Source organism: Notamacropus eugenii, chromosome 2, assembly GCF_028372415.1.
Source record: "Notamacropus eugenii isolate mMacEug1 chromosome 2, mMacEug1.pri_v2, whole genome shotgun sequence".
Lineage (NCBI taxonomy): Eukaryota > Metazoa > Chordata > Mammalia > Diprotodontia > Macropodidae > Notamacropus > Notamacropus eugenii.
The window spans coordinates 97706934-98860366 of NC_092873.1; the positions used below are offsets into that span (position 1 = coordinate 97706934).

The 1153433-nt window shown below is 39.4% G+C and overlaps 7 protein-coding genes, 1 non-coding gene and 3 pseudogenes across 18 annotated transcripts in view; 3 read left to right on the plus strand and 8 right to left on the minus strand.

Annotated features, from left to right (window-relative positions):
• Nucleotides 1-9842, minus strand: part of SAYSD1 (SAYSVFN motif domain containing 1) — a 19846-nt gene extending 10004 nt beyond the window's left edge. Inside the window, exons 1-2 of one of the 2 annotated variants that reach the window (XM_072641995.1) lie at nt 8794-9842; nt 1026-1118 (exon numbers count right to left, since the gene is read on the minus strand). In XM_072641995.1, coding sequence (XP_072498096.1) covers nt 1026-1118; nt 8794-8952 — 252 coding nt within the window. In that variant the 5' untranslated portion in view covers nt 8953-9842. The remainder of the gene's footprint in view (nt 1-1025; nt 1119-8793) is intronic. The other variant, XM_072641996.1, reaches the window with a different exon arrangement.
• A 65334-nt stretch (nt 9843-75176) lies between these two features.
• Nucleotides 75177-77491, minus strand: LOC140522770 (nucleoporin Nup43 pseudogene; annotated as a pseudogene).
• Nucleotides 77492-124888: 47397 nt separating this feature from the next.
• Nucleotides 124889-184854, minus strand: KCNK5 (potassium two pore domain channel subfamily K member 5). The gene is made up of 5 exons (XM_072641997.1): nt 184216-184854; nt 132302-132413; nt 131451-131617; nt 130637-130805; nt 124889-129292 (listed from the first exon to the last, which is right to left on the minus strand). Exons 1-5 carry the CDS (start codon nt 184399-184401, stop codon nt 128418-128420), a joined length of 1509 nt encoding a protein of 502 aa, XP_072498098.1. The 5' UTR covers nt 184402-184854; the 3' UTR covers nt 124889-128417.
• Nucleotides 184855-265358: 80504 nt separating this feature from the next.
• On the minus strand, nt 265359-289414 carry KCNK17 (potassium two pore domain channel subfamily K member 17). Its single transcript, XM_072641998.1, has 5 exons — nt 287465-289414; nt 284372-284486; nt 273608-273768; nt 272863-273037; nt 265359-266102 (listed from the first exon to the last, which is right to left on the minus strand). Exons 1-5 carry the CDS (start codon nt 287753-287755, stop codon nt 265858-265860), a joined length of 987 nt encoding a protein of 328 aa, XP_072498099.1. The 5' UTR covers nt 287756-289414; the 3' UTR covers nt 265359-265857.
• Nucleotides 289415-289510: 96 nt separating this feature from the next.
• KCNK16 (potassium two pore domain channel subfamily K member 16) lies at nt 289511-298716 on the minus strand. Its single transcript, XM_072641999.1, has 5 exons — nt 297180-298716; nt 292216-292330; nt 291710-291876; nt 291059-291224; nt 289511-290358 (listed from the first exon to the last, which is right to left on the minus strand). Exons 1-5 carry the CDS (start codon nt 297402-297404, stop codon nt 290135-290137), a joined length of 897 nt encoding a protein of 298 aa, XP_072498100.1. The 5' UTR covers nt 297405-298716; the 3' UTR covers nt 289511-290134.
• A 5157-nt stretch (nt 298717-303873) lies between these two features.
• On the minus strand, nt 303874-808277 carry KIF6 (kinesin family member 6). 3 transcript variants are annotated; one of them, XM_072642000.1, is made up of 23 exons: nt 808070-808276; nt 792027-792136; nt 789398-789472; nt 688013-688160; nt 680127-680236; nt 659244-659373; nt 628411-628617; nt 620572-620715; nt 617958-618044; nt 615225-615328; nt 569672-569777; nt 568912-569050; nt 556946-557164; nt 435664-435772; nt 421753-421808; nt 387225-387275; nt 346599-346683; nt 345089-345224; nt 337461-337543; nt 329844-329933; nt 322600-322689; nt 317392-317495; nt 303874-304330 (listed from the first exon to the last, which is right to left on the minus strand). In XM_072642000.1, the coding sequence occupies exons 1-23, from the start codon at nt 808133-808135 to the stop codon at nt 304314-304316; spliced, it is 2466 nt and encodes an 821-aa protein (XP_072498101.1). In that variant the 5' UTR covers nt 808136-808276; the 3' UTR covers nt 303874-304313. The 3 variants fall into 3 exon arrangements, with proteins under 3 accessions (XP_072498101.1, XP_072498102.1, XP_072498103.1); XM_072642001.1 differs by lacking the exon at nt 329844-329933 and having other exon boundaries at nt 808070-808277; XM_072642002.1 differs by lacking the exons at nt 789398-789472; nt 792027-792136.
• LOC140526077 (thiosulfate sulfurtransferase pseudogene) lies at nt 664400-674805 on the minus strand (annotated as a pseudogene).
• Nucleotides 808278-813381: 5104 nt separating the features above from the next.
• LOC140530558 (U6 spliceosomal RNA) lies at nt 813382-813486 on the plus strand. The gene has a single exon (XR_011975994.1). It is a non-coding gene; the product is annotated as a U6 spliceosomal RNA (small nuclear RNA).
• A 74405-nt stretch (nt 813487-887891) lies between these two features.
• DAAM2 (dishevelled associated activator of morphogenesis 2) lies at nt 887892-1048664 on the plus strand. 6 transcript variants are annotated; one of them, XM_072642003.1, is made up of 26 exons: nt 887892-888061; nt 989357-989559; nt 998804-998893; nt 1002840-1002914; nt 1003741-1003835; nt 1007350-1007683; nt 1009574-1009684; nt 1012729-1012832; nt 1013250-1013316; nt 1014214-1014331; nt 1016449-1016587; nt 1017717-1017775; nt 1017895-1018079; nt 1018655-1018957; nt 1032093-1032200; nt 1035021-1035050; nt 1036350-1036456; nt 1038435-1038519; nt 1039135-1039241; nt 1039869-1039957; nt 1042907-1043075; nt 1043224-1043331; nt 1043828-1043888; nt 1045673-1045804; nt 1045983-1046153; nt 1047261-1048664. In XM_072642003.1, the coding sequence occupies exons 2-26, from the start codon at nt 989392-989394 to the stop codon at nt 1047477-1047479; spliced, it is 3234 nt and encodes a 1077-aa protein (XP_072498104.1). In that variant the 5' UTR covers nt 887892-888061; nt 989357-989391; the 3' UTR covers nt 1047480-1048664. The 6 variants fall into 6 exon arrangements, with proteins under 6 accessions (XP_072498104.1, XP_072498108.1, XP_072498105.1 ...); XM_072642004.1 differs by lacking the exon at nt 887892-888061 and adding an exon at nt 932454-932715; XM_072642005.1 differs by lacking the exon at nt 887892-888061 and adding an exon at nt 932750-932826.
• Nucleotides 976801-977668, plus strand: LOC140526080 (actin, cytoplasmic 2-like; annotated as a pseudogene).
• A 4773-nt stretch (nt 1048665-1053437) lies between the features above and the next one.
• MOCS1 (molybdenum cofactor synthesis 1) lies at nt 1053438-1097102 on the minus strand. Of its 3 annotated transcripts, none has more exons than XM_072642009.1 (11): nt 1096899-1097094; nt 1075414-1075546; nt 1074584-1074751; nt 1070773-1070937; nt 1067670-1067731; nt 1067201-1067312; nt 1066086-1066198; nt 1065525-1065635; nt 1062083-1062203; nt 1061564-1061611; nt 1053438-1054802 (listed from the first exon to the last, which is right to left on the minus strand). In XM_072642009.1, exons 1-11 carry the CDS (start codon nt 1097019-1097021, stop codon nt 1054015-1054017), a joined length of 1944 nt encoding a protein of 647 aa, XP_072498110.1. In that variant the 5' UTR covers nt 1097022-1097094; the 3' UTR covers nt 1053438-1054014. The 3 variants fall into 3 exon arrangements, with proteins under 3 accessions (XP_072498110.1, XP_072498112.1, XP_072498111.1); XM_072642011.1 differs by having other exon boundaries at nt 1053692-1054802; nt 1061549-1061611; nt 1096899-1097102; XM_072642010.1 differs by lacking the exon at nt 1074584-1074751 and having other exon boundaries at nt 1053692-1054802; nt 1096899-1097095.
• Between the last annotated feature and the right edge of the window lie 56331 nt (nt 1097103-1153433).

Below are 1153433 nucleotides of genomic sequence, written 5' to 3' on the forward strand. Positions count from 1 at the left end.
CTACATCTTGTCTTGTCATGTGCCATTTGAAATTCCTATCATGAGGAAAGAATAAAAAATCCAGTCGAGGGATTGCAATTTTTACTGATCTAAGCCTAAACACATTGTACAATATCCAAAATGACCACAATTATCACCCCAAAATCAAGATGTAACTTTAGCTCTCAAACTAAAAGGGTACAGCCTTCTATTAGAGGACACCAAAAGGTTGCCACAGTCCTTTCTGGCCCTAAATCTATGATACTAAAATATGTTCAAAATGTGAAACTTCTCTAGAGAAGCATTAAGTATTAAAAGTATCTTTAGAATATTTGTGGGGAATCTGAAAGTGACTACTCTTTTTACTAAGATTAAAGCTTTACTTGTAAATGAGACAGGAGACAGAAAAAAATTTTATATTTCAAAATACTGGTCTCAAAGAACTTATTTCAGTAAAGAAAAAGCCAACCAAACTGTTAGTATCTAGAAAAGTTCTTACCAATACTGTACATTACACTTGATTCAATGAAAAATTTTGTCAAGGTGAAAGATTGAAATGAAGTAGGTTTTATCTGAAAAATAAATTTCTAAGAGTCAGCAAGATAGAAATCAAAGAGTTGAACTTGGTGGGTTTTCAAATAAGGGAAGTAATGAAAGATCATTTTTTTAAAAGAAGAGAACAGTTGAAACTGAACAAACTACATGGTACTCATTTTTTAGGTGACCAAAAACTTATTAGGAAAATAAAATTACTCAACTGATGAGCATTTATTACTAAGCACCTACTATGTGCTAGGTACTGTACTAGTAAATATACACATTTACTAGTACAAAAGGCAAAAATATAAATACAAATGAAGCAGTCCCTACATTAGAAGATTACAGTCTAATGGGAAAGACAAGTACACAGGTAAGCACATACCAAATAAATTTATAAAGAGAATAAATGCAAATAAATACAAAGAAGTTAATTACAAGGTATTTAGGGAAAATGCCAGCACAGCAATTAAGTGGGTAAGAAAAGGTTACATGTAGGATTATGGTACCTGAGCTGTATCTGGAAGGAAGAGCTCAGAAGGGCATGCGCTCCAGGGATGGAAGATGATGCAAAGGCACAGAGACAAGAGATGATATACCAACTGTGATGAAAAGAGAAGAGGGCAGAGTGGGAGGGTGAGGGAGAATAATATATAATGTAATATTATATAACAATATGCAATCTTATATAACATATAATAAGATGGAAAGATAAAGTTCCATTTTATCCAGGAGGCAATAGGGAGCTACTGAAGTTGACTGAATGAGACAGTGACACAGTGAGATCTGCACTTGAGAAAATCGTTTTGGCAGCTATATGGAAGATGGACTGGAATGACATGAGTCGTGTGGTAGGAAGATCAATTAGGAGGCTATTATAATAACCTAGTTAAGAGGTGATAAGGGCCTGAATTAGGATGATGGCTACTTGAGTAGAGAGGAGTAGATGATAAATAACCAGACTTGTGAGGTAAGAGACACTGGGGAGTCCAGGATAATGATGAAGTTATAAACCTCAGAGACTGGAAGAATAGTAGTATCTTCAACAGAAATCCAGCACTTTGGGGGAATGATAAATGAGTTCTGTTTCACACAAGTTGAGTTTGAAATACATTTGAGGTATCAAGTTTGAAATGTCCAATAGGCAACTGGTGATTCAGGGCTTAATGAAGCTCAGGGGAAAGGCAGGTCTGAATAGGCAGAAGGAGGCAGAAGGAGTCAGACAAGCCCAGGTGCCAGACTTGGCCTTGTTCAGAAGCCTGAAGGCCAGAGCTAGGAAGACATCCAAGCCCAAGGCATACTCTTGCTCCTTTCCTCTAGCAGCAAACAGGCCCTGAACCCCAAGAAAGGCCCATCACACAAGCTCTGCCTCCACAGTGGCCTCAGGATATGTCACAAAGCTGGACAAATAAACCAGGAAATATAGATCTGATAGTTAACTGTACAGAGATGATGATTAAACCCATTAAGAGCTATGGAAGCCACACACACAGAGTATGGAGAAAGCAGGGAGCCTAGGACAGAGACCTGGGGTACAATCACAGTCAGGGGGTGTGATATTGATAATGAACCAGAAAAAGAACAGAAGAATAAAGGCAGGCAGATGGAGGAAAACTAAGAAACGGGGTCATGAAAACACTTACAGAAAAGGATCCAGGAGAAGAGGGTGATCAGTGGTGTCAAATGCTGCAGACAGACCAAGAAAGAAGAAGAGTGAGAAAAGACCACCAGATCTGACAATTAGGAGATCAGTGGTGATAGGAGCCAAGATGGTGGATTACAAGACAGGACCCAGTGGAGCTCTCCCAACATTCCCCTCCCAATAACTTTAAAATAATGTCTCAAATCAAATTTTGGAGCAGTAGAGGCGACAAAAGGTCAGAGGAAGATATTTATCCAGCCTAAGATAACTTAGGAGGTCTGTAGGAGAGGTCACTAAACTGTTTATGTCTTTTAACCCAAAGATTCTATTTCCTAGGTAGATAGCCTGAAGAAGTATAAGACTGAAAGAAAAGTTCCATTCATAGAAGAACTTTTGTAGCGGCAAAGTGCTCCAAACAGAAAAACAAATTGTGGTAAACCTAACGTAACATAATGTATTGTACCATAAGAAATGAAAAAGTGAGGAATTTGGAGAAACAAAGAGAAACAGCAAAGAAACCAGACCTACATGAACTGATCATGAGAGAAAGCAGATCCACAGCAGTATATACAACAGCTACAGTCATATACACCAAAAGTACCAAAAAAATAAGAAATCACATTACAAGCAATAACCAGCCATTTCAAAGGGTGGAAGATGAAGCACACTCAACAGAGGAGGGATGGACAATGCTACGTACATTGTCCAAAGTGATCGCTGTGTCAATCTTTCTTCATAATAATGGAATGTTCTTGGTGGGGAGGGGGGAGTGAGGGTTTTTTGGGAAGTACCAATGGTGTAAAAAAACCAAAAAGGCAACAACAAAACCTTTAAAAAAGGAAAGTGAATCAGGAAAGGATAAAGGAATTGCTTTGCAGCAGTTGAGTACCAGCTGAAATCAGACACCATGAACTTGTAGTGGACCCAATCAGCAGAAGTGTAGGATTTCTACACTTATCCAGGAGTGGAGAAGGTGGGGGTGATGCAGTTAAGGACTAGCAGGCTATGAACAATGGAAGGGGGCAAAAGATTCAGGAGTGGAGAAAAATGAATGGCTGAAATGGTTAGTCACAGACTGACAATTGGGCCAGAGGGATGATGAACCGGAGCCCACAGAGGCCTGCAGGAGTCACAGTAAGAACGGAGAAAAGGCTTAGGAGGGAGGTCTAGGGAGAAATCAACAAACAGAATTTTATGATCAGAGAGTTCAAGATAGGAGGGGTGGCACAGTTTGAGGGTAACAATGACCACTGCAGTAGGGTCTCTGAGGTGAAGATGCAGGCTAGAGTAGTTGAGAAAGTTAATGAAGCAGAAGGTCAGGGGATTTAATGGACCATTAAAGTGTATGATGAAGTTACTAGGTATGAGAGCTGGGGTTAAGGTAGAAAGGAAAGATGTGATGCAAGTACAGACTTTCTTGAGAAAGGAAAGATTACAGCCTGGTGGTTAACAGATTATCACAACAAAGCTCTGGAGTAAGAGGGGCAGCAGGTGAATATCCTGGAAGTGGCTGTGAGGAACGAGGGATCTCTCTCCTTCTCTTGCACCAATCTGAAAGGGGTATGAGAGAAGGTTCAACACCGATGATGAGGCACAGCCAGGTATGAAGTGCATTCCAGAGATGGGCGTGTTTCTATGAAGTACAAGAAGATGGAAAGGTAGAAAGAAGATTTCTAAAGAGGGGGAAAGGGAGTAATGAGATGAGAGTGGGAAGCGGTGGTCCAAAGAACACAGGGGAAAGAAGAGGAAGAGGAGAAAGACTGGGGAGGGGAAAGGCCTGAACTGGAGAGGTAGTAGAATATGAGGAACAGAAAAGGGAAAAGGGGGTTTGGCCTCAGTGGGGAAATTGAGTCACAGGACTTAAATAAGCAGGGGGTAGGGGTCTGTCAGCCTCAGGGGAGGTGGCAGTGTATCAATGCCTTCCCCCTCCTGTATCCTGTGATGTTAGATTCTGGAAAAAAGAACATGCTGGAGGCAAAAACAGAAAGTTGGGGGTGAGGACTTTCAGGAGTCAGTCCCCAGGAGAGAAGAGAAGCTGAGGGAACTCCTGCACATGTTAATGAAGGTCCTGTTCTGTTATTTGCTACTTCATAGTGTTATTATACCTTTTTTATGTTGTTTTCTACAAGTAGATTATGTCTTTCAAAGGTAAACAGAATATTAATACCTAGTATTAACACCCTAATACATAGCAAGTGTGATCAAATACATCACTATCATAAGACAAAAGGAAACATAATAAAATTACCCTTTTACTGTAATAAAAAGGTAGGTAATAAATTATAATAACAAATAAATTAATAATATTGATGATCTATAAATATAATTCCAGGCAGAGGAAGCAGAAAATTTTTTTTAAAAAACCCTTAAGTCATCTTTTATGTAATTTTAAAGACAGATGATGTGCAATCTCAATGAAACATTTAATAACTTTCCTACCCCAAGGTTTTTCAAGATAGTTCTATATTCTCTGCTTTCTGAAGGTACAAACAATAAAACTGCATGTTTTTTTTCACCTACACAGCTAGTCTTGTCACTGAGAGAAATAATGCTTTACTTTTGTTAAGTCTAATTTTGCTTCACATAATGTGAGACACACTAAAAAAAAGTAATGTAGAATGCTTCATACCAATAACTAACTGAAAAGAAGTAATTACAGAAGGGAGGCTCAGGAAATCTATGACAAGCTACAGTGTTCTGTGGAAATTGGAAAATAGAGATGGATTGTAAATTAGAAAAAAAAAAGATTTAAATGAGAATTTTCACACCAGAGCAAATGATTAGACACTGAAAAGAAATGAGGAACAGATTCTCTTATGAAAATGCAGCACTAATAATGACCAACTTGATAGTGATCGTTTTCCACCACTTCTTGTGTCACACTAACAGTATTTGAGATTTTAATAATGGAGGCTTTTTCAGAGTTGGGTCTCTATATCTGTCTGACTCAATGATCTCATAATCCTTTGGTGACAAGACTCACAACCAAGGAACTGATTGTCCTATTAAAAGTTTAGTTTTCAACTATGCAGGATCAAGAACAAAATTACCCAGGAAATCATAAGCAATTGTTTGCTAAAAAGAGCTCTAATCGACAATAAACTTCACAAAAGAAAATTAGGAAAAAAATACAAAAGAAGAAAACAGATTGTTTTGACCATTCCCTGCTGAACTTTTTTTTTGTTACTTTGTATATTTCATATGAACAAGCAGTACTCTGAAAAGTCACACTCAGTCAAAAACTAAATAATACCCCTCAAGTTCTCCTTGACCAAAAAAAAAAAAATTTCCTAAAATCAGATGTTTTACAATACTAAGTGTGTCTAATACCATGGAAAACATTGTTAAAAGACAAAGGTAAAATGTACATCTGTTTCTCAATGCTTTTAAAAACGCAAATTTTTAGGCCTTACTAAAATGTGAGGGGGAGAAGCAGCCAGCCCTCAAACCTTAAGTTGTTCTGAATATAAAACATTACACTTCCTTACTTTTCAGCAATAATGTTTGCTATTGATTATCACTCCTCCTCAGCCTCCTTTGCTAGAGTCTCATCCACCATCATGTTCTCTAACCATAGGTGTGCCTCAGGGTTCTGTCCTGGGCCCCCTTTCTCTTATCCCTCAACAAAAATTCACTTGGTGAACTCATCAGCTCCCATGGATTTAATTATCATCCCCATATTGATGACTCTCAAATCTACCTTTCCTGCCCTGAACTCTCTCCTGACCTCCCATCTCACCTCTCCAATTGTCTTTCATTGTTGTCATCTAGGTGTTTTTGTTCATGCTCAGCTCTTTGTGATCACCATTTGGGTCACATTGGGGTTTTCTTGGCAAAGAGACGGGAGTGGTTTGCCATTTCCTTCTCTAGCTCATTTTACAGATGAGCAAACTGAGGCAAACAGTTAAGTGACTTGTCCAGGGTAAGTGTTTGAGGCCAGATTTGGACTGAGGAAGATGAGTCTTCCTGGCTCCTGGCCCAGCACTCTATCCACTTTAACACCTAGCTGCCCATAACTGCCTTTCAGACATGTCTAACTGGAAGTCTGGCAGACATTTTAAACTCAACTTGTCCAAAATGTAACTCATTATCTTTCCCCCAGTCCTCCCACCTCCTACCTTTTTTATTACTGTAGAGGTCAACACCAGCCTCCCAGTCCCTCAGGCTTATATAACCTAGGTATCATCTCTCCATTCCTCACTATTTTCACCATTTCCCTACTCCGCATCTAATTTGTTAAAAAGACTTGACCATTTTATGTCTCCTCTGACATGACACTCTAGTGCAAGCCTTCACCATCACAAGCCTGGACTATTGCAATAGGTTTGCTGGAGGGTCTACTTGCCTCAAATTTGTCCTTAACTCCAATCCACCCTCTATTGTGCCACTAAAATGATTTTCCTACAGGGCAGGTCTGACCATGTCACCTTCAACCCCTCCCATAAACTTTCTTTCATCTCCCAGATCAAAAAAAAAGTCCTCTGCTGGGCATTCAAAACCTTTTGTAACCTAGTCCCCTCTGCCCCCTTCCAGTCTTCTTACTTCTTACTCCTCAATACATACTCTTCAATCCAGTGACACTGGTATTCTGTCTGTTCCCTGAACAAGATGTCCATATCTCTCAGTTCCAGGCATTTTCTCTGGCTGCCCCACATGCTTGGAACACTCTTGGTTTCCTTTAAGTCCCAACTAAAATCCCACCTTCTATAGGAAGCTTTCCCCCAAACCTAATAATCCCAGCACATCTGTTATTTATCTGTTATTCCCTCTGTTAATTATCTCTTATTTATCCTGTATATAACTTACTTTGTAAATGTTTGCATGTTGTCTCACCCACTGATTTAGATATGTTTTCTTTGGCTCATTCAAGGGGGCTACTTCTCAAACAGGCCTATTCACTGAACGGGCGTTACCTCACTCTAAGTGAGTAATGCAAAGACCTTGGCCTAAAGGGGCCAAGGTCTCCCATTCCATTCTGGACCATCTCCCATCATCCTGATGAACATCTGGTCACTGGATTCAGATGGCTCTGGAGGAGAAGTGAGGCTGGTGACCTGCACAGCCCTCCCTCCCTCAAAACAAAGTCCAGTCCAAGTCATGTCATTATTTCTCTGATGGTATGGTCTTCTTTGACAACAAAGGAAGAACACAACAACAAGAAGACTGTAAGGTCCTGGAGGGTGGGGGACTGTGTTTTCCCTCTTTGTAAGCCTGGAATTTAGCACAGTGCCTGGCACATAGTAGATGCATAATAAATCTTTACTGAGTAGTAGAGAACACAAATGGAATGGTTTGACTCAAAGTCCATCCACAACACAGGTGGTATTGTTTGACTGACTTTCATGAAGGAGACTTTACTTTGGAAGATTGGGGGGATGGGTTCAGGGAGAGATGGTTATACTTACCTATACTATATAGGGTGGTTGTGAAGAAAACTGCTTTGCCAAGTTTAGTGTGCTATGTGAAATAATTATTATTCAAAATGCTGATATATTAATTCAAAATATTGGCTTTAACTCCCCATCCCCATCCTGTCACACAAACACTGTCATTTTGGCTTAAAAGTCATGGGAGCACACAGCATTCACTGGCTGCTCCTTAACAGTGAAGAGTTTGGGAATATCTGAATCCTGTCTTTAAATCAGATTATTTGGGAAGAAACAACAGCGTTGATATCAGCAGACCTTAGCTAGAATGCTGGCTTTGTCATTTATTAACTGTGTGACCAGAGGTAAATCATTTAAATCTCTTGGAGATTTTTTTTTTGGTTTGTTTGTTTTGCAAAATGAGAGGGTTGGATAACAGTGCTCAAAGTCCTTGCCAACTCTGGGCATTCTGAAATGGAGTTGTCTCGAACAGGGATCAAATACAGTCTTCTAATAATAACAGCTAACATTTATATATGTGCTGGGCACAGTACTAAGTGCCTTAGAATTATCATTTGATCCTCACAACAATCTTTGGGAGGCAGGTGTTATTATCTCCATTTTACAGATGAGGAAACTGTGGCACACAGATTAAGTTAGGAAGGATAAGGTTAAGTGCCCAGGGTCACACTGCTGGGAAGGGGCTGATGCCAAATTTGAATTCAGGTTTTCCTGACTCCAGGACCCCTGATCTCTCCACTGTACCACCTGGCTGCCCTATTAGTCACTTTAATGAACCTATTTTATCACTTTCCATTGGCTGAATTTGTGATTCACACATTTTTAAGCCAAGTACCCTAAAAGTGGTCAGACTGCCACTTTAAACAATCTTAAACATGACAACCTGCCTGGAAGAGGAAAAACCCCAAAGCTGATTTCTCCCCAAGTTTCATTTCCCTCCCTATTCTTTTATATCAGGGTGGAGGCCCTGCCTCCCAATTTCCAATGCTGGATGCACAACCAAGGGCTGAAGGCGGCAAGGACCAGCATCAAGTGTAAGACCAGATCTGGTCTTACAGCCACCAGCTGTAACAAGACATATCTACTCCTTTCAAACAAGTCAACGTGGCAGCGTCATCTGGACGGGGGAGTGGACGTTTGCACCAATCACAAGGAGGGGGCGGAGCTACCCTCCCCAAAGAGGGCGGTGGTTATGTGACGTCATTAGGAGGAGGGCGGGGCTTCTCCCTCCACCGTCTCCCGTCTCACCTTGGCTCTACCGCCGGGAGCCTCCGGCGCCTGGGACGACGGTGGGGGCGCTGCCACGTCCTCTCCCGGTGCTTTTCCGCTCCTCCCCGAGCTGCTGGGCCCTCCCTCAAGCTCGGCTCGCTTCCGGGAGGCCCGGAACGCCGCTAATCGTTGCTCCATAGAGCGTACTCCTCGTCTGGCCGTTGCCAGCTGCCTCCTCGTGACCTCGTGACCTCGCTTGGGCCTCGGGCATGCGCGCCACCTATTCTAGACCCCCTTCCCACCCTCCGCACAGACTCACACAACTTTCTGGCGCGTAGACAGTCGTGCGCATGCGCAGAAGGGGAGCGCTCGGAAGCATGGGGCTCCAAGGACAGGCGAGCCAGGCTTTGAAAGGTCACGTGGTACTTTGAGCTGCGTAATGCCTGTCCGCTCAAAGGACAGAGGTTCGAAACCCGCTCCTTCCGGTGAGCTTGGGAAAATCTCTTTAACTCACCAACAGAAATGTCACCGTCAGACTTCCTCTAGAACTGACTACACTATACGAGATATTTGTGTTTTAGGATATAAGGCCCCAGAACTGGACAGGCTTCTCAGAGTTTAAAATAAATATTAGTTGAATTTACGGAATGTACAGCGTAACAACTGGAATCATCTTAGCTAAACCCAGCACCGTACATCTTAAGAAAATGGGACCGAGAGAGAAAAAATTAATTTGCCTTCAATCCCACGGCTGATAATGCATTTGTTGGATTAAATCCAGACTAGGGATTTCATGCCCCCTCCCCCCTCCTGGACCTAGGTAACAATGATGTCTTTCCGTCAGCTGAGCTGGTGTTGGACCTGGCTTCCGACGCCGCTAAATAGAGTTTATTTCCTGGATTTACTCAGCCAGCCATGGAACTTCATGGGAGCTATCAGAAGGGTGGTATTCCAGGCATGTGTTAACTGGCTTGTTCTTTCCTCCGCGTACCAAAGGTAATAGACAATAAAAGAGTAAAAGTACGCCCCCTTCCATCTCCCCTTGGAATTCAGGCTCCTGGAGGGCAGGGGCTGTGTTTTGCTTTTACTTTATTTTACTCCATCATTTAATGTAATGCCTGATACACAGTAAAAGCTTAATCAATACTTGTTGATTTGTCTAAAAAAATCATTTGGCTTGGCTCACAAGTCTTGATGTGAAGCCACAAAAGACAGTATATACATACATACATATTATGTATGTATATATATAATATATCATCGTATAATCATATCACATTATATTATGTAATATTATGTTATGTTGTCGTTATAATATATCACATATATAATATAATAATATATAGACTATATATAAAGAGAGAAATAGAGATAGAGATAGATAGATAGATAGACAGAGACACAGACAAATGGATAGATAGATTGAAAAATAGATAGACGGATAGATAGATAGATGGATATAGATAGATAGACGGACAGATAGATAGATAGATACATACATACATACATACATATGATAGACAGATAGATAGACAGACAAATAGACAGACAGACAGACAGATAGATAGACGGATAGATAGATAGACAGAAGGATAGACAGATAGACGGATAGATGGACAGATAGATATGATAGACAGGTAGATGTATAGGTGGATAGATAGATAGACAGATAGATAGATAGATAGATAGATAGATAGATAGATAGATAGATAGATAGATGATAGATAGAGTTTCTGTTCTTAGTATTTGGCCTAATGAAGATAGAGCACACACCCAAGTTTTGCACTAACCTCAATCTCTTCCATAAAGAGAATTATCAACATTTTATGTAGCAGAGGAACAGAACTTTGATTTATGGAACTGGGGAAAAAAATCTAGAACAGATAGTGTAATAGGACTACTGTCTACTAGGGTTTGCCTCTTTCCCGACGACATAAGTTAGGCTAGTTTTCCCTCCAAAGGCAAAAAAACTGTCACTGACTTGGGTCAGGTGGCTAAGGCACAGGTGCAGTTTCCTGGTAGCCTTTGGCCATAATTATCTGACTCACCATGTGAACTGGGGTTCTTCAGACTTTGGGGATGTTTCAAAGCCACAGGAGTCACCACATCCTACCCGACTGTCCAGATGAGTTTCCAAATAGAGACAAGGGAAATCATATCTGCCCAAGATAATTGTGTCCTTGTTTTGAATACTCTTTTTATGATATGGCTAAGTTGTTAACTGTGAATGACCTAGGAATGCCTTTTTGTTCCTGCATGAAACTTGAACTAGCTGTACCAACCTGAGTCAAGTTCACTACTAACCATTGCTTGTAAACTTAAAAACAAAAAACAAAGGGAGTATAACCATTAGCTAATAGAATAAGTGAAAAAGTTCTGATGATTGAGGTGGGAACTGACAGGCCTTCTCCAGTGGGCTCCAACCTAGAAGTTTTCTCTACATCTGAGACATAAGACAAGAGAATGAAACCAACTCCCCTTAAACAACCCTGTGTGACCTGTGAGGAAGCAGAAATCATTTGGCCATTGCTTGCAGTGAATTACAGGCGGATAAACAAAGCCATCATGCCTATCGCTGTAGCTACTTCTGACCTCATCAATGTTGTAGACCAGGTAGCCCAGGCCCAGGATGAGTGAGCAGCAGTAACATTACCCAACCAAAGCTTTTTTCTCTATCCCTGTGGTTGACTTATTAATAAGGAGTGAAGGGCAGCTAGGTGGCGCAGTGGATATGAGTTAGGTACCAGAGGCTTCTACTGTTTAGTGGAAATGGTACATTCAAAATTACACTTGCCCCAATTGCTTCTACATTAGTAGTGTGCTCCACAAACATGTTGCGATTATGCCTAAGATTGAAGCCTCCACTTGTGGCCTTGGAATCCTCTATCCTCTTGTAGCCCCATATTGCCCTCCCTGCAAAACAAGTATAAGATTACCTGACACTCTGAGAAATGCCATTTTACTTGGTTTACCAATGACTTCCACCCTTCATGAGACAGAAGCAACTGAATTTCAGTAGCCAGTAATTTGGTAATAAGGGGATACCCTGACCCTGTTCTTCGAAAGACCTCCTCCCACTGGATTGAGCTCCACCGTGTGTAGATTGGATTTGAAAGAGCCCAGAAGGATAGAGAAGAAAAGGTCTTTATCTTTACTAATTCGTGCAGTGGCCATGAGTTGGTGAAGTGCTCTAGGGCCTAGAAAGAACTGGATTGCACAATCAAAAGTACATCTTTGGGGGTTAGGACCAGTGAAGGAATTTTGCCAATGCCATCTACTACATATGGTTGTTTGTGGAGCATGCTGACACCTACTAGCATCATGAAATGCTTGCTGATGAATCAAACTACCAGGTTGGAGCTGTTACAAGAATAGTAGAGGTAGGAAAGTGGGACCATTGCCAATTTGGATATTGGGACAATGATGTCATGTTGGGCTGGGTGCAGGACTATATATATTTCCCGTAACAAAGAATGAAATAGATAGTTATTCCTGCCCAGCTGGGCTGTTTGTGCCATGGAATCCAAATGACCTTGGATCTGTCCCCAAAATGGCCTACTTACTCTATCTCAGAATAAGAGGTTTTATCCTTGTTAGTCAGCAACTGTCATGAACCAGGATGCCCAGATCGGAGGGACTACCTCCCAACAGCCATCTCTGTGATGAACGAATGTCACACTCTCTGCTCTAGTGTGATCTCTTGAATCCAATCTCCAGAAAGATTTACCTGATAAGAATAGATTGCTTTTGGACATGGTTCTGCCTTTCATTATTCCTTCTCAGTAGAGTTGTCTGGGCCTCAAGGTCTTTGCTCCATAGATGGGCTCCATGTGCTTTGGACAAGTAGGTCAAGTCCCCCTCAATTTCCAGGCTTCCTTTTCTCTGGGATGATTTGAGCAATTCCTCCTCAGAAAAGACTTGGGAGATCAAAGTATGGTACTATTAGTGACTTCCTTGCTGTTATAACAGCATGGGAGAAGTGAAACTGTCATTATATAACTGTGTTAAGTGTGTATTTACTTGGGAAAAAGTTGATCTCCTAGATTGACTTGGTGGTAATTCTGAGTGAATGTATCAAGGGGAGAGAGTCCTAATTTAGCCATCGTGGAGGCTGAGGGCATAGCTCCTCCTCATAGGCATCTAGGAAACAAATATCTGGTATCATCCCCCTGATGTGGTTCCTAGGAAGTGGAAGATGTTAAAGAGTGGAGCAGAGGATACTAAGCAAGCAGTATTGCCTCAATCATGGGACATGTTGCATACAGGAGGCTTATGACCTCTTAGGCACTTTACTACAATGACCCTGATGGGTGATGAAGAAATGAGTGTGTTAGAAATGTCACTATCCATGCTGTGACTTTGTTCCTAGTGCTTATCACCACTGTCTTATAACAAGAGGCACACTATGAACCAAAAAGAAGTGACATTACTTACCTACCACATAGACCAGATCATTGAGACTCAGCATTCAGGTAGTTCTGAGGAAGCATCACAGTACCTCTCTGCAAAGTGGAGCAAGGGTGTGCTGAAGGCAGTTTGATCTGTCTCCTAAGAGAGCTAATTGTTAAGTTTTCAGTGACTATTTATACTTCAGAAATGGGCAAATGCTACAAATCAGCATTTGGCTTATTATTCTAATTGTCTAGATTTAAGAAAGTGATGGAGAAAAAAATTAATGGAGATTAAATTTAAAAGCTTGCCTTTCATAGTGTTTCTCCTGAGAGATGATTGATAAACATTCACTAGCACACAGTAGGCTTAAGTATTAACCTCCCAAATGATTGTTCACATAATGATAATTTACTGAATCCTGTTCTAATCAGTCTATGATTTTTTAAAGCTTATTCCTTTTTCTAAGTAGGAATAAAGGACCTGTTCTGTATCTGATTCATGTTTGTACATTGTAGACCTTTTTTCACATTTTCCTCTTGCTGAGGAAAACCTAGATTCTGAGCCCCTAAACATTTCTATAATTAGCAGCTCTAGAAGGAGCAACTTTTCTTCAGAATCTGAAGTGAGGGGTGGATGATGGGGAGGAAAGTAAAGTCCTTGATAGATCAATTCCTTTATTTCAGGAAACCTGAAAGCTATCAACCTAGCACACAAGTCATGTGATGGGTACAGAGCAATGTATCTTGAGCCCCTTTAAATCTCAGTGTTAGTCACCTCTTCTGTACTAGATAAAGGACCAATTTTGCAAATGGTACTATTACAAATATAAATCATGAGCTCTGTATTCTCATCTATAAAAAAATAGGAGAATGAATTAGTTAACATTTGATGCCAAAGTCATCCACTAAATCCTGGGCCATCTACAGTTGTCCTGACTTTTGTCTTAATACTGGACTCAGGAAGAGAGAGTGAGGCTGATGACTTTATACAACTCTGCCTCACTTAAATCCAAGTCATTTACAAGTCAAGAGATCACCCTTGATGTCCTGGGTCCTCTTTGAAAACAAAGGACAAACAACACCCCTCTTTCTTTCCTTTCTTCCTTTCTCTTGACTCAGAGTGAATGTCAATAATAACTATTTCTTTTTTGACCAGCAACCCTGAGAGTGTTTCCCTTGCAGTTTGGTTTTTTTTTTTTTAATTAAAGGGGCCATCCCTTGACTCAGTTCTTAAAGAGGCCTATTGACTTAATGGGCTTTACCTCATTCAAAGTGAGAAACTGAAAAGGCCTTAGACTAAAAGGGCCAGGGTTGCCAGGGTCTCCCGTTGCATCCTTGGCCATCTCCAGTAGTCCTGATGAATATCTGGCTGGACCCAGATGGCTTCTGAGGCGAAAGTGAGGCTGGTGATCTTGCATAGCCCTTCCTCACTTAAAGTCAACTGTAAGTCATGTCATCATTTCCCTGATGCCATGGTTCTCTTCGAAAACAAAGGACAAACACACAACACAACAACACTGAGAGCCTTAAAGATGATGACAGGGTTTCTGAGAGGTTGTGATCAGTAACAATTGATATAAGCTGCAGTACCACTCAATCTAGAACTAGGCAGATTTCCTTTATTTAGACTTAATTAATTTACCCTGTTACATTATTTCAGAATGAGTATATTCTCCTTTCCTTTGTTTAAAATATACACATACAGATACAGGATGTCCCAAAAGTCTCAGCGAAATTTTAAGCTACCAATTTGGCTCTAAAATTTGCAAAACACTTTTATGCATTATGTCCTTAATTCAGTCTCACTACAACCTACTGAGGAAGTAGTAATCCAACCACGAGAAAGAAGTCCATTCCAGGCATGGAGCACAATTTGTACAAAAGCACAGAGGGATATTTCCCACAGAGATGGGAAAGGGAATGTTGTTTGGGGAGCAGGTAGGAATCCAGTTTGGCTGGAAATATGGAGTACAAAAAGGAAAGTAGCATGAAATAAAGTTCCAAAGATAAGTTGCAGTCAGATTGTGAATGAAGGGCTTTAAAATTCATACTGAGGAGTTCGCATTTTATCCAAGGCAAAGTTTTTTGAGCAGGGAAATAACATGTTCAGACCCTTAAGATGGTCTCCAAGGTCCTTTTCTCCCATGCCAAGAATCCATGACTCTTAGAAGTCATTTTTAACCATAAAATATGTTGACATCTTTTGTTTTTATATCACATGTAGTTACTGATTAACCCTTCTCCTCTCCTACTCCCAGAGGTTTCCCTTTTAACAAAAGAAAAAAATATTCCTGCAAAACTAACCACATCTCAAAAAATTCTCATACAAATTATGTCTTTTGTTTCTTCCACTTACGTTTACACCTATGTTTCCAACAAATCCTTTCTCTTTCCTCTATCAAAAAACCTTCCTATTTAACAAAGAAGAAAAGAGGCTGGAAGTAGGGGGGAAGTCATTCCCCCAAACCAGCTACATATCAAAAACTTTTATTTATTCAGTATTTCCTACCCATAGCCCCCAGATCTGTAGTAAGATAGTTTTGGAGATAACGTCATCAGAGATTCTGAGCTGGGAAAGAAGAGTAGGGGTCTTAGAAGAACAATTCGCATTGGGTCTGGGAAAGGAAAAAGGAATAAAGAAGAGACCAACATGGTATTTGCTGATATTAAAGGGAGGAAATATGCGTTCATTAATTAAATATGCATTTATTTTCTAGACACTTTACAAATATTATATCATTTGAAACTACCTGGGAGATAGGTAGTAATCTCTTATCTATCCTGTTCTTGGGAGCTCCCATGCTACATTTGGGTCCAAGCCCCCATCCAGTTGCACACTACTGCCAGGGGATCCACAGAAATCAAACTTTTAAAAAATTATTTGAACATTACCAACAAAACATGATTGACAGGGAAACCTATGCAGTTACAAATCATTGTTAATTAATCTCATCATCCTAGAGTTTTAAAGTTAAACAATCCCCCCCAGGTGACTCCTGTGCCGGTGAGGAAAAGGAAACAAATCCCTATGTTGAGTTGTAACACAATGACAAGCAGCTGTTTACCTACTAATCCATAGCACCTGAGATGCTGACCAGAGATGCAAAAGGCTCCAACCAAAGATTTTTCAATTCCTCCAAGTATTAAACTGTATGGGGGGATCTCCTTTTAGATTCATTTAATCTGGGTCTCAGGTAAGTGCCATTGTCCTGTTAGAACAAGCCGCTTGTCTAGGAGTACATTCAGCACATCCTATGATCTGTCTTTCTCACTTGCCTTACTCAGCTACCCACGTAGATAGATCCAAAAGTTCCCATTAGGCAGTAGCTACTGCTGAGAACACTGAACATATTTGTCTACTTGGGATGCCTTGGCATCTGCCCTGATGTTATGTCTTTTTTTCAACTGAAACAACACCCTGGACACAAGACTACTGGAGCCCATGTCCTTCTCCCAGAGGAGTGGGGAGTTAGGGTAGTGGGGTAGTGGTCCACTTAGCTCTGAAATTCTTCCCTGGGGTTGAATTTCCCTCATTGATGTGACTGGAAACTCACATAATCCCCTCATCTAGTCATCCCCAGATGTACTTCGTATCCATCCATCCTGGTTTATATATGAATGTGTCTATGTATGTGTTTATGTATGTATCTGTGTAAGTCTATACACACACACACACACACACACACTATACAGGCTAGATGAAATGTCTGGAAGCTAAAATGCACACCTAAATAAAGTTGACCACACCCCTCTACCCACTAGCCCTCACAAGACAGTGCCTCCAACACACCCCTGACTAAAACTCACATAAACAAAATCTCTTTATTTGGAGGGGCATCTTCAATAAGTTTTAAGAGTGTAAAGGAGTCCTGAAACACAAAAAAGTTGATAATTAAACAAGAAATACTCTGTAGGATTAACTGAACAGGCATTTTATCTTCAAGGTCCATAAGTTCTGGAAATCCAGAACACAGCTTGTATTCATTCTGCTTTGAAAAGAGATGTAGATACAGAAAGGTATTGCATCCAGTACCTGGACCTCTCAATTACTCTGAACCTCTTGAGCTCCTGAGGTAGCCGCTAAGACTGTAAATATCCATTTCAGTGATACTTTTTGGTCCTATACTCAGGGAAAGAAATACAGGGCAGAAGTCATCCAAGAACCCAAGGAATTCATTCTTAGACCCATTTAGACAAACACAGGCTCTTGGTTCCATGTATCAGCAGCTGCTACCATAGGGGCTAGAGGGAACTAAAAGTGGGTAGAGAAACTCATTGCCACCCTCTCTCAAGACTCTGAGGGAGAACTCAAAGGGATCCATTGCACTCAAAAGAAGACAGAAAAAAGAGAGACAGAGACAGACACTCAGAAAGAGAAGGAAGAGAGACAGAGACAAGGAGACAGAGACAGAGAGGGAGAGAGGGAGGGAGCACGAGTTGTTCTTTCTTTTAAGCTGACAACTCTTACTCCTCAGTGGCCAATTCTCATTGACACCCTTCTCTCCCTTTGCCCATCACCATCAAAGGAATTAAAGGATTAACCAAGAGCCTCTGATTGATCGTGCTTTTCAATAAATGTCCAGCACACCTGTCATTGAAAATGGCCCAAGCACAGGACCTTCAGTGGGGCCAGGATGCATGGTTAACTCCATATGGGAGTTAAGAGCAGCCAGAGCAGATTAGGAGGTCGAGGAGTGAATACCTCAACTGTTTTCCCCTCCCTCTGCCCTATATTTTAAATAACCATAAAACTGGAAGCCTATTTAATAAACTTCTTCAATTTACAGCAAAGAAAACTAAGGGGAAAGAGAAGTTCCTTGAGACATTATCATTCCAAGACATTTTTCTAGATAATATATTCCATAAGTATAATAGGATACATTTCTTTCTTTGATTGTCTTTTGTTATTGCTAACTATGCTGCACACAGGTAAGGCTAAAAAGTCCCAAGAGTCATTATCTAAAGCATCTGTGCCTTTCTTATGTAACTCCTTACCTCTCAGGCTACTGCTTAGAGAGCATTGCCATAAAGATATTAATCTCTGGAAACAGTCAAATAGACTCTCTCAAGTTACAAGTTTGGAGCATCATTTTGAACCTAGCCTTGGGACTTGTGAGAAAGAGAAGCTAGATCTTTCATCTTGCTTATGTATTATACAAGAAAGGAGGGAAACAGGGTCGAGTAGTGATGTGTCAACCAACTTCTAATGCCAGCTCCTCACCTCCTTTTCCTCCAGGTTTTTATAAAGATACAACTAAAGGACAATGGCACTTAAATGTGGATTAGTAGGTTACTGCCTTTATCCAGTTTTCTTGATCATTTCTGGAAAAAGAGACAGAGGGGTCTCACTATCTCAGCTGCCAGCAAAGAGTAGGCATTGCTTATTTGTTTAAGTTATTTATTCCCCGATGGGCATTATTCTGTATGTCCAAGCATCTGAATATGAATGAAATCCCTGGTGACTCAGTGCTGGCATCAAGAGACATAATTTCTGGATAACTTAATCATTTTATTAATAAGACTAGCATGTTTATTAATAAAAGGATAGTCCTTAGCCATCTCTCTTAGACCAAAGACCCCTCATGGTGGTGGGCTCACAGTTTATATGCTCTTGGAAGAGAAGATGTTTCTGTGGGTAGCAATCAACTCTGATTGATTAACAATTAATGAGAGAAGGAATAATGCAATGAGGGGTTGGGCTATATTCCAATGATGTTCTTGGAGGTAACATGCTTAGAACATCCAAGTCTTGGGCAAAGAAGCTTATCAATTTCCATATCATCTGTGTGACAAAAGGGAGAACCCATATTTTTCCAGACCTGTTCTGAGTAAATACAACAATCAGGAGTCCTCCCATTAGCTCAAATTTAGAATTTCTTTTACTGTCTGATTAAATCTTGGCCTGGGTAAATCTTTGAGAAAGATTTCCTATATTGTTCGATTTCTGGATGAGGAAGTAGAAAAGGGGAAAAACCTTAGTTCTGATTCAATAATTAGTTATTAATGCAAGAGAGAAATAATCATTTCCCTCACATGAATAAAGATTTAGGAAGAGATTTTGATCCCTTTAAAGAGAGCAGATATATTATCCTTCTTTCAGTATGACCTGAGAAGCAGGGGAATGGTAGGACATACCCCATTTGGATTTCCCACAAGCAAGAACTAGCTAGAGAAGTATATAGAGTGCTGGGCCTGGAGTCAGGAAGACCTAAGTTCAAATGTGATCTCAGATAGCACTCTGGACCAATAATTTAAACTCTGTTTGCCTCAGTTTCCTTATCTTTAAAATGGGGATAACAATAGTGCCTTCCTTTCATTGTAGTTGTGAGGATCAAATGACATAATTGTTTAAACACTTAGCACAGTGCTTTGCACCTAGTGAGAGCTATATAAATGTTGGTTATTATTATCATGTACTAAAATCATATCCTCTAAGACCAAGGGTTCTTAACCTGAGGATCTTGAATTTTAAAAAATGAATGAGGGAGAGGTGGAAGGGAGAGAATTTGGAATTCAAAATTTTTAAAAATGAATGTTAAAATGAAATTAAATGTATATATTTTTTAAAAAAAACACTTCTGAGTAGAATCCATAGACTTTACCCAACTGCCAGAGAGGTTAAGGAAGGTTAAGAACCTTTGAGCTAGACAAAACCTAGTTGCCCGCAACATGTTAAATGAATACCATAAATTATATACCCCTAGGTTAGGCAGGGTAAACCTCCTGAGGGGAGTCTCCTTGGACAGTTCTCCTTGACCAATTCACATGGGATGATACAACACTGGAGAATTTGGAACTATCTCTCCAGTGACCCCCCCTCCTTTATTCCATGATTTTCCCTACATTCTTATATGTCAACTATAATACGAAAGAGCATCCAATTCAGAGCTAGGTGACACCTCAGAGATCATACAATCCAACCCCCTTATTTTATACCTGAGGAAACCTGAGATCCATGGAGGGGAAGTGACTTTTTTCCAAGGTTGAACCCATAATAAGTTGCAGAATCAAGATCTGAACTCAGAATATCAGCTTGGAATAGGATAATAAATACATTTAGAACTGGAACTGACTTTAAACATCATCAACCTCATTTTACAGATATAAAAACTGAGGCCCCAATTCTTTAATTCTCTTTTTTTCTGTTTCTTTTCTTTTCTCTTCTCTTTGCTTTCTTTAAAACTCCATTGTTGTCCTACCCCCCTACTTTGGCCTGTCTGTGTTGGGCTTCCTCCAGCTTTTCTTGGGTCAGACATATTGTTCCCAACAGGGTGTCCTTAGTGATTGTTCTTCAACTTTCTCTTCCAGGCTGCCCCACTTCTGCTACTTAGCCAGTCAGTCTATGACTAACCATTCCCACTCATGCCTCTTATCTAGCTCCTTCTTCCCCCACACCAGAACAGTACCTTTGATCATGCAGAGAAATTTCTTCCCGTGACTTTGCATAACAATGTTCAGAGACAAAACCCAGAGGACAGACATGTAAAACCTATTCCGGAATTTTTCATAAAAGCATCTTCATAGGGAAGATTTTATGAAAGCTTAGAAACTAATATGAATTCTATGATTTTAATCCATCCAGGGGCTGCAGTGTTGTATATAAGGATAAAGGAGGGAGGGAGAGGTAGGGGGGAAGAGGATGTTCATCTTTGGATGTCCTTGGGAAAAAGGGCTATCCAGCTACAAATATATACATCCACACAGAATGCAATATATTTCTGGTCTAGTGTCATAATCTGCTATATTGTTGCCATCCCTAGCAACTCTAGTTTTCACACTTGCATTTCTGTTACAATCTACTTTCCTGAGGCTTGCTAACTTTGGGATCTCATGGCAGATATAAGTCCATCCTTCATCCTAATGGCTTCAGCCTTCACTCTGCTGGGGAATAAGGCTCTCTGCCTCTCTCTCCCTGTGACTTTCACAGCAGGATCCCTGCCCAGAGGACTTGGCTGCTGCTTATGCCCTGTCATTCTCTTGCTCTTAGTCATTTAAATGCCCAGGACAGCCAGAGTCCTATTATTCTGTCAGCAGCAAGGCTTTGTGACACCACAGAGGTGCTTTAATTCCCTCCCACATCCTACGCCTTGCTAATTTTCAGTGTGCCTGACTGATTCATTCAATCTCCTCCAAGCTGGAGTCCCAGCCTGAAAGTTACTTCTCAAAACTACTTTCCTGTGGAAAGGACAACTCTCTGTTCTTTGAACCCTCCCTATCTCTGAACCCTCCCTTTAAAAAAAAAAATTTGGATCTCTCTTCATTGCAGAGATGGAGCACTATGGGTATAGAATATTGTATATACTGTCAGACTTGTTTGAAGTGTTATAAGCTTTGTTGAACTGCTTTTTTCTCTTTTTATTATTACTTATTATTATCATTATTATTTTTTGAAACTAGGAATGACTTATTAGACGAGGAGGGAAGAGACATTTTTAGAAATTATTTTATGCCAATTACAAAAGACAACAACGAAAATAAGCATTTTAAAAATAGGTTTCAATCTCATGGTCTGTTTTTAATCATTCATTCAGCAGAAGAAAACGATAAACATTTATGGAAATATTATGGATTGAAGTCAGAGGACCTGGTTGTTCAAGAATTTTCTTTCTGACTCTACTTTTAGCCTTTTCAATTATTCTTAGGGGAGAAGTAAGATGGAAAAGGAGAATAAAGAAAAGGCAATTAGAGTTTTTTTAAATTCTTTTTTAAAAAAGAGTTCTGGATTTGGAATCAGAGCACTTGGATTTGAATCCCTGTTTTCTACCTGTGTAACTGTTACTTCCTCTCTCTAGGCCTCAGTTCTCTCCTCTGTAAAATGAGAGAGTTGAAGAAGACAATATCCTGAGGTCTCTTCTAGCTCATAATCTTATGAATAAAAGACCTATTTGTGCTAAGCACCAGAGTCCAAAGAGATAGAACATACCATCCTTGACCTAAAAGGACCAAAAAATTAAAGAGAAGATAAGACCATGTACACCAAAAGATATCCAAAAAGAGCAGGTAATATAAGCTAAATGCCAATGATTGGTAGAGATAGTAGTGGCTCTGGGCCTTAAAGGAAGATTAGGGTTTAGATAAGCAGAAAGATAGAAGGGTAATCTATTACAAATAAAATGTAGCACCCTCTTCTAGTCTCGCTTCCCTAACTCCACTCAGAGTGGAAGATTGGGTCTCCAGGGAGCCATTTCTATTTCTTGCGGGCACCATTCTCTTGTGTTCTACTCATCATTGATTAACCTGTTATTTATTGAGAAGACATAGCAGGGGATAGGCAGACAGGTAACAACAATTTATTAAGTCTACATGCTAAGCACTGGGGATACAAATGTAAGCAAAAAGAAAGATAGTCCTTGCCTTCTAGGAGCATATATTCTGATAGGGAAAGACAATACACAGAAGGTAAGGAGGGGAAAAGAAAACAACCAGGCAAAGGGATTGTTTTGAAGTCTAGAAAGTCAGTAGCAGAGTTAGGAAGGGAATAAAACTTATTTGGCCTTTGGTCTGTCACAAGATGGTGGCCCCAGGAGGAACACCCCAATGTGAGACAAGAGCCAGCTTAGCAGGGATATTTCAGGGTAAGAAGGCTGCAAAGATGGATAAAAGTTCCAGAGTGAGGAGACCCTGGGCTCAGAAGGTAGTTCCAGAATGAGATAGCTGCTGATACAGGTTTTAAAGTCCATAAAGAGGCACACAGCCAGGAGTGGACAAAGAGAGTTAGTACAGAAATATCACCCCAAAGGATAATGAGGTTGAATATGTTCTCTGTTGAAAAAAGTAAGGACTTACCTGGAGAACTGGTCAAGTTAGCATACCTTGAGTCCTTCTAAGTCCACTACTTGGGCTAAGGGTAAATAAAGGATCAAGACTGAAAAATATGAACACAGGAGTAGATTAGGGATAGCCACAAGGCCAATTTTAAGACCACTGGAACAGACTTCACTGGAGTTGTAATAAGAATGATTGTGATAGGGATAGAGACTGGATCTGTTAAATCACTAGTGTGGGGGAACTTCCAGATAAATAAAACTTTGACTACCAATACAGATTGGCACCTTCTTTGAAACTTATAGCCTTAGAGCCTAGTCTAGAATAATGAGAAGTTAGGAGACTTGCCCAGGGTCGCATAGCCAGTACATGTCAAAAGCAAGGCTTGGGCAAAAATCTTCATGGCTCCAAGGCCAGTTCTTGATGATGGTGATGACAATGTATCCGGCACTTGGAGGAGATCTAGCACAAAATACATATCAACAAGGAATTTCCTGTGTATGGTAAAGTCCTCCAGATATTCTTGTTTCTGTATGACATTTTATGATTTTATCAAGCCCTGGAAAATTGTAGAAACTCCTAGAAATGATCTGTAATCACTCAAAGGAATTGAACTTATCCATTTGTACAGTTTTAAAATATCTATTGTCCACATTTCTACATGTGTTTGGAGGGACATTCTATAAAACTTATCCATCAGTATGTATATTTGGGATAGGCAATACAGGACAAGGAAAGCAAGATGGGTTGCTTTGGAGAAACTGCAAAGCTCTCTTACTGACCTTAAGCTTCCCAAGAAAGGAAAGAGCATGCTTTTCAATATTAGCATTCTACTAGTGTTGCTAATATGAGAATGAGACTTGGAAATACAACTACCTCTATTAAATTAAAGGTGAGTATCATACAGCTAATTCTCCATTTTCCATTAGTAGTTCTGCTTGGTTTCCATTCTATAGAATATCATGCCTGTGTAAGAGGATAAGCTGATTCCCTGAAATCTCATCACCATGCAGATTGACTCAGTTTTTTGATACCCAACACCTTTTCAACTCCCTCAGTTTTTTCTCCTCTCCAATTAGAGGGCTGGAGAGTGGATCAATAAATTCCTCCCAGAGCCTTCCTTTATAGAGGGCTCAGATCTGAACTTTCCAGATAACTCTGTTTTCCATCAACTCCTCAGAGTGGTTTCTGCTCCATTATGTCCTCATCCCAGGACCCCCTACCCCCTTCACCTGCCCTTTTCAGCTTCCTTTTTGTGGGTTGCCTTTGTAAGTTCCTTGAAGGCAGGGACTATCTTCATTTTTATTATTTGTAATAAATATTTATTATTTATTAATACAAATATGTATTATTTGTATCCTTAGCACTTAGCACAGTGCCTGGTACACTTCATAATTAAATGTTTGTTGAACTGAATTGAAAATGCAGGAGGCAATGAAGAGATAAACGGTGGCTATGAATAGAATGAAATTTAAAAAAATCACTGAGCAACTAGGAAAAATGAGCATAAAAAAACATCAAGGAAATGTATGATAGGAAGAGAGGAACTAAGCATTTATTAAGTACCTACTATGTGTCAGGCATTGTACTAAGTGCTTCACATTTTATCTTCACAGCAACCCTACTCAATAGGTGCTATTTATTGTCTTGTCTCTATTTTACAGTTGAGGAAACTGAGGCAGGCAGGGGGTAAGTGACTTGCCCAGGGTCACAAAGTTAATAAATGTCTGAGGCTGGATTTGAACCCAGATTTTCCTAACTCCAGACCCAATACAGTAAATCCTTGTGAGTTAATTAATTGATGTTTTAGGTGAAGTCCTGATCCCAAACTAATAGATAGTAATAATAGACTAAATGACCTCTGACTGCCTTCACACTCTACCACCCATTGCTAATGATGCAGTGATCCTGTATCTCCCATTTGTACCTTTAAAAATCATCCCCATTTACTTAACAAGATCAGGTTAAATTTATCGCAGATTTGACCTACCAGAGCCCTGGCTGGTCTGTCACCACAGTAGTGATAACACCAGCATAATCAACCATTCCCAGTCAGTTGGTAGGAGCCTGGATTCCAAATCAAATCTTTGTCTGCTTCAATTAACAACTCAGCCAGCCAGCAGGGACAAACGAATAGAGAAGCCAGCTAATAAGACTTCTCCATTAGGAAACTAATGGGGGAAAAGGCACAGCTCAGACAAGTGGCAAACAAACAGTACTTACCTTAAGGTTTTACCCTCCTCTCCCATCAGGAGCTGCTAATGAGCAGTGGAATTGCCTAATGAAAACTTCTCCTGATGGGAGTTTTTATCATGCTGATCTCTAATATGAGACCCATGGGGATGGGGGTGGGGCTCCATATTGCATGCAGCATCAATTTCTCTGCCAAGTTCTGATAACCCTCTACCATCTGGCCCCAACTTCCCTATCCAGTCTTGTTTCCTATGCTTTTCTGGCATACATGGTCTTCTTTCAGTTTGCCTTCCTCATTAGCCCCCGAAACATACACATAACTGCCTTCATCCCTGCTTGTATCATTTCCACTTATTATGGAAAGACCACTGGATATGGAATTAGATGACTGGCTCTGCTATTTGATAATTCTCTAGGTCTCCATTTTCTCCTCTGTGAAAATGCAAAGGCTGGACTAAGTGACCTCTAAGATCCTTCCAGCTATAAATCCTCTGATCTCTAAAGTCCCTTTAATATAAAATCCCACGATTTGAGGACTGCCCTCCTCTCTTTCAAATTCCCATCCACCCTTCAGGATTCAAGTGAAGTTCACATTCTCCATGTATCCCTCTCTGAGAGGGTGATGATGATGATGATGATGGTAGTGGTGGTGGTGATGGTGGTGATAATGATATTCATGAGACACTTCAAGGCTTACAAAATACCATATATCTCATATTTCACTTGATCCTTACAACAACCTTCTGAGGAAGTGGCTTTCATCATCTTCATTTCTACAGATGAGGGGGCTAAGAGAGGTGATGTGAAGGTTAGATTTGAACTAACCTTTTCCTGACTCCAAGTGCAGTACCATCTAGCTACTTCACATCTCATCCAGCTCTCCACTTTAGTATGTTGCCAGTTTTCCCTGCCACTGTTCTGCTTTTTCTTACTTGAAACAGGACCTTTAGACTATGTCTCCAGAAAAAAATAACACTTCCCCTACCCCCCCCCCCCCATACCTCAGGTAATCTACTTGGAAATTCTCTAGACTGAGTTGTTTTGAATGGTGGGCGAATTAGTCCAAACTCAACTAGCCCACCATATCAAACAGTCCCAAATCACTAGACCACCCATGATCTAAGATCCCATCTAACTGTGCATCCTCTCTGCCCACCCCCATCTTGTCAAATTCTTATATTTTCCACCTCTTCCTCTGGTCTCAGTCATTAAATCTGTACTACCATACTGTCACTGTTCTTGGAAAGGGTGTGTCAGCTGACTGGATATATGATAATGTGATCAGCTCACATGTTCTGATTTCCTAGATGCTCCTTTCATTGATCACCATTCCCATATATATTGTATTAGAATTTAAACTTCTAGCAGACAAGAATTGTCTCACTTTTGTTGTATCATCAGTGATTAATGTAGAGCCTGGCATGAAAGAAGTGTTTTTAATAAATTTTTTTTATATGTTCACACTTCAGACATAGTTGATCTCTCCCTTCCCTGAGCACCTATAGCACTCAGAGTCTACATGATATCCAGCATTTAATTATACCTTGCTTTGCTTTATGCTAAATGTTTTATAGGAGTTAATCTTCTCTCTTCAACCAATCCTTGTAATCAAATTTTCCTTCCCCAGAGTGACTGGATGGATGGTGAACCCACTGTTAAAGGGACAATTCCTTGCTTCAGATCTGAGATTTCCTGCGTGTTTACTCCTTCCTCTGGCTGACCAGAGCCACTCCATGCTACAACAACTACAATAATGCTAGCTAACATGTACAGCACTTACTGTGTTCAAGGCACCGTGCTAAGTACTTTACAATGATCTCATTTGATCCTCACAACACTGGGAGGTAGGTGCTATTATTATACCCATCTTGTAGATGAGGAAACCAGAACAAGCAGGAGTTAAATGACTTGCTTCAGGGTCATGAAGCTAGGAAGTATGTGAGGTCGGATTTGAACTCATCTTTCTTTCTGATTCCCAGCCCAGCACTCTATCTACTACACCACCCAGGGTCGTCATGAGTTTCTGTGGGCAAAATAAATGGTTGCCTGGTTTCTGATAATGATCCTCTTTGTGTAGCTATATCTCAATTAGTATAAAAAGTAAATTCCTCGGAGCAGTTGCAACATTAGAATTTGTACTGCACATTTCCATTGAGCCAGAGCCAATTACCATATTTTACAGAATTATAAGTGAATAGTGTCAGTTTGAATACATGTGACCACTTCGGGGAGATTCATTATTTACAGTAATTAAGACCTAGCTGTATTTAGCCAGGCTGGTTCTCAAAGGACAGAAACATAATCTGTATTCATGACCCTGAAGAGGAAAATGACAAACCACTCCAATATCTTTGCCATGAGAACCTCTTGGCTAGTATTGGCATGCTGTGGTCCTCTGGGTCACAAAGAGTAGAACACAACTGAACAACAGTCATTCTTGACCCATATGCAAAGTCATTCTAACTTAGTAGGGACTACGTATTAGAATTTTAACTCTATTGACATAGCCTTTGAAAATCCAAGTCTTCTCCATGCCACGATGAAGCCTTTAAGTAAGACCTTAGAAGAAGATGGATGTGATAAGTTAGAGATGTGTTATTTTCCTTAGTTTTGAGGGGAAGGGCTATCCAGAACTACGATTTCTTCAGGGTAGCAACTCCTCACGTAGCTACTTTTCCTACTGATGTGAACTGGCAGCTTGTCTATAATTTGTAGCCTTAAAATTTGTCTAGGGCCAATGAGGTCTTCATTTCCCTAGGCCCTTACCTTTAAATCTTGACTCCACAGTTGCCCTCTACCCTCCCCAGTGCTGCAAAAAAGAGACAAGACCAATGGGTTTCATGAAGAAAACGAATTCTCTGTAGTGCAGACAAGACACAGACCTCTACAATTTGCAGAACACACTTTTGTAATAAGTACCTGCCAATCAAGGTAGACAAGAAGCCCTAGGATGCCCCCTCTCCAACAACTTTACTTGTAATATACCCACTCAGAATCTTCCAATTATTTTTTTAAAATCTCCTAGTTATTCTAAAAGAATAACTTTATCAAAATGACAAAGTTCCCTGCTTCCTCCCACCTTTTATAGTTGTGTTTGCACAGGGGCTAGAGAGGTGGAGGTAAGTGGAATATATTTCTAAATGAACAGACTGTGAAGACCATATCCTTGGTTAAAATCCTGCTTCTGCTAATTATTATCTGGATGATCCTGAACTTAACATCCCTGGGCCTCAATTTCCTTGTACGTGAAAAGGTAAGGTTAGACTAAATAGCCTCTGAGGTACTTTCTAGCTCTCTATTAGACTGTGTGAGAAGTGGCTCCATTAATATGTCATCAATATAACTTAAATTCTATCTTCCTGCCATTCAATACTTTGGGGATTTTCAGAGGTTGGGCAGCATCTGCTAACCTTTTCTACACTAAGATGATAAAAAGTCCTAAAAATTGTCAATGAAATGATAAAGAAAGCTGGGACTTTTTAAGAGACTCTGGAGACAATGTGAAATAGTGGACAAATTATTGGACTTGGAATCAGGAAAGACTTGAGTTCAAATTCCACCTCAGACTCTTGCTAGCTTATTGACTAATCAAGTCAACTAGGATTTATTAAGTGCTTAATGTATGCTAAGCATGGAGGATGGAAACATATGCAAAATTAAAAAGAGGCCCTGCATATTTCCAGTGAGCTAGAACCAATGACTATTAGTCTCAAGGAGCTTGCATCCTAATTGGAGAAGACAACAAATAAAAGAGGGCTGAAAAGCAGAATAGGGGAGGTACCCATATAGAGGAATGGTGGCAAATCCCAAAGGAGGAAGGATGGCTGATCAGGGCCCTTCCTCAAAATGGAGGTTCTGGGACAAACTCATTAATGGGAGATGAGAACTCCAGGGTAGAGAAAAAAGGCAGCTGAGGCATGGTGGCAAAACCTAGAGAATTCTAGTTTTGTGATTCTAGGCAAGTCTCTTAATCATTTTGTTGTCAGTTTCCTCATCCATAATGTGAGGGAGTTGGACTCAATAGCCTCTAAGTTCTCTTACAGCTCTAAGTCTATGATTCTATGATCTTATAATTTGGAAAGAAAGGAGAGATCAGGATACTCTGATAGCGATTTAAGAAGCTGGGAAAATCAGTTTTCTTGAAAACTGACTAAAAAAACTGGGAAGGAATTGATTGAGATTGGCTTTTTGGAACTGGAGAGATTAGAAAACTAGGAACAAAGAATTAGAGAATTTCTGTGAACAGAGTCCAGGAAATAATCTGAGTAAAAATATTCAGGTGAATGTGAGGAAAGCAGTTTCAATATGGAATTAAGAGCATTGCCCTAACAAGGAAACGGCACTACGCTTAGATATGTGTATGGAAGAGTGATTAGCAAAGATTTCAATGGAATGAAAAAAAAAGACTTCTGGCTAATATTGGTGTGTTATATCCTCAACTAAAAATATTGTCATAGAGATCAAGGGCTGTGTCCATGTATTTATTCCCTCTACCTCCCTCACCACTAACACCTAGCATAGTATTTGGCATATCACAAACGTTAAAGTTATTTGTTTATGAATTAATTAAGATCATTGGGATAGCCATGAGATAAAGACCAAATAATTGTCTAGAGCCCCCCAAAATGAAGAAGTTTGGAATTACTGTGGCTATGGTGGGCAAGTGTCCCTGAAGTTCAACTCTTCTCTACCAGTTAGTGGAAGACATACCAACTATTTTGAATGAATGTTTTAATTGATATATTTTGCATAAAGAGAGGCAAATGTAGCACAATGGATAGAGATTTGGCCTTGAAGCCAGGAAGACTTGGGTTCAAGGTCTGACTCTGATATATACTGGGAAGATCACTTAATCTCTCAGTGTTTTAGGCAACTCACCAAAACTATAAATTACAGAGTAGATACTGAGCTATATGAGTAGAAGGAGTTTCCCAATATCAATGAAATTACAGGTGTGGTCCCTGACACCACCTAGCACATGAATACATCTGTGAGCTTGAGTTTTTATTTCTTATTTCAGACTATTAATTCCTTGAGGACAGAGGACCATATATTTATTTAGATCCCTTGGTAAAGTTCCTACAACAGAGCCATATTCATTCAATCAATCATTCATTAGTTCAACAGCTATTTTAAGGAGGATAGAAAGGAAATCTAAAACCAGAAAGCATGGTATAGTTAAAATATCATTGAATTTGGAGTCGGTGGGTCAAAATTAAAATGGTTTCAGCACCTTGGATAACTCATTCAATCTCATTGAACTTAGTTTCCTCATTTGTAGTTACATTGGTTAGTAGCTGTCCTTTGTTCTCAATGATGACCAAAGATGACATCACTGTTAGAGTCAAGTTATAATATGTCTGAGATATACTGTGATTACATTAATATGTCAGTAGATCTTTGATCTCTACATCATGATTATTTCCTCCATTGATACACACTGAAAGTCATCCATGCCTTCTCATCCTGTGTGACTTGTCCACACACACACACACCCACACACACATACACACCCACACCCACACCCACACACACACACACACACACACACACACACACACCCACACACACACACACACCAGTAAATCTTCCATAAGGATATACACCCAATGTGCTTGCAGCTTTGCTCTTGAAGTCTTAACATTGCATGGACACCAGTAGAACACAAAGCTATCCATTGTTTTTTTTCTTGCTCTCATCATGTACCCAGCTGACCTCCTTTTCTAGTTATACATCTTTATGATTTCCTTTACAAATTTCCTTTTAAATTATCTTCATTCATACATAAGAAGACAGGCATTTGTTTCAGAGAGAAGTTTGGGGGGGGGTGTCATAGAATCACAGAATTTAGAGTTAAAAGGAACCTTATCTGTCTAACATATTTGACAGTGGGTTGTAGTAGAAATATGCTATACTAAGGCTCCTGTCATATAGGTGAAGTTAATTTTTCCCTAAAAAGTGAAACTGTCCTTGGGACTTGCCAGGCCTAGAGGCCTGAGGGCTACCCGAGTCTTCTTACCTTACCTCTCGCAGGTCTTCGGCTGGCCAAACCAGATAGTCGTATGAGAGAAGAGACCTCCCAGAGTCGACCAAGGGTTAAGCTTTTATTCAGGGTCCTGGTTACAAGTGCAGGGGAATTCTTCCTTAGGAGGGAGCAAGGAATCTCCCAAGGAGGCAAAGATCTTACAATAAGAGATTGGAAGCAGAAGTGTAAGTGGGGAGAGAGGGGGAGGGAAGAGCGAAGAGAGGGAAAGGGAGGAGAGGCCTTCTGTCGGTCAGGGCCCCTCCCGAGCTAAGAGCGCTTTCAGGCTTTCCTGATCCTAATTAAGCTCTCCAGCCGCATAGTTGCACCTGAATACCCTGCCTGTTAGATAACAATAGGTGTGCCCAGATCCGGGACAATCTCGAGGGCGGGGAGAGCTCTCTCCCATCACGTTTCTCACGGGAAGAGGTGGAAATACATGAGATTGCTCGGTCTCACTCCTCGATTCCCTGGTGTTTATGGGGGGCCTCGTGAGAACTCTAAGATTTAGAAGTTCCCACCTTTACCCGCCCGAGACTGTCCACATGGAATTGAGCTTCCATCCCCAGCAGGGACTTAGAATCAACCATGAAAGATCTGGTAATTCTGATCAACACAATGATCCAGCACAACTTCAGAGAATTCTTGATGTAAAATTGAACCATATTTTTTCTTGATTTATTTTTCTTGCCTTTAGGGGGAAATGGTTAATTGAGAATTATATTGTATAATTTCATACATATAATGGGTATGATGTCCATTTTCTTCTCAATGGTAAGAGGAAGAGTAGAAGAAGGGAGAGAATTTGGAACTCAAAATAGAAATAATTTATTTTTTAAAAGAAAGATTTAATTGGTTCGAGGATCAGGCCATTGATGTAGTTTTCAAATTGTAGTTTCGAAAGTAGAAAATCTAGCATAGGAGACTTCAGTAGCCTTTCCCTCAGGTTTGACAATCTTGTGTCACCAGCGTTGCCATCAGAGGCAGGGAAACTGTCCAACTAAATCAATATTTTATCCTTCTTGAACATTCTTTCCACATTATGGCCCAAGAAGCTTCTTTTTATTAATAGATAATCTACAGTGTCCAATTTCATCCTAGTCCTATACTGGAATCACTAAACTCACTGAGTTGGTCCTGACCCATGACAGAGGTCATCCAGCTTCTTTTTGAAGACCTCCAGTAGGGGTTACCACCATCTCTCAAGGCAGTGCATTCCTCTTTTGGTTAAATCTAATGGTTAAGAAGTTTTTCCTGAACTGATACAAAGTGGTGAGCAGAACCAGGAAAACAAACTCACACTATAACATTGTAAAAATGAACTTTGAAGGACTTTTTAAATACTTCAATTAACACAAGGAACAATCAGGATTCCAGAGCACCAGTAATAAAAAATAGTTCCCATGTTCTGATAGGGAGGCGATGGACTACATATGCAGAATGAGACACGTGTTTTTGGACATGGCTCATGTGGGGATTTATTTTGATTAAACATGCATATTGACACAAAGCATTTGTTTTCTTTCTTTGGGTGGGAGATAGAATAGAAGGAAAAATAAAATGCTTCATAATTTAATAAAATTAATTTAATTTTAAAAATTTAAAAAAAGTTTCTTCTAACACCAAGCCTAAATTTTCCTTTTTGCGACTTTCACCCACTGATTCTAGTTCTATTTCTATGATCAAACAAGATAAGTCTAATCCTTCTTCTATGCGACAACCTTGAGTAATTTCCCAACAGCAATATAGTTATGTCTCCTTGTGTTTAATTTTGTGCCTGATTTGTTGTTCATCTTCAGAGTCTTTTTCAAAATATCTGTACAGATAAGCCAACTCTATGAATTCTTCATCTAATTGTCTAGACAGTGCTATGTTCTATTATAGTCGAGACAATAGGTATTCTTTCTCCAATTTGTTTTTTTCCTGTGTAGGTGATTATACCCAATTGTGGATAACTTTGGGGACACTACAATATTCTCAGCTTTAGGAAATCAGTATAGTGTTCTCTGTAAACAGAAATAACCAGAAGACATCACTGACTATGTGGAGTTTCTAGGGAATCCTCAATTTGAGCTCTGTCTCTGAAATTCCCCATGACAGCAGCAAACTCCTTTTGTGAGAATGTCTTTTTATGCCTCAGTTCATATTAGTAAACAGAGGGTAGCCAAACAAGTTTATCTCTCATTCTCTCAAATAATTTTGTATTATTTTGATGTGCATAGAAGATATTTTATTGGAGACGAGCCTCTAAGGTGGCATTTGGGTCTTCAGAATCAAATGTTTGGGGTTTTGTTTTTCATAGTTAAACAATAAACATTATAATGTCTTTTATTTTCTGTACCTTCCAATCAACTGTGCAACTGTAAATATATGGTCTTCGACATGTAAAATGTCATTTTTGTGAAAGCCCAAGAATTCCCTCAATTCAGGTACAGTTTATCCTCATAAATATTTTATAGAAATGGGAAATATGTATAGGCATATGGGCCAATAGTCAATAATATTTTATAAATTGCTCTTATTTTGGTAATAATAAAGTCTGAGTTTCCCCAAACTTTTAGTGTCTTCTCTTTCATATAGCTTAAGAATTGATGCGTCTAGACCTGCTGTTCTTTCCATCTTTATAGCAAGTTTTACTTATTTATACAGGACAGTAGGTAGATTCCATAATATTGGAGCCCATATGAGGTGATAGAAAAAATTGTTTAAATGGTAAACTCTCCAGATTTTTTCTCCTATTTTCCATCCATTTGTTATACTTCTAGTGTCTTTCTCAAATTTCCTAAGGATGACCTGACTTAGTTGGGTATTTTGCCAAGTTTTGAGTAAAATTGTTTTTCGTTGTACTCCTTACTATTTTAAGTGGTAATACCACTCCATTATACTCTCCCTTTAGACTACAATACATACAAATGAGTATATATTTTTAAATTGCATTTAAGAGAAGACTGTCCCATCTCTCATCGTGACAAAGATTGGTGGTGACTGGGGTGGGTTTTTGGCTTTCATCATCTCCTGATTGTTGTGATTAACTTATTTTGGTTAATCTTCCTTAGGAAATGTGATAGTCTATGATAAAGTCTGTTATTTTATCCTTTTCCCACTTTGCAATATCAGTTTATGTCATGTTCAAGTTGCTTCATTATGTGCCCTGGCTTCTAATTTTTATTCTTTTAATTTGGTATTGATTTTAATCTTTGATCTAACAAATCATTGGCTTTCTATACATAGACAGGTGATTCAGAAATGTCTCCCCCATTTATGACTACTTCTTCAATCAGTCATTTCTCATATATTAAAACATAGTTAATTTTAGTTATGATGTTAGGGATTTCCACCATGTTCAGGACCTTCCAATCTCCTCTCTCTCTCTCTCTCTCTCTCTCTCTCTCTCTCTCTCTCTCTCTCTCTCTCTCTCTCTCTCTCTTTCTCTATGTGTGTGTGTGTGTGTGTGTGTGTGCATGTGTGTGTGTGTGTATAGATACATACATACAACTGAAGGACTTCCAGTCTTCCTGATCTATATCCTGCCACTGGATTTAGATGGTTCTAGAGGAGAAAGTGAGGCTGACGTTGTACAACCCTCCCTCACTCACATCCAATCCACTTGGAAGTCATGGTTTCATTTTCTGATGTCATGGTCCTCTTCAAGAAAGAAAGTCAAATAATGGCAACAGCATACACACATAAATATGAATATACACGTACATGCATATATGGAGGGGCTGGTCAATGACCATGAGTCTCTAGAGCATCTGTTATATGCTCTACCTGGTATCAGCTCACAAGGAAGCTTGGGAAGTCTCTTTCTAGACATGTTCAATGGAGAAACTTTGCTCCAATTCAGAGAATGTACAGGTATCCTATTTCCTGTTGGTTTATTTCATAGTGATGAAAAAGACTTTTAATAGGCCACTAAACTGGAACTGAGTACATGTACAAATGGCAAGATACAAAAGGCAGAAACAGATTAAATCTCTCATTCTCTATCCCCAGAGTCTTTTAAGTGAGAAGGAAGAAGTCCTACTATAGATCCAGGAGTGGAGAGAGAGGTAGTGGAGAGAAGTTGCACCAGCTGTATCATCACTCCACCCAGACCACCATGTAGCCATGAATGCATGGTGCTCATGTTTCTTCCATCTTTCTTTCCTGACCTTAGGCAAATATATATAGGAGACTATAGACCTGGGTACAGTTTAATGAGCTTCAAAAGGCCAGAAGAGCCACTAAAGGTCAAGCATCTAGAATCTGTAGTAGAGTCTGCTTATAGATGAAACTGTCAAGTCAGCCCTGAGTAGGAGACTGTGTGATCCAGCCAGGCAGTGAATTGACTCTGTTACTGAAACACCCTATCCTTCAATGAGGGGAGCTACTCATCCATTGGTTGTGTCACATCCAGAAGTGAACTTGGTAGGAGGAATGTTTTTTAGCAATCCCTTTGAGTCTAAGCCTACTTTTTCCAGGGGCTGAGGTGGTAAATGTGAGCAGGAACTTGTCCTCAATAGATTTTCATACTTTGTTTATCACTATATATTCTCAGAAATATCCCTCTGTAAAAGCTAATTGACATTATTAACTGGTTATCAATAATCCTAAAGAAACAACTGGTAAAATTTATATTGGGGAGTTGGTAACTAGAAAGTGATATTGGGAAGAAATATGCCACATGGTAGCTTATGAACAATAGTAAAGCTGGAGTAGACACCTCTATCCCTCAGGAATACCTCTCCATCACCTAGGGGGAAATAGGTTTGCTCTAGGGACCTAATCTGTTAGAGTGCAGGTTGGGAGAGGGATCCCCAAAAGTCACATGTACAACATAGGCATAGGACTTATGTATAGTAACTGAATCTCTGATCTCTTATTTTTTACTCTTGAACCAAGTTTTCAGAATATTTTTCACCATCCTTTTTTATGCCCACCTTTGCAATAAAGTCAGCAAGTGTTAGAATTAATTTGCTATCCCTGATTTAATCCATTTATTGAGTCACTCCAAGGATTTCTTTACTTCCTCATCCTCAGCGACAGATGTTGGCACATTAGCTGCAATCATCTTTATAGGGGTCTTTTTTTTGCAAATGCTTATCATAAGCACTGCAATAAGAGATGACTAAGTGTCTCATGAAATTATGTTTCTTGTTGCCTTTAGATGCACAATAAAACTGCCCTGCCAACTCCTTTATTTGCCTCTATATTGGGTTGGCAAGGACTTATTACACTAGATGGGAGGGAGCAGGCGCCATTCTCATCTCTCTCTAAGGAGTTTGGGATGATCAGTCCCTCCTCTCTCTGGAATTTGCATGCAATAAAAAAATGCTGTGCTCCTTTTAACATGGTGACAAAACAATGTGCACACTTAATTGTCCTTGGCTTTACTTTTATCCAGTAATTTAATAAGAATACATGCCCACAGTGTCTACAGAATGAAACATGACTGCTTTCACCTCTGATTTGTGAGCTTAGCTCTAGTTTCCCTGCAGATCCATCTTGGCCCATATTATCCATACCAATGAAAAGCCTCTGTGGGCAGAATAATATGCACGATGCCCCAGTGCTTGTACCTCTTAGGGACCTTACTTTTGGGGTGCTGTGTGTGTATTTTATCCATCTCTTCAAGAATTATACCTTGGAGCTTTGGGGGCAGTTCATTTACTTAAGAGGGTCAAGGAGGGCCTGGCCCAACCTGTGACTGGTCTTATAAATATCATACACAAGATATATGGAGGATCTCAGACTACATGGTCTACAGGTGGTCGTTATCTCTATACAAAGAAAATCTAAGAAATGGTACAATGGAAGCAATATCTTAAATTGTCTTTCCCATCTGCAAGTTAGAATAGTTTTTCCTTTAATGAGTTTGACACTATCCTCAAGATTTAGTTGGGTGAAGGGTCTAAGGCTCAGAGCATGAACATAACTTCCTGGTTGCCTGGGTACTAAAATGTCCAAGGATTCTGGGTGCAAGAACTCCTCCCTCTGGTTTATGACATGGAGCAAAAAGCATGGACCCATACAGAAAAACTCTGCTCAGTTGAATCAGTGCCTTATCCTAGATGAATATCCTTTCCTGCTCTGAATATCTTCCCCCTGTTATAGCTGAGTAAACTTCCTTTTGTTAACTGTTAATTGCATTACAAGTGACTCATTTTGTTCCAGTTTCAGACCTAAACTGGTACATACATATTGGTATGTGTCGGACCTAGCCTAGGATAATCAGGAGGCTGGGGAGAGTGAGATCCCTTTAGCAATATAAGCAGTAAGAAAGCCTATATCCATATAAATATGAAAATATATTGTCTCCCAAGAAAAAAAGGAGGGAGTGAAGAGGTATATGATAGACATGAACAGGCTGAAACATATTATGAATAAGGAACTCAGAAGAAGAACAGGAATAAAGGATGTCATCAGGGAATTTTTATGATAGGAAGAGAATATGGTCTGGTCAAGTAGCAAGAGTAGAAAATGACAGGTAGACATTTGGGAGTGCTCCACTAGTAAACTTGCGATGTCAGAAGAAAGTAAAAAAAACCACTAGTACTTTAGGTGGAATCCCATGATAAACTTTTGGGAGACATGGTAAAGAGTCCCATAGGATGGACAAAAGTATATGGGGTTCTTCGTCATTGCAGGGAAATCCTAAATCCACGCTAATGGCAGTAACATCAAGAGTAGTCCTACCCAATCAAGGTAATACATTGAAATGTCTTTTCTTTTTTTTTTAGTAGCAGAATAATGAAGTATATTGGCAATGTCATTCAGTATCTCAGTGGTAATTCAAAACAACAGCTCTATATAGCTATAAATTAATTAAATAAATGGATCACAGATCCATTGAATTATCTGACTATATATATATGTATATATTTGTGTATATATGTATGTATATGTATTGTTATTGTTATTGCTGAGTTGTTTCAATCAACTCTCCGTGACCCCAGTTGAGGTTTTCTTGGAAGAGATACTGGAATGGTTTGCCATTTCCTTCTCCAACTCATTTTACAGATGAGGAAACTGAGGATAACAGAGTTAAGTGATTTGTCCAGGGTCACACAACTAGCAAGTGTTTGTATCTGAGGTCAGATCTGAACTCAGACCCTCTTGATTTCTGGTGCTCTATCTACTGTGCCATCAACCTGCCTATGTAGATATATAGGTATGTGTATATATATTTGAATGTGTATTGTGTATATATGTTAATATATGTATATATATGTATGTATGTATGTACATCAATAGATATCTATGCATGTGTTGTACATATATGCAGATGCGTGTTTCTATGTATACAGGTTTATGTATGTCTTATTAAATGTTTAATGAACAAGAGTATCATTACATATCCATATATACATAGATGTGATATCTGATACAAGCATTCATACTTGGTCTGAAATCTCTGAAACAGGCATTACATAAATATAAGCAGTTAACAGTCGTTCATTCAGGCTATAATTTGACTGTTCCAAATATGTGCTTTCCAGAACAGTGAGCCATTCTTTTATTTACCTGCATCTCCCTGTTGTCTTCAGATTTAATTTATAGTGAGGATGCCAAGAGAGATATGATCCAGATGGATATGAATATGATTTAGTTGTACTGGTAGTATGTCTACTCATTGCTTGCACAAGAATGTCACATTTAGACAATATTAATGTTGCTGTCAGTCATTTTTCAATCATGTCTGACTTTTCATGACCCCATTTTGGGTTTTCTTGGTGGAGATACTGGAGTGGTTTGCCATTTCCTTCTCCAGCTCATTTGACAGATAAAGAAACTGAAGCAAATAGAGTTTACTGACTTGTCCAGGGTCACCCAGCTAGTAGGTGTCTGAGACTGGATTTGACCTCAGATCTTTCTGACTCCAGGTCCAGTGCTCTGCACCACCTAGCTGCCTTAACGGCTTTGTGTTGTTTATGAACCATATGAAAAAAATGGCATGATTCTTAATATCTATTTTTTCACCACTGTTGCTGCAGAAGAGGAAAAGGGTTGAATAGGATTGTGAGCCATTTTGTATTTTTCTTTGCTTAATAGGATGACATAGCTAGAGAATGCATCTCCGGCTAAAATGGAAATAATAACAGTTGTGCTGTTACCTAGCTCATAAGATTACTGTAGGGAAAGCACTTTCTGAACCTTAAGATGCTGTAAACATGTAAAGGATCTTGAATGCCATAAATGCTTTTTGATGATGATTCAATTCAGCAAATGTTTATTGCATCTATTATATTCAGAGCACCATGTAGTCTCTGGGGGCAATATAAAGGTTAGATAAGTCCCTGCCCCCATGGAACTTGCTCTTGAGTCAGAAGAGAAAACACATATACAGGGAGCTGTGATACAGAATTGTATATGATCAAAAGCATTAACCTCTGTAACACTTATTTCAGAGACTTCTTCCCCAGACACTAAGGGCTTTTTTTGGGTTTAACTGTTGCCAGGCATTGTTCCCACCCAAGCAGGATCTGAGAACCTCTGGAGTTGATATTTCTCTATATAATCCCTCAGTCTCACAAGACTTCAAAACACAGAACAGTTTTATTTAACTCAGTAAAGCACGAATAACAGACTCATATTCGAGCCCATAGACTGCAGGGATGGGGAATCTGCAGCCTTGAGGTCACATGTGGCCCTCTAGGTCCTCAAGTGTGGCCCTTTGACTGAATCCAGACTTCACAGAACAAATCTCCTTAATAAAAGAATTTGTTCTGTAGAACTTGGACTCAGTCAAAAGACTGAACCCAAGGACATGGAAGGGTACATGTGGTCTTGAGGCTGCAGGTTCCTCATTCTGGTGACATAATATTACTGAGTGAGGCATCAAGAAGGTTTACTCCTCCATCTTAGTGCTCAATTCTCTATAGCTTTTGTCAGAAGATCTCCTTTCGTCATTGTTCCCCATTGTTTTTCTCATTGTTCATGCAGTCCTCCATCTTTTGAAAGGCATCATAGGACCTCCTCATTTCTGTAATTCTCTTCATCCTCACCCCTGGGATCAGGGCAGCTAGGTGGTACAGCGGATAGAGCTCTGGGCCTGGAGTCAGGAAGAACTGAGTCTTAAATCTACTCTCAGACACTTATTAGTTATGTGACCCTGGGCAAGTCACTTAACCCTGTTTGCCTTAGGTTTCTCAAGCATAACATGAGCTGCAGAAGGAAGTTTATGTATTGTCTTCCCTCACTGAAATGTAAGCTTCTTGAGGGCAAGGTCTTTCTGCTTGCTTTTGTATTTCTAGCACTTAACGCAGTGCCTGGAACATAGTAAAAGTTAAATAAATGCTTATTGATTTGGTTTGATTTGACTTGACATGAAACAGACAAAAATGCAGAAGGGGCTCAATCCTGTGTAGATCCTATCAGCTTCTCAGGTCATGGTAGAAAAGGGAGCAGAGGTTGTCAAGAATCATGCAATAATTAATTAATTAATTTAATTATTGGCCTTCTAAAAGTGAGATCTTTGCCAAGCCACTAAGAACATACAATACCAGGGGAACTAAACTCTATCCATATCAACATAATCTTGCATATCTTCCATATATAGTGAAATATGTACGTGTTGTCTCCTTTAATGGAACGGGAGTTCTTTGAGTCTATGAAGGGGCCATTTTGAGTTTGCTTTTGTGGCTCCTGGGTTTAGTAGAGAGGCTAGCACATAGGAGGCTATATATGTACGTACACACACATGTTAATTGACTGAGAGGAACAAAGCCAAAAGACACAAAGAAATTGCAGCTAAGGGAAAGTATGGCTCACAAGTTTTCTTTGTCAATAAAGGAATTGACAAATTCCAGCCTCTTGTCAGAGAGGTGGTGCTGAATGAAACATGTGTTTTCAGACACAGCCAAAGTCTCAATTTGTGTTGTGCTTTAGAACCCCTGATACTCTAATGGTAACTATCCCCAATCACCCCTGGAAACTCTGACCTAATTCTGACTCCACTATATAAACCAAAGACCTCGATTCCAAGGTATGCCATGAAAATCTTGTTCCCTTTGCTCAAAGGAGAACCCCAAATTCTGGCTACTGGGAAGTACAATTTAAAAAATAGATGAAGTCAGTGGGCATTTGCTACATGGAAAATGTTACTGTTATGCATTATAAATTGCTTGGCAACAGGAGCAAAAAAATCTTCTAGAGATGAAAAGTCTGTTCCAGATAAGACTGAAAGAAATAGGTTCTTTCTTTGATGAAAAGGCTAAGTAGAGCTTTTTTTTTCCTCTTAGAAGGGACTCTTGCTTGTCCTAATGATGAGGTTCGGACTCTGGGAACCTCCTTGAGTTGTCCTTTGAATCTTCCCACTTAATCTGGTCTTTCATACTCTAATCTGTTACCCTTAACCTAGCCTGAGTCTCCATTGTCTGTTGCCTCTGCCCTACCTGCTTCCCACCCAAGCCCTCCGTTGTCTGATATCTCCCAATTGTCTCCAACTATTTCCCACCACTGATTACATCACTAGTTACCCCAGTCTTGTCTAGTCCTCCTTAGACCCCCCTCCAGAGTACTAGACCACCTTTAGGTCTTTCTGTATATAAGTTCCATATCACCTCCATGAAGATGCTCAGATTGAATCCAGCTCAGACTCTGTGTAGCTGAGATTCTATCTGGCCCGCTTGTCAATACAAGTGTCACAAAATGCTTAGGCTCCTTAAGAGTCAACCCAATATGTCGAACCTTAGATAAACTTTGTTATACTTTGACAGGAAGGGATTTTGGGGTACTGAGCACCCCAAACCTCAGTATGGTTCCCATACTTCAACATATGGTACTCCCAGACCTCAGCACTATGACTGAATGTATTAGGAGCTGTTACTTTTTAAAAAGAGCTTCAGAAAGCCTTGGGACTTTAAGCTAAAAGAACATGGCCTTGCCCACTCTTCTCAAGGGGAAGCCTAGTGGCAATCACAAAGAGAGGTTGCATTATGATATCCCCGGGGAAGTTGTACCTGGCAGACCAGTGAGTAGTAGGCATAGTAGAACAGAGCAGTAGTGTCATCTGACAATACTGACATCTCTGCATTATTAGAGGATTGATTTAACCTATATAAATATGTCCTGTTCCCACGTTACCTACATGTGCATTTCTCCATACACATTCCCCGTGTCTGTCTGCTCTGTTGTCGATATTGTACATTTTTTGCAGAAAGTTTAAAGGGAAATCGTTTTGTTGTTACTTTCCTAACCTTCATGTTGTTTTGTATAATGCCATCCAAGCTATTATGACCTGGAAACAGGGAGAGTCATTGCTATCCCAGAATGCCCTTCCTCTTATGCCTTCCCTTCATTTCCTCCCCTGGACCAGGTCAATTTTTCTATTTGCATTCCAAGTGATTAGCACAATGTTAGGCACATAGTAATTGCTTAAGAAATGCTTTTTCATTCATTTAAACTAACTGTGTCCCTGGATGACGAATAAAGGTAAATACATTCATGGGAGCTCCTTAACTATGGTTTTGAGGTACAGATCTACAGAATACTTTGAACTTGATATGACCTCCTCTGGGGGAAGGTACTCTGTGAGTTGGAGGTGCCCCCAGGTGTACAAAGTATATGACTTGATAGTAATCTCAAGAGCCATCTGGTAAAATTAATAATTCAGAAAATTTAGGAAGACTTACATGAACTGATAAAGAGCACCAGAACAGTTTACACAATGACCACAAGAATGTAAAGGAAAACAACCCTGAAAGACTTTAGGATTCTGGTCCATGAGGTATTCAAGCATTGACTTCAGAGGGCTGATGGTGAAAGCAGGTACAGATTGAGAAAAATGTTTTTAGCCCCTGACAATGTGTCATTTTGTTTTATCTAATTATGCTTATTTAACACACTTATTTAGAGCAGCCAGCTGTTGCAATGGATAGAGCTTTGGGCCTGGAGTCAGGAAGACTCATCTTCCTGAGTTCAAATCCAGCCTCACAGACTTATTTCATTGTGTGACCCTAAGCAAGTCATTTAACCCTGTTTACCTTAGTTTCCTCATCTGTAAAATGAGATTGAGAAAGATAAGGCAAACCATTCTAGTATCTTTGCCAAGATAACCCCAGATGGGTTCACAAAGAGTCAGACATGACTTAAAAATGACTGAACAAGAAAATACTCACTTGTTATGAGGGAGAATTCTATTGGTTGTTTGGGAAGTCATTGGGAAGTGATAGGGATTTTTTTTAAACAAAAAAAGAACACCAATAATATATTTGGCAATATGGCACAATGGAAAGGCCACTTGCTCTTGGGTTAGAAGCCCTGGGTTCAAATACTCTGCTTATTACTACTTGCATGGCATCAGGCATGCTACTGAACTTTCTTTGGCCTTATTTTCCTCATCTGAAAAATGAGGTCAGACCTCTGAGCTCTACCTAATTATAGCATTCTATAATGCTAAAAAGTGACAGAAGAAAAAGAAGATGGGACAAGTGCTATTAAATGAGGGGTCAGGAAAGAATTCAAGCAGAAGCAGATGCATACTGTGATGGAAGCTTAGGGTTCTAGGAGGTAGAGGAAAGAAGGAAGTCCATTTCATTGAGGAACATTTATTCCTCTCCCTTCTCCACATCTCACCAATCTCAATGGAAAACAAGAAACTAATTTTGGAAAAATGCAGAATACACCAAGCAGGTGCTCATAGAGTAAGTAGGAATCTCACAGGCCAGCCCATCTCTCATTTTACAAATGAGGAAACTGAGGCCCCCCAAAAGATAATATATCCAAGATCACACAGTGAGTAACACCAGTGGCAGGATTTGAACTCAGGTCTTCTGAGGAAACTGAGGTCCAGTGAATGTAAGTGACTTGCTCAAGGTTACCTAAGTAGCAAATATCAGAGGCAGGATTGGAATTCAGCTCCTTTGCCTCAAGAAACAGTCCCTTTTTCCCTGTGCTACAATGTGATGGAAAGACAAAGAGAATGTTACCTCCTGATATTTATTGAGCCCTGCTGACTGATTTCCTATGGCCTCTCGGCACAGGCTCCAATTTCATGCACTCCCTGCTGGCTTCCTGGGCTGTGACAAAGTCTGGGTTTCTGTAGCAGAAGCCAACTTTTCCTCTGCATCATTCCAAGGTCTCCAAGGAGCCACAAATACCATTTCCAGCTAGTCACACATGTTCCAGACAGTTATGATCTACACTAAGTGATTAACACATTCTACTGATTCCCTAGAGGTAATTCTCTTCCTCCTTCTCCCCAATTATTGCAAAGCATTTTTTTTCTAGATGACTCAATGATTCCCTTTCTCCACATATCCACCCTTTACTGCTGACTCATCCAACATTGTTAAGGCTAACTCTAAGGGCCTGAATGAGGCTGTCTCCATGTGCCATCACTGATGGGAAACCAAGCCACTGAGAGGAATAGTCTCCCTTCAGGGTTCAAGTTGTTCTGTGTAAATCTTTGTGAAATCAGAGATAAGCATCATGTCCCTTTAAAAGCTGCCCTTGTGGGTTAATTTCATTTCCTCAAATGCTATTATTTGGTGAGAGTGTAAATAGAATTTCACTGGGTCCCCTCAGCTTTGGATCAATTAGAGAGCTAATGCCCCAGTGGCTGGCTGCAGGCCGGAGGGATTTCATTTATTCTAATGGTGAGTTGCTTAAAATAATTCTGTCTTCCACAGGCAGATTTCTCATTTCCCGAAGCAGATTGAATTGTTCCAAGATGAATCAGTGGAGAGAACTCTTTTCCTCTTCCTAATCGGCCAAGCTTATGCAAAAGGCCAGTTGACCAGCTTGCAGAGATGCTATATATACTTCTCTCAACATGACTACTTCTGGGCTTTGCCTTTGGCCACTCCTCCCCTCCAACCCCCTAAATCTAAGAGGATGGATCAATCAACCTATCAGCCATTGATTAAGCAGCTACTATGTGCCAGGTACTGGGCTAGTAGCTGAGAACTTAAGTAGAAAGAATGAAACAATCCCTACTTTCAAGAAGCTTGTATTCTAATGGGAAAGATAACAAGAATATGTATGTGTATATATACATATATGCTCATATATACATATATATGTACATGTATGTATGTACGTATTCAACATAAATGCAGTGTGTCCCAAAAGTCTTTATGCAGTTTTGAGCTACTTATTAGCCTTAGAACTGCATGAAGGCTTCTGGGACATCCTGTATAGACTTCACAAAACTTATATATACACGTGCGTGCGTGTGTGTGTGTGTGTGTGTGTGTGTGTGTGTGTGTTTATGTGTGTGTGTACTTAAGTACACAGTAGTTTGGGAGGGAGAGTGCTAGCAATTGGTGGAATTAGGAAAGGCCTGAGCCTGAGCTACAACTTTTTTTTAAATCATCTCTCCTTCTCACTCTCTCCGCTTCCCACACGGATCAGTTGAAAACAAACACAAAACAAATCACTAACAACAGGCATTCAGTCAAGCAAGGCAAATACCTACAATGGCCACGTCCAAAAAAAAAAGCCCGTCTCATTTTGGGTGTTAAGACCATCATCTCTCTTAACAGGAAGTGGGTGGACTCACATTCATTCAAGTTCTAAAGTCTCGCAGTGTTGTTTTTCTCTATATCATCGTTGTCATTGTGTAAATTGTTCTCCTGTTCCTGTTCACTTCCCTTTACATCCATTTGTAGAGCTTTTACCAGTTTTCTCTGAGACCGTTTCTTTCAATCATTTTTATGTCACAATAACACAAAGTACCTCAAAAGTCTTTGTGCAATTTTAATCTATTAAAATTTTATAGTTGTAAGCTAAGTTTTAAGCTCCTAAAGCTTAAAACTGCACAAAGAATTTTAGGACACCCTATGTTTATATTACATTCATATATAACAATTTGTATAGGCTGAGCTGCATCTTAAAGAAAGAGCCTGTATTATGTTGTTATTGTTTTCGAAGAGGACCAATGAATGAAATCACAGGGTGATGTCTTGACTCAAGCATGAATTGGATTTAAGTGAGGTAGGGTTGCTCAAAGTCATAAGCCTCACTCTCTCTTCCAGAGTGGGGCCATCCCCAGTCGTCCTGATCTCTATCTGGTCACTGGCCCAGATGACTCTAGAGGAGAAAGTGAGGCTGGTGACTTTGCACAGTCCTTTCTCTCTTAGATCCAATTCACTTGCAAACCATAACATCATCTTCCTGATATCATGGTCCTCTTCAAGAATGAAGGAGAAACAGCAACCTCCTCCAGAGTCATTGAAATCCAATGACAAGACAAAAGTCAAGACAACTGGTGATAGCCCAGGATGCAATGGATGACTTTGGGGTCTTTGATGCCTGACTAAGCTCTAAGTGCTCCATAGCACCTACTTCAGTGACCTACTTCAGTCACCTTCATGGACACTGGAACAAATCATTTCCATCTGCTCATTCTGTTGAGGTAAGTCTTCATATGCTTGGGGTATTCCCCTTCTAACTCACCAACATGTTTGAGGACTGTCAGTTACTCTCAACCTGGTTTAGCAGGGCAGGTAGGTGGTACAATGGATAGAGCACCAATGCAAGAGTCAGGAGGACCTGAGTTCAAATCTCACCTCAGACACTTGACACTCACTAGCTGTGGGACCTTGGGCAAATCACTTAACTCCAATTGCCTCATCCTGGATCATCTCCAGTCATCCTGATGAATATCTGATCACTGGATTCATATGGCTCTGGAGGACAAGTGTGGTTGGTGACCTGCACAGCCCTCCCTCACTAAAAGTCAAGTGCAAGTCATGTCATTATTTCTGATGGCATGGTCTTCTTCGGCAACAAAGGACAAATACACACCTGCTGCAATAGTTTTATCAGGGTGTTGCTGCTACACATGCCATAGCTTCTTGGAGCCATAGGTGAAAGTTGGATGGTAAGTGGACACTAAAGGTAGAGAAGCAGCCCTGAAAATGACTTGGCCAGCCCTTCCACCAGAGGTGCTGGTCCTTTGCTAATAAAGCAGGTATGAGATGGTACATTCCAGGTCGGGGGGTGGTGGGGGTGGGGAACATACTGTGCAAAAGAAGACAGGAGATAGAGGGCAAAGGCTAATTTTTTAGGATTGCGGAGTACAAGAAGGGGAGTAATGTCCAATGAGACTGGAGAAGGTAAGTTAGGTCCAAGTTGTGTAGGGCTTTAAATGCTTATTCTAGAGGCAACAGGAAGTTACTGAAGCTGATTGATTAGGGAAATCATATGGCCAGATTCGTGCTTACAGATACAAATAGAAATTACTTTGGCTACAATGCATAAGATGGACTGGAGTGATGGAGACTTGAGGGACCAATTGGGAGACTCTTGTAATAATCTAGGTAGAAAGTGATGATGGTTTGTATCCACAAACATTTTACTGCTGTGATATTCAGGACAACCTTTTCCAAACAGAAGGAGGTACAAGGAAGGAAATCCAGAAAAATCAAGGAATACATAAGGTAGCCAGAGAGTCATAAAATCATAAGTCTACTGGGAAACCTTAGACAACATTCAGTTCAACATTTTTAAAAAAAATCATTTTATTGATTCTTTTGCCTTTATACTGATCATTTCAGTGCCTCCTCCATCCTGAACCCTCTTATTTAAGAAAGAAAATTAAGCAAAAACAACCAACATAGGGACCACATTTGACAGTGTATGTGTATGTAAGGGAGAGGGAAGGGAAAAAGCATTTATATATCACCAACTATGTGCCAGGCACTTGTAATGGTAAGTAAAATAGGATCTTTTGCAGTTTTCTTTTAGTATAACCAAGATGTATAATGCCTCTATTTGAACGTGACTGAGGAGGATCTTTCCCACCCATTATTAGGCCTGGAAAGATTTGTAAGGAGGTCCCAGCCTTTTGTTAATCAGGCACTGGTTCTCCAAGGGATGTGATGCCCTCTGGCTCTAAAAATATATATAAAGACTCTGAGGTGCCATTTTACTTTGGGCTTACCGACTAGAAGTGGGTTTTTTGGCCAGAAGATAACTCTAGGAAACCACTAAGGAAACCCGCCCCCCTTTCCACCCCCCCCCCCCCCCCCCGCCCCATCCGCCCCTTCCTGGCTTTGAGAAAACCAGATGTTCCCTCTCTGGTAAAGGTGTATGTATGTAATGGTCAGGCATTTTTGGAAGTTCTGTCTGTTGACTTTTGATTTCTCTGTGTTTTCACTGAAGTTCAGGGTACTGACTTTTCCCCCTAAACTAACTGAATCATACATGTGTTTGATTAAAGTGATTGTTAACCCCTCAAAAGTTGCCTTTCCTTTTATGAATGCAGGTCTAAGAGCCTGTGATAGCAGGCCCCCCTGTGTATGTTGGGGTGCTTACTGTTACAGCACCATACTTAAGTGTTTGGGCTTTTGGTTTTTTGTTTTGTTTTTTTTACAAATATTATCCCACTTAATCCTTACAACAATCCTGTGAGGTGGATGCTATTATTTCTATTTTATCGTTGAGGAAAATGAGGCCAATAGGTTAAGTGACTAGCCCAGGGTTTGTTCACGGTGTTCAGTCACTTCAATTGTGTCTGACTTTTTATGACCCCAGTCGGGGTTTTCTTGGCAAAGATACTGGAGTTGTTTGCCATTTCTTTTTTCCAACTCATTTTACAGATGAGGAAACTGAGACAAACAGAGTTATGTGACTTGCCCTGGGTCACACAGCTAGAAAGTGTCTGAGGTTGAATTTGAACTCAGGTCTTCCTGACTATTGGTCTAGCATTCTATCCATTGCACTACCTAGCCATTACATGCCTAAGACTGGAATTCATTCTGTCCTAATATTCTCCCACCTGGTTATATACCAGACACTCTGATAGGCACTAGGGATGCAAAATTAGACTGTCCGTTCCCTCACGGAACTTAGAATCTAGCAAGGAGAGTCAATGTATTTATATATCATGAAGGAAGAATTACGTTTCATTATCTGCTCCCCAAGAACTTCAGTTGTTTGTCTGTCTCAAGAGTTCAACTCCCTTTTAGTGATCCTTTCATTAAGCATATTATACATATGGTTCTCTTGGTTCTGCTTATTTTAATTTGTATCAGGTCATGTAAATCTTTCCAAGCTTCTCTGAATTCTTCACATGTTACTACACAATTTTATATAGATATGCATGTGTATATGTATATACACACGCACATAATATAGTTCTAGACCTATGATTTCATTGATTTAGAGAATTCCCAGGGAAAGAAACTCCCTCTCCCAATTTATTCTGTTCTACAACTTATTTTCATTATTTTAAATCTATTCATTATTTATATTTATCGTTCTATATGTTATTATAATTATGTCATAGTTATGCTTATTATATTATGTTTATTATTAGATTTATGTTGCTATAAATATAATTATTGTTTATATATCTATTACTCTACAACTATTATTCCATAACCGCTCTACAACTTAGTCTCACAGAGTTGTCTGAGGTACTGAGAAGTTAAGCACCTAGCTCAGGGTCAGTCAGTATGGGTCAGAGAAGGGATTTGAACCCAAGTCTTCCTGACTCCAAGGCTGACTTTCCCTGTGCTGTGCTATACTGAGTCTCTAAAATCATATGAAATTTTAAAAAACCCATTCCCCGATTAATTGGCAACTACATTTTTATTTCCAGTTCTTTGCTTTCACAAAGAGTGCTACTTTAAGTATTTTTTGATGTATGTGGGACTTTTGCATTGGTCTTTGGTTTCCATAGCAACCTCTCATTTTATAGAAGAAGAAACCAAGTCCCATGCTAAGCTGTGGTCAGAAGTTTACTGCTGCTGTTCCACTGACTCACTCTCCTTCCTTGCAGCTGCACACAGCTGAAGGACAACTATTCTGTTAGTCATTCTTGAGTTTTCTTGCTGCCACGTGAAGACACGTGGAACAGATGAATCTTTTCAGCCTAAAAAGATAAATACTGAGGCAAGATAAAAGGTATAAAGAAGATCCACAGGGGGATATGGATGGTCTTGTTCTCTAGATGATGGAAAGTGTTTAAATTGTGAAAGAGGTAGCGTTAGGACAAATAAAAGGAACACTCATTTGGCACAGCAAAGCTTGTTACCCAGATGGAGACTGTATATTATGGGTCAAAGACAAAAATAAGTTTTAGAAAGGCTTAAGTTTTTCAGCCAGTCTTAGAAGCAAACTGTGTAACACCACAAAATGGCAAAGAAGGTGCTAACCTACAACAGTAGAGAAAGTTTTCTCATTCAAGAGTTCCCTATTCCAGAGAAATCAGGCATCCAGTCCCCATTGCCTATTTAAATTCATGAATGGTAGGAGGGAAGTTAGGAATGTTTGGGGCCATGACCCTAAATGATGATCTCATGAACTGTGTGCCTATTTGGACAATCCCATAAAGATGAGGTCAGGCCCAATCAACCCACAGAGTGTTCCGGTTCAGGCCTTTCCATCCAACACAAATACTAAATAGTTTTGCTTGGGACTTGACTGATAACCCAGCCCAAAAAGGACTAAGTCCAGTCACTTATCAACAGGCGTGGCCTCTTCTTAAGTACCAAAGAGTTGTCTCCTGAGGGCAGGGTCTACTGAGTCAGATCTCTCCCTTCATTTTGATTCTGAGCCCTGTCTGGCCCAGGAGCCCAGAACCCTCCGTTTGTAAGCCTGACTTACTTGTCCTTGGACAGCTTTGAACTTTGTGTCTCCTTCCACCGATGCCTACTTATATCAGCACTCTTAACTAGACTGAAGTTAGGAACGGCCAATGCCTGCCCACTGCTCAGCGTGGCCTCAGTCAGCTTTCTATTTCATGACTACAGCCTACTCTGGCTTTGCCAGTACAATGGAAGCCCCTGGCTATGTCCTCAGATGGGTCGAGGGGCAGAGAATTTTAGACTTAGAGAGTACTTCAAATGTTAACTAGCCCAACCCCTACTTGAACAATTATTCCTTCCACAATATTCATGACAAGTAGACATCTAGCTTCTTCATGGAGAATTCTGGAAAGTTACTAGGGCAGTTAGTGGATAGGGTGCCAGGCCTAGAGTCAGGAAGACCCATTTTCCTAAGTTCAAATCTGGCCTCAGACACTTAACTAGCTGGGTGACCCTGAGCAAGTCACTTAACCCTGTTTGCCTCAGTTTCCTAATCTGTAAAATAAGCTGGAGAAGGAAATGGCAAACCACTCCAGTATCTTTTGCCAAAAAAACCCCAAATGGAGTTACAGAGAGTCAGACACAACTGAAACAACTCAACAACGACAACCACAACAAGGGATTCTAAGTGGCAGATATGAGAAGGGAGTGGAGACAGGGGGCTGTCATGTTTGAGAAAGAGCAATGAGGCCAGTGTGGCTGGACTCCAGAGCGTATGAAGGGAAGTTATGTCATAAGACTGGAAATGTAGAATGGGACTGAATTGTGAAGTACATTAAATGCCAGACAGAGGAGGCTGTATTTGATTCTATAACTAATGAAAAGCCACTAGAGTTTATTAGGTAAAGGAGTGATATGGTCAGGCTTCTGCTTTAGGGAAATCATTTTGCCAGCTGAATGGAGAGAGGAGTGGAGTGGGGAGAGATTTTAGGCAAGGAGACCAATTAGGAGGCTGATTTAAATAATTGGTGATAAGGGCTTGAATCAGAGTTCAGAGTGATGACTACGTGAGTAGAGAGATGAAGACTTAGTCTTAGTTCAATCCTTTATAGCCAATCAATCAATCACGGAACTAAATATTAACTAACAGCCTACTATGTGCTAAGCACTGTGTTAGAGCCTAGGGACACAAATGCAATGAAAGAAACAGTCCCTACCCACAAGGAGTTTCCTTTCTAATGGAAAAGATGAGGGTGTGTATAAGTAAATATATGGGATGTATGGAATGTTCTGGGAGCACTAGCACCTCTGGTGTGAGGGCTTGCTGAGCCCTTTTCAGGCCTGGTCATCCACCTGTGGTGTCCATCTGGCAGCCAGCTCTCACCTGTAGCTCCAAGAAACTGAAGAATGGGCAGTGGATATACCCCAGTAAACTTTCTAGGCAGACATGCTAAACCGGGGTAAGAGTAACCGGCAGGCCTCAAACTGATCAGTGAGTCAGGGGTCTGTCTGCCCCAAGCATGTGAAGATTTCCCCATGGGATCAGTGTATGGGAACACTTTGCTGCAACCACCATAAAGGCTGCTGAAGCAGGCACCATGGAGTGCTCAGGGCTTAGTTAGACATCAAAGACCCCAAGGTCATCCACTGCATCCTGGACTATCACTCGTCAATCTTAACTTTTGTCCTGACACTGAACTTTGATGATTCAGGAAGAGAGAATGAGACTCATTCTACTCTGTGCTACTCTGCCTGACAAATCTAAATCAAGTGCAAGACAAGACATCACTCCATGATGTCATTGGTCTTTGAAAACAAAGGAAAAACAACAACACAAGTAAATAAAGAATAAATAGAAAGAGAATGAATACAGATAAGGTGGCTAGGCTGCTCAGTGTTTAGAGTGCCCAGCCTGGAGTCAGGAAGAACTGAGTTCAAATCTGATCTTGGATACTTACTAGCTCTGTGACTCTAGGTGAGTCATTTAACTCTGCTTGCGCAGTTTCTTATCTGTAAAATGAACTGGAGAAGGAAATGGCAAATCATTCCAGTATCTCTGCCAAGGAAACCCAAAATGGGATCCAGAAGAGTGATACATGACTGGAAAAACAACTGAACAAGAACAAAATACAAATAAATACAAAGTAGTTAAATACAAGTTAGCTTGGGAGTGAAGATATTCAGAGTTGGAAGAATGAGGGAAGACTTCATTATTATACAAGATAATGTTGAAAGAAGAGAGGGATTCTGCAAGAGGGATTCTGGAAGTAAGGAGGGAGTGAATTCAGATATAGGGAAGAGCCATTAGGAGGGCAAAGAGAGAAAGATGGTGTGTTGTATTTGAGGAAGTGAGGCGGTCAGGAAGGGACTAATGTCCTATGTGACTGGAAAGATAGATTAGGGCCAGGCTGTAAAAGGCTTTAAAACACTAAATAAAGGATTTTATATTTGATTCCAGAGGCAATAGGAAGCTACTGGAGTTTGCTGAGCAGGGGAGTGACAAGTTCAGATCTGCACTTAAGGAAAATCACTCTGGCAACAATGTGAAGAACAGCCGGGAGTGGCGAGAGATGAGGCAGGGAGCCCAATTAGGAGGCTGATTCAATAATCTAGGATAGAGGTGATGAGGGCTTGAACTCAAATGGTGGCTGGGTGAGTAGAGAAGAGGTCATATGTGAGAAATGTGGTTGAGGAAAAAACAGCAATATATGACAACTTTTTTTTTATGTCATTAGCTTCACTTGTTCAGTTCTAACTTTTAAGGAATTATTTTCTTCAGTGAGGTTTCATACCTCTTTTCCCATTTGGCCAGTTCTATTTTTTTTAAGAAGTTCTTTCTTCAGTGAATTTTTTTTTGCCTCTTTCTCCATTTGACCAATTCTAGTGTCTTCTCTCTGTTGATGATTTTCTGTTTATTCTGTATATCCCTTATCTCTACACAGTTAATTGTTTTCCCCCATTGAATTGTAAGTTCCTAACTGTCTCATGCTTCTGCTTTTCTCTGTGTCCCAGCAATTCCTACAGTGTTCGGCACATGGTAGACACTTAGTAAATGTTTATTGATGGGACTGACTGAACTTGATGAAATCAATGTTGTGTGAAACTGTTATAAGAATGACTCTGCTCTGATCAGAGACTGAAGTGTGAAGGGGAGAGTGGGCTGAGGTATTGAGGGAAGCATCTGTACTTTGTTCTAGCTATGTCTTTGAAGTAAATATCCCTTTGTAAAAGCTAATTGATATTAAGAGGTTAAATGAAACTAGGGCAGCTAGTCACTTGTACCTAACAATGGAGGAAAATATGCCTAGTGGAGGCTTGGGCCAATGGCAGGAGAGAAGAGACATTCCCAAACCTCTTGGATGCCTCAGAACCCTGAGGGAACAAATATAGCAGCCTGTTTCTGAGAAAGTGAACCAGACAGCACAGTCCTTGTGGGACAAACAGTATGGAACCAGCTATAGAATGTCTAACCTTAATCAAGGCATCATTCCAGTTATCATGTGTCTCCTGGAATAGGCTCCTCAAGCTCTCCACGTGGGGAAGTTCAATGGAGCAAGCTGACGAATTTTGTTCAAGAAACACTTGATCAATTGTATCTTTTCTTTGATGTCTCTATTTCTCTTTGATGTCTTAGAGACATCTCAAACTCAACACGTCCAAAACATCTCATTATATTTGTACATAAACCTCCTCTTCTTCCAGACTTTCCCTATTTCTGTTGTATAGAGAGGAGTTTTGTGTTTCTCCCTTCAAGTCACACACATAAGAACACCTAAGTTTTCCTTGATAACACACTCACTAGCTGTGTGATGTCAGACAAGTCACAACCCCAATTGCCTTGCAAAAAAAAACATCAAGGAAAACTTATGTGTGTCCTTATGTGTGTGACTTGAAAAGAGATTCACAAAAAGGAGACATCCAATATCCCTCTCTATATGACAGAAAAGGGAAGGTTTGGAAGAAGGGAAAGTTTATGGATACAGAACGAAGATTTCTGGCCTCTTCTCCCCCACCCTTCTCCAAGAGAGAGTTTCATTCCTGCCAGGAGGCTGGGGATGGAGGTCACTACTCTGTTCTCCTCAGAGAGAGGACTGATAGTATATCTATCTGCCCTCTTCAATACTGTTAATCTAGGGTATATAATGGGGTTTGAACTAACTTTTAATTGCTTTGTTATTAGTATTTGTTAAATGTGTTAAATTTGTAAATTGTATTTGTTATGTGGGGGGAGGACCCCAAGCTCTATATCCAAAGCTTGAACCCTGTCCCACCTAATGCCAGTTCCATAATGAACAAAACCACAAGAATGAAAAAAAAATAGAAGATAATATGAAATGTTTCACTAGAAAAACAACTGACCTGGAAAACAGATACAGGGAAGATCATTGAAAAATTATTGGACTTCTTAAAAACCATGATTAAAAAAAAGAGCGTAGACATCATCCTTCAGGCAGTTAACAGGAGCAACAAGGTGGCACAGTGGATAGAGCACTGGTCCTGGATTCAGGAGGGTCTGAGTTCAATTCTAGCCTCAGATATTTGATACCTACTAACTATATGACCCTGGCCAAGTGACTTAACCCCAATTGCCTTGCCAAAAAAAAAGCCTATCAAGGAAAATTATCCTGCTATTTTAGAAACAGGGGGTAAAATAGAAATTGAAAGAATCAACTGATCATCTCCTGAAAGAGATTTCAAAATAAAAACTCCCAGGAATAGTAGAGTCAAATCCAGAGCTCCCATATCAAGGAGAGAATATTGTAAATAGTCAAAAAGAAACAATTCAAGTATCGTGGAGCCACAGTCAGGACAACACAAGATTTAGCAGCTACTACATTAAAGGATTGGAGGACTTGGGATATGATGTTTCAGAGGACAAAGACGCTAGGATTACAGCCAAGAATTATCTGCCTAACAAAACTGAATATAATTCTTCAGTGGAAAAAACATGGATATTCAATGAAATAGAGGACTTTGAGCATTCTTGATTATAAGATCAGAGCTGAATAGAAAACTTGACTTCCAAATACAAGACTCAAGAGAGGCATAAAAAGGTAATTAGGAATGGAAAATCATAAGAGATTTAATAAAGTCAAACTGTTTACATTCCTACGTGGGAAGATGATATCTGTAACTCATAAGAGCTTTCTCATTACTAGGGCAGTTAAAAGGAGCATTTATAGGACACACAGGTGTGAGTTGAATATGATGAGATGATGTCTCAAAAAAAAACACAATGCAATGGGAGAAAGGGAAAGGGAGATGTAGAATGAGGTAAATTATCTCACATAAAAGCAATGAGAAAGAACTTTTATAGTGGAAGGGAAGATGGGGGAGGTGATGGACAATGCTTGAACCTTATTCTCATTGGAATTGGCTCAAAGAGGGAATAACATACACTCTATCTTACCCTATAGGAGAGTGGGAGGGGAAGGGAATAAAAGAAGGGGGGGGTGCTCATAGAAGGCAGGGAGGATTGGGAGAATCAGTAGTTGAAAGCAAAACACTTTTGGGGAGAGACAGGGTGAAAGAGAGAGAATAGAAGAAACAGGGAAAATAGGATGGAGGGAAATATAGTTAGCAATTATAACTGTGGAAAAATTCTTAAAGCAAGTTTTTCTCATAAAAGCTTCATCTCTCAAATATATAGAGAAATGAGTCAAATTTATAAAAATAAGTCATCCCTAATTGACAAATGATTTAAAAAAGAGATAGTTTTTAGATGAAGTAATAAAAGCTATCTATAGACATACAAAAAGGTGCTCTAAATCACTGTTGGTTGGAGAGATGCAAATTAAAACAATTCTGAGTTACTACTTCACACCTATTAGATTGGCTAACAGGACAGAAATGGAAGGTGACAAATCTTGGTGGAGATGGGGGAAAATTGAGACACTAATGCATTCTTGGTGGAGCTGTAAACTGATTCAACTCTTATGGAAGATAATTTGGAACTATGCCCAAATATTAATAGTATCTCTTTTCTAGGGGCAAGGAACCAGAAATTGAGGGGATGCCCATTAGTTGGGGAATGGCTAAACAATTTGTGGTGTATAATTGTGATGGAATACTATTGTGCTATAAGAAATGGTGAGCTAGATGCTCTCAGAATAACCTGGAAAGACTTACATGAACTGATGCAAAGAGAAATGAGTAGAACCAGGAGAACATTATACACAGTAACAACAATATTGAACTGTGAGTGACTTAGCTATTCTCAGCAATACAATGATCTAAGACAACTCTGATGGACTAATGATGGAAAATGCTGTCCATCCCCAGAGAAAGAACTGATGGAGTCTGCATGCAAATTGAAGCATAACTTTTTTACTTTTTAAATTTTTCTTGGGTTTTGATTTTGGTCTATGTTTTCTTTTACTACATGACTAATATGGAAATATATTTTGCATGACTACACATGTATAACCTATATCAAATTATTTGCCTTCTCAATGAGTGGGGTGGGGAGGGAAGGAGAGAATTTGGCACTCAATTTTAAAAACTAATGTTGAAAGTTGCTTTTTAAATGTAATTCAGTGGAAAGTAAATAAATAAATAAAGTAAATTTAATGAATTAAAATAAGTAAATAAAATATTTCTGATCACCTTGTATGAACTGGGAATGTGTGTTGGAAACTTTCCTGAAGCTTGAGTATAGCTAGACAAGTTACTCTGTGGCTGTCTCAAGGGGAATAGATTCAGCAAGAAGGCACCTCCAGGTTGGTAGTAGAGAGTGTAGGGTTTTCCTCTGGGACACTGAAAACTTTCAGGCCAAACCCAACTTTGCATCTGAGAATGAGAAAGACCTAACTGGAGCCCCATGTTGGAAGCCACTGGGATCTGCTCAGGTTATAGAAGCATGGAACAATAAAAAAAAAAAAAAAAGAGCGGTGGATCGCAAGTCAGAGGACCTGAGTTCAAAACCTGGCTCAGCCATGAGCTACTTGTATAGTCATACTCAGGCCATTTTCCTCTTCTGGGCTTTGGATCTGTGTTCTTAAAAGGAAGGGAGTTGGACTAGGGGATCCCTATGGTCCTTTTCAGCTCTAGATTTATAATCCTATAAGAGAGATACTCTAGGCAGCTGGGAGCATGAGACACTTCATAGGGGGAATTACTGGTAACGGAACTTGTAGAAGGAATAGAAAACACTACAGACTGTCCCAAAAGTCTTAGAGCAGTTTAGAGCAAAACTGTACTAGGTCTTTTGGGGCATCCTGTACTACCGAAGTCACTCAGTCATCAGAGGGCAGAAGGCAGACAGCCAAAAACCAACTGCTTGCAGCTCCAGGGAGCTACTTTGCATGTTAAATCAATCAACAAGTATTAATTGTGCCTGCTATGTGTCATCTTCAAGAGCAGGAGCTGTCTTGTTTTTCTATTTGGATCCTTAATTTAACACTATGCTTTGCAGAAGGGAAATGTTTAATAAATGTATTTTTCATTCGTTCTTTCATTTACTCATTATTCCTAGTACAAGGGACTGGGGCTTGTATACCTCTTTGGCAGAGGGCTACTCATTGGAGGCACCGCTCATTTTCTCAAGAATTCCCTGTTTGTTTTCCTTGTTCTTTCAGTAAAAGTTGTGTTCAGTCATGTTAGATTCTTTGTGAGCCTATTTGGGGTTTTCTTGGCAAAGATAGTTTGCCGTTTCCTTCTCCAGCTCATTTTTCAGATGAGGAAACTGAGGCAAACAGGGTTAAGTGACTTGCCCAGGGTCACACAGCCAGTAAGTGTCTGAGGCTGAGTTTGAACTCAGGTCCTCCTGACTCCAGGCCTAGCACTCTGTCCACTGTGACACCCAACTGCCCAAGAAACAGTGTAGTGTAATAGAGACCTACCCTCAGAGGCAGGAGGACCTGGGTTTAAGATTCTTCTCTGTTTCATACTGGTTGTGTGACTCTAAGTAAATCATTTAACCTCTCAGTGCCCCATGAAACACTCTAAGAATTTACATATATAGCATATCTGCATTGGCAGATCCTTACCAGGTAATAATAATCATAGCTCATATTTATAGACTTGTAAGAATGTACACTATCTCACTGGAACCTCACAACACTGTGAGTGAGGTGCTATTATTATTATTAATTCCCATTTTATAGATGAGGAAACTAAGATTGAGAAGAGAAGTAACTAGCTCAGGATCACACCGCTATTATTCATCCAAGTCAGGATTTGAATTCAGGCCTTCCTGACTCAAAATCCGGTGCTCTAATCTCCGAGTCACCCAGCTCCCAATAAATAGATCATTTAACAAGCAAATGAACACATACATGAACAAATAAATTAATAACTAGGCAATCAAATAAGTAAAAAAAAGTGTGCTTGTACGTAATAGACATATATATATTTTATATAATATATATGTATTTAGACTCATTTGTCTTTAAGGTTCCATCATATTTTAACAAAAACACACAGGGAGCTAATATCTGTGTGCATAGTAAAGTACATGGGCAGCTAGGTGGTACAGTGGGTAGAACGCTGGGCCTAGAATCAGGATGACTTATCTTCATGAGTTCAAATCTGATCTCAGACGCTAGCTGTGTGACCCTGGGCAAGTCACTTAGCCATGTTTGCCTCAGTTTCCTTGTCTGTAAAATAAGAGGAGAAGGAAAGGGCAAACCACTTCAGTATCTTTGCCAAGAAAACCTATAAAGAGTTGGACACAAATGAAACAAGAAATAGTAAAATACAGTGTTTGTGACTGAAGTTGATAGCAGTATACTGGCAGAAAATTATTTCCCTAGATTTTCTGGGTAGGAGCTATGAGTGAAAAAGAAGCAAAAAAATTCCCCAAAGTATACTAAGACCTTCTAACACATGAACTGCCATTAAATGCAATGAATAGTGCCAGATTCTAGTATGGAAAAGAATGGGCTTTTTTTCTTTTCTTTCTTCCTTCCTTCCTCTCTCCCTCCCTCCCTCCCTTCCTTCCTTCCTTCCTTCCTTCCTTCCTTCCTTCCTTCCTTCCTTCCTTCCTTCCTCCCTTCCTTCCTTCCTCTCTCCCTCCCTCCCTCCCTTCCTTCCTCCCTTTCTTCCTCCCTTTCTTTCTTTTCTTTTTTCTTTTCTTCTTTCTTTCTTTCTTTCTTCCTTCCTTCCTTCCTTCCTTCCTTCCTTCCTTCCTTCCTTCCTTCCTTCCTTCCTTCCTTCCTTCCTTCCTTCCTTCCTTCCTTTCTTTCTTTCTTTCTTTCTTTCTTTCTTTCTTTCTTTCTTTCTCCTTCCTCTAGGCTGAGGGATTTCTGTTTTCTTTTTGAACTCTTTTGCACTTCAAGAATAAAACACGCCAACAACCCAGGTACAGGAGCCATAAGAGGTCATGTCTAATCATTAGCACCTTCCCCAGGGAGCCTTCACTGGAGGGTTATCTGTGGTATGGAATGAGTCAGACGCTGACACTGACATGGGCAGCAGTCACAGTTCTGCTGGTATAAATCAGTCACAGTTTGAGGCTTTAGCACCCAGGTAGCAAGAGGGTATAATCAGAAAATCAATCCTAACTGGCTAGTCAAGGGTGAGCCAATGTCATGAATCTAAAACCACCACTCAGGTTGGTAGCCAAGCCAGAAACAGCTAGGGAACAAGAAGGCAGCGAACTTTCTCTGACACATACTGCCTGGGTGACCTTGGGCCTCAGTTTCCCCATCTGTAAAATGAAGACTAGATTTCAGGTTCCTCCCAGCACTAGATCAAGGATTCTATATAGAAACAGTTCCTCTGGGTCTTAATTTCTTCTTCTGTAAAATTAAGAAAGAGGACTAAATCTCTAAATCTTTTTTTCTCCCTTCTAGCTCTAAATGGAAGCAACCTAAGGAAAGATTTAGTAGTGCTCAAATGACCATGACAGGCATGGGTTACGTAAGATTTTGTCAATCTAGCAATGCTTAAACATCTTCCACTCCAGAGGTGTCCTAGCAAATTATAGTAATAATAACTAGCATTTATATTTAGGAGTAGGTAGGTCTGGTCTTAAGGCATTTACTTGCTATGTTACTGTGCGTAAGTCACTACTGGCTTCAGTTCCCTTATTGTAAAATGAGGAAGCAGGGGAAAGTATAATTGTTTCCATTGTACAGGTAAGGAAACTGAGGTTCTCTAAAGTCAAGTCCCTAAGGCCAAGTCTAGACTAAGCCTACAGGGAAAGGTCAAGTGGATACAAATATAGGGATGATAGTAGGGAGGGAAGTAGGGAGGTGGACATAATCTTTCCCCAAGGGTTTGTTGTAAGGATCAAATGAGATAATTGTAAAGTACTTAGCACAGTTCCTGGCACAGAATAAGGACTACATAAATGCCATCTATTATCATATTGCTTCTCCTATGTGCCAGGTACTGAACTAAGTTCTTTATAATTATTTTCTCATTTGATCTTCGCAATAATCCTAGGAGGTAGGTACTATTATTTTCCCCAATTTACAGTTGAGGAAACTGAGGCAAAGTGGCTTGCCATTTTCTTCTCTGATGAGATTAAAACAAAGAGAAGTTAAGTGACTTATCTAGGGTCACATAGCTAAAGAGTGTCTGAGACTGGATTTGAACTCCAATCTTCCTGACTCCAGGTCCAGAGCTCTATCCACTTCGACATGTAGATCTTCTATTATTTCTCTCCAAAAAAAAAAAAAATACACTACAACTTTTCAGTGGAATCCACATTTTTTTTTTTAGCATTTTCTCTATCACTTTCTTAAGTCTAGAAATGAATAACAACAAATCAAGCGCAGATTTGTAGTTTTTGCTGATTTCTGAAGTATAAATTCTCCCACTGAAAATATAACAACCGACTTTCAGGAACCAGTTCAAGATGGTTGCAGCACATTCCTGCCCCACCCCCAAACACCCATGCACACAGACACATCTACAGGGTCAGCACAGTGAGTCTGGAGGACTGCATAGTTTTTAGAAGTACATATGTTATTATCCCCATTTGTCTGATGAGGAAAGAGAGGCCAGAAGAGCTGTGCACAAGGTCGCAAAGATAATCAAGTCTTATGAGCTCTAGTCCAAAGCTCTTCCCACGAGTCTCACACTGCATCATCCCTTGTGCAGTCAATTTAGCCATCCAGATGAGGAACTGAGAAAGAAGTATCCAATGTGTTTATCAAATGTCATCACCTGAAGAGAGTAGATTTGTTCATCAGTATTTCCCCTGAGACCAATTTCCCTACAATGAGCGATGACATTTACGGCTCTGAAAAGTGCTGGGGAAACATATTTCTTGCCAGTTCCTTTCAGGCTACAGTGTCTCTCTCCCTCCCTCTCTCTCCTCTAGCTCCTTTTTTTTTTGTTTCTCCTTCTCCTTCTCCTTCTCTCTCTCTCTCTCTCTCTCTCTCTCTCTCTCTCTCTCTCTCTCTCTCTCTCTCTCTCTCTCTCTCTCCTCCCCTCCCTTTCCTTCTCACATGTCCCTTTCATATTCTTTCTCTCTCTCTTTTTTCTCTCCCTTCCTCTTTTTCCTCTTCCCTCTCTCATCTTCTCTTCCTCTGCCTTTCTTCATTCCTCCTCTCTCCTTTTCTTTTTTCTCTTTCCCACCCCCCTTCTTCCCCCTCTTTCCTTCTTTTCTTCTCATTCCTTTTTTTCTCTCCCAGAACTGCCTTTAGCCTTTCTTGGGTGGACCATTTTGGAATAACTGATTCATTCTTTTATTTCATAATTTAAAACCTATAGCCTGAGATTCTCTTCTCTATGCATTAGTGACTAAATTGAAAGTAACTCCACTCATTTTATTTTTATGATCATAGATTTAGAGCTGGAAGTTATCTTAGAGGCCAATGAGGTTAACTCCTTCATTTTATAGATGAGGAAACTGAGGCAAAGAGAGGTTAAATATCTTGCTCCAGGTCTTATTTAAGGTAGGATATGAACCCAGGTCCTCTTGATTACATGTCTAATGTTTTACGACTCCTTCGTCTTACACAGCCAAGATAGGAGCCCATCAGCAGAGCCTATGGCAATAAGAACCAAGTGGTTTCCCAGATCAGGAGTCCCCAACAGATCAACCTCCAGCCCTTCCACTGTTCAAAAAAATTCAACGATTCTCCAATGAATGAAGTCCAAACTCCTTAGCTAAACATTGAAGGCCTTCCACAACGTATGGACTCTCCATAGAGAGTCCTTAGCTCTCACCATCCTCTTCTGTGGACACTATTCCAGCCAAACTGGACTTCTCTCAGGTTCTTGTATTGCCCTTCTACTTCTATACCTTTGCCACATGTGTTGCTGAGTCTTCAAATGCTGGTATCCCATTCCCCATCTTTCAAGTTCAAACTCAAATGCCACTTCCATAAAGCCCCAGTTTGAAAATGTGAGTCCCTTGACAGGGAGTCTGCATTTTTGTCTTTAGATCTGTATAACATAGTTCAGCGCTTTGTCCAAAGCAAAGATTCAAAGAAGGCATGTTGAGCCAAACGGACTTTCCTTTCTGAGACCTCCTAGGATCCTCCCGTAGTACTTTACTTATGATTTGACTATGTTATGTTTTATTATAATTATATATATTATTTTATAATCTCTATATATCTATTAAATGCCTGCTGAACATTTCTGTCTATGTTGTATCTCTCCTGCTAGGTTGCAAGGGCACCTCAAGGATAGAAATAATGTCATTCTTTTCATTTTTATATCCCTAGGGCCTAGTATGGTGCTCTGTACAAAATAAGTGCTTAGTCAATGGTTGTTGGCTGAATGAATAGCCAGTCAATAATGGTCCCTGGTATGGAGAATCATAGGGCTGAAGGCTCCCACTGTGACCCTTTACCTCTAGCTCATGGGCTTCTAAAATAACTGGTCCACAGGAAATTGAGAAAGATGAACTACTGACATACTCAATACTCAGTACATTTCAGTGGGCTGAAGGAGGCAGCAGGGCTGCTAACACTTTCATGCTAAGAAAATTCTCCTCCAGGAAGACCTTCCCCCTCAGCCCACATGTCACACACTTTCCCAGCATTGCCCTCCAGCCCAGAAACTTCAAGACTTCAGGTGAGCATTATCTAACCACAGAGAAGCTGAGGAGACCAACTTAGAATGTGGTGTCACTAATGATAGTGGAGTGCCCCACTTATCTCTATATCTTTCCTACTGGCCTGCCCGACCTGAAATACCCACCATCAGGGTCAGTCCTGAGAGTCGAATGCAAGAGGTTGAAGAGATCTTCAGTATCTGAAGAGACTACTCATGTTCCCATTTGGGTCTTTTCCAAAGGTCATCTAATCCACACCTTGCCAAAAAGCATGAATCCTTGATAACAGTTAACAAAAAGTTTACATTGATTGTTTCCAGAAAGTTTCTGTGAGAAAACATCAGTGTTACCTGAGAAGGACAAGAGAACACTATTAGGATGAGAATTCTCTGTTAGCTAACCCTCACCCCTTAGCCCATGAGCATGGGTGAATGTTTCATATTGGGTCTCTGTTACTTTGATGGGCACAAAGAGCCAGAACCTAAGGTAATGGAACACAAAGGAGGGGTAAGTTTCAGTGGGCTAGGAAGAAATGAAGTGTGGTTAAAGACAGTTTTCATCCCTGATTCATTCCTTCTCAGTGTTCTACAACCCCTCACTAATGCTTCATAGGCCCAGACTCTGCCCCTTTAGTGTGAGAAGGGGAGGGTGTGTGAAGTGGATGGGCAGGTCAAAATAAAGGAATTGAAATGGGGAAGGTAGATCCTGAAAGATGAGGTCCCTGGTATATCTGAGGAGGATGGATAAGGATAGAAAGCAGAAAACAAATTTTGCCTTTCCTGCCAGCAGTCTACTTAGCTAATTGCCTCACCCCCCACCCAAGTCTACTTTTCATCAACCTCCCACTTTCGGTCACTGGCTACCCATGGGCTTTGGTCTCTCTTTTCCTCAAGGTGTTGGAAGTTAGAGCAGTATGGGACTAGTGCCACCCAGCTCCTTGATCCTTTATCTCCACAAGATCATGGCATTTGAAAGTTTGAAGGAACCTCATAACACCCACCTAGGGCAGCTTGTATGTGAAAGAATTACCCTCTACCACATACCTATATGAGGCCATTTCAGCATTTCATGAAGACCTACCAGGAGGGGGAAACCAGTACTTCCTAGTAAATTGTACTTTTGGACAGCTCTGAGTGTTAGGAAGGTTTTTCCTAATATCAATCCTAAATCGACCACCTTGCAATTTCCACCCATTGTTTCTGCTTTTCCCTCTGAGGTCAAATGGAATAAGTCAACTGAATCCCTCGTCCACATGTCCACTTTTTAAATGCCTGAAGAGAATAACCGTGACCCTTGCTGGATCTTCTCCAAGCTAAACATTTTCATTTCCTTTAACTGGTGTACATGTATTATGGACCCGAGGGCCCTTACTATCCTGGTTGCCCCACTCTGGATGCTCTCCAGATTGTCATTATTCTTAAACAGTGATTCCCAGAGTGGAATACAATACTCCAGGTGTGGTCTGACCAGCAGGGAGACCATCACCTCCCTCTTTCTGGAAGCTATCTATGCATCTCTTAATGCGGCCCCAAATCTCATTATCTTTTTTTTGGCCACCACAGCCAACTGCTGACTCACAGTGAACTTGTAGTTCATTATAAGCCCTCCTTTACACCTCCCACCTGGCCTCTCTCCATGCCTTCAGCTTGCTCTCCTGTTTTTTCTTTTTAATTAGCATCAAAAAGTGGAGTTCAGGTGCCATGTGGCTAGGGAAGAGATATGTGGAATACTGAGAAGGAATGGGTAAGGAAGAGAAATCCCTAAGCACTGGGCTCCCCAGTTCCTCTGCTTCTCTGATAGCACCTCTCTGATAGGAAACCGGCAGAGATGTGGAGGTGGAGGTGGTGATGGGGAAGTGAGGAGGTGACATTGTATATCAGAAAAAAAGTAATGGAAGAGGAATCAGAGGGTCTGGGTTCAAATCCTAGTGGTGTTTTGTATTATCATGAGCAGATCGATTAATTTCTGGGGCCCTCAGTTTGGTCATTTGATTTTTTAGACTTAATGATTCCTAAAATCCCTTTAAGCTCTTAAACCAGTAATCCCTGGAGACCAATGAGTAAATCTCAAACTCAATTGCAATTCCATCCAAAAGTTCTTATTTCCTCCCTTAGAAGTTTCTCTGTTATGACATTTTTCATAGCCTTGTAATGAAACTGCCCAGGGAACCCGCAAATGAAAGGCTCTCTACGTCTGCACTTTATTGTTTCTGCTTCTACTTTTAATTTTCTTTCTGTGATTTCATTTCTATAGGGAATGTCCAGTGAAAAACTTCATCTACCAATGGAGATAAACACCTACTCTGCAATTTACAGTATCAGAGATATGGCTGGGGCGATGAGAGGGTAAATGATTTGTCCAAGGTCACAGAGTTGGAATTCACCTGAAGTCACACTTGAATCTAGGTCTTCCTGACTCCCGGGCCAGTACTCCATCTGCGATGTAAAGCTGTCACTACATTTTAGGAAGAATTTTCTTTGGAATTATAGCTCTAGCCCACATTTATGATCCCGTCCCTTTCTCTACAATAAGTCATCCAAGTCATAACTGTCTTGGCTGGACATTTAAAATATAAGTGTAGTGGAAGTTGGATTGGGGTACACTCTGTGGAGCATGCCAGGGGATAGACCTGGGAGCCCATCTCATGGATCATGTACTGAGTCCCCTGGTCCCTTCTTGAGACATGGATGCACTCAGACCTGAAATATCTGGTGTTTTGGGATGTTATAGCCATTCCTTGGTCCCTGTGATGGCAAGAAGAGAGGGAGATACCTCAGAAGAGGATTGGCCAGTTTGGCCATAAGAAGCTGCTCATAAGGTATGCAAAGGAGGAACAACTTCTGCTCTCATTTTCTTCTTTCTTTCTCTCTGTATATACATATACATACATGCATACATATATACATATGCATATATACATACATATTACATAAATACATACATGCACACACACATCTGACATCATGCTCCACTTAGTTTGGGAAATAGGCTATTCTTCTCTCCTAACAGCCCTGGCAGCTGTTCACACATGTGCTGCCTAGATGAGCCTGAGCCTGGGCCTCCTCTCCTGGCTCCCTCATCTGTTTATATTTCTTCTCCTGAGTATAGGTGATTGAAAAGTGATCCTGAGGGGACTGTTCCAACCTTGGAAGCAACCTCAAGAGTTCAAGAAGTCAAGAGCTCCTGAATTCCTCAGTCACACTGGATGTACTGTGAAAGGTTCTCTCCTTAGAGTCTATATTTCTACGAGGAGATGTCTAACAACAGGAGCCCAAGCCTCTGTCTAGCTTTCCAGAAGACTTAGACCTTAAGGGAGTTGTTGAGAGACTTCAGAGCCAAAGTGAAGATGGAACGCCTATTTAATAATCCAACCAAGGGTTCCATGTTTTAATGTTTAAAGTCTCAACCTCCAGGGAGAATATAAAAGTAATGATAGTTTACTCTTCATGTTTAAGCTCTTTGTTATTACATGCTTTTATATTTTAAGCATTTCTTTTCTGTGGAGATAATTAATAGCTGTCCCATGACTGTTTTACTGTATACACTGAGTGCCTCTCAAATCCTTTTTGGGAAGACCTTAGACAGGAATCAAGCCTAAACCTCAAGTGATTTCTCCTGGATTCTATGGTAGAGGCCTAAAAAGCCAAAGAATATAATGAAAAAGGCAGACACCTGAGCTCTATACTCAGCAATGAACCTCTTCTGCATGAGCTCAGAGCTAGAGTACCCTCAATGGGAGTTGATAAGTGCCCCATACTGGCCCCTATTCCAGACCCAGTAGGTCTATACGTAAGAATAATGCAAGAAAGAAAAAAAATCTCCAGGCACAAACTACATATAGAATGTCAAAGGTATACAGATTAATTGTAGAGTCCTAGAGGGCACTGCTTACCACTGCCCAGGACAGGTGGCAATCTATTCTAGACCCAGACAGGTAGGAGGCAAGTTCTGATTGGCTGGGCTTCAGGTATAACAACAAGCTCCAGATTGAAAGGTTTCTCTATTACCACCTGACATGTCTATCAGACTTCATTCACTCTTCTGGATTCTATACCCCAAGATCCTTGAGTGAATTTTGTTCCTCAGGCCTTCTCTATCTAAGCTGCCTCACTCTGAAAGATCTCCTTAAATTACACTCCCCCCACTATCAAAGCAATTGAAATATTAGGTTTTGTTAATAAAAGAACAGTGTCTAACATGAAGTACGTCATCAGTCATCGCTGGTCGGATGGAATCCCAAATACTGTGTTGTTACAGATAGAGCATTGAACCTAAAGTCTGGGAGACCTGGGTTCAAGTATCACCTCATACTGTTACTGGCTATGGAACCCCAGAACAAGTAATTTCATATCTCTTTGGCTTCTAATTATTTGTCTGCAAAATGAAGAACTAGATGACAGATAAGCTTCTTTCCAGCTCTAAATCTATGAGTCTTGGTTCAGTTCTGGGCATGGTATTTGGAGGAGGAAAGGGAGGAAGACAAGTTAGACTATATCCAAGAAGGTACAGGAATGATGATGGTTTTTAGGATTGAATAATCATAAATTTAGAGCTGAAAGGGACCTCAGAGGAGATTTTGTCAAAACCCTTCATTTTGCAAATGGGAAAATTCAGTTTCAGAAGGATTAAGTGACTTTCCCAAGGTCAAAGAGGAAAATAAATAGTAGACCAGAGGCCATACCATCTGAGAATTAATTGAAGTAATTCAGGCTATTCAACTTGGAAAAATAAAGATGGAGAAAAACATTAAAGCTGTTTTCAAATATTGAAGGGCTATTAGGAGAAGAAGGGAGCAGATTTATTCTACTTTAACTCAAGAGATAGAGCTAGGAGCAATCAGGAGATGTTATGAGGGGACATTTCACCTTAAGATAAGAAAAAAATTCTGTAACAAATAGCACCATCCCGGAGGGAATAGGTTATAACAGGAAGCATCTATTCATTTATTGAAGAAGGTCTTCAATAAGAGATAGGATGACCACATATTAGGTATGCTGGGCTTAAGGGAGTCATACCTTTTAATAAATGACCTCAAGTTCCTACTGACTCTGAAACTCAATGATTCTTAATCCTCAAAAAAGTATTGATATATTTTGTTTCTAGGTCATCATGATTTTGAAAATATTCCTCTCCTCTCCCCAATCTATTGAGTCATTTCATATAACAAAAAAGAAAGAGGAAAAAAATACAGTTCAACTAACCTACATGCCAACCAATGGTATATACAATATTGCACACCTGTGGTCCCCCACCTCTGCGAAGAAAAAGGAAGGTTTATTTTCTCCTCTCTTCTTTGGAGTCAAGTTTTTGCTGTTTAGTCATGTCTGACTCTTCATGGTACCATTTGGGGTTTTCTTGACGAAGATACTGGAGTGGTTTGCCATTTCATTTTCCAACTCATTTTGCAGGTGAAGAAACTGAAGCAAACAGGGTCACACAGCTAGTAAATGTCTGAGGCCAGATTTGAACTTGGGAGGATGAGGGTATGCTGTCCACTTACCTGTATGAGCCAATTTGCTTTGACCCCTTTTCCAAGCAAGTTCTGTCCTTTGTCATACCTCTCCCCACTGAATACAACTTCATATTTATTCCCTAATCTCCAGCTACTTCTGGCACCGAGGAAACTGTTGCTCTGATTATTCAATAATAGACCATATGTAGTCAACTTCCAAATAAAATGTTCTTCATTTATAAATAACTCCATTAGATGTCGCATCCAGAGAAGATTAAAGTAGGAATATAATTCATATATATTTGGGGAGGAGGACTATTTATCACACAGGCAATCATAAATCATGCCTAGACTTCCTCTCATTAGTACTTAATCATTGAGACCAGCAGTCACAAAGTGTGGTTTAAGAACCCCTCAGGGAGCCCCAAGACCATTTTGGGGGGTTGCAAGATCATAACTATTTTCATAAGAATACTATGACGTTTTCATTTTGAAAACAGTAAATGTTGAGAGATATAACCCAAATAAACACTCTTTTGGGGAGGGGGGAGTGAAAAGGGGTCCTATGACCAAAAAGTTTGAGAACCAATGATCTGGTCCCACTATAGTCCCATTTATAGAGGAAGAACCTAAATGACTTACTGAAGGTCACACAGGGAGTCTGTGACAGAGTCGGAGTCAGAACTTGGTTCTTCTGGCTCTCAGGCCAGTAATGGGTCCAAATTAGTTCTAGGGACAGGACCAAATACTTTCTCTTGTTGCATAGAAGTGGAACATCTTTAATCATGTATAGACTGCTTTGTAAGGCATTTAAGGCCCTCTACATTCTGACTCTAAGATACCTTTCCATGCTTAACTCAAATGATCTCTCCAGGTACTTACTCTCCACTCCAGACAAAATGAACTCTCTCACATCTTACCTTTATTGATTCTGTCTCCTTTCCAAAAATGGCTTCTCAACCTTCTTTCCATCTGTTTTATTCCTTCTTGTGATTTTTGAAAATTCATGCATTTAAATCATTTATTTTTATATTAATTTATTCTGTCACTTCCTTTTCCCTCCCCTCTCCAGCGAACCATCAAAAAACAAAACTCTCCAAATAAATATAGTCTAGAAAAAAAGAATTCCCACATTGGCCATGTCCAGAAATGGACATCTTATTCTGAACCTTATGTCCATCGCCTCTCTGGCTGGAGATAAAATGAGCTAAATTATCAGTTCTCTGCCATCATATACCCAGGTTTCAGAGCTAAACTCAAAAGCCATCTCATCAAGGAAACTTCCTTGATTTCCCCCTCATGGATAAGGGCTTGTCTCAGGCCTCACATAGAACTTTGTCTCTCTCAAATGCATTATAAATATATTATGTAAATTATTTTAAGAGTAGCATGAAATAGTGGCTAGAGAACTGTTCTCAGAGTCAGGAAGACCCTAGAACCTTGAAGAGGTTCTAGTATTCCCTTTGACGCACATCTGCTTTGAGACCCTAGGCAAATTACCTAACTACTCTATGCCCCACTAAACTTTCTAACTACAAATAACCAGGCAGGAGCTGATCTGCCTAGGTGTAGGGAGTTTCCTTTCCTGGAGTTCCTGGTACCAATTCACAGGTCTATTTCCCCTCCACCCCACAAACATACAAGACTAGGAACACCCTGAGAGCAGAGAGATTGCCTTTTTTTAAACATTGTGTCTTTGCCACCACCTAGCACCAGGCTCTGCACACATTAGACACCCAATAAACTTGCTGAATGAATTGTTTCCCTGTTGTATAATATGTAGCATCTTAAAGTAACTATGACTTTAAGTAGACCCAAATATTATGACCAAGCACGTTACAATGTAATAAAAACTGCGCCAGAAAGAGAGAGAGATACAACCAACCTTGGGCTCAACAGCGTCCAGATATAGTACATCATTTTAATGAAAATCTCCAGTTAGTGGAACAGTCTGTTTTAGGCTGAAATTTTAATCAAAAGCAGGCATGACCGGTGCAGTTAATAAAACTTCCTGTGTGCTGTTGACTTTAGATGAAGCTTCTCTGTTCTGTACATCATCCAGACAGTTCTAAGCACAGGGCCCTGTCTCAGGGGGAAGATGCTGCTGAGGGGGGACCCTGGAGTCCAGCTGAGAAAACTCAGTTTTCAACCAGCTGCAAGAAAAACTTCCAGCTCCCCACTGTTTTCTAGTCTGGCTTAAACACAGAAGAAACAGTTCTCTATATTACCTATTCGCTTCATGAGGGGAGGCTGGAAAAGTGGGCAAAGAATCTTATTTTTTTGAAGGGTAGAAGCTCTATCTTTTCCTCCCAGGCTGATGGAGGAATCAGTGCTAATTCTGAGAGAGCCCCTGTCCAGCCCCAGTTTTATGTGTGTGTGTGTGTGTATGTGTATGTGTATGTGTGTGTGTGTGTGTGTGTGTGTGTTGCAGAAGTAAGCTATGATCAAATGACTCCTATGCAAAAAATAACAATGAATAGACCTAGCCAGAGAGTTGCCTTGATGTGGCCCTACCTGTTATTCAGTTGTTTCAGTCATGTCTGACTTTGTGACCCCATTTGGGGTTTTCTTGGCAAAGGTATGGGAATGGTTTGCCATTTCCTTCTTCAGCTCATTTGACAGATAAGGAAAATGAGGCAAACAGGATAAAGTGACTTGCCCAGGGTCACACAGCTGGTAAGGGTCTGAGGTCAGATTTGAACTCAGGAAGATGAGTCTTCCTAACTCCTGGTCCAGCACTCTATCTACTGTGCTACCTGTGTAATAGGATACCCTATTACATAAAATGAAATATAAAAAGTAAAGGAAAACACAATGCTTTGGTTCTGAGTAAACATTACAGAGCATCTGAGTGCAGTGACATACCACCTCCCCAAACTGGACCCAACTTTCAAGGCCCAACTCAAGTTTCATTGCTTCCTGAACCTAAACATTCTTCCTGACTACTAGCCTACAGTGTCCCCATACCTCTCTCTGGATTTCTCTTTCTTAGCTTGGTGCAGGGGGAATAAGTGTTTAATTTGGAGTCAGGGTATCTGAATTCAAATCTAGCTCTGCTAGTGACCAACTGTGTGACCTTGGGCAAACCACATAATCTCCCTGAGCCTCAGTTTCCTCAACTGTAAAATAAGAGCATCAGTCTAAATGGCTGCTGAAGTCCCTTCCTAGCTTATTCAGCTGAGTCAGAGCTACTCCTCTCCCCAGTCTAATGTTATGACCCTGGGTCTGAGTAGCCAGTGGAATTCCCAGCCTATGCCAATAATTCTGCTCCTTCCCAGTTTGTTTGTTCTTGTTTTGGTCGGTTTCTTTCCCGTCTCTGTTTTAAATGCATTTCCTTGCCTTTCTGGCCTCCCAGAGCTCACCAGCCTAATTTAATCAATTCCCTGTAATTGTCAGCCGACTCTCATTTAGACCTGTTGTCATTTCTATAAAAAAAAAAAACCCCAACCACCACCACCCCCTCCCAGGGTCAAGGGCTGAATGGGAGAAGTTCATTAGTCTTTATGGCCCTGGTGATATTTCATTCCCTGCCATGTGGATCTGGCCCTTGGACGCCAACGCTTCTTGGGGCTGCACGGCTGGCTGCCGAGCTTGATTGTATTGATTGCATCTGTAATGAGATGATATGCTCTCTGGAGTGGCTGTTGTAAATACCTTGGCTACTGACTATGAAGGGGGAAGATTTCTGTTAAGAAGCAGAAACTGTCTGGAACTTCAGACAATGCCAGGGCTTTTGAAGAGAGGAATCACTGTAAGCATGACCCCCTATAGGGCTCCCCACTCCAACCCCCAACCCCAGCCCCTGCCAGATGTGAACACCACTTCTCCATGGGGCCAGCAGGTGGCTTATGGCCTGTCCTGCTTCTGCTCTCAGTTAGTATCTCGCTGCCACCAGGGTTTCCCACCATCCAGCTTAGGCTCGAAGGAAGATGGAGCCTTTTGCTTTCCTCCCTCTCTTGGGAATATCATTCCCCTTCCTAGGTGTTTTGGACCAGATTTGCTACAAAACACTTCTCCACTGAAGTCCTCTGACACTTCATCAATCAACAACCATTTATAAAGCCCCTACTATGTGTTAGACATCGAGGATATAGAGAAAAAGAGAGAAACAGCCCCTGTTGTGAAGAAACTTACATTCTAGCAGGAGAAAGATATGTGTATATATGTATGATGAATATACATGTTTACACATGTATATATATGTGCATATGTGTGTATAGAGAGAGAGGGAGTGGCGGGAGGGAGAGAGAGATGGAGGGAGAGCACAACACAAACACATGAGATACATATGTATACATACATACATATATCACAAAAACTAGGACTGTTTGACTTGAAAAGCTAAATCAAAACACTTCTTTTCATAAAACTGCAAGGTAAATGAATATAAAATTCTCTTATATGAACACTGATATCAACTAAATAGCATTAGTTTAGTGAGACTTCTGTTTTGGCCTAATAAATCTGATGGGAACATCATGAACATGTCCTATAAAGCTGCATAGTAAGTCATCATTAACATTCTGATGGCAGAGACAGTACCATTGTGATCATCCCCCTACCAAATTACCTTCACATATAATAGTCATTTAGATTACCTAATGTCTTAAATGCTTTTTAGGTACTGACATAAAGTCATATTAAGGCTTTCACAATCAAATTTTGAAGGGTTATATATTTTTAAATGTTTTTATAATATAGAAAATTTTAAATTTTCAAACCAAAAGGAATATTGATATGTGATAAATATTGCCTCTCCTGTTTGCATATAGACTTCTTGGGAGCAGGGATTTTTTTCATTCTTGTATTTTTATCACCAGTACCCAGCGCAGTAGGGCCTGGCACTTAGTAGGTCCCTAATGTTTGTTAGTGATTGCTAAATTCAGTTCAAAAGCTTCATTAAAGGAACTAGAACATTCTTCTCACCTTTCTAAGTGTTGCCACTTCATACCCTAAAACTTTGAAGATAATATTTGTAAAGCACCTAGTACAGTGCCTGGCACTATAGCAGGCACTTTAATAAATCCTTCTTCTCTGCCTTCCCCTCTTTTCCCCCCATCCCTCCCTTTTGCTCCATTTAACATTCTTCTTTAATCAGAAAGCAAACATACATATTAAATATAGGAAAACAGAATTTAGATAGATGAAATAAATAATTAAAGAATAAAATCCATTGTCTAGTGATTTCTAAAAGAACTGAAAACTGGCAAGTCATGTCCCAACATTATAAAGAAATACCCCACTATTACTGGTGATGTTTTGTTAGTTCCAGGACCTAGCCTTTCCTTTAGTAAGATTTTAATAAATGTATGTTGAATGCTTGTTTCAAACTCACAATGGGGAGAGGGGGTAAGAAGGTCCTTTGAGTCCATAAGATAAAAGACAATATAACTGAGGGTGCAGTAATATTTCTTACCCTCTGCTTTTTTTTTTTAATGTTGAAAAACCTTCACATTCTAATTGTTAGGGAATCATTTAACTTATCCATTCTCATAATTGTTTCTTAAGCATTAGCAAAATATAATGTAATTTAAATTAATCCAGCTAAATTTTAGAAGTTTAAATTTTAAAAAGCACAGAATAACATGTAAAAGGAAAAGCTATATATATGTATATATGTGTGTGTGTGTGTGTATACAGAGAGAGAGAGGGAGAGAGAGAGAGAGAGAGAGAGAGAGAGAGAGAGAGAGAGAGAGAGAGAGAGAGAGAGATTCTATCTTGTGCACAATTCTCCTTTTATGCTCTGTTAGGTATATGGAAATGCCCATTATATTTGATCCTCATTAAGTTCAGATTTTAAAAAGTTAGATTTAATGAGTACAGGAAAAATAATTTTAAAAAATTAAAAAAATGAAAAGTCCAAGATTGTCTTTGATGTTCTTTAGAAGGTTGAAATCAGATATAAAACCAGACGTAAAATTAAAAGTAAGTAACAGGTATATGCAACTGTTAAAACTAAAACTGGGCAGTATTTGTTTTAGAGCCATGCCCAGAATCACTAATGTGGCAATAATGATAAAAAAATTGTTCATTTATTTACTGAAGTTTCCACAGTAAAACTAAAAATTCTTAACAAGAAGTTTACTCAATAAGTCAATTGGATTCAAAAGGTCAATGCTGTTAAGAATGGAGGCCAATCAAACTTGACATTCATTATATTTTCATGAGAAAAGCTATCTTTTCAAAAAAAAAATAGTTGTCTAAAAGTGCCATAAATGTCTTCTGTCCTAGTTCCACAAAGAAGAAAGGCAAGATCCTAAAATGGACAAGACTGTCATAAGCAGTGTCCTATCTGGAAGGAAGCTAGTAATCTCAATGAAGTGATTTGTAAGCTCAGTGCTGAGCCAGCAATTTATAAGGTAAGAGATTGGTTGGTATTAAGTAAGTTACTTGCAAGAAGAGATAACATGCTACTATTTCCACCTTGGTGAAAAAGTGATGATTTTTCAGGAAGGTCTGTTGAAGCACCCCGTGCCCAAGGGATCCATCATCAGAAAAAGTAAATAGAGGACTCTAGTTGGAGGACACAAGTGAATTTCCCACAGTTTAGTTTCATGACCCTGCAGTAGCGATTTTGGCATGTTTCCTTGTCTGTGACAACTCAAATAGTCAACATTCCATCCTGAACAGAGCTACAAGGTTGCTGGTTGTCTATCAACACAGTGTCACCAGTCAATGAACGTTTCTCAGAGGATTCATTTCCTTGTTGTCAGACATTCCATATCTTTAACTTTGAATTAAACACAGTGAGAATCTCAGCAGTCGGAAGGAAGTATACTGTGGTTTATGTTCTCTAACATCTTTGCGGATGATAGATTTCTCCCATATTGTCAGAAGACAGTTTCTGGACATCAGCCTATATGTAGTATACATATAAAAAGGTCCATATCTATTGGAAAGACTTCCTGGATCAATATGTTGGCGGACTTTGATTTTCTGTTGTTATTCCCCTTTCACCAAAACTATGACATTTTTGCTTGATTAAGCCTGATTGATTTGATAGGGGGGGTGGGGGTGGGGGGAAATCACTACACTTCTTGTTGATGAAACAGCTATAATTCTTTCCTGGTCCAAAAACACAAGTCTTATTACATCATCAGGGTCTCCAATGTCACATAATGATTGATGGTCCCTTTTGAACTCTCCAACAGAGCTCAAGTTATCAATATCTTTCACATACCAGAGTGAAGCATTGCTTTTTTCATTGTCCCAAGAGCTAGTATGAAAGGTTTTAGAAGACTCCAAGCTACCTGAGGGCATAGCCATCAGCTGATTTTTCTGATTTTTCTGGTGTAAATATCTATACGTGAGAGGTCCCTGCTATGGAAGGTTATTGAATAGGAGGATGTCACAGGGACTTTAGGAATATCACTTTGGCAGCCGCATGAAGGATGTGTGTGCCTGGCATATAGTAGGTGTTTAATAAATGCTTATTGATTGATTGATAAATTGAGAAAGAGAGAGGCTTGAAACAAGGAGAACAATTAGTACATGTGAGAGGTTGATAAGACTTGAGCTAGGGCAGTGTCTGTGTTGGGGAGATGAGCCTCTATTCTCCCAAAGCTTTACTAGTAGAGCACTTGTTTATCTAGGTCCTGTTAAGGGGGAAAGTATTCATAAATGAGCCCAAAACAGACATTCTAAAGAGCTGCAAAAATTAATATAGCCAACAGAAATCTCTCCACACACACCCCCCCCCACCTCCCCACCACCCCAGTCATAGCAACTCAGGGAAAAAAAAACATATAGTAAAGCATGGAATGAATGGATCTTAATTTATATGGATAATTGAGGCACCTATTGATAAAATCATAGATTCTTAAAACAAGTACTGTAAAAAATCATAAGAGATGCCTGACAAGAGGTGCTGGAATTAATATACAGAATGAGGCAGACATTTTTGGATGTCACCAATCTAGTCATTTGTTCTACTTGATTCTGCTTGATTCTTTTTCTTTCTCAATAGTGGGAGGAGGTAGGATGAAAAGAAAATAGATGTTTACTAATTGGAAATTTTAAAAAAATAAATAGAATGAAAGGAATTGGACCAGATGATGTCTAAGGTACTTTCAGTTCTAAATTTAGGATTTCATTATGCTACGAACTTGAACGGCAACTCCCTAAGACTACATATGTTACAAAGCAGGTGTCAACATGCATTTAATAGAGGGAGTTTCCTCACTTGGTGTTCCCAACATAGGTGAAATCTCAGGTCTGCTTAAAAAAAAGCCAACAATATGGTGGGAGTTTACAGTAACTGACTTAGATGACCACCTCTCTCTAAGCCTTAGTTCTATTACACAAGGGGAATGGAAAGTGTAGTAAGGTATGAAAAGACTGTCTTTGGAGACAGAACCAAAGCTCAAATCCTACTTTTGGACTTACCACATATGTGATCTTGGGTAAATCACTTAATCTTCTTAGGTCTCAGTTTGCCCATCTCTAAAATGAGATTTGAACTAACTTACCTGTGAACACCTTTCCTGATCGTCTCATTTTGTGAGCATGTACAGGTGTCAGTTTGGATAATTCTAGCCCTTTTAAAAAGAAATTACAGTACTTATTTCTCTAAGAATAGTGAGATGAGGAGTCACAAGGGAAGGGAATGAATGAAATGTTCCATCCTATGCCTTGAATGTACTTCCTCCTCTCCTCTACCTCCTAAAATCCTGAGGTTTCATCAAACTGCCTCCTGCATGTAGTCTTTCCTTAAATCCTTTGTTAATAGCCCTTAATTCCTCTCTCTCTTTTTCTTTTCTTAAAGAATAAATCCTATATCTAGAGCTCAGAAGTAAAATGAGGCACAGAGAGGTTAAGTTACTTGGTCAGGGTCATCAAATAAGTGTCCTAGGATTTCAACCCAGTTCTTTCTGATTCTAAGTCTAATGCCCCTATCTACCATCCTGTGCTCTCTAAATTCCTCACCAGCTTTGATATCATATGTACAATAACCTTCTGCATGTTACAATTATGTTCGCATTTACATTTGATTCTTGTTTTTAGCAGATGCTACAGGAAACTAAAACAAGTTTTCTTTAGGCCCTCCTCCAGACTCTCTGGCTGAACCCTGACTTTTTTTATGTGTCTCATTTTCAGAGCCAACCCTTCTAGAGGTTATCCAGATCTTGGTTTTGAGCCAATGTATTTGGTTAGTAAGGCGATAGGTATTCTAACTCCCTAGAATCTACATGTCTCTGCCTATTCTTGTCAATTCCACACCCACATTCTCTCCACTCACATGACAACCACCCCAGTTCAAGGCCTCTTGATTGTACTATGGTAATAGCCTCTTGGTTGACCCCCTTAATTTCTCCCTTTTATAATCCATCCTCCAACAAACAAAGCTGCCAAAATAATCTTGCTAAGGAATAGGTCTTATCCTGAAACTCTCTTATTAAAAGATCTTCATTGGGCTCCTGTTGTCTCTAGGATTAAAAAGAAAAACCTTCAGCTTGGCACTTAAAGCTTTCCATAATTTTGCTTCAACCAATCTTTCCAAGACATTTCTCATTGAATTCCATCATGTGTTTCATGTTCTAGCCAACCTGGCCTACTAGCTAATCATTCAGTGTATACAACAATCCATCTTTCACCATGGTGTCTCTGCATAGGCTGTCTTCCATGCCTAGAATGTACTCCCTTCTTACCTCTGCCTTTCAGATCCCCTAGCTTCCTCTAAGACTTGGTTCCTGTGCCATCTATAGGAATCTCTTCCTAGACCTTACTTATAAATGTTTTCTCTACCCTCCAATTTGTGCGACCATTGCCCCTTACTGACTTCAATTCATAAAAAAGGTGGTGTGTTATTTTCTAGTAAGTTTGCCCCATATAGCTCAAGCTCCACCCCACTGTAAAACTAGGCCTTCTAAAGTAAACTCAGGTCTAAATGCTAACAGAAACCTAGACAACGAATGACACAGAAGCAGCAACAAGTATTTAATTGGAAAGGAAATGAAAAAAATTAATTAGAAACCTCAGAAATCATTCTGCTAAGTGAGTAGGTTTTCATGGCCTTCTTGCTCCAGCACTGTACCAACCCCAGGTTCCTACACACAATGTGTGGAGGGGGGCAGGGGAGTGGGTTCTTGGCAGCCTTGAGTATCCAACATATAACCATCAACCATCATTCCACCTCCAGATCTAGCTCTAGGCAGCTCTCTCTCTCTCTAGTTCTTTAAAAAATACTGGAGGATCTTGGCAATCTTCTTAGCTAAGCAGGCTGAACTGCCTCACACTCTATTTCTTCTTCCTACTCACCCCTCTGCTGGGACAGCCTCCCTTACCACCAGAGGAATTCAAAGTTTCAGGTCCGACTCTTAGTGCCTGGATCTGCATGGGAAGTGCATTTCCTATGTGCTTATGGATCACACACAGGAAAATACAATATAGGCTTCCCCACTTCTACTCTCCATTACATAAAAATCTGTATATACATATATATATACATACATACACATATATACATACATATACACACATACATATATACATATACACACATATACATACATATATGCACACATATATACATATATACATACATATACATGCACACACACACACACACACACACACACATATATATGGCATCCTCTCCCCTGCCCCAAATGTAATCTCCTTGAGGGTAAGAATTATTTGACTTTTTTTCTTTGTATCCTTACAAGCATCCTTAGTGCTTTAGCACAGTGTACTAACTACCTATTTAATCTTGGACAAATCACTTCACTTCCCTGGGCCTCAGTTTCCTCATCTGTAAAATGAGGGAACTGAGCCAGAGCTTCTGAGGCCCCTTCCAGCCCTAGGACTATCACTCTGTGACAATATAATAAGCCTAAATAAATGCTCATTTGTCCAGTTGAATTTGATTCTTCATTTACAACTTCAGTACAGTTCAACAGAGTTATAGGCAAGGTAGTGTTCTAGGAGTTAGTGCAGCAAAGATGGAAAAGACAACACAGTCCTTGCCCTCAGGGAACTTAAAAGTGGCCCAGAAACATAACTAACTGTAATATTAAGTAGAGTATGATGGGGGCAAAGGAGAGATTCAGGCAAAGTTTTCTAGGACAATTTGAGGAAAGAGGTGGGGTAAGGATCAGGGAAGGAAGGTTTCATGATAAAGATGGGCTCCTGAGTTAAATATTAAAGGAAGAGAAGGATTTAAGTTGGAGAGAAAGGAGTTTGTTCAAGATTGGGGGCAGTCTAATTTGGCTAAAATGTAGATTGTATGAAAAGAGTGGTGGGGGTGGAGGTGGGAAGGGAAGAAGGATGGAGTGGGACATTGTAGTCAGGCCAAGATTCATCCTTCTCTTTTTTTCTCACTGCTACTACCTTTTGATCTTCATTATCTTTTACCTCCACCATTATTTTGCCTCAACTTCCTCCAGGTCTCTCTACATTCCAGTCTGTCTAGACACCACACTTATTAGCTCTGCAGGTCATTTGAGCTTCTCTGAACCTTGGTTTACTCATTGTAAAATAAGAGAAATACTTATTAACGTACTTCACTGGTTTTTGTGGGGCATTTTGACATGACTGGCCCCCATTTTTGGAACTCCCCCACCGCCACCTCTGCCTCCTGGCTTCTCTGGCTTCCCTCAAGTCTCAGTTAAAGCCCCATCTTCTATAAGAAGCCTTTCCCAATCCTCCTTAAACTTAGTGATTTCCCTCAGAGTCTTTTCTTTGGTTGTTTTGTTAAGAAATGATCCTCAGGTCCATAAAGGGACCTGAAAGAAAATAGAGTCCAATATACCAATTAAATGCGTTTATTATCTGAGAAAAGGGTTGCACGGGAGAGAATATCCTACAAGGGAGCAGAAGTAGAAAGAGTTCTTCAGCTGCTCAAAGGGGAGAGATGATATAATTTCTAGAGGCTTCCAGAGAGGGCAGGGGGGGGAGGCATTTAAATGAGAAGACATCTATAGATATAATTAGCCAGGAAGTAAGGTGTTCATAGCTGCTGCTAAAGGCTGCTTTGAGCTGTTCAAGGATGATCTGGCCTCTGCAGCCATCTCCCAAGTTCACTTAGAGTCCACTTCACAAAGGGTCACTGGCATGTCAAGCAGCTCTGAGTCTCAGAAATCCTTCCAATTGGCTGGTTGTTGTGTAACTCCATTGTCCTGCTCCCGTGTGAAGAAGGGAAGTTCTAGTATATAGTATAGGCATTACAGAACTCATGTTCACAGTTTTTTGGTTTTTTTTTTTTTGGAGGCTATCTAAGTTAAGTAACTTGCTCAGTATCACACAGCTATAAGAGTCTGAGGCCAAATTTGAACTCAGGTCCTCCTGACTCTAGGACCAGTGGGCCACCTACCTACCTGCCCTTCTGAGATGAATCTTAATTTATCCTGACCATATCTTGTTTTTGTGTCATTGTTTGCATGTTGTCCTTCCCATTAGATTGTGAACTCCTTGAAGCAGGGACTGTCTTTTGTTTTTCTTTGTACCTTCAGTGCTTAACACAGTGCCTGATATGCAGTAGATGCTTCATAACGAACATTACAAACTCTAAATCTCTATACAAATACTAGTTATTATTGTTCTTATCATTTATCCAATTATTCTTTCTTCTGTATAGTTATAACCACGTCACTCCCTTTCAACAGCTTCCCATTGCCACCAAATAAAGACCACTTCTCAGCCTGGCATTTAAGATCACCTTTAATCAGTCCCAACCTACCCCATGCCAATCTCCTACTGGTCCTTTACATGTTCTCTATGCTTCAGCCAAACTGGAATCCTTACTGAGTACATGTTCTACTTTCCCTCCTCTGTGACTTTGCATTTCCCCTTGGCTGGAATGCATTCTCCATGTCTCTAAAAGTCCAAGTCCTACCCATCCTTCAAGACCCAGTTTAAATGTTTCCACCTCCATGAAACTTTTCCCTGATGCCCACCACCAATTCCCAGACCAAAATAACCCCCACCTTCTATGGATTCTTAGAACACCTTACTTATACCTTTTTCATGACACATTTTGTTTGTATATGTTATTGTAAACATCTGACTATACCCTATCTGCCCCTGAACTAAACTATAAAGTCCTTGGGGACAAAGACTATGCCTTATTCTTTTGTCCTGTCTGTAGCTCCTACCACTTAATAGATCTTCATAAACACTTGCTAAGTGAATTAACTGAGAAACAGGCACCGTTTCAGGAGGCTGCCCCATTACCTTGGCAGCCTCAGAAGTGAAACTTTTCCAGGTCCCAAAAAAGATAGAAGAAAAAACAAAGCAGACAGCAAGCAGCCAAATGTTCAGTCTGACTCAGGAGAATAAAGCGAAATGAAATAAGGTCCAATTAGTTTGCTTAAAAATATATTAAACACAAGAGGAAAGCACAACGTTGGCCCTGCTGACATTATTGCTGAGTCTGAGAGGGGCCAGGCAATTATATTAAGGGAAAATAGATAAGCTAGCTGGGTTGCCAAATAAAGCAGCATTCACCGAGATTAAAGGGTAGTGTTTCCCCAGACAGAAGATAGAACCAAATCATTTAACAAGTTCTCTTGAAATGTACCCCTACCTGATATGAAGACAGATAAGGAGGACTTTTTTTTTTATAATGGTGTTATCTTCCTGGAGCTGGTTCCTTTGCTCAGTAGCTAATTTGGAGTGATCTATCTCCTTGTGAACACTTTCTAAGTCTATAAGTTCTTCCTTTTCCCTTAAGCCTTTGTGGTAATAGGCGGTCACTCCTCTGCATAAAGGATATGAAGTGGTTCCTTCCTCTCTGCCTTGGGGGATGTGGAGGAGAGGACATGGTTCTAGGGAGAACAAAGCAAAGAGAGGGTGGTATTAATTTTCATTCTGAAAATTACCTCTCACCTTGAGAGCCCTTCAGCTGGTCTATTTTGTTCCTCCAGCAAACAAGAATCCTTGGATTCTCTTATATTTAAGGGGTGATTCCTTCCTCTCCCTGCTATTGTGCTCCATATGTGAAAGGGGGAGAAATCACTCAAATGTGTTTTAATCAGTGGATATGGGATCAGATGTCATCATAAGCAACCCTCAGTAATCCTTTCTGATGTAAATTGTATTCCCAATTTGCCCCCTCAGTCCACAAATAAGATTTGAGATTCCATCACTGGAATATATTAAGACAAAACTAACTCTCTATGGTTCAGATCCCATGGGAGGAACCCACAAAGTGTCCCCAAATACACAAGAGGCAAACAAGACTGAAGAACCCAGTATCACTTTTGCTGCTGTTGAGTCATTTCAGTTGTATCTTAGCAAAGAATGCCATTTTCTTCTCCAACTCAATTTATAGATGAGAAACTGAGGCAAACAGAGTTAAGTGACTTGTCTAGTGTTATGAAGCTAGTAAGTGTCTGATGCTAGATTTGAACTCACGAAGATGAGTCTTCCTCTTTCTAAGAACTGTACTCTATCCACTTCACCATCTAGCCATGAGGAATGGAGGGAAGGAAGGTACCTGCTTTTGCTGTTCAGTTGTGTCTGACTTTGTGATCCCATTTGGGGTTTTCTTGGCAAAGATATAGGAGTGGTTTGCTGTATCCTCCAGCTCATTTTACAGATGAGGAACTGAGGTAAACAGGGTTAAGTGAATTGCCCACAGTCACACAACTGGTAAATTGTCTGAGGCCAGATTTGACCTCTCAAACTCCAGGTCCAGTACTCTATCCACTACACTAACTGGCTGCCCTGCTGTATCACCATGAGTATTCAAAAATAAAATACTTTATTCAAATAGCTTTTTTTACAAAACCCTAGAATTCCTATTAAAATAGCTTTGCATCATAAATTTTTAACTAGCATTAAGCACCCTTCTATAGTGGTTTTTGATTAAAGAAACTCAGGAAGACCATTTATTAAAGATAAGACCACCCATTCCAATGAAATCATGAATCACTGAAGTATAGAAAAGGTGTTTTTGAAAATAGAATTTTTTCCCCCATTATATGTCAAGACAATTTTTATCATTCATTTTTACAAGATTTTGAGTTCCAATTTTTTCTCCCTCCCTCCCCTCCCCTCTCCTCTTCCAAAAATGGTAGGTTATTACATGTACTGTCACATTACAGGTTATACATGTACTGTCATGTAAAACATATTTTCATATTAGTCATAGTTGTGAAAGACGAACTGTGAAAGAAGAAGGAAAAACACTAAAAAGAATAAAATAAATGAAAAAATATTCTTCAATCTACATTCAGAGTTCATCAGTTCTTTATCTGAGAGTGGACAGCGTTTTCTTTCACGAGTCCTTTGTACTTACTTGTCTTGGGTGGCTATGTTGCTGACAAGAGCTGAGTCATTCATACTCAATCATCAGGCGGTGTTGCTGATACTGAGTACAATGTTTGAGAAAGGTCCCTTTTGTGTTTGATTTAATTCCCCGTCCCTACCTACCAAGTTCTGTGCCAAAGAGATCTGATATCTTGTTTATATCACAGATTAGAATTGTCTCTTCTTTATCTTTGAATCTCCTCTACCACTTGGCACATAGTAAGTCCTCCAATGTGTTTTGAATGAATGAATAGGATTTGGATGGGTGTAGATAAACAGGGAGAGTACTCTAGACAAGGGTTTGGTATGTCCAAAGACACATAAATATAAATTCATAAAGCATTCAGGTTTTCTTTTAAATGTACCATTTGTGTAGGGGAGCAGCAGGAGATGAGGCTGAAAAAAGGGGGGCCAGACTTTGAAAGACCTTGAACACCATACTAAACATTGTAGGCTTTACTAGGTGACAAGGGAAAGCTACCACAGGTTTCAGAGCAGGAAGCTGATATGATTGAAAAAGCATTTGCTTCTACAAAAAAAAAAATTGCTATAAATAGCTTTGGATGGCCTGGAATAGAAAGGTTGCATATGGGAAGATGTCAGGTGGCCCTAGCAATGGTTTAGAATTGGGGGGGGGGGGGGGCCTGCAGTCTCGAGGTCACATGTGGCCCTCTAGGTAGGCTGCACTTGAGGAGCTAGAGGGGCACATGTGACCTCAAGACTGCAGGTTCCCCACCCCTGGTCTAGATAATTGGTGGCAATAATCTGAATGCAGGAGCCATTTGTCAGAATGCCACTAAGTGCCGCAATAAACTTTAAACTGATTCTCTATCTAAATATGTGGTGAATAATAATAAGAAACATTGATATAGCATTTACAAAGTACCTTATTTTATTCTCACAATAACCCTGAAAGATAGATGTCATTGTTATTCCCATTTTACAAATGAGAAGACTGAGGCAACTGAGGTTAAGTGATTTACTTGGCCAGCTAGTAAGCGTCAGAGGCAAGATTTGAACTCAGGACGTCCTAACTCCTGGTGCAACATTGTTTCTACTGTGCCACACCTCATTGTCTCTTTCTGTCTCTACTCTGTTCATTTCTTACAAGGATTTTGTTTTTCTTTTCTTTTTTTCAATGGTGTGGGGAGATGCGAGAAAGGGAAAGTAGTTTTTTGTTAATTAAAAAATTGAGTTTTTAAAATAAGGACGTTTACATCATTAAAAATTAGACAAGAATAGAAAGAAATACATTATAAAACTATGACAAGAGGCAGAATTCTGAACCAAACAAAGAAAAGAAGTGATCATAAAATACAAAATAGATCATTTCAGTTATAGAACATTAAGAAGATTTTATGTGAATAAAATCAATGCTGCTACAGTAAGAGGAGAAATTAATAAGTGAGGGAAAAAATCCAAAATGAATATTTCTAATAAGAGTCTGATATCCAAGATATATAACATGAAAAATTTTCTAATAGATAATAAAGCACAATGGTTCTGTAGACCTTCAGTGTGGTAGTCAATCTAATACCTCATCTCTCTCAAACTTTTCTTTGGAGCCTCCCAAACACTAAGCTAGCTCTGGCAATGCATGTATCAGCCTCATTGTCAATGAGTATGTCTCTGGAAAGTACACAACCAAGATAAGGAACTTATCCACAGCATTCAAATCTTCTCCATTTGTTGTAACCAATAGTTCCACATATAGATGGTACGGTGGTGGCTGATGGAGCACCTGTGTTTTCTTGGTGTTAATTATTAGGCCAAAATTAGCACAGGCAGTGGAGAATTGATCCATACTTTGTTGCTTCTCAGTTTCAGAGGCTGCATCCACAAACAGAAAATCATGCACCAACACTCCCTCCACTTTGGTCTTGGCTTGTAGCCTTTTCAAATTGAAGAACTTACTATCAGTACAGTAGTTGACCTTGATGCCGTGTTGTCCTCATTGAAAATATTTGACAACATGGCTGAAAACATCATGCTAAAAAGCATGGGAGCAAGCACACAGTCTTGTTTCATTTCATTGGTGACTGGGAAAGCAGGAGAGCATTGTCCACTATCCAGACCCTGGGCAAACATTCCATCGTGAAATTGATGTACAATGCTGATGAACTTCTCTGGGCAACCAAATTTTGACATAATTTTCCACAAGCTGTCATGACTAACAATGTGAAAGGCCTTGGTCAGATCTACAAACATTGTTTACAGATCTCTGTTCTGTTCTTGGCATTTCTCCTGGAGTTGTCAGGCAGCAAACACCATATCGACTGTTTCTTGGCCCTTTCTGAAACCACATTGGCTCTCAGATATATGACCATCTTCCAGGTGAAGGATCAGCCTATTAAGGAGGACTCTAGCAAGAATTTTGTCAGCAATGACTAAGAGAGAGACTCCCTGTGACTGTCACAGGGCAATTTGTTCCCTCTACCTTTATAGAGATGGACAATGGAGGCATCCTTGAACTCCTGGGGGATAACCTCCTCTTGCCATACAACCTGGAAAATTTCAGTCAGCTTTTGTATGAGCAATGGTCCCCCTACCTTGTAAATCTCAGCTGGAATAGAATCAGCACCAGGTGCTTTGCCACATGAAAGGAGTCTAATGGCCCTCAAAACCTCTTCTTCAGCTGGAAATTCAGCTAAGGAGGGACTGACTTCAACCTGAGGTAAATGGTCAGTGGCCTCAGCATTGATTGATGATGGTCTGTTGAGAACACTATGGAAGTGTTCAGCCCATCTCTCTAGGATCATGTCCTTATCACTAATCAACGTGGATCCCTCAGCACTGAGTAGTTGTGATGCACCATAGGTTTTTGGTCCATAAATACCTTTCCTGAAATCATAAAAGCTCTTTGGATTATTACTATCAGCATAAAACTGAATTTCATCTGCCTTCTTACTGAGTCAGGTATCCTGTATCTCTTTAAGCTTTGCTTGTACTTGACTTTTGATGGAATTAAATGCTGCCTTCTTAGAGATGGATGAACTATCCTGCTGGTAAATCCTATGGAGTTCTCGTTTTTCATTTAGCAGTTTCTGGATTTTCCCATCATTTTCATCAAACCAGTCTTGGTGTTTTTTGAGTGTTCTGACCCAGATGAGCAAATGCAGCGCTGTACACCAAATCTCTGAAAGCTGTCCACTCCTTTTCTGCTCCACTGTTGTCAATTGTGTGTTGGCTCAACTTTCCCTCCAAGTCAGCAGCAAACTGTTCACCCTCAGAGAAGAGCTTTAATTTGTTGACATTAATTCTTCACTTTTGATGAATGTGAATATTTAGCTTGGAAAGGAAAAGTTTATGATCAGTCCAGCACTCTGCACAACACATGGCCTTTGTCACCCTCACATCTTGTCTGCCTCTTCTTACAATCACATAATCTATTAGAAGCCAGTCTTTGCTGCGAGGGCGAATCCATGGAGTTTTATCATATTTGGGTAAACGGAAAACAGTGTTGGTGATGAGTAGGTCATGCGATGCACACATCTTCAGCAGTAAATGACCATTGCTATTGCTGTTTCCAACTCCATTCCTACCTAGGATTCCCTGTCAAGTCTGGTAGTCTGAGCCTACTCTAGTATTAAAGTCACCCAGAATTATAAGCTTGTCTTCTTTTGGCACATTGATGATGAGGGTCTCTAGGTCTTCATAAAATTTTTCTTTGACCTCATCAGGGTTCATCATGGTGGGAACATAGGCACTGATGATGGTGGCATGGCATTTTTGCAAGTGACAATCACATTGTCATGAGCCTGTCATTCACTCCTTTTGGCAGGCATGCCAGCTTGCTGACTAGATTAGTTTTGATTGCAAAACCTACACCATCTTCACAGTGCTCCCCTTCACTGTGGCCACACCACAAAAATGTGTATCCAGCTCCAACTTCAGTAAGCTGGTCTTCATTTGCTAGCCTTGTTTCACTCAGGGCTGCTATTTCGATGTGATCCATGTTGAGTTCTCTTGCAACAAAGAGCAGTTCATCTTTAAGGCCTACTGGATTTTGTGTTGTCTGTAAGTGTGCACATGTCCCATGTGCCAATGGTGAGTGGAATCATCTTTGCAGATGCTTTTGTACATTTTTTTGTATTTCGACCACAGAGTGGGATTCCCTTCCTGCTGTGGTAATCAGGCCAAGGTTGGGTAAGCAGATAATTTTTAAGGCACCTTTTCTAGGACCCTTCCTTACACCAGAAGGCGAGCAGTACAATCCTTAAAAGGCTGCCAAATCCCACTGCTGCTTCCAGTGAGAAATGACCCTATGGTCTGGGTCACCTTTGTGCAGGGTAGTGATTACAGCTCCCAGTGTATCTGCACCTGCTGCTTCATCACTTGCCTGTTGCCACAGGACTTTGAGGTATAATAGTGAAACAGTATGGGTGATGTTTTTTGATTTGTGCGTAAATTGGATTTAAGCAAGGGAGAGTTGCACAAAAGTTGTCAGCCTCACTCTGTCCTCTAGAGTCATCATAGTTCAGTGGCAGGACAGAGTCAAGGTGCCTGGCAGTGGTGCAGGATGCAGTGGATGACCTTGGTGTCTTCAATGTCTAACCAAACTCTAAGTGCTCCACACTGCCTGCTTCAGCTGCCTTCATGTGCCATTGGAACAAATTGTTCTCTTCTGCCCATTCCACCAGGGGAAGTCTTCACATGCTTGGGGTAGACACCTCCCTAACTCACCAATGGGTTTGAGACCCCTTAGTTACCCTCAACATGGTTTGGCCTGTCTGATGAAAGGGTTTACCAGGGTGTGGCCACTGCGCATGCTGCAGCTTCTTGAAGCCACAGGTGAGAGTTGGGTGGAATAGGTAGACACTAAAGGTGTGTATATATATATGTACATACATACATATATATATTACGTATGTATGTATGTATGTATACACACACACCATATATATACACACACCATATATATACATATATAATCCTTTGAAAATCTTAAAGCATGATACAAGTATTATCTATTGTTTTTATTATTATTACTGTTACTAGGTATATACTCCCAAGAAGATAAAACACAGAGGAAAAGGTCCTCAAAATATAATAATATTTATAATGATACTCTGTATCATTTGTAAAGAACTAGAAAGAAAGCGGACATTCATCTGTTGAAAAAGAGATGAATAAATTGTGGTATATGAAAGAACTGTGGCAGCTAGGTGGCAAAGTAGATAGAGCCTGGGCCTGGAGTCAAGAAGACTCACCTTTCTGAGTTCAAATCTGTCTTCAGACACTCGTTGTGTGACCACAAATTACTTAATCATGTTTGCCTCAGCTTCCTCATCTGTAAAATGAGCTGGAGAAGGAAATGCAAACCACTCCAATATCTTTGCCAAGAAAACCCCAGATGGGGTCACAAAGAGTCAGACATGACTGAACAACAAGAACTATATGAAAGAATTTTATTACTATGGATGTGATGAGTAGGAAGAATTCAGAGAAACCTAGGATGACAAATGAACTGGTGTAGAGTGAAGCAAGCAGAACTAAGAGAGTAATTTACCCAGTGACCACAAAACTAAGTGTAAACCACCCTGAAAGACCAATGCATCATGATCTGAGAGAATTAATGACTCTGCCTCTCAACACTGGGGTGGCAGAGCAAACGTGTTGAATGAATCAGACAATGTTTACCACTTTACTAATTTTTTGTTCCAATTTCTTTGGGGGTTGGGATGGATTTGGGATGGTTTAGGAGGTGGAATAAGGAAGAGTCCTTGGGTAGAGACAGATGTAAATAGAAGAGCATCATTAAAACTTCTTTTTAGAGGAAAGGATGGTATAAGAGATATCAAGGAAGAAAGAATGGACCAAACTTAATGACTAATTGTGAGAGAATGATTGTGATTTTGCTTCTAAGTGGCTGGCAGTGTGGGTTAGTTGGAAAAGCCCAAGATTACATTCATGCATTGTCAGTGGTTTAGTATTTTGAGTTAGTACAATCATTTTGGAAAGCAATGTTTATTTATGTAAATTAAATTACTAAAATATTAATACTGTTTGACCCAGAGATTCTACCACAAGGAATACACTCCAAGGAGGTCATTGAGAAAAACAAAGTACTCATAGATGCCAAAACATTTAAAGAAGCACTCTTCGTAGAAGCAAAGAAACAGAAACTAGATGCCCATAGATTGGGAAATAGTTAAACAAATTGTGGTACATGAATGTACCATGTGTGTTTGTGCCGAAAGAAAGTTCTAGGGTGAATCATTATGCAGTGCTTAACAACGAATGTAATGAAACATTTCACTCATCGTTAAGAAATGATAAATATGATGAATATTGACAAGTATGGAAAGACATATGAAGTGATGAAAAGTAAAGTAAACAGAGCCAAAGACAATATATATGGGGGGAGGGGAGAAAAAAATAGCACCTATGACTACAACCATGTAATCAACTGTGAATGTTGCAAAATTACAAAGATCAAGCTTGGCTGTAGGAAAGAGATATGAGAGATATTTCCTCCCACTCCTTTATAGAAGATGGAATGTGTGTAGAAGGGAAGGAGGGAAGGGAGATATTATATATATATTAGGGCTTTTCTCCCAGTGCATTGGTTGATTTTTATTGATTTCTCTCTTTCTCTCTCTCTTAAAAAAATTCTTTGTTGAATAGGTTAGCTCTCTGGGAGAGAAGAAGGAAAGGGAAAATTTAGGTGATATAAAAACAAATTATATCAAAAAAATTTATATTAAAAAGAAAAAGTACTGAATTTAGAGTCAGGACTTGAGCCCCAATCCCTGCTCTGCCAGTTGCTAACTGTGTGACCTTGCCTCAAAGCAGGTTTCTATATCTATAAAATGGGGATAAGAATGTCATACAGTGGCAAGAGCATTGACTTTGGAATCCGAAGACCTAGGTTTGAATTTTGACTGCTGCTTATTTCCTATGTGATCCTGGGCAAGTCTACTCTCTGGACCTCATTCAAAGAAGATACAGTCTCCTCAAATGGAAAATGAAGAAACTGGATTAGATGAACTCAATGGTTTCTTGTAGCCTTAAATTACTTGATTAGAGCTTGCCATTAACAGAAAAAGACCAGAAGGAGGAGTAAGCTGACGGAAGCCTTTAGCGAACTCATTTTGACATGCTGATTTTGAGGTATTGGTATGAAGATGTCCAGCAGGCAGTTAGAAGGAAGGAAACAAGCAATTAAACACTGACTATGTTCCAGGAACTTTGCAAATATCTTTTTGATCCTTAGAACCAGCTTAGAAAGTAGAAGCTGTTATTATCCCCATTTTATAGTTGAGGAAACTGAGGCAGGCAGGGATTAAATGCCTTGTCCAGGTCAGAGACTGAGTATCTGAGGCTTGGTTTGAACTCAAGTCTTTAGGTCCAGAGCTCTATCCCAATCATAGATCCGGAGAGAGATGTGGAGCTAGAGACATCAATTTGAAGCTATCTGATTTCAGATTATAACGAAGCCTTGTGAGTAGATGGAATCTCATTCATTCATTCATTCATTCAAGAAGCATTTTATTAAGTACCTATGATGTATCAGACATTATGATTGGTACTAGAGATAAAAAGACCAAATCAAATCAGTCCCTGATCTCAAGGAGTTTCCATTCTATTGGGGGAAACTATGTTCAGTGATAAGAAAAACCATAAATAAATAAAAGAAATTTCTGGGGTGTGGAGTATACTATCGCCTGGGAGAATCAATAGAACTAGTATAGAGGTGGTAATTGGGCAGAGTTTTGAAGGGAGACAGTGTATTCCAAATTTTTAAAAATGAACTGTCCGTCTGGATCTAATTGAAGGTCCTTAAGGGCTGGGATTATTTCTTTTTTGTCTGTGTATCCCTGGCATCCAGCATGGTGCCTGGCACATAGTAGGTTCTTCATTAATACTTGTTGATTAATACTTGATTGGTTTGATGGATGTAGATAAGAGGTGAAATGTCATGTATGGGAAACATAAATTAGGCCAGTTTGGCTGTAGAAAGAGTAGATAAGGTAATAATATTAATTAATTCCGAAAAGGAGCCTAAAGACACATTGTTACAATCTATAAATGTATTTGATCCTGGAGGAAATAGGGAGTCATTGAAGTTTCTTGAGCAAAGACATGATCATTTCTGTACTTGGTATTCCTTGGCATCTGAGCTAAGGATGAATTAGAGAAGAAAAGAGTATAGAGAGGGGGATACCTGGAAAAATTTAAAGTGCAATCTAGCATTAAGGAACTACTGCTAAGACTAAAGGGCTATGACATTTTTCTAATTCCCTTTCTGGAAGGGGCTCCAGGGGCTCCTCTCTGTTCCGGACCAGGCACTCACTCAGACTGAGTTCAGTACTTGGGAACTTGGCCTCTAATAAAAGAGGGGCTAAACTCCCCCTTTTATATTCTTTGGCTTGTTAAACCTCTATCCTAGAGTTAAAGACAAATAATTTAAAACAAGAGGAAAAAAGACACTACATGAACAGTATGAATCAGGTAGAGTTTATTTCCTAAACACAAAGGAAGGCATGCAAGTGGCACAGTATATAGAGGTCTGGACCAGAAGTCAGACCCAAAGTTCAAATCTAACCAGCAGTGTGACCTGGGCAAATCACTTAACTTCTATTTCTCAGTTTTCTCAACCATAAAATAGGGATAATTGTAGTATCTACCTCCCAGGGTTTCTGTTAGACTGAAATAAGTTAATATTTGTTATGTACTTAGCATAGTACCTGGAACAAAGCAGACACTATATAAATGCCAGCTATTATCATTACTATAAGAAATACAAAAATACAAAAAGCTGTCATAAGTTTGAAATGACAGAAAGACTCAAAACACGATTTAGTAACTTAATTTACAACTACTATAATAATCTCTCCTAAGAAGCTGACAATTAAACTTCATCATACCATAAAGAAATTTGTGGGATCACCAGGTAGAAATGGTCACAGTTAACCTCAGCTCTGCACTGTCCAACCAACTTCTGGTTGGTGATCATCTCCAATGAAAAAATTTCCTTTGCTGCCAAGCACCTGGGTCAATTGAATCTTTGGATGTCTTCAATCTGCATAAGGTCACCTGCAAAAATCTAACTATGAGCATCTCAAGGCTCATGTACTAAGGAAAGGAAACATAATGTGGGAAATGTAGCCAGGGGCCCATGCCTCTGTCTACCTAGTGTAATCCTCATTCTCTAGCTACCATATGAGAGTGGCAATGCCCTTCACTGGAAGTCTTGCTGAAGTTAACATGATGCCAACTGTGGATTCAAAGGAAGAGAGAGTCAGCCAAAAGTTATCTTTCCTTTCAACTGACACAGCACTCCATCCTTCCAGTCCACTTCCTTAGCAAGGAAGTGTCACAGGACACAGGAAGACCAAAGAACTATTCAGGGTTTACTGAGGTGTACCAAAATAGATAAGTCCTTTCATCATTGGGCTACCACATGACTGGAAGCAGCCAGGTAGCTATCATTCCCCCAAAAGCCCAAGAGCTGAATTATCATATCTCTAGAGTCCCCAGAAGTTTCCAGGAGAGCTCTGGGCACACACTTTAAGCTGTTTGAATCAAGTGTGTTGCTTTTTAAAACAGAGAACAATTCAATCTCCTATACAACTATACAAATAGAAAGCATTATTGCTCTTAATTATATCCTAGAACAAGGGAAGTGTTTCAGGAAGATGGGAGTGGGAAGGTGTATTGGGAGCAGGAGCTGTAGTCCAGATGAAAGTATTTGCAGGGATGGGGAGAGTGAGGTGGCTTTGCCAAAAATCTCTCTACCTTAGGCAGGAGTGGAAGAGAAGAGAAAAAAAGGCCCTGACATTGGGAGAGCTATCTTGGCAGGAATGTCTTTCGCATTGCCCTCATTCCCAATCAGGTTTCTCCTGATGGACAGAGAATTCAACTAGTTTGAGGGTCAAGAGACCTGGGTTTGAATCTTGTCTCATCACTCAGTGTGATCTTGGATGAATTACTTCCCCTCTCTGGGCCTCAGTTTCCTCATCTGTAAAACCTCAGTGACTTCTAAGGTCCTTTGCAGTTCTAAATCTATAATCTCCTGGTCTCTTTTTCCTTTCCTCCTACCTTTCTTCTCTTGATCTGCTAGTGAGACGTTAGGCAAGTCCACTTCTCCTTTGTCACAAGGGGCTGACACATGGACTTCCCTACATGGAAGAGACTTAGGAACCTGCTTCTGATGATAGAGAATTGAAGTGCTGTTGGCTCATATGTAGATGTTCTATAGCTAATTCCATGGTTGGAGACCTTTAGATTGTCTGTGCAGCTAGAGATGGTGCTACATCTTTTTTTTTTTAATTTATGATTGGAGATTTATTATTATATCTGCTGTCTTTTTTAAAACAAATATTCATTTTGAACTTACATATGAAAGATAAACACAACATAAAAGAAGATTCCATATAAAACCATGAATTTCTATTTCACACTGTTTACTTTTTTAAAAATTATATAAATAAATACTTCACATTAATTAAAAAAAACCAAACTTTTGAAAGGCACTTATTCGACCTCGGCTTTTCTGGCCCTTTTATATTGGTTGTCTTCTGGTGTATCTCTTTTCTCATCTTTGATTCCATTGATGGATTGGTAGAAACAATGCTCTAAGGAAAAGCACCTTGGATTTTCCCTTAGATTGTGAGCTCCTTGAGGGCACCGAATATCTTTTGCCTTTCTTTTTGTCCCCAGTGACCCTATTTCCTTGGCACATGGTAGGTACTTAATAAATGTTTCCTTACTGACTTTTCTCCTCCTACATGGCCCTATGAAAACACTTACGGGTGGTGGTGGGGAACCTTTGGTTTCAAGGCCACATATGACCTTCTAGGTCCTTGGGTGCAACCTTTTGACTGAGTCCAAGTTTTACAGAATAAATTCTTTTATTAAGGGGATTTTTTCTATAAAGTCTGGATTCAGTCAAAGGGCTGCACTTGTGGACCTAGAGGGCCACATGTGGCCTCGAGGTCAAAGGTTCCCCACTCCTGATAGATCCTTTTAGTCAGCATTTGTCCTTTCAATTTAGAATGAGGAATTGGATGCTTCCTTTCTAGGACTCGGTTTCCTCAGCTGTAAAATGAGAATCAGAGGGTTACCAAGGACACTTCCAACTCTGACGTCCTATACTGTAAGAGTCGATAGGACTAATCTTGATGCCAGAGAAGGTGTTGCAGATATGGTTCCCTGTGAATAGTAACTTGTTGCAGAGACATCCTGATTTTTCTCCTCTGTCTTCACAACTTCCAGTAGATAAGGGTAGGTAATTAGAAGGAAACCTTTATCCCACATTGGGACACTTTGCCCAATTTTAACCAAGGAAATTAGACTTTCTTTTTATAACATCTAACCACACGAGGGCAGCAATGACTTGTGTAAAAGGTAAGCAACTTCAAAAAAAGATTTTGGGCTCCTTCTGAACAGAGCTGGCTGGTGGGCTTGACTGTAAAGTGACAGACTAGGATTTGCAGTTGGTTGTGGTTCAGTCGTTTCAGTCACATCTGACTCTTTGTGGCCCCATTTGGGGTTTTCTTGGGAAAGATACTGGAATGGTTTATCATTTCTTCTCCAGCTCATTTTACAGATGAGGAAACTGAGGCCAGCAGGGCGAAGTGATTTACCCAGGTTAATGTCTGAGGCCGGATTTGAATTTAGGAAGATGAGTCTTCCTGACCCCAGTTCTGGTACTCTATCCACTGCCACCTAGTTGTCCTTACAGTTGAAAGGGACCTTAGAGATCATCTCATCTGACCTTCTCATTTTACAGATGACGGAACTGAGGCCCACAGAAGGAAAAGGACTTGTCACAGTGTCACACAGGTAGTAAGAAAGAGGTAGGCACTTTGGATTCCAAATTCAGTGTGCTTATCACTACCCCACAATGACTCTAGGCAGATGTAACACCCCTCATCCTCACCCCATAGTCACTTCCTCCGACTCCCACTTCTATTGGCTACTTAGAATTCCCAGAAGGAGAGGACTAGTACTCTTATCAGAATGCTAGGATGATTCCCAATGACCATCAATCAGCCTTAACTAGAGTTTAAAAAGGATATTTACTAAATGGGTTTAGTAAGGTCAGTTGTTACAGAAACAAATGCTTTAAACCAGGGGTACCCAACCCCTTAGCACACATTAGATCTCTGGAGCTCAACCTTACAGTAAAATGGAAGTCAGACATACATACTGAGAATTTGTGTGTCAAAGGGGGGAAACCCAGCTGTTAATGGAAATTCTTTTCTCCCTTTGTAGAGTCTTTATGAAGTTCTTAGTGTAGTTCTGTTGAGTTCCAAAGATTTGTACCTTTCTGGAGTTCACAACTTGTACTTTTTCTCTGATGGGCAGCTAGGTGATTCAGTATATAGATCAAGGGGTCTGGAGTCAGAAGACCTGAGTTCAAATGTGACATCAGAGACTTACTAGCTGTGTGATCCTGAACAAATCACTTCACTCTGTTTGCTTTAGTTTCTTGATCTGTAAAATGAGCTGAAGAAGGGCATGGCAAACCATTCCAGGATCTTTGCCAAGAGAACCCCAAATGGCATCATGAAGAGTCAGATATGATGAAAAGGACTGAACAACAGCTTTTTTCAGACACAAGAGGTCTCGCTTCTAGAAACCAAAGATACACTTCAATAATTACCTTTCCACACCCATCTACAGGTTTTTCTTCTGTTCCTGGATCATTGAGATCTAACTATCATTGTTCCAGCAATGTTATTTAGATATTATGAAAAGAAGGTCTAAATTTCTTGGTTAAAATCACTGGTGTGATCTCTGATGGATCTCTGGAACCTACATAGTCATCTGGGAACAGGAGTACATGGAGCCAGCTCAAACCTACTAGGGAGAGCAAATTGTTAAATTTTCAGTTCGAGCCATTTCTGAAATTGGGCAAAGGTTACAAAATCAAGGTTTGATTGACTGTTCCGTGGATTGTCTAAACTTAAGAAAGGTTTCCAAAGAACCAGGTGTTAAATGTATATGAGTATAGTGCTTCCTGGAGGGAGGGGTAGGGAGAGGAAAGGAAAGGAGAGAAATTCACTTTCTCCTCCCTTCTAGAGATTTCCTCTCATGGGTTTGGTTGAAGATTGTCCACCACTAGACTGGCCTGTTTTTGGAGAATATGATTCTGCACTAGCTTCCTTGGTTACACAACCCAGAGGTGTGTCTGATCCTTCCAGCCAATCTCAAGATATTTCCTGTATAACTTCATCTGTCTTTATCCAATGATCAAAACAATTTATTCCTCTCAAATTGACCTAAGACTTGTTCCACATCTATTTTTTCACTTTTGATTAATTCAGTTCAGTTATATGGACCTTCAGTGATTATATTAATCAAGGTAGCAGTGGACTCCTCCCTAACCCTCCTCACCACCACCACCACCACCACTACCACCATTACCACCACCACCACCATTACCACCACTACCATCCTCCCCCACTACTACCACTACCACCACACAGTTAAGAGGTTCCTGGTATTCTAACTCTTTCCTCCTAAGTAAGGGAGTTTATAGAGCTTAAAGGAGCTGAGGAAATGGAATGAGAACTCTCTTCATTCCAGGAATTTGGAAAGGAAAAGGAGACTAGATAGTTTCTATTTCCTATTACCATTTTTTCATTGGGTGTCAGATGCCTCTATAAATGAGTGATTATGTGGCAGCTCTACATGGCACTAGGAAGGGAAAAGGAAATCTACACATAAGGCATATGTATCCAAAGGAGATTTGCTGAAGATCATTTTTTACAGCTGGCTGGACGCAAGGATGGAATATTTCAGGCTTCCAAATCAATATCAAAATTGGAGTTGGTGCCACCATAGCTAAAAAGATGACTTCCCAGATTTCCCCTTTTACATAAGAAAAATATGTAAAAGAAAAATCCTTTTCAGGATTTCTGAGATGGTGATTGGTGGAGAGCTAGTCACTTAACTTATCTCTGCCTGCCTCAGTTTTCTCACCTGTGAAATGGAGATAATAATAGCACGTATCTCCAAGGGCTGTTATGAGAATACAATGAGAAATAATATCTGTAAAGTGTTTTTCAAACCTTTAAGTACTACATATATCTTATCATCATCATTTACCACCTCCTCTTCCATCTCTGAACTTTGGGATTTTCGAGTGCCACAAATGACTGAAAAGAGATAAATGTGCAAGTTGATTGTCCTCTGATTTACCCAAGTTTAGCCAACAAAGGGGAAGTAGAGCATTTTTTTTATGATGCCAGGTGCAAGAGGGGTCTGTGTCTAGGCCCAGATGCACATTTATCATCATGAAGTAATGATTGGGCAAAGACAGAGGGATCTCAGCTTGATTTTAGGAGTAAAAGCCAAAATACAAAGGTTAGTTTACACTCATGGGATAAATGCCAATTATCTGGCAAGTGCCAGAAGAATGGCCTTGGATTGTTCATTCAAGTGAGAGATCAAAGGCCTTATAAAAGTGTTTATGTTTTTTTTTCTCCTCTTCGATTCAACAGGTGAAATGCTAAATCAAACTCCATGGAGGGAGGGGAAATAAACCTCCCATACACAAAGTTCCCAACCAGGGGATGAAAGCCTTACTTGTTTGCTGCTGCTGCTGAGTTGTTTTTCAGTCGTGTCTGACTTGATATGACCCCATTTTCAGTCTTCTTGGCAGAGATACTGGAGTGGTTTGCCATTTCCTTCTCCAGCTCATTTGACAGATGAGGAAACTGAGGCAAACAGGGTGAGATGATTTGCCCAGGATCACTCAGCTAGGAAGTGTCTGAGGCTGGATTTGAACTCAGGAAGATGACTCCATGCGTGGTACTCTATCCACTGTGCAACTTAGAATCCTCCACCTATTTTCCTTCTTTCTTGAACATAAAAGTCTAAAGAGGAGGACCAAAAAGATATGCCTAAAAGAATGAGATCTCTACAAAATCCACTGATCAGCACATGCCAAACTCATAAGAGAGGCTGTATAGATGGCTAATGGGGAAATGACAAAGCAGGTTTGTCCAGGGTCTGATGTCAGGAATTCCTCAGGACTAGGCCTTTAGGCACATGCTGGTCTTGGAGCACCGAGAAGTGCTAGCAGTCAGAGAATAGGCCCTCTCAAGCACTGGGTTTACTCGCTGTGTACCAAGAGCATTGGTTAGCAACAAAACTTGAGGGTCTGTGACATCAACAAGTGTGTATCTGGGGAGGATAAAGCACAGAGAAAAGTGTAATGAACTGGAACATCAGTCACTAACTGGAATTAACCTGACACCAACAGGTCAGACAAAGAGGGGTTTGTTGAGTGGTGACAAAGTTCAGAGCCTTTGCTGCTGTGATCAAATCTCCAATCTCACTCCCTTTAAAGGGAGGAAAAGTGGATAAGAATTGTATAGTCTGGGCTCTTCGGGGGACGAAGATAACTCCCAAGGTCACTGTCCTGTTAATGAGTAACTCTAGGCCTTTCTTCAACCTTAAACCTCATCTCCCAGAGCTGGTCTCACATTTTCTGGGGTTTGGGCAGAGGCTTTTCGGAAAGCTGCCTCAATTGTCTCCTTTTTTTGTTCATTTTATTTTTCAATTTATAAGCATTTATAACCTCATTTATAAGGAGAAAAAAAAATACCACCCTGTAACAAATAGATAATCAAGGAAGAGAAATTCCCACATGGTCCACATCTGAAAATGCATATTTCATGGTGTATCTTGACTCCATCACTTTCCTGTCAGGAGAGGATAGAGAGAAAGAGAGAAGAGAAAGAAAGAAGAGAAGAGGAGAGAGAGAGGGAGAGAGAGAGAGAGAGAGAGAGAGAGAGAGAGAGAGAGAGAGAGAGAGAGAGAGAATTGTGCTTTGTAATCTGTCCCCTGAATCATGATTGGTCATTTCATTAATCAGACTCTTTAAGTTTTTGTATTTACAATATTGTTATTGATAAATCATTCTCTTGGTCCTATTTCCCTCACTCTGCATAAGTTCATACAAATCCTCCCACGTTTCTCCAACCTCATCTCTTTTCTAATGAGTATTACATTCATGTCTTTTAGCCATTTTGTTCATGTCTGACTCTGTGATCCCCTTTTGGGGTTTTCTTGGCAAAGATGCTGGAGTGCTTTGCCATTTCTTTCTCTAGCTCATTTTACAGGGAAGGAATCTGAAGCAAACATGGTTAAGTGACTTACCCAGGGTCACACAACTAGTAAGCATCTGAGGTCAGATTTGAACTTAGGAAGAGAAGTGTTCCTGACTCCAGATTCAGATGCTCTATCCACTTCACCACCTAGCTTCCAATTTGTTCAGCCACTCCCCAACTCATGATCACCTCCTCAATTTCCAGTCCTTTGTCACCACAAAAAGAACTGCTATAAATATCTTTGTAGTTTATAAGTCCTTTTCCTCTTTCTTTGATCTTCTTGGAGCATAAGCCTAGTAGTGGTATCTTTGAGTCAAAGAGTATGCACAGTTTAGTCAATTTTTGGGCATAGTTCCAAACTCCCTTCCAGAATGGCTGGACCAATTCACCAGCAGTACATTAATATGCCTGTTTTCCTGCAGCCCTGCCAACATTTGTCATTTTCCTTTTTGGTCATTTTTGCCAAGCTTATGGGTGTGAACCGCAGAGTCTCTTTAATTTACATTTCTCTATTAGCAATTAGGAGATTTTTTTTTCTTATGATTATTGGTAGCTTGGATATCTTTCTTTAAGAATTTTCTGTTCATTTAACAATTGGGGAATCAATTGTCTCATCTGAAGGGCCTCTGTTTAATCCTGCTAGCCTGCGTCATCTGAACATTTACAGGAATAGGGTTAAGTATAGAATTTGGCTGGGGAGAGTGCCCTAGGGTATCTACACATACACATAGACGCATAGAACAAGTCCCTAGAAGACTCAACCATAGTGTTGAAGAACTACATTCTAATGGTGAGATAGGATCCTTTCCTTCCTGGAACTTACAGTCTGAAAAGGCTGCCTTCAGAGTTACCTCATTCTGAGGAGAAGGACAAATGCTACCCTCCAGAAGCTCCTAGTCTGATGGGTTAAAGGACCTACCTCCACATACATGCAAATAAACAGATAATTTAGGTAAAACAAGTAACACATCCACAGATAGAGGTGAATAAAACAACACTACATCCCTATATGCTACTTGAAGCCAGAGGGGAAGAGTGATCACAGTCAGAGCAGTTAGCCAAGACAGACCTTTAATTTCAGGTTGAGTTTCTAAGTTACAAAGATTTCTGAAGTCAAGTAAATCAAGGCCAACTGGATTTATCTGCATCCTCTGATGCTCTGCCTTCTATTAAAAGGATCAGACACCTAGAGCTGGAAAGGACATTAGAAATCATCTAGTCCAACTTCCTCATGAGAACTATAGAGAGTCATATGGCTGCTTCAGTACTGTCTGACTCTTCAGTCTTGCTGTTTTCTTGGCAAAGACACTGGAGTAGTCTGTCATTTCCTTCTCCTGCTCATTTTACAGATGAGGAAACTGAGGCACACAGGGCTAAATGATTTGCTCAGGGTCACACAGCTAGTGTCTGAGGCTGAATTTGAATGCATGTCCTCCTGACTCCATGCCTAGTGCTCTATCCACTGCACCAGTCAGAGGTTAAATCTCTGTCTCCTCTCCTCTCCTTTCCCCTCCTCTCCTTTCCCCTCCTCTCCTCTCCCCTCTTCTCCTCTCCTCTCTCCTCCCTTCCTCTCCCCTCCCCTCCTCTCCTCTCCTCTTCCCTCAAAGATGTTTTGTTTATGTGAGTGAACATATATTAATTATATGTATCAATATTTGCCATATTCAAAATTAAAACATCTTAGTATTATTATGAAAATATGTAGTTTGACCTCATGGATCCCTTGAAAGGGTTTCAGGGACCCGCACACTTTGAGAACTGGTGATTCTAGTCCAACCTCCCACATGGTACAAGAGCCCTCTGTACAGCCTTCTTGAAATGTAGCGAACCTTTCCTTGAACACTGCTGGTGACAGGGAGCTCACCACCTATCAATACACCAATACATTGTGGAGCAATTATTGGGCTTTGCTGGCTTCCCTATGGATTTGTCTATAAGGCTAGAGGATTCCTTTCCATGAAACTGCTTTAGTAAGGGGAGGAGGGGAAAGAAGGGGGGCCAGGTGAGGCTTACATAAAAAGCCTCAGAGCCTTCCTGATGGGATCCGCGAATTCTTCCTTCTTAAAGGAGATTTTGCTCTAAAATAGCCCCATTGTGTTCCTAGGTGGCGCCAGGGAGGTGGGGAGGAGGGGGTGGGAAGAGGATTGGGCAGGGAAAGGGGAAGGGGAGGCGGGAGAGAGGAAAGCCCCGTATAGACCCAGGGTGTAAATAGGTGTGTACCAGCTCAGAGCTGCCTTGTTAGATCAACAGGGGCTGGTGGGCTGGAACCCAGGGTCTGGCACCCTGCCGATGGGCCTTGGCATTTCCCACGCCCCAGGATTATGAATTGGCCAGACTTCCTGTGGCAGGGCCCAGTTATTCCTGAGCCCTCGAGTGGAAAGCAGAGGGTTGGTGAGGGATGGCCCCTGGCTAGCCCCATGGACTAACAGGGCATTTGTTCAGCTATAGGTAAGGGGCAGAGAGGCATTAGGAGGTCTTGGCTTCCAGGGTACCTCCCTTATCACCACCAGCACCCAAAAGGAAGAAAAAACACTGTTATAAGTGAATGAACTAGAGGGCTTCGTAATGAGATGACCTGCCCTCCAAAAAGACACACAGTCCTATATAAACACACTGGTACATCCAGCCATATAACCCCCAGGAGCTGCAGGAAGATCTAATAGGAGCTGCCAAACTCACGGACTTTCATTTTCTGTTTTTAGCTCTAGAATTAAAAGGGACCTTAGAGGCCATCTTTTCCAACCCCCCTCATTTAACAATTGAGGAAAATGAAGCACAAAGAAGTTAATTAATTTGTTCAAGGTGACACAAAACTTAAGAACCCAGCTCCTCTGACTTTAACTAGTAGACTGCGACTACCTCTGGAAACACAAACCCAAAGATGAACATGTACATATTCATAAAGGAGTATCTGTATGCAGAGACACAAACATCTATACACAGATGCTCCCTCTGACACCTGTGAATTGGGTTGGGGGGGGCGGGGCATTGTGGTTAGAGAACCTCAGTTCAAATCCTAGCATTGCCTCTTCCTACCTCTGGACAAATCGCTAAAAGAAAGAGATTTGTCTAGCTGGCCTCTGATATCCCTTCTGGCTCTGCATCTCTGATTCTGTGACTTTTCTGATGCAACCTCCCTCCCTCTCAGCTAACAAGTTAGGAGCTTGAAGAGAAAAATAACCCTATTTGAACACATGTGCAGAGAGATGGCTTATGTCCAAGGTTGTCACAACTGCTGCCAGTGGCAGAGTGGAGAAATTGCCTTGGGAGGGAGGAGTGGGAGGGGCGGAGAGAAGAGAGGCATGACTTGGGAGGCTGTGCCAGCCTGGTGGACTCTAGCCAGGACCAGTGGTTTAGGTGATAATCCTGGGCATTGTGCTAGGAGGCAGCATGACTGGGTCCCCAGGGGAAGAAACAAAGGTTATGCTTCTCTGAATCAGAACCCAGGATAGGGATCCTTCCCGAGGGCCGCTGACTGAAGTAGAGGAGCAAAGATGGAAGGAAGACAAGTAGGAGGTTCGGAAGACCCCAGGTCCCTCGACTCCTGGAAAGCAGCTGCCCCTAAGGAAAAGGGATTAGATGCTAAGGAGACAGCTTCTAAAGTTCCTTCTGAAGTTTGGGCCCCCCAAAAGAGAGAAGGCTTTACTGCACTGAAGGCCCCAACGTGCTTGATATGTCATCCCAGCCATGGCCTCTGCATCCAGATGAGATGGCACCCAAAGCCTCCAAGGTGGATAAGTGCTGTAATAATAATATTGATATAATGTTTTATGGTAACAAAGTGCTTAGTATGTACGCAGTATTTAATTTGGTTCCCACAACAACCATGTGAGGTAGGTAGTGAAGGTATTATTAGCCTCCTATCACAGATGAATAAACCAAGATGCAAAGAGGTCCAAACGACTCGCCCAAGGTCAAACACCTGTGATATGGCATAACCAGGACTAGAATGTAGACCTTCTGACTCCAAGCCCAGGGCTCCAGTCAGTCAACAAGCATTTATTCTAGGCCTAGGCTGTGGGGATAGAAAGAAAGTCAGAGAGAGAGAGACAGACAGAGACAGACAGAGAGAGACAGACAGAGAGACAGACAGAGACAGACAGAGACAAACAGAGAGACAGACAGAGAGACAGAAATATAGAGACAGAGAGACAGAGGGTGGGGAGAAAGAGAGAGAGGGAGAGAGAGAGGAGGGAGAGGAAGAAAGAGAGATGGAGAGAATGAGAGGAAGAGAGAGAAAGAAAGGAAGGAAGGGGAGAAAAGAGAGGGAGAGGGAGAGAGAGAAGAAGAGAAGGGGATAGGAGGAAAAAAAAGAAATAGGAGAGAGAAAGGGAGAGATGGGGAGAAAAAGGAAGAGAAAGAGGGAGAGAGAGAGGAGAGAGAAAGAGAGAGGGATGTGGGAGAGAGAAAAGGAGAGAGGAATAGAGGGAGAGAGGAGAAGAAAGAGGGAGAAAAAAGGAGAAAAGGGGGGAAAGAGAGAGAAGAAAAAGATAGGGAGGAGGAGAGAAGGAGAGGGAAGGAGAAAGAGAGGAAAGAGAGAGACTAAGGTGAGGAGAGATGGACAGGCAGAGCAGAGACAAAGACAGAGACAGAAAGCTTTCTGTGTTAGTGTTCTCTCTCTATGCACAACGCCTGGGGCATAGAAGATGTTTAATAATTATTTCATCACCCTTCAAAGTAGTGAGTTCAGATAAAAACAACTTTTAAAATTTTATTGATATCTTTCCTTTTTGCAGTCATTTCCTGATATGTCATCTCCATGGAATCCTCCCTTGTAACAGAGAAATATAATTAATGAAAGGCAATCAATGCAGCAACACCATCTGATGGCACGCACAACATTCTGCACCTTATACATTCTTTGGGGCTGAGATCGGTGAATGAGTGTAATTTAATTCAAAGAACCTTAGCAAATGAGATGTATTTGTGAAGCCCTACATTTGTGAAGCACAGTGCCCTACAGAGCAGTCAATTAATAAATTCGGGTTCCCCTCCCATGAAGTATATCCCATGAGCAAGTCATTTCTGTTTGAAGCCTGGGAATACAAAGATGAAAAACAACATGGCGGCCACCCTGAGGAACTTACTATCCAATGCGGTGCAGGGGAAGATAAAACATTTATAAAAATAAGTCTGGTACAAGTTAGAAGGTGATAAAGGAAAAGGAGAAGCCTAGAAAAAGTCCTGTTAGAAATAGGGGGAAGAAAAGATCACTCATTAAGGAAGGTGGTCAGATTTCAGAGAGGAGGTAGTACAGGGCTTTAAAGAAAGAAATGGATGCTAATGAGATGTGGTGTGGGGGTGAAGGAGGGTGGCAGTCTGCACAAATTCCTGAAGGCAAGAAAATTCAAGGTAGTGAGTTACAATTGTATCCTTTAAGGAGCAGGGAGCCAAGAATGGTTGTAGAGCAAAGGGAATGACACCTTCCCACCAGTGCATTAGGAAGGTAATTTTGGCACCTTTGGCAGATTGGACAGGGTTATAAGTTACAGAATAAACTAAGGAATCTTAGAGATGATCTTATCCAACATCCTGATTTTAGAGAGGATGAAACTCAAGGCAGAGAAGTTAAGTGATTTTCCCAGAGTCATACAGACAGGAAGAGATAGAGCTATTCCAAACATAGCTATTCCACTCTTTCCACTGCACCCAAACTAGGGGAGACACTAAAGATGAGGGGACCATTTAGGAAGTTATGACAGTAGTCCAGATGGAAAGTAATGAGGATTTGAAATAGGGAGGTAGCAGTGAGTGGAGAGAAGGTACTATGGAGGTAGAATCCCCAGGACTTGATATGTAGGGTAGGTAATGAGGGTAGAAGGGCAAGATGAAATTTCAAGCCTGGATGAGTGGGAGGATCTGATATGTTAATGGTTCTGCCCACAGAAGAAGGGTAGTTGAGAAGATTGACAGGTTTGAGGGATAAGGTTGAAAACTCATTAAGTTTTAAGTGACAATAGAATGTCCAATAGGCAATATGGAAATGCAGTACTGGAGTTCCATGGAGAGACTGGACTTAGGGATATAGATTTGAGAGTCATCTCCATAAGACCATTGAGTACGGAAATTATTACTCAGGACCACCCATTCTCAGCCTTCACTTCTTGTGGCCACCTCTGAATGTTGTTGCCCTAGAAACAAAGACTTACAGAGTTGAATTGTCAAGTTATTTACTTTTTGTCATTTGGGCTAGCAGTGGTCTGTTGGGCCACAGAGAGGGGGTCCCTATCAGGGTGTACTTTATCATTTTCTATTAGCAGAATGAGAAGAAATCTGGGAGTCAGATAGTTCATAGCAGTAGCAGCAAGGGTATGGACAGCAGATAGAGACTATCATCTATCAGATGAGAAAACTTCAGTCAATGGAGACAGCACTTTCTCTGCAAACTTATGCTCTTGAGTGTTTTCTAGAGCACTGAGAGGTTAAGCAAAGTACCTAGGGTTACACAGCTAGTATATGTCAGAGACAGCACTTGAATTCAAGTTTTTCTGGCTCTGAGGCCAGCTATCTAGCCTCTATTCCATATTGTCCTTCATAATAATTAGTAATAATAATAATTTATTATTTTTAAGAAATTGGTGTATTGGATAGAGAGCTAATTTCTCCTGAAGAATGATGACTTGGATTCAGGTCCTGCCTCTTATATCTACTGGTTTCATGACCCTGGGCAAGTCATCTACCTTCCAGTGTCCCCAGCAGCTATCTAGGATTATTAGTTCTCTAATAATTTCCTCTCTATACTGGTAGAGAGGATCTCTTTACAAGGTGTTCCATAAACCTGTGAAATCACAAGTCTGTCTGGACAACATCATTGGCATTTTTTATGGAACTTGAAAACTTGCAAAGCATTTTCAATATACAATTTTGTTTGAACCTCCCAACAAGCCTTATGGTATATTATCCTCATCTTATGGATGAAGAAACTGAAGTTTAGGGAGAAAAGAATCCAAGAAGAGGAATTTCTGACCTGTGTCTTGGAAAGTTTGGGAATGACGTTGTTGACTCTGTTGAATGACCTTTTCTTTCTCTACCCCAGGAGAAGCAGGACAAAGTCTGAGAACAATGAGACTCATGCCCTATTATAAACTTGAGAAAAATATTAAGCAACTGATCCTGCCCTATGGGCTCTTTCCCAGGGTTAGAATGGCCCGAGACCTTGGACACTCTATCCCTAAAGATAAACCTGGGGAGGGAGGTGTTTTGGAAGGATTTATGGATTTCTCAACCTGAAACTAGATCTTGCTTCAGTCTTACTTTGCTCCCCAAAGAAAAAGCCATCATCAAACCCATGCCAAACTAGGAAGTCCAATCATGATAGCCACAGTAGAAAGAAGAAAGATAATAGGAATTTTATTATGGTAGATTTCTGACCTCAGAAAGCTGAGGTGCTTCAGGCCACCAAAAGGTTCTGGAGACTTGGTGCCTCAAATTGTGGGTCTGGGAATCAGGAAGAGTTTAAAAAGTGTCTTTAGCAGAGTCATTGCAGAGGTGGAGGACTATGAGGGTAGAGTGTTGAATACCCTGTCAAACACAGGAGGTTAGTTAGTTTTATTGAATTGTGCTTTCCCTCTCCTTGTCTTGTTTCATCTTTTTCCATTGATGGGATTTGAAAGGAAGGATATATGTCCAAATAAATGTGTTATAAAAATAAAGGGTAGAGGGAGCATTCTGGGAAGATGGAGGAGTAGATTAGGAAATTCTAAGCTCTCAAGATTTTCCCCCACAAAAGAGATAAAATAGTATTTTAGGGTGAACAAAGTGTGGGTAAAAATTAATAAGAATATTGGCATATCAAGAATCTTCCTGGGACAATTTGAGAAGATCAGAAGAAAAAATCTCAGGAGCAGGTATGGTCCCTGTGAAGAATAAATGCCTCCAGGCCCTGGGGTTAGTTGGTTTGAGCAGTTGCCTGGGCCCCAACCACAGGAACTTTTACCCCGGGATAATGAGGGGAGTTGGGCATCTGAGCCTGGGAAAATCGAGGGAACCTCTGCTAACAAGGAAGACTAGACCCAGCTGTGCTGCAAAGAGTGGCAGGGGCAAGAAGGAACCAGCACGTGCTGAGTGAGTGCAGAAGCATTGGGGCAGAAAGCCCCTGGCTGTGGGCACTTACAAGAGGTTAGAGGTTTGGCTTTGGTTCCAAGCTAGAGGGGAGAACTGAAGATCTGGAACAAGAGGAACCATTTCCCATACCTCAAGGCTAGAGGTGATTATAAAAATTAAGCTATTACCACAAAAAATGCACAGACAAAGGAGAAAGAATCCAGCCATAGACAGCTATTATGGGAATAGAGAAGATCAGAATTCATCTTCAGAGGAGGATATTGAAATAGAGAAACGCTGAAAGAGTAATGTCAAATCGTCACCTGCCCAAAAAGAATTCATAAAAGATCTTTAAAAAGACTTTAAAATCAAATGACAGAGATGGAGGAAAAGCTAAAAAAGTAAAAAAAAAAAAAAAAAAAAAAAGAATAATCCAAGAAAAACAAGATTATGAAAGGAAAGTCAACCAATTAGAAAAGGAGATCCAGAATCTTAAGGAAGAAAATGACATCTTGAAAAATTAGAATTGAGCCAGGTGAAGCCAGACAAATTATAAGAGATCAAGAAATAATTAAACAAAATGTGAATAATGAAAAATAGAAGAGAAACTTCTTATAAGAAAAACAACAGATTTGGAGAACAGATCAAGAAGAGAAAACATATAAATAATCAAGCTAACTGAAAGTTAAGATCAAAAAAAGAATTTTGATACAATAAAATAAGAAATAATTAAAGAAAATTATCCTGAAACATTAGAAGAAATAGAAAAAATTCATTGGTCACCACTTAAAAAAGACCCTATGAGGAAAACTCCTAGGAATATCATAGTCAAATTCCAAACCCCGCCAGCTCAAGGATAAAATATTAAAAGCAACAAGAATAAAACAATTTAAATATGATGGTGTCACAATTAGAATCACACAAGACCTAGCAGCGGGGACATTAAAGGATCACAAGTCTTGGAACACTATATATGGAAGAGCAAATGAACTGTGGCTCTAGATGAAAATATCATACCCAGAAAAGTTCAACATAATCCTGAATGAAGAAAAAAGTGGACATTTGATCAAGTCTTGGAATTTCAAGACCTGGTTTAAAAAAAAACCAAACCTGAACTTAATAGAAGATTTGACACACAAGAACCACGGGAAAAAATAAGGTACATATCAAAGACTGATTACAAGGGATTCAATAAGGATGGACCATTTACTTTTAATGTATGTAAAATGCATGTGTAAGATTCTTATTAATAATTTGGGAGCTCATAAGAAAGATTGGGGTAAACCTGAGCAGGATATGAATTTAAAAAGTAAAAACATTAAAGAACTAAAAGCAGTATTTATTATTATTGTTATTTTACAAATGAGATGCAAGAGGAAGAATTGATACAGAGGAATTAAATGGGGGAGGAGGACCGGTAGTTCTAGTAGCCTACTTTATTTGGGAATGGGTTTAAGAGGGAACAAAACATAAGTATTTAGAAGAATGCAAAGGCACAGCGAGGTGATGCAGTGAATAGAACACTGGCCCTGGAGTCAGGAAGACCTGAGTTAACATCTGGTTTCACATGCTTGATACTTGCTAGCTGGGTGACCTTGGGGAAGTCACTTAGCCCCAACTGCCTTGCCTTCCTCCCTCAAAAAAATGAAGAACAGAAATTAAATAAGAGAAAATGTTTTAAAAAGAGAATAGTTTGAGGAGAAAAATTCTTGTGACCAAATATAAAATTCCCCTGGTTTGACTTCCAAGTTGAGACTTTTTATCCTCCCTGTAGAAGGTAAGCTCCTTGAGAGCAGGAACTATTTGCTGTTTTGTCTTTATATTCTCTCCACTTAGCTCATTTCCATGCTGTAATGAGAGTTAAAGATCTTCCCTGCCCATTAATAGGCCTTAGTGGAGCCCATTAAGAGAAGCTTGATTAGAGAAGGCTTATTTTGTAGGAAGGCCCACACGTTTTGTTAATTTCTTAATGAGACAGTGGGTCACAAGGGTTGTGATGCCCTCTGGCTCTGAAAAGTGTATATAGATAGATATCTATCTACATGTCTATATCTATCTATCTATCTATCTATCTATCTATCTATCTATCTATCTATCTATCTATCTATCTATGCATCTATCTATCCATCTAGATAGATCTACCTATCTATATATATATAGATCTATCTATCTATCTACACTGAGGTGCTGTTTTGCCTTGGAACTTACTCTTTGGAAGAAGGTTAGAGCACCAGATGAGACTCTGGGTAGACATTACAGAGCCCCTCCCTCAGTCCCACCAGCTTTGAAAATCCAGATGTTGGTGGTTCTTTCTCTGGTAACTATGTATGTATGTAACGATAAGACAGTTGGATCTGTCTGTTGATTGTGACGTATGTATTGCTTATGGTCAGACAGCTAGAAGCCCTCTCTGTTGGTCTTTATTTCTCTACTTGTATTTTCTCTGTTGGTATATATGATTAAGGAAGATTGTCGACCCCCTCAACGGTTGCTTTCTCTTCAGAAAAGCATATCTAAGAACCTGTGCTAGCAGGCTATCCTGGATGTGTCAGGGTGCTTGCTGCTACACATACACAATTTATTTATCTATTTTTTTTACAAGATCTGTGATTTTAATGCTGTAGGGAATTCCCAATAAGAAAACTCCCTCTACAAAACAGATAGTTCCCTTCTCTGTAATTTATAGGTTTAAGTGGTTGTCTGGGAGCACTAAGATGTTACTTACTGTCACTTTGCCACCATGCCAGAGGTAAATCTGGACCCAAGGTCTTCTCTGACCAACTGTCTATTACGTCAGACTACTTCTTGCCCAAGGTCATATAGGAAATAAGAAGCAGAACCTAGATTCAAACCTGGGGCAGTGTTCCTTTCACTATGACGTAGCAGAGAGACCTGACATTGTCTTTCCCACCATCTGGGTGGTTAGCTTTCCTCTGAAGAGAGGGGAACTATCTCTCTGGTTCTTGCCCTAAGTAGATCTATGTTGACCTTCCTATCCTGCTTTTGATCCTTCTTACTGTACCATAACTAATTATTCCTCAACCTGGACTCTGGTTTGTCCCTATGGTCACTGCCCATGAGGAATGTGGTGCCCAGTGAAGGATCAAGTTCTAAGCCTTAGGTCTTGCTGATCTCAGGCATCTTCCTAGAGATTCCCTCTTTTTCTAGGAGTGGTTTGGGCTCAGGGATTTCCTCCTCCATTACTTTTCCTGCTCTTGAAAACCCTGCATCAAGGTGTCAAGTCTCATGACCTTTCTTGGTGCTGATCCATCTTGGCTTCCTGGGTTCAGAGATCTCCCTATACAGGAACAACAATTACATTTGTCCCTTTTTCTGCTGCTGCCACCATTACTGGATGCTCAGGTCCAGCATCTACTTCCTACTTACCTTTTGACTTCTGTTATTCATTCCATACCATAAAAATACATACATTGGTGTCTATTGATGTGAAGGGGTTGAATTAGCCTATAGTATGGATGTCAAACTCACATGCAAATGACAGAGTGCCACAGGAACCAGATTCAATTGCAATTAAGAAATATCTAACAAAATAAATGAAAACATAACATAGATAACATTAATTTGTAGTTTTCTAGGTCAATGAGCAACCTACATCCCTTTCTATTTGAATTTAACACCATTGGTGTACATCCCATAGAATAAGTTCAGGGTTGTCCTTCCAGTTCTGAGAGAACTTTGAGGCCTGCTTCCAAACATACAGTGTTCCATCGTCGAAAACACTTCAAGCTTTAGTATAATCTAGCCAACCATGAGTGGGTTCCTTAATTATTTGACAGAAGCATTGAGGCAGGGTACCCTCTGTCTCTAGATTCACTATGTGTCTCCAAAGGAATGGGGAGAAAAGTGACTCTTTCCCCACTACTGTGCCCCCTGAATGTCTGGACTTAACTAATGAAACACACCTGGGCTTTGTGTTTCCTTTCCTGGGTAGGGGATTGAACATCAGGGGTGGAGCTGGATGGCATCAAGGGAAGCCTTTATGTAAGAGAGGTCAACCACTGGTGAGATGATTGGCCCAAGCCAGACCATTTCACCAGTAGGTGTGTGCCTAGAGTTGTTTAGTCAGTGTAGAACCAAAATGAAATGCAAAAAGTCTGATTAGCAGCCCTGCAAACTGCTTAATGTTCTGATAAAGTTTAAATATCAACCTCTAAGCAGATTGTAATCGTAGTTATAAATTACTAAATACTGCTTTGTTAATGTGCACTTGTGAATCTTTTATGTTGAATACTTACTGTGTGGAGAAATAAATTGCCTACCACATACTTGATTTATACCGTATATTGAATTTTACTTTCTCCATCCTGAAGACACCTTACATGTGTTCCATGACATAAACACAAATTAAAATATTTCCTAGGGTGCAAGGGTGGGGGTTTAGTGAGCAAAAGTATGTGAAAAAGGGGAGTCTGATCCCCTTCATTAGATGAAAGGCTCCCCAGGAATGAACTTGGTCCAAACCACGTCTGTGTATAGAACCTGGAGAAATGCAACCCCCTATCTCCTCTGGACCCAGCAGTGGTTTATCAAGGTTAGATTTACAAATCTATATTGAAAAACAAATACACAAATTCAAAGATAATACACCAGGGTAAGATAATTAGAAGTTTCAACAAGTCCCAAACAAGTGAACCTTCAAACTTTTGAAGCCATTTTTGACTCTGTTAGTTTTCCAGGCCTAGCTTGGCTGGTGGCTCTCCGTAGCCCTAGATCCCCACTCCATCATTGTCCTACCCCTAGTAATCCCCAATAAGAATGGCTCTTGAGCTCCAGAACACCTCCACTCATTTGAGATTGGTCTGTTTGAGTACTCAACATGGAACTCATTGATCCATTACACAATCTCAGCTAATCAGGAAGTCCTCTGATTACATGGCCAGACTGTATGTGTTCCATCCACATTCCTGCATCATCACTAATTTATTCTCATTTTCCCTTCCCCTATTATCCTCCAAGCAAAAATTGCAAACAGCCAAAAAACAAGGAAAGACAAAACCAGTAAAAACTAGGCTCCTCTCACTTGCAAAATAGAACAAAACACCCCTTACACAAACCACAGAGACACTCAGGCATCCAGCCCTCTTTACAATCCACCTTCCCAAAAAATGCAGTTGAGAGTCTGGAACCCAAATGACTCCATTTTCCAGGCTCTGTCCCTCTCTCTACATCTCTAATCATAGACCTATATGCCTTCATCAAGGTCAGGTGGGATGAGAGGTGGAGCATCTTTTTTAGGATATGTCCCCAGAATGAAACAAGATTAAGGATGTTGAAGGTTGTCTAGTCAATCTCTCCCACCTTACAGATGAAGAAACTGAAGTCCAGAGAAGTAAAATGACCTGCCCTAAATGACACCTTACCTCACCTGGAGCCTAGGAAGTCCTCTTTGTTGGGGGGAGGAAGGAGAGTATCCCTCATTGTCGCCAAAAAGTTGGAGAGACCATGTCTTGGTTTGTCTTCAGACTTTACCCCAGAGGAAAGAAAGCTGGGTAGGAAGCAATCATATTAACCTCTGGATCCCTTCTCTCCTGGGTTTGAGCTGAGTTGAACCTAATGACTTCAGGTCCAAAGAGCCCACCAGAGCTTGGTCTTGTCTGACTCTTTACTCTATCTTCTTCCTAAATGCCCTGTCAATGGAAACCTACAGGCAGTTTTAGTGTGGTCTGTGTCAAGAAGGTACCTCAACTCTATCTCAACCTACCCAGGTCATGTTGGAGATCAAGCAGGGGATTGGAGAGGAGATTTCAGATCTCTTACTATTCTGTGCGGTTTTTTAATACCATGGGGCATACTGGAGAAAATAAGCCACAGAGTGGGGGAGCTGGGGAGAGAGGCGTGCCTGTGGGCATAGCTCTGTCCTCATGTCTGTGCTGGTGTGGAGATGACTCTAGAATGGTGAAAACTGTTCTTGATTGCGAGCAGGCTCTGACTGGTTCTAACTGCAAAGGCTACATATCTGTGTTCATTCCTGGATGAGCTGACAGCTCATGTATCTGTTCTTCAACATATACATACACACATATATATACATATGTGTGTATATACATATATGTATATATGTATGTATATCTATGTGTATTATATATGCATGTGTATGCATATGTATATATGTGTGTATAAGTCTATGTATTCAATATGTGTAATATTTCAATATTAGTGCATTTGTATATATTTGTCTGCTTCTGGTTGCTGTCATTAGCTCCTTTGAGAGCAGGGACTGTCTTTTGCCTTTTTTTTTTATCCCCAGTGCTTAACACAGTGCACGGCATATAGTAGGTGTTTAATAAATGCTTATTGGCTGTCCTCTTTCCTTCCCTCTTTCCCATTAAAACTTATGTGTTTTATGTTCTAGCTCTGTGGTATAATCCTTATAAATAAATTCATGCTGATGCTTTAGTGGGTGGTACGATGCAGGAGTTCTCTCTCCCAATGGGTCTCTCTTCCAAGCAATATGTGTGTGAGATACAACACCTTCACACACAGGAGTTTTCTGTAATGGAAGGAATTTCAGGCAGTTGAGTGGGAGAGATAAATTGGGCTCAGACAAGGCCTTTCGATGGTGCTGTACCAGGGAGGAGTTTCTCCCCACCACCTCACCCCCTCCTGCCTGTGTGAAGGACCAGTCTAAGCTGGGAAGGTCAAGATGAGGATAGGAAACCTGGTACAGACAGGCTATGTTTTCTTTACCTGCTTCTGGGCTGAGGGAGGCTCCTCACAGCCCAGTCAGGTAAACAGCAGCCACTGGCAGGAGTTCTCTTTCTCACTGGATTGTCTGACCCTTTCAAGGCCAAAACCAACACCAAGTGGATTCCGGAGGCATGAGTACCACCCACTGTCTGGGCTGCTCATCTTGGGCTGGCTGGTTGGCTCTTAGCCTTTTCTCACTCTTTCCCCCCTCCTCTTCAGTCTTTCTTTTCTTATTCTCACTCCTCTTTATATATCTCCATCCCCTTTTTCCTTTCTCTTCCTCCTCCTTTTTCTCCTCCTTCCTCCTCATGTGTTTCTCTCTCTCTCTCTCTCTTCTCTCTCTCTCTGTCTCTGTCTCTCTCTCCCTCCCTCCCTCCCATGTCTTTCTATCTGAATTCTAACTCTGATTTCATATGCCCTCCCAACATCCTTGAGAATGAAAGTGGGAAAGAAATGGCATAGGTCAGACAGGATAATTCTCCATTTTATGAACATTTGATAGGAGAAGACAAGACCTAGGAACATTGGCAAAGAGAGATAAAGAGAAAGATGAGCAAGAGAGGGAAAAGAAAAAAGAAAATCAGAGGAGCAAACACTGAGATAGACAAATAGACAAGCCATCAAGTCAATTAAATTCAACAAGGATTTACTGAGTGCCTCCTACTAGGAGCTAGGCACTGTGTGCTAGTAGCTGATAACAGAAAGACTCAGATAACAAGTTTCTGACCTCAAGGTGCTTACTTCCATTGGACTTTCCCAGTGTATCTCTATTGGGATGGTAGCAGGTGACGCGTTATGAATAAGCATCTAGGTTAGGATGATATATGAATATGATCAGAACAGTACATTTCCCCTTACCCTTGAGGTGTTTAGACACACTCCAGGAAATCAGAATACAGAATTTAATATCTTAACATGACTTCCTCTTATCCTGAGATAGGAGAATTTCTCCCAGTCCCTAGGTTTCTTCTAATATGTCTCTTCTAAGAGGTTCATTGATAATACTGGGATTCTTGGAGGCATTGTCCCATTTGGAAACCATACTTAGGCTCCATTGTGCCTTTCTGAGGTGGCTGGGGAAGACCCTGGGATTGGAATCTCAGATCTATACCCAACTATTTGGGAAATTTAGGAAGATGTTTTCAATTTCTACTTTAGGCCTCAGTTTCCCTCTCAGGAAAGAGGGCTGATACTTCTGCTCTTGCTAGGCTTAGGAAATATAGACGTATAAATAAAGAGGGTGGGCAGAAGAGAGAGCAGTGAAAAAGTCCCATTAACCATTTCCACTCTCCATATGTCACTAGGTCTTTCCATGCCATGGCCAGCTTCTACCCAAGAACCAGGTATGGGGTGGGGTGATGGTTATTTCAGGTGACCTACCAGCACCACCAAGGCTGCCTGTCAGTTAATGCCTTTGTCCCCTCCACCCCTCCACTCCAGTCACAGTGGGGTGGGGATGAGAATAGGAGCTTATGATGGGAAATATTTCTGTCTACCTACCCCCCGCCATGACTCATAGATTCTCATTGTTTTCACATCTCACAAGACCCCTCCCCCCAACCCCCCAGGAGACAACTTTCATCTGTTCTTTTGTTTACTCTGTTGGGGGGTATGTCCTTCCCTGACCTGCCCTCCCCAACCCAGCTCCATCAATCCCAGGGGCTGTAGACTTCCTTGCCAAGAACTAGAGTGGGGGTAAGTGCGTGTGTGCATGCGTGTGTGTGTGTGTGTGTGTGTTGGGGGGGGGTGGTAGAAGACATGGCCGGAAAACTAGTCTCAGAATAGCCCTGCTCTCTTCTCTCTCTACCTTAGAACAAAACTAGTGGTTGTGGGTAGGGGAATATTGAGTAATGATCTATTGCTGTTAATACGGCTCCCTTATGAGAATCTGGATTGAGGTACTTTCAGGTCCCCAGGAGCTGGAGAGGGCAATGTAAAGGTGCAGACAGTGAGTGGGATGGGAGAAGGCTTAGGCTCTCATTACCAGACCATTATCTCGACTGCTATAGTAGCATCTAACCATTTTTTAAAAATCTTTTGTCTCACTTCTAATCCATCCTTTATATCAATATCACAAGAATCTTCTTTCGAGTCATATCCATGTTATTCTGTTCAAAAACCTTTGGTGGCTCCCCATTGACAACCAAGTAAAGTTTCAATTCCTTTACCTGGCATTCAAGGCTCTCTGTAAGTTGGTGCTGCTCTACCTTTACAGCTTTGTCTCATATTAATATTAGCTAGTATTGATATATTACTTTAAGATTTGCAAAGAACTTTGCAAATACTATGTCATTTGATCCTCACAATCACCCTGGGAAGTAGGTGCCATTTTTATCTGATTTGAGATGAAGAAATAGAGGCAGAGGTTAAGTGACTTAGTCAACGTCACACAGCTGAGTATTTGAGACTGGGTTTAAATTTAGGTCTTTCTGATTTCAGGTCTGTCAGTCTATCCATTCCTCTACCACACTGTCCCTGACTATCTTTCCCCACCCCAGAGCACTCTGCCCTCCACAGCCAAAGTGAACCACTTGCTGTCTCCGACACATGCCCTATAGGAATGGGGATGTGCTTGAGGAAATTCCTTCTTCGACAAGAGATATGGGTTACATGACCTCTAAGGTCCTATCTAATACTGAGTGTCAATCATGCTGTATTTCTGTGAAGTGAACTTTGAACTAAATCTTGAAGAAGAGAACTTGGAATTGGAAGAGAAATGAAAAGTTCATCTAAGGTCACTCCCTTCTTTTATAGATAAAGAGGGACCTGATGGAACTTCCTTATAACCTTGGTATTTCTCTTCCTGGGATCAATGGCTTCAAGTTCATTTCTTTGGCTTTGAGGGTTAAAGGAATGGGAGAGGGGTTCTGGGGTTGAGAACAGAAGTGGGTGGGTTTTTAATGCCTGTTCCTCATCCTGCTTCAATAATGAATCCAAGGTCAATGGACAAAATGTCCTAAGCACTCAACAGCTAGGCGGTGAAGTGAGTAGAGCGCCAGACTTGGAGTCAGGAAGACTCCTCTTTGTGAGTTCAAATCTGGCCTCAGATACTTACTAACTGGGTGACCCTGAGCAAGTCACTTCACCCTGTTTGCCTCAGTTTCCTCATCCACAAAATGAACTCGAGAAAGAAATGGCAAACCACTCCAGTATCTCTGCCAAGACAAACCTAAATGGGGTCATGAAGAGTTGGACACAACCAAACAACAACATGCAGCAAAAACTTGAATTGCACGGAATTACATTTTTTGCTAACAGAGAACTGGGAAAAACTGGTGGAGGGAATTTAGGACAAATGGAAGGAAGTCCTATTGACACAGCTGGGAATAAATATATAGAACCCACTACACCTCCAAAGCCTGTGTAGGATGAAGACAAACAGGGAACAGAATCACAGAACTTCAGAGTTGGGAGGAACCTTAGAACAGACTGTTCAAACAGATTGTAGAAAACTGAAAACAAATAAAATAATTTTGAAAAATCTGAAGAGCCAACCCTTGCGATTAATGCAATAAAGCCTGGTAGATTACTGGCATACCCTGACTAGCAGCAACCCACTTTGAAATGGGATCTGGCATCAGATTACTGATGAGATTAAGAAGCTTCCCCTGATGTCACCAGGAAGCAGCTGATTTGAAATATGATCAATGGAAAGTAAGCTGTAACCTTAGGAGGTATGACAGGTTATGAAAGTGAGGTGTGTTGAAATGAGAAAGGGGGATGGTATACTGGGAGGAGCAGGCAGAAGAACATTGATCTTTGGGGTGTCATGGCCTGTTGTGCCCTTCCGGTCCACTTCCAAGCTCTCTCTCTCTACCACCATCCCTCAGTAATTCTTCATACTTTAAGGTTCATTCAGTCTTCAACTACCACTCCATTAAGATTCTGCTGGCTTTTGCCTACTAACTTCCAGGACACTTTCCCTTCTTTACTAATAAATTCAGTCCTTGGCTTACTCTTTCTCTTTTCCCCAATTCATCCTCCAATACTAGGGGACTATAATATACAAACTGACACTCTCTCAAACACCCTAAGCTGACAGTTTCTCAGTTTGTTCATTTTCCATGACCTATTTCTCCACTCTTCCTTAGCTGCAGAGATGGTTATACCCTTAATTGTGTCCTTACCCACAAATGCACCACTTCCACCTGCATGAACTCCAAAATTTCTTGATCTGATTACAATTTATTGTCATTTCACTTGTCCTTTGCCTTGCAACCCCAAACTCTGTTCTTGGTCCTCACTGTGATCTTCTGGTCATCACCCTGGCACTGGCAACACTACTCTCTTGCCCATCATGAGCTGGGGTAAACCAGTACAATTCTACCCTATCATCTTTCAAAGGCCTTTGCTTCCTCATGCTTAGGAAGATCTTGGGTTGCTAAGCTTCAAATCTGGATTGGTCCCACAATCCATTGCCTTTGCTTCTACACACAAAGTGCTGAACACAGATAGACAAAATCACAAAGCTATGTTGACTGGGTCCATTACAAAGTTATTTACAGAATCTCAACTGTAACAAAACCATCTTTTTATACCTTCCTGGTTGACTCACTATCCCACTCATTACACATGTGGCTTCATCCTTCCTTATACTTTCCACCTTCTCAGCTTACTTCATTGTTGTTGTTCAGTCAGTCATGTCCGACTCTTTGTGACCCCATGGACCACAGCACTCCAGAACCTTCTATCCTCCATCATTTCCCGAAGTGTGTCCAAGTGCATGTTTATTATCTCCATGACACTATCTATCCATCTCATCCTCTGTCATCTCCTCCTTTTCCTTTCAATCTTTCCCAGCATCAGGGTCTTCTCCAACAAGTCCCATCTTCGCATTGTATAGCCAAAGTATTTAAGCTTCAGCTTCAATATTTGTCCTTTTTCCGTGCCCCTTAATTCCAGTGCCTTCTCTCAGCTGATTATTTCCAATTTATCCTGCCTATATCTTGTTTGTACATGGTTGTTTTAATGTTGCTTCCCCCACTAGACTGTGGGCCTCTTGAAAACAGAGACCGTATTTTGTTTCTCTTTATATACCCAACTTTTAATGCTATATGGCATATAGCAAGAGCTTAATAAATGTGAGTTGACTGACTGACAGTCCGTGTTGGTTACCTCTTATTGGTTTTTCAATATCACTACCTTCCTTCCAGACTTGTATTTCCCAAAAAGTTGACTATGCTTTGCAAGGGGAATACAAGTTACTCAATGACCCCTAAGACAATCAAAATTCATCTCTTTGTTTTTGGCTACTGAATCATTTTAAATTTCTTTTTCAGACTACAGATCATTATATAGAAACATGCATAGTGTTAAAATGGCAAAAGGAAAGGTACAGACATCTTAAAATTTAACTAATCCTCATCTTCCAAGCAGATGTAAAGAGAACTGGGCCTTCAATTTGCTTAATTCCTCCTGTTGACATTGATCCCCTACCCTCCAGATCTTGTCCCCAGGAGTTAATCAGTCCAATCTCTGTCTTCCATGGATGCTAATCCTACCATGAGTTTCCTTTTGTTATTACTCAGTTTGATTATGACTGACTCTTTGAGACCTCTTGGCAAAGATCCTGGAGTGGTTTGCCATTGTTTCTCTAGTTTATTTTACAGAAACTGAGGCAAATGGGGTGAAGACTTGCCCAGGGTCACACAGCTAGTAAGTATCTGAGGCCAGATTTGAACTCAAGAAGATGAGTCTTCCTTATTCTAAGCCCAGTGCTCTTTCCACTGCACATCCACATTCACTTTGCTAACATAAGTGTTGTTAGGAACATTTTGGTGTATATGGGACTTGTCTATGTTTGATCTCCTTCGGCTATATGCCAAGCAGAGAAATCATCGATTCAACGGATGTGGGGAATTGGTGTTCATTCATTTTTCAGTTATGTTCAATTCTTCATGTCCCCATTTGGGGTGGAGTGGTTTGTCATTCTTTCTCGAGCTCATTTTACAGATGAGGAAACTGAGGCAAATACAGTGAAGTGTCTTCCCCAGGGTAACACAGCTAGTAAGTGTCTAAGGCCAGATTTGAACTCAGGAAGAAGGGTTTTTCTGACTCTAGGTCTGGTACCCAATCTACTGCACCATCTAATTTCCCTGTGGGTTTTCTAACCAAGATTAAAAGCTCATGGAGTCATATAGCAAAAACTGGGACCTTGGATACCATTTGGTTTAGACAGATTGGGCTTATCGGGCTTTGGGGCTGCTTTAGAATCTGTTTCCCAATCCCAGCTCTGGATGTTTGCCCTCTTTTCTTTCTTCTAAACATAGTACAACTACCTCTTTCTACATGAAACCTTTCCCTCATGCCCCCAACTGATACTGCCTTCCTTTCTAAACTACTTTGGGTATGTGTGTATACATGTGTATCTATAGTTACAATATACATATGTGTATATACGTATATTGATATGTGCATATATACATATGTGCATACATGCATATGTACATATGCATACGTATGTATACCCACTGTATATAATTATGTACTTATTTCTCCTGTTAAAATGTAAGCTCTCTGAGAGCAGAGAATGTTTCTTCCTTTGTATTTCTATCCTTGACACATAGTAGGTACTACATAAATAACTGTTGATTGATTAATTCTTATTTGACCCAGTCATCTGGTATGGTGGAGAGAGTGCTAGACCCAGATGGAATTAGAAAGGTCTGGGTTTGAATACTATCTCAGACAACTTATTAGTTGTGTAACCTTCAAGAAGTAACTCTGTGCCTTAGTTTCCTCCTCTATAAAATGAGAGGGTTTGATTGAATGATCTCAGAGATCCTTTCTAGCTTCAAATCTGGGTTTTTGTGAACCCTTAGAGGCCAGGTGGGGATTAGTGATAGGGATAAGAAGAGGAGAAATTCTGAGATTCATTAGAGGAACAATGAAAACTTTAGTTCCTTGAGTGGGAACTGTGTCTAGACTCCAAAGGCTCTACTTGTAGATCACATGTACAGGCACACTGTAGCTCCCTCCCTCTCCTTCCAGGAGGTCTCCCAGAACTCCTGCCCCCGCTCCCTCCCTCACCCCCTAATCCTTGTAATGAAATGGCTGGTGGTGCAAATTGGACATGGATATTAATAGATTGCTTCTTTTGTGAGTTTGCTAACACCCACACATAACACAAAATTCCCAAGCTGGGCTTTGGATGGACACCTCCGGGAGAAGATGAGGGGGTGGGGCATAGCAAATGATTCACCTGATTTGTAGCCAGCCCAGTGGGCCTACTAGACAGGTTTGAATCAGTCTTTCCCAGTCTTCCAAGTAGCTTTCCCTAATTAGCACCCCAATTCTCTTTCTACTTATTGCCATATTCATCATTTCCTGCTTTTTGAGCTTGATCCTCCTTCTCCTTTCATTCCTTCCTCCTTTTCTTCCTTTCCCCTTCTCTCCCTGCCTCCCTCTATCTTTATTTTCTCTCTGACTGTCCCTATCCCTCTGACTCTCGGGTTCCTCCAATTTTCCCCGGGGCCCTGTGCACTTGCACAGAAGTTCCGTGGGGGTAGAAACCAAGCCCGTTAGCCAGATGGTGAGCTCCCTAAGGGTGAGGACTGTGCCTTTTCCTTCCTCTGCTCTGCAGATAGCAGGTGTCCAGGACAATGTGTGAATGGCCTGACTAACCAATCTTATTTTGTGGAAAAGAAAAAGAAACTGGCTGTTGGCCTTTCTTTTAAAATACTTCCCCTTTATAGTATGATATTGATTTGTTGAGAAAGTTGGACAAGATGACTTCTTTTTGATGTTATTATTTAGTCATGTCTGTTCTCCAAGACCCCATTTGGGGTTTTCTTGGCAAAGATACTAGAGTGGCTTGCCATTTCTTCCGCAAGCTCATTTTATAGATGGAGAGACAAATAGGGTGAAGTGACTTGCCCAGGGTCACACAGCTAGTAGGTGTCTGAGGCCAGATTTGAACTCAGAAAGAAGTTCAAGTCTTCCTGACTCGACTCAGTGCTCTGTACACTCTATAGACTGGGCAGGGAGAGGGGAGGGTTGATATCTAGAAATAACTTTGATGTAAAACAAAAAGCATTAATAAAATTTATTGTGAAAAAAGGGAAGGAAGAAGAGAGAGAAGAGAGAAAGAAAAGAGAGAGCAGGAGAGAGGGGAAAGAGGAAGAGAGAGAAGGAGAAAGGAGAGAAAAGAGAGAGTAAAGAAAGAAAAAGAGAGAGAAGAAAGAGAAAACAGGAGAGAAAATAGGAGGAGAGATAGGAGAGGGAGAGAGAAAAGAGAAGAGAAAAAGGAAAGAGAAATAGAGAGCAGGAGAAAGGGGAAAGTGGGAGAGAGAGAAGGAGAAAGGAGAGAAAAAGGGAAAAGAAAGAATTGAGAGAAAAGAGAAGAAAGGAAAGAGAGAGCAGGAGAAGAGAGAAAAGAGAAAAAATGAGAGGAAAGAAAGAGCAGGAGAGAAAAGAGAGGAGAGACAGAGGAGAGAGGAGAGAAAGGACAGAGAAAAAGAGAGAAAGACAGAGAGAGAGACAGAGAGATAGACAGAGAGAGAGACAGAGAGAGAGAGAGAGAGAGAGAGAGACAGAGACAGAGAGACAGAGAGAGACCGAGACCAAGTGTGGGTGAGAAGTAATTGCTGTCAGGACAAAGAGAGGTGGAGAGAACCCAGGTGTGTTCTCCTTTCCTCTCTTGAGGCAAAGACCACAACCTTGTTGTTCCCGTTCTTACTCAAGAACTCAACACCACCCAGGCAGTAGCAAGTGCCCTCCATTTTACCTGGAACACAAATGAGCGGTCATCACTCTTTAACTCCTTGGGGAGGAGCTTGCTTTCTTGTCTCCCGCCCCACATAGTACCTGGCACACAGTTGATGCTTGACACATGTGACTGAATTTAATCCCACTGGAGGCAGAGAGTCCTTGTTCTATTCTCATCTCTGCCCAGAGATCAGGGGCAATCATGGGCAGGTCCTAACTTCCCACACTTTAGTTTCCTCCTCTGCAAAATAGGGGTGACTCAGCCTTGAATTAATGCTATATAATCCTAGCTGGTCTCCGGGTATCTAGCTTCTCCTCTTCTAATGCATCTTGTGTGTTGTCCCATGAATCTTGCCAAAACACCACTTTGATCTTTGCTGCCTTGCTCAAGAACTAATGAGGGCTCCCCTTGGCCAATGGGATCGATTCCCAGTTCCCCTACTTGGAATTGCAAGATGCTTCATCATCTGGCTCCACCTTTCTGTCCAACTTTATCCTCCACTAGTTCTCTGAGCTCCACTCTGCCCTATCCCATTTTTCTCTGAACACACCTTTACCCACTTAATTCATCTTTCAGAACACTAGAAACCTTCCTTGATTCTCCAGATACTGAATGCTAATGGAAAGAAAGGCCCGTGAGACAATGGACTTCTCATCGTTGTGGTTGTTGCTTGGTATCCCAGCACCTCACACAAAGTGGTTGTAGGCAGATCAGTCCTACCCTATTCCTGCTGTACAGGTTGTTTATTTGTTTTTTAACCCATCTCAAACAAGGAAACTTCTCTGGTATCCCGAAGCCAAAAATGATTTTATATCTCCTCACGCATGTTCACACTTTCCATTAGTTACTTGGGCATGTGTGTCCCTGGTCTTGTTAAGGGCACACAGTAGGTGCACAATTTTGTTACATTTTGTCATGCCACACTTCTCCATTCTGCAACACTCTCATATTCCATACCCTCATTTTGCTTATCCTTGGCACCCAGAAGAGGTCTCCTACGTTGCTAGAATCCTCACCTCCCACCAAAGGTCACCTCATCCCTGGCTACAGATTCACGCTCCTTCATCTCCCAACCTTCCCACCCGACCCCTATTTGGCAAACACCAGGCTTAACTGTCCACTTCATTTTTTTTTATTGCAAAAATGTTAAAATAAATTACACTTGACGTTGACTCTGCCAATATTTACATACAGTGTGTACGATTCCAGGACAGTCAGTGATAGGCAAGGTGGGATCATAGAATGAAGAAAATGTCATGAATATCCATCATATGAAAAGATGAGGACACTCCTTCCCATCCCCCTCAAACACTTGGAGGTGAGGGTGGGTATGGGGGTGGCATTCGAGGCTCCACAGAACAAGGAGCTTCTAGCCCATTCACCCCCCATGATGGTTCACATTTCTATGGTGCTTTCAGGTTTACAAAAATCACATTCCTCACAACAACCCTGTGAGATGGGTAGTGCTACTATTAGTAACTGCCTTTGACAGTCGATTTGAGCAACCTAGTCCCAGAGACTTGCCCAGGATCACACAGAAGAGTTAAGAGTTGAGGGTGGGCCCAGCCAGGTCTTTCTCAAGTTCATTTTTCCACTACATGATATTGCCTCCACTGTCCCACCACAGATGGATCCTGGAGGGCTGTGGGGGGAAAAACACTCTCAGAGTATTCAATTTAAGCCCCTCTGGGTCTTAGCATCTGCTGGTGACTTGTAGGAAATTAGATCAACCACAGTTTCAAATGGAGTTAAGAACTAAAAGTTAGCCCTGGAAGGTAACCAGGGGGAGGAAGATACAACCGAGGTGGCCTAGATGGCTCTCTATAAAAAAAGGTGCTGTCATGTATCACTTGATCTCCTAACATGGGAAACTGGCTGAGCCCCTGAGCCATGGGGAAAGGAAGAATGCAGGAGGGGTCCCTCCACTGTCTTCTATTTAAGATAGTTTAAGACTCACTGACTTGTCAGATGGGTTTTCAGGGCAACCAGAACCTTCCCCTTACTTTTGGATTTGGATTTAAGACACCATCAGTAGCGAATCACAGATTCCAGATATATATATATATATATTTTAAAAACTGCAAAAAAAAAAAAACTTTTAAAAAAATACAAAATAAAAATAAAAATTATCCACAGAGAGCAGAACAGGTCTGCCCCAGGGAGACATTGCACAGATAGTATCCAGCCCTGCCCTCCCCTCCCCCTCCAGTCCCTAAAGGGGGAATAGTTTCCTTTACAATTTTATATTCTGGCCAGATTTCCCCATCCTCCTCAAAAAAAAAAAAAAATTAAAACAGCAGCTGGGAATTCCAGAGGTAAGTTATAGGAGGTACACCCCTCCCAGGCCTACTAATATGCACTTTACTGATTCCCAAATTGGAGCCAAGATCAATGTCAACTGGTGATTGGGAGATGTGGAAGGCAGAAGGGAGGCCTGAGCAGTGCAGTACTTCTTCCTCTTCAATCGATCCACTTCTCCATCAAATGCAGGTAAGGCATGTATTGGGGCGGGGGTGGGGTAGGGTGGGGGGTGTGGGGGGTGGGGTGGTGGTGGTGGTGGTGGTGTGTTGGTAATCAAAGTCTTTGCTCTAGAGAAATGCCTGAAGGAAGCTAGGCTCGATGACTTTAAAGACTTAGGAGACAGGCTATCGGGAAAAGAAGTGGCAACATTCTATTGAGGGCAGTTAAGTTCCAGGGGGCACATGGAGTGTATGTTGTCATCTAGAGACTTTATATTAATCCAAGGAAATGGGTGAGGTGGAATCCCCACCCCCCAAACCCCAAGAGAGTTTTGGCCTATCTATTCCATCTGGCTCCTGGCCCCACAATTAAATTATTCACTGCCTTGTTTCCCTGGGGTAGCAGAGGGGAGGCAAGGGAAGGTGTTGGGGGTACACAGAGCTAAATATATGACCAAAGGTCCTTTTCTATCAGAAACCTCAAGCTGGTCCAAGGCAGATCTCCCAAACAGGAAGGCTGCCACAAATAGATCCCAGTCCTTCCCACCCACTGAAGCACATACTCAGGTCTTTTGGTGTGGGACATAATCCCCTCTTTGCCACTCAGGCCATGACAAGGGTCTGAGTTGCAGAGATGGAAGGGGCAAAATGCAGACCTGTCTTTCTCCTGATCACCGCCTCCTGGAAATGGAGAGGCGGTGCAGTGTGTGTGTGGTGGTGGTGGAGAAGAGGACAAGGGAAGGGAGTTAAGATACCTGGACAAAGGTAAAGAAAGCCACAAGGAAAACACTTTGGATCATGGGTCTAGAAGAGTTCTCAGACCATGCCAAACTTAATCCCATTATACAGGTGATATATAATGAGGCTGGAAGGGAATGATTTGCCCAATGTAACCTAGGTAACTAAATGAAAATCAGATTCAGCCTATATATCCCACTACTCCACATTGCTCTCTATCTTGCTCTACCCGCTTCTTCACTGAAGGGGTAAGTAGTCCAGAACAGGGTAAACTGTAGTGACTCTAGACCTAGTTAGCCCACCCCCATTGTCAGTGACTCCACAAAACGCCACTTTGGGGAAGGCTTGGTTTGGCCTGTCTTCATTAAATATGGGGCAACAGGGACAGTGGGGCCCATGGGACGGGTCTGGCTACCACTGGGAGTGTTTCAGTTTGGGTTCTGTGTTAGACAGTGGAACTTCATCTTCTCCAAACCCCTAACAGCCCTTTTCTCATTAGAATAGGGGGTTTCTAACCTGGGGTCCATGAACTTTTAAACAATATATATGTATATGTATATATTTGATATCTATTTCAAAATTATAATTGGCTCGCATTGTAATCCTACATATTTTGTTTTATGCATTTAAAAACATTACTTTGAGAAGGGGTCTACAGGTTTCACCAGACTGACCAAGGGATCCATGATGCACAAAAAAAGTTAACCCCTGAATTAGAGTATTGGGGTGGGGTGGTGAAAAGGAACTTGGGGAAAAAGCAGCTTGGAACAGATATAGAGTCTGTTTCCCTAGCATCCTTGTATACCTCACCCTTACACTTGCTTACGCACCACCTTGTGCCATTGTCTCATCTGTGTTCATTTGGAATCACCAAATTGACCTTAAGTCATCTTGAGGATAAGGACAGACTGTCTCCAGTGCACTGCCTTTCAGACTTGAGTCCTGTTGCCGGGCAACATATTAAAATTTCAGTCCATATCGGCTGAATCAAGCCTTCTCTATATGGATTCTCCCAGGACAGGAGAACTGTCAACACCCCAAAACTGTATGCTTTTTTATAGGTCTGACCATCCATAGACCTTGTCTGGCCCCATTATCATCTATACTCCATCAAAATTACAAATGTAGTAAAAAAACAAAACAAAAGAAAAAATAAAAACCATCTTTCTGGAACCAAATCTCTCCCAACTTTGGAATCCCATCTGCTCAGCCATGTCGCCAAGGGACCATGTGGAAACACAGTCAGTCCTGAAGTGGGCAGGCAGTGAGGGGAGTATGTATGCCTAGTGGCATCAGGCCAGGGGGGATGGGAGGACAAAGGGTCCCCTTTTCTTTCCCAGTTCATGTCTAGGAATCTCAGCCATCACAGGATACCCCTGAAGGGGAGGTAAGGGGAAAGAAGAGGCCGCAGGGTTTGTGGGATAGGGCAAGGGGCAGAGAGGGGGGCCTCACGTGCCTCTGGGACTGTTGACTTTATTATATTCGTTCATCAACTGTTCATAAGGCACAGAGAGTTCAGATTCTGTGCTGGTAAAAGTGGAGTCATCGGAGGATGGGAACTCCCCCAGGTTCAGTGGCATCTCTGCCTCGGCCTCCTCCACATCTCCCTGTTCCTCCCCTTCCTCTCCAGCTAAGTTGTCATCCAGGGAGGATTTAGAAGTGTCCTCATCCGAGAGGCCTCCTTCCTCACTCACAAAGGTGATGTTGGCATTCTCAAAGATCAGTGGGCGGCAGTCCCGGGCATCCCAGGCTTCGCTCTCTTCTTCACTGATCCGGTCCAGTTGGTTGACAAACACTGTTGAGGAGGTGTGGGTGTTGTCACTGTGGGGTCCCTCCCCAGCATCTCCACCTTGAGACCTTGAAACATGGCCTTTCAGCCTCAGCGTTTGGGATACCTCCTCATAGCTGGGCACACGAGTTTTGGTATAGATTGCCATTGGACCCACAGGAGAAGACGGGAGGGCAGGCCTTCCACTCTCAGGTCCCACTGCTCTCTCTCCACCTCCCCCACTTGTCTTCAGACCTTTCTTCCCGATCTGCTTGATAAGGTCATTGTAAGTCTCCTCCTTCTTGGACAAGAAGCTGAAAATATTGACGTCCTTGACACCTCCACCAGATGTCATTTGCAGGCCTTTCTTGGAGTGGGGGGAGCTTTCAAAGGACTCCTTCCGCCTTCGCCGACGTTTCTTGATGGCTTTGTGGACTTCCACAAACATACTCACCTTCCAATTCACAAACAAGGACAGCCAGGCTAGCCCTAGGTAGATCCATAGCTCTACAAAGTATCGGTAGAGGGGATGGTAGTTGGCATCAGGATTGACTCCTGGGAGAGGAGACAGAGACAGACAAAGGTCAGAGAGAAAAATCAGCCTTGTCACTGGATTATAACTTGGAGCAAGGCTGAAGGTTGGGTCCTTTACAAGCATCTCTCTATATAGAAAACATGGTTCTCCATCAAAGGGATAAAGCTACCTGAAGACAAGAATAGGAGCAAACCTTTTTTAACTAAAATTTTTCCAAGAATTTATTCTTTCCCTCCTCCAAAAAGCAAAAATAAAATGCCTATGACAAGCAGTCAGTCAACAAACAGATTCACCTTAAGTACTTAATATATGCCAGGCACTTTGCTAAATTCTGGTGACCCACACATACATAGTCAAGTGAAGTAAATTCAAGTTGGCACAAACTTAAGAGGTCTAGCAGTGAAATTCAGTGACTCTGTGCTGTCTTTCCCATCCCTTCTTAGTACTCATCCATGATCCCTGGGCTTGGATGATATTAAGTACTGTTTAGGATACTACAGAGGGGAATTCCTATTTAGGCATAGTTTGGACTAATTGTCTTCTGAGATGCCTTTGAATTTCTGTAGAAGGTGTGACTCAGCCAGACAATTTCTGTCACCCTGGAGACCTAAAAACACCCTTTTACAAGGAAGATTAGTGTGGAATATATTCCCTTTTTCTTTTCCCCATTCCTCCTGTCTTTGTCATCTTCCTCAGTGTTCTACACTGGAAGAAGCTCAGAAGTCTACCCAGTTAACAAAGAAAAGAGATTAAGTCACAAATGGAGATTCGATTTAGAAAAACAAGCAATAAACAGATAAGATTAAAAACATGTCTTGTACAGGACAAAGGTCAAGTACATCATGGGGGTGGCAGGCACTACAGAGATTTCCTGTTGAGACAAATGGCCTGGAGCCTTATCACCTGTCTGGCTTCATCTAGAAGAGGAGGAGGTGCGCAATAGGACATTCACTCAAGTATCCTTTTTGTAGCATGAGTATACATACTGAGTGTTTACTCTTTAGAAAGGGCCCTGGTACTCCTAATTTCTAGGTGGCTAGATGGCACAGTGTGCGAGGTCTAGAATTCTGACTGAGATAAGGGGAGGGGAAAAGAGGAAAGGTAGAAGAAGAGGGTGTCAAAGGAAGATGGGAATAAGAGAAAAGAAGAAGGAGAAGAAGAAGGGAGTGGGTAATCTGTCCAACCAGACATCAGGGGAGGGGAGGAAGGGAGAAATGAGGTGGGAGAAAGGTATCATAGCAAGGGGAGGATGAGAGAAAGGAGAGAGAGCTGGAAGAGGATGAGGAAAAAGATAGGAAGATAAAAGAAAGTCTGAGGAGGGAAATGGTGAAGGGAAGGACGCAAGAAAGAGAGGGTCTACTCACCAGCCACATAGTCTCCAAAGCCGATGGTGGAGATGGTAATGAAGGAATAATAGAGGCCTTCAATGTAGTCCCAGTCCTCAGTCACCATAAACACAAAGGGTGGGATCACTAGGTGCACCAGCACCCCCCAAATGATGAAGATGGCCGTGCATGTTATTTGAGCTTTTCTCTGTTTAGGGGTAGGGAAAGAGAATGAGGAAGTCAGTCCATTCAAGACCCAGAGAGTCCAGGAGACAGATTCCAGGATGCTCTGAAGGGACCTCCCCAAGCCTGGTCTATGAGGTCCTGAGAGGGTCATTGGTAAGGAATTAAATCTCAGCTTGAGAAGTCCAAGGGAATGAAGGGAGTGGCAAAGGGGAATCTCTGCTTCTCTGTTCTCTGGACATTCAGTCTTATTCTATCATATCTATTCTTTACCTTGATACATATTATGGTGAGATGACCTTCCTTACCATCCTTTCCTCCAGAATCGATCTCTGGATCCTTCCTACCTCTTCACATCAACTATTCACGACATAGATTGCAGAATTCTAACTCTAGAATCAGAAGATCTGGGTTTAAATCCCAGGTCTCCCAGGGAGAGGAATTTCATTACCTTGAGTCTCTGTTCTCCCATTTGATTTGGATTTCAACATCCTATAACTTTTCATCTCTTCCCATTGTTCTAGAAATGGGGAGGTAGGTGTGGGCTGCTCCCCACAATCCAAGCAAGGAATGGCAAAGAAGGTGTCTCCCTGCCTAGGCCCCTAATCATGCCCCAGCAGAGACCAGAGTCTTCAGACAGGCAGGGATAGTCCCACAGGAGTATACATACCAGGCTCACGCCCCTCTTGGTAAGGAATTGTCCCAGTCTCTTTGCACGTCCCCCGAAGAACTTCCCCAGGGCATTGATCCAGGTCAAGCAGAGTGGAACCCCAAAGAGGCCATAGAAAATGCAGAAGAGGCGTCCAGCAGGGGTTTTGGGGGCCACATTTCCATAACCTTTGGAAGTAGAAACAAGAGGTTTCAGGCAGAAAGGAAATCCTTTTCTATAAAAGAATTCAGTGGAGGAAGGTGAGAGAAAGGTTGAGAGGAATGGGGTGTGATAGGAACAGATGAACTTATCTGAGAAGTCCCCAAAACCTGACCAGTTCCAGCCATGAGCTGAGTGAAACATGTGCCCTTTCTCTCCTTCCCCCCCCCCCCCCTCCCCAATAGCTCTGGGCACACCCAAGCCTTCCTGGATTTACACAGCTCATGTCCACCTTGGTCAATCAGAATCCGTAGCTAAGATTTAATCTCAATATCTGCTGCTAATTATTTATTTTGCTTACTTGCCCATATCTGATTTATCACCACTCACTGGTGGGGTAGCTTTTGGAGGGCGGGGGGCTCCTCCTCCCAAATAAGTGCCCAGTCCGCAGCTTGGTAATTCCTTGTGAACTGCGTCAGACACTCTGGGCAAAGTTCTTTTCTTAAGGTCCACAGGAGGGCATCAAAAGGACAAACTGTGATTAATCTTTTTGTCTGGTGGTTAAGAGCTGCCAGACCTTGCCTAGTCCTTCCCAAAAGCTAAGGACTGAGCTCAGGGGACAGGATAGAGAGAAATGGATATGTCTGGTGATTCCCCAATAAACTGCAAGACCTGGGAGGCCCACATCAGCACAGACATACAGAATGACATACCAATGGTGGTGATAACAGTGGCAGCAAAGATGACAGCATTTGGCCAATTCCAGTTATTGAAGGTTTGGTTCCCCGTGATAGCCACGCCCTGCCCAGCAGCATCCGATACTACCTGGGGGGAGAGGAGACAGAAGGGAACAGAGGGTGAGAATTCAGACAAGAAAGGAGACCAGGCTCAGACAGAGAGCCTTACAGGAAGCAAGATTCTTGATCTTGATCCCACAAAGCATTCTTTAGCTAAAGAGCCTTATCATTTCCCTCTAAGACCAGCAGACTTAGCTCAAGGCTGGGAATTACTCAGCCAGGCGGCATTATTATTTACTATTATGATTACTATCACCACTCAAGAACCAGTGGCCATCTCTACTTCCATTTACTTCTAGGTCTAAGCCAATGATATTTCTGCAACACAAGAGGGATTTCTCACATGATGGAGAGAGTATTTGTCAAGTCAAGAGGCAGCATCATTCAGAGGACAAGGTACTGGCTATGGAACCAGGTTCCAGCTTCAGTCAAGCACCCACTTTGCATCAGAGAGAGGCAAAAGACAGTCTTCTTCTCAAGGAGCTCACAGTGTAATGGGAGAGACAACATGCAAGCAATTATATACAGACAACATAAGCATTTATAAAGGACCATTCATTAAGCACCTTCTAGGGGTCAGAGACCGTGTTAAAGAGTAGGGATACAAAAGGGGGCAAAGACAGTTCTATGGCAGTCATTGCCCTGGAGACTTCAATTAAGGCCATCTCCTTATCTACACTGCACTTCAATTCCCTCTTCAACACATTTGTCTTACACTTCAAATCTGGCCTCAGAAACATCCTAGCTGTGTCACCTGGGCAAGTCATTTAACCTTGTTTGCCTCAGTTTCCTCATCTATAAAATAAACCAGAGAAGGAAATAGCAAACCACGTTAGTATCTTTTCCAAGGAAACCCCCAAAGGAGCTACAGAACCAGACATGATTGAAACAAAAAAACAACATTTTTTAAAATGCCTACTATGCACTAGTCACTATGCTAAGCGCTAGGAGAGGCAAAAGACCATTGGCACTCTCCAGTAGCTCACATTCAAATGAGGGAAATGAGCTGCAAACAATGATGTACAAACAAGATATAGGTAGGATACCAGGGACACCTCATTTGAAGGCTTGTGTTCGGGGCTGCGCCCCATAGTATGCAACAGGCATTGGTAAACTAGAGAGTATCCAAATAGGGGCAACAAACTGAGAAAAAAACTTGATCCCATGACTTTTTAAAAAATTTATGGAATAAAATAAGCATTTCCATAACACAGTATAATAAAAAAAAGATGATCACATGAAAAAAAGATGTAGGCAGGATAAATTGGGGATAATCAATAGAGTGAAGGCATAGAACGAAGAGGGATAAGGAAAGACTTCCTGTAGAAGATGGGATTTTAGTTGGATCTGAAGGATACCAGGGAAGCCATAAGGTGGAGATGAGGAGAGAATTCCAGACATGGGGATAGCCAGTGAAAGTCCCTGGAGAAACCGTAAGGAGACCAGAGTCACTGGATCGCAGAGTATTGTCAGAGATAGGGAAGTCCAGAATAAGACTAGAAAGGGCTCAGGTGATGAAGGGCTTTGAATTTTATATTTGATCTTAGAGCGGATATAGAACCAGTGGAGTTTACTAGTGGGTAGAGAAGTGATAAGGTCAGACATGCACCCTGGGAAAATAGCTTTAGTCTAGGTGTCAAGTGAGAAAGGCCTTCCAAATGACCTGGGTGACCTTAGATAAATCATCTGCCCTCCCTAAGCCTCAGTTTCCTCATCTGAAAAATAAGGTGGCTGGAATAGAAAGCCTCTCCCTTTCTGTTCCAGATCGAGAATTGGACCCTAGTCCTGACATTAAAAATAACTGCAGACAGACCAGTTAACATTTGTAGGCTTACATTTCATTATTTATAAAATGGGACGATCTTGGTTCTCATATCAATTATCTCACAAAATCACACGGAGAGCCCTTTGTAAACTTGAATGCACTCTAGTACAGCGAGCTGTCACGATAAATGAATCAGCAGGGCAAGGGAAAACTTGCTATTTGCCTTTTAGGGAGGTTCAGAAGTAGGTCCCGATAAGATTAGGGAGATTAGGGAGGAGGATACTTAGGAGATCCTTACTTCTGGGGCAGTGGGAAAGAAAGGCTTAGGGGGATCATAGGATTTTGAGTTTGAAAGTATCTTAGAGATTATCTAGTCCAACTCTCTCATTTTTCTTTGATTAACAATAGCTCAGATCTATAAAGTGCTTATTATGTGCTGGACATTGTGTTAAAGGCCCTACAATTACTATCTCATTTGATCCTCTTAATAACCCTGGGAGGTAAGTACTATTATTATCTCCATTTTACAGATGGGAAAATTGAGGCAGATAGGTTAAGTTACTTGTCCAAGGTAACACAGTTAGTACTTGTCCGAGGATGTTTTGGAAGGCAGCTAGGCGGTGCAGTGGATAGAGTTCTGGGCTTGGAGTCAGGAAGACTCATCTTCCTGACTTCAAATCTGGCCCCAGATTACTATCTGTGTGACCCTGGGCAAGTCACTTAACCCTGTTTGTCTCAGTTTCCTCACCTGTAAAATGAGCTGGAGAAGGAAATGGCAAACCACTCCAGTATCTTTGCCAAGAAAACCCCAAATGTGGTCACAGAGAGTAGGATGTGACTGAACAACAAGAGACTGTATTTGAACATCCTCACTCCAGGTCCAGGGCTCTATCCATTGTACAAACTGGCTGGAATGCTAGTATGGAATGCTGAGCTAGGGACCCAGAAGGATGAGCCCTAAATGGGAAGGGAACAACCAAGGCCTACACTTGATTCTAATCCCAAGATATAAGCCCTTCCTTTCCCTTTATGCCATTCCCAAACAAAATGGCCCAGGGAAAGTCTCCAGGCTAAAAGAGACTGACTGAAGCATCAATTAGGACATTTTAACAAAGGAAAGGGCAAGGTTGGAAAGGAGAAGGGGAAGAGGAGGGAGGGGTGCAGAATTTAGGGTCCAGGATGAGGTCGCACGGAAGTTTATCATCTTTCTCCCACCACCACACCCTGAGCTTGTGTCAGCTCCAGCTCCACTGACGTGCGTTGGGGAAAAAAAGCAAAGGGGTGGATTTGCTGAACAGGAATGTGAAGTTTACAGATACAGTGAGGGAATCCATATAAGTGGATACAGTATGTTCTTTAAGGAATTTTCCAATTTGATGTGTTGGTCCAACAGGCTATCAACACTGTTTGTCATCCAGCCCTCCACAGAGACTCAACGGCTCAGTTTCTAAGTGCTTCCAACGGTTAGGAAGATAGGAGCAGGGGCGAGGGGAAGGAAGAAGATAATTAAATATGTAAAAATATGTTTAATCAGTAGATTCATTAAATTATAATCCACTACATATTAATTAATATAATAATATAATATCATAAAATAATATAACATATTAAACATATTTTATGACTATTGTTGTTCAGGCATTTCAGTTGTATTTGACCTTTCATGACCTCAGTTGGGGTTTTCTTGGCAAAGATATAGGGGTATTTGTGATTTCCTTCTCTAGCTCATTTTAGAGATGAGGAAACTGAGGCAAACAGGATTTAGTGACTTGTTGAGGATCACACAGCTAGTAAGTGTCTGAGGCCTAATTTGAACTCAGGTCTGTCTGACTTCAGATCTGGTACTCTATCCACTGAGTTCCCTAGCTGCCCTTTATGACAGTACTATGTATATTATAGATAAGTATATTGGAATATGTTTATACATATATATGATATAAATATAGTTTAACACATAATATAAATATATATTTTAAAACATATATATACATATACATACATATATACACATAAATAAAATGTTCCCTGTCTTTAGCAGTTCACAATCTTGGTACAGACAAGACAAGAAATGTCAAATAATTTGAGAAAATATAAATAGGTGAAAAGGCAAGAATGTTTGAAGGCCTGCGTTGAGGTTGGCAGAAAATGGTAAGTGCAATAAATTGGGCTTTTATAGGATAGAAGAGGGAGGGAGGGATGGGCCCAATGCTTGAGGCAAGTGGTATAATAGGGAGAAAGCAGAGCTGCTCAACTCTGAAGTTCCTACTTCTTTATCAAGGAGAAGGATCTTCAGACTGGAAAGTATATGTGTTCAAGAGGGAACTGAAGTGCGAGGTAGATAAGGAGATGGCCTTAATTGAAGTCTCCAGGGCAGATGACTACCATTGAAGGGGATTCAGAGAACTTGGCAAACATGACCAAAGAATCACCACTTCCAGTGATCTCTAAGGAAACACAGAAAACTGGAGAAGGGTCAGAAAGTCAGAGATGCTCAAATGCTCAATTCTCTCTCTCCCCACAACCCCATACATACTGGCAAGTGTGAGTCCTAGGCAAAATTATAAAATAGCTGATTAAACAAATGATCTGTGAATATTTAGATAGGAAAGTGTTGGTCACTAGGAGCCAACGTGGGTTCACTGAGGATTTCTTCAGTACTTGATGGGTTTCATTGACATGGGTGGGCACTCAATCTACTGAGAAAGACTGAAACCTTTCTATATTTTAGTAGACAGTCTTCAAGCTAGTGTCAGAGATTGATCACTTCTGGCTTCACCTTTCACATTCTCCCTTTTTCTACCAGCAGCCTTACACCCCATTCTTTTAGCCCTCTCTTCTGACTGATCCAGGCCTGAATGACAATCAGCTCTGCTCCTAACTCTTGAGACTTCTCCACCTCCTTATCTGGATATCCAGTCATATCCCCAAGTGGGCATCCTCGCCCCCTACCCACCGATTCTCCTGCTTTCCAGTTCCCCTTTCTATATTGTCTTTCCTCATTAAAATGTAAACTCAGTGTCTTTTTTTTTGCTTGTTGTTGTATCCCTAGCACTTAGCACAGTGCCTATAACACAGTATGCACTGAATAAATGTTTTTCCTATGGTCAGGTGGCCAAGCTTCTGGTTATGAGCTAGGCTGGTACTTGGATGAGAAACACACCCACATTCCACTGTCAGGCCTGTATTTCCAGCTTGCTAGGACCTGTTGGTACTCTTTACTGGCATGGCTCCTGAGGATCCAGGGATATGAGGAGGCGCCAGAGCCAGGTCTACAGGAGATATCGGTACGAACAAGTCATGCCAAAGAAGAAGTATGGTTTAATGGAATGAGCACTGGATGGTCAGAAAATATGAACTTGTAGTCTTGTATGACCTTGGGCAAGTCACTGAGGTCCCTTCTTTTGGAATTGAGTCTCTTGATTCCAAATCTGGTACCCTTACCATCAAACCATGGTGTTTCTTTATCCTCCTCATTTTACTGAGAAGTGGGTTGAGAGGATTGCACACCATTTGTTTCCTGCTCACCCCTGCAAAGAAAAATGCCTTAGGACCAATTCCTACTATCTGAGCTATAGTCCTTTGGGTTTTGGCACTGTCTCCAGCTTAAATGGACATCTCCCCTAGGAGGAATAATGCTTTGGGCTTTTAGCAAGTCACTTACATATTAGTGTAAGTGAATTTCAGATCGTTTTCTCATAGTGTATTTGGACCACAGGCAGGGTGATGATGATGATGATGAAGATGATGAGAGAGAGAGAGAGAGAGAGAGCACACACAGAGAGATTGTGAGTGAGTAAAAGAGGCAATTAGTGACACTAAAGGGAAGGAATAAAGGGAATTGGGGAAGACCAGCAAAGAAACATAAGTAACATGGCACAGAAGAAACACAGAATAGCACTGGGCTTAGAATCAGAGGATATGGGTTCAAGTTTTGGTTACTATGTTAAACCACAAATTCTCTGACATTGGTTTCTTTGTCCATATAAATAAGACATTAGATAGGATGACCTCTGATATTCCTTCTATGACCAGATTTATGATTCTTTGACTATTTTAAGCCAAGTGTTGAAGGACTGAGAAAGCTGGTAGGCTCCCTCATCCTTGGGGACCCAGCTGCTCATCTGAGCCAGGTCCCAGTAACTGGGCTAGCTCCCCTCCGCACAGAGCACCATTTGTATTATAAGCCTTTAGACCCTTTCCTTATCAGCCTGGCACAGACCCACATGCTCTCCCTATTCCCATTTTTATCACAATGTGGTTGTGACAGACTTCAGAGCCTGGGGAGGGGTCAAGGAGGAGACATGACTCTAGCCCCACAAAAATGTCACTTCTCCCAGTCTTCACCCTCATGGAGACGCAGAGACGCCTGGGCCTACATGGTACTAAGTTGGGAGTAAGGGAGCTTTCCCAACCAGATTATGGTCAATCTTGTGACCAAGAGGTGAGAGGATGTCTAGAAGGAAAAAAGAAAAGCCTTTCAGTAGGCCTTGAGGAAATTCAATTCAATTCATTTTTATTAAATATCTTTTATATGACAGACACTGTGCTAAGTATGGAAGATAGAAATATGAAAACAGATATGCCTACTTGGAGGCAGCTATGTGATGCAGTGGATAGAGTGGCAGGCCTGGAATCAGGAAAACTCATCTTCCTGACTTCTAAATCTCACCTCAGACACTTCCGAGCCGTGTAACCCCAGCAAGTTACATAACCCTGTTTGTGCCTCAGTATCCTCACCTGTAAAATGAGCTGGAGAAGGAAATGGCAAACCACTCCAGTATCTTTGCCAAGGAAACCCCAAATAGGGTCACAAAGAGTCAGATGTGACCGAAAATGACTGAATAAATTCATAAGTTAGTTGTCTGGTGGAGTGGCTAAGAGCCAAGCTCACAACTGAAAAAATGACTGAACAACACATTTTCAAGTACACTCTCTTTCTTCTCTTGCCTATGCCAGGGAGTCTTCTCTTGTAATAATTTTTTTTTTAAACATTAAGTAAAAGTAACCAGTCTTACATAGCTGATCACAATTATCTGGTTGTTTATGAGTATTCTATACCTGTAGTTCCCTACCTCTCCAAGGAAAGTAGGGAAGATTCTTTCCTGTAACAGTCACCTAATTGGTCTAAATGTACACATACACACACACACACATATACACATAAATCTATACATACATATGTATGTATATATGTGTATAGAGATAGTGTTCTTAAACCACATTGCCTTTGTACACAGTAAATACTTAATGAATGCTTTTTTACTCATCTATTCAATCCATTAGATTACAGACTCCTTGAGATTAGGGACTGTCTTTCAACCTTTACTGTATCCTCTTAGCAGAGGGTCTGGTACACAGTAGGTGCTTAATAAAAGTTTGCTGAATGAATGAATCTATCCATCCAGAGCTAGATTGCCCTCCCTGTTGCCTTAGTCTTGGGGAATTTAGCCAAAGAGCTAGCAATCTCAGTATAGGTTAAAGAAGGTTGAAAAGCACTTTTAGAAGCCATATGGAACATATAGGGCAGATCCTTTTTTTTGTTAACTGTGTGGGGAGCTAGGTCCCCTGCTGCACAGACCTTCAGACTAGTCTTTAACCCAGTGCTCCATTGGCGCCAGACTCCGTGTTGGAATGAAAGAGGTAACCAACCTACAGAGTAACAGAGGCCTCTGTGAGGTTAGATGGACAGGGTGGAGGGTAGAATCGGGGTGTGGAAGAGACAAGCCACAGACAGGCAAACACCCTGTAGACAGTTTGTCCTTACCCCAGCCCAAGCCCTGGGATCAGAGAAACAGCCCTCTCCAGGAAAGGGCCCAGCCAGTCTCATTCACCCGAAGCATTCTTTGACTTGGCTCTCAAAATTACACAAATCAATATTTTCATTTTCTGCACAAGCCAGGAGATTGGACTAGGGATGGGAAAGGGCTAAATAGGGGGACCTTGAGAAAGGCTAGGCTTAGCTTTCATTTATGAAAAAAGCTCAGACTTAATGTTATGTTTTTTCCCATTTTCTTTCAAGTGGGAGGAGCCAAGTTTGGGCCTGGGGTCTCTTCTCTAGCCCCTGCTAAAAGATCGGGGGATGGGCTAAAAGGGTTTCTAAGTAATCAAATTGGCTCAGACATAAACCTTAGCTGGAGTCCGCTCAATCTCTTAGAGAGGTAAGATCTGTCCTTGTCCTCCACAACTAGCTCTTTTCCCTGCAGTTCCTCAGTACTTATAAACCTATCAATACCAGGCTTCCTAGGGATTCCTGAGATGTATTGCTAACAGCAAATGTATTCTCCTGTTGTCTCTCACCAGATAATAAGTTCATTAGAAAGAAAAGAACATCAGATATGTCATGGAGTCCTCAAGAGCTAATTAACTTGTCCCAAGTTACATGGCAAGTATCCAGAGGCAGGATTTGAACTCAAGTCTCCCTATCTCCAAATTCAGCATTTTATGCATTTTGAAAAATCACTTCCTATATACAGGCCCTTCCACTTTTCGGGACTGGAGATTTAGAGCAGGAATCAATCAACAAGCATTTATTAAGTACCCACTATGTATGAGTCAGGTGCCTTCTAGGCTCTGGGATAAAAAGACAAAGAATGACATAATCCCCACTGTCAAGGAGCTCACATTCTAATAGAATGAACCTTAGAGGTTTATAACCTCCTCAGTTTACAGATAAGGAAACTAAGGCTGGGAGAGGTTAAGTAATTTATTCAGTATCACACAACTAATAAGGATCTGGGGCAGAATTCAAATCCACATCTTTCCGACTTGACTTTAAATCCAGTATTTTACCAACTAACTATATAACATGCTGCCTTTTTTGGGGGGGCGGAGAATAGGGGGAGGCAATCGGGTTAAGTGACTTGCCCAGGGTCACCCAGCTAGTGAGTGTCTGGGGCTGAATTTGAATTCAGGTCCTCCTGACTCCAGAGCTGGTGGTCTGTCCACCCCACCCCCCTCACAACCTAGATCCTGTAGCCCTCATATTGTCTTATAGTTATCCTCCCTAAGAAACTCATCAGTATTTCCTGAGAAGGAAATCCCAGTATCCTTAATTGACTCTGGGAGGATCAGAGCTTGAAGGGACCTTAGGGACTTTACCTATCCCATATATCCTGGGAAGCAGTGTGAACTAAGAAACAGAATTGGCTCTAGACTCAAGTCAGCAGACTAGAGCTCCTGGTCCTGGCCCTAACCCTAATACCTCCTGGGAAAATACAAGGCCCATGATAAGATCCAAACTCTCACCTGTAAAGCAGACATAATATATCAACGATCTACCTCACAAGGTTGATGGGAGGAAATTCTCTGCAAGCCTGAAAGCCCTGGTCAAATAATTTCATCTCCATTGACCTTTACTTCTTCATTTGTAAAATTAGGGGGCTGGACTCAATAAATTCTAAAGTTCCTCCTAGCCCTAAATCTGAGATTGTGTGATTTACAATCTTTTTAGAGTGGTTGACAGACTCTCATGGCTAGGGCAAACAATGCCCACACCACACTTCAGTTTCCTGTGGAGACAAGGATTGTGTGAGGCACATGACCCCTTCTAATGCCAATAGAGGTGAGCCACCATAGCACCCATCCTTGGGAAACAGTGCAAAGTAGATTACAGATAAAGAAACCAAGGTTTAGTTAAAAAACTAAGGTTTTAACTAAGGTTAAGTTTAATGACTGGCTTAACTTCCCCCTAGTTGAGGGTTTTGATCCAGTGCTTGGACCCATGGGAAGGACTTTCTGTTGAGAAGTCCTATCTGATTCAGAAACCTAGGTCTAGATGTCTCAGGTCTACCATGCTTGATTCTCTTTATACAGCCTTAGCTCCCTAAATACATGAGACACCCAAGACCAGTGACACCAATTTCTGGCATGATCTCCTTCCAGTTCTGCAGAAAACAGCTATCAGAAGAAACCAAGGCATATAGCTTGGTTTGTGTAGCCCTGGAGAAAGCAGGCAAGACATCCAAAATCTTTCCCTTTCTATTTGTTTCACCATCAATTCACATGTTCTCCAACCCCAGCTGGCTCTTGGGTGGGTGGGAGGGGTGTCCAAAGGTCTCCCTCTGTTGGTCCTGACATCTTTTGAAGTTTTGTTTCAGTTGGATCCTGCAGCAACAACTCTGACAGCCCCGTGTGCTGGGGTGGCCAGCAAGACCCAGGAGTAAGCTCTGATTTTTATCAGGACCCCAAGCTGCCCGATCCAGCAGGGGAGGAAGGGAGGGAAGAAGGGAAATCTAATCAGCAAACATCCCACAATGGTGCTGGCCAGGCTAGGGGATATGTAAGCTGCCAAAACTAATATCATCAAGTTTCTCCCCCGTGGAGAGTTGGTCCCAGTGGAGTCATAGAAGGCAAAGTGGAGCCAGGCAGGGCCAAAAGGAGAAGACTGAAAAGAGATGGAATGAGGTGTAGAGAGAAAGGGATAGAGAAGAAAGTCATCAGGGCACAAATGAAGACAGAAGAGAAAGACTCAAGGAAGCTGGAATGTAAAGGCTGTGGGGATGTGGGAAGTGTACAAGAACACAGTGGAAAGATATCATGACTGTGGAAAGGACTCCAAAAAAAATGAAGGGGGTTCTCCCTTGGTTTCTGAAGCCAAGGGAAACTTCATCTCTTCTTTCATCTCACCACCATCCATAGGAATATGGTTTGTGTATACCAAGCAGGAAAAGATTATGTGCATGGGGAAAACTTACCTGCCCCATGACCAAATGCTTCTGGAATTCAGGGTTGATGGCACAGAGATCATTTAGCCTTGAACAGGGTGGAGAAGGTTGACTTCTCTGACTTCACAATTCTGTCCAGACCCTTGACTACTTAGCTATTGGAGGTTGCCTATCTCTGTATTCTCTCCCTCTTTGACAAGGGATTATGAATGCAAGTCAGGGATTATTTTTAATTAATTCTTTGTCTTTCTAGCACCAGGTATAGAGCTTTGAATATAGTTGCTGCTGTTGGGGCAGTTTTTTTTTCATTCACGTCTGAATTTTTGTGAACCCATTTGAGGTTGTCTTAGTAAAGACACTAAAGTGGTTTGCCTTTTTCTTCTCCAGTTCATTTTATAGATGAGGAAACTGAGGCAAACAGGGTTAAGTGACTTGCCGAGGGTCACATAGCTGAGGTCAGATTTAAACTAAGGAAGAGGAGACTTTCTGATTTCGGAAAAGCATCAGTATACACACATACACACACATACACACACACACACACATTTACATATATATGTTTAGAGAAACAAGTTTCTAAAGGACCCTCTTAGCTGCTTGTGGTGTGCCCTGCCATTCCACAATCACTTGGCTATGAGTTGGTATTTGCTTATTTGAGAGCAAGGGACATTTTGTTAGGGTCTCCAGTAGATGTACAATCATTTGTAGAAGATGAAACAGAGGAACCCAGGAAAGCAAGAACTGACTTGCTTAAGATGATACAAGTGAGCAGCAGAGATGCGGTCAGAACCCATGTCTTCTGTTTCCAAAATTCAGCCTTCTTTCCATTAAGCCACTTAAGCTCAACTGCTAGTTCCTCTTTCTGCCCCTACCTCTCCCTTTCTCCCCACCTTGTACATCTTTTAAAATGAAGCAGCCAGGTGAAACAGTAGATACAGAACATTGGATCTGAAGTTAGGAAGACTTGAATTCAAATCCAGCCTCAGACACTTACCCAAATGGGTGACCTTCAGCAAGTCACTTAACCTCTCTCTCGTTTTTCTCAACTGTAAGATAATAGCACAGATCTAATAGGGAGGATCAAACGAGATATTTGCAAAGCATTTAGGACAGAACCAGGTACAGCAGAAACTGAATAAATGCTTGTTGTGTTTGTGAGCTGAAAACAAAATTAAAAAAAAAAAAAGTAAATGCTCATTGCCCTCCCCTTCCCTTTTAAAATAAAAGCTTTATGAAATTTAAACTCTGCTAATCATCTTGAAGAAAAGTGAATTCCCTTCTCGCCAATCGATCAGTCAATAAACGTTTATTAAATTATGTGCCAGGCACTGTGCTAAATGATACAAAAAGAGGCAAACAAACAAACCACTAGCCCTTTCCCTACAGGAGGTTGTAATCTAATGGGAGGGGGTCCATGCAAACAGTCTACAAAGTAAATTATGGACAGGATAAATAGGAAATAATTAATAGAGGGAAGGCTGCCAGTAAAAGAAGGGATTTTCCACTAGGACTTAAAGGAAGTCTGTAGTTGGTCAAGATGATGTACAGCACTCCAGGCATGGTGGATGGACGGGCAGAGAAAATGCCCAGGGCCGACAGATGGACCATGTTGTTTGTGGACCGGCCAGGAGGCCAGTGTCACTGGATCAAAAAGTACATGTGGCACAGGAACAAAGTGTAAGAAGACTGGAAAGATGGGAAGGAGAAGATAGGTTATAAAGGGCTCCTGAGGCCAATCAGAGCATTTTTTAATTTGCCACAGGGACCACAAGGCAGCAGAAGACCATGAGAACCTCCAGGGTATGGGTACGTCATAGGGGAACTTCCCAGCTGCCACTTGGGTGATAGGCCACCAGAAACAGAAAGATAGCCAAGTAAGGAGGAAGGGAAAGTGGTATGTGTGCACAAGGCTGGGGGAAGAAGGGAGATCAGAACTCTGAGGAGCAGATATGGGTACATGTACTCTGCCTTCCAAGAAGGCAAAACGAACTAGCTGCCCCAGGCTGCTGATCCTTCTGGAGCCACAGGGCAACCCTGACCAGTTTCCCATCCAGCCAAGCAAGTTTGAACAGGCCAAAGCATCCAAGCAAGTCGAACAGGCCAAAGCATCCAGGAAATGCCACAAAGCCCGCCTCTTCAGCCAGTTTCAAGTGCACTGACTGCAGGTCACTAACTGGAGACTGGAACTGAGAAGCCTAATTCCAGACACATGTATGATTTGCTAACATGCTTAGTGTTTGGGGGACCGTCCCTAACCCAACTGGGTCCCCACGCCAACTCACAGTAAACTCTGCCACCATATTTCCCAAAGAAGTAAAGGCATTTCTTTTACCACGTAGGTGCTTTTTGCTTTTAAAACCTCTCAGAGGGTGAATCCCCCGAGGCCACAGTGGCTCACTCCTATACTGGCAGAAAGGAGAATAACAAAAAATTCTATAGAGGAAGATCAGTTGATCTGGTGGCTTACTAACGCTCCAGTAAAGATTTTGATTTTGGCCTAAGGGTAATAGTCTTAACAAATTATTAGCATATAAGAGACTTCTACTTTGTATTTATAGGTAGTCCTCCAACTCCCCCAGAAGGGGATCTTCCAGAGGGCAGAGAGGGTGTTTTTACCTTTATGTATAACCTCCAGCCCTTTGCAAGATTCAAATGCAAGAATTCAAATCTGATCTCAAACACTTACTAGCTGTGTGACCTTGGGCAAGTCACTTAACCCTGTTTGCCTCAGTTCCTCATGGGTAAAATGAGTTGATGAAGGAAATGGCAAATCACTCCAGTATCTTTGCCAAGAAAACCCCAAATGAGGTCAACAAAGAGTTAGGAGGACTGAAAAAAACGACTGAACAACCACTATAAAGACAAACAACTTTCTGAAAGATTTAAGAACTCTGATCAAAGCAATCAATCAGGGTGAAGATACAGTCATTTATTTTTTAGATATAATCCAAGTAGGATCTTTGCTTGAACATGTGTATTTTGGTATAGGGTTTTTTTTTCTCCTTTTTTTCCCCCCGATAGGAGCAAGAAAGAAAATAGATTTTTGTTGACTGAAAAAAGTATTAGGGCAGACAAGAGACAGATCAACAGTAGGCTATGGTGGAAGGATTCTGGGAAAAAATCATCAAAGCGTTCAAGTGTCTTCACTTTCCTTGTTCTGTAGCCCATTCCCTTGCTGACACTGTTATGACCTCTTTGAGTAATCATGCTTTCTTTCTATATCTATTCCCCTCACCCCCAATCACTTCCCATGACCCTTAACCCCTACCCCAACTCTTCCTGCTCATGGGATCATTCTGAAATCACTCTCCTCTTACCCTTCATATACCTGAGTTCCCCATTCCTTCTTCTTTCCTAAGATTTCAGAACTGGAAGGGACCTTAGAGATCATTCATTCTTACAGATGAGGAAACTAAGGACTAGAGAAGGGAAATCATCTCACAGGATCAGAGAGGGTCACAGCTGGAAAGTACCTTAGAGGTCCATCCAGCCTAATCCTCAGGTAGTTGCAAGGCAGAACCAGTATTTAAATGTAGACAGGTTTTATTTTCACATGTGAGTTGTCTCATTTCTATCTATCTTCTTCTTCCTCAGGCCTTAAAATAATGCTCTATCCTGCTCTCCCAGGGGTAGCCTGCCACTGTCCAGAAAGGAAATGGTCACTAGATCCCTGTCCTCACTTGAGAGCAGGCCAGGATTCCTATCCACTTTCCTGAACAGTCCTTAGGATTTCAATACCCACCCCACCATGAGTCTCTCAACCTAAAATGAAAACCACAGGAACTAGGTCGACCACAACCAGCATAGGGAGGAAATACACACCCCATGTCCCCCTTGCTCCTCTCCCTCCTCCATGCGCTCACCTCCCCCCCACGCCCAACATTGGCCTCCCTCCCAATTCCAGGCACTTGGGTGGGGAGGGTACAAGGAAGGTTACAACCAAATTCCCAGAATAGATGCTGCCTTTTCCTCCCACTGGAGTTTTATCCTTGGCCTCAGCTGCTTGTTCTGTCCTTTTTTCCTCATTCCTCCCTTCCTTCCCCACTCTCCCTTTTGTAGACCTCTTTAAGAGGAAGATATGGGGGGCTAGTCAAACTGGACTGCCATATGTGTTAGGGACTCTAACCAGCCTTCAAGCCTTCTCTGAGACATGGCAGCAACCCCTTCCAAACCCTAAACTAAAGCGGCCTCCCCCCCTCTTTCTTCCTCTCCACAAATTTACTGCCACCTCTCCCTTTTTCTTTTCTGCCTCAGCCAGCTCTATCCCATTTTGACCTATCCTGTCCAGCCTCAGGTCCTCATCATCTCTCAGCAACATTATGGGAGCCCAGAGGGAGGTTGCTGTGTTACAGTCCTAGGAACAAGTACCATGCCAGATGTGAAAACTTTTTCAGCAAAAACTTCTGGATTTCCGAATTTCACATGCCTGGGAATCACTGTCCAACTTCTGGTGGAACAAAGGGGGACAAAAAAGGTGGGGTGACTCCCTCATCAACCATTGTTCCCAGGCTTGCACCGTAACCCCTTGGCCCCTTCCGCCCCTTTCCAATATCTCATTGCCCGTGAGAGTACTAAATGAAAACCTTTGCTGTCAGGTTTGACCTGGGTGGGATACAGGTTTGGGTTAAGACAAACAAAACCAGTTGGCGTTGATTCGGGCTCAGAATGGGAAGTCAGCAGGAGTTCCCAGGCCCCTGGAGGGGGAAGGGGGACAGGAGAAGCAGCACAAACTGGAAATCCCCAAGCATGTTAATACAGGTGATGTGTCATTTTGGACCCTGGATCCTTCATCACTATCTCCTTTTCCCAGTCCCTTGGCACACTATCTAGGTCTAGTGGAAAGAGAATTGAGCTCAGGAGTCTAGAGACCTAGTCAAATCTGGCTCTGATTCTCGCTGGCTGCTCAAGCTCTCTAAGCCTCTCTATGCCTCAATTTTACCATCTATAGCATGGGGATCATGATAAGACCCACCAGATTATTGGGAGGAAAGTCCTTACAAAAGTCTGGAGAAATATGAGTTCCATACAACCACCCTTTTGACCCAGCCCCAGATGTCTATGTTTAAGAGGTCTCCCTTATTTGGAATCTATATCTTTCCTACTTCCAGGTAGGAAGCCAGGCCCTCTGACTGCCTCAAAAGCAGCAATCCTGCTCAGGACCTATAATAGACCTCAAGAAAGATCTTCAACATCTTCGATATATGACATCATCCTCTTTCTTCATGGCTTTCACCAACCAATTTAATAACTTTGTGGGCTAGGTGATGGGAGGACAACAGTAAAACCCCCAGAGTTGAGGAGTGGGTATAGGGGGAATGGGGAGACAGGGGAGGACTTAATACTTCATGCCATGCTGTTTTCAGTGAAGTCATCAACTCTACCCCTTCCCACCAAGACCTTGGACTCTGGAGCCATCTTGGTCTCTGTTAGATCAGCTTTAGTTTTATCTTGCCCAGAATGTACTTCCAAATCTTTTGCCCTTCTTGGATCTCCTTACGTGTTGGTCCTCCACTGAGAACATACACCCTTTGAGGGCAGGGGCTGTCCTTGTATGCTTTTATTGAATGTCCTAATTGGTTAGTTTAGAGCCTACCACATAGAAAGTGCTTAATAAATTCTCTTGTCAATCTATTATCTATTATCAATCTATTTTTTACACAAGCAAATAAGCCAATAGGGTAAGAGCATGCTGAATGTTGTAAACTAAGAATAAATAATACTAAAAAAAAAAAAAAGGAAAAAGAGTACAAATATGCTAATACTTTGGAGAGAAGGAGGACTGATGAAAGTGCCATGAATTGTGTTGTGAAGGAAGCTAGTGAATCTACCAATTGGAGGGGGCGGCAAATGGATTCCACATAAGGAATTCTCTTAACCATAGAAGCCAGAGATGAAGTACCATCTCTTGGACAGGAAATGAGCTATCAGGCTGATCTGACTGGAAAGGTGTGAAGGGAAATAATAAGAAATAAGACTTAAAAGTGAGGTGGGGGGGGGCGGTGTCAGATTGTAGCAGGCTTTAAATCTTAAGCTGAAGACTTTGCATTTTATCTTAGAGGCACCAAGGCAATATTATAAATTTTTTTCATACAAACAAGGCAATTTACGAACATATCAGCAGTGGGGTGTAGGATGCCTTAGGAAGGAAGGAGACAGGGAGACCAATTAGGCGACTGTTATAAGAGAGAATCTTCCTGCTTTTTCCTTGGAGAAGTGAGGAACTACAGGTATGGAATTCTCATAAGCAGCCAGATAATTGTGGTCAGCTGGGTAAGGTTGGTTGTTTTTGCTTACCTTTTAAAAAAAATGTTGTTACAAGAAAAGATTCTTTGGCATAGGGAAGGGAAGAAAGAGGGTATACTTGAAAAAGTGTTGTTCAATCATTTTTCAGTTGTGAGTTTGGCTCTTAGCCACTCCACTCCACATAAGACAACCAACTTACAAATTTATTCAGTCATTTTCAGTCACATCTGACTCTTTGTGACCCTATTGGGGATTTTCTTGGCAAAGATACTGGAGTTGTTTGCCATTTCCTTCTCCAGCTCATTTTACAGATGAGGAAACTGAGGCAAACAAGGGTAAATTATTTGCTCAGGGTCACACAGCTAAATAAGTGTTTGGGGCCAAATTTTAACTCAGGTCTTTCTGACTCCAAGTCCAGTGTACTATCGACTGTGCCACCAATGTCCCATATGTGAAAATAACTAACATAAAACCAACAAATTAATTATACTTTCTATACACTAGAAAGAACAGAATTTAAGTATATGTTAAAGCACCAAGCTGTGTCCATATATATGTAGTAACAAGATAGCAGATACAGGAAGAAAAAATTTTATTTCAAAGTAAAATAATTTTTTTTGCATTATTTGGTGCTCCTGGTCCTTTTCACGTTGCCATGTTTGGTAAGAGGTTGATGAGGACTCCAGCCTGGGTGGAAGCTGTATGAAACCCTTAAGTTGCTCTCCCCTGAGCTGTCCAACCCTCACCTCTCTCACACTGAATGAAGAATGAAGAAATGGGCCTCTAGATCTCAGCTGATACCAGAGGATTGAAGAATTTGATCAACTTCACCTCTTCCTGGAGGCTAAGGGCAGTTTCTGAGTGGCCTCTTCTCTTCCCGGATCAACCTTTCTGGCCCATGCTCTGACTCATGGTTAGGTGTTGCTATCTGAGATTCAGAAGAGGTAGGTGACCCGGTATCTTGATCTTGAGGAACTCAGCTAGAGAAGGAAGGCTAGGTACCAGCGAGGGAATCAGAAAACATGAAGACTCAATCTTGGGGAGAGCAGAGAGGATAAGCTAAATTGTCTGCAAAGTGAGATCCCTGTTTTCTCTCCAACTTATTCTCCCTCCCACACAAGGATTTTAAAGTAACTTGGGAGAGGCAGGTAGGTGGCACAGTGGATAGAGCACTAGCACTGGAGGTCAGGAGGACCTGAGTTCAGATTTGGCCTCAGACACTTACTAGTTGTGTGAGCCTGAGCAAATCCTTTAATCCCACTGCCTTCCTCTACCCCCTAAATAAATAAAGTAATGTGGGTGGAGGCTGGATGGTGTCCCATCATGGCCTAGGCAAAAGGAGTCTCCTCACTTCGAATCCTAGACAAGGAGCTATATATCATCTACCTAGTAACTTCAAAGAGTACTGTTCAATGCCCTCAGTATAAAGATTTGGTAAAAGTTCCAAAGAGGGTAACTTACTCAAGGTCACAGATTCAAATTAGTGGGAGAGCCAAGATTATAATTCAAGTCTCAACCCCAAATGGGGGTGGGGGAAGTTGTTCCATTGGACCACATCAGACCTACCTCCCCTTAATGTTTTTACTCCCTCCATGATTCGGGGAGATTGCAGTTTTAATTTGTTTATCTTTCACGGCAAAAGGAACAAAAGCTATAAAGAGATTCTATAAGAGATGGAGGTTTGTTTTGTTGCTGTCGTCCTTCGTTGCTGAAGACCATGCCATCGGAGAAATGATGGCATGACTTGCACTTGCCTTTGTTTTGAGTGAGGAGGGCTCTGTAGATCACCAGCCTCACTTTCTCCTCCTCAGCTCAGAGGTTTAGGATGTGTTTAGGGGTTTTCTTTCCCAACTTTTGGGGAAATACTCTTTTTATATAGCAATGGAAAGGTGCTGAATTTGGAGTCAAAGGACCCGAACTCAAATTTTGACTCTACCCCCTTACCAACTGTGTAAAGCCTTAGGCAAGTTGCTTCAGGTCTCTGGGCCTCAACTTCTCTATCTGTAATGTGAGGAAGTTGGATTAGATGACCTCTAAAGTCATTTCTTGCTCTACATCTCTAATCTTATGGTCCCATGTCTCTCAAAGTAATAGTGCTACTGTCTAGAGGGGAGATGGGAAGGATGATAGGAAATGGTCGCTTAAGGATGCAGAGTACAGGATTAGAGCTACCATATCACAGAAAATTCTCACTCATCCTTCTCCACTCACAAGGGCTTAAGTCAACAATGATATATACAGTCCTCCAGTCCATTATTAACTTTTTAGCAAGGGGTGGGGGAAGAGTAATGGGAGAGACTTCTCTACGGATGACCCTTTCCTCCTTTGATGGTACGCCTCATGCTCCTCTAACTATGCAGTTCAGCAAACCCCAAACTACCCAATACAACATGACTTAGGAAGGACAAGCTACTGCACAGAGGCCTTAGCAAAGACAAACAGAAAGTATATTAGGATTACCTGAAGTTTGGGTTCATCTATGGGCTAGGCTTCTTATCCATTGAATCTCCTTCCATCAGACTGGGAGCTCTCTGAAGGCAGAGACTGGGTTCATTTTTTATTCTGTCCCTTTTCCTTCTGGATGTCTGGCTCCCCAGGAAGATGTGGCCAGGAAAGAATTATCAGAAACATTGGGGAGGAAGATGAGAGTGAAGGAGAAATACAAAAATCCTTAGGTAAATGACTTCCAATTCATTTTGGAGGCCAGATAGAAATCATAAGTCATAGAGATGAGGAATGGTACAGAGCCCACACCTATCATTTCATTGGCAAAGGAATCCAGGTTCCCTGGATGAAGAAACTCCCTCCACAAACCATGGTCAGCATTGTCTCTGCAATTTAGTGTCTTAGAAAATTACTCAGAGGTATAGATAGGAAGGGGCTGCCTGTCCGCAGTGAGATCAAATAGAAATGGATCTGTGCTGGGGGTATATCGACTTAGAAAACCACAAATCACCATTTTCCATGTTGTACTGTGTTTTTATTTTTTTTTTTTGGTCAACATTTCCCGATTACATTTTAATATGGTTTGGGCAGCTATTTTTTAAATATTATTTTTCTGGGCTCTGGTGCCATAGAGGCCAGAGTTTTGAGGTGGATTGGGGCCCTTCAAGGGGAAGAGACCTTTTTTGGGACCTGTCTATGTGAGATTATGCTAGGAATGAACTAAGACTAGGATGTAGCTGTGGGCACAGGAATGTAAAAAGGCAGTTTCCATAGGCTGAATGTCCTCTACACAGCTACTCTAAGGAGAGAGAATTTTAGAGAGTTCAGAACTTACAAGACTGAAGAGGTCAAGAGAGTGGTTTGGACAGCAAGACTATAAGGCAAGGACTCTGTGTAGATTTATTGAGGATTCTGTCTGACAAATGGCTCATGACAATTATGAATCCAGCTGTACGTGGGCCTGTGTAACTCATTTCAGTTTTGAAGACTGCTGAATTCTAAAGTCTCTAGGTAGGTGAGTGGGCAGTTTGAGTCCCTGAGAGATATACCTTTATATGAGTTTCCTTTAAACCAGCCAACAAGTACCCGAGGGCCATACCTTATCCAGTGGTTTTTAATAGTTTCAAGAGGTGCCCAGTGTGGGATAGAGGAAGGGGTTGTTAGATGCTTCAAGGAGTGGGATGGGTGTGAAGCAGGCAGCCAGGGCCATTCCTGATACTTCTGATATCATCTGTGACACACCTCCAAGGTCAAAACCCCCAAAGGTCCTCTCCCTGTTGACTCAGCTTCTCAGCTAGACTTTGGAACCAACGAATTCCAGACAGAGATGGAAGTAAGTAGAAGATGGGGAAGGAGGAATGAGTTCAGAGTTGACAAATGGGGTTCTTGCAATGCTGCCTCCATCTCTCAATCCACACCAGGAATATGAACATCAATCCTGGGGTGCTCTCCCTCTAGTACACCCTAGAATCCTCTGCAAGAAATCCAAAGATCTGGATCTCCCCCTTCCTGACAAAGTGGACCTACGCTCTTCTGCCAAAAGCCTGGTCATGCCCCTTCTACCTGTGGTGGTGCTTATATATCCCTCACCTAAGGAAAGGAGGGGTGGGGTGTTTCCAGGTTAAACTTCTGTGGTTCTCCCACTCCTCCTGAAGCCATCCAACCTGGACACCTAATACTTACACACCCAACAGCCACTAGGGCTGCCTGAGTTGGTTTTTTTTTTTAATGCCTGAGGCTGATCAAAATGACTCTTCCTCTGTTACACCTTTCTAGGGCTCTTGAAGAAAGAAGTTTGCTCAGTCAGAACTCTTCCCGTATCAAGGGCTAAAGGAATGGGCTTTGAAGGGGAAGGGCAGTGGTGGTGGTTCTGGGTAATAAGTAACCGCTCATCCTTGACAAATAAGACTTAGGTGATAAGAGATTTATTAGCCCAACCCATTTATTATTTTCTTTTTAAGATAACTAGAGAGTGGTTCAACTGTAAGCCTCTCCACTGAAAAAAAAGAAAAAGAAAAAATATAAAAGAAAGCCTTGGTGGAACGATGGTGTTTCTACACACTCCTGACTGGGAAATGAAAACATCCACTCCTGTTTATGAAAACAGCTTCTGGAGGGGTCGAAAGGGGCAGCCAGAGGTCATCTCTATCATCCCCCTGCCTGCATGAAGACCCTCACCTAACACTTCTCCTGGCAAGGAGATTCCACAGGCTGCCTGCCTCCTTCCCCCCCACTCCCCAAGACCCTCCCCAAGGGCTAACCACCACCTGTCAGGAAATTCTTCCTTATTGTCTAACCCAAGTCCCTCAGGCTGCAATGCAGACCCATTTCCTCTGGTTCCGTTTCTGGGCAGAGAAGGACAGCAGCTGTTCTCCATCGAGCTTGGAATAAATTGTACACGAATCTATCAGCTCTTCCAGGAACGCCCAGGGAAGGCGAGCTATTTTTTTTTTTAATTGGGGGGTGGGAGTAGTGGTTATCTATCATTGTCTCCAGATTGTAGTTACAAGTCAGGAATCACAATCAATATCTTGGTTCTTTATGGTTGCCTTGCTTCCACCTTTAGCTCAGGAATGTCAACCTCAAATAGAAAAGGAAAGGGAGGGTGGGACACTAAACTATAAATAAGGATTACTTCAGACTGCATATTGACATAAAAAACCACATACTAACATTATCTCTGTTCTGTTATATTTTTATTTGTTTTGCTAAATATTTACCAATTAGAGATAAATCTTGTTGGTACTGAACTCTGGAGTGTTGCTGGCTGACTGTTTGAAACTTAGGGACTAAGTTACCAGGGCCACAAGGTTTCAGTCCACCTGCAATGAAGCTGAACTTTAAAAAATTCCACGTTGAGCTTTGGTAGACAGGATCATTTCCCTGAGTGTTAAGGGGTAGGTTGGGACCACGATATATAATGGAATTCCCATATGCTGGAAGGTATCTAGATGGAGAGGTGGAATGCTAGACTTGGAGCTTTTGTTTTTGCTTTTTCCCCAAGGAATGGAAAGGAATAGCGATATCCTGGTTTTCTGGTGGGAAGGAGCAGGAATTAACTCCCTGTATGGGAGTGGGAGAGCAGTTAGGTGTCAAAATAGATAAAGTGCTGGACCAGGAAGACTCATCTTCTGGGTTCAAAATGGGCCTCAGACACTTACCAGTTGTATGACCCTGAGCAAGTCACTTAACCCTGTTTGCCTCAGAGCTGGAGATAGAAATGGCAAACAACTCCAGTATCTCCGCAAGAAAATGCCAAATGGGGTCATGACAACAACAACCCCATAAGTTGAGGGGTTGATTGGGGGATGGGGAAGACAGCACAGGGAGAAGTTAGGGGACAGAAAGTCTTCCCTGATGGTTTACCATTCCCTAACACCTATAGCTAGCTACACCAGGAACAGATCACCAGATACTTGGGGTTTGGAGAAAGAGGAGGGCAGACAAACTAAATGTAACCATCTCTATCCTCCCTAGGAATTTCAAGTCAAAATCACCAGAGCTACTCTACCCAGTCTGGCCCCCCACACTGCCTGTCTCAGGAGTGGGACGTGACCAGGGTTAGTAACTATCAAGTTATTCTATGCTCATGGTGTGGAAAAGTACAGCTGAGCCCTGGTCAAAGCTGACTGTGGGGTGGGGGTAGAAGGCGAGAGATGGAAACCTGGTCTAGCTCTCCTACCTAACCTTTCCTTCCTTTTCTGCCAGGTCCTGAGATTGGGGACTAGCTGGCAACAGGAAATGAAAGACATTTCTTCTTCCATGGAATCCCACTGGGAAATTTACCAGACCAGGGAAGGAGATTACAACCAGGAGCAGTTTCCAATCTTGTGTTTAACCCTTTGCCATCTAACCCAGGTCCACAAATAATTTCTTCCCAAGTTTTTTAGCAAATGCTACACCACGGTACAGTAGAGAGAGCATGAGGGTTTACCTTAAGAGTGGATTAATGGTTTTCAAGGACTGTTTCTGATAGACTTAGGTCTTCTCAGAAATGCAAGGACATTTCCAAAGGACTCATGATGCAAAATGCCATCCACATCCAGAGAAAGAACTATGGAGGTGGAATGCAGAATGAAGCAGAACATTTTCTTTTTTGTTATGTTTCATTGTGCTTTGTTTTGTTTTTTCTCATGGTTTCTCCCATTTGTTATAATTCTTCTATGCAACGTGACTAGTGTGTAAATGTTTTTAATAGGAATGTATGTGTAGAGATAATATAAGTTGCATGACTTCTGGGGGAGGGAGAGGGGGAAAATTTAAAACTTTTGGAAGTGAATGTTGAAAATGGAAAACAATAAATTAATAAATTTTGGAGAAAAAAAGTGGATTAGTGGGAAGAGCTTAGGATTTACAGTCAGGGAATTTGAGTTCAAATCCTGGCTTTGACACTTGACTTTGGGCAGGTACAGACCTTCATCACCACACTCCTGGACTTGCCAGTAGCTTGCCAGTTCATCCTCCACTTAGCATCAATTACTTCCCCAAAGCACAGGTCTGACATGTTACTCCCCTACTCCAAAGACTCCAGTGGTTCCCTGTTACCACTAGGATCAAATAAGGAATTCGATTTGTTGTTCAAAGCCCAGTAATCTGTCACTCCCTCCCAACCAACACATACCTTTCTGGTCTTAACTTACGTCCCATTACTTACTCTGATGCAGTGACACTGGTCTCCTTGCTGCTGCTCAAACAAGACACATGTCTTGACTCCAAATATTTTCATTGGCTATCTCTACCTCCTCATATCTCTTCTGGTTTCTCTGGCTTCCTCCAAGTCTGAGCCCTTCTACAGGAAGCCTGGCCAGATCCCTCTTAATTCCAGTGCCTTCCCTCAATTGCTTACTTCCAATTTATCCTGTATATAGCTTGTTCATATATAGTTGTTTACATATTTTTGTTACTGTTTAATCATTTTTTCAGGTGTCCAATCCTTTGTGACCCCATTTGGGGTTTTCTTGGCAAAGATACTGGAGTGATTTGACATTTCCTACTCTAGTTCATTTTACAGATGAAGAAACTGACACAAAGAGGATTGAGTGACTTGGCCAGGTCACTAGACACAGCTACTGTCTATGGCTGGATTTGAATTCAGATCTTCCCAACTTCAGGCCTAGCACTCTAGCTACCCCTGATAATATATTGTCTTCCTCATTAGACTGTGAGTTCCTTGAGATCAGGTGCCATTTTTTTGCCTTGTTTTTGTATCCTCAGTGCCTAGGACAATGCCCATTTCACATGTTCATTAACTATCACAGAAGTGATACCATTTTTGGATTTAAGTTCCAAGTATTAACAATACCTTCCCCACTTCTACAACCTTTTTAAGTATATAAAATATTTAATGCAAGCATTATCTCCATTTCACAGACAAAGAAATAGGCTAAGAGAGAGATCTTGTGGTTTGTTTATAGTCATACACAGCCAGGAACCATTGTTGATTTTCCAAGAATGTCTAATTTCTTGCATGAGATAATGAATAACAAGTCATTTTTAAACATACAATTATATTTTAATAAAAGCATGAGGCCTGTAATGGTATAATATTAAATGTATCTGGAGTTATGGGACCTGAGTTCAAATCCTGATTGTCACCACTCAACTACATGACTGGCCTCCCATAAAACCTTCTCTGGGCTTCTATTTTCTTATCTGTAAAAAGAAGACTGGATGATCTTTAAGGTCCTGTCTTTTGGACAAATAAAGATCACACCTCACTTGTAAGTGAGGGACTTCTATTTCCACCATACTCTGTCCTTGAATTCATTATCTGTAAAATGGGCCTAACTGCTCCCTGATGCTCCCCTTATCACCACCCAGTGAGAAGAGAGGATTTAGAAGACAAGGCAGGGGATGCCTCCCATATGTCAGGTAGTAACTGGGGCTCCTCCCTTCTCTAATAAAAGTCATTTCTCAGAAGGGTAAATAGATTAAGTACTTCTGAAGATGTAACTACTCAACACAAAGAGAACATCTGGCCAGGCCTCAGTGTCTTAGACTACACACACAAGACAAAAATGTGCTTTGCCTCCAGGAGTTCCAAGTATGGGTAGTTAGCATTCATCAAAGACTCAATTTAACTAAGAACCAACTCAATGCTTATTGGTACTGTGAGTAATAATAAAGGACTCAGTGGCAAGTGCCTCATAATCTTAATGGGGGGAAAATCATATAGACTCCACAAATGAGAATTTGAGGCAGAATATTAACATTTATGGGCAAAACAGACAGTATAAATAGTTAAGTTCTCCAGCCTCATACCCTTTCCAAAGGGTACAAGGGGGGATATCTATATATAAGTGTTTCTAATGGATAGATGAGTATACTGAAGCACAAATTAATGAGGCTGGAAGCAAAACTGAATTCAGGCCCCAAGAAATCACAGTGCATTGTAGGTATTTAATCAATGTTTGTTGTTGAATGTCTATTGAAAGAAGGGGGATCTGTTGACCTTTCAGACCACTGATGTAACTATCAGATGCTAGAAGCAACTAGGTGTCACAGAGAATAAACTACTTGACATGGAGTCAGGAAGACCCAAGTTCAAACCTGGCTTCAAATACTTACTCATTGTGTGACCCTGGACAAGTCACTTAACCAGGCTTAGTTTCGTCACTGGTAAAATGCGGATAATAACAGCATCCACCTCCTAGTGTTGTTGTGAGGATAAAATTAGATAATATTTGTAAAGCGCTCTGCAACCTATAAGGTGCTATAAATATGTTCGCTATTATTGTAGTTAGGTGAGAGGGAAGGGGAACATTGTTCTTCAAGGTGATAAGACTTGTGAGGGTAGATGGATTTTAAGATATGGCTTCACTTGCTGCCTCTACATTCTTAATGACTTTAGGCCTTAGATTGCTTCATTCAACTGGGGATTTGCCCTTATGTTTTGAAAAGTTTTATGTAACGTAGAAATGTCTATTTTTCCAGTGATGGCACCTCCAACTTTCCCAACTCCCAAACAATGCTGCCTCTATAACCCTGATGGGGGCTCAATACTTAATTCTCAATCCCTTTTACCTCCTTGTTCAACTTGTCCTTAAGGTTCTGCTTTGGGTAGCCCCATTGCAGAATTTCCTTCTTTTCAATTAGCCTCTAATTTTTCTTCTCCTACATGTGGGGAAGGAGAGTGGAAGTGAAGAAGAATTCACTATTCATGGTCAGGGGAAAGAAATGGAAGATTTCTCAAACTTTCCATCCAAACCCACAAAGAAGAGACTAAATCAGGGACTCTTGACCTTGTTTTGGGTCACGGATTCCTTCTCTGAATGTTTTTTAAATGCATATAATAAAATACATGAGATTACAAAGGAAACCAAATATACTGAAATAGTTATCAAAATACTAAAAAAAAAAACAAACAAAACCAGAAAAAAAATACCAAGTTCATTGACCCTGGGTTAGGAACACCTGCTCTAAATAGTCCTAGGAGGAAGTAGCCATTTTCAAATCTTGTAAAACCTTTCAAAGCAGAGGAGCAAATATTGGGACAGATGAAGCAATCTGGGGTCTAAGGTCATTAGGAAATTGGGGATAGCAAGAGAAGTTGAATTTTAATGGGGAAACAAAAGAAATCCCCTCTTCCTAGATCTGCTGATTACATCAATGGGCTGGGAGGCCTTGGCCCATTTTGACCTCTCTTCCTTCAGTAAACATTCAACAACAAACATTTATTAAGTACTTGCCTTTTTGCTGTACTTCTTTGGGGCCTGAGTTTTCTTAAGTACTTCTAGAAATTACTCATACACACCCTCCCTCCTCAGGGTAACCTGTCCAAACCCCATCTCTCAGTGCCCAAAGTCCCAAAATCTTATTTTGCTGTAAGGAGAAATGGCAGTTGTTTATGAAGATAGTTACAGGTGGGAGTGGGTGGAGAATTACTCCCCCTTTCTCTAAGTTCTCTGAAAAACCACACCATCCTCAACTGCCCAAGCTCCAAACTTACAATCTTACCCCCTCTTAACCTCATCTTCCCGCCTAACTGGGCTGAAATGATTCAGTCAGAGCTCAAACAGGAGAAAAACAGCCATGCGGTGGGTATGGATGACTGAATGAAACATCTGAACAATACAGAGCTCCATCCCACTGATCTCTGCCTTATTTCTATTTCTTAACTCGTGGTCTTTACATTTTTTTTTTGGTTAATCCACCAATAACTGTATTTCAGTGGAATTGGTTTTCTTTGTAATCCTATGTATTTTAATTTATACATTTAAAAACATTCTGAGATGGGGTCCACAGGCCTCACATAATAGCCAAAGGAATTCATGACACAAAAATGGTTAACTCTGCTTGGGGAGGAAAAGGGGCCTACACTGGGACAGTATGCTAATGGCATTCACTCCAGGGTTCTCTTTCCCTTGCCCATTCTCAGTTTTTCATGTTTTGCCCACTTCCCTTTCTCTGACCTATACAGCATGTATTGGCCATATAATCTTAAAATGGCTCACATGTTGTCCCGAGTACCTCTTGTCTTTCTTTCTTCTCTCTCCAAACAAATTATATAAAAGTCCCAAGAAAGGACTCTGGTCTTCTGTTGCCTTGCCTCCCTGGCTCTGTTAAATAATTGATCTGAAACATCCCTCTGGGACTATGGAGAAAAAAGCTGATTCCAACACTATGGCCAAAAGGTCAGATTCTAGGCTTCTAATAACCTGCTCACACCTTGCTGGAACCAAAGAACATTCTCTAGGTGGAATCACCCATTTAGAGCCCTCTAGGGCCTTCAAGATCTAGTCCAACTCCCCTTACTTTACAGTTGAGGAATCTAAGGTATAGAGATGGAAAACAACTTGCCCAAAGTCATGCAGTTAACAAATGGCAGAAGTTGAGATTTGAACCCAGCTGCAGTGGATGGAGCAGTGGGCTTGGAATCGGGAAGACTCATCCTCCTGAATTCAAATCTGGCCACAGACACATACTAGTTGAGGGACCCTGGGCAAGTCATTTCACCCCGTTTGCCTCAGCTTCCTCAACTGAAAATGAGCTAGAGAAAGAAATGACAAACCACTCCAGTATCTCTGCCAAGAAAATCTCAAATGGGGTCACAGAGAGTCAGAAACAACTGAACCATAAGCACTATAAAGACAAACAATTTTAAAAAGACTTAAACAGAGGTGGGGATTCAGTCTGAATCAGGGCTGTACTTGAGGACCTAGAAGCGACACACGTGGCTCTGAGGCCGAGGTTCCCCACCCCTAAAGAACTTTGATCAAGGCAATGAATCAGGGTTCAGATCTGGTCATTTATCTTTTTAGATATAATCCATGTAGGAATTCTGTTTGTTTTTCCAATAGGAGGGAAAGAGAAAACAGATTTCTGTCGATTGAAAACAACACTGGAAAGAGCATTGCCTCTGGAGTTGGAGGATTTGAGTTCAAATTCCACCCTTCACTCACTAGCTTTCAGGACTATGGGCAAGTCAGACAACTTCCCTAGGCCTCATCTGTAAATGAGAGAGCTGGACTCAGTGGCTTCTGATCCATGACAAGATGTCTTCCAGATGAACTAGTCCAACTCTCATTTTACAAGTGTGAACTAAGGAAGAAAACTGGATCATACTCAGAAAGAAAAATACTTAGCTATGATCTGTCAGAAAACAAAAGATATAGCAAGGATACATGTCAGCGAGTGACTGCCAGGGTCCTTTTGGTACAGATAGAACACATTCCAGAGCACACACAAGGATAGCCCTAATGGTCATGAACATTGGTGAACACACTGTTCTGTAGAATCAAGACAGCAAAGGGAACCAGAGGCCTTTACAAATTTACCAATCTACAGCAAGCACACCCCAGGCACTTCTGAATACACCAATCACAAGCAAGCTAAATAAGGGCATGTTCCTTTGATGTTATGTAGTTGAGATGTACTCACGTATGCATAGCCCCATTCCCTTCCTCCTTGGGGGAAGGGAGCTCCTGTAACCAGACCAGGAGACAAGAAGTAAAACAGAGGTCCAGAGGGGAAAAGATTTGCCCAAGTAATATCACACAATCACCCAGTGGTACAGCCCTAATTAGGATGCAGGTCTCCTGTCTCCAGAACCAGTTGCTTCTTTGAGTCCCCTAGGCCAGGCTGCCTCTGGTAGCTTGGTTCAAGCCCCACAGAGGACAGAGGGCTGCCTTAACCCAGCCAGATCACCAGCTCCAACTCTACAACCTAATGCTTCTGTATAACATAAGAACCTTAAAGGAAAAGTGTGAGTGATTTTTTATTTCTGAATATCGAAGACTTTGTATATAGTAGGAGCTTATGAAATTCTTACTGAATTCTATATTCCTACTTAGTCAAAGTGTTAGTTGGGTTTATTGGACTGCTTTTTTCTGTTGGCCAGTAAACCTTTATGAAGTGCCTACTACGTGCTGGGTATTTTGCTAAGACCTGAGGATACAAAGAAAGACAAAAGAAGATTCTCATTTCTTGAAGTGCTCACATTCTTAATGTGGAGGAAAGCACAAAAACAAGATGTACACAGGACAGGATCTTCTAGTGGAAGGGATTGGGAAAAGCTTCCTCTGTAGGTGGGATTTTAGCTGGGACTAGAAGGAAGCTAGAGAAACTAGGAGGGAGGTTATTCCAGCCAGTGAAAATGTAAGGAGTCAGGACAAAATGTCTTGGGAGGATAAAAGCAAATAGGATGTCATTGTGTGAATCACACAGTATGGGGGGGAGGGGGAGGAGGAGAAAGAGGTAGATTATGAAGAGCCTTGAATGCCAAACAGAGGATTTTACATTTGATCCTGGGGGTGACACTCAAACTGGAGTTTGAGTACGGGAATTACATGGTCAAGACAGTTTAGGAAGATCACTTTGATATGGAATATGGTCTCAGATTTGTGGCAGGCAAACCCATGAGCAGTTCTTATCTTGCAATAAGATAAGATAAATTGCATTTACCTTGCAATAAATTCTTATCTTATTATCTTGCAATAATCCAGCTGTAAATTGGAATGGTAGAAGTCTCAGTGGAGAAAGAGGCTGTGTGTATGGGAGATACTATAAAGGTAAAATACATTAAATCTGGCAACTGATTGAATGGGGGGGAGGGGGTGTGAGAGTGAGGAGTTGCAGCTGACAATTAGACTGAAATCCTTGATGACAGGGAGGACAGCGGTATCCTCAACATGAACGGGGAAGCTAGGAAAAAGGGACAGTTTGGGATGGGCTGGGGGAAAAGACGAGGAGTTCAGTTTAGGCTATGCTGAACTTAAGCTGTTTGAGGGACATCCTGTTTGAGATGTCCAGTAGGTAGATGGAGAGGCAAGAGCAGAAGTCAGTAAAGAGGCTAGATTAGTAGATCTGAGAATCATCAGCACAGAAAAAATGATTGAATTCATGGGAATCAATGAGATCACCAAATGAAATACAGCCAGGGGACTCAGAACAGATCCCTGTGGGTCCACTCAAGGTTATCAGATGATTTGAGCAAATATACAGCCAAGGAAACTGAGGTAAGAGGAGAAGGGAAGAATAATGTCACAGACACCTAGAGAGAAGGGGGTATTAAGGAAAAGAGAGTGGTTGGCAATGTCAAAGCCTGCAGAGAGAAAAAGGATGAGGACGGAGAAAAAGATGACACTGGCAACTTTGGAGTTTCCATGGAATGGTGAGGTCTGGAGCTAGATTAAGAAAAGAGTGAGAGGAAAGGAAGTGGAAGAATCTATTATAAACAAGCTTCTTGAGAAGTTTAGCCACCAAAAGGAAGAGAAATATGGGATGACATCCATCAGGGGATGGATAAATCAAGTGAGGGATCTTTGAGGATGGGGTAGCATGTTTGTAGACAGTAAGAAAGCAGCCAGTAGAGAAGGAAAGATAGTAAGGTAAGGAAGAGTTGGGATAGAATGAGATCAAGGTTTGCCTTGACAAAAAGGACCACCTCTTTTAAGGGACAGGGATGAAGGAGGGGACAGTGGCAAAGGGCATCTGGGTGATGTGAAATGAGAAGGGCAGAGCAGCAGGAAGTTGTAAGAGATTGGCCTTTCCATCTATGCCTCCACCCCCAATTTTATTGTTACAACATTGAGGAGGGAGATTTGGAAATGGTGCTGTCAAAACAAAAGAAAGATAACTTTTTTTTTTAAAGAAATGTTTACTGAATTAGTTTGGCTAGAACAGGGAAGAGGGTGTTGTTTGAGTTTGTAGAGAGAACAACAGGTACAAGGCCTTGAAGGCTGGTGCAGTGTGACACCTCTGTTCCATTACCATTCTGGCGATGCACAGGGTAAGAACAGTGCCTACTCTTCTATTTGGCCACTCTGAAAAAGGGGTGGGAATTGCGAAGAAGAAAAGGGCAGATTTCCAAAATCAACATAGTGAGGATGCATTCCATGGCCAGGGAGGTGAGGTGTTTTATTTAAACAGAAGCAGTATAAAGGGATGGGATAGATGATAGTGATCCTGAGGGGTGGGGACTGGGGAGATAGTTATGAACAGGTACCTGACAGAAGGCAGGATAGGCAGAGCTTATAGGGCAGGAGAGTCATGGAAATAAACTCTTATCACAGCTGGAAATCTGGGCACCCCCCCCCCAACCCCAGACCAGAAAAAAAATTCTCAAGGAAGGCTCCCAAATCCCTTGGTAACTGAAAAGCAAGTAGATTTCCTGCCCCGTGACACAGGGTTCCTCAGGGACTCTGAGGTATTTAATACTTTTGTGGGGGGTGGGGGGGGGGAGTAGAGGGAGAGTTTGCACAACCTCCCAAGGCAGACTGGTCCCATTAATATTTAACCCTCAAGGCAAGCCCAGGCACTGACATGTAGCAATGTAGCAAATGGATTTAACTTTAAATCTAGAGGATTTAACTGAAGTAAGTGATGAGGTCTGAGGTCTCTGAGAAACTCTTTCTAAAAGTCCCTAATAGAATCACTTGAACTCCGAATGATTATATAGAACATTTTTCCCTAAATCCTGCTCTTCATCCCTAAGCTGTGGCATTGAGGAAAAGACTGCTGGATTTGAAATCAGAAGACTTGGGTTCGAATCTTGACTCTGTTGTCACTACCTGTGTTACCTTGGCCAAATCAATTCACCTCTATGAGCCTCAATTTCCTTATCTGTAAAATAAGGGAGTTGGACTAGATAATCACTAAGGCTCCTTTTAGCTCTTACCCTGTGATCTTATTTCTGGGTTGTTATGAGAAAACCACTTTGTAAACCTTTAGGGAATATGAATGGGAGCCTCTAGTAAGTACCACGAGAAGGACTTGGACAGGATTGGTAGTCTTCTTCCTATAAGGTCCTCTTATATAACATAGCCTCAGAGCTGAGTTTCTTGCTTATTAATGACATAGTTAAGGTGGAAATACAGAAAGGCCCTCATGTGTCTTTCTGTGCCCTAACAATACTGACCATAACACCTATCAGCAAAGGAGACTCAACTATCAGAATGGGTATTGAGTGCTTAGTGAGCTAACAGTCCAGGGCTTGACACTATGGATGGATACAGAGAAGTCCCATAGACTGTCCTTACCCTCAGAGAATTTAAAGTCTAGCCAGGGAGAGAACAGCAAACAGCAAGAGTTGCTCCAAGTAGAAAAGGAATTTAGCTAAGGAGGAGAGACATAATCAAGTCACAGGGGCTTTCCTGGGGGAAGGAGGAATTAAGTTGCTATTGCAGAGAGAAGGATTGTTGTTGGAGCAAGCAACCCAGGTAGTAAGGAAAGCCAGACCTGCAAAGACATATATACATTTGGAGGCTCTTTTCCAAAACCCCAGAGATCACTCAAGCTGCTAGCAGGACAATAGTTTGGGATGAAATAAAATTATCTCAGAGGAAAATACTGGGAGTATCATTTTGTTTGGTCACATACCCGAGGCACTGTACTACTCCTCAATAAAACAAAACCAAACCCACAAAACTCTTAATTGGTGGGGTGGCTAAGGTTTTACCTGGTACAGAAAAAGTACTACAGGACCAGAACAGGCTATACCACTGACCCTATGTGGCCTCCAAAAAGTCACTTCCCCTCTCTGGGACTTGGTTGCTTTCTATATAAAATGGGGTGGGGGACACGCTTGACTAGACACATTTAAGGGATTTTTCAGTCCTGACATCTTATGATCCTGTAACTTGGAGAGGCAGTTGAGACACAGTAGACCTGGGATCCAATGCCAGCTAGGTCATTTCTAAGCTGTGTGACTTGAAGCAAATCATTTAACCTCTCTGGACCTGTTTCCTCAACCGTAAAACGGGAAGGTTGTACTAGATGATGTCTAAGATTCCATCCAGGTCTAAATCTTTAATCTTATGCTACAATGTTACTAGATGACTCATTGTAATGTTAGCTAACTACAATTTATTGGGCTTTAGAATCTTTCTTCCCCCTCCCTTCTTTCTGCTCACTTTCTCCCTCTCTCTTCCCCCTGACCCAATGTCTGGTCCCAGTGATGTCCCTCTACAGCATTTAGTGTTCCCAAGGCTAGTATTTTTGTTTTGTTTTGTGTCTTTGTTCTGTGTATCCCCAGCTCCAGCACAGTAGGCATTTAATAAATGCACACTGAATGAATGTCAGAGGATGGGAGTGGACTTGACCAAACTTCCAAATGTGGCATTTGGAGGCCTTTGATTTCATCTGGCTTGTGCGAAGGTTTCTTGGGGGCAGGGTGGGGCTAGCTCGCCTTAACCAGGGAGGTTCTTTGAAACACTAGGAGAGTAATTAATAATCAGCCCACAATCTTGAGGCCACAGTATCCGCTAGGTTACATATACTGGAATTAGGTCTGGGTACTGCCCACTGATCACGGCTAGGGTATGAGGAGATCAGCTACCTCATCCTACAAATGTGGAACTGAAACTTAGGGCAGTTGAGTTGTCCAAGATTACATTCATATGAGAGGCAGGATTTGAAACCAGACCCTCTGCCTCCTTAAGCAATGCTCTTTCCATCTTACCACCATGCTTCCCCTCCAAGGGTCATTTACCAACCCAGCCCTCCCCACTTCCAGCTGCCACCTCCAGGAAGCCTTCCTTGAATGATCCTTTCTGGCTGCTCCTTTTCTCAAGCATCCTTTCAAGATGGAAGGTATGTGGTTAGCACTCATAGGACTTAAGATCTAGAAGAGGAGATATAGAGACACACAAACAGACCCATTGCTTCCCCTCTACTCCATTATAGATGAGGAAACTGAGACATCTCTCCCTGGCCTCCTCCATGAGAAATAACTTTGCCCAGGGTCACAATCATCTTCAGAGCTATGAAGCTCAACCCTTTTTACGTCACTGACTTCTTGTAAACAAACTACCTTCCACCAGAAATACCAAAGGAAGGACACAGGATTAGAATCGGGCAGCGCAGACATCCACAGGCTTTGTTTCTGTTGTCGTTCAGTCATTTTTCAGTCATGTCTGACTCTTCATGACCCCATTTCAGGTTTTCTTGGCAAAGATCCTGGAGTAGTTTGCTGTTTCCTTCTCCAGCTCATTTTACAGATGAGGAACTAAGACAAACATGGTTAAGTGACTTGCCCAGGGTCACACAGCTAGTAATTACCTGAGGCCAGATCTGACTTTAGGCCTGGCACTCTGTCCACCCTAGGTGCCCCATCTGCAGGCTTATTGTAGGTCAAAAGCCATTCTAGAACACTGATTTTGAGAAGACAGCTCTGAACTTGGAAATCAAGAGTCCTGGGTTCTGGTTTGGATTATGACTTCATATCCCTCTGAACCTGTCTTCATAAAACAGGAACAATCATGCCTGTTCCATCGACCTCATGAAGGTAGAATACATAAGCTCATTGAGTCAGAGGAGAACAGTTAGGAAAATGCTCACTTCTTCTAAGCTATTTGCTTAGCACCGTGCCTGGAACACATCAGGTGCTTAATAAATGTTTACTGACTGAATGACTAGGAGACTATGGATGGAATACTGTTTATACTGTCTGATACCAGGGATGGTTGGTTAGGTCTTTGTTATAAGGGATGACTTGATGGGTAGGGAACAGAGGAGGGGTATATTTAGAAATGAATGTGATATAAAGATCAGGCTATATCAACAGAAATAAGATAAGAATAAATTTAAATAAAGTTGGTTATTTGTGGAAGAGTTAAGAGCAGTGACACACCCCCTAGTGTTTGCAAACTCCTTATTTAGGTGACTGGTGGGGTAGATATGACCCAAGGGCCCTCTTCACATAATAAGCAACACCCTGAAAACACTCTCTTTGCCTTTGTGGACAACACCCTTAGTCAGCAGCAGGTGCCCTTGTTTGGTTGAGGTGGGGAGAAGGGATGGAAACTGCCAAAACAGGGTCTCTGGCCCGGGCCAGGGGAAACACCTGCTGAGCACAAGAGGCAGCACGAACAACAGGGGACATACCCCTGTTTACCTAAAAATGCCCCCAACCTCTTCCTCCTTAGAAGATTCTGGAGATTAAGCAGCTATTTCCCAAGGAAGGAGGATGTAGCTTTGACCTCCCCTCAAACACCCCAACCTCCAGCCTGATTTTACATGGTGCTCATTTGTACCGGCCCACACATTTTTCTGAACATCTATCTTCCTTAGTCATTCTTTGGAGGGGTTTCCCCACTCAGCACAAAGCACTCTCCCCCAGCAGTCTCCTCTCCCCTCCCTACTTTCCTAATCTATCAACGAGTAGGTATTTGCTACAGATCTGCTGAGGCCACGGTACAGGATGGTAGAAAGAACCTGGGCCTGGTAGTTAAGGGGCCTAGTCTTCCAATCTGGGATATGCCACTAACACTGACCTCCTATGTGGAAAGAATTCCTCTTGTTGACTTTCCAGTCAGTCTCTCTTATGCCTCTTCCAACTCTACCCTGAGTACCTCCCTTCTCCAACTCAACCTGTTGGACCAGGGCCAATCTTGGACAATGACAAGGGATGAATTCCATCATGTCTGAGCCTAGAGATGTAGAGAAGTCAAAAGAGTTGGAAATAAACCAATATGTAGGCATCTTTTTGCCTGATTTTCTGGCTGGGGTACGGGAGAGAAAGAAGACAGAGAGAAAATTGTATATATATATGTAACCTTATGTAATAACTATATCCTCAGGTCACCTTACTCAGTATTCTCATTTAATAGAGGTAGAAATTGAGGCCTTGGGAGGTTAAGTAATTACCTAAGGTCATACAGACAGTAAGCAGCAAAGTCAGTATTTGAAACCAGGTCTTCTGGAGCTAGTATTCCACTATAAAACGCTCATTCCTGAATTTTTAAATTTGTAAAGAGAGAAGAAGAAGAAGAAGAAGAAGAAGAAGAAAGAAGAAGAAGAAGAAGAAGAAGAAGAAGAAGAAGAAGAAGAAGAAGAAGAAGAAGAAGAAGAAGAAGAAGAAAGAAATTCAGTCAGTACTTACAGTAGAGGGCTAGCTTCCAGCCCTTTGGTGAAAGACAGAGGGGCAGTTGAACAGAGACCTAACTTGCTGCTGCATTGGGTGGCTGCCACCCCCATTTCTATTCCATGCTCTTTCTCTACTCAGTACACCAGTCTTTTCAACCGTTAATCTCCATCCCCTCCAATATAATCTTTTCCCTATCCCTTGGATCCTGGGATTCTGGTACTTAACACTTATGTGACCTTAGAGAAGTTACCACCTCTCTGGGCTTTCCAGTAGCCTCATCTGTAAAATGAGTAGGGGGTTGAACTAGATGATCTCTAAGGCTCCTTCCAGAGCTAAATCCTACAATCAGATAGTGCTGTTGGCCCCCTCTATCTCAGCTCTCCCCCTCCTTCCCTCACAGGAAAGGGAAGGCATCACTCAGCTCCATTTCCCCTCTAGGCTGAGAAGGCTCCCTCCTCCAACTCCAGCTTCAGGGGCAGCTCCCTAGGGTCTGCCATGGGTCAGGGGAGCAGGTCAATAGCCTCTAAGCATTCCTATCCATCACAAGGGACTCTAGGTCTCCCTTCTCAGTGATCCCTTTCCTCCCTGCCCCAGGCTGAGGCAGGCTCCAGGCTCCAAGCTCTATGGTTCTCCTGTTTATCTGTGAACCCAGGAGTCAACTGGCTCTGTAATTACAATAATAACAACAATTTTACTCTTATGGATCTTCACTGTCATCTATTCAAGTACTCCCTCCACTCAATACGTACAAGTGGCCTGATTTACTCAAGATTTACAATGGACTTTTCTCACATGGAAAAAAACGGTACAGGTACCATTTTCCCATCTTATAGAGAGGGAAATTCAGGTCCAAGTTTATTTTATGACTTGTCCTGGATTGCAGCTCTAGTGCTAAGTTGGTCAAAAAGCATTGTGCTAAGAGTTGAGGATCAAAAAATAAAAGGCAAAATGGGGGAGTTTAAAGGGGGAGACATTAGCAAATAGTTCTGTACAAACAAGTTATATACAAGTTAAATTGAGGGCCATCTCAAAGAGGGAGGACTAAGACTGAAGAGGATGAGCAAAGGAGGTCTTTAAGACTTGAAAGTAGGAGGTAGAAATTCAGAGGGAGACTTTCAGGGAAAATGCTAAGTCAGGAAATGATGTGTGGAACCATCTTGTGAGGGGCAGCAAGGAAGCCATCCAGGGTCATTGAATCACAGAGGAAGGTGGACGATCGGGAAGGTAGGAAATTAGGAAGCACTTTAAAAGGGTGAAGGGACCTCAGCAGTCACCTGACCTAGTCCACTTATTTTACAAAGGACAAACTGAGGCCTCAAGGGGACTTGCTACAAGGTCACACAGAGGCATTCCAATGTGGAAAAACTTTCTCTCCTGGATTTCTTTATTTTTACCTTTACCCAGGTGTCCTGACTCTACAGAGAGGGAATGCTCTTTCTATTGTACCAAGGCTAGTTAAGGGCTGGGCTCAGAATTTGAACTGAGGTCTCCAGACTTCAAAACCAGTTCCTATTTCTATTATACTCCCAGCGTCTCAAGGGGAACAGCCATAGTCACAGCCTTGGCGTCTTCATAACCACTCACAACAGTGTCAAACATTCGTTAATATATGACTACTAAGGTTTGCAAAGTACGATGTGTCTATTTTCTCATTTGAGCCTCATAACCCAGTGATCATTCCCCATTTTACAAATGAGGAAACAGAAGCTTGGAGGTGTTAAGTGACTTGGTCAGGGCCACAAAGCTAGCAAGGATCCAAGGCAGGATTCTAACTCAGGTCTTCTTGACTCCAAGTCCAGAGCTCCATCCACATAGAGGCAGACCTAACTGCATTGTTTCAACACATTCTTTTATGGGTATAAATCACCAAATTTTCCACAATTCCAAGCTGCCCTTTCATGTCAAAGTCCATATTCTCTTAGTGATGCTACCAACACCACCACTTTTTGATATGCTATACTACAGCTAATGGAAGGCAAGGAACACATTTTACATTTCTGTATTCCCCATAGTAGGTACTACAGTTCTGGGTATACAGCCATTGATTGAGACTGACTGACTCATATTCTTTCCTTATTTCCATCCATTTTCTTTTGGTATGGGTCATTTTTCTCTTGCTACACTTGAACATCTGGCCAAGTTTTTTCAGATTGTTTATTCTGTGTATATATGTATATAAGCTACGTATATTGTATGAGCAATCTGACTATACATATATACTTTCTATTTAAGGCATAGATAAAGACTACTCATGCAATAAAACCCTGCCTTGATGCCTCACCTTGGGGCAAGGTGACCCTGGGTTCCTGTCACCAAATGCAAGCTCTGACAGCTCTTGCTTGCGAGTAAGACATATTGGAGGGAATCCTCTGTTTGAAGCCAGGAGAACATGGGCTTCTTAGTACCATGTGACCTCAGGCACATTATTTTTCTAAATCCAACCCAAAAACTCCTTGAAGAAATGAGGGGGTGATAAATTTCTAAAGTCTCTTCCAGCTCTAGAAAAAATCAGTGATTTTTTTTTCCTTTTGGCAGTTCTCCCTGTGAAATTCCCTGAAGGCAGGGCTGTGCAGAAATCAATCAAGAATCATTTTATTAAGTGCTTATTATGCGTGTGAGGCACTGAGTTAAGCATGGAGGATATAAAGACAAAAGGGAAAAATCTTTCAAGAAGCTTATGTTCCAAGGAGGGAAGACAACCCTTTCCCTTTATCCCAGGGCTGCTAGAGGGCCTTAGTTGAGATGAAAGTCAATAACTCCTTTCCTTAGGATGAGATGAAGAGCTGCCAGGCCTTACCCTCAGCCCTGCCCCTGCCCTGACTATATCCTCTCTCTTCTTCCAAGTCCTTCTCTCCCCTTTTAGTGCTTAAAATCTATAATAAATATATATTTCAATATATTAAATAAATAACCCCCAAACTTGGGTCTTTCTATCTACCCTGCAGTTGGACTTTATTTCATATGCTGTCTTCACTGTGTCTCAAATTTTCCATTCTAATCATCAGGACTGCAGCTGAAGTTTAAATACTTTGGCCACATAATGAAAAGAGAGATCTCATTGGAAAAAACCCTGATATTTAGAAAAATTGAAAGCAAAAGAAAAAAGGGACTGCAAAGGATCACATGGATAGCTTTGGGCAAGAACTTAGTCAGACTTTGAGAGACTGTGGAGAACAGAAAAGCCTAGCGTGCCATGGTCTGTGGAGTCATGAAGAGTTAGATAGGAATGAAAAACTGAATAAGCACACAACATTACCAGTGTAATTCTTGGTACACAGTATCGACTTAATGGTGGTGGTAGCAGTAGTAGTGGTGGTGGTCATAAGCAGTAGTAGTAGGTAGTAGTAACAGTAGCTGCTAACCTTTATATAGAACTTACACTGTTCCAGACACTTTACAATTACTATCTCATTCGATCCTCACAACCACCCTGGGAGATAGGGGCCGTTATTATCTCTATTTCACAGAGGTGACTTGCTCAGGGTCACAAAATTAGTAATTTTAACTCGTCTTCCTGATTCCAGGAAGCTCTGTGTACTTCCTGGAGCTATATCAATTACACCATCTAGCTGCCCCTAAACTGTTTTGTCGTTCATTCATATACACCCAGTGAGTGTGCACAGAATGACTATAAGGTCAGTTTGGAAAGAAGATACATTAGCAGATGCTGACTCCATTTACCCTCACTACTGCACCAAACATGAAGCAAAAGTCAGTATCCAGGTGAGGTAGGAAAAAGTATTGTCTTCTTTCTCCCTGTGCCTCTGAAGTTTAATAAAAGGATTTTTAATAAATTAATAAAAGGATTTGTTTTGTGAAGTTTGGATTCAGTCAGAGGGTCCCACTTGAGGACCTAGAGGACCACAGGCTCCCCGCCCCTGCCTAAACCATCAACTCCATGGCTGTACAGATCTCTTAAATCAAGGAAACTTAGGAAGGCTTTAATGAACTGATGAAGAATGAAATGAATCAGTGTATGAAGCAGGAGAAACAATTGACATGATAAGCATAAAACGGTGTGAATGAAACAAAACAAGTCTGATCAATTAATTCAGTGATCAATTCTGGGGCCCTATGGAGAGGGTTGAGGCATTCTTGACATTCCTCAGGAGAGGGGTAACAAACTATAGATGTCCATAGAGTCACTCATTAGGAAGTGAAGTGTTTAGTTTGGTTTTTAAGGACAGCAATAAAACATTTAAGTAATTCTTTTTTTCTTTTATTTTTTTCCCCTTTGAATGTAACTCTCTGGATTAGTTAACTCCATGAGGCCAAGAGTCAGTGAGAAGGATAGATCTGTGACCATCCCTGATCATGACTTCCCAGATCCTTTCTTCCCAGATTCAGGAGAAGGATAGCTTACCTCCCCCTAAAAATCAAGACTTGCTTCCCTGAAAAGTCACAACTAGTTACTTATTAGACGTGTCAGAGCTGGAGGGGGAGGGAAAAGGTGCTTACCGAGGGTTAACAGAATTTACACAGTCCTAGATAAATACCACTAAAGAAAATGGAAGGATTTAGAAAATGATTTTTAAAAGGGGTGCAAGCTTTAAAACTAAACCTGAATGGGTTTAAGAGACTGATGATTCCAACGGGGTCCAAGGTATATTAGGGAGAAGAAGTGGTTGGTTGGTGTCTTTTCCCCCATATCAGAGAGCGTGACTCTTCACTCTGACCATGTACTAGAAAGACCAGTCTTGTCAGGTCAAGGGGCTGAAGATTCCCCCAGGAAGGCAAGGGTTAATCCAAAGCTGAAGTAGGCCAGGCTTGGAACAGAGAAAACCTTTCACTGGTTTCCCCCAGGTCACTCAGCCAGTGGGGAGGAGGCTTAGCTGGAAGGAGGGCAGAGAGATGCAAAAGCCGCCAATTTTCCAAGGTTTTTCAAACCTTCTTTGAAAGAAGAGGAGAGAAGTTTCTTAGGAGAGTAGGAGAAAATTGTGGGTGGTTCATCTAGACCTGAAAATATGGGTAGACTGGGGAAGAGGGGAGGGTTTTATTGCTGATTTTAAAAGGTTATGAAGGCAGCCTCCTTCAAACCCTTGTGATTTGACAGGGAACTCAGGGACCAGCAAACAGGTGATGGGGTGGAGCTGGGCCTGCATAGGGACTGCGTGCATGTGGGAGGGCACAGACCTTCCAGTAAGGAGATAAGAGACCCTGTATAGTTCATTCCACCTCTTTTCACAAACCTTACTCTGCTGCCCCTGTTCCCTGGTCGATGCTCACTCTTCCCTCATTGCAAAGGCAGCAAAGCATGCTATGGCCCCATCCTCAGTAAGACCTGGCTCAAAATCTTCCTCTGGCATGAGATGTGAGACTCAAAGCAAGTTATTTAATCTCTCTTACCCTCGTTGGTCTAAAATAAGAACAATAATGCCTGTATAATAACTACTGTATGAAAGACATTGTGGGGTTATGGATAAAAAGCTGACCTCCTACTTCAGGCATTTCAGTTGTGTCCTGACCCGTCATGACCCCATTTGGGGTTTTCTTTGCAAAGATACTGGAATGGTTTGCCATTTATTTCTGCAGCTCATTTTACATTTGAGGAAACTGAGGCAACAGGGTTAAGTGATTTGCCCAGGTTACATAGCTAGAAAGTATCTGAGGCCAGTCTTGACTCCAGGCCTTTCACTCTATCCACTATACAACCTAACTGCTCCACAGCTGTGTGATTTTGGATAAATCAATCAACCTCTCAGTCCCCAGGTAATGTTTCAGAGGTATCAAATACCACAACTGGTGGAGAGGATACCCAACCAACCCTGGAACAATAAAAATCCAAACTTCTACACAAAGTGATTCAAGTGAGAGAGTTGGCAAAGCTCTATGCACACTTTAATGCACTCTATAAATCAGTGATTTTAGAACAGCCTTCTATTCACAGAGAGAGAAGTTAAGTGACTTGGCCAGAATTTGACCACAGGTCCCCTAATTCCAAATCCAGCTCTTTTTTCTGGCCCTAACACACTGCCTACTAAAATGGATACTGTAATTATCACTATTCCCATTTTGCAGAAGGGAAAGCTTGAGGTCAGAGTTTCTCCAAGATAGAGACGTCCCTCCTCTCTCCCCTCTCCTAAGAGTTAGGCTTACTTAGAAATAATTTCACAGAGAGGTCCCAATCATCATACAATCTTCAGAAAGGAGCAAGAAAAGGGAAATAATTGTTTTTTACACAAAGGAAAGATTTAATTAAAAAAAGAAAAACAGCTTTAATGTACCTACATAAAAGGCATGATGATGTACTTGGTATATTTGAGTCAGAAAGACCAAGCTAGGAATCGCACCTAAAACAATTAAACTAACTGTGTGACCCTAGACAATCCATTTTCTCTCTCTGGACCTCAGTTTTCACAGCTGTAAAATGGAGGGGCTGTACTAGATGACCTCTGAAGTTCCATCCTGCTCTTAATCAATGATCCTGTGTGTAAGCAGGACAGCTAGGTGGTGCACTAAATAGAGTACTGAGCCTGGGTTTAGGAAGACTGATATTCATGAGTTCAAATCTGACCTCAGACACTTAGTACCTGTATGATCCTGGGCAAGTCACTTAGTATTGTTTGCCTCAGTTTCCTCATCTGCAAAATGAGCTGTAGAAGAAAATGGCAAACCACTCCAGTATCTCTACCAAGAAAACCTCAAATGTAGTCACATCTGAAAACAACTGAATAAGTGTATAAGGTGGTTGTCTAGTGGAGTGTCTAGAGCCAGGCTCATTTCAGGAAGGCCTAGGTCTTGCCTCTCTCTCTGACATCTGATAAATGGGTTGTGACTAACCTTGGGCACATTACTTAACCATTCAGTGCCCCAGACAACTCTTATAGATTTGAAATAACAGAGCTCCCAGTACTAAGGAAATCATAGGTGTGGTTAACAAAAAAATAAAACATGCTGGGGATACAAGATGAAAATCGATACAGTCTCTGCCCTTCTGGGGCTCACCATCTAACAGGGAGATGAAATCTGTATAGGAATAATCCATACAAGGTAGAATGAGACAAGGGCAAAGGAAAGCTGGATAAAGCATTTTGGAAGATAAGAGTCACTGAGGCTGAGGTCAGGGGAGTGATCAGTCAGGTAAGCAGATCTCTATGCTCCTAGACTGGCTTTCCACACACACAAGGTCCTCCACCCCCTGCTCTATAGGAGCTCCTTTGGGTGGCTTTGGGTATGAAGTTAATACTCAAAGGGAAAGAAGAAAAAAAAGTTTCCGTTAGAAACAAAAAGTTCAGTGATCTGTCGGGGGGTGGGGGGAGGTGTAGGGGAAGGAAGGAGGAGGCGTCCCCTTTACAGCCTCAGCCTTGCAGAGAGATGCTGTTGGTTCATCAGTCAGTTATAGTTAAAAAAAGAAAAGAAAGAAAGCCAGTTGCCAGTGGCAACAGGGGTGGGAAATCACCTTGTGTTCTCATAGTGACACCTCTAGAGGGGAGGAGGGAGAATATTCCCACAGAAGGATGTTTTTGGGAGGGGGGCAAAATCAGCCAAAGTTCAGTGGAGGGATATTAGCATAGCTTCCAGGGCAGCTGTAGCTAATGGAGAGAGAGGGAGGGAAGTGAATGCAGGGCCATCCATGGCCTTTTTCATTCCTGTCCCTCCCCTCCCTTCCCCAGGGTCCACCAGACGCGCTCTTCCCAGGAGAACAGGCTTAACTCTTGCTTCCATCCTTCCCAATCCCAGACCCCAAAGACCTGGCCCTCTGGGAGAGACATCTCCAGCCCAGCCTGGGGAAACTCTCAAAACGCCTTTGACCCTTGGCAAAATCTTCCAGCGTTCAGCCAAAGCAACACCAATGAAAGAAGTGGAGGTTTATTTGGGTACCTTCCTTCTTTGTGTTCCTCTCCCCATATTTCACACCTGCCCCATCCTAGTCCACCATTCCATCTCTAAGAGGCCCCTCCTTGACTCAGACACAAAGTCTCAGTTTGAAAAGAGGGTCGCTGGCAGGCTGATCTTGGCACCATGGGTCCCTGTCACACAAATCTTTGTTGGCCGTCTCTCTCCTGCCTTCCCTACTCCCACCCCATCCCCGTCACCACCAAAAGAAGGAAGGAAAAAAGGGGGAAGAGTTCAGAGACTTAGCCAGATCAGACAGCAACCCAGCCAAGATCAAAGATGAAAGCTCTTGGCTTAAGGTCAGGGTAACTGAAGCAAAGCACCCAAACCAAGAGATTTTGTTTCTTTTAAGTGCCAGACTATAAATAAACTGTGACCCTTCCCCCCTTCCCCATTCCACCTATCCTCACTGAACACAGGAATCTTCCCCAGTCCCCTACAAAGGCATCCTTGAGCAGTGGAAGGAAGCCTAGAATTGGAAAAAAGAGTCTGGATCTTGGGCAAATCACTTCTCTAGGCCTCAATTTCCTGGTCCATAAAATGGGGTAGAGGAAATGTTTATGGCTCTAAACCCATGGATGAACTACTCGGACTAAATACAGCTAAACACTCTCTTCTCAGCAATTCCCTATCTGGGCTTTATTACGGTGCTCAATGGGTAGTGAGATAACATTTTCAAATTCTCAAAAATATAAAAATCCATGTTTGTTTTTATAAAAACCACAGTAAAATTTCAAATAATGAGTAAAACATTCACTGAGCTACATTAGATTTACTGTTTCACTCAACTATGAGAAGAAAGTAGTGTTATGTCTCCTTTTATAAACACTAACTTCTCCTATCATTACCATAGTTATATTTCCCCCCAAATGAGAATTCCAATTCAGGATAAAGAACTTCTAGTGTCTCCCAGTTTAAAAAAAAAAAGTCCTGGTCATTCATCCGCAATTTAAAGACTGGGAAGTGGCCCAATGCATCATCAATTTCAGCAGAGTTGAAATGACCTTCAGTTACTTAATTCACCAGAAGACCTCATTTCCCTGAGCAACCCATGTCTTTGAAAGGAGCATACCCTCTGGAGATGCTTGCAGTTCCTTCTACATAAAGAATTACTGTCTAACACATCTGCAATTTAAGCGTCAAGAAGCACCATGACTAAGTAGCTGGTCTTAAGTCTCCCAATGAGCATCAGAAGTAAAACCAGTTTTTCCTGGATCAAGGATGGTCCTTTATTTACCTGAAAGGGATAGACAAGCAGTCTGTGGGTCATATTTTTTGCAGGCCTGGGACAGATTATAAGCCCTCTGAGAGCAGGGACTGCTTCACTTTTGTCATGTATGACTATATCCTACCACGGTGCCGAACAGAGAAGGTGCTAGTGGTGATGCAGATAGAATGCCAGGCCTGGAAGACCTAAATTCCAATCCTGCCTTGGATACATACCAGCTATGTGACCCCAGGCAAGTCTCTTAACCTCTGCCTCCGTTTCCTTATCTATAAAATGGAGATAATAATAGTACCTGTCACCTGGCATTGTTTTGGGGATCAAATGAGATAAAATTTATGAAATGACCTTAGCACAGTGTCTGGCACATAATAGGTGATTTATAAAGGCTTTCCAACTTAACAATGTTTGCTGATTGGTATAGATACTTCCCACATATTACATATGGTGTAGGTTTTTCTTTAGAGGAGTGGAAATGAGAGGGTTGAAAGATTATTATGTCTTCTGAAATAATCTATGAGCCCAGCACACCATGGAGAAATACAGCAGCAATGAGAGGTTGGCTTGCCCTCAAGTTTACAAAATCTAGCTGGGAAACAAGGTTCATCTAAGCAACAATTAAGACAGATGTGTCATGAAGTGCTAAACTATAATATGGACACTAAGTGCCACGTCAAAAAGAGAGATGATTGTGGTCACTGGAGGAATTGAGGAATGTTTGGATAATTCCATCTAGACTTGCTAAAATAAAAGAGGGTATCCCTACAAAGAATGAGTCCCTACTTCTGGGGAGTTGGCAATCTATCCAGTTCCTCATTTACCAAACACAGTAAAAGCAACTGAGTACCTAAGTGACTTAGAAAAAAGCAAGTTAGTTGGTTTAATAAGTTAATCAGGGAAGGTTGACTTAATATACTAGGACAAACCCCTTTCTGGTTCCTACCTTGGGATAATTTCATGAGGACCTTGTGAGGGAGGAGGATTAATGCTACTGTAATGGCCATTTTCCAGGTGATAAAATTGAGGCATAGAAAAGCAGAGCCAAGTCTAGAAACCAGAATGTGCTTTTCCCCCTCCCCCAAATGCTCCTGTTGCCTCTTCCAATTTAGCAATTAGGAGAATGGAGGATGGGAGGAAGGAAGAACACCTAAAACTGGGAAAAGCAGCTTTTTTTAAGGGCAAGAAAATTGAGTATAAGAACATTCTAAAGACCAAAGAAATTAGGAGGACTGCTTCATATAAATAAAATAGATGCTTAAAATCATGGAGCAGACCTTAAATTCATGCTAGCTTAAGCTCCTCATTTTACAAATGAAAACACCTGGGCAGAAGTAACTTGCCCAAGGTCAGTCAGTATTTCTTAAGTGCCTACTATGTGTCAGGCCCTGTGCTAATGGACGGGCATACAAAGAAAGGCAAAAGACTGTCCCGCTCTCAAGGAATTCACAATCTAACAGGGCAGACAAGATGCAACAACTATATACAAACAAGATCTACCCAGGACAAATTAGAGGTAATCAACAGAGGGAAAATTAATGGGGATTGACAAAGGTTTCCTGTAGGAGATTTTAGCTAGGACTTGAGATGAGGAGGAAGAGAAATTCAGGCAAGGGGAACTCTGTATAGATGCCCAGAGCCAGGAAATGAATTGTCTGGTGTGAGAACAGTAAGGAGGAGGGTGTCACTGGATTACTAAGTATATGGAGGGAAGTAGCTTGCAGTTACCTGGCACAGTGGATAGAGTTCTGGAAGTCAGGAAGACTCCTTTCTGAGTTCAAACCCAGCCTCAGACACTTACTAGCTGTGCGATCCTGGGTAAGTCAATTAACCTAACCCTGTTTGTCTCAGTTTCCTCATCAGTAAAATGAACTGGAGAAGGAAACGGCAAACCATTACCATTATCTTTGCCAAGAAAACCCCAAATAAGGTCCTGGAGGGTTGGACGTAATTGAACCCCAGTATGGAATCAGACACGATAGAACATCAACAAGATGGAAACTAAGAGTAAGATGGGAAAAGTTGTTGGTGTGAGCAGATTATGAAGTCCATTGACTGCCAAACAAAGGTTTTGATATTTGATTCTGGAGGTGATAGGGAGTCCCTGGAGTCTGAGTAGGAAAGTGACATAGTCAAACCTGAAGTTTAGATGAACTAGGAAAGAGACTTGTGTCAGGAAGGCCAAAACCACCAGACTATCTGCATAGTTCAGGTGTAAGGTCGGGAATGAGGGCACAGAGTGGTGGCAGTGTCAGAAGAGAAGAGAGAAGTCCATGAGGATAATATCTAGATTTCAGGTCTAGGTGACTAAGAGGACAGTGGTGCCAGGACTTTAATAGGGAGGAGGAAAGATAATGAGTTCAGTTTGGGCTACATTGAGATGTCCACGGGAAATCCACTATGAGATGTTCACTAGGTAGTCTAAGATGTAAGACTGAAGGTGAGCAGAGAGGATTGGGCCAGGTAAATAGATTTTAAAATTATCAGCAAAGAGGTCAGGGGGGTCATAAGTAGATGACCTTGGGTTTGAATCTAGCATTCTACAGCATATTCAAATCATAGTACCGGGAAGACAGGAAACTTTTTCTATGTGAAGGTGTATCAAACTCCAAATAGACACTTGGAAAACTGTTTGCAAATCTATAAAATGAAATGCTTTATGTGACTAAGGATAAAACACCCTATTGCTCTCCTTATTGCTCCCCCACGCTGATCTCCCGCTTGCATTTCTCGGTCTGCTCCTCTCCTGCCTTTATACTTTAAGTTCTGTTGAGGAGGTTATGAACTTTGTGTAATACTTTCCATATTATAGGCACTTGATAAATATTTCTTAAATTTACTGAATTACACAGCCCAAAGCAGCTAGGTGGTGCAATGAATAGTGTTTTAAGTCAGAAAGTTGTTGAGTCATTTCAGTTGTGCACAGACTCTTCCTGACCCCATTTTCTTGGCAAAGGTCTTCGAGCAGTTTGCCATTTCCTTCTCTAGCTCAATTTCACAAATGAGGAAACTAAGGCAGACAGGATTAAGGGACTTGCCTAGAGTCACATAGCTACTAAATGTCTGAGCTAAGATTTGAACTCTGGAAAAGAAGTCTACCTGACTCCATGTCCACCATTCTATCCTCTGCCACCTAACTGATAATATTCTAGATAATATTCTTGATAAAATGCTACTTATCATTATTGTTTGTGTTTGAGGCCCTGGGGATATACACACACATAAAAAACTAATCAAATTCAAAATTCAGTTCCTACCTTCAAGGAATTTACATCCTACTGAAATTTAACAGGAAAACTTGCTTCTTAAGCGCTCTTGTGTTCAAAAATGGCTAAGGGGCCAGATGGACAATACCCAGTTACCACCCGGAGAAGAGAATTTCTTTCATTCTTTCTCTCTAAACTATTTCCTTAGTTCAAAGGCTGTACCCAAAGCACAGATCATAAAGGGAGATGAGCGGGTTGGCACAGGGGAAATTGAAGTTGGTGAAATGCTACATGTGGGTCATTTATGTTGGGGGAAGGGATGCTAAAAAAGGAGAGGGTCAGTAGTTGGGGGGAAAGAAGAAGAGAAAAAGTGCATGTGTGGACATGTCTGTGATGTTCTTCAATCACAGTGTTCAAAGCCCTGGGCTTATGCCCAAATTCTTTTTTCAAGTTACCTGCCCACTTTATAGTGAGGGCTGGAGCTCTGTTTACAGTCTTAGCAGGATCTTGGAATTAAGAGGCATTTTATTTGTTCAAACACCTTAAGGAAGCCAGCCGGCTGCAGTATCACCAGCAGCTGTACCCAGCTGCATCTCCCCCCACCCCCTTTCCCTTTATGTTTTGAAATTTATTTTCCCACATTCAGCCTTGAATTTTTTCCTTCCTTCCCCTATCACAGTCCTGTAGCAGCTAAAAGGGAAACGTTTAGAGGAGAGAACAAGGCTTTATAATCCTTCCTGGTGTGCACCCCCCTCAACTACCACCAAAACAAAGAGGTAAAGAAAACTACACGAAAACCTTGTTTTCCAGGGAAATTGTTTCCTCAAGGGAAATCATCCAGTGATACTCTCCTCCCTCTTCCCCCATCCCAAGTCAGCTGAGCCCAGTAATGTACTAGAGAGAACAGCATCACTCTTAGGACCCCCAGTAAGTGAAAATGGTAAGGGTCTTTACTAACAATTACTGGTTCCTCAGAACTCCTCTTTCCCCTGAACCATCCAAGGATCCCAATTCCCCTGGCCCCACTTTGACCCCTTAATCTTCCATTTCTGAGTTCTCTTAGGACCTGGCACTGGAGAAGGGTGTGGAACCCCACTGGTAGGTCACCCTCACCGCAACAGACCTAGAGAAAAGGCAGAAAAGTCCTCTCTGGCTCCTTGTCTTGAGAAGGCATGTCTACATAAGCCAAATTCTGCTAGTGCCTCTACTCACCCACATGAACCACTTAGGTCACTATGACATTTTAAGGAACTAGAAACTAGATTCCTCAACACTGGAAGAAATATTTGGGGGAGGGTCACCCAACAAAGTACACTGCTTTTCTAAGCTGGAAGAATCTCAGAGGGGAGTTGAGCTTTTTCTCTTATTTCCTTTCCTATTTTACAGATGGGGAACCTGAGGCGCGGAGTGTCATCTGTCCAAGGTAACACCGAGGAGATACTAGGGAAAACAAGTCTTCCTCTTAACCAGACCCCAATTTTACACAAACAGCCTAGCAGTAAGCTCCACTCTCTACTTCGCACAGCCAAAGGATTACCCAGTCCCCCTTAGCTTCTTCCCCCCATTGTCCGCAGGCACTGGGAGAGGGGGGAAGGGAAGGGGAGAAGGAGAGGGGAGAACAGACCAGCAGGCTGAGGTCGTTAGAAGACCCCAGTGCAAACCGACTGCTAGTGGTCCTTTCCTCCTCCCATGCTAGCACAGAGTTCGCTCGCACCCTGAAACATCAGCACCACCCAGAATGGGCCGCTGGCAGCTCGAACAGTGTGAGGTCAGCGGGATCGATGGGGTGTGTACCGACCAAAGATTAGAGGCCCCCCACCTCCCTTTCCCGCCTTCATCTAGTGCTATCCACCCTCGGTCCCCGTGGTCTCCCTCAAAAAAAAAAAACTGGGGGGGAGGGCTATGCCTGGGGCAAAACGGCGATCGGGGGGTGGGGGGGGAAGGTTCTAAGTTTTAGGTGACTTTCTTTTTGTTATGTTTAGACTTTTTTTGGGGGGAGAGAGGGTTGCATTTGAACCTCCTCCTTTCCAACAGAAGTATTTTTAAGCCCCAGTGTCTGGGGGAGATAAGGCGCCTCGGGAAGTGAGGGCACGAACCTCTCATTTCGGCCTGCCGCGTCCCCCCACGGCTCCCCATAGACCCCCATCTCACAGAGGGTGCCCTCCTTTCCTTTACCTGCCCCCCGGCTGCTCCAGTTATCAGGTCCCAACATCCTACCTGCTCCCCATGTGCCTTCCCTTGAGGTCCCGCTGGGGGAGTGGAGGCTACTGGCCCGCCAGCACGTGGGTCAGGATCGGGGAGCCGGAGCCCCGGAGCTGCACCGCACCTCGCCCCCCACCTCCCCACCCCAGCCTCACGGTGGCAACTGAGGAAAGACGGCGCACGATTCACAGCACCAGGGAGGGGAGGGGGTTCGAGAACTCCCCAGGGCTGGCAGAGAGGGTTCCAAGGCACGATCAGAAGCTTTTGTCCTCCCTTGCAGCCCTTCCTCTGGGAGGGATGGACTGGCGGCACGCACTAGCTCGGAGAGGGCCAATTCCAGGGTCAAGGAAGGGTCAATCCTTAGGACTAGCCAAAGCGGACCTCCCAAAGTCCCTGGACGCGAAGTGCTCCGAACCCTTCGCGGTATTCTAGTGAATAGAAAGCTTCCAGAAGCAGGGGCTCCCTCTTTTTGCCCACCTTTGTATGCCCCCAACTTCTTCACAGTAACCCGTGCGATGCAGACGCTTGAAAAGTGTTGTGCTACACTGAGCTCCGAACAGGCACTTCTGCCCCCAAAGTTACGTCCTCCCCAGGAAGGTCCATCCTTCCTTCCCACCGCCCCAGGAGACTTCCCAGGCTTTCAGCTCCGTTCAGAGGAGGAATGATAATCCCAGAGGAAAAGGGACAGATTGGATTTAGGAGAATATTACAGGAGGAGGGAAAGAGAGAGAGGTCCCTTTCTCAGCAACCCCCCTCTAAAGTTTCGAAGTGTCTGTACCCCACTACCTCTAACATGTTCCAAGCCCTAGAACAGGCACTCCTAGAAGACGGGGAGAGCCACTAGGGCGGGACAAGGGAGAGACTGAGTCACCTTTGCAAAAAGGCAAGAGCAAGTCCCCGAACTTAGCCAGGACCCCAAGGCCGGCCGGCTGCCCAGGCTTACCTGTAGGATCTTGTCTAGGCCCTCCGGGCCCAGGTACGGGAACTCTTTAAGCAGCTGGATCTTCTGCAGGTGGTATTTATCCTTGGCGGCCTTCCAGTGCGGTTCCTCCAGCACCTCGAAGATTGCCGCCCCGATGGACAGGTAGAAGATGATGGCCGAGGTCAGCAGAGGTCCCCGGTCCACCATGGCTCCGGAGGGGGCCGGTCACTCCCGGCCTGCGCCAGGCTAGGGGTGGAAGGTGCCAGGGGCAAGAGGCCCCCCAACCCCCAGGGCTCCCCACCGCCCTCCCTCGCAGCCTCTGGAAACAGCTGTTTGAATTTGGAGCTCCGCATGCGCAGTACCCCCCTTTTTTTCCTCTCCGAGCGCCTCTCCCAGGGCAAAGTTTCTCCGCCAAGTTGGCTCGCCTTGGGTTCTGGAGTAGCTGCGGGTTAGTGATCGCTGCGGGGGAAGGAACCTCTCTTTGCACAACCCTGCGGGTTGGGAACAGAAGGGGGCTTTGGGGAGGGGCGATTCTGCGTTGGGATAAAGAAGTGGGGGCTCCAGGTCCCACTCTACGGGGAGACACGTGGGCTCCCTCTCTGCCCGCCACCCGGCTATTGCCTTACACTGCGCCCTCCTCTCCTGCCTGAGCCTCTTTAACCGCGGCCGCGAGCGCACTCCTCCGAGCGCGGGGAGGGGCCAGCAGGCTCCCCCGCCCTCCTCAGTCCGGGACGGAGAGAGGAGGGAGCCAGGGCGGCCCCGCCCCGCCTTGATGGGCCAGTCCGCTGGAGGCGGGAAAGGGGGTGTGGGGCAAGAGGGAAGGTGGAATTTACAGTTTTGGACTTGGAAGGAGGCTTAGCCGTGCCTTCCTCCAGGCTCCACTTGGGAGCACCTATCCCCCAGGTGCATTACTCGGCGTGTGTGTGTGTGTGTGTGTGTGTGTGTGTGTGTGTGTGTGTGTGTGTGTGTGTGTGTGTGTGTGTGTGTGTGTGTGTGTGTGTGTGTGATTTGGGCTGGAGGAACCTGTGTCTGGCATCCCTATGATTATTTTTATGTTAGTGTAGGTGCTTGGAATTGTCATTATTTCGCTGCTCCCCCAAGAGTGCTACAGAAGAGACCTCCTAGAGGACAGCGACAGGCTGGGGAAGAAGAGGGGAAAGATGAAATTGATGGAAAGGGGGGAGTGGGACAGAAAAAACGGTGCAGGTTCCAAGGCTGGAGAACCTGCTTCCAGCACCCTAAAAACAATAAACAGTCCCTTGGGAACAGTTGGGGAATTCTGTTTGACTTACAGCTTCAGTCCAGTTAGCTGGAACGTTCCCTTCTAATTGTAGCCTTTGGAAAGCACATTTCTCCACTACGGGTGTAGCCTGCCCTTTAGGCTTAACTACTTCTAGTATAACCTAGACGAGTGATTAATCTCCCTAGCTCTCAGTTTCTTCTTCTGTAAAATAAGGGGAGGTTAATGTTATCCAGGGAAGCTAGGTGGTGCTTTGGGGTAGAGGGCTGGGCCTGGAGTCAAATTGGACCTGAGTTCAAATTCACTTAGACACTAACTGTGACCCTGGGCAAATCACTTAAACCTGTTTGCCTGTTTTCTCATTTATCAAATGAGCTGGAGAAGGAAATGACAAACCACTCCAGTATCTTTCAGAGCGTCAGACACAACTAAATAACAATGTTGTTCATCTCTTTTACAGTGGTAAATTTTATACCTCCAAAGTCCCTATCTGCTCTAAATTCTATGATCATCTTGACTTGTACAGCTCTTGGGGGGAGAGAAAAGACATGAACTAAAGGGTGGCAACGATGGGAAAAAAAACCATCCCATTCCTTCAGATCCCATTCCCAGCTAGTTGCCAGGAAAGCAAGTTTGACAGTTAAAACTAAGGGTAAGCATGTGTAGTTTCCTAGCAGATAACATCAGGAGTACTGGACGCTTTCCTTTTTATAAATGCACTTTTTTTGGTTCAAAAATTCTTCCCTGTAGAGGTGAGGATGGAGTAACATTACTACAGGACTCTGGACACTATTCTGACCATCTGGGAGAGATCTGCCAACTAAATACGATGAGCAGTGTGTGTGCAGGTGGGAGGGGATGGCAGTAAAGAGCTCTAATGTCTAGGGTGGAAATGGTTGTTGTCAGTGCCTATGTTATGTACCTATGCATTTATGTATGCTAGTGCCTCTGTCTTTTGCTGCAAGAGGAAGGTTTGGGTCCCCGGTACTACAGCCTCAAACACTTCTGTCTGTCTTTCCTCCTAACCCAAAGCTGACATTATCAGATTGACTTCCATATACCTCATGCTCCTTCCTAATCCTTCCCTACACCACAGATCACCTTTTATCCTGTCCTCTGTTCTCTAAAAGGGACATTTTCTATTCCCTCTAAGCTTATTCCCCTTTCTGGAAGGATGGAGCTCAAATGCACGTTTGTGAGAACTGAAACTGGTGTGAACAGTTCAGCCCAGTAGGAGTGGGAGGGAATGTAGGGACTGAATAAATTTCCTTTCTGTTGGGGAATGCCTTTTTGGTGCCTTGTCCAGCTCCTGTCTCAGTTGGGATGGGGGGTTGGGGGATAGAAGGTGGAGAGAGAAAAGAAATTCTTCATTATGATTTTGTTGTGGCAATGAGATCACAGGTGGAAAGAATTTTTTTTTTTTTAAGACAACTAGCATTTAATGTCTCACTATATGCCAGGCATTGTTTGGAAGTTTGGCCAGCCTTTTACTTGACGTTTTTAGAAGCCATGACGACTGCTGTCTCTGTGCCTCCTCATTTTATTGTTCAGTCATTTCAGTCATGTCCAGCTCTTCATGATCACATTCTGGGTTTTCTTGGCAAAGATACTGAAATGGTTTGCCATTTCCTTCTCCAGCTTATTTGACAGATGAGGAAACTGAAGCAAATGGAGTTAAGTGACTTGTGCAGGGTCACACAGTTAGTAAGCAGCTGAGGTCACATTTGAACTCAAATCTTCCTGACTCCAACCTGGTGCTCGGTTTTCCTCCATATCTAATGGTTATCACTTCATTTATATATAGTTTTGAGATTTACAAAGCACCTTACAAACGTTAGCTCATTTGATCCTCGCAACAACCCTGTGAGATGGATGCTGTTATTATTCCCATTTTACAAATAAAGAAACCAAGGCTGGGGAAATGTTAAGTTACTTGCCCAGGATCACATAGCTAGTAAGTGTCTAAGGCAATACTTGTACTCCTCTATGTCTCTTCATTATTCTTCTGCTTTTTCAAAGTCTTCTTATCTCTCACCTTTGGTCCCCTCCCGTCTCTTTCTTACTTTAGTATATTTCCCTACATGTCCTTTCAGCCTTGGCTCCCCTTTGTTTAAATAGTTTCCTGCCCAGTCCCTTCTGTTCAGTTTCCATCTTCTACCCTAAACATTTCCACCTAACTGGACCTACACACTTTCCCCAGAACTATCACAGTTAACTTCACTGGGATTATTGCTCATCTTTCATTCTTGAAGAGGACCAATGACATTAGGAGGGTGATATCTTAACTTGCAAGTGAATTGAATTTAAGTGAGGCAGAGCTGTGCAAAGTCATCAGCTTCACTCTTTCCTCCAGTCACTGGAATTCAGTGGCAAGTCAGGATGACTGGCTATGGCCCAGGAAAACTTTGGCCTTTATAAGCTAAGGTCTTTCTCTGGTCTCAGTTTGTCTGATGCAATACCAATTCAGTAGATAAAGGCTAGGTAAGAATTGAGGCAAAAGATAACCTAGTTTACTTTCACAAAAGAATCAGTCCAAAAGGGGAAGACCCTCAGAGTTGCTGGCCAGAACAGAAACAATTGTGATTTACACTCACTCTGAGCCAAACAACTAGCAGGAGAGGCTTGGGCTGGGATCTATTGTCGGCCAATCAGCGACCGACCGCAGAGTGATTTGGGTTTAAAGGCATGATCAAGTAGCTCCTTTAGAATCCCCCTTTACTGAGAAAAGGAGAAGGTCAAGGTGGTTTCCTCACTCCTGTTGCCTTGAGAGGGATAGAAGGTTGGGGCTAGTGGAGCAACAGAGCTACCTCCTCCTATGTTGTAGTCAGTGATTTCTGAATTTAGCTTACTTGACCAGATGTGAACAAAATTGGATTTGAGGCCAGAAAGGGCCTCACAGGGGGAGTGGGCAGAGTAGCCAGGTATGTCTGTGTGATGTGAGGCACTAATAGTGGGGAAAACCCTGAATCTGGGATTAGAATTTAACAGTAACTTATTATGTACAATGTCTATGCTGGAGGAGATAAGACATAGTCTTTCGTTTAAGGAAAAGACCCTAGATTCAACTTCTATCACTTAGTGGCTGTATAATCTTAACTCTATGAGAATCAATGTCCTCATCTGTAAAATGAAGATAACATCTCCTTACTTGTCTCATGGAGCAGCCAGATGGTATAGTGGATACAGCACTGCGTCTAAGAGTCAAAAAGACTCATCTTCCCAAGTTCAAATCTGACTTTAGACACTCACTAACTATGTGACCTTGAGAAAATCACTTAACCCTGTTTGCCTCAGTTTCCTCATCTGTAAAATGAACTGGAGAAGGAAATGGCAAACCACTCCAGTAATTTGCCAACAAAACCCCAAATAGAGTCACAAAGAGTTTGAATTACAGCAATAATAATCTTAAGTCTACGAACCTCAATTCCTTCATCAGCAAAATGAAAATACCTCCTTACTTGTCTCATAGAATTGTAAGGATGAAATGAGATACTAACTCTCACTAGCAGATAGATTTTTTTCTCTCTTCAAATATTCCTGAAGTTCTTTCTCTCCTAACCTGTTTTTTCCTCCCAACTCTCCTGCAAAGATCATTGGGAAGAAATTGTCCCCTTGTCCGGTTTCAGAAAGTTACTGCATCTACCCAGCAACCCAGAAGCGATCCTTCTGGGGGGGGGGGGGAATCCTCTCCGGTCTGCTTGACACGTGATAAGGCTCTTACATGAAATTCAGAGAGAACTAGGGTAGGCACGCCTTGGGCGTACGTGTCATTTCTCATATGCCATTCCTATAGATCTTTCTAGCCAGGTTTTGGGATATAACTTTCTCCCTGTCTTTGGGATCTTTATTGTTAATCAGATCCTGCCTGTGCTATAAGCGGCTGGTCCATGGATACAATTGTCCTTTGCGTAAAGAGATAACACAGCTTTCCTTGGCTATTGTCCTTGTGTGAACCCACAGTCCACCTCCCCAACACCTACACAGATACTCTCTAGTCACTGTCTAGAGAACTTGGTGAATTCTGCCTCCCACATCTCTCAATGGACCAGAACCTTTTGCTCTCACTCAAAGAGGACCAACTGTAGAATGTAAGTGTTAAATCAAGTGATTTTGAAGTTTCCTCCCAGCTCTGACAGTCTGTCTGCATCCTAGCTATGCTGTAAGGACCTTCTCACCTCTGACATTCTATGTTGTGTTCTCACATTTTATGTTCCGAGATCCCGCCCAGTTCTGATACTCTGTGATTTTCCATTGTTTCCCCTGAGCTTCGGGACCCTCTGACGGCATTTTCCCCGATCCAGATGCCTGTGCCCGCCCACCTCCTCGGGGGCCCCTACACAGCATAGGTCCTGGGGGCTGGAGGGAATCTAAGGGAATCTTAGACAATGGTTTACTTGTCCACTCAGAAGGAGGGGAAGGAGGGAATTCCCTGATTGATTGGAGGTGGAGGAGGAAGGCTAACGTGACGACTGATTTCTGCCTAAGGAGCAAAGGTCTAAGTTCTAGTTGTGCAATAAACAGAACTTTGTCAGGAGGAAGACTTGGGCCTTGGATTGCTAAACAGGACTTTACTTACAGGACAAATAATTGAGAATGCACCATGAGGCTAAGGGACTTGGCAGGAAAATAGATGACTTAGAGACAGCCGTGCTACATGCTTAGGGTAGAGAGTATCTGTCTGTCCGGTATACTCCCTGGGACAGAGGGACCTAGAGTTGGAAGAAGCTTGGAAATCATTCAATGAAACTGAGGCCCAGAAAGGGGACGTGTACTAAGTAGCAGAACAATGATTGGAATTCAGGATCTCTAATTCCAAGTTTGAGGACAGCTAGGTGGTTCAGCACTGGGCTTGGAATCAGGAAGACAGCTTTGAGAGTTCAAATCCAGCCTTGGGCTCTCTGGGAAAGTCACTTAACCCTATTTGCCTCAGTTTCCTTATCTGTCAAATGAGCTGGAGAAGGAATGGCAAACTCACTCCAATATCTTTGCCAAGAAAATCCCCAACCTGGTCACAGAGAGTTGAACACAACTGAAAGGACTGAACAACAACAAAATTCCAAATTGAATGTGCTTTCCACTATCATAGTTAGAGATTCAAAGAGCACCCGATTAATCCAGTGTTTAACTTTTCATCCAATTTCCTTAATGTCAGACTACGTTGAAATCACCCCAGGCTTCACTCTAGTGTTGGCTAACTAAAGCTTCATTGAGAAGTAGTGGGATATAGTGGAGAAAGAGCTGGTCTTGCAGTCAAGAAGACTTCAGTTGAATCTTGCTTCATACATTTACTGTGTGTCCATGGGCAAGTCAGTTGATCTCTCTGAGCCTCAGTCTTCTCATCTGTCAAATGGGGATAATAATGCATTTATTTCACAGGGTTGTTATAAGGAATAAATGAGGTAATATATGTAAAGTGATTCAGAACTCCAAGTGCAAGATAAATTTGAGTTAAGTAGAGATAGATGATACATGGTAAAATGGTATGGGTGATGTCTTTTGACTTACACATAAATTATATGAAAGTAAGGAAGAGTTGTTCATTCTTTCTTTCAGAGTCATCAAAGTCCAGTGGCACGACAAAAGTCAGGGTGACTGGTGATGGCCTGGGATGATAGAGATGACCCTGGCATCTACTGTCATGGCCGTTGGAACAAATTGTTCTCATCTGCCCATTTCTGCTAGAGAAGTCTTAAAGTGCTTGGGGTAGATATCCCTTTAATTCATACATGAATTTGAGGCTACGCATTACCCTCAACCTAGTTCAGCCCATCTGCCAAAACTGTTTATTGGAGTGTAGCCATTGTATACACTATAGCTTCTTGGAGCCACAGGTGATTTGGATAGTAAGTAGACACCAAAGGTGGATGGGCTCATCCACTCTTACATTAGAGGTACTATTCTTTTTTTTTTAAATTGGTTTACTGCTTTTTAAAACAATATTTTATTTTCCCCCAGTTACATGTTAAAACAATTCTTAACCTTTTCTTTTTAAAGTTTTGAGTTCCAAATTCTATCCCTTGTCCTTTTCTCCCTTTCCTACTCTGTGAGATGGCAAGCAGTCTGACATAGGCTACACATGTGTAGTCATGTAAAACATTACCATATTAGTCACTTTGTACAAAAAGACTTGGACAACAAAAGAAAGAAAAAAGGGAAGAGAAAGAAAAAGAGGAAAGGAAGGAAGGGAAAAATAGTATGTTTCAGTCTGTATTCAGATAACATCAGTTCTTTCTCTGGAGGCAGATAGCATATTTCATCAGGAGTCCTTTGGGATTATCTTGGATCACTGTGTTGGTGAGAGTAGCTGTCATTCAAGATGATCATTGTACACTATTGCTATAAACATGTACAACATCCTCTTGATTCTTTTCACTTCATTTTGCTTCAGTTCATGTAAGTCTTTCTAGGTTTTTCTGAAATCATCCTGCTTGCCATTTTTTATAGCACAATAATATTTCATCACAATCCTATGCCATAACTTGTTCATCCATTCCCCAATTGATGGACATCCCCTCAATTTGTAATTCTTAGCCAAGAGGTTCTAATCTTAACAACTGTCTATGTGGCAGATGTGAAGATTGAATAAGATAATTGATATAAAAAGGGGTAGAGAGATAGATTGAGCATTTCTTAAGTGCTTGCAAAGTAAGGGCACTTGGTGGCATTTATAGTGGACAGAGCCTCTGCCCTAGAGTCAAGAAGACCTGAGTTCAAATGCAGCCTTAGTAGTTATATGATCTTAGGCAAGTCACTTAACCTTGTTTGCCTCAGTTCCTCATCTGTAAAATGAGCTGGAGAAGGAAATCACAAGTGTTTTTGCCAACTATCTTTTCCAAGAAAACTCCAAAATAGGGTCATGAAGAGTCAGACATGACTGAAAGATCTTACCAACAAAAATGTGATTTATCACAAAGTTAATGTCAATGGACCACAGTGAACATAATTTTCTGGACAAAAATATGTAAATTTATAAAAAGGAAAAAAAGCCTTTTCTTCCAAATATTGTAGAATAGGCAGCTATTCAGCATATTTGTCTTTAAGTCTTAAGTCTTATAGTCTGTCATATCTCTTGCTTTCCTGACAACTAGTTGGGGATCAGGATCTGAAGAAATGGGATATTTCCCCCATTGCCACCACCTCTTACTCCATTTCTTTATTCCTTCTGGCCTGAACAGTTGCAAAAACCTCCTAACCAATTTCTCTTCCTGCAGTCTCTTCCTCTTATTCACTCTGCACCTTGCTACAAGTTTGGTTTTCCTGGTGCACAAATATTTTTTAAAATCCCTCTTTGCAATCCCTCGTTGCTTAAAATTCTTCCCAACTGCCTATTGAATTAAGCCCAAACTCCTAATCTTGACTTTCAAAGACATCCCTCCATAATGCAGCTCCTGCCTACCTTTCCAGAGGTACTAGAAAGGACCCTGGAGGGAGAGACAGGAAGATCTGGGCATAAATCCCACCTCAGATGCTGCTGAGAACCCCAGGCAAATCATTTAACCTTTCTAGGACTAGATTCCTTATTGATAAAATGGAGGGGTTGGATGAGATAACCTCTGAGGCTACTTCCTGTATGATCTTTATCTTCCGCTGCTCTCCTTAAGGAACTCCATAGTCAGTTCATTACCCAAACATATAACAAACTCTTCTACCACTTTACCTTTACTCACACAATTCCCAATTTCAGGAATGCTCCCCTCTATTTCCCATTCCCATCCATCCTTCTTGGTGTACTGTTTCAGTCATGTCCAACTCTTTGTGATCTCATTTGTGGTTTTCTTAGCAAAGATATTGGAGTGGTTTGCCATTTTCTTCTCCAGCTCATTTTACAGATGAGGAAACTGAGGCTAACAGGATTAAGTGACTTGTCCGGTGTTATACAGCCAAGTGTCTGAGGTTGAATATGAACTCATAAAAATGAGTTTTCCTTATTCCATGCCTAGTGCCACCTAACTGCCTCTTCGACCTATTGACATCCTTTCTGATCTTTAAGGTTCAGCTCAAATACTGTCTCCTCCTGATGCCCCCAGTATGTAGTGGTCTCTCCCTCATCTGATTTTATAATATTTTATACCCCTCTTGTATAATTATCATATCCAGTTTATTATTTTAGGTAGCTACCTAAGTGGGCAAGAGGTCTAGATTAGGAGTCAGTAAGACCTGAGTTCAAATCCTGACTTAGATACTTACTAGCTGTGTGACTCTAGGCAAGTCACTTAACCTGTCTCACTCAGTTTCCTTATCTGTAAAATGGGGATAATAATAAACACCCCCCCCCCCCATAGGATTGTCCAGGGCAGCTAGGTGGTATGATAGATAGTCGTCTGAAGTTCAAATCTGGCCTCAGACACTGTGACCCTGGGTAAGTTACTTAACCCTGTTTGCCTCAGTTTCCTCATCTGTAAAATGAGCTGGAGAAGGAAATGGCAAACTATTTCAGTATCTTTGCTAAGAAAACCCCAAATGGGGTCAGGAAGAGTTGGACATGATTGAAAAATAACAAAGGGAAATCCCAGCTGAGGAAACCCCCTCTAACAATGCATTTGAACATCATTCTCTGCAACGTATAGTCTTAAGACAAAGTTACTCAGAGAACTGAAAGGTTGAGACCCAGAATCACACAGCCAGGAAGTGGCAAATACAGGGCTTGAATCTAAGGCTTCTTGGCTTCAAAAAAAGCTCTCTCTTACATTATGCTCTACCCCATGCTATTTCTGGGAAACTGAGGCATAAAGGGTCCAGCGGCTCACCCAGGGTGTCATAGTTATTTAGTCTGAAGAAAGATTTATATTCATTTCTCACCTGACTGTACTACTTTGGAACTGTTCTGACTTCACCATACCCCCAAGGCATCTGAGGCTGGATCTGAACACAGATGAGGCTCTCTAACTCCAGACCCGACACTCCATCCACTGCCCTACCTAGCTGCCCTATGGAATTTCCTTCTTTAAGTGAATCTGTGTTTTCACAGATTTAGTCCTTATGTCTATCTATAAACAGATGGCAAAGAAGCTCACAGGGCCAGGTCTAATAAAACCTCAGGTGTCATAAACTGAGCAAATTTTGACAAATTTCAAGAATACATGGAAGTATAGCAAGACCTATATGAACTGATTCAAAGGAAACTAAGCCCAGCCAGGAAAATAATGCACATAATGATGATCTCAGTGTGAATGCAGAGAACAACCACCAAAAAGTAGAAAAGTGCTGCTTCAAAATTACGCACAATGACCTTGACCCCAAAGAAGACATGAAAAACTGGCCATTTTTCTCTACTGAACCATCAGAGATGCTGTCAATCAACATGAAGTGTGTCAGATTTTGAAAGGGGATGGCAAGGCCTGTAAACTGGCATTTTCATGTAAACATGTTCACTATCATTTGGGGGAATTAAAGATAATCACCTTTAAAAAAAAGGAAAAACACTCCTTTGCAGAGGTACCATGTGTGTGTTTGTGTGTGTGTATGTGTGCGTGTTAGGGTTGGGGTAAGTGTGGAACATTGCATATGTTGTCAGATGTTTTTCCTACATATTGATTAGTTTTCCTATTTTTTCTCATCCAAAAATTATTTATTATATAGGATGGCTGTCAGAGAGGGCAGTGGGAGGGAGAGAGTATGAAAATTAACTAATGTTAAAATAAAGGACATTAATGAAAATTAATTTTAAAAAATAGGCATACACTGAAAAGTTATTATGCAAAATTATGCTTGGAAATTTTAAGAATCTCTAACTTCACTTGTGTGTGTGGTCCTTCTATGTGTAGAAATTGCAATCTCTCCATTCCTAAGTAGATGATTTAAGCAGCTGAAGTTGCTAAAAAAAAAAAAGGCATCTCTTAGTTACCAAAGACTTGGTCATGTTCCTCTCTGCATTTATCAAAGTTTATCCTCAGAGAACGGCAGTCACCAGGCCTGTGATGTAAGCGATATAAAGTAGTTGAAAGACTGTTGGTTGTGAAATCAAGAGAGATCTGAGTGTGCATCTTAGCCCCTGTGATCTACCAGTTGTATGACCATGGGTACATCACAAAATAGGGATAAAGACATGTGTACTGCGAAGCAAGATATATATTGCTGTTTCTCCTTGTTTTTGAAGAGGACCAGTGACATTGCAAGGTGATGTCTCCACTCACTGGTGAATTGGATTCAAGCGAGGCAGAGTTGCGCAAAGTCTCAATCTTCCAGAGTTATCGAAGTCCAGTGGCAAGACAGAAGTCAAGGCCACGAATGATGGCCCAAGAATCAATGCATGGCCTTGGAGTCTTCTATGTCTTACCAAGCTCTAAGTGCTTCACAGTATCTGCTTTAGCCGTCCTCATGGCTATTGAAACAAATTGTTCTCCTCTGCTCATTCTGCCAGGGGAAGACCTCACATGCTTGGGGTAGACACTTCCCAATACCCTAGTTCACCAGTGGGTTTGAGGCCCATCCTTTACCTTCATCCTGGTTTAGCCCATAGACATTTTACTGGAATATGACCACTACACATGTTTCTTGGAGCCACAAGTGAGAATTGAGTGCCACATGGACACCAAAAGCAGATGAGAAGATTTCAACAAGCCCTCACATCAGAGGTGCTAATCCTCTTTGAACATACCAAGAAGTAAGACATAGAAGCCCTTGAGTTTCTTTTCTAACTCTCTAAGACTATAAGTTACAGAGGAACAGATGAGTTGCCAGTCTGTATCTGTGGAGGCAGTATTTTACAATCAAAGTTTCCCTTGCTCAAAAAATATCTTTCCTCAGTCATATGTTTCTTCACTGAGATTCCTTATGAAACTTCTTGAACACAGGACATCATTAGAAACATGCTGAGCCTAAATATCTTGGGATATCTTATACATTTTTTAATAGCACACCCTCTAATTTATCCTCCCAATTTTACACTTCATAGATTGGATTTTTTAAAATTTCATTTTAATTTTTTGGTTACATTTTTAAGTCCTAAACTGACTCTTTCCTTCCCTGCACAAGAGAAGGCCACCACTTGACACCATATACATATATGTATACCTGTATATATAACACGTATGTGTATACATGTATATATAGTATATGCATGTACATATACATATATACATGTATACTTGTATATATAGCATGTGTGTATACGTGTATATATAGTATATGTATGTATATATATGTAGTGTGTGTGTGTGTGTGTAAAACATACTTTTCAAACCTCTGTTTATCAGTTCTTTCTCTGGAAGTGGACAGCACCTTCCTTCCTAAGTCCTTTAGAGATGAGTTGAATATTTATAGTACTCAAAATAGCTTAGTCATTCACAGTTACTCTTTACACAACATTGCTGTTATTATATACAGCATTCTCTTGGTTCTGCTCATTTTTCTTCATTGCTTCATACAAGTCTCTTCATGTTTTTCTAAAATCAACCAGCTCATCATTTCTTACAGCACAGTATTATTCTATCATAATCATATGCTGCATCTTCATCCATTTGCCTATTGATGGGCATCCCCTCAATCTCAAGTTCTTTGCCGTCACAAAGACAGCTAGCTACTATAAATACTTCAGAACTTAGGGGTTATTTTCCTTTTTCTCTGATCACCTTGAGAAACAGATCTAATAGTGATTGCTGGGTCAAGGGGTTACTACTACCTCACAAGGAGGTAACCATGTTGGGTTGTTCTTGTAATTCTGTAGTCGGTGAACCCCTGCCAGTGTGTTTTCCATTAGCAATCAGCCAGTAGATACTTTCTTCTACTAAATACTTGTCCTCTTCCCTTAGTCTTAGAGATGTTACACTCTCCTGGTTTCTTCTCATCCCCTCGTGGTTCTACCAATTCATTGTCAGTGTCCTCTCTTGATGCGTCGTTCTATTCCTGACAGTTTTATGTGGGTGTCCCTCAAGGATTAGAATTGTGAATTTAGAACTGGAAAATTCAACTTCCTCATTTTACAGATGAGGAGACAAGAAAAAGGGAAAACCAGAGAGAGACAAAGAGCAAGCATCTCTGATCACCTTGGGAAACAGACCTAATAGTGGTTGCTGGGTCAAGGGGATGAAGTTATTACTATCTTATAAGGAGGTAACCATGTGGGACTGTTCTTGTAATACTGTAGTCAATGAACACAATGCCAGTGTATATATACATATGTATACATATACATGTGCAGAATTGTATATGTACATATACACATGTGTATGTACACATGTGTGTATATGTACATATATGTATATGCACGCAGATTTATATATACATTCATATTTGTGTCTAATTGTAGCTATCTCTAGGGCAGGGTAGGAGAAGGGAAGGAAAAAAGGAAAAAAGAAAATTTACATGATAATTTTATATATATTTAAAATGAATAGCAAGTAGTACATAATAAACTTGCAGTTTCATGGGCAGTCTTTTTCTTTAATTATACTGTGTTACAGAAATGTTTGTTTTATTTCTTAAATTAAAAATAAAATAATTTTTTTTTAAAAGAGGCAGTATGTGAGTTGAGCTTTGAAGAGAAGGATTTCATCTGGCAGCTGTAAGGAGAGAGTATACTCCAGATGTGATAGGGACTAATTGGGGGATCCTCTGATCAATTTTTTGGTTTTGCTCTTATCATCATGACGAGATTATAGGCATGCATAGACCTTTGTTAGAAGTGAAGGAAGAGGGGCAGTGATGTACTGGAAAAGGAAAAAAAATATGCACAAGGCATACTGTTAAATTTAATCTGAATTATCAACATTTTTTCTATTGTTTTTTTAAGTCTAGTTTGTTGTTCAGTCATTTTACTTATATCCTATTTTTTGTTACCCCGTTTGAGGTTTTTTCTTGGCAGAGATAGCGTAGTGGTTTGCCATTTCTTTCTCCAGTTCATTTTACAGATAAGGAAACTGAGGTAAACAGGGTTAAGTGACTTGCCCAGGGTCACACAGCTAGTAAGAGTCTGAAGCTGGGTTTGAACTCAGAAAGATGAGTCTTCTTGACTCAAGGCTTGATAGTCTCTCCCTATGCCACCTTGCTACCCAAATTGAGCTTGTCCCTCCCAGCCAAAATCAAATTGACAAAATAATAAATGAAATCAACAGAATAATAAACCCAGATTTGTGGTGCTTGCCAATTTCTGAGGCGTACATGGTCCCATTGAAAATTTAACAAGAGGAGTCTCTAAGGGAGTTCTAGCCCAGCCCTGCTTTTAGGTGATTTTTAGTTCACCTGTTTTCAAGATATCTTAGGGTTCCTGAATTTCAGAGATGGGCATTGAATTTCAAGAGCAAAAAATTTTCCTTAACAGCATAATTCTTAGAGAAGAAGACAACCACGAATAACAAATTCTGCAACTGAAGGACTTAAGCCATATCATAGGAGACCTGGACCTCCTTAACCCTCCATAATATACTGTGGTGGCTCAGAAGGTGCAGGGAGGAGGTGAAGGGGAAATATTTGCTCAGTAGTCTCACAAAGGAGCTTTGCTTTCCAGGCAGTCTAATGGGTCATTTGGATGTTTTGTATTTCCAATTTGCTTGAGTGCACCTGTGAGTCCTTTGTGTCTTTGATGAAATCCAAACTTCACAGAACAAAGGGCAGCACTTGAGGACCTGGAGGGCCACATGTAACCTCAAGGCTGCAGGTTGCCTACCTGGACCCATTTTGGAAAACAACTTGGAGTGAATTGAGGAAAGTTATTTTAAAAGTTCATTCCCAAATTTAAAAAAAAAGCAAATCCTTAAAATTTCTTCTACATGTAACTAGGAAAAAATGAAACATTAAACTTTTTAAAAGTTCATGCACATCAATAATCCAACCAATGAACAACCCCATAGAGGTCAAAGATAGAAAGAAAGGTCCCAAATGACTCAAAATACACAGGAGAGCACTTTTGGTGATAGCAAAACCAACTAGAAATAAAGTGGGTATCCATTGTTTTGGAAGCGGCTGAAAAAATTGTGACATATGAACGTAGTACAAAATTATTGAGCCCTGACATATAGGAAGAATAATATTAAGAATTTAGAGAAACATGAGATGACTGGTATGGACTAGAACAGAACAGTGAATGAGGGAAACAGTATACAATGACTTTTGTCGTTGTTCAGTCATTTCAATTGTCTCTGACTCTTTGTGACACCATTTGAGGTTTTCCTGTTGAAAATACTGAAGTGGTTTGCCATTTCCTCCTCTAGCTCATTTTACAGATGATGAAACTTAGGCAAACAGAGTTAAGTGACTTGCTTAGGGTCATACAACTAGTAAGGATCTGAGGTCATATTTGAACTCAGGTCTTCTGATTCCAGGAGGGGTAGTCTATCCACTGTGCCACCTAGCTGGCCTACTGGTTCTTTCAGTCACAGCATCCAGGTGAAGGCCAGTGCTGTATAGAAGAGACTCTGAGTCTTCTTCCCTTCAAAATTAAGTGGCTCTGTTGAAGAGAGGTCCCCATTCTTTACTTACTTCAAATTTCATTTTCAGAGAAAGAAAAGCATCTTCCAAGGACCCAGGTTTTTCAGTCAACTCTGCATCAATGCACCAAGGAACAAGGAGTTATCTTTGGGACCCAGCTGAATAAAAGGATTCATCTAGCAGAGATTCAGCATCTTGATACAAACTTGGTGCAACCAGTGCTATGTAGGAAGGGGACAAAGTTTCAGTCTACTCTTCTCCGATTTGGAAATAGGATAGTGGAGAGTGTTCCCCCATGGTGTTGTTGGTGGGAAATGCTTGTACTTTTTTTATTACTCTATATTCAAAATATCCCATTGCAAAAACTAATTAATGTTAAATTGAACTAGGGTGAGAATTGCTGGCACCAAACAGTGAGGGTGGGGCCAGAGATAATTAGGGCTCAAACAGATAGCATTAGAGAACATACCCCCAAATCTCTCAGGGTACCCCTAGTACTCTGAAGAGCAGATGTAGCAGGCCTCCTGGAGCCTGGAGTCCATCAGCTCTCATCATATTGACTATCATCATTTCTATTCATCAGAAAGTATTTCCCTAACTTCCCACCTATGCATAACATTGCTAAACACTATCGCATTAGCTCTGTCTCTATCTTCTGAGACTACAGTGGGAAGAGTCTTACAGTTATTTTCAGTCCTGCCTCTGATACTTATTAGCTGTAACTGCCAGCAAAAAACTGAACTTTTATGATCCTCATTTTCTTCATCTGAAAAATAGTGATGTGATACTAGCTTACATTTGCATAATGCTTACAATTTTGCAAAGCTCTTTATTGATTTGATTCTACTCTGTGTGGTAGATGAAATTATTTCCCTTTAATAGATGAGAAAACTGAGGCTGAGAATAGTGAAGTAGAGTGGGCAAATTCACACAACTAGCAAGTATCTCAGCAGAGATTTAGACCCAGCTCTTCCTAATTACAAGTCTAACACTTTGTAAAGCTCCTCAAGCATACATGAGGTGAGGTGGGGCAGAAGACATAGACTAAAAGACCAAACTATTGGCCTGAAATATGAATGACCAGGGAGTGTTTGGAAATGAAAAGGGAGGGATTTTGCTTTGGGAAGAAAGCAGAAAGAGTAGTTAGTGGAATTTAGCAACCTGCAGGGTTAGGAAGACCATGGGGGATTCTCTGACCCTCAACAGGTATGCTGCCTGGAGAAAGAGAAAATTCCCCTTTGGCAGAAAAAAAGCATCTTGTGGCGGTGGGGTCAAATAAAATTGTCATTATTGAAGCCCACCCGCCCCCAGGGGAGTAGCAGGGCTACTTTGTCCTGAGTGTTGGATACCCTGTTGTCCTTATTTAGGATGGCTTAGAAAAGTCTTGTTCCAACTAAAGGCCTCTACCTGTAGCTCAGGATTTTCTCTGAATAAAACCTCTGCAGACATTTGGCAATGATGATCTTGATTTGTTAGGGGCCTGCGGAGAAGGGAGTTACCAGACCTCTTTCCTGGGGTTAAAGTCTCACTCCAAAGATGGGCTCTGTGACCACCCCCCTCCTCAGGTATATTCTCCCTGCCTATTCATCCCTGTCCCATGGGGCTTAAACATTTACAACCCCCTCCCCCCCAGCTTTGCGTCATGGTCTCTGAGCAATGTTTTCTTCCTCTTCAGGGCTGTGGCCATGACGGACACTGAGTACCACTTATGGGGCAAGAATGACTTTCTTTACCGTCATGGCTTCTGGCCCCAATCCAGTCCTATCCTCTAGACTCTTAACCCTTTCATAATAAGACTGCCATATGTCTGGGCCCATCTCTAAGATAAGACTCTAGGCCCTCTCTATGGTTCTACTTGTATCTTTATCAAAAGGTGTCCAATGCAATATCTGAGTGAATGAATTGGTGACCAGAGAAATAAGAATTTGGTTTATTGTTTTAATTAACTCTCCATTATTTGCCTCGTAGATTATTCATGGGAGTAACATGAATCCAATTATCTGATTGGCCCTCCAAAAAAAAAACAAAACAGAAACCAAAACAGGAAACAAGTCAAGTGTCTATTGATTGGGGAATGGATGAAAAATTGTGGATTATGAATGCAATGGAAAGTTATTGCACCATAAGAAGTGATAGGTGAGATGACTACAAATCAATATGGGAAGAATTATTGGAAACTGATACATGGAAAGGAGAAAGAACCATTACAACAAATAATATCAATGTAGAGGGCCCACCTAGGAAGAACTTGGTTAACACTGACACGGTTGTAGGAGGAAGGTTTTGTTCTGACATTGAAATGGTCTCCCTAGGAAAGGGTCAACAGTACCACTGAGGCCATCTTTGAGTCTGAGTTATGGAACTGACTCTTCAGACTGAGAAACTGGGAACTCTCCTGGAACAGAGTACTACTTGACCCAATGGCTCTTCATTAAGGATGGCTGATTCACTCAGAGCTGAAACTGTCCAGGGGCAAATTTAGTTGGAGTAGAACAGAGGTGATTTAGAGGACAAATCCAAGTCTAAAAGGGAATGCAGGGGTTGGATTTGCATTGTATAGACATGAGACTGGGAGTGGATAACTTGTTTGTTAGAAACCCCACACCTCTGGAGTCTTTGAAATGAGGTGAGCGAACTAGAGAGACTGGTTTCCAAAAGCAGTGCAAGTCCCTTCCACAGAGGAAAAGCCATTCTGATACTAGATCTGGCTCTGGGTTCACTGACACCACATGAAGAATGACTGATTGATTCATGACCAGTTTCACAGTATCTGAGCTGTATCTCTTTAAGCTTCATCTTTTAAAAGAGGAGCCAGACAGATGGAGAAAACTCTCATTGAAAGATGAAGACAGGAGATGGGAGTTATACCCAGAGGTATAGAAAAAAGTTTTAGTTCTGGACCTGTGTTCAAGTGTGACACTACTTGTGTGATTTAGCTCTTTCACATCCCTGGGCCTCACTTACTTCATCTGCAAAATGGGAGAGTTAGACTAGATTTATTTTGAATTTCTTCCCAGCTCCAGAGCTTTATCCGTATAATTCTCTGACTTGAACTTGATTTATTTAGGGGAAGGGGAGAGCGGAGAAGGACGAGGATGAGAAAGTCTATGCTTTATTCAAAGTGTGTTTGAGATGACAGCATCTGGCATTGAATAAGTCACAAATTATTTGTGGTCCAGTTAATCTACAAAATGGGAAAAATAACAGCAGTACTATCTAACTCACAGAACTATTGTGAGAAAAGTACTTTTAAAATCCAAAATCAATAGAGTATTCTAGTCAATTGGAGAAGTCACATGAACTTCTATTAATTGCAGTTACTTCACCTGTAAAATGAACTTGTTGAGGCTCATCCTTCCTTTTCGAAGAGGGCCGATGACATCAGAAAGGGGATGTCATGACTTGCAAGTGAATTGGATTACAGTGAGGGAAGTCTGTGCAAAGTCACGAGCCTTACTTTCTCCTCAGGAGCCATGTGCATCCAGTAGCCAGATATATAGATCAAGACAACTGGAGATGGCCCAGGATGCAGTGGGAGACCTTGGCCTTTTTAAGCTAAGGCCTATATAACCTCTAAGGATCTTTTTAGCTCTAAATCTTTGATTACATGATCTTATGATACTTCTCTTCCTTTCCTTTACTTCTCCAGTCTGACTTCCCTAAATTTGGGGTACAGGGATCTTCTGTGGTCAAAAGGGTCATAGAGAAAAAGCATAGGTTCAAAAAGCAATCAGCAAGCATCTATTAATATCTACTATGTGCCAATAGTAGGTTAGACTCTGGAAATACAAAGAAAGAAAATGTATCCTGCCCTCAAGCAGCTTATATTCTAGCAAGAAAATATGTTTACATATAAATAAAACATTTTATTATGCATATCTATGTATTTATGAAAGAAATTATAATGTAATGAAGGTAGGGCACAACAGCGGGGATGAACTTTGGAGGAAACTAGAGATTTTACAAAGCAGAAGTGAGGAGAGGTTGCATTTCAGGCACTGGGGCCATCCCATACAAGTGTATCAAAATGGGAGGGTAATCAGGTGAAGAGCAATTGCCATACCAGTTTGACTAAACTGGCTGGAGCCAGATTGTCAAACCTTTAAATATTAAACAGAGTAGTTTGTATTTTTTACCCTAGAGGTAATAGGTAGTCACCAGGAAGCTGGCAAATTGAATGAGAGAGGCAGCCAGTGATTATGCATGGAATCCAGAGATGGAGTGTTTTGTTCAAGGAACAGCAAGGAAGCCAATGTAATTAGATCGCAGGATATGCTGAGGGGAATGATTAGCCAGCTTTTTGAGTCAAGAGAATGATATTATCAGAATTTTGCTTTAGGAATATCACTTGGGCAACTGTGTAGATCCATGGTTGGGAGAGGAGAGAGATCTGAGGTGACATAGGAATCTAAAGTGGGTGATATCATCCCCTAGGTGCTGGAAGGATCCTGGGGGATGGTAGTAACCTCAGGTGCAATTGGGGGGCATTGAATCAAAATAAGGGGGTGGTGTGGATACATCAGGAAAGAAGAAAAGTTAAGAAACTTTTGAAAAAACGTTCGTACTTGTTTCATCTGTTGTGTAACAGAGTTAAAAGTCATAGCGATTACATTATTTTCCAAATAAACACACAAAATGCAAGTTACAACCAATCAGTGGTCATGTTTGCCAACAGGTCTTAACAAGCAAGTGTTGGCAGGCAAGAATTTCATGAATTGTCAGGAAGTCCAGCATGTATCAGCAGGAATATGTGTGTGTAATGACTTGTTTGTAATATGATACTATATGGTTACATAATACAATACTGCATTATCAAGATATCAATGCAGTAAACCCTATAAATTTGCAATAAATTATTAAATTTAATATGTCATTTGAAATATATATAAATATATTATATATTTTTTGAAATGTTGCAAATTTTTTAAAAAAACTACTAAAGGGTTAAAGAAAGTAGATTTCCTGAGGGGTTCTGAGTAATTTTTTTAAAGGGGATGGTAGGCCAAATAAGTTTGGAAACTGCTATGAAGTGAGGAGTCCAATTAGGAGGCTACTTCAATAGTCCAGGTGATGAGAGCCTGAACTAAGGTGATGACTATATGAACAAAGAGAAGGATATGGGTATGGGAAATGTTGTGAAGACAGAATGTACAAGATTGACTCTGTGAGGTAAAGAGGGAATGAGAATTGGAGGGTGAGTAGGTTTTGGAAATGAAAGGATGGTGACTGACTTCAATAGAAATAAGGAAGTTCAGAAGAGGGGTGGGTTTCCAGGGAAAGATAATGAGTCTTGATTTGGAGATGATGGCTTAGAGATGTCTATGGGACATCTAGTACATAAAATCTAATACATAATTAGTGATGGGTAACTGGTACTCAGGAGAGAAGATACCAGGGCTGGATGAGTAAATCTTGTAAACAACTCCATAAGTATGATCATTGGATTCAAAGGATCTGATGATGTCAAGCAAAAAAATGTAGAGAGAGAAGACAGAGACAGGAAGAAAAGAAGAAAGAAGACAGGACAGGACCTTGGGGAAAATACCCACAGTTAGTGGTGTCACAAGAACTCAGAGAGAGTAACCAGGAAAAGAGTGTCAACTGTCAGTGAGTCAGCAAACATTTATTAAATGGGCAATATGTTCCAGGCACTGTGACAAATGCTGGAGATCAAAGTGAGGCAAAAAGTTCCTACTCTCAAGCAGATCACAGTCTAAATGGGGGTGAGGGGAGGCAGGGGAAAGGGAAAGGGAAAGAAAAAACAACTAAGTACAAACAAGATATCTTCAGGTAAATTGGAGATAATCAACTAAGGGAAGGCACTAGCATTGAGGACAAGCTAGAAAGGGTTGTAGAAGATGAAATTTTAGCTGGGACTTAAAGAAGCCAGGAAGCTAGGAGATTGGGTTAGAGAGCCAGCCAGTGAAAATGCATGGAATCCAGAGATGAAGTGTCTTGTTCAAGGAATACTAAGGAGGCTGGTGCCATTACATAACAAAGGATTTCTAGGGGAATAAAATACAAGAAGGTGTAAGAAGACTTGAAATGGGTTGGAAGCGGGGAGAAGGTTATGAAGGGCTTTGAATGCCAAACAGGATTTTACATTTGATTCTGGAGGTGATAGGGAGTCATTGGAGTTTAGGGAATGGAAATGAAGGATCAGTAACCTGACTGGTCCTGTACTTTGGGAAGATTAATTTAAAAGGTGAGTGGAGGATGGACTGGAGTAGGGAGAGACTTGAGGTAGGAAGACCAACTAACAGGTTATTGCAATAGTCCAGGCTTGAAGTGGTGTGCACTTTACCGGTGTAAAAGAGGAAAATTCAAGAGGTGTTATGAAATTAAAATTTACCGGACTTGGTAATGTATTAGCTGTGGAGGGTGAGAGAGAATGAGGAGTTGAGGATGACATCTAGGTTGTGAGACTAGATGTTTGGGAGGATGCTGGTGCCCTCAGTAGCAATAGGTAAGATCAGAAAGAGGGAGGATTTTTAGGGGGAAATATAGTAAGTTGTTTTGGATGCACTGAGTTTAAAGTGTCATTCAGTTTAAGATATCCAATAGGCAGCTAGAGATGGGAGTCTGGAGGTTAGGGATGCATCAAATAGATCTGAGAATCTTCAGTGTGATTGGTGTTATCATTTCATTTGTGTCTGGCTCTTAAGGACCCCATTTGGGGTTTTCTTGGCAAAGATACTGGAGTGGCTTGCTATTTCCTTCTCCAGCTTATTTTACAGATGAGGAAACTGAGGCAAACTGGGTTAAGTGACTTGCTCAGGGTCACACAGTTGGGAAGTGACTGAGGCCAGCTTTGAATTCAGAAAGATGAGTCTTCTTGACTGCATGCCCCACAGTCTATCTACTGTACCACCTAGCTGCCTTCATCATCAGCATAGAGAAGGTAATCACAGCGATGAGATGACCAAGTTAAATAATATAGAGGATGAAGAGATGATGGTCCAAAAGAGAGCCCTGGAAAACACTCACAGTTCATGGGAGTGACCTGATTAAAAATCTAGCAAAGGAAACCAAGGAGTGATCAGATAGGTAGGGAGAGAACCAGGAGAGAGTTGGGTCATGGAAACCTAAAGCGAGTACCAAGGTGGGGGTGGAGGTAGCTAGGTGACACAAAGCACCAGTCCTGAAATCAGGATGGACCTGAGTTCAAATCCAACCTCAGACACTTACTAGTTGTGTGACCCTGGGCAAGTTACTTAACCCTCATTGCCTCTAAAAAAAATTTTTTTTTAAAAAGAGATTATAAAGGAACAGAGTGATCCACAATGGCGATGGCTATAGAGAGATCAAGGATAAGAATGTAGATTTGTCAATCACGGCATTATTGTTACTCTGGAGAGAGCAGTTTCAATTGCCCCTCTTACAGATAACATTCTTACAGAGTTTAGTCACAAGAGGGAGGAGAAATATGGGACAATAGTTAGTGGAAAATAGATGGATCAGATGAGGGTTTCTTGAGGGTGGAAGACACATGGGTTTGTTGTAAACAATAGGGAAACAGCCAGTAGAAAGAGAGCTCTTGAAGATAAATGAGAGAGGGAGATTATAGAAGGGACCATCTACTGAAGAAAAGATAGAATGGAATCACTTGACTGGGTAGAGGGGTTGCCTTGGCAAGATAGGAAAGCTTCATATCAGAAAGATGATAGTGGCAAAAGGCATTGGGGTGAGTGAAATAAGGATGGAAGAAGAGGGAAGTTTTGTTTAGTGGCCTCAAATTTAAATCAAAATTTAGGGCAAAAGTTCTCTGCTGAAAGAGGAGGAGGAGGAAGAGTCATGAGACGTTTGAGGAAGGATGAAAAGTTTTGGAAAAGCTGCTGTGGTATGTGAGATAGTGAATTAATTAGGGACCCATAAAAAGATTGCTTTGCCACAGTGAGGGACCTGTTGAGATTATGTATCATAAATTTGCAGTGGTTCCAGTCAACACGATTTTCTCCATCTTTGTTCAGAAGCATGTGATTAAGGACAGAGCAGTGGATGGTGGGAATAATCCAAAATTGAGCTTTCCAGGGAAAGATCTTTGATAGATTAAGGGGACAGGGGACTCAAGAGAAGAAGATGGTGTAGAGTTGAACTGATTCACCAAGGGGTCAAGATGGGGAAGGGAGGTTAGTCTAGCCAATGTAAGTAGGGTGTTGGCCTGGGAAATAATGAAGGGGTTGATGGATGGAAGGTCAAGATGTGGATAAAGAACAGGAAGTAACAAGGCAGAGGGAGAGATGTAATTACAGCAGATTATGGCCATGTAAGAGAATTTCAGAATTCATGAACATAGAAATGGTTCATTTGTGGATAATGTCACGATCATTTGTGATTGCATGACCATCTTTGTGTGGCTGAGGTTGGGCAAGGGAATAGGTCGTGTGAAATGAGTAAATTGAGGTACTGGGAGGTTAGAATGTTTGAGAGAGTAACAATGAATATGTTTAAGTATCCTATTATGAAGGTAGTAGCTGGGAAGGAGAAAAAAACTCTGAGTCAGCTACTGAACTCAATGAAGAAAGAAGGGGAGTGTCCTATTGGTAAACAATAGCTGCAGGAATTTTGATTGGGTGGTAGATATGAGTTGAATGGAGGAGAGATTACTGAGTGATGGTGGTAGAGGGAGAGTGTGGCAGTGGTGATGAGGAAGGAGCAGAGAGTCTTCCAATTCCCCACCTCAGCGATGAGTGTGGGAATGAGTGGAAGGACTGCCAGGGCTGGGAAAAGGTGGACTGGGAGCCCATGTCATCAGGAAGGCAGGTCTCAGTGAAAATCGGTAGATGGAAGTAGAGGGAAAGGAAAAGATTAAGATGAAAACAGGTTGGCTACCTACAGAGAAAGCATTTCAAAAAACACAGTGGAAGGGGTGGGTAGCTTCAGAGTGGAACATGGTGAGGGGTTAGATCAAGGAGAATGGGAACAAAGGAACTGGCAGAGGGGATGGAGAACAGAGTTTGAATGATGACAGCAAAGGGTTTGGAATCACTGGGATGAGGAAACGTCTGACCAGGTGAGAGTTCGTTTATCATTGAGGAATGAGTTGAAGTCATTTATCAACATCCCAAGATTTTAGCATTGGGGTGGAGTTCTCTCAGGGCTATTAGACAACTCAGGCAATAGACCTATGGTGGGGGGAAGTTGACCAGAAGACAGGAAACCTGGTATAATGGAGTGGCATTTTTCTCCTTCCCTTAAAGCTAAGAGACCAGGCATGATAGATAGGGTGCTGAACTTGAAGTCAGAAAGATCTGGGCTCAAAATCTTTTCTGAAATTTACTAGCTTGTATGGTCCTGTGCAAATTTTTTAATCTCTCGGTACCTCAGTTTCCACATCTTTTAAAGAGCAGATTGACCTTGATGGCCTCTAATATTCCTTCTATCCATGATGGTCTCTAAGGCCCCTTCCAGCTATAACTATGAGTTTATGAAATTGTTTCCTCATCTGAAAAATGAGGACAATAATTTCTACAACTGCATTCCTCATAGATTGCTGAGAGGATCAAGTGAGATATGTACGTGGAATGCTTTATAAACCTTAAAGCCGTATGAAAGCAATGGCTATCTATAGATTATTTCTTTTAGAACCTACACCTGCTAGTTGTGAAGGAGACTGATGTCTGATCCAGTAGTCAGTGAAGGAGGCAAAGTTAGTCTTCAGGCATCTCCAAGTTCTCTTTCTGTGACCTCCCTTGTTTTTTAAGGTGACCTCTTCTTATACACTCAGGTGCCCAGCACTCTCATAAATGTCCTCAGGCTGCTCAGAATCCCCCACTGGGGCATCATTGAAGGCATTGAATTCTTTGGGCTCCAAAATTGTTCCTTCCTTCTTCTCCCAGTAAAATTACCAAAATTCCATGCCATCCAGCAGTCACCAAGGACATGGATCTGAAAAAAATAAATCATTCTCAGGTATTAATGATCAACAAAAGTATGAGTTTCAAGAAAGTTAAAGATAGAGAAAGAAAAGTCTCATTTAAGCCAAAATATTTACAGTGGGATTTTCTATAGAAGTAAACTGGAAACAAGGTAGATACGAATGGATTGGGGAATAACCAAACAAAGTATGGTACACATGTGGTATATGACTGTAATAAACCATTTCTGTACAGAAGATATGGATAGAAAATCATGGGAAAACTTACATGGACTGAGGAAAAGTGAAATAGTCAGGACTCTTCCTACCCCCATGTCCCCATCACTACTACCAGTCAGATTTGTAATGAAAATGATCCCCTGAAGCTTGTGCATCCAGGTAGTGGCAGGGGTATTCTGCGCCAGGAGGTCTAACTTTGGCTGGTCCTGTGGATCAAACTTGTAATCAGAATGAAATGAAACATTTTTATATCTTCATTCCCACATTTTTTTAAACTTGGTAGCAGCATAGAAAAGATATTCAACAAGGATTTAGTTCAGATGGACTTGGGGGTCACTCTTTGCTTTCACATAGCAGAAGAGAGTCCTTCAAATATGAAAAACTCTGGGTTCTTGTGGGTTTGTTTTTTTAATGTTTCAAGAGACCTGGAAGCTATATCAATGATTCAAGCCTTAATTTCCTGTGCCAATTAGTCTTGAGGACAGTTGCATTGTCTTTTTTTTTTTTAGAGGAAAACACCAGCTTAACCCACATGGCAGGAATGTTGTTTCTACCACAGGGAGAGTATCTGCTGGCAAGGGAAGTTCTCATGCCCCTAACATTACATCATGGTGGTGATCATCTGCTTTGTCTGAATGTAAAAGTGTCCTTGAAGGCAGAGTTTTCCTGATTCTCTGGTGTCCTTGGAGACAATATCTTCCTGCTTCACTAGTGTCCTTAGAGACAGTACATTCCTGCTTTGCTGGTCTTTGAGAACAGGTCATATCAGGATCCACTGGATCCTAAGGAACTGGAGATGTTTACCTTGGAGAAGGGAAGACTTGGGGGAACATAACTATCTGAAAGTATCTGAAGGGTTGTCATGTCGAAAATGAATGAAATGTTTTCCATTTGACAACAAGGGTAGAAGTAAGGACAGTGGATAAAAGTTACCAGGAGACAGTAATTTGACTCAGCAAAAGGAAGCATTTTATAGCAGTTAGAACTCTCTAAAAATGGAATTGTCTCACCAGGTTGTGAGCTCTCTTGTTGGAAGTCTTTAAGAAGGGGTTGGATGACCCCTTATCAGGGATATTGGAAAGAGGATTTATTGTATCAGACAGCAGGTTGGACCAGATGACTCTGAGATTCCTTCCAACTCCAAGGGGTCTATGACTCCTGCCTGGCCTCACTCTTCTTCAGAGAGTTACAGGGAACCAGTTCCAACCAGAGTGGACTGGTTCCTACCTCCCAGCCCAGTTCTCACAGGAACCACCTGCCACGCCCCCCTCCCTCCCTTCAAGCAGGTGAAGATTCATCCTCTCAGCTGCTCCCTTTTCTTGGTCCCAGCTGGCTGAGACAGGTGCAGTAGAGTTGGAGGTTGGGGGGGAAGTGAAGGGAACTATGATGATGATGGGGTTTTTTGGTGTGCTCTCATCAAACTGAAAATAGAAAATAGATCAGAGATACCAGAATCACTGAAATTTCCATCTGAAGAGTACGCTCTCTGAGGAGGGAGTATCAGTCTTCCAGCCCAGGCAACCAGGTGGCATAGTGAAGAGAACCCTGGACATGGAATCAAAAAGATCTGAATTCTAATCTGACCTCATGACCATAGACAAGTCACTCTTTCTACCTCAATTTCCTCATCTCTAAAATGGGGATAATAATAGTGCCAGCCTCCCAGGATTGTTGTGAAAATAAAGCGAGATAATTTTTATAAAGCAGCACAATGCCTGGCAAATAGTAGGTATTAAATAAATACTCATTAAAATAAAAGGTACATGGGGTTCACTGTAAGTGAGTAGCCATAGACCCATATCTAAAGAATTTAAGGGACAAAGACAAAAAGTGTCTGAAGGGAAGAGAATGGAGGAAATTGGCTCTTTTAGTCACCTTTAAATGAAATAGCAATACCCTACCTCAGTCTACCCCATCCCATGGGGTTTAATCCTCTGGATTCATCCATCTTAACAGGACCCAAATTAAAGACAGTTTTTTCCCACATCCCTGGTTTATTTGCTACAGTTTCATTGACTACACTAAAGCCTTTGTGTGGATCACGATAAAATATGGAAAGTCCTCAAAGAGATAGGAGTATCAGATCATCTTATTTGACTCCTGAGGAACCAAGAAGCAACAATTAAAATTAAATATGGAACAATGATTGCTTTGAGATTGAACAAGGAGTTAAGACAAGGTTGTATGTTGTTAACTTACTTATTTAACTTGTATGTGGAGTACATCATGCAAAATGGCAGGGTGGATGAGTCAAAAGCCAGAATTAAGGTTGAGGAGAGAAATATCAACAGTCTCAGCTATGTAAATGATACTTCTCTGATGGCAGAAAGGGAAGATGAATTAAGAAACCTCTTGATGAGGGTAAAAGAAGAGAATGTAAAAGCTGGATTGAAACTTAACATAAAAAAACTAAGGATATGGCAACTGGTCCCATCACTTCCTGCAAATCAAGGGAGAAGATTGGAAGCAGTGTCATTCTTGTGCTCAAAGATCACTGCAAATGGTGACTGAAGATATAAAATTAAAAGACACTTGTCCTTGGAAAGAAAACTATGTCCAGTCTAGAGATATTACCTTGCCAACATAAGTTCTTATAGTCAAAGCTATGGTATATCCAGGAGCAGTGTATTGCTGTAAGAACTGGAGTGTAAGGAAGGCTGAGCACTGCAAAATAAACCCTTTAAATTGTGGTGCTGAAGAAGACTTTTGAGAGTCTGTTAGATAGAAAGGAGATCAAATCAGTCAATACTTGAAGGAATTAATTCAGGCTATTCATTGGGTCAAATACTAAAGCTGAAGCTTAAATATTTTGGCCATATCATGAGAAGATGGGGCTCTTTGGAAAAGACCCTGATATTGGGAAAGATTGAAAACAAAAGAAAAAGGAGATGGCAGAGAATGAGATGTATAGGTAGTATCATAGAAACAATGAACATGAACTTTGACAGAGATAGTGCAGGATAGAAAGGCATGACATGCTATGGTCCGTGGGGTCATGAAGAGTTGGACATGACTGAATGACTAAACAACAACAATGAATCTTTTCTGTCCCTTCTACCCTTCCCAACTGGACGTCATACTCACCTTTTATAGGACATTTCCCTTAACTGCCTTCTGTGAACTCTGATCACACCTTTGGGGTCTCGGTGCTCTCAGAATGTTCAGCCTCCTCAACTCTATAGTCTGCCTTCAGGTCATGGGCTCATTATCTACTCATTATCTTTCCTTGAATCTACCCAATCCTTGATTATGAGGGGAATGATCAAATATACCGAGGGAAGCAAACCTTCTTCTTAATGTAAAATGCTATATAAATGTGAGAGGCACCAGAGTGTAGTGAAAGGAGGTCCAGCCTTGACACAGGGACAATTGGGATTTAAATTTTGCCTCTGGAACATATTAGCTACATGACCCTGGGCTACTCTCTTAACCTCTCAGTCCTCAGACAAGTTGCTGATCTGTATCAGAGGAAGGAGCTTCCATACAGGGAGTTCTCTATACTTACAAAATCATAGGATCATAATATCCTGTGGAAAGGACCTCAGAGGCTAGAAGGAAACATAAAGGTCATCTAGTCCAAATCCTTGATTTTACAGATGAGGAAACTGATTCCCAGGGATTTGTCCAAGGTCTCACAAGAGCCAACTCCATCTCCTAGGTGGGTAAGGATTCCTCTTCTTAGCTTCCACTTTTTCTTGCCCCCAGCTTTATAAATATTATTTCCTTTGATCCTTATAACAATTCTGGGAAGTAGGTGCTATTGTCATCTCCATTGGATGAGAAAACCAAGGGTGGAAGAAGTTAAGGGACCTGTCCATGGTCACACAGCTATCAGAAGGGAAAATCAAATTTGCATTTTTTATTCCAACTTCAGCTATCTACTGTGCCACCCTACACATTAGAGGAGATATATATTGACATGGAACAGGCATCAAAAGAGAAAAGGGGAGCAGGGAGGATCTGAGTTCAAATTTTCACCCTGATAATGACTGAATCTGTGACGTTGGGCAAATCACCCTCTTTGGGGTTTACTTTTCTTCTGAGGAGGCTGGATTAGATGCTTCTAAGCTCTCTCACTGCTCTAAATTTATAAGCCTATGAGACAACCCAGAGACAAATAGAGACAGACAGACAGACAAAGAGGTAGGTAAGTAGATAGATAGATAAAGAATTAGACAGACAAAAGATAGAGACAAATAAATAGACAAAGATAGATATATAGATAAATAGATAGACAAAGCTAAATAGACCAAAAGTTAGATAAAGAGAAAGATAAATAGATAGATAGGCAGATAGACAGAAAAGGAGATAGATCAATAAACAGATGGACAAAGATAAAAAGAAAGACAAAGGAATGGATAAATAAAAAGACAAGGAGATACATAGATGACAGAGACAGACACAGAGATGGGTAGTTAGGTAGTCTGATAGACAAAGAAATGGACAAAGAGATAGGCTGATAGACAAGGATAGAAGTAGATAGATGGAGAGATAGACAAAAAATATGCTAAGCACTGGGAATGTAACTATAAGCAAAAAGTTAGGACAGTCCCTGCCCTTGAAGAGCTTACCTGATAATTGCATAAAAGAGAGCTGAAAGTGGGGGAAGGGATACTAGGGGTAACATCCAGAAGGAGTCTGGAGAGTCCCAGCCAGGTTTTGAGGAAGTCTGGGTACTTTGGGTACTTTCTCAAATGGAGGTTCATTCATCAGAGGAAGAGATTCTAGAGTGCAGCAAACATCTGGGGAGTTGGTTAGTCACTCAACAGCTCCTAATCTTGGGGGCCAGGGGCACTATGTGTTTGCTGGCAAGTCTAGAGGTTCTATAGTGTTAGAAAGTTGAGAGACTTGTGATTTATCTCATGACGTACATAGATGATGCACACAGATATAGAAACATTTACCTGAGACACACAGGAGTGGATATTAGGTAGCCCTGCTGTGTGTAGGGGGTTGCCTTTCCTGCTAGATTTTCCCCGGCAGGAATCAAGGTCTAATTCAGCTTTGTTTTCCTTTGTACACCTGCCACAGGCCCTGAACATAGAAGCTATTTGTTAAATGTTTGTTGAATAAATGAATGAATGTTTACAGACCCTGGAGGACATTTCCTGGGAGAGATGGAGACAATCCCATGGAGGAGAGGGAGGGACTCCAGTTTGGGTGAGTAAATAAAGGGTCTCCTGGTGACTGGGAAAATAGGTGACTTTGTATTTGCAATGCTTGGCTACCTTAGACCTTCATGCATTCACACAGATACATAAGCTCCTTAATACATGAACCAATTCTTGAAAATCATTTAGTCCAAAACCTTTGTTTTACAAGATAGGGAAACTGAGACCCCCAGGAGTGAGAGGTACTTATGGTCATACCAGTTGTGGAACAGAGTTAGGATCTGATCCCAGATGGATACCCTGATTCCAAATGCAGTATGCTCCTCAATTCAATTCACTAATTATTTATTAAGGCATCTATTAAGTGAAAGGCGGTGTGCTATGCCCCAGAGATACAAATAAGAGAAAGATAGTCTCTGCCCTCATGGAGTTTATAATCTAATTGGAAAAGATGACATACAAAAGGGAGCTTGGTCCCACCAGGAGTCATAATGTTCCCTGGAGAAGAAACCAAGCAGAGCTGATGATGAAAAGTAAAGAGTTATTTGGAAAGTCCTTAAGTTTTGAACCCTCTATAAAGGACTTCGTTGTGAGAAGTTTGCTGCTCCACCCTCCAGCCCTCCGATCAGAGGGGAGATGTTACTGGGGGAATGCCTCTTGCCCCACTACCTCACATCTACTTTTCCTCCAGAATGGCTAGCTGTTATGTAACCCAACTTACTCATTTCAGATAAGTGGAGTGTGAATAATTTCAATTTAATCCATATTTGGGCAATCCCCCTTACTTCATCTCTTGCCTTTGCACCCGGACTGTGCTCCATGCCTGGAATGCTCTCCTTCCTCACCTTCATCTCTTATGATTCTTCCTTCAAAGCTCAGCTCAAGTTCAAAGCTCAAGTTTAGCTTCAAAGCTCCCCCTACATGAGACCTTTCTTGAACTCTCACTCCTTCACCCTACATCCAGGAGCTATTGCCCAATTACTTTGCCTTTTTTTGTAGTTTATAGTTACTTTTTTATGTACACGTTGCTTCCCTAGATAGACTATTGTACTCATAAGGCATTTTTGCTAATTGTTAACATAATTTTGCTTCTTAATGAGAAAATCTTCCCCACCCATCAGTAGACTTGCCCATTAAGGAGAGTTTGAAGATTTGTAGGAAGGCCTACATCTTTTTAAAATTTTCTAATGAGGCACTAGTTCTAAAGGGCTGTGATGTCCTTTGGCTCTTAGAAGTGTATAAAGACACTGAGGTGAGGTTTTACTTTGGGGATTACTCATTGGAAGTGTTTGCTTGACCAGATAAGACTCTGGGCAGCAGCTAAGGAGCTCCCAGGCTTTGAAAACCCAGATGTTGGTGCTTCTCTCTCTGGTAACTATGCATGTATGTAATGGTCAGACAGCTGTATTTGCCTGTTGATCTATGATGTATTGCTCATGTCAGGCAGTTGGAAGTGCTGTCTGTTGATTTTGATTTCTCTGTATTTTCTCAGAAGTTCAGGCTGCTGATTTTTTCCCTTGAACTAAGTGAATGATCCATGTGCTTGATTAAAGTGATTGTTGATCCCTCAAAAGTTGCTTTCCTATTAGAAAAGTAGATCAAAGAACCTGTAAAGCAGGCATGAGTATGTTGGGGTCCTTGCTTTTACAACTATTAACTTCCTGAAGGCAAGGACTTTTTCCTTTTTGCCTTTTTATCCTTAGTGTCTAACATAGTACCTGACACAGCAATTATTTGACATATGCTTGTTGAATGAATGATTGCTTGCATGATCAGAGAAACAATGTTCAGTTCAGCCCAGTAGACTCACATGCTACTCAGTTCTCTGAATTCCTTAACTCACCCAACTGCTTACTAGCTCGCTGTCACTTGGTTTATCATTTCTGCTGTCCTGGGGACAATTGTATACTTCACATATCTTCCTTTGCCAGGAACCAGCCGTGGCCTGAACATCTTTGGCCCGGCCTTAGGAACAAGATAGTATTTATGACTAAATAATGATTTTTCTCATGGAGGCCTTGGTGAGGTTTAGAGCAAATATTGCTATTCCCATTTCATAGATGAGGAAACAGACATAGAAAAATATTAAGTGACTTGTCTGAGGTCATGGACTTTGTAAGTGGACGGGGGCATGATTTATACCTAGGTCCCTTTAACGTACTTTTGACTATCCCAGGGCCTTGTATTTTGTTTGGGGTTGCTCTGGATGAAGTCACAGTCCAAGGGTTTGTTTTACTTCATTTTGCACTCCAGGCCAATTTCTGCTGAGATACCATTTGTATACTTTTATACACAGGTTTGTCAATTTAAGCAAATTAATATATCAAACTGTGTTCAGCTGTCAATTTCACCTTTCTGCAAAGTCTGTGGGCTTTTTTTTTAAGGAAGGTCTCACTCTAGAGACTAGAGGCTGAGTAGTCTTAGAAAAGCTCTGCCCTCTTCTCCAGATCTATTAATGTGAGGGTCAGGATTCTCAGGTCAGAATTTATATACCAGCATTGAGTTAACACTAAGTTTATTACATCAAAGAAAGAAGTGAATGAATGACAGCCAAACTGTTCTTTACTTGGTGGTGGTGGAAGAAGGCAGGGAAAATCTAGGTGGATGAAATCCACAGAAAACTCTCAGCCCTCATTTCTGCTTCTGTCCATCTGTCTATCTATCTGTCTATCTATCTATCTATCTATCTATCTATCTATCTATCTATCTATCTGTCTGTCTGTCTGTCTGTCTGTCTGTCTATCTGTCTATCTCTCTATCTATCTGTCTACACACACAAACACATATATATGCCTAGCAGTTGGGTATAAGTATATATGCATTTTTATATATACACATATCTATACATACCAAAATATTTATAACTATATATACATATATCAAAATATTCATAGCAAAAACTTTTTATAGTAACAAAAAATTGTTTCAGAGGGTTTCAACAATTTGCCCCAGGTCACACAGTGAATTAGAGGCACAGCAAGGACTAAAGCCCAGGTGTGAGGCACAATATAGTGTTTCTTTTTTTTCCATTATACCTGTGGTTCCCAACAGATGGGCTACAGGTGGCAAGGAGTCCCTGAATCCACATTAGAATCCATAAATAAACAAACATACCCTTTGTAGACTGAATAATGCAATGTATGCATATGTATATTATGACTTTTCAAATGGATGTACATGCTGTTGTGATAAGTAAATTTATTCAAAAGTGTTACTGAATTCATAGTAGTCTTTGTCATCCTAGATTTTCTTTTTAAAGTAAATATTTATTGATCTCTTTTGTCTTTACATCATCTATATTTCTCAACATATTCCCCCTTCCCCTCCCAGAAAGCAATAAAGAATTAGAAAAGAGTGGGAAAAACTGAACAAAATTAAACAACAGTGGAAAAGTGTGGCATTGTATGCAGTGTTCTATAGTACCCCACTTCTGCAAATAATGTGGTGGGGCATTTGTGTGTGCATGTATATAGATACATATGTAATCTATATGTATAAGTGCATATATTTATGTTTATTTAATTTGGGTTTTTTTAGTTACATTTTTAGTTCTGAGTTGTCTCCTTCCCTCCCAACCCCATATTAGAAGACATATACATACACATATGTATATGTATATGTGTGTGTATATATGTATATGTGTACATATATATATATATATATATATATATATATATATATATATATATATATATATATATATATATATGGTATATATACGGAACCATACAACACTCATTTCCATATATCAATTCTTTCTCTGCGGGTAGATAACATTTTCTTTCATAAGTCTTGTGTAGTTCATATCAATGATTGTGTTACTCAAAATAGCTTAGTTATTCAGTTACTCTTCAAATAATATTGCCGTTACCATATATAGTATTCTCTTGGTTCTGTTTCATTCTGCATTTTTTCATGCAAGTCTTTCCATGTTTTTCTAAAACCAAAATACTCATCATTTCTTATAGCACAGTAGTATTCCAAGGGCTTGTTTTTTTTAAATATATTAAAGAGATCCTTTTATTCAGAAAGGTTGGGTGTAGCAAGACTACCCTATGCTGGATCCGGACTACATGAGCAATGTGATACAGTGTAGAGAGAGCTTGACTTGAAATCAGAAGACCTGTATTTGGATCCTGATTCTGCCTCTTTGTATCTATCTGAGAGTGGGTAATTACTTGACCTTTATGGGCCATAGTTTCATCATCTCAAAAATTAATTGTCTCTTCTTGTCTTTATTAAATTAAAGGTCTCTTCTTGAGTCTCTTATCCTTATTTCTACTGTTCCTTTACATTCTACTGGTTCCTTTACATTCTCTCAGTCTATGACTTTTGAACAGTAAGATACTTGAAGATAAAGGAGACTGTCTGAGTGTCCTTCAGATCACACGGACAGGAAATGACTCCAGAGAAGGCCAGTTCTGGGTATGGGGAGAGAGCTGCCAGTCCTGATTTCAAGCAGACAGGTGGGTCCTGTTCCAGGAAGAACAAAGCAAAAATAACTCATATTTGGTCTCGGGTGTATTCCTCATAAGAATACCTCCAAAGCATACTACAAAACAATAATCATCAAGAACTATTTGATTCTCACTAAAAAGTAGAAAAATTGGTCAATGGAGAAGCAAACAAGTAGAATAGTGTTCAACCGTTCCAAAGATTCCCAATTACTGAGGTTAAGGATTCACACTATTCACCAAAAAACTGCTGGGAAAACTGTCAAACAAGCTGGCAGATACCAGGCTTGGACCAACATCTCACACTATATACCATCCCCAACGTTGCGATGTTGGTCCTCTTGGAAAACTAAGGACAAACAACGGCTAGAAATTGCGAATGTATGCATGACCTATATATAAAAGATCACATCACAAACAAATTTGGGTAGCAAATGCCTTTCACAACTATGGATAGGAGAAGAGTTAATGACTACACAAAGACAGAGAGGATCATAAAAGAGAAAATAGCAGTTTTGATTATAGAAAGTTAAAAAGACTTCTGCACCAACAAAATCAATGCAGCTCAGAAAAAATTCCCTGTAGTCAGCTTCTTTTGATAGATGTCTCATGCCCAAGAGAGGTATGGAACTGATTTAAATATATGAGAACATATAACCATTCTCCAATAGAGAAATGGTTCAGTGTTACAAACGGGAAATTAAAAAAACCTTTTGACATTTTTTGTTTTCTCATATAAGTCGAAATTTCCTCCAAGTATCCTATTCTCCCCTTTTCCCAGAAAGCCATCTCATACAAGAAATAATATTCTTAAAGACAGGAAAAGGAGAAAGAGAAAAAACAAACAGCAAACCCATAAATATGTTGAAAAAGGCCTGGAACATTTATGCAAATATGACATAGTTATGGACCTCACACCTCTGCAAAAGGATGAGGTGGGAGTATTTCCCATATCTCTTCTTTGGAGTCACACTTGCTCTTCTTTTTCATTTTGCAACACCTGCTTTTGGTTCTTTTATGACTGTTCTGTTAAATTACATGCTTTTAGTTATTGTGAATATTGTTTTCTCAGCACTATCTACTTCTCTCTGCATCAGGTCTTGTAGATCTTTCCATGTAATCATGATATTCATCTTTTTCTTGCAGCATAATAATATTCTTTTACTTCATGCATTATAATTTCCATTCCCCAGTTGATGGACATGTACTTTATTTCCATTTCCATAAAATCTCAAAGTATAAATATTTTAATATCTTATAATGGCCTCCTTGCGCATAAACCTAGGAGTGCAATCTCTGGGTCAAAGGGTATAGACATTTTAGTTACTTTATTTGCATAATTCCAAATTGCTTTCCAAAATGGTTGTACTGCTTCCAAGCTCTACCAATAATGTACCAGTGTTAAAGTTAGTTCTTAAAAGAAGAAATATAAGCCATCAACAGTAAAAAGAAAAAAAATCATTAATAATAAAAAGTGCAAATTTAAATAATTCTGAGGTCCTTCCTTACATGATCAGAATTGCAAAGATAACAAAAAAGGAAAATGATAAATGTTGGAGAAGAAAACAGGTCTACTAGTTGTTGGGGCTGTGAAATGATCCAGACATTTTGGAATGCAATTTGAAACTGTCCCCCACCAACTGATGGAATTGTAATAAAGCTGCCCCCAGCCTCAATATTCTAACTTTTGTATAGACCCCATTGAACAGTAGGCCCACTGCCCCTCTCTAGAACAACAGGTGTGTACATGAGCTCATGTTTCTCACAGAGTGGCAAGTGCATCCATGTGATGGGATCCCCAGCCATTGCCTCTACCTGGGCACTGCCCCCCCCAGACCCATTCCTCATATTTCCCACGGAAACAGCAGTTGTGTCCATGTACTCAACCACAACCACATCCATCTAGCCTTAGACAGGGCCACGTTAGCCAATCAGAAAGCAGTACCACCAGGATGCTCAAACAGGATGTGGACCCCAAAACAATAGAAGGGACTTTCTCTAAGCAGCCGCCTGTGAAAAAATAGTAACAAACTGACCTAGAGTGAACTTATGAGGTAGAGAGGCTTATTATATCGTTATCATAAATACATACCCCCTCAAATGAGTTTTTCTGTGTGTATTGTGGGTAATCACATACACATTTCCACTGTGGTTGGGACCACTCCCCTATTACCTAAATCCCTTAACAAACCCCTCCTTTTTAATATTCATAATTTCTGTTATGTAATTGCATCTTTACCCTATAAAAATCCATCTTGCCTTCTCTGAAGTGGCTGGTTCCTCTTGGAACTTAGCCCACTTCATGAGAAGCATCGATCTCAATAAATGCCTATACTTGGATTAGAAGTGGTCTGACTCTGAATTCTTTGAGATAGTTCCACCACAACACATCATGACACCACAACAATTTGTGGTGTACCTGGGTGGGTAAAGCCTAACACATCACTACACTGAACATACATCCTCTTTCACCCATGGATATGGCAAACAGCCATGTACCTCCAAAGAAGTTAAAGATAGAGAGAAAGGACCCAAATATACATAAAAAAAGTTACAATGGCACTTTTTGTTATAGCAGAGAATTAGAAACTAAGAGGCTAATCTATCAATTCAGAAATGGCTACACAGATGAAGAAATGACAAAAGGGAAAGATTCAGAGACAGTGGGTAGTCTAGTGGCCAGAACCAAGATAACAATTTATATCTAGCTACAACATTGTAAAGGAAAATAATTTTGAAAGACTTAAGAACTCTGATCAATTCAATGACCAACCATTACTACAAAGGAGTGATGATGAAGCATACTACCTCTACAGCCTAACAGAGAGTTGGAAGATCCCAAGTGAAGATTAAGATACATGTTTTTTTTTTAGAGATTGTCCTATGTGTGCATTTGTTTTTCTTGAGGAAGATCATTTGTTTCTAGTTTTGGATTTGTTTTTTGATTGAGGAGCAAGTATTTGGGTTGGAAAACTATTGAGTGATGCTCTCCAAAAAAAGATAAGATAAGGGGAAAAAAGGTCATTGTAATACTTTTAAAAATGATAGATGACAAGGTGATTCAGAAGTCATAGATAAGGACATCTCTAAAATTAGTGCATTGAATTTTTTTACAGTTTTTTCTTAATGCAAGCTCATTAAAAGAAATCTGGGATTTCATGTACGAGCAATACTCTTTATTTTCTGTTCTCTGTATACAAAAATGCTCATATTAATCAACTTTAGGATAGCACAAAAAAGGAAAAGGTAGACAGGTAATATGTCATCATTTCCATTTTACAGATAAGTAACTTAAGGCTCAGAAAGGTTCTGCTTAAAATCACTGAGCTCTAGCTGTTGGACCCAAAACTCAAACTTGGATTTTCTGTCACCAAGGTCAATCTGACTAGAGCCCAGGTCTTTTGAATTTGAGGTCAATGGTCTTATATTCCATAAGCCTGTAGATGAGGCAAGTTTGGCATAGTGGGTTAGCTTCTATCTCTGGATTTAGCAAGACCTGAATTCAAATCATTCTGACACACATTGCCTATGTGACCCCTGAGGAAGTCATAATTTCTCAGGATTCCACCTCAATTTTCTAGTTTTCTAAGCAAAACAGGTACTGATCTGCATTGGTAGAGGGAATTTCCTCACTAGAAATTCCCTGTGCCAATGACTACGAATTTAGATCAGGAAAAAAAAAAGGTAGTAGAAAGCCTTGGCAGGGGTGGGGAACATGTGGCCTTGAGACCATATGTGGACCTCTAGGTCCTCAAGTGTCAAAATGCACCTGAGGACCTAGAGGACCACATATGACCTTGAGGCCACAAGTTCCCCACCCCTGACTAGCCCTTTCATGGACTGACCCAGTTGCTTTCCATGTCACCCCCCTCCCCCCCAACTTTCTTTTATCAAAATTAAAAAGTAGCGTTTAGGATCTTAAGACCCAAAACTAATAAGGAATTTATAGATCATCTAATTCAACCCCTTCAATTTACAAAGGAATAAACCAAGGCCCAGAGAGAAGTGACATCTGTAAGGTTACACAGGTCAGTAAGTAGCAGAAGATGAGTAGTCATTTTTCCAGATCTAGGGCTCTTTCTACAAAACTAACATATTTCTCAAAGTTTCGACCCCAGTCAAGGCAGCACTGGGAGTCAGTTTTCCTTCTTGGGAAGTCTGAAGTAGGGGCGGGGTTTCCTCAAGAGACAGGTAGGGAAGGTGGTCTGGAGCGGATCAGTTCAGGAAGGAAGAGCAGATGTACTTTGAGGCCTGGGGGCAAGAAGAGGAAACCCAGGGCAGGAGGCTGCTGAGAAGGGCTTGGATTCCATTGGTTCCTTTTGAGGACCCACCCCTGTGGTTAAGACTGGAATGTTCCAGCCTTTACGAAGAGGGAAGTTCCAGATTTCTTGGTATTTGCACAAAGCTTATCATTTCTCAGTCTCCTGCTCCCCCCTCCACCTCCCTGCCAACATGCTAAAATCTCATTCTTCCTTACTAATGAAATGTATTTAGATAGACCAAATCAACTGATGTTCCAGCCATCCTGGGACAGCAGGTGAGGGAGAGAATATCATGTCTCCCTGTCCCTAACAGGGATAGGGCAGTACCTTTGCTAGATGCCACCATCCCATGCCCTGAAACACTGACTTACCCCATTTATTGGTTTACCCCCATCTCAGATCCTATTTTGCATCCAAGTCTTGTGGATACCTGGCCCTGTTTTGGGCAGTTTCCTGGTAAGGGGTAAGGAGATCATTTTGAGTGTATACTTTCCCACTTATGTCTTTAGGGCAGATACATTGTTGGGATTCTCCTCTGTCATTGAAGACTGTCTTCTCACCATGTTTAGTTTCCATTACTCTGACTGCTGTGGATTTTCTCTTAGTCTATATGACCATGAGTCACCCAGGGGAAGGTTAATAGAGAAGGATGATAAGAGTAGGCAGGGCTCACCTCCTGGGGTTTCCCCCTGCTGTTTACAAGAATTCCGGAGCAAATACCCATAATGAATAACCCTATTTGCTCCAGTTGTGAAAAGGGCAAAGGAATCAGCAGATACAGAGCAATATTTCTCTGCTGCGACTAAGGTTTTCCAGGGCAAGGACTGTGTCTCGTTTCTCAGATTGCTAGCTCTTTTGGAATAAGCATAGTGTCTCTTACAATGGACTGGGAGATTCCTGAAAGCAGGGAGTGTGTTTCCCCCAACATCTGATCAGGGATCCCCCAAGAACAGGACCTGTCCATCCCATAAGACTGGAAGTTCTTGACAATAGTGACTCTGTTTTCCCTTTCCACTGGACCTAGTCCCACTAGAGGGACAGATAGGCCTGTGTATACTACTAAAGATTAAAAAATAGTCCCACCAGGTTTTTTGATTCCTCTTACTACTCTGTGGAACTTCAGGCAAATCACTTTAGCTTGCTAAATCTCAGTTTCCTTATCTGCAAAATGGGAGAGTTGGCACAGGTGGTGTCCGAAGAACTGTCTAGCTCTAGGTCTATGAGCCTATGACTTGGATGCTATGTCCAGGCTTCTCCCAACTTCCCTTCATATGGTTTCTTTTTCTCTCTTAGGTTTATGACTATATCTTTGATTTCTTATTTACCCCCTGTACGTGACCTTTAATCTCTCAATGCCTCTCTTCCTTCCCTCCCTTTCCAAGCCTTTCCCTTTCTGTTACTCAGAATGAATTCTATAATGATTCATTTACCATCTCCTCATTCCTCTTCCTCCTTCCCAACTATAAGAAGCCTCTTTGTTCCCAGTTCAGCATTCCTCCAAGTCATTCATTGATAGGGGGCAAAGGCTAGGAGTGGGAGGATCAAACCGGGTCAGATAGATCTCTGAGACAAAGCAGGCCTTGGGTAATGGGTAATCTTTCTCCTCTGCTGCTTGGTGCAAACAGGATCAAAATCATTTAAATCTATGGTTAATGGTGTTCTTCTTCATGGGAACTCAGGACCAGAGAGAATGGGTTACAATATAGTGGAAGGTGACACTGCAAACCACTGAAACCTAGGACAAATGGATGCCAACAACCCTCCACATTTTGTGAATGAATCAGCCAGTAGGGTTGTTGCCCTTAGAGTCGGGGACTGTCTAGCCCCAATATCAGGGACTGGAGTGACTAATATGTGGCCTTGGCCAGCTCCTTCTCCTTCACATGGAGATATACTGTGGCATGATATAGATCAACATATGTATGCATGTATATCTATATATATATATGGAGAGAGAAAGAGAAGAGGGAAGGAGAGAGAGAGAGAGAGAGAGAGAGAGAGAGAGAGAGAGAGAGAGAGAGGTCATAAAATTGTTGTTCAGTTGTATCTGACTCTTCATGACCTCATTTGTAGTTTTTTTTGGGCAGAGATACTGGAGTGGTTTGCTATTTCTTTCTCCAGCTCATTTTACAGATGAGGAAACTGAGACAAACAGAGTTAAGTGATTTTCCCAGGTCACACAGCTATTAAGTGTCTGAGGCCACATTTGAACTCAGAAAGATGAAACTTCCACTGAACCACTCTGTCTACTTGCTTACTGCTTTTTTTTTTTTTTAACATGATCCATCTCACTTTGAACCTTTATCCTGGCCGTCTACCCATTCCTGGAGTGCTTTCTCTCTTTACCTTTACCTCCCAGATCCCTTCATCCCTGCCATGTTCTTAAGAGGCTTTTCTGGGTTCCCCAACTATTAATATCTTCCCTTTGAGAACACCTCCCACTTAACATTGTATGTATCTTGTATGCATAAAGGTGATAGTAAATGTTTAAAAACTGGCTGGGTGGGGGGAAGAGATGTATTCTGGGCACACAATTAAATCTGCATTATTAACATTTTCTTCATCATTTTCTTAAGTCCAGACAATCAACAAAAAGATAATCAAGCCCTGATATGTAGCATATCGATTTCCAACATAAAAACTGAACAATCTAGTGGACTCTGGCATACCTCTGCTTGTATGTACATAGCAATTGATGTTATTTCTCTCATTAGAATGGGAGCTTCTCAAAGTCAGGGATCCTGGTTTTGCTTTTTTTTTTTCTGGTAGTCTTGGTGAAGAGTGTTGCCCAGTGCCTGGCATGTAGTAAATGTTTAATGTTTGTTGATTGGCTGTGAATTGGGGACACTAATGCTTGTACCACTTACATCATGGATTTGTAATTGTAATGTAATTAAAAAGTCAGTTAAGGTTTGCAAATGTTACCTTATTTGATTCTCATGACAACCATTTGAGGTAGGTGCTATTTTGTAAACCCTTAGCTCCACAAAAGTGTGAGCTTCTTCTTCTTCCTCTTCCTCTTCCTCTTCTTCTTCCTCTACTTCTTTTTCCTCTTCTTCCTCTACTTCTTCTTCCTCTTCTTCCTCTACTTCTTCTTCCTCTTCTTCCTCTACTTCTTCTTCCTCTCTTCCTTTTCTTCTCCTCTTCTTCCTCTTCCTCTTCTTCTTCTCTTCCTCCTCTTCCTCCTTCTCTCTCTCTCTGTCTCTTTCTATCTGAATCCCAACTCTGATTTCATATGTTGTCTTTGAAAAATGAAACAGAATTTCCATTTCTAGGTTAGCCCCAAGGTAGTGATGGTAGTCACATGTCACATTTATATGATGATTTACAAAGTTTTTGACATATATGATGCCATTTTATCCTCATTGCAATGCTTGAATTCCTTTCATTTTATAGATGAGGAAATTGAGGCTTAAGAAGTTAAATGACTTGCCCAGGGTCTCACAGTTAGTCAGAAATGTATTTAAAGTCATATGTCACCTGCCTCCATGTCTGATATTATCACCACAATACAACATGGCCTCTCAACTTCATGGTTTACAAGACACCTGCCTTCCAGAGACCCTGTGAAATGAAGGAAACAAGATAAGTGGTTATATCATCGTGGGCCTCACCTTCCTCATCTGTAAAATGAAGTGGTAGATAGTTGATCTTCCTGCTCTAATATTTTCTAAATATTCTTTGCAGGTAGTATAGTACAAGCACAGTTATTCTCATTTTCTAGATGAAGAAACTGAGACCTTGAAGTGAATTGTCCAAGATCATAAACCTCATTTTGTGTCCTTAGAGATCTTTAAGTAGAGACTAGGCAACCACTTGTAACCCAGAACTTTAGAAGGTTAGAAGAATTGGGGAGTAAAGATAGGACAATTACACTTATGGTTATTGTTGGAGTTAGGGTAATGTTTAATGTTGTTGTCAAGGTTAGGGGGAACAAAAGCTTATGTTATGGCATAGTTTTAGAATAATGGAACAGATTCAGCATTAGAATTATAGAATAGGTTATTGGTATTGAAGAATGAATTTGTGTTTCATATAAGAGTTGCATTAGATGCACTCTCAGTCAAACTCAGATGCTATGGTTCTGTGTCTTCTGATTCCCATTCAGCCTCCACTGCCCTTTTCATTGGATCATACTCAGGGTGCTGAGTGAATGAATGGGTAGTGGTCCTGGGAGAGCTTATGGTAGAGGGAAGGTCATTTGGGAACACGGAAGTTATTTCTGGCCTGGTGTCCTGGCCAGTGATGGGATTTCCCTCCCCTGTTGCAGCCTTTCTCCCTTCCCAGGGCTGGGCTTATACTCTGAGAAGTCCCATTGTCTTCAAATTTTCTTGGGAACTCCCTAGGTGGTTGAGGCATGATAGGAATCTGGCTATTAAATTCAAGTTTAATTGGCAGTAGATTAGGAGGGCAGGGGCCTGGGAAGGTACAACCAAGGAGATGTCCAGGTTCCATCAGGTCATACTGCCCCTCATGGCCCCTATGCTGGTGGAGACCAGAAGAATCCTCTTAGATCCTAATGTGTGTGTGTGTGTGTGTGTGTGTGTGTGTGTGTGTGTGTGTGTGTGTGTTAGACAGAGGCAGAGAGAGACAAAGATGGAGACACACAGACAGAGAGGGAGGTAGAGTGAGAGAGAGAGACAAAGAGAGACAGAGTGAGAGAGAGAAGGAGAAAGAGAGGAGAGAAAGAGAGAAGGATAGAGGAGAGAAAGAGAGAGAAGGAGAGAGAGAGAGAGAAAGAGAGAGAGAGAGATCTGGGAGCAAAGGATACAAAGAAAGTACAGTTCCTGTCCTCGAGGAGTTTACAATTCAAAATATAAGACAAGACAAATACACATGCTGAAGGCCAAAGGATATTTTAAAGCTGTTGGAACAAGTGTGAGTGGTTTTGTTATATCTAATATACAGATAAGTGTAAAGGCAATGTCATAAGCCATTTATTTCACAATGCAATACCTCTTTTGTCCAACTATCTGAGGTTAAGACTTATAAACTCCCTGAGAGTCAGCCATCTTCCAGGGCACCAGGGGAAAAGCGTTCAACTTAAAGGTCATTTGGAAAGTGAAAAATATTTCCAGAAGTGATATAAAAACAGAAATCATAATTAAAACATTAAAATATAAATAAATAAACTAACAAATTAAAATGGGGGAGGGGTAGCTTTTTTGGGGTTAGCTGATCTCTAGGGTCCTTTCCCTTTCTAATTCTGCCATTCTGAGACAAAAGACACGCATATGTATATATATGTGTGTGTGTGTATATATATATTAGTGTGTGTGTGTGTATGTGTGTGTATGTGGATGTTTGTAAGTATATGTGTGTATAGTAAAAGAGAAAAAAGGAAAAGAGATCCATAGAGTCAGAAAGATAGAAGAGACTGAATTAAAGAAAACCTGAAAACATCTAGAAAGGACTCTTTTTTTTAACTCTAAGGAAAAATAATAGAAGTCATAGAATTATGGTCTCCTGAAAAGGATTTGGATGTCACTGTGATCCCAAAGGGGCTGTTGCAATGTTACTACCAGATACTGGGAGTCATTAAGAAGGCGTTTGGAAACAAACTAGAGAACCCCATCTTCTAAGAGCTAGGGTGTGTCTGCTGTGGGAACCCTGTTTACAGGTTCTGTTTTAGAACTTTATGAGAGCCTGGGAGTACAGTGTAGGGCAAATCTGATGAGGCTAAACAAGCACTTGGTTTCTTATTCCCAAGGTCTAGTTAAGTGCTTTCCATACAGAACTCACTTTGAAAACGTTGGTTTAATCTGGACTGACTACCTGGATTCATACTCTTTCTCATCTTTGATGTTCTAGGGATGGATTGAGGACAGGGGAAAGAGACAGGGTTCTATTCTTCCAGGAGAAAGGAGGAAAGTGACATGTGACTACCATCACTACCTTGGGTCTAACCAGGAAATGGAGATTCTGTTTCATTTTTTAAAGAGAGCATATGAAATCAGAGTTGGGATTCAGATAGAAAGAGATAGAGAGAGAGAGGAGAAGGAGGAAGTGGAGGAAGAAAAGAAGAAGAGGAAGAGGAAGAAGAAGAAGCGGAAGTGCAAGAAGAAAAGGAATGACTCTAAACAAATTCTAGAGCAGCAGAAGCCACAAAACAACAAAGTGAAAGAGATTTCCAGCCCAAGGCAGCCTGAAAGTCCAATAGGAAAAGTCTATCACACTGGGCTCAGAGCAGAGAGCAGCCCAGGCTTGGCCCCACTGCACAGACTTCAGGAGCAGGCTTCAGGGCACAGAATCACAGGTACCAGCTGAGGTTCCCAGATTTCTCAACCCATAAATGCCAAAGACAGTTTTAAAGGTCAGTAAGAAAGCTCTTTCACCTGAGTGAGAAGGGATCAGGTTCTGCCTCTAGCCCCGGGCCCAGGGCAGCTGAAGTCACTGCAGCAGCATTCCCTTTTGGAGCTCTCAGCCTAAAGACCCTGGGGGGATCAAGTGGTGCATCTGAATCTAAGCCCTGAGTGGCAGTCCTGGGGTGAGGAGGAGCACTAGTGTGGTGGAGCTGGTGGAAGCTCTGGAGAGGGAATTCTACTTGAAGATCCTGGGCAGAAAAGTTTGTGGTTGTTCCCAGACAGAGTGCAGGCCAGGAGAGGAGGAAACTCCTCTCCCTTGATTGTGCCGCCTTGGAGGAACTGAGAACTTATAGGTCCCTAGGGTATACCATCCACTTGACAAAAGACTCAGAAGTTAAGTAACTGACTGGGGTAATGCCCCAAAAAGGGAAAAAAAAATAAGAGTATAGCAGATTACTTTCTTGGTGAACAGGTATTTCCCTCCATCCTTTCAGATGAGGAAATACAAAGTGTACCATCAGAGAAAGATATAAAAGTCAAGGCTTCTGCATCCAAAACCTCCAAAATAAATATGCAATGGTCTCATAAAAAAGCTCAAAAAGATTTTGAAAATCAAGTAAGAGAGGTAGTAGAAAAATTGGGAAGAGAAATGAGAGCAATGCAAGAAAATTGTGAAAAGCAAGTCAACAGCTTGCTAAAGGAGACCTCAAAAATGCTGAAGAAAATAACACCTTTAAAAACAGGCGAACACAAATGGCAAAAGAGGTTCAAAAAACCAATGAGGAGAAGAATGCTTTAAAAAGCAGAATTAGCCAAATGGAAGAGGAGTTTCAAAAGCTCACTGAAGAAAATAGTTCTTTAAAAATTAGAATGGAGCAGATGGAAGCTAATGACTTTTTGAGAAACCAAGAAATTACAAAACAAAAGCAAAAGAATGAAAAACTTGAAGACAATGTGAAATATCTCATTGGAAAAACAACTGACCTGAAAAATAGATCCAGGAGAGACAATTTAAAAATTATGGGGCTACCTGAAAGCCATGATGAAGAAAAAAAGCCTAAACATCATCTTTTATGGAATTGTCAAAGAAAACTGCCCTGATATTCTAGAACCAGAGGGTAAAATAAATATTTAAAGAATCCAGTGATCACCTCCTGAAAGAGATCCCAAAAGAAAAACTCCTAGGAATGTTGTAGCCAAATTCCAGAGTTCCCAGGTCAAGGAGAAAATATTGCAAGCAGACAGAAACAATTCAAGTATTGTGGAAATATAATCAGAATAACACAAGATCTAACAACTTCTACATTAAGGTATCAAAGGGCTTTGAATATGATATTCCAGAAGTCAAAGGAACTAGGATTAAAACCAAGAATCACCTACCCAGCAAAACTGAGTATAATACTTCAGGGGGAAAAGATGGGTCATTCATTGAAATAGAGGACTTTCAAGCATTTTTGATGAAAAGAGCAGAGCTGAATAGAAAATTTGACTTTCAAACATAAGAATCAAGATAATCATGAAAAGGTAAACAAGAAAGAGAAATCATAAGGGACTTACTAAAGTTGAACTGTTTACGTTTCTACTTGGAAAGATAATATTTGTAACTCTTGAGACTTTTCTTAGTATTTGGGCTGTAGGAGGAATTATATACATATTGATAGAGGGCACAGGGTGAGTTGAATAGGAAGGGATGATATCTAAAAAAAATAAAATTAAGGGATGAAAGAGGAATATATTGGGGGGAGAAAGGGAGAAATGGAATGGGGAAAATTATCTCTCATAAAGGAGGCAAGAAAAAGCTTTTTCAATGGAGGGGGAAAGCGGGAAGATGAGAGGGAAAAGTGAAGCTTACTCTCATCACATTTGGCTTAAGGAGGTAATAACATTCACACTCAATTTGGTATGAAAATCTATCTTACACTACAGGAAATTAGGGGAGTAGGAGATAAGTGGGGTGTAGGGGGATGATAGAAGGGAGGGCAAATGGGAGGAGAGAGTAATTAGAAGTAAACACTTTTAGTGAGGGACAAGGTCAAAAGAGAGAATAGAATAAATGGGGGGCAGGATAGGATGGAGGCAAAAATCGTTAGTCTTTCACAACATGACTGTTATGGAAGTCTTTTGCATAACCACACATGTATAGCTTGTATTGAATTACTTGCCTTCTCAGTGGGGATGGGTGGAAGGGGAGGAAGGGAGAGAATTTGGAACTCAGAGTTTTAGGAATGAGTGTTGAGAATTGTTTTTGCATGCAACTGGGAAATAAAAAATACAGGTAATAAGGTATAGAAATCTGTCTTGCCCTACAAGAAAAGGGAGAAGATGGGGATAAGGGAAGGGAGGGGTGTGATAGAAGGGAAGGCAGATTTGGGGAAGGGTATCAGAATGCATGATGTCTTGGGTGGGGGGAGAGGAGAGATGGGGAGAAAATTTGAAATTCAAAGTCTTGTGGAAATGAATGTTGAAAACTAAAAATAAATTAATTAAAAATGCCCAAACTGCTTCTTTTCAAGGACTCCATGTTCATTGCTCTTATGTGGAGCCTAGAAGAGAAGGGTACGCGTGGAGTGACCTTTATGGGGACAGTCCAAAATTCCTGGGGCAGGTGGATTCTCCTATTTGAGTTACTGGAGAAAGTAGCTGTACTGGTGAGGGGACCTATGAAGAGGACAGGGGCCCATCCTTGCTTTTCAATCTTTCCCTTCCTCGTCCTCCATTTCCCTTTTTTCTTCTCTCTTGATACCTTTTTCCTCTACATCTTCTTCTCTCAATAAAATTAAAAATAATTTTGTTTATGAATTAGAAAACCACCAATAAACATGATAGAGTATAGGACCTGAGGTCAGGCAGCTCAGTGTTTACATTCTATCTGAGACACTAGCTATATGACCTTCAGCACAAATCACTTTACCTCTCTGATCTTCAGTTTCCACATCTGTAAAATAAGGATAGTAATAGATAATAATAAAATGGTGATAATAATACCTACTTCACAGGGTTGTCAGGAGGATCAAATGAATTAACATGTCAATTTCTTTGTAAACCTAAAAGCCCTATCTAGTTCAGTCATGTCTGACTCTTTGTGACACCATGGACCACAGCATGCCAATATCATCTATGGGGTTTTCTTGGCAAAGATACTGGAGGGGTTTGCCATTTTATTCTCCAGTGGATTAAGGTAAACAGAGGTTCAGTGACTTGCCCAGAGTCACACAGCGATTAAGTATCTGAGGTCAGATTTGAGCTTAGGAACATGAGTCCTCCTGACTCCAAGCCCACTATCCGCTGTACCACCTAGCTACTCCCTTCTCTCTTTCTCTCTCCCTCCTTCTGCTTCCCTCTCTCTTTCTCTTTCTCCCTCTTTTCCTTTTTGTTCCCCCTGAGGGTTGTGTAGCCATGGTTAACTTGGATTGTTCCAATCTCCCTATTGTAAATGTAGAGATTTAGTGGTCTCTAGGGACTTATCCCTAAGAGATCCTGTAAAAGAAGGGTTCTTGAATTATCTCTCTGTCCCCTCTCCCCCAAAACATATTTCTTTTCACCTCCCATCCCCTACCCTACTCCTTACTGAAATATACATCTACCTGGGCACCTTTAAGACCCAACAAAAGATGAAGAAAAATGGATTATTGGAAAGAAGGACAAGTTGGATTTAACTCATCTGATTTAAAAAGCTAAATTATTATTGTTGTTATTGACATCATGCAGGTTTTTTATGTTTCCATAGTCAAGCATCTTTATACCTGATATGGAGTTTTACAAGAAATTTCCAGAAGCCTAACATATCAACAAGCTGATGCTCAAGTACAATGCAATTTGAGAAATATAAATGATGGACTTAACTATGTTAATTGAAACAATGACTATTTTTAGTAAAATAACAGGAAATAAAGTAAATCCTCGTAAAACATCAGCATTCTTATTTATCACAAACAAAACCCTTCAGGATGAGATAGTAAAAAGATTCCCCATTTAAAATGACTCTAGACTATATAAAACACCTGGGAGTATACCTGCCAAAACAAACCTGACAACTGTATAAGCAAAATTATTTTAAAAGAAATCTTTTATACAAATAAAATCAGATATAAATAACTGGAGAAATATTAATTGTTCATAGGTAGGCAGGGCCAATATGCTAAAAATGATGATTTTTACCTACACTAATTAATATATTCAATGCCATCCCAATTAAATTACAAAAAACTATTTTACTGAATTAGAAAAAAAATAAAATTCATTTGGTAGAACAAAAAGTCAAGAATATCAAAGGAACTAAGGAAAAGAATGTAAGAGAAGGTTTAGAGTACCATACATTAAACTGTATTATAAAGCAGTAAATATCAAAACTACCTGGTACTGGTTAAGAAGTAGAAAGGTAGTTCAATGGAACAGAATAGGCATATAGTTTATAGCAGCATATAATAACCTTGTATTTGACAAGTGTAAAGACAATATTTTGGGATAAAAATTCATTATTTGGTAAAAATTATTGGGAAAAGTAGAAAGCAGTATGGCAGAAACTGGGCAGAAACTACTATCTTATACCATTTACCAAGATAAGGTCAAAATGCATACATGACCTAGATGTAAAGAGAGATATTACAAGAAAATTTGAAGAACATGGAACATATTACTCATCAGACTTATGGACAGGTGAACAATTTATGAATAGACAAGATAGAACAAAGTTAGGTGTAAAATGGACAATTTTGATTATATTAAACTAAAGAGTTTTTGTACAAATAAAACAAATTTGGCCAAGATCAAAAGGAAAGCAGAAAATTGTGGGAAATTTTTTATAGATAGTTTCTTAGATAATATCTCATATCTCAAATATATAGAGAATTTTTCAAATTTATAGGAATATTGGTCACTCCCTACTTGATAAATGATCAAATGATATGAATAGGCAGTTTTCTAAAGAAAAAATTGAAATAATTTATAATTATGTGAAAAATGCTCTAAATGATTATTGATTAGAGAAGTGAAAACTAAAACAACCTTGACGTATCATTTTACATCTATCAAATTGACTAAAATGGTTGAAGGGGAAAGTTGGAGGGGATATGGAAAAATTGGATCACCATTTCATTGTTAGTGGAACTATGAACTGATCCAACCATTTTGGAGAGCAGTCTGGAATTATTCCCAAAGAGTTATTAAACTACCGATACACTTTAACCAAGCAGTACCACTGCTACTTCTATTTCCAAAGATGATGAGGAGAAAAGGAAAAGAACCTGTGTTTTCTAAAATGTTTGTGGTGACGAAGAACTGAAAATTGCAGGGATGTCCATCAGTTGGGGCAAGGCTGAACAAGTTGTGGTGTATGATCAGCATGGAATACTACTATGCTATAAGAAATGATGAGCTCAGTGATCTTAGAAAAACATGGAAAGACTTACATGAAATAATGAAGAGTGAAAGGAGCAGAACCAAGAAAACATTGTATACAGTGATAGCAATATTGTTTTAAGAATGACTTTGAGCAAAGAAGTCATTTTGACTATCATAAACACTCAAATTAACTATAAAGGATATATATATGTATATGTATATATGAAGAAAGATGCTATCTGCATCCAAAGAAAGAATCGATAAAGAGAAGTATATATAGGATAATTTTATGTATATATACCTATTTGTGTCAAATGGTCATCACCTCGGGGGTGGAGAGGGAGAAAGAAAAGGGGAGGGAAGGAAATTTGTACCATAACTTTGTTGTGTATTTAGAAGGAATAGAACGTTGTACATAATGGATTTGCAGGTTCGTGCGCAATCATCTTTTTTTTGTACTCTGTTATAGAAATGCTTGTTTTGTTCCATAAATTAAAAAGATATAAACCAGCAATAAAACTAGTAACCAGGAGAAAATAATCAATTCATCTTCATAAATCTTGAGAGAAAGTAGAACTTCTTGAGCCATCTTGTCCCCCTCACACTTAATGAGCTTGATCTTCATTCTTATCATGGACCTATCCCTTGACCACTCCATATTTATTTCCTCAACTTTATTTTCTTCTTTACCTAGTCCCAGGCTCTTGGTTTGCCATTTTGATGACATTCATCCCCTGACTTCTGTCCTGTGCTTGTCATGTCTTGGGGCTACTTTTACTTTCTTCTTGCAGGAAATAGAAAAAACTCTCTCATCTGTCCTGATTGACTACAGACTTTTCCCAAGACCTTCATTTTGGAGAGGGAACTCAAGCCAGCCAACTCCTCATCCCTATCCCAGCTGTGTTTCTGAGTCTCTAGACTTAGCACTATGCCTCAATTGGCTCCTTACTCTAAAATTTCCATCAGTGCCTGGGGCCTTCTCATCCTGGAATACCCATGCTTCTGGCCACCTTCTCGCATTGATGGGTTTCCTCTAGGGCCTCAGTTTTGGGAAAAGTCTCAGATCGGCCACCCGATATTTGCCTTCTGGCTGTGCTTTTGACTGTCCAGACTTTACTACCAGCCCGCTAATGTAGCTACCTATTTTCAACTATGTGCTGTCTTCCCTCATTGGAGGGTAAGTTCCTTGAAGCAGGATCTATTTTGCTTTTTTATTTCTATTTGTATAATTAAACCTTAGCACAGATCTTGGTACACAGTAAGCACTTAATGTTTGTTGCCTCAAGTCTAATCTTATCTCAGCCATTTCCAAACTCTTGACCCATCTTTTGCTGACTCTCTCTCTCTCACTCAAATAATCTGTGGCACCTGTTTTCATCCTTTTCTACAGACTAAGCTCCAGTTTCACCCCACTCTCCTTCAGCAGATGATTTGCCTTCCACTGAACAGAGAAGTTTAAGGCTTTCTGGTGGAGGCTCCCTCTGCTTTTTCCCTTTCTACCTCAAAATCATGTGTGGTTGTCCCATCTACTTCATATAATTATAGTAATAGTTAATGCTTATATTATTCAACAAACATTTATTTAGTGTTTACCATGTGCTGGGCAGGACAGCTAGGTGGCTCAATGGATAGAATACCAGGCCTGGAGTCAGGAAGACTCATCTTCCTGAGTTCAAATCTGGTCTCAGACAACTACTTTCTGTGTGACTCTGGGTAAGTCACTTAACCCTGTTTGCTTCAGTTTCCTCATCTGTAAAATGAATTAGAGAAGGAAATGGCAAACCACTCCAGTACCTTTGCTAAGAAAACCCCAAACAGGTTCATGAAAAGTTGGACATGACTGAGAAACAACTAATGAAGTATGCTAGGCATTGGGATAGGCTCTGGAGATAAAAAGACAAAAAAATAATCTTTGTGCTCAAGCAACTTATAGTCACTGAGAACAGGGAGGAAGGAACCACCTGTAAATAAACAATTAATACAAGATATGTAAAAAGTGAATACAAAATGATGGAACTGGGAAACACTATTGTGTGTGTATATATGTATATATATGTCTGTATATGTGTATTTTTTCACTCTTCAAAGCAGTTTCTGTGTGTGTGTGCATGTGTGTGTGTGTGTGTGTGCATGTGTAGCAATCCTGTGAGGTAGGTAAGCACAAGCATTATCCCTATTTCATAGATATGGGAACAGACTCAAAGAGATTTGACTTGCCTATGATCATATAGCTAGATAAGGATTTGAACTCAGGATTCCTGACTCCAAGTTCAATATTCTCCTTCTCCTTCTCATTCTCCTTCTCTTCCTCCTTCTCCTTTTCTTGTTCTTCCTTCTCCTCTTCCTCCTTCTCCTCCTTCTTTCCTTCCTTCCTTAGGGTTAAGTGACTTACTCAGGGGTCAAACAGTAAGTGTCTGAGGTTAGACTTGAATTTGGGTCCTTCTGACCCCAGGAATGGTGTTCTATACACTGTACTAGCTGTGCTATTAGCTGTGCTATTAGCTGTCCTATTCAATTACATCTCTATACCATAATGTGTTCAGTCATTTTTTAATTGAAGGGCACCTCTTCTGTTTCCAGTTCTTTGCCATCTCAAAAAAGCTCTATGAGTTCAGGGGTCTCTGACTAGTCTAAATTTGACATCTCCACAATTGCCTAGGGCAGCTAGGTGGTACAGTGGATAGAGTGCTTGGGCTGGAGGCAGGAAGGCTCATCTTCCTGAGTTCCAATCTAGCCTCAGATACTTATTAGCTACGAGATTCTAGGCAAGCTGCTTAATCCTGCTTGCCTCAGTTCCTTCATCTGTAAAATGAGCTGGAGAAGGATATGGCAAACCACTCCAGTGTCTTTCCCAAGAAAACCCCAAATGGGGTCATGAAAAGTTGGACCCATCTGAACAACAACACAATTGCCTATCAGAGGCCTCTATACACAAAAGTTTAACTAAAGTTAAACTGCTTAACCAATATTTCTTGATGGAATGAATGCCTTCTTTGTCCAGAGATCTGTGCCAGGTGTAATCATGGAGATTCGGTCACTGATCTCAAGGAGGGAAGATGAAACAGACAGACACATATGTGTACAGACACACAATACAATTCTGCTAACCTCCTCTTCAGGTGAATGAGTTTTAGACCCTTTAACTCCTCCCTAATTTTCAGAAACCTCTAATTATTCTTGTCCTTTACCCTTTCATCCCATTCTTCTCATTCTTTTGCTTTTGAACACAGTTGTCTGACTCGTGGACATAAGAATTCTGATCTTGCCAGCCCCTAACTTTCAACTCTTATAACTCCATCCACTGACTATACTCAGCTCTAACACTCTCCCCTTCAACTGCCAAAAAAATGCATGCCCTTTATTAGTTGTGTGATAATCGATAAATCACTCCATCATTCTGAGACTTAGGGAGACAGGTTGAGGGTTAGATGGATGTTACAATCTGCCTGGATAACAGAAGAAATAACACGGGGAAGGGTGGAGAAACATCCTCTTTTAGGAGAAGAATAAACTCCTTTTGATTTCTAATTCTGAAATCTCTGGTGGGCACCTACCCATCTTTTAGCAGAGGGCTGCTTTCTCCTTTCCCAGTCTCTGTGTGTCGGGAGGCCTTCCTTGATGGAGCAGGATGGTGGAATGGAGGGATGATATCATAAGGATTCTCCAAAGCTGTCCTTCTATAGGCCAAAAGCCTCAGTCTGATGTCCCAACTTCCCTACCCAAGATTGAACATAGATTAGAAAGATTTTAAAGATCATCGAGTCTGATCTCTCATTTTACCTCCATAGAAACTGAGAGGAAGTGACTTGCCAAAGGTTGTATATATAGGAAGGGAGAGAGCCATGATCTGGAACCAGGTTTACTGACTCTTGGTGTAGCTGTACTTTTCTTCCCTGACAAATATATTTAGTGAAACAAAACAAGTTTTCCTATTGGCCATGTCCACCCACCAAAAAGAGTCTCGTTTTGTACTCTGAGTCCTCTATCAGGAGGTCAGGAGGCCAGGAACAGGTTTCATCAGTAGTCCTCTGGAATCATGGTTGGTCATTAAGCTGACCAGAATTCCTAAAGTCTTTCAAAGTTGTTTGATTTTACAATATAGTTGTCTTTGTATAAATTATTCTCTACTGCTTCTTCTCACTTCACTTTCCATCTCTTCATGCATGTCTTCTCTCATTCTCTGAAACCATGCTTTTCATCATTTCTTACTGCATGATAAAGTATTCAATTACATTGATATTTCTTAACTTGTTTAACAGTTTTCTGATTAATGGGTGCCCCCCCTGTTTTCAATTCTTTGCCACCTGAAAAAGAGTTATAAATAATTTTGTACATTCTTAGTTAGAGCTTATTTTGCTTAGGACTAATTTCTCCCTTAATTTTCCCTAGGTAGCTTTGTGGCTAAATAGGCAATAAGGAGGTGCCACAAATAGAACTCCAGGCCTGAAATCAGGAAGACCCGAGTTCAAATCCAACTTCAGACACTTACTGGCTGAGTGACCCTGGGCAAGTCATTCAACCCTGATTGCCTCAGTTTCCTTAAGTGTAAAATCAGGATAAGTAGCACTTAACTTGCAGGGTTGTGAGGATCAAATGAGATAATATTTGTAAAGTGTTTAGCACAGTGCCTGGCATATAGTAGGTGCTGCATAAATGTTAGCTGCTGCTAATATTATTATTATCTTTTAATTCTTTCCTCTTCTTTCTCTCTTTTCCCCCTTTTCCCTTTGAGTGAAATATATTCCTGTGCCCAACTTTGTGTGTATGTATGTCCCACCTTTCACCATTTCAGATGAAAATGAGGTTCAGGTGTCAAGTACTCTCCCCTTCCTCCTTGTTTGAATAGACTTCTAGTTGAACATGCAAATTATGTGAGATAATTTTCCCCATCTTTCACCTTCTTTCTGTCTCTCCATTCTATTTCTCTTTCCCTTCCTTTCCATTCTTTCTTTAAGATCATCAGGACATAACAAAACCACTCTCTGGTCTTCTGTCTCAATACACTCCTTTTATGACCCCTAATGATAATTTGAAGGGACACATGGATCATCTCTTCATAGTAGAATGTAAGCAATGTATCCTTGTTAGTTCTGCGTGAGAGTTCATTCATGTTTACCTTTTCATGTTTTTCTTAACTCCTGTATTTATACTTCAGAGCTTCTACTCAGCTTTGGTCACTTCATGAGGAATGCCTGGAATACCTCTATTTCATTACAATTCCATTTCCCCTCTGTAGGATTATAACCAATTTTACTGGGTGTTATTCTTAGCTTTAAGGCTAAATCTTTTACCTTTTGGAATTTTGTATTCCAAGCTCTCTACTCTTTTTCAGTGATGGCTGCTAGATTGTGTGTGATCCTGACTATGGCTCTTCAGTACTTGAAGTCTTTCTTTTTAGCTACTTGCAACATACACACATATATATGTGTGAGTATATGTATGTGTATACATACATACATATATATATGTACACATACATACATATGTATATGTATATGTATATTTAACTGGAAACTCTGGGTGTTGGCTATGATACGTTTGAGAGTTTTCATTTTCTGGGTTCTTCCAGGTGGTGATTGATGGATTCTTTTTATTTCTACTTTGCCCTCTGATTCTAAAAGATCTGATCAAATTTCATAATTTCTTGAAATATGATGTCTAGACTCTTTTTCTATTCATGATGTTCAGGTAATCCAATGATTCTTAATTATTTTTTCTTCAATTTCTTTTCCAAATTAGTTGCTTTTGCTATAACATTTTTAAGTTTTTCTTCTTTTTTCAGTTTATATTTTGTTTTAATATCTCTTCTTGTCTCATGAAGTCATTATCTTCTATTTGGCTCATTCTAATTTTCAGAGAATTTACTGCCTGAATAAGGTTTTGTACCTCTTGTGACAAGCTTTTCATTCCCTTTCCACTTCTTTCTTCCATGGCTCTCATTTCTTTTCAGGTTTTTTCCCCTCTAGCATTTTTATTTCATTTATAAAACCCAAGCTCTTGCTTCATCTCTCCCAGAAGTTCTACTTGAACTTTTGCCTAAGCTGTGTTTTTCTTGGAGTCCTTACTTATAGGTGTTTTGGAGCTGTTTTCTTTTGGTTTTATGTCTTAAGTATCTCATAATAGCCTTTCTATAATGATTTTTTTTGTTTACTCCTTCCTCTAGCCCATTTACTGATTTCAGAACTGGTATGAGGGTCAGCCTCTGTGCACTTCTAGAGGGAAACTGGTACATTGCTGCTTTCTTGGGGTATTGAGTGTTATGTTGTTTCAGGATCTTGGAACCAGGACCTGTAAACTGTCAGTGTTCCCAAAGTGATTTGATTCAAGGCAAAATCTGATAACTGACTCCCTAATCTGAGCTCTGTATATTCCTGACTTGGGTTTGGGTCTCAGAAAACTGGCTCACCTCCTTTGGAGTTTCAGCAGACTCAGTCACTATTAACTAGCTCTGCTGGTTTATAATGACAGAATTCTAGGCTTCACTTTGGTTTAGGATTCCTGCCCTGGCTATTCCTCTTCAGATTGTGGTACAAGTTAGAACTGAGACTTCTCTCTACTCTTGGGGGTGAGCCACACAGTTATTTGCTTTTGAATTTGTTCCTAGCTCAGTACTTAGTACTCAGTACTAAGCTTCAATCATTCCTTACCCCAGAACGCTATCTCTAGGTGCAGGTCCCCTCCTCAAGCCACCCTGGATCTGTGACCTGAAATTGGATAGTGAAGTCATTCTGTGGCGTATAGCCTTGGTCCCCTTTTCAGTTCCTTGGCATTAGAATGCAATGGCCCACTACTGGCTAGACCAATAGACCACAGACCTCTCTCCCTCTCGCTATGTTGCTATGCTAACCAGGCTGGAAAAATGACTTACTGTGACCTTTTCCTTGGATTTCCCCATCAAGATTCAGTCTTTGCATTTTTTAGATCTGTTTGGAGGAGCTTTGTTGATTTCACTGTGGTATTCCTTCCATTTTAACTAGAAGTCTGGCATATTTGAGCTGGGATTATGGAAGGTGAGGATAGGGAAGGATGGGTGTGCCAGTCAGGGTTGGGTGATTTCAGGTGAGCTAGGAAAATATTCTAATATTATTTTTACATTACTCATCCTCACCTTCATCCTCTTGTTGTTCATACTGAAATATGTTTGTTGTACATGGTGCAATCACAGAATAAAACACATTTTCATGTATTTTACATTGAACTGTACTTTAAAAATCTACAAAGTGCTATTACTGTGCAACAATGATGGTATTTAATTGCCTCTGATTGAATGTCATTTATTTGAATTTATTCTCTCTATATTTATTGTATATTGTGGTGGGTGAAAGATGAAATGCCTGAGGAAATAGTAGTTTGAGTTTCTGAGCTTATTGATTTATGAGAATGGACTAGGATAAGGAAAAGCTAGAGACAGGGAGACATAATCCCTCTCTTCAAGGAGTTTACATTTTCCTTGGAAGTTTCCCCCATCATATCCATGCTTTTAATGATTTTTCTCCCCACAGACCTCACATTGTAATTTGTTGATTTTTTTTTTTACATCTTAAAAAAATTTCCCCTAGTATTTCTCTCTTGACCCTCCTAGAGGACCATCTGATATAACAAAAAAAGAAATTGGTGGAGGCAATTGGGGTTAAGTGACTTGCCAAGGGTCATACAGTTAGTAAGTGTAAGAAGCTGCGTTTGAACTCAGGTCTTCCTGACTCCAGAACCAGTGCTTTATCCACTGTGCTACCTAGCTGTCCCTAAAATAGTATTTTTAAAGAAAAAGGGAAAAAGAGAGCAAAACTGACCAATACCTTAAGTCTTTCTGAAACTATGCAATGTACCATACTCATGAACCTCTGAAAAGAATGGGTGGAGGGTATCTTCTGATATCTCTTCTTTGAAACCATGCTTGTTCCTTATAATTTTGTAAAATTCACTTTTGACTGTTTTGTGGTTTTTCTTTCCATTTGCATCAGTGTAGTCATCATATATATTGTTTTCTTGGCTCTACTTACTTCACTTTGCATCAGTGCATGTAAATCTTCCTGTGTTTCTTTTTTTAATATTTATTTATTTGTTTTTGGTTTTCAACATTCATTTCTTCAAAATTTTGAGTTCCAAATTTTCTCCCCATCTCTCCCCTCTCCCTACCTCATAACACCTTGCATTCTGATTACTCCTTCCCTCAATATGCCCTCCCTTCTATCACACCCCTCCCTTCCCTTATTCCCATCTTCTCTCTTTTCTTGTAGGGTAAGATAGATTTCTATACCCCATTACCTGTATTTCTTATTTCTCAGTTGTATGCAAAAATAATTCTCAACATTTGTTCCTAAAACTTTGAGTTCCAACTTCTCTCTCTTCCTCCTTCCCCACTCATCCCCACTGAGAAGGCAAGCAATTCAATACAGGTTATATATATGTAGCTTTGCAAAACGCTTCCATAATAGTCACATTGTATAAGACTAACTACATTTCCCTCCATCCTATCCTGCCCCCCATTTATTCTATTCTCTCTTTTGACCTTGTTCCTCCCCAAAAGTGTTTACTTCTAATTACTCTCTTCTCCCATTTGCCCTGCCTTCTATCATCCCCCACCCCACTTGTCCCCTTGGAAGAGGCTAGAGAAGCCAGGAGAGAAAGATAAAAAAGGAGAGACTTCCAGGATAGCCAGTGATAGTATCAAGTAAGGAGATAAAGAATCTTGTGTGAGGAACATCAAGGAAGCTGGTGTTGCTGGATTGTAGAATACATGGGAGTGAGTAAGGTGTAAGAAGACTGGAAAGATAGAGGGAGGAGATCATGAAGGGCTTTAAAACCCTAACAGAGGATTTTTCCACTTATTCTAGAGGTGATAAGGAGTCATTGGAATTTACTGAGTAGGAGAGTGACATGTCCCGACCTGAGCTACAGGAAAATTACTTTGACAGGTGAGTGGAAGATGAATTGTAGAGAGAGATTTGAGGCGGGGAGACCAGTCAGTGAGCTCTTTCAGCAATCCAGGTATGAGGTGATGGGAGCCTGGATCAGGGTGGTGGCAGTGTCAGAGGAGAGATGGGGGCATATTGGAGAGATGTTTTAAAGACGAAATCGACAGGACTTGGGAATAACAGATTGGATGAGGGAATGTGGTGTGAGGGATAGTGAAGAGTTGAGGATCATACCTAGGTTATAAGACTGGATGACTGTAATAGGGAAGTTTGGAAGGCAAAAGATGAGTTCAGTTTTGGACATATTGGGGGCAGGAGAGGGAAGAAAAAAGGGGAAAAAAGAGAAATTCACATGATAACTTATATATTTAAAAGAAATTGCAAGTTGTACATAGAAGATTTGCAGTTTCATGTGCAATCACCTTTTTAATTATACTATGTTATAGAAATGCTTGCTTTATTCCATAAATTAAAAATTAAATAAATTAATTTTAAAAAGTGATGTCTAAGAGAAATCAGATTCAAGGCAGCCAATAGGAAGTTGGAGATAAAAGAATGGAAGTCTAGAGAGAGGGTAGAGCTGGATAAATAGACTTGAGAATCATCGGAATAGAGATGGTAATTGAATCCATCAAAGCATATGAGATTACCAAGTGAAATATTATAGAGGGAGAAGAGAAGAAGAAATATTACAGAGGGACAGAGCCCTGGAGAACACCAACATTTCTCCCTAACTATGCTTTTATATTGTTTTTCAGTCTGCAAACTGCATTCGTGGCTCATTCACATCACATGTGTAGGTCTTCCATAACCACAGACCAAGCAAGTCTTTTGCAACTCATTCTAACTATGAGTCCCCTCATTACTCTCTGGTGGGCACTATGTTGGTTCACTTTCACACTATGGCATTCTGCAAACCCCATTCTCAAGAAGAGAAAACAATGGAATTCCAAGTCAGAGGAGAACAGATTTTGAGTTGGAAGGACTCTTAGAGGTCACATAATTTTACTCTCTCATTTTCTAGATCCTTCCCTCTTTTTTCATTCTTAGTCATAAGGGATGGTTCTCTGGGAGGCTGAAGGAGGTAAACATTGTGAAATGTTGGTGATGTCAATACAAAAGATATCAATTCAATTTGTTTACAAATTTCAAAAAAAAAAATTGTAAAAGGAAGTTACTTTGCCTTTACTGATCTGTTGTCAAGTTGCTTTCCCTTAGTGGAATGTCAGCTTCTTGGAAGTATCCTCAGTTCCTAGAATAATGGCTTGCACATAGTGGGGCTTTCATGAATGCTTGTTGGATTGGATTGTGGAACCTTTCCCTGTCTAGTACAACCCATGCTGACCTTTCCCTTTATTAATCACCTGTGAGTCATTGCCCAATTGTTTCATCGATTTACATCCTGTGTCCTCATGCCAGCTCCAAGAGGTCAGGGACTTTGTGTCATCATTCCCTTATAACCTCCACAGAGTCTTCCTAGTACAAGACTGAGCAAAGAACAAGCCTCAGTAAATACTTGATGACTTCTTGAGTACTTAATGTCAGTTTTCAGTCAAGTCTGATTTCATGACCCCATTTGGGATTTTCTTGACAAATATACTTCAGTGATTCGTCTTTTCCTTCTCTATCCCATTTTACAGATTAAAAAAAGGAAACTGAGGTAGAGTTAAACAACTTGCCCAGCTAATGTCTGAAGCCAGATTTGAACTCAGGTCTTCCTGACTCAAGGTCCAGCACTCTATCCACTGAGCTACATAGCTGGTCTCAAGTATGTAAACAGAGCTTCTGTCTCTAAGAGACAGCTCCTGCCTTCAGAGAGGAGGCTGTGCCCTGTCTTTAGGGAGCTCACAGACTGATGTAGTACTTGTTCTTAAAGAGTGGCTCGTTTGATGATGGAGACGCAGTCCCTGCCCTCAGGGAGCTTCCAGTCTGATTTGGAAACATAAAGAGCTTTTGGTCTGAGGGAGGAGTCACCTGGGTAGAACAAGCTGTTTTTTTTCTTCCTTTGTATTCTTTCAACCATGATCCAAGAGAGGGTTCTGACCATAAGGAATTAGTAACAGCACTGGAGATGGCCCCAGTGTGTACGTGTGTGTGTGAGTATGTATGTATGTATTAAGGGCAGCTAGATGGCACAGAGAATAGACTGCTGGGCCTGGGGTCAGGAAGCCCTGAATTCAAATGTGGCCTCAGAAACTTATTATCTGTGTGACCCAGGGCAAGTCACTTAACTCTGTTAGTCTCAGTTTCCTCATCTATAACTGAAGAAGGAAATGGCAAATCTCTCTAGTATCTTTGCCAAGGAAACCCCAAAATAGGGTCATGAAGAGTTGGATATGACTGAAAAGTAACAGAATAATAAGAAATGCATGCATGCGTGTGTGTGTGTGTGTGTGTGTGTGTGTGTGTGTGTGTGTGTGTAGAGTGTACATATAGCCAGTATCCCTTAACAATGTTTAGAAAGTACTGGAATGACTTGGAGAGGCCTTAGTTTCAATTATTTGGTATTTTTCTATTACCAAAATCAAGGTGAAGACTTAATGTTAAAGCCCCAGCTTGGACGGGCATCAATTTTGTCCTACTCCTGCCTCAGCCCCTGGGGTATCTGGCTTCCCTGAACCTAGAGTTCAACACATATAACACAGTGAGAGGTGAGATGCAGGGCCTTGGAGACAGGTGGAGACTAAATGGGGATTTTTAAAAGCATAAATCACAGGACATTAGCGTTCAAGGTTCTTCTTAGAGGCTGCAGAATACTCCATAATTATTTTATCCTCTCTGACTTCCTGAGAGAGTGACTTCTCAAGTTCATGCAGTCAGTAGGAGACAGATACACAGTGAGGTCCTCAGTCTCCTGATTCCAAGTCTTGTGGCTTGTCCACTGTACACCTCCATGAGATAGAACCCTGTTAGAACATAAGCTCCTTGAGGTCAAGGACTGTTTTGATTTTGTCTTTGACCCCCTGTGCTTGCACAGGGTCTGACACACAGTGGGCACTTTTAAAATTATTTATTTATTGCACATAATGGGTACTTATTAATGCAAGCTGATTGATTTCCATCTGATCTATAGATCTGGTTCCTCAAGATTGACTTTGAGGTGGAGTGAGGATAGACAGCAGTCTGGCAAAGGGCAATACTTGGAGCTAAAGCCTTCTTTTTTTTGCCAGGGAGAACAACCTGCCATTTGTGATCCTGGACAGATAGGCTCAAAGGAAGCAGTTGATAAAGAAGGTGCTTCTCCTATCTCCCATCTCTCTCTCAACATAAGTCTGCATCATTTGGTTTTTCCCCTGCCAGATCTCTGGTTTCAAAACTCTTTTGGCTTCCTGCCCAGATTATGGTGCTTTGACCTAGAGCTCACTAAACCAGTTCTCTGGGTTCAATCTGCTAGCTTTGTCCTCATATTCCTTTATTTCCTTCTTGTTTTAAAACCACTTTACATCTATGATCCAACAGATAAGGGAGGCTTCCAAGAGGAGGAGACAGACTACCACCACACTGAAACTGAGTTACACGCTGGGCTCTCAACCTTGATCTTGCCCTTACCTGTTAACTGTTTTACCTCCATGATTCAGAATACTGAAATTCTTCTCTCCTTTGACAACCTCCTCTCTTTCCATCTTTGCCTCTGTCTCATTCCTCCTAAACCTCTAGTTATTCTACCATTCTCTGATCCCTTAGTCTATCCTAACCTTACTCTCCTCTCTTTAAAACTAATTTTGGACTTAGCCAGTTCAGTTATATTGTCCTCTACTCTCAAGTCCCGTGTTTCCTTGACCTAGCACAATTCATTCTTTGTTGTTGGTCGAGTCTGACCCTTCATGACCCTATTTGGGTTTTTTTGGCAAAGATACTGGAGCAGTTTGCCATTTCCTTCTCTAGCTCATTTTGCAGATGAGGAAACTGAGGCAAACAGGATTAAGTGACTTGCCCAGGGTCACACAGCTAGCAAGTGTCTGAGGTTGGATCTGAACTCAGGTCTTCCTGACTCCAGGATCAGTACTCTATCCAGGGGTCCTCAAGTGCCTTTATTAAGGGGATTTGTTCTGGGAAGTTTGGATTCAGTCAAAGGGCCCCACTTGAGGACTTAGAAGGCCACACGTGGCCTTGAGACTGCAGGTTGATTTGGGATTTGTCAAATCCCAACCCTAGGCTATTCCGTCCATCCATTTTCTCTGTTCATTTTCTATTGCAATGCTACTGAACATGCTGGAAGAAGTCACAACATCTTGCTAACTTGACTTGCTACAAATTTATGTTCTAATCTCAATTACACGGCAGCTCGGTCTCTCAGTGGATGGAGCCCTGGACCTGGTGACACCAGGAAGATCTGAGTCCAAATCTGACTTCAGACACTTGTTAGTTGGGTGATCCTGGGCAAGTCATTTTGACTCAGCTTTCTCAATTGTTTTGCTTTTGAATTATTCCAATCTTGTTTTTTCCTTCATGACCCTATTTGGAATTTTCTTGGTAAATATACTGGAGTGGTTGGCTATTTTCCTGAACTGTAAAATGGGGTCAAAAATAATGGGGAGAATCAAGTGAGCTAATATTTGTAAAGGACTTAACACGGGGAGCCCCACATCTCTTCCTTCCTAACTGAATCTCACACTAAACACAGCAGCTGTTCCAAATTTTCTTTTCTTCTGTCAAGCTGCATACAACAACCTCTTCTCCTCTCAGTGGAGGATTTTCTCTCTTCTTTTAGCACCATAACTTTTCTCTTCTCTCCTACTTTGAGCCTCAGGGATTCCTCAACAATATTCCCCCATTCTCTCCTTTGCTCCAAGTATTTGGTAAGAGGTGCCTTCCTTGCCCAGGCTACCCTTTTACTCATTCTCTCAGTCCCTTTCCCTCCCATCTCATTTTAGAGCTTGCCCCTTTGAATTACCCTCTCAGTCTCACTTTTCAATCTCTGTTGTCCAAAGGCTACTTCCCAATTACATATATACTTTCTCAAGGCAATACCATTCTATTAAAAAAAAAAATCACTTGACCCAACCATACCCTCAAGCTATAGCACTCCTCCTTTAAGTAGGCAATCACTCCAGACAAGACTGTCTATCCTTATCTCTCTACTTCTTTAATTCACTTCACTTTTCCATGTCTAGCGACGTTGTCTCCAGTGGTCCTGATCTTTATCTGGTCACTGGATAGCAGAGGGCTCCGGAGGAGAAAGTGAGGCTAGTGACCTTGCACAGCCTTGCCTCACTTAAATCCAATTCACTTGCAAGTCATGGCATCGCTTTCCTGATATCATGGTCTTCTTTGAGAACGAAGGACAACGCAACCTCAGTCCTGTGTGATCTGACCTCCAATTTCATCCCTTAACTCAAACTGCTCCTTGCAAGGAAATGGTTCTCAATTGTTTTGGCCTCAGGACCCTTTTATGCTCTTAAAATTATTGAGAACTTTTATTCATGTGGGTTATATCTACCAGTATTTGCTATATTAGTAATTAAACCTGATAGGATTTTAAAATATTCATTTAAAATACCAGGAATAAAACCATCTCATGTTAACACAAACAACACATTATTTTTGTAGAGCTTATTATATGTTAGGCACTGTGTTAAGCCCCTTATAATAACTGTCTCATTTGATCCTCACAACAGCCCTGCTAGGAAGATGCTATTATTATCCCCATTTTGCAGATGAGGAAATAGGCAAACAGAGTTGAATGACTTGCCTACAGTCAAATAGCTAAGAAGTGTCTGAGACCAGATTTGAACTTAGGTTTCCTTGACTGTAGGCCTGATGCTTTATCACAAATAACATTTGTATTAAAATTAACTATATTTTCCAAAACAAAAAAATTAGTTAAAAGGGTGGAACTGTTTGACATGTTTTTGCAAATCTCTTTAATGTTTGGCTTACTAAGAGAGCTAGATTCTTATAAGCTGCTTCTGCATTCATTCTATTGGGATATGCTGTTTTGCTTCAAGAAAATGCAGCCTCACACAGATATGTAGTGGAAAAAAGGAGGAGAATTTTAATAGGTGAATAACAAATTAGCATTATTATGAAAAGAGTTTTGACCTTGCAGACACCCTGAAAGGATCTCAGGGACCTCCATAGTTCCTTGACAATACTTGGAGAACTGCTGCTCCAAGGTTACCATTAATCTTCATTCTAATTTTCTTTTTATTTTGAGTTTAACAAGCACCAAGTAAGTATTTCAATATATAATTCAATTGTTTCAATATACAAAGAACAGAAAAAGAGACTTGTATGCATTGCCTTGTCAACTTTTTGCTGTGAACAGATTTTGTCTCCCTCTAAGTATATAGAAAATTCTGTGTGCTATTTTCAAAGTTGTCCTACTTTGTCTGTGTTTTCCATTGAACTTCCTTCTATTTTCTTAGGTACATTTACCATTGGGCTTTTAATAGCCATATCTGGGAGTCTTTTCTGAGTCTTTATCCTACTTAACTTCCCTCTATAGCATTGGCTACTGGGTTGACCCCCTTCTTCTCTCCAATACTCTCTCCTCCCTGGGAGAAGACCACCCCCACCTGCACTGACTCCTGATTCTCCTCCTATCTGTCTGACCACTCCTCATCTCATTTGCTGGATGGATGACAAACCATGTCTATGTGCTCCTCAAAGGCTCTGTCCTGGGTCTTCTTTTTTCCCTATACCTGTCTTTCTGACATTGGTTCAACTATTTTCTTCACACAGATTACTCACACTTTTACATATCTATCTCTACAGCCCTAGATTCCGATCACCAACTATATTTTGGGTATCTCTATCCGGATGTTCCATAGGCATGTCAGACTCAATACATCTAAAATGGAACTCAGTATATTCCCTCCAAACTTTCCCCTTTTCTGTAAGAGCATTATCATTTTTCCAGTCTCTAACCTCAGAATCATCTTTAACTTGACATCTTAACTTGACTCAGTTCCCATGTCCAATAAATTGTGGAGCTCTTCCTTCCCTTCTTCCCTCCTTCCTTTCTTCTTTCTTTCCTTTCCTTCCTCTTTCCTTCCCTTTTCTTCCCTCCCTCCCTTCTTTCCTTTCTTCCCTTCTTACATCCCTCCCTTCCCTCACTTATTCTTTATTTTCTTTTTTCTCTCCTTTCCTTCCTTCCTTTTGTCCTTCCTTCCCATCTTTTCTTTTTTCCCTCCTTCCCTTCCTTACTTCCTTCTTCATGCTTCCTTCCAAATGCTCCATGCTTTTCCATTTGGTTGTCCCCCATGCCTGCAAATGCTCTCCCTCTTTACCTTTGCCTCCTGACTTCCTTCAGGACACAGTTCAAATCTCACCTTCTGCAAGAGGTTCTTTGCTTCTCCCTCCCACTACTTTCCCATTGAGATTACCTTCCATCTACTCTGTATGTGTCTTGTATATACAATGTTTTTCATGTTGTTTCCCTCTCTCCACTTAGAATATGAGTTCCTTGGAATCAGGAACCACGTTTCTGCCATTCTTTATATCCCCAGTGCTTATCATGGTGCCTGGCATATGCTAAGTTCTTAATGAATGCTCATTAAGTGACTTACGTCCACTACATTAGCAACTATACTTTAAAAAAAGATCAAATTACATGTTGGCAACTGTGGAGAAGCAGGCAAGCTATTATTCTATTGAATGTTATTCACTGCTATGAATGGGTGCCATCTTTGTTCAAAGTAACATGGTATTTATTCATAGCAAGAACTGGAAACTTATGCTGTTTTTCACCTACTGATTCCCACTATCAGAATTATACCCTAAGGAGGTTATTGAAAGTAATCAAAAATACTCTTGTCAATTCTACTTCAGACATATTCTTACATCAATCCCCTTCTCTCTCCTTACCTGGCCACCACCCTTGTTCAGGTTACCATCACCCCTCACCTAAAGAATTCAGTCTCCCATTCCATCCAGTCTTTTCCAGAAGATTGTCCCTTCTATCATCCCTACTCTCTCACATATCTTCCATCTCTCCCTGTCTACCAGCTTCTTCCCTGCTGCCTATAGACATACCCATCCCTCTTCCTCATCCTCAAAATAACCCTCACTTGATCCAGCTATCCTTGTTAGCTATTATCCTGATACAGGGCTTTTCATGGTCAAACTCTTTGAGAAGACTATCTACAATTAGTACCTCTGCTCCTTCTTTTTCATTTCAGTCAGGTCTTACTCTCTTTGACCTTATTTTGGAATTTTCTTGAAGTTACTGAAGTGCTTTGCCATTTTATTCTCCAACTCATTTTACAGATGAGGGAACTGAGGCAAACAAGGTTAAGTGACTTGCCCGAAGTCACACAACTATTAAGTGTCTGAGATTGGATTTGAACTCATGAAGATGAGTCTTCCTGATTCTAGGGCTAGTACTCTATCCGCCACTCTGCCTAGCTGCCTTATTTTCTTCTTATCTCTCTGTAATCTGACTTCTGGTCTAATTATTCCATTGAAGCAGCTCTCTCCAATGTTACCAAGGATCTCAATTGCAAATCTAATTGCCTTATCTCAACTCTCATCCTTCTTGACCTCCTTGTAGCCACCTCCTTGTAGGTGATCCTGCTGATCACCTGCTTCTCCTTCTATATATTCTTCTCTCTGGATTTTCATGACACTGACGTCGCTCTCCCTTAGTTCTCCTATGTGCTTGAGCCATCCTTCGTTTGACATCCATTTAGGTAGTGCTCACTAATCATGAGTGTCCCCAAGGCTCTGTCTTAGACCCTCTTCTCTTTTCCCTCATTACTATTTTGCAATAATCTTGTCAGCTCCCATGGATTCATTCATTATCTTTATACTACTGATTTTCAAATCTACTTTCCTGGTCCTAATCTCTCTGGTAACTTCCGATTCACATGTCCAGTGGTCTATTGGACATCTAAAACTAGATGTCTATTGATATCTTAAACTCAACATGTCCAAAACTGAATTCATTATCCTTCCACTCTTTCTAAGTGTTCTGTTACTTTTGAGGATACTGCCATCCTACCAGTTACCCAAGCTTGCCACTTAGACATCGTCCTTGGCTCTTCCCTCTTTCTTACCCCCCATGTCTAACCAGTTGTCAAGTTCTGTGATTCTGTCTTGTAACATAACTCTTCTTTTCTCTGTTATTGCCACTACCCTGCTATAAGACCTCTTCACTTCAGGACTAGACTATTAGTGCAGTCTTTTGGTTGATCTTCTTATGTCAAGTCTCTCCTTATTCCAGTCTATTCTCCACACAGCTGTCAAATTGACATATGTTTGATCATGTCATCTCTTCCTCAATAAATTCCAGTGATTGCCTATTACCTAGAGAATCAAATATAAAATTCTCTGTTTGGCTTTTAAAACCCTTCATAAATTTGGTTTTTTTTCTGTCTTTCTAGTGTTCTTATACCTTACTCATCCCCATGTAGTATACTATCTAGTGATACTGGCCTCCTCGTTGTTCCTTGAACAAGACCCTACATCTCTATGTATTTACACTGTTGCCCTCCATTCATGGAAATATTTCCTCACCTCCTTCTCTTGCCTTCCTTCAAGTCTCAGCTAAAGTCCCACTTTTCTGCAACAAGCCTTTTCTAGGCTCCCTTAAACTAGTGCCTTTCCTCTACGATGATCTCTAATCTATCCTGTCTATATCTTGTTTGTATGTAGTTGTTTGCATGTGTCTTCCCCCTCATTAGACTGAGTACCTCGAGAGTAGGAACTTTTTTGGTTTTGCCTTTCTTTGTATCTTGAGTGCTTTGCACAGTGCCTGACAAATAGTGTTTAATAAACGCATGTTGACTGACTAACTGAAAATTCTGATTCTGATCTGTCTACTCTTCAATCCAACTTTCATAGAGCTATCAAAAATAATCTTAAAAAAAATAACCAAGTCACTAAAACTGCCCCTAAAAACTCCAGGGGCTCCCTTGGACCTCTCCAACACAATATCAGCTTCTCTCTTTGGTATTCAAAACCCTTTACAATCCAGCTCCAGCTTACCTTTTCTAGACTTATTTTTAATCATTTTCCCTTTAGGCATTCTTCATTCTAGCCAAAGTGGCTTCCCTGCTATTCTCCAAACTCTGCATTCCACCTTTAAATTTCAATACTTTGACACAAGTGATCACCCATGTTTGGAATGTACCCCTTCCTTACCTGTGTCTCTTAGAATCAATACCTTCCTTCAAGGTTCAGCTCAGATATCACCTCTTCAAATTGCACATCCTAATTTACATATCCTTAGTAGAGTATAGCTTGTGAAGTCAATGGCCATTTTTTGTTTTGTCATTCTTTTTATATTTATATTCTTAGCTCTCTCCCTCCCTCTTTCCCTTCCTTCCTTCCTTCCTTTACCTTCCTTCCTTTCCTTCCTTCCTTCCTTTACCTTCCTTCCTTTTCTTCCTTCCTTCCTTCCTTCCTTCCTTCCTTCCTTCCTTCCTTCCTTCCTTCCTTCCTTCCTTCCTTCCTTCCTTCTTTCCATCCCCAGCACCTGGCATAGTGCCTTGAACCTTTTAGATACTTATACTTCATGGATCAGAGGCATGATCAGGGGCTGCTTAAGAGAAAGAAGGCATCAAAGATATTTGAAATTAGGGGTAGAGAGAGGGTGTTTCCCCAGAATTGGGAAAGGAATACCTGATTAAAAGAAAAACAGCTTTGCTAAGAGAATATGACCATGGTAGGTATGAGTAAGGAGTGAGTGAGATTCTGCCCAACTCTGCTGAGTTCTTCAAGCTGCTTTCTCTCACAGCTCAATGGATGCTATAGAATTCTGAGAGGCATTTAGGGGAAGTTGGAGGGAGAACATGTATATTTGGAAGGGGAAGAGAGACACTTGTAAGAGAACTGGATGCTTGTGGGGAGTGAGGTATTTCATTACTCCTAGGGATACACCTAGGAAACTGTTGATTGCAAGAAGCTTATTTTTCATCCCCTGTCCCCTAACATAGCTGTGGGATTGGAGGGAAGGTCTATGGAGTGTCTAGGGTCTGTTGTTCAGAGAAGAGGGAAAGAGAGGGGTTGGAGCTGGGCTAGGCTGGGCTGGGTTGTACTATGCTGTGTACTCAGTTATGGCGCTGTGGCCCTGTCTGCTGAGTTTGCATTCTCCAGGCCAGGAAGAGGGTTACAGCCAATGGATTAAGTAAGGGGGCCAAAGGGGGGTGGTTTGAGGGGAAGAAAAACCTCAAAGGAACTGCCAGATCACTTGCAACCTCTGACCCTGCTTCTGGCTTCTGCTAAAATCACTTCTCTGTTCTTGATTCCCAGAACGACCCAACCCGAGCTGAATGAGCCCCCTCCATCACATTCCCCTCTCCTCTTTCCTTTCCCCTCCCCCTCTCCCAGTGTAGCTCTTCAGAAGTGGGACAGACTTTGGGAGGGAAAAGCAACAGTGAGATGCTAGTTAGTTTTGGTGCCAATTTCCCTTCTGTCCCCAGGGCCCCTGGATGGGTGTGTGCTGATGTTCGATATCCCAGCCTCTTTGGATCCAAATTCCGAAGTCAGCCCTGTGATGCTTGGGTCAGGGAGCTGATCTGCTGTCCTCTGCTAGAGAAGTTTGTTTAATTAAAAACAAGAAACAAGGGCTGAGGGAGTGGTAGTGAGAATGGTTAGAGATTATAAAATTAGACCAAGAAAGGGGTCCCTTTCCTTAGAGATGATCCAATTCAAATCTTTTCATTTTACAGATGGGGAAACTGAGACTCAGAAAGGGAAGTGACTTGTTCATGAGCATAGAGTGAATTAATAGCAGAAGTAGGACCAGAATTCATATTTCCTGTATCCAAGCAACCATCACATCTGGATGGTATCCACAACAGGAGGGGAATAGGTATGCCACAATAAATCAGACTCGTATTGTCATAGGCTATCTTTAGCTGAACCACACATATGAACATGTATACCCATATATATCTTTGATATTTTTACTTGTAACACATGTAAACATACACACATACTTCACAGCTATCATGACCTTGTAATATACAAGATTTTCCAAAAGTCTTAGGGTAGTTTTAAGATTTTAAAGCTTCAACTGCACTAAGACTTTTGGAACACCCTGTATATATGCAGACACACACTGTTTCCCATGGCTCACAGCCAGTATTTTCTGGCCTATTGTGCCAGCGTCATGGAAAATGTCCTGTACTGAATCCAAACAAATGAAGGATTCCTGTTGGTAGCGAGAATCTCCAAATGCTCTTACTCCCAGATGTCACTGTGCTAATTGCATCAAGTCTTGGAAAACTACAAAGTTTCCTTTAAGTAAAATCCATCAGTCTACCAGAGAGATAGCCAAGCTTCCATGCTGCAAAAAAACAGTTGATGAAAAATGCATATTTTCCAGATTATCACATGGAGACCATCAAGTGAGCCCATCAATATTTACGCATTTGATAAGTGTTGCATATGTATTACAAACCCAGATTTGGATAAGGGGAGGTCAGGCTGTATCAGGTCAGGGGAGCATTGAATCAATTTCCATGCCTCAAAAACTCACTTTTTTTCAGATCAATCCCTTGATGATGCCTATGGACCATCTCAGGAGAACCAGAGTGAGAACTAAACCATGTTGGCTGATGGCAATGGAAAAGGTTCATGATGGGTGATAGCAGGCTAAAGTATATCACTGATTACAGCTTCAGTAAGTGAAGTGGCATAAGATATTGTTGACAGTATGACCAAAAGAGAACTATAAAGAAGAGAACATGATGGACAGTCCAGGAGGTAGTTCAATGGAATTTATATTAAAAAAAAAAACCCAAGAGCAATGTTTCTAGAAAGTCTGATTGATCATTTATGGAAAGATGGGAAAGCATGAGTAAGAAGGCCTAGAGAGAGGTTTGATTGATGATGAAGGATGCTGCTGTGTGTGTATTCATCCTTGGTTGCCGAAGAAGACCATGCCATCAGAGAAATGATGACATGACTTGCACTTGATTTTGTTTTTGAGTAAGGGAGGGCTGTGCAGGTCACCAGCCTCTCTTCTCCTCCCAAATCATCTGAATCCAGTGGCCAGATATTCATCAGGATGATTGGAGATGACCCAGGATGAGGCAGTTGGGGTTCAGTGACTTGCCCAAGGTCACATAGCTAGTGAGTGTCAAGTGTCTGAGGTGAGATTTGAACTCAGGTCCTCCTGACTTCTGCACTGGTGCTCTATCCACTGCACCACCCAGCTGCCCCATTGATGAAGGATGTTATTCACTATCTGAGTAGCAATGCACTCAATAGGCATAATGAGACCTTCATTTTTAGTCATGGCCAATGGAGAAATTTGTTTCACTTGGTTATGATATTTGATACAAAGATTTTCTTTTTTCTCTCTCAATAGAAGGGAGAGGTGAGGGCGAGAGAAAATAAATTCTTATTAGTTGAAAAAAAGTAATTAAAAAAGGTCAACAAGGCTGTGATCTATATAGATATAAGGAAGACCCACATTGATGAAAACATGGTGCCTTCGTATGATCACAGATTGAAAGCTGGAAGGAACCTCGAAGACCACTAAGTCCAACTCTCCATTTTATAGACAAAAAACAGAGACTCTGAAAAGGTGACTTGCCCAACATTACACAGCTAGTAAGTATCTGAGGAAGGATTTGAACTGTCTCTTTTTATTTTTATTTATTTATTTTATTTTCAGTGTTTTACAATCACTACCATATAACTTAGATTTTTTTCTTCCCTCCCCATCCCTCCTCCCTCCCTCTTCCCTCCATCCTTGAGACAGCATACAATTTTATATAGGTTCTACACATACATTTCTATTAAATACATTTTCACCATAGTCATGTTGCATAGAAGAATTAAAATGAATAGGAGAAACCATATAATAAAACAAAACATAATACAGAAGAAAATGATCTGCTACATTCTGTGATTGAATTCCATAGTTCTTTCTGTGGATGTGGAAGGCATTTTGCCTTAGAAGACCATTGGGAATTTTTTAGGTCCTTGCATTGCAATGAAGTTGTAAGTCTACCAGAAAAAATCCTCACACACTGTGGTCATTGCTGTGCACAAAGTCCTCCTGGTCCTGCTCCTTTCGCTCAGCATCAGTTCATATAAGTCTTTCCAGGCCTCTCTGAAGTCTTCCTGTTCATCATTTCTTATAGGACAATAGCATTCCATTACATTCATATACCGTAATTTATTTAGCCATTCCCAGTTGATGGGCATCCCCTTGATTTCCAGCTCTTGGCCCCCACAAAGGGAACTGCAATAAATATTTTTGTACATGTGGGACCCTTTCCCATTTTTATGATCTCTTGGGGATACTGTCCCAGAAGTGATACTGCTGGGTCAAAGGGTATGCACATTTTTGTAGCCCTTTGGGCATATGAACTTTCTCTTTTTAAAAAGAATTTATTTATTTTTAGTTTTCAACAGACACTTTCACAAGAGTTCCAAATTTTCTCCCCATTTCTCCCCTCTGCCCACCCCAAGACAGAGCGCATTCTGATTACTGCTTCCCCAATTGAACTGTCTCTTGTCCAGCGCTCAAATTGCCTCAGCTCAAAATCCCAAAGGAAGCAATCTCTATGTTGCTCTCAATCTATCCTGTCCTAGTGACCAGAAATGAGTCCCTCTAGCAACCTTTAGGATAAGGCAAGAGGCAGAGGGAGAAGAGAGGAGTTCAGTAGTATATTTCATTCCTCACTGCTGCTTTCCCTAGATTAGTAAACAGCCCAGGTTCATATGACAAATGTGTGTGTGTGTGTGTGTGTGTGTGTGTGTGATTATTTTAATCATTTTAATCATTGACTTGGTGTGCTTTCCCGATTTCAATGACCACTAAAGAATGATGAACTGAGAATCCCTGGTCAGGGAGATGCAGAGAAAAAGATTCTAAATATTTGTGTTCAGAAGCTTCCTCGGAGGCAGGGATTTCTGGATGAGTTCCCTTCCTTAGGAAAGTAAGGAGGTATATAAAGGAATGAATGAATGAAAACACAGCTATTGTGCCTAATCTGTGCCAGGCACTGGAGATAACATTCAAAAGACAAGATTGTCCCTGCTTTTAAAGAGCTTATATTCTAATATGGAATGACAATGCAAACCAAGGAGTGGTAGCTCAGGAGGAATATTTTGATCTGGAAGGTCCACAGGGATTGTGAATGGAGTCATGGAGCAATTGGACGTGACCTCCAGGAAGGGGATGGGTGGAAGATTCATGCATTGCTGCAGGACATGAAGATGTCCCTGGAGAGTTCAGGGCAGGCTAAATGTAGGTAGAGTGGAAAGAATATGCGCTTTGGAGGCAGAGGACCTTGGCTGGAATCCTGGCTCTGTTCTTTGTGATCTGTTTGATCTTGAGCAAATAACTAAACCCCTCCAAGCCTCAGTTTCTGCCACTTTGTGTGGACTTCCTGTAGTAAACTTTTGGGAGAACATGGACAAGAATTCCCATAGGGTGTGTGGATGAGTTGTGAACTATACCAATGGAGAGAATTCTCATATCAATGAGATGATTGATCGATTTGGATTTTCTTTTTCTTTTCTTGGAAGCAATTGGGGTTAAGTGACTCACTCAGGGTCATACTGATAGTAAGTGTCTGAGGTCAAATTTGAACTCAGGTCCTCCTGACTCCAGGGCTGGTGATCTATCCACTGTGCCATTTGGTTGCCCTGGATTTCCTTTTGAAAAATCACCTTTCTCTGAGAGTTGATGCTATATGGTTGTGAATATTGGCATTTCCCAATCATGAAAAATCAATTTTTGGGTGAACCAAAGGGCAAACGATGGGTGCAAATATGCCAGTTATGACTGACACCCAAGAAATGGAATAAAGGGGTATTCTTGAGGAAATGTGCAGTTGGTGACACAGTGGGTAGAGCATTAAACCTAGAGTCAGCAGCATCTGAATTCCAATCAGGCCTCAGAAACTAGCTAGCTATAAATGACCTTGGGCAGGTAACTTAACCTCTATTTGTCTCAGTTTCTTCATCTCTAAAATGGGGATAATAACTTACCTCCCACAGTTGTTGTGAGGATAAAGTAAAATAATAGTTGTAAAATATTTGACATGTAATAGGTGCTATATAAATGCTATCTGTCTCTTATTATTGAAGAATCAGGCTAGTTACACAATGTGATTGAGGGATAACATGGACAGATCACATGATGTTCAAATAGTTACAAGATATAAAAAGACCCAAGGGAACTCCAGGCCTTTGCAGAGGAATTATCAGATATCACGGACAAACATGGCATGAGTTGATGGTGTAGGTGGATCATTACGTTCAGAGATGGAAAGAATGGACACAATGTTGATAATCACAGATTTGCCATATAAGTGACTACATTAATGCCTCATTTTATTGAGGAGGTGACTCACATACAGTCACAGGATCATAGATTTAGAGTTGAAAGGAACCTTAAAGGCCATTGAGTCCAACTCCCTAATTTTCAGATGAGTAAAATGAGGTCCAAGGAGATTGACTGGCTCAGGGTCATACCTCAAGTAAGCTCCTGAGGTGGCATTCACCCCACACACTTACTCTAGTTCTCAAAGACTATGCTGGCTAAGTCCATTATTCTACCAAGGTCCATTCAAGCTAGAAAGGCTTTGAGTGCAGGTCTGGCAATAGGCGCATTATCTGTCTGTCATGTAAGAACAGATCTAGTTAAGTTCATGGAGGTTCATTACTATATGTTGCTTGCAGGATGATGAAATTTTTTTAAACATAATAACAATAGTAATACACTGTATGTTTGCAAAGCACTTTGTAAGCATCTCATTTTATCCTCACAACAACCTTGTGAGGGAGGCGCTGTTATTTATTATCTACATTTTATAGAGGCAGAAACTGCAGAAGACATGTTAAATGACTTACTTAGGGTCCACATAACCAGTAAGTATATGGGGGAGTGTGTGAATTGAGGTCTTCTTGACTTCAGGTTGAATACTTTGTCCAAATCTACCATCTAAATGCCACCTAGATGCTCTGTAAGTATTAAATGTTATCATTTACATCTTAGAGGGGTTGGGAATGTGTTAAGTGGAGGGAAATTAGGAAGGGAAAAGGAAAGGAAGGGAAAGGAAGGAAAATGAAGAGAAGGAAAAGGTAAAGAAGTCAGACAGAAGTCAGGATCTGATGGCAACAGCTGATGTTGAAAGCTTGCCTGCTTATCAGCAACTGCTGGCAAAATTCCCTGACCCTGGCGTTTGAATCCATTGTACATACTTTCCTAGTTCATTTAATTTATGTCCCTGGTGAATATGTCCTTACTCTTTCTCTCTTTGTGTGTAAGTATATGTAGAATAAACAACAGCCAGGAAATATGCATTTGGCATATCTGTGTTACAGGTAAAAGACAGCTGTGACAAATATGGGTGGACATATGTGTCTCTGTATGGTATGGCTAATCAAGGCATTTCTGGAGTTTCATCAGTAGAGTGTTCTCAGGCTGCGACCCTCGCTATGGCCAGAGTTCACGGATGACTCACTCACCCAACACCTAGGTCGGCTCAGAGACGTCAAGAAAGATGATCTTCCACAAAGCATATTTCTCCCTCATTCAATCAGCTTTTAAAGCACCCCTGAATTGAGCAGAGGCAGTCAACTGAATTGGCACTGGTTTCTCCCCCTAATCCTTCCCTCAGGGACCTGTCCTTTAGATCTGTCCACTATGTGAGCCCACTTACATTAGAAGCACCAGATTTTAAGACCTCAAAAGACCAAGCTGCATTAATTGACAGAGTGAATTTTTTAAAACAGATAGGATGGAAATATTCATTTCAAAGTAAAATTATAATATCTGCTTATAATTATTTGTATTTAAAGTACATTTGTACAGATAGAAGACATTATAGTAAATTCTTTTTTTTTTTTTTAAATCTTGCATCAACTGACATGCCTTGTCCTTCTGTAGTAATCCTGCACCTGTGTTTATGCCAGGTATCCATCACAGATCAAGAGATCCCTAGGGCAAGGCAAAGTCAAGCCCTCCCTCTGTCTCTTTCCCTTCTTCCCTCATCCACATTCTTCTCCTCCTTCTTTACTGTCCTGCCAACTTTTAGGGAGTTTGCCTGTACTGTGTCTCCACATTTCTTTTTTATTGGTTTCTGGCCTCAACTTGTAACAATTCTTGTCTATCAGGAGCTATTTCCTATGTTACAATCCCTACATCATCCCACAAGTTCTTTGTCAGCCAGCTCCTCAGTGCTGTACGTCTTGGGGTGGAGGTTGGGGGAGGGGGAGGAGATTGTGTGTGTGTTCATGTGTGTGTATGTTGTATTTGTGGGAGAAAACTTAAGGTTGAAAATGAATACTGGACATTATCTTACTGGTGTCTGTGACTGGTTCAGGGCATGCTAATTGTAGGATCGATGCTTTGGAAGCAGAGGACCTTGGCTGGAATCTTGAGATTGTTCTTTGTGATCTGTGCCATCTTGAGCAAACAACTGAACTGCCCTGAACCTTTGTTTCTACCTCTTTGTGTTGACCTCTTGTAGCCAACTTTTGGTAGCAAACTATCTTTTGGGGACATGGAAGAGGGAGGGAGGACCCTGGTTCAGGGACTATGAGGGACAATGGTCAACAGTGAGGCAACGTCTTCTGTCTACAATCCTACAACCTCTTCTGTCTACAATCCTGCCTCTGTCTATCTATTTCCACTCTAATCTCTCTCTAGAGATTGAGCTCTCTCTCTTTTTTTTTTTTTGCTCGTTTGAAATTTGAAAATTCCCTGGGTGGATGTGAAATCTAGGCTCAAGTCTCCTTGAAGAACTCAATTCCCTTTCAGCATAGATGCCCCCAAGCCAGCGGGAAGGAAAGAGAATGGACATTCTCTGTTGTTGACCAACAAAGTACCAACTTTGGTCATACTTTAGTACCAACTTTCAACTTCCCCTGGCATACCCAGAGCTCCAAGGTCAATATCTACGTAGGTCTGGATGGCGTAACTGTACCCTGTCCTTTTTCCATGTCCTTGACCTTATTGCCAGGAGGATAGACATTGGGCTGTTTTTCCAACAGTGAATAAGTTTACATTGGGGCAGCTATACTCCCCACTCCTGAATGCCCTGTGGGCCCCAGACTGTGCTAGCTTCCTCTGTGTTTTCTTCTCATCAAAGCCCCACTGAGAAAAGATTTTAGGTTGTGAATTTTGACAGGTAAAGGTGCCAACTACACGATCTGCTAGCAAGAATCATATCCACAAACTAATCCCAGGGGAAAGAGGGATGGATTTGTCATGGTGGGGCTTTCATGGGGATAGGAGGAATCATAGGCTTTTTAGAACTGCATATATAAGCCAGAGAAGGGAAGTTGGCTCTTAAGCAGAGTCCTAACTAACTAGAGGTAGAGGGTCTTTGCAGATGAAGAGTGTGCTTCCTTTCCTATGGCAACTACCATCCCAGTTCCTCTTCATCCTTCACATCTCCATCCCCAAGTTCACTGTGGTACTCTTCTATCTGTCACCCCTCCACCCCAAGCCCTCCACACCAGTGGGGACTCAGGCTGGATTTTCAATGAGATAAGATGTCTCTTCTCTTGGCTTGACTGCATCCATGACAGCATGATTTGGATTATTTTATGGCCCCATTCCTCCCTCCTCCTCATTCCCATCATTTACCCCAGTGAAAAAATTCCTAGTTACAGCTGTGCTATGTAGTTCTGGTCTCTCTGTGGACAAGCAGGAAAAATAAGGGTTCCAGGATGAAGGCATGTACCCTATAGATGTGTCAGTCTTATCTGGAGTCGTCAAAAAGCATTCAGCCAAATAAATGATTTTTGGTCCCTTAGTAAGCATAGAGGATGTGATCCACATTCCCTGGCATTTTTTCCCCTTTCTCTCATTTAATAATAACGGTGATAGAAATAGGGAATGTTCTTGTGCTTTCATTGGTATAGGCAACTGCTTGGATGAGGAAATTCTTTAGTTTATAGTCTCAGATATGGGTTTTTAACTTAGGGTTCATAGACTTATTTTTTAAATATTTTCACAACTATTTTGCAATATAATTGGCTTCCTTTATAATGCCAGGTATTTTATTTCATGCATTTAAAGCATTACTATGAAAAGGGGTCCATAGGCTTCACTGAACTTTCAACAAGACCTAATGAAACAAAAAAGGGTGAGAACCTCTGTTTTAGAGAGTTGCCTGGTATTGCAAACTCAAATAGAAATGAGGCCCCTAAACCATACATAAAGATTCCTGCAGGCAACATACTAACTTTTCACTGTTGTTGTTGTTAAGGCGTGTCAGACTCAGGAGTGTCATGACCGCATGCATGGTTTCTTTTGGCAAAGATACTGGAATGATTTGCCATTTCTTTCTCCAGCTCATTTTACAGATGAGGAAACTGAGGCAAACAGGGTGAAGTGACTTGCCCATGGTCACACAGATAGGAAGTGTCTGAGGCCAGATTTGAAGTCAGGAAGATGAATCTTTCTGACTCCAGACCTGGCACTTTATCCACTGTGCCCCCTAGCTACCCCAACATACTAGTTTAGAAAACCACATATGAACATTATCTATGTTCTTTTATATTTCTCCTTATTTTGCTAAATATTTTCCATTTACATTTTAATCTAGTTCTGACTGTACTCTTTGGAGCCTTGTTTCTGCAAAGTGGTCTCTTTGACACTTCTGGCTTGGTGTAGAGAAAAGGTGGGGAACCTGTGACCTTGAGGCCACATGTAGCCCTATAGGTCCTCAAGTACAGCCCTCTGACTGAATCCAAACATCACAGAACAAATCCCCTTAATAAAAGAAGTTGTTCTATAAAACTTGGACTCTGTCAAAAGGCCGTACCTGAGGACCTAGAAGGTCACATGTGGTCTAGAGACTCCAGGTTCCCCACCCCTGGCCTAGAGCACAGAGAGGGTAAGTAGTTAGTCCAGTATCACACAGCCAGTATGTATGACAGGCAAGACCTGAACCCAGCTCTTCTTGGCTCTGAGGGGAGCCCTTGGTCCGCTAGGATAAGCAGTCTTTTGCAGCAGCAGCAACAACACGAATCCATTTTTACTGCACTCGGTCTTCCCAGGCTCAAAGCCCTCAAGTCCTGGGCAGCAAACACCACCCTCCTTTGTATTCAGTTCAGTTTAAGATTTATTAAGCACATCTTGAGACATTCTCATAGGCACTGGGTTTTTCAAAGACAGAAGTTAGACTCCCTGCCCTAGAGGAGTTTACGCCTCTCTTACACAAACACATTTATTTCTTCTTGGGTAAATTCCACATAGTGGGGTTTTTCTTTCTGACCCTCTATTGCTGCCTCTGAGTTTACTCTCTGGGGTGTGAGTAGCATGGAGCTATGATACAAGTGGTGGTGGTGGGGGTGGTGTGTGACAGAAAGGATGTTTTTCTGGAATGGCCAACACAAGAGACCAGGCTGGCAGGAAGCCAGGGAGGAAGGGGAGGAGGTCACAGGTCACGGTTCGTTGAGGATCTCTACTATGAGTCATCTTGTAGGTAGGTGGTGATGGTGAGGGAGCTGCTATAAGGGGGTGGGGGGGAGTCAGAAGACCCGTGTCCAAATTCCATTTCCAGCTTTGCTTCTTACTACTCATGTGAGACCTAGGGAAAATCAGTTCCTCTCTCAGGGCCTCAGTATCCCCCTATGTAAAATGAGGGATTAGTCGATCTTTAAAGTTCCTTCCAGATCTAAATCTTAGGGATCTTACTGCATCTATTATCAAGTGTGGGTGGTCTTCCCACCGCAGTTTCCAGCTGTTGCTTTTGATCTGCGGGACTTGGTGTCTCCAGCGGATCCCCATGTCTTGCGTGGGTACCTTTGGCTGCATGTGCACAGGACTGTTGAACTCTCCATCAGAGAGATGACCAAATTGATGATTAGGGCAAGCCAAGCCATCCCGAAGAGGATCCACATGGACACGACATTCTTGTACCATACTGGGTACTTCCGCTCTGGATTCATCCCTGGCGAAAAAAGAAGGAGCTCAAGAGATTGTCTCAGCCTTGGGAACTTACTAGCTATGTGATTCTGGGCATGTCATGTAACCTTTCTCAGACTCAGTTTCCTCACCTGCAAGTGAGGATAATAATAGCACCTACCTTCTAGGATTGTTCTGAGGATCAGATGATATAACATACGCAAAAATGGTTTGCAAACCTCAAAATGCTACATAAGTGATCCTTGTGATTACCTCCCTCCACCTCCTCTACCCCGTGGATCCCTGTTTTTTGAGGTAACCTGTTTATGGAGTGTTTTTTAAAAATATTTTTTACTTATTTCATTAAATATTTTCCAACGATGTAAATTTTTTTAATCATTCATTAAAAAAAAAACAAACTTTGAATTTCAAATTCTCTCCCTCTGCCCCTCCTCCACCACTTCAGAAAGCTAGCAGTATGATATTGATTATATGTATGAAGTCATGCAAAACATATTTTATTGTGTGTTTTCAATAGATTCCTTTGCATTTGTTTGTTGCTTTGTTAGATTCCGCCTGGGAGCTCCTGGAAGGCAATGATCTTTCTATACACAATACAATAAATATTCTTTAAGCACCTACTAAGTGCAGGCACAGTACTAAACAGATAATAACAATGATAAAAAAGAAAGCCAGTTTCCTTTCCCTTTCCAAAGCTAACTAGCCCTAATCCACTTCCTCAACCTTCCTTTCTGAAGTTTTTCCTTCTCTCTTTTGGGTCTTCTCATCCCCCAATTTCTCTAAGAAATCTAGAGATGTTTTGAGTCTGGGGCTAAGGACAACGCCAAACAAGCTCCTCCCTTGTCTTGCCTTATTGGAAGATTGTGATCTCTCAGACTAATTCTGGGCACCCAGAAATACTTGACTGAAGGAAGCAGAGGGGAAGAAACCCACCTCCTGTCTCCCGCCTTCTCTTCCTCTCCCTGGCCCTGGTACCCCTGCTGGTGTAGCTTTGCTGCCTCAGTGTTGGGGATTGGATTAGGTCTGATTACATTACCGAGGCTCAGGACCGTGATTTAGTTGGGAGCTAAAATGAGATCAGTGGTGAGCAAGATTTCTCTGTAGCTAGCAGCAGGCAAGGGGGGAGCTGGGGGAAGGAGGTGTTTTTCTGTCCTCTTATTTCATTTTTCTGCCACAAACGTAAATGTCAGGGGACCGGGCAGCTGGCAAAGGGCTTAAGTGGATAGAAAATGCAATTGGAGAACAAGAGGTAGGGCTGGAGGCGAGCTGATGACTGGCAAGGGAGACTGACCCCCACCATAGTTTGGGGGATAAAGAGACTCTGAAAGCCGGGGTGAGGATGGCTTCCATTCATGACCCTGCTGCTGCTGTGTGGTCTGAGGGTCTTTAATCATCTCTGGCAGTTGGACTTCAGTTTCTCTATTTGGGGAAAAGGCTTATAACCTCAGGTAACTCCATTTTCCATCAGCAGCTGACATTGGTTTAGACTCCACAGAACATCATGCCTCCCGAGGACAAGCTGATCCTCAGCTTATCTTACCACACTGATTGACTCCATTTTTGAGACACAGCACCTTCTCAGTTTCCTCTTCTCTCTGAAGCGCTGGTTTTAAATTAAGTTGATTTTTCCATCCTGTTCTACTCTCTATGACCCCATGGAGGGTCTACTTGGCAGAGAAACTGTTTGCCATTTCCTTCTCCAGCTCATTTTTCATATGAGGAACTGAAGTAAATAGGGTTAAGTGACTTGCTCAGGGTCACACAGCTAAGAAGTGTCTGAGATCAGAATTGAACTCAGGAAGATGAGTCTTTTTGATTCCATGCCTAGTACTGTGCCACCTAGATGCTGAACCATAAACTTCTCCCAAAGTCTTCCTTTACAGAGGGCTTGGAACTTTCCGAACTTTCCAGGTATCTGCATTTTCTTCCAGCAACTCAACTTGTTTTCAATCACTTTCCCCTCATTATAACTCAAAGGCTGGTATATGCTGGTGGGCTACACTCACCCCAAACTTTTCAGCTTCTGTTGTAGTTTCTTCCCCCATCAGATTCTAGGCTCCTTGAGATCAGAGACTGTTTTTCTTTTTCTAACTTATCCCCCTTGTGTTTAGTACAGGGTCTAATATACAGTAGGCATTTAATAAGTGTTTATTGAATTGAAATTCTGCCCTCTGAGGGATTACCAAATTAAAACAAGGAAGAATCAAAGCCTTGTTTTTGCCCCAATTCTAATCCATCCACTACAAAGCTGCCAAAATGATTTTCCTAAAACACAGGTCTGACCATGTCACCCCACCCTGCTTAGTAAACTCTAGCAGCTCCCAGTTACTTCCAAAATTAAATAGAAAACTCTTATGTTTGGCAATCAAGGGCCTTTATAATCTGGATCTTTCTTATCTTTCCTCTATGCACTCCTCAATCCAGAATCCAGCTTTCTCAACCTATTTGTTTCTTGAACCCAATACCCTATGGCCTCACTCCATGCCTGTGGGCTGGCTAGCCCCCAGGTCTGAATTGTTCTTCCTTCTCCCTTCTCACCCTTCGCAGTCTCAGGTTTCTCTTCTGTAAAATAGGGAAAATAAAATCACCTACCTTACAGGGCTGTTGTGAGGAGCCACCCAGAATTATCTAATTTGCTCCTCATAACAGCCCTTAACAGGATGCTCTTATAATTATAGAAATCACATAAATCAGGCAGCTAGGTGATGCAGTGGATAGACTGTTGGGCCTGGAGTCAGGAAAACTCATCTTCTTGAGTTCAAATCTGGCCTCAGACACTTACTAGCTGCATGACCCTGGACAAGTCACTTAACCCTGTTTACCTCAGTTTCCTCATCTGTAAAATGAGCTGGAGAAGGAAATGGCAAACCACTCTGGTGCCTTTGCCATGAAAATACCAAGAAAACTCGTGAAGAGTTGGCCATGACTGCACAACAACAAACCTGTCTTTCTTCAAGATTCAACTCAAAACTCAAATTCTTCGAGAGGAGTTTCTACTCCCCTCCCTCCCCTCCCCCAGTGCTTTCCCTCTAAGACTGTTGTTGTTCAGTTGTATCTGACCCTTTGGGATCCCACAGACCATAGCACGCCAGGCCCTTAGATCCTCTATTATCTCTCAAAGTCTGTCCAAGTTCGTGCTTGTTGTTTCCATGACTCTGTTGACTCATCCTCTGCCATCCCCTTTTCCTTTTGCCTTTAATCTTTCCAACATCAGGGTCTTTTCCAATGAGTCCCATCTTCTCATTGTGTGGCCAAAGCATTTAAGCTTCAGCTTCAGTATTTGACCTTCCAATGAATAGTCTGAACTGATTTCTTTAAGTATTGACTGATTTGATTCCCTTGCTGTCTAATGGACTCTCAAAAGTCTTCTCTAGCATCACAATCTGAAGTACTGATTCTGCTGTGCTCAGTTTTCCTTCTAGTCCAGTTCTCTCAGCCATATGTTGCTACTGGAAAAATCCATAGATTTGATTATATGGACCTTTGGTGGCAAGGCGATGTCTCTGCTTTGTAGTGTGCTGTCCAGATTTGCCATAACTCTCCTTCCAAGGAGGTCATTATGGCTGCAGTCACTGTCTGCAGTGATCTTTGAGCCCAAGAATATGAAATCTGACACTGCCTCCATTTCTTCTCCCTTGATTTGCTAGGAAGTGATGGGACCAGTAGCCAAGATCTTAGTTTTTTTGATGTTAAACTTCAAGCCAGCTTTTACACTCTCTTCTTTCATCCTCCTCAAGAGGCTGCTTAATTTTTCTTCACTTTTCTACCACCAGAGTGGATAGTATCCTCTGTATATCTAAGATTACCTTCCATGTACTCCACGGATGCTGTGAGGCTCAAATGAGACAATGTACGTAAAGCACTTTGCAAACCTCAAAGGGCTACATTGACACCATCATCACCATCCTCCTCCTCCTCCAGTCACTAGGCTTCCAGTCTAGTGATGACTTGATTCCCTGAGTCTTCTGTTAAACTTCTGTGCTCAAGTAATGTTTACGTAGAGCAAAACAAGGGTATGTTAGTAAATGTTTTAAAACCATGCTCTCCAGAAAAAAAAAAGGATGCCCACATTTTTAAGTTTAATTTGAATTAATAGCACTTTAAAAAATTATAGACAATCAACAAAATAATAAATCAAGTTGCCAATTTCTGAGGTGCAAATGCTTACACTGAAATTTTAAATGTGGGCAGCAAGCCAGAGCCCTGATTGATTCTGCACATATCTTGTATGTGACTGGTTATTCATCTCTTATCTCCTTTTAGATGCTCACTAGCTACGTGACCTTGGGCAAGTGACTTAACCCCAACTGCCTCATCCTGGGCCATCTCCAGTCATCCTGATGAGTATCTGGTCACTGGATTCAGATGGCTCAGGAGGAGAAGTGAGGCTGGTGACCTGCACAGACCTCCCTCACTGAAAACAAAGTCAAGTTCAAGTCATGTCATCATTTCTCTGATGGCATGGTCTTCTTCGGCATCGAAGGACAAACACACACGCCCCTTTTAGACTGTGATGTCCTTAAGAACAAGGGCTGTCTTTTGCCTTTCCTTGTATCCCTAACCTTTAGCACAGGGTCCATGTTGTTGTTACTGAGTCTAATTGTATCTAACTCTTCATGACCTCATTTGGGTGGGCTTTTTTGTTTCATTTTTTGCAAAGATGCTAGAGTAGTTTGCAATTTCCTTCTCCAGCTGATTTTACAGATGAGGAAACTGAGGAAAACAAGATTAAGCATCTTGCCCAGGGTCACGTAGCTAGTACGTATCTGAGGTCAGATTTGAACTCAGGAATATAAGCCTTCTTGACTCCAGATGCGGAGCTTTATCCACTGTGGCACCTAGTTGCATGTGGTTAGGCACAGAGTAAGTATTTAATAAATGCTTGTTGCCTGACTAACTCATATATATTATAGAATCAGGTAATTTTTTTGAACTAGAAGGGCCCTTAGAGATAATCTGATTTGACTAGGGAACACTTTAGAGTCAGCTATATTGACAGAACTGATAAATGCTGTTGGTTGTGTAAGTGTATGAGAAGCCTGAGGACATAGTTCATCAATGAGATGGACGGGGTGGGGAAAGGGGCTGGGGAAATTTTGTAGCAAAATATTGGAGAATAAGCCAATTTTCCTGCTGGAAAATTGCCACAATATTTTTAAAATATATACTTAAAATTGTAGAAGGAAAAGCACCATGTCAGTTTTCCTAGTAGAAAACTCTCACAATATTTTTTAATATATACCTAAAATTTTAGAGGGAAAAGGCTAGCAATATGTCAATTTTCCTATTGGAAAATTGCCACAATATTGTTTTAATACAGACTTAAAATATTACAGGAAAAAAATTAATATGTCAATTTTCATACTGGAAAATCTACCACAATATTTTTTAAATATATACTTAAAATTTTAGGAGGAAAAGACTAGCACCATGTCAATTTTCCTACATACCATCGCCATAGTATTTTGCAAAACGTACTTAAAATTTTAGGGAGAAAAGACTAGTGACATGTTCTTACAGACCCCACCACCCCCAAGATGTTGAACAGTAGGGTTTTGTGGGACCCATTTTGGAAAATGCTGGTCTACCCCTCTGATTTTATAGATGAAGAAAATGAGTCCAAAAGCAGTGGAATTATGTGCTAGCTAGTCAGTGTCAGAGGTCAGACTTGAACCCAGTCACTTGTTCTGTCCTCGAAGAGCTATTATGTATTTTACTTTACATGGAGCATGGCTCTTCTTACAAGCTCAGGTATGACTGGAATGACAGATGTGTGGTCTACTGGGTTCCCCTGCCCCACCTTCCTAAGACTGGGAATTCCTATAGGAATGTGGTGGTGGGGCGTGGGGGTGGGGGTGGGGTGGTCCTGGAGGAGGGGGTCTAGATACCCTGGAGCCTTCTTCCTCTTTGGTGACAGCAAACACTAGCCTGAGTCCTCAGCTTTCTTTGATGAGAATATTTATTACCCCATCACTTAGACATTTATTTTAAGCTTTACTTTAAGTTTCTCCAGTGGGGAGGATGGATCTGCACTGAATCAATTGCCTGCAGTCCTTAGTGCACTAGAGAATCTCGACCAAATTACCCTCATTTTCCTTTGATGTTTGGACCAAAGGGGAACAAAAGGTTAACTTTACAATGGGAATGATTTGGGAAGAATTAGGATCAGCTTTTGGGTAAGGTTACATCCTTGGGCAAAGTTGGAAAATGGAGCCCTCTTGTGCTTGAAAATGTGTGTGACAGAGCAGCTGGAAGGTTTTGAATTTTCCCTAAAAAATAAATGTGCCATGAAGAGTGCAGTTTGAGGGCTCTTTAAAAATATGGGCATCAATATGTAGTAGGACTAAAAAGTGTTCTTCCTGGTGCTTCCTTGTAGGTCGAGGGGTAGGTAGTTGCCTCGCTTGTCTATCCCTAATTCTAGTTCTAGATTTACATCCATAGTGATGAATGAGAGGGGAATAAGAATTTATAAAGCACCATGTTCCAGACACTGTGCTAAGCGCTTTAGATCATTGGTTGATAGAATTTGCAGTTAGAAAGGACCATAGGGGCCATCTGGGCCAACTCCCCTGATTTTATAGAGGAGGAAACGAAGGCTCCCAAAGCCATAGCTAGGAAACAGAGTGACTAATTGTGGTGAGTCTCAGATAAGGACCATCAGAGATAAGGTGTCATCTGCCCTTGGGATCTCTGGGAAAGGAAAGAGGGAGAGACAGTCTTGTCTGGAGACAGGAGGATGGCTGTGATGACCCTTGGAAGTCTCCTTGCCTCTCCCAGTATCTCACCTATCACATAGTCACCAAAGCCCACAGTGCTGAGGGTGATGAAGGAATAGTAGAATCCCTCCTCATAGCTCCAGCCTTCCATGTAGGAGAAGAGAATTGGAGGCAACAGGAAAAAGAGTAGGAGGCCAGAGAGGAAGGCACAGGAACCAACAAACCACTGAGCTCTGGCCTTGTTCTGTAAGAGAAAACAGAGAAGAAACCATGGGGCATATCTGGAGAGAGAGGGAGTGAATTTAACAGGGCAAGGGATAGACCCCATGAACCTGGAAGGTGCCCAGGTAGAGGCAGCAGGAGCTTGGGGGCATGAAGCAGTGACTTGGGACCAAAGTAACCCATCCTCTCTTCCATCACCTGTATACCCTTATACCTGGGGCCACCATGCAGCTAGCTGGTATTTCCCTTGACCCTCCATGACACATCTATGTCTCTGACTTTTTCCCTTATCAGTCAAGAAAGGCCCTTCCCCATCCCCATAAGTGATCCCTCAACTCATCAGGACCTTCAAACCAATTAGTAACTCCCTGATTCTAAGCAGTGACCTTTCCTTTCCCACTCCTAATTCTTATCACTAAACCTTAAGAGTGACCCCTACCTTCAGTAATGTTTCCCCCAGATCTCCTGCCTCCCAACAGATTCCCCATCCTCAGAAATGATCCCCATGTTCCCTGCAGGGAACCTGGCTCCATTTCTTCCAGACTTCTGCCAATGCCTTCAAGTCCTCTCTACCCCTTCCAATCTCTCTTACCTGCTGGGCCTCACCCAGCCGGTGGGCCCAACGCTGAACCCAGGACAGCATGATGCGTCCCAACCTGTTGAGTAGCACAAGATTCAGAGGGATTCCCAGGAAGGCGAAGAAGATGCAGAAGAGACGGGCACCCATTGTTTGGGGGCTCAGGTTCCCATAGCCTGGGGCACAACAGGAGGTGGTTATTACAGGGGGATAGTTGCAGGGGATATCCCAAATCTACCCCTTCCACCATACCTTACTAGACCCTTCTGTCTCTCTGTTCTCAGGGTTTCCAGTACCAGGAAGGATGAAGAAAGGGATGGATTGAAGAAAATGGGGGAAAAGATGAGAGTATTGTCTCCTTCCATCCTTCACCACATATTCCATTGGAGAAGGTGAAAATGGAATGGAATAGGATAGCTACTAGCTGAGGGCTCTGCTCAATTCCTCCTTGCCCATGCAGAAAGGGACAGGGAAGTGCAATTCTAAATGAACCCCTTATGAAGGTTCCATCCATCTGAAGTTTCAACTTCCCTTTTATTCCTTTTTTTCCTCTCTCTTTCCTCTCCCATGCCCTTTCTCCCTTTCTCCCTTTCTGCTCATTAGCCCTAGGGCAGTTGGACTTCTACTTCCACCATTTCATTGCAATTGTTTTCCAGTCTAAGGTCTATGATGACCTCCTTTTCTTACATCTCATCCTTCCTATAGCATCCAATCCTGTTGATCACTCTAGCATACTTTCTTCCTTTGGCTTTTATAACAGTTATTATTTAAAAAATTTTAAATTTATCTAATTTTTAATTTATAGAATAAAATAAACATTTCCATAACATAGTGTAATAAAAAAAAGATGATTGCACATGAAACTACAAATCTATTATATGCAACTTACTATTTCTTTTAAATATATAATAAAGTTATCATGTAAATTTCTTTTTTCTCCTCCCCATGCTACCCTAAAGATGGCTACTATGAGACACAAATATGTGTGTGTGTTTGCAAAATCATTCTATACATCAAAGTTATAATTACTATTTGTGAATTCCCTCCCTCTTATTTTTACTCACTATTGTCCTTCTATCCTATCCCTATTACTTTGTTTTCTCCCCTTACCTGCCTAGTCCTCATTATACTACTTTAATTCCCCTCTTACTTGTCTAACCTATCTTTCTCTCTCTTCTATTATTTCCCTTTTCTCTTCCTATTCTCATCTGGAATCCATCTATTTTCGATTTTTACATTTTCTTCATTCAACTATCATCAAGTCTGGTTTGATACCCACATGTGCACCTTCATTTCTTTATTTTCAGATATTTTTAGGTTATTTCCACTTAAAGATACCTATTAGCATTTCAGGTTTTCCATCCATCCATCCATCCATCCATCCATCCATCCATCCATCCATCCATCTATCTACTCACCTACTAAAGAAGACATCTAAAATCAAACAAGCTCCCTGTCTCTGTCAATTCTACTAGACATCCACCTAAAATAAATTTTTCTGTTATCTCCAAGGGGTTTCTCATATCTGTTCATTTCTCCTTCTTCCAATAATCACTACCCTAGTCCAAGGCTGCCATTCCCTCACACAAGAACTAAAGTAATTTTAACAATAATAATGACAACAGACTGTGTCATGTGAACTTGTTGATGGAAATCGAGAAGCTTTATGATGGCAACTACAGACCAGGTTACTGCCACCAGAAATCAGAGGAAGAATTATCCTTAAGGGATTTAGACCTAATGATCAATGTTGATTATACAAAGGAAATAATTTTTAAAAATTGTGTAACCCATCACTTTAGGCTATAAAAATTTATTACTTGCTAAATACTTAGCAAAATATGATTTGTTTGCTAGAATTATGTATGCATCAGAGCCTTGCTATCTGTCATGGACTCACATATGACAAATCCCCATATCACAAATATAGACTTCAAAATATCCTGGAGAATTTTGCCAATTAAATGTACTTGAACTGGACCATCATTACATACTAAACTGTGGCCCATAACTGCCTGGATATTACATCTATCCATAAAAAATGAAAAGCAGCTTTTAAAATGGTTGTTGTCATACCAAGCAAACACTCATAATACCCAAGCTGCATGGAATGAAAAGCTTTCAAAACATAGAGACCAAGAAGAGGAGATCAAAAACATGTGGTAACAAGAAGGGGTATCTGTCAATCCCTTCCTCCTGCCTGCCAGTGGAGTTGCCTTGAAGATGCTTTCATTGAGCCCAAAGAGGAAGAACTTACATCTCAACACTTTTTATTCAATTGCAAAAAACGACTATTTTTATCTACCTGTGCAAAAGTCTATAGAACTTTAAATATGAAGCAATAATAGCAGGATAGCAACTTGTCCCAGGAGAATTTTTCTTTGAAGTCCCTTGAAAATGGTAAGAACAGGATAATAATAGCAACAACTCATCTGACAGAGGGAGGAGATGGATTTAGGTGCAAAATGAGACATACATTTTCTGGACACAGCCAATTAGGGAAATTGTTTTGCTTGACTTACATGTATACACATACGTATACATATTCATAAATATATATGCATATACATATGTATACACACATTCACACAATAATTTTTACAAAGGTTTGTTTTGTTTTTCTTACCACCCAGTTGTGGTGGTGAGAGGAGGGATGCAGGTTGGAGGGGAAGAAATTCGATCTTTGTTCATTTAAAAAAATAAATTTAATTTAAAAAAAGAAAAATAGCAACATATTTTTTCCTTCCTTTTCCTTTCCAGCTATTCTTAACATTTGATTCCTCAGTTACAAACATAGCTTCTTAACAAAACACGAAGTCCATTAGACTGTGATGTCTTTAAAAAGAGGGACTGTTTTTTGCCTTTTTTTGTATCCCCAGCTTTTAACACAGTGCCTGGCATTTAGTAAGCATTTAATAAATGCTCGTTGACTGACTGACATAATTTGGATATGTGTAAAGGGAACTCCAGATGAGTAAACTCTCTCTACCAATGCAAATTGATCTGTAATGGCTCTGAAACTTCAGCCTTAGTTGCCAGGGCATTGAGGTTAGGGACTTGCCTTGTGTCACAGGGGAGGGGAAGAGACTTAAACTGAGATCTTTCCAACTCCAAGCCCAGCTCTTTAGACACTGGGCTAGGCTACATATTAGGTGCTTAAGAAATATTGTTGAGTTTGACTTGAATCAGAGACTCTCAATTGGAAGGGACCTGGGAGGGGGTATGAGAGTGGGGAGAGGATTTGCTTCATCTAATTCACATAAAAGATAACAATATAAACAACCTCTTCAGTGTAGTCACAGTTCATCACTTTGTGGCCAGCCCTCTGTTGATGAGGCTCTTTGAAAGTAGCAGGTTTGATCCTCTGAGAAGAAACACGGTCACTTTGATAGTACCGTAGCTGTAGCTTTGCAGCTTGTTACAGTAGAACCTGCCAGGGGTTGTGTTCCTCTGGTGTAGCGTAACCCAGGTCATGAGGAAGAAGGGAAGAGACGAAGCATTTATTAAGCACCTACCATGTGCCAGGCATGGTACTAAGATCTTTCAAATATTCTCATTTTCAAATATTATCTCACAACTACCCTATGAGTTAGGTGCTATTATTATCTCTATTTTACAGTTGAGGAAAGTGAAATTAAGTGATTTGCTCAGAGCCACACACCTAGTAATTGTCTTGAGGTCAAATCTGAACTCAGGTCTTCTTGACTCCAGATCTGGCCCTCTATCCACTTGAACCATCTATCTTCCCAGTGAAGAGACTTTAGAGTAGGGCTTGAGTCAACACTTCAGAATATCTTGCTTCATTTATGAGGGTGTTCAATGCACCAATGCAGAGCCCAATCCTTTTCCCATTTTGCAGATGTGTGTTTTAGGACTAGCTGGGGTCAAAGAAATGCATCCCACTTTGAGGTCTGTTCAGTATCCTTGCCCTTAGCTAACTTAGGCAGTAACGGGCTGTCAGCAGGGCAGCATCCTTTTCTAGCTTCCTAGAACCTGCTAAGATTTGCTCTCTACTGGTCATTGTATTAGGGATGTACATAGGAATAGTACAAAAGGAAACTGAAGCCTAAGAGATCAAATGATTTGCCCATAGTCACATAGTGAGTTAAGTGGCAGAGTTGAGAACTTTAAAATTCATCCTCTTTGTATGGTACTCTGGTACCTCCTCAAAATAGAGCCTTTGAGAATCTTAGTATCTACTCCAAGCCATGATGTGGCATCGTAGGAAGACTTGAGATCTTTGATTTAGAGCTGGAAGGGGCTTTAATGGTCATCTGGTTGGACACTTTCATTTTACAGATAAGGAAACTGAGACTTGAAAATGTTAAGTGATTTGCTCAAAGTCACCCAAGAAGTAAGAACTGGTGACCTTCGTGGAGGAAAAGTAATAGTACTTTATACTTTCAAAGTAATTTTATAGACGTAATCTGCTTTGAGCCTCACAGCCACCCCATGAAATAGCCAGTGTTAGTATTATTTTAATTTTACATGCAATAATAACAGCTGATATTTCTTTAGCAAATGCCAGCTCTTTATGTCTATGTTTATGTAAAATGCTTTATACACATTTTCTCCTTCGATTCTCACAAGAAGCCTATATTATTTTCCTCATTTTACAGATGTGGAAATGGAGGCTTAGCATGGGTTTAGTGACATGCCAATGGTCCACAGTCAGTAAGTTTCTCAGGGGATATTCCAACCCAGATCTTGGCTCCAAGGGCAATGCTTTGCTGCCCTTCATGATTGGGTTCAGAGAATTCAGGATCTCTCTGATCCAGTCACTTCCATGCTCAATAGACTCCAGTGATTCCTGACTGAATTAGTCTAGATTTTTCAGTACGGGATTGAAGGATCTAAATGACCTGGTCCCACCCTACCACTCCAACTTTATTTTCCATTATTGCACGGGCTCTTATCATGAGGTCTTGGGATAGATTTCAGGAGGTCTCAGAACTTGAATGGGGAAATTTTTAAATTTTCTACTTTTAATTTTTAAAATTTAATTTCTAATTTAGGTTTAGCATTTCCTTCACTTAGGAATGTAGACAGCAAACATCACTCTGAGATGGGGTCTTTTCTCATGTGAACCTCACAAGAACCCTGTGAGGCAGGTGCTAATATTATCCTAATTTTACAGATGACATGTCTAGGGTCCCACAGCCAGTAAGTTTCTCAGGGAAAATTCCAACGTGGTTCTTGGCTCAAGTCCAGACTGCAAAGGGGTCTATGACATGAAAGAGTTTAAGAATTCCTACTCTAAATCTCAGAAGGATGCTGTGATTGCCCATCTACTTTGTCCTACTGACCCATTTCTGGATGTTCTCTAGCGTGTCAATGTTTTGGCACCCAAAATTGAAAATAATATCCCCGATGTAGTCTGACCAGGGCAGGAAAGGGTCCAGGGAGATTCTCTCTTACTTCTTTCTGGGGCTGTACTTTTCCTAATGTAAAATGAGATCACATTAGCTTTTGGGGTGGCCTCTTGATGCAGGTTGAGCTTTTAATCCACTAAAACCCTCAGATTTTCTTCAGCTGTCATTCAGTCATTTTCAGTCATATCCAACTCTTTGTGACCTGTTCTGGGGGTTTTGTTGGCAAAGATCCTGGACTGGTGGCTTGCCATTTTCCTCTCTAGCTCATTTTACAGATGAGGAAACTTAGGCAAACAAGGTTAAGTGACTTGCCCAGGGTCACACAACTAGTATCTGAGGCCACATTTGAACTCAGGTACTCCTGACTCCAAGCCAGGCACTCTATCTACTATACCACTTAGCTACTCACAGATTCTTTTTTACAGACCTGCTGTCTATTCCTTCCCTATCGTGAAAATTCTATTTTTTGAGCAATGATCTAAGCCTTTACACTGATCCCTGTTTACATTCATCTTATGAGGCTTGTCTCAATGTTTCAGCTTGTCTAGATCCTTTTGGATCATTGGCTGGGTCATATAACTTGTCAGCTAACCATCCTAGCTTTGAAGCTTCCACACATTTTATAAACACACCATCCGTGCCTTTTTCTAATGTTACATGGCAAAGAGCCAAGGACATCTCACTGGGCAATCCACAAGAGTCCTCCTTTGCAAACGGATACTGACTATTGGTGGGCAGGTTGGTAAAGCCTTTCCTTTCATGCAGACTGATTGATTATGTGAATGAAAAGAGGTAGAGACTAAGAATCTGTGGATCCATGCCCAGGTGGGTCAGATCTGGCTGGTTTTTGGTACCTAGGTTTGCCCATTTCTTCACTTTAAGATATCCACTTTCCCCTCCATTCAGCTTGGCTTCCCTTCACAGGCTGTATTGTATCACACCATGGCACATGTTGCTTGCCAGTCTACCATCTTTCATGTCATCAATCTCTTCCAAAAAGTCTTCCTTGACTAAATCTCCACTGAGACCTTTTTGCTGCTATCTCCTCAGTGCTTACATATGCAGTTTGCATCACTGTTAAACATTTTATGAAGTACTGCCTTAAAGATGTACCGGAGTTAATTTGTTTATGCCAATTTTCCCCATTTAGATGGCAATCCCTAAGGAAGGTAACTTCATTTAGTAGTTCAGTGCATCACCCACCATAAATTCAGGGGACTGGGAAATGTTGTACTGACTATATTGTACTATGTTGTGTTACACTGGATTGTATTGTGTTTTCCCACCTCCCTGTTCTCTTGGTCCTTCTCAGATATTCTGAGAACCAGCTTCCTTGGGTGGATGAGGGGGTGGTGTTAAGGATTTCAAGTTGGGACCATTACTTCAGAAGGACAGCCAGGACCATAATATTATAAATTTTGGAAAACTACCTGACTCTGGGGGTGGTCTTGACTTGAGAGAATCAAAAGCCCACATCTTGGGTGTCTGTGTGCCTCTTCCCAACCATCCGGGTGCCTTTTTTTTGTGCCTTGCTCATAAATATGGTTTCTTAACAAAACACAAAATTCAAGGTCTGTTGACCTAGACCTGAGCAAAGAGGATAGCTAGATGTGACCTGTTAGGTAGGACCTCCTTTTTGGTGCTGGGGAAAGAATCAGAAGATCCGAGATTGAATGTAGACTTTGCCATTTACTACCTGTAGGACGTTGGACAATTCACTTGACCTCTTGGCCTTGGTTTTGCTTTTAAGGGACTGCACTGGATCCAACTCTAAATCTATGACCCTCTGATCTTATAATAGTAATGATGCCCACCCTGACTGTGTCATCAGTCTCTCCACCTTACTCATTACTATAGACTGTCCATTCCCAGTCTGTTGGCCAGCAATGAGCCCTCGGTGCTAGACCTAGCAAATCAGCTGCCTCTTGCCTTGATCTACTTTAATCTCTCAACTAACTTACATGAGTAACAGTGACTCCATGGGTAAGACCATGATCTATACTACAGAAGGCTTCTTGACAGATTGGGGGTGAGGAGGCATGCCAAGAATGTGTACCTATGAAGATTTCTGCAAAGCATTTAATGGTCTCTTGAAATGTCTTTGTGGACATGAAGGAAAGAGAGAGATCAAATGATAAAAAAAGAACAGTTATGTGGGTTTCAGAACTCTTGACTGACTCAGTCCAATGAGTTGAGTGCTGATGGGTAGATTACGTTGCCTGGAGGGAGGGCTCTAGAGGAATAACACATAGCTGTCTTCTGTGTTCTCTTATCAACGACTGACTGAAGACATAGATGGCTTGCTTATTAAATCTGTGGATGACTAATAGGGATAGTTGATACATTGATGATGGAATTAGGATGCAGAAAGATTTCAACAGGATGAAATGAGGCTAAAAGCGGATGATGAAATTTAATAGGAATAATGTAAAATATTGCACTCAATTCAAATAATCAAATCCACAACTAAAGGATGCAGGACATGTGGTTAGAAATTGATTAGCCATTAGGAAATCTTCTGCTGAGAGCAAAGTCATTTGTGGGGTACACAGCAGTGATGTAGAGGACAGTTTGACCTCAAGCACAGGAGATTTGGGGAGGAAGGACAGAGAGAAAAGGGGCCTTTTGTGGTACCACAATGACAGTAGAATAGGAGCTGTGGCCCAGGGAAGGCAGGCATATTCAACAGAAGCTTTGCCCTCCCTTCTTACCTCCTTGTCCTGACTTCTTTCAAGTCTCAGCTCAAATCTCACCTTTTGCAAGAGACCTTTCCCAGTCTCATCCTTCATTACCATTTATTTACATTGTATAAATTCTATATGTATATAGGTGTTTCTATTTATCTTTCCCATTAAAAAGTGAGTTTTTTGACTTTCTTTTATACTCTTCCCCCTCAGTACAGTGCATGGCACACACTAAGCACTGTCTTCTTACTGCTTACACAGTAAGCAATGCTTGTTGACTGACTGGGTTCTCCTTCCTCCCGCAGGAAACCAAGTCTCTGGTTGCACCTCTGACTCAAAATCAATTCAGGTGAAAAAGATCTCTGTATTTTAATGAATTGCAAGCTCAAAATGATGTGGTAGTCAAAAGTCACTGACTTGGTCTTAGGGATCATTAATAAATGTATGTAGTATCCAAAATGAGTGATTGAGCTATTCAGCTGCCCTCTGACCTGGGGTACTGTGTTCAGTTCTGGATGCCATTTTAGAAGAGGTATTGACAAGGTGGAATATGTCTAGTAGAGGGCCACCAGGATAGAGTTGACTTGAAGTCAGACCATCTGATGAGGTTAAAGAAACTGAGGATGTATGACTTGGAGAAAAGAAGACTAGGTGGTGGGGATAATGGCCCTCTTCATCTGAAGGGTTGTCATTTAGAAGAAGGATTAGTTTTGTCCTGCTTGGCCAACAGAGGACACAACTAGGAAAAGTCCATGGAAATTACAGAGAGGCAGATTTTGGCTCAGTCTAAGGCATGGCTCCTAACAATTAGAACTGACTCCAAATAGAATGAGTTGCTTTATGGAGCAGTGAGTTCCCCAATACTGGATGTATTTGAGCAGAAGATGGATGACCATTTGTTAGTTACAGAAGATAACTTTGTCCTGGTCTTGGTTGAACAAGGTGGCTTCTGGAGATCCTTCTAAGTCTGAGATTCTATGACATCTCCAAGGGACTTTGACCAGAGACATCACTGCTTAGTCCAGTGCCTGGTAGTAAGTGCTTAATAAATGCCTGGCTTATTACACTAGATCACCCTCTCTTCCCTTCCCTGCTTTCTATATTTTAAGCATATTTTTCCAAGGGGAGGGTACTTCAGATGACAATGATTTTTTGATCCAATATTCCAATCCTCAGATTTATGATTCTATGATTTTAGTTCCAAATTAAATAGCCCAGTCTGTGAAGCCATTCCTCCTTAATCCCAGGGAGTCAGTCAACAAACATTTATTATGTTTTCTATGGGCCAAGTGCTGGGCTGAGCACTGGGAATGTCCTCTAGGAATGTAGACAATCAGAGAAACTAATTGGGGGGGTGAGGAGTAAAGAGTGAGGCCAAGTCCAGCCAGACCTCAGGAACCAGAAAAGAGGGCAAGGGTATGGCTGGACACTAGCACTGCCCTCTCTACACTCCCACCTAATCCTACAAATCTCTTCCCAGCCCCAGCCCTCAAACTGGAAACTAGACACTATTGTACCCAAAAGTGACTTCTAGGCAGAGATCTGACTGATGGTTTTACACTGCCACCTGGTGGCCAGCATGGGTTGGTAGTCCTACGCCGAGGACCAAAATGACTTCACTATGATGAAGTTAAGTTACCTGTCTGACTGTGGCTGATCAGACCAACAAGAGCTTGGAAGGCTCTACCATGGATTGGGCACAGAAAGTCCGTGTGAATATCTGGGGTGGATACTCTAGATTTGCACATCCTACTCTTTCTTTGAGCTGTTTCAACTCTGCCTGTATAGTGTGAAGCTGAACAAAGGGGCCATCAGACACAATGAGGTGACCAAGGGAGTCAGGTCCCGCACAAGTGTAGGAGAGGGTACTGAGGCACATGACTGGCTCTCTCAACCTCCTCCAGTTTCACATCTACAGAGAAGTTTTTCCTTATCTCTCCACCAAGAACAGGGTTAGAGTGAAAGGAGGTGCTTTTGGATTACACAACAGGGAGAATGATGATGCCTGCCTCTACAGTGATGGGTACCAGACTAGTTGGGAGACCTGGACTGGAATCTGTCATCCAAGTCCACCTGTGTGATCCTGGGCAATTCTCTCCCCTCTTTGGGCATCAGCTTTCCTCCTCTGTAAACTAAGGGGTGGAGGTGACTTCTAAAGTCCTTTGCCATATTCTAAGATTTTAGGAAAGGATTCAGTACATTCTACCACACAGCTGTCCAAATTTCCCCAAGCTCCTAGACAGTCCTTGAAAGGAAATGGCCCTGACCGTGTGTTGAATTTCCAGATGGTACTAGAAATAGGAAGGCATCTTCCCCAATGTAGAGGTCTTTGGGGGAAATGATATCTCTCAACCCCATCCCTGAAGTGCCTTAGAAAGCCTAAATGATAGGATAGCATTATAGGCTCTCTTCCCTACCATCTGGGGCAATAATAATAGCTTTCATTTATATAGCTTAAAGAATTTCAAAAATTATATAGTGCATAAAGCACTTTACAAACATTATCTTATTTGATCCTCACAACAACCCTGTGAATTCGATTATATTCTTATTCACATATTATAGTTGAGGAAATCGGAGGCAGGCATCAGTGAAGTGATTTGTCATATAGCTAGTAAATTAGGCAAGACTTGAGCTCCAAGCAGTGTGACACCTAGCGGCCTCTAAGAAGAAATCTCCTCCCCTCTGCCCCACATCCCAAGTCCCAGGTCCCAGGACCCTACCGATTGTTGTGATGGTGGAAACGGAGAAGAAGAAGGAGCCTGCTAGTTCCCATCGGCCCATGCTGGTAGTGTTGCTGGGGAAGATGAAACCGCTCCTGTATTCCCAGATAATGTCCTGCAGGAATAGTAGCCATAGGACTTAGCCTTGATACACCTTCTTTGAAACTATACCCTAGGGCAGGGGTGGGGAACCTGTGGGCTGGGGGCCCCACGTGGCCTTCTAGGTCCTCAAGTGCGGCCCTTTGACTAACCAAAACTTTAGATGTGAAGTTTGGATTCAGTCAAAGGGCTGTACTTGAGGACCTAAAGGGCCACTTGGTTCAGTCAACGGGCTGCACTTGAGGACCTAGAGGGCCACATGTGGTCTTGAGGCTGCAGCTTCCCTACCCCTGCCTAGAGCATGCAGCTTTGGAACTACCACTCTAGATGGGTGAGTGAGTACACACACAACGCAAATGACCCATCATCTCCATCTATCCTCAGAATACATTCCATCCAGCAATTCACCCTATCTTCTTGACATCTGTTCGGCCTGTCTATGGGGGTATCTGTCCTCTGTCTGTCTGTCTTTGTCCCTCTCTCTTCCTCCTCCTCTTCTCTGCCTTCCCCTCCCCTCTCTCCTTGCTCTGGAAGCTGTAATCAAATCAATACTATCATACTGTAACTGGATCTCAAAACTCAGTGTGTCTAACGCTCAATATGGAGCATCTCAAAACCCACTATGCTAAAAACAGAACTTGTTAATTCATTTTCTTCCCTTCCCAAAACTTCTGAACTTCCCTATTAAGGTAAACTCTGAGTCATTCAGGTTCAAAACTTCCATATCATCAACTACTCTCTCCTCACACTTACCCCACATAGCCAATCTGTTGCCAGTTTCCAGAATTTTTACTGTCATAGCATCTCTGCTAAAGACCTACTTTTCTCTTCGCTCACACAATCCTAATGCTAATTATGGTCCTCATTACCTCTTGCCTGGACCATTGTAACAGCCTTCTAACTCATCTCCCAATCTCATCTCTCTCCACTCAGTTATCCAACTGCTTTTTTTCTTTCGAAAATACAGATCTGGTCATGCTATCCCCTTGGTTGTTTCCCCCCACAAACCTCCATGAGCTCTACCAGCTCCTAATGCCCTCAGAATAGAAAATGCTGTACTTGGCATTCCAAACCTGGACGCTTGCAAAGATCCTTATTCGAACCTCTCTGATCATGCTACACAGGCTTCCTCACAGTTCGAGTATACCTACTCATTTCCATTGCTTTGCAGTGGCTTTTAGAAAAGCATGACACACTCTTAAGTTTAATCTATGTTGCTAACATCTCCATAACTTTCTAAGTCTAGACCATCAGCAAAACTATAAATCAAACTCAGAGTTGTAGTGTCTGCCCATTTCCAGGGTGTAAATGCTCACATTAAAAATTTAACCATCCCAGGGAGTGGTAGCAGCTGGCTAAAATGCCTGGTCAGAAAGTCTAAAATGCTTTGAAACCCTTTCAACTCCACTTCTGAGTTTCCCCGGGTTCCCTTCAGATCTCATTCTGCAGTAGACTTTTCCTGACAGCTCCTTCCTTTCCACCACCACCTAACAACACTCACCATCCTTATGACTTACTAAAAGAAATACACTTTCCTGTCTTCTTTCTTATGTGTTGACTCTCCTATTAGAATATAAGCTCCTTGAAGACAGGAGCTGTCTCAAATTTCCATTTGTATTATCCGGCATATAGTCCTTAATAAATGCTATTCATTCATTCAGCACTGTATTTCCCTCTTTAGAATAAAGGTTCTCAGTTTAGGGCCTCTTCCTCATTTTTCTTTCCCAGCTTAGAAACCTCCCTTCCCTCTAGAAAGAGTAACATTGAACCCTTCCCTCTGCAGAGTGAGGGAACTACTAAAGTAACAGCCCAGAGTACAGACCTAGGACTGGGGGAGAGAAGGGGAGACAGGCCTGAGGTGGGGGACAGGGAAGGATGGGAGACTTCTGAACTCTTGAGATTATTGGAGACCCAACAGGATCTTTTTGGTTTTGCCTTTTCTGGGAGAAAAATCAGCCCTTTGTTGAGCCAATTGGACTCTTGGCTCCACCTGGTTTCTTGGGGTTGTGTCCAGCTTCCCAGGGTGGGATGGGATGAAGTGCAATAACATGGATACTTGTCAGGGATAAGTGCCGGATTTTTTGAGATCAAACATTTGGGAGGTTGTTTCATCTCAATTTCCAGTCTCCTGATCTTTGCTAGGAAGGGGCAGACAGGTGAAGGATTAGTTACCAATAAAGGTGAGGAGTCTTTGACGCTTGTGGGTGGCAGTGGTGGTAGTGAGTTCCTGGCAGGCAGATTTCTCCTAAAAACTCATCTTGTGGATTTGCCCTCTTCAGCTCAAAAAGGGTGGAGTCCTTTCCTTCCCCTCCCAGGCTCTGCACTCCCCAACTCACTTCAAACCATCTCAAACTAATGTTGCAAGGAACTTTAGAAGCCATCTGGTCCAGAACCTTCATTTTATAAATGAGCAAACCGAGGCTCTGACCCACTCAAAGTTCCAAGGTAAGTTACCTATAGAAAGCCGGTACTAGGGTTGTGGTGTTAAGGACCCAGATCATCTGCCTGACCCACTCTCCTCCATTTGTTTACACACTGTTGACACTACGGAACCGAACTAGGGGATTAGCACCGAGAGCACCCGTGCAGGGGGCATCTGGGCCAAATGTAGCATCTGGGGCAGGAACACCGGTTGAGGGGGGGAAGGGGAGGAGCTGGGGGTGGAGTGGAGGAGCTGGGGGTGGAGTGCAGTGCACCCCAACACCCTCCGACCCCAGGGGAAGTTGTGCCGTTCTTTCTCCCATCCAAGACGTTCGCCCCTTCCTTACTCTACGCTCCGCATCCTACGGGTAGCCCACTCCTAACAGAGATAACATTGCCAGCCCTGTCCACCCCAGGCTACCTCCGGGGGATCCGTCGGAGGAGGAGCCCTCGCCCCTGGCTTTCTCTCTGTCTCACCTACTCACTCATCGTAGGACCCTCCCTCCTCTAGTCCCCAGCCCCCTAGCCTTTTCTTCATCCCCACCCCTCCCCAGAGAAGAATCCCGGCCTGACCCGGATAAGCGCGTCCAACGCGGAGCTGTCCAGACACGTGTAGTTGTGCAGGCGTGCCCATTTATCTCTCTGGAAGCCGTGCTCGGGGTCCCTTGCGGCGTCTTTCTCCAGCGAGGGGAACACGCTTGTGCCCAATGCCAGGTAAGCGAGGTAGCAGCCCAGCAGTAGCGGCGTCCCTGGCACCGCGCAGCGCCGCCCCCCGCCGGGCGCCCGCTCCCTGGCCCTCGCTTTTTGCACAGTTCCAACCTTCTTCCCGGCCTTGGGGACACCCTGTTCTCGCTGTCCTACCATGCTGAGGCAGAGTCCTCCCGGGCTTAGGCCGGGGACGAGGGAGGGAAGGGTCTGGGGTCCTCTAGACTCTGGAAGGCCAGAGGAGAGGGGTGGACTCAGTTCTAGGAGCAGTCAGGAACTGGAGCATGGAAGGGAAGGGGCCCCGGGCAGACTCCTCAGTCCCCTGCCTAGGAGATGCAGGCGGTTTTGTTCTGTCGGGGTCCTGGGCTCCCTAGAGGGATATGAGCAGGCTGCAGCGCCCCAGCCCGAACAAGGATCCAATCCCTAGTCCCCAGGAGAATACGGAGCCCCTAGTATCCAGCCCCGCCTTGCACGCGAGGAAGATACCCCTCATCTAGCTTAGGGCCCTCCTCTTCCCTATTTGCCTCCCCCTTCCCAATCCCAGTGCAGAATATGCCGCCTGGGTGATGTGACTTAAGTCCCCAGAGACTGGGGAGAAGCTGGAGGGGGAAGAAGGAAACACAGGAAGAGGGAAGGGGGAGGGCAAGGATTAAAAAGGTCGGAGTAAGAGGACCCGAGGGATAGAGGAGGGAGGGGGAGAGCTGGGGAGGAACTAGTAGGAGAGGAACTCAAAGCCCCTATTATCTCAGGAAACAAGTACGGTCAAAGCCCCCAGAAACTACACGCAGGAAGAAACAGAGGGACCAAGTTTATTCACCTAGGCCCATGACTTACTTTCTGGACCTGTGCCATCTAAATGGCCTTGCTAGACCCTACCAATCCATTTTGGAAGCCCCCATCCCCATCCCAAGAGTATTAGGCAATGATTGACGATCATTATTAGAACCTGAGGGAAACTGAGGAAACTGCCCAGACTCAGACTTTTTAATCAATAAGGGACCACTGTAGGTCATTTCAGCCTCCCTCTGCTTCCAAATGTTATACACCTAATTTTCTACCAGCCATTGAGGCTGTGTGGATGGGGGAAGCCCATCCTTTATTTTCCCAGCCTGATACCTCCCTCTCCCATTCTGGGATTGCTTACCCTTCGTCTTCTGAAAGTTCTTTATGTCAATTTGTCATCTCTTATGTAGCAGATTACTTCCTCTTCTTTAATCAGTAGAGATAAGATTATGCTCTGGTTTCGGCCCATCCCCCCCCCCTTTTATGTTAACAGCTGTGAGATTGGTTGGACATTTGCTGACTGATGGGAGGTTGGGAAGACAGTTACTGGGGAGACACTTCTCTCCTGAAGATACTGTTAAAAAGGATAGAGGTGTAGGCCGAGATGTAGGCATTAATGTGGCAAGATAAGGGGTGCCCACAAGCTGCCCCTCTCTTGACCATTTGGATTACCAGCAGGCCTTTAGAGGGAGAGCAGAGCAGTATTTGGGGAACCCTGGTCTAGTCCATCCCTCTACCCTTCAGGGAAACTGATTCCTATCCCAGGCCTGAGATGGTTCCCCCATCCACAGAACATCTCCCTTATCCTGTTCCACGGGAAGACAAATTTCAGAAGTTCCCCAGCACTTTTCAGGCTTATTTTCATTTGGATTGTCTGCTTATGGAACAGCATTATTTAGAAAGGGTCTTATCTCGTTATGATTTGTGAGGGCATGTATTTAAACAAGGCACGAAGAATATAGACACAAGTATAGGGCCTGGGAAAAGGGAGAACATATCCAGGACATTATCCAGGACACCTAGTGTCCTAGGACTCAGAAGCTGTTTGTGAACAGTACTCCACACTTCAGGGCATAATTCCTCTAGCCCTGGTCCCTTGGGAGGAGCAGGCAGCAACATCCAGGTAACTACTACCTTGTACACACACTTTATTTTCTACATTGTACATTTTCCCCAAGATCTGGGAAACAGGGCAGAGGATATTACCTCTTTGGACAGCCCCCATTACACAGCTATCCCTCTTGACAAGAAAGCCTAAATGATGGACATTGGGAAGGAGCAAGGTACTTGAATTTCAGGTTTGTCTGGTGGTGGGGTTGCTATTGTGGATCTTGTTGGCATGTTATGGTAAGAAGGTCTGTGGTCTCTTCTGTGAGTCAACCGGTCTCCCAGAGGCTTGGGGTGGGGGTTGCTAAAATGGGAGCTGAATTCTAGACCTGATCCTAGAAGGGATGGCGAGAGGGACAAGTGAATTTGGAGTGAGAATGTGTGTCTTATTCTGTGCCTCCCTATTTGTGATTCTTTTTTTGGGGGGGGGGTCTCCATTAATCATTTACCTGGATGTTTTAGACTTCTTTTCTCTTGTTGGAGAGCCCTTGGGGAATGACCCAGAAGGGAAGGCTATGGGAAGGGGTCAGGGTCAGGGAGAAGAAAGTCTAGGGTGCTGTAAGGGATTGTGTTTACTACGAGTAATCTATGTGGGGCTGGAAGGCAAGAGAAGCTAGTTGGTATATAGGTTAGGACTGCTCTGTGAACTCATATGGCTATAGGGAGCTTGGTGGCATGAGAAAGCCCATCTATCTCAGGAGTCATTCCCTTCTTAGACTTTGGACTCCTGCTCAGTGGCCAAAGGTGCATGAGTTGGTGTAGGACCATGGGGCCCAGAGGTAGCATGAGAGCTAGCCAGGTCAGGCCCAGGATGATCCAGATAGCAGCTAGACTCCGGTACACAGAGATGTAGTGCTTTTCGGGGTCTGTGCCTGGGAGAGGAAGAACAGGGAGAATCACGTGTTACAGTCACTCTACAGGTCCCATCTCCACAATCCTACACATCTGGCTCAGGGTGGTCTTCCCCAGGTATTCTACCATGACTTCATGATAAGCAGCACCTTGGGGAGAATCTTTTCTTTCTCCCAGAGCCACTGAAAACCCCATTAACTCAAGCCAGACTGCCTCTTAATCTTACAGCAAAGTCCTGGGAGGTTGATTGGAGGTGGAGGGATGGATAAGGACTGAGGCTTCTGGATATTAACAATAATGATAGCTCACATTTCAATAGTGCTTTAAGAGGTTTCCTCAAAATCACCCCGTGAGGTAGATAGTATAAGTTTTTTTTAAACCCCGGGAAGGATTTTGAGGAAATGGAAATCATGATCACACAGCTATTAAATGGTTGAGGCAGGATCTGAACCCAGGTCAACCTGACTCTATGTCCATTGTTCTATCCATTGGGCCACCTAGCTTCTTCCACATTACTAGGATTTATGGGGGCCTCACAAGTCATGTACCCCTCCCTCTCAAATAGTCTTAGTGGGGCTGAATTTCTGGTTTCCAGCCTATCAGCCCCATTATCCCCATCCCCTCAACCCCCACCCCGGTCCTCTAGCTCCTGACGCCCTGGCCCCTAGGCTTCTAAAGTACCCCAGTTCCTTTTGCCCCATTCCCATACATCTCCCTTACCTACAACATAATCCCCAAAGCCAATAGTGCTGAGGGTGATGAAGGCAAAATACAAGCCCTCACCATAGCTCCAGCCCTCCACGTGGCTGAAGACCATGGGGGGAAAGATGAGAAGGAGAAAGGTCCCCACAGTCAGGAACAGAGCAAGGCCCAGGGTCTGTACCACCTAAGAGAGACAGGAAACTGATGGAGTAGCTCCCATGGTGCAAGGATGACTTCAGGGTGCCCTGGGGCCACTTCCTCACTAAAGGAAAACCAGCAGCTTCTCTGGGGATATGTGGCATGTATTTGGCCCCTGCAGATTGTGGAGAACTCTTGGGACTTGGGGAAAATAATGATCCAATAGGTATTCTAACCTTTTACATGAAGAAACAACTCAAACTAAGTTGGGATTGAGGAGGGGGACCACTTGCAGACCATACTTGTCTCCCCTTCCTTATTCCTGGGAGAGCACATGAGTTCAATCCAAGGGAAGGGCATTGACTTCATTGAGGAATGAAGGACTGGGGCCAAGTTGGATTGGGACTGGGGCTAGGATCATAAGTAAGAAAGGCACTATTGAGAACCAGAAGAGGTAGGAGTTGAGGGGTTGCTGTGCTGGGACTATTTGAAGGAGTGGGGAAAGGGCCATAGGCTGAAGAGAGGTGGTACCTGATAGCGTCTTGGTCGATGTCCCCAAGTCTCCATTGTGGCAAAGTGAGATCTTAGTCCTTTTCCCAGATGATTGAGAAACACCACATTGAGTGGGATCCCAAACAGGGCATAAAAAATGCAGAAAATCTGACCTGCTTCTGTACTGGGGGACAGGTTTCCATAGCCTGGAAAAGGGGAGAAGATTGGGAAGTAGGATATGTGGTGAGGCTTATATCAAATGCAGATTTCATAATGTGTATGTTTATGCCTTACAACCTTCTCCCCAACCCCACAAAAAAAATCTTACAACCAATTCTGAGTGGGCAAAATAGAAATCAGGAGATTTCTCCTCATTGAGGAGTGACTAATTTGAAGACAGTGGGTAGGAGGGGGGATGGAGGTAGAAGGAGTTACTAGTTTTGAAAGCTTGTACAGAAGAGACCTAGGGGGTTTTCAGGATGGAGGATGCCAGAATAGGGGAATCTAGCCCTCTTCCCTTCCCCCTCCCCCCAACTCCCCATTACCTATGGTGGTGACAACTGTCCCTGCAAAGAAAAAGCTGTTGCTGAAGTCCCAGTTGCTGGGGTTGGTGGAGTTGCCGGTTGGGTTCACACCTTTCTCCCAGGCTTCCATAATGACCTATGCCAAATATGAGGTATTGGGGTATGGGAAGCATGGAGACATTGGGTAATCAGGAAGAAGGAGGGGCAGGGTTATGTGGAAGGTGTTTATATTACAAGAATGATCCGAGAAAGAAGGAATACATAAAGTGAGTCTGGGAAAGTGAGGCACCATGGAGTTGTCAGGATAGTAGGAAGGGTTTCTGTTAAGATGGAACTGCTAGGTGCTGCAGAGGATGGAGCATCAGGCCTGGAGTCAGGAGGACCTGAGTTCAAATCCAGCCTCAGACACTTACTAGTTGTGTGACCCTCGGCAAGTCACTTAATTCTGTTTGCCTCAGTTTCCTCATCAGAGCTGGAGAAGGAAATGGCAGACCATCACTCTAGGAATCATAATGTTAAAGCTAGAAGGGAACTTAGAGGACATTTAGTTCTACACCCCCCTCCCCCACGATACAGAGGAGGAAATTGAGACCCAAAGAGATGAAATGTGGTCAAGTTCACACATCTAATAAGGTAGGACTTGAACTCAGGTACTCCAAGGACAGTGCTCCCTTGTCCTTGGAAACATGGAAGGCTATGGAATCTTACACACTTGGAGTGGCCAAATAGAAGAGGCATCTTTCTGTTTGGTTTTCTGAAGGTACTGACTTGGGCCTGGGGGTTGGACAAGGTAGCCCAGGACCTCCCTCATGTTTCTGTGTGACCTGGTCATTCTACTCTCTAGGGTCTTCTTGCAGACCAGATTCTAAGCCAGTACAGGGTACAGCATGGTGCACATGCATGGCCTTTCCTGGTGTGGCTATGGGTTGGGAGATGGGTTCCATTCGTTGTCCACTCTTGCCTTAATGGTTACTTGGAGCTCCTTGGGTAGAGATTACTGCAGCTTGCTAGGCTTCCTTGATATCTGGGGTGGTCAGTGGAGGGGTGTGTGTGCGTGTGCGTGTGCGTGTGCGTGTGCGTGTGTGTGTGTGTGTGTGTGTGTGTGTGGTGGGAATAGTTAAAGCTTTCCCTAGACTTAGATTCCCATGAGAAATGTTCCCTAGAAGGCGGACTGTAAATTCAAGGCCTAGTAAGGGTAGGGTGGTGGTGGCCTAGCCAGAGGGACTTCGTCATAAGACACCATCTGCTTTTTCTCAGTCTGACAGGTTAGGGCCCCTGAAAAGACCCAAACTTTGTCCTTACTCTCTTTCCCATAAACCCCAGGGCAAAGGACCTTAACCCTTTAGATAGCAGCAGTCAACACCCTGCTGGCAGATAGAGATGGCAGTCCTGGTCATCTTCGGTGTTTGTTTGTTTTTTAAATCATTCTTTTAAATTGAGATAATCTTAAAAGCTAGGATTTATTAAACTGGAGAAGAAAAGTCTGGGGGAATAAGATATTTCACATCTCTATAAAGTCATTGCAACTTGGGACCAGGAGTTTTATCCCTAAAGGGGCACAAGGGTGGTGGTGATGGGGAGCATATGGACTTCACTTGGAGCGGCAAGGAACATAATCAGTCCCCTCTCGGTGAGGGGCATTGAATGAGAGGAGTGCCTCAAAGAAGGAGGGGCATTTTCTTTTCCAGAGGACTTTAAGAACAGGAGGTGCCTGCTCCCTGCTCAGCTGCCAGTGTTTGGGATAGCTGCAGACCTAGAGGCCTTGGGGAAGGATGAGAAACATTTCCTCTGTCTCTTATAAAGACTTTTCTGTAGTCTGATATAAGTGGAATCAAGAAAAAACTATACATTCTTCACTAAGGTGAGGTAAATGGAAAAGACCAAAACAACAGTAACAAACAATGCTTTGTCATTTTAAGGTTGACTCCAAAGAAGAGGAGAAAATGCATCTTCTTCCCTTCTTTGGTGACTGTGGAATCAGACTCGGTCTGTGTATTGGTTGGTTTTTCCAAAATGCATTTCCCTTATTCTTTATTACAAGGGATGGCTGGCTGGGCAGGGGAGGAGAAGAGATACATCTGGAAATGAAAGTGATGTAGCAACAAAAGATATAAAAATTGGATATGTAAAATAAAAATTCTTATTCTCATGAAAGCTGGTCCAGATGAACAAGGACCAAGTGTTTTTTGGGTTTTTGTACAGGTGGGGAAATGGAAGGCACTCATTTGTAAGTCACTTTGCTGAGGACCTGTCCCAGGGAGTCAGTAACAGAGGGGGTAGGTAGCAGCATTCAGGTGATCACTCGTTGCTGGTCTCGGAGCTCTATCAGAAAAGCTTCCTAATGATGCTGATAAACACTCCCCTGGGATCATGGAAGCTGCTTTGGGCTTGCACCTCATAAGTGGACTTTAATCATCTGGACTTCATTATGGTTCAAACCTTTAGGAACATGAGTGACAGACCACAAGAAATAATTGCTCCTAGTCTTAATCAGACTACCTCTAGCACTGCCTTTGGAAATTTGGTCTCACTGGATGTGAGGTAATAAAATATACTTCTATAGGACACACTGGAAAAATTATGGTCACAGCTGAGAGGCAGTGTAGTATTCAAATCCTGCCTCCAGGAGTTACTAGCTAGGTATCCAAGGGCAACATACTGCATCTCCTTGTGCCTCAGTTTCCACACTGGTTAAAATTAGGGTAATACCTATAGTTACTCACTAGAGGAATTGGGAGGTTTAAATGAGACAATATATGGTTAACATAATGGTGTATTATTAATTTATAAGTTCCCTGTTGGCATAGGAAGACAAGAGATGTTGATGTTTTGGGTTTTTTTTTTTATCCTAGGAGCACAGGGTCTTCTAAGGATCCTGGGAACATTCCCTTGCCTCCAGGCCAAACTGTTCCTAACTGGTGATTTCAAAACTTCTCTTAGCTCACTCTAGTGATTACTGGAACACAGTGTGGCAAGGAGCCAAGAAGACCTGGGTTCAAGTCTCACTTTGACATGTGGTAGCTGAGTAACCCTGGGCAAAGCACGTAGTCCCTCAGTGTTCTAGGCAAGTCTCTAAGACTCTTAAAGTGAAGAAAAGTCACTCCCCTTCTCCATCCTCCCAATGCATTGGAAGAGGATGTTTTCTTAGGCAGGCATTCCATCCGGAAACCAAAGAAATCCCAAGTTTATTCCCTCTACCCAATACCTGTGATCAGAAAGTTTTATATCTAAGTGTCTAACATGAAACTTGTGGATTTTAGAAGGGGAAAAACTCATTCAGAAGAAAAAACATCACAGTAGGAACGAAATTATTAAGCACCAGGCACTGCGTAAAGCAGATAATAAATATCTCATTTAATTTTCAAAATTCTGAGAGGCGGGTGATATTATCTATCCCCAGTTTACAGTGGAAGAAATTGAGGCAGATAGAAGTTGTGACTTGTCCAGGCTTACAGCAGTTAGTAAGTAATCTACAGCTCTGGTTAGCACATATAAACTAATAATGCAGAGGGACCTAACCATCTGCTAACTGCCACTGTTGTGTAATTGTGTACCACCAGGTGTCATGATAACAGGCTTGGATCAATTAATAACTGTAATGTTTTATATATGTATATACACATACATATATATGTTTTTATATTTTATGTATATATTAAATCTCACATCACATAGCCCACCAACATATACAGAGTTATGCTTATACCATCTAATAAATGAAGACTTGAGTGCCTGTGATCTAAGGTAAAGCCCTCCTGCTGCAGACCAGTTTTGCTCCTATTTAGAAGGACTAGTAAGTCTCCACTTAGAAGTGCTTTCCATATCCTCTGGCTTCTCTATTTCACCTTCCATTCTGGGGAGGACATCTTCTAAGTCCTTGTACCCTTTCCTTTGTTTAGGTCCCTGAGTCTTTCTCAAATTGAGAGTCAGTGATCCCAATTTTTGTCTGGCAAAGATGTGGGAGGAGGGAGGAAAGACAGACTCTGAGACAAGAGGCTCTAGGAAAAGCTTTTCACTGGAGGAAAGGCACCTAGACTTGGCTTTTACTCTTCAGCAATCTCTCCTCAATGTACATAGGGGCCAGTCTTGTTTTAAATCCCCCTCAGCACATATAATAGTCTTATTTACACTCTTGCGTGTGACCTTTGACAAATCACTTCCCCTCTGTGAGTCTCAGTCTCCCTTTCCCTCGACCTTAAGGGGTCGGATGATGTCCCAGGATTTTTCCAGCTCCAAATCCAGTGACTATGATTTTGTAGTTGTTGACCCTGCTTTTTAACCATTCTTAAGTCATTTCATCCTCTGGTTATTTCAGGTCATTTGAATGTGATCTGTCTCCCCAGACTCAAGGACAGAGACCATATCCTTCTGTCTCTGGTGTCTGCCACAGAAGCCATAACAGGGCTTTGTATATCAAATCTTTACTTTTTAACTTGTCCCCATGAGACCATGTGCTGTTGGACCAGGGATGCTCAGGAGTCTAGAACAAAACCTATGCAGAGTAACTAAAATGGTGCATGGCAGGGGTTAGGAGTGAGGGTGGGATTGAATAGAGGTAGTCACTCAAAAATCACTTCCTTGCCTGGGTCTAGTCACTGCAGAGGCTTGGACAAGCAAAGCCAGTTAATGTTCCTAAATCTGAAACTTCAGGCCCTTCCCCCTGGAGGAGGGTCTGATGATAGATGTGGACATTAACTGTGTGGCACAACTCTTGTCCAAGTCCTGGCATTGAAAATGAGCTGGAGGAAGGTCAAGTGGGACAGCAGCTTTGGGGATGAGTGGTCCAGAGGAACTGGGCAGAGTTTTTCTTCATGCTTTCTCCCACCTCCATTTCCCTATCCCTGACTCTCAGACTTTCCCAAAGTTTCAAAGCCTTCCCTTCCTTCTCCAGTCTCCAATTCTGAGCCCCCCTCCCCATCCAAGTCCTGTCATTCCACCTCCCCCATCTCCTTCCTCCCCACCCTGTCCCCACCTCCCCATATCACCTGCACAAACCGTTCCAGGGCATACTGGTCCAGGCAGGTGTAGTTTTCTAGGAATCGTAGCTTCTCTATCTGGAATTGATTTCGAGACTGAGCTTCTGCTTGCTTCTCTAGCAGCTGGAAGATGGCAGCACCCAGCAGCAGGTAGCTGAGATAGGCCAGCAGCAAAGACAGAGTCCAGCCGCCTCGACAGTCCAGGAGCCCTGAGCCAGCCATGTCTCTGGTCATAGAGTAGGGGGCTGGGGCTACACTGCACTGGAGAAGAAGGCACTCTTCTCCAGAGTGCAGAGCACTTACCTTTTTCCTGGCCCTACTGGGCAGGGCCCCCCTCAAGCACTGGTCCTTCCCCACCACAGCTGGCTGGCTGGGCTGGGGAGTCTGTTTGAACAGTGCAGTATAGCTCAGCCCTGCTGCTCAGAGTGCCATGAATGCAAACAGGTCTGACGTCCCCTGATCTGGGTGGCCTTCCCTGAGGAGCAGGACAGGACACTGCTCTACTGAAGTCAGGCTGCTCTTTCCTCTCCCATAGAGTAGAATGAGAACAGTTTCATTACTTATTCCACCAAAGGCAGGTCTGGCCTTGAGGAGGTTCCTGCAGCAGCTCCTTGGCTTTTCCTCATCTTTCAGACCCTAAAAACATGGGTCCTTTGGGCCCGAAACCATAGGATTTGGGGGGAATAAGAACTAGTGTGACCTCTCATCTATACTCAGTTTCTCTTTCCGTGAAATGGGGTGTTTGCCAGGGGGAACACAAAGAGGTAAAGGAGAGGTGAAAAGATTGCACAGGTGGAGGGAGATTAAGGATGATTTGATTAATCTGAGTGATAAATCAGAGCAAAGCAAGCATAAAGCAATTGTAGTGTTCAGGGACAGTGGTGATATGAGCATCTGGGGCATCTGACCAGTTTTTATCGAAATTTTCACTTTTCATTTCTCTCCTGCGACCTTTCATTGGTATCTTTTATTTTTACATCAGCCACATTTCTCAACAAATTCCTTCCCTGGCCCTTAAAGAAAAGTTGGAAGGAACCCAGCTTCCCCAAACTAAACAATACATTAAGCAAGTTGAACATTATATGCACACCATCCACTTTAAAGTGAGGGGGAGAATTGGATAATGAGGCTCAGCCTTGTGGGATGAACTGTCACAAATGCCAAACCTGTTTTGCCCCTGTTCCTCTGCCACTTTGAATCTTTCGCTGGGGAGTGGGGAAGGAAGCCCTGTTTTCTGGGGGTCATTCTCTCCATCCTTCTGTCTCCAAGCAGAACATGACAGGCTGGTTGTCTGTCTCCACTACAGACAACACTAAAGGAGGATCCCACCTACTGGCTTGTTTTAGGTGGGGTTCCACCTGGTGAATCCTCTCCATAGTAGGAATGTTTAAAATAGAGAACACAAGATTCAAGGGAGACATTGATCTCTATCTTCAGATATTTGAAGGGCTGTCATGTGAAAAGGGATCAGATTTTTTCCGTTTGGCTTCAGAGGGAAGAACATGGAGCAGTGAGTGAAGAGGTAATTGAAGTTTCAGGTCAGGGAAATTACTCCTCCCACTCCTCCCCCCCCCCCCCCCCCCCCCCGCCCCGACCCCTTTCATCCCCAACCCAAACTTCCTCACGGTGAGAGCCGTCCTGGAGTAGAACGGGACTGGCTTGTGAGGCATTAGAGATTGTCAAGCAAAGGCTGGGTATGGTAGCTGGGGATTCCTTTCAGGTATGCGATCAGATGGAGGCTGAGATCCCTGACAGCTCCAAAATTATGTGACTCTGCGATGGGAGGATGTCTATGGTGCCCTATTCAAGTTCCTGTCTGTCACAGGGCTTTCTAGCAATAACAGCTAGCACTTATACAAAGCTTTAAGGCATGCTGAGCTCTTTACAAATATCGTCTCGTTTGAACCTCACAATAACCCTTGGGGGTGGCAGTAGGTGCTATTATTATCCCCATTTTACAGATATGGAAACTGAGGCAGACAGGTTACATGGCAAATTAGAAAGAGATGGAAGGTGAGAGAGAATGAAAAGAGAGGGGGACAGAAAGGCCATTGGGGTGTGGTAGAAAGAATGCCACCATTCTTAAGTATCATCCTAGGGTTTCCATAGTGCTGGATTTGGGCAAAGAAGTAAAATTATGTCTTCAGTTTCTCACCTCTCCTTAGTGGCCTTTTACTGTTTCCTCATATTTTCTTCAGCTTTTTCCTATCCCATGTCCCACATCTTACAGGGTCTTGTCCTTAGATAGCTATCAGGACAAAGTTGTTCATTGACAACTAAGTTGTGAGCCAGGGGCTTAACTGTGATTCTGTCTTAGGGGTAGATGATCTATTTCCATACCTACAACTTCTCCACTTTCTCCGTCGCCCTCCGCATTCACACATGCACATATAACCCCATACCCATTCTCCCATAGCCACATTCCATGTGAACCCCTGATATACCCATGTTTAGCACTAGAGAGGCCAGATACTAGAAACTAAGAACAGAATTTTTTTTGTTTAGCTTTTTTGCCTTGACTGGTGACAGAAAGGGGAGAGATACCCACTTGAAGAAATGCCTACTTAGGTGCTTGAATAAATGCATATTTAAGAAAGGGACTTGAAGACCAAAATTTCTGAAAGCCATGTTACAAAGGCTCATGTTTTGGGCCAGTAGAGGGCTGCTTAGGGTCAATCCATCTATTTATAAATTTGGCCTTTTTTTTGGCATGTCAGCAAAAGTCCTTTATAGACTTGGTGAAATTTATTTAAGAGTTCATCATTACTCTAGGGTCTTTCTCACTATTTACTCATTTCTGAAGAAGGTTGACAGCCTAAGATGGACAGACAGAAAGCATGATTTACAATCTCCTGAAGAGATAATTATTACCTTTAACGGGAAGAGCTAACTTGTGCTTCCCAAGGGTGGGGGCCGAAATCAATTAATGGAAAGCTAACATGACTGATCCTATTGGTGGAGCTTGGTTTGACATCTGGAGACGATAAGGGATTTTTTGAAGCTGAACTAATTAGGAGGTTGGAGGAAAAGAGGGAAAAACAAAAACCCCAAATCAATTGAGTGTACAACGTAGAGAGAGAATACTGAGTAAACACAGCATGGAGGAGACTTTTTCCATCTGAATAACTCCTGAGATAAGGTAAAGGACAAATCACTTACTCACCTACCTGACACTGGTGTTCTCCCATGGATTGACCCAAATAAATATAGATACACATAAATGGGAAAAAAAGCACCTTTTCTTAAATTGTAACCAATGAGTCAAGGTAAGTACTTTTCTGCAAGCTGCTTTACCACCTTCTATATCTAGGGAGAGGACAAACCAAGAGGGAATACAGTTATAGGAGCATAGATTTAGAGTTGGAAGGGACTTCAAAGGTGACTGAGTCCACCACCCTCAAATGAGATAAGGTATGGAAAGTATTTTGCAAACCCTGAAGCACTATCTAAATTCTAGCTATTATTATTAGTATTAATATTACAGATGAGGAAAGTGAGGAGTTGTGAGTTCCCTAGGTTAACAGATAGTAAGCATATGAGGTAGGATCTAAACTCAGGTCCTCTTGACTCTCAAGTCTAGTACGTGATCCACTATGCCATGCTGCTGGGCTCCATAAACTCAGAGGGAGCAGAGATCAAAGATGGCTCCTAAAAGAATTTGATGAAAGATTTTGGAAGGTGGTTTTTTATAGGTTCTGAAGGTCTTCCAAAACAAAGGGACCTTCATACTTTTCTACAGATCGAAACTGGAATAATGTTTCCAGGTCCCTACCGACATAAGGAGCCAGGTTCATCATGAAGTTAGAGGAGTTATGCTTGTGTTCAGAAGGAGATGGGGGAAAGTTCTTAATGGTGATTTAAAGCAAAGATTCACTCCACCCCCTTTTATTGTTTAAGCTTCTAGGAAGAACCTCACTGTTCCATCTCATTTCTTTTACAGTGATACTCAATGTCTGTCTACAATCACTGCTGCTATATCCCCTCACAACTCCTACTGTCACCAACACAATCCTTGATTGGGTCATCAAAGACCACCTGATCGTTTTCAAAAATTTCCACACTGTTTTCTTCCTGGCTACCAGGCATTATCATTCCCTCTTTAATCTGGCTCCAAGTTCCTGGCTTCTAAAGAATCCAGGGCCAAATGCAGAAGGCAGCATTTCACAGTGGGACATTCACTATGAGTGTTATATCATTTTCCCTTCCTATATACACATTCCCATAGACTCCATACTGCCACTTCCTATATCTTCAACTGGTACTTACCCACAAACTATTCCCAAACAATTCTCCCCTGTCCCTAGCCCATGCACCTACTCACAAACTATTCCCAAACACTCATCTCAATTTCTCGTGTAGCCAATGCACATGTACACATATCCTTGTGCTTCCACATTCCCCATACATTTCCTTACACACACTACACATAACTTCTATGTCTTCTCTTCCTACAGTACATAATATTCACCCTAATTCTCCCCATTCTTTTTCTCCTATCCCACATCAGTTTACAAGACCTGTCTATGCACCAGAAATTTCAACAGCCATTCCTCTGCCTAAACTTTAAAAATGCTTATGTTTACATTAAAAAACCCCTCGCACATTTTACCTTCCTTATCATATTCAAATGGGCAGTGTGGTGTATATGTAGTATGTACAGATGATACATATAGTATGGTGTACATGAGATGAACAGTCAACTGCAGACTTGGAGACCCAACCCTGCTTTGGACTGTGTAATATTAGTTAGGTTACTTCAATTCAGTATTTAAGTGAGACCTCTCTTTGAGCTTCAGTTTAACTTCCAGTTTTGGCATTCTTTGATTATTTCTGAAAAAGAGAGAAGGCTTGATTTCCTTCAGTGGGGCTGGTCCATTTTGAGAATCACTGGCATGGCTTCTAGAGAAAATGCCTTTCTTAAAGCTCTGTTTTCACCTTCAGGAGCACAGAAGAGCTCATTGCTGGCTTTCCTTGACTTCAAAAGGACAGTTTAGTATGGGTGAACAGAACATTTTCTCCTGAAACTTAGTTTGCCTCTAAATCTGGAAGACATGGAAGCTTTGAAAAGACTTTCTTACACACAAAAAAACAAACAAACCCAAAGCAAAACTTTGCTAGAAACTGGCCTTTAAAAAAATCTGAGAAAAGTCTTTTTCTAAGCATTGTTTCTGCTACTGTGGAATTCCAAGGCAAATAATCTAAGCATGATTCTGTGCCAGAGGTCTTGTGTCAGACAGGAGGGTATGGTTTGGAGGTGGTACTTTATTTAAGAACCATCACATGACAACGATTTGGTTGCTGCGTGTGTTGCTTTGGGAGATAAACTCCCAGTTTGTCTTCCTTTCCTCATTTCCTCTCCAGGCTTTGTCCTAGTCTGTCTGGCTTCATGGGGCTGCCCCTACTTCCCTGCAAACAAGGTCTTTGGATCCAGAGAATAACTGCCTCCAGCTGGAGACCTGGAATCAATAGTATCTAACGAGCTCCCGTGTACACAGCCCTCTATCATTCAGAGAGCAAACTGGGAGCGCCCAGCCCTTTCCCTGGGACAGCTGGTAATTTCGTGACAGCGACAGGGATCCCTCCAAACCCATTTCAGGTCTTTCTTGTGTGAAGTATATGTATCCATGTATTTATGTGTGGGTCCTCAATTGTTCAGGTCTTCTCAGACCAGTCAGGTTTAAGAGTCAAATCGACGGGATGTGGTAGAGAGAACATTGGTCCAGAATAAGGGAGACAAAGGCTCTTGTCCTGATTGTCACTCTGTAAGTGGCTGACCGCAGAGGCAAGTCCTTTCTCCTTGCTGGGTCTTGGTTTCCTTATCTTTAAATAAGGGGAGTTAGACTAGGTGATCTTTTAGATCCTTCTCCATTTTAAAATTACATTTTCATACATACAACTCATTTACTCTGGTCCTGAAGAGGGAAAGAGCCCATTTTACATTCTCTTTCCAGAGTTTTCATTCTTTATCCTTATTAGACAGAGATTGCAAAGAAAGTGGGCAACTTCTTTTATTCAAGTTGTGACATCGTCAGATGCTCCTACATTGTTTCTGTTTCCCAAGGCTCCCCGTTTTCAGTTCTCAAAGGGCCCCAACCAGGATAAGACCTAGACAGACCCTCTAACCATTGGCCTTGTACAACTATTTCCCTGCCTTATATGCTGAAAAACTAAAGTATTCTAGATTCTTAGGTTGTCTCTACTATGGCTAAATGAAGCATGATATTTGGAAAAATTCTGGAAGAGACAACAATTCTTCCCTGGTCACAAGGAAACAGTAGCCAAAATTCCAGAAAATCACAGACATCCACGTCAAGGTCCCCTGAAGTTTGGAGTGCCTACCCGAGCCTCTCTACTATAGCTTTTGGAGAGATAATGTCAGGTTCTTTTGATCTGCTTCAAAATATCTGTGTTCCAGCTGAACGGTCAACTTTCTGGCTTTGCGCCCAATTCACGCTGGGCATCCTCACTGTAAAGATCATGGCAGACAATTTGGCTGGAGTGATCAGGATCAACCATCAAGATGTTCCCAATTCAGGAGACAATTTGGCTGCCCTCTGCTTGGATCCAGCTCTGTAGTGCCGGCCTAAGATAGTGCCCTTTCGTTCCTAGATGTGAGCTTTTCATTTCCCTTTATTATTTCATAGTCCTAGGCTTAGTGTGCATGGGGTGTGGGGAAAAAGGGAGCAGAGCACAAACCTCCAGGTTCCATTTTGCAAAATTGACATTTCATAATCTGAAAGTATCCAAATTATCCAAAAGGCAAGACTGCCATGTGGCCCACATTATTTTAAAAATAAGGGGAATTATTTTAAGAATACAAAACAAACAGAAAACACTCCAAAACTCAACCACCTCGCTGGTGTCATGGCCAACAGCCCCAGCATACAGTGCAAAGAGTTGACTTTCCATTTGGATCCCTCTCTCTACTTCCTGCCCCACCCCCACCTCAGCATGTCCCACCATTCCGGTATGCCTCCGGGCCACTCCACCTTACAGAAACACAAGGCTTTCCATTAGTGCTCAAGTCACATGTTGTTCCAGCCATTGAGGCAGCACTTCCAAAGAGAGGATGAAAGAAGAAAGGAGTTTTATCTGTACTCTGTCCTTGTTTTTCGGCTGATCTGCCAGGCTGCCATTATAAATTCAATTGTTCCCCAAACCTGAAAGGAGACAGCATTTTGTTAGGTTGTTCCCTGGTAATAACAACAACGATGGTGGCAATAGTTAACATTTAATTTAGCATTTAAAATTGGCAAAGCATTTGACATGTATTATCTTTTCTGAAGCTCAAAACAACTCTCTGAGGTTGGTGGTCTCATTATTCCCATTTTGTAGATGAGGAAACCAAGGCTGAGAGAGGTTAAGTGACTTGCCCAGCTGCTCAGTGTTTGAGGTAGGATTGTTCACAGAACTTTTTTACTCTCAACTCCAACATTCTATCTACTGTGTTACTCTAACTCTCATCAATGGCACATGAATCAAAGGGCAAGAGAAGATGGTAGGAAGCAGCTCGATTCCCCCTCACCCATGGAGTCTCAGTGCTCTCAAAGACCCTAATTTTAATTTCTAGGGACAGTCATTAATTTATTCACCCAACCTTTATTGTATATAAAGCCACTGTAGAACCCGGGGAAAGAAAACAAAACCCAACATGATTCTTACCCTTGGAAGGAATATGTTAGCTGTCTAAAAGTCATAAGAAGAATGTTATTTGTTCAGTCATTTCAGTCCTGTTCGACTCTTCGTGACCCTATTTGGGGTTTTCTTGGCAGAGATACTGGAGTAGTTTGCCATTTCCTTCTCCAGCTCATTTTACAGATGATAAAACTGAGGCAAACAGGGTTAAGTGACTTGCCCGGGATCACACTGCTAGTTGTGTCTGAAGCTAGATTTGAACTCAGAAAGATGAATCTTCCTGACTTCCAGACCAGGCATTCTATCCGCTGTGCCACCCAACTGCCCAGAATACATGATAATGCACTTGCAAATGCAGAGAGAGTGCTTCATTAAAGACAGGACAAGCAGAAGGGAAATTTGGCCAAAAAAGAGAGCAGCATGTGCCTGTCCCCTAAAGAGTAAAAGAGAGCAGCCAGATGGAGTTGGATTAGAAGAAAAGGGGCCAGGGAACTGGTTGGAACATTGCAGATCCCCAAAATATGCAAGAGGGCAGAGGCTTATCCCCAGTCAATTCTATTCTCTTTGGCAAACTTTGTTATTAGAGTCAGCATAATTAGAGGAAGTCTCATGGTTTCTTCAATGAAAGGAGTCTCATGGTTGGCTCTGGCACCTCTGTTACTTATGGTTAATTCATACATCCACAAAGAAGTTCATCAGGAATCATCATCAGACTTTGTCCCTTCAAGGCACATCTTACCAAGAATATGACATGTTCAAACAGTCACTTTCAGCCTTCCTCACTGTCAGGAGTGCTCCTCATTCAGTGTGTCCCCTATGGTGCGTGTGGGGCAAGCTGATCTTGGGATGCCAGATTTGGTCTCCAAAGCTGTCTCTGGGGTATAGCTCAGTGCTACCCCATCTTTGTTTCAGTGGTCCAAGGACATGGAATCTCTGCATGAATGACCTCAGATGGGTAAAAAGGAAAGCTCTCTCACCTTAGCATACTGAATTCTGGTCCCCATGGCTCCATAAATAGGGATGCAGCTCGCCCTCAACCTCAGCCACACAGCGAATGAACAATGTAGCGGACCCATCTGCTTCTCCTTCATAGGCTGTCTCTCTCTCCCCCACCATATCTCTCTCCCCTTTTGCCAGTCATGATTGGCATGTGCTTTTTATTCACACTATTTTAAGATCTTATGGAGCCAGCTGTCTCTCCTCCCTAAGCAAGCTGGGGAACCCAAACCTCAAAGCCATATGATCTAGCTTAATTAAGATAACACCATTGCAAAGTCCCAGGCTTACTCCTGATGGTTTTTATTGTAACACATCTGATATTCTTTAGTGATCATCTCTCTGGACGTCTGAGTGATTGAATCCTTGGTTTGTGGTGCTCCTGTGTCCCATCTTGTGAGTTTGTTTGTGTAGATAAAACACCTGTGCTCTTTTGTGACCAATCAATAAAGAGGAGTTCTGTTCTGCTTATTTTGCAGGAGAGCTCATTTCATTTTCTTTATTTACTCTATCCATTTGGGATCTTAGAAACTGGATAGCTGACTGTTATAGGCTATCAGAGAAATCCACGCATGGACTGAGATGTATTTTAGGAGGTTGGTACCAGTTATGAGTCACAAAAAATGTATAGAAGCTCTATAGTCCAGCCAAACTGAAGTGTATATCATTCCCATTCCAACCCTGCCTTCTCCTGTCTCTCTACCCTTTGCTGACCCTTTTCTCACACTGCCAGGCTGCTTTCATTCCTGTCCATTGAAATCCCTTCTTTTTTTTGGCCCAATCTACAAACATTTTCCCCTTCTCTGAGGAGATTATTGGACAGGTTTTGGATCGTTGATTAGAAATTCACCACTATTTTTGATGCTGCCTCTTGCCCTTTGACAGAGCAACCAAGGCCAGGATTAGGAAATGACGTCAATGACAATAATCAAGGAACATACAGTCTGACTCCTTCCACCCCCAAATTCAACATCCCTCTCATGATATCTTACTCATACAGTGAACACTGGGGGCATCAAATATTGGTTAAAGAAACACAAAATGAAAACTCTAGAGCAGAAAGGATTCCAAGATACACATTCTCACATACAGATTTCCGTTATGAAAAAGAAAAAAAAATCAAGTTCACTGCATTCTTTCTAAGCATCAGACAGAAGCTGGCTGACTACATTGGGGTTGTGATCATAGTGAATTCTTAAAATGGAGAGTCAGTAATATGCTGCCACAGATAAACTGCCTGTATAACAATTCATTCATTTCTGACTATTTTGTGCTGAAGTGTCTTCTAGAACAAGAAGGGAGGTTAAGTTGTTTCTAGTAATGGGGAAAAAAAACCTTAAGTGTAGAAAACTTTGTAATGAGAAAAATAAGATGGTCCTATCCCTTCTAAATCTCTACTACTCAAGATAAGGCAAACTCCAAATTTAAGGAAAGAGGGAACAAGGAATTTTGTTTTTTAAGCTACAAGCAAGAAGGTTAACCACATTTTTTTTCAGGTTAGGAAAAATATCCTTGGCAGTCTGAAACCACAAATCTGACACTGTTAATGACTAACACCCCCTAGAGGGGCTTATATATGCATCTATACATCCCCTTGGCTGGGATTGAAACTTTCCTTGTGAATACTAAATCAAGTGAATTCACCTTGGACTGTGGTGAGGTCTAAAAGCTGAGGAGGCTTGTGTTAAATCAGCTTTACTCTAGGCTTTGGTTCTCAGGCTAATAGCCACAAATTCAACTTAATGAGAGCTCCCAAAGAAGTCTATGACAGCTTTGCTAAATTATGAGCAAAGGGACCCCAAGCAGGAGTGTGGAAATTGTTTGCTTTGGCTAGGGGAAGGTGGCTGGGGCCCCAGCCTGGGTGTTTGCCTGACAGGTTGACTTGATAAGTAGGCTGCTAATAAAGCACTGCTTGGTGATGGTCCTCATACCATCTGCCATGTGCTGATAGAGGCCCATGACTGCTGTCCCCTCAGGCATGCCAGCTTGACGGAAGCAAAGATTTCACTAATCACAAGTGCTTTTGGCTTCCTTTGCCATCCCTACTATTACTAAGTAACCCAGTGCTTTTTTTTTTTTAAATGATGGTTGTATAAAAACCAAATCCTTGAACCCTTATTTTATTTGTTGAGATGAATTAACATTCCTCACAGTTTGTATTCAGGAAAAAGGCCACCTCAGCTGCCCCTACACTGTATAAGGCCTGTGCACCTTCCCTCATTCTGCAGTTGCCCTTATCTCCTTGGGCCAGAAGGTCAAATACATTTCATTGCAGACAATTGCAGATTACACACATCATGGCTGTTGTTGAGTTTTAATGGGAAATATCCTGGGAGTTTCTCCTAAAAAGTTCTGGCTCTGATTGCCACTTATTTTTGTAAGGTTCCTTGAGGGCAGGAACAGTGGTTGCAATGAAAGAAATGCTTCAAGGAGGAAATGAAGAAAAAGGGTATAGAGAGACAGGAAAATTTCCACTGTATTAGAAGGCGGGAGAGTAGAAGAATGTGACATGATGGAGGAAAGAAAAAAGATGGATCCCTGAACACTTAGACTTAAGTAACAGATAGAGTGTTCTTCCTGTGTAAGGGAGATTTCTGTGCTATTTCTTTCTTTTTAAAAAACTTCTTTTAAAAATTTAATCTAGTATATTTTAATCAGCAAAATTATGCCTTCTCTTTGCACCTGCTTGCGCTCCTCCCTCACAATTTAGAAAGTCCCCAATCTTTCCTCCAGTTAGAAATCAGATATCTTCTGTTATATGTTTCCTTTTAATTAATTGGATTTATTTGATTGTTTTTAATGTACTGAAGTCTGTCAGCCCTGGTATTCGGGGTCCAGGTCTAAGATGAGGAAGTCTGGTCCCTGTTTGTCGAGCAATTGCCAGACGTTGCCCAATAAAGCGAATGCCTGGAATCTCAAGCCTTTGTTTCCTCAATCATTTCATTTTTCAACCAGCACATCTTCCTTCTCTCGCATTTGAGAAAGAAGGAAAAGTAAAACCTCCATCGCAAATCCAAGGAGTCAGGTAAAACAAACTCCTACATTGGCCATGTTAAAAAAAAAATCTCATTCTTCATTGTGAATCCTTCACCTCTCTTTCAGGAAGTGGGGAGCATTTTTTTTTCATCATGAGTCTTCTGGAATCATCATTGGCCATCAGAGGTCTTGAGCCTTTCCAAGTTGTTTGTCTTTCCATTACAACATTGTCATCGTTTTCCTGGTTTTGCTTACTTCACTCTTTATCAGTTCATATAAGTCTTCCTGGGTTTGTCTGAAATCTTCTTCATCATAGTGTTCCATTTATATGCTATAACTTGCTAAGCCTTTTCCTAGTTGATGTGTGGCCTCTCAGTTTCCAATGCTCTGCCACCACAAAAAGAGCCGTGATAAATATTTTTTCACTCAGGATGAATTCTTCCCTTAATCTACCTGCTTTTTTTCTCCTTTTTCCTTGTGTTTCTCTGTTTTGTGAAATGTATTATTGTACCCAGTGCTGCACATATATGTATTCTTCCCTCCTTTGATTGACACAGATGAGAGGGAGGTTCAAGCTTCAGGTGCTCCCCATACCCTTTTCCTTCTTGTATGTAGACTTCTACTTGACAACTCCAACTATGTGAGATACCCTTTAGGAAATTCTTCTTCCCCTTCAATTCTCTTCTTTTAAGATCATCAAGACAAAACAGAACCATTCCCAAGCCTTTTTTCTCTATATTAACCGTGTTGAAGATAAGAATTCTGAGGGCACACAGGTATCATCTCCCCATGATAGAATGCAAGTAGTTTATCCATGGTTGGTCTCTTGTAATTGTTTACTCATGCCGACTTTTTAATATTGTAATGAACTCCTGTGTTTGCATTTCAGAATTTCTAGGCAGCTCTGGTCTTTTTACCAGAAATGCTTAGAAGTCTCTTATTCAAATAGTATTTTTTTTTTCTGCTGTAGGATTCAGTTTTCTGGGGCAAGTTATTTTTAACTTTAACCCTATATCCTTTGCCTTCTAGACTATTGTATTCCAGCTCCCCCACTTCTTTATGGAGGCAGCTGCCAAATCTTGTGTGAGCCTGACTGTGGCTCTTTTGTACTTGAATTCTTTTTCTTTTTTTTCTGGCTGCTTGTAGTATTTTTTCTTTGATATGGAAAACTCAAGATTTTGGTTATGATGTTCTTGGAAGTTTTAATTTTGGGGTTTCTTGCAGTACTTCTACTTTGTCCTCTGGTTCTAAGAGATCTGTCTACTTTTATTTTGTGATTTCTTTTTTTTTTCAATTTTTTTAAGTTTTATTTTTATTAATATTTATTTTTTAATTAATTTTAGTTTTCAACGTTCATTTTCACAAGATTTTGAGTAACAAATTTTCTCCCCATCTCTCCCCTCCCCCACCCCATGACACCATATATTATGATAACCCCTTCCTCCAATCTGCCGTATCTTCTATGACACCTCTTCGTTCCCTTATTCCCATCTTCCGTCTTTTCATGTAAGGCAAGATAGATTTCTATACCCCATTACTTGTATTTCTTATTTCCCAGTTGCATGCAAAATCAATTCTCAACATCCATTCCTAAAACTCTGAGTTCCATCTTCTTTTCCTTCCTTCCTCCCCATACATACCCACTGAGAAGGCAAGCAATTCAATACAGGCTATACATGTGTAGTTATGGAAGACTTCCATAATAGTCATGTTGTGAAAGACTGACTATATTTCCTTCCATCCTATCCTGACCCCCATTTATTCTATTCTCTCTTTTGACCTTATCCATCCTCAAAAGTGTTTACTTCTAATTACCCCCCTCCTCTAATTTGCCCTTTCTTCTAGCTTCACTCCTCCACACACTACTTATCCCCTTCTCCCCTACTTTCCTGTAGTTTAGGATAGATTTTTCATACCAAATTGAGTGTACATGTTATTCCTTCCTTAAGGCAAATGTGATGAAAGTAAGCTTTACTTTTTCCCTCTCATCTCCCCCTTTTACCCTCCATTTCTTGCCTCATTTATGAGAGATAATTTGACCCATTCCATTTCTCCCTTTCTCCTCCCAATATATTCCTCTCTTACCCCTTAATTGTATTTTTTGAGGTATCATCCCTTCGTATTCAACTCACCCTGTGCCCTCTGTCTATATGTATATAATCCCTCCAATGACCCAAATACTGAGAAAAGTATCAAGAGTTAAAAACATTTTCTTTCCATGTAGGAATGTAAACAGTTCAACTTTAGTAAGTCCTTTATGATTTCTCTTTCTTGTTTACCTTTTCATGCTTCTCTTGATTCTTGTGTGGGAAAGTCACATTTTCTATTCAGTTCTGATCTTTTCATCAAGAATGCTTGAAAGTCCTTTATTTCACTGAATGACCATTTTCCCCCTGAAGTATTATTTTTAGTTTTGCTGGATAGGTGATTCTTGGTTTAAATCCTAGTTCCTTTGACTTCTGGAATATTATATTCTAAGCCCTTTCATCCCTTAAGCTCCTAGATTTTGTGTTATCCTGATTGTATTTCCACAATACTTGAGTGGTTTCTTTCTGGCTGTTTGCAATATTTTCTCCTTGATCTGAGAACTGGAATCTGGCTACAATATTCCTAGGAGTTTTTCTTTTCAGATCTCTTTCAGGAGGTGATTGGTGGATTCTTTCAATATTTATTTTACCCTCTGGTTCTAGAATGTCAGGGCAGTTTTCCTTGATAATTTCATGAAAGATGATGTCTAGGCTCTTTTTTTCATCATGACTTTCAGGTAGTCCCATAATTGTTTAAATTTAAATTTATTTATTTAAGTTTTCAACATTCATTTCCACAAAATTTTGGGTTCCAAATTTTCTCCCCATTTCTCCCTTCTCCCCACCCCAAAAACACTGAGCATTCTAATTACCCCTATCACCAATCTGCCCTCCCTTCCTTTATCCCCATCTTCTCTTTTGTGCTGTAGGGCAAGATAACTTTCTATACCCCATTACCTATATCTCTCATTTCCTAGTTGTATGCAAGAACAATACTCAACAGTTGTTCCTAAAACTTTGACTTCCAACTTCTCTTCCTCCCTCCCTCCCCACCCATCCCCTTTGGGAAGGCAAGCAATTCAATATAGGCCTATTTTATGATTTCTTAAAATATGAAATCTAAATTAGTTTTTTGGTCATGACTTTTCAGGCAGCCCAGTGAATCTTAAAGTATCTCTTCTTGATCTCTTTTCCAGGACAGCTGTTTTTGTTATGAGATATCTTACATTCCTTCTCTTTCTCCCCCAGTTTTTTGACTTTGTTTTTCAAAATTTCTTGTTGTCTCATTGACTCAACTATTTGGTCCATTCTAATTTTCAAGGATTTTGTTGCTGTGGGTAAGATTGGGTACCTCTTGTACCAAGCTGCTAATTCTATTTCCAATTCTTTCTTTAATGACTCTCATTTCTTTTATACTTTTCCTCTTGTGTTGTCATTACATTTCTGAAAACATTTTTTAAAACTACTGCTTCATTTTGTCCAATAATTTTAAGTAAAATTTTCCCTAAGTTGTGTTTTCCTTTGAGGCTTTGCTTGTAGGTATGTTGGAAGGGTTTGTGTCTTGAGCGTTCCTGTCACCATAATAATTGAGCAAGTATTTATTAATCACCTGCTTTATGCCAGGTTCTCAGATAGGACGCAGGGATGCAAAACCAGTAACAGAAAGTCTCTGTCCCCAAGAAGTTTATATTGTACCAGCATATGCAGAGATAAATACAAAATTTATGCAAAATAAAAATAAAGTGACTTGGGGGGAGGTACAGGCCTGGTGAGCACTAACAATTGGAGGGATCAGGAGAAGTCTACACAAGTGGAAAAGTAGCACTTGAGATGAGTTTCTAATGGAGTTAGAAACTTGAAGAGACAGAGTTGATGAAGGAGAGCATTCTGGGTATGGGGAACAGCTTATACATGGAGGGAGGAGATGGCATGTTATGTGTGGGGAACAGTAAGTAGTTAACTGGGCTGGAAGGTAATACATTACATTATTGATTTATAATAGGAAGATAGTATATGAGAGGAGAATTTGGATATCTGGACCATATCTTGATATGTAGAAATGATGGGCTCCTGGCCACAGATAGACAAAATAAGGATAAATATAAATTTTTCTGGAATCTTACAAATTAAATTAAAAGTTTTAAACTGAAAAGGAACAGGGAAGGAAAAAACTCCCAGAGTATATCCAAATAAGCTACATGTCCTAGAGGGTAGCTAACATATAGCAAGAAAGACCTTCGGTGAAACAGTGGAAGAGTTCTGGAAGGATATTCCTGATTCAGCATGATGAGGCTGGGGAAAGGCTGGGTGTGGGTAAAAGAGCATTTCGTAGTAATAAGATAGGCTTCTGTAAGCCCTGTGGAGATCGTTTGGGGAAAGGGCAATGGTGGCAGGAAGATTAGTGAGACTGTGATTGGATTACATTTCAAACTAGCTAGGCAGAAAAAGGAAATAGAGAATACACTTGGAAAGCACATCATAAGCTTGGCAGAGAAGCATAATCAGGACACCTGCTGGAGCATTCCCTGCCAAAGGCAGAGGACCGGGGGGCAGCAGGGTGGGGAGAGTGTGGCAATAGTCCTGATGTGTTAATCCCTCATCTGAGGGAATGTGTTCAATTCTGGGCACTACTTTTTTGGGGGAAGGACATTGATCAATGGCTAATATCTGTAGGAAGAAGATGAAGATGGTGAGGGGACTAAGTATATATGATGACGATGACTGATACCACAAGATGATTAAGGGAACTGGGAGTGTTTAGCCTAGAGAAGAGAAAATTTAGCATGGACTTGATAGTTTTGTTCATATATCTGAAAATGTGGGAAAAGAATTAAATTTATTCTCTCTGGTCCTTGGCTATAGTGGGTAGATGTTACAAAAGAGACAGATTTATGGAAAGGTTAACTTCAAAACAATTGTGCCTATCCAAAAAGGAGAATGGAAGGTAGTGGGCACTCCCTTCCTAGAAGGGTTCAAGCAAAGAAAGACAGTATTGCAAGGGGATTCTTGTTTAGGCACAGCCTGGACTAGGGGTTCTCTTAATCCCCTTCCAGCTGTAATGCTATATGGTTCTGTGCAATGTTACCAACAGAAGGAATGCAGAAAACACTGCTAGTGAAGATGAGGCTTGGACAAAAATCCAAAAAGCCTCAGGGAACACAGATTTATTTGTTTTTTAAATAAGCTTGATGTTTTATTATTCTAGACTTGACCAACACCAGCAAATCCATATATAAAATAAAAGAAAAAGAAGATTGTATATGAAATGGCAAATATCTTTTATCACTTTTTAAAAAAGAGTATATAATGAAAAATATATTATATTATACTTCATTACATTATATTATAGCTATTCTTTATGATATCTAGCTTGGTGGATATGTATTGGCAATTTTCTTCTCTTCCCCCTTTCTGTTTTTCAGTTTCCAAACTGTCCTGCTTAAGGCAAGATGGGGGACTTCAGCTAGCTGGCTATGTCCTGTTTCACCAGGTGGAACAAGTAACAAAGGGAAATGCCAGTCTAGACCTGATTCTCATCAACAAGGAGGACCTAGACACTGACCATATGAAATCTGGGGGTCGGGTGACTACTCCATCATAAAGTGATAGAAGAAAGGAAGCTGGGCTTAGACTAACATGTACCCAGATTTGGCAAGAGCAGATTTCAAAGGCTTCAGAGATAGGAAATGCAGGAGCCGATGGAGTAATATTTTGCATGGGAATGAGAAGGAAATTTGGGAGACACAAGCACAAATGATTCCAGTGAGCAGGATAAGGGGAAGCTACCTATGAAGAGTGACGTGGACACACAGGGAACACATTAGTAAACTCAAATTTTTAAAACACATTTACTCAAGATAGAAGAAAGGGGGAAAAATTGAGGATGAATACAAAAGAGTAGCATGGTCCTGTTAAAATTACGTCAATATTGCTAAAACTCAGAATGGGCTGAGACTGGTGATGAACACTTAGGTCAACAGAAAGGGTTTTTATTTGTTAAAGAAAAGAGAAATACTAAGAAAAAAGGGATAAGCTTAAGGTGAATAGGATGATGAAAATGCACAATGAGGTAAGAGGGTCAAACTGTACAATCTTTACTTGACTTCTCTTTTCTCTGCCAAGGAGAATGGAAAGGACAGAACAAGAAGGGAGTGTGTGTGTGTGTGTGTGTGTGCGTGTTCGTCCTTCGTTGCCAAAAAAGACGATGCCATCAGAGAAATGATGACATGACTTGCACTTGACTTTGAGTGAGGGAGTGCTGTGCAGGTCCAAGATGAAGGCAGAGGTAGTTGGTCAGTATTTAGCTGCCTTCCATGAGTTCCGATCACTGTGCCCAGATGAAGCACACATTCTACAGTAAAGCAAAAGTGAGTGGAGATGTTTGCTGAGCCATTGTCAGCAATATTTCATAGGGTTATAGATTTAGAACTGGAAGTGCCCTTGGAAGTTATTAAGTCCAACTCCTTCATTTTACGGATGAGGAAACTGAGGCCCAGAGAGGCTCTCCCAAGAGCATATAACTAGTGAATGTCTGAAGTCAGATTTGAATCTAGGGCTTTTGACTCCAAATCCAGTAGTCCTGTCCATTTTATTTACTAGGCTGGCTCTCAGAAGGAGCCTAGAGGATATGAAAATGGCTAAATGGCTAAAATATTATAAATGTTAAATGCCACTTTTTTCTTTAAAGAAAATAGAAAAAGTCTGCAAATGATAAACTACTCATTTTTTTTTTTTTAGGTATGGAGAACTCCCAGTGGAAAAACTTCCTCTACTGATGTAGATGGACAACTCATGCGTAACTTAATAGCCTTAAGGAGCTGTTTGGGACAATGAGAAATTAAGTGACTTACCCAGGATCACACAACTTTAGTATTTCATGGTGCAGTAGATAGAGCACCGGACTTGGAATCAGAAAGACTTTCAAATCTGACCCTGGGCAAATCACTTAACCCTGCTAACCCTGAAACCCTCAGTTTCCTCATCTGCAAAATGAGCTGGAGAAGGAAATGGCAAACCACTCCAGTATCTTTGCCAAGAAAACCCCAAATGGGATCATGAAGTGTTGGACATGATTGAAAAAATAACTGAACACCACAACAGCCCCAACTTCATGACTCCAGTTTATCCATGAAACTATGCTGACTTTTGACCTGGCAGACTTTTATTACTGGCAGAATTCTACAGAATTTCATTAAGGTGTTGGTTTTTGAGTACTTACAAAGTGGAAACAGTGATCGTTATATCCTAGCACTGCATCTAGTCATGAGAGACTAAAGTCATTTTCATTTTTGACTGGTTTACTAGACCAGGTGATGAGAAAAATGATGCAGACACAGCATACATAGTATTGCACACTCTCTTTAGATTTCAGCCAAGCACTTGGGGTCATAGAATTGCACATTTGGAACTAGAAGGGACATTACAGGGTCACCTCATCTAATTTCCTTATTTTATAGATGAGAAAACTGAGGCCCATAGAAGTTGTGACTTGCCCAACATCCCACAGCTACAGAGCTTAGATTTGAACTTCATTCTTATAACTCCAGATTTAGACTCTTCTTGATATGTCATGCTACCATATTCTGTCTGTTGACAATAAGACAGTATGGGCTAGGCTCTAGATGATAGATAGGCAGATATGGAATTGGCTGAATGTCCAGATCATAGAAGAATCTTTACTAGGCTGATGCTGTGTTGGAGACAGGTCTCTAGTGGAATATCACCAGGATTTATACTAGGCCCTGTGGAGTTTAGTATTTTCATCAATGACTCAGATGAAGCCACAGATGACATGCTTGTCAAATGTGTAGGTGACCTCCAGGCAGGAAAACACATCTAACACATGGGATGATGAAATCTGGATAAAAAAAAATATCTTGATGGGCCAGAATTTTAGGTCAAGTACCGAAAGATGAAAATAGGGACGAATGAAAAATCCTGTACTTGGGGTTCCAGAAATCAACTCCCCCAATATGGGATGCACTAAAATGTTTACCCTGTGATTGTTTTTAATATCCTTAATCCTGAAGTGTTTATCTGTTATTGCAGTATTTATATGTGGTTGGCAGCGAGTGGGCAAACCAGTGACAGGAGACACACTAATATGGAAACCTTAGGTCATCATACGAAACTTAAACAAGTTTCCAAGCCATGACCTAGTTCCTGTGTGTTTGGAGAAGGTTGGGCAAAGAAGGGAATTTCCCTCTTGGTGATGGAGAACAATACAAGTGGATCACTTAAGGAGGGAGTGCAAAGCCACATGCTGCATCAGTGCTATGCCCATGTGTGAATGTTGCCTGCCCTGGAGGGCTGAGAACTGGGAAGGAAGGGCTGGAAATTCACCAAATGGCTGTTCTAGTGTACATGCATGTACATACATGCAGATGAATGCACACACACAGATATACACACACTTACACCCAAATACAGACTGCCCCCCTCACGTACACCTTCCCCCCTCCTGCCGCATGTAATCCATTGTCCTTATTCGGTGGTATCAGCATCAGCAGAATAGAATAGGCTGTTCCGGATTCATTCTCAAGGCTTCCTCCTAGTAAAGATGCTCTTACCTGTTGGACAAGACTCACCTTTTTTCTGCAGTAAGTTTTGCCTGGCCTTGAGGAATGCCAGGATATCAGTGTCTGTCTGACTGTCTCCAGTGAAAGGGATGGATGAAGGGCTTCTCAAGACCCTAAAATAATTGTATTTCATATATTACATAAGGCAACCAAGATCTGACATTTGTATAATGCTTTTAACTTTTAAAAATGCTTTCACATCTGTCATCTCATCTTATCAGCAGGGGAGCAGCACTGTGTTGAGGAAGGAGCCCTCACTGAATTTAGTCGGAAGACCCAGGCTCCAATCTTCTTAGCTCCACTGTGCACTCCCTCTATGACTTTCAGTGAGTCACTAAAACCTTTCTGAACTTTGGTTTCCTCATTTGTAAAGACAGGGACATGGACTAGATACTAAGGTGCCTTTCAGTCTTAAATACTCCATTTAAATATTGCATTTTCCACAAGCAGCACTGCTTATATTGGCGTCTACCATCATCATACTCCTTCCCTCTCCCCAAACCCTCCCCATCCAAGTTCATCAGCAGGAAATCCACCCTTAGGGAGGCAGTATCAGTTGTGGTACTCACTCTTCATTCATCTCTGTCCCTCTGATTGGAGGGTTGGAGGGCAGAGCAAAAACTCCCAAAGCCTCCATTTAGAGAGGGCTTAAGCCCAGTCAATGTACTCTTCATTTCACACCCAGCCCAGCTATGGGTTATGATTGGATTTGACTCTGCCATCATCATGCCCCTTCTTCCCTCACTGGATACCCTTCCCCCCAATCATCTCCCACCCCCACTCCCTTTTCAATTTCCTTTTGTGTGTTGCCTTCTCCTGTTAGACTGTAAACTTCTTGAGGAAAGGGACTATATTTCTTTTTCCTAATTGTATAACCAGCACTTAAAACAATTTCTGGCTCATAGCAGGTGCTTAATAAATGTTTCTTCTATCCTAAATACAACGATTCTAAAGTAAGTGATTGGTCAGTTTCTATTTTCTTTCCCATCCCTCTGGCAGTATTTTCCAATCTTGGTCTCTCAAACCCATGGAGGTTACAGGTTGAAGGCTCAGACAGGAGAACAGTGGTCCTGGGTCAGGGAGGGATGCCCAGCACCTGCACTGTGGCAGGTTCTAAGGATGCTTCTTAGCCTTTTAAAGTTGTGACACTTTTCCATTTGATTTTTGTAATGTTCTAATGATGTTCTCCACTTAAAACTAACAGTTATAACAGTGAGCATTTACGTAGCCCATGAAGGTTTGCAAAACACTTTACATATGTTGTCTCCTTTGATCCTCACAACCACCCTGGGGGGTAGACATCCCCATTTTTGTCCCCATTTTATGAATGAGGAAATTGAAGCCGACAATGGTGAAGTGACTTGTTCAGGATCACACAGCCAGTAAGCGTCTGAGGTCACATTTGAACTCAGGTCTTCCTGACTCCAAATCTTAGCACTCATTCCTGTGCCTTTTACGTAAGGGTTGTCTAACTTTAAAATTGAAGGGAAATGAGTTTGCTTCTCAGAGGACTGAATGACATACTCAGCGTAAATAGATACACCCTGGGATGTTCCAAAGCCAAGTCAGGAAGCCCTGTCGTCAGGGGCATTTCTTTCGCCTTCCTCCTCCGTGTCTGCTCTCTGTACAAACAGATTGGACAAACAGGCCAAGGGACTGCTAGGCTAATGGCTTTCTCTGCTGTCTCAAGACTTTTAAACAAATGTATTTCCCATTTACAGTCAATGGACTTCAAAAGCAAGCAGTTCTATACCAGCCAGTTTCACTTAGTTCTTGTGACCTACAATGAACAGTCCTTAGCATTTGTGGAGAGCTTGGTGGGGGCTTGTGGCAGGTCAGTGACCCTCCTCTGAAAGGCCATTTTCCCTGGGCAGGGGCCCAGGAGTTATCCTATGCTGGGTAGAAGGGAGCATTAGCTCTGTGTCCTGAGGTTTGAGAGCTGAGCATCAAGGCTGGGTTTGACGGACTTCCTCCTTGCCTGGTTCCCTCCCTCTGGCAAAATTAATTGAATTGAATCCAGTCCAATTCAACAAGCATTTTTAGGTTGTTTGCTGCCATTCAGTGGTCAGAGACTCCTCGTGGACAAAACTCCTTAAAATGGGTGTGTGCATGTGTGTGCAAGTGTGTCCAAATATATGCATATAGATACATATATAATGTTTTATTCATGCTCTCATTTTTTAAAAAACAAAGTGTCATTGTATAATGTTTGGGGTTCTTAATCTGGGAGTCTGTGGATAAGATTTCAAGGGACTTGTGAATTCGAATGGGAAAAAAATTATATTTTTATCTTCACTAACTTTTAAATGAATTTAAGCATTTCTTTCCTAATGAAAGTAGGCAACAGACATTATTCTGAGAAGGAGGCCTATTGGCTTCAACAGACTGATAGAAGAGTCTATGACATAGAAAAGGTTAAGAATCCTTGGGCCTAATGACTCATTCTCCCCTATCCAATGCTACCCTCCTCTTATGTAAACCAAATCAACACAAGGCCATATGGGACCATGCATGCCTCACTACACATCACTTTGCTGAGAAGCTGGAGGCATGCTTCACTGACGATCCTTAGAACTGGCTCTGCTCTGGGCGATTCTTCCCTTTCTCTGAAACTAGCTTCCCTTTTCATGTTCCCCAGATGCCTGCATGCCCAGAGAAGGCCTCCTGAGGCTCAGGGACATTGTGAAAACTGGGGAAGCAACTTGAGCTGACAGTTGGAAAGGGAAGCTCCTGGTATGATGGCTGTACCCAGAAACTTTCCTTTCACTCTAATGTTTGGATTTTAAAAGGCTTCTGATTTGTTTGAGGGCTGAGGGACCAAATATTTCTACTGATAACTCATGCAGCTTATCTTGGCTGCTGAGAGAGAGAGAGAGAGAGAGAGAGAGAGAGAGAGAGAGAGAGAGAGAGAGAGAGAGAGAGAGAGATATTAAGGTTGGATCTTCCCCAATACTTGGAGTCTCTGAGTACTCCAGCCTGTAATAATCTCTTCATCTTCTGAATTATAGCATTTACCATGCCAAACACTGGATACTTAGCATATTTTTTGGACTGTACCTCTGATTTAATTGGTATGGGGAACCTTCTACAGTCTTGCATATCGGCACTGACTCCATCACTTATTGTCTCAGAGAATTGCCTGGGACATAGAGGTGAAGTGACTTATGCAGGGTCATGCAGGACTCAGCTCTTCCTGACTCCCAGGCCAACTCTACCCATTATGTCCGGTGCATACTTAACACACACTTTCTGCTGTTGTTATTTCTTCATTTGTATTTTCCTCATTTCTCTATCTAGGCTATAAGCCCCCCAGTCCTTGAGGAGGTAGTGTGGCATAATGGAAACATCAGGAGGTATTACCAAATCTAAAGAATACTGAACTTGAGTTTGAATTCAGCCTATGTTATTAGCTCTGTAAACTGGGAAAGTTTACCTTTTTGAACCTCAGTTTCCCCATCTGTAAAGTGGAGATAATGATACAAGGTTTTTTAGTGGGATCAAATGAGGTACTGTATATAAAGTATTTTGTGAACTTTGTTAAGTACTGTATAAGTGTCAGAGGTGAGTCATAAAGACCTGGGTGTTTAGGTCCTGCTTATATGAGTTTAAGTCTGGCTTCAGACATTTACTAGTAGTATGACCCTGGGCAAGTCACTTAATCCTGTATGTCTCAGTTTCCTCATCATGAGCTGGAGAAGGAAATGGCAAACCACTCTGCTGTCTTTGCCAAGAAAACCCCCAATGGGGTCATGAAGAGTCAGACACAACTGAAATGAAGCAATACCAACAGCAACAGAAAGTCCTCTAACTTCTCTTAATACTACTACCTGTGGAGGGAATGTCCACACTGGATATTCCTCACCACAATGAACTAATAAGATTGGTTCTTTCCCTGTTCTGCAGAGCCCCTACCACACTAGTCATTATTATACAGGGCCTTTCGTGTCCTCTGTTGGTTGGCTGATTGGAATCTCTATTTGGACCAGATGGGAGATCTGAGTAGGAATAAAATGCTTCTCTGTTTTGTGGAAAGTACATATTGAATTCAGCCATTGAATCTCTTGGGTTCTAGGGGTGGAATGTCTTCTCCCTTTTTATAGTTTCTGAGCTGATTTCAGCTTCTGGCCTCACTTGAAAGTAAAATGGGCCCCAGGATTCACTTGGAAATAAAGTCAGCTTGTCAATAAAATGCTAATGCAGAGAAAGTTTTAGAAATGATTTGAGAAACTTCTCACCTCTGCCCTTTGATCATGCTTGGATTAGACTGGAGGAAATTCAGTAGTGAGACACAAGGGAACCCGGCCGGCCCTGAGGATGCCACCACCCTTATTGGACTTGGAAGTGTGTTGAGGTTTTTGGGTCAGTGTTGGCTAGCATGTGACCCTTTACTTCAAAGCAAGTCTGTCTTTGTTTAACCTTCTGCTTTGTGTCACTTATTATTTTAAAAGCTAACTTCTATATGTCCTTCCCAAGACCACAGAATTCCCAAGGCTTGGAAGACATCCAGTAAATATTTGTCTATGGTTCTCAGGCACTCGGGAGACCGCTGAGTGGTCAACCTAGGGCACTTCTGCTCCGCAGAGCCTCTGTGCTGGAAGGGGACTGCATTCATTCTTAGGATGTCCCCATGGTTTCCTCATCTCTCTTAATGCTAGTGGTACCTACTGTCTGCCTATTATCTCCAAATTATAGTATATATATACATACATATAGATATAGATCATATATATCTATACAGACAGATATATATTATCGATCTATAGTTTGTATATCATTATTTTCATGTTGCTTCCATTAAACTGCGAGATCCTTCAGAGCAAGAGATGTCTTTTGCCTTTCCTTGTATGCCCAGTGCTTAGCAAGTGCCTGGCGCACAGTAGATATTTAAAAATGACTATTGGCCTGTATGCTAGTATATGCTCAGTGGTGTAGTTCCCAGGAATAACCACAGAGTGGTGCAGTGACTCTATATAAGCCACTGGTACGTGCCTTGAAGAAGAATGATTTTGCTAGGGAGCTGAGTCTGTTGGAGATCCCAGGAGGCCTCTGGGACTTCTTGGGAGAAGTCAAGCCTACCTGGACAACAAGGCTGGGGAACTGTTTTTCTGCCCACAAACAATTCGGGAAGGGGCCAGCCACTTCTGGCTGTGGAGGGGCCAGACTGACAGTTTACCAACTGTACTTTTATAGCTCCATCCTCAGGACAAGGACACGAACCTTTCTTCCAGATCAGGGCTGTTTGGCCGGTTTTTCTGGTTTCTTGATGGAGGGGGAGGAGAAGGCACTTTACTCCCTGGAGTCAGGTCACTGCCAATGAAACAAAACAAAGGGAGTGGAAAAGGTTGCCAGGGAAGAAATTCAGACCTTGATGGATGTTGTTGTTGTTGTTGGGCTGTGGTGGGCTGTGTGTGTGTGTGTGTGTGTGTGTGTGTGTGTGTGTGTGTATGTGTGTGTGTGTATTGCTACATTATCACACTGCATTACTCTGTATTTTTAGGCTCCACCCCATTCCCTAAAACCCAAATTGAGCCAAAGCAGCCAGAGTTAGGGAAATGGTTGGGGACCATAGCTAGGAATGAGGAAAAGTGTCCAATGTCCATTGGTCCAATAGAGTTTATTCATCAGCCCTTCTCTACCAATGAGTGGAGGGTTGGGGTCAATCTACAAATGGTCCTCAGGCTCAGAACTAAAGGGCATCATCTTTAGGAATCTTGGGAAGAGAAACCATGGAGTGATTAGAATGGGGATGGAGAGAAATGTGGCTTTTATAGGATGCAGGTGAAAGAGGTGCCTCTAATATCCAAGGCTAAATTAGTCAGAAAAGATTCGGACAATAGAATTTGCTTCAGGCGGATCAGTCAGAACCAAGGGGATGATGGATGGATGAGACAAGGCAGGAGAGAGACAAAATAGTTTCCAGGGGGACAGAGCATAAAAATCTCCAGATCAGGGGTAAGGAGAGTGAAGGTCTAAATCCTGGGAGTTGAGTCAGATAGCTTTGGCACTTAGATGGGAAAGTCTTTCACACTGGGATGTTGAGGGGATGGAGCATGAGGAATTGTCTAGAATGATTCCTGGGTTAGAATGAGGTATCCTAAGAATTACAAGAAAGGGGGAAAGAGTTAGGAAGAAAGTACCCTGCTGACCTGATGATATTCTAGACTCATAATTGAGGGGTAAAGAAGCAAATTCTGGAAGGCTAAAATAGCCACTAGGCCATTCAAATCCAAGCAGAATAAAACTGAATTAATATCAGGGTAAATAAGGTTATTAAAGGTTGAAGATACCCAACCAAGCTTAGAGGCTTAGAGCTGATATTAAGGATTAGAATTAAACATAAAAATCATTACAACATGTAAACTTGTTACTCTTTTCATCTATAAATTAGAACCTTTCCCCTTATATTCTCCTATAGTGCTCCAGAACAAACCTCCATTTATATTGGTGTGCTGTTATCAGGGCTCTGGGAAGGGTCCTAGAAGGAGGGAAATATCAGAAACGAAGTGGAAGCAGTGTTGGTGAAAACCTAGAACACAATCCATCTGGGTCCTAAGTTGACTGGTGCAAAAGAGGAGTCTGATAAGATAAATGGGTTCAGGGGAAGGTGGAGGCAGGAATAAGGATCCCACCATTCCCAGGACACATAGTGCCACATCTGTCTTCTGGGACTAGGTGAAGGGAAAATCTACCAATCTTTCTTCCACATTAAGGCTGTCAAACCTATTCTCATAATTTCTTGATGGAAAGGGACAGGGAGGTGAAATTTTCTTGGAAATCAGGTCACTGCAAATTAAAAAAAAGACACAAAAGAATATGGAAGGAGTTTTCTGGGGAAGAAATCTAGAAACTCTGCCTGCTTATGTGTTGGTGGGAGGGGATGGGAATATTTTGTCATGATTATGCAGTTCTCTTTTGAGGACTATAAAAATATACTCTTCAGTACCAATCAACCAACAAGCTTTTATTAGTAATAGTAACAATAATAGCCAACATTTATATATAACACTTGTGTACTGGGCACTTTAGCATCAGCTCTGAACTGATTTTTTTTGGGGGAATTATCATTATAGAAATATCATAGCATGAGTGGAGGGGGGAGAGGATGTTTCTCTTTAAAAAAAGTGTGAGGTTTTTTTGAAAAAAGAAAATTGATGTTATTCCCAGTAAACTGATTCCTTTATACCCTCCCTTCCCTCCCTAATCTCAAGCCCTCTCCTATAACACAGAAGTACAGTTAAACAAGAATAAAGGGATGCTTTGCCATGTCTGACAGGGTAGCCTCCACTCTTCTGATGTTTCCTTGTTGTTTCCTGACTCCTGCACCATGAGAACCTTCCCTTGGCTCACAATTTAACATCTGTAAACTGGATCTGACATTTCTCAGCCCATTGAATCACTTCTTGGTTTTGATTTTGAGAACTATGTGCTCCTACTTTGAACTGTCCATCCCCATTCTTGGTTTTGTTCTGAGTCCTCTTCATCCCCCGGAGTGGTTAACTTTCCAACATGTGGTGGATGAAATCTTGGCTGAGAGTGGATCTGCTAACTGCCCACTGATCTCTCTAGATTGGTATGAGCTTGTTATAAGGATCTGCCAGGAAGAGTACTAGCTGAGTGAATTGTTACATTAAAAAAAGAAACTCTTACAGTACTTTTGTATGCCAGCCTGTGCCATTTTTGACTGGCCAGATATATTTATTGACTAGGGCTGAAATCTTAGTTCTCCAGGAATTTCTGGGAGACTTGATAAAAGTGGTTCATTTGGATCTCCATCTCTCCTCCAGCGCTGTAGGACTAGTTAGGAAATGAGAAGAGTTGTAACTCTGCCATGATGGCTTGGCTCTTCTCTCTTCCTAGCCATCTGGGACCAGTACCACTGCCCCACATTAGAACTACTGGGTCAGATGCCTAGGATGCCAGTATTTACATCATTGGGTCTGAGTGGTGAGGCAAACAATCTGTTCTTAATATGGGAGGCTGATAAATAGAAAATGGTATTCCGGATTAAGTGAGGCATATTTGAACTTTGGGTAATATTGACTCAGTTCAATTTTTCCATTGAGCTTATCTTTCTTCTATTTTGTGTATGTAGTAAAGGTACATAGTTATTTAGAGGTTGTCTCCCCCATTAGGTGAGCTTCTTGAGTGGGGGGACAGTGTTTTTGACTTTCTTTGTACCCCTTGTTCTTAGCATAGTGCCTGGCACACAATATTTCATAAAGATTTATTTACTGATTGACAGTGCCCCTCTAATCTTCCAGCATTTTATGACCTCACAGTCTATTTAAACAGTATTCTTTCCCATTTACATCCGGGGCTTTGCTTAGCTGACTAATTAGTCAATATGTTCATTCGTTACTTTGATAGAATGTAAGTTGCTTGAGAGCAGGGGATGTGTCATTCTTGTCTTTTTATACATCCCTAGGGCCAGGGACTATATAATAATATAATTAATATAATATAATGTAAAATAATTCAATGCAATGCAATATAATAATATAATATAATATATAATTAATATAATATAAGATATATAATTAATATAACATAATATAGTATAATGTAGTATAATATGATGTAATGTAATATATAATGTAATGTAATGTAATACAATATAATACAATATAATATATCATATCATATCATATAATAAATATAATATAATAAATATCATATTATCATATCATATCATATCATACCATACCATACAATATAACATAACATAACATAAAATAACATAACATAACATAACATAATATAATATAATATAATATAATATAATATAATATAATATAATATAATATAATATAATATAATATAATATAATATAATATAATATAATATAATATAATATAATATAATATAATATAATATAATATAATATAATATAATATAATAATGGACTGGTGATTTCACTGAGATAGGGAAATCCAAGCTGAGAAAATTCACTTTACCAGTGCAGGTTGGTACCGTTTCTATAGGCGCTGAGATGTTAAAAAATCTTTCCCAGGATCACAGAGCCAGGATATGTTAGAGGTGAAACTTGGTCCAGGTCTTCCTGAATCTAGAGGCCAGTTCCTACTCACTAAGACATGGTCTCCTTAGTCAATACTAGCAGACTGCTGATTGGCTGACCTAGCACCAGCTGTTTGTCAATCAGAAGAATGCCAATTTGAAGAGGAGGAGCTGGAATTCCTGGGGACACACAATAGGCTGGTGGGAAATACGAATGGTTCTTCCCCCCACCTCACAATGTGGAGACTATACTATAGTTGGGAACCTCACATTAGCAAAAGAGCCCTACTGGTCTCTGGGTTTTGCTTTTCACACTGATGACATGTTTCACTGTGGAGTAGTAAATAGACTAGTGGACTTGTAGTCGGGAAATCTTGGGTTTGAGTATAGCCTCAGCCACTTCCTTACTATGTGACCCTGGACAAGCCACTTAACTTTTGTCTGCCTCAGTTTCCTCATCTGTAAAATGCATGGAACAGTAGCACCGACCTCACATAGTTGTTGTGAGGATCACATGAGCTAACGAATGAAGTGCTTTGCAAAACTTCAAAGTGCTGTATATACCAGCTATTAATATTATTAAATTCTCAAAGGTGTTAATCTTCCTAACCTCTGGACTTTGTAACAACAACAGTAACAGCAGCAGCGACTACAACAAGCTTGTGGTAGTAGTTGTCCTTTTATAGCTAATCCCACCCTCTAACCTGCCTTGAATAGATTTCTCTTGCAAGTTGACCCTGGGTAAGAATCCATTTGACGTGTAGGGATAACCATCATCTTGAGGGAGTTCACTGTGGTCCATATGAACCCTAAAAATTTAGAAGACTTGGAGGCTCTTCAGAGACTCAACCAATCTCAGGTCATCTGGATTCTCTTTGTTTTTAATATAGGAGATTTAATTCGACCATCTCATACATCTTTGGGTCACTAGAACCAATAAATGAATATACAGATTTGCTGCTGTGGAGACCAGAATTTGAACATCTGTGGGATTAGCTCCCTTGGCTAAAGACGAGTCGAAAGAATGGAAATTGCACAGTTACTCAATCTTGACTGGATCTGTTGGACCTGCTTCCTAGCATAAGGTTTAGAGGGACTACATTAAGGCATGGCTGTCTGGGATTCAAGCCAGAATAACTCTTGCCTTCGAAAGACAACTGGCCTCTAGCAAGTTGGTTCTTCCTCTTCACTCTTAGCTTTATACCAACTTTAGAGAGAGACCTGGTGAGCAGTGTTCCATTTCTGTGATGATAGCTTTGCAATTAAACACGGAGGGTAACTCTCTATGACTCCCTGGGTTTTGGTGACAATACATAGAATATGATATCTCTTGGTATGTCCAGTTGTGTGAAGTGTATCTTTAAGCTAAAGAACATGTGCAAAATGTAGACTTATTTTGATTCTTGCCCCTCCCCCCACCATGAGGGGTTGGGGATACTTTGACCAAAGTGGCTAAGTTTCTGTCTGACATAGGACCCTTCCACTGCTGTCAAATTTGTTCATTTGTAACTTTTTAAAAATAAAATATTTTCCGACCTTTAAATTCTTAAATTTTAAATACAAAGAAACCTCTTTGTAACCACCAACAAAAATAGACAACAAATTAAAGCAGAGGATAAAAATGAGATTGAACATAAACTCCAAATAATTTACAACTTGTTGAAAATTCTGTATGCTGACTTTAACACATTAAAATATCTTCAGGAAAACTTTCCCAATTTCCCTTAATGCTAGAGCCTTTCCTGGAGGTTTTCTCCAATTTATCCTACATGTACCTTGTTAGTATGCAACTGTTTGCATATTGTCCCTCTTAGAAAGTAAGCTCTTTGAGAACAGGGACTGTTTTTGTCTTTGCACCTTAAGGGCGTAGTACAGTGCTTGGTTCATAGGAGGTGCTTAATAAATAATCCATTGACTGAGTCTGACAAACTAAATTTACAACCTGTTTAAAATTCTGTGTATTAATTTTTAATAAACTAAATTAAATAAAAAGTTCTTGTTGCTTTTGTGTCCCTTTTATAACCTGAGATTTGGGGAATTTTTCAAACATAGCCAAAGAATTCATGCTACTGTTCTTATTCTTTCTTTTCTTACTTATTACTCAAGTATGTTTTATAGCTTAACTGTTTCCCATCTTTTCTCCCCTTCACTTGGGGCCCTGTTTATTTCACACTCTTTCACTGTACTTTTCACTTTATATGTAAAAGTTCATTTTTCTAAAGCACATTCCTCCCCAATTAGAGCACACTAATTGAACACTAAAATAATAATAATAGTACTAATTAGCATTTGTAGAGCACTTTACGATTTGCAAAGCACTTTATATACATGTGGCTCATTTTACTCTCCTCAGTTGAATTTATTTTATTATTTTTTAAAAAATATATAATTTATTTATTTTTCAGCTCTCAACATTCACTTCCACAGGAATTTGAATTCAAAATTTTCTTCCCAGACAGTTAAATTTTATTGTAGTAACAGTTTACTTGTTTACCCAAAATTTGTCCTTCTATGAAAACTTTGAGTTCAGCTGGTTCATTCCCACACTCGTTCCATGCATTGTAATTCCAGTTGTTGATGATTGTTTTTTAAGAATTGGAGGCTGAAGCAGCTAGGTGGTGGGGTGGATGGAGCGCTAGCCCTTGATCAGGAGAACCTGAGTTCAAATGTGGCCTCATACACTTACTAGCTGTGTAACCCTGGGCAAGCTCACCTAATTACCTCTTGAAAAAAGAATAGCACTGTGGAAAAATGGGGAGCCAATAAGGATTGCAATAGGCATACCTTATGTGTCAGAAGTCATGAAGACTACCTGAAACCTGTACATAGATAAGCCCTTTGAGAAGAGGGTCCATTCTCAAGCATTCAGTTAGTGAGTTCTATAATAACAGGACAACCCTAGGATTAACCAAACTTGCTCTGAATCTATCCCTTTGTTTGGTGGGCTCCCCTCCTAATTTTCTGGAATTATGGAAAGTCAAATATTAGTAATCCTTTGCAAGCTGGACTTACACCCAGTGAATGCTCAGTCTCCTTGTTCCCCCACCCAAAGAAGGCTGCGTAGTTTTTGGTAGATCCTAGACTTGTACTTAATAAAACTAGAAAAGGCATTCCAGGAGGAAGTATGGTGCCTAAGCCCAAAGCAGTGTCATTTGGCAGATAGACTTGAAGGTTAAGTGGGGAGCTAGTCCAAAAATTATAAGCTTATTTAGTGTTTAGGACCAGTATTAAATGATAAGCACTTTGGTGTCAATGTCTACCTATATTGCCTTCAGGTGATGTGTTGGGAGGAGCGTTCATGATAGGAGGATTACCAGTTATTTGGCTTTCCATGAATCCAGAAAACCAGGGAGAAACAAAAATCCCCAAATCAGAGAACACCACTTGCTCAGATCCAAGGTATCACATAACTATCCATGGTCAGAGGAGAAGGAAGAACCACTAACCTCGCTTCCTCACTGGGGTTGTTAAACCTGCTCGGATGGATTCTTGATGGAGGGGAAGGGGAAGGCATAATTTTTCTGGAAATCAGTTCACTGCAAGCAAAACAAAACAACAACAACAACAAAAAAGCTGAAGTTTGCCAACGAATAAATTCAGGATTTATACCTAAGAGCTAAGAGAAATGTATTTCTTTGATGATTTATAAATTCATTTAGTCTTTGGAAAATTATATCTGCAGCCAGCATAATTCATTTCTAGTTCTGCAAAGCTTTGGTTTTCTGGAACCTGTAGTCACTGAGAAAAATGTTGGGGGAATTCCACGCTGAAGCAACCTGCTGACAACATTAATTACTATGGGATGACATAATTACCTGCTCTGTCCACTTTGAGGATTATCAACTCTTAACAATCCAAATAGATGCCTTTCTCTTCATTTAAATAAATCTCCAAAGAGCCTGCCTCATCTTAAAAGGTTCCCATAAGAGTTATAAATACTGGAACTAGATGGCACGCAGTACTCATTTTCTCCTCTTCTCATCTTGCCTTCATTTATGCCAACCACAAGCAACCATCCAGTCTCGTGGCAGTCAGACAAAGGAAAATGTGGGCCCATCATATATTTCTTTTAAAAATCTTTTTTCTTATATATTTTGGTTTTATGTCACATTCATTTCTGAATGTCTCCCTACCCTACTCTACCCTTCTCTGTCATGAGCCGTCCCTTGTAGCAAAGATTTAAAAAGAAAAAAAAAGCAGTTTCAACAACCTGGGTCTGATAGTACATGCGGTATTCTATACCCATAGTCTCCCATCTCTGCAGAGAGGAGAGAAGCACATTTTTTCAACTCCTTTCTAGACTAAGCTTGTTCATTGCAATTACGTAGCAATTAGTTTTAGTTTTTGTTCTTTCCACTTATACTGAGGTAGTTACTGTGCATATTATTTTCCTGGTTTCATTGCTTCATTATGTATCACTTCGTACCCTCCCATGCATCTCTGAATTCTTCATTTTTATTGTTTCTTACAGTTTAGTAATAATATTCCCTTTTATTCATGTACTGTAATTTCTTTCAAGTATGTCGCATTTTAATTTTTTTATGGGGAGGGGTGACATAGGTAAGTAAGTAACTGAACCCAGCCCTACCCTATGCTCCCGTTCTGTGGTTCATGACTCTTGATCTAGTTCTAAAGGAAAGCAACATTTTCTATGAGAAGGAAGGCAGGGGGCTACTAGAAGCTACCCTGACTCCTCCCTATGGCCATGCTTTTGGAAGATCGGACACATCTTGCTGGGGAATTGTTGGGAGAGGTTGTTTGACCTTTGCTGTCTTTCTTTTGAATCCTGATGTCTCAAACCTCCTCCCTTCCCCCACCCACTGTATGGTGTCCCTCTCCACCAATAATTCCCTCACTCATAAGTTCTGGTGGCATGTGGTAGCACTAAATATGAACATGGATGTGGATGGTGCATACCCAGATGGTGACTTGAGGGAATCTAAGGCTATTCTTCCATGAGCCAGAATGGCCTTTCAAAGTTGGTTTGCCAATGTTGCAGGGTAGGAAAGTTTCCAGTAGTGGCTAGCTTGCAATCTCTACAAGGCATCCATTACATCAATGTTACACAGCTATTTGCCAGAAGGGACTTCCTGAGGTCAACCTCTGAGGTACTAGGCACTGGTAGGAAGTTGACGGCCTACTAGAAATGTCCATTATGAGGTGCCTCCGTAAGGATGGGGCCACTGTCACTGTTTGGCAGCCTGGGGGAAATCCCAGTTATCTTCTCCTTGCAGCATGTCCTGTTAGTTATTTCCAGAAGTAACTCTGAACTTTCTAAAACCTTGAAGCAGGTCACCAGCTTGTTCTGGAGCTCACAGATGGGATTAGCTATTCGATCATCATTATTTTAGCTCACCCAGCTTTAAGAACAGCTCCTGGAGATATACTTCCAGGTCCTCCCACCATAGTAGAGTTGGCCTCTATCTTCAGTAACACCTATTTCAAGGCATAGATGAAGTTCTATCTTCATCTTTAATTCAAAGAGTTGTAGTGATCTTCCTCAGTGCCTCCTTTTGCTCCTTCAGGGCACCTTGCCCAGGATGCCCACAGAGCTCCAGTGACTCCTCCCTCCCCAGTCTCTGCTTCCTGTCCCTGGTCAAAGAGGTGCTTGGCACTCATTGCTCAACCTGGGACTTATGTCTTCTTTCTGACCTTCTGGCTCTCTCTCACAAAGACTACTATGACATTTTGCAGGAAGAGTTCCCAATGAGTGGGCATCTCTTTTGTTTTGAGTTCTTTGCTACTGGAAACATCACTGCTATGAGTATTTTGGGATTGCTATTTGACCTCCTTAGGGTATGTATCTGGCTTAGTCACTTTAAAGTAGCTATAATTCTGAATTCTTTTCCAGAATGGCTATACCAATTCATAACTCTGTCAACAGTGTATCAGTGTGCCTATCCTCCTATGGCTCCTCTACTACCACCTGTTTTAATCTTTTGTAACCTTTTCCAACTTGTTGGGTATGAGGTGAGACCTCAGACACATTTTGGCTGGCATTTCTCTCGTTATTAGTGAGTTAGAACAGATCTTCACATTATTGTTAATAGTTTGCAATTCTTTTGAGGACGGTTCACATTCTTTGACTACTAGGGGATGGATCTTGGTCTTAAATATTTATATTAATCACTTGTATATATAAAACATCAGTCCTGTATCAGAGATAATTGATGCAAAGATTTTCCCCTCTTGACACTTCTCTTTCTTATCCAAGCTTCAGTGATTTTTTTTCCATGTCAAAATTCATGTCAAAATTATCCTTTTTTTTCTGGACAAAGGGAAGGCAATCACCTGATTACGTCCTTTTGTAATGATGTGACCTTTTGTATTCATGTAGCCATTAGGAACTTATTGTGATAAGTGGTACAGGATGTTGGTCTAAACTTAATTTCTGCTGAACTGTTTTCTAGTAGTTCTTGTTAACTAGGAAGTTCTTTCTCAAGTAATTTATGTTTTAGCATTTATCAAATACAGAGTTATTGTGTATAGTGTTTCTGATTCTTCCTTATGTAGTCTATTCTTTTGATTTCTTTTTATTTGTTTAATCAGTATAAAAATTGTTCCATTCCTTTAAAAACAAAACCAATCTGCTTCCTGATTTCTAAAGGGCCAGGTTTACTGCAATGGCTAAGCTTTGTGACTACTGCTAGCTTTATATTGTAAAATTGCCTGTGGCTCTGTGGCTAGAGTGCAAAAGCAAGATGTGACCACTAAGTGGCAGGGTGTACAAAGTTTTCTACTAAGAACTCTCCATCCTCTGGGGTGGCTTTTTACAGAGAGATTTCTGGCAGAGAATGTGAGAATCAGTGTGACCTCTTAGCCCTGCAGAACTGACTCCTTAACACGGGGTCAGGGTCTGTTTGGAAGCAAGAACAAGCTGGCTCATTAAGGTCAAAGTTGCCTCTGATGACTTGGCTATGTTGGTCTACTTCTAAGACCCTCATTCATCCTTTGAAGAATTCAGAGGAACAAGCCCCTCACCTGCTCCCTCTGTGTGCTTTTACACACATATGTAATGTCTGGGTATCTATAGACATATTTTATATAAGATCACATGCAGTTTCTGCCACGTTAGCACAGCAGTGGACAAAGTGCCCAATGAAGCCCAGAATAGAAATATTCACTGTGATGTTGAACTGAATTTAATTGAATATCATTGAGCTAAATGGAACCAAAACTCCATAAGACTGCGCTCAATACATCAGAATGTTGGTCCAAAATAAGAAGCAAAGAACAACGGCTCATGGCACCCAGTGGAAAGAAATCTGTGCAGAATACTCACTGGTAGGCACATGACAAGTTAAAAATTCCAAAGAAGGGGTGGTAGATGTCTGAGATGTCAAGAGATGCTGGGTGGGTTAGTAGTGAGTGGTCCAGTCTACAGAACCACAGATGGCTGACCAGGAGGCCAAAACGTGGGATGAGATGGGGGGATGAGTCAGTAACACGGCTGTTTCAGCAGAAATTTAAAGGATAGTATGACGATGTGAGATCATTCATTCTCATGTTCAATATATGTGTACTCTCACTGCAAGGAGTGCCAGGAGGAAGGGAGGAGGAAAGAAAATAAGAAAAGATTCAAGATCTCAGATCCAAAATTCAAAATCAAGGGTAGTGCAAGGCCCAGTAAGGAAGTATTCTTTGGTGGAGAGCTGAAAAGAGAGGCTGTATGGTGAAGTGGAAAACCTATCTGCCATCAGCTCTGTGACCCTGGACAAGCCATTTAACATCTCTGAGCCTCAGTTCCTTAAATATAAAATGAGAAGGTTGCATTAGATGACCTCTGAAGTCTAAATGTATGAGCCTATGAGCTTCAGAGACCACATAATCAAATTTTCACCGCATGAAATCTTGCTATAGGCAACCAGGGGTATGCAAAGTCCCAGAATTGCTCAGTTGCTAAGCACCACCACTTAACCCCCACTGCCATGCACACATAAAGTCAACACTACAATGAATGATCTCACATCCTTAGACTCACTACCATTTACATTTCTGCCCAAACAGCCACAGTACTGACTCATCCCACCAATTTTTTGGTCTCCTGGTCAGTCATTTGTGGTTCTTTGGGTTCCAGTCTATAAACTAAATCACTTATTGTTCTCCATCCTTACTCCATGACCTGGAGAGCATCTCTGGATAGGATAAATTGCAGCATATGGAGTTCAATTCAATTCAATATTACATTGGACATTTCTGGCCTGATAATCATTAGGAACTTTATCCACTGTTGGGCCAACGTGACTTTGCAACTTCTGACCCATTTTCTGCTCATGACATTGTCATCAACATTGATGAATGAGGTAGTTATATTTAATATCTAGTTTGGCATAGTAGAAAGAGCACTGGGTTTGACCATCCAAGGAATCGTGGCTCTCCTACTTACTACCTGCATGTCTTTGGGGAAAATTTTTCCACCTCTCAGGCTCAGTTCCTTACATGAGGAAGTTGACTTTATGGTCTTTAAGGTTCCTTCTAGCTCTGAATCCTTTGGACCTATGAATTATTTTAGCCTTCTACCTGAACCATGCTTTGTGGTCATTGAAAATCCACCTATTTTCAAAAAGTTTCACTTTTAGGAGTACCAGCCTGGATAACCCCCTGCAGCTGTTACAGCTTTTCTTGGAGGATATTTGGAAACAAAACAATTCTCCACATAAAGCAAATTTGTGATGTATTATTCACTATCAATTTTGATTGCTTTCACAATCCAGGTCTCAAATTGCCACTGTCCTAATAGTTTTTGGGGAGATTATATTTTTTTGTGAAACTCTTTTGGGGATACCCATCTGGCACAAGTCTAAGAACTGTTTGATTTCAGTTTTGTACTCATAGCTTCTCTGTTCAAGGATGTTGACATACCCTGGATTTATTCTTATGTTATGCAATGCAATACTGATACTTTGGCCAAGTATTATTCTGTTTCATCCTTTATAAATGCACAGACTGCAAAGACTTAAAATTCTTTGCATTTTTCTCAAAGTTGCCAGACTTCATATGTGTAATCAGTAGTTGTAAAGTAAAGCTGGCATGAAAGGCAGCCTTGTTTGGGACCTATGGAATCCTCTAGATCTCTCCCAATGAGGGGGTGTATTATGTGAGTGAAGAGCTTACATTATGCTAGTTAAATAACTTCTAATTCAACTTTAAAATTACTTAAGATCTAATATTCACATTTTAATGTGGTAACTTTTGTCATCCCTAAATTTTCAATCATATTTTGGATGGGGTGGAGGTACCATCTATCCATCCATTTCTCTGTCTGTCTCTTCAAATATTTTAATCACTGTTTGGGAAATGGAAAGTACGACTGAGTACTATAGGAAGAAGGAGCAAAGAGTATATTTATCCATGACTGGTGGCCTAGTAGCTGGGCCATATAATAGTAGAGGGACATGCTGGAGCTAAGAATGGGACTCAGTGATTGGGGAAAATTCTGTCTTCCTAAATGAAGGCATTGAGGCAGAGGGGAGGAGAGCATGAGGAGCTCTGGCTAAAGTGTCAGCCAGAATAGCAATAGGTACTTAGTGCCAATGGAGTGGGAAGAAGAAAGGCCTTTGCATTTCTGATTAATAACAGCAAGCATTCATCTTGTGCTTTACGGTTTGCAAAGCACTTTATAAATATTTTCTCATTTTATCCTCACAACCAGCCTGGGAGGTAGGTTCTATTATTATAGCAACTTCATAGTTGAGGAAATTGAGGCAGACAGAGAGTCTGCCGAGAGTCACGTAGCTAGTAAGTATGTGATGCTGGATTAGAGCTCAGGTCTTCCTGCCTCCAAGTCCAGGGTGCCATTGACTACACCATGCTGTAGCCTCCTTTATAGGAAAGGTCTGGGGAAATGGCTAATTGAGAAAGGTCAATGCTTATTACCATTTGCAATTCGTATTTTACATTCTCATTGAGAAATCTCAGGCCTTATCCCACATACTTCCAAAATATAGCTCTTGACATTTGAGGCCTCAGGCTGAGCCATATGGAATCTCCCTCAGGACAGCTCTGGTTGTACCAACATGATGCTTAAGAAGATGGCAACAGCTATGGATTAGTTAGCCAATGCTTGGTGAGTCAAGCAGTGCAAGGACTATTGTGTCACAACATGACTACAATAAAGAAAGGAAATGGTCACTTTCTAGATCTAGCTTATAGAATATGAAGAGAAACAAAGCTCTATTTATATTCTGAAGTCATCCTGGGATCCTTGGGAAAAGAAGATGTATATCTTCTCTTCTGACATTATGGGAACCTGCCAAAGTTTTCATGAAATCCCACAAGGAATGCATTTTAGCTGCCCATTAAGATACCTACCCAGGTTGCATGCAAACCACTTGTTGGCCACCCAATACCAAGTCACACCTTCCTAGATTTTTTTGGCATGGGTGTAACTTATGCAAGAAGAGGGGTCACACCTCCTTCATCCACTTTTGACACAACAACACACATTTGCCAGGATAGGAGAGGAGTTAGAGTACTAGTCTGCTACCACTCAACAGCTGTTTGAAGCTCTGTAGAGCTCAGAGCTCCATAACCTCCTTAGATTTCATTTAAGACCTGTCCTGTGGGACTGACCCATCAGTTTAAAAACTAAATCAAAACCACAACTACTTTAGGAAAATATCCAAGTCTAAGTCTAGAGCACTGCTTCTTAATTTGGGGTTTGTGACTTAAAATATATATATATGTATATATGTATGTGTATATATGTATATATACATATACGCATATGTATCTATATATGCACACACACAGATAACTATATTTCAGTATAATTGGTTTCCTTTGTAACCCTATGTATTTTGTTTTATGTACTTAAAAACATTAGTCTGAGAAGAAGTCCACAGGCTTCACTAGATTGCCAAAGGGGTCCAGGAAACAAAAAAGCTTAAGAACCTTTGGTCTAGATTTTCTACTCTTAATTAAAAATAAAAAGTAATTTTTTCCCTCAGATCCCCATGGCCCAGCCTAATCACTAAGGAGACCCTTAGCAAAATTTAAGTAAATGCGAGAAGCCAAATCCCATTGCTGAATATTCTGACACCCTTGGGAGATATTCTCCTTACCTTTTATTGGCGAGATGTGGCTGTGATTGCTGTTGTTGCTGGGATTCCGGTGTCCGGGGAGAATTTGCTGGCAAGGATTTTTTCTGTTGGCCCAAGAAGAATTTTTATAGAATCCCAGGAACATGTAAAGTAGGGGGGGATCTTCTAGAAGAAATATATAATGACCCCTACTCTGATGACTCCTACTGCTACTCAACTTTATAACACTTAAGGGTTTATAAAATGTCCTCTATGCATTTATATCATCTGGCCCTCAACACCCATAGGGGTTGGAAAGCCAAGAATTATGGAATCATAGCATTTTAGGGCTGTAAGAGATCAAGATGGTTATCTAGCCCAACCCAGAACTGAAAAAGAAGCCCTTCTGCCACATATCTCTCCAGTCTTTGCTTAAAGACCTCTGATGAAGACCCTTCCCTTCTGTGGCCGCTCAGTCTGCTTTTGGACAATTAATAAAAGTTAGGAAGCTTTTTTTTTGTTTGTTTGTTTTTTTCGCATTGCCCCTAGTTCTGCCCTCTGGAACTGATTCTTTTCAAATGCTTGAATGCTGCTCTCCCATTCTTCTTTCTCTTACCCTCCTCTTCCCATATCCTGGTCACTCTCCTCGGATACTCTCCAGCTTCTCAGTATTCTTCCTAAAATATCATGCACAGAACTAAACACAATACTCCAGACATAATCTGATGAAGGAAGAGTACAGTAGGACTATCATCTCCTTAGTCCTGGATACTACACCACTTATTATAGGATAACCACTTAATATATAGTAACATTTTCCTAGCTTTTTTGGCTTCCAGATTACATAGTATTGACTGATATCAAGTTTGCAATCCACTAAAATCCCCAGTCTTTTCAGGATAACTGTTGTTGACTCCTCACTCCTTTTCATCTTCCCATATCCAACTTATTTCTAAGAGCTGTCGATTCTCCCTTCATAACACGTCTTGCTTAGGTACCCTTCCTTCTGACACAACTATCATCCTCTTATGCCTGGACTATTACAATAGGCTGCTGATTGACTTGCCTACCACAAGTCTCTCCCCACCCTAGTCCTTCCTCCACTCACTGTCAAAGTGATCTTCCTAAAGCACAAGTCTGATTATGTCATCTCTTCTCCTCACTCAGTAAACTCCAGTGTTTCCCTGTCATCTCCCAGGATCAAATATAAAATTCTCTATTTGGCATTCCAAGTCCTCCACAAACTAGCCCCATCCTCCTTCTAGTCTTCTTATGCCTTACACCTTTCCACTCTCAACCCCCATGTATTTTGTAACCCAGTGACACCAGCCTTCTTGCTATTCCTCAAAGAAGATAGTCCAACTCGGGTATTAGGGCCACTTTCACTGGCTGTCCTTTAAGCCTAGAACTGTTCTCCCTTCTCATCTCTACCTACTGGCTTCCCTGGTTTCTTTCAAGTCTCAGTTAAAATCCTAGCTTCTTCAGGAAGCCTTTCCCCATTCCCCTTACTTCTAGTACCTTCCCTCTTGATTAATTCCTACTTATCCTGCATAGAGCTTGTTTGTAATTAATTGTTTATATGTTGTCTCCCCCAGTAGATTATGAGCTCCTTGAGAGCAGAGACTGTCTTTTACCTTTCTTTGTAGCCTAGTATATGTCTGGCACATAGCAGGCACCAAATGTTGATTGACTTATTCTATGAGGTCAAATTTGACTTCTTGTATTAAGATAGCTAGTTTATCTTTCTTGTTACCCTCATTTTGTACGAGGCATAAGAGGACAAGGGTTTTATTAATGGCTTTCTTCTTGGGTTTGGTTGCCTCTGAACTTTTGAGCATCCCAATAAAATGGGAATTCTATTTTGGGGAATCCCAATACAATTGAGGGCAGGGGCTATTTTCATTTCTGCATTGGCTTCACAACATTTAGCATTACTTCCTGGCACATAGCAGGTAATTAACATTTATCAAATTGAAACTCAATGACAATTATTTTTACATTATAGCTACTTTATATGGTATCTAGGATGGTGGGGGTACATGGAAAATTTTCTCTTCTTCCCTTTTTTATTTTAAAATCTTTTTTAAAATTAGATTTGCAAGACTCCAGGTAATTAACTTCTTACTAGTCTTTGTAATGTGAACTCTTTCCCTGGTCAGGATTCTGTCATTCCTATATTTTAAACCAGGATCTAAAATTCCAAATTTCATTTCAACCACTATCAGCTAGATGTTCAACTTCCCAAATCTGTTTTTCTATTCTGAATCTTTTACCATGGTTAGCACAGATGCACCACCTAGAACTGTAACATTTTGAATTTTTTATTCTAGCCTTCCTAATTTTTGCCATTGTTTTCTGGGTTCCTTCCATCTACTGGTGTTCACACAAGTCATCAGAAATGAGTTTTAATCTTCTATTACGAAGACATGTGACTTCTCTATTGTTGCTATCCGTTTAATAAATAGTTCAGTATACTTCGGTAGAAAGTCAGTAACCACCATTCTTCTCTTCTTCTTCTCACCTTTACTAGATGAACTGTCACCTGTTAGGACTTTTGGATCTACTTTTTCAGTCCTTGAAGGACAAACAACTGGTTCTTCCTCAGAGTTACCTGCCTCATGTTCCCCTCTTTGGCTTCAAGTGTTTAACCGTTCTTCTTTCTTTCCTTCTTTGTGTGTGTGATGTTATTGTTTGTACTTTGTTTTCAAAGAGGGCCAGTGACATCATGATGTTGGGGTAAAATAGTGGATGATGGGTGATGACTTGTGCATGAATTGTATTTAAGTGAGGCAAAGTTGCACAAAGTCGTCAGCCTCACTCTGTCTTCCAGAGTCATCCAAGTCCAGTGGCAAGACAAGAGTCAAGACAGCTGGAGATAGTCTTGGGTGCAGTGGATGACTTTGGAGTCTCTAAGCTCTTCATAGCACCTGCTTCAGCTGCCTTCATGGTTGTTGGAACAAACTTTTCTCATCCTCTCATTCCACTGGGGAAAATCTTAACATGCTTGAGGGAGAGAGCCCATTACCTCAATAATGGGTTTGAAGTCTGTAGGTTATCTTCAGTCTGCTTTAATCTGCCTGGTTATATCATTCCACCCTTCAACTTCCTGATATTGATTAGGATTTACCTCTTCCTCTTCAGATCCTTTTTGTTGTTGGAGTTTTACATTGAAACTTGCCTTCTGATTTTTAAAAGACCATAGTTATAGAAGTGGAAGGAAGCTCAGGGGCCCTATAATTCCGTCTTATTTTTAACGTAATTTTTGTGTTACTTTTTTGTCAATTAATAAGCATTACTTTTCCTATCATCTCTAACCCTTTAAAGAAAAGAAAAGAAAAAGCTCTTGTAACACATGCATATATATGTAAGCAAAACAAATTCTTACATTGGCCCTGTTCAAAATTGTTATCTAATTCTGTACCTGGAATTGATCATCTGTTTGTCTGGAGGTGTCTGGAGCATATTTCATTATCAGACTTCTGGAATCATGGTTGGTCATTGGATTGATCAAATTTTTTTTAAGTCTTTATTTCAGTTGAGGCATAATAAAATTTGCTTCTGGGTCTTATTTTAACCCTGTATAAATCTTTATTTCTACTGTGTTTCTTGTGATCAACATACATTTGGATCCTGATTTCTAATCCATTCCGCTAAATTATGTTTCATGGGTGAGTTCACTACATTTACAGTTATGACTGTTAATTGTATATTTCCCTCCATCCCATTCTCTTATGTGTTTCCTTTGTTTCCCACCCTCTGTTTACAAAGAAGAGGATGGCATAGTGGATAGAATACTGGCTCTGAAGGCAGGAGGACTTGAGTTCAAATCCAATATCAGACACAATACTTATGAGATGTATGACCCTTGGCAAGTCACCTAACTCCAACTGCCTCACTTAAAAAAAAGAGATGGAAACTGAGGCCAAGGTAGGTTTTGTTTTGTCCAAGGTCACACAGGTAGTAAATATGAATGGTAGTATTTGAACCCAGGTCCTCCTACTATAGTTAGTGATCCTCCCACTGTGTCTCTCACATCTTTGATACCCTAAAGTGTGTAAAATGTGATCCCAGACCTCTTTCACCTTCTCTTGTAGGAGAGAGGTTAGCCCACATTTCAGGCATAGATATCAGTCACTTGCCTGTGAAGGAAATATGAACATTGTATGTTTAATCAAATCCCTGAAATATTGGCCCTATCCACCATTCATGTTTGTTTTATGATTGTTAAAAGATGCTTTTAATATTCCTGGTTTTATGAAGTTTTTGTAGGTCTTGTGCCCTAATAAATGATAATTTTTTTGTGATGCCATGCACAACCGAGAATAGGTATACTCCTTCCTATTCTCATTTAATATTCTCTAAAGGGCTATTATAAATTATATTCAGGTCCTTCATGTCTTTTTTTGTTTACATGTTGATTAAATTTACCTAGGTCAGAGGGAGGATAAATTGAGAATCCCCACGATTAATTAGATTTTTAATTAACAATGTTTTTGTGGACTCAAATCAGGTAATATTTGTGAAGTGCTTAGAACAGTGCCTGGCTTATAATAGGAACCATATAAATGCCACCTACTACTCCTTCTCCTATGGTTTTAATGTCTATTTTACCCTGTAACTCATTTAACTTTTCCATTAAAAATTTTGGTGCCATGCCAATTGGCATGTACGTTTAGTATTGATATTAATTCATTGTCTGTGGTGCCTTTCGGTAAAATAGAGTTTCTCTGTTTGTTGTCAGTTGTATCTGACTCTTCATGACTACTTTTTGGAATTTCTTGGCAAAAATACTAGAGTGATTTTCCCATTTCCTTCTCTGGCTCATTTTACAGATGAGGAAACTTAGGCAAACAGGGTTAAGTGACTTGCCAGGGTCATGCAGCTGGTAAATATCTAGATTTGAACTCAGGTCTTTCTCTCTAGGCTAAGCACTCTATCCACTGCACTACCTGCTTGCCCCTTCCTGTTTATCTCTTTTAATTAGGGCTGTTGCTTTATTTGAGATCATGATTTATAACCTCCCCCTCAACTTTAAACTTTAGCTGAAGCATAGTAGATTCCATTCTACTCCCTGAATACTGTTTCAAGTATGCTTCTTGTAAACACCATACTTCTGGTTTCTGGTTTGGAATCCGTTCTTCTATTCTTTACCATCCATGCTTGCCGAAAGTAACAACCTCAGTCTCTGGTAATTATAACCTTGACACCTCATTGGTGCCTTTTTACATTTTGATGGGCATATTCAACTTTCCCTTTTCTCATTAACCTCTTAGCTTATCATCATGCCCATTTTATAGAAGAGGAAACTGGGGTTGAAAGAGAAATGGTTTGGTCAAGGTCACCCATTTAGTAAGAGACAGATTACAAATCAAGTCTTTGGATGCCAGAATCCATTCACTTTTCTTTGTAGTACAGCTGGGCTGCCTAAAACTTCAATCTCTTCTGCAGCATCCCTCTGCAGTATCTGAAGTCCTTACTAAACAACAAAGCCTCCAGAAAACTCATTTAATCTCTTGTCTTCTTCCTTCTGCTCAGACTGTGCCACAATTAGAAGACATACAAATGCTATTTACAAAGGGCATATCTTTGTTGGACAGTGTTTATAGTTTCTTGAGAATTGTTTTTGGTTCTGAATATCCAAATGGAGAATTGTCACTTAGCAGAATGATGGAATTCCCTGTTGTGGTGGAAACTGTCTGGGGAACTTGCTATTTTTTGGACAGCTCTCCTGTAGTACTCTTCAATCTCTGGACTTCCCAAGCATTCCTTTTTTATGACCCTGCTGCCCCATCATGTCCTGATGTTTGTTGTAATTGAATGTGAAACTTTTTTGAGATTTGGTGCTAGAAATTCACATTAAAGGTAATTTAAACTATATTGGCCAAGGGTCTGGGACAAAATCCAGGAGCTGGCTCATGGGGGAAGAAGGTATTGTCTTTTCTGTTCTAGTTGAATAAATATGTGTTGAGAACCATTAGCCAGGGTGTCACTAAACTGGTAGGGAAATACCCTGTTTTGAATCTTCCTTCTGACAGTTACTAGCTGTGTGACAATGGACAGTTACTTAACCTGTCTGAGCCTCACCTTCCTCATCTGTAAAACTCACAGGGTTGTTATGAGGTTGAAATAAAATAATATAAATAAAATGGTTCAAGAACTTAAAACACTATGGAAATGTCAGTTCTTATTAATAAAGATTCCAGCTCCAGCTTTAGAACTGATTAGGTTTGTATTCTTGGGCAGTTACTTAACCTTTCTGGTCCTTAATTCCCTTCAGTATCAAATGGGATTAATATATCCTTCCTATTATGCAGGATTGTTGTCAGGATCAAAAAGAAAACATGTGAAAAAAGAAACTTAATAGGACTCTACAGATGGTCAGTGTTCCCCATCTCTCCTTCCTTCTTCCCTTCAAATACCAACATAACAAAGATGTATATCCTCTGGGGCAGTGCCGTTGCTCTCCACACAGTCTTTTATTTTGGGTACAGACATTTTTAGAGCTCTATTCTAGTTTTAGGAACCCAAAATCTATCAGCGGTTAGGGCTGTCTAGAGTTGCCTATTAACTTTAGAACTTCAGACCATAAGTCAAGGCTGGGCACTGAAATCATAACCCTACATACCAACTAGTTTACCTCCCTGCTGTAAGATTCACAAGACACTAACTGAAAGGGACCTGAGAGATGATCTAGGAGAGCTTGTGCCAGTTGGACTTTGTCTGGTTTCTGATAAATGGCAGTGCACAACCTCCTGGGGTGACTTGTTCCAGGGTATGGTTACCTGAAGTTGGGAAGACCTGAATTTAAACCTAACACATACTAACCTCTCACTGACTCAGGCAGCTCTCTGGCAGTAAAGTTAGTATGCATGGTGTGTAATACATCAGCAGCCTTGGTCTGACATGAGAGAGGGGTCCTGGTCTTGGCTCTGCCAGGGACTGTGTCTTTGGGCAAATCACCTCATCTCTCTGGGTCATTTCACTGTTGTATAAAATGGAAAGGTTGGATGATAAATGTATTCTCTAGCTACAAGATTCTTTGCTCCTGTGAAATGCACTGATTGTATGGTGACATATCCAGAAAAAAACAAAACACAAGTTGTAAAAAAACTCATGGGTCATATATACATGTGTGTGTGCATGTATAGACATACAGACATATTTGTGCATATATGCATATATTCACACACATATACTTATGCAAATGCATGCCCACATTCTCACCACTCCAGCAGTTTAATTTAATTCTAATACTAATTTGACAGTTTAATTTGGCATTTATGACAGTCCTAGCAAGTATCACCTAAGGGGTAATAGTGGCCCTGGTGATCTTCCATATTCACACTTTGGACTTTTCTGAATATAAAGTGCTCGTTAGCCACTGAAACAGTCAAGTGATTAAGTGTTAACTTTCTGCACTCATCATCATTTTAGGAGAAAGGGACCAGACCCTCTAACAGAGCCTTTCACCAGGCTATGAGAACTAGGGGTTGCCAAGGAGCAGGAGACCCCTCTAGGTTTGTTCTTTTTCCAGGAAGGGTCAGTTTCTATGCCTGCACCCCCTGAAGGGAGGCTGAAAGCCACTGCCGCTAGAGGCTTCTCCTCCCAGCACTACTCTGACATTTTTCTGACAGGTGGTTCTGGGGCACAGGGAGGTGGCCACAAGGTACCTGCAGATTTGTTGCCTCTTCCATCCACCAAACTTCAAACTCTTTTTTCAGTTTCACCTTGGCTTTCTCCATTAGCAGCTGCAGGTGCTCAATTTCAACCTTTAGGCCTTTCAGGCGAGTGAACATCTTTTTGTAGCTGTGGTGAAATGAAAGGGAATCATCATGTTGGCTGCATCAAAAGTCACCACCTAAGGGACCTATGTCAATGTTCATTCCACCTGTCAGATCCCAGGGGCAGCTGCCAATACAGCTTGGTGCTTCAAAAACAGAAGTGCTCTTCACACCACTGGGAGAGCTTCTGTAGAGTCTAAGTTTTTACTCTGATGTCTGATGGTCTGGGAATTCACAAAAAATTCTGAGCCATCGAGGCCAGACTACGGTGGAACAAATCTAGACATCAGAGGCAGTTACTGTTTGAAAACATGATAGAGAATCCAGGTGAGATATTTTAGTGTCATAAAAGATTTGGTGGGCAAGTGTGTGTGTGTGTTTGTGTGTGTGTGTGTGTAAGTGTATGTATGTGTGATGAATACCTTCCTCCCTAATTACGTATACATTATAATTGTTCCTCTGCCCCACTTACATTTTTTGTTCTAGGACAGAACTTATCCATGTTAATGTAAATGTGGGCTTTGGGGGTGCTGGTATTACATGAAAATAAATCAGAAGCTATCTAATAAAAGACAGAATAGTCCTGGAGTGGATAGGTTGTCAGGCAAAATGACCAAAGGCTATAACTGGGGGAGAAGAGATTGAGGAGACAAGAAGAATAGACTGGAAAAAAGGTAAGAAAAAGAAATGATGGGGGAGACAGATAAAAAAGACTGACTCAAGAGCTAAAGGGAAATACTGAACTGTGCTAAACGCTCCAGGAGAGTAGACAAATGAAAATTCTCAAAGTTCTCGGTGTATGGTCCAAAGGGAAAAGCGTGCATTTTGTAGTTATAAGGGGCTATTTGGGAATGAAACTACATTCTGAATCCAGGGATTATACCTGGGACGTAGCCATAAAAGACTCTGTCTTCTCCTAGGACAAGGAGGCTAAGGGTTGTTGCCTAATCAGTTTGGGTATGAAGCAGATTGAAACCAAGAAGCCAGACTTGAGCACTAAACTGTCTGTGCAGTTTAATACAGAAGTCTGGCTTCTATGAATATGCCACATACCTGTAACTAGCTATATAGGTTTGCACCTTGACATTTCTTACTCCCTAATAATGTAACTCCTGCATGCTAAACAGCTAACTGGAGTGTGTTCTTAATGATTCAGTACAGAGATCTAGCACAGAGAGGTACTAGAGAATACAAGGAGAAAGGGTGGGGTCATGAGGCCATCATCAATCTCTTCATTCCAGGGGTCACTTACGAAGGCCAGTGACAGATACAGGAAACTTTTGAGAGCATCCCTGGTAGTTTCGTCACAGACTATGAATGTTTTCATGTATGTGCTTTGTACCATTTCAGTAAAGTTTATTGTCAGTTAGTAGAATGATAAGTAAGAATTAAGTGGTACCTTTTTTTTTCTTCCTCCATTTTTGAGCGCAACTTCTCTTCCACTGGGTCTAATTCCTGGTCCCCTATTGCATTATCTGTAATACCTTTTATAGCAACACATTAACCAAGGTTAAAAGAAAAAGAAAGAAAAAAAAGGAAATTCTAGCATTTAGATTAGTTCAGTGTAACCAAAGTGAATCAATGACTCTCAGGGCAGAAAAACACCTGAGAGGGTCAGTTAGTTAATTCACTAATGAGCAGATAAATACATGAGGTACACCTCCCACAATATGGATCCTGTTTCTTACCCGGCTGTCATTGCCATTGTCTAGGGAAAGCAAGGGGCTATCTGTCCTCACCAATTGTCAACTAACTACCATTCAGAAGGCAGGCAAGCCAATCTACTGGAAGCAGCAAAGCATCCTGAGGGAGAGAAAGGAGGTAGAATGTGCCAGGCAAGTCAAACTACTACCACCACCATGCTGATCACCATCATGCTTTGCACATACTAAGCATTTAATAAATGTTTTATTCATTTCTCTGTAAAAACCATAAATATACTGTGGCATAGTAGTGTTGAACTTGGAATCATGAAGCCTTGTGTTTAAATCCTGTCCCAAACTCTTAATAGCATATGTTTTTAGCTGAGCCACTAAATCTAATCCTCAATTTCCTCATCTGTAAAATGGAGGGATGGAACCAATTTAAAAGAATTGTTTTGAGGACCAGATGAGAATGTAGGTAAAGTACTTTGTAAACACATAGATGTCGGCTGTTATTATTGTTGTTGTAACAAGTTAAGTAGGCTATAGTAGGTCAAAAGAGAAGGGATTACTTCTGAGGAGAGGGATCAGAAGAACAAACCTCCAAGGAAGGGATGAAATTAAGGCAATTGAGCCTCATAATGATCACCTTGTTTAAGTAATTTAGGGCTCCATTTTAAATTATTCCTTATCTTTTTGCAAAATAACCCAATTCCATCATGCTTTCCTCAAAGGTTTCATTTTCTAGCCTAAGAACTGTATTTGTTTTCCTCTACTTTTTTTCAAAACTATACATAGGCTAAAGAAGTGTCCATGGAACTGTGATCAAGGTGCTCATTTCTAGATTAGAACTTTATTTCTGGACCATAGTTTAAAATATTGGAATGACAGGTTCTTGGCCAGGAATGGAGTACATTTCACAAGGACTGATAAAAAAATTTCTTAGGGCTTTTTGCAAATTGCAAATCAAATCAAATTTCTTTATAATGGAAAGGGGAAGAGAAGAAACTGCCTACATATATTCAGCAAGCTTAACACCATAGGGAGTAACTACCATATAAGAAGAATAGTAGTAGAAATTCCTAGAAATCAGTAATAAAACCTATTATTTCAGATGTCCATGTACACTACACAAAGACTGTATAATAGGTAGAGGAAGCTAGAGCTCATCACATGAGGAGGAAAATTTGACATTATAGGTATCACTGAGACTTGGTAGGATGGGATTTATACTTGGAATATGGTTTTAGAAGAATATAAATTATTCAAAGGGAAAAAGGAAGTTTAAAGGGATGACAGAGTATTTAAAAGATACACGCATGGGAGGAAATCCAGGAACTAGAGGGGAAAAATAGGGTGGATATAATTTGGATAAAGATCAATGGAAGTGGAAACAAAAGTGGCATCTTGTTATTGTTTTCAAGACTGAGTCTCCTTAATTCACCCAGGCTGGAAGTACAGTGGCTACTCAAAACTTGATTCTAATTCTGATTGGTACAGAGACTTTAACCTGCTCAGCTTTTCTGATCTAGGCCAGCTTTTCCCTCCTTACACAACCTAGTGGCTCTCTGCTCCTGGAGACATACCATATTTGTGCTGGACTTAGTGTGGGCATTGAATTGCTTTAGCTGTACCATAGCTCAGAACTCCTAAACTCGAGCAAACCACTGGCCTCAGCTTCCCCCAGTAGCAGGGATGACAGGTGTGTACCAGCATACCCAATGGGGTATTATCAAAGAAGCATGTTATATGCCACCTAAACAGAAAGAGGAAATAAAGAATTTAGGAAACAGATCACAAATATAGTATGGAGATATGCTACAGTAATGATGAGGCTTCCATCACCTGGCTACCTACTGAACTTTCCCTCTGCCAAAAATAGAGCAGCTTTCTTTACATTTTTTTGAGATTATTTAATTTTCCATTAACAAAATTACACAGTAGAGCACATCCAAAGCAACTGACAAAGATATAAGGAATGCAAGGTTTCATTGTGTTTATTTTTTGAATTTTTTTTTTAACAAGAACTAATTATCTCCTCTTATCTTCACCACATTGAAAAAGAAAAAAAACACATAACAAGTATGCATAGTCAACCACAACAAATTCCCTCAATGACCAAGTCTAAAAAAGTGTGTCTCATTCTGTATCTTGAGTTCATCCTCTGTCTACGAGGAGGTAGGTAGCATGCTTCATCACTAGTCCTCTGGAAGTGTGGCTGGTCACTGAATTGATCAGCATTCTTAAGTCTTTCAAAACTGTTCATTTTTACAGTATTGTTATTATATAAATTATTCTCCTGATTCTCGTGGTACATGGTGTGAACTGCTGGTCCAAACTTAATTTGTGCCAGCAGTTTTGTCAGATAGTGTGAGTTCTTACCCTGTTATTTGAGGTCTTTTGGTTCATTAAATACTAGGCTTCTAGATTTTCATATGTCTGCTTTTTTGTACCTAATTTGTTTCATTGAAAATATTTCATTATCTAATAAATTCTTTTCTTCTTTAATAACAGTAAAGCTACCATATAATGTTATAGTCTCTAAAGTGCTGTACAAGCAAGTAGAAATTCTACAAAGAACACTAAAAGGGGGAAAGGTGCCTGCACTAGACCAAGTATAAACAGAGGTGACAACTTTGAGGACATCAATGGATCTTGGTTGTCAAGGTATCTGAAATGGAGGAAAACACAAAATGCTTCTAAAAAAATCTTGGACCTTATTATTTTTTTTGAAAAGAAAGACATCCAAGAGAACACTAATTACTACCGATCCATATGCCTGGTTCTCACTACAAATCTTTTTAAGAGTAAACACACAAGAAAGGCATCTTGAAGAGTTGAAAAGGGAAAGGGAAAGAGTTCACAAGCAACAGTCCCTACAGCAACTTTACACAGTGGTTACGCAAGTGACTGAAAAGTGTAGAGAATAAAAAGACCCTCCAGTGCTTCTTATTTGTTGACTATAAAAAAGTGCCTGGCATAGTGCACCTGGCATAAAGTAGCTAAGTAAGAAACACTCACTGCTTGATTTGATTTGGCAGGTCAAAATATCACTTTAAAGGATCTCCCAAAAAGATGTCTCCCATGTATATTTCAAAATCATACAGAATTTTTTGAAAGAGGTAGCAACAGAGATAGCTTTGCTTTATGATACTATGATTATTAGTATAAAGTGAGATATAAAAAAAGGGTGGTGAAAATATACCAAAAAAAGGAACAGGACACCATGGTAGTTCATGGAAGAAAGAGGTGACTCCTGAGAAGCCTTTGGAGGAGACAGGATTTGAGCATTCGGTCCTTGTAACAACCCTAACTGGTAGGCAGGGAAGGTTTTAGTTATTTTACAGAAGAGGAAAGAAGATTCAGAAAAGTTTAGTGAGTTGCCTTAAGTTAGAGACCTATAAAGTTGCAGAGCTGGGATTAGAAATTAGTTTTTACAGAATAAAATACTCCAAATAAAAGTGAGAAGTTCCACCTCCACTTTCCTCACTTTCTGTTTTTAACATATCTTTTGCAAAAAATAGCAGGAAACTATACGGAGACCCAAAGTCTCAGCAAGAGTCAGTGGGGCACCTCTGTGTAGACACAGGCTCAGCTTCCTTCCAGAAGCCTTCACTGTAAGAGACAGAAGCCTTTGCTGTAAGAGCTAGACAGAGGAGAAATTGCTTAGGTTTTTAAAAGGGACATGTTGTGCAGGTCCGGGTGAGTATTCACATGCCTAAGCAGCTGCCACATGAAAAGCTCAGGTGAAGGTGCCACAGTCAGAGAGGGGCAGAGCATTATTAGAACACCCTGAAATTCCATAGAGCAGAGTGGGAGTGAAGGCACACTCATGCGTGATTTGTGAAGCTATGAATTGATCAAACTATTTTGGAAAGTAATTTGGAACTTCTCAATTTGGAACTATATTCCCATATAGCAACTACAGTCATTAAACTGTGCATACCTTTTGAAACAATGATACCACTCCTAGCTGTAGTCCTCACAGAGGTCAAAGATGGAGGGAAAGGACTTTTATTTACAATTTTTCTTAAGGCAGCTCTTTTTGTTGTAGCAAAAAATTGGAAACAGATTGTGTCCTCATCAACTGGGGAATGGCTGTACAAATTATATAGTATATTGTAGTATATAAATGTAACAGAATATTATTGTGCCACAAAAATAACAAATGAATAGATTCAGAGAAACCTAGGAAGACTTGTATGAACTTTTGGAGAGTGAAGTGAGCAAAACCAGAGAAACATTTCTATAATGACTACAATAACCATGAAAGACTTTAAGACTCCAAAAGACTAATGAAGTCTACATCCCATGTATTGAAAAAGATGTGATGAAATAGAGATGCAGAATGAGACATCCATTTTGAGACAGTGCCAGCATATGGATTTATTTTATTTGACTATACTTGTGTAACACCAATGCAATTACCCATAGCAGCTGCTATGAATATGCATGCGTTATTTCCAGGGTAAATTCACAAAATATAATAAACTCTCTTTCTCAAAGGCAAAACCAAAATATTTATTTGGGACATCATTAGAATACCAGAAGGTAAGATTTAGCAGGGTACTTATCACTAATCCAGGGGGTACCAACATCTTAAACCTTCTTTCTGTCAGGTCTCTCCACAGAAGCAAGTTCCCCTACACAAATTCCTCCCTCTGCCCACTCACAGTTTTACTCCTCTCTCTCTGCTCCTTGGACCAGCTGCTCCCACTCACAGCTTGCTTCTCTGTCTGCTCTGCCTGCTCTCCCTCCATGCTCATGCTCTCCTTCTCTTCAGCTTGGGCAAGCTCTGCCCAGTCTGTGATCCTTGTGACCCAGGATCCATGTGATCACAGGCTCCAGGTATTTGGTCTATTAATAGGCGAGGAAGATCTTCCTATTCTATTAACGTTATAACTTGTTACAAGGGTGAGCTTTTTTGGACAAGGGATATAATGATGATAACGATATACATAGAAGAGAAGAGGAAATTCAGCAGAGGACATGGACAAGCAGGCTGATAGCGGAACTATGATGTTAAATTTGAAATAAGCCAAGATTTAGAAAAAAATCCAAGCTATATGCAGTAGATATTCATGATTTCATAAGTAGAATCCTTTTGGTCTGCTCTTTGAATACAGAAATGTTCACCCTTTGCTTATGTTTACCAAATTCATAATACATATAGCCTCATTCTCCCAACCCCTACTCATACTGGTAGGTTGGGTTTCCAGAGGGTAGGTTCTATGGGTAATCCTGAAGATTACACTTAAGAATATTTATAGTATTCTCTCATGAGCCCCTATTGATTATCAGTTTTCAATTAGCCAGCCAGAATGAGTTAGCTTTTAAAAACAAAATTTTACTGAGGTTGCAAAGCTAATAAAAATTGTCTCTCCCAAAGTCTGGGACACATTCTTAAATTAAAAAAAGCTCATGTAGCAAAGGGACAACTGAGATCTCCCAACTGGATGGAAGTCCTTTTCTCCCTTTGTGCACATCTCATTCCCCAGAGGTGCATTCTGCTCCCTGGTGGTCGCTGAGGGTTAGGGCCTTTGTATAATCCCGAAGCTGCACTTCTCTCTTTGTGACTGGTTTGTTCTCTCTCAGCTGCTGGTCAAATGCGCTGTACATTACTGATTCAATATCTCCACGTGGTCAGTGGAGGGGGATGGGGAGTGTGACCCTTCCTCTGGGCTCACTGCAACCTCCTCCCCTCCTGCCATCAGAAAGTACTCTGGACACTTGACTCCAGATGCGCAAAGCTTCTGATGGAATTTCCTTCTCTGATCAACACAGGCAGAAAAGTGTGCCTAATTTTTTCAACCCATCTCAATACATTTCATTCTATCATTCAATGTCTGAAAGCACTTCACTCCTTCCAAAATGATTAACTAGGTTGTTCACACCTAGTTTATGCCTTTGCTTAATTGATTCAATAGAGATGCCTAAAATTTATTCCCATCTCATTGGTACCTCTATTGACTGATTGGTTCTATAACTCAGTCAAAGAGCCATTCTAACATAATAAAGGCTTCAAGGCCAAAAATGTGCAACAAATAAAGGAAAAAAGAATTCTAAACTTGCTGTTTTTACACACACACACACACACACCCCTAGCTGGGTTATCGGGAGTGAAGGTATGATGTTCATCCCTAAGATATAGTTGACTTTGGTAATTAAAGTAAACGTCCATCTGTCCTTGTTAAATGCATTACACATCTGTTGGGAAGGCAGCCTGTTTCTAAGTCTGATAATGTTTTAGTTCAGCAGCCTCCTTTGAATGCAAGTAAGAACTAGACACTCAGATGAAAAAGAAGAAAAGACAGAGGAAGTCCAAGAGGAGAGAACATAACCAAAGGGCATTTACAACATGTAGGTTCTTTCCTTGCTAGGACTTTGGCCAGGAACATAAACTGCGTCACCCTGTCAAGAGGTGAAGGGAGTGAGTCCTATGTTCCATGATGGGATTTTGGCCGGAACAGGAGGGGCAGTCATGACCCTGCCTGGCTTGTCAGTTCACAGTTAATCTGTGGGGGTAGCAGGCAGCAATGTAATCAAAACCAAGAAGGAAAAAGTATTTCATTTCCGCAGTGTTTCTGAAGGTCACATGGAAGGAGCACAGAAGATACTAACAGAAACTGTAAGCCCAGGGGAAGCACAACCCCAGCCTGACCCTCCAGCTCCTGCAGATTTAGCTTTATGCTATAGGAACAGAGCCTCTTGTTAGACAAGAGGCGACAGCTTCTTATCCCAGAGGCCAGCTGGAGGCACTCTGGTGCTGGACACTGAGGTAGACAAACGTCTCCTTTTATGTTCTGCTTTCAAGGCAAAGGACTTGATGCTCCCCCCAATCCTTTCCTCATAGCTTGCTGATCCTTGAAATATAGTTAGAATTTTAACTTTCTGTCTTAAAGTTCTAATTCCTGTTAAGTACAAATACTCCTGGGGAAAGCTAACATGGTTAGCTCCTTACAGGTAGCTAAAGGTTGTGATGGGGAGACAGGGAGAAACCATGGACCCCTGGAAGGAAAAGGGGCTGTGGGAGGAGGCACCAAAGACAAACTTCACCTACTTCATAAATCTGCTTAGGGCTAGTCTTACTCATGTGGTTCACTTGTAGTGAAGAGGGCAGTAGTTGTTGTGGTGCCTATGATATGATATGAGATGCTGCTCAATTTCCCTTGTGTTGGCAGGTGATGCTCCTCCATTGATCTTGAACCATATAGATGGCTGAGGCTAAAACAGATGCATGACAACTTTCTTTCCCCAGAGTTGGAACACAAAGACTTTCTTGGTTGATGCGCTGGGTTAGTGTTTGTATCTCAGACTTGAGGTTTGGTCCCAAAGCTTCTGCTCATCTACACTCAAAGCCCTTTCATTCCCTGTTAATACACCTATGACTCCTTGCCCACACCTGCCTTGTTTGCCCTGGGTTTCTTCAGATGATTCTGGCTCGGCTCCACTGAATTTCAGGGGGCTTCTGTGTTCTTCCTCTTTGACTCTGACTCTTCTAGACCAGCTCACCATATCACAGCTGCTTAAAGATTCAGCTGCTGCCCCTTCTCTGAACTGGGCCCACCCATCACACATATAAGAACTCCTAGGGCTACGTAACCTGGGCATCAGTTATCCTCTCTTTGCCTGTCAGTACTCTAGGAGTTGAGTAAATGTACATTTGGACTCTAAATGATGCACAGAAGCCTAATGGGGGCACTGTGTCCCCCAGAACAAGGGCTGTGTAACCCCACATGCTCTAAGAACTATTATCAGAAATGAGGGAGAGAGGTGATGAGTTACATTGTTCTGACATGGCAGACAGCGTATCATGAGCAGTGAGGCATTCCATTTGGTCTCCTTGGCTACTCAACTACTGATTCATTTGCTAAACACCCACTCTGGACTTCCTTAGGGCTAAACTGTCTCCTAGACCTATCTATCACTCAACCTTACCTTGTTTGAGAAGTCCAAGTGTCTCTTCTTGAGGAGATTTATGATGGCAGTAGCTCAATTACCACAATGGTCAGCAGCTTGGAGGCAGATTTTGGCTTCCCAGTCAGACCATTTCAAGCTTAATGGCTGAAATTTATTGTCAGCTCTAGTAATCATAATTTGACTGGTACTCTGCACTGCCATTCATCTCAGTGTGGATTTTGTGTAACACCTTTGCTGCTCATGGCATGCTCAGACTTAGGGGTGTGGCAGATAGCCAATCAGACACATGTTTGTAACTGATAATTACTCCAGGCTCCCTCATATCCATAACTGTACACAAAGCCTGAATCTCCTTTACAGGGGAAGAGGTGAATTTTACAAAAGGAGATTTATTTGTATCAGCTTTGCAAAACACAAACAAGAGAAGATCCAGATACACACTGTGGCTAAAGATAACCCTGGGTAGTCCCCAAACAGAAGGCTTCCTGCTATTTCTGCTGCCACCAGAAAAGAAACCAGAAACACAGAATGCTAGAGCTGAGAGTAAGACGTAGGAGACCACCCAGGCCAAGGATTTCCTAACCGTTTTTGTGTCATGGACCCTTTGGAAGTCGAGGGACTCCTCTTTAGAATAACGTTCTTAAATGCATAAAATAAAACATAAAATTACAAAGGAAGACTGAAATGGAATTATTGAAATATTAAAAAAAAAAGTTCACAGACCCCAGACTAAATGCCCCATATCTAGACCACCCCCCTCATTTTACAGATGGGGAAACTGAGGCCAGAGAGAGGATGCAACTTACCCAAGGTTAAGTTGCTAGTAAATAGTAATGCTGAGGGGGCAGAGCCAAGATGGCTGAGTAGAAAGACGCACATACACATAGCTCCGAACCCACAACCCACAGATCGGCTACAGGGGAGCAACTCACGGTGAATTCTGCACCCAGAGGCCATGGAATATTGGAGCGAGGGAGATTTCTGTTCCGGAGAGACCAGCAAACCTCTCGCGGGGGGTCTTTTGCGCTGCGGACTGGGCGCCGGGACTGGGAGCAGAGGGCAGCCCTGCAGCGGCCACGGCACCGAGAGGAAAAGATCCGAGCGGGCTTCAGGGACGGGATCTCCAGCGGCCACGCGGGTCCCTCCACCCACAGAGGGACCTGCAAACCTCTCACAAAAGGTCCATCGCGCTGCAGACGCGGAGCCCAGCCCAGCCCAGACCTGCTGCGGCCACGGCACCAAGAGAAACAGACCCGAGCAGGCTTCAGGGACGGGATCTCCAGCGGCCGCACAAGTCCCTCCGCCCACAGGTGATGGGGGTTGGTGAGAGAGTCTCTTTGGCGGGTCGAGAGGGGAGTGGGGTGCCCCCATGGCTCAGGCCCCCCCAGGAGATAGAAGCTGAGAGGCGGCTGCAGACAGGGGCTCCCCAAGTGGGCGGGAGCCTGGATCCATTGTGGAAGGTCTGTGCATAAACCCCCTGAGGGAACTGAGCCTGAGAGGCGGCCCTGCCCCAACCTGACCACCTGAACTTAATTCTCACACTGAATAGCAGCCCTGCCCCCGCCAAAAGCCCTAAGGCGGGAAGCAGCATTTGAATCTCAGTCCCCAAACACTGGCTGGGAGGACCAGGAGGCAAGGTGGGTGTGAGGAGAATATTCAGAGGTCAAGTCACTGGCTGGGGAAAATGCCCAGAAAAGGGAAAAGAAATAAGACTATTGAAGGCTACTTTCTTGGAGAACAGACATTTCCTCCCTTCCTTTCTGATGAGGAAGAACAATGCTTACCATCAGGCAAAGACACAGAAATCAAGGCTTCTGTGTCCCAGCCCACCCAATGGGCTCAGGCCATGGAAGAGCTCAAAAAGAATTTTGAAAATCAAGTTAGAGAGGTGGAGGAAAAACTGGGAAGAGAAATGAGAGAGATGAAAGAAAAGCATGAAAAGCAGATCAGTTCCCTGCTAAAGGAGAACCAAAAAAATGCTGAAGAAATTAACACCTTGAAAACTAGCCTAACTCAATTGGCAAAAGAGGTTCAAAAAGCCAATGAGGAGAAGAATGTTTTCAAAAGCAGAATTAGCCAAATGGAAAGGAGATTCAAAAGCTCACTGAAGAAAATAGTTCTTTCAAAACTAGAATGGCACAGATGGACGCTAAGGATTTTGTGAGAAAGCAAGATATCACAGAACATAGCGAGAAGATTGGAAAAATGGAAGATAATGTGAAATATCTCATTGGAAAAACAACTGACCTGGAAAATAGATTCAGGAGAGACAATGTAAAAATTTTGGGACTACCTGAAAACCATGATCAAAAGAAGAGCCTAGACATCATCTTCCATGAAATTATCAAGGAAAACTGCCCTGAGATTCTAGAACCAGAGGGCAAAATAAATATTCAAGGAATCCGCAGAACACCGCATGAAAGAGATCCAAAAAGAGAAACTCCTAGGAACATTGTGGCCAAATTCTAGAATTCCCAGGTGAAGCAGAAAATATTGCAAGCAGCTAGAAAGAAACAATTCAAGTATTGTGGAAATACAATCAGGATAACACAAGATCTAGCATCCTCTACATTAAGGGATCGAAGGGAATGGAATAGGATATTGCAGAAGTCAAAGGAACTAGGATTAAAACCAAGAATCACCTACCCAGCAAAACTGAGTATAATACTTCAGGAGAAAAAATGGTCTTTCAACAAAATAGAGGATTTTCAAATTTTCTTGATGAAAAGACCAGAGCTGAAAAGAAAATTTGACTTTCAAACACAAGAATGAAGAGAACCATGAAAAGGTGAACAGCAAAGAGAAGTCATAAGGGACTTACTAAAGTTGAACTGTTTACATTCCTACATGGAAAGACAATATTTGTAACTCTTGAAACATTTCAGCATCTGGGAACTGGGTGGGAGTACACACATACACATGCACACACGCACACATACATAGAGACAGAGTGCACAGAGTGAATTGAAGAGGATGGGATCATATCTTAAAAAAAAAATGAAATCAAGCAGTGAGAGAGAAATATATTGGGAGGAGAAAGGGAGAAATTGAATGGGGCAAATTTTCTCTCATAAAAGAGACAAGCAAAAGACTCATCAGTGGAGGGATAAAGAGGGGAGGCGAGAGAAAAACATGAGGTCTACTCTCATCACATTCCACTAAAGGAAAGAATAAAATGCACACTCATTTTGATAGGAAAACCTATCTCACAATACAGGAGAGTGGGGGACAAGGGCACAAGCAGGGTGGGGGGGAGGATAGAGGGGAGGGCATGGGGAGGAGAATGCAATCTGAGGTCGACACTCATGGGGAGGGAAAGGATCATAAGAGAATAGAAGTAATGGGGGACAGGATAGGATGGAGGGAAATATAGTTAGTCCTATACAACACAACTAGTATGGAAATCATTTGCAAAACTACACAGATTTGGCCTATATTGAATTGCTTGCTTTCCAAAGGGAAGGGGTGGAGAGGGAGGGAGCTAAAGAAGTTGGAACTCAAAGTGTTAGGATCAACTGTAATGTTCTTACCACTAGGAAATAAGAAATACAGGTTAAGGGGTAAAGAAAGCTATCTGGCCCTACAGGACAAAAGAGAAGACGGAGACAAGGGCAGAGAGGGATGATAGAAGAGAGAGCAGATTGATCACAGGGGCAGTTAGAATGCTTGGGTCTGGGGGGGGAGGGGATAAAAGGGGAGAAAATCTGTAACCCAAAATGTTGTGAAAATAAATGTTAAAAGTTAAATAAAAAAAAAATAGTAATGCTGAGACCCTACATTTTCCTCCAGGGTTTCTCCTCTGAAGATCTTGGCCCAGAACATCATAGACTTTTTGTGGCACATTTCCCTTTCCCCCTATATTCTTTACAGGACAGCCCACATATAGTCAGGGGATTAGAGGACCAAAATAAATTTACTACAGCATGTGGAGATCTAGAGAATGAGGAGGGAATAACTCATGTATTTCAATATTTCAGGGACCCAAGATTTCATCTGTGCATACCCTATGGCATATACCAGTTCACTTTATGTCTGAAGAGATGTGTTGTGGCCAAAACCTCATCATCCAGAAGCCAAACCTATGAGGATGAGCCTTTTGCATTTAGCTAGCCTGATCTAGGGTGGCAGCAGGCACATGGTACATTGCTGGCTAGTAATGAAAGCCTTTTTATCTTATTAGGACCTACAGAAATGGCCAGGCCATTGACATGACCTTTGAGAACCCAAAGTCTATGTCTGGGAGAGGTTAGGAGTGGATGACTTTTAGTGCTCACATTAGCTTCATATAGATGTGTGCTTTGCAGTCACCCCGATTCTGTCATAGTAACTTGCCTGGCTTTTGTGCCTGGAATCTCCCTGAACTAGACTCTTCTCCTCAGCTCACAGCTGCAGGGTCACCTTCCAGAGGATGTGCCTGTTTTCTAGCTTTTCCATACTCCTAATCTCTCTTTCCTTCTTCAGCTTTAAATCTTCTTTCCTCTTTCTAAAACCAGTTTTTCTGAAAGCCTCAAATGTATTCCTGGCTCTGCCCTTTATTTAAGCACAATGAGGTACCACAGCACCCCTATTTATATTTCTAGGTCAACATCCCATACTAGAAAGAGTGCTGTTCTAGAAATTAGATGGATATCTTGGGTTCCAGTCCCTGCTCTCCGTGGATGACCGTGGATAACTCCTTCTACCTCAAATGGAGCATGAAGGGTCCAACTTAAGGGGTCATGCATTTAAGTATGCCGAGTGACTAAGTGTCTTATAGTCTTTTACAGATAAAATGTGATTCTTTTGTACAAGTTTCATAGACTATGTAGATAAACATTGGCATAAACATGTAACACAGGGATTGGCCAATGAGGGCTCAGTCCTGGGAGCAAGTGTAGGAGACCCATGTAGCACCTTGGAGAACTTGCTTTCAGAAATCTATAATGAAGTCAAATGGAGGGCCCTGGCTCTCTCTTTCAGGGCATGTGGTTGTATTTGGTCTACTTACTATGTGGTGAAAAATAGACCTTCGGGTTGGCTACTAAGCTCGAACTGGAAATGTCTGAGAAATGCCCCAATAGAGAAATGTGCTCTCTTCCCTTCCTGCTGATCATGAGGCATGAAGATAACTGAGTCTGGAGAACCAGTTTGGGGATTGTACATGAAGTATTGGCCTTTCCCTACCACAATGCATGGCCTCCTAGGAAAGTCTTTGTCTGGGATGGGGCTGCTTCCTGATTATATATCCTTTGCTTTTGTTACAGGACCTTGTGAGATATCAAAAGTGTGGAGAAGCCATCAGAGGCCTCAGCCTGGGATGGAGCCACCTCTAAAGAGTGAGCCACTTGATCAAGCCTAGCAGTGAATCTACCCAACAGGTCCTGCAAGGAGGCATGACTCCTCTCTTCACACTACATTAGCTTTGCTGCATTTGGATGGGAAGTTTGTGGGAGATTGTTCTGTAGCAACCACACTGAAGCATGAGTCCACATTCCCCTGGGACCCATATGGCAGAGGGGAGAATATGTCTTGATTTGGTGGTAGGGTAGGTAGAGATGCTATACTTTGGTCCTTTGGATATCTTTTCAGGAAATCCTGCCTTGGAAAAGTCAGGGTTTAGATGATATTAGGGCTCTTATCACTGGATAGGGGTAGGGAAACTTTGCTTTTTGTTCAATATGTTTTCAGTAAAATATCCCCTTGTAAAAGTCAGTTATAACTGGTTTAGGGGATATTGGGGCTCTAATCAATGACGGAGGGGAAATACTAACTGTAATTGGTGAAAGATATTGGAGAGAACACAATATATTGAGTACTTGAGTTGACAGACTAAGAAGTAACACCCCCAGCCCCCTGATGATATTCCTAGAACCCTGAGCAGGGGGATGTAGTCAGCTGAGCTCTGGTGAACCAGACCTGTGCACGTGTGAGGCAGGCGACTAAGTCCAGAGTTTATATTGCTACACTTGTATACCTCTAAACTCTTGTTACATTTTGATTATGCTATCTGAACCAGATGGGTTGTTCTCATAATGAATTTTAGAGAGTGCTACACTTATGACAATGCCTTGCTCCAATTTAATGCTGGTTAATGGAGCTTAGCTGATGCTTTTTGGTTAGTTTAACAGAGAACTTTTAAGAGGATTTTAAAAAAATAGACTAAGATTCCTTAAGGAGGCTACATTTTTCTTCATAATCTTTTTCGAAAAGCCTGCCTGCTATTGACATATACCACCAAATACAATGTAAGTAAACGTGCTCCATTCTGAATGATTATTTTCCATTTGCAAGTGAATGGTGATGGAAAAGAAGTTGCTATTGTATGCTGCATCTGGAGGAGAAAATCATACTTTGGTCAATTTTCTATTTACAGATGTAAGTAAAATGATCTTAGATAAAAGCCAGGCTAGTGAGGAGAATTAAGATGAGTTAGGGATAGAATTGGGATTACACTATAATAATAACATAATATTACTACCACCAAATGGTAAAAACACCTAAGTATTTACTTATTCTCAAGACGGACCAAAGAGGGGAAGAATCCAAGGAATGGCAAAGATGCATTTATCCTAAAAAGATGACCATTAAAACATTAGCAGCTATGGACACAGTTACAAACTCTTTCATCTCTACAAAAATCTCTGAGTGCCTCTTCTGTGTATACATCAAAGACGTCCAAGATGAAAACATGAAAGGGCTTTTACTGGTAATTTTTTTTATAGTGGGATGTATCTTTGTAGTCACAAAAATGACTGAGAGATTATTAGATGCTACTGTGTTCATGTATGGATTTCGAAAAGACATTTGACTCGGTACATCCAACTCAGCCTTGAAGGCTCTCTTCAGGCAAGGTATCTTTTACCTACCACAGAATCATCGGAGATTCCACAACTGACGTAGAAAGAGAACTTTGTACAATGATCTGCAGCGCTAATTGAGCCATCGAAGAGGGATATAGAGATGTACCAAAGGTATTTGCCAGCGTCATGGAAAATGACAGCATGAAAGGTTCAAAGAAAAGGCTTTCTCTTGATGCCAAGGGTCTTCAGATGTCTCTATTCGCAGATGAGAGTATGAAAACTGTATTGAGCCTTGGAACATTACAAAACTCTTTCAGAAATATCCATTGTAATGTAAAAGAGATGTAATGTATAACTATCCACATTCAGAACATAACATGGGGAAACATATACTAGGTCCTTAATAAGTGCTTGTTTCATCAGTTTTGTTTGGAAGCTCAGTAAAATTAGTTGATATATAGACACAGATGTGTATATATCCACATGCATATATATATATGTGTGTGTATATATATAAAATAAAAACGTGTGTATAAATATACAGTTATCACTTCCACATCACTACTTTCCCCATCGTGATTTTGATATGTCTTGGGCTGGCATAAAAAATGAAATGGGAATTTTTAAAGTATTTTGCAGAAGCTTCAGATGCCATGTAGCTGCAGATAACAGAGAGAACAGTGGACAACACAGAAAAAATGTATTACTTGCCATTGACTTACATAAAGCCTATGATCAAATACTTAACCCAAGTTTTACAAGTAGGTACTGTACATACCATATAAAAGAAAAAGAAAAAACATCCTTGAATCCCCTTGATTTGGACCCTTCATGCTACATTTGGGCTCAAATCACAAGTCACTTTACAGCTTTGGGCCCACATTTCTTCATCTGTAAAATGAGGGAGTTGAGTAGAACATATCTAGGGTCCCTTCTTCTCTTAATCTCTTATTCCCCTTCCTGTAACATGAGGGACTGGATTAAGTGAGTCTTGGAGTTCCTGTTTTTAACAGAGTAGGCAAACCAGTTCTGAGGCTCCCTGAGAGACCAAAAGGCATGTTCCCAGTGAGTCAAAGCATGGAATCATCACCTCTCCTCAGACTCTCATGAAGACAGCCCAGGACCCTAAACTCAAGAGTGCTAGGAAAGGCACTTCCTGCTCCACACTCACTAAGGTCCTCCTTCTAGACAACACTTTGCATGATCCCCTCAAACATTGTGGAGATACACCATGGCAACTGCTTCTCCTGAAGTCCTGCAGACCCTGCATCCTTAGCAATCACAGCTACTGATGATCCAGAAATGAATCTTTGACAACAAAGTCCTCAGCACTAGTCAAATAGTTTGACATTGGAACAGATATGCTTTTATCAGTAGAAACAACATTAAAGAAGATGTCTTACCACCTGCTTTGGTACTGTAACCTAAGAACCATGAGAACTTTCCCTCCAACTTGCTGTTGAAATCTCCTGTGTGTATCATCTGCCCCATTAGAATGTGAACACCCTGAAGACAGAGAGCCTCCACTTTTCTATTTGTATCTCCAGGTTTAGCTCAGTGCTTTGCACATAGTAGGCACTTAATAAATAACAATTCATTAATTCCTCTATATCTATGATCCTAGATTCTACTGTGGGGCCATCTCAAGTTGTCCTGATCTATATCTTACCCCAGGAACCAGATGAGGAGACAGTGAGGCAGGTGACCTTGCGCAGTCCTATCTCTTAATCACTTAAATCCAATTCATTTGCAAATCATGTCATGGTCCACTTTGAGAACAAAGGACAGACAACAGCAACAAGCAGATCCTACTACAACAATAGCCAATGGGTGGTGGGCTGGGCCTAGAACTGAGTAGGATGAAGAGCTGGAACTGTGATGAAATTTCAGGGAGCCCAGTATTCTCTCTGTGATGTCGTGTGGCATACCATGTTATATGGAGTACCATGATCTTTGAAGAAGATAAATTACAACTTAAAAAAAGCAATGGAAAGACATATGGGAGGCATAAGTAGGTGACTATAGGTCACCAACAATGACTTATAAGTCAGACAGCATTAATTAATATTAACCAAGTTATTCATTAAACACCTGCTGTTTGGCAGGCACAGGACACTCTGTCCGGGAAGACAACATTTACATAAATATACATAAATGCATAGGAAATAAATAAGGTAATTTTGTTTCTGGGGCAGAGAGGAAGTTCAGGAAAGGTTTCACATACAGAGCAGAACTTGAGTAGTTTGGTAGGAAAGAAGGAATTCTTAAAGGTAGATGCGAGGAGGAAGAGCCTTCCAGGTAAGGTCACGACCAGCACAAAGACCCAGAGACGGGACAGAGAGTGCTGTGTGTGAGGAATAGTGAGAAAGCCAGTCTGGCTCTCCTGCAGAGTACAGGGAGTGATATGTTGAAAAGAAAGTGGGGGCCAGATGAGAAGTGTTTTCATTTGATCTTGGAGGCAATAAGGAGCTCCTGCAATTCACTGAGTAGGGGAATGACATGGTTAGACTTGTAATTTAGGAAAATCACTTTGGCAGCTACGTTTAGGGTAAACTGGAGAAAGGATAGAAAGGATAGTGGTAAGGAGACCAATTAGGAGGCACAAAAGACATTGTGGCGCCTATGTATGAGGGAAAAGAATACCTGTTATTTGTTGAAAATGAAGGACAGAAATTGACAGTGTGAACAGTATACTGCACGTTCAGCACAGTAAAAGAACAAAGCTTCCAGTACACTGGATATATTATCTGTGGAGGATTTGTAGGAGGATGTATGCAAGAGTAGTACAGAATATGGAAGAGCCATCATTTGCATTGTTAGAAGAAACAGGTGCATGGAATAAAGGATCCAATTCAGTCCAATGCAATCCAATAAACATTCAGACACCTGCTACATGCTGTGGACACAGATGTAAAAGGGAAAGCTGTTTCAGCCTGGAGGATAGCTTATGTTCTACAGGGAGACTAGCTCATGCAAACAGTTAAGTTATGGTATGTGATAAATACATGATAAATTGAAGAGGATGAGGAAGAAAACAATACTAACTTCAGGGAAGGTCTTCCTGAAGAGGATGGCCCTGGAATATCCAAGCAAATTCAGGATTCTGAAAGGCAAAGGCAAGGAGGGAGCCCATTGCAGGCATGTAGAAGAACCTGTACCAAAGCAAGGAGAGAAACAGGAGATAGAATATGAAATTTATGGAACAAGAAGTAGCATGGGGAGCCAAGGGTAATAATAGGGATAAATCTGGAAAGGCAAGCTGGAGTGAGATGATGAAGGGCTCTAATTATGCCTTTAGTTAAAAGGCAAGAGGAGGAGTCTGTGTTCTGTCCTAGAAGCAGCATGGAGTTGCTGAAGTTTCTTTTCTTTTTTTTAGATAATTAATTTATTTTTAATTTTCAGCATTCACTTCTACAAGATTTTGAGTACCAAATTTTCTCCCATCTCTCCCCTCTGCCCATCCCAAGACAGCATGCATTCTGATTACTCTTTCTCCTAATCTACCCTCCCTTCTATCACACTTATCCCCATCCCTTCTATTTTCTTGTAGGGTGAGATAAATTTCTCTTCTCCATTGCCTGTATATCTTATTTCCCAGTTGCATATAAAAACAATTTTTAACATTTGTATTTTAAACTTTGAGTTCCAACATCACTTCCTTCTTCCCTCCCCACCTATCTCTACTGACAGGGCAAGCAATTCAATATAGGTTACACATGTGTAGTTATGCAAAACACTTCCCTAACAGTCATGTATATGTAAAATATATAGTACAGTGAAACACTATAGTAAAACATATATGTATATATATTTATATACAGTGAAAAAAATATAGTATAGTGAAACACTAGCTATATTTCCTTGTTCTGGGGCAGCTAGGTGGTTCAGTGGATAGAGCACCAATGCAGGAGTCAGGAGGACCTGAGTTCAAATCTCACTTCAGACACTTGACACTCACTAGCTGTGTGACCTTGGGCAAGTCTTTTAACCCCAAATGCATCATCCTGGGTCATTTCCAGTCATCCTGATGAATATCTGGTCACTAGATTCAGGTGGCTCTGGAGGAGAAGTGAGGCTAGTGACCTGCACAGCCTTCCCTCCCTCAAAACAAAGTCAAGTGCAAGTCATGTCATTATTTCTCTGATGGCATGGTCTTCTTTGGCAAAGAAGGATGAACATGCACACATATTCCTCTGCATCCTACCCTTCCCTCATTTATTTTATTCTCTCATTTTTACGCCATCCCTCCTCAAAACTGTTTACTTCTAATTACTCCTTCCTCCCATTCTTCCTTATATCATCCTCCCCACTCCCCCCACTTATCCTCTTCCCCCCTACTGTCTTGTAGTGTAAGATAGATTTTTCATACTAAATTGAGTGTGCATATTATTCTCTCCTTAAGCCACATCTGATGAGAGTAAGGTTCACTCTTTCCTTCTCACCCCTTCTTCCCCTCCATTGACTGAAAAAAGCTTTTTCTTGCCTCTTTTATGTGAGAGATAATTTACCCCATTCTCTTTCTCCATCTTCTAATATATGCCACTCCCACCCCTTAATTTTATTGTTTTAGATATCATCCCTTTATATTCAACTTACTGTGTCCTCCGTCTATATCTGTATAATCCCTCCAACTCCTCTAATACTGAGAAGTTTCAAGAGTTATAAATGTTATCTTTGCATGTAGGAATGTAAACAGTTCAACTTCAGTAAGTCCCTTATGATTTCTCTTTCCTGTTTACCTTTTCATGCTTATCTTGATTCTTGTGTTTGAAAGTCAAATATTTTATTTAGCTCTGGTCTTTTCATCATGAATGCTTGAAAGTCTGTTATTTCATTGAATGACCATTTTTTCCCCTGAAGTATTATACTCAGTTTTGCTGGGTAGGTTATTCTTGGTTTTAAACCTAGCTCCTCTGACCCCTGGAATATCATATTCCAAGCCCTTCAATCCCTTAACGTAGAAGCTGCGAGATCTTGTGTTATCATGCTTGTGTTTCCACAATACTTGAATTGTTTCTTTCTGATTGCTTGCAACATTTTCTCCTTGATCTGAGAGTTCTGGAATTTGGCTACAATAATCCTAAGAATTTTCCTTTTGGGATCTCTTTCAAGAGGTGATTGGTAGATTCTTTCAATATCTATTTTACCCTCTGGTTCTAGAATATCAGGGCAGTTTTCCTTGATAATTTCTTGAAAGATGATGTCTAGGCTCTTTTTTTGATCATGGCTTTCAGGTAGTCTAATAATTTTTAAATTGTCTCTCCTGGATCTATTTTCCAGGTCACTCCTTTTTCCAATGACATATTTCACACTGTCTGCTATTTTTTCATACCTTTGTTCTTTTAAAAAAATAATTTCTTGATTTTTCACAAAGTCATTAGCTTCCATATACTCCATTTTAATCTTTAAGGAATCATTTTCTTCAGTGAGCTTTTGGACCTCCTTTTCCATCTGGCCAATTCTGCTTTTGAATGCATTCTTTTCCTCACTGACTTTTTGGATCTCTTTGTTATTTGGGTTAGTCTATTTTTTAAGGTCTATTTTTTTTCTTCAGCATTTTGGGGAGTTCCCTTTGGCAAGCAGTTGACTTGGTTTTTATGATTTTCTTGCATCACCTCATTTCTCTTCCCAATTTTTGCTGTACTTCTCTTACTTGATTTTCAAAAATCCTTTTTGAGCTCTTCCATGGCCTGAGACCAATTCATATTTTTCTTGGAGACTGATGTAGGAGCTTTGACTTTGTTGTCTTCTTCTGTTTGTATGTTTTGCTCTTCCTTGTTACCAAAGTAAGAATCTATAGTCCAATTCTTTTTCCAGTTTTTGCTCATTTTCCTAGCCATTTATTTGACTTTTGAGCTCTTTGTCAAGATAGTTCTCTGCTTCCAGTGGGGGTTGGGGAGTGTACTATCAGTCACTTGATCCCCCCAGAGCTCCAGATACAGTTGCTGGCCCTGCCCCTGTGGCTGCTGTTACAGGCTCCTCTACCACCTCCGCTGCTTTGGGCCACTCTATTCTCTCACACAGGTCCAACAGGTTTTTTCTACTGACCTTCCAATTTTTCTTTGGCATCTTGGGATCATGGAATCTGGAAACCACCACAGGTGCCAGTGATTCAGTACTCACTCCTCCCTCCCCCACCCCTCTGCTGAGGTCTGCTCAGGTTCCATCTGTCCTGGCATGGCCCATGCTGGACTACAGTCTGCTTCCAGTGCATTGTGATAGATGCTTCCCATAGACCTTCTAGCTGTCTTGGGCTGGAGATTTCCTTCACTCAGTCATTCTTTGGGTTCTGTATCTCCAAAACTTGTCTAGAGCCATTTTTTTTTTTTTACAGGCATTTGGCTGGGCTTGCAGGGAGAGCTCTAGAAGTCCCTGCTTCAACTTCACCATCTTGGCTCCACCTTCCTCCCCCCTCCTGCTGCTGAAGTTTCTTAAGCAGCAAAGTGACATGGGCAGACTTGCCCTTTAGGAAAATTATTTTGGCAGCTATGCAGAGGATGAAGTAAAGAGGACAGGAAGCCAGGAGTTCAAGGAGGATGTCATGGGGGAAAGTATGAGAAAATGGGATTACAAAGTGATTTTCAAAGGAAGAGACTCATTCCTGAAGTAGCTAGGCCAATAAGATGGGCTCTGGGAGAGACATGGTAATAAAGAATTATTAATATTTTTAATAATTTAATTAATTAATATAGTTCCATGAATCATCATGGCCTCTAATATCTTAGAATATAATCCATATACAAAAATGTCTTGCTGTAAATACAACATATGACAATCTAGATTTATGCTCAAGATAGATTGAGAATATTAATTTGCTTTAGGAAAATAGTTTTTGCTTTACAAAAGACTTCATTATATAGTTCATTACTTAAATATGCAAAAGGATCTATGACCTCATTGATGTGTATTTTCCTCTGTACTGATGTGTATTTCCATGTGCATTGATGCAGGTGGCAACCCATCTACATGTGCTAGTCCTGAGGGCTTATGTCTTTTTCAAAGTTTGACCCAGAGGTTCACACATTACATTGGGGACCTTCCTCAATTTCACTCACCTTCTCAAGAATACCATAGGATGATTCAAAATACACAAAGCTTTTGTTATGAATCAATTTGAGATATTATTCAATTTTTAAAATTTGACTAGAAACTGAAGAAACTGTACTACTCTTTGAAATTATGCAGCACTTTAAATGACCCCAAGCTCATTTCTCAATCATAAACCAATTTTTAACTGCTACTGTTTTACATTAACTTTAATTTCAAGGAGAGTGCCTTGACCATCCATGTCATCATTTCTCTCTGAGCTCCACTCCTGGTTATATGAAACTTCTCCACTGATGTGGTTTGGGTTGCTGGGAACCCTGTCCCATCATCCCATCACTGTCATACCACATTTTCATCTTCAACCTGGACATTCACTCTACTTCTAGGCTTATCACATTGGACACTTTGCCCCAAGCACCCTTTCTCTGACTGGATGTTTCCTCTTGGAACCTCTGTTTTAAGGAAAGAACCTAGACCAGCCATGTGTTTATTACTCTCAGGAGTCCACTCCTGACTCTCAGGACTTTATCTCCTGTCCCCTCCACCTCCGCTCCCACCCACCAAGTGTACCTTTTTTTTCCCTTCCCTTTTCAGGCTCCTTTTATGTTTTGTGTTCCTGAATTAGAATGTAAGTTCCTTGGGGGCAGAGATTTCTTTCTTTTTGCTTATATGTATAGTCTCAGTACTTAAGAAAGTACAGGGTACATAGTCAATGCCTAATAAATGCTTGTTGAGATGACTTGCTGATACAATGTGACTGATAACTGGAGTTCAGTTCTACTGATGGGAAAGAAGTCCAAGCATCTGTACTACCTCTAGTGGTGGGAGGTTTGTGCTAATCAATCAAATGAATACCCCTTCAATTAAAGTATGATGCCTGAAAGATACACTTCTGGACTGTATCACTCATAGGCTTTAGCCTAAGTGTGGAAAAAGTCTCTCTGATCACTGAAAGTGATCTGGCTACCTTGGAGTGTGTACTGAAAGTATGTTCAGATGGGTTGAGGAATCTTGTTTATGCCTTATGGTTTAGCTAAAAAATAGTAAACCAGTTCAGAAACCAGAGATTTGAATATCTAGCAGTTTAGTGAGGGAAGGCTTGAAACAACCTCATGAGAAGGAATTGCTTGTAGTGGATGGTATGTATTGATTATAAGAGAAAGACAGTAGATATAAGAACCTTGTCTGGTAACTGATGGTAAAAGGCTAGAATTTGGTTTTACACCATCCTAAGCATATCCTTTTACTATGACGTATGTTGTGTGGTAGATGTTTTCACAATATATGGTTTTATACTTTGGCATTTTACACTTGGCATAAAACTCTCATTTTAATCAGTGTAGCCTTAGTGCTTTCCAAACCCGTGCATAATGAGGAGCTAATTGTGGTAACTGGGAATGGAATCTCAGGCAACTGAAGGTTACTGGTTAAAATACGGCAAAAGTAGCAGTTTGGAAGTCTGACTGTATTTTAGAAAGGGATATAGTTAACAATGACAGTGGAGACACAGTGACCTTCTTTAGGGATGCCAACTTCATTGGGGTCCTGAAGCCATGGAAACACAGACAGGAGGCTTTGCTAAAGGACTGGGATTCTTGTTCTCAGTGTTGGAAGGCTACTAACAACACTGGCACACACAAGTTGACAGCATGCAGCTGCTCCTAGGTAGTTTAGGTTGTCTGGGATTGATTGCCAGATTGAGATAATAAATTAAGAAAGAAGGAAAAAGAAGGGCAGAAAGAAAGAAAGAAAGAAAGGAAGGAAGAAAGGAAGGTAGAAAGAAAGGAAGGAAGGAAGGAAGGAAGGAAGGAAGGAAGGAAGGAAGGAAGGAAGGAAGGAAGGAAGGAAGGAAGAAAGAAAGAAAGAAGGAAAAGAAAGAAAAAGGAAGACACCAAGAAAGAAGAAAGAAAGAAGGAAAGAAAAATGGAAAAAAGAAAGAATAAAAGGAAGGAAAAAGAAAGGAAGTAGGGAATGAAGACAAAAAAAAAGAAAGAAGGAAGGAAGGAAGAAAAGCCATAATTTATCACAAGTGAGAAGGGGAAATATAGTTGAAACTTTTGCTCCCAGCTTTGGGATCTAAACTTGGCAATTTGGCTTTGGAGATGGTGATCACTGATGGGTCTATATTGTCCATGTGCTTTCCTCACAGTAGAATGCAGTTTCTTTGGGGACAGGGACTGTTTCAATTTTGTCTGTTTCTCTAGAACCCACCACAGTGTGTAGCACACAGTGAGGGCTCAATAACTGATTGTTGAATGGAAATGTATTATGCTGGCTGGTGAGACAAGTCATAACACCAAGTTAGCATACACTAGGGTGGTGGGGTTCCATTTTAGTAGCAATGGCCTTTCAGTACTATTTATAGAACTGTGGACCCCTTTGGGGCAAGAAGAGGGACCAAGGAAGCATTCTACCAAAAGGAAGTAGTTCTAGTTATATTGCAAATCCATATGAAATATCTAGTGCTCTCCTAAGCCAATAGATCCTTTCCAAGTTTAGCACTCTGATATACTGTGCTTCAAAGAAAAAAAAATACAGCTAGTTGTCAAGATAAGTAGTTATTTATTTGAATAGAAAAATATCTTTAATCTTACCAAGTCCTTACATGACTCTTCATTATCACCTAGGGGAATTTATTGAGTGCCTCAAGAAGGTGAAAACACCTCTCTTGTTAGCTCTGCGTTTTTAAGGATATAGAATGTTAGTTAGAATTAGAATTTAGAACTGGAAGAATTTGGACACTAAAAATTTATTTTATGCATTTAGGAGCTGACACCCAAAGGGGGAAGGTGATAGACCTAAGGTGACACATATTTTAAGGCAAGGTTCTCCTATCTTATTGAGGATGCTTGGATCTTCTTCCTTCATAGAGGTAGTAGCATGGTATAGTGAAAGGGATTTTGGATCAAATGCTGGAAGACTTGGGTTTGGGTTCCAGTTAAACATTCCTTAGTTTGTCACGATGGACGAATTATTTAATTTTTCTATGCATTAGTCTTTTCATCTATAAAACTGGGAATAATAATACTTGCAAGAATGACCTCATTTGTGTTTTTTTGGGGGAAGCACTCTATATACCTTAAAGTACTGTAAAAATGTGTTTATTATCTTTAAGGAGAGGGAAGACTGCTGGGAATAGTCCTAGTAGAGACCAGACTAACTGCCTGTAGATCCTTTCAATTCAATTTTTTTTAAAGTTTTTTTTTAAATCCAAGCCCTAATGGATATCCTAGTCTTTTCTACCCTATGGAGTTGTTGTAGATTTCCAAAAAGCATTTAAAGAGGGCCATGGAGAATTACACATTGAATTAGTAGATAAAATCAACCGAGCTGCTCTGTCTGGAGGAACATGGGGCATATATACCACAAGGGGTCACTGTAGGTGTTCCATCTGCCCACTTAACACAGATTGTGGAAAACAATTCACTCTGACCCTGAACAAAGTAAAAAATCAGAAGAGATCATTTTCAGTGCTTACAGCTGATGTCCCTCCAGGATTACAAGGCTGTTCACAAAGCTCTGAACAAAGGACTACTCCCAAACCTGTTCCTTGACTCACGGGTTAATTCAGTGCTTGCCATTTGAGGGGCTACATTTGGGGTTGATCACACTGAAACAGCTTCTGGTAAACAGCTACTGTCTAAGCAGATCTCTCTCCCAAAGGGGAATATTAAATCAGACTGATAACCACAAGAACACTAAAATATCATTTCTCTCAGGGCTCTGGCCTTCAAGCAAATCAGCTCTTGTCAAAGTCCCTTCTTTGGCCATATGGCCCTTATCATCATTAGCCATCTTTCTCCTTCCTCTTCTTAACATCTGTGTAGATTATAGATTCCATCAGTTTACAAATGAACCCTCCATTTTTTACTGTTGTTGTTTCCCCACCCAGAACTCAATAAATATTTGTTAATTAAGTGAATAGTCATAGGTCATAGTACCATTGCAGTTTAACTTCTGATTATAGGTACCTGGCACAGTGGATATAACACTAGATATGGAGTTTGGAAGATCTGAGTTCAAATTCTGCCTCAGATACTCGCTTATGACCTTGGGCAAGTCACTTAACATCTGTCTGCCTCTGTTGAGTTTCTTCAACTATAAAATCGAGATAACCATAGTGCCTACCTTCTAGAGGTGTTTTAAAACTCAAATGAGATAATATTTGTAAAGCACAGTACCTAACACATAGAAGGTAGTACATTAATGCCATTATTACTATAATCATGCATGGCTAGGCAATTCTAGGTGAATATAATTGTATTATCTGGAATTATCTTATTTTCTGTTTGCCGGTGAGAAAAGAAAGGCTCAGCATCTTTTTTTAAGTGCATGGACTTGAATTAGGTGAAGACAGAATTTTTATCTCTCCCGAAAGAAGTTGCTCTGGAGAATTCATGGGGTGGGGGTAGAAGCATAAGGTATTTGTAGATGCTGGGGGCAGGGGCAGGAAGTCATTTGTACTCAGGTGCTCTCATTATGTTCTTCCACTGTTTTAAGAACTTTTAGTGGAATTCATGGCTGGCCTGTACCACCAACTAGCTAGTGGCTGATGAGTTTGTGATTTTACGGAGGGCTGGTTGCTAGTCATAAAATATTATTGATCTATGCTTAGCTGGTGCTTTAAGGAATGGAGTTTATCCATTATCTAAATAAAGTCCCAAGATGGATAGGGATTGGTAATGGGGGCAGTGTGTTAGTGATGAAGCAGGGGCCATGATAATGTTATGGACCATTTCCTAGTTTTGATCTTGGTAACTCCACAATCCATAGGCCAGAATCCCAAAGCCTCAGCTTGGCTTTAAAGGCCTTCTGTAAGTTAGCTCCAAACTACTTTTTAGCATTATTTCTTATTATTCACTATACTCTATTCTGGTCAAATTGGTCTACTAAGGATTTCTAGAACATTCCTCATGTACGCAATGGGACTTTGTGCATGCCTAGATCATCTAAGATGGAGGTACCCATGTGGAAGCTGCCAGGGACCTGCATCTGGGAGAAGACACTGCATTTCCCTAACATGTCTGTGGATTCAGCCTCTTTCCATTGTCTGCATAGCTGGAACTGGCTGAATCTTTAAAACTACCAGACTGGGACTATCAGCCTGTCTGTCTTTCCAGTTGTGTCCAGATGTGAACATCTTGCTTACTTATGGCATGGTTACCATGTGCTAAACTGGGTATGGGAGGAAGGTTCATCTTCTACCTCCCTCTTTTGGCTCTGTGGCCCTGACAATCAGGCTTGGGGCAGGGTTCCTCTGTTTCATTTATTCTTTTCAGTTATAATTGGAGCCAGTAGAGTCCCCAGAGCCAGGAGCTCAGGCCATGGTGACCTTAAAGCCAGGATTCTAGGCAAGATGTTGCTGCTTAGCCCAGCAAGAAAGCCCAGAGAAGCTGGGGTGCTGGAATGCAAGTACAGGGGAACTTGGAACACGGGGGAATAGGATATATAGTAACTGAGTTAAGCCATGAACCTAATGGCTCTCTCTTCCCCAGATATTAAAGAGACTGTAGGGGAAATTATGCCTCCCCAGATGTTGGGGAAGGGGGAAGTTTTTACATTTGTTCTTGCTATACCTTTGAAATAAATATTCCTTTTTTAAAAAAAAGCTAATCTTATTGTTAAGTAGTTGAATGAAACTGGAGTCCTTGGGATCTCCTAAAACTGGGAGAATGCAAGTGGCAGGGGTCTTCAGCCATCAATGGAGACCAGACACTCTCCAACGACCGTAAGGCACTGGAGAACCTTGGGGGAGGGGTGTGAAATGTAACACACCTGGCTGTGGGGGCCGCAGTAGTCACTGTGACTGGGGTCTTTTTATTAATACTTCTCTTACTACTTGAAATGCTCATTTCCATTCTCCTCACTTATTCAAATCCTACCTATTCCTTAAGAGCCTGCACAAATCACGGGGTCACAGATGTAGAACAGGAAGCTACCTCAGAGGCCATCTACTCTAACCCCATTTTAGAGATGAGGAAACTGAGGCCCAGGTAAGAGAAATAACTTGATCAAAATTCCCCAGGTATGAAATGGCAAGCTAGGATTGAACCAAAGTTGAACTCAGAATGAAATACACATGTAAATGGCCCCATGGGGATGACTTGTCTAAACCATACAGAATTACCAGTATGGGTCTCCAGACAGGTAGCTGTTAACCACGTTCAGGGCTGCAGGGGCAGTCCTGTGGGTGGCTATCCCCCTAAACATTAGTTCATAGACTTCCTTTTACCAATCAGCCGGGACACTTTTTTTCTTAATAGGAATATAAAAAACAGTAGTTACGAAGCATTTCCCCCAACATTAGGGGCACACTTTCCCACAAATACAGACACTATAGGATACAGAAAGAATCAGCACAGGTGTAAAGTACAATTGTAGTGAGAAAGGTACATATGGCCACTATCCTCTACATGTCATTTTTTGGTGCTCTGGACATGGATAAAAGAAGGCTGCCCCAGTACAGTCCATGCTTAGACAAGTTCTACCAAACTAGAAAGGCAGCAGGTGAGAACCTGATGACCCTTGAGGACATTTGTTTTTAATGACTAGTCTAGCTACATTCAGACAGGCTAAGGCACCAGGTGATTAATATTTTTTAGCCGCAGTCATTCCTGAATAACATTTACTAAGATGTTGAGAAAAACTATTCTGCATGGAGAGAAGTAACTATGCCAAAGAAATTAGGGATGCTTAGTACACCCATCTGACTAGAGTATGTATGTATGCATGCACACATATACACACATATACATACATGTGTGTACATATGCATGTTTGTATATATCTATATATTAATCCATATACACATACATCTATATACATACATTTATAGGCACCTCTGTATCCACACATGCACAAAGATTGTTGGATTTCTCTTTTAGCATGTAGGAAGGGTTTTGCCAATGTACAACATGGATATATAAAATATATAATTTCTTAATCCTTATTAATCCTTATTCATAAGGGTGAAAATACCATAGAGGAAGAAAAAAATCTTACTTTCTCTACAATGTTAAGAAGCAGTTATAAATTCTGTGCTTCTTATCTCTTCCTTTGCATTTCTCTACCCCATTACATTCTCCAGTATGGTTCTTCTGGCCTCTAACAATTTCAAGCTAGACAATTTGGAAAGTCTATTTCCCTGCCCCCAGACTCATTTGCCCTCTTCATTCGGTAGGACACTGAATTAATTTCCAGCCTCCCTGAGAAAGTACCACAGCTCACAGGGCACTTGTAGGTGGTACTTATGGCCTGTATCACTTTCATATTACCTCATTTGTTACTTTTACATCTGTCCCAAAGCACTTGGAACAAGGATGCAACACATTTGCTTTAGATCTAAATGCTTGTCCCTTAAGTGAGAAGGCAAACAGGATTTTCTGCTTTAAGAAAAAAGACGCAGTATGTTGTTACAAGATGTTCATTCATTCATTCAATAAGTATTTTCTACAAAAAAAAAAAAAAAAGAAACGGTTTCTGACCTCAAGGAGCTTATGCTGTCCTGAGGAAAACCACACGTACATAAAACAATTAAATATGAAATGCATACAAAGTAGAGACAAAATAATTTCTGCAGAGTGATAGAAGCATGGGGATCAGGACAGGTTTCCTGTAGGATGTGGCCTCTGAGGTGAGTCTTGAAGGAAATTTGGTAATTCATAAAGCCAAGGCGGGGGAGGAGTTGTATAGGGGATGGCCTATGTCAGGTTTGGGGAACTTATGACCTGCAACCCATATGGGACCCTCTAGGTCCTCAAGTATAGCCCTTTGACTGAATCTAAACTTCACAGAACAAATCTCTTAATAAAAAAATTTGCTGTGCAAAACTTGGACTTGGTCTAAAGCCCACACCCAAGGACCTAGAAGGCCACATGTGACCTTGAGGCTGCAGGTTCAACACCCCTGGCCTATGCAAAGGGAAAATAGGATGAGAGATGGGATGTTATGGATGAGGAATGGCCTACTTAAGACTGAATGTAGAGTTTGTAAAGAAGAGTAATAACCCTAGAAAACAGGGTGAAGTCAGATCGTGAAGTTTTAAAAGTCAGACAGAGCAGTTTCTATTTTATCACAGATGCAAAAGGGAGCAATGGAGCTTCTGAAGCCTGGGAGTAAAGTTGTCAGATCTGTGCTTTAGGTCTATCCACTTCTAGTTGAAATCCAAAGCAGGATCATTTGAGAGATCTCCATGGAGAGGATCCCCATGAAGAGAGGGAATTGCTATGAAGAGAGAGGATCCTTATAAGAGAGAGGATTCCCATGAAGAGAGAGGATTCCCACGAAGAGAGGGGATCCCCGTGAAGAGAGAGGAGAAAAGATCCCCACAAATAAAGAAGACCCCCATAAAGTGAGAGGATCCCTACAAAGAGAGAGGACCTCTGCAAAGGCTCAAAGGAGAAATTAAACTCATCTGGCAAGGTATTTCCTGCACAATCTAGGGAGCACAAACTTTGTTTTCCATTCCCTTCAGAAATGGGTGGATGAGAACCCTTCATTCTAATGGCCATAAAGACAGCTGAAGCAGGTGTTGTGGAGTGCTTAGAGCTTGGTCAGATATTGACGATGCCAGGGTCATCCACTGTATCCCAGGCCATCACCAGACATCCCGACTTTTGTCCTGTCACTGGACTTTGATGATTCTAGAAGAGAGAGGCTGACAGCTGCAACTCTGTCTCACTTAAATAAATTCGCACATGAATTCAGACATCACTCCATGATGTCATTGGTCCTCTTTAAAAACAAAGGATGAACAGCGGCCAAGATGTTCATTTTTTTTTTAACTTAAAAGGCACACCAAAAACAGTAGTTACAAAGCATATTCCCCAACACCAAGGTCACACTTTTTCATAAATACAGAGTATAGGAGTTGGGAAGAGTACAATGATATGGAGGGAGGTACATGTGGCCAAGGTAAATCACAGGTCTGGAACTGTAGGGCCTTTGTCTCTCTCTGAAGGATGACTTTCAGGATGGGGCACAGTGTGGGTGACAGACAAGCTGCTGGGCTCTATAATGCATTGAGTTGGAGTCTAACCTAGACCTTCAGAAAGAAAGAGTACACGTGCCATATTATCTCACCATGTCACAGAAATTCCTTTATGGAGTTATGTTTTAATGTCACACCTTCTGCTTTTATAGAGGACTGATAAGGGGATCCTCCGCTTGAACAGTATTTCTGTGTCTTTTTGCAAAATTATGGTTGAAGATATTGTTCACTGTGTCACCCAACGTCCTTCACACAAGGATCCTTGCAATAAACTATGGCATGGGTTTAGTTTCAGGAAACATTTGCTTCCGCAGATGAACTGTGTGCTGTTGGTTGTCAGAAAATGAAAATGTGTAATTCCTCTTTCTACCTTAGTAGCTAGAAAATGGAGTGAAATTTATCGTTGAAATGTGGTAGTAATCTGCTTAGCTTTGGGGTCTGAAAGCACTCATTCTTTCTGATTTCAGCTGTAATCTGTTTCACGTTTAAATGTCACAGAGAACTTTGTAAATACTAAGCACTTAATAAATGTTTGTTGAATTGTTGAACTGTGGGTCAGTCTACAGACTACAATTTGGAAGTAGGTAGGGTATAAATCCTAAATATTTCAATACTTCAGTGATCTGTGGAGGGGTCCTTCCAACAATGACTAATACTCCTCTATGTCTAGTCTTTGTGAATTGCTACTCTAAAGACTTCATCCCTTGCATCTCACTAAGACAAGATATAGAAAATGAATAGTGATGAGCCTCTCTGCTGATGAGCTTTAAGCAGACTTGGTATAACTTGGGGCCAGTTCCTGCTGGGGCTGGATGGATTGTTTTGTTGATTATCAAGGCTTAAGAAAGTGTTAATAATGTAGATTAAACTTCAGCATGTATCCTGGTTATTTTTTTTTTTCTGGAGAGGAGAGATCATTGTTAAATATTTCCCAGCACACCCCTGCTGATACTAGACCTTAGTCCCCACTATCATAGACTTTAAGAACCCAATGGTTGCTTTTATTCTATTTATGTCTCTTTAACTGGACTCTAAGAGCCTCAAAGGTAAGGCCTTTTTGTTTTTTCTTCCCTTCCTTTCTCAAGTCCTCCTCTCAGCTTTACTGAAAAAAACGGAGGCCATTCTAAGTGAATTCTCACTTCATCCTTGTGTCTACTAATGTACACCTCGATTATATGAGGTAATTTCCCCTACCCTTCCTTTCCCTTCTCCCCTCTTTCCAGTGTATTTCTCTTACTTTCTCTTCTCATTCTTTTCTTAACATCATCAAGACCCAACAGAACTACTCTCAGACCTCATCTAATTAAACTCCTTCTATGAACTGTGAACAACACATGTGTGTCTCCCCATACTTGAACATAAGTCATTTATCTTTCTTTGGTTCTTTATCCTTGTTTATTCATGTTTACCTTTTTATGTTTTTCTTCACTCTTGTGCTTGAACACCAATATTTCTCTATGGCTCTGGTCTTTTCATTAGGAATATTTGGACGCCCTCTAGATAGATAGATACTTTTTTGCTTTTTTTTTTTTAAATCTGGAAGCTCTGAATTTTGCTTACAATGTTTCCGATAGTTTTCATTTTGAGGTTTCTTTCAGCAGGTGTGATTGGCATGACCTTTCTATTTCTACTTAGCCCTCTGGTTCTAAGAAATCTGAGTGATTTTCTTTTAAGATTTCTTGGAATGTAAGGACTCTCTCTTTCTCTCTATCTTTTTCTGGTCATCGTGTTCAAATAGTCCAATGATTCTTAATTTTTTTTCTCCTTGATCTGTTTTCAAGGTCAATTCTTTTTGCTGTGCAACATTTCTCCTTTTTTTCCAGCCTTATGACTTTATATCTTGTTGACTAGTGACATAATTAACTTCTATTTGATTCTTTCTAATTTTCAGGGGGATTGTTGTTCAGACAAGGTTTTGTGCCACTTGTGCCAAGCTGTTAATTTCCTTTCCAAATCTTTCTTTCATGGTTTTCATTTCTTTTCTAATTTTTCTTCTCAAGTCTTCTTATTCCATTTATAACTTTTTAAAAACTCTTGCTTCAAAATTCTACTTGAGTTTGTGGCTGAGCTGTGTTTTTCTCTGAGGCTTTTTCTGTAGATGTTTTGGAGTCAGTCTCTTCTGTGTTTGTGTCTCAAATATTCTTGCCACCAAAACAGTTCATTACTGTGGGGTTCTTTTTTGTTCATCTATTCTCTCAGCAGGCTTCCCAAATTCAGACTTTATTTGATGGCTGAACTCTATGGCACCACTGGATGGAAAGTCTGGGCGGGTCCTGGGGATACTGAATGTTGTGTTCTTTCTTGAGATATTGAGTGTTGTGTTATTCCAAGATCCCAGGGACAGGCTAGGGACCTGTAAGGTTTTGGTGCTCCCAAAGGAATATGATCCAGGGCAAAGTATGTTTGGTACCCCCCTGATCTGAGCTTTGCAAGTTCCTGACCAGTTTAGGGTATGATCAATAGTAGATTACTGCTGGACTCTACCCCCTATAAACCATCTGGCAAACTCTATTGGTTTAAAGTGGTAGAACTGTAGGTTCCCTTTGGTATTGGATTCCTGCCTTGGTTATTTCACTACAGGGGAAAACAGATGCTAGAAGTGACACTCAGAGCTTGGAGGCTGAGCCATGCTGCTGCTGCTGCTGCTGCCACCAGTGCTGATTTCTGAACTTTCTCCTTTTTCAGTACACCACCCAGGATCTCCCTACCTGGAAACACCACTCCCCTGTACAGGTCTACTTCTCACTCTGCCCTGGATCTATGATCCAGAACTGGGTAGTAGGTGATAAAGCTTCCAGTTGGCACCTATCCCTGTCCTGGTGCTCTGGTGTGTGTCTGATGGAATCCTTGTATGGCCTGGTTCCCCTTCTTGCCCTGCTATACAGCCTCTCCCTGTTCACTGGAGTGCTTAACATACAGCATGCTTCTGGCCTGACCCATCCCCAGTATCTGCAGACTTCCCTGTCTATCTCACTATGCTGAGCTGGGCTGGAAATATGACTCACTGAGACTTTTTCTAGATTTCCTCATTGAGATTTAGTCTGGTGTATTTTCTAGATCTGTTTGGAGGAGTTTGTGGAGGGGAGCCCACCACACTGCCTCTTATCATTTAGACATGTTGACTCTCCTAATCCTTTTCAACCTATCTGCTGCATTTGGCACTACTGCATTTTGACACTACCCTCTTCCTGGATATTCTTTCTTCTCTGTGTTTCTGTAACACGACTCTCTCCTAGTTTGCCCCATACCTGATTGTCCTTTCTCAATCTCATCTTCCACATCGTGCCTGCGAGTGTTCCCCAAGGTTCTGTGCTAGGCCCACTTCTCTTCTCTGTCTGTACTTTTTCATCAACTCTTACAGATTTAACCATCACAGACAATTCCCAGATCTACACATCCAGACTCAGGATCTCCTTTGTGTTTTAGTACTGTATCATTATTTGCCTATTGGACATTTCAAAACTGATGTCCCAGAAATATCTTAAACTCAACATGTCTAAAACTGAAATCATTTTCATTTCCCTTCTTCCAAACTTTCCTATTTCTACCAAAGATAACCATCATCCTTCCAATGTTTCAGATTCATAATCCCAGCATTATCCTTGCCTTTATTATCCCTCAACCCATATATTCTGTTGCCTTCACAACATCTCTCCCATCTGACCCCTTTCCTGTACACATACTACTAGACCTTTATTCGTACCCTCATTACTTTTTTGCCTAGATTATCTTTTGATTTTGTTTAGAGGTAAGGGCTCTAATGATTTTATTGAACAACTGCAGCATCACAGATTTTCAGTCTAGTCAAAACCATATTCTTCTCTTACCTCACCTTAATATGAAAGAAAGACTTTCATAAACAGATTTATAGAAATTTCTTCTGCATCAAACAGCATAAAAGGAGGAAGGGGAAGGGGCAGCCTTGCCATATTCTGCCCCATGGCAGGTTGTCAGGAGGGGGAGTGCTGATGGGAGCGTTCACTATAATGTAGGGTCTAGTACAGAGCCGAAGAGAGGCTTGACCACAAGTTTTTCTAGTATCTTCCAACTCTAGTATCAAGGGCCATTATTGTTATACAGTTTTCTCCTCAGGAGGGGAGGTCTGGGCCCCAGAGGGAAGACAAAGATAGTTTATAAAATATCCCTGGCCTTGAGAATCCGTAGAGTACCAATTATCCACTAGAATAAGTTTTCAAGCTTCCTTCAACTCCAGTAGTACCATCAAGGGCCATTACTGTTCTATAGTCTGCTCCTGGGGCAGGCTTTCTCCTTAGGAGGGGAGGTCCAGGCCCAAAAGGAAGACAAAACTGTTTTATAAAATGTGTAGCTTTGAGGACCCAGAAAGCATCAATTCTCCACCAGAATTAAGTTTTGTAGCTTCTTCCAACTGTAGTGGTACCATCAAGGAGCAGGATTCCCATAGTCTTAATGAAGAAAGAGTTAGGGATTTTTTTACAAGGAGGGCCTGGTCACTGACAGATTACCATTGGGTTAGTTGAGTCAAAGCTGGCTTTCCAAATAGACTCTCAAAATCTGGCACCTCCTAAAGTGAAAGGGGTTGTGGAGTTGACATAAAAATGGCTCCATTCTCCACTGCTCAGGTCATGCTTTCTCACATGAGGGAAGGGTTGAGAAGGGACTTTTAGGATGAGACAGTTGAAACACATTTCCAGTTTGTAGATTCAGTTCATGCCTCAGTGGTCTTGGGCCTCCAAGTTGTAACAGCTACAGTTGCCTGCGGAAGTTGATTCTGGTCACCACGAAGATTTCCCCTGACGACTTGGCAGGCTGCTCAGTCACAACTAGCCAAATGAACTGGCCACAACTACTTAGCCTGTCAGCCTGGGGGACCCACACACCAGGCAGGCCTCAGAAGACCTGGGGGTGTATGGGCCAGGGCCTCAAGGAACCCACCCACAGTGGGAGGAGGGAGGGAATGGGGCCCCAGAGGCCCAAGACCTGAGGGCTGGGGAGGGCAACATCCAGGCCTGGGAGGGCCCAAGAGCACATCTGCCTCTGGCAGTGCCTCAAAAGCTTGTTTGGCCCAGATTATTGTAACAGCTCTTTATTAACTGGCCTCCCTGACTCAAGTCTCTCCCCACTCCAATATATACCAAAGTAATTTTCCTTAAGTAGAGATGCAACCATGTGACTTCCCTATACAACCAATTCCAGTGATATCCTATTACCTTCAGGATAAAATAAAATAACCTCTGTTTAGCTTTTAAAGCCTTTCATAACCTGGCCCTGATCTACCTTTCCAGCTTTGTTGGATATCACTGTCCTTCCTATTTGCAACCCCAGACAAAATGGCAGCTCTCTGCTCCTCACACTTGACACTGCATCTCCCTTCACTATGTTTTTGAACTGGCTGCCCCATATCTGGAATGCACTCTCTCCTTACTTCTTCCTTGTACACTCCCTTTCTTCTTTTAAGATACATTCAGGTAGTACCTTTTGAATTAAATTTTTCCTGGCTTCCATATCCCCCCAAATTGGTAGCACCCTCCTTCCTAAAGTACCTTGTATTTTATTTTACTACTCTTTTACTACTACTACTACTACTACTACTACTACTACTACTACTACTACTACTACTACTACTACTACTACTGCTACTACTACCACTACTAGTACTACCACTATTCTTTCTCTTCCTCCTCCTCCTCCTCCTCTCTCCGTCTTTATTTATTAGCTTTGTATTTAGGCTGTACATATTGTTCTATGTTCTTGTCTCACTCATTAAAGTGAAGGCTCAGATTACTGTGAAGAAAGATCATTTCCTTTTTTGTACCTACGTATCCAGCACTAAGCACAGTGCTGGTCACATAGTAAGTTCTTAATGGTTTTTGACTGATTTTCTCCATGACTCCTAGCATTGTGTATTGCACATTGTAGATGCGCTCAGTAAGTATTTATGGTTGACTGCTCTCTCACTTGACATTATTATCCAGGAAAACTTTTTTACTTTATCCAGGACAACTATTTTTAGGTATTCGAATACTGCACAAGCAAAGCAGTATGGGGAAACACAAACAAATACCACTGATTATCAGATTTATCTTGAACCAATCAGTGATATTCAGCTAAAACATCTAAATTAGTATCCAGTTATGTTTGGCTGTTTCATTACGTTGTCACCTACTAGCTTGTGACTTAGTATCCAGTTTTAGTTAGTCATTACACACACACACACACACACACACACACATATGTCGGTACGTATGTATATTACTATGCTTTTGGAAATTGATTTTAAACCATTCCCTTAGAAAGAAGTGATAATGGTCACATTTTTCTCCATAGGTTCAACCATCACATCAAATGTGGTCACTGCCATTACTACTGTAATTTACTGTAAGTTATATTCTCATTTGATTTTAAATGTACTCTACAGTAGTTTATTCCAGATGTCATGACTCTATGCTTTTCATTAGTGTAAGAAGTAAAGTTTATATTTTCTGAGAGATTTCCTGGGTGGGGTCCTAAACAAAGTACATTCTAATTTAGACTTGATCACTAAAAAGGGAAGGGGTCCTTTTATGCATACACATACATACACACATTCATGCACGTGGCTGGCCTTAGACAAAGGTCAAATGAGGCTAAATTAAAGGATAGGAAGACTCCCTATTACATTGGTCTGTCAGTGAAGCCTTTAAACTGTCATAGTTAAGCTTTATTCCCTTGGGGGTTGTCTCCTACTAAAATTAAAAAATGCGTGCACGTGCACGTGCACACGCACATGTGTGTGTGTGTGTGTGTGTGTGTGTGTGTGTGTGTGAGTGTGTGTAGGTGGGTGGGTGGGCACACTCATACACATATGCATATTCTCAGCTTCTGGTGGTCATACTCCTGGAGTTCCTGCAGGTATATAGAACCATAAAAATCAAAACCACATCTATATGTGAAGCAGCCCTAGGTCCATTGCCCAACATCTGATGTGCTGCTTGGGCAGCTGGCTAAGATGGTTACCAGAGGAGTCTGTTACACTATAGTGGGGTTTGATTACAATGTGTCAATGATGTTACTGGGAAATAACATTGTTTAGGGCAGTGTTATTGGGGGGATGCCAATACACATGTACAGCATATACAAATGAATTGGTTTGTATACAAGGACAGAAAAAAAACTGCCAGTAAACTATTAAGAGAAAGGAGATGATAGAAGGATCAAGAAAGATGATAAAGTGCAAAGGGGGAAAATGAAGATGGAAGGTTAGAGAAAGTAAAAAGGAGAAAAAGTCAGCAAAATAAACATAAAGAGAAAAAATGGGAAAGGAATGAAAAATGAGCAGAAAAGCACAGAAGTAGAAAAGGACTAAATACTGCATTTAGCCACTGATTCATTTCCTATGCCTGAAGCCAACTTGGCTCTTGAGGAGTGTCATAGGTCCCAGATCCATTTGAAGTTAGTGTTTGCAAGAAGTCCTCTCTCCCCAGCCTTCTGCCCAAATGCTAGCTGGAAAGGTGAGGGTTAAAACAGGAAATGGCTGTATAAACAGTTTGCTGAGTTGAGAGGTTTTCTTCAATAAGCAAAATTTACTTCCGAAATATGCTCACCTGGGAAATCGGAGCATTGGTGTTTTTAAATCTCAATCAAATAACCTCCTAAAGTGTTTGGATTATAACAAGGCATTTAATCTCAAAATGGCAGCTGGGAAATGTTAACACTTCTTTTCTAATTGGGATAGTATGGTTTTTAAAATAAATAGGTATTTCAACATGCTCTTAATTAGACTTCCAACCAAAGTGGTTTCTGTTTGAAGTTTCCTGATTATTTCAGGCAAATCTGGGCCTTCCTGAACTTGACACCTGCTGTAATTTAGAAGGAGGAGGCTGAAAGCATGATAAATAGACAAATAAGGAGCCCCAGTTTCCCATATAAAGGAGAGGAGGCAATATGGACCTACTTCAGAATGGTGCATTAATGAAGCAATGGGAGTCTGGAAAATATTTGTGTGGCCTGGAGCCTGTGATTGGAAACATGCAGCAATTTTCCAAAGGCCCAGGTCTGCTCCAGGCAGGGGAGAAAACTGCCTGAGCAGTTCCAGTCCCTTTGCTGAATTGGCCTGGCCTCCCAGGGGGATGGGGAGTTGGAAAGAAAGGGAGGATGGAGCTCCTTACTCCCCTGGAACCCGTGGAGAAAGCTTACCTTGTCTTAAATGCAAACCACTTATATAGTTATTTCAAATGGTATTTTCCACATCATTGTTTTTCTACAACAAGGGCTCATTAAATGCCTGTGAGAAGAGGCCAGATGTTGCCTGAAGAAGGACCTTGCCCATGGAACTGTCATAATGGAGCTGCTGTAGCTGATCTTGGGGAATTCCTGCATAGCTGATGCCCTGCCCTTTGAGCTTGGGGATGAGAAGAGAGCTCATGACAGAGTCACTATCCACCTTAGCCCGTTTTGAACCTTTCCTAAGTCCAACATTTTGAGGTCAGTTTGCCTTTATCAGAGAACTCACCTTTTGCTGGGGAAAGCAATCAGCTGAGTCTGTGTTCAGAACGAAGAAATTCATTGGTCTGTATAACAATTACAAGTCTACTGTAGCAGCCACGTCCCAGGAGATGGTCAAAAGGCTGACACCACTTTTATTTTTAAAGCATATCAGAACAAACAGTGAGAACCCTGAAGCTCCGGCCAGAATGTATTAGGCTTCCTGTGGTTTACACTGAGTTCTAACTATTACTATCACTGACAATTACTGAGGGTTATTATCAGTTTTAATAAAAGAAAATAACAGAAGATCTTAACAGGGCTACTAGTTACTACTTTCAAGGAAATCATTTCCAGTACAGTTTGGGCCTTTTTCTACCCTTCTGACATGGTGTCCTTCATTGTTCTGCAGTTAGAAGAAGCAGCCCCAGGAAAAGAAATGTAAAATAATATCCTTTAACCAGGTGATGCCATTTTCTCAATCAACTGTAACTCTTCAAAAGGGTTAGCATTGGTGCTATGGTTTGGTTAAGAAAAGGAGTCGGGGGTATGAATGGAGGGGCCTCATCATCTGTCCCCAAATATCTTTCCCACCAGTTCAACAAGGTACTTCCCAACCCTCCTTTGTGACTTTGGTCAAACCAAACAAACAAATATGAGTACATTCTTCCCAGAAGGACATTGCCGAAATGCACGTGATGCGGTTGAAGCTATCTATTTCTCATTTACACACTGCATACATCAGAAGCAGACTAGTTATCAACTAGGTATCTGTAGCTTTGGAAATCAGAGAATAGGGTATAAACTGCTGCAGGAAACAGAGAGTAGGGTTTTTGTTTGTTTGTTTTTAATCTATGCTGGGTAAGAAGTGTCTGGCATATGAAGTGATGCTGTTTAAGAAGAGGTAAATCAGGATGTGTCATACTGTACTGGGGAAACCTGAGCAGCCAAGGGCCATTGGACATCTGGTGAGAGTTGGTATCTGTAAAAGGGGTATGGCACGGAAAACAGAGCTTGCCTCTTTCACAATTTTGTCTACACCCGGCTCTGCCAGTAGCCTAGTAAAATGGACTTTATCCATTTATTCTTTGTTTTACAGAATTAATTTTAAACATATAACCCTGTAATCAGGCCAGGTGATTGCATTCTGTATTAACTCTCTACCTCCCCACCCTCCCCACACACAGACAGATACTTGTACTCACTTAAAGCAACTCGTTGCATCTGCCGTTGATTTATTTCTTCTTTTAGATGACCTGTCAAAGAAACAAGTGACAAAGCTATTAAGTTCTGGAAAGATACATCAGGCTGAGAAGTCTCTGACCTTCCAAAAAAGATGTTACGTGGAGAAAAAGAAAAGGCTTATGCTTCTCAGTTCAAGAGGGAGCTTACAAAACTGGCAGTGGAAGTGACAACAAAGCCAGGAAACCCAGAGGGTCACTACAAATATGTTTTACATTCATTGTATTCGATCATATCTGTCAGCCCTTTACAAATGCCTCAGCGGGAACCTGTGTCTATGTTAGTGATATACTTCCAAGATGTCATCACTGTGTGTATTATTGAGGAAGGCAGAGTATGTGGTCTTTTGTCCATCCATGAGGTGAGAGAGCTGAGACCCAGATCAAATTCTACCTTCTCCATGAAACTATCTAAACTGCTGTCAAGGGGGTAAGACCTGGGGCTTTGAGTTGTCCACAAGCTCAGTGTGAGTGCATAGCATATGGCTGTTACAAAAGCTATGACACAATTATAGTCTACATTAATAGAAGTATGATGTTTGGAGGGATCAAAGGAGAAGTATTCAGAACGCATCTGTAGCACTATGTCCAAATATAGGTTGGATCTCCCTCCCAAGAGAGAGATTGGCAAACTAAAATGTATCCAGAGAAGGGCCACCAGGAGAGTAAAGGAATGGAATACAAAGTTATATGTGGAACAATTGAAGGAACTAGGGAAATTGAACCCAGAGACTTAAGGAAGACATACTGTCTCTTAGGACATCTGAAGGGTTTTTATATTGGAAAGAGATAAGATTTTCTGTCTTGCTACACAAAGTAGGACCAGAGATAATAGATGGAAGATATAAAGAGGCAGAGTTTGAATCAGTATGAGGAAGAACGTTCTAACAATTAAAACTGTCTAACTTTGTGGATTACTTTAAAAGTAATGAATTCTCTGTTGCGGTAAATGTGCAAGCAGAAGCAACATCACCATCTATGAGGGATGCTACTCAGATGAATCTGTAAGCTCATTGATTCAGGAATTCCCTTCCATGGTGTAAAATGCAACCCATTTATGACTACCATCTTCTCTGAGTCATGTCCATGACCTTCCATAAGTTCATCACAGGGGGCACACCCAACACAAAATATACCCAAGCTTTCTTCAGACATTGTTAGCTCAACAGTGAAGCACTCTGGCTTTGCATCTGTCATTCCTCATTCTTACCATACAACCAGTCCATCTTTCTGTTATACATTTCCTTGATGGCTTCTTCTTACTCCTGTTCCTTAGAATTCCTCACACCTACCACATGCATCTCCATTGCCCCCTGTGTGATACTCATGTTTTAATCTTAGGAAGTACAGAATTCTATGTTTCACTGCCATATAGCATCATTAATTGAATGTCAGTAGTGAAAGAAGGGCCTTTGCTTTCATGGGAAGTCTAGGGCTAATCCATTTTTTTTTATGATTTAAATTTATTTATTTTTAGTTTTCAACATTCATTTCCACAAGATTTTGAGTTCCAAATTTTCTCCCCATCTTTCCCCTTCCCTGCCCCAAGATGGCATGCATTCTGATTACCCTTTTCCCCAGTCTGTTCTCCCTTTTATCATCCCCCTCTCTTATCCCCATTACCCTTTACTTTCTTGAAGAGAAAGATAGATTTCTATACCCCATTACCCATATATTTTATTTCCCAATTGCATGTAAAAATAATGTTTTAACATTTGTTTTTAAAACTGAGTTCCAAATTCTCTCCCTTCTTCCCTCCCCACCCAACCCCATTGAGAAAGGAAGCAATTCAATATAGGTTATACATGTATAGCTATGCAAAATACCTTTATAATATTGTTAAAGACTGTATTTCCCTTCATCCTACCCTGTCCCTCAATTATACAATTTTCTCCTTTGACCCTGTACCTTTTCTAAAGTGTCTGCTTCAGACTACTGCCTCCCCTCATCTGCCCTCCTTTCTATCATGCCTCTTTGTATCCCCTTCCCCTTACTTTCCTTTAGGGTAAGATACCCAATTTAGTGTGTATATTATTCCTTCCTTAAGCCAAATCTGATGAGAGTAAGGTTCATTCATTCCTTTTCACCTGCCCCCTCTTTCCCTCCATTGTAAAACCTTTATCTTGCTTCTTTTATGCAAGATAATTTACTCTGTTCTATCTCTCCCTTTCTCCTTCTCCAAATATATTCATCTCTTTCCCCTTAATTTTACTTTTTAGATATCATCTTTTCATATTCAACTCACCCTGTGCCCTCTCTCTCTCTCTCTCCTCTCTCTCTCTTTCTATGTCTCTCTCCTCCAACTGCTCTAATACTAAGAAAGGTCTCATGAGCTACAAATATCATCTTTCTGTGTAGGAATATAAATAGTTCAACTTTAATAAGTCTCTTATGATTTCTCTTTCCTGTTTACCTTTTTCATGCTTCTCTGGAGTCTTATATTTGAAAGTCAAATTTTCTGTTCAGCTCTGGTCTTTTCATCAAGAATGCTTGAAAGTCCTCTATTTCATTGAATGTCCATTTTCCCTTTGAAGGATTATACTCAGTTTTGCTGGGTAGATGATTCTTGGTTTTAATCCTAGATCTTCTGACCCCCAGAATATCATATTCCAAACCCTTTGATCCCTTGGTGTAGAAACTGCTAGATCTTGTGTTTTTCCTGATTGTATTTCCACAATACTTGAATTGTTGCTTTCTAGCTGCTTATAATATTTTCTCCTTGACATGAGAACTCTTGAATTTGGCTACAAAATTCCTAGGAGGTATCTTTTTGGGGTCTCTTTCAGGAGGTGATCAGTGGGTTCTTTCCATTTCTATTTTACCCTCTGGTTCTAGAATATCAAGGCAGTTTTCCCTTCTTGAAAGATGTCTAGGCTCTTTTTTTGATCATGGCTTTCAGGTAGTCCAATAATTTTAAAATTATTTCCCCTGGATTATTCTTCAGGTCTGTGGCTTTTCCAATGAGATGTTTCACACTGTCTTCTGTTTTTTCATTCTTTTGGTTCTATTTTACAATTTCTTGATTTATTATAAAATCATTAGCTTCCATTTGCTCCATTCTAATTTTGAAGGAATTATTTTCTTCACTGAGCTTTTGGACCTCTTTTTCCATTTGACCAATTCTTCTTTTTAGGGCATTCTTCTCCTCCTTGGCTTTTTGGACTTCTTTTGTCATTTAGAATATGTCTATTTTTTAAGGTGTTATTTTCTTCAGTATTTGGGGGGGGGGGTCCTTTAGCGAGCTGTTGACTGGTTTTCATGATATTCTTGCATCACTCTAATTTCTCTTCCCAATTTGTCCTCTATTTCTCTTACTTGGTTTTTAGAATCCTTTTTGAGTTCCTCCATGGCCTGCGACTAATTCATATTCTTCTTGAAGGCTTTTGATGTAGGAGATTTGCCTGCTGTCCTCCTCTGATTGTATGTCCTGATCTTCCTTGCCACCAAAGTAAGATTCTATAGTCTTGAGTTCTTTTATGATGTTTACTCATTCTCCCAGCCAAACACTTGATTTTCTATCTCTTTGTCAACGTAGAACTCTGCTTCCAGTGGAGGTGGGGGTGAGTGTATTGTCCTAGGCTTCAAGGATTTTGTATCAGCTGGTCAATACCCCACCATCTGTGGGCCCATACCTCTGGAAGCAGCCTCTCTGCCACTGCTGCTTCTGCCACTGCCAACACTGCCACTGTTGCTACCCCCCGCCCCCACTGCCCTGGGGCTGGGGCCAGACTGGCCAGACCTCACACTCCTCTTTCACCCAGGTACCACAGAGTCTTCCCACTGACTTTTATGGCTTTTGTGGGTTGAGAAGTCAGAAAACTGCCACAGTTGCCAATGATTCAGTCCCCTGAAGTCTGTTCCTTTCAATCTGTGCCAGGCCAGTGCAGCCTATGTGGGACTGTGTTCCACTCCCTGCCCAGTGGGAAAGTACCTTCCTATCGACTTTCCAGGTTGTCTTGGGCTGGAGATTTGTTTCACTCTGTCATTTTGTGGGTTCTTTAGCTCTGGAACTTGTTTAGAGTCATTTTTTATAGGTATTTGGAGGGCTTTGGGGGAGAACTCAGGAAATTCCCTGCTTTTGCTCTGCCATCTTGGATTTGCCCTAATTCACTTTTCTGAAGGCAATCTAGGTTCCTTCCCTCTTGTTCAACTCATTGTCCATCTCGATATACATACTGTTGGATAAGTCCCAAATGGAGTCTATCCAAATGCTCGTTGACATCTAGACAATAGATAGTCTTCATCCAGTTGGTGTTTCCTATCAGCTTAGCAATATTCTGGGGCTTTATGCAGTCAGCAAAATGTCATCCACAAGAAGGAACACCTGGAAGACCTCACCATCTGTAGGGAATTTCTCCTCAATATGGACCCTGCATAGGATCTCCTTCAATGGCACAACAAACACCTCTGGCAAGCACACATCCCCCCATTTTATGCTTCACCGAATGTTTATTATCAAGGGTCTGTTGAATAGGATTATTCTTTTGCTATATCTTCCAAGAAATCTTAAATGAGTCAGAGAGGTTATAGAAGGAATTTCTGCATAAGGAAGGAGGTTGGACCAGATGACCTCTATGGTCCCTTTCTACACTAAGATTCCATGATTGTGTGCTCAGAGAAGAGGTAAATCAGTGAGAATGAGGGTTTCTTTATGTCTAAGAGATTGATTTAGCAAATATACTAGTTGTTAAAATGTCAATGCAATCTGCCTCTGATATTTCACTTGCAGGAAGTGACTGGGGTAGTTTTCCAGGAAATGATGGTACATTTACTGCTCCTCAGTCCAGCATAAATCTCTTCTAACACTTTATACATTCAAAAAAAAATAGACTGAACAATATAATATGGTACCAGGATATGGAATAACCAGGGGAGATGACATAGAACATCCTGTACCACTCAGAAGTTTGAGTTTGAAGGGATATATATGTATGTACATATAATGTATGTGTATGTATACACACACACATACACAAGGTATATTTAGTCCAACCTCTACAATTTAAAAACCCAGCTTACAGCATCCATGATAGAATTCAGTCTCTGCTTGAAAATATTTAGTGACAGAAGTTTATTGTATTATAAAAAAAGCCAGTTTATTATAGAACAGCTTTGTTAGAAAGTTCTTCCTAATATTGAGCCAAATTCTGGCTTCCTGTAATTTTTCTCCTACTATTCCTTATTCTCTTCTTTGGAGCCAACTAAGAGAACTCTCCCCTCTCTTTCACATGTCAGTCTTTCAAACATTTCAAGACATTTATCTCCCCAACTCTCCTTGCCCCCAACAAAATCTGTCTCTTTCCTCATTCCTTTAGTTATTCTTCACTTAGCACCAGCCTGGCTGCCTTTGTCTGCAACTGCTCTAGTTTCTTATGGGTGTCCTACCAAAACAGATTCATTATCCATGATTTAGAATCTATGACAAGTAATGAGAAAAGCAATGTTGTACAATGATCAACTGTGAATGACTTAGCTATTCTCAGGAATCCAATGATCCAATACAATTCCAAAGGACTCAGAGAAAGAACTGATGGAGTCTGAATGCAGATCCAAGCATGTCATTTTTCATTTTATCTTTTTCATGTTTTTTTTTCCTTTTTTGGTCCACGTCTTCTTTCACAATATGACTAATATGGAAGAATGTTTTGCATGTTTATGTATAACCTCTATCAATTGGCTTACGCTCTTGGAGGGGAGGAAGGAAAGGAGGGAGAAAGAGAATATGAAACTCAGTAATTTTAAAAACAAATGTTAAAAATTATCTTTATGTGTAATTAGGAAAAATTAATTTTTTTTAAAAAGGGTATATGAGATGCATTTCTTGGGTATGAAAACTAATTCCAAATAATAGGAGATGATTTATTGATGTGCTGGATGGAGAGTGGAATTGGGGGAGAAGGAGAGAGGGTGAATAGAAGAAACCATCCTAGGCTCTTAGAAACACAGAATCTCACCTCTCTATAGTTTAGTACAGGATAGGACCAAGGATGAGTGGGTCCAAGTTTGTCAACTTGGAGGAAGGTAAACTAGAAACTTGAGTTAGCTCAGTCAAAATTGATTTTTTCCTTCTCATTTGGTAATACTCATTAGCATAAATTGACTTTTAATAATTAATTATCTCTTCGTGTATCAGTGTTTTATCCTACCAACTAGCTAAAATGTTCTTTGAGAGTATGCTTTTTTTTTTTTTAATTTCATACAGTGCCCAGTATAATCCCTTGCATATAGCAGGTGCATTTACTGGACTATAAAGTTCTTTAGTTCCCATTGGGAACTCCCAAGTCTCCTTTCTCCTAAAATCTCTGGAGATTTCCTTGAATAGGGTTCCACAAGGCCAATGGCCAAGGAAGTCTGGGGCAGGATTAAGGGAATTTTGCAGCCCTAGACCGGTAAAGAACTAGTCATGTAAATAAATTGGGAAATTTGGCCATTTGGAATGCCAGTTCTATAAACTACACAAACATAAATGTTTACTCTCAGAACAATGAGGCATTCCTTGAAAAAAGCTGGGTTTTTTTGTGATGTGACATATGGACAAGATAGTTTTAGAGCATAGTTAAGCAAAGCAGGATTCCAGACTTGGCTAGCCTCTCCCGCCACATGGCTAATTCCCTTTTCTGAAATCTCACCAAACAAGTATCTAAAAATAGCTCCATGACTGGTACCAAATTGTTTTTTTCCAGTGGAGTCATCCTTCATGTGCAGATAACAGTTTCAATAATATGTTGGATCCTGCAACTCCACAGGTTTTGGCAAAAAAAGGAGTTGAGGGGGATTTCAGAACTCACTCAGCATGCAGCTTGCTGTCATTATCCTGGTGATAAATTTGCTGGTTTTGGCCTGAGTTTCTGGCTACAGTCACATCCAGAGGTATGGAAAAGAGATGAAACAGTAATAGAGAACTCCCAGCCTGAGGCAAGAGGCTGTCTGGGAGAGAAACAGGACACATCAAGGATGAAAAAGAATAGGATGATGCAGAGGGAGAAGGGCTGAAATGCCTCTTATATGAGAGTGCTGGTAATTAGTCCTTATAACAGCATGTGGGAGAAATTGCCTTTTCTTTGCTTCCTGATCATTAATTAGCTGATATTGAAGGAAGGAGGGGAAAGTAGTAGGGAATGGGGCTGATGCCACATGAAAATTCAGAGAGGAAATATCTCACTAAAGAACACTTGGGTGTGGTGGAGGAGAGGGGGACAGAAAGAGCTGAGTGGAGGGTATTTTTGTGTAGAAAGGGAATGTGAACGAGGCAACATACTGCAAAGATAGGAGATGTGGTGTGCCCCGATACAGAGCAGGTTACATCTAAAGCACTATTATTATGAAATAAAGTCAGACGTACCATGTTTTTATATATGGCATTTTGGATACAATGGCTTTCCTTTAAATCTATTTTGCATCAATACTGTTTTTAGATGGTGACTAATGCTGAAGGTAGCTCTCACGAAGTAGAATTGTCCACTTGAGACCTTTTTGAAAGGAGTCATCTTGGGACAGGGGGTGGAAAGTCTGCATACTGATTATGTCAAATTCTGCCCTACTCTCAGATTTTATAGCACTACCAATCAATCAACGTTTATTTAGCGCCTAATGTGAGCGTGGTATTGTGGGAAATATGAAGATTATTTTCCAAATGTGTCTTGGTCACAGCCACAGGTAGCTGATAATCTAGTTGGAGGAAAAGACATAAAAATGAAAAGGTAAGAAACAATGAAAAGTACTGAAGGCTGTAAGTGCTACAGTAGTTTAGAAGGAGGATAGATCCATAAGGATAGATCAATCAGGGAAGATCATGGGTATAGTGGGCTGTGAGGGATGGGTAGAATGAGAAGTTTTGAAAGTGAATATCAGAAGACAAAAAAGCAGTAGCAGCTTGAAGGGCAGCTGAAAATTACTGGGAGATTACAGCTATTTTTTACTATGGCAGTAAGGAAGAGACCTCATATAAAAATAGTCAGCCAGGTCTACAGTAGCAAGAGGCAGCCATCTCATCTATAGGAATAAGTCTATGGAGCAGCAAAGGGCAAAGGGAAGAGGATGAGAGTTGGAGTCAGAAGACCCAGCTTTGCTACTTACTTGTGTGACCTCAGACAAGACACTTAACCTCTCTTTGCCTCAGTTTTCTCAACTGTAAAATGAGGGGCTTGCACTAGATGAACTCAGAGGTGTCTTCTAGCCCTAAATTTATGATCCTAGGAATAAAGGAAGGGGAAGGGAGAGCATTCCAGATTACATGAGCAAACACTAAGAGGTTGGGAATGTATAAGGTGTGTTTGAAGATACTGAGTGGACTGGTTTGTGGCAGGAGGGGAAGGTTCAGGTAGGGAAGGGAATGAGCATTTCTACAGCTCCTGCCATGTACCAGAATCTGTGCTAAGTCCTTTACAAATATTATCTCATTTGATCCTCACAACAACTCTGGGAGGCAGATGTCATTACTACCTTCATTTTACAGCTGAAGAAACTGAGGCAAATAGAGGTTAAGTGACTTGCTCAGGGTCACACAGCTAGTAAATGCCTGAGGCTGGATTTGAGCTCAAGCCTTCCTAATTCCTGCACCAGTGTTCTATCCTTTGGCCACCACCTTCCCCTGGTAGGTAAGAAATCACAATTGGAGTCAGATAGGGCTGTCACTAGGAGGCTATGGGGCAGGGTTTCTGAAGCCATCCAAGGTTTCAGAGTAGGGCAGTGAAATGAAGAAAAATGTTGATGTTACAAAGATCAGTTAGTCAGGAGACTATCATGAGCCAGATTAAGGTAGTAAGGAGCTAGGCTAGAACAATGCCAAAAGAAACACAACTCTCTGGGTGGCCTCTATTTGTTTCTTTTTCCTACAGAGGGTAGCAGTCCCAAAGAAAGATGAGAATAGGAAGTCTAAGTGGGAGCCAGATTAGCCATCTCTTAGCCTGGCTAAGAAAGATACAGGAGAAGCAGTGGCCAAGAAGAGAGAGAACAGATCAAGTCTATACTGGTGCCTGATTGAACTCACTTGAATTCATGGTTTGTGTGATTAGGAATTAGACAACTCATACTGATATGACACTTTAAGGTTTGTAATGCACTCTCCTTAAAACAGTTCCATGAGGAAGGCAGGCAAGCCTTTCCTAGCCCTATTTTACAAAGGAGGAAACTGAGGCTCAGAGAATAAAAATCTCCAATGTTATCATTGAGAGTTACACAGGGTTACACAGGCAGCACATGTCAGAACCTAGATTTGAATCCAAGTCTTTTAGCACCAAGACCAATCAGTCAGTCTTCTTTTTACTGCATTACACTGTCTTGAGGCTGCAAAGTACTCCATAAGGAGAGGAGAAAATAAATCACTGAGGATGACTTTAAAATTCTCTCTCAGAAATAAATGCGGTCCCCCCGCCCAACACTATAACTTTATCATTTCTGGGAATAATAATTAACAACAGCATTTTCTAAGACTCTATATGTTACAGGCTGCCATCTATGGGGCTTCACCATCCTGGGGCTTAGAGACCCAGCTCTGTCCTCAAGCAACTGTTTACAGAGAAATCTATTTCTATAAACATGCTTGATCAGGATGAGAGTCTTTTACAAGATGACCCAAAAGTCTTAGGCTTTGGGGACCTGCTATGTAGACTAGGATTGCCAAGTCATAGAATCAGAACCTCAGAGTGAGATGCAAGGGTGTGCCAGAGCCAACTCATACTGGATCAAAAGGGTCAATTGTTACATTTTCAGTGTGAGCGATATACCTTGGAAACTGGCAAACACTATAAATCAAGGCCTGATTTATTATTTTATGGATTATAGACTTGAGAGAAAATGTGAATAACATTAAATTTAAGTATGTCATTATATATATGTACATATATACATTATATATGCATATATATACATGTATAAGTATGTGTGTGTATATATATATATATGTATATATATACTTAGGGGAGAGTCGGTGGTGAAACATTAACATCACTGGTCAGATGGAATCTCAGGGGTCAGCTAGTCTAACACCCATCCAAATTCTCCTCCTCCTCCTTCACTACACTGTCCATCCTGTATGGAGTAAGTAGACACCATTCCCACCTCACTACCTGTAGAATGCTGCATCCTATTCTCTGGTCTCTCTGGGTTCCCCATGTATAGTTTAGACCCATCTTCCCTAATCTATACTTTTGGAGATGCTTAACTATGTATTTGAATGCCAAGTCTCTATGAGACAACCCGTTCACAGTGCCTTGAATATCCTTTGAAAAAGATGATTTTTAAAATAATAGGTGAAAAACCTCTATTTGAGATGACAAAATTAATGGAAATGAAATGATAATTCAAAATTAGAAACATATGACCAAGTGCTCTTTACATAAATTGGTCATCAGATCCTTATTAAAGAAAGTTGGTGCAACGATTACCTTTCTCCCCTTACTTGTTTCTCATTTTAACTGTGTTGGACTTTTTATGCCGCAAATTTTGAAATTTATGTAATCAAAAACTGTCCATTTTATCTTGAATGATCCTTTCTATACTTTGTTTAGTCATAAACTCTTTCACTATCTATATTTAGCAAAGGTACTTCTTTCCTTACTTCTCTAATTTGTTTTATGATATGCCCTTCTATCTCTATGTTATATATTTATTTGGAGCTAATCTTGGTGTGTTGTATGAGATTCTGACCTAAACCTAATTTCTGACAAGTTGCTTTATAGTTTTCTCAAAAGATTTTGTCAAATATTAAGTTCTTAACCCAGTAGATGGGGTCTTTGGGTTTATCCAAAACTATGGTACTATATTTATTTGGTTTTGTATGTTGTATACCTAATCTGTACTAATGACTCACTTCTCTATTTTTAAACTAGTTTAAACAAGTAGTTTTGATGATAACTGCTTTGTAATGTAGTCTGAAGTTCGTTATTGCTAGGGTTTTCGGATTTTATGTCAACAATCAGCCAACCACAGGCACTCCTCAGAAGCAAACAGAGGAGGCTTCTCTGATGGTGCAGATAGGTCTTGGCATAAGGAAGGCACAAATACTTCTCTGAGTTCCCTACTGGTGAAAGCCTTAGGGGCATAGTACAATGAGGTAGCTGGAGTGACATACAATTCTTTGCTTGGGTGAATACTCTTAAAACCCCTCAACTGAATGTGACACCTGAGGAATCTTTCTCCTCATTTTAGAATTTTTCTGCTTCTATTTGGTGTACCATAAGACATTTAAGTCACTGTATCACTGCTAAGCAAAAATCAGCTTCCACTACCTTCTGAAATGAAACAATTTTAGTGAAACTGTATAGTGAAAAATAGAATTCCATGCATCAAATTACTGTGATTTCTTATAAGGCAGGAGTTCTACTTTACATTGGGACTGTTACAAGATCTCCTAAGTTTGGTTTCATCTCCTACATTAGAATAAGAAACTCCACTGATGAATACCTCCTTTTACGTTAAGAGGACCAGGTTATAGACAAGGTCTTTGACACAGTTTTTCCTTTTAACATGAGAATCCCTCTCCTCTCTCTTCAAGTCTCAGCACCTAATCAACATTTGTCTTGATCATCAGACAGTATCAAAGACTGGACATACATCCTAGCACCCATTCCCCTTGACATCAGTCATCTATTTAACACCAGAGACTGCTCTCCAGAGCACTCTCTGCCTTCAACCATGGGGAGATAATATGTGTCTTCAGTGTAGAGAGCTGATCTCATAGCCAGGAAGACTCTGGTTCCAGTTCTGCTTCTGGTTATGTGACCCTGGGCAAGGGTCTAAGCCACATTCTAAGACTAAGTTGCAGAAAAGGCACCCAACTACACTGGTTAGAGGCATTTCTTCATCCAGGATTTCAACTGTACCAATGAAGCCACAGTCCCAGTGCTTATTTCCTATCCTAACTCTCATGCGCGCGCTTGCGCACACACACACACACACACACACACACACACACACACACACACACACACACACACACACACACACTTACTTTCCAGCCAGTATTCTATCTCCTGAGTCTGTGCCTTTTTGCAAGCTGATTTACCCCATACTTAGCCTACTGTTGTTCCTGAACCGTACTACAACCCCTGCTTCCCTCAAAGCTTGGTTCAAGTGACATCTCCTTCAGGAACTTCGGAAAATCCCTTTGTCTCTAATTTGTATTTAATTTTCTACAAACGTGTTGTTTCTTCGCAGTAGAATGAAAGAGTGAGATTAGGGTTTGTCCTCTCTTCGTTTTTATATCTTCAGTGACTAGCACAGGGCTCAACATGTAGTAAAAGCTTAATTAATGGCTGCTGAATGAATGAATGAAACTAATTTTTCTCTCTTTGGGATTTTCATTCCAGCTACTAAAGTTATGACAATAATAATAAACAATAGGAAAAAAATTGGCAAATTCTGGGCACCAGACCAGGTTTCCAGTTGTATAAAATTAAGACAATGGAGGCAGTTACTATTACTATATTATACAGAAACAGGCTACAAACATTTATAGAACACAATTGGTGGATTTGTCAAAAGTACTGAGGCAAGCATGTCGATAGAAGTATACCAGTATAAAAATAAATGTCCTTTGAGCACCAAGAATGGTTTCCCTTATACTGAATATTTTTAAGGATCTAGAGATTCTGATCAGGTTGGTATTCATTCTAGAGATGCTAATTTTGAAAACTGAAAGATCCTGATCTCAAACAAGGAGGAGTATAACAAACTTCTAAAGTCAGCCTTGACATGAACTCTTGCGGACCATCATTCTTCTTTACGTCTGAAGATGGTGTGGTTGCAGCTGTTGCCAGTGATTATTATCTGAGAAGGCAGGGAGGGTCCGTTCTTGGACATTCCCCTGCTGCTCTCAGGAGCTGTCATAGGAGATGCAGAGGCATCCCTGGAGAGGACTTCAACGCATTTTAGGCTGCTCTGATCCTGGGATGGGATTGGGGAGAGCAGAGGTACTTTATTATGTAGACTCTGACTAATGGGCACTGAGAAGAAATAAATTAGTGCTGATGGTGGAGGCAGTGACCAAAATAGAATGGAGACCACAGCATAGTATATGAGCAAAGAGTGCATGGTAGCAGTGATTGAAAGGTTGGTGGTTCAGTGGATAGAGTGCCAGGCCTGGAGTCAGGAAGACTCATCTTGATGAGTTCAAATCTGGCCTCAAACACTTATTAGCTGTGTGATCCCAGACAAATCATTTAACCCTATTTGCCTTAGTTTCCTTATCCGTAAAATGAGCTGTAGAAGAAAATGGCAAACTACCCCAGTATCTTTGCCAAGAAAACCCCAAAATGGGGGTTTGGAAGAGGGTTTAGACTTGTTCTGTTCATTTTCAGAGGGCAGAAATAGAAACAATGGGTAGAAATTGCTACAGATTCTGGCTCCAGGTAAGTCAAGATTTACTAACAGTTAAAGGTGTCTAAAGATGGAGTGGACATCTTCCAAGGGTGTAGTGGGCTCCCTATTTCTGGTTTGTTTTTGGTTTTGGAGGCAATCCAGTTAAAAGACTTGCCCAGGGTCAGCTACTAAGTGTCTGAGGCTGGATTCCAGGGTCCTCTTCACTCCAGGGCCAGTGCTCTATCTATTGTGTCACTTAGCTGCCTCTGGGCTCCCTATTCCTGGAGATCTCCAAGAGGTGACTACAGACCTTGTCATGAAAGTTGAAGAGGGAATTCTTGTTCAGGGAGAGGTCGAACTAAATGACCTCTGAGGTCTCTTCCAAGCCTGAGATTCTATGACTCAATAAGACTTTAAAAATTAGATGCTAGACTTTGAATTACTGGCTTGTGGATAGGACCATGCCTTTGCCTTGACTCTAGCATTCTTTGTGTCCCCTGGCATATATATTACCCAGGCCATGGTCCAAGATCATGCTATGTAGTAGCATATGTATGCAAACTGCTATCCTTTTCATTTTCATTCATTACTATGTAAGCCACTCATAGGAAAATGGGCCAGAAGTTACTATTTGTGGTCTATACAGTAACCCAAAGACAGGAAGATCTGGCCAGGAAAATGGTGACCATTATGCATATGGAGGTTTGAGTCTCCTGTTCATAAATAAGAGTCTATGTCTGTTTGGATTTTTTTGTGACTCTCCTAAAATCCTAAATGGTTATATTGCTACATTCTCCCAAACACAGGGAAATAAAAAAAAAAAAAACCCAACAAAACTCTCAGGGATGTTCCTGTGCTGCCTGTACTCTGCATAGGGCATATGTTCTTGTCTCATCCCTGGTAGTTTTGAAGTTTCCTATTTTCTGACACTGCCCAAGGGGAAAAAGGAGAGATAGTTTCTCCCCCCAAAGAGAGTCCCTGGGGCTTCTGGTTTTTTACTACTCTCTAGAGGTTACCCTTTTATCCTAGTGCATCCACTGTAGGCCACATGGGGACATGTCACATCCACAAACTTTGCTTTAGGGTAAAGGAAGTTGGTGGTACAAACTATATACAGGTGAATTGTCTCAAAAGTACTTCTAAGGGATGTTTCCTTTTCTGACTGAAGTACAAACATGTTAGATAGTCTTTTCTTCATGCCTTGTTTCTACCAGTGGGCTACCACATATCTGCACCACATAATGATTGCTACGAGTGCTCTAACCTTTAGGCATTATATAAACATGAGCAATTACTACTGTAACCTTCTTTCCCCTCTCACTCCTCCCTCATGAAATCCTCCTCTTCCTTTGAGGGCCACACCAGGTGCAGCCTTCTCCAAGAAGGCTTCTCTGATCTACTCACCTGAAAAGGATCTATCCCTTCTCAAATTTCTCAGCGCACTTTGTCTGTACCTTTTCACTTGTATTCATCACATTTCTCCACTGCCACTCCCATCCCTCTACAACTAGATTGTAAAAACTCATGCTGTTCCGATCTATCTACCTTGTCCCCTCCGCAACAGTGCTTCACATAAAGTAGATGTTCAATAAACATTTCTTGGATTGAATTAGTCTGTTTCTACCTTGCTGTTGCTCCCACCTTCTCTCCAGGGCTCTGGCCAAGGTTCCTCATGTCCATTCTCTTTGCTCTTCCCAAGTCATCATAATTCCTTGCAGCCTCTCTTATCTCCATTTATATTTTCATGATGCAAATGTACTTTAAAACTAATTCCAAATAACTTCTGCTACAACTTTCAAAATACTTAGGAACTCCATTTATATTTTAATACTTCCATCTCTCTGACTGGAAGGTAACTTTCAGTTTATCAGTTAAGTCTTGAGAGCCTGATTAGTCTTTCCTGGTTCTTTATATTGAGAGATGATGAAAGGACCTTCTTGATTCAGTAAAAGAAAGTAACACACTGTTTAACAACCTCACTTGACATTTTTGGGAATAAAGTCCAAGTTTTCAGTGCCTGTAGTAATTCCCACTGTCACTGCCCCTCCATCAGAAGATAATACTACATCTCTTTTTATTGTTTTCCCTTCTTATGCCCAAATATTGAAGGGAAGGAGAAGGAACAGGGTGAAGAAAAGGTAGAGAGAGTCTTAGAGCTCACACCTCATCCAACCAAAGTGCCCTTTTGTGTCCCCAGAGACACTTAGTACAGGGTGGTGGTTTCTATTTAAAGGCCAGAGTGATTGGTCTCATTAGTTTACTTTCTCTCCCTATTTTAGGGATCTAGTCATACCATAGAATTTAGCAAGCTTGGAGCCTCCAGTCTAGTTAAGAAATCTTTTACCTTCCCTACTCACTGAGTAGACACAGGTCTTTCTGCTGTGTAGTATACTCTGAAAAAAAAAATCTGCTAGTCACTGCATTGCCTCTTCTTACCTAGTCTTTCAAAGCAAACTTTCAGGAAGCAATATATCATTTGTAGACAAAACTTATTCTAAGAGTACAAACAGCAAATTTTTAAAACAAAGTTTTAAAAGAAAGAGCAGGAAACTCCCCAAAAGTAGACTATGCCAGTTTGCCAGGCAATAATGAAATGAGAAGGAGGAAGTAGAAAATGTATACATTCACCAAGTTCCAGGGTAAGGCAGACACAGGTAAAGACCAAGTTATGTTCAGGCAGATCACTCCTTAAGCATATCAGTGAGTCAGACAAGGCTCCAACTGTTCACCATTATAGCCAATCCACTGTAGTACTGCCTTTCACTTATGATTGACTCCCACTGCTGGTGAGTGTCTGTAGCCCTGGAGATCTCTCTGAGGAGCTCCAATGTTCCCAGATTCCCCTGTCCCACTTAGCTGCCATCTCTGGTGATTCTTCAGTTTCTTCTTCCAGATAGAAAAAGTGCTCTTCCTAAGTAGCCCCAGTTGCCTATATGGTATTAAACTAGAATGGAAACTTCTAGAAGGGAATAACAGTTTGGAAAGTGGCCTAGAAGACAAGCTTGGAGTGGGTCTTGGAGTGGGACAAGCCTGCCTACTGTCCCTACTGCAGCATAGGACAGAAGGTGTGTTCTTGTGGCTGAGTGACCACTGGCCTCAGCACCTGAAGGGGGTTTGAACAGCATTTCTCTAAAGTGATTGCCTCTCAAGGAACAACAGAAAGGAGGGTCCATATTGGAAGGAGAAAAGGCAAGAAAGGCAAGCAAATGGAAAAGTGGCCATCCTTTCAAACACAAATTGCATGATTGTATTTCCAAATGAAATGCCGAAGACATGAAATCTGGTGAAAATTGTTCTTTCCTTAAAAATATCAAAAGCTAATATTTTGCAGACGGATTTCAAGAGGGCCATGCTTGGACAGCAGAGCTGGGCACTGTGCTGTCCAAAGTAAACACACCTGATCTGGATTTGGTCAGAGTCACAAGACCAAACAAGTGGCCAGAGAATTATTGGAGGAATTCAAAGATTGCTCTTCACCAGTCTTAACCTGAAATGGTTTTGCTCTTGGTAGTTTGTGTGAGTGTGGAGGGGTGTGCTGGGTAGAGAACAGAGCTGACAAACGAGCAGACTTTATTTATTGATTGATTAATTAATTTATTTTGGGGCCCTTCCTGCAATTTCATTAATATAAAGCACTCCTGCTATGGAAATTCCTTTTACCAGTGCAAACCTATAACTTGTTTGTAACTTTTAATCAGGGACACTGACATGCTTGACTTCCCCAATGCCACAAAATAGGATGTCTCCTTTACTTCCAGGCAGGCCTTTTATCTACTACACTCAGATTATTTCAAATGGATTTGAAATTAGTCTGGGATTGCAGATTTGTCCATTCGTTCACTGCCTTTTTCCCTTAAAGTAATAGGTGCAAATTTCCAAGCAACAGTCTGCTCTCCTTAAAGTAATGGGTACAAATGAAGAAGAAATACCTGTGATGTTAAGATCATCACTGGGAATTTTGCCACAGATTTCAATGGGGCTCTGGGTAAAAAGGGGTCTGAGAAAGGGACTTCTTGCATCACAAATCCTCAGAAACTTGCTCTTTACTGGTTTTGGGTTGACAGCTTAGTGTCATCCCCATTCCCAGACCATAATTGAGAAAGGTAAGGGCTCTTTAGAAGAAACTGATGAGTTTTAACTTAGGAAATTGTTTGTTCCACTCAGACAATGAGCTAGAAAGAACAAACCAGGGCCACTGTCCCCAACCTCACAGCACTATTTAGACATTTTCATAGGGACAAGAAAAGCAGCTTCTCTTCAGAATGGCAAACTCAGCACTAGCTAATTAATCTTCATTATTTTTGCTTATAGAAAAGCAGTTTTTTCTACTTGCAGCATTTAATACACTTAAGGTTTCCCTCAGTTCATCCCCTGAAAACGAAATAAAGAAGATACAGGGTATATTAAATTTGGCGGGGGGTGGGGGAGGGGCTCATTGCCTAATTTTTATCAGACTCAATGACTGATTCTTTAAAGGCTCAATGCCTAATAAATACTTGCTGAATTCTTATGGCCCTGAGCATGTAGATCAGGGCTTGTTTTCCTGGTCTATCATCCAAGTAAGGTAGGAGCCTCCCCCAACCCCCTCCTTACCTCAACCTTGCAATGAAGAGACATCATCAGATTGGGATTAGGGCTGCCTGGATTTAGGATTATATGGGGACAGGAATATAATTTGGTCATCGATTCAATTAGATGGCTACTGAGGTCCCCTGTAATTCTCAAATTTTGTGATTCTATGACTAGGTTCTGTGTGATGGGGATACGTAGTTTCTTACTGTTTTCAGTTTCTCCAGAAATTAAGAATAACCATTTACTGCTGCATATTCCTAGGTTGCTTATGAATTCTGGGTCATTCAGCACTATGTATTCTAATGATCAAAGAGTTAATCACCAATTTTCATTTGGTTCAATGGCAAAGGTCAGGGAAGTATAAAGGGACAGGTAATCCTGTCACCCTTTCTTCCTCCCCCAGGAAATCAGTTTTAGGGTTGACATACTAGTTTCTTTTGAGGGGGAAAAACTGTTGGTTTCAGGAGTGGATGAGCAGCACCCTGAGGGCAGGGCTCCAGGTCTGTTTCAATCACTCTGCTTGGTACCTAGTATGGTGGCTCATCCTAGAACAGTAAACCTTCAATAAAAGGTTGCCATTTTAAGAAACAGGAGAGTGCTGGCAAGGGCAAGGCAGTCTTGCTGGAAAGCTGCTATATTGAGAAAGACTGATGGATAAACAAACTATCCTTAAGCTGAACAGAGATAAACTATAATTTCTGCTATCCATTTTGTTCAAATTTCCTGAGGGTTTTTTTTTTTTCAGCTGACCAGCTGCAAAAGATTTTACTGGTTTGACCAGTAAAGTGACAGATATGTTTATTGTGATAAAATCCCCCAAAAAGGAATTCTAAGAAATTAAGAATTGTTTTCAACATTGTATAAATTCACTGAAGAGGCCCTCACTAGGTAGTCTACACTTTTTTTTTTATTTGAGTGAAGGACCATGGATTCAGAGATGAAACCCAAAGATTCCACTCCAAGTACTAAGGAAGCCATATTTTGCCTTGTATTCTAATAATCTAGGCATATATTTTATCTGTTCTACTAGAAAGACTTAAAGGAAGGACAGATAGTGGATGCCCCACAGCACCTAGTACAGAGACATTCAGTAAATGCTAGTCAAAAGAATGACAGAGTAAACTACTGGCCCCATATTGCAGCTCTTTCTCCAATACTTTTGACAACAGCATTTTTTTTCCCACCCTCTACTCTCCTTCCCTCATTGGCTATGCTGAGCTTGGGAGAAGCCACATGGTTCAGACTCCAGAACCTGTCTAAAATAATTCATCACAGCTTGACTGCTTTCACCAAGTGTGCATCAGATTATGGTTTGAGGGGAAAATTCTTTCCTTTACCAAAGTCTTATTTCGGAAAGACCCATTCTGGCATCTCTGCATTGTCTATCTTCTTTCTCCACTAGATTGTTGTTAGAAGACTATGATTAGTTTGCTGTCCTACATGTTCGAAGATATGACTGACAGTGATCCCTCTCAGGGTGTGTAGTCAGAACTCAAATGATTGACCCATAATCCCCATTTCTTCTCTATCACATGGATTAACTGTGCTTTATCTTCCCATTTCACCCAGACTACGTGCCAATCTTGACAACACTTGACACCCCATACACACTTGGACTCCATTACTGATGACTGAGATGTTGTACTTAGATTCCTATGTCCCCTGCTGTGTCTGCTGTACCAGTTCCCAATCTTTGATCACTCACTTCCATCATCGCTTTCTTAGCTCCTGTTCCTGCTCCTGCTAGAGAAGACTCAGAAATAACTATGTCCTCCTGAGCTGCTAAAAATTCATGTTAGCTCTCTTCATCGAGGACCTTGCTGGTATTGTCTGGCAATACTTTCATGCATCATCACCATAACTACCACCACCATCAACTTTTTGCTGTTTTATATTCCAGGGCTTCCAGGCAACTTGCTAAATGTCCTCTTATCATTCATTAATTTTCTAATGACTTCATTATGCTAGTTGTCCCTATCTTGTGACCTAAGATCAGAAATCTTACCCAGAAACTATCTGGTCAAACCATCTCATTTTACAGGTAAGGAAACTGAGGCTTAGAGAGGTTAAATGATTTAACCTTTATTTAGTCACATAGCTAGTGTATTCTTGACTAAGTTTCAAATCCTGCTTCTGAAACTTCCTCGCTATGTGACTCTGGGCAAACTACGCAACCTTGCCGGGAACTCCTTGAAGGCAGGGGCTATTTTTTGCTTCATTTTGTATCCCTAGAGCTTAGCATAGTTCCTGGCACACAGTAGGTGCTTAATAAATGTTGACCAATTGATGAGTCTTAGTCCAGAGATGTCTTCCCTTCATAGGTGTTTTTGCCTTCTGCTTGTAAGCTGCAAGTCTAAGGAAGATAACCCACAAATATGTCCACATGAGCACATTTGGCAAGTTTTCTGGAGGTCCACACTCGTGGAACACCAACAGAAAGCTGGCTTCCCTAGATTCAATTTTGTCACATGTCTGAGCCAACAAAGATTTTCCCTTTCCCTTGAGGTGTATCCATGGCAAAGGCGGGGACCTCATCACTTATTCCTGGCACTGGCAGCATCTTTCCTGTTCTTTACTGGCTCTTTCCCTTCTGCCTTCAAAAACATACTGGTCTATAAAATATTTTGCTTGAGCTTGTTGCTGTCATGAGCTAGAAGCCCATTTCTCTCTTGACATTCATGTTAACCTTCTCAAGTGAGTATTCTGTACCTACTGCCTCCCTTTCCACTTGACTCACTTTCCATGTTCACCAACCGGTAATTTGGCTTCAATCCCCAGTACTCTGATGAAATACTCTCTAGCAGATGACCAATGACATCTTTATTTAACAAGTGTTTATTAAATGCCTACAATGTGGAGGGCACTGTGATAGGTGATGGGGATACAGAGAGATGCTTCAAAAACAATCCCTGTTCTCAAAAAGCTTACATTCTAAAGGGGAAAGATAACAGGAAAATACATAAATGCACAATAGTTTGAAGAGGAAGAGAACATTAAAAGCTAGGGGGTTCAATAAAGGCATCATGAAGGAAGTAGCATCTGAGCTGAGCCTTGAAGGAAGCTAAAGATTCCAAGAGACAGAGTGGGGCAGGAGTGAACTACAGGCACAGCAGGGTGGTGGTGGTGGTGAGGAAAGATGGAAGATGGAATGCCAAGTTTAGGGAAAAGAAAGGAGGTCAGTTTAATTGGAATGTAGGGAGTAAGGTGAAATAAGCTTGAAAAAGTAGGCTGGAGCCAGATTGTGAAAGGCTTAAAATGCTGAAATCAGGAGTCTATATCAGAGGCAACAGGGAGTAACTGAAGTTTCCTGAGTGGGTGAAGTAACATGGTCAGATACCTGTACTTCAGAAAGATTATTTTGGTAGTTATATGGAAAATGGATTGGAGAAACTGGAAACAGGGAAACAATTTGGGAGGCTATTACCTCAGTGAGAGGGGATGAGCACCTGAACTAGGATAATAATTATGTGAGTAGAGAGAGAAGGGTAAAGATATGAGATATTTTGTAAGTACTATTCTCGGAAGTCATGTAGTCTTCTTTCTAGTTAAAAAAACAACTGTATAATTAATTCTCAGTTAAAACATGTTTTATCCAACGAAAATTATTAATCTCAGACTGGTTGTTCATCATTAGCTGTGGTAGAATATAAGCATTTTACTAGTGATACATCAGTATTTAATGAATCAGTGATCTCATTTCTTTCTGCCAGTGTAGATTGAAACTCATCTGTGCCTTCTTATTACAGGCAGTGCTTGTCCACGTTTTCCCATAAATACTTCACAGGGGAAATCATCTGGTTCTTTCAACATTTTTGTGGATACTAGGGCAGCAAAGAGGCCCATACATCTGGTGTCCTTCACTCTTGTTACACGCGGAGCCCACCTCCTTTTTGGGACATCCACGTCCTTAATGCCCTTCATGCCACTTCTTGACATGTCACCACACAGTGCAGTTTATTTCCACATAAGAAAAACCAAGTGGACAAAAAAATGCCTGCTGCCCAGATTATGACATGCTATGCTAAATGCTATTGCCAAACTCACTGGCTTTTTCTCCATCCTTCTTTTTTATTGCTCAGTAGTTTTTGACACCAGTGACTGATTTCTATCCTTTTGGAAACTATTTCCTCCTTTGACTTCCATGACACTGCTCTATACAGGTTATCCTATCAGTCAGTCAGTAAACATTTATTAAGCACCTACTATGCATTAGATGCTATGCTAAACCTAGGGATACCAAAACAAAAAAGATAGTCCCTGCCTTCAAGGAATTTATAGTCTAATTCTAATTGGATTCAATTTCTCTTCCCTCACTGGCTCCTCTACTCAGTACCCTAACTTAAGATATGTTATGTTAGAGTTGTGTGTGTAGGCAGTTGGTGTTAAGTGACCTGCCCAGGATCTCAGAGCTAATAAGTGTCTGATATCAGATTTAAACTCAGGTCTTCCTGACTCCAGAGCTGGTGCTCTATCCGCTATGCCACCTAGCTGCCCCAAGATAAGGTTATGTTATGTAGGGGATGAGATACATTATGCCACCCTCATAATACTCCATAGATAATAACACCTTTTTAGAAGAAAAAGGGTTGTTGTGAGGATCAAATGAGATAATATTTGCAAAAGCACTTAACACAGTGCCAGGCACATAGGAGGCACTACATAAAGGCTCTCCCTTTTTCTGGTATAGCTATAAACACAAATAGACACTTGGTAAATATTTGGGAATCAAATGATAGGTCTGTAACACCTGCTGCTCTTGGTGACTCTGGCTCCCAGGCTGACCACAAGTCTACACTTGGACACACCAGAGGGTTCCTATTCCAGTCAGCTAGTCCCTAAGTTATCCCTACCTGCCCCCAGCTCTAGCTTACTGCTTGTTAACCAGATTTCATGCTGACGATGCTATGTAAAAGTTTCTCTGCCCATAGTTATCTCATCTGAGCCTGCTCCATGACTTGCCCAAGAACCTACTGCCATCCATCCTCCTCTACACCTTGCCTGTCTCCTTGGTGCTGCACATACATGGTCCTTGCTCATAACATCCGTACTGTGCTGTAGATTGCCCATGTTTTATCAATTCCCATTCTTGAATCCCATATCCCCATAGAGCAGTCCTATACCCACCTGAAGGGGACCATGAATACCTCAGCATAGGGTTCTAATCTCACTCTCAAGTTTCACCCAACCCAGCCCTACTTGGAAATTGTGCTGCTGTGCCTGAAGAAGTGTATTTTTAGACAGGCTTATATAAGCTGTGGTGCAGACTGGGTATTAGAGTGCAAGTTTCCTGCCAGAGTCATGTTACTTACTGTGTGACACCAGCAATAAACTGAGGCTGTCCCCACCCTAGGGCAGTGTGTCCTGCTGAATAGTAGTCACACACTTCTTGGGTTTAACTGTGGTTTCCAGTAGCCAGGCCCATTTGATGTTTAAAGAAAATGGACAACGGGAGAGGCAAAATGGATTGCTAACCCAAATCACCCAATATGCTCCAGACCATTGACAAAATCTGTCCCCTAGAGACAGAAAGGACAGCAGGATTATTCTCCCTCATAATTAGGGTAAAAACAATGAAATGCACTTCCTATTTAGAGCTGCAGCCAAGAACTGAGAGGAAACCATAGCCAGATTCTTTTCCCCCCTTCCCCACCCTAGGCTATTCAGGAAGGTTAAAAAAAACCCACAGCTTTTTGCCTCTGGTGTTTAAAGATAACTTACTTTCTATACTAGTGCATAGATGGCCTTTGGCATTGATGGATTACATTAAAATATACTTCCATCTGTCCCCTTTTTACCTTATCCAGGGGATTTCATGTACTATATAGAAGCTGACACATTTCTGCTGAGTTACTCTGTTCTGTAGATAACAGTATATATTGGCAAAGTGCTTTGAAATCCTTGGATGGAAAGCAGCATGTCAAAGGAAGGAATTTTTCTTCCTTTTTTTCTTCTTTGCACATTTCCCCTAGAATGTGCTTGGAATATATATGGAGTCACCTACAGGCCTGAACTGGCTCTATGATATAGTAGAAGAATTTGATTTTAAAACATTTTATTAAAACTAAATATAGTGCTATCCTTCAGTGGGCCCCTACACTCACTACACACCAAGCACGAAAATCCCAATTTCCCTTTGCTTCACAACAATTCACTATTCGTACGTTTTATTTTAATTCAATTTGCCACAATAAGAAGCCAAGTTTCTTAGGAAACTGCAATGGGTGATTTGATAAGTTAGTTTCATTGAATTGATCTCTTGTCTCTGAGAGTTGTCATCATGTTTGCCATGGTAGGTAGGTACCTCAGGTTCAACTTTACGTGAGAACAACCTGGACAAAACCAAAGCCTGCTTTCTGTGGCCTTATCTACAATATCAAGCACAGAAAGTTGTGAAAAATAGAATGACCCTATCCACCACCAGCTTGTCTTTACTAAAAAACAAAGAAAAAAAAACCCTGGGATCATCTGAATTATCTATTGGAGAGTTAAAACACCACCAAGGTTAGAAAACCACCCAAAGTGGTCAACTGAACTCAAGGCAATTCTCAAACAGATGATTCCCTCACGTTTTATTTGTAAGTATTTTTCTCTTTTTTCGGTGGTGGGACAAACCAGCACATGGAAATGAGTTAAAGGCATAAGACATCATGACTTAAAACTAGTTTGTTGCAGTTTATGCTGCAGCCTGATTTTTAACAGTTCTAACTCAAGAAATGCTCAGCCCTTTAAATGCTTTTCTTTAGCACTGTTCTCTAATGTTGCTCTGCTTTTTATGCCTGACAGTCTTTGGGACCACTGCACAGATCCTCATCATAGTCCCTATACCTGAGGCCTCACTTAGTGCTGCTGTCTTTACCTGAATTCTGCCTGGCACCAAGTGGACCTTGAGTGGGGTACAGTGGAATGAATAAAGAATTTTGAGCCAGGAAATATGAATTTCAGTCCTAGCTTGGGCACTAAACAGCTATGGGATATGATACAAAGTCATACACTTGCTCTGGCCCTCATTTTCTTCATTCCTCATGAGGTTGTTGGACTCGATACTCTGAAGTTTATTTTAGGTCTAACAATCTATGATTCCCCATGTCTTTTGTTGTCTGCCTTGACGTATTTCCCTTGAGTAGCTACTCCTAGCTTCAAGGTTTTTTTAGATGACTACTCTGTGACCAAGTAACATTCTCCTTATTGCCCTTAAAATCCTCCAACTTCTATCCAACCATAGTTTTATCTGATCTCCACACAATGACATCAAAATATTTTATCACTTCCATGAATTCATAAAACTATTTGCATAGGTCATGATAGTATAATACATATCTCAGTGAAAGGCCTGCAGTGTCAGTGTCACCCAATTTTCTGTAAAGCAAATGACAATGCAAATAAATGTGGTGTGGGAAGAGAAACCAAAGATATCTCAGCATGTCAGCTGCTCCCTCCTTTACTTCAAGATCAAGACCTAAACCATCCCAGATAAATGGTGACTTCCCAGAGATGCAGTCTTGCTAAATTGTCTTTTAGTAGTTAGTGTCAGAGGTTAATTGAATTTTGTGAAAGAATTTTTTTTTTTGGATCAACAATTTCCTTAACATAGTTTAAACTAATATCTTAATTTTTGCCTCTGTGTAAAGGTGAAAAGCAATTGTTTTGTGTCCTCTGTATGTAATACCATTTTATATAACTGAAAAGAGTTATTAAGTTAATGGTCAGATGGAATGAACTTTAAAGAAGGAGAAAATGAGTAGTCAAATTGCAAAAAAGAGGTTCTAGAAACCTCATCTGAGCACTGAGCAAGAAAGTATACTGACTCTTTTGGTTGTGAGACGGGCATATGAAGCCAGTAGTGGCCATTACTGAGGGAATGACAAGAGAGAGGATACCTTGAGGGAAAAGTCAACCTTTACTTAATACCAGAATATGGAGGAGCATGAAAAGAAGTAAGGATGGTGGGAAGTTTGTTAACAATACAGTGCGAGTTCCAAAAGGCATAACAGAAGGTAGGGAAAAGGAGCCCTATGGACTGATTCAGACTGCAATGAAGGTTTAGGTAGAGGGGAGAAGGACTGAAATCATGGAAGTGAGACGAACAGGAGGCAGAAATTCATCTATGGTGAAGTGACAAAGTCATTTTTCAATCTACGATCCTTGACTCATGCTGACCCCACCAAGGTATAGATACCCTATGATACCCTGCCTGAAAGCCAGTCATCTGCACCTCCCTTTCTCTTTATATTCTCTTTGACTTGTTGTTCATAACATTTTCTCCTTGAGTTGGGAGTTTGGGGATTTGACTATGATATTCTTGTCAGTTTTCCTCCTAGAATCCCTTTCAGGTGGTGATTGGTAGATTTTTTTTCTATTTCTACTTTCCCCTCTTGATCTAACACTTCAGGACAATTTTCTTTTAATTATTTCTTATATTATTATATCAAGATTCTTTCTTACAATTGTAGCTTTCAGGTAGTCCAATTATTCTTATGTATCCTTTTCTTGATCTGCTCTCCAGACCAATTGTTTTTCTTATGAGATGTTTTACATCCTCTTATATTTTTTTTTTATTCTTCATGTTTTGTTTTATTATTGTTTTGGTCTTTTATAACATTGCCCAGTTCTAATTTTCAAGGAGTCATTTTCTTTCTTAAGATTCTGGATCTGGGGTGGAGCCAACATGGCAGAGTAGAAAGATACACATACTCTAGCTCTTCCCCTGCAGCCCAGAAAATTCCTGTAAAAAAGGAATCTAAACAAATTCTAGATCACCAAAAACCACAAAACAACAGAGTGAAAGAGATTTCCAGTGCAAGGTAGCCTGGAAGGATGACAGGAAAGGTCTATTATACTGGGTGCAGAGTAAACCACAGCCCACAGAGCCCAGCCCAGCCTTGGCCATGTGGCACTGGCAGGAACAGGACCAGAACAGGCCTGGGGGCAAAATCCCTAGCAGCTGCAGCAGTTCTCAGATCCTTCAACTCATAAATGCTAAAGACAACTTCAAAGGTCAATCAAAAAGCTTTTTCACCTGGGTGAGAAGAGAGCAGGGCCCTCCCCTAGCCCCAGCCCCAGGTGGTGGAAGCAGTGGAGGTGGCAGCTGTGGCAGCACTAGCATCCATTTTTGGAGCCCTAGGTCTAAAGCCTCTGAGGAAATTGAGCCACTGATCTGGGTCTCAGTCCTGAGTGGCAGTCTGGAGCTAAGGAAGAGTGCTGGCTGGTGTGGTGGAGCTGGTGGAGGCTCTGGAAAGGGAACTCTAGTAGGAGATCCTAGACAGAAAAGTTTTGGTAGCTCCCAGACCAGAGGGCAGGCCAGGAGAGGAGTAAACACCTCTCCCTTGATGGAGCCACCTTGGAGGAACTGAGAACTTACAGGTCCCTGGACTGTATACCCCTCTTGACAAAGGACTGAAAAGTCAAGTAAGTGGCTAGGAAAATGCCTAAGAAAGGGAAAAAAAAAAATAAAACTATAGAGGGTTACTTTCTTGGTGAACAGGTATTTTCTTCCATCCTTTCAGATGAGGAGGAACAATGTTTATCATCAGAAGCCTCCAAAATAAACACGAAATGGTCTGAGGCCATGGAAGAGCTCAAAAAGTTTTCTGAAAATCAAGTGAGAGAAGTGGAGGAAAAATTGGGAAGAGAAATGAGAGCAATGGATGAAAATCATGAAAAGTGAGTCAACAGCTTGCTAAAGGAGACCCGAAAATATGCTGAAGAAAATAACACCTCTAAAAATAGGCTAACTCAATTGGCAAAAGAAGTCCAAAAAGCCAATGAGGGGAAGAATGCTTTAAAAAGCAGAATTAGTCAAATGGAAAAGGAGGTTCAAAAGCTCACTGAAGAAAATAGTTCTTTAAAAATTAGAATGGAGCAGATGAAACTAATGACTTTATGAGAAACCAAGAAATTACAAAACAAAACCAAAAGAATGAAAAAATGGAAGACAATGTGAAATATCTCATTGGAAAAATAACTGATGTGGAAAATAAATCCAAGAGAGACAATTTAAAAATTATGGGACTATATGAAAGTTATGATCAAAAAAAGACCCTAGACATTATCTTTCATGAAATTATCAAGGAAAACTGCCCTGATATTCTAAAACCAGAGTGCAAAATAAATATTGAAAGAATCCACCAATCACCTCTTGAAAGAGATCCATAAAGAGAAACTCCTAGGAATATTGTAACCAAATTCCAGAGTTCCCAGGTCAAGGAGAAAATATTGCAAGCAGCTAGAAAGACACAATTTGAGTACTGTGGAAACACAGTCAAGAGATAACATAAGATCTAGCAGCTTCTACATTAAGAAGTTGGAATATGATATTCCAGAAGTCAAAGGAATTAGAATTAAAACCAAGAATCACTTACCCAGCAAAACTGAGTATAATACTTCAGGGGAAAAAATGCTCATTCAATGAAATAGAGGACTTGCAAGCATTTTTGATGAAAAGACCTGAGCTGAATAGAAAATTTGACTTTCAAGCACAAGAATCAAGAGAAGCATGAAAAGGTAAACAGGAAAGAGAAATCATAAGGGACTTACCAAAGTTGAACTGTTTACATTCCTACATGGAAAGATAGTATTTGTAACTCTTGAAACTTTTCTCAGTATCCAGGTAGTTGAAGGGATTAAACACACACACACACACACACACACACACACACACACACACACATACATATAAAAATAAAATTAAGGGGTGAGAGAGGCATATATTGGGAGGAGAAAGGAGAAATGGAATGGGACAAATTATCTCTCATAAAAGACGCAAGAAAAGCTTTTTCAATGGAGGGGAAAAGGGAGGAAGTGAGAGGGAAAAAGTGAAGCTTACTCTCATCACATTTGCCTTAAGGAAGGAATAACATGCACACTCAATCTGGTATGAAAACTTATCTTACACTACAGGAAAGTAGGGAAAAGGAGGATAAGTAGGGTGGGGGGGGGGTGATGGAAACGAGGGCAAATGGGAGGAGGGAGCAATTAGAAGTAAACACTTTTGGGGAGGGACAAGGTCAAAAGAGAGAATAGCATAAATAGGGGGCAGGATAGGATGGAGGGAAATATAGTTAGTCTTACACAACATGACTATTATGGAAGTCTTTTGCATAACTACACATGTGTAGCCTATATTGAATTGCTTGTCTTCTCAGTGGGGATGGGTAGGGAGGGAGGAAGGAAGAGAAGTTGGAACTCAAAGTTTTAGGAACAAATGTTGAGAATTGTTTTTGCATACAACTGGGAAATAAGAAATACAGGTAATGGGGTATAGAAATTTATCTTGCCCTACAAGACAAGAAAGAAGAAGGGGATAAGTGAAGGGAGGGGTGTTAGAAGAGAGGGCAGATTGGGGGAAGGGGTAATCAGAATGCATGGTGTTTTGGGGTAGGGGGAGGAGAGAGATGGAGAAAAAATTTGGAACTCATAATTTTGTGGGAATGAAAATTGAAAACTAAAAATAAGTAAATAAACATTAAAAAGGAAAGATTCCAGATCTCCTATTCCAGTTGGTTGACTTTCTTTTCATCATGTTACATTTCTTGGATTGTTATTTTTTTAGAAAAAAATTTTCTCTCAATCTCTCTCATTTGTTTTTCAAAGTCTTTTAAAGTTCTTCTATGGATTCTTCTTGGGCAGGTGATCATTTGACATTACTTGTTGTGATAGGAGAGGCTTTTTTTGCTTCAGTATTCTCCTCTGAAGATGAATCCCTGATTTCTCTATTCCCATTTTTCTAGTTGGGTTCTTTCTCCTTTAACTGCTCTTTTTAAAAAATTTATAGCAGCTTATTATTATAATCATCTCTAGTCCTGCAGCATGGCGGATGGTGCTTCTGGCCTCTGGTTCTCCTTCAGTTCTCCTGCCTGGCCTGAAACAGAAACCAAGATCTCTACCTCCACAACAAGCAGTGTCCCCTTCCCACTGCTTCTGCATCACTGGATCTGTTCTGGTTCCTTCTCGCCCAAGGTCACATCTCAGTAGCACAGCTGGGCCTGGCATCCCTTTTCAGGAGAGGTTCCCTCACTCTTCCTGGGATCAGATGTCCAACTCTTAACACTGTCCAGAAGGTGAAAATTCCTGTGGCTGGGGCTGAGGCTACCTCCCAACCCAGCTAGCCTCAGGATTTGCCATTTATTGTTTCAGAGGAACTAGCCTGGAGGTGTTTACACTTCATAGGGACCAAACCTTGGATCTGGGGTTTTTCCTCAGATCTTCCCCAGTTGTCTCAGGAGGACCACTGTTCTGCCCCCATTCCTGTTTATTTTTACCCACTCTATGTTTGCCCTGAGGTGCTATTTTGTTTTGTTTATGGGGGAATCTGGAGAGTTTAGAATTTCTTTTCTGCCATCTTCCCAGATTTCTCCCCTATATTCTCTTTTAAGTGGAGAGATGAATATGGGTTTGTATGCCTTGCCAAAAGCATTCAGATGGCTTCTGGACATCATCACTATGACATGATATTGAACAAGAGCAAACTTGCAAAGGATATGAAGGAAAGTTAATTTTAAAGGGAGTTCAAGCTAAGGAAAAATACACAAATGTGTCCATTTGACACATCAGTAAACCATACTGATGAAGGCCCAGTCTAGAGAAGATATTTTTCCAAATTCCAATATTCCAGAGAGAAATAAAAGAAAAAAAGCATTGTTTGTTTTAATGTTTTGGGTTGGATTTTTTTCCCTCTTTGGAATTTAGAATCAAAGTCAGGAAATCTTGCTTGGTTTTATAACCTTCCTCTTAATTACTAGCTGCTCTCATCCAGAAGTGGGCCCCCAGGATGGTGCAAGGCCTTGAGATCATACCAGATGAGTACTGGTCAAAGGAGCTAGGGAAGTTTAGACTTGTGGACCAAGTGCTCAGGAAGAATGATAGCCCTCTCTAAATACTGGCAGGGCTGTCATGTGAAAGAGGAATTAGACTTATTTTATTTATCCTCAAAATACAGAATTAGGAACAATGACTTAAAGTTGTAGAGGCAGACGTAGGCATGATGTAAAGCAAAGCTTCCTAACCATGAACTATCCCAAAGAGCAAAGAGCTGCATTGACAGGGAGTGAGCTTTAAACAAAAGCTAGATGACCACTTTGAGATATGCCGTAAAGGGATTCTTGTTCACATATGGCCTAGACTAGATGACCTCCAATGATGTTTCTAATTCTAAGTCTTGATGATATTTCTACCCAACAGCCTTGCCTAACTGTTGCCAAAGAGGTTACTGCCACTGGTAGAAACACCAAGGCTAGAACCTGTGTCAGTGAAACCAAATGCAGGTAGCTTGTTCTACCCTAATACTCCCAAACTACTCATGAAACCTATTCCTCTTCCTTTCCCTTGCCATACTGGCTTCTCTGGCCCTCTTAACTTAGATTATTACTAGAAGGCACATGTATGAATATGCACAAAACATAGTTTGTGTCATATAAGGCAGAGTTATCTGTGTAATTACTCTACAGCTACATGGACCAGTTTTATCCATGACTTATACAATATCTCATGGCACCTGGGAATGAATCAAAAAAGGCAGCAAATCTAGATAGCAATTTCAAGGGAAAAAAATCAACTGAGCTAAAATAGTGTTAGCAGCTTGAATCCTAATATGTTTGGCTGATTTGGTATAATCTTGACATGGTTGAGAAAAGCAGATTTAATTTCCTTGGATAATGCCAGTGTTACCAACATTGGAAACCTCCACAGGCTCACTCCCATTGTAAACTCCATGGCATTCTTTCTGCTCTGTGCAGGACATAGAGACAGGATGTGTGGCCATCCCAGGCCGGAGCTGAGTCACCATCCCACGCACAGCAATCTTACCTCCCTAAAACTGTCTGAATGAATAAAGACACATATTAGAGCAATTCTGCCAGTGGGTCTGGAACGCTTCCCATATGGTCACCCGGCCTTTCCTCTCAGTTCCTTAGAGGATTAAATGATTCTGGATCTATTAAAGGGAAAAGATGACTCTTTGGGGACAGCAAACTCCACTTGACCTAATTTTTCCTTAGGAAAAATATTCCCAGAAATGGTATAAATATCTTTGGAAACCAAACTTTTTGAGTGATTCCCTAGAATTCTGCATATTTATGTCCCCTTTTATGTACTCTTGAGGATAAATGTGTTGTCTTAATATATAGGGTATCTTTAAGAGATAGGCTGCAGGTTAAACAGTTTTACTACCCCCTCTCCATCCCCCCCAGAAGTGGAGATGGGATGACACTAATTCATCTACACTAGTTTGCCTGGACCCTTTTGTGACCCATAGTACAGGTCTATCATATGGGTGGCCAACAATGTAATGACTGGGAACAGAAGGAAACACATCATGGTCTCGGCTTCGTTAGCACAACGTACCATCAACTGAAATCAATGATTACCCTCTGCTTGTGTAGCATACCATTAAACTCAACATTAATACAACTCTTAAGTTATCACATTAGCAAAACTAATTGCATCATTTGTCTACATTCTGGAGAATCTGCCTTTTTGTGTCCTAGCAAAGTAGAACATATTCCTGAATTTTGGAGAATGTGTCTTTAAGCCACTCTACTCAGAGCTCCATCCCACAATTTAATTGGCCTTATATAATAATACATTTCATTAAACAATACACTTAATTTGCAAATTAGAAGCAGCTTTTTCTGATTTACAGATTATTGGACTTCTCAAAGAATCAAATCTTTTTTTGCCTTTTAATATATTTTATTCTCCTCCCCCACCAATTACATGTTAAAAGTTAAAATGCTTTTTTAAAAAACATTTTTAAGATAAGGTTTTGAGTTTCCAATTCTATCTCTCCCTTCTTCGTTCCCTTCCCTCCTTTCTGAAATGGTAAGCAGTCAGATATAGCTTGTACATGTGCAATCAGGTCAAACATTTCCATATTAGTCATTTTGTTCAAGAAGAATCAAATAAAAGAAAAAGAATGAAAGGAAGAAAGTGGAAAATAGCTGGTTCAGCCCATATTCAAACAATATCAGTTCATTCTGTGGAGGTGGACAGTATGCTTCATTATTGGTCCTCAAAGAACCAAATCTTGGTCTATTTTATCAATAACTCCTCACGTTGGCATGGGGCATTATACTTGGTAATTTCACCCACATAATCTTAGTTTTATCCCCAACAACTCTGGGCGGGAAGGGGGAGGATGACCAGATATTCCCATCACTTTGTTATTGCCTTGATGGAGGCCATTTCCTCTCCTATAAGCTAGGATAGTTCTGGACCAGTTGGACCCATCATAGAAGTGCTTGGCACACACAAAATCCCTATATACCCACATAAGGCTCAGAGAGGTTAAGAGGTTTATTTTTGCACCATACCAATGTCACCCACCGCACCAATCCAGTCCTTTAAAGGACTCCTTTCTTCCTGAAGGAGCTGCAACACAGCTTAATGCCCAGGACCTGGTTCAACAAAAGTTCAGCTTGCCTTTCCTTGACGTACCCACACACTTGCACCCCTACAATAGCTTTTGCTGGTCGGGATCTCTTCTAGGTTCTCAGGAATGGAATGCTTTTGCACATAGCATTTTTCTGACTACCTTGGGGCCTGGAGACTGTTGAGTAGGATGTCAGACTTGAAGGGGTTTAGTTGCCATCATGTGGTTCACTCATATCTGAGGGCTTTGATGCCTGAGAGTCAGGAAAAATAACTCATGCTTCCCAGAGCAAAATTAATTCAATGTGTTCTTGGGGCTTCCTAGCAATGTTACAGTAAGACAACTGTATTGCTTGGTAGGGCATTTGTTCCACCAGAAAATCTAAAGGACAGAATCACCTTGTTTATATCTAGTTCTCCTTTTCCTTGTGGGATAACAGGAACTTAGAGAGTAAAAAGCTGTTAAATTCATAGTGTATCCCTAACACTACTCTGGAGCATATGAATAACATGGGTAGCAGGTAATGGGGAGAAAAGTTTCCTTTTTGCAAGTCTGTCTATGGATGTATGTATCTGTTGTATTCATTCACTGTATGAAAGGTAGCATTTTTCTTTTTGAAAAAAAAAGATATGAAGGCATACTTTTATCACAGTTGCCTTTAGACTCACTCTGTTCATAGTTTTCTAATGACATTTAGCCCAAGGGTGAAGAGTTCTGTGTCAGCAATTTGTGTTACCAGCCAGTTAAGAATGTTTTCTTCTGGGTCTGATTCTACCATTGAGCTACTGAATGGCCCAGAGCAATGCCCACCTTCATGTGCCAAAGCACCTGAAAATATGCCATGGGCAGGATGAAGCAGCTCTGGGACATTATAAAATGCTGGCAAAGCACTTGAAAATATTTAATAAAAACAAATTTTGGATTGTAAGATCAAAATTAGGAGCAATGAAGTTAAATATAAGAAAAAAGAAACCAAATGCTATAATGCAGACGATTTAAAATCAACTTTTACCACATCCAGCTTATCTAGAGTGAGGGTACTAGAGCACAGGAAATAAGATTGCTGAAGCATTTGCTGTCTGAAAGCCAATGGCTGCTGAGAGGGGTATGTAATATTCATGGTACTGGAAGAGTCTTTGTAAAGTTGCCTACCTCAGCAAGAGCAGTTAAAAAACTAAGGCTATGTTCATTTGGGATTATATCATAGCTTGATCTTCACCAAGAAAATAGCTTAACAGAATATAATAATCTTCTTACCAATTTTGCTTCTCACTTCATTTATACTTTCTCCTAAGGCCTTTGCTTCAGAAAATCTAGAAAAAAATAAAGCCAACATTTTATTATATTTTTCTCATTCTTAGTTAAGAGGTACAAAACACATAATTTGTATTAATTAATTGCATTGAACAGTACACATTTTTACTCTTCTGTATAGCCCTACAATATAATAAACATATTGTTTTGAAATACTGTAACTTTGTGATATGAATACATTTAGAAGGGAATCCCTGGGCCAGTGTTAATAAATGTAGTTTTCTCTATATGATTTTTTAGTGTTTTTAGGCTTAGAGAATCTATTTCCAAGAACTCATGGAAAAACAAATCTTTTCTGGGCCAGTCTTTTTAGTCTAGTAGACTCTTAGGGGCAGCTAGGTGGTGCAGTGGATAGAGCACCAGTGCAGGAGTCAGGAGGACCTGAGTTCAAATCTCACCTCAGACACTTGACACTCACTAGCTGTGTGACCTTGGGCAAGTCACTTAACCCCAATTGCCTCATCCTGGGTCATCTCCAGTCATCCTGATGAATATCTGGTCCCTGGATTCAGATGGCTCTGGAGGAGAAGTGAGGCTGGTGACCTGCACAGCCCTCCCTCCCTCAAAACAAAGTCAAGTGCAAGTCATGTCATCATTTCTCTGATGGCATGGTCTTCTTCAGCAATGAAGGATGGACACATACACAGTAGACTCTTAGTGGAACTCCAATCTGCAATGTCTAATATTTGTTTTTCTTTGATTTTGTGACTAAGTGACTAAATGCATTAAGCAAGCAGTATTCAGCTCAGTCTTCCCAAATATAATACTTTGATTTTTTATTGTCATTTTTTAAGTTCCGTGGGCTACATACAGTACGAGTGTAAAGTTATGGGGATATTATCAATCAATCATATGATCACAAGATTATATCTCTTAGGGCTAGGGCCAATAATTATTCATGGGGCACCTTGTTCCAGTCAATCAATCATCAACCAATCAAAAAGGATAATCAATCAATCAGCAAATAGCTATAATATGCTAGTCAGTATTCTAGGTGCTGGGGATACAATCCTAAAAATGAAACACCTCCTGCTCTCGGGAAGCTTACAATCTAGTGGGCCATGTGTCCAGATACATGTCAGAAACTATGATGTATTCAGAAAAAAATCTTGACATCCTTCCTTATCTTCACATTGGGAAGACTAATATACTTAGTATAATCAATGAACCCTACGAGATTAAATAAATATGTGGCATAGGCTTTAAATGCTCTAAGAGGTATGATGGGGTAAGATACATTAAGGAAGTCATGGGAGAGGGAAGACTCGATTTGAACAGTGAAAAGAGGAAAGAGGAGAGGAAAGAGGAGAACATTCCAGAAAGAAGGACCATGAATGAAAGGCCACAACATGTACGTAAGTCCTGGAGTATGTAAGTCCTATTCTACGATGAGAGAAATACTATGGGAAACATATTGTTGTTGTGTGTCCAGCTGAGTTCAGTTAGGTCTTTTATTGAGGAGCAGGCACTTTGGCTAAAGTTTGGAGCACAGTTTCTGGAAGGCCCATACCATCTTTAATATATTGCTCCAATAATGAAGTGGTCCTTCTGAGGGCAATGGACTTGATGTCTCTGGGAAGAGAGAAGCACAAAAGGTGAGCAGCTCCTAGTTCTACAGTGAGAGGTGAGAAACCTCTCCCACCATCACACTGGAGAAGCCTCTGAAGTATTAAAGGAAGCCTGGAGGCAGACGTCTACCACAATACAGCCCAGGGGAAATCCTTATCTCACTTCTCATTCTGACCATTTCTGCAGTGGCCAGGATGGGAGCTCCTGGCCCCTGAGTTTGGAGTGTGCCCAACAGGACATGAGGGGAATAGGCTTAGTAGTTAACTCACTTCAAAGGGTTCTCTAGTGCCAGGTCTGGTGGAAGTTGCTAGAGGAAGCCACAAAGTCTATTTTGGGCTCCCTTCTGCAGTGCTAGCACAAAGCTAAAAAAGAGCGTGCCCACTGGAGAGGTGTGGTCTGAGGCCATTTTCCCTAGTTCTTGGAGGCTGTTGTCTCTCCAGGCCACTCCACCCACATGCCTCTCAAGCCTGGTGGCCAGAGCAGAATCTAGGGCAAAGAGAAGCCCACAAAGAGAGGTCTTTCTCCCAAGGGGGAAAAGAAGGGGAAGGAGAGAAAAGGATATAATGAAGAGAATGAGAAAGATAAGTGTGAAAATGTGAATGGAAGGCCTCTCCTGATGGCCCCCAAATCCTTATTTCTCTTCCTCTTTCACTCTTGGCTCTCAGGAAAGAGACTTTCAAAGAGGAAGAAAGGCCAAGAGAAGCAAAAATGTCTTAGGGGACAGGTGAGAAGATTCTGGTTCCAGAACCAGTTCTGCTATTTACTTGCTCTCTGACCTTCCCTTCTCTACCCTCAGTTTTTTTTCTTATCAAGTAAGGTGTGTGTGCTAAATAAACTAAGGTTCTGTGGTTCTCAGTCAATATTAAAGGGCATTCTTTATGGCAGAAATTGAAGTACCTGAGTAATGTGACTCCTGATACACTTCAAGGCAGCCCATGAGTTAGGCTGTTGTTCAGTAATTTTTCAGTCATACTTTGTGACCCCATTGAAGTGGTTTTGCCATTTTCTCCTCGAGCTCATTTTACAGATGAGGAAACTGAGGCAAACAGGGTTAAGTGACTTGTCCAGGGTCACACAGCTAGGAAGTGTTTGAGGCAGGATTGGAACTCACGAATCTGAGTCTTCCCAAACCTAGTGCTCTATGCACTGTGCTACCTAGCAACTCTATTAGTTAGGAGCTCTGTTTTCTGATCTCCCATGGCAGATTGCATATCAGTCTCTATTATCCATAGCTTTCCTTTAAAATACATATTAGATTTAATAGGGTAGTTCCAACATTGTCCTACTTGTCCATGTGCCCTTCTGAACTGCTTTCTGCTCTCTTCTGTGTATTTTAAAACCCTTTACTGTTTACTACTTTTATTTTTGTTGTTATGGTATCACTGTCACTGATCACTGTTTTCCCCCCTCACCTCTAAAATAAGTTTTCACTTGCAACAATAAAGTTAAACTAAATAAATCTATACATGAAAATGCATGTGTCATTCTAGGACTTCCATGGTCTGCTCCCTCACTGCAGAGTTGGGAAGCATGATTCTTTATCAGTCTTTTGGATTTGATTAGTCATTGGATTAATCTGTTTTTCTCATTTGTTTTCCTTTCCCTTGTTGTACTTACAGAATAAGTTGTTCTGTAACTGCCCATTTCACATTAAATTTGTCCAGGTTTCTCTGAAACCATACCTTTCAGCATTTCTTACAACACAACAGCATAGCAGTCTATTCATATACCATAACGTGTTTAGCTCTTCCCCAATTGATGGGCACCCCTTAAGTTTCCGATTCTTTTCCATAACAAAAAAGTGCTGCTATAAATATTTTGTACATGTGGGTCCTTTCCCTCTGTTTTTGTTCTTTTGGAATTTGCCCAGTGGTGGTATCAGTGAGTCAGAAGGTAGGTACAGTTTAGTTACTTGATGGGTATAGTTCCAGTTTGTTTCTCAGACTAACTGGATCAATTCATAGCTCTGCCAAAAATGCTTGTCCTCCCCATAGGCCCTTATCAACAGTTACCTTTTTCCTTTTCAGTCATCTTTCACAGTTTTCTCTAATTATTATTATTTTTATTGTTTGGAGTTATAACTATATAATTTTATTTTAAATTATAAAATTATAATTAGTATAATTTGGAATATTTACTTTTCTTCTTTTGAGAACTGCCTGTTCATATCCTTTGGTCATTTACCTATTTGGTAACGGCTTTTATTTTTATATATTTGTATCAATTCCCTAGACAGCTTGGTCGCAATAGGTATTTTTCCTCCAGTCCAGTTTTCCCTTTCTAATTATAATTTCATTGTATTTGTAGAATGGTAGAAACTCTTCAATTTCATGCAATCATAATTGACCATTTTATCTACTGTGGTGCTTTTTGTCCCTTGTTTGGTCAAGAACATTTTTATTGTTAAGAAAAGTACATTTTCCCTTATCCTCCAAATTGTTTATGATATAACCTTTTATATTTAGGTATCAATTTGGATCTCCTTGTGGTAGATGATGGGCAATGTTGGTCTCTATCTAATTCATCCTAGATTGCTTGCCAGCTTTCCTAGCAATTTTTTGTTAAATAGTGGTGCCTGGTTTATTGAACCCTATGCCAATGATTAATTGCTTCTGTTCTTAATTGTTTGTTTCATAATCAACTTTTCCCTTTTCTTAACCAGTACCAAACAGTTTTGATGCTTATTATTTTTTAGTATTGTTTGAGATCTTGTACTAATAGTCTGTCTGCTTTCCCACTTAAAAAATTATTTTCCTTGTGATTCTTGACCTTTTGTTCTTCCAAACAAATTTTATTATTCTTTCTAGTTTTACAGAGTAACTTTTTATTAGTGTGATTGGTATGATATTGAATCTGTCAATTACTTTAGGTGGTATTATAATTTTTATTATATTAGCAGGGTCCAACTATGAACTCTTCAATTCAACTATAATTCTTTAATTATTTGGCAGTCTTCATACAGATTTTGTAGTTCCACTCCTATTATTCCTGTGTGTAGCTTGATAAGTGAAGTCAAAGATAATTTTATATATTATGTAGTCATTTTGAAAGGCAAATGCCTTTCTATCTGTTCTTCTTGGGATTTGTGGGTATTATACAGAAAAAGTAATGCTTTCTTGGGAGGGTTACTTTAGATTCTAATACTTTACTGAAACTTAACCCATTTGTATTAAATTTTAGTTGAATCTTTAGTTTCTCTAAGTAAACTATCGTATCATCTGCAAAATGTAGCTATTTTGTTTCCGTTTTGCTTAGGTTTATTCCAATAATTGTTTTCTTGTCATATTTTTATATAGGTAGCAATTCTAGAACTTTACCAAACAACATTGGTGGCAGTGGACACCCTGCTTTATCTTTGATTTCATTAGAAAGGTCCATAGTTTCTCTCCATAGCGATTGGTTTTTAACAGATAATATTAATAATAATAGATAATAACAATATTAATAATAATAGATAATATTTATCACAGAGGCTGCTTAGCATATCCCAGTGGAACAGAAAGCTGCCTTATAGATCTGGATTTAAGTACTGACTCTACCATATACTGGCTCTGTGATTCTAGCCAAGTCACTTAATTTCTCAGTGTTCTAGGCAACTCTCTAAGACTATAAATTGCAGAAAAGGTGTCAGCTTGAATTGGTAGAGGAAATTTTCTCACCTGGGAGATTATAATAACAATGAGTTTATAATTTCAGTTCTTATCCTTATTGGTTATTTACCATGCTGAAGAAGAGTCTATTTATTTCTATGCTTTTGACAAAAAAGGATATCAAAAGTTTTTTTCTACATCTACTGATAGAATTATGATTTTTAATGTTTTTGTTATTAATATAGTCTACTATTTTTATGATTTTCCTGTTATTAATTAGCCCTCTTTCTACCCCAACTCCCAGTCATTCCTAGAATATACAACCTGATCATGTAACATTTAGAAATATCTTGCTGTATTTAATATTTTTGCATCAATAGTCATTAGGAGGTTTTGGACAACAGTTTCTTTACTTCATCTCTCCATGTATTACCCAAGTATTAGAACCAAATTTATCTCATAGAATGAATTTAGATTCCTTCTTTTCTGATTTTTCCCCATCACTTTGGTAAAATCAGAATTGTTTGTTCTTTACATGTTTGATAGAAGTCACTTGGAAACCTATCTGGTCTAGGATTTTTTCTATGAGGATTCCTTTATGGCTTGTTCAGTTTCTTTTTTCTAAGAGTCCTTATTTGATCCCCTTTTTCTTGTTTTCTTAATCTGAGTACTTCACATTTTTAAGTACTCATCCATTTTAAATTTTCAGTTTTGTTGTTACAGAATTAAACAAAATAATTTTTAAGAATTTCTTTTATTTTCTCTTCATGTGTTGTGAATTCTTTTCTCCTGAAAAAATCAGACTCTACTAGTTTTGTTTAAACCAGCTTCTAGTTTTATTTTCCTTTACTAGTTTTGCAGATTCTACTTTAGTAGTTTTTTTAACCAGTCCTTAGTTTTTTTGAGTTCTTTCTTTAAAATTCAATTTTGTTCATTTCTTTTTCTGGTTTTTAGTATTTTTGAGTTTAATTGGAGTTTTGTTATTTTTTTGCTTTTCTAGGTTTTTTTAAAATTATATGCCCAATTCACTGATCTGTTCTTTCTCTCCTTTGCTGATGCAAGTGTTTGGAGGTATAATTTTTCCTCTAAGGACTACTTCAGCTTTATTTCAAAAATTTGGGTATATTTTCTCATTGCTGTCATTTTTTTGGACAAAATTATCTATTTTTTTCTATAATTTGTTCTTTGATTCACATATTTTTTAGGGTTAAATTTTCAGTGTCCATTTAAGTTTTAAACCTTCCTTCAAATGACCCTTATTGATTAATAGTTTGGGTTGCATTGTGGTCAGTAGAGGAAATGTTTAATATTTTTGTAACTGTTTGTTTTTGTGCCCCAGCACATGGAAAATTTGTGCAGAAGTTCCACACCTCACTTGGAAATATGTATATTCTTTTCTATTCCCATTTATAGGATTATAGGTCTAGAACTGAAAGGAACCTTTGAAACTAGCTAATACAATCCTTTCATTTTACGGGTCAGAAAATAGATCCAGGGAGCTTAAGACATTTGCCTACTGTCACAGAGATAGTATACATCAGAGGCGTGATTTAAACCCAGGTCATCTAAACACAAAGCCAGTGCTCTTTTCAGTAATCTCCAGAGAACTATCCTATCTACTTATTTTTTCTAAAATTCTACTCAGGTCCTTAATTTCTTTGTTTTTTCATTATATTTGCTGAGATCTGAATGGGGCACATATTGGTCTGCAGTTGTTTTGATTTACTATCTATTTTCTCCATAATTTGACTGAATTTTACCTTAGGTATTTGGATGCTATGACTTTCAGTGCATGTATATTAAATATTGATATTTCAATATTTGTGACACATTGATGAGCATAATGTAGTTTCTCTGCTTAACACTTTCAACCCTGTCTTTTTTTTACTATAGCCTTATTTGTGATCATGATTGTTACACTTTTTTATTTACTTGAGGCATAATAAATTCTGTTCAAGCCATTCATTTGAACTATCAATGAATCTTTATGCTTCAAGTGTTTTTCCTACAAACAACATATTGTTGGATTTTTCTTTCTAATAGATCCCGCTGGACTCTTTTGTTTTATGCATGAGTTCATGCTATTCTCTCTTGTGCTTCTGATTGTAAATTGTGAATTTCCTTCCATGATATCTTCTTATTTTTTCCTTTCTTTTCCCCTATTCTACTCTTTGAAAATTAGAAGGGAGTGGAGAAAGAGAAGGAATCTGATCAACACTGAGTCTATGATTGGTTGGTTCCTAGTCTGTCTCTTCCCCTCATGGATCCCACATGGTAATGTCTACTTTTTGCATTTTCTTTCTTTTTGATCTTTGCCTTATGATCCACCTTCTGAGGTTAAAGTTTGTTTTACTTGTGACTATTATCTCCTTGACTTGGACACTCTCCCCTTTATCAGTCCTGCTCATTTTTCTGCTGTTTCATGCATTCTACACAAAAAATATTTTGTGTGTGTGTCCAGATAAAAGGGCATTTCATAAGATTCCTGGTCCTTGCACATCTTTCTCCATTTCCATACAATATTCTAGTGCATACCAATCATACAAAATTGTGAGTACCTCCCCTTTTCTCATTTCTTCCTTAATGTATTTATTTTTTCCCCCTTATTTCTTTCCTTCTCTTAAAACTAATAAAAAAGAACAAAATCACACTCAGGCTCTGGGTTTGTCTTACTTAACTCCTTCTATGACCCCTGAGAACAGTATAATTCTGAAGGGATATTTGTTACTTCTCCACCTATTAAAATGTAAGCATCATATCATCATTTAAGTCCTGAAATTTGCCAAATGTGCTTATTTTATAGGCTTCTCTTGATAACATTTCAAGATTTTCACTCAACTCTGGTCTTTTCATTACAAAGACTGGGAAAGTTATCTATTATGTTAAGTTAATTTTCCATCTATAGAATTATATCCAATTTTCAGGTCATATTCTTTATTGCAAGCCTCTGTCTTTTACTCTTTTGGAATGTCATATTCGCATATGATCTCTCATCTGTAGTAAGTGCAGCATAGCCTTTTGCGATCCTCTCTGTGCTTCCTTGGTACTTGAACTCTTTCTGATTGGTTGAAATATTATCTTTTTTTTTTTTTTTTTTGACTTGGAAGCTCTGGATTTTAGCTATGACATTCCTGGGTATTTCTTTCAGTTTGGGATTACTTTCATGAGATTACTAATACATTCTTTCTACTTTTACTTGTTCCTCTTGTTCTAAAAGATTTGCGAAGTTTTCTTTTGTTTCTTGAAATATGGCATCCAGTTTTATTTGGTCATGCATTTCAGGAAGTACTATGATTATTAAATTACATCTCCTCAAAATGTTTCTAGATCGGCTGTTTTTGATAGAAAAGAGCTTACATTTTCCTCTCCTTTTCAAATCTTTTAACTTTGTTCTAACATTTTTGTTGTCTCATGTAGTCACTGAGTTCTGATTTATTCATTTTATTCTTTCATGGCATCTACTACTTGGTTAAGGTTTTAAACCTTCCATCCTAAGCTATTTATTTCCTTTCCATTTTTCTCCTCATGAGTTCAAATTTCCCTTTTAATTTTACTCTTTATTTCTTGCTTCATTTCTTCCAGTTATTTCCGTGGTCATTTTTTTACCTCTGAGGATCTGTCCATATTTGCTGTGAAATTATTCACTTCTTCTGGACTTACTTCTTGAGTTTCTCTTGACCTACAATATTTTTTTTAATTGTGTTCAGTTTTTTCTTCTATTTACTAATTTTTTTTTCTGCCCTGAGTTCTTAGACTGGGATTTTTTTTTTTTTTTTTTTGCAGGGCCCTCTAGGTTCCATTCCCTGTAGAACTCCTTGATAGACTGGGCAAGGCCTATTTGGTCCTGTCCCCTCTATAGTCTGGATGCCGCTTCTACTGTCGTTATAGTTGAGGTGGCTAGGACTAAGCTGCATTATCTTCCTTAGTCTTGTTTTTTGGCTCAGTCTTGTGATGATGCAATGCAGGCGTTAACCCATCTCTTACTTTTTCTCCTTGCAAAATCCCTAATCAGGAGTTAGCTCTATCTCCTGCTATGGTCTTGATAAGACCCAGTCAGGTGCTTGCAATCACCCTGGTTTCAGGCCTCTTGCAAAGCTCACTAGCGTGAGTGCTCAGGCATGGAGCTGACTGTCTCCTGCTGTGGCCCCTAGCACTCTGAGGAGCTCCCATGTGGGTCCTGACTCCATGCACAGTGACCTATGGTGGCAGGATTTGTCCCTTGCTCTTTTTCTGATGGGCCAGGGCTGGGATCATTTATCTCTCCTACTACTCACAAACTTCAGACCTGAGCTGACTTCCTGAAAGTGATTCCTCTCTGAGACTCTGATGTTTCTAGCATTTTTTTTTTTTTTTGAGATTCTGAACTGGAGGAGTTTTCTTGTGTTTTTCTGTGGTTTTCCTTACCCTTTCTCCATCTGGGGTCTCTTTCAGATATTTGCTGCCTTGTGTGCTGGCAAGCTGGGAACCTCTACCAATTCTCATGCCACTCTCTTACTAAAGTGGAAATTGTAAGCCTTGAAATATTCTACAAATGTTAGCTATGGATTCAATAAACATTTATTAAACCCCTACTTAATATACCAGGCAATGTGCTAAGCACCAGGGATAAAAAAATGAGCAAGAGATAGTCCCTGCCCTCAAAGAGTCTACAGTCCAATGGGATGGGGGAGACAATATGTAAAAATATATATACAAAGCAAGTTACATACAGGATAAATAGGAAATAATTAGCAGAGGGGAGACACTGGAATTAAGAGTGGTTGAGAAGTCTTCCTGTAGAAAGTAGGATTTGAGTTGGGACTTTAAAGAAGCCAGGGAAATCAACAGTCAGAGTGGAAGAGGTAGAACATTCCAGGCCTGAGGGATAATCAGAGACAATTCCCAGAGTCAAGAGATAGAACATCTTGTTTGTGGAACAGAGAGGAGGCCAGTGTCACTAGACCACATTTTTACTATTGTTGTTATAAAGAGGCATTGTTAGTTAATGGGCAGATGGCTAGCCTTGTTCAGGAAGACTGAGTTGAAGATCTACTACTAGTACAGACTTGCTGTGTGACCATGAACAAGCCACTTAATCTTTCAATGATATAGTCAGCTCTATAAACCGTATCTTACTGAGGATTTCTGATCTGCACAGAGCTCACAATAATGAAGTTAGAGGTTCATATGTCTCCCCGCAAAGTTATAATTATTCTGGAGAATTTCCCCGGCAGAATGGGTGGATGTGAACAATTTGTTTCAATGGTCATGACAGCAGCCCTGTGGGGTACTTAGAGCTTTGTCAGACAACAAAGACACCAACGTCATCCACTGTATCCCAGGTCATCACCAATCATCTTGACTTTTGTCCTCGTATTTGACTTCAATGACTCTGGAAGAGAGAGTGAGGGTGCAACTCTTGTGCAACTCATCCTCACTTAAACCCAATTCATGAGCAAATCAAGACATCACCCATCACATCGTGATGTCATTGGTCCTCTTCAAAATGAAGGATGAATAACAATTATTCTGATTATGATCTCTTAGATATCTCATTGTCAGAAATCTAGAGAGACAGTCAAGGCTTTCCATTCCCTATCTTCCCTCTCTATGCAATATTTACTATAAAGACTGATAACAACTGATCCAACCATTCCGGAGAGCAATTTGGAACTATGCCCAAAGGGCTACAAAAATGTGCATACCCTTTGACCCAGCAATACCACTTATAGGACTGTATCCCCAAGAGATCATAAAAATGGGAAAGGGTCCCACATGTACAAAAATATTTGCAGCAGCTCTTTTTGTGGTAGCCAAGAACTGAGAATTGAGGGAATGCCCATCAATTGGGGAATAGCTGAACAGGCTGTAGTATATGAATGTAATGAAATACTATTGTGCTATAAGAAACGAGGAGCAGGTGGACTTCAGAAAAACCTGGATTTATATGAACTGATGCTGAGCGAAGTGAGCAGAACCAGGAGAATGCTGTACACAGTAACAACCATATTGTGTGATGACTGACTTTGACAGATTTGGCCCTTCTCAGCAATGCAAGGACCTAAAACAACTCCAAAGAACTCATAATGGAAAATGCCATCCACATCTAGAGAAAGAACTATGGAGTCGGAATGCAGAGTGAAGCAGAGGATTTCCTTTTTGCTTTATTTTTTTCTTTCTCATAGTTTCTCTCACTCGTTCTAATTCTTCTGTACAACATGATTAATGTGAAAATATATTTAATAGGAATGTATATGTAGAGCCTATATCAGATTGCATGCTGTCTTGAGGAGGGAGGGAGGGAGGGGAAGAAAATTTAAAACTTATGGAAGTGAATGTTGAAAACTAAAAATAAATAAATTTTTAAAAGACTGATGACAACAAATCAGATGCATACTATCAGAGTCTTCCTGATAATCTTGTAGGCAGGCATGACAGAAGCAACTGATCAGAACTCACTTCACTTATCAAAACCACATACTTCTTGAGCTCTGCCTTAAACTTTTGCTGCTTTCCAGATCACTTTCCAGAGACCTGCTACTACAATGCTTTCTGAATCAAACCTACTTATGTTCTCACTCTGTATCCTATCTGTATTTAAACTTCTGAAGTCAGATTTAATGGCATAAAGTCTAAAAAAGAAAAGGTAACCTTTATTCAAATTCACTTTGAATTTCTTACTGACTGATCAAAGCTTATACAGCTTAGTGTCTATCATGGTAAATTAGCATAAGAAAATTTGAACAGCTATATTAAATACCTCTATAGTCATCACATTCAAACTTTTAGTTTCCTTCTGTCACTATAAAATACTCCTGATCAGGAATGAAAATGTAGGTGAACCATAAGGAAGGGTTGAGCAGTAGAGGGTTGATCAGAAGAATTTTATTAACTTGATGAAGGTATAGGGAAGGCATCTCCCTGTGGAGGTTATGGATATGCCAATTAAAACCTTCATTAAAAGGACTGAGGACATCTGTGCCCAGGGGCTTGCCAACCTTTTCCCATCTCACTGAGAATAAATGATTGCCTCTTATTGTGGACCAAAGTCATGCCTTTTTAACTGGAGAGATTTAGGGAGGGAGAATAGTTAGACAGAAGATTTGGACAGAGAGGTTAAAGAGAGAGAGAACTATGCAAAGGTAAGAGTAGAACTGAACCCTGGGGTGTGAATCTTTATGACATTCCTGGCGGAGCCATTAATGGTAACCATAGGTAGGAGAACTAAGGCAGAGACATGTGGCAATTGCTTGTCTTCTTGTCTATATGCCCTGAGAGGTGGCCAAAAGAAGCTGGGTTAGACCCGCTCAACTACATGACTTCAGAAGAACATGACTCCACATGACCTAGTCTCTTAGATATAGAAGAGGGCTCCTGAGTCCCAGTTTTCTAGAGAGAAAAGGTGGGAAGGGATAGATATGCCTTACAATCACTATCCTATTGGAAAGAAGATCTTAGGACTCAGATTTCTGGAAAGAAATCCCTGGATAGCACCATCCTTTTAAAGGATTTAAGCATGTGGCTTCAGAACTGGAGGAGAACCAAGGAACAAGGCCATGATAGGATGAAAAATCTGGATGTTGCTTACTGTTACTACCATGAATAATTTAGAATATATGGGTCTCTTGGGAAATGAGGTTGTCTGTCTAGTAACCCCAAATTCATTCTCATTTGAAGGGCAGTTCAAACCTTGAGGGTAGTACTGTAAGAAGAGGCCTATGCAGGTAGTGATGATCAGTCAAAAAAGAGTCAGCCACAATGAAAACGAGTGAACCACAACAAAACAAAACAAAAATATCTAGGAAAGGTTTTTTAATGCTACACAAACATCCTATTCTCCAGTCTTAGTCTATACTCCTAATGACCAGTCATAGATGTGTTAGAGAAAATGGATGAGAAAGTACAGATAGAAGTAGTCTATTCTCACCACTAGAGAAACAACTAAAACTCCATTTACTATTCATGACGATGGTGGTTAGAAATCATCTTTATGCACATACCTATTGCATTTCATATATATAAATTTCTCTCTGGTGTGCACAGATATTTATTTAGAAATGAAAGCATTTCCTCTGACTCTCCTGGCTTAAGTATTTATAACAATGTAATATTTAATAACTGAATAATTCACAGTAACATAAATAAAAGGGAACTCTACTCCTATGAAGAAATAGATGCATCATACTAGGTTCACAGTTTCCAGAACACAAAAGCAAATTCACAAGAGCCTATCAATGTGACAAGGCAGCCCCCAAACTGAATGTGATCTTAGGTGGTCTCACTGCATACTGGCCACAACAAGGGAGGCGGCAGTCCCATTGTACTCTGCCTGTGTTAAACCATATCCGAAGGATTTTGTTTGAGTGTAGTTATTGCATCTTAGGATGGACATTGGACAAGCTGGAATGTGTGCACTTGAGAATAGGTAGAGGGAACTGGAAATGCTCTCTACTATGTGGTAAGCAGATAGAAAAGCAGAACTGCATGTTAACAAGACCTGTGACCTCAATTACCTGACAATTTTATTGAGAGAGATAAAGATTAGACATATGAAATTACTAGAGAACAGCTTAAGATAATATTAATTGTGTTAAATTGAACCAACACATTATTCCTTCTCCTAGATGTACAGATCAGGGAAAATATAATCATGCATTTCCTTCTACTGGGAATGCCCAGGCCCAAAAGGAAAAATGACTTGCAGAGCTAGTCTTACCTCTGTCTTAAGATCTGTTTATTGTCCTCAATCGTAACACTATCAGCATGATCCTGCTTGAAGATTTCAAAAGCCTCCTGCCGTCCCAGTGACATCTCTTCTTTCTTTCCTGTTTGGGGAAATGTTAAGATCTCTTTAGCTCCAGGAAGAGGATCATATTTTACTGGTAATTCAGGTCAAACCCTGAAGCAGTCAGTGGTTCTGAGACATCTGTGGTCATAAGGCTCTACACCAAATTGGGGGTTCCTGAAACCTTCTATTCAAACACAGGCCTAGGTGAAGAAGTCACTTTCACAGACAGTGTATAGTGAGGACGGATTTGGAGAATGAAGGCTATTCGGTTTCTGTTGTTGTATCCCCAGCATTTAGTCCAGTGTCTTGAACTATAAAGGCTTCTTGATTGATCTTCTCTACCCAATAGATTTTTATTTGTTCTTGAGTTTGCCAGGTTTGGGGAAGAACATTTGAACACTAGACAGCAGGAAATATCTAAAAAACATGTTTTATTTCAATTTAGTGCCATGTTTTGTTTCATTCCCCCACCCCATTTTCTTTTCATGACCCAATCCTGGTTTCTTATTATTTTCTCTATACATTTCCAGGTAAATGGTAGGAAAATAAATGATCATTAATATAGAAATCTGAGTGGAAGACTAAATAACTCAATTTCTTAAATACCTATTATAAGCTAGGCACTGTGTTAAGTACTTAGGACACAAATACAAAAAAAAAAAAAAAGAAGAAAACCAATCCCTGCCTTTGAGCTCACAGTATAATGGGGGAAGACAATTCATAAAAAGAAGCTGAAAAGGAGGAAGGGCACCCTGTGAAGATTCATGATAGGGTTGGGTCCAAAGAAGCATAGCTGGGCAAGAAGTGAAGAGATGGTTGGCCTGGGAACACCCTTTAAATGGAGGCTTTGAGAGGAGTTCTTGGCTCCGCCATCCTTCAGTCCTCTAGTCAGAGGGGAAATAGCAGCAATTACTACTGATAACTACTCTTTGCTGTTTCCCTCCCAGCTTGATGTAGATATCTTTCTTTGCCTCATTAAAGGGAGCCATGCCCTGGCTACTTCTTAAATAGGCCTATTAGATGAATGGGCATTTCCTCACCCTAAGTGAGTATCTGAATAGACCTTGGCCTAAAAGGGCCCAAGGTCTCCCATTGCATCTCGGGCCATCTCCAGTCATCCTGAGGAATATCTAGTCACTGGATTCAGATGGCTCTGGAGGAGAAGTGAGGCTGGTGACCTGCACAGCTCTCCCTCACTCAAAACAAAGGCAAGTGCAAGTCATGTCATCATTTCTCTGATGGCATGGTGTTCTTTGGCAATGAAGGACAAACACAACAACAACAGTCAGAGGGGAACTGAAGATACTGAAGGAACTGATGAATTGTTGAGTAGCAACGTTGATGCAAATCTCACAGGATGATGAATTTCCTGATGATAAGCCTTCTCTGGGCATGTAGGGTCCAGTCCAAAGGAATGCAACTGGGTGGTGAAGGAAATATTTTTCTCATATGTAATAACTAGTTATTGAATTAGGACCAATGTTTTTCTGCTTTTCTACTTCTACATTCAGCAATCAACCAGTGTGAGAAATCTTGGGCAAAGACTTAGCCAGGACAAGATCTGGTCAAAGACAGTAAAGAAATTCTAAGTTTAAGCAAGTGGGTAGATTCCTGTTTATTGTACTTACTCAGATAGGTCTGGGTAAATGTAGATTCTCTTTTTTGTCAGACAAGTGATATGGAAATTGATATATCTCTTTGACCAAGATTTGGGTGCTCAGTATCACATACTCCAAGACTATCATTGGAATTAACCCAGCTCTCATTATAATATTAATTCTCTCATTAATTGTTAACCAATCAGAGTTGATCATCATCCTCAGGAACAACCACTCTTCCAAGGGAATATAAACTGTGAGCCCACTGCCATGAGTCATCTTTGGTCAAAGAGACATGGCCAAATGACCATTCCTTTTATAAAATGCTGGCATTATTAATAAAACGATCAATTACTCAGAAACTGTCTCTCTCAAACTTTTTAAGTGTCATGGTGGGAAATGAGACTGAGTTTAGCCCTTTCTTGAGGAATAAGGCATACAAGAGACCTAAGTCTCTAACTGTAGTATTTAGAAGCAAGGGTTTCAGGCCAATATAGAGTTAAGGAAATTCTGACAATTGTGTGAAATATTTAAATTTGCGTGTCCTCATCAGTCCTAATCAATTTATACTTGGACTATTGAAATAGCCATCTGGTTGGTGTCTCTGCCACAAGTCTCTGCCCTCTCCCATCCATCCTTTAGTCAGCTGCCAAAAGGACCTTCCCAAAGTCCAGCTCTGACCAAGTCATTACTTAATAGATTCCAGTGATTATCACCTCCAAGATCAAGCATAAGATTTGGTATTCACAGTCCTTCATAACCATATTCCCCTCCCTTTTCCAGTCTTGTGATTCAGTAACATAAGCCTCCTTTCTCTTTCTCACAGAAGATACTCCACTGCTGGCCATTTTCACCAGCTGTCCCTAATGTCTGGAATTCTTTCTGTCCTCATCTCCCTGGTTTGTTTCAAGTATAGGCTGTAATTCCACTTTCTATAAGAAGTCCTTCTAATTCTCCTTAATGCTGAGACCTTCTCTCTATTGATTATGTCCAGTTTATCCTATATAAATATACATATATATGTGTGTGTATATATATATGTGTGCGTGTGTGTGTGAGTGTATGTATGTGTAGATATATATATATATATATACATGTATATATATTATTTGTAAAAAGTTGTTCACATACTATCTCCCCTATTAGACTATGAGCTCTTTGAAAGAATGGACTATCTTTTGCCTTTCCTTGAATCCCTAGCTTTTAGTAAAGTGCGTGGCAAATAGTAGGCACTTAATAAACGTTTATTGGCTGACTGCATTCCTGAGGATGTTCCTGTAGCATTGCCTTTAGCACTATCTATATCTTCTTCCATGGAGAAAGCCAGCCCTGGTGTGGCAGGTTAAAGATTGTGTCTAGAGTTGTATTCCACGGTAGATCTTATCCTGAGGTTATCTGTGGGAGGGGGAACCAAGGGCCAACTCTAACTGGTGACACTCTGAGACTCCACCAAGCAGCTTTCAAACAGAACAAAATTTGTTTTGCCCCTCTCCTGGAAAAAAAAAAAAAAAGACATTCCCTCACATCGTGTCTGCCTCTGGGTAAGACAGCTGAATGCTCCCAGCTGACAACAATTTAATGATTATCATTGATAAAAATAGCACCAGGAAGAATGTCTGAATGGTGAAACACAAAGACGCTCCACCCTTTTTCAATGAGAAACAAACAGACAATGGTTAGTATAGTCTTCACATATGTATCACATAACTCAAGGAGCGGGTGAACATGAAGAAAGGTTTTTGTAAGAATTGGAATAGGCCACCACAGAGAAACACTGGATAGCTGGTGTTTAGGGGTACTTAATTCACTGACCACTTTAGACCTGACTCTACATAGCTCATCAGATTGACTGTACTACCCATCACCATGCCCCCTCCCAAGAAATGGGAGACTAATTCCTTTTTTCCAGTGTGTATCTAGCCCAGTGAAACAGTGTACATTTTATTGTCTAAAGTGGTAGATGGAGAGAATAACTCCCTCCACAACAGAAGGTGGAAGGAAAAGCTTACTCTGAGAGCACCTTGGGAAAGAGAAGAGGTTCTATGAAATCAGGTTGGAGCCTAGGTGAGGGGCCACCAAATCATATCCCACAGTCACAGAGGAGATGACAATGTGAAGAAGGCTGCTCAGATGTTTCCTTACTAGAGTCCTCCTGTAGTATGGGATTGGCATCCTTTATTAATTAATTGAACTTAGGTGTGTGTCTTGAAGAGTCTTGTGTGGGCACTTGACCTTGGAAAGGTACTTCTAAGACTCCTAAATGCATATACTACTGAATCAACTGAAAAAATAGGCAACAAATGATAAGTATGATATGATGTGGTATTCTTCTCTGGACTTCTCAGTCAATTCTGTGACCCAAAAGAAGTGATTTGTTGTAGAGTATCATTTGCAAAAGTCTCTTTCCTTCTTCCTCCCTTTGTGGAGGTTACATAAAAACTGCGTAGAAATGGGAATGTAGGTATATGGGTTGGTGGCTATTGATACCATCTTGATCCTCCATTTTGGAAATATTAATGCCCAGGATTTTTTCCCCAATCGTTTTGGTATTTTTGCCTTTTTCAGAGAGCATAAAAATCAACCCTCCATCTCCAGATCTGGTCCAGCTGCTTTGTCTTCATTTAATGTTATTTCTACTGCTTCATGGAACACAACTGGAACTGAGTTAAGGGCTTGAATGTGGCAACATTCTCTCACATTCCACTAGTTTGTTTTGTCAGCTGTGAGTATGCTAGACCAGTGGTCCTTACATTAGCTGACTATTGGGAAGGTTGGGGAAAGGAACTGGGTTTGTCTTTAGACCTCTTCTCTTCTGGGTCCACAGTCTCTTCCTTGGTAATTACATGAATGTTTAGAACTTCAGCTCTTGCAGTCATACGTGGGAAACCTCTCCCTGGATATACTGTCAAACTAAAACTGAATAGGTTCAAAAAACTTTCCTCTCCAAACCTGTCCCTCTTCTTTATTTCTTTTCTTCTGTCAATGCAACCACCAGTAACATTCACCTATGATCAAAAGGTTAATATCAATTTGTTCCCTCCTTCTATATTACCTTCCACACCCAATCAGTTGTCAGACGCTATGACACCCTATCTTTCACATCTGTGTCCTCTTTTTTATCCTTACTGCCATGGCCTCTATTGAGACCTTCATTACCTCCTGTATGGACCAGCCTATAACTAGTTTCCTCACCTCTCAACCTCCTCCAATTCATTGTACACGTGATTTATGTCTCTATCTAATCATGATGCATCCTTTATTCAGAGCCCTTGAATGCTTATAGATTACCAGATAAAGGCAAAATTATGAGAATTCAAGACCCAGTACCATCTAGGATTACCCCCCACCTTTCTAACTTTATCTGGAATGAAAAAAACTATTATGTCAAGAGCTTGCTATGTGCCAGGCAATGTATTCCTGTCCTCAAAGAGCTTGTATTTTCATAGGGGGAGGGACAACATATACAGGGGAATGTATATCAGGGAAAGGTATTTTGGCCTGGAGTCACAGGGAGGGGTGAGTAGATTCAGAGGACAATCAAAAGTAGCCCCATGCATTTGTTTACCAAGTGGAGAGCAAAAGGGGGACAGCTATGGATGAGGGCAGAGCAAATGGCAAGAATGAATGAAAAAGCATTTATTTATTAGGTGCCTATTATGTGGCAAAACACTGTGCAAGGTGGTATGGAGGAACAGTAGTCCCTATTTTTAAGGAGTTCACATTTTAATGGAGGAGATAACACACACTGGAAGTTTTGGAGACATGTCAAATGGATGTGGTCCAGTGGTCCTAGGATACAGTAACAAAGCAAATGGTAATGTATCTTCTTCAGCATTATTTCCATGAGTTAAATACTATCCCATTTTTGATGTGGAACTAGGTGATGGCATCAAGAACTTTGGGAGTGAGGACATTCTTGTCTGGGCCTTCAGTAGTCGAGGCTGCCTAGGAAATCAGAGGCAGTGACCCTTCCACAAAGGGACAATGGCTGCTGGAACAGGCTGGAAACATGAGCAGTGGCAAGGAGGGAGGGGTCTGACTGCTCCTGAGGCTCTTGGGCTTACCTGCCTGATGGTGGCAGTTGATCAGCAGTTAGTGGTGGTGGCAAGGACAGTAGGCCATCCTTCAAAGGGGTCTGTGCTTTGGACAATGAATGTGGGTCTAGAGATGTGGTGTGAGGGTTAGAGGGAAGGTGTTGGTCAGGGCAGTGGTAATAATTTGACTGTCCTACCCATGAGGCCTCCTTCTCTCAGGTTGCCTTGGTACTCTTGGTAGGCTAAGCTGCCTGCTCCAGGAGTAGCAGTTGCGTGGTGTTGGTCTAATGGCATGTAGCTGTCAGGGAGTGACAAAGGCAGTAGAGCCAGTGGCCTGGGGAGTGCTCCTATTCCTAAGGCTCTTAGCCTTACCTTCTCATCAGTGGCAGATGTTTGGCATTTGGATAGCAGGCCTCTTTTTCACAAGGGTTCCTTTCCTGGTTGACAGCAGCTGGGGAGCATAGCTAGAAGCAGACCTGATGATCCAAGGGTTGCACTGATATTCTCGGGGACCTTGGGGTTATATGCCTGTTGTTGGCAGACAGCTGGTGGTTGGAAGCAGAAGCTTGGTGGCAGGAGAGAAGATACCTTCTCCATAAAGGCTGACTCCATGAATAATGGTTGAGGTGGCAGCCTAGAAACAGAACTATTGGTCTGAACAAAGTAGCTATTTCTAGGGGCTCTTGGGTATAATATCCTGAGCTATTTCCACTAATAGAAAAAGTCTAAAGGTGGATGGCTAGATAAGATGTGAAACATGGGATAGTGGTTTGGGGCCAGCTAGACATAGTGGGAGACAGAGTTTTGCACTGATTTCATCATAGTATTGCTCAGTCATGGGGTAAGGATTGCAAGGCTGAACAGATTAATTTCCTGGGGGCACAGATACTGGAGGCATGGTGTGGAGTGTAAGGACTCTATGCTCCAGTTAAATGTAACTACTTAGGCAAGGCCAATATTGTGGAGAAAAGGAAGGGACTCACCTGAACTTTAAATAACACATCAAAATGGATTCTGGAGCAGCAGAGCCAACAAAAGGATGGGTAAAGCAATTTTCCAGCACAAGACAACCTAAAAGGTCAGCAGGAAAGGTGTTCTGTATTTTGGTGAGAGTAGAGCACAATCTAGAGCAGGCCACATCCAGGTAAGAGAGCAGCAGGCCCCATCTTAGCAAGCCAGCAACTGGCCCTTGGGGCAACTGAATTGGCAGCAGTGGCTTCTAGAACTCTCAGTCCATAGATGGGAAGGGGATTAGATAATTGATTAGAAAGTGATTACAGGGGTCCTGTTTCTGGCACTGGGTGCAGCACTCTGCTGCATTGCACATATGCAGATGTAAGGTGCAGACCTGGGTCACAGTCCCAGCATGAGGGGGAGCACCAGCAATCCAGAACTTGCAGCTTCAGGGGAGCAAGGAACCCTGGTCACAGTTCCAGGGTAGAAAAGAGTGCTGTGGTTGCTCACAGATCAGAGCACAGGACAGAAGAGTAGTAAACACACCTCTCCTTAGCTCATACCACTTTGAAATAACTGAAAACTTACAGGCCTCCAGAACTAACTCTAAAAACAGTTGCACAAAAACTCTGATGCTTGGGACCATGTCTTCTCCACTCCAGCAACAGAGTCCAATTTTAATGTAAAGTTAAAAGTGAAGAAATAAGCTGGAAAAATGAGCAAACAATAACAAAACCTGACCATAAAAAATTACTATGATGACAGGGAAGATCAAAACACAAACTCAGGAGAAACAACAAACTCAAAATTGCTATATCCAAAGTCTCAAAGAAAAATGTAAGTTGGCCTCAGGCCAAAGAAAAAAATTACTAGAAGAGATCAAAAAGGATTTTAAAAATCAAATAAGAGAGGTGGAGGAAGAACTGGGGAAAAAAATAAGAGTGATGCAAAAAAAATCAGTAAAAAAGTCAATAGCTTGGTAAATGCACCAAAAGTATAGAAAATAATATACTTACAAAACAAGAATGGGCCAAATGGTTTTAAAAAATGGTGCAAAAATCCACTAAATCCTTTTCTTTAAAAAGAAGAATTGGCCAAATGAAAGAAAATAGTTCCTTAAAAATTAGAATTGAATAAGGGGAAATTAATGACTCCATGAGACATCAAGAAACAATAAAACAAAATGAAAATAATGAAAAATAGAAGGAAATGTGAAATATCTCATTGGAAAAACAACTGACCTGGAAAATAAATCAAGATGATTTAAGAATTATGATCAAAAAATAAAAAAGAGTCTAGATATCATCTTCTAAGAAATTATCAAAGAAAACTGCCTTGATATTTTAGAACCAGATGATAAAATAGAAATAGAAAGAATCTACTGATCATCTCCTGAAAGAGATCTCAAAATGAAAACTCCCAGAAATATTATAGCCAAATTCCAGAGTTCCCAAATCAAGAAGAAAATACCGCAAGGAGCCAAAAAGAAACAATTCAAATATCATAAACCCATAGTCAGGATAACACAAGATTTAGCAGCTTCTACTTTAAGGGATCACAAGACTTGGAATATAATATTCTGGAGGGCAAAGCAGCTAGGATTACAACCAAAAATTACTACCCAGCAAAATTGAGTATAATCTTTCAAGGGAAAAATTGGAATTCAGTGAAATAGAGGACCCTTTTAAGCATTCCTGATGAAAAGATCAGAGTTGAATAGAAAATCTGACTTTTAGATACAAAATTCAAAAGAAGCATCAAAGGTAAACAAGAAAGAGAAATCATCAGGGATTCAATAAGACTAAACTGTCGACATTCTTACATGGGAAGATGATACTTGTAATTCTTAAGAACTTTATAAAAATTTTTTGCTAGGGCAGTTACAAAGAGTATACCATGAGAGCAGGGATGTGAGCAGAATATAATGGGATGATACCTTAAAAAATAAAGTTAAAGGGTAAGAAAGAGGAATGCACTGGGAGAAGGGGGAAAGGGAGAGGTAAAATGTGGAAAATTAACTCAGAAAAAGAGGAGTGAAAGGGCTTTTACAGAGGAGGCAGAAAATTTGTAGTGGTGGAGGGCAACACTTGAACCTTACTCTCATTGGAATTGGTTCAAAGAGAGAATAACATATATATGCAGTTGGATATAGAAATCTGTCTTACCATATAGGAAAGTAGAAGAGAAAGGGAGTAAAGGAAAGGGAGGTGAGCTGATCAAAGGGAGAGTGGATTGGAAGAGGAGGAAGTCCAAAGCAAAATACTTTTGAGAATGGACAGGGCGAAAGGAGAGAGAGAGAGAGAGAGAGAGAGAGAGAGAGAGAGAGAGAGTAGGATAAATGGGGAAAATAGGATGGAGGGAAATACAAAGTAATCATAACTGAGAAGAATTTTTATAGTAAATTTCTCTGATAAAGGCTTCATTTCTCAAATATATAGGGAACTGAATCAAATTGATAAAAATACAAGTTATTCCCCAGTTGATAAATGATCAAAGGATACATATAGGCAGTTTTCAGATGAAGTAATCAAAGCTACCTGTAGTTATATGAAAAAAAATGCTCTAAATCAGGGCTTCTTAAACTTTTTTTCACTCATGACCCCTTTTCGAGTTTGGGCAGCATTTGCTGGCATTGCATTGCCTGAGGGCATGCTTTCAAGGATGCCGTGAAGTTGCACATGCAACATGGGCAAGCACTGCCAGAAATACCTCAGATTCATTATGTGTTTGATTTTTAATTAATTTTTGGTTATGTGTTCAGAAACCTTTTACTGCTGCCATATGGGTCATGACCCACAATTTAAGGGCCCTGTATCACTACTAATTAGAGAAATGCAAATTAAAACAACTCTGAGGTACCATCTCACACCTATCAGATTGGCTAATATGGCAGAAAAAGGAAATGACAGATGGTGGAGGGAAAGTGGGAAAATTGGCACACTAATGCACTGTTGGTGGAGTTGTGAACAGATTCAACCATTCTAAAGAGTAATTTGGATCTATGCCCCAAATGCGATAAACCCCTGTCTCAGTAGTACACTACTAGGTCTGCACTCCAAAGAAATTTTACAAAAACGGGGGAGAAGGACATATATATGTATATATTTAAAACAGCTGTTTTTGTGATGGCAAAGAACTGGAATTGCCCATCAAAGTGGAGAATGGCTGAACAAGTGTGCTATATATTTGTGATGATATGCTATTATGCTAAATGAAATAACAAGCAAGATGCTCTCAAAAAAACCTGGAAAGACTTACATGAACTGACATAAAGTGAAGTGAGCAGAACCAGGAGAACATTGTATACAGGAACAGCAATATTGTGTGATGATCAACTGTGAATGACTTAGCTCTTCTCAACAATTCAAAAGGACAAAAAGACAAAAGGACTTAGGATGAAAAATACTATCCACCTCCAGTGAAAAAACTGATGAGTCTGAATGCAGATTGAAGCATACTTTAAATCCAAACTTTCTTTTTCTTCTTTTTTCTTTGGTCTGTGTTTTCTTTCACAACATGGCTAATATGGAAATATGTTCTGTATGACTTGCACATGTATAAATTGCATCAAATTGCTTGGAGGAAGAAATGGAGAGAAGGAAGGAGAGAATTTTTAAATTTTAAATTTTAAAAAATAAATATTAAAATTGTTTTTGTACATAATTGGGAAATATTAAAAAAATACTCACTATTTCTTTCCCTCCCCCAACCCTTAACATGTCCTCTGTAATCCTGCCTCCATACTTTTGCTTATGCTCTCATTATCTGTGCCTGGAATACCCTAGCATCCCCTGTACCACCCATCTCCTTTTGCTGAATTTTTATCAGTCATTCAAGACCTAAATCAAATGTCCTATCTCACCTATAAAACTTGAGCCCCAGAGCTAGAAACGAACTTTTACTTCATCACAAAGCACTATGTTCTACTATACTTAATCCCAGTCAGATTGCATCCATAGTATTACATTCAGTCCCAGGCTCCAAATATTAGGAAGGACAACTGAGAAACTGGAATGTGGTGAGAGGAAGGTGACCAGTATTATTAATCAAGCATTTACTTAGGACCTACTATGTGCCAGCTTCTCCCTCTACTTCAGAGTCCAATAGATCTGTATGTGTGCATGTGCATGCATGCATATTATATATGTGTATACATGCATGTACACAGGCTCCCATGTTTCTTACAGGCTGAGAGGAGGTGCTAGCTTGGAAAGGGGAGGAGGGGCCAGAGGATTAGCTAGAGGTGGAGAATGACTATCCTTGTAGGAGGTGCTTGCTGACTTCACCACATCAGGTTTTTTGTTTTTTTTTTTGACCAAGATAGTGCAGACACTATGCTGGGCATTAGAACACATCAGGTAAGAACTTTCCAAGAACTACTGACAGAAGGCAGCATACATAACAGAGAATGTGGTCCAAAAAAGATCAGCGTTATTAGATGAGATTAGGAGAAGGCTATTTTCTTGTTATCATTCTTCTAAATGCACATCTATCACCCCTGCCCCCTGCTTCCCACATCTTGCTCTGGGAACGATAATTCCAACAATACTACCATTGATTATGAAAGACCATATCAATTAACTGCTCTACCATTCCACTCAGCATCCCTGTGACTGCCTGGACTAGAATACCCTTCTCTACCCAGAGGTCTCCTGTGACAATGTAAGCTCCTTGAGGGCAAGGACTGTTTCTCTCTTGGTTTTGTATGACCGATGCTTAGTACAGCGTGTGATAAAGAGACCACTTAATAAATGCTTTTTTTTACATGTATTTTATTCATACACTGTGTGAATCTAATTGATTTTAAAGCTGATTCTAAGAATCACACAATCTCAGAATTGTCAAAGACCTCTCAGGCGATCTAGCTTAACCTACACCTGGGCAAGAATTGCCTCTTACAGGTACCTGACAGGTGGTCATCTAGCTTTTGCCTGAAGACCTACATGGAAGGGGAGTCTTACCCACTAACTGCTCAGCTCCCATTTACTTTTGTATATCTATAATTATTAGGAAGTTTTATCTCACATACACAAAAGAAATCTTTGTTCTCAAGAGCTTATGTCCTACATGCAGAGATAACATATACAATATATATATTACATATATATATATATTTAAAAGACTTACAAAATATATTCAAGTTAATTAGGTAGTAGTAATAACTGGGGGACCAGAAAAGGCCTTGCATAGAAAGTAGTGTTTAAGTAGAGTTTTGAAGGAAGAAAAGCCTTAGAAGAGGCCAGGTGATGAGGAAGGACATCCCAGGTGTGGTAGGAACACTGCACAAAGGTAAGGAGACAGCAGGTGAAGTGTCATGTGCAAGCAACAACAAGAAGGGCAGTTTGATTGGACCACAGAGTGCATGATGGAAAATAATGTATAATAAGGCTGGGCAAGTCAACTGAAATCAAGTTGTGAAGGGCTATAGAAGGGTTTTAAAGGCCAAACAGAAGAGTCTGTGTTTTATCCTAGAGGTAGAAAGAAGATATTGACATTTCTTGTTGGGGAAAGTGAAATGGTTAAACTTGTGTTTTAGGAACAACATGGCAACTCTGCAGAGGATAGAATGGAGAGGGAAAAAACCTGGATTGAGGAGATCCATTTGGAGGGTACTAGGATAACCTCAGAGGAGAGGTGATAAAGGTCTTGAGTAAGGGTAATGTTCATGGGAGCAGAGAGAATGGGATGGATTCAAGAAATGTGTTGGTAGATTTGACAATATTTGGCAACTGAATGAATACATAGTGTGATGGGGGTAAGGAAGTGGGAAATGATTCCAAAGTTGTGAATTTAAGAGACTGGAAGGATGGTTGTGCTATTGATGGAATGAGGAAAGTTAGCAAGTGAGGATGGTTTCAGGGGAAAGATAATGAGTTCTCTGAATATATTGAGTTTGAGAAGCCAGCTGGATATCCAGTTCAATAGGCAGCTGGTGATGAAGGATTACAGTAGTTCAGGAGAGCTCTAGACCTATAGAGTCATAAAACATCTGTAGGTAAAGGTTAGTTTATCTAGTCTAAATAATCTTAAAATATGAAGTGAAGGAAGAGCCATGCTTACTGCTGCCTTAAACCAATTAGGAAAGTATTATGCAGATCATGACTAGAGAATTTTTATTTTGTGGGATTCTGCTCTAATCAAATGCCAACCTACACACCCACTGGGGCATACCACTGCAGCCACTACAAAGGATGTTTAAAAGCACGAAGCCTGCTCTCAAGAGCTTGCAAAAGTCCTGGAAGACAGCACGTCTTTATCAATCATTGTACTTCCCACAATCCCTATCAAAGTTCCTTGTGCCCAGTTCACTCTCAGTAAATATTTGTCTAATGAATATGAAATTTTTTCTGATAAATAAGGTTATCCCAAAAGTTAAATGTGGGGAGTTGCAAGAAGATACTAGGACTCCAAAGAAAATGTAAAGAATGAGAAATAAATACTTAGATGTAGTTTAATCTCAAATAATATTCCTTAAGTGTTTCCAGGAGTGAGTATGGGAAGCAGAATAGATCTAGGGGAAACAAAGAGGCCAAATCTGAAGAAACAGAAGTGAAACTTTCACCTCCAGGTGGTAGTACTGGTAGCTAGGAGAAATAGTTTCACTGATATTTGAATAGCAACTCTTGGTTATGATAAATCCAGACACTGGCTTTTCAGGATAATTATTAGGAAAGATGGGATCAAATTCAACTTGATAAAGTAAATTTTGATGTATTGAGAATTGTAGAGAGAAGCATTAAATGAACATTCTGCTCAAATAATAGCATGGGTTCTATACATTAAGTGAATTAAAATGGGATACAAAAACTATACTGAAAGAATTTAAGAATGAAGAAGGTTTTTCAGATCTTGCAGCATCTCCCAGTCATCATTAGTATGAATAAAGTGTTCTGATTGTTTGAATTCTCTGGCTATTTGGATTCTATGGGAGTTTACTCTGTGTCTACGATCTCTTTGGCTGGTTTCCTAACTATAAGCCTGGAGGTTGAGTATAAGTGGTTTATGTTGTTCACAACTAGGCATAATATGGAGGTGGTGGAGAGGAATAAGGGACATGTAATTTGAGAGAGCTCTCCAGTCATCCTCTTTCTGCTTGGTGAAATTGTAGGTAGATGGGCAAAAGAGAGACAGCTCCTTTTGTGCAGTTTTGGCATATACCCTCCATTTCCCATCCCATTCTTGGTTAGTTCCATAACTACATTGCTTTGTTTTTCCTCCATTCAATTTTATTTGATTTAGAGCTCATTTCTAACTCAGTAGGGACTAGATGAATCAAAAGTCCAAATTAAGGTCAGCAGGAGAAATAACAATCTCAGATATGTGACAACATCACTCAAATATCTCCATCAAGTGAAGAATTAAGAAGCCTCTTGATGAAGGTGAAAGAAGAGAGTGTTAAAGTTGACTTGAAACTGAACATAAAAAGAAAAAGGAAACAAAGTTTTTGGCAATTGTTCCCATCACTTCCTGGCAAACAGAGGAAGAAGAAATGGAAGCAGTGTCAGATTTTATATTCTTGGGCTCAAAGGTCTCTGCAGAGGTTGAATGCACTCATGAAATGAAAAGACACTTGTTCATTGGAAAGAAAGCTATGGCAAATCCAGACACCCAACTGAAAGACAGAGACATCACCTTGCCAACAAAATTCTGTATAGTCAAAGTTATGGTTTTTCCAATATTAATGTATAGTTGTGAGACCCAGACTGAAAGGAAAGCTGAGCATTGTAGAATCAACACTTTTGAATTGTGGTACTGGAGAAGACTTTTGAGAGTTCCTTGGACAGCAAGGAGATCAAATCAGTCAAAACTTAAATAAATTAATTTAGGCTTCTCATTGGAAAGTCCAATACTGAAGCTCAAGCTTAGATACTTTGACCATATAATAAGATAGGACTCATGGGATAGGACCCTGATGTTGGGAAAGACTGAAGGCAGACAGCACAGGATGAGATGGCTAGATGGTGTCATGGAAACAATGAACATTAACTTGGACAGATTTCAAGAGATAGTGGAGGATGGAAGGACCTGGCATGCTACGGTCCATGGGGTCAAGAAGAGTTGGACATGACTGAATGACCGAACAACCACAACAACAGGGACATTTTGGATTCTACTCTTATCCTCTAACATATTGGCCTCATTGTTCAATTTGGAGTCACTAGGAAACTTAATGAGAAGACTTCCAATCCAATCTCTCTATTTCTTTTTCTTTCTGCTGGCTTAAAAGTAAGATGTGCCTCATAAACGGTGAGTTCTTGATGGTAAATATACGTAGTTGTTACACAAAAGGTTATAACAAGCACAACAAAATTTTTAAAAGATGATTTGAAATCTTCTTTGCTTAATCATCTAACTAACAAGTAAACTTCATTAATCCCTCATGTGCACTTGGTATGTCAGGAAGCCTGGGTATCCATCTGGGTTTTGTCATTGACTAGTTATGCAACTTGGGGCAAATGGCCCGAAAAACTTCAGTGTTTTCATTTATCAAAGGAGAGTGTCTTATTGAAATGCTAATTGACAGTCAATAATGATAATACTTAGATTGTGTTATGAAGTTAAAATGTACCTACAGTGTAGATGAAGAGATACTTATAAAAGGGGGGTGGGGATTAAACCAGCTTTATAGAAAAGGAAATAACAATTCTACTTTTCATTCAGTTTTGCCCTCAAATGCCCACTTGACATCTTTTGGCAGAATTTGTTTTACATAAAGGCAGAAAAAGGGTAACTGGCTATGCTGTGTGATGGAAGAAGTATTTCCCTAATGTCAATCCTCCCCCTTTCTATGATGGTACTTAAAATTCTGTCATTAGTTATGCTTTTGTTTAGGTCTTAAAGGTTTTTCATTCACTCAGAAATCAATTGAAATGCATATATGTGAGAGGAAGGGACTAGAGGTCAGCCTTATTTATCAACCAGACTTAGGCATTCTGGGGAGTCCTGGGCACATTTCCTGCTTTTGGTCCTTTCCTTAAGGTAATTTCCAGTTTGATATATCAGAATTGAATTCACAGAAAGCAGGGTTGATTTCGAGAAGCTTTGGGACTTATACCTTCTAAAAAGTAAAGAAAAGGAGTTTTTTGATCTGTCAGGAAAACAACAACTTCACAATTCCAGTTTGTGAGTTGGGTAGAAAATATTTACAAGTCCTATAGACATAATGACTCCTTCCAGCCTTAGACAGCTTTGTGGTAAAAATGGAGTCAACAAGGCTGCCTTGTAGTTAAGTTTCTGAAGTTGTTAGTTCAAAGCAGCAGCTTGTTCATTTCGCAGTGATAGAATATCCTTAGCCTTAGTCATTTTTACCTTTAGTTTCCTACCCTCCTTGACCAAGAGTTCTTAATCGTGTGTGTGTGTGTATGTGTGTGTGTGTGTGTGTGTGTGTGTGTTAGAGAGAGAGAGAGAGAGAGAGAGAGAGAGAGAGAGAATCAGATCCCCTTTGGCAGTCTGGTGAAAGCACAGAAAAATTATTCTCAGAAAAATTTTTGTAAATGCACAAAATTATGTATGTGCATAGGGTTATCAAGGAAAACTGATAAAATTAAAATAAAGATTTCATTGATCTTGAGTATATCCATGAACTCCACGTTAACAATCTATGAGTAAAACCAGGGGTATCAAACATGCAACCCAGGGGCAGCACACCACTGGCAACACTTCTGAGTGCAGTGAAACCAGATTAAAATGGAACTGGGAAATATTTAACAAAATTAATAAAAATACAATAAAACATTAATTTTATTATGTAGCTTTCTAAATCAATATTCACCTGCAGGGATCCTTATGTATGGTTCAATGTCACCTTTTCAATTTGAGTTTGACATTATTGCACTAAAGAATATACATCCTTAACTTTAGGTAACCCCCTTAAACAGAAGATCCTATGGAAATTTGACCAAAAGAGAATAATTGGTTAATCAACAAGTCTTAATATGCCAGGCACTGTACTAATTGCAAAAAGAAAAAGGAGTCTTTATGTATTTCTTACAGGCCTGCTCTCTAACTCTTTTTCACCTGGGATATATAGATAGCACATATTTTTCTAATTGATTTGAAAATTAATTTTAAGAATCACAGAATCTCGACATTATCAAAGACCTCTCAGGCAATCTAGCCTTACCTCCACATGGACAAGAATTCCCTCTTATACATACCTAACTTTTGCTTGAAGGCCTACATGGAAGGGAAGTCTACCCACTAACTGCTAAAGCTTCCCATTCACTTTTGCATACCTCTAATTATTAGGAAGTTTTATCTTACATAGGAAACCTGTGTAAGACATCATGTTTTCAAGTTGCTTTCGGGTCAAGAGCCTTTAAATTACATCATCAAGTTATTCTCCAATGAAGAGATGATCAAATGATACGAACAGGCAGTTTTCAGAAGAAGAAATCAGCACTATCTATAGTCATATGAAAAAATGCTCAAAATTATTATTGATTAGAGAAATGCAAATTAAAACAATGCTGTAAGGTACTACCTCACACCTATCAGACAAGCTATGACAGAAAAGGAAAATGACAAATGTTGGGGGAATGTGTGAAACCTGGCACGCTAATGCTCTGTTGTCGAGTGGCAAACTGATCCAATCATTCTGGAGGGCAATTTGGAACTATGCCCAAAGGGTTGTTAAACTGTGCCTACGGGTTATACTTCTGCTTTGCAACATGACTAATGTGAAAATATGTTCAATGTGAATGTATGTGTAGAGCCTATATCAGACTGCTTGCTGTTTTGGGAAGGGGCAGTGGTGAGGGGAGGAGGAAATTTGGAACTCAAAAGCTTGTGGAACTGAATGTTGTAAACAAAAAATAAATAAATAAAATTAAAATTAAAAAAATATGCATGCCCTTTGATCTAGTAATAGCTCTATTAGTTCTATCTCCCAAATAAATCAAAGAAAAAGGAAAATGACCTCTATGTACAAACATATAGCAATTGTTTTTGTGGTGGTAAAGAGGCTGGAAATTGAGGGGATGTCCATCAATTGGTAAATGGCTGAACAAATTGTGGTATATGATTGTGATGGTCTACTATTGTGCTGTAAAAAATGATGAGCAGTATGCTCTTAGAAAAACCTGGAAAGACTTCTATGAACTAATGCAAAGTGAAATGAGCAGAATCAGGAGATTACACAGAGGGACAGCACTACTGTACAAAGATCAGCTGTGAATGATTTAGCTATTTTCAGCAATGCACTGATCCAAGACAATTCTGAAGGGCTCATGATGAAAAATGCTATGTACGTCCAGAGAAAGAACTGGTGGAGTCTGAATAAAGATTGAAGCCTACTTTTTAAAACCTTAATTTTTTGTCTGTATTTTCTTCTGCAACATGGCTAATATGGAAATATGTTTTATATGACTGTACATGCATAATCTAATATCAAACTGACTTCTGAAGGAGGGGAAAGGGGAAGGAAGGACACAATTTGATATTCAAAATTTTTAAAAATGAATATTAATTTTTTTACATGTGATTGAGAAAAAAATAAAAGAAGAGAAAAAAAAACCCACTGCATCTTCAAAGGAGCACATGCAAAAACTTAGTATGCCCAGTTTGAAAAAGGGATATGGAAAAAAGAGGCGTGCTCACAACTGAGAGATGGAAAAGTCAGAGTTCTGAAGGGTTGTGTTATTTTTCCTACCTGCTCACTCCTACCTGCTTATGATGGAGCCCCAGAGAGAACACTCATGAGCTAAGGTGAATAATAATCCCCACAGTAATCCAGAAAGACACATAGGAAGGGCACAAGAAGGCTTAATATTTGATCCAATTTCTTGCCATTTTCCTTCAAGGCTCAGCTCAGATATTACCTCCTACAGGAAATCTTCTCCACTCTCCTTACATGATAGTGTACTTCCTAGTCAAATGATCGTGTTTTTATTTCTTTGTCAATTTAGCGTCTTCCATGGTACTACAGAAGTTTCTTGAGGGAAGAAGTTTTCCATTTTTATCATTTTATTCTCCAGCACCTAGAAAATAGCACCTTGAATTTGATAGGGGCTGTTTAGGCAGTTTTTGAGTTGATTTAAATAGTTAAATGCTTTATGTTTTAAACTGCTGCAGAGAGTCAATAGAAATGAGGTTTAGGGCTAAGAGCTAGAGACAGCCAAAGAAATGCTGCTACTTTTCGTAGAGGTTCAACCAGGAAGGATAGAAGAAAAGGAATAAGTATTTACCTGCTACTATTTTATAAGCCTACTATGTGCCAGGCACTATGCTAAACTATTTTTTTACAAATATGATCTCATTTGATCCTCACAACAATCCTACAGATTGGTACTTTTATTGTCACCATTTTACAGTTGAGGAAACTGAGGCCAAAAGAGAGAAAGTGATTTGCCCAAGATCACACAGCTAGCTAGTAAGTGTCTGAGGCTAGATTTGTACTCATGTCTTCCTGCCTCCAGGCCTAGTGCTCTACCCACTGTGCCACCAACTGCCAGCTATAATCCCTCTTAATAAAAAAAAATATTAATGAAATTTGGAGGATTGAGTCAACTCATAGCTAATTGGCAGTGATAGCAACTTTACCGTAAAGATCTATGAAAAGAAAGAGTGGTCTAACTTTTGGAGACTCAAATATTCTATCTCAGAAGGCACCTTGCTATTGAGAGTGTGGCAGAAGTTGGGACCTATGTAATGTTGTTTTGTATCATCCAGCATGAAGTACAAGGGAGTAACTGGTGCTACCCAAAGCATAGAATTCCATGGCCATGAAAGCATTAGGTGGCAATTTTGGACACTAGAGACAAATAAGAACTTAGAGTAGGCATAAAATAGCAGCAGATGAGTGCCTTATGGTTAATATTTTCCAGCTTTGTTCAAAGGAGGTGTTACTAGTTCATATTGCTTATCTGGAGAGCATATATGCTAGTAAGTCTTTAGTCTGTCTAGACTGTTTTAATCTCTGGTAGGATACTGGAAGAACATAAATAACAACCTGTTGGTGACAGATGTTTTCAGCTACTATGCAGAGACATACACCCCACTCAGAACCAGTCACCTTTTCCAGTTGTTAAAGGTTTATAGGAAAGGTATTTTTGATGTATGGTTTCCAGGATCCATTCTGACCAAGAATAAGATATAGAGATCAAACTACTCAAGCAGATGTTAGCTTTGTGAGGAATCAAGAAGTCTAGAATGATGCCCTACTATCCACAGCTGGAACATTCACACACTACTGAACATGTTGGGACCTTGAGTTCTGATCAGAAGGTTCAATGGCTTTAACAAATGATATTTCCAGTGTGTGTATATAGTGACTCCAGAGTTTTTACTCTATACTTGGTAAGGTTTGGCCAAGATCCATATGTACCTATTGATTTCTATTTGGAGTCTCAGAAGATGAAGAAGACATGGGATACTCATAATAAGTAAATTTTGCATCTGTGATAGCAACTGAAGGCCCTTAGCTATGTATTCAGCACAGGGAAGGACAAGTGATCCCCAGCCAGGGGATAGTGTCCAGATAGTGTCCAAGTAAGAAATCCTGAGATTCCAGGAAAACACAAGAGAATGCACAGAAGGAGGGGGATGGCACGTCCAGGAGGTAAAAGATGGAACAGTTGACCAGTCTATATAATAGCCTTAGAGAATGGATAGAGCATTTTCTCTGCAAAGAGAAAATGTAGAAGTCATTTGTTGCCTATAAAGTTGGTAGGTGGTCATCCTCCATAGGGAGGCAACAGGGAGTTTAGGAGTGATGGAGAGCTGGCCAGAAGGACTCTAAGAGGGGCCCAACCAGTTAGCTAATGGAGGCAGATAATGGCTCATAAGGAGAAAATTAGGATTGTGAATCAGATAAGAGGAAAAGACATGTTGGCATACCATCTTGAGTGTCATGGAAATCCCTTGAGACTATGCCAACCTGAGAATACTTCTGCCTGCACAGGAGGGAGAACTGAATGCAGAAGCTGCCCCTTTCTGCCCTATAGGAATGAAGACTGCCTGTATGAAGCCATACTCAATGGGGATTGGAGATAGTGATAGTCAGCCAGGGACATCCAAAAGCTCCCAATTGGGCCTATAGGGCAATGGATCTGTGGATTCTAAGGAAGCAGTTTTCAGACACTGAAGATTCTTTTTTCCAAATGAGGGAAGCATACAGAAGACTGTCTAGGTTGCCATGTTTACAAAATAGATTGGGCCCAAGAGGAAATGTTCCAAAATAACAAGACTGAGGCTTGAGTTAAGGATTTCCTAGATATATGAGAGAAAAGGGATGACCAGGAACACAACCATATCATGAAGGCTCAATGAATAGATTTTAACGGATGAAGCAAGCAAAGGATGGAGAGGAGTATAATATTATTGTAGAATTTGTTTCTTGAGGGACAAGTAAGAAATTGGCATCATTCCTCATGGCAGATGGGGAGGTTATACAGGGGAAGTTTTTGTGATAGAAATTTAAGAACTTAATATTCATTATGCTCAAATTGCCAACCAGCTAACAAACAACTGATGTCCAATAGTAACTGCTTATCATTATTAGTATGGTGTGTGTTCACCCTTTGTTACTGAAGAAGACCATGCCATCAGAGAAATAATGACATGACTTGCACTTGATTTTGAGTGAGGGCTGTGCAGGTCACCAGCCTCACTTCTCCTCCAGAGCCATCTGAATCCAGTGACCAGATATTCATCAGGATGACTGGAGATGACCCAGGATGAAGCAACTGGGGTTAAGTGACTTGCCCAAGGTCACACAGCTAGTGAGTGTCAAGTGTCTGAGGTGAGATTTGAACTCAGGTCCTCCTGACACCTGCACTAGTGCTAGCCTAGCTGCCCCTGACAATGAAATATAGTTAAGCAGAATGAACTAACATATTAATCATTTCTGACAATGTATGCTTTATCCTGCCCCTTTAGTCATTACTCCTCTGCCCAGTGGAGGTAGCTAACTTCACCATTAGGCCTACGAAATTAATGTTGGACAATGCATTGATCTGAGTTCTTTCGGTGATGTTTTCCTTTGTATTTCCATAGCTATTAGGGATAGGATCATAGATTGAGATTTCAAGGGGACCTCAGAAGCCATCGAATCCAACTATCTTTTATAATTTCATATGATCTTTTGGGAATTCTTTAAATTCATCCCCAGGCTTAAAAAACAATCCATTATACTAATATACTATAATTTGTTTTTACCATTCTACCAATCAACAGATTTCCACTTTGCTTTCATTTTCTTGCAACCACAGAAAATGATTTTGGTATATAAATATTTTGGTATGTAATAGAACCTTTCCTTCTGTCTTTGACCTCTACAGGGTAAATTCTTAGCAGTGGTATCATTTAGGGTATGAACAGTTTAGTCACTTTTCTAGTATAGCCCCAAACTATTTTCCACAATGGTGAGACCAATTCATAAAAAGCCATTCTATTTACAACAGCTTTGTTTACTCTAAAAGCCCAGTGAGCAGCCTAACAACAATTTGAGGGAGAAATGAGATGGGTAAATGAGGATGCAGGATCAGAGAGTGAAGGGCAAAAAAACTCCACTTAGCCACGGCCAAAGTGACTGCAGATGTGATGAATGAAGAACAGATTTTTGGGGGGGTGACTATGACACTTGCCAAATGTGCTTCCTGTCTCTGGTCTCCTGAAATATTGGAATGTGCTTTTGCCATAGGGGTCTAAGACTTAACAGTATATATTCAACTCCAGATACTACCTAGGTCCTAGGTTGAAGTTCTCAGATTGAGAACTGCCTTAGAGTTGTCCAAGTTGCCACATAAAGAATGTTAAAACACAGCCTTTAATTGATAGGTTACTTAGATTTGAATTGGGCTGGGCTTAAAGCACAGTAGGATTGGCAGGGATGCTAGGGAGTGGAAGGAAGGGAAAATCTGAAGTCAAACACCACATAAACTTTAGGAGACCCACCCAATGGTGCCACCACATCTAAATAAGTCAAATGCACTCCTACCTAGCAATGCCAGAAATCATGCATTCTGCCTAGCTCCCGGTATGTACAGTACAGAGAACACAGACCATGCAGCTGAACTAGAATTAAGGGCACAATATTAAATAAAGGTCATTTTTTTCTTTTCTGCTAGTTACAGCATTGAATTCACTCTCCTACTGCTGCTTTATACTGGTCTTCAGTTTATGAAGGTTAAGAAAGACTAAATAACTCAGTCAAGTGGGTGGACTTGGGCTTCTTGGGAACTGGCTATGGGAGGTTTTTCCCATTTCTAGAAGCAACATGAGATGCTTTTTAAACAACCCTGAAGATCATCTGCAGAAAACCCACAGTTTCCCAGTCCAACTTCCCTAGGAGTTTTTAAAATGGAACTTGTTCATAATTAGTGCTAAATGCTTGTTCCGAAACTCATGAACAAACATAGGCAGCAATGTTTGAGACGTAGTCTGGGTCACATGGGTACTTCTGTTGTTTTGGAGTTAATACAGGAATTTGGGGTTCAGTAACTTTTCTATGAAATAGGAAATAATGGATCTTGCTGCCAGACTAGAACAGATTGGTTGATTCTTTCCCATTGATTTCATTCCACCCATTTGACAAAATTGATAGAGCTTTGGAGTTAAATTTCATTTTCAGTCTTCACACTAATTTATGGAACACTGCACAATAAAGGATCTGGTGCTGTGGATCTTTGTTTGAGGATTAAATGGAAGGGTATACTGAGTGGAAAAACCAGCTACACTGAAGAAGCAATAGATTCCAAGGAACCCAAAAGAGGGAGACATAAAGAATTCCTTATTTCCAGGATTATCTGCTTTCCAGGGTTTTGTTGTTGCTTGTCCTTATTCTTAAAGAGGACCATGACATTGGGAAGGTGATGTCATGACTGGCAAGTAAATTGGATTTAAGAGAGGTAGGGTTGTGCAAAGTCACCAGCCTCTTTCTTCTCTGGAGCCATCTGGTCCAAGTGGCAAGATATGGATCAGGATGACTGGAGATGGCCCTGGATGCAGTGGGAGACCTTGGCATTTTTAAGTTAAAGTCTTTCCTAGGTCTCAGTTTGTGTGAGGCAACACCCATTCAGTGATTAAGGCTAGGTAAGAAATGAGGCAAAAATGGCCTCTTTTACCTAGTAAAAAAAAAAAAAAATCAATGCAGGAAGGGATGACCCTCAGGGTTTCTGGCCAAAACAGAAACAATTGCTATTTCCACTCATTCTGAGCTATCAGAGCCCAGAATGACCAAATGAGGCTTGGGTTAGGTGCTAAAAGCTTTAGCTTTTAACCTGGATTCCATCCAGTAATCCAGTCTTGAGGTTGTTCCATGCCTCAGACAGTAGAATCAACAATTCTCTAAAAAGTTAAGCAATTTTTCTCCCTTGGTCCAAATTCAAAGCTCAAATTCAATCTCAAATTTACTTTTTGCACTTTTGAGGAAGTACTTAAGATTAAAACTGGTTAAGATTAAGATTACACACACACAAATGTAATAAATTTCTTTCTTTTGAAAGAGATTTTTATTATGGATATGTCCTATATTTATTATGAATATGTCCTATATTCAGAGGTGACCTATATTTTGGACCCATATAGTCCAATACAGTATATGTGGATTTAAGTTTAACCCTATCTGGATGGGACAAGAGTATTGCTCATATAAACTGGGTTATTAAAATGATGATTTATATAGATAGTGAGAACTGTTTCCCAGGAAGTCTAAAGAGAGGAACACGATTACCCCAACAATAGTGGAGGCTTAGATAAAGGATCTTTCTTTTGGAGAAGGAAGGAAGTAGGAGGAAATTCAGAAAAAAGACTTTATAAGAGGGTTGGGAGATTTAAAACAGCAGAAGTAACCATGTAAAGTTTGAGAGCAATGGATAGTAAAGGGAAAGTTGATTAGGCGAACTATAGGTCTAGGAAACATTCTAGTTTAGGGAGTCTTCTTTGAGTGTGTGACCAGGAAAATATTTTCTGATTAAGATGCCGGGGGTGGGGGAGGGGAGGGGATAATGGGGGGGAAGGGGAGAAAAGGGGAGAAAATTTGGAACCCAAAATTTTGTTAAAATGAATGTCAAATAAATAAATTAATTAATTAATTTTAAAAAAAAGATGCCAGGTGGCTACAAGGAGAATAGTTTCAAACTAGAACTTAAGCATAGGACCTAGAAACACAGCAAAAGAGTTTGAGAGTAAAACTTTGAGTAAAAGCCATTAAATGCCTTGCCTTAGGTAATGAAAAATTATAATTACCTAATCTGTACGGTTTGTATCCTGAAGTTTCATTCCCTGATGGTATAATGGTTTTTGCTATTTGAACTATTAATTGGTGGTGTGCTTCAGAGGATTTTGTGGAGAAAGGAACCAGAGACAAGAAGAGGGTTGAGGCCTCTTCCATAAGAGCCAATTCCTTTGGGTAATGGTGGTGGAAAAGTAGCTGGAGAGTTTTATGCCTGGGAATTGCCACAGATCTTTCTGTAATAGAAATAGTGAATAATCTAATCTAATAGGTTCTAGTAGAACCTAATAGCTTGTCCTCGAGTATTCATTTTGTATTTATTTTATGGACTTATCAATTGCCAGTCTGTCAACAAGCATTTATTAAATATTTACTGAATGTACAAAACCATACTACTACTTATTGTAGGATACAATAAGGGAATCCCATTATATATGATCTTCAGAAGTTCATAATCTAACTGGAATGACAAGACTTGAATGTAAAGAAAACTAGAGGGGAAATTAGAAGTTAGGAGCAAAAATATAGTAGAGTAGTAAAAATTTACATTAAGGATTAATAGTAAAAAGTTGGAGATCACAATTCATTAGAATTTTTCAGGAACAATTTTCTGGAAGAGACAAGTCTTTTTTTTTTTTTTAAATTTATTTTCACACAATTTTGGGTTACAAATTTTCTCCCCTTTTATCCCCTCCCCCCCCAAACCCGAGCTTTCTAATTGCCCCTGTGACCTATCTGCTCTCTCCTCTATCCTCCCTCCCTGCCCTTGTCTCCATCTTCTCTTTTGTCCTGTAGGACCAGATAGCTTTCTTGACCCCTTAACCTGTATTTCTTGTTACCCAGTGGTAAGAACATTACATTTGGTCCTAACACTTTGAGTTCCAACCTCCTTAGCTCCCTCCCTCTCCACCCCTTCCCCTTGAAAGACAGGCAATTCAATATAGGCCATATCTGTTTAGTTTTGCAAATGATTTCCATACTAGTTGTGTTGTATAGGACTAACTATATTTCCCTCCATCCTATCCTGTCCCCCTTTACTTCTATTTTCTTATGGTCCTTTCCCTCCCCATGAGTGTCAACCTCGTATTGCATTCTCCTCCCCCTGCCCTCCCCTCCATCCTCCCCCCCACCCTGCTTGTGCCCTTGTCCCCCACTCTCCTGTATTATGAGATAGGTTTTCCTATCAAAATGAGTGTGCATTATATTTTTTCCTTTAGTGGAATGTGATGAAAGTAGACTTCATGTTTTTCTCTTGCCTCCCCTCTTTATCCCACCACTAATAAGTCTTTTGCTTGCCTCTTTTATGAGAGATTATTTGCCCCATATAACTTCTCCCTTTCTCCTCCCAATATTTCTCTCTCACTGCTTGATTTCATTTTTTTTTTAAGATATGATCCCATCCTCTTCAATTCACTCTGTGCACTCTGTCTCTATGTATGTGTGCGTGTGTGCATGTGTGTGTGTGTGTACTCCCACCCAGTGCCCAGATGTTGAAATGTTTCAAGAGTTATAAATATTGTCTTTCCATGTAGGAATGTAAACAGTTCAACTTTAGTAAGTCCCTTATGATTTCTCTTTGCTGTTCACCTTTTCATGGTTCTCTTCATTCTTGTGTTAGAAAGTCAAATTTTCTTTCCAGCTCTGGTCTTTTCATCAGGAAAATTTGAAAGTCTTCTATTTCATTGAAGGACCATTTTTTCTCCTGAAGTATTATACTCAGTTTTGCTGGGTAGGTGATTCTTGGTTTTAGTCCTAGTTCCTTTGACTTCTGCAATATCCTATTCCATTCCCTTCTATCCCTCAATGTAGAGGGTGCCAGATCTTGTGCTATCCTGATTGTATTTCCACAATACTTGAATTGTTTCTTTCTAGCTGCTTGCAATATTTTCTCTTTCACCTGGGAATTCTGGAATTTGGCCACAATGTTCCTAGGAGTTTCTCTTTTTGGATCTCTTTCAGGCGGTGTTCTGCGGATTCCTTGAATATTTATTTTGCCCTCTGGTTCTAGAATCTCAGGGCAGTTTTCCTTGATAATTTCATGGAAGATGATGTCTAGGCTCTTCTTTTGATCATGGTTTTCAGGTAGTCCCAGAATTTTTACATTGTCTCTCCTGATTCTATTTTCCAGGTCAGTTGTTTTTCCAATAAGATATTTCACATTATCTTCCATTTTTCGAATCTGCGCGGTATGTTCTGAGATATCTGTCTTTCTCGAAAAGTCCTTAGCGTCCATCCGTACCATTCCAGTTTTGAAAGATCTATTTTCTTCAGTGAGCTTTTGAATCTCCTTTTCCATTTGGTCAATTCTGCTTTTGAAAGCATTCTTCTCCTCATTGGCTCCCTTGCCAGCTGAGTTAGGCTAGTTCTCAAGGTGCCAATTTCTTCAAGATTTTTTTGATTCTCCTTTAGCAGGGAGCTGATCTGCTTTTCATGCTTCTCCCTCATCCCTCTCATTTCCCTTCCCAGTCTTTCCTCCACCTCTCTAACTTGATTTTCAAAATTCCTCTTGAGCTCTTCCATGGCCCGAGCCCATTGGGTGGGCTGGGACACAGAATTCTCGATTTCTGTGTCTTTGCCTGATGGCAAGCATTGTTCCTCCCCATCAGAAAGGAAGGGAGGAAGTGTCTTTTCTCCGATAAAGTACCCTTCAATAGTTTTATTTCTTTTCCCTTTTCTGGGCATTTTCTCCAACCAGTGGGCTGACCTCTGAATGTTCTCCTCACACCCACCTCGCCTCCTGGTCCTTCCAGCCAGCGTTTGGGGACTGAGATTCAAGTGCTGCTTCCCGCCTTAGGATTTTTGGCGGGGGCAGGGCTGCTATTCAGTGTGAGAATTAAGTTCAGGTGGTCAGGTCGGGGCAGGGCCGCCTCTCAGGCCCAGTTCCCTCAGGGGGTTTATGCACAGACCTTCCACAATGGATCCAGGCTCCTGCCCGTTTGGGGAGCCCCCGTCCGCAGCCGCCTCTCAGCCCCCACCTCCCGGGGGGACCCGAGCCATGGGGGCACCCCACTCCCCTCTCAACCTGCCAAAGAGACTCTCTCACCCACCCCCGTCAGTCACCTGTTGGTGGGGGGGCCCGTGCTGCCTCTGGAGATCCCGTCCCCATAGCCCTCTCGGATCTCCTCCCCTCAGTGTCGCGGCCGCGCAGGGCCGCACTCTGCTCCCCGTCCCGGCGCCCAGTCCGCGGCACGAAGGACCCCCCGCGAGAGGTCCGCAGGTCTCTCCGGAGCAGAAATCTCCCTCGCTCCAATACTCCGTGGTCTCTGGGTGCAGAATTTGCCCTGGCTTGGTCCCCTCTAGCCGTTCTGTGGTTTGTGGGCTTGGAGCTATGTGTATGTGCGTCTTTCTACTTCGCCATCTTGGCTCCGCCCCCGAAGAGACAAGTCTTGAGACACGTTTTAGAAGATGTAATAGATATTGTGTATTCATCTTTAGTTGCCGAAGAAGACCATGCCATCAGAGAAATAATGACATGACTTGGACTTGACTTTGTTTTGAGTGAGGGAGGGCTGCACAGGTCACCACTCTCACTTTTCCTCCAGAATCATCTGAATCCAGTGACCAGATATTCATCAGAATGACTGGAGATGACCCAGGATGAGGTGACTTGCCCAAGGTCACACAGCTAGTGAGTGTCAAGTGTCTGAGGTGAGATTTGAACTCAGGTCCTCCTGACTCCTGCACTGGTGCTCTATCCACTGCACCACCTAGCTGCCCTGTAATAGATACAGACTAGTGCTGAACCAATGCAGCTAAGATTGGAAGGGAAACAGTTAACTGGACAAAGTCTTCACAGTGAGTTTCTCTGATAAAGGGCTCATTTCTAAGATATGTAAGGAACTTATTCAAATGTATAAGAATGATCAAAACTCAAAAATATGGAATTCTCAAGGATAGAAACCCAAGTTATATGGGAAAAAATGCTAACAATTTCAGAAATAAAAATTAAAGCAACCCTGAAGTTCTACCTCACATCCACCAGGTTGACAAATATGACAAAAAAAAGAAAATGACAAATATTGGAGGCATCATGGGAAAATGGGTACATTACTGAACTGTTTATGTGTCATTTCAGAAAGCAATTTGGAACTATGCCCTATGATCAAGAGAAACCCTTATGATACTTATACCCTGAAGACATTAAAGAAAAAAGAGAGGGAGCCATATTTATAGCAGTTTTTTTTTTTTTGTAGTGACAAAGAACTAGAAACTTAGGGAGTACTTATAACTGAGTAACAGTTGGATAAATTGTGGAATACTCTTGTCTTGTAAGAAGTGATGAAAGGGATGATCTCAAAAAAACCTGGGAAGGTTTGTATAAACAGATGAATAGTGAAATAAGCAAGACCAGAAAAACAATTTATACAATAGTAAACAACTCTGAAAGACTTAAGAACCCTGATCAACCATAATTCCAGAGGACTCTTGATAAAGGATGCTCCCCACCTCCTGACAGAGAAGTGGCAAACTCACGATGAAAATAAGACATGCATTTTTGGACAAGATCATCATGGGAATTGGTTTTACTCGACTATATATGTTTGTTACAAGAGCTTTGTTTTCTTTCTTTTTCTTCAGCAGGAACTGGAGGTTGGAGAAAAAGAAAATGAATGCTTGTTAAAGGAATGAAGCAATCCATTAGCGAGAACCAGGGAAGCCAAGATAAGAAGGTGTAAATGACAAACGTGTATGAAAAGGATCCTGAGGAGACTGCCCTAGCCGGATCTCTAGTGACCCTTTGGATGACCGAGAACCTATTCTAATTTTGCCTGTCTTGTCTATATTTTTATTTTCCTGTTCATGATTTTCATCTCCTTCTGAGACCTGTTATATAGTGTTTTTTGCTTAGTAATTCTTATCAATACATTTTCACCCAGACATTTGGAGACTAGCAATGACTTTATTATGATGTTCAGAATCTTAAGGTGTTTTGATCATTTTATTAAGCTAATCACTAATACAAACTATACGCAGGTAGGCAAATTGCAGATAAAGCCTCCAGTGCTTGTAGGCTTTGGCAACCAACGGGAGCAGTTGATAGGGGTGTGGGAAAATTGAGGAACAGAAGGAGGCAAGCCAAGTGGCTGGTAAATAATTTCACACAGGTCATAGGAGCAGAGATTTACAGCCAGAAGGGACCATAGTGACATTCTGGTTTAATATCTACATTTAAAAAAATCAGGATCTTGAGGCCCATAAAGTTATATCTTATGAAGGTAGCATGAGCGTTTTCAGTGAGAAGCACTATAACTTCAGGAAACATAGTACCAGACAAATTAACATCTTAGCTAGATATTTGTCAATGATCAATGAAGGTGAAAATGAAATCCTTTTAAACTAAACCAACAATATAGTAGACCCAAGAAAATGGGTGAAAGTCAATTAGATGAATTTTCAACAAATCTTGCCACCTTTTTCAATTTTCTATAGGGGATGGGAAAATTTTTGAGGGAACTTTAATGATAAGCCATTCCTAAATCACCAGGAAACCAGACTAAAGTTGTTAACAACTGCCCTCTCTACTAGTCCTTTCCACTCATGTTTCTCAGTGTAAGTAAGGCCACATGCACTACAAAATGACAGCCTATAGCGGTGAAGTCATGTTCTTTTAGATTGAGATTGGAAAGTTGGAGAGAATTCAGAGATGAGAAAAACTGAATTTGTAGTCTGTGTATAGAGATAAGTATTGGGATTCCTGGGTATTTAAAAGAGTCTTCAAGGGAAATATGCCCTACAAATTCTGTCTGTTGCTGATGTAACCTCCCCCAGGAGTCTTCAGGTTCTACTGAAAACAATTAACCTCCAAGGATAGAAAGACTTGGTACCAGATGGAAAGACAACATAATGGAGGCATTCCTAGACTATGCAGACATTTCTTAGCTAGGCTAAAGAACTAAGCCAAGTCAGGATGTATAGAAGACAGAATGAAAAAGCAATGGGACATAGACCTAAACCTTGTCATTACCTGGTATTATGAATCATGATGTGGACTGGGCACGTAGGCCCATTAAAGGGAAGTTGCTTGATTTTTTTGTGGAAAAGACAGAAACATGAAATCTAGAGGATAGAACAGTTGGGTGGATTCAGAATCATTTGAAAAGACTGAACTCAAAGTATTGTCATAAATAGTTTGATGTCTTCCTAGATAATGGGATGCTCCCAGGAATCTAAGCTTTGCTTGGTGTGGCATAAAATTTTTATAAATTGTGTGGATAAAGGCATCGATGGCAGACTTAAAATTTGCAGAAGAAACAAAGGTAGGAGGGATAGCTAACCTATTAGATGATAGTTAGGAATCAAAAAGACCTTGCAAGTCTAGAACATTGCACCAAATTGATACATATGAAATTAAATGGGAACAAATGAAACATTTTTCACTTGGGTTAAAAAAAAAAACCTCACGAATAAATAGATGGGAGAAGCATGGCTAGATAATATTGACCAACACTGAAAAGTTTTTGTGAACTACAAGCTCAGTGTGAGCCAACAATATGAGATGGAGGCAGAGAAAGCTGATGTAATCTTAGACTGACAAAAAGATGCTTGACATACAGGACGAGGGAAGGGACAGTTGTTATACTCTGGCCTGGTGAGACTACATTTGGAGTGCTGTGTCTCCTTGGTTATGAGCAGTACATTTTAGGAAAAAAAACCCATTGATAAATAGGCAAGTGTTCAGGGGAGGGCAACAGGGAAAGGCCTCAATCAAGTTCATATCACATGAGATTTGGCTGAAGGAAATGGGTATAATTAGCCTGGAGATGGAAGAGATGTCATGAAAGAGAGAATAGACTTGTGATGCTTACCTCCAGAGGATAAAATTATTAAAAAAATAGGCAGAAGTTGTTGAGAGGAAAATTTATGTTTGACATAAGGGAAACCTTCATAACAATTAGAGCTAACCAAAAGTGGAATGAATTGCTTCAGGAAGTAACGAATTCCTCTTCATTCTGGGTCTTCAAGCACACATAAGAGGGCCACTTGAGTGTAGTATAGTTTGGATTCTTTTTCAGGTATGGTTTGGGCCAGATTTCCCATGAGGTCCCTTCTAGTTCTGAAATCCTGTGATTCTGTGAGCTTTGACATAGGAAAGTTAGAAAATGAGCAGACTTCTTGGGTAGTCAGGGAGGAAACAGATGATTTCCACACTGGACAAACATGGACTCTATATCTTTTCTTTGTGTCCAATAATTGCTAACTTGTCAGTAATTTATACTTTAAAAAATCTTCCTGTCATTAGAAAGATAACTTTCATTGCCCTCAAGATAACTGGCCTGACAGTGAGCTGCTATTATCAAGTAACTACAAAGCAAGATCACCAAGGTCCCCAGTTTACAGAAGTAAGGATTAGTGACTATATCCACATAACTGTATCAGATTACCTTATACAATTTCCAGTTTAAAGCAAATAATTATTATTTTAAGTACAATCCATACTTTTCCTTCTCATTTCTAATGTGCCTCTCATATATTTAGATTTTCATGACCTAAAATCTCCAAATTTGTTGAACTGCAGTATGTCTGAGTTGGAAAGGACCTCAGATGCCACTTGGTCCAGTCTTTAGTAGAAGAATCCTCTCTACCACATCCCCAAGAAGTGAACCTTTGATTAAAGTCTTTGGGTGAAGCCTTCCATTCCAATTTTGGATGGCTCTAATTGTTAGCAAGTTCTCCCTTGCATCAAGCCTAAATTTCTTTCTTAGCAACTTCTGTCCATTGCTTATAGTTTTTTATACCCTTGAGCTAAGCATAACAAATCTACTCCTTCTTCCATGTGACATTCCTTAAAATTCTCCAAAGCAGTATCAATCTTCTATTGTCCAGACTAACTTAAATATCCCCAGTTCCATGTGACATGAATTCCAGGTCCTTCCCCATCTATACTGCCTTGCTGTTCTTCCCAATATGCAGTGCTCAGAACTGTGCACAATATCCCAGATGTGTCCTGACTAGGGCAGAGTATAGCAAAGCTATCACTTTGCTAGTCTGGCATGGTGTGCCTCTCTTGATTCAGTCTAGAACTGCATGAGCCTTTTTGACTGCTGCTTTTGACTGTTTCCACTGACTCATTTTAAGCATGTAGTCCACTCAGATCCCTAGATCTTTTTCAGATAAATTGCTGCCTAACCACAACTCTCTCATCTTGTATGTATGAAACTGATTATTTTTAAACCTATAGTTAAGCCTTTATGGTTGTCCTTACTGTATGTTTTCTTATTCAATTTGATCCAGTATTGCAGGTTTTCAAGATCTTTATTAATTCTGACATGAAATGTTTTAGCTATCCTTTCTATGTTTGTTTCATTTGTAAAGATTGATAAGTTCACTCTATGTGTATGTTTATATAGCTGTTGGAGATGGAAAAGACACAGAGTAAACATATTCACTATGACCACTTTCTTTTTTCACCAACAGAAACCCTAGAAATGCCCTTGAGATCCTTTAACGGAAGATGCATGCATTGGTGGAAGTGCACCATAAAACCACTGTAGTGTAACTGACCTGCATCTGAAATATGAGCACAGACCTGTAGAGTGGGCCAGGTGTGGTGACACACCCTGAGGAACACTGCTCCTCCTGAAGGAAGTTCCCACTGAGGGCCAATAGGAATGTTCTCCAGGGTGTGTCTGCCCACCTAAACCATGATCCATGCCTGACTATGAGTCAGAAGGCCCAGTCTCAAAATCTCACTCTGCTACTTATCTTGTAACCTTTTTTGCACCTTATTTTTCTCATTTATGAAATGAGTCATTGGGCTAGATTATCTCCTAGGTTATTTCCAGCTCTAAATCTTGTGATAGTCATCTCTTCTTATCCACTTGTAACATGTGGTTACTCTTAAACTTTTGCCTATGGGGCAGATTTATAAAATTTGGGCTGTGTTCATAGTAAATCTGTTCTTAGAAGTACAGTTATAAAATGACTCCTGCTTATACTCTTGGGTTATAGAACAAACTTTGCTAACAAAAGGCAACGATTTGAGCTCCCAGTCCTGTCCTAGGAAATAGTCACTCTCCTTTTTGGATGGCTCCCATTGGGCCCTTATGCTGCAAATAAAGGGAAACCAGGCAACATAAAAACCACCACAGGTATCTATAAGAAATAATATTAAATCTAGCAAATGTATTCTTTAACAGAGTTTTTAAAAATACACACACAATGAAGCAAAAGGGGACCCTATTCCTCCCACCTATTTTTGACTTGGTCTAAAGCTTCAGATAACCTAAATTCTCATTTTTTTATTGATCACATTCTAGTTAACTATTAGATACTTCCTAGCTTTAGTAAAGCACAGGCTTTTCTGCCATCCATTGGGGAAATGTCTATTTTTATGGATTTACTAATTAGTTATGGGTTGCCTTGGGTGATAATTTGCTCTTTAGATATGAAAATGCAAAAGCTATTTGCTTCTCTGGCCAGGCTTTCTCTTGTTCCTAAAAGCCTTTAAACGTAATTATGAGTCACGGTGCTCACAGTCTGGCAGAAAACTGACTCATTTGAAGCAAGTTATCAGTTTTCACCCAGTTACCAAGTGCTGTGATTGACCATTATAAAAAGAAAAAGGAACAATTTTACTAAAAAGGCAGGATGTGTGCAAGGAGCATGGGATGCACTGAAAGTCAAATCCAGCCCTGATTTAAGTAAAAAAAAATTTAAATAAATAAGTAGAGAAATGGACTAAAAGGCCAGTGATCAGGAAGATTCATTTCAGAAGTAGGTGTGAAATAGATATTTTTCAGCCTGCTGCATAAGAATCCTATGCTGCTGTAATTTCTACCCATTCTTTTCTCTCACTTGGACCAAGTGGAATGGAATTTAGGGGAAAAAACAGAAATCTGTCAAATGAACCTAGATTTTTGTTTATGAATCCAGGTAGTCTGATGACAGATGCGTACAAGCTACACAGAGATACCTGTCCAATAGCTGGATAGACAGAGGGCATGAAATGGAACCTTCCCAAGGTCCTTTCCCATTCAGGGGATGGCCCCAACCCTCCTTTCAGTGGCTCCCTCCTGTGGACAGCTCCTACAATTAATGATATTCAAGGAAAAGCTTGAAGTCACAATCATCGCTTTGTCAGTTGAAAGTGTCGGTAAACAAAGACAAATATGAAATGACAGATGCCAATAACAACCATAACATGGTAAGAAACAACATGAAAATAATAGAAAAAAATGAAAATAAAAATAAACAATAAAAAAGCACTCACACGGTATCAACTATTCCCTAAATGCAGATGACTCCCTACTTTTGTGTCTCCTGTTCTGGTTTCGCTCTGTTTTCTCTCTCAAGATTTACTAATTGCTCACAAGAGCTCTTTACTTTGATGTATCAAAATATTTTAGATAAAGAATATCTCTAGAAGACATTTTATCATTATCCACAAACCCTTTTTACTTTCTAGCTTCTATAAACCATCAGGTTTGGATGTGAATAATTTTTTTTTACTCTTCCTTACAATTTTCTACTAAATTTAATTAAACAAATATCTATTGGTGCAGCACATTTAAAATAAACTGAATGGAAAGAGTGTGTCATAATGGATAGAGAGATGTCCTCTGAGTCTGGAAGTTCTGAGTTTGAGTTCCACCTCTGATACATACTGTATGACCCTGAGAATCTCTGTCTACCTCAGTTTACTCAACTGAAAAATGGGGATAACAGCATCTACCTTGAGGAGTTGTAGTGAGGACCAAATGATATTTGTAAAACACTTGGCAAACTTTAAAGCACTCTGTAGATACTAGCTACTATTCTTTCTTCTTTTCCTCCTCCTCCTCTTCCTTCTTCTCCTTTTCCTCCTTTCTTCTCCTCCTCCTCCTCCTCCTCCTATTCTTCTTCCCCCCACAGTCATGGGGGAAAGGGGGGAAGAACAACTGTGGCCTTCGAGGTCCTTGGGTATGGCCTTTTGACTGAGTCCAAGTTTTACAGAACACATGCTTTTATTAAGGGAATTTGTTCTGTGAAGTTTGGATTCAGTCAAAAGACCACACCTGAGGATCTACAGGGCCACATGTGACCTTGAGGCCACAGGTTCCCCACTCCTTGCCCAGATCTTTTAATATTCATCATACTTCAAGTCCTACAAGAACCTCTCTACTAGCCTCCATATCATCATCCTCTACACTTTTAACATGCCCTTCAATCACTTTTCTCACATAAAAATTGGATCCCTTCACTCTTGCTCTAAAGGCTATGTTGACTGTCAATTTCCTTTTGTATCAAGTCAAACCTTCCTGTCTTGGACTCAACCAACTGCCATCCCCCTTACATAATGACTCTCCTCTTTTCTGTACATTGCAGCTGGTACTTCATCTTTTAAGGCCAATACAGCTGCTTGCCCCCCAAATTGCACTCTAGACCACTGATCAGAGCATTATATGTATGCACATAAACAAACTTTCACTGCCTTCTCTGTCAAAGCATGACTTCCTTAGGACCCTGTCCAATTTACTTCTTTCATGACGCTTTCTACAAACATCACTGCATTGAGTCCTCCCTCACCCTGTTCTCAAGTCTTCATATCTCTCTGATTACTGCATGTAAATGTATGACTTTATGTAATTATACTTGATTCTTTTCATATTTCTATTACATTTGTCTTTCACTATGAATATATTTTTATGACTTCTTCTGTAAGTGAAGACCTTATAACGTGGCAGAGTCCATTCATGGTGGGGCAGAGAGTAGGAAGCATAGGGATATTAGGGTAGAGTGTGATTATTCCAGTCTTTTCTGTTCCTAATCCCACTCTAATGGGTGGCCACGTTGGGAAGTGAAGAATAAATATAGAAGCTGTCAGTTCAGAGCAGTGCAGAGGGGGTATGGTTAATGTTGGACCGACTTTGACTAGCAGGACAGACTCTCAGGCATTTGGAGACAAATTCTAAATGAAAACATATTTACTTTGGCTGCTGGATATCTGGAAGATGGAGGAATATCTGTGCATATGCAATTCCTACCCACCTCTTAGAAAAAAATGATCCCAAATTAAGTTTAATATCTGTTTTAAATGAGCGAATGTGTCAAATCCAAACTGTCTAATACATTAAAAGTCCCAAGAAAGTATAGATGCTTTGGAATCACTTTCTTCCATGACATTCAGTTATTCTATTTTATGACTGGAAATTATGGACACTTTGTTGAAGGATAAATCAAGAAAAGGAAACCAAGTTGCCAAAGTTCTCTTTTTCCTTTGCCAGGCTAAGAGAACTAGGCATTAACAGGACAAGGACTGCCAGGCCAGATGGAACTTTATTAAGCATGAGATCATTCCAAGCTCTACATCTGTGATCCTTTGCTCTCCTTGTATTCTATCAATTCTAGTATTTATTGGTCTAGAAATTAGCTTATGTGGATGGATGAGCCTGGTTAGTTCTCAGGGTTTAGTGACAGGACGGAGTCTGAGCAGGAAGCAGTTCTTGGGAGGTATGGAGTGAATAGTGGCAAAGTGGATGATAACGTCCAACAGTCCTTAGGGAAGGGGTCAGCCCTGATTGTGCTCTATCTTACTAGGATTGTAATTGCTGGCTCCGTGCCTATTGATGTAGTACTAGCAGCAAAGTCTGAGCTCCAGTTCTCAGCCTAGTGGGGTCCAGGCTTATAACTACTGGGAAGGGGAAATTTTGATGGGATCTGGCCAGGGACTGAGCAAGGTTAGTCTTCTCTGTCCTTGGGTACCCAGTGGGATCTGGGCAGGTTAAGTTGAACTGGGACATTGGAAAGGGGCTTCTAGTTAGTCTGGGAAGTTTCACTTGCATGAAATTTCAGCAATAAGCAAGATACACTAGAGGTCTTAATGCAAGGAGGCAAATTTGAACTCATAGATGTCTCTGATATTTGGTGGCATGAGCCCCCTGACTGGAATATGACCCCAGTATAAGGACAAAATAGGGGAGTATAGCACTGCATCTTAAGGAGCTGTGAGGAAATTCAGGGAAAGCATGGTGAAAAGGATTTGGATGAAGATCAATAGGAGAAACATAAGTGATATTGTCATTTGAGTAAACCACAGACCACCTGGACAGAAAAGGGAACTAGTTGAAGAATTTGGGAAACAAATCACAATCCTGGAACAAAGGCAAGATACTGTAATGATGAGAGGCTTTAATTATGCAGGCATCTGCGGGAACGCTCCTCTGCCAAAAGCAGAGCAACTAATAATATTCTTATTTTCCTTAATGATAATTTCATGCTTCGGAAGACAGCAGAGCCAACATTAGAGAAATTCTCTTCCAAATTTGATCTTCACTAACAGTGAGGAACTGTTTTCTGGGGAGAAATGTGGGGAACCTTGAGAGAAAATGATCACTTCATCCTAGAATTTGTCATAGAGCATATAAAGAAAGTTAGGCACTATATAACTTGCATGCTAGACTTTGAGAAAACATATTTCAAAGTGTTTAGAGGAGGTTAGGTGGAATCCCATGGACTAAAATTCTATGGAGAATGTCAGTCCAGAAGAGAGAGAAATTCTCAAAAATGAAATCCTTAAGACACCAATAGAAAAATTATGATTAGCAGGGAATGAGGAGGAGTTATCTACAAAAACTGATGTAGATACATAAAGAACTTAGCAAACAACTTCAATTTTTAAAAGATATATGTAGAAGATGGCAGCAAGTACAAGAAACAGATATTCCAAGAAACACAAAATCAGAATCTTAGAGGTTATATAGTACAATAAGTAATTGAACACGAATTCCTTCTATAATATTCCCAACAAATGGTTTTTCAGCTTTTGCTTGAAGACCTTTAGTAAGGGAGGATTCAATACTTCTCAAGGCAGCACATTCCACTTTTGGAGAGTTCTAATTATTAGAAATTCTTCCTTACATGGACCCTAAATTACTCCCTATTCAACTTCTAGCCTTTACTCCTAGTTCTTTCCTCTAAGGCATGGCAAGATAGTCAGTCTATGACTAGCATAAAAAAGGGAGGATCAAAGAAGGGACAGGACCATTGTTCAGACTAGGGTCATGATAACTGACACATAGAAAAAGCCTGATTTGCTTAATTATTATTTAATTTCTGTTTTCTACACAAAGGAGAATAATCTCAGAACTAAAAAAGATAAAATAACAATGACCAATAGAGAGTTAATATGTAAAACAGGTGTAGAGCTAATAAGAGAGTACTTAGTTTTCTGTGACACAAATCACTTGGACTAGAAGAGCTGAATCCTTGCATATGGAAGTTTTGGTGGATGTGGTTTCTGAAGAACTGGCACTGATATTTAGGAGATTGTGTAGGACAGGAGAGGCACCAGAGGACTGAAAAGGGTAAATGACATGATTTCAAAGAGACAAGAAAATAGCCTGAAAACTGTAGGTCAGTAAGATGAACCAGAATCCTGGCAAGATTCTAGAATGTATTGTATGGTAGTAGGAATATATCTATATCTATCTATCTATTTATCTATCTATCTATCTATCTATCTATCTATCTATCTATCTATCTGTCTGTCTGTCTGTCTGTCTGTCTGTCTGTCTGTCTGTGTTCTGACGTGGTATGGGCTAGTTCTTTTCCTTAAAAGACACTGATATTTTCCTTGAGACTGAGTTGGCTTAGGGAACTGGAGCTCTTGCCATTGACATAGTAGCTTCCTGGTCGCAGAAGAATTTTTTTTAAAAAATGAGGATATCGAGCTGTGTCTTTAGGGGGAGGAAATGGTTTCTGAACTTTAAGGTCTTCTGAACTAGACTTTAAAGGAAAAGGATGATAACAGGTGCTGATACAAAATCAGTATGGTTCGACAAAATGATCTTGACAGGCTAGAAAGTTGGGCTGGATGTAAGAGGTCAAATTTAATGGGAAAAACATGACATCTAGGTTCCAGAAATCTATTCCACAAATAAATGCAAGTTGGGGGTATGGGGGAGTATGAGTAGTTTGTCTGAAAAAGTTTGGGGGAGGTTTCAGTGCACTGTAATTCAATACGAGCAAATAATGTGATAAGGTAGACACCAAAACTAATATGATCTTTGGATCTATTAAGAGTAGCCTAATTTCCAAGAGAAGTAATAATCCTACTGTATTTTGTCCTGGTCAAACCACTTCTGAAGTACTGTGTTTGGTTTGGGGAATCACAGTTCAGGATTATTGTTTACATTGGAGAACGTCTAGAGGAGGACAATGAGAAGAGGAAAGGGTTTTGAGGATCATGTGAAGGAACTGGGAGATTGAGTAGTGAGAAGAGAATGCCCAAGGGAGATACGAGAGCTGACATCAAACATCTGAAAGGTTGTCGCAGGGCAGAGGAATGGGAGCAATGCACAGAGACTGTAAGAAGGTATGTTTCAACTTGATGTTAGGAACAATTCTTAACAAGTAGAGTTATCTGAAAGTGGAAAGGACCACCTCGTGAGGTCATTGAAAATCTTCAAGCAAAGCTGTATCACCACTTGCTTTAGACAAGAGATTCTTTTGGGAATATACGTTGGTTACCAGATGGCTGCTGAGGTCTTATACAATGTTGAAATTCTATGATTCTGTGATGGAGAGATGAATTACATGATTATAAGAGGAGGGCTATATAGAGAACCAAATCTGGAACAGCTAGTCATCTAGTCTGGCCCAGACATGGATTATGTGTGTGTGGAGTAATAGAAGTAGAATGAAAGAAGGCTAGAAGTGTAGGTGGAAGTTATACTGCAAAGGGCATAAATGCCAGGCTAAGTAGTTTATGTTTTATCCTATAGGCCACAGAAGTCACTAGAAAGCTTGAAGGGGAAGAACTTGAAATCATCAGAATAGGTATGGAATTCAGTCACGGGGTCTTTTGCTCAGTACCCTTGCTTCTCCAAATATATCTATTGTCATCCAATGGCAGGAGTATATTTGCTCTTCTCAAGACCTGCCATGATCAAAACACTCTCTTCCATTAAGGTGATGATGTCATTACCTTTGCTAGTAGGACTCATCCATTTAGCCCCATGTCTCCCTACCAGATATCTCTTAGAGCCCTCTTCTCAAGTTTTCAGTGTGGTAGAGTATAATGTCAACAAGAAAGAGGAGCCATCTTGGATGAGAAAGGGGGAAGAGGGTCAGAAATTGCCTTTTGGTAAGCTCAAACAACAGAGATTTCTGAGTACTTGAATACTGAGTACATGGCTTTTCTAAAAGTACTATGAAGTCACACCATTTCTAATGATATGACCAGAAATTATTACTTTGAGAGGGAAGAAAAAGGTGAGTAAAGAAGTTAATTCAGCTGTATAGAGAATCATCAACCAAGTCAGATTCTAAAAAGAACACAGAAACTGTAAGCAAAGGCAGGTAATGGAGGGCAAATACCAAAGATATTTTTATGGGCTATAAAAATGTGCATACCTTTTGATCTAGCAATATCACTTCTAGGGCTATATCCCAAAGAGATCAGGAAAATAGGGAAAGAACCCACATGTACAAAAATATTTATAGCAGCTCTTTTTGTGGTGGCCAAGAACTGGAAATCAAGGGGATGTCCATCAATCAGGGAATGACTGAACAAGTTGTGGGAATGACTGAACAAGCTGTGGTAAATGAATGTAATGGAATACTACTGTGCTATAAGAAATGATGAGCAGGTAGACTTCAGGAAAACCTGGAAAGACTTATATGAACTGATACTAAGTGAAGTGAGCAGAACTAGGAGAATATTACACACATAACAGCCACAACGTCCAAGGACTGTGTTTGACAGACTTAGCCCTTCACAGTAATGTAGGGACCTAAAACATTTCCAAAGGATATATGATGCAAAATGCCATCCACATTCAGAGAAAGAACTATGGAGTCGGAACTCAGAAAGAAGCAACTATTCTCTCCTTCGTTATGTTTTGTTTTTCTCAAGGCTTCTCCCATTCATTTTAATTCTTCTATGCAACATGAGTAATATGAAAATGTGTTTAATAGGAATGTATGTATAGAACCCATATAAGATTACATGTTGTCTTGGGGAGGGAGGAAGAGGAAGAGGAAGCAAATTTGGATTTTATGGAAGTAATAAATTAATAAATTTTGGGGAAAAGATACTTTTATGGAGAACAACCAGATTAAAATGTAATTGAAAAATATTTAACAAAATAAATGAAAAACAATACAACATAGAAAATGTTAATTTGTTGTTTTCTAAGTCAATATGTGACCTTCAGGAATCCCACTTTTATTTGAGTTTGACACCATGGGGTCAAAGATAGTACAATTCATTGGATTTGGAATTGTCCAGTGATTGGATCCCAAAAGTAATCATGCCAGTGTGCATTTTATTTGGCAAGCTTTTTGGTAAAGTAAAAGATGGTTTTTGAGAAAGTGAGTAAAGTGATTAGCATGGTGGTTTATGAAGATTAGTTTTCCAAGATAGTTTGGGGCTAGAAAAACTGGAAGCAGAGAAGCCAGTTGGAAAACTAATAGGAATGGAAAGGATGGAGAAAGATCTCAAAGGAATAATCAACAATTCTTGATGCCTGCTTGGAAAAGGTGGGGGAAGAACTAAATATGACTAGGATGTGGAGACTGGAAGAATGTTAGTGACATTAACAAGAAAAAGAGCTAAGGGCAAAGAGTTGGTTTAGAGGGAGAAGATGATAAATTTGGTTTTAGATATGTTGAATTTGAGGTGCCAGCTGGACATCCATGTGAAGATGCAGCTAGGTGGTGCAGTGGATAGAGCACCAGTGTAGGAGTCAGGAGGACCTGAGTTCAAATCTCACCTCAGATACTTGACACTCACTAGCTGTGTGACCTTAGGCAAGTCACTTAATCCCAATTGCCTCATCCTGGGTCATCTCCAGTCATCCTGATGAATATCTGGTCACTGGATTCAGATGGTTCTGGAGGAGAAGTGAGACTGGTGACCTTGCGCAGCCCTCCCTCACTCAAACCAAAGTCAAGTGCAAGTCATATCATTATTTCTCTGATGGGATGGTCTTTGGCAATGAAGGATGAACACACATCTAGGAATCTATTGGAAATGCAGTGCTGGATTACAGATGAAACTCTGGTGCTAGGGTTATAAATTACATAAAGGTAGTTTTCTATATAGGAGTGATAGCTGAAGTTGCAGGAATAGATCAGACCACTCAAGAAGAAACTTAACAATACCTAGGGAACCCGGACATTTAAGGAGTGTTACTTTGAACAAGAAGAGTAGATTGAAGGGGACCTTTGAGATCATTTAGTGCAGGGGTGGGGAACTTAGGGGGCCTTCTAAGTTCCTGGGTACAGCCTTTTGACAATCCAAGTTTTACAAAACCAGTTTGTTTTTTTTTATTGAGAGGATTTGTGAAGTTTAGATTCAGTCAAAGGGCCCCACTTGAGGACTTAGAGGGCTACATGTGGCCTTGAGGCTGCATGCTTCCTACCCTTGATTTAGTCCAATCCCATTTTACAACTAATGTACTTGAGGCACCAAAGACCCACAATCATATGGTAGAAGACCATAATGTAGAATTATAGAAACTGAAACAGCAGACAATTTCAAGGGATGATCAGTAAGCTGTCAATGGTGAAATGGTTGAAAACCAACAAAATTCCAATGAATTTTCTCAGATTTGTGCTGACAACTATAAGAAAGGCAACTGGTGTCATGTTTATACGTTGCCAGGGCTAATTCTGTCTTGATCAAAACTGGTAGTCATGTACTTGACCAGCAGCAGATACTGTAAATAACTAACAAAAATAATGATCACATCTGATTGTTATCTTTGCAATACTGAGTCCTCCCAGTTTGCTGGGGTTTGGGCCCTTCTGGAAGGCATAGATGTAGAGAATCAAAAGAGAAGAAAGCACAGAGCAGAGCAGGTATGTTTGTGTATAAGAATAGCCAGTTGAAGAGTTTTCTTTTTCTTCATTTTTCAATTTTTTTTTGGAGGGGGGTGTTGGAGGATAAAGAGAGAGAAAATAAATGTTTGTTAATTGAAAAGAAACAATGACCAGTCTATAAAAACAAAACATTGGACATGAAAATGAAGTCAATGTTTTTCTTTTTTTTTTTAAACTGAAACTTATATAGCACTTTAAGGTTTGCAAAGCGCTTTACAAATATGATTTCATTTAATCCTCAAAATAATCCAATAAAGTAGGTGCTATTATTATCCCTATTTTACAGAAAGGGAAACTCAATCTGAAAGGAGTTACGTGGCTTGCTCAGGGTCACACATCTAGTATGTATCTGAGGATTTGAACTCAGTCTTCCTGACTCCGAATCTAGCACTTTATCCACTAGCTGCCACCTAGATTCCTATTGCAGTGATTCTTCTATGTCTTCATCCCTTTTCTCTGGTTCTTGCCTTTGTTCCCTAGATATTCCATGTTAGAAATTCTGGCTTTACTTTACCCTCTACCCTTACCCTCTGAGATCACCAGCTATAGCAAAAGTCTCCAGGGCAGAAAGGAGTCCCCAAGGTTGGACCACAAACAGTGCTTAGAAAACAACAGTATGAAAAACTTGAAGCCTGAGGCATCATGCCCCACACTTTAGGACTCAAACTTGACTATATTAATAAGCTGCTAATGATAATAATAATAATAGCGGGTAAGCAAAGGAGAAAGGTAGCTATTATGGGGAACAGACATCTGTGTTCGTAATCATGAGAAAAAGATAGTGAAGGTAAAAAAGCTACTCCTATTTCAAAGAAAAATGTCAAATGGTCACAAACCCCAAAAAAGGTCTTGGAAGAGCTTAAAAAGGACTTTAGAAATCAAGTAAGAAAGGTTGAGGGAAATCTAGGGGGGGAAAAGCAATCCCATAAAATCAAGAACATTATGAAAAGAAAGTCAATTAATTAGAAAAAAAGATCCAAAAACTTAAGGAAAAAGGTAACTCCTTAAAAACTGGAATTGGGCAAGGGAAAGCTAATGACGTTATAAGTCAACAAGAAAAAAATAAAACAAAATTAAAAGGATGAAAAATTAGAAAAGAATGTGAAACATCTCATTAGAAAGACAACTAATCTAGAGGACAGATCAAAGAGAAACAATTTAAGAATTGTTGGACAACCTGAAAATTAAGATAAAAGGAGTCTATATATGGTATTACAAGAAATCATTAATGAAAATTGCCCTGAAGTTTCAGAACAAGAGGGTAAAACAGAAATAGAAAAAATCCACTGATTATTGCCTGAAAGAAAGGCCAAGGAAAAAACTCACAGGAACATCATATCCAAGTATTGAAGCCCCTAGGTTGAGGAGAAAATCCTCCAAGCAACAAGAAAAATACATTTTAAATATTCTGGATCTATAGTCAAGGTAATGCAAGATCTAGAAGCTTCTATATTAAAAGTCTTAAGGATTTGGAACATTATATTTCAAAGATCAAAAGAGCTGGGTTTGCAACCAAGAATAACTTCCCTAGCAAGGCTGAATATAATTCTGAATGAAAAAAAAATTAATGAATTCAAAGACTTTCAGGTATTTGTGAAAAAAGAAAGACCAGAACTCAATGGAAATTTTGACATAGAAGATTCAGGAGAAACATGAAGTAAACATTAATGACCAATTAAAGGGAATCAATAAGATCAAACAGTTTACTTCTTATACGGGAAAACATTTTGTACTCTTAAGAATGTTATCATTAGTTGAGAAATTTGAAAGAGCATACATAGATGGAAGGTTTGGGGTTGAGTTAAATGTGATGAGATAATTCTGTAAAATAAAATTGAGTATGGAGAGGCAAAATGGAAAAATTATCTTATACAAATGAGGCATAAATAGAAGAACTGTTATAGTGGAAGGAGGTGGGGGTGGAGGAAGTGCTAAAACATTATTTTCCTTGGAACTGGGTTAAAGAGGGAATGACATACATCTACAAAGACAGAAAAGTCTTCTAAATTTAAAAAAGAAACAGGAGGGCAAGGAGACAGGATAAGGGAGGGACTTTTAGAATGGGAGTGGACAAGGGAGAGATTCTTTAAAAGGGTCTAGATTAGGGAGGTAATGGTTAGAAGTAAATCAGATTTATGAGGAAAGACAGGGTAAAAAGAAGATGAGAAGGGTAATGGAGAAGGAAAACAGGATGGAGAGAATTACACAAAGAGTAATTATAACTTTGAATGTGAATGGGTGAACTCACCAATAAAATAGAAGCAGATAGCAGAATGGATTAAAAATCAGAATCAGACAATGTGTTGTTCATACAAAACACATTTTAAAATGAGAGATAGATGCAGAATTAAAACAAGGGACTGAAGTAGAACTTACTATGCTTTAGCTGAAGCAAAAAAATAAGGGTAGCAATCATTATCTCAAAACATAAAGTTAAAATCAATTTAATTAAAAGAGATAAACAAGGAAACTACATTATGATAAAAAGTGAAGCAATCACAATATTAAACCTATGTGCACCAAATGTTATAGCATCTAAATTTTTAAAGGAAAAGTTAAATGAATTATAGGTGGAAAGCAACACTATAATAATGGGAAACTTTAATCTTTTCCTCTCAGAATTAGGCAAATCTAACCAGAAAATATTAAGAAAAGTTAAGGAGGTGAATAGAACCTTAGATAAGCTAGATATGATAGCTATCTGGAAAAAACTGAATGAGAATATCAAGGAATACAATGTTTATTTCTCAGTGGTACATGATACCTTTTAAAATGCACTGATCATATATGAGGGCATAAAAAACTTTATAGGTAAGTGGAGAAAAGCAAAAATATTAAATGCATCCTTTCCAGATCACAATGCAATAAAAATTATATTCAATAAGGGGCCATAGAAAAACAGAATAAACACTGATTGGAGACTAAACAACCTAATCTCAAAGAATGGGTGGGTTAAAAAACAAATTATAGAAACAATCATTAATTTCATTAAAGAGAATGATAATAATGACTCAACAGATCAAAATTTATTGGATCCAGCAAAAGTAATAATCAGTGGAAAATTTATATATTTAAATGCTTATATCAATAAAATAGAGAAAGAGAAAACCAATGAATTGGGTATGCAATTAAAAAAGAAATTAGAAAAAGAACAAATTAAATTTAAATACCAAATTGGAAATCTTAAAAGTGGGATTAATAAAATCGAGTGTAAGAAAACCATTAAATTAATAAATAAAACTAGGAGTTGGTTGTTTTTTTTTTTTAAAACCCCAACACGAAAAATATGTAAGCCATTGAACTGATCCAACCATTTTGGAGAGCAATCTGGAATTATGCCCAAGGAATCAGAAAACTATGTATAACCCTTGACCTAGCAGTACTACTAATTATTAGGCCTCTTTCCCAAGGTGATTAGGGAAAAAGGAGAATAACTTATGTGTTCTAAAATATTTATAGTAGCTCTCTTTGTGGTAGCAAAGAACTGGAAATTGAAGGGATGCCTGTCAGTTGGGGGATGGCTAAACAAATTGTGGTATATAATTATTATGGAATATTACCAACCTATAAGAAATGAACTGGTTGATTATAGAAAAACATGGAAAGACTTTCATGAAAAAATGTGAAGAGTTAAATAAGCAGGAGAATGTTGCACACAGTAACAAAAATATTGTTCTAAGAACAATTTTGAATGGACCAAATCATTAAAAATATTCAATTCAACTACAAAGGACCTATGAAAGAAGATACAAAGAACTGATAAATAGAAGTATGTATAGGATGCTTTTACATATATACATATACATACAAGTATACATATTTGTATCTAAGGGCAGTCCTCTCCAGGGCAGGGTGGGAGTGAGGGAGAAAAAAGTACACAACAAAGAACATAAGGAAACTTAGAAGGAAACACGGAAATGCAGGGTAACTTTGAAAATGATGTAAAATATTTATTACACGGTTTTTTTAAAAAAAAAAGTAAACCAGGGTGAAATAGAAATTTTATAGTTTTATATTGAATCCTCTTTTTATGTTGTACTATGCACATGGAAATTCTCTTTTTTGTCTACTTGTATGTAAGTTTGAAATGGATAAAATTCTTTTTAAAAAAGAAATAAAAGTTTCTTTTAGAGACTGGATATTCTAATGAGTTGGTATCAAAGGATACTAAAATGAAATTTCCATTCTGATATCATTAAATTAGTTTTAATACAAATTATTGGCCCTTCTAATGAAAAATATGAACATGTCTTCTTTTTCTAGGTTTCCAGGGGATGGGGAGGATAACATGCTCAGGCTATAGCAGACCTAGGAGCTCATGACCTTTGCCACTAGCTTATCATGTTTCTTTTCAAAACAAATTAAAACATTTGTTTTACTGATAGATGAACTTTTAAAAGTGAGTTCCATTAAGAACATTTGACTTGAAGATGATGAGATCTTCCTCTTTAACGGAACACCAAAGAGTTCTTTTGATTTCTGACCTTTTCATTCATATTGAATGACAAAACTGAATGGAGGCTGGTGATGTGGTGTTACAAGAGGAGTGATGCCACAGTTAAGACCTTGAGTTGGCCAGAAGTTGCTGCCCCAGTCCAACAGTCTCACAATCTGGAAGTATTTTAAATGCTAAAAGAAAGGGGATAATTTTTCCCTTCTATTCTCATTTCTTTTTCTCTTGGTCTTCTTTTTCCCCTGATATCTCTCTCCATGTTTTCTTGGTAGGCAGAAGCACTCACCCGTCTTGGTTTCTCCCATGCTGTGGGGATTTGCTCAAGGCCCAGGACTAATGTATTCGATTCCTGTTTGCTGGTCCTTTCGTGTCTGGCTCCCTCCTGTTTGATGTTTCTAGTCTTTCTTTCCATGATGCCTGGACTGCCCGCACCCAGCCCTTTGACTTTCTTCCTGTCTGGGCACAGAGATTGAATTCTCCCAATATTCCAGGCTGGCTACCCACTTACATCTGTCAAACTCTTTTTTTTTGGGGGGGGGGGGGAGGGAGAGGGTATAGACATTGGTAACATGCCCAGAGTCAGCAACTCTGTATCTGGGGTTTTATTCATTATTGCTCTTTCATTCACAAAATCACATGTGTCCTGCAAACAAGCATGTGATGGATTTCATATTATAAGATTTAGGATTTGGAAGGGAATTTAGAAGGCATATAGGCCAATCTTTTCTTTGTCCAAGGTCACATGGATAGTAAGCTTCAGAGCCAACAATCAAATACTTTCTCTGACTCCAAGTCCAATTTTCTTTTTGGATACAGCACATTGCCTCTCCACTATTCCACTCTAGATTTGAATTCCTTTAAGGCTCTGATGCTGCGAATAATCCAGGCAAGGGAAGAAAAGTGGAAATCTTGTTCTCCCAGTATACCTAGGAACTAACTAGAAAAGAAAGATCTGGGAGGAATGTGAATCTTCCTATTTCCCACAAAGTAATTATCTTACTAAAACTCTGGGGAAAGTTGAGTTCCTTTAAGTATACACATTTGTTTGGCAGAAATAGTTCTGCTGCTTTAATTTAGGGAAATCAATCGGTATCCTACACATATGAGCAGCTTGGGATAGAAATAGGCATTCATTTAGGTTTGAGAACACTTCCCAAAGAGAGAGAACTTCAAACATTTACAGATTTTAAATAGCCATGATTAAAGACTACATGACAGGTAAATAAATGTCCATCACAAGGAAATGGCAATGGCATTAATTGTGTGTCTGTTTACACCTCTACTCCCAACACTGATTATTCATTTTATTTCATTAAATCGTCTGCCTTAAGTAGAATCTCCCAGTAAATGAAAACTGTTTGAATTTTCTGAGTCTTATATTTCATGCTAGGAATACTGGACTCTTATGGATGGAGGTCAGAATTAAACAAACTAAGAAGTATTCAGAAGAAAAAAGAATAGAATTCATAATTCATGAATTCTCTAGATTATAAGCTAATGCCACTCAGTTACTATGCCTTAAATTTCCTTTCTACCTCTCTCCCTTTCTTCTTTTTTTCCTCCCCTCACCAAATGTCTCACATAAGTGGCAGATACACAGTAGACCTCAAGAGAGGGGGAGATTGATTTGCCCATTATTTCTCATGCTGTATTGGCTCTTTAGGCTTAGCATCTATAGCTCAGTGGTGAAATCTTACAAAGTGGTACCAACTGTATATTGGGTTAGCACCATGGCTTTGCTACTTGTACAACCCTGGGGAAATCATTTAACATTTCTTGGGGTTTGGGGTTAGATCAATGGTGTCAAACTTAAACAGAAATGGAGACACTAAACTATTTATAAGGATCTCTTCAAACTCCGAAATGCCTTAGAAAAAACACATTAGTATTATCCACGTTCTATCGTATGTTTGTCTATTTTGTTAAAGATTTATCAATTACATTTTAATCTGGTTCAGCTGCATGCAGGAGTGTTGACACCAGTTGCCTATGATGACACTATTAATTTTAAATCTATGATATTTTTCTTAATTTTTAGCATTCCTTTTCTTTTCTCTCTAGGGAAATGAAAACTGATAAACTAATTTATCCTTCACTTCCTTCAAAAGGCTCAACTAAAATAAAAACCTTTCTTACTCTCTCCAGTAACCAGCACTTTCTCTTCCTGATATTTCCTTGCCTACTTTCCTTAATCTTTTCTTGCAACTCATATCTTACTGGTTATATGGACCATGCATGGTTCAATCCCATGTTTTATTATGGCTATTATTATCCATATCCAAAATATTGTTCATATTTTGATACTTATCCCAATCTTGGGAACTCCACATCTTCCATTAGAGCTACCAAGACTTTCTTTCCTCTAGCAGGGTGAGGTAGGTTCTGGAGACAAATTTTTCTTTCAGAGCCATAGTTCTATTTCTGGGTCACAGTCAATCTAACAAATTACTTCAGATTACAGAGCTTACTAGGAAAATTCCCTTGTGATCTGGATGATAATTTTTCTCCCTGTTCACTTGCCTGGGGATGATGCAAGACAAACTACTAATATATAAATAATGTCTGATCCGGAACTATCTGAATAAGAAATGGACAATTAAGCTTCCTTTGGCTGCGGTCTTTAAGGCTCCAATGTGAGGCTGCAAAGAGAAAGAAGCAATGCACAAACCACAGTTTAAAACTTCAACTAATGGTAGTCCACATCACCAGAAGAATATAGTTTTGTGTAAAACCTTTGTTTACCATTTCTGAGTGAACAGGAAATTTAGTGAGAACTTTGAGTTTTATTTTCTGATATCCTAATCAAATAGGTAAGACCACTAACGTTACTTGTTTTAAAAGACTCTAAAATTAACAAAATTTATAAACTTCTGGTGAGAAAAAAAATTCCACTTACTCTACTCAGGAATGAATGGTAATGCATGAAAATTCCATTCGGACACCTAAAGTGATCTACGTGTAATCTCTCATGTCAGAAACTACTTCCTGAGATACTAGACCCAGGAAGTTAGAAGACTCCCTAAATTATCTGGATCATTGTCCTGACCCAAGTGAAACCTAAGAGCTTTAATATTTAGAATTAATTCATGAATAGTCAACTGCTCCCCTTATAAGCTCTCAGGCTTATAAGATATCAAAATATGGAATAGTTATATCTATACTGTAAAAGGCACAGAAAAGATTTGTAATTGAGCCTATTGAGTCCAGACAGCAAAGTCAGAAACCCTTCCTCCAGATCATAGATTTTACAATACAACCCTTGGTGACACCCACAGAGCGATAATCCTAAGGTTCATTCTAGTGCAACAATTCTCTGTGCCTTTACAGTTCTCTGGTCAGTTCTTTGCTACTCTTCTGTACATTATCTCCCACTGCTAGCAAGGCATTGTGGGTCATTCTCACTGTGGTCATTTTCCTCTCTTCCCAGCAGATATCATGTGCATTTGTCCCTACAGTCATTGTCCTCAGTTTTGCTTTCATCTTCCTTACTGTTTTTGCTCTCCTCTTCTCTAAGCGCTATCTTTGGAGCAGCCAGAGTGGAGTGATTTGTACAGGAACTTCAGCTGACAATATTAATACTAGTTTTCTGCCAACAAGTCACTGAGGACCTCTGGTGTGTTTGAAAAGCCTGCTATGTTACAGCTGGGTCCTAGAGCCCCATTTTCTACCCGAGTCTTCTTCATATGGCTGTAAGAATGTTCCTTTCTTAGAATGCTGAAACAGTATTTCCATCTTTGGGCTTCTTCATGCTTGATAGCTGTTTCCCTCCTACTTCCCTCCAAGGCCAGGGATTGTGCCTCTGACTTGTGTCAACACTTTGTCCCAATGATTCTTTAGGGGTCTGGAGAGGCACTTTCACTCTGTTTCAGTTTGTGTTTCTTTCTCCCAAATTCCTAGAGGTAACTAGAGCAAGTTATGAAAAATAACCTCAATTGCTCCTTGGAGGTTTCCAAAAGTGAAGGGAGAGGAACAATCCCTGTATTTCCCAGCAGCTTTTAGAGGAAGAGGTACCTGTGACACAGAAGGAGAAGGGCACTCCTTTTACAAAAACTTTACATCAAATAATAATTAGCAATCTGTTAATTGTGACAATGTTATATGGGGCATTTGTGCATACTGAATAAGTTTTCATGCCTTGTCTCAAAGATGTGCCCTCTGAATGGAGCTGAAAGTTTATGAATTCTCATGTGCATTCTATAACCTTGCAGTAAGTAACTGATGCTATTGTATTGCTAATATGGAAACTTTTTTCTTTCTATTCAAGTACCAACTTTACCCTTATCTTCTCTTTCTCAAAAGATAGAATCTTGCCTCCCCTATTTTTTTGACAGATATACTTTTATTCTTCATCAAGAAATCACACATATTAAATGTATCTTTGAGAAAAGTCCATTTTCCCCAAGCCTAGCCCATAGGATTTTAAAATTTAAGTTAAAACTTTTAATTAGTAAAAATCTATTTTTTCTTCTTTCTCCACTTGAAGCAAAACAAAACAAATTTAACAAATATTCATAGTCAAGAAAAACAAATCTCCACACTGTCTATGTTAAAAAAAATTCCTTTCTGTATCCTGAGACTTCTATACCTCTGTCAGGAGGTAGGCAGCATGTTTCATCATAATCGATCACTGTATTGAGTAGAATTCTAAAGTCTTTCAAAAGTTGTTTGCATAATGTTGTAGTTACTGTATAAATAGTTCTCCTGGTTCTGTTCACTTCATTCTTCATCATTTCATAGAAGTTTTCCAAATTTTCTCTAAAACTGTCCTTCTCATCATTTCTTATACTAAGATAGCATTCCATTACATTTATAGGCCATAATATGCTCAACTGATGGACATTTTAGTTTCTGATTCTTTGTTACTACAAAAAGAGCTGCCATAAATATATTTTTGCATACATGGCCCCCATTCTTCCTTTTTGATGTCTTTGGAGTATAGATCTAGTTAGTGGTATCATAAGATATGCATGGTTTAGTAGCTTTGGGGACATGGTTTCAAAATACTTTTCATAATGGCTGCACCAATTCTATCTCTATGTTAATGTGCCTATTTTCTCAAACTTCCTCCAACATTTGTTATTTTCACTTTTTTGGTCAACTGTTCTTGCCACCTAATTTACTAGAAAGATACAGTACATCTGCTGTTAATTATCCTAAATCTCTTCTCTTTCACAGCTCAAAAACATCAAATATTTGCCCATCCTCCCCTCCACTGCTCCAGTTTTAGAGGAGGTAACTTCTTGTCAAGACTAATCCCTCTATTTTGTAACTTTGATTCTATCTCTTTCAACACTTTTAGGAAACTGACCAGCCAGTCATTTCCTCAATTTCTCAATTTTATCCTTTCCCTATCTACAAGGTACTTCCTACAAATATGATCAGAGCTTCCTTTAAAGAAAGATCACACAATAGAAAGAGTAATTTATTTACAATTTATAAAATTAAAAGTAAGAAAACCATTGAACTAACCAATAAAACTAAGAGCTGGTTTTGTAAAAAAAAAAACAAAAACAAAAACAAAACAAAAAAAAAAACAACTCAATAAAATAGATAAGCCATTAGTCAATTTGATTTTTTAAAAAGAAGAAAACCAGATTACCAGCATGAAAAATGAAAAGTGTGAATTCACCACCAATGAAAAGAAAATTAAAGTAATCATTAGGAAATATGTTGCCTAATCATATGCCAATAAATCCAACAAGTTGAGCAAAAATGAATATTTACATAAATATAAGTTGCCCACATTAACAAAATTAAGAAAAAATAGCCCCATCTAAGAAAAAGAAATTGAACAAGCCATCAATGAGCTCCCTAAGAAAAAATCCCCAGGACTAGATGAATTCTCTAGGAATAATAGGAAAACTATCAACATCATTGACTATATCAATAACAAAATCAACCAAAATCCTTTGATTATTTCAGTAGATGAAGAAAAAGCTTTTGACAAAATACAACACCCATTCCTATTAAAAACAATAGAAATCATAGGAATAAATGGAGCTTTCCTTAAAATGATAAGTAGCATTTACCTAAAACTATCAGCAAGCATCATCTCATAGGGATAAGCTAGAAGCCTTCCCAATATGATCAGGGTGAAGCAAGGATGCTCATTGTCACCACTATTATTCAGTATTGTACTAGAAATGCTAGCAATAGCAATAAGAAAAGAAAAAGAAATTGAAGGAAATAGAATTAGCAATGAGGAAAGAAAACTATCACTTTGCAATGATATGTTGCATTTTATTAGGATTTCATAAGAGAATCAACTAAAAAAACTAGCTGAAATAATCAACAACTTTAGCAAAGCTGCAGGATATAAAATAAATCTATATAAATCATCAGCATTTCTAAATATTACCAACAAAACCCAACAAGAGATAGAGAGACACCATTTGAAATAACTGTAGACAATGTTAAATACTTGGGCAAACCCAAGAAATATACGAACACAGTTATAAAACACACTTCATGCAAAGTCAGATCTGGATAATTGGAAAAATATTAATTACTCATATAGAAGGAGCCAGTATAATTAAAATTCAATCCAAATTAATTTATTTCTTCAGTGTGATACTAATCAAACTACCAAATACTATTTTATAGAGCTAGAAAAAAAATAGTAAAATTCATCCGGAAGAACAAAAAGTCAAGAATATTAAGGGAATCAATGAAAAAAAAAAGATGAAGGAAGGTAGCCTAGTCAAACTGTATTATATAATAGTAATCATCAAAGCAATTTGGCACTGACTAAGAGAAAGAGTAGTGGACAAATCTGAAGATTTATGATGAAAAATAATATCCACCTCCAGAGAAAGAACTGATGGAATCTGAATGCAGATTGAAGTATACTAATTTTTTCTGGGGGTTTTTTGGTCTGTTTTCTATTATAACATGAGTAATATGGAAATATTTTTTGAATGACAGAACATGTATGTTAAATTGCTTGTCTTCTCAATAAGGGGGGTGGGGAGGAAGGGAGATAATTTGGAATTCAAAATAAAGAAAAACAAAGTTAAAATTGTTTTTACATGTAACTGGAAAAATATTTTAAGAAAAGGGTAATCTATTTTCCTTGTTTCAACTTTTCTATCACAATGCAATCATATTTCTGACCCTGCTTTGTCAAAAGGGAATCAATGATTTCTTATTGACTTCAAATTTAATATTTGTAAAACTAACGTGGTCATCTTTTTCTTTCAACCTGTCTTTCCTTCTAATTTTTCTATTTTTTTTTTTGTTGTTGTTGATGGCACCACCATCTTTTCTGTAAGCTAGACTTGAAATCCCAGTCATTGATTTTTCTCTCTTCTTCATCTTAGCACAGTCAATAAGATGATAAAGGTTTATGGATGATATCTTTTCAATATCTCTCATATCTGCCCTCATCTCTGCAACCACACTGTCTTCACTTTAATTTCCAGCCTAATCATTATTCTTCTGGACTATTTTAATAGCCTCCTAACTGGTTCACCTGCCTTTAATTTCTCATCTCTCTGTTCTAGGCTTATAAAGTTGCCAAAATAATTTTCCCAAGTATAGGTCAGACTATACAGTTGTTTTTTTTAAAACAAAAAAAATTATACAGCTTCTAATTAACTTTAGGATAAAATACAAATTTCTTGGCCTGGGATTTAAGCAGTTCCATAAAATGGCTCCACTCTACCCCTTGTCAGCCTTAGTTCACATTTTTCCTTTTCATGCATATTCCTTATAATATCTTACTTTCAGAATCTTATCTTCCTTCAAGACTTAGCTTTGATATCAATTATCCAGGAGTCATGCTATATCCAGAGAGGAACTTGGTAAGATCAGTACTCTGTGGAAAGCACATTAAGTACATTAAGTGTGTGTTTGATCTCCCAGACAACCAGGTTTACTCTAGAATACTGAATCTATAATTATTGCTATATGTGGAAGAGATATCCTATCTAGTCATACTCCCTCATATTACAGTTGATAAAAGTAAATCCCAGAACACTTAAGTGTCACAGTGGTAATAAGGAGTAACCCAGGTCCTGTAGCTCTAAATTTCCTTCTCTTTCTATTTATACCATACTGCTTCTCCTAGGGAGGGCTTAATAAGTTTTGTATTGAATTAAATTGGAAAATGATGCATCACTTTGTTAAACTTGAATCAGCATTAAATACAACTTTAAGTGCATATTAAAATAGGCAATGCAAAGGTAAGCCAACTGTTAACATAATAGAAGCAGTGTGTGTCATTACTCCTAAGTAGATGATTCCAAAATTTGCATTTCTGTTATTGATATCCCATATTAACTCTATCCTTTATCTCCAAATGCCTCCAGGACATCTTCAGTTGAGTATTTCACTGTTACATCAAACTCAATGTGATCCAAACTGAACTCATCATCATTCCTCCAAACCGGTTACTTTTTCCAATTATACCACTTTCATCAGCGGCACTAGACTCCTAACTAGACATTTAAGCCTTCATTCCTGATATCCAGTGTGTCACTAAGGCTTGCCAAGTCTCCCATTGAAATGTCCCCTAATATTGCTGTGCCCTTTTAATTCCTACCATTCCCACCCTAGTTTTGTATCATGACTAAATTATTACAGCAAATTCCCTTCCTCAAGTCCATCTTGTGTACCAGTGTAGGCTAATTTTAAAAAATACTTATTTCATCACATCACCTAGAATAGTTTGCTTACTGCACTGAATTCAGTTTCTTCTGTCTGGCTTACAAGACTCTTCTTGGTCTGGATCTATTCTATACATTCAAATTTACTTCCTACTCTTCTTCAACAAGTACTTTCTATTCCTTTTCAAACTAATCTCTTCAGGGCCTCTCATACGCAGCTATTTTCCTATTTTCTTTAATGCTGTTCACCTAATCTCTTGCTTCCCTTCTACATAGTCTAGTCCTATCAAGTTCAAATGAAGTCCTGCCTTCTCCATGAAACTTCTTCCTACCTTGCTCTCTACTTCTCTGAACTTTTACTGAACTTGACAACAACAGACGTTTTAGTATTTCATTATTTCTTCATGTATGTTAGCCATGCCTCACTAGAAATAGTTATAAACTCTTCAAGGGCAAGGACTTCCCTATAATATTTATTTTTTATTGTTATACGCTATAGCGCCTAGTGAAGTCCTAGTGCTGTTCAGTAAATTCATTTCAACTCAGTTCAGTAAAGATTTATATTTATATATTTATTAAGCATTTACTATTACATTTAGTTTTAATCAACTACAAAAAGAGCTAGAAAAGGAAATGGCAAACCATTCCAGTAACTTTGCCAAGAAAACCCCAAATGGGGTCATGAAGTATTGGACATGACTGAAACGACTCAACACCAATTACATGAGATGCAACAAATACTTGTTGGTTGGTTTGGTGCATCTTTTGGTCAAGGTACTGGTTTGTATGAAGAGATGATAGCTGGGAGGCAGAGCCAAGATGGCAGAGTAGAAAGACCCACATACACTAGCTCTTCCCCTACAGCCTATAAAATATCTGTAAAAAATGATTCTCAAGAAATTCTAGAGCAGCAGAAACCACAGAACAGCAGAGTGAAAGAGATTTCCAGTCAAAGGTAACCTGGAAGACTGACAGGAAAAGTCTGTCCCATGGGACGCTGAGTGGAGTGGAGCCCAGTCCTGGCTGTGCAGCACCAGGAGGAACAGGACTAGAACAGGCCTCTGGGCCAGAATCCCCAGCAGGGAGGGTCTCAGATCCCTCAACACACATGCCAAAGAAAGTTTCAAAGGTCAGTGAGATGGCTTTCCCACCTGTGTAAGAGGGGAGCAGGGTTCCCCCCCCAGCATAGGTCCCAGGCAGTGGTGGCAGCAACAGCAGTGGGGCAGCAGCACTGCCTGGCAGTGGCCAAGTAGGTTGCAGTTTCCATTGTGGGAGCAGATCAGCTTAAAGCCCCTGGGGAAATTGAGCAGCTGATCTGAACCTCAGCTCAGAGCACAATCCTAGGGTGAGGAGGAGCACTAGAACCTTCCTCTTGACAAAGGATTCAAAGGTCAAGTAACTGGCTGGGAAAATGCCCCAAAAAGGGGAAAAAAAAACATAAGACCACATAAGGTTACTTTCTCGGGGAACAGGCATTTCCTTCCATCCTTTCAGATGAGGAAGAACAATGCATACTGTCAGAGGAAGTCAAGGCTTCTGTAGCCATTACCTCCAAAATGAATATGAAATGGGCTCAGGCCATGGAAGAGCTTGAAAAGCAAGTCAACAGCTTGCTAAAGGAGACCTGAAAAAATGCTGAAGAAAATAACACCTTTAAAAATAGGCTAACTCAATTGGAAAAAGAGGTCCCAAAAGAATGCAGACAAGAATGCTTTAAAAAGCAGAATCAGACAAATGGAAAAGGAGGTTCAAAAGCTCACTGAAGAAAATAGTTCTTTAAAAATGAGAGTGAAGCTGGGGGAAGCTAATGACTGTATGATACACCAAGAAATTACAAAACAAAACAAAACCAAAAGAATGAAAAAATAAAAGATAATGTGAAATGTCTCATTGGAAAAACAACTGACCTGGAAAATAGATCCAGGAGAGACAATTTAAAAATTATGGGACTACCTGAAAGCCATGATCAAAAAAAGAGCCTAGACATCATCTTTCATGAAATTATCAAGGAAAAGTGCCCTGATATTCTACAACCAGGGAGCAAAATAAATATTGAAAGAATCCACCAATCACCTCTTAAAAGCGACCCCAAAAGAGAAACACCTAGGAATATTGTGGCCAAATTTCAGAGTTCCCAGGTCAAGGAGCAAATATTGCAAGCAGCTAGAAAGAAACAATTCAAGTATTTGGAAATACAATCAGGATAACACAGGATCTGGCAGTTTCTACATTAAGGGATCAAAGGGCTTGGAATAGGATATTTCAGAAGTCAAAGGAACTGGGATTAAAACCAAGAATCACCTACCCAGCAAAACTGAGTATAATACTTCAAGGGAAAAAGTGGTCATTCAATGATATAGTGGACTTTTAAGCATTCTTGATGAAAAGACCAGAACTGAAGAGAAAATTTGACCTTCAAACACAAGAATCAAGAGAAGCATGAAAAGGTAAACAGGAAAGAAATATCATAAAGGACTTTCTAAAGCTGAACAACACATTCATATTTGGAAAGATAATATTTGTAACTCTTGAGACTTTTCTCAGTATTTGGGTAGGTGGAGGGATTATGCACACACACACACACACACACACTCATATATATAGAGAGCACAGGTTGAGTTGAATCAGAAGGGATGATATCTATAAAACATAAAATTAAGGGGTGAGAGAGGAATATATTGGGAGGAGAAAGGGAGAAATGGAATGGGACAAATCATCACTCATAAAAGAGATAAGAAAAATCTTTTTCAATGGAGGAGAAAAAGGGAAGAGGTGAGAGGGGGAAAGTGAAGCTTACTCTCTTCACAAATGACTTAAGGAGGGAATAACATGCTCACTCAATTTGGTATGAAAATCTATCTTACACTACAGGGAAGTAGGAGAGAAGAGGACAAGTAGGATGAGGGGGATGGTAGAAGGGAGGGCAAATAGGAGAAGGGAGTAACTAGAAATAAATACTTTTGGGAAGGGACAAGGTCAAATGGGAGAACAGAATGAAGGGGAGACAGGGTAGGATGGAAGGAAATATAGTTAGTCTCATACAACATGACTATTATGGAAGTTTTTTGCAAAATGACACATTTATAGCCTGCATTGAATTGCTTGCCTTCTCAGTGGGGATGGGTGGGGTGGGAGGAAAGGAGAGAAGTTGAAATTCAAAGTATTAGAAACAAATATTGAGAATTGTTATTGCATATAACTGGGAAATAAGAAATACAGGTAATGGGGTACAGAAATCTATCTTGTCCTATAAGAAAAGAGAGAAGATGGGGATAAGAGAAGGGTGGGTGAAGGGAGGGCAAATGAAGGGAAGGGGTAATCAGAATGTAAGGTGTTATGGGGTGGGGGGAGGGGAGAGATGGGGAGAAAAATTGGAACTCAAAATTTTGTGAAAATGAATGCTATATTCTAAAAATAAATTTTAAAAAAAGAGATGACAGCTTGTGTTTGCAGCAGCAACATAAGGAAGGAAATATGGGGTTTATTTGCTTACAGTCAATAAGCTTGACATTAAACTAAATTGTCAACGTCTCAAAGACAAAATGAAAAGTGTAGACTATATAATTTTGTAATCTTGAATTAAAATACACAAATGATAAATTTGTAATGCTTGTGTAGAAACTCTTGGAGATCAAAACAAGACTGGCTCAAGACAATTTGCTCTCATAGGGATGATTTTGGGGAGAAGAATACGGTTTTTTCTAGGGATATAAAATAGTGGTAGCTATGACATTTCCCCCTTATACACTTTTGGTGAATGAGGAACGGTTGGAGTACAGCCCTCTTTATGGTACAAAGGTTTGACAATGAAAGGATACTGGTAAGCATTGGTGGGGCCAGAAGAATTAGGGGTTGGTGTCTAGGGTAACAATATGCTTTTTGCTCCTGTCCTAGGCAAGAAGCTTTGTCAACTGTCTGCCCATATACGTAAAAAAAGCTGTATTTGCTTCCTCATGCAGAAGGCACACTGTGACAGTAAACAGATTATGTAGACCCCACCCTGATCCTGCCCATAAACCATCTTCTAATTTAAATAAGTACTGTAAGAAGACTCCCTAGAAGAGGAATAGCCCTTAACAACTTTGCTTAACTGCCATTTGCTTAAGATCTCCTTGAATTAATTTCCCTATTGTCATCAATTTCTTTGGGATTTATGTATCCAAGAAAAACCTTAAAACTGCAGTATGGTTTTTTTGTGTAGTGCTGGACTCCATGTTCTCATTGCTATTTAGTTATTTTTAGTGGTGTCTGATTCTTTGTGACCCCTTTTGGGGTTTTCTTGGCAAAGATACTGCAATGGTTTGACATTTCTTTCTCCACTTCATTTTATAGAAGAGGAAATTGAGGTAAACAGGAATAAATGACTTGTCCAGGGTCACACAGCTAATATCCGAGGCTGAATTTGAACTTTGATCCTCCGGACTGCAGGCCCAGCAGTAGATAGTTTGCTGCCACTTCTCATTTACAGCTAATTTCAAATTAGAATTAAAGACTTCAAAGGCATCTCCTGGACCTACTCCCTCTCATTATAACCAGTAAGAAAACCAAGGCCCAGAAAGATGAAGTCACTTTCTCAGTCACCCAGTTTGCTGGTGGCAGGGTTGACCTGACTCCAAATCCAGCATGTTTTCCACTTACAGAACACTTTTTCCTCATTTTATCTTTAGAAATGGATGTGTGGTTGAAATCAATAGGTAATCCCCAAACCTCATTTTAGTCAGTAGTTTAAATCTTAATTCTAAACTCTTCAAGAACTGTACATAATACATAGAAAGAATACTTTTTACTGGGGAAAAATTCAAAAGGAAATGGATGACCACGTAGCCAACGAAAAGAAGAGGGAAGTTATGGAAAAGATACTTGCTTTGTGGTCAGTTTCCAAATGATACAGAGTTGACTGTATCCATATTACTCTTTACCCTCTTGTAGATGCATCAAGATCTTTTCCATATCGAAAGCCCTGCTGTTCTCCCTGTCTATCCCCCACCCTCAACAATCTCAGCTCTCAACTGTACATGATTTCTACAGCTGCATTTATACGGAAAAAGTGCCTTTTCAAGATTTCCCACCTGACACATCATATTGTGAGTCATCACGCTGGGTTGTGTCTTTGGCTGACAGACCAAGTTTTCTCTTTCACCATTTGAAAAAAGCAGCCTTTCACTTACAATAACTGTTTAAAATCAATTGATAGAAAACAGGTTTTAGACTCATACATTTTGAGCATCTGAAAGAGATCTTAGATTTGACCCTAACATTAAGGGCATAAGCACTTAAATGTTCTGCTGATGTTCCAGGCAGCTATCCAGTACTCAATGGAGAGAAGCAAGGACTGTTATTGCAATATCTAGGATATTAGCTTTAAGAGGAAGGAAAAGGAAAAGAAAAAAGACTGCCAATAATCCAGAAATCAATAAATGAAATGAGGCAGTACTCTAAAGGAAAACCAAGGAGATCTGTTCCCCTTTCCCCACCCCACCCCCACCAAAATGGTATTTGTTAGTGATTAGCGCTTTAAATAAGATGCCCGCAGTGATCTCTCCCTCTGAATTCTTATAGCATTTATTGTCTGGTAACACTCATTCAGCACACTGCATATAGTATCAGTCTTTTCATGTCCACATGCCTAACCTCCTCCATGAAAAACTGCAGTTTCCTTTAGAACAGGAATAACATCAACATGTTCTGTACACATCTTTCATTGCCTATTCTTTCCTTCCAGTGTCTGGCACATAGTAGGTGTTCAATAAATATTCTTTGAAGAATAATCATACTTCTTCCACCCCACTTTTTTTTAATATGAGGAAACTTTTATTTGTAAATATCCCAAACTTTCCATGTAACAGAATACAAAAATATCTAATACATATTGATTTACATTGCTTCTAAGTTTTTAGATATTCTAAAAAGAAAAACTGTATTTTCCATTTAAATACTGACACTATTTAGCACGTTTATATAGAGGAGAGAGAAAATGAAAGGAATCCAAACTAGCAAAGAGGTGTCAAAGGTGACTTAATGGTGATTTGAATCTAAACATATAAGTGCCTCTTAGGCCTTTAGCTACCTAGAATATCCTCTGAACGTTCTTGATTGAAACATCATTGGCTTAAGATCTCTGTGCCTTGAGTCTCTCCCCAGACTTCTTAATTAACTAAAGCAGATTCTTTATTCACTTCAGAAGATATGTTAAGCCCACAGACAAAGCTTCTTTTGAGTTCTATCTCTGCCCTGCTTCCTTGAGTTTACCCAATACATTACTGTTAGCATTTGGTCCTAAGTGGTCATCTGTAACTTCTGCCAGCAAGCTTTGTGTGATACGTGGTTGGAACTGTAAATCATCTAAAAAGCAGTTCCTATCTCTGGTCAGTCCAGTGCAATTGCAGAAGTTTCATATTCCTTACTAAAACACTTTCATTGCCACAAGGGAGTGAGCAGTTTGTTTTGAGTAGCACCAATGTCCATTAGGTCCTTTTCTTTGTGACGAAGAGGAAGTGTGCCCTTCAATTTGTGTGCTTTTGGAGGTAGTGTTTTCTTTTGGTAAACAATATCAGATTTCTTTCTGCTTTTCCTTTAAATACAGTAAATTGTTTTTTCACTTTCCCTGACTTTATTCTACTGAGATTTTTGTTTGTTTTACAATTTGGTTGTGTGTGTGTGTGTGTGTGTGTGTGTGTGTGTGAGAGATAAAAAAGGATAGACAGAGAAACAGAGAGACAGAGACATAGAGAGGGAGGGAGAGAGAGAGATTTGAACGTAGCAATTTGCCTGTTTTCAGGGTCTTAGTCTCATTGGATAATTGTGGAGTACTTCTTCTGATGTATGTTTGTCATTAAGAGCTGAAAGGTCTAAATTAGGAGGTGAAATTCTGAGCCCTTCAAAGCGAGTTGATTGCAAATCATCCTTTTCAATTCAGCTATTATCTGTGCTACATTTCTGAAACATGTTAGGTTTTTCTACTTTTGATCTGTTTCCCTTTGGAATTGCTGATTGACATATATGATGCAGGTGGCTTTCTAGCTTTTTTTCTTCTCACATGGAAAATACTGGGATTCCACTCTTCTTCCAGATGGTGCTTTTCTTCCTTTGGCCTCAAGGTTCCCTGGGATAATAGTTCTAATTTCCACAAAGCATGTCCAAAACGGGCATTTTCCTGCCCCTCTCAGATGAACCTTTCTCCCCACTTCTAAACTCTTCTTCCTCAACCATCCCTAAATGAACTTTCCCCCTATAAAATCCATTCAATCTCTTTGTAATACCTTCGCCATATCCTCATTGTGGTTACCAACCAAACCCTAGGTGATGCTCCAAATTTTTCAATGAGTTATTATTTGGTTCACAGGCTTTCTCTCCACCCTATCACCTGCCATCAGACTTGGAGATTTGTTTTTGTGCGGATGGATCCTCTAGCAATCTAGCTTCTTAATTTCTCACCTTCCTCAGTTTCAAAGAGCTCGTCCATCTCACTTCAGCAACTCAGGATGTCTACATCTTAAGCTTCACCATATCTTCGAACATCATTATCTCCAGTATCCAGAACATGTAAATTTCAAACAATGACCACCACCTTAAATTCTTCTGCTTCTCCTACCTTTCCTCCTCTTATTCACACCAACTCTACTCCTCACTCTCATCAACTGATTCATTGACTTTTGTAAAAGCAAGCACCCTGGCATTCACAGGAAGACCTGCTATTACAGGTTCTTAGATCTGCTTTTTGAAAAGGAAAGGCAACGTTTGAGGAGTCAACAATCACTTTAACCAAGCACAGATATATTATTTACTGAGTTCAGGGGAAAACTCTGTACCCTGAATGTCTGAGAAAATACAGAGAAATACAGATTGACAGTGTTTCCAGTTGCCTGACATAAGCAATACATACATCACAGATCAACAGACAGATGCAAGAGTCTGACCATATATGCATAGTACCAAAGAGAGAAGCACCAACATCTGGCTTTTCAAAGCTGGGAGTCTGCTTAGTGGCTTCCCTGTGTCTCATCTGGCACACAAACAAACACTTCCAATCAGAAAAATCCCTAAATGAAACCTCACCTCAGAGAACTTACACATTTTTTAGTCAGAGGGCATCACAACCCTTGAGAACCAGTGTCTCATTAAAAAATTAACAAAAGGTGTGGGCCTCCCCTAATCAGTTTCTGATAATAGGCAGGCCCATTAATGCATGGGGAAGATCTTCCAATTAAGAAACAAAATTATACTAACAATAAGCAAAAATGCATTTAACAATACAATTTGACTCCCATTTTGAGTCTTGACTTCTTGTACTTTTCCATCCATATGTACCCTATATGCTGTTCCTTCTTGCCTCAACCGGATTTTCAGATCTCTCTGTGTATTTTCCCTCTCTCATCATTAGAACATCAGCCTCTTGAGAGTAGGGGTTATCTTTTTTTGCCTGTATTTGCATTTGTAGCACTTAGCACAGTGTCTGGCACATAGTATTTAATAAATGCTCTCTCTTTCTCCCTTTCTCTCTCTCTCTCTCCCTCCCTCTCCATCTGTTCATCTGTCTGTCTCTGTCTTTCTGTTTCTCTGTCTCTGTCCCTTTTTCTCTCTCTAATATGCATCATCTTACACCTGGATTATTACTGCCTAACTTTGTTCATTTGTAAAAAAGGGGGTCAAACTAAATGATGTCTATGGTTCCTTCCAGTTTTAAAATACTATGGTCTGCACTCTATATGTACAAAAATATTTATAGCAGTTCTTTTTGTGGTGGCCAAGAACTGGATATCTAGGGAATGCCCATCAATTCGGGAATGGCTGAACAAGTTGTGGTATATGAATGTAATGGAATACTATTGTGCTGCAAGAAATGACAAACAGGCGAACTTCAGAAATACCTGGATGGACTTAAATGAACTAATGCTGAGTGAAGTGAGCAGAACCAGGAGAACATTATACACAGTAACAGCCACAGTGATGAAGGACTGTTTTTGATAGACAGTCCTTCATAGCAATGCAAGGACCTAAAACATTTCCAAAGGACTCATGATGCAAAATGCTATCCACATCCAGAGAAAGAACTATGGAGTTGGAATGCAGAATGAAGCAGACTATTTTCTCTTTTGTTGTTTTGTGTTGTTTAGCTTTACTCATGGTTTCTCCCATTTGTTTTAATTCTTCTATGCAACATAACTAATGTGAAAATGTGTTTAATAAAAATGTATGTGCAGAGCCTATATAAAATTGTATATTGTCTTGAGGAGGGAGGGGGAGAAAATTTAAAATTTATGGAAGTGATTATTGAAGATTGAAAATAAATAAGTAGGGGGGGCGGAGCCAAGATGGCACAGTAGAAAGACTCACATACACATAGCTCCGAACCCACAACCCACAGAACGGCTAGAGGGGACCAACTCATGGTGAATTCTGCACCCAGAGGCCACAGAATATTGGAGCGAGGGAGATTTCTGTTCCAGAGAGACCTGCAAACCTCTCGCGGGGGGTCCTTCGCGCTGCGGACTGGGCGCCGGGACTGGGAGCAGAGGGCAGCCCTGCAGCGGCCGTGACACCGTGAGGAAAAGATCCGAGCGGGCTACGGGGACTGGATCTCCAGCGGCCACGTGGGTCCCTCCACCCACAGAGGGACCTGCAAACCTCTCGCAAAAGGTCCGTCGCGCTGCAGACGCGGAGCCCAGCCCAGACCTGCGGGACCCGTGGCTCCGAGAGGTACAGATCCGAGCAGGCTTCAGGGACGGGATCTCCAGCGGCCGCACAAGCCCCTCCACCCACAGGTGACAGGGGTCGGTGAGAGAGTCTCTTTGGTGGGTCGAGAGGGGAGTGGGGTGCCCCCATGGCTTGGGCCCCCCCGGGAGGTAGAAGCTGACAGGCAGCTGCAGACAGGGGCTCCCCAAGTGGGCGGGAGCCTGAATCCATTGTGGAAGGTCTGTACATAAACCCCCTGAGGGAACTGAGCCTGAGAGGCGGCCCTGCCCCAACCTGACCACCTGAACTTAATTCTCACACTGAATAGCAGCCCTGCCCCCGCCAAAAGCCCTAAGGCGGGAAGCAGCATTTGAATCTCAGTCCCCAAACGCTGGCTGGGAGGACCAGGAGGCAAGGTGGGTGTGAGGAGAATATTCAGAGGTCAAGTCACTGGCTGGGGAGAATGCCCAGAAAAGGGAAAAGAAATAAAACTATTGAAGGCTACTTTCTTGGAGAACAGACATTTCCTCCCTTCCTTTCTGATGAGGAAGAACAATGCTTACCATCAGGCAAAGACACAGAAATCAAGGATTCTGTGTCCCAGCCCACCCAATGGGCTCAGGCCACGGAAGAGCTCAAAAAGAATTTTGAAAATCAAGTTAGAGAGGTGGAGGAAAAGCTGGGAAGAGAAATGAGAGGGATGAAAGAGAAGCATGAAAAGCAGATCAGCTCCCTGCTAAAGGAGAACCAAAAAAATGTTGAAGAAATTAACACCTTGAAAACTAGCCTAACTCAATTGGCAAAAGAAGTTCAAAAAGCCAATGAGGAGAAGAATGCTTTCAAAAGCAGAATTAGCCAAATGGAAAAGGAGATTCAAAAGCTCACTGAAGAAAATAGTTCTTTCAAAACTAGAATGGCACAGATGGACGCTAAGGACTTTGTGAGAAAGACAGATATCACAGAACATAGCGAGAAGATTGGAAAAATAGAAGATAATGTGAAATATCTTATTGGAAAAACAACTGACCTGGAAAATAGAATCAGGAGAGACAATGTAAAAATTCTGGGACTACCTGAAAACCATGATCAAAAGAAGAGCCTAGACATCATCTCTCATGAAATTATCAAGGAAAACTGCCCTGAGATTCTAGAACCAGAGGGCAAAATAAATATTCAAGGAATCCACAGAACACCGCCTGAAAGAGATCCAAAAAGACAAACTCTTAGGAACATTGTGGCCAAATTCCAGAATTCCCAGGTGAAAGAGAAAATATTGCAAGCAGCTAGAAAGAAACAATCCAAGTATTGTGGAAATACAATCAGGATAACACAAGATCTAGCATCCTCTACATTAAGGGATCAAAGGGAATGGAATAGGATATTCCAGAAGTCAAAGGAACTAGGACTAAAACCAAGAATCACCTACCCAGCAAAACTGAGTATAATACTTCAGGAGAAAAAATGGTCTTTCAACAAAATAGAGGATTTTCAAATTTTCTTGATGAAAAGACCAGAGCTGAAAAGAAAATTTGACTTTCAAACACAAGTATGAAGAGAACCATGAAAAGGTGAACAGCAAAGAGAAGTCATAAGGGACTTACTAAAGTTGAACTGTTTACATTCCTACATGGAAAGACAATATTTGTAACTCTTGAAACATTTCAGTATCTGGGTACTGGGTGGGATTACACACACACACATGCACACACGCACACATACATAGAGACAGAGTGCACAGAGTGAATTGAAGAGGATGGGATCATATCTTAAAAAAAAAATGAAGTCAAGCAGTGAGAGAGAAATATTGGGAGGAGAAAGGGAGAAATTGAATGGGGCAAATTATCTCTCATAAAAGAGGCAAGCAAAAGGCTTATTAGTGGAGGGATAAAGAGGGGAGGCGAGAGAAAATCATGAGGTCTACTCTCATCACATTCCACTAAAGGAAAGAATAAAATGCACACTCATTTTGATAGGAAAACCTATCTCACAATACAGGAGAGTGGGGGACAAGGGCACAAGCAGGGTGGGGGGGAGGATAGAGGGGAGGGCATGGGGAGGAGAATGCAATCTGAGGTCGACACTCATGGGGAGGGAAAGGATCATAAGAGAATAGAAGTAATGGGGGACAGGATAGGATGGAGGGAAATATAGTTAGTCCTATACAACACAACTATTATGGAAATCATTTGCAAAACTACACAGATTTGGCCTATATTGAATTGCTTGTCTTCCAAAGGGAAGGGGTGGAGAGGGAGGGAGCTAAAGAAGTTGGAACTCAAAGTGTTAGGATCAACTGTAATGTTCTTGCCACTAGGAAATAAGAAATACAGGTTAAGGGGTAAAGAAAGCTATCTGGCCCTACAGGACAAAAGAGAAGACGGAGACAAGGGCAGAGAGGGAGGATAGAGGAGAGAGCAGATTGGTCACAGGGGCAATTAGAATGCTTGGGTTTGGGGGGGGGGAGGGGATAAAAGGGGAGAAAATTTGTAACCCAAAATTTTGTGAAAATAAATGTTAAAAGTTAAATTTAAAAAAAAAGAAAATAAATAAGTACATAAATTTGGAGAAAAATGAAAAAAAACACTATGGTTTTAAGATTAATTTTCCTTAAGAGTTTTATTACACCATTTCTTTACTTTAAAACCTTCAGTTTTCTTCATTTACTACTATAAAATATCTAAACTTCTCCACCTCTGTTTCAAGATCTTCTATAGTCTGGGTCAGCCATGACTATATAACTTGATGTTTCACTACTCTCATATACTTACCCTCCACTCTAGATGGTTGAGTCACTTCCCTGTCATACTCATACATTGTTTTCATTCCCTCTAACCCCAGCTCGTATCTTGAATAATTTTGTTTCCATGTCTGGATTTTCTCTATAGCTATTTAGCCAATTCTTTCTGAAAGATATAGTTCAAAGTTCATATTTTTATGGTGACATCTTCTGTAACTACTACAACTTTGACTGACCTTTCTCTCCTCTGAACTCGTATAGTCCATATTATACACTTTATCACTTGCCTGTGTACTTTTTCGTATTGTTCACTGTCATTTCATGGGTGTTAATTTTGTTTTCTAAACTAGACTGTAAACCTATCGAGGACAGGGACCATGTTTTTACATTTATTCTCAGTCTTCCACAGCACCTCCCGGAAAATAATGGATACATTGAGCACATAATGAACATTCACTGAATGTATGATTATTAGTTGATTTTTATTGGCAAAGTAACAGTATACTAATTAATCAGTTTGTTAGTTCTTTAATCCTACTTTAGATATTAACTAGTTTTTAGTCCACAGTTGTAACATTTATCAGTTAATAATATCTTCAATAATATAGATTAACTAGCAAATATATAATTATTCTTGGAGATGCTCTTTTATTCTCCAAGTTAAATTTGTTTGTCTATTTACAATTAATGAAAATTTAAAGGTCTGCCTGGATAAATATGAGCTAGTAGTAAATACCAATGTATTTGCAATTCACATGTCTAATGTATAATTTGGATTGTAATGTATAGAATGGTGCTGATAGAGTCTTAATAAGCACAGAGCCTTCAGTTAGAGAAAGAACATTTACCTACTTCTCCCAGAAGAATGCCAGATTTAGAAAAATCTCTATGATGTTTGTTAGTCTTGCTTTTGGGTTAGGAAAGTGGGTCTCAATGAGCAATGCCACAACTGAGGCAGTCTTCTGTGGTTGAATGGGACAGGCTTTCCTTGATCGAAAATTGACGTCCTTTAAACAGGGTATATCCCCATGAAATCTCAGAATGATTGATTGAATGAATGTTAAAATGTTAATGTGATGTTCCTTCTTAATCTCAGAAAAAAAAGAAAACAAACCTGAGGAACCCAAATGGATCTCCAGTATTTTGTATCTGTTGTTTGTGTGCAACCAGACCATGGATTTGTTAAAGCAAGTATCATATTAAAGACATATTAGAAGAAAGGAGAAGGAGAAGAATATATATGATAAAATTATAACTGCCTCAAGGTCATCAGTTATATGCCCAAAATTGAAAAATAGTTAAAGAAGATTGCCACAATTTCCTGTGGAAGTATAACCAATAGAAATCAATTATCACAACGAGGAGACCCAGAAAGAGCCTAGAAACTATCTTAACCAAAAAACCCTCCACCTCCTTGTAAATGTGGGAGATGTGGTTGTTAGTGTAAAATAAAATTAGAATGTAAATTCATTTGCAAAACTTTACACAGAAACATGGTATAAGATTATAAGTAGCATCATCTCATCAAACAAAACTACTGGAAGGAAAAATAAATTTGCAAGAAGCTTAGCAAGAAGTGCAATTTAGTCAGATCTGCTTACAAATATTTAAAGATGAAAGTGGACAAACCGGTATAAAGTGGAACAAATCTTTTAGCATTTCTATAATAACTATCTTCTATGTCAGTGACAGAGGTATTACTACATTTTAATTTTAATGTCTCAGGCCCCAGTGTGTTATATGAGAAAGTGGAAATGGGTCTCAATAGGACGACGATAGAAAGTATAGCCTGTTGTCACTACAGAACTTAAGTATGTAGCCCCCTTCATCAAGAACTCTTCTTGTGGGATGGGAAAGGATCAAGGATACATTTCCTCAAGCAGGCTGCCCCCACAGAAATTACCTCTTTCTTTCTCAAATCTTCAATATTTTTTCTGTCTACTGGCTCCTCCTATGTAGCCTACAAACACACTCAGACCCTTAAAAAAAACCCTCACTTTATCCTATCACCCCCTCAAGTTATAATTCTTAATCTGTTCTCCCTTTTACAGCTAGAACAAGCCATCTACTCTCATTGCCTCTACTTCTCTCACTCATCTCTGAACTCTTCAAAGTCTGGCTTCTAACATCAATGCTCAACTGCAACTTTTCTCCAAAGTAACTAGTGATCTCTCCATTGTCAAATCCAAGGGCATTTTCTGTCTTCATCCTCTTGACTTGAAACATTTGGTACAACGGATCGCTCTCTTCTGTCATTTCTCTACCCTCTCTGGGTTTTGGGAATATTGCTTTCTCTTCTTACCTGTCTAAGCACTCCTTTGTAGGATTTTTTTCTGTAACTATCATTCAAGTCTCTATCAACTGTGTTTCTCAAACCTCTGTCCTGTGCCCTCTTCTTTTTCTCTACTTTCTTGTTGATTTCATCCACTCCCATTGGTTTCCATGTGTTCAGTTCTCACATCCAGCCTTATTCTGCTCTCCTGAACTCTAGCACTTCATCCCCAACTGCCCATTCAACATTTCTAATTGGATGTTTAATGGACAAACTTAACATGTCCAAAACAGAATTCACTATCTTGCCCCTCAAGCTACTCTTCTCCCTAATTTTCCTATTTCTTTTGAAGGTACTACCATCTTTCTAGTCAGCCAGGTTCATAATCTCAGAGTCAGCTTCAATTCTTCTTTTTCCCTAATTCCTCCCACCTAATTAGTGGCCAAGTCTTATTGATCCTATTTTTATCACTTCTCTCACATTCATCTCCTATTCATTCACATGGCCAGCACCCTCCTTGGGGTCACATACACTCTTGGAGTACTGTAATAGAAAGCAAAAGGAGGCAGCATGTGCCATGAAAGTCAAACCAGCATCAAACCAGCAAACTAGCATCATCACTCTTCAGATGCTACTGGAGACAGTCTTAAATTCAGAGCTCAGGTTCTTTGGTATTTACAGTGCTCCCAAGATCAACCATCTTGCTTGTAGCCTACGCCTCACAGACAATATTGAGGGAAGCAACTCTTGTGGAGAGCGTACCATCTTCCCTGTTACCTCCAACTCCAACTGCTAATTACTTCTAACAGACAAGTAAGGTCCAAAGCCCTGGGAAAAGAAGTACCCCCTAGACTGCCAGTCCTGCTGGAGTTATCATCTCAGGGAGCAACCCTTACAGAAATGTAACCTAATAACCACCTAAACAGATGCTGTAGCCTCAACCTCCTCGGTAGCCATAGTTACTGAAGATTTGGAAAAGAAAATTCTTACCACCAAAATCTTTGGCACTGTCAAATGGTTCAACAAAGAAACAGATATTGTTAGATCAATAGGAAAGACAGAAAAAAAAAGATGCATTCAGTGATGTGCAAGAGCCAGCTCTTATTGGCTTATAAAAGATGATTGTTCAATTTTATGTGAGCACCCACACTTTGGAAATTGGTAAGCACAGCAAATCAGTGCTTCCTTTATTATTTTGTTGATTGTTTAGATGTAAGAAAGTGGAGGAAAAAATGTTAATAATATGTATTAAACTTAAAAGTTCATACTCTGCCCCCCAAAAGCTAGATATTAACAAAAACATTTTTGATGCATCACCATATAATTTGCTACCGTCCCCTAAGATACTTTGAGCCTTTCCATATGACTTGCAGCTGAAAGCTCCTGTATGTATCATCTCCCCCTATTAGAATGTGAACTCCTTAAGAGTTGGGGCCATCTTGCTTTTTTATTTGTACTCCCAAAATTTAGCAAAATGCTTTGCACATAGTAATCACTTAATAAAATTTTTTAAAAATTTACTTATTCAGTAACCTAATGGGTCTCTCTGCCTCTCTAATCTATTTCATCTAATACACATAACTGACAAAGTAATATTCTTAAAGTGTAGGAATGTCACTGTCAGTTCCTTGCTGCAGAAGGTGCAATGGCTCCCTCTTGTCCCTACATGCAGTATGAATTTTGCTGGCTGGTATTTAAAGTTCTTCACAATCTGGCTGCAGTATATATTTTTCAGACTTCGTGAACATAATGCCTTTTCAGACACTCTGCAGTGCAGCCAAACTGTCCTACATGCTATTCCTAACATTTATACAACCTTCCATAACATTCAAGATCTCCTCTTTCCATTCCTTTGCATAGGATACCCAACACCTAAAAAGCACTCCACACCTTGCTCCCTCCCCTTTACCTCTAAGAACTCCTACTTTTCATCAAACTTCAACTCAAATACCATCACATGAGACCTTTCTTGACTGATCTTTTCAACTACCAGTGCCTCCTGTCCCCCAACACAAATTCCCTGGCATTTACTTTGTATACACATAGATACACACATACACACAATTTGTACATATTTATATGGGTCTCCCTTTATAGAATGTAAACTCCCTGAGGGCAGGGACTATTGCATTTTTGTCTTTGCATTCTCAGTGCCTCAAGCAATATCTTGCACACAGTAGGTACTTAATAAATGCTTATTGGTCAACTGAAAAATGAGACTCAAAAGACTCCTTTATGGTAGGCTGAGAGAATATATATGCCTGCTCTTCCTTGACTTTTCCAGATGTTTCTGTACCTTATATTAATACTTCCTATTTGATATAACTAAGCCCCTCTATTTGATAAAACATTCCTCTCAAGGAAGTCTGTGACACCAGGGGTGGGAAACAAACCCAACACATTTGAATAACAACCTGCCCCAAGACAGTAAAACCTTTTGGCTGCCTCAAACATGGAACTGTTTTAGCATGGGGCTGATGGCAACAAAGCCCTTCCACTTATCACTTTGGAGGAATAATACAGAGCTAAGTGTGCTGAATTGTGAGGGTGGGTTTTTAGAAGGACCACTGCTGACCTTCCCCCACCTTCCTCTTCCTTTCATGGTCTGAATACTAGCCCACTCAACATGACCAACCTCGTGGTCTCCTTCTTCTGTTCTCTCCATTTTTTCTCCATTTTGTCCCTGGGAGTTTCATTTTAGGTCTTGAGCCTCCCATCCTGTGAGTTAAAACATACTATAATAAGAACATGTTGTTTCATGCATTACTGATCTCCCTGATGCATTTGTTAAGATCTCCTCTACGTCCCATAAATGCTGCTAAGGGCTAGGACAGATAGCAGATACTATAAATGAACAATGAACCAGGCCCCAAATTGAAAAGAAGGAAAAAGATGAACCAGATTACACCTGGGAAACTGTGTGAGTTTCAGTGATCCCCAGGCACTCCCTGAAAGAAAAACCCGTCTTTGTAACACCAGAATGATAGTATATTCAATGATGGTACATTGCTACAAGTCACAGAACAATACAGTCTGCAAGGAAACAAAACTGTGGGTGACCTAAAGGGCATTGCATTGGTCTATGGTTGTGTAAGTAGGCTGTATCATGATATCAGAATTAATGTGCATGCAAGGAAAAATATTATTTAGAAGATGTGAGGAGATAAGTCAGTCATGCAGCATGAGTAGACAAGAGATAGATTGTCTGAGAACACTGCAATAGTTATTTAAGATGTAGAAGGTCTCTAGTATGTTGAGGTGATGGCTAACAATTAGAGCTAACATTTTTTTGTCCTTTAAAAATTGTCTAACAATCTGATAGATGCAATAGACTGCCTGTTCATAAATGCAGTGGGTTGTCTTGAGAAGTAATGGGTCCTGTCTTCATTGAAGGTCTCCAAGTAGAATTTGGATGACCACCTACCAATAATATTGTAAAGGAGATTCTTGGTCAGTTATAGGTCAGATTAGATAACCTTTGTAGTTCTTTCTACTGTTTACATTTTGCAATTTCAAAAGTCCTATTTCATAATTTGAGGGTAAACTCTATAAAACCTTGTAAATAGACATAATATCATGAGACATTACAAAAAAAAGTATACTTTGGGGAACTGAAATGAAAACAGAAGGATAATTGTCAGATCTGTCATTTGCTCTTCCTTGGATATGATCAACTATATTATTTTTAGCCATACCTAATCAGTCACAGTTGAATGCATTGTAACTTGACTAATATAGTAATGTCATTTTGGTCCTCTTTGAGAATGAAGGAAAACAACTGAAACAAACCAGATTTCCTCTAGTAATCTGGATTATAATCTTCCATGTTTTTTTTTGCCTCAGCAGTCAGTTTTTGTGAACCACTGTGGGTGAAAAACATCCATCACCTTTCTGGTGATATGAGTCTTTGAATTAAGCTTGGCTAATTCTGAGGTCACAGACTGACAGTTTGTTACTGGGATCCAATCCATGGCCTTTCAGGCTTGGTAGAACTTGTTGGAGCTTGTACTCCATTGGCATAGTCTACAAGAATTCAGGGGAAGCTCTTCACTACCATGACACAGCAGAGAAAAACTTTAGTTGGATGGTCAATAAAAAATAACACTGCAAATACCCTAAATATAATGAAGTAAACTGAGGGTACAGGGCTCAAATTCCAAACCTATCTGGATAAGAGAGAATTCCCAGCATAACAACCAAAACTTTAACAAGTAATCTCAAGTGAGGATCTATGGCGGGGTAGGGGGTGGGGAGGAAATGGAGGCATTCAGTACAACAAAGTACACTAAAAAACTAGTCTGAGGCCATGGCCAGGAAGATAGGTGACACAAAGGACCATGAGGAATAGAGGCTATGGCAGGAACAGTGATACTTCATTGCTTCCCAGTTGTGAGGACTGAGTACTTTCTCCAAGAAATGGCTGAGAGGAATTAAGAAAATAACTCCTAGGAAGAATTATATATGAGAAGGATCTAGGGAAGGAGAAATAAAACTTCCTTAAAAATGAGCAAAGCCGAGCTAGCAGAGTTAGGAATGCCAAAGCTAGAGGCACTTGGGACTTTCAGTTCCTAGTTTTGAAAGGCAATAATTTCCAACAGAAAGATTAAGTTTTTCACAGCCCAGTACAAAGTAAGACAAAGACATCCAGATAGTGCTGGACTAGAAATGCATTTATAAATGAAATACTAGTGACTCAGGCTATACTCTGACATTTATGGGTCCTATTCTCTATAGTCCTTTTAGCCTCAGGCCAAATTCTACCCCTTGATGTGTTCAAGAGGTTCTTGTTGAATTAATTCTGAGTTACATGTGTGTGCTCAGAGGACAAATTAGCTTGTAGTATGTTTCTAAACAAGTTAATTAGACAATAATAATAAGGAAGATGATGCTTCAGAGTCCTCCTGAGATCTCATTTCATCTCCTTGGCTTCAGATGCTCCAATAAGAATCTAACTTCTCCTTGAAGACATTCTGAGACTATTTTCAAATCAACAAACACTTATCAGCTATAACATGGAGCTGTCAGTTACTGAGGAGAAAAATGATTCAATTACGACATGGTCCTTCACCTCAAGGAACAGAAGCGGTGAAAAATCAGGTGCAGAAATAAAATAAACAAGAGAACTGTCGATGTACGTTAATCCTTAGCTAGACCTCCCAAATTTGTTTATCATCCTTAAAAAAAAAATCTCCAAGGAACTACCACTATTGCATGCTTCTTTTTTTTTCTCCAACATTTAATTATATATTAAAGTATTTCTCAGATGGAAGGAGTAAGAAATATTTCCTGAACTGTTCCCAAAGTCTTTGTCCTGGGCCATCTTCTTTTCCCTCTCCATACAATCTCTTCTCTTGGTGACCTCATTGGTTCCTGTGAGTTTAATAATCGTTATGTCTATAACTCTCATATGTCTATATCAATTCTTTTTTTCTCCTGAACTTCAGTCATGTATTAGCAATTTCTCATTAGATTTCAAATTGGATGTTCCACAAGCATCTCATATTCAATGTATTTAAAGTTGAAATCATTATCTTTTCTTAAAAACTCATTTATAAAAAGAAAACAAACACACCCTACTTCTGTCCAAGGCACCATCATTCTTCCAGTTTCTCAGATTTGTTACCTTAGTGTTACTCTTGACTCCTCACTCTCTCATCCCACACATGTTGCCAGATCTTACTGTTTCCTACTCCACAACATCTGTCAAACCTGACTCACCTCTATTCACACAGCAACCATCTTAGTATACAGGACATCACCACCTTTCACTTAGATTATAGCAATAATTTCCTAATTGATTTTTCCTCAAGTCTCTCCTCAGTTTAGTTCATCTTTCATGCTGCCACCAAAGTGATTTTCCTTAAACACAGACCTAATCATGTCACTCTACTACTTAATAAACTCCCATGGCTCCCTATTTCCTCTAGGATGAAATATAAACTACTCTGTTTAGTTTTTAGATTCCTTTACAACTTGGCTTCCACCCATCTTTCTAGACTTACTGAACATTATTTTCCTTCCCACACTTTGTGATTCAGGCAACTTATTTTCTCTTTATTCCTCACATAAAACACTCTGTCTCTTATCACCACTCATTTTCATTGTCCATTTCCCATGCCTGAAATGCACTCCTTTTTCATCTCCACCTTGCAGAATTCCTGTCTTCCTTCAAGATACAGCTCAGGCTCCATCTTCAAAATGAAGCTTTTCCAGGTCTGCTCAATTTCTATCATTTAATTAATTAGTATTTTTTTGTATCCTTTTTATATCTATTCTGTATGTACTTTAACACATACTTATTGTTTACCCTATTAGAGTGTAAACTCCTTGAGAGCAGGTACTGTTTCATTCTTTGTATTTATATTTCCAGTACTTAGTAGAGTGCCTGGCATAGAGAAATCTCTGATGACTGATTTAGGACATAAAATCATTAATCAATACAATTTACCCAAATTTATGTTAAAGATTATCTCAGGAAGAGGCAGTTTGGGGTACTAGGAAAGGCAAAAAAAACCATTTAGAATAATATTTTTACAAAAGAAATTTAGAAAACTCTCTCATATGGATGAAAGAGTGTGTGGAATTTGACTGAAGGCAAAGCAAGGTCTCTGTAGTTCAGACCCTCAGAAGCAAATGCAATTGTTAGAAACCAGGGGTTCTAAATCTGGGATCCAAGGATAGATTTCAGGGGCTCCATTATCTCCAGAAAAAAAACACATCTCTATTTTAACATATTTTTCCTTTGTAATCCTTTATAATACATAATATTTTATGTATTAACAGCATTATTCTGAGAAAGGGTCCGTAGACTTCACCAGACTTCCAAAGTGGTCCATGACACAAATAGGTTAAGAACTCTTGCTCTAGAGAGTGAGACTACAAGGAAGGAAGATACTTGTTAAGATCTCATCTTTCTCATTTCTTGGCCCTTGTATAGAAAAATCACAAACAATGAGAATTACCCAATGCAAGCTAAAAATCTACAGGAGATATTTGATTATGATATGATGGGCAAAACAAAATGAGAAGACAGCAGTACATCAAAGACAATGAAGTCACAGGAGTTTTCAAAGAAGGGCCGGGTAGCTGCCAGGAGCATCTTTAAGATGCTTCCAAACATACGTTTCCCATCAGGAGAGTTTCTCAGGAAAAATGGGTATGGGAACATCAGGGACCCCTCACGATAGCCAAATCTATTTAAAGAAAGGAAATAAATGTGGAAACAAACCCGTGTTGGTGGTCAACGAAGAACCAACTAGTCACCAAACAACATTTTCGTTAGATGAGATAACTGCATTCCAGTATAGCCACACAAATAAACTGACTACATCAGTAATTAAAACATTATTTGCACAAACTATTTCAAATGTTCTTTAAAGCAGTCATTGATTTTACAAATGGAGGGGTAACTCAAAAGGGTTTGGTCTGGGTTTCTTCTCTTTCAGACAGCATCACGTAGACATTTGGGATTGAGGCCAGGGTGAGGTGAGTCCTGGCAGGCACGTGAAGAAGGGTTGGGGATGTAAGAGAGAGAAGAGCATTAAGTGAATCAGGAATGACAAGAAAGGCACCTCAGCTAGAGCATGGGAGCAGGAGCAGGCCTAATTAACTAATAAATGGTTACTGAGTACCTATTACATGTGAAACCCTGTAATAGGTTGTGATGTATTTGTTCCACAGCCAGCCATGTAAAAACAACATTAAACACAAAACTCAACACTTTTAAAAGAGAGCTATCAAGTGTTTTCACCATACCTGGCCCTATAGGGGAAGCTAAAGAAGAAATCATGATCCCTATACCACTATGCAGTCTTTCTTAGAGAAAACAAAAATATACGTGTGAATTTACTTGAGAACAACTTCAAAGGATCTATTTTTTCTGTTTAATATTTTTAAAAATTATATTTATATATTTTTTTCATTCAGAAAACATCTGCTTTCTCTCTCTCCCTTCCGCCCCAACTGAGAACTAAAGAATAAAAATACCACCATTACAAATATGTATAGTCAAGCAAAACAAATTTTCTGCGTTACTCACGTCATATATATGTATGTGCACCCACACATATACATGCATGTGCAATATGTAACACACGTGTGTATATATAATACATATAAATACATATATGTGTACATAATATTTAAAAATAATAAGCATACAGGTATGTGTATGTGTGTGTATGTTTGTACATGAAATCTTATTCTGCATTCTTCAGCTCTTTATCATGAGGTAGGTGCCATGTTTCATTATTAATCTTCTAGAATCAGGTTCAGTTATTGTGTGGACAAGAGTCCCTGATCCTGTCACAGCTGTTTGTCTTTACCATACTGCTGGCATCATATAAACTGCTCTCTTAGTTGCGTTCATTTCGCTCTACGCTACTTTATACACGTCTTCTCAGGTTTCTCTGAAACAATTCCCACCATCATTTCTTACAGAACAATATTATTTTATTGTTATTTTATTTATTATTTTATTATATTATTACCTTATCAACATTATTATATTATTATACTCTAACTTATTTAACCATTCCATACAGCTTAACATTCTTTGCCACCTCAAAAAGATTTACAAATATTTTTGTACGTCCTTACAATTCACCTTGCTTAGGAATAATCCCTCCCTAAATTCACTTTCTCTATTTCCTTTCTTCCTTTTCCCCATTCTTTTCCATTTTCCTGTTGAGTGAAATATAGTTCTGTACTCAACTGTGTTTGTATGTATAGGTGTGTATTTTTCCCTCCTTTAACAGCTCAGATGGAGTGAAAGAGGAGCTTTCCATACTGTTTCTGGTTAGTTCTCCATCTTGACTCCTCCCTCCTTCTCAAAAGATGATCAAGAAATGAAATCTTTTTTTTCCTTCCAATAATCTCTTCTCTGAATCATGATGAAAAGAAGATGGAGAGTATGCCCACTGAATCCTTACCAACAATGAGTGATTTATTCATGGCTTTAAACATTAAAATAAGATTTCAAATAAAAACTCAAATATTAGATAATCTTACAAAAATGAGTTGAACCTTGAAATGTCATCTAGTCTGTCCTCTTCCCCTTATGTAGAAATAATATCTCACAGTTGGGTAGTACTTTATAATTTATAAAATCTTTTTATGTAGAGGTCTATTATGTATAATGATGCTCTGACTAATTTTACTTTTGAGTAATGCTAATATAATGTAACCAAGTCTTGGTTTACGGTTGGAAAATTCCATCACGGTGCTATTCAGCTGATGGTCTATTTAAGTTTAGTCCCTACGGGACTAATTCCCACCTTCCTCCCCAACTTTTCCTATGATAGGAGTTCTTAAACTCTTTTGTATCATGGACAACCCTTTTGGCAGTTTAATAATGTCTATAAACTATTTCTCAGAATACTTTTCCTATGTTTAAATGTTTTTAAATTGAAATGTATATAGAGATTACAAAGGAACCCAATTATACTGAAGTATAGCTATCAAAATACTTTTAAAAAAGCAATTTCAGTTTACAAACCTGTGCTCTCTAATATCCTCTCTTGTAATGTGCTTTTGTGAAAATAGTAATGACTTTAGGTGAATGTCCAGTTATTACCTCATCCTATTCTCACATCAGCTTTGTGATGTATACAAAGAAGCTACTCTTATCATTCCTATTTTACAGATGAGGAAATTACAGTACTAAAAAGTGATAAAATATAAATTAAAACAATTCCAAGATTTTACCTCATAGCCATCAGAATGGCAAAGATGACTAAAAAAGGGACATGGAAAAATAGGCACATTGATGGATGGATGTGTGAATGGGTATAATCACAGAAAGAAATTTGGAATTATACACAAAATGTTATTGAACAGTGCATGTCCTCTGACCTAGTTATACTACTGCTAGGCCCATACCAAAGGGAGCTCAAAGAAAGAATAAGTGGTTATGTGTACAAAAATTTGGTGGCAAAAAACTGGAAGCTAAGAGAAAGTCCAACAATTGAGGGATGGCTGAATAGGCTGTGGTATATGAATATGACAGAGATTATTACACTGTAAGAAATCAGGAGATAAATAGTTTCAAAAAGACAGATTTAAGTGATGCAGAATTAAGTGAACAGAATATAAATTTGTTGTTGTATGTTCATCGTTTTCAAAGAAGACCATGCCATCAGAGAAATAATGACATGACTTGCACTTGACTTTGTTTTGAGTGAGTGAGGGCTGCACAAGGTCACTAGCCTCACTTTCTCCTCCTGAGCCATCTGAATCCAGTGACCAGATATTCATCAGAATATAAATTTATACCATACAACAATATTATAAAAATGAACAGTTTTGAAGGATTTTATAAACTGATGAATAACATGGGCAGAAAAACGAAAACAATTTCTACTATGACAATAATAATGTAAAAGTAAAATGGTTTGAAACCTATAAGAAATAGGATCAATACAATGACTACTTGGGATTACAGAAGACCAATGATGAAACCCTGCTATCTATTACAGAGATGTGATGTGCTGAGGATATGGAACAACACACCTATATTTTTTGTGTATAGCCATTGGGGTAGTTTGTCTTGTTTGACTATGCACATGTTACATGAAAATTTCTTTTCTTTTCATATTCACTGGTATAGGGATAAGGTAGAAGGGAGAGATAATAGATTTCTGTTCATTTTTTAAAAATAGGGATGTGAGTAGAAGGGTGTTGCCGATGTGAAATATTGCACTTTCAGATGAGGTCACTGTATTATTAGTTTTATTTAACCACTCTACTTTTTTTTACCAAAGATCTCTCACAAAGTGGGAGTAATCTGTAAATGTATGTAGTGTAAAAAACAAAACATATCAATAAAGCCAAAAGCAATGAAAAAAGAGAAAAGCGACTCACCTAATATCATGTAGCTAGGACCTCAGTGAAAGAGCTGGAACTGAAACTCAAGGTCTATGATCTACTAGTTCCATTTTATTTTCATTACATAAAATTTCTCTTTTTACAGGAGAGACAAGGATACTGAAAACCACTTCAGACAAAAAAAGAAATTGTCCTGTTATAAAATTCATCCATTTATGTATTTAATGAGCTCCTGTTGTATATGTAGTATGATATAAAATTATTGGAAGATAGCATCCAAGAAAGTAACAAAATATTTAGTGGTTGGTATTTGGTTTCTAATTAAAGAGTTTTCCAGTGAGTATTAAAATAGTTATTTTTCAAATAAAATGAGAAAAATGATAGGACATGCAATTAAAACAATTCCAACATGCCCTATTTAAATAATCCATTGAAGCCAAAACATGGCAAATGGATGAGTAGATATAAAGGATAGATTTTAACCATTTTCTGAAGAAGTTCAACTGACCTAAATCAATTAAGAAAATAAAAGGCCCCAAGAAGCCTAAAAACTGTCTCAGATAACTAACATTTGATGTCCTAGCCAAGTGGGGAGATGTGAAAGCCAAGGACAACACCAGTTTATAATATGAGCTCATTTGAAACATAGGGAAGGAGGATGGTGGAATATCATAAGCAGCATCACCTCATAAAACAATAAGAATCAGTAGAGAAAAAAACAAATTTAAAGAAAGCTTGGCAAGATACATAACCACAAAAAGTCATCCTCCGGGCATTTAAGGATAAAATTCAGAGATCAGCAAATATACAAAAAAATGGAAAAGATCTGTACAATTTTATTTTTCACAAAAAACCCTTTTCACTATCAATGAAAGTGGGGCTAACATCTTTCAAGTCTAGTTTCACACTCTTTGAATGAGTGGCATGAAGAAGTATAAAAGGCACCAAAGAAAACAGATATAGGAAAAAAAGCTGGACTAGATCATACACAATCAGAGGAAGTCAATTCTGGAGGTGACACAATTTTGAAACTATTAAAGGATGATTCTCAAGCATTTTTAGTATTGGAAGATCCCAAAAGAAAGGGAAAATATTAGACTTTATTATCACTTAAAAAAATAACTGAAAGACTATCAATAATTAATGATCTCTACTTCTCCACTTATAAAATTGTAATGTAGGTTATTTAATGTATACATGAATCAAGAGTGTCTCTGAAATAATAAAATGGAAATAGCCTTTTGCAAACAGTTTTCTTCAGCTGACTACATTTTAAACAAATTTATTGACTGAAAGATGTAGAGAATACAAACTACCTTTGTATTGTTTATTGACTACTAAAAATTCATTTGGTAGAGGAAAATACCACTTTAAAGGCTCTCCTCTATCAAAGTGTCTCACAAAAATATAACAAAATCATACAAGATAACCTGGGAAGGCACAAGAACAGAGATGATTTTGTTCTATTACCCTTTGATTATTAATATCAACCAAGGCATACCATAGGGAGAGATATGCAGGGGTGTTGTGATAAATATTTTAAAATTGGCTCTCCAAAAAAAGCCTGAACAACATACTTTTAATTTTAATCTGCATTATTAACATTTTCTCCATCATTTTCTTAATTCTAGACAATCAGCAAAACAATAAATCAAGCCTTGATTTGCAGCATTCTGATTTGTAAGGCATTAACAGCTCACACTAAAAATGTATCAATCAGATATTTCCAGCTAATATGAGCACACACTGCATATATGTCCCCCAAAGATCTTTCCTACAGTCACAGAAGATATTTATCACAAAAACCAAAGCAATGACAGATTCTCAATAGAAGTCTTCTAATTCCTCCTGTTTACAGATATTGTTGTGCTGAATATAGATCCTAGATTGGTTTAGGGCCTTAGGCACACAGGAACAAAAGAACCTAATTAGATGAAAAATGTCTACCTTACAAATTATGGTATACAGATGGGTGGCCACTGAAATCCAACCATCAGGACATATATGTTGGTCAGATACTACAAATGGACATTGAATTGGGCCCATTATTGAACAGGAGGAAGAAAGCAGGCTGCATTGACTTCAGAAAATAGCATTGCTCTTTCAATGATTCCACTCTTCTCCATGAAATACAGGATCATCTTTTTACCACCAATATTATTCTGGTAGTATTATGTATGACTGCAAGTCATAAGATACTATAGTCACTGAAGAGGTGAAGTCGTACGTCATCTAAAGATAAATAGAGAGGTGAATGGTGGATGTGAACAGGCTGCAGCACATTAAAGAATTACAGTGAAGTAGTGGTATAAAGGATGCCATCAGAGAAACTTAAATGGGAAAACAAGAAGTAAAGGCAATGGATAACTGATATACAGCTCACGTGCTCCATGAATATCAATATAATATCAATAGAATGACAGAAAGGCCCTTAACATGTTGGGTGGACCCCGTGATGGATTTACGGGTAAAGGTGAATAAGAAATACATAGGTTGGGTATGCATGGAGAGGTTGCAGTCGCCATCACTGGAAGGAGTATGCCTATCCATAGCATCACAGGTTCCACTGCAGCTTTGGAGGATTTTGCATTTTGCTATTGGCCGCATTAGAAAAATTTGGTCAGTAGAGGAATTCTGAGAAGATGGCAGAATGAGAGGTAACCCAGGACACAGTTTTCCCTTCACCTCTTCAAATAAATTAGTAATAAGTCTCCAAATAGGTCAAATGCAACTAGAAGAAGAAAATTAAAGATCCTAATCACAAGGTGATTCTTATTTTAAAAAATAACTGAAGACCAGCTTACTAGTCCCTTGCCACTGGGGTTATCACTGATTGTTGCTCTTTCCTCTACCCAACCTCTATTCTAAAGTCCATAACTCAGGACAGTCTTGCATCTCTTGGGGCACAGTCTTTTGTTGTTAATACTTTGACAGCGTGTATGTGGTTGGGGGTGGTGGTGCAGGTGAGGAGTGGAAGGATTTCACTCCCAGGATGCTGAGGCTTCTGAATCAGACCAAGCCTGAGGCTCAGAAGGAATAAAAGGGGAGAACAATAGAGGATTGAGAGGAACAAAATTGTGGAAAAAGAAGGAATCAGAAATTCAGCACTAGTTACAATTATTTAATATTTCATGGGAAGAAATAGGTGGCTACCATAATAAGTGAGAGGATGGTGAAGAGGGAACCTAGTGCAAAAGGGTTTAGGAGATTCTCCTTCAACAGTGTCCTAAGGGACCTTACCCTAACTCCTTCTTGACCATTCCCCAAGGCCCCACCTATGGATCAAGGAAAGTCAATCTCAGATAGGAGAGTGGAGCTTGGAGAGTTAAGACTGAGAAAGTGAGAGAATGGGCTACACCATAGTGGTCTCTTGCTGTCTTCCTGTGATAGTAATCCTAACTGGTCACCTCAATCCATTGGGAGCTATTGCCCTCATCTCAATTCTGGTGCATTAAGGAAATAAAAATAAAAGGCAGCAAGGGTAGAGAGGGGAAACAGCAGGGTTGAGACTAGAGAAGGAAAAGGATTAATGGTAAGAAGCAATTTTATAATGTAAAGGAGGTGAATTAGCCTAAGTACTCTGAGTTTTGGGAAAATGTCCACTCCCTAAAAAAGATAACCTACAATACGAAGGGGACAGAGCTTTTGGGTTATGTGAATAGAGATCCTGATTCTATTCTGAAGAGTCCTGAACCATGTTAGAGATTTCCTGCCAGCACTAGATATTCTAATAAGATTAAAAACTAAGAAATGCATTTTCCCACAGGAACAAACCTGACCTTTAACACCTCCTCTGACCACAAGGCTTGCAAACTTGCCCCATTGGGAAATGCAGTGCAAGGTCACTGATTGGTTACATACTCTCCGAGAACCTAAAAACTATGAAAAACAAAATCTATACCCTAGGAAGATGTAGCTGAAACTAGCCAGAACAGTTTTCCTCAGGAAACTACTATCATTTCTTTTACTTTCCATCCGCCTATACACTTTCAGACCTTCCAGTCCTCCTAATCCCCCAGTCTTGGGTAAGATTCTCTCTGGGCTATCCAGGAACTCCCTCTAGGTTCCTACAAGGACAGCAAGGACCCCAGGAAAAAAAATCAGAAGAGTGACTGATAGAGATAAAAGCTCAATTCAAAGTAGAAACTAATAAAATATGAAAAAAACACATCTCAATTAATGAATGTTTTGCAACAAGGAAAACAATGAAAATTCTCCAAGGAAGTTAAAAAATTAAACTAATTCTCTAAGCCCCCTTGAAATGACAACTTTGAGGAAGACAAAAATTAACAGAATAAAGAACTTAAGAAACAAAGATACACATAAAAATGAAGAGTGTGGAGACCAGAGAGAAACAGTGAATTCATATTTGATGTGGAAAATTTCATTCCCTCATTAATAAATCAGTCGTATTGGTGAATATTAGAGGGAAAAAAGAAATGGATATAAGAAAAAAAGCCCACAGAACTATGTAACGAAGAATTATTTTTAAAAAAAATAACAAATTCAAAAAGTTATTACCTAATGATCAAGGAGAGGAAAACCCAGTTTGTCAAAATTACAAACAAATAAACAAGATGAGTTTTTAACAAGTAGAGAGGCAACAAAGAAAATATAAAAAACTATTTCATGGAGATTACATGACAACAAAATTGAATTCAAAGGAAGCAGCTGAAAATCATTAAAAAATTTAAAGAACAAAACAAGAAACAAATATTTTAAACAATCCAATTTCATAAAAAAGAAACGAGCAAGCTGTAGACAAACTCCGAAAGTGTGTACATGTGTGTGTAAGGTGGCGGCAGGGGGTGGGATGGGGTGAGTGTGTATTTTCAGGAGATTTTAGATTTACAAGTTAATTTATCAAACATTTAACATCTATACCATTTATTTTTCAGTGCGTGTGGCGGGAGGTGAGCGGGGAGCAGAGGGATGATGTCAGGAAAAGCATTTACGATTTCCTTATTGTAGGGAACTCCCAGTGAGGAAACTCCTTTTTTCCTTAATTTAGAATTTGCAGTTTATTAACCACAAAACATCTATGTATACATGAAAAAAAGTAATACAAGTGTATATTTATTTATTACAACAAGCCTTTGGTGGGGCCACAGTTGGGCTACTTTAGAGCTAACTAAAACTTTTTCATGATTTTTGGTACATCTTACATCCAAAGCTTCTGGTTGCTTCTCTATAATCTATCACTCTCCAGTGTTGTTCCTCGTACCTCATGATATTACCATTTTGGACAATCAGGTCAATATGGGCCATCACAGGGAATCATTCAGGAAGGAGAAAACATAGTTGTTTTGGGAGTTCTGTCTAGAAGGTTTCATTAGGGGCCTGAGGTAAAAAATGGCCAAGTCTAGAGACCTGAGGTTTTTACATTCCTTGGTTCAGGATCACCCAATTGCAAAAGCTCATCAAGGGCAAGCTTAACCACACTGGATAGAGACTCTTTTTTATTTTCTCCCAGTCCAGTTTTATATTGAATACCATCCACCATATCACAAAACGTAAAATAAAGACCTTAAGGTCAAGTTGCATATGATGCATTTGTGCAATCTGATAGAGGGCTTATACTGGACTGATCTCTCTACATTTGTACTTCATGATGAATTTCTTGGGAATCTTCTTTGGATGAAGGACAGTATTTGGATGAGGCAAGCCTATTTTGGAAAGCAGTGATTCTGTGATTTGTGTAACCTTAGAAGCTAAATATCTTGGAGGAGGATTCACTGTTGTTGAAGAAGTTTCAATTGGTAAGTTCTTTTTCAACATCTGAGCAAAGCTAGGAACCCCAGAACTCTGGAACCAATCCATGTTATCAGTCATTTGCTTGGGTCTCAGAGCAGCCATTTCTGTGGCCTCCAAGGAAGAAAACTCTTTTTCACAATTCATACCGGCACCTTCTCTGCACTTTTGGTTTGGAAATCAACCTGTATTCAAATTCAAACTCTTCCATTTACTACCTCTGTGATATCAAGCGGGTTAATTAACCACTAGAACTTAGTTTTCATCTCTGTAAAGTGAACAGTTTGGATTAGAGATGCCCTATAAAGTCCCTTTCATCTCCGTATTAATGATCTTAGGATCTATGATACCAAATTAAATGACTTATAAATGGTCATAAAGGTACATCTCAGAGGTAATTCATGTATCTAGCTTTTCATGAAACCAACTCTATCTATGATTCTATGCTGTTTCTTGCTACTTAAAAATAGTTGCAGAAGCTCCCACTAAACTCTTTTTTAAAAAAGCAAACATGGTCCTGATACCTGAATCAGGAAGAAACAAATAAATGAATTTCACTAAATAATATAGATGCATAATTTTAATATAAAATCTTTTTAACAAGACCAACAGCAATATATTCAGGAAATAATTAACTGTTTCCAAGTTGGAGAAACATCAGTGTTCTAAGAAACAAACAAAGACAAAGCAAGGATGTTCCTTCTTCCCACTCTTATTACTTGATATTGGTCTAGAAATATTATTCACAATAATAGGAAAGACAAGAAGATAAAATTTAAGGTATCAGTAAGGAGGAGACAAAATTAGGCCTATCTGTAGACAATATGATGCTGTACTTAGAAAACCCCAGAAAATGAATGAACTAAATGAGATGATTAGTAGTTTCAGAAAAAGTAGCTGCTTACAAAATAAATCCACAAAACCCATCAGCATTTCTATGAAGTACTAACAAAAATCAGTAAGAAATTCTGTTTAAGATAACTACAAAATGCAAAATATACCTGGGAGTTAACTTGCCAAGACACACACAAGATTTTTATAAATGCAACTATGAAACACTCTTTATAGAAATAAATGGGCAGAAGCAGAGCCAAGATGGCGGGGTAAAGGCAGGAATTCACCTGAGCTCTTCCACAAACCCCCCAAATACCTTTAAAAATGACTCTAAACAAATTCTAGAGCAGCAGGACCACCCCCTCCCCCCCCCACAAAACAACCAGAGTGAAACAAATTTCCAATGCAAGACAACTTGGAAGCTCAGCAAGAAAACTCTGTTGCACAAGAGTGAGGGAGACGTGCGATCCAGCATAGGCCATGCCAGCACCGACCCGACCCCACCAAAGTAGGAATAGGCCCCTGGGTGACTGAATTAATGGCAGCAGTGGTGGTTTCCAGAACTGTCAGCCCACAGACACCAAAAACAGCTTTAAAAGTCAGCAGGAAAGGTCTGTCACACCTGGGTGAGAGTGGATCTCAGCCCAGTGTAGGATTTACAAAAAGAGGTCTGGCCCAGTAATCAGAAATAAACCTTGACAATAGCTGAATTAGCAGTGGCAATGGCTGTTTCCAGAATTCTTAGCTGACAGATGGTAAAGGGGTCCAACAACTGTTCAGAAGGAGATTACAGGGGTTTCTTTGCTAGCACTGAGGCAGAATTCTGTTGCTTTGACCATACTTGGATCTGGGTCACAGTCCTAGGTGGCAGTTCAGGGTGAGGAGCACTAGCATAGCAGAGCTTGTGGCCACAGTGGAAGGGGGCCTTTCATCATAGTTCCAAGGAAGAAAAGGATAATTTATGGTCACTCACAGGTCAGAGCATAAACCAAGAGAGTTGTAAACACCTCTCCTTAGATCTTACCACCTGAGAAGAACTGAAAACTTATAGGTCCCTAGAAGTAACTCTGAAAACAACTGCACAAAATCCATGAAACTTGGGACAGTGCATGCTTCACCCTGGAAGCAAAGCCCTACTTTAACAAAGAGTTAGAAGTCAAGGAATAGGCTGGGAAAATGAGCAAACAGTGGTGAAAAAAACTCTAACTGTAGAAAGTTACTATGGTGACAAGGAAGATCAAAACACACAATCAGAAGAAGACAACAAAGTCAAAGCTCCTAAATTAAAAGCCTCCAGGAAAAATGTGTATTGGTCTCAGACCATGAAAGATCTCAAAAAGAATTTTGAAAATCAAATAAGAGAGCTAGAGGAAAAATTGGGAAGAGAAATGAGAGTGATGCAAGAAAATTGTGAAAGTCGAGTCAACAGCTTGCTAGAGGAGATCCAAAAATTACTGAAGAAAATAACACCTTAAAAATAGACTAGGCCAAATGGTTAAAGAGATCCAAAAAACCACTGAGGGCAAGAATGTCTTAAAAAGCATAACTGTCCAAATGGAAAAGTAGATTCAAAAGTTCCCTGAAGAAAATAATTCTTAAAAATTAGAATGGAGCAAATGGAAGCTAATGATTTTATGAGAAATCAAAAAAAAAATCAAACCCCCAAAAAATGAAAAAAATAGGAGACAATGTGAAATATCTCACTGGAAAAACCACTGACCTGGAAAATAGATCCAAGAGAGATAATTTAAAAATTATTGGACTACCTAAAAGCCATGATCAAAAAAAGATCCTAGACATCACCTTTCAAGAAACTATCAAGGAATTATTGCCTTGGTATTTTAGATCCAGAGGGTAAAATATAAATGGAAAGAATTCACCAATCACCTCCTGAAAGAGATCCCAAAATGAAAACTGCCAGGAATATTATAGCCAAATTCGAGAGTTCCCAGATCAAGGAGAAAATATTGCAAGCAGCCAGAAAGAAACGTCAAGTATTATGCAGTTGGAATCAGGGTAACACAAGCAATTTCTACCATAAAGGATTGAGGGGCTTGGAATATGATATTCCAGTGGGCAAAGGAGCTAGGATTACAATCAAAAATCACCTACCCAGAAAAAAATGAGTATAATCCTTCAGGTAAAAAAAAAATGGATATTCAATGAGATAGAAATCTTTCAAGCATACTTAATGAAAATACCAGAACAGAATATAAAATTTGACATTCAAATACAAGACTCAAGAGAAGCATAAAAAGGTAAATAGGAAAGGAAATCATAAGCAATTAAGTTTAAACCTCTTTATACTCTTTACATCCTTACATGGGAAAATTATATTTGTAACTCATATGAACTTTCTCATAATTAGGGTAGATAGAAAGAGTATATATAGACAGAGGGCATAGGTGTAAGTTGAATATGAAAGGATGATATCCAAATAATAAAATTAGGGTGTGAGAGAGTAATGTGATAGGAGAAGGAGAAAGGAGGAAGTAGAATGGGGTAAATTTTTCCTCCATAAAAGAGTCAAGAAAAAGCTTCTGCAGTGGAGAGGAAGAAGGGGGAGGTGTAGGGGAATGAGTAAACCTTACAGAATCAAAGGAAAATACAAACTACTTAATTTATAGATTTAATGCTATGCCAATCAAATTATCAAGTGAGCATTTTGTAGAACTAGCTAAAGCAATAGCATAATTCATTTGAAGGAACAAAAGTCTGGAATCTTAAAGGAAATGAATAAAAGGAATAATGAAGGGGGCATAGCTTTACCAGACCTGAAACTTTATGTAGCAGTAGCAAAATGATTTGATATCAGTTAAGAAACAGAAAAATAGATTGGTAGGACATATCAGACAAGTAAGAAACAGAAGTAATTGAAGATAATAGCCAATGTTTAGTAAACTCTGAATGTAAATGAAGGACTTTTTGGAAAATGGAAAAGCACCTTCACAGAAATTAGGTTTAGATAGCATCTTATACCATACACAACAAAAGGCTCAAAATATATGTGACCTGAATATAAAAAAGTTTCTATAACCAAAATGTTAGGAAATGAACTATGAGGGGGGATGAGGAAGAGGAGGAGCATTGAGATAACCAAGCATTGAGACAAGCGATTATAAAAAGAGAAATAACTTTGCATATAATTAAAAAGCTTTTGCATAAATAAAATTAATGAAGACGTAAGGTGGGAACACATTCATTTGCACCAAATGTCATCATAAAATAAAAGTCTGATATATATGCATAATAGGGGAAGATTTTGGATGGGGAGCATTGGTGAATGAACCCAGTCCTTATGAGAACACATGGATTATCTGTTGATGTAATCTCTGCATGAATTCCAGAGCATAAGCAGGTATTTTTAGATCCAGTATGCTTACCACATGAGGAAAAGGAGCCTTTCTATTTATTGCTCAGACAAAACTAAGAATACTTACAACAGGCCTTAACTGGATGTTTTGTCCCTTTTCCCTCCCTGGCTGCAATTGAGGGAAGGCATGCTGTTTAAGTCTTAGGGTGGGCACATAGGACTTGGGCTTTAACTTCCCCACCTGGGCCCGCATGAAACCATGAAAACAAATTTCTGTTCTTTGCTTCTTTGTTTGTTTTTTCTTGTTCTTAGGTGAAAGAATATATTAGGCTAAGTTATGATCTGGAGTCCTTGATGGATTCTGTGGAGAGCCAAGCCTGGTAAGAAAGAAGTCTGAGGTGACCCACTTGACCTTGAATACAAGAGGGAGCAACAGTGATTTATCCACTCTCTATATCCTATTCAGAAGTGAACTGGATGGAGCAAAAGCTATATGGAAACTACTTAAAGTCTGAGGCCATGTTCTCCAGGGGTGAAGTGGCATAGGAGAGATTGTTCCCTTGGCTGTTGAGTAGGAGCAATGTCTGTAATGACGTTTTCCACTCTATCTTCTCCATGGCAACTTTGAAGTAGTTAATTCTAACTTTGAGGAAGTTAATTGATGCTAATTGGTTACATGATAATGGGGCACCAACCAAAAGCAATTAACATGAGTAGGAGAGAACACACCAGAATGGGAGTTCAAAATAACAAAGACACCCTCATGGCCCCTCAGCTGTACCCCTCTAGAGGAGTGCCCACAGTGGGGAGATGTATTTAGTATTGCTCTGGGTGGGGGGAGTCCTACTCATCAGTGAGAATGGGAGTGGGGTTAATGATCATTATTAACACTACTAATGCGATATACAAAGTAATAGGAAATTGCTAGCAATATGTAACACCAAGATGATAGATCAGGAATCAGAAGGTATGAATAGTTTTCAAAAGAATTTTAAATTATGAATTGCTACTTCAAAAAATGAAAATTAAAACAACTCTGAAGTTTTTACCTCACATCAGCCATATTGGTAAAGAAAATGAAGATATCAACAATTAATGTTAGGTTGTAGGAATACAGGAACATTGATACCTTGATGGTAGAGTTGCATTCAACAGTAAATCAGTGTGTCTGTAACAATTTGGAGAGTGTCTAGGGGGCACAGTGCTTAGCCTGGAGTCAGGAAGATTCAAATCTAGCCTCAGACTTGCTGGGTGAGCCTGGGCAAATCACTTAACCCTGTTTGCTTCAGTTTTCTTATTTGTAAAATGATCTGGAAAAGGAAATGGCAAATACTCTAGAATCTATTTTGATCCCAAATGGGGCCAAATAGGTTAAATAGAGTCGGGCATGACTGAACAATAATTTGGAATAATGAAGAAAAAATGACTTAACGGTCCTTTGACTTAACTTTTTCTTTGATCCAGAGATCCCACTATAGGTCTAATATATACCAAGACATTTATAGAAACACTTGTGTGTGCGTGCATGCGTGTGTCTGTATGTGTGTGTGCTAGAAACAAAACGGGTACCTACAGATCAGAGAATGACTGAAAAAACCAAATGATACAATCACATAAATAAAATGAAATATTATTGTGCAGTAAGAAATAATGAGAAATTCAGGGAAAAATAGGAGCATTCACATGAACTGATGCTGAGTAAAATAAGCAAAACCAAGGAAGTCTAACTCTTAGTAACTGAAAAATCAGTTGTAGTCTTGGGAAACGGATAGTGAAACATGCCTCTCCTTTCTTGGCAAAGAGCCAGGAGACCAATAGGTCAGAATTTTGGATGCACATTGTCAGTGAGATCACTGTATTAGGTGTTTTTGCTTAATTGTTTTTCTTTGTTACAAGGAAAAATTCAACATGGGAGACAGGAATGGATATTCTCTAAGAAATGATTATGATTTAAAGGCAAAAGGCATAAAAATAATTTTTAAAAAATCAGTTGGTTCCATGGAGAATTATACAGCTCCCTACTTCCAACCTACTCACTGTCCTTTATTGGACATCATTTGGATCCCACACAGTGTTTAATGTCCACTCTTTCCAGATGTAAAGCCAGAAGGCTTGGTGGGATCTGTTTTCAAATCACATTTTATTTTTCAAAAATCCAAAAAATGCTGAGGATGTGTAATCCATTGAGGGAGGTTTGCAGAATTATATCTTCCACCAAGAAGATTTCCAATTCCTCAGGCCATCTACAGCATTTGAGTGACACCCAATACTGTTCACTTGAGGTATGCTGGTGTTTATGAGTGTTTCCTTTGGTCAGAGGTGGATACAGGGTCTTAACAAGAACACTGCCAAGTATGCTCACTAGTCATTAAAGAACTACTGTTGCTGAGAATTCAGATCATAAAAATGGAAGGATTAAGTAAAAGGGTGATTGTACAGAAGTGCCCCCCAAACACTTGCCAAGGTCCATTGGAAGCCTCTATATGCAAGTCAAAGGCTTAGCGTAATCGTAAAGATAACTCACATTTAAGGTTTATAAAATGCTATCTTCAGAACAGTCCTGTGTATGTGTATTTTCATTTTTATTTTATAAATGAGGAAACTGCAGCTGAGTGGGGTTAAGTGACTTGCCCACAATCACACCACTATTAAATGTTATTTCAAACCCAAATTCAGCCCTTCTTGGATGTAAGGTGAAGTGCTCTTTGCATTGTATAGTCTTACTTTTGTGATAGTACTCTGCTTAAAGAGAAACAACCTAAAGGTTTTATGCTTAAAATCAACAGAAGCCACTAAAAAGATGAGTTATTACTATGTTCACATTAAACCAATAGTATCAATTTATCTACTTTATTATAAATCATTTAAAATGAATCAAAGCCTGGGTAAACAGTAGTTTATGAGTCAATAGCTCATCTTCAGATTTTTTCTGGCTCACCCAGCAAATTAGTAAATTCATGAATTAATTGCTTTGGTCTGCCCTGAGAATGCACAAACTATTTTAAAAGTCTAACTTGCATACTACATTCAATACGAATGTCATTAGGCTAAAATAATCACTCAAATCATAGAATAAAACGTAAATGTGAAGTGTACATTTTCATCTTTCTGATATAGGCAGGATCGAATTCAGACTACAGAAGTGAGTGGAACTCCTGTGTAAGGCAGAAGTTACAGTAAACCAAAAATGTGAAACTATTCACTCCAAATGGGCCTCCTTCTGCAATCTGCCTCTGTGACAGGAGCTAGCAAGCCAGAATGTCAGCTGCAGGACCTGATCCAACATAAACACCCTCCATTGTACCGCTGCCGTACCAAATTAGAATTACAATGTTATCCACCATTCCTACTCAGAAAGGACTTTCCAGCTCCAAGAAAAACAGCTATGTCAGCATGAAAGTCGGTGTTTTTGTCAAACAGAGAAGTCAGTGTAGTTCAAGTCTATTGCCATAAGCAGTGTCTTACAAAGGCCTTAAAGAAGTGCATGCCTTAGCTATAATCTTGGCTTGAGCTAGTTGGAGACAATAAGAATGAAAACATTATCTTCAATCTAGTCAGAAGGGTTCCAATTATTTGGCATCCATGCATCTCATTTGGATTCACAACATCCTTATCAGAAGGGATGTGGAAAGGAGAGAAGGATGGTTATTTTCCTTTCAGTGGCTCATTTGTGGTATATTGGAAACAGCAACGGGCTTGGAGTCAAGAGACCTGGGTACAAACTCAAGCTACGCTAGGTATTGGCTATGGGACCATGGGCAAGTCACATAACCTCACAAAGACTCAGTTATCTTATCTACTGTCAGATTTCAAACACTTCATTACTTGTCCCAGTGCTGGAACTCTTAAACACAGTTATGGAGAAAGGGGGACTTTAAAAGTGATTGCATGAATTTAGGAGTACTTTACCCCTGTAATCAATAAATGTCCTTTGCAAACAGTTGAGAGAAGAGCTCTGGAAATAGTGTAAAATCAAGTCACTGTAGAAGGGGATCTACTCAGGTAGGAACTAGAAGAGGAAAAGCATTTTTTTCGGTCCTCTATTGTCCTGCTCCACTGTGGTCCCATTATCTCTAGGTAACAACACTTGGACAACCTGTCTATCTCATAACTTATATGCAGAGTGGAATTATATTCATGTGGAATGACAGACTGGTTGAATCAAAAGATGGCATAAAGTGAAGAATTAAGATGCTTCTTGATGAGGGTGAAAGAGGAGAGTGTAAAAGTTGACTGGAAGCTTAACATAAGAAACCTAAGATCATGGCAAACAGTAGAAGCAGTGTAAGATTTTATATTCTTGGGTTCAAAGATCATTGCACATGGTGACTGCAGACATGAAATTAAAAGATACTTGCTCCTTGGAAGGAAGTTATGGCGAGTCTGGACAGCATACTGAAAAGCAGAGAAAGCACTTCACTGACAAAAGTGTCAAAGCTATGGTTTTTCCAGTAGTAATGTATGGCTATAACAGTTGAACTATAAGGAAAGCTGAGCCCCACAGAATTGATGCTTTTAAATTATGGTGCTGGAGAAGACTTTTGAGGGCTCCTTGGATGGCAAGGAGATCAAGTAGGTCAGTACTTAAGGAAATTAATTCAGGCTATTTACTGGAGGGTCAAATATTGAAGCTGAAGCTTAAATACTTTGGCCACATAAAGAGAAGACAGGACTCACTGGAAAAGACTCTGATGCTGGGGAAAATTAAAGGCAAAAGGAGAAAGGAACAGCAGAGGATGAAATGGATAATGAGTGTCACAGAAGCAACGAATATAATCTTGGACAGACTTCGGAAGATAGCAGAGGAGAAATGGACCTAGTAAGTTATAGATCTGAATGACTGAATGACCACAACCACAACCTCCATCCCATAGCTGTTGTGAGGAAAACTTATTATAAATTTTAAAGGCCTATAAAAAAGTAAGTTACAATTTAATTAGGACATTGCAATACAAAGCAATTGACTGACTCAATCAAAGTACAATGTGCCCATTATAGAGCTGATAGCCTAACTCCTAGCAAGTCTAATGAACATGTCATTAGATCCTGGAGCCTCCCATGTCCAAATATGCCTCACACATTAAAACTACTTGTCATCTATCAGAGACCCCAAATGATCTAATTATAACAACAAATATAAAACAATGAATATGTATTTAGTACTATAAACAGAGCACTGTGCTAGATGCTAGGGGAGGTAGACAATTTCAGTTTAAATAAGATAGTCCAGAAAGACCCCTTAGGATATTTTAATTTTTAGGGCATATCACAGTTTAAAGAGCAGGTCTCTTCTTAGTTAAGATCTAGAAAGCCAGGATGGGGCTTTACAAGAAGGGAAAATAGGTGGACATCCGTGTGGCATTTGATGAGTAATGCTACGAGGCCTTGCTTCCCCAAAATTAGCACCTTAGCCTAACCAATTACTTGAGTTAAGGAATTCTGCCCTTTAAAAATATGACATATTAAATTACAGTAATGTTCAAGATCATGTTTAGAGTGGGAAGGGACCTTAGAAATAATCTAATACAAAACCTTCAATTTTCTATGTGACGAAAATGAATATGACTAAGTTAAAAAGGTAGAAGAAAAAGGGTGGAGATTTGAACCAAGGTTCCCAGATTGCACATTCATTGTTCTTTCTTGCCATCATACTGCCTCCTTAAGCACTTAAAATGATATAAATTATTCTATTTAAAATGCTTTTTTCAATGTGACAGCTAGCTGAAAGAAGAAGATGCAGAATGAGACATGTACTATATAAGTTTGGATAGTAGAATAGCAGAAAAGAGGGTCCAAAGCTGGAACATGGCCTTGGGAACACAGAGTTGAGTGGGAAACATGGGGCAGGGTGGTCCTCAACCACCAGGACCATGTAGCCATTGTATACCTGAAGGGTTAAGGCTCCAAGAGGCTACAGGAGGATACTTAAAAGGTAGGGGCTCTATAGACAAACTTCAGTGACTACATAAGTTGGTCCCAGGCTAGCACACTTTTTAACGTTGTTAAAAAGAGGGTGCTTAAAAATGATTGCATTAAGCCATTAAGTATCTCTGAATAAACAAATGTGCTCTGCAAACAGTGGAAAGAACTCTGAAAATAGTGTGCAATCAAGTAGTGTCACTGTAGAAGATTATCTGCACAAGTAGGAACTAGATGAGAAAAAATACTTTTTTCTGTCATTCTCCTGTTCCATGGAAGTTCTTTTCTCATGCCATAGACATTTTATATGTATGTGTACATATATGTGTGTGTGTATAAGTGTGTATGTATATATGTGTACACACACCTATGCATTTATGTACGTATATATACATGCACATATATATATATATACACATACACATATGTATGAAATAGAGAGAGAATAATGTGTGTGTGTGTGTGTGTGTGTGTGTGTATAAAGGGAGAGAGAAAGAGAAAGAGAGAGAGAGAGAGAGAGAGAGAGAGAGAGAGAGAGAGAGAGAGAGAGATATGGATGAACAGATGGATAGATAGTCTTTGCTATGTGCCAAGCATTGTTCCAGTTGTTGGTGATACCAATATAAGCAAACAATTTAGTTCTTCCCTCCAAGATTAATTATAATGAGCAAAAGCAACACAGAAAGGGGAGCTAGAAAGCATGACGCTGTTGTGCCCCTGAATTCTTAAGGACTAAATGCCAGGCTCTGGCAACTTATACCAACTTGGGAAGGTTTCTTGTGAGTGCCTAGAAACACAATTCCCAGGTTCTACACAATACCTGTGCAACCTACAACCCACAGGTTGCTTATGGCCCTAGGGAAGCTTTAGTAGAACCCCCTTACAAATGGTTTAAAATGCAGTTTCCTTATTTGGCATTTAAAACTACTCATAATAATCTGGCTCCAGACAAACTTTTTAGGCTGATCACACATTTCTTCTCATGCTCTCTATATTGTAGTCAAGATGGGCTGGATACTTTTCCCCCTACCCCTACATGATATTCCATCACCTGTTTCAGTACCTCTGTACTGTTCCCCATGCCTGGGATGTCCATCTTTATCATGGACCCACCTAGCTCCTTCAAGGATTATTTCAAGTGCCATTTTCTTAAAGAGACCTTTCTGAAGTTTCTCTAGTTGTTTGTTAGTCTTTTTCCAATACCCCTGTATATATTTTTACTTATTACTGTATTTACTTATCTGTGAGCATGCTATACAACAGAGACGGCAAACTAGTCATGTGAAGGCAACACTCCTTGTGCAGCCCAAACCAGATTAGCATGTTATTAGGAAATGTTCAGCAAAACAAATAAAAATATAATAAAACATAGATGATGTGAAAGTGTGATTTTCTAAATCAAGATGCAACCTGCAAGGATCTGTTTCTTTTAAGTTTGACACCATTGCTATATGCTCTAGAATGACAAATTAGATCCTTAAAGGCAAAGAGTTTCTTATTTGTGTATCTGTGTTTCCAATGCCTGAGACAATTAGGTGGTACAGTGAATAATGTACCATGCTTGGATTCAGAAAGACTCATCTTCCTGAGTTCAAATCTGGCCTCAGACACTTACTAGCTGTGTGACCCTGGGGAAGTCACTTCACCCTGTTTGCCTCAGTTTCCTCATCTGTAAAATGAGGTGGAAGAGGAAATGGCAAATCATTCCAGTATCTTTGTCAAGAAAACTTCAAATGACGTCTCATGAAAAGTCATACCCAACTAAAACAACAAACAACAACAATTTCCAACATGTAGTATAGCACCTGGTATATTGTAGGAACTTAATAAACGTTTTAATGAATTGGTTAATTGAGCCCATATATACTGTAATTAACAGTAAGCAAGATGGCTGATGTGATAGAAATGTAGTCTTAGGCTATATAACTTTTTTAGCACATTTAAGCGAAGCTAAATAGTCTAGAAGGAAGTCAAACCCATGACCTCATTGGCCTCATAACTGTGTACTAATCAACAAAACCATTGCATCTAAGCAACTATGTTAGGAGGAATAATGGATTTTAATGGAGAGAAGGAAAAAGTCATAAGATCTTTTATTTTTCAGATAAACACCAGAATAAGAAAATAATTTCAGTGCATCTTTCTTTAAATGTCAGTTATTTATACCATCAAATTTATAGACTAAAACCTTTTTTCCCTCTGAATTCTCAACAACGTAGAAAATAACCACAGGATATAAGAAAATGAAATTATTAAATTTGCAGCAACACTCTAGCGATGTTTTTTTGAAAACAAATACATTAAAAAGTTGCACGTGATATGTGTAGCAAAAAATGACTTTAATGAAACCCATTTGGTTGATCTCGTTTATGTAACCACTTAAGTGAATTTTCCAAAAATACTCATCCTAATGAAAGATTTTCTTTCTGTAGATGATTTCTTCAGTTCTTTGGTCTAATCATTTTCAGGCTAAATGAATGGTTAAAATGTTCAAATGGACTAATGGAAAATAGCATAATATTAATTTGGACATCAAAATTTGATTAATGATGGAAAACTAACATTGTATTCACTGATGATTAAAGTGAATAAACCATAGCAAAGCTTAAACAGTGGTGTTTACATTAAATTGTGATGAAAAGGAGCTATGTTATAATGGATGTAATGGATGCTCTGAAACTGCCACTGGAAAGAGAAAGCTATGAAAACCATGAAGTTGTTAAAAGTATATGAAAAATTTTCTATATATAACATTCATTAAATACATACAAAATTGAAAAGTTATGGAAAATATTTAAATTATGAGGAATGCATTTCATACTATGCTCAGAACTCTCTTTGTAAGTTTCATAATATTTGCTCAGGAATAACGGCTTTCTCCCAACTTTATCAGTCCTATGTCTAGAAACAAGAATGGAGATTTTTATAGTTGAAAAAGATTTTAAAAAGGGAATTAGATAATTTTAAGAGAATGAACATCTGCAGCTAGAAGATAATGGTGACAAACTACTGCTAACATTGGATCAGAATCAAAACAAACTTGTGCCAGTTCTTATCCGTTTTGGTGGGACCCTCTTTATTGTGACAAATGAAAAAGACCTGGAGTTATATAGCCAGATGATTCAGGTACAAATCCTATTTACTCTATTTAAAAATCTATGAGACTCTTGGCAAAGCACTTTCCTTCTCTGAGCCTTAGTTTTTCCATATGTAAAAGGAAAGGGATGAAGGTAGCATGATACATTGGAAAGACGGAGTGATCTGGAGTAAGAAGAACTGAATTCAATTCTCACTTTTGACACTTATCACTTATGTGACCTTGAGCAAATTACTTAAACTGTCTGGTCTTGTGTTCTCTCATCTGTAGAGAGATGAATTCTAAGTCCCCTCTGGTTCTAAATTTAATTTATTTTTTTCAATTAAAATTATTTTTTCTCCCTCAACTCCCCTGCATTGGAGAGAAATAAAAGTTCTACAGACATATCTGCTGAAGATTCAGAAAAGAAAATTCTTGTCACCAAAGTCCTTGGCATTATCAGATGACTCAGCACTAGAAACTGATATGATTTTGTTAGTGGGGAAAAAGAAACCATGAAGGAAGAAACATTATCATCTGCTTTGCTTCTGCACCCTAAGGACTATGGGACCTTGTAGTCTGATTTGAAATTGAAAACTTCCACTTCTATTGTCTACCCCATTGGAATGGGAACTCCTTGAAGAGTCCTCTCTTTTCTGTTCACTTTTCTATTTGTACTCTCTGAATTCAGCACAGTGCTTTATACATAGTAAGCACTTAACAAATGCTTTTTCATTCATTCATTCCCCATAAGTACATTGAGAGTTCGGGGAGACTCAACCGAACTCAATCTTAGAGCACACATAACAAAGGGTAGCTCACTGATCCTTGCTGGAAGTCCTTAAGAGAGCACCCTTACCTATGGTGTTATTGAGCTCTTTGTGGAGCCTTAACTCTGCTCTCTTCATCTCATCCAGGCTGTTCTAGACTTCTGATGCACACAGTGCAGCCAGTTTTTCTGGGGATGCAGAAGATAGGAAGTTCAAAATCCTCTGGACCTTCCAAAGTTCATGGGGTTCTCCATCCAGGGGAAGGGGGAAAGTGTAAGAGGTCTGGGCAGAGGTTAAGATGCTTTCCTCCCTCCTGGTGATTCATTCTCAGGGGTGGCATAAGGCACACTCAGGTCTCAGGGTCTTCAAATTTGATGATTTTGTAAAGGCCCCAGAGAACATAACCAAGTTCATAATCTAATCCAAATAGATTTCCTACCGAATCTAGGGATATGTTTAGGTTATATTCCCACCTAGTGAATAACAGAACTGTGTGGCTGTACAGAGCTGGAGGAAATAATGAAACCTAATAAAATCACAATAAAAAGACTGCCATGTCTCTGTTTCTCCTTCCTATCCCTCCCAGTTGAAGATCATTCAAAGAGAGCTCTTCCTTCTCCTTTCCTCACCCTAAGTGAGTACCTACAAAGACCTTGGCCTAAAGGGCCCAAAGTCTCCCAGTGCATCCTGGGCCATCTCCAGTCATCCTGAGGATTCAGATGGCTCTGGAGGAGAAGTGAGACTGGTGACCTGCACAGCCCTCCCTCACTCAAACAAAGTCAAATGCAAGTCATGTCATCATTTCTCTGATGGCATGGTCTTCTTTGGCAACCAAGGACCAACACAATGATCACATTATTCAGACAACTCTGGTCTCAGAAAAAAAGCTAGCCCTTCTTTCCAAAGCCAGTCCCTCTACAGGAACCTGAGATATGATCTTGTCTTGATTTATCAAGCAGTTGCCCCACTATGATCTCTACTCTTTTTTAAAATTTAAGTCAATTTATTTATGTTTAGTTTTCAATATTCACTTACATAAGTTTTAAATTTTCTCCCCATTCCTTCCCTACCCCAAGATGGCACGCATTCCTATATACATTCCTATTACACATATTTTCAAATTAATCATGTTGTATAGAACAATTAGAAAGAAAGGGAGGACCATGAGAAAGAAAACAAAACAAAAAGATCTTTACTCTTTCTTTTATTTTCCATCTCTCCCAGTCTTCTGGCTCTTTTCCTGCTGTCTACAAACATGCCTAAATCTCTCTAATCGTTAGCAAAACCTCACTTGATGCAACCGACCTTCCTATCTAGAGTTCTTTATTTAGAGTTCTCCCTTTTGTGGCTAAAATCCTTGAGAAATCTTTCTATACTTTATGCCTCCACTTCCTCTCATCTCACTGTCTTCTTATAAACCCTCTACAATCTAGCTTTGGGCTCCATCATTCAACTTATACTGCCCTTTCCAAAGCCACTTTTTAATTGCCAATGTTATCTCCTAACTGTGAAATCTAATTTCTAAAAAAATCTGTCCTTGTTCTTTGTTACCTCTGTCCTTCTGCAGTATTTGATCCTCCTGATTACTGTCTCCTCCTGGATTCTCTATCCTTGCTAGGTTTTTGTGTCTCTTTTCTAATTCTTCTGTCTGACTGGTCCCTCTCAGTTTCCTTGGATGGTTCCTCATCCATGGAATGGCCACTGAAAATGGGTGTCCTCAAGGATCTATTCTGAACTTCCTTCTCTTTTCACTCTATGCTGTCTCACTTGGTGAGCTCCTCAGCTCCCGTAAGTTCTATGATCATTTTTGTGGACATCATTCTTAGAACTATGTAGATTAAGCCTAAGCTTTTAAACTGGGCCACAGTCATGCATAACCAGTTGTCTTTGGGGGTTTTCTAACTGAACATCCCAGAAGCATCTCAAATTCAACATATACAAAATAGAACTCATTTTCCTTCCACCCCAAAACCTTCCTCTTTCTAACTTCTTTATTACTGCCACCATTCTCCAAATTACACAGGGTCACAACCTCAGAGTCATTCTTAACTCCCCACTCTCACTAACTCCATATATCCAATTCATTGACAAATCTGGTCATTTCTACTATCAAAATATTTCTTCTTTCCACTCACACAGCCACAACCCTAGCTCAAGTCCTGGACTATCTATCACAATATCCTTCTAACTGGTCTCCCTACTTCAAGTCTCTCCTCACTTCAATCCATCTTCTACTTACATTTAAGAATGATTTTTCCAATATTTAGGTCTTCCTATGCTATCTCTGTGCTCAGCAAACTCCAGTGGCTTCCTATTACCTCTAGCATCAAACATAAACTTCTATTTGACATAGAAAGCGCTTCCAAATCTGGCCACTTCCTATCTGTCCAGTCTTCTTATACTGTACTCCCTTTCCAGCAATGCTGATTTACTTGCTATCCTTCAGACACAACACTCCATAAACAAGGGGTCCATAAACCAAATAGACTTCCTATTGAATCTAGAGAGATATCCGGGCTATTTATATGCCTTTTCTTCAGCCATCCCCAATGCCTAGAATGCTCTATCACATAGACGGGAATAGAAAAAAGGGAAAGAGCCTATCCCTTCATCTCTGCCTTTTCATTTTCCTGGCTTCCTTCAAGTTCAGATCTCACCTCCTGCAAGAGGCCTTTCTTCATCCCATGAATCCCTTCTGATAATGCTCAACCCTCTCAGAGTGGCGTCCCATACCTTCATTATTTACAGCTAATTATTTACATTGATTTATTCTGTTTTTATTTATGTACTTATTTTTATTTACATACTTCTGTATAACAATTAATATATTTAAATACATGATTTACATTTTGTCTCTCCCATGATGATGAAAGAGCCTTGTGGGAAGGCTTTGTTCTCTGCTCTCAGCATAGCACTGGGTACATAACAAGCACTCAACAGAGCGTGAGGAGTGAAACTGGACAACAAGGGAAAGTGAGAAACTGGAAGCAACAGCTGAAGACAGCTTTTATCTAGGAATCTGACTGCGAAAGGGAGGAGAGCTATAGAATGATTGCTTGAAGGAAGGATAGGGTCAAGTGAAATTCGCTTAATGATAAGAGACTTCTGGATATTGCTGCTGTCAGCAGAGAAGAAGGCAGTGGATTCTGAAAGATTAAAAGTTAGGAAAAGAAAGAACAGATAAATATAGAAATTTTAATAAGGAGATTTTTTTTAAGGTAGAGATATTTAGGAAAGAGTTGTTCGTCCTTTGCTCTGGAGGAGGACCAATGACATCACAAGAGTGATGTCTTGACTTGAGAGTGAATTGGATTTAAGTGAGACAGAGCTGTGCAAAGTGATCCACCTCATTCTCTCCTCCGGAGTCATTCAGAGACCAGTGACAAGACCTAGGTCAGGACAACTAGCAATGGTCCTGGATATAATGGGAGACTTTGGCCCTTTTAAGCTAACGTCTTTCCTAGGATAGAACACTGGGCTTGGAACCAGGAGGACTCATCTTCATTAGGAAAGAGAAGGAATAAGGAAAGAGAAAATTTCTCAGAGGAGATCTGAGGATCCAAAGTTTCAGAGTCTCTGCATCATCTATCTGTTTAACACTTTCTGAAGAATTAGGATTCAAGCTTGCTGTGATGAGCAAGCCTCAAAGGAGATGGTCTTTACCTTGGTCTTCCTTGCCTAAATCCTCTCAGCATACCCTCGTTCCCCTGGTATAAGATCTAACCATAGCTACATTATCCTTTCAGACAATGGAGCCCTGTCCTGCCCCTCAGTTATTGGAGTGTGGTTCTCATTATCTAAATTTCCAAGCTCACTAATACCTACCACTTGCCTCCTTGGAGAACTGCCCTTCATCTGCTGCAAAACCGGCTCAACAGTGATTGTTCACCCAATGGAGTCACTGCCCACTGCTGCCCATCACCAGATTTCCCAGATGCTATGTCCCTTTCTTTATCTCCATCCTTCTTCCCAGATACCCCAAAGAGCTGCCCAGACTTTACCACAGCCAGGACTTGTCTTCAGGTGCCCACCCTGCTTCAGAAGCTATCTCTGTTACCTGTGGTTCTGTCTACAATCTAGCCTGCTACCTGGAACTTAGGGTATTACTACATAGTTGGCCTATCTAGAGGTACCAGAACAACAAGTGTTATTGCTGCAAAAGTTGTGGCTGCTCAAATCACCCCTGCCTCTCACTTGAGAACTCTTAAAGGAGTAGTTGCCTCCAATTCTCCTTACTTGCTCTCTCTACTCTAGAGCTAATGTAGGGTAGGCTCTTATACTTTGGATCAGGGGTGGGGGACCCACAGCCTCAAGGCCACATATGGGCCTCCAGATCCTCAAGTATGGCTCTTTGCCTGAATCCAAACTTCACAGTTAATAAAAGGATTTGTTCCCTACCCCTGCTTTTGACTATCTCCTACAGCAACTAGGTTGGCAGAGTAAAATACTACTAATAATAAGGATTTATACAGTGCTTTAAGGTTTGTAAAAGAACTTCATAAATTTTATCTCATTTGATCCTCATGGCAACCCTGAGAGGTAAGTATTATTATTTCCATTGTACAGATAGAGGTTACGTGACATATACTAGGGATGTTCGATATATTTATTGAAAAGCTGAATGAAAGAATCTGATTCCTATTGCCTGAAGAGGATGAAGCTTTTGTTGGGGGGGGGGTCTCCATTCCAATGTCAGAGTATGGGTTGGAGGAGATGCATTCTTGAAATCCCAACTTGGAAGTTAGAATATATTTTCACATAGAAACAACATCGTAAATAGTAGTTAATACTGTACTGATATTAATGCCACAGAATGGCTCTCGAGGTTTAATTTCTGGAACTTCTACCCTAGGTCCCTGTGCGGCTGACTCACTCACCTGGCCTATGATTTCAGGCAGCTCCCATACAAGCCACACTTCAACTCCTGCTCCAAAGTCTTCTCAACCACCTTTGCTGGTGAATACACATTTTCCCTTCCCTGTCCCCCTCCCTTACTGCCCACTCCTACCATGATCGAATTTACTCTGTCACTGTTTCTGAAAGTGGCGTGTTGCTCCACTGTTCTAGGAGTAGATCTTCCTATGTTCCCATTCATCAATATGGGGGGGAGAACCCGTTATTCGCCACTACTCCCCTACATGTGTTGTTTCCCCCTTTACAATGCAATCTCTTTGAGAACAGGGACTGTCTGCTTTTGTACTAACATTCCCAGTGCTTAGTATAGTTCCTGGAATATAGTAAGTACTGTATCATGCTTTTTCAGTCATTCAATAATATTATACCCCTATTAGACTTTTGCAGGCCTGTCTAGGGATACCAAAGTCCATTATAATATTGTACCTAAGGGAAAATGTATTCTGAATTTCCATCAATAAACTTATACATTTTTGGAGGTGTGCCTATGGACCTCAAATTCTAGATTTTGAAAATTAAAAATGAAAAGCATGAACCCAATTAATGATGCACTAGCTCCTTCCTTCCTACAGATGAGCATGGAATTGCTTCAATAGAGTTTATTGGCTCATGGCAAGTCAAGAAAGGTAATAAGAAATGTTAATTATCATTTATTTGATTTAATAAACAATTACTAATTGCCTACTAAGTGCAAAGCCCTGTGACATTTATGTTACAAACAGGTGAAATACCTGTTAGGCAATAGCCAAAAAACCTGAAGGCTTGAATTCTCAATTTACTTTTTAAAATTCCGATGACATCACCTGGGAGAGTGGATGAACCAGTTCTGTTAGCATCTGAAACAGTTAAAGGACACAATGAGTCACCAAGGACTCTTTGAATTCTGACTGGTTCCAGGTGACTATTTGGAATATGCAGTCAGGGAACATTAAAAAAACCCAACAACCCAACACTGTTGCTATTTTAAAGAGAACAATATGACTCTTTGCAAACTGTGGAGGTGAACAGGCCTTATTATTTCAATCAAACCAAAGCAGACACTGAACCCAAAGAAAACAGTAACAACAAGGAAAGTCCCTTTTTCTGGCTTGTCAGGATGCTTTACAAAAGGTGTACAGAATATAAGCTCTCTGATGCACTGTTTCATTTTCTTTTAACACAAGAAACTTGAAAGAAGCCATACTCAACAAAAAATTGGGGTGCATACACAGAGGGAGAGCTCTTTCATGACCTCAGGCAATACCATGGACAGTCTCAGTCTCGAGGTTAATGACAGTCAAACTGACTTGCTTTTTATACGCAATTTTAACTTAGAAGATCATTAACAGAAACTGATAATACCAATAATAAACAATAACAGAAATCAATAATAATAAATGTAATACAAAAAGAGCAGAATGATAATCCTTTGTCCCCCTTCCCAAAATGAGCTTATTAAATTCAGGATGAAATACAAGATGCTCTGTTTGGGAGTGAAAGTCCTTTGTAGCCTAGCCTCCCCATCTCGGTTTTCCAGTCTTCTCCTCCATACTCCTACCATGTACTTTGGATTCAGTGACACTGGTGTCCTGGCTATTTCTAAAATTGGATTTGAACCAGGGTCCTTTGACCTTAAGTCCAACTTTCTTTCCACTCTACCCTGCTGAACTCTTCATCTTTCAGCTCTAGGCATTTTCTCTAGCTGCTACCCATGCCTGGAATATTCTACTCCCTCTTTATCTCAGTCTCCTGACTTCCCTTCCTTCAAGTTCCAACTCAAATCCTATCTTTCACAGAAAACCTCCCCCAATTCCTCGTAGTTCTAGTACCTTACCTCTCTTTACTATTTCCTATTTAACCTATATATAACTTGCTTTGTACACATTTATTTGCATGTTATCTCCCCTTCAGATTGTAAAGTCCTTAGGGGCAGGGACTGTCTTTCACCTCTTTTTGTATTCCTAGCTCTTAGCATAGTTCCTGGCACATAAATCTTTATTAATTGATTGTATTCTCGTCAGCTTTTTAATATATTCGTGTACTATCTTAACACCATATTGAAAATCTGCTATACCCAAATTCTTCATCAGGGCTGATTTCTCTCTACAAAGAGATCCATTTCCCTCTCCACTTTATTTTCAGCTTTATAAGAACTCAATTTAAGAAAAAAAAATCAGTGCATTATAATAGCGAGATCATTATCAATCTACATGTGAATCTACTGTTGCTTAACATTGCCAGAGAAATATCTAGTGACAGTGAAAACATACCCATAATCCCCCTTTTCAAACGGAATACTATTCTCCAAAAAAACTTTACCTCATTTGTACTTGGACTTTACAAACAGTTTCCATTATTTTTTTCCAGGGATTTTCTATTCGAATAAACTTAATTCATTCTCCAAACAAAATCGTGGTCTAAGTCTTGATAGTAACAGTTTGATCCAAGATGGGGGAAATTATCCAGCACTGTTGGCTAGGAGAGAGAAAGCAGGAGGGTCAAGCAGAGATGGAGTGAGTTGTATGGAGGAAGAGAAGGATAAAGAAATATAGAAGGAGGAGGAGGACTAGAAGAAGGAGGAAAAATTGAAAAGCAAAGGCCTGGGCAGAGTCATCAGGGGCTATTTCTGCATTGGCACAGATCTCATAAATTCTCTTCAAAAATAGTGAAAAGGATTCTTTCCATTTTGCCACAGGGAAATGTCCTAAAATGGATTACTAGTTTGTGGCACTGAAGACCATGGCAGGCCACTGTTACCATTAGCTCCATTCACTGGTGATAGAAAATGAGTGACTGCTAATTCTGGCAAGGAAGATGGAGCCGCCATTCTTCATCACCACCAACAGCATCTATAAACAGCGCTAGCACTAAGGATGGTGAGTAAAGGATTCATTACCTCAGGGTCCCCTTGTTTCCAAACCAGTTTCAATGGTAGAATACAATTCAGCAGCTTTGGAAAGCAGCCATGCAGAAAAAGGGAAAATCACTGCTATTCACTGTTTTACTCTGCCAAGGTAGAAAGTGAAAAATAGCATTTTTGGTCCACTGGGATTTGGAAACCACTCCATCGTGCCAACATAGAAATGCTCAAAATAATAAGATTTAGAAGTAGCTTATGCAAGAACTGAGTGTATGTCTTGATTTGTCCATCTTTATCTCCTATAGCAAATAAGGAGGAAAAAATTCCTCCCAATGAGTACATTATTTGAGTTATTCCAAAGCCAAAATTCTTTAGAAAGCTAGAAAAATCAGGTGGCCCAAGTTTCTAAATATCTTATATTTATGTAATAAGCTTTGAAATATGGAGCCAAGAGGCAGGAAGCAAGCTAATCCATTTTCATTACACAAGCACTAGTCTGGGCCAACACTTCAGAGACCATATATATCCTTAATACCAAAGTCATCATAAAGTCCTTATGAGATGCCTAATTTCATACAGCACAGATGAGGTACCATTCAAACAGAACCAAATCAACATCGCTCATGACTTCTAGAAGTAAAAATTTAAGGAAGAAGACTCCCAAATGTTCACATATACCAATATTGACCTACTTCTCAGGAGGAGGGAATAGGAAGATTTTGGCCTTGCTAAAGGCCATCTGCCAAAGCTTTGCAGATTTATTTTCCTTTTAAGGTAAGGTATGTGATACCATCCTTGCAAGATCTTGCTTTAGATATCTCTGAGGGATTTAGAAACACACATTGGATCAATGTATCCCTAAAGCCAATGTGTTTAACTTCTTATTCTTTCCTTGTAGTCTCAGAGGAATAATAGATAGAATTTATATAGCATTTTAAGGTTTGCAAAGCACTCTACAAATATTATCTCATTTGAGCCTCACAACCACCCTGCAAAGTTGCTGCTATTGTTACGCCCATTTTACAACTGAGGAAACTGAGGCAAACAAAGTCTAAGTTACTTGCCCAAGGTCCCACACCTACCTAGTATCTGAGATCAGATCTTGCTTACTCCAGGTTTAGTGCTCTACTCACTGCACCATCACACATTATGAAGGATTTTAAATGCCAAACAGAGGAGTTTATTTTTGACCCTAAAGGTCTGAGAAAGTTGTGGGGAGGAGTGTGTGACACCGGAGTTTATTGAGTAGGGGAGTGACATCATTAGATCTTACAAATATCAGTTTGGCAGGTGTATGAAAGATGAAATAGATCCATCCCAGATACCTCTTCGCTTGGCGCAAACTGCTGTTTGATTTTGACTCCAATATTATGGTCATGATGCCCCCTTCCCCTTCACCCCGACAGATTCTTCACCAGGAAACTCAACATCATGAAGACTGTTTCAGCTTTGGTCCTCATGCCACACCAACACTCTCATTTGTTGAAACCCCAGCCATCTCTTTTTTTTTTTGCCAACAGCTGCTCTGCCTGGTTTCAACCTCCAATATCATTCTCTCATACTCTCCCAACTGGTATAGGGGGAGGGAAGGAGGAAGTGAAGGCAGATTTTGGTTAATTGAAAAAGACAAATTTTAATTTAAAAAAAAGAAAGATAAGCTGGAAGTAGATTAACAAAATTTGGCAACTGAGGAACTCTGGTGGGTGAGTTAGAGTAAGAAGCTGGTGATAACAGCAAGTGAGAGAATGTAAATACAGAAGAGAACAAGCCTCAAGACAGAACTTCAGAAAACACCTGCAGGTAGTGAGCATGATGCAGTGACTCATCAGAACAAACTGAGAGGTAGAGACCACATAGGGAGAAGTAGACCCATGCCATGAAAACCCAGAGGACAGAGACTACATAGGAAGATGTTAATAACATCAAATGCTTCCAAGAGGTTAAGAAGGATGAGGTCTGACTCCAGTGTATGCCAGAACCAGACTGGCTCTCAAAACTCAGCTGTTAAATTTTTAGTATCTGCATTTGAACCTCAGAGATTGGCAAATGCTAAAAATTAAGGCTTAATTTATCATTTTATTGATTTTCAAGCTTAAGAAAGTTATGTAGAAAAATAAGACAGATTAAACTCAAAACTGTGTCCTGATATATCCCTCCTCCCTGGTGGGGAGCTGGTTGTTAAACTTTCACCAGTATGCTGCTGGACAAGACTGTCAGTTATGGCAATAAAAAGAGCACTGGTAACTTGGGAAAAAGCAGTTTCAGTTGAATGATGAGGCTGGAAGCGAGACTACAAAGGGCTAAGGAGGAAGTGAAAGAAAAGGAAGTAGAGAGAAAGCACATGGACAGCTTTTTCTAGGTATTTAGTTGAGCAATCAATCACCCAGTCAACAAGCAATTATTAAGTGCCTACTGTGCCATGGTGAACGATGAAATCATGCCTAGCTTACATATTATCGGGAAGATAACATGTACATACATAAATATAGAGAGAATGTGTGTGCGCTTGTGTGAGTGTTCCCAGCAAATATAAGTGAAATGCAAGGCTGACAAGAAGGGAAGGCATTGGAGTTGGAGAGTCAGAAAAGTCTGTGTGTAGAAGCCTGGGCAACCTCTTGAAGGAAGGGAGCTATTCTGAGGGATGGAGGGGAGGAGGAATGCATTCCAGGTTTGGGAGGCATCCCCGTGCACAGGCACAGAATGTGTGAGGAACAGAATGAAGGCTAGTTTGGCTCGATCACAAAGTTGAGTAAATGTATAATAAGGCTGGAAAGATGGGGCTAGTTGTGAAAGCTTTAAAAGTCAAACAGAGGAGTTTATATTTTATCCCGGAGGCAGTGGGAAACCACTGGAGTTTATTGAGTAGGGGAGTGACAAGGTCAGATTTGTGTTTAAGGAAAATTACTTTGGCAGCTGTGCAGAGGATGAATTGGAGAGGCGAGAGACTCGAGGCAAAGACACCAATTAGTAAGCAGTTGCAGTAGTCCAGGGGAGAGGTGATGATGGCTGAATTAAAGTAGTGAGACGGAGGAGAGATATAAGATGACAGCTTGAGGGTAGATAGGGGTCTTGTGAAGACTTTTTAAGAATGGTGGAGAATTGGGCATGTTTGTAGGCAGCAGGGAAAGAATCAGTAAAGAGTGTTTGAAGGTTAGAGAGACAGAATGATGGGAGGGACAATCTGCTACGGGAGACAGAAAGGGATATAAAGTGGAGCATATGAACTAAGAAAGAACCTGAAGGTTCTTCGTATTTACACCGGTACTTAGAGCACTGGCTTCCTCAATGTCTTCTGGAAAAGGGAAGAGAGTTTCCTTGTCTTTTGAGAGGTTCAGCTAAAAGTCCATTCTGTATGTTTTGGATGGGCTAATTAAAGTCTGTCCCATATTATGTATCTTTTTTAGCCTGAATGCTTGCAGGTGAACTACAAGCCTTTAGATATAAGCCAAAATCTGGTATTTCCAGGGGGAAAATTGTGTGTGGAGGTAATAAAACAAGTTTTATAAATTATTACACAGACAAGTTGCTCCTCTTCCCTTTACCAGGCGAACCCCTTCTGTAACTGTCAAGGGCCATGAGTCTAATTGACAAAGGTTACCCTACCTTGTATTGTTATCTTGTATATATCCTGTCACACTGATCATAATGTAGGTCCCTCTGAGGCAGGGTACATGTCTCATAACTCTTTACATTTATAGCACCTGGCATGGTATCCTTTACAGAGCAGATACTCAAGAAATGTTCATTGATCACAGGAGATAAAAAATAATATATACCAGAATTATCACCCCCAAACAAATCCCAAACTTGATATTCCTAAATAAAGGCAATCTTATGAACTTGTTGATTTTTTTTTCTAGAGACTCTCCTTCTCTACCCATATTATTTTGAGTGTCTCTCAATGGTCTATCTTTTCTCTCTTTATTCTCAATGTTAACTCACTGATTCTCAAGGTTTCCAATATCACCACATGTTGGGGATGATTTCTCAAATAATATCTCTTGATTCTAACCTCTCTCCATCACTAGTCTCATTTTCAACTCTCTTAGCACATCTTCATTTAGATGTTTCACTCTTATCTCAAACAGTGTATCAAAAATCGAAATTGTCATAGGATCATAGATCTTGATTTGGAGTCAAAGGACACGAGTTTGAAGTGGGACTTTAATTCCTCATCTATAAAATGATCTCATAATCTAGAATTAGAAGGGATCTCAGAGGCCTTATAGACCAACTCTTTATTTTAGAAATGATGAAAATGAGTCTAAGGGAGGCTCAATGAGTTATTGAAAGGCACATTTAAGTAATCAACATCAGAAGTGATATTTGAAGCAAGTTCCTATGATTCCAGGGTCAATATTCTTTTTATGGGCAGCTAGGTGGCACAGTTGAGAGAGTGCTTAACCTGAAGTCTGGAAGACTCATCTTCTTTAGTTCAAATCCAATCTCAGACACTGACAGGCTGTGTGACCCTGAGCAAGTTACTTCACCCTGTTTGCCTCAGTTTCCTTATCTGTAAAATGAGCTGGAGAAGGAAATGATATCCTTGCCAGTATACTAACCAAGAAAACCCCAAATGGGGCCATGAAGAGTCAGAAGTGACTGAAAATGACTGAACAACAACAATTCTTTTTTATGGCACTTCAATACCTCCCTCTTTCCTTCTAAAACATTTCATTTTGAAATCGACTCTCATTTCTACTCATTTTTAAAAATCACAATTGTTCTAGTCTTCCAGATGAAAACTTCTAAAGTGATCTCCAATTCTTCCCTAGCTTTTATCCCTCTATATAAAATCTGTTCCACCTCACTTCACTCCCCTCCTTCACTGAAAACCTCTTTCTGGAAGTCAGATGTGATGTTAGGGGAAAAAACAACAGTTACAACAACACTGGGTAGGGAATAACCTTGGATAATAACATAAATAACCTTGGAGAAATTAACCTCTTCTCTGGGTCCTAATTTCCTCAATTAAAAACTAAAAAGTTTGCCATGATAACCTCCAAAGTCTGTTTCCAACTACAAATCTGTTATCCTATGAAAAGATGACCCACAAGTTTCCATTCAGCTACCAATCTTATGGAACTATTTTTTTTTTTAAATCTGGACTTTTGATTTCTTTTTTATATTGATATATTGGGTTCTTAAATCACCTTCATCCAGAATGTCCCTTTTCTTTATAGTACAGTATTATTCTATTACATTCATGTACCACATTTAGGTTATTTGTTCTCCAATTGGAAACTATATTTTGTTTCTAGTTCTTTGCTATTACCAAAAATAAGTTGGTGAATAGGGCATTCTGTCTTTGTCTAGGTATTTATGCCTGGCTTTGGGATATGGAGGTCAAAGGATACAGGTATTTTAGTCATTTGCTTTTTGTTTTTGCATAATTTCACCTTATCTTCTAGAATGTCTGAACCCATCTCAGCTCTACCAAGATTGCACCATTGCCCTTCCTTTTCACAGCCCTTTCAATGCTGATTCTTATTTTCTGCCATTTTTGCCAATTTTCTGAGTCTGAGATGAAACCTCAGAGGTATTTGGATCTGTTTCTTTTATTATTACTGATCTGGAGCACTGCTTCTTAGGTTTGTTATTATTTGTTCCTTCCCTTATGTATCTGAGGTATCAAACCGTTATTGCTGATGTAAAGATTCTTCCCCCTAATGGAAAGCTTTCCTTTCTACTCACACTGATTTTGTTTGCACAAAAGCTTTTCAGTTTCACATAATCAAAATTATCTAGTTTATATTTTTGGATTGCCTATACTGTAGGAGCTTAGCAGTCATTAGGGAAGGGCAGTCATCCTTTTGCACCACTGGACATTCCTGCATCTAACCAATCCTTAGCTGAAGTCTTGGCCTGGAGGAGAAAAGGCTGTCAGAAGAATAAAACTCAGCTTTCATTGCCTGTGGGAAACTTCAGGGGCTGACTGGTGGCAGTAATACTAAACTTTTTATGGCTTGCTAAATGCTAAACATTTTGGTTGCCATGGGCTCTTCATGTCTTCAGTGTGCCCTCCTGACCTGGTGACTGTGGAAGTAGATTGGAAAAACTTTCATTCTTTTTTTCCCTTTTTACATTTTAAGTGCATCCTTCTAAACTAAGATCTTTTAAATCCTAATGGCTACATTCCTAATGTATTTTAAAACCTAAGACCTAAGTGGTTGAACTAAGCCTAATTTAGTTTTAGTTTACAATAGTATCTATTCTTTATTTGGATAAGAACCAGCCCTGTTGTCCCATCTGTGAAAGGAAACCTGGTCTTGTTATTCTCTAATTTTTTAATGGCTGTGACCTCTCATATTCTTATGAGGTATCCATTTTGAACTTCTTGTGAGAATAGGGTCTAAACTATTAGCCTAACCCTAATTCCTACCAAATCGATTTCCCCCTTTTCAAGCAGTTTTTCTCAAATACGGAGTTCTAATAATTTACTTTTGAAAGCTTACTTAATTTTGAGGTCAAAACTACTTTCATGGTAATATTATAATATTTTAATTTTTAATGCAGTAAATATTGATGGATATAATTGACATAAAAAGTTCTTTGGAGATCCCTCAATAATTTTTAAGAGTATTAATGGAGAACTGCTTGAGAACTGCTAGGTTAGAGGATAGCACATTTAGGTAGATCAGGAAATAACTAAACATATAGACATGGAGTCCTTGATCAGTTTTCTATTACAGGCTTCTATGGCAGTCTGGTGAAGTCTATGTTTTGCTGTTCTTAGAATAACATGTTTAAATGCATAAAATATGTAGGATTGTATTATATTTATTATTAGTTCTATTTTTTACTTTATTTATGTAATATATTTGCTATAATCATATTGAAACATATTTATCAAAACGGGGCAGGTACTCAGCAAAGTGGACAGATTACTAGATCTGTAAGACTCATCTTCCTGAGTCCAAATCCAGTTTCAGACACAGACTAGCTGTGTGATCCTGTATAAGTCACCTCACCCTGTTTGCTTCAGTTTTCTCATTTGCAAAATGAGCTGGAGAAAAAAATGGAGCAGAAAATCATTCTAGTATCCTTGCCAAGAAAACTCCAAATGGGGTCATAAAGAGTTGGACACCACTGAAATGACTAAAAACAATAAAAGTTATTAAAATATGTTTTTTGAAAGTTAACAGACATCAGATTCAGAACCATCCAAAAAGTGATGATTAATCGATAAATATGCACTGTGAAAATGGTCGCTAGCAAAGTACCCAAGGACCTTTCCTTAACTCTATTCTATCAAATGTTTTGAATTAATGATTTGGATAAAATAAGAGGATTATCAAGTTTGCAGATGACACAAGTTAGAGAGGGATAACAAGTTGGAAGACAGAATTGGGACCCATAAAATTTCCTAATGACTAGCTAGCTGCTAGACCCATGGGATTCTTAGGATGAAATTCACTAGGAAAAAATGTAAAGTCCTGCTTCAGTATTGGGAAAGATCTATGATCTCATTGGTATGAGAACCTCTTGATCATTTCATCCAATGTGATTCTTGTCCATGTCTTTCTATAAAATCCTCCACAGGATTTATCCAACACAAGGATTTCCCACAGTTCTTTTAAAATGCGTGAATACTATTGTAGCAGCTAGGCTGTCCATCACACAAAAGGAGGTTTCCAAAAAAAGTCTTATACTTCTTTCTAAGCTTGCAACAAGATGTTGTTAGAAACAGCTCATGTGACAAAAGACCTGAGGAGTTTCAGCAGACTCTAAGCTCAGTATAAGTCATATCTCCTCAATGGGATTACCTGTATGAGTCAACAGTGTGAAATAATGGCAAAAAAATACTATGATTTTAGTTTATGTCAATAAAACATATGGTTTGGAATAATAAAGGTAGTTGTCCTGCTGAACTCTGCTCTGTTCGGGTCACATCTGAAGTACACTGTGCACTTCTAAATGCCACATTTTCAGGGGTACATTAACAAGTTGGAGTACATGCAGAACAGGGCATCACAGAGGGAAAGAAAGCCATGCCAGACAAGAATAGGATAAAAGAACTAGAGATGTTTGGCATGAAGAAGAGAAGATGTGACAAATATCTTAAGTATTTCAGATAGAATTAGATCTGTTTTTCTTGCTTCCCAGAAAGAACAACTGGGCATGATGGGAAGAAGTTTCATAGTCACAGATTTCAGCTCAGTGGAAGGAAAAAATTTTTCCAATACTGGAGCTGCCCCAAAGAGAAACAGGATGCCTATGGAGGTAATAATAACAATAATAGCATTTATATAGGTTATAAGGTCCTGAATCCTCCTCCCATGGCAGTTTTCATGCATAGGTCAGATGACCTTGTCAGGTTATCAAGTGAGTTACTGTTCAGCTATGGGTTGGAGAAATGTCACTCTCATCTCTGAAATTCTTTGATTTTGTGAAAGCTCCATTATTTGGTCTCCTTTTAACCGGAGCACGCAAGTACTAGTAACGAGCATTTCTTTAGTACTTGAAGGTTCATAAAAGGTTTTATATACATGATCTCATTTGATACTCAAAGCAATGGGCAAGTTAAGTACTACAGATATTATTATCATCACAGTTTTATAGATGACAAAAAATTAGGCACAGAGAGTTAAGTCCATGTCATAAAGCTAGCAAATATTCAAAGTACGATTTATATCCAGGTTTTCCCGATTCCAACTCCAGTGTTCCATACACTATAGTACATTGCTTCTTTCTACTTTTAAAAATAAATATAATTGACATCCTTGTTTTAGTCATAGTATATCTTATTTTCTTGGCTCTGCTTGCTTCATGCAGCAGTTCATGTAAAACTTGCCATGCTTCTTTATACTCATCATATACATCATTTTTTACACAACAGGAATATTCCATTACACTCATGTGCTACAATTTATTTTACCATTCCCCAAATGATGGGCATCGACCTTGTTCCCAGTTCTTTGCTGTAACAGAAAGTACTGCTACAAATATTTTGGTATAGATGGGGACTTTCTTCTTATCAATAACCTCCTTGGGTATTAGGTTTATACACTAGTAGAATTTTGGAGTCAAAGGGGTACATTTTAGTCCCTGGTTTTGCATAATTCCAAACTGCTTTCCAAAGTGGTTCTGCTGAAATCGTTGCTCCACCAACAATGTACTAATGTGCTTATCTTGCTTTCCACCCTTTTGTTGACTACTTCTATTTTCTCAACTTTGCTGCTTTTCAGGGGGTGAGGTGAAATTTAAGGGGGTTTTTGAATTGCTTTTGTCTTATTCATAGCAATTTGGAGCATCTTTTCAGAGGGTTGTTAATAAATTGCAATTCTTCTTTTGAAAACTACCCCCTACCTCACCCCCCAATCCTTTGACTACATATCTATTGTAGAAATTTTGGTCTTAAATATGTTTGTGAATTGTTTATATATTGTGGATTCCAAACTCTTATCAGGTATCTGATACATTTAGCCACTTCCTTTTTTGTCCTAGTTGCATTAATTTTGTTTGTGCAGAAGATTTTGTTTCATGTAATCAAAGCTATACATTTATCTTTTATAATTGCTCCTATTCCTTGTTTTGTTCAAAATAGCTTCTGTAGATCAAGTACCATATATGTATACCAGGACAATGAAAAGTTATCTTTATAATGATTTTGAGATACTGCTATGCAAAATCCTGAAATTCATTCTGAATCACCAAAAAAAAAAGACAATTATCCTTAGTATAGTTTTAGTTTTAAGCGTTTTTTTCTATTCTTGGAAAACTGGTAATTTCTATTAACCAAAATAATTTAATGAACCAGAATAGCCTATTATCCTGACATGCTGAATAATAAGAAAATTTACAGTAATGTGATTTGATGGTGAAGAATTTAGAGATGTTGGACTAAAGGAGTTAATTCTAATTCTAATTCTCCTTCCTGTGAATCACAATGAAGTGTGGTAGAATAATATTCTATAGATTCCACCTAAAAAGACATGACTCCTGTCTTTATCATTTTTTTTTGTCTCTTCGATAAATACCTCATGACCTGGGTAATCACAAATGAGAATCTTTCAAGTCATTTGGCAATTAAAGCACCAAACAGACCACTTTTTTTACATTTGTAATTAAAAAAATAAAGCAAGAAGAAAGAAAAAAATAGCTTTCATGTATACTATTTATTAAGTATTCCTTGGTGCAAGATGCATAGAAAAAGAACAGTGGTGAATTGGCCCTATCCAATATGTTGAGAAGTAAGGAGATTTGATTCTTATAAAATCACATAATAAAGATTTCTTAATCACCAACTATGTGCAAAACACTGTGTGAGGGGTTGGGGATACAAAGACAAAAATTTTAAATTAAAAAAAAAAAAGACAAGAACTGCTCCTGCCAAGGAGGAGCTTACACTGGGGAGAGGGGGGAGGGAAAGGAAAGGAGCTAAGACAGATAACAAAAATATACATAAGTAAATACAAGATAATTTGAGAACGGAAAGAGTGTCACAACTGGGGGATTAAGAAAAACTTCAAGGAGGACATGTGTTAAGCCTTAAAGGAAGCAAAGAATTCTAAGAAGGAGAAATGACTCCAGAGGGCATTCCAAACGGGGACCAGCCTAGATAGGCATCTAGAGAGGCAGAAGATAAAATAATAGCAAGGAGGTGAGTTTGTCTGGAAAGCAGAATGTATTAAGGGGAGTAATAAGAACTAAGTCTGGAGCCTGTTTGTGAAGGGCTTTAAAGGTCAACTATATGTTAAAAAAAAAAAAATAAACCATATGGCCTGTAATATCTATGTGAGATGGAATCATGGTAGTGATATGCAACCCGGAAGCAGGGAGACGATGGGATTCCTAAACAGCTTAGAAGACTCATCTCTTCTAAAGTTACAGGATCACAGATTTAGAACTGGAGGGAACTTTAGAAGCTATCCAGTCCAATTCTTTAACTTCACAGATGAGAGATTAAGTGATTTGCCCAAGACCAAACAGGTAGATATAATAATAACCTAGCAGGTGTTCAAACCCAAGACCCCTGAGTGCTGATTCAGTGGTCTTTCCAGAGCATCAAGCCACCATCTCATTTTCCCTGATTATGTCTGGCAGTTTACGTCAGACAGTGGTAGGTGTGTGAGTGCTAGTACTGGTTCAGCAAGTTAGTCTTAGACAAGGAGTCATGAAGTAAAGACAAAAGGACAGTTTTAGAAGCCTCTTCCATTGTCATCCTCCAGTGCCTCCAGCACTCTTTCTTTGTTTTCTTTGTCTTAATTACTTCTCTTGACATTTAGCCTTGTTTAACTTGGTTTCTGTTTCTTTTCACTATGTGCCTGCTTCTTTGGATTAGGAATTCTTTAACCTTCCTTCATCTCTGGATCTCCTGGGGACTCTAGCTTCAGGCCAGGGTGGTTGGCCATCAATTTCTCATTGTCTGCTACACTTAACCACTGTCTGTACTACACAGCAGGGCTTTGACAAGTGACCTTTTTACATCTCATTTTTATAGTCTAATCTAGTTTAGGCTTTGCCAACAAACTTAATTCAGTGGATTTCTCGGTTCAATTAGTAGTTTGGAAAAAATGGAAATGAAGGTAAAATACATGGGAGTAATCAGAAAGGAACACCAACACAGATCTTGCTGCTGCATGTATTCCTCTATATTTTGAACTGAAGAAAGCTATTTTGCAATTTACAATCTACATTAGAAATATCTGAAACTCATTTAACTGACCTGTTTTCCTATGATGAAAAGCAGACCTATAGTCCAAGGAGCTGCCCTCATGGGTCAGTTTTGAAGTGCTTGATACCGATGCCTTTGAAGAGTCTTCTGGGCCTCCATATAAAGGGGAGGAGCTCAGTGAAAGTCGCGTCCCTCCCCTGCTGGTACTGTGTAGGTTGAACATATCCTGGACTTTTTTCTTTTCCTTTTTAAGCATGTTTACCAGAATATCTGAAACTTGGCTTAAGGAATTTGTATTACAATTTATGACTCAGTTTCCACTGCTACCGTTTATTGGGATTTGACATTTATTACCACATTGGTAAAGTGACTAGAGAGAAATAGCGAATTTTTGAAGTTACGGAAAGGCTTGTAAACATTCCTAACAACATATTCACCTTGTGTTAGTATGCCTTAATATCAGTCAACACAACCGAAGCTTTTCATATTGTCATAGTCAACTTCAAACTGTATAAACTCCAAAGACTGAATATTAATGGTTCCAATTAAAAAGGTTTTTACAAAAACATGAAATGTGCATTTATTCACTTAGTATGCAATCAAAATAGCTGAAAAATACATTTTAAAAAATCACTCCTCTCTTGATTCCAAAAAAGAAATGAAAAGAATGTAACTTGTTAATACAGACAATTTTTATAATGCACACTGAGAAGAAGGAATTTTCACTAGAACAGTGATACAGCTCCCTGGGACATGCCTCTATTGAAGGGCCAGGAAGAGGGTACGGGGCCGGCAGAGAGAGAAAAAATGATTAGCAAGTACGAAAAGGACCATGTGATAGAAAACTCAGGTTATTTTCCTCATTCTTCACTCTTGGTGGTAGCAAAATTTTATATTGTATTATCTTATATTATGATTTGAAATGGGTAGATATATGTGAATATATGTATATGGGAATATACATATATATAAATATATTATATGTAATTATATAAATTAATTATGTATACATTTATATTATATGTGTACACACATATAAATATGTATAAATAATACACATACACATATGTGTGTATGAAGTCTCAGAACTCCAAAACAATTTGATAATGAGCCCACAGAGAATTCTGCTGTAATAAAAACAATAAATCAAAGGTCTCTCTTGGTTTCAGATACTACAGAGGTAGTGAATTGTGCCTGACATCACTGGCTTGGAGTTCCCTACCCTAAAGCTAATCCATTAGGTTGATACCTATTGCACAAGAACCAATTACTGAGCTGGTTCTCAGACAAAGAACTCCATTTCATTTAAAAAGAACTTCTCTGCCCTAGCTCAGTGAGGCTTCTGTCCGGATCAAACGTACAATGCTGGGAAATGTCTATATAGCTAGTTTGCTCCTCAGGGATGTTACAGGAGCTCTTTCTACAGTTCAGAATCACCCATTCCCACTCACCCTCCTTATCTTTTCTGTTGTTTTAAAAATTCTATGCTGTGATTATCCTTGCCATGGTGTGCTCCATGACATCCACATTTAGACCCTATAGGGTTAAAACTAAACTATATTGTACAAGGTTTCTCAGAGTATAGTATGTGGATCCTGGGGGTGCCTGAGACCCTTTCAGGGGGTCCTGTGGGGTCTAAAAGATTTTCATAATAATACTAAGATGTTATTTGCCTATTAAAATACTCTTTTCTTTGCCATCTACACATCTATGTGGGGCTAAGTAGTCTTCATATATTTCAAGCAAACACATTATAACATATTAGATGCAGAAACAGATGAAAATCTAGTTTTCTTTGATAAGCTAGACATTAAAGAGTTCTGCAAAAATATATAACACAATAAATGTCACTCTTGTCACTAAATTTTTTGTTTTGTTTTGGAAAATATATTTATTTTTTTCACAAAAGCATCATGTATTAACATGTAATGCATTTATTATTTGAAAAAATAAATATTAAAACACTTGTCAATTTTCATGTCTAATATGGCACATATTGATAGATATAACCGACATAAACAAAAACTCTTTGGGATTCCCAGTAATTGTTAAAAGGGCAAAGACAAATATGTTTGAGAACTACTGGTCTAGTGTATATCTGTCTAGTTTGCCCACAAGAAAACATGCCTTTGTCAAGTGCTTTTCCAAAATCTATGCAAACTGTACAGAAGTTACCTGAATCTACCAGAGGAACAACTTTATTTTTTTTTTTTTAAAAAAAGGAAATGAAGTTCATTGCAATAATTTGCTCTGCGATGCCATTTCATCCCACCGTGATAACATCTTCTTTTTCCTAGATGTACATTAATCATTCCTTTAATAATTCATTCTTTTAATAATATATTTTTGTCATTCTTATTGTTCATTCTTCTTTCCAGAGTTTTGTCAAGAATCAGTCAAGCTTGCTGGTCTATAATTTACAAACTCTATTGTCTTCTCTTTTTGGAAAATCATTCTATTTGTCCTTTTCCTGTCCTACCTCTTTCATTACCTCCATCATCTTTCAGAGATCACAGGCATTGTCTTCATAATCAAATCTCCCAGTTTACTCTAAGCAGTCTTTCTGGGACAAGTAATGACAAACCCATCTTCATCCTTCAGCTGGTGATTCATATTTTTCTCTAACTTCTAGAAACATTCTGTAATGCCAGTCTATGACATTTCTAAAGGTCAATTTTTCCTTACAACCTACTGGTCTGTTTTCTGTAACCTCCCTCCACCACAGATACTGTACTCCAAAATAACTGATGATCTTATTCCTTGGCCTTCTAATAGACAGTCTCACAGTGGTCTCCCTGTTGTTTTCATTTCTGCTTCTTCAAGTATATTCAGAGATATTCCATCAAAATATTGTTTGCTGAATTACAAGAAGCAGCACCCGTCATGGAGAAATCTCTTAGTTCTACACCAAAATAGTAGCACTGAAAATCTATCTTAGACTCTTAATTACGCCTGTCACAAGAATCCTGTGGTACTGGCTTCCCATTTCCAGTTGTCTGCTCTGACAAGATGACCGCTTTCAACATGACGAACATGACCACCTTCTCCTAAAGCCCTACCCCTGTTCTATTTTTCCTTCCTCCTTGGTCCCACTCTGATATGGTTCATCAATTATCTAGTCCATTTTATAGTATCCTTTGAAATGTTGATTTTGTTGTTGATAAAGTGCATTGTGAACATTTTCACACAACATTCCTTCTACTTATTGACTTTAATAGAAGCCTGATTTTCCCATGGTCTCTCCATACAGCTTGTAACCCAGATGACCAGTAGCCAATTGTTCCTTTGCTCCATCTCCCAGGTTTGTTGTTGCTGTTTGTCCTTCATTCTTGAAGAGGACCATGACATCAGGGAGGTGATGCCATGACATGTGAGTGAAATGAAGTGAGACAGGGCTGTGCAAAGTTAACAGCCTCACTTTCTCCTCCAGAGACACCTGGGTCCAGTGGCAAGATATAGATCAGAACAATTAGAGATGGCCCCGGATGCAGGGGGACACCTTTACCTTTCTAAGCTAAGGTCTTTCCTAAGTCTCGGTTTGACTGAGGCAACACTGATTCAGTGACTAAGGCTAGGTAAGAAATGAGGCAGAGAATGACCTCAAGTCATGAAAAAGAATCAGTTTGGAAAGGGAAGACCTTCTGGGTTTCTGTCCAAAACAGAAACAATTGTTATTTATGTTCCCTCTGAGCCAAACAAGGCCTGCCTGTTTGTTGCTCTTTGTTTCAGTTTCCAGACTATTCAATACCACCCTTCCTAAGTCAGTTTTCTCACTCTGAAGACCATGCAGCCAGTATTTGTACTAACTTCTCCCCACGTTTGTTATAGTTTTCTATTAATTTCCAGGTCATATTCCCAATCACCATCATGACTTCAGTATTTGCAGCACAATCTTCCTCTTTACCCCATTCCCTGTTATCTTTCTTCATTATTTACCCTGACAAAATATACACACAAAAATTCCTTAACCTCCACCCCCAAAATCACTCTTTTTTTCTACTTCAGGCAGAAATATCACAGTTATGCCTAGGACTCCATCATGTTTGGGAGTGGCACGGTTTCAAAGATCAGAACATTTCAAATTCTATTCAGTGACTACAGACTCCTAACCTACCTCCCCCACTCATTTATTTATTTATTTTAAGTTTTCAACATTCATTTCCAGAAAATATTGAGTTCCAAATTTTCTCCCCATCTCTCCCCCCTACCAAATGCCATGCATTCTGATTACCCCTTCCACCAGTGTGCCCTCCCTTCTAATACCCCACTCTTCCCTTATCCCCATCGTCTCCATTGTCCTGTAGGGCAAGATAAATTTCTATACACCATTACCTGTATTTCTTATTTTCCAGTTGTATGCAAAAGCAATTCTCAATATTTGTTCCTAAAACTTTGAGTTCCAACTTCCCTTCCTTCCTCCACCCCACTGAGAAAGCAAGCAATTCAATATAGGCTATATATGTGTAGTTTTGCAAATGACTTCCATAATAGTCATGTTGTGTAAGACTAACTATATTTCCCTCCATCCTATCCTGACCCTCATTTCTAATATTCTCTCTGTTGACCTTTTCCCTCCCCAAGTGTGTTTACTTTTAATTTCTCCCTCCTCCCATTTGCCCTCCCTTCCATCATTCCCCCTACCCTGCTTATCCCATTCTCCCCTACTTTCCGGTAATGTAAGATAGATTTTCATATCAAATTGAGTGTGCATGTTACTCCTTCCTTGAGCCAGATATGATGAGAGTAAGTTTCACCTTTTCCCTCTCATCTCCCCCCCTTTTGCCCTCCATTGGAAAAGTTTTTTCTTGCCTCTTCTATGTGAGATAATTTGTCCCATTTCATTTCTCCCTTTCACCTCCCAATATATGCCTCTCTCACACATTAATTTTATTTTTTTGGATATGATCTCTTCCTATTCAACTCACCCTGTGCTCTCTATCTCTCTTTCTTTCTGTGTGTGTGTGTGTGTGTGTGTGTGGGTGTGTGTGTGTAATCCCTCCAACTACCCAGATACTGAGAAAAGTTTCAAAAGTTACAAATATTATCTTTCCATGTAGGAATGTAAACAGTTCAACTTTAGTAAGTCCCTTGTGATTTCTCTTTCCTTTTTATCTTTTCATGCTTCTCTTGATTCTTGTGTTTGAAAGTCAAAATTTTCTTTTCAGGTCTGATTTTTTCATCAAGAATGCTTGGAAGTCCTCTATTTCACTGAATGACCATTTTTCCCCCTGAAGTACTGAACTCAGTTTTTCTGAGTAGGTGATAGTTCTGTTGATTTCTGGAATATCATATTTGATGCCCTTCATTCCCTTAACGTAGAAGCTGCTAGATCTTGTGTTATCCTGATTGTATTTTCATAATACTTGAATTGTTTCTTTCTAGCTACTTGCAATATTTTCTTCTTGACCTGGGAACTCTGGAATTTGGTTACAATACTCCTAGGAGTTTCTCTTTTTGGATCTCTTTCAGGAGGTGATTGGTGAATTCTTTCAATATTTATTTTGCCCTCTAGTCCTAGAATATCAGGGCAGTTTTCCTTGATAATTTCATGAAAGATGATGTCTAGGCTCTTTTTTTAATCATGGCTTTCAGGTAGTCTCATAATTTTTAAATTGTCTCTCCTGGATCTATTTTCCAGGTCAGTTCTTTTTTCAATGAGATATTTCACAATATCTTCTATTTTTTCGGTTTTGTTTTGTAATTTCTTGGTTTTTTTATATAGTCATTAGCCTCCATCTGTTCCATTCTAATTTTTAAAAGAACTATTTTCTTTAGTAAGCTTTTGAACCTCCTTTTCAATTTGGCTAATTCTGCTTTTTAAAGCATTCTTCTCCTCATTGGCTTTTTGGATCTCTTTTGCCAATTGAGTTAGTCTATTTTTAAAGGTGTTATTTTCTTCAGCATTTTTTTTGGGGGTGTCCTTTAGCAAGCTGTTGACTCACTTTTCATGATTTTTTTGCATTGCTCTCATTTCTCTTCCCAATTTTTCCTTCACCTCTCTTACTTGATTTTCAAAATCCTTTTTGAGTTCTTCCATGGCCTGAGACTATTGTATATTTATTTTGGAGGTTTTGGATGCAGAAGCCTTGACTTTTATGTCTTCCCCTGATGGTAAACATTGTTCTTCCTCATACGAAAGGATGGGAGAGAATACCTGTTCACCACGAAAGTAACCTTCTATAGTCTTATTTTTTTCCCCCTTTTTTGGGCATTTTCCCAACCAGTTGCTTGACTTTTGATTCCTTTGTCAAGAGTAGGGTATACTCTGGGGATCTGTAAGTTCTCAGTTCCTCCAACATGGCACAATCAAGGGAGAGGGGTTTACTCCTCAGGGGCCTCCAGCTCTACCACGCCCCAGGACCCTGCTGAGGGCAGAGATTCAGATCAGCTGCTCAGTTTCCCCAGGGGTTTTAGACAGTGGCAGGGCCACCATTCAGGACTTATATTCAGATCAGCTACTCAATTCCCACAGGCATTTTAGGTAGGGGCAGGGCTGCCACTCAGAACTGAGGTTCCGATCAGCTGCTCAGTTCCCCCAGGGGCTTTATGTTGAGCTCTCCAACAATGGGACAATGGACACAGGTTGCTGCCTGAAGTGGCCACAGGCACCCCAGCTGCTGCCACCTGCTGCCTCTGCCACCACTTGGGGCTGGGCCTAGGGGAGGACCCTGCTCCCTTGTCATGGAGGTGAAAAATGTCTTTCATTGATCTTTGAAGTGTCTTTGTCACCTGTAGGTTGAGGGGCTCCGAGGCCTGCTCTGGTCCTGCTCTTCCCGGCACAATGTGGCTAAGGCTGGACTGGGCTTTGCTCCATGTCTAGTGAGACAGACAATTCCTGTTGGCCTTCCAGGTCACCCTGGGCTGGAAATCTCCTCCATTTCTCATTCCGTGGCTTCTGCTGCTCTAGAAGTTGTTGAGTTGATGGAGTGATTTGCCATTTCCTTCTCTAGCTCATTTAAAAAAATAAGGAAACTGAGGCAAAGAGGATTAAGTGACTTTCCCAGGGTCACAGAGGCCGTATTTGGGCTCAGGTCTTCCTAACTTCAGGTCCCATGATCTATCCACTGTGCTACCTAATTAGTGAAGCAAATTTCTACAGTGGAAATACCCTTAATTGTGATGAAATCACAGATCCAGACTGAAAGAAAAGGATGAAGGAAATAAAAGGGAAAAAAAAACCTTGAAGAAACAAATATTACCATAGAATATCTGCCCTAGTGATCTGCTATTCCTAATCTGGGAATTCGAATCTGCTATTACTAACCTTGGGTAATCCTAACCATTTAATTTCTCTGGGTCTGTCCCACAGTTGCTTATCATTACTGATGAAATTCTTGAATCTGAGTGGATTTCAGTTATTACAAATTTATGGTAGAAAATCCCTGCTGTTGATGGACAATTAACATGTGCTACTCTACTCTTATCAACTCCTTATCTCATTCACCATAGTAACTATCTTGAACCTTTTCCTTTCAACAAGACATCCACCATGCTCTACCCTTACATTTATAGTCAATGGCACAACTTTCACTGAGACTGCAGTCTTCTGAAATGAGCTCCCTTTGCTGCCTACCTCCATTCTTCAAGCATTCTAGTATCATTAACTTCTCTGTCCTTTTCCCCTCTAGACTTCCCAAAAAGGAGATGTCAATGCCAGCGCACTTGCTTTAGTAATTCACACCCACTGGCCCCAAGTCATTGCTCCATGTTTTCTTTCTAATGCATCTTTAATATTGCCCTTGCCATGAGCTCTTTCCTATTTGTCTCCAAATATGTTCAGATTTCCCTAATCCTAGAAAAAAAATATTTTTCTTCACTCTTTTTCTAGCCCATCCATTTATTATTCCATACATTTCTTCCACTGTTCAAAGTTTTCTTCATTTCCTCACTCCACATTTACCACTGGGCTTCTGCCAACATCACTCTATAGAAATTGCTTCTCTAAGATCACCAGAAATTTCACAATCACTAAATGTAACTGTTTTTGCATTTCTTACCCCTCTTGTCCTCTCATCATTCACCCATTCTCCCATATTCATGTCTGTTTGATCATCTTTGACTCCTCTCTCCCTTCAATATCAGATCTTATTAATTCCATCTCCACAGCATATCTCACATCTATCCCTCTATTCTCTATTTCCATTGAGATTATCCTTATTTAGGCCTTCATTCCCACCCAATCTGATATCTCCTGCCATAGTCTTCTTACAGGTCTTTTTTCTGCTTCTTCCTTCTCCAAACCATTGGTCATACTAACACCAGACTAAGTTCTTTTAAAAAATTATATGAATACATTTTGATTCCACACAATGCTTTCTCTTATCTATTAAAATATTTATTAAGTACATTCCCTGAGGAAAGGATTATAAATTTCTAATAGAAAAGAGGGGTCTATGTGTGTGTGTCTATGTGAGTGTGTGTGTGTGTGTGTGTGGCAGTGTGACAAAAATGCTGACCGTTATGATTGAAGAATTTTGTTACTACTCCAAGTACAAATTATGCTAATATTGAATTCTTATTCATCCTTAAAAGTATATATTATGCTTTAAGGTTTACGAACCACTTGATATATGCCATCTAGTTTGAACCTCAACTACAAAGCTATTTTCACCCTTGAAACCTTCCCTTATTTCCCCAAGTTGGCAATTATCTTTATCCTATGATCTCACATAGTACTTTGTATTTTAACTGTAACACACTGAACAAATATTATAAATATTGATGCTGCTAGCTTCCTCATCTCCCTCCCCCCCACCGCCCTGCCACTGCCAGGCCCCCTCTCAGCACAAAAATAAATGTTTGTCACATTTTCTACTGGTTTTCAGAAAATTCAAGGGCTCCATCCTTTATCCCTTGTTTTTCTTTTTACATACCAAGACCCTTGACATTTTGTTGTACCCTTGTGGATGTAAGTATCTACCAAATGCATATTTCAATATAACTCTATAAGTATGCACCTGGTCATACCATTGATAGGATGCTGAACTTGAGAGTCAAGAAGACTTTAGTTCAAACCTCACCTGTCACTTACTAGCTCTGTAATCTTAGCCATTGAATCTTTATCTGCCTCACTTTTGTTATGTGATAATAATAGGATCTACTTTATAAGGTTGTCATGATTAGATGTCAAATTAGATGACGTATGTAAAGTGTTTTGCAAACTTTAAAGTGCTACATAAGCATTAGCTTATTTTATTATCTAGTCCTGCCTAATATCCTACTTAGAAGGCATTTTAGATTGGTTGTCTCAATACCAACTCAAGCAAACAAAAAAAAAAAATCCAACACAAAACACAACCCAGAAAAGAGAGACCTATTTAGTTTTTAATCCCATAATGCAAAAATGACACCAAATCACCCACTTCCCACATAAAAAAGCTCATTGTCATCTTTGGTACATTACTGTTCTATACTCAACACATTTCAGTAACCAAATCTTGTAATTTTTTTCTCTTCATCTTGAAAACTTCCTTTTCTTCTCCATCCCTGCTATCTATGCAAGACTCACTCTAGACTCTAGCAATGTCTCCCTCAGATCATTTTCATCTAAGACCACATTATAGCTAGAATTATCTCTTTCTGGCCTCTTCCCACCACTACCAGTCATATTCTTCCTCACATTCTTACCACTGTATATACTAATGTACATGGAGTCTCCCTTAAAGTTCAAGTATAAGGTCCTTATAGTTGGCTCCACAGACTTACCATGCTATCCCAAATATCCTCATTTCTTTGATTCCTACTTATTATCCTTTCCCACAGGATCATAGATTTAAAGTCAGAATTATCACTTAGACTCACATGCTCCTTTTACAGCTGAGGAAGCAGAAACTCAGAGTAGTTAAATATCTTGCCTAATGCCACCAGGATAATAAATTAAGGCATGAAGTCCAGGTCCTCTCTCCATTATATCACACTGCCTCCCAATCTGCTCCACAGCTCCTTCACTTGATCATCTTATTTCTGCTTCCAATGCTTTTCCAAGGTAACATTATATACATAGAATACCATTTGCTATCTCACCGCTTTTGTCCTCCCAAACCTAAAGCTAGTCATACTCTTTAAAGCAGTTCTTCTGAGAAGTCATCCTGTATTGATCAATTGGAAATAATATCTCCCCTATGAAGGAATTTCTGGGACACATTAATTTTTAATACATTTAACATGACCTACACATATGACAAATATTGAAATAATTCTTAATTTAATTGAAATAAACTTTAATAATTAGTTATCTGAAACTTAACTTATGTTTACTTGCTCACTAGCTCTGCTCTACATATGTCACTATGTTTCAGAATGTGAATTCCATTGGGCAGGACCATTTGCTCTAAGGATATTTTATGCACAATGGCACCTAGTAAATGACAATCTAAAATAGGAAAGTAGCATCTCACAAGGTTTCAGTGTCCTTTCTTTGTCCTCCCTTAAGCCACTCCTACTACATATAATAATAGTAAAAAATACAATTGGGTAATTACAAAGCTGGCGGAGATCTCAGGCTAAGATCATAAATACTAGGAGAAAAAGCAGAGCTCAGATTGGGGCCAGAAATGAGGTCAGTCAGTCAGTAAATAAACATTTATTAAGCATCTATTTGCCAACCACTCTATGTTCCATAACAGAACTGTCCTTGGGTAGTCTCATATAATAGGAGAAATAAAGGAGAGATAGAGAAAGAGGGAGAGATACAGAGATAAAGATAGAGAAAGAAAAAGACAGACAGAGATAGAGACAGAGATAAAGAGAGAAACAGACAAGTGACAATAGTACTTGTAGAGAAGAGATATAGCAGTGATTTTCAATTGAGAAAGGTACCGGCTGTCTCAGGTCTTGGAATCCAAAACAGCTAAAATACATACCAGTCTAAAATATGGACTCTGCTAATTCTTGACTAAAAATGGAAACTGAAGTTAATTAGGTAATAGGCTTTACTTGTACTTGATTTGTTCTTTACCTCTTCTTAACCTTTGGATTTCTTTATGTAGATTGTTTTTATATATTCAGCAAAAGAGTTGAAATTAGAAGGATTTGGTTGATTCTCAACATAAATATAAGATCATGGAGCAAAAGGGACTCATAACTTTGTTTATGCAGAACTAACAGAGATAGTAAAGATTCAGGGTATTTGTATCTAGTAAATGTAAAAAGAATGAGGTCTCTGTTACAGTAAGCATAAAAGTTAAATTAATGAATAGTATTGGAGGTGTTCTATACTCCAATTAACAAAAAAATGTCCTTTTAAAAGTAGATACTTTTCCTAGAGCATAAATGTTCAGGGACTTTCTAATTACTTTCAGTACCCTGGGCACATGGTGCCACCAGAGAAAATAAGACTTCTGTCTTGAAGATTCATACTTACTAACTCCAAATTTCTAAACTTGCCAATATTTATAACTGGAATCCAGAGCAGTTCATCTGTTTTTTAAATAAAAGCTGCATGTGAATGAATCTCTGCTCTTCCTAAGCTACATACCATTGGTCATTTTTCAGCCATCTTTTGAGTTTCACCCACGCGCCAGCCACAAACTCAGGGCCATGGTAACACTGTGGTCAGCCTGTAATTCTGTCAGCCAGCTAAAGAAAACTGCCCTTCCTTCCTACAGTGGGCTGTTATAGCTCGGCACTTAAACAGAAAGAGTAAAACAGGGTGGTTGATTTTTTTCTAAAAATGCCTACGTCAACTGTAATTGAAACATTACAGAGAGGTGCAAAGAGCCCATGCTTTGCGTTCAGCTAAAGGAGGACCATACAGGAGTTTCCACAGGAGCATTGCAATAGCCTAAAAATAACAGCTGCAGGAAATTCTATTTTTCATAAGGTAATATTTCCCACTCTTCACATATTTTGTTTGCCAGAAGAATGTTTTTAGCCACAACCTGAAGAAGGCAATGTGAAAGAGAAGCAGGGAGGAATGGGCAGCTCGTGAGGAGAGAGTTTTTGAAGACCCAGACACTCATCCCACTCCCTGTTCCTCCAAAGGAGGGAAGACTTTCCTGGCATTTAAGAAAGGATACTAATTTCATTGTCTCGCTGCTTCAGGATATCTCTCAGTTTTTTAAATTCTTCCTCCTTTAATGGCACTTCTCCATCTTGGTCTTTGATTTCATGGGAGGGTTCACTTTTTTCAGGAATCTTTCTTTCATTCAATAGTTTCTGTAAGATGAAAAAATTAAAACTCAGCATGCCTTCTCTCTATCCCACTTTTCTTTCTCTGTTAATTTTCTTCCTTCACAGGAAGAGCATATTGATTTGAAGGGGCCAATAAGTGCCTTTTATCCATAAAACATTAGGATCAAGATCATGTGTTCTATTTGCTTATAAAACATAAAGAGAAGGCAGAAATTTAGGCTAAACAGTTTGCCTCCCCATAAGAATAATATCTTATATAAAGGAAAACCAGCCAGAACAGGAGGCTACAGGTGGAGCAGGATCAAATCAATGAGAAATATAGAACCCAGTTCTTCTGATACAGTCTGGAAGACACAAGGAAGTACACTTTATGAAAAGTGGACATGTACAGCATAAGAACGACATCAAAGTAAGCCTGTGGACATTTTTTGGATAAAAAGACATAACCTTTGAGGGAACTCCTGAGAGATTCTTGAGAACAGCCCTACTTAGTATCACTTTGGACATTTTGAATCTAATTCAGGTATTTTAAGAAATCCTTTCCCATTACATCTTACAGAGGTGGGTTCATTGTGCAGAGTTCAGACTAGCTGAAGTTTGAATATGAAAAAAATGAGTTTTCTAATACTCACCTTTCTTACTTACCTTTAAACGTTGGAAGCAGTGGTGGATTTTACGCATGTCAGATCCCACCTCTAGCCTACTCTCTGGATCTTGATCTTCTAAAAAGGATGCAATTTGTTCCTCCAGTCTGAAAAGAGACAATTTCCGAATAAAGCCCAGATACTAGAAACTTTAGAAATTCCAATAGCAGCACTAAATAACACTTTGTCAAACTAAAAATAAATTTTAGAAATAGGAAATTTCCCCTTTCTTGGGACCTACATAGTTAATCAAACTTTGCTTACAGATAATGAAAGAAAGCATTTGTCTACACAGATAACATCTGAGGATCATGATGCAAAACTTGGCTTCTAATTTCTAATTCACATAAACATCACATTAAAAAAGCCCTTTGCTTTACTGAATGGAAAATTCCTAGCAAGTATTGCTGTAAAGTAACTTCTAATGTAAAATCAGAGATGGGATTCCATGAAATACTCATCACAAGGGTTACATGAAACTTTTAGCGACCTTAAGAAAGTCATTTAGTCTTTCTCTAAAATGTTTCCTGTAAAATGAAGGGGGTGGTCTTAGATGCTCAGCTCTGAAATTATTATCTATGACCCTAAGAATATTACTAGGACTGTTCGATATTAAGTTTTAGAGGAGCTAAGAGGATTGATCTTTCTAAGGCCCGTGTCTGCTTAACAGTTCACTTTTCATTTGTAGCTCTTTGCCACATTTTCTCACTCAGGAGTCTTGTGTCCATTCTTAGGTCACAGCAAGTTCCTGTATTCTCTTGTGTGGGAATCCCTGACCTAACCTTTACATACTCTTCAGCTATCACACTCCTTCTTTTGTCAGAGTGTTTATAGTCTAATAAGATCTAGATCAGGGGTGGGGAACCTCTGGCCTCAAGGCTATATGTGGCCTTCTAGATACTCAAGTGTGGCCCTTCATAGGGCAAAGAGTGCTGATCTTAAAGTATCCTTACAGGACCTGGGTTCAAATTCCAGCTCCACTATCTATTTTCTGTCACTACCTCAAACAAGTCAATTTAAACCTCAGTTTTCTCCCTTAGAGTACAACAGAGTTGGACTAGATGATTTCAAGGATATTATCTAGGTCTAAATATGTGCTTTTTTAAACATGCTCCTTAAACTCAGAATTTCAGTTCCTATTAACTAAATTAGTTCTTTACATTTTTAATTTGCAAATTCAAAATATGTTGGCCAGAGTTTATTAAGAATGGGGGATGAAAGTGTCATCTATCTGGTCTCTGGAAGTCTTCTTGGAAGAGACTTTCAAATCCCCACATACCATGATACCTATACTGTTAGACCTAGATGAAAGAGTCCTTCTAACAAAGTTGTCCTAGTCTTAGATTGAGGGAAATGAAGTTTAGATCTCCTCAGTGAAAACCTTAGACATAGATCTCTCAAGGACAGCTCAAGGAGAGAGTTCCATCTCAGAGGCTAATGCAGCTTGGTGACCTGGGAAAAGGAGTGATACTGTTCATGTTTAGGCTTTGTGTAGCCTTTGAATTACTGAATGGGGGAATATCATGTGTGAATTCAGTAGACTAGGAAGTGGTACCCCTCCTGAGCTGAAAAGGAGGATCCTGGACTAAGGCACTCTGGGAATGGAATCCACTGCCTACCAAGAAAGCTGGGTCTTTGGGGATAATAGGCTGTATGCTGTAGAGTTGGAAAGGACCTTGGCAATTATCTAGGATATCTTCACACGCTCACTAGATTCTGCTGCCAGCCATTTTGAGTTAACTCTCTCACTAATCAACATTAGGCTGGAAGTAGCAACTAACCAATTCATTCTTTTTGCTACTTCATAAGGCAGTAACTTTTTCCATATGTTACAGTCACCACTTGTGTGAGGAAGCATTTTCTGAAGGAAGAGTGAAACAGAATCCCATTTCATAAGAAAACATTACAAGATATAAGCCTGCTGATTAGCTAAGTGACTATGGACAAATTGTTCAACCTCAGATATAACAGAAGTTCTGGATATAATTCCTTCCCTTTTTTCTACCAATTGGTATGAAAAGGATAAATAAGATGTAAATTAAGGGTTTGACAATTTCTGGGTTGCTAATCTCTTCTTGGAATGTTGTTCTCCTGTTAAATAACCAAATGTGGAAGAAAAGGCCTCCTGGCAGCCCGTTCTCTTCTCTGCTCATGAGACCCACATTGAATACTGTAATGCTAATGAGATTAAAGATCTTCCCTACCCATTAATGGGCCTGCCTATTACAAAAAGCTTGATTAGGGGAGGCCCACACCTTTTGTTAGTTTCCTAATGAGGCACTGGTTTAAAGGGTTGTAATGCTCTCTGGCTCTGAAAAGTGAGACTCTGAGGTTAAGTTTTACTTTGGGACTTACTGACTGGAAGTGTTTGTTTGGCCAGAGGAAACTCTGGGCAGACCCTAAGGAGCCCCCTGGCTTTGAAAACTCAGATGTTGGTGCTTCTCTCTCTGGTAACTATGTATGTATGGTCAGCTGCTTGGATCTGTCTGTTGATCTGTAATGTATGTATTGCTTATGGTCAGGCAGCTGGAAGCTTTGTCTGTTATTATTTCTTTGTATTTTCTCTGAAATTCAGGGTGCTGACTTTTTCCCCTGAACTAAGTAAATGACATATGTACTTGATTAAATTAATTACTGAGCCCTCAAAGTTTGCTTTCCTTTTAGAAAAGCAGATCTAAAAATCTGTGACAGCAGGCCTTCCTATGTATGTTGGGGTTCTTGTTTTTACAAACACGCAGACAATACATTCTTTCCTTCTTACATTAGATTTTTGTTTTTCCCTCATCAAATAAGGAGTTGGTCTAATCATCATAAAGTTTGAAAACACTAAATGTATTCCAACATGAGCTGTAGGCCTTTTTACACAGATTATATCTGTGTAGTCAGTTGCTTTTTCCCACTATGCAGGCCCTACATTCCCCTTCCTTCAAAGCTGTTGGGTTAAGGTCTTTGTCACAGATACCACTGAGGAAGCCTTCCAGCTCCTTCTAACACTTCAAACACCACAGAATGCTTTTTCAAGATGATTCCCCAAAGGACAAATGAGGACAAAAACCATACTTGTTTATTCTTTTTTGAAAACCAAGAGTGAAAAAAAAAAGGAAATAAAACATTTAAACTCTAGAGAAAAATAGTGATTTATATGTATCATTCATTTCCTTTTGGTATGTGTAGGAAATTTCTGTGGTTATTGCTGAACTTGACATAGTACCATCTCCCTCAGATTGAAAGTAGTTGGTATCAAAATCACAAACCAGTTAAAAAGTTTTACAGAACTGCAACATTTTAGGCACAATTATAACATCAGTATTGGTCCTATTCATATTTCCTTATGTCTCTGTACTCCCTTTGCAGATCACTTTCTCCTTCACTTAGTCCCAGGCAACATTGTTAGTCATAGTTATAGATTTGTTTTTTAGAGTTTGGGCAACAGAATTTCTATTAATGAAAATCATATCTCTATTACCTCTATTCTTTGAGAAGCAAATAAATAAAAAAAGAGAGAATCAGAGGATGTAGGGGGAAAAGAATGAAAATTTATTCATACCTCCAAAAACCTTTGACAAGGTTCTAAACCAAAGGTTATTGAAATCAAAAAAAAACAAAAAAAACCCCCTGAGTTACCATGGGGTTGATTAGAGTTTCTGATAGGAAACAACACATAGGAAAAATAAATGTTTTTGGATGAAGAAGTATAAACAACGAATCCCTTAAAGAATTGGTGCTGGATTTCATCTTGGATATATACACAAATAACTTGGAAGTATACTGACAATGGGTGGCTGGGACCCAGAAAACCACTCAGCCCTATTTGAGGGGTTGGAAACTTCCCTGGCAAGATGCATAAGTAGTATTCACAGAATGAAAAGTGATCAAAGTGGGGAGAAGGTTGGCTGATGATCCCACCCTAGAAATAAGAAGTACAAGAAGGTATACTCTACCAGTGAGAAGAATGGTGAAAGATTATCAGTGGGGCATTAAGGTCAGGAACATCTGATGGGATAACAAGGTCATTGTCCATCAGTGAGGCTGAAAGGTTAGGAAAAGTTTCTCTTCTGGTAGATGGGGAGAAAGAAACTTTCTTTTATGCAAGAGTGCTTGAAATTGTGTAGGCCACAAAGAGGAAGATCTCATTCTAAGGAAGAGTTTTTTTTCCTTTCAACTGATTAACAGATAAGAGGCTCTCTTCTTTTTCTTTCTGTTTGCAGGTTGGGTACCACATTTTAGGAATACAGCTATTCAGGAAGGGAGGAAAGGAAGGAAGAAGCATTTATACAATAGCTACTATGTGCTAGGTACACAATAAGTGCTTTTTACAAATATTATCTCATGTGAAGTAGGTGCTGTTATTATTGTTATTTTATAGATAAGGAAACAATGGTTAAGTGATCTGTCTAGGGTCACATGACTAGTATATACCTAAGGTCAGATTTGAACTCAGGTCTTCATGACTCCTGACTCTATTATCTATTCACTGTGCCACCAAGTAAATGTTAAAAATAGCTTAGTGGAAGCCCAAAGGCTCAGAACCCCAATCTTAGACTTATAGAATTCTAAAGATCTTAGAAAAATCCATTTTCTTGGTCTTACAGATGAAAAACTGGGGTTCTAAAAGTCTAATTAATTGACAGTCCTGGTCACACAGCTAGTTAGTGAAAGAAAAGGTCCCCAAATCCTTGCCTGAAACAGTCTAGTGCTCTTTCCATTCTACCACAGTGCTTCTCACTTCTTGATCATTTGGACACCAATGACAGTGTTGTGTTCCAGAGAAGACACAAAGGAATTTCCAGTAGTGATTAGAGATACAGGATCTCACATCTTCAGCCCATCTCCTGACAAGCTAAAGAAACAGACTGATCCTAAATTGATTCCTGAAATGAATGTCTCTGTTTAAAAAGTGTCAATGAAGATGTTTTAAATTCCATGACCATAGTGTGGACTCTAAGAAGGAATGGAGACCATGTGATAAACAAAGGGCAAAATATTTTTGGGAACATTCTGTTAATCTAGGGATTTAATGGGAACAGATGAACAAAGTTCAGAGTCAAATACATTCACTGTATAGCAGTATGGACTACTGAATTCCATAGTATTTTAGTGTGAACAAGATCAGAACTGGCAAGGAAGACTTATAACTATTAAACTCAAAGAGTATGAGAATTAAATACTAAGGGATGAAGGATGATAGTCATAATGTCAACAAAGTCATCAAATTCTAACAGGTGTGATTAGAAAATTAGATAACTCCAAATATGAGTAACTGTGGACTAGCTGGGTGGTGATCTTGCAAAAGTTATTAATTTTTCTGCACCTCAATTTCTACTTCTTAAATTGGGATAACTATTTAGTTAAAGGTTGGATATGATGTCATTTCTAGGCTCCTTCTAAATCTAAAATGTCTCAAAGTGAAATAAAACGAAACTGTTTCTCCCATATATGAAAAATATGTACATATAAATTAGTTAGTGGTCCACTGCTGATATTGTCATTTTCAGAGTGAGTGAATCAGGTTCAGCTGTTGGCCAGAACATTTAACTTTTTGTAGTAACAGGTTATAGTGAAAATCATTAGACTTGTACTCAGAAAAGTTGGTGTTTATTCATAAGTATGATGTTGACCAATTCACTTGATCCCTCTGAGTCTTAAGATTCCCTATTTGCAAAATGGGAATGGTGTGTGTGTGTGTGTGTGTGTGTGTGTGTGTGTGTGTGTTCATTCTTCATTGCTGAAGAAGACCATGCCATCAGAGAAATGATGACATGACTTGCACTTGACTTTGTTTTGAGTGAGGGAGGGCTGTGCAGGTCACTAGCCTCACTTGTCCTCCAGAGCCATCTGAATCCAGTGACCACATATTCATCAGGATGACTGGAGATGACCCAGGATGAGGCAATTGGGGTTAAGTGACTTGCCCAAGGTCACACAGCTAGTGAGTGTCAAGTGTCTGAGGTGAGATTTGAACTCAGATCCTCCTGACTCCTGCACTGGTGCTCTATCAACTGTAGCACCTAGCTGCCCAAAATGGGAATGGTAATACTTAGATTACCTACTTCACAAGGTTGCTGTGAGGAAAAGACTTATAAATCATAAAGAATCATAAATATGAGTCATAGCAGCTGCTACTGTTATGACTATTATTTTGACAAGCCCAATATGAAAACTATATGTAATACCCCTCTTTGAAAAAAGGGAGCAGCATAAATGGTATTTCTATAATTTATAACTCCCTTGACCAAAAGGCAAGATTTTTCCAAAAATTCATTTTATTTTTTAAAAAAATTTATTATCTTTCCCTCTTATTGCTCCACCCTGAAGTGAACAATTTTTTAAAAAAGTCATAACAAGGAGAATAGTGTAGTAAAACAAATTCCCATAATGGCTATGTCTAAAAATTTATACCTCATTCCACAGTAAGTTTATAATCTTTCTGGCAGGAGGTGAACTTCCTCTTCAGTCCTCTGTACTCATGGTTTATCATTCCATTGATAAAAATCTTTCAAAAGATCAAAAAAGTTTTTGGAAGTTGTGGTTGTAGGACAATGGACCTAATAAGGACTTAATGTGAAGTGTAGGTCTAAATCTAATTTCTGCCAAACTGCTTTTCAATTTTTCCAACAGTTTATGTCAGGTAGTGAATCCTTACTCAAGTAACTGGAGTCTTTGGATACATGGAAGCCTATGCTACAGTGTTGGCTTTTATAGGCTTTGTTGCTTGCTCCAACTTGTTCCAACAGTCAGTCTATTTTTTATCCAGTGACAAATTGTTTGAATGATTACTGCTTTGTAATACTACTTTGTAGTATTGCTTTGAGACCTTGTACTAATTAGTAGACACCCTTCCTTGCCACTTTCCCCCTCATTATTATCCTTAATATTTTCGACCTTTTGTTCCTCCATATTTCTTTTATTATATTTTTTCTAGCTCTATAAAATATCTCTTTGGTAGTTTGGCTGTATAGCATTGAATAAATTATGTGTCAATTTACTACACTGACACAACTCATCCATAAATAATTAATATTTCCCCAGCTACTATATTCCTGCAAAGAGCATTTCTGGGTGGGTTTTGGTAGAGGCTCAGATATTTTATGTTTTCTATAGTTATTTTGAATGGAATACCTCTTTCTAGCTATTCCTGTTGGGTTTTGTTGGTAATATGAAGGAATCCTGATGATTTAGATGGATTTATTTTGAATCTTACAACTTTGTTGATTTTGTTTATGATTTCTATTTATTTTAGTTGAATCTTTAGGGTTTTCTAAGTAAATCATTATCTTATGTTAAAAAAGTGATAATTTCATTTACTTTTTTCCTTTATGTTTATTTCTATGATTTCTATTTCTTGTCTTATTGCTACATGACAAAAAAACAGAGCAAAGTTCTTTTTTTAATAACATTATCAACACATTTATCATGATATTTAGTCAATAAACTTGGTGTTTCCATAGCAGATTTTCCTCCTTGACTGACTTCAACAAACAAGGTACTTAAACAACACAATTAAACAAGATGACAAAATCATTTTCCTGTTAGTCATTAAAAAATTTTTTCTAATAAATCTGTAAGGAGTTCTAGAAGTCTTATTTTGTCTCTACTTACATATATTTTTACATATATTTACTTTAAGGTGTGTTAATTTTTTAAAACAAAAATCACTGGGAAAATACACAATGGACAGAGTGCTAAACCTTGAAGCCAAGATCACCCGGATTCCCAGATCCTTTCTCTAGGACATATTGGCTATGTGACATGGACAAATCATTTAACTTCTAACCAAAGATCGCTATACAAAAGATAACAAAGTCCAGTCCCTATTCCTATACTCTACACTCTCCACAATGGGGGAAAATAGAAGTCTAAAATGACAATAACTCAAGCTATGATCCAAGGAAGCTACATAAACATTTCTCCGGGTAATTAGTTACCTGTTTGCTTTGTCACTGTTATTTTTAAGTTTTGATGAAAACTTTGCTCCCAACTTGCTTTAAAGTGGTTATGTAGGAATGTTCAACAATTTTTTGGTCTGTTAGTATCATACATACACATGCATGTATAGATACATACATATATATATATATATATATACACATATACATGTGTATACTCCTCCCACTCCTACTTTTCTGACTTCTGCCAATAAATAACAGGAATTAATGGTTCCTCATGCAAAAAGGAAGGACAAGTTCAATATCAAGTATTCCACTTGAAAAGAACTAAAAACAGAAGAAGACTGGAAAGTTTATCTTTTCAGTGATAGACAGGAAATTCACATGTAAAGTCTCATTTAATATTAATCTTAGTTGTATAGATTTTCTTTACCTCCAAGAAGGCATAGCCACACAAGGAGCTCATAACAGATATATACAATCATTGCATGATTTAGAGATTTATAGATAATCTGAAAAATTTATATAAAGATCTTGACTAGTTGTACATATTGACTTCTTTTCTTATGCAAAACTAGCTTTTTTTAAAAAATGCAGTTAGGTTGATCTTTCCTCACTTTAAATATTCTGCAGTCTCTTAATTCAATGTTTTAAAAATAAAATTATATTTGATGAAATACAGAAGATTAAAAATAGATACATAATTTCTATGGTGGAGCCTTTTATACCATGAAGAAGCTCTATTATGAAGAGACAAATGAGAAATTTAAAAATCTAGGTTCTCATCTTGTTGGTTTTCTTAGAGTACATAGGACGTATGTCAGTACTGATGAATATATTTAGGCACACGAATAGTGGTCCAGAAATAATCATTATAATCAAAAAGTATATAATTTTAAAAAATTAGTTTAACTTAAAATTAACTTAAGAAGTTAAATTAAATTAAGAAGATAGGGTCTCAGAATGATATTTTGACCATAGCATAAAAATAGGAATTCCTAGCCCCTGGATGAGGAAAGAATACATCTAATAAGGGCAGATAAGAACACATTTGTTTAGAGATTTGTATATCTTGTATATCTACTTACAAAGATTTTATGTTAAAAAGGAAAAGGGAAAGGAGAAAGCTTGCCCATGTGTATTCTGAAAGAAGGTAGTTATAAGAACTCCAATAAAAATACCCAAAAATTATAGGAGATAAAGTCCAAGGAAAGAATCTAACAGTAAAAACAATGGCTTCCCACGTCCATATACAGATTATGGGGAACAAGCAGGGTTAACTGATGTCCTAACACAAGAAAGAAACTTGTCATTATAAATATCACTGAGTGGAATGGGACTCATGAACTTGAAAGGCATAGGATAGTTTAAAAGATACTGAATAGATTTTAAAAAGTCAGGAGAGAAAATGGGGCAGGAGGAGATTATTAAGAAGATATAATGGGGGGGGGGGGGGGAATCCAGGAATCAGGGAGTGGAAGTAAGGTACAGAACATCTGGATGAAGATCAGTGGAGGAAGAAATAGAAATGACATTTTCATTAGAGACCATCTAGACAGAAATAGGAAAAAGATGAGCAGTTTGGGAAAAAGATCACAAGCTTGATCAAAGCATGTCTCTGACTTTTCACTTTCCTTTAGCCTTTCTCCCCTCTTGGCTAATCAGTTCCAGAGTATTGTCAATTCCACCTCATTAACATCACTCCCAGTTGTCCTCTTCTCTCTGCTCAAAACATGACAACCACGGCCCAGGCCCTCAAACCTCTCACATCAGACTCCTACCTTCTGTAGCCCCTGTTCCATATGGCTACCAAATTGAACATGAGTGAAAATGATTGTGTCATTCATCTGCTCAAGAAGTTCCCACTCCCTTTAGAACCCTAAACCAAGTCATCAATGAGTGAATGATTAAAAAATCATTTCTTAAGTGCTTACAATGCGCTGACACTGATAAGTACTGGAGATACAAATACAAGCAAGCAAGATATTCCCTGTTCTCAAGAAGCTTACATTCAATGGAGAAAGATAACCCATATGGGGAGTAATGTCCAGGGAGGAGTTTTGATGAATAAGTTAAGAGTAGTCTAAGTCATTCCTCACCTGATTGGTATGTTCTTCTTAGGAATGTAACCTTGATTTTATTCCTATTCACAGAGCTAAAGGAGAGATATAGCTTGGAGAGGCCAGGAAGTGATGGACCTCAGACCATATCTGACATGCCTGACAAGCAGTTGTCCAGATTTTCCTCAAGGACCTCTAAGGAAAGGGAAGCTTCTACCACCCAAGGCAGACTGTTCCACTTTTGGACAGTTCTACTTGTTAGGAAGTTGTTGTTGACATCAAACCTAAATTTGTTTCTTTGCAACTTCTACTCCTTACTCCTAATTCTGCCTTCTTGGGTTTACCAGAATTAGTCAAATCCCTCTTCCACAGGATAGCCTTTCAAATGCTCAAATATTATTAAAAAATAAATAATTTATTATTATGAAAATTATAATAAATGCATCAATTTTTAGAGTTGGAAGGGACTTTGTAGGTAATTAAGTTCAAACTCTTCATTTTGCAGACAAAAATAATGTCATAACTGAAATTGAGAGTAGATTTAAGAGAGAGCTATGCTACGTCTGTTGTCTAGTCATTTACATTTAATCTGTACTATAGTTTTACCGTAATCCTGAAGTCAACTTCTCTATCAGAAACCCTAAGTATTAAGCTGTTCCTTTTGAAGGAGGTTTAATTTGGTTCTCTTGCCTAAATTTTTTAAATTTAAATTTGACAGTCTCAGTTTGGGTTGTTAGTGGTTAGTAATGTATTTGTTTATCATCCTTTGTAAATTCTTTACTCTGAAGAATGGTTTAGTGTTCATCAGGGACAGAGTCGTATTAGACTTATTGGTTCCATAATGTTTTACGTCCATTATGTGTAAATCTTTCCACCCTGGGTTTCCTCTAAATGAGTTCACCTGTCATATAAAACTGTAATTAGAACAAACATTTACTTCCGGAAGCCTTAAAAATCTTCATGAGTTACATATAGTACATATAAAAAGTTTTTCAGTGAAAAGGTTATTGGGAAAAATAAGAGAGAAACATTCCTAGTAGCAATGAGACAGATCATTCTTTCTTTGGGAAGAATTCCATGTAGCTTGCAAAACCCCATAGGGCACAGGCCACAAACATTGGGAAAACATTAAGCAGCTAGGAGAGGGAAACAATATGTTCATGCTTTCACACTCAGACTTTCTAACTTATAACTGAGTGGTTTAATTTGTGATGAAAGATTTTCATGGGCCAAAACTCTCATGTGGGATGCTAAATTGCTAGTCCAATAAAAGGTATTTCCACTTATATCTCATCTTTTTCATAGTAGGTGTTTTAAATAATCATTCAATTGGTCTATCAGAACTCTGAATGCAAAATCTAGTAGAATATAAATAATCATTAAATTAAAGGAAGTGATCTGAAACTGACAGATCTTTTAAGTTACTTTAGATAACTATATATTAAGTACTCAAATGCTTCTATAAAATACTCAGAGATAATTAACACAAGCTGTACACCATGCTTTTAGTTTTGGTTTTAATATCTTCAAAATGAATATCTGGACTAGAAAACACTTTGTATTGGAGTGGAAAAACTCATCTGTCATGAATTAAGTTTCACAGATGATTTCAGAAATTTGATTTCTTGAAAAATGAGAGAAAGGGGAATTAACTATTAATGATCTCTGGGATATTTAACTTACAATGATAAAGACAGCCATTAGTAATTACTAATTAGTGGGGGCAAACAGGCAAATGTGATTAGAATATGTGAATTTAGCACTACAGAGAGAGTCCATCTAGAATATTTAAGAAATAAATCAGTTGGAGGGGGGGAATGAGTATTTAATTATACCAACAGCTTTTATGGCTGTTCAAATTAGTCTTTTGAGAAATATTAGCTACACATGTGAGAGTTTTCCAATAGTTACTACTATAGTATTTAAAGAGAGTAGAATTTTTAGTTCAACTTATTTCCTATAGTAAGAGAGATTTAAAGAGGATAAAAGGAGTCATTGTTAAGAATTTAATAGATTATTCCAAATTAACTTCCTTCTTTAGGAAACCTTTTAGAAAATGATGCCCAAATTTTTTTCTTTTAAAGAAAAAAACAACATGCAGTACTTTCATCATTTTTTTTATAAGCAAAAATAGATAAGAATTATTCACATTTGTAAAAAATTCCTGATAATTAGGCAGTTGAATTCATGAGCCCTGGCAGTCATTTCAGTTATAGGAACAGTCAAAGAAGTATGTATTTGGACTTGTTAAGAAGGTTAGGCTGGGCTGGATATCTGACAACCACCTTTGATAGGATAAAAAGTAGAGTAAAATTATCCCCAACATTTAAATATTATTCCAGAAATATGCTACATGCTCAAGTCATTAATGTTGAAGCTAACAATGTCAAATGTAATGAACCTTAAATACAGTGAATGATGAAGGATGACTTCCTCATGAGGTGACTTCATTGGTATGAGAAATTCCCCGTACAGGTACCTTCATTGTACCTTCTCTAAAACGGTTAGTCTTAAGAGAATTGCCTTGAGCACTAAAAGGTTAAGTAACTTATCCAGGGTCATACTGCCAAGATATGTTGGAATCAGACCTTAAACACTTAAACCCAGGTCTTTGTGATATCAAAGCTGATTCTCTGTCGGTTACAACAAAAAACTGCTTCTTTAAGTGGTAACATTCCTGAGAAATCAGCAAGAAGAAACTTTTAGCTCAGAATTTATGAATTTCAGTTTCCCCATGTAAAAATATAGTTTGCAAAAAAAAGTTAGCTTTACAAGTCACTTCCCCTTTATGGATTTATGTTTCCTCACTGTTAAATGAAGAATTGTGCCCAGGGATCTCTAAGATCTCCTTCTGCTTTTGAATTCTAAGTCTTTGAGTTTTAATTATTCATGCTTAGGGCTTGACTGTTCTTGGAAAAGTAACCATTTTTTTTTAAAGAATAACACATAAAGATCATTTCTTTTTTTGAAATGATCAAACTCAAATTCTTTAAAAAAAAATATAATGAAACTTTTGCTTTCCTAACACTATAAGAGAACAATTTTTTTTTTTTTAAACAATGCAAAGTTCTATTGAAAAAGCTCTAGCTCTGGAGTCAGAAGACCTGAGTTCCAATTCTACCTCTGATGATCTACCTGTAAGATTTCAGTCAAGTCACTAAATGTCTTTAGGTTTCAGTTTCCTCATTTGTAGAATGAACAGGTTAGACTGGGTGACAACTCAGTTCCTTAACAGCCCTATCCTAGAATAAGTGCCTGCCTGGCAGTAGAAGAAGACTTAGACAATTCTTAAGATGCCTAGGGAAGCCATAGACGAGATGGCTAAGCAAGCAAGGATCTAATGGGAAACACAATAGAACACAGTTATTTCCTGTTTTTATAAAATTAGGAATTGGTGTATCTGATGGGTTTTTACCACTTCTTAAGTTCCTAACTGTATGACATATTCAACTGAAGTCAAATGAAAACTTTTTTGTTTCTGTGAAGTGATACTAGAGCAAAACAGCCCCAAACAATTTTTGCATTCCTCATTGGCTGATAATGAGGAAGAATGAAAGGGTTTTGGGAAAACTGCCCATTTGGCACAAAGGCTAATATGAATAATTAGGAGCTGTTTCTATGCCTTTTAGTGTATGCTTCATCGGATAGTGGCCTCCCGATTACTTAAACTACAAGAATTACATGGAACTGAACCACAGGGAATTTAACTATTAGAACGTGTTTTTCAAGCTTATCAGCTGTGGTTTTTCAGCACAAACTGTCTGCAAATAAAGTAAGCAATGGTTAGTGACATACCAAAAAGCAGCCAAAGGCAATGGGTAAACATTCACATGAAGGTTCTATCCTTACGTCTTAGTTCAGAGGCCAACCTCTGGAAATCCAATGAAGGAAACCACTCACTGAACCGTAACAAACTTTTCCTTCCCTCTTAGCAGAGGTCTCAACTAAGTCCATTATTCAGTCTCTTCATGTCATGAGTTCCATTTAAATCACACAACGGTAATATGGTAAACAGCTGTAATACAAGTTCAGTCAGCTATGTAATCCTTAGATTCTTATAATCAACACATGCAGAACTCTGGAATTCTGCTAACATCTGGCTATTTCTCTTATTATATGGATTCCTTTCATTTTTATTCCTTCATTTTAAGCAGCCATAGACAATGGTTAGGAATTGAACTACAGTGAATGATTTCCACTACTGTTGTGTTGGTTTTTTTTGATGCTCTCACTGGTCCATTTTCTTTCCTAAAATAGAATAAAAGGGGGGAAACAAATTGGGAATAGTCTGGAAAACTGGTATCCTTGATCCATTTGGATTACATAACATGGATAACTAAGTTAATCTTTTTGGAGTGATTATGTATTTCATTTGGGTGGATCAGCAGTGTTCTGGGACTTGCAATCAGAAGAAGGTCATATACAAACAGGAGCATCTGGAGAACCTCACTAACTACAAGGAATCTGTCTGCCAATTGGATGTTGTGCTGAACATTCTCCATGACAGTGTTAAATACTTTTAGTGAATATTCAACTTGCTTGGTATTAATAATAAGCGAAGGGAGATCATTGAATAGTTACTTTTTAAAATTACATTTCTCAAGCAATCTTGTAAGATTTTGAAATGTGCATTGGAAACATCTTGTTGGAGAACTTACTTTAAGGAATAATTTTATAGAATCAAATCCCTTTTAGAATCAACAAAACATAAGTACTGTAGGATCTTGTGCTCTTTATACCTCGCAGTCAATTGAATGATGATAAAGATGGAGCCATTTGTGGAATACTATTTGCATCCTCTTCCCCCCCGCCCCTGCCATTCTAGCTTTCTCAAACCTTCATCAAGGATTTTCTCAAAGTACATGTAGATTATTCTTAGAAAAACTTCATACAGATTGGAAAATAAGAATATGGATATTTTGGGTAACAACAAGATTGCAGATACTTTTCACATCTTTGCTAACAACTTGTCTTTCTCATATATTGAAAACAAAGCCTTCAAAATTGTTTTGCTTTCCAGCATAGATCTCCTCTGGGTATAATTAGTTCAGTTTAATTTTTTCCCATCTTTGTTTCAGAACCATTTCCACATCCTCATAAAGCATATCAAGAACTATGATGCTAGAGTCCAAATGTGATACTGTCACTATTCCTGATGGATTAAAAAAAAAATCTCTAGCTTCTTTCAATATTTAACTCAAGGGTTACCTCCTATATAAGGCAAATTTTCCTGTTCTCTCCAGTTATCAGAATCTTCCCAAATAAAATTATTTTATATATAGTATGCACATATATGTATACATCTTTATAAAGTTTTTCCAAGAATAATCCATACAAAAACATAAGATCTTATATATTTATGCTTTGTTGACTCTAAAAGGATATGGTGGGTATGAACAGGTTGTAATACAGTAAATATAGACACACAAATGTATATGTATATACGTGAATGTGTATACATATTTATGTGTGTATATATGTGTATATACATATACATACATACAGACATACATATGTGTGTATAAAAATTCACTGTAAGATTTTTGAAAGCACAGGAATCCTTTTTGTCTCCACATCCCTAGTGCTTGATACAGTACCTAGCATCTAATAGGTACTTAACAAAAGCAAGTCAATTGAATGAATGAACTAATGGTGAAGAGAGTTACCCCAAACTATATGAGGAGGAGTGCAGACTAAATTACCTTTGGGAAAATTCACAAATCTCTGAATGACTTTAAGCTTTTCTCTGAAACAAAGGTATACATATCTTTTTAACAGCATCATTCTTTTGTGATGTCAAATAGTTATATGATGTCATGGGCCTATGTGTCATGGAACATTATTGTCTCTGAAGAACTCAAGTTGAAGATGACCCAAACAGTAACAGAAAAACATATGATGAGTATGAACAGGTTGTAACATAGTACAAATGAGGAAGGACACAGAGTGATATAAAGGCTGACACTGGAGAGAAATATGCTTGGGGAAACAGAGATCACTAGTTACAAAGAGAGAATTAGGGGTGGTGGGTGGGGAAAGGGTAAACCAGTGGATAATCTGTGTGCTCCAATGGCCTCCATGAAATGTCAAGGGGATAAGAAGAAGGCTCTGAGTATGATAAGTGCACTCCTCTGGTAGATTTATGGGCAAGATGGGTAGGCATATTCTGCATTGTTGGAGAGAATAGCTCCATCTGTCAAATCACCATGACACTGACATATGGGAAAATATATATAATACACATACACAAAACACAGAAACATATATATACACACAGGTTTTTCCCTTTTTTTCCGGGGATCACTTTCCTCATTTCTGCTTTTATTCTGTCTTTCTAATAAGTGTATTCTATACTTTAAACAGAATATAAACTATAGGGTACTTTACTATGTGCTTTTTGAGGTTAGGACCTCTTTTTTCCATATATACATAATTGAGCAAGGGAGATATATAAATACATGTAAGAAATGACTCTAAACAAATTCTAGAGGCACAGAACCAAGAAAATGACAGAGTAAAACAAATCCCCATCCCAAGACTACTCAGAAAGCTGACAGGAAGGGTCTTTTGCATTAGGCAGGGAACAGAGCGCAGTCTGGCATGGGCCACATTGGCCCAGCCGGAGCAAGCCTCAGGGGACTGAATTAATGACAGGAGTGGCAGTTTCCAGACTTCTCAACCCACAAATGCCAAAAAGGTCAGTGGGAAAACTCTGTGGGGCCTGAGTGACAGAGGAGCATGGAGTCTGGCTAATCAGGCCCCAGGTCTAGGGTGGTGGGGGTGTGGACAGCAGTGGTTGGTGCTGGTAGCAGAGCAGCATCGGAGTAGCAGCAGTGGCAGAGACTACTTCCAGAGCTCTGGGCCTAGAGGTGCTGGGGGATTGAGCGACTGATACCAGATCCCTGAAGCCTGGGACAGTATATCCATATGCCACCACCCCCACTGGAAGCAGAGTCCTACCTTGACAAAGAGTTAGAAAGTCAAGTGTTTGGCTGGGAGGATGAGTAAACATCATAAAAGAACTCAGGATAAAATCTTTCTTTGGTGACGAAGAAGATCAGGGCATACAAACAGAGGAGGACAGCATTCAAAGCTCCTACATGAAAAATCTCCAAGAGGAATATTAATTGGTCCCAGGTCATAGAGGAACTCAAAAAAAGATTGTGAAACTCAGAGAAGTAGAGGAAAAATTGGGAAGAAAAATGAGAGTGATGCGAGAAAATCAAATCTACAGCTTGCTAAAGGAAATCCAAAAAAAATAATGAAAATAACACTTAAAAAAATAAACTAACCCAAATGGCAAAAGACATCCAACAAAGCAATGAGGAGAAAAATGCCTTAAAAAGCAGAATTGGCCAGATGGAAAAGGAGGACCAAAATGTCACCGAAGAAAATAATTCCTTCAAAATTACAATGGAGCAAATGGAAGCTTTATGAGAAATCAAAAAATTCTAAAATAGAACCAAAAGGATAAAAAAATAGAAGACAGTGTGAAATATCTCATTGGAAAAAAAAAACAGTGACTTAGAAAACAGATCCAGGAGAGAGAATTTTAAAATTATTGGATTACCTGAAAGCCATGATCAAAAAAAGAGCCTAGACATCATCTTTCAAGAAATTATCAAGGAAAATTGCCCTGATGTTCTAGAACCAGAAGGTAAAATAGATATTGGAAGAATCCACCAATGACCTCTGGAAAAAAGATGCTAAAAGCAAAACTCCTAGGAATATTTTAGCCAAATTCCAGAGTTCCCCAGTCAGGGAGACAATATTGCAAGCATCCAGAAAGAAACTATTCAAGAATTGTTGAAATACAATCAGGATAACACAAGATCTAGCAGCTCCTATATTAAGATTGACAGACTTGGAATATGATAGTCTGGAGGTCAGAGGAGCTAGGATCAAAACCAAGAATCACCTACCCAGTAAAAGTAAGGGGAAAATGGACATTCAATGAAATAGAGGACTTTCAGGCATTCTTGATGAAAAGAACAGGGCGGAGTAGAAAACATGACTTTCAAACACAAGAATCAAGAAAGGCATGAAGAGGTAAATGAGAAAGAGAAATCATAAGAAAATTACTAACATTAAACTGTTTATATTCCTACGTGGAAAGATGACATTTGTAACTCATGAGACCTTTCTCAGTATTAAGGTAGTTAGAGGAGACAGACAGACAGATAGGCAGATAGATAGATAGAAGATGGCACATAGTGAGTTGAACATGAAGGTATGATATAAAAAAATAAAATCAAGAGGTGAGAGGAATATATTGGAAGAAAGAAAAAGGGAGAGATAGAATGGGATAAGTTATCTCACACAAAAGATGCAAGAGAAAGGTTTCATAATGGTAGGGAAGAGGAGGGAGGTAAGAAGGAATGAGTGAACCTTACTCTTATTGAATTTGGCTTAAGGAGGGAATAATATATACATTCATTTGGCTATTTTACCCTCCAGGAAAGTAGGGGGTAAGGGAATAAGGGGAGGGGATGATAGAAGGGAGGTCACGTTGGGGGAGGGGATAGTCAGAAGCAAACAATTTAAAAAAGGGACAGGGTCAAAGGAGAAAATAGAATAATTGGGGGGTGGCATAGGATGGAGGGAAATATAGTCTTTTACAACATGACTATTATGGAGGTGTTTTGCATAACTACACATGTATAACCTATATTGAATTGCTTCCCTTTTCAATGGGGTGGGGAAGAAGGGAAGAAGGGAGAGAATTTGGAACTCAGAGTTTTAAAAACAAATGTTAAAATATTGTTTTAAATGTAACTGGGAAATAAGATATACAGGCAATGGGATACAGAAATATATCTTGCCCTTCAAGAATGCAAAGGGGAAGGGGATAAGAAAGGGGAATGATAAAAAGAGAGGGCAGATTGGGGGAAGGTGTAATCAGAATGCATGCTATCTCAGAGTGGAGGAGGAAGATGGGAAGAAAATTTGAAACTCAAATCCTTGTGGAAATGAATGTTGAAAACTAAAAATAAATAAAAACTTTAAATCTTAAGAAAAGTTTACAAAGAAAAAGAAAATTAATAAAAGAGAAGGGAGGAATGAGATATGGTACAGAAGACAGATCTTTGAGGAAAGGATCCAGAATGAGGAAACTACCAAAGAAAGATCAGCTCTTTCCTCCTGATAACTGTGTTTGAATGTAACATAAAAATGTAGAAAAAGGTCAAATGGAAAAGGAGGTATGAAAGCTCAATGAAGAAAACAATTCCTTAAAAATGAGAATTGAGCAAGTGCAAGCTAATGATTCCATCAGACATCAAGAAACAATAAAATAATGGCAAAAGAATAGGACTTCAAGAAACAGTAAAACAAAGTCAAAAGAAGAAAATGAAACTATCTCATTAGAAAAATGATTGACCTAGAAAATACTAAAGGAGAGGTCTAAAAGCTGTGATCAAAGAAAGAGGATAGACCTCATATTTCAAGAAACTGTCAAAGCAAACTACACGGATACCTTAAATCCAGAAAGCAAAATAGAAACTGAAAATATCCATGATCATCTCCTGAAAGAAATATCAAAATGAAAACTCCCAGGAATATTATAGCCAAATATCTGAGTTTCCAGGCCAAAGAGAAATACTTCAAGTAGTCAGAAACAAACAGTTCAAATAATGTGGAGTCATCAATATCATACAGATTTAGCAGTTCTGATATTAAAGGATCAGATGGTTTGTAATATGATCTTCCAGAAGGCAAAATATCTGGGATTACAACCAAGTATAACCAAGAATTACCCATAAAAATTGAATGTAATCCTTCATGAGAAAAAGCAAAATAGAGGACTTTCAAAAATTCTTGATGAAAAAACCAAAGCCGAGTAAAAATTTGATATTCAAACAGAAGCCTCAATAGAAGTATAAAAAGTTAAACATAAAAGAATAATCATAAACGACTCAATAAAGTTAAACTGTTTACATTCTTATATCACAAGTTCTACTTTTCCTATACCAGAAGATTCCTAGATCAGAAGATGTAGCTCCTAAGAACTTTATCATCATTAGGGCAGTTAAAATGAATTATTTACATGGACAGAGGGCATGAGTGTTAATTGATTATGTTGGAACGACCTCCAAAAAAATGAGGTGAGAAAAATGGATGTACTGGGAGAAGGAGGAGAACGTAGAGGTAGAATGGGAAAAATTTTCTCACATAAAAGAGGCATACAAGGAAGAACCTTTATCATAGAAAGGAAAATGGGTTTGGCAGACAATGCTCCCTGTCATAGGAATTCTTTGAAAGAGGAAAGAATACACACACACACGCACGCACACTCAGTTGTACATAGAAATGTAATTTACCCAATACAGAAATAGGAAAGAGAGAACAGAAATGGGAGGGGTGTGATTAAAGTAAGGGTAGATTAAAAGAGGCAATGGTTAAAAACAAAACAGACTTTTGAGGAGGGACAGGATTAAAAAGACAGAGGAATAAATAGAAGAAAATGAGATGGAGGGAAATACACAGTTATCATAACTGTGAATGTGAATAGGATGAGCTCACCCATAAAATGGAAACAAATAGAACAGTTTAGAGACCATAATCCTACAATATATTATTTATAAGAGATACAGTTGAAAAAGAAACACACATATACAGACTTAAAAATAAAAGGCTGGAGCAGAATCTAATATGCTTTCGGTGAAGTAAAAAAGGCAGGAGTAGCAATCATGATATCAGACAAAGTAAAAGCAAAAATAGACTTAATTACAAGAGATAATCAGGGAAACTATATTAAGTTAAAAAGTACCATGGAAAATGAACTAATATCGAAAATTTTTGTAGCAAGTTTCTCTGAAAAAACTTCATTTTGGGATTTTTGGTTCCAGGAGCCAAGATGGTGGAGTGATCATAATTGCTACCTCCCTCCCCTTGTTGACCTTGACAAACCCAGAGAATATCTCCCCAGGAAAAACCCTGCAACCGTGGGAGCAACTGAAGGGGTAAACAGACTCTTGGCACATGAGGCTAGGAAGATCACTAAGGAGGATCCCTCTTGCTGTGGCTGAAGGGGACCAGTGTAGGATCAAAGCTGTCCCACACAGCCCCCCTGAAACAAATCAGGAGAAGATCCTTAGCCCAAGGAGTCTGAAGCCAGCACCTGCCAATGCCTCAGCACCTCAGGGGAATTGGAAAGACACTAGAGCAGACGGGATCACAAACCATTGAACTTGCCTATGCTCGATCTCTGTGGCCAGACCACCCCTCCCACACATTTAACAAGCTAGCTCCAGGATAACTGTGGGAAAACTCAAAAAGGCCTCATATGACTTCTGCTTTCCAACACCAGCCAGCTCAGCACCAGGTAAGCTGCAGCATTTTTGCTTCTAGCTGAAAGAACCAGAGGCCACAACACACAAAGCCTCAAGTTTTAGGCACAAGAACTGTGGGACAGAGCCCCCTGTGCTCCAGATGTACAGATCTACTTTAAAAGCCAGGAAAAGGGTGATTATCATGAATAAGAAACAGAGCAGAAAAGAAAAGACCATGGAATCTTTCTATGGGGACAAGGGCCAAAACACAAATACCAAAAAGGTCAGCATTGAGACTTTACTCCCATCTGAAACTTCAGAAAGGAATATGAACTGGTCTGAAGCACAAAGAGCCTTCTTGGAAGAACTCAGGAAGTGTTTTAAAAGCCAAATTAGAGAAACAGAAGAAAAACTGACAAATGACTTTAAAAATGTGAAAAAAGAAATCATAGAAGAATTTAAAAGGATAATTGGACAAATGGAAAAGTAAGTACAAAGCCTAACTGGAGAAAATAACTCCTTAAAAGGAACAATTGGACAGATGGAAAAGGAGATGCAAAAGTTAACTGAAGAAAACAATTTGAAAAAAATTAGAATCAAGCAAGTAGAAGCTAATGAATCTATGAGACATCAAGCATCAGTCAAACAGAATCTAATGAATGAAAAGATAGAAGATGTAAAATATAAAATTGGAAAAACAATTGACCTGAAAAACAAATCGAGGAAAGAAAAATCTAAGGATTATTGGTCTACCAGAAAGCCAAGATAAAAACCTCATTTCTCAAATATATACTGAGTATTGAACGGAAGCAAATTTACAAAAATAAAAGCCATAATTGATAACTAGTCAATGGATATAAACAGGCAGTTTTCAGAAGAAGAAATCAAAGCTCTCTAAAGTCATATGAAAAATACTCTAAATCACTATTGATTAGAGAAATTTAAATTAAAACAACTCCAAAGTACTACCTCATGCCTATCAGAAATGACAAATACTGGAGAAGGATGAAGGAAAAATACATAAACTAACAAACTGATGGTGGAGTAGGAAAACTGGTCTAAGCATTCTGGAAAATAATTTGGAACTACACACAAAGGGCTATAAAACTGTGCATACCCTTTGACCCAGGAAAACCACTACTATGTCTATATACCAAAAAATAAAGGAAAAAGAAAACTACCTCTATGTACATAAATATTTACGGTAGTTCTTTTGTGGTGGCAAAGAATTGGAAATCAAGAGGATACTCATCAAATGAAGAATGGATAAACCAGTTAAGGCATATGAGTGTGATAGAGTACTACTGTGCTATAAGAAATGATGAGGGGAGTAGATTCAGAAAAAAAAAAACAAAACGTGGTAAGAACTACATGAACAAAGTGAAATGAGAAGGACCAGGAGATTATTGTACACAGTAAAAGTAATGTTATAATGCTGATCAACTGTAAAACACTTGGCTACTCTGATTAGTACAATGATCCATGACATTTCCAAAAGACTCATGATGAATAAATGCTACTCATCTTCATAGAGAGAACTGTTAAACTCTGGGTGCAAACTGAAGTATAATTTTCTCTATATTTTTCTTGCTCTTGTGGATATATCACTGACATGGAAATATTTTTTGTGTAATTTCAAATGCATGATTGATATCATAAGGACATCTACATGGCAAAGTGGACAGACAGAGGGCTTGTCCTGGAAACATTAAGATGAGTTCAAATCCAACCTTAGGCACTTACTGGCTATGTGACCTTGACCAAGTCACTCAGTCCCTCTTTGCCTAAAAAACCCCTCCTGGATCATTGCCTTTTCACAGAAGACAGGCTAAAAAAGCTCAGTGAAATTATGTGCTATGCTGTACAGGGTCACCCAAGATGGAGTGGTCTTAGCGAAAAGCTCTGACCACAAAAGAAAAAAAAAAGTATATGAGGTCACAAAGAGTCAGAAACAACTGAATGACTGAACAACACAATTGATACCATATTACTTGCCTTTTCAATGGGTAGTGAGGGGTTGGGAGGGAGTGAGAAAATTTGGAACTTGAAATTTAAAAAAAGTGAAGGCTAAAAATAAATAATTAAAACATAAAAAAGATTGGATGTCTATAGGTACTAATCAATCTCTCTCTTGCTCCTTTTGCTCTTTTTTCAAACATGCAGTTGTCCCAGTTGTTGTTTACAGCTTTATTTTCTAATTGTTTTATGTATTTGGGTTTTAGGAGGTGATTTGATCTGGAAGTTCCCCAAACAACTTGACCTTTCAGAGCAAGGAGCCTCTATTTGGGACCTGATGTGTTTATAGGCTGGTGAACCTCTGATATTTTTAAAAACTTATTGTAGAGGTTTTGGAGAGCTCTATTCACCTTGTTAAGATGATAAAAGACAATTTTTGATTATGGTTTAGTGACTGGTATTGCCCCACAAAGGTTGGTTTGAAGATATGTCTTGGTATGTCCTAAGGGATAAGTTTCAATGCCTAGAGATGCCCACAAAGGGAATCTGTTAGCTTGGAAACTTGGGAGGAAGGTCTCTTGTTGCAAAGCCATACCTTTTGTCCTGATCTATAAAAGGAGACTTTATCAAGTTATCTGGGCTTTTTCTCATGTTTTCTTTTCTATCTTCTTTTTCTAGAGAGACTGATAGCACAATAATAGAAGAGTGAGAGTGGATCTCCCCTTCTGACCCAAAGACATTATGACTCCCTCAACAAAAGCATTCTGTAGACTGAGAGTTCCTAATTAACTTTGCCTTTCTTTTTAACTTTTCTGACTTTTAAACTTTTTTTAAGTTTACATAAAATGAGATTTATCAAACTCTGGGTTGGAGCATAATGAGTTGAAGACTTTTGGTGAAGTTCCTGGTTATGGACCAAGTTCACATGAGCCTAGAGCTACAGACTGCATTCATATTCCAAGTAGAATTTTAAGTTTTTCCAGAATGGGGGGAGAGAGAATCTTCATTCATTTTATTAATCTTGCAAATAAAAGTGCCATTTGAAGTATCCATACAGATGATAAGGCATCAGCAAGTTAATTCTTATATTTTTGTAGTATGGTTATTTTTAATACTCCTAATCTACACATATGGAAATGATGAATTAAAAAACTTTTAAAAAGATTTTGATGACATGCTCAACACTTGAAAGAATATAGTTAAAAATAAAACCTCTGTACCTGAAAAAAGCATAAAGTCACTAATACAAAATCAAGAATACTTCAAGACAGTGCTTCATATGGATCTTGAGAATTTCATTTGGAAGGAAACCTCGAAGCATATAAACTATGGAGTTGGAATTTGGATCTGAAACCGTAATTGTAGGCATAAAATTTATATGGCAATTGTAAAATCTTTCTTTTGGAGGAAAAAATTAAAGTAACATCATTTAAGACAAAAAATTTCCCCTTTCATTTCTATTATAATGCTTAAAAAGCAAAATCTGTTGGCATGTATGTAAATATATACATACTATAAATGTTCTTACATACATATAAAATGTGTATATAAAGACATATGTGAATCAAAACGATTAAAATTTATCATTAAAATGATTAAAAATAAAATCCCAGAGGCATACAGGAGCATCATTCCCTACTTGTAAAATAAATTGATCTTTCACTTTTGCATTTCCAACTCTTGTGCATACAGGTCTTATGTACAAGGTGTTTTGCAATTCTTCTGACTTTAAGGAGTTGTCTGGGGATCCACTGGAGTCAAAGAAGTAGACAATAAGATCCAAAACAAGCCATTTCCATGTGAAAGCCATATTAAGAACTCCATTCTGAACCATCTAGAATTTATTATTTTTCTTTATTTAGGAATTACATATAAACAATAAACAAAAGTGTATTCACATGGCTGATCAATAGCACAAAATATTATAGGCTTAAACATAGAGAAAATATAAACTAACTGTGCAAAAATAATTTAAAGTTAAAATTCCAGCAGCAGATGTAATTTAAATCTCAGGACCAACTACTTGTGTTGTGCAATAATTCACTATGTGCCAAGACAGACTGAACATTTGTTTTTAATTTAGTTGTGAAATTCAGTGTAAAAGTACAGTTAACACAGAAGAATATTTTTCTGCCTTGCATGAAGTGAAACACTTAATTTCCCCCCCCAAAGTGTAAAATTATTGAGCAATATTAATTACTAAAACTGATAGCTTTGCTGAGTAGAAGTGTTGGATTTCAAATATCACCTATCACCTTTTTCTCATAAAAAGAAAACATAAATCTCTGTGGAAGATCCCTGATACAACATGTACATGGAGGCAGGTAGATTCCCTAGTGCCAGTGGAAATCATATGAAAGGTAGATTTATTCCACTGGATTGCTCTCCACAGCAAGAGGTATTCAAAAGACCAACAGATTTTTCATACAGTAGCTGAGCATTCTAATATATGCAACCATATTCACAATTCTCAAAAATTACTCTCTCTGTTCTGGAGGCAATGATCTCTTGGTTAATTAACCCCCTGACATCTGTTCCTCCTGCCCCCAGCAAAGAAGAAAATTCCATGAGGCAGAATAAATGACAATAATTTCCTCAGAACAGTCAAGATGCCAAGGAATTTGCCAGATTAAGTAATGCTTTATCTTGAAATATTTTTGGTAATGGAATGAATTTTTTATGTCTGCTCACAGTCTTGCAAATAAAAACTAACAATTTACCATTTGAGATCAGTCTCTGTAGCAAAGTGAATAAAATTAAAATTATTGATACTGACTCTGCTCAAGATATATCATTGCTTGCTTTAAATAAAACTGATTACTTGTAAGGCAAGAATACTCCTAAAAAATTAATTTTAAATCTTAGTTCCAGCCCATCTAATCTAATCCAATAAACACTTGTTAGACACCTATTACATGCCAAGCACTGGGGCTAGAGATATAAAAAAGAATGAAACCATTCCTCTCTTCAAGGAGCTTACATTTTGCATGGAGGACATATGTACACAAAGAAAAAGAACTGTGATGGGAGGGTGAGCACTAAAAACTGGGGAATCAGGATTCCCATGGAAGCAGCACCTAGGTCTTCCAGGAGCCAAGAAGGTAGAGTAAAAAGTAATTTGCTCTCATTCTTCCTTATTGTTCTCTGAAAGTCCAAAAAATATTGCCTTAGGAAAAATTCTGGAACAGCTGAGTCAATAGAAAGATGGGGTACAGCAGTCTTGAAGCCCAGGAAGCTGGGGGAATTAATGGGAAAGGTCCTTCTTTACTTTTGTGGAGGGGGAGTAGTACAGGATGAGAAGCATCCAAGCAGGTAAGTAAGCCCCACCTCAGGAAACCAGAGGGAGATCCTGAGACCCAGGGTGGTAGAGCAGGCAACCACCAACACCAGGAGCCCCCAAGTGCCTCGACAAAAGCAAAGGAACCAGTAGACACCAGCTTAGAAAACCGCCACATGTGCTAGTGAAAAGGCATCTTCCAGCAGCCAAACCTCCTGGTGCTTCAGCAGAACTCCAGGAAACACAACTCCAGGAAACACAACTCCAGGAAACATAACTCCAGGAGGCACAACTCCAGGTGAGCAGGCAAATTGAGCCAGCAGCCCAATCTCCCAGTAGTTCAGTACAACATCAGAAAGCACAACTCCAGGAGGCACAGTTCCAGGCTGGCAGGCATCCTTCAGCAGCTAAACCTTACCATGCTTTAAAGAAGCCCAGGTGAGAAGGCATCCTCCAGGAACTAGTCTCCCCACCCCCTCCCTCAGCATATAGTCAGTGACCAGTACCTGGGCTCCCAGCACAAGAAGTTTCGGTAAGTGTTCCCTGTGTTCCAGTGGGACAGCTCAGCTTTAAAAGTTAGGAAATATGCAAACACCATGAACAAAAAGCAGAAATGGACAATGACCATAGATTCTTATTATGGGGCCAGGGAAGATCCAGGCACAAATTCAGAAGAGGACAATATTGTCAATATACCCACATCTAAAACCTCAAAGGGGAATATGAACTGTCCCCAAAAGCCTTCTTGGAACAGATCAAGAAGGATTTTAAAAGTCAAATAAGAGAGGAGGAAGAAAAACTCGTAAAAGAAATGGGAGGTATGCAAGAGAAAATCAACGGGTTGGAAAAGGAAGGACAAAAAATTGACTATAGAAAACAAATCCTTAAAAAATACAAGTGATCAAATGGAAAAGGAGGCACAAAACTCACTGAATAGTAGAGCTTTAAAAAAATGTGCCGATTAGAAAAGGAAGTACAGAATCTAACTGAAAAAAATTGATTAAAAATTAGAGGAGGAAGAACTAATATAGAGGAGTAAAAGAAGGGATTTGCATTAACTCTCTCCCAAACCCCTCCAAATACCTGTAAAAATGACTCTAAACAAATTCTAGAGAAGCAGAACCCACAAAATGACAGAGTGAAACAAATTTCCAGCCTAAGACACCCTGGAACGTTGACATGAAAGGTCTGTTGCACCGTTCTGGGAGAAAAGCACAGTCTAGCATGGGCTGTGCTGGCAGATGGGGTTGAGGCATGCCTCAGAGGACTGAATCACTGGTACCTGTGGTGGTCTTCAGACATGTCAACTGACAAATGCCAAACACAACTTAGAAAGTCAGTAGGAAAGGTATGTGGAACCTTGGTGAGAGAAGAGCAAGTTCTGGCCCCAGCCCCAGGGCAGCAGCAGCAGAAGTGGCTGCTTCCAGGGTTCTCAGCCCATAGATGGTGGGGGAATCGTGGAGCTGATCATAGGGTGATTGCAGAGATCTCTTTGCTGACACTGAAGCAGGATTCTCTTGCTTTGCCCATGCTTCAATCTGGGTCACAATCCTGGATGGTGGTCCTAGGGCAAGGTGGAGTGCTGGCATGGTGGATCTCCTGGTAGCAGTGGAGAGTAAATCATCCCCACAGGTCCAAGACAGAAAAGAGTGCTTGTGGTCACTCACAAATCAGAGTACAGACCAGGAGAGGACTAAACACCTATCCTTTGATCACACAACCTTGGAAGAACTGAAAATTTATAGTTCCCTAGACATATCCCTGAAAACAGCTGGACAAAACCCCTGAAGCCTTGGACATACACTCTGCACAGTGGAACAAAGGACCTACATTAATGACGAGCTAAATAGTCAAGTAATTGGCTAGGAAAATGAGCAAACAGCAGAAAAATAAATCAGACTATCGAGTCTTACTTTGGGGACAAGGAAGTCAACATACAACCAGAAGAGGACAACAAAGTCAAAACTCTTACACCTAAAGCCTCCAAGAAAAATATGAATTGGTCACAGGCCATGGAAAAGTGCAAAAAAGGATTTTGAAAATCATGTAAGAGAAGTAGAGCAAAAATTGGGAAGAGAAATGAGAGTGATGCAAGAAAATCATGAAAAACAAGTCAATGGCTTGTTAAAGGAGACCCAAAGAAAAAATGTCAAGATAACACCTTAAAAATAAGGCTAACCCAAATGGCAACAGAGATTCAACAAAGCAATGAGGAGAAGAATGCCTTAAAAAGAAGAATTAGCCAAATGGAAAAGGAGGTCCAAAATCTCACTGAAGAAAAAAAAATTAAATTAAATTAAAAATTATAATGGAACAAATGGAAGTTAATGACTTTTTGAGAAATCAAGAAATTATAAAATAAAGCCAAAAGAATGAAAAAATAGAAAACAATGTGAAATATCTCATTGAAAAAGCAGCTGACCTGGAAAAGAGATCCAGGAGAGAGGATTTAAAAATCATTTGACTACCTGAAAGCCATGATCAAAAAAAGAGCCTAGATATTATGTTTCAAGAAATTATCAAAGAACACTGCCCTGATATTCTAGAACCAGAGGGTAAAATAGATATTGAAAAAATATACCAATCACCTCCTGAAAGAGATTCCAAAAGGAAAATTCCTAGGAATATTGTAGCCAAATTTCAGAGTTTCCAGGTTAAGGAGAAAATTATTACAAGTAGCCAGAAAGAAAAAAATTCAACTACTGTGGAAAAACAATTAGGATAACAAAAGATCTAGTAGCTTCTACATTAAGGGAGTAAATGGCTTGGAACAGGATATTCTGAAGGCCAAAGAAAGTAGAATTAAAACCAAGAATTATTTACCCAGAAAAAGCAAGTATAATCTTTCAGGGGGAAAAATTGATATTCAGTGAAACAAAGGACTTTCAAGCACTCTTGACGAAAAGATGAGAGCTGAATAGAAATTTGACTTTCAAATACAAGACTCCAGAGAAGCATGAGAAGGTAAACAGGAAGAGAAATCATAAGGGACTTATGAAAGTTGAACTGTTTACATTCCTACATTAGGGTAGTTAAAGGGTATATATGTATGTATATGTGCATAAGTATATATATATATGTATATATATGCATATACATACATACATACACAGAGGGCACAGGGTAAGTTGAATATGAGGGGATAATATCTAAAAAATAAAATTGAGGGGTGGGAGGATAGGATGGAAGTAAATATAGTTAGACTTTCATAACATGACTACTATGGAAGTGTTCTGCATAATCACACAGGTATAACCTATATTGAATTGCTTGCCTTCTCAATGAAGGTGGGTGGGAAGGGAGGAAGGGAAAAAATGTGGGACTCAAAATTTTAAAAACAAATGTCAGAAATTGTTTTTACAAGCAACTGGGAAATAAGATATAAGGCAATGAGGTACAGAAATCTATCTTGCCCTCAGGAAAATAGAAGGGAAAGGGATAACAGAAGGGATGGGTGTGGGGTGTTAAAAGGGAGGGCAAACTAGGAGAAGGGATAATCAGAATGAATGCCATCTTGGGGTAGGGGTAGAGGAGAAATGGGGAGAAAATTTAGAACTCAAAATTTTGTGGAAGTGAATGTTGAAAGCTAAAACTGAATGAATGAATGAATAAATGAATGTAATCAGAGCTGAACAAGTAGAAGCTAATGACTCTATGAGACATCAAGAATCAGTCAAACAAAAACAAAAGAATGAAAAAATGAAAGAAAATCTAAAACATCTCATTGGAAAAACAACTGACCTAGAAAATAGATCCAGGAGAGAGAACTTAAAAATTAAAAATTAAAAAAATATATTTCTACAACTGAAAACCATGATGAAAAAAAAAGCCTAGACACCGTCTTTCAAAAAATCATGGAGGAAATCTGCCCTGAAGTCCTAGAACCAGAGGGTAAAAGAGTCATTGAAAGAATCCACCTGATCACCTCCTGTAAAAAATGCTAAATTGAAAATGCCAAGGAATATTTTAGTCAAATTCCAAAATTATAAGGTCAAAGAGAAAATATTGCAAGCAGCCAGTTTAAATACCATAGAACCACAGTCAGTATAATGCAGAACCTTGCAGCTTCTACATTAAAAAAACAAGAGAGTTTGGAATACGATAATTGAAAGGCAAAGGAGTTTGGATTACAACCTAGACTCAAATACCCAACAAAACTGTGCATAATCTTTTAGGGGAGGTGATGAATATTCAATGAAATAGAGGACTTCCAAAACATCCTGATGAAAAGACCAGACCTCAAAAGAAAAACTGATGTTTAAATACATGACTCAGGAGAGGCATAAAAAGGTAAACAAGAAATGAGGGGGAAGCATGTTATTCAAAAAGGATAAATTGCTTACATTCCCACAAGGGAAGATCATACTTGTAACTCTTGAGAACTGTATCTTTATTACAACATTTAGAAAGTGTATATACATAGAGGGTATGAGTATAAGTTGACTTGATGTGATGTTAAAAAGCTAATTAAGTGGTGAAAAAATCTAATTAAGTGGTAAAAAGATAAAAAAGTTGTACTGGGAGAAGCGGGAAGCAGGAGGTAAAAAAAAGGGTAAATTATATCACAAAAGATCTCCTACAGTAGAGGGAAAGAAGGGATAGAGGTAAGCATTGTTTGAACCTTACTCTCATCAGATTTGGCTCAAATGAGGAATAACATAATCAGTTAAGTATATAAATCTAACTTATCCTGTAAGAAGTAAGAGGGAAAAGGGGGAAAAAAAGGGAGGTCATATTGAGGGAGGCAGTAGCCAAAAGGAAAACTCTACTCAGAAGGGAAAGGGAATGAATGAAGAGAAAGACGCAGCAGTAGTCATAACTGTGAATGTGAATGGGATGAAGTCTCCCACAAAACAGAAGTGGATAGCAGAGTGGATTAAAAACCATAATCCTACAATATGTTGTTTATTACATACACAGTTGAAGGAGAGGAATACATACAGAATAAAGGTAAAAAGCTGGAGCAGAATTTATTATGCTTCAACTGAAGTTAAAAAAAAAAGCAGGGGGAGCAATCCTGATCTCAGACAAATCAAAAACAAAAATAGATCTAATTAATTGAGATAAGGAAGGAAACAACATTCTGCTAAAAGGTACCATAGGCAATGAAGTAATATCATACTAAACATATATGCACCAAGTGGTATAGCATCTAAATTATTAGAGGAGAAGTTAAGGGAGTTACAGGAAGAAACAGACAAAAAACTACACTAGTGGGGGTCTTCAACCTTTCCGTCTCAGAACAAGATAATTCTAATCATAAAATAAATAAAAAAGAAGTTAAAGAGATGGATAAAATTTTAGAAAAGTTAAATATGGTAGACCTCTGGAGAAAACTCAATAGGAATAGAAAGGAATATACCTTTTCTCAGTGGTACATGGCACTTGCAAAATTATTGACTATATACTAAGGCATAAAATCCTCACAATTCAGTGTAGAAAGGCAAAAATATTAGATGCATCCTTTTTAGATCACCACACAATAAAAACTCCATATAAAACAGTCAAAATTAATTGGAAACTAAATAATCTAGTCCTAAAAAATGAGTGGGTCAAACAACAAATCATAGAAACAATCAATAACTTCATCCAAAAGAATGACAGTATGAGACAACATACCAAAACTTATGGGATGCAGTAAAAGCAGTTCTTAGGAGGAAGTTTTATATCTCTAAATGCTTACATGAATAAAATAGAGAAACAGATCAATGAACTGGGCATGCAACTAAAAAAGCTAGAAAAATAACAAATTAAAAATCCCCAATTAAATACCAAATTAGAAATCCTAAAAACCACAGTAGGGATTAATAAAATTGAAATTAAGAAAACAATTGAACTAATAAATGAAACTAAGAGCTGGTTTTATGAAAAAAATGAAATAAATGAACCTTTGGTTAATTTACTTAAAAAGAAGAGGAAAACCAAATTACTAGTATCAAAAATGGAAAGAGTGAATTCACCAGCAATGAAGAAGAAATTAAAACAATAATTAGGAATCATTCTACCCAACTGTAAGCCAATAAATTTCACAATCTTAGTGGAATGGATGAATATTTACAAAGATACAAATTGCCCAGATTAACGGAAGAGGAAATAAAATACTTAACCCTATTTCAGAGAATGAAATTGAACAAGCAATCAATGAACTCCCTAAGAGAAAAATCTCTTAGGTCAGATAGATTTATAAGTGAATTCTGTTGAACGCTTAAAGAACAATTACTTCTAATAGTATAAAGCTATTTGGGAAAATAGGTAAATAAGGAGTCCTACCAAACTCTTTTTATGAAACTATAACGGTAATTTAAATGGGAAGATCTTTCCTATTCATTAACAGGTCATGTGACCTGCCCCAGGTCACATGGAAGCCTGATTCATATGAGTCTGTGGAGGGAGGAGTTTGCTGAAGGAGTGGAAGCAGAACTAGAGTAGAGCTGAGAGAAAATTTGGTCAGAGAGCAGTCAAAACTGAAGGATGCAAGCAAGTCTGCAGCTAGCTGTGAGTGAGAAAAGGGCATGTTGTTTAAGGGAGCCCATTTGTGATTTGTTTAAGTGAGCTGGTTTGTGGGAAGCCTAGCAGGGGGAAGGCTTAGGGCTAGTGCTATCCTCTGCATTATTATTGTGTATAGATTTTTGTTGCTGAGATGGATTTGACTTTCTGGTGTTGGGAGTTGGCTTTCTGGTGTCTGAACAAATGTTTTGGTTCTGTCTTCCATGTGAAGAGTCTGTTCTATTTCGTGACTCAGAGATATTCATGGCTGTGATAGGTGCTATGAATATCACACTGGCACTACAGAAATAAATGTGGTGCTGATACGTAAACTGGGAAAAGCCAAAACAGAGAAAGAAAATTATAGACCAATTTCCCTAATGAATATAGATGCAAAAATTTTAAATAAAATATTAGCAAAGAGACTACAGAAATTTATCTGGAGGCTAATACACTATGACCAGGGAGGATTTGTACCAGGAATACAGGGCTGCTTCAATATTAGGAAAACTATCCACAAAATAGACCATTTCAACAGCAAAGCTAATAAAAATCATGATTATTTCAATAGATGTAAAAAAAGCTTTTTAGAAGGAATCTAAACAGAGGGTCTGGATGTAATTCTATTATGTTGGGATGAGCTCAAAAGAAGAATAGAAGGGTGGGGGAAAGGAATGCATTGAGAGAGATTGGTGATATAGAATAAGAATAGGGAAAATTATGTCATATAAATGGGGCATGTTAAAAAAATATTTATACAATGGAGAGAGCAGTGAGGAAGGGAGTACACAATACTCGAACCTCACTGTCATATGAACTGGCTAAAAGAAGGAAAAATATACATAAACACAGTGGGGTACAGAATTCATCTTACCCAACAGTGAAGTAGGAAGAGACACTGTTAAAATAAATGGGGAAGGGGATAGAGGGAGGGTACATTAAGGAAAAGAGTAGTCAGAAGCAAAACAGACTCCTAAGGAGGGGGCAGGGTACTAAAAGAGGGTAAGTGTAAGAGAATAGGATGGAGGGAAAAAACATAATAGTCATCATAATTTTGGATGTGAATAAGATGAATTCACTTATAATTTCAACACTTCAATTCAATAAACACTAAGAGCTTACCATGTGCTACACACAGGTAGGGCTGGGAGTACAAATAAGAAAAAGAAAGTCTCTGCTCTTAGGAAGCTTAAAATCTAATGGGAAAAGATAATGAACAAAAGGAAGATGGAAATGGGAGGGCACAAGGGGTACCAAGCATAGAGGCATTAGGTTTTATGGAATCCATACAAAATAGGGCTGCAAATGGAAAGTAGAGAGTAAGCTAGAAAGTCCAAATCCTTGCTCTCTATAAAGGGAAGCTCTGGGAGAAGTTTAGTGCTCTGACCTCCAGCCTTCCAGTCAGAATAGGGAGGAGGCTGAGGGAGATGGATAGGTGATGAAAAATGAAGGAGATCAAAATGAATTAGAAACAAGAATCCAACAATACAGGGTTTGTAACAGAAACACTTGAAATAGAAACACGGAGAGTTAGCATAAGGTGCTTGAGAAGAATCTGTTATGCTTCAGCTGAAATAAAAAAGGCAGTAGTGGCAATCTTAAACTCGGACAAAGCAAAAATAGAACTAATTAAAAGAGATAAATGGAGAAAATATGTTTTGCTAATAAGTACCACAGACAATAAAATAAGGTAAATACATATGGATCTATTTATATCAACATAAATACTGAATATATATGGCATAGCAACCAAACTCTTAAAGGGTAAGTTAAATAAGTTATAGAAAGCAGTAAATAGCAAAACTATGTTATTGGGGGGAAGGCTTCAATCTATCCCTCTCAGATAGATAAATTGAAACATAAAATGAATAGAAAGTTAAGACAATGAATAAAATAGAAAAGTTACATATCCTAGATCTTTGGAGAATATTGTACAGGAATATAAAGGAATTTAACTATTTCTCACCTTTGCAATTCACAAAAATTGACAATTAAGGGCATTAAAATCCTCACAAACAAACGCAAAAAACCCTAGAATATTAATTGCATCTTTTTTCTAATCATAACACAATATAAATAATATTTAGTAAAGAATTTTTGAAGCATGGATTAAAAATGAGTTGGAAACCACATAACTTAATTCTAAAGAATAGATGGATCAAAGAACAAATCATATTATCACCACTGTCATTCAATATGGTACTAGAAATGTTAGCATTAGCAATAAGATAAGGAAAAGAAAGTGGAGGAATTAGAATAGGCAAAAAAGAAACTAAGTTATCACTCTTTGCAGATGGTATGATGATATACTTAGAGAATCCTAGATGATCAATGAAAAACTACATGAAATAATAAACAATGGTGGCAAAGTTGCAGGCCACAAAATAAACCCACATAAATCATCTGCATTTTTATATATTACTAACAAAGCCTAACAGCAAGAGATAGAAAGAGTAATCCTACTTAAAGTTATAGTAGACACTATAAAATATCTGGGAGTCGACCTGCCAAAACAAACACAGGGTCTATATGAACACAATTACAAAACACTTCACACAAATAAAGTCAGATCTAAGTAACTGGACAAAACACGAATTGCTCATGCATAGGCTGAGCTAATATAAGAAAAATGACAATTCGACCTAAATTAATTTACTTATTCAGGGCCATACCAAACTACCAGTAAATTATTTTCTAGAGCTAGAAAAAGTAATATCAAAATTCATGTGGAAGAATAAAAGATCCAGACTATCAAGGGAATTAACGAAAAGAAATGCTAGGGAAGATGGCCTAGCCCTACCAGATGTCAAATTGTATTATAAAGCAGCAATCATCAAAACCACTTGGTACTGGCCAAGAAATAGAGGAGTTGATGAGTGGAATAGGTTAGGTACTGAAGACATAGTAGTCAATCAATATAGTAGTCTACTGTTTGACTAAACATATGGACCCCAGCTTCTAGGATAAGAACTCACTATTTGACAAAAACTTCTGGGAAAACTGGATAACAGTGAAACAGAAACTAGGTATAGACTAATGTTTAACACCATACACAAGAATAAAGTCCAAATGGGCACATGATCTAAGTATAAAGGCTACTAGTATAGACAAATTAGGAGAGCAAGGGATAGTGTATTTATCAGATTTATGGAGAAATTTTATGATCAATCAAGAGAGAGAGGACATTACAAAGTATAAATTTTAATTACATTAAATTGAAAAGTTTTTGCACAAACCCAGTGCAACCAAGATTAGGAAGGAAGGAGAAAACTGGGAAAGAATTTTTGCAACTAGTATCTGTGATAAAGGCCTCATTTCTAAAATGTACAGAGAACTGAGTCAATTGTACAAGGATACAAGTCATTCCCCAATTGATAAATGGTCAAAGGATAAGAACAGGCAGTTTTCAGAGGAAGAAATTAAAGCTATCTATAGTCATATGAAAAAAATGCCCTAAATCACTATTGATTAGAGAGACACAGATTAAAATAACTCAGAGGTATCACAACACACCTATCAGATTGGCTAAAATGACAAAACAGAAAGATGATAAATGTTGGAGAAGATGTGAGAAAGTTGGAAAACTAATTCATTGTTGGTGGAGCTATGAGCTTATCCAACCATTCTGGAGAGCAATTTGGAACTATGCCCAAAGGGCTACAAAAATGTGTATGCCCTTTGACCCAGCAATAAAGCTTCCAGGACTGTATCCCAAAGAGATCATAAAAAAGGGAAAAGGTCCCACATGTACAAAAATATTCATAGCAGCTCTCTTTGTGGTGGCCAAGAACTGGAAATCAAGGGAATGCCTGTCAATTGGGGAATAGCTGAACAAGTTGTGGTGTATAAATGTAATGGAATACGATTGTGCTATAAGAAATGACAAACAAGAGAACTTCAGAAAAGCCTGGGAAGATTTACATGAACTGATGGTGAGTAAAATGAGCAGAACGAGGAGAACATTATACACAATAACAATCACAGTATGCAAGGACTGTTTCTGATAGACTTCGCCCTTCACAGCAACGTAAGGACCTAAAACATTTCCAAAGGACTCTTGAGGCAAAATGCCATTCACATTCAGAGAAAGAAGTATGGAATTGGAACACAGAATGAAGCAGATTCTTCTCTTTTGTTATGTTTTGTTTTGATTTGATTTTTCTCATGATTTTTCCCATTCATTTTAATTCTTCTGTGCAACATGACTAATGTGAATATGTGTTTAATAAGAATGTATGTATAGAATGTATATAAGATTGCATGCCATCACAGGGAAGGAGGGGGAGAAAATAGAAGATTTATGGAAGTGATTGTTGAAAACTGAAAATAAATTAATTTTGAAAAAAGAACAAATCAAAGAAATAAGCAATAATTCCATTAAAGATAATGACAATGATGAAACAATATACCATAATTTATGGGATGTAACCAAAGTCATACTTAGGGGGAATTTATATCTCCAAACTGTTTCATCAATAAAAAAGAGAAAGAGATGATCAATGAATTTTGTATGCAACTAAAAAAAAGAACTAGAAACATGACAAATGAAAATCTCCCAATTAAAAACAGAAATCCTGGTAGTCTGACAGTAAAGACCTCATCGAACAAATAAATAAAAGTAAGAGAGGGTTTTGGGGGGGAATAAACCACAATAATAAATAGATAAACTATTAGATAATTTTATTTTTTAAAAAAGAAGGAAACAAAATTATTAGTATTAAAAATTTTTAAAAATCATAATCAATGAAGAGGAAATAAAGGCAAGGATTAGGAAGTATTTTCCTCAAGTATATGACAAAAAACTGAAAATCTAAATAAAATATATGAACATTTATAAAAATATAAATTTCCCAAATTAACAAAACAGAAAATAGTGTACTTAAATAATTTCATCTTAGAAAAATATTGAACAAGTCATAAATGCCCTGCCTAAGGGGAAAAGGGGACCTCAGAATCAGATGGATTTACAAACCAATTCTACTAAACCTTCAAAGAGCAATTAATTCCAATACTACACAAAGTATTTGCAAAAATACTAAAGAAGTATTGCAAAATTCCTTCTAGGATGCAAATATGGTCTAGAAATTCTCTAATGAATATTGATGCAAAATTTTTAAATAAAATACTAGAAATGAAATTACAGCAATATATATATACATACATACACACACACACACACACACACACATATATATACATATTTATTTATTTATTTATTTATATAATTGTTCTATTTCCTGTTCTGTTAATCTGGGCAAAATCATAGCCTCTCACCAGGCTGTATTTATTCCAGGATTCAGGGTAGGCTCAATATAATTGATCATATTAATAACAAAACCAATAAAAGTCATATAATTAAATCAATAGTCAGAAGAAAACTTTAGAGAAAACTACAATGCCCACTCCTGATAACATAGGAATAATGAAGCTTTCCTTCAAATAATAGGGAGCATCTATCTAAAGCCAAAAGAAAGCTTTATCTCTGATGGGCATAAGTTAGAAGCTTTCCCAGCAACATAAAGGGTGAAGCAAGGATGTCCATTATCACCTTACTATTCAATATTGTACTAAAAGTGCTAGCTATAGCAAAAGACAAGAAGAAGAAATTAAATTAAAGGAATAAGCAGCGGAAAAGAGGAAACAAAATTAAAATTTTTTGAAGATAATATAATGATTTACCTAGAGACTCCTAGAGAGTCAACTGAAAAACTAAATGAAACAATGAACAACTTTAACAAACAGATAATCCATGTGAATATTTGGGGTGGATATTCCAAATCTGCACATCCTGCATTTACTTTGTGCTGTCTCAATTCTGCTTTGCTCAAAGAGCACAGTACCCTTTCTGATGTGGGCATGCCACGCTGAGCGGTCCTGTGCCAGGGTCTCCCATGTTGCATAGTCAAATCCAAAGTTCTTGAGAGAGACCTTGAGGGTGTCCTTGTATCATTTTCTTCTGGCCACCATATGATCACCTGCCCCATGCTAGTTCTCCATAAAATAGTCTTTTTGGAAGCGTACATTTTGCATTGGAACAATGTGGCCAGCCCATCAGAGTTGCGTTCTCTGAAGCATAGTTTGAATACTTGGCAGTTCAGCTTGAGCAAGGACTTCAGTGTCTGGTACCTTATCCTGCCAGGTGATCCTCAGAATCTTCCTAAGACAGTTTCCTGGCATGGCGCTGGTAGACTGTCCATGTTTCACAGGCATACAACAATGAGGTCAGCACAATGGCTCTGTAGACCTTCAGTTTGGTAGTCAGTCTAATAGCTCTTGTCTCCCAAACTCTCATTAAGACTGATTAAAAGAGGGAAGAATATGCAAACACACACACGCACACACACACACACACACACACACACACACACACACACACACCTTCTCTCTTTCTCTCTCTGTCTCTCTCTGTCTCTCTGTCTGCCTTTCTCAACTGGATATAGAAGTCTACTTTACCCAGAAAGGAAATAAGAGGGGAAAGGTTTTGGGAGATGATAAAAAAGAGGACAGATTAAGGGTGACTGTGGTCAGAAGCAAAACAGACTTTTAAGGAGGGATAGTAAAAAAAGAGAGGGAAGGATAAGCAGAAGAAAATAGGATGGAGGCAAATACACAGTTAGTAATCATAACTGTGAGTGTTAACGAGATGAGTTCACCAGTAAAACAGAAACAGATAGAAACCAGAATTCAACAATATGTTGTTTACAAGAGACATGAAATAGATGCACAGAGTTAAAATAAGTAAATGGAGCAGAATTTATTGTGTTTCAACTGAAGTTAAAAAGGCAGGGGTAGCCATTATGATCTCAGACAAAGCAAAAGCAATAAAGACTTAATTAAAAGAGATAATCAGGGAAATTCCATTATGCTAAAATGTACCATAGACAATGTTCAATCAAAAATGGACCAAATGTGTCTTATCATTTGAAAGAAGTATCACATTAAGCATTGCGTGCAGGTTAAATTCTAACCCTAATTAAAAGTGCATGACTAAAGCCTGTGGGATTCATATGTAGTACACAAGAATAAAGTAATACCTAGAATGGCATGGAGGCTTTAGTTTTACAGACTAGGATCAATCTTACTCAGTGGCTAAGCCTGCTGAGTAGCCTCTAATACCAGCTGCAGTGAGGATAAAGTCTCAACCAATCAGGATGAAGAATGTGGTAACTACCCTCACAAGGGGATATAGGATTTCATTTCTACAGTGAACTTGTGATTGGGAAAAGCCCCTCTGCCAAAGCAAGTCAGTGCTTCCTCTACAACTTCTAGTCTTAAAGAGTTTCCTAGAACACTGAGATGCTAAGTGACTTGCCCAGGGTCACATGGCCAGTACGTGTCAGAGGTAGAACTTGAATTCAGGTCTTGCCAGCTCTCCCTCCCCAAGGTTCTGCTATCAATTTCCCTTATGCAACAAACTAATACTAAGTTAAGGCATCATTAGGAGATTCAAGCCTGAAGTCATCCTAGTTTAATTATATGAATAACAATAATGCCAATAATAAAAACATTTCTGTGGTGCTTTTAGGTCTGAAAAGTGGTTTACATATATTATCTTACTAACCCTGTGATATAAGCAGTATTGTATTATCCCTGTTTTATAGCTAAAGAAACAGAATGAGAGAGATTAGGTGACTTGTCTCAGAATTACATAGTTAATAATTAATTTCCTGAGGTAGAATTTGAACTTATTCATTTTGACTTTAAGTTCAGAACTTTATTAACTATGCTCCCAACCTCTCTCATGGCATGGATTTCACTAACTGTACTTTGAATAACGAAAATCAAATTTTCAAGTCTGTGCTTGTAAAGTTTGAGGATTTTATCCCTAGATACAGCCCTTTCTGTGACTTGTATACATTTTTAATGTACAAGCCCTCTTAAATATCACTATTCATTCAGCATCCACTGAATGCATTGAATAGAATGCCAGGAACTATAAAAAAAAGTTATAATTCTGTATCAGAGCAACATGATGTTTGTCCTTGATGAGCTTATAAAGAAAGTCTAGGTAGCTCTATATGTTATTGAATAAGTAGAGAAGAGAAAAAAATCACCAAAAGTATAATTCACCTTCATATGGATTTCTGCTCAGTCTGCTTATTCTATGATTATAAATTTTGATCAAGAAGAAAAATAATTCTCTGGAAAACACTCCACTTAAAGGATTTTGTTTAAGTATGCAAATAGATGCATGGGGCATAATGTGTGGCAGTAAAGAAGCAGGATTCAGTCAGATTAACTGTTCAGTAGGAAAGGATGTGTGGTGGTCCAGTCAAGCCAGAGATTTCATTGACTTATAATTCTATTAGAGGTTTCTGGAGAACTCATTTTCAAGTGGTTACAACTACCACCCAAGTAAATGACTCCCTGAATTGTATCTCCAGATCTCACTATTCACCCATATTCTAATGCCATCATTCCAATAACCAACTAAAATTATTTTACTTTGCTGTGCTAATATCATGTTTCAAAACTCTCATCTTCCCTCACCCTGAAAGAGTTATTATTTTCAACTATCCCACAGGAGTTCATCTAACCACTAGTCCTAGTGGACTCCAAAAGCCTTGGCCTCATCTCTGATATCTTTTTGTCCTAACCTAGTCCAAAGCCAGTTCTCACAAATGGTCACCATACTGATACCTGACCAGCTAAGGCCAGTCTCCCCAACCTAAAAATTGCCCAGAGGCCCTCAAAGCTTCCTGAAGCAGGAAGCAGGATCATCCTCCTTGGTTGCACTAAGTGATAGAAATTCCATACTTCAGAGGACCTCCTCAAAGATGTTTCCTGAGCACTAATGGCATTACATCAAGATATTCCATCAAGATGCTCCTGAAAGGGTGATAATATAATAGAGCAGTCATTTAATGGATAATAAGACTCAAAGAATGTGAACAAATCATTTTGGCTACTCTTTTCTGAACCTAACATTCCAGTTCCAAAGGTAAATGCTTCTAGTGAGTAGTATTGCAACCATCAACATTTAGTTATTTTGTTTTTGGTGTCTTTCTTTACCTTGAACAAAATCTTAAAGGAAACAGCTGGTCTCCTAGCTTGTCCTTTGTGTAAGGTACTATGCTAGACTCTGTATATATGGTGAAGGAGGAGCAAGGCAGGGAGGAGACCTGAGTGGCAGGAAAAGGAATAGTCAGGCATTGGTCCACCTGAAGCAGAGGATTTCAACTAAAAAGAAGCAGATAAAGTTAGATGGACACAGTGGGCCAGATATGGAGGGTCATGAATATTATATTAAAAAGTTGAGATTGGGACCATTTTGTCAAACCCCATGAATTACTTTGCAGAGTCTTCTTTCCTTTCAAGATTGTAATAGCAACAATGGCTTTAGTGCAGGCTCATCTGTTTAACTTGGTACTTTCCTAAAAAGATATCCAGTTCATTTGGAGCCAGAAAGTCCCTCTTCCTAGATAATTCCTGTTAGGCTTTTGAATGGCCTCAATCAACTTATTCAATCTTTGGGAATTCCTTTATTTTGTTAAATATCACAATATGTTTAAAGTGCTAGGTAAAACTTCAGGCCCTATATCAAAGAGAGCTACTGTTACATCAGTATTTCAGTGGATTTGTGAGATCATCAATCTGAGTTCTCCTTTCATTGCTGCTAATCACAACCCACCCATGTCTTCTCATCCTGTGCAGTTCATATCCATGTTTTTTCAGCTTCCTCCAGAGAGAATCCATACTGTTTTTATTGTTAGTACTGCTACTGTGGCTGAATGGGTATGGTCCAAAATATTTCACAGTGCATTCATTAGCAAAGTATTTTCTAATCTTAGGTACTCGGCAAAAAGATCCAACTAAATACATGTCTTTGTTCCTATAATTTCCCTTAAATCACCCCCCAGGTTATTAATGGAGTGGTTAATAACAGTTATATTTTACCTTTTTGGGCAGAAATGATTTTATATTAATTTGTATTTCTTGTAGTTTTTGTTGAGGCACAAAAGAAATAACTTCAATTTATCCTGTAATTTATAAAGAATTTATCTCCCCACTCCTACTGGTATATCCATCTGTGTGTTTATGGCCTAGTTCAACATCAAAGGGACCTGATCCTTAATGTGTATTTAATCAATCATATGAAGACGTTTCCAATTTCTTGGAATACTTTTTTCACCACTATGACCATCTATTTATACCTCGTGCCCCCATATTCTGTTATGCAACAATGATTACCAGTTAGTAATATTTGCAATAAAAACCACCATATCAATGGGCATTTGTTTTTGTCAATCGTCACTTCTGGGGGCATTTTCCTACTTAATCCTCCTAGGGTGTGTGTACAGGAGGAAAACAAAAGGTAAAGTTTACATTTCTACTTCTTTGTAAGTTTGATGAAAGATTTCATAGAGAAGAGTTTTATATTATTAATTTCCATGAGGATTGCAGTGACCTGTCTGTCTCTTGTGATCCAAGTCTCTGGATCTCTTCTGACCTCATCCAGATTGCCTGAATCCCTGTCAGCACACACTTCCCCAGCCCTGGGCAAATATAAGTCCTTTAGCTCTAAGCTTACTTTTAGAATTTAGATTAGTCTTGAAATTCCAAAATGTGAATGGGATCCAGCATATACTCTGACCCTTTACTAAGTAGGGCTGGAAAACAGGTTAGTACTAAGAGTACTCATTCCTGCCCTTAAGCCATGTGCTATGTATGGAATTCATGGCTGGAAACTGAATCTGTGATAAAAACAAGTTTTTTATTGCCAAACTATTTTTTTAACAACAAATGTTACAGTTCCTTACATGTAACAATAAAAACATTAAATAGATGAAGAAAAGTTTACGGGGTTGAGTATCTGTTATAAAAGTGGCTATAAGTTTATTGCAATTAAAGTAGAAAATGGAAGGTGAGAAATGATGTTTCTGTTTTAGAAATTGAGGCCTCTTAGATGAGATCTCTCCATGCAGGGTTGAATTTTGGCCAAAAAAATCTCCAAGGTCTTGTTTGAGTTCTCTGCTTTTAGGCAAGAGGCAGGCATATATATTGAAAAAATGTTTTGCAATACCACGTTGACCATAAGTCCACAAGTAAGGGTCACTTATCTGTACCCACAGCTCTCTGAAGAGAAATCCAACAAAAACAGATTACCACTTTATTCGCAGGATCACAAATATAGAACTAGAAGGAGAAGGAATCTTGGAGGTAATAGAATATAATCTCCCTCATTTTACAGATGAGGAAATTGAAACCCAGAGAGGTCATATGACCAGTGCAGGATTACACAGGTCAGGATTCAAGCCTAGACCCTCGGGCTTTACACCTAGCATTCTTTCACTGTTCCACGCTGTCATAGACTCATTTGACAACATTCAACATTCGTTCAGCAAACATATATTAAGAGACTATTTTGTGTGCAGAATACAATTCTAGGCAATAGATGAAATACAAAATTTAAATGAGACTCAGTCCTATCCCTCATGGAGTTTATATTCTCAGTGCTTGGCACAGTGCATGGCAGACAGTCAACATTTAATAAGTGCTGACATTTAGATGATGGCAATTCTCATCTCTAGTTTCTCAATATCATCATTCATACATTGATATACTGCGATGTTAATGACCTTAATTAAATACAAGGCATTTAGAACTTTTAGTTGGGGGGATTGGGAGGAAAGGTGAAGAGGGTGAAGTAACCATAACAAAAAGGTAAACGATTGCTTGTGGTAACTCCAAAAAGTTAGACATTACCAAGGGACCTAGAACTTTGAAAGTGAGGGGGGATCTGCTTAGGGACTTCTGGAGGTTTTACTAGCCATTTCCAGGGCCCTTCAAACAATCATTTAAAAAAAAAGAACTTCTTTCTTGTTCATATTTATCCAACATTCCACTTTGTCAAAGGGAGAGAGCTAAATAAAATTGCAGTACATCTTTTGAGAAATCTTAGGTCATTAGATTTCTGTTTCTTACTGGGAAACAGAGAACTTCATTATGATTCACAACTAGCACATTATTGGCACTCAACAAATGTTTAGTTCTAACAAAAGTAACAACAAGAATGGCTATTACTGTAGCTTGGGATCGGTGAGAGCAAGAGAGCTCCCTGGTGTGATTGATCTGCTGTAAGGCTACAAGTCTAAAGGATATGAAAGGCAGAGCCCTGGTGTAAAGCCCTGAATACATGCTTTCATGATGGTTTAAAGCATCTGAATTATAACATGTAGGTCTATTTATTAAGAGGAAAAGCTTTCTTTGGCATGGGATAAATTAGTGTTCCAGCTACAGCAAGATGCTGTTTAATACAAAGGACATTTCTCTAATTCCTTTCAGATCTCAGTGGCACAGCTTAGAAGACTTTGGTGTGTCTATTTCTAAATGGCATGACTATTATACAATCCCCTTTCTTCAGCTGGCATCAGAATGACATTTTCATCCTCCAGGTCGTCTGTTCTTCACTTCCTCAAAGCTGAGGAGGCAAAAATACTGCCAGCCTCATCCAGCTTCTCATGGAAAGCTGGCATTCTGAACTGGCGCCTAAATGCACTTTCAGACTGTCCCCAGAGACAGTAGTGCTTTGAGGTTAATTCATAACATTAAGGCCAACAAAGACGTTAACATTAACTTTCTCACTTAACAGAAAGAAAGAAAAAAGTCTACAGCTTACTTATCGAGTTCTGCTTGTGTGAGCTCCTCTGTTCTCTGCTCTCCAGTGACAATGGCCAGTTCATCCTTCAATTCCTGGATTTCCTTTTTCAAACGTATAATAACCTACAGATGGCAAAGCAAGACAGTGACTGAAAAATTCAAACCTTCTCAGAGTCTCAGGCTTTGAACTTGGTCACAAAGGATACGACTTTAAGTAAAGACTACCTTGAAATTTTCCCAATACTAAAGCTAAAATAATATTGAAAATGCAGTGGGATTTTAATTTTTGTTCCCTTACCTAGAAGCCATGAACAGTGAAAAATGGTAGCCAGTAGATAGAGAAGAAGTTATTTGGCTCATTAATTCTCTGTTGTTCTATAAAATGTGCATTAACAATGTATATTTTAATATTTATCAAGAGTCTGGGAGTCAAACGCATTGGCAATACTATGTCTGTCAGTGGTAATGTTATGTCTGTCAGCAAAATAAAATACAAAAATCGAAACTAAATGTTCATAATTGTTAAGATGTGAACAATCCCCTTTCCTATATGACATTGTAGCTACACCTGATTTAGGTTCTGGGGTAGTCATGATGCATTCCTGCAAATGTAATCTACTAGCGTCTGATTCTAGACCTGCTTTCTGTACATTCATTACCCAGTATCTCTTTAGGTCCCAAGGGTGGAAGATGAATGAAGGCAGGTTCTCATTGATCTCAGATACAATGCAAGATTGACCCTACTGCTGGTTTTACTATGTTGTTTTATAATTCATTTATTTTCAGCTTTAAACATTCAATTTTATAAGATTTTGAGTTCTAAATGTTCCCCCTCTTTCCCCTACCACCCTCCCCAAGATAGCATGCAATTTGATACAGGCTATACATTTTTACCAAGTTTTTAAAAAATTGTTACTAATCCCTTCATGCATATAAAATAATTGTTTGGGGACTCTTTGGGTGATTAGAGATTTTATTTCCAGTTTCTGGCCTGTCACTTAATAGATAGATAGACTATAACCAAATTAATCATTCTCAGTCTTCCCTCACTTGTAAAGTGATGGTAATATTTGTACTGTGTCTCACAGCCTTGTAACACTAGAAGCCCATGTAAATCATCATGTACTAAATAAATGCCAGCTATAAACACTAGTCCCATCAGTGTTCATAGTAATAATGTTAATAATATTTACTTGGCCTTGTTTATTTGTTTTACTATAGAACTTAAATACTTGAATAACTGAAGTATCTATGATTTAATGGGTTAAGCCCTCTCTCCACTGCAACAATGTCCTTAGCCAAGAGTTTTTGAAATTTGTTATTATCTATAATTTTATTGCCCTGTGGCCAATCCAGTGATAAAGCTCTCTAACTTAGATAGAGACTGATCCTCCATCAACAGAAATATAGGTAACCATTGGGTCTATATTTGAAGCCTCTTCATTTCAGCAGGCCTAACCAAAACATACAGCCTGCTCACACCACCCTCAAGAACAGAGGAAAACTTCCATTCCAGCCTAGGACATCAGGCAGGATTTTAGTGGGGGGGGCAGGGTTCAGTTGAGTTCCTCTCCTTACTTTGGGTCTCAACTCTTTGGGTACCTAACAATAAGTATAATGTCCCTCAAAGCCTTCTCTTCTCCAGATAAACCCTAACAAGTCCTTTAATCAATATGTATATTTCATGGTCTCCTGGTCATTCTTTGAAAAAACCTTCTTAAAACAAGCATAAAACTCCAGGTATGGTATGACCAGGATATATGGTCACTGTGCTTGATTTGGAAACTATAGTTCTATCAGAATATTCTAAGATCGCAGGAGCATTTTCTTTCATCCTTTGAATGAAAAATTTTAGAAGAGGAGAAAACACTAGTAATAAAAAGACCATTAGGAAAACAGGAAAATTGACTGACCTAGGGCAAGTATTTCAGTTTAACCTCCATTAAAGTCCTACATGTTTGACATCTGATAACCAGCTTAAATCTGGAAAGATTCAACACTGCACTGGTTTGGTTTGGACTTTTAGGATGTCATCTACAGAAATCCTGATCTGAGAGATTTCATACTGCTTGTGGTATATGTATGATTTATAGCAAAGAAAATGAAGGAGTAAGGTAACACTGGAGAACATGGCTTGGGAAAGAACAGTATTGCCATCTAAAATCTGGTCATTTGGTGCAAGTTAAAAAATGAATCTCTGATACAATAATAAGTGTTAAACATTCAGTGATGTTTCATAGAACACTCTCCAAATGCACAAAAGAGAAAATCTGGTGAGTTATGTAGCCAGGTCATGGTGCTTCACTAGGCCCAGCCAGAACATATGTTCTGCTCAAACTGCCTTTAAGGACAGAGGGTAACTTCCATATCAGCATAAGCACTTTAAAAACAAAAAGGTTTTAAAATTCATCATTTGTTATTATACCACAAGAAGCCACCAATCATCAATTCCTGAAAACTATTTCTAAAGCAAGCCTCTACCCCCTAAAAAATTTCTTAAGATAAATAAGAAGAGCTATGTAAGTATGGTTCTCTTTAGTGATGACCATTAGGATTTCCCATGACTTTAGGAGCTTTTATAAAAGGAAGTTAATTATAATTATCCCCAGAAGGTTAAAGCAGATGATGTTTCTAAAACAGGCTAAGACTTGCAAATAAACATAGCTACAAGGAATGACTCATCATGAAAAGCAGCAGCAGTGTGTCCAGCTCCATCTTTTTCTCTAAAGAAAGTCAACTAAAAGCTTCTTACCAGTCTAGGGTCAATCTCTTCATTGAGAACAGCTTCATTCTTTATGAGGGCCACTCGCTGGGCAAATCTGCAAGTTGATATAGATTCCTAGAGAAATAACATATCTCTTTAAAATGTCATCATGGATGAGGATTTTCTCTCTCATTCAAACTTTATTTTTGCAAATAGCTTAAAATATATACCCAAAATATGACTGAATGGATCATGTGGAGGCAAAGCTAATATATTCATTTTCACAAGGTCCCTGATCTAGAGCAATAATCTCCAAATATTTTTGATCGTTCACCCCACTGGAGGGGAAAAAAAAACCTGTGGAGCACAAATCCCCAAAATGTATATTTTCACTCAATTATGAATTATTCACGTGTGCTTCTGGTCTAAAAATATGTACACTATGAAACTGACACAAAGCTAAAAAAGGATGAGATAAATGTATCCTAGAGTCAATAGAAAACCACTGGAGTTTATTGAGTATGGAAGTGACATGGTCAGACCTAACACTAGAAAAACCAATTTGTCAGCAATGTGGAGGAGAAATTGTAGAGAAGAGAGACTTGAAGCAGAAATACCAATTAGATGATGAAGGCCTTCATGGTGCCTGAGTGAGTGGGAAGGGACTGATGTGAGAGATGGTATAGGAACTGGCCCTGTAATTTCATTGATATATGGAATTCCCAGATGAAGAAACTACTTCTACTGATACAGGGAGGCACCTTCTCTTATAGTCTTAGATACTACAAGAGAATATATAGCCTGCAGTCTTAGAGATGATAAAAGAACATATAATTTGCAGTCTTAGAGAGTTGCCTAGAACAATTGGGGTCTAATAATCAATTTGTGTACGAGTATGAGGCAAGACCTAAACCTGGATTCTCTGGGCTCTGAGGGCAGGTCTGCACTATGCTATGGCTTACTCTCAGATACAAAAGGTGGGGAAAAAGAAATGAAGAGATTTGGTAACCTATCTGACATATGCAATGAGTGACAAGGTGAGCTCAAAGACAATTCAGAGGATACAAAATTAAGTGACTGGAAACATGGTGGTGCTTGACATTAAGAGGAATCTGGAAAAAGTTTCAGTTTGGAGGGGTAGGGGAGGACATTATTAGATCTGTGATCTATTGCAATTCATCCATGCCTGTGCATTCTGTATGACACCAGTCCACGTCACCCAAAGTGTAAAGGACCAGCTCAGAAAGGGGAAGACAGGAGACTGTCTAAAAGGGAGAGGGAAGAGTGGGAGAGTTCAGTGGAGGCATCAACGTAATACATATGGATGAATCCAGGTTGCTGCTCAGATCTACTTTGCTTGTCTACATTTGTATAGCCCCCAACTAACAATAGTTTTTACATTTTTTAATAAGTTTAATTGTATTTTTAGATGTACAAAACCATTCTTAGGTGACTGGCCCTACAAAAACAGGCAGAGGGCAGGATTTGGCCCTAAGGAAGTAGCTTGTTGATCTCCATTTTAGCAAGAAAAGGATGGGTATGGTTGTGTTAAAGACAGTTGCCATGCTTAGCTACATTGCTTAAATTTCCACCTTTGGATTGGTTGATAACACACCCTTTGGGGCAGGTCATGGCCCCTTGGATGCACCTACACCCACCATGGAGACCACTGTTCTGGATTATCTTTCATGATGACTGTTCTTATTTTAGTTTAATAGAATAATCATTCAACACTGAATGCTGTTCTAAGTGGTTACTAAAACTGGAATCTCTCCTGATCTGCTGCATTAGGAAAAGTGATTAAAAAGCCACTATCTTCCTACTGATTTTTTCGACCAATTTCATACAAGTTATAATTAGTCAACTGCAAAATTTCCAAATGCATTTGGGAAATATTGCAAAGCAACACATCTCTCTACTTTATCTTAGATTAGATATGCAAGCTGTCACCAGGATTCAGAAGAAAGCTGTGCCTGAGAACTAAGAGTCAGGAGGGATGACAGTCAAGTGCCAGCTCTGAAATGTACAAGTCATAAAATAGGATTAACCACACTTAAACCTTCTACCTCAAAGGATTGCAATGACAGACAGGTAAACCTGCAAGTAAATGCTATGCAAGTGTGAATTACTGTAATGCATTCTACTAGGCCCTCCCCTGGGTCAGAAACTCTTGGTTTTGCAAACTTTCAAGTGCCTCAGGAAATTCAGACTGAACAACGCTCTGGCTTGAGGTAAATAATATGTTGGTCACTACCAAGAAATCCTAGATGGAGAAGCAGTCTCAGTAGGCCAGATCACTCTGTAGCAGAGGCTTTAAAACCTGGAGTCTACGGGCTGAAGGCAGAGAGGACCTACGAAGACAGAAACTCTCTTGATCCACTGAATGTATGAATTAATCTAGTAGCTATCTTCTAGAAATTTGGAAAGCTGAGTAAAAAGGATTATTACTTAAAATGAATACATGATAAATGATTATTATTTTCTAGTAGGGTAATGAGGCCGTATATAAATAACTGAGAAAGGCTGTTTTTCTGAGGAATTTAGCAGCTAGGAGGGTCCCAAACCCATAGAAAAGGCAGAAATCCAACTATAACTCCTAAGACCCATTCTCAATAATAATGTAAATCAAGCCTGAGATAGCTGATAGAAAGAGGCAACTCACATCGATATTCCTTTTTTCTAACGACAGTGTAGCAATCATGGTTGTCATGCAGTTTCCTCCCAAGCTGTCCCTCAGTACATTGGTCATCATGGAGTTCCTATAGGGAATATGCGATCGGTGTTTCTCTGCAAGGGCAATTATAACCTGTGATGAAGTACAACAGTATTGGCATTACATTAGCCATAATAAAAAAATTATTGAAACAAACTGACCTGCAATCTCATAGAATATACAAAAAAAAATGCATCCGCTGTAGCAATAAAAGCAAGCATTTAAGATAATTTCTGATACCTACTGTTCATTAAGATAACAATAAAAATATATAATTAATAAAGCATCAGTTTCCTCTGTGAAACAATGTAAACATAGCACAGAGAATCTAGCATATCACTTGGGTAAAAGAAAGCACAGGCATGCACATCCTTCCCTATAGCCCAAATCAGATGCTTCATGTCACATAGTACTGACTCTGAATTCTTAAAGATTGTGCCATTGAGTCCCAAGCTCTATCAAGACTAACCAATCTGGAAAAACATTGAATACAGGCCTGGGATGGATGTTAAGCCTTTCATCCTGGGACCAGTCTAGAGCTCATTACCAGAGAGCTGGCCACTATATAATGAATTATTTTTCGCCACAGCAATGCATGAAATAACCTGTTGTGGATTGCAATCTGTGTTGGTAAAAAGATTATTTGTGAGCATGAAATCAGAGACTGTTAAAAAATATATATGCAAACACATGGATTGTTTTATAATAATAACAAAAGTTAGCATTTATATAGTACCAGGCACTGTGCTAAGAATTTTACAGATACGATCTCATTTGACCATCACAACAACCCTGGGAGGTAGGTGCTATTTTTATTCCCATTTTGCAGTTGAGAGAATTGAGGCAAACACAGATTAAGTGATTTGCCTAAGGTTACACAGTTAGTGAGTATTTAAGGATGGATTTGAACTGAGGTATTCTTGACTCCTGATTCAGCACTTTATCCACTGGGCCACCTAGCTGCCTCTGAAGGACACATGAGATGCATTATTATCATCACAGGAATTAAAATGTGAACTGAAAGAAAGATCCCATTCCATCCCCTTAGAATATAACTTCTCTGAGGGTGTGGGCTATGTTGGCTTCCCTTTACATCTTCAATGCCTAGTATGTATAGGGTTTTGGCCTGGACAGAGATGGTAAAAGGAACGTACCTTTTTCAGAAGCAATGTTAATGATGATTTGATTTCAACTCCCTTAAAGAAGAAGAGTTGTAGAGGGAATGATGGTGGCAAGAAGCAAAGGGCTGGCTTAGGGAAGTCAGGAGCTTTGAACTTTAGCATTCATTCATTCAATAAACAATCACTGAATGTCTCCTATGGATAAAGCATTACACTAGTTTCTTTGAGTACTTGAGTACTCAGGGCATTTTTAATCCCATGGATATATGATAATATTGTAATTTCTGTCTCAACTGAAAATTAGTTAAAATCAGCTGTGGGAAACTGACAGTCATTAAGTTTGGACAAATTTGGACAATTATTTCTTCTTCATATAAGGCAATATGTAATAATAATATGTTATAATTTCCAAAGATAGTAAAAGTTGGCACAACACCCATTAGGAATATAGGATTTAAAGCTAGAAGGGACCTTAGAAATCATTTAGTTCATAGCCCTCATTTTACAGATATTGAGGTGAAATGACTTGCTTAATGTCACATAGGAAGTAATGGAGTCTGCATATATTTGTGCCCCTGTACTTTAAACATATTCCTACAGATTAGCAGGTAAATAGTAGGTTTTTATCAAGAAAAATGTGGGGAGTAAAAGCTCAGATTTTCGAATTTTCCTTCCTTCATCTCAAAAGAGTGGTTTGGTTCAAGAATTAGCTCAGATTTAGTTCAAGATTTAGTTAGTTCAAGATTTAGTTCAAATGGGTTTATAAATCTAGTTCAATCCTAAACAAATCTTCTGTCCAAAATAGTTGGCTCTGGGTCTGACCTTAGAGCTTAAGAAAGTCAAAGATGGTCCAGGAGAATATTACACAAAACCGTACACCCTTCTCCCAACTCCCCACTGAGCTGATGGAAATTTGAGGTGGTCCAAAAATAATATACCCTTTATGGGTAGGAGGAGGACTGGTTTCATTTCTAGCTGAGACTCAAGCCTTCCTAAGTGAAGAGAAAACAGACCATCTTTTTAGATAGCAGGGTTTAGGGATGGGTGGGAGGTGGCCATAGTAAACAAAGAATTCTTTCCAAATTTCACCCAAATTTGGTGCTTACATTTATAAACATGAAGCTGAATGTTTTAGAAAACATCCCAAACTTACAAAATTATAACCTACTTGAGGATAATAATTATATATCCTTCTTCCTGTGCCCAGTGCACTGTACACAGCAGGGAATTAATAAATGTTTGCTGAATTTAGTTTAACTTAGTTTAAACTCGAGACAGAACGAAACCTCATACTATACTTAAAATTTCTCAAAGCTCTGCTTGAAATAGATAACTTTATTATTTAATGATTTTTTTTAAATTTAAAAGCTCACAAGGGTATGGAAAGTTATCCTCTGAAAATGGACAAAGATTAGGAGTGGTTACAATTGGCACAAACAGCATTAATTTTTCTCCCACACATTACCCATCCAATGGAAGCCAAGTAGAAACTCAAACTCTTACTCTCCTAAAAAAAAAAAAAGTCCCACATGTGGAATACATGGTTGAAATTTACCCTAGCTTCTGATTTCTAAAGAGAGCAAAAACTTTCATTTTTGCAGTGGTTTCTCACTTGATGTTTGTGCTGATAGAGTCACAGGTCACATCAGGGGCACTCTATGAGGTTCACAATTAGAACAAGTATGGATTTCCTCATTTTTTTTCTCTCACTGACTTTCAATTTCTGGGGCCAAAGTGTACCCTGCCATTGTAACTTAAAAGTGTTTTTGAGGAAACTTTTGGAAAAAGCAAAGCATTCATAAGGAGAACTCCAAAACCAACAAGATTCTGGGAAACAGAACGCTATTTTCTTACAAACATAATAGGGGGCATATTGCTTCATGCAGGTGTGAGGTCTGATACACATAATAGGATGATCACAGTTCTGTATAGAACCGATACAACAATAGAAAGGTCTTAATAGTATATTCCTCTCTCCGTCTGTTTCATATGGACTGGAAACTAAGGCTGTAACTAATATAAGGAGCTAAACTAAGGACTGGTGAGGACTGCAAGAGCATACTATATGAGATTCCCAGATTTAGAAGTCATAAAATGTAGTATTAGCTAAAGTGCCATCCATTATAAGAGCCCTTGGAGTCCTTGATTACTTACTGAATTCAATGATTCATTATCTATTCTTTTTTTTATCAATCCACTAGCTTTCTTTTCACTTTCTCACCCTATCCACACCAATTCCTCATCTTCTTTTCTATGTATTTGCTCTCTAACACCCATGTCTAGTCTTCGCCACAGCTAATTAGCTATTTTCTTCAGAACTTTTTTATCTTTCTTATTTTGAATCTTTCTTGCTCTTCCATTACTTCTTGACTTTTACATGGTCTTTCTTATTAGTGTTTATATATTAGCATATTAGTGTTTGTATATTAGCATAGGCAATTGTCAACAACAACGAACTGACAAATGATCCCCAAGCACCAACAATGTATGCAGCATTTTGCTAGGGAGTGGAGGGAGATATAAAAATAAATAAAATATAGTTCCTGCTTTATTTACAACCTAGTCATTCTCACTGTATCCCCAGCTTAGCACACTGCTTGGCACATTGTAAATGCATGCCAAATGTTTATTAATTGATTATCTGCACTAATGGAATCAACAGGAGTTGATAATATAGAAAAGGGACAACCTACATGCAATAATGAAAAGTTAATTGCACCTGAGTACATATGATAGCACATGTGAAAAATTACGTAAGCATATGTCCTCCTTAATGTTCAACTGGAGAAGCTAAGAAATCTTGTTGATGGAGGGCTGTGTTTTCTAATGGGAACTGGAAAAAATAGGAAAGAAATAGAACTCCAAAGATTTGGAAATAGATTTTAGGGATAGTTTGGAAAATGCTATAGCTGAGGTCTGTACTGGATGAAACTAATGCTATTAGCATCTTGGCATGATGAGGTATGTGTGTGAGAGTGTATGTGTGTATATGGAGAGGAGTGGGAGGAGGAAGAGGAAGGGGTGGGAAAGTTTGATGTTACTTTGTTGACATCCCATTGAAGAGGAAAGAAATGGAAAATCAAGAACAAAAAAAGCTTCCTTGAGCTTCACTTGGGAAAAGAAATAGTTTTTCTTGGGTAAATGTGGTTAATTGGACATCTGTCTCAAGAACTCTTTCTTAGCCAATAACCATAATTTTGCATGAAAAAATGATTATTGGGTATATTATAAGGGCAAAAGTCACCACTGTAAATTAGTAATAACAACAATTGACATTTATACAATATTCCACGTTTTGCAAAATGCTAAATACATATTATCTCATTCCTACAGCTCTGTAAAGCAAGTACTTGGTGCATTATGATCTTCAGTCAGAGAAGTTAAGGGAATTGCCTATGGTCACACAACTAAGTAAGTGCCAGAAGCAGGATTCAACCCATCTCTCTCCCTAATACAAGTTTAGGGCTCCCTCCACAACATCATCCTTCATACATGTTCGAAAGCAGCTCTAATGAGTGTCAAGACTGTAATGTTTTGATGTCAAAAGGGAGCCAAGAGTAGCTCAGGAATACTATGTCTCTACAATCATTCTTCCAATGCCAGTCTGGACGACTTGGGTACTTTGTTTCTAGTTTCTGACTCCAGGATTTCATTAGGACTAAGCTGTATGCCCATGTTTGTATCAGGCTTCCTCCTGATTCTACTTTCTCAGTTCATCTCTCCTTTTTGAGAAGTTTGGCACCAGGACAGCTTCCATTCACTACCTTAACCTCAAAAGGATTTATGAGGCAGTGAAAGGGTTTAGTTTCCTTATATCCTTTACCCTGATGACATCTAAGCCCTTGTACTTTGCTAACAGACTCTGTAGTTCCCTTTTCAATTTTCCCCTCATGTTTTTCATCTCCCTCAGTGTCAGAAAGTAATAAAGCTCTTTGAACATCAACTTTTAACTTATTTGGCAACATCCACTTGGACAAATAGTTAGGTGGCACAGGGGCAGCTAGGTAGCATAGTGCTCTGGAGTCAGGAAGAAACGAGTTCAAATCTGACCTTAGACACTAAGTAGTTGTGTGACCCTGGGCAAGTTACTTCTCTGCTTCAGGTTCCTAATTTGTATAATGGGCTGGAAAAGGAAATAAGAAACCACTTCAGTGTCTTTGCTAAGAAAACCCCAAATGGAGTCTTGAAGAGTGGGGATACAGCTGAAATGACTGAACAACAAAAACTTGGATGAGACGAGATGAGTGCATTCTTTTCTTGTGAGTCAAATTAAGAAATGAAAGTGCAATATAATGTCTTGGTTAGATAGGAAAAGGTCCTCTTTATCAATCGTCTCTTCTGCTGAGTCTTCAGTTTCTTTCTCTTTTTCTCAATAAATGCACTCATATCTTCTTTATCCCAAAAAATTCTTCCCCTGATTTTGCTGCCCTCACCTCCCCCAGCTAATGGCCTCTGTCCCCACTCTCCTTTGTTGACAAACTTTTTGAAAGCGTTATGTGTGATCTCTGTCTCTATTGCATCATTAATCCATTCTTCAACACTCTGCAGTTTGGTTCTCGCCCTCCCCCTCCACTGAAACTGCATTTCACAAAGAGCGCTGATGACCTCCTGATTGTTGAGTCCAATGGCCTCTTCTCAGTTCTCATCCCCCTTGACTTCTCTGTCACATTTAAGACTACTGATCAACCCTTCTTCTAAAAACTCTTTCCTCTCTCAGCTTCTGTATCATAATAGGCACAAGGCAGTTAGGTAGTACAGTGGATAGGGCACTAGCTGTGGAATCAAGAAGTTCTGAATTCAAATCCAGCTTCAGACACTATCTGTGATACTTTGGACAAGTCACTTAACCTCTGTGTCAGTTCCCTCATCTCTAAAATGGGAAATAATAATGATGCTTGGTTCCAAGCCTTGGTGTAAGAACCAAATGGGATAATATTTGTAAAGTGTTTTACAAATTTTAAAGAATTACATAAGTGCAAGTTCTTGTTATTATTTTTATTATCATCACACTCTTCTTGGTTCTCTGACCTATTTGATTCACTGATATATTTTTTCTTTTTTCTTCTATTATTCATTTTTCTTCTTCCCAAATCATCAATTATCATATCTCTGCAGATGAATTCCAAATATTTATCAACAGTTCCATATCACTTTCAGATCCAAAAAAGCAATTCCAATTACTGGCTGGATATTTCTGCCTTGAAACCAGTACCTCAAAAAGTACCAAGAAAGTACCTTGAAAAAAAGTACCCTGAAAGCCAGTAACTCAAATTTAACATCACTTCAATTTATCCTACACAGTGCTGTCAAGTTTATGCTCCTAAAGACTTAAGCCTATTGTGCTATTTCTTATTCAGAACCCATCAATAGCTCCTTACTTCCTATCAAATAATTTATTTTGATAGTTTCACAACAACAACAAAGCTTTATCAAGTCTGGGAGATATATCATTCTGAGCTTTGCATTTATGAGAGTTGGGAGAGAGAGGGCCACAACAATGAAGCTGGTTGCTGGGAGAGATAGGACTGATTTCAAAAGGATTTGAGGTTTGTTTTGTCTTTCCTAAGCTTGATATTTGTCTGAATGGCTCAGGCAGACTAGTAGATTCACCTATTGTGAACATGCATATGATATGCTTAGAAAAACACCTCCACTCTAATTCTATCCTTCCTTCAAGGCCCATTGCAAAAGAGAGTTCATATTTTTGGACTCAAGAGTCATAAAACTGGGAAAATCATTTCTATTCTCTGAGCTTCATTGTTCTTAACTATAAAATAATTAAGGGAATAATCTCTACATCTCCTGCCTCAAAGGGATGTTATAAGAAAAATGCAAATATGAGATAGCTAGATGGCCCAGTAGATCAATTTTTTGGGCCCAAGTTTAAATCTAGCCTCAGATATTTACTAGCTGTATGGTCCTGGGTAAGTCACTTAACTTCTATTTGCCTCAGTTTCCTCATCTGTAAAATGGAGATAAAAACAGCACCTACCTCCCAGGGTTGTTGTAAGGATCAAATGAAATAATAATTACAAAGCACTTAGCACAGTGTCTGGCACATAGTATGTCATAAGATAAATGTTAGATATTGTTAGTATTATTATAACGACAGTAACATAAAAATGAGCTATTATTATTACCTCTCCAGCCAGAAGTAATTTCTGAAATACCACAGCACCTGTATTTCTCTTATTATGCCTTGTATCACAGCTATCTGCAAACATGCCTCATCTCCCCCACTAGCCTATACACTCCATTAGAGTGAGGATTGTGTTTTATTCTCCTTTGAATTTCTTACAGCACCTAGTGCTGCACCTTGAACAAAGTGAACACTAAATAAATGTGTTAGATGAATGAATAAGTAAAGAGGATGTGGTGGATGCCAGATGCTTTGCAGGAAAGTACAGAAGAGCAAGAATGCTGAAAGGAAGTGTATCCAACCACTCCAAATCCAAGAAACCACCAGCAGTTCAGAAAGTCGCCGTTTAGTCAGTTCTATTTTATAATTCCAGAGATTTTCTCTAATAAAGTCTGATATACAAGGAATTAGTACTATGAGCTTTTCCTCAAAAAAAAAAAGGCAACGAGAGACTATTAACAATATTTATTCTTAATAAACAATTTCAAGCTAAAGCAAGAACTATGGGCTCACGCTGTTGGTTTTTACCTGTTCTAAGTAGTGTAGGGAAAGGTTGATATATTTGGCTTCTGTCAGAAGCTGGCCTCCAACTCCAGTCTTTGCAACCCGCTCTGAACCGGCCAGGTCAACCAAGTGGAGTTTGGCACGACGGACAGTCGCAGAGCCTGGTTCCTTGCTTGAGATATGAACCGTGAAAATGCAGTGGGAACGTGTAGAAGCCTGGTTCATAGGAGTCTATCAAAGGAGAGTTTCAAAGAAAAACCCATTAGAAGAAAAAATACATATTTTTTAAAACAACAAGAGCAACATTTTTAAGCACTTAAGAAGAGGAAAACAAATTTTCCTTAAAGCCTCAGGCTTAAGTCTCCTCCAGCACCTTTGATATACTGAGTGGAAGATTAGATGTGATGAGTCAGAACAGATATAGTAGAAGGATGTTAATGAGTCCACAGTCATGTAATGAATGCTCATATGAATTAATAATAGCAATAAAAATAATGATGATATTACCTGTCCTCTATATAATACTTTAAGGATTACAAAGCACTTTGCAGCCTTTTTCATTTTATCTTCACATCAGCCCTGTGAGACAGGTGCTGTTACTATCTGTACTTCACTGATGACAGAACTCAGAGAACCAGCACAGTGACTTACCTAAGTGACTTACCAGAGTTCTACAGCTACTAAGTGTCTGAGCTGGAATTTGATTGAACCCAGGTCTTAAGTCCAAATCTAGAACTTCAGCTATTAAACAATTCTACCATTCTATGTGACCACAGACTATACATACTCTGATACTCAAGAGAGGTAACATTTGTAAAGTGCTCAGTACAGTGTCTGGTATATAATAGATGTTACGTAAATGACAGGTATTATTATCATTCTTATTACTGGTCAACTATTTCAATAACACACACAACTATTTCATTACTAGAAAGACAAATCAAAGTACATAATGCACTTAATAGCAAATCAGTAGTATAATATTTTGTTTCTGTAGGACAACATGAATCTGAATTTTGTGGTATAGATAGGAAAATGGATTTGGATCTACAACTGTAAGACAACACCTTGCCAAAAAAAAAAAAATGTGGACATTTATAAATCGGAATGTAAATCTAATAGAAACCAGGATATTTTTCCATTCCCAAATTCCATATGCTTTAAATGGAAATGATTGATGTACAGTGTAGACAAAACCAGACGATTAGCAAAATTTTGGTGATAAAGAGACAGAACATGAAGTTAAATAGGCTGAAAATTTGATCCATTACTTGTAGCCACAACAAATAATGCCCAAAGCATGGCAGCATATGATTTTGCATGCAAACATGCGCCGGCAAATAACCATGCATGCAAAACCACAAATTCAAATTTAGAACCTGAGTTGAGGTGCCTTGGAAGTGACCGTCAAGTTATTTGCAGAACTTAAATATGGGGTCTGTCTCATGGTTATATTCCCATTATAATAAATTCTAGTACTATAATGTAAGTCAAATCAACAATTGACATAAATATGATAAATAAATATAATAAAGTCACAATGAAACCCAACAGCTACCTTCAGCCTCTAGACTGATATACTAGAAGGTAGACCTTTTACAAATACTGAATTTGAACATTCATTTTATAGGAATGTAAACATCAGATTTTTACATCAAACTAAATTATAATTCTTGAGAAGGTTAACTAGGGTTTGCAATTAAAATACTGACTATTGTGTTTTATAAGTCCATGTCCATAGTTTTCTGCTAGGACTGTTTCCTGCATGGAGTAGACATTGGTATTCTCTTTAAAACAACATTTTAGACACTGCAGAAAATATAATTTGTATATAGATACCTACTTGCATTTCAGTCTGATGTACAGTATGTCTGCCCTATATATGTAGCAGATAATTTTTTTTCCTTATGTGAATACTCCTGGATTGTCTTTTAAAGGCAGAATTGTAACAAAGGCATTTTTAAATGCATGAGAACATATGGTAGCATTTAGGCAGATTAATGTGAATTTAAACACGTTATGTAAATGTGCATATAAAACTACTGAATGAGGCCTCTGGCAAAATCAAAGTAATGACCAAATCTCTGGTCATTTCATATCAACCATTTAGTGAGTGCCTACTTTGTGTTCAACACTAGTGCTAAGTGTTGGGGATATAAAAGAGATATGAAAGAACTTTTGATGCCATGGAAAAGACAATCAGCCTAAAACATATATTCAAGGCCACTTATATGCCAAGCAACATGCTAGGTTCTGAGGATATACAAAAAAAACCCTCAGTTCCTGCCCTCAAAGAGCTTCCATTTTATGGGGGGGAAATAACATGTATACATATAACTACTGAAATAAATCAATGTAGCTTGGGGGATGCTAGCAGTTTGGGAGTTGTCTGTGAAGGTTTCATATAGATGAGATTACTTGGATAGAGTTTTGAAGGAAGCTACAATTCCAAGGAGGAGAGGTGAGGAGGTCATGCATTACAGGCAAAGTGTCTGGGCAAAGTCAGAAAGACAGTAAATGGAATATTGTTTATAAGGAATAGCAAGTAATCCAATTTGCTTACAAGATGATGTATGAAGAGGGATAATGTGTATTAAGTTTGGAAAAGTAAATTGGAGCCAGACTGTGAAGGGTTCTAGATGTCAAACAGAGGCCTCTGTACTTCTTGAGCAGCAAAGGAACTTGATCAGCTCAAAGCTTTGGAAATAACATTTTGTTGGTTGTTTAGTCAAGTGAATGAATTGGAAAAGACTGGAGCCAGAGAATTCAAATAGGAGCACATTACAATAGTCTTGGAATTAGCTTACATCTTAACCAGGTGACCATGTAAATGAAAGGAATTGATGTGAGAGATGGAGGTAGAGTCGACAAGACTTGGCTAGGCTAGACACAAGTAGAGTGAAGAGCTGTGGATGACTCAGGGTTATGAACCTGGGTTACTTTAAGGCTGATGAACCTTCAACAGAAAAGAGAAGTGGGTAGGGTTTACAGTAAAGAAAATGAGTTCTGTTTCGAACATAGGATCATATATTTAGAGCTGGAAGGAACCATAAAGGTCATGTAAGCCTCCTTATTTTATAGATGTGGAACTAAGACTAAGAGAAGTTAAATTGTCATTTTAAGGAAAGCTCTATTTATTCCTATGCTTTCTAGAGCTGTTTTTTATATAGTAATAGGCATTGCATTTGGCAAAAGGTTTTTCTTCATCTATTGAAAAATCATATTATTTTTGTTGGTTTTGTTGTTGAGATGGTTAATTATATTTGTAGTTTTCCTTATATTGAACCAGTCTTGTATTCCTGGTATAAACTCTGCCTTCTCATAGGGTATGACCTTTGTGATGTATTGCTGTAGATGTTTTGTTCATATTTTATTTAAATTTTGCTTCAATATTCATTGGTCTAATGAGTGGTCTATAGTTTTCTTTCTTTGTTTCTCCCTCATCTAGGTATCAAGACCATATTTGTATCATAAAAGAATTTTAGTAGAATCCCATTTTCATTTTTTCAAACAGTTTATACAGTATTGAAATTATTCTTCAAATGATCATTAGAACTCACTTATAAATGCATTTGATTCTAGGTTTTTTCTTCAGGAGTTTATTCATGGTTTATTCAATTTCCTTTTCTAAGACTGGATTATTTGAATACTGTATTTCCTCTTGTTAATTTGGGCAATTTATATTTTTGTAAATATTCATTTCATTCATGTCATTTTTATTAGCATAGTGTTGGGTAAATTAGCTTTTAATGTCGCTTTTACATTGCTTGCAAATTCCCTTTTCCATTTTTCCACTGGTAATTTGGTTTCCTTCTTTCTTTCTTTAAAAATCATACTATCTAATAATTCATCAATCTTGTTGTTTTTTAAAAAAAACACCTCCTAGTTTTATTTATTAATTCAATGGGTTTTTCTTTAAATTGTTTTAGTCCTTTCTTTGATTTTTAGGATTTTTATAATAATGTTTAATTGGAGTGGGGAGGTAATTTGTTGGTATTCTAGGTTTTTTGTTTAGCTGTATGCCCAGTCCATTGATCTGTTCTTTCTCTCTTTTGTTGCTGAAGGATTTAGAGATATAAAATTTCCTCTGAGTCTTGCTTGCCTGAATCTTACAACTTTTGGTATGTTGCCTCATTGCTATCATTATCTTTAATGAAATCATAAGTTATATTTCTGTTTTTGTCTTTGACCATCCCATTCCTGAGGATTAGGTTATTCAGTTTCCAACTGATTTTTAACCTATACTTCAAGGGCTCCTTCTTGAATATTGTTTACATTGTGTTATGGTCAGAAAAAGATGAATTTAATATTTCTATTTTTCTGCATATGTGAGGGCTTTTCCCCTAATATATGGTCAATTTTTGTGATTTGCACAGCTGAGAAACAGATATTCACTTTTCTAATCTCATTCTATATTCTCCAGACCATATATCTAATTTTTCCAAAATTCCACTTATCTCTTTAACTTCTTTCTTGTTTATTTAATGATTCAATTTGTCTAGATCTGAGATGGGTAAATTGAAGCTCCCTATTAACATCACTTTATTATTTATTTCTTCTATAACTCACTGAACTCCTTTTAAGAATTTTGATGCTATGCTATTTAGTGAATATTCAGTACTGATATTAATTGTCAATAGTACTTTTTTATAATTAATTTGTTTTCAGTTTTCAACATCACTTCTATAAATTTTAAATTTTCTCTCCCTCACTCCTCATGATGGCATCCAATCTTATATGGATTCTATAAATACATTCTTATTAAACATAATTTCACATTAGTCATGTTGCATAGAAGAATTAAAAAGAATGGGAAAAACCATAAGAAAAACCAAAACAAAACCTGACAAAAAAGAAAATACTCTGCTTCATTCTTCATTTCAACTCTACAGTTCTGTCTCTGGATGTGGATGGCATTTTGTACCATGAATCCTTTGTAAATATTTTAGGTCCTTACATTGCTGTGAAAGGCTAAATTTATCAGATACTGTCTTCGCACACTGTAACTCTTACTGTGTATAATGTTCTCCTGGCTCTGCTCACTTCAGTCAGCATCAGTTCATATAAATCTTTTCAAATTTTTCTGAAATCTTCCTGTTTGTCACTTCTTATTGTTCAGCCATTCCCCACTGGATGGGTGTCCCCTTGATTTCTAGTTTTTGGCCACCACAAAAAGAGCTGCTATAAATATTTTTGTACATGTGGGGCCTTTTCCCATTTTTATGATCTCTTTGGGATAGAGATCTAGAAACAGTATTGCTGGGTCAAAGGGTATGCATATTTTTGTAGCCCTTTGGGCATGGTTCCAAATGCTCTCTAGAATGGTTGGATCAGCTCACAGCTCCACCAACAATGAATTAATGTTCCAACTCTCCCACTCTTTATTTTTTTTAATGATATATATTTTTGCTTTTGCTTTATCTGAAATGACTGCAGATGCTGCCCTTTTTTTTACTTTTGCTGAAGCATAATAGATTCTCCTCAAGCCTTTTTTTTAAAACTATGTGTATATTTCCATGTCAAGTGCATTTCTTATAAGCAACTAATTGTGGATCTCTGGTTTCTAATCAGTTCTGATATTCTCTCCTAATCTATGCACGAGTTTATCCCATTCACATTTACAGTTATGATTATTACTGTGTATTTCCCTCCATCCTATTCTCTTACACTTAATCTCCTTTTTTTACCCTATCCCCTCTTCAAGAGTTTATTTTGCTTCTGCCTACCTCCCTTAATCTATCCTTCATCTTATTCCTACGTCTTATTTCCCTGTTGAATATGGTATGTTTCTGTACCAACTATGTCTGTTTCTGTATGTGTATTCTTTTCTTCTTTAACCATTTCAGATGAAATTCAAATGTGGTCAGCTCTTCCCACACTCCCACCCCACCCCATTCCTTCCCCCTTATTATATGAGTTCATTTTGGTGCACCCTGTTTAGATGAGATAATCTTTGCTATTCTTACTCTACTTTCCCTCCTATATCAGTACATTCCTCTACCCCACTCTCTCTCTCTGTATATACACATACACATGTATACTATATGTATGTATATGTATACATATGTATATATACGTACATATATACACACATACAGATACATATATACACATGCATAAGCTTATACAAACACAATAGAGTCATATCCAGGTCATCTTTCTAATGAGACTGCCTCTGACCTTTGTTTATAGTATCTCTACATATAAGGATGCAAGCAGTTTAATGTTATTTAATCCCTTATGATTTCTTACACATCTTTAATATTTTATGCTTCTCTTAATGTTTGTGTTTGCATGTCAAATCTTCTACTCAGCTCTGGTCTTTTCATTAGAAATGTTTAAATGTATTCTATTTCATTAAATATCCATTTTTTATCCTTACAAGGATTAAACTCATTTTTGCTGCATAGTTTAATCTTGGTTGTAATCATAGCTCATTTGTCTTCTAGAATATCATATCCCATGCCCTCCATTCCACTGCTTTACAGTGGCAGCTGCTAAATCTTTTGTGATTTTCACAATGGTTCCATGGTACTTGAATTCTTTCTTTTTGGCCGACTGTCATATTTTCTTCTTGACCTGGGAACTCTGGAGTTTGCTACAACATTCCAGGGAGTTTTCTCTTTGGGTTGTCTTTTAGGAAGTGACTAGCAAATTCTTCCTTCCTTCCTTCCTTCCTTCCTTCCTTCCTTCCTTCCTTCCTTCCTTCCTTCCTTCCTTCCTTCCTTCCTTCTTCCTTCCTTCCTTCCTCCCTCCCTCCTTTCTTTCCTTTCTTTTTGCCAGTTCATATCTTTTTTCTTTCCTTATATATGTATCTATTTTAAACTTAAATACAAAATAAGAAAAGAAAAAAATTACCATGTACACAGCAGAATATAAGAGAGGATTCAATATAAACTAATACATTTCAAATTTATATAATGAATACTACACATTATTTTGAAAGCTGTCCATCTTTTCTTTACTTCCTGAATATCAGGCCACTGGACCCAGATGGCTCAGGAAAAGAAGGTGAGGTTGGTGACCTTGCACAGCCCTCCCTCACTCAAATCAAAGTCAATTGCAAGTCATGTCATCATCTTGATGTCATGGTCCTATTCGAACGAAGGACAAAGACAAGCTTCCTTGTATGTCTTCTTTTGTCCTTTACTCTGCTCTTTTTGACTTTATTTTTTTATTTTTTATCTTTTTACTTTATTTTTCCCCTCCCCCTCAAAGGAGGCTACAATTAAGCACAAACACATCACACATACATCCACACACATATGCATATATATGTATAGATATTCATAAATATACCTATATACATTCAAATGCATATACATAAGACCACCTTATGCTTACTTCTACTTGTCATCTGTTTCTCTGTAAGTAGATAGCATCTTCCTTTATAAGGTCAAGTCTTTCCATATTTTTCTAAATTCACTAGTTTGTCATTTCCTACATCACAACAATATTGTGACCCAATCACATTCTATCTGGGAGATGATCTATAGGAGTGTATTTTCCCCCACTTTCTGCAATCCTTCTATTCTTGGCTACATAGATTTTATTTATACATGAAATATTTAATTTAAAATAATCAAAACTATCCACTTTACAGTTCAATGTTGCTCTCACCTTATAACATGTCTGATACTGAATCCAGTTCCTTTACATCTTTTCCCCTTGGTTTCCTTGAAGTTCCTGACCCTCTGCTCTTTCAAATGAACACTGTTATTTTTTTTCTGACTCAGTAACATAATTTTTAGTAATTTAATTTGAATGGTATTAAACAGATTAGTTAGGTAAAGTTGTCATTTTTATTATATTAGCGTTACATACCCATGCATAATAAATATTACTTCAACTTTTTAGATCTAACTTTTTATTAAAGGTGTTTTGTGTATATATTTGTATAGCTCATGTGTTTGTTTTGGCAGGAATAATCTCATTTTTTTTATTATGTCTAGTTATTTTATATGACCTAAAACTGTTGATTAATATGGTTGACACATAGTATAGTTTCCCCATTTTTCCTTTTTGATTAAATCTAATTTTAGCTTTCACTTTGAGATCATGAATACTATCTCTGCTCTTTTGTTACAGGATAAATTCTACTCCTCACTTATATTTTGTGTTTCTGTGTATCTCTCATTTTATAACATTTCCTAATAGCAAAATATTGTTGAATTCAAATTTTTAATCTGCTATCAGTTTCCATTTTATGAGTAAATTCATCCCATTCACACCCTAAACTATAATTACGTGTTATATATTTTCTTCCTTCCTATTTTATTCACTATCCTTTTCATCCTGTTCCCATCCCTCCTCACTCCCCTCCTTAACTTTTACCTATTACTCTGACCTATTTTTTAACTTATCTCCAGGAATGCCTCCCTTATCTTCTCTCTACACCCTATCCCCTTATATCATTTTTTCTGAATTTAGAAGATTTTTATACCCTTTTAAATTTATACGTTGTCATCTCTTTATCCTATTGCCATTAATCTGCACACAATTTTATACTCCCTTTTTTCCTATTCCCTATCCCTTGCTTATTCTCTCCCTCCTCCCTATCCCCTTGCCCTCTTATTTCTTTCCGAATTTAGAAGAATCATATACCCTTCCTGATTAGAATGGGGTTTCAGAACTACCTGCCCTCCTCCCCCAGCTAATTCCTCTGTATCAGTTCTTCTTCTCACATCTCATTTGTATGAAAGAATTACACCTTTTTGCCTTTTCCTACATCCTTTTGCTTTTTAGAATCACATCATAATCAATTCTGCCCCACTATTTCTTTCAAACTCCCTAATTAATAATGACAATCTTAGACATACAGTTTCCATTTACACATACAAAAATCAAACCAATTTGTCCTTATTGAGTCTCTTGCAATTAGTCTCTGATGTTTACCTTATATTTCCCTTGGATCTTATATGTCAAATTTTCCACTGAGTTGTGTGTTTTGTTTTTTCTTTGCAATAAAATCTCAAAAGTCTGTCCATTCAATATCTATTTTTTTTTTCATTCAGGACTATACTTAGGTTTGTTGGGTATGATATTTTCAGCCACAACTCCAGATCTTTTGCTTTTTGATAAATAGTTTTCTAAGACCTATGGTCTTTTAGTGTAGCCACTGCTTTGGTGTAATTCTAATTGTGGATCTACCATATTTGAATTGTTTTTTTTTCTTGTTGCTCATAACATTTACTCCTTAACCTAGGGGTCTCAGAATTTGGCTATGATATTCCTGTAGGTTTTCCTCCAAGGATCTCTTTCAAGTGGTAACTGGTGGATTTTTTTTTTTATTTTTACTTTTCTCTTGTGTTCTAGCACTTCAGGACAATTTTCTTTAATTATTTCTTGTATTACTGTATCAAGATTCTTTTTTTGATTGTATATTTTCTCTCCTTGATCTCTTCCCCAGATTAGATATTCTTCTTATAAGATATTTCATATTGTCATCTATTTTTTTCATTTTCATTATGTTTTATTATTTATTTGTCTCTTATAACTTCACTGGCTTTCCCTTGCCCAGTTCTAATTTTCAAAAAGTCATTTTCTTCCTTAAGATTCTGGATGTCTTTCTCTAGTTGGTTGACTTTTCTTCATAATCTTATTTTTCTTGGATTGCTCTTTAAAAAAAATTCCTTAGTCTCTCTTGTTTGATTTTTGAAGTCTTTTTTGAGTTTTTCAATGAATTTTTTTGGACAGGTGACTGTTTGACATCACTCTTCAGGGGAGGAGACTTTTTTTTTGTTGTTGTTTTAGTATTCTCCTCTGAAGACAAAGCCCAGTCTTCTCTGTACTCATAGTAACTGTCCATGGTTGGGTTCTTTCTCCTTTGCCTGTTCATTAAAAAAATTCAGCAGTTTATTATTACAATCACCTCTAATCCTGGAGTGTGGTAATCACCTCTAATCCTGAGGTGCCTGTGGCCTCAGCTCATTCTTACTGCTATTTTTTGAGCTTTGTCCTGGGCCCAACTTCGGCACTTCCTTCCCCTTCCAAGTCATTGCTATGGGCCCCTGGAACACTATGTTGGAAATGCTCCTGAGTACCCTCCAGGGGCTATGACCTTCATTTCTTCCCTCTAGTCTGGAACCAAGACCAAGATGTCAGCTCTCCTGTAAGTGCCCATAGCCAGCAGCATTCCTGCCTCACAGCTTTTACACTCATAGGTCATGTGCTAGTTCCTTCTCAACCAGGACCTCATCTCAGCAGCACAGCTGGACCTGGCATCCCTTGTCAGCAGAGGTTCACTCAATCTTTCTCCACTTAGAAACTAGATTCTCCACACTGTTTAAGAGGTGAAAATTTTTGTGACTGAGACTGACACTACCTCCCAAAGCAGCTGTCTCCAGGTCTCACCACTTGCTGTTTTAGCAGAATTAGTCTCAAGGTGTTTACCCTTAACTCTGGCTGAACCTCCATCCTGGGATCTTTCTTTGGATTTTTTCTGGTTGTCTTAGGACAACCACTGTTCTGCCCCAACTTTTGTGTATTTTTGCCTCTCTATGTTGACTCTGAAGTGCCATTTTGTCTTGTTTGTAGGGGAAGTCTGGAGAGCTTAGAATTTTCTGGCATAGTCCACCATCTTCTCAGAATTCTCTCTGACAAATTCTTTCAATTCTCTTTTCATATCTTTCTTTCCTAGCTGAGGAAGTCTGCATCAGGCATGACATAACTTAGAAGACGTTGAAGTATTAATTCTCAAGATCTTTGAAAGAGATGAAGATGTCATTATGTTCTTCCTGGGAAAAATTCACACTGTATTTAAAATGTCTTAATTCAGAGGGCAGAGTCAAGATGGCAGAGTAGAAGCAAGGACTTGCTTCAACTCTCCCCCAAACCCCTCCAAATACCTGTAAAATGACTAAATAAATTCTAGAGCAGCAAAACCCCCAAAATGACAGAGTGAAACAAATTTCTAGACCAAGACAACATGGAATATCAACAGGAAAGGTCTGGTACACCAGGCTGGAGTGTGTGGGGCATGCCAGTATAGGTGGGGCAAGAGCAGGTCTCAGGGGACTGAATCACTTGCAGCTGTGGTGGTTTCCAGATTTCTCAGGCAGCAGTGGTAGTGGCTGCTTCCAAAGCTTTTGGCTATCAGATGGCTGATCAGAGCAGGATTGCAGGAATCTCTTTGCTGGCACTGAGGTAAGATTCTCTTGCTTTGCACTGCTTGGATCTGGATCACAGACCTGGGTGGTGGTGCTGCTGATGTGGTGGAGCTTGTTGTGGCAGTGGAGAGGGAATCCTCCTCACAGTTCCAAGGCAGAAAAGAATGCTGGTGGTCACTCACAGGCCAGGAGAGGAGCAAAGACTTTTCCTTTGACCATACCACCTTGGAAGACCTGAAAATTTATAGGTCACTAGAAGTATCTCTGAAAACAGCTGCATAAAACCCCTAAGGCATGGGACAGTACACATACACACACACACACACACACACACACACACACGAAGCAGTCCTATCTTGGCAAAGAGCTAAAAAGTCAAGTAATTGGGGAGGAGGGAGGGAATGAGCAAACAATGTAAAAACAAAACCAACTCAGACTGCAGAATCTTTCTGTGCTGACAAGGAAGATCAAAACGTACAACCAGAAGAAAACAACAAAGTCCAAGCTCCTACATCCAAAATCTCCAAGAAAAATATGAATTGGGGGGTTGGAGCCAAGATGGCGGAGTAGAAAGACGCACATACACATAGCTCCGAACCCACAACCCACAGAACGGCTAGAGGGGACCAACTCACGGTGAGTTCTGCATCCAGAGGCCATGGAGTGTTGGAGTGAGGGAGATTTCTGTTCCAGAGAGACCTGCAGACCTCTCATGGGGGGCCCTTTGCGCTGCGGACTGGGTGCCGGGACTGGGAGCAGAGGGCAGCCCTGCAGCGGCCGTGACATTGTGAGGAAAGGATCTGAGCAGGCTACGGGGACGGGATCTCCAGCAGCCACGCGGGTCCCTCCACCCACAGAGGGACCTGCAGACCTCTCGCAAAGCATCCGTCGCACTGCAGACGCGGAGCACAGCCTAGACCAGCGGCGCCCGCGGCTCCGAGAGGTACAGATCTGAGCAGGCTTCAGGGACGGGATCTCCAGCGGCGGCACAAGCCCCTCCACCCACAGGTGACGGGGGTCGGTGAGAGAGTCTCTTTGGCGGGTTGAGAGGGGAGTGGGGTGCCCCCATGGCTCAGGCCCCCCCAGGAGATAGAAGCTGAGAGGCGGCTGCAGACAGGGGCTCCCCAAGCGGGCGGGAGCCTGGATCCATTGTGGAAGGTCTGTACATAAACCCCCTGAGGGAACTGAGCCTGAGAGGTGGTCCTGCCCCAACCTGACCACCTGAACTTAATTCTCACACTGAATAGCAGTCTTGCTCCCGCCAAAAGCCCTAAGGCGGGAAGCAGCATTTGAATCTCAGTCCCCAAATGCTGGCTGGGAGGACCAGGAGGTGAGGTGGGTGTGAGGAGAATATTCAGAGGTCAAGTCACTGGCTGGGGAGAATGCCCAGAAAAGGGAAAAGAAATAAAACTATTGAAGGGTACTTTCTCGGAGAAAAGACACTTCCTCCCTTCCTTTCTGACGAGGAAGAACAATGCTTACCATCAGGCAAAGACACAGAAATCAAGGATTCTGTGTCCCAGCCCACCCAATGGGCTCAGGCCATGGAAGAGCTCAAAAAGAATTTTGAAAATCAAGTTAGAGAGGTGGAGGAAAAGCTGGGAAGAGAAATGAGAGGGATGAAAGAGAAGCATGAAAAGCAGATCAGCTCCCTGCTAAAGGAGAACCAAAAAAATGTTGAAGAAATTAACACCTTGAAAACTAGCCTAACTCAATTGGCAAAAGAGGTTCAAAAAGCCAATGAGGAGAAGAATGCTTTCAAAAGCAGAATTAGCCAAATGGAAAAGGAGATTCAAAAGCTCACTGAAGAAAATAATTTTTTCAAAACTAGAATGGCTCAGATGGACGCTAAGGACTTTGTGAGAAAAACAGATATCACAGAACATAGCGAGAAGATTGGAAAAATGGAAGATAATGTGAAATATCTTATTGGAAAAACAACTGACCTGGAAAATAGATTCAGGAGAGACAATGTAAAAATTCTGGGACTACCTGAAAACCATGATCAAAAGAAGAGCCTAGACATCATCTTCCATGAAATTATCATGGAAAACTGCCCTGAGATTCTAGAACCCGAGGGCAAAATAAATATCCAAGGAATCCACAGAACACCGCATGAAAGAGATACAAAAAGAGAAACTCCTAGGAACATTGTGGCCAAATTCCAGAATTCCCAGGTGAAAGAGAAAATATTGCAAGCAGATAGAAAGAAACAATTCAAGTATTGTGGAAATACAATCAGGATAACACAAGATCTAGCAGCTTCTACATTAAGGGATCAAAGGGCATGGAATAGGATATTCCAGAAGTCAAAGGAACTAGGACTAAAACCAAGAATCACCTACCCAGCAAAACTGAGTATAATACTTTGGGGGAAAAATTGGTCTTTCAATGAAATAGAGGACTTTCAAGCATTCTTGATGAAAAGATCAGAGATGAAAAGAAAATCTGACTTTCAAACACAAGAATCAAGAGAAGCATGAAAAGGTAAAAAGGAAAGAGAAGTCATAAGGGACTTACTAAAGTTGAACTGTTTACATTCCTACATGGAAAGACAATATTTGTAACTCTTGAAACATTTCAGTATTTGGGTACTGGGTGGGAGTACACACACACACACACACACATGCACACACGCACACATACATAGAGACAGAGTGCACAGAGTGAATTGAAGAGGATGGGATCATATCTTAAAAAAAAAAATGAAATCAAGCAGTGAGAGAGAAATTTTGGGAGGAGAAAGGGAGAAATTGAATGGGGCAAATTATCTCTCATAAAAGAGGCAAGCAAAAGACTTATTAGTGGAAGGATAAAGAGGGGAGGCGAGAGAAAAACATGAGGTCTACTCTCATCACATTCCACTAAAGGAAAGAATAAAATGCACACTCATTTTGATAGGAAAACCTATCTCACAATACAGGAGAGTGGGGGACAAGGGCACAAGCAGGGTGGGGGGGAGGATAGAGGGGAGGGCATGGGGAGGAGAATGCAATCCGAGGTCGACACTCATGGGGAGGGAAAGGATCATAAGAGAATAGAAGTAATGGGGGACAGGATAGGATGGAGGGAAATATAGTTAGTCCTATACAACACAACTAGTATGGAAATCATTTGCAAAACTACACAGATTTGGCCTATATTGAATTGCTTGTCTTCCAAAGGGAAGGGGTGGAGAGGGAGGGAGCTAAAGAAGTTGGAACTCAAAGTGTTAGGATCAACTGTAATGTTCTTACCACTAGGAAATAAGAAATACAGGTTAAGGGGTAAAGAAAGCTATCTGGCCCTACAGGACAAAAGAGAAGATGGAGACAAGGGCAGAGAGGGAGGATAGAAGAGAGAGCAGATTGGTCATAGGGGCAATTAGAATGCTTGGGTTTGGGGGGGGAGGGGACAAAAGGGGAGAAAATTTGTAACCCAAAATTTTTTGAAAATAAATGTTAAAAGTTAAATAAAAAAAAAAGAAAAATATGAATTGGTTACAGGCCATGGAAGAGCAAAACATGGATTTTGAAAATCAGGTAAGAGAAGTAGAGGAAAAATTGGGTAGGGAAATGAGAGTGATGCAAGAAAGTCATGAAAAATAAGCCAACACTTGTTAAAGGAGAGCCAAAAAAATGCTGAAGAAAGTATCTTAAAAAATAGACTACCCTGGGGACAGAGCCAAGATGGCAAAGTATAAGTAGAGACTTGCTAGAGTTCTCTCCTCAAGTCCAGCCAAATAACTGTAAAAAATGACTCTAAACAAATTATGGGGCTGTAGAACCCACAGAATGATGGTGTGAAGCAAATCTCCAGCCCAAGACAGCCTGGAAGGTCGATGGGAAGCATCTATTGTGCAGCAATGAGAGCAGAGCGTAGTCCAGCGTGGGCTGTGCTGGCACAGACAGGACCTGAGCAGGCTGAGGGGGGACTGAATTTCTATCACCTGTGGTGATTTCTAGACTTCAAAACCCCCAAAATGCTGAGGACAAATTGGAAGGTCAATGGAAAAAACCTGTGTGACTTGTGTGAGAGAGTAGAGTGGTCCAGCCCCAGCCCTAGCCCCAGGGCAGCAGAGGGGGGTGGAGGAGCCCACAGCAGCCACAGCAGCAGCAGGAGCAAAGACAGCAGCTGCTTCTGGAGCTCTAGGCTCACAGATTGGGGGGGGATCGAGCAGCTGACAGCACACCCCTCTGCCCCGACTGGAAGCAGAGAATTACCCTGACAAAGAGCTCAAAAGTCAAGTGGTTGGGGAAATGAGCAAAAATCAGAAAAAACATCAGACTATAGAATCTTACTTTGGTGATAAGGAAGACCAAAATATACAAACAGAAGAAGACAACAAAGTCAAAGCTCCTACATCCAAAGCCTCCAAGAAAAAATATGAATTGGTCTCAGGCCATGGAAGAGCTCAAAAAGAATTCTGAAAATGATGTAAGTAGAGGAAAAATTGGGATAAGAAATGAGAGTGATGCAAGAAAGTCATTAAAACAGGCTCAACAGTTTGCTAAAGGCTCCCCAAAAATGCTGAAGAAAATAACACCTTAAAAATAGACTAAGCCAAATGGCAAAAGAGATCCAAAAAGCCAATGAGAAGAATGCCTTAAATAGCAGAAGAACTAACACTTAATATAAGGATTTAAGTTGCAAGGCACTTTAAAAATATTATCTCATTTGATCCTCATAGCAACCTTGGGAAATACGTGCTATTGTGATCCCTATTTTATAGGTGAGGAAAAATGAGAAAAATAAAAGTTTTTTGCTTTGTTTCTTGCTTTCTCAGGGTCAGTGTTTAGGCTCAATAAGTATTCCTTTTAACAAGTTAGCATAATCAAGAAAAATAAATCTATGCATTGATCATGTCTGAAAATGTATTTCTCATTCTGTAACTCTAGTTCATCACTTTTCTGTCATGATGTAGGAAGTGTGCTTCATAATTGGGTCCCTGGAGTTGTGGTTGGTCACAGGATTGACCAGGGTTCTTAAGTCTTTCAAAGGTGCTTTCCTTTATGATTTGTAGTTGCTGTGTAAATTGTTCTCTGTATTGGTTCATATAACTCTTCCCAGGTTTTCAGAAATCTGCCCCTTTCATGATTTTTGTAGCATAATAATATTCCATTACATGTATATACTATAAATTAAATAGCAGTTTTAATTTTTTTGCCACAACAAAATGAATATTTGTATACATATTATTAAGTTCCCCCTTTGATTTCTTGGTGGATATAAGCTTATTAGGGATATTGTTAGAAATGAACTATTTAATGACTTTTGGGATATAGTTCTAAATTACTTTCCAGAACTGTTTGACCATTTAATAGATCTACCAATAGTAAATTTTTGCTATCTTTGCCAATCTGATGAGTAGGAGGATGAACTTTAGAATCATTTTAATTAATATTGTTTCTTGGCTTTACTGATTTAGACTCTTTTTCCACGTGGTTGTTGATAGATTGGATTTCTTCCCTTGAGAACTTTTGACTGTCTATCAGAGAATGGACCTTATTTAGTTGAATTAGTTTCCTCTACATCTTGGACATCTAAACTTCAAAAATTTACCACAAGGATTTTTTCCCAAGTTAATCTTTTCCCTTCTAATTTTATCTGCATTGATTTTGTTTGTGCAAAAAATAATCTTTCATATTTATGTAATCAAAGTTGCCCATTTTATCTCTATGATCCTAGATTTTGTCTGGCCAAGAGCTCTCCTCTTGATAGCTTTATAGGTATAAAAGTTAAATCTCTTTGTTCCTCTCATTTTTTTATATTGTGACTTTTTATATCTAGATGTTGTATCCACTTGGATCTTTTTCTGGCATATGGTGGGAAATGTTAGCCTAAACCTTACTGCTCCCAGATTGCTTTCCAGTTTTCCCAGCAGTCTTTGTAAAATAGTGAGTCCTTACCCCAGTAGTTGGGATTTATAAAACACACTCTGCTGATTAGCTTCTGGATTTTTATTCCTAACGTGTTCCATTGAAGCAGAAATCCTACTAGCAGCTGCTGTGGAGGTATAAGACCAATAACACCAGCACACAGGAGGGCAGCTAACACAGGTTCTTGATTTTCTTTTCTAAAGGAAAGATAGCTTCAAAGGGGTTTGTAATCTTACTTCAATTAAACAATGAGAAAGATATATAAGTAGAGAGAAGTAAGCATCGAAGAAAGAATTCAACAGACAGGACTCCAACTGTCTAAACAGAATAATAGATACATAATCACCAGACCAGGAAGCACCAACATCTGGATTCATAAAGCCCGGGGGCCCTTAACAACAGCTATCCAGAGTCTTGTCTGGCTAAATCACGAAGACCTCAGGAGAACATTCTTCCCATGACTGAGCACCAAAGTAAAATACCAACCTCACAGTATGTATGGTTTTCAACTAACAGGGGAATAGTGCCAAAAGATGCAAAATCCTATGTGACTCAGCACAGAATGCCTCATAGCTATGAACTAGACTAGAGTTCAAAGCAGCAAGACATCCCTGATTGAAACATCTGTGTACTTTTAGACCTGGGAATACAGCTCTGTTACAATGAAAAAAGGGAACACATGGTCACATTAGGCCTACAGACAGGGAAGATCTTATATTCCCTTAACCCTTCATCCACTGACTAACTTTTCTATTTTTTAATTATACAAATTGCTTGGATGATTACAGCTTTGTAGTATAATTTGAGATATAACATTTCTTAAGTGCCTTTCCTTACCATTTTCTTTATTGTTCTCCTTGAGATTCATTGACTTTTGATTCTCTAGATGAATTGTATTATTTTTTTCTAGCTCTATAAAATTGATCAACTAAGTGGTGCACTGGATGGAGCACTGGCTGGAGTCCGGATGGAGCCTGGAATCAGGGAGACCTGCATACAAATTCAGCCTCAGACACTTACTAGCTACATGACACTGGTCAAGTCACTGAATCCTATTTGCCTCAGCTTCCTTATCTATAAAATGAACTGGAGAAGGAAATGACAGAGCAGTTCAGTATTTTTTTACCACAAAAACCCCAAATGAGGCCATGACAAGTCAGATACAACTGAAACAACTGAACAACAACAAAAGCTCTATAAAATAACTTTTTGGTAGTTTGATTGATAAGGATAGGAAGTGGACTTGTAATTTCACTAGATAAGGAAACTCTCCCTACCAATAAAAATCAATGCCTCCTCTGTAGTTTAGAGTCTTAGAGAGTGGCCCAAAGCACTGCCACTGAGGCAGTCTAAGTTAGAGATGGGACTTACTATGAAGCAAGCTCTCTATCTGCTATTTGAAAGAGCAAATGTGAAAGCGGCCATCTTCATTTTACTTCATTTTAACAAAGAATCAGTATTACGACCATAAACAAATAATAAAAAAAATTATCTCCCCCCCCAAAAAAGAATCAAAATAATTTTGAGGATTTAGAGTGTGAATTTTGTTTGTTTGTTTATGACGACAGTTAATATTGCTATTAAGCACCTACTATGTACAAGGCACTCTTCTAGGCATTATAGATACTGAGACAAAATGCAATGAGCCCTACCCTCAAGGTTATTACATTCTGTTGGAGTAGGGTCAGGATTAGGATGCAACAATATACACATAAAAACACAAAGTATATACACAAGGCAAGACAAAATAGATTCAGGAGAGATAGGTACTAACCAGATGAAGGATCAAGAAATGTCTCATGGTTGATGTGGGAGGAGGTTCATCATCATTTATTCTACAAAGAAATGATGGTAAGAATGACAGAAGCATAAAGGGTATGAAGATATAAAGGGTGCCTAAAATTTTAGCTCAGTTTAAAATTATTAAAACATATAAATAAGGCTATATTCCTGTACCTTTATTACCATGTATTTTTCAGATTTTTAGTTATTAGCCTTAGGTTTGGGCAGAAAAGAGGGAAAATTCAATGAGAAAGCACTGCAAGGTAGGTGCTGAATGAACTATATAATTCTGGTCTTCCACATACATGTCACTTAGTGGTTCCAGGACTGGATTGTTCTCCATCAAAAGAGTTCTCCTGAGCAATACCTCAACCCACACTTAGCTCCCATCTTCAGTATTTACATGTATTTATGACTATGATAATGAAAAAGGGCAGGGCCATGCTTTGATCTTCTCTGAATCCCTATTATATCTAAAACAAGAGCCTACCTACACAGCAAGAAGTAAATACATTATGTTGACTTACTGTTGATCACACAAAATAGGTGGTGTCACTAATTTGGGATAGTCTGGAAGGATATTGGCCTTATACTACCATCTAAGGTGGAGCCCAGAGCAAAGGGAATCACTGTTCTTATTATAATGGGAGCAAGATAAGACTGGCACCTTTATTTGTATTTTATACTTCCCTGATGCAGAAGCCTCAGAATGAAGTCTTTGGATTTCATTTATTAAATCAAGCTCTTGCTGCACATGCACAGAGCACTGCGGTAGGCACTGGGACAAATAGAAAGTTTTGAAAAGATGAAGTCTCTGACCTCAGGGAGTCAAGGACCTTATGAAGTCAAAATAACTAACACGTCTTCCAACCAAAATTCCGGTAGGAAGTTTGGTACTATGTTAGCCAGTGAGACTTTAAATGGTTAAGTGGAACATGATTCTTCAAAGCTAATTACAACCATCATCTCCTTGTTTCCTACTCATACCACACAAGGAGATTATGGCTTAGAGGATTAGAAATGAAAGAGTACTTGTAAGCAAACACAGCCACACAATAAGGCTACTATTTCCTTTCTGCACTTTACATGTTATTGTGCAGAATGTCCAATGAACAGCTGCTCAGCTGGCATAAGCTGCACCCTATTCCCTCTAATACCCTTCTCCCCTCCCCATCATCCTCAGGCCTTCGTGGCCCTCACATTTTCACAAGAATTACATAGCTCATTTCAAAAGGTTGGATTCTAACTTACATTTTGGGAAAATTCAAAATGGCATTCCTTCCTACAAGGAATAAATAATTATTTATTCTTCAGAGGGAAAATGTGGAATAATGAGTAAAAGGCCAACCTTGAAGCCAGGAGAACTTGGGTTCAAGTCCTGCTGCTTGACACACCCTGGCTCTGTAACCCAGGTAAGGGACTTAAGCATCTATGACTAAACGGTGCTGATCTGCATTCATAGAGAGAGTTTCCTCACCTAAAGCTCCCTAAATCAGTGAAATCACAGGTACAATCTCCATTTCTATCAAAATAACAAGCACAAGAATAAGGCATAAGGACAGATGACAATTAATATGAAAAATTTTATAAAAATATTTATAAAATATATGGAAGTTGTTGGATGGATGAAATCCCTTCCAGGAATTCTAGAACATTATTATAACTGATATTTACATGAAGTTCAAAAGTTTGCAGATTGCTTTAGGTATATTATCTCAGTTGAGCCTTATAAGAGCTTTATAAAAGTAAGTACTACAAGAGTTAGTATCCTGATGCTGTACATGAGAAAACTAACAGGATGCCAATTGTCAATGGCCACACTTGCTAGCAAGTGTCAGTAGTGGGATTCAAACACAGATTTCTCTGGATTCCAAATGTAGAGAGAGCTCTTCCCACTATACTACACTGCCTCTCTGTGTATTTTGGGGCAGAATCAGAATTCGAGAATTGGAAGAGATCTCAGCAACCTTCTAGTTCAATGTATACATGAAAGACATTCTCACTAGAACATGTTGGACAAGTGGTCATCCAACCTCTGCTTAAGACCTCCAAGGAGGGAGAACCACCACCTTGTAAGGCATTCCATTTTTGGATAACTCTGATTGTTAGAAAGTTTTCCCTAATATCAAGTCTAAATTTCCCTCTTTGTGACTTTCATTCACTGCTACCGCTGCTTCTGCCCATTGGAACCAAGAAGAACAATTTAAACTCCTCCACATAGACCTTCAAATGCTTGAGGGGGCCATGTCCAGTCATCCTAATCTATATCTTGCTGCTGGACCCAGATAGCTCCAGAGGAGAAAGTAAGGCTGGTGAACTTGCACAGCCCACCCTCACTTAAATCCAATTCACTTGGAAGTAACTGGCATCAGCTTCCTGATGTCATGGTCCTCTTTGAAAGCAAAGGACAAACAACAACTGTGAATAGCATGAGTTGCCCCAACTGGCCCGTTCCAACTGGGCAACTCAGTTCCTTCCTTTCTTCTTCTTCCTCCTCTCCTCTCTTTTCCTCCTTCCTCTCCCTCTGTCTACTTAGGGTATCATACCTTTACCTGCCATTTCTCTGCCCAAAGAACATAAATTCTGATCCCTGAAACCCAGAAAGATGTCTTGAAGTTTGCTGACTAGATTTCTTTCTTAAGGACTATGCCTTAAATCCAATTCACTCTGACTCTCAGTGATTAGCCAACAATAGGTCCTATGCCAAGCCCACTTAGTGGACACTGTTTGGGCCCATGGCTCAGAGTGAATGTAAATAGCAATTGTTTCTGTTTTGGACAGAAACCCTGAGGGTCTTCCCCTCCCAGATTGATATTTTTTTTTTTACTAGGTCAAAGAGACCATTCTTTCCCTTACTTCTTGCCTAGCCTTAATCACTGAATGAGAGCTGTCTCAAGTCAATTGAGACCTGGGAAAGACCTTGGCTTAAAAAGGCCAAGGTGTCCCATTGCATCCTGGGCTATCTCCAGTTGTCCTGATCTATGTCTTGCCACTGGATTGAGATGGCTCTGGAGGAGAGAGTGAGGTTGCTGACTCTGCACAGTCCTGCCTCAGTTAAATCCAATTCACTTGCATTGTTATGCCATCACCTCCCTGATGTCATGGTCCTCTTCCAGAATGAAGGACAAACAGCAACAATAACAATAATACTTGAAAACAGCTATCATTTAGCTCTATGTCTCACCCTCATGTCCTGTTCTTCCAATTGATCCTCATATGGCCTGGACTCAAGGCCCTTCACTATCCTAGTTGCCTTTCTCTGAATATTCTCTGGTTTATCAATGTTCTTCTTAGAATGTGGCACCCAGAATTGAACACAATATTCTGAACAAGATTTGATGAAGGTAAAATACAGTATGACCATATCACTTTAATTTTTGGAAGCTCTGCCTCTCCATGAAGCCCAAGACTCCATTAGGATTTTGGGCTTCCAAATCACACTCCTGATTCATATTAATCTTGCTAAAATACAAGATCTTGGGGGCGGAGCCAAGATGGCGGAGTAGAAAGACGCACATACACATAGCTCTGAACCCACAACCCATAGAATGGCTACAGGGAAGTAACTCACGGCGAATTCCGCACCCAGAGGCCACGGAATATTGGAGCGAGGGAGATTTCTGTTCCAGAGAGACCTGCAAACCTCTCGCGGGGGGTCCTTCGCGCTGCGGACTGGGCGCCGGGACTGGGAGCTGAGCGCAGCCCTGCCGCGGCCGCGGCACCGAGAGGAAAAGATCCGAGCAGGCTTCACAGACAGGATCTCCAGCGGCCACACGGGTCCCTCCACCCACAGAGGGATCTGCAAACCTCTCGCAAAAGGTCCGTCGCGCTGCAGACACAAAGCTCAGCCGAGACCTGCTGCGGCCACGGCTGCGGCACCGAGAGAAACAGATCCGAGCAGGCTTCAGGGACGGGATCTCCAGCGGCCGCACAAGTCCCTCCACCCACAGGTGACAGGGGTGGGTGAGAGAGTCTCTTTGGCAGGTCGAGAGGGGAGTGGGGTGCCCCCATAATTCAGGCCCCCCCCCGGGAGGTAGAAGCTGAGAGGAGGCTGCAGACAGGGGCTCCCCAAGCGGGCGGGAGCCTGAATCCATTGCGGAAGGTCTGCGCATAAACCCCCTGAGGGAACTGAGCCTGAGAGGTGGCCCTGCCCCGATCTCAGCACCAGATCATAATCTCATACTGAATAGCAGCCCTGCCCCCGCCAAAAGCCCTGAGGCTGGAAGCAGCATTTGAATCTCAGACCACAAACACGGGCTGGGAGGATCAGGAGGTGAGGTGGGTGTGAGGAAAATATTCAGAGGTCAAGTCACTGGCTGGGAAAATGCCCAGAAAAGGGAAAAGAAATAAGACTATAGAAGGTTACTTTCTTGGCGAACAGGCATTTCCTCCCTTCCTTTCTGATGAGGAAGAACAATGCTTACCATCAGGCAAAGACACAGAAATCAAGGCTTCTGTGTCCCAGCCCACCCAATGGGCTCAGGCCATGGAAGAGCTCAAAAAGAATTTTGAAAATCAAGTTAGAGAGGTAGAGGAAAAGCTGGGAAGAGAAATGAGAGACATGAAGTCAAAGCATGAACAGCAGATCAGCTCCCTGCTAAGGGAGACCCAAAAAAATGTTGAAGAAATTACCACCTTAAAAACTAGCCTAACTCAATTGGCAAAAGAGGTTCAAAAAGCCAATGAGGAGAAGAATGCTTTCAAAAGCAGAATTAGCCAAATGGAAAAGGAGATTCAAAAGCTCACTGAAGAAAACAGTTCTCTCAAAATTAGAATGGCAAAGATGGAGGCTAATGACTTTATGCAAAACCAAGAAATCACAGAACAAAGAGAGAAGAATGGAAAAATGGAAGATAATGTGAAATATCTCATTGGAAAAACAACAGACCTGGAAAATAGATCCAGGAGAGACAATTTAAAAATTATGGGACTACCTGAAAGCCATGATCAAAAGAAGAGCCTAGACATCATCCTTCATGAAATTATTAAGGAAAACTGCCCTGAGATTCTAGAACCAGAGGGCAAAATAAATATTCAAGGAATCCACAGAACACCGCCTGAAAGAGATCCAAAAAGAGAAACTCCTAGGAACATTGTGGCCAAATTCCAGAGTTCCCAGGTCAAGGAGAAAATACTGCAGGCAGCTAGAAAGAAACAATTCAAGTATTGTGGAAATACAATCAGGATAACACAAGATCTAGCAGCCTCTACATTAAGGGATCGAAGGGCATGGAGCAGTATATTCCAGAAGTCAAAGGAACTAGGACTAAAACCAAGAATCACCTACCCAGCAAAACTGACTATAATACTTCAGGGGAAAAAATGGTCTTTCAATGAAATAGAGGATTTTCAAGTATTCTTGATGAAAAGACCAGAGCTGAAAAGAAAATTTGACTTTCAAACACAAGAATGAAGAGAACCATGAAAAGGTGAACAGCAAAGTGAAGTCATAAGGGACTTACTAAAGCTGAACTGTTTACATTCCTACATGGAAAGACAATATTTGTAACTCTTGAAACATTTCAGTATCTGGGTACTGGGTGGGATTACACATGCACACACGCTCACATACATAGAGACAGAGTGCACAGAGTGAATTGAATAGGTTGGGATCATATCTTTAAAACAAAATGAAATCAAGCAGTGAGAGAGAAATATATTGGGAAGAGAAAGGGAGAAATTGAATGGGGCAAATTATCTCTCATAAAAGAGGCACTCAAAAGACTCATTAGTGGAGGGATAAAGAGGGGAGGTGAGAGAAAAACATGAAGTCTACTCTCATCACATTCCACTAAAGAAAAGAATAAAGTGCACACTCATTTTGGTAGGAAAACCTATCTCACAATACAGGAAAGTGGGGGATAAGGGGACAAGCAGGGTGGGGGGGGATGATAGAAGGCAGGGCATGAGGAGGAGAGTGCAATTCGAGGTCGACACTCATGGGGAGGGATAGGATCAAAAGAGAATAGAAGTAATGGGGGACAGGATAGGATGGAGGGAAATATAGTTAGTCCTATACAACACAACTATTATGGAAGTCATTTGCAAAACTACACAGATATGGCCTATATTGAATTGCTTGCCTTCCAAAGGGAAGGGGTGGGGAGGGAGGGAGGAAGAGAAGTTGGAACTCAAAGTGTTAGGATCAACTGTCGAGTAATGTGCTTGCCACTAGGAAATAAGATAAACAGGTAAAGGGGTATAGAAAGCTATCTGCCCCTACAGGACAAAAGAGAAGATGGAGACAAGGGCAGAGAGAGATGATAGAAGAGAGAGCAGATTGGTCATAGGGGCAATTAGAATGCTTGGTGTTTGGGGGGGGAGGGGATAAAAGGGGAGAAAATTTGTAACCCAAAATTTTGTGAAAATGAATGTTAAAAGTTAAATAAATAAATTTAATAAAAAAATAAAATAAAATAAAATAAAATAAAATACAAGATCTTTTAAAGACCCATTGTTACCTAATCATGCCTCCCTGATCTTGTACTTGAGAAACTGGCTTTCTCTTTGCCTTTACAATTCTAATTTATTTCATCTTATAAATTCATCCCAATGCTTTACCCTGTCAAGACCATTTGGGATCCTGCCTGTCATTCAGTGTGTTTGGTATCCCTGCCTGCTTTGAGTCATCTACACACTTGATGAGCATGTCATCTGTGCTTTTGCCTGTCATTGATAAAATATTAAATATAGCCAAGTACAGATGCCTGGAATATCCACTGGAGACCTTGTGCCACACTGCCATTGGACCATTAACACTACTCTTTGAATTCAGCCACCATGCCAGTTTGGAATCCATTTAATTGTAATCTATTGTCAATATCACTCTATTTTTCCCTACCAGAAAGTATAAAATATTGTATCTGTTTCTTTCCTAAAATCTAGGTACTACTTATAGTATCTCATTTATACATGAGTTTAGTAATCCTGTCTAAAACAGAAATAAGGTTAGTTTGGGATTTTTTTTTTATGAAGTCACACTGGTCCTTTGTAATCATCCTTTCCCTTTCTAGATGTTTGCTAACAAATGCCAACAATTTTTAATGATTTATCATAGACTTTTCTAAGGAACTATATTTAGTTTATTGCCCTAAATAAGGGCTCTACAGACCTTACATTTTCCTCCTCTTTTTTTTTTTTAAATTGGGTCAACATTTGCCCTTCTCCATTCTTGCATTATCTTTCCTGTTTTCCATGATCTTTTAAATATTACTAACAGTGGCTCTGTAATCACATCTGCCAGTTTTTTCAGTATTTGAAGATATTATTCATCTGATCCTTGAATTCATCAAGGGCACCTAGGTGCTTTATTTTCAATCTCTTTACTTATTTTTGGCATCAATTCCCTGTTAGTCTTTTTTGTTCTCTCATTTCCAATGCAAAGGTTATTTTTCTTGGTAGAGAAAACAGAAGCATTGAGTTACTGTCTTTAAGGTTCTTTACTCTTTTTCCTCCTTGCAAAATGAAAACTCAAATAGATGATTCCTGGGACACTTCTAGTTCTGGGTGGCTGGACAGAGGTCCTAGAGACAGCAGAAAAGAATAAGTACATAGGAGAAGAATCACCCTTAGCAAGGAGTAAAGGAACTCACGCCTCTGAGAAAGAAGGGAAGAAGGCTAGAACTGGTGATGATGCCTAAAGATGAGAATGAGAATCAAGAAAGCTTCCTTCAGATGGCTTCAATCTCTGTGAAATGGAACACTGGGTCAAATGCTATAATTGAGGATAAGGGGGTACAAATGGGGCCTAGAGGAGTAAGAAAAACATTTGAAACAGCCACTATGGGGAACTATTGAGAGCAGAGGAGAAGGAATGCCTAGTAGCAATGAGGAATCATAAATGGTTATACACCATTTATGGAAAGAAGGCATTAAGTTTAATGCAAGACATAAATAGAACTGTAGAAATTATTTCAGAATTTTGAATTAAGGAGAAAAAGGATAAATCTGCCTTTAATAACTTTTCCTGAAAATGACTAAAGACACGAAAATAAAAAGAACTTCCCTTTGTATACTATGCATTCAGACTTTGTTTTGCAGATGTTTTCTGGTTACCATAGCAGCTTCTGAATTTGTCTCTGTATAAATGGGAAGTTGGTAACCTAGTTTGAAAAACTGATTAGTATGTTCTTTTTATCCCAGTAAGCTCATTTTGCACTTACACAAATTGCATTATGACAACTAGGTTGTCATCCAAAGCATAGTTTTTTTGTCTTCCTAAGGACTTTAATGATAAAATATTCCAAAAGAATGAGAATGGCTTTTCAGTTATGTTTTAAAATATCTTTTATAGTATACAGAATAGATGACTGCAGTTCTCAATATGTAAGCTTTTTAAGAAGCCAGAAACTTGGCCTCACTTGATAAATTTAACATGAAGTATCAATTCTGAGCATTATCTGCATACAAATAGCAAGTTACAAAGCCTAAGACTTGAGAGGCATTAGATCAGCAGGTACCATGTAAGAAAAAATTTAGAGAAACTAGAATATATTAATCACAGCTTTGGTACTGGTCTTCAGGCTCTGGTGTCTTATACCATTACTAGAAGGATGTTAGTTACTGATGAAAAAATCTTTGGATACTTTGGACTGATTGTTGTAAATGTGTACATCCAAGTAAATTTGGGTTCTTGTGTCCCTTTATATCATAAAAAAGGTGAATTCAAGTAACTAACCAGTAGAAAATAGACATGGTCAATTAGAATATTTGAAACTCTACCACTGTTGTCTCTCTTCAAGCCATGGTAATCTTATCTCTAAAAGATTAAACATATAAATCATTTAAAGGACAGTAGAGAATTGCATGGTGGGTGTGAGTTGGTTTTGCTACATTATACATGAGGACTTCTGGGGAAGGAGTAGAATAAAAGAAAGTCGTCTATGAAACTGAATGAAAATGAGCTACCTAAATTAATTTACTTATTCAGTACCATACCAATAAAATTTCCAAAAAATTATTTTACAGAGCTAGGAAAAACAACGAAATTCTTCTGGAAGAACCAAAGTTTCAGAATATTGAAGGAATTAATGAAAAGAAATGCAAGGGAAGGTGTCCTAGTGTACCAGATCTCAACTGTATTACGAAGCAGCATAGGTTAGGTATACAAGACACAATAGTCAATGACTACAGTAATCTACTATTTGATAAACCTAAGTCTCCAGCTTCTGGGATAAGAACTCACTATTTAACAAAAACTGCTGGGAAAACTGGAAAACAGTATGGCAGAAACTAGGCACAGACTAGCATCTTATACTGTATACCAAGATAAAGTCAAAATGAGTACACGATTTAGATATAAAGTCTGAAACTATGAGTAAATTAGGAGAGCAAAGAATAGTTTAGCTGAAATATTTATGGAGAGGGGAAGAATTTTTGACCAAAAATGCGATAGAGAGCTTTATGAAATGCAAAATGGATGATTTTGATTACATTAAATTGAAAAGTTTTTGAACAAACAAAACCAATGCAACCAAGATTAGAAGGGAAGTAGAAAGCTGGGAAATAATTTTTTACAGTCAGCGTTTCTGATAAAGGCCTCATTTCTAAAATATATTGAAAATTGAGTCAAATTTATAAGAATACAAGTTGTTCCCTAATTGATAAATGGCCTAAGGATATGAACAGGGAGTTTTCAGATGAAGAAATTAAAGCTATCTGCAGTCATATAAAAATGCTGTAAATCACTATTGATTAGAAAAATGCAAATTAAAACAACCCAGAGGTACCACATCACACATATCAGATTGGTTAACATGACAAAACAGGAAAATGATAAATGTTGAAGAAGATGTGGAAAAATTGGAAAACTATTGCATTGCTAGTGAAGTTGTGAACTGATCCAACCATTTTGGAGAGCAATTTGGAACTATGCCCAAAGGGCTATAAAAATGTACATACCCTTTGACCCAGCAATACCACTTCTAGGTCTGTATTCTAAAGAGATTGTAAAAATGGGGAAAGGATGCACATGTACAAAAAATACTTATAGCAGCTCTTTTTGTGGTATTCAAGAATTGGGAATTGAGGAGAATCCCATCAATTGGGGAATGGTTCAACAGATTGTGGTTTATGAATATAATGGAATACTATTGTGCTATAAGAAGTGATGAGAAGGCAGAGTTCAGAAAAACCTGGAAAGACTTATATGAACTGATGCTAAGTGAAATGAGCAAAACCAGGAGAACACTGTACATAGCAACAACCACATTGTGCAAAGACCAGCTTTCACAGACTTGACTCTTCTCAGCAATGCAAGGATCTAAGACAATTCCAAAAGACTCATGATGAAACATGCCAAGGTCCTTGATATTGTTAATCATGAGGGCTTATGGAAAATTATTTCAAAATCTGACTGCCCAGAGTTCATCATCATTGTATGTCAATTTCATGATGTCATGCTTGTCCAGGTTCTGGATAATGGACAAAGCTCTCGGGCTATCCCAGTCCCCAGTGGAGTGAAACAGGGCCATGAGACAGGAGGTAACAAAAGAGTCATCACATATTTCTGAATATGAATAAATGCATGAGTGAAGTATTTATTCAGCAATTTATGTGCAAAATACTGGAGAAACAACTAGAAAAGAGAGGCCAAGGTAATGACCAAGGTGGCCATAACTTGCCTCGCCCATGCTGCCTCTTGCCTCTTTTTCAGTGTCCTCTGCTGCTTCAGTAAGGCTGGCTTGCCTTTCCTAGGATGGCAGGTAATTGGCTGCTGGGGATGCCCTCTTCTACAGGAGTTACTTCTCTGGAGGATGGTTGTAAGGGCCTGGCTGGAAGAAAGACCAGTGCAGAGTGTGGCCACTCCCATGTGAATATACAGAAGTTATCTAACATACTGGCACTGAATCTGGGTGGTATAATTACATGCCAAGCAATGAGTCCTAAAGTACATTGTTCCTTGAAATCATCCCATTCTTTCCTTTATTGTGTGTTTGGTGTGCCATGCTTAAGATCAGGAGCTGTGATCACTAGTTTAAAACAAGTTAGGCTTTCCCTTGCCTCTTTAAAATTAGGTTCTTTCTTCAGAGTCCCATTGGTCAATATGTGTCATCTTGTGTTAACATAATCACTAGCAGGTTGTGGTTTGTGATGAGGCTTGGCTCACAGTCTCTTGTCTGAATTAAAGCAACAGGAGGGCCCACTTTTATAGTTCCAAAGATTTATGACTCTGACTTCATAACTCTACATGGTAACAGGTGGGAAAAGAATGAAGGGAATTGACTGTGACGTGGGGAGAGCACCATCCTTTCGGATTTTGTGAATTTCTTCCTTCTTCTTTTACATATTTCAAATCCTGATAAAAGCTTCATTTGGTATCCCCTAAGCTTCTTCTTATTAAGCCAAATATAGAGGGACCAGATTTAAAGGGCAGGAAATCTCTTTAAGTAACGTTCTCTAATTAATGTCTTGATTATGTTCAACTTATAATAATAACATCACTGACAACCAAACTGGCAAGACAAAGCAGTGAGAATGGACAGGTGGAAAAGTGAGATCCATACATTCTGAAAATCAAAACAACAAAAGTTTCCTACAACCAACATTAAGAAATAAACTCATAGTTTCTTAAGCCTTTATAATATAAGATAAACAAGTTCACAATATATAAATATGCTTCTTCAAAAATTCTAGTTGAGAACCAATTAGAACAGTCTAACATAATAGTCATTTCCAACTTTTGGTAAAATATTACCCAATATGATTTTCAGATTGGTGCTGATAATATTCCACCTTCAGCTTTGGTGATAGTGGTGTAGATTTCAATGGAAAGCACAGAAAACAACCTTCCTACCCTCACCCTGTCCTTGTCCTACAGAACTAGATTCCAGAGTAAAATTCTGGGATACTGTTAGTACAGCATTTGAGCAAATAAACTCTCAGCATTACACCAATACAGAAGTAATATGGTCATGTGGAAAGAGGGCAGCACTCAAAGCCCAGGCTCTTAGATTCATATCCTGGTTTTGTTATCTACTGGATAGAAACCTTAGGAAAGACACAATCTCTCTGAGCTTAATATTCTGATCTGAAAAACAAGGATGCTAAGATTATTTGTAACTATTTCTATTTCCCCCACTACTGCTTCAAAACACTATAATATTCCTACCTCTGCAATCATTCTGTTGGTATCTCCTAAAAAGAGCAGATTCAAAGCTTCTTCTTCGGTGGTAGCCTGCTGAAGAGATAGATTTTTCAGGTGAATGTTCTGATCAGGGTCCTCCAGTATTGTCACTTTCCTAGGGAACAAATAAGAAGTCAGTGAGACACATACTGCAGTTCACTAAAAGAACCTGATGCCAAACTGCAGCTGTCAAGCACTCTGCAACGTTAAGGTGGCATGTACTCAGTCAAGGTTTAATAATACAAAGATGGTGATTTTACCAAACTGCACACCCTTAGCTACATAATCAAATAGATTAGTGAAAGAAAACCCTATCATCAAGCAAAAGATTTGCTATATTTACAATTTATTGTATTTATCATTGTTGCCTTAAAATGCATATACTGGTAGAGTTATACAATTAACCAACCACTGATGGGCAATATTATCAAAATTCAAGTTCCAAGTCAAAGATTTGATAGTTTTTAAGAAGAGGCTCATAGCTTCCAAGGCATTATGTCCAGGACAAAATATAGAGTCCTCCCTCTAGCATTTAAAACTCTTTCTAACCAATCCTCTTTCTACTTTTCCAATCTTCTTACACTTTATTCCTGCCCTCACACTCTACAGTCCTGCAACCCTAGTCATTTACTTTTCCTCCAAACCAACACCCCTCTCCCATGTCTGCACCTTTGCACTGACTGTCCCTTGAATGATCTCTCTTCTTATAGATGCCTTTTAGTTTCCCTGGCTTCTGGTCTTAGCACAAATCTCACCTTCAATAGGAGATATTTTCCAGCTCCCCCTAGTGGGAGGGGTCTTTTTCTTGGAGAATTTCCATCTACTCTGAATAAATCTTGTATGTATGCAGTTATTTACATCTTGTTTCCATTAGAATGGAAGAACCATGAGGATACAGACTATGTTTTTGCCTCTGTTTGTATTCTCAGCATTAAAAACCATAGATTCCATCCCCTTTCATTTTCTCCAGCTCATCATGACCATCCCCATTCTTTCTCTATCATTTAGTGTCTTCCTATCTACTGGCTCCTTTCATGATGCCTTAAATTATGCCCATGTTTCCTCAACATTTCTTTAAGAAGCCTTCTCTTGATCCACTTATTGCTGTTAGCTACTATCCTATATCTCCTCCCATGCTTCCTGGCTAAGATCCTCAAGGATGTCATCCACACTGGGTCCTCCTACTTGCCCTCCTATCACTCACTCTCTTCTAAACCCTCTGCAATCTGCTTCAGATGGCATCATTCAACTGAAAATGCTCTTTTCAAAGTTAACCGATAGAGGAATCCTTGATGTCAAATCTAATGTGTTTTCTTGATTCTCAACCCTCTTGACCTCTCTGTAGCAATGACACAGTTGATCACTTTTTCTTTCTGAATGCTTTCTTCTCTCTAGATTTTCATGATACTGCTCTCTTCTCTTTCTCTTTCTACATATTTGATCATTTTCCCCTCAGTTTCCTTTGTTGAATCTTCATCCATGTCATGCTCACTAACAGTATGTCTCTCCCAAGGCAATCTCCTAATATCACTTCTCTCATCCTTCAATATTATGTATTTTATTTGGTAATCTTATAAATTCTCATGAATTCAAACATAATCTCTATGAGGATGACCTCAGAGCTATAAGGCAACCAGGTGAATGGAGCACTGGGCCTGGAGTTAGAAAGACCTGAGTTCAAATACTAGCTACTACTACTACTACTACTACTACTACTACTACTACTACTACTACTACCACTATCACTACTACTACTACCACTATCACTACTACTACTACCACTACCACCACTACTACTACCACTACTACTACTACTACTTACTAGAACTTGTATAAGTCACTTCATCTTAGTTTGCCTCAGTTTCCTCAACTCTAAAATAGAGGACATAATAGTACCTACTCCAGAGCATTGTTGTAAGGATCAAATTAGATACTTGTAAGCCACTTAGCATCATGACTGTCATATACTAGATGTTTAATCAATTATTTTTCTTCTTTATCTACCCCTACTCACTTTCCTGACTTCCACTCTCATATTCCCAATTGCTTATTTGACATCGCAAACCAAATATCTCATAGGTATCTCAAACTCAACATATCCATAACATAACATTATCTTTCCACCAAAATCCTCCCATCTTGCCATCTTCTTATTTTCCTTTTACTGTCAAGGGCACCTCTATCCTCTCGGTCATCCAGTTTAACGATCTAGGTATCGTCCTTGATCTTCACTCCCTCACCCCCTCCATATTCAATATTTTGCCAAGTCCCGCTGATTTTACTTGCATAATATCTCTCATATATGCTCCAGGCACACGTCACTGCAAACTTGACCTATTGCAATAGCCTTATGGTTGGTCTCCCTGCCTCAAGTCTCAAATTGATTTTAAAATGCTACTCTCACCATCATACTCCCCTGAACTCATTCAGTAAACTCCAGTCACTTCCTATCACTACCAAGATGAAATATAAAATCCTTTAGCATTTGAGATAATTCATAACTTGACTCCCTTCTACCTTTCTAGTCTTCCTATATCTTATTCACTCCCGTGTACTCTTTGATCCAGTAATCCAGATAACTGTGCTATTCCTGGAGCAAGACATTCCATCTCCTGAATCTATACATTTGCAGTGGGTGCCTCCATGCTTGGAATTCTCTCCCCCCTCATCTCTGTCTCTTGCCCTTTCAGGCTTCCTTAAAATTCAAACTAAATTCACAACTTCTTTAAGAAGCCTTTTCCAATATCCCTTAATGGCAGTGCCTTCTCATTTGTTGATTATCTTTCGTTTTTCCTGTAGGTAGCTTGATTGTACACAGTTGTTTGCATGTTGTCTACCCTATTAGATTGTAAACTCCATGAGAAAATGAATTGTTTTGTTGTGCTATTTTCCCCTTTCCATCCATAGTGTTTAGCACATAAGTGCTTGATGAAAGCTCATTTACTAACTTTTTCACTGAAAAAAAAAACCTAAAATATTTATTTTGTATTGTAGTTATTTGCCCACACAAACTTTCCCATATATCAGATTGTTAGCTACTTGAGGGAAAGATGTCTTATTTAACTCATTGCCTGTTACAGCACCCTGCAGGACCTGTAGGCACTTAGCAATTAATTGTTGAATATTGCAAACCAACCATCTTTCATAAATAATATTACCTACTTGCCATTCTTTTATCTGTCATACTTTGTCTGGGTCTATATAGCATGAATTTACATGACATTTCAAATTATATATCCTAACACCAACTGAAGACAATGAAGATGAAGGTATTCAGCTTAGTTCTAAGCTTCATCTCCAAGTCTCATTTCCTCTACAATGACAATTCCTTCATATTACCAAACTCTCAAATAAGAATACACACACATGTATGCATGGATATGTGTATATTTATATATACACATACAAATATACACACATACACATTCATACATATACATGCAGACATACATATATGATCTTAGGCACAATATTCAGGAAAATTGCAAGTCATTTAGAAGAAAAGTAACATGAGTGTAAGTTTGAATTTTGAGAGTACAATTAAGGATAAAGTAGAAGACAGCCATGTTAGAATCAGAGTCCCACGAGGAAATTTTAACTGAAGAGAAAGACAGCCAGGCCCCAGACTAAATCTATGACTACAGAGGAGAAGACGGAAAGAGCAGATTTAGATTTAGGTGTCATGAAGGAAAAGCACCAGCATACGGCAACATATTTGTTAGGTGGAACAATCAATGATAAGTTAGAGAGATGACAGATAGATAGATGGATGGAGATATATATATATATATATATATATATATATTTAGATAATCTATCAAGATATAAATGATATCTAGGTATCTATATGTAGTAACTATCTAGATACCTATATTTCTATATGTGCATACATGCTATATGTATAAATACATGTGTACATATATATGTGTGCTTATGTTTCTCTTCAGTTAAAATATCTTCATGGGACTCTCTGATTCCAACATAGCTCTCTTCTATCTTCTCCTTAATTCTACTTCCAAAGTTCAAACTTACATTCATGCCATTTTTCTTCTAAAAGACTTTATGCCACTTCCTGCATGTTGTGTCTAAGATTGTCACTCTCTGCTTCAAATATTTAAAGGTTCCAATGAGGACGGTACCATAAAAGTCCCCACCTCCTTCTGTAAAAACTGTTTGGTTTTTCTTAAGAACTATCTAGAAAAGGTAATCTTTTCTACCAATTCACTAGTATCTTCAAAAAGACTACCTGCTTAAAACACTTAGAATGATATAGAATCAATGAAAGGCTACCATCAGACATTGCTGACAAATCAGCATGTGTCAATCGTCTATTTATGAGAGAAGTACAGAATTAAGTAATAACTTCAAAAAATTTAACCATATTCTTGGAAAGAATGTTACCTGGATTTTCATGTATAATTTGTGGGCAGTTTTCAAAATTAATCATGGTAAGAAAACATAGATATAACCAGCACATCTGTAGCCAATATGTCACTAATAGCACAGTACTTTGCCAAGCTCTTTTCTTTTTTCCATCTCCTTCAAACAATACCATTTAAGAATGGAAAAAATGATTTCTTTAAATGAAAAAAAAATGGAATTTATTTACATATTTTCAATAAGGCTCCTAATTAGGATAACTAAAAGTTGAATCTGAAAAAGTTCTCAAAATAATAGTGTTCTGAATGATGACATAGCTGAAAAATTTACTGTCATGGGGACTTTGTTTTCTTCTTCAAGATCTCCCTCCACCTTCACAGGAGGCACATTCTTTTTAAGTATTTGGGAGTTAAAGGTTTGGCTCTATTACTGACCCTTGGGATTCTCAGGGGTTAGAATTCTTTCTAAATCCCAACACGATGAAAAAGTTAGTGAGTTAAGGTAAAAGAAGTGAAGCAATTTTGGAAAGAAAATCAAGGTTAAAAATATGTGCTGAGATTGTACATTTATACATTTTTTAAGGAAAGGGAAGAGCAACTTCTGTCTTTCTCACTCTTTTAAAATTCAACACAGCTACCAATTCCCAATTTCAGATTAAAAGTAAATCTAAACAACTTTCAGATATTTATGACTAATGTATTAAAGAAAGTGATGGTAGTAACATATAATAAATGTTTCCATCATCTTTCTTCCCTTAAATTCAATTAATTAATTAATTAATCAATTAATGAACCAATCAAAAAGTATTTTGTAAGTACCTCCTCACTATATGCCATGCACTGGGTATATAAAGACAAAAAAATGAAACATTCTCAGAATGGAGAAAGAATGAATGTAGAACATGGAAAACATATTGGTCATTATGGGAGTCTTCTATTCTGGGATAGCTATAAATGGGTTACTGATTGGGACTTTATTTACAGGAATAGTCTGAAGCTGATGATATGAGAAAAATGTTCAATAAAAATTATCTAGTTGAAGGTGGTGAGATAAGAAGGACTAGGTAAGCTACTAAATTCTTCTAAATCATACAGGATATTTTTTCCCCTCCAGAACAATTTTTTTTTCCAGAGTGACTATTCTTCAATTATGTACTGACATTGCACAGGCAGGTCCCATGAAAGATTATTTCTAATAATTTCACTTTGCAGTAACATTACTGTAATGTCAAGGATCCTGTGCTATATAATCTAATTAGCTTATTATCTCTTTATCCTAATTCCTATGGAAGTCACCATACATGTCATATTATTTCACTTAGCATCATGTTTTCTTGGAGACAATTAAAGACAATATATCTGTATTCTATTCACTTTCACTTGACTTTTCTACTTAAATCATAATAGAGACTGAATTTATTGGTAGCAAGTGACCAAAGACCAAGTTCAATTTAAATCTGGCTATGATTTCAATACATGACACTTGGGGTACAGGGGTCCATCTTCACTGTTATATGTTTCTTCCTATTTTCTCTGACCATCTTCATTCTTTTATGTTTCTTCTTATTTTTTCTGACCTCTCCTCTCTGCTTTATGGACTTTTATAGACTGTTAGTGATGAATGGGACCTTATGAATTATCTCATTTAACACTCTCGTTTGTGTGTGTATGTATGTGTGTGCACACACACAAATATACATATACATACACACACATATACATGTGTGTGTATAGATAGATAAATAGATACATACATATATAAACTGAGTCTCACAAGGTGACATGACTTTGTCTAGGAAGCAGCACAGTAGTATTCCCAAATCAGGTCTCCTGAGTCCAGATCCAGTATTTTTTCCATTATATGAGGTAAACAAAGTGACTGGTGGTAGAGTTCTTTAGCTACATTGCTGTTAGAATTATTTTTCATAGTTGAAAGAAATAAGGAAAATAAGTCCAAGTTTGTACATCAGGGTGTCCACTGCATTACAATCTCCTTCCCCAACCCACAATCAATAGCTATTTCCTGTATTCTCAGCATTCCATATGTTCTGCCTGCTAGGGAAGAAACAGTGCACTTAAATAGAGCGTTTATTAGAATTCCTTGAACAAATATCTCATTCGCGAGATGGAAACCCCCCAAACTATTTATTTGGGCCTTTTTGAAAAGGCATGCAGTAGCTTTCCCTACAGAATGTTTCTAAAATGTTTAAATTTCAAGTGAAGAGACAGAGACACTGATAGTCTTAACTTGGATACCCAAGTGGAAAAGTTCTGCTAAGTATTCTTGGTCGGCATAATGACAGAGAAGAGGCGAGCTTTGTGTTTTCTCTGTAAACAGAGACTTTTTTCCATTTGGCTAAGTAGCTGGAATTCCTAGGCTCCTTTTTAACTGACTGGAAGATGTATGAATGGGCAACAGCCAAGTTGCTCTCTGTTAACTAAAGGTCCTCTGTGTATAAGCAGAACTATCCATGATAGAAGAATCCCTTAGAAGCTGAATCTTCCTTGCTTTGAGGAAACTTGCCACTGGTCAGCAGAATGACTATCGTATTTCATATTACCCTTGCCGTTCACATTACAGATCACAACTATTTGCTGGCTTGATGTGGGGTCATGGTGATTAATTCCTATAAGAAACAGGAAGAAGAAAGCCAACCTAGTAGAGAACTGTTCTTTTTCAACTTCCTAACCTAAATATTGTAAAAGAAAAAAAAAACTTGTTATTTTTACTATTTACTTTCAATAAAGACAAAAGTTACCAAAACATAAACAAATTTTTAAAAATCACTCAGGTTAGGCCAGTGTTTCTCAAATTCTGTTGCATGAAACTTTGATGTTGAATTGGTAAGTAGCTGTATGTTTTATATTTCTTAAATAAATCTTCTAATTATTACTATCAATTCTTCTTTTTTTTACTATTATATTAGATATCAGTAACCTTAGTTCTGCTGGGTGTAGATATCTGAAGGAACTTAGTAAGACTGTGAAGCTACTCTACCATTTCCAAGTTAATAACACTATACATTACACAACTTACTGGTAACTAAAGACAAAGTGATACTGGAATATTTTATAAAATTCAGTTGTTTAACTTAATTTATGCAGCAATGCTCGAGGACATAAGAAGAGACCCAAGAAAGGTGTTAAAATAATCTTTCCTGAGTTTAGAAAGCTCTTTCAATCCAATGAGCTACAAAAAAAAAAAAAATATATTATCAATCAAAAGACCTCAAAATGGACAACTGGGAGCCATTATATGCTAATCATGGATACACTCTGGACACGGACACTCAAGAATTTTGGATGGATTTGTAAAGTTAGGGCCACATTGTGAACCAACAATACAAAACTCTTGTAACTACCAGATAAATGCTTTTCTTACTGATTTTTTTGTAATGGTCACTTAGTGATATCTTTGGGAATTCATACATCATGTAAATTTATCTTCACTTAGGATCACTGAGATTTAGAACTGGAAGGAACTTCAGAAATCATCTGCCCAAGCTCGTTATTTTACAGAAGAAAATGAGATCCTTAAAGAATTTCAGTGACTTCCCTACAGTCGAATAGTTGGTAAGTAGCAGATCTTAACTGAGGTCATTTGACTTCAACTCCAGCACTCTTTCCTGTTTGTCAGTTTTCCTTTTCAAAACTATACTTAAGATATATTTTCAAGTTACCACAATTATTTTCAATGAGATCAACTTCCTGTAGTGTACAAACAAATCTCTCTATTCCATTCTCTTCTCATGAAATCTTTTAATTGTGAGAGAAGGCATATGACTCTCAAGTCATCATATCAAATCACATGGACTAGATTAGAATCTTTTGAAATTGTCAAAGTCTGTGAGTCTATAATATTTTCTCCATTTAATTATATAACATCTCTATGTAAGCTTGCCAGCCCCTATAATTCAAATAGGAATTACTGAATTTCATCACCTTTTTTCTTGAATTATTATTTTTCTTAATTTTTTAATATAATAAATGACACTACCATGCTCCTAGTACCTCCAATGTTACCAAAAATCTATTCTGGACCATATTATATAGCTCTTCAATCAATTTCCTTTTTTATTCACTGTTGCATTATATTAATTTTATCACCTTAGCTATATCTTGGAGATATATCCTATATTGTTTCTACACATCCCACAGTGCCTAAGAAAGAAATACAAAAAAACCTTTTTTAAGAATCTACTGTGTGCCTAGAAATGGATTAGATGCTGGGATAGATTAAGATGTTTATGTCATGATCCCTACCTTCAAAGAACTTACAGTTTAGTAGAGTACACCATATATGCTTAATGAATACTTCTGGGTCAGTAGGTTGTGGACCACTGTGGAGAGGGGTCAAAGTGCTACAAATTTGATCAGTTTTGTTATTGTTATTGTTTTTTTTAGTATCTCAGAAAGGGGAGAATTTATTCCAGGGCTGACAAGGGAGAATGAAGGAAATCTTTACATAAGATACCCCAGAAACTCTTCAATCTCTTACAAAAACTGGTAAGAAACAAAAGTATAAACTAAACATCATTTCAGAGAGGACTGTAGGCAAAGATGGGCCCGTAGATACATGTTGGCTCAACTCGTTGATCTAGGAAAGGGTCAAGTCTCATCCTTTCCCCATTCCTACTCATGCTTTCCCTCCCTTCCACCGAGAGACCCAAAGCTCAGGAGGTGCCCGGCGGAACCACTTGGACCAGGAGCCATCATATACAGCTATGTCAGGCTTGCCACAGAGGTAGGCGGCAAGGGCGATGGGGCCAGCGGTGATCCCCTTGTAGCAGGTGGCAGTGAGCGGCTTGGAGAGGTCCACTTTCTTCTCCTTGAACATAGCCCGAATCTCCTCAAGACTCTCTTCTAAGCCTTCTGTCGTCAGGAAGTCAGTGAAAGGCATGTTCAAGGAGCCAGGCATGTGCCCGGGTTCCAGGTCTTTACTATCAGGCTCAGGCGCTGCCCCAGGTACCTCCCCGGGACCGGGAGTCCACCATCCAGATGCGCTTGGACCATCTTGAGCAGGGACTTGTCCAGTGTGGCTTTGAAGACTGCAGGCTCGGGGTTCGTGGGTTCCGAGGTCACTGGGTGCTCCTCCTGCAGCCAGTTTCAGAAGCCCCTGTGAAGCATCCACACTGTACTGTGGCCAAAGACCCGAAACATCCACCAGGCGCTCGGGCCGTAGAAACTGCCCAAATCGCCGCCATCGTACACCACCACGAGCGTGTTGTTGCTGATGCCCAGGCGGCCCACGCAGCTGGCGAAGACGGCCTCACTGGGTAGCATCACTTCACAGGGAGACGCCTGGTCCCGGCATTCCTTGATGTTGAAGAAGGAGGTGACGGGGATGTGGCACTCTCGGTATTCCTGGGGCGCATTACGCTGCTGAGGTGGTTACCAAGACAAGTCGAGTACCCACAAGCCTGGACCCAACTTCTGGGCACGGACTGACTCGGCCCTGTATTGCACCTGTTGCACCATGACTGAAGACTAGAGCCTTCGGCCTGGAGGAGGGAGAAGCAGGAAACAGGGAGAACAAAACTCGACTGGGAGCCAGGAGATAGGGAGAGGAAACTTGATCGGTTTCAAAATAAAGTATTGTTTCAAAATGGATCATATAGCTTAAGATCTTCATAGGTGACATAGCTGGAGGATGACATTACATTTTATTGAACTAGCATCTACATAGAGATGCACTGATATGAAAAAATGAAAAGAAAATCAAATAGAGAAATTCAGCAGGCTTTCTGGGCCACAAAGATTGTGCTGTCAAAGAAATATGAAATCATATGTTACACTACAAATGTATCATCAAACAATTCTAATAACACAACCTATGTGGAAACAGATAAGAATGTGATATATTTTCAATATCTGCCACCTCAAATGTCATGTCTACTTTCTTCTGTATCACCTAAAAACTACCCTTAAAAGATTACCAACAATGAGGTCCTGGAGTACAGTCGATTTCCCAGCAAGGAAGAGATGTTTCAGCACAACTCCACTGCACTACTAGACAATACAAAGAATGAATAGTAAGAGGATTGCAAAGTTTTGGATTGCAAAGTGTCTACTCTTTAGACAGAGGAGTCTCTTAAGTCTGACCCAGTCAAAAGTAAGTATCTATGACAAACTCTTGAGGATAAAAATAACTTTCTAAACACAGTCTATGAAAATGTTATATAAAGAAATGGAAGAATGTGGGAATGTGCCAGTGAAAGAGTAGCATATTTGAATGGTGATGATAACTACATGTGACTGATACCAGGCACTGATTCCTTTTCTTGCTTTCTGTATACCTCTTCCTACTCTAGCTCCTCTGACCACTGAGTTTCCAGATGATTCTTCCAGCTTTTCATTAACTTCTAAGTGTTTCCACCAGTTTTCTCAAGGTTCTTTCTCCTCTTGTCTTTCAGAGTCAACAGTTCTCTTGCTCTAGTGGAATTTCTGGCTCCTGGCTCCATCAGGGTATCAGTCCAGGCATATGCCAGCTTCTTGGCATTGCCCACTGGCTTATTAGGGTAACCTCAGAATTATTTGAAGACAATATTCCACCTCCCATCTTTGTGCCTTTGCACTGACTCATCCCCATGCCTAGAATGCTCTGTCTCTTGGTTTCCCTGTTTTTCTTCAAGACTCACTCAAATACTGCTTTCTGCAGGAAGCTTTTCTAGCACCTTCAACTCACTCACCAGCTAGAAGTGCTTTCCCCTTTCAGCCTGCCTTATACTCTTTATATATCTTGGATGTACCTACTTATTTACAAGTTGTCTCCACGATGGGAATGATGCTCCTTGGATGAGGGACTGTTTTGGTGGGGTTTTTTCCTTTCTTTGTAGCCCTGGCACTTAGTACAGTGCCTACTACATAGAAGGTACTTAATAAATGTTTTTTGACTCAATGACGATGTCGTGGGCAGTGAGGACAATCAGATACCATGGGAACAGGAGGGAGAGGTGACTTGGGCTAACCCAGATTTTCTCCCTTAGTTGCTACTTAGATTACTGCTGGCTCTCTTGAACGTTTATTTACAAAGCATATGTCAACATAAGTTTTGCCCTATAAATTTGTTCTTCAGTTGTTTTATCTCTGTGAAACACTTTTCTAAACAGATGGAAAATTATTTGGAAATTAAAATTCATATGGCTACATAAAATCTACTCAGGACTTTGTATGTGGTAGACCAGGCTATAGGCATGGGACCCATGATTTCACTGGTATATAAAATTCTCAGAAAACAAAACTGTTCCCACTAATGACAATCAGTACCTTTACTACAATTAATGGTCATTGATTGCTAAAAGTGTCAGAGGTAGGACTTGAATCAGAACCTCCTTGGTTCTAAGGTCGGCTTTTTACCTGCTACACAATGTTGCTTCTCCTGTATATAGCAGGTATGTGAAAAATGTTAATAATTGTATCAAACAGTTCTGATGGATTTTTTGAACTTATTTTTTCTGAGAATTTCTAAGAATCTTTGTATTCTCATAGTCATGAATAAAACGACAAAAATAACTTTACAACTACTCATTAACTCCATTTTACTTTAATAAGTAATATGCAATCTCTACATAGATATTTTAGGGTTATGTGCCTGGTTGTTTTAAATAACTGCCAGTTTTTAAAGGACGTTTCGTTTGAATACCAAAAGAATAGATATAAAGATGGAGTTGAAGCTACTTTATCCCATTTCAGCTCTGATATCTTAAAATGTATCTCAATACATTTTAAGCATTCCAGGTAAAAATATATCTTAATCAAACAAAAGACCTTTGAATTTGGAATTATGTGAATAAAGTGACTCAAAAGTTCATCACCTTTGACCCAGAGGTTCCATTAATGTGCTTATACTCCAAGAAGGCTATTGATAACAAGCCTCCACTAAAATATTTATTGCAATAACTCTTGTGATAGAAAAGAAATGGAAATAAAATAGAAGCCCATTGATTGGGGAATAGCTAAACAAACTATGGTACACGAATGCAAAGGAAAATTAATATTCTGTGAAGAATGATGAATGTGATAAATACAGAGAGGAATGGAAAGATATAAAATATAGCTTAAGACCTTCACAGGAGATAGAGTTGGAAGATGATATTACATTCTGTTGAATGTAATAGTGGTGAAACTACTACACAGAGACACATTGATACAAAAAAGTAAAAAGAAAATCAAATATAGAAATTCAGCACATTTTCTGCGCAACAAAGATTATGTGGTGTCAAAACAATGAAATACATGAATACATTAGACTAAAAATTTATGAACTGATGATCAGACTAAAATGTATGAAATGATACAGAATGAACAAGGTACATTATGACTACAGCAATATACATGGAAAGAACACACACAAATCACAAGTGAACTTTGCAAAAGTATAAAGAACAATCATGGCTCAAAAAAGGATATGATACCCCCATTCTACCCCTCCGCAGGGTGAGAGGTCTACAAGTACTGCATATTACACATATTTTCAGGTTTTTTCAATATATTAATCAGTTGTGTTGATTTTCCCCTTTCTATCTTTAAAATATTGTTTATTATATGGGATTGCTTTCTTGTGGGATAAGAAAAGGAAGGGTATTAAGAAAACTATGATGCTATAAAAAGCAAAAGTCATTAATAAAAACTCATTTTACCAAATGTGACTTTTAGAAGCAAAAATGTCTTTGAAAGTCATCTGAAGAAGTGAAATGATGACAGAGAGAAAGTTTGTTCCAATAGGCTGGTAAACTTGACCATGCTTCCAGGAATCATCTATTAATTATCAAACTAGTTGAAATCGGAGGGCTTTTCCAGAAATTTGGTGCATGCATCTTTCTAGCACACTTCTGAGAAGGAACCACCTGGAGAGGAAGAAAGGACCTCAGCTTTAGCTCTATCCTCAACCCTTTCCCCCTCTGACTAGTGTAGAGCTTTCCAACTTTTAAGGGAAGAGAGAATGTTGGACTTTCCATCTTTCCATCAGTATCCTATAAAGAATCATTGGATCAGCTGCTGACTGTGTCTGCACCATCTAAAGCCAAGAACAGACTAGGATCATGACCCTACAAAGAGTTCAGCAGAGGGGCTACATCATTCCTAAGAGGAATTTCTTTTTTTTTTTTTATTGCTCGTGAATATCTCTTTTATTGAATCACAGAATCAATTAATCACAGTGAATATTTTCCTACAAATTCATGAATGACCCCTTAATTAATTAGAAAAGCTTTGAATGTTGCATAAAATCAGATAACATAGTAGGGAAACTTCTTTTGAGTGGCTGAAAGAGGCAGCAAGTTAGGCATATGTATAAAAACAGCAGTAAATGCAGTCTTATCACTGAAATGGTGAATTTCAGCAGGAAGAATTCCAGTTCCAGAGTCAGTCCAGACCCCTCACAGGGAAATGCTTTACCATGTAAAAAGTAAAGAAGAAAGGTATTAATAAAAGATGACAGAAGGTGTATAAACCTTATGTATCAAATGCAATATCTACTACAATTAAGGTTTCATAATGTCACATCACCTAATAGAAAACTGATATGTTTTCCTTATCATTATCAGTCTCTGTTTTAGCCAATGCTCAGACATTGGTGCGTCAAATCAAAACTTTACACCTATTGTTTTAGAAATAAATATGCTCACATAATTCAAAATTTAGTCTTCTCTAATGCAATCCTTATTGAGAAATATCCATACATCTTTATGCCTAGAGAGTTCCAGTAATATGCTGGTAAATAATAAGTGACAGGCTCCTAAGAGGAATCTCCTAAGCATTCCATGAATGGGAGGAGGGGAAGTAATTCTGGCAACCAAGAGCTGTGTTAGCTTTTTACCACACTTTCTAAGTTTGAGCCCACTTTCCCCTGGGATCTACATGTACTCAAAGGAGTATGCCTCACAAACTTTGTGGAAGAAATTTTGTACAAATTGTTCGTAATGTATCAGCTTAGTAAGTGCCCCTTTCTAAAAGCTACTTAAAGTTGGTTGACTAAACTAATGCTCAACAACAAAGGAAGGGAAAATACCAGTAGGGGCTTAAGCCTATGGCACTGGAGGAAATCACCCTGGAGGTCTACCCTTACAACCTTAAGGGGGAGATGGAACCAGCCTAGCTCTGGAACTCACCTGTGAGAATGGGAATGGGATGACAATTCTTAGAGCTTGCATGGGCTACACACGTAACAATTGTTATGACTAGCTAGTTAATAAGCTCATGAAAGAAATCTATTCTAATGTATACCCTCTAAAATGTACTTATTCTTCAGTATCAAAGATTCAGTGACACTACCCTTCTTACCATTCCTTTTACAGAACTTACCATCTCCTACCCCTGTACCTTTTACAGTAGCTGTTCCTTTTTCCATTCCTGGAATGCTTTCTTTCCTCACCTGTGTCTTCTGGATTCCCTGGATTCTTTCAAGATTCAGATCAAGCCCTACCTTCTTCAGGAGCTCTCCTCACCCCCTCAGTCCCTATGAGATTGATTGCCTTCCATTGGCACTGTATAGCTTTTGTATGTACAGTTTCTGAATGTGGGCTTCCCCATTCAAATGTGAGCTCCTTGAGGAGAAGAACAATTTTGTTTTGCATTTTTTGCGTCTCCAGTGCTTAGCACAATGCCTGGCAAATAGCACACATGTAAAGAATCCCTGCTGACTGAATGAGACAGGAGAAACTTGTACGCTTGCTTTTATACAAAGCATCAGGAAAGGATGGATAGGCAGAAGTGCCCGGCATTTTACATGTCATGAGTCACTTTTATGTTACTTGAAGCAAGAAGTCTGAAGACCCCAAAATGCTTGGATTCCAAAGAAAGGAGTAGAGGATGGCTCACTGAAAATACTGTCGATGCTGATTGTTTTCTTTCTACAGCTACACGTAAGAGAGGCAGGAGAGAGCACGACAGATGTGAACGGGAGTTAATAACCCAGGGGCTGCACATCTGCATGACATTTCCAACAAATTTCCAATTTTCAGAGAAATGTAATACTGCCCCAAATTTCCTTCCTTCCTTCATTGTAGAATTGGTCAGGGGTGGGAGGGCAAAGTGTAATGACAGTAACATAGAAGTTAGAGTTTTAGTGAAACAGGCCCCAAGTCGTGCAAGATCTCTTGGGGCGCTACAAAGAGTTCATTAGCTTTTACCTGGAAACACAAAAGCTGAATTTAGACATTCGACAAGAGAATATGTAACTTTCACTTTTGGTAACACATTTTATTTAAAAGCAAAGTACAAAAAATCAATATAGTAATGCAGCAATATAGAGTTTAATCACATCCCTAAGGATGCTGTTAGGATGAACCTTGGAATGTGAAAAGGTTTGTGTACTACCTTAAAAAGAGAGTATGTACTAAGTATATGATACAGTAGGGTGACTATTTTCTGCAGGGCCAAGATTAGTTATACTCTTATTACCTCAGGAGACATACTTAGATTGAAATTGCATCCTCTTTATATAGCATGTGACATAGAGTTGTTAAAAATAAAGTTCTATTTTCAACTTAAATTGCTGAATACAGAATGGATTCATTATAAACATTACATGTTTGTGTATGTATTACATATATAAATAGTTATAGTTATATGGAGCTTTAAGATATTCATAAAGAGCTTAGACATAGGTATGTGTATATATACATAAATGTGTATGTGCGTATATGTATATATATACATATAGCTGGTATAATATATTATGTGTGTTTGCAAATGTATGACCTTATAGCTCTATATGTGTGTATCTACACAGAGAGAAAGGGAAGGAAGGAAGGAAAGAAAGAAGGAAGGAAGGAGGGAAGGAAGAGTTAAAGGGAGGGAGGAAGGGAGGAAGGAAGGAAAGAAGGGAGGAAGGGAGGAAGGAAGGAAGGAAGAAAGGAAGGAAGGAAGGAAGGAAGGAAGGAAGGAAGGAAGGAAGGAAGGAAGGAAGGAAGGAAGGAAGGAAGGAAGGAAGGAAAGAAGGAAGGAGGAAGGAAGAGTTGAAGGGAGGAAAGAATGGAGGAAGGAAGGGAGGAAGGAAGGGAGGGAGGAAAAAAAGAAGGTAGGGAGGGAAGGAAGAAGGGAGGAGGGAGGGAGAGGGAAAGTATACTCCAGATCTGCAGTGGAGAACCTGTGGCCTAGAGGCCACACGTGACCTTCTGGGTCCTTGGATGCAGCCTTCTGATTGACTCCAAGTTTTATGGGATAGATTCTTTTATTAAGGGGATTTGTTCTGTGAAGTTTGGACTGCACTTGAGGATCTAGAGGGTCACATGTGGCCTCGAGGCCACAAGGTCCTCAGCCCTGCTCTATAGATGTTTTGTCATCTAACATTTCCTAGTTCATGTCATTTGCTTGAGGGTGAGTGGGTATGGTGGCAGCAAAGGGACTAGATGTAACTCTAGTAGATCTAAGTGCAAAACAATACCAGACCACTACAAGGAACACATTAGCTCCCTCTTGGCCACATAAAAAAGGGACATGTTTAAATATTCACTAGCCAAAGGGATGACATTGTTTTTACCTTCTGTTGACAAAATTTAACTAAAAATCATAGTACAGTACATTTATGTGTAGCAGGGTGGTGAGACTCCCTTTTACCCACCCTCATGGGCATCTCAACTCCTCAGCTCCTTTCATTGGGCATAAATATCTCTCCAGTGAAATCTCTTGGCTCTACCCATTTAGTTTGGTTTGGCATTCCTTATAGTCTCTTTGCTAACATTTTATTTAAAATTTTTGCATCAATATTCATTAGAGTAGTCCATCTACAGTTTTATTTCTCTGTTTTGACTTTCCCTGGTTTAAACATGAAGACCAAATTTGTGTCATAGAAGGAATTTGGTAGGATGCCTTTATTTTTTAAAAACAGTTTTTGTAGTATTTAAATTAATTATTCTTTAAATGTTTGGCAGACCTTTCAGTGTCTTTTTATGAAAAAAACATGTTCTTGATATCTAAAACAAGGTGAGACAAAGCAGAGAAAGAAAACAATAGGCCAATATCTCTAGTGGAACATTAATTCAAATACTGAAATAAAATATTAGCAAGTAGGCTAAAACAATATATCAGAAAGTTTATGCACTATATATAATATTATTTCACTATATAATATACCTTACATGTTACACTATATAATACATATTATATGCATGAAGTTGGGTTTATATCAGCAATGTGGCATTGATTCAACAAAAGGAAGATTTATTAATAAAAATAATTAAAAGCCTTATGATTATATCAATAAATGATTTTAAAAAACTTTCATCAAAATTCAGCATTTATTTCTGTTTGAAACTCTAGAAATCATAAGAATAAAAGGGAATTTCCTTAATATAATTAGTAGTAATTATGTAAATACAAGGTGAAACACTATATGAAATAGAGAAAAGTTAAAAGCCTTACCAATAATATTTGATATAAAGCTAAGATACCATCTTATTACCACTATTATTTAACATAATGCTAGAACTATTAACAAGCAATATGGTAAGGAAAAAAGTTAAAGAAATAAACATAGAGAGAAAAAAATTGCCATTTTTTGCTGATGACATAATGGCATACTTAGAGAAACATAGAGAATCAATGAACATTATTTGAAATAATAATGTCAGCAAAGCTGCAGGATATATGATAAATCCACCTAAATACTCTACATTCCTACGTAGAATCAACAAAAGTAAAAAGAGCCAGAAAGAGAAATTCCATTCAAAACAACTACTGAAGAGACTTGGGAGTGTATCTTCCAAAATTCACCCAGGGACTACATAAATTTGACTAAAAAACACTCTTTGAAGAAATAAAGACAAACCTAAATAAGTGAAGGCACATTAGTCGTTGATAGGTAGATTAAGCCAGTATTTATTTTTTAAATGACAATACTACCTACATTAATTTACTTGTTCAGTGCTATACCAATCAAATTCCGAAAACAATATTTTACAGAGCTAGAAAAAATAGTGAAATTCATACGGACAAGCAAAAGGTCTAGAATCTGAAGTGTTATAATGAAAAACAAATGGGAAAGGAGGTCTATCAGTACCAGATCTCAAATTTCTCTACAAACAAGTAATCATTAAAACAATTTGGTACTAGTTTAAAAAGAAAAAGAGGTCAATCAGGGACAAATCAGGTACACAGCATAGAGAAGCAAACGAACAGAGTAGTAGGAAGATGTTTGATAAATCCAAAGTTTCTAGTGATTGGGGGAAGGGCTATTTGATGAAAACTAATGGAAAAACTGGATTGCTGTCTGGCGTAAGTTAGGTTTAGCCTGAAATCAAATATTAAGATAAGTTATACGTAAATGTGTGACCTAAATATAAAAAGTTACTTCATAAGTAAATGAGAGCAGTAAGGAAAAAATTATCTTTTTGATTTATGAATAGGGGAAGAGCTCTTAACTAAACAAGGAATAGGATCATGCAAAATAAAATGAACAATTTTGATTTCGTAAAATTTGAAAGTTTTTGCATAAATAAATCCAATGCATAAATTAGAAAGGAAATAGGTAAATGAAGAAAAGTAATCTTTTCAGCATGTTTTTCTGATAAAAGTCTCATATCCAAGATATATAAGAAGCTATTAATGATGATGTGGATGATAATAATAGCTAGTATTTAGAAAACTCTTATTATATGTCAGTTACTATGTTAAGAGATTTACAAATACTATCTTGTTTGATTCTCACCACAACAAATAGAGGTCGGGGCTATTATTATCCCCATTTTACAAATGAGGAAACTGAGGCAAACAGAGGTTAGGTGACTTGTCCAAGGTCACAAAACTAATAAGAGTGTAAGTCTGATTTTGGACTCAGGTTGTCCTGACTTCAGGTTCAGTATTTCTCTTCTGTGTCACTTGATTCAAATCTATAAGACTAAGAGCTATCCCTGAATAAGGAAAAATACAATATCAAATCCCCATTAAAGGATATGGACAGAAAGTTCACAAATGAATAAATCCCAAGCTATCAAGTGACAAGTCCTATTAATTTTCCCACGGTGGCATCTATCAGATGGATTCCTCCCTTCTTTTTTTTTTCCTTTAGGGCAACCTGATAGCACCAATCATCCTGTGTTTTGGTTATTGAAATAGCTGCCTATCTAGTTGTCCTGCCTTCAGATTCTCTTCACTATAGTCTATCTTAAGCAAAGATTAAATTTCTTGCAACATTGCTGTCATTATATCACTCCTTTGTATAAAAGCCCACGACTTCCTATTTTCATATTGGATCGAGTCCAAATATTACAGCCTGACATTCAGTACTTTCCATCAAATGGGAAGACTCTGCCAATCCTATTTCCTAAAGAAAAGACCTCTTCTTTTTATGATCATTATGATAGCTAATATATGCATGCACACACACAACACTTTATAGTTACAAAAAATGTGATGTATTATCCAATGTGATGCTCACAACAACCCTGGGAGGTAAGTAATACAAATATTACTATGCCAGTTTTTTATAGGTGAATACATTGAGGTTCAAAGAAGTAACTTTATCAGGGACACATGATACATGCAGAGATAAGAATAAAATAAAATATTCTTTCTGTAAATACAGTCCTTTTTTCACATATATCATACTATTTTTCTTATTTAAAGGATATTTATGAAGATGGTGTAAATGATACAGTTTCCTTTCTGATTCATCTTCACTGAATGAGAAAATGAAAGTGGTAACTGACAAAGGATTACTATATATACATACATATATAACATATATGCTATATATGTGTATGTGTGTGAATATATGTGTGTGTGCATGTGTTCATATTTTAGATTGTTTTGGAAAACTCAATAAGGAAAGTTACTGCAAAAATAAGTCAGGTTCTTCTAGGCTATTTTGATAAATCAAAATACTACATTAAAATAATCTGAACTGTTAACAATGAACATATAACTTGATTGTACACAAATTAAAATAAGTAGATATGTACGCTACCTAAGATGACTGAAAGGTCTGTGTCTATATGTCTATGTGTATATGTAAATTTATTCCAAAACTGAGATTCTTCAAGCAGATCTGAAGTTTTTATTTTTTCAGCATATAAGTTGTACAATAATTAGTAAACTTTATTCCAACAATGTAATTCTTTAAGCAAATAATTAGTGAAAATCCCACATCTGATTTTCAACTCTAGAAAAGACCTTTGGCAAAGCCTCTTTTCTTTCATATTTTCTTATAGCATCCTAAGGAACATCTCATTGAGGAAAAAGAAAAAAATTAGAAAAGATGTTTCTTTTAGAAACATCTAAAAAAAACACACTGTCATGTCAGCATTCAACAGAAAACATATCTTGTTCTTTTCTCTTGAATGAAATCCAGAAGAGGTTTTCCCAAGAACCCAGTTTTGCGTATTTCAGCCTCTCATGACTACTGTCCATTTATCATTACTGAAAACCCCCTGCTAACTAGCATTAGTTAATTAAGTTTAGAACTAGGAACTTACAAAGTTTCAAAGAAATTAATATAACTGAACATCTGAAAGTAATTTTTTTTTTGATTCTTTGTTGTTTAGCTACTCACGGCAAATCTTCCAAACTGGAGGCTTCATGTCTCGGATCCAACAGATCATAACCACATTCATTGTAGATTTCCAGATAGGAAATGTGGGTTGTATACATTTTTTTGCTGTCCTTATTGGAAAAGGAAAAACAAAATGTAAAGGGCTATAAATAGCAATTCAACTTTCAGGAAGATTGACAAATTTAACAGTGCAGCTTCCTTACTGCCTTGTCCTCCTCTCTCTCTCTCTCTCTCTCTCTCTCTCTCTCTCTCTCTCTCTCTCTCTCTCTCTCTCTCTTTCTCTCTCTCTCTCTCTCCCCGCATGGTTTACACTTTAAATCTGTGACACTTTCAAGTTGCCAGTTGCCATATGTATAAAGATTTTTTTAATGACCAACACCCATGATTACAAGCAACTTTAGTCTATTTTTTATTGGTTCCATATATACATAAAAAGTCAATCCACACTTAGGAAGACCCAACTTAGTTGAACTGTAGGACTATATGACACACCATTTTTTCACTTTCCAGACTGAAAAAGTAACTATAAAGAAATAAACTTACATATCATGAAAGATTAAAAAAAATACAAATAATTACTATTATTCAAAAATTCCAGTAGCAGAATGGCTTTCTTCTTTTCTAAAATGTATGCTTTATTTACAGATATCTAGATTCTTTGATGCCCTACAGTGGCTTATTATAGAAGCATGTTTCAGGGCATAGGACTCAATACTTAACTCACTTATTTTATAGTATGATCAAATATAATATGACCTACTGAGTTTATCAGAACTACTAGACCATTTTGCTTGGCTTTTACTGGCAAATCAAGGACTTCTAGTTACTGATAACAGAAATGATGCCAAAATACTGGCATAAAAAATTGGAAACTGAGGGCATGTCCATCAATTGGGGAATGGCTGAACAAAATGTGATATGTAATTGTGATGGAATACTATTGTGCTATAAGAAATCTTATGGGGATGGTTTCAGAAAAAAACTGGGAAGACTTATACGAACTGATGCAAAATGAGCAGAACCAGGAAAATACTGCATACAGTAACAACAACACTGTAACGATGATCAACTATGAAGGATTCAGTTCCTCTGATCATTCAATGATACCTGACAATTCTAAAGGATTCATGATGAAACATGCTATGCACTTTCAGTTAGAGAACTGATGAACTAAATACAGATTGAACATATTTCTTGATCACTTTCTTTACTTTTCTTGCTTTTTCTTTTGCAACATGGCTAATACAGAAATATGTTTTGCATGACTTTATATGTGTAATGAATATCACATTGCTTGCCTTTTCAATAGGTGTGGAAGAGACTGGAAGGAGAGAATTTGGAACACAAAATTTTTTAAATGGATATTAAAAAATAAAAACTAAGAGAAAGAAGTGATCAAAAGTCAGTAACTAGTTGAGGATCCTGAAGTGATAGAAATAAAGTTCTCCATGTCTCTCACAAAAATAAATGGTTGTTTTTCTTTTCTGTAAGACCTGGCCAATAGGACAATGTAAGGAACAAACAAATGACAGAAATTATAAATACTTAAATAAATAATATAAAAACTATTTATATAATAAAATATATTTTATGTACCAAAAATATGTATATAAGTAAACAACAGATAAACCTTAAAAATACTGGAACTAATGTAACAACAGCCTCAATGAGATTTGTCCTATTGCCAGGTTTTACAGCCAATAGAAATAACCATTTATGTTTGTGACAGAGGCACAAAAAACTTTATTTGCTGTCACCATTGAAGGATCCTCAACTAGCAACTTACTTTTACTTCAGTTACTGAACACAAAGGGTACATCTACTCCCCTTCTTGAAATTTTCTTATTCTTCATAAAAACAGAACATTTCTGTGTCATGTGGGCACATATGGAAGATATCTAATAACCTGGAAAATTTGCTTAAGATAAACTTCTTGAAATATATTATGAGTAGCCCCCCTTTAATATTAATAGATTAAACTTTGTGGCCCATATCCTTGGGTAAGCTATTCATAAGAATTAAGCAGAGAAGACTTAGAAAGGGTTTAGGGTACAGAATGTAAAGAATGCAGAGAGTAATGGTCTGGGAATTAGGAAACCTCAAATTTTAATTTCATTAGCAGAATGACTTTGGTTAAAACTCTTCATCTCTTTGAATCTTAGTTTTCAAAAATAAAGGAGATACTAGAGGGAAAGCTTAATTTAACTGAACAAACATTTACTGAGTGATAGATACATACAAAGAACTGTGTTAAGCCCTAGGATCATGAAGAAAAAAGAGAAAAAGAGTCCCTGACTTCAAGGAATTTATACCTTTTTGGGGACAGAGCATGTCTGCAGTTAAACAAATGCAACAATTTGAGGAAGCAAAGGCACTAACAACTTGGAATTATCTATTATCCACATTTAAAATCCCATGATTTTAGATACCTCCTAATATTGAAACTGCCTAGATGATCTACCACTCATCAAGCCAAAATGATCAGTGACCAATTAGGGCAACTTTCATAAGAAAAACAAGCATGCAACAAAACTGAGGACAGTAGTTAATTCTACATTGCAGACTTAGGATGCGAAAGTATCTTTGCAGCTTGGGACATTGGGCTGAATGTGGTAAGGTCAAACTTAATGAAGACAAATATAAAGTCTTAGACTGGGTTAAAAAATTGATTTCACAAGTACCAGATGGGAGTATTTAGAAAGAAGGGTGTCCAAAAAAAGAACTGGGGGATTAAGGGGACTGAATGATCAATAGAAATTAATAGTATGATTGAGAAGTCAAAAACTTGGATCGATGTTGCATTAAAATAGTTATAGCAACCAGGAACATGAAGATATAACTGCTCTATTATGCCTTGGTTAATCAATAATCAATAAGCACTTATTAAGCACCTACTATGCGCATGCTATTTGGCACTGACACTTAAAGATGAACCTGAATATGTACCTGCTCTCAAAGAGCTTATATTCCATTACTAAAGACATATACCCAAATGAACGTATACAAAATAAATAAAGAAAAGATGGAATGGCAGCAGGCACTAGCAGTTAGAAAGAATGAAGAAGGTCCTCGTGGTCAGACTACACCTGGATTATGGTATTCAGTTCCGGGGGCTGCAGTTTAGGAAGGTCATTCACAAATTGGAAAATGTCTTCAAGAGGACAACCAAGATGGTGAGGAGCTTTAAGTCTATGCCAAATTGAAGAAATATTCTAAGAACTGAGCATTATTAGCCTGGAAAAGAGAAAACAGAAGGGAAGCAGATGGCGTCTTCAAGGATGTGAAGGGCTGTGGAAGAAGCATTTGACCTATTCTGACTTGTTTTGCTTGGTCCTAGAGGGCAGAACAAGGATCAATAGACGGCAATCACAAAAAGGCAAATTTAAGGTTGATGTCATGCAAAACTTGGTAACCAACAGAACTATCCCAAAGCTGAATGGGCTGCCTTTGGAGGTACCAGGTTCCTTTTCATTTAAGGTCTTTAAGTAGAGGCTGTGTACCCAACTGGCAGATATATTAGAGAAGAGATTCTTTTGGGACTATGAGCTGGACTTAGTGACTGCTAAACTCCTTTCCAATGCTGAAATTATAGGTTTTTGTCATTCTATTATACAATAATGAGGCTCCAGTAGCAACTTTTCTTTAAGAAAGTGTTCCTGTGGTGTTACTTAATGTAAGCCAGAAATAAGTGACTATAACTCCACCAAGAAAATGTTCTCAAAAAAGCAAAAACAATGTGACAATGATAATAATCATCCAAATTTATATTTTCCTTCAAGGTTTACAAAGTATTTTCCTCCCAACAACCCCAAGGTAAGTAGTACAAATATCACTGTCTTCATTTTGCAAAGAAAATGAAACTCAGAGAGGTCACATAACCTGTAAAACTCAGTACCAGGTGCAGCTTTACCTAGCAAAAAGTTCACAGCTTGACTCAACAATAGATATCAATAGAATATAAAAACTGAGTAGACTCTCTTCAGGTTTTAGTCTTATCTAACAGAGGGAAAAGAAAAGATATCATGTCTGTATATGCATCTATATAATGATCTATATCTATATTATCTATATCTATATTTTTCTCTCTTAAAATGAAAATTTTCCTCCCAACCATATATTTCCCTAAAGCATTCAAAGGATAGAACCCAAGAGTGAGACCTCTTTCTAAACCTCAAGATGAGAAATTTAATAGATCAATGTTTAAAAAAAGGAAAAGGAAAGAAGAGGAAAGGTTAAAAAAAAGAATACTCTAGTATTAATTTACTTTGGTTTCAGTAAACAAATAAAGTTCTCTTTTTTCTAATTTTTTTTTTTTAAAGAACAACTGTAAAGTTTCAGGAAAATGATGGCTCCACCAGCTTTTTTCATTTTCTGGATTTTTGCTGGAATGCACACTGAAGAAACATTAGTATTTCCTATGTGGTGAGCTACCTTTTCTTATTACTTTTCTCTCAATATTCAGAATTGCCAGACTGTAATATAATCCACATGTTTCCTGTAGAATGAATTTTCTCTTTCTTCCAAATAAGTTTGAACTTCAGAAATTGCTCAAAATAATGAGCAATAATTTCCAAAACAAATTAAATCAATTTCTTTTCTTTCATAGTCATTGAAAATATGTTTACCACTAACACTCATAGGGATAGATTTCAGGTTTGATGTGTGTTCTTTTAGTTATTTGTCCAACTTGAGTAATAACTTTGATGATGACAATAAAGCACTTTTAAGTTTGCAAAGTCCTTTTCTCACAGCAGTATTGTGGCAGTACATTTTTCTTTGTCCAGATCTGTGATTTCATTAGTATGATGAACTTTCCTTAAGGAAATTCCCACTATAAACGGAAAGTGAAAATTTCCCTATAATTTATAGTCCTAAGAGTTATCTGTGCCACTGAAATGTTAAGTGACTTCTGCAGAGTCACACAACCAGTGTGTAGAGTGAACCTTAATTGAACCCTAAACACTACACTAGGTTGCTTCTACTAGTGCAAGTATTATCTCTGTTTCACAGATGAACAGACATCCTCTGAGAAGGTAAAGTAATTTGACTATAATCATACAGTTAGTAGGTATTTGAATAGGGATGTGAAGTTGACTCCAGTTGACTCCAAGTCCATGAAGAATTCAAAAGATTTTAATAAACCAAAATGAGGGAATGAATCTAATATAATGAAAAAGAAGATGGGTTAATGTAAAGTTCTATGCCTGGGTCTAAACATCAATTCCCTAAGTACAGAATAGGGAGCCATATCTGGATAGCCATTTGTGAAAAAAAAAAAAAAAAAAGACCTGGGGCATTTTAGTGGACTTGTATATCAATATAACTCAACACAATCATGTGGCAGTCCCCACTCCCTTACAATCTCTCCCACCCCCACAAAAGCAAATAGTATTTTAGGCTTTATTAAGAAAAACAGAACAGCTAAGACACAGGGCTACTTTACTTTTACTGTTCAGAACAAAAGGGAGAGAATGGTGTTACCAGAGTTCTCAATTCTTGGGTTCTATGATTTTTAAATTATGTGAATCAAGGCAAAGCTAATGGCTGTAATGATTTTGAAAGGTCCTAAATATTTCTCTGATCTTGGGCAAGGTTTATCAGGCAATAGCCTGATAGGCAAACATACTAATCAAAGGCCAAGCTTCCGCATATAGGCCACAACAAATACATTTTAGAAATCACTTTTCCCTTGTACAGGACCTGAAAATAAAATTGAACTGGAGACCAGAAGCTCTCAAGTGGATTTGAGAATGAGAAAGTATTTGGAATATAATATGGTAAAAGAAAAAAGCGTGATACATAAGATATTTCCATTTTCCCCTCCAAATTCATAAATCTTTTTATATTATTTTTCTGGAAAGTGGTTCGTTTTTTTAGTTAAAGTGAATTTTTCCAGAAAGGGTAGTTGGTTGGGATAGTTGAGGTAGGAAGGGATGAGATGATATGGAATGTAATTTCATCTGAAATAAAATTACGTCAGAAAAATGGAGCTGTGAAAATCTTAGATACAATATGGTAATATAACTTTTCCCTCCCCTTGTCCAGACTATAATGCACACAAACAGATGCTTTCATTTCAAAGTAACCATAATATGAGCTGCGATCAATAAAAGCACTTTTACTGGAATATTCATGTTAGAGAAGTTCTTGCAACCAAATGAACAGAACAATGTTACTGTGGGATATACAAACAATTTTGTTATATGGAACTCTTCTTTTTAATGGTATACTAAAACTATTTTATTTTTTATTTTAAAATTATCTTATTCATTAAAAAAGCATGAGTAAATATATTTTAAAATTAATGCTTTTTAAAGCATTTAAAATGCCTATTATGTGACAATCCCTGAGCTAAGCACTGAGAATACAAAGAAAAAAAATCTCTTTAAAGAGGTTACAGTATATTGGAGGAATGACAAGCACCCAAAAAAGTAAACACACAAAAATACAAAATAAATTTTTGCATTGAGTCTTTTTTGGAAGGTGAAGGCACTGGCATCCAGTAGGATCAGGATGAGCCTCCTATAGGAGATAGTAGTTGAAATGAGTTTTGAAAGATTCTAAGAGCTGAAAAAAAAGGAATGAATACATACCAAGTAAGGGGGCTAAGATGTGCAAAGGCTCAAAGGCTGAAGATGGAACATCTTGTATTGGAAGTAACAAGAATGGTGGATGAAATTTATCACAGAACGTTAGGAGTAACGAGTAAAAAACCCAGAAAGGTAGCATAGAGACAGATTGTGAAGGGCCCTAGATGCTAAATGGAGGAATCGGTATTTATTAACTTTGGTTAATAAGAAACCACAAATGTTTCCTGAGCAGGGGAGTAACGTGGTCAGACTTATGCTTTAGGGAGATCCTTTTGGCAGGTGAAAAGGAGATTGGAGAGGGAGCAGCCTGTTTGAAGGGAAGGTCAGCTAAGAAGCTGCTGCACTGCCCAGGAGAGAGATGACAAGGGCTTGAATCACAGCCGGGGCTGTTTTGAGTAGAGAAACGGGAATGTATGAAAAAGATGGGGGAAAAGTTCAACAAGATTTGGCAGCTGTATATGGGGAGTTAAGTAGAAAGCAGTGTTGAAATGACTCTGAAGTTGTGAATCTAATGAATATGTGTAACTTGAGTAATCTGTGTACAGATAATCAATGAACCTATAAGCTGTGATGAAATTTAATTTATACTAGGTGATTTTACTTCTTTGGCCTTCTAATCAATTGTGAATGAAAAGAATTATGTTCTAGCTCTAAATCTGTGATTCTATGAGCTTAAGCTTTCCCATGAGGGTTTTTAATAGTTAAGAGAAAGGTTTCTGAACTGTCTGCCTTTATTATGGCAAAGGAAAATATCTCCATGTCTCAAGGAAAGCAAAGATCACATAGTTGGTAGTTTGTCTTTTTTTTAGTAAAAAAGTGCTTTTTTAAACCTCAAAGAAAGAGCCACCCCTGAATCTTCATTCTAACAGCAATCATCGAATGAATAGCTCTTGTTCTGAATTTCTCTGCTAGAGGACTATTGAAAATAAATAATCAATGAAGAAACTTTTTTTTTTAATTTTTGTGGTAGGCATTTTCTTGAACGTTGAGAGCGCAAAAAGAGGCAAAGGACAATCCTTTCCCTCGAGGAGCTTACAATTCAATGAAGGAGACATTATACAAGCAAATATATACTGAGCAAGCTACGTACGGTATAAATAGAAGATAATTAACAGAGGGAAGACACTGGAAAATCTCCTTTAAGTGTAATGTTTGTTATTCAGAGCAAAATTTTAGCCACACTCAATATTTTCTTTTTCAGGTGGAATATAATGGAACTTTTACCAGTGATACAATTTCTTCTTCCAGAGAATGAGTTATAAATACATAAGATAAATGGAAATCATAGTTCTGTACCTTTTGTAATTGCTCAAAAATGTATGACAGGGTCCTTGGAATGATGCCCCGGTCACTGTAACGCTCAGCTCCCCCAGTAATCGTGAAAGTCTTGCCACTGCCTGTTTGTCCGTAGGCAAAGATGGTGCCATTGTAGCCAGCCAGAACACTGAAATGAACAACACCGTAAAGATTAAGATAGCTTCCATATTCAAATACCAAAGGCTATTAAGGCATTAAATAAAAGCTTTAGTCTAGAATTACATGGAACGTCATCAACCTTATCAAATAGTGCTTAAAATATACTCATAATTCAACTCTATATCTAATATATATCAAGGTAATCAAGTACCCGGAACCTCTTTGATTAACCCAAGAATATTTATACTTAGCTTCAAAGAAGGGAAAGTGGAGCAATTAAAGGAAAGGTACAGTGAATGCCACTCACGTGGAAATCTCTGGCCATCTTTAGCCAAACAGAATATTGATGAAAAAGCTATAAATAGGATGAACGTTAATCTCTCTCATTTGGCACACCATAGGAGATCCAGATACCTGGTACAAAGCACACCCACTGCCAATATGCCATTAATTCCTTCCATAAGGCCAGCCAAACACTAAGCATACCCTCTTGTGCCTTTCTGGCATCACATCTCTCCCTGCTCAATGACCAATTATAATCCCTCCAATAGCTTAGAGAAATTCAGGCAAACAGACTTAAGTCAGAGTCATGTACTTTGCTTGTGCATAAAATAAACAAATCCAAGTAGAGCCAGAAATTTATAACTTGCCATATGACTTCTTGAATCCTGGGTTAAGGCAAATAGGAAGTTTGCCTCATCCTAAGTAGTAGAGACAAAGACTCAAGTACAGGCAAAAATCATGTTTTATTCATCTATTCATTTATTTGTTTTGTTCTATTATGTGTCCAACACTGTACTGGATCCTAGGTAGTATGAAATATATTGAGGTTGGGAGAAGGGATTACAAAAGAACTAGAGAACATTGTCCATAAACTTAAGAAGCTTATAATCCAATTGGAAAAGCAAAAGAAAATATAAAACTAAAAGACAATGATAAAACAATAAATAGGCCAGGACAACAAAATAAGGAATGACATGCACATGAGATGATTACTGCCTCTCATGATTGATACCAGAATCAAATGAGATAATATTTATAAAGCACTTAGTACAGTGTCTAGCACATAGCAGGTGTTACCTAAATGCTTTCCATTGTGGTGATGGTGATTGTGGACAGGTAGCATACTACATAAAGCAGGTTTGAGTTGACATAAGGGTACCTGAGTTCAAATCATGCCTTACTATTTGTGAGTGAGCCTCCATTTTCTCCCCCATAAAATGGACATAATAGCTATAGTATCTACTTCACAAGATTGTTCTAAGGAAAAGGAGTAATACTAATGGTAGTATAACAGTGTAGAGAAAAACATCTAGGGGTGTAAGGAATGAAGGGAAATAAGGTGATGGAAATGATAAACGAGCAGATCAGGAAGATCTTGAAAACTAGGTAGGAGAGTTTAAAATAAAAAAATAATTAATAGTCAAAGTTCTTAACCAAGTTTGTTACATAATTAAAGCAATAGCTTTAGGAAGACTAACACACTAGAGATGTTAAGAGTAGATTGAAAAGAAAGAAAAAATTAGAATCAGAGGGAAAAAAAGCAAGAGGGCTGATTTAGTAATCCATCAGTAATGAAGCTCTGCATTAGACAAAGAGAACTGGGGGGAAGACTGGTGGCAGTGTGAAACAGAGTAACAGGAAAATCCTAGAGATATTTTGAAAAAGAGTTGGAGAAAGTTTGCTGATAAATTGCCTAAAGAAGATCAAAAGAATTTAATGTTGGCATTCTGACCAAAACCAAGCTATAAAATAAGAAAATATGAACTAGGCTCCTAAATTGCATGTTAAATTAGTGATGATGCTTTCACTAATACGTGGTACATTTTGACATTAATGCCATAGTTTCTACGCCTACAGCTATTTGAGATGGGAATGGACAAACATTTGTTCCAAATGGTTTAGACATAGATATGCTTAAAGTCAAAGGGCTAGACGAGATCATCTCAGGTCCAGTTCAGCTCCATGTTTCTATATTCTATGGTGGCATATTCTAATTGTAAATCCTGCGGTGGAAATGTGGGTAGGGCATATGGCCAACCACAATCAATGCAAGCCAAACTGATGGCTCTTTTATGAAATAGAATGCCAAAGAAGTTCAGAGAATATACTGTTTTCATAAACCTCTAAAATACATTTTAATGTAATAAAATATATACAAATGAAAGTATTATTTGTAAATTTGTCATCATTACAAATTTAATTAAGTGCTTTGGGCACAGAGTACACTGTCAATTGCTGAAGAGAGTGGCCCCAGACGACTCTCTTGATGTGATTTTTTAAAAAATTCTTAAATGAAAACTGGTTGACAAAGATACTGAATGCAGTTTCAGTGAGAAGAATGCTGCACCATGAGTCAGAGGACATAAGTTCAAGTCTCAGCTCTGACATTTACCATATCTTGGACCCAAGTTATTTCATCTCTCTGGACATTAGTTTACTCATCTATAAAATAAGAAGGTTGGACTGCATGACCTGTAGGATTACTCCTGGCTCTTAATCTATGATTCTATATGATTCCAAGCTTTGAAATAACAATAGCAGAAAGGAGGCAACTGATAGTTTTCAAAGACCTCTCACATAATTCCTAAGTGTTAAAGTGGGACTAGGAAGGCCAGTTTGGGACGCTATTTCATAAGGCTCCATGAGGCTTGGCACTATTAAATTCCACAATTTCCTTTAAGAAAAAAATATGGAATCTCAATCCCTAGGTATTTCATAAAATAGAATCAGTAACTGCCTTGTCTTGAACAATTTAAGAATTTGCCTACTTAGACAGAAGGATCTACTAAAGACATTCCTAATATTCCCTCCAACTCTACAATTCTTAGTGTTCTGTTCACAAATTGGTCTCATTCCTTCAAACCAACCATTTTGAGATCCATAAACATCAAGGTAATATTTAATTCAGAGTCCTCTAGTCTAAGATAATCTGAAGTGACCTCATCACATACTTCAGGGTTTCTGATCCATGAGTTTATTTAGTTGATGTAGGAAAATGTCCTTAAATAGCATTGTATATAATTTTGCACGTTCCCAATGGAGGATAGCCTTTCTTAATGCTCTAAATAAGCAATTTAAATTTAAGAACACAACAAATACAGGAACCTTTAATAGAAAAGGATGGTGTCTCCTGATCATATGCCATTTATGAAAATTAGTTTCCATTCAGTGCTGTTTTCATTCTGCATAGCAACACTCAAGAAGTGAATGTTAAATTATCCCTTTATAAATAATATGCATATAGTTATGGCATTTTGACAGATATTTCTTCTGTTGCCTTGGAGAGTAACATTTAAGTTCATCAACTACATAATTATTGCCAAATGATCATCAATCAGTGGCAAAATAAAAACAAAACCAAAACAATAGCATGGAAACAGTTTTATATTATCCTATGAGATATACATATCCGAGGTAATTTAGCTAGGCAGGTTCATGCAGGATTAGAAATGTGGTAACATTTTGATTTATAGGGATGTAGGGAAAGTTAAAAAAATAAGCTTTCATCATCTGATTCTTCGTATTGTTTTCCTGTCAAATTCTTTCCATCTTCTGACACTCATGCATCCCTGGCCACCCTCTTCAATACTAAATCACAGACAAATAGAATTTCAGTTTTGGAAGGGATCTTAGTTAATATCTAGCACCACCTAAAAGAGGTTCTCCATTAAAAATAACAGAGAAATGGTTATCCAGGCCCTGCCTGACAGCCTCTAATGAAGGGGAAACCATAACCACACAATGCAACTCATTCCACTTTGGGATAACTCTAATTGTTATGAAATTTGTTGTTGTTTTCTGACATCATGACTAAATTTGTCCTTTTACAACTTTCACCTATCATTTTATATTTCAATCAAGTAATCAACAAACATTTCTTAAGCATCAATTTCTTTAGGCTGATGAATATCAGGTCACCAGACCCAGATGGCTCTGGAGAAGAAAGTGAATCTAGTGACCCTGCCTGGCCCTTCCTCACTCAAATCAAAGTCAAATGCAAGTCATGTCATCATCTTGATGTCATGGTCCTCTTCAAGAACGAGGGACAAACACAACATCAACAAGGTAGGGAGGATATAAATACAGAAGTGAGACAGTTCTGCACTCTGGAACCAAACAAAACATGTCTAAGTCCTCTTTCAAATGACAACTTTTCTGATACTTGATGAAAAGTATATGTCTTCCTGCAGTCTTCTCCAGGTTAAACATACTCAGAGTTTCTTCAACCAATCTAGATATGTCATGGACTCAAGGATTTTCACTTTCCTGGCTGCCTTTCTCTGAAGGATCTCTGACTTGTCTATGTCCTTCCTAAGCTGTGGTGCACATTGTATTCTCCATATGGTCTAACTAGAGTAGTGTTGTAGTCTCAGCGTATTCTTGGAGCATGCATCTCTGAATGCAGTGCAAGCTCACATTAGCTTTTCTGGCTGCCCTAGTAGTTTTGACTTTTATGACTTTTGCAATCTACTAAAACAGTCATCTCTTTCAGATAGATTATTCTCTAACTCTACCCTCTCTACTTTATACTTGTGAAGTCAATTAGTCTATTTTATTATTTATCCTGAATTTAACATCTATTTTTGTCATAAAGTAGGACAGAAAAAAGGATTAAATGTGAAACCATGAATCTCTATTTTATAGTTTCCTTTTTTAGTATATAATGAATTTAACAAGAAGCCATACCACTTGTTGCTTTCTGAGTTTCTTTTGTTTCTTTCTGAATTACTTTTTGTTATCATTTATCACAAGTCTTTCCTCCCTCCAGTCCATCCTCCACTCAGCTGTCAAAGTGACTTGGCACTAAAGCACAATCAGATGATGTCACTCTCCCACTTCAATAAACTCCTGTGACTCCCTTTCACTTTAGAGATCAAATATAAAATCCTTAGATATGCAAAGTCTTCCACGACATGGTTCTCTATTACCTTTCTCGTGCTCCTAAATCTTGCATTCCCACCCTGCCTTTACTCTGCAGTCCAGAAACAACTGTCTTGCTGTTCCTCACACAAAATACTTCTCTGGACATTTTCACTGACTGTCCCTCATGCCCAGAGTACTCTTCCTCCTAATTTCTACTTCTTGGCATCCTTCAAGTCTCAGCTAAAATTCCACATTTCACAGAAAGCCTTTCCTGATGCCCATTAATTCTAGTGTCTTTGTTCTGTTGATTATTTCTAAATAATTCTGCATATAGTTGCTATTTGTACATAGGTATTTGTATGTTGTCTTTCCATTAGACTAAGCTCCTTGAGAGCAGGGACTATTTTTTGCCTTTCTTTGTAGGACCAGTTCTTAGCACAGTTGCTTGCACATATTAAATCCTTAATAAATGTTTACTGATTGAATGACAAAAACTGTGGCTATAACATCTGCAGGAACCATTGCCAGGCTATATATTCACAAGGGTTGCTTCCTTGGATGGTGGCAGTGGGCATTGCTGAAAACGTTGCTATTCATCAAGGCCCTTGAACTCAGGTTTCTGGGCTTCTGCCATTGGAGTCTGAGGGGACAGGGTAGTCAAGGTGATGATAGTAGTTTGACTTGCATATGCTGTCTCCTCTCTCTCTCAGAGTACTGTGATAATTCAGGTAGACTTGCCAGTCCCTTGGTGGATTCGGCTGACCTTTATTTCCCTCTGAAATTGCTTCCCTGGATGATGGTGGTGATGGCTGGGCTAGAAGCAGGTCTAGTGGTTTGGGGAGACACTGTCATTCCCAAGGCTCTTAGGTCTAATGTTCTAGCCAGGGATGGGGAACCACATGTGACCCTCAAGGTTCTCGAGAGCAGCCATTTGACAAGGGATTTGTTCTGTGAAATCTGGATTCAGTCAAAGGGCTATATTTGAAGGCCTAGAGGCCTGCATGTGGCCTCAAAGCTGCAGGTTCCCCACCCCTGTTCTAGGCTGTCTCCATTAAGGTCTGAGGGAGGGTCTTCTGCCCCTCTTATCTTCACCCAGCCCAGACTCCGATGATCAATTCTTACTTTTTCTGTCCTTTTAAACTTCACTTTATAATTTGCACTAGAAAATTTAAGTTTGTTTTGCTTGTGACTAATCTCTACACACCCTCTTAAATTCCCCTTTCCTTTCTACCCTCTCCTGACTATTTCACGGCTGAATCTGAGGTATGTATACATTAACATTTTTGTGTGTATGTTAAACTCTTCTTTGTCCAGTCCAGTGAGATGCCAGCTCCCCCATCCCTTCTCTATCTTTATGCACTCCTCTTCTGGCACACCAAAATTATCGCAAATATTAAGTTCCTCCCTCCTCATTTTCCCCCTAATACATTACCTTCCCCCTTCTTTTTTCTGTCTTCTCTTAAAATGAAACAGTACAAAGACTCTCCCAAAGCTCCATGTTTTTCTTTCTCTTCTCCCTCTGTAACTCATGAAGAAGGCAGGATTCTGATGGGTCACTAGGCTCTTTCCCTTTTAAGTGCTTGGTCATGATTTAGTGCCTTTCAAATGCTCAAATGTATTTACCTTTCTAGGTTACTTTTATCTCCTGTGTTTGGGTTTCTAAGATTCTACTCAGCTCTGTTGTTTTCATCAGCAATGCTTGAAAGTATTCTAATCCTACTCAAGGTTCATTTTTCCCCCTGAAAAATTATACTTTTTTCAGTTAAGTTTTATTGGTTGTAAATTTTTTTTCTTTGGGAATATTATGTTCCCAGAGTTTTTGTAGTTGCAACATAACCTCATGCGATCCTGAGGTTCCTTGGTATTTAAAATCATTCCTTCTAGTTGCTTGTAATATTTTTTTCTTTGACCTGGAAACCCTGGATTTGTGCTAAAACATTTCTGAGTATTTTCAACTTAGCATTTCTTTTAGGAGGCAGATTCTCTCTATTTTTACTTTGTCTTCTGGTTCTAATATATCTAAGCAGTTTTCTTTTATAATTTCTTGAAATATGGTATCCAGATTGTTTGTTTGGTTACAGTTTTCAGAGTCTGATTCTTATAATACTGTCTCTCTGCACACAATTTTCCAGGTAAGCTGTTTTTGATAGTAGGTACTTGGTACTGGGCCTGGAATCAGAATGACATGAGTTCAAATTTTTCCTCAGATACTACCAGCTGTATATTTCCCTGGGCAAATCATTTACCCTCTGTTTGCCTCAGTTTCTTCAACTGTAAAATGAGGATAAAAGCATCTACCTCACAGGGTTGCCATGAAGATTAATTGAGATATTTGTAAAATGCTTAGCACAGTGCCTGACACACAGCAAGTGCTTAATAAATGACCCTCCTATTTATGCTTTTATTTTGTTCTAATATTTCTCCTTGTTTCATTTAATCTTGGAGTTCTATTTATTCTATTCTATTTTTTAGAGTCTAGCACCCGGGCAATATTTTCTATTTCCTAAGGTCTTTTCTTGTCTTACAAATTTTCCCGAAGAGCTCTAATTTTGTTTTTTAACTTGTTTCATTTCTACCAGCCACTATTGTAATACTTGTGGCTAATATTCTTTGTTCCCCTTAACTATCTGTACTTGTGGATTTACTGCTTTCTCTGGGTTTACCTCTTGGTTTTAACCCACAGTATTTTTTTTTTACTGACATTGTGCCAGAGCACAAAGGTAGGCCCCATTTGGTCCTCTCTCCTCTGCAATTTGTATGCTATTGCCACAAGCACTATCATTCTAGAGAAGATGGATAGGATGAAGCTTGGCTTATCCCTCTGTCTTCTGGTGAGTGCAGACCTCAACCCCATTTCTGTCTTCTCTTTCAAAAATGCCTAACTAGGGAGCAGCCTCTATCTCCTTGTGCTAGCCCTAATAATCTCAGAATATTAGAGATTGTGCTGGTTCTCAGGCCTTCTTGAAGTCTTCCTTATGGTTCAGGATGATGTATTTTTGTACCGTGGCTCTGGTTTCCTGGAGGATTCCAGGTATACACACACTGCCCAGTCTTGTTTCCATGCTCAGTGACCTACTCTATTGCCCTAAAAGACTGTCCTGTGCCAGGTATAGTTCAAGCCAATTCAATGATTTAGGCTCAGGATTGGAATGCAATAAAAGATTTGAGGCCATAAAATTCAATAAAATATGTTTACTTGTCATAAGATTAAAAGGATATAATTTACTAAAAATAGACCCTGTTCTTCTCTACTTCTGCATTCTTTATAAAAGCAACACTGGGTCAGAAAGAATTCTCATGGTGTATAGTTGGATTTCTACTAAACCTCAAGAAGTGATGTTATAGGATTATCCATTCAGAAATGGACGGGATCTTGGAAGATCACTGAGTTCAATATTCTCATTTTACAGACAAAGATCTTGAAGTACATAGAAGTCATATGGTGTAACACGGGATTATATAGTCGGCAAATGTTTGAGGTCTTCCTGACTCCATGTCTTGTGCCCTGTCAATTACATGATCTTTCTTTCAGCAAATCGGCTAAGCTCTTTATGCTCAAGTGACACGGAAGCCATGACAAAATTCCAAACTCTAGTCTTCTGGACAATCAAAATAGTGAGGAACACCACCTTGCCCTCCTAAAGAGACACAAACTGAATCTATATAAAACAGATACTGCTCCAACCACACCCTACACCTTGATTTAAAGTACACAAAAATAATCTTCCAGGGGACCTTCCACCACTTTAATGACCTTTGACCTCATGTTACTGATATGTCTTGAAATGGTTGTCCAGTAGACATCTCAAACTCGACATGATCAAAACTGAACTTAATATCTTTCTCCCTCTGCACTCCCCCCCCAAAAAAATTTCCCTCCTCCAAACTTTCCTATTACGGTTGAGAATTTAACCATTCTCCCTATTCCCCAGGCTCACAACCCAGGGGTCATCCTTAACTCCTCACTATCTGTCATGCACCCTACCTCCCTCATATTCAATCAGCTGCCAAGGCCTTCAATTTCATCTTTGCAACATCTCTTAAATATGCCTCCTTCCCTCCTGTGATACTGACCATCTTAGTGCGGAGTCTCATCACCTCATACCAGAATTATGTCTACCTACCTTGTCTTACTCTACTCTAATTCATGCTTCATTTAGCTGCCAGAGTGGCTTTCCTAAATCACAGGTCCAATCATGTCATATCCTCTGAAATGCGGGAAAGCTAACCCTTTTCTTTCATGTAGTTTTCATTTGTCATTTCTTGAAATATAGCTCTGAAAAAATCAAATTTTGTCAAAGCTCATTGGGATTCAAATGGGGCTACTTGATTATCCCTTTAAATCCAAATTTCTCTCTCTCTCTCTCTCTCTCTCTCTCTCTCTCTCTCTCTCTCTCTCTCTCTCTCTCTCTCAAACATTGAGCAATAATAGGTCCCAGCTCAAACCTCATTTGCTCACTGTTTAGTTCTGATGAATCAGAATGAGTATAACAACTGTTTCTGTTCTGACCTGAAACTCTGAGATATTGCCTCCCCAGACTGATTCTTTTGAGAAGACAAAGTTGGCCATTTTTTGCCTCAATTCTTACCTATCCTTTAATCAACTGGATGAATGTTGCCTCAGACAAACTAAGACCTGGGAAAGACCTTAACTTAAAAGGCCACAGCCCCACTGCATCTGGTCGTTGGGACCATGAGTCGTACCACTGGATCCAGATGCCCCTGGAGAAGATAGTGAGGCTGATGACTCTGGACAGCTCTGCCTCACTTAAATTCACTTGCAAGTCCAGAAATTACCCTAATGATGTTATTGATCCTCATCAAGAATGAAAGAGGAACAACAATGGGCAACAATGAAAGATAAGATAAATACAGCTAAAAGAAGAAAACACCAGATTATTTAAAACCACCTGAAAACCCCACCTGAAATGGGGTGTCAGGAGCAATTCAGAATGGACATCAACCAGCAGTGACAACAGGAATAGCATCTAGCCCATCAGCGCTAAAGAAGTAATGAGGACACAGTCATTAATCACCATCACAGGTGAGCACCTGCACTAAGGTGGTCAGTACCACAGGAGAGAAGGAGGCATATTTAAGAGGCATCCCGAGCAAAGTAGTTAAGAGGTACTAAGTCAGAGGAAGTGGAGGGCAACAGAAGGAACCCAGGAAATTGGGGTCAAGACCAAACAGGGCCTTCCTACTCCATCCAAGAGCGCAGGACAGGGAGAAGTCAGTCCATCTCATGAAGTTCCAAATCATGAGCTAAGTAAGGCTGTAGAAATGAGGAAATAAAAAGAGACAGCAGTAATTGTGAAGAAATATTACAGATCCCAAGATACCCAAGAGAAAAACTCAAAAGAAATCAATAACTCTGCAACAACTACAAGCAGACCTTCAGAGAAAAAAAAATATGATCACAAGGACTACAAGAGAACCTGAAAGAAATTAAGCAAGAGACAAAAGTTAAATTATACAATTTTAACTGAAATAACATATCTAGAGGAAAAAAAAACTACAAGGAAAATAAATAGTTTAGAAAAAGGAGGTAGAAAAACCTTATCCAAGTAACGGACTCCTCAAAAATTAGAATAGATTGAATAGAAATCAGTGGTTCCATGAAACAAGGAATATTAGGACAAAATCAAAAGTTTAGAGAAAACATTATGAGGTTATCTACTATCAAAAGTGACTGACCTAGAAAAAAAAAAAGGTCAAGAAGAGAAAATAAAAGAATCATCAGACTTCCTAAAAACCAATGTCTTCCTCTAACAAGTGTGGATAACAAACTTCAAAAAAACATAAATGAAAAAGGACCCAGATTTATTATAATGAAAAGGCGAAGTGAAAAACAGACAGCATCCACATTACTCCTTAAAAGACACTCCAAAATTAAAGTCTGAAGGAATACCATACACTAAATCTAGAAAAAATACTGTAAGCAGGCAGAAAGCAAGATTTCATATACCAAGAAACCACAATCAGGATCACAAGAAGACTTGATCGATACTACTATAAAAAGGGGGAAAAAATTTTGAAATATGATATTCTAAAAGACAAAATATAAACATTTACCACCAAGAATAACTTATCTTGAAAAACTCAGTATACTCCTATAGACAAAAAGTTAACGTTTAATGGAATAGAACGCTTTCAAACATTCCTGATGAATAGACAAAAGTTAAGTAGAACCTCTAAAATTTAAACAGTTAAGTCATGTAAAATCTAGAGGAATAAATATGCTTGAGCAATTGGAAGGGGCTATATTATGACAAAGTTCTTACATTGCATTAGAAAATAAGAAACAATTATCTATTCAGGATCCTGATGTCTTCAAGGGTCACAAAGATAGTTAAATATGACAAAAAGGCATGGGGGTGGTTTTGTTTGTTTTTATGATGTTAAAATAGAAAAGGGAGGGGGAAAGAAATAAAATAAGGGAAGAAAAGTGGAAGAAGTAAGGAAAGAACTTACTAGTTATGATAACTGGAGTGCAATTGATGAGTATACAAACATCGGAAAAGGGAAAGGGAACAAGTATCACATAAATCTCAGTCATCCGAAATTGATAAAGGAGGTTTGAATATACACATATGTGCATACATACATATACAACCACACACAAATATTGTGGTGTAGAAATATGTGAAACTAAATACCTTAAACTCAATAGGGAGGCATGCAGTACACTGAATGCCATAGTATCTAATTAAAGGAAAATATTAGGCAAATTACCAGGAGAATTCACCAGTAAAACTATAATAGTTGGTCACTTTAATGTATCTCTTTTAGATCCTGACAGGCATAACAAAAAGATAACAAAAGAAATAAATTAAGGAGTTTAGTGGAATTTTAGAAAAGTTAGATACAATAGCTCTCTGCTAATTATCAAATAGGAATAGAAAAGAGTATACAAAAATCTCAGCTATACAAGGTTTAAAAAACACTGACAATGTGCTAGGATATGAAAAGTTCATTTAAAAAAAAGAAAAGCAGAAATATTAAACAAATCCTTTGGTAATCACCACAATGCAATAATAATGATGATGAGAAAGGGCTTTGAAAGAAAGGGCCCAAACTTTAAAAGAAACTAAATATTTAAAATAATAAAGAATTAGTCAAAAAACAAATCATAGAAAAATAGATAATTTCATAAAATAGGAAACTTCATAAAAATTTCATATTTCATAAAAAAATAGGCAATTTCTAATGAGACAACATATTAAAATTTCTAGAATCCAGTCAAAGCATTCCATAGAAGAAAATTTGTTATCTGTAAACATTCTTCATTCTTTTACAGGCTATATTTCCGACTCTCTGGACTTTCTTTACTTTGCCATAGAAACCTCTACAGCATGGAAGCTCACTCTACCCCTGGACTTTCACACATGAGTGGACCCTGTATCACTGATGCCTCTCCCTCCTATTAGTTAGTTCCTCCCAGAACCTCTATTTTAAGGAGGACACCAAGGCCAGCCATGTCTTCATTGCCCTATAGGCTACAGTCCTGGCCTCCCTGGGAAGGTCACTCCAACCCTACTTTCGAACTACTCTCCATACCCCAATGAAGGCCTCTCTCTCTGATTGGTTTATTCTTTCCAGAACCTCCATTTTAACGATGCCTAAGCTATATGTATGACTTTGAAGACTTCCAGGCTACACTACTATCTTTCCAGACTTTCAGACTTTCTCTTTCATGTTCTACCCATTTGGAACTTCTTTTTCTGTGTTGTCATCCCCTATTGGAAGGTAAGATCCTTGAGGACAGGGACTATCTTTCTTTCTACTTATATCTGTGAAAAATCATGAAAAAAACTTGGTTGCCCAGAGAAGTTCATTAGTATTGTACGTCAGTTTCATGAGAACATGTTGGCATGGATTAGGGATGATGGATGATACTCTCCTGTTTTCCCAGTCACCAATGGAGTGAAGCAGGGCTGTGTGCTTGCTCCCTTTAACTCAATACAGAAGTGTGCAGTGCACTGAATGCCATAGCATCTAGTTAAAGGAAATATTAGTCAAATTACCAGGAGAATTCATTTTAAAATTTTTTTCCCATGTTTTCAGCAATGTAATTGAGTACCTTCAACAAGAATGAAACCAGCATCAAGGTCAGCTACTGCATCAGTGGTAAATTATTTAACTTGAAAAGGCTACAAACCAAGACTAAAATGGAAGGAGAGTTGGTGTGTGACTTTTCCATTCACAGATGACTGGCACTCAGTGGAGCCTCTGAGGCTGAGATTCAATAAAGTATGAATTGATTCTCTGCTGCTTTTGTTAATTTTGGCCTGACAATTAAGACCAAGAAAATGTAGGTTCTCTACCAGCCAGCATCACACCAATCATATGTGGAACCATCTATTAAAGCAAATGAAAAAAATTTGTTTACTGTGGATAAGTTCACTTACCTTGACAGTATACTCTCCAGACTTGTACACATAGATTGTGAGGTTTATGCATGCATTGCTAGAGCTAGCTCAGTGTTTGGGAGGCACCAAAGAAAGTATAGGAGAAAAGAGATAGCTGGCCTAACAAAATGAACGTCTATAAGGCCATTGTGCTGACCTCATTGTACGCCTGTGACAATATACCAGTGGTACACCAGAAAACTGAATCACTTCCATTTGAATTGTTTTAGAAAGGTTCTGAAGATTAACTGGCAAGATTAGGTACTAGACACTGAGGTCCCTTCTTGAGCTGAACTGCTGAGCATTCAAACTCTACAGGAGAGGGGGCAATTCTGATGGGTGGGCCACATTGTTCAAATGCCAAATGTATATTTGCCTAAAAGAATATTCTATAGAGAACTCACACAAGGAAAGAGCTCACATGGAAGTGAGAAGAAGTGATACAAGCACATGCTCAAGGTCTCTCTGAAGAACTCTGGAACTGATTGTGAGACATGAGAGACACTGACAAAGTACTACCCAGCATGGCATGCCTGCAGCAAAGAAGGGACTATGTTCTATGAGCAAAACAGAATTGGAGTACCTCAAAGGAAACATGAGAATTGTAAATTTAGAGATATCTCCACTTCAAATGCTCATCTGCACTATTTGTGCCCAACCTTGTCTTCTGAGTCTGTATCGGTCTCGACTGGACACACTGTACCTTGACCCCAATACAAGGATGCCATTTTGGTCCGCTTCAAGAACAAAGGACAGCAACCCACCAACTTATATGTGTATCACTAGTACTTAGGACAGTGGGTAGCACAAAACAAGCCATTAATATATACTTTCTGACTGCCTTGTTGACCAAATACTTTCATCATCAAGAGAGATTGAAAGGATTAGTAATATAACTAAAAATCTAGAGAAACACAAACTTTAAAAGACCAACTAATCCTCAAAATAGAAATTATGAAAAATCAAATGGATAAAAAGTGAAAACAAATAAAAATGAATAAACAAACATAAATAAAACTAGGATTTAGTTGTCTGGAAACAAACTAATAAAATAAATTTAAACTAATAGCTATTCTGATTTTTAAATGGGAGAAGAAAATCAAATTACAAGTACCCAAAATGAAAAAGAATTCATAACAGAAGACAAAGAAATAAAATTATTGTAAACTATTTTATTCAATTATATGCTGATAAAACTATTATTCATAACTATTATGAAATAGATAAATATTTTTTTAAAATACTCAAATTAACAGAACAAGAAACAAAATTTTAAATAACCCAATCTCAGACAAAAGAAATTAAACAATCCATAAGCAGCATTGGTGGTGGTTGTTGTTGAGTCACTCAATCTTGTCCAACTCTTTGTAACTCCATTTGGGTTTTCTTGGCAAAGATACTGGAATGGTTTGCCATTTCCTTCTTCAGCTTATTTTACAGATGAGGAAACTGAGCAATTTGCCAGGGTCACATAGCCAGTAAGTGTCTGCGAACATATTTGAACTCAGAAAGATGAGTCTTCCTGATTCCAAGTCAAGTGCTCTATTCACTGTGCCACTCAGCTGCCCTACCAAAAAATGTAATGCCAAAATTACATAAACAGTGCAGAAAGAGAAAATATAGAGATTTTACCCAAATTGCTTCTCACACATAAATATGGTCTTGATAACTAAACCAGCCAGACAAAGCAAAGAAATAAAGCTATAGACCACCATTCCTAATGAATCTTCGCAAAAATACTGACTATTAGCAAAGAGGCTACAGCAACATGTCTAACAGATTATATATTACGACCATGTTAGATTTAAATGAGGAATACACAATTAGTTTCATATTAGAAAAACAATAAACATAATAGCTCAAATTAATAGCCAAGATAAAAATATATCAATAGATGCAGAAAAAGATTTTCACAAAATTCATCACAGATCTATACTTAAAATGTTTTTATGAAGAAATAAATGGATCATTCCTTAATATTGTATATAGTATTTATCTAAAACCTAGTATCAGCATCAAATAAAATGGAGAAATACTAGAAGCCTTTTCAATAAGATCAGAAGTAAGGATGTCCATGGCCACCATTACTATTGATATGGTATTAGAAATGCTAGTTATAACAATAAGACAATAAAAGAAAATTAAAAGAATAAACACATTTTTTTTCCAAATGATATTATGGCCAACTTTGGAACCCTTAGAGATTAAATTAAAAAAAAATAACCACCCTAAAACAATAACTTCAGTAAAGAAGTAGGTTATAAAATGAATTTACATAACTATAAAATTAAATTACAGCAGAAAGAAATGGAAAAAGAAATTCCATTTAAAATGACCACAGAATGTATAAACTCTGTCTATGAAGACATATACTAGAACTATCTGAAGATTACTACAAAACTGTCTTTACAGATACAAGAACTAAATAAGAAGAAAGATATTTTCTGTGTATAGATTGTGCCTATATAATACAAATGACAATAATACCCAAATTAACTTACTTGTTCAGTGGTGTACCAATAAACCTACAAATGGGTCGTTTTATAGAACTAGACAAAATAATACAATTCATCTGGAGGAACAAAAATTTAAAATCTCGAAGGAAAAAAGTAGGGAGAAAAAATGTCTAATAGTACCAGATCTTAAATAAAAATCAGTAATCAGCAGATATATATATAAACTTGATAGCACAGGTTTCAATAAACTAAAATTCCCAACTACTGGGATAAAGACTGTTGAGGAAACGATAACAACAATCACTCGGTGTGTGTGTGTGTGTGTGTGTGTGTGTGTGTACATATATACACATATATACATTATGGATATTTAGATATATGCATATATCATATGTACACATATATCTCAGAAAGAAAACATTTAAATATATAAGAATAAAAATTTATTCTCCAATAAATAAGTGGTCAAAAGATATAAACAGGCAATACTTAAGAAGAACAATCCAGTCTATATCAAATCATATCAAATCCAACCATAAAAATGCTCCAAAAAAAACCTAATAATAAGAAAATGCAAATTAAGGCAAATGACATTTGATCTCATATATATCACATTGGTAAAGATGACCCAAAAAAATGATAAATTGTTGGAACAACTGTAAGAGGACAGGCATATAATATTTTCCTGGTAGAACTACGAACTGGTCTAGAAACTTGGGAAAGCAATTTAGAACTACAGTCCCAAATCACTAAGTTATGTATATGCTTTGACCTGTAACACAACCTCCTAGACCTATATCCCAAAGAGATCAATGAAATAGGAAAAGGATGCACATGTCCAAAATATCTATATCAGCTCTTTTTATTCAATCAAGGAACTTATACCTATAAGGAGGTGCCCATCAATTGGCAAATGAACCAATTACGGTATATGAATGTAATTTTAATGGAATTATTGTGCCACAAGAAATGACAAAGAGATATATTCAGAGAAACCTAGGAAGGTTGATATTACATGGGGTCAAGTAAAGTGAACAGAATGAGGAGAATAGATAATAAATTGACTTCAGCATTGCAAAGGAAAAGAACTTTGAAAGGCCTAATGACTGTAATCAATGAACTGACTCCAGAGGTCTGATGACGAAACATGTTACCCACATTTCCTGAAAGAGTTGATCAACTAAAAGTGTCCATGTAAAGATATAGAATGAGGTATACAACTTTGGGTATGACCAATGTATGGCTTTGTGTTCCTTGAGTATAATTATTTGATACAATGTTTTATTTCTTCCTTTTTTCTTTCCTCTTTAAATTCTGGGGAGAAGAGGTGGGCTAGTGACAGTAATGTTGGGGGGGAGGGGGAGAACAACTCACTGAAGTATTTTTAAATGCACAGAAGAGAAGGAATTTCAGAGGGAGTTGTAGACAAGCAGAGCTTTGCAATTAACATGTGGAGTTTATTATATACTTTATTAAAAAAGCTGTATATAATAGAGATACTTGGTTTCATATACAATGCTCTTTTTCTAGTCTTTCTAGCACATGGAAATGTTCATATTTGTATGTGCTTGTTAAGAATAACAAAAAAATTAAAATTACTGATGTAACCATACAGATAACTGCTTGAGGACTATCTCTATTAAGCAAGGCAAAAAACTGGGAGAATGTTTCCCTAAAGTGTTCACCAGTGTCATGCTGGAGGTCTAACATAGAGAAAAGTTGAAGAGCAGTTCCTTATAAATTATAACCTCCTCTAGATGCTCCTGATTACAACGACACTGATTGCACCAAGTACCTGGAACATTTTAATGTCTCCCAAGAGATCAAAGACAATTCAAAATAATTTGGCCTTACTAACTCTACAGAAAGAACTAAGTGTGTGAAGAATGTTTATTGTCTAGATTACAATATGTCACTGGATGGTCAATTTATAGATGCTATCTATCTGGTACAGTCAATTCAAATGGATAATGGGCTGAGCCCAGAGTTGAACAGGAAGAATAATGCAATGTTGAACTTCCTTCGTGAAATTCCATAGTGCTGTCAAAGAGCCTAAGCTTCTCTCTGAAACAAAGGCTCATCGCCTTCAACACTACTATTCTTCTGAAGATGTTCTATAACTGAGAGTCATGGAATAAATATTATAATCCTCTTCCCACCACACACATACTTAATAGTAGTTTTAATTTTTTTCCAATTACATGTAAAGAGAGTTTTCAATATTCACTTTTATAAGATTTTGAGTTCCAAATTTTTTTCCCTCCCTCCCTCCTCTCTCCGCTCCCCAAGATGGCAAGTAATCTGATATAGGCTATCCATGTACAATCACATTAAATCTATTTCCACATTAGTCAAGTTGTGAAAGAAGGATCAGAACAAAAGGGGAAAACTACAAAAAAGAAAAAAAAAGAGAGCAAATAGTATGCTTCAATTTGCATTCAGACTCCACAGTTCTTTCTTTGGATATGGATAGCATTTTCCATCATGAGTCTTTTGGAATTGTCTTAGATCATTGTATTATTGAGAATAGCTAAGTCTATCAAAGTTGATCACTACACAATGTTGCTATTACTGAGTACAATGCTCTTCTGGTTCTGCTCACTTCACTCAACATCAGTTCATGTAAGTCTTTCTGAAATCTACCTGCTCACCATTTTTATAGTATAACAGAGAATACTGCAGTCTTAAGAGATCTGAAGGTGAGGAGCACCACAAGCTCAACGAAGAAGTGCTTGACTAGTGGGTGTGTTAGCACGCTAAAAGACACTGAAAATGAGGAATTTTTGTTCATATCCTGTTCAAATTTGAGCTTATTAGAAAGTGTCCTTGGAAGCCACATTGGTCTTTTTAAACACTTCTTCCACTCTTCCCCTCTTTGTTGAGATCATTTTAATTTTATGATCAGAATTTCTCCTTGAATGTTCTTTCTTGAGTGTTTTCTTCTTTTAGAGTTTCAGGCCATTATTTTTATAAAAAAGGAAAAAGATGTATTGAGCAACAAGTTATATATGCTGATGTTAATCACCCTTGAAGTATAATGAAGAAGCCAGTCAATCAATATTTTTTTTAATACCCACTAGTGTACATGCATACACTAGGTAGAGTAGCAAAAATCCAGAAGTTAGTAAACGTGATCACTACGTTTGGGGAACTTAGAAACGGGATTCTGCTAAATAACTGGAGAATGACCAACACCAGTATAGTTGTTTAAATAATTAAAATTACATGAGGTCAGTAAGACAGCATAATCTAGTCAGAAGAAAGACTGATGAGTTCAGAGTCTAGAAGAATTGGGTTCAAACCCTGCTTCTGACACTTTCTAGTTATGTAACTCTTGGCAATCATGCATTGCAGGTGACTCCCTGGGGCTTAACTACAAAGTCAAAGGCAGTGACTGAAGAAATCACAAACCATTCAAATACATACAGTTGTGACAATTTTCCATAAAATGAGAATTAACTTTGTCCTGTATTTAAAACAATGTTTGGTTTTGAATGGACATGATATATATAATCAAAGAAGTAATCGAGATACATGTATATACATATACATATACATATACATATACATATACATATACATATACATATACATATCTCGATTACTTCTTTGATTAAGTTCTTAAAAAGTTCTGTAGGGAAAAATTAAATAGCGAAATGGACACTAGTACCCCAGCTTCTGGGATAAGAACTCATTGTTTGACAAAAATTGCTGGGAAAACTGGATAACAGTGTGGCGGAAATTAGGCATAGACCCATACCTGACACCGTACACAAGAATAAAGTCCAAATGGGTACATGATTTAGGTATAAAGATTGATACCATGAATAAACTGGAGAAGCAAGGAATAGTGTATTTATCAGATCTATGGAGAAGGGAAGAATTCTTTACTAAAGGAGAGATAGAATGCATTATGAAATGCAAAATGGATAACTTTGAGTACATTAAACTGAGAAGTTTTTGCACAACCAAACCCAATGCAACCAAAATCCGGAGGGATGTAGTAAATTGGGAAAAAATTTTTACAGCTAAGCTCGGGGATAAAGGCCTCATTTCTAGAATATATAGAGAACTGACCCAAATGTATAATCATACAAGTCATTCCCCAATTGATAAATGGTCAAAGGATATGAACAGGCAATTTTCAGAGGAAGAAATTAAAGCTATCTATAATCATATGAAAAAATGCTCTAAATCACTATTGGTTAGAGAGATGCAAATCAAAACAACTCTGAGGTACCACATCACACCTATAAGATTGGCAAACATGACAGAACAAGAAAATGATAAATGCTGGAGAGGATGTGGGAGAGTTGGAACACTAATTCATTGTTGGTGGAGCTGTGAGCGCATCCAACCATTCTGGAGAGCAATTTGGAACTATGCCCAAAGGGCTACAAAAATGTGCATACCCTTTGACCCAGCAATATCGCTACTAGGACTATATCCCCAAGAGATCATAAAAATGGGAAAGGGTCCCACATGTACAAAAATATTTATAGCAGCACTCTATGTAGTTGCCAAAAACTGGAAGTCAAGGGGATGTCCATCAATTGGGGAATGGCTGAATAAATTATGGTATATGAATGTAATGGAGTACTATTGTGCCATAAGAAATGATGAACAAGAAGACTTCAGAGAGGCCTGGAAGGACTTATATGACCTGATGCTGAGTGAAAGGAGCAGAACCAGGAGAACTTTATGCACAGCAACAACCACAGTGTGTGAGAGTTTTTTCTGGTAGACTTAGATTTTTGTAATAACACAAGAACTTCTGAAAAAAAAAAAAAAATCCCAATGGTGGACCTCAAGGCAAAATGCCTTCCACACTCAGAGAGAGAAATATGGAAGTCACTCACATAATGTAGCAGATCATGTTTGTGTATGTGTATCTGTTTGTGTATCATGTTCTGATTTGTTATACGGATTCTTTCATTTATCTTAGTCTGACTACATAGCATGACTATAGTGAAAATATACTCAATAGGAAAGTATATGTAGAATCTATACAGAATTGTATGCAGTCGTGGGGAGGGAGGGAGGTAGTGGGGGGTGGGTGGGGAGGGATAAAATCGCAATTGTATGGCAGTGATTGTTAAACATTAAAAAAATAAAAAAATTAAAAAAAAAAAAAAGAAATGGACACTAGTAACTACTGCTACTAAATGGACACTACTACACTACACTACTACTAACTAAATGGACACTATTAACAGAATATTTATTAAGTGAAAGCTAATACAGACTGTATTTCTTTTACATGTTAGGGCAAAATTGTCTAGTAGCATCTTATGTCCAAAAGCATAATAGAAGGCAAAAAGAAATTATGATCCAGTATACATAAAGTTCTCATATAGGAAACTTTTCAGGAAAGTCACAAAAGGAGGTTATTCTTTACTCAGATAATACTGTAAGATACATTTATCTTAAAGGACATTCACTTTGCAGATCAGAACATTTCACTCATAATAAAGACCAATCAGACACTGTCGGCTTGGTCAAGATTTTTTTTTTAATTTATTTCTTTTAAGTTTTCAACATCCATTTCCACATAATTTTGAGTTCAAAATTTTCTCCCCATCTCTCCCCTCTCTCACCCCTCAACGCTTTGCATTCTGATTGTCTCTTCCACTAATGTGCCCTCCCTACTAACACTCCTCCTGTCCCTTATCCTCATCTTCTCTATTGTCCTGTAGGGCAAAATAAATTTCTATACCCCATTACCTGTATTTCTTATTTCTCAGTTTATGCAAAAACAATTCTCAACATTTGTTCCTAAAACTTTGAGTTCCAACTTCTCTTCCTTTCTCCCTCCCCACTCATCCCCACTGAAAAGGCAAGCAATTCAATACAGGCTATATATGTGTAGTTTTGCAAATGACTTCAATAATAGTCATGTTGTGTAGGACTAACTACATTTCCATCCATCCTATCCTGCCCCCCATTTCTTCTGTTCTCTTTTGACCTTGTCCCTCTCCAACAGTGTTTACTTTAAATTGCTCCCTCCTCCCATTTGCCCTCCCTTCCATCATCACCACCACCCTGCTTACCCCGTTCTCCCCTACTTTCCTATAGTGTAAATAGATTTTCATACCAAATTGAGTGTGCATGTTATTCCTTTCTTGAACCAAATGTGATGAGAGTAAGCTTCACTTTTCCCCTCTTACTTCCCCCCTTTTCCCTTCCATTGGAAAAGTTTTTTCCTGCCTTTTCTATGAGAGATGATTTGTCCCATTCCATTTCTCCCTTTCTCCTCCCAATATATTCCTCTCTCAACCCTTAATTTTATTTTTTTAGATATGGTCCCTTCCTATTCAATTCACTCTGTGCTCTCTCTCTCTCTCTCTCTCTCTCTCTCTCTCTCTCTCTCTCTCTCTCTCTCTCTCTCTCTCTCTCTCCCTCTCCCTCTCTCTCTCTCTCACTGTCTCTCTGTCTCTGTGCGTGTGTGTGTGTGTGCGTAATCCCTCCAACTATCCAGATACTGAGAAAAGTTTCAAGAGTTACAAATACTATCCTTCCATGTTAGAATACAAACAGTTCAACTTTAGTAAGTCCCTTGTGATTTTTCTTTCCTTTTTACCTTTTCATGCTTCTCTTGATTCTTGTGTTTGAAAGTCAGATTTTCTTTTCATCTCTGATCTTTTCATCAAGAATGCTTGAAAGTCCTCTATTTCATTGAAAGACCAATTTTTCCCCCAAAGTATTATACTCAGTTTTGCTGGGTAGGTGATTCTTGGTTTTAGTCCTAGTTCCTTTGACTTCTGGAATATCCTATTCCATGCCCTTTGATCCCTTAATGTAGAAGCTGCTAGATCTTGTGTTATCCTGATTGTATTTCCACAATACTGGAATTGTTTCTTTCTAGCTGCTAGAAATATTTTCTCCTTGACCAGGGAACTCTGGAATTTGGCCACAATGTTCCTAGGAGTTTCTCTTTTTGGATCTCTTTCAGGCGGTGTTCTGTGGATTCCTTGAAGACTTATTTTGCCCTCTGGTTCTAGAATCTCAGGGCAGTTTTCCTTGATAATTTCATGAAAGATGATGTCTAGGCTCTTTTTTTGATCAAGGCTTTCAGGTAGTCCCATAATTTTTAAATTGTCTCTCCTGGATCTATTTTCCAGGTCAGTTGTTTTTCCAATGAGATATTTCACATTGTCTTACATTTTTTCATTCTTTTGGTTTTGTTTTGTGATTTCTTGGTTTCTCGTAGAGTCGTTAGCTTCCATCTGTTCCATTCTAATTTTTAAAGAACTATTTTCTTCAGTGAGCTTTTGAAACTCTTTTTCCATCTGGCAAATTCTGCTTTTTAAAGCAGTCTTCTCCTCAGTGGCTTTTTGGACCTGTTTTGCCAACTGAGTTAGCCTATTTTTCAAGGTGTTATTTTCTTCAGCATTTTTTTTGGTCTCCTTTAGCAAGCTGTTGACTCACTTTTCATGATTTTCTTGCATTGCTCTCATTTCTCTTCCTAATTTTTCCTTCACCTCTCTTACTTGATTTTCAAAGTCCTTTTTGAGCTCTTTCATGGCCTGGGACCATTGCATATTTATTTTAGAGGTTTTGGATGCAGAAGCCTTGACTTTTATGTCTTCCCCTGATGGTAAACATTGTTCTTCCTCATCCAAAATGATGGGAGAGAATACTTGTTCACCAAGAAAGTAACCTTCTATAGTTTTATTTTTTCCTTTTTTGGGGCATTTTCCCAAACAGTTACTTGACTTTTGGGTCCTTTGTTAAAAGTAGAGTATACTCTGGGGACCTACAAGTTCTCAGTTCCTTCAAGGTGACACAATCAAGGGAGAGGAGTTTACTCCTCAGGGGCCTCCAACTCTGCCATGCCCCAGGTCCCTGCTCAGGGCAGAGACTCAGATCAGCTGCTCAATTCCTTCAGAGGCTTTAAGCTATGCATTTCAACAATAGAACAATGGATGCTGGCTGCTGCCTGCTGCAGCCACAGCCACCCGCCACTGCTGCTGCCAATGCCACTGCCACCACTGCCACTGCTGCTGCTGCCTGGGGATGGGGTTAGGGGGGGACCCTGCTCGCTTCTTGCTCTGATTGAAAAAGTCATCTCACTGACCTTTGGCACCTGTAGGTTAAGGCATCTGCCAACCAAACTGCCACTGCTGGGGATTCTGCTCCACCCTGCTCCTCCCAGTGCCATGCCGCCAAGGCTGGGCTGGGCTCCTCTCCAAGTCCAGTGCAACAGACCTTTCCCATCAGCCCTCCAGGGCTGGAAATCTTTTCCACTCCATTGTTCTGTGCCTTCTGCTGCTCTAAAATTTGTTGAGAGTCTTTCTTTACATGTATTTTATGGGCTGCGGGGGAAGAGCTAGAGTATGTGCGTCTTTCTACTCTGCCATCTTGGCTCCATCCCCCTCTTTGTCAAGATTTTTAAAAAGTGATCTCAATTTACCTTAGGACTAAAGTCACGTTTACAGAACATTTTTTTCTCTTCTGATTGGTTCCATTTTAGTAGTATACCTGCCTAGCAAACTTGTGCAAACACATATATAATGTAAAAATTCCGATAAGGAACATTAAGTTTCCAATTTAAACATTATAGCTCTCATAACAAAATTAACTCACCCATTTTCCCCATGGTGATCTGTTCAGCTTACATATATATTTAAGGGCTTTCCTAGAACTAAAAGAGTCCCCTATACATGAACAGGTCAAATTCTGATTGTTTCTCAAAAGAACTCTTTAAGACTTAATTAGGTCTACATTTTCCTCATATAGAACAATGGAGACACACTAAAGTAAAGGAAGAATTTACTACACTACAGGTAATTTTTCAGTTTGTTTAAAACCGAACATTTATGTAGCATTAATAAGATTAAATTTTTTGTTTATACAAAATCAGAAAAGTGGGGAAAGTCTACATGATTTATTTACATATGGAAAGATATGTATCAACCTCAGATAAAGGAAAATGAAAGCTTTTTACTATATGGTTATAATATTTTACAATATTGGAAATAGTTGCATACATATCCCACTTTTGCAAAACAACAACAATAATAACACATTTTTAAATCCTATTGATCATTTGTTTTTCCTTCCCAAATCCTTAATCAGGAGAGTCTCTCAAATGTGAACTACTCATAATTTTTGAATTTGTTAAGTTCTTAATTATCCACCCATCTTAAAACTCTCTCTGAAAATCCTAATATGATTCATAAATGGGCTTGCTTTCTCACCATTACTTAACTCCAAAATGACTACACATATTAGACTCAGAGTTCTGAATTAAACCATTTTCTTTGAGCTAAAGCTGAGCACATACAATTTAGCCCGAAAGAATAATTTCAGAATGAATGAAAAGAGGACTCAATTAGAGAAATTACCACCCAACAAGTAGACAGCCAAGCCATTGGATGAACATTCGATATAGTGTGTCGCTTTTGCTTGGATGTAAGATGTAGGCCATCTGAGACTCAGAGCTACTAGAATTTTCTTTTAAGCTATATTGAATAATATATGGTTTTGGTTGAAAAGATTCATCTATCCTCCTTCCTTTAGACAAGTCAAGACAAACCAGACTGGACAAATGAGAAACTAGGCTATGTTTAAGTACCTCTAAGAAATTCAACAATTGTTTTCAATAAGTCCTCCCAGTAGTAGAATTTAATGTCAGGAAATCTCTATATTTAAGCTAACACTGTCTACACCTGACACAATATATACGATAGCTAGCAGTTATATAGCACCTTAAAAATAATATTTTATCTTAACAAACCTGGGAAGTAGATGCTGTTACTGTCCCCATTTTTACAGATGAGGAAACTGAGGCAAACAGGTCTTAAGTGACTTGCCCAGGTGGTAAATGTCTGAGTTCACATTTGAACTCAGACCTTCCTGACTTCAGTTCCAGCACTCTATCACAATGTGCCACCTACTTGACATTCATTCAATGAGTATTTATTAAATGTGTACTATACGCAGAGCTCTGGAAGATTATTAAGATAGGATTCCTATCTTCATTTTCTTTTCCTTCTATGCTACTGCACTTGGTGATCTCATCAGCTTCCATGGGTTCAGTTACTAACTCTATGCAAAAGATTCTCAACACTATATTCATATCCATCATTAGTCTCTTCTAAGCACCAATCCCACATTACCAATTGCCTATTGGATATTTCTAACTTAGTGTCCTATAAGTTTCTCAAACTCAATGTGACCAAACTGAAGGCATTACCTTTCCCCAAAAGCTCACCCCTCTTTCAAACTTTTCTGTACTCTTGAAGAAACAAACATCCTTTCAGTAACCCAGATTTGCAACCTCAGCCTCATCTTTTTAGTAAATGGAAGATCCAGATATCCTTGAAGGTAGAGATCAAAGAAAAATTACGAATAACAGCAAAGGAAATTATAAGGGTAGAGGCAAGGAATCTTGCCAAAGAAGGAGTGATAAGCTTAAGAATAGATGAGCCAAAGTTTAGAAGCACATGGAAGAGTTCAAGGTTGGAGCCTAGAGAAGCTAGGTAGTGTAGACAACAATAAAGACAATAATAAAGTATGATACTCTCCTTCTACTATCATTACTCAGCAGCCTCTCCTTCGATGTTCACTGTTTCCAAATTTATCATTCTATTGGACCAGCTAGGTGGTGCAGGAGTCAGGAGGACCTGAGTTCAAATCTCACCTCAGTCACTTGACACTCACTAGCCGTGTGACCTTGGGCAAGTCACTTAACCCCAATTGCCTCATCCTGGGTTATCACCAGTCATCCTGATGAATATCTGGTCACTGGATTCACTAGCTCTGAAGGAGAAGTGAGGCTGGTCAAGTGCAAGTCATGTCTCTGATGACATGGTCTTCTTTGGCAATGAAGGACGAACACACACAATCATTCTATCCAGATCCTAGTGTTCATTATCTTCCAATCCCCAGGACATTCTCCTTCCTCTCTCAATGAGTTCAGTGCCAAACTCTCATTCTCCCTCTGGAAACCAATTTCCACTAGCAAACAAAGCATTTCACCATTCATACTAGTATTTTCTCAGATACTTCAACTTTCACAAGGTGCTCATTTCTTAAATTCACCCCCTCTACCTCAGCTACACATAATGATAGTTATACCCTTATAACACCTACAAGTGTTCTCCTTCTGTGTTCAAGAACTCTGAAATGTCTTTATCTGATCATAATCACTTACTGTTTCAACTTCCTTGTCCCTGACTATTCTCAAATGTATTTTTCATGATGACCATGACCTCTAGTTACTCCATCTCTCAGTACTTTCTAAGGCTATCTTCTGGCTATACTCTCCTGACATTCTTCCCTCAAACCTTGGTGAACCAGATCAATTATTATTCTGATACCTTTTATCTCTTGTTTTTATCACTTACCACGCCTTCCCAAAACTAAACCTACATTACTCCTTACCATCCACCTCCACAAAACCAACCAGTAGACTTGGTCTACTACAAATTTACACCATCTAATTCCAACTGAGCTCTCACTGTAGCAAAGCAATCTTTCAAATCCTCTCTATTTGCCTTTCAATGCATTCTCCCTAGCAACTGTTTCAAACCTTCTCTTCTCTTCCTTAATTAGATTATATAGTGATCTGCAAAGAAATTATATTGAATCCATGGGAACTAAAGAGATCACCAAGTGAGAGCAATGAGAAAAAAATGGGAGAAGGCCTAGAACAGAGCCTTGGGGTATATACACAGTTACTGGGCATTACATGCATGAAGTTTCAACAAAAGAGACAGAGAAGGAGCAGACATGTAGAAAAAGAATTAGTAGGAATAATGTGATAACAACCCAGGAAGGAACAAGGAGTCAGAAGAAGTTATCAACCATGTCAAATGCTGCAGAAAGTTCAAAAAGGACCTCTTTCTCATAGCACACCCTCTATCACCCTGTCAGCTAAGGTGTTTATCTAATATTTCACCAGAAAAAATTGAGGCCACTCATTGAAAGTTCCCCCTTCTCCCCTTCTCCTCATCTCACATCCCCCTGAGATCATCCCTGAGCATCTGCTCCTTCTCACTAATCTCTAATGAAGAGGTGGTTCTTCTTTTTGCCAAAGTCAAGTCCCCTACTTATCCCATTCAATTTTCCAGAAGCTTGCCCTCACTATCATCACTCTTTCTAATCTTCTATCTCTTTCTATCTACTGTTTCCTTCTCTGCTGTCTACAAAAAAAGTCATTCCCATTTTTAAAAAATGCCCTCACTAAAACCTACCAACCCAACTATTGACTCTCTTAAATCTCTACTCCTTTTCTTGACTACACTAGAGGCCATCTACACTCAGTGCCTCCCTTTCCTCTCCTCTCACTCTCTTCTAGGTACTTTGAAAAATGACATCCGACCTCATCATTCAACTGAAATGGCTTTTTCCAAAGTTCCCAGTGATCTCTGGCCATTCCTTAATACTCATCCTCCTTGACTTTATTTTAAAATAGTATTTGACCCTGGTCATTACCTTCTTCTGAATCCTTGTTCCTTTCTGGGTTTTTATAACACTCTTCTCTATTGGTTGTCTTCCTATCTGTCTGATCCTTTTCATCCATGTGATGCTCAATAACTGTGAGTTTACTTCAAGGTTTTGTTCTGGGCCTTCTTTTCTTTTTTCTCTCACTTGATGATCTCATTAGCTTCCATGCGTTCAATTATTATTTCTATGTACATGACTCTACAAACTATAGGTCTATCTCTAACTTCTATCCTGAGCTCCAATCCCAAATCATCAATTCTTAGTATACATTTCTAACTCAATGTGCCACAGTCATTTTAATCTTGGCATAATCTCCAAAACAGAATTCAATATCCTCTCCCTAAAACCCATACATTTGTCAAATTTTCCTATTATTTTTGAAAGTACCATTCTTCTAAAGTCACCCAGGTTCACAATCTGTGTATTTATTTCTATTTCTCCTATAGAATTAAAGGTATTTTTTCTTCTTTCAGAGCACAGTCTGAATTACCAACTGAGAGAGCCAATAGGTAGGAGTTATAGGAAGGCATATTTTAGTTCAATATGTAGGGGAACTTTCCAGTAGAGATGTATGATATCTTTGATTAGGAGAAACACATTCTCAAATTCTCATTCTTATCAAACATTATCCAATCAATTGCTAAATCTTGTCATTTCTATTTCCAAAATATGCCACACACATAACACACACATACACATATGTGCACGCGTGCACACACACACACACACACAAACAAACAAGCAATGGTGCTTTCTCACCATTAATGTTTATGCATAGGGTCATTAATTCTCATGATTACTTAACTCCAAAGTGGCTCCACATATTATTAGACTAGTGTGTGTGTGTGTGTGTGTGTGTGTGTGTGTGTGTGCGTGTGTGTGTGTTTGTGTGTGTGTGTGTGTGTATCCCTTTCTTTCTACTCACACAGACATCACCCCTGTTCAGGTCCCCCTCTTCTCTTACTTAGACCACTGCAATAACATCCTAATTGGTCTATCGGCCTCAAATCTCTCCCTACCATAAGCCATCCTATTACATCAAAGTCATTTTCCTAAAGTGTTGGTCTTACCATGTCACCACACACACCTACTCAGTAAACTCTTGTGACTGTGTATTATCTCTGGGGACAAATAAAAACTCCTCTGTTTGACATTTAAAGCTCTTCACAACTTGGCCTTTCATCAGCTTTGAGTCTTTTCATACTCCCCTTCCCACATTCTAGGATCCAACCACACAAGCCTTCTCTTGTTGTTTAGTCATTTTCAGTCACACCCAAATCTTTACAATCCCATTTGGGGTTTTCTCAGCAAAGATACTAGAGTGGTTTTCCATTTCCTTCTCCAGTTCATTCTACAAATGAAAACCTTGAGGCAAACACGGTTAAGTGACTTGCCTAGGATCACATAGCTAATAAGTATCTGAGCCATATTTGAACTCAGGTCTTCCTAACTCCAGGTTCAGCACTTTATCCACTGTGCCCCCTAGCTGCCTCAGATACTTACTAGCTGTATAAACCTGGGCAAGTCACTTAACCTCTGCCTCAGTTTCTTCATCTGTGAAAGAGGAACACTAATAGCACCTTCCTCTCAGGGCTGTTGTGAGGATCAAACGCAATAATGATCATAAAGCACTTAGCACAGTGCTTGGCACACAGCAAGCACTACCTACATGATAGTTATTATCATTAGAACAGGCGTTTAATACTGCTTGAATAATGGTCTAATTCATTAGCCTGAAATAATTAACATGACAATTAGTATTCACTCTCCCATAAGATAATAACTTGATACTGATACTTGATACCCTTGATACTAAGGACTGAAAACAAAGAGCATCCTTTTTAATCCCTCATCACCATGACCTAACATTGATTAAATCAAACACTAAAGAAGGAGAGAATGAATGAGTGAATGAATGAAAAAATAAAACATTGACTAAGCACTTACTACATGCCCAACACTGTGCTAAACTCTTAGTGCACTGACAGATAATTGAGATAGTTCCTGTTCTCTAGAAGTTCACATTCTAATAGGCAGAGATGAGGGTTCATCTACAGAGTAGGCTTAGGGGTGCTTGGGATGTATGAGCAGAGAAGATAGTAAACTAGATTTCTTACCATCGTTTCCACTACTGAAACTATATCTATTTCTGATGTTGAAATAATTGATAGTAAGAAAGACTTGGGTGGTGAGAACTTTTTTTCTATATGTTACATAGCTATGGTGGCTTGGAAGGTCCAAGCTGCAGCACCTCCAAGAACTTGGTCAGGTCTTTAAAGGGTTTGATCATTGAAGAAGGGTCTGGGCCAATGACCTGGTAGGTGCTCATATTCCTAAGGCTTTGGGGAACAGGGTACTGGACTTACTCCACTGGGTCCAAGGAAAGGTGTGGTGAAGGGGGTAGTGGTGGAATGGCCAGCCTATAAGTGGGGATGTGTGATGGCAGAGCCTTTTGTTCCCCCACCTCACCCCACCTCCACTGTAGAGTAGGCACAGATATCCTCAAACTACTTGCTGTCAGTCATAAGTATCACATAAAGGCTGCTGAGCCAGGACTCTGAATAGGCAATCCCTGACTCTCAGAAACAAAGAGTTAGCTTAGGTTTTTCTAAATTAACAAATCTCTGAGATCTGAAATATCATAACAATTAATGACTTGATAATACCTGAGACATACTTGATAGTAATTTGAATTATGTATGTAAATAGGAAACAGATGAACTGCAGGAAAGATTAAAATTTTTTATGGTACACAAGAACTGAAGAAGAGGAATATCTAAAATTGTTTATTTTTCTGTGCTACAGTTTGAATTCAAGATGTGCAATGGATAATGAGTTTTCTAAGTTGTTCATCCAGTAATAAAAGCTTGGGTAACACAGCTACATTCATTTTACATTTATATTTAAAAAAAAAAAACCCAAGAATTAAGAGAGGTCATATAGCCTAGTAAATAGAGCTAGCCTCAGAATCAGGAGGACTGGGTTCAAGCCCCACCTCTGACATAGACGTTTTCTATAACAGAGCAAGTCACAGCTTTTCATTTCCCCCCAAGCCAACTCTCTGAGACTCTAAGTTCCCCACCTGTATCTATGAGAGGCAGGTTTTTTTTGCAGTATTTCTACACTAACAAAATCACAGGTTTAATTTTTTTTTTAGAGGAAGAATACAACAGCATCTTAAATAATTAAAAATAATCTCACTGGTTTTAGCTCTGAGGGAAAAATGGATTGCAGGATGTGCTGGTCTCAGTGCCAAAAGTACACAGTAGTTACATGCTAAATTCATCAAAAAACCACCTAGGTCAGACCTTAGAGATTTAGGAAGCAATCCCCTTTACAATGTCCTTGATAGGTGCTCATCAATCCTTTAAATAAACCCTTTCAGGACAGAAAGTTCATTACTTTACAAGTCACTCATTTCATTTTCATCTTGTTCTCTTAGAAAGTTCTGCCATTACGTTGAGTTGAAATTTATCTCCTTGTAAATTTCACCCATTGGTAGCACCTCTGCCATCTGAAGAAACATACTCAAATCCATCTTCCAAAAAAAGATTGAGAAACACAAACAAATTTTAAGTTTCCCATTCAAAGTTGTCTATACAGCTTTGACAATCATTACTCTGCAAAAACTTTAAGCAGGTCCTAGTAATAACAAAGGCAACCTTGTAAAGTGAAATATGTCTGGAAAAATACATAGCTATACTTACCACTGAATCACTAATATAGATTATCCACTGAATATATGAATTTGAATTTTTTTGGAGAGATGTCACCTGATAATGAAACAACTTTTTAAAAATGAAGACTTGTATAATAAATTTTCCACATTTTTTATTTTCTAAATGCTACCTTAAGATATAGTACAACTTATATGGTAGGTAATGAGAAACATAAATATACACAAAGTGGCAAATGTAGTAAGACACTTCTGGAATAAATGATCGCATATTTTAAAATATTCTTATGCTTTTATTTTACCTAACTTTTGGCAAGTAACTTGAATATCATATCTCTTCCTACATAATTTGCTTATATTTTTTACTTAATACTGGTACAGCCTTTTGATTTACGATTTAAAAGATAAATGATGTTATTTTCAGATTCTCATTTAGGTCTCATAAGAAGTTAAAAAACATATTTGGATGCAAAAAAGTAATAAGGAAACCTGTCAAAACAAACCAGTTTTAATATTTTAAAGTCTCTTTTTAATTTCTGTACAAAGTTACTATTATGGAAACAAAGTCACATGCTATAAGTCATATCATGCCCTTGCAACTAATTCTTAAAGAAAAAGGTTACAATCATTCAAAAGTTCTCCTTTATTCTTCAATACTAACATTAAATAATTTTCAATGAGTGCTATACATAGAAAACACGTGGATATGTATAACACGGAAAGTATCTACTAAAATTAAAAACCGACCTGCATAATTCATCTAAATTCCACTTATTTGAGGTGGTGAATCATTTCCTTTCCTTTAAAATATTTTCCACATCTCACATAGGTCCATTCTCAGTTTATTTTCCTTTGAAATTATTCATACTCATTTATGGTCAGCTACTTATAAAACTTTAATTATAATAACAAAAAAGAACACTATGTTTATTCTCTATCATGATAGCTCTTTTACTACAGATCTTTCTACTTGTTTACAGCTATTTCAGAAGAATAAATGTATTTGAGTGCAGAGATTCAATGGCACAGAGATTAGGTACTATGGCAGGGACTGGCAGCAGATTTATTCTTTGCTCCTCACTCCAGCTGAAAATTAGAGCCAAAGCACACAAGCAAGGGGGAAGAAAAGGTGAATAGGGACAATGCCGTGATGTTGACTTCTCTGTATATTAACCATCTTTTTCCAGCCTCAGACTATATACTTATTATTTTGAAAATTTTGCATCATACAATTGAAACATACACGGTCAAAGTAACCCCATTTAAAGAGAGATTTTGATGTTCTTTAGTTTTTCAGTCATGTCTGACCCTTTGTGTTCCCATTAGGGGTTTTCTTGGCAAAGATACTGGAGTAGCTTGCCATTTCCTTCTCCATTTCATTTTACAGAAGAAGAAACTGAGGCAAACGGGATTAAATGACTTGCCTGGGGACACACAGTCAGTATCTGAGGCTAGATTTGAAGTCAGGTCTTCCTGACTCACTGTGCCACCTAGCTGCCTCAGGAGGAATTAATTACCTTTATATTCTCTCTAGAGTCCTTGAGAAACCATGGCAAAGAGTCACAAAAATTCTCAGTCTACACAAATTCTACAGATGGGATGGATATCCCTACTCTGTTCCATAGACCTAGAATTCCTAACGGGGTGGGAGCTCAGTTTGTGTGAAAGCAGTTCCTTGATGCATTTTATGGCTACTCTGGAAGAAATAACACTACCAGATCTACCTGGCATTCTATTTCTGAAAAAGCTTTAAGAACCATGCAAACATTAAAATATCTCTGGCAAAACTACTTCACAGAAACTGCAAAGCTGCAAGTATATGGGCAGTTTGTTACCAGAAAGTACAGCTCAGTCACTGCAGGATATGGCCCCCTCACTGCCCTGGGTTGGGCCTGCCTCAGGGCAGTTCCCTGATAATTCAGGTTGGACACTGAAACAAAATGAGAATAAGTCACTCAACAGCTGACTGAAAGAGATTTGCTTAGTCATATAGCAGAAGGATATTCAACAAGGGATAGGCTTTAAGGACATCTGGAGCTGATTCTTGGGAGGAAAGCTCCTTCCAAAAATTGCCCATTATGATCTACCAAACATCACAGAGCTCTAGGAGCTCTGCTCTTTGCTGAGGAAAAGATGAGCCACATTCTATCAACTTCTTTGTAGTAATGTCATGATCTTCTACTGGATCTTCTACCACTTAAAATGATTTTAGGGCAATTACTAAATTATTCTAGCCTCCAGCATCCAAGAATCCTGATACAAGTAGCACCAACAGAGCAAGAGAAAAATTGACAACACTCATGGCAAAAACTAAACAATGCAACAGCTCCCTGAAGGAGTGACTGAATCTGAGGGAGACCCAGAACTGAACAAGTCCCAGGTCTAAAGGACCAAGTCTAAATTGTACGTGAAGCAAAACCTTTGTAGTTTCCAGCAGGTCTATAAAAGGAAAAAAAAATAGCAACCTCAATAAGCAGGAATTCACATCAGGGCAGGAGGATGGCGCTTCCTGCATAGTCATCACCGCCCCCACTCACCGGGCCTGAACTGTTACGTCCTTTATCAGGGACAGCGGAGTGTTGCCAAAGGCCTGACGACTACAGGTATGCCACTGTGAGGACCTGAGTCTACCTCTCCTCCCTACTACCACTACTCCTCATGTTGGGCCTAACTCTCCCGATGTAAAGGTTTGCTACAGGCCTACATGGCCTCCACCTTCCTGTGCTTGGCAAGAGCACTGCGGGGAATGTTACTTCCAGGTCAGACAGACACTGGCTAACTGTGCTGGGGCCAGGTACCGCAAGCCAGAATGTTACTGCCTGAGGCTGATCCACTGATTTTGATGATGTCAAGAATAGCGATACAAAATGGTCCAGGCAACCCCAAGAGGTTCTGCCTAGTCATACTAGGGGTCTTTATCTGCATGGTAGGAAACTCCTCCTAGTGCTAATCAACCCCCCTGCGGAGGGACCCAAGAGCTCCCCACCCATTCTCCTCTTCAAGATCATTAGATTCCAAATCTATACAAACATGATATTTTTGAGGACTTGATCTCTTTCATTCATCATCATTTTTCAATTGCTTTCCAGATCACGGACAAATCTGAATCAGTGCCTTCTAGACATTCATGAAGTACACTTTCAACAGCATTATTGGTGAATTCTTAATACCTGGAAATTAGATCAAAACGAGGCAAAATGAAGAATGAACAATTACAGCGGCCAATTTTTTTCTCTTGTCAATCTCAATTAGTAAAAAGGCTGATAGAAGAATCAAGGAGGGTTGTGATTTCCTGTAAGCCTTGATTTAGCTTTCTATTGGCCTCAGGTCACCATTAACATGGACTACAAAACAGGAATCAAGAGAGGGGGAGATTTTCGGTAGCCAAACTACAATATACCATCATTCCACAATCCACAAAAGACTTTGGACTGAGCTAATTAAGTCTTCAGATTTTTCTGTTTAAATTCTGCTGCCTAAGAAATCCCACTTCCCTACTGGTGATATGGCACTCCAATCTAATTCCCATCATACTATTTATTCATCCTGTTCATTCAGCATTACTGCCTAAGATATAGGCTTCATGCCATTACTACCTCTTTTCAAACCTTCATCCAAATTCAGATCAATCCTATCACTCCCCAGTTTCACACCAATCTGGTTTTCCTTCCTTCTAGTTCTTTGAAATCCCAGTTCTATTCTCAATAAATTTTAATGGGGGAGGGGAGGAGAAGGGATCGTAATGGGAATAGAGAGGAGGGATAGATGTAAGAGATAATTATCTTGAATCTTTTCCACCACTACTTCTTTTCTCAATATTTCCTTTAACTGAAACATGATTTTTCCCCAAGGATACCATATTCTTTTCAACCTTCTCAACTGGGGGCCATTCCCCTCATTCCTCACTCCAAACATCCCTCTCTCCTCCTCATGGGTTTGGAAGGAGGATATATTCATTGGCATAATTCTTGATCCCACCACTCTTTTCAGAGCATTCCTCTACCACCACCTTAAAAATCTTTCCTTCTTCAAAGTTCTTGTTTGTTGGATCTTCATATATATCACACCTCCTAACTCTCTAACACTCTCTCTCTCTCTCTCTCTCTCTCTCTCTCTCTCTCTCTCTCTCTCTCTCTCTCTCTCTCTCTCACACACACACACACACACACACACACGTCTCTTCAACCTCACATATATCTATATATCACAGAGACATTTGAAATTCTGTCTCTAAACTATCCCTTCTACTAGACGTTACTATTTTTTTCTTGAGAACAACATTCTTCCAGTCTCCCAACTTCAAAATCTTGGTATTATCCTCAACTTATCACTCTCCTCCACTCCATATATCCAATCTGTTGCCAAATCTTTTCATTGTTAAGTTCTCAATACACATTTCCATCTCCACCTTTTTACATACATACAACCACTACCTTGGTTCAACCTGGATTTTTTGTTACCCATGTTTCAAAGACATCTCTTCTGCTAAAATGACCTGTACTGAGTTGTCAGATTGAAACCAAGCACCAATCTGATCATGTCACCTTTCTTCTCAAATTCCAGTGGCTCCCTATTGCTTCTAGGATTAAATGCAAAAATCTCTGTCAGACTTAGAGAATAGCAGTTCTCCTCCTCCTCCTCCTCCTCCCCCTCCTCTCCTTCCTCTTCCTCTTCCAGTGTTCCACTCAGGGGACAGTAAACTCCATGCCTAAAAGCTGCTTTTTTTCCTCTAGGTGTACTGGCTACATTTCTTGCCCAAAGATCAAGCCACAAATCCAATTCACTCTGGAGCTCATAGATTGGAAAACAAGTCCCCACCCACCTAGCACAGAGTGGATTTAAATACTAAATAGTAATTGTTTCTCTTTTACCCAGGAACCCTGAGGGTCTTCTCCTCCCAGTCTTCTCCTCATATTTTTTTTTTTTTATTAAAGGGGCCATCCCTTAAGCAACTACTTAAAGAAGCCTCTTCTTTGAATGTATATATCTCACTCAAAGTGAGAATGCTATAAGACCTTAGCCTGAAAGGGCCAGGGTCCCACATTTTATCCTGGGCCATCTCCAGCTGTCCTGATGAATATCAGGCCACTGGACCCAGATGGCTCAGGAGAAGAAAGTGAGGCTAGTGACCTTGCACAGCCCTCCCTCACTCAAATCAAAGTCAACTGTAAGTCACGTCATCATCTTGATGGTCCTCTTAGAGAATGAAGGACAAACACAAAGCCTTCTACAACTTGCCACTTTCCAGTCTCCTTACGCATTACTGTCCTTCCTGCACTGTACAATCTAGCCAAATGATTTTTTTCTCCATTCCTCAAACTTGACACTACATCTCCTACCTCAAGATCTTTGCACTATCTTTTCCCCATGCCTGCAATGCACTCCCTCCTCCCTTATGCCTCACAGAATCCTTAATTTATCTTCATGTCATTAATTAAAGTACCACTTTGTACACTAGGAGTTCTTAACCTTTTTGTGTGATGAACCCCTGGTAGTCTGGTGAAATCTATGGAGTCTGAATAAAGTTTTAAAATGTACAAAATAAAATACACAGGACTGCAAGGAAACAAATTATATTAAAATAACCACATGTGGCCTCGAGACCTCAGGTCCTCCACCCCTGACCTACAGCTTAGAACTGTGCCTGGCACAAAATAAGCACTCTATAAATGCTTATTAATTAACTGCCAATCATTCACTTAACCTCTATCTGTCCCAGTTTCTTCAGAGCTGTAAATGGACAGAATACTAGCACCTATTTCTCAGAGTCGTTGTGAGGATTAAATGAGATAATATTTGTTAAATGCTTAGCACAGTGCTTGACGGTAGTAGATACTTCATAAGTACTTATTTCCTTCCTTCCTTCTTTACTTTCTGGGCTTCATCTATCACCTGCGTGCAAACAACTCACATACTTACATTTTCATTTCTGACTGCTCCTTTGATATTCAGCTCTACATCTTTAATTCTTTATAGAATCTCTCTACCTGCTACCTCAAATTTAACATGCTTAAAATTGAACTTGTACATTTACCCAAACCTATTCCTCCTTATAACTTCAATATTACTGTCAGTGGTGCCACCAATCAATCAACCAACATTACATGCTTGAAACTTTGGGGTTATGTTTGATTCTTCCCTATCCTGTGCCTCCCATATAATCAGTTACTAATTTCATTTTTTTCAATGTCCGCAAAAGTATCTTACATTTGTCTCCTCCTCCTCTTTATTTTCACTGCCAGTACCACGTTAGAGGCCTCCTCATTGGTCTTCCAACTTCTTCTAACTTCCTACTACATTCTATTTTCCATATCAATGATAAACAAATCTTTTTTATGCACACATCTGGGCATATCAATCCTTTCACTTGTATGACTCTCTCTTACTAACTGAACAAAGCTCCAACTCTTTTGCCTAACATTCAAGTCCCCTTATGATTTGTCTACCCCACCATACCAATGTTCTCATATTATTACCCTTTTGTTAGCCCAGTTGGACTACTTGCCATTCCCAGAACATAGCCCTTGCTCTTTCTTATGCTTGAAATGTTATTCCTCCCTCTTTACCTTTTGAATGCCTGCCCAGACTTTAAACGCCAAATCAAGCATTATTCCCTCTTTAAAGTTTACCATGCACTCAGTGCACCTTTCAAACTCCTTTGGAACTCATAGCCATCTGCATTTCCCTATCATGTATGATTTTTGTCTTTTAGTTTTTTGTGTCCAATATTCTCCTGGTGATGCTATGTGGTTGTGAGTCATGGGATACCACAGTCTCAGAAGAATCAAAATTACAGGGAACCCAAAGAGCATAAATAGTAGTTGTGTAAGTAAGCAAAAACACATCAACAAAAATGATTTGGATATAAAAAGGAGTGTATAATACATTAATCTAAGGACATACCCAATTGGAAAAATAGGATATCCAGTCATATTGCAAGAGTGAGGGATAACAGTTGTACCTCCCAAGTATTGTACTGCTATTTAGAAAATATAAAAAGGCCCTGAAATGAAGGCTTACAATTTACTGGGTAGATCCTCTTTGAAGGATTTATAGAAGAACCAAAAAAGCATGGAGTAAGATAGAAGGGACAGATTTAAATGTTGATCAGTGGAAGGGGTACAAATATTAAGGAGACCACAAAGTATTAATCAATCAATCAGTCAATCAATCAAAAAGCATTTAAACATCTACTATGTGCTAGACCCTACTATACAAACTGGAAGACAATGTCTTTTCTAAGCTTCTTATCTACCCAAGCAACTAAAAGAATGTCCTGAACATAGTGTTTAATAATTTTTTTCTAATTTAGTTTTTAAATAAATGTGGTTTTATTAACTTCAAATATGTGTAATGAATCTCTCTGCTGACAAAATATCGCCAAGGAGAATAGCCACACCTATGTAACTTGCAGGTGTCACTGTGGAGAGCAAAGGTGGCTAGCTGGTACTCAGTCCTCACTTCCCTTTAAGGGAAAGGGGCAGAGTGGAATCATTCCAGACTACAACTATCTCCTTCTGAAGGTTTAGCAAGAGGTAGGACTTTCTCTTCTTCGGTCAGTTCTTCCCCTCCCATCAAGGGACTCCTTGCCTAAGTTACAAGTTCCCTTCCCTCCTCCTCATCTCACCCTCCTTCCAGAGTGCTAAAGACTTGACGGAGCCACACCAGTGGTCTAGGGAGAATACATTCTTAACCTAGGGTCTGTGAACTTTATTTTCCAACATCTTGGTAACTATATCTCAATATAATTGTAATACTATCTGTTTTAAAATATTATTCTGAGAATGGGTCCATAGTTTTCATCAGAATAACAAAGGAGTTCAAGAGACAAAAAAAAAAAAAAAAGCTTAAGGTCTAGAGGAGCTTCGATAGCTTGATTTGTCCCCAGGTGACAGCTAACCACCAAGTAGAGAAGCAATTTCCCATCCAGTCCCATTCTACACAGTCAAACAATTAGCCAAAGGCTTCCCTGTTTCCACTCTCTGAATAATTAAGACTAGTCTCATTTAGATGTATTTAGAATAAGCAAGACTTTAAAGTACTAGTGAAATAGTGTGCGTTCGTCCTTCTTTGCCGAAGAAGACCATGCCATCGGAGAAATGATGACATGACTTGCACTTGACTTTGTTCTGAGTGAGGGAGGGCTGTGCAGGTCACCAGCCTCACTTCTCCAGAGCCATCTGAATCCAGTGACTAGATATTCATCAGGATGACTGGAGATGACCCAGGATGAGGCAATTGGGGTTAAGTGATTTGCCCAAGGTCACACAGCAAGTGAGTGTCAAGTGTCTGAGGTGAGATTTGAACTCAGGTCCTCCTGACTCCTGTTCTATCTACTGCACCACCTAGCTGCCCATGTGAAATAGTAAGGAACGATTTAAAAGAAAACATGGAATTTTGAATTTAAATCTCTATTTTTGAAGATGGAAAGGAAAAGTAGAAGGATGACTTACTTTTACCAGCCAATATGTTATCTGCCTCTGGTAACCAAAGATGTTGACCAGAGTGATGGAGCCAATACAACACCATTCTTATTTATCTCTGCCATTCACTCATTCATGCAGCTCCTCTAATTACTGGGAGCCAGCTAGCTTTAAAAAATAAATGAATGAAGGAAAGAAAAATCTTACAGGCCGGCATACTCCTACCTTGCTGTTGAAACCTTGTGATAATTCTGTTTCTGTCTATCCTGTGATAGGCAGAAGGGCAAGAATTTGTCCAAATACCTATTCTGATTTAATATACATATACAACTCAGTTATGATTAATAATTAAAATCTTGTAGCACACAAATGTTGCTAGAGAACTTGAAAATTATTTCTTGAGTAGGTTAATAATTTTCTCTGAATTCTTACCTATTATCTTCTCTGGGCTTACCTCTAAGAGGGAGCCAAGATAGTGAGAGAGCTAACTGAAAGAGAGTAGTATAAATAATAGCACTCAAAAAGCATGGTAAGAGAAATGTTAAATCCTAGACTAGAGATCAAATTGATATCAGACATTTAGGTTACCATGGTCCTTTTGGGAAAAAGAGGGTGAAACTAGATAAGGAAAATTTCTGAAAAAAATAAAGGCAAAGAGGTAGGTTTGGAGGAAAGGCATCAAAGGAAACTTAGATGAACTCACCTGGTATTGTTATGCACAAAAATGTTAGATGGGTTCAGTAAATATAAGTATATAAAAACTAGGCTAAGTTTGGTGAAAATCAGGCAGAATTCTGGTTTGTGAGGTAGAACCTCAGAGTTTCCTGAGTTTCATTTAGTGACCCCCACCCTCCACCATGGTTAAAACCAAACCCAAAGCAATTCCAAAGGGAACCAAATCAAAGGGACCTACAAGTTTGCACAAATTCCCATGAGCCAAAACCACTGAAATTCACACGACGCTGAAGGGCCTACACCAGAGCTCTTCAGCAACTTGAGCCAAATTTTCCTAAACCTCAAACATGCCAGGGTATAGTTTAATTTGAATGATGAGCAAAGGACTAGACATTTTTTAAAAAATGAACTTAAAACTGCTCAGACTTCCACTGCATTGTGGAGTCTTTATAATAAATAAAAGTTTGGACTAATAAATCAGACTACCATATATATATATTTATACTCCATATATACTCCATTATATACTGTGGAGTCATGCACCAATAAGACTTCCCAGGCCCTCAGCTCCACTCTCCCCCATAAACATTTGCATATGAATGCTCAACCACCTTAAGGCAGCAACTCCCAGAAAGGAAAACAGCGGAGTGTACAGGTTAAAATAATACAATGGGACATATTTAACATTAGCTTCAATGTGAGGTTAAAAAAAAAAAACTTGGCACAAACACCAGTCAGAAGACACAATTCACTATGATACTACTATCAAAACAAAACAAGCAAGGACAAAGGAGACCAGTCATGCACTTGATTCATGGAAGCATCTGTTTGTGTGGAAAAAATAGTCAGTGTGTATACAGATGTGTTTATTTTTACTTGAAAATTCAAGATGAGCTCAATTGCAATGTTACCTTGTATATTCATAGTATCAATCATCAGAATGTAAAATTCCTTTTCTGGGCATAGTCTAATAAACTGTCAAGCTCTTGACCCCCTAAACACCTGGTAATCAAGCTTCTAGGTCATCACAGGAACCTGCTCCAAGCAGAGTGATTTCAGAAAATAGAAATCTTAGACACTGGATCTTAGATTTGGAAGATCCCTTCTTAGAAATCATTTAGCCCAGCAACCTCATTTTACAGATGAGGAAACTAAGACCAGGAATGTGGCATGACAAGCCTAACACCACCCAGGCAGCAGAATCAAGATCTCTTAATCGCCAGTCCAATGGCATTTTTTCTCCTTGACCTCTTTGCAGACTCCGACAGTTGATCACTTCCTCCTCCATAATCGCTTCTCTCTAGGTTTTCAGGACACCACTCACTCTTGAATCTTCTCCTACCTTACTCATTCTCACATATGCTTCAGTCCAGTAACACTGGTTTCCTGGTTATTCCTCACACTAGACATTCCATTTTCCACATGCAGGCATTTTTACTGGCTGTCCCCCCTGCCCAGAATTGTCTGTCTTTTCATGTTCACCTCCTCACTTCCCTGGCTTGCTTTAAGGCTCAGATAAAATCTCATCTTCTGCAAAAGCTTTTTCTTAATGCTGGTGCCGTCCTTCTGTGTTTATCTTCAACTTATCCCATATATATTTTGTTGGAACACAGACAGTTGTTTGTGTGGTGTTTTCCCTGCTAGACTGTGAGCAAATTGAGAGCAAGGACTGTTTTTACTCTTCTTTGTATCTCTAGGGCTTAGCACAATGCCTAGCACAAAGCCAGCACTTAATACATGATTGTTGACTTGAATTGACTGGCCAGTAGTCCAATATATGTTTGGATCACGTCAGGCCAGAGACACAATTTTTTTCCTACTCCTTGTTCTACTTCCTCCCAGGAAACACAGAACAAAGAAAATACATTAAAGTTACAAATACTGCATAATTGTTATCCAGCAACATTCTTTGCCTAACCTGGTCTTTCTTTCTTTCTTTCGAGTTTTTATGTTGTCTTTACATTTTGTCATAATCATTTATTTTTAAATCAATTTTTAATTAACAGGTATCAATTTATTTCTACCCCAATGGGGTAAAGAAAAAAATGGAAAACAAAATCCTTGTGCAAATATGTATATGATAAAATGCATTATTTCCCTTGAGATCCTTGACCTTTTACCTCCATATGAATTTTGTTATTACTTCTTCTAGTTCTATAAAGTAATCCTTTGGTAGTTTGCTATTGTGTTAAAATAATTAATTCTGATGGTATTGTTATTTGTGCTGGGTTGACTTGTCCTACCTAGGGACAATTAATATTTCTCCAATTACTTAGTTCTTTATGTGTATAAACAGTGGTTTGTAGTTATATTTATACATTTCTTGCGTGTATCTTGATAAGCTGACTCCCAAGTGCTTTCTATCTCTTCCTGCTGGGTTTTACTGGTATTATACAGAAATACAGATGATTTGTATGGATTTATTTTATCTCTTGCAACTTTCCTGAAGTTATTCTTTCAATCAATTTTTAGTTGATTCTCTAGGATTAAGCCTACTATCATACCACCTATAAAAAGTGAACATTTTGTTTCCTCTTTACCTATATTTGCTTATTCTTTCAATTTTTTTCTTGTCTTATTTCTAAAAGAAGAACTTCTAGAAGTCAATTAGCATTTCTTAAATATTTAATATGTTCTAGGCACTACGCTAAAGTCCCAGGGATATGAAAAAGTAAAAAGTAAAAAATAATCCCTAATCTCAAGGAACTCAGAGTCTAATGGGGGAAAAATATGTAAACAACTATTTACAAACAAGATACATACAGAATAAATTGGAGATAATCGACAGAGCACTAGTGTTAAGGGTGATCAGAAAAGACTTCTTGTAGAGGGTAGGATTTTAGCTGGGACTCAAAGGAAACCAGGGAAGAGGCAGAGATGAGGAGAAAGAGAGTTCCAGGTCTGGGGACAGTCAATGGAAATGCACAAAGTCAGAATAATAAGTCTTGTTCAAGGAACATTAAAGAGGCCAGTGTTACTGGGCAGTAGTGTACAGGGAAGTAACTAATGATATGAGAAGACTAGAAAGGTAGGAATGGGTCAGGTCATAAAGACATCTGAACTACCAGAGGATTTCATATTTTATCCTGGAGGTGAAAAGGAGCCTTGGAGTTTACTTAATGGAGTGGTGACATAGTCAGACCTGCACTTTAGGAAGATTAATTTGATAGCTAAGTGGAGAATGGACTGGAGTGGGAAGGGACTTGAGGCAGAGCAGCCTATCAGAAGCGTCTTGCAATGGTTGAGGTGTGAGGTGATGAGAGCCTGCACCAAGGCAGTAACATCATCAGAGGAGAGAATGGGACTATATAAGAGATGTTATGAAGGTAGAATCAACAGGAATTGGCATCAGATGGATATGGGAAGGGTGGATGACTTTGAGTACTTAAAGGTCTGTCAAATAGAAGGGAGGAGGATTGCAAAGCTCTAGAAGACATTATTAGGAGCAACTGATTAGTCAACTAACATTGCTCAAGTGCCTAGGATGCTCTAGGCATGTACTACAAGTACAAACAAAAAAGCAAGATAGTTCCTTTTCTCAAGAAGTTTTGATATTCTACTGGGTAGATATAACAAGTTCACAGATAACTGAATAAAGGATATATGCAACATAAATAAATAATGCTTGTAGAAGGCATTACAAATTGAGGGAATTGAGAAAGGGCTCTTGAGGATGGTGGCATTAGGTGGCACTAGCACTAGACCTTGTTGGGGTTCTAAGAGGCAGCAGTGAGGGACATTCCAGGAAGGGAGGACAGGCTATTGACACACATGAAGGCAAGAGATGGAATGCAATACAGAGGGAACAAGTAAGCCATTTTGGCTGGAGTGTACAGTCAATCAGGGCAATGTTGCATAATTCTGGAAATACTGGCTGGAATCAGATTGTAAAATGCTTTAAATGTGGAACAAAAAGTTTTCTAATTTATCCTACAGGTAACAGGGAGCCCCTGAAGATTCATCAAGAGAGAGTGCCAGTCAGACATGCGTTTTAATATCTCTTTGTTAACTACGTGGAGAGCAGATTCATAAGGGGAGAGTTTGGATATAAAGAGACTATTTGGGAGACGTTTGAAACAGTCCAAGTTAGAGGTGATATTTGCCTAGACTAGGGTAGTTGTGGTGTGAAAGGAGAGAAAGAGATGAATTTAAGAGATGTTTGAGAAGAGAGAACTGGCAAGTGAATGGATAGGAAGGGTAGGAATAAAAAGTTGGAAATGACTCCAAGATTTTGAACCTCGGTTACTGGAAGGATGATAGTACCTTTGACAGAAACATACAAGTTTGAGAGAAGGCTGGGCTTTGAGGGAAAAATAAAGAGTTCTGTTTTGGATATCATGAATATGAGATACCACATTAGGTTTAAGATGACTCCTCTAACTCCACAAACCTAAATAAACAATGCTTAACTCTTATTGCACAGGGGTTACACAATTAACTTAAATCAATATTTACTGAGCATCCACAATATTCCTGGCTGTATTTTAGGCACCTGGGATGTATATTTAATGAATGTACATGATTCATTTCTCCTGCCCACTCACATCTCTGATCATGTAATTCCTCCCACATTATATCCCTCTGCCTTCTCTAAATCCTATCCACTTTTAGGGGCCCAGTTTAAACCATACATCCTCTATGAAACCTTCTCTAGTCTAGTCTAGTCCATATTCATTTTTCCTTTCCCAATTCCTAGTGCAATTATGGCCAGTTCTACACAGTTTAGTACTTAATTGTTCTCTATCTTAATTCTGTTCTCTTAATAGTACACTTTTCTTAATTATACTTAAATCCTCTTTGCGTTTTAATTTCACATGTGCTAATTTTGTCTTTCCAATTAGACAGAAAGTTCCTTAGGGCTACTTGTATAATAAACCTTCACAGGGTTTATTACAGTTCTGGTCAAATAGTCTTTGCTAAAGTATGCTGAATGTTTAGTAGCTATCTTCAAGGAGTTCATAGTCTAATAATCTAAGCAAGATAAAACAAACGTAATCAACTTATTGAGTCAATCAGTCAATGAGCATTAACCATTTATTAAGCCTCCTGAAAAAGGTGGTATTTGAACAAAGAGTTCTAGTACAAGGTGCAGAGCATCACAGGTACAAAGTTAGCCAGTGTAAATGCAAAGTGATGAAGAATTAAGTGCAAGGAAGAGGAAAGAAGCCCATGTGGTTTGATCACAGAGTACATGGAGGGAAGTACAAAAAGAATGAAAAAAATAGGATGAGGTCAGGTTAAGAGTTTTAAATGATAAACAAAGGATGCTTTATTTGATCCTTGAGGTAAAAGGGAGTTGCTGGAATTTATTGAAACAAATAATAATAGACTTGTGAAACTATACTGTGGCAAAAAGTGAGTCATTTTTTTTGGCTTTCTTCTGAAGACTTAAATTTGCATCACATAAATTGTGTGTATAATATAGATAGATAACATTAAGTTGGTATATCATCTCAATGATATCATTTTATTTAATATATCTATTGTTCCTTAACTCATTTGTTTACTCTTAATATTACTTCATCCCCTTCCCACAGGAATCTTAGTCTGAACCCCAAGTACTCTGACTCTAATAGATAAGTTTTGGCTCTATGTTATCAGAATCCAGGTCTTCTAATTTTTCAGTCTTTTCCTCAGTTATAGCCTATATGGATCTCCTCAAGATTCCCCAAGACCCTTTTCTTTTTTGTACTCTTTTCTTTACTATCTTAGCCCTTTAGAATGCCAGTTCCTTGAGGGCAAGTACTATCTTGCTGGCTTCTTAGTGCAGTGGTTGGCATATAGTAAGTGCTCAATAAATGCTCTGTCTCCTCAGCCCATAGATGGCACAATGAAAAGAGTGCCAGGCCTAGAGTAAGGAATAACTAAGTTCAAATCTTATCCTAAACACTATCAGCTACGTGACCCTGGGCAAGTTCCTTTGTTTGCCTCAGTTCCCTCAACTAAAACATGAGGATAATAATGGCACCTCAAAGGACAGTTGTGAGGATCAGATGAGAAAAGAATCGCAAAGCCCTCTGCACATAATAGGTGCTTAATAAATGCTTGTTCCTTTCTTCATTTCGGTCTGTATCTTTTTCTCATTATTTTCTTTATTCACTGCCCTTTCTATTGCACTGTGATCTGTTAAAGATGTTTATTTGTGACTTTTTACATTATTTTACAACTACTTTATGCCCTAACCCAAGATCAATATTTGTAAAGGTATCATCAGGGACTGAGCAATATTTTTGCTCTTTAATATGTTCATTCAGTTCCTTCAGTTTAACAAGTTCATTCAGTCACCATAGGTCAGTTATCAATCTTTTCCTATAACTTGCTCATTTCTGTTTTACTTCTTGTTTATCTTTTTGTTGGATTTATTCAGCTCTGAAAGTGGAAAAATAAAGTCTCCCGCTATTTTTCAACAATCAATATCATTTTTCAATTTTCCTGGCCTTTGTTTAAATAATGTAGCCGTCTGCTTCCAATACTTTTAGGCAATTTTTCTTTATGATTTTTTTGTAGTATAGTGTTCCAATTTTCTTTCTCGTACTTTTCCAGAAGACCTTAGAATATTGTAAAATTCTACCTTCAAGTTTCGTATCTTCATTTGTAGAGATGTGTTCTACCAATCCCACTTTTAATATTTTTTCCAATTTGGCATTTTTTTTTTTTTGTATTACAGTTCTTTTACTTTTTTTTTTCAGGAATAGGAGCATCAGTAGACAAAATGATAAACGGCCCTTGCAGCCTGGCCCTCAATGGGACATGGACAAGAAATTAACTATGAAAATTAGTGCTTAAAACTGCAGCATCCAGGAAGATCACAGAGCTGAATTAGGTGCTTCCCTGAGGGAAAAGTATCATCTGCCTCAGGCTACTTGACATATAGTCACACACAGAAATTCCTTCTATCATCCACAGAATTCTCATTTGTGAGAACAGCTACAGGGGTTACCTAATTTCTTGATCAAACAACTACTAGTTGCTGCTGCTGTTGTTTTTCCTTCATTCCTGAAGAAGACTATGGCATCAGGAAGGTGATGATGTCATTACTGGCAAGTGAATTGGATTTAAGTGAGGAGAGCTGTGCAAAGTCACCAGCCTCACTTTTTTCTCCAGAGTCATCTCAGTCCAGTGGCAAGATATAAATCAGAAGACTGGAGGTGGTCCCAGATGATCAGATGTTGGGTGTTGTGAAATATACCTACAGTACCTGCTACTGGGGAGGCTGAGTTCAGGAGTTCATAGCTACAGTAGGATGGGTATCTATACTAAGACCCAACACCAATATGGTGAGCTGCTGGGAGCATAGGGCCACCAGGCTGCCTAAGGAGGAGCAAACTGGCCTAAAGTCAAAAATGGGCAAGTCAGAGCTACAGTCATAATAAGCTGTGGGTGGCCATAAGAGGCTACTGCATTTCCAGCAGGGATGAGATAGGGAGGTCTCATCTCCAAAAATAAACAAACAAACAAAATAACTCAAACATCTGTCCAGGCTTAGCCTGGCAGGAAAGACCTATAGCTAAAACCAGTCACTATTCAGATAAGGATCCATTCAAACTGTGAGATCTAATTACACCAAAGCAGGCTGGTCATAAGGAGTATGGGGTCATAGGGAGGTAGCATAAATCCAATCTATTTTTACCTAATCCACTGTTGTCATCAATTGGAGAAACAGATACATATAGAAGGCATCTTTGTAGGACAAAGTATGCTGAAATTCCCTATTTTAATTACCTAAAAAGATATAAAAGGGTAGTTCCCATCTGAAGCCTCTAATTGATTTAGCTAACTGTGCAAGAGCAAATCCTCTGTAAACTCTTCAAGTTGATGAATCTCTACAGTTTGACAAAAACTCTGACCATTAGACCACATCATCATTAACTATTCTTCTAAAGGTTACTTAGCTTGCTGTTCAAACTTTAATTGCAATATTCTAGACTCCTTGGTACCAAAAGCCTATCTTCCATCCTTTGATTCCCCTGTGGAAAAAATCCCTACCTACAAGGTAGTATCACAGTGGAGAGACTTCCCTATCTCAAGTTTCTTCTGTCCACATCCTAAAGTGCAAGACTGATGATGTCACCTCTCTACTCAATAAGCTCCAGATGTTTGCATTTACTTCCAGGATTTTGTCTTTTAAATCCCTTTATAACCAGGTTCCTTCATATTTTTCCATTCTCCTTATACTTTACTCCTCCCTTCAAGCACTTCACAATACTAGGACAAAGGACTCCTTGCTGCTCATCACAAAAGGTACTCTATCTCCCACTTTTGTGCATTTTCACGGCTGTCTCTTATGTCTAGAATTCTTTCCCTCTTCAATTCCATCTCCTGGATATCCGTACTTGTGTCATTCCTTACCTAAAATCCTATCTTCTACAAGAAGCCTTTTCCAGTTCCCTTTATGATGGGTACTTTCCCTTTGAAATTAACATCAATTTATCACAAATATATACATATATGTATATTTATAATTTGTAAGTAGTTGTTTTCATGTTGTTTCTCCCATTATACAGTGAGTTCCTTGAGAATAGTAACTGTTTTTGCCTTTGTATCCTCAGAACTTAGTAGAGTGCTTGGCTTCCCTTAAGAGTCCTAATCTCAGCAGGATTTAACATATTATCCAGCAAAACTTTTCCATCTGCAGCCTATTAATCTCTGCTTCCAATGGCATTTTCAACCTGCGCCATCACTAAATCCCTAAACAAACTCCTCTATCATCAAAATATGGCCCTTAAAAATAAAAGTGTATTCATTTTGAGCTCTAACTGCTTAGTAAACAAAGGAAATTTATTTTCATTTTCCTTGCATTAATAGCTTTTCTAAAGCTATTAATAAGAGTAAAGGGATACTTAATTTTGCTTCATTTCTATTCTCTCTGAAAACTCCTCAACCCTCCATTGGGATAACCTCACAGGGTTAATTTATGAGAGCATTTTCTGTATCCCCTTGAAAGGGTCCCTCACATATACCTAAAAACAATATATCTACATGATACCATGGTTCTGTGTATGGCTATCCACCCATGCCTCCCTTTTTTCTGCATCACACTTCAACCATTTCAACAATGAATTTAACCATGAGGCCATTACAATCAAACACCCTCAATAAATGCAAAATATACTAGGTTAGACTTAATAATGTCTGACTTATCATTAGACTGTAATAAAACTCATGGATGATAAAAATACATTAAAACACACTTTACTTAAGACAATACAAATAATTCAACTGATGTAAAGCACAACTTTCTTCCACTTCCACTTTTGCATCTATCATAACTATTGTCATGACAGATAAGAAAGGGGAACAGTGGAAATTTCACTAAACCTCTAATCTCAACTTTTTATAGGCTGGAGCTTTTGTTTCTCAAAAAGCAAAGAAGCCAAACAAACATTGATACCCAAAACACCTTTGCTACTGACTAAAAGGAACCAACTGAGTTTACATAAAGCAAGTGTTGCTTCTATGAGACTAGACAGTATAGTCCTAACAAACCTGAAAGTTAAAGCTCAAATCATAAAGAAAAAAAGGGTAATTTCATCAAAGAAAATAACAATGAGATAACATACGAAAACTTCTGAGATGAGGTCAAAGCAGAGCATACAGGAAAATTTATGTCTCTAAACACTTTTCCAAGAAGAAAAAAAATAACAGACCTAAGAATTAGGAGTGCCAATTAAAAAAAAAAAACCTAAAAAAGTAATAAAAACTCAAACACAAAATTGCAATTCTGAATATTAAAGTACATAAAAGCAAAATTGAAAAAGTAGGGCATTTTGAAAAGTAGATGAAATATTACCTAATTTGATCAACAGAGAAGAAAATTAAATCATTATGCTCAAAAATGAAAAATGGTAATTCACAACAGATGAAGAGGGAATACGAGAACGTGAAGAAATTACTTTGTCTAATTTTATATAAAGAAAACTGATCATTTAAATTAAGTGAATAAATATTACGTGTAATGTGTATGCATGTATATGATCACAATATATATATATATATATACATATTACCTGGATTAACAAAACATGAGATAATGAACAAAATTACAAAACGCTTTTTCCACAAATAAAGTCAGCTCTAAATAATTGGAAAAACATCAGTTGCTCATGGGTAAGCCAAGAACATATAATAAAAATGACACTTGTAACTGATTAATTTATTTATTCAGTGCCATGCCAATCAACTACTAAAAAATATTTTCTAGAACTAGAAAAAAATAATTTCAAAGTTCATATGGAAAAACAAAAGGTCCAAAATATCAAAGGAATTAATGAAAAGGAATTCTGAGGAAAGTGGCCTAGACATACCAGATCTCAAATTGTATTGTAAAGCAACAATCATCAAAACCACTTTGTACTGGCTAAGAAATAGAGGGGTAGATCAGTGGAATTGGTTAGGTACACAAGACACAGTAGTTATTGATAACAGCAGTCTATTGTTTAGTAAACTCAAATACCCCAGCTTCTGGGATAAGACACACTGATAAAATCTGCTGGGAAAACTGGAAAGTAGTGTGGTGGAAACTAGGCATAGACCAATGCCTGACACCAGAATAAAGTCCACATAAGTACACGATTTGGGTATAAAAGCTGATACTACAAACAAATTAGGGGAGCAAGAAATAGTTTAACTGTCAGATTCATGGAAAATGGAGAAATTTATGATCAAACGAGAGAGAACATTATGAAATGCTAAATGGATAATCTTGATTACATTAAATTGAAAAGTTTTTGTACAAACCAATACAACCAAGATTAGGAGGGAAGCAGAAAACTGGGAAAGTATTTTTACAATTAGTCTCTGTGATAAAGGCCTCATTTCTAAAATATATAGAGAACTGAGTAAAATTTACAAGAATACAAGTCATTCCCCAATCGACAAATGGTCAAAGGATATGAACAGGAAGTGGTCAGAGGAAGAAATTAATGCTATCTGTAGTCATGAAAAAATACTCTAAATCACTATTGATCAGAGAGATGCAAATCAAAACAACTCTGAGGTACCACATCACACCTATCAAATTGGTTAACATGACAAAACAGGAAGATGATAAATATTGGAGAAGATATGGGAGAGTTAGAACACTAATTCATTGTTCATGGAGTTGTGAGCTGATCCAGCCATTTTGGAGAGCAATTTGGAAGTATGCCCAAAGGGCTATAAAATTGTGCAGACCCTTTGACCTAGCAATATTGCTTCTAGGGCTGTATCCCAAATAGATGATAAAAATGTGAAAAGGACCCAAGTGTACAAAAATATTTACAGAAGCTCTTTTTATGGTGGCCAAGAACTAGACATCAAGGGGATGCCCATCAACTGGAGAATGACAGAACAAGTTGTGGTATATGAACATAATGGAATACTATTGTGCTTTAAGAATGACAAAACAGGCAGACTTCAGAAAAACCAGGAAAGACTTATAAGAACTGATACTGAGTGTAATGAGCAGAACCAGGAGAATATTATACACAGTAACAGCTACCATATGTGAGAACTGTTTCTAACAGACTTAGCTCTTTAGCAACTCAAGGATGTATACTCTTAATGCAAAATACCATCTATATTCAAAGAAAGAACTACAGAATCAGAATGCAGAATAAAGCAGACTCTTTTCTATTTGTATTATGTTTTGTTTGGTTTTGGTTTTTCTCATGGTTTTTCCCATTCATTTTAATTCTTCCATGTAATATGATTAATGTGAAAATGTGCTTTACAAGAATGTATGTGTAGAACCCATATAAGATTGCATGCCATATTGGGGAAGTAGGAGGGAAGGAATGGGGAGAAAATTTAAAATTTATGGAAGTAATTGTTGAAAACCAAAACCAAATAAATTAATTAAAAACAAAGGAAAACATGAGATAAAGAATTTAAACCCAATCTCAGAAAAGGACACTTAACAAACCATGAATAATCTCACAAAGGAAAGACAAAAAACTCAGGCACTGATGGATTTATAAGTGAATTTTGTTAAATAGTCAAAAGACAGATGGCAGAGTAAAAGCAGGGACTTCCTTGAGTTCTTCCTCAAAGTAATCAAAATACCTGTAAAAAATGACTCTGAACAAATCCAAGAGGTACAAAACTCACAAAATGATAGAATGAATCAAATCCCCAGCCCAAGACAACATGGGAAGTCAACAGGATGGGTCTTTCATGCTGGGCAGGTAGCAGAGCACATTTGAGTGTGGGGTGCTGGTGTAGACCTCAGGGGACTGAATCATTGGCAGTTGTCATGATTTCTGGAATTCTCAAACCACAGATGGTGGAGAAGTTGGTAGGAAGGCTTTATGGGGTGTGGGTAAGGGAAGAGTAAGCAGTTGGACTGGGTAAAGCCCTAGGCCCAAGGCAGCTGGGGTCATGGCAGCTGGCCAGTAGTGGTAGTAGAAGTGGTGGCAGCAGTAGTAGTAGCAGCAGCAGAGGCAGGAATAGCAAAAGCAACAGCAGCAGCAGCAGAGGCTACTTCCAGAGCTATGGGCCCACAGATGATGGGAAGATCAGGTGACTGATACAAAATCCCTGAAGCCTGGAAAAGAACACACCCCACACCCTCACCCCTACCCCCATAGGGAGCATAGTTCTACCTTGATAAAGAGTTATAAAGTTAAGTATTTAGCTGGGAAGATGAGCAGACATCGTAAAAGAACTCAGATCATAGAACCTTACTTTGGTGACAAGGAAGATCAGGACATAAAATCAGAGGAGGACAGCAGAATCAAAGCTCCTACATTAAAAGCCTCCAAGAGGAATATGAGTTGGTCATAGGCCATGGAGAAACACAAAAAGGATTTTGAAAATCTAGTAAGAGAAGTAGAGGAAAATTGGAGAGAGAAATGAGAGCGATGCAAGAAAATCGTGAAAAACAAGTCAACAGCTTGCTAAAGGAGACCCAAAAATATACTGAAGAAAACAATACCTTAAAAAATAGACTAACCCAAATGCCAAAAGAGATCCAAAAAACCAATGAGGAGTAAAATGTCTTAAAAAGTAGAGTGGGTCAAATGGAAAAGGAGGTCCAAAGCCTCACTGAAGAAAATAATTTCCTCAAAATAAGAATGGACAAAATGGAAGCTAATGACTTTATAAGAAATCAAGAAATTATAAAACAGAACCAAAAGAAAGAAAAAATAGACGACAATGTGAAATCTCATTGGAAAAATCACTGACCTGGAAAATAGATCCAGGAGACAGAATTTAAAAATTATTGAACTATCTGAAAACCATGATGATAAAAAGAGCCTAGACATCATCTTTCAAGAAATTATCAAAGAAAACTGCCCTGATATTCTAGAACCAGAGGGTAAAATAGAAATGGAAAGAATTCACTGATCACCTCTGAAAAGAGATACTAACAGGAAAACTTGCAGGAATATTGTAGTCAAATTCCAAAGTTCCCAGGTAAAGGAGTAAATATAGCAAGTAGCCAAAAAGAAACAATTCTCGTATTGTGGAAATAAAATTAGGATAACACAAGATCTAGCAGCCTCTACACTAAGGAACTGAAGGGCTTGGTATATTGTATCCTGGAAGTCAGAGGAACTAGGATTAAAACCAAGAATCACATACCCAGCAAAACTGAGTATAATCCTTCAGGTGGAAAAACAGACACTCAATGAAATAGAGAACTTTTAAGCATTCTTGATGAAAAGACCAGAGCTGATAGAAAATTTGACTTTCAAATACAAAAATCAAGAGAAGAATGAAACAGGAAAGGGAAATCATAAGGGACATATTAAGGTTGAACTGTTAACATTTCTACATGGAAAAATGATATTTGTTACTCATGAGACCTTCCTCAGTGTTAGGGTAGTGGGAGGTAATAGATAGATAGATGACAGATAGACAGATGGACGGATGGATGGATGGATGGCATAGGGTGAGTTGAATATGAAAGAATGATATCTAAAAAATAAAATTAAGGGGTGAGAGAAGAATATATTGGGAGGAGAAAGGGAGAGATAGAAAGTGGTAAATTATTTCACAGAAAAGAGGCAAGAAAAAGATTTCACAATGGAGAAGAAGAAGGAGGAGGTGTGAGGGAATGAGTAAACCTTGCTCTCATCAAATTTGGCTTAATGAGAGAATAATATACACACTCAATTGAGTATCTTACCCTACAGAAAAGTAGGGGGGAAGGAGATAAGGGGGCTGAGGGTGACAGAAGGGAGCGCAGAATGGGGGAGAGGGTTGTCAGAAGCAAACAGTTTAGAAATAGAACAGGGTCAAAGGAGAAAATAGAATAATTGGGGGGCAGGATAGGATGGAGGGAAATATAGTCTTTTACAACATGACTGCTATGGAAGTGTTTTGCATGACTATACATGTATAACCTATATGAATTGCTTGCCTTCTTAATTGAGGTGGGTGGGGAGGGAAAAAGGGAGAGAATTTGAAACTCAAAGTTTTAAAAACAAATGATTAAAAATTCCTAGTTTTTACATGCAACTGGGAAATAAGATACATAGGCAACGGGGTATAGAAATCTATCTTGCCCTTAAAGAAAGTAAAGGGTAAGGGAATAAGAAGCAGGAGTGATAAAAGAGGACAAACTGGGGGAAAGGGTAAAGGGTAATCAGAATGCATGCCATCTGGAGATGGGGGGAGGGGAAAGATTGAGAGAAAAGTTGGAACTCAAAATCTTATGGAAATAATGTTGAAAACTAAAAATAAAAAATAAATTTAAATTTAAAAAAAATAAAAACAAATGCTTTGCTTGGCAACTACAAAAAATCAGAAGATAACTCTAATGTTGTATAAATTGCTTGCAAAAGTAGAAAGTGAAGAATGAATTTTAAAACTTTAATTAATTTATGGATTTAGTACCATACTAACCAAATTCCTTCTATGAGATAAATATGGTCCTGCTATGACAGGGAGACATAAAGTAGAGGAAGAAAACTTAGACCACTGTCACTAATGAGATTATCAGTGCAAAAGGCTGAATAAAATATTAGCATAAAAGCTACCGAAAGATGTCAATAACATTATACTCTAATGAAAAGGTCTGGTTTATATCAGATTATAACAGTTCAATATTAGGAAGTATATTAATATAATATCACAATGCAGTACGTTTACAGTCCTGGGATGGGAAGGGAAGGGAAGGGAAAGGAAGGGAAGGGAAGGGAAGGGAAAGGAAGGGAAGGGAAGGGAAGGGAAGGGAAGGGAAGGGAAGGGAAGGGAAGGGAAGGGAAGGGAAGGGAAGGGAAGGGAAGGGAAGGGAAGGGAAGGGAAAGGAAAAGAGAGAAAAGAAAAGCAGACATTAAAACTCAAGTCACCTGAGTATCTTTTGGCCATCCAAATTTACCTTCCTTTGGAGAGGACAAGGAAGGGGAGGGGGAGACAGATAGGAAAGGAAGAGCTGAGTCTGCTCACAGGGTTGTGTTTGTCCTTCGTTGCCGAAGAAGACCATGCCATCAGAAAAATGATGACATGACTTGCACTTGACTTTATTTTGAGTGAGGGAGGGCTGTGCAGGTCACCAGCCTCACTTCTCCCCTGGAGCCATCTGAATTCAGTGACCTTAAATCTTAAGTCTACTGCACGTGAAGCTCAGATACCATGAGACCCCTGCCCCTGCCTAAAGGCTCTCTTTTGAACCCTCCTGGCTTTAGAGTGATTATCAACAGTAACTGTTGCTGTTTCCCTCCCAGCCTGATGTCTTTCTTTTCTTGGCCTCATTACAGGGGCCATACCCTGGCTACCTCTTAAGCAGGCCTATTCAATGAATGGGCATTACTTCACCCTAAGTGAGTACCTGCATAAATCTTGACCTAAAGGGGTCAAGGTCTCCCAGTGCATCCTGGGTCATCTCCAGTCATCCTGATGAATATCTGGTCACTGGATTTAGATGGCTCTGGAGGAGAAGTGAGGCTGGTGACCTCCCTCACTCAAAACAAAGTCAAGTGCAAGTCATGTCATCATTTCTCTGATGGCATGGTCTTCTTTGGCAACGAAGGACGAACACAACAACAACATAATATACCATATTAATAATAAAAACAAAATCACATGATATCAAGAGATACAGAAACATCTATTACTTCATGGTTTTTTTTTTTTATAAAATGTAGCTCATTTATTTTAAAAATATTAAAAAGCATTGGAATAAATGGATAGTTCCTTAATATGGTAAATAATACCCTTAATATGGTAAATAGTACCCTCTCCAAAATAAAGAGCTACCATTATCTGTAATGGAAAACGTTAGGGGCCTTTCTGATAAAAGCAGGGGTAAAAGCAAGAATATGAACTGTCAGCACTACATTTTAAGCATTTCTAAAAATATTAGGTGTAACAATCAGACAAGAAAAATAAATTGATGGAATTAGTATAAGTAGAGAAAAGAAAAAAGATCACATTTGTAGATGATATGATTATTTAAAGACCTTTAAAATTCAACTAACATTAACTGAAATAATTAATAACTTCAGGAACATGGCAAAATATAAAATAAACTCACAAAATCAAAAGCCTTTCCCTATATTACTAACAAAATTCATCAGGAATAAATAGAAAAAGAATTCCACTCAAAATAACCTTTAAATGTATAAAATATCTGGAAACCCATCTACTATGACACACATAGAAATTATATGAATATAATTGTAAAACACCTCTTACAGAAATACATGAAAACAAAATTATTGGACAGATATAGATTGCTCATGGTTGGGCTATGACAACATAATAAACATGGCAATACCCTAATTAATTTACAATTTTAATACCATACCAATGAAACAACCAAGGATAACTTCACAAAACTAGACAAAATAATAACTAAATTCTTCTAGAGGAGTGAGTTAAAAAATAGAAATTCAGTTGATCAATTGAACTGATTAAGTACTTAAGACCCAGAATCAATCTTACAGAATAACATAGTATTCTTTAGACCCAAGTTCAGGTCAAAAAGGGAAAGTTCTGTTTTCAAAGAGTGACACTGTCACACAGACATAGTAGCATGGGGGGTAACAAATATCATTGGGAAGAGCATAAAGAATGTTCCCCTTCCTTGCCCCTCTACCACTATCCCTAGCTCCATGGGCAGGCTAGTGGTTCAGACATAGAAGAAATCATACATTGTGATCCTCAGTCAAAAGCTACTTAAGGAGTCAAATTTATACGGAGTTCTAGAAAAAGAGCTGATGTGACACTAATAGGAAATTGCTCTGTTACCCTTAGGGCAAGGCAATGGTAGTAATATAGATATGATTAAAATATGTTACCTAATGAGAAAAGAGAAATGAGAAATGAAGTAGCACAATAAACAAGTGGCTGGGGAAGAAGATAACGTCTAGTCTGCAAGTTGGTTGAGCCTTAGCAGATATGCATCCACGGCACTTGGGGGTATAAATAGTCAAACTAGTCAGACCAACTCACACCAACATACTGGCTACTGGTATACAGATTCCCTAGTTATAAAAATAGTTTGGAAAACTGGAAAGCAGTTTGGCAGAAATTAGAATTGAACCCACATTCACATCATATTCCACAATGAATTCCAAATGGCAAGGGCAACACCAGTTTAGATCACAAGCTCATTTGCAAAATATTATAGAGGAAGATAATAGAAAATAATGACAAGGACTGTCTCACAAAAAATAAAAAAATAGTGGAGTAGAAAATCTGTCTTCAGAAAATTTAGGGGGAGACCATTTTAACATCAATTAAATAACTATTCATTCCAAATTACTTGCCTTCTGAGAGCATTATACTACACTTGACATTGAGAGAGACAAAACAGAACCTGAGCTGCAGTAGGGCTAAAGCTATCTGCACTGTCTGGTACAAACATGGATAGCCCCAAGCAAGAGAGGGTCACCAGGCTGTCTGAGGAGGAGTGAACTGATCTATGTCAGAAATGGAGTGGGTCAAAGTTTCTGTGTTAATCAGCAGTGGAGTCAAGCCCTTGAGTGGCTACTGTACTTTCAGTAGTAGAGAGACAGAAAAACTCAGTTTAAAAAAAAAAATCCTAATCTATACGCTTTCTTCGTGACCTCATTGGTTCTCAGGGTTTAGCCATTATCCCTATGTAAATGACTCATAGATTTATATATTCAATTGTATCACCAAGACAAAATTCACAGCACCAGTGACAACTATGAATATGCCGACATAGTTCTGAATCACAAATTATAACAGACTCTCCATATAGAAGTCAGAAGAAAAACATGAATTCAGATACCAGAAAGCTGAATCCCAACACTGGAAAGCCAAATCCATCACAGTGACCAAGAAGTCAATACACATTATCACTGCAAGAGACGACGTAGTTCCTCAAAACTTCCTGCTTCTGCTGGGGCCTCCCTAGAAGCAAGACTAACTGCCTGCCTGTGTCTTCTCTCTCCTCCACTCTATAACTGCTCTCACCAATTTCCTCCCACCTCTACTTCACCCTTCCTGTTCCACCCATTCAGCAAGCTCCTCTCACCACATGTGACAGGCTTCTGTGTGATTTAAGTAGGCCACATGGGCCTATTAATGGGTGGGAAATATCTTCAAATTAAGCAAAAATATATTAACAATACATCAATTCAGTCTCTCTTCTGAACTTCATATCTGAACTCATATTATTCACTGATTGTTGGACATTTTAATCTGAATGTTTCAGAGACATCTTAAACTCAATATGTACAAAACAGAAATCATTCTTTCCACCCCCAAACCATACCTCTTCCAAACTTCCTTGTTTCTGTTGAAACTACTACCATTTTTCTACTTTCCCAGGTTTATAACTTTGATATTATTCTTAATTATCTACTTTTCTTCCCTCTACTTATCTAATCAGTTGCCAGTCCTTGCCCTCCTAACTCTACCACATCCCTTACACATGACCCCTTCTCTGTATTCACAACAATCTCTTAGTATAGGACTTTGAGGAGAACTTCCATTCTATCAGGGATAATAACAAGTACAATGATAAGCATACATACAGTAAGTGTAAAGATTAGTAGTACAATACCTTCCACATAAGTACTTAAGAAATAAATGCTTACTGACTAATTGCTAAGTCCCTATCTGGGCTCAGTGTCAGCTGCGTTTCATTTCCATTCTCGTAACCTGGGAAGATGAATAACTTCCAGCACTGTAACAAATCCCACTGCAATATTCATCTTGTCAGTTCTCTATGTTGCAATTTCACCCATATTCACCTTAGATACAAAAAACAGACAGGTAAAAGTTGTGGAATTATAAGTGTAGGGAGAATTGCTTATTTTAAAAGGGTAGAGCAGGAAATATCTACCATTTCTCTTCCAGTTAGAAAAAAGTTTGTAGGTGAGATTTAAAAAAATACAGGACTAAAATTAAGAAAAATAGTTGATGGTAGAGATAACTCTTAGAATCTCTGAAACCTTGCTTCCCATGAGTTCGAATATTTTTTTCTATGTTGAAAGTCATCGATCTATATGTCTCTCAAAAGAAAATATAAGCCACAAATTCAATAAGAGTTAATTCAACTTTCAGGTACCGAAGTATATACTTGTACAAAACTCAGACACCTTTTTAAATCTTTTCTTTTCATTTATAAACAGTGTTTTTATTCTTGTCTTTTTGTTGGGGGGGGGGGGGTTGGTTTTAGAACATCTTTGTACTTAAAAATTCCTTTCAAATATGGATTACAGATAAAGGAGCCTTTGTAATTAAGGAAAAGAAAATGGCTCAACTGAGCCTCAACTGGCTCTGTCCTTGACAGAGATATGGCATAAAACTATTTTTATATTGTATTTTAGCTTCATAAATCCATCAAGATCTCCAATGTTTAGAGAAAAGAAAATATTCCAGCAGAATGAGTTCCTATTTAAAACCTCAGGGCACAGAAGAGTACCTTGTATACAGCAGTAACTTACTACATATCTATTGAATTGAGCTGAACTTTCAATTCAAGATGATACTGCATAGATGGTTTTTTCCCAGCAATGACGCCTTATAAAATATACACAAAACACAATTTTCCATTTTATATGTACAATTGTTCCAAAATGCTATGCTCAAAATATGTAACTCTCAGGGAGTTAAGATTTTATTGAAAAGGAACTATTTTTACCAACAAGTGGTAAAACTCAAACCTACTTTTTAAATAACTTGAAAATCTACAGAATAGGTCTGTCAAAATAAATCTTACAAATCTGATGCCCTAGCACCAGGAGAACATTTTTAAGAAACGAAAATGATCCTTTATGTTTTTTCACAAATTTAAATGTCAGACTGATAATTTCAGTCTAGTTCTCTAATTTAGCAGTTTTCACTTGCAGGAGCATCAAAGTGGATTTTAGGCACTTAAAAGAATAGTGTACTGCAAATAGATCTTAAAATTCTCCTATGCCCCAACCATCTACTTCAAAAAAAAAACAACAAAAAACCACTGTGATGTGTTTGTCAAGAATGGAGCTTTACCACTAACTGCACAAAACCAAAACTATAAAAAGTCATTCACTCAAGTGTACCATTTATAACAACAACCAAGAACACCTGAACCTGAAATTATGCCTTCCTTTTTGGAACTCCTGGAAAAACAAATGCATTATGTAAACATAGATTGTGAATTCCTAAATATACTACATTTACACATTCTGTAGCTCTAGGAAAGGTAAAGGTGAAAATGCAGAATAATTATGATAGGCAGCTAAGTGACACAGTCAAATTCAATAATCCTAAATACTTACTAGCTGTGTGATCCTGGGCAAGTCATTTAACCTCTCTCCATCTCCATTTCTTCATCTGAAAAGTGAAGATAATAGTAGCCTCTCCCCACCAGAGTTGTTTCAAGGATCAAATGAGATTAGATTTGTAAAGTACTTTGCAAACCTTAAAACATTATATAAATGTTACTTTTTGTTATGATAATTATAGTTATTATTTTCAGTATTCCAAGATGAAGTAGAATCTTACTAGTTATCTAAACAATTAAGCTTGATAATGACCATGTTAGGATTCTAATTAACAATTAAATCACCCAGCAGCTTATTTTATTAATAAGTAGTATCAACACAGTGCAGCTGTACTCAATGGTCACACCACAGAATATGCCCGACAAGCTGGAAAATGTGACCAAGAGCACCACAGCTGAGTGCTAAGGACAATGAACAAAGAATAATGAATGATGCACAAGGAAAGGGTAGAAAGAATACACATTCTCCCTTCCCTCATCCTTTCCCCCTAAAAAACTTAAACAAAATGATTACATCAGAACTAGAAATATGGGAAGCCTGAAAATCTGTGAAAAATAGGTCACTGTGGTTAAAAAAAAAAGAGAGAATACTTGCTCTGAAATAACTTCAGATTTTCAAAAGATAAAAAAGGCTAAATTTGGGAAATGTGGTATGAAGGGGCGGGGGAAGCACTAGACAGAGTCTGATGACTTGAAATCATAAGCTCAAGACTACTTACAAGACTATGGATAAGCAGCCTAACTTCTCTTGGTCTCATTTTTTTATCTGTAAAATACAGATAATAACTCTTGTACCATTCACATACAATACTGTCTTGTGCTTGTACTGTCTTGGGCAGCTAGGTGACTCAGTAGATAAAGCAATGGGCTTAGAGTCAGGAAAACTTTGAGTTTGAATTTGGCCTCAGACACTTATTAGCTGTGTGACTCTGAGCCACGCAATTAATGCTGTTTTTTCTTCATCTGTAAGATAATCCGGAGAAGGAAATGGCAAATCACTCTAGTATCTTTGACAAGAAAACCCCAAATGGAAGTTAACAAAGAGTTGGATACAACTGAAATGACTGTGCAACCACTGTATATATATAGTGGATGTGAAGACTGAATGAGACAACAGATATAAAAGTGCTTTTGTAACTTTAAGGAACTATATAAATTTATTTATTCAAAAAGTTCAGCAAACATTTGTAAAGTGCACACTAAGCACTATAAGAGATTTGTTTAAATGATTTCAAGGAGCTTACAATAAAGTAAAGAAAATTTCATGCAAACAACCTTCTCAAAATAAAAATTCAAATGTAAGTAAACAGAAAGAAGTCCAAACAACATATTCTAAAAAATTCAAGGAAGAAGAGATCACTTCTAAGTGGAAGGACCAAATCCTCATAGTCAATGTTGGATGCCACCATTGAGAGACTGGTCTTTCCCCACCACCCAAAAAGAAGCTACTCTCTTTTCTGTCTCAGCAATGGTGGCCTGCATGTTTAGCTGGTCTATCTTCCTTCTTCATCTCTGAGTTCACTAAAATGGGCTTAATGGAAGGCTATAATTGGGGGTAGAGTTGAGGGGTGAAGCAGAAGCCAATATTCGGAGGGCTTATTTTAGTGTTTTTGCTCTTTGTGACTCCAAAGTTTCCCTCTTTACCATTCTTGGAATTCCTCATAGCTCTATGAACTCATGTGCCGCAATGATATGTGCTTCTTTCATAATCACTAGACACTGGCTTTTTTTTTTTAATACGCTGCTTTTTTATTGCAGCTTATAATTTATTGAGGACCTCCATCTGCATCCTTCACAGCAATTTACATATCACAGATATTTCGAATTTATTAAATAATAGTAGTTTACATTTATACAATTCCTTAAAGTTACAACATACTTATGTCTATTCTTTCATTTGATCTTTACATCCATCTACTCTAAGTACACGAAGTAGTGAAGACAGTTTTATCTGTTAAGTAGACAGTAGTGGTTTTTAGACTAAAGAGCAATAAATTAACTTAAAACTACCTAGTTGGGGCTATTATGTGTTTTCTTGGACTGCTCATTTCCCTACACCACTGAGGGGGAGACATAGCCAAACTCCAGAAGGAAGAGTGAGACCAAAGTTTTGTCATTATGCAAATTACTAAAATACTTGGCAAAATCATACATACTAATCTTTTGAAAAAGATGGAGAAATATACTAGATATCAGTATAGTTGGGTGAATTTGAAATTACTTGACTGGACAAAATAAATGAGTAATTAATTAATGGATTGATGTCAGAAAACTGAATCAGGGTTTTATCCTTGGCTGCTGGACTGTTGGCTTTGATGTTGCTTGTCAAATTTGCATCTGCCATAGAGCTAGGAGGAGATAGATCACCAATACCATATATTACAGAAATAGGAAGAAAAGCCAGGATGCTTGAATTAGTCTAGTAAGGTGGTATTAATAAAGAATAACTGTTTGAAGATTTTGGTCTTAACAAAGGTCTTTACAAAATCAGCTTTGCAAATGCAAAACAGGAAAGTTGTTTCTTAATAAGAGTTTTTCTGGGGGCGGAGCCAAGATGGCGGAGTAGAAAGATGCACATATACATTGCTCCGAACCCACACCCCATAGAACATCTGTAAAAAAGAACACCCCGCGAATTCTGGAGCAGCAGAGGCCACAGAACAGTGGAGTGGAGGAGATTTCTGTTCCAGAGAGCCCTGCAAATCCCTCGCAAAAGGTCCGTCGCACTGTGGACGCAGAGCTGAGCACAGCCCTGCCATGGCCAGGCAGCACCGAGAGGAGCAGATCCGAGCAGGCTTCAGGGACAGAATCTCCAGCGGCCGTGCAGGTCCCTCCACCCACAGGTGACAGGGGTCGGTGAGAGGGTCTCTTTGGCGGGTTGAGAGGGGAGTGGAGTGCCCCCATAACTCAGGTCCCCTTAGGAGGCAACAGCAGAGGCGGGAGCAGACCAGGGCTCCCCAAGCAGGCAGGAGCCCAGATCCATTGTTGAAGGTCTCTGCATAAACCCTCTGAAGGAACTGAGCGTCTGAGGCGGCCCAGCCCCCACTTGAGCACCTAAACTTGATCTCACACTGAATAGCAGCCCTGCCCCCACCCAAAGCCCTGAGGCTGGGAAGCAGCATTTGAATCTCAGACCCCAAGCGCTGGCTGGGAGGATCTGGAGGCGAAGTGGGTGTGAAGAGAATATTCAGAAGTCAAGTCACTGGCTGGGAAAATGCCCAGAAAAGGGAAAAGAAATAAGACTATAGAAGGTTACTTTCTTGGTGCACAGGTATTTCCTCCCTTCCTTTCTGATGAGGAAGAACAATGCTTACCATCAGGGAAAGACACAGAAGTCTAGGCTTCTGTGTCCTAGCCCACTCAATGGGCTCAGGCCATGGAAGAGCTCAAAAAGGATTTTGAAAATCAAGTTAGAGAGGTGGAGGAAAAGCTGGGAAGAGAAATGAGAGACATGCAGTCAAAGCATGAACAGCAAGTCAGCACCCTGCTAAAGGAGACCCAAAAAAATGCGGAAGAAAATAACACCTTGAAAAATAGGCTAACTCAATTGGCAAAACAGGTTCAAAAAGCCAATGAGGAGAAGAATGCTTTCAAAAGCAGAATTAGCCAAATGGAAAAGGAGGTTCAAAAGCTCACTGAAGAAAATAGTCCTTTCAAAATTAGAATGGAACAGATGGAGGCTAATGACTTTAAGAGAAACCAAGAAATCACAAAACAAAACCAAAAGAATGAAAAAATAGAAGATAATGTGAAATATCTCATTGGAAAAACAACTGACCTGGAAAATAGATCCAGGAGAGACAATTTAAAAATTATGGGACTACCTGAAAGCCTTGATCAAAAAAAGAGCCTAGACATCATCTTTCATGAAATTATCAAGGAAAACTGCCCTGAGATTCTAGAACCAGAGGGCAAAATAAGTCTTCAAGGAATCCACAGAACACCACCTGAAAGAGATCCAAAAAGAGAAACTCCTAGGAACATTGTGGCCAAATTCCAGAGTTCCCTGGTCAAGGAGAAAATATTTCTAGCAGCTAGAAAGAAACAATTCCAGTATTGTGGAAATACAATCAGGATAACACAAGATCTAGCAGCTTCTACATTAAGGGATCGAAGGGCATGGAATAGGATATTCCAGAAGTCAAAGGAACTAGGACTAAAGAATCACCTACCCAGCAAAACTGAGTATAATACTTCGGGGGAAAAATTGGTCTTTCAATGAAATAGAGGACTTTCAAGCATTCTTGATGAAAAGACCAGAGCTGAAAAGAAAATTTGACTTTCAAACACAAGAATGAAGGGAAACATGAAAAGGTGAACAGCAAAGAGAAGTCATAAGGGACTTACTAAAGTTGAACTGTTTACATTCCTACATGGAAAGACAACATTTGTAACTCTTGAAACTTTTCAGTATCTGGGTACTGGGTGGGATTACACACACACACACATGCACACGCACATGCACACACACATAGAGAAAGAGTGCACAGAGTGAATTGAAGAGGATGGGATCATATCTAAAAAAATGAAATCAAGCAGTGAGAGAGAAATATATTGGGAGGAGAAAGGGAGAAATGGAATGGGGCAAATTATCTCTCATAAAAGAGGCAAGCAAAAGACTTATTAGTGGAGGGATAAGGAGGGGAGGTGAGAGAAAAACATGAAGTTTACTCTCATCACATTCCACTAAAGGAAGGAATAAAATGCACACTCATTTTGGTATGAAAAAAAAAATAAGAGTTTTTCTGGAAAAGGTCTACGACAGAGGTATTGCTCAATATGAAATGACAAAACAAAATGTTGCTGATTTTTGTAGTATTGAGATAGTAGATAAAGAGAGACAGATGATAGTAGATAGATAGATAGATAGATAGATAGATAGATAGATAGATAGATAGACAGACAGACAGACAGACAGACAGACAGACAGACAGACAGACAGACAGATAGATAGATAGATAGATAGATAGACAGACAGACAGACAGACAGACAGACAGACAGACAGACAGACAGACAGACAGACAGACAGATAGATAGATAGATAGATAGATAGATAGATAGATAGACACAGATAGATAGATAGGTAGACAGATAGATAGGTAGGTAGATAGATAGGTAAGTAGATAGATAGATAGGTAGATAGATAGTGTATAAGACTAGTGTAGTTTTTTGTAGTACATGACAGTCAGACAGTTAAACAGTTCTGGAATATTGTGCTGAATAATATTGTGCTGAATACTGGGCCCAGAAACTTAGGCATTATTAACCTGGAAAGCTTCCTGAGGAGGGATAAGAGGATTGTAATGGGTCTGAGGCTCATGGTATATGGATGGAGATTAATTGAAGGAACTGGGTATATTTAGACCTGAAGTATGCACCTCTTGAAAATGCTTTCTGTTCTGGGTTCTTTTGTTTCCAACATTTCTATCTATAATTTTCTAAGTTAATACCTTAGGTTGCATTGCCTTGTGTATTTCTAGTATTTCTGCCTCTGACAACCTAATTGTATTGTTGAATAAAGTCAAGTAACAGATAAACTTCTAAATATGTGGTTTGGTTCATGAAAAAGAAAACAACTGCTTAAGTTCTTATAGGAAAAACATGTTTTCATGAGCAAAATGCATCATTAAAAGAAAGTCTGTCATTTGTAGGAAAGACTGCCATCAAATGGAAATATTTAAAAATGTGACACATTTTATCACATGCTTCTACTAGAAGGAAATACAGATAGTGTTTAATGCAACCTAGTTCCTTGTCTCGAAGTCAGTGGGAACCTAGGATAATTCCTATGTGGTTTGATGAAAATGAGAAACAACTCCTTACTTCTTGTTATTTTTTTTTTAAACAGACTGGCTGATTTAGCAGAATCCAGATTGAACTTCCATAGCCAAAGCAAACAAAATTCCTATGGAGGATCTGGACTAATTAACAATACATGATGATGTCTGTTTCAAAAAATGGGGATAAATTAATCATTTGGAAGATGTTGCTCCCACACAGAAGCAGTGATTTCTAAGGATCTGAAGGTTAAAAATTTTTAGTGTTTGGTGGAGGAGAGTCATAATTTCCTGCCTGCAGAATACTTCAACATGTTCTCCAAAATGTTTTAAAAGAATGGATCTGCTTGTCCTTTCAAAAATGTCACTCTCCCCTTCCTCCAACATTTCAGGAGAATCTATAAAACATTAGCAATTAAAGTGGATAAAAGAAACTACTAAAATTGAAAATAAAAATCCAACTTTGTTCTCTATGTTGGGAATAGCATTCCCTCAAAATGTACATTCAGTGTTGTTACTTTTTCTTTTCACATTCAAAATGTCACAGAAGAAAGGCTTTGTTCAATTCAATATAATAAACACTTATTAAGCAGTTACTGCGTACAATGTAAACGTACTGTATAAAGTACTGGGGGAAAGAGCAAAGATAAGTAAGACATAGTCCCTATCCATAAGGAACTTTTGATTATGTAGTTCTGTTTTAGTCTACTATTTTTAGTAATAATCTAAAGTAATTTTTAAATTATCATTATTGATAATAACTGATATTTGTGTAGTACCATAAATTTAGAGCTGGAATAGAGTTTAGAGGCCATTGAGCCTAATTTCCTCATTTTAGAGATTAGGAAAGTGAATCTCAGAGAGGTTAAGTGATTTATACATGGGCACACAAGCTGATAAATAATTGAGATGAGAACAGAACTCAGATCTTCCTGTTTGTTAGTCTAGAACTCTTATTCCTTTCACTGTATGTATGTATCTCTTTGCATATATATATATATGTATATTATACATATCATAGCTGATATCATTGTTATACATGTATTTTATGAAAAATAGAATATTATAACTGAAAGGAAATCCTTCAGCTTAACTTGAATGTTACAGTTTGTACTGAATGTAATAGAAGTTATTCTTATTCTATAAATTCCATGTGGGTAGGGATTGTTACTTTTTTATATGTATGTATCCCTAAAGTCAAGCAGAGTGACTAGAATTTAGCAAGTGCTTAATAAATGTCTGGTGATCTGCTTTTCTCCACACATAAAGTTGCATTAATGCCTTTTGTGTTTACAACAGTCATTTCAAACCCTCCAAAAAAACTTAATCCTTCTTTGCGATAAAAACAAACAAAAACATCTGGTACAGTGACCACATCTGATGAAATATATAATAGTAGTCCCCTACATATCTGCTGTGAAAAGGAAATATGTTTCATTACTCGTTCTCTAGAACCTTCACTGGTTTTTCACTTCATCAGTAGTTTGATTTCATTTTTACTGATTTTTTCATTCATACTGTTATAGACATTATATGTGATGTTGTCATGGCTTTGCTTAGCTCTCTCCACATTTATGAATATCTTGCCATAGCTCTCTGAGTCCTTCATACTCATCATTTCTTACTTTAACAATAAACTACGTTACATTAATATACCATAGGTATTTTAGCCATTCCCTAATCAATGAGTGCCCATTTAATTTTCTCTTCTTCGTTCCAACAAATAATGGTGCTATGACTGTAGGTATATGTTGAATTTTGTCTTTGATTCTCAGCTCATATACCACCTAATGAACAAAAGGTATGAAAAGTTTAGTTACTTTTCCTGTATACTTCAAAACCAAAAGAGTTGAACTATTCCACAGTTTCACCCATGTGTCTGCCTTTCCACAGTCTCTTTACATTGTTTGCCATGAATGGCAATTTTTATGATGTGAAATGAAATCTCAAGAGTTCCTTTAATAGGCATTTCTCTTACTGTCAGGGATTTGGAACACATTTACACATATTTATTTATATTTTGAAATTCTTATTTGGAATGCTGTTTCTGTTCATATCTAATTCATATGAATTTGGTTGTACCTTCATCTAATTCTATAATATAACCTATAGGTATTTGTATTAATAGTGGATTAAATTATTAACATAAAAATTATTGCTATTTTAATTATATTTACTCAATTTCATCACAAGTAGGCAAAATCCTTCCATATCTTCAGTTTTTCCCAAATTTCTATAAATATCCATATAAAGTTGTCTTTGTAAAGATATATTGTACGTTTTGATGATATTCAAATATTGGATAAATTTTATTGTTATGACATATATTTCTCTTTCTTTTACCTCTAGATATTTGGTGATATAATTTAGGAATGCATACTGTTTGTGAGTTTGTTTTATATTCCAGTACTTTACCAAAAACAATTTATTACCTGCATTAATTGAGAGGAAGGGTTGAATTCCATAGGTTTTCTAGAAATATGATGATGCCTTCTGAAGATAGAACTCATCTAATGTATTCACTGTGAAGCAACTTTAAACATTTCTTTTCTTACCTTATTATCATTGCTAAAACTATTAACCAATTTGGAAAAGATACATAGACAGTAACAATAATAATAAAGACTTAAATGTTCTTCTCTCAGAGTAGGCTAAATCTAATAGAAACATCAACAGAAAGGAAAACAGACAATTGAATACTCTATTAGAAAATTAAAAATTTAAAAATATGATATCTCAGTAGGAAGAGTATGTTTAAGTCTTAGAACTCTGTGGCACATTTACAAAATAGATTTTAAACTCAAAAGTTTAAAAAAATGTTAAAAATTGCTTTAACATGTAATTGGGGGAAATTTTTAGATAAATAGATATAGAAAAATGCCATGTGTTAAAAAGAAGGGGAAAAAGGAGAAGGAAGAAGAGGAGGAGGAAGACAAAGAAGAGGTGAAAGAGAAGGAGGAAGAGGAGGAGGAAGAAGAAGAGAGCAATAAAAGTAGTGCTCAGCCTTTGCTGGAACCGCATGTCTTTGTATTGCTAACAGTCATCATTATACAATAGCCTCCTGACCTTCAGTCTCCTGAAAGAAGAACCTTACAAACTCTTAAATCATATTTGTGTAAATTGGCTTTAAATGTCTTTTTGGAAATGCCTATGCTACTGAACCTGTAGTCCTCAGTATATGAGCACAGCCAGCCACTGCAAAGCAGCATGAGGGATCCCAAGAGTGAGGGAATACAAACCAAGACAAATCTCTGGAATTTTAGGGTTGTTTAACAACTCGGCAGAGGAAACTACTTGAATTTTGTTTGTTTTTTTAATTTGAAATTTAAGAGACCCACCTCAATTTTGCCACAAGGATTTTGTTGTGATTCTCTGGTACAAGGCACTGGGGGAGACACTTCAAAAGCCTTTGCTAAATACTTAGCAGGAGCCCAGTGACATTTCTGAAATTTGAAATACGGACAAATGTGCCAATTGCACTTCATTTAGTAGTAAGCTGAGGACAGGTGGGCTACTACATCAGTTTTAAAAAGTTTCCATTCCCAGCCCCAAACTGTAATTCTTTCTGGGTTTTTGGTAAAAATAGGAAGAATCTACCCATTACCTCCTAATAGAAATCACAAAATGAAAACTCCCAAGAACGTCATAGCCCAAATCTAAAGTTTTCCCATCAAAGAAAAAAAGATTATAAGCATGAAAAAAAAAAAAAAAGTTCAAGTACCAAGCACTCAAAGTAAGGATCACACAAAACTTGGTAGCTGCCGCTATAAAAAAAAGAACTTGAAACATGATATTCCAAAAGACAAAAGAAAAAGCTTTACAACCAAGAGTAACCAATTCGGCAAAAATAAGTATAATCCTACAGGGGGAAAAGCTGGATATTTAATTAAATATAGGGTTTCCAAGTGTTCTTGAGGAAACGGCCACAAAAAAGTAAACATTTTAAAATGAAAACAAAGGCTTCAAGAGAAACAAAAAAGACACTCATATTTGATTAATTAAAAGAAAATAAGTGGAGATGAACTAGTTGCATGTAAATGAAGGATGAGAAACAAAAATGTCTTCTCAGAATTCTAATATCTTTCATAAAGAAAGGTAAAGATAAAGTGGCTGTGGGCAGTTTTGTTCTGTTTTTAAGGTCTTGAGAGAAGACAAAAATGGAAGGAATAGGAGATTACACTGGGGAAGAATTTCACTATTACATAATAGTTGTACATGAGATGAATATATCATCATGGGCAAAGGAAAGTGAGGAAGAAGCATCCCAACAACATACATTCATCTGAAACAGCTACAGAAAGACTGACTACAAATATATGCAGATTTCACTACAGAATACTTTAAATTGAAAAGTATAAGAGGGCAAGTATAAGACAGAGAAAAAGAAGAGTGTAAGAGGAAATGAATGATAAGTAAGGAAGTAGTCATTAAGTAAAACAAAGTCAGATATTAAAGAGGAATATGAAGGAGGGATTAAAAGGAAAAAAAATTAAATCCAGGATTAATTCAAGGCAAAGGAAAAAGAAGAACTTCAACAGAGAGGAAAGAAACTATTTTTATTTATAGATCACTAGTATTACTCAAACCCCTTCTCTTACTACCTTCCTTCTTATAAAGAGGGTGATAGGGAAAAAAAAAGAGAGATAAAAAGTATAAGAGGAGAGAATGGGGCAAAATAAAATTTGATAATCATAACCCTGAATATAAATGTGATAAGCTCACTGATAACACAGAAGGCAACACCAAAATGGATTAGAAAACAGAATCTGATAATACATTGGCTAAAAGAAACATAATTTAAAAACATATTCATACAGCATTAAAAAAAAGGAAGAGCAGTGAAATTCATTATGCTTCAGCTTAACTTTAAAAAAAAGCTAAGATAGGAATCATACTACCAGATAAGTTTATAGCAAATATAGATAAAAAGACATAAGAAATCAGGGAAATTACGTTATGAGATAATGAAACTTATAAGCCAGTAAGCCTGAGCATTTACAATAAAGAATTATCTATACTAACATAAAATACCAAATTAACAGAAGACCAAAAAAGATCTTAATCTTTTTTTAGAAAAAAAAAATTGAAGTGTTTTTTAAAGTTACTAAAGTACACATAATAAACTAAAATAGAAATTCAAACAAAAAATAAAAATAAAAGGAAAAAAATTCCTAGTCCAGATAAAGTGATGGAATTCTATTATTTTTTTTAAAAAAAATGAATGTCTATACTACATAAGTTATTCTCAAAAACTGAGGAAAATAAATATTTCACCAAACTCCTTTTATGTGACAAATATGCTAACATCTAAACTACAGAAGAATAATGCAAAGAACTACAAACCAATATCATTAGTGAATATAAATTCAAAATGTTTGTTTTTAATACATTTTATTTCATCAATTACTTCCCAATTGCATGTAAAAAAATTTAACATTAATTTTTTTTTAATTTTGAATTTCAAATTCTTCCCCTCCTTCCTGACCCTCCCCCCTTATTGAGAAGGCATGCAATTTATCTCTTTTATATGTGAAGTCATGCAAAACCTAATTCCATATTAGCAATGTTGCAAAAGAAAACAAAAAAAAAACCCCAAGAAAAAGAAAGTTTTTAAAAGGATGCTTCAATCTGCATTCAGATTTCATCAGTTCTCACTCTGGAGGTAGACAGCATTTTTCATCATGGGTCCTTTGGAACTGTCTTTGATCACTGTACTGAGCAGAGTACCTAAGTCTTTCACAGCTGATTATCACTACAATATTGCGATTACCATGGTTGTCCTGGTTTTGCTCAATTTACTTTACATACAAGTCTTCTCAAAGGTTTTCTGAACCTTATCCTACTCATCATTTTTTACAGCACAATAGTATTTCATCACAATCGTATACTATGTCCTGTTCAGTCATTCCCTTAAATGACATGCATTTTCTCAGTTTCCATTTCTTTGCCATCACAAAAAGAGCTGCTATATTTTTTACTGACTAGTTAATTTATTTTTTGGTTTCCAACATTTGTTTTTATATGATTTGGGTTCTAAATTTCCCCCTTCCCTCCCCAAAAGAGTATGCAATCTAATATAGGCTATACATGGGCACTCATATTAAACATATTTCCACATTGGTCATGTTGTGAAAGAAGCATCAGAACAAAAGGGAAAAACCATGAGAAAAAAAAGGAGAAAATAATATGCTTTGCTCTGCATGCAGACTCCATAGTTCTTTCTCTGGATGCCTGAGTCTTTTGAAATTGTCTTAGATTGCTGCATTGTTCAGAAGAGCTAAGTCTTAAAGTTGGTCATTGCACAATGTTGCTGTACAAAGTTCTCCTACTTCTGCTCACTTCACTCAGCATCAGTTCAGGCAAGTTATTCCAGGTTTTTCTAAAGTCCGTCTATTCATCATTTCATATGGGACAGAAGTATTCCATTGCATTTATATACCACAACTTGTTCAGTCATTCCCCAATTAACGGGAATTCCCCTCAATTTCTAATTCTTGGTTACCACAAAAAGAGCTATCATAAATATTTTTACACATGTGAGTCCTTTTCCCCTTTTTATGATGTCTGTGGGATACAGACCTAGTAGAGGTATTGCTGGATCACAGGGTATACACAGTTTTATAACCCCTTGGGCATAGTTCCAAATTGCTCTCCAGAATGGTTGGAACAGTTCACGTCTCCACCAATAATGCATTAGTGTGCTAATTTCCCTACATCTCTAACATTTATCATTTTCCTGTTCTGTCATGTTAGCCAACCTGATATGTGTGGTGTGGTACTTCCAAGTTGTTTTAATTTGCATTTCTCTAATCAGTAGTAATTTAGAACATGTTTTCATGTAACTATGGACAGCTTTAATTTCTTCATCTGAAAACTGCCTGTTCAAATCCTTTGATAATTTATCAATTGGAGAATGACTTGTATTCTTATAGATTCAACTCAGTTCTCTATATGGTTTAGAAATGAGGCCTTTATCAGAGACACTGGCTGTAAAAACTGTTTTCCAGCATTCTGTTTCCCTTCTAATCTTGGTTGTATTGACTTTGTTTGTGTAAAATCTCTTTAACGTAATGGAATCAAAAATTTCTATTTTGCATTTCATGTTTTCTATGTCTTATTTGGTCATAAATTCTTCTCTTCTCCATAGAAGGGAATTGCTCTCCTAATTTGCTTATACTTTCACCCTTCACATCTAAATTGTGTACCCATTTTGATTTTATTTTGGTATACAGCATAAGATGTTGATTTATGCCTCATTTCTGCCATACTATTTTCCAGTTTTCCCAGCAGTTTTTCTCAAATAGTGAGTTCTTATCCCAGAAGCTGGGGTCTTTGGGTTTATCAAATAGTAGATTACTATAGTTATGGACTACTGCATCTTATAAACCTAACCTGTTCCTCTGACCCACCACTCTGTTCCTTGGCCAATACCAAGTAGTTTGATGATTGCTGCTTTATAATACAATTTAAGATCTAGTATGGCTAAGCCATCTTCCCTTGCATTTCTTTCCATTATTCCCTCGATATTCTAGACCTTTTGTTCTTCCAGATGAATTTGGTTATTATTTTTTCTATCTCTTTAAAATAATTTTTTGGTACTTAGATTGGTATGGCACTGAAGGAGGAAATTAATTTGGGCAGAATTCTCATTTTTAATATATTAGCTCGGCCTACTCATGAGCAAATGATATTTGTCCAATTATTTAGATCTGACTTTATTTGTGTGAAAAATATTTCATAATTGTGTTCATAAAGGTCCTGGGTTTGTCTTGGTATATAGAATCCCAAATATTTTATATTGTCTACAGTTATTTTAACTGCAGTTCCTCTTTCTATCTCTTGCTGCTAGGCTTTGTTAGTAACATATAGAAATGCCAATGACTTATGTGGGTTTATTTTATAACCTGCAACTTTGCTAAGGTTGCCAATCATTTCAAGTAATTTTTTGATTCTCTAGGATTCTCTAAGTATATCATTATATCATCTGCAAAGAGTGATGCTATAAATATTTTTGCACATAAAGGTCCTTTTCCCTTTCCTTTAATCTCTTCCTAGGTTAAAGTGTATGCATAGTTTTATAGTCATTTGGGTGTAGTTCCAAATCTATCCAGAAGAGTTAGACTAGTTCACAATTCCACCAACACTGTATTAGAGTACCAATTTTTCCAACATTCCTTCTAGGATTTGTCATTTCCCTTTTCTGTAAGCCAAACTGATAGGTGTAACGTGGTCTCTCAGAGTTGTTTGAATTTGCATTTCTCCAATTAGTAGTGATTTAGAGCAATTTTTTATGTGACTATTGAAAGCCTTGATTTCTTCTTCAGAAAAATGCTTTCCATGTTTCTGAACCAGTTATCAGCTGGGGGTGCCCTCTGAATCCAATAGACTAGACAACAATAGGTGCCTGTCCAAGCTTCACTTAATGGTTCATTTAGAGTGATTATCAATATTAACAGTTTCTCTTTCCCTTCCAGCTTAATTTAGTTATTTTTTCTTTTGCTCATTAAAGGGGCCGTTCCCTGACTATTTCTTAAAGAGGTCTATTCACTGAATGGCCATTACCTCCCTCTAAGCAAGTACCTGAAAAGGTCTAGCCTAAAAAGGCCAAGTTCTCCCACTGCATCCTGGGGCATCTCCAGTCATCGTGATGAACAGCTGGTTACTGGATCAATTATGCTAAGACTGAAGCCGTCCTGTATTCTTGGTATAAATCCCACCTGATCATAATGATATATTGTTGTAATCTTCTTGCTAGTATTTTTGTATTGACATCCATTAAGGAAATTGGTCTAGAATTTTCTTTTTCTGTTTTTGCTTTCCTTGTTGTATGTACCAATACCATATTTGTTTCATAAAAGGAATTTTGTAGGAATCCTTCTTTATTCAAATGATTTATATAGAATTGGGATTGTTCCTTAAATGTTTGGTAGAATTCACTTGTAAAAAATCTAGTCTTAGGATTTTATTTTTGGGAAGCTCATTGAGGCTTCTTCATTCTTTCCTAAGATAATATTAAGTATTCTATTTCCTCTTTTGTTAATCTAGACAGTTATTATCTTGGTAAATATTCATCAGATTCACTGAAATTATCATTTTACTGGCATATAATTAAGCCAAATAACTCCTGATAACTGCTTCAATTTCAACCTCATTGACTATACATTCTTATTTTAGACTTTTTTTTATATTGGTAATTTAGCATTTTTTTAATTAACAATTTATCTATTTTACTGTTTTTGCTTATAAAACCAGGTCTTAGTTATACTTACCAGTTCAATGAATTTTTCACTTTTAATATTACTAATCTCTCATTTTCAGGATTTCCATTTTAGTGTTTAATAGGGTATTTCTAATTTGTTCTTTTCCTCTGTTTTTTAGTTTCATGTCCAATTAACTGATCTGCTCTTTATCTCTTTCATTGCTGTATACGTTTAGAGATATAAATTTCCCCCACATACAGCTTTGGATATATTCCACAAATTTTGGAATGTTGTCTCCTGTTGTCATTTTCTTCAAAGAAATTATTTTTCTATAATTTCTTCTTTTGTCCACTCATCCTTTAGGATTAGATTTCTTAATTTCAAATTAATTTTTAATCTATGCTTCTACAACCCTTTAAAAATATTTTTATTAAAAGTTTTGAGTTCTAAATTCTTTCCCTCTCTCCCTCAGTGAGATGGTAAGCAATCAGATATAGGTTACTCGTGTGCAATTAAGAATAACACTTCCATATTAGTCATTTTGTACCAGAAGACTTGAATAAAAGAAAAAAATAAAGAATGAAAAGTAGTATGTTTCAGTTTATATTCAAACAATATCAATTCTTTCTCTGGAGGCAGATAGTATGTTTCATCATTAGCTCTTTGGGATTGTCTTGGATCATTATACTATTGAAAACAGCTAAGTTATTCACAGTTCTTTATCAAACAATATTGCTGTTACTGTATACAAAGTTCTCTTCATTTCACTATGCATCAATATTCATGTAAGTCCAGGTTTTTCTGAAATTCATCTGCTCATCAGCCCTTATGGCACAATAGTATTCCATTATAATCTCTTACCACAGTTTGTTTACCCATTCCTCACTTGATGGGTATCTCTTAAATTTCCAATTCTTAGCCACCACAAAAAGAGCTGCTATAAATATTTTTGTACAAATGCGTCCTCCCCCCTGCCATTTTTTGGTTGTCTTTGGGATATACACACCTAGCAATGGTATTGCTGAATCAAAGGGTATGGGGAGTTTATAGCCCTTTGGGCATAGTTGCAAATGCCTCTCCAGAATGGCTGGATCAGCTCACAACTCCACCAACAATGCATTAGTATCCCAGTTTGACATAAAACAAAGTGAGTGATACCACTCTCTGGAGAGTGTGGAATGACCCAGAGGGGACAGTAGGGGGCAATTTGGGGGCACTGAATAAAAGTAAGGGGAGGGAAGTATAAGGAAAGAAGAGAAGATAAAGTTTTAAAAACCTGTTCATACATGTTTCTTCTGTTGTGTAATAGAATTAAAGTCATAGTGATTATATTATTTTCCAAATAAACACACAAAATGAAAGTCATAGCCAATCAGTGCTCAAGTCCCCCAACAGGTCTTAAGAAGCAAATGTTGGCAGGCAAGGATGTCATGCATTGTTGGGATGCATGCATCAGCAGGAGTATGTGTGTGTAATGACTTGTTTACAATATGATACTATATGATTACGTGATACAATATTGAATCATCAAAATTTCAATTCAGGAAAAAATCCACAAATTTATGATAAATTGTTAAATTTAAAATGCATCACAACAAAATATTTTATATGCTTTTGAAGTAAAGTACATTTCCAAAAAAAAAAAAAAAACAGCGTGAAAGAGCTAAAGAAAGTAGATTTCTGGGGTGGGGGGGAGCACTGAGTAATTTTTTTTAAAGGGGACAGTAAGTCAAATAAGTATGAAAACCTCTGTATTAGCCAATCTGATAGGGGAGAGGTGGTACTTCAGAATTGTTTTAACTTGCACTTCTTGAATCAAATGATTTAGAGCATTTTTTCACATGATTATACCTTTTATTTCTTTTCTGAAAACTGCTTATTTATATCCTTGACCATTTATCAGTTGAGGAATGATTAGTATTTATAAATTTGACTTGGTTATCTATATATTTGAGAAATGAGACTTTTATCAAAGATACTTGTTACAAATCCCCCACCACCACCACAAGTTTTCTGCTTTCCTTATAATTTTTGTTGCGTCAGTTTCATTTGTACAAAAACAAATTTTATATAATCAAAAATACCAATTTTGCATTTTGTAACGCTCTCTATATTTTCTTTGGTCTAAATTCTTCCCTTATCCATAAGTCAGACAGACATACTCCATGTATAGCCCTTTATTAAATGTAATTTTTTATTGTATTATGATTTAAAAATGATGAATTTATTATTTCTGTTTTCATCCATTTGGTTGTGAGGTTTTTATGCTTTAATTAATACATGGTCAATTTTTGTCAAGGTAACATGTACAATTGAGAAAAAGGTATACTTCTATTCTTCAATTTTCTCCAGAGGTCTATCATAGCTAACTTCTCTTAAAATCTATTCATCTCCTTAACTTCTTTCTTACCTATTTTATGGTTAGATTTATCTACCTGTGAAAAGGGAAAGCTGAAATCTGCTACTAGTGTAGTTTTACTATCAATTTCCTCATAGAATTCATTTAACTTTTCCTTTAAGAATTTGGATGCTATGTCATTTGATGTAAAGATGGTTGGTACTGATGGTACTTTATTGTCTATGGTGCCTTTTAGCAAGATGTAGTTTCTCTGGTTATTCCTTTGCATTCGATATATTTTTTGCTTTTGCTTTGTCTAAGATCATGTTTACTATCCCAGCCTTTTTTTCACTGCAGGTAAAGCATAAAAGATTCTTTTCCAGTCCCTTATTTTTATTCTATGTGTGTCTCTCTGTTTCAAGTGTGTTTTTTGTAAACAACATATTGGGGGATTGTAGTTTCTATTCTATTCTGCTATCCACTTCCATTTGATCAGTGAGGCATCCCAATCACATGCATATTTATGATCACTAACTGTGCATTGCTCTCCATGCAATTCTCTTCAGTTTATCCTTCTCTTTTTTTAGGGTGTCCCTCCTCTAAAATCTGCTTTACTGCTGACCACTGCCATGTTTTATGTGCCTTCCCCTTTATCATTTCCCATTTCCTTTATCCCCTTCCCCTCCTATTTCTCTGTTAGGTAAACTAGATTTCTATTACTGAGTTTGTAGATATATTTTTTCCTCTTTGAATCAATTTAGATGTAAGGTTCAAGTATTGCCCACCCCACCTCTACCATTTCCCCCTCCATTATAAAGGCTCTTCCCTGCACATCTCTTTTATGTGAGAAATTTCCCCCATTCTTCCACTCCCTTCTCCTTTCTCAGAGAGTATCTGTCTTCTCACCTATCCATTTTTTTAATATCAACCAACATAATCAATTCACTCCTATTTCTTTTTAAAATATTTATTTATTTATTTATTTATTTTCAACATTCCCTTCAACAAGATATTGAGTTCCAAATTTTCTCCCCATCTCCCACTTGCCCCCACTCCAAGACAGCCTGCATTCTGATTACTCCTTCCCCGAATCTGCCCTCCCTCCAATCACCCCTCCTCTCTTATCCCTGTCCCCCTCTATTTTCCTGTAGGGCAAGATAAATTTCTATACCCCATTGCCTCTATATCTTATTTCCCAGATGCAGGTAAAAACAACTTTCAACATTCGTTTTTAAAACTTTTGAGTTCCAAATTCTCTCCCTTCCTCCTTTCCCATCTACTCTCTTTGGGGAGGCAAGCAATTTACCATAGATTATAGATGTGTAGTCATGCAAAACACTTCCACAATAGTCATGTTGTAAAAGACTAACTCTACTTCCCTCCATGCTATCCCATTCCCCATTTATTCTATTCTCTCCTTTGACCCTGTCCCTCCTCAAAAATGTTTGCTTCTGATTACCTTCTCCCACAATTTGTCCTCCCTTCTATCATTCCCCACCCCATCCCCTTATCCCTTTTCTCCTACTTTCTCACAGGGTAAGATAGATTTCCATACCCAATTGAGTCCTACACCCTATTTCTATGTAGAATCCTTTTACCTGACCTAATAATGATAAAGTTCTTAGAACTGATATGTTTCATCTTCTCATCTAGAAAGGTATACAGTTTAACAGTATTGAATCCCTTAGGATTTCTCTTTTATGTTTATATTTTTATGCTTTTTTTTCAATCTCATTTTTGAAAGTCAGATTTTCTATTCAGCTCTGTTCTTTCCATGAGGAATGCTTGAAAATCCTCTGTCATTAATTATACATTTTTCCCATTAAAGTTTTATACTCAGTTTTACTGAATAGATTCTTCTTGCTTGTAATTCCAGCTCTTTTGCCTTCTAGAATATTATATTCCTAGTTCTCCTTGAAAGCTGTTAAATCTTGAGTGATCTTGACTATGTCTCCATGACATTTGAATAGTTTCTTTCTGGCATCTTGACATATTTTCTCTTTGATCTGGGAGTTCTGGAATTTGACTATAATATTCTTAGAAGTTTTTATTTTGGGATCTCTTTAATAGATGATCAGTAGATTTTTTCTATTTCTGTTTTACCGTCTGCTAAATATTGGGGCAGTTTTCCTTGACAATTTCTTAAAATATGATGTTAGGTTCATTTTTTAATCATGGCTTTCAGATAATCTAATAATTTTTAAATTATCTCTCCTCAATCTATTTTCCAAGTCCATAATTTTTCTAAAGAGAAATTTCAAATTTTCTTCTTTTTTTATTTTTTTGACTTTTTATTGTTTTTTGATGTCTTTTGGTGTAATTAGCTTCTATTCACATAATTCCAATTTTTCAGCAATTATTTTGTTCAATGGGTTTTGGTATCTCTTTTTCCACTTAGCGAATTCTCGTTTTTTAGGTGTTATTTTCTTCAGTATTTTTGTGCCTCTTTTACCAAGCTGTTAAGGATTTTTTTCCTAATTTCTTCCTTTACTCTCATTTCTTTACCTATTTTTTCCTCTAAGACTCTTATTTGATTTTGAATATTATTTTTGAGCTCTTCAAGGAATTCTTGTTGGGCTTGTATAGAATTCTTATTTTTCTTTGCTGCTTTCCTTGTAGCCGGGTTGTCTTCATTTTCTTCTGAGTTTGTATCATGACCTCCCCTGTCACCATACTAGATTTTTACAGTCAGGTTCTTTTTGTTGTTTTTGTTTGCTCATTTTCCACCTTATTCTTTGATTTTAAACTTTATGTTAAAGTTAGGCTCTTTTCCTCATTAGGGGTGTTGTTCAGGATGGGAGGTGTCCCAACAAGCCAGCAGCAGGCCCCACCTCAGCAGACCAGCAGGTGATTCTTAGCCCCAGGGTAGAGGAGCAGGCAAGCATCAACACCAGGCACACACTGTCTCCAGATCAGTAGCAGGTCAAATACCAGATTAGTACAACATAAAAATGCAAGCACCTGAGTCCCAAACACAGGAAACTCGTGACCAGGCCCCTAGCCCACAACACAAAAAGTCTGAGATAGTGTCCCCTGGGCTCCAGAAGCAGCTATCAAATTTAAAAGCCCACAAAAAACAAACGACAAAAAACATGAGCAAGAAGAATTAAAGAAAATCAATGGCCATAAAGAAATGTCTTAGTGACAGGGAAGATCAAAACACAAACTCAGGAGAGGACAACATGGTCAATGTACCCATATTCAAAACCTCAAAGGGGAACATGAGCTGGCCTCAAACCCCAAAAAAGTCTTCTTGGAAGAGCTCAAGAAGGATTTTAAAAATCAAATAAGAGAGGTAGAAGAAAAATTTTAAAATACAATTGACAAAACAGAAACAAAAAAGAATACTGAAGAAAACATTTCTTTAAAAAGTACAATTGGCCAAATGGAAAAGGAGGTGCAAAAGCTAACTGAAGAAAACAGTTCATTTAAAATTAGTATTGGACATCTGAAAGCTAATGACTTTATGAGACCTCAAGAATCAGTCAAACAAAATTGAAAGAAAGAAAAAATAAAAGAAAATCCAAAATACCTCATTGGAAAAACAACTGACCTGGAAAACAGATCCAGGAGAGAGAAAATAAGAATTATAGGTCTACCTCAGAACCACTATGAAAAAAAGAACCTGGACAGCATCTTTCAATAAAAATAAAGGAAAACTGCCCTGAAGTCCTAGAACCAGAGGGTAAAATAGTCATCAAAAGAATCCACCAATCACCTCCTGAAAGAGATCCCTAACTGAAAACACCAAGGAATATTGTAGTCAAATTCCAGAATTATCAGTTTAAGGAGAAAATATTTCAAGCAGCCAGAAAGAAACAATTAAAATAGTGTGGAACCATAGTCAGGATCATGCAAGATTCTGTAAGGCAAAGGAGCCTGGACTACAACTAAGGATCAATGCCCAGCAAAGCTGAGCATGGTCTTTCAGGGGAGGAGATAGGCATTGAATGAAATAAGAGACTTTCAGATTTTCCTGATGAAAAGCCCACAGATCAATGGAAAATTTGATCTTCAAATATAGGACTCAAGAGAGACATAAAAAAGCAAACAGGGAAAAAAAGGAAATATACATGTTATTCAAAAAGGGCAAGTTGTTTACATCCCTATATGGAAGGATGATACTTGTAAATCTTGAGAATTGCATATTTATTAAGACATTTAAAAGGGACATACATAGAGGGTGTGGGTATAAATTTACTGATATGATAACAAAAATTCTAATTAAGGGGTTCAAATGGATTGTAATGGAAGAAGAGGAAAGGAGGAGTCAGAAAAGGGTAAATAACATCATATGAAGAGGCACAAAAACATTAAAGGGAAAGAAAGGAGGGAGATGAGTATTGTTTGAACTTTACTCTCATCAGATTTGGTTCAAGGAGGGAATAACTTACTCAGTTAAGTATAGAAATCTAACTTGCCCTACTAGCAGTAGGAGGGGAAAGGGGAAAGAAAAGGGAATGGTGTGGCTAGAAGAGAGGGAAGAATTAGTAAGGAAAAAAGGAAAGAAAAGGGAGGATGGCTGATAGGAGGAGGGAAGATTGAGGGAAGAAGTGGTCAAAAGTAAAACTCTTTTGAGGAGGGGAAAGGAGAAGGGAGAAATTAAAGCGTAAACGGGAAGGGGAATAGGATGGAGAAAAAGACACAAATAATAATCATAACTATAAACGTGAATGTGATGAACTCTTCCACTAAATAGAAAAAAAAACATAATCCTACAATATGCTGTTTACAAGAAATACATTTGAAACAGGGGGATACAGACAGGGCAAAGGTAAAAGGCTGGAGCAGAATACATTATACTTCAGCTGAAGTAAAAAAAGCAAGGGGAGCAATCCTTATCTCTGATCAAAAGCAAAAATAGATCTAATCAAAAGAAATAATGAAGGAAATTATATCTTGCTAAAAGGCATCATAGACAATGAAGTAATATCATTGCTAAACATACAAACACCAAGCGGTATAGCATTCAGATTCTTAGAGGAAATGTTAAGGGAGTTATAGGAAGAAATAGACAACAAAACTATACTAGGGGGGACCTCAGCCTCCCCCTCTCTGAACTTGATAAATCTAATCTCAAAATACACAAGAAAAAAGTTAAGAAGGAGAATAGAATTTAAGAAAAGGTATACATAATAGACATCAGGAAAAACAATGAATGGGGATAGAAAGTAATATACCTTTTTCTCAGCAGGACATGGCACATACACAAAAACTGACCAGGTACTAGAGGCATAAATAACCTCACAATAGAGTGCAGAAAGACAGAAATATAAAATGCATCCTTTTCAGATCATGATGAATAAAAATTATATGTAATATAGGGTCATGGAAATATAGACTAAAAATTAATTGGAAACTAAATAATCTAATCCTAAAGAATGAGTAGGTTGAACAAAAAATCATAGAAACAACCAATAACTTCATTCAAGAGAATGACAATAATGAGATAGCATATCAAAACTTATGGAGTGCAGTGAAAGCTGCTGTTAGGGGAAGTTTTATATCTCTGAATGCATACATGAATAAAATAGAGAAAGAGGAGATCAATGAGTTGGGCATGCAACTGAAAAAGCTAGAAAAAGAACAAATTAAAAATACCCAATTAAATACCAAATCAGAATACTGAAAACCAAAGGAGAGATTAATAAAATTGAAATTAAGAAACCTATTCCACTAATAAATAAAACTGAGAGCTAGTTTTATGGAAAAAAACAATAAAATTGATCAACTTTTGGTTAATTTGATTTAAAATAAAAAGAAGCAAACCAAATTACCAGTATCAGAAATGAAAGGGGTGAATTCACCAATGAAGAGGAAATTAAAACAATACTTAGGAACTATTTTGCCAAACTATGCCCATAAATTTGACAATCTTACTGAAATGAATATTTATAAAAATATCAATTGCCCAGATGAACAGAAGACTAAACAACCCCATCTCAGAAAAAGAAATTGAATAAGTCATCAATGAACTCCCTAGGTCCGGGGCCAGATGAATTTACAAATGAATTGTATCAAACATTTACAGAACAATTAATTCTAATACTATATAGACTATTTGGGAAAATTAGTGAAGGAGTTCTACCAAATTTTTCTTATGAAACAAATATGATATTGATACCTAAACCAGAATGAGGCCAAACAGAAAAAGAAAATTATAGACCAATTTCTCTAATGAAAATAGATGTAAAAATCTTAAATAAAATATTAGCAAAAAGATTATTAGCAAGATATTAGCAAGTTATCACAAGAATAATAATAATACACTTTGATCAGATGGGATTTATACCAGGAATGCAAGACTGGTTCAAAATTCAGAAAACTATGAGTATAATTGATCATATCAACAACAAAATTAACAGAAATCACATGCTTATCTCAATAGATGCAGAAAAAGTTTTTGACAAAATACAACATCCATTCCTATTAAAAACATTAGAGAACATAGGAATAAATAGAGCCTTCCTTAAAATGATAAGTAGCACCCATCTAAAACCATCAACGAGCATTATATGTAATGGGGATAAGCTAGACGCATTTCCAATAGGATCAGGGGTGAAACAAAGATGTCCATTATCACCACTGTTATTGAATATGGTACTAGAAAAGTTAGCTTTAGTAATAAGAGAAGAAAAAGAAATTGAAGGAATTATAATAGGCAAAGAAGAAACTAAGTTATCACTCTTTGCAGATGATAGTTATCACTCTTTGCAGATGATATGATGAGAATCCCAGAGAATCAAGTAAAAAACTACTTGAAATAATAAATAACTTTAGCAAAGTTGCAGGATATGAAACCCACATAAATCCTCAGCACTTCTATATATTACTAACAAAGCCCAACAGCAAGAGAAATCTCATTTAAAGTTACTGTAGACATAAAATATTTGGGAGTCTACCTGCAAAAACAAACCCAGGGACTATATGAACGCAATTATATTTTCACACAAATAAAGTCAGATGTAAACAATTGGAAAAACATCAGTTGCTCATGGGTGGGCTTAGCTAATAGAATAAAAATGATAATTCTACCTAAATTAATTTAATTATTCAGTGCCATATCAATCAAACTACCAAAAAATATTTTATAGAACTAGAAAAAATAGTATCAAAATTCACCTGGCAGAACAAAAGGTCCAGAATATCAAGGGAATTAATGAAAGGAAATGCAAGGGAAAGTGACCTAGACCTACCAGATCTTAAATAGTATTATAAAGCAACAATAATCAAAATTACTTGTCACTAAGAAACAGAGGGGTAGATCAGTGGAATAGGTAAGGCACACAAGACACAGAAGTCAATTATTATAACTGTCTATTGTTTGATAAACCCAAAGGCTCCAGCTTCTGGGATAAGAACTCACTATTTGAGAAAATCTGCTGGGGAAACTGAAAAAAGTATGGCAAAAACTAGGCATAGATCAACATGTGACACCATATACCAAAATAAAGTACAAATTGGTACATGATTTAGATATAAAGGCTGAAACTATACACAGATTGGGGGAAGCAAGGAATAGTTTATCTGTCAGATTTATGGAGAACAGAAGAACTTATGACCAAACAAGGGATAGAGAACATGATGAAATACAAAATAGATAATTTCAATTACATCAAACTGAAAAGTTTTTGCACAAACAAAGCCAATGGAATCAAGATTAGGAGGGAAGCAGAAAACTGGGAAGTAATGTTTACAACCAGTCTCTCTGATAAAGGCTTTAATTCTAAACTATATAGAGAACTAAGCTTAAGTTATAAGAATACAAGTCACTCTCCAATTGAAAAATGGTCAAAGAATATGAATAAGCAGTTTTCCGAGGAAGAAATTACAGCTATCTATAGTCATATGGAAAAATGCTCTAAATCACTATTGATTAGAAAAATGCAAATCAAAAAAAACTCTAAGCTAACACATCACACCTATCAGATTGGCTAATATGACAACAGGAAAATGATAAATGTTGGAGACAATTTGGGAAAGTTAGGACACTAATTCATTGTTGATGGAGCTGTGAGCTAATCCAACCATTCTGGAAAGCAATTTGGAATTATGCCCAAAGGGCTATAAAAATGTGCATACCCTTTCACACAGCACTATTGCTTCTAGGGCTATATCCTAAAAGGATCATAAAAATGGGGAAATGCCCCATATGTACAAAAATATTTATAGAAGCTCTCTTTGTGGTGGCCAAGAACTGAAAATTGAGCCAATGCCCAATTGGGGAATGGCTAAACAAGTTGTGGTATATGAATATAATGGAATATTACTGTGCTATAAGAAATGATGAACAGGAGGTGCAGCCACAATGATGGAATAGGAAGACAGACCTGCAAAAGCTCCCTCCCAGAGCCCACAAAATACCCATAAAACTGACTCTAAACAAATTCTAGAGCAGCAGAAGCCACAAAATGACAGAGTGAAAGAGATTTCCAGTCCAAGGCAGCCTGGAAGGTGGACAGGAAAAGTCTATCACACCAGGTGCAGAGCACAGCCCACGGAGCCCAGCCCAGCCTTGTCATGTGGCACTGGCAAGGACTGGAAAGGACAGGACTGGAGCAGGCCAGGGCATGGAATCCCAGGAAGCAGCTGTGGTTCCCAGATCCCTCAACCCACAAACACCAAAGAAAGCTTCAAAGGTCAGTGAGAAAACTTTGTCACCTGGGAGAAAAGGGAGCAGGGTCCTCTCCTAGCCTCAGCCCCAGGCACAGTAGCAGCATCCATTTTTTGAGCCTCGGCCTAAAGACCATGTGGGAATTGAGCGGCTGATCTGGGTCTCAGCCTTGAGTGGCGGTCCTGGGGTGAGGAAGAGTAATGATGTGATGGAGCTGGTGGAGGCTCTGGAGAGGGAATCCTGCTCACAGACCACAGCACAGGCAAGGGAAAGGAGTAAACTCCTCTCCCTTGACTATGCCACCTTGGAGAAACTGAGAACTTACAAGTCCCTAGAGTATACCCTCGTCTTGACAAAGGACACAAAAGTCAAGTAACTGGCTGGGAAAATGCCCAAGAAAGGGAAAAAAATAAGACTATAGAAAATTACTTTCTTGGTGAACAGGTATTTTCTTTATTCTTTCAGATGAAGAAGAACAATGCATACCATTTGAGGAAGACATAAAGACTTCTGCATACAAAACCTCCAAAATAAATATGCAATGGTCTCAGGCCATGGAATAGCTGAAAAAGGATTTTGAAAATCAAGTAAGAGAAGTGGAGGAAAAATTGGGAAGAAAAATGAGAGAGATGCAAGAAAATCATGAAAAGTGAGTCAACAGCTTGGTAAAGGAGACCCAAAAAAATGCTAAGGAAAATAACACCCTTAAAAATAGACTAACTCAAATGGCAAAAGAGGTCCAAAAAGCCAATGAGGAGAAGAACGCTTTAAAAAGCAGAATTAGCCAAATGGAAAAGGAGGTTCAAAAGCTCACTGAAGAAAATAGTTCTTTAAAAATTAGAATGGAACAGATGGAAGCTAATGACTTTATGAGAGATCAAGAAATTACACCAAAAAACCAAAAGAATGAAAAAAATGGAAGATAATGTGAAATATCTCATTGAAAAAACAACTGACCTGGAAAACAGATCCAGGAGAGACAATTTAAAAATTGTGGGACTATCTGAAAGTCATGAGGAAAAAAAGTGCCTGGACAAGAAATGATGAACAGACAGACCTCAGAAAAACCTGGAAAGATTTATATGAACTGATGCTGAGTGAAGTGAGCAGAAGCAGAAGAACATTGTACACAGTAAGAGCCACAGTCTGTGATGATTGATTTGGATAGACTTAGCCCTTCTCAACAACACAAGGACCTAAAACAATTCCAAAGGACTCATGATGGAAAATGCCATCCGTATTCAGAGAAAGAAATGTGGAGTCTGAATGCAGAGTGAAGCACTCTATTTTCTTTTTTTGTTTTGATTTGTTTTTTCTTTCCCATGTTTTCTCAATTTGTTATAGTTCTTCTGTATGACATGACTAATGTGAAAATATGTTTAATATGAATGTATATGTAAAGCCTATATAAGATTGCAGGTTGTCTTGAGGAAACTAGGCATAAGCCAACATCTGACACCAGGGAGGGAGAGAGGGAAAATTTAAAACTTATGGAAGTAAATGTTGAAAATTTTAAAAAATATAAATTAACTAAAATTAAAATATAAAAATAACACCCATGATGAAGCTGGAATACATGGTCTCTAAGGTGCCTAAAGCTAGGATCCTATGATTTATGGTCAAGAACATATATGTGTAAGAGGTCCCACTAAGTTGTTCCACCTAGATAATCTATGTGCAGAAGACAGGTTATTATCATCACTCCATATATCCCTCAGATCATAATTGGTATTTATTAAGATAATTTATGGAACCTTGTTCACTGTTGTAATTAGAAAAGATTAGCTAAATGATTCATCATCATTTCACTACCTCAAAGATTTCTGATTTTATTGTTGGGATACTCCTACTGGTGCATATCATATCCCCTTGACTTACAAGATAGCTTTTACAAGTTTCACTCTGAAGCCAGTCTAATGACAAGAATTAGGCCAAACTAGTTTTTGGACAAAAGACATACAGTCCATTACCAGAGCTGTGCTCAAAATCTTTCTAGTTCTGTAGATCCTTCATAGCTTATATTTTGCTGGCCATCTTTGAGACCCTTGAATCATCTCTACACCATGATGAGGCACCCTGACTATCACTTTATCTGATAAATAAACTATCATTATTCAAATCTAGGGAAAAAAAGATTTTATTTTCACCACCACCCCATCTCTGTTGACGTAGTCATAAATTTACTCACAGATGGTGATGTGGCAACAAGGTATTAACAACTCAGTGATCACCTTACAAAGTATTAACAATTCTCTCTGATTGAGTCAGGAGAAATGTAATTGACTGAGCTGAGAACTTACCATACCCCTTGAGATTTCAAATAGTTAATCCTCAGAGACACTTAGAAATATGAGGAATCTAGTATTCAGCATTTCAGGTAAGTTGAAGAAACCTAGCAGTCATAGAAGAAACCAGCTGTTCACCTCTTGGAGGGAAGAGGAGAGAAAAATCTCCTCTTCCTTTGGCCATGGCATCTAACAGCAGAGCTACTTTTCTATAGGAAAACACTTCATCTAGTCTTAAAAGTATTCAAGGCACAGTAAGGGAACAGAGATTAAAACTTCCAACAGATGGATAGAGATGGACAGAGGCCAGAAGCAGCTTCAAGGAGCATGACCACTGGAAACAGAAAAAGGCTGGCTATGGATTCTAAAAGAAAGAGAGAACTGGCAATCAAGAACTGGGCTGCAGAAAGGAACAAACGTTGGGAGTCTAGCAGAGTAGCCAGACCAAGAGGAGGCTTCAACCAGAGGTTTGTTGTTTGTTTGTTTGTTTTTTTCAAGGATCCACAGGAAAGAAAGGACTTTGAGGCCAGGTAATACCAGAAGAATTGAGTAGGTCTGGACATGTTGGGTTTCTAACGTGGATGCCTCACAACATTACACTCACTCTTCCCATGGACACTATGTGTATTTGTGGAAAAGAGCAGTTCAGGCTTTTGGGCCAAATGTTTAGACTATTTTGCACTACTGTTATGAATATGTCATCAGCAGATGTTTATGCTGAAAGCTAACTAGGTGTGCCCACTGATTACTAACGGGAAGAACACCAATAGGAGGCTAATGAGCTATGGTAATAGAAGCAACCACCCATAAACTACCCCTAAAAACTCAAGCACAGCACCAACCCTGTAGGGTTACAAACCCTGAGCACAATTGTAAATTGGGGAATACTGGAGAGGAGGTGCTACATAAAAATATTCATCAAGGACCTATATCCACATGTATTGGAAGAATAGATATGAATTTGATTTGGGAGCTTTATTTTGCAAAATTCAAGAAGGTGAACATCCCTTGTTATTTAATCATCTAGATAGTTCTTTTTCAAGTGATAACAGGCATAAATGACTATGTAAAGAATATAAGGTTGGGGGCAACATTCCTTTGAAATTTGGATCAGCTACATCTGCATGGGAAGAGGCCAAGAACAGATTGTGTATGTAGCAGAAAATCTGACCTTTCCTTGTGCTCAACTTGTCTCAAGACCCATTCATCCAACAGCCTTAAAATCTGGGGAACTCCAAACTCTCAGAGCTGTTTGGAAATTGTGGAGCAAATAAATATTAGCTGGTTTATACTCTAGCATTAAGGGACAAAATTTGGGAAGTATAATGGATAGTCACTCAGCGCAATGATAACACTAGAAGTCATGAGCATCCCTGTAGAAAAGGAAAAAGTTGTCTCTTCATGGGTGTGCCAGGGCCAAATGTGTCCTCCACACCTAGGTGTACCTTTCCAATTGTATTCACTCTTCCTACTGATGCTGTAAGTAATTCTTGCTGAGTACACCCCAGGTTTATGGATTCAATATTGTGTTGCTACTTTTCTTACCATGCCATATTTCATTAATTGCTTTTGCTTTTGCACTAATTGTGTCCTCTGGTGCCCTAGCCATGGTTTTACTTTTGTTGCAATGAACCACACAAAGCCTAGGGGCTACGATTTTTCATTACTTTAATAAAAGCATTCAGTAACCCTTAAATAAAAGCTGTCCACAAGGTGGTAGAAGTGGATAAAAACAACTTGTGAAAAGATAAAAGATAAAAGTTCCCTGGAATCTAAGGAACTCTCAAACTCTTAAAGCTCCTCTTCATCAGTCAGTCAATAAATCAAATCAGGAAGTATTCCTTTTTTGCCTGTGGTGTGCCAAGCACTATGTTAAACACTAGGGATACAAAGAAAGGCAAAAGACAATCACTGTTCTCAAGGACCTTAAAATTTAATTGGGGAGACAACAGGCAAAGGATACATACAGGATGAATTAGAGATAACCTAAAAGGGAAAGCACTAGATTAAGGAGCATAAGAAAAAGGCTTTTTGAAGAATGTGGAAATTTAGCTGAGACTCAAAGGAAGTCAAGGAAGCCTCGAGGGAGAAGGTTTCAGGCATAGGAAACAAACAGGGAAAATTATTGGAGTCGGGAGAGAATTGTCCTCTGAAAGGAACAGCATGGAAGCCAATATCACTGGATTGTAGAGTACATAGAAAGAAATAAAGTATGGGAAGATTGGAAAGGGAGAAAGAAGCCAACTTATGAAGAACCTTAAAAGCCAAACAGATTTTATATTCGATCCTAGAGGTAATAGGAAGTCACTGGACTTTATTGAATGGGGGATGGTGTGGGTCCTGACATGGTAAGACTTGTACTTTAGAAAGATCAATTGGATAGCTGAGTGGAGAGAAGAGAGACCTGAGTCAAAGAAACCAACCAGAAGATTGCTGTAATAGTTCAGGCATAAGGTGATTACAATAAGTATTTACAAGTTGTTTACTATGTTAGAGGAACTATACTAAGTGCTGGGACATGGTTGCTGTCCTTAAGGAGTTCAAATTCCAGGAGACAAGATAACACAAAAATTATGTCTATATAAGATTTATACAGTGCACATGGGAGGTATATTCTAGCTTTATATACCCTTTGCTCCAATGACCCAAAGCTGCATCTCAGGTTAATCTACTTGGTGGCAAAGTAAATTCAAATATCCCCTGGTCTTCTCTAAGGTGATTTAGCTCACAACAGTCCCAGCTGATACTGTGGCAATGTGGCAAGCTGCGTCAGTTCCACTAGACTTCTGGCTTACACTATCTGATAAACACATTACTAGGGCCTTATGATCTATAATTTTAGGGGCACAGACTCACAGGATAATTTAAAACTTGAGGGTTGTCTTTTGGGGGACCTGCCCTGAAAGTTGGGGGATGGGGGGCATTAAGTGTAGCACACTACACTTAATAGGCTTTTAAATTTAACAATTCCACTAAATAAGCTTAGAAGTCTTAGAAAGACCATTTGCCAGGGATGGTGTTTCCAGTAGTCATAATTTGGATAGGAGTTGAAGCAAACAGCCTCTATTATTCTTTCTAATTCTAAGATCCTATGATTCATATTCATAAATTTCCCATGTGTAGATATATGTGTGGTCAAACATCAAGAAGAACCCTGACAACTTGTCCTTCATATTTTTTTCTACATTTTGAAGTCACCCTAAAGATATACTTTCCAATATTCTGTTTATTCTCATCAAGTCAAGTGAAAGCTAACCTGCCATTTGTACTACAAATCTTTTTCCAATTATGTTGGTTTCAAATGAGGTCAAATATTTTGATAAATTGTTTTTGACTAATCAGAGATAGACAAATCTATTTTTAAATTGGCAAGTTTCCAAAGTAGGACTACAAACCATAGGTGAACAAAGACTTGTGTGACCTTTGGCAAGACAATGTCCCAGGGCCAAAATTTCTTCATCATTAAATTATATATTACATTTATATATACATATATTAATTATATTATGTATAATTACATATTTATTAGATATAATATATTTATATGTAAGTACATATAAATATATAATATATTTTAAATAATATGTCATTAAAATAAATATGAATTAGATGACTTCAAAGTTTAATTCCAGTGATAACCGAGGATTCTATGAAGTTTTTTAAAACTGAGAGCACCAGTGGGGCTAAACAATGTAAACAGAGTATTAGAGAAATGTAAATTAAAACAACTCTGAGGTACCATCTCACACATATCAAATTGGCTAATATGACAGAAAAGGAAAATTATACATATTGAAGAAGATGTGGGAAAACTGGAACACTAATGCATTACTGGTGGAGTTGCGAACTGATCCAACCATTCTGGAGAACAATTTGGAACTATGCTCAAATGGCTATAAAACTGCATATCCTTTAATTCACCAATACCATTACTAGGTCTGTATTCCAAAGAGATCATAAAAAAGGTGAAAGAACCCACTGTACAAAAATATTTATAGCAGCTCTTTTTGTAGTGGCAAAGAATTGGAAATTGAGGGGATGTCCATTAATTGGGGAATGACGGAACAAGTTGTAGTATATGAAATGGAATAGTAATGAGCTATAAGAAATGATGAGCAGGAAGATTTCAGAAAATCCTGGGAAGTCTTTCATGAACTCAGTGAAGTGAGCAGAACCAGAAGAACATTGTATACAGTAACAACAACACTGTACCATAATCAACCATGATAGACTTAGCTCTTAACAGCAATACAACGATCCAAGACAATTCCAAAAGACTCATGATGGAAAATACTATCTACCTCCAGAGAAAGTACTATGGAGTCTGGTTGCAGATCAAAGCATCTATTATCACTTTGGGGTTTTCTTTTCCTTTCTTGTGGCTTTTCACTTTTGTTCAGATTCTTCTTTCACAGTACAACTAATGTGAAAATAAGATGAATATGATTGTACATGTATAACCTATATCAAATTGCTTGCTGTCTCAGAGAGGAGGGGAGGGAGGGAGAGAGAGAGGGAGGAAGAAAAATTTGGAACTCATAATCTTATAAAAGTGAATGTTGAAAATTATCTTTACATGAAATTAGAAAAAATATTATTAAGTGGGGGGGGGAACTTCACACAGAAAAAAACAATGTAAAAGGAAGAGAATTAAGAGAAAAAGAAAATAGTAAAGGAAAGTGAGAAAAGAAAAGGGTACACATGCTTGGAAAGAACACCACTGACAATTAGTTCAGCACATGTGCCACAGGTCACCTGATTCTGTTAATAAAGTTATTTTTTTAAAAAAGTATCACAGACACAAGTTTTAAAAAACACCATTCTAATTAAAACAACAAGGAACAAGTAATCTGCAGCAATATGAGAGCAATTTAGATATTAATGACCAAAAAACACCCCAACCTCTTGACTAGAAGAGCTGTGCGATTTGCTGGAAAGCCAGAAAACTGATTCAATGACTTCTCTCCAATCAGTGTATCTGCACAATGATAGTATGTCGCAAAGAAATCCCACTGTAATCTGATTTCCTGGTTTTTCCTTACTGGTCTTTGCCAGTTTTGACTTAGGGTTGGTGACAGACATGGTAGTAGCCAGGATGAAGAAAAGAGGAAGCATGACTGGTGTGCAGGAAAGAAGTGATTGTGGATAAAGAATACAAATGGTTAGGGGGATGGTCAGGTGAGAAGGACCCCGACAGTGCATCTCAACAAGAACATCAGTATGCTAAAAAGTCAAGAAGTTGTGAAACACAATTTGGTGGCTCTTGTCCTTTGTTCTTGAAGAGCACCAAAATGACATCACCATGAGAAAGTCAGGTTTCAGTGTGTCTGACTGTGGCTGATCAGAACAATACGAGCTCAGAATGTTCTATCGCAGATTTGGGCACAGATAGTCTGTGTGAATATTTGGGGTAGATACTTCAAATTTTGAAATACAAGGCTAAGTGACCAATTTACATCTCTTTCATTCTGGTATTTGTTTTTAGAAATACAACAAACAGTAAAAAAAAAGATCTCTCTATGGATTTTATTTTGACAGTTTCTAAAATTTTTATTCTCCAAATGACTTCTTTAGTAAAAGAAGTGATCAAGTTTTCATGTTATTTCACTTTAAGAAAATCACTTTAAAATGTTAGTTAAATTTGGGTTTTCTAGTGATTTTCCTTAAAAAAAAAAAAAAAAGCTTGTTCCCCCCCAAAAAATTTCTCCATATGAAACATGTAGATTATTTTTTATTCTGGTAAAATAAGCATGTTCATATTTTTTAAATAGCAAGCAGCAAAATTTTGTCAGGAAAAATGTGCCTTTCTATTTGAAGTAAGTCAACGGTTGTACAACCGAGTCTTTGAAAAACAACAGATGAAGAGAAAGAATAGTTTAATTGTGAATGGGAAATGTGCACCTAACACAACTGGTTAACCAACCAACATTATGAAGTTACATCAAGTTACAAACATCCTTAAGTGAAAACATACGACTACTACCAGTCAGATTAAGACAAGATAGGGCTTCTGCTACACAAATTTGTTCAGAATTTCTTGACAAGTAACCACAGTGGTAGGGATTTGATTTCTACTACATTCACATCTCTTTTTTTTCATCATCATCTGCTTCTTGTACTGCCTTAATGTCATTGTAACAATCAGCTGTGGATAGACTAGCTACATTGCCTTATCTATGTTAGGAGTAATAGGATTATCAAATTATCAGAGATAATAATTTCACGAGTCAAGAAAATGTAATAAACATATCACATGTAAAAAAAAAATATGACTCATTATTTTTCTGTCCACACATCAGTTTTACGTTTCAAGTTTTTTTCTTGACTACAGAAGTTCTATTTGACTATGAGCAGATTCATTAATTATTTTCTGTCTACATATCAATTTTATAATTTACCAGTTTCTGTCTTGACTACAGACTATTAATGATTATGTACAGATGAAACTGTGCTACATATTTCAATATTAAAGGTTTTACATTTCATACCAGGGTGAACTAGAGGGTTCAGTCAACGTATCTGATTTAACCATAAAATTTAATTTAAACAACTTAAATTTACCATTTTAGAATCTGGTGTGAACTCAAGAATAACAGATAACTTTGCTAATTGTTATTTCCTACATTTAGAAAAGTACTGTTTTTAGTTTTACACAGAGCAGATGATCAAGCATCAGTGGAATGCGATTTAATAGGCAAAAGGAAAGTTGCTACACCAAAATATCTCCCTACAGTACTTGAATTTCTCTAATTTGTCATACTGCCTGAAATTCTACCAACTAGAGATTAATTTTGGTTTAAAGGAATTTGCACTGCCACCACCCTCTTTTCAGATCTCTTTACCTCAAGACTATACTAATAATGCATGCACTAGTTCTCTGACCAGTCTCCCTCTCTCTATAATCTACCCCAATATATTCTATTCACCACTGCTTTAATCTTCCAATTCAGTTTTAATCATGACAAAGATTTTCATTTTAATTTTTAATTTTAATCTATTCAAAAGCATTCAAAAGTATCATATTTCTGACCAGAGTCCAAAACTTAGCCTAGGGTTAGATTTCTATAATTTGGTTCCTACTTTTATCAACTTGATCTCATCTCACACAACTTATTTTTTCACCCCTTATGATCCAACCAAATGCAACGATGGGCCTAGCTCAAATGTCACTTCCTCCATGAAGCCTTCCCTGAACACCATTCATCTCCAGGCTATACACTCTTGAATCTTTGAACTTTCTCCACCATACCAAAGCAGCCCTATCGCTGTATATATTCACTCTGCACCTTCATCCCTCTTATTCTGGAAGTTTGTCTTGACCCTGTAGCATCCTTAAAATTGGAAATTCACTCAACCCCTGGCCTTTTCACACTGAAAGTATAAACCACTCTCTGTGGTCCCTTCCTCTGATTAGTCGATTCCTCTCAGAACCTCCATTGAAACCAAAGGGTCCAAGCCAGCCATATCTTCATTCCTCTCCATGTTCCACTGCTAACTCTGGACTTCCTCTGTTGTGTCACTTCAAGGACTTACTTTCTCTCCATCCCAACTACCCTCACCCCCTTTTCAGTTTCCTTTTATGAGAATCTTCTCCATTAGAAAATAATGGGACAGAAACCCTGGAGGGGACTGTCTTTACTTCTTGTATTCCTATTCCCGAGGGCTTAGCACAGTTTCAAGTATATAAGGGTCAGATATGATAATAATTATTGTCACTACTACTAACAAAACCAACAAGAAATACAAATAACATATACATCTCTTTTAAAAAACAACTGATAGTTGGTCAAAGGATATGGACAAAAGAATCAGAAATGAGCAAAACCATCCCCCAAAATGCTCAAAATTGATAAGGTGAAAAATGCTAATTAAACAATTGAGTTATCGTCTCATATCCATTAAATTGGCCCAGATGGTAAAAGGTGAAAAAAATTCTAGTGGGACTATGAATTGACTTAAGGGAAGAGGGAGGACAGGTAGACAAAAAAAAACCAGGGGAAATGACTAAGGAATCTATGAATACTGCCCCTGAAATCAAAGGAATTCTACCAATCCTCATATGCATGCTTGACAAGTATACTCAAGCTTACTGTATTCACTTCAATTTACAAAATTAAGCACCTATTGTGTACTAAGCTGTAGGGATACAAAATAAAAAAACAAAATAAAGTAATTTTTGTGCAACGTTAACTTACACTCTACTGGGGGATATACCATGTAGGAAGTAAGGAAATTTGAGGTGCATGCAAAGTAATACAAAGGTATTTCAAAGAAAAACAGAGACTGAGAGGGAGCAAGAAAGAGAAGGGAAGAGGGTGGAGAGAGAAAGAGAGAGACAGAGGTAGAGACCGAGACAGAGGGAGAGAGGGAGAAGAGGAAAAAGAGAGAGAGAGAAGAGAACATCAGGAAAGACTTAATGAAGCAGATACAGGTATTTATCAATAAAACCTGGCAACTGTTTGGATATGGGAACTGAGGGAAAAGGAAGAGTAAAAAATAACTCTATGTTTGAGATCCTGGGAAAGACTGCAACTGAAATGGGTAAGTTTGTAGAATGATCTTTTTTTAAGGAAATACAATTAATTCCATTTAGAACAAAATGAGTTTTATATTTCTATAGAATGTCTAGGTGATGTCCAGCAGATAGCAGGCAACAAGGACTTAGAAGTGAAGAGAAAGATTAGGGAATAGGGTCTACTCACCTTAGATTGGTGCATTTGAAAATGACTTTAGCTAACCTTTGTAGTCATGAGTATAAAATATTGTTGCTACCCCCAAACCTTGTTGCCACCCAGACATAGCCTGCAAAATTCTAGATCAGGGATGTTTTCTCTTGAACTCTCTCCTGGGCTGTTTTGCCTCAGAGACCAGTAGAGCTGATAAACTGGTGACATTCAAACTCATTGGCCTGTGTATCCTTGCTTTCTTTTTATAATGGTTAGTACATTATCAATAAACTATTTAGCCATGTCAAGTCAGAATCGACAGGTTTTGGCAACAGTAGGGTGAGAAGAGAAGAGAGTGGTCAGAGAGTGAAGAGTTGAGAATGACACCAAGGTTGTAAACATGAATGACTGAGAAGCTGACTACAGTGCTCCTGATGGTAAAAATAGTTATATTTATGAAGTGTGAGACTGTTTTTGTTCCTCAAGTCCTAGAATTAGACTAAATATAAACACAAAGTAGAGGTACAAGCAAAGTTCTCTGAGACACAGGAGGAAGGAAAAATTACTTTTAGTTACAAGAATTAGGGGAGGCTATATTCCATCATAAGGAACCACAATGAGAGTTTTCCTTGACCTGAAAAGATGCTCTAAGCATCACAGCTGAAAACCATTAAAGGGATGTCATGTGAATTCTGCTTCATGTAATGGAACTTTTAAATGAAGCAGAAAGTTAGATCCATTAGTGATAATTTACTTGTTCATCAAACGAAATGTCCTGCTGTATTTACCTAAACATTTTAAACCCATTTTGAGAACGGTGGCTTTTGCCACACTCAACTGCCAATTGAAACAGTTCCATCAAGGACCACAATCTTGTACATAACATTTATAGGTGTAGTCATTTGCTACCCTAAATCCCCAGGAAATGTTGTATCCTGTTTTATACCTCACTTCTGACAATATTAAGGTCATGGTTCAACTTCAGAGATGTATCGGGTTCATACTTTACTGTCCAGTAAACATCCTCAATAATTTTAAAGATCTATTGTAAAATTTCATGGATGTACACCACTGTGGATGTAAATCTGAAAAAGAGTCTAGGGGAAAAGCAAGGAAAAAAGATGCTGCGATTGCGGCTGGAATAGGGCAAGTTCTAAATCTGGGAAAGTGGTGGCAAACAAAACGTTCAACAATGGGGGAATGGTTAAATACATTGTGGTACACTGATGTAATGGAATACTATAATGCAATTATGATGGACAAGTATGAGGCACATAAAGAAATCTGGAAGCAACTTTATGAAATAATTCAAAGCAAAAGGAACAGAACTAGAACAGACTACAGACTGAGACCACATAAAAGGAAAAATAACTGGGAGTAAACAAAGAAAACCGATGGGAGACAGAACAGGGAACAGAAACGTTATGACATTTTGCTGGGCTCTTAAATTAATTCATTTAAATGTAAATGGTTGCCAAGCAAGTTTGATTAATTATAGTGACATTTAATATTACTTGTATTTTTTTTTTAATTTAAACTTTTTACATGGGATTAGAGGGTCAGAGGAAAAAGGGGGGCTCAGTACAACCTGGTGTACGGCATGGAATATGTCAAGAATCTTGGGTTTCATCCAGAATTTATATCTGATGTTTTTCAAGTATGAAAAGTGTCCATCAAAGCTATATGTGTTTTGGCCACCACTGTGCAAGATTAGAGAAAATGGTCATTTCCTTTATTGAGCTGGAGACATGCTGCCCATCATATTCTAGAGCAGCAATTCCCTAAGTATGGAATAGGGATCTGATGGAGTATGGGCTCTGGGAGCCCCCTTGAAATCTCCTTGGATTTCCCCACTTGATCTGGGTTCCCTTGAGGCCATAAACTTTTCATTATCTCTATGACTAAATCTCTGTAACCTCGGATTTCCTTTGGCTACTTCCCACCCTTGATCCTATCAAAATCCTATTCTCCAGGCTACTGGCCACTCCCATCATGATCCTCCCTAGATATGACCTCTAGTTACCCCAGGATACTTGTCATTCCCATCAAGATCTTTCCTAGTTTTGATCTCTAGTCACCCTAGGCTACTGACCACTCCCATCAAGACCCTTCCTAGACTCCCCCACTCCTCCAGTTACCCCAGACTACTTGGCCACCCCTAGATCCTTCCCACAGTCTTTCTGTATATAAGATCCATCTTGACTCCATGAAGGGGCTCAGAGTCATTCTGTCCCACTTGCCAATACAAGTGTCACAAATACTCAGATTCTATCTAGCCTTCTTACAAAGGCTTAAGGATAAATCTGGCCCACTGGCACTAGTGATACAAATGTTCAGATTCTTTAAGAATCTATCCAATATGGCAGATCTTTAATAAACTTTGTTTTACTTTGACCATAAGAAGGCTTAGGTCAAATTCATTTGGGTAGAAGCTGGCACGTAGGTATTTTGCGGTCCTCTGTGCCCCTAAACCTCAACAGATCCATAGGAGTCCCTGCCTTTCAGAGGATCTATGAGGTCTGAATACTATTAAAATGTGTTACCTTGCAAGGTGGTAAATATCGACAGATATAATCCCCAAATTAAAATCTCTTTTGGGGCCTAAATAATTTTTAAGAGTGAAAAGGGGCTCTGAGATAAAGAAGATTTGTAATTGCCTTTATTTATATAATTGAAGTACCTCAATACATTTCCACAATTATCTGAAGATTGAAGAGACAAGAGGAAATATAAATATCCCACTGCCCCAATCCTACCTTTCAGCGACAGGTTTGGCAATTATGTCAAAAATGGCCTCTTGTTTTGACTCCTGATCAAAAATTCTCTGAAATCTGCAAATTATAAAGTAATGGTGATGAAATAGGATTTTAGAACAGTATTTAATTGATAAATCTTATTTTCCTCTTTTGAGATAACCCCACATTTATATCACCAAGCTTCCAAGGTTACCTAACAGAATACAATGTTGGCCCTGTAGTCTTAACCACACTGTGCTGTTGTATACAAATACTTGGTAAACAGTATTGCTTTGACAAGATTTGCACAATAAATCCCTCTGAACAAATGTAGTAGCTTCAGAGGAAGAAAAAACAACTCTGTGTGTGTCTCTGCATTCAAGAGAAACAGTGTCTGCAGTTGACATCAAATTCAAATCTAGATAATACAAGAAAAAAATCTAAAAACAAGATATAAACAGAATGCCTGATTTTTGACCTGTAAGAAAGCAATTATAAAGCTTGTGGTTATTAAATTTAGGTTAAAAAGATAAATTTAATTTATTTTCAGCAATTGGTTATCAGATACTAGCATCAACCAACTTTTTGGCAGCGTTTGATTTTTCTTTAAATCCACAGCAAGTCCTTTGAAGAGGATGACCTTGATTCTTGATCCACAAATCAGAGTAGGCTAACACAAACTTGGAAAAGAAAACCCTTGGGAAGTTTCTATCAGGGAGAAAAAATACAGAAAAACAGTTCATTGGGCAATTCCATTACCAGTGATTTGCACGGGAACATAAAGTCTTTGTTGGGGATGTGATGAGGAAGAAAACTTAGGCATATAGGATTTTTATATCCTAGAAAGCTTATACTAACATGATCCTACTAGAACACTGTAACAGTTTCCCAATCAGTTTTCAGAGCTGCTTAGGAACGTTGAGTCTCCATGGTTTTTGGTATCAAGGACGAAGTCTGAATTGGACACGATTCCACTTAAAAGCAGAAAATCTAAGAGGAATATAGGAGAATTTTCTCCCCAAAGCCATTCTGGAGGTTTGCTATGCCCTAAAGAATAAAAAGGGAACACAGGAGGATGGATTAATCATCCAGAGGTGATTATGTAAAATGTGTTAGATGCTTGTAAGGGCAAGCAAAGTAGACTCTTTTGCTGTTTTTGTTTTAATATAATCAAGTGCCTCGGACTGAATCTTGTCTTTATCAAACAAGAGTCTTCACTAGGAATAAAGTACAGAAACAAGAGTTTCTTTAACTAGAAAGAGTATATGTATTTGTATTGTTAATGTGGTTAAATATCTTCCCCACCCATTAATGGGCCTGACCATTAAAGGGAGTTTGATTAGGAAAGATTTGTAGGAAGGTCCTCATCTTTTGTTAATGAGGTACTGGTTCTCAAGGGTTGGCATGCCCTCTCGCTCTAAAAAAGGTATAAACACTCTGAGGGTGAGGTTTTACTTTGGGGCTTAGTTTTGGAAGAAGCTTTATGATGAGACTCTGGGAAGTCGTTAAGCAGCACCTCCCCGCCCACTTTGAAAACCCAGATGTTGGTGTTTCCCTCTCTGGCAACTATGGTCAGACAGGTGGACCTGTCTGTTGATTTGTGATATATGTATTGCTTATATCAGACAGTTTGGAAGCTATCTATTGATTTCTTGAACTAAGTGAATGGTATAAGTGCCTGATTAAAGGAGATTGTTAACCCCTCAAAAGTTGCCTTTCCCTTTATGAATGCAGATCTAAGAAGCTGTGACAGCAACCTGTGTACGTTGGGGTGCTTATTGTTACAATGTTATATAATAACAGAATTCCAGAAATGTAAGTAGCTCATATTCCAGAGGAATATGTTGTAAAATATTATCTATAAAGAGGTTACAAGGCATCCAAACTACTACTTTGAATTAAGAAATAATATCACATTGAAGGCAGCAACAATTACCAGAAATTATTATGTACAGAACACTGTACAAAGCACTTTAAGAAGGTATTCTAGTTTAATATTGTAAATTACTTATTTATGACATTTTAATTATCTATTTAAAAGCATATTTCCCCAGTAGAAAGTACCAGGCCCAGTGTCTAGCACAGAGCAGGCACTTAATAAATGCTTGTCAAATAGAAATTTATTGAATTGAAAGTTGGAAATGATACTTGTTACCACCTATGAGTTACAAATACCTCATATTATGTACTGAACCAGGCAAAGAACCTAATGCATAGCCAATGAACACCTAATCAATGTCTCTGTCACATCTCCCCATAATGAAGCTGAAAAACTCATGAAGGAAAAGGAAACTGTCATTCACAGAGAAGCAAGCATGAACAGTATGGATCAAAAAAACCAAAGGTAATTCTAATCTTTCAGTCTTGAGAATATATTCTTCATCCCATGACTTTCAAAGAATTACCTTCCAGTTAAGAATTAAAGTAATTTACAAATAGTATTAGCAACATCCTAAGTATAAAGTTTGGGTGCTCATTTCACATGTGGTAATTTTTGTGAGATCAATAGTCTTTACAAAATCAGTGAATAGCCAAAGTCAAAACACAACATAGTATAGCATGGATTAACATACCATAGCATAGAACAGAACATAATAAAAGACAAAAAGGAAACAATTGGAAAATATGAGAAGGAAAAATTTGAACCTACTTAAATTTGTAGCTTTCTCGTTTATTATTCACAAATCCTTCTGCTAAATCACGTGGTAAGATAATTTCCAATGAAGCTATTGATTTTTCATCTTCATCTACAGAATAGATCTGCAAACATGAATGTAATTTTAAGAAAACATAACAAATTATACAAGGACAGATTCTAGTATGTAACCACAGTATTAAGGCATGCATTTTTAATGGGATCTCAAAAGACCAGAACCAAAAAAAGGCATAATTGGTACAACTCTCCTTCCCATGACAAATATGTGGACTCCACTAAGTGCTCTGTAATCTCCAACAAGTAACAATGATGAAGATGATAGCATTTATATGGTACTGTAAAATTTATAAAATGCTACCAATGATATCTAGATACTGTTGAAAGGAAAATGCTTCATTTGGGCCTTCACCCTGATTAATGGTAAAACTCAGGACAGAGAATTAAAAGGATTTTATTCTAAGTACGTTAAGAATTAAAAGGATTTTATTCTAAGTATGTCAAAGTAGTATAACACAAGGCTGATCAATAAAGATCAGCAATGGCTTCAAGGTAGAGACAGCTTTTAAACGTAACCTTAAAACAATTCAGGTTCACTTCAGCAAAAGAGTTTGGGCCATTGCCTCTCAGTTCTTCTCCAAGGTAGAGGAACGTGACAATAGGATTATGTGACAAAAAGCAAGTAATACAAAAAGTGCAGACTTGGTATCTCCTTTCCCAGCAGAACCTCACTCAACAGTGATTGACAAGCAGGGCTGGAACAACAGGATGTTGAGTCAACATAACTTTCAAAAATACTCTCAGTAACCCAGTGAAATGGTATTGTTATTATTCCTTTTTTACAGTTGAGGAAACTGAGTCTGAAAGAGGTTAAACAACTTGTGCAGGTTGCACAGCTAAATATCTGAGGCACGATTTGAACACAGGTCTTCTTGACTACAAATCCAACACTTTATCACCTATGTTACAACTCTATGAGACAATTGTGAACATACATAATCCTGGAGGCAAAATCTGTGAACAATACAAATCCCAGGCAGGGTAGGTGGACAAGCTGACTCTAGTAGACAGAGATGAGATTTAAAAAGAAATATAGATGAGAAATAGAGAAGAAATAGAAGGAATAAAATTGGACCCTATGCTCTAAGATATCAGCACTGACATTTGCAAAAGGTATCATTATAATTTCATTACACTCAACATTAAGTTGTTTTCTTTTTTTACTACTCCCTATTAAAGTGCAAATGTCCCAGGAAGGGTCACATCTTAAGTAAAAATTCCTTAAACCAAAGTCAATGAATAAATAGTTATTAAGTGCTTACTATGTGCAAAGCATTGGGGATAAAAGAGGGGGAAAAAACGTAGTTTCTTCTCTGAAGAAGTTCATATTCTGTTGGGGAAAAGAATACGTAAACAACTGTGTACCTACAACATAAATAAAGCAGGTGGAAGGAAATAAAAGTTAACACCAAAGGGAAGACTCTAGCATAGGAGGGTGAAGAGAGGATCAGGAAGGATCTCCAGCAGAAAGCAGGATCTGGGCTAAGTCTGGAAGGGACGCCCAGGGGAAGAAATGAGAGAAATGAGATGGGAGTGCAGTTCAGGCAGGAGGGACAGCCAGTACAGAGGTATTTGATGACGGGATGGAATGTCATATGTAAAGAACAGCAAGGGCAGTGTCACTAGACTGTAGAGGACGGGGAGGGGAGCTGAGGGTAAAAAGACTAGAAAGGTAGGAAGGGGCCAGGTTGTAAAGGACTATAAAAGCCAGAGGATTTTTTAAATTGTTTTCTAGAGGAAATAAACAGTTGAATGGGGAAGTGGAGGTGACAAAGTCAGATCTTCACTTTAGGAAAATCACTTTGGCTGCTGAATGAAGGACTGACAAAGGGAGAGATTTGAGAGAAAGGAACCAAGCAGAAAGCTAGTGTTACAGTCTAGGCATGAGGTGATGAGAGCCTGCCCCAGGGTGGTGGCTGTGTGAGTGGAAGGGTCATATATGAGAAATGTTGGAAAGGGAGAAGCAATAAGACTTGGTGACAGATCGGATGTGGGAAAAGGTGAGAGTGAGGAGTCAAGTATGACATCAAGGTCGTGAGGATGAGTGACTGGGAGAATGGTGATTCCTTCCACAGTAATAGATAAGTACATAAGTAAGACAAGGAGAGGCTTTGGGGAGAAAGACAGAGGTTCTCTTTTGGACATGTTGAGCTTGAGATGCACATGGGAAATCCAATTCAACATGTTCAAATTGAGGTTAATGATATGAGACAAGCTCAGGAGAGAGAATAGGGCTGAATAAAGAGATCTAGCAGTTATGTGCATAGAAATGATAATGAAACCCATGGGAGTTGATGAGATCTTCAGACAAGATAGTAAGAGGAGGAAGAAAAAAAGGCCCAAAACAAACCCTTGGGGGATACCCATGGTCAGTGGGTATAACATGGGTGAAGATCCAATAAAGGAGACTGAGTTTAAACTGTAAAAAAAATGAGTCAAACAGGTAGGAAGGAAAACAAGGAGAGAGCATATTGTGAAAATCCAAAGAAGAAGGAGTATGCAGGAGAAGAGAGTGATCAACAGGGTCCTTGTCATAGCCCCATCTCTTCTGAAGAAGAATCACCAATTCCACCCTTACTTCCTCAAGAACTAATTTTTCTGAGTTAATGGAAAAAAAACAGTAATAACCAACAATGCACTAGGGTCAGAGGACATGGGTTTAAGTCCCTGGGCATTTACTGTGTGACTTTGTCCAAGTCACTTAACCTCTCATCTATAAAATGAGGGGGTTGGATCAGATGCCTTTTGAGATCTTTTCCAGCTCTAGACTATGATTCCATGAACTTCTATGACCTTGGGCAAGTTACTTAGCCTCTTTAACCTTCAATTTCCTCATCTGTCCAAAAAAAAAAAAAAAAAAGAACAATATTAGCTCTAAGGTCTTTTCTAGATTTAAATTAATGATTCTATAACTCACACTAGGAGCTCTACTCTCTCTACCAATAAAAAACAAAAGATACACACACACACACACACACACACATACCCCTTGGCCATCTGAAAACAAGTTTAAAATTTTTTAAAAATATATTTCCCTCAGAGGATAGGCAGCAGATAGGTGTCACAGACTTTTATCAGGTAACACTAGTCATCAATTTTAGTGTTTTAACAAAAATTAGTAAGAACATATACAGAGGTCTAGAAAGCAGGACCTTGAACAATGATTGTCTCAGCACTGCTCCTGCCTCACTAATGGAAACATGAAAATGCCAGATAAAATCCTTCCTACTTCACAGCTTTGCCTAGAAGCCATCTCTGCAAGCAACATGACTTGCTGCTTTCAATGAAATCCTTGAGTAGGGTAGAACTACAAATAACTTAAGTCTGCTTTCAATAGGTTTTAGGCATTTGCAGGTAGCTAAGTCCTTCTCTTACTTGCAGTCCAAACAACCAAAGCATTATTTGGATGTGCTACAGTTAAGTCAGAAGAAACCCTAACTTGCTTTAAAAAAAAAAAGTAAGAAAAAAAGGAGACAGTGGCAAGTTCTTTCGTTCTATATACCTATAATTGTTTCTACTTCATCTACTATATAAAACACATTTCTTCTAACGGACTCAAAAAGAATTTATTGACAATGACTCATTAAACATTGTAAGACCTCCTTTCAAATATAGAGAAGATAATATTTTTTTCACATTTTACAGGTAAACTGAAAAAATTATTTACCCAAAAACGCACTCCCTCATCAGAGAATTAGAGTTAGGGATCTATCAAAACCTGTACAGGTCAACGCAAAGTGCAAATCTAACTGTCTCCCTTTTGGGAAGACTGAGGCTACCCTGTACCTAAAATGCCAGTTGGTAATACTCTGTGTCAGTAATTCAAAATATCCTTTGTTCTGATAAAATAGTTTCAATGTTGTATTTCACAAAATCTATGGCTTCTAAAAAACAACTTTAGGTATTCATTAAGAAAAATTATGGTCACAGTGTCTCCAAAAATCATCTTTAAGGTTCTTATTTCCATAATACCACAAAGTAATAATATGCTACTTGTCAAATCACTTCTCTGAAAAATGAAGGGGGTAGATAAGATAATTTTTAAGGACTCTTCCAAGTTTCAACATTTTATGTTAAGATATTAGGTTGGTATTTTTAATTATTTACCCCAAGGTTCCTCTCCACTGGCCAAGGAAATCAAGAGTAGAAGTTACCTAGCAAAACAGTTCCTCTTCTTCCAGTCAGCAGTAAGACTTCCCAAAAGCAATGGTTTACATTTCTTTTGGTAACTTAAATTATGAATTCTGTATTAAGGGCAAAGAAGATCATATCTAGAGTATGCATAAGTAAAGCCTAGCTAAATCCTAAGGCAACCCAGCTGATTTTTCAAAGAAGATTTTTCTTGAAATTTCTATCAAAAGTCCCCCTGTAAGATAAAAATTCTTTGCAGAAAGAATTGGCACAAGGTTCAAAGCTGTCTGGCCATGTTTTCTCAGGAGACATTTAAAAAAAATTAATAGGGTACTTCATGTAAAATGTGCAGTGGCTGAGGCAGGTGAATAAAAGATGTCAGAAATTCATGAGACATGAAACACAATGGACTGAGAATTGGTGCCTAATTAAGAAGGACTTAGAGTAGCCACAATTCACCAGATGATTGAAAGACACAATTCTAATTCTAATTCTTCAAAACCACTTTGACCAGGTCATTTTTGGAACAACATTTTGAAAATAAATATGCCTTAATGAAAAAAATTTTTTTTAATTTAACTGATCTAAAGAGTAGATGATAATATACCTTTCTCACAGGGCTATAGTGAGGATCAAATGAGATGACATCTATGAAGCACTGTGTAATTACAAAGGACCATATGAATTTGAGTTATATTTAAGTGTCAAAGTTCTCACCCTCAGCTATCACAAACAAGCATTTTGAGCATGGTGATTTTCCTTTATCATGTATGTTTTTAATATAAAGTATCAAAATATATATTTTAACCTAAAGATCAAATTAAATATCAGATGTGAAACTTCTGAAATATATAAAACACTATAAAAATGTAGAGTAATCTCATTATTAACTAGGCAAAGAGCACCCAACCATTTCTAAATTGAAATAAACCTTGGTCTTTATTGTTTCTCTGATTCACCGTATCTGCCTTCCCATTCTCCATCTGCTAAATTCTTAATTTTTGTCTGAACTCTAACCTACCATCCTTGATCAAGGCCTTGGTTGATAATGATCTTCCCTTCCAAACTTCATATGACACATCTTTTTTTTTCCCTTGAATGCAATTATCATGTACTGTTATAGATACCTGTGAGTCTTATTCTCCCACCAGACTCTTAAGTTCCATAAAGATAAAGATCATGTCTTATTTAAATGTTCTCTCCCACTTCACCCTTCTTCACTAAGCACAGTACTCTTCACAAAGGATACCTAGTAAAGTTTACTGAATCAATGGGTTGTTTATGTATTACTGATTTTACAGCATCTGAGACACAAAAGATGATGTTGTAGGAGAAAGGGAGAAGTCCTTAGTCATACTTGCTTTAACAATAATACTAATAGACTTGAACTTCCAGGAGTCTGGATGGTGGAATGATTGGTATATGCTCTACCACTCCCTGGAGGACCTTGAAAAACTCAGAGAATATTTCCCCAGGAAAAATCCTGGAACAGTGGGATCAGCCAAAAGGGTAAACAGTCTCATGGCCCATGAGGCTAGGAAAATTGCAAAGGGGGGTCCCTCTTGCTGTGACTGAAGGAGACTAGTGAAGGACCAGGAATGTCTCAGACAGTCCCACCTCAGTGAACGTGGAAGAAGATCCTGAGCCCCAAGGGTGTGGAGCCTATAATCATCAACACCAGGAACCCAGGTGTGCCTCAGCACAGTCAGGAGAATCAGGAAGATACCAGTGCAAACAGGGTTCACCAACCACCTGAGCCTGCCTGTGCTTAGGAGAGGAGACCTCCTGTGGCCAGACCACTCCTCCCTCACACTTAACACAGCAAGCTCCAGGGTAACTCCAGGGAAACTCAGAAAGATTTCACCTGACCTCTGCTTTGGCATATCAGCCAGCTTACCACCAGGAAAGCTACAGCATTGTAGCTTCTACTTGAAAGAAGGCCACAATACACAATACACAAAGCCACAATACACAGAGGCCACAATACATAAAGCCTCAAGTTTTAAGCACAAGAACCATGGGACAGAGCTCCATGTGCCCAGAACCAGAGATCTACTTTCAAAGCCAGGAAAAGAGTGATCATCATGAGCAAGAAGCAAACCAGAAAAGATAAGACCATAGATTCTTTCTATGAGGACAAGGATCAAAACACGAATATCAAAGAGGTCAACATTGAGACTGTACTCCCATCTGAAACTTCAGAAGGGAATATGAATTGGTCTCAAGCCCAGAGAGCATTCTTGGAAGAACTCAAGAAGGATTTTAAAAGCCATATTAGAAAAGCAGAAGAAAAACTAGCCAATGATTTTAAAAATATGAAAAAAGAAACCACAGAAGAATTTAAAAGGAAAATTGGACTAATGGAAAAGGAAACACAAAATCTAAGTGGGAAAATTGGACAAATGGGAGAAGAAGTACAAAATGTAGCTGGAGAAAATAATTCCTTAAAAGGAACAATTGGACAGATGGAAAAGGAGATGAAAAAGTTAACTGAAGAAAAAAATTTGATGAAAATTAGAATTAGGCAAGTAGAAGCTAATAACTCTATGAGACATCAAGTATCAGTCAGACAGAATCTAAAGAATGAAAAGACAGAAGAAAATGTAAAATATCTAGTTGGAAAAACAACTGACATGGAAAATAGACCTAGGAGAGAAAAATCTAAGAACTATTGGTCTACCAGAAAGCCATGATGAAAAAAAAGAATCTGGACAATATCTTCCAAGAAATCATTAAGGAAAACTGCCCAGAAGTCCTAGATCCACAGGACAAAATAGTCATCAAAATAGTCATCAAAAGTTGTTCACCTGAAAGGGACTGAAAACACCAAAAAATATCATCGCCAAATTCAAGAACTATCAAGTGAAGGAGAAAATATTGCAGGCAGCCAGAAAGAAACAATTCAAATATCGAGGAGCTAAAGTCAGGATCACACAGGACCTTGCAGCTTCTACATTAAAGGATCAGAGGGATTAGAATATGATATTCCATTTGGCAAAGGAGCTGGGACTACAACCAAGGATCAATTACTCAGTGAAAGTGAGCATAATATTCCAGGCAAGGAGATGGACATTCAACGAAATAAGGGATTTCCAGACTTTCCTGATGGAAAAGTCAGAGCTCAACAGAAAATTCAGTCTTCAAACACAAGTCTCAAGAGAGGCATAAAAGGGTACATAAAGAAAAAATAAAACATTATAGAATATGGGCAAACTGTTTACATTCCTATAAGGAAAGATGACACTTGTTAATCTTGAGAATTATATATTTATTATGATATATAAAAGGGATATACATAGAGAGGAGTGGATATAAAGTAAATGATGTGATGATAAAAATGGGATTCAAGGGTGGGTGCGAAGGGGATTGTAATGGGAGATGTGAAAAGGAGGAGGTAGAAAAAGGTAAATTACATCACAGGAAGAGACACAAAATATATTACAGTAGAGGGAAAGAGGGTAGAGAGATGAGATTTACTTGAGATTTACTCTTCTCTGATTTAGTTCAAGGAGGGAACAACAAACTTAGTTGAGTACAGAAATCTAACTAGCTCTATAGGCAACAGGAGGACAAAGGGGAAAGAAAAGTGAGGGGAGGCTAAAAGGGAGGGAAGAAGTAGTAAGTAAAAAGGGGAGGAAAAGGAAGGGGGGTTGAATGAAGGGAGGGAAGACTGAGGGAGGCGGTGGTCAAAAATTAAAACTCTATTGTGGAGGGGAAGGGAGAAGGGAGAACTAAAAGTATAAAGGGAGGAAAGAGGATGGAGGGAAAGATACAGATAGTAATCATAACTGTGAATGTGAATGGGATGAACTCTCCCATTAAATGGAGGCAGATAGCAGAATGAATTAAAAATCATAATCTAACAATATGTTTTTTAAAAAAAACACATTTGAATTGGTGGGATACACACAGGGTAAAGGTAAAAGTTCAAGCAGAATATATTGTGCTTCAGTAGATGTAAAAAAAAGCAGGGGTAGCGATCCTAATCCTAGACAAAGCAAAAGCAGAAATCAATCTAATTGAAAGAGATAAGGAAGGAAACTATATCCTGCTCAAAGGCACCACAGACAACAAAGCAATATCATTTTTAAACATACCAAGTGGTATAGCATTCAAATCATTAGAGGAGAAGTTAAGGGAGTTATAAGAAGAAATAGACAGCAAAACTATACTATTGGGGGACCTCAACCTCGCCATCTCTGAACTTGATAAATCTAACTTCAAAATAAACAAGAAAGAAGTTAAGGAGGTGAATGAAACTCTGGATAAGGTAGATATGAGAGATGTCTGGAGAAAACTGAATGGAGGCAGAAAGGAATATACCTTATTCTCAGCAGTACATGGCACAGATACAAAAATTGAGCATATACTACGGCATAAAAACCTCACAATCCAGTGTAGAAAGACAGAGATAGACTATGCATCCTGCTCAGTTCATAATGCAATTAAAATTACATGTAATAAAAGCCCATGGAAAGATGAACCAAAAATTAATTGGAAACTAAATAATCCAGTCCTAAAGAAGGAGTGGGTTAAACAACAAATCATAGAAACAATCAACAATTTCATTCAAGAGAATGACAACAATGAGACAACCTACCAAATCTTATGGGATGCTGCAAAAGCAATTCTTAGGGAAAGTTTTATATCTTTGAATGCCTACATGAAAAAAATAGAGAAAGAGGAAATCAGTGAATTGGGCATGCAGCTGAAAAAGTTAGGAAAAGAACAAATTGAAAATCCCCAAGTAATACCAAATTAGAAATACTGAAAATCAAAGGAAAGATTAATAAACTTGAAATGAAGAAAACTATTGAACTAATAGATAAAACTAAGAGTTAGTTTTATGAAAAAAACAATAAAATTGATAAACCTTTCGTCAAGTTGATTAAAAAAAGAAAAAATAAGAAATTAACAATATCAAAAATTAGAGTGAACTCATCTCAGAGGAAATTAAAACAATAATTAGAAATTACTTTGCCTAACTGTATGCCCATAAATTTGACAGTCTAAATGAGATGAATGAATACCTTAAAAAATATAAACTGCCCAGATTAACAGAAGAAGAAGCTGAATACTTAAATAACCCCATCTCAGAAAAAGAAATTGAACAAGCAATCAATGAACTCCCTAGGAAAAAATCTCCAGGGCCAGATGGATTTACAAGTGAATTCTGTCAAACATTTAAAGGACAGTCAATTCTAATACTACATAGACTATTTGGGAAAATTGCCAAAGAAGTCTTACCAAATTCTTTTTATGATACAAATATGGTTCTGATACCTAAACCAGGAAGAGCCAAAACAGAGAAAGAAAACTATAGATCAATTTCTCTAAAGAAGATAGATGTAAAAATTTTAAATAAGATTTAGCAAAAAGAATACAGCAAGTTATCATGAGAAAAATACATTATGATAAGGTAGGATTTTATACCAGGAATGCAGGGCTGGTTCAATTTTCGGTAAAGTATCAGCATTATTGCTCATTATCAACAACAAAACTAACAGAAACCATATGATTATCTCAATAAATGCAGAAAAACTTTTTACAAAATACAACACCCATTCCTATTGAAAACACTGGAGAGCATAGGAATAAATGGAACTTCCATAAAATAATAAGCAGTATCTACGTAAAACCATCAGCAAGCATTATATGCAATGGGGATAAGTTAGATGCACTTCCAGTAAGATCAGAGGTGAAACAAGGATGCCAATTATCACCATTGTTATTCAGTATGGTATTAGAAATGTTAGCTTTAGCAATAAGAGAAGAAAAAGAAATTGAAGGAATTAGAATAGGCAAAGAAGAAACTAAATTATCACTCTTTGCAGATGATATGATCATATAGAGAATCCCAGAGAATCAAGTAAAAAACCACTTGAAATAATAAACAGTTCTGGCAAAGTTATAAAATAAACCCCAATGAATCATTTACATTTCTATATATTACTAACAAAACCCAACAGCAAGAGATAGAAAGAGAAATCTCATTTAAAGCTATGGTAGACACTATAAAATATCTGGTAGTCTACCTGCCAAAAGAAACCCAGGCACTATATGAACAGAATTACAAAATACTTTTTGCACAAATAAAGTCAGATCTGAGTAACTAGAAAAAACATTAGTTGCTCATGTCGAGCTAACATAATAAAAATGGCAATTCTACCTAAATTAATTTACTTATTCAGTGCCACGTCAATCAAACTACCAGATAATTATTTTCTAAAGCTAGAAAAAATAAATCATAATTCATCTGGAAGAACAAAAGGTCCAGAACATCAAGGGAACTAATGAAAAGAAATTCTAGGGAAGGTGGCCTAGCCCTACGAGATCTCAAAATGTATTATAAAGCAGCAATCATCAAAACCATTTGGTACTGGCTAAGAAACAGAGGGGTAGACCAGTCGAATAGGTGAGGTACTCAAGACACAGTAGTCAATGAATATAGCAATCTACTGTTAGATAAACTAAAGGATCCCAGCTTCTGGGACAAGAACTCACTGTATGACAAACATTGCTGGGAAAACTGGGTAACAGTGTGGCAGAAACTGGGCATAGACCAATGCCTGACACCATACACAAGAATAAAGTCCAAATTGATACATGATCTAGGCATAAAGACTGATACTATAAACAAATTAGGGGAGCAAGGAATAGTGTATTTGTCAGATTTATGGAGACTGGAGAAATTTTTGACCAAACGAGAGAGAGAACCTTATGAAGAGAAAAATGAATAATTCTGATTACATTATATGGAAAAGGTTTTACACAAACCCAATGCAACCAAGATTGGGAGGGAAACAGAAAACTAGCAAAGAATTTTTGTAACTAGGATAAAGGCTTCGTTTCTAAAATACATAGAGAACTGAGTCAAATTTACAAGAATACACGTCATTCCCCAATTGATAAAAGGTCAAAGAATGTGAACAGGCAGTTTTCAGAGGAAGAAATTAAAGCTATTTATAGTCATATGAAAAAATGCTCTAAATCACTATTGTTTAGAGAGATGCAAATCAAAACAACTCTGAGGTACCACATCATACCTATCAGATTGGTTAACATGACAAAACAGGAGGATGATAAATGCTGGAGAAAATGTGGGAGAGGTGGAACATTAATTCATTGTTGGTGGAGCTGTAAACTAATCCAACCATTCTGGACAGCAATTTGGAACTATGCCCAAAGGACTACAAAAATGTGCATACCCTTTGACTCAGCAATATCACATCTAGGACTATATCCCAAAGAGATCATAGAAATGGGAAAGGGTCCCACATGTTCAAAAATATTTATATCAGCTCTCTTTGTGGTGGCCAAAAACTGGAAATCAAGAGGATGCCCATCAATTGGGATTGGCTGAATAAGTTGTGGTATGTGAATGCAATGGAATACTATTGCGCTATAAGAAATGATGAACAGGAAGACTTCAGAAAGGCCTGGAAGGACTTATATGAACTGATGCTGAATGAAAGGAGCAGAACCAGGAGAACTTTGTACTCAGCAACAGCCATAGTGTGAGAGGAATTTTTCTGGTAGAGTTAGTCCTTCACAGCAGTGCAAGGACCTAAAAAATTCCCAATGGACTCGAGGCAAAATGCCTTCCAAATTCAGAGAAAGAACCACGGAATTGGATCACAGAATGAAGCAGACCATTTTCTCTTGTGTTATGTTTTGTTTTGCTTTGTTTTATGGTTTCTCCCATTCATTTTAATTCTTCTATGCAACATGACTAAGGTGAAAATGTATTTAATAAGAATGTATGTATAGAACCTATATAAGATTGCATACTGTCTTGAGGAGGGAGTTGGGAGGGAGGGGGAAGGAGTGGGAGAGAGGGGAAAAAATCTAAAGTACATGGAAGTGATTGTAGAAAACTGAAAACAAATAAAATAGTTTTTTTAAAAAGAGGTGAAAAAATAATAATAGCTCACATTTTTATAGAGATTTGCAAAGCACCCTATCATCTCGTTTGATCTTTATAACACTGTGAGGTCAGTGGTATAATAACCCCATTTTACAATAAAGAAATTAAGGCTATCAGAGGTAAAATTACTTATCTGGGTCTCACCTTTAGTGAGTAAGAGATGAAGGAATCCAACTCAGACTCCACTCATTCCAAGATCAGTGCTCAATCCACTACACCAATGGTGTCAAGCTCAAAACAGAAATGAGGACCGTTAATCCATACATAAGTATCCCTGCAGGCCTCTTATTGACTTGGTTTTAAACACATTATCTGTGTTTACTTGTATTTTTACTTATAAGGATTTCTAAATTACATTTTAATTTGGTTCAGGCCCACTTGGGAATGTTGTGGGCTGTGTTTGACAGCTCTATAAAAACAAAGTATGGATATATCTATATTGCTATAGATATACATGTATAAAACTATTTCTCTATATCTATGTGTATATATGTCATATACACACATATCTGCAATTATATTAGACGTATGTGGTGTGCAAAGTGCATTTTCTCTTTTCATACTCACAACCACCCTTTGAGATAGGTGCTATTATTATCCTCATTTTACAAATGAGGAAACCGAGACTAAGAGAGGTTAAACTACTTGCCTAGAATGATTAGCTAGTAAGTGTCTGAGGTGGGATTTTAACTCAGTTCCTCCTGAGCCCAAGTCCAGGATATGTGGGTGTATATGTATATATTTTAACATATACATACATATAGGTATACGCATAATACACATTTGTATATACGTTTATTTTATATGTATACACACATGTGCATTTAAAAGATTACATATATGTGCATGTACACACCCCACCAACAACACTGATGATAACATATAGTAATTCCAACCAGATGGCTGACAAGTGTGGAAGTCCTGGAGGGAGTGAGAAGAAGTTGAAATTAGCAAATGTTAAGAGAAATGAAACAGAAAAAATGAGGTGTTAAATTCTTAAAACTAAAAACGGTTTTAAACGGTCTTTTGCAAGGAATGAAAAAAAAAAAATGACCATTCAAGTCTGATGGAATTAGTAGGCTGGTAGGAAAGAGAAATGCCCAAATGATTTCTACCCCTGAACCCCTACTACAAGAGCTGCCCTTTTGTTGGCAAGATAATTATAAAATATGGGACTTCTGAGGGGGAATTCTTATTACTCACAATATTTAAGTATATAAAAATGTTGGAATTTCCAATCATATTAGTCCCTCAGTGAGAATCTGAAGTTAAATAAATATATGACATGCTAATATTCAATATATATGTGCTTGCTAACAAAATGTTGAGTGAAGAGTATGGGTTGCCATGATTAAAGGGCATCCATCTCTATGTGGTTAGCCAATATTAATGATGAGCTTCTCTGTACTGAAAGAGGTTGGTTCACAGACAGCAGATGGTCTGTTTCACAGACCATACTCACAGACTTTCTGATTTAGAAAAATCTGCCTAAGCTTAAACTCTACTGGCATAGCCTTCCTTAATCCTGAATCACTTCCATACCTTGGAAAAGGTATAAGAATATAACTTTGTACTGAAAAATTAGATTTTAAATTTTTAAATATCTATTCCCTCTCCCTCACTTTGGAAATCACTAGAGTTAAAAATAACATTTAAGAATAGTGCAAATACTTTCACCAAAGTAATAAAGCAGATAAAGATACTGAGCATCACTTTATAGAAAGGGAAAATTAAGCATTAAGACGTGTCAAATGTTTCAATATGAAATCCATGGCTATTATTTACCATCTTATCCAACACAACAAACAGCATCTCCCACTAAAACTTCCATTTTCTGGTCCAAACTCCTCTCTCCATTAATAAATAATTTGCTGTGTAGAATTTATGGTAGTATTTTGACTCAAGAAACAGAAATGAGCTTCATTCCTGACTCATTTTTTTAACCACCTGTAAGTATATGTACAAAAAAAAAAGAGACAAAGGAAAATGCAGCAAGACAGAGTGGAGCAGGAGTCAGAGGGCCTGGGTTCAAATCCTAACTGGGGTATTCATTTGCTGTGTGACAGGCAAGCAAATCCCTTTACTTCTCAGTTTCCTTAAAAATGAGGTGGCTGGATTAGAGGACCTCTAAGATACCTTACAGCTTCAAATTTATGTGGTTACACCCAGGTTCCATCGACCCTGTAATTTTTCTCGAATGATCTAGTTTTATATCTTACTTGGCATAACAGAACGTGTCTCCTAAGGTACTGATATGACTTATCAACAAAATTATGAACTAGTGAATAATAACTCTAGAATCCATCTATTTATTCTCAGTACAAAAAAAAAAATGGTCCTATATTTGAAGCAAACATTTCTGTCTGTTTGTGCAATTGAAACAACTGGAAAACATGAAAAAATTTCTAGTCCCAAGCAGCTTACATTCTACTAAAGGAGGCAAATACATATACAAGATATGTACAACAAAGTTTAGTGAGGGAAGGCATTAGAAGTTGAGAGAATCGATATAAGGAATCAAGAGACTTCAGTACAACGTGGTGCATTGAGTACTGAACAGAATAAAAGCTACATTGTCTGCAAAAGCATCATGTACTCTGCATTTGCTTAATTTAAGAAATATGCATATAGATAAATAAACACATCTGGTAACCTCTCTATTCTGTCAGCAATATTTGCTGAGTGCCCACTATGTGCAAAACACTTTGTATGCATCTACTTTGTATCTAATTTATATATCTTTTGCACATACTTACATAAGTCCATGTCAGACATAATGTAACCTTCAGGGTCGGGGACTCCAATTTTTGTTTGTATTTCTAGTGTCTAGCTTAAAGATTGAGTGGTGACATACTTATGACTGCATATTTATCTGTATACATGTATTTAATAGTTATTTTGCCTGAGTGTATAAAAAGCGTGTGTGTAATGTATGTAGAGGTCAGTTTTATGGCAACAAGTAAGTACATATGTAGCTGGATATGGATAAAAATAGAGGAAACCAGATGGTTCAGTGCATAAAGTGCTAGACTTCAAGTTAGGGAGAATGGAGTTCAAATCTTGCCTCGGATACCCTCTGAGTGACTCAGACCAAGTGACTTAACCGCTTCCTCATTTTCTTCATCTATAAAATGCAGGTGGAATGAAATATCTGTAAAGTACTTTGCAAACTTCTAAGCATTAAAGAAATGCAATTACATACATACATGCATTTATATATCTATATAGGCAATGTGGCTACAGGGGGCAGACTGCCAGGTTAAACTGGGTTTGAATTTTGCCTCTGACTCTCAAACTTCTGCACCTCCTCCACCCGCTCCTGTTGTTGTCTTTGTGAGTCTGGGGTATAGGTAGGACTTGGCTGGGATCTTGTTCTTGGTGGCTAACTTGTCCAGGGTCACTTTGGGCAAAATCCTGAGGTCACAGGGATCATAAACTTTGTTAGAGAAGGAAGAGAATTTGGAATTCACCTAGTCTCACCCTTTTAGACCCAAAGGTAACTAACCAGCTCAGGGAACATTTGTTGCAAGTGCATTTTACAGAAGAAAAAATGAAATCCCAGGTAAATTAACAGTCCTGTCCAAGATCACACGGAATTTAAACGGAGGCTCTCTGGTTCGAAATCAGCCATTCTTTTAGCTGCACCATTACCATTATCATCATCCTCATCGTTACTATTACTTTTATACAATGGGGGTGGGACTAAATTGTCCCTAAAGTCCCTTCCAGCCCTGACAATACCCTTTATGCCTGTACGGTATACATGGGAGATTCATGCCTTATGAGTGCAACTGTGGGGTGCAGCGCTGGAAGGGGGTTCACGGGGCTCGCTGACACCCCTCCCTGGTCCCCTCTTCCCCTACAGTGACCCCAGGAAGGCTAGCACAGCAGGGGGCACTTCACCCTCTCCCCAGTCCCGTACCCCTTGAGGTTGTTTCCGGCTGGTGGGCTTCACCCTTGCGAAGATCTGGATCGTTTGCTTAACCATCTTCCACTTTAGCGCCCCAGTGCAACACTCCCAACACCGCGTTCCCTCTTTCCCCACGCCTTCAGCCTTAGCAACAGGAACTATGGACACTACCCAGCATGCCCCGGAGCCGCCAGTCAACCCCCCTCCTCCTCTCCCTAACTGGTTGAATGTGGCAGAAAAAACTGTGAGGCTCCGGCAAGCGCGCAGGCGCGGAAGGTGAGTCTTGGGTCTCTGTGGTTGCTAGGAGACCGAAGCGCGGATGTGTTCAGAGGACCCTGAATCTTCATTTTCGGCTGGACCTTTTTGCCCCGCCACCCCTGCCCAGGGACTCCTAAATCCAGCTGCTGGTCACATAGCAAGAGTGCTCACTCCCTATTCTTCATCCCAAGGCATAAATCCAGCAAGGCACTTATATTTCCCCGTCAATAAAACGTGAGAATCGGACAAGTGGTCTTACAGGTCTCATCCAGTTCTCTCCTTTGACCCTGGTCCAGTCCCTCACCATCTCACACCCAGACTATCTCAAAAGCCTTCTGCCTCTTCTCTCCCCACTCCAATCCACCAAACTCCAATGGTTTCCCATTACTTACACGATTAAATAACAACTCCTCTATTTGGTTTTAAAAGCCCCTGGCAACCTGGTCCCTTCCTACCTTTCCAGTCTTGTCGCACTTTACTCTTCCTCAGGTCCTCCATAATTCAACTATGCTGACTTCCTCTCTATTCCTCACACAGGATGCAATATACTCCACCTCCCTACCCAGGGTGTTTTCAGTGGCTGTTGCCCATGCTTGGAGTGCTCCATTCCTCATCTCTGCCTCCTGGCTTCTTTCAAGTCTCAGCTAGAATCCCATCTTTTGCAAGAAGTTTTCCCAGATCCCCCTTAACTGCCTTCCATTCTGAGATTATCGACCATCTATCCTGCATATATACTGTTTGTACATAACTATTTGCATATTATCTTGAGGTCAGGGGTAGTTTTTGCTTTTCTTTGTATCCCAACACTAAACACAGTGCTTTCAAGTAGTAAGCTCTTAATTAATGCTTGTTGACCTACTGTTTTACTTGCAAGTGGAAGGTCGAATTCTTTGATTCCATCCTCCTAGCCCAGAGCAATGCTCCTATGGATCCTGGAAGGTACACATCCCAGGAAGACTCACTTATGGCATGGAAACAATAGTCTGAAATTCTGCCAAGAGAATTCTGGTGCAAGGAGATTTTTTTAGCCTAAAAGTTACCTTTGGAGAGAGAGGATAGCTTGAATTCGCGCTTAACTCTTTAATAAACATATGACCTTAGACAAATAATAGGAGGATAGGACTTAGAACTGGAAGAGACTATATCTAATTTGGGGATCTCAATTTCATTGCAAAATAAAGGTGTAATACTATAAATCAGGAGTGTTTAAACTAGGGTCCTTGATCTTATTTTTTCTTTCTTTCTTGTTTATTTGCTATTAGTTTCCAACGTTTACTTCCATAAGATTTTGAGGTCCAAATTTTCTCCCCATCTCTCCTCTTCACCCACCCCAATACATCATGTAAATTGAGATAGGCTCAATATATACATTCATATTAAAACTATTTTCACATTAGTTATGTTGTAAAGAAGATTTAGAACCAATGGGAGAAACTACAAGAAAGAAGAAATGAAAGAAAAAGCAAATAATATGCTTCAATCTACATTCAGACTCTGTAGTTCTTTTTCTGGATGTAGACAGCATTTTCTATCATGAGTCTTTTGGAGTTGTCTTAGATAATGGCATTGCTAAGAAGAGATAAGTCTGTCAAAGTCAGTCACTGCACAATGTGGCTGTTACTGTATACAATGTTCTCCTGGTTCTGGTCAGTTCGCTCAGCATCAGTTCATATGTCTTTCCAAGTTTTTGTGAAGTCTGCCTGTACATCCTTTCTTATAGCACAATAGTATTCCGCTATATTCATGTACCACAACTTGTTCAGCCTTTCCCCAACCGATGGGCATCCCCTCACTTTCCAATTCTTGGATACCACAAAAAGAGCTACTATAAATATTTTTGTACATGTGGGTTCTTTCCCCATTTTTATGAACTCTTTGGGATGCAGACCTAGAAGTGGAATTGTTGGATTAAAGCGTATGCGCAGTTTTATAGCCCTTTGGGCATAGTTCCAAATTACTCTCCAGAATGGTTGGATTAGTTCAGAATTCCACCAACAATGCATTAGTGTTCCAATTTTCCCACATCTCCAACATTTATCATTTTCCTGTTTTGTCATGTTAGTTATTCTGATAAGTATGATGTGGTACCTCAGAATTGTTTTGATTTGCACTTCTCTAATCAATAATGAGTTTCATTTCACTATAGATAGCTTTAATTTCTAACTGCCTATTCATATCTTTTGATCATTTATCAATTGGGAAATGACTTGTATTTTTATAAATTCGACTCAGTTCTCTATATGATTTAGAAATGAGGCCTTTATCAGAGACATTAGTTGTAAAAAATACTTCCCTCCTCATTTTGGTTGCATTGACTTTGTGCAAAACCTTTTCAATTTAATGTAATTAAATGTAATTTCAATTTAATGTAATGAAAATTATACATTTTACATTTCATAATGTTCTCTGTCTCTTGTTTGGCTATAAATTCTTCCCTTTTCCAAAGATCCCTTTTTCCATAGGTAAACTATTCCTTGCTCTCCCAGTTTGCTTATAGTATCAGCCTTTATATCTAAATTATGTACCCATTTTTATTTTATTTTGGTATATGGTGTAAGATTTTGGTCTATGTCTAGTTTCTGCCATACTATTTTCCAGTTTCCCCAGCATTTTCTATCAAAAAGTGAGTTCTTATTCCAGAAGCTCAATCTTTGGGTTTCTCAAACAGTATCTTACTATAGTCGTTAACTACTGTGTCTTGTTACCTAACCTATTCCACTGATCCACCACTTATTTCTTAGCCATTGTCAAGTAGTTTTGAAGATTGCTGCTTTATAACACAATGTAAAATCTGACTAGGTCAATTTCCCTAGTATTTCTTTTTATTAATTCCCGAGATATTCTGGACATTTTGTTCTTCCAGTTAAATTTGGTTATGATTTTTTCCAACTCTTTAAAATAATTTTTTGGTACTTCAATCTGTATGGCACTGAATAAATAAGTTAAGATTGGTAGAATTGTCTTTTTTATTATATTGGTTTGGCCTACCTATGAGCAACTTATTTTTTTCCAATTATTTAAATCTGACTTTATTCATATAAAAAGTGTTTCATAATCCTGTTCATATAGTTTCTGGGTTTGTTTTGGCAGGTAGACTTCCAAATATTTTATAATGTGTAGAGTAACTTTAAATGAAATTTCTCTTTCTCTCTTGATTCTGGGCTTTAGTAATATATAGTAATATATAGAAATGCTGATGATTTATGTGAGTTTATTTTATATCCAACTTTGCTAAAGTTGTTTATTATTTCAAGTTTTTTTTACTTGATTCTTTAGGATTCTCTAAGTATATCATCATATCATCTCATGATCTTATTTTTTATGACCTTATTTAAAAAATATTTTGATAATTTTATTTCAACATAATTAGTTTCCCTTGCAATTAGATACATTTTGTTTTATGAAAACATTCTTCTGAGAAGGGGTTAACAGACTTCACTAGAATGCCACATAGGTCCATGAAAGCAAAAATTCCTTCAAATCCCTAATCTATATGATTTTTAAGGCTGCTTTTAACTCTGACACTGGTTCTGAGATCCTTTAGAGTTTTGCTCCCCTACATGATCCTCAAAATAAAGAAGTCATTTGCCTAGCTCTTTAGGAAAAAGGCTAAGGAAAAATGTCAAGCTAATGACTTTCTCTTTATCAATTAGTCCATACATTCAGCTGGGAAGAACTATATAATGAAGAATGAAAATGAAAATCCTGAATAGAATGTAACTGACAAAGCCCAAAGTCTGGAACTAGTGAGAAAGTCATTCTATAGTATAGAAATATTTTAGTATAGCATAGGCAGTATAGAAAGCTATATGCCTAAATGGCATATAGGTGATATTGTTATCCTCACTTCACAGTAGAAAATGTGGTAGGCAGAGACAAAGTTACTATATTTCACCACATAATTGCCACAAATTTTATGCCCAGTTTCTTATTTTTGCAAAAAAGTGGGGTGCAACCATTATGTGAAGGTTTTGAAAAAAATTGTGCCAGTATTACTTAGAAATCATTTATTACTAAATTGTATTTCTGGCAGATGAACTGTATGGTTTAGTTAGCATGGGAAGATGTAAGTCTTACCATATCACTCATGGCAGCTACACCTGCCTGCCCACTGCCCTTTTGTCTATGGTTCTTCACTGGTTTGAGTGGCAATACTGTTGGAACTACAGTGCTCTAAACAAACCATTCAAGTCAGCTTTTAGAAAAATAGTGACAATGAGCATACACTGAGAATTCCAGGCACACAGCTTATGATGTGCAAGGCATAAATGCATATCCATATGTCACTGGTGAATATATTGCTGCCCTGTTTACCTTTTAAGCTGTGTGAAAAAGAATTATATCATGACAATTACACAATGAAAGGTTATAAACTAATTTTTGGACTGAAAAAAATAACCACACCAGGGTGCAGTGATTATGCAGTGATGATGCTTATGTGGTGAAGTGCACTATTTGTGCTGGGTCCCATATCTATGTAAGTTTCTGAGGCTGGATTTGAACTTAAATCTTCCAGAATCCAGGTCCAGTGGTATTCACTACACTACCTAATTGCCTACAATATACTACTACAAACACCACAGAAGGAAGACAAGAAGGAAGAAGTCATATGTTGTCTTTGACCCATGCTGGTCCTACTCTGGCCTACCACAGGAGGCAAGAATGGATTGAAAGAATAGTTACAATGTTTGATTAGCTCCTAATCAAGGAGTATTTTAATATGGTAAATCCATGATTCCTATCCAACTAATTTACTCAAATGAAAGGCAGTATGTATGATGAAAAGTATAATGGATTTGAAGGCACAAGATTTCAGTTTTAATCTATACTTTGTTACTTGAACTGAGTGTAATTTTGGGTACATGTCATTAGCCTCTCTGTATCTCAGTATCTTCATCTATAATATAAGGGAGTTCAAGGAAATGATCTCTAAGGTCTCTACCAGCTCTGAATCCTATGATTCAATGACCCTATACATTCCAGAATCCATTGGGGAGATATGTGGGCTCTACATGGGCTAGAAGCAGATAATTAGTGGAATCTTGAATACAGGAAAAAGAAAATGAGTGCTTGTTTGGCAGCACATATTATAAAATTAGAATAATACAAAAAAAGTTAGTATAGCCCTGTGCAAGGGTGACATGCAAATGCATAAAGTGTTCCATATTTTTGAGCCAAAAATTATGTTGTTTAAAAGAATAGAGTTGAAACAAAAGACTGGCATAGAGTTAAAAATGAGGTATTGAAAGAGAATTTGTAAAGATTCAGATGAACTAAAACAAAGCAGAAGTAATGATTATAATCTCAAATAATGCAACAGTAAAAATAGTTATGATTAAAAGAGATAAATAAAAACTACCTTATGCTTAAAGGCATGATAGACAATGAAATAATTAATAATGTATATGCATGAGTTGCATAACATCTAAGTACTTTATGAAAAGTTAATAAAATTACATATTAAAATGGGCACCAAAACTATAATAAGACCCTTTTGGACCTAAACAAATGTAACATATATTTTAAAAAGAGAGAAATATCTTAAAGCCCTAGATAGATCTTTGGAAAAATTAGATATAACAAATGTCCAGCAGATACTAAATAGAAATAGCAAGGAACATATATAGCTAAGCTACCTGTGGCCCCTTTACAAAACTTAGTCATGTTTTATGACCAAAAAAAAGCATTATAAACACAGATAAAAAATAATGCATATCTTTTCATGATTACAGAGCAATAAAAATTAAAATTGATGAAAGGATTTTGAAGGAAGTATTCATACTTAAATGGAGACTAAATAGCAACCATATTCAACTGGTGAATCAAAGAACATATCAGAGGAACAATGAATAATTTAATCAAAGAAAGGAACAACAATGAGACAAAAAATCCTTAGAGAAAATTTTATATTTTTAAATACTTTCACCAACAAGAGACAAAAAGAACGGGCAAATATATATGATATGCAATAATAACAAAAAAACTAGAAAAAAAGGCAAATAACAATTAAACAGAAAATACAAATATTTAAAAATCAAAGAGATTAATAAAACTGAAAACCAAAAGGAACCACACTAAACTAAGTGAAACATAGAGCTAATATTTTATGAAAAAACTCATAGAATTTATTAAATGTTACATAATGTCACTTTACAAAATAGAAAACCTTATTATCAACATATCAGTATAAACAATCTTATTATCAAAAGGGGGAATTCACAACAAATGAAGATAAAAAAGGAAATTATTAGAAACTAGTTTGCCCAACTATGCTAGTATAATTGATAATAAATAAAATGTCTGTGTATTCACAAAAATATGAAATATTCAGATTAATGGAATAAGAAATAGAGAATTTTAATAACCCAATCACTGAATTTTCCCCATTAAGAACTTAGGAACAAAAGGGTTTGCAAGGGAATCATATCAAACATTCCATTCCAATATTATATAAATTGTTCTCAAAAATGAGAAGACAGAAGCCTCTGGGAGTGGAGATGTCAGAATAGAGGTGTCAGAATAGAGAAAGCACTTGGCTGAGTTCTTCCAACATTTCCCTCCAAACAACTTTAAAATAATGCCTCAAATAAAATTCTGGAGTGGTAAAGCCAACAAAGGTCAGAGTAAAACATTCTTCCAGGCCAAGACAACTTAGGAGGTCAGAAAAATAGATATTTGACACCGGGAGAAGACTGTCCTAGAACCCACATGGTGGGACTAAGTGGTGAAGACCAAAACATCGTCAGCTTCAGAAGTTCTCAAGCTAGAGATAGTGAGGGGACAGGGCAACTAGTCAGAAAGAAACTACAGAGGGCCCCTGTGATATCACTGGATGCAGGACCAGACCCCATTTGGCAACTTCATTGCTTTTGCCCACTTCTGGGTAATAATTCAGGGGCAAAGAGGAGCACTTTCAGTCAAGAGGGAATAGAAACACTGAAGGAAAATTTCATTTCTGACCCCAAAGGAACAGCAACCCTGCATACCACTATTATTTCTAGTCCTACAGGAACAGGTTAGCTGAGGAGCAATATCTATTGAAATACCAAGAGATCAGAAGCCCTTCCTAAGGACCAGAATTCAGACCAAGTGAGCAGTGATCACACCTCTCCCCAGATCAAATTACCTTGAAAGCACCAAAAACTCCTATACCCTCAGAATTAGCTTTTGAAAGCAGCAGTGCAAAGAAGCCTGAAACTTGAGAAGACACACACACACACACACACACACACACACACACACACACACACGCACACAGAGGGAAAAGGGCCCAACTTTAACATAAAATTCAAAATCAGAAAATATGGTGAAAAACTGAGGAAAAAAAAAAGAACCCCACCATAGAAAGTTACTGTGGTGATAGGGAAGATCAAGACACAAACTCAGAAGAAAACAATGAAGTACAAATAGTTATAAGCAAAACCTCAAAGAAAGATGTGAATTGGACATAAGCCCAACAAGAATTCCTGGGAAACACTTTAAAAATACTTTTCAAAATCAAATAAAAGTGACAGAGCAAAAATTAGGTAAAGAAATAAAAGAAGGGAAAAATTACAAAAAGATACCTTTGTTGTTTATCCTTCATTTTCAAAGAGGACCAATGATCTCAAAATGATGTCTTTAACTTGCAAAGTAACTAGATTTAAGTGGATAGAGTCACAAAAGGACATCAACCTCACTTCTCTTCTTCCAGTCATTGAAGTTCAATGGCAAAACAAAAGTCAAGATGATTGGTGATGGCACAAGATGCAGTGGATGGCTTTGGTGTCTTCAACATTTGACCAAGCTCTAAGTGCTCTACAATGCATTTGTTTTCAAGACCTTTGGAAGAAATTGTTCCCATCTGTCTGTTTCTCTGGGGGAAATCTTCATGTGCTTGGGAATGAATCAATTACATTGGGATAATATTTTAAAAAATGGATACATGAGAAAGAGAAATGTCTTGGGAGATGGGGGAAGAAAGAGGAAGAATGGGGGAAATTATCTCACATAAATTATCTCTAGGAAGAACTTTAACAGTGGAGGGGAAAATGGAGAGATGGCACAACAAATACATGAACCTCACTCACATCTAAATTGGTTCAAAGAGGGAAAAATACGACCACATACTCAATTAGTAAAAGAAATCTATTTTATTGAACAGGGAAGTAGGAGGGGAAAGGGATAAGAGAAGCGGAGGCGGGGGTGGTGACAAAAGGGAGGGCAGATAAAAGAAAACAGTGATCAGAAGCAAAACAAACTTTAGAGGAGGAACAGGATAAAATAGAGAGAAGGATAAGTAGAAGAAAATAGGATGGAGGGGAATGTACCAGTTGGTAATCATAACTGTGAATGTAATGGAATGAACTCACCCATCAAATAGAAGTGGATAGCAGAATGGATTAGAAACTACAATTTAACAATATGTTGTTTACAAGAAATACACTTGAACCAGAGAGAGACATACAGAGAGTTGAAAAAAGGGGCTAGAGAAGAATCTATTATGCCACAAATGAAGTTTGTTTTTGTTTTTGTTTTTTTAAAAGCAGAGGTAGTAGGGATGATCTCAGACAAAGCAAAAACAAAAATAGACCTAATTAAAAGGGATAAGTGGGGAAACTACATCTTGCTAAAGGACACCATAAACAACGAAGTAACCTCAATGCTAAACATCTATGCACCAAATGGCATAGCATTCAAATTCTTAAAGGAAAAGTTAGATGAATTATGGGAGGAAATTCGTAGTAAAACGTACTAGTGGTAGACCTTAACTTTCCATTTTCACAGCTAGAGAAATCTAACCATAAGAAAAAAACTAAAGGAGATGAACAGAATCTTTGAAAAGTTAGAATGGCAGACCTCTGGAGAGAACTGAATGAAAAGAGAAAGGAATATATTTTCTTCTTTCAACTGTATGTGGCACCTTGACAAAAACTGACCATGTATTGCTGCATAAAAACCTCGCAACCAAATGCTGAAAAGCAGAAATGTTAAATGCACCCTTCTCAGATCATAAGGCAATACAATTATATTTACTAGAGGATTATAGAAGAATAGATTAAAAGCTAATCAGAAACTAAAAATTCTAATCCTCAAGAATGAGAATCAAAGAACAAATGGTAGAAACAATAATTTTATTAAAGAGAATGACAACAATGAGACAACATTATGAAATCTATGGGATATAGACAATGAAGTATGTATGGGGAAATTTATAAATCACACACGTTTCTGTACGTTGTCAACAAAACCCAAAAGAACAAGATAAAGAAATTCCATTCAAACAACTGCAGACTATATACTACAATATAAAATATTTGGAAGTCTCCCTACTAAGAGACACACAGGAACTTTATAAAAACACTGCCCTAAGAATTGGAGAGATAATGATCACTCTTGAATAGACATGACAGTATAATAAAATTATTAATATATAATAATATTATATAGCAACTTTTTAGTTGTGGCAAATAACTGAAAGTGCAAAATGTGCCCATCATTTAAGAAATGACTGAAAAAATTGTGGTATACAAATGTAATGAAATATTATATCATAAGAAATTATAAAAGGAATGGTTTCATAGAAACCTCGGAAGAGTTGTATGAAGTGACACTGAGTGAAATGAGAATTTCATATAATAACTACAGAACTATAAAGAAAAAAACAACTCTGTAAGACACAAGAACTCTGGCCAATGCAATGACCAGTCATAACTTCAGGGCAACAAGGATGAAGCATGCTTACCCCACTTCATGGAGAGTTGTTAGACTCAAAGCATGGAATGAAACATTTTCAAATATGACTAATATGTAGATTTATTTTACCTGACCACACTTATTGATTAGAAGAAGTGTTTTTAGGGAGCCTAAATAATTAGAGGTGGAAAGAATAGTGATAATGATGTCCCCCAAAAAAGGAAGACAGAAAGAAAATGCATAGAAGAGATCAAAAGTAGATTCAGAGCGGAACGCTGAAAAATAAGGCTACATTGAGGAAATAATCATTTTTTTAAAAAGCTAATAGTTTTAGATGGAATCCTCTGTTTGGAGATGAAAATGTTCATGTTTGATGTGGTTTGTCAAGTTCAGAATAATTAAAAATTAAGAGATAAAAGATAAAAAGGGGATGATAGAGGGAGAGTTGCAACTTTTCCAGGTACTAGAGTCTCCAGGGTATCATGCTCAGGACCCATGATTGGGAGAATCACACAGAAACAAGGAAGCTGGAACTGTTTGTGGCTGAAATGCCCTGTCTATGGGACTCACTCACCAGAAATCAAGATCAAATGTTGACCTCGTCCCCTCCAACCCTCCACCCCCACATTTTTAGTTTCAATGTTACCTGAACTCCTTATACGTTCCATTATAGACATCTAGAAAGTATGTCTATTAAAGATTTCATTCACACAGACAGCATCAATATTTATCCCATGGCCTGCAGGCAAGTGTTACTTACTAAATCATTTCAGAGAGATGAGCCTGATTGTGATTAATTAGATTTTTTTTTAAAAAAGAACACTCTAAATCAAGTTCATTATCCCACAGCAATCTTTATATTCAATGGTATCAACTATGGCTTATTTATTTTGCTGATAAGTGGAAGGTGAGATTTGTAAACACGTGAAATAATACTTTTTATCTCTTCAGTGGTAAAATATCACATAATAAGTAACACTTGCAGAGCTAGGCAAATTAGTCTGTACCCACAGAACCAGAGCCTGAAAGAAATGATGCTTATAGGCAAATTAGAATTTGTATAAAAATTGAAAATATGCTCTTCAATTCCAGCTACTAATGCTAACTACTATACAATGTATCATTTGACTGACACTAGTTGTGGGAGAGACTAGTGCAAATTTTGTGGGCTGCTAAACTTAATACTGTAAAATATGCATATAAAGTGGACTTCCCTGAACAAACTTTTTTCTCTTCTCCAATTTACATATATCTATGTAGGTATATATGTATTGTCTGTCTATCTATCTATCTATCTGTCTGTCTGTCCGTCCGTCCGTCCGTCCGTTCGTCTATCTATCTATCTATCTATCTATCTATCTATCTATCTATCTATCTATCTATCTATCTATCTACCTGTCTATCTCTCTGTCTGTCTATCTATCTATCTATCTATCATCTATCTATCTATCTATCTATCTATCTATCTATCTATCTATCTAAAAACCTCTTCTTACAATTACAGCTTATTCATTATTGGCATACACCATCAAGGAGATGTGTTCTCACAGACTTAGTAGAAAGATTATTTCAAAAAGTACAGCCATTAACCAGAACATGTTTATTCATTATCAAATTACAGTGACATCAAAAGTTTCAAACAAACTTTCTCCTTATGTATTTTCATAAAAACTGAACTTCTACATGTAAGGATTCAAAATAAGCCGGATGAGGTTGGTCCATGCCACATCTTCTTTCTCTACTACTGGGGTGACTGAAACTGATGGATCTCTTGACCCTGGGAGTTCTGAGTGTCATTAGGGCTAAAGCAGATGAGCTTTCCTTACTAAGTTGGGCATCAGTAAGGTGAGTAATAAAGTGCTAAAGTAGATGGCTACCAGGCTGCCTACTGAAGAGCTAAGTAGCCCACACTATAAAAATGGAACAGATTAAAAGTTCCTTGCAGATCAGCAATGGGATGGGGCCCATGAGTGATTGTTGTCCTTCCAGACTGTGTGAAATAGGTAGATCCAGTTTCAAAAACACAAGCAAAATAAAGTTCTTGCCACACACATGTGAAATGCTTAATAGAAGCTTATTGAATTAAATTAAACAGTGATAGTATCAGGGACAAGTCATTGGAAAAGGCTTTTGACAAGAAGATTATCTGCCAAGTGATGAATTTTTTAACTAAGGCAACTCTAGTAATAGACAATCCCACTTTGTCCTCTGAAGCCTCTTTCTACTTTCATAGTGACTGGGGGTGGGGCTGGTCCAGGGGGAGAAGATGCTAAGAACCATGTAGTTTAGAGGCTACATGCAAACTTTAAATGAACTGTTGGTTTTCTAAATGTGTGGTCTCTGTCTAAAGAACAAAAGAACTCTTGGAGTGGCTATAATAACGGAGGGACCAAATCACACCCATATTTACCTTCTTAGAAAAGAAACCAGAAGACATGAACAATTTAAGAGGAAAGAAAGGAGGGCTTACAACTTTCCTTGGAGAGGCAAATAAAAGAATTTATTTTATTGTATGGTCAAAAGCAACAAGAAATATTTTGCACTGACCATCTCACTTTGCAGTGCTTGTAATGATCACAGAGCCTCTCTGAGCTTTAGTTTTTTAGCTAGGGGATAAGATCTTGAACAAATTCAACAAACATTTATTAAATGATTACCAAGTGTGAGGCACTGTGCTAAATACCAAGGCTACAATGACAAAAACATTCTTCATCTTAAGGAGTTTATATTCTCATGGAATGCAACCATGCATCATGCTCCGATATAAAGAAATACAACACAGTTTCAGGTAAAAGAGGTCACTGATAAGTAGGGACAGTAAAAGAGACTTTGAAGAGTCAGTTGTCACCTGAACTGAGCTATTGAGGACGTTTGGAATTCTAAGAGGCAAAAGTGAAAAGGGTACACATTTCAGGTATGACAAAGGCACCCTAGCATACTGAATTCAGGGAACACTTAGTAGACTAGTTTGACAGTAACATAGAATGTGTAAATTGCTGTTATGTGAAATTTCTAGCAAGGCAGGTGAGAATTAGATTAGGGAGGGCTTTAAATGTTAGACTGAGGAACTGGTATTTTATCCTAGAAGAGGCAATAAGAACCAGTAAGATTTTTGAGTGTCTTAGGCATAATAATTAGATATTTGGGTGATGGAAAGATTGGAGAAGAGAAGAATGGGTGGAAGCAGGGAGACCAATAAGGAGGCTTTTGCAATAATCCCAATGAAAGGTGATAAAGTCCTGAACTAGAGCAGTGTCCTTCCAGGTGGAGAGAAGACAGATACAAGATAGAATTCGTGACATGTGACATCTGATTGACTGTAGGAATGGGAGGTAAAGGCATAGGAAAAGACAAGACTTCTGAGGTCTAAACCAGCACATATAAAAAGGCTGGCCATGCCCTCAACAAATACAAATTTGGGAAATTAGAAGATTTAGAGGGTGAGGAGAGATAATTATTTGTTTTGGAACGTTGAGTTTAAGATCCTGGAATCATAGGGACTTTTACAAGGGTTTCCAAATGGAGTCGGGCAAGTAGACATATATGATACAGTAGTCTTTATAGTCTCTGGGTCACCAATTTTTTTGGTAACAAGCAGCATAACTTCCTGAATATAATATAAGGTCAGAAAGAACAAAGGTCAATTCTTGCCTTCATATAATGTCTCAGTGCCTTAGGAAACCATAAAAGACCATGAATATCAGAGCAATTGTCTATCTGCATTAGTGTACAATGCTTTCCACACCTACGAAATCACAGATCTGGACTGAAGGGTGGAATTCCCACATTATAGACTCTAGAATAAAATATCAACTCATTAGCCTGGCTCTTAAAGTCCTCCACAATCTGACTGTCACATATCTTTCCAGACTGACTGCATATCTCTTCACTTTATGTGCCCGCTCTGTTGTCCTCTCATGGTTGCTCCCTGAACTCAATAAATCATATCCTATCCATGTCTTTCCATTTACTGTTTTTCATGCCTGAAATGAACTCTTTTTCACACATACACACACACCTGACTTCCTTAGAAACTTGACTCATCAACTTTTCCTTATCCTTTCAGTTACCTGTGTCCTCACACTCCCAAAGTTTATATTTCCTCTTTTATGTATAGGTTATTGCCTCCAGTAAGATATACCTTGAGTGCAGGAAGTTTGTTCATTTTTTGTCTTTTTATCAGAAATAGAGTCTTGGATATTGTGCCTTGGATATTGTTAAGTATTGAATTGAAATGAAGTGAACCTCCAATAAAGAAAAGTTGGTGAATTGTCTCTAAGTGACCACGAGGGAGAAAGAGCATATTTGGGCCTTCTAGTTTAATTTGTAATGAGGAATGAGAAAAAAGTACTCAAGACCTACAAAAGGAACCAGGGATATAATGTCTTACGAAGGATACCAGGATTCTATGAGTTCAATCTAGGTACTGATTGAACTCATATTTGGTGCTACTTCCTTGGCTTCATGCTAAGGTGACAGAGAGTGGTGCACATCTAGGGGATAACCTGATTTTAAAATAATAGTAATAATAACAATAACACCGTTTTAAAGTATATAAAGGATTTCATAGCTTATCTCATTTGGTTCTCACAACAACTTGCAAATTAGATACTATTATTTCCCTTTTTATGGATGTAAACATTGAGGTGAAGAAAGGTTAAATGACTTGCCTATGGTCACACACAGGTAGTAGTTGTGAGACAAGATTTGAACTTAGTTCTTCCCTACTCCAAGTCCAACACTCTATCCATTGCACCACCTACCTTCCAAGTATGCAGCTAAGTCCTGTGAGGATCTACTGTCTATGACTGTGTTCCAGCAGGATAAAGTCCTGGCAGTGAGAGACCTGAAGTTTGAGCATTAGATGATTATAGAGGGCTGAAGTGGTGGTGTGATTTTGGTGAAGCAAGAAGAGTCAGGTAGTACCTTCACAAGCAGTAACAGGTTCTGGGGCCTGAGGAAAACTAGGGCTGAAGCCCTATTATAACCACTTCTCTATTCCCCCTATTTCCAAGTTCAGAATAAACAGGACAAGGTCTTAGGAAAGGAGCCTTGATTTCAACTGTATCCCCATACTTGGCAATCATTCAAGGCTGCAGTGGTGTCTTGATTACTTATGGCAAATACAGCCTCCATAAATGGTGATACTTTGTAGATTTCTTAGTGGAAGGGCTAGGGCTAGGTATCCATGCCCCAAGTTACAATTAGGGATTCGAGCACATGTGGCACATTCAATTGAACCAGAGTTGGTGATGAGAGTCTCTGTAGGGCCACTTCTGTGTAGGTAGATTGAAGTCAGAAGTCACAGGGAGGCTTCAAAAAGGGACAAGAGTCAGGTGGAGAAGACTATGAGAAAAGAATTGAACTTACTGGAGAGGAGGGAAAGCCACCTGAAGGTCTACAGATGACAGTAACAAGAATCTGGATGGGCTGGAGTGAGCATTAGAGAAGAACTATTTACTGAGTGATGGTGGCAGAGAAGGTGTCCAAAACTGGCAATAGGGAACAAAGAATATGCCACCTCCTCCTGTCCCTTTAGATCAGAGTTATGAGAGAAGGATCAGTCAATCTCCAATATAGTTGGTACCAGAAATATGTCTTTAAGGGAAAACTAGATTTCAGTGAATGCTAGAAGAGAGAAGCAATGCAAGAGCAAAAGATAGAGGATAAGGAGGATTTTTAAAAAAACATTTAGGAAGAGTTTTTTGTTAACAATAGGGCTGGGATGGGAATGGGGTGTTATGCCACTTGTTGGGATTCCTTTCATGTAGGAATTGGTAGAAATGAAGCTCATAATCTATTTTGTCATGGATTCTTTGGGCCGTCTGGTGAAACCTATGGGCTCCTTTTCAGAACAAAGATCTTAAAAGCAAAAGATAAAATCTTTAGGATTACAAAATAAACCAATTATGTTGAAATACAGTTATTGGCATAGTTTTTTTTTAAAACTCAGACCCCTGAGATTAAGATGACCTTGAGATACCTTCGATTTTTGGATTCTGCAAATCCTTAGTTTCAGAGTACACAGTGGAAAGGTTGATAAAGAATGGGGAAAGCAGGGGCTGAAATGGATAGAGATGAGAGTACTGGAAGAGATTTCAGGATGAAGAGATTCTTTTTTTTCTAGGCAGAAGGCAGCTCTGATTTATGGGGTTTAGAGAAGTAGAGAGTAGGAATTTGCTAGTTGTGGTGCATTGGAAATATTGTGTACAGAGAAGTTAAATTGATTCCAAAGGTCTAATTAGAATGGTACATAAAGGTCTCTACAGATCCTAGCTCTGAAGTCAAGTCCACTGAGCTGATTAATGCAGGGGAAGAGGAGTAAGGAATGCTTCACAGGAAACATATCAATTCTTATCATGAACATCACCTAACATTTATGAAGAGGTTATTCTTTGTAGGATTTTTGTACTTGGTGGTACATGTTCTCGATGAGTTTATTGAGAGGGTGGAAAATACACACATATGCTCACACACACATATATATATATATGAATATGTATATATATATAGTATATACTGTATATATACCATATACATACATACACATATATAGATATGCTATGTACTCTATATACGATATACATACATACACATAAATATACACATATACATATATGTATATAAGTACATAAAATATACATAGTGTATATGGTATTAGTAACATGGACACATTATATATATATATATACACTGTTTTATCTCCTTAATATATGTGCATATATTATATGTTAGTATTAATTATATATATATATGCATGAGTGCATGTGCGTGTGTATATGAATATATTTCATGATGGTCCATGTAATGCAGGTCCCTAGACCAGGTGGCACAATGAAGATAGTTTGACCTTTAGGAAGGTATATCTGGAAGAAGGACAATGGGACTGTGAGGGAGGGTCAGGGGAAAATAGTAGGTGACTTGGTACCTCCTACAGAGAGGAAGCATATCTTAATTATCATGACATTACCAAGGGCAAAGAAGCCTCAGTTGCTTCACTTCCATACATATACCCAGCTAAGACAATCAATCCATTCTCCACTCTTGGTCAAGCAAAGACCAAGCTCAGGTGCTACTATGTATACCCCACTACTGTCCGGTAAATGATCAGCAAATTCTCTTCCATCTTTAAAATCCTGTGATTACACTGTGTCTCTGTGATTGGTGACAAAGCCACAAAGGATTTTCTATGGAAAATCATTACCTCAAGACCCTCCCACCTCTTAGAGCCCAAATCCATCAACCTTCTGAGTATCAAACTCCTCCTGCCTTGGATAAGAAACTACTTATTTCATTTGTTTGTTTTAAACTAAGTGTTGAGTATGTAGGGCATTGCTGGTTTTCATTAAATGCTAAATAATAACAACATGATGTTAATTTGCAAAGCAAAAGCACAAGAAATGTGCAATGTATAATTTCACCAAAGAATATTCTTTTGAGAATATGCTCAACTAATTTAAAACATAATTTCATTAACATAACTATCTTTCCTCACATAATAGATTATAATTCATAAAATTTGCTAGTACTGATTATATTAATATAATTGTTTCAGTATAATATTTTTATAATGACAAACTTATATGATCTCCTTTTTCTGATCAGCCAGACAGATTTTTTCAACAGTTTATAGATCTTTCTTCATGTTAGGGCACAATTTCTCTGTGTGACAATCAGGGGTTCTTTCCCCCATTTCATTCGTGTCCTCTCCTTCATCTCTCTTGGGACACCCCCCTGGACAGTATAACCATAGTCCTCCATGAATGGAAACTAGTGGAAAACCATATGGAATTATAGCTCAGCCTCTGTTGGATCACAGAGTGAAGCATATGAACTAAAGGAGAATGTCATGACATAGGGGAGCCTCTGGTACAGACTCAAGTTTTTAGCACATTTTGGATGGAAAATATGACAGTTTGTATATTTATGTATATGATCCTCATCCTGAATGTTTTGCCAAAGCCCAGTAACTCAAGCTATGGAAAAAGTTAAAAAGTATCTCTAGATAATAACAACTCTTTTTCACAACTACCCTTTGAGTTAGGGAGTGAAAGTATTTTTGTCACTGCTTTACAAACAGGAAAAATGAATCTTAGAGAGTTTACGTGACTTGTCCATGGTTACACAGTTAAGAATTGTTGGAGCTGGACCTCAAATCCAGGCCACTTGATGGAGTTTTGTATTCTTTCCACTCTACTCTCTTCTTTCCAAGTAGCTACCTCTTCTCACTAGAATTGAAAATTGCTTTCCTCTCTTAGCCACAAGTCCTACCTAGTATATTGCCAAGGCAATATTCACAGCACCAATGGCAACTATGAATATATATATATATATATATATATATATATATATATATATATACGAATAGTTCTGAATCTCAAAGTATAACAGACTCTCCATATAGAAGGCAGAAGAATAACACTTATTCAAACACCAGAAAGTCAAATCCCAACACCATAAAACCAAATCCATCATAATAACAAATCTATATACAATAACAATGCAGGGGGTACTACCATCCCCAAGCCTTCCCTCTATTAGGCTTCCCACAAACCAGCTCCCTTAAACAAAATCATAAACAAGCTCTCCCACTCACACCGGTTGCTGCCCCAGCTGCCTGGTCTGACTAACTTCCTCTCAGCTTTGCTCCAGCTCCACTTCTTCCTGTTCTACCCTTCCTGTTCCACCTGCTCAGCAAGCTCCTCACACCACAGGCTCCATGTGACTCAAACTCATGTGACTTAGGCTTTCACGTGACTTAAGCAGGTCACTTAGACCTATTAACGGATGGGAAAGATCTTCCCATTTCATTAAAAATACATTAATCCCATTAAAAACACATTAACAATACACCTAGTTTTATTCAGGCTGTTAACTAGAGGAAGTTTCTGAGCAGAGAAACATTTTATATTTATTATAAAAGAAGGGAAATGTCCTATCTGTTTACTTTATAAGTATCACCACATAGACTCATGCTCTTCTAGAATCCTCTCCTATTTGAAACCATAATCTTGATTAATTTTCATAAGGGCACAGTGCATCATCCTTAAAAATGGAGTTCAAAGTTCCATTCTTCTCCTGAATCCTGTCCCACAAAGTGACATAAAGTGAACATAAGCTTGGGTGCAGAATAACCTGTTCTTATCACTAGCTATGAGTACTTGAGGAAGTTCCTTCTCCTTAGTAGTTTTCATTTTGCTCAGTTGTTAATGTGGATGTTGGAATAGTCACTAGATCATCTTTTTTCAGTTTTAACATCCTAGTGTTCTATCTTGGAAGGAAGACCTTTATAATAGGTCTTTACACATTTGTTAACAGCTATCACTTTCCTCCAAATCTTTTCACCAGGTTAAAAATTCCTCTCTTTTTCATTCCCAGCACTGTGTGGTTTCAGGTTCCCTCATCATTATTTTCTTATCTGGATATGCTTCAGTTTGTCGATATCCCTCTTAAATATTTTCCCTGTGGTACTCATAATACGAATTTGTCTTATGAATAGAAACTTAGTACCTGAGCAACTGTTGATAGCCAAGTTGCAACAACTGAACCTACCTATAGTTTTTCTTCAGAGCTGACTGTGAGTTTTTTACCTTCAAGCACAAGGCCTTTATGCCACAGATAGCAGAAAGAACAGAAGCTTGCAGCAAGGTAGAGGGGTTAGACACACTGCACACTAACCTTGACTTTGAACCTTTAAATGCCTGCTTTGAAGAATGGAAAAGTCAGGGCTTGAATGATTAGATTCAGTCTGTAATATTTATACATTCTTCCATTGTGTTTTTGCTAATGGGCTTAACTATGCAGAGTTACAGAAGAAGACAATGCATTTCCTGTTCTTAAAAACCTTATGAATGCAAAAAGAACAGAAGATGCAAAGTGAAATGAACAGAACCAGGACAACATGGTACACAGTAACAGCAATACTGTATGACGAAGAACTGTGACGGACCTAGCTATTCTCAGCAATGCAAGAATCCAAGATAATCCTAAGGGACTAATGATGAAGCATACTATCTGCCTCCAGAGAAAGAACTGATATTGCTTCAATAGACTGAAGCATGCTAAAAACAAACAAGCAAAAAACCTTAAGCTCTAAACATAGAATGACAGACTGAAGGAATCTTAGATTTGGAAGGGCTCTTATCAGTCATCCAGTCTAAACTCCTCACCGATATAGGAATCCTCCCTAACACATTCCATATAAGTGATCTTCTAATAACAGGGCAATCGTCACCTCTTGCTCATTCCTTGTAGGACATGGTTTCGGATTTCATCATCATTATATTTCTTCTTGGCTGGATGTACTTCAGTATGTCAATGTGTCTCTTAAAATGTGGTATCCAGAATCAAGTATATTATTGTTCCAAGTACAATGGTACTCTTACCTGTCTTTGTTCAAAGCCATAATTCTTTTAATGCAGCCTAGTATCACATTGGCTTTTTAGGATGCCAAATTACATAATTCTTCTATAAACTCCTACAACATTGCCTAATTATGGAGTGAATGTGATCCTGGGTTCTCAAAGCCTATACCAATAGATCACAAATTCTGGCTGGTTCAACAATATTGAGTCTTTGAGAATAATTCTGATTGCCTATATCTAGTTTCTAAGGACCAGTGTCCCTAAGCACAAAGAGACTCATCATCAGTTTTCTGACCACTTGATGTTTGGGTTTTTTTGTATTTCTTTTTTTGGCAGAGAAAACCCATGAAATAAAATCAAAATGGTCCCTGCTACTGTGCATCTCCCTCATTTGAGGGTGGCAGAATATTATAAACAAAAGGGCAGAGGTTATTAAGAATAACCCAGTTTTTAGATCATCTGTATATATTAATTTAATTTTGCTACACTAAACATGAGGTGCTTGTACAGTGACAAATGAATAGATATAACACTTTAGAAAATAAATCAAATCAGTCGACCTCTTCCCTACAAATTAAAGCAGAAGATAAAAAGAAGTCATAGCTAATTGGATGGATAGCTTGCAGCCTCTCAGTTTAAAAGCAAAAAGATAGGTTGGCTTTGCAATATATACAAAGGCAATAAGAAACATTATTTCAGGGGACAACGATTACTCTATTGCTGTCTTCATAAGTATTTGGAAGACCACCAATAATAAAATTCCAACTATGTACCAACATCAATGAGAATGAAAGGTTTGAGAAATTCTATCGTGATCTTGATAAAAATCCTCCAAATTAATCAGTTTATACTTTGGTATTCAGTAACTTTAGTGCAAAGGTAGGCACAGGGAAAGACACTGAAAAATGTCAGAAATATGATTTCAGGGTAAGAAATGAGAAGGATGAATTGCCTAGACTCTAGAGACTATATGAAAGCCTAATGTCCATGTATTATGAACACTTAAAAAGGAATCGGGAGGTGCTAGATGTGGTGAACAAATAATATAACAAAAATGAAGTTCATCATATCAGAATAAACAAGAAATAACTTGTTACTGAGGGGGGGGAGTCATTCCAGAGTAATCTGTAAGTGTGCAAACTGATTTCTTAAAAGAGGAATAAAAACTACTATTAAACCAGAAGAATAAAAATTAGAAAAATATATGGTACACAGTTAAAATAACACCAATTTGAGCAAGTTTTTTTTGCAAAAAAAATTGTAAATGGGCATAACAATGGGCATCAGTATCAATTATGATAATTTCTTAAAGAAGTTTAACCAATGCAAATAAATGACTATAACCCATAGACCAAAAGAGTATAGAAACTGTATCCAGCAAAGACTTCATCTTCTTGCCAAGCAAAGAGTTATGACAATCAAGGGTATCACTAATTTAGGATATGAGTCAGTTTGTGAAATCTTACAAAGAAAACTGGTGGAATATTATGAGCAGTAGCATTACATAAAATGGCAGTTTGCCTTGAAGGGAAAAGCAATATTAAAGAAAACAAGACATAAAAAAGGAAGAAGTATGCTACCCTAAAATGAAGTTTCCAGTCCTTAATCCAAGTTATGATTAATTCTTTGGTGAAAATTGTATGCTCTCCTTTCTCAAAAGCAAAATTAACCGTCAGATTATGAATACAGGCAACAACAAAAGAATTAGGAAAAATGAATTATAGGGAGGAGAAAGAGCCTTGCCCAGTGCCTTACAGGAGGGTGTCTGGAAAATTGAGAAAGGAAATAATTTTTCTGATTAGTCATCTAATTAGACTCCAGGGAATGACCAAGGAATATTTTATGGAAGATAGCCTTAAATTGAGCTTTGACTAATGTGTAGAATTCAAATAGGCATAAGGGATTCAAAGAGGTATAAGGGATTAGAGAATGCATTATAAGAAAGAAGAGTTGCCTCTTGCCTCTCTTGGCAAGATATTCACATCCAAACCAAGGGGACTATTCATTTGGAGAGGAAGTAGGCTATGTTTAAAGGAGCACTGCATTAGGATAAAGGAGAACTGGTTCTTGTCCTTGAATCTACCATTAAATAATTATATAATCTTGGGCAAGGTTAACCAGAAGGTTCACCTTAACCTCAGAGGCCCCATCTTTGAGGGAAGGGACTATCTCATTATTTTGCATTTAAGAAATATTTAATAAATGTTGGTTGTTTGTTGGTGAATCAGTAAAATGAGAATGATTATAACTTATGTACCTGAAAGCAGAGGATCATAGTAGATGATACTTAAGGTCCTTTCCAATTCTAAAATCAATCAGTCAATGAAAAGGTATTTAGTCAGTCAGTAAATATTTCTGAATCATCTAATACTAGTCACTTGCCAAATGCTGGGGCTACAAAGGAAGACCAAAGACAATCACTATCCTCACAGTCTGACTGGAGAAACAATACATGAAGAATTCTTTTGTGTGTGTATGTGTTTTAAAATTTGTTTTCAGCGTTCTATAATCACTTCCATATATCTTAGACTTTTCCCCTCCTTTAATCCCTCCCCCCCACCTTCCCACTCCCTCCTTGAGACTGCATACAGTTTTATATAGGTTCTGCACATACATTCCTATGAAATACATTTTCACCTTAGTCATATTGCATAGAAGAATTAAAATGAATGGGAGAAATGTTTTATGAAACAAACCAAAACATAATACAAAAGAAGATGATCTGCTTCATTCTTTGATTGAACTTCTTAGTACTTTCCCTGGATGTGGAAGACATTTTGCCTTAAGAGAACATTGGGAATTATTTAACTCCTTGCATTGCGTTGAAGTACTAAGTCTACCAGAAAAATTGCTCACACACTGTGGTTGTTGTTGTGTACAAAGTTCTCCTGGTTCTGCTCCTTTCACTCAGCGTCAGATCATATAAGTCTTTCCAGGCCCCTATGAAGTCTTCCTGTTCATCATTTCTTATAGTGCAATAGTATTCTATTATATTCATATATCACAATTTATTCAGCCTTTCCCCAATTGATGGGCATCCCTTTAATTTCCAGTTTTTGGCCACCACAAAGAGTGTTCCTATAAATATTTTTGTATGTGTGGGACCCTTTCCTATTTTTATGATCTCTTGGGGACAGATGAAGAATTCTTCACAAACTATATATATATATGATAAATAAGAAAAAGTCACCAGAGGAGATGGAGTAGAATTAAGAGGGATTGGGAAAGGCTTCCTATAAGAGGTGGAATTTTAGCTGGGACCTGAAGGAAGCTGGGGCAGCCAAGAGACAGAGATAAGGAGGGAGAGCATTCCAGACATGGGAGACAGCTAGTGAAAATGCCTGGAGTCTACAGAGGGAATGTCTTATGGGATGACTAGCAGGGAAGTTAGTATTACTGGATTGAAGAGTACATGAAGGCTGGAGGAAAGAGTGAGTCAGGTGTAAGAAGATTGGAAAGATAAGAAAGGCTAGGTTATGAAGGATTTTGAAAACCTAGGAGAGGATTTTACTTTTGATGCTGGTGGTGATAGAGAGCCACTGGAATTGATTAATTTAGTGGTGGGGGGGGGTGTAAAAGAGAGAGAGAGAGAGAGATGCAGTCAGACCTGCATTTTAAGATTGGTATAATAGCAGAGTGGAAGATGCTGTAGATGCTCTAGATTGAGGAGAAACTTGAGGCAGAAAATTTAACCAAAAACCTACTGAAATAGTTGAATCATGAGATGATGAGAGCCTACACCATGGTGGTGGCAATATCAGAGAAGAAGCAGTTAGAGATGTGAGAGTAGAGATCAGAAAAGAGGTTAGAGCTAGATAAGTAGCTTTGAGAATGATTGGTAGAGAGATCATTGAATCCATGGCAGTTGATTACATAATCAAATGAAATAATATAGAAGAAGAGGGCCCACTGTGGGACACCTCACAGTTACTGGGCATGACCTTGATGAAGATTCAAGAACAAAGTCTAAAAAGGAACAGTCAGAAAGAAAGAGAACCAGAAAAGAGTAGTGACCCAGAAATATAGAGAGAAGACAGTATTAAGGAGGGGGGTGGGGTGAGCAGCAGTGTCAATGGCTGCAGAGACTTCAAGAAGGAAGAGAACTGAGAAAAGTTCATTGGATTTGACATTTAGGAGATCATCGGTAATTCTGGAGATAACAGATTCAATTTGATGATGAGTTTGGCAGCCAGACTAAAGAAAATAAAGACGAGAGTGAGAGGAGTGGAATTGGAACCACTAATTGTACTCAAGGAGTTTGGCCACAAAGGTGAGGCTTTCCTAGGCTTTCTGCTATTTGCTGAGAATTCAAATAAAAAAAGAATAAAACACTTTCCACTCTCAAGAAGCTTATGATCTAAAAGGGAGGATGATGAATACACAGATAAGTGTATACATACATATATGTATACATATTACAAATACAAGGAAAATAGATACAAAGTAGTTAGGTGTAAAGTAACTTTGGAGGTCGGGAACCTATCCTTGGGATCAGAAAGGGATTCATAGAGAAGGTTATGCTTGAGTTAAATCTTAAAGGGAGAAAGGGATTCTTTGAGGAGGAGGTGAAGAAAGAATTAATCGGAGACATCATATGTGGAGGGGTTGGGAGGCGGAGAACCAGAGCAAAGGCATGGATGTGGAGATGGAGTGCCATATGTGAACAAGAGAGAGAAGGCTGGTTTAGCCAATCACAGCATGTGGAGACAAAGCAATGTCCAATGAGGCTTGAAAGATAAGTTGGACCCAGGTTGTGAATGGTTGTTAGAAAGTCTATGACTCTAGATTCAAGTTCATAATTTAAACATCCCAAATTCCAAAAGTCTATTTAAACCAAGTCTATTTAAAAGCTATTTAAACCAACTCTCCAACATTATGATCCAATTATATTTTGGCTAAATGGAGGACAGTGTATGTAGTATGTGATGAAATGATTAATATAATTTGAATTTTCTAAATCTATTCATTATTAGATTATTGACATTTTATACAATATATCAAGGGACATTTTTTTAATGAATCAAAGTTTAGATTTTTTCATAATTAAAAAAAGCCCTTACAGATGACCTATTTTGAATGACTTACATTATACTTCACAGTAGTAAATTATTTAGATTTAGCATAGATTATTTTTCTTTATGTTTAATTATTCTTTGTCCCAGGATTTAAAAAAATATGATGGTCAGAGCAGAATAGGTCCATAGTCAATCACTTAACTGTTCTTCTTTTTCTCCCCAGTTACTATTATTTTCATATTTTTTCTATAACAAAACAATAATAATCATTAGCATTATTATTAATATCATTTCTTCTACCATCAAAACCACCTTGGCCTGTCCACTTTATCCCTTTTTTTTCTATGCAACCAGTCATCCTCTTTCTACTTGAGTTAATTCACCCTGTTTGAACTTTAAGTCTTTATTTTCCTAATTAGAAATTTTTACTACCCCTTATTAGGGAATCAGGATATTATGGTGAGTAGTCTTACAATTTGTCAGAAATTGTCACATTGTTCATGATATTTCCTTGAATCATTTTTAGACCAAAGATTGTTTTTGCTTGACATCACCTAGAAATGAATGTTTCCTGATAGAGACATGTAGACATTTTAGGCCAGTAAAATTTATATAATTTTTCATAATTTATACAATTATATATATATTATTTTAAAAGATACTTATATCATATATATTATTGGTAATAATAATATTATCTATATTTTATATCTGATTTTATAGAACTTATTGTTGGCAATCATATATGTCCATTTGGTTATGGAGGTATTGGCACGAAGTTCTAATACATTCTCCTTTCCATGGATCAGCTGGGAGAAATGCTGAGCCAAGCCCTTTCTGCCAAGCTTACCATGTCTCCCCCACTCCTGGGAACTGCTGTGCTCAATGAAGGTCCTTCACACATGTCCAGGAAACATGGAATCTTCTTAATGGCTAGTATTTGTTAAGGTTTGAAAAATTTCCTCAGTGCTGCATACTCAGTTCTTTAGTGTTGATGTGCTTCTTTTCTTTAATGCTGTCAGACTTCAGCCAGTTATATTATCTCCAAATGGAAAATTTACTTAGCTCTGCCAGCCTTGATAAACAAATACAGAACATTTATCAGTCAGCCCTTCTCCTGTGGAGGTACAAAGACAATTGAACAAATGTGAAAGTCTGCATTCTTTTCTACTCTCCCAGCATAAATTATTCCCTGCAAAAAATAGTAACTATTTGCAAGGCTGAATCAGACCCATCAGCATTCTCCTACATATCATTCTTAGACCTGTTGTATGGGGCTCCGTGAAGACTTTCTGGTTTTTCTTTGGCAGGTTGAGTCTATGTAAAATCATAGAGCATAAAGGTCCTTATTGATTAGTAGACCTTAGAAGTGCTAGATTTTCAGCTACTGTAGATTTTACCAAGCTGGTACATTTTTGATTTTTTTCATTAGGTAATGAACAGTTTCCAAACTGTTGAAAAAAAAAGCAATTTTTTTTTTTTTGTCAATTGATGGTCTTTATTCAATTCAGCCTTCACTTAATAATGTTAGCAAGTCTTAGTTGTTAACATTTCTTAATTTGCTATTTCAGCACCTAACTGATTATCAGCACATACCATATCATATAGATTCTTGTTCCACCATGATTTTCATACTGATAATTTTTCTGCTTTTTTACAATTGTATAAAAATGTATGTCATGTTCAAATTAGATGATATATATAAAATGCTTTGTCAGTATGAAAAAACATTATAAAACATTATAATGCTGTGTTATGAAGAGAATGATTTTGCTTAATATAAAGAAAAATTCAAATAGTTGAGTAGCCCAATAATAAAATGAGCTGCCTTATTATTTAGGGAATTCATTGCTAACAGTAGAAACTAGATGAACATTTGTCAGGGATGTTTTAGGAGAGAATCCTATAGGGATGAAGGAAGGAGGGTGTATGAATTATGTACTTCTTGGGACCCTTTCAACTTCAATTTTTATTTTAATTTTCCATAGCTCATCAATAATATGATTTATGCCGCATCACTAGCACCCACTTGAGCCCTGCTGCTGAAGAGCCATTTACAAAGACTATTGAAATTATGTGATGCAGCAAATCAAGCAAGTGTGAATTTATGGTTGTATTAAACTCATTCTGAGTTCACCTTGCTGGTAGAAAAGCTAAATGAAATGGAGGGTAGGTTTGTGGAAAAAGAGAGAACAAGCATTTATTAAGTTCCTACTATGTACCAGGTACTATGCTAAGCCCCTTTACAAATATAATCTAATTTCATCCTCACAACAACTCTGAGAGGCAATTAGTATTATTACCCCCATTTACAGATGAGGAAACTGAGTCAAGAGAGGTTACATGATTTGCCCAGGATCACACAGTTAACAAGTATCTGAAGATAGATTTTTAACTCAGGTATTCCTGGCTCTAGGCTCAGTGCTCTATCTATTCTATCACCTATACAGGAAAGAAAGAGAAAAGATTTTCAATTTCACTTATTTCTACCTTTGATTTTCTATTCCTGATTGCCCACTGCCTTATTTCCTCCAGACTGTGCTACCTGTGACATGCTTCTTTTTCACAACTGATTTAACGTTACTGTGTTCCCTCTCAAAGATTTTTTTGTTCCCCACATTCTTTTGTCCATGATTACCTATTTTGGATGAAACTCCTGTGATTTAGATGTTTTAGCCTATCCTCTCAGGAAACTGACTAAAATGACTCATATAGCAAACATATTTTTGGTTTTGATAGTTGTTGTTGGATTCAGAATGCCTCATCCATTTGTAAAAGACAGAAGAAATTTTTCAAGGGGGCAATATATAGATGGTTGAAAGTGATGCCCCAGAACTTGGCCATAGCAAGGGCTTTCAGGAAAGTAATGATAGCAATCTTTCATATAGTGTTTTAAGGTTTACAAAGTGCCTTCCTCACTGTTGTTTCTAGTGAGAAATCATTCGCACCTGGTTGATATAATATCATGATCATTGTAATAATGAAAAAGGTAAAAATTTTCTTTTACCTCAATTTACATTACAATACATTAAACATACTTCTTTCACAAAGACTAGAGTTGGTGATGCTTTGCAAGATTTTCATTAATAAGAAAAACAGCTAAAATGAGACTGGGGAACTGTTTGTTAGATGAATCAGTGCTCCCCTAAGAACTTTAAAGAATATTCTCACAGGGTACAGCATAGGGAGTTTTCCTGGATAGACCCCAGGTAATCCACTAGTTGCTCTCAAATTATAGATTTTAGAGGGAGATCCAATTAACATGGGGTCTCTGAAGAAAATAAAGAAGCAGTTATCCCTAAAGCAGTCAGTCAATATTACATGCAAATTACCTATAGCATTAGACAAAGATATTTTTAAAAGACATGATCCCTGATCTCAAAGAGCTAACATTATAATTAGGAAGACAACATGCAACATATTAGACTTACAAAATATATATAGTGTCATTGCAAGGGAATATCAGAGTGAAGACATTAGCAGTGATGTATGGGGGTCAGAGGTTAGGGAAGATCAAGGCAAGAATGGCTTGCTATGGAAGCTGGGATTTGAATTGAGTCTTGAAGGAAGCCAAGAGGTGGAGGTGAAGAGGGATAGCCTCATAAACATAGGGGAATAGCCAGTGAAAAGGCATGGAATCAGGAGATGGAGTTCATGAGTAAGCATCAATAAGGTCAGTATCACAGGATGATAGAGTACAAAGAAGAGAAAAAAATGTAAAGAAGAGTGTTTTTGTTGTGGTAGTGGTGGTGGTCTTCTGAGCAACCTGTGATCTTAAGTCTTTATGCATCTCATCTTTAAGATCACCATGTTTTTCTTACATAGAGGTCATGTTTTCTCCTAATATTATTGCTTTTTGCTTCTTTTTTTCCCTAGATTTTCCTTCAATAATTAGCTGTTCTCTGTTTTGTTTATTTGGTGAGATTTGTCAAGATTCACTCCAGGATTTTTCTATTCTGCTGATTATTTCTGCTATGCAGACCATAAATTCTACTTTCTCTCTTAAATTATTCAGGCATATTCTACTGTGGTTTCATATTCTCTTGGAAATCAATAGGGTCCTAATGTTTCATCAGGTATTGATTAGTTGTCCTTTTTCTTGAAATATTTATTTGGAGATATTTGGACTCATTCAGATGATCTGGAGGCCATAATCTCTTAGTTTGTAACTATCTTTGCTGATGGTTTATCTGCTTTTGATCAAAGTCTTTTAACTGAGTTTTCTTCCTCCTGAGATCTTTGGTAGTTTCTGCCTTTTTTTCCCCTTATATTCTCTTATCACTCACTTTCTGACTCTTTCCCTTTTGATGGTAGTTTTTCTAGGGTCTGGAAATCAAAACTCTTTCAGTTACTCCATACTGAGGAAACTTCATCAGTCTCAGTCTTTGCCTTAAGTGACTTCTACGGTGGAGGGAGTAGAACTGGACTCAAGTGGAAATCAATTGCCTTTCCTTCAGACCTGGTGGAACAGCCCATACTTGCTGAATCCCTGCCATAGTTCCTTCTGTTCCTCAGTTTTCTAGATGAGTATTATTGCGGCACAGTGTGCTGCCATGCTACAGTCCTAGGCAGAACATGCTTGTCACTTTCTATGTACAGAGGGGGTAGTAATGGTTTGACACCACTGAGTTCTAGTTAGAGTGTCTTAGACTGAAGAAGCAGCTAAAATTACTTTGTTTATTTTGCAAAATTTTTATCTTGGAGAGATTTGAGGAGGTCCTAAGAATCAGAAAAAACCATACTATTATAACTCAATATTTTCTCAGAGCTTTAAAGTTTTCCACTTATAGAGAGGGCTAAATGAACGTCTGTTGGATGAATAAATGAATAAGCAACATAAACTCAAAAATCATTTGGTAAGTAAATACATGTGAGAGACGAAGGAGAGGGAAAAATCAAAGACAAAAACTAAGGTTTCTAATTTAGTAAAGTGAGAGAAATGGTGGTGCCAATGACCAATAATTAAGTCAAAAGGAAGAGCAGGTTTAGGGGCAAGCATGATACAATAATAAGTTTACCTTTAGACAAATAGGGTTTAAAATGCTAGTGAAACAATAGCTAAATTGTCCTGTGGATGGTGAGATTATGTAGATATGGAGCTTGGGAGAGAGCTCAGAACTGGTGATAAAGATCTGTCTCATCCTCCATATTGTTGGGCATGTGAAGCATAATCCAAGATTGGGATCTGGCTGACATACATGGCAATACAACAAGGGACTTAAGTATAGAGGATAGTATAGAGTTGGCTAATTCACAAAGAGGTTGAGATACGGAAAGGAGAAGAAAATAGCCATTGTGGGATTGACAGCCCGGTGAGAAGGTGAAGAGACTGGAGGGTGAAATGAGAGGGTGAAGGGATTGGAGCAGAGAATGGGGTAAAGAATAGAGTTAGAGACTTTAATGCAAAGGGAAAGATGGAATTATAAAAGATTATCATCGGATAAAGGAATTTCTCATGATATGTTCATGAACATGGAAATGGAACACTGGTGAGTATTGACAATAAGATAAGGCAGGTATGTAGAATAATGGATGGAGTATTGGGCCTGGAGTCAGGAAGATTCAAAGCCAAATTCTATCTCAGATACTTACTAGCTGTGTGACCCTGAGCAAGTCACTTAACCTTGTCTGCTTCAGTTTCCTCAACAGTAAAATGGGGATAATAACAGTACCTTCTTTTTAAGGTTGTGAAGGTCAAATGAGATAATACATGTAAAGTGCTTAGCACAGAAACTGGCACATAATAAGTGCCAAATAAATGCTTGTTTCCTTCCTTCATATCTCTTAGCTGAAGGGGAGTAGATAGATAGGTCTTGGGAATTGAGTAGATTGAGGAAATGGGGACTTAGAATGCTTGAAGGAGTATAAGTACATATAGTGAAGTCCCCTAGCATGAGGGTAGCAACTGGGGAAGAGAGAAGGCTGGTGAGGCAGACAATAAACTCACTGAGGAAGAAAAAAGAATATCCTAAGGTTCGGTAGATAACAACTGCTAGAATCTTGACAGGGTGATAAATTTGGATTGAATGAACCTCAAAGGAAGGAAAATTACTGAGGATGAGAGAGAGAGGCTGGAAGTAGCAAAGTGAAGCAAGGAGTATTCCAGTATCCCCACCATATCCAGTGAATTGGGGGTGGGAATGAAAGTTGAAACATCAGCTAGGGATGCTGTGTCATCAGAAGGAAATCAAGAGATGGAGGAAGAGAAAAAGGAAAAGGTTTGAGATGAAAACGGTTTTGTTAATTATGGAGCAGGAATTCTAGAGAGTAGAATGGAAGGAATGGGTAGATCTGGAGAAGGACATTGGAGTGGAGTTCAAGGGGGATAGGTATAAGAGAATGGGCCAATGGGAGGTGGAGAATAAGGTTTGTATGACAATTGAATTGCTGGTATAAGGAGAGTATGGCATATAGTAGGTACTTAATAAATGCTTGTTGACTGACCAACTGGTTGGAAGAAGCATGCTAACCATTAAGGGATGAGTCCAGAAATAATATCAGAGACTGGAGAAAGGTCTTCAAACTCTCCCTCAAGATCTAACTTCATGGAAATAAGTGATATATCAGGCAAGGCCCGTGAGGCTGGCATCACAGCAGGCAGGAGCAAGTGAAGGTATGGCCTAGAGTAGCCTAGACCAGTGGTGTCACACTTGTCCACAACACTCCCTAGTGTGATCAGAACCAAATTAAACGGTAATTAGTAAATACCTAACAAAATAAATAATATAAAAACATAGATAATGTTTACAAGTGGTTTTCTAAATTGATATGTACCTGCTAGGGTTCTCATGTAAGTTTAATGGCTCTAGGTAAGTTTGGTTCAGTAACAAGCTGTGTAGCACTGGAGAAGGCCATGGAGCAAAGACAGTCCAGGACGTGGATGACATGGATCCAGGGCTGGCACAAGGTTCACTGGGAAGTCTCAGAACCAAAGAGATCTGAGCTGGGCAGTGTGAATCTGGAGCTGAAACAGATCTCCTTGAGAAGGTTTTGGATTGAAGACAGAGATCTAGGGAAAGGTGGTCAGGATCTGTGACTGACCCAGACCTCTCTGGGAAGCAGTCTTCAAATTCCTGTGCATTATCCAGTTTCTCCTTCATTCTCCCTAGACCCTGCCCCAGAGTAGGAGAGGTGAATATAAGAAAAGATAAATGGAAAGATGTAATAATAATGGATAGTATTTATACAGTTCCTATCATATGCTGGGCACTATGCTAAGTGCTTTACAAATTTTATGTCATTGAATCTTCACAGCAACCCTGGGAAGTAGGTGATACTTATTAGCCTCATTTAACAGTCGAAGAAACTGAGGCAAACAGGTTCAGTGACTTTCTCAAGATCACATAGCTAGTAAGTGTCCAAGGCTCCATTTGAACACAAGTCTTCCTGACTCCAGGGCTGCATCATTAGCTGCCTTCTAATGATACCTCACAGGTTCTCCTTGGAAAGATAAATAAAGGAACTGGTTGAGTTTCAACATGGCTATCACCAAGGTAATAAGGAAGATCCTTTTATGGTTAAGTTGATGATCTTGAATTGCATTGTTCTGGAGAACTGTAAATAAACTACTGTGAAAATAACTGTTATTTGTGCACCAAGATGCATTTCAGAGGATGAAGAAGTAAAGAAATTCTCTGAAGAATTTGAACAGATCTTTCAAACCAGGTCAAAATATACCACGACGTAAAATCTATATCAAATCATTTGCCTTCTCAATGAGGGCAAGGGCAAGGAAGAAGATGAGAGTATTTGGTACTCAAAATTTTTAAAACATGAATCTTAAAAAGTTGATTTAGTATGTAATTGGAAAAAAATATAAAATATGCCCCCCCAAATCCCATGCTACTAAATGATTTCAATGTAGAAATGGAAACAAGGGAGAAAAGGAAAAGCATGTTAGAGAATATGGTTCAGGATGAAGAAATGAAAAAGACAAACGATTTGTGCAACCCGTGGTTCAGTGCCCCACAAACTCACATGGCCTAGCTCTGATCTTTTGGGGCTCCCTGGAAAGATCGTAATCATTTTGGCTTGTTCGGCCCCAACCCAGACTCTACTCTAGAAAAACTCCAAATATAGTTTGTGCTTATTGTTCCACAAATGTAAGCAATTGAACCCCTAGCTTTCATATAAGCACTCATGGTAACCTATGGTATTGCATATGAGATAGCTATTATTTCACCCCTGCAGAAAATTCTGAAGATGCAAAGGATTAAAAAGAATTCATAACCAAATGAAAAAAAGCATATACAAAGGGACTGACAGTAACCCCTAAACAGTAAGATGTAAAGGTGAGATTGGATGATTTATTCAATCTCACTCCACTTTTAGTAAGTAATCAATCACAAACCTTAGAGTAAGTGTGAAGAGTCTTTGAAATTCCTTTGACCCAGGGATGCCATTGCTAGTCCCATGCTCCAAGGAGATAAATGAAATAAGAGAAAAGTCATTTATATACAAAAATATTTCTAGCAGCTCTTTCAAAAGCTAGAAACTAGAGATGCCCATCAATTGAGGAATGGCTAAACGAACGATAGAATAGAAAATTATTGTACTATAAGAAAGTAAGAAACAGGGACAGGGAAGGACTTGTGTGAACTGATGCAGAGTGAAGTGAGTGGAACCAGAAGGATAATTTATACTAGAACATCAATATTACAAAAATGAACAATTTCAAAGACTTTATAGACTGACAAAAAATTAAATGAGGAGAACCAGGAGAATGATTTGCCCAGTGACGGTAATGCTGCCAAGACAAACAACTTTGAAGGCTCTAAGAGCTGTGATCAATACTATCCCTGTTTCCAGGGAACTGATGATGAAATATGCTGTCTACTCCTAAAAGAGGTGATGGATTGAAGGTGTAGAATGAGACAGATGTGTTTTTGTATACAGTCAATGGGGGAATTTGTTTTGCTTGACTGTACATCTTTATTAGAAGGAATTTGTTTTTCTTTTCTCTTTTTCTTATCAAGTGATATAAAGCAGGGGTATTGAGGGGAGATAAAATAGATTTATTTTAATGAATAAGACCTTTTTTAAATAGAGAGATGGAGCAGTACTACAGATGTAAAATGTTTCATGCATTTCACATGAGGTCACTGCATTGTCAGCTTTATTTGTTTTATTTTGTTATAAGAGAACTCTCATGAAGTGGGAGAAATCTGCAAATACAGTGGAAAAATAAAACACATGAACAAAATTTTAAAAGAAGAGAAGGAAAGAAAGGAGAGAAAGAACAAGAGAGGGAGAGAGATGGAAGCAAAGAAAGAAGAGAGAGAGGGAAGGAAAAATGGAAGGAAAGGACAGAAGGAAAGAGGGAGAGAAGGAAAAAGAAAAGAAAAGAGGTGAGAAAGAAAAGAAGGAAGGGAAGGAGAGAAAGAAAAAGAGAGAAAAAGAAAGGAATGAAGGAAGGAGAAAGGCAAGAAGGAAGAGAAAGTGATTTTTTTTAAAAAAAAGATAGCCTTTTGGTGAAGGGAAATGACACCAGACCATGCTTGGCACATAGTAGGTGCTTAATAAATATTTATTTACTGAATGATTGACGGACAAGAAGTCTGTTCCAGATGCTGAGGAATTTAAACATTTCCTTGGAATCCTGTATAAAAGCACCGAGTTAATTGGAATCAGAGAGTTCCAATAGTGGTAAGAAGGAGAAAACATTCCAGCATTCTACTGAGAAGTAACTATTACGTATTTATTGAGTAGTATTTCCTGAGCAACTACTAATAGCACTGTTGTTGCTTTGTGGTATTTTAAAAAAATGACACCAAATATCATAGTTCTCAGAGAGGTTTTGGGGAGCCGGTGTTGAGAGAAACCAAAAGTTTAAAAAAGACTTAATTGTACATAGTCTGCACCCAGCACCTGATCCGGCAGGAGATTTTGCCCCAGATTTCATCTTATTTTATCAGATCAGAAAAATAATAATAAGCCAAATGCAGATTTACAAAGATTCATTCTTCATCAAATTACTGTACTTTATGTGAACCTCAGCTTCCCAGAGAAGTATACCAATATCAGTCTTGATCAGTGATTCAAGAGGAGGAAGGAGAATAAAGTGAGGGGTGAAAGAGGGATGAAACTTTTGGGAAGAGCTACCCCTCCACCTTTTCTCCTGCTGTGTCTACTCCAGAAAGTTCTCTTTGTGTCATGGACCCCTTTAGCAGTCTGATGAAACCTATGGACTCTTTTTCAGAATAATATTTTTAAATGCCTAAAATAAAACACATAGGAACACAAATGAAATCAATTATATTGAAATATAGCTAGGGGCAGCCGGGTGGCACAGTAGATAGAACACTGGCCATAGAATCAGGAAGACCTGAGTTCAAATGTGGCCTCATACATTTACCCTGTTTACTTTCATTCCTACTCTGTGAAATGATTTGGAGATGATAATTTGGTTGTATATGTGAAAGGGATAGCAAGTTGTGCAGAGCAGATTTGCAGTTTCTTGTGCGATTGTCTTTTTTTAATTGTAGTATGTTTTGGAAATGCTTGTTATATTCCATAAATTAAAAATAAAATAAGATTCTAAAAACATATATATGAAAAAATAGTTTGGAGAAGGAAATGGCAAACCATTCTAGTGCCTTTGCCAAGAAAAACCCAAATGAGGTCATGAAGAGTCAGACAAAAATGGCAATAGTTATCAAAATATTAGAAAAAGAAACAAGTTCACAGATCCCTGATCACCATCTTAACCACCCCCCACCTCCAATACTAACCCTGAAAATAATTATCATCACCACTTCTCAACACTGGCTTAAGGGGAGATGGAGAAGAAGGGTGATGAGAGATAAAGAGAGAATGGATGGAAGTCTCTTGGATTATATGGGGTCACAAAAATGTAAATAGCTAGATTTATCTTGAAAATAAAAATTAAAAAAAAATCCTTCTCAGAAGGAAGACACTAGGGGAGTTTGGGTGGTGGTAAGAGCAAGAGAGGATGGTTAAAGAGAGAAAACAGGGAGAGGCTTCCTGCTGAATGTGGAATTTGAGCTTAATCTTAAAGAAAGTCAGGGAATCCAAAAGGCAGAGATGAGGAGGGAGAGAATTCCAGGCATGGAAAATAGCTAGTGAAAAGATATGGATAATAAAAGGATGAATGAATGAATGATTTTAAGTGGATAAAAACATGTACCTCTCCTCACTGGTCTGATCCTTGAATTGTGTATCAACTGACCTTCCTTTTACTTAGCCTCACAAAGTTTTTTCAAGAATTTATGCTGGTTGCCATTCTAGAAGTCTTCTTAATTCTTTTTGGTAGGAGAAAAAACATTTTCCGTATTTTCTCTCTTTGTCCAGCTAGTCATCCTTCCCATAATGGGTCCAGATGTTCGACCTCACTTCAGAAGACTGTCTTTCCCTCTACTCCACATCTGGCTTTCCAAGGAACTCATGATCCATTTCTCTAATCTTCCAACCTCTCTCCATTTGCCAGTTTTCATCAATATACTCCTCCCTCTAGCAACATAGTTATGTCCATGTCTTTCTTCCTTTTCCATAACACTCTTGCCCAGCACACATGTGTTCCTTCTTCCATGTTTCCATGTACAAAGATTGTTTATGAATGGGCCATCGGCCCTCATTTCATTCTTCCATAGTCTGGGGCACACCCGTGCTTGCAGAGAATTGCATAACATATTAATGGCTTCTGAAAATAATATCATTCCTCTTGGAAAACCAGGAGAACATTCACTTCAAATAAAATGACCTATGTAGGCTTAAAAAAAGAAACCCACAAGAACTAACTTTTTTTTTAAACAAAACAAAAACCTTTTTGGACTAAGTCATTTCCTTCATTTAGTCAGGTCATAAAAGTCAAGCAAACAAGCCAACAGTTTCTTCTAGCCTCTTTCCCATCAAGTGAGTGAGAGACTCTATTTCCCAGCTTCATTCTTTCATATAAACTAGACAAAATGCTAGTTCTATATAACTAGATTGTAGGTTTCCTAAGTTCAAAGTCAAAACCCATCGTCCCCAAGCTACAGATCATATCTCCACCCCTGATACAGTGGCCTTCTCATTCTGGCAATACTTCCATCCCTATGGCCTGAAGAGGAAGCTCCACTTGGGGAGACCCTTTACAAATCTCTATTTGAGGAACCATTTATGCTCCCTTCAAACCCAGATCATCCCATGCCTGAGGCAACACCTTAGAAAAGGCTAAATTCTCCCATTGCATCTGAGGTCATCACCAATCATCCTGACCTTTGTCTTGCCGCTGGACTCTGAATGACTTTAGAGGAGAAAGTGAGACTGAAGAATTCTCACAGCCCTGCCTTATTTAAATGCAATTCACTTGCAAGTCAAGACATCACTCTCCTGATATCCCTAGTATTCTTCAAAAACAAAAGAGTAAAATTGACCATGACACACTGGTCCACCTCTCCACTGGGTACCTTCCCTGCTCCCCATCACCACCACCACCACCAACTTTGACCAGTCCTTTATGTGCTGTTTTCTGCAACTAAAAGGTAAGCTCCTCGCAGGGAAGGTATTGGTTTCTTTTTTACTTTTATTTGTATCCCCAGCACTTAGTACAGTTCTTGGCATGCTGGGAGTGCTTAATAAATTCTCTCTCTCTCCTTTGCTGTTCAATCATGCCCAACTCTCCATGACCTCATTTGGGGCTTCCTTGATAAGGATACTGAAGTGGTTTGCCATTTATTTATCTAGCTCATTTTATAGATGAGGAAAATGAGGCCATCAGGGTTAAGTTTCTTGCCCAGTAACACATAGTTAACATCTAAGGTGAGATTTGAACTCAGGAAGATGAGTCTTCCTGACTTCTGGCCCATTACTCTATCCACTGTGCCACCTAAGTGTTCTTTCTCCTCAGTGATAGAGATCAAAGCTCAGGGTTACAGGAGAGGCAGAGCAGAGTTGTCAAGAGGGGGAAGGGTGATTTCCCCCCTGCTCACATTAATAATGTTATTCTTCATAAGAGGCAGCATATTTTGGTGGATAGAGAGTGGGCCTTGGAGCCAGCAAGGTCTGGGTTCAAGTTGCCCTTCTGATACATACTGGCTTTGTTACTCTGGGCAAGTCCCATGACTTTTCAGAGCTATAGGCAGCTCTCTATTAATATAAGTTACAGAGAAGTTGGTAGACGAAGCTCCTTACTGGGAACTCCCTTCACCAGTTAAATCAAAGACCCAATCCCTATCTATTTCACCTCAGACAGTATTCCTAACTTGACATCAGTAGGATGTGCTATTCATTTGAGATGTTTTTTTTTCTACCCTCCCAGTAGTGGTGATTGAATCACAATAATTCTTCTGTTTTTCCAATCAATAGTACACATTTGTAAGATGGCTGTCAAGAATAAGGAGTACCTCTATACACAGTACAGAAGAAAACTAACGATCCCATTGGGAGATTTGAATAATCTTCATGACTTCATTAACACCAAACTCTAATCAACGAAGCCTACCAGCTCCCCTCCCCCATAAGCTTTCACTGGATTCAAACCAGCCCCTCCTCCCAGTATTCCTATTAAAAAGTCAGAATTATAAATAATGGCAAGCTCCCCGAACAGCAGCTGGATCCACATGTAAGGGTGGAGTTGATTGATTTACTCAACCTCACCCCATTTAAAGTAAGTGATAAGATGTGCAATCAATCAATTCAATCTGAGACCTAATAGTAAATTTGAAAAGTCATTCTAACTGGAATGACTTTGTTCAAGAATCCTATTCAGATGGGCCAAAGAAACTTGGCTGTGCTTCAGGGATTGTCTATAAATTATCAAGCAAGTGGAGAAGGCATTCATTCCAGAAAGTGGAGTTAAGTGTGGCTTTCTAGCACACTCTAAGGAGGAACTGCCTGGGGCAGGGAAGGGAAGGTCTTGTCTTTTACTTTGGCGAGAGTGAGATATTGAGAACTTGGAAGGAAGATGTTAGACCTAGTCTCTTCTCATTCTACCAGCATCCTGGTTGGCTATGGTGTGTGTATCAGAAGCCTAGGACAGATGGATCCAGATCTCTACTCTTGAGGGAAACTTCTTAAGAACTCTGTGAATCAGAGGAAAGGACTTCCAGAAAACAAGAAGCTGTGGATTACCCTTTTGCCCCATGTGCTCTCTAAGTCAGTCAAAAAATACTTATTAAGTCTCTACTATGTGTCAGGTTTTGTGCTAAGCACTGAGAGTACAAATATGAAAAAGAAAGTTCCTGCCTTCAAGGAGCTTACAATTTAGTGGGGGAAGACAACCTACAAAAGGGAGCATCTAGGTGGTGAAGTGGTACAAGCACTGGGCTAGGAATCAGGAAGACTCATCTTCATGAGTTCAAATCTGGCCTCAGACACTTACTACCTGTATGGCCCCAGGCAAATCACTTAGCCTCGTTTGCCTTCCTTTCTTATCTGTAAGGTGAGCTAGAGAAGGAAATGGCAAATCACTCCAATATCTTTGCCAGGATGACTCCAAAATGTGTCACAAAGAGACAGACATGATTGAAACAACTGAACAAAAACATACAGAAGAAGTCTGAGAAATGAGAAAGGCATGGAGTACAGGATGCATGGTGCATTGTGGAAAAGTCAGAGAAGTTCAAAAATAGTGTAGCCAGGTGGGAAATGAGGAGGTGGTTGTGTTGTCCTTAAATGGAGGTTTTGGAGTTTATGGCTTCACCTAATCAGATAGACAGAGGGTAGTGATGAGGTATGAGGACCAGGACTGATTCCATTTGGGGGATGATGAGGCTTCCTAATGATGAGATTCCTGGGACACAGTGGAGAAATCAGAGAGGTTCCAAAGCAGTGCATCCAGTGGGGAGTGACCTCCAAGTTTAAGCCCTCTTTTCCTTGGGCTGTAGATGTCTTTGTGGTGAGTTATGTTACAGGGTTTGGGGAAGGCTGTTTTGTTCCAACTCTAATGCCTTGGTAAGTCTGTATTCATTGCCAAAGAGGACCATGCCATCAGAAATAATGACATAACTTGCACTTGACTTTGTTTTGAGTGAGGGAGAGCTGTGCAGGTCACCAGCCTCACTTCTCCAGAGCCATCTGAATCCAGTGACCAGATATTCATCAGGATGACTGGAGATGACCCAGGATGAGGCAATTGGGATTAAGTGACCCAACCAAGGTCACACAGCTAATGAGTGTCAAGTGTCTGAGGTGACATTTGAACTCAGGTCCTCCTGACTCCGGCACTGATTGCTCTATCCACTGCACCACCTAGCTGCCCCTCTTGGCATTTAAAGAAACTAAGAAGTTAGTAACAGGATGGCCATTTGTTGTAAAGTCTTAGTGATTCTATTCCCACAATATTTTGCATGTATTCCCTTCTTTTCACTCACCCCGCCTTGGTAAATATGCCTTTGTAAAAGCCTACTTAAGGGTGGTTGATTAAATCTCTGCTCCATGAATGAGTTGGAGGGTGGGGGAGATAGGAACCAAACTGGAGCAGGGACTGGAGGCAATGGCTTTAGAGAATCACCCCTCAGATCCTGCCCCAAGGACCCTGAAGGGAAGAGGTAACGTTGCGCTATGAACCAAAACTCATCTGTGAGTAGTTGGGATAAGGATCCTGGGAGCTTATATGGACTATGTACAGACCAAAGACCTCTTTGTGTGTACATTGTAGAAATGAATGCTTCTTACGCATTTTTTTTTTAATTCACAGAGAGTGATTGCTGTCCTCTTCACATATTAATACAATATATCAAAGTTTTCATGGGCTTCAATTCCATTCATAGTTTAGAGCTTTGTTACTGTTATTCAATCCTGTCCATGACCCATTTGTTGTTGTTGTTTTTTGTCTGTTTATTTGGCAAAGGTACTGGAATGGTTTGTCCTTTCCTTCTCCAGTTCATTTTACAGATGAAGAAACTGAGGCAAACAGGTTTAAGTGACTTGCCCAGGGTCACACTTCTAGTAAGAGTGTGAGACCAAATTATGTCTTCCTGACTCCAGACTTGTCTCTCTATCCACCATGTCATTTAGCTACCCCCTCCTACCCTCTCCCAAATTTGCTGGCAGGGACAGTTCCAGCTACCATTGGAACCTCAGACAGGCTCTTTTTTTCCTTAGTTAATTATAATTGTTTCAAATCTTTGCCCTCTGACTCACTGTTAAGTATGAATGGTCTCCATTAACACACGAATACAGGGTGGGCTTTTATGGTTTTTAAAGTGAATTTTGGAACAAGGAATAACACTACAATGGCATTAATCAACAGCATAAAAAAGCCCTCCTACTAGTATAGGCTGGAAAATATGTGTTAATACAGCAACTAATCTGAAAAAAAAAATCTGAGTTGTTGGAATAAGATTCTTGAATAAAATGCTGCTTCTTCCCTTAAATATTCTTGAGCTCTTTGGTCATTGATGACCATCACCCTGGGACCTCATAAACCACTTTGTTTTACCATTCTCTGCAAATGTAGATAGGTGACTTTGCTTTAATTTATAATTGTTGCTTAAATTGAGAGGTTAAATGGCCTGTATGGGGTTTACACAACCAGTACATGTCAGAGGGGAGATTTGAACTCAGATCATTTTTGTAAAAAAATAAAGATATGCTGATCCAATCATTCTGGAGAACCATTTGGAACTATTCCCAAAGGGCTATAAAACTGTGTATACCCTTTTGATGGAATCCTAATAAAGCTGCCCCCAGCCCTAGTATTCTAACTTCCTTAGGGGCCTCATTGAACAGCAGACCTATCCTGATTTAACCACACAATCTGACTTTAACTACATCACCGGCCCCTAGACTCAGTCGTAGGCCTTACAGAACAACAGGCCCACTGCCCCTACCTAACACCCTCCATCTCGATATCCTAGCTTCCTTGAATATGCCTTACCGCCTTACTAGAACAGCAGACACATCCATGAATTCATGCCTCACTAGAATAGTGGGTATTTCCATGTGATGGAATCCCAGCCACCACCTCTAACTAGCCACTCCCCCCCACCCCAACGCATTCCTCATATTTCTCACAGAAACTAGTATGTCCATGCACTCAATCACAACCACATCCATCTAATCTCAGTCAATCAGAAAGCAGCACCACCAGGATGCCAGAGCAGGATGTGTGTCCCCAAAACAATAGAAAAGACTTTCCCTAAGAAGGCACCTGAATAGTAATAGCAAAAACTGTCCTTTAGGTGAACTTATGATGTAGGGAGGTTTATTATGATATTATTATTATATATTATTGTCCATCCCCCTATTTGGCATTTTCTGCATGCATTATAGGTAATGGCATGCTCAGTTTCACCAAGACCAGGACCCCTCCCTTATCATCTAATCCCTTGACAAACCCCTTCTAGCTTTTTAATATTCATGATTTCTGTAGTCTAGTCAGCATCGTTACACTATAAAATTGCCTGTCTTGTCCTATTGATTCTGCCGGTTCCTCTTGGGGCTCAACCTTCTGGAGAGCATAATCCTCAATAAATATCTTTACTTGGATTGGAGGTGGTCTGGGTGAATTCTTTTTTGAGGTGACCCCACAACACACTGTGAAACCACAACACTTTGGTCTAGCAATTCTCTTGCTATGTTTATATCCCAAAGATATCCCAAAAAAAGGAAAAGGATCTATTTGTACAAAAATGTTTATAGCATCTCTTTTTGTGGTGGCTAAGAATTTAACCTCAAAGGGATGCGAATCAGTTGGGGAGTGGCAAAACAAGCTGTGGGATATGATTATTGGAATATTATTGCGCTCTAAGAAATGAGAAGTGGGATGATTTCAGAAAATCTTGCAAAGACAGTCATGAACTGATACATAGTGAAGTGAACAGAACCAGGAGAACACTGAACACAGTAACAGCAATATTGTTCAATGAAGTAAATGACTTAGCTATTCTCAACAACACAATGATCCAAGGCAATCCCAAAGGACTAACGATGAAGCACATTCTCTACCTCCAGAGAAAGAACTGATATTCATTAAATACAGACTAAAGTATGCTATTTTTCACTTTCTTTCTTTTATTCGAGTCTTTTTATACAAAATGAAGAAGATGGAAATGTTTTACATAATCACATATGTAGAACCTATGTCTGATTGCTTATCATCCCAAAGAGGAGGGAAGGAAGAGAAGGAGAAATGGAGGGATAGAATTTGGAACTTAAAACTTGAAATAGAAATGTTTTTAAAAGTTGGGAAAAAATAGGGGAAAAAATTATGGCTCACCAGAGTCAGTTGTAAAAGAACAAAAAGCAGGAAATAGAGTAAGTCAAGATGCTCTAATATGCTGCAAATTTTGCAAAATATACAAAGAATCTTTTTATTTATAATAATAAAATCCAGTTACACGGGGGTAATAGAAACCGTGTTTCCCTGATCCAACTTTTTCTTCCCAGCCCTAACATAGGCTTTACCTAAAAGAAGAGAAAGTTGCCCCTGGGCCCTAATTGTCCTGGTCTTCTCTGATGCAGTTTACTTTCCTCTCCTCTTTCTCACCCATACCATGTGGGATAAGCCCATGTCTCATCTTCCCTAATTTCTAGGGATTAGATTTTTGTTTTGGAAGATGAAGACTATGACAGTGATGACAAGGACAAGCACAAAACTGTTCCTGGAATCTGATTGTCCTCAACTTCCCTGAGGCAGCTACCTAGTCATTTAAGAGTATAAAAATTCTCAGCCATGAGTAGTCTAAACTTCTCAGACAGTGTGAATTTCTGAAGACCATAGGAGTTACCATTTCTTTCATTATACGATGACCAGATGAGCGTCCAGAGGAACTAAATGTCATACCCTGTAGCATATCCTTGCTGTGTTAGGTAAAGTAAACCTCCTTTTGTTAACTGTTCACCAGCTTTGAAGATCACCTCATGAAACCTGAACCACAGAGAGGAATGGTATTAGAATCACTTCTGACAAAACATTGCTTAACTTAAAAATGGATTTCAGTTTAGATGGAGAGAAAGAGAGAGATAGAGACAGAAAGACGGAGATAGGCATATAGGCAAACAGAAAGACAGAGGCAATGAGACAAATAGAAACAGAGATAGAGAAGTAGAAAAACAGGGACAGATAACATAGCAAAAGAAAAAAACGCGGAGACAGAGAGATGCAAAAAAAAAAAAAGAATAAAAATGAGGTTTGACGTATGTCCTTTTCCCACCAGCAATTCACAGACTGAAGCTGGGGTCCCAGAATGAGAGAGAGAGAGAATTCAGAAAGGAAGAGTCTTGGACTAGCTGTGTGTGCAGGCTAAAGAACAAGATTCCCTATCATGGCTGATAAAGCATCCAGCTGCATCCCAAACCCACCCACCCCACCCACTTGCCCAGGGCCTCTCTGGGGCAGCATGTACCTAGCAATGACACTTTGAAGAGGTCTCTCAAAAAGGACATACACACACAAAAAAATGAATAGAAGTTCATATTACCAAGAAGAAACATAAACAAGTTATATGAACCTGCAAGAACAGTGTTCAAAAGGCTAAAGTCAGCTGACCTAAGGCTTGTAATAATAATAATAGTGTTGGATAACAAAGAGGACTTCTTTTAATAACTATTTCCTATAGTACTGGTCAGGCATGTCATGAGCCTTAGGAGAAGGCCCACCCTGGAAGAAACACTTTAGCAAACCATGGAAATCAGTAGTGTTCTGTCAAGGGGGCTGTTTTCAAGAAGACCACTAAATTAGAAGTTGTGAAAGCAGTTAGAATCATCTGCTGGCAGAGCTTTGCCCCTTTCCCTGTGTGAATTGGCAAACTGTTTAAGTGAGACCTGCCCAAGAGACAGCTAGAGAGCTACAGTTCAGTTGGAAACTGCATCCTGTGAAAAAGCATAGAGAAAAAAGATATTCTTCAAAAGAGTTCTTTCAGAGCTAACTTGGCCTGACCATAGACTTTACTCTTAGCAAAGCAATGAGATTCTCCTATAGGAGAGACTTTCTACTAAGTCATAAAAATCTTTACACAGAATTTCTTAATCTCAGGTTCTTGCTGGAAAGACAGAGAGAGTGCTACAGGAATTTGTCCCCCAGGAATTTCAGAAACAAAAGAGAAGAAAAGAGGCTGGGGTTAAAATATCACTAGCTTGGATCAAACTTCCCCTGACAATGGTGAAGATGTACAGTCAGTGTCTAACCTCTCCTGCAATACTATGTAAGGGGATAAAAGTGGCAGTATTAGAAGTCCAACTTTTTGTTTGTTTGTTTTTAGTAATTTTCAGTTATAATCCTCAGTTTTTCGGTTTGTAAAATGAGGGTAATAATATTCATGCCATTGTGTTAGCAGGGCTATTTGAAAGATCAAAGAAAATTATTTTTGTCTGGTCATGTTCAAGTCTTCATGACCCTATTTGGGGTTTTCTTGGTAAAGATACTGGAGTGGGTTGCTATTTCCTTCTCCAATTCATTTAGATGAGGAAACTGAGGCAAACACGGTTAAGTGACTTGCCCAAGGTTACACAGCTAGCAAGTGTCTGAGTTCAGATTTGAACTTAGGTCTTCCTGACTTCACACTATCCATTGTACTACCTAGCTGCCCCTAGACTTGTCATATTATATAACTGTCACTTCAACTATTTTCTTTATGGGAGTAATACAGAAGAAGGCTGACTACACTAACTGACTGAAGAGTTGAGACCAAGTTGTGGTCATGTCATCCAGTCCTTGGCCTGGCAATTACCCAGGAGTTTAATACTGTGTGGTCAGTAGATGGAAAACATAATGGAATGGAAGCTAAGTAGAGAGGGTACAGTTTAATCCACTGTAAAGTTAGAAGAGTTTTAAGTTTCAAAACTTTTCAACTACTTCTAATTTGTCATCAGATAATCCAACTCAGACAATAGAGCAGTAATTTAATTGGGCATGCAGACATCTGGCTTTTTTTTGAAGGAAGGGTTCCTTTAAAGAAATGTAGATGTATTAATTAAATCAAACAAGAAAAAACTCCATTAACACATGCACACACAGACACACACACAGACACACACACAGAGACACACACACACACACACCACGCACACGCAGCATGGTGTAATTGACAGAGGAGTTGTATGAATTATCTGAGGTCAGTTTCATACTCTTGTTTACTTCCTTACCACCCAGAATATGTCTGGGCTGCTTCCCTTTGCCCTCATTTGGTGCCCTGGGAATGCAAATTCATTTTAATTCATGGTAATTCAGAAGACATTGTGGGGTCTTACAGGACTTTATGGTCACCATTATGAACAGAAATTATTATAGTTTTTATTTGAAAAAATTTGAATGAACAGTCATGTTTAATAGAATGTAGGCTAACCAAGAATTTGCTAAACAAAGAAACTTACTGTGTAACTGCAGAATTTTCACAAAACTAATTGGAGAAAGCAGGAAAAAAAAAAAACCAGTTTCATGTTTGTTTTTTTGTTGTTCAGTCATTTTAGTCATGTCTGACCCTTCATGATTCCATTTGGGGTTTTCTTGGCAAAAATATTGGTGTGATTTATCATTTCCTTCTCCAGCTCATTTTACAGATGAGAAAACTGAGGCAAATAGGGTTAAGTGACCTACCCAGGGTCACAGAAGTATTAAGTATCTCGGGTCTTCCTGACTCCAGGCCTGGCATCCTATCCACTGTGCCACCTAGCTGCCCCAACTTCATGTTTCCTTCATTTAGAATCTTGATCATGTTTCTCAAAATGTAATGGATAAATTTTAAAGACCAGTCTATTGGCTATGGTTCATCTTAAAGAAGAAAGCTATCAAACAAATCTTACAAGCCAGAAGACACCATGTGCAAACTCCTTCCTGCAGGCTGTAAGCCCTTTTAGGAAATGTCCTAAATAAACTGAGGTGGTCTGACTACTACTTTGGAACTTCTTGCTGTGCTGAACTAAATAATGTGATAATTTCATCAAGTTTGATCTTGGCTGGATGGCAGCTTCAGAAGTGGTTCAGGAAACTACTAGCTTCTATTCTGCATTCACTGCATTCATGTAAGTTTTGATAGACAGAGGCTTCAGTTTTGATGACTTCCCAACCTGACTGTCCTGTCCCAAAGAAATTGACTAAGATCCTTGAACAATTCCATGATGGTACAGAATAAATAGATGAGTGACTGTTTCTGAGGCAGACAAAATGAATCACAAAGTACCAGTGACCTGATAAATGAATGAACAAGCATTGAAGCATTTTCCATGTTCTAAGCAAAGTGCTAAGTGCCAGGGATACAAATACAAAAGCCAGATAGTCTTTGCCAATAAGGAACTTACATTAATTTATTTTAAATTTTGAACTTAAGCATCAAATAAAATGAGCATTTCCATATACATAGTAGAAGAGGTAAAGAAGATTGTATGTGAAATTGCCAGTTTTTATTATATGAAGTCTCCTTTTCCTTTTAGCATATAATAAATTCAAAACAAAAGTTTCTATTAAAACTTGATTTTTCTTGGTACCTTTTGTTTTTCATTGCCTAGATTTCAACCCTTATTTTCCTCCCTCTCCTCCTCCCTCCCAAAGACTCATCCCTGATGGCAAAGTGGAATTAAAAACCACTCCAACCCACTGAGGCTTGATACCTTAACTAGGTGAGAGAACACATTTCAGTCAATTGGTCAATCAAAAGACATTAGACTAAGTAAGAAAAGTCTTTGAAAGCCATTTGATGAAGTGAGCAGGTAATGTTCTTATGGTTATGGGATTTTGTTCCACCCTTTGCAACTTATTTAAAAACATCGACTAAGCTGCAGTAGGGAGTTTTCCAGAAATTGTAGCATGTTGTTTTCCAGCGCAGGCCTGAGGAGGAGCTGCCTCTGAAGGAGAGACCTAAGTCTCCTCTTCCTAGAGTTGGTCCTTTAGTCCTCAATATCTGTATCACCAAAGTTACATTGTCTTCCTGGGGACAAATGCCCTGTATATGAGCATCTCCTCCACAATTGTAATAGATGAGTAGAAATTCTGATTTTAATAAAGTTCATAGGTGCTAAGTGAAGAGGAGACACAATCATTCAGAAAGAATATTCTAAACAAATTTGGGAAAAGAAAACCATATACCATCCTATCTTTATATTCCCTGTGATATGCTAGAGGAGCTTGGGTTGTTTCTCTGTTTTGTTTTTATCTTTCTTGTAAGAATATATTATCAGCTACTGACTATATCAGAATGACTCATATCCCTAATATACGCTCTCTATAAGGTTGCATTTATATTTACTATTTCAATTCTGTTACGAAAGGCAACATATTTTATAATAAATAAGGGAATATTTTGCATGCACTAAAAACTCAGATATTACCATTAAAAAAAGAACAATATCCCAAACAATTGTAACAGAAGGAATATGTTTGCGTTTTTGGTTTCCTTCAGATGATCATGTTCATGTATCTGTCCAGCTTGCTTTTCTTTTCCTTGTTTCATTACTTTTCCAGGTGGGACAGATTTGTTCTTTAGTCCTATCAATTCTGTAGCTTCCTTCTGCTGATTCAGCATCTCTAGATGTCTTCCTTTGCTTGGTTTCCCAGTACCATTCATGAGTAAATGTCAAAGTGTATGGAATTGAGAATTTGTTATAAGTTGTTGCTTGTCCTTCATTCTTGAAGAGGACTATCACATCAGGATGATGATGCTGTGACTTGCACATGAGTTGGATTTAAGTGAAGGAGGGCTGTGCAAGGTCACCAGCCTCACTCCCTCCGCCAAAACCATCTGGGTCCAGCAGCAAGATATAGATCAGGACAATTGGAAATGGTCCAGGACGCACTGGGAAACCTTGGCTTTTTTAAGCTAAGGTCTTTTCCAGTTCTTACTTTGACTGAGGCACTATCATTCAGTGATTAAGGCTAGTTAAGAAATGAGGAGGAAAGGCTTTTTTTTCCTAATTAAAAAAATCAGTCTGGGAGGGGAAGAATCCCAGGGTTTTGGATCAAAACAGAAACAATTACTGTTTACATTCAATCTGAGCCGCCATTAGGGCTTAAACAAAGACCATTAAGTGGAGTTTGGGCTGGAACCTATTGCTTCTCTTTTATCCAGGAACCCTGAGGGTCTTCCCCTCCCAGTTTGATTTTTTTATTAAACAGGGCCATCCCTTGAGTAACTACTAAAAGAAGCCTATTCATTGAGTGTAAATCACTCAAAGTGAAATCTTAGCCTAAAATGGCCAACGTCCCACATTGCATCTTGGGTCATCTCCAGTCTTCCTGATGACTTTCAGGCCACTGAACCCAGATGGCTCTGGAGGAGAAAGTGAGGACGGTGATCTTGCGCAGTCCTTCCTCACTCAAATCGAAGTCAATTGCAAGTCCTGTTGTCATCATGATGTCATGGTGATGAGGTTCAGACTCTGGGAACTTCCTTGAGCTCCCCTGGAATCTCCTCACTTAACCTGACTTTTCATACTCAGGTTGAGCTCTCCCTATATCTCCTCACAGAATCTGACCTTTCATACTCAAATTGAGCTCTCCTTGTATCTCCTCACAGAATCTGGCCTTTCATACTCAAATCCGTGACCATTGTCTGTTATCTCTTGATTGCCCTATTTGCTCACAACCTAGGCACTCCCTAGCTTGATGTTTGTTGATTACCTCTAGCTGTTTCCAGCCTTTGATCCTCCTTGGAGTCCCTTCCTGAACTTCTTCTCCCATCACTCTAGACTACCAGACTCCTCCACCCCCACCCCCCATCCCTCCTATACTCTTTTCTGTATTTAAGTTCCATTTTGCCTCCATAAAGGCACTCAGATTCAATCCAGCTCAGACTCTGTCTAGCTGGGATTCTATCTGGCACACTTGTGCATACAAGCATCACAAATACTTAGGCTCCTTAAGAGGCAACCCGATTTGGTGAATCCTTAATAAACTTTGTTTTCTTTGGCTTTAAGAAGGCTTGAGTCGAATTCATTTGAGCATGACCTGGACTGTTGGTATTTTGGGGTGCCCCTTCACCCCTGAACCTCTTCAATGGTACTCTTCGACAAAGAAGGACAAACACAGCAATTGTTAGCCAGTTAATGAACTGAGCTTAAGACATGATCTTTAGAAAGAAATATAGCCAGAAAACCCCAAAATATCTTGCTAGGTTTCAGCCGTTAAAATTTATATTCCTTTGGGCAGAGAACCTGCAGGTAAGATCATGGTACCCCATGTGGACAGAGGGAGAAAAAGGAGGGAAGGGAAAGGAGGGAAAGAAAGGAAAAGAAGGAAAGAAGGAAGGAAGGAACTGAATTACCCAACTGACTAGTTGGGTTTCTAGAGGAGCAGTTTGATTACTCACAGGCTGTTGTTTGTCCTTTGTTCTTGAAGAGGAAGGACCATGACATCCGCAAGATGACACCATAATTTGCAAGTGAATTGGGTTTAAATGAGACATTTCTTGATTCACCACCTCCATACTGAAATGATTTCATATAATACATTAGTTCATCATAGGTTAATATTCATTTCAGTACTATTGCTGAGGTTTAAGGGTGCTGAACCCTGAAAAACCAACACGCTGGGTCCTGCCCAAATGAATTCAACTCAAGTCTTCTTTCAGCCCAAGAAAAACAAAATTTATTAAAGATTCACTATATTGGCCAGACTCTTAAGAAATCTCACCATTGGCTAGACTCTTAAGGAATATGAGCATTTGTTATGCTTATATTGACAAGTGGGGCAGATAGAATCTGAGCTAGATTGAATCTGTGCACTTTCATGAAGGCAAGATGGATCTTATATCCAGAAAGATTGTGGAAGGGATTTAGGCTTGGCCAACTAGTCTGGGGTTATTAGAGGAGGAGTTTAGGGTGAGTCTTGATGGGAGTGGCTAGTAGCTAAGGTGACTAGAGATCAAACACCAAGAATCAAGAAAATGGGATTTTGACGGAATCCAAGGTGGGAAGTAGCAGGAAGCAATCCAGAGATAAAAGACAATGGAGAGCTCTGCTAGGTTAAGCTCTACAGATTTGGACATGAAAAGTCAAATCAAGTGGGAAGATTCAAGGGAAGTTCAAGGTGGGGTTTTCCAGGGCCTAGGGACAAATGGGACTTAAATTCTTTGGGAAAGAGGTGAAGGTCTCAGCTTGAATCTGTACCCCATTACTATGACAGTCATTATGGGTCCTGACCTAAAGTCAAGCTAGATGCATATTCCTGCAGCTATTTGGATTTTTCTGGTCAAGTCTACATCTTCTTGCGGGATCCCCCTTCTTGTTCCTAGTCTGGATAAATAATTTCCCATCAGTGATAGGATTTGGGATGGCAGTTCCCATCTTCACTAAATGATTGTTTGGTTGCCTTCTCCCCAACCCAAACTCAGCCAGTACTATTGCTGCTATTGGATCAGGGTCATAGAATAACAAGAATTTAATGTATTCTTTCCTAGCAGCTAGGTGGCACAGTGGATAAAGTACCTGGCCTAGAGTCAGGAAAACCTCATCTTTCTGAGTTCAAATCTAGCCTCAGACATTTCCTAACTGTGTAACCCTAGGGCAAGTCACTTAACTTTGTTTGTCTCATTTGTAAAATGAGCTAGAGAAGGAAATGGCAAACTATTCCAGTATCATTTCCAAGAAAACCCCAATTGGGTTTTGTCCAATGACAAAATTTTGCATACATACCTACACAAGTTCTCAAATATGGGTCCTTAAAGTCTTCCATTAATCAGCAAATCTTGTGGTTGTCACACCCAGCCTAGTGTCAAGTGGACTCAAGAGCTCTACTGCCCCCAGCCCCCCCAAATGAATAGATTGGGTTTGTCTTTGCTGCCTATAACAATATATACAGTTTGCAGTCTCTGCAACAGAAGGTTCTCTGTGTCTTCCAGGGGACCCAACCACCACTTGATGTACTAGTGAGGTGACATTGGACTCCCTGATGGAACTATCTTTGGATCTTCTTTCTGAAGCTAGACTGCTATTTGAGTTGGGAAAGTTTGCCTCCCATGAACATCTAGATTGTGGTAGGAGACCCATTCTTGGTCTACAACGTGCAGATTTAGCATTGTTCCTATGTCTGCCAGGAAAGATCCTTCTGTAACAATCAGTATATAGATGAAACCCCAAACTTATTTTCTGCTAGACTGCTCTCTAATTTTCCAAGCAGTCCTTATCAATTAGGAATTCAAAATGTGTAACTTTCAAAGTGGTCTTGCTCGTTTAGGATTCTTTTTGGTCTTCTACTCTCTTCTACACATTAAAAAATGCTACGATGACCTCCTCTTCTCTACCGTCCTCTCTTCCCTTCTCTTTTTTTTCCTTTCCTCCCTATCCCAACCTTCCCATATTTCTCACCTTCCCAACTGAAAAAAAAGAGAGAAATGAAACAATTTATAACAATTACGCATAATCAAGCAACAGAAATACATTGGTTATAACTGATAATATGTGTCTTATTCTTCACAGAGAGTCTATCACTTCTTTGTTATTGTGTAAATTTGCTTTCCTGGCTATGATCACTTCACGTGGAATCATTTCACAAGTATTCCAAGGTTAATCTGAAACCATCCCATTCATCAATTCTCACACTATAACAACATTCCATTCTATTCATGGACCGTAATTTCTTCAGTTATTCAGTTAATGAAAGAGCACCCCTTTAGTTTCTAGTTCTTTGCCAATACTGATGAACATCTTATACATATGTCCTCATCCTCTTTCTTTGATTTCTTTGAAATATTATCAGTGATGTGCTAGCAAATGGCTTTCCAAGAAAAAAAGATGTGTTTAGGATGCATGCTTAAATTTAATCTGAATTATTAACATTATCTCCACCACTTTCTTAAGTCTAGATAGTCAACAAAACATAAAATCAAGACCTGATTTGTAGTCTTTGCCTATTTCCAAAGTGTAAATGAACACACTGAAAATTTAAGAACCCCTGTTTTGAGTGGAAAATTTTATCTTAATTACCTCTGGAAAAAGCCTCAAGTGTAAATTCTAGAGGGAACTGAAGCAAATTTGTAAGATTAAAGCTATTTCTCAGTTGATGAATGAGAAAAAAATGGTTTTCAAAAGAAGAAATATAAGCTTTTAAATCACCAATAAATTAAATAAAAACAACTCCGACTAATCTTTTAAAACACGTCATGCTGTCAAAGATAGAAAATATGGTAAAACATTATTATAAGAGCAGGTGCACATCAGGCATTCTGATTCATTCTTGGTGAATAAAGTTGTGAATTGCTTCAACCATTATGCAAAACAATTTGGAATTATGCAATTAAAGTTTCTAAATCATTCATACCCTTTGAAACAGATCTCCCACTACCAAGAAAACAAAGAGCAATACCAGCAGCTATAAAATATTAACAGCACATTTTTTGTTATAACAAAAAAACTAGAAACAAAATGTGTGCCCAATAATTGGCAAATTAGCAATTATGGTCTAGAAATATAATAGAATTGTACTGGAACATGAGAATGACTAATATGAAAATATTAGAGAATTCTGGGGGGACTTACATAAAGGTAATACAAGGGGAAGAAAGCAAAGCCAAAAGAACAATATATCCAATGACTACAATGACGTAAACACAGTCAATGTGGAGAAGCACAAAACTCAGTCAAATAAAATGATCAAGGTTAGTATTAGATTGTGAAGATTAAAAGGTACTTTCTTCCTTTCTGTTAATGATCTATGCACTAACTCACTTTAGCAAACTGCTTTTTGAAGATCTATGGCATGTGTGAATATCTATGTAGGGGAACATTATTTGGAGATTTATTGGGAAGTATTCAGTCAACAAGAATTTATTAGGAATTTGTTACGTATCAGGTATTGTGTCCTAAGAAATGGGGATATAAAGAAAAGCAAAAACCATAAAGTTCCCTTCAGAAACTTCCATCAAGAAATATCTATGTATATACAAGATACATAAAGTGAAAAAGGAAGTGTCTGTTACGTCCAGGCAAAATATATCAAAATATTGCTAAAAATGAAATAACCAATCAGATGAAAACTGAATGTTGTTGTTGTTCAGTCCTTTCAGTCATGTCTAACTCTTCTTGGCTCCATTTGGGGTTTTCTTGGCAAAAATCATGGAGTAGTTTGCCATTTCCTTCTCCAGCTCATTTTACAGATGAGGGAACTGAGGCAAACAAGCATAAGTGACATGCTCAGGGTGATACAACTAGGAAGTACCAGAGGCAAGATCTGAACTCAGAGAAAACTGAATATTGGTAGATAACTCCAACTGATAACTCAGCTAAAGCCCAGATCATTTTTTTCATAATCTATCAATTTATGACTAAAGAGAATTCTGTTTTAAAGAAAAATTAAATTTCCATAAAATGTCATATTGCTGATTTTAAAAAAAACCAGTGAATATTGCCCAGTTTGATGCATTTTCTGTCTCCAGTGAAGTGAGGGAGTATGTAATAGGTATAGTTTTGTTTTCTTCTTTTTCACAGCAATATCTGAAGGGCCTAGAATTTTGAGGTGGACTTTATTTCTCAATATCTGACACAATTATAACTTAAGCAATCAATCAACAGGCATTTATTAAATGTCTACTACTTGCTAGGCACTATGGGAATATGATCACAAAATAAAACAGCTTATATTACATTTTCGGAGACTATGTATATATACACATATACATAAAACTAGATAGATATACATTGTACACATACACGTACATATATAAACATGGGGAGGAGGAGAGAACAAATAAGTATATGAAAAAACATATTTACGTATATATGTAGGAGGAGAGAGAGAGAGACAGAGAGAGAGAGAGACAGAGAGAGAGAGAGAGAGACAGAGAGAGAGAGAGAGACAGAGAGAGACAGAGACAGAGAGACAGAGAGAGAGAGAGAGAGAGAGACAGAGACAGAGAGACAGAGACAGAGACAGAGAGAGAGAGAGAGAGAAAATAAATACAAAGGTAATTGAATAAAAGGTAGTTAAAGCAAGGAGAGCAGTAGCATTTGAGACCAGGAAAGACTTTATAAGGAAGATGATGGTTTAGCCAAGTCTTGAAGGAATTAAGATAATCTATGAGGTGGAGGTGAGGAGAGAGTGCCTTCTATATGTGGAAAATAACCAGTACAAAAGAACAGAGAAAGGAAAGGAAAGGCTGTATTTGAGAAACTTAAAAATGTCCAGTTGGGTTGCACCTCAGAGGGCAAGAAGGGGATAAATGTGTAATAAGGCTGGAAACATAGGTTAAGATCAGGTGCTAGAGAGCTTAAAAATTAAACAGGAGAGTTCATATTTTATTCTTGAGGTAATAAGGAGCTCCTGGGGATTATTGAGTAGTAAGGTGTAATAGTTAGATCTGAACTTAAGGAAAATAACTTCAGAAGCTGCATGGAGGATGAATGAGACTGGAGAGAGACCAGTTAGAAGTCTATTACCTTAACTTAAGTGAGAGGTCATGAGAGCCTGAACCAAAGCAGTTTCTATGTGAGAAATGAGAAGGTGGCAGATTTGAGAGGTGTAGTAGAGGTCGAAATGGCAGGATTTAGTGATTGATTAGACATGTGGAGTGGGGGAGAGTAAGAAGTTGAGGACAGAGCAGGGAATAGAAAGATGGTAATGACCTCTACAAAATTCAACAACAGGGGGAGTCATAAGGAAAAAAAATAATGAATTCTATTTTGGACCTGTAGATTTTGGCATGTTTCTAGGACAGTCAGTTTGAAATATCAAATAGACAGGTAATATGGTTCTAGGAGCACCTAGGGGGCACAGTAGAGAGAGTTCTGGGGCCTGAAGTCAGGAAGACCCATCTTTATGAGTTTACACTTGGTCTCAGACACTTGCTAGCTGTGTGACAGTGGACAGGTCACTTAACCCTGTTTGCCTCAGTTCCACATCTGTAAAATGAGCTAGAGAAGGAAATAGCAAACCATTCCAGTGTCTTTGCCAAGAAACCCCAAATAAACTCACAAAGTCAGACATGACTGAAAAACAACTCAACAAGTGGTTTTGGAACACAGGAGAGAGAGACTGTGGCAGGATGTATAGATCTGGGAATCATCTGTATAGAGTAGATAATGAAACTCATGGGAGCTGATGAGGTCACCATGAAAGGTCTTAATTCAATAGACTAAGACTACTTTAGAAAGTAAATCCAACAGACCAAGATTACTTTTGAAAGTGCTAGAGATAGTCATCCAGAAAGTACCCATGAGCGGTTTTTGTTGTTGTTTTCAGTCAAGTCTGATTCTTCATTACCCCGTTTGGGGTTTTCTTGGCAGAGCTACTGGAATGATTTGCCATTTCCTTCTCCAGCTCATTTTACAAGTGAGAAAACTGAAATAGCAGGAGTAAGTGACTTGCCCAGGGTCACACAGCTAGTAAGTGTCTGAAGCCTGATTTGAACTCATGAAGATGAATCTTCCTGACTCTACACCTGGTCATTTTACCACTAGATCCCCTATGACCATCTCCTAAAACTGCATAAATAATCATGGACTGATGATGAGCCTAAAAAAAGAAATATTAACCTACAGTAGAATACAAGAAATTCCAACTCCTGTTGGAGAGCGCTAACAAGATAATCACTTTCTTATTTTGTATCTGAAATCCTTTTCACCCAGCCAACTTTCATGGAGGGTTGAGTAGGGCAGAATATTATGTTTATATAAAATGGTAAGATATTCAGTACAAAACAAAAACAAAACTGTACTGAAGGTCTGTCATTCAGCAATTTCACAACGATACATGGTTGGTTGACTCAGTTAGTTTGAATACTGCTCAAATAAGCCCAAGGTGATGACTTGATTCTAACACAGACTGGTTAATATCACTCTGTTCCATGGCTACAGATTATTTCTTTAACTCTGGCTAGCCATTTTACATATGCAGAGAGTTGATCACAAGGGAAACCAGATGAAAGGTTGCAAATGGATTAGTGATAATCCAAAATAACTCAAAGCACATGCCTTACTGTTGATGGATTGTATTACCAGGTTGACTATTACTTAAGTTGACTAATAACACAGAAGATAAAGTTCTTGAGGGCAAGATTCCCAACATATTAGGGGAGGCATGGCTCTTGCCCCTTGGGGCATGATTTCCTGATTCATCTCTCTCCAATCAGCTCCCCGCAGTGATAGCCTACATATCATTACCATATGCATAGATCTGATCATGTCCTTCCTCTACTTTATAGCTCCGTATTCCTTAGGAAATATAACTTTTGAAATATTTTGTATTTTTGCATATATATTTGCATATATTTTGCATATAATCTTGTATCACTCTGCCTTTCTAGCCTTATTTCATACAACTTACTATCACATGGTTTAAACTTTAACCAACTGGACAATTTTTAGTCCCCTGTAACTATCCAGGAAGTTCCCATTTCTGCACTTTAGTTTGAACTTTTTAGTTTGTATAAACTGTACTATCCCATCTCTGTGTATTGAAATCCTATCCATGCTTCAAGACCTATAGCTTTGCTATGAAGGAATGTAATATAGTGGCTAGAGCACTGGACTTGAAATCAGTAAGACCCAGGTTCATTTCCCATCTCAAAACAAACTTTTGCTAGCTTTGAAAACCAGAACAAATCATTAAACTTCTTTAGGTCTCAGATTGCTCATCTCCAAAATGAGTGTTAGCCTTGATGGCTTCTAAAATTTCCCTCCAGGTCTAAATCTATGAGGCAATGAAAACTCTGATAATCTCAACTGGAAATGATCCTTCCTTGGAGCTTATGTAGCACTTGGTTTATTCCCCTCTTGTGGTCCTGCTATATTCTGTTTTGCATTGTGAGTGTTTATCTGTCACCCCCTCTTTCCCTTCCGTCTTGGATAGACTGTGAGAGGGGACAGAAATAGAGACTATTTCTCTATACCTTCCCCATCTGGCAGTATAGTACCCTGAACACAGCAGGTGACTGACACACTTTTGTTGAACCAAAGTGAATTGGGAAAGGGGCTAAAATAGGACATAAGAAGAAGTTTGGGAACAATTATAAAAATGGTGAAAAGAAATTCGGATTTTTAGACTGATTTTGAGGAGGTCTTTCCCATTTGAGTTTCCTAAAAGGGTCAGTTGGGTACAGAAATTTTCCAGTAATATCCAAACATATCATATCAACAAACTGAACTGTCTCCTACTACAACAAGGAGAGAACACACTGGTGTAATAAAATGATGCAACTTAAGCCAGAGTATAAATTATGCATTAAATTGGACCTTAAACAAAGAACTGAAGCTTTGCTCTTTTTATCCGTTACAGTCAGTGCTAGATGCAGTGGATAATGTTACTAAATATAAACAAGCAGACAATAGAGGTTGTTTTTCACACAGAGAAGCTGAATTCACTCCCAATCATACTAGATTAAAAGAATATCTCCCAATTTTGAATACATCTTAAACTGCAATAGAATTCAGAAGTGCCTTTTTAATTCTTCATTAAATAGAAAGCAAATGGAGGTAAATGAACATTTCAGTACTATGAATTATTTCCCTCTCTGTATTCAGGGATGTTAAGGCTAGTTTTCTTCTCCCACATAGGACACTAGAGATGAAAATAAATTTGATATCTCAAATCCTGCATCCTCGACTTGAAGGAGAACATCATCCAAGCTGAGACAGAGCCTATTTCCAGCAGTCTCTTTCTGGGGCATTCCTGTGGTCCCCAGTTCCAGGAAGTTCTTCCTCACAGCCTAGTATTTATTGCTGCAGCTTAAAACCATTTGGTAGTATCCTGGTATGATGGCAAAAGGGGAAAAAAATTCTTTACAAACTTCCTCAGAGTCCTGCGAAATGTTTACATTGTATCTCTCAACAAGCTAAGTAGGCAGGCTTAAAAAGCAACAACTAACATACTCTATAGCCTTTATGCTCCTAAATCCCCTCCTTCCAGAAATTAAAAAAACATTTAGCTGAGAATGACTTTGAAGGGTTCCCTGCATTGTCTTCTGTTGGCATATTTTTACCATTCCTTCAAAGTTCTCTACTGTGCTTGATCTAAAAAACAAAACAAAAAATCACAAAAAAACCTAAGCAGACACATTAAGATCTCTATGAGTATTGATAGCACTTTTTTCCAATTTCTTTTGCATTTTAGTTCATCTGATATGCAAAGTTCTTTTCAGCAGGTCTAGAGTTCAGGCTGATTGGAGCATCACAGCTTTGATTTGACCACTTGTTTTTGTTCTATCAAGACCAATAGAAAAGAGATTTACCTCTTACCACAGACACCTGAGATGCCTGAGGGGAGTGGGCTAAGAAATAGTCTGGATTTTTCTATAAAGCAGATGAACTTTCTATCTCCAGGAGAGATCAAAGTGATACAGCTTGGATTAGTGAGTCTAAGCTCTTACTTAAGGAGTCATAGAGTCATCAGGAGAAGAGACACTAAAGAGATGAACTACTGTGTCTAAACATCAAAGAGAAGGAAAGACGGATAGTGGCTGAATATTTGAGCAGTATGGGGGAGGCACATGTGGGGAATAGTCAGATCTTGTACTGGTGCCTCAGGAATAATGGTCTGTAGGGAGAGAGAGAGAGTAAGGAAGGATGGGAAGGAGGGAGTAAGGAAGGAAGAAAAAACAAAAAAACCTTCCCAAAAAAGGTAAGAGATGAAGGGAGTGAGGGAAGAAGAAAGGAAGGAAGAGAAGAAAAAACAAAAACTAAAAACTTCCCCCTAAAAAAAAGGAAGGAAGAAATAAGCATTTCTTAAACACCTACTATGTGCCAGGCACTGTACTAAACACTTCGCAATTATCTCATTTAAACCTTACAACAACCCTGTGAGGTAAGTATCATTATTATTCCCATTTTATAGTTGAGGAAAGAGGCAAATACAGATTAAGTGCCTTGCTTAGGGTCACATAGCTAGTAAGTGTATAAGACCAGATTTGAGCTCATCTTCCTGACTACAGGTCTAGTGCTCTATCCACTGTACCATCTAGTTATCTCAAACCTGAGTTAGTTTCAAACTTGCCTGAAAAAAAGAGCAACTGGGGATACCCAGAAATTCTGAAGATCATAGAGCTCATTTATTTTTCAAAATTTTGATCATCATCATTACTATTACATCTTTAGGTGGCAAAGCAGATAGAACCTGGAGTCAAGAAGAGCCAAGTGCAATTCCTCCTTCAAGATTCTTCCCAGTTATATGACCCTGGCTAGGTCATTTAATTGCTGTCTGCCTCAGTTCCCTTATCTGTAACATGAAGATAATAATAGCACTCAACTCCCAGGGTTGGTTGTTCTATCAAATGAGATAATATTTGTCAATTAAAAAATTTTATATAAATACAATTATATATATATAATACATGTGAATATAATAGAATTATATGTTTATCATCCATAAAATCATCTATAAAATATAAATATAAAATTATATGTAAATGCTAGCTGCTATCATCATCCTTATTATTTGGAGCATGATAAGAACAGAACTTGTAATAAAGATTCACTTGTAGGAGAGAGTGTCAGAAGCAACCTTTGCTAAGATATCAATATATTTGTCTGTCTCTAAGTAGCAATATTTTTTTTGCACATGCTAAAACTAGCCAGTGACTTCTGTTCACCTATCTTTAGTCCATTATGGTTGCTGCCAACTTTACCACTTCCAATTCTATTTTTAGTTCTGGCTTGAAGGACCTTGACTATAACAGAAGTTGGGAGAGGCACACACCCACTTACAAAATTCATCAGCAAGACTTTCTTCCTCTAGTAGAACTAGTAGGACCTTTTTCTCTATCACCCACTATTTTCCTTTCCTTTCTTTGCAATGTCCAGGCTCTTGGACTGTGATAAAACCTTTTCATCCCTTTCTTTGATTAATGTGTTTAGGAAACACATTGAAAGTTCTGATCATTTCTTTTGCCTTGCAACCAGAATCCTAGAATTTTAGAGTTGGAAGGGACTTTGATGATCAATTCCTTCATTTTCAAGATGATGAAACCGAGGGCCATTGCAGTAGAGTGAATTGCGAAAAGTCACATTGCAAGTAAGTGGCAGATCTGGGGGACAGAGTCCCTCAATCATTCTTTAATTCCTTCCAGGCTAAGTCATAAGCAAATTGTTCCATTCACCACCTCCTAGTTATGCCTTTGCATTGACATATCTTATCTTTGGATTAATGTAGTTTCTCTCTGTTCCCTGAAATTATATGTGCATTAAGGTAGGTCTCCAAACTCACCTTTAGATCTTGAGACCAGTCCTCACTCAAAGACAGCTTTGTTCTTCTCTCTGGGCTTCTAGCCATCTATCGCATCCTTCCCCAATTTTTATTGATTTTATCTGCCCTCAAAATGTGGAAGCAACTACAGGGCATCAAAGACCTAAATACCTTAACATGGCTCTGCTCATCTGTTACTAATGCACAGTGAATGCAAACATGAGCTAACAAAGACAAAGGGGATAAGCACATTTAAGCCAGACCAATTTCCAGGGAAATCATTTTAAAAAACATTCAGACAAGAGCTTCAAACACACACACACACACACACACACACACACACACACACACACACACACACACACACACACACAAATAATGATTTCCCCATGGATGTACTGTGTGCTTGTTGACACTATAATGCTGGCCTTAAATGCAGAATCTAATAGAAAAGAAAAATTAAGGGTAAGATTAAAAGAAATAAACGATTCACAATGAGGAGAAGCCATTTGTGTTATAGCACAAAGTCCCCCTTCAAGACTGGCCAGCCGGAGTCCATGGGCTGAAGATTCCACACATTGGCTGCTGTTCACAGAAGCAGCATATATGAGGATTCTAGAAAAAAGAGAGGAAACTGCTGCTTGCCATGACATTATCTATTCAATTGTGGGGGTAGATTGCCAAGTATTTCCTGGGAGGTAGGTTCTCACAGCATTATTTTTTCCCCTTTTTTACAGGTCTGAAAGGCCTGAGGCATAAAGTGGTATACAAATAATAAATAATTCACTGTTCTTTTTAGTTTGCCTTTCTAGTCTTCTAAGCAATGCTAGATGGGTCCACAACAAATTTAAGCTATTAATCTCAATTGGACCCTTCTCACTGTTGAGTAATTTTTTTGGTGCATCTCTGGTTGACTACCAGTAATGTTCTCCACATGGGCTGTTTCAAACCATATGTACATTCCTTCAGGCCCAGTTCAAGACATCTTTGCCACTTAATTCACTAAGAAGAAACTGACATGTATTTCCTCAACTTTAATATAGTTATATTCTTAGTCCTATCCCCTCTTACCTTTTGTCAGATCCTTAATTTAGCAACTATCTACCCCTATCTTTCCCTCTTTACTGACTCCTTCCCCTCTGTCTATAAATATCTCTGGGTTTCCTTTATCCAATCTGCCTCCTTTCCCTACCTCCAACATGAACAACATTCAACCCTACTACCCTTAAGGCCTCCTTCCTCAGTCAATCAACAAGCATTTATTAAGGGCCTGCTATGCTTTACATACTGTATAAGATGCTAGACAGTTCTTGTCCTCAAGGAGAGGAGTATAACATGTTCACAGACACAGGATAGATAGAGAGATAGAGTATATGTGTGTGTGTGTGTGTGTGTGTGTGTGTGTGTGTGTGTGTGTAAAATAAATACATAGTGACTTGGTGAGGTGCTAACAATTGGGGAAACCAGGGAAAACTTTCTTGAATGTATAGACATAAGCTAAGGCATGAAGGGAAGTAGGAATTCCAAGAGACAGAAGTGAGGAAGGAGAACATTCTGGACATAGGAAATAATCCAAGTAAAAGAAAGGCCTGTGAGTAAGAGATGGAATCCTATGTATTTTGTTGTTCAGTCATGCCTGGGTCTTCATGACCCCATCTGGGGTTTTCTTGGCAAAAATATTGGAGTGGTTTTCCATTTTCTTTTTCAGCTCATTTTACAGATGAAGAACCGAGGCAAACAGGGCTAAGTGACTTGCCCAGGGTCACACAGCTAGTAAGTTTTTAAGGCCAAATTTGAACTCAGGAAGATGAGTCTTCCTGACTCCAGGCTCAATACTCTATCCACTTTGCCACCTTGCTGCCCTATACTCTCTGTAGGAAGTAGCTAATCTTCTTCACTTCTCTGCACTTTCTCAGCACACATTCTCCTCCCTGATAGCTAGTATTTGTATAGCACTTGCTATACTATGGGATAAGCACTTTAGAAATACGAACTCATTTGATCCTCACAACAACTAAGAGTGCTGTTATTATCTCCAATTTACTGGTAAGGAAACTGAGGCATACAGTGGTTAAGTGACTTGCCAAGAATCACACAGCTAGTAGGGGTCTGGGGCCATATCTGAATTCAAGTCGTCCTGATTTCAGGCCCAGTGCTCTATCCATGGTACCACTAGCTGCCCCTATGTATTTCCATCTGATTTCTGCCCTCAATACTTCATCGTGTGACCTTGGATCCACCGCTTAAGTGTTTTGAGCCCTTGCTTCCTCATCTGTGAATTGACAGGTTGGACAGGAAACTATATCTCTTCCACCTCTATCTATAAAGCCATTCTCTGGAAGATCACCAAGGACCTCCTAACCTTCTCATCCAACTCTTTTTTTCTTTTCAGGCCCAACCCATAGATGTCCACTTCATTTGACACTGTTGTCTACTCCTTCCTTCTCAAAGTTTTCTTAATTTCCATGACCCTGTTTTCAAAATTCTAGTTTTCCTCCTCTCTCTTTGATCAGTTATAATGTCTCTTTTTCCTCCTTCCGCCTCTAGACTTGTGTGGCAAAAACCATTCAGCAGATGTATTGTCAGTGATTTCTCTATGTGGATATATTAGCCTAATGAAAAATTTCTTCTTAATAGAAGTGTCTAGGTCAGTGCCAATCATTCTAGGGGCACTTGGTAGATAATTATTGCTGGTGCAGGAGACTTGGAGAAATGACCAAGAATATCAATAAAATAAAAGTAATAGAATTAATCTTATACGGTAGTGGCTAAAGCAGAGAAGAGAAACATGGACACTAAGAATTTAAATAAATAAACAAAACAGTCAAACTCCTGACCTTCCCTCTGAGATTACCTTCTTTTTACCTGAGCACATCTTATATGTACGAGTTTTAACATGTTGTCTCTCCTGTTAGGATGTGAATTTCTTGAGTGCAGGGATGGTGTTTTTACCTTTCTGTGTATCCCCAATGATTAGCATAGTGCCTGGCATGTAAAAACTGACAAAACGATCTTTCACTTAAAAAATGGGAAACTGGGATCATAAGTTTCTTTATGAAGTCTTGGCTTAAAAAAGATTGTAAGAAAATAATTATACTGATACTGTACAAATACACTGAATCTGTAAACTTCAAAAATAAATAACTACTGTATATGAAAACATAAAAATAGCTAGGTGGTACAGCAGATAGACCACCAGGCCTGGAGTCAGTAGGACTCATCTTTGTGAGTTCAAATCTGGCCTCAGACACTAGCTCTGTGACCCAGGGCAAGTCACTTACCTCTGTTTATCTCAGTTGCCTTGTTTGAAAAACAAGAGTTTTGGAAAATGAGTTGGACAAGGAAATGGCAAACTACTCCAGTATCTTTGCCAAGAAAACCCAAAATGGGTCACAAAGAGTTGGACACAACTGAATGACAACAGAGGGAATAAGCATTTATTAAGTGCCAAGTACCATGCTAAGAAGTACTTTTAAATGCATATTATTTCATTTCAAAATGATATATTACATAATATACTATTAGATATATATGATATATAATATACATATGATATAAATAGTATCTACCTCACAGGGTTGTGAAGTAAATACCATTTTTATCCCCATTTTACAGATAAGGAAACTGAGGCAAACACGGGTTAAGTGACTTGCCCAGGGTCACACAACTATTAAGTATCTGAGGTCTGATTTGAACTTGGGTGTTCCTGACTCTAGGCCTAGAACTTTATCCAATGGGCCACCTTGTTGTCTTAACTCAAAACAATTGAACTTTTAAAATATGTGCATGGGCTTCATGTTATCATTTTCCTTTTCACAATACTGTATATATAATTGAAATGATCATATGTTAGGGAGATTTATCTGAGATGACTTCTGGCATATTTTCAGCATCTTGTCTACAATAGAATTTAATTACATCTTTGCTTGACAACCAAATGTCTCTTGGACTGACAATGGTTGCCTTTGAGCCCAGTATCTTTAGTATGTCAGGCTTTTTTCTGACATCTTTGAGCAATATTCTGGAATCCAGTGCAACTGAACTGAACTGAGAGAAGAAGTACCGTTGTCCCAGGCATGGCTATAAGTTGTATTTTGACAGTTTTGATTCAGGTTGGCTTCCCTATGCTACCCCTCAGTTTGCAGTGAGTTTCTGGGGTTTGTTGTGATATATCTTCCTGTTCACATTTGAAAATGATGCTCCAGAAAGTGCCATAGTTATATTTATGCATTAGTTATAACCAGAAGGACTATTGCCCTTCCTCCTGAGCTTATGAATAATGGTGGACAACCTTTTACTCAGCAGCTATAGCCACTGTTCAGGAAGCTCATAGTCTTTGATGCCTTTGCCTCTCAAGCATCATGATTTGGCTAAAGAATTTGCTCCCATAGTCTTCTATTCCTGATTGTTTTCTATGGGTGACAATACCCATACTATGCTCTGCTAAAAGCAGGCAGAAGCAGGCACATGTCCTCTCCCTAGTTAACTAGGCACATCTTTAGGATACCAAGATGCTGAGTGGAGCGTGTAGGGCCTCAGTGACTGCTATCATCCTGAGAAAGCTGAAACAATGAGGGTTCCATTACAATTATTCATAGGCCTCATGCCCCATTGCCATCTTCAGGGAGGGGGATTCCTTTACCAAAGATGTATTTGTTTATTTTACAAACTCAGTATCATGTGTGTATTCAGGGGCTCTTGGGTGGCATAGGGACTTTGTTGAAGTGCTTTGTTCTAAGATGAAGTAATGAAGGGGAGGGACTTGGGGAGGGGGCAAGAGTCACATTCATAGCTGGGATTTTAGCTTGAGCATAGTAAAACCAGCCTATAGGGTACTGCTGTTCTAAACAAGGGAAGGGAAACTACGAAGAGAAAATTGTATGTATCTCCAGAGCTCTGGGTGTGTTTAATGAAGAAATGAATTTCTTTTCCCCAGTGAGAGATAAAAGGACCATTAGAACCTTTGCTAGTTGCACATTAAGGCAAGTCTCCATTGAAATGTGCATAGAGCTCCAGTCCACATTTGTTCTGAATTACTCTCCAATTATTTGTGTTTGTGGTATCTATGCTTGTAACTTGGCATAAACCAAGGGAAAAAAAAAAATCTCACCACCCAGAATGGACATGCTGGAAGAGATTTTTCATACTGACCACCATAGCAGTGGTAAGGGAGTTTTCATAGTAGGATCCTTTGGATTTCTTATTTCTGAGATTCAGAGTGCAGGCTTGGGGTCACCAAATCTGGTCTTGGGAAATTCCTTGGGAAATCTGGTTATTTTTCTCCTGTTGTGATCATAATGAATATTTTATTGGTAACCAACTGACTTTCAAAGGATCAAACAAAAGTCACGTTAAAGTCAACATGGTTATTTATGTAGTAGCCACTGTCAAAAATTAACATATAGATACTGAACACTTATGTTCAATTTTTATGCCAGATCTGACCCTGAGGTGCAAAATCTGGAGTTATCAATCTGGCTTGTATGGTCAAGAAAGGAATCTTCTCTATGTCATGTTCCTGAATTTACTCAGGTCAAGTCCATAAACATTTAAGTGCCTGGCACTATGTTAAGCATTAGGGATACTAAGAAAAGCAAACAAACAAACAAAAACAAAAAAAACCCACCAAAAACAATCCCCCCTCCAGAAAAAAACTATCCCTGTTCTCACTTCCTAGAGAAAACTGAGCCATCTCCCTCAACTTCCTATCTTCCATGTCACATACCTCTTTGTGCCTTCTCCAATCCTCCTCTCCTTCCCTCCTGTCTCAGAGAATGAAGTGACTCTCATCATTTTCAAAGCCAACTCTCTCATGTGTGTCCTAGGATCTATTAGCTCCTATCCCCGTTGGAATCCTGTTCCATCAATCATCTCTTACCTTCATCTCTTATGTCCAGTCTCCTTTTCCTTTGCTGATTTCTGTTGCATCTCAGACATCCTCTTATTCCTTCCATGAAGGAAAGAAAAAGCACTTATTAAGCTTTTACTGCATGCCAGAGGCTGTGCTAAGTGATGGGGATGTCTAGAATAATACAAGAAGTAAGGATCCATCTGTATGTCTAACACTTCAAATGCAACATGTCTAGACAATTAAGACACTAATTCAAGCCTAAATCCACAGCATATTTTCCAAGGTGCATACTCTCACTCTGAAAATTTAACAATGACTCTTTGGTTCCAGTCAGTTCTAACAAATCTCTGACACTGACACTTCTCAAGTTTGTAGATCTTGATGCTTCCTTTTCTGTAGGTCTCCAAACTCTGTTTGTTTCCTTCAGAAGTTCTTCACCTTTTTTTAATCTTGCCCTATGTCTTTGTTCCTATGGTTTCCCTGAAATAAAGTCAGTTCTTTTGTTAATTCAGTCCTTAATTTAACTAGTTGATGAGTCAACCTTTCCACCACTATAAATCTGGACCCCTTCACTCCATGACTTCCCCCCCCAGACTGTTTTGAATTTTAGCTCTAATATCAGTCCACCTTAACTGTCCATTGTTGACTGAAATAAGCTAACAGGCATGCCACAGTGCCCTGGTTTTCTCTATTTGAAAAATAATTGAAGATGTGTAGGAGTAACAGTATAAACTTTCTAGTACTCTCTTCCAAAATCCATCCAAATACATATAAAAATGACTAAACAAATTCTGAAGCTGCAGAACCCACAGAATGATGGAGTGAAGCAAATTTCCAGCCCAAGACAGCCTGGAAGATCAATGGAAAGTGTCTGTCACGCAGTTCTGGGAGTACAGCCCAGTCCAGTGTAGGTCCCACTAGCACAGATGGCTTTTGGAGGACTGAATCTCTGGCACCTGTGGCAGTTCCAGACTTCACAATCCCAAACTGCTGAGGACAAATTGGAAGGGCAGTGGAAAAAACCTGTGGGACCTGTGTTAGAGAATAGAGTGGTCAGATCCTAACCCCAGGGAGGGGAAGGAGAGGGAGGAGACCATAGAGCAGGAGCCAGGGCAGCAGCAGTGACAGCAACTGTTTATGGAGCTCTAGGACCACAGATTGTGGGAAGATCGAGCAGCTGACAGTACACCCCCCACCCTCACTGGAAGCAGAGAACTACTTTGACAAAGAGCTCAAAAGTTAAGTGAATAGCTAGGAAAATGAGCAAAAGCAAGAAAAAGAATCAGACAATAGAATCTTACTTTGTTGACAAGGAAGACCAAAGTATACAAATGTAAGACAACAAAGTCAAAGCTCCTACATCCAAAAACGCCAAGAAAAATATGAATTGGTCTCAGGCTATGGAAGAGCTCAAAAAGGATTTTGAAAATCAAGTGAGGGAAGTAGCAAAAAAATTGGGGAGAGAAATGAGAGTGATGCAAGAAAATCATGAAAAATGAGTTAACTGCTTGGTAAAGGAGCTTCCAAAAAGGTTGAAGAAAATAGCACTTTAAAAAATAGACTAAATCAAATGGCAAAAGAGATCAAATAATTCAATGAGGAGAAGAATGCTTTAAAAAGCAGAATTAGCCAAATGGAAAAGGAGGTCTAAAAGCTCACTGAAGAAAATAATTCCTTAAAGGTGAGAGTGGAGTAGATGGAAGCTAAAGATTTTATGAAAAATCAAGAAATTATAAAAACAAAGTCAAAGGAATGAAAACATAGAAGCCAATGTGAAATATTTCATTGGAAAAGCAACTGACCTGGAAAACAGATCCAGGAGAGACAATTTAAAAAGTACTAGACTACATGCAAGTCATAATCAGAAAAAGAACCTAGACATCATCTTTCAAGAAATTATCAAGGAAAAGTACCCCGATATTCTAGAACTGTAGGGTAAAATAGATATTGAAAGAACCCATTGATCACCTCCTGAAAGAGATCCCAAAAGAAAAACTCCTAGGAACATTGTCACCAAATTCCAGAGCTCTCAGGTCAAAGACAAAATATTCCAAGCAGCCAGAAAGAAACAATTTGAGTACTGTGAAAATACAATCAGGATAACTCAAGATCTACCAAGCTTCTACATTAAGGGATCAAAGGGTTTGGAATATGATATTCCAGAGGTCAAAAGAGCTAGGATTAAAACCAAAAATCACCTACCCAGCAAAACTGAGGCTGGAAAAATGTTCATCCAATGAAATAGAGGACTTTCAAGAATTCTTGTTGAAATGACCAAAGCTGAAAAGAAAATGTGACTTCAAACACAAGAATCAAGAGAAGCATGAAAAGGTAAACAGGAAAGAGAAATCATAAGGGACTTACTAAAACTGAACTGTTTACATTCCTACATCGAAAGATCATATTTATAACTTTTGAAACTTTTCTCATTATTAGAGTAGTTGGAGGAATTATATACATATAGACAGAGGGTACAGGGTGAATTGAATAGGTAGGGATGATATCTAAAAAAAATGAAATTAATGAGTGAGAGAGGAATATATTGGAAAGAAAAAGGGAAAAATAGAATGGGGCAAATTATTTCACATAAAAGAGGCAAGAAAAAGCTTTTTTAATGGAGGGGAAGAAAAGGGAGGTGAGAGGGAAAGAGTGAACCTTACTCTCATTGGATTTGGCTTAAGGAGGGAATAACATGCAAACTCAATTTGTTATGACAATCTATCTTACACTACAGGGAAGTAAGGGGGAAGGGGATAAGTGGGGGTTAGGGAAGATGATAGAAGGGAGGGCAAATGAGAGGAGAGGGTAATTAGAAGTAAACACTTTTGAGGAGGGTTAGGCTCAAAAGAGAGAACAGAATAATTGAGGGGCAGGATAGGATGGAGGAAAATATAGTAGTCTTTCATAATATTGACTGTTATGGAAGTGTTTTGCATGACTACACATGTATAACCTATATTGAATTGCTTTCCTTCTCAATAGGGATGGGTGGGGAGAGAGGAAGTGAGAGTAGCTGGAAATCAAAGTTTTAAAAACGAATGTTAAAAATTGTTTTTACATGCAACTGGGAAGTAAGATATACCACCAATGGGGTATAAAAATCTATCTTGCTCTACAAGAAAATAGAGGAGATGGGGATAGGTGAAGGGAGGGATGTGATAGAAGGGAGGGCAGATTGGGAGAAGAGGTAATCAGAACTCACACTGTCTTGGAGGAGAGAGATGGGGAGAAAATTTGGAACTCAAAATCTTGTGGAAGTGTTTGTTGAAAGTTGGAAGTAAATAAATAAATTTTTTAAAAAAGAAAAATAATTTATGGTTTTTTCAGTTTATTAAAAGAAGTATTGAGTATATGTATGTATCAATAAATGCAACTGAGCAAGAAACCTTACATATTTCTTTCATACAACATGACTTCAGAGACTGTTTGACATGTTTCTATGAGTTTTAAAAAGTGAAATATCTTTAAAAGGCATAGTGGGCAGCTCAATGGTGTTGCACCTGGAGTCAGGAAGACTCATATTCATGAGTTCAAATTTGACCCCAGACACTTACTAGCTGTGTTACCCTGATCAAGTCATTTAACTCTGCCTCGATTTCCTTATCCATTAAGTGAGCTGGCAAAGGAAATGGCAAACTTCTCCAGTATCCTTTGCCAAGAAATTCCCAAAATGGCGTCATAAAGGTTCAAAAACAATTGCACAGCAACAAATGGCCCAGTAGATAAAGAGCTGGCTATAAAGACTGGCAAATCTGGGTTCACGTTTATTCTCTGATATAGCACCTGCTATGTGATCACAAGCAAATGAATAATAAGTAATAATTATATAGCACTTTAAGTTTTACAAAGCAATTTACAAATAAGTCATTTGATCCTTACAATAACCCTGGAAGGTAGGTGCTATTATTATTCCCATTTTATAATTTAGAAAACTGAGGTGTACAGAGATTAAGTGACTTGCCCAGGTGAAGAGCTAAGGCTGGATTTGAACTCAGGTCTTCCTGATTCCAGCTCCAGCATTCTTCCCACTGCAACACCCAGCTACTGTATATATACGTACATAGTTATTTCCATGTTGTCTGCCCCCATTAGAATGTAAGCTGTTGAGAACAGGCATTATTTTTGCCTTCCTTTGTATCCTTAGAGCTTAGTACCACGCCTCGCACATAACACTTAAATGCTTGTGGACAGGTGCAATTAGTCTGGTGTCCCTTTAAAATTATAAATTATAAAAGAATTATTACTATCTATTAGCAGAGGAAGTTTCTACCCTAGAAACCCCCTTCCATATATACACAGACCCATATTCCTCCAAAATAATTTTTTCCTTTTAAAGGGCAAAAATGACAATATTACAAATATATTCCTAATTAATACACAGTCACTTCATCCAAATGGGAAGTTACTCTCCACATTAAAAAAAAAAAGAAATTGTTGCAAACTCCTAGACAAAACACAGATGGCAGGTTTGCACACTCAGGCATCATTTGGTAAATACAGACATTTCCACACCCATGGGGTTTCATAAACACCCAATATCCTTGTTTGATTGCTGCATAGCTGTGGTTTCAGACTGCCATCACTTCATCACTTAGATGAATTCCCCTCCTTTACTTTCTTTTGAAATACAAAATGAGAATGGGGTGAAGTGTAGCATGTTTCTATGTTGTCCATTTAGGTTATGTATATGTCCACATGAATTTGTGTAAATACAACTCGAGGGGAGGCATGAATAGCTATCTCTGGAGTCTAGACCACTCCTCTCCAAAAGGGGGTAATTCCTGTAGAGAGGGGGGACAGAAGACTGGGGCCACTAGGCTAGCCACTGGGCTCGTTTCAGGGAGGAGGTACCAATATCTATCTTCCCCCATAAATATTGTTAGTCTAGCAGAAATTATTTCATTCTTTGGTTCTAGTTGCTTTCCTGGTCAGTGTTCCTTAAAGAAGAAGGAAAATCTCATGCTTATATTTGAAGTCTTGACCTCTTCCCACCAAATGCTAGTATACAAAAGATCATCACAGATACTAAATGGAAAGTAAACCCATTTATCCAATCAGAAGCAAAGATAAGTTGGAAACATTATACAAATTAGAATATACCATAAAATAAAAAGAGAGAATGAGTCTCCCACTGAGAACGATTTATCTCAGCTCAAAAATATCTCAAAGACTTGAGAAAAAGTCCCTGATCTTACCCAAGGGGAAATTCCCCAAAGTCTATTGGAAGGAAAAATGGAAATCAGGGGCATGTTGAGATAATAGACCTTTCTTTGTGGGTGCCACTTTCCAAAATCTGTCTCTGTCTCGATCTCCATCTTCATCTCTGTTTTTTCTTTCTCCCTTCCCCAAAGAGAGTCTAGAACCACCTGTGTCCCCTCTTCAAACAGAAGATAAAAGGTCTGTGCCCTCCTAAACTCTCCTGCCAACTTCACCTCTTATGCTGGCACATGCCATCATTTCCATTAATGAAAAGAATCTTATGCAAATGAGCCAAGCTTGATCCCTGGGTTACAAAAATAAATCCTTTTCACTTCCAAAAGACCCTGTGTTCACTACCCTAGTGATTCAGCACTCAGGCTAGAAGTGAAACACAAAGGAAGGAACATTAAAATTCAGATTCTTTTATGGGGCTAAACTCAGTGCTCACTCTGTGTTGAGCCCTGTATCAGTTGCTACGGTGGTGGAAAGTGGGGAAAGGGAACCCAGGACCATCATCCATTCATTCATTCAAGAAATAGCTAATAAATAACTTCCTATGGGAAAGGTACTATGTAGGAAGTACAAAGGTAAAGAATACATAGTCCCTATTCTTAATGGGCTTATAATTTAGTTTAGTACATGATCTTAGGCAATTATCCCAAGTACTACTTTTAGTGGCAGGCTGAGTCTCCAGAGAGTAGTGGCTACTCCATCCCCCACGGTTCTAGGGGTAGCCCTGAGGGTTGGGGATAATACCCAATAGTTCAAAATCCCTCATAATTGTGTTTCCTGCCATGATTATCAATTGATATAATTTGCTCAGTCAGACTTAATTTACTTTTAGAAAAGAAGTTATTTACTAAGATGATATAGTATGAATAGTATGGCACAAAACATTCCCACCGAAGTCCATGACACACTATCCCTTCTCTCTCTCTCTCTCTCTCTCTCTCTCTCTCTCTCTCTCTCTCTCTCTCTCTCTCTCTCTCTCTCTCTCTCTCTCTCTCACTCTCTCTCTCTGTCTCTCTCTCTGTCTCTGTATATATATCCAGGGTTCAAGCTTAAAACATATGTAGTGAAGAGTTACATTTCAATTCCTGATTGGATGAAGTCTCTTGTTCCTTTCTGTGAGGTGTTCAAGGATCTCCCTTTGGGTGTCATATAGCTTCTTGAATCTGTCTTCTGGAACCACAACCAGTCTCTTCTCACTTCCCAATGCAGATACCCCCACAAATATCCAGCCACTTTTCTTTTAGGACATGATGCTAGGAGGCTGTTGGTAAGAGTAGGAGTCCAAATTCTCTAAAGTCTTCTGAACTTGCAAGGTCCTCTTCCAGGAGAGAATTCTCAGGCCAAGGTTAAAACTAAAAGCACTATCCTCCCTTCCCAAGTTGTTACTCTTTAGGGATTTTGCTAGAATGCTTTCTCCTGGCTTGCATTTCCTCTCCTGGACCCAAACTAGCTTAAAATTTGAGATTCCTAGCAATGACCAGATTTCCTCAGCAATCAGAACATACTTCCCAATGCAAGACTGGTTGATCAAGGACCTCCCTTCCCTGCTTAGTCTAAGGACTTTGATAGATTGATTGGAACATGTCTATCACCTAGTTATATATAAAATGTGATTTGATTTATTCACTAAACCCTCCTCTACCCTTACTCAAGTGGAGGAGATAGTCTGCTTTTCAGGAGTTCCCAATCTAGGTGATGATATGGTATCCATCTCTGTGGAGTATTTTATAGGGGAGACAATCTCTGAAGTGGGATTCAATAACCCTGCCTAATTATTAAGTGATTGGGGGTGGGGGTGGGTTTAAAATACGTAGATCTTTGAATAGGATTTAGTCAAGGTACTGTGATGTCATTGACATAGGGAATTCCTATTATGTGGAAACATCCTTTATTATTGCAAGCAGGCACCTTCTCCATACAGTGAGCCTTTTCTTGTATTGGTCCCAATCTTAGAGCTCCTAGAAAATAAAGGCAGTTTTGGAGAGTTCTTCCCGGCACTAAGTGACTGCCTAGGGTCATATAGTTAGGATGTGTCAGATGTAGAATTAGAACTCAAGTTTTTCTGTCTCTGATGTCAGCTCTTTATCCACTCTCTATGTTGGAGATCTTTGAATACATGCCCATGAATTCTTGCTCAGCTACAAAAATTTTTTCCTCAAATTTATTTTTTAAAAAAAGTTTGCTTTGAGCTAAGACTGGAATACTTGGCCCCAAGAATTATTTTTCAAAAGGCTGAGAGCCATTGAAAATGGAAATATAATGGGGGTTTGCATGTAACCATTACCCTCATGTTTGCTGCTGCAAAGGATCTGACTCCAGAAATAACACAAGCAGCTGTGGCTACTAACATACACTCTTCCCCTAAACTCTGAACTTTAGGCTTTAGGAACAGACAGATTGTCTCGGGGGTGGTAGAGTGGGGTGGGGATAGATAAGAAAAGAATTTTCAATTTTATCTCCTCTCCACCCCCACTCCTGACTCCTATATGATGTTCCAGGCCACTTGTGGCCTGGCCTGGCCAGGTACAGTACACTAGGTTTGTGCATGCCTTTCTGGCCTCTGCAGGGGAGCTGCATACCAGATTAGACACATGCATGGTCTGGGTTAAGGAGGAGGTGGAGGGCAAAGCTGTGATGTCCTGGAATTGTGTGTCTTGTGGTTGAATACTCAAGATTTTGACGTAAGAGAATTAATATACGGCAGAACCTCAAACCCACTGCAAACACCCTGAGACTGCTTCTTGAAAAAGTGTACAGGGGCCTATTCTGCAAGTATACAGTTTCTCGTTTAGTGTGGTTATGTCTGCACTGGGAGAGACGGATGCCAGGAGACTTGTAACCCCAGTATAGACATTTTATATCTCTAGGGCTCTGAGTAGAGACAGATAGAGGAGAAGGAAGAAAAGAGAAGGGGCAAAGAACTGAAATGACTGTCAAGCCAACATGTCATACCAAGGGCATCTAGGTAGTACAGTAGATAGAGCACTGGCTCAGGAGTCAGGACAGACTGAAGTTCAAATCTGACCCCAGACACTTATTGTCTACCCTTGGGTAAGTCACTAAATCTCTCTTTGCCTCAGTTTCCTCATCTGTAAAATGGAGATGATAGTAACAGCCCTTATTGTGAGGATCAAATGAGATTATAATTATAAAACACTTAGCACAGTGCCTGGGACATAGTAAGCATTGTACAAATACTACCACTTGATATCTCTACAGATCTCTCCCCTAATCCCACTCCTTGGATAAAACTGAGGTAGATATTAGCTTTCTTTTTATTTCAAGTTCACTGATTCTTGAAAATTGCTTCCAGATAATAGGCACCATGTGAACTGGGAGGGGACTAGTGAGAATTTCCTTACTGACTGAATGAATCTTGTCCTTTACGTGGTCTGAGTCTCTCCCTCAAATATGAGTCCCTCAAAGCTGTGCTCAGTTCAAGACACACTTTAGATCGACATCAATTCAAAGCCAACGCTCTGATATTGCTTCTTTACCAATACATAATAATAGCTATCTGAAAAAGGATTTGAACTCAGGCTTTCCCAGCTCCAGGCAGTGTTCTATTCACTGGACCACCTAACTGCCCAAACCACCTACCCAACCAAACCTTAGGAAATATTCACTAAAAATAAAAGTATTTAGTTAAATAGACTAGAAAAATAAATGTCAAGGAAACTGCACACCCCCTCTAGACAAACAGGGATACGCCCTCTCACAGGAAGAAAAGGAAGGATAAACATAACCTGGGCAACTCATTCTTTTAGAATTATATCATAACAAGAACCTGGTACTGCTTTCCTACAGAGCTACTGATGGCATTTGCTGGACATCTTTTTCTTCCATGTTGCCATCTGCTGCTCTTCTGCTGAATTATTGCCTTTATGTGGCTTCTTTACAGGATGTTCAAGGAGGACTAGCACCTCTGATATGAGGTATTGCTGAACCCTTCTCAGGGCTGCTCATCCACTGTTGGTATCTACCTTTTACCTACCTCTCACCTGTAGCTCCAAGAAACTGTAGCATGCTCAGTGCCCACACTCCAGTAAACTGTCTGGGCAGACAGGCTAACCCAGGTTGAGGGTAACCAACATAATTCAAACCCCTCAGTGAGTTAGAAAGAGTTCCACTAGTGAATGGGCAGATGAGAACAATTTGTTCCAAAGGCCATGAAGGCAGCTGAAGCAGGAGTCTTGGAGTGCTTAGAACTTGGTCAGAACTCAAAGATTCCAAGTTTGTCCACTGCATCCTGGGCCATCACCAGTCACCTTGACTTTTGTCTTACCATTGGACTTCAATAACTCTAGAAGAGTGAGACTGATTACTTTGTGCCACTCTGTCTCTTTTAAATCCAACTCATGCATGAGTCAAGTCATCAACCATGATATCACTGGTCCTTTTTGAAAATGGACAAACATGTGACTTCTTTACAGAAGAGAGGCTGGTCGCTTTTTTTGTGAGTGTCCTCTAGACCAGCAGTAACAAACTCAAATAGAAATGGAGGACCACATACGTAAAGATCCCTGTGGGGTCCCATATTGATTTTAAAAAGTTATACATTAACATTATCTATATTCTATTGTGTTTTTGCTAATTTTGTTAAATATTTCCCAATTACATTGTAATCTGGTTCAGGCTATAGTGGGAGTGTTACCAGCTGTAGCATATTTGACACCTGCTCTAGAATCTTAAACTATGAGTCATGACCCATATAGGTCTCTACCAATGTTTAAGAAACATTGAAGGGGTAAAAGTGGAAAAAGTTTAAGAAGCCATGCTCTAGATGATATCCTCATGGCTATTTCAGCTCTTCTATGAGTCAGATTCACAGCCACACTCAGACCACAGTAAGAGTTCCTTAAGTTAAGCCTGCCAGTTGAATTTCTTTGTGTCCCCTTCACTAGGTTCACCAGGCCCATATGATATATGAAATCTGGGTTTGGATGAGTAAATTTATTTCAGTTCCCATCATACTTCTGAAACTAAGACCATGAAAATTACTCAAGAATTTCATTTAGAGAGACTGAAAGGGGTGGAGTAAAGTTGACAACGTTTTCCTTAATTTCTGCAGTTTCCTTCTGTACAAACAAGAATGTATACTGTTTCCATACGCATAAACAGAAATCATCACCAAAAATACCATTACCAAAAATATTGGGTAACTCTTCAGTAAAAGGTGCTGTATTAGGTTTTCTATGGAGCAGATCACACCTACTTTTTGGGTATTATCATCATTGTTCATGTAGATTTCCTATTATTTAAATATAGGGCTCTGAGCTCAAAAACTGTTGATTTTTCAGGGCAGGGCACGTTTCATATATCTGAATAGTTTCTCTCATCCCTTGTGCATTTGTGACTATAAATTGAGAACAAGGAAACATATCACTAGATACCTTCACACCAATGCTATAATACTGAATTAAATCACATTTCTATGTGACTGATTTCTCTGGGAATTACCCAGGTATATAATGAATGAGAAAAAAATCTATAGATCCTAAATCTTCCCGAGACAAATATTGTTTCATAGAAGAATGAGTCTTCTTTGGGAATTGTACAAATTCAATCTTGTCTTTAAAGAGTTTTAGACAATTAATTAGTTTTAAAACACTACAGACTTTGAGATGTGGAGGTATTTGAATAATGGATCCAGGAGCAGAATTTACAGTCCTGGAGATCTCCAGATAAAACCTCATCCATCTGGGACATCTTAGGGACAAAGTTGGAGAAAGGGTAATAGGGAAGATGAGGCTCTGAATAATCATTTAATCTATGGTGTTCATCAACCTCATCACCTGCCTGTGAATGCTTAGCCACACATTTCAAGAGTCTTTTCTGTGCTGCCAAATCATAGTGGAGTTGGACCAAAACAATCTGAAGTAGCAACAAGTATTCCCTCTCCTCAATTTAGACTTCCTTTGTCATCCGTTTCCATCTCTCCTTTTTCTTCTCTTCCCAATATATTCCCTTCCTTTCAAAGTTTCTGCCCTACTCCTATCCCTCAAGAAATACATCTTGAATAGCTATTAAGAAAGGAATATCACAGAAACCTCACGTAGAGAACAGAAAAGGAAAATTAGAAGGTAGAGGAAAGTCAGTTTGTTGATTTCCATTTGGTCCATTGATTTCTATTAATTCTCTGCATTAATTGTTTCAGACTCTAGACATAGAGAGTCATGCTAATTTCCATGATAAGATTACAGTATCATGTACAGAACACTGACAAACCAAGTACCAAATGAAGTACGCAGAGTGATTCTCTTGAAATTAGAAATATCTGAATCCTGCTTAAGACACTTATTAGTTGTGTGACCCCCTAGCCTCAGGTTTTCTCATCTGTAAAATGGAAATAAAAATAACATCTACTTCCCAGGGTTGCTATGAGGATCAAATGAAGTAAATATATGTAATGTTCTTTGGAAAAATAAAAAAATATTATTTTCCCTCTAGCAATGAGATAATGCCACCACATAGTAGGAACTTGATAAATACTTGTTGACTTAATATAGTCAGTTTTATTCACTGTGAAAGTGTAACTCCAGGGTCTCCTTTTTCTACCCCTACAACTTCCCAGTTGGCTGAGATGTACAGTTAATTAAGCCGTCTTTGTGATCTTTTCAAGGTTTTGGAGGTCTCACTCCCCAAATCTCAGGAAACTTTATATCTTGGTCATAACTTTGCAAGAAGCACGTTCTGCCTGAGGTACGCAGGGAAACAGAAAATTCCACCCAGTCCTCACCCTCCCGAGGAGACAAGGCTGGAACAGATGGGATGAAATCAAATTTTAAACAAGTTTTAAACACTTACAAAGAAACATAAACAATTACAAATAAATGCCAAACAAACTGAGTCCACAGATGCTAAAGGCAGATTGCTGATAAGATCTAAGCAAGATCTGTCCAGAAAAAAAAAAAATCAGAGGTGTTGAGTTTAGAGCAGCTTAATAAAAATGGACTTAAAAGTTCAGTTCTTTGTTTTGGTGCTTGTTTCAGGCAAGCACTCCTCAGCAAAAACCAGGAGAGCGTTTGGATGTGGATCAGAACTTCTAATTGGCTGTTCTCTTTTGCCTCTTGTCTTTCCTTCGCACCTTACTGGGAAATATTTGTAGAGAGGAGGGTATTTCCCGGAGCCAATAGCACTTGGGTGTCCCGAGTGGGACTTGTAGGAGGCACTTCTCTGCATTGCATAGATATCCTAAGGAGGAGCATATTTTAAATTGCAATTTTTTGCCTCTTTGACCCTAAAGTGTTTTCAAAAGAGAGACAGTGTTGGGAGTTCCCTTTGCCAAAGTTTTAAACAGTTGCCTTCATTGTCTGTTTCCTCTCTCCATCTTTTCCCGTCTTTGTGGAGCTTTCTGCGTGAAAGTGTGAAAATTACAAATCCCGAGGAACTGCGATCAGAACTCTACCTAGGGAAACTTTAAACTATCCTTGCCATAAATATCTCTCCAAGGCAGCCTGACGTCAGAGGCTGGGAGGGAGGGAGAAGAGAGAGGAGAGAGGTTGGTCGGAAAGTGAAAACAGCAGTGGCTTCAGTCCGAGTACTGTACAGTACAGAGAGGAAAGAGGAGGAGGAGGACAAGAGGCACTCTGTGTGGATTATAGAACTCCAGAAGTCGGGGAGCCAAGACGAAGCTATGGGATATACGGTGTAAGTGCCACAGCCTCAGCCCCTCTGGTCTCTGTTTCATGATGTTGGGAGGATGGCGCATGAAAATAAGGAGCAACATTCAAGGGATATGTCTCCTTTTAAAAAACTTTCTCTTCGATCTTAAGAGGGGTTGGAAAACACTGCTCTGCTATGGGGAAGCTGTTTTGTTTCTTCTAAGTGTACATAGGAGCTGTGGACATTTGGGATTATGTTACTGCTGCTGCTGCTGGTGTGTGTGTGTGTGTGTGTGTGTGTGTGTGTGTGTGTGTGTGTGTGTGTGTGTGTACGTGTTGGCACATTTGTATAAAGGAAATGTCTTTGGAAAACTTTGAGAGGGGGAGAGAAAGATTTGTGGATTTGAAATCTGATTCCTTGATTGTCACAGGAGCGTCAACCCAAAATGAACTCTCCCAACCCCTAAATACTGGCAACTTTCCTGTGGCTTTTCCCCAGTTCAGGGTCCCCAACTGGCTCCTTGGGTTGGTTGGGTTTTAACTCTTTCCAGACTCAGTTCCCAGCCGTGCACAAGCTGTCTTGACTGCAGATGGGGCAGAACGAGCAGTATCTGTTCCCCTCTTGGTGGTAGTGGAAGCTGTCTTTAGTCTGGTCCTGTGGCTTGAGCCACTCAGGAGGAAGAATGCCAGGGACTGGGGAGGGGAAAGGCATTTGGAAATAAGCTCCTTGAGTTTATAAGCCTCAGCATCCCCAGTTAGCTACTGCATAACTTCGTTGTTTGGGTTTGACATTTAGAGGAGTTTGCTCTGTAATTTATATAAGGAAGGAATCAATCTGGGGGACAGGTAATTTGTGAGGAGGATGAAAAGGAAGAGGAGGGGGGAAAAGTGGAGGAGGAAGAGGGGGAAGAGGAGGGCATAGACTCTGGCACAAGCTAGATCCCCAGAAGGCAGGGAGTGGGCTGGAAGTCTTTGCCACATCTGTCCCACAGCAGTGTGGGTGCTGGGTACCCCGGAGAGTGTGCAGTGCCCCAAACAAGATGTGAGCCTGTAACATAAAGAGAAGTATCTGAGCTGTGGGGTGGAGAGAAAGATTTTTATCAAAATTGAACACAGATTGCTGAGGTCTGGGCTTAGTTAACCCTTCCCTTTGCCTTGTACACTCATCCAACATGCTCTGATTTATGCAAGAATAGTTCTGCAGGGGGATACATGGAAGAATCCTTGTAGTTTCTCCTGAATTACATCTGAGAAGAATGACATCCTTAAATCCATAAATATTTGAACATATCCCTTGATTTCCTCCCAACCCCATCTAAATTCCTTAGTTTGGTGTCTGTTTTGGGGAGATTTCTTTCCGAAGACTGATTTTCCTGAAGAAGGGGATTTACCTTGGGACTTAACATGAAAGAAACATGTTTTGCTCATGTGGAAGGGGGCAAAAATGTATTGGGTCAGGATTACACAATACATGACTCTCTGATGTCAATAGTCAGTTTTGACAAACAAGAGACCACAGAAGAGATTATTTTCAGCTTTCATCTAAGAGAGTTTCTTTCTGGTTTGGCATTTTACAACAAAAATTTTGGTGGGAGGGGGACTGAGGGAGTTAGTTGTTAGTATCCTTTGGATTAGTTGATTGGAAAATTTACTAGATTCTTTTCATATGAAGGAAATTCCAACAAATGGACTTATGTTTTGAAGTGTTTTGGATTAAGATTCTATTAAATACTAGACAAAGTGATTTTTTTTTCAGAATGAGAGAACTTAAACAAGTGGAAATTATTCATTTAATTCAAATCCTGGAGGACATTGGCATTTAGGTATTTAGGAGCCAAATGAAATTATTATGTGCAAATATGGCTGTATTGGTATTAGCACTTGTATGCTCATGCTTTTCTCTGTGGTAATGTGCCCATGTATATGTGGGTATGCAATAGGAGAAAGGGGCTGGGATGCAGAAGGGATGAGTGTTCATGTGCACAATACTTCATCCATTAATGGGGGTGATGACTAAATGTTATTCATTCATTTAAAAAGTTATCCCATGCTGCCTCTCCATTGCTTATCGGACATCTTGATCTGGATGTCCAGTAGACGTTTTAAAGTCAACATGTCCAAAACTGATCTCATTATCTTTTTTCCCAAATACCCTCCACCCCTATCCAAACTTCCCCATTACTACTGAGAGTATCCCTGTCTTCCTAATCTCCCAGGTTCAAAACCTAGGTGTCATCCTTGACTCCTCATTCTCTTTCACTCCCCATATGAAATCAGTTGCCAAGGTCTGATTTCACCTTTATGGCATCTCCAAAATACACTTCCTACTCTCCTCTGATACTGCAGAAAAGGTACAGGCCCTCATGTTCTCACAGTTGGCCTATAGCAATAGCGTGAAAATTAGTCTGCCTGACTCAAGTCTCTCTCCACTCTAGTCCATCCTTGATTCAACTGTTAAAGTAATTTTCTTAAAGCTCAAGCACTACTATGTCATCCCTCCCTAATCATTAAACTCCAGTGTTTTCCTATGAGCTTCAGGATAAAATATAAATTTCTCTGTTTGATATTCAGAACCTTTCATAACCTGTCCCTTTCCACTTTCCAATCTTCTTGTACCTCACCCTCCCTCAAGTACTTTTGATCCAGTGATGTTGGACACAGTGACCTTGCTTTTCTTCAGACAAGAGGGTCCATTCCTCGGTTTCAAGTAGGCTATGTCCCATGAATAGAATCCTCTCCTTCCTCATCTCCGCCTCCTGGCTTTCTTCAAGACCTAACTAAAATCCCTCCATTTAGAGGAAGCCTTTCTCCATCCTTCTTGATCCTAGTGACTTCCTTCAGTTGGTTATTTCTTTCTAATCCTGTATGTAGTCCATAAGTACCTAGTTATTTGCCTGTTGTCTTCCTCCATTAGAATGTGAACTCTTTGAGAAAAGAACTTTCTTTTTCCTTTCTTTGTATTTCCAAGCCATAGCACAATATCTGGCACACAGTAGGTGCTTAATAAATACTTATTGACTGACTGACTGATGACTCTGTGGTTCTCAAGGAATGAATTTGGCTCACTGATAAAACATCAAAGTCTGGTAAGGTGGGTGAATCTAAGGCAAAACTTTTTTTTCCATCTTGAGTAACAATGACTAAGAAAAGAGTGGTATCCAAGAGGGACAAAGAATGCACAGAACATTTCATAGAAGGGTTATGACCTAGAAAAAAAGGAGCTAATTAAGGAATACAAGAATACATGGTATGTTGTTGTGGGTGAGTAGGAAGAGAGTAGATAATAACTTTGGAGGATGGCAGGCAGGGTCCTTCTTCCAATAAGAATTGCTCATGCTCCTTAATCTGCCACTAATTCCCAAGGAAGTGAATGTTATATGAGATAGGATAGATAGCTTCATCACTAAGTAACCTTAAATGACTGGGCTATGCCAAAGATATGAGCGTAGATAGGCATTTGGAAGTTGGGGATGTGAAGGAAGGATGGTTCATGGGCTAGAAACTTTATCAAAGTGTCATAGAGCTAGCACTGGAAGGAACCTGGAAGCCATCTAATACTACCCTCTTTATTGTACAGACTAGGAAACTGAGATCCAAGGAGAATAAATGACTTATCAAGTTCCTGAAAGTACTGTCAAAAGTGGGATTTGCATCCTGGTCCTCTGACTCCTAAACCAGAACTTTCTCTTTTATTAACAAAAAGAGTCAATTGATAATATTTTAAAATTAATCCTTCTATTGCTTCCTGGGAAAACCAAAACCAAAACTCTTCAGGTAAGAGGGCATTGATGGTTAAGAAGAATTGAGCCTCCATGATAGTCCTCCTCCAGGCTCATGAATTCTCAACTAATATCAAATGTAAGAGACTTGAGAGAAGGGATGCAACTTGGCATTGACTTTTTTGTTGATGTGGTATCGCAGGAGGGTCAATGGGGTCCTGACCAATCTTTGTAGTTACAAAGAAGTATATCCAAGATGGAAAAGGTCCTTACTGTTTCTTCTGTTTGGAAAACATTGTCTAGACAACCACTGGACATTTCAAACTAGATTTCCCACAGACATCTCAAACTCAACATGTTCAAATTAAAACTCATTATCTGCACCCTCCCCCCCAAACTCTCCCCTCTTCCAAATTTCCTTATTTCTTTTGAAGATGCCACCATTCTTCTAGGCTCCTAGATTCATAACCTTGGCATTGTCTTCCATTCCTTATTATTATCACTTAAACATATCCACATACCCAATCAGTTGCCAATTCTTGCTTTTTCTTCCTCTACCACAGCTCTTGCATCTGACCCTTTCTCTCTACCCACATGGCCACCACCACCTTATTTTAGCCCCTCCTCATCTCTCACCTAGACTGTTACAACATCTTCTTAACTGGGCTCCTGCCTAAAACCTCTTCCTATTCTTGTCCATCTTCCTCACAGCTGTCAGAGTGATTTTCCTTAAATGCAAATCTAATTATATCATTCTCTCACTCAATAAACTCCAATGGCTCCCTATTGTCTCTAGGATAAAATGGAAACCCTTCTGTTTAGCTTTTTAAAACCATCACCATCTGTCTTTCCAAACTCATTTTGCATCTCAAAATGACCTTCCTTCTGTTCCTCACAGAGGACATGCCATCTCTCATCATCATGCTTTTGCACGGATTGTCTACAGATTCCCTATGTCTATAATCTATTCCCTTCTTACTTGTGACTCATAGAATCACTCTCTTCCTCCAAGGATCATCTCAAGTACCACCTTCTCCATAAAGCCTTTCTTGGTGCCCCTACCTAATGGCCATCCTCTCTAATTACTTTCTATTTAATGGATGCACTTGTTTTCTCCATTGAATATAAACTCTTGAAGAGTCAACACCTTGCATGCACTTAATATTTGAGTTAATAAGCAGGTATGAAGCATCGACTATATGCCAGATACTGTATTAGGTGCTAGAGATATAAAGAAAGATGATAACAGTCCCTATCCTCAAAGAGTTCACAATCCAATGGAGAGAGACAGCATGTAAATAACTATGTAAAATAGGATAAATTTGGAGATAATTTCAAAGAAATTTGTTCTTATTCAGTCACATTCGAATCTTAGTGATCCCATTTGGGGTTTTCTTGGCCAGCATTCTGAAGTGGTTTGCCGTTTTCTTTTCCAGCTCATTGCACAGATGAGGAAACTGAGGCAAACAGTTACATAGCTTATAAGTGTCTGAGGTCAGATTTGAACTCAGGAAGATGAGTCGTCCTGACTCTCTGCCTGGCACTGTATTCACTACACTGCCTAAATGAGCCAATTTCAAAGAGAAAGCACTAGCGAATAAGGAAAGTCAGGAGAGGCTTCTTACAGAAGGTAGGATTTTATCTAAGACTTGAAGGAAGCCAGAGAAGCCAGGAAGAAGAGAAAAGGACAGATAACATTCAAGGCCTGGAGGTACAGCTGGAGAAAATGCAGTTTCTGGAAATGGCGTATCTTGGGTAAGGAAGAACAAAGCGGTCAGTGTCACTGAACTGCAGAGTATATGGAGGGAAGCAAGGTGTAAGAAGACTGGATCTGAGCTTAATAAATGCTTGCTGATTTATGGATTGATTGCTGGCATTTGAATAATGAAAGGGCTCCCCAGGCTGGAAACTCTTCTATTCACATTTAGCCATAGTGATCTGCATTTCCACTAAGGTTTAAGTTAGTTTCAACTTCTACTTTCTAACCAAGAGAAATTGTATACCTGTGAACATAGCTCCAGATTTAGCTATCAGAAACCAGGATTTGAGTCCCAGATCTGCTGTATGGGACTCCCGTATTTATGGAACTTGGTATCCTTATTTCTAACTCTATATTACTTAATTTCTATAAGCCTTGATTTTTCTATGTGTAAAATGAAGACAATAATGTTCATACTACTGAGTTAGCAGGGTTAGTCCAAAGATCAAATGAAATTATTTTTGTTCAGTTGTGTCTAATTCTTTGTGACCCCGTTTGGGGTTTTCTTGGCAAAGACACTGTTGTGGTTTGCCATGTCCTTCTCTAGCTCATTTTACAGATAAGAAAACTGAGGTAAACTGGATTAAGTGATTTGCCCAGGATCACATAGTTAGTAAGTGTTTGAAGTTGGATTTGAATTCAGGAAATTGAATCTTCCTGAATCTGGATCTCAGGCTTTATCTATTGCACCACCTAGTTGTTCCAAAGAAATTTTATCTATGTCCGTCTGTCTGAATAAAGTATTTTAGAAGCAATATAGCTCTGAATCAGTCTCAGATGTCATCATTCCCCATCCTTCTGGGTTGTATAGACATTGAACTCTGGATCTCAAGTCAGTTAGCTACATTTTCTGTCAAAAGACCACTCATAAGTTCCCATCGCCACTTCCCCAGTTCTAGAACAGAGGTCAACAGTACAAACTACTAAACAGACCTTGTTGGCTTAAGGGTGGTAGAAGGAAGGAATGAGTTAGACTCCTTGAGTACTGTAGATGTTTAAACTGGGCTATCATTCTCATTACTCTGTCTAGAATTTGTAAGATTGGCTTGAGAGCAGAAGAGAACCACTAATCATTAAGAACAATGCTCAGGGTCAAGTACAGAAGAGACTTTCATAGGGCTCAATGAATTAAAAGGTCTAGACCCTCATAAGTACCCAGTTCCAGGGGTGGGGCCCAGAATCGAGAATTTGGCTGGAATTTTTCTCTTCTCCCTGATTTGCTCCAAGGTGAACAAGGGATCTCTCAGAGCATGAGAGCAGTATTAAACTGCTCTCTTGCTGAGGGAGCAGTTATAGCTTTCCAGGACTATTCAGTGTCCTCTGAGAGATTCTTCATACTGACATTTATATCCATGTCTTTGAAGTGCACATTTGTTCCTACTCAAGTTTTTACTATAACCATGTCCTAGGATGACTTTTCAGCTTTTACAAAACTAGCTGATGGCCAACTCCTCCAGACATGCTCTAGTCAAGGAATATGTAAACCCATCTAAGGGCAAGATGTGCTTCCCCATCTCTCCTCACTGGATTTTTTTTAAACTGTGATGATTCTGAAATGCTGTGCAGAAGTACCTAGTTGCTCCCTTCCTTTTCCTTGTCCTGCAAACATGCATCTCCAGAAAGTCACTCCAGGTCTGAGGTCCTCAGTGGGTCAGCATCCTTTAGAACTTCAAAACAGAAACCCCCACCAAAGTATTTCCTTTTATAAGGACAGAGAACACATTAGTTCAAAGCAAAAGGCATTTAATCAGATAGCATAACAAATCAAGTAGCAAAAACGAATCTTCATATTTAAAGGGAATATACTTTCCCATGGGTTACTACACCATCAGTTAGGAAGGCACATATATAGAAGGTATATTTGACTGGGCCATAGGTATGAATTTTATATACATGTGTGACCAGATATGTGCATGGAAGGGTAAGCTTCCTCCAACAAGAAAGACTTATTACCATCCTCTGATGATAAAATAATTTTGCTCTCTAATGAATGGTTACATTATCTTAAGTCTCTGATGGATGACCTTACTTGTTTTCTGGTCACTGAGCTGCTTTCAGCTAGCATCTACTATAGCTATAACTAGTCAGCCTGCTGACTTCTTCTGTCTGCTGTGATTCTGTAGCTTTAAAATCTCCTCCTGGAAAGAAGGGGTTAAAGGTTGCAGAGAACATACCCTAGAGCCATATACCGCATCCAGTCTTGTGGTAAGCAAAGGTTATTAGAACCTCCAGTCTAAATTAAATCAATTATTTTGATTACTTTTCCTTTGGTGTGGACTTCACTTTGGATTAGAAAATTTCTTTTTTAATTATAGTCAAATATTCACAAGAACATCATGGGAGATAAGGGGAACCTTCCTTGTGTGACAGGACTAAGGTGTCCACACTGAGGTGTGACCTCCCCTCAGATCCTATAATGTTCCCTGACCGCGATGCAAATCAACCTTAGGGTAAGAACTAAAGAGCTAAACGAAGCTAAGAGGTCCTAAGTTACTATCTTTGTTCTATATTATGTCATACCTAACATTGTTGTTCAGTTGCGTCCAACTCTTTTTGACTCCAAGGGCCACAGTATGCCAGGTCCTTTCATCTTCCACCATCTTTTGAAACCTGTCCAAGTTCATGCTCATTGTTTCCATGACATTATCTATCCATCTTATTATCTGCTGTCCTCTTCTCCTTTTGCTTTCAATCTTGCCCAACACTGGGGTCTTTTTCAGTGAGTTTTGTCTTCTCATCATGTATCCAAAGCTTCAACTTTAGTATTTGAATTTCCAGTGAATAGCCTTTTAAATTTCTTTAAGTGTTGACTTATTTGACCTCTCAAAAACTCTTGTCCAGAATGACAATTTGAAAGCATTGATTCTACAGTGCTCAGTTTTCCTTATAGTCCAACTCTCACGGTCATACATTGCTACTGGGAAAACCATAGCTTTCCCTCTTAGGACCTTTGTTTGCCTTTGGTCAGCACAAAAGAGGTAGAAATACATCCAGAAATAGACTTCCTCTCTGCGTCTCTTTATTGCAATGATAGTACTGTTCAATATTCATTCATGCTTTTTCAGCTAAATAGTTTTGTGGTGTTTCTTTAATTTTGTCTAGGAAAAAACTGTTGCTATTGATGCTCAGTCATGAGCATCTTCTTTGTGACCCCATTTAGGGTTTTCTTGGCAATGACACTGAAAGGGGTTTTCCATTTCCTTCTCCAGTTCATTTTACATCTGAGGAAATGGAGGGAAGCAGGCTTAAGTGACTTGTCGAAGGTTACACAGCTTGTATGTGTGTGAGGCTGGATTTGAGCTCATGAAGATAAGTATTCCTGACTCCAGGCCAGGCTCTCAATCCACTACTCTACCTATGTTGCCCAGCACCATCATGGTCAATATTACATGATGGATAATGCAAAGAAATTCTGTTATGTTTTAGAGTAGCTCATATAATATTGTTTTCTTTCTTTGCCTGCCTTAAATCAGTGCTTTATTAAGGAGATAAAGAGAAAGCCACTATGGTAGGAGTGTCATCTCTTTTATGTAGGCAAGGATGGTCTTTTAAGGGAGTAGGGGAGGCAGTGGTGCTGCAAGTTTTAACATAATTAACATAATTTCCATTGTTCTGCCTTTCTGATCTAGCGCTATTATACTTTGGTGAATGTAGAGATGGAGAGTAGTGTTTTGTTTTAATTTAAACAGGAATTGCATCATTTTAAATTTGTTATTAATATTTTTGTTTCATATTATGGTCCATATGTGTCTCATCAGTGCAGTGGACTGGAGTCAGTGGACCTAAATTCAAATCCTGGCTCTCCTACTTATTAGCTGTGTGACCTTGGGAAAGCCCTCTGACTTCTTTTCCTCAGTTTCCTCATCTATAAAATGAAAGGTTGGACCAGTTGACCTTTCTGTTCCCTTCCATTTCTAATCTATGATCATTGTATTCTAACCTCAAGCCTGAATCAGTTGATTGGTCAGAGTTAGACCTGGTCCAGCATAAGCTCTTTTAGATTAAACATTTGCTGTGGACAATTAAGAGGGATAGAAGAAAAGGCAGGAAATCAGTAGGTTTACACAGATACAATTTGAGGGGGAGGGTCATTTTAGCCTTTAAAATCTGTTTTCAAAACCCTGAATTATCTGGACAGTTTTCAAACTTGAATTAATCGTATGTAATGTTGACTCCCTTGGAATAAAATCGTCCATCTTTCCATACAATAATAATAATAGCATTTGTAATAATAGCAATAATAACAATAGCTAGCGTTTATATAATGTTCACTATGTGCTAAACACTTTAAAATTATCACTTCATTTGATTCTCACAACAACTCTGGGTAGTAGGTGCTACTATTGTCTCCACTTTATGGATAAGGAAACTGAGGCAAACAGAAGTTACATGTGCAGGGTAACAAGGCTAGTAAGTGTCTGAGGTTTGATCTGAATTCATGTCTTCCTGATTCCAGGCTTGGCACTCCAAGCTTTATGGCACCACCTAGCTGCTCCACTTGGCTTCTATAGATCAGTTGTTTTTTTTTTTTTATTGGTGACCCCAAAAAGAGTCTTTATCCTTTTCCATGCCCATTCTTCCTTTTGTTCTCCCCTGGTCCTTTAATAAGTATATAATATATTGGAGGGGTCAGCTAGGTGGTGTACCAGTACAAGAGTCGGGAGCACTTGAGTTCAAATCTCACCTCAGACACTTGACGCTCACTAGCTGTGTGATCTTGGGCAAGTCATTTAATCCCAATTGCCTCATCCTGGGTCATCTCCAGTCATCCTGATGAATATCTGGTCACTGGATTCAGATGGCTCTGGAGGAGAAGTGAGGCTGGTGACCTGCACAGCCCTCCCTCACTTGAACAAAGTCAAGCGCAAGTCATGTCATTATTTCTCTGATGGAATGGTCTTCTTCCACAATGAAGGATAAACACACATAATATGTTGGAGGAGTATTATGACAACTGGGCTTTGGAGGATTGTTTTAGTCAAATAATGACTAATGGCTATATCTTCAAACATATAGTTTATTTTTCATCTCTCCTCCCTTTTAATGTATTTTCAGGTAAAACTTGGTGTTTTGTCTTGAATGTGTTCTAGCCATTTTCTGATTTCCCCATAAATGCAATCATGCCACGACTGGATCAGATAGGATATTTGCCCTACCCTTTATCACCTTTTTACCTCTATCCTTTAAACTCCATGTACTGAGACTATTGAATATTATGTATTGAGACTAGACCTAGCACAGTGTTTGGGGTCTGCTTATAATCTTCCCTGGAGATAGGGACTGGACAGACCAGTTGACCTTTGGGATTTCCTCAGAAAATGATCGTTGTTGGTTCTGTAAAGCAAAAAGAGTAGTCCCAGGGGAGTCTGTTGATGCTGAATCCTTTGCCCCTTTGAGAACACTGGCTTTATATTCAGATTCAGTATTTACGTCATTACATGGGTTGTTCCTGCCAAATCTGACTACTTCTTGTGGCGGACACTTGTATATTACTCCTTTTGTCCCAAGGATAGGTCATCTCTGTTGTGTTATAAACACACTACCCTTACCAACCTTTCTAAGCCAGAAACCCAGACTTAATGCCACAGTCAAGTTCTCCTCTATTATTTAAATTTGACAAACAAAAATCAATGTACTAGATCAAATTATTTGAAATTAAGGTTTGCTCTTCTTCTGTCTACTCTTACCCTAACTTAGGTTTCCTAGAGAAGGGCAGAGAGGGGACAGATTCCAAGGAAATGAATGGAAGGAAAACATTAATATTTCTCCAATGATAGCAATAATATTTGTAATTAACCAAGGTAGCACAAATGATTATGTCCATTTCATATTGTCAAAGGGACAAGAAAGGCCAAATCACTCCAGAAATATTATTGTCATCATCATCATCATTGAGAAGGCCTGATTACAAAAGTTTTTTTAAGGCGGTACTGTGTTATTAATTGTTCACTATCAGTCATTATCCATTCATTTGAACGTTAGCTATATTGACAGAGAAGGACATGTGCTACCACTATTTCTGTTGGAGGTGATGATCATCTATTCAGGTAGCTGTTAATAAAGAAATTGATCAAAAATCAATAGTCTTGGAGGAAAGCTTGGGATTCCCGGAAAGAGAACCAAAGTTGATGTTAAAAATTAGGCTTGAGTTCCTGCTCTGACACTTACTTCCTCTGTGGCCTTGGGAAAATCACTCTCCCTTCCTGGGTGTCAATATTATCATTAGAAAAGAGATAAACCTGGAGTTCTTTGTGAAATGGTTGAGTTAGAAGGTGTATATTAGCCTGGATCCCACTTTTACCATCCCAGAATAGCAAGAAAAGTGCCAAATGAAAGAATAAGTACTATAACGAGAATGAGAGGAAAAAAGAAAAAAATTCCCACTAGAAAATTCCTACAGAAAATATAACAGAAGGGTGAGTTACTATCCTACTATGTCTAAATGTGCTTGTTCAGCACTCCCACTTCCCATGCTTCTCAATGGGCACTTCTGCTGAGTTGTCCTCAGCAATGACCCCTTGAAAGAGAGAGATCATTGAATTTAATCAGTCCTAGTGGTCTGGAAAAAAAATAAAGCAGGCAACAATGAATGATAAGGAATGCAGAAGTATGTGGTCTTATCCAATGTTATCTAGAATAGACAGGTAGCTGAGAGTTTGGGAATATATTAACTTCCACTAAATACCCCCAAACAACTTCAAAAGCACCAAATAAACTGAAGAAAACACCAATTAAAAGAGGAGAAATAAGAACTTCCAAAGATTGTTGACTGAGAGTTCATATCAAAGCCCAATGCTCTTCTATCGTTTCAAAGCAGAAAGTAATACATGAATTGGAGTAAACAAATAATAATAGCAAACGTGAAGAAAGATTAGGAAAGGTCACATCACATAAATCAGCAGAGAAATGCTAAAGAAAGAAAAAAAATGAGCAAACTAGAAAAGAGCATGTACAAAAATTACTATAGATTCAAAAATCCCTGGTGAAAAAGAAAGCAAAGCAATAAATTCTATGGGATTTCCAGAAACTGTAATGGAAAAACACCAAAAAAACTCTGAAATTCTTTGGAAAAGAAATAAATCCATTAAAGGGCAAAATAAGGATGGAAGTAAAGCAGATATCAGAACTGTCAAGGAAGAGAAAAGAAAGACAAAGGAGAGCTGACAACTTAAAGTTACAACAGCAATCTTTTCGAAATCATAGGTGCTATGAAGAAACAGTGGAAGAATTGGGACCCAATAATCAAAAATGGAAGAAAATTTGGTGGAGTAGATTTATTTTTAAATGGACCAACACATGAGTTTTATTCAAGTTGAAATGATTGACCATGAAGTTAAAGTATAGAGATAATGTAAACATTACAGACTTTCTAGAAAGATACAATGACATTAAAAATGCTTCAAAAATTAATTTTTAAATAATGCCCAGAAATATTGTAAATAGATGGCAAAATACAGATTTATAAAATCTGTAGTAAACCACCATAGAGATACTTCAAGTTTAATTCATGAAGAAATATAATCATCAGACACTAGAACATCAGGGTCAACCAAAAAATATTATAAGCAGTTGAGAGAGAGACATTCATCAATGAAGAAAAAAATCAGTCTTAATCATTTAAAATTTCTTATTTATGAAGAATCAGTAGAATAATTATAATTTGATATTGTGAAGGACAAAGGAAATAAACGAGAAAATTAATAATAAAAGAAAATTAAAAATTATAATATCTTGCAACTTTGAACCCAATCATCAATGAAAAAGGACAGTTGTTCAACAAAATGGAGAAATTTGAGTTATTCTTACAAAAAAACCAGAGATGAACAGACTATTTAGCATACAGACATATCTAAAGTTTGGCAAAATGCTTATAAATGTATTTTTTATTTTCACAGCAACCCTAGAATTTAGGTGCTACTATTATTCCCATTTTACAGTTTAGAAAATTGAAGCAAATAGGTGAAATGATTTGACCAGGGTCACACAGCTAATAAGTATTTGAAGCTAGATTTGAACTGGAGGTATCTTTCTGACTCCAGGTCCAGCACTACTGTACTACCTCTCATCCTGATGGACCTCAATTTGGTAAAAACTAGGGTTCAAATCTTGTCTCTGACCCATGCTAGCTATTTAGCTATGGACAAGTCACTTAAACTCTTTGTGTTTCCAGAGATTTTGTTTTTCTTTTGGAGGCAATCAGGGTTAAATGACTTGCTCAGGGTCCCACTCCTAATAATTATCTAAGACCAGATTTGAACTCAGTTCCTGTGATTCCAAGGCCCACACTCTACCCACTATGCCACCTAGCAGCCTCCACTTCGAAAGACTTTCTAAGACTCATCGATCACATTTGCAAAGAGGCTGCAATTTTGTTGGCAAAGGGAATTCCAATCTAAACAAAAATCCCAGATCTTTAGAATATTTATTAAGGATAAATGCATCCAGGGAGAGACAGATGAAGAAGGGGATAGCTATGGGAGAGGCAAGGGAACTTCCATATTCTTTTGCTGAATTTATTTTGGATCCAGTAAAGCACCCTAGATTAGTATGTTTTTTGTCAGTTCTGTTTTGCTGACTAAAGAGCTTTTTGCCATCTTGGAAATAGTCTCTGTGGGAAATAATCTGAGCTGACCTTGACCCTTGATGCTCTATTTTGGTGAGGTGGATTGGCCATTGGCTTGTAAATTAGGAAGTCTGGAGTTCAAATTCGGTTTCAGATACTGACTGTGTGACTCTTGAAAAGTCATTAAACCTCTTTCTGCCTCAGTTTCTTCATCTATGAAATGAGGAGGTTTGATCTCTAACCTCCCTTTCAGCTCTAAATATATTCTCCAGTAATCATCATCATCATCACCACCATTTTATTTGCATCTACCTTTGAACTGAGTTCGGCAGTAAAGAGAGACATGATCATGCTTAAATATGATGCTGGTCCACCATTACTTTATGTTATAAAAATGGGAATGGGTTATGTTGAATTATGTTCAGTCTGTTACCCTGTTCCTTTAAGATTCATGTGCACAATTATATATCTAAGTTAGTAGTTTGGATACTAGAAACAGTTAGGACCCCGGGCCATGTAGTTGTCAGTCAACCAGCACTCAATCCTCACTTTTACATCCAAGATTCTTTTCTAGGGATATGTGTCATTCTATCTCTAGTTCAGCCTCCAGCTACACAGCCACATTTCTTCCTTTACCTTCCTTTCATGTTTCTTCATTTATCTATTTTCACTCAGGGACATAATTTGAACACACTTCAGATGAGTAAATCCATAGTTAAAGGAGAATCATGCATCACTTATAACAGATTTCACAAACAATTCATTCCCTCGATCTATATCCTCCCAAGACAGAGACCCTTTTTAACTGGAGTCTGTCTCCCACTTGTCAGTCCCTCACCCATAGCATACAAATGATAGAGAGAGCTTATCAATAAATTAAGTGTCTCATTTATCTTTATCCCTGGGAAATGGAAGTTGGACATAGGCAATTAGTTCATTATAGTGCTATAGAAAAATGATGATTCTCATGTTTTATTTACATCGGCAAATAAGAATACAAGAGCACTTTTTCAGGGTCACAGAATATTCACTCTATGATCTACTTATGCATTTGTCTTCCCTTTCAGCTTCGATACTGGAATAGGGCAGTGTTTAAATCCCCCACAGGTTAGGACCCATTGGGCAATACTTGATTGTCTCCATTCTGATACTGATGAAAGCAAACTGTCAGACCTGCCTTAGCTCCTACCATTGTCTCTCTCAGTCATCATCTCTTCACCTTTAAAGTCTGTACATTACTTAAATCTTACACTGTCCTCTTTTATTTGCCAGACATGCCATCCCAAGGGGTTAAAAGTACAAATTAAGTTATGTCAGAATGCCAGAAGCCTGGCAAAATAGCTAGAATTCTCTTGTTATATTTTCAAAAAATCACCTGAGGTTAGGTAAGGATACAATCTGCCCATGGAAAGAAAGTTTTTTTCTCCTTTATTTTAAGTCAGTAAATCCAGACATGGAAATTACCTTATCTTAGTTGACTTCTTATCTTCTTCAGGAAGTCTTTCCCCAGCCCCTTTTACTTCTAGTGACTTCTCTCTGCTAATTATTTCCTAAGTATCCTGTATATAACTTGTTTATTCATGTCTCTTTTCTTGTCTCCCACATTAGATTGTGAGCACCTTGAAGGCAGGATCTGTCTTTTTGACTTTCTTTGTATCCTCAGCACTCAGGCACTTAATAAATGTTAGTTGACTGACAGGTTGATCTAAACCTTTTTGGTACTAGACCAAAACCAACTGTACAAATAGGCAAACATTAAGATAGAACTTGCAACAAAAAATAAGTAGGATTAGTACAATTGGCAGTACTGTAAGGAATTTATACAGACTTGTTTTTTGTTCACTGGATGATTATGCAAGGCTGGGGGTAGCAGCAGCACTGCAGAAAAGGACAAAACTGAGAGAGGGCTCTACTTGGGAAACCAAGGTGCTCTCCTGTCCAGTTGCTCCATTATTGGAGAAGATTATGATTTTCTTGGAAGGAAGGGTGGCCATCTGGTCAGATCAGGCATGTTATTTTCAACTCTTCTGTCATGACTAAATGTCTAGAGTTTTCCTTACATCTCTTTTCTCATTCTCTGTATTCCCTTTTACCTCATAGAGAACTAGAGAACTGGTCCTCTTTAGAAACTCCTGATCTTGGGATCTCGAGTGCTCTGTCCTAGGTTAACAAAAGAAGAGCTCCAGCTAGAATGTCCCTTTCTTTATAGTCTAAACTGACATCTACTTCCACTGAGCCATCAACAAGTGTGTGTATGTGTGTGTGTGTGTATGTGTGTGTTTGTGTTTCCTGATGTCCTTTAAGCTGTGAGTATATGTAGATCAATATTGGGACACCTAGGTGGCACAGTGGCTAGAACACTGAGCCAGGAGTCAGAAAGACATAAATTCAAATCTGGCCTCATACACTAGCTATGTGGCCCAAATAGGGTCATGAAGAGTCAGACACAATTGAAACAACTGAACAACAATAAATATAGATCAATGTTTGTGTCCATTACAGCCCTTTAAGACTAGAGGAAATGCCCATTCTCCATAGGTATCCGTGGTGGAAATAGATCTATACTGAAGCATTGAAAGGAGTTATAACTCATCTATATATACTAAATATGTATGTATATATGTGTGTATGTTATTGTTGCTGACAGGAAACCCCATTTGTGGTTTTGGGGGCCATGATATTGGAGTGGCTTGCCATTTCTTTCTCTAGTTCATTTTACAGATGAGGAAACTGAGGCTAAGAGGGTTAAGTGACTTGTCCAAGGTCACACAGCTACTAAGTATCTGAGGCCAGATTTGAGCTCAGGAAGATGACTCTTCCTAACTCCAGGTCTCACACTCTATCCACTATGCCATCTAGCTGCCCCATATAGTTATATTATATTATATAGGATAACCTAATTGCTGTCATTGCGGGGTTTGGAAGAGTGGATTTATAGATCTAGAATTCATCTGAATAAAAATGATAAATAAACTCATGGGATCTAATGAGAAAACCAAAGGAGATAGTATGGAGAGTAAAGAGAAGGCAACCTAAGACTGAACCATTGCGGAATGTCCATAGATCTGGTAAGGGTAAAGGTTCAGTTAAGGAGACAGAAAAAATAATCACACAGGGAGGAGGGCAGCTAGGAGGAAGTAGTGCCATTAAAGCCCAGAGAGGAGAATGTATCCAACAGGAAAGGATGATCAACAATGCTAAATACTGCAGAGAGATTAAGAGGGATGAGAATTGAGGAGAAACTGTTAGAATTGGTATTTAAAAAGTCATTGACAACATTTGGAGAGAGCACTTTTAGTTAAATAAAGATGTCTGAAGCCAAATTCCAATGGTTTTAGAAGCAAGAGAGAAGAGAAGTGAAGGCATTAAATATAGATGACTTTTTCCCTTTATTAATTGTATTTTATTTTTTCCAATTACATGTAAAGACAATTTCTAACATTTATTTTTCAAAAATTTTGAGTTCCAAATTATAAAGGACTTTTCTCAAGGAATTTAGTAGAGAAGGAAAGGAAAACTGGGTATGGTAGATCAGGTGAGGGTTTTTTGAGGATGGATGAGACATGATTGTGTTTTAGGCAGCAGAGAAAGAGCCAGTAGACAGAGAAATACTGAAGATTAGAGAAAATAAAGATGATGGGAAGGAAAATCTTCTGGAGAAGGTGGGAGGAGTGGGATTAAGTGGTATATTTAGAAAGACCAACCTTGGCAAGGAAGGAAGAGTCACCTTTCATTAGATATTGGAGTGAAGAACGAGATGGTTGAGGGTGAGGTCAAAGGGATGTGAAATGTGGAGAAGGGGAGAAGGAACTCTCAGCTGATGGCTTCAAATAGGTATTAAAGTCTAACTATAGGGACCCAACTGTTCTTGATGCTGAAAAAATAAAGTTAATTATAAAAATCTTTACAGATCTATTCCATCTTTTTTTCTGTTTGTTCTTACATTTCTACCCTTAAATGCCCTTGGAATGACTTTGATTACAAAGTATCTCATCAAACTTTATTTAAATCAACTTTGCTTTCTATTGCTTCATTCTGTATTATGATACAATGTTGTTCATAGTCTATCTTCCATCATCCTCTTCTATTAGATTTTCCAAATTAGTTTATATTATAAGCTGGTGTTGTGTTTGGCTGTTATATCTTTTCATTTGTCAAGTAAGTCAAGTATTTTCTGACTAAAGGACTTTCTAGGATGTTTTCATCTCTTTCTCATGGCAACTGATTTCCTTTAGTTCAACTTATGAAATGACTTTGATCATTTTTCCTGTCATTTTTAATCCATCTTCTTTTTCCATCAAATACAACTTTAAATAGATCAGGATAGAGTTGTTTTAATTGTATGCCATATCTTTTTCTCATGTTTTATTCTTTATTCTAGTTTTGTAGCAATTTTTATTTTATCTCTAATAATATAGTGGTACACAGACACAATTTGGGAATGATTCGAGCATAAGTAAAGAGTTGTTTGTTAAAATATAATGAATTTTTTTGTGTATGTGAAGAGTATTAGGGGATGTTATTTGACATTTTCCAAGCTCACTATGTGTGTATTCTTTCCTCAAATAAAGTATTAATGATATATAGCCGTGAGGTTTCTGTGTACATATTTGGTGCACAGAGTCTTTGACCTTTCTAATTTTTTTAATTCTTTATCCACACTTTCCAATATGTTACTTGCCATCTGTACCTATTCCCATTTTTGGACTAAAATAACTGAGCATCAAAGTATCTACTGATTAAATTTGGAGCGTCTTGTTGAGTTCTTTGTTGAATTTCTTTATCTCTTCATTCTTTGCAACAGATGTTGGTACATGTGCTGCCATTACCTTCATGGTGGTCTTTATGCAAATACTTACCATGAATTCTACAATATGAGTTGACCAGATGTCCTGAGAACTGTTGTTTCTTTTTGCCTAGGGATGCATGATAAAGTGAAGACCAGCCACTCTTTTCTTTACTCCTCCAAGTAGAAGCTGAATTGTCCTTGTACTTAGCTGCCACTTACTCCTTCCTTCTGGTTTCATTCTTAGCTAGAATATCAAAACTGATCAATCACTCAACGGACAAGCATTTTTCAAGTGGTCACTATGTGCTAGGTACCATGCTAGGAACTCAAGATACAAAGGCAAAAATGAAACAGTTTCTCCCATAAGGATTTTATATTCTATTAGGGGAAAGAACATCTGCACAAATATGAAAATAAACAAGGTAAAATTTGTAGGGAGAGTGCTTGCAGCCCAAAGATCAGGAAAGGCTTCATGCAGACCTAGAGTTCTTAACCGTTTTTGTGTTACAGACCCCTTTGGCAATCTGCTAAAGCCTATACTTATGCTTATAATCATGTTTTTAAGTGCATAAAATAAAGTGCGTAAGATTACAAAGAAAAACAGTTATACTCAGTATTCACAGTTATAAAAATATGTTTTAAAGCCAGTTCTTAGACCCCTGGTTAAACCCCAAATATCATAGAAGGTGTCCTTTGAGCAGAGTTTTGAAGGAAATGGGAATGTTAAGAGGCTCAGGTGAGGTGGTAGTGTATTTTGGACATAGGAAATAGCCAGTTCAAAGGAGCAGAGTCAGAGGATCGAGTGCCATGTGTGAAGATTTGGCTGGATTTTCTTAAGTAAGAAAGAGAGTAATGTATTATAAGGATGGAAAAGTAAGTTGGGACCAGATTGTAAAGAACTTTAAAAACTAAACAGAGGACTTTATATTTGATCTTAGAGATGACAGGAAGCTATTGAAGTTTATCACATAGCGAAGCAACATGTTCAGATTCATACTTAGAGGCACATTCACTTTTTGGTCAATAGGCAAGGATCTCACATTTAGACTACCAACAAGTGAGCTGAAATTTACAGATGACCTTAAAATTATATGGTTCTTAGCACCATCTGTCTGCTGTCCTGCCACTTTGCCACTGCTACAGAAGGAGGCTTCACAGGACTAAAGGATATCTCATATATTTGTTTTATGTTGCAGGCAGCGATAGCCAGATATTTCCTCTCCCCTTCTGGCTGATGAGCCTCTCCATACTTTGTAGGGTTGGCCCACAGAAGGCAGATAGGTATAGCTCAGGGACCATACTTAAAGCTTTCCCAGAAACGTCATACCATGAAATGGTGCTTCATTGGCACAGCCTCTGAAAGCCCAAGGTCATCTCCAAGCCATGAGGAGGCATTCAAGTAGGACTTGGTAGAGGAATATCCATATAAACTTTTCCATTATGGCCTATTTCAAAAATGCATAAAATCAACCCCACTATCCCCTACAACTTCTCCCAAAATGAAAGACAGAACATTAAACTTCTGGTAAAAATTTTCCAAAAGTTCACCAAACAAAATTCATTTGAATATTTAAAGTTTACAAAACCAGACAAATATTTTCTCTTAAGCAACTCTACTTTAGCAAGAAAACAGGAAAACCTCTAACAGGGACATGGAAAGATCTCATCTGCATTTGAGTAGGTCTCATATGGTCATAGATGCAAAACTGGAAGAAAACTTAGGAAATGCCTAATCCAAAAGAATTTTATTAGATGAAGAAACTCAGTCTCCAGTGAAGGAGATGAATTGTCCAAGGTCATATAATAAGAGGAGACTCAAGATGTGAATCCAAGTTCTCCAGTTCTAGAGCCAGTGTTCTTTCCACATTGCCTCTCCTGCCTTTTGCTCTGGTATGAATAGATCTTTCTCTTTATTTGTTAAAGGACAATCAGATGATTTCTGTATTCCTTTACCAACCCTTGTAACTTATGCAACAAATGCTGCCCTTACGTCTCTCTTTTGAAAGTGGTGACCTGACCTTGGAGTTAGGCTATAAATTGTAGAGAAGGTACAGACCTGCATTGATACAGAAAGTTCCTCACCAGAAGTCATCAATGAAATCACCAGCCTGCTCCAAAAAATAAAAGCCATATGTCAATTGCTAGATAGATTTCTTAGGATTTAGACTAGGAAGGAACTTTTCTGTTACCATTGTTCAGTCATTTTTCAGTCACTTCTTACTCTTCAAAACCTCATCTGAGGTTCTCTTGGCAAAAGATACTGAACTGGTTTGCCATTTCCTCCAGTCATTTTACAGATGAGAAAACTAAGGCAAACAATAGTAAGTGACTTACCCAGAGTCAAACAGCTAGTCTGAGGCCAGATTTGAACTCAGGAAGACGAGTCTTCCTGACTTCAGGTGTGACATTCTCCAGTTCCCCACTTAGCTGCTCCTTGGAGGTCATCTAGTCCAACTCTATTCTCTCATTTTACAGAAGAAAAAATTGAGATTCATAGAAGTAAAGTAATTTTCCCAGCCTCATTTGGTAGTGATAAACAAAGTAGAGACTTGAGTCCAGGTTCCCTCACTTCTACTCCAGTGATCTTTCAAGTATACTGGAAAATATACTGGTGGTACAGTGGAATGAGTACTAGACTTGGAATTAGAAAGATGAGTTTGAATCCTACCTTAGACACTTGCTAGGTATATGTCCTTGGACAAGTCACTTAGCCTTTATTTGTCTCAATTTTAAATGGGGGTCATAACTGTTAACTCCCTTGCAGGGATGTTGTAAAGATCAAACAAGATAATATTTGTTAAAAATAAGAGCATCACAGTCTCTGGCAAACAGTAGGAGCTACATAAATGCTTATTCCCTTTCTCATCTATAAAATGGAGATAATAGTAACTTCTTTATTACAGGGTTATTGTGAGGATCAAATGAGATAACTATGTAAAGTGACTTGCAAACATTAAAGCAACTTCTACTTGATAGCTATACTTACACTGTCCCTAAAAATCCCCCTAAGAGTTGATTTGAAATGCTGACATTGGCATAAAGGTGTGAATTCCTGAAAATTGCTAGAAGGACCATCCTTACCTTGAAAAGGGCTGGGATCTGCCTACAAGCAGATTGCTGACAATCTTGCCTAACCAAATGTTTAAGAAAACAGACTGAGAAGCAATTATGGGTCCCAGAAACAGTGTGGATTCCTTGCTTGGGGGAAGGATACCTCTCTCAGGTATTAGAAGGAGAAAGTTCACCATATCTAAATTCAGGATTCACATTAGAGATTTGTCTGAAAGTGGCAAATTGCTACTCCTGGGCAAACTGGTGGGTAACCAGAGGCCTCGAGTGCTGGGTAAAAGGAGATGCATGCCCTCAGTAAGAGAAAGTTCTTGAATTCCTACAACACTGGAGCATTGCAGAGAGAACTGTAATATGGAGGACTTTGAGGTCCTTTTGCCTTGGAAAATAAATTTTCTTCAATAATAGAAAAGGAAAAACAAATGACAGCGTCTTTTTTAGGCTTAACTGAATATAAGGTGATCATATGGCTGAGTGAGAGCCATGCTTGATGATTAAGGGTGAACTACAGAGGTAAAATCTTGACAAATACCCGAAATTAAAGGGGCAATCTGGTGGGAGCAAGCTGTGGGCCCATTGGCGGGAGCAAGAAGAAACTGCAAGGAGAGAGAGGGAAAGAGGAGAAGAAGAAGAAGAAGAATGAGCAAAAGGAAGAGGAGGACAAGAGGGAGAGAGAGAGAGGGAAGGAGGGAAGGAAGAAGGAAGGAAGAAAAGAAGGCAGGAAATAAGTAGGGAAAGAGTTGAAAATGGAGAAAGAGACTCTTGTCAAGGAGCTTACCCAGATATTTAGGAGAAAGTTTTTCATTGGGAGGTTCTGTTTCAATTTTGTTTTTCTTATTTGTTTTTCAAGATTTTAATTTTTTCTTGTTATTTCAATAAAACTTCTCTTCTTTAATATTGTGTTCTACACAATTAGGAGGAAAACTGGCTTCTGACGATGGGGGATGAGGGCAGTGGTTCCAGGTACTGCTTGAGCATTGGATGTATCATAGAAACCTTTTGGTGTAAATTCAAGACACTTGAATCTCAGTCTAAACTTGTCTCTCCTTCTCTGCCTCCATTTCACCTGGATCAATAAGAATTTTTCTCATTCTAAAATTCTCATGCACAGTGCTCAGTTCTTTGGTACAGTAGTTGTGTACAGACTCAGAAAGTGCTTTGCTCCTATGAAGCGCTTAATAAATGTTTTTATCACTCGTTCATTCTTTCTCATGGAAAGGAAGATGGTGTGTGAAGGCACTCAGGAGGATAAAACAAATTCCCTGAGTTTATGCTTCCATTTATGTTTCAGTTCCTGCCTTTGGGGCACCCATAATAGAGTAAATCAGTCAGGAAACACATTAAAAAAACTTAAGAATACATAAAAAGAAGTATGCATACAAGTGAAAAGAAATTTTTTGGGGGTCTATACTTATGAGTTCATCTGATGCCAATTTGTAAGTCACACACCTGTCATTACACCAGACTGCTTTCTGATAATTAGCCTAATTAACAGTGAATTGATAGGGACATAGTAACAAAGTAATTAGAATTGAGTGGGGTTAGTCTGGAACGGGGGTGAGGAACCTGTGGCCCTGTAGGTCCTCCAGAGTAGTCCTTTGAGTAAATACAAACTTCACAGAACAAATTCCCTTAATAAAAGGATTTTTTTCTGTAAAACTTGGACTTGGTCAAAAGACTGCACCCAAGGAAGGAGAGAATCACATGTGACCTTGAGGCTGCAGGTTGCATGCTTACCTATACCTGATCTGGAACAACTTTCTAGAGAACTTTGAGAGAGTAGGGGACTCCATATGAAATGACTTTCCTTGCATCAGCTGATAAAATTCTATCTGACGTAGGTACAGTGAGCGACAGCATAGCATTCCAATCTGATGAAGAACGGGGAATCAATTCTTTCCAAATCATGTCAAGTATGTTTGATTAGGCCTCAATACAAGGCAGCTATTAAGGAGAGTCTAGCACAAAAATCAACTGAAAAGACTGAGCCATGATCTCCGCATGGGCATTCTTAGGAATATTTTCCCTCCTTACATTCTAGTACCCCAATACACTCAAGGGGGCCATGTACGTATTTTAAATGTGTGTATGTGTGTGTGGCTGTGTGTGTGGGTGTGTGTGTGTGTGTGTGCTTTCCATCTTGTACTGATGGCAGCTCAGTATTTATAGCCCAGATCTAGAGAGCCCTTCTCACGTGGTTGCAGAAAATTAAAACCTCATGTGGATTTTGTTTTGTTTTCTTTTTCTGCCTTTGCCATTGCAAAGTTCTCCCAGTTCCTGAACGCTTGTTGTTGTAACCAGAGCTGCACAGTGCCTTGCTGCGATTGCAAGGTTATATAAATCCAGTGTTTCGGGGAAAGAACTTATTCTCTCTGAGTCCGGCCACAGAGTAGAAGGTGGCATTTCTCTTGGATATTGCAGTGATGGTGTAGAATCCTTGATGTTAAAGATCCTTAATAATATCACCTTCAGGAAGGTTTCTCTGATTAAATTCTTCTTGATGCTGAGTACCTTCTCAGCAATTTGTTTTTAATGAGACCTATAACTTCAGTAGTATAGAGAACTCCTGGTAAGAATCATTTTCCACCAAAGCCAATGGGCACGATCTCTGCAACTTACAGTCCTAGATTTGCTTGGAGCACTGAACATTTGAATGATTTGCTAGGGTCACACAGCCAATATGTGTAAAAAATAGGACTTAGCACTGGGTCTTCCGTACTCAGAGATCAGATCTCTGTCTACTGTGACACGTAGCCTCTCTTAGTAATATGAACTCCAATGATGATATTTTGTTTTATACTTGTTATTATGTTTTATATCTTTAGGTTTTTTTTCTCCACCTATGAGCATATTTTACTACTTTTATTGGCTTCTGGAGGGTTGGAACTGGGTTTTTCAGTTTACATTGATAGCTCCTGAGAGATGGTAGGAAAATCCTCTTCCTTCCCTTCATGGTGTTTCATAATCAGTGAGGTGTTATATAGGGAAGGGATTGACCAGATTGACTTGTTTAGGGCTGCTCAGGATAAGGTCTATCTTTTTTTATTGGTCAGAGTAAAGCCTCTAGAAACTATTATTCATTCAGTCAATCAATTAACTGTCACCAAGCGTTTATTAAGGTCCTATTTTGTGCTAGGGCTAGGGATACAAGTACAAAGAAACAGTACATACTCACAAGGAGCTTAGACACTAAAGGGGAAGATAATACGTATACATACAAACACACATGCGTGCATCAATAAATACAAATAAATAAAGAAATACAAATCAATAAATACAAAGGAGTTTGATAGCTTGCAAGGCATGGCATTCCACTTTGTGGAAATCAGGAAAGACAGAAGATAATGCTGGGTTACATCTTAAAAGAAGAAAGGGGACATAAAGAGGCATAAAGAGAGAGTGCATTCCAGGCAGGGTAGTAATGAAAACAGGAGATAGAGGGTACGAAGAAGAGAAAGAAAGCCAGGCACCTCCTCTTTTTAATCCAGAAGCAAAGCTCACAGTTTAATTTTCAGTTTCATGGGAACACAAAGGGACTAATATTAGAGAAGTATGTTAACCAAAACATATTACTAATGACCTAGGATGGGGGGAAGGGCAGAGAAGGTCAGGGATGAGGCATTGATAAGGAACATTGGCTTTGCCAGGTCAACTCACTTTCAGGTGACAGCCTGCTGTCTGAGCTGCTATGTCCTTCCAACTACTGATCATTCCCAAGATTAACAAAGTATCCCTGATCATATTCTTCTCCTTAAAAGTTGGGAATTCCTTTTGCTCATCCTCTCTAGCCCATTCTTTTGTGTTTTAGCTTCATGGGACTAGAAATTGACTGCACTGTTTCTGTAATCAGAGGTTCAAATCCCATTTCGGAGACTTTCTACCTGATAGACCTTAGGCAAATCTTAGCCTCTGTTGGCCCTAGTTTCCTCATTTCTAAAATGAAAAGGTTGCACTTTTGTTATTGTTCAGTCATTTCAATTGTGTCTGACTCTTAGTGACACATTTTGGGATTTTCTTGATAAAGGAAATTGTTGGACATTTCCTTCTCAAGCTCATTTCACAAATGAGGAAACTGAAGTCAATATGATCAAGTGTCTTGTCCAGGGTCATACAGCTAGTAAGTGTCTGAGGCCAGAATTGAACTCAGGTCTTCTTGACTTGAGGTCTGGTGCTCTAGTCACTTAGATGCCAACAGGGTTGGACTAGATGGCCCCCAAGGTCTCTTGCAGCTGTGGATTCATGATCATATGATTCACACTCTTTAGAGGCTTGAAGAGAATGATACTATCACCAGCCTTCTCTTCTTGGGTGCAATATTCCAATTTCTGATAGAATTAACATGCTCTATTGCCTTTTGCTTTAACAACCTGACTCCGTTCCTTTGGCCCCTCCTCCTTTCCACACTGTTTTCTTCCTCTCTTTCCCCACCCTGATTCTCTTCCTGTGAGCTCTAGAGGGTTTCCAGACCTGTGGTGGAGCCAGTAATTCATTAGCCTTTGTCCTGTTTCCAAGAATCCCAAATATACAAGAATTCCTCAAAGAAAAGCCAAGCATTCTTGGGGAAAGTGTGTGTCACCATGAGAGAGGGAGAATTCCTCACATTGGGAAATTGGGTCACAGTACTGTCCAGAAAAATCAATGTGGATTTCAGAGACAGATGGAAATTGAGTAACACGAAAGGATTGGATCTCATTGACATGGATGTTGACCACTTTTTTCACAGACCACAACCAGGAGAACTCAACTTCCCAGTTCATTTGAGGGCAACATACAGACCCATTGGACACAAAAAAGTATCAGAATGCAGATTTGCATGTTAGTTTTTCCAACTGCTCCCTGTGATTCCTGTTATTCCTTTGGAGGAATGCAAGAAAAGGGCATGGAATAATCTATCCCCAGTCTAGTGGAAGAATACAGTTCCTATACTCAGGGATCCCCATTCTAATGGGATATGAATGATCTCTGCTCTTGGAGATACATAGACCTTAGTATAGACTAGTAGGTCTAAATCTTTAGAAGAAAGTTCAATAAACACCCAGTAAAGCTAGTTGGAGAAACATGTACAAAGCAAACCAGCAAACAAATTAGTGGGTAAGGTGAGCAATAATCAGGGGAAGCTTTAAAAGAAAATGTTTTTAAATTGGGTTTACCAACATCCTGAATTAGTGGAGAGAAGAGATTATTAGTCTGAGCAAATGACAAGACACAACTCAAGTTGTGAAGAGAAGACACTTATAAAACTACTGTACAATAGACAGCAAAGAATGATATTGAATCCTGCAAGTCTATGGAGACAGAAGGCATTTATGTTCATTAAGCACAGAGTTTTAAGATCCATCTCCCAGGGTCTCCTTTGAGTTGTTTTGCATTATTAGGACATGTTTCTACCTTTGGCTGTGCTTTGGCTTCCTAGTCTGCAGAGGGTGCAACTCCAGTGGGCTGGCCATGTTGTGTGAATACCAAACATAATCTTGTCTAAAAGACTATTTTATGGAAAGCTCACATAGTACAGGAGGTTACATAGTGGTCAGAAGAAGTGATACAAGGACATTGTCAAGGTCTCTCCGAAAAACTTTGGATTGCTTGTATAACACTGAAGATGTTGGCATAGGTCTGCCCAGCATCGTGTACCTGTGTCAATAAAGGTGCTGTCCTCTATAAACAAAACAGAATTGAAGCAGCTCAAAAGAAACACAAAATGAATAAATTTAGAGAATCCACCCCAAATGTTCACATGGACTATTTGTGCCCAAACTGTGGTAGAACATCCTGAGCTCATATTGGTCTGATCAGCCACAGTTGGACACACTATAACTTGATTCTAACACAGTGATGTCATTTTGGTCCTCTTCAAGAGTGAAGGACAATCAACCAACCAACTTCCCAATCCATGAGATGAGGCTTTTCCTGTTTACCTCTCTCTTTGTTATCAAATAGTCAAACAATTAACAAGCATTTATTCATCACCTACTATGCCACAAGCGCTAGGAGACAAAGTGGAGAAGATAAAGACAAAAATGAAATGGTCCCTATCTACAAAGAGTTTGCATTCTATCAGTTGAAGCACTATATATCCATATAATTGTATACAAGAATACATACAAAGCCAATATGATCTAATTTTAGGGGTAAGTGTTAATAAATAGGGGGCTCAGGAAAAGTTTCCTGTTGAAAATGGAGTTTGAGATAAGCTTTGAAAAATCTGGGAGTTTTAAGAAGCAAAAATGAGGCAAAGGAGACAGTCAGTAGAAAGACTTGGAGATTGGAGAGATGTGTGACGTTTGTCCTTCGTTCTGAAAGAGAGCCATGACATTGGAAAGATGATGTCATGACTTGCAAGTGAATTGGATTTAAATGAGGCAGGGCTATACAAAGTCACCACCCTCGCTCAATTAGAGAGATGGAAGGAATAACAAGAAGGTGAATTTGCTTGAACTATAGAGCATGTAAAGGAGAGTCATATATAATAAATTTGGAAAGGTCATATTGCAACCTTGCTGACCTGGTGGTGCTGGACAGTCATTTCTCACTAAGGGGTCCCAGCTCTGGACTCATGAAGACTAGGTTCAATGCTGGGGAAGCCTGGCCTCTAAAGAGAAGGTCAGGCTTTTCCATGTTTTCTCTCATGTATTACACCCCCTTTCCAAAAGAGAAACTTAGTGCACAATGACTTAAATAAAGCTTCAGCTTGACTCATTTTAGGGAGTCCCCAAAAAGACTTAATAGGGTTCTTTCTAGAAATGTACTCAATGCCCAAAGATCAGACAATTATTTTTCTTTCTCCACAAAAGAAAGGTTTAAAACATAGTGAGACTCTATCATAAGCCCACATTAGCAAATACATTTTTAAAATATGAAACTGTAACCCATAACTCCATTTTACTCTCTCATGTGGTTGATATTTAAAACATCAAACTCTGAAATCCTCTTTGGAATTGATGAACAGGTATTTTTTTACTTTACCTTAGCTCTGCACAGTCCGACTTACTCAAGGCCCATATCTTCTGGAAAGCCAGAGTATGGATTGGGTTGAACTCTTCAAATTAATCACTTTCTCTTCTGAGAAAGGTCTTAGTAGCTGTAGGGAATATGTCCCACAGGGCTAGGGCCCAAACTGAGGAAGCCAGAATCACTGAGGTAACCACCAGACTCAAAAAGTTCATCTCTCAGGATTATTGTTCATTTAGTTCTTTTCCAGGAAAGTAACAAAAGAGGGAGCGGGAGTTTTAAGGTGCATTCTCAGGCTCACCCAGACAACTCCACGCTTTTGATACCATGTGTAAATAGCTGTCATGGTACCAAGGATGGGGAGGGGAAGAAGACCTCCCATCCCACTCCTCAGAGAGAAATCTAATGCTGAGCCTGCTGTCTACTGTGCCATAAATTTGGAAGAAAAGAAAAAGAGAATGAGAACACACAAATTCTACTGTGTGGGCAACTCTTTTTCTTCAACGGCCATTCCCTTTGGCAGAAATTCTCCACCCCATAGTATATATCCATTACCCCTATTATAGGGGTGGGGAGAAAATGCACATTGGTATCAACCAGAATCCTCAGATTGTGCCTGCCCTTTTTCATCAGATGCATCCAGAGTACAGATCTATCCCTGTACCTACTCCATGAATTAGCCCATTGCATTCTTCTTTGGTCCAAGTATTTGCTGTCTTCAGCAAATTAATTTGGGTGCATTTGGCACATTTGTCTATATCTCCAGTTTTAGAACATTCTCAGGGGACCTGAGGAGTCTCAAGTATCTTTTAGAATACCCCACTACTACCCTCTAAAATGCCTTCCACTAAAGTAAACAAAGTTCATGTGACAGTTCATTTTTTTTTGAAATTTCCAGAAAGAAATATTCTAACGAATAGAAAAAATTGCATGTGAGAACATGTATCTCAATTATATACAGCTTTTTAAAGATATACAATAAATTTGACATAACAGTTCTAATACAGTTCTATTTGTTTATTTCTCTTTCTGAACTTGCTTCTACCTTCTGTGTATTTCATAAATATTGCATTGCTATTCTTTATTTCCTTTATTTTTGACATCACTATCATTCCCTTCATCCTCTAGAATGATCTCTCCAGTGTAGCCCTTTTCCCTCTCAAAAAAAAAAGCAAATATCAACTTTTGTATGAAAAAGTTTATTCAGGTAAAACAAGTTCACAAATTGAGGCTGTCAGAAAATAATATTAATAACTAACATCTATGTAGTGCTTACTATGTGCCAGGTACTGTGCTAAGTGTTTTACAGTTATCTCATTTGATTCTCACAGTAATTTTGGGAGGTAGGTTCTATTATTATCCTCATTTTACAGATGAGGAAACTGAGGCAAACAGAGGTTAATTGACTTGTCCAGGCTCACACACTCAGCACTCTATTCACTGTACCACCTAGCAGCTCAAAAATATGTCTCTTTCTAGACCTCTAGGCCAGCACTTCTCTGTCAAGAAGTGGGAGATATGATTCACCATTGTTCGTTTGGAGACATTCTTTATAATGCTCAGAGGTTCTTGATTCTTTCAGTGTTGTTTTTCTCAATAATATTGGAATTATTGTATAACTTATTTTCCTGGTTCTATTTATTTCACTTTGAATCAGTTCATAAAAGTTTACATATTTCTTTGAATCAATTACTTCTGAATCTGCCATTTCTTAATGCAGTTCCCCAGTAGATGATCTCCCTGTTTGTTTCCATTTCTTTGCTACAACAAAAAGTACTGGATACATATTTCTAACATACACATCCTTTCCCTCTTTTGTGATTGCTTCGAGGGTATGTAGCATCAATGTGATGTTCACAGTGCTTATGAATATGTTGGCACAGTTCTGAATTGCAAAATACAACAGACTCTCCACATGGAAGACAGAACCAAAACATTTATTCAGACACCAGAAAGCCAAATCCATCATAGTAACAAAGAAATATATAATAACAGTAACAATACAGAAGGCAACACCATCCCCAAGCCTTCCTTCTTATAGTCTTCCCACAAACCAGCTTCCTTAAACAAAATCACAAACAAGCTCTCTCACTCACACTTGCCAGCTGCCTTTCTCAGTTCTGATTCCTCTCTGACTGACTTTCACTCAGCTCTGCTCTAGCTCCACCTCTTCTGGTTCCATCCTTCATGCTCCAGGTCACATGAGCTTATCAATGGATGGAAGCAAAATTACATCAACAATAAGCAAAAATGCATGATCAATACATTTGGTCCCAAGATGTTTCTTATTCATTATGTAGGTCAATGGGGCAACTGGTATCAACAAATTTTAATAGGGATAACAGAAAATAAGCACAGAAAAGCAATATCTTCTGGTGGGGCTTGAGCACAAGCACCCCATCATTCCCCCCTCGAACAGATGGGGCCCAAAATCTTGGGATAAGGGGTGAAGGTCTCTTCTTCCATAGCTACTCCCTGTTGAGATTGGACATAGAGCTGTCCCTGCCCCAAGAGGGCCCATTTGATGCGTCAGTTCTGAAGTTGGCATCCAGAGCTTGGTCAATGCAGGGTTCAGGGGTGACACATCACAGTTGTGGACGGAGGTGACAACTGGCTTAAGTGATCAGGCATCTGCAGGTGGAGGATACTAACCCTAGAAAAAAAATCTAGCAAAGTTTAACAAACAAAAAGCCAAAAAGAAACTAGGAGACAATAACCAAAAGCAGGGTAGATACAGGGTCAGCTGTGCTTCTGGAGTCCATGAACCCACTATGATGGTGTCATTCATTGTTATTTACTGTTTTCTAATTTGCAGTTTTGGCATCATCCTTCTGGCTAGAGGTACACTTTCTTTAATCTGAGATGAACCCTGGCCAATTTCCTATTCTCCCTGCAGGTGTGAGGAGCTTGGATATAATGTTTCAGGAGGATCTATGGGGCAGTTCTTATTTCCCTGCTCAGTCTAATAAGTCCCTTTTCTTGATACATTTTTTTTTTTTAGTTCATTAGTGGGAATGCCTCCTATTCTTAATGGATGGGAATGATCTTCCCTTAAACAAGAAATACATTAACCTCAAAAATACATGAACAATACAGGGCATGAATTCCTAAAGTGGATAAAGGATCTGAACAACTTAGACTTTTGGGAGTATAACACATTGTTTTCCTGAATGTTTGAACCAATTGATAACTCTACCAACAGTATGCCTCTTCCCACGGCTCGTGCAATAATTCCATTTTCATCTTTTGTCATCTGCCAGTCTGATGTGAATCTAAAGTGAAATTTCAGAATTGTTTTGATTTGCATTTCTTTTACTATTTGTAATTTGAAGTATTTTTTTCATATTCTTACATTTCTTCTTTAAAGAATTAGCTATTCCTATCCTTTAACCATCATGGCACAGTTCTTAATGGCTTTCCTATTTGCCATGTAAGAAGTCTGGACATTCTGTATTGTTTTTTTTTAAAAAAAATCTTCAAATTTGTTGTCTTTTGTCAGAGCTCAGTTCTATCATAGCTGGAGATTATAATCATTCTCAAATACAAAGTTATACAAATGACAACAAATGACATTTTACAAAGTTTATTATAGGGTACTGCCTTATAATTGCCCTTTGGACTTATAAGGTCCTGTTGCTATCCAAAACAATTAGAAAAAATGAAAATAAAATAAAAAACTAAGAAAAATGAAAAAAGCAGAGAAAAGGAAGAGAGTTACAAATTTCCACTCTCAGAGAGGAAGTCTAGTTCCACTGAGCTCCCAGAACACCTAGAGCTCTCTCTTAAGAGATTGGGGATTGGTATTGACTGGAAGCTCTCCCCTCACTTTTTGGTAAGAAGCCAAATTGTCCTGGGCAAAAAATCCTCCTTGGATTCCTCTAGCACATAGGGCAATTTGTGATTTCCTTAACAAATCCCCTGCCATTGAATGGGGCAATCCAGGTAGATGTCTAGACACAAACCTCTTCTGAGGTTCTTGCATCACATAAATCCAATAGTGTGCTGGAGCAAACTTGAACTGGCTCTTCCGATCATGACATTTTTAGTGTGAGCATTTACACCTCAAAAATTGGCAAACATTGTAAATGAGACCATGATTTATTATTTTGATAATTAGCCACACTTCCAAAAGTGATGGAGAAAATATTGGTAATGAAGACTAAATTTAAAAGTGTATTATCTGCACATTTTTAAGATAGCAGTATACCCTTGCATACGGCACCTTATGTTCTCCAATGCATCCATGCAAAATTTCATAAAGCATTCTGAATGGAGATCTGAATTCATCTAATAATGGGATAAATAATCTAGATTTTTTTTTAAGAACATAAAAACTGAAGCAAAGGGGATATCCATCAATCGGTAAATGGCTGAATAAATTATACATAATGGAATATAATTTTCCTATAAGAAATGACAAGATGTACAATTTTAAAGACTCTTAGAAAAAACTGTATCAACTGATGCAGAGTGAAATGAACAGAACTACGAGAATAATTTATATGGCCATTTTGTAAAGAAAAATAACTTTGAAAGACTCAAGATTCAATGACAAATCACAAATCCTGAGGACTAATAAGAAAGCATGCCAACCACTTCCTGGCAGGTGAACTTAAGGTGCAGAATGGGATATACATTTTTGCACATGGCAAATGTGTTTTTTTCCTACCATGCAAATTTGTTTTAAAGTTTGGGTTTTCTTTTTTTATTGGAGGGTGATTGATTCAAGGAGTGTGTGGGGGAGAAGACTGAGGGGAGAATCTAGCTCTAGGGTTGCCGAAAAGAACAAAAGAAAAGAAAAGAAAAGAAAGAAAGGTCATTAAAGCAATTTTTTAAAAATGCAAAGAAGAAAATTGAAGATATCAGAAAGAAACACAGGCAGGCAGGAGAGCTTTGAAGGAAATACATTGAATTGATTATGCATTTTAAAAGAAAATTGTACAAAAGGGAGATATGTCTTCATAATATACTTTTTCTGTTCTATTCGGTATATGGATTTTTCATATGTGTATATGTTTTTTCTTTGAATTCAAAATGAAATAAGATTTAATTTTTAGAAAAGAATGCAGAGAAGTTCAGATGATTCTTGAACACTTGGGCTTCCAAAAAGCAATGAAGCACTTCAAGTTGATTTGGATAAGATCCTGGAGAGGGTCTTCAAGGTAACAATTCTCAGGCTAGTGGGGCTGAGGCACCCTTTCCCACTAAGGTGCATCTGCTTTGACTTCTCATTAAGGTTTAGTCCTGGAGAAACCTGGCATCTAAGAAGGGAGTCAAGAGTCTTCGTCCTTTCTCTGGCTTACTATACCTAACTCCCCAAAGTAAAACTATAGGGATAATCCCTTAAATAAAGCTTATGTTTGGACTGTATCTAGTGTCTCTTCAAAAAAAAGATTAAGAGAATCCCTTCTAGGAAGGTTTTCAATATATAAAGGAAATCAGGTATAGAATTGCTATTTATTTCCTTTACAAAAAAATGCTTAAAACACAAAAGACTCATAAGTATATGGAGACAAACATTTAAATCATGAAAAAGTAGCTGACAGTTCCTATTACATTTTCATGGAAGGCTGATACTTCAAGCAATAAAACATGAAGTATCTTGTGGGACTACTGAATAAGCATTTCAATTTCAGTTCAGTTTTGCACCACTCTTACTCGAGGTCTGTATGTTTCGTCAATCCAGAGCACATGTAGGGTTCATTCTCTTAATCCTGGTCATCTTCTCCTTTAAAAATAATATTGTTGAAACTGTTAGTCATTGGACCTCTAGATGACTTTGGACTTCTCAAGTCCACAAGATAGCTTCCAAGACTGGAAGCATTCATCACATAGTTACTATTTAGTCACCTGTGCTCAGGAAAAGAAACACAAACACAAAAAAATAAGCAGCCAGTCTCAATCTCAGACTCACTTAAACAAGCATATAATCTTGCTGCTATATGCAAGCATCTGCTATAATTACCCAGGGAGGAGAAGAAGAAATCTACCCAGACCCTGTGAAGTTCAGGGAAAAGCTGCTAGAGAGTCAAGCCACAGTTTAAGAGAGGAAGGGGAAAAATGAGAGAAGTTTTCTTTAAAGTCTGCTAAGTGGAGGGATAGAGCCTAGATGGCAGAGTAGAGGCAGAAACTCACCTGAACTCTCCCAAATTTCCCTCCAAACAACTTTAAAATAACTCTTTCAATCAAATTCTGGAGCAGCAAAGCCAACCAAAGGTCTAGGTGAAATAAATTTCCAGTCTAAGAAAACTTAAGAGGTCAGCAAGAGAGCTCTGTCATGTGGGGTGGGAGCCTGGGTGGTTGGGGCCTGAAAGCAGTATAGTCTGCTCAGTGGCAACATCAATAGTGGGCCTTTGAGGCAGCTATGACAGTGGCAGCAGCTTCAAGAACTCTCAGTCCACAGATAGTAGGGGAGTTGGAAAATTGGTCAGAAAGTATGAGACCCTTTCTTGGTGATGGGTTCAAGCCCCTACTGTATTGTCCATACAGAGCTCTGGGTCACAGTCCCAGGGCATAGAAAGGTACTAGTATTTGTGGCCAAATGACAGTAGTGGCCCTGATTTCAATTCCAAAGCAGAAAGGAGCACTAGAGCTTATGGATGAAAGAGAAGAGGATACCTGGTCACAGTTTCAGGACCAAGGGGAATGCTAGCACTTGTGGTTACAAAAAAATAAGGTCCCTTCTGGGACAAGAGCACAGGTCAGAAGTAGAGTAACCATACTTTTCCTTAGATTGTTCCATCTTGGAAGCACAAAAAACTTACAGGATCCCAGAACTAATTCTGAAATCAGCAACAAAATAATCTGAAACTTGGGACAGTTTCTCTACCTTGGGAGCAGAGCCCAACTTTAGCATAAAATTACAAATCAAGAAATAGGCTATAAAAATGATCAAACAAATAAACAACAACAAAAGAGCCTGACAATAAAAAGTTACTATAGTGACAGGGAAGATCAAGAAACAAACTCAGAGACAATGATGTCAAAACAACTACAAACAAAGCCTCAAAGAAAAATGTGAATTGGATGAAACTCAACAAGAATTCCTGGAAGAGCTCCAAAAGAAATTTTAGTGTAAAATTAGTGAGAGAAAAAAATTAGGCAAAAAAATGAGAACAAAGGAAGAAAATAATGAAAGGAGAGTCAGGAGTTTGGTAAAAGAGACAAAAAAAGTACTGAAGAAAATGATACCTTAAAAAACATTGCTGGTCAAATGGTAAAAGAGGCACAAAAAATCTACTGAGTGGTAGAACTTATTAAAAAGCAGAATTGGCCACATGGGAAAAGAGTTATAAAAGCTTACTGAAGAAAATAATGCCTTAAAAACTAAAATTGGGCAAATGAAAACTAATGACTTCATGAAACATCAAGATACAGTAAAACAAAATCACAAGGATGAAAAAAATAGAAGAAAATGAGAGCTACTTCATTGGAAAAACAACTGACCTAGGAAATAGATTGAGGAGAGATAATTTAAGAATTACTGGACTACCTGAAAGTCATTATTTAAAGAAAAGAGCATAGCCATCAGACTTCAAGAAATTATCAAGGAAAACAGCTCTGATATTCTAGAACTAGAGAGTAAAATAGAAAAGAATCCACTGATCACCTCCTGAAAGAGATGCCCAGATGAAACCTCCCAGGTATATGACAGCCAAATTCCAGGGATCTCACATCATGGAAAAAATATTACAAGCATCCAGAAAGAAACAATTCAAATATCATGGAACAACAACAGCAACTAATCCTAAAGAATGACTGACTTAAATGACAAATCATGAAAGTAATAAATAATTTCACTAAAGAGAATGGCAACATACCAAAATTTCTGGGATGCAACCAAAGTAATATTTAGGGGAAAATTTATATCTCTAAATGGTTACATCAATAAAATAAAAAAAGACCAGATCAATGAGTTGGGCATTCAATTTAAAATGAACCTAGGAAAAAACAAATTAAGAATTCCTAATTAAATCCCAAATTGGAAATCTTAAGAAATCAAAAGAGAGATTAGAGAAATTGAAGTAAGAAATCATGGAACTAATTAATAAAACTGGCAACTGGTTTTATGGGAAAAAAACAAACAAATAGATAAGCCATTGGTTAATTTGATTTGAAGTTAAAAGAAAACAAATTTACAGTTATCAAAAATTACATTCATGAACTCGCCATAAATGAAGACAAAATTAAAGTAATTATTAGGATCTATTTTGCCCAATTATATGCCAGTAAATTTAATAATCTAAGTAAAATTAACGAGCATTTACAAAAATATAAATTACCCAGATTAACAGAAGAGGAAATACAATATTTAAATAAACCTAAGTTTGATAAAGAAATTGAACAAGCCATCAGTGAAGTCCCTAAGAAAAAATCCTCAGGACCAAATGTAATCACCAGTGAATTCTGCCAAACATTTAAAGAACAATTAATTCCAATACTATGTAAAACTATTTGGAAAAACAGACAAAGAAGAAGTCATACCAAATTCCTGTTACAACATAAATACATTCCTGATACCTAAACCAGGAGGAGCCAAAACAGAAAAAGAAAATTATAGAACAATTTCTTTATGATTATTGCTGCAAAATTTTAAAATAAAATAATAGCAAGGAGATTGAAGTAATATATCATAAAGATCATAAATTATGACCAGGTGGAATTTATACTAGGAATGCAGGACTGTTTTGATATTAGGAAAACTATCAACATAATTGGCCATATTGATAACAAAACCAATGAAAACCATATGATTATCTTTGACAAATTAAAACACTTATTCCTATTAAAAATACTAGAAAATTTAAGAATAAATGGGGCTTTCCTTAAAATGTTAAGTAGCAGTTATCTAAAACGATCAGCAAGCATTATCTGTAACAAGGATAAGCTAGAAGTCTTGCTAATAAGATCAGGGGTGAAGCAAGGATTCCTTCTATCATCACTATTCAATATTATATTAGAAATATTAACCACAGCAATAAGAGAAGTAAAAGAAATTCAAGGAATTTGAATAGGCAATGAGGAAACAAAATTATTCCTCTTTGTGGATGATATGATGGTATACTTAGAAAATCCTAGAGAATCAACTAAAAAAACCAGATGAGATAATTAACAATTTCAGCAAAGTTGGAGAATGTACACATAAATCCTCAAATTCCAATGAAAATGATTTCAGATAATATAAAGCACTTGGGAGTCTACCTGTCAAGACAAGCCCAGAAACTATACAAACAGTATTACACTATATTTTTCACACAAATAAAGTTGAATCTACACAATTAGAGAAATATTATTTGCTCATGGCCTGGCTGAGTCAATATAATAAAAATGACAATTCTGCTCAAATTAATTTACTCATTCAGTGCCATACCAATCAAACTATTAAAATTATTTTATAAAACTAGAAAAAAAATAATAACAAAATTCATCTGGAAGAATAAAAGGTCAAGAAAATCAAGGAAACCAATGGAAAAAAAAAAACATGAAGGAAGGTAGCTTAGCAGTACCAGATCTCAAACTGTATAACAAAATATTAATCATCAAAACTAATTGCTCTTGTCTAATAAATAGAATGGAGGATCAACAGAATAGAATAGGTGCATAATACACAGTGGTAAATGACCATAGAAATCTAGTGTTTGATAAAAACCAGATATCAAGCTTTTGGGACAAGAACTCAACATTTGACAAAAATTGCTGGGAAAACTGAAAAACAGTTTGGCAGAAAATAAGTATAGACCAGCATCTCACACTGTATATCAAAATAAGGTCAAAATGGGGGGAGTGATTTAGACATAAAGGGTGATATCATAAATAAATTAGGGAAACATGGAAATTTTTACCTGATATCTATGCATAAGAGAAGAATTTATGACAAAAGAAGATATAGAGATGATGGGAAGTAAAATAGATAATTTTGATTCCATTAAATTAAAAAGGGTTGGCATAAAACAAAACCGATAAAACTAAGATTAGAAGGAAAGCAGAAAGCTGGGGATCATTTTTATAGCAAGCTTTCCAATAAAGGCCTCAAGGCTTCATTTTCTCAAATATATGAAGAATTCAGTCAAATTTATAAGAATTCAAGTCATCCCAATTGATAAATGGTCAAAGGATATGAACAGGCAATTTTCAGAAGAAGGAATTAAGATTATCTACATCACATAAATATGCTCTAAGTCACTATGATTAGAGAAATGAAAACTAAAACAACTCTGAAGTACATGTATCAGATCAGCTATTATGGTATCAGAAGAAAAATGATAAATATTGAAGGGTATATGAAAAAACTGGAACATTAATGCACTGTAGGTGAAGTTGTAAACTGGTCCAATTATTCTGATAGCAATTTGGAATTATGCCTAAAGGGCTATAAAACTTTGAAAAACTTTTGACTTGGAATACGTATAGCCTAAAGATGGAAAAAAGGGAAAAGACTCATATGTCCAAAATGTTTATAGCAACTATTTTAATGGTGGCAGAGTTGGAAATTGATGGAATGTCCATTAACAGGCGAATGGCTGAACAAGTTGTGATACATGGTTGTGATGTAATAGCTATCGGGCTATAAGACATGATGAGCAGAATGATTTCAGAAAAAGTCAGAATGGTTTCAGAAAAACCTAGGAAGATTTATATGAAACCATGCAAAATGAAGTGAGCAGAACCAGAACATTGTACACAGTAACAGCAATGTTGTACAATGAGCAACTGTGAATGACTTAACTCTTCTCAGAGATACAATAATATAATACAGTTCCTAAAGACTTGTAATGAGAAATGCTATCCACCTTCAGAGAAAGAACTAATAGCATCCAAATGCAGATTGAAGAATTATTTTCTTGTACTTTATTTTTCTTGTTTGCTGTTGTTTTGGTTTGTGCTTACTTTTGTAGTAGGGATAATACGGAAATACATTTTTATGACTTCATATGATTTTGTATGTATTATCTATGTTAAATTGCTTTCTCAAAGATGGGAGAGAGGGGGAGAGAATTTAGAACTAAAATTAAAAAAAAAGTATTAAAATTTTTTTACATGTAGTCAAGAAAATAAAATAAGAGAAAGAAAAATAAAGTCTATAGAGTGAACTTTGATCCACTCTGCCATCACGGTGGTAGGAGTTAAGGATAGGTAACACCTGAGGAACCAATCAGAAACTTTTCATTGTATATGCTCTTTATCTAAAGGCCAAAGCATGTCTCAGAAAAGCACATCTGGGGCACAGGCTCAATACTCCAAGGGAAACATTCCAGCCAGCACACTTTATGTCATTGCAGATGATAAGATCTTAGTCCTGTCTATGTCAGTGTTCCATGCAATTACCACTCTTATAGTAGGTTGGAACCAAGATGTGGTGGACTTTACATGACAAATAGAAGTCTGTGTCTGATACTAGTGGCAAGAAGGAATGACTAAAAGTTCTGAAAGAGGGAACCAGAGTGGTCAGTCCTCTGTTTTTGGAATATCACTTTGGCAATTGTATTGAGGATTTATTGGAGAAGGGAAAAATAGATGATAGAAAAACCAGTTAGGAGGTTATTGCAATAATTCAGTGGACAAATGATGTTGGTCTGAACTAGGGTGGTATCCATGTGAATTAAGAGAAGGATAAACTTTTAAAGACGCGACTTCCCTCAAAGGGTTTTGTGGGATGTATCCATGGACTCTATAGGTAATCTGCATTGTTTATCTGTTTTTCTCCCATGGGGGAGGGATTAACCCTGAACTCAGACTAATAGCATAAGCCCCTGGACACTGCTCAGTAGCTGGGCTTCTTCAAGAAGTGCCTGATCTTCTCTGAGGATGCAAAGAATCTTAGCATCAAATCCATTTCCCCCTTGTTGGCTTCCTACATATTCATTTCTTATCATAATACTTGCCGGTTGTGATGTATAAAAAGTTCAATAGGGTAATTAATCATTTTATTAATCATGCTAGTAATAATTAATAAAAAGGAGACAATAGGGAGAATTCACTTTTTCCCAGAATGATCTGAGTAAAACACGTTAGGCTGGAATCCATCACTTCATCTAATTAAATTTTTTTACCTTTGAACAGATCTGAGTTTTCCTCTCATTATCAGTCCTGCACCTCAATGGGTCTGCATAACCTACAGTGACTGACTTCTGGATGAGGATGTTGAAAAGGGGAAAAAGAAAAAAACTTTGGTCCTAATTCAATAGCTGGTTATTAATATAGGAAAGAAATAATCATTTCTTTCACAGAGCTGGCAGCTATGATGGTACCCAGTGACCTCTTCTATCAAATCCAATCTATAGTTAGCATGAGCTTCCAGGATAGCCATAATTATGCCTACTCTCACCCTTACATAACAATCTTGTATGGGTCTTATGACACCTCAGTTTAGACTGTCTTCTCTAGCTAAGTAAATTCTTATGTGGGGCAGCTAGGTGGTGCAGTGGGTAGAGCACCAGTGCAGGAGTCAGGAGGACCCGAGTTCAAATCTCACCTCAGATACTTGATACTCACTAACTGTGTGACCTTGGGCAAGTCACTTAACCCCAGTTGCCTCATCCTGGGTCATCTCCAGTCATCCTGATGAATATCTGGTCACTGGATTCAGATGGCTCTGGAGGAGAAGTGAGGCTGGTGACCTGCACAGCCCTCCCTTACTCAAAACAAAGTGAAGTGCAAGTCATGTCATTATTTCTCTGATGGCATGGTCTTCTTTGGCAACAAAGGACCAACACATACACATACAAACACACACATACACACACACACACACACACACACACACACACACACACATTCTTATGTATCTCTTGCTCATCAAACTCTCCTGTTACCAAGCATTTGCTTAAGCCTGTCTCTTCACCTAGAATGCCCTTTCCCTTTCTTTCTGCTTATCCTTTTTTCAAACTACTTAAAATCCACCTCTTCTGAAAAGCCTTCCCTGATTAATTTGCCTAATTTTCAGCTCTCTCTTACTGCATATTTTTTCAGCATTTACACACTTAGTTTGAACTGTATTCATTTGTTGACATATTGTTTGGTATGCATTCTTGCTGCCTCTCTCCTGTATCCCCAGTTCTACTCATACACCTCATAGCTAGAAAGTTCTTTCTGATGTCTAACCTAACCTTCCTGCTACAGTTCAAGGCACTGCTTTCTATTTTGTAAAAGGGCATCTTCCTCATGAAAAACCAGGTATGTTTTGAGGGATTCAGAGACTGTGATACCACTCATTTCTAGGGAGAGCAGTAATCATTTCATTTTTTGACTCAGCATTTAATGAGCTTGTGTTTGCACTGAAGACATCTAGTACTCACTCTAACACCCAACCATCCAACAGGGCACTAGGGTAAGAACCAGGGAATTACTTTTGTTTTTTAGCTTACAAATATTCATGGTCTTGGTTTCTTACTGAGCTTTTTTTTTTTTTTAAGTCATATTTAACATTCTTGTTGCCGTAGTGGAAACTTTTGTTCTTTCGAGAGGCCCAGGGTCAGATTCCTCACTAAAATCTGAACAATTTCTAAGGAGATTTCTTTCACTGGGGAGACTGTACCTTTGATCCAACTGTGGTTGGATTCCATGTTTAAGCCTCCTCAGAATCTCAAAACAGAGACACTGAAAACTACCTACATTTACTAGAAAGTCCGGAATACTTGAGCAAATCCCCACTCAGGACTGAGTTGTTCTTGAATCTCAACCTCCACTACCAATTTCTTCCACTCTCAGGTGAGCACTTAGTTAAAGGGTTTTTTGGAATGAGATGAAATTATCTGAATCTGAAGAGTCTTTGAAAAATACAAGCTTCTTTGCTAATGTAGACTCCAGTCCAATGGTCCCTTTATGGTATTAAAAAGGTCACTTGAGGGGTTATTGCATGTCTTGGTCTATAAAAGGTGATTCAATTTGGAGAGTTGGAGATTGAATTACTTTCCTCTGGGTATTATGCAAGTTTGTATTATTTTCAGGGAAAATTAGAATTTGATGCATATAATGGAAAAGGAAATAGTTTGTAAGGAGTGATTTGTCCCTTTCTGACCCACCTCCATCTAGGATGTATCCTTTGAATAATTTTTTCAGAAGTAGTTATAGATGTGAATTGGAGCAAAATTAAATAGACCTGGTTCTTGTCTTTGCACTGACATTAGCGAACAATATGATCTTGGATACAATACTTCTCTCAATGCCTCAGTTTCCTCCTCTGTAAAATGAGAGGTCTACGTTAGACAATCTCTGTGGCATAGTTGTTAGAGCATTGGGTTTGGAATCAGAAAGACTCATCTCCTTGAATTAAAATCTGACCTCAGACACTTACTAGCTATGTGACCCTGGGCAAATTACTTAACCTTGTTGCATCCATTTCCTCATCTATAAAATAAGGACAGGGCAGTATCTTTTCCAAAGAAAACCCCAAAATGGAGTCATAGAAAGTCTCCAGAGAGAAATAACAAAAAAAAGTCCTTTCCAGATTGAGATACTGGGATTCTATGACCTACCCTTTTTTCCCAATTCCCTTAGTGAATGACTAGCATTAGGACTGTGAACTGTAGCTGTCTGTGGAACAGAAGTTTTTTCTCCATTTGAGAGTAACTGGACCATATGGGAATCTAACCCATAACCTTGGCTTCATTAGCACTGTGATTTAGCTAACTGAGCTGACCAGTCCAGACAGAATGTTTAACATACACCAGCTGTGAAAATCACTCTATAATTCTTGCCTGACTACTGGTATTCACCTGCTGGACTTCTTGGAAGAGGCACAGTCAGGAGTGGAAACTGGTCAAGAAAAGAACACCCATAGGAATTGGAGTCTTGGAGGAGTGCAGTGGGCCAGAACAAGAAGCTGGAGAAAGGAAATGGTGAATAGCCCAGGCAATAGGGAGAAATGAGTTTGGGGGCAAGAGTGGGAAAACCATGCTTTGGAAGGCAATTTCAGTGACAAATTTCTATGTTACCAGCTTGTGGGCTGATTTCTAGATGCTCAGGACACTGCTATGCCCTCTTCTCACCTTGTAACAGTGATCGGATACTTAACAAAAATAGAACTATAAATATCAGACAAGTTGTCTCAGAGGACTGGGGAGGGTAGAGGATGCTAAAACAAAAGATAGAAACAAAGTTTATTTTTTAAAAAAAGATATTGGACATCATAGGATGTATATATGTATATGTATATATATATCCTTAACTAGACTATATATGTGTGTATATATGTATATATTTATATGTAAATTTTGGGGGGAAGGAAGTGGGGGAAAGGATCACGTGACATTCTTCACCTCTTCCATAATGCCCTAGCATAGTGCTACGTGCAGGGGCACAGAGAAGACATTCACAACGTATTGATTGCTGGTATAGCACAGGGCACCCTGGGTTACTGGACAGATGCAGTTGGTGTAGGTGTGGCCAAGCATTGCTCCGCACCAGGAGAGCTCCTCAAGATCTTCTACCTTTGTGATGAGTGCAGAAAGTGCCAGGGCTCCTTCTGAGTCTGTTCCTTTTCCCTGGAGAAGGGAGCCTCCTTCCTCCTCTCTCCCCACGCCCCCTTGGGGGAGCTGTCTCTTTAAGGAAAGGCAGTAGCTTACATAGTAGCAAGCCAGTCCTGCCTCCCCCGGCTGTTCTGGGCTAGAGCAGGGACACTGGAAGGAGCAAGGCGCTGCGGCTGGAGCGAGTTTGTGTGGGGGGAACAGGCCGGAGTCCGAGCAGAACATCCTCACGCATCAGTGCCCTCGGAAGGACCCCTCCTACCCCACCCCTGATCTGTTGCCCTGAGCTTCCGCCCCCAGGCTCTGGCTCTTGGACACAAGATGGCCATTCTTAAAGACTGAGCTCAGGATCTCTAAAAGGAAACTTGGGAAATAGCTGGCTGAACTTGGTAAGTGAAAACCCCAAGTTGCATCCTCCTCCTCTTCCCGGAGCGGAAGATTTCAGGTTTTGCCCTCGTTCATCATCTCTGCAGACGGCAAGCCTTTCTTCTTGTAAAACGGTGTGTGTGTCCGGGTGGGAGGGGGGAGGCGGGGGGGGGGGGGGCGGCAGCCAGGCAAAAATAATGGGGAGCAGGGCTTTCCCAGGGACCTGGCATTTGGGGTCGTCGGGAGCTTGGGAGTGATATGATGCTGACGGCTAAGAGTGACTTTGTGCACCAAGACAGGGAGTTAAGCACTGACGTGCCGGGACCGTAGTTCTAAAGTATGTGTGCGTGTTGGGGGGTGTGTGGGTGCAGGGCGGGGGGAGCAGGGGTGGAGGATGAAGCACGTAGAGTTTCTGAAGGGGGTGAAGAGAAGTTAGGAGAGTGCTTCATTTTCCTCCAACCTGGGCGAAGGACGTTTGGGCAGTAGGAGCAGAGGTTTGAGAAACTTGGGGGCTGCATGTATTTTACTGCGTTGAGGAGGGAGGCGAGGTTGGAGTTTCAGTCCAGTTAGGAGCTTGAATGCCAGTTCTCCTTCCAGAGCTTGAGAGGGCAGACAGATCCCCTCTTCCTTTCACTCCTCCTAACCCTCTCCCCCACTGCTGACTCCCTATGCCAGGAAGAGGGAGGTATGGCTCATTGGAACCAGGGACCAGTTTAATATGGGCAGTGAACTTAGTAAATTGTGGCCAAGTGGGAGAGCTATTTCTAGCGAAGGGCAGGCAGTAAAGTCTAGATGTCTCTTCCTCCCATCTGGGAGCAACGCTTGAGTGTCCTAAGGAGGTTTAATTTCAGCCTGTGGAAACCAAGGGGATGAGATCTGTGGGGAAGGTCTCTGGGTCACTGATACACTGGGGAGAATACGATCTCTCAACCTTCCCTACCCCTCCTCAAGCTGACGTTTGGGCACGCTCCCTCCATCCCCACTCTCAAAACACATTTCGGAGTAACTTGGGGAACAGTTTACCCTGTTTGACTTTTACATGATGGGAAGGAGCACTAGTGACCTCAGCTCTCAGGCGCTCTAATAGCCAGTCATTCTGAGAATGTATTTAGCTGGCTGCGGGAAGAGTGGTTTACCCTGATCTCACCCCAGGCAAGTAGCGTTGTTTGCTGTTCTTACAGACTATAGGGGACTGTATTGAGAGGGGTAGGTAAAGTGGTGATGAGTGGGAAAATGAAGGGAAAAACAGGGGAGAGTATGAGACAAACTTCTTAAGACACCCTGTCTCCCACTCTTCAGGCGTGAGATGCTCCCTGTCTGCAAAGTTTGAATGGAATATTCAATTTAAGTCAAGGAAGCAGAAGGAACTATGAATCAGAGGCTCTGAGTTCTAGCCCCAACTCCTCCCTGACTTACTCTGTGAGTTATTGTACTTTGTGGTACAGAAGAATCTGGGAAAAAGTGGGAGTTTAGCCCAGGGAGAATAAGATAGGTTAAGGACCAATGTATGTGACTTTCCCCCAATACTGGTGATTCTCTGGTTGCCACTGAACCACTAGCCTCTCCTTCCAGTCCCAGAAGTCAAGTGGAATGAGCAGCTAGATTATCCCTTGAGCTGGAAACCAAGAAAAGCAATATTTATTACAAAGCCCAACCACTCCTTGAGTTGTCTTGGCTGTGGACCTACTACTTGATGCCACCGTACTTAGAGCCAGCACTCTCTCCAGAGTCAGATTTCTCTCCAGGCCCCACACCCAGCCATTCCCCATGCCTGAAAACAGGCTAATGAAGAACAACTTTGTCATGGTAATGGAGGTGGTAGGAAATTTAATTAATGCCCCAGTCATTAATGTTATGGGGTTCTCCTGGTTTTTGCCTCCTCGTTCTTATCTTTTTTATTTGTTCTTCCTTCTCCCTCTTCCTTGCTACTGCTTTGAGTACCTGATAGGGGGTAAGGTATGAGCACACAGGACTGGAAACACCCTTCTAGAGAAAGGCCGATGAATGCTGCCTCCGTTCCAGTATGCCTTTCCTCCAAGCAGTGGCCATGCCATTCAGCGAAAGCACAACCTTACCATATGTCTGGGTTCAAGAGGGTCCTGCAGCTAAATCTATCCCTTGCTTTGTAATTTGAGTCTGCTCCGGTTTCTGTACCACCTGATCGGGTGTCCATGTTTGTTTTGACATCCAGTGTGGCGCATGGGAAGGAGAGAACAACTACAGTCCCAGATTTCAAAGCAAGAATTTTTTTACAGCAGCCGCCCAAGGCCAGGCCCCTACCAGCTGCTGTGCTCCCATGTTAGCGTTTTCAGTTAATTAAGAAAACAAACCCCAAATCCCTGACAGAGACAGTTTTCTAAATACTGGACAGAGTCTAAATACTGGATCTGTGTGAGCTTTTATGGGAGCTGCTTTAGGACAGGCCAGGCTGATTGGGGTATTGAGGCCAAGTCAGCGAACTGAAGAGAAGGAGAGAAACCAAGCTGGTGAGTGAACCAAAGTGGGAAGAATGTGAATCGGAGAGAAGACATGAGAGTCTTTTCAATAGAGTTTTATTAGTGACCATGGGATGGGACGGGATGTGATGCCCTCCATCAGAACAACCCCAAAATGATTGTGACCTTCCTGACAAGCCCTTGACTGAGTGCTAAGGGGCTCAGAATATCACTGTTTATTCCTTCTTGGGGAAGGGAATGGGAAAGGGAGTGACCTTTTTAAAAATGATGTATATAAAGATGGATAAGCTAAACCAGAAAAGGGGTGGGGTGGGAAGGAGAAGGAAAAGGATAAGGAACCCCATAAGAAAATAATTTGAAAGCTTTTCCCTTCAGGTCTGAGTTTCCTTTCCAAGAATTAGGTTAGCCCAGGATAAAGGAGGATATAGAAGGCAAGTGATCAGTGATGCTTAAGGGAGAGCCTCATGTGAACACTTAGTTAATTGGTATCAGTTTGAGCTTCCAGGAGGGAAGCCCTAATGTCTTTTGATTCAGTACATCTCTTCCTTTGTCCATCCAACAATGCTTTGTCCCTACTGGGCTCTGTGACTGTCCACCTAGGAGAATGGTATTGTGAAAATCCCAGGTTCTGAAAAGATATAACAATTTATTTTTAATCTGCCTGGAGAAGGGAGGGCTCCTAGAGGAATTTGTAAAGCCACCAACATTTGAATATCAGTATATGGGTTATGTAATATATAGATTTCTGGTGGCAGATTTTTAAATCCAGAGCGACTTTTCTGTATATCTCAGGATACTTTTGGGTCACCTCCTTTGTGTTAGCCTCTCTGTGTCCAAAGAATCTAATCCTTAATATTAGCTAGAACAAAAAATTTTTCACTGAGAGAGAGGACAAAGTGTAGTACAGTGGAAAGAGCACTGGCCTTAGAGCCAGAGGCTGTTGCTGTTCAGTCATTTCAGTCATGTCTGACTCTTCGTGACCCCACCAGGGGTTTTCTTGGCAGAGATACTGGAGTGGTTTTCCATTTCCTTCTCCAGCTTGTTTTATAGATGAGGAAACTGAGGCAAAAAGGGTAAAGGGACTTGCTCAGATGTCACACAACTAGTGAGTGCCTGAGGCCAGCCTGGCACTCTATGCACTGTAGGACTGCCCATATCTAGAGTTAGAGGACCAAGGTTCCAATTCCATCTCTGACATTTACTGCCTTGTGACTTTGCCCAAATCAAATTTAACCTCCCTCCCTCTCCAGTTTCCTCCTCTTTAAAAATAAAGGAGTTGAACGAGATGGTCTCTGAACAGAGATGACTCTGAGGTCCCTTAGGTTTGTGATCCTCTGTAATACTTTCCAAAACCAAGTAACCATGAAGTAAGCAGAGTGGGCTAGTGGAAACCTTTGGGACTGAAAAACCTGGGTTTGAAGTCTAGCTCTGCTATGTGTTCCTTCTGTGATTTGAGTAGATTATCTTATCTCTTGGCCTTAGTTTCCTCCACTGAAAAATGAGAGGAATAGAAGTCCGTCTAGACTCTTATGAAATACAATCCTAATCCCTTGATTTCTGGTTTATTTGGGGGTTTCTGGGTTTGTCCTTTCTTCCTCCATCTCGATCCAACATTAGGACAAATAATTGAGAGCTGAGTATATGGGTACTGATTGATACATGTTGCTCCAATAAGATGGCTGATAACCAGGTTTTTTTGCTTTGGAGGAGGGTGTCATTTGGTCTTTGAGGACATGTAGAAAGGGGAAAGAGACCTCTCAAAGAGGTGGTTCAAGTCCCAGCTAAAATCCAACCTTCTACAGGAAGCCTTTTCCAATTTCTCTTAATTCTGGTACCATCCCTCAATTGGTCACCTCCAGTTGTCTTGTACGTAGCTTATTTGTACATAGGTTTTTGTACGTTGTCTCTTCCATTAGATTCTTTGAGGACAGAGACTGTTTTTTGCTTTCTTTGCACTGATCTTCCTTGGTACTTAGTACATAACCTGGAGCATAGTAAGCACTTAATAAATCTTGATGGATTGCTTGATGGTGGTGAGAGGGTGTATAGCTTACATATAGATATAGCTGGAAGCCCAGAAGCCCCTCTTTTTAGAAGCTATCTTTGGGAGCAGCCTCTGGCCCTACCATCACTCTCAAATACCTTGGTTAACAGGGTGGTTTGTGACAGTTTGCTTTATGTGTCTTATTATCTCAGAAGTTTTTGAGTAGGTATCTTATCATATCATCCTGATGAACTTCTCCTTGAACTCATTTTCTTATATTGAGCTGATGTCTGCCTCACTGAGTCCGTGATGGGAACATTATGGAGCTCTGTGTTTGGAGCAAGGTCAAGTCAACAAGCATTAATTAAGTTTCATGCCAGGCACCATGCTAAAAACTAAAAATAGAAGAAAAAAAGGGAAGAGAACTCTAACCCTGAAGTCAGGAGGACCTGAGTTCAAATCCAGTCTCAGACACTTAGTAGCTGTGTGATTCTGGGGGCAGGTCACTAAACCTTGATTGCCCTGTCCCCCAAAATAATCTACAATAAAGGCAAAAACAGTCCCTGCTCTCAAGGGGCTCCCGTGATGGGAGAAACAACATGAAAAACAACAGTGTATAAAAAAGATATAGACAGGATAAATTGGAAATAATCAACAGAGGGAAGGCATTAAGATTAAGGGGGAATGGGAAGGGCTTGTTGCAAAATGTGGGATTTTAGCTGGGACTTAAAGGAAGCTAAGAGGTTCAGAGGAGGAGGAGGAGCATTCTCGATATGGGGGACAGCCAGTGAAAATGTGTGGAGTCAGGTGATGTGTTTTTTGTCAGGAGTGTCTTGTTTGAATAGCAAGGAATCCAGTGTCACTGAATTGTAGCATAGGGAATATGTATAAAGGGAATAAAGTATAAAAAAGATTTGAAAAGTAGGATAGGGCCACCTTATGAAGGACTTTAAAAGTCAAACAGAAGACTTTGTATTTGAAAAATCAGTTTGACAGTTTGAGTGGAGGATGGAGTAGGCAGAGTTACTAATGAGAATAATGATTGATCCCAGCTCAAGCCTCTCTTACTCATTGTTTGGGTTTTGATGGCTCAGAGTGAGTGTAAATAGCAATTGTTTCTGTTCTGATCAGACACTGAGGGTCTTCCCCTCCCAGATCCATTTCTTTTATGAAGGCAAAGTAAGCCATCTTTTGCCTCAGTTCTTATCTAGCCTTTAATTATTTAATGGGCATTGCCTCAGACAAACTGATACTTGGGAAAGACCTTAGCTTAAAAAGACCAAGGTCTTCCACTGCATTGGGGCCATCCCCAGTCGCCTTGACCTGGGCTTTGCCACTGGACTCTGATGACTCTGGAAGAGACAGTGAAACTGATGACTCTGCACAGCTCTCTCTTACTTAAATCCAATTCACTCCCAAGTCAAGACATTGCCCTTCCAGACGTTTGCCTTTTATCAATTGTGTTTTCTTTTTGCAGGGGTCAGTTAGTCAGTTTCAACTCTTTGTGACCCCATTTGGGATTTTTTTTGGCAGGGATACTGGAATGATTTGCTGTTTCCTTCTCCAGCTCATTTTATAGATGACAAAACTGAGGCAAACAGGGTTAAGTGATTTATCCAGGGTCACAGAGCTACTAAGTGTCTGAGACTGGATTTGAATTTAGGTCCTCCTTGTTGCAGAGTTGGTGTTCACTGAGTCCTTATGCTTGGGATCTCCTCCCTCCCCTCCTTCATTTATTGAATTTCCATCTACCCTTTAAATCCTGGTTCAAATCCTCTCTCTTCTATGATACCCTGATCCTCTCATTTGGTAACAACCTTCCTTCCCCCTTGTGTTTCACAAAACACTTTGTTTCATAACTCTCTGATGTACTCACTATGTAATACTGTATATTAGTTATCTGGATTTGTGTCTTATCTCCTTAATGGACTCTAAGCCACATGAGGAGAGGGACCATGTTTTACCTAAAATTTGTAGCTCTCCCAGTACTTAGTAAGGTGTTCTGTACACAAAAAGGCTTAATAAAGGTTTGTTGAATAAATCGTGAAGATCAAAATGTTTGATCCATAGGATATTCTCTAAAGTGATACAGGGTTGACAGTGCTGTACACAAGAGTCTATCTGTGCTGGTGTAAGAGTTAATTGTTAATGGATTAGAGATAGGTATCACCTGATGAAAAATGCCTTTGCAGCCCATACTTTGCTTAGAATAAACCTTATATCTGTGACTACCCCCTCCTTACCCTTCTTTCTGCTAAGGATGTAGTGTTTGGAGGTGGTTATTATTTGCTTTAACATCATATTTATTTCTAAATGTATCTCTTCCCCCTCTTCTACAAGGAAAGGAGAGAAGAGGATAATTTATTAAATGTTTACTCTATATATGCATAGGGGCAGTGGAAAAAGCACTGGGCCAGGAGTCACAAAGACTTACCTTCCTGAGTTCAAATCTGGCTTCAAACACACTTACTATGTGACCCTGGGCAAGTCACTTAACCCTGTTTGCCTCAGTTTCCTCATCTGTAAAATGAGTTGGAGAAAAAAATGGCAAACCACTCCAGTATCTTTGCCAAGAAAACCCCAAATGGGTAACAGAGAGTTGGACATGACTGAAATGACTGAACAACACAGGAATTGGATTAAACATGTTATAAATATTATCTTTTGATCTTCCCAACAATCCTGGGGGGTGGGGGGTGGAGGCTATTATTACTCCCCTTTTACAGTTGAGGAAACTGAAACAGTCAGAGATGAAGTATTTCGCCCAGGGTCACATGGTTAAGTAACGGTAAGAAACAGTAAGTTTCTGAGGTAGTATTTGAACTCAAATTTTCCTGATTCCAGCCACTATCTGCCTGGGAAAGCCATCTCTTGTAGGAAAGGTTTAAAAAGAAACAGAAAAAAAGCAGTTTAACAAAAAATCCCAAAACAATATATCCGCTTTGTCTGAAAGTATACAGTGTTACATACCTACAGTTTCCTACCTCTGCAATTAATGGAGGAAAGATACATTTTTGCAACTTTTTTCCATGGCTAAAGTCAGTCATTATAACACAGTGTTGTGTTCATTTTCATTCTTTTTAAGCGGTTGTACTCATCGGACATATTGTTTTTCTGATTGTGCTTATCACTAAATTCTTCATATTTGTCATTTCTGATAGTGTTATAATGTGCTTGTAGTCACATGCCACAATTTATTTAGGCATTCCCTAATTGGGGAGCATCTACTTTGTTTCCACATCTTTGTTACCACAAAAAAACAAGTGCTACTTTGATATTTTTATATGTGGGAGACCTTTCTGTTTTTTAACATGTGTTTCACAGTTAAAAAGCACTTACTGTGTGCCAGAGAAAGGCAAAAAGATAGTCCCTCATAAAGAGCTCACAATCTAATGTGGGAGATAAGATGAAAACAAGTAGGCACAAACAAATTATACACAGGATGAAAAGGAAATAATGAACAAAAGACTGATACTAGAATTAAGAGGGATTGGGAAAACCTCACTGAAGGTGAGATTTTATCTGGAACTTGAAGGAAACCAAGCCAGGAGGCAGGTATGGGGAAGAAGAACATTCCATGTATTCCAGTGAAAATGCCTCGAATCTGGTGATAGAATGTATTTTTTGAAAAATTACAAAGAGTCTGGATCAAAGAGTACATGGAGGCATGTTGGGGGAAGTGTGGGTAAGGATGGGGAATTGGTTCTGAAGGGCTTTGAATGCCAGAGGATTTTATACTTCATCCTGGAGGTGATAGGCAGTCCCTGGAGTTTACTGAGTAGGGAGTTAAGGGGTAATATGATTAGACCTGTGTTTAGGCTAAAGATCATATTTTTAAGCATAATTCAAGATCACTTTCCAGGATGGTTGAACCCATTAACGACTCTACCAACAGAGTATTAGCATATTATATGTTGTAGTAGTATATTAGCGTACCTGTCTTTTCAGACCCCAAACATTTGACCATTCCCATGTCGTGTATTCTTTGCCCATGTTTTGGATGTGAGGCAAAACCTCAGAGTTGTTTTGATTTTTCATTTCTCTTGTTTTTGGTGGTTTGGAGCATTCTTTCATATGGCTCATACTTTGCAATTCTTCTTTTGAGAATTGTATTTCATAGCCTTTGACCACTTATTCACTGGGGAGGTAATTGCTTTTTAATGCTTTTTCCATTACAGCATGGAATTAGGAAATGGTCCTTGGGGTAGGGGACAAGTTGGGAATAGAAATCCTCTTATGAACTACCAAAGGTAAGCAGGATAATGGATGTCAGAACTGAGGGAAGGTCAGATGGTGAAAGGAATCCTTGCTGCTCACAGCAAGAAACAGTAAGTTTCGGAGCAACATTTGAACTCAGGTCTTCCTGATTCCAGGCACTGCCCCACTATCTGCCTTGGAAAGCCATGTCTTGTAACAAAGGTTTAAAAAGAAGCAGAAAAAAAGCAGTTCAGTAAAAAACCAAAATAAAACAATATATCTCCTTTGTCTGAAAGTATGCAGTGTTCCATACCTGCAGTTTCCTACCTTTGCAATAAATGGACGAAAGATACATTTTTACAACTTTCTTCCATGGCTAAGGATTGTGGAATGGAAATGGGAGTTGAACAAGGTATTATTTGAATTGGTTTTGAGACAGTTCCTAGTGGGAAAAGATGACATTTTCCAATGTCCAACCAGTTTTTGCCAGGATCTGGTAAATACTGAATTTCTTTTATATACATATAGAGTCATAGACTTAAGAACTGGAAAGGACATTAGAGGTCATCTAGTATATCTCTCCTCCCCATTTTAGTGAAGAAGAAACAAAGGCTAAAAACTAAGTGACTTTTCCAGGGTCACACAGCTATCTAGTGTTTGAGGTGGGATTTGAACTCAGTTTTTCTTGATTCCAAGTCCAGCACTCTCTGTGCTATCCCTCAAGTCCTTCATTTTACAGATGAGGAAACAGACTAGAGAGGTAAGGTGACTTCCCCAGAGTCATAAAACTTAATATTGAGGGTTGCATGCACTATTTCAAGTAAACGAATATTTCTGAAGTGTGTGTTATGTTCAGTTAAACAAACATTAAGGCACTGGGCTAAATGTTGAGAATGCGAAGATGAAAATTAAAGTTTCTGCCCTCATACGCTCATATGTTGTAGTTGCGGGGAGAGGGAGACTGTATTTAACAACAGCATTCTTTTGCCAAGCACTTATTAAAACCCTTCAATGCTAGGCATGGGGTGGAGTGCTCAGGAAACAAAGAGAAAAACAAAACAGCCCTTATGATACACAGATATGTGAATACAAGATAATTTGAGGTAGAATTGGGGAGGCTTCTCCTGAAAGGTAGTATTTTGAATTAGCTGAACCTTGAACTTAAGAATTTTGAGAGGTAAATTCAGGGAGGGCCTTTGTTCCGTACATGGCGTCAACCTGGGCAGAGGTTGGATGGAAGACAAAATTCCAATTTTGGAATTAGCTAGTAGTTCAATTTGGCTGACATGGAGAGGGCATGAAGGGGAAGTAAGTCAAGAATGAAAGTGTAGAATCAAACAGTAAAGGACTTTAAATGCCAGGCTGAGGAGTTGGTGTTCTGTCCTAATGACAATAAGGAGCCAGTGAAGATTTTTGAGTCAATTATTGGCTCAGATCTGTGCCTTAACATTATTTTGTTGGCTGTGACAGATAGAGGGGAGAGAGGAAAAACTGGAATCAGAGTTATTACAAAGAGTGATGAACTAGGGCTTGAACTAGAGTCTTGAGGAAAAAGCAAAAGAATAAAAGGGAAAGAAACAAGAAATGTTGCAGAGATAGAATTGTTAACACTTGAAAATGGATCATCTATTATGGCGTGATGGTATGAGGGAGAGGAAAGAGTAAAGAATAACCTAGAACTTAACTGGATTCCTGGAAAGTATCCCAAGAGAAACAGGAAAGTTAAGAGGAGATACAGGTTGAATGGAGAAGATGGTGGGATTCCATTTTGCATATTTGATTTTGAGATGCCTATGGTACATCCATTCAAACATGGCTGGAGCCTGGAGAAAGAACAGGGCTAGATAATAGATCTAGGAATCTGCTTAGGGATGATATTTTAGCCCGTGAGAGTTAATTAGATTCCCCAAAGGAGAGAAGAATACATAGAAAGAAGAGCAGAGGGCTGGGGACAAAATTTTGGCAGATACCTATGATAATGGTCATTTTAAAGCAGCCTAGTGCTTAACCTCTTTCATGGTCACACAGATCAGTATATCCATCTTAAATTGCAATCCTTTCACTCTGTATGGAATGGGAAAGAGAAATGTATCCAATAAAGAAAAATGACAGAATTATGGTGGCTATAATGGGAAAAGTGTCTAATGGAGTAGGCCTTGGGAAGTTTTCTATCGGCTGAGGCACATGGGGTAAAGGGAAGGACATGATAAGTCTGGTTTACATTTGGTCTGAAATACTGAACTCTCTAGGTTCCCAGCCCAAATTGCACTTAGCTGTAAAACCTCTGGCAAATGTCCAGGTATAGAGTGAATGTAAGCGATGTCTGGGGGGAGGTGGATATTCCAAGGCACCAGTCCCCGAATTAGAGATCTTGGATGAACAGCTGAAATATTCCCTCCATCTGCAAAGGAGGGGCCCTCAGGAGTCCTCAAACATCTGGAAGAGTAGGAGCTACAGTTGTGCAGTGGGAACCTATTGTCCCATGCTACATTCAGGCCTTAAGGGAGTGGGCCAGAGGTCTGAACTTGCTCTTAGGCCTTTCCCAGGCAATTTTCCCTCCTGCCGAGACCAGCTGGGCTGATGGAACAAGAGGGCTGGAGGAAGAGGGGGTGTTGTACAGCATTACCTCACCAGATATTAAGAGCCTAAGCCTAGGAGACAGGATATCTGGGTCTCAGTTCTGTATGAACTGAAGCTAGTCTCTCCTAACTCAGTTTACCTGGTTGAAGGATAAGGGCTGTAGCTCTGATTCCAATTCAAAGGCATGTTGGAGGGTGGGGATGAGCAGGAACTGGAAATAATATGGTGACTTTACTGGACAAAAACAACAAAAAAAGAGGAGGTGAGTAGGCCTGGAAGGTGTTCCATAATCAGAGTATCTTCCCAAGGGGCAGCTAGTTGGTGCAGTGGATAGAGTACCAATACAGGAGTCAGGAGGACCTGAATTCAAATCTCACCTCAGATACTTGCCACTCACTAGCGTATGACCTTGGGCAAGTCACTTAACCCCAATTGCCTCATCCTGGGTCATCTCCAATCATCCTGATGAATATCTGGTCACTGGATTCAGATGGCTCTGGAGGAGAGGTGAGGCTGGTGACCTGCACAGCTCTCCCTCACTCAAAACAAAGTCAAGTGCAAGTCATGTCATTTCTCTGATGGCATGGTCTTCTTTGGCAATGAAGGATGAACACACACATCTCCCCATGTGACCAGACCATTGAATGGGGAGTAGAGACTACTGCTGCTGTTGTAATGGGAAAAAGACAAACCCTCCAGGTCTCTCCTATTTCATCTTTCACTTAGTAAATGGACTATCATTTAGTAATCAACTAAGTATCAAGTAACCTGGGGCACTTCTTCTGACCTGGACCAGTCCCCTTTCCTCCCTATTATTTGACTGAAGGCTCTTCTGCCTGCTTCCCTTCTGTTTTGTTGATCCTTGAATTCACCCACATCCACTCAATTCAACTGACTGGATAGGCTGAATCCCCAAGGACTCACTATCTCACTGTGTGACCTTGGGCAATTCACTTTTCTCTTGACTTCAGTTTCTTTCTCTGTAAGATGAACCTCTTAGTTTCCTTCTAGCTCTGACATTCTGTGATTCTGTGAAAGGAAGGGAGAAGTTGGTTTCCTGCTGTCCAGAGGGCACTGCTGATGTTCCGAGAAATGTCCTATTTACATGTTTACTCGTTTTTCCTGTGGGCTTCCTAAGGTCAGGTGGAAATATTTTCTTACACATCCCAAAGTTTAGTCCCTTTCCTGAATACTCCTAGGGTTTGGGGTCAAGGGGCAGGATGATTTAGGTTCCAACATGTTTTTTTTCAGGGAAGATTCTAGGGTACTGCGGAGAGTCTCTGTATCCTCAGAGCTGACTACCAAGCCTGGCTGATGGATTGACTGACAGGGCAGTATCCCAGGAAGTTATGGGGTGCTTGCCTTTGCCTTTCTCTAGAGGAGACAACAATGTGGGTATGGTGAAAAGAATCAAAGGACCTGAATTCAAATTCTGGTTCTACTACTTATTACCTGTGGGACCTTGAGCAAGTCACTTGAGCTCTGTTATTTAACTAATTACCTATGCCACCTTGAACAAGCTCATTCTGGCCCTCAGATTCTGCAAAATGAGAAGCTTAGCCTTTAAAGACGTTTTCAACTCAAAACCTGTGATCCTAAGATTAGTTTAGCTGTGTGACCCTGGGAAATCAATAACTTCCCTGGATCTCAATTTCCTAATCTGTAAAATGGGGTGATTCTACTCAATGGCCCCTAGCCAGATAGCAATCTATGAGTGTATGACCTTCCTAATCCTAACCTTACTTTCCTTCCTTTTGAATTTACTAGAATTTGTGTTGGAAGTCAGTACTGAGATATTCTAGGTCAGGGGTGGGGAATCTGCAGCCTCAAGGCCACATGTGGCCCTCTAGGTCCTCAAGTGTGACCCTTTGTTGGATTCAGTCAAAGGGGTGCACTTGAGGAGCTAGTGGGTCACATGTGGCCTCGAGGCTGCAGGTTCCTCACCCCCTGGTCAAGGCTGAGGGTGCTTAGGGAGAGAAGCAGTATCTTCTATAAGGGAACGTGGTCACAGAAGCCCCATTTGGTCTCTGGATCACAATCAACATTGAGGAAACCCAGAGGAAGGAAGAGGTGGAAAGGAACAGGAGAGAAAGCTCATCCGAACATACCCTTGAGCTCTGTACCAACTCTGAATCTTGTAGCATGAGAAATATGGACAATATGGCCAGATGAAAGACACAGATATGGGGAAAATCCTGCAGAGTCAAGCTTATGAGAAGAGACTAAAAACTGGAATTGTTCTGTTTAGAGAAGAGAATGATGATGTGGACCACTTTTATAACTATCTTCAAGTTACTGAAGAACTTTAGTGATTGTGCTATGTTTTTTAAGGGCCTGGGAAAGTTCACATGAGAGAATGAAGCCCAACACTGAAGAAAAACTTATAGAAAAAGTTTATAAGAAAAGCTTAAAGAAACGGGTATTGAGCTATTTGGAGAAAAGAAGTGGAGGTATGTAAGGGCATTTACCCAAACCACAGCTTCCCTGTAGGCCTGTCCCGAGGGAGAATCTGTCCCCAGTTGCTTCTACTCTCCTGGCTTAAAGCCCAGAACAATCTCAAGCCTGAAACTCTGCCCTCTAGAATCTCTCACCCTAGCTTCTACTGTTATCTTTTGGATGTCTCTTGTTTCAGCCCCCTTCCCAGGCTCCCTCCTTCCCCTTCACAGCCAAGACATAGTGAATGTAGAAAGAATTTATTTACAAGAGAAAACTTAAGGGGAACATATTTATATAAGAGGGGACAAGCACACTCAGAATGTTATCAAAAATGACTGCCCAGTAGAGACTCTGGGTGTTGTCTGAACTTCTCTGAAGGAGGTCAGGGAGGACTAGGAGCAATGAGTGGAAGATTCAGAGAGATGGATTTGGGTTGGATGTAAGAAAAAACATCGTAGGACTAGAGGGATCTAAGGCTGCCTCAGCAGAAGACTTCAAGGGAAAGCAGATTGAATGGCTTATAGACCATTTGGCAGATGATCTCCTTAGTCAGGGACAGACTGGACTGAATGGTGTCCCTGAGGTTTCTTCCAACTCTGAGATTCCACAATTTTGTGATTTCATAGACTAGCTATTTACTTACCCATGACCCTTTTCTGTGGCTCAGTCTCATGGTGACATCAGTCATATTTTTCCAGAGTGTGTCTCATGGGTTCCAGTTTCCTTTTAGAATGACCTTACCCTTCTTACCTACCTCAGCATATGTTGTGCTTGGCCAGAGCTTCACCCAGCTTCTAGTTAGTCTATTGGTAACCCCCCCCAAAATGCACAACATACTACCACCAACCTGGAAATGGCCATCAAATACCTGGTTCAACCTTTTACTCTGTCCATACCCTTACCTATAATTATGATATTCTAATGAACATATACAGCCTTGCCCTCCCCCTCTACTAATACTGTCTTCTCAAGTTTACTCTCAAATTCATAAAAATAATACCTAGCGTTTATATAATGCTTTAAAGTTTGAAAAGTACATTGCCTCATTTGATCAATACTGTTTTGTTATTATTTCCATTTTGCAGATGAGAAAATGAAGGCAAAGTAAAATCACTTGCCCAGGGTCACATACCTAAAAGTATCTGAGGCAAGATTTAAACTCAGATTTTAATGACTCCAATTCCAGCATTCTATCCACAGTACCACCTAAGCTGCCTCTTGTTCACTAGTCATTGATAACTCTTCATTTGCTTGTGGAATGTTAGTATAGAGAAGAAGGGAGCTTTGTTTTCCATCCCAGCAGGACCTAAAGAGATGAAGGTTTGACATAGAACCTTCCCAACAGTGAATGCTCTGAGATTTGGGAGTAAATGACAGTCAGGCTAAGCAATCACCTGCTTGGGGTGGGTCAAGATTGTTCATGCCCCACTGATGTTTGTGTATCGTGTTATTTTTAGTCTTTTTGTATTTAGATTAGGACAGCCTCCCTAGAGGTTCATGGGACTGCAGATGGAGAAAGGGAAGGGACAGTAGAAGTCATCAAGTGCATCTCTCTCATTTTATTGATGAAGAAACTGAAGACCAGAGAAGGTGTGATTTTTCTGGGGCAACATGGGAACTAGAGTATCTGAGATGGGATTAGAGCCCGAGGCTTTCTGACTTGATGCCCAACACTCTTCAAGTCTACCATTACCAAACTGAGTCCCCACACATCTCTGCACAGAGCTCTGTCTCAGGGCTCATTCCTTTGTCATTCCTTCCCTCTGGGAAAACACAAATTATGCCAATTACCTTATCTCCTCCCACCTTCCAAGTCCCATAGTCCTTTCAGGTTATCCCACCTTGGTGAAAGGAATGGGAAGTGGAAAGCCTATCCATCGAATGTTGGTGAGGCGTGGATGGAATAGGATGGGACAGACCTATGGTACATACATGTTTTGCTTTCTCAGAAGCCCTGATTTTCTGGAAATGCAGAGGAAAAAGGACAAAGATGAGGAAATGAGAAAGAAGACAGACAGGTTAAGAACTGAGTCTGTTACAGTTTTTGAGCAGGGTGAGAGATAGCCATTTAATCAGTGTCGAAGAGCCTCAGGATGAGAAAGTGGGATTTCACAGAGCCTTGAAGAGATTTTGGAAACATTATGAATCTGTGGTTTGGAAACCACAGACTGTGGTCAAGTAGGTAACTGATATGTGATCAGTCATTTTTAATGTGGATTTTTGTATCGTTGTGTGTTGATGATGTTCTGCCTCCAAAGTCCAGGGAAAGAGAGTGGAGCCTCATATTTAGGTACTAAAGGCTTAGCAAAGAGGTAGAAACATGCCCTTGAGGAATTACTAGACTGTATGAGGGCAGTCATTTATGTCTTCTTTAAATTTTGCCTCAGAGAACCTTTTCCTGTGTTGACTTAATTTTCCCTTGTGAACTTCTTTGAAAGTCATCATAGCCTGCCACCTTAATACCTTCCCTGCTCCAAGACAAACAGATGTAAAACAGTACATTCTTCTCATTATCCATCAGTCTCATCCACCAACCCCCCAGCATTGGACTTAGCCCCTGAGAGGTCCCCAGTAGGCTCTGATAAATGGGCTTTCACCTTATCTCACCAGATCCAGACCTCCAAACCATTTCCAAGTCATTTCTATACCATGCCACTGACTCTATTTGCCTTTCCTTTCCCTCCTCCTTCCAGTTTTCCTCTATGTGTTGTTTTTCTTCGTTAGAATGGAAACTCCTTGAGGCCAGGGACTATCTTTCTTGTATTTGTATCCCTAGTGCTCAACACATATAGTGCTTGGCAAATAATTAGCCATTGGATTGCCTGTCGATCTATCCATCTGTCTGTCTATCAATAGATCTATCTCCATCTTTTTGAGCCTTTTCCAGGATAATTACTTTAGACAGTGTTTAATTAAAGTGGATCAAGAAAACAGCAGTATAGTGATATAATAGCACCCACACACATCCCTTGGCACATCCCATATAGCAGCCTTACTTCAGGCCTTGTGCCAGTCATCTCAAGTAGCAGTGAGAGCAAAACCTCAGGAGTTCATTTCTTGGTTTCTTTGGACTGGGATCTGAACAAATGGCAATTCTTTCATCCACAGACCTGTTCAGTTGCACTGCATTCATGAGTGCAAGAACTGCTGGGTGCCCTGACTGCTATAGTCACGTTCACCTTCCTCTGGCGCCTCCTCGTTACTCATGTCTCTCGCTTGGGATCGAGTGCATGAATCATTCTATACCTCAGTTCCTTTAGTAAAGAAACTCTTTCTTTGTATCCCTAGTGCTTAGCACTGGGCATGTAGTAAATGCTTTATAAATACTTGGGATGTCTCCAGTGGGAGACTGGTTATCAGAGTCCCTCTAAAAACAAATGACTGGAAAAAGAAAGCAGGTTGACTATCTCGTGCCTAACGGTCTTTGCTTTCTCCTCACTCTTAGTGCACTGGCCATCAACCATGGGGCTGAGCTTCATGTGTTTACCCCAGACTGCACTGTACATAATAATAGCTAACATTCATTTAGTGCTTATTTCGTGCCAGGCACTATGCTAAGCACTTTACAGTTATTATCTCATTTGATCCTCACAACAGTCTTGGAAGGGAGGTGTTGTTATCGTTACCATTTTGTAGATGAGGAAACTGAGGCAAACAGAGGCTAACTTGCCCAGGCTCACTTAGCTAATAAGTAAGGTAGGACATCATCAACACACAAAATCTGAGGCTGGATACGAACTCAAGTCTTCCTGAGTCCAGGCTCAGCACTGTATCCACCATCTACTGTGGATTTCTACAACCTCCCTCATAAGGTTGTAGGAAATGAGTAATGCAAGCAAAGCACTTTGAAAACAAACCAACAAACCCTGTAAAACACTATTTAAATCACTGAATCTTAGTGATGTCAGAAGCTGTGTAGTTTAACCATATCTAAACCTTACTCTCTGACACAACCTGAGTCTGCTTGAATACCTCTAGGGAAGGGCACCACCTTGCATGGTATCCCATTCCCTTTGGGGCAGAACTAATTGTTAGGATGTTTTCCTGACATCAAACTTAAATTGGCCTCTCTGTAGCTTTTACCCATTATCTGTCTTTTACCTATTATCTGACCAGGCAGAATCAATCTCTTACATATGAGAGCCATTTAAAATACTTGAAGACTACTGTAAATTCACTCCTAAATCTTATCTTGTCTAGGCTAAACATCAAGGTCCTTCCCTAACCTGACTCCTCTCTTCTGGATTCTCTCTAGCTTATTGAGCTCCTTCTTAAAATGTGGTACCCAGAACTGAATACAGTAAGCATAGATAAGATGTGACCAGGGCAGAGTATAAGAGAATGATCAATTACTCAATCAACAAACATTTACCAACTGCCTTCTGTGTTCCAGGAAGCTTTGCTAGATGACAAAAGACAAAAATAAATAAGTCCCTGTCCTCAAAGAGCTTATGTTCCATTGGGGGAGACAGTATGCGCAATGTTTGAAGAGAGGATGCTACAAGCCAGGAGCTAAGGTTTCAAATAAAAGGTGGAACTTGATCTGAGGCTTGATGATAAAAAGGAATTTTAAGAGTCAACTGTAAGGAAGGACTACATTCCAGGCGGGGGAGATAACCCAATACAAAGGCATTGAGGTGAGAAATGAAATCTCATCTGTCAGGAATAGCAAGAAGGCCAGTTTGGCTAAATTGTAGAGTGGGAAGGGGAATAATGTGTAATTAGTCTGGAAAGGTAGGTCAGGGCCCCATTGTGAATGTCTTTAAGTGTCAGAGAGTTTATATTATTTCATAGAGACTTTAGGGAAACATTCAGGTTTATTGAGTAGACATGGTTGGACTTTCACTTTAAGAGAAAGATCACATCCTTAGTCCCAGACACTGTTGCTTGTCCTTTGTTTTTGAAGAGATCCAATGACATTATGGGTGATGCCGTGACAGGGCAGAGTTGCACAGAGTCATCAGCCTCATTCTCTCTTCCTGAGGCGTTGAAGTCCAGTAGCAAGTCAAGACAAGTGGTGATTGCCTAGGATGCAGTGGATGGCCTTGGTGTCTTTGATGACTGACCAACCTCTAAGCCCTCTATAGCACCTGCTTCAGCCACCTTCATGGCCATTGAAACAGATTGTTTTCATCTGCCCATTCTGCCTGGAGGAAGTTTTCACATGGTTGGGGTAGATATCTCCCTAACTCACTGCCAGACTCGGGACCTGCCGGTTACCCTCAACTCGGGTCTGTCTACAGAAACAGTTTACCAGGATATGCCTACGGTACATGTTTAACCTATTGGGCCACAGATGAGAGTTAGGTAAAAGGTGGATACCAAAGGTAAATGAGCAGCCCTGAAAAGGTCTCAGCAAACCCTCACTCCAGAGGTGCTAGTCCTCTTGAATGCAGCATGGACTTTTGGGGCTCTCCTGTAACACTGTTGACTCATTGACTTTGCATTTTATGAAAACACCCAGATCTGTTTCAAGTCATTTGTCGTCTAACTAGGCCTCTCTTATATTGTACTTTTGAAGTTGACTTTTTGAACCCAAGTATCCATATCAATTTTATTTGTATTTAGTTCAGGGCAATGTTCTAGTATATAGAGACATTTTTGAATCTAAACTTCATCATCCAATGTGTGGCTATCCTTAGATTTTAATAACCTGCAAATTTGGTAAGTATGCTGTCTGTACCTTTATCAGAGTTATGGATAAAAATGTTCAAGAGCATAGAGACAAAGACAGATTCCCTGGGGTATTTCTCTAGAGACCTTTTTCTAAGTTGACATTGCATGATTATTGACTATACTTTGGGTTTGATCTTTCAACCAAATTCTCAGTTTATCTAACTATTCTATTCTATTGTCTAGCCCACATTTGTCTATCTTGTCTGCAGGACTGGACATTATTAAATGCTTTGATGAGGTTGAGGCAAGCTATATGTGCAGCATTTTCTTGCTTTACCAGCCTAGGAATTCTGTCAAAAAAAAGAAATAAAGTTAATCTGGTATGATCTGTAATTTTTAAAAATAGTTAACAGATTTAAATTAATTTAATTTAATAATTAATTTTTAGTTTTCAATATTCACTTCCTTGAGATTTTGTTCTAAATTTTCTCCCCATCTTCCTCCCCCACCCCAAGACAATGTACTTTCTGATCATCGCTTCTCCCAATCTACCATCCCCCCTGTCACCACCACCCTTTCTCTTATCCCCTTCCCTTCTATTTTTCTGTAGGGCAAGATAGATTTCTATATCCCACTGCCTGTATATCTTATTACTCAGTGGCATATAAAAACAATTTTTAACATTGTTTTTAAAACTTTAAGTTCCACATTTTCTCCCTTTCTTCATCCCCACCCACCCTCATTGAGAAGGCAAGTAATTTGATATAGGTTATACATGTGTAGTCACACAAAACACTTCCATAACAGTCATGTTGTAAAAGGCTAACTATATTTCCCTCCATCCTATCTCTCTCCCCATTTGTTCTATTCTCTTCTTTGACCCTGTCTTACCTCAAGTGTTTGCTTCTGATTACCCCTCCCTCCTACTTAGCCGCTTTTCTATCATTCCCCTCTCTTTTCTCTTTCCCCCCTACTTTCCTATAGTCTAAGAAAGATTTCTATACCCGATTGAGTGTGTACGTTATTCCCTCCTTCAGTCAAATCTGATGGGAGTAAGGTTCACTTATTCCCTCTCACCTCCCCCCTCTTTCCCTCTACTGTAAAAGCTTTTTCTTGCCTCTTTTATGTGACATAATTTACTCCATTCTACATCTCCCTTTCTTCTTCTACATCCCCCTTTCACCCCTTAATTTCATTTTTTAGATATCAACCTTGCATATTCAACTCACCCTGTTCCCTCTGTCTCCATATATATTCCTTCCAACTATCCTAATACTGAGAAAGATATGACCTCTACTTTTATAAAGAAATGATTAATTGATGTTTTGGAGTAAGATTTAAGTCACTTTTCAGTAATCTCTGTATCTGTAGAACCCTCGCTTATAATTGTCTACTGAGAAAAATATGTATGTTTTTTCTTTGGTCCCTTAGTACTAAGATTCATCATTTCATTTAATCTTATTTTTGGCATCTTCTACTGCTTTCATTGAGATAATTGCAAAGAATATTGATCTCTTGGTTCTGCTTTCTTCGTTCTATTTAAGTTCATACAAGTCTTTGCATTTCTCACATTTGTCACTTTAATGGCATGATAATGTTCTCTTATATTCATTTATCACCTTGTTCCACTATTTCCCAATCAGTGGGGATCCGTTTTGTTTTCAATTTTCTTTGTTACTATAAAAAATAGTATGTGATGAATGCTGCTATGAATATGTTGGCATATATATGGCACCTTTCCCTGGTATGAATTATTCATGATGAAGCCATGTTAACTCTTCATGATCACTGCTTCCTTTTCCAGATGAGCACTGGTCACTCCTTTAACAATATGTTCTGAAATTTTGTCAGGAATGTAAATAAAGCTCACTGGTCTATAGCTTGAAGACTATCTACTCTTCTTTTTTTTTTTTGTTAAAATCTCCATGATCTTGCAGAGACTTTCAAAAAAACAATGGCTCAGAAATCATCCATCAGTCTTTTCAGCAACTTAGGATGTGATTCATCTGGGCCTGGTGAACTCAACTCATTCAGGATATCTAGCTGTCTTTATACTCTCTCTGTACTTATGTTGGATTTCAACTCTCTACCATTTTGGTATTGTCCCTTCCTGTCCAAAGATAATTTTCCTTGCCAGAGAAGATAAGTAAAACTGACCAACTTTGACTTTTCTCCATCAACCTAGTCCTATCTACTCAGAAGAGCTGTCCAATCCCTTCTTTGCCTCTCTTTTCTCTGTGTTTACCTATCCATTTTTATTGTCTTTAGCTTTCCTCATCAGCATCAAATCATTTGGAGCTTTGGTACTTCGGATATTATTTGTATGATTATCCTAATATGTGTGTGTGTGTGTATACACACACATATGTATGCACCCATAAATATACATATACATAGTATACATATATGCATATGTATATGCACATCTATGTATTTTACTATTAATTATAATTACTTAATATACACTAATAAAGTAATTGATTATTATATCTAATAAAAGTATATAAACACTATTATTAATTACATATGATATTTATATATTACATGTGCATATATATTATTCTTACATTAATCAAATGAGATGCTATTTGTAAAAGTACCTAATGCCTGGCAAATTGCAGGTTCTGCGCAAATACTTATTCCCTTCTCCTCCTCTCTTTTTAGATCTTTGCCATGCCTTTCTACTCATCTTTCATCATCAGATCTTGCTTCCATCTTCTCTATATCTTTTTTAAAAATCCATATTTCCTCTTGTTAAGGGTGGATCAGACTCAGAATACTATTCTGTTAGTTTAGGTTCAACAATGAACAGAGCGGGGAGGTTTACTTTAGTGATAGAATGGAAAGTATATTCAGCAAGTATACTGAAGCACTTAGCTTAGGTAGACTCTGCCCTTCTCCCCACTCTGTCTCTATATGGTCATCAGGGCAGGGTATGGTGCTAAATCTGAAGAGCTCCTTCTCCATGTGGGTGGATCTGTTTCTGCCTGTTGGTGACCAGGAATCCACATCAATATAGCCAAAGGTACTAGGAAGCTGCAAGTTACACCTCAAGCCCTATGTCAGCCAAGTCCCAGAGAGAGGGAAAACTAGGCTAACCCATGACATTGGGGGAAGGACTAGCCCCCTGGTTAATCATGATCTTATTACACTTGGGTTTCTACTCCAGTCTCTTTAGACAACTAACCTTTGGTTCTCCTCTCTGAAATTGTGACTCTTTATGTCAGCTATCAGAATTTCATCTATCACCCATCAAATGCCAAGGGTCAGTGATGAGATGGCAAATATAAAGAAAAATGCTGAAAGAACTTGGAATAGAGGAGTTAGTTACCTATCAGAAGTAAAGCAGAATCAATCAAGGAAGGCTTCATGTTTTAGAAATAAATTTTGATCCATACTATGAAAGAAGCAAGTGACATGAATTACAAAAGGAGAGTGTCATAATATTTTCACAGTAGTAGGCAATGGTTGTAGCTCTATGTCCTCCAGTAATTGATTCTATAAAAACTTGGAATGGCCACTGTGGGATGACCATTTTGGGGGCAGAGGGGAATAGTGTGGACTCACACATAAAGAGTCATCTTGGGAAGTGAGTTTTTAAAATTGGTTTCTTTTTCTTCCTCTGTCAGTTGGAATTGGAAGAATTATTAAGATTCTCAAGTCGCTAGGGTGGGAGGTGGGTGGAAGGATAAGTCTAACAAATCAACAAGGATAGAGGAAATGTGGGGCATGGTAGAAGGGAAAGAGAAGGTGAAAATCATGGCATTGAGGCAAAAATACCTTGTACTTTGTAGATAAGCCATTTCTTGAGTGGGAATTGTTCTTATTTCTTGTTACTCTTTGCCATGTCCTTTCTTCTCCACATAGAAGAGCAAATCTGGAACAAACATTTCCCACGTTCAATTTGCACTTGTTTTTGCTCTCATCATTCCCTCAACCTGGAATAACTTTTCCATCATTCCACGATTTTTCCCTTCTTTAAAACCTAGGTCAAATCTTTCCTCTTCCAGACAAACGACATAGACCTTGGCACTTTGGAAAGAGCCCTGTATTTAACCAGGGTTCTGATCCTGATTTTGGCACCAAGTAACAAGGTGACTGGGCATCTCACTCAAGTTTTTCTGAAACACCCTGCCCTAAACATGGACCATATCCTTCCAAACAAACTCAGGGATATCTAGGGATAGGGGACATTGAAGAAACATTGGTTTTTGAATTAGAAGACTGGAGTTTTCATCTCAACTCCTCTACTACCTAGTAAATGAGTGGGCTAGAATAGATGATCTTTCAGGTCCCCTTTCAAATTTAAATAAAGATCTGTGATTTTATGATTCTTCTCCATCAGACTTGAAATTTATTTAGAATTGGGTTCTTAACTAGGGGGCGAGGGAGCCCATTAATTTCTTTTCAAAATATATTGACAATTCTACTTCAGTATAATTGGTTTCTTTCATAATCCTACATATTTTATTTTATACATTTGAAAACTTTTTTTCTGAGAAGATGCTCATAGTCTTCATTAGACTACCATAGAATTCTGTGACACACACAAAAATTAAGAAGTCCTACTTTAGTGCTGGTGGTAAAGCTTTATTCTTCTGTCTCTTAATGGAATCTAATACAGAGAGTATGTCACCAGACTCACCATTCAACCCAAGGAATTTTCATGTTGTAGTTATGTGCCTGTACCCATAGACCTAGTGTGGGCAAACAGCACCTTGTGGGGGACTGGAAGAGAGGTGAGGAGAAACACTGATATAAAGATGATGGACTCTGCGGTATGTTGGTAAATGTTTAACAATTTGCTCTTAAAAAGCAAAATGTACATATAATACACTTTAAAGTTTAATTTGCATCATTAATATTTCCTCCCTTACTTTCTCAAATCAAGACAATTAACAAAACAATTACATCAAACCCTGATTTTTAGTATTTCTCAGTTTCTGAAGTATAAATGCTTACACTGAAAATTTAACAATCAACTTTCCCCAGATGGTACAAGCTGGCTCTAATACTCCACTTCCTCCCTGCCATGGAATTCACCTTCAGAGACTTTTAAGTTCCATTTTTGGCAAAGCTCAATATGTTTGAAAGCATCAGGGATTTGATTTAGGTGTATTGTAGGGGAGACAAAAGAATTCTAAATCATGATTCCTACCCTGAAGAAGCTTACAACAGACAGACAAGCAAGATGTATACATAATAAAGAGATGATGTAACAGAATGTATAATTGAGAGCCAAATTCAGTAAATGCAGTAGGAAGTTGGAGAAGGGAGGGATTCCTATTGCCTAGAATGTTGGGAAAGGTTTTTTTGAAAGAATACACAGGATTCCGCTGAATTCATAATTTCCCAAGGGATTTAGATCATGTCCAGACCTAGGTCCAAGCCACTTTGTCATTTCCCCTCCTTCGATTCTGCTGAACTGATCAGTTCTTGATGTCCCACAACATTCCAGCCCTTCTGTCTCCTTGCCGGGATCTTTTTTGCCAATTCAGATGTCTCCATTGGTCATTTACCCTTCTTTCTCCTCAGATATGAGTCAGAGTTAAAGGTTTTTCAAAAGGTTAGTAATTACAAGGGAAAGGGTAAAGTTTATAATATATAAAAATGGTACAATGACTCATTTCATATACTTATGAAAATAAAAAAGTGCTTTCCTCATAACAGTCCTGTTAGTACAGATATTATCCCATTTTCCAGATAAAGTTAAAAAATCATATGACTTTTTTAAGGTCTCAAATGTAGTATCTGAACCCAGCTCTTGTGAGTGAGCTTAATAAATACTTGTTCTGTTCCTTCCTACAGAGATGAGAAGCTATAATGGTTGTAGTCTGGTTGGAGTCAAGGGTTCATAATGAGGATTACTGAGAGATGAGAATGGATGAATAGGAAGAAGCTAGATAATTTAATGGTAAGACTGAGGAGTTTGGACTTTTAAAAATTAATTAATTAATTTTTAGTTTTCAACATTTACTTTCACAAGATTTTGAGTTCCAGATTTTCTCTTCATCTTTCTCCACCTTCACCCCAAGATGGTATGCATTCTGATTATCCCTTCCCCCAGCCTAAACCTCTTTCTATCAGCTCCTCTTCTTTTATCTCCTTCCCTTCTATTTTCCTGTAGGGCAAGACAGATTTCTATACCCTATTGCCTGTACATCTATCGTATTTCCCAGTTGCAGATAAAAACAATTTTTAACATTCATTTTTAAAACTTTGAGTTCCACATTCTCTTCCCTCCCATCACTCCACTCACCCTCATTGAGAAGGCAAGCTATTTGATATAGGTAATACATGCATAGTCATGCAAAACACTTCCATAATAGTCATGTGAAAGACTAACTATATTTCCCTCCATCCTATCCCTCCCACCATTTATTCTATTCTCTCCTTTGACTCTGTCCCTCCTCAAAAGTGTTTGCTTCTGGTTACCCCCTCCTCCCATTTGCCGTCCCTTCTATCATCACCTTCTCTCTTATGCCTTTCCCCCCTACTTTCCTATAGGGTAGGATAGATTTCCATACCCAATTGAGTGTGCTGTTATTTCCTCCTTATGCCAAATGTTATGAGAGTAAGGTTCACTTTTTCCCTCTCACCTTCCCCCTCTTCCTCTCCATTGTAAAGGCCTTTTTGCTTCTTTTATGTGAGATAATTTACCCATTCTACCACTCCCTTTCTCCTTCTCCCAGTGTATTCTTCTCTCATCCCTTAATATATATGTATATGTATGTATGTATACATACATACATACATATGTGTATATACATATATATATACACACATATACATACACACACACACACATCCCCTCCAACTATGCTAAGTAGTTGAGAAAGGTCTAATGAGTCCCAAATATCATCTTTCCATGTAGGAATGTAAACAGTTCAGCTTCAATAAGTTATATTTTATTTGTATGCAGTAGGGATACATTGAAGGTTTTTAATCAAAGTTGTTAAGTGAAAAAGTAATGTTTTAATAAAATGGATCTTTTTCAGTGTTCAAGGTGGGCTGGAGTCAGGAAATGTGTGGTGGGAGAGAGCTTGGAGGGAGACTAGTTAAGAGGCTGTTTCGGTAATATAGGCAGGTCCTAGGCTAAGAGTTATGGCAATAGAGAAGGAAGAAAAGAAGCATTTAAATAGCATCTCCTATATGCCACACACTGTTTTTTATTTTAAGCACTTTTTTTTCTTCAGTAAATTTTTGTGCCTCTTTTCCCATTTGGCCAGTTCTGCTTTTTAAGGCATTCTTCTCCTCAGTAGCTTTTGGGGCGTCTTTTGCCATTTGGCCTAGTCTGTTTTTAAGGTGTTATTTTCTTCAGGTTTTTTTTGTGCCTTCTTTACCAAGCAGTTGACTTGTTTTTCATAGTTTTCTTCCATCACTCTCATTTCTCTTCCCAGTTATTCCTCTACCCCTCTTACTTCCTTTTCAGAATCTTTTTTGAGCTCTTCCATGACCCAAGACCAATTCATGTTTTTCTTGAAGGCTCTGGATGTAGGAGCTTTGACTTTGTTGTCTTCTTCTGCTTTTACTTGTCACCATAGTAGCTTTCTTTTTTTTTTTCTTATTTATTTATTCTTAGTTTTCAACATTCATTTCCACAAGATTTTGAGTTCCAAATTTTCTCTCCATCTCTCTCCTCCACTCACCCCAAGACAACATTTTGATTACCCTTTCCCCCAATCTATCCTCCCTTCTCTCACACCCCTCTCTTGCCTTATTCTCATCTCCTCTATTTTCCTGTAAGGCAAGATATATTTCTATTCCCCATTACCTGTATATCTTATTTCCCAATTGCATGTAAAAACATTCATTTTTAAAACTTTGAGTTTCAACTTCCCTCCCTTCCTGCTTCCCCACCCATCCCCACTGTGAAGGCAAGAAACTTGACATATGTTACACATGTGTAGTTATGCAAAAGACTTCCATAAAAGTCATATTGTGAAAGACTAACTATATTTCTCTCCATCCTATCCTGCCCCTGATTTATTCTATTCTCTCTTTTCACTCTATCCCTCCTCAAAAATGTTTGCTTCGAATTACCCCTTCCTCCCATTTGCCCTCTGTTCTATCATCCCCCCACTCCCTGCTTATCCCTTTCTCCCCTACTTTCTTGTAGTATAAGATATATTTTTATAGCAAATTGAGTGTGCATGTTATTCTCTCCTTAAGCCAAATGTGATAAGAATAAGGTTCACTTTTTCCCTCTCAACTCCCCCCTCTTCCCCTCCATTGAAAAAGCTTTTTCTTGCCTCTTTTATGTGAGAGATAACTTGGTTCATTCTGTTTCTCCCTTTCTCCTCTTAATATATTCCCCTCTCACCCCTTAATTTTATTTTTTTAGATATCGTTCCTTCCTATTCAACTCACCCTGTGCCCTCTGTCTCTATGTATATAATCCCTCCAACTACCCTAATACTGAGAAATGTCTCAAGAGTTACAAATATGATCTTTCCATGTAGGAGTGTAAACAGTTCAACTTTAGCAAGTCCCTTATGATTTCTCTTTCCTGTTTGCTTTTTCATGGTTCTCTTTATTCCTGTGTTTGAAAGTCAGATTTTCTACTCAACTCTGATCTTTTCATCAAGAATGCTTGAAAGTCTTCTATTTCATTGAATGACCACTTTCCCCCTGAAGTGTTATACTCAGTTTTGCTGGGTAGGTGATTCTTGGTTTTAATCCTAGCTTCTTTGACCTCTGGAATATCATATTCCAAGCTCTCTGATTCATTAATGTGGAAGCTGCTAGATCTTGTGTTATCCTGATTGTATTTCCACAATAGTTGAATGGTTTCTTTCTGGCTGCTTGCAATATTTTCTTTTTTTCAATTTTTATTATTTTTATTTTTTCAATGTTTATTTATTTATTTTTAGTTTTCAACATTCATTTTCACAAAATTTTGGTTTCAAATTTCCTCCCCATCTCTCCCCTCCCCCACCACAAAACACCATGCATTTTGATAACCCCTTCTCCCAATCTGTCCTCCCCTCTCTCACACCCCTCCCTTCCCTTATCCCCATCTTCTTTCTTGTCTTGTGGGGCAAGATAAATTTCTATACCCCATTATCTGTATTTCTTATTTCCCAGTTGTTTGCAAAAACAGTTCTCAACATTTGTTCCTAAAACTTTGAATTCCAACTTCTCTCCCTTCCTCCCTCCCCACCTATCCCCACTGAGAAGGCAAGCAATTCAATATAGGCTATATATATGTAGTTTTGCAAATGACTTCCATAATAGTCATATTGTATAAGACTAACTATATTTCCCTTCATCCTATCCTGCCCCCCATTTATTCTATTCTATCTTTTGACCTTGTCCCTCCCCAAAAATGTTTACTTCTAATTTCTCCCTCCTCCCATTTGCTCTCCCTTCCATCATAGCCCCTTCTTGTAGTGTAAGATAGATGTTCATATCAAATTAAGCCAAATGTGATGACAGTAAGCTTCACTTTTTCTCTCTCACCTCCCTCCTTTTTGTCTCCATTGGAAAAGCTTTTTCTTGCCTCTTCTATGAGAGATAATTTGCCCCATTCCATTTCTCCTTTTCTTCTCCTAATATATTCCTCTCTCACACCTTAATTTTATTTTTTTAGATGTCATCCCTTCCTATTCAACACACCCTTGCTTGAAATATTTTCTCTTTTACCTGGGAGGTCTGGAATTTGACTACAATATTCCTAGGAGTTTTCCTTTTGGGATTTCTTTCAGAAGATGATCTGTAGATTCTTTCAATTTCTATTTTACCCTCTGATTCTACAATATCAGGGCAGTTTTCCTTGATAATTTCTTGAAAGATGATATCTATGCTTTTTTCTGATCATGGCTTTCAGGTAGTCCCAGAATTTTTAAATTGTCTCTTGTGGACCTATTTTCCAAGTCAGTTGTTTTCCCAATGAGATATTTCACTTTATCTGCTATTTTTTCATTCCTTTGGTTTTGTTTTATAATTTCTTGATTTTTCATAAAGTCATTAGCTTCCATGTGCTTCATTCTAACATGTAAGGAATTATTTTCTTTCGGTGAGCTTTAGACTTCCTTTTCCATCTGGCCAATTCTGCTTTTTATAGGCTATTTTCCTCCTCATTGACTTTTTGGATCTCTTTTGCTTTTGGGATTAGTCTATTTTTTAAAGTGTTAGTTTCTTCAGCATCTTTTGGGGCTCCTTTGGTAAGCTGTTGACTTGTTTTTCATGATTTTCTTGTATACTCTCACTTCTCTTCCCAATTTTTGCTGTACTTCTCTTACTTGATTTTCAAAATCCTTCTTGAGCTCTTCCATGGCCTGAGACCAATTCATATTTTTATTAGAGGCTTTGCATGGAGGAGCTTTAACTTTGTTTTCTTCTGTTTGCATGTTTTGGTCTTCCTTGTCACCAAAGGAAGATTCAGTAGTCTGATTCTTTTTCTTGTTTTTGCTCATTTTCTCAGCCATTTACTTGACTTTTGAGCTCTTTGTCAAGGTAGTTCTCTGCTTCCAGTGAGGGTGGGGGGTGTACTGTCAGCTGTTCTATCCCCTTACAATCTGTGGGCCTAGAACTCCAGACACAGCAGCTTCAGCTGTCCCGCCTGTTGTTGTGGCTGCTGTGAGTTCCTCTGTCCTTTCCCCCCTCTGCTGCCCTGAGCCTGGACCACTCTGCTGTTTCACACAGGTCCCATATTTTTTTTCCACTGACCTTCCAATTTATCCTCAGTGTTTGGGGGCCTTAAAATCTGGAAGCCACCACAGTTGCGAGAGATTCTGTCTTCCTAAGGCCTGCTCAGGTCCCCTCTGTGTTGGCATGGCCTACCTTCCTTGTGGCAATATAAACACTTTCCAGTGACCCTCCAACCTGTCTTGGGCTAGAGATTCGCTTTACTCTGTCATTCTGTGGGTTCTGAAGCTCCAGATTTTGTTTAGAGTCCTTTTTTGCAGGTATTTGGCTGGCCTAGGGGAGAGTGCTTTAGAAAGTCTGTGCTATTACTCCTCCATCTTACTTCCCCCCTTCCCTCCCCCTTCATAGTAACTTTCAATGGTCAGAATTGTTTTCTGTTGTTTTCTCATTTTCCCAGTCTATTTCTTGATTTTTTGTTAAAGTAGGGCTCTGCTTCCAGGATGGAGGGTGCACTGTCATAACCTTCAGGGGTTTTGTGCTGCTGTTTTCAGAGATATTTCTAGAGACCTGTAAGTTTTCAGTTCTTCCAAGGTGGTATGATCTAAAAGTCAGTGTGTTTTCTGTTCTCCTGGCTGGTGCTCTGGTCTGTGAATGACCCCAAACACTTTTTCTGCCCTGGAACTTGTGATGAGAATCCCTGCTCCACCAGGCTCTGGTGTGCCAGTGTTCCTCCTTGCCCTGGGACTGCCACCCATGACTCTGACCTGGATCAGAATATGGGCAAAGCATCAGAGTCCTGCCTCCTGTGCCAGTAAAGAGACCCCTATAATATCCTTCTGACCTGTTGTTCGACCCCTTTACTGTGGTCTGAGAGTTCAGGAAGCAGCTGCTGTCACTACTGATTGAGTGGGTCCTGGTTTGCTATGGCTGGGTCCGCTCTGTCATGGCCTGCACTGGACTGTGCTCCACTCTGACCCAGCTATGACAAACCTTTCCTGCTGACCTTCTAGATTTTCTTTGGCTGGAAAATTAGTTCACCCCCCCCCCCCCCCTTTTTGTGGGTTCTGATGCTTCGGGAATTTTTTATGGCATTATTTAGAGATGTTTGGAGGAATTTGTGGGAGAGCTCAGGCTAGTCACTGCCTTTTCTCTGCCACCTTGACCTCACCCATCCTGTGCCAAGCCTTGTTAAACATTTTTACAAATATTATCTCATTTGATACTTATAACAATCCTGCAAGGTAGGTGCTACTGTTATCTCCTTTTATAGTTGAGAGTGACTTACCCAGAGTTACACAGCTAATAAATGTCTGAGGCTAGATTTGAACTCAATTCTTCCTAATTCCAGGCACAGTATTCTATCCACTGAACCACCAGCTGCCTTTCATGGCAGTGAAAACATCAAATCTAGAGTTCAGCAAATTTGCTTTGACTCCTGGAGACAATTCCTATAAATGTTTAAGCTTTGAAAGGGTTAGGGGGAAAGAACCCAAACAAAAGAAAAAGGAGAGTTTGTTATTATTGTAGGTCATTTGTTCTGAACTTGACATCCTGGCCCAAACCAGGCGTGATGAGAATCTGCAGAAGTATTTTAAAAGTATCCGTAGAAGTATTTTACTCTGGACAAATTCAAAGAAGACACTAAATACACCTGATTTGTTGCTGATAAAACCAGGGTTTTTAGTTTGATTCCCCTATGGACCACATTTGTTTAATAGTGAGGCAGCATGGTAGAGTGGGAGAAAACATTACCCTTGAAGTCAGAGTGCCTGAGTTCAAATCTCATCTCTGATCTTTACTACCTGTCTAACTTCACCCCCCAGTTTTCTCATTTGTAAAGTGGATTTGGATTAATGACCTTGGGCCAGATCCCAGATCCTGTGTCCCTGAGTTACTTAGACCCCATATCAAATAGGTAGAAGTTCTGGTGGCCAGTGGGGCTTCCTGTTCCCCCATCCCAACAACTGCTGAGAAGCAGCAAAGCCTGGGTTTGATGGCAACTGAGGAGTCTGAGAGTCTGATGCCCACACATACTAACTGAATAGAACTGTCTTACATTGCCAACATTTTTCCTTTTTAAGTTTTCCTTCTAGTAAAATGGAAATACACATAAGTAGGAGGAAAAACAGAGTACTGTACTTCTGCAGTTTTGGTTAAGATTTCACTAAAACTCTAGACATTAAAATACAATTGCCTGATGCCGTGGTAACCTAGCTCTGGGGATTTGTCAAGCCTTGGTCTAACATAACCCTCCTCCCCTAAAGTCATGATGGATTTGGGGGTTATTTAGCCTGTCCAGAGCTAGGACGGTTGAATTGTAATTAAAAAGAGATGTGCTATTGTGCTTTTTGGGGTTTTTTTTGTGTGTGAAAATACTGCCTGCTGAGAAACAATGGACTAAGGAGATGGATAGGATTTGTGTTTTTCTGAACAGACAATGAGATAGTCTTTAATGAGGACCACAGTGATTCTGGATGAAGCAAGTATGACATCTCTGCCCCCACCAGGAGATGGGAAACAGATCTGGGTGGCAGGCTGGTGACAGCGTGAAAATATGAAGAAACAAGGCAGTCTTGAGGAGGGGTGCAGAAAGGAAGAAGGGAGTAGTTTGAGTTGACAAGGAAGAAAAATTATACCACCAGAAAAGAAATAAAATAAATAAGAGAAATGGAAGGAAAGAATGAACTGAGGGGAATACATTGTCTTTCTCCTCAAACCCAACTCTCTTCTAAATATTCCTCTTTTTTTGTCAAAGGCACCACTATTCTCCAGTCTCCCAGGTTCAGTGAGTCACCATTCTCATCAATCACCTTCTCACTGACTCTTACCCCACATGTGTTAATTTGTTACCAAACCTTCCTATTCTACCTCCATGAAATCCTTTACATTAGCCCCCACCTCTCTACTTAACTACTTAACACAGTCACAATCCTAGTTCAGGATCTCATGAACTCTTACTAAAATCTCATGATTTTAGTAGCTTCCTATTTGGTCTCCCTTTTTCAAATCTTTCCCATCTTCAGTCTATCCTCCCTCCAGCTGCCAAAGCATGTTGTTGTGTTGTTTTTGTCCTTTGAAGAAGACCATGACATCATGGAAATGATGACAGGACTTGCACTTGATTTTGTTTTGAGTGAGGGAGGGCTGTGAGAGGTCATCAACCTCACTTTCTCCTCCTGAGCCATCTGAATCCAGTGACCAGATATTCATCAGGATGACTGGAGATGGCCCAGGGTGCAATGAGATTCCTAGGCCTTTTCAGGTACTCACTTAGAGGGAGGTAATGCCTGATCAGTGAATAGGCCTGTTTAAAAAGTAGTCAGGGAATGGCCCCTTTAATGAGCAAAAGAAAAAAATAGGTAAATCAAGCTGAGAGGGAAAGAGAAATAGTTATTATTGATAATCACTGTAAGCCAGGAGGGTCTAGAAAACAGTCATCAAGTGGAGCTTGGGTAGGGATCTATTGTTGTCTAATCTATGGGCTTCAGAGTGCAGTGGGTTTAAAGTTTTGGGAAAGACAAGGAGGGAAGGAAGGAAGTGAGGGAGGGAGGGAGGGAGAAAGGAAGGAGGGAAGGAGGGAAGGAAGGAAGGAAGGAAGGAAAGGAAAGAAGGAAGATAGATATCTACCCAAGTAAACCCTCAGTTAACTGGGAAGTTCTGATCATGTCACTGCTCAGTAAACTCCAAAGGTCCCTATTAATTCTAAGATCAAACACAGTTTCTTTACTTAGCAAGTCAGGAACGGAGCCATGGGAAATGTCACCATTGGGGGAGGGCAGGAAGGAGAGAAGCTGGTAACAGAGAGAGAAAGAAAACTCGGAGAATGAGACTTTGCTGAAGCTGAGATGAGCAAGTTTAAAGAAGGAGTTGGTCGGCATTATAAAATGATTCAAAAAGTCCAAAGAAATGGAGAACTGAGGATAGGTCATCAGATTTGGCAAAAAGGAGGTCATCAATGAATAGGAAGTATGCAATTTAATTGTTGTCAAGGGGTTAAAAGCCATATTTCAAAAAGTTAGAGGATGGCAGATGAGGAAATAGCAGTATCAAATATAGAATATTTGTTAGAAAAATTTGGTAATAAAATGAAGTAGATATTAATTAATATTAATTAAATAGAAGAGATAGTAAGGTCAAAGATTTTTTCTGTTTTTCCAAATGGAAAGAAAGCTTCATGCCAAGCAAAGAACCCTGAATTTGGGTTCAGATTTCCTGGGTTTGAATCCTGACTCCATCACCTTTGTGATCTTGGGCAAGTCAATTACCTACTATGGACCTGTTTCCTCATCTGTAAAATGACATTAGACTGAGTTTCTTCTAGCTCTAACTCTTGTTAGCCTGCAAGGCAGAGATTCTTAGGGTCCATGACTCATTTCTTTGAAAAACAGGTTTTATAACTGTATTTCAGTAAAATTGGTTCATTTTATAATCCTACATATTTTATGCATTTAAAAACATTATTCTTAGAAGGGTTCCATAATCTACTTAGACTACCAAAGGGGTCTATAACATGGTGTATACACACATATATATAGAAAGACACAGAGACAGAGAAGCATAGAGAGACAGAGACAGAGTGAGGGGTTATACAACTCTTGCTACAAGAGCATGGGGCAAGTAACTGTCACATCTGCATTTTTAGTACAAGAAGAGAAAATAGCAGAGACACATGAGGTTCTAGATTCTCCTCTCCATGTGCTAGCATCCTGGGAGTAGACTTTATTTCTTAGAGTAAGGGTATCTCACCTTGCAAGTGGAAAAGAAAATGAGTCTTTTATTGACTTGATGACAAATATATTTATTATGATACACAACCACACAAGAAAAGAAATGTATATTCTGATTTAATCTATAAATTCCAAGATCATATTTAAGTGTGTACACACACATGCGCGCGCGCGCACACACACACACACACACACACACACACACACACACACACACTCCCTCACTTTTAAAGGGGTACTCCACTCCTTACTAAAAGAGCAGTCACTAAATACATATCCTCTAGGTGGTTCAGAGCCAGATATTTGTGACTTTCCCAGACAACCCAATCTAGGGAAGGGATAGAAAACAAGTTGGGAATTTATAGAACAGAATGTGCACAGAATGTTTATTCCTGTTTTTTAGAGATCTAGGAAATCTCTTCCCCATATTCCCATTCATACCCTTTAGGATTTGCCCATTCACCCACTCATTGAGTCATGGGATAATTGAATGTAGAGTTGAACAATAAAAGAAAATAAAATCCAATGTTTAGACCAAGGCTTGGCATAGAATAAACACTTAATAAATGCTTTTTCATTCATTCCAATATGCACATTTTACCAATGAGGAGTCCAAGCCCTAGAGAGTTTAAGTGACTTGCCTAGATCACAGAGGTAGTAAGCAGAATAGGTATGATTTGAATTCTCTTTCTATATTCATTCATTAATTAATTTAAATGAATCAACTTAAAATATGTCATATTGAGTTAAGCACTGGAGAGGAGCAAAAATAGTCTCTCCTCTCAAGTGGCTTGCAATCTGATAGGTAAGAATAGATATTAAGTAAAATAATAATAGGTAGTGTTTTCTGTGGGGTTTCTTCCTACAGCCTATATTTACATTGGCAGACTGGGTCCCCAGAAGGCACTTGACTACTACTCACAGGGTAGTAACCATGGTAACCATGAGGGATTGTTTTGAATTCTATTGCCCCTGAACCCCCATCCGTGTGCTCTTCCATTAACAATCAACCAGTTGGTTCCATTAGCTTTCACAAAAAGAATTTACTGTATATGTATGATGTGACCAATTAGTATAACATTCCCCCCACTCCCAACCTGAGAAACACAATCTCTCATCATTTCCCAGTGTCTGTGGGGAAAAAGATCACTAGCTTAAAGTAAAAAAGGTAATGAGGTAGACATATACAGACCAAATGTGGCTGAAAGTTATCTCATAACTCCTGGCACTGGAAACATTTTTTTTCTGTTCATGAAATCCTCACCAAGCTTCCCCTAGATGTTGCTGTAAGCATCCCAGCAGTGCTCTGAGAGTCCATCCTTCAGTTGTATCTATAGCTAGCAGTTCTCAAGGGGTCACTCTTCTTGCAACTACTGTACTCCTCGAGTGATTATCTTTCCACATATGTCTGAAGCAGTTTCTACTTTCTCAGGAACTGTTACTCTGGTCTAGGGATGATTTGTTCTGTGAAGTTTGGATTCAGTTAGAGGGTCACATTTGAGGACCTAGAGGGCCACATGTGGCCTCGAGGCCGCAGATTCCCTACCCCTGCTCTGGTCTCTTACTGACACTGCCCCCATTCAGCCTTGGGCACCAGTGGAATCTCAGATAAGACATGGGGTTCTTCTGACCCTCCACAGCCACCTGGATATTTCCGCCTCTGAATACTTATTTGCTTAAGATTAGGAAAGAAAAAAAAACACACAAAGAGAGAAGTGGCCATGTGCTTATAGAGGCCAAGCTAGGTAGGAAATGGACTTTCACCCCTTCCTGACTTGATTCTTGGGATCCACTATTGTATACCCACTTAATTTCAGCTCCATAACCCCCGAGTCATCAGTTTTTTCTGGCTATAAAGCCAATTAGAGAATATTTCATCCCCACCTTACACCAATCCCTACATCATCTACACGATCCCTGCAACTGAAACCAAGCAGGAAATATCTACGTATATTTAAAGAACTTGACTCCGTAGACTGGTCCACCTATGCTGCAAATTCAAGACAACAATGCAAGACACAAGAGATGTCATTAAGTGCCAGATGAGTGATAAACTAAGCCTTGTTAATTTAGAGAGAAGAGATTGTTGTGAGTAGGAATGGTCAGGGAGGTAGAGGACTTTGAACTGGTCCTTAGAGCAGAGTTCTCCAAATTTATTTGATCATATACCCCATTAGTAAAAAATTTGAGTGTATATCCCCGAAATATATGTATTTATTTAGAAATTGTATTTATATAGTACTGTTCTAACAGGTAATAATTGCTAACATTTATATGGTGCTTACTATGTGTCAGGTACTGTGCTAAGAACTTTATCATTATTATCCCATTTGGTCTTCACAATAACCCTGAGAGGTAGGTGCTATCGTTACCCCCATTTAAAAAATGAGAAAACAGAGGCAAACAGTTAAGTTCCTTGTCCAGTGTCACACTTAGTCAGTGTTTGAGGCCAATTTTGAACTCAGATCTTCCTGATTCTAGGCCCAGCACTCTAGCCACTGCACCACCTAACTGCCTCTGACACATAGAACACATAGACCCAATAGAAGGATAAATGTTGGCTGTGATAGCTGAATTATGACTCTCATTTTTCAACCCTACCCATCAATTTGATCAGCAAATTAAGCACCTACTATGTGCCATGGGCACACGGAGGTACAAAGACACATGTGCCAGCTTCAGCCTTCAAGGAATAAGGACTAGAAAATGGAGTATGCAATCTACAAAGAACCTTGGCAATCTATACAAAGTTTTTGTGGAAGTATTTCTAGTAAATTTCCACTTTTCTTGATATTCCAGGATATTATTGAAAGCTAACCAAAAGCTGCTGTGTTTTTGTATTTTTAACCAATAAATTAAAAACCCACCTGTAACTGGAAGATTTTTAGGCTGATCAGGAAACACTGTTTCCAAGCTTCTTTAATGTGTGAAACATGACAGGTTTATACAATGAATATGTTGGGGGCAACAAAAGCATAGTCTTTAAATGTCTTGATAATTGTGATGTAGGGGAATGTAAAGTGGATCAAGTCCACAATATGGAGTCAGGAAGACCTGAGATCAAATTCTGCCTCAGATGATTATCATCTCTGTGACTCTGGGCAAGTCCCTCAACATCTCTGTGCCTCAGTTTTCTCATTTGCAAAATGGGGCTAATAATCGCACTTACCTCATAGGGTTTTTGTGAGGTTGAAATGAGTTAACATATGAAAAGCTCTTTGCAATCCTTGTGGTAAGGCACAGATGCTAGCTATTGTTGTTATTATTTGGAGGAAACTAGGTGGTACGGTGGATAGATCACTGGGCTTGGAGTCAGGACGACCTGAGTTCAGGGTAGTCTCAGATTCACGCTACTAGCTGTATGACCCTGAGCAAATCATTTCACCCTTTTTGTCTCAGTTTCCTCATCTGTAAAATGGGCTGGAGAAGGAAATGGCAAACCACTCCAGGAACTTTGCCAAGAAAACCCCAAATGGTGTCAGAAAGTCAGACAGGACTGAAATAACTGACCAACAACATGCACATTAGCTGCAGCTATATACATACACACACACACATATATATTATGTATATGTGTATAAACATATACATGTATACACATACATACACAAATGTATATATGTGCATATATACATATATGTATGCATATATAATTATATATTTATATATACATAGATATATAATCAACTTATTTGTTTTGTGACCCAGGCTGCCTTCTCTCTGTTTTTCTGCATGTGTTTGAGATTTGAGCCACTTCTCTCAGCTATCACTTAATAAGTGTCAAAGGAATGCAAGCATTTTAATATCAGCCTTAGGCAAACGTATCTTTTGCCATTAATATGTTAAGTCTCTTAATTCATTCAAAAGCCAAATAAAAGACAATTCTTGTATGGCTCCCTCTTTTGATTTGAATGGACCACTGTGCTTTTTTGATTAGCATGGATAATAATTGAGAGGTGATTATAATACAGTGTTATCTTAAAATAACATTTTATACCTGAAATCATAAATGCCATTTTTTACCTTCAAAGAGTTCCTCCTTAGTCCCAGGACTTCAGCCCATGTTTTCCTTGGCATGATGGAGCATAATGCCTCCTTCTCCATGTTACATATTTTCAGGAGATGGTGAGCATTACCTCCCTAATCCTACTTGAGATTTAGAGCAGATACCTTTGTCCACTCTTTGACCTTGGAAACCAGTGACCCACACAAAATCTGCAAACTACAGGCCAGTAAGCTTACCTTTGATTCCTTGGGAAACTCTAGTACAAATCTTAATTAAAGAGATGTTTGACAAACATCTACAGTGGGAATACTGGGAAGGGAAGCAGTGATTACAAAAAATCAACATGACTTTGGTGAGAACAGATCTTCATTTCCTTTTCTGATGAGATTGCTAAACTAGTAGACAGAGTGAAAGTTAACTAAATTTAGCAAAGCTTTTGATGAAATATCTCCTACTATGATTGCATAAGAGATGGAGAGATATGGGTTAGGTTCAGAATAGGCTGGATGGCTAGACTTAAAGAATAGTTAATGGTTCAGTCAGAGCATTGCAGGAGGTCTCCAATGGAATATCCCAAGGCTCTGTACTTGACCTTGACCTATTTAAGATTATTTTCAGTGACTTGTATAAAACTATTGATTGCATGCTTATCAGACTTGCAGATTATATGAAGCTGAGATGGAGAGCTAATAGAGGGGATGAGCAAGTCAAGATCTAAAGGATATTGACCTGCCTGAGCAGGGCTTCCGTTTTTTTTTACATTCATTTAAAATTTTCAGTTCCAAATTTTTTCCTTCCCTAAAGTCCCTCCCTATCCAATTGAGAAGGCGAGTAATGTAATATAGATTATATATGTAAAGTCATATAAAACATATTCCCATATTAGGCATATCGCAAAAAAAGCAAGAAAAATAAAGTGGAAAAAGATATGCTTCATTTTACACTTGGAGAGTATCAGTTCTGTGTCTGGATGTAGCTAGCATTTTTCATCTTGAGCCCTTTGTGACTATTGTGAATCATTGAACTTGTTAGAGTAGCTAAGTCATTCGCAGCTGATTATTGTTACAGTATTTCTGTTACTGTATATAATGTTCTCCTAGTTCTACTTCCCTCACTTTGCATTATTTCATATTAGTCTTCCCAGGTTTTTTCTGAAATTATCTCCGACATTTCTACAGCACAATAGTATTCACCACCATCATATACCACAACTTGTTCAGACATTCACCAGTTAACAGATACCCTCTCAACTTCTAAGTCTTTGCTACCACAGAGTTACCATATATGTTTTTTTTTGTGCATGTGGGTTCTTTTTCTTTTTCTTTGATCTCTTTAGGATATAGACATAGTAGTGGTATTGATATGTCAAGGTTTTAGTTTTATAGCTCTTCGGACATAATTCCAAATTGTTCTCCAGAATTGTTGAACCAGTTCACCATTCCTTTGACAGTGCATTTGTTCCACATCCCCTCCAGTATTTGTCTTTTTCCTTTTTTGTTATTTTAGTCAATCTAATAGGTATGAGATGGTACCTCAGAGTTATTTTAATTTGCATTTATCTAATTATTAGTGATTTAGAGCATTTTTTCATTTGGCAATAGATGGCTTTGATACTTTCTTCTGAAAATTGCCTGTTCACATGCTTTGACCACTTATCCTTTGGGGAATGGCCCTTATTTTTATAAATTTGGCTTAATTCCCTGTATCTTTGAAAAAATCATACCTTTATCAGAGAAGCTTGCTTTCCTTCTAATTTTGGCTGCATTGGTTTTATTTATGGAAACCCTTTTTTAATTTGATATAATCAAAATTATCCACTTTATCTCTTATGGTCCTCTCTGCCTCCTGTTTAGTCATAAATTCTTCTCTTATTCATTGATCTGACAGATATTTTTTTCCGATTCTTCCCTCATTTGTTCATGACATCACTTTTTGCATCTAAATCATGTGCACATTTTGACCTTGTCTTGGTATACAAATAAATGTTCTTTGCCTGGTTTCTACCAGACTTTTGAGCAGCGATTCTTAACCTGGGGTCCATGGATACTAAAGTGGTCTATGGATAAATTTTAGCATTTTTAAGAACTTGGATGAATTAAGAGAAAGGAAGGATGGAAGGCAAGATTTGGATGAATATAGTTAGACTACATGGAAAGCTGCGTGGTGCAGAATCAGTGCTTTCAAATTGTGGTACTGTAGAAGACTTTTGAGAGTTCCCTTGGACAGCAAGGAGAATAAATCAGTCAGTACTTAAATTAATTCAGGCTATTCACTGGAAGGTCAAATACTGAAGCTAAAGCTTAAATATATTGGCCACATAATGAGAAAATGAAACTCATTGGAAAAGACCTTATGTTGGGAAAGATTAAAGGCAAAAGGAAAAGGGGATGGCAGAAGATGAGATGGCTAGATAGTATCATGGAGACAATCAACACAGACTTGGACAGACTTTGGGAGCTGGTGGAGGACAGAAGGGCCCGGCATGCTGTGGTCATGTGGCAGTCATGAAGAGTCGAATATGACTAAGCAACTGCCAAGCAACAACACCAACAAGGAGGAAGCTGGGAACCACTGAAAGATTTTGATCTAAGGATCAAGGGAACCAGAGTGGTATCCTGAAGGCAGATAATAAAATGTAGATAATGGAATACTGAGATTTGTTTGCTGGTTAGAATGATATGGGAAAAGACTAGAGTTAAAGAACAGATATGGAACATTTATGGTAATCCAGGCCTGAGATATACAAACCTAGACTTGGATTATAGTTTGGGGAATGGAAAGAACTGGTAGACATGATCAAAAGAAGAAAGGAAGGGAGCAAGTGCTTTACAAATATTATCTCATTTGATGCTTACAACAATCCTAGGAGGTAGGTGCTATTGTCATTCCTGTTTCACAGCTGGGGAAACTGAGGCCAAGAGAGGTTATATGAGTTGCCCAGGGTCACATACAGTTAGCTAGTAAATGTCTGAGGCTGGATTTGAACTTAGGTCTCTCTTGACTGCAGTACTAGCACTCTGTCCACTGCACCACCTAGCTAATGAATGAAATGTGGAGGGCAAAACCCAGAGAAAATTTGCTATGACTCCCATCCTGTATTTTCAGTTGATTGGAGTCAGTGTCATTCATGAATAAATTGGAAGAAAGGGATGGGTGGGGGTGGGGGTGTCTGTATCAGGGAAAACAAATTGTATGATACTTCTCTTATCATCAAGTTTCCCCAAAGCAGTTTGGATTTCAAAAGTGGCTTGACTGAAGGAAGGTGGAAAGTATAGCTGAGTTCTTTCTTTGGGTTTGGGTCTGGGTCAAGTTTCTGACTGACTGACTGACCTTTCAGGTGAGACCTGTAAGATAGAGAGGAATGAACTTAAAATCGTATGATCCCTTTTGAGGACATTTAGGCCTTTCCCTTGCTTTCATTGAAGGCTATACTCAAATTCTAAATTCAATCAATCAGCAAGCATTTATAGTATGCTAAACTGAGGATTACAAAGAAAGGGAGAAAAAGTTAAGGAATTTCTATTATTTAAAAAAAATTAGGACTCAGTCATCTTATCTTATCCAGGCTGGAAGTGTAGGGGTTACTCATCGGCCTGATCTCAAGAATGGTAGGGGAGCTTGATCTGCTCCATTTCTGATCTGATCAGTTTACCGCTCCTTGTACACCCTGATTCCCTTCCTCTTCGCCTCCCAATATTTAGTTGCACAGCATATTAATGCAAATAAAGATTAGCATGGCCCTATTGTAGCTTAAAACTCCTGAGCTCAAGAGATTTGGCAGCCTCAGCCTCTCCAGTGACTGGAATTACAGGTGCACATTACCATACCTGGCAAATAGCTTACATTTTAATGGGGGAAACAACACATGAAAAATTAATATACAAGATACATGGAGAATAGTTTCTAACATTGGCAGGGAAGGAAGAGACCCCAAACCCTCATTTTATAACATATTCCAATATGATCATTCCAATTCCAATCGATCAGATATTCTCCAAACCTCACTGGTTATTAAGAGACAGTGATTTCCCAACAAGGGTTTAGTTTTCAGAAATGAGGTGACCCAGCACAGTTCAGTTCTGCTGGGTAATATCGGTGGAGAGAATGAGCAGCAGTGGCAGTATGGAGCAGCAACTGCTGTGTGAGAACGGAAGTGAGGTACAAGAGAAACTATGTTGTTAGGATGAAGCCAAACAGTGGGGTCAGGTAGGAGATCTCTGGGGAACCCCATGAAACCACAGGGACAACAGTCGAGACTGAATCATGAAGGTTTCCATGCTCTACAGCCTCTGAGTTGATTTGCCTTCCAAGAGCATTTGATTTCCCTATTCCCTTAAAGCTGCACAGAAAGGACTCTATCCTCCCAGCCCACATTAGAGGTGGACATTAGCTCTGGAAGGGACTGCCTCAAAATAGTCCATTTTAGAGATGAAGATACTAAGACTCAGGGAGGGGAAGGGACATGACCAATCACACCAATTAGCTAATAAGTAACAGAAGCTGGATTCTGGGCTTCCAATCTGTTCTATTTCCACTTATACTCTGCTCCTTAAAAAAAAAAACCAAAAAGTAGTCATAGTGGTGGTGATAGGAGGGTTTTTTTTTTTTGTGAATAAAGACTTCATGACAACTGAGAATCTGTGAGGTAGTCACTAATGGGGAAGTGGGAGGAGAAAAGGAAAAAAAAAATTTATTAAGCCAGGCACTGTGCTTAGGGCTTTTATATTATCTTATTTGATCCTTGAAGCCACCTTGGGTAGTAGGTGCTATTATTATCCCCATTTTACAGTTGGGGAGACTGAGACAGAGTGTTTAAGTGACTTGCCCAGTGCAATGCATAATTATTAAGTGTCTAAGTTCAAATTTGAACTCAGGGCTTCCTGACATCAGACCTAATGCTCTATCCACTGGACCACCTAGTTCCCACCAGGCTTTACAATACTCATACCATACAAACTGTAAACAGAAAGAATAGGAGTGTAGAAGAAATAAGTCACATCCAGTTGATATTTCCAGTGGGTTACATGCATAGAGAGGTTATCTTTTAACATGAAGTCACAGTAGGATACATAGTAATGAATGGAAACAGCTTGATAGTTGTCCTTTCTTGACACTGCCCAAACCCAGAAGGAATGTGTTGGCATTCCAGTGTTTATGTCCAGCAGGGCCCTAAAGTATAAACAGGACGTTTTCTAATGTGAATGCAGGACGCTAGAAATGACTAGAAATTCTGTCTAGGTCTCACTCACTGGTAGTCAGCGGCACTTTGGATAGCCCCCCCTTTTCATCACTCCTCCCCTCACCCCCACCCAGCCCTGGCTCTAATTTCTCTGATTAGGATAGTACACAGCCTTAGATTAAACAAAAATGGTAGAAGAAATTGCTGCTCTTGTAATTGACGATAGCTTTGGTATGTGCAAAGCTGGCTTTGCTGGGGATGATGATACTCTGGCTGTGTGCCCCTCCATTGTTGGGATACACAAGACACCAGGGTGTCATAGAGGGAATGGGACAGAAGGACAGTTATGTTGGTGATGAGGCCAGGAGCAAGAGAGGTATCCTGATTCTGAAATATCCTATTGTCCCAATTGGGATGACATGGGGAAAATCTGGCATCATACCTTCTACAATGAGCTTTGTGTAGCCCCTGAGGAACACCCTGTTCTGTTAACAGAAGCTCCTTTAAATCCCAAGGCCAACAGAGAGAAGATGACACAGATCATGTGTGAGACTTTCAAACACTCCAGCCATATATGTTGCTACTCAGGCTATGTTGTCCTTGCATGTCTCTGATCCTGCTGCTGGTATCATTATGGACTCTGGTGATGGTATCATGCACACTTTGCCCACCTAGGAGAGTTACTCCCTTCCCTATGACATCCTTCACCTAAGCTTGGCTGGCTGTGATTTGACAGACTACCTCATGAAGATACTGATTGAAAGAGGGTACAGCTTCACACCCACAGCTGAAAAGGAAATCATTCCTGACATTAAGGAGAAACTGTGCTGTGTTGCTCTGAGCTTTGAACAAGAGATGACCACTGCTGTTTTATCTTCTTCCCTAGAGAAGAGCTATGAGTTTCCTGATGGCCAGGTGATTGCTATTGGCAATGAGAGGTTCAGGTGTCCAGAGGCCCTCTCCCAACCATTCTTTCTGGATATGGAATCTTGTGGCATTCATGAGACCACTATCACTTCCATCATGAAGTAGAATGTTGATATCCAAAAGGATCTATATGCCAACACTGTATTATTTTCTACCATGTTTCTGTTCAGACATTTTTCTGTAGTCTGATTCTTCATAACACTATTTGGGGTTTTCTTTGCAGAGATACTGCAGTGTTTTATGAATCACTTTTATGGCCATATAGTATCTGGCTGGTTGACACTCAATGGCTGTACAGTTTAGTTCTATAAATTCTGTAAACCATCAGATCTGTACAGGGTATCTAAAGATCAGATTTCTAGCATCTAAAAGAGCTGACTTGCAGAATTTCTCTCCTAAAGCTGGTAACAGTTAATTAAATGTGTGTTCACCATCCTAGCAGGAATATATATTGAAACCAAGAGTTAGGAACCAGTTGTTTTTTTCCTTAATCCACTATTTTCCCCCAGTGTCATAGGGCTAAATTACTCAAGTATTACAAAAAAAAAAAGTTTGCATTTGCAGCTTGTAAATTTGTGATTCTAGTTAATTTATGTGAGATTTGTGTATTTTGTCTTAATGTTTTCACATGACAGTAGAATACCCAAATTTGTAAGTCATCCTTAGAGTTGAGGACTGTAATGCCCAACATGTTATTGTATAAGGAAAAATAAAAGTGTTGAAGTAAAATGAAAAAAAAGAAAAGAAACCATAGCTAGAAGTTTTGGTGGGAGAAAAAAAAGAACTAGAGGAGACTGGAGGACCCATTGCTTTGCTAATGTCTTCAGCCTCAAGGTTATGCCATATTGGATATCCCTTGCCTTGTCTTTCCCAGATGAATATTGGAGTTCTTTTTCAGTAAACAGAGATGAAGAGATTCACTAAGAGCATGAAGCTAGGAGAACTGGAAAGAGAAGAAGCTGTATGCTCCCAATACATCTTGTGGAGACATATCCTTACCAACAGGAAGCATCATGGTACCCCTGAAGGAATACTAAATTTCAAGTTAGACAACCTAGGTTCAAATCAAGTGTAACCTTGGGAAAAATCACTAAACCCCTCTGGACCTCAGTTTCCTCTGCTGTAAAATGAGAGACTTGTTCACTTCTAAAGTCCCCCTTAGTTTCAAATTTGCCACCGAGGACAGGGAAAAGTACATAATTCTGGTGTAAGAAGAGGATTTAGACATGGAAGGGACCTTAGAGATTATTGAATCTAGCTTCCTCATTTTATGGATGACTAGTCTGAGACTCAGAGAGATTCAATTACTTGACCAAGGTCACATAAAAAGTAGGAGATCTGGGATTCCAATCTACACTCTCCTCTGAGAAATGTATTAATTTTATCTCCTCAAGCTTCACTCCCTTTTCCTGTACACCTTTAATAAAAATAAGAGATTCCCTTCCTCACCTGTCATCATGTATGAACTGGCAAAGAGGCCATCCTACCTGGAGGCAGGTGGGCAGAGTGGCTTTCTCTCTGCAGAAGAGACCCAGAGCAGAGAAGCCTATGTCTCCCTTACCATCTCTGAAAAAAGCTGGGACTAAGTGAGAAAGGCCCCAAAGTGTCTGAAAAGCTGATAGTTCAGAAAAAATGTCAAGTTGGGAAGTTCCATTTTCTTCTTTCCAAGCTTCTTTCCTCACCCTCCCCAAAACCTCATCTCTGGTCTCCATCTGATTGATTCATTCATACCCTCCAGCCTACTTCTAGAAGGCGCCCTGGGGGTAGGGAGTAAAACTTTGGGGGAGGGGGCAGGAGGGAAGGGTGGGAGAACCAGCCTCTCAGAGGGGATTTGGATCAGACTTTGCTTTCTCTGTCTTTCCCAGAGCAGAGGGGAAAACCACTTTTTTTTTTTTTGAGTCGCTGCTAAAAATAGCACCCCAGTCCTGGAAAGAGAGCTTGGTTATTTTGAAAGTGCTGCCCCCCCCCCCCCATCCCCTGCCCCACCCAGCCTGCTGAAGGAAGGGCTCACATACTTAGTTCTGTGCTCAGAATGGAACCTGAGACCTTCAAGAGAAATGAACAATATCTCACTGTATTTCATATTTTGAAAATGATACCACTGTCGTTAGCAACATGGATTGAAAACTCCCTGTCTGCATAACTTTGCCATGGGAGTAAGTGGGGGAGATATAGGAAGTCAGGCCTTACTTTCAGAAAGCTGATTAAGGAGGGAGCTATGATACCTTTCCTTAGGAAGCCTATAGTCTGCTAGGAGGCAGAGAAATATTCCATTATCCCATTTAGAAGTCCCCAGAATATTGGGGGCAGAATGATTCTAGCCCACAAAATGTTTCCCCTTCTAGTGGAAGAGACAGTGCATGTATGAAGTTATGCATGAAATAATATATTTGATGTTATATGTATGTGAAAAAAAACCACCATAAAAATACCTAAAATTGATATTTAATTGACGATTAGTAGAGTATCAACTGAGAGAAGTTGACCTAGCTAGATCTAGCATCTAGCATGTAGAAGGAACTCCAGGTCTGGAATCAGAGGTCCTGGGTACAAATTTGACTCTCTTGAGCTGGGACAAATAACTTACCTTCTCTGGGCCTGCTTTTTCAGCTGTAAAATGAAAGCATTGGGGTTAATTTAGTTCGTTTAGTTCAAATTCACGTGATCCTCTGAGAAAAGAAGCTTGAAAGAATCAGCAGAGTTCGGAATCAAGGAAGGCTTCCTGGAAGAGGCAAGTTCTTGAAGGAAATTTTGCAGAATGACGACTTTTAGCATTCATTTGCTGGAGAAACCACAGGAGGGAAAAGTTTGTGTAAGGACTTGGAGGCAGGAGTAAATACATAATAAATGGGAGAAGTACCAGGAGGCCTCCAGGTCTGTGCTCTTGGACAGTGGGTACCCGGGTTCTTCACTAATTCTTGTCACCTGAGTTTTGGTTTGCTCATCTGTGAAAAGGCAGCTGGAAAAAAAAAACCCACGACCTACCTCCCAGGATTATTATGGGAGAAAGCACTTTATCCACTGTAAATGACTAATTGTGCATTGTTACCGCTCTTTGGATCTCAGAGCTCAGTTTCTGCGTGACCCTCTGTAACACACAAATGGTCAGAAAAATGGGACGCTCTGGGCCCGTGAAGCAGGAAATGGTTTGCATTCCTTATTTCCCCCACTGCAGCTTCGGGAAGAGCCAGGCCCAACTCCCAGACCCCAGGGGCCTCAAGGGACCCGGTGGAAAAAGGAGAGCAGGAGAGGAATGTCTCAGGCCCTGGGAGTGGGGGCAGCTCTGCCTTCAGACCAGGACGTCCTCTTCCTCCTCCCTCTTTCTCTTTTCCCTTTAGTTTCCCTTTCTCTATTATAGTTGTGACAAAATAGCAAAGCCAATAGCCACCGTTCATAAGTTTGTCCCACCATCTCCAAAGAGCATCATGGGAAGTCAGAGCTGCTACTTGGCACATCCTAGTGATTTTCCTAAGATTATTCAGAAAATCCAGCCAGGAGAATCACAGCTGGAAGGGACCCTTAGAGATCATACCCTGCCCCCCACCCAGAGGAAACTGACATACATGAAGTGCTTTGCCCTGGATCGTACAGGCAGTAAATGGCAGAGATGGGTTCTGAACCGCGAATCCCCTGGCTGCAAATATAGCTGACACATGGAGTCTATTAGGACTCTTTCCAGGGTATCATAGTATCACTAGAGGTCACAATGATAAGAGAGAAGGAAAGGGGATGAGAAGGAAGAATCTACAGCAAGTTCAGCTGGATCCATATTAGTTGTTGTTCAGTCATTTTTCTGTCATGTCTGACTCTTCATGACCCCATTTGAGGTTTTCTTGGCAAAGATACTAGAGTGGTTTGCCATGTCCTTTTCCAGTTCATTTTTCAGGAAACTGAGGCAAACAGGGTTAAGTGACTTGCCCAGAGTCACATAGGTAGTAAGTATCAGAAGCCAGATTTGAACTCAAGAAGATGAGTCTTCCTGACTCCAGCTATCCCTCTATCCATTGCCCCAACTGGCTGACCTCCAGTTTTGGAGTAGTCTTCTTATAGTTTGGAAACAGCAACTGAAATCCTTTGTATACAAGGACCAAAACCATTGTGGGGTGAAGTTGTTGATCAAGGTCCAGGGTGAGGAGTCTTGAGGTCTGAGTCTTGCATTCATTCTGAGCAAGGATCTGGCACATGGAATCTATTAGGGGCGAGTGATATGTACCAAGTGATTCTAAGTACACTTGAAAAGAAGTGTTGGAGCCAGACTGTGAAGAGCTTTAAATCTCAACCAGAGAAGTTTGTATTTTTTCCTAGAATGAATAAGAAGTCATTGAAGTTTCTTGGGTAAAGGGATGACACGGTCAGAGCTACACTTTAGGAATGTAAATTGGCAGGCGAGAGGAAGATGGAGTAGAGAGGGGAAAGCTTGGATTCAGAGACGTCAATTAGGAGATATTTGTAGTAGTCTAGACTTGAGGTGAAAAGGACTTGAACTTCGGTGGTTGGAGTAGACAGAAAGGTGAGATATGAAGGGGAGAAAACTGACAAGATGTGGCTGATTAGATATGAGGTGAGAGGGGAGAGTTGAAGATGACTCTTAGGTTGGGAACCTGGATTAGGAGAATAATGATGTGCTTGATAGAAATAGGCAAGTTTGGAGGAGGCTTTGGGTTAAGGGGAAAGATGGGACAATGAGTTTAGTTTGAGATGTGTTGAGCTTGAGATGTCTGTGGGGCATCCAGATAGAGATATCTAACAGACAGTTAGAGACAAAAGACCCATGTGAGAAATAGAGCCTGAATGTTCTGTTGCATTGGCATGGAGATTATAAATTGAATCTATAGAAGCTGATGAGATCCCCAACATCTATAGGACTATGGTTCTAATCTGTTGCTTTCAGTCTTCCATTACCTTGATTAGTTCCCACTCCTGTGGTAAGGTCCTTCAGCATCTTCCAAACATCACCTGTTAAATTTAGCAAAAGTATATTAGAAGTAAAATTATTTTTTAATATAAGTATTAAAAGTATATTAGAAAAAACACTGGAACTACAGTCAGAGGACCTGCGTTCAAATCTTGCCTCTGATAACTTATTATCTGTGTGATCCCAGGTAAGTCACTTAGCCTCTTGAGGTCTCACAGTTTCCTTATCTGTAAAATGAGAGTTGGACTGACTTTTAAGGTCCTTTCAAACTTCATATCTTTGAGCCTTTGATCACCTTTCTCTAGGCCCACCCCTATCACCCACTGCCCAGGGGTGTTGAGGTAGCTGAATTTCCTTTTTATGCCTTACTTAAAAATGGCTTCAAGTCTAAGACAAAACACAGCTGGAACTTGTCTGTCTGCTCCTTAGACCCTGGATCTCAAGCAGGGACAACTTCTCTAAAGTGGGCCTGATACGTCTCTAAAATACCAGGCCACTCCTGTTCTCTTCCTGTTTGGAAAAGGGCAGATGGTTCAGGTTACCCACTAGGCTCCAAGGCATGGTGCCATTATCCTCTGGGGGATTCTGATATTCTGGAAATCTAGACCTAAAAGGATTCTAGAGTTGTTGGAAGGGAGGAGAGGAAAGGCAGACTCAGCACATCTCACTGATGAAAGAGAGAGAAACAACCCTAATAATCGTAGGTCACTTCCAGCCTTCTCTTTCCCAGTCTATTGGGATACTTAGATATCAGTACTGTTCTAAAGTTAAATAAAAGGAAGAAGTCCTCTCTGGGAGATAGAATAAAGGGGAGAGATTCAGTGAAGAAGAATTAAAGTGCAACCATGCCCAAGGCATGGCACATTCTCAACACTCTTCTTGGTGACCTCTTTAGCGCTCAGTTATCAGGGTCAGCTAGAGGGCGAGGTGGATAGAACACCCAGCCTGGCATCAGGAAGACCTGTGTTCCAATCCAGAATCAAACACTTCCTAACTGTAGGACCCTGGACAAATTATTTAACCTTTGTCTGTCTCAGTTTCCTCAGCTGTGAAATATGCATAATAATAACCCCTACCTCCTATGGTTGTTGTGAGCATCAAATGAGATAAGAATTATAAAGTGCTTAGCACAGTGCCTGGCACACAGTAAATGCTATACAAAGGTTATCTATTAGAATTGTTCTCTCATTTTCATTATGTAGATGACTACCAGATCTATATATTCAGCATTGGTTTGTCTCCTGAGTTCAGTCTGGGGTTACCAATGAGATTTTTCAGATTCAAAATGTCTCACACGGAACTCATTATCCTATTTCCCTGATCTATTTTTCCCTCTTTCTGTTGAGGGCACCATTATCCTTCCAGTCGTGCAGATTTGCAATCTCAAGAGTTATCTTGACTTCTCGCTCTCCCTCACCCCATATATCCAATCAGCTGCCAGGACTTGTTGGTTTTCCCTCACTTCTTTCTCATTTGCTCCCTTTCTCCTCACTCACACAGTCACCACTGTACGTCAGGTCCTCATCACCTCTCATCTTGACAATTGGAATAGCTTCCTCCTTGGTTTCCCAGCCTCAAGTCTTGTCCTTCCATCCTCTCTGATCCATTTTACTACTCTGTGCCAAGTGGGATATATGGGATGATGAGGAAAGACTAGCATTTTGCTGTGAGGGCTTGCCGAGCTCATCCACCTTTGGTGTTCACCTTTCACCCATCTCTCATCTGTGGTTCCAAGAAGCCATAGCATGGGCAGCAGCCACATCCTACCCTCTTGGCAGATGGGCTAAACCAGACTGAGAGTAACTGACTATGTGGATGAGTTAGGGTTGTGTCTGCCCCAAGTTATGTGAAGATTTACTCCAGTGGAATGGACAGATGAACACAACTTGTTCCAATGGACATGAAGGCAGATGAAGCAAGTACTGTGGAGTGCTCAGAGCTTGGTCAGACGTTGAAGATGCCAAGGTCTTCCACTGCATCTTGAGCCACAGCTGGTCTTCCTGACTTTTGTCATGCCACTGGACTTTGAGGACTTGAGAAGAGAGAGTGAGGCTGATGACTCTGTGCAACATTGTCTCACTTCAATTCACACACAAGTCAAAACACCACCTATGATGTCATCGGTCCTCTTCGAAGGACAAGCAGCACCAGCTTTATGAAAAGTGATGTCCTTAAAGCCTAGATCTCACCATGTTATTCTCACTCAGCAGGCTTCAGTGACTCCCCATTGGCTTTTCGGATCAAATACAAGCCCCTCTGACATTTAAAGCTTTTCAGAACCTGGCTTCTGCCTACTTTTTCAGGCTTATTATTTACTCATCCACCATTCTCCTTCACTCACTCTTTTGTTCAGTAAACTAGTTTTGTTGCCTTTTTCACATGTCATTTCATCTATAGTTTCGGTGTCTTTTTGCCTTTCCATGCCTGTAATTTATTCTCTCCTCACCTTCACTTTTCAGAATTTCTAATTTCCTTCAAAAATAAGCTCAAATAGAATTCCAGACCTGGAGTCAGGAAGGCATGAGTTCACATGTAGTCTTTAACATTTATTCTGTGATTCCTTGGCAAGTGACTATCCTTTTCGTCTTAGTTTTCTCATCTGTAAAATGGAGACAGTAATAGTATGTACTTCCCAGAGTTGTGAGAACAAAATGAGAGACTATCAGTGAAGCACTTTGCGATCCTTAAAGTGGGGCAGCTAGGTGGCATACTGAATAGAATTCCAGGACTGGAGTCGGGAAGACTCACCTTCCTGAGTTCAAATCTGACCTCAGATACTTACTAGCTGTGTGACTCTGAGCAAGTCACTTAACCCTGTTTGCCTCAGTTTCCTCATCTATAAAATGAGCTAGAAAAGGAAATGGCGAACCACTCCAGTATCCTTGACAAAACAAACAAACAAACAAAAACCCAGATGGACTCATGAAGAGTTAGACATCACTGAAACAATTGAACAATAAAACCTTAAAGTGCTGTATAATTGATAGCTGTTATTATCAGATGAGGCCTCTCGTAGCAACCTCAACTTCAGTCCCAACTACAAACCTAATTAAAATGTAATTGGGAAATATTTGACAAAATACATAAAAATACAATAAAATGTAGATAATGTTAAGAAGTGGTTTTCTAACTCAACATATGGCCGCAGTTTAGGGTTCCTATCTGAGTTTTATGTCACTTTCCTATAGGATACCCCCAGATGTTAATGTTCCCTCAAATTGCCTTGTATTTATATGTATATATTTATGTTTTTGCATATACATCATCTTGATAGAATAGAGTCTTCTTGAAGGCAAAGACTATTTTATTTTTGTGTTTGTACCCCCAGTGCCTAGCACAGTGCCTTAATAAATCTTTGTTGATTGAATGAATGAATGAAAAACACATTTAGTAAGCACTTAGTATATGCCAGGCACTGTGGCTAACCTGGCACTACAAATACAAAAATGAGACAGCCCCTGTTCTCAAATGATTGACATTTTAATAGTAAGATACCACACAGAGACAAGAATGATGTTCTGGGAAGTAAGGATATGTCTGGGATTCACAAGGAGGGTGCGTTGACCCATAAATCAGTCAGTTGATATGGCCTCTCAAGAAATAATGGTTATAGTAATCTGATTACTGATTAATCTGATTGGTAGTATTAGTTTGATTAATAGGAGTTCAGAGCAAGAGATGGAAAGGAGTTGAGGTTTGGAGGAGATCCTATATATGATAACAGTTTAGACTGTGTAGTGGAGAGCTGGGGCCAACCAGATATGATGGGCCAAACTCACTCACTCATCGATTGAGATTGATCAATCCAGGTTGGGAGTTCCAAAGCTGAGTAGGCAAACTCACCTAAGGACTGGGAGCATTTTTCTAGTGATCAGTTAGAGGGAGGAGGGAGGGGGTGCTATTCCAGGTGAGAAATGGAGCCGCAGCAGGATAGAGGACAAGACGTCCAGAGTGGATGACTGGATAAGATATGAAACAAGTTGATTGATCAGTCTGTTGATTGTGAAATACATCTAGGTCTAGATTAGTTTGAATAATGAATCCCCTGGAGTGGCCCTGTTATTTTTATTCTTACTGCATGTTTCCATTGGGCTAGAATAAATTACCATTACTTTACATGATTATAACCTCAAATAGTGAGAATTTGAATACATTTGACCATTTCAGGGGAGTTATTTTTTGCACTAATTGGGACCTGACTGTATTATTAGAAAGGGACACTGGACTGGCTGAGGATCTAGACAGGTCACTTACCCTTCTCTGGGCCTCAATATTTTTATCAGAAATATGTTTAAGGAAGTTGGAGTAGGTAATCTAAAAGCTGTCTTCCAGTCCAAAAATTTGATTTCTGTTCTATGATATTAAAATGGAATTTAAGGAGAAAAAGGAGAAGGAGTACTTAGTAAGGGAAGCAATGGGTGATGGTATCCCCAGTATTGTAAACTCAGGAGCTGTTAAACAAGTCCCTTAAAAGGGCAAACTATGCGGCACTCCCCTGAGTGCTGAGTACCCAGATCCCTCTCAACTTCCTGTTTGGAAGGTCTGAGACTACCCTGACCCCAGCTGGGTATGGGTAGCTATGGCTCCACTCTCAGTCCCTTCTCTGATTCCTGCCACCCTCTCCCTTGTCGGGTCAGAGTTGGCAGCCAAGGAGCCAACTTGGTTAGTGGGGTGAGGAAGGATGGGTAGAATTGGATGCCATCAAAGAAATCCAGCCACTGGTTTCCCAGATATCAACCCCTCTATCCCTTGGGCCCCTATCTCACTATCATCCTAACCTCCTGTAACCTCGAGACATTCCCAGCTGCGGTATGACGGGGTCATTATGACTCCTCAATACTCCACACATCGGCCAAGCTTCCAGCTATGTTTGGAGGCAGCTAAACAAAGAGGGTTGAATTGCATTCTTGTTAGGCACCCCAGGCTCCACATGTAGCAGGTATAATCACAGGCCATCTGATTTAGTCTGAATAGAAAAGTTTGAATGAGGGGGAGGGGTAGAACTAGGGTAATAGAGTTCAGCCAAGAAAAAATAGGCAAGTGAAGCTGGAGTCCAGTGCATGGGAGGGGGGCCAGTGCAGGCAGTAAGCCAGGATCCCACAGAACTGAAGTGTGAGTTAGGCAGAGCAGTGTGTGGACTGATGGCAAGATGCTTTGCCTGTAGGTTCCTTTTCTGCCTCCCCAAACCTTCCTTTCTTCCCCTTGCCCTTAGCATCATTCTCTTGCGAATACTCAGAGTCAGAGAGGGATGTTCATATTTCAGCTAAGGGAAATGGTATGAGCAAAGGTAAGGATGGTGAAGGTGTGTTCCAGGGATAAAGAAGTGTTCCTGTCCTATGGAATGAGGGAGGCAGGAATAGCCAGGTATTCTGCCGGGTGCTGAATAGCCCTGGACTGAAAGCACACTCCAGTTTTGCAAGCATCAGAGTATATTGGGGAAGGGCCACAGGTCCCTTGCTTCTGATACTGCCTAAAATCCCATGGTGGAGGCAAAATTATATCTGACAAAAACTAAGGAAGGAGCTGGTTAATTCTTGTTTTTATTTGTACATAGGAAGGAAGGAAATAAACATTTATAAGTGCCTACTATGTACCAGGTCAGCTAAGTGACACAGTGGATAGAGTCCTGGACCTGGCGTTTGAAAGACCTGAGTTCAAATCAGGCCTCAGATATTAGCTGTGGAATCCTGGGCAGGTGACTTAACCCTGTTTGCCTCAGTTCCCTCATCTGTAAAATGAACTAGAGAAAGAATTCACAAACCACTCTAGTATCTTTGCCACAAAAACCCCAAAAGAGGTCATGAAGAGTCAATTACAATGAAAATGACCGATCAACAGGAACACTATGTTCCAGGCACTGTATTAAGCACTTTGCAAGTATCGTCTCATTTGATCCTCATAACAATCCTAGGAGGTAGGTACTATTATTATCCTCATTTTAGTATGCAGGAAACTGAGGCAGACAAAGGTTAAATAACTTACCCAGGATCACACACAGCTAGTAAGTGTCTGAGGTTAGATTTGAATTCAAATCCTCCCAACTCTAGTAACAGAGCTCTATTGATTGTACCACCTTGTCACCTCTGGGCATTCATTCTCCTGTCACTCTGGGAGCATCTTGTAGGCAGGAACCATGGTTTTCCTATCAGAATAGTAGCTTAAGTGTGGAGACACTATCTTTTCTTTCCCCTATGTATTAATCTAACCTATCACCTGACCTTATATACAAAGAATGCTCAGTGCAAAGAGCTAACAAAAAATAGTGAGTTGGGGGTTGGGCCATCTGATATTTGATATTAATCAAAACACCCCTTAGTACCAAAAATTACTTGGGTGAAATTGTTAGAGTCCCTACTCCCATAGTCCATTCATACTAGACAGAATTGGGATGATGAAGGACACTATTGCAGGAACCATATTTCAAAATCAATTCCCTTTTTCACTGATCTGTCTAGCCCCTTTGCCATCCCACTAAAAAATCATTTCTAAATCAGGAATTTCAAAATGAATCAAGCAGTGGGTTCAATGGAAATTAGATAGCCAATTAAAACAAATATGTCTTATGTCCTTCTTTACCTGCTTTGAAGGATTTCCTTGGGGTCCTATTTTATGAAGAATTTTGATTTGTTTATTGCAAGAAACAGGGTGAAGTAGAAATATCTTTCAGTGGAGGCGACTGTAAATGCAGGAACCAAATCAATGGTACCATGCTTGTGGCCATTGTCCCTGGACAGAACCTGTTAGTTGAATGCTCTTTGGATAAACTCAGCATTCTTGTAACTCCCCAGAAACTTCTTTCCCTGGATACCACTACTATGTATATTATTTTTCTCTATTAAAAAATGATCGCCTTGGGGATGGGGGCTGTTTCACTTTTATATTTGCATCCCCAGTGAGAAGTTGGGTTTGCTGAAAGGATAGCTATGGGGCATTCAAGTTAGAGACCCTGGCAATGCACAAGATAAAAAAGCTTTGATGATGATGATCTCTGATCCACAGCACTCTCTGGCTTGGGAGCCTTCTCACATATCTCCTCTTCTCTCTTTCTTAGATCACGATGAGTAGATAACAGTGCCCTGACTGACCATGGCTCCCTGGAAGAGGAGTCGTCATGGCCTGGGCTTTCTCTGCTGCTTTGGGGGCAATGATATCCCTGAGATCAACCTCCGGGACAACCACCCGCTGCAGTTCCTGGAGTTCTCCAGCCCCATCCCCCCTGCAGAGGAGCTCAATGCCCGTTTTGCAGAACTTGTGGTCAGTATCTTCTGAAGATAGTAAAATGGGAGGGGTAGGGTAGAGTTCCCATGGCATTAGGAGCATGGGAGGCTCCCACTAGAATGTGAAGCAAGAATGTGTGGAAAAAAGAAGAAAAATATAGAGGAGGGACGGGGAAGGAGAAGGACCAGGACAAAGGAGTTAAGTATGTTGAGAGACAGAGGAAAATGTGTTGGATATGACTAGAGTCAAAGGGCCTGGCTTTAAATCCCAGCTTTGCTACTTATTAGCTCTGAGACCTTGGGCAAGTCACTTAATTTCCTTGGGTCTCATTTCCCTTTTCTATAAAATGGATTAGATTAACTATAACTCTAAGGTTCCTTCTAGCTTTAAATCTGTGAGCCTGTGTAGAGAAAATCAGAGAGACCTATATGAGAGGGGATATACACTGCCCAAACCCACTTCTGGGCGGTTATAGATCTCTTTAGCATTGCTGGAAAAGTGGAGCTAACAGGTTGGAGGCATTGAATGGCTCCCCTTGGAAATGAACCTTTTCACTGCTTAATGGCCCCTGCTTGGCCTGGGCTCTATGGTAGCAGATGACCTAGACTTCTGGGAAATCATTCAGTTAGCTTGAAAAGACTTCCTAATAATTGAACTCTTGTCTTTTCTTCTCTCTGTGTGGAATTTCCCTGGGACTCTCTACAGGGTTCTCTGGGTATGTTCATTGCTGGCAGACCCAAAGGGCTCTGAACTGGGAGAGGTTAGCCAGAGTAGAGGAAGGGAATGTGTATTTTGCAACTGGAAATCATGTTAAAAAGTCTAAGGATTTTTAAAAATCTAATCAGTCAAGTTGAAGGTCTAGTAGCTATGCTTATTGATCAGAAAGCAAGGGACCTGGGTTCTGTTACCAATTCCAACCTTACTCACTCTCAATCACTACCTTATCCTGAGTAGCATCTCTCTATCATCTTATATTGGGCACTAATAAGAAATCAAGGGCAGCTAGATGGTACAGTAGATAGAGTGCCAGGCCTATAGTCAGGCCTGTCTTCCTGACAAATCTGGTCTCAGACACTTACCAGCTGTGTGACCCTGGGCAAGTTACTTAACCCTGTTTGCCTCAATTTCCTCGTCTGTAAAATGATCTGGAGAAAGAAATGCCAAACCACTTCATTATCTTTGCCAAGAAAACCCCAAAATGGGGTCATTAAGAGTTGAACATGATTGGGCAACAAAAAAAATAATTAGTAGAAACAGGAAATAGAGTTCTGTTCCTAGGAAGAACACAGCCTATTAGGGAGAAAAGATCCCAATCCTTGTTTAGCAAACAAGGTCTTCCCACAGGAAGCCCCCAGTTTAATTAAGGAGACAGGAAAGAAACTCAGGAAATAGACACAGGGACTGGCATAGAAATATCAATACAAATTAATGTGTTCATAATAATATCCTGATAATCCGTTCTAGCAGAAGGGAATGTCATATAGACAACCCAAAGTCATTTATATTTATTTGGCTTTGAAATATCCTTCTCTTTGAAGACAGACAAGTTGAATCTAGGAATTTGTAACATTTCCAACAAGAAATGAAGTTACTTCATAAAGGCTCAGAGAAGTAGGAAGATTTCTTGCCTTCCCAGCTCTAATGAATGGTGGGAATGACAATGGTGGGAATACAGTAGCCTGGATGAAGCGCTCACTAAACTCCTGTTTTTTTCAGGTTTACACCTTTCCTGAAGGTAATCAATTAATCAATCAATATTTATTAAGCAACCACTGTATGGCAGGCATTGTGCTAAGTTCTGGGGACACAAAAAGAGGCAAAAGACAGGCTTTGCCCAAGAAGCTTACAATCTAATAGGGACAGAGTATGCAAACAAATACATACAAAACAAGCTATATACAGGATAAATAGAAAATAATTAACAGAGGGAAGGTGCTGGAATTGAGGGGTTGGGAAAGACTTCTTATAGGAAATAGGATATTAGTTGGAAAAATAAATAAAATCTTTTGGTTTAAAATAGTACTTTAATTTGAAAGATCATTTTTCCATTAAAAAAAAAAATAATTCAGTTCCACCCAACAAGCATTTATTAGGCCAGATGTGGTAGAGAATGCTGGTGGTCCCAGCTGCTGGGGACGCCAAGGCTTGTGGATTGCTTGAATTTGGGGTACAGTAGGGCAAAAGTCAATCATGTATCCAACACCTATATGGTGAGCACTGAGAGCCGGAGGGCTGCCAAGCTGACTTGAACTGACCAAGGAAAGGTGAATAGCCATAGTTCAGCAATTGAGCAGGCCAAAGCTACCAGGTTAATGAGTGGTCTCTATGTCTTCCTAACATCACCTTACTTTCTTCATTTATGCATACAATCTCCCATGCCTTGAAGTACCTCCTTCCACATCTCTTGCCTGTTGAAATTTTTTCCCTTCCTTCATATCCCAGGCCAGGTACTTCAACCTAGAAATGATTCCTTCTTCCTCAAATCAGAAAATGGTTTGACCTCCCCTAATACAACTTGGAATACAGTTAGTTGGTGACATGGAAAATCTTGGTCTCAAAAAGAACCCCAAAAGAACATTCATTAGATAGTTTCTCTCTGGCCCAAGCACTGTGCTAGGTGCTAGTTAAAAAATAAAAACAGTGCCTGTACTCAGTGTTCTGATTCAAACAAAGAACTTCTTATAATGTTTCTTGAAAAGCATTAAGAAATCAGATTATCTTTTTTCTGTCAATAATTAGTTAGAAGATAGCATGCCAGAAATGAAAAGAAATTCAGGGACTTCTCTTTTGGCTCAGTTTAGCTCAGTGAACATTTATTTAGAGTCTAATGTACTTACTACCTATGTGACTTTGGGCAAGTCACTTAACCCTGTTTTCCCCAATTCCTCATCTGTAAAATGAGCTGAGGAAGGAAATGGCAAACCACTCCAGTATCTTTGCCAAGAAAACCCCAAATGGGGTCATGGAGAGTCAGACATAACTGACCAACAACAGTGATAAAATATGCAAAGCAGGGTGCTAAGTATTGGGGACTAAAATAAAAAGGCTGAAAAAGAAAAAAGGACTCCCCTCAAGGAAATTACTATTTATTAGGGGTTAAGGCAGCATGCCAAAATAACTATAACCCGTTAGAATAATACAATATGATAATTATATTTTGATTTGCTATAAGGAGGAAGGAATCATTTCCAGGTAGAGGGAAGGCTGAAGTACCTGACCTGGGATATGAAGAATTAGAAAAAATTTCAATAGACAAGAGATGTGGGAGGAGGTATGAGAGATTGTATGCACCACTGAAAAGAGGCACATTTGTATATATCATATATTTGTAGAGTCATAGCTGTGTATTAAGGTTACTTTGGTGCCTCTGTGACAGGTAAGGTGGCTATTCTAGTCTTCCAAACAAAAAGTAACAAGAGCTTGCATTAGAATGACATTAGGATGCTAAAGGAATGGAGAAATGCAAGTGACCCTCTGGAGGTAGAATCAGTTGAACCTGACAATTGATAGTATGTGGGAGGTGAGCAAGCAGTAGGAGGGAAAGAGAACTCTGAAGTTTGGAGTTTGCATGACTGGGATGTCATGTGCCATTAATGGTAATAGGGAGGGAAGAGTGACAGTCTTGAGGAAAAATTGATGAGCTGGGGGTCTGTTTCAGGTATCATTGGGACATCCAGGTGAGATGTATTATGGTTTAGGCAATTCATGCTGTTGGACTGATGTTCAAGGAAAGGAAAGAAGCTGAAGACAAAAATTTGGGAGTCGTCTAGACAGAGGTGACAATTAAAATCTTATGAGAAGACGAGATTGCCAAGGAAGAGGGAAGTGAAATGCCAGTGACAGAGCTATGGAGGATGTCCTTAATTGTGGGCAGGAGGAATCAGTAGAGAGTGAGGAGTCGTCAGAGGAGAAAGAAAACTAAAAAAGAACATTGTTTTGGAATTAAAGAAGAAAGATGGTATCCAGAAGAAGGTGGGATTTGTTAACAGTTAACAGTGTTGAATGCTACAGAAAGGTCAAGGAGGATGAGTTCTCAGAAGAGGCCACTGGATTTGACAATCAGGAGCTCATTGATGATTCTGGAGTATATAATTTCAACAGAGTGGTGAGAGTGGATGCCAGACTGCAGGGACTTGGAGAATGAATGGGTTGTGAAGAAGTTGAGGTTGGCAAGAGCAACAAAGGACTTTTTAGTATGAGGATAATGGAAAAGAACTATTTTTTTTACAAGCAAGTTAAATCAACAAGCACTTTTTAGGGGCTTCCCTGTCCTTTTGAGCTCATGGTATAAAGGAGAAGACAATATATATGTGAACAACTCTGTACAAAAAAGATGTGTACAGGGCAAACTGGAGGTAATCTCAGAGGGAAGGCACTGAAATTATAGGGAATTGAGAAAGGCTTCTTATAGAAGATGGGATTTTAGTTGAAACTTGAGGGAAGCCAGGAGGTAGAAATAAGTAAGGAGAGCCTCCCAGATGTGGAGGACAGTCAGTGGAAATGCACGGAGTCAAGAGATGGAATGTTTTGTGTTTTGTTCGAGAAACAGCAAGGAGGACAACATCACTAGATCACTGAGTACTTAGAGTGGTACAGTAAGGTATAAGAAGACTGGAAAGGAAGGCAGCTAAGTGGTGCTTTGTATAGAGCACCAGCCCAAGAGTCAGGAGGGCCTGAATTCAAACGCAGCCTTAGGCAAGTCACTTAACCCCAATGGCCTCAGGAAGAAGTAAAAGACTGGAAAAGTAGGAAAAAGTCAGGATATTGCTTTAAAAACCAAACAGAATCTTAAATTTTATCCTAGGGGCAATAGGGAACAACTAGAGTTTATCATATAAGGGAATATGGTTAGACATGCTTTAGGGAGATTTATTTTCTAGCTTAGAGAAGGATAGAGAAGCATGGAGAAAAACCTGAGGGAGACCAACCAGCCAACTGTTGCAATTGTCCAAACTGTCAGAAGAAAGAAGAGGGTATATGAGAGATGTTACAAAAGTAGAATCTGCCCGGGAAAATAAGCAGTTAAAGGAATAATGAAAATAAGAGAGCAACTGGTGATGAAAGAGGGCTAGGTCCCAGAAGAACCATAAGGAAAGGATGGGAGAAGACAGTAGCGACAAAGAACCTCCTGCGTGGTGGCTTTGGAGTTTTCAGTAAGGGATGCTTCAGTCACATGCTGAAAGCTGGGGTTGAGACCTTGAGTTAAAATGATGAACCTCACTTTAATATTAAGTTGAACAGGGAAGAGCCGCCATTCTAGAGCAGGCTCTTATTACCCTACTCCTGGACTGCTGGTCTCCTACCTCAGGTCTCTCCCAACTCCAGTCTACTCCCCATTCAGCTAACAATAAAAACAGCAAAGCCTTTTTAGCTTCCTAAAGCTCCAGTCTCACTATGACTGTACTATATTCAGTAAACTCCCTATCAACTCCAGGATCAAATATAAAATCTTGTTTGGCCTTCAAAGCTCTTTATAACCTGATCCCTTCCTACCTTTCCAGTCTTCTTATACCTTTCTCTATGTACTCTGTGATCCAGTGACAATGTTCCCCTAGCAAAAGATGCCTCTTCTCCGGACTCTGCATTTTCACTGATTGTCCAAGCCAGGAACGATTTCTCTCCTTATCTCTATCTCCAGGCTTTCCTGGATTCCTTCTAAGTCCCAAAGAAAGTTTTACCTTCTACAAGAACCCTTTCCTCATCTCCCTTAATGCTAGCATCTCTCTTCTGTTGATTATCTACAATTTATCCTACATATAGTGTGTTTGTACATACTTGTTAACATGCTATCTCCCCATTGGACTATGACCTCCTTGAAATTGGGGATTGTTTTTTTGCCTTTCTCTGTATCCCCAGCATTTAGCATGGTGCCTGGCACATGTTGTTTTTGCATTGTTTCAGCTGTGTCTAACTCTTTGTGACCACTTTCTGGGGTTTTCTTGGCAGAGATACTGGAGTGGTTTGCCATTTCCTTCTCCAGCTCATTTTACAGATGAGGAAGCTGAGGCAAACAGAGTAAAGTGACATGCCTAGGGTCAAACAGCTAGCTGGATTTAAACTTATGTCTTTCCGCCTCCAAGCCTTGCATTCTGTCCACTATGCCACCTAGCTGCCTGCGTGGCACATAGTAGGTGCTTAATAAATCCTTACTGATTGACTGAAGTGCCATAGTGATTGAGATTATGATAGTGCTTGAAGCCTTTTCTGGATAATCGGTGGATTTTGGAGGAAAAGGTAGGGGAAGAAAAAACATTCCTCTTAATGGAATGTTTCCCATGTTCTAAAACTGTAAAGGGGCAGATGCCAGGGGAAATTTCTACCTCTTCTTCCTCCCTGGTCTGACATGAGAATTAAATGTGAGCAGATATGAAACCGCTTAAGAAAAAAAAATCAGTATAGAGAGGAGGATTTTTTTTTATGTCACCTCTTCGAAAGAGATGTCATACAGGGGCTTGCTATATTGCCTGACTATTTTTGTTTATTCTTGTGCTTTAGAGAAATACTGACGCAGACTTAACCCAGAGTCTTGGAACATTCCAAAAAGACATATAGACACAGATGGTTAAAATGCAACATTAAGTCAGGCCATGAATAGATAGACAGTGAAGTACTTACATGGTGTTCAGGTCAGAGAGAGGGCATTTTAGGAGTGGAGTGGGAGGGAAGCATGAGGGTTGTTTATACAATAGTGGAAACATTGGGAAAAGAAGTACAAGAAGAACTTGTTTGGACTAGGTATCATAAAGGCAAATGTCAGCAGGAAAATAAATATTGAATTAAAACTCAGAAGATGTTGAATCTAACCTTTTGTCATTTGTTGTTATATGTGTCACTGGCCAGGGATGTGACCCTGGAAAATGTTTAGGGGTGGGAAACCTGTGGCCTAACTGATTGAGTCAAGGGGCCACACTTGAGGACCCAGAGGCCACATGTGGTCTCAAAGCTGAAGATTCCCCATTGGCCTCTAGTTCCTTCTCTGCAGAATGGCGTTTGGGCTAGATCAGGGGTTCTTAACTCTTGGGGGGTCCTAGGTCCCTTTGGCATTCCAGTGAAGAAGAATGTTATTTAAATGCATAAAGTAAAACTTATATGATTTCAAAGGAAAACAATTATGTTGAAATTCATAGGAAACAAGTTCATAGATCATAAATTAAGAAACCGTTTGGTAATCTTTATGGTCTTTTTTACCTCTAAAACTCTGTAATTAATCCTATAAGGCTTCATGGAGGAGCTGAAATTTCAGCACCTGTTTGATGGATAGACAGCTTGGTGAGCTACATGAGAAAAGACCTTTCTTGGCGAAAGCTGTAGTGAAAATTGATAGGTAAGAATAAGGCAACTGGATGAAGATGTAACCAAGATGAGTAGAGAAAATAAGCTGTTTTATGATGAGATTTAGGGAATCATTGCATTTATGATGAGATATAAAGAATCATCTCAGATATTACTTAAGGCACTGTAGCATAAAACTTTGAAGCTGCAAGCCTAGGGGAAGGCTTTCAGACCTGATTTTCTGGATCACAGGAGTCATTCTAAAACCCCATGCTATCAGGGCAGTGGGAAATTGGGACTTGAGGTGATGGGTAGGGGCCAGGCTGATTTAAGATTTTGGTGATGGTGACCATCTGGAACGACGTAGACACATTAACTTTAAGTTTGAGAAGTAAAAGAACTAGTGTTGACAGATGGCAAAGTGGAAGAAAAGTTTCAATCCTTAATTAGAAAAGCATAGACATAGGAATCACTCTTAAGAAATGAAATGCATGCCATAGGCATGATTGTTTTCTTTTGCTTTTGAACAATGTCTTCTGATCACAAACCTTGTTGTCTGCTAACAATTTTTCAATAGTTCCCCACTATGCAGGGGTAGTTAGATGGTACAGTGGTTAGAACACTGGCCCTGGAGTCAGGAGGACCTGAGTTCAAATATGACCTCAGGTTCTCACTAGCTGTGTGACCCTGGGCATTGCCTCAAAAAAAATAATAGTTCCTCATTACCTACTATATATCTTTAGGTTTTATAGTCATGATATCTAAGAGGAAATAAAATTACCTTTCTACAATTATATTTTACTTTTTTACCAATTTGCATTTCCTTAATAAATAATGTAAATGATTCCTTCCCAAACACCCTCATCCTACCATTTAACAGCATCTACATTCTGGCTTCAAACTATCTTTCCAGCTTTATTTCATGCTATCCTTCATGTGCTCTACATTCCAACTAAACTGTCCTACTCATCACTTCTTATTCTTGTCCTGTCCTCTCTGTGGCTTTGTTCAGGCTATCCTCAGTCCCTATTCTCAGAGAACTTACTCTCTAGTAAATGGCACCTGACTTGGACCTTGAAAGAAGAGATTTCAACAGGTAGAGATGGCAAGCGAGCTAAGGGATGGAGGATAGTAGTGTGAAGGATGGAGGGCGAATCTGGAGGCAGGAAGATCAGTTAGAAGATGTTTATAATAGTCTAGACAAGAGATGATGGGGAGGACCTGAAATAGAGTAGAAAAACTTAAGATTCAGTTTTTAAAAGTAAGCAAGAAAAGGCGCTTAATTGTTCCTAGGTAAATATATTTTCTTTAAATCTTACTCTGATTACTTAGGAATTTTTTTTTAGCAGGTATGGTGATTAACAAATTTTATGTTTTGTTTGGATAGTTTTGTTTTAAACAGATAAAATATGATCTTAGATAGTCATGCAATGTTAACTGTGATTCAATCAATCATACCTTAGGGGAAGCCAGGCTGTTTGATCTGTGATTCTCTGGTTTAGGCACCACTGTAATGTCTCATGATAAAAAAATCAGTAATCACACATTTGGAGATGTAATTAAAAGACCTGAATGGATACTTTGAAGGCCACTTTGAGTCCAGGCAGCTCATTTTGCAGAGGAGAAACTGAGCCTGAAAGAAGTTCGATTAATTGCCCAAAGGTCATCGAACTAAACAAGTGATAGAGATAGTAAAGTGAATGGCCCTCAGTTTGTACCTTTGCTTTTCCATGAGTCAGTATCATTCAGAAGAATTATTCTGCTATATTGTTGGAAGGAAGGAATGTACATCCTCGAATGGTGAGGGTTGGGTCAAGGGGAAATATGTAAGGGTGGGGAGACAGATATAAATACAGATATACACACATATACACACTTCTGTGTGCGTGCGTATAAAATGAGTCTGAGAAATGGGTGACCCATAATTTCCTGTGGGAATGAATTTTGCAATAGATTACTATATCTTTGACCACATTATTTTTTTGTTTTTACTTCATCTCCCCTACAGGATGAGTTGGATCTCACAGACAAAAATAGAGAGGCCATGTTTGCACTGCCGCTGGAGAAGAAATGGCAGATCTACTGCAGCAAGAAGAAGGTGCTGTCGCTACACTTGCTACTGCCCCCTTTTATTTCTTGTCTTTGAGGTATCAGCTATCAGGATGGACTTTCTTGCGCAAGGAAACTCATCCATGCCATATAGGTCCATGAGCACAGGAAACACATCTATTGAGATCATATACTGTGGATGAAGAGGTAATGGTTAGAATGCTGGGTCTGGAGTCAGGAAGACTCATCTTCCTGAGTTCAAAGCTGGCCTCAGACACTTACTAGCTGTGTGACTCTGGGCAAGTCACTTAACCCTGTTTACCTCAGTTCCCTCATCTGTAAAGTGAGCTGGAGAAGGAAATGGCAAACCTCTCCAGTATTTTTTCCAAGAAAACCACAAATGGGGGCATGAAGAGTTTGACATGACTGAAATGACTGAAAAACAGCAACTGTGGAAGGGGGGTGTGTGGGCCCAGGTTGACAGGGTATGGGGAAGGAGATTTTCTGAAGCATTTTTGTCCCACTCAATCAAACAATCTATCCACAATAACTATTTATCCTTCCTTACAAGGAGCTTACATTCTAAAGGTGGAGACAAGTACATAGGAATGAATGAAACATCTAGTAAGTGCTTACTATGTGCAGAGCACTGTGCTGATGTCTGGAAATCCAAAAAGAAAATTAAGATAGTTCTTGTCCTCAAGAAGCTCACATTATAATGGGAGATATGATAGATGGATGGATGGATAGATAGATAGATAGAATAGATATAAAGAAAATAAATACAAATAAATAAGGAGAGTTCCAGTAGGAGTGTGTGTGTGTGTGTGTATGTGTGTGTGGAACAGTAAAGGTTTCATATAGAGGGTGGTATCTAAGCTACATTTAGGGGAAAGAGTAGGACTCGAGGAGGTTGAGGGGAGTAGGGAATATATTCCTGGCCCAAGTGATAGCCAGAACAAAGATACAGAAACAGGAGATGGCATTCCATGTGTGAAGAGTGGAAAGACCAGTGTGGCTGGGTCACAGAATGTGAGAGGGCAAGTAAACGAAGTCCAGTGACTCTGGCAAGGTTGTGCAGGGCTTTAAAAGCTAAACAGAGGAGTTTATATTTGATCCTACAGGCAATGGGGAGCTACTGTGGTTGATTGAGTAAGGGAGTTACGTGATTAAATCTGTACTTAAGAAAAATCACTGGGATTTCTCTGTATTAGATGGACTGGAGTGAGGAGAGACTATAGGCAGGAAGGCCAACTGGGAGGTTATTATTAAAATGTCAGATGATGGTTGGCGGAGTGAGGAGGACCTGAGTTAAGGTAATAAGCATTTGGGCACAGAGATAGAGTAGAGGGGCAAGCTAGGTGGTGCAGTGGATAGAACACTGGCCTGGAGTCAGGAAGACCAGATTTCAAATATGATCTCAGACACTTGATACTTATCAGCTGTGTGACCCTGGGCAAGTCATTTAACCCTGATTGGCTCACCAAAGGAAAAGTAAAATGGGATGGAATAGAAACAGCAAAAACTGGCAGTTGGTTGAATATATGTGGTAAGGCAAAATGAAGAATTAAGGATAACTCTAAATGTTAAAATGATTGAGCTTCACTATCTGTTGTCAGGAGAACAGATACCAATCCATCCCTGCTTTAATGGAGGTACATTCAGATGGCGTACATACATTTTACATATATTCTCACCTCCTTTATGTAGGAAGGTACCACTGCTTCCAAATGAGTACACAATGAGCTCAGCCTGGACTTCCATTTGTTTTCATCTCTCATTAACTTTTATTGCTATTACGTCCTTCTCCTCTCTGTGTTTCTTTATTATCTATCTCTTGGTCTCTTCTTCTTCTTCTTCTCCACCCCCTCCATCTTTTTCGGTCTGTGTCTCTTCTGCAGATCATCTCCTTTCCCAGCCTTTATATTTGAAATACTTATCTAGCTCTGAGGAGAGTACTTTGTAAATTTCAGAGCACCAGATGATTGAGCCATTATTATTATCCATTTTGCTATATCTATTTCTTTTTCTCCATCTTTGTGTCTTCTCGTTTTTTGACTTCCTCTCTTTCTCCAGGCTCAAACGGCAGTCATAAGTTCATTGATGCCAGCTTGGAGGGAAGCCTCTAAGTGGAATGCCCTAGGTATCAGTTCTTGGCATTGACTTGTTCAACTTTTAAAACCAGTGGATTGGAGAGCCATAGACAGAATAAATATAAAAGATTAAGTGACTTTCCCAAGGTCACATAGCTAGTACAGTGAGGCATAAATTGCACCCACCTTGGATTAGTTGACAAAAAAGAAGGAGATATAGGCACCATATTGAATGGCAGTCAAGAACCAAAAAGATCTTGCCAGACTAGAATAATGGACTGACTCTTATAAGATAAAATTTAATAGAAATAAATTTAATATAGAGAAATGTAAGGGAATAAATGTTAAGCTCTGCATTTCAACTGAACAAACACAAATTGGGGGAGTCATGGCTAGATAAAAATACCTATAAAAAAGATCTATTGGTTTTATTAATGTAAGTTCAATATGAGTCAGTGTAAAACAGCGGTACCAAAGGAAAAACCTAATTCAATCTTAAGGTGGATTAATAGAGAGGCGTAGTGTTCAGAATGATGACAATGTGCCTTGACCAGACCACATCTCTATTTTTTATTGTGTTTAATTATAGGTGCCACATTTTAGTGAACTTGGACATTTATAAATACACACAGAGTGAATTTTATATGTATATATAATATATGTGTAATTAAATAAAAAGTATTTAGAGAGGCAGAATACCACCAGCAGATGGAAGACTCAGGAAAAGCTGAGTGTAGAGTCTTAGAGCTGAATCTTGAAGGAAGGGGAGGAATGTATAATGAAGCTGTAAAATAGGTTGGGACCAGGTCGTGAAAGACTTTAAAAAAAAACCCCAGAGGAACCTATATTTCATTCTAGAAAAATCAGTGGAAATTGTAGAGGGAGAGAGACAGAAACAGAGAGAGATTTTTAGGCTTAATGTAAGGGAAAACTTGTTAACAGTTAGAGCTGTCCCAAAGTAGAGCTTTTTGGTTTGAGAGGTAGCAAGTCACTTAACCGTGTTTGCCTCAGTTTCCTCATCTGTAAAATGAACTGGAGAAGAAAATGGCAAACCACTCCAGTGTCTTTGCCAAGAAAACCCCAAATGGGTTCATGAAGAGCCAGACATGACTGAAAAAACGGCTGAACAACGAAGTCATCCTTTAACAGAAGTCTTCAAGCGAAGACTGTGTGTATTTGGGGGGCAGGGAAAGAGTTCTTGTTAACATATGGGTGGATTAGGTGGTTTCTGAGGTTCCTTCCAACTCTGTGATTCTGTACCTTGCCCAAGGACACATAATCAGGCCCTAGTCTCCTGAGAAATACTGCCTTTGGGGAAGAAAGGGGCCTCAGAGTTTGACAAGGCAAGGCTCCTAGGCAGTATTTAATCTTGGTATTTGTATCTTCGTCATTGCACAGCCCTCCCTCCCTCAAAACAAAGTCAAGTACAAGTCATGTCATCACTTCTCTGATGGCGTGGGCTTCTTTGGCACCAAAGGATGAACACAGACAGTCTTTGACAATATAAGCAAACTGTGGGTTCAGGAGGGACCTGGAGAAGGCGTCAGTGGTTCCTTAGGTTTTTCTTGAGTACTACCTCCACCATGAAGACTTTCTAGAACCTTACTCTAGGGTTGTAATAGCCTTTCCCCATAACCCTGTAGGACATTTACTGTGTGCTAATCTAATATTCAAGGTATCAGTATCATCCCCTAATATTGCTCCCCCCCCCAAATTGATTAAGTATAAGCTTCTTGAGAACAGGGACTAGATCTTATCTAAAGCTTGTCTCTCCTCCAGTACCTAGCACACAATAGGCATTTAATAAACATTTATCGTACTGTATTCTTTTCCCAAAGCATGAATCCCCAAGTCCAGTTCCTAACTTTCCACGAAGTTACACCAAATCTTTACTTGTTTCAGGAACAGGAGGACCCCAACAAGTTGGCGACCAGCTGGCCGGATTATTACATTGACCGGATCAACTCCATGGCTGCCGTGAGTAGTCTCTTCTCCTTATTTTTGAGGAAGGTTTTCTCCTAAAGGTTTTCTGAAGAGATGCCTACCTAGGCTCCAGCACTGATGACACCAAGCCCCCCCTCCAATCTAAACAGAACATCTACCCTTGCGTCCCCTAAATCCTCCAACGTATTCTGTAACCATTACCCTGCCTCAGATATAGGGTTTCTGTAGTGTGGATGTTTTATAGATTTATATTTTGTAGTGTTTTGTGAACCACTTTTACGTAGTCGATCAGCCAACAAGCATTCATTGATGAGTGTTTCCTGTATGTCAGGAACTGTGCTAAGCTTTAGGGGAATACAGAGAAAGGCAAAAACAGTCTGCCTTCAAGGAGCATGTATTCTGATGGGGGAGACAACATGTAAATATAAGATAAATACAGATGGAAGGTGATCTGAATAGGAAAGTATTATCTGTGGGCTAGCCTGGTAAGGGAGAGGGGTCGATGATAACAATTAATAATAATAATAATAATAAAATCTAGCATTTGAATTGAAGGCTTGCAATACACTTTTCTTATGGTATCGCCTTTCATTCTCACACAACCCTGTGAGGTAGGTGCTATTATCCCTATGAGAATAGTTGAGGCTGAGACATAGATGAAATGACTTACCCAGAGTTATACAACTAGTTGGTGTCTTCTGAAGCAAGAATTCAAACTTAGATTTTCCTGACTCCAAGTCCAACACTCCATGACCTCCACCTTGATAGCTAGGGCCAAGGCAGGTAGGCAAGAGTGACCTTTCCTTCCCCACCTCCACAAATGCACATATCTTCTTCCTTCTACTGACTTTCCCAACAGATGCAGACTCTGTATGCCTTTGATGAAGAGGAAACAGAGATGAGGAACAAAGTTGTCGAAGACTTGAAGACAGCTCTTCGTACTCAACCCATGAGGTAACTGAGTCCTCTCTCTGGATCTCAATTCTCCTGGATCCAATTCACCTCCTACACCTTGACTTCAAGTTGGTGGCTTTACAGCATTGCTGTATCTTCTCTTTTCTTTCACCCTTACTCCAATCCACTCCACTCCAGTTCCATGCTTCTCACTCAACCTCATTTCATACCATTCCAACACATTCTATGTCAGTTTACAATTCTTTGAATTTCTTGAGGAGCTGGGAGGCAGCCAAGGCTTAGGGCCCAGGGCTTAAGGGGTTGAAGAGGAGAGAAGCCTTAGAGGGAAAATTACAATAAACTACAAGTCCATGAAGGGCCATCTTGGGAGAGGGGCAGAGTGACTATTTTGGTTCCTTTGATGGATAGGACAATAGAGAAAAGGGAGCCAGGTTAAAGACAGAAAGGACTTTCTGAAACAGGACTGTCCCTACCAAGGCATGAGGCAGGTTTCAGAAGCTCCTCTGGAGGATTTTGGAGACACCTTCCCTACAACCAACCAACCAACCAGCCAACAAGCATTTATTAAATTCCAGGCACTGTGCTAAGTTCTGGGGATACAAAGGAGATAAAAAACAGTCCCTGTCCTCATGGAACTTACATTATAATGGAGTGGACAACATGAGATTAAAAAAGTACATACAAGCTCTATACTGAGTAGATGCAAGGCAATCTGAGAAAGGGAGGAATTAGCAGCTGGGTCTGGGATGGATAGGAAAGGCCTGCTGCAGAGGAAGAATTTGAGTTGAATCCAGAAAGAAGCCTGGGAAACTAAGAGGCAGAGGTGACAGAGAAGAGCATTCTAGACATGGCGGACAGCTAATGGAAAGATTTAGAGACAAAAGATGTAGTGTTGTGTATGAGAAACTATAGAGGCTGGTGTGAAGTAGGGTTCTTGGTGAGTTAAGAGGAAATAGACAATCCACTGAAAGAAGGCCAGCCTGAAGATTCTGTGATGCATGGATAAGAGTTTTTCCTTTCTCTGTACTGGAGAAGTGGCCAGGCAACTGGGCTTGGGTAGGAAATAGGGGCTATTATACCTGCCCCACATGTGATTTCCTTGATTCCTGCTGCTTTACCTGTCTTCATTTTCTTGAATTTCCAAGATATGTCTTCTTATAGCTGGGTCATCAATAGGAGGGGAGACAGAAAAGAAAGTGAAGGAGTGAGAAATGAAGGGTTTAATGAGTGGTCATAGCCTCTGATTTTTCCTTCCCTCTCAACCTGTCATAAGTAGGGAGGTACCAAAATAATCATTTCCCCCTTCCAACCAAGAGCACAGAAATACACAGATAAAGATAATTATGCCTTCAGAAGTTTATTAAGCTCAGATTGGATTTTGGAAAGAACCACCTAATTTTTATTTATTTATCTATTTACTTACTTATTCATTGATTCATTCGTTTGTTTATTTATTTTTTAATTCACAGCATTCAGTTCCACAAGCTTTTGAATTCCAAATTTTTGCCTATTCCCTCTCCTCTCCCTGCCCCAAGAGAGCATGCAATCTGATGTAGATTCTACATATATGTTCACATTAAACATATCTTCACATTAATCATGTTGCAAAGAAGAATTATAACCAGACTAGTGAAGCATGAGAAAGAAGAAGCAAAATGAAACAAAAAAGAGAGCAAATAGTCTGCTTCCATTTGCATTCAGACTCCAAAGCTCTTTCTCTGGATGTAGATAGCACTTTCCATCATGAGTCTTTTGGAGTTGTCTTAGAACCTTGCATTGCTGAGAAGAGCTGAGTCTATCAAAGTTAGTCATCCCACAGTGGAGTCATCTAATTATTTTAAAGATTTCTTTAAGAGATGCCTAGACTTCCATGGAGTTCTCTACACTATCATATACCATATCACTCTGATAAAGTCCTTCCAATTCTCTTGTCTAGCCTCATTGCCCTTCTCTAATAGGATCTTCTTCTATCCTTGATAGAGGTAGAGGAGAGTTGAGGGTTGGAGTAGGTAGTATTTAGTAAACCTAATTACTATCCTCCTCACCAACATGTGACCAGTTAATCCACAAACATTTTTCTAATGTCATCTGAGGCACTGAGGTCACTGAGCACTGTGGCTAGAGATTTAAAAAAAAAAAAAGATCCTCAAGGAGCTTATATTCTATAAGGGGAAATAATATCTACCCATAGTTGGTTGTTGTCCTTTGTTATTTAAGAAGACCAAAATGACACCATTCTGTTGGGGTCAAGATACAAAGTGTCTGACTACAACTGATCAGACTCACACATGCTAGGGAGACTCCACCATCGGTCAGGCACAAATAGTCCATATGAACATACAAAGCAAATATAAGGTAGTTTTGGTGGAAGGACCCTAGCCACTGGAGGGATTCTTGTACAGTCTTACACAAGAGGAGGCATTTGGGTTAAACCTTGAAGGAGACTGCGTCCTTTTATTGACTGCATGATGGTAAGAAGGATGGTAGGATTACTAAATGCTACCTGCCTCCCATGCTCAACCTTTTCTATAAAGGACAGAAGGAGAAGATACTATTAGAGGAAGACAGAGAGACTAGACAAGAGAATTGGAAGGACTTCATCAGAGTGGTGTGGTATATAGTCCTGAAGAGAACTCTGTGGGAACCCAAACATCTCTTCAAGAAATGTGAAAAAAAAAATTAGATGACTCTTTCCAAATCTTAAAGGAACCTGGGTATTCTGAGAAGCAGAGGTAAGGAAGCAGTACATTCCAGGTATGGGGAACAGACTGTACAAAGGATAAAAAAGGCTGAAGATAAAAAGGCACGTGTGGAGATCATCAAGAAGGTCAATATGGCTAGATTATAGAATGTATGAAGGGGAGTAATAAACCTAAAAAAAAGCAGATTGGAACTGATCAATCAATATTTATTGAGTGTTTCCTATGTGCCAGGCACTATGCTAAGTTCCAGAGATGCAAAAAGAAGCAAAGGACAGTCCCTGCTCTCAAGGAGCTTACAATCTAAAGCCAGGTTATGAAAGAGAGGGTTGCTATACAAATCCTAGGATGACAGGCAACTAATGTGTTGGTGTGATGTACTTAGAATACAAATTAGGCCTAAATATGATGTGAATGTTATACAGTAAATCAGTAGATGTTTATTTATTAAGAGGCTTCTATGCATACCAAATTAGTACACAGTGGTAGGTGAGTATTAGGCAACAGACATGCAAAAGGATGGACAGCTAGGTGGCTCAGTGGATAGAATTCCAGACTTGGAATCAGGAAGACACATCTTCCTGAGCTCAGATTTGTCCTCAGAAACTTACTCACTGTGTGACCCTGTTTGCCTCAGTTTCCTCATCTGTAAAATGGAGAGGGAAATGGCAAATCACTCCAGTATCTCTGCAAAGAAAACCTCAAATGGGGTCGTGAAGAGTCAGACAAGACCGAAATGACTGAATAGTAACAACAAAATGTGAAATGATACATCAGGGCACCTTGCTTGCTCTCATATTCTTGTCTTCCGTTCCACATGGCTTCCTTTATTCTTTCCCCCCTCCCCCCCACAGATTTGTGACTCGATTCATTGAGTTGGATGGGTTGACTTGTCTCTTGAACTTCCTTCGGAGTATGGACCATGCCACCTGTGAGAGTCGAATCCATACATCCCTCATTGGCTGCATCAAAGCATTGATGAACAATTCCCAGGGCCGTGCCCATGTGTTGGCACAACCTGAGGGCATTAGCACCATTGCCCAAAGCTTGCGCACTGAGAACAGCAAAACCAAGGTCGCCGTGCTTGAGATCCTGGGTGCTGTCTGCCTGGTACCTGGTGGCCATAAGAAGGTGCTTCAAGCCATGTTGCACTACCAGGTGTATGCTGCTGAGAGGACCCGCTTCCAGGTGAGGGATAGGAAGGCAATATAGAAGTCATTTGCAGAGCTAGACAAGGATGATATCCAGGTGGGGCATGCGGGATGTGTGTCATAAACAAAGGGACTGGGGCAATGAGGAACCTTACATGGAAGGAATTGGGGCATGCATGGAGATAGCATATGGATGGATGAGATGAGGGACAAATAGAAGGCACTGTATAGAGTGCAGGAATATGTCTTACAGGTGAGGAGACTTGGAAAAGAAGAGCTAATAGAGGGAAGGATGGACCAGAGATGTCTCCAAGAGGCTGGCCATGAAAACAGGCTACTTTTACAACTGTTAGTTAGTAATAGAAACAACAATAATAATACAGGTTTCAAAATATCCTAGAAAATTCAACCAATAAATTCTCCAGTTATCAGGACGTCAACAGTTACGGACTAAAATTGTTCTGATATAGCACTGATCCATAAAACTTAATAGCAGTGTTAATAAATGTTGCCATACCAAATATTCATAATTTCTGAGCAACATGGAACAAAAAACTTTCAAAACATAGAGACCTAGTAGAAGAAATTTAAAAAAAATGAGAGGACGAGGATATTCATGTCAAGAATGCTTTCATTGAGTCTCCACACAATGAACTCACCATCCAATACTTTCATTTAACGACAAAAAAAGAGTTTTGTGCAGTGGTCCTTAGAATATTAAATATAGAAGGAATAGCAGTCTGTTCTGGGATTGTTTTTATCTGAACTCCATCCAAAAAGATGAGAACAACTAGATGTTAATAATAGTAAAATGAACAATATTGGTATTCATTTAGCAATTTAAAATTTGCAAAGCACTTTTACTTTAATACAGGAAGATAGGTAGTGCAGTAAATAAAGTGCTGGACCTCAAGTCAGAAAGACTTGAGTTTAAATCTGACCTCAGATACTTACTAACTGTGTGACCCTGCACAAATTCCTTCATTTTTGCCTCAATTTTCTCATCTGTAAAATGGGGTTAATAATAGCACCTGCCTCTCAAGGTTATTGTGAGGAACAAATGAGATCGTAATTATAAATCACTTAGCACAGTGCTGAGTGCTTAGTAAGTGCTATATAAATGTTAGCTGTTATTATTAACTATTATTATTTCACCTGAGCCTTCCAACCACAGTGAAGCAGATATGACACATATTGTTATCCTTATTTTACAGATGAGAAAAATGAGACTCAGAAAAAGTAAAGTGACTTGCTCATGGTCACAGCTAATAAAAGACATAGGTGGGGTTTGAACCCCAGCCTTTCTGATGCTAAGGGTCAATCCTTTCCTCAACTCTGCTGCTTTCATTGAAATTAGATAGTTCAAAGAATGCTCTGAAACACCTGAGCCCAGAATCCAATGACCTTATAGAAGATCAAGTGTCGCCTAGAATTCTGGGCCACAGGAAACTGTCCAGGGTCTCAAGCAACTGCTATTTGTTTGTCTTCTTCATACCCAAGCCTCACCCCAAGCCCAGTACCGGCCTTTTTTTTGGTTTTGTTTATTTTTGGAGCAATTTTAAGTGCCTGCTATGAATAGGACCCTACATTAGGAATTTCAGGAAAGGTACAAAAGAAATGAAAGACATGGTTCCTGTGTTCAAGGAACTCACACTCAGTTGGAGAAACAGAAGACAAATACATAGAAGAGTTTGATTTAAAAAAAAAATTTTATGGCAGCATATAATATATTATTATATGGTGAGAGGAGGTAAAATCTAGGTCAGAATGAGTCAAGAGGAGTTTTAAGAGAGGTTTTAGGGGAGGCAATGGGCAGGATGGGGGGTGGGGTGGGACATTCTAGGGCAATAGAATAGCATGAGCTAAAGTAGGCATGAAATCAGGGCTGGTAAGGTGCTAAGATCTCCTGTCCCCTCTCTGCTCCCAGACTTTGTTGAATGAGCTGGACCGAAGCATGGGGCGCTACCGGGATGAAGTAAATCTGAAGACAGCCATCATGTCCTTCATTAATGCTGTCCTCAATGCTGGAGCTGGAGAGGTAGGTCCCTTTTCCCCAGCATCCATATACTCTCCCAGAGAACAGTGATCTCTTAATTAGGTTCCTCCAGCATTCTTGGGAAATTCTGGAGTAAGATAGGGAGTCAAAGGAGGAATCCTTGACTTCTGACTGGGCAATGTCTGTCCTCACCATCACTTTTAGAAAGTTTGTATTTTCTTCCTGCGATAAGCAACAAAATGGCAATGTTGTTCAAGCACAAATTTCAGGCCAATTCTGTTACAACCCAGATGCCATGGATTTGGATGCATCACAGGCCAGAGTTATGCCCTCTGAAATATAGCCACTTGAAGTATCAATCTGATAAAAATAAAAAGTAAAATGTAAAGCTGGTGTTCCCCATTTCCGTCCTGATGCTATGAAAAGGGGAGGGTCCATCACATGATCGTTATATCTGCCACTGAAGTGAGTCCCAATGGTTGGCATCATCCATTAGTCAATTCAAGAAATAAGATCCCATATATATATATATATATATATATATATATATATATATATATATATATATATATATATATATATATACGTATATATATATACGTATATATATATATACGTATATATATATACATATATATATACATATACATATATATACATATATATATACATATATATGTATAAATTTTATTATTGTTCACTTTTTCTTTCTTTTAAGCATAGTGATTGGCCTTCATTAAAGCCATTGGAGTCAATGCGTAAACAATTAAATATTTAGATTTCAAAAATCTTAGTCCATGCTAAATGTCTTGAATTTCATAGCAGAGATCACTTTATATGCTGTGATCAAGACTTAACTTCTTACTTAAACTAACGTAATTATTCTCCACAGAGCAAGTATAAACAGTTCTTCTCTACTGTTAACATTAGTAAGAACAGGCCCAGAATAAGGTTAAAACTTAAAAGGAGCAGTTAAATTAGGGGGCCCATAGAAAGGCAGGACAGAAGTTAAGGCTTTTATGTCTCTTCTAATTAATCCCAGAAAATAGATAGATAGATAGACAGATAGATAGATAGATAGATAAATAGATAGATAGATAGATAGATAAATAGATAGTTGGATAGATAGAAAGATAGATAGTTGGATAGATAGATGATAGATAGACAGATAGATAGATAGATAGATAGATAGATAGATAGATAGATAGATAGATAGATAGTTGGATAGATAGATAGACAGACATATAGATGAATGGATAGATGGATAGATGAACTAATTAATCCAGGAAACCTTCCTGAGAGAGCAGAGAGATCTGAAGTGTTATTTGAATAACAGAAGACAGTCCAATGAGTTGATTAGAGCAAAAAGAGTAGATATAATAGTGAGAGAGTTTGGAGGGCAAGCCACATGAATCAGAAAAAAGAAAATGGTCTTATCCGAAGAGTCTAAAGTGGAAAGAAATCCAGGATGGGAGCAGAGCAGAAGTTTAGGAGAATGTTGGAAAATGAAGAATTAGTTCTTGGAAAGAGACTGGAGAATAAGGGGCATGGATTAACCTTCCACGAGTCCTTTCTGAGGCCTTGGCGATATTGCTATTTTTTAACTAGGTTCTGGAGATTTCTATGACTGTAACTCTGAACCTCGTGTTATCTTGATACTTTCTATTTTGTAATAATCCTTGGTGCTCTTAGATCCCAGGGTTAGAGCTGATCCCTGAGACTGACTGAAACCTTAGGAACTGTCATTAGAAAAATAGCTATAATGCAGATGGGAAGGGAGCCCCAGATTCTTTAAATGAATCAGGTAGCGCTCTCGGGATCTTCTTGTTTCAGGGTGGGGCTAGGGCATATTTTTGTCTTTGTTTTTCTTCCCCCTCTCTTCCCTATAAATGACACCCCTAACCCAGTCGTCCAGGACAGTGTCAGAAGTGTGAGGGGTTTCTGATAGTGACTCGTCTTTGTGATGCAGATATTACTTAGCTCCCAGAAACCCAGAATATGAACCAGGTAGGCTAAGCCCAGGTTGTATAGGTAATACATTCTAAAAGTATGTAGGTAACATATTCTGTTATATAGGTAATATATTCTATATTGCCTTAGTAAAGTTTGCATTTCCCCTCTCTCCCCTTTCGGAGAAGTTTCCATGGGACTTTGTGACTTTTGGAGTGACTAAGAATATATATTACAGGAAGTGTTGTGGGATATTACAAGAAAGTCAAGTCACTAGGCATTTATTAAGTGCCTTCTGTGTACTAGGATGCAAAAAAAAAAGGCAAACACCCCTACTCTTAAGGAGCTCACAATCTTATGAGGGAGACAACATGCAAACAGCTATGTAAAAACAAGATATATACAAGTTAGGGGGATTAGGAAAGGCTTCATGTAGAAGGTAGGACTATGGCTGAGATTTCAGGAAAACCAAGAGGAAAAATGACGTGAGAGAGAATTACAGAGGGAGAAAGTCAGTGAAAAACATGGAACTGGGAGAAGGGGGTTGTATCTTGTTTGAAGAATATCAGAGAGGCCATTATAAGGTCAGAGAAAGAGAAATAAGATACAAAATGTCTGGAAAGGTAGGAAGGGGCCAGGTTATGAAGAGCTTTGAAAACCAAACAAGATTTTATATTTGATCCTGGAGACCATAGGGAGCCATTGGAGTTTTACTGAATAGGAAGGAATGTGGGCAGAACTGCCCTTTAGGAAAATCAGAATTTTAGGAAAATCACTTAATGACTGAATAGAGGACATACTAGAGTGAAGAGACACCTGAGGCATGGAAACCAACCAGAAGGCTATTTCGATAGTCTAAGGGTATTGTGATAAGTGGCTGCAACAAGATGGTGGCAACATCAAAGGAGAAAAGGGAAATATACAAAAGATGCTATAAAGGTAGAATTGACTAGATTTGGCAACAGATTGTATGTGGGATACAGTTTGGGTGAGAAATGCATTAAGGGCTAAAGAAAGTACTAAATAATGATGACTTTCTGATCCAGCCAATGAAATAAATGTTTCTATACTGCTTCTGCTCCTTGCTCCACTCCATACCCCTATCCCAATTCCACCCTATCTGAATCATCCTCAAGGATAATCTGGAGTTTCGGTTACATCTGCGATATGAGTTCCTAATGTTGGGAATACAACCTGTGATTGACAAACTTCGGAGGCATGAGAACGCCATCTTGGACAGGTAGGGGATAAGATGAAGGACTTATTCATTTCTAAGTGAGAGAGGAGGCTTAAAAGTAATAAATTTAGGATGGCGGGGAGAAACACAAGAGTACCAGCCCAAGTACTGAGTATCTGGGAGGGCTTCTGAGAGTGAGAGGGACAGGGAGGGACTTATGGTACCCAGAAGAAGTTTGACACTTTACAATTTGGCCTAGATCAAGACCTATGGGTCTTTTAAAACCTCTTTAGTTTGTCTTCTGCTTGGTCATTTCACCAGCCCCTTTTCCAGAGGAAAGTAAACACTCTCTGCCCATCTATGTGGACAAGAAAGAGAGTAAGTGCTTGGCTGAAAGGGGTGTTTTGGTCTCATCTAACTTTGATTTCCTTGCTGTGAGTACTGCTCAGTTGTGACATTTTCTATATTTTCCTTGCCCAGGCACTTAGACTTCTTTGAGATGGTCCGAAATGAGGATGACTTGGAATTAGCCAGAAGGTTTGACATGGTGAGGCCCACTAGGATGCGATTCAAATACAATACATATCAACTCTCCCAGTGACTTCCCCAGAGATCCCCAAGGACTGTACACCAAAGTGGACATCTACATAGATCAATATTAGCATTCTTGTTTCTAGGATGCCCACAATCTCTAGATTCTGCCAGGACCCTCTGGAATTAGCATGGCCTTGGTCCTCAGAGGAAAGAAGGCAACCATCCCTAAAGAAACACAGAATCAACTCTGTATTTCCCATGGCTACTGTATGGATTATCGGTAGCAAATATCCAATACGTGGGTGACTCTGATAAACAACAGAACCCTCTTGGGGTATATCTCTTTGGCATTATCTGATGTAAAATGTATTCTCACTTTAATTTCAACTTCAGCAAAATATAGGGACAAGGTAGACTCTGGACCTGTGACTTCATAAGTATAAGGAACTCCCAGGTGAGGGTAACTCCCTCTACCAGTATAGGTCCACACCTTCTTTGCAACTTAAATTCTTAGAGAGCTGCTTACTGTACTGAAAGGTTCTGTCAATTGTCCAAGGTCACACAGTCAGTATGGGCAGAATCCCAGCCAAACATAATTCGTACCATAAAAATACATGATAAATTCCCAAACCAAATGATTATCTGTGTATATGATTATTTATGACAATACTCCCCAAATTACAAGCAGTTAATTATGATCTCCTTTACTTGTATCTAAGCAGATAGTGAGAAATAGGATCTCTGGATGTTTATGCCAAGACATCTGGGGAAAGGAGGGGCCCTGGATGTGAGGAGATACCTCAGATTTCATTGAGTTAAGACCTAGAGTCTTTGCTTTCCTCTTCTTTCCTCCTTCTCTAACTTCCTTGGGTTTCCCATTCATCTGTTTCTTGTTTTGTTTTTCCGTCAGGTACACATTGATACCAAGAGTGCATCACAGATGTTTGACCTGATCCATAGGAAGCTGAAACACACAGAAGCATATCCCTACTTGCTCTCTATGCTTCAGCATTGTTTGCAGCTGCCTTGTAAGTCCTACCTCCCCCCATCCCATCAATAGAGATCCCAGACTTCTAGCTTAGGGAGATGGGAGAGGGTCCCCTTTTTAAGTAGCATTTTCACAAGTGTGTTCACTGGGAAGATACTCAGATGACTCTTTCCGGAGACCAGGAAAGATCAAAAATGTCCAGAAGCTCAAGCTACTCTTACTTCCTCATGCTTGGGGAAAGGAAAATACAATTTAGGTCCCTTCTCCTACTCTACTCCTGATTGTTGTCTGAAAGACCTAGACTCTCAGGAGGAGCAGAAGACCAATTATGGACTCAGCAGTGTCCTTGACCAGCAAGCATCATCTTGATCTTTTCATTTCAGGGTCAGATAGTTCCCATTTTCCTACTTCTGACAGTCAAATTTTCCATTTTCTCAGTTTCCAGTTAAAAAAGCAAGGACATTTGTGCTGGGTAAACAGGACAGGTCTTACTGAAGATATCTTTTTCTTACTCCCAGCTTTGTCAATTTCCCCATTTTGTTTTCTCCTTTTCCACTTTCTCCCTACCCACGTACTTCTGTCGTCATCATCCAAAGGCTTATTCTAAGAGTACAAATTAATCACATTATTTGTGGCTACCACTCTCCTCTGAAATCGTAAAGACCTGAAAAGAAGACATAAGCCTAAGTTGCCACAGGAGGGATTTAATTTAGACAGAAGGCAGAAACTCTTTCCATGAAGATGATTGCATGCAAGAGTGAACAACCAAGGAAGACGGTCTAGATTCTGTTTCTCTGAAGTCTTTTTCCAAAAGATTTTCTCCTACTTGTAGTCAAGTATATAATATATTCCATGAGTGAAAAGCTCTGATTTGCTTTTCTCCTTATTTCTCCTTGAGGAAAGAAGAGTTTTAATTATTACACTATTATTATTTATTTATTTAATTAATTATTATTTTTTAATTATTACCCTACTATGTGTAGAGGAAGGGACAACAATAAGAAAAGAAGGGTAGTGACATGAAGCAGGGAACCAGGCATTTCTTCTCTCCAAAAAGGGTTAATAGAGGAAGTAGGAGGTCCCACTATGCGCTTCCAGAGAAACTTGACTTTGCTTTCTTGGGTACCAGTCTTTTGGGCCTGCTTGTTTCCCATGGGACAGTGGGTTCCATGTGGGACAATGCATATGAATCTGCATATTCTTTGCAACAATTGGAATTTGATGTTATGACACACTCCAGCCCTGGGCTTCTATGATATGTCTTCATGACCAGGATCTCCAAGGTTACTTTCCTCCTGTGGTCACTAGAAGGCACAGGAAGAAGCCCAGGACCTACAAGACAGTCACAGATTAGCTGACCATCTTGTAAATGGGGAGGGGTATGTGTACATGTGTAAAAAACACAACATATGTTAAAACATCACCAACACCACAAATCCCCAAATGTCCAGTCAGACCAAGAATAGGGTTCAGGAGGAGTTGGCGTAGAGCTGAACTACTAAAGATCAGTAGCCTTGATGACTTAAGGTCCTTGAACAAACAAGACAGTGTTTTTGCCTTTATATTAAAGGCACCTCCTCTGGGATGCCTTTCTTGAATAACACTACTTATTCTCCATCCCATAAGCACATCCACATAATGACCCCTACTCTTCTGTAATATTGTGTAATATTTACCTCTCAATTGTCTGTTCTTATGGAGTAGTGGCATAAATAATTCAAAGCACAATCTATTTTTCATTTTTATTTTCCTTTGGAATTCATTGTGTATCATAAAGATTTTTGTAATTGATTCACCTTTCTAAATACACTTTCCTTTGGGAGATGTGAAAATGAATTTCTCCTCTCTGAACATACACTTTACTGAAAGCTAGGGGAGCTAATCCCAGCTAGGTGAGTGGTGAGAGATGGACCTGAGGATTTAAAATTCCACAGCAGATAAACTCACCAATTGGGAGTTGATTAGATTTATTAGTTTCCAGGAGCTACATTTTTTTCTGATCTCCCCCCATTAGTTTGGGAGCTTCCCCAAAGTGCAGACCACATCTCCTTCTTCAGTGGGGGGCTGTGTCTGCTCCTTATTCTGTGCCCCAGGCTGTGATACCCAGGCCCTAGCCCCTGGGGCTCAGTAAAGACACAGTGACTGCCTTGCCTTCAGATAAGCGGAATGGTGGGAGCATCCATCATTGGCAGCTCCTTGACCGGATCCTCCAGCAGATCGTCCTACAGGATGAGAGGGGCGTGGACCCTGATTTGGCACCCCTGGAGAACTTCAACGTCAAAAATGTCATCAAGATGTGAGCAGCAGTGACCTTTCTCCCTTCCTTCTTCTCCCTACCCCCTCTCTACCCCTTCCATCCACAAAACCTCAACTTTCTCTTCCCAAAGCAGACAACCTCCAAGTAGTCTATAGAAAGCTAATTGACTCTCGATTATCCACTTTGAGGTTTATTCACAAGAAATGCTTAATTCCAGACTGACTTCCTTTTATCTCCCCTTCCCACCCAATATATTTCTGGGTGCCATTTCTACACCATCAATCAGTATCTATTCAAACCGTACAGACGTATTTTAGTATTAGCCTGAGCCAAATATCATTAGGGGAGCAAATCTGCTTAAAATAATTCATGCTGTGCATTGCAAAACCAAGTAGAAATGGTTATTTTAATTATCCAAAGTTTTGAATTATTTTGTGCCACACTTCTCATTAGCACAGATAATCGAGAGTTTGCTGTATTTCTCTATTTAAGAAGTTAACCAAAATGAGCCACATTGTTGGGGAATTGAGGAGGGTGGAGGACAATGCACTCAAGTCTCTAGTACTAACACTAAAGCTGAGAATTTGGATGCTGGTTAGGGCCAAAAGACTAGCATCTCTGTCAATAACAGTTTTCCTATCCCCCTCCCCAATCATCCTGACTCCAGCTAACATGGGAAGCAGAGGGTGGGATATTAAAAAATAAAATAAAATTTGTGGGGAAGAAGAGAACAGGTGAGAGTTTAACTAAGATGACCATTTTCTAGTTCCAATCCCGAAACTAATCTGCTGTGTGACCTTGGACAAGTCACTTAATCTTTTGGGGCCTTACTTATACAGTTTATAAAATGAGAAGATTGGGTTAGAACTGATTTCTAATATTTTTCCTGATTCTAATCTTTTAGAGTACTGTGAGTTGGATGAGATAATGAAAATTTGGGGCAAACTGAAACTTAAGGAGATAGATTGAGAAATCAGGTGATCAGTTTAGGGGGATTATGTATAAACAGTTTAGGGAAAAAGAGATAGGCTGAAGGGATAGAAATTGGGCTGGATGGAGTGGGAAACAAGTTAGAGGGGCAAAGGAAGAGACTGAGGGTTGAGTAGATATAGTGGAAGGGTTGGGTTTTGAAGACTGTCAGCAAATGAAAGATAATTTCTTTCCCCAGGCTAGTCAATGAAAATGAAGTGAATCAATGGCGAGATCAGGCTGAGAAATTCCGAAAAGGTAAGTCTGTCTGTCCAGGACTACTTTGTTCCTCCCCAACCCAGTCACTTCATGTTCCAGAATCCTTCTTGCCATGTTGGTAACCATCCTCTCCCTGCTGGTTCTCCCTGCTCCCCCAGAGCACACGGAGCTGGTGAGCCGGCTAGAGCGGAAAGAGCGAGAATGTGAGACCAAAACCATAGAGAAGGATGAGATGATGAAGACTCTGAATAAAATGAAGGACAAGCTGGCCCGAGAGTCCCAGGAGCTACGTCAAGCCCGGGGACAACTGGCAGAGTTGGTAGCCCAACTTAGTGAGTTCTCGGTAAGAGTTTTTGGCTACTACATCCCTTCTAATGTGAGTGTACCAGAGGAGATGGTCCAGGACTGGGGATGAGAAAGAGGAGTGCACCAGGTCCCATTGAGGAGGCTAAGTAGCACTGTGTGTATGTGTATGTGTGTGTGCGTGTGTGTGCGCACGTGCACACATGGCAGGGGAAGGTTGTAGGGAGAAGGGAAGGATTAGGAAAACCTCAAACTGAGGAAAAGAGTAAGGGAAGCCCTGGAGATAACATTAAGGCTGCATTGAACATATACAGTCTTATGTTAGCCTGTGTCTCTTATAACTATGAATATCCCATATCTGTGTCATGTAGATGCCAGGTTTTTATGGTTTCTTATCTGTATGCTGTGCGTTTGTTGGATCTGGAAAGAGAAACATGAGGATAAGAGTGAATGCAAGAGTAAGGTTAGGGTTTAAAGAGGAGAGAGGACATGAGGAGGGTTAGGGTGGGTATAAAGTTCAAGGTGGAAGTGGGTGTAAGATGCAAGGACACAATGAAGTTAGGAATGTCACAGACACCACTGTTGCTGATTACCTTGGTTTTTTTTGTCTTTCAGCCCACTGGTACTGTGTCTTCCCCTCCTCCTCCAGGAGGCCCAGTCTCCATCCTCTCCTCCAAGAACTCCACTGACTTGCCTCCACCCCCACCTCCCCTGCCTATCTCCTGTAACACTCCACCTCCACCCCCACCTCTTCCACCTGGTGGACCCCCCCCTCCTCCAGGGGCACCCCCTTGCTTTGGCATGGAGATGCCCCCTCCTCTAGCCTCTCTCCCTAGTGGCTGCTCCCCCCTCAGGAAGAAGTGTGTCCCGCAGCCTTCCCATCCTCTGAAGTCTTTCAACTGGGTAAAGTTGAATGAGGTGAGCAAAGGGACCTGGATGACGGCTGTATCCTTTACTCTGAAACCCTATTCATTGAGTATCTATGGTTTACAGAACCATGAACTGTGTCCTTTGGAGGGATATGGAGGGAAAAGGAGGCATTGTTTTGACCTTTGAGGAGTTCCTGTCCTAACTGGAGAGCTATGATACAAAAGAGAGAGAGTGAAGGAGAGAGAAATAGAGAGGGAGAGAGGAAGAGAGAGAGAGAGAGAGAGAGAGAGAGGAAGTAAGGGAAAGAGAGGAGAGAAGGAGAGAAAGTACAGAGGGAGAGAGAGAGAAGAAGAAGAAGAAGAAGAAGAAGAAGAAGAAGAAGAAGAAGAAGGAGAAGAAGAAGAAAAAGAAGAAGAAGAAGAAGAAAAAGAAGAAACAGAAAAATATGTGCAAAGCAATATAGAAACAAGAAAAAATTACTATAGTAATAATTAAATGACTGAGTCCTAAGAAGGCAAGGAATATATAAACTGAACTTGTAAGTAAAGTGATGCACATGGAAAAAAGGAAAGAGAACATCCTTAGTAGGGTGGGTAGTTTGTTTACAGTCATGATGAGGGCAGGAAGGGGATGTGAGACCCCCACAAAGACCAGGGTACCAAGGGCAGGTCATCTGGAGAAGAATTCTTGGACTCAAGCATTGTTGAAGTCAAGATAAAGATTTATTACGCTTTTCAGCAGGCAAGAGTTCGTAGGGAACCTGCAACCTTAAAGGGCTACAGGGAAAGTTTATATGTTATATTCTGTAGTATCCCTTGTGCCAAATATGCTAACTAGGTGTTTTGGAGTGGAATTAGGGAGTGGTTAAGGAGTGGTCACTTCTTAAAGGAACATGCACTTTTGGTATCTACTGCACAGGTATTTTACCCAGAATCCATCAGGAAATAATAGCCCAAGGAGGGGCTACCTGGAGGTGTGGTTTTAGGCTGAAAAGTCACTAAGTCAACCAAGGGTCAGGGCTGGCCAGGAAAAACCAGGCTTCTCTTGTCAATGTCTTGCTAGACAAGACAAATGTAAAGGAGTATCCGTATGTCTAAGTCTAGGATACGTATGATTGGTCAGTGGATAGTAAATGTCATTATGACCCAGTGCACAGCCCATTAATCCAGTACACAGAATGAGTTCTGTAGGTGCAGCTGGCTACTAGAGCAGGGAGATAACGGTTGTTGCTGGGACAAGCTGTGTCCTTGGGCTGGGGAGAAACTGCCTGAGATAATATTTTGAGGCTAGGGAGAGATGTGAGTTTTAAAGAGAAATGTGATTTTAGAATGGGGCCCAAGCACATGCACCCAAGCACCCCATCAGTTTCAGGTGAGGAACAAGCAAGAAATGAACCCTGGAGACATGAAATGACTAATTCTTATCAAGAGAATGAAATATAAAATGCAAAGTGGAGAATTCTTGCCAAGAGATAAGGGTAGAGAGAAAGTAGTCAGTCAACAAACACTTGTTAAGTTGTTACCATCATACTGGAGGTAATGCTGTTGTCAGTGATATGGGGGATTGTTTAAAAGTCTCTGGCAGTTCCATTTTTTTATACGATAATATCTAGCTGTGTCTAAGAAGGTTCAGGACATCTAACCAGAGTTTTCAGAGCAACCTCATGAGCTGATATTGTTCCACTCATTTCTTTGATACATACACACACACATGCACACATGCACACACACACACACACACACACACACACACACACACACACACACACACACACCTTACCACTCAGACAGTTAAATATTTTCTCCCCACTATGAAACTATGAAAGCTGGTCAGTGCCTTTGTTCTACATAAGAAAAAAAGAGAAGTCTCTCTGCTGCATTTAATATCTGGAAAGACAGTTTACAGTATCATCATTAATAAAACTAAGCCATTCAATAAGCATTTATTAAGTACTTACTGTATACCAGATACTGTGCTAAGTGCTGGGAATTCAAAAAGGGGGTTCCTGCCCTCAAGGAACACTCCATTTAATGGTGAGTGACTCTAGATGACTTTCAGTTACATCACCAGAATAGGAAGAGTTACAGTTGGGTGTGCATAAATATATATACAGTGAGTAGTTGTAAATAACTGGATACATATTAGTTACCATTTAACGAGTGATTGTCAATAGTATATAAATTGCTATAATTAATGATGCCCATTACTCTGAAATCTGTTGGCATATGAACCAGTTCTTATTTGAGTTGTACCTTATACCCACCTTTGTAACTGGGAATGTTTTCACCTCTGGTAAAAACAACTGGAGTGAGTAGGAGAGGGGAGAATGAAATAACAATGCAGCGGCAGGGTTGGTGTGCTAGGGGAGCTGTCAGTGCTGTAAAGTGTCGAAGATTAGTAGGGGCAGCTATCTCCTGGAGAGGTGGATGATCTTCAGAAGAGATACAAGGATAGCAGTTGCCAGGAGGAGGAAACATACCCCACTGAATGTTGGTGTCCTAGGATAAAACCCTGTTTGCCCCATGTTAGTTATGACTTTATAAGACCACTGTCACTGACTCAAAGTAGTAGCCAGCTAGAGATGGAGAATAGAGTAATGAAGTTGTCCCTAAAAGAAAGAAAGTAACCTGGCCATTGGCATAAAAAAAAAAAAATCATAAGATTGCAGAATTTTGGAACTGGAAGGAATTTTAGAGAACATTAAGCCAAATTCCTTTACTTTACATATGAGGAAACTGGGATGTTCAGTTATTTGCTGAGATTCTTTTGTTATTTTCAAGTAAGTCATTCAGCCAGCCAGTCAATTATTTATTATGCACCTATTGTATGTAAGGTTATGTTAGTTGCTAGGAAAAAGATACATACAAGAAATGGTCCTTGGCCATAAGGGGCTTATTCTTTCATAAAAGTATTGGGTTAAGAGCCAGGAAACCTGAGTCTGGTATTTAATCTGTCAATAACTGGTTGGATGACCTTGCAGAAATGACTCCCATTCTTCCACTGTTGATTTCCTCTGTCTAGTGAGGGGAATGAATGAGAAAAAGTCATCTCATCCAAACAGGTAATTTAGTAGAGGAGACTACGCATAAATAAAGATAGGATATTCATAAAGTCCATAGGTATTTTTAAAAAACTTGAAATACTTGATAGGCATGATCTAACACTATTGAATGCCCTCTACTCTTGGAATTGTAAATAAAATGTAATAGCAATTATTGCTAAAGTTTAGGACAAGTATCTCTTACAGTCATCACTGATGGATTTGCAATCAGAGGACCTAGATTCATATCTTGGCTTTGTTATTTATAACCAATGTGACTTTAGGCAAGTCAGTTAACCACTCTGGGCCTCATTTTCCACAGCTGTTTGTACTAGATGACTTGAAGGTCTCTTCTACCTCTAAATCTGTGATTTTATGATGTCTGTTTAATTCCTATTCTGTAACAAATGAGAAATGGTTGTTGTTGATGAACAAGTAAACTCTGTCCTATGGCCAGCAAAACTGAAGAAATAGACAAAACATTTTTAAGTACGTATTCTGTCAGGCACTGAGCTAAGTCCTGGGGATACAAATACAAGTAAATAAGTCAGTTACTGCCTTAATGGAGTTTTTATTCTAACAAGGGAAGGCAATTCTAACAGGGGGAGAAAAGAAAGGGTGAGGGGGCATGGCGTGAAGGTAGGTGAGGAATGACTCTAGAGGCCTGATTGAAGGAAAGATGAAAACTTACCTATCAAAGACAGCATCCCAGGAGCAGAGGCCAAGGTTCCTGTAAGCGGGAGATGAGGATGATGGCCAGAGTAGAGGTAGCATGGCATGATGATGACTATGAAAACAGAATTCATCTTTCATTACTAGAAATATTACTGATTATGGCTCACATTCATAAAAGCTAAGTTAATAAAATTTAAATGATATAAGTTTAAAAACTCGGCAAATTTATACAGACCATATACATGAAGAGTTAAATAACAATTACAATGGCAACAAAGGAATGAATGAATGAAGTATTTCTTAAGTGCTTTTTATGTGCAAGGCACTATGCTAAATGTTCAGGATACAAATAGCAGGGCAAAACCCAGCTTCAAAGAAGCTCACCTTCTCATGGGGAAGCTAATACATATGGAAATTTTCAGCCACAAGTCAGTTGGAAAAGTCCATGGTCCTTAGTATGCAGCAGCCTTCTCTTTAAGGCAATTTCCACTGATAAAATCATATCTGGTTCTATGTTTGAAGATATTTGAGATGTCACAAGCCAGTCCATGGTCAGTTATTCAATACAGATAAGGGAATAGGAAAGAGAATAGGCATTTATTAAGTGGCTACTGTGTACCAGGCACCATGCTAAGTGCTTTACAAATATGATCTCTTTGGAATATAGAGAAGTGTTTATATGTCATCTCAGAGAGACAATCATATTGTTTAAATGTTCATGTGAGGAAAGTACTTTGTAAACATTGAAGCCCTACATAAATACATGTGGTTATTATTCTTGTAAGGAATACTATACTTGGTAATCCCTATAATAGCAAACTCCAAAAGATGACTTAGATCCTTTGACCATACTGAGATTCTGTTGTATTTATCATTGATTGAAGCAACTGAACCGTCATCCATAGCTTTTTGATCTTTTCAACATAAGGAAATCTTCATTAGGATCTGATCTTTTATTATTTATTCATTCAAAAAGTTAATGTTATATTACATGCTAGGCATTGTGCTAGGAGCTGGGGATAGAAGGCTTTTAAATGATAAAGAAGGGAGTTTTTATTTTATTCTATAGGCAACAGGGAGCCACTAGAGTTTCTTGAGAGGAGGTATAACATGGTTAGACCAGTACTTTAGGGATATTAATTTGAAAACCACATGGAAGTTGGATCAGAAAGGTGAAAGACTTGCAAAAAGGAGGTCAATTAGGAGGTGGTGAAGTTTTGAATTAGGGTGATGGTCATGTAATCAGAAAGAATGGGGCAGATGGGAAATATAATGTGGATACAGAATCTACAAGACTTGGCAAGTGATTAAATATGGTGGGGGAAGGTGAGAGCTGATAAAAGGAAATAACAATTTAAGAATGATTCCAAAGTTGTAGAATAGGTGACTGAATGATGGTATTGCCCTCAGCATAAATAGTGAAATTAGGAAGAAATAATGGCTTGGGGTAGGGGGAGAAGATAATGTTTGAGGTATCTATTTCTGTACAGGCAATAGGTAATTCGTGATGTGGAACTATGACAGGGAGTCATCTGCATGCATATGGTGGTTGAATTCATAAAACCTGATGCGATTAGTAGGAAAAGGTTTAGAGAAAAGGAAAGAGCCTAGGAGGACAGAGCCTATGGGAACACCCATAGATAGGAATGGGATAAGGTTGATGATCCAGTGGAAGAGATTGACAGATAAGCATTAGGAGTACAAAGAGAGAATATTCTCATAAAGATGGTCAGTGGTGTCAGATGCTTCCAGGAGGTCAAGAAGGGAAAAGACTGAAAATAAAGACATTGGGTCTGACAAGTAAAGGACCTTCAGAAACTTCAGAGAGAGCAGTTTCAGTTAAGGATAAGGCCAGAAGCCAGACTGCAGTTATTCTGTATGCTTTACATAGTATTAGATTTATATTAAGATCATTGTTACTAAAATTTGTAAAAAAAAAAAAAAAAAAAAAAAAAAAGCCCTTGAGGTCTAGAACATGTAGGTTCTTGACTGCTAGACCTGAAGAAGGCAGAATTTCAGACAGTAGATACTAGAAAGTAACTGCCAGTTCTTCAGCATGACAGTGACAAAATGAAAACATTTCTGAGGAATATTACTTTGGCAGTTGTATGTAAGATGGATTGGTACAGGGAAAGGTTGTAGCAATAATCCATGTGTAGCACGTATGGGGTGATGAGGACCTGAACTAATACGATATGGAAACTGATCCTAAGATCATTACAGAGGAGGAATTATCAAGATTTGGTTATAGCATATGGAAGTAAAAGTGGAAATAAAAGAAAATGAGATGGAAAAAAGACTAGGAGGGTTCATTGTTGAAATAATGAGAGTAGGGAGAGATAGACAGAGACAGATTATATAGCAGGCAAAGAGAAGGAGGGAATGTCCCAGGCAGAGAACATTGATAATGCAAAGTCCCGGTGATGTAAATTGCCATATGTGAGCTATAGCACGATCATAAAGTGTGCGAAAGGGAACAATGTATAACAAGACTGGAAAAGGAAGTTGGAGTCAGGTTGTTAAGGGATTTAGGTGTCAAACAGAGAAATTTCTAAAGGTCCTTTCATTGTCAGATCCAGTGTCTTTATTTTCAGTCTCTTTCCTTCTTGACCTCCTGGAAGTATTTGGTAGTAGAGCTTATAAGGAGGATGGATTAAGAGGGAAGAAACCAAGACAGGAAGACCAATTAGTAGAGTATTTCAATATCTCAAGGGGCATGTGATGAGTGCCTAAATTAGGGTCATAGACACACGTGTAGAGAGAGAAAGGGATGGATACAAGAAGTGTTCTGGAGGGAGAATTCATGAGACTTGGCAACTAATTGGAAATGTGGGGTGATGAGAAATGCAGAGTTGAGTATGATTCAGACTGTGAACCTAAGTGACCAGAAGAATGGATGGAACTAGGAATGCAAAAAGAGACAAAAGGTAGTAAAGATAATCCTTACCCTTAAGGAGCTTACAATCTAATGGGGGAGAGAACATATAAACACACACTCACACACACATACATACAGAGAGAGAAAGAGAGAGAGCACAAGCAAGCTATGTATAGGATAAATAGGAAATAACAGAGACACTAGAATTAAGGGGCATTGGGAAAGACTTCTCATAAAAGATGGGGAAATTAAGAAAGGTTGTGTTTAGTGGAAAAGAGAATGAATTCTTTTTTGGACATGTTGAGTTTGAAACTCCTGTAGGAGATAATTCGAAATGTCAGGTAGGCATTAGGTGATATGGGATTGGAACTCTGGAGAGAAATGAGGCCTGATTATATAGATCTGGGAACCATTGCTAATAACAATAATCATAGCTTTCATTTGTATGGTGTCTTAAGATTTGCAAAATGCTTTACAAATATTTTCTCATCTTCACAGCAACCCTGGAAAGTAAGTATTATTATCTACATTTTGCAAATGAGGAAATTAAGGCAGTTTCAAGGCCACATAGCTAATTAAGTACTGGAGTGAGATCTGAACCTTATTTGATTGTAGATCTGGCATTCTATCCCTTGTGTCACCTAACGACTCTGAGAAATAGTCATTAAACTGGGGCAGCTAGTGATGCAGTGGATAGAGCACTGGCCCTGGAGTCAGGAGGACCTCAGTTCAAATGTGTCCTCAGACACTTACTAGCTGTGTGGACAAGCCACTTAACCTTGCCTGCTGTGCACAATATAACAAAAAAGGAATAGTCATTAAACCCATGGGAGCTGATGAGGTTACCACTAAGAGTGTAATGAGAAGAGTTGGGAGGAGTCATGATGAGGGTGATGATTCAAGGGACAAAATACACATACACACACACATCTGTCTATTCATGAGACTTTGGGCTGCATTAAGTGAGGAATAGCTTCCAGGAATAAAGAATAATAATACACTGCCATGATCAAATTATATCTGGAATACTGTGATCCATTCTGGGTGCCATATTTTTGAAAGGTCATTGGTAAGCACAGTTTAGAGACCACATAAAAGAAGAGGACAAGGATGGGGAAAGGCCCTGAATCTATATCATATGAGGTTTGGTTGGAAAGGGCACAGTTAACCTTGAGAAGGGAAGACTCAAGGTGCCATGATAGCCATCTTCCAAGTATTTGAAGGGTTGGCCCCAGAGGGCAAAATCAGAAACTAGAACTTAGCAAAATCTACAGAGGCAAATTAGGCTTGATGCCAAGAAAAAACTTTCTAATAGTTAGAGTGGTCCATGTGGAATAGGCAGACCCTGAAGGAGGTGGTTTCTCCTGCCTCAGAGGACTCTGAGCAAAAGTTATATTCACTGGGTATGTTATAGTGGGGATTGCTCTAATGGGATATAGGTTGAACCAGATGACTGCTGAGGTCCCTACCACCTCTAAAAATGTTGTGATTCTCTGAACTGGAGCAAGGTTTAGATGGAAGATGACTTAGAGAAGTCCAGATGTAACAGGGTTCCCTGTTACAAGGTCCTTGCAGCAATCCTCACTGCCACTCCCCACCTCAGCTACCATCCCCTTCCCTTCCCAGTCATCTTTCATCCATACTCAAGCCCTAGCTTCTGCTGTACTATCTGCTGTCCTTCAAATTTTCCATTTGATCCCTGACCTTGAGGAACCTGGCTTTTTTCCCTACCTCCTCCTTCATCTATCCTTTCCCCATTTCAGCAAATTAACCCCCTTCCCCAATACACACACACACACACACACACACACACACACACACACACACACACACACTCTATCCATGGTTATTTCTGCCTCGATAAGAATGTGTCTGTGTTGGACTTGGCCAGATGCCTAGACCCCTTGCTGCTCGGACTCCCTGGCCCAACATTCCTAGTGAGGGTCCCAAGGCCTTGGGAAGGCCACAGGAATGTTCTTACCCTATCCCTGCCCCCACCCCCAGCCCAGTTTTTTCTTTTCTTTTCCCAAGTTTTTAAAAATAGAACTAAATGAAAATGTAAGTTACATTTTCTGAGCTTGCTGAGAAAGCAGGAAAGGTAAGGAAAGGATAAATTGGTGTTGGGAGAGGAGAAGCAAAGAGAGGGTCTCCCTTCCTGGGCTCAGAGCTATGAGAACTGTGAAAGATGCAGTTTTAAAGGTGCAAGAGACATCTGAACATGTGTAGGGATTCTGAAGTGAGGTAGCAAGAAAGATGAACTGAAGTGATGGAAGACATTTGGTCAGGTCAGGAGCTGTCTGTCAGCTCTGGTTTAGAACCATGAAAGGTGGTTTAAAGAGAATACTTCCCTCCCCCCATCCCTTGGGAATCTTGGAAACAGAACTTTTTATCCTGGAGGAAGAGAAAGCTAGTCATCTCTCAGTTTTCTTTTTTTTCTTTTAATTTATTTATTTAAGTTTTCAACATTCATTTCCACAAAATTTTGAGTTCCAAATTTTTTCCCCATTTCTCCCCTCCCCCCACCCCAAAACGCCAAGCATTCTAATTACCCCTATCACCAATCTCACCTCCCTTCTAACATCCCTCCCTTCCCTTATCCTCATCTTCTCTTTTGTCCTGTAGGGCAAGATAAATTTCTATACCCCATTACCTGTATCTCTTATTTCCTAGTTGCATACAAGAACAATACTCAACAGTTGTTCCTAAAACTTTGAGATCCAACTTTTCTTCCTTCCTCCCTCCCCACCCATCCCCACTGGGAAGGCAAGCAGTTCAATATAGGCCATATCTGTGTAGTTTTGCAAATGACTTCCATAAATAGTTGTGTTGTGTAAGACTAACTATATTTCCCTCCATCCTATCCTGCACCCCATTTCTTCTATTCTCTCTTTTGACCCTGTCCTTCCCCAAGAGTGTTGACTTCTAATTACTCCCTCCTCCTATTGCCCTCCCTTCCATCGTCCCCCCCACTCTGCTTATCCCCTTCTCCCCCACTTTCCTGTATTGTAAGATAGGTTTTCATACCAAAATGAATGTGCATTTTATTCCTTCCTTTAGTTGAATGTGATGAGAGTAAGCTTCATGTTTTTCTCTCACCTCCCCCCTTTTCCCCTCCACTGAAAAGTCTTTAACTTGCCTCTTTTATGAGAGAAAATTTGCCCCATTCCATTTCTCCCTTTCTCCTCCCAATATATTTCTTTCTCACTCCTTAATTTCATTTTTTTAAGATATGATCCCATCTTATTCAACTCACCCTGTCCTCTGTGTGTGTGTGTGTGTGTGTGTGTGTGTGTGTAATCCCACCAACTACTCAGATACTGGACAAAGTTTCAAGAGTTACAAATATTGTCTTTCCATGTAGGAATGTAAACAGTTCAACTTCAGTAAGTCCCTTGTGATTTCTCTTTGCTGTTTACCTTTTCATGCTTCTCTTGATTCTTGTGTTTGGAAGTCAAATTTTCTTTTCAGATCTAGTCTTTTCATCAAGAATGCTTGAAAGTTCTCTATTTCATTGAAAGGCCATTTTCCCCCTGAAGTATTATACTCAGTTTTGCTGGGTAGGTGATTCTTTGTTTTAGTTCTGGTTCCTTTAACTTCTGGAATATGATATTCCACGCCCTTCAATCCCTTAATATGGAAGCTGCTAAATCTTGTGTTATCCTGATTATATTTCTACAATACTTGAGTTGCTTCTTTCTAGCTGCTTGCAATATTTTCTCCTTGACCTGTGAACTCTGGAATTTGGCCACAATGTTCCTAGGAGTTTCTTTTTTTGGATCTCTTTCAGGAGGTGATCAGTGGATTCTTTCAATATTTATTTTGCCCCCTAGTTCTAGAATATCAGGGCAGTTTTCCTTGATAATTTCATGAAAGATGATGTCTAGGCTCTTTTTCTGATCATGGCTTTCAGGTACTCCCATAATTTTTAAATTGTGTCTCCTGGATCTATTTTACAGGTCAGTTGTTTTTCCTATGAGGTATTTCACATTATCTTCCATTTTTTCATTCTTTTGGTTTTGTTTTGTGATTTCTTGGTTTCTCATAAAGTCATTAGCCTCCATCTGTTCCATTCTAATTTTGAAAGAACTATTTTCTTCAGTGAGCTTTTGAACCTCCTTTTCCATTTGGCTAATTCTACTTTTTAAAGCATTCTTCTCCTCATTGGCTTTTTGAAGCTCTTTTGCCAATTGAGTTAGCCTATTTTTCAAGGTGTTATTTTCTTCAGCATATTTTTTGGGTCTCCTTTAACTTTTCATGATTTTCTTGCATCTCTCTCATTTCTCTTCCCAATTTTTCCTGCACCTCTCTTACTTGATTTTCAAAATCCTTTTTGAGTTCTTCCATGGCCTGAGACCATTGAATATTTATTTTGCATGTTTGGGATACAGAAGTCTTGACTTTTATTTCTTTCCCTGATGGTAAGCATTGTTCTTCTTCATCCGAAAGGATGGGAGAAGATATCTGTTCACCAAGATAGTAACCTTCTATAGTCTTATTTTTTCCCCCCTTTTTTGTGCATTTTCCCAACCAGTTACTTGACTTTTGGGTCCTTTGTCAATAGTAGGGCATACTCTGGGAATCTGTAAGATCTCAGTTCCTCCAAGGTGGCACAATCAAGCGTGTACACTGGTCTGGGAGTAGAAAGAGATTTTTGTGCCCAGAATCTTAGCAGTTTCCTTTCTACAGCCACCTGGTCTCCAGTTCTGCCAATCCAGCACTGGAGGTTGAGATTCAGATAAGCTGAATAAGCAGGGCTGCCATTCAGTGTGAGATAAAGATCAGCTCCCTCAGGGCCTCTACACAGGGCTGAGGTAACAATCAGTTCCTCAGTGCCCCCCGGGGTTTTAAGATCCAACAATGGATGTGGGCTTCTGTAGGGGCTGCTGTGGGAACTGCTGCCACTTGCCTGATGTGGCCTCTGTGGCTGCTGCCTAAAGTCAGAGCTTTGGGAAGGCCCTTCTCCCTTCCCAGCCAGCTGAAAAAACCATGTCACTGACCTTTGGCACCTGTGGGTTGAGGGATCTGGGAAGGCTGCTACTATGACTGGGGACTCCACCCCTGAGGTGTCCTCTTCCCAGAACCACTCTGTGCAGCATGGCCAAGGCTGGGCTAGGCTCTGCTCCATGCCTAGTGCAACAGATGTTTCCTGTGGGCCTTTCAGGTCACCCTGGGCTGAAAATCTCCTCCACTCTGTTGTTCTCCACTTCTGCTGCTCCAGAATTTGTTGAGAGTCCCTCTCTACAGGTATTTTATGGGCTGTGTGGGGAGAGCCTGCGTATGTGTGTCTTTCAACTCCACCATCTTGGCTCTGCCCCCTCAGTTTTCTTTTGATGTAAGTCTGGTATTACTTGGAGACACTGCTTGGGATTAAACAAGACAATAGATAAAATGCTGAGAACCTAGACTGTTTTCAGCAATTTCAATTTCTTTTTACCCTTGGTATTCAGTCAGGCAAGAGTTTGGTCCAAAGGTGAAGGGAGAAGCTAAGCTGAGAGACCCAGGAATTTAAAACACTTGTCTAACCAAAGAGTTGAAGACAGGATTGAATGTCCCCTCCCCTTATCTCAGTAGCTAAGTGGTCATATAAGCTAGTAGGTGGTGTAGACATGTCTGGGTATTGTAAAAGCAGCTGTATAGTGTGTTGGGCTTGGGGCAAGGAAGACCCGAGTTAAATTTTCTTCAGACATCAACTGTGTGATCCTGAGCAAGTCACTTTCTCATTCTGTTTCTTCATCTGTAAAATGGTAATAATAATAGTGCCCATCTCACCAGGTTATTGCGAGGATGCAACACGGTAAAAATATGTAAAGTACTTTGTGAACCTTCAAGTGACATATAAATGCTAGCTATTTCTTGTTCTGATAGTCATCATTATTTGGCCAATCCTTTCTCACTGAAGGACTAGGGGCATGTGTACAGGTAGAAATTGGACAGCAAAACATCTTAAAGGGGGGTGAGGTGTGAAACTCTCGGCTTCCTTAGGAGAGACCTTACCTGCCTTGGGTTACTGCAGTCCTTCTAGAGGCAGGAAGCTGAGTTATCAGGTCTATAGCAGCCTTTTTCACTTCTTAAGATTCTAAGGAAGAGGCAATGAAATTCTAAGAAGAAATGAAAAGGAATAGAAGTGATTCTATGGTAATGCTTTGAGCTGCCCCAGACACACACACACACACACACACACACACACACACACACACACACACACAGCAGAGTGTCTGAAAGAATGATATTCATTCTCTTTCTCCCTTTTCCTTCTCCTCTCTCCGAGGACTTTTTAGGAAGTTTCATCTATTATATCTACTGGATTATCAATTCTTCATATAGGTTGTAGAAGGTAGGCTCAGAAAGGAGAGAAAGATGTTCTGGAGAGTGTTAGAGAGGAAGCCATCTTGTCTTGAGAGGCTGACCGTAGGTTTCCCTAAAGGTGATAGTAGAAAGAGGGTGAGGGAGTTGTGGGTAGCCTCTGTAAGGAGTGGGAATAGAAGTTCATTTTCACGAGTGGGGAGGGAGAGAATTTAGGACTGAAAAAGAAATTAAAAATAACAAAAAGTTTAGCCTTGGGGTCTTGTTCTCTCTATTGTATATTTTAGGAACGAATCTCTGATACCGTGTGGAATGAGATTGATGATCTCCAAGTATTTCAGGTTTTGGACTTGGAGGACTTAGAAAAGATGTTCTCAGCCTATCAGAGACATCAGGTGAGGTTCTGGGTGTCATCTGCTCCTTGCTGTGTGTTCTCGTTACCTCTGGGTCCAGCTTCTTTCTCCTGATTACCTCTCCCCCTTTTTCTTCCTTTCCATAACCCTGCCAAATTTCTCCTTATGCCATCAAATGACTGGTCTCCCTTCTCCTCTCCCCCACCAAACTCAACATGAAGAGGAAGCATGGTCACTTCTCTTTCTGATCCTTGGGATTGGGGATTACACATATTTAACAAGCATAAGAAAAACAGTAATCTCACCTTGCACATGCACAAACGCACGCACACACATCTTTTTGTTAAAGTTTCTGATGACATTTTAAAGCCATCCTCTTCTGTGATTCCTCGTAACAGACCTGGTAAGTGGAGCAGACCTTATTATGACCATGAGAATGTGGAGATAGTGAAGTAACACTATAGAGGCATATAGGATGAGAAAGGTCTAGGACTCCAGGAAGAGGGGCTTTGGGAGGTGGGGCACACTGTGAAAAGTGGGATTTTCTATATCTTCTACTGAAGCCAATGTCAACACATAAAGATCAGTTATTTTCACGATCAGGTTTTGTTTTTGTTTTTGGAGATACTTCCCCTCATCACTGCAGTATGAGCTGACCAGATGCCACGTTGGATTATTTCTTGCTTTCTTTGGATACACAATAAACTGAATCCTTATATTTGTCTCCCTAAAATAATAATAAATTAGGGAATGGAAGAGAATAAGATTTGTCAAGCACTTAATACATGCCATTTACTCTGCTAAGTGCTTTTACAAATATCTCATTTGATCCTTACAGCAACTCTAGGAGGTAGGTCTGATTACTATCCTCATTCTAGAGCTGAAGAAACTGGAGCAGAATGGCTTGCCCAGTGTCACATGGCTAGTGAAGCTGGATTTGAACTTGGGTCTTCCTAACTCCAGGCCCAAGGCTCTGAGCACAGTGGTACCACCTAACTGAAAATTTTTGTACTATCTTTGCCTTTCGGTGCAACTTGTTTCATTCTTTTGGTTTCATTTATATCAAGCATGTCAATATTGACATCAAGCAGCTATTCCAATAGTATGTCCATTGTCTTGGTCATTGAACATGGATTTATAGTATCAACAATTAAGTTAATGCTTATGTACAGTCTATAGACTGTAGGATTCTATGACTTTGTCTAAGTCATTCATAAAAATGCCTTGTGTCCTTTTCAGTTTCTGCTCTTGCACTACAGAAAGGAGAGGCATGTTCCAGATGATGGAGATGTTTCACATTTTTCTTTGTTTCATGGCATTGTCATTGCCAGGGGGATCCATCATCAAGTGGCTACTGGTGATGAGTCTCTTTTCTTAATTAGTTTGGTCCTCAGGAAGTCTACTGCCAGGACCATACCTCCATTCTTCCAAGGTTGATATCACTGTAATTACTCAATTACTAGTTGCATGGCCCCTGGGCAAGTCACTTGACTGATTTTTTTCTCAATATTCTCATCTACAAAATGGGGATAATAATAGCACCTACCTCCCAGGGTTGTTATGAAGATAAAATGAGATAATGTAAAGTGCTTAGCATAGTGCCTGACACATAGTAGGCATGTATAAATGTTTGTTTTCTTCCTTTTAAGTACAATTAAAAACTAAATGGGGTTAGATCTGCCACTGGATTTATGAGCGTAGCCATTCCTGTGAACTCAGTCCCAGCTGGATGAGTTGAGAAGCATAGCTGAGAATGGAATTCTCAGTGGCTGTACTAGGTCAAGGTTAGGAAATGTCTCTTGAGCTTGTTCATCTAACCCCCTTCCCCCAGTCTGGGAGCTGGGTCCTCTGAAATTACTGCAATCAAATGGGAAGCCAAGTCTGTCTTTCAGACTCCCCAACTAATTCAAACTCAGTAGGGGTTGCTTTGCCCTTGACTCTCTTTTGTCCCTAACTTGAGACCAAAGGTTGTCCAGGATGGGGACAGCTGAGGACTTTGCTACCACAGCTCTGCCAGCTACAAAATTTCAGGAAACAAAAATGCTATTGTAGCCTTAGCCCACTTAACTTTCCTTAAGTGGTCTAGGGAAAAGTAAGACTGTTTAGTATTGTGAAAAGAACACTGGACAAGAAACCAGAAACAAGCTCTGGATTCAAATACTGATCCTTAACATTTGCTAGCTGTGTGATCTCAGATAAATCACATGCTTCTGTTGGACTCAGTTTGCTCATCTGTAAAAGGGGGTGAATAGTACCTGCACTGTCTAACTTCTAGGATGATTATAAGGAAAGTGTGCCTCCTTTCTTCTCCACTGAGGGAGGAAATAAAGAACAAGAAGACTTTTCTTTCCTCTTTTGAAATGAGCACAATTTTTACTTGTTTCCAAGTTAATTTTACTTCTTTTGGCAAAAAAGGAAACTGGAGAAGGGAGTGGGTCTGTTTTATTTCTAATGGGAGTTACTGGAAGAAAGAACAGTGGGTACTCATTTGTGATGAGAGGGGGTCTGAGCTCTAGATTCCTGCCTCAGTCACCCCAAAGTGACCATTCTGGGGTAGGGGTAGGGGGTTGAGAGAAGGGTGATTCATTTTTCTGTACCTCTGTTTCCCCTTGAATTCATCCCAACTCCCCCTCTCCCCCAACACACCTGTCCGCCATTTTGGAGATGTGGCTTGGGAGATCTGTCAGAGCATGATTGCTTTCTGTGGTGGGCTGCATGGAGGAGGGAAGAAGACAGTACATGTTTGAGAGCCAGGATATTCCAAGACTCTCTGCTATTGCTTCGGGGTCCCCGGGGTCTGTAGAATCCCTGTAACTAATGTTCTGCATGTTTAATTCTTTGTTTGCTGTGGCTGCTGCCTAGGACCTGCTAACTAATCCTCCCTTTAAGCAGGTGAGTCATTCTTGGGGCTCTGGATACCCCAACTTCTATTCCCTTCCCAGTTCCTGTTCCATATACTTGGGCCCTGGAGAAAAGGAATGCCTACCCACCCTACCCCCGGTGGAAAGATGAGAATGTCCAGAGCAGGGATGGGAGGGGTGAATTCTAGAAGCATTAAGGGGTTATTTTCTGGACGCTTAACCCTCTCAGCTCTGGTCAGGTGAACTGATTTGCTGTTGAGGAACCTGGCAAAGAAGAGCTAAGAAGTCCTGCTTCTGTGACTGTGAGGCAGAGGGAGAAGCCATGGGGTATTGTTTGCCTCATTGGGAGTAGTACAGGAGAAGGGAAACTTTGTGTTCCTGAATCTCTGAAGATTTCCTTCTTACTTACTTTGCGGAGGCTTCCAGTTCCCTTTCTCAAAAGCGTTTGCTCAGACTCTTTCCCCCTGGACAATATAAAACTCCTAGAACCCAGGAAGTAGGCAGCCATTGACAATTTCTGAGTTAGCTTCTTCTTAGGAAATTATTGTTTCAGTCATGTCCACCAACTAACAAGACCCTATTTGGTGTTTTCCAAGATAATAGAGTAGTTTGCCATTTCCTTCTGCTCACCTTACAAATGAGGAAAACTGAGCTAAACAGGGTTAAGTGAGTTACCTAGGGTCAGTATCTGAGGCTGGATTTGAACTCAGGTCCTCCTGACTCCAGGCCCCTGTGCCACCTAGCTGTTTGGGGCTACACTGAAGTGATGTAAGGGACAGCAGGTCCTGATACTGCTCCTAGTCTTAAGAGTCAGATATTTCCAAGCAGGTCATTCTTATAGCCTAACTCCTCTATCCTTGGCAGAAAGATCTGGTCCATAGTCCTCCATCTCATTCCAACATATCTTAATCCACAAAGTCATAAAATTCAGGTTTCAATCCAATTTCTACCACAAAACCAAATTTTAACATCAAACCATCTTTCTTTTTGGGAGGTAATCCCATTGTGCCACCTAGCTGCTCCCATCACTTCATTTTAAAAGAACTATGGCTCTGTAATCAGAGAGCTTAGGTTCAAATCCTAAGTCTGCTATTTGCTACCTGTGTGACTTTTGGCATGTCACTTAACCTCCCTGTGCCTCAGTTTCCTCATCTGTAAAAAGAGGGAGTTAGATTAGATAGCCTCTGAGATCCCATGATCATAGGTTATTTGGTTCTTTTCCTGCATCCCAACATCCCTGGTGACAAATACTCTGGGGATAGATAGTTCCTGGGTATGTAGGGATGTCAAAAAGAAGCAAGTCCTCAACCTCTTCCCTGATTGGTTGCAGAAAGAGATGGGCTCTACTGAAGACCTCTACCTGACCACAAGAAAGGTCAAAGAACTCTCAGTCATTGATGGCAGAAGAGCCCAGAATTGTATCATCCTCCTTTCCAAGTATGTGAATTTTTTCTACCATCATACCCTATACATATCTACACTTAGCCTTGCATTGTTGTAGGATATAGATTTTCCCATATCAGAAACTCCCAGGCTAGTTGAAGATCTCTTCAATCTCTTGTCCCTAACTTGGGACCCTGGGATAGGGACAGCTACCCACTCTGCCTGCCACTGAGTTCCTTGACTCCATCAATATCTCAGGAAACAAAAATGCTTCTACATCCTCAGCCCCCTTAACTTTCCTTTAGTGGTCTAGGGAGAAGTGAGATTGTTTAGCCTTGTGGAAAGGGGCACTGGACCAGACACCAGGAACAAACACTAGGTTCAAGTCCTGATCCTGACATTTACCTGATCTCTGGATGCCACGAAATTTAAGAAGGGAAACCTATTCTCTCAGGGTACCATTTGTAATGATAACACAGGTGCGAATGATGATACAGGTATAAATGATGATACAGTTTCAAATGATGATACAGGTACAAATGATGGCACAGATCCAAATTATACCCATGTGCAAATGACAATAGTGGCACCTCGGCATCTCATTGTGAGAGGCCATGAGAGCCAGATGTTTAATTAGACCTCACCATACATCTCCTACTCTTCCCATCTGAAGGGGGCAGAGTATGGATCTGCAAAAGGTGGATCAGTAATAAGCTGATGCTTTTCCACATACTCAACCTGCCTCAGTTACAGAGACTTCTGGTTATCTGAGAAGAGGTAGGCACCTGGTCAGTGTCCAACAGCTGCTGCTATCCCATGGGGATCTGAGCAGAAGCGTGCACTGAGGGGCTGGGCTCAGCATATGCCCATGGGGTTGAATGATCTCAGTCTCAAAACATGTTGTGTTACATGCAGAACAAGACAGGCAGTATCCAAGCTAACAGCTCTGCTTCTGTGTGAGGCCTCCTTGCCTGAGCTTGGGGCCACAGGTCACAGTCCCATAACCTATTCTTAGTTCTGCCTTAGACTCACTCCCTTCCTTTTAGTGGATCAGATCCAGTCCTACCCTAAGACGCAGTTTCTCTCTTCTTGGTAATGGGGAGAAATTGTCTTCTAAAGCACGAATTCTTAACCTAGGATCCATGACCTTTTAAAAAATATTTTGATAACTAATATATGTATTATATTATTACATAATTACATAACATACTACATATTCATGTTATATATTATACATAATATATAATGGTTTCCTTTATGATACTGTGTACTTTATTCACTTGAAGTCATTATTCTGAGAAGGCATCTTTATGCTTCAACAAGCTGTCAAAATGGTCCATGACACAGAATGGTTAAGAACTCCTGCTCTATAGGATTCTGAGTTGAGAAGAAGGCCTGTTCTCTAGGGAAAGAAAAAGGAATTGTTATGGCATCTGTCCAGGCACTTGAGTTTCCCAAGATCCAGCAGAAGGTGGAACACTAAGGCCACTTCTGAGTGCCAAGAAAGTAGACAATTAGTCCCTTGATGAGAAGGCAGAGCGCAAGAGTGCCATCAATTTTTAAGGGATGATGGATGGGCTTAATAAATACCTAATAAATGTTTGATTGATTGATTGATGCATAGAGATTGGGGAAGGAGCCAGGATCCTTTGTCCTGTCTCTAGAATCAAAGTTAAATCCAACTTAATAACAGCTAATAAGTTGTAGTGTCTTTGCCACATATGTCAGAGGCAGCCAGGATTTAAAAAAAAAAAAATCAGTAGAAATTGAATGACTGCAATAGAGGCAACTCTGTGTGAGGGAAAATAAGTAGGTAAGGAGTTAAGTTGGTGTATTGAAGAATGAACTGGTTTTGGTTTATCTTGGAAGGCTTCCTAGAGGCAGTGACCCTGAGCCAAGGTGCATTTTCGCTCAAGCAGAAGCATATTTAAATGCATTACCTGATTTTGATGGGGGAAACTAAATAAAAGGAGGGAAGTGAGGGGTCTGAAACACAGAGCAGGCTGCTAACAAGAAAGAATCTTGTAATTAGGTTGAAGCTCTCTAATGAGGAAATCCGACGAGCTGTGCTTAAGATGGATGAGGAGGAGGATCTGGCTAAAGACATGCTGGAGCAGGTGAGGCCTGGTGATCATGTAAAGGGAATATGGGGCTCTCTCCTCTCAGATATCCACAGTGAGTAGGCCAAGAAGAAATTAGGCTAAATCAGAACTCAGGGAAGTTTAAGGAAAATGGAAGTTACCATGTTCTAGTCCTTCTTTCGGGGAAGAAGGGAGAGAAATGAGACAGTAATGGAAGGAAGGGATGGAAATGGGACAGTAATGGGAGGAAGAGATAGAAATGAGATAATAAAAGGAGGAAATAAAATGGCAGTCTCTGTCACCGTACCATTTTTCCATGAGTCTAGGCAATAGCCTCCCATCATTTTCAAGGCAGAAATGGGGTGGGCTCACATCCATAAGGGGACATGAGGGGGCAGCCAGGGCTTTATCCCTATATAAGGAAATCTTAGAGTCCTCTAATGAGTGCAGCCAAAAAGGTCAACTCATCCATCCTGCCCTGGGGCAGTACTAGACCTAAACAAGTGGAGATGGATTAAAAGCTGGTCTGTTTTCAAAAACCTCCACCTCCCCTATTTTAGGTAGTGATGAGATGGACATCCCTCCCTGCCAATCCCTGTTCCCCACTTTCTTACTGAATTTCTTGTCTGTCCCACATGTCACCCTGCACAGCTTCTCAAGTTCATCCCTGAGAAGAGTGATATTGACTTACTGGAGGAACACAAGCATGAAATAGATCGCATGGCCCGGGCGGACCGTTTCCTCTATGAAATGAGCAGGTCTGGGCACAGTGGGTAGAGGGCTTGGCTGGGTCAGTGTGCATGGTCTTGAGATGACCACTTATTTCTCAATGTGAGTGGGTTTGGGCTAGCATAAGAAATCTGGGGAGGGGTGGGAGTTGTGGTTATGGGGGAGAATGAGGAGGAACAGAACAGGGGGAAGCAGATACAAAGGATTATAGAGAACTGAGGAAGGTCAGAGGCTTATAACTCTAGGTTTGCAAGGGGATCTCATAGGTCATTTAGTCCAACCCCTCTTTTTACACATGAGGAAACTGAGGCATAGAGTGGGAAATGACTTACCTGATGTTCCAAAATAAGTTAGTTATAGAGCTAGGGCTAGTTCTTAGGTCTCCAGACTCTCATTCTAGCGAGTACATTTTCTGTAATTTAAGCATTACATTGAAGGACCATAGAATCATACTCCTAGAGCTGAAAGGAACCTCAGAAGTCCTTTAGTTCAATTCTGTTATTTTGCAAATGAAGAAACTGTGGCCCAGAAAGATGAAATGTCTTGCCTAAGGCCACTCAGGGAGTAAATAGAAGACTTTGGACCTCCGGCTCTTTACTACACTATGTCGCTATTGAAATGACTCCTCGTGACCTGCTTCCCTTTCCCTTCTGTAGGATTGATCACTACCAGCAACGTCTACAGGCTCTCTTTTTTAAGAAAAAATTTCAAGAGAGACTGGCGGAGACCAAGCCTAAAGTAGAAGGTAAGGTTGGGGGAAGTCCTCAGGGTACAGGGATCTGGCATTAAAGGTCAGGATAGGCATATTCAAAGATGGAAGAGCTGGGAGGTCAGAAACAAAAAAGTTAAGGTGCAACAAGGCAGGGAATGGTTCATGAAATCTCTGCAGACCTCCGAACAAACCTGAAGTCAAATGCAAAACTGAAAACTAACCCAGTTAGAAAACAACTGTATGTGTGTGCTCATGCACATGCTGTGGCACCTTAGCATGCCGGATGCCTAACGGCCTCAGTTCCCTTATCAGTAAAATGAAGCAATCGGACTAGATGACCACTAAGGTCTTTTCCAACTCTAAATTGATTATCCTAATGATTACTCAATAAGGGAGAGGGTTTTGTTATATGGCTACACAATACAGCAGCCCAGCACGTGATAGAAGTTACATAAATATAGAATGCATTATTCTAAAAGCTGAGTTGAGCAGGGGAGGGTTATTCTGGAGGAGGGGCACTAAAACGGAAGAGGGGATAAGGGGAGAAGATGGATGGAGAAGATGTATTTAGTTGACCTGAAGTGTCTGGTTCTTAGATTGGGGCAGCTGTTCATGCTGGAATGGAAAGATCCCAGTCCTTGGACTCAAAAAGCATGACTGTGCTACTAATTAGCTGCATGATTTTATAAGCATCATTAACCTCTGTGACTGTAATTTCCTCATTTCTAAATGAGGAATTAGACTAGATAATCTCTTGGATCCCTTCTGGCTCCGACCTTCTGGGGTTGGGTCCAAGTAGGGACACTAAAAGCAAGGCTGAGTTCATCAAAGTATGTCTCCCTCCCCTCCTTGGACCCCAGGATACCGGGACTTGAGTTTTTCTAAAAGGAATGATAGAAAGGGTCTAATTAACTGAAAGAAGAAGAGGTGGTTAACTTGGTAGGAAATGAGAATGATGAGGGAGCCCATGAGGCAGAGAAAAAGGTGGATGCTTAAGAAAATGCAAGAGGAGTAAGAAGGTTTCTCCAGACTTCCATCCCTCACTCCACTCCATCCAAGAAGGGGATTCCAACATGTCAGTAAAGAAAGAAGTGGTCCATGACATGAGTAAGGATTGGAAACCAAAGGTCCTGACTCACCCTGAGTCCCACATCTAAGAAATACCTTAAGCGCCCTCTGCTGGACACCAGAGCTTCAGCTTTCAGTGTGACAGTGGGTGATAACATTCTCAGTATAGGCATCATCAGGATTCCCAAGGAGACACAGATAAAAACAGAGACTCCCCATTCACCTCAAGTCTACCCTGCTGCTACTAAGCAATTACTAGTGACGCAAGGAGGCAGTTGGGAGTCTGTAGCTCTTCAGCTTCATCATGTTTTTAAGTGGCATAGACACATAGCACAGGTGAGGGTCTTACCAGTGGGCAAATTCCCAGCTCCATAGTGGAAATGGATAGGAATTCAGAATGCACAAATAAAAATGAACAATTTTTGTAAAATTATATTATTTAAATAAATTCTCCCGAGCTAACTTTTATTTGCATGTAAATTATCATAATTATTAATATATGTAATATATCAATAATATAATATATTAATATCAGATATAATTATATAATAATATATAAAATATAATTAATATATATTAATAATATATAAAATAATAATATATGAGAATACAAATATTGCATAATTATTATGCAAGTTTTTGCTATTACCATATAGGATATAAATACATATAATATGTAATTATATTGAAATATAATTATATAACACAACATACATGATTTTATATAATATAAATATATGTAATGCAACATATTGTATATAACAATTATATATGTTTATTATTATTTATTATATATTATTGCATTATATGATATATAACATAATTATATTTTACATAATTGTATATATAATATGATTGTAAATATATTATAATTATGTAATACATAATCGTTTATAACTATATTTATGTAATACAATTTGTATGTGTATTACAATTCATATAATATATTTATACAATATTTATGTAATGCAATATTTATGGCTAATGTAAGAGGCAGCATGGCATAACTGATGGGCCACAAGACCTGGGTTCAAATTGTGCCTCCCATCCCTTGACTGTGATCCTAGGCAAGTCACTTAACCTCTTCATGACCCAAGCAATTCTCTAAGACTCTACTTTGCCTAGAAAGGGGGTGTGCGTGTGGGGAGGTGGGTAATACTTGCACTGGTTGAGGGAGTTTCCTTGTGCCAGTGAAATCACAGTTTCAGTCCTTATCAAAATTCCTAAGGTTAACAAGGCAGCACCTCCCTCACAACTACCCTGTGGAGCTTTGATAGTTCGTAAGCTTTGTCGTTCTTATTTTACATGAAAATGATGAAAATGAGAGGTCAAGGGATTGGTCTGTGATCAAAGAGGTAGGGAGTATCAAAGCTGGACCATGAAGATTGGTCTTGTGCTTTTTTCCCTGTATATACAGTCTGTGAAATGATTAGGAAAACACATTTTTCTAAGTCTTTTTTGGATGGTGAAGGGGGCATGGTGGGAATCTGGTATTGCTGAATTATTTACCACTTCTCCCTTCCAACTATATGGATAATTGAGAGTTGACTGTAATTATATCATGAGCAAGCAGAGGGGTTAGTGGGGCCATCTATTATAAGGACAGCAAAAATTATGAGTTGTGTGGGAGTAAGAATTCACAGCCATTCTTCCAGTTCCTCCAGGAAGCTGGAAGAGGTGACCCTTCACCTGCCTTGGACTGGTTGAGGGGCATGTTCTTGGAGGTAAGGGGCTGGCTGGATGGCCACTGCCACTCTGAAACCTAGATTGGTCCTGCTTTCCAAGCTTTGTGTTGGAATATCCTTGGGGTGGTGGTGATGGGGTGGAAATTTGCCCTCCTTCTTCATGGCTGTCCCCCAGGCCAGTGTTAGGGGTCTTACCCAGTTCTGGGGGTGACCCACCCCTACCCCCTAGCCCTCCTGCTGGCCTCCAGGGAACTGACACGCAGCCACCGACTCAAGCGTCTCTTGGAAGTCGTCCTAGCCGTCGGCAATTACATGAACAAGGGACAACGAGGGGGAGCTTATGGCTTCCGAGTCTCCAGCCTCAACAAGATTGCTGACACCAAGTCCAGTATTGACAGGTGCGAGCTCTCCCTTCTTCCACCTTCCCAACCTCCCCTTTGTCCTGCCCATGACTCCCTCATTCCCTGGTGTGCTACTTGGATTTCTTTCGTGGTCTCTTAAATCGATGCCTTCTGACCAACCCTTTCCCCCACCTCCCAACTTCAGGAACATCTCATTGCTCCATTATCTGATCATGATTTTGGAGAAGAATTTCCCTGACATCCTCAACATGCCTACTGAGCTTCAGCATCTCTCCGAGGCTGCCAAAGTCAAGTGAGTGGATATATCCTTCCCTATTATTGTTCTAGCCATCCAGCCTTGGATTATCCCCCAAGTCTCTCCCGGCTCTTGGACATTTCCACCGGGCTCCTATGGCAATGAGGGACTGGGGGAAAGGGAGAGCAGCAACCAGAATTTTACTTAGTGGTAGAGAGAAGCCAACCAGACATTGAACTTTTGCTGTGAATAACGTACATACAGATGAAAATTGACTGTGCAGAATTCACTTAAACAGGGTTTTCTCTTTTTTAATGAAAACATAACTTTTCACCTGAAGATCTAGGTTTTGAAATAAATATCATGAATTCATATGGAAAATCAGAATCTAGTCCCTGTTTGAGATCCAAGCTCCCCCAGGGAAAAGCTTAGAGGTGGGGAGGAGGCCTGTATTAGAAACTTCTATGGAAGGTGAGGGATCAGGGAGACCATGCCCTGCCCCTTTACAAATTGGGAAATTACAGTCCAGTCCCTTGACCTGTTTTCCCTGCAGTCTGTCAGAGCTGGAGAAGGAAGTAAACAACATCAGAAAAGGGCTGAGAGCTGTGGAGGTGGTGAGTACCTACCCCTGGATTCCCATCCCCTAAGACTTGGGAGTTGGTACCATATGGGGCAAGAGCCTTGGAGAGAGCTGTTCACAGAGATGGGCCCTCGCAGTGGGATGGCAAAGCCATCCTCTGTTCACTAATGTTTCATGGGTATTAGGGTGTTTTGTTTTGTTTTGTCCTCCCAATTGGATTTAAGCCTCTTATTAAGGCCTAGGATTGTACTTTATACTTTTCCGTATCCTGCCCTACCCTAATCCCCACCCTGCCCTATCCAGTACTTGGGACAGGGCTGAGGCTACCTGGTGGGGCATCTACTTGCCAATTGGCACAATGATTGACAATGATGCTTCCTCAAATTTCCATCCCTATTTCAGGTCCAATTCAAGACAACAGGTAATCCAAAAAGTCATTTCTGTTTGACATCAATTAGATTTCAGTTTTATCTTCCTATAATTATGTTTGACTTAGGTTGATAATAAAATGAGCTGATATTCCTTTTAGCCTTGAGGAAATGGGTAGGGTTGAGATAGCTGAAAAAATTGGGGGGAGAAAGAGAGAGGGAGAGAGAGACAGAGGGGAAGAAGGAGAGAGAGGAAAGACACACACACACAGAGAGAGAGAGAGAGAGAGAGAATGTGTTAGTCCTGGAGATGATCCTGAAGAAGGATCATAAGATCATAGACCCAGAGCTGGAAGACACTCTAAGAGGGCACACAAAAATCCTGTATTTTAAAGTTTTATGAATTTTAAAGCATTATTCTGAGAAAAGGTCTCTAGGCTTCGCCAGACTGACAAAGGAAGACCATGTCACAAACTAGACTAAGAATGAACAATTAAGAACCCCTGCTCTAGAGGTCATCTAGTCCTGTCTTCTCGTTTTTAGTTTTTTTATTTTTGGAGGCAGTTGGGGTTAAGTGACTTGCTCAGGGTCACACAGCCAACAGGTGTCTGGGGACAACTTTGAATTCAGGTCCTCCAGACTCCAAGGCCAGTGCTGTATCCCTTGTGCCACCTAGCTGCCCCTATCCCCTCATTTTATAGTGGAGGAAACTAAGACCCAGGGGAGTATAAGAGACTGGTCAAGGTTACACCCTACTTAATAAATTTAATTCAAGATACTCTTTTTTTATTTTTCCTCACTCCATTCTTGGGAGATTGAAGACTCCTCTTTTCTCTAAGGACTTAGTTCTCTGCTTGAAGCATCCTAGTAAATATCTCCTGGATGCTAGCCTTTATTGGTCAAATATTAAAATATTCTGCAACCTTTCTCTGAGCCTCTGGGTATCTCCTGCTGGTGGGTGTGAGAGATAAAGAACCAGAGACACAGGTGGCTTTCCCTTCCCCTCTGGTTGGATGTGGTGCTTCTGAGGAAAGATTTGTTGACTGGGGGACAGGAAGATGCACAAATCCAGAAAGAATGGGAATGGGGTTCCATTGCAAATATGACTACTTGAGGCTCGATATCAGGAAAAACACAGATAGTTGTTTGTAGAAGGCTGAAGAATCAACCTCTATGAAAGTCTCTAAAAAGAAGAAAAAGCTCTTTCTCTCCTCCTCCTCCCAGTTCATTCAACCTGAGTGCAAAGGTAGTAATAGACAGGGGAATGGATACCATGGCTTTCTGAAGATCCTTCCAGCCCAAGAAATTCTGAGACTGTTTCCTTACTGTGTTCCTTTTGGTGGAAGAAAGGGTAGGAGCCTGGTATAAGGGAGCTCCCTCCCTTTTAATGCTGAACAATTTTAGCCTAAAATCCCCTTCCCCTGAATTCACTTTTCTCCTCGATTCACAGGAGCTAGAATATCAGAAACACCAGAAAAGGGAGTCAGGTGATAAATTCGTCCCAATCATGAGCGACTTCGTCACTGTTGCCAGCTTCAGTTTCTCAGAACTGGAGGATCAACTTAATGAAGCCAGGGACAAGGTAAGGATATTCCCACCCTCCTGTTTTCCTGATCCTCAATCCCAGCTCCACTGGGTCCCCCAAGACAGACTAAAGATCCCTCATTCCAAATTCCTTCCCACTTTAGCCCCTGATGATCAACTCTCCATGACCTAAACCCTATATATCTGTTTCCTCCCCACCCTGCTCTCACTGACAGTTTGCCAGGGCACTGAAGCACTTTGGAGAATCCGAGGGCAAGATGCAGCCGGATGAGTTTTTTGGCATCTTTGACACCTTCCTTCAAGCCTTCTCTGAGGCCCGGCAGGACCTGGACAGCATGAGGAGAAAGAAGGAAGAGGAGGAGAGACGGGCACGGATGGAAGCCATGGTAGGGAGAGACGCTGAAGGGGAAGAGAAGGGAGGGATGTGGAGGAAGTGGGAAGAGGAAAAAACACTAAGGAAACAAAATATGGCTGAGAGATAATGAGCAAGCTGATAATGGTGCGCATAAAATGCTACCTTGTAGGGAGGAACAAGGATTTGGGAGTGTCATGGGTGGTGGTGGGGCATAAAGACTGGGCTCCTTGGCCAATCCTTCTCTTTCAACAGCCCCACCCACCCCAGTAATTACTGGACTATATCCAGTTGTCCTAGTCTATATCTGGCCATTGGACTCAGATGGCTCCAGAGGAGAAAGTGAGGCTAGTGACCTTGCACAGCCCTCCCTCCCTCAAATCCAATTCATTTACAAGTCATGGCATTATATCCCTGATGTCATGTTCCTTTTTGAGAATGAAGGACAAACAACAACCCAGTCATTCCAGGAACATGATAGAAAGTGGCAGAACTGAAACACTTTGAGAGAAGAGGGAAAGGTCCGAGGAAGAGGATTAAGGATTCAGATTACTTTCAGGAGGGCTAGGAATCAGTGTGAGGCTGTTAGGGGAAAGGGAATAAGCATTTATAGAGTGCCTACTATGTGCCAGGCACTGTGTTAAGAGCTTCACAAATATCTCATATGATCCTCACAATAATCCTGCGAGGTAGGTACTATTCTTATCTCTAGTTTTTTAGTTGGGGAAACTGAGGCAGAGGTTAAGCGACTTGCCCAGGGTCATATCTTAAGCTTTATTTGTACTCAGGTCTTCCTGACTTCAGAATCCACTCTCTACTTACTTCATCCACCTAGCAGCCTGTAGAGCATTTTAGCAAGAAAATGGAGCCGGGAGATCTTTTGATATATTTTCCCATTTCCGTAAAGTGCTTTGTTTGCAAAGCAAACAAATCACATAGTTTAAATGCTAGTTGTTCATATTATTGGAGTTATTGATCAGAAACTGAGCCATTTTTGAGAAGAGGGAGGGAATATGAATTCCCACCATATCTGGTTTCCCCATGGGGATGGAGTGAGGGGGAGAGATTGATTGCCGATCCTTCCTGGGACTGGCCTCTCTCCAAAACTGCTCCTATTGACCCGGCTTGTTTCCACCCGCAGCTGAAGGAGCAGCGGGATCGGGAGCGTCGACAACGGAAAGCAGCTGTGGGTGTCAGCTCCTTGGAGGAGGGCGGAGAGTTCGACGACCTGGTGTCCGCTCTGCGCTCAGGGGAAGTCTTTGACAAGGACTTGTCCAAGCTCAAACGAAGCCGCAAGCGGTCAGGGCCCCAGACACTCGAAATAAGCCGGGAGCGGGCGGTGAACAAGCTAAATTATTGACTTGGAGACTTTGGCAGCAGCAGGAGGATGGGTGCAGCTGGAGGAAGCTGAGGGAGAACTAAAAGGGGGTGGCCTAATCGGGTGCTCAAGCTGGATTTGGGGCCGTAGCGTGTGACTGGCCCACGTACGTCCCCCTTCATTCTCTAATTACCCTTCTTGTGCCCTGCCCCCATTCTGCTGGGACTGACTCCTGCTCTGAAGGCATCTCCAGGAATCTCTATTGTTTCTCAGCCAGAGGTGTGGTCACTTCTGAGGAATGCCTACAAGTTGTGTGGAGGGCCCACAGCCCCACCTGGGTACCTGCATGTTGGTATAGAATGGTTCTAGCAGCTCACGGATCAGCTCTGAGCCCCCACCAAGATGTTGCGGAGACTTCACTGATGGGGAAAGGGTAGTGGGAGGAGGGGCATTTTCTTTGTATGGTCTCTGAGAGCTAAAGCACGTAGTCCCCTTGTCCTTGGTACTGACACCCCTTTCTGCCTGGAGCATCTAGGTTAGGGACAGGTCTAGCAACAAACCTAACACAAAAATGTTTTATTTAGATGAAAGAGAAAAAGGAAAAAAAATATAGAGAGATTTTCTGGAAGCTGCCAAAACACAAACGAGCTTTGTTAATCTTCTACCCTGAGTGCATTAAGATTTCAGATGTTTGTCTAAGAAGCCAGTGGAATGGCAAGATGGATGGAGGGAAGGATATGGCCCAATGCAAAAAAAAAAAAAAGTGATCCAAAGAACAGGAAGACAGTCTGAGTTGGTCATGAGCTAGAGAACTGGGTTATTTTCCTCAGTATTTTGGTGTAAGTAAGAGACTCGGTATTGATGGAGACTGGCTGGGCCTCTGCCTCACCTTCAGTGAAACATTTATATTGTAGCCAAAGTCAGGGACTTGGGCTTATGCATGATGACTATATTCCCTATCCCCGGAACAGAATCTGGCTTGACTGTTCCTTCTTTCTCTCTTTGGAGGGGAATGATTTGGGATCAGCTGCCTAGCCCCCTTCCTAAACCTTACCCCCCACCTCTGGAACACAAACCCTGACACCCTGCCCTCTCCTACTCCAACCTGCACCTCACCCTTACCCTCTCTCATCCTCCCGCCTTTCAAATGTACATACTCACTGACCATTGTCCTGGAGACATGGAATATGTGCATTCTCTGTCAGGAGCCCAGAGAACACCAGCACCTTAGACCCTGGTTTGATTTTTTTCCTGCTCTCTTAAAGAAACTTATTTGCTCACAGCTGTATTTCTTTCAGACAATGCCTAACTTTCAATACAGCCTGTCTCATAAAAGTGGGAAATGCCAGCCCCTCCTCTTCCCTGGTCATCCAAGGTCCTGCCCATCTTAGAGAAGGCCTGAGTATGTGTGGGAAGGGTGGAGAGCCACTTAGAAGAAAGTCATCTCTTCCCTCAGCTGAAGAGTGAACGAACTATCAATATGGATGGATGAGACAAGTCATTTTTCCACAGCTTTCTGGGGGGGGGGGGGGGGGGTGTCACATATTTTAAAGCCATACCCTGCAAATCAGGCCTAATACAGCCAGTCCTTGTTTACATTTCTCCAATGAGGGATTTACCATTTAGGACCAGTGGGACCAAGCTCAGATCTAAAACGAGGGTTGTAGATTGAAAGAACTGTGAGTGATGGGGTGTGATTCCCTTCAGTAAATGGTCTTGGAGCTAAGAAGTGGGTATGGCCTCCAGCCACTTACCTCCCAACTTGTAAATCTGTTTTCTACTCCTCAGCTGCCAAAAGAGGTAGCCCTACTTGGAGAAGGTGGGTAGATAGGGGGACAGGTTAACAAGACCGGCTGATAATCCCCTTCCGACTCAATTCTTCCCCATCCTCCTCCACCGCCATCTTAACTCTTATCTTACACTGTCCTTTGGTTAGCTCATTGACACCTTGCCCTCTAATTCCTGATCCCTAGGGAGTCAGAAAGATCAGAGGTATCATGGTGAGGGCAGGAAACTTTCATCTGTAGTGGATTTTCCCTCTTCATTTATCATGACTTTTAGCCTTTAAGTGCCTTTCACTTGGAGTAACAACCAGATTCTCCTCTTTTTACTTCATGTCTCTGACATTTGTTTGCTCTGACCAAATCCCCCTTCTCACTGTGGACTGATGAGCAGGCCCACTCTCCAGTTGCCAACCTTTGGCCTTCAGGAGGGAGAGAGGGGCAGTGAGCATCCTGGGTGATCTGGGAGATTGAGGGCAAGGCACCAGGGCCTTGCCTGAGAGACAAGAGATCCTAGAGGGGAGGCCATACTGCCCTCTGAGAAGCATGTGCTCAGCATGTGTTGAGTGTGAGTTGGACTGGAGGACGGGATAAGGAACAGGGGTGGAGATATTTCCACCCAAATGTAGGACGGACAGGGTCAAAGATAAGAAAGAGGAGGGAGTTGAGTTGTCTGGACTTGGGGTGTTGGGGAGGGATGTGATTACAGTTGTGGTCTTCCAGAGTTCTGATTAAAAACTGTCCCTCTTTCACACATACACCCTTATCCCAAGGAGGCATTGGGAAGGATTTCAGACACATTTGTCCAAGGAGTGAATGAGATAGAAGGTGGGATGTTGGGAAAGTTGTTAATGTGACCAATTTGATAGGACTTTCCTCCACCTTGGGTACCCCAAAATGCAAACCATTTCAACTTCTTGCCCTCCTGTCCTCCCAAGCCATAAGCAAACAGTGCTGTTACCCCTGCCCCTATGACACAGTCCCACTCAATAGAGGGTAGCACCCAGTAGGGTGGCCTTGCCATAGCATGTGCTTCTTCCTCCTGGCATCCTTCTTGTATTGCCACAGGAAAGTCCCAGATACTGACATCTGGAGATACCTGGTGGATAGCGTGCCTTTCTGTCCGGGAGCATATGGCATACGCAGTTTTGTTTAGTTTGTTTCTAATTTAGATGAAGCCCATCAGTCCCGGAAGCCTGATTTCTATTTATTGTTCCCTAGTTACTGCTGGCCCAGAGGGCCGATGGAGGCAGTGGAGGCTGCTTGGCAAGATTAGATCCCCACCATCCCCCCCAACAGACTGACTGAAGAGGCTGGCCCAGCAAGAATTGGGGGGAAGAGGGAGTCATTGACCGAAGCCCCATAGAGGCTGGGTCGAACTGGTACCTGGTGTACTGCCTTGTTTTAATCTCTAACAAACCATTAAGTTTTGCTCTTTGCCCTTTTCCCCCTGGTCTGCCTTTTCTCGGGGTAAATTTTCCCCACTAATTTTACATCAGATGCAGAATTCATGTTTGATGTAATGTAGCCTCCCCCCTTTCCCCTCCCCATCCCCAACACAGAACCCAGATCCCAACCCACCCTTGGCCTCCACCTCTAGATCTCACATGAGAGGAAGCTTGCTGGAGGAGGACTCTAAGGCAGGAGTGTGTGTGAGGGGGATGTATCTCCTCCTCATCAGTCTCTCCCAATCCCCAAGCTGGGGCTGTCCCCTTCCATCAGTCACACCTCAGTGGCATGGTCACATTCACCAGCTATCTCAGACAATGAGTCTAATGTACAAAATCTGTAGTGTCCTTTTTATTCGCACCTTTTTTTATAAGAATATACTGTAATACTAAAAATATTAAATCCATACAGCCCCTTTATCCTCTGTCTTGTGCCTGGTCTTTATTATCTTGCTTCGTTTTGCATCTAAAATGAGTGTTTGTATCTTGGAACTAGGGAGATGATGTGGGGATGAAAGCCTGGAGAAAGGCTAGGGCCAAGAGGCAAAGCCTGAGACTGGCTGGAGGTGGAAAGAAATCATGGGGTTAAACAAGGGTGTGGGAGTGGTCCTGGGGAATACGCTATTGGAAAAACAAGAAAAGCGCCTTTTTAGACATCATCTAGTCTAGCACCATTGCAAAGGGAAGCCCTTTCTAGTGGTCAAACACATAAGTAAAGTTGTTCATGGGTCTCCAGATGGTGGGAAAGGGAATAGATTTTCTTGCTGTGTTGGCTGGGGAGAGGAGGTGGGAGGAGGAACACAGGACTTCCATGAACCTACTGGCCTGTGGCTGGTCTCATCCCTGTCTTGAGACGTAGGGAATGCAGGGAGAGGTTCCATACGATACTGTAATGGGAACCTGGTATGTACAATTTTCCAAGAAATTCCAAGTGGCTGAAGGTAAGAGAGGGTTGAGAAAGAAGGCCTGGTGCTACAAGTCAAGCTAGGGGTCACCTCCTCCCCCAACACTAATTTAGACAGGAAAGGGCTTATTAGAACTAACTTTTGGAGGATAGACATCTAGTTGCTGGGCCTCTTCATACGTTATTAGCTCAGTTAAAAACAGGCAAATGGGAGATTTTTGAGTTAATGTAGAGGGAGAGAGAATGAGAAAGAATGCCTTAAATCTTCATAGTCACTCCCTCTACCCTCCTTTGATAAAACTCTCACTTTTATTCTTTTTAAAAACTAATTGTCAAGGGTTTATTCAATTGTTCATTTTCTTTTTTCAGTCATGTCTGCCTCTTCATGACACCATTTGGGGTTTTCTTGGCAAAGATACTGAAGTGGTTTGCCATTTCTTTCTCCAGCTCATTTTACATATGAGGAAACAGGATGAAGTGACTTGTCCAGGGTCATACAGCTAGTAAGTGTCTGAGGCCAGATTTGAACTTAGGAAGATGAGTCTCTGTGACTTCTGGCTCAGCACTCTATCCACTGTGCCCCCTAGTTTTGCATGCCCCCCCCCACCTTGTTCAATAAAAAAGCAAGTGGGTACCATTAACTGAGAACCAAGGAGGAAAGTAGTCTTCAATCTTTCTGTCCCTATTTTCCCTGGGAAGATGGAAAGACAAGGGGAGATCAGTAGCCAGACTCAGTCACTGTCATCGTGCATAGTTGTCAAACCAATGGGTTAAGATGTCAGATACCCCAGGATCTGGCAAGACATCACTGTCAGGATCAGATGGAATGGAGAAGAGAAGGGAAAGGAAGATAATCAAGACACAAGAGGGAGGTGGCACTCCTAAGCCTAAAACTGAGAAAATGAAAGGGTGATGTATGATTGCGTGGTGGCCCAGAGAGGAAAACTCCAAGCTTCCTGCCCCCTCATACTTAATGTCAATAATGGCTGGAATTTCTACTGCACCAACTATGTAGGCACTATGTTAAGTGTTTTACAAATATCATCTCACTTGATTCTCACAACAACCCTGCAAGGTAGGTGCTATTATTATCCCCATTTTACAGATGAGGAGACTGAGGCAAACAGAGGTTAAGTGACTTGTCCAAACTTACAGTTAGGAAGTGCCTGGGGCTAAATTTGAACTCAGGCCTTCCTGACTCCAGGCAGGATAACATATCCACTGCACCACCTTTGTGAAATAGAAAAATTAAGGTAAATCTGCAAAGGGGTAAAGGTTGGGGGAAAAGTGTCAGACCACATTCCTGATCCAGAAAGAAATAAACCCAAATCAGGAATGGTCACTAAGTTCCTTCCAAAGTGTAAAAACTCGAACTCCACAGCTAAGTTGAAATCATCCTCATTCACCCTCACTAATAAAATTCCTTTTCCTACCCCACCTACATAAACTTCCAAGGAATTGGGAGAGAAGGGAGTGACTTTTGACTACCCATGAATCTTTGCCTCTCTGGTTGGCTGGGGCAAGGCTATCACAAGAAGGATAATAACTGGGGTTTGGAGAAGGGATGAGGAGATGAACCACCCTCCTTGGGCTGCAGAGGTGGGAGATGATGGCTGTGGAATGTTACCTCTACCGTCAGATGGAATCTCTGCTTTGGCTAGTTTCTCCTTAATGATGAGGGGGTGTGGGAGAGCATATCTAGAAATGACTGTGAGGTTTAAAAAAATTAATAAATGCAACAAGCAAAAATCCTTACGGTCGCCCTTCCTTCCCTCTCTGGAAGAAGAAACCAGATGAAAATCCTCTCCCAGGAAGGCAGGGGCAGGGGCTCTAAGATGATAAGGGGACCAACAGGCAAGACAGGATATCCCCAAAGTCTTAGGGCCCTTTACTTAAACTCTTTAGTAGCTTAAAACTGCATTGAAGACCCAAATCCAAGCAAAAATAAGTAAGATGGAAAAAAATGGTGAGCAAGGGAGAGTACGGTGGGGGTAGGTGGTATTAATAAACTCTCTTATCCAGGGCCACTAGTTTAACTTGTCGATGACTTGGACCTTTGTCTCCCCATGGCTGGCCCCACAGTGTCATTCCAAGGATCAAATGATGTCATGAACATGAAAGTATTTTGAAAAGTATTCAATGTTGAAAAGTATGTTGAATGCTCTGCAAAAGTAAAGTATCGTTCTAGTTCTCACTATCCCCAGGTGTATATATCTCACCAGGTCTCTGAGGTCCTTTCTAGCTTGGAATGAATGACTAGACTATTCTTAAGGTACCTCCTAGCTCTGACATTCTTTGTCCTGGAGAATGGGGAGTGCTAAAAGGGCACAGTGACCCAGATAAAGATGAAACCTCCTCCCCCCCAAACCCATTCTTCATCCTAGATTCTGAGACAAAGTCTGTTGCAAATTCTCAGAAAGGGAGGGGACTTTGGTCTGTCAGAGTTACAGATGAGAGGGTTCAGAATTCGACCTTCGGTTAAAGTTCCCGCGTTGGCCCCCTGTTTTGCTAAGCAATTGGATCTCTCCCAGGACAATATCCCTGCTGACTGCTTTGCACATGTCATAGAGGGTGAGGGCAGCAATGGTAGCGGAAGTGAGGGCTTCCATTTCCACACCAGTGGGACCCCGTGCCCTACATGATGCCTGGATCACCACAGCATGGCGGGCAGCATCCAGCTGGAACTGGACCCGGGTGTGGCTCAGAGTCACATGATGGCACAGAGGGATCAGCTGGCTGGTCAGTTTGGCTGCCTGGATTCCAGCCAGCTGGGCCACAGCCAAGGCATCACCTTTCTGTAGCTGGTTCTGCTGGACAAGGTTAAAGGCCTCAGGTCCCAGGAAGACCACAGCTGAGGCCACGGCCACCCTCTCTGTGGTTGGCTTTCCACCTACATCAACCATGGCAGCTCGTCCCTCTGAGTCTACGTGGGTCAGTTGGTCTGAGAGAGGAGAGAGTCTGGGGATAGCTGGAAGAACTGGTGTGTCTGTGTTAAGGCACTTAGTGTTGAAGTCAGGATCTTGGGGGTGAGAGCTGTAGAATCTCCAAGACGAGCTTGCCTCTAACCTCAATTGGGTTGGAGGAAGGACCTGTGGCAATCCCCATTTTGTCCACATGGCTCCCATGGGGCCAGAGAAACTCCCTCTGGCTCTGAGCCCCTGGATGTGATGAGGGTCCCAAAAGGGGAGGCTGGAAGAGGTCAGAGGAGCATCTCCAAGCTTTGAGAAACACCCTATATGGAAGAAGAAAGGAGGTTAAGGGCAATAGCGAACCACCAAGAAGAGGATATTGTAGATAAGAAGACAGGGAAGACAGTGGGTAGAAAGTCACAAAGACATAAGCAATAGAGAGACACAGGGTGAAACACAAACGGCAAATCTGAAGTAAGCATCTTGAAAACTTTCATCCTTCCCAGTCTCTACGACCAGGTCAGCTTCATCAGCGTGCTACAAAACAATGGTTTGGACTATGGAGGGTAGAGCTCCTATTCTGGGAAACCTCTCCTATCTGCCTATTATGACTTCAGAGTCAATGAGTCAGATGACCTCTCAAAATTACTTCCTTTTTTTAAATAATAAAACTTCTTTAATTTTTACTTGGCACAGCCACATGGCACAGTAGATAGAGTTCTGGGCCTACAGTCAGGAAGACTCCTATTTCTGAGTTCAAATATGGCCTCAGACACTCACAAACTGTGTGACCCTTTGGATAAGTCACCTAACCTTCTTTGCCTAAGTTTCTTTATCTGCAAAATGAGCTGGAGAAGGGAATGGTAAACCACTCCCACTATTTTGCCAACAAAATTTCAAATGGTGTCAAAAAGTGTCAGATATGACTGAACAACAAAAATTTTTACTTCTAGGATCGTAGATTTAGAGCAGGAAGGGACCTTCGAGGCCACTGAGTCCAACCCCCTTTCCATGTTGTATATAAGGAAACTGAAAAATAGAGAGGTTAAGTGATTTTCCAGGGATGGGAGGGTAGGGGGGTGTTAAAAAACTAGTAACTGTCTCTGATATAGGACTGGAACCCAGTCTCCCTGACTCCAAGTCCACTGTCCTATCCACTTTGCTATGATGCTTCTGAAAAACATAGGATTGCAGATCTGTTGCCAGAAGGAACTTCAGAGACCATCCAGAAGTGCAACCTCCTCATGTTACAGAGAAGGAAACTGAGGCAGAAGGATGTGCTTAAGATAGGAAGGCTCAGAGATGGGATTTTAATCTAGGTCCTCAGACTCTTGTACCACAACTGCATTCATTCAGAATTTTTGATAATTCCCAAAAAGAAAAAGAAAAAAAAGTCCCTAGATGAAGTCTCTATCTCCAATAAAAAATCTGTTAAGTAAATTAACAAGTATAAACGAGATGTCAGGGGAAACATTTAACCTACTTAGGAGAAGGCATTTTGTCAAAAGCCTTCAAGAAACCCTCAAGCATTTCAGACCTGCATATTCATACTCTTAGAGGAGACAGGCTCATTACAAAGTTGGCTTTTTTCTTCCTTAAAGCAGGCCCCTTGAAGGACCTCTACCTTTGGGGCCACATTTTGTTAGTCTGGTTCAAGTCATTTTGCACACTTGCAAGTGGTAAAATGTCACTGGAGGCATCACAGCCGTAACATTGAACAAGGAGTCAAGAGACTTAGGTTCTAGTCATGGTTCTTGTACTAACTTCCTTTATGACCTTGGACAAGTCTACTACTCTTTTTGGAGCCTCAATTTCCTCACGTGATCATAGAATTTTAGACCTGGAAAAGAACTTAGCAGAATTCTGGGCCAAAATGTATTCAAAAGGAATCACACTAATCTAATCAATGGTTAAAGGACCTAACGAGTCTTCATTTAACCTCTGCATTTAACCTCCAACAAAGGAAAAACCAACTCCCTATCTCCCAAGGCAGCCCATTCTACTCACAGACAGTCCTTCTCTCTTACCCCACACATGTCCAAGGATTATAACTTTTTTCTCTCCAACATGTCTCATTTATGTCCCCTTCTGTCCACTCACACAAGTAACATTCTGGTGCAGGCTCTTGTTACCTGTCACCTGGACTACTGCTATAGCCTTCTCATTGCCCTCTCAGTCTCTCCCCATTCCAATCCAGCTCACAGTGTTATTTTTCGAAAGGGTAGCTCTGACTAGGTCACACTCTCCAGTGGTTCCTTGTTATCTCCAGTTTCTAACAGGAAGTTCTCTGTTGTTGCTCAGTGGTGTCTGACTTTTCATGACCCCATTTGGAGTTTTCTTGGCAAAGATACTGGAGTGATTTGCCATTTCCTTCTCCAGCTCATTTTGCAGATGAGGACACTGAGACAAGCAGTTAAGTGACTTGCCTGGGATCACATAGTTGTGAAGTGTATGAGGCCAGATTTGAACTCAGGAAGATGAGTCCCTGTAATGTTAATGAAACAGGAAGATCTTCCCTGCCCATTAATAGGTCTATGTGCCCAGTTGTGATACATCCTGAATCACATAAAACCCACTGGGATTCACACCTTTTAGTGCTAATGTGATGCCTTCTGTATGCTCTGAGTTGGTATTTTGCTTTGGGGGTTTGTTCACGAGAAGGATCTTTGATTTCCAGGTTGAGACTCTGAGTAGCCATATGTTCAGAGCCCTCCAACTGCTCAGGTGTCTGTGCTCCCTCGATCCAGTGAGGTATATAAAGGGTACAGCAATACTGCTTTACTCAGACAGTTGGAGCCCTGTCTGTTGGTCTTTGTGCTAATTTCTCTGCTATTTTCTACTTATCTTTCTTGGATATTCCACTTCCAAGGTGCTGACCCTTCCCCCTGAACCAGTGAATATAATTAAAAGTAGGATTGTTAACTCCCTTTTGAGCAGTCTTTTCTTTAAAAGCAGATCAAAGAACCTGTGCTAGCAGGCCATCCTGGGTGTGCTAGGGTACTTGCTACTACAGTCCCCCTGATTCCAGGCCTGACACTCTATGTACTGTGCCACCTAGAAATCCTTTGGGAGCTCCTCGAAACGTGGCCCCTTCTTGTGTTCCACCCTTATTAAATTCTACACTTTACCATCCATTCTAAAATTCAGAAATATTGGCCAGCCTGCTGTACTTCAAATACAACCCCTCCATCACCCGCCTTTGTGCCTTTGCTTTGGCTAGTCCTAATTCCTGGAATGTCCTTCCTGACCTCTGACCTTTGGAATCCCTGGCTTCCTAGAGGACCCACCTCAAACAAGGCTTTCTTTTCCCTCCCCTAGCTGCTACTGCCACCCCCAGGACAGTTACCATCCCTTTGTTCTCTACTTATCTTGTGTGTTCTGATTTTGTGGTCTCCTCCATTAAAATATATATTCCTTGAGGACAGGGATCTCATCTTTTGGCCTTCCCATGTCTAGAACTTAGCACCAAGGCCTGGCGCACAGTATTCATTTAATAAATATTTGCTGATGGATTGATTCAAAAGTGTTTTTCATGATGTGAAACCTTAATTTCTTCCTTTGCAATATCCTCCCATTGTTCCTGCTTCTGCCCTTTGAAGCCAAACAAAGAAATCTAATCTCTCCTCCACATGGCACCTGAGGAATTCCTCACAAAAAAAATTATTTTACTATTATATTAGTAACTAATTATTTAACTGGTATTCAAGCTTGTCTCCTCTGTTTCATCATCGAGGCCCAGCTCTTGTGGGAAGTCTGCCTCTGAAAGACATGACTGAATTTGACAACCCCTAACCTGGGAAGGACAGGCTCTTCAATCTTGGGCTGTACTCTACCCAACTAGGAGACCTTACTCCTGTTTAGAGTGTAAAGAAAATCCAGACCAGGCGAGTTCTTGCTCAGAAGAAATCAGCCCCAATCCTTGTAACCCTCCATTAGAATTTAGGTAACCAAGCTCACGAAGGAGAAAACCAACCAGAGTGATTTGGACGGAGATGGGTGCCCCTGTCCAAATTGCTGGAAGAGGCTGGGCTTCATGATCAAGCTACATTCTCAGGAAGAAGAGCTGAAGACTTCTAGCCCACCTCCTCATTAAATTCCCACCAATCAGGGTTTATTTTCAGTTATCAATGGAATTCCCTTTCAAGGATTATTTAAACCTTTCAGGCTCTCCATGTCTTTTGTCTTTGCTTACCAAGGGAAACCATTGATCATCAATTTATTGATTGCTGGCTAGCCTAATTAATAAATTGATTATTAATTACCCAGAAACTCTTGCCTCTCAGGGCATTTTCATCAAAAAAAAATTCATCAAACCCAACCTGAAGGAGGCTCACTTATAAAAATGAAGGCACTGGGCTCACTGAACTTTATGGGTCTCTGATGGTGTTATAATCCTATGGTTCTAAGAATCTCTGAATTGGTAGGGACTGAGAAAGAGGCTGGAGTTGTGATTTCAATGATATGGGGAAATCCCAAATGAGGAAAATTCCCTCTACCAATGTAAGTCAGCACCTTCTCAGCCACTTACAGTCTTGGAGAGTTGGCCTAGAATTCCAAGAAGTTGGATGTCTTGGCCAGAATTAGAATCACAAAAACAGTAAGTGCCAGAAACTGAAATTGAAGTCAGGTGTTCCTGGCTCTAGGCTGACACTCAAAACATTATGCCCTGCTGCCACTCATGAGTAAGAAATATTTACAATGGGTTTGAATTATAGGACTCTGTTCTTATTACATGTGTCTGACATCACCCCCGGGAAACTTTCTTTGTTCTTTACCCCTCCATCCATTACCTCCATACTACTGGATGTACATATTCTTTAGATTGGGTAGCGAGATGGCTCAATGGTTGGAGTGCTGGGCCTAGAGTCAGGAAGACCTGGGTTTAAATCCAGCCTTAGACATTGACCCTGGGCAAGTCACTTAACCTCTGTTTGCTTTAGTCCACCGAAGAAGGAAATAGCAACCATTCCAGTAACTCTTCCAAGAAAACCCCAAAGACAGTATTAATGCGACATGGTCCACAGGGTCATGAAGAATTGGATATGACAATACGACAACAAATTCTTTATATTATAAAGCAGAATGTACCTCTAAAATTTATGTGTTCTCTTTATAAGTAAAGCATTATAATAAGGACTTTTTGGTGTGCTTCTGAGAGGAGTTTTATGTTATTATTTTTCCTAAGAAAACATGACATTCTGTGAGTGAAAGAAAATCTAGTGGAAGAAACTCTAACCAATGGAAAGTCTTGCTTTGGTATCTCTTTTCTTTAACTAATGAATTAATCCTATTCTCCATTTTTAAAAAAAAAATCACCTTCATATCCCTTGAAGGACTCTTGGGATAGTGAACATGCTGACTTTAGAGTTAGAGAATTTGGTTTGGAATTCTGGTACTGACATTTACTACCTACGTGACCCTAGGCATTTAAATCATTTAACCTCTCTGGGCTTCAATTTTTGTCATCTATAAAAAGGACTGAGGGCTGGAATGCCTCTAAGACAGAGGTTCTTAGCCCCTTTAGCAGTCTGATGAAGCCTATGAACCCCTGCTGAACTCCTTTTCAGAATAATGTTTTTAAATGCATAAAATAAAACATATAAGATTATGAGGGAAACCACATAATTTTCCCCATACTATGTCCTTCCTCACTATGAAATCTATTCATGGACTCATGGAGGGGTTAGGGTTAAGAATCCTTGTTCTAAGTCCCTTAGCTCTCAACTCATGATCTTAAAAACATCCATCATCCCCAAATCAGTGAGGGTGCACCTCATAAGTTTGATTCTATAGAAATAAGGCAGATTCTATAAGACATATATACTGATCACCTGTCTTGTTACTTCATAGGCACATTATTTTGTAGACATTATTATTTCTCAAAGTCTAGTTGAAAGAGCCCTGGCTCCAGAGTCAAAGGTTTGGATTCAAATCCCATCTCTGATGTTTGCTACCTATGTGACCAAGTTATTGAACTTCTCTGGGCCTCAGTTTCCTCATTTGTACAGAGAGGGGGTTGGATTAGAATCCTCTGAAACTCCTTCTAGCTCTAGCTTTCAGAGCCAATGTAATTTTCCCCAATGGCTCTTCATGAAGTAAAGATGATCCAGGGTTCTCAAAGGCACAAGCTTGGAGAGTTCCACCAAGCTGCAAAAGTAAAAAGGATGGGTTTGTTGACCAGCCACATGTGTCTACTTCCTGAGAACCAGCTAAACATGGAGAGGCTTATCACCAGGAAAACTGGTTGTCAACTGCCAGTTTTGGTCAAAGCAACTCCTGAAGCCATCTGACCAAGACATACATGTCAGTAGAATGTGCACTGGGCTGATGAAATCATGGGTCCTTAATATAGTACTCATATTACTCTGCTGTGAGCCCACTGGGTATTAGCCAATTGGCAGAAATCATCTGTTTCTGAAGCAAAAATCTTGTACCTAACTCCTATTCAGTAAGAACTGCGCCTTAGAAAACTCAGATCAGTTGAATCTTATTTTCCCAGTGATTTGAAGAGACATTGGGACCCTCAGAGATCATCTAGGCCAACTCACTGCTCATATAAGAAAAATGAGGTTCAAAGAGCTAAGTGACTGGTCCATGATCACAGAGTAACAAGTAGCAAAATTAGGATTTGCATTCAGGTTTTCTGACTCCAAAAGGTAGCTCAGTGGGACAGTAGATAGACTGACTCTGGAAGACTCATATTTCTGAGTTCAAATCCAGATACCTGGCAGCTATGTGACCCTGGGCAAGTGACTTAACCCTGGTTGTCTCAGTTTCCTCATCTGTAAAATGAGCTGGAGAAAAATGAAAAATCAGTCTGGTATCTTTGCCAAGAAAACCCCAGACATTTACTGAACAACTTCTGACTCCAGATCAACACACCACCTCCTCAAAGTTTGACCCTACTTGTTCTACTTCTTGGTTTGAAGAAAAAGGGACTGTCCTTAGAGATCTATAGCTCTACTGCTCCTCCACTCACTCCTTCCCTACCACCCAATTCCCCAACCTCCCCCCAGAGAGGTCTTTGAAGGACAGGGAAGGATAAAGGTGGGGACAAATGGTTACGTACTGATGGCTCACCCACCGATGAGGATCATGGGTCTGTTCTTCATCTGGGCAATGCTGAACATGCCTGAATTAGGGGGAAAATGGGGAGAGAAAAATGGGGCAGGGAGGGAAGAGGTCAATCAGTGAAAAAGATAAATGATAACACATACACACAAACATGTACACATACACACATGTATACAATGAGGCTGTCTTTAGGATCACAGGGAAACCAGATTTCCGGACTCCCAGGCCTCAATTCTTGATAAACTCCCCAAAAAGGTAGAGACAAGGGGATAAAGACAGGGAAGGGAGGGAGAGACCCAAGCAAGTAGCTCATCTGCCCCCTCTGTCTTCCCTCTCCCCCTATCCATGGGAGAGGACACAAGGCCCAAGGGGAATGACTGGGGTAATGCTGAGCTCCAAAAATTAGTCTTATTAGGACTTAAACTGCTGCCCTTTCTCCTTAGGGCAAATCTCCCTGTCACCTCCCTCAATCCTCATCAACTTCCCTCTCAACTCCCCCAACAAACCTCTCTCTCCCAACCTCAAATACCTGCATGTTGGGGCTTCTTTCTGCCCACGGCAGCCCCAATGATACTCAGTAGTTCCTCCTCGGAGGCTCCAGCCCGAAGGTGATCCCGGAGACATACTTCTGAATTTCCAAAGAGGCAAACCTGCCCAATTTCACAACACAGAATCTATGACACTCACCCTCACTCTTGGGTTCTAGTCCCTGGATGGGCACCAGACATCCTCCTCCCTCCCTGGGCCTACTGATTTTGGAAGAAAAGGAAACAGATTAAAGTGATACCAGGAAGGAATGAGGTCAGATGGAAGGATGCAGCCTGCTACAGTAGAAAAATCCCTGTTTCTGACATCAGAGAAACTGCTCAAATCAGAGGCAATGAGATGGTGCAAGAGAAGAGAACGTGGGACTTGGAGATAGGCACCACGGAGTTCAAATCCTGCTTCTGACATGGATTTGTTGTAATAATCAAATGACATATGTAAAACACTTGGCAGACCTCGAAGCTCTACAGAGTGTTGTTCAGTTGTTTTCCAGTTTTCCTCACTCTTCCTGACCCCATTTGGGGTTTTCTTGGCAAAGATACTGGAGTGGTTTGCCATTTCCTTCTCCAGCTCATTTTACAGATAAGGAAACTGAAGTAAACAGTGTTGAGTGACTTGCCCAGGGTCACACCTCTAGTGTCTGAGGCCAGATTTGAACTCAGGAAGATATGACCTCATGATTCCAAGTCCAGTGCTCTCTCCATTGTATCACTGAGCTGTTATTTAAAAAATTATTAAATATTAGTTATTATTAAATCCTGTCTCTGACACTCCCTGTTTGACCTTGAAGAAGGAAGGAAACAAGCATTTATTAAGTACTACCAGGCACAGTGCTAAGCACTTTACAAATATCATCTCATTTCATCCTCATGATAATGCTGAGAAATAGGGACAATTATTAAATCCATTTTATAGATGAGGAAACTGAGGCAGACAGGGGTTAAGTGACTTGCACAGGATCACAGATCTAGAAAGCATCTGAGGCCAAATGTTAACTTGGGCCCAACATTCTATCCACTGTACCACTTAGCTGCTCTAACTTCATTTCCTTGGCCTTCATTTTCCTCATTTGTCAAATAAGCGACTTCTCAAGTCCCTTCCAGCTCAGGATCTATAATCTTGTGAGTTCATAACAATAAAAAGATGCCCTTGGGAATTGAGGAGAAAGGGCCAAGGACCAGAGGTGGGGAACCTGTGACCTTGAGGCCACATGTGGCCCTCTAGGTCCTCAAGTGCAGCCCTTTGAGCGAATCCATACTTCACAGAACAAACCTCCTTAATACATGTACTCTAGACTCTAAAAAAAGAATCTGTTCTGTGAAGTTTGTATTCAGTCAAAATCCTTTTATTAAAGTCGGGTCCATTTAGTATGGGGATTTATTCTGTGAAGTTTGGATTTGGTCAAAGGGTCACACTTGAGGACGTAGAGGGCCACATGTGGCCTCGAGGCTGCAGGTTTCCCACCCTTGGGCCAAACAGCTTAAAGACAGAGAAAACCTTGCCAAGATGACCTGCGAAAATCATTGCCCAGATTCCACACGTGAGTCTCCCAAAGGTATTTCCACTTAAACATCCCAGTCATCTCAAAGTTTCTAAAACTGAAAATATCCTATACTTAAAGCAAATTTCTCTTCCAGATGTCCTTATTTCCATTAGTGGTACAATCACTCTTTGTCACTCTCACCCATGACCACAACCTCAGAATCAGCTCTGGTCAGAAGTCAGTCTTTAAATTCTGGGTTTTTTTCCTCTTCTTTCAAAATATTTCCCAAATCTGGAACAACTAAAATGGTCTCCCTGTCTCTGGTTAACCCCACCCTAATCCTTTGCGCACTGAAGAATCTTCCTAATGAATGTATCGGTTTTATCATGCCACCTGCCAGTGGCCACCATGACACCACTAGTGCAAAAATCTTCAGTGGCTCCCCATTGCCTATAGGATAAAGTTCATTTTCCTCATCCTAGCATTTAAGTCTGGTCCCAACTTACTTTTACTAGGTTTACATCCTCTTACTTTCCCTTCCATATATCATCTGATGAAATCAAACCGGTATGTTTATCACCAACCAAAATTCTGCTCCTTCTACCTTTTCCCCCAATTTTTTGTTCCTGGAATGCTCCTCCTTGATCTTCTCTATCTGTTCAGTTCTGACTGGCTCATCTCAAATGCTCTCTCCTTTAGGAAAAGTCAGGGCTGCCCCAACACACAATAGCAAACAGCACTTTTTTTCCTGAAGCCTGCAGCATTCACTTGGAATACTGCTTTGCAGCAGTTTTCAGCAAGGTTGTTTTCTTTAAAAATTTTTTTTCTTATGCATCCTGTTCTCTGTGACTGCAAGTTCTTAAAGGACAGACCCTGTACTTCTCTGTATAACTCTCCTATGGTATGTAGAATACTAGGCACACTGAATATAATCATTAAACATTTAGTGAATAATAGATAGGTTCACTGTCATAGATGATATAAATGCCTGCAGGGTCCCAAATCAGCAGTTCTAAGTACCTTTCAGACCTTGACTTTGGTAAGCCCCAGCAAGGGGTGGGGAACCTGTGGCTTCAAGGTCACATGCGGCCCTCTAGGTCCTCAGGTGTGGCCCTCTTTGACTGAACACATACTTTACAGAGCAAATCCCCTTAACAAAAGGATTTGTTCTGTAAAATTTGGACTCAGTCAAAAGGTTGTACCCAAAGACCTAGAAGGCCACATGTGGCCTCAAGGTTGCAGCTTCCCCATCCCTTTGGTTGACTCTTTGGTTGAGTAAGGGTGCTATAACTAGGATTTCTTTTGGAGGCGGCAAAAGGGCAACAGGACAGAGAAGATGTTTCTTAGGAATCACAATCCGCCTTAGAGTCAACCCCTATCCTAGAGTTCAGAGAGTCCCATAAGGCTCAAGAGAGAAGCTCACCTGTAGCCCTTTTCCAGGGGTCCCATCATCCCCCAGGTAATGACACAGAATATATCTCAAGCTTGGCCTATCTCATCATCAGCCATCTTTGTGTCCTGTTTCCTGAAGAAATCTCTAAATAAGGGGTTCTCAGTCTCTTGTTACATGGACCCTTTTGGCAGTCCAGTGAAACCTATGGACCCCTTCTCAGAATAATATTTTACAATGAATAAAACAAAATATATAGGATAACAATTATGTTGAAATTCACTTATCCAAATATTCCAAAAAATCAAGTTCATGGACCCCAGGTTAAGAACTACTGGTCTATAAAGTCAATCCCTTCCAGCATTCCCATACCTATCCCCTCAAATAATCAATACCTCAGGAGGAGGAAAGGGAGGATATTTAGGATGGCTTTGACACTACCGGGAGGTGGGGCAAGATGAAACAACACTGAGGAGACAAAACACTTGAGGGAAATGACACTGGGGGAAAGTAGTACATCTGGTGAGGCATTGTGGGGAAAGGGTGACCCACCTTGAGATTTCCATCAGCTGTGATGCGGAGGCGGTTGCAGGTCCCACAGAAATGATTAGACATAGATGTAATAAAGCTGATTTGGCCTCGGAAACCAGGAACCCGGAAGGCCTGGAGGAGAAGAAGCTTAGAGCCAAGGGGATTGTGCTAGGGAGATGGAGTCTCTCCACTAACATCTTAGCAGGAATTCTTACTCAACCCTTACTCCAGACAGACCAATTCCCAACCCCAAAAGGGCTACTTCATCCATCTCTTGACCTTCATGCCAAAAGATTCCCTACATAGATGGCTGAAGAAAACAATGCCATTACTCTTTACTGTCCTCCAATCCCTCCTGCTGCTCCCATTCCCCCAACTGACACATCTCAAGGTCTTCCAACCAAGACATGTGGGAAGTTTTTTTGTTTTATTTTGTTTTCTGTTATTTTGCCTTACTCCCCACTCCTAGAAAAGAACATCAACTCCAGACACCTTACTCTTTGCCAAGCTACTTACTTCCTCTGGGAGGAAGATACAAACTAACCTCCCCATCTTAGACCCCAGCCCTATTTCCCCTCCAACCTTAGCTGTGCTAGAGGCTTCCTCCGGTAGTTTCTCCAGCTCTGGCCAGTGCTGTTGGATCTTATCCAGCATTTCCGTATAACTGACCATCTTCTTAAAGTTCCATTTGTTTCCTGTGGGGTCAGCACACAGCAGCCTTGGTCACTTTCCAGAAGATCACAACGTTGCCCAACTTCTATCATCCTGGACAAGTTACTTCACCTTAGTTCCCCTTTTGATAATTTGCATTTGCTGCCTCGTAGGATTATTCTGAGAAAAGAACTTTGTACACCTCAGAGTGCTATGAAAATACTAGCTTATTATAAAAATCACAAAATCTTCATATCGGATAGGATCCTTAAAATCTACCTCATCGTACTTCCTTTCTATAATGACACTTCCACTATCTGCCTCATAGGACTTTTGTCAGAAAAGAGCTTTGTAAACCACAGAGTGCTACAAAAATGTGAATTACTAATAGTAAATAGGTATCTAGGAGGTCTGAGCCTAGAGTCAGAAAGACCTGAGTTGAAATCCAGCCTCAGATAATTAGGAACAATTAGTGTGACCCTGAGCAAGTGAGCGTCTGCTTGCCTCAGTTTCCTCATCTACAAAATGGGGATAATAATAGCATCTACCTACCTCCCAGAGCTGTTGTGATGATAAAATAAATCAATAATTGTAATGCATTTTGCAAAAATTAAAGCTCTATATAAATGCTAGATTATTATCATTGTTAAATGGAGTTATACCGTCAGGGCTCAAATTCCCCAGCTCTTCAACTCTGGGCAAACCATTTTGGTTCTCTGGAATTCAGTTTAATTGTCTATAAAAATAAAGGAGTTGGACCAGAAGATCCTTAAAGTTTCTTCCGGCTCCTTACCCCTGAGGCCACTCCAAGCCTTTTTCTAGGGCTTAAAAATGGTAAGTAATTAAGACTTCCTCAGTGAAGCCACTAAGGGATCACTAAGGAATTCTGACACAGTATCAGAGCTTCCAATCAGAGATCCATTGTTAAGGGGAAACTAGATCCCTCCACATTGAAGCCATGATGACACCGATCATTTCTCCAACATGGCCCTGGCAAAGCTTGGTCTTTTAGGCCTTAGGACCTTTCCCACAGCCCAGTCACTGACCGTCGAAGGGCATGTACTCGATGAAGCGTATGTCCAGTGGGAGCCCTTCACTGAGGGCCACAAAATCCAGTAGCTCATCTTCATTCAGGCCACGCATCACCACGCAGTTCACCTGGGGCAAGGAGGGGCAGCATGCTGACACTCAACATTATCCAGGCCATCCCCCATTCCAAACAGCCCCAGATACAACAGGCCTCTGGGGATCCTAAGAGCCCCATTGTCTTTCTCCCTCCTCATCATTCCTTTTTGTGTCCTCTCCCCCTTTTCTTGCATCCTTCTGGGATGGGGTAACAACTGAGCGCTGGGCTAGGAAATATGAAGAGCAGGGCACCTGGGTTGGGAGCAAAGAATGAGAAAGAATGTGCACCTGGAAAGTCATCCTAGGGGCCAAGGAGTTGATGTGAAAAGAAAGGGTCAGTGGGGAAGGGAAGCAAATGGGATAAGGTATTAACAGCAAACAATTCCTCACCTTGACAGGGTCAAAGCCCAACTCAATGGCTTTATGGATGCCTTCCATAACTTTGTGGAAGCCTGTATGGGAAAGAAGGGGGACAAGGTGAGGCATTAAGGCTTTTCTACCCTCATCAGTCATTCTGCCATTTGGCCCCTCTCTCCTCCATGCCCACCTCCACCACTTACTACCAACCTCTGAAATCTCTCTCAAAACTTTCCTGCCCTCTTCAGCACAAAATCTCCACTCATACTTGCCACCCTAATTCAGTACATCCTGCAGAGTGTGATGCTTGAATAATGTTTCTTACACACAGCTCCAATCCCCATCACTCATGTGGTCAAAAACTTTCAATGCCTCCCATTGCTTGCAGCACACACACACACACACACACACACACACACACTCTCTCTCTCTCTCTCTCTCTCTCTCTCTCACACACACACACACACACACACACACTCACTCACTCATTCTCTATTTCTCTCATATACACTCTGTCTTATACACACACATTCGCACACTCACACACACTCTCTCTCTTACATGCACACACTCATTCTCTATTTCTCTCATATACACTCTGTCTTATACACACTCTCACACACACCCACTATTTCTCTCTTACACACACACATACACACTCTCTTTCATACACACTCTCTCACACACATACACACACACTCACTCATTCTCTATTTCTCTCATATACACTCTTATACACACACATTCACACACTCACACACACTTTCTCACATACACACTCACTATTTCTCTCTTACACACACACACAATCTCTATTTCTCTCATATATACTGTCTTATACACATACACACACTCACATACTCACTATTTCTCTCTTATACACACACACTCTGTTTCTCTCACACACATACATGCACACACACTCATTCATTCTCTATTTCTCTCATATATACTCTGTCTTATACACACACATTCACACTCTCACACATACTCTTTCACATACACACTCACTATTTCTCTCTCACACACACACACACTCTCTCTCACATACATTCACTCATTCTCTATTTCTCTCATATATACTCTTATACACACACTCACACACTCCCACTATTTCTCTCTCACACACACACATACTCACTCACACACACACTCACTCATTCTCTATTTCTCTTTCTCACACACACACATACACTCTCTCGCACTCACTCATTCTCTTTCATATACACTGTCTTATACACACACTCACACTCTCACACACACACTCACTATTTCTCTGACACACACACTCACTCACTCTCTATTTCTCTCATATACACTCTGTCTTATATATACACATTCACACTCCACACACACTCTTTCACATACACACTCACTATTTCTCTCTTACACACACACACTCTCTCACACACACTCACTCATTCTCCATTTCTCTCATATACACTCTGTCTTATACACACTCACACACTCCCACTATTTCTCTCTCTCACACACACATACACACACTTTCTCTCACACACACATTCTCTCACACACACTCACTCATTCTCTATTTCTCTCATATACACTCTCTGTCTTATACACACACTCACACTCACACACTCTCACACACATTATTTCTCTTACATACACACACGCACTCACTCACTCTCTATTTCTCTCATATACACTGTCTTATACACACACTTACACACTCCCACTATTTCACTCTCTCACACACACATACACACACACTCACACACACTCACTATTTCTCTCTTACACACATACACACAAATACACACACTCACTCATTCTCTATTTCTCTCATATACACTCTGTCTTATACACACACACACCCACTATTTCTCTCTTACACACATATACATATACACACACACTCACACTCTCACATACATACACTCACTATTCTCTCTTATACCCACACACACCCACCCACCCGCATCTTCCCCTGGCAGTTAAAGTCTTCTATGCTCTTGACCCAATCAGCCTTCTCAGCTTTATTTCGGACTTCCTCTTCTCTGTACACTCCACTGACCACACTAACCCAAATGGTTTCCCAGCCTCTTCCTGTCTCCTCCTTCCTCCTTGCATGAGCACATCATGTTTCCTTTGTGTGAGATACCCTCCCTTTTCAGTGACATTCCTTTTCTTTAAGCCTTCTCTATTCCATTATGACTTAGTGATTGTTTTTTTTCTTTTGAGTGAGAAGCTGCCTGGCATAGTGGATAAAGAGCAGGCCTTGGAGCCCAAAAGACCCAGGTTCAAATTCCACCTGAGATGTATGCTCTACTCAATGAATCTATTCCAGGGGTGGGGAATCTGTGGTCATATGTAGCCCTCTAAGTCCTCAAGTGCAGCCCTTTGACTGAATCCAAACTTCACAGAACAAATCCCCTTAATAAAAGCATTTGTTCTGTAAAACTTGGACTCAGTCAAAGGGCCACACTTGAGGACCTAGAGGGCCACATGAAGGCATCCACTGAAATCACAGGATCAGTTCCTATCGCTGAGTACCTTTAGTGCATATTCATCTCCTAATTCTTATAAGGTACTTACAAATAACAACAGTACAGCACAAAATTCGAGGAAGAGGGAGCACAATAGAATAGAAAGAACCTTGGACTGGAATGCCAGACTCCCATTTTGTACCCCCAGCTCTGTCCAGCCCTTGTCTGGTCACGAGTGTAAGGTGAAGGTTTAGTACTTATGTTCTTCCCTACTCTGAAATTCTGCGACTGTGTCTCAGTCTCACCTACTACACTATAAGCTCTTTGAGAGAAGGAGCAAGGCCTTGTTCATCTTTGTGCATGGCAAGAAATATATAGTAAATGCTCAAATAATACTTAAGTGAATTTAAATGAATTTTTAGAAGCATTCTGCAAAGGCTTTAGCTATCTCTGGCCTGGAAAATCTTAGATCAGTTTCCTCTTTCCTCTCCATCTTTAATATTTCAACACCTCTTTAGTTGACTCCAGGATAAGAGGAATGGCAGGCACAATGAGAGATGATCATTTCAACCCCACCACTAATGCTTGGCCAAGAAATCAATATGGATAGACTCCATATTACCTCCAGTTGAACCCATTCATTCTCTAGCAGTGGTGCCACCCTCCCGTATATCCACTCTGGTCACCTTTCCTGCGAGCAATGAACTCAAACTTTGCTGGCACTAGGGTGTCTAGGCTGATGTTGACGGCATTGAGCCCAGCTCCCTGGAGCCGAGGTAGCAGCCGGGCAAGGTTGATCCCATTGGTGGTAATGGCAATGGTCTTCAGGCCATCCAGCTGACGAAGCTGAGCTGTGGGGTGAATAGCAAAGAGGAAATGAAGGAACTGAATCCAGACTAGTTTGTGTTCCCCAGTAAGGTAAGGGAAAGGCAGGTGAAGCTTTTGGCCAAAAGACTTCTCAATCCTTTTAGGATCTTTATTATCCAGGCTATCCCTGAAGACCTTAGATGTCAGGAGTGGAACTGTTAATTAGGGTCAAGGTCAAATGCCACAAAACTCACCATACCCAATAACTAGACTTTTTTAAAGCAATATGGTGGTTTTCAACATGAACCCCTCCAGTCTGGCTTCCCACTCCTACCCTCTACCCTCCTCATTTGTGTGTGAGCATTTTCAGTTCACCTCTATGCTTGAACATTGTAAGCCAGGAGCTTTGGGGCTCCGCCCTCTAGGTTTACTCTTGACACAGGCAGCCAGAAAGACAGCAATGGAGACATGATAGGGGTTAATCATTTTATTCTTCTCAAGGGGGCTGCAGATAATGGGAGCATCAACTCCTACAGTATCCTCTAAAGTCTTGATGGGGGCCGGTCAAGACAAGTACATGCATTCTGCAAATTCCCCGAAGCCCTGATTGTGGCAGGTCAAGGCACGCATAGCATCTCAGCTTGTGCATTCCACAAGGCCACAAATCCATACTCACTGACCGGAGCTCATTTGATTTATAGAGGAGCACACAAAGAAGGCAATTTGCCAGCAATAGCCTCACAAGTTTACGTTAACTTTAGCAATATCATGGTAATTCAGCATAGAGCAGGCGGCAGTGTACTGTTTACAACTTAAGCTCAAATGTTGATATTATCTTAGGATGATATAATGGGGCACAAGAATAGTAAAGCTGTTCACAAGTCATGATTCTGGGAACTAGTAGATTGTTTATGGCCATGGATCCTGGGAACTAGTATCTGAAAAAGAAAACAAATCCACCTTGCATACAAACATGAGCCCAGAACTAATGAAGAAATCAGGCAAGTGGGAACATGAAATCAGGCAGTGGGTCTATAGTGAGAAGCGGAATTGGTTCAGTTTCCTTAGGTGGTTTCCCCCTTGCCAGGAGTAGGGAAAGATTCTGAGTATTTCCTAGAGAAGACTGGTGGTTGGTTGACTGGATGGATGGATGGATGAGTGCAGAAGATAGTGGAAGCAGAAATAGTGGCAACTGTCATAGCATCACGATTCAGAGTTAAAAGGAACTATATTTAGACCAGAGGTGTTAAACAGGCAGCAAAATTCATATAAGATGATCCACCAGACTGAAACGTAATTGGGAAATACTCCACAAAATAAATTAAAATATGACAGAATGTAGAGAACACTAATATGTGATTTTCTAAGTCAACATGTGGCCCATCCTACTGACTGAATGGGCTTTGCCTCCCTCTAAGTGAGTACCTGAAAAAGCCTTAGCCTAAAAAGGACAAGGTCTCCCATTGCATCCTGGGCCATCTCCAGTCATCCTGAGGAATATCAGGTTACTGGATCCAGATGGGTCCAAAGGAGAATTGAGGCTGGTGACCTTGCACAACCCTCCTTCACTCAAAACAAAGTCAAGTGCAAGTCATGTCATTATTTCTCTGATGTCATGGTCTTCTTTGAAAACAAAAGACAAACACACATAATGTGGTCCCTCACATTTCTATTTAAGTTTGACTCCACTGATCCAGACCAATGTCTGTATTTTACAAAGGTCCAGAGATGGGTAGGGTAATAATATGGCAAGATTAGCTAAGATTACACAGCTAGAAAAGCTATACAACTGGGATTCAGACCCAGGTCATTTGACTTCAAATAGTGGTCTTTTCACTACAAGGTCTGTCTTCCTTCACCAATCCCATCTCTCATCCTCAAGCCGGACCTGATATAGCTGTTTTCATTGAAAAAATATTTTTAAGTAACAATATAAGGCCCTGAAGTCAAATTTGGCCTTAGACGCTTACTCGTTGTATGACCCTGGGAAAGTCACTTAACCCTGCTTGCCTCAGTTTTCTCATCTATAAAATGAGCTGGAGAAGGAAATGGCAAACTACTCTGGAATCTTTGCCTAGAAAATCCCAAATAGGGAACTAAGTAGCACAGTGAATAGAGCACTGAGCCTGGAATCAGGAAGACTTGTCTTCCTGAGTTCAATTCTGGCCTCAGACACTTACTAGCTGCGTAACCCTGCGCAAGTCACTTAACCTTTTTTGCGTTAGTTTCGTCATCTATAAAATGAGTTGGAAAAGGAAATAGCAAACCATTCCAGTATCTCTGTCAAGAAAACCCAAATGCAGCTGTGAAAAATCAGATGTGACTGAAACAACTGAAGGACAACAACAAAATGACATGAGGGTAAGATAAGATTATAAAGGTCAAAGTGTGTATCAGCAAGTGTCACAAAATGTGAGAGATCACAGTTGCACTTTTTTTTAAAGCTCTCCAAGAGAGGGAGGTGATTTACCTGACAACTTCCCAACTAGAGGCTTAGAAACTGGTCCACTCAGCTGGCTTTTTGAGACTAAGTCACAATCAAGGCTCTTTGTAGCCCATCACTCCTCCTATCTATGACCACCACCCACAGTCAATCATATCTGTAAAGAGAGCTTCTGCATACTGGCAAGACCCTAGGTCTGAGGGAGTCCTGGCTTTATTACTAATATTCCTGTGACTCTGGGCAAGTCCCTTCAGCTCTCTGAGATGGACAGTGATACATGCCCTCCCCACTTCCTGGGGTTGGTGTGATGATGGGAAGAAACAATGGTGTGAAAGTACTTGGTCGATTCTATTGTGCCAGCTGCTATCATTCTGTCACTACTCTAATCCAGAAGCCCACGTACACTCCAGGAAGATATGGCAGAGACTTGGCTGAGTGGGGTAAGGGACTCTGAGAGGAGGAAGATGGGGAGATGGAGTTCAGGGTAATTCTGAGAATACAGTCTGACCCCTAAGGCAACACCCAGGAGAGCCCAGCTCCCCCAAGGAGGCCATCATCTTTGAAAGAATGTCCCAATATCCCCAAGAGAGTGCCGGGGCGGTGGGCAGGGGAAGAAGGGAGAGAGATAACAATAAACATAGGATTTATAACTGGAAGGGACATTACAGATGAACTAGGCCAATCCTCTCATTTTTTACATGAGGAAACTGAGGCCCTGAGAAGGGAAATTACTTGCCCAAGGTCATAAAATGGTAAGTAGCAGAACCAAGCACACTGCAAATCCAGGGCTCTTGCCACTCTACAGTGAGTAACTGCACACAGGAAGGCTGGATGGAAATGCTACCAGGATTTGGTCTAAAAAAGTAGGGCAGAGTTCAGGGTGGAGGACACATGAAAGATGAGGTGCTGAGAGGTAGGGAAGGAGATTTTTTGGTGGGGGCAGGAACTGGAAGGAGATGAAGTGAGGCAGGAGCTTGGATTTGGATATGCGGGCAAAATTCAAGGCTAAAAAGTGGAGTCATAACAGCACCAGGTGGTTCCTACAAACAGCAGCTGTAGACTTTAAGTCACAGGACAAGCACATGGCATATTTTACAGATACCTCTGGAAAGTCAAAGGCCACAAAGTGCTAGATTTTAGCCCAGATATCCATCACACTCAACTGGATGACTGTGTCTGGGATGAGAAAAAAGGGGAGGGGGTAGCAGGGACAGACAGTGAAAGTTCCAGATTCAGCCAGGACTCACCAACAATGTCTATCACGTCAGGTCTGACAAGAGGTTCCCCACCCGTGAGTCGGATCTTGTCCACCCCTTCCTTCACAAAGAGCCGGGAAAGGGTCAGAATCTCCCTTGTAGTCAACAGGTCAGCCTTGGGAGTCAGCGGGACACCCTCCTCAGGCATACAGTACTGACCTAGCAAGGGGGGTAGTAAGTGAGGAGAGTAGTCAGATTTGAGGCTCCCTCAAAGAGCAGTCTTCTGTTTCCTCCATGTCTTGTGCTCTCCTAACTACAACATATAGTCACATTCCTTCCCCTAAACAGAGCTACAATCCTCACTCAAGCCTAATCCAGATCCAACCTGAATGCCTAACTGAAATCTTAATCTTTTTTTATTCTGAACTTAAGAAATAAAACAAACATTTCCATAACATAGTAAAATAGAGAAAAATGATTGCACATGAAACTATAAATCTATTACATATAACTTGCTAGTCCTTTTATAAATATAATAAAGTTCTCAAGTTCCTTTCTTTTTTCTTTCTTTTTTCCTTCCCTTTCCCCTCCCCAGATGGCTACAATTAGATATGGCCTAAATCTTAACTTTAAAAATTCAGTCTACTCCTTGTCCTAGCCCTAACCCAATCCTAAATTTCATCCCTTGTGTTGAAATGCTGATTATCAGGGTGGGTAGGCATGGAAGTTCCATGTCCACAGGAGTAGTTGGAAGGCATCTTAGAGGAACTGAGATCTGGGGTGTCATTTAACGAATGGGACAGATGTTTGGCAGGCAGGGATAGTGGCAGTAGAGAGCCAAAATCGTATCAATGTGGGGGAAAAGGAGAATACCAACTCACAGCGAAGGTTACATTTCTCAGTGAGGGAAATGCGCAGGTAGTTGTGTCTTCTGCCAAAGCTGTCAGTGAGGAAAGCAGAGAAGGGGGCAGCATGTTCTCGAAGGAACTCTCTCCTTCTGGCTGGAGATGGCACCTGCAGAGATAAATCAGTTGGTATTTATCAAGCACTTAGAATGTGCCAGTTCTGTGCTAAGAAGCACTGAGGAATACAATGAAAGATAAAGAAGGGTGAGGGGAAAGAAGAGGCAATCTCTCCTAAAATGGTACCTGATCATCTTCTTCATTAATCAATCAAAAACTGGGATACTAATGCACTGTTGGTGGAGTTGTGAACTTATCCAACCATTCAGGAGAACAATTTGGAGTCATGCCCAAAGGGCAAATAAACTGCATATCTTTTGACCCAGCAATACTACTATTAGGTCTGTATCCCAAAGAGAGCGCAGAAAAGGGAAAAGGACCTATATGTACAAAAATATTTGTAGCAGTTCTTTTTGTGGGGACAAAGAATTGGAAATTGAGAGGATATCCATCAGTTAGAGGAATGGCTGAACAAGTTCTGGTGTATGAATGTAATGGAATTGTGCTAGAAGAAATGATGAGCAGGCAGATTTCAGAAAATAAATGGATGTACATGAACTGATGTTAAATGAAATGAGCAAAACCAGGAGAATATTGTACACACAGTAACAGTAACAGTGTATGATGATCAACTATGAGTGGTTTAGCTCTTCTCAGCAATACAATGATCCAAGACAATTCCCAAAAAGTCACGATGGAAAATGCTACTCATATTCAGAGAGAGAGCTATGAAGTCTGAATGTAGATTGAAACATATTATTTTCACTTTTTTTGGTGTTTTTTTTTCCTTTTGTTTTATTTCTTTTTTCATTTTCATGACTAACGTGGGAAAGCATTTTACACAATTGTACATGTATAACCTATATCAGATTGCTTCCTCTCTTGGCTGAGGGGAGGAGAAGAGGTGATAATCATTTAAGATAATCTGAACCTCAATAAGGGTCAAAGCCTGAACTAATCAAACAGACATGCTTTTCTTTGTCCTCTGAGTCAACTCTAAATGCTTCTTCCTTTGTCAGCAACTGAGGCTGAGTCAGAATTAAACCTCTCATTCCATGTACACACATGTCCATTTGCTTAAGGGAATAAACAATATGAATACCACCTAGCCTGTTGGCCTCTTTTAACCAAATTTACAGGCGTCTCGGATGGAACTGATAGAGTAGGAGAAACAACACATCACCCTGACAACGCAAGTGACTCAGATGCTTCAGGATCCTTTTTTCCTGGAGTCTTAATCTTGATGGGAGAGGGTAAGTTCCCCTTTTCCCAGCTTCCACCAGACTCCTACTAGTTTGGTTGAAGTCCAGAATTCCCTTTAGCCTAGCTCTGGAGGCAGGGATCAAGTTGTGTTCTATCAATCTGCATTTTTTAGGATTAAGGCAAAGATTAATCTAGGAAAATTAGCTATGAGTCAATCAGAAACTAAAACTAGAAATTCGGCTAACAAGACTGCAGTCTCTTATTTGTCTAGCCATTACCAACTTGCTGATCACAAGTATTACCAGTGCTAGTATCAGTTAACTAAAGACAGCCCCAAATTACGTTGGCCACCACGATGGAGCCCTTTTGACCAGGGAAATTTACTTTATCTTAAAGATAAATGAAGTTTAAAGGCCAATAAAACACCTAGTCAGGAGTGGAAATGTTTCCATTGTTGGTTTGCTGAGATGGTGATACGAGAAAGACAGAAGGAAAGACAGAAACCTCTTCCCTGAAAGCTTGCAAAGCTACTTCTGCTTCAGCACCACTTCCAAGACTCTATACAATCCCCTTCCCTTTCCCTTAAAGGCTACAGTCTTGACCAGGACTCAGATCTTCAAACTTAATTTCATCTGGATTTATCCCTTTAATCTGCAGCCTCAGGGGCACTCTGAGGAAGTCTCACAAGATCCAGTTACACTATCAGATCGTGAATCCTGGAAAATTCCCCAGCCCCCTTTCTTTGGAATAATAATAGCCATTTCATGATGGGGGCGGCTAACAAGCCTCTAATTCCCCCTCTCCCTGTCATTAACTGTGTGCTCTGTTTGTGTCTGTATTTGTCCTGTCAATCTGTCTGTCGGGTGTGTGTCTCTGTATCTATATATATCATGTGTGCTGTGAATGAGTCTATAACCCTGAAAGGTTTAAAATGCAGCCAGAAACTTCTAAGGGCTACAGCTAGGAAAACAAACCAAAAAATCTGTAAGACTCTTTCCCTTGCGGTTCCCGGTTTGGCCAAACTGGAGCTACAGTGAAAAGTTAGATACAGCTAAAAACATCTGGAGGTTTTGAGATTAATCATTAAGAAGTTTGGAAACTGATCATTTTGGGACTGCTGGAGAAAACTCCTGAGACTGAAGGTAACTCCAGGAGCTCATTCCACACTAAAACATCTCCAAAACTTAACTGCTCAGCACTCCTCACTCCCACTCCAGAGTGGCGGGTATCTCAGTATGGGGATTTTTAACAGCCACAAGGATTCTTATCAACACCTCTCATTCCAGATCAGATTAGGAGAAGATAATGCTGAAGAACTGTAGGGAAAACTTAAATCAGCTTTCCCCATATGGCAAAAGGAGGAGAGGGGCAGCAGTCACAGACTGGCAGTGGCCCTAAAGGCCCTGTGCCCCTGGGCACATTGCAGCCCACCCCTCCAGGCCAAGCTTGGGAACAGCACCCAGGTTCTATACATTCTGTGTATCCTGCCCCAGAAGCTGCAAACTGCCCCAGACTGAGGAAATTCTGCAGCTATAGGGAGTGAAGAGGTGGGCAAGTCAGACCCTGTAATTTGCTACCCTAGCATACACAGGGTGGCCTGATAGTACAGGTTCTTGGATCTGCTCTCTTAAAGGAAAGCAACTTTAAAAGGGTCAAGAATCACTTTAATTGAATATACATATATATATATATATATATATACACACACACACACACACACACACACACACACACATAAAATTCACTTAGTCTAGGGGAAAAGTCAACACTCTGAACTTCAGAGAAAATACAAAGAGAAATTACAAACAGAGAAAATAGCATAAAGACCAACAGAAAGGGCTTCTGTCTGAGAAATTGGCAGAGATCAACAGACAGATCCAACTGTCTGACCATCACATACATACATACACAGGTACCAAAGAGAGAGGCACCAACATCTGGGTTTTCAAATCTGGGCAGCTCCTTAATGGCTACCCAGTTTCCTCTGGTCAAATCACACTAACACTCTTCCAATGAGCGAGCCCTGAAGCAAAATGCTAACCTCATAATATAGACAGAACCAGAAGACATCACAACCTGAGTGCGTCAGTGCCTTATTACCAAAAGCTGTGAGAGCCTTCAAGCAAGCAAACCTCCCCTAAGCAAGCTTCCCTTAATGGGCTCCACCTGAGGCCTCTTAATGGGTGGGGAAGACCTTCAACTCTCATTAACATTACACACCCACAGCCAGCACTCCCTAAACCCTGACACCAAGAATTATCACCACTGAAAAGCCCCTGGCATTGCCTAGTGAGGTGAGAAACCAGTCTCAGCTCTTGGTAAACTCCACACTTCTCTGTTCCAGGTGCAAAATGTATCAACTTTTGGCAAGGTGTTTTATCTCTGTTTGCCCCGTTTCCTGATTTGTAAAGGGAAAAGTAATAATGGTTGTTGTTATGGGATCGAAATGATATAATGATTGTAAAATATTTAACACAATGACTGGCAGATGTTAGACACAACATTATTATTAGTTTTCTAATTTCCTGTAATTGTTCCATACCTGATAACTTTAAATACCAACAGTAATAATTAGATCAATAATTACTATTTGTGATAATCTGGAAATGCAATTGATATTATCTGAAGTTTATTGTTTGTGTTATTACTGTATTTTTAAATTGTACTTGTCTCTAAAACTCTCTTAGATCGTAAAATTTGAGAGACCACTGCGAAGTAGAAAAGATGTAAAAGCAATTTTTAATCTGGTTTTTGTTGTATATGAATTGGTCTTTTAAAAGGATGTCATAAAATTAGATAATCTGAAAACTTAAATATTTTAATGAGGCATATTTGGTTATGAACAGGTAATAATAATAATACTGGTATTTACTATAATAGCAGATTTTTCATTTGAAATCTTGGCTATTATGAAAATATATAAGGTAGTTTAAATTTGTAGTTTCAACATATTGATGATGAATGATTCTCTGGGCAAAATGAATGTGGATGTATGTGTGTGTGTTAATTTGGAGGTTTATAGACTACCACATTCACTGTCTATGAGATTCCAAAATGTAATTATTTAAGGACAAAGGAAAGAAAAGATGCTAAGTAAATTTTTCAAAGGCCTGGTAAACCATATTATTGTGATAAGGCTAATTTAACTGGGCATGTTCTTGGCTTATAAAAACTAATTTCTTCTCCATTACAAACACCTTTTTGACTAAGGAATTTTATGATACCTAGAAATTCTGTAATAACTAGGAACTTAGTTTGTCATAATACTTTGGGAATTTATGTTACTTAAGGACATTTTACATCAACTTAGTTTTAGTGAATTCCAATTTTAAAGGTTTAATTTTGCTTTAGGGTGGAAAAAAGAGCTATCATTTTTAAAGTTTCCAACAAATTTTCCTCCAGAGAAGTTTTGTGATCATTCCTCTTAACATCAGGATACATTTTAAACTGTTTTAAAAGAAGGGGAAATATTTTAGAAGAAATGTTTTGAGAGAAAAAAAAATCTTGTGTGATTTTTAGAAGGCCTACTAAATTTTCATTTGCAACATAATTGATTGCTAAATTAATGTAACGAATTGTAAAGCAGAAGATAAATCATATGTATAAGATTCAAGTCCTGAAGTATCCCATTCTTCCAGGAGTTTAATTAGAGAAGAATAAACAAACTTGTGAAACAAGGACATAAATCCATCAACTTGTGAGGTTAAAGTTGGAACCTCTTGCTTTGTTTAAGGAATGGAATTCCAGTACAGACAGTTATGTTCGTGAAGAGTAGTAATCTATGAGCTATTTTGTGTTGTCTTAATGGAAAATCCAACATTTTTAATCTCAAATTAGAACACGTGGAGAAATTTCTGTAAACTGTTTAAGACTCACCTTGTTTAAAGGGATTATGAGAGCAGTCGTATTTTTCTGTGATCAATCTTACGATTGCCAGTGTAAGATTAAAATCTTATTATCTAGGATATGTGATCCTTAAGAGCTAAACTCACCTGAAGCTCTGATTATTGAAACTTGCTGTTCAAGACTTTATGGGACTGCAATTTACTATTATCTTGAGCTTTGATTACAGGGACAGTTATCTGAATTGCCATGAAGCTGGTAGTAGAATGGCGTGTGCTGCTGGCTGAGAACTGCTGAAGGTGGATGTCTGTGCCTCAGGAGAATTTTGAGGACAACTGTGGACACAGCCTCGATAGGATTTTCCTGACTCTATTTCCCAATTGTGCTATTTCCTTTCTGAAAAGGAAAATTCCCCACCTGATTAATCCCGAGCCCTGCTTTTAACATCTAGTAACTACATGATTGGCTGTCAAATGTGACTCGTGCCTGAATCAAATAGAGCTAAGGAAGCTTTTTTTCTCCCCTTCTGTCATGATATTATCTTTCCTTTGTGTTTATAGCAAATTTCTATAATCAAGAAGTTCCATAAGTACAATACTAAATCTACTAAATAATAGAGGGAAACTAGAACATTTCTGAGTCACTGTAATAGGATGCAAGAACAAATAGCTTACAATGTTAATCTGTAATCATGGCCAAATAAATACAGAGATAACATCCTCTAAAGAAGGAAATGATTAGACAAAGTGATAAGACAAAGATGTAACGTGATAGATGTCTAACTAAAGAGGATGGCAAATTTTGAGAAAAGCAACAGGATTGGACTGATTCCTCTAAGAATTACATACAGATGTATATGATTGGCTTCCAAAATTTATCTGTCATGAAAATTCAAGCTGTAAGCATGTCTTGGCAATAAGATCTCAAATGTGGATTTTTACATAAAAATTGTATAGTATAGTGGCAAAGGTAAGTGAAATTATTTCTCCTTTATTAAAGGATCTGTCTGATAATTTTAAAAGGCAGAAGAGCTCATTTTATGGTTAGACCCTCATGGTTTAAAAAATTCTTATACTGGGCATAAGATTTAAGCAGCATATATAAACTGAAATTCTCTGAAGTTTCAAAAATAGAGAACCAAATTTAAGTGATTGTAGTAATTTATACTAAATCAGAATTATCTGGAAACTTCTAGGTCTGAACCAAAGAAGCAAAACTCCCTTTAAGAACTGTCCTGAGAATAAAACTTATCATCCAAGAAAGGATATCTAGGGACCAGGTAACTACATGAGATATCTGGAATTCAAAAGGTATTGCTTAAATGGATACTGGGAATAGGTTAGTGAGACACAAGGAATTTAATGTTAATTAACATTGATAATAATGATTAATGTTAATTAACATTGACAATAATGATAATAATGATTGTATGATTCATGTTTAAGTTTTCTGGGTTATCTTGGTGACATATAAATCTTCCCTCTCAAAAAGTTTAATTTATACCAGACAACGTATTTAATTATACAATTTTGTGAATTGTGAGAAAAACTTGTATTGTTTGAACTTAGCCCTGCATGGCTGGGAAACTGAACCATCTCTATGTGCCTTTAGCCAAGGACCTATGTTATGCTGTTTCTTCTCAATGATCAACTCATATGTCTTCTGGGAGCCCCTGTCAGATCTATCTGACTATTCCCATAGCTGCCAACTTGTAGATATGGACTCTTGGATCCGTCGGTCACATCTAAAGATTGCCCTTGCTCCCGAGCGGACATCTGAGCCCAGAGGAGACCTTGCCCTCTGGTTCTGAAGGGACCTGAAAAAGATGACATCAGACGTAGACAGTTTTCCTGTGCGGACTAGGCCTGCACGAAGTAAAACTCCCTCCCCACCTGAGCCCCTTATATACACAAGATTGGTTACCTACAGCTTTTGGTAGCTTAGCTCACTTTTGCTTGGTTGCTCTATACTCCCATTACGCTCCCTACCTGGATCCCCCTTGCAGCCTGCCCCTTTTGCTTGTCTGCAATTGTCCTGTAGTGGCTGCCCATCTCTGGGGATGTCCAACCACAAGGAAAGAGCAATTCCTCCCATCTCTCCACTCATCCCATGAGGCAGATTGTCTGACAAATAATTTCACCTGCTCCTCAGGGTCTCTGACTTCAGGAATTGGTTGGGAAAAAACCAAATCTGCCTAGATTAGGATAGTTCTCAGGACCCTGTCTTTTTAAAGGCACCCCAGGCCTCCACTGCTCCTCCTGCCACTTTCTGCTATTTATCTAATCCCTCCTCTGGAACTCTTGTAGGGAACCCTGACCCAGCCCTGTGTAACTACACAATCTGGGTTCATCCTGGTGGGCTATCCTTGCTCTAATCTTACCAGAGGGCCCGACTAAGTTTGGCATTGGTCCACAAATGCTCTACCACATTGTTAAACAAAATGATGCTGTCCATGGTTGTTTTCCCTTGGCCTACAGGGGCCCACTCCCTGGGCACAGAAGAGTACATCTTCCTGGTCAACAAAGGAACAATTATTAGAACTTCCCTTCCCATTCCCTGAAGAAGAGTGAGTTTTTTTTTTTTTTCCATTCCTTCCTTGGTGTACAAGCCTCAGTTTCAGCTTACCTTTGACCAAAGGAGGAAATGATAATCATTTAAGATAATCTGAACCCCAATAAGGGCCAAAACCTGAACTAAACAAAGACACACTTTTCTTCGTCCCCTGAGTCAACTCAAAATACCCTTTCCTATGTCAGCAACTGAGGCTGATCGGGAGCATTGTTCCTGTTTGTGACCACTAAGGACAGTATGCTTGGGACCAGACACTGTCTTGAATGGTGGAACTTTTCTTATCTTGGTATCCTATGGATGTATGCTATGGAAGGGAAACATACATTCCCTGGGGTTGTAATTTCAACGGATGCTTTGTCAACTCTCTTGTCTTACTGCATTGACAACCTATTCAATTAAGAAACTTCCTTTCTCATACTATGGTTAAAAACATATGAAAGCTCTAACTTTTGAGGGACACAGACATCCTGAGTCAGGATTGCTCTAAGAATATAAAGGACTTCCTCGATTTACTTATATAAGTCAGAATTAAAGCTCTGATTCCATGTACGTCCAAAGTCCGCTAGCTTAAGGGAAAAAACAACATGAATTTATATATCACCTAGCCTGTTTGACTCTTTTAACCAAACTTACAGGTCCACAGAGGGAACTCAAAATCTTTCAAAAAATGAATGCTGAGAAATGTCTTTACATGTAACTGGGGATGTAAAGAAAGGAAAAACCAGCCCCTGCCTTCAAGAAGGTTATATTCTAATTATGTAGAAAACATGTAAATAAATATGGGCATGCAAAAACATAGAATAAGTGGAAGAGACATCTAGGTGGCACCATAGTACACAGAGTGCTGGGCCTGGAGTCAGAAGGACTCATCTTCCTGAGTTCAAATCCAACCTCAGACACTTACTGGCTGTGTGACCCCAGGCAAGTCACTCCACCCTGTTTGCCCCAGTTTTCTCATCTGTAAAAATGAGCTGGAGATGGGAATGGTAAACCACTCTAGCATCTTGTCAATAAAACCCCAAATGGGGTCATGACGAGTCAGACACAACTGAACAATTCAACAATAACAAGGAAAAGTGGAAGGCAATCTTAGAGGGGAAGGCACTTTATCATCCTTTACAGGTGGCTAAGCACCACTGACATGTCCAAGCATTTTCACACTTATGGTCTCATGTTAACCTGGAAGGGTAGAGTTAAGACCATAGGCCATTCTCCTTATATTACAGAATGGGAAACCGAAGCCCAGAGCTCAGGTAACAAACTGAGTAACATTTTACCCTTCCCTGCTCCATGCCACACTTTGCTGATCCATACAAGTAGGCGGGTCATATTTTCAGAGTATAATGTAAAGATCACATGATTTAGGGTCCAGAGACATTGTGAACATGAGATAATGTAATCAGATTTAGAGCCAGAAGGGAACTTGAAAACTGCATAGCTTATCTCCTTTATTTTATAGATGAAGAACTGAGGGGCAAGGATGTTAGAGGCCTTACCCAAGGTCATATAGACAATAAATAACAGGCAGGATTTGAAACTAACTCCTATGTCTGAAAAGCTAACGCTCTTTCCACTGTATGCTGTGTGACCATGGGCAACTCACTTAACCTCTCTGGGTCTCAAGTTACTCATATATTTAAGAGGGAATGCTAATACGCTACTGACCTCACAAGACTGCATGTGAGAAATGTGTTTTACAAGTTCCAATTAACTGAAAACAAAACCAAACAAAACCAGGAGGTTAGGCTACATAATTGCTAAGACATGCTATGAGGCTGAGTTATTATTTTTCCAATTAAATGAATCCCTAAAGAATATAAAATTTCATCTGTACAGAAGCCCCCAGTACATAAATTCTCTCCACCAACGCAGATTGCAAGCAGACCATGAAATATCTACTTAAGTCCTAAATAGTTGTCTGAGACACTGAGAGGTTATTTGACTTCACTCACTAACTATTAATGGGAGGATCTGACCTCACTTCAAAGGATTATAGGTCCAGAGTAGACCTCAGATGTCATCTAGTCTAACCCCATCATTTCGCAAATGGAGAAACTGAGATCCAGGGGTTGAAGCGATTTACCCAAGATCACACAAAGGGCTTAGAGTTCAGAGGTAGGATTTGAGCTCAGGTCCTCTGCCTCCACAGCCAGTTCTCTTTCTACTGTATCACTCTACCTCCTTCCTGATTCAAAGCCCATTACTCTACTGAATATAATTATTATTTTTCATTACTTTTCTATTTTATTATTATTTCTATAATTATTATACAATTATTATTTCTACAACACTTCTATAATTCTTATAGTAGTAAGAGGACACAGTAATTTACCAAAATTATCTACCACCTTGTAGAAGGGTTGTTATCTGCATTGACGAAATGAATATGCCCACTTAAGAAATCACACGTCCTTGAAGTACTAATATTTACAACTTGTTGTTGTGTCCAATTCTTCATGACCCCATTTGGGGCTTTCCTGATGGAGATGCTGGAGTATGATGCCATTTCCTTCTCCATCACATTTTACAGATGAGGAAACTGAGACAAACAGGGTGAAATGACTTGTCCAAGGTTACCCACCTAGTAAGTGTCTGAGGTCAGATTTGAACTCATCGTTATCCACTGTTCCACCCAGTCGCCCTGTAGTTTACAACTTCAGAGGGCTCTTATACCCATTGTCTCATAAATCCTTTAGCACAGGAACAATGAGATAGGGAACACAAGTATTACATGACTTCTTTACTGCCCAAATCAATGGCTTCGCACTTATTGCTTGTCCTTCATTCTCAAAGAGGACCATGACATCAGAAAAATGATGTCTTGACTAGCAAGTGAATTGGATTTAAGCGAGGCAGAGCTGTGTGGAGTCATCAGCCTCACTGTGTCCTCCAGAGTCATCTGGGTTCAGTGGCAAGACATAGGTCAGGACGACTGGTGATGGCTCTGAATGCAGTGGGAGACCTTGGCCTTTTTAATCTAAGGTCTTTCCCAGGTCTCAGTCTGTCTCAGGCAATGTCCATTCACTAGTTAAAGGCTAGGTAAGAATTGAGGCAAAAAAAGGTCCAGTTTGCTTTCACAAAAGAATCAGTCTGGGAGGGGAAGATCCTCAGAGAACAGAAACAATTGCTATTTACATTCACTCTGAGCCATCAAAGTCCAAACAATGAATGGGCTCCCCACTGCCCATCAAATAAAGTATAAATGCCTAATCCTGGCATCTAAGGCCCCCTACTTCACTTCATGACCATCTCTTCACCAGTTCTCCTGCTATGGGAACTACACACAACATAGTGGTGGACTTAAGTCTCTGACATTCCTTTTTTTTCTCTTTTGGCATGGCAATCTGGGTTAAGTGACTTGCCCAGGGTCACACAGCTATTAAGTGTCAAGTGTCAAAAGCTAGATTTATACTCAAGTCCTCCTGACTCCAGGGTGGGTGTTAAGTCCTAATTGGTGAATTTCCTATGTGTGGCTGACTATATCTGGCTGATTGCTCTAGCATGCTTCACTTGTCTCCCCTTCCTATAATCTTCTTAATGCCACCTGGATCAGAGACAACGATGCACTGGATGAAATAATACCGCCACTACTTCAGGAAAGGGTGTCCCAATCCACTCCCTTGTGGCTCCACTCACCTTCCCTGTAACCAGGGGTGTGCTGTGACCTGACTGTTAAATTTATACCTTAGACATCAGTAAAGGTTATAAATCAGGGCTTGAATTATTGTTTTGTTGAAAATCTAGTCTCAAGAAAGTAATGGGAAAATGTTAATAATTTGCATTAAACTTAAAAGTTTATTGTGCTTATATTCTTTTCAGAGAGCCAGTTGTTAAATATTTACTAGCACATCCCCTGCTTATAAGGGACAACTAGATGCTACCAGGGCTGGAGTCAGGAAGATTTGAGTTCAAATCTGGCCTCAGACACTTACTAGCTGTGTGACTCTGGGCAAGTTGCTTAAGCCTGTTTGCCTCAGTTTCCTCATTTGTAAAATAGACTGGAGAAGGAAATGGCAAACTACTTCAATATCTCTGCCAAGAAAACCCCAAATGGGGTCACGAAGAATCAGACAGGACTGGAGCAACGGAGGAACAGCAGTGCTGGGAACTAGACCAGTGAATTCACAAATCTATGGAATAATTTTTTTCAAAGAACTAATTAGTATGAAGAATTCACAGAAATATAACAAAACTTACATAATATGATTCCAAGCAAAGAAAGCAGAGCCAAAGGGCTAAAACATATGAAGGCAACTACAGTCTTACAAAGTCAACAGTGCTAGCAACTAAACCCACGTTATATAACCAGAAGCAGTTGAACGGAATCGAGAAGACGGTCAGTTTGGCACCATTACTTAAAGTCAACACACCCAGCTTTCAAACTGGCTTTATTTACATTTTCTTGTTTTTGTTTGCTTCCACTTTCACGCTTGTTTTTCTTAGGTCCCTGGTCCCTGGTCATCTATCTGACTGTAATTAGAAAACTTATTCCGACTTCCATTCATGTTTCTTTTTTAAAAGAATGCAGGGACCTATACCATAAAAGTCACTAAATTCTGCATATCCTTTGACGGAGGATTCCACTATGAGGTCCATACCCCACAGAGATCAAAGAGAGAAGAAAAGGTCAAAAATATTTAAGGTAGATCTTTTTGTTATCACAAAGAACCAGAAACTAAGGAAGACGTACATTAATCAGGGAGTGTCTAAGCAGATTATGGTATATGAATGCAATAGTATATTATTTCACCAAAGAAAGAATTGGGAAGAATTATATGAACCTATAATTAAGTGATCAGAGTTAAGGGAACAATCTCTTTTTTTAAAAAATTATTTATTTTTAGTTTACAACATTCAGTTTTTGAGTTCCAAATTTTCTTCCCCTGCCCCCCAAGATGGCATGCAATCTGATATAGGCTCTCTCTATATTCATTCACATTAAACATATTTTCGGATTAGTTAGGTTGCAAAGAAGAATTAGAACCAATGGAATGGATTTCAAGAAAGAAGAAACAAAATAAAATAGAGAGAGCAAATAGTATACTTCAATCTGCATGCAGAGCCTGTAATTCTTTCTCTGGATGTGGATGAGTTTTTTGAAACTGTCTTAGAACTTCACATTGCTGAGAAGAGCCAAGTCTATTAAAGTTAGTCACTGCATGTTGTGGCTGTTACTGTGTACAATGTTCTCCTGGTTCTGCTCTCCTCACTCAGCATCAGTTCATTTAAGTTTTCAGGTTTTTCTGAGGTCCTCCTGCTCATCATTTCTCATAGCACAGTACTATTCTACTACATTCACATACCACAACTTGCTCAGCCATTCTCCAGTTGATGGGCATCCCCTCAGTTTCCAATTCTTGGCCACCACAAAAAGAGCTACTACAAATATTTTTGTACATGTGGGTGCCTTTCCCATTTGTATGATCTCACTAAAAGAACAATTTTTGCAATAGCAAACCTGTTAGTGCCCTAACAACCTTGATCAACGAAATGACTGACCATAATTCCAGAGGAGAAGAATGAAGCATGCTACCTATCCACAGAGAAAGGTAACGATCCCATCATGCAGAATAAGAAATATATTTTCAGACACAGTCAGTGCAGAAATTTGTTTTACTTTGCTAAACACATTCGTAACAAGGACTCTGATTTTCTTTTTTTTCCAATTGGAATGGAGTGGGAAAGAGAGAAGGAACAGGGATAAGTAAACAAAAAAGAAAATAAAGAATATAGGGTAACTGAAGCAGTTTTTATTTTATAAGTGCACAGAAGAGCAGAAAAAGGAGTCCAGAAAAAATCAGATAAAATAACTTTGAAAGTTACCTGTTGAATACATTAAAAAAAAAAAAAACCAAGCTGTACAAAGCAGAAATCTACAGAATTCAAACATAATTCTCTTCTTTTAAACTCTTGGAAATACCCTCTTTATTTGATGTTTATGCTCAGAATTTAAGAAGAAAACAAGGTCGAATATCTCTCCTCTCCAGTAACTAGCACAACACTTTGAATATTGTAAACACTTAATAAATTCCAAAAATAATCTTTCCTTTTTTTTAACCTCCTCTATATCTCTCAACACATGCCCTTCTCTCCATTAGCAGGGTTACCACTCTAGTTATGGCCCTAATTATTCCTTGCCTGGATTATTGCAAGAGTTTCCAAATTGGTCTCCTAGCCTCAGGACTTTCTTTCATTCCATTCCTCCTCCATACAGCTGCCAAAGCGATTCTTCCTAAATCCCATGGATTCTATAAAGCCCATGGTCTCCCAATGACCTCTAGGACCAACTATAAACTCTTCCATTTGGCATTTTAGAGCTCTTTGCAACCAGGCTCCATCCTACCTTTCCAGATTTATTAAACATTATTACTTCCCTCCACACATTCCATGGCCCAGTCTACCAACCTACACACAACATTCCATGTCTTCTCTGGGTCTGTGCTCTGGTTGTCCCCCATGCTTGGAATACATTCACTTACCTTCGCCTTTTCAAATTCCTGACTTCCTTCGAGATGAAACTCAAGTGAGACCCTCTACGTGAGACCCTCCCTGGTCCTTCTATTAGTCCCCTCCCCCTCAAGGTTATCTTACATTTACATCTGTTTTGTTACATTAATACATATGCAACTTGTCTTCCCAGTTACAATGTGAGTTCCCTGAGAGCAGGACTTCTGTCTTTGTACATCCACTGCCTATCACATAACTCAGCTCATAGTGGATTGCTTAATAAATGCTTATTAATTAATTAACTGAACTGATGATTAACCTGTTCCTTAAAGGTGGGTATCTGAGGCTCCCAAATTAAATGACTTGGCTCAGTTTACTTCCCAATCAATGGCAGGAACAGAAATAAAACCCAAGCCATCTGATTCCCAACTACAGAGCTCTTTCCACTGTATTAAGTGATACGGTATATATAAAGCATTTTGAAAACACTACTAGGGTTGGGGAACCTGCAGCTTCAAGGCCAGATGTGGCCTTCTAGGTCCTCAAGTGGAGCCTTTTGACTAAGGACAAATTCTTTTATGAAGGGGATATCAAAGCCAGATAATAGTAATAATAATACTAATGCTAAGAAGGAAGAGGAAAGAGAACCAGTAGGTAAGAAACCTGTATCACCCCATTCTTGTTTCTCCTTCCAGAAGAGAAGGGTTTATTCCTAATTGTGGAAACTCAAGCTCACTTTCCCCACTCCCTAACTACTGTCTCTGACTAAGCTTCTGTGCTGAAGGGGGTGTCAAGACAAGAAAAGAGCCTAGGGAGGGAGGGGAGGGAGAGGCAGGCAGAAGGCTAAAGGAATTGGTGAGATTTCAGATGTAAAAGGATATGGAACACAGGGAGTAGGCAAAAGATGGAACCCCACCCCAGATCTGTCATAACCCTGAGGTCAGGCTATGGGGCAGAACATATAGGGCCTTAGGTTCTTGGACTCCTGGAATGTCTTCCAGTTGCTCTCTCTGCCTCAGTTCCCTCCTTGCATCAGTCCATTTCTCTACTCAGCTCCCAAAGTAACCTTCCTGCCAATGTGACCATGTTACCTCCCTCCCCTCAACTCAATAAACTCCAATGGCTTTCTATTACCTCTAGTATCAAACAGAAAATCCTATTTGGTTTCTGAAACCTTTCACAACCAAGCCCCTTGCTATAATTCCAGGATTTTTTTATACATTATTCCTCTCCACGTATCATATGATCCATTGCCACTGGCCTTCTTGGGATTCCTCCATTTTCTGACTCCATTTCACTGGCTGTCCACCTGGAATTCCCTCCCTTCCCTTTACCTCTTGGATACTCAGGCTTCCTTCAAGGCTCAATCAAATCTTGTTATCTGTAAGAGACCTTTCCTGCTCCCCACCACTGCTAAGCATCTTCACTCTGAGATTATGTTCCATTTACACTGGAGACATCATGGAGGCATATCATTGTTTTGGTGTGATCTACCCCATTAGAAGGTGAGACCCTTGACGACAGGGACCACATAGTAAGGCTGAATAAATGCTAACTGACTGACCGCCTAATCTAGACTGTCTTTTCCTCAGTGCCTCATAGCATGTTCCTGGCTCTGTCCCCATCATATTTCCTGATTCTGTCGTTTGTCCTTTGTTTTTGAAAAGGATCAATGACATCACAGGCGGTGTCTCAACTTGTACATAAATTGGATTTAAGTAAGGCAGAGTTGCACAGTCATCAGCCTCACACTCTCTTCCAGAGTCATCAAAGTCCAGTGGCAGGACAAAAGTTAAGATGACTGCAGATGGCTCAGGATGCAGTGGATGACCCAAGGATAGGTTTCTGGTACTCTATGTGGCCTCTTTCCAGACATTTTCTCTTCTGTTCTGAACCCCATAATAGTTGAGTCTAATCCTTGCTCCTAGGGGTAAGTGGAGATGAATAATAATGAAATTATCTTTGTACAAGGCTGGTGCCTAACCCTTCCCGCAGACTCTTACCTACGCTCTGCTCCTAATGTACTCCATTCTACTTCCTGGCAATAAGGATAAGTAGGAGTATATGGGGTGTTCAATCAAGCTTTGCCCCGGGCTGTCCTTGAATGACTTATTACAGTGTAAAGAAGCTATTCCAGCACGCTTTACAGATGTTCCAATCCAGAACAAGGCAGATATGAATGCATCTCTTTGTTACCAAATGACTATACCTCAGGGATTCATCAGTCATGGAGGGATTGGGGTTTTTCTGTTGGCATGACCTTTAATGCCCTCTGGAGGGAGGAAGGCACCAATTCTGATCCGTCTGCACCATTCAGTATCCAGTGCCTGTACCTGGCCATTTTGGGGGTTGTGGAGAGGGAGGTAAGAGGGAGGAGACAGGATTGGTGGTCTCATTGGTAGGGAATGACCCCTCCTGGACTTTTACTCTTCAATTGGTAGTCTTAAAAGTTGCCAAGGCACTGCAAGGTTAATTGCCTGGTCCTGACAATATATGTCAAAAGTAGACTTGAAGCCCAGGGGGCAGCTAGGTGGTTCAGTGGAAAAAGCAGTGGGCCTGGAGTCAGGAAGACTCCAGAGTTCAGATCCAGCTTCAGATGCTTACTAGCTGTGTGACCCTAGGCAAGTCATTTAACCTCTGTTTGCTTTAACCAACTGGAGAAGGAAGAGGCAAACCACTCCAGTATTCTTGTCAAGAAAACCCCAAGGACAGCACTGCTGTGTTATAGTCCAGAGGGTCACAAAGAGTTGGACACAACTGAACAACAGACTTGGACCCAGGTCTTTCCAACTTTGAAGCTGGCTCTCCAATACTCTCTGCTGTTTTTTATCTGGAATATAGGTAATACTACATGCTTGTTGAATAACTGATCAGCATGTATTAATTTGGCTATCTGTGTGACTAATCTTTTTGCCAGACCATGAATTTTACAAGGATAGGGACTAAGTATTCTCTAAATTTTGTAGCACTTTCCATGATAAACACAGTATTCTGTATACAGTATGCACTTAATAAATATATGTTGAATGTGTGACACTGTACCTATGTCATGGAGACAATAAGGGTTTATAAGATTAGATGACATATCTAATAAAGGTATCTTCTTTTGGAGGTGGTAGGGTATGGGTTACTGGGGAGCCCTAGACAACTGAAGGGGGAAATCAGGCTGCCTCCCCCACCCTTTAGATTCTCCTTTTTCATTCCACCAGAGCCACCAAGACAAGACTCAAATGAAGCAAAGACCTCATCAATGAATCAGGAACTAAGAAGAACAGGATGGTGAAGGGTGTTTACCCCAGCCCACCATCTGGTAACTCCCAATTTTAAATGATTATAGTCAATTAGGCATTAATCTGTCATTGTTCAGGACAGCTGAAATTTTCAAGTAATGTTACCACCCTCTAACTCAGGAGTTCTTAACCTTTTTGTGACATGAACCCCTTGGACAGTCTGGTGATGCCTAGTGACCCCTTCTGAGAATGTTTTTATAAGCACAAAGCACATAGTATAACAAAAGAAATTTTAATTATATTAAAATATGATTACCTATATTTATACCTTAAAAGCAAGTTCATTGAGCCTCCAAGTTAAGAACTACTCTAAATTCTGGGCCCTCTATCCCTTCCGCCTCCTCAACGTCTGCAGTTAACTACAGGAAACCTAACTTCACTCAACTCATGGGAATCCCCAGGGCTTGAACTCCAGGCAGGGTGAAGAAGCCAGTGTTAGCCTGGACACATGCCCATATTTCTCCCTCCTGAGCCCTCAGTTTCAAATTCCTGACCATAGTCTGAACAACTCAGGCCAAAGATCCAAGAGGTCAGATATCTAGGAAATTAATGTTTATACCAGGGTTTGGGTTTGTTTGTTTGTTTTTTTTCCTTTTTTCCCCTTAAAACTGCCATCCTAGTCTTCTACCTCCCCCAGGGCCTACATATGCCACTCCTGGCCCCACCCTCAAGGACAGACTAAGTAACTAAGGGTAGACATTTTAACGGGGTGGAGGGGATGAGAAAGTGAAAACTAAGAAACCAGAAACTGAAAAAGATATGAAAGCCAAGGGGAATGATTCAGCAGGAAGGGAGTAAAGCAATACTGAAAGGCCGGGAGGGCCAGGGAGATTTCACTTTAGGGGTACAACTTACGATTTATCCAGATTCTGCACTCCTCTAAACTCTGGCACAAATGCCCCAGATAAACTTCCCCTTCTGAGAGAGACAGAGAGATAGAGAGAGGGAGAGAGAGACAGAGAGAGACAGAGACAGAGACAGAGACAGAGACAGAGAGAGAGAGAGAGAGAGAGAGAGAGACAGAGACAGAGACAGAGACAGAGACAGAGACAGAGAGACACAGACAGACAAAGAGAGAGAGAGAGGGGAAGAGAAAGACAGAGACAGAGAGAGAGAGAGACACACACACACACACACACACACACACATATACACGACAGCAAACATTCCTCCCCTACCCCAAAGAAAAATAACAAAATCTAAGCCCACATGGCTAAAATGTCACTTTGAACCACTTGGTGTCTTTTTCTTTCCATCTCCCAATAATTCCACTGTGGTAGCTCCCACCCTAACAAAAACCTATGTGCTCATATTGTGAGTTATACATGCATAAATACTCCATTCTGGCATTTTTCACACTTTCCTAAAATTCCTTCTGGCTGCAAAGCCATCAGGCCCAGATCAGGGAGTGTGATGTCCAAAAGGCAGTGACTGGGCAGTGTAAACCCTTGAGTTTGCACCCCCAGGGCACAAGAACCAAAAAGAGAAGAGACACTGAAATAAGAGACCAGGGGTCAAGCATTCTAGATCCCAGATCACCATTGGAGATCTTAGGGCTCCCATGAGGCTATGTACCCAAAGACTGAGGCAGCATATATCAATACCCACCCAAGAATTTATGTATGTAAGAAGCTTCTGTACACACACTACAAAGGGGGCTTCTTTCTTTTAAAGACAAACAAGCCTCATTGGTCTGTTTTAATCTGTCTGCTAGCTACAGGTAACTCTCAAGGTAGCCATGTTACAGATTCTCCACGCTAAACTTTTAAAGACTCAATCTTTTCATTAATTAGCTGTGTGAACCCTAGGTTAGGGTTAGTCACTTCATGCCTCTGGGCCTCGGTTTCCTCATCTGCAAAAAAGGGGGTTGGAACAGATGCCCATTGGAGACCCTTTCCAGTTGTGATACGCTACTCTGTATATATCAGGATCATACATAGTTCTTTGTATATTGTCTCCTCCAACAAAATGAGGAGGTCAGGGACCATGTTCATGCCTTTCTATCTTTGGGGTTTAGCTGGCACACAGTATGAACTTAAAAAATGTTTTGTTCACTAAATGACTAACTGCAGCTGTTTTTCCCCCAATGCTAAGGGTCCCCATCATCTTGGTGGGGCACGCACAGGTAGAGGAACCTACAGTGACAGCCACAAAAGATGAAAAGTCTTTCCTAACCATGTAGTGATGTTTCCCTCCTCTGAAACCCCACTGCATGTGTACATATGCATACAAAGATAACTAGCAACACTAAACAGCACATATGTAAGTGCATGAATATAAGTGCGTATGTATAATGTATAAGGTGTAAGTACATAGGAAGCAGAACAATGTGTAGAAAGAATTTTGAATCTAAGTCAAAGAATCTGTGTTCAAACCCTATGTCTCCTATTTATTTCCTGTTGTGACACAGGTAAATTGATTAGTTAATCAACTTTCTGGGCCAGTTTCCACATCAATAAAATGAGGGAGTTGGGTTAGATGACCTCTGGAACATCCCTTCCAGCCCTAAGTCTAGGATCCCATGGTCTTTCTGGGACTTAGTTTCTGTATCTGAAAAACCAAGAGGTTGAAACAGAGGATCTCCAAAGTCCCTTCTAACTCAAATCTCTACTATTATACTATAAATACATGGAAGGTAGAGACTATATCTCATTCATCTTGTGTCTCCCACGCCAGCAGCTACCCATAGCAGCGACTCAATAATATCCCTTAAGACAAGCAACAAAGATTTACTGGATTTACTCTTGACAGAATCTTGTCTTATTAAATAATATGAGAAATAGAAATTGTTGTCATTGTTGTTCAAAACCTTTTTCAGTTGTGTCTGAATCTTTGTGACCCCATTTGGGGTTTTCTTGGCAAAGATTCTGGAGAGGTTTGCCATTTCCTTCTCAAGCTCATTTTGTAAATGAGGAAACTGAGGCAAACAGGGTTAAGTGACTTGCCCAGGGTCACACAGCTAGTAAGTGTCTGAAGCCAGATTTTAACTCAGGAAGTTGAGTCTCCCTGACTTCATTCAGGACTTTTATTCTTTTCCCTGAAGAAAGTGAGAGGGAACCCATGGACACATTGCCCCATGGCCTGTTAGCCTTCTGATGAAGTATAGCCAGTCAGATGGCTCTGGACGAGAAGTGAGGCTGATGACCTGCACAGCCCTGCCTCACTCAGAACAAAGTCAAGTGCAAGTCATGTCATCACTTCTCTGATGGCGTGGTCTTCTTTGGCACCGAAGGACCAACACACACATCCAGTCAGTTCTGGGTAGTATGGGCCCTACCCCGAAGTGAGATGTTCCCACCCAAGGGAAGAGGGCCTCTCCATAACAAACCACCCTCAAACAAGAAGGTGTTCTCACCAGAGAAAAAACCCTGACAAATTTTTTCCCTTCATTGCCTACCTGATAAACTTTTTCGGTAAACTTAAAACAAATCCTACCTAACACCATCCTCAGCCCTTTATCTGATCAGAAGAGTGCTTGGCAATGGGGAACTCCAGTCACGGCAGGACTCCACATGGGCTCTTTAAGCAGAGCAGCCTGGACCCTCTTCCCTCCCAGGGGAGAAGGGCCAAGGGGCAGAGGGAAGTACTTGTGACAACGTGCTAGACTCGTGCCTCAGCGAAACGGGGACACAGTCCAGCACCCTGCCCTGTTCACGAGGGCTCTAACACCCCAGCCACGCAGAATCCCGGGAAACCAGCAGCATCTGCACACGCCTTATCCCAGGTACAGACGGCTGAGCAGGCTTGGACGGGGCAGGGACAGAGCACAGGGGGATGCCCTTTGGGCCAGAGTCAATGCCCCCGCAGGCCTCGGGTGTGCAGAGCCCCGGGGAGCCCCCTCCTTAGCCCCGGGGAGCCCCCTCCTTACCTCCGCGGCACGCACCCACCCCGTCCTGACGCCCCACCATGCCCTAAGCGCTTGGGGGTGCCCACAGGAGGCACACGAGGGCAGGCGCAGGTGGCGCCGGGCGTGGTGGGGGCATCCCTCCGGAAGGCCCGGGCTACCAGCACCCCGGGGGAAGTTTGGGTGCCCAGGGGCGGCTCGCTCACCTGGCTTTCCTGCAGAGCCGGCTCCCCACTGCGAGGCAGCGTCGCGGGGGCCCCTGAGCTGCAGCCTCGACCGGCAGCCCGCAGGAGCCCCCTGAGCGTCCGGGACGCCGGCCAGGCAGCCATGGGGCCGGAAAGCCGCCCGCGCACGCCCCGACTCCGGACTCCCGGCGGCTGCGTCCGCAGATAACTAAATTCGTACCTACTCCCCCGCAGAGATCCAATCCAGGAGGGCGGGGCAGGGGCGAGGCCTCAGCGGCCAATCAGCGGTCGGCGTCGGGGCCTCGGGGCCTTCTGGGACTTGTAGTCCCAGACTCCGAGCTAGGGGAGGAAGCTTTTCAGTCCTAAAGGCGTGACCCCGAAATGAGACCAGGAGGCTTTATGGATTATAATTCCTCTGCCTGGTTCCCATCGAAGACTGGATCAATAGATTCCTACCCAGGACTTTGCTTTGGGCTCAGCAGAGGGCTTGTCCAGCCCCTCCAGAGACTGACAACGTGGGTGCTCTGTACCCCCACGCAGGGTGAAAGTGACCCACGCCTAAATAGAGAGGAAAGTCTAAAAACTAAGCCTTTCTCGGAATTACTTACCTAAGAATTTACGCTCCCCGAGGGCAGGGACTGTTTGACTTTTTGCTTTGACGTGTATCATCAGCGTTTCCTACAGTACGTGGCATGCCAGTAGTAAGATCCTTGGCCCTGGCCAGATTTAAAACATTGGGTAAATTTGTCTGGAGGACCTTCGGATCTTGGAAATAGAAATAATAATGCGTTGTAGTCAGAAGATGTTATCTGAATACTGACTTTGACACTTACTTGTTTTGATCCCAATTGGGCAAGGTTTCACTTCACCCCCAGAAATCAGTTTCTTTTTCTGAGGTGGTGATGGTGGTGGTGAGATGAGCTCTATCAGTCTTTGTTGTGTTGTGTTTGTCCTTCTGTTCTCCAAGAGGACCATGACATCAAGATGATGACATGATTTGCACTTGATTTGGATTTGAGTGAGGGGAGGGCTGTGCAAGGTCACCAGTCTCACTTCTCCTCCAAAGCCATCTGAGCCCAGTGGCCAGATATTCTTCAGGTTGATCTTGGCCATTTTAGGCTAAGGTCTTATCAAACTCTGACTTTGAGTGAAATCCTATGAATAAACATTTATTAAACACCTACTATGTGCCAACTGTTTTGCTAAGCAAAGAGAACACAGATAAAAGAATGCATTACTCCCACTTTCCCTTCCTCTGATGAATCTGGAAGAAGTCTCATGACTATGCTGATTGGTTACGTAACAAATTCATTTTATCCAATATCAAAGGAACCCTTGCTGCACCAAGGCAGTCCTTTTATTCTTAATTGATTCTCTATATTAATCCCCACAGGTAGCTAGTTGGCACAGTGGATAGAGGCCCCGGCCTAGAGTCAGAAAGATCAAAGCTCAAATCTAGCCTGTGACCTCAAGCAAGTTACTTAACCCTGTTAGCTTCAGTTTCCTCATTTGTAACATGAGCTGGAGAAGGAAATGGCAAACCACTCCAGTATCTTTGCCAAGAAAACCCCAAATGAGGTCATGAAGAGTAGAATATGACTGAAAAAAACTGAGCAAAAAGAATCACTCCCCAGAGAAACTATTCCAAAACTTTTCCTTCCTGGAGCCTCCTCCATCCACATTAGCCGAGGACTTTGCCTCTTACTTTATTGAGAAAATTGAGGCCATTCCTGGTAAGGTCTCTTTTCCCTCAATCTTTGTATTGTAAATTCCCTTGGCATCATTTCCCACTCTTTCCTCCTCTCCTTCAGTCCCTAAAGGAAGTGATCCTTTTCCTTACCAAGGCCAGAGATGTGTGTTTGAATCCTTTCCTCTCCTTTCTCTCTCTCTTTTTCTTTCTCTCTTTCTCTTTCTCTCTCTTCTTCTTCTTCTTCTTCTTCTTCTTCTTCTTCTTCTTCTTCTTCTTCTTCTTCTCCTCTCTCTCTCTCTCTCTCTCACTCTCTTTCTCTCCCCTCACTCCCCACTCAGTTTCTCCCTATATTGGACTTTTCCCTCTTTGCCTATTGCTTTAAAACATGCCAAAGTTTCTCCATTAAAAAAAAAAAAACCACTGAACCCTATCATCCCCTCAATATACTGTCTTATATCTTTCTTCCCTTTTTCAGCCAAATTCCTTGTAAAATCTGTCTACATTTGCTGCTTTCTCTCCTCTTTAACCTTTTGTAACCTGACTTCTGACCTCATGACTCAAATGAAATTGCTCTCTCCAAAGTTACCAATAATCCCTTAACTGCCAAATCTGATGGTCTTTTCTCCATCCTTCTCCTTTCTAAACTATCTACTGCATTTGACAGTCTTGACCTTTCTCTCCTTCTGGACATTCTCCCTTTTTTTCATGACTGCTCCCTCCTGGTTCTCTTCCTACTTATCTGATTAATTTTTCTGAGTTTTGTTTGCTGGCTCACATCACACCCCCTAACTGTGAATTTTCCACAAGTCTGGGTCCTGGGGCCTGTTTATTTCTCCCCTTTCTTTCAGTCCATTGTAAGGAAGAGATAACTTCATTAGTTCTATGGGTTTAACTATCATCTCTGTTTGTATGACTTCCAGATCTATTCAGCCTAATTTCCCCCCTGAGCTCCAGTCCCATATCTATCTCCTATTAGGCATTTGAGACTGGATGTCCCAGAGACATCATAAGCTCAACATGTCCAAAACATAAATCATTATCTTTCTTGTCTTCCAAGTTTTCTTATTTCTACTGAAGGTGCCACCACCTTTCTCAAACTACCACCTTACTTCAAGTATTCATTACCTCCTAGATATTTATCACCTTCATCACATTCCTATATTACTGCAGCTAGGTGGTGCAGTGGATAGAGTGGATAGAGCACCAGTGCAGAAGTCAGGAGGACCTGAGTTCAAATCTCACCTCAGACACTTGACACTCACTTGCTGTACGACCTTGGGCAACTCATTTTACCCCAATTGCCTCATCCTGGGTCATCTCCAGTCATCCTGATGAATATCTGGTCACTGGATCCAGATGGCTCTGGAGGAGAAGTGAGGCTGGTGACCTGCACAGCCCTCCCTCACTCAAAACAAAGCCAAGTGCAAGTCATGTCATCATTTCTCTGATGGCGTGGTCTTCTTCGGCAACAAAGGACGAATACACACATGCGCGCGCACACACACACGCGCGCGCGCGCACACACACACACATACACACACATACATACATTACTGCAACAACCTCTTAATCTGTCCCCCTACTTCAAATCTTTCCCCACTCCAGTCCACCCTACACCCTTCTGCCAAAACACTTAAGCTTAGGTATGGCTGTATGATGCCTCATTAATCTAGTGGCTTCCTACATCTATAAGCTCCTCTGTTTAGCTTTTAGAGCCCTCTTTAAACTTACCCCAACTTATCTCTCCAACATCACTGAATATACTCCCCCTCCTTTACTTTATGACCCAGCAAACTGGCCTTCCCTCTGTTCCTCACATATAAGGAACACCATCTCCTGCCTCTGTAACTTTGGTCTGGACATCCCATATGCCTGGAATGCATTCTTTCCTCACCTCAATCTCACACAGTCCTCTTCCCTTAAGGCACAGTCTAAATGCCATCTTCAGCATGAACCCTTCCTGATCCCCAGCCAACTACCAGCATGCTTCTTTTCAAACTGCCTTGTACTTAACTACACTTACTTAACTACGTAGTCCCTTTGTATTTGTTCTATAGGCACTGATATATGTCTTATTATAGCCTCCCTTATTAGAATGTAAGCTTCTTGGGATTATTTTATTATCTAGACTTGTATCCTCAGTGCCTAGCACAGTGCCTAATGTAGAGTAGGTACTTAATAAAAGCTTGTTAATTAATTAAAACGTATGACCTCAAAAGAAGAGGAAACTACCATCTCTGAAGGTAGTTCATCCCACTTTTGGTCAGAACCAGTTGTTAAACATATTTTTTTCCCTTCCTTACATCAAACTTAAATCTGTCTCTTGACAAATTCTTCCCATTATTCTTAGTTCTGCCATCTGAGGCTGATAAAAGTAAGTATAGTAAGTACAGGTGGAAGTACAATATAGTATAATAAGTATAATACTTCTACCTAATAAGTCCTCACCCATTGACATGACAATTATTATGATACCTGGAAGTCTTTTCTTCTTCAGGATACCCATTCCCCAGTTTCTTCAACTGATTCTTGTCCCCCACCATCCCAGCCAAGCTTGTCAATTCCTTTCCTTAAATGTGTTACCCAGAACAGATTACAGTATTTCAAATATCAGTCATTCAGTAAAATAGTATTTATTAAATGCACCCGGAATATGAATAGAAAGACTGCCCTCAAGGTGCAATCGAGAAGACAACACATAATAGAAAAATGAAAAGAAAGACAGGCAGGGATAGAGAAGAGGAAATAAAGGTACTCTGTGCCAGCACATGATAGATGCCCCGATTGTACACCTGGAGAGGATTGGGACATGGCTGACAATTGTTAACTGTATCATGGGAAAGTCGCAACTTCTTGTAATCTTACGTTCTTGATCTGTAAAATGGAGATGATACCTATAATCTTTGTCTCATAAGGTTCTTCTAAGGTTCAAATGAAGCAATGCACATAAAATGCTTTGTAAACTATACTTATTAAAGGCCCTTGGCTTCTATTTCATACTAGACTCATGCTAAGCTTTCAATTTCTTAATCCTCCAGATCTTTTATTCATATAACAGTGGTCTAGAGAAGCTTCCTCTATTCTGTATTTGTGAAGTTGATCTTTTGCACTTATATATACACATCAATCAATAAATACTTATTAAGTGCTTACTATACACCAAACATAGCCAGTCAATTCTAAGTCAGCAAGCATTTATTAAGCACCTATTAAATGCCAGGCCTGGGCAGCTGGGTGACTCTGTGGGTAGAGTGCTGGGCCTAGAGCCAGGAAAAGCTGAGTTCAAATCTGGCCTCAGACATTTCACTAGCTGTGTGATCCTAGCAAGTCACTGAATCCTGTTTGCCTCAATGTCCTCATCATAAAATGAACTGGAAAAGGAAATAATAAACCACTCCAGTGGATCACCAAAAAACCCCAAATGTGGTCATGAAGAGTTGGATATGACTGAAATGACCAAAGAGTAAGAACAAAATTTTGTTATTAAATATCGTCTTATCTGTTTCAGCCAATGCTCTGGACCTGTTGAGGTCTTTTGTCTGACTTCTAACTTATTAGCAACTCCTCTCAGTTTTATATCTTCTGCAAAATGGACAAACATGCCCTCTATGCCTCCATTCAACTTATTGGTAAAAATGTTGGACAGCACAGGGCTCAGGACAGACCTCTCTCCAGATAATCATCAACACATCAGAGATTAGTCTTTGGATCTAGTCATTCACTGGCTTTTTAAATTGCCTCAAAGAACCCTAAGCTCCCGTTGCTCTATCTTGTCTGGCAAGAAAAATTTTACATGTAATGTACTTTGTTACAATATAGATCCACTCTTCCTATTGTTTGTGGTGGTGGTGGTTTGTCCAGTGTTCTCAAAGAGGACCATGACATCAGGAAGGTGATGCCATGACTTGCAAGTGAATTGGATTTAAGTGAGGGAGGGCTGCGCAAAGTCACCAGCCTCACTTTCTCCCCCAGAGCCATCATCTGGGTCCAGTGGGAAGCTATAAGTCAGGACAACCCTGTATATGTATATATGTGTGTGTGTATGTATATGTACATACATATGTGTGTATATGTATAGATATATGTGTGTATGTGTTTATATATACATATATATATATATATACACATACACATACACACACACTCACACACACACACACACACACACATATAGCCCTGGATGCTGTAAAAGACCTTGCTCTTTTTAAGCTAAGATCTTTCTGAGTTCTTACTTTGAATGAGGCAACATCCATTCAGTGATTAAGGCTAGGTAGGAAATTCTACTTGTTACATAACTCTTTCAAAAAAAAGGAAATATGGTTAGTCTGGCCTGACCTAATTTGGATGAATGTATAGAAACTTTTGTAATCATTACTTCCCCTTTTAAATGCTTATAATCCATCTCCTTTTTAATGTGTTCTAGAATTTTGCCAGCAAGTTAAGCACACTGGTCTATAATTTGTATATTATTCTTTCTTCCCTTTAGTTTCGGCTTAGTTTACTGAGATGAAAGGTGCTAATTCATTCCTGTGAATTATATTTCTTAAAATCTTGCTTCAAATGGTAATTTCTTATTTGGCTAATATGTTAACAGGGTACTGTAGGCTTGTACAGATAGACTAAGAAGCAGTCATGGCAAAAGCACTAGATTTGTATGTGGGTTCAAATCTCATTTCTTCTGTTACCTATGTCCCTTTAGAAACTTCACTGGGTCTCAGTTTCCTTATCTGTAAAGTGAGAAGTTTGTGCTTTATTTTCTTTAAGGTCCTTTTCGGCTCTAAATTCTCGGGTCTACCTCTGTCTTATCAATGGAGAACTGATGTCTTTGAACCTTGGACAGCCAGTTATGCTATGAAAATAGAATTTTATTAAAATATCATCATACATGTTGATTAAACACTGACTCCCATTCAAGTAGCTCCCACAAAGTTGGTTTATAGTACCTATTATAGCTATAGTGCCCTGGAGGAAGCAAGCAATCTTTAGGGGAGTTGAATGGGGTAGGAGAGGGTGCAGACCCTGGTCAGACATGGATCCTCTCTTAACTTTAGACTCCATGTCTATAAAATGGGGCTAATAATAGTGGTAGGAGTAGGGAGTGCATTTTTAATGCTAAAGCTCATAAGTCTCTACAGGGATTCATCCACCATTGATTATCCAGTGATACTTTTAGGCACCCAGACTTTCTTGTGAGATATTGTGAGCACAGGCAAGGAAATTATATAACATCTTAGGATCATAGATTTAGATCTGGAGTGTCCAGCATTGCCTGTTCCCCCCATACCCCCCACTCCCCAATTTTCCCCTCCATTGAAAACAAAAATCTCTTCCCTAAAGGCCTCTGTTATGTGAGATAATTTTCCTTATTCTTCCTTCCCTTTCCCATTGTCTCAGTACATCTTCATTCTTAGTCTATTTTTTCTTTTGAGATCATCCCAACAAAATAAACTCACATCAATGCCCTCTGCCCAAATAGATAACTTCTAACCATCCTAATGATGATAAAGTTCTTGGAGATTACATCTATCACCTTCCCATTTGGGATTGTAAACAATTTGACCTCATTAAGTTCCTCATGATTTCTCATTCGTGTTTACCTTTTTAGACCTCCCTTAATTCTTGTGTGTGAATGTCAAACTATTCTATTCAGTTCTGTCTTTTCATCAGGAATTCCTGGAAAGCCCTCTATTTCATTAAATATCCATTTTTCCCACCTGCATGATTATACTGAGTTTTCCTGGGCAGTTTATTTTTGTAATCCTTGTAAACTGTGTAATCTTAGCTTCTTTGCCTTTTAGAATATCATTTGGTAAGACCTCTGATTCTTTATCATGTGTGATCCTGACTACGGCTCTCTGCTATTTGAATGGTTCTTTTTGGGTGCTGTTATATTTTCACCTTTATTTGGTAGCTCTAGCATTTGGCAGTAATATGCCTGGGGGTTTTCATTTTGGGAATCTTCTTGAGGAGATGGTCAGTGCATTCTTTCCACTGGGACAGTTTTGATTGAAAATTTCTTGAAATATGATGGATAGGCTCTTTTTTGGTTTGTCAGTTTCAGGTAGTCCAATAATTCTTAATAATTCTGGTCTATTTTCCAGGTAGATTGTTTTTCTGATGAAATATTTACATTTTCTTCAATTTTCTCATTCTTTTTTTACTTGGTCTTATTTTTTCAGAATGACTCATGGAGTCATTAACTTCCACATGGTAAATTCTAATTTTTAAATAATTATTTCCTTCAGTGAGGTTGTGTACCTCTTTCACCTTTTGACCAATTTTATTTTTTAAGGAATTTTTTTTTTGCTCCTCTTTTACCAAACTGTTAATTCTTTTTTCATAACTTTCTTGCATTCACTTGCTCTCCTTTCTTTCACTAATTTTTCCTCTACTACTCTTAACTGATTTTTAAAATAATTTAAAAAAAACAACGTTTTCTTTAGCTCTTTTAGAAATTCTTGTTGGGCTTATGTCCAATCTTCATTTTTCTTTGAGGCTTTGCTTATAGATGTTTTCCATCATTGTTTTCTTCTGAATTTCTGTCTTGAGCTTCCCTATCACCATAGTATTTTCTTTTGTGGCCAGCTTCTTTGTTGTTATTGTTTGTCTATTTTTTCCACCCTATTTCTTGACTTTGAACTTTATGTTATACCTATTCATCTTTAGGAGGTGGGCACTGCCCCAAGCTTCTGGGTATTTTGCTCTGATGTTTCCACAGATGGTTCTGGGAGCCAGTAAGTTTTTGGGGCTTCCAAGACAGTATGATCTGGGAGGAGGTGTTGTCATTGCTCTCCTGGTTATGACCGAGTTCTTACCCAATTAGGGTCCCTACTTTCTTGCAACCACAACTCCTCTTCTCCCTGGAATTGTGACCAGTACCTATGACCTCACTAACACTGTAAATGACAAGTGCTCCTCTCCATCCTGGAACTGAGACAATAGGTAATGGGCAATGAAGTTGCCAAAGTGCCCTCTCCTGTTTCCAGTGCTAGACCAGGAGTCCCCTGGAATCTGTTTCTGAAAAGATATTCAATTTTCTCACCATCTCTGGAGGTTTGCATGGTGAGAGTTCTTGGTATGATGCTGACTTTCTGCCTCCAAGGCCCCCAGTTGTCAGAAGTGCACTTTACTTCTAGCTAGCCTCTACCCTAGTGCCACAGACTTCTTCTTTTGACCTCCTAAATTGTCCTGGACTGAAAAAAAATGTCTCACTCTGACCTTTTGTTGGTTTAAAAAAAAAATTGAAAGCAGAATTATGTAATGCCATTTTAGAATTTGATTTGATGCATTATTTTGAATGTGTTTAGAGGGTAATATTGAGAGAATTCTGCTCCTTTTACTTTGCCATCTTGGTGCCTAGATTTACATCTGGAAAGTATCTTAGAAATCAAATCTAACTCCACTTACTTTACAGATGTGGAAATAGAAGCTTCATGAGATTAAGTGACCTTCCATAGTCACATAGCCATTAAGTTTTAGACAAGATTTGACTTGGGGTCTCCCAGACACCCAATTTAATCACATTATAATTAGACTACAATGTCTCTCAAATAAAACAAAATAAACCATCACAGAGAAATTAAAATAATTATAATGAATGCATGACCTCTCCTGAGGTTGCCCAGATCAAAGTCATTCACAATAATCTCGTTCCTCATTAAAGCACTAAGCCAGTCCCCACCCTAACCCTCTCTGGCTGCCTTTGGCTAATCCTCTGAGACAAGCCCAGCCCAACTCAGCCACTGGGCAGTTTCTTCTCTTGAGTTGTTAAATTTCACTTTGTACTCTAAACAATTTGCTTAAGGATTGGAGGTGTCTTTGAAGCTGCATTTGGAATAGGAAAAAAGCATTTTTAAAATTTCAAATAAAAAAACCTCACTTTCTTGAAGTTTTCTGTCACTGCTGAGTTGTGGTTCCTCTACTCCAACAATTTCTTGAAGACCAGTTGAAGAGTTTTAAGCACTGGAACATTAGCTTCCTTTTTTTTTTTTCTCCCTTAATTATTATCTTCTTTCAACACATTCCATGAGGCTTTAGGACTTTTCATTTGGGCGTTATACTTTATCTTTCCCAACTTTGGATAGATTTGTTTGGTTTTGAAACAATGTCAAATTCCCTTGAGAACTGTTTTGTTTAGATAATAATAGCCCGAGGTCACGTTGCTATGAAGTGGCAGATTCTCTGACTGCAAATTCAGCATGGAGGTAAATCTAAAATTGGACGAGGAATCATAGAATTTCAAAATTGAGAGAGACCTCAGAGGGCATCTAGACTAGGGGTGGGAAATTTGTGACCTCGAGGCCACATGTGGTATGGCCCTTTGACTGACTCCAAACTTCACAGAACAATTCTCTTTAAGAAAAGGGTTTGTTCTGTAAAACTTGGACTCAGTCAAAAGGCTGAACCAAGGACCTAGAAGGTCACATGTGGCCTTGGGGCCAAAGCTTCCCTCACTCCTAATTTCTAGATCAATGAATCTCCTAATGCAAATTCCCTATATGACATGACCTTTGAACTTTTGTTTGAAGGCTTTGGGTGACTAAGATCCCATTCCCTCCCAGAAATGGCCAGTTCAGCTTTGGAGAGCTCTTAATTCTTCAAAGATGTTTGCTTACCTCAAGCCTGAATTTGTCTCTTTATCTTTTCTGCTCGTTGCTTTTGGTTCTGCCCTTTGTGCAGTGTGTTCGTCTTTCATTGCCGAAGAAGACCATGCCATCAGAGAATTGATGACATGACTTGCACCTGACTGTTTTGAGTGAGGGAGGGCTGTGCAAGGTCACCAGCCCCACTTCTCCTTCAGAGCCATCTGAATCCAGTGACCAGATATTCATCAGGATGACTGGAGATGACCCAGGGTGAGGCAACTGGGGTTAAGTGACTTGTCCAAGGTCACACAGCTAGTGAGTGTCTAGTCTCTGAGGTGACATTTGAACTCAGGTCCTCTTGACTCCTGCACTGGTGCTCTATCCACTGCACCACCTAGCTGCCCCTACAACTATCAAGTTAAGAACTACCAGGTATTCTCTTCTAAGCAGAACAAATCTAACTCACCCTTCCACACAACAGCTCTTCAAATAGAATACTTGAAGACAGTTATGTCTTTAACTTATTATTGTATTATTAATACATATTATTCCATAATATGTAGCAGTTGATATCATATTATATATTATGCAAACATATATGATATATTATATGTAACCATATAATTCATATTATATATAATATATTATGCATAAAATATATTGTATTTTAATGTTAATTTTGATAATTTATTTAAAATTAAGTTGATTTAATTAAATCAATATACTCTTTATATATTTTATTGCATAATATATAACATAATGACATATAACAGTGATATATAACACAATGACATGATATAAACCTAAAATTAATTATAGTTATAATTAGTGTTACGCTATTAATGTGATATATAATAATCAATGAATAATAACATATAGTTATAATTAATAATGTTATGGATTATGTTATCATATAATTTAAGAATAATAACAACATCTCTACCTAAGTCCTCTCTAAGTTCAACATTCCCAGTTTCAGGACTTCAAGTCCTTCTACCTTTCTCTGTTTCCCTGTTCTGTGCTTGTGGTTATGTGAAAAGAGGACTGACTGTATTCAGAACTGGCTTATGTAGCTTGAGTTCTGGGATTCATTCTCCCAATCCTCATTGGTACTGGCAGGTTGGATCCCCAGAGGGTAGTAAGGTTAACACTGATGTGCTCAAGGTGGGAGTGGGAGAAGGTGCATTTCTAATGCTGTAACTCATTGAGTCCCTTACTATTTTGTTTCCTCCATGTTTATCCACTAATTCAATAAGCCAGCTAGAGGATTTTTTTTTTTTGTGAAAAATTTCATTTTTTTTAACAAAGGTGGTATATTATGTAAGAATAGTTGATACAAAATATTTCTCCAGGGATACAGTCTCTTACAAATACATAGGGTCCAGAGAAAGTTGAGCTCAAGCTTAGAGCTCATGTGGTAACAGGTCAGAAATGTGTTGGGGAATATTTGACAACTAACTATCTAGGGGGGAAATATACTCATTGCAGGTTTTTATGTGTAATCAGAATTATTGACATTTCCCCCAACACTTTCTTAATTCTACACATTCAACAAAACAGTAGATCAAGATCTGGTTTGTAACTTTTGCCATTTCCAAGGTATAAAAACCTCCATAGAAAATTAACGAGCAGGTTTTGGATGGCTCCATCCAGCTTCATCCTAGGATGAAGTAACTAACAGCTCCTAGAAATTGTTTTCTTCCCTTCAGGGACATTTAATGAAATTCTCCTTAGGTATGGTGGAGCTTTCAGCTGGGCTACTTATCGTGTCCTTGAAGCTGACTTTCCTTAATGGACAAAGTTTGTCTTCAACTTTAATGCAGGCACTACCACCAGTCACTGCTGGCCTTGGGCTACTACTGGGCAGAGATGAGAAATCTAAATCGTTTGTTCACAATCCATCAACCAATAAACATTTATTAAATGCCTATCATATGCCCAGCATTGTGCTGCTAAGTACTGGGCATAAAAAGAGGCCCAAAACGTCCCTGCCATCTAGCACCTTACAATCTAATGGAAGAGACAACATGCAAACAAATGTATACAAGGAAGCTATGATGAATAGAAAATAATGAACAGAAGGGAGGCCCTAGAATTAAGAGTGTTTGGGGGATGATTCCTATAGAGAGTGGGATTTTACCTGAGACCAAAAGGAAGCCCAAGAGATCAATAGCCAGAGTGGAGAAGGGAGAGCACTTGAGGCACGAGGGGTGAGTGAAGGCATGCAATCATGAGGCCAGTTACACTTGATTGAAGGGTACCTATAAGGGAGTAAGGTGTTGGTTGGTTGTTGTCCTTTGTTTCCAAAGAGGATCAAAATGATATCACCTTGATAAAGTGAAGCTTCAATGTGCCCCACTGTGACTGATTAGACCAATATGAACTCAGAATGCTCAACCACAGATTGGGCACAGAGAGTCAGTGTGAACACTTGGGCTGAGTACTACAATTTGTGCATCCTACGTTTCCTTTGTGCTGTTTCAATTCTGCTTTGCTCATAGAGCACAGCACCCTTTCTGATGCGGGCACGCCATGCTGCATGGCTCTGTGCCAGTGTCTCCCATGTTGCACAATCAAATCCAAAGTTCCTGAGAGAGATCTTGAGAGTGTCCTTGTATCGCTTCTTCTGATTGCCTGCCCCATGTGAATTCTCCATAAAACAGTCTTGTTAGTGAGCATACGTTTTGCATTGAGAAAAATCACTTTAGTGGCTGAATGGAGGATGGATTAGAGTGGAGAGAGATTTGAGGCAGGCAGATCCACTGATAGGCTATTATACTGCTCCAGGTATAAGGTGATGAGAGCTTATACCAGAGCGGTGGCAATGTCAGAGAGAAAGGGGAATATCTGAGACATGCTATAAAGGTCCTCTTCTGGTTGAGATGGAAGGAAGAGAAGCTTCTCCTCTTCCCACAAATGATTTCTTCCCTGGAGCATGGCTAGAAGAACTCTTTCCTGGCTCACCATACAATAATTCTACTTACCAAACAGGCTTGTTCTTTTATAGATGATGCACAGGGTGTAACTGGACATACATTAGTTTAGTGCCCAATTCAATAGAGCTGTTCTCAACTGATAAAAATATCTAGGCTAGGTTGCCTCTGAGAACATTTTTAAGTCTAGATATGGGATCCTATGGTCTGTGTAATTTTTTTATCTTTTCTAGTTTATCAGTTTTTCTTCCTAAACTGTAGACTCTGGAACCAAATAAAGTATTTCAGCTCTGTTCTGATCCAAGCAGAAGACAGAGACATAATCATTTCCTTAATCCTAGACACCATCTTCCCAAACAAAATATTTTTTTTTGATAAAGGAAAGTAGGTTTTTTTTTGGTTTTTGCTAGGAAACTTTTACGACAGAAAATTCTAGGTACCACCAATGAACTATCCTTCATGGGAAATAAAAATGAAAGACATTTTCTTAAACAAAATAAAAGTATGTAGGACACAATGTACCTTTTTCTTCAGACTATTCTGTGGAGCAGGTCACAAGATCATAGAAGTTAGAGCCAGAGGGGACCATAGATATCATTTCGTCTAATCTTCTTACTTTACAAATAAAGAAACAGAATCCAAGAGGGTAAAACTTCCTCAAGACACAAAAGTAGTAAACTCAAAATTCAAACACAGGCCCTATGTTTAAAAATCTAATATTCTTTTCATTATACCTTAGTCTTAACATCTTAATCCCTATTTTACAGTTAAGAAATGAAATTAATTAATTGTAGGATTGCACAGCAAGTCAACACTGAATCCAGAACTGAAAGTGAGATCTTTTGATCCCTTCTCATGCCTTTTCCACTACACACACAGCACATGTTGCTGCTGTTTGGTCGTTTTCAGATGTTTTCAAATCTTTGTGACCCAATTCAGAGTTTTCTTGGCAAAGATACTGGAGAGGTTTGCCATTTCCTTCTCCAGCTCGTTTTACAGATGAAGAAACTAAGGCAAATAGGGTCAAGTGACTTATCCAGGGTCACACAGCCAAGAAGTGTCTGAGGCCAGATCTTAACGCAGGTTTTCTTGACTCCAGGCCCCAGTGCTTTCTTCCACTGTACCACTTAGCTGTCCATACGTAGCACACAGTAAGTGCTTTATAAATGCTTGTTGGCATCACTATACTTGGTACCTTTTAGAACTAAGTTGTATAAATCAGAAGGCAACCTATTTTGAACAGGTTGCTTTTTTTTTTTTTTTAACACAGTTTATAACAGATAAAGCAATTCAAACTTTTGGTCAGGTGATACATCTTTTTAAAGCATTTACAATATGGACCACAAAAGAATTTTTTTTTTTTAAACATAAGCCAACTGAGACACAGATTATATTTATGTTGCTAACCTCACAATCTCCTGATCTAATTGTCTCCACAGTATTACTAAGAATAAAAGGACCCTAACTTAATGTTGTTGATCTAAAGTCCTATGCCTAATAGCTTAATTTTAGATAGCCTCAGATGTTCCTCTACCCAAATTGAATAGATCTGGTATTAAGCTTACAAACCTTTTGACTATAGGAAATTGCCACCAAGAGTAGGGATATTGCAGGGATACAATAGCTCCCAACTTCATGTCAGTTCCAGGCAGGAGTAGATTTTGCACTTGAATTCAGTCAGGCTTAAAGTCTGCCAGGTGTCAGTGGGGAAACTGAGTCAGGAGAATCCCACCTCAGCCCATGCTGAACAGCTGCTCTCCCACTCTTCCCTTGAGATCACCTATGCAGTTCATACCAGAATCTCATGAGCATACTGGCATCATGTAATGGAGGCTCGGATTGCCTTTCTTGCTTCCCATACCTGGAGTTAGACTCAGAACAGTCACTTAGTAGTCTCATAGCATCTAAAAATGGCAAGTTCCTATAACCAGGTTTAAAATATGATTATAGTTTCACTTTGGCTAAGGAACATCTTTTAGGCAAGTCTTAAGTGGCTTACATGTCTTACATGTTCTAGTTCCTGATTAAATGGCAAGCATAAAATCAAATTTACCATTAAAACCTTGACTTTTCCATCAATGCCAAATTTTATCAGAGGTTACCTTCCTCCTGGAAAGTTAGACTGAAATTCTTTTCTCCAAACTAAAGATGTCATTGATGTATTCTCAGTAATTAATTCAGCCTATTGTTTTAATACTAATTGCTTTTACCTCACTTTGTAACATGTCCAATTTTCTCCCCATCACCCCCCTCCCCCCACTTCCTAATACCTTACATTCTGGTTGCTCCTTCCCTCAATGTACCCTCCCCTCCATCACACCCCACCCCTGTCCTATCCCCATCTTCTCTCTTTTCTTGCAGGGCAAGATAAATTTCCATATGCCCCTATCCCTGTAATTCTTATTTTCCGATTATATGCAGTAAAAATTCTCAACAATTGTTTCTACTACTTTGAATTCCAACTTCTCTCCCTCCTCTCCTCCCTCCCCAGCCCCACTAAGAAGGGAAGCAATTCAATACAGATTAAACGTGTTGTTTGCAAAAGACTTCCGTAGCAATCGTGTTGTGTAATACTAATTATATTGCCCTCTGACCTACCCTATCCTCCTTAATTTTCCCCCCTACAATTGACCTTGTCCCTTCTCAAAAGTGTTTATTTCTCGTGACTCCCTTCTCCCATTTGCCCTCCCTTCTAACATTCCCTTTGCTCCACTTATTGCCTCCTCTCCTACTTTCCTGTGGTGTGCTATAAATTTTCATATCAAATTTAGTGAGCATGTTATTTCTTCCTTCAGCCACATGTGGGGAGAGTAGCTTTATTCCCCCCCCCCTCTCCCTTATCTCCTCTATTGAATAAGATTTTTCTTATCTCGTTTATGAGTTATAGCCTGCCCTGTTTCATTACTCCCTTTCTCACCCCTTAATTTTTATTTTATTTTATTTTATTTTTTGTGTATGTGTATGTGGATATCATCTTTTCTGATATAACACACCCTGTACTCTCTATCTATCTATGTGTATGTGTGTGAGTGTGTGTGTACAATCTCTCCAACTACCCAAATACTGAGAAACGATTCAAGAGTTAAAAATATTTTCTTTCCGTGTAGTAATGTAAACAGTTCAGCTTCAGAGAGTCTTTTATGATTTTTCTTTTCTTTTTTTTCCCCCCTGTTTACCTTTTCATGCTTCTCTTGATTCTTGTCTTGGGAAGTCAAAATTATAAATACAGATCTGGTCTTTTCCTCATCATGAAATCTTCAAATTTGTCTCTATCACTGAATGTCCATTTTTTTCCTTTGAAGTATTATATTCAGATATGCTGGGTAGGTGATTCTTGGCTTCAATTCCAGTTCCTTTGACTTCTGAAATATCCTACTCCAAGCCCTTCGTTCATTTAATGTTGAAGCTGCCAGATCCTGTGTTATCCTGATTGTATTTTCACAGTACTCAAATTGTTTCTTTCTAGCTGCTTGCAGTATTATCTCCTTGATCTGGGAACTCTGAAATTTGATCACAATATTCCTAGTAGTTTCTCTGTTTGGGTTTCTTTCAGGGGGTGACCAATGAATTTTTTCAATATCCATTTTGCCCTCTGATTCTATAACATCAGGGCAGTTTTCTTTGATAATTTCATGGAAAATAGTGTCTAGGCTCTTTTTTTGATCATGGCTTTCAGGTAGCCCAATAATTTTTAAATTATTTCTCCTGAATCTATTTTCAAGGTCAGCTGTTTTTCCAATGAGTTCTTTCATATCATCTTTTATTTTTTTAAATTTTTGGTTTTGTTTACTAACTTCTTGGTTTAACTCATAGTCATTCTTTTCCCTGGACTCAATTCTCTCTTTCAATGAATTATTTTGTTCAGTGAGCTTTTGAATCTTCTCCTCCATTTGGCTAATTCTGCTTTTTAAAACCTCCTTCTCCTTTTGGCTTTGTGGACCTCTTTTTCCAATTGAGTAAATCTCTTTTTAAAACTACTATTTTCCTCAGCGTTTTTTTGGTTCTCCTTTAGTAAGCTGCTAACTTGATTTTTAAGGTCTTCTATTGCCTGGGCCAAGTTTAAGTCCCTTTTGAAGGGAGGGCCCTTGACTTACTCTGGCAGTATGCCTTGTCCTTCCTCATCTGAAGGGATGGGAGGAGACACCTGTTCCTCAAGAAAGTAACCTTCTATGGTCTTATTTTTTCCCCCCTTTTCTGGGCATTTTCCCAGCTAGTTACTTGACTTCTGAGTTTCCTCTCCACACCCACCTCGCCTCCAGATCTGCCTAGCTAGCACTTAGGGGCTGAGATTCAAATGCTGCTTCCCAGCATCAGGGCTTTGGGCAGGGGCGGGGCTGCTATTCAGTGTGAGAATAAGTTCAGGTGCTTGGGTGGGGGCAGGGCTGCCCCAGGGGGCTTAGTTCCCTTGGGGAGTTTACGTGGAGACCTTTAACAATGGATCCAAGCTCCTGCCTGCTTTGGGAGCTCCTGTCTGTTGCTGCTTCCGCTGCTGTCTCCCAAGGGGGCCTGAGTCATGGGGACACCCTGCTCCCCTCTCAGCTGGCCAAAAAGACCCTCTCACTGACCTTTGGCACCTGTGGGTGGAGGGATCTTCACTGCTGCTGGAGATTCTGTCCCTGAAGCCTGCTGGGATCTGCTCCCCTCAGTGCCTTGAGGCCAAGGCAGGGCTGGGTGGCTCTGCTCCAGCTCTGATGTACGACAGACCTTTGGTGTCGGCTTTTCTGGTGGCTCTGGAACAGAAATCTCCTCCACTCTGTTGTTGTGTGGCTTCTGCTGCTCCAGAATTTGTTGGGAGTTCTTCTTTACAGGTATTTTATGGGCTGTGGGTTAGGAGCTAGCATATGTGTGTCTTTCTACTCCACCATCTTGGCTCCTTCCCCAGGTTTTTTTTTTTTTAAAGAAGCTTTTATGTTTTTTTAATTCAAGAATAACTTATAAATATTTTACTGATACATTTCCAGGTGGTTTTAAATAATTTGTTATAAAAATATTGAATATCAATGCATTCAATTTCCCTTGTTCTATAATTATTGGTATTTCCTGGGGAGGGGAAATAGCTTTTCTTCTCATCTTTTTTTAGAATGTCCTCAAATGAAGGAATGATACAAATATCCTTTCAGAATTCTAAGGTCATCAGGCATATTGGAGTGGTTTTGTTATTTCTGATGATTTTAAAAAGGAAATTAAAGGGTGAAGTTCATGGGGAGGGAGGAGTGTACTGGGAAAGAGAGGGTGTGGAAGGGTAAGAAGAATTACACCCTAAACTAGTTGTACTTCTCTCATATCTGGAACTGGGTCTTAGTCACTTCATGAAGTAAGGAAGCATGTTGGGAGAAGTAAAGAAATCCAGAATTGGGTACCGGAAAAAGAGGAAGGAGGATAACTGACTGAGTAAGGTGGCTTGTGTAAATGTTGCTAAGAGGGCCAAGTTGGGGAATAGGAGGAGAAAAGAAAGTCAGGAAATAGTAAAAGCATCAAGGTTCTCTAACTGAATTTGTCACCTCCCCCAGATTAATCATGCTCAAGGGTAATAAGCACTTTTGTTCAATAGGTTGGGAAACTGTCTTCATCCATAAAAGGAAGACAGAACTGAAGTTGGAGAGGTTTGGTTACTTGTCCAAGATAAGTTACCAAATGGCAGAGGTAGTATCTGAATCCAAGTTTTCTGACTCCACATTTACTTTCTTTTCTATTATGCTGTGTTGTGTCTTATACCCACAGTGTACATGAAGATATGATAGCTGGGCAACTCCACTTAATTCTTTTTATTTTTTCTTAATCTTTAAGGCAGGTCAGCTAGGTGGCAAAGTGGATAGAGGCATGGAGGTGGGAAGACCTGGGTTCATATCTGGTCTCAGACACTTACAAGCTGTGTGACCCTGGACAAGTCACTTAACTTGATTTGCCTTAGTTTCCTTATCATGGGAGACACTAGCACAGGACCAGTCACCATAGCATGCCCACATCAGAAAGGGTGCTGTGCTTTATGAGCAAAGCAGAATTGAAACAGAACAAAGGAAAAGTAGGATGTGCAAATTTGGAGTATTCACCCCAAACATTCACATGGACTATCTGTGCCCAATCTGTGGTAGAACATTCTAAGCTCCTATTGGTCTGATCAGCCACAGTTGTACACATTGAAACTTCACTTTATCATGGTGATGTCATTTTGGTCTTCTTTGAGAATGAAGGACAACAATCATCTGTAAAATGAGCTGGAGAAGGAAATGGCAAATCACTCCAGTATTTTTGCCAACAGAACCCCAAATGGGGTCATGAAAAGTTGGGCACAACTAAACAATTGTTGAGGCGAAAGATTGGATATGGTTATGTGTCAGTTATCACAAAGGGGAAGAAAGTGAATTCTGTAGATGGTAGCAAGATCCCTTACATTGCCTCTGGCAAAATTATAGATTGGATTATTAAATGGATGGTTTAGGAACACATTGAATTATTCTGGCTCCTTGTGGTTATTGCTTTTATAAGAACAGGTCATGTCAACTTAATCTTTCCTTCTTTAACAGGATTCCTAGACTAGATCCAGGGAATGCTATGGACTCAGGAACCTGGTTTCCAGGGAAGGCTTTGATAAGAGCCTTTCAAGACATCCTTGTAGATGAGATGGAGAGATGTTGGCTGGATGACAGCCTATACTCATTTACATGGATTTCCAACTGGCTTAAAGAATGGTCTCAGAGAATGCTGGTTGATCATCATTTGTTTTTTGAATATTTTACAGATACCAGTGCAATATGCAGGTTGTATCTTTGTTCTCCCTTTCTTTCACTGCTTGACTGACCCACCTTTCAACTTGGAGGGAGGACCTTCATGGAATCCTTCAGAGCTCTGTCCTCAGTTCTGTTTTTGTCCAACATTGTATTCACAACTTTGATGAAGACAGATACTGATAGGATGCTTATTAAATTTGCGGATGAAACAAATTTTGGAAGAATAGCTAATATTTGAGATGATAGACTCAGGATGCTAAAATGTTTCAGGCTGGACCCCATTGTTTCTAGGATAAGCCTGGAGTTAAAAGCCCACCTACCTTTTCTGGTTGATTTCATATTATCCCCCAACTCCATACACTCTATATTTCAACAAAATTCTACTACTAGTAGTATCCTGCATACAACAGTTCATTTTTGTGTCTTTTGTGTTTTTTGTGTTTTTGCACAAGTTGTTCCACATTTCTGAAGTGTGCTCCCTTCTTACTTCTGCTTTTCAGAATTTTTATATTCATATAGACATCATCTCTGGTACCACCCCTTATAAAAAACCTTTTTTTGATTTCCTCCGGTGTTGAAGCTCACACATTGGAGGCCATTAGGCCATTAGCCTAAGGGCTCTCTTCTAGACCCTCCTGGCTTAAGAGTGATTAGCAATAATAGCTGTTGCTGTTTCCCTCCCAGCCTGATGTCTTTCTTTTTCTTTGCCTCATTAAAGGGGTCATCCCCTGGGTACTTCTTAAACAGGCCAATTCAGTGAATGGCCCTTACCTCACCCTAAGTGAGTACCTAAATAGATCTTGGCCTAAAGGGGTCAAGGTCTCCCAGTACACCCTGGGTCATCTCTAGTCATCCTGATGAATATTTGGTCACTGGATCCTGATGGCTTAGGAGGGGAAAGTGAGGCTGGTGACCTCTCACAGCCCTCCCTCACTCAAAACAAAGTCAAGTGCAAGTCATGTCATCATGTCTCTGATGGCATGGTCTTCTTTGGCAATGAAGGATGAACACAATAACTAACAACAGTAACAGTGGGTGCTCACTCTCCTCAAATCACTTTGCATTTACTTATCTGTGCATAAGCTATATTCTTCTAGTTTCTTGCAAATTTTTTGAAGATAGGGACTACTTTGCTTTTGTCTTTCAATTTCCAACCCCTGATACAGTACCTTGAACAAAATAGGTACTTAATAGATGTTTAATTGAGCTGAACAAAGGACCAAATTGAACAAGATGAAGTACAAAAACACACAGACATATACACATTGACATAGATGTAGACATACATATTATGATGGATGCATGATCTTATCGCTCAAGGTAGAAAAATCAGCTTATTGGCAGGAGTAGGGGGAGCGAGGGAGAGAGACAGGATGTTACAGGTAAAGTCAAATCACCATCATCACTACCTTGACCACAATCTCCCCTCAAACTACAGTGAAAACAATCCAAGACTTAGAACCCCAAAACCTTGAGAATGGCAATGCCTCCAGTCCTACACTCTCAGCCATCACCCTGAAAGGCAAAGCTATGTGGAGATGCAGTTTGGCCACTGTTCCTGTGAGTGCTAGAGCCACAGCCACTGAATATCCAGGAATGAAACTTCGTGCCACCAAAGTCCTTGGTACTGTCAAATGGTTGAAATCAGAAAGTGACATGATTTCATCAGTGGAAATGAAATTTAAAAAGAAACGTTATCATCTGTTTTGCTGTTGTACCCCAAGGACCATGGGACTTTTCCATCTGACTTCCTGTTGAAACCTTGCATATATGTTGTCTCCTCCATTATCTTTGAGAACAAAGACTGACACTTTTTAAAAAATATTCTCAATGATTAGCACAGTGTTTGCCATGGTAAGTAAAGGCTTAATAAATCATTCATTATCCATTTAGATACTCCTTCATGCACTGATTCATTCAACACTCATTTGTAAGGGGTCTACTATGTGTCTGATACAGGACTAGATGCTGGAAATATAAAGGAAAGGAAAAAGAAAACATTTCCTACACTTAAGGACTTTATATTCTACTGAAGTATGCAATTAGAGAAAACATAAAGTCAAGACAAGGTGAGAAGGAAGAGATAACTAACAACTTGGAGAAACAGGAAAGGTTCAAGGAGGTGATGACATATGAGCTCAGACTCAAAGGAAGTTAGGGATTCTTTGAGGAGCAGAGAGGGCATTTTAATTGAGGGTACAACGAGTACAAACATGTAGAGATAAGATATGAAATGCTGTGAATAGGAACAGTGAGTTGACCAGTTTGTCTGAAACATAGAATATATGAAAGAGAATAATGTGCAAACAGCCTAGAAAAGAAGTCTGGCAGTGGATTGTGGGGCTTTTTAAATACAAAACGGAGGGATTTGTGATCCTAGGGCAAGAGAGAGCCAATGGAACTTCTGATGAAGAGTTTAGGACCTTTAGGATTGTCAATTTGTCAGACTACGGAGATTAGATTGGAGAAAGAAGAGACTGAAGCAGGAAGAATGACCAGGAGATTACTGAGTAGAGGGAAGGTAAGAAACATGAGAGTTGTGGGGGCACGTTTGACAAGATTTGGCAATGGATTATATATGAGAGGTCAGAGAGGATTGAGCATTGAGGAGGACTCCAAAGTTGTAAACCTTGGTAATTTGAAGGCGCTTTCTATAGAAACAGGAAAGTTAGGAAGAAGGGAGGCACTTCTGATTTGGACATACCGATTTTGATATGCCTATAGGACATTTAATTGGAAATGTGCAATAGACAGTTGGTAATGTGAGATTGGAGCTTAAGAAAGAAATTAGGCTGCTCATATAGATTTGGGAATTTTCTGTATAGAATACACATGCTGCTGAACGACATTGGAGAAAATTACAAACTGATTCTGATTAGGTCCACCACAAATTTATGTTACATAATCTCAACTAGGTGGCACAGTGGATAGAGCATCCAGTCTGGAGTCATGAAGACCTGAGTTCAAGTTTGGCCGCAGACACAAGCTGTGTGTCTATGGGCAAGTCACTTAATGATATTTGTCTCAATTTCCTCATCTATTAAATCAGCTGGAGAAGGAAATGGTAAACCACTCCAGCATCTTGCTAAGAGAACCCCAAATGGGATCTCGAAGAGCTAGATACAAGTGAAACAACTGAGCAACAGCAGTGGCCATTGGTTGTTAATGTCTTATTATGTGCATAAGAATAGATCAGTTAGTCAACAAGCATTTGTTAAATGCTTAAAATATGCAAGGCACTGTACTAAACAATGAAGGTCAAAGAAAGGTAAAAAGTCTCTGCCCTCAGGGAGCTTACTTCCAATGGCAGAGATGAAATGTAATAACTGGGTACATACCAGTGTAGATGGAAGGCAGTCTAAGAGGAACAGGAATCAGCAGCTGGGGGAACATGGAAAGACCTCTTGCAGAAGGTTGGATTAGAGCTTAATCTTGTAAGAATCCAGGGAAACCACAGACTTGGAACTAGAAAGGACCTTTGATGGTAGAAGGGGCTATCTAGTTCCACCCTCTCATTTTAAAGATTGGGAAGCAAACGGCAAAATAATGCATGTAAAATGTAATACAAAGAACTACAGAAATGTGAAGTATTATAGTTGCTATTGTTAGGAGGGATGAAAAATACTTTGGAATTTATAAGCAGAGATTACCCCCTGGCTTGAGTTGCAAGTGTAGACATGTGACCTGTGCAGGTGTGCAGTGAGGGAAGCCTTAGAGGCAGAAGCTGGGATTACCCAGGGGAAGAACAATGCCTGTTTATGCTTCCGGTAGAGAGGGGCAGCAGGGAAACTAGTGAAGATAATCATCATATGTTCCAGATTCTGGCTTCTCACTGGGTAGATTTAGGGCTAAAGAAGTCAAATTACAACCTTTTCAAGGTATAGGAAATATATGGAAATCAGGGCATTAAATGTCCTCAATAGGAAATGGGCCCCAACCCACTGTGTCCATAGAGGCACATCCTTTTGGGTTCAAAGTGCTTTAAGCTCAGAGGCATAGCATGTTGTAAAGTGATTTAGGTGTGAGGCCACTCAAGATACTGAAGATAAAACCATTTCAAAAACAAAGGCATAGCTCAAGGCTGTTAGAGTTTAATCTATATACCTACCTTGGGGAACTATGGGAACCCAAGATAATCCCTGTCACCCAGTTTTGACCTGTTCCTCTTCTGGGCAGATTCTTGGTATACTGAGAATCAGGAAATCTGACTTTATTTCTGTCCCATTTCTGTTATTATATAGCTATGGGACCTTAAACAAATTACTTCTCCCTGTATGGGCCTCAGTTTCCCTCCTCTAGGAATGAGATAGTTGAATTAGATGATTTTTTTCAGGTCCCTTTGAACTCTGACATTCTTTGGTTATCTATAAATCTACAGTCAGTCCTCAAATCCTTCAAAATGTCTTTTGAATAGACTTTCATGGATCCTTGCCACTTATATGACCACCATGTGAGAAAAGGTTAGGATCCTAGATAAAAGAGCCTTGAGAAGTCACCTAGTTCAACCTTCTTGTTTTACAGGTTGAGGAAACTATGAGTCTTAGGTTTTTAAAAGAGCCAAAAGAGTGAGAGGCAGGCATGGTCAGATACGAATTCTATACTATTTAAAATAAGGTCTGTTAGAAAGAAGGTCAGAGAAAAGATAGCCACCAAAATGGCTACAACAAAAATTAGAAAGAGAAAAATGCATATTCTCCACTTGGAAAATGGCTGAACAAATTATGGTATTTGAATGTAATAGGACACTTTTGTGTCTTTAAAAATTAACAGAGGGGATAATTTTAGAGAAACCTGGGATGACATATGTACTGATACAAAGTGAAGTGAGCAGAACCAAGAGAATAATTTATTCATTGATATAAATTGAATTCATTGAATAATTTATTCATAGTAGTAATGTTGGAGAGAGAGAGATGGGAGATCTGGTTCAGATGGAATGATTTCACTTAGACCTTCTCTGTAGCCACTGGGAGCTTTATTGACACAAAAGCAGCAGGCCAGCCCTGGAAGGACTAGCAATTTAAAGAGGGACCGAGGCTTGTTTTTATAAGGACAGGATAAGGCAAACAAGGGAATCTTATGACCCAGTATGGGGGAGGGGAGACAAGGAATTCCATGATTCAGGATAAGGGGGAAGTTTTACGGTATTCCAAGATAAGGGGAGACTTTAAGGTGTCAGGGAAAGAGCATCTCAACCTTTAGGGGACCTTTGTATCCACATCGTTAACATTGCAAAGACAAATGTTTAAGACCTAAGAACTCTGATTAATGCAAAGACCAGCTATGATTCTAGGTGATCCATGTTGAAAGGCTACTTACCTATGAAGATAGAGATACTGGACTCAAGACAAAGCCCAAGATAGATATGACTAATCTTGGAATTTGTTTTGTTTGATGAGGCATATTTGTTGCAAGGATTTTCTTTTCTGAGGGGTGGAAGATTGAGAGAGGAATGGAGGAGGTGTAATTGAAAGGAGTAAATGAAAAAAATTTGGTTTCAGTTTTTTTTTAAAAGGGGTCCCACACTAATGCATTGTTGGTAGAGTTGTGAACTGATCCTGCAGAGCAATTTGGAACTATACCTGAAGAGCAATCAAACTGTGTATTTCCTTTGACTTAGCAATACTACTGCTAGGTCTGTATCCCAAAGAGATCATAAAAAAGAGAAAAGGACCTATATGTACAAAAATATTTGTAGCAACTCTTTTTGTGGTGGCAAAAAATTGGAAATTGAGGGGATATACATAAATTGAGGAATGACAGAACAAGTTGTGGTATATGAATGTAATGGAATACTATTGTGCTACAAGAAATGATGAACAGGCAGACTTCAAAAAAACATGGAAAGACTTACATGAACTGATGCTGAGTGAAGTGAGCAGAACCAGAAAAACACTGTATATAATATCAGCAATACGGTATGATGATCAGCTATGAATGACTTACCTCTTCTCAGAAATACGATTCAAGATAGTTCCAAAACACTCATGATGGAAAATGCTATCTACAGCCAGAGAAAGAATTGATGGAGTCTGAATACAGATGGAAGCATATTGTTTTCACTTTCTTTGTGAAAGTGTGTGTGATTTCTTTGTGTGTGTGTGATTTTTTTTCTCTTTTGGTCTATTTCCTCTTTCACAACATGACTATGGAAATAGATTTTGCATGATTAAACATATATAACCTATATCAAATTGCTTACTGTTTTAGGAAGGGAGGAAGAGAGAGAGAAGGAGAAAAATTTGGAACTCATTTAAAAAAAAAAGAATGTTAAAAAAATTGTCTTTACATGTAATTGGAAAAAAGTACTTTTAAAAAAAGAAATGAAAGAATAAAAAGGGGTCCCAGTATGTCAGGGTTACTGGTTTTTCTCCTTCATTGTCTCTTGCCATTCTTCCTGAATTTAGATAATTTCTCTTTTCTTCTGAGCCAAATCATGTCCCAATATCTTTTCCTGTTCTTTCCTCAGCTATTGTCTTCTTTCCTTCCCCATCACTGGGTTCCCTGGTTGCCAGAGAAGTTCATACTTAACAGTAACTCACCCATCCCCCAAGGGCATTGAAATTAGTTTTTAACCGTGTTTCAGCTACAGAACAGATGAGCTTGACATTTTATTTATTTTTTTTTTTTCTCTTTTTTTTCTTTTCTTTTTTTCTTCTTTTTTTTTTTTTATTTAGCTTTTAACATTCATTTTCACAAAATTTTGGGTTTCAAATTTTTCCCCTTTTCTCCCCTCCCCCCCCAAACGCCAAGCATTCTAATTGCCCCTATGACCAATCTGCTCTCTCTTCTATCATCCCTCTCTGCCCTTGTCTCTGTCTTCTCTTTTGTCCTGTAGGGCCAGATAGCTTTCTATTCCCCTTTACCTGTATTTCTTATTTCCTAGTGGTAAGAACATTACAGCTGATCCTAACACTTTGAGTTCCAACTTCTTTAGCTCCCTCCCTCTCCACCCCTTCCCTTTGGAAGGCAAGCAATTCAATATAGGCCAAATCTGTGTAGTTTTGCAAATGACTTCCATAATAGTTGTGTTGTATAGGACTAACTATATTTCCCTCCATCCTATCCTGTCCCCCATTACTTCTATTCTCTTTTGATCCTATCCCTCCCCATGAGTGTTGACCTCAAATTGCACTCTCCTCCCCATGCCCTCCCTTCTATCATCCCCCCCCACTCTGCTTATCCCCTTATCCTCCACTTTCCTGTATTGTAAGATAGGTTTTCATACCAAAATGAGTAGGCATTTTATTCTTTCCTTTAGTGGAATGTGATGAGAGTAGACTTCATGTTTTTCTCTCACCTCCCCTCTTTATCCCTCCACTAATGAGTCTTTTGCTTGCCTCTTTTATGAGAGATAATTTGCCCCATTCAATTCTCCCTTTCTCCTCCCAATATCTTTCTCTCTCACTGCTTGATTTCATTTTTTTTTTAAGATATGATCCCATCCTCTTCAATTCACTCTGTGCACTCTGTCTCTATGTGTGTGTGCGTGTGTGCATGTGTGTGTGTGTAATCCCACCCAGTACCCAGATACTGAAATGTTTCAAGAGTTACAAATATTGTCTTTCCATGTAGGAATGTAAACAGTTCAACTTTAGTAAGTCCCTTATGACTTCTCTTTGCTGTTCACCTTTTCATGGTTCTCTTCATTCTTGTGTTTGGAAGTCAAATTTTCTTTTCAGCTCTGGTCTTTTCATCAAGAATGCTTGAAAATCCTCTATTTCATTGAAAGACCAATTTTTCCCCTGAAGTATTATACTCAGTTTTGCTGGGTAGGTGATTCTTGGTTTTAGTCCTAGTTCCTTTGACTTCTGGAATATCCTATTCCATGCCCTTCGATCCCTTAATGTAGAAGCTGCTAGATCTTGTGTTATCCTGATTGTATTTCCACAATACTTGAATTGTTTCTTTCTAGCTGCTTGCAATATTTTCTCTTTCACCTGGGAGTTCTGGAATTTGGCCACAATGTTCCTAGGAGTTTCTCTTTTTGGATCTCTTTCAGGCGGTGTTCTGTGGATTCCTTGAATATTTATTTTGCCCTCTGGTTCTAGAATCTCAGGGCAGTTTTCATTGATAATTTCATGAAAGATGATGTCTAGGCTCTTTTTCTGATCATGGCTTTCAGGTAGGCCCACAATTTTTAAATTGTCTCTCCTGGCTCTATTTTCCAGGTCAGTTGTTTTTCCAATGAGATATTTCACATTATCTTCCATTTTTTCATTCTTTTGGTTTTGTTTTGTGATTTCTTGGTTTCTCATAAAGTCATTAGCCTCCATCTGTTCCATTCTAATTTTGAAAGAACTATTTTCTTCAGTGAGCTTTTGAATCTCCTTTTCCATTTGGCTAATTCTGCTTTTGAAAGCATTCTTCTCCTCATTGGCTTTTTGAACCTCTTTTGCCAATTGAGTTAGGCTAGTTTTCAAGGTGTTATTTTCTTCAACATTTTTTTGGGTCTCCTTTAGCAGGGAGCTGATTTGCTGTTCATGCTTTGACTTCATGTCTCTCATTTCTCTTCCCAGCTTTTCCTCCACCTCTCTAACTTGATTTTCAAAATTCTTTTTGAGCTCTTCCATGGCCTGTGCCCATTGAGTGGGCTGGGACACAGAAGCCTTGATTTCTGTGTCTTTGCCTGATGGTAAGCATTGTTCTTCCTCATCAGAAAGGAAGGGAGGAAATGCCTGTTCGCCAAGAAAGTAACCTTCTATAGTCTTATTTCTTTTCCCTTTTCTGGGCATTTTCCCAGCCAGTGACTTGACCTCTGAATATTTTCCTCACACCCACCTCACCTCCTGATCCTCCCAGCCAGTGTTTGTGGTCTGAGATTCAAATGCTGCTTCCAGCCTCAGGGCTTTGGGCGGGGGCAGGGCTGCTATTCAGTGTGAGATTAAATTCAGATGCTCAGGTGAGGGCAGGGCTGCCTCTCAGGCTCAGTTCCCTCAGGGAGTTTATGCACAGACCTTCAACAATGGATCCAGGCTCCTGCCTGCTTGGAGAGCCCTGGTCTGCCGCTGCCCCTCAGCTTCTGTCTCCCGAGGGGGCCCGAGCCATGGGGGCACCCCACTCCCCTCTCGACCCACCAAAGGGACTCTCTCACAGACCCCCGTCACCTGTGGGTGGAGGTACTTGTGCGGCCGCTGGAGATCCCGTCCCTGAAGCCTGCTCGGATCTGTTCCTCTCGGTGCCGCGGCCACGGCAGGGCTGTACTCAGCTCCCAGTCCCGGAGCCCAGTCCGCAGCACAAAGGACCTTTTACGAGAGGTTTGCAGGTCTCTCCGGAACAGAAATCTCCCTCGCTCCAATGTTCTGTGGCCTCTGGGTGCAGAATTCGCCGTGAGTTACTTCTTTGTAGTTGTTCTATGGGTTGTGGGTTCGGAGCTATGTGTATGTGCGTCTTTCTACTACGCCATCTTGGCTCCGCCCCCCCGAGCTTGACATTTTATAACCTGCATTAGGTAACAATCAATCAACAAACATTTATTAAGTGTCTACTATGTGTTAGGCTCTGTACCAAACAATGGGAATACGGAAGGAAGGCAAAAGACAATCAGTCCCAGCTTTCAGGAGCTCACAGTAAAATGAGAAGCCAGCAAGGAAACAATAATGAACAAAAGGACCTGCACAGAATGAACTGGAGATAATCACAGAGAAAATGCACTAACACTAAGCGGGATTGGCATAGTGCTTTTGTAGAAGGTGGGGTTTTAGCTGGGACTTGAAGGAAGCCAGGGAAGTCAAGAGGCAAAGAATTCCAAGTAGAGGGGCAGTCAGTGGATTGAAGAGTATGTAGAGGAAGGAAATGAGCATTTATTAAGCACCTACTGTGTTCAGCACTGTGCTAAGCCCTTAACAATGATTGATTCCTTTGATTCCCCAATAATCCTGGGAAGTAGATGTTTTTATTATCTCTGTTTTGCAGTTGGGGAAACTGAGGCAGAAAGAGGTTAGTTGACTTGCCCAGGGTCAAATAGCTATTAAATATTTGAGGTCAGATCTGAACTGATTCCACACTTAGGGTTATACAACTAGTAAGAGGCATGGGGCTAGATTTGAATTTAGATCTTCCTGACTCCAGATCTACTGTGCTATCTATCTGCCTCCTAGAGGGGAGATAAGATTTAAGACTGGAAAGATAGGAGGGGTCTATTTTATGCAGGACTGAGTGCCAAACAGAAGATTTTGTATTTGATCCTGAAGGTAATAGGAAGTCACTCCAGTTTATTGATTAGAGGAAGTGACACAGTCAGTGCTGTTTAGGAAAATCACTTTGACAGCTGAGTAGAGTGTGGACCATAGTGGGAGGAGACAGGAAGCTGGGAGACCAACCAGCAGGTTATTGGAATAGTCTAGTGAAACTATGTGGGCCAGGACAAGGGTAGTTGTAGGATCAAAGGAGATAGAAGTGATATTATTAATGCAGATTCCATAGCTCTCTTCTGCCAATTCCATACTTTAAAAATAAAAACAACAACATATTTTTGTGTAAATAAAATTCTCTGCTTTCAAAGTAGTTTGGTGAGGAAGTCAAGGAAAATATTTCTTTGGTTGGGCTTGACATAGGACATTCACCTAAGCTTGAATACTTCCCATCTGTGCTTGAGATATGCTATAGTGGAACAGAGAATAGGCAGTCAGTCCTGAAGATCAGTTTTCTGGTGGAAGTGTCAGGCTTCCTTCATGGGTTCTGGCTTTTTATGCACCTTCCATCCGTATTCTCAGGATAATGTTTGCTATCTCCATGTGTCACAGAGGATGTTTTTCTGATAGACTGGAATAAATACTTCCTGGAAGAATTCTGATGAGCTTTGGTTATCTCTTTCTAAAAGAAGGTTTGTTGTTTAGTTGTTTCAGCTGTGTCTGACCTTCTGTGGCCCCATTTTGGAGTTTTCTTGGCAAAGAAAATGGAGTAATTTGCCATTTCTTTCTCCAGCTCATTTTATAGATGGGGAAACTGAGTCAAACAGGGTTAAGTGATTTGCCTAGGGTCACACAACTAGTAGGTGTCTGAGGCCAGTTTTGAACCTAAGATGAGTCTTCCTGATTCCAAACCTAGTCAATAGCAATCAAATTAGGCATTTTCATTTAGTTCAGTGGAAGCAGTATGAGCTCTGTGGTTAAAGGACAAAAGGTCACATCTAATCTCTGAAGCTAACTGCCTTTCTGAGTTTGAGCAAGCTACTTCCCCTCCCCAGGCCTTGGTTTTCTCATCTGTGAGGAGTTCAGATGATCTCTGATGTACATCTATGTTACTTTGAGGTTTGATAATTGATCCTATAGAAAATAAACTCATTGAGGGCAGAGATCACTGAACTTTTGTCTTTTTATCCCTAGCACATAGTTCCTGGTATATGGTAAGACCTTCATAAATTTGTCCTAATTGATTGATCAGTCTAACCCCGCCCCGCCCCCCCCCCCCCCCCCCCCCCATTTTATAGATAACTGAGACCCAGAGAGGTTAGATGCCATGCATGTCTAGGTTCTTGGTCTATTCCCTCCAATGACAGGTCAATAATAGCCAAATTAGTCCATGATATACCCCTTTTAGGAAAACTGATCTTAGCTGAGGTATTCCTCAAGGCGATGCCTTTCTAGACCCTTGAATCACAACCAAAACTGACTCAGTATTGTCATTCATGCTTATGGTCTTCAGTATCAACCCCAGTTTGTTTCATCTAAAGGAACTCATGCAACTGGGAGAGGGAGCTCATGTCTCCCATCCCTCCCACGGAATAGGCATAAAAGACTTTTATATCCACAGGTAGGCAATCAGGGCCCTTGAATCTTGAGGTAAGTGTAAAAATTCCTGGATTTGGAATCAGAGCACCAGATCTGAATTCTGGCTTAGCTGTGTGGTCTAAGAAAGTCACTTTCCAATCTGTAAAGATTTACATGAACTGACACTGAGTGAAGTGAGCAGAACCAGGGGAACATTGTACACAGAAACAGCAACATTGTGTAATGATTAACTATTGATTACTTAGCTCCTCTCAGTAATACGATGATCCAAGACAATCCCAAGAGACCCATGATGGAAAATGTTGTATATCCAGAGAAAGAACTATGGAGTCTCAATGCAAATTGAAGCATACTGTTTTCACTTTTTTGTGTGTGCAGCTTTCCCCTATTGTTCTGTTTCTTCTTTCACAACATGACTAATGTGGAAAAATGTTTACTTGATTACACATGTATAACCTATGTCAGGTTGCTTGCCATCTTGGGGAGAAAGGATGGGAGGGAGAAAAAAATTGAAATTGAAACTCTTATAAGAAAAATGAATGTTGAAAACTATCTCTACACGGAGTTGAAAAAAATCAAATACAATTTACAAGAAAAAAGAAAGTCACTTTTCTTTTGTGGGTCTCAGTTTCATCACCTGTATAATGTGGGTATTTGAATTAGATTTCTAAGTTTGCTTTGATGTCTAAATCCCACAACCCTATTTTGCTAGTTCTTTCTCCTTCAATTTCCCCTTCCCTATCCCTCAGAAATAGGCACAGGGATTGTCAGGGAGAAATGGATGGGTTTCTGTGTGGGGGAAATTTGGCAGAACTACTTTGCCTCTAGTCCCCATCCATATGTCTATATATCTATATCTATATATATGTCTCTGTCTATCTATCTATCTATCTATCTATCTATCTATCTATCTATCTATCTATCTATCTATCTGTCTGTCTGTCTGTCTGTCTGTCTGTCTGTCTGTCTGTCTGTCTATCTATCTATCTATCTATCTATAGCCTTCTTAGCATCTTTTGCTGCCTATGGACTTAAGACTATTAGACTGCCTTGTTGGGCTAGTAACCTCTCTGTGCTAGTAGACCACCTAACTTCTGTGGGATTCAGTTTCCTTATCTATAAAATGAAGGAGTTGGATTCTAGTAATAGGAGACACTTATTAAGCACCTATCATGTGCTGAGTAGAGGTTGTGATGGGTACTGGAAAATCCAGGAACTTTCTGGACTTCACCTAACCCAATAAAAGTAAATTCTAGGGTGACCCTGAACCATGTTCTAGGTGGTGGAAACTGCTGACTGTGGCCATATCCCATTATTAAGTGGCAGAAAGTTTCAAGTTAATGACTAGTCATAGTATCCAGTGCCCTGGAATGGGACTTGCTTGTGTACTGGAGGAGTAGAGGCAGGTTGGCATCCTGAAAAGGGCACTTGACTTGGAGTCAGGATGACAGGAGTTCAAATCCCAACTTAGATATTTATTGAATGATCCTGAACAAGTCACTCAGGTCTCTCTTTGCCTTAGTTCCCTCATCTATAAATGAGAGGACTCAACTTGATGGCCTTTTAGGTCTCTTCTGACTCTAAAGTTCTAATGAGTTAAAGGATTCTATGATTCAGAACAAGGAAGGGAGTCATGCTGCCAGAAGTCAAGGATGTCCTTTATAGTAGATGCTGAGGGAGGCTAAAACTGAAGGAACAGCCAGTAACAGATGTCAAAAATATCAAAGTTATGCCAGAGCTTAGGTGGAGCAGCCAGGGAGCTAGATGAGGGAAGATGCCAAAAATCAGACATTGGGAAATGAAATAAGAATATACAAGGTTCAAAGTCAACATAGGGCAGAATATATTTATTTTTAAGATAACAGTAGCTGACATTTATATGGCATTATAACATTTTACGAAGTACTTTCTAAGTATATATTATCTTCCTTAATTCTCATAACAACCTGATAAGGTAACAGCTATAGATATTATTAACCTTATTTTACAGATGAGGACACTTAATCTCAGAGTAAATTGTTCAGGATCACACAGTTAATAACTACATGAGGCAGGGGATTTGAACCTAGGGCTTCCTGCTCATCTAAACCCAACACTCTCTATCTACAATGGCAAACTCCCTTTTAAGTCGACTTTATTTCCTAGGACATATTTGCAGATCTTAGACAAATCAAATCTGTTTACCTTCCTAAGGCGGTTTCAATATTTCATCATCGCTTTCAGGTAGTCCAATAGGACTTTAATTACTTCTCCTCCATCTGTTTTACAAGTAGTTGTTTTTCCAATGAGGTATGTTGCATTTTCTTTTGTTGTTTCATTCTTTAGATTTTGTTTAATTGATTCTTGGTGTCTCCTAAAGTCGTTAGCTTCCACTTACCCAATTCAGATTTTTAAGGAATTATTTTTTAAAATTTTCTTTCTTTCTTTTTAGTTTTCAGCATTTACTTTTATGAGATTTTGAGCTCTGAATTTTCTCCCCTTTCTTCTGCTATTCTCCCTCCCCAAGATGGTATGCAATATATAATAAATAATAAAATAGCCTATACATATATAATCATATTAAAAGTATTTCCACATTAGTCAAGTTCTAAAGAAGAATTAAAACCAAAGGAAAAAACCATGAGAAAGAAGAAACCAAAAAAAAAGAGATAGTAGTATGCTTTGTTCTGCCTTCAGACTCCATAGTTCTTCTCTGGGTGTGGGTAGCATTTTCTAATCAGGAGTCTTTTGGAATTGTCTTGGATCATTGTGTTACTGAGAAGAGTTAAATCTATCAAAGTTGGTCATCGTACAATGTAGCTGTTACTATGTACAATGTTCTCCTGGTTCTGCTCACTTCATTCAGCTTCGTGTAAGTCTTTCCAGGTTTTTCTCAAGTCTACCTGTTCATCATTTCTTATGCAACAATGGTAAGGAATTATTTTCTTTAGTAAACTTTTGTACCTTCTTTTCCATTTGGTCAATTCTGCTTTTTTACAAGCTGTTTTCTTTTTCTAAACTGTTGATTCTTTTTTTATGATTCTCTTATATCACTCTCATATCTTTCTCCATTTTTTCCTTCTATTTCTCTGATTTTTAAAATCCTTTTTGAGCTCTTCCAGGAGGACTTTTTGGGTCCAAGAACAATTTCTATCTCTCTCTGAGTCTTTGCATGTCTGTGTTTTTGACAATGCTGTTCTCTTCTGAGTTTGTGTTTTGATTTTTGCTGACACCATAATAGCTTTGTGTGGTCAGGGCTTTTTTGTTGTTGTTGTTGTATGTTTGCTCATTTTCTAACCTATTTTGTGACTTTTAAAGTTGAGCTCTCCTCCTGGGTTCAAGGGGGCACTGTCCCAAACTTCTTGCACTGGGGGCCAGGGACTTGGTCACTGGTTTTCTGTGCAGGGGCCTCCAGGGCTGATGGTACACCCACTGCCCTAAGGTCAGCCAGCATAATTGTGCCTGATGCACCATGAGTTCTGGGGCTGTCAATTTGCCTGCTGTGCTAGGACTGGAGCCCTCACAGGTGGCCCACTGTGCTGCTGACCTGCTGAACCAGGGCTTCAGGCCCTTGATTATTGATATGTGCTAGGGCTGGGAGCTTCCCACTGACTTGCCCAGATACCGCCTATGCTGGGCTGCAATCCCCTTTTACCCAAATGAGACAGACCTTTCCTGCAATCCTTCTAAGTTATCTTGGGCTGGAAAATTCTTTCACCCACTCCTTTTGTGGGTTCTGGTACTCCATTCCTCATTCATTCTGAAGCTTGATTTAAAGTTGTTCTGAGGGAAACTGGAGAGAGCTCAAGAAACTTCCTGCCTTTTCTATGCCATCTTGACTCTATTTTTCCCCAGTTTCATTATTTCAGTATCCTCCAAAAGGGGATGATAATATGGCCTTGCCTACCTGACAGACTAATAGGGGAAATTACATTCTGCAGACCTCCAAGAGCTGCATAAATATGAGTTCATTAATTATTTTATTCAGATCTGTGATTTAATTGGTGAAGTTATAAAAGGCAGGACTTGGATCCAGGTCTTTGTGGCTCCCTATCCATTACAATATTCTGCCCCTTTCCTCTGAATTTTTGCTAATGACTTTGCTAGTCTATCAGAATGTCTTCTTTCATGACAATGATGCTTTCTACCTCATTTCTTCTCAGACCCCACCTCTTAGCCACTAACTTGGGGCTCTAAAGGTCATGTTATTCTCCAGGATTAGCACTTTAGGGGTAATTTTTGGCTCTGTTACCAGAGGTAGGAAGGCAGTCCCACCAATGTCAGTGCAGGTTGGTGCTCCTTTGTGGCAGATATCATGTACTCCTTCATGTTAAATTTATCTGTAATGCTCAATCTTTGACTCGTTTTCCTTGTTTATAAAATATTGAAACTAGGCTGGGGAAAGGGCAGCAGTGGATAGAGGGCCTAGAGTCAGGAAGATTCATCCTCATGAATTCAAATGTAGCCTCAGACACTTCCTAGCTGTGTGACCTTGGGCAAGTCACTTCACCCTGCTTGTCTCCATTCCTCATCTATAAATGAACTAGAGAAGGAAATGACAAACCACTCCAGTATCTCTGCCAGGAAAACCCAAAAAGGGTCACAAAGAGTTGGACATGACTGAAACAACTCAACAGCCACAGGCTAAGGAAAACATAAATAAAACATTTATTAAGCCCTTACAAAAGTTGTCAATCACTATGATGAGTGCTGAATATACAAGTATAAAACAAGCAAAACAATCTTTGCCCTCAAGGAACTTATATTCCAATGGGGAAAAGAAGACGCATAAAATGGAACCAGAAAAAGGAGAGTTTGCTCTGTGGTGGTATGGAGATGACTGGGAAGCAAGGTGGAGGCTTGATTTTGCCCAGGTAGAGAGCTCTGCCCCTTCTATTTTCCCTTTGCCCAAGATCTAACCCACCTTTCAAGGAACAGTCAAGCACAACCCTGAGCTCCATTTTCCTTCTTTTTGTAGATTTGATCAACAAGAAAGAAGCATTCGTAATTAGAGTTGTCTTGGACTCCTGATTGGCAGAAGGTTAACTAGGAATGTCTTGTAGGACCAATCTTGCAAGCCTTTGCACCCTTCTATTGGTGAGAGCATTCTGTTCCCAACACCCCACTACACTGAAGCTGGAAGCTATGGGAAGGCATCTTAGCAGAGAAAATGGTGGTTAGCCTCTACAATTATTTCCACTAAAGTAGAAAAGGGCGTTGAATGCCATGCCCCAACCTGCCAGCAAGGAGCAATTATGGGGCAAGTACTGTCCCATAGGAACTGGTCTTCTTCCTCATGATTGCTTAAGCTTCAGGCACTCTTTACTAATTCCTGGTTAATCCTGGATGCTGGCTCCCAAACCATTTCTTGCCTTGTTATTCTACTTGGTTTTTGACTGTTCTATTTATCTTGCTTTAACTCATTTCCTGGCACTTGTTTCTGCCTGTTGCCTCCATGTTAGCTAACTGGATTCTTTTCCCACCATTGGATTCTTCGTTTGACAAAGTAATTCATAACACTAGGGCTTGCTGAGCCTGCCCTGGTTCTGAGGCTGCCCTCACAAGATGGCGGAATGTGACACAGACTCTAGGATGTTAAGGTCACAAAAATGAAATTGTGAATATACAATCACAAATGATCTGATTAGGAATAAAGCAGGACACTCCTTCCCTCTGCCTCTTCGATTCCCCAGCTTTCTTCATCACTCAGCTCAGATCCCACTCTCTACAAGAGGCCTTTCCCGGTCTCCCCTACTAGTGTGCCTCAGAACTCCTGAACTCAGTGTTGTTGCCTTTTGTTTTTGAAGAGGACCAATGACTTGCTTGCGGATTAGATTTAAGTGAGGCAGAGTTACACAAAACCCTCAGCCTTGCCCTCTCTTCCTGAGTCATTGAAGTCCAGCAGTAAGACAAAAGTTAAAATAACTGGTGATAGCTGGGGTTGCAGTGGATGACCTTAGCATCTTTGATGCCTGACCAAGCTCTAAGCACTCTACAGTACCTGCTTCATAGCATGCTATGCTGAACTCAAAAGATCCACCAACTGTAGCCCCTCTGGGATCAGGGAGTCTAGCAGGCTAGACTCTTTCCCTTTAACCCTGACATTTAAGTGCTACCTCTGGCCGTGTGACCCAGAGCTCCTTTCTAAGGCTCTAAATCACAGGAGAGTTGCTGGTATGTATTGGTAGAGGGAGTTTCCTCATTGGAAATTTCTTATAACAATGAAATCACAAGTCTTCTCCCCCCCGCCCCGCAAATAATGAGGGAGAGGAGGGACACTAATAGTTGAATAGTTGATGACAGGGAAAGAACTACTCAGATCCTTTCTGACTTCTATCTTTTCTGAATGTCTTTTGACAAACCAGGCTGAGACAACATAGAGTTAAGAGGAGATAATGCTCATTTCAAGCAGCTAGGTGCTTTTTTATTTCTCTTGGGCTTCAAGCTTCAAGAGCAGGATAACATCATGTATTAGTAACTTGAAGCTATTAGGCTGTGATGCTTTTGAAATAAAGGAGAATGGAAACATGCCAGAAGGCTAGGGATGGAAAATTTTGTACCAGCTTTCACAGAAAATTGGAGGGAAGTAGATACTGGAAATTATAGATTAGTGAGTTTTAGAATCAATTGTTAGTCCAATTTGGGATGAATGAATAAAATGGAAAATTTGTGATTGTGTGTGCCTAATGGTTAGCCCCCTTTTCAAAGTCACATCAGGTTAACTTCAGACAGCCAGGTGGTTCAGTGGATGGCTCATGGGCTCTGAAGTCAGGAGGACCTGAGTTCAAATGTAACCTCAGACAATTACTAGCTGTGTGGCTCTGCACAAGTCACATAACCCTCATTGTCTCAAAAAAAGAAAAGATATAAACATAAGGGAAGTATTCTAGATTTGGAGTCAGAAGACTCAGGTTTTGAATTGTAGCTCAGCAACTTACTTGATATGTGACCTTAGGTAATTCACTTTACTTGTTGCCCCCAGTAATTCCTAAATTATTCCCTGAAATAGTCCCTGAAATTTCCTGAAATTATCATTTAACATCTGTAGGAGGACCTGATAAATAAAACCTATTCTGTCTGCCTCAAGAGACTTTTGAGGGTCAACTACAAATGGATATAAAGAAGCTTGTAAACTTTAAAACATTCCATAAAGAATAGTTTTTATTCTTCCCATAAGGCATTTGGTAAAGTCTCTCAGAAGATCTGAAAGGGTTGGAGTTGCAATGAACCTGTGGGCAGCTGAATTCTAACTTGTAGCCAGTCCACTGGCATTTGGTCCATTCAACCTCAGAATATACCTGAATTTAATGTGATTAAATTCTATTCAAGAAATACTTATTAAGAGCCAACTAAGTACAAGGCAAAAGGTGGATGGGAAGCTTGCTTTGGAGTCAGGAAGAACTTGGTTTAAATTGTTCCTCTGGAACATACTGGCATTGTGACCTGGGCAGTCACTTAATCAACATACGCTGGGTTACTCTTTAAGACTATAGATTGCAGGGCATATGCCCATCTACTTTGGGAGAGGGAGCTTCCTACACCAGTTTTTCAGGCAGTAAACATTTATTAGTCATCTATTATGTGCTGGGCACCATGCTAAGCACTGAGGATACAAAGAAAGTCAAAGGACAGTCCTTGTCCTTGAAGAGCTCAATCCAATGGGAAAGATAATATGTAAACAATTGTACATTTTATATACATATATGTATCAGATAAATATATATATCAGATAAATATACCCTTACATAAAAATTTATATGAATTTAAATATATACCATTATGTACCATATAACATCATATATAGCATTTAAATATATTTAGATATATACCATCAATATAGATGTCATGTAAACATAATATATATTCACATATAATGTGTAATATAAATATATACCCAATACATATATGTAAACATGCAAATATATGCATATACACATCCTTATATACATACACATATATATGTGTATATATACACATATATATGTGTGTGTGTACATATATATATATGTATATATATATGTACACACACACACACACATACCAAATAAATAGGAGATAATCAACAGAGGAAAGGCAGTAGAATTAATGGGGATCAAGAAAGTCTTTGTGAAGGTGAGATTTTAGTCAGATCTTAAAGGGAAGTTAGGTAAGCCATGAGACAGATATGAGAAGGGAGAACATTCCTGGCATGAAGGATAGCCAATGAAAGTATCTAGAGTCTGGAGACAGAGAATCTTCTCTGAAGACAATCAAGACCAGTGTCTCTGGACTGAAAAGCGTACACAGGTGCCAGGCGTAAGAAGATTTGAAAGGTAGGATATGTGTGTGTGGGGTAGTTTATGAAGTACTTCAATGTCAAATTGAGGAATTTGTATTTGATGCCAGAGACATTAGGGAGCCAACGAAGTTTATTGAATGGGCAGGTGACATGATAAGATATGTACTTTAGGAAGATCACTTTAGTGGCTGAATAGAGAATGGATTGGAGTGGGGAGAGACTTGAGGCAAGCAGACTCACCAGCAAGCTATTGCAATGCTCTAGGCATGGGGTGATGAGGACCTGCATTAGAGTGCTGACATTGTCAGAAAAGAGAATGGGGCATATTGGAGAGATGTGGCAAAGGTGAATCAGCAAACCTTGACAACAAATTAGATATAAGAGGTGAGACATAGGGAGGAGTCCAAGATGATGCCTCTTTTTTTGGTTTTTAAAGTCCTTCACAACCTGGTCCCTTTCTACCCTTCCAGGCTTCTTATACTTTACTGCCCTCCTCATACTCCACCTTCTATCATATCTACCTGCTCTCTCCTCCTTAAACCATACTTCATCTCTGTTTTCAGTTTTTGTATTGTTGGTTCCCCAGGCATCCTTATTTTCCTCTTAGTTTCACTGGTCTACAAGATTCAATTCAAACCCCACCTTCTTTAAGAGGACTGTCCTAGTCTCCTTAGGAGGACTGTCCTAGTCTCCTTAGCTGCTAGTTACTTCTGTTCTGAGGCTACCTTCTTATTGTTGTTCAATCATTTTTCAGTTATTGTCTGACTTTTTGTGACCCCATTTGGGGTTTTCCTGTTAAATATACTGGAATTGTTTGCCGTTTCTTTCTCCATCTGTAAAATTAGGAAACTGGGTTAAATGACTTGCCTAGGGTCACGTAGCTAGTAAGTGTCTGAGGCCAGATTTGAACCCATGAAGATGAGTGTTCTTTGTTCCAGACCCTGTACTCTATCCAGTGCACCACCTAGCTGACTGACCCTCTCATTATCCTCAGCATATATCTCGTGTGAACTTAGCAGTTTGCATGGTGTTTCTCCCATTAGAATGTAAGTTCCTTGAGGACAATCTTTTCATCCCCAGAGCTTAGCACTGTATCTAGTATATATGAAGCATTCAATAAATGTTGCTGACTGACTCATTGGTGAACTTTTGTCCATAGTTCTTCAGGCACTCTATCTATCAGAAGAACTATGAACAGGGGTTCACGTTATTGTAGAGGACAAACAGCATTCCACAGAAAAAGAAAAACAAGAAAGCAAAATGGCTGTCTGATGAGGCTTTACAGATAGCTAAGGATAAAAAGAAAATGAAAGTTAAAGGAGAAAGGAAAGATGTGCCCAACTGAATGCAGAATTCCAGAGAATAGCAAGGAGAAAGAGAAGAAATAGAAAAAAAACAATAAAACAGAAAAGACAAGAGATCTCTTTAAGAAAATTATTGAATCAAGGCAACAGTTTGTGCAAACATAGGCATCATAGAAGATAAAAATGATAAGGATTTAAAAGAAGCAGAAGAAATTAAGAATGACAAGAATACATGAAAAGACTATACAAGAAAGATCTCCACATATCAATAACTACAATAGTGTGGTTACTGATTTAGCTCCAGACATTCTGGAGAATGAAGTCAAATGGGCCTTAGGAAGCATTGCTAACAAAAGGTTAACAGAGGTGGTGGAATTCCAGTTGTGTTATTTAAAACCCCAAAAGATGCTGCTGCTAAAATGCTTCATTCAATAGGCCAGCAAATTTGGAAAACTCAGCAGTGGTCACTGGATTGCAAAATATCACCTTATGTCTCAATGCTAAAGAAGGACAATGCCAAAGAATATTAACATTATCAAACAATTGCACTCATTTCACATACCAGTAAGTTTAAGCTTAAGATTCTGCAAGCTAGGCTTCAGCAATACATGAACTGAGAATTACCAAAAGAGTGGGTTGGTTTTTGAACAGGAAGAGGAATTAGAGACCAAATTGCTAACATTCTGTGGATTTGGGGGAAAGCAAGGGAGTTCCAGAAAAAAAAAAAAAGCAACCAACATCTTATTCTACTTCATTGACTACATTAAAGCTGTTGACTGGGTGGATCTAAATAAAATATGGCAAGTCCTCAAAGAAATGGGAGTATCTGATCATCTTACTTGTCTCTTGAGGAAGCTATATGTGGGCCAAGAAGCAAGGAGTATAACAAGGCTGTATATTGTCACTTTATTTATTTAACTTATAAGCATAATACATCATGTAAAACATCAGGCTGGATGAGTCAAAAACTGGAATTAAGGTTGTTGAGAGAAATATCAGCAGTCTCAGATATACAGAGGATACCACTCTGATGGCAGAAAGTGAAGAGGAATTAAGGAGTTTTTTGATGAAGGTGAGAGAAGAGATTATAAAAGCTAACTTGGAGCTCAACACGCACATGCATGCACGCACGTGCATGTGCGCATGCACAGCAACTGGTCCCATCACTTCCTGACAAAGAGAGGGAGAAGAAATAGAAGCAATGTCAGATTTTACATTCTTGGGCTCAAATGGACAGCGTACATGAACTGCAACAATGAAATGAAAAGATTTCCTTATTGGAAGGAAAGCTATGATAAATCTAGACAGAGACATCACATTGCCAACATAGGTCCATAGGATCAAAACAATCAGTTTTCCAGTAATAATGTATGACTGTGAGAATTGGACTATAAGGAAAGCAGAGTGCTCCAGATGCTTTCGAATTGTGGTGCTAGAGAAGACTTTTGAAAGTCCCTTGAACAGGAAGGATATCAAATCAATCAATACTTAAATTTTCAGGCTATTCACTAGAAGTTCAAATACTGAAGGTTAAAGACTTTGTTCAAGGAATGAGAAGATGGGACTCATATTGGGAAAGATTGAAAGCAAAAGGAAAAGGGATGGTGGAGGATGAGATGGATAGATAGTGTCATGGAAACAATGAACACGAACTTGGACAGACCTCAAGAGAGTGCAGGATAAAAGAGCCTGGTGTCCTTGGGGTCACAAAGAACTGGACACAACTGAACAACCAATTGGTTGGTCATTAATCCCCTGCACTTAGCACAACACCCTATATATAGTAGGTATTTAATAAATGTTTATTAAATGAATAAATGACTTTTTTAATGGCTAATTTCCCTTTGCTGTTTGCTTTGGGCTCTCTACAGTGAACAGTAGCAGCTCAATTCCTATTGTAGTATGACCCCTCTGTGAAAATATGGAGCTCACTTACAGTTGACTGGTTGACTTCTCACCTCTCCCTCTCAACCAGAAACAGTCAAGGTCAAAAGATTTACTGACCCCTTCTGTTTCTGGTCACTAAGACTGGCTTGGGACAAGACTTCCTCCTCTAGTTTCTGTCCCTTCTTTCTCCCTTTTTCCTCCTTCACTCTCTTTCTAGGTGCTTATACTTAGGGGCTCCTGCATCCCCAGGATTATAAAAGAGGAAAAGTCAGCCTTAAAGTCAAAGGGGCCCTAGATTCAAGTGGAATCCTTTCTCTTCTCTGGGGGTTTTATAAGGGTTTTAAAATTACAAATAGCTTATGAATAGCTCCTAGGTAGTCTTTTAAACCATGAAGCCAGAATGGAAAGGTTCTAACCTATATAATTTGTGAAATGTCAAACCTCATCAGAGCTACCTCCTTTACAAGCAAAAGAGTCTGTGGCCTTAACTTCAGAGTTCCCAGACATGTCCAATTTCTTTATGAACAAGATGGGGAGAGAGATAGGTTAGAGGATTATACAGATGGATGATTTGGTGGCTGAATGCCTCTGCCCCAAAGAGCAATGATTAATGTATAGAAGTCAAATCAAAGGATGATCTCTCTTTCAGCAAAATAAATGAAGGTATACATAGAGAGCATGCTGATCAAATCTATAGATGTCAAGAATCAGGAGGGGGAATAGAAGATGTCTATCAAGGCAGATGAGAGAATTGAGATTCAAAAACATCTCAATAAAAATGGTCCAAAGACAAGATGAGTTTTAACAAATATAAAAATGAAGTTTTTTACATAGGTTAAAAAAAAATAACAACCCAACAACACTCAGGGTTTAAAAAAATCAGTTGCACAAGCACAGAATAATAAAAACCAAATATTTGCATAGACCATTATAGTTTACCAAGTGCTTAACATATATCAGCTTGTTTGAGTTTCCCCACTACCCCAGGATCACATCTCTTATTAATGTCTAAAGTGGGATTTTAAAGCAGACCTTCCTAGCTCCAAATCTAACAAGAAATCCGTTAGCCAAGATGCTTCTAACACAATGTGGCTCCATTGAACTTTACAGGTCATGTGAAAAAAACTTTGTGGGGGGGAGGTTTAGATTCTTGTAATTTCAATGTAAATTGCCATATAAGAAAAGCTACTAGAATCTTGGGTTGCTTTCCTAGAACTCCCTTCTAGTATTTATAAGGAGAGTATCAATAGAATATGGCAGTTAGGTGGCTCATTGGATAGAATCCCAGGCCTGCAGTCAGAAAAACCTGAATTCAAATCTAACCTCAGACATTGACTAGCTGTATAACTGTGGGCAATTCACTTAACCCTGCTTACCTCAGTTTCCCCATTTGTAAAATGAGCTGGAGAAGAAAATGGCAGATTACTCCAGTATCTTTGTCAAGAAAACCCCAAATTGGGGATAGAGCCAAGATGGCAGAGTAGAAGGAGGGATCTACTCAAGCTTCCCACCCCCCCTCCCAAAGCCCTTAAAATACTTGTAAAAATAACTCTAAACAGATTCTAAAGTAGAAGAGGCCACAGAATGACAGAGTGAAACAGATTTCCAGCCCAAGGCAACCTGGAAGGCCAACAGGAAGGATCTATTGCACCTGGCTTGCAGCAGAGCACAGTCCAGCGTGGGCTATGCTGAACTGCAGCAGGCCTCAGGACATTGGCAACTCTTGTGGTTTCCAGATTTCTCAATATGCAAACTCCAAAGGGCTTCAAAGGTCAGTGAGAAAGCTCTCTCATCTAGATGAGAGGGGAGCGTGGTGGGATACCAGCCCCAGCCCCAGGATAGTGGCAGTCACTACAGCAGCAATGGCTGCTTCTGGAGCTCTCAGCCTATAAAGGGTGGGGGAATTGAGTGGCTGATCTGGGTCTCAGTCTTGAGTGGTAGTACTGGGATGAGAAGGAGCACTGGCACTGGCATGGTGGAGCTAGTGGCAGCTATGTGGAGGGAATCCTACTAACAGTTTCAGGGCAGAAAAGAGTGCTTTTAGTTGCTCATAGACCAGACAGCAGGGCAGGAGAGGAGTAAACACCTCTCCCTTGATTATACCACTCTAGAGGAACTGAGAACTTACAGGTCCCTAGAGATATCTGGGGAAAACAACTGCACAAAACCCCTCAAACATGGGGTAGTATACCCTCCACTTAACAAAGGGCTCAAGAGTCAAGTAATTGACTGGGAAAATTCCCTAAAGGGGAAAAAATAAGACTATAAAAGGTTACTTTCCTTGTGAAAAGTTATTTTCTTCCATCCTTTCAGATTAGGAAGATCAAAGCACACAACCAGAGGAAGACCAAAGCATACAACCAGAGGAAGATGATAAGGCCGAGGCTCCCACATTCAAAACCTCCAAAAAATATGAAATGGTCTTTGGTCATGGAAGAGCTCAAACAGATTTTGAAAATCAAGTAAGAGAAGAGAACAAAAAATTGGGAAATTGAGAAATGAGAGTGATGCAAGAAAATCATGGAAAATGAGTCAACAGCTTGCTAAAGGAGATGCAAAAAATGCTGAAGAAAATAACACCTTTAAAAATAGACTAACCAAAATGGCAAAAGAGGTCCAAAAAGCCAATGAGAAGAAGAATGCCTTAAAAGCAGAATTGACCAAATGGTAAAGGAGGTCCAAAAGCTCACTGAAGAAAATAGTTCTTTAAAAATTATAATAGAGCAGATGAAAGCTAATGACTTTATGAAAAATCAAGAAATTATAAAACAAAGTCAAAAGAATGAAAAATATAGAAGATAATGTGAAGTATCTCATTGGAAAAACAACTGACCTGGAAAATAGATTCAGGAGAGATAATTTAAAAATTATTGGTCTACCTGAAAATTATGATTAAAAAAGGGAGCCTAGACATCATCTTCCAAGAAATTATAAAGAAAACTATGCTGATATTCTAGAGCCAGAGAGTAAAATAGAAATGGAAAGAATTCACTGATCACCTCCCAAAAGAGACCCCAAAAGGGAAACTCCTAGGAATATAGTTCCCAGGTCAAGGAGATAATATTACAAGCAGTCAGAAAGAAGCAATTCAAGTATTGTGCAAATACAATCAGGATAACACAGGATTTTGTGGCTTCTACATTAAGGGATTGAAGGGTGTGGAATATGATATTCCAGAGGTCAAAGGAGGTGGGATTAAAACCAAAAATCACTTACCCTGAAAAACCGAGTATAAGACTTTGGGAGGAAAAAAGGGGATTTCAATGAAATAGAGGACTTCTAAACATTCTTGTTGACAAGACTAGAGCTGAATAGAAAATTTGACTTTCAAATACAAGAATCAAGAGAAACATGAAAAAATAAACAGGAAAGAGAAACCATAAAGAACTCATTAAAGTTGAACTGTTTACATTCCTACATGGAAAGATATTTGTAACTCATGAGACTTTTTTCAGTATTAAGATAGAGGGAATATCTATCTATCTATCTACGTGTAGGTGTGTATATGTATGTATTTGCATATTATATATGTATATGCATATACACAGATAGATAGATAGAGGGGACAATGTGAGCTAAATATGAAGGAAGAATACCTAAAAAAAAAAAATTTGCTATCGAGAGAAATGTACTGGGAGAAAGAGAAAGAGAGAGGGAGAATGTAGCAAATCATCTCACATAAAAGAAGCAAGAAAGAGCTTTTACAATGGAGAGGAAGAGGTGGGAGATGAAAGGAAATAAGTGAGCCTTACTCTCAATTTTATATGGAAATCTATTTTACCCTGAAGGAAGGCAGGGGGAAGGGGATAAGAGAGGGAAGATAATAGAAGGAATGACAAATTGGGAAAAGGGATACTCAGAAGCAAATACTATTGTGGGGGGCAGGTCAAGGAAGAGAATGGAATAAATGGAGGGTAGGACAGGACAGAGGGAAATTTGGTTAGTCTTTCACAACATGATTGTTATGGGAGTGTTTTGTGTGGCTACACATATAAGACCTATATTGAATTGCTAGCTTTCTCAATGAGGGTGGGTGGGGAGGGAGGAAGGGAGAGAATATGGAACTTAAAGCTTTAAAAATGAATGTTAAAAATTTGTTTTGCATGGAACTGGGAAATAAGATATACAGGCAATGGGGCATAGAAATCTATTTTTCCCTACAGGAAAATAGAGGGGAGGGGGATGAGAGAAGTGGGGATGATAGAAGGGAGGATAGATTCGGCAAAGGGGTGGATGCAGTGCACACTGTCCTAGGGTGGGAGTGGGGAGAGATGGGGTGAAAATTTGGAATTCAATTTCTTGTGGAAATGAATGTTGAAAACTGAAAAGTAAATAAATAATATATGTAATTTGAAAAAAAAAAAAAGAAAACCTCAAATGTAATCACAAAGGGTCAGATGTGACCTAAACAACTGAACAACAAAAATGAATAAGATAGATTGATGGATGAAATATTTATCAAAGATGTGCAAGGCATTGTGCTAAGCACTTTGATAAATATTATCTTAATATATCCTCACAACAACAGGGAGAGGTAGGTTTTATTATGATCCCCATTTTATAGTTGAGAAAACTAAGACAGATAGAGGTTAAGTGACTTTTCCAGGTAGAAAGTACCTGAGTTTTGAATTCAGATCTTCCTGACTCCAGACCCAACACTCCATCCACTTCACTATTCAGCTGCCTTGCTGCCTCATGGGCCCTTTAAACTCTGGACTGCTCAGACCACATTCTAGGGTAACATTTATTTCTAGGAGTTATACTTTGACAGAAACTGATCTGCTGCAGGTCCAGAGGATAGGCACTTGGATAGAGAGGATTCTTATGTATTTGGGGAAGAGCTTAGGAAATTGGATCAATGATAACTTACACTCAAAAGAAATGAGTAACATGGTATCCTGGAAAGGAAACCAGCCTGGAGTCAGAGGGCTTTAGTTCGATTCTTGATTCTGATACTTACTATTTATATGACCTGGAGCGTTCACTTCCTTAGGCCCTCTGTTTCCTCATAAAAAGAGGAGTTTGGACTAGACCACATTTGAGTCTCTTCTAGGTCTTGATCTCTGATCCTATGATCAATCTGAGCAGGAAGTAGGTGACATGGCGGAAAAGATCTTACTCTAAAATCAAAGAACCTAATTTCAAATCCTACCTCTGACACTTATGACCTATGTGACCTTGGACAAATCACTTAACTTTCCAAGGGCCCTGTTTTCTCATCTATAAAATGTTTCTGTGTCTCAGGCTGCTATTCTCCCAGAGGACTAAAACAGCTTGGTTGCAAGGGAAGGAAGATGATGAGAAAAGACATTGCTCTGCCTGCACTTTTCCAGGGAAGATCAAACAATAGTATCCTGAGTCCCTAAATACTTTCTAAAATAGTCTGGTTGGCTCTGAAGGGAGAGGCATGTCAAATGAATGGCTTTGTCTCTAAGCTTCATAAGGTATCTTCTCTCACTAGCAGGCCAGAGTCAAAGAAATTCAAGATGACCGAAGCCCAACTTAACACCTTTCTCCCAAAACTTGTTCCTCCTCTTGACTTTTTCCTTCTGCCAATGGTACCATCACTCCCCTCATCATCCGGACTTCAATCCTCTGCACTTATAAAACACTCTACATGCATTATCTCACTTGATCCTCACAATAATCCTTTCCAGGTAAGTGATACAGATATTCTCATATACCTCTTATTGACAAGAAAACTGAACATCAGAGTGGCTAGGTGATTTGACAAAGAAGCCGGTAGAATGGAAAATCACACAAAATAACTGGATCAATAATAAATTGCCAAGTAGTCTCAATGCTACCTCAGGGTATCTCTTATATTTATCCCTTCCTTTCTATTTCCACTTCATCTAATCTAGTTTAGTCTCTCACTGGGCTTGGAGTCAGAGGACCTACATCCTGATCTCAGTTACAAAACTAATCAGTCATTTGACCTTTGAGGACTTCATTTTCCTCATATACAAATTGATGGTGGAGTAGACTTGTTAAACTTTAAGGTACTTTCCAACTAGAAAACCCATATGATTAAGTCTGTCTGACCTGGACTTCTGTATATGCCCTCCCAATTGGTCTTCCCACCTCTGGATTTACCTTCCTCTAAGCCGTCCTTTCTATGGCTGTGGAACTGGTCTTCATTGTGATAGATCTGATTGTGTTGGGCAGCTAGGTGTCTCAGTGGTTAGAATGCTGGACCTGGAGTCAGGAAGAGGCATCTTCTTGAGTTCAAATCTGGCCTCAGACACTAGTTGTGTGACCTTGGGCCAGTCACTTAATTCTCTTTACCTCAATTCCCTTATCTATAAAATAAGTTGGAGAAGAAAGGGGCAAACCAGGATCTCTGCTAAGAAAACCCCAAACAAAGTCACGAAGTGTCTGAAATGCCTGAGCAGCAACAACAGTAATCATGTCATTCCTCTGCTCAACTTTTTTATGGTTTTTCAATGTATGTGGGTTAAAGGCCACATTTTCCAGTCTGGTATTCAAGGCAGTTCATGATCTGGTCCCACCTCACTTTTCCAGCTGTTTCTGACATTATTGCCTTCCATTTTCTCTAGTCCAGTAACTTCAGATGTGTAGCTGTCTCTTGAGCAGGTTCTGCAGTTTCATACCTCTATGTCTTAGTTCATATCATTCCCTACAGAGGAAGGCCCTGTCTCTCACATGTCACATCTTTTTTTTTTTTTTATTGTCTATTAGATTGGAAGATTGGAAGCTCCTTGGGAGCAGGGATTATCTTTTGCCTTTTTTTTTTGTATCTCCACTGCTTAGCACAGTGACTGGCAAATAGTAGTCACTTAGTAAATGTTGGTCAACTGACCCACTGTTGTTCACACCTCTGATCAGTTGTTCTGCAATGTATAGTCATAGAGAACTGCCTAAAACTCTGAGGATGTTTTATATTATCAACTCAGGCAGTATGTTTGTGTGTAAGGAAAGGAGTGGTGCTAAGGAATAAACATTTTTTAATCACTTACTTTATGTGAGGCACTGTGCTGAGTGCATTACCAATATTATCTTATTGGGTCCTCAAAACAACCCTGGGAGGTAGGTGCTATTAGGGTCTCCACTTAATACTTGAAAAAACTGAGGCAAACATGGGTTAAGTGACTTGCTCAGGAACACATACGTAAGAAGTATCTGAGGTTGGATTTGAACTCAGATCTTCTAGACTCCAGACCCAATACCCTGTCCACTGAACCATCCAATTGCGTCTTTTGACTCTAAAGTCAGCCCTCCATCCACTAGACCATGCTGTTTCTCTTTGAGATCCTATCCATCCTTTAAGACCTAACTCTAAATTCAAATTCTCTGAAAATTTCCCTGATGCCATCAGTCAAATGCATTTTTTCCCTCCTCAGAACTCCCAAAAGTTCATAAGAAAAGCAGAAAGAGTTCCATGATAGAGTTATCCAGGAGAGAGATGTATTGGGGATATTTTGTGACTCCAAGATTCCTGAGACAGAAGAATTATTAAATTGGTCAACACATTCCCCATACTAAATATTTTGAAGAGAAATTTCTCCTTTGAGGTGGCTTAATAACAGGAATGCCTCTTTTACCACTTTCCCTTTCTACTTTTGCTTTTAAATTGCGTAGGGGTTAGGGATACATGTGTGCGTGAAAATTGAAGGAAGGAGGTTGAGGCGCTAGGTGGCAAAGTGAATAGACTGTTAATTTGGAGTTGGTAAGACTAGAATTCAAACCCAGCTTCAGACTTTTACTAGCTGTGTGACCATGGACAAGTCAATTAATCTCTGTCTGCCTCAATTTCCTCCACTTTAAAATGGAGATCGAAATAGCACCTACTTTGCAGGGCTGTTGTAGAGATCAAATGAGATAATATTGGTAAAGTTCTTAACTTGGTGCCTGGCAGTAGTCCCTTTCAGCTCTCAATATATGAACCTGTAATAAAAGTGAAACATGGCCCTGGACAGTTGCAATGCTGTACACATGCCCTCAGACTATTAAGGGAACAAGGGGAAACCATTTAGCATTTGGGGCAGAATCTGAATACAAGACCCAAGGTCTGGAGGGTGGATGTCCATTGGTGTAAGGGTGACCCACATCAATTATCCCACAGATAAGTTTAATTACAATGACAACATCAAGGATGATGACTGACATTTTTTTGTTGTTTAGTTGTTTTTGCAGTTGTATTCGACTCTTTGTGACCCCATTTGGGGGTTTTCTTGACAAAGACCCTGAAGTGGTTTGCCATTTCCTTCTTTTGCTCCTTTTACAGAGGAGGAAACTGAGGCAAAAGGAGTTAAGTGACTTGGCCAGGGTCACATAACTAATGTGTGAGGCCAGATTTGAACTCATGAGGAAGAGTCTTCCTGACTCTCCAAATTGGCATTCTATCCACTGTGGCACCTAACTGCTTTAAAATGTATACATTTGTACATTACTGTATTTGAATCCCATAGTAAATTAGTAATATGAACATTGCCCATTTCATTATTTCTGTTTTTCCAGTAAGAAAACAGACTGGAGAAGCTAAGAAATTTACCTATTGTTACGTAACTAGTAAACATTCAAAATGTAATAATAAATAATCTCATGCATAGATCAAAGTGCTTTGCAAATATTATCTCATTTGTTCTATGCGCAGGAGATAATTTATTATCACATATTGGATGACTAGCTACATGACAATGCATAAATTTCATAGCTGTGTCTGGCACACAGTAGATAATTAATAAATGTTGTTTCCCTTGTTTCCCATAGTGATGTGCAATTTGTAAAATGTATCCTCCTTCATTCTCTTATTTGATCTTCCTGTGCAATCCTGTGAGATGGCAAGTCGAGGGTATATCGACCACTTCTAAAACTCACGATTCATCCTTTGGAACAAAAGAAAGAGGGCTGACTCTGAATTCAGAGGACCAGGGAGTGAAGTATGGTGTTCTAGACTGGTGTTGGCTCAGGACTGTCCCTTGCTGGTTTAAGTTTGATACTGGAAATAAAACAAAATACTCGTAGGTCATTTGACAGTTTACTTAGCCATAGCAGAGGAAGGATATTCAACAAGGATATGCCACCAGGGACCTCTCTGGAGTTGATTTAGCTGAGTAAAGGTCTCCTGCTTCTGATTTGCTCATAGTGGTGCACCAGCCAGTCATCAGAAAGTAACTGTAGTTGCTCATTGCTGTTTTGTGCTCAGGTGACCAGGAAGTGATGTCAATAGCCTGAGTCTCTAGTCAAGTAAAGCATCTAAGTCTTGGGGATGGTTTCAATGCCTTTTAAGGAAAAACTAGTCTAACTTTCAGGATTGAAGGGTGGTGTGTATGTGTGTGTGTGTGTGTGTGTGTGTGTGTGTGTGACACACACATGGCAAGGTCAAATATTACCTCTAATGTTTGATTCCTATACAACTGTTAACAACTCCCTTTATCTCTCTGAGCCTGTTTCTTCCTCTGTAAAACAACGTTGTACTAGATCACCTCTGAGCCTTCTTCTAGTCCTAGATCTATGATCCCATTTGATTTCTCTTAAGAATCCTCCCCAATGATTCATCATGCCATGATGGAGACCCCTGGTACTCTGAGACTATGACCAATGGATCACAAACTACCAAAGTTCTACCAAACTGGAAAAGCTATGAGGATGGACTTGTTGACTAGGTAGGTATCTGTCATCTATGCAACAGATGAAAACCTAGATAAACCTGAGAGACTCATCACTAGGAATTTGGTTGCCAGGTGTTTTTGATCACCACAACTCAAGAAACCAAGTCAGCTGTGGAAGGTCTTCATTGGTAGATACAGTATTATGTGAATGAAATTATGAATCCTTGAAGTATTGCTCATATTAATCTACTTCGAGTTTCTATGGGTCTCAGTTGCCTCATGTAAAATAGGACATTTGGATTAGATTGATTCTGAGATCGTTTCTAGCTCTAATGCTTTAGTACTTAATTATTATGATTAAGAGAAACTGTTAAAATTCTTTGCATAGCTGAAAGACGATGATTTTAGCATTTTATAACATTTTTTGGCAGTTAGGTGGCATGGGACTTGGAATCAGGAAGATGAATCTTCATTAGTTCAAATCTAGCCTTTGATACCTACTAGCTGCGTAACCCTGGGCTAGTCACTTAACCCTATTTGCCCCCAAAACAGATAAGGATCTGTTAAATGAGTTGGAGAAGGAAATGACAAACCATTCCAATATCTTTGCCAAGAACTGGCCCCCCTCAAAAAAATGGGATCACAAAGTCTGAAATGACTGAACAACAAACTGACATTTTGGGGACCTTCTAAGGTGGAAGAGTAGATCCTTACCATATTACTTGAGGCATTGACAGGCATTCAGCTTTGTCTACAGAATGAAAGCACCTTGTCTTTGTATTTCCATGGTCTAGCACAGTGCCTGGAATATAGTAGACTCTTACTAAACATTCATTGATTGATTTATTCAATTTAATAAACATTTATTGAACAACTTTTGTGTACCAGGCACTAAGGATACAAAAAGAAGTAAATGACAGTCCCTGACCTTAAAGAGTTTTCAAGATAATTGGGGGGACAACATGCAAACGAATCAAGCTTATGTTTAGCTTGAATAAATAGGAGATAATTAACAGAGGGAAGGTGCTGAAGTTAAGAGGGGTTGGGAAGGCTTCCCGTGGTAAGTTGGATTTTAATTGGGACTTAAAGGAAGCCAGGGAGGTCAGTAGTAATTGATAATTGATATGTAATGAGAAAGAGGTGCTAATAGTGCCAATGGTACTCAAGCCACCCTAAGATGTTAGGTTATCTAGGAAGAGCTTGGACGGAGGTAACACACGATATAGGCTGGAAGGAAGTATGAAAGAGAGCAGAAAATATACTGTATTAGAAGTCTTCGGATCTTAACTCTGCCATGTACTACTGAGGTGACCATTTCCAAGTCATTTTTTCTTTCTTGGCCATCATTCCTCCCTTTGAAAGTGGTGGTGGATTATTATATTTGGAGTACTAAAATCTTGCCAGCTATGAATCTTCTGATTTTTTTGAAGAGGGGTTACTTGGGTGTGTTGACTATTTCTAGGTGGGTGTGGAATCTAGAGTTTTAATAGACTGGCAGCATTATGTCTGCCTTGTCCTGATTAGCAAGTGAAATCAGGTATATCTGGTGCCCAGGAAGTGAGGTTGGAAGATGATGTTGGTCAATAGCAGAAGGGAGACATCAGCATTTAGGCACTATATCTTTGGTGTAATGTAAAGAGAACTTGGAATCAGAGGGCCTGAATTTAAGACCAAGCTTTATCACCTTGGATAAGTAACTTTGGCCCTTAGTTTCCTCATCTATACAATGATGAAGTTAGACTAGAAGATCTCAAAGATTTCTTCCAGCTCTAATATTTGCTGAATACCTGATAGCCTCACAGGGTTATCATGAGAATCGAAAGAAATAATGCATGAAAAGTGTTTTCCAAATCTGGAAGTTCCTAATACTTGCTGAATCAAGGATTGGTGATACAATTGACAGAAAGAAAGAAGTCAAGAGTACAAAATTTTAGCAGAAAGATGTTCAACTTGGAACAAAAAACTAAGTAGGATGGAATTGTGTGGCTGTCTGGTACATAGCAAATGCTTAATAAGTGTTTGTTACCATGTTCCTCCTGGTTTGTAAAGTGGATTCACATCCATTCTCCTGTTTCATTCATCCAGTAATTTTCTGAGAGGGGCAGGTATGTTGGCCATCTCTAAAACTCATTCTTTATCCTGTGGTACAATGGAAAGAAAGGGTGGGACTGGGGTGGATGTGAAGAGGAAGGAAAATAGGTGATTAGAGATGTCAGCTTTTTCATCTCTTTCCCTTTTGGTATATCTTAACTTAAAAAAAAATTCTTTTATTTTTATATCATTTTCATTTCCCAATATATCCCCCTACCAGAAAAATCTATCTTTTAATAAGGAATAAAAGAATGCCTTCAAAAGACCATTTCAGCAAAACTAACCAACACATTATGTTACAGTATACAGTATTCCAACCCATAGTACCTCATATGTACCAAGAACAGAGGGAGAGAGGTGTCCCATCTTGTCTCTCACTCCTTGAGTTGGTCATGGTATGGAGCAAAAGTACACATTTTAGTCATTGCTTTACATAAAACAAAACTTAAGTAGATATTTTTAAAAGTTGATATATTAAATATTTTATATTTTTTATTTTTCATTAATTTTATTTTTTTGGAGGGGGGAAGGCAAAGTAATTGGGGTTAAGTGACTTGCCCAAGGTCACACAGCTAGTAAGTGTCAAGTGCCTGAGGCCAGATTTGAACTCAGGTCCTACTGACTCCAGGGCCCATACCCTATTCACTGTGTCACTTAGCTGCCCCTATATTTTTTCTTTAAAGAAAAAAACAACTACCCCTTAAGCCAACTTGCTATTTGCTTTTACGTGGTCCTTAATTGTTCCATCCCATGCCCCATCATGGATATGTGGGAACCGACTCCTATTGGAAAACCAATTGTTACATTTTCAGTGTGTGTGCATTTATATTTCAAAAATCAGCAATACCTATAAATCAGGTCTTGATTTATTATTTTGTTGATTGTTAAGAAAGTGATGGAGAAAAATGTTAATAATACAGATTGAATTTAAAAGTATGCATATATATTTTTCTGGAAAGATGGGATGTTAAACATTTACCAGCACATGTCTGCCTTTCTCTGTAGACATTGCTTGAGCTCAGCAAGAGTATAGGAGAAGGCTCAGGAAATGAAGTCATCACCTAATTGGAGGTCTGGTGACTGAAGACTGCTGCTGCTTATGACGAGAAGAAGATGGTGAAGATGAAGATGATAAGCATTTATCTAGCATTTTATGGTGAGGAGTAAATGAGATAATATTTCTATAAAGTGGCATATAGTAGGTGCTTAATAAATGTTTAGTTCCTTCCTTTATTGCAATTGAGCCTTGCAGTAACAGATACGACTCCTGAGACCAGTATGACTGTGGAGAGTTAAGAAGGTAAAGGGGCAATCGAGAGTTTATGGGGGCTTGAAGAAATGGCGCTCCACTAGGGTGGGTAGAGGTTAATTGATGGAAGCATCTGTGCCTCCTTTGGGAATGACTTTGGGGGCGCCTGTGGTTTATCCAAATCCTTGATCTCTGAAGTGACCACTAGATGGCTCCATCATGCAGCACATAGTGATGAGTTTACCTTGATTCATTGCAACTCGCAAATGCTGGACCTCTTGTTTCATAGAATCACAGAAATTTAGAGTTGGAAGGGACTTCTGATGTCACCAGGTGCATGACCAGTGCCTGTTGCATTAGAGGCCCTGTGACCCGTGCCCTGCCCCCTGTTCCTTGTGTTCTGGTGCTGAAGATTGTGGGCAGATCCTTCAGTGATCTCAAGCCCCAAGGGTTGTGGAAGCTTCTGGAGGACCTGTGCTCCCCAGAACTCAGACTGGGGACAATGTGCCTTCATCATGGCATGGA

What these genes read in the sequence shown, in the direction of transcription:
- KCNK17 (XM_072641998.1), bottom strand. Translation starts at nt 287,755, where the DNA reads ATGGTAGGACAGCGAGAACAGGGTGTCCCCAAGGCCGGGAAGAAGGTT. An exon ending in CGTTGGACGCGCTTATCCGG is followed by an intron (nt 284,487 to 287,464) that starts GTCAGGCCGGGA and finishes CTATTCCTGCAG; the next exon opens with GACATTATCTGGGAATACAG. An exon ending in TTCCACCATCACAACAATCG is followed by an intron (nt 273,769 to 284,371) that starts GTAGGGTCCTGG and finishes GTTGTGCCCCAG; the next exon opens with GCTATGGGAACCTGAGCCCC.
- KCNK5 (XM_072641997.1), bottom strand. Translation starts at nt 184,401, where the DNA reads ATGGTGGACCGGGGACCTCTGCTGACCTCGGCCATCATCTTCTACCTG. An exon ending in GCCTAGACAAGATCCTACAG is followed by an intron (nt 132,414 to 184,215) that starts GTAAGCCTGGGC and finishes CTCTCCCCCCAG; the next exon opens with GTAGTATCGGATGCTGCTGG. An exon ending in CCAAGAGGGGCGTGAGCCTG is followed by an intron (nt 130,806 to 131,450) that starts GTATGTATACTC and finishes ACCCCTAAACAG; the next exon opens with AGAAAAGCTCAAATAACATG.
- KIF6 (XM_072642000.1), bottom strand. Translation starts at nt 808,135, where the DNA reads ATGGTTAAGCAAACGATCCAGATCTTCGCAAGGGTGAAGCCCACCAGC. An exon ending in AAACAGATCTTAAGACAGAG is followed by an intron (nt 421,809 to 435,663) that starts GTAAGACTAGCT and finishes ATTTTTTTCTAG; the next exon opens with ATTTTCTGAAGCAAAGGCCT. An exon ending in AAGAGGCAACAAATCTGCAG is followed by an intron (nt 337,544 to 345,088) that starts GTACCTTGTGGC and finishes TTGGGCCAACAG; the next exon opens with AAAAAATCCTTGCCAGCAAA.
- KCNK16 (XM_072641999.1), bottom strand. Translation starts at nt 297,404, where the DNA reads ATGACCAGAGACATGGCTGGCTCAGGGCTCCTGGACTGTCGAGGCGGC. An exon ending in ATCGACCAAGACGCTATCAG is followed by an intron (nt 291,225 to 291,709) that starts GTACCACCTCTC and finishes TGTCTCTCTTAG; the next exon opens with GTGGTACAGACCCTGGGCCT. An exon ending in CTTTGGGGATTATGTTGTAG is followed by an intron (nt 290,359 to 291,058) that starts GTAAGGGAGATG and finishes TTCCTCTCCCAG; the next exon opens with GCACAGACCCCGAAAAGCAC.
- MOCS1 (XM_072642009.1), bottom strand. Translation starts at nt 1,097,021, where the DNA reads ATGGCTGCCTGGCCGGCGTCCCGGACGCTCAGGGGGCTCCTGCGGGCT. An exon ending in CGAGTACATGCCCTTCGACG is followed by an intron (nt 1,066,199 to 1,067,200) that starts GTCAGTGACTGG and finishes CTGACCCCACAG; the next exon opens with GAAACAAATGGAACTTTAAG. An exon ending in AAGCCTCTAGCACAGCTAAG is followed by an intron (nt 1,065,636 to 1,066,085) that starts GTTGGAGGGGAA and finishes CTTCTCCTCCAG; the next exon opens with GCCTTCCGGGTTCCTGGTTT.
- DAAM2 (XM_072642003.1), top strand. Translation starts at nt 989,392, where the DNA reads ATGGCTCCCTGGAAGAGGAGTCGTCATGGCCTGGGCTTTCTCTGCTGC. An exon ending in CCCGTTTTGCAGAACTTGTG is followed by an intron (nt 989,560 to 998,803) that starts GTCAGTATCTTC and finishes TCTCCCCTACAG; the next exon opens with GATGAGTTGGATCTCACAGA. An exon ending in TCAATGCTGGAGCTGGAGAG is followed by an intron (nt 1,009,685 to 1,012,728) that starts GTAGGTCCCTTT and finishes ATCATCCTCAAG; the next exon opens with GATAATCTGGAGTTTCGGTT.